We start from the raw sequence: 1,099,768 nt of genomic DNA, 5'->3' as shown, positions 1-1,099,768 counted from the left end.
AAGCCTCTGAATTGCTATCCCAGGGAGTGTGTTTGTAGCAATAAATTACTGTTAATTGCTCAAACTGATAAGGAGATCTAGTCATTCCTTTGCACACTGCAGCTGCTGTTCTTTGAAGAAGAAAGGGTTAATTAGCTAAAAAGCAAGCATTAGAAGGGAGTTGGAATATTTGGACTGGACAAATTGGCATAGTCAGCAGGATTGCAAGACAAGTGGCAGCACAGAAAATGCTGGTCTTATTCACCACAACCCACTGTACTGCCATTTCATCTACCATAAAGCTGCTTCCAGTTTTGCAAAAGTGCAGCCATCCTCCATAGTGCCACACACATACAGTTGGGTAATGATGTAACTGAATGTAATGAAGATGGGAGGGGAGAATGGTTAAATGATTTGCTGCTGCTAGCTGATTTGTGGTACAGCTTGTGTAAATATACGATGGATTAAGACACTGACAACCAGGATGCAATCCTAACTCCTTATGTCAGTGCTTTCCAGCACTGACTTAAGGGCAATGCAGCTCCTAGGTAAGGGAACACACATTCCCTTACTTTGAGGAGGCCTCCATGAGTGACACCCAACTGCAGGGTACAGCACACATCCCATTATGCCAGTGCTGGAAAGTACTGACATAAGGGGTTAGGATTGCACCCCCAGTGGTATATGTAAGGGGGGGCCAAGGGGTCAATTGTCCTGGGTGCCAAACCTGGAGATGCTTTTCTGAGGCCTGGGGAGGCAGTGCTTGGCCTCCCCAAGCCTCTGAAGGCCTGATAGAGGCTTTAGAAAGGCAATTTCTAAGGACTTCTGAGAGGGAGGATTTTTTTTTGTTGAAAACAAAAAGGCCTTTCCAAGGCTTTCTGGGGAGGGCATAACTATGCCAACACTGTTAGTGCAATCCTATACCTCTTTACTCAGAAGTAAGACCCATGTAAGTTCAGTGGAGCTTATCCTCGGGGGAAAGTGAGTATAGGATTGTGGCCTGAATGTGTTGTGGAATGTCACCCAATGCCACCTTGTCTCAGAGCAGTTACAAAAAAGAAAAGAAAGAAAAAAGCAAACTACCACTTGATGGCACTTCTCATGCAATTACTTTAGTTGCAGAAATAAAGGATTTCTGGATTGATTCAAAGGGACCATGTGAATGAAGAAGCTTCTGCTTTTGCAAAGTTCCTTTAAATCAAGCCAGAACTGCTACCTGTCCAAGTTTGAAGAAACTGTGCCTGGAGCAAGGAGAGGAGGTGGATGAAACACTTGTACTGGACACAAAACCGATCAGTACAGGTTGCACCTCCAGCAGGCTGGAAAAAGGCAGTGGCAGACTTGGGGCAAAGGACACCCCCCCAAATCCACCACCCTCTCAACCTTCTGCAATCTGCTACCGATGCAACCCATATCGCTTCACCAAATGGGTGGTAAAGTCACCCTTCCGTCTGCAGTAAAGAGGCATTTTCAACATCTGGATGCAACTGTCACCTAACATTTGAGCATCTTTTCCTCACATGCCAGGGTAATCCAGGGCCCATGAGAGGAGGTAAAGGGGGTGATTTGTACCTGTGCCCAGGGTCAAAAAGGGGGCCCAGGAGCCAAAGGAGGGCCCCCCCAAAATTTCCTGGGATCTTATATCTTCTGATCTCACTGACTGCGTGGGATGCTGGGTGTGCAGTGGCAGCTGCTGTCACAAGTCATATCTGCTGAGCCGAGGAATGTGTATATAACACTCCTTAACACAGTGTCAAATCTGGGATGAAACTGACCTGCAACAGTAGTTCTTTGGGTTGTAGATCTGCTAACCATGAATGATGTATAGGAGCTCAAGAACACAGCTGCAGGCTACAGCAGCTGCAGAAGTATGTTTCGGTGCAAACAGGACACTTTCCATTCTAGTGTGAGCCTCAATACAATGATGCTCATTTTCTGCATGACTTTTTCTATATTTAAAAGATTTTAGAGAGACTTAGGAGTGTGTTTGGTTTTCTGTATTACTGTATCTAGCTGCCACTGCTGTGCAAGCAGGTAGACCTGGGTTCTGCATTGGGAAGCCCAGTAGACCAGGACTTCAAAGACTTTTCTGGCCGTCACCACCTCCCCTTGCCCTGTTTTGGTTCCTCCCCACCCCTGTTTTGCTTGCTTCCCACCTCTTTGGGAAGGGGCCCAAAAGAAAATTTGAACACCCTAATAAAATTCCTCTTGGGGGCCTTGGGGTAATCATTGCTAGGAGAAAATACTTTATGCTCTCCTTGGGAATATTGCCTCTGCTTGTTTGATTAAGGGCTCAATCCCATCCAACATTTCTAGCCCTGATGCAGCTGCACCAATGGGGTGTGTGCTGTATCCTGCAGTGGGGGGGCAGTCATAGAGTCCTCCTCAAGGTAAAGGAATGTTTGTTTCTTTACCTTGGGGCTGCATTGTGGCTGTATCAGTGCTGGAAAGGTGGATAGGATTGGGCCCAAAGGCTGCAATCCTATCCATACTTGCCTGGGAATAAGCCTTATAGACTATAACAGGACTTACTTCTGAGTACACAATCCTAGAATTGTGCTCTTAGGTGTGAATTCACACAGATACAATGGTATTCCTATCACAAGACTACTTACAGTCTTTTTAGGTGCAGAAATGCCTGTCTACAGTATAATATTCACTCCAGGAAAGACTGTATTCTGTAAGACTTTTAAAAATAGTCTGCAAATAATTAAACACTATTTCCTACTGCTCTTTGTTGTTCAACTGTGCGAGACGGCATACATGTGCCTTTAGTTAGGTCACAAGAGATATCACTCTCTTGGAGTTTTGCCACCCAGTCTCAATAATGTTATTGTTCTAGGATTATTAAATGAAAATATGAGATGGAAGAAGTTAAATAAAACCGCCTTTAGAAATATAAACCTTATGAGCTGGCCAGAGCAAGATTCTCAGACATTTAGTTCCTCCTCCCTTTACTTTGGCCCTGAAAGAGGAATAATTGTTCCTGATAAATTTTTGCAGTTTTTTCCTTTTTGGTATAACAATGGCACTTCTGGAAATGCAGACATCCAGGGCTCCTTAGAGGTAGTCCTGCTGGATGCAGACTTTGACAGAGTCATGCAAAAACTCTCCTTCAGCTATAGACATTCTCATCTGATCTCAGAAGCTAAGCAGGGTCCGGCCTGGTTAATACTTGGATGGGAGACCGCCAGGGAATACCAGGTGCTGTAGGCTTCTACCATAGTCTTTCGAGACTGAAGGTTGCCAACCATTCTGTCAGCTCAGTAGTAACTATACTCCATTGCTGATGTAAGGGAACTTTTGTTTCTTTACCCTGGGGCAGGCTTCCACGGCTTGAATGAAATGGGCCCTGATGGGCTGATCCTGATGGGCCCATCACCTGCATACACTGTTGCAAACATGCTATAAGGCATGGCTGCAACAGGCCAGAGCTGGCCCAGTGCAAGCCCATGAGTGGGGTCATGCGGGGAGGTGTTCTGGGGTAGGGAGAGTGGGGAGAAGGCAAGACAGGGAGGGGGGCGGGACTGGCAGAGCCCAGCTCCACTGGATCCACAGCCCCGGGTCAGGTCTCCAGCCAGGCCCAACATGGGACTGCTGTACTCTGCGTCAGATAAATAGCTGGCGCAGAGTCAAGTAGCCCCATTGCAAGGCAACTTACTTGGGGGGAGGGGACAGATGTCTCATTCTCCAGAGCAGATGCCCAGGAGATGCTGGGCAGCTCAGGATTGGGCTGTGGATCTCCTCTGCTACCATTTTGCTGGTTTCAGAAACTAGGAGAGTAAAGGGGCAGGGAAGAGGAGAGGGATAGAATCCCTGTGCATGCTGGTGTCAGTGGGATCCACTGCTCCTTTGCTCACTCTCCCACCTGCCCCACTCCCCACCCAGTCACTCCCCTGTTCTTCCCCCTCTCTGCCCCATTCCTCTCACCACCTGCCTTGTCAACTTAGGGCGCAATCCTAACCCACTTTCCAGCACTGGCATAAGGGCAACGCAGCTCCGAGGTAAGAGAAAAAGCATTCCCTTAGTTTGAGGAGGCCTCTGTGACTGCCACCCAACTGCAGGATGCAGCACACATCCCATTGGGACAGCTATGCCAGTGCTGTAAAGTTGGTTAGGATTTGGGTCACACTTGCACTCCCGTGGGTAACCAGTGCTGGCGCTGTGCACCAACACTGCTGTTGTTTGCCGTGGTGGTTCCAAAAAGGTTACCTTTGGCATGTAGCATGTGCTGCTATATGGCCATTTACAACAATGAAACTTCTGTTCCACTGTTGTAGCTTTTAGGTCATAAGTAATCTTGTATCAGTGAATATTTGTTGGTCCCAATTCCCCCATCTCCGTAACGGTTTGTGACCGACATGTATGGTTATAGGTATAAGTGGGTAAAAATAGTTTTCTTTTTCTGTGGATTTCAGTGTTTTCCAAAGTTAGAAGTGCAGAAAGCAGAGTTTAGATGTTTTTGTTTTGTTATCACAGGAAAAAATCCCACCTCTAGTTATAGGGATGAATCAGACAGCCAAGCTCTATTGAAACAATAACGCCCTGATTCAATGACTAGCCTTGCCGAGATTCCACTGTCAGTAAGGAATTCCCTCCCCTGTGTAGATACTTCTGTTACCTTCAATTGAAGAACCAGGTTTTGCGCACACAAATATGGTTCCATGATAGAAGTAAATTAAACATCTAACTTGCCCCCCCAAAAAAGAAATGCTGCATATTGTCAAACAAACTTGTAAGCAAAAATCAGTAATAATAAAATGATGAGACACAGTGGTCAGAAGATGTTTATTTGCACTGAGATTTGTCCTTGTAGAACCAACAGGTTTGCTTCCTGAATGAAAAATTCAATGCCAGGGTAAGCAGATATTAGGCTAATGGAATCGTTAGTGAAATTGTTTATGTTGGCTATGAAATTGGCCCTTTGAGACTCACTATACTTCTCTACATTCCACATCATCAAATCTGACCTTGAATTGGCCCAAGCAAGGAATGTGGCCCCACACAGTGTTTGCACTGTGTAAATTCCACAAAAAGAGATGCCACTCACTCTGCAAAAATCTGAAATATAAGCTACCAGCTAATCAGCGTGTCATTCCGTGTGTGCTGAACGTATATTTGGACTGAGGGCCTTTATATTGAGCCAATCTGGGACTAGTTTTAGCCACTGATCAAGGTTGTGTGAAAATAGCAGAGATTTCCTATGTGACACAAGCAGTTATTTTAGGGCCAAACCGCAGATGACTTTTATCACATCCTTGGCCCTTTTCTTTCATTCTTGTAACTAGATTGTGCAAAGGTGCTGAATGAGACTGAGAACACATCAGGGTAGGTGGGGGTAGGAGGGGCTCTAACTGTATCCCACACTGTGATTTTTATTGCCCCCCTGAGTCTGGAGCCAATGGAAGCTCCTGAGCAAATAACACATGTGGGGGGAGGGGTCTGATTGTGACCATAATAACTGGGGTGATAAAGCTCACCTCTCCCAAGGTCGGCCCTTCACGCTGTTTATGGAAGAAGCAGCAAGCTTGCCAGAACCCATGACATGATTAAAGTCACATCTAGTTTGGGGTGTCATTATTTGAAAAGGCATGGCGTTGGACCCAAAGAGATCCTTCCTCTAATGGCAGGAGTCTTCTGATGATGGGAACCTTTTGATCCAACCCATATTTTCCAGTTTGAACAAATAATCTTATATTTCAGTTGGCAGTGTTGGCCCTTATGCTATAGTGTTTCTCATACTGTGAGCTAGGACCCCCTAGGTGGGTTGCAAGCCCATTTCAGATGGGTCCCCACTCATTTCAAAGCATATTTTAATTTTAATATATATTTGACTTGATGCTACCATGGTATGTGACTGCATTTGGCGAAATGCTATAGATCTGTACTTTTAAACAGGCTACTCTTATAAACGGATCAGCAACGGTTTGGGAGGGTTTGGAAGGTTCTTTATTTTAAATACGTTTTTAAACTTATACTTATTGTAAGCTTTTAATTGACTTAATTAATTTGGTTTTGTCATAAGGGGATGTTAAAAATTTTCCTGCTTGATTATGTCACTTCCAGCCATGACATCACTTCCAGGTTAACGGCACAACTTGATCATTTAAAACCATGGGTATTGTTGAGGCAGAACAAGGCTCTGGGACTTCTACAGCAGGACTGGTGACAGTATCAGCAGAAGTATTCAGGTGCTGCTTTTGAGACCCTTTTCAATGAATCATAGTGGGGAATCTTCCCCTGGGGGCTGGGGATAAGAATAGGCCCTCAGTTTGGCTGTACTTGTTGTAAGAGGTGACTCATCAGCCTGGGAAGGCAGCTCATCTGAGAGAAGGAAAACTCTGATCCCAAACCTCCACTGCCTTGTGGCTACATCCAGTTATGGAAAAGGCTTCAGGAGTCAACCTTGAGGCAAAATCAGGAGCCGGAGTCCCTGAGGCAGTTCAGGGCTGAACACAGTCACGTTCTGGCAACTCCTGCCTAACCCTAACCCTAAGGCGCTGGAACCAACCGTATTGGCTTCTGGCTTTCCATTGGACCATTTCAGTGACGTGGAGAGGGTGGATTTGTTGCATGGGAAGCAGTCTATCCTCCATATCTACTTTACCCAGGCTTCGTGCACTGGAGAGGACACTCTGTTCCAGAACCACCATTCAGAGCGCGATACCATAGTCTTCCAAGACTGAAGGATGCCAACAATAAGTGGGGAAGGTCCATCTTCTTCTCCACTAAGAGCAGGAGACAAACTGAAAAAGCGGCCCAGGGGCATATGTTAATGTCTAGGGTCAGGTCATTGTCTTTCCCATGGGCTGCATGACAGTGAGTGTGCAGCACATGTGCTTATTAACAGCCCAATCTGATCCACACTTTCCTGGGTGTAAGCCCCATTGACTGTGAGGGGACTTACTTCTGAGTAGACATGCATAGGATTGAACTGTTGGGCTATAATTCTATGCAAAACTACTTGGAAGTAAACTCTACTGAACACAGTAGGATTTACTTCTATGTAAGCATGCATAGACTAGCACTGTAGTATGCAATTTATATTCATTTGGGATGTTTTTAAATTAAAACATTTATACAATGTTTTTAAACTATGCAACCCATCCCAGGAGTTTGGCATGGAACACTACATCTTTAAATGAAGTTTGATGTGTTATTTTATGTCAGAAAGGTATCTTTAAATGAAGGACAAATTTGGAAATAAAGAGCCCAGTTCTATCTTGTTCCAGCACTGATGCAGCCATGCCAGAGAGCACACATTGCATCCTGCATTGGGGGGGGGCAGTCACAGAGGTCTCCTCAAAGTAAGGGAATGTTTGCTCCCTTACCTTGGGGCATCATTGCGGCTGCATCCACACTGGAAAGTTGGATAGGATTGTCTTTGACTATAAAGTAGAAAAAAGATACAAGAAGAAAACACTCGAATGAAGAAGTTTAAAATTGTGTGTGTGGGTGGGTGGGAAGGGGGTATTGTGATGAGCTCCGGCACTTTAAAATTTATCACTGCAGTGCACCATCACTTAAGTCTGATTAACTTCAGTGGGATTTAAGAAGACTAAGGCTACAATCCTAACCACACTTTCCAGAGAGTATGCCCCATTGAACAAAATAGGACTTACTTCTGAGTAGACCTGCTTAGGATTGTGCTCTAAGAGCAGGACTGCAGCCAAAGTGTTAGTGTGCAGGAATTGCACTGCCTTCAGATCTGCTGATGTACTTTTATAACTGCTAAACTAAAAGCAAAGCCTGTGTTGTCACTACACTGGCTTCACTAAAGTAGGGATTAATTTGTGCTCAGATTCACTGCTACTAAAATCCTGCTACCTGGAAAATTGCCTTCACTGCCAGGGCTCAGTCCTGGAAGATACTGAGCATTAATACAGAGGAGGCTGAGTGCATCTTTTTATCTGCTGAAAATCACTGAGACCTGAGTTCTAAAAGGCAGAGCTTCCAGGTCAGATGGTGCTTCTTTGTATACTTACTAGTAGGACACTCTTGATAGGCATTCTTGCTGAAAGGTCAAATAGAGGCTGAACTGTGCTTCAGTGTGTATCTGCTCAGGCTGGTGAGCTGGCATGCTGAGAGATCGAATGGGAAATATGCAGAACTAGCTCTTCTATTATCCTTTGTCTTAGGATAGAAAAATACGAAGATGGTTCTTTGCGACCTGTCTATCATCATTCATGGTCTCAATAAGACTTGGCTTTGATGTTGACTGGAATCTTTCCATTTTAAATTAACATTGGATCAAATCCAAAAAATGAACTTATTCTGCTCTGTTCTTTGAAGGCTTCTTCATAAGCACGGAAAGATGTGACATTGACCACAGCAACAGCTATCAAGTGAGCTCTCAAGCCATAGCCTATAAAATGAACTCATTTGCCCAGTTTTCTGTGATGTTTTTAAATTGGCAAATGTTTTCTTTCTTTGGTGCAGAAGCTTGCACAAAAGTTCAAAGGCCACAGGTGTATGTGCATGGACTTACCCTGAATGTACTGAATCCAGACCTTTAAATTTTCAGAATGTGACTATTAACAGCTCACCTTAAACATTAGAGAACATTTAGAGCACAATGGGTGACATCCTGTTCTTGGCCACAAGCCAAACAACCTTGTGACTAACTCCTCATGGCCAGTGGGGCATTGGGCTTCTGTTGGCTTGAACAGCAGCCCCTCGCTCCACAAGACAAACTGATACTCAAAGGAGAATTTTCAAAGCCGTTTGTGATATGACACTAGATTCAAGTTATACCGAGCTGTTGGGTGTAGCTGTCGTTCTTTGGATTTTGGCCTTTATATTGGAAAGCACAGCTTGACTGAACTCAGTGACTTTTACACCAAGAGGATTTATGGCCTAATCCTTATATGGATGCTGTGTCCACAGCATGACATCAATAGCAGGATGGCTGCTAAGCCCATCAAGCACAAATGAAGAGGTGAAACATCAGAGGCCAGGCAATGCCACACTGGCACAACCTTCCCAGTAATGCCACCAGCATCCTTGGAAAGCTCAACACGGTCCTCTACCCATGGAGTGACAGCCTGACAGTCAGTATGATGATGGCCTGATCTGCAAAGAACCAATCACCACATTTGCCCAGCCCCAACCTTTCAACTTTAGGGCTTCTGGCCTTCAATAATTGCACAGAAGAGGGAATTTCAGCAGGTGCAGCTTGTCATTTCAGAGATGACAAGCAGCACCTGCTGAAATTCCCTCTATGCAATTGTTAAAGATCCAGGAGCCCTAAAGTTAAAAGGCTGGCCATCCCTTATCTTTTTTCTACTGTTTGTACCTGTTACTGATTTGGTTGGAAATCTGATTTTTAAAATTATTTTATTGTATTTTGTTCTATTTTAATGTTATAAAGGCCACTTTATTTGGTTAAAAGCAGGATTTAAATGAAATAAACCAGTGTTTCTCAAACTAGTGGGTCTCGAGCCAATTTCAGGTGGGTCCCCATTCACTTCAATATTTTATTTTTAATATATTAGACTTGATACTACCATGCATTTGGGGAAATGTTACAGATCTGAACTTTGAACAGGCTAATATATATATATATTATTTATATAATATAACAATTTTAACAATATATATTTAACATATATATATATATGCTTTTAACAATAGTAGTCAATTGAATTTACTCCCGGGTAAGTGTGGACAGGACTGCAGCCAAGGAGTGTTAAAAATTTCCTGCTTGATGATGTCACTTCCAGCCATGACTTCACTTCTGGTGGGTCCTGACAGATTCTCATTCTAAAAAGTGGGTCCCAGTGCTAAAAGTTTGAGAATCACTGAAACCACTATATAAACAAAATATTTTTTTAATGAGGCATACCTATGTTTTCCATCCTATTTCATTCCATTCTGTTTGAGATTAAATTTTAACATGACCCAAGGATGTAGTTAGAAACTTAGAATTGTTTACTTTTACTCTCAGATTGCTAAGAATGTGGTATGCGTACCTCCTTCACACAAAACACTTTTATCAAATGCTTCTGATTATGGCTTTTTGCCTTGAAACATACCATACTGATGAAAAATATTCAGCATTGTATTCTGTGTTTGTCTGAAAATGATGATTACTGTGTAAAATATATGCTGAACAAAGTACTGCATATGTAAAATTGAAAGCCAAAGAGCCTGTTGCTCTTTGGGCAAATGTCCTTGATTTAAATGGAATATATTTCACTCTTAAACAGGATTTGTCATGTTAACATATGATTAGGGATAATATGTGTTGCAGGCAAACCTGGTCTCTTGTGTGCATGTGTCCCAATGATCACACCTGTAATTACAGAGACCACAACAAATACTCTTGTAAGCAAAAGTGAAATTTGATTTCCTGCTCATAGTTATGTCCAACCAACAAGTATCTGCGAGCCCATTCTAATACATGTCTTCTCAGAAGTAAGTCCCATTATAGTCAATGAAACTTACTTCCAAGTATGGTAGGATTTCAGCCTTAAGCGCAGTCCTAACTAGTAGTTAGGCCGGCCCAAGTCCCATGGGTCTGCCTGGGAGAGTTGCAAACGTGCCGTAAAGCATGTTTGCAACTCCTTGAGGGGAAGCTGGGCCAGCGCTCCTAGAAGCGCTGGCCTGCAGAGGCTGACAAAAGCCTCCAAGTCAGCTTCCCCTCAGATGCTTGCATCACCCCTGCTGGAAAAGATAGGCTCTCGGATGCAAGCAGAAAAGATAGGCAGGGGGAGGAGGAGGGAGGGAGGGAGGCGTTCCTGGGGAGGGCGGGCGATGGGCGGGCCTGGGGGCAGGCGGGGAGCAGAAGGCAGGGTTAGGATCCAGCAGTTATGCTGGATCACAACCCCCATTCTCGGGAAGAACGGAGTGGCTTCAAGTCGCTCTGCTCTCCTTGGACTTGTGCCACCTCCATAGGTGGCGCAAGTCCAAGGAGATCCATTGAGGCCAGCAGCCCTTACCCAGGGGTAAGGGGGAAGTTTCCCCTTGCCTCTGGCTAAGCTGCTTATGGCCACTATCCTGCGCTAGATACAGCGCGAGCCTCCTGGCTTCCTGTTCCAGCGCAGGAAAGGACTGCGCCCTTAATCTTATAATTTCAAAGTACATTCATTTACTATAGAAAACTTCAAGTCTGGTGATAGAAAACCTTCACGTTTCCTAAACCTGTTATTCTGATGGACTTCCATTGCCAAATGTGTACTTTCTGGCTTTGTGCTGACTGTGCTGAGCACTTTGGAAAGGTGAGACAGGATTTGGCATTTGAATTCATGTCTTAGTTTATCTTGGGCATTCTGGGTTTCCTTGAAACACCCACATTTCTTTGTTCAACCTGGTTGGTATTCTGATAATTTGTCTGAAAAGGTCTGCCTTGCATTCCCTGTGAACAACTCAAGACTCTATGGTGATTGAAGCAAAGGACTTTTCAGTTGTTCACCAAGTAGTTTGTAAAAGATGAGCATTCACTCAAGTTGTAGATTTGTTTTTAATGAAGAATATATATGCCATTTAAAACAAAGTACTTGAGGTAATTTACATAACAAAAGAAATGAAAAATGTCCCAGAGAAGCTCACAGTCTAAATGCGCGCACACATACAGAGGCATGAAAGAGATATCAGCAAACAATTAGAGAAGATGCCAAGCTTGGACAATCGCTGTCCCTATGAGAATTATTAGACTGCCTTCACTTTTAAAAAGTGTCCTTTCATCAGAGCAGATAGCAAAAGGGGTGCTTATATAGTAAACAGGTGAATCAGGGTCCAGTCCTACCTGGGCTTGATGAAGCGGTAAAGGCAAGTAGAACAGCATACCTGCCTTCACAACATGGCAAACAATGCCAGTCCAATTGCCATTTTGGCATGCTGCTGCAGAGGGCAAACCTGGGCTGAGGAAGTCAAGCCATTGCAAGAGGTGAGTGATGGGTGGGAGAGTAGGACAAATGGGGAAGTTTCTGGGCAGGGGGGGCATGCTGGAGGGAGAATGGGGAGTAATGGGTGTCTATCGGTGGCATGCAGTAGCGTAGCTGGAAGGGGGCAAAAAGTAAGTCCTGCAGGCGCTGCAATGTGCTAAGCGGCCCCTCCCACATGCTGTTGGACCCATTCTGGGCAGTGACAGCAATGTGCAGGAGATGCTGTTTGGTTCTGTGAGCGGCTGCGTATTGCCTTCACTGCCTGGAGTGGTCTTGATGACAAGTGGGAGGGGCCACTTACATGGAGCACTGCAGAGCCAGCAGTACTTACCGTTTTGCCCCCTCTAGCTATGCTACTGGTGGCATGTGCCATGATCCTATCCCCTATCCTTCCCCTGTTCCCAATCCCTTACTCTCCTGCACCAGCTTAAATGGCTGGCACAAATCCAAAGAGAGCCATTGGTGTAGCCAAAATTCCCTTACCTTGAGGAGACCTCCAGGACTGTCCCCTCATAGGATGCAGCGTACTCTCCTTTGGTACAGCTGTATCTGTGGCAGTGGTTTAGTAAGGACTGGGCTGTCAGTGACTAAAGTAAATTCGCAGTGAGGATAAGAAGCCTGAAATAATCTAGGGCTCTTTAATTACCTCATTTGTCACTTTTGGGTAATTCATTATGCAAAATTATTGTTTCTGTACACACACGCCTGGTAGCTGGAACACATTGTTCATCTGCTAAAACTGGTACCACACCTCTTTCTGTTGGAAGAACTTTCAAGATTGCTCTGCCTATTTTGTCTGCATCCAGCCAGCAAAAGATCGAAACTCAGCATGCATAGAAACTGCAATTCTATGCATGCTGACCTGGCAGTAAATCTCACTGAATTTATTAGAATTTGCCTCTATAATGGGAGAATGGCAGTACTAGAATGTTTAAATGGCATGCTAGAAAAAAATTATGCAATGATCTACTGTCAAGCAAGATAGCAGGAAACTGGTGGTCATTTGTAGTTTACTGAATTAAAAACCTGAAAAATGGAAGACATGAATTGTTGAATGTTATGCAAGAATTGTTGAATGTTGATGCAATAACTTTTTCCCCATACTTTGGAATGTAATAAAATGTCCTGTACTGGAAGACAGATAATTTTTTTCCTATTACTATTTTATTATGATAGGATGTTCAAAAAAATACAATAAAATAAATTATGTGAGACTTGCATCATAATATATCCCAATTCACAAACTAGTAAAATCAGAGTTCTTGGATTTAACCTGTTTTAATTCCATGGATGTACACGGGATTAAGACACAACTCTAAAGTGCTTTACTTGGAAGTCGATTCCACTTAAGTATATAAGTAAATAATATCATTTAAGTAAATAAAATTTATGTATGAATGGCAATTAATTTAAATCCAAATATTCAGGATTAACTATGGCTAGCAGTCATTCAGCAATCAACCTTCACTGCTGATCATAAATAATAATCAATATTTATCTGAAAATTCATTCATATGGAACATTTTGAGTGATGACCATTAAAGAGCTTCAGGTCAGAAGCAACAGAAAGAAGAGACAAAATTCCCCTCTTCCAGTAATTTGTAAAATAACTGACCTACATGTAAAATAACTGACCCAAAGTCTACATTTCTATTGGGGCAAGTGTCTGTCTCAGAGGGGCAATTCCTTGTAAAATAAATTTAATATGAATTAGTAATATTGAAATCCTTATTGCCAGGTCCTCCTTGACAGAATCAAATTAATTCTTACTTCTCCCTCCAACTCATCTTTTGTCATATCTCATTTTTTCCACCTACTTACCTTCTCAAATGGGGCCATTTGATCCCATTTGTTTCTTCCTCTTATTGAAAAAACCCGTAACTGGTTACTGCCTATATTGTTTCAGAACCATCAGATCATTGCTAGATCAATATATCTTTGAGAATATGGGTTATAAACAAAAATCTCTGCACATGTACTCAAGTGGCACCAGCCCAAGATGTTCTGTTAGTTGGGACCACATGCCAAATGCTGTCTTCCCCTTAGTTGATGATGTGCCAGCCTGCGCTCTTCCCACTCTAATGTTCTTGCTCAATTCTCTCCTTCCCTCTATATTTCCTCTTCTTCCTCTTCTTTTTCCAGTCCAAGGATTGGAATGAGAAGGAGTAGCAGTAGTGCAAAATAGGTGGTCAGAGGTAAGGCTCTTCTACCAATTTCTACCTGAAATGACTGCTACAGTTGGCCTAATGGATAGGCTGACCCAGGACTCAAGATTACTAAACATGATTTACAGCACAGTCCTATGTATGTCTAATCAGACGTAACTCCTGTTGAATGCATTAAGACATACTCCCAGATACGTTTGCATAGAATTGCAGCCTGAATTAACCCCATTAAACTTTAAACATCCTCCAAACATCTTCACAGTTTCAGAAAGGTCTGATCTATCCACGAAGCAGAATGAGATCCTCAACATCTCATGAGACCAGTGGCAGCTTTGAGGTGATAGCATGGACTACATCAGGGGTCTCTAAACTTTTTGACCAAAGGGCTGCATCAAATATCTGGCACAGTATCGAGGGCTGGGGGAAAAAATATAAAATTTAAATAAACACATTAGAGATGGAATTAGATGAATGAATAAATGAATGGGCTCAAATGTCCAGGACCTCTCCAAGAACAAACACAGCCCAAGAAATAAAGCACGTACTTAAATGGACCCCCATTCCCCCGCCCCACAAGCACAACTCTAGTTGTGTTTGGTCAGCTGGGCCAGAGGCTCTCAGGGGATCAGAGGCTGGCCATGGGCTGGATAGAGGCTTGCCACGGGCCACATCTGGCCCACGGGCCGGGGTTCGGAGACCCCTGAACTACATAATTGCAGTTGATGTGTCCAATATTGCATTTTTGAATGGTTCCCTAAGCTGCAGTCAAAAAACCAGCATCACAGCATTTCAAACAGTTGTTCCCAAACTGAGCTGTGGCTCCTTGGGGAGCCGCAGAATCCTCCCCAAAAACCTGCTGCCTATACAATGTATAGGATTGTAGCCTTAACGGTGAGCCGTGGCCAATGACCCAGTAGGTCAAGGGAGCCAACAGTTGAAAAAGTTTGGGAACCACTGGCATGGGGAACAGATAACAGGTCTGAAGTGACATTTCTGAGGAGGAGGATGTTATTGCTTTATTGCCTTATCTGTTTAAATTACCCTGGAAATTATTGAAAAGTGATCTAGAAATGTGCATAACCAACCAACCAAGTGAAAAATCTATTCTTTTACCACCTTATGATGCATGTGCATTGCAGATCAGGTTTAGGAGACGGGAAAAGGGCAGAGGTGTCCCACTCTTTTGAATATATACTAACAGTCATATATATATTCTAGTATAGCAGTTCCCAAACTGTGGGTCAGGAGCCACTGGTGGGCCCTGATTTGTGGTGCTTCACATAGCACCTAGCAGAGCCTCCAATGAAAACAGTATGATGGAAAGATCAGGTAATTAATTGCCTCAAGCCCTGAGGCTATTCAAAAACCAAATAGCTGCTAATTGCCCTAGAAAGAGCTCAGCTCTTGCAGTTTGCAAGCATGTGTACATAGGGGAAGAAATGTTCTGGGCTCTTTTTCTGGTCATTTTTACTTGTAAATAAATAAATAAAAATATCCTTTCTAGATCTCCTTTTTTTTTTTTTTTACTGCCTTGTAAACCTAAGGTGGTTCTCAAGAGAGTGTTATTTTAAAAAGTGGGTCCTGGTGGTAAAAAGTTTGGGAACCATTGTTCTAGTATATTCATGGGAGAGAGTCTATAACTCCAAATCACAAACCACACACAATTACAGAAACTAGTGCTACAGGCTGAAATAAATCACTACAAATTGTGGAATGCCTGCAAAGGTGAGGGGAAAGATAGGTTATGGGGCTCAAAATCTGACAAGGTACTCCCTCTGGTCTGGAAACATTTACACCAGTGGTTCCAAAACTGTGGGTCGGGACCCACCAGTGGGTCGCAACCTGTTTTGTTTTGGTGGGTCCCCAAAGAGTGATGGAAACATCAGATAACAAATCACCTCAAACCCTATTGAAAAATCAGATATTGTAGCTCAGGGGGGTCAAACATAAGGCCTGGGGGCCGGATGCGGCTCCTGGAAGCTTTTTATCCAGTCCTCAGGCTGAGGTGCTACAGCTGAAATGGCAGCCCACATGAAAATTGGGCTTTCCCAAATCTTGAAATATGATCAAGTTTTGCGTACTTTCTTTTCTGTCATTTGCTGTTAATGAGTTTCTATATGAGAACAGGGTCTGATTTCTGGCCGTTAGCTGCTTAATGAAATCACTTTCTGCTTAATGACATCACTTCTGGCCCTCAGCTGAAGTCCTGAATGCTAACTTTGGCCCTCTGTATGAAACAAGTTTGACGCCCCTGCTGTAGTGGCTAATAACCCAACAAAGAGTTCAGCTCCCACAGTTTACAAGATCGCTGCTAACTGCCCTGCAAGGAGCTGAGCTCATGCAGTTTGCAAGCATGTGTAAATATACAGAGATATAGTTTGAGGGTCTTTTTCCCTGGTCATTATTACTTATAAATAAATAAAATATTTCCTTCAAGATCTTTTTTTAAGTCTGGTAAACCTAGGTGGGTCCCGATAGAGAGTTGTTTGAAAAAGTGGGAAAAAGTTTGGAAACCACTGGTCTACACAAATGCAAGAAGGACACCAGGATGTGGGTCTCTTGTGGTCTTGTATGCTCCCAGAGGCATCTGGTGGGCCACTGTGAGATCTAGGAAGCTGGACTGGATAGGCCTTTGGCTAACTAATGGAGCTCTTCTTATGTATTCCTGCTAAGCATTCTGGCACTACCTCGTAGACTTGTGTTCTTATATGCGTGTCATTTGTCTGCAGCACTCCTTGCCAAGGATGTGGCAATGGCTTCTTGTGGTCTCCTGGAGGCATCTGGCGGGCCACTGTGAGATCCAAGAAGCTGGACTAGGTGGACCTTGGGCCTGATCCAGCAGTGGGGCTCTTCTTATGTTCTTATATATTCCTGCTAAGCATTCTGGCACTACCTCTTAGACTTGTGTTCTTATATGCGTGTCATTTGTCTGTGGGATTCCTTGCCACAAGATGCGGTGATGGATTCTTGTGGGCTCCATGATGGCATCTGGTGGGATCCAGGAAGCCGGACTAGATGGGCCTGGGGTCTGATCCAGCAGTAGGGCTCTTGTGATGTTCTTAAACGTCACATATTTCCAGATCTGCCTGTCTTTCTCACGATTGTTCCATGGCGAGGAAAAGGCACTTTACGCATGCTTGGAGACACTGCAGAGAAGCCTTTCTTCGGGCCGATGGCTTCCGCACACTTTGACATTCAATCGGGCTCTTGGGCCGAGCCCTGGGAAGCGGTACTCAGTGGGCAAGGCGCTGCCAGGCCAGGCGAGAGAGCTCTGAAGGCAGTTCTCTCTGGCACGCCTGGGGAAAGGTTGGCTTGTTCTCCCTGGGCTGGGGCGACCGCTAAGGAGCTCGGAGCGAGCAGGCGGGCGGGAGGGATGGCTGGCTGAGGAGGAGGCAGAGCCGCCCCTGCGTGGCTTCTGCGGCCCGCCCGGCCGCCGGAGAGGCACCTGAGGTGCAGCCTCGCTCCTCGGGGAGAATGCAGCTCTGGAGGAAGAAGGCGGAGGGCAGGCTTATGAACCCGGGTGCAGCCGCAGAGGCGGAGGAGGGAGGGGAAGGCGCCCGAGGGAGGCGGTGACCTCCGCGGGGCTAAGGTGGCAGAGCGCGCGCCTTGCACCCAGCAGCGCGGACTCCGCTTTTTGAGGCGGCCGAGGGTGCGTCTCCGCCGCGGCGCGTCTCCAGCCTCCCGTCCCCAGGCGCTGAGGGAGCCCCGGCTGCACCATGCAGAGGTCCCCCCTGGAGAAGGCCAACTTCTTCTCCAGGCTCTTCTTCAGGTGAGTGTCCACGTGCTGCTGCGGGCACGAGGGGGGGGGGAGCCTGGCGCGCGCCAAGCCGCAGAGGCACCAGAGCCGGGCGCGCGTCAAGGCGCACTCAGAGCCCCAGCCTGTGCGCGTCTACTCAAAAGTCAGTCCCATTACAGTCAAGGGGGCTTATTCCCCGGAAAGTGTGGAGAGGATTAGGCTGCAACTCTCTCCCCAGTTTCCTGGGAGTAAGCCCTATAGACTCTGATGGGACTGACTTCTGAGTAGGCAGGCGTAGGCTTGGGCTCCCAGAGGGAAAATCTGGCGCGCGTCAAGGCGCACAGGAATCAGAGCCCCATCCTCTGGATGTCTACTCAGAAGCCAGTCCCATTCGAGTCAAGGGGGCTTACTCCCAGGAAAGTGTGGAGAGGAATAGGCTGCCAGGCTGCAACCCTCTCCCCAGTTTCCTGGGAGGAAGCCCCATAGACTCTAATGGGACTGACTTCTGAGTAGGCAGGCGAGCCCAAGGCTCTGGCGCGCGTCGAGGCGCAAAGGCACCCGAGGGGCAGCCTGGCGCGCGCAAAGGCGCAGCGGGGGAGGGGGAAGAGGAAGGGATGCTCTTTGCTCTTCGCGCGGGAAAGCGGGGCGCGCCCCTTTCCGAACGGGCCCCGGGAGGGGGGCGCGCCTTGGTGCCTCGCTCTCTGGTCATCCAAGGCGTGAATGGCCGGGCGCGCGCGAGAGGAGCAGCTCCACGCAGGGGGCTCTCTCTCTGCCCTCCTCCTCCTGCTCAGCCTGTGGGGAAGCGCAGCGAGGGCGCCTCCTGGCAAATGCCACCGCGCTGCCCCGCCGAGTCCAGTAATTAGTCCTCCTTGAGAACAACTGGCACGGAGGGAAAGGGGGGGCGTTGTTCTGAGAAGGCGGAGGAGAGACCCCTCCCCACCCGCGTCCCCACCTCCTTTTATGGGGACCAGGGACGTGTGGGGGGGGGTGGAGAGGCAGGTGAGGCAGAGCCTCCCCACCAGAGTCCTTCGAAAAGCAGCACAATCGCCCTGTGAGGAGCGCAGGCACCCACAGAGCATGGGCAGCGCAGGGCGCATGGGTTGCACCCACAACCCATGTGCTCTGCGCTCTCCACACTCTGTGGGCTGTGGGTGCTTTTCAAAAGGGTTCTGATTCTGGTGGGGAGGCTCTGCCTCACCTGCCTCCCCACCCACCGCATGCCCCTGGTGGTGACCTGAAGCACTGGGAACTGCCTGCCACAGCCCCCTCAGAGGTGAAGCTGCCCCAGTTCGACCTGAAACAACTAGATAAAACAGTCACTGTGACAACCAGAGAGTGCCCCATTCGCCCAGTCACCTTGGGCAGAGAGGTCTCCTTGGTGCGCTGGCATGATGTGCTTGTAGTAGCAGCGCATTCCTGTCAGAGAGCGATACGGATGCCAGGGCTTGTTGGCAAGTGGGGCTGTCAGTTTTCTCCCTCGCTGGGGCAGTGGCGTAGTTAAAGAGGGTGAAAAGCACTGAGTCTTGCAGGGAGCCTCATCACAGCATGCAAGCTATTCCAGGTGAGGGGGCTCTGAAGGGGTAGGGGGCCTCTTGCATTCTGCAGTGAGGCTCCTTGCAAAACTTAATGCCTGGCATTCTCTCTAGCTGCCCACTTCGCTGGTGCTTGCTGTTCGAGCATTTCAACCTGCCCTGGACATAAGCCGTATCCCAGTGGTTCCCAAACTTTTTAGCATTAGGACCCACCTAAAAAAGAAACTATACTGACCACTCAAGCCTCAGCTTGAGCCTCAAGCTATAAAGGTTATTTGGCCGTAGTGCTCCCCCCAGGTTGTAGATTGTTTAAACTTTTTGCACATAGTCTAATTTAAGTCATTTCTGCCCAATGTTGCATATACGCAACAGGGATAAAAAAAATGTGTACACCTGTGGGCTTAATTGTCTAGTCTAGTCTTAATTGTCTGTGGGTTAATTGTCTAGTCATAGTCTAGTCTAATTGTCAGTTTTGTGACTCGCCAAAAATTGGGTCAGGACATACAGACCCACAGTTTGGGAACCACTGCCCTATCCTATTTCTAAAAAGCAAGTGGGATTGGGGTTTATTCCCCAATCAGTGGCCAAAGCATTGCAGGCTTAGCTCAGACTAAAGTGTGCATGCGGCGTTTCTTGATTCTAGCCCTGGGGTCTTGTTTGTCCGTTGTTTTAATCCCCCACCCCCCACAAAAGCCTTATCAGAAAATATGTCTTAGTGGCCAGGAAAGCCAATTTGACTTGTCTCCCTCTAAACCTTAGAGTCTAAGGAGTGGAGGAGAAACCAGAGAAGCTTTTTTTTTTGTTTTCCTGTTTCTCTCACTATACTAGAAGTTGGGGATCATCCCAGTTAATGGATTGGCGGTAGAGAAAGAGAGATGATTCTCCATCACGCAACACTTAATGTTTTTGTTAAAGGATTTGCTGCTGCAGGAAGTGGTGATGGACACTGGTTTATATGGCTTTAAAGGGGGATTAGACAAATCCCTTGGAGGAGTGGTCTGTCAGTACCTGTTGGTCTTGATGGTCTCTGTCTTCATAGGCAGAATGTTGTTAAACAATTGCTTCAGGGGAACAACAGTGGGAGCAGGGTTGGATCCACTATGAAACTAATGAAGCTTAAGCTTTAGGACCCCTAATCTCAAGGGGCCCCAGAACTTACTCTAGTTCATATTGTTTAAAATTTTTGCTTAAAATATATAAAAAAAACTTATATTGACTATGGTCATTGTTTTATATCATTCTATTATGCGTATATAGAACATTTCCCTAATATTCAATCCCCCCCAACTCAAGAATTCCTATAAGGCATAGGAAATTTTTATTCACACCAGTGACTGACATGTGAGACAATCCAGTACAGCAATTTTAATCAAAATCTGAGATGTAGTGGTTAAATTATGAAGAAAAAAAAAAATCTGTGGTGATCTGTTGTGGAACAACCCCACTGAAGAAGATAAGAGTGACTACTGAGACCTTGTTGCTGGTTGTGAGAAGGCCCCCAAACAGTTCAAGCTTCAGGGTCCCATAAATGTAGGTCTGCCACTGCGTGGGAGAGAGCTATTGCTTTCAGGCCCTATGGTGAGCTTTCTGGAGTTTTTGGTTGGGTCACTGTGGGATGCTGGATGAAATGGACCCTTGCTCTACTCCAGCAGGGTTCTTCTTACATTCTCTTGCCATTGTTCATCTCAGTTGTTCAACTGCCTTCCTAAGAATCTTTTTTATCCACTTGCATAGAGCAAATAGGGAGAAACTGTCCCTTGATATATTTTTTTCCCCCTTCTGATGACTGAACTGCCCATAAAATCAGCCAGGCCAAGGTGCAGAGTGTGACATTTGTATAACCAAGGTGGGATAAAATCATGCAAACTAACAAACACTTGTATGTACAATTTTCCAGTTCTGTACTGACCCAATGACAGATTTGTATTACTGGCCTATACATAAAAATTCATGGAAAGACATACCTATCTGTTTGAAGAGGACAATAACGGGGACCATATGATGGTTTTATCTAGGATTGAGGCTGCTTCTGAGGATATTTCGATCTGAATATTTTTGGTGTTGCGTAGAGGGGGAAATAGTGTTGAAATTCTGCCCTGTCATTCAAAGGGCTAGCTGCACAGTATTCTGAGACAAATATCATGCAAAGGTTTTGCCACCACCACCCCACGTCACAAAAGTTGACACTTGGACTGTGATATTATAGCACAGTCCTGTTCATGACTATTGAGAAGAAAGACCCATTGTGTTCAATGGGACTTACTACCAGGAATGTGTGTACAGTAGAGGATTGCAGCCTGAGTCAAGCCAACCAGTTGGATGAATCTGCTTTCAATATTTTGACTGAGTGAGGGCCCAATCCTATCCAATTTCCCAGCGCCAGTGCAGCCGTGCCGATGGGATGTACACATAAGAACATAAGAACATAAGAACAGCCCCACTGGATCAGGCCATAGGCCCATCTAGTCCAGCTTCCTGTATCTCACAGCGGCCCACCAAATGCCCCAGGGAGCACACCAGATAACAAGAGACCACATCCTGGTGCCCTCCCCTACATCTGGCGTTCTGACTTAACCCATTTCTAAAATCAGGAGGTTGCGCAAACACATCATGGCTTGTACCCCATAATGGATTTTTCCTCCAGAAACTTGTCCAATCCCCTTTTAAAGGCATCTAGGCTAGACGCCAGCACCACATCCTGTGGCAAGGAGTTCCACAGACCGACCATACGCTGAGTAAAGAAATATTTTCTTTTGTCTGTCCTAACCCGTCCAACACTCAATTTTAGTGGATGTCCCCTGGTTCTGGTATTATGTGAGAGTGTAAAGAGCATCTCCCTATCCACTCTGTCCATTCCCTGCATAATTTTGTATGTCTCAATCATGTCCCCCCTCAAGCGTCTCTTTTCTAGGCTGAAGAGGCCCAAACACCGTAGCCTTTCCTCATAAGGAAGGTGCCCCAGCCCAGTAATCATCTTAGTCAGCATCTTACACGGCATCCTTTGATGGAGAGGCAGTCACGGAAGCCTCCTCAAGGTAAGGGAACATTTGTTCCCTTATCTCGGGGCTGCATTGTGCCTGTACCAGTGCTGGAAAGTTGGATAGGATTGGGTCCTAAATTGTCACCTTAATAAATTACTACATTTTTAAAAAATCAAATTATTTGTAATACAACTGCTTATTACAAGTGTAGATGGTAAGTGCCATCTTTTAAAAAGGCAACCTTTCCCTTCCTAGGTGAAAGAGAAAGGGAATATCTATTTTAAAGTGATACAACATGTGTGCGTCATCTAAAAACAAGAGTGCTTTTTCTGCAAAACTATTGTTTTTCTTTTATGCAGATTTAGGGTCCAATCCTACCCAATTTTCCAGTGTCAGTGCGCCTGTGCCAATGGGGCATACTCTGCATCTTGTGGTGGGGAGGTAGTCACAGGAGCCTCCTTAAGGTATGGGAACCTTTGTTCCCTTACCTTTGGGCTGTATTGCGGCTGCACCGGTGCTGGAAAATAGGATAGGATTGGACCCTCATTCAACTAATTGATGAATCAACTAATGTAACAAAGAGCGAACAGTACAATCCTGTGCTTTTTTTTTTTTTTTTACTCAGAAGTAAGTTCCATTAAATTGGCTTACTTTTGAATAAGCATGCATAGGATTGTGATGGAGAGAGAGCATAGTTCAGGTTCAGTGGCAGATCACGTGTTTTGCATGCAGAAATTCCCAGATTCAATCCCTAAGCACTGTTACCCTGCACATGCTGGATCTCGTCTGATCTCGGAAGCTAAGCAGGGTCAGGCCTGGCTAGTACTTGGATTGGAGACCGCCTGGGAATACCGGGTGCTGTAAGCTTATACCATAGTCTTTTGAGACGGAAGGTTGCCAACCAACCATCTCCAAGCATTTCTAATTAGTGATGGGAGAAGCCACTGTCTAAAGCTCTCAAGAGTCACTGGTCAGAGCTGCTGTTGGGCTTTTCTCTGCCTGGGGCCACCTCTCAGTTTGCTGTCCCCCTGAGCTGGAAGTACTTGCAGTGATGTCATTGTGTCACCGCAATCACTTCCAGAATTCCGCCAGGAGTTGAAGCCTCTCCCAATGTGATTCCGTGCTGCTCTAGACCACCCCCTTCCCCTCCTCCAAGGTGAGAAAGGATGCAGCCCAGAACGGTGCAGCATTGTTTTGGGAGCTGCTGCCACTCCTGGCGGAGTGCTGCTCTGGGCCACATCTTTTGTCTTCTCCTATAAAGGAGGAAAGGAAGGGAGACAGCCCAGAGTGGTGTGGAATCGCACTGAGATTGTCTGCAACTTGCAGCCACTCTGCTGGGTGTGATTCTGGGCTGCTACTTCAGGGCTGCCCCTTTCAAGAGGAAGGGAGCAGCGGTGGGAGGAAGACTGGTGGCGCCACCCCAGCAGTCGTGGTGCCTGGGGCATTTGCCTCCCTTGCCCCCAGGTACACCACTGCCACTGATGTTCAGTATAGAGCAAGGGTGTAAATTGCAAGACCCATTGACTGGATACAGTTCATAAAACTATCCAACCTGCATGACAATTGGGCATTCCCAGCACTACCCTTTTAGCAGTGCCATCTCTGTCGAGTCTCTGGGAGGGAGAGATGGAAGGAGGCCTCAGAAGGCAAGGAGTACTACAGGGTAAGGAGCAGACCAAGAGGGGTGAGAGAGGGAGATACTGCCAAGGCATTGGGAGAGCCCAATTATCACACGGGCCACTCATTCAGCAGCGGGACTCCTGCTGAGGTACCACTTTGCAGAGCACCTGAACTTCGAAGTGATGCCGAAGCAGAAGCAGTGAGTCTAAAATGGCAGCCCATATTACAATAATTGGGCTCTCCCATGTCTTGAAAATATGATCATGATTTGCATACTGTATTTTCTTTTCTGTCATTTGCAACTCAAATGACACTTTGAAGAGACACTTTGCCAACAGTCTGAGGCTAAGAGGCAAAGAAGGAAGGCCCATAGCCAGGGAGACAGACCAGGGACAGACTGCACTTGCTCCCGGTGTGGAAGGGATTGTCACTCCCGGATTGGCCTTTTCAGCCACACTAGACACTGTGCCAGAACCACCTTTCAGAGCGCGATACCATAGTCTTTTGAGACTGAAGGTTGCCAATACAATACAATACATTTGCAACTAATCAGTTCCTATGTGAGAACAAAGTGTTTATATCTGGCCATCATCTGCTTAAATGATGTCACTTAGCGCTTCATAATGTCACTTCCAACCCTTAACAGGAGCCATGAAGTCTATTTGGCCTGCTTCATGAAACAGGTTTGACACCCTGTAGCAGTGGTTCTCACACATTTAGCATCGGCACCCACTTTTTAGAAAAAGAATCTTGTTGGGTCCCACCGGAAGTGATGTCATGACTGGAAGTGACATCATCGAGCAGGGAAATTTTTAACAATCCTAGGCTGCAATCCTACCTACACTTACCCAGGAGTAAGTCCTATTTACTATCATTGTTGAAAGCATATACATACGAGTCTGTTAAAGTACAGGTCTGTAACATTTCCACAAATGCAGTCACATGGTATGGTAGCATCAAGTCTAATATATTAAAAATAAAATATTGAAATGAATGGGGACCCACCTGAATTTGGCTCATGACCCACCTAGTGGGTCCCAACCCACAGTTTGAGAAACACTGTCCTATAGACCATACTGAGCTAGATGCGGACCATTGGTCTGATTTATTAAAGGGCAGCTTCATATGTTCCTAAGGTTAGATCTCATTAATCAGGAGGAAGGCTTAGTTCATACCCTAATGAAATTTACAGCCCAATGCTATTCTCCCCCCCCCCCCCCAAACCAGTGCAGTGGCACCAAAATGGCTACTATTGCATTCTGCAGAAGGGAGGCAGGTAAAGGAGGTCTCCTCTGGGTGTTCCCTTACCAGTGGTAAGTCCTCCACAGTGTGATTGGGTTGACTTGGGCCTGCACCAGCGAATTTGTTCTGCCCTCCCCTGCTCCCATTCTCCCCTCCTCCATTCCATCCTACTTTCCCCTCAACTTACCTGCTCAACAGGTCCAGGGGAATCTACTGGAGCACTTGGGAAGGCTTCAAGTTTCCCACCATTGCTTTGACAGCACTCACCTTCACTCTGTCAGAAGGCCTTATTGAGCTTCCCATCTCTGGCCTTGAATTACCAATATAAGTTTATGACTTAGTAAGTCTTAAGTAAGTTTATGACTTAGTTTTTATTGAATATTAGAAATTGTTTCTGAATAAACATGCAAATGATATTTTTCTTTCTAAAGCACATACATATACATACTCTCTCTCTCTCTCTCTCTCTCTCTCTCTCTCTCTCTCTCTCACACACACACACACACACACACACACCCCTCTTCTCCCCAGATGAGAACAGACACTATTGTTACTAATCAGGAAGAATCTGACTGATGAAAATTTCTATATAGCTTATCTTTTAAAAACCTTGTATTTTTTTTTTTTTTTGCTGCCCAGGGAAACATTAAAACAATGCATATGATGAATTTACATAATAAACATTATGCCACAAGACATAAAAACTGTATTTGTGTTGTGATGAGATAGTTATCATGTATACACTTTTCTTTTTCCCTTCCTAAAAATGTAAACAAGACACAGGCACAATCCTATCCACACTTACCTGGGAGAAAGTCCCATTCACTATAAAGGGGACTAACTTCTGAGTAGACATGTATAGGATTGGGCTCAGAAAGTGTACCAGATACTTTTGTAAGACTGTTAACATTCAGAAGATGCTGAAGTTCCTTCTCACTCATAATCCTTAGCCATTTTCCCTGCAGGTGACAATAGTGGTTCTAGCCATTTGGAAGCCAGCATTTGTAGGTGGTATCAGTGATTCACAGCTTCAGCAGGCTAACATTGGGTGAAACGGAACTCTAGTCAGACTTCCATTATCTGTTTGGCTTTTCTTGTTTACATTAAACAAGCTTTTTGTCCACTACAGGTAGGCTGTGGGTTAGGCTGGACACAACCAGTTTTGGCATAGGAAATACTGCACCAAATTAATGTGCATCTCAGGCTGCACAAGACAGAGAAAATTAGTTGGAGCATCTTCTTTCATATACCAATACCTGGAGTGGTTGCATCTCATCTTGAAGGGGAGAGTGGCAGGAGAACCCCTGATTCCACTTTGCAATACACTTTTGAGCAAGAGTGTTTCATTGCTTTCTTATAGTTTCTCATTTCCAGTTTCCTCTGATATTGTCAGTGTCCCCTATCCTGTGTTTCAGTTACACACATTTTGCTTCCTGAAACGTTACACCAATTCCTGGGTATATTTGGGGTGCTGATTCCAAAAATGGCATCTGTTTTGCCCTGTCATGTCTAGTTTTGGAGACACAGCATAGCCTCTTTAGTGAATGGTTCAAGCAGCTTCCTCATGAGGAAGCTGCTTGAACCATTCACTAATGAGGCTATACTATATAGGAAGACTTCAGCTGGAGGTATTCCATTTACAGTTGATTCTTCTGAAGCCAAGGGATTCAGGGAGTCAGGACTGGATGGGATGGTGATGGTAACAGCAGCAGGAGTAGAACTAGCAATGTCAGTGGTATGTGTAATTAGTTTGTGGAGCTCTTTGCCACAAGAAGTCATGATCGCATCTTGCCTGGGTGCCTTTAAGAGGGGATTGGACAAATTTCTGGAGGAGAAGTTCATTACGGGTTACAAGTCATAGTAGGTATGTGCAAACTCTTGATTTTAGAGGCAGGCTGCCTGACTGCCAGATGCAGGGGAGGGCACCAGGATGCAGGTTGTGCCTGTTGTCTTGTGTGCTCCCTTGGGCATTTGGTGGGCTACTGTGAGATACAGGAAGCTGGACTAGATGGGCCTTTGGCCTGATCCAGCGGGGCTCTTCTTATGTTCTTATGTTGTGCTTAGTACAAGCTTGTACCAACCTCACAGGAAGCATGAGATAGGAAGCATGAGATAGGAAGCATGAGATATCTGCCGTAATGCCTTCTAGGAAAGTACTTGATTAGCAGAGGATCCTGCTTTAGATGTGGTTCAAGGTACTGTTTCATCTGCTATAGGCTAATGCATATAAGAAACGGGCAGTCCAATCCTGTGCTACCCAGAGCATGGGGCTGCCATGGCACAGAAAATGGCTGCCGCGGCATCCTGAACACTAACCAGGCAGTGCTGGCAGCTCCTCAGGGGAAGGGGACTTTTGCCTCCTCCCTCCCTGGGTAAGGCAAGTTGCCCTGCAATGGGTCTACTTGATTCTGCGGCAGCCTTTTGGTTGTTGTAGAATCAAGAGCCTCCATGTTGGGCTGGCAGCAGAGCTCCTCTGGTCCCACCTCCTTCCTGCCCCGCCCTCTCCCTGAAACATCTCCTCTCCGCCCTCCTCTTGCCTCCTCCACTCCGGAACACCTCTTCCCTGCCTCCCCCATGCCCCCACCTACTTCTCTGCCACCTGGCAGTTTGGACGATCACGGTGTGCTGAGCTAGCACGGCTGCTGAACTAGTGATGAGGGCCCCAAATGTGCTTTATGGCACATTTGCGGCGCTTACTGCCAGTTGAGCACTGGTGGTGCAATCTCAAGATTAGGCTCCGAGACTGCAAAAATCAGTCCATCTTTTGGAAAAAAGTAATGTGTAAAGAAAGCTGTTACTTCTCTGTTTTCCTGTAGTACGAGAGAGGCTCATTTAATGCAGACTTGTTCTGTCTATATACAATTAGGTTTGCAGTGTGTGAGTCTCAATACGTCATTGAAGATAATTCAGGAACTGCTTGAAACAATTACATTGTGCCAAAATTGTTGTTAAAAAAAATGATATGAATCGCAAAATTTCCAGTGATAAACATATTAGTCATCATTAGATTTCTCAGCTAGCTGACAGTAACATACTCTTGCTTACTGGCAAAGGGATGTCCAATTTTTTTTTTCTTCTAAAACTGGATTTCTTTTTAAAAGATACATTGTTAAATATATGAATATTGGAAGTTACCTTATCTGCAAGAGCTCATGGGGTAATCCAATCCAAAATTGTTCACTCTAATTGGGAGTGGCTCTCCAATGTCTCAGATAGCAGTCCCTCTAATGTGGTCCAGTGCCACTTTAATTGGAAATGCCAGAGATTTTGAACCAGGGAGTGGGATCTTGCGTATGCCAAACCTGTGTTTTGTCACTCAGGAATGGGCAGGAGTGTTTTGTCACTCTCTCATTTCTTAACCATTTTTTGTTGCACACAAATGTTAGAAAATGAACATAAAGGCAAGCCGAAGACAGTTTATTATTCCTTTTAAAGATATTTTAACTTTGAAAGGCACCTTTTTCTTTCGAGAATTCACATTTCTAACAGCCCAATCCTATAATGACTGTGGATCTCCCACTAAACTGTCATAAAAGGCCTAGCAATGTGCTAACATCATGCTGCTGCTAGGCTATTCTGAGGTGCTGCCGCAAAATGGTGGCAGCTCCACACACCTGCAGCCTTGGACCCTGGGCTGTGTCAACCCTGGTAAGTCAGTGGCAGGGATGTGTGATGGGTGAGAAAGGGGGAGTTTTGGGATGGGGTGTGAGGAGGGCAGGGGACAGTTTGGGGTAGGGAGAGGGTGGATCTAGATGGCAGTGACTAGCATGGAACACTATCCCATCTTCCCAAGTCCATCCTGCCTCTTTTCTTTTCGTAGCTGGTGTGGGTCCAAAGAGAACCATAGGTGGCCAGGAGGCCTATGCAGAGGTTAGTATAAAAACCTCTGGTTGGCCTTCTGTTTGCTCCCCTCCCACCATAGATTCATCATGCGCTCCATTCGCGTGGAAGCATACTATAGTGCGGCGGGGAATATGATTGGGCTGTAAATTATTTTTTATCTATATGATTATAAGCAGAATCTACCAGGACTTTTCCTATATATGGTAACTACTCTGTTTAAAAAACCAGAACCGAAAACCCAGATATAAATGCTATAAAATTATCATGTGTACATAAGCTCTATGAAAGTTTAAGAGATCTTGACCTCCCCCCTCTCAAGTAGCATATTGTGGAACTCAAGAGATCATATTTTTTTGTATTGTTCAAGTATTTAGTGCTTAAAATTCATTTCATATTTTATGGCTATAACACATTCCGCAGGCCTAACTCAAGGGGCAATGGCACCTTAAGTGCCACAAAAATTCTGTCACCCTCCCCCAATCCATTTCCTTCATACTGCTACACATTTCTGCTGCCTGCCTCTTCTTCCACCTCTGAGGAGACTGTCCTATTCCTGATCTAGGGAATAGGAACAGGTTTGTGGCTGCAGCCCACCCCCCCAGCTTACCTGTTACTTCCCCCTTGCTCTACCACTCTATGCTTTTAAACAGAGAGCAGGGTAGGGCTAGGACATAGGAGCTGTGAGAAGTGGGGCAGTTCTTCTTCTGGCTTTCTTGAACCATCCTGCTCTGCTGCTGAGAGAGATGGGCTGGTTAGGTGTCTGTGGCCCATGGATATGGGATGCCTCCTGCATCCAAGGGTATTTGCATCCTGGATGATTGGGTCTTGGTCAAATGCATGCTGGTCGTTGACATCACTGGACATTCTCATCTGGGTTTTTTTTTTGTCCTATTATTATTATTAATTATTATTAACAGTATTTATATACCGCTTTTCAACTAAAAGTTCACAAAGCGGTTTACAGAGAAAAATCAAATAACTAAATGGCTCCCTGTCCCAAAAGGGCTCACAATCTAAAAAGATGCAAAAGAATACCAGCAGGCAGCCACTAGAACAGACAGTGCTGGGGTGAGGTGGGCCAGTTACTCTCCCCCTGCTAAATAAAAGAGGAGCACCCACTTGAAAAAGTGCCTCTTACCCAATTAGCAGGGGTAAAAAGGAGCACCCACTTGAAAAAGTGCCTCTTACCCAATTAGCAGGTCCTAGTTCTTTGCATCCCATTATAACTGGCCAACAAATGAACTATAACTGGGCAACAAACCCTATGTTATTTAATCTAAGCCTCTTATCCCAGCCCTAACCCTACCTTTGCATTTTAAAAATAAAAAGTACATCTAATATACAGTATATGTATATTGAGATACAGCTGTCTAGGACAAAAAAGAATGAATGCAAATATCCAATATTGGGACACATTTGACCAGGACATATGATGTCTAAGATGCGGGGTTCCTGTTACTCCTGTCTCCGTCCACTGCCTGAGGCAATTTATATCACCTCACCACCTGTCTGAACTAGTTGTGATGTTCCATGTACTCCTCTTTGAACCGATATAATCAAGGGTTTCATTGCTACAGGCTGGGCTCTTTTTTAAATGCACAGTAGTCAAAATTCTCTAGAAAAGCATATCGTTGCAAGATATTTAGATCATATTTATATTTAAATAATTATATTCAATAGCTGAATATTAGCCAAAATAGTAGTCATTTTCCAAAGAGGAAAATACAAATACCATCACAGCTTCTCTGTTGGATAATCCTCTTTATGTTTAGCTGTTTGGGCCTAAAGTTTCAAGCAGAACATTGATTATTCCTTTTTAAAAGGCATAGTACATATTCTTATGGCAAAAAGTGTTCAAGTATCACTTGATATCTGGAGGGAAAGAGAGAGATACTGTGATCAAAAAGAGAAATAAGATTTATTTTTTTACTCTAAATCAGTGGTTCTCAATGTTTTAGCTCAGGGACCCACTTTTTAGAATGACAATCTGTCAGGACCCACCGGAAGTGATGTCATTAACCTGGAAGTGATGTCATGGCCAGAAGTGACATCATCAACCAGGAAAATTTTTAACACTCTCCAAAGGACAACATCAAATTAAATTAAGTAAATTAAAAGTTTACAGTATACATTAAAAAATTTGTTTAAAATAGAGAACCCTCCCAAACAGTTGCTGATCTGTTTTTATAAAAAATCCCCAAACATCCCAAAGGCCGCAATCCTATCCATACTTACCTGGGAGTAAGCCCCATTGACTATCACTGTTGAAAGCGGTTCTAGGAAAAAAAAGCCCACATGGAAAAAAAAAACCCCCACAAAAATTACCACAGAAAAAAATTGTATTACCCTAACCCTTATGCTAACCCATTGAATCCTCCCACCCTAATCCTAACCAACGTGGGCAAGGTTTGTGTGGGCTTTTTTCGGTTACCATTGAAAGCAAACATGTAATAGCCTGATAAGAGTGCAGATCTGTAACATTTCCCCAAATGCAGTCACGTACCATGGTAGCATCAAGTCTAACATATAAAAAATAAAATGCACATTGAAATGAGTGGGGAACTACCTGAAATGGGTCTGTGGTCTGCCTAGTGGGTCCCAACTCACAGTTTGAGAAACACTGCTCTAAATAAATAAGATTTATTTACGCTAACCTTTTATCACTGGCTTATTGTTCAAAAGGTACGTTTGCACCAGTGCTAGTCTGGTTTCCTTTTTAGTAACCACAGGAAGATACAGCATTCATTTAAGAATCTCAAGGAAGCCAAAGTGACAGTGAGGATGCTGGTGGCCAGAATTCAGAGTAAATGTGTCTATTCTGCTTAACAGAAATAATTGGGTAGACTGACAGACCAATCCTATCCACACTTCCCTGGGAGTAAGCCCCGTTGACACTAATGGGACTTACTTCTGAGTAGACATGCATAGGATTGGGCTGTGAGAGTATCGTTTTCATAGAGGTTTACAGCTGTAATGACCCAAAACAGTTCAATTCACCCCCCTCCATCAATCTCATACCTGTTCTCAGAACATTCTGCCCAGTCTAGACCACAGCATACCACAAAACCGAAAGTCGGTGTGCTGTAAGAAGTGCTTACAGAGTGTAATAATTGCATGAGTCATGCAAGTGAACAATGTCTTCCATACTCCCTTATTTGTAGCATGGGAGTTTCAGCCACAAAATGATTTGTTGGCCTAAAGTGCCCATTTGGCACAAACCAGGAAAAAATTGAAGTCGGTGTGTTTCAACCAAGCTGAGTGTGGGCTTGATATAAATGAGGCAGATAATTGCTGGAGTTACCATGGGAGGAGAGTGAAGGGGTGCATATAATGTTTGACAGCATTAGCCAAACCTCTTAAATCAGTGTGCTTTTTTCGTTTCTGCTGAACCACAACTGTCCTGATTCAAAAGTTTTGAGCTTAGTATGGCTGCCACTGAAAACAGTTTCGTTGTGACAGAGTACGGCAGCCAACATCTGTAACCATCTTCCTGTATGATTCAGCTGGATTATGTGGTAAATAATACCGTGCTTTCAGGAAGGCTGTAGCTCAGAGTTAGAGCACCTGCTTTGTGTGCATGGTCGTAAGGTAATCCAGATTCAATCCCTGGCATGCTCGGAAGGGCTGGGAAATACCCCTGTCTGAAACCGTGGAGAGCCTGCAACTAGCCCTGCCTTCCATTCTGACCATCCCTTGCTCTGCCCATCCCTCGCTCTCTCCCCTCCCATCTCTGCCCCATTGTACCCCCTCCCTCCCCTCCCCCACTCTGCCCCATCCCTGTGTGGCTTGGAGCAGCTAGGCTAGTGCAGCGGTTGCTGCACCGGCACTACTGGAGGTTTGGATTATGCTGTTGAAAGTTGAGCAAGGTGGGAACCATAAAGCGAGGAAGTAATTAGCCAACCTGTCCCCTCACCCAGGCATAATTAAAAACACAAATGAGAGAGTGCCCCAAAATTTTCAACATTTGTTGGAATAAATGCAGCTTGTAGAACCTGAGGATGTGGACAGGATTCTCTGGAGTGTGAGGCCATCTTTTTGCCCGCTCGACCCTTGCCCGGCATGGCTAATTAGATCTGCCCGAAGGGGGCTGGCCGAGTGGACAGGGAAGGTGGTGAATTCTTCTCTGAAGGAGGGGGTACTGCCACCGACCTTGAAGCATGCGGTGGTTCGCCCTCTCCTGAAGAAACCCTCCCTGAATCCTACTAACTTGAACAACTTCTCTAATATTCTATTTCTGGGCAAGGTGATTGAGCGGGTGGTGGCGTCCCAGCTCCAGAGGGTCTTGGATGAAGCTGATTATCTGGATCCTTTTCAGTCTGGCTTCAGGCTGGGGTTTGGGACAGAGACTGCCTTGGTTGCCTTGGTAGATGACATGCGCCAGGGAATGGACAGGAGGAGTGCATCCCTGTTAGTCCTGCTGGACCTCTCAGCGGCCTTCGACACCATCGACCATGGTGTCCTTCTGGGTCGGTTGGCTGGATTGGGGCTTGGAGGCACTGTCCTGTAGTAGTTCCACTCCTTCCTGGCTGACAGATCCCAGAAGGTGGTGCTGGGGGGTGCTTGTTCGGCATCCTGGCCTTTAGGTGTGGGGTGCCGCAAGGTTCCATTCTGTCCCCCATGCTGTTCAACATCTACATGAGGCCGCTGGGAGAGGTCATCCGGAGGTTTGGGGTAAGGTGCCATCGATATGCTGATGACACCCAGCTCTTTCTCTCCTTTCCACCTGATTCCAAGGAGGCAGTCAAAGTTCTTGACTGCTGTCTGGAGGCTGTTGGGAGCTGGATGTGGGTGAACAAGCTGAAATTGAATCCTGATAAGACAGGGCTTCTCCTGGTCCAGAAGTCCAAGACTCGGGTATTGGACTACCATCCTGCTCTGAATGGGGTTGCACTCCCTCTGAGGGAGCAGGTCCGCAGCTTGGGGGTGATCCTGGATCTGCAACTGCTCCTGGATTCCCGGGTAGCGGCGGCGGCCAGGGAAGCCTTTGCTCAGCTTCGGCTGATTCACCAGCTGCGACCACACCTAAGTCACTCAGACCTGGCCATGGTGACCCATGCCCTAGTGCAGGGGTGCCCAAACCTCGGCCCGGGGGCCACATGCGGCCCTTGGGGGCTCCCAATCAGGCCCGCGGGGGAGCCCCCAGTCTCCAATGAGCCTCTGGCCCTCCGGAGACTTGCTGGAGCCTGTGCTGGCCCAACACAACTGCTTTTAGCATGAGGACGACTGTTCAACCTTTCACCTGAGCTGTGGGATGAGGGCTCCCTCCACTACTTGCTGTTTCACGTCTGTGATGCAGCAGTGGCAGCAAAGGAAAGGCGGGCCTTGTTTTCTGCAAGGCCTTTTAAAGGCCTTGAACTACTGCAAGACCTTCATTCATTCATATAAGTTCCATCTCTAATAAATTCATTTATGTAAATTTATTCAAATTTTAAATGTTAATTAATTCTTCCCCCCCCCGGCCCCTGACACAGTGTCAGAGATGATGTGTGGCCCTTCTGCCAAAATGTTTGGACACCCCTGCCCTAGTGACATCCAGATTAGACTACTGCAACACGCTCTATGTGGGGCTGCCTCTGAAGATGGTCTGGTAACTGCAATTAGTGCAGAATTCGGCGACCCGTGTGGTTGCTGGGGCTCGTTGGTTTGACTCAGTTGGGCCACTGTTTTGGTGGCTACACTGGCTGCCAGTTTGTTTCTGGGTTGAATTCAAAGTGCTAGTTTTAACTTTTAAAACCCTGTACGGCTCAGGTCCAGGGTATTTGAGGGATCGTCAGCTTCCATATAATCCAACCCATCCTCTCAGGTCATCCGAAGGGGCCCTTCTGACTGTTCCGCCACTAGTGGAGGTGAGGGGGATGGCGGCAAGAAAGAGGGCCTTCTCAGTGGTGGCTCCCCATTTGTGGAACTCCCTCCCCCTGGAATTGAGAACAGCTCCCTCTTTAGAGTCCTTTCGGTGGGGGCTTAAGACCTTTTTATTTAGGGAGGCCTTTTATGCTGACACCAGGGGGCATGGCACTTTTTGAATGGATTTTCAATTTGGGATCCAGGTTTTTATTGTGTTTTGTTGTTTTTAATGTCTTTTATATATGTATATTTTATGTTTTAAATATGTTTTTAATTGTGAGCCGCCTTGAGTGTCCTCATTGGATAGAAAGGCGGGATATAAATCTCTAAAATAAATAAATAAATAAATAAATAAAATATTTCTGATCAGTTACTGGCGTGAGGCACCTCACAGGTACACCATGTAGCCCTTGTCCAAGATCAGGTTCCACAATGAAGACGGGACACAACATTCTTGTCGCACCCATTTCAGTATAGGATACCTTGATCGATCTAACGGAGGAAACTAGAAGGCTGGCTGTGTGTTAGTTATCCAGTCTCATGAAACATTATTCTCATGTTAGGACTATCTTCCGGCAGCTATTTTTGTCATTTATACCATGCTTTCTAGCACTTTTTACTGGCGCATGGCAGCTTTCAGTGTGGGGGAGGTGGGTGGGGAAAGAGAATGATTCCTGCTGAGCAGAGAGGAAACTGCAGCTGCAGAAGCCACAACATAAAACCTCAAAGTTTAAAGTCTTGTTTCCATTTGCTTCTGTAGAATGGAGGTTAAGCAAACTTGAAACAAGGAGCTCTGAAGGCAGAGGTAAAGGGAAGGAAATGTTTTAAAGGAAAAGAAAATCTCTTAGCTATAAAACAAATAAAAAGTTAAGACAATATCCCACGTACGTGAGAGGCTTGTATCATTATTATGAGGTGTATTTTGTTACCAGGCAGTGAAAAGAAGAGGTGGAACTTGTTTTCCTTCTTTTACCTATAGAACACCCTAGTTCCCTGCTAAGTTCTCTGGGCATGAATCCTGGTTACTGGCAAAATTTGGACAGTAAGAAAGACTTCTTCACGAAGGACTTATTTTAAAGTCAGCCAGTAATCTGGAGGCATTTGCTAATTTAGGGCCCAATCTTAAACTGACGCAGTGCTGTCGCTGAGCCCTAGCACCTGTGCTGGGTGCCGTAAACATGCCATAAAGCATGTTTACTGCACCCTCAGAGCAGGGAGCGCTGGCACTGGGGCCATACCACTCAAGCCGGGCCCATTGCTGGCAGATGGAGGATGCGCTGCCACAGAGATTAAGGGCGCAATCCTAGAGTGCACTTCGGCCAGTGCAAATCCTTTGCGCCGGCCTGGGAGGGTAGCAAGCATGCCATAAAGCACATTTGCACCTACTCAAGAGGAAGCCAGCCCGGCGCTCTAAGAAGCGCTGGCCTGTGGAGGCCAACGCAAGCCTATGTGCCGGCTTCCTCCTTGGAAGTTGCGTTGGCCCAGCTGGGCTAACGCGCCAAAGAAAGGTAGGTGGGGGGAGGCGTTCCTGGGTGGGGGGAGGGCGGGCAGTGGGCGGCCCTGGCGGTGGTTAGGGAGTGGGAGGTGGGGCAGTTATGCCGGATCCCAACCCCCGTTCCCGGGAAGAGTGAAGCAGCTTCGCTGTCGTCGGAGTTGCGCAACCTCAAGAGGTGGTGCATGTCCGAGGAGTCCCATAGGGGCCATCTCGGGAAATGTTTCCCCTTACCTCTGACTGAGCTGCTTATGGCCACTATCCTGTGCTGGATACAGCGCAATCCTCCTGGCTTGCCTGTACTAACGCAGGATAGGATTGCACCCTAAGTGTGGCTGCTGGGCAGTGTTTGCTTCCTCTGGGATGGGGGGAGTATGGAATGAGGAAGAGGGATGTCGGGGTGGGGTGAAGGACCGGGGCAGGAGTGTAGTGGGATTGGCAGAGCTCTGCTCCCCAGTATCTTGAATTCTGTGTTGGGCAGGAAGGTTCGATATGGAATCGCTCAAGTCTGTGCCAGCAAAATAGCCTGTGCAGACTTGAGAATACCTCTGGCTGCTTTCTGGTGTCTGCTAGATTCAGTGGTGAATAGATACAGAATCCTTTATTGGCATATAAAACACACAAATCTACAACCATATACACCTGGTCTGCCAGATAACAAAGCAGTTTCTAGATTGAGCAGCTCAGCGAGCTGATATAGGAAAGTTGCCGCAGTATCTGTTATTTCCGCAGAAGAATCGGTTAGGAGGTGGCTTATTCTTGCCACTTCTGTAAGTCCTCCTCTTGTTCTTGTTATAGGATCCAAATATCTTTGACAGATCTCGGTGTAGAAGGGACAATAAAGAATGGAATGGGCAATGGTCTCAACACAACCCAGCCCACAAGGATGAGCTATCTTATGAAATTTCCCCAAAAGGACAGCTGACGGGAGCACATTAAATCTAGCAAGGGAGAAAGCTCTCCTTTTTTTTTGTGCAGATGTACTTGACCATAAAATACAGGAATCTCCAGACTTAATGGAGAACATGCTCTGTTTGCCACCCTATAAAGATCCTGCCTTTCAATGTCAAGAAATCTGCATTTGATGAAGTGATATGCCTCCTGATATGGAAGCGAGCCTAAACATTCAAAAGACAGCCCAACTGAGTTAATTTTCTTTTCCAAAATGGTTATGGCAAGGGGCCGATTAGATTCAAGGAACATAAGGCGATATAGTTGTTACCATGCTCCTGGGCATTATGGTCTGTTATACTGTTTTTATATTACGATGCATGTTGTATAGAATGTGTGGGTGAGTGTGTAGAGTGTGATTGTTGGAATTGTAGTATATAATTATGCTTGTATCTCAAAGGTCCATAAATTTCGTTGTGCTGTAGCACAATGACAATAAAGTTACTACTGCTACTACTACTACTACTAACATCATATAGTGCAAGCTTTGAGGGTAATTGTAATATATGCGCAGCCAATATTTGATGGCCGTCAGCCGGGCCCTGGTTTCTAACAATGATTGGTAGCTACTGTGGCACCGGTGCTCCAGCAGGCACAAGGAAGCTCAGGATTGGACTATCCATGTATTGTCAAACTCCCCCCTATGTTTTTTCTGTTGTTAAAAGATAGAAGGTCCCACTGCCAATCCCTCAGTCCATCTTTGGTCTCATAGCTGTTGGGCAGTGATGGCAGACAAACTCTTTCAGCTGAAGGAGAGACTCTGTCAACATCTCTTCTCTCCCAACCTATCTGCCAAGTATGTCCTTACTATGAAGTTGTGGGGAAGCAACCAGATTCAAGAGCAAAACTCCAAGGATTAGGAAATAATAAGGTTAATATTTGTAACTATGTAAAGAACAGTATTTGAGAGAAGTTCAACAATGCTATGATGGTAGATTTGTTCCGTTCTTCCACAACTATTTATATTGTTAATATATTGACATTTTTAAACTGTACTTGAGTTACGTAATACATACATAGAGCAGCGGAAAAAATTATTTCTCTGAGAAACTTAAAAAGACAAATATGTAAATATAGATGTAGTGTGTATTTTTTTAGGATTGGCTGCGAGCCTGGGGCCCCACAAAAAATGTTTCCAATTGGGCCCTACAGCTCCTAAGGCTAGTCCTGGAAATATCTGATGGGGAAAGCATATACAGGTTGTGCCCTGTTATCCACTGGGGTTACGTTTTGGAACCTCCAGTGGGGAAAAAAAAATTGTGGATAGCGAATAAGAGGAAAAATAACTTTATAAAGACCCACTGCCAGGTTTCTTGCTTCTCCATTGTCGCCCCAGAATGCATTGGTGTGGATACTATACCACATTCAGTCGCTAGGTGTGGCGAATAATGGAGTCTAATGGAATGAAATTATTTAACAGCATGAAGGTCGGAAATTAGATTTTGGTGCTTTTTTTCCTTGTTACATGGCATTTGAAGGTGGACCCCAGTATCAGTGGTGAGTCAAATCAGTGAATACCGAGGTTCCACCTGCAGTTTTTCTTGGATGATGTAAGAGCTACTCAGTTCAGTCAGCCTGCATTCTTCTTCAGTTTGGCAAAATGCCTGGTTTCATTGTATTGAAGGAGGAAAACAAAAGTATATAAAGTAACGATTCATAGCAGACTGTTTCCCCACAATATGAAGTAGGCAGGAATGATTTATGACATTTCCAGTGTAGTGTGGAGCATCTTAGTGATATGACTTGCAATCACCAAACAAGCACAGAATCGACAAGATAGAGATGTTCCTTTAGTTTACAGGGAAATGTTTCAGCTTTTTGCATTACTTACAGAAACTTTTAACTTTCTCTTCATTGTATGTATCCTTTTTATAAATGGCAAATCCTGATGAATGTGCAGTTGGGGCCAGCTTGACGCTCCCAAGCTTGAGGCTGCAGCACCGTCATTAGGGTTGGGGTCATCCAGTGAAGCCTTGGCCGAGTCCCTGCTGTGGGCAGCTTCCCTTCAAGGTGAGGAAGGTCTGTTCCTCTGCAATGAGCCTCACAGGACTTGGGGTGCAGTCGGGGCCAGCTTGATGCTTCCAAGCTTGAGGCTGCAGCGGCGTCATTAGGGTTGGGGTCATCCAGTGCAGCCTTGGTCCAGTCCCTGCTGTGGGCAGCTGCCCTTCAAGGTGAGGAAGGTCTGTTCCTCTGCAACGAGTCTCACAGCCTTGGGGTGTGATAAGTCTTCTGCCTGCCCGTTGTTCTTGGCCTTCATGGCACTTCTTTGATGTTCTTGGGCAGGTGAGAAGCGGTGACTTTAATCAAACCCTGAAATACTGCAGAAAAATTTTATAGACAGTCATTTTGGTGTCACTTGTCCCCCGATAGTGTGACCCAGATCCGTACCCCACTAGTAATGCCACTGTAACTGACTGTGAACAATCAATTGAAATAACCCACTACCTTCGGACCAGCCTAACTAGTCAAGTGCAGTAGTGGGAAGGGGGGGGGGAAGAGAGAACAAGGAGATCAATCTGTAACTGACTGTGAACAATCAATTGAAATAGTGATGCCACTGTGAGGCAGCACAATTAACGCTTCACAATTAATGCTTCACTGCTTCTCTTCCTTTTCTCTAGTTCCCTGAATTAGTAAAGGAAGAGGAAAATGGAAGCAATAACAGAGCAGATAGAGGAGTAGTGTGCTAATAGAGCATGGGTCTCCAAACACCAGCCCACAGGCCAGATCCGGTTTACCGTTATTACAATCTTGGGCATGGTGCAGTGGAGGCAAAGCCTTGCTGCTCCATGCCATAGTCTGCTTTTCCCACACCTGATCTCTGCAGCAGTTTGTGGCCCAGCAGCCACTTTCGCTCCACATTGCCCCAAAGGGCTCTGCGCCCCGATTTCTGGAGTTGCAGCAGAGTTGCAGCAGAGATCAGGCTTGAAAAAGGGGGCTGCGGAACAGAATGGTAAAACTTTGCCACTGCCGTGCTATGCCTGAGATTATTATCATGACGTGCTGTGGGCTGAAGTTTGGATACTCCTGTATTGGAGAAGTGATTGGTGAAGATAAGTGGGCAAATGCAGGTGCGTACTCCCCAACAATCTGCTGCCTTAGAGATACCTGAGATACTCGTGGATGAACAAGTCCTGCATGCAGTAGTTTCTTATATGAGACTCACTGAAGAGTGCCTCCATTGCTAAAGGGACAAGGGATCAGCGCCCTTGGTAAACAGCCACCTATTACCAGGTGCTTTTATCACACCCGATCATTTTCAAATTGTAGTAGAGTATTCTAAATTTTAGTAGTAGCTAATTGCTCCCCTCCAGGGCAGACCTTAGAAGCTGCGAGGCCCAACTGGAAACATTTTTTGCAGGTTCACAGCCAAGGCCTGTAGAATCTTAAGAGATATAAATAAATAGATTTTATGTCTCTATGATAGAATGGAAAGCAATCAATTAAAAATGTATTTGAGTTAATGGACCAAATGGATCTAAGCACATTTTAATAGAAAAATGCATACTAGAATAGATAATTTGCCAGACCCAACTGGGAGCAATTACTTCAGTTGGCTTAAAGCTGGCCCTGCTGCCCTCAAATCTTATAACCAAAATATGCCGAAAGTCATATGTGGCTCTTACACCAAAAAAAGAAAGAGGCAATTCATGACTTTTCATCCAAATTGGATATTCATTAATGCTAGAGACCAAATAGTTTATCTAGGGGTCAAACTAGACACACGTGCAAGTCCAGTCCAAGAGTACTTTCAACAGGAAGCTCGTTTTTGGGGAGGGGAAGCAAAGCCAAACAAGAACAGCCAAAGGGGTCAAGCCCATTCAGGGCTGGGACATGTGGAGAGGAGAAGGTTCATTTTATCCCCATTCCTTCTATTTAATTTATTTTCACATTTTTATAGCTCCTTCCTCCAAGGAGCTCAGGATGGTGTGCAAGGTTCCTCCCCTCCATTTCTCCTTCCAACAACCCTGAGGTAGGTTAGGCTGAGATGTATAGTAGAGACTAGCACAAAGTCACCCAGGAAGCTTCATGACTGAGCAGAGATTTGAACCTGTCTAAGGGCGCAATCCTAACCAAATTTCCAGCACTGGCCGTGCCAGTGGGGCATGTGCTGCATCCTGCAGCTGGGGGGCAGTTACGGAGGCCTCCTCAAGGTACGGCAATGTTTGTTCCCTTACCTTGAGTTGTATTGCCCTTACGTCAGTGTGGGAAAATGGGTTAGGATTGCACCCTAAGTCCAGTACCAGAAAGACCCTTGGAAGTGATGAAACTGATTTTTCTCACATCCAAATTGTTTAAAAGTAAGACATGGAAAGGTTTTTGAACCGTTATTCTCACCTTGTGCATGATTTGTGGTGGATAATGTATAGATGCAAAAGTTATTTTAATGCAGCGTATCACTTATATAAGTGAACCTAAAGGAATGCTTAAGATGTGTTGAAGGGCTGTCCAGTGGAATTTTAACTTGAACAAGCCCCAGTGCCATGTCACACACTGATTCTGAAAGTCCCTGCAGTTTCAAAAGCGGTTTGTCCCATGGCACGGAGAATGCCCGAGGTCCTCTATGAAGTATAGAATTTCCACCCAGTGCTATTTCCTTTCCCCACTGGCATAACTAGAGTTGTGTTGGTGGAGGCTGCTTAGTGTTGTCTCTGCTGATGCACACTGCAGGCCCACTGGCAGGGAGGTCGAACCAATGGAGACCCACCAGAGCAGCTAAGCCAACGCAGAGAGTTGGAGCTCTCTCCAAGCAGAGAGAGGGCAGGAGGAGGGTAGGAGGAGGGTGGAATGGGGACATGACAGGGAAGAGGAGGAGGATAGACCATGCCCAGGAGGGGAGTGGGATTTCCGGCAGTGCATGTTGAATCCTGATTCCTTTCCCTGGGTTATATGTCTTCCCAGGTCAACATAAAGTTGATCCATAGCAGCTTCTGGGGCTTACCCCAGGGCAACAGGAAAATGTCCCCTTCCCCCTAGAAGACCTCTAGCAACTGAAAATCCTCTGTAGGATACAGCGAGGATTTCGATAGGATTGGGTTGTTAATTGTGTTGTTCTTGGGATCTTGAACTATATAGTCTGAGTAGGGCTACCTTTCAATATTAATTAGACAAAATTCTGATTATTTATTAGATGGACAAAGCCTATTTTGAGAAAGGGTTACAGACAACGCCTGGAATTGTCAGACATTTATCAAATCCCTGCTGCTGATTCTGCGGATAATCTATCTGAAAAATTGGAAAGGTATGTATTGACATTGTTCAGTTTTTGGCCTGATCATCCTCTCCATATACTGCAATCTTCGGAAACCCTTGTCAAGTACACCTGCTGTCTGAAGTGAGATGAGGGCACCAGGTGAGAGAATCTTTTCTGTAGTGGAACCCCACATATGAGTTCTGTCCCCTGTACATTCCTAGTCTTTCCCATGTCAGATTTATTTATTCTTCACATTTTTATACTGCCCTTCCTCACAAGGGGCTCAGGGCAGTATACATGGTTCCACCCGTCCGTTTGTCTTCACAACAACCTTGTGAGGTAGGTGAGGTTTAGAGATAGTGACTGGCCAGGCACTGAATGTCATCTAAGATTTTAATATCAATTTTTCTGCCGCTACTAGTTTGTTGTTTTGATGGTTGCCTATGATTGTATTGTTTTTATTATTTGCCTGATAATTTTTATTGGAGGACAGTGCATAAAATAATTAAATACATGTATACAGTATTTCTGCATATGGAGTCCAGGATCAAATCTCATATTAATATGATTTAGGTTCCTCCTAATAGATTAAAAACCAGGAACCTATAGCTGCAAAAATTCTGGTTTAGTTAAACTACCTCTGGGAGTTGTTTGAGCCTGGGAGCTAAGATTTAACTTGGGGTTACAAATGAGGATATGACTCTGAGACAAATAGCAATAACTAGATGATATATGTGAAGCTGTTGGAGCATTTGAAAATAGTGTACTTCATAAATTATGATGAAGATGTTATATCCTTGTCTCCCACATGTCATGAGAAAATTAACTTTGCTGTTCTCAGAAATAATGGTGGTTTAAATCTGATCTAAATTATTTTGGCATAGTATTTAGATCAGCATAAAGAAAAGAAAACATTTTGGTGGTTAAATTATGCCATCAAGAAGTCTGTTCAGTGATAGCTGACATGCTTTATTCAGGACATTGAAAAAGTCACAAAATTGAATAGTTTAGAATACTTGTCTTTTGTTTTCCTCTTGCTTGGAGGAGCTCCAAAACCTTTAGTTGTCTATTATTTGTGCATTGGTCTTAAGAAGTACAACAGGTTTCTTTAAAACATACAGTGTGACCTTTTTAATGAATTAACTCTCTGCAGGATGATGTATAGCTAGGTATTTAAATCTGCCAAAAATGTGGCTGAACTACACTTGAACTTTTATTGAGCTACCAAGTAATTGAGGATCACATCCTTGGGGTCTCCGCAGAGCCTTTATTTTATTAGTCACCTTAGCTAAATCTCCTTGGATATACTTGAGTGAATTGAACTATGCTAGTGCCTCAGAGCCTTGTGTTTAGTCACACAACTTAATTGTCTTTTTTTTTTTTTTCCCCCCCAGGGAATGGGACAGAGAGTTGGCTTCAAAGAAAAGACCCCGACTCATCAATGCTCTTAGACGATGTTTTTTCTGGAAATTTATGCTCTATGGAATAATACTATATTTAGGGGTAAGATATGCTCTAATTTCAGTAAATGTATTGCAAAGTTTATATTACCTTAATGCATACCTAGAAACTTGCAAAGAGTAGGGTTATATTACTTCTAGTTTAATTTGTATTAATCCTATAAGAATTAAGAACAGCCCCACTGGATCAGGCCACAGGCCCATCTAGTCCAGCTTCCTGTATCTCACAGCGGCCCCCCAAATGCCCCAGGGAGCACACCAGATAACAAGAGACCTCATCCTGGTGCCCTCCCTTGCACTGGCATTCTGACATAACCCATTTCTAAAATTAGGAGGTTGCGCATACACATCATGGCTTGTACCCCGTAATGAATTTTTCCTCCAGAAACTTGTCCAATCCCCTTTTAAAGGCGTCCAGGCTAGACGCCATCACCACATCCTGTGGCAAGGAGTTCCACAGACCAACCACACGCTGAGTAAAGAAATATTTTCTTTTGTTTGTTCTAACTCTCCCAACACTCAATTTTAGTGGATGTCCCCTGGTTCTGGTGTTATGTGAGAGTGTAAAGAGCATCTCCCTATCCACTCTGTCCATCCCCTGCATAATTTTGTATGTCTCAATCATGTCCCCATATGTCTCAATCATGTCCCCAATTGATTAAACTGGAAGTAATTTAAACAAAATATCTGAACGTGTATCCTACCAATATGTTATCCTGTTAAAACATACCCAAATGTGTATTAATATGTATGTCATTTCAGTAGCACTGTTTTAATCAAACTGCTGCTTCTGTATTCACAATGGGCATGGGAAACAATAGCACTTTTCAGATGATCATTGCATATACAGTAAACTTGAGTAGGGGAGCAAGATCGTGGAGGCAAGCCCCAGCCTTGACACATTTTCTAGACTGCTTGTACAGTCTCTGTTTGCATGAAGATGGTCTAGTCCAGTGGTCTTCAACCTTTTTCATACCACGACCCCAATATATAAATAAAGTATGAGACTGGATACCCCACTGTCGGTCCCACCTCCCCCAAGGACGATATCTACCCACCCCATTGCTGCCCACTCCCCGTTCCTAGCACTGTTCACTGTAACAAAATACAAGTTACAGTGAACAGTGTATTCACTGTGAACTCTCGTGTTCTTATTAGAGAGGACAGGAAAAGTCACCATGAAGCATGGCAGTTTAAGAAAGCTATTTTAGTACAGTTTCTAAGAACCTGAGCAGGACTGGAACATAATCTTCTGGTACCTGAAGGGGTTCACCAGATGCCTCCCTATTTACCTGGTGGTCCAATGATCTTCAACCTTTTTCAATCTCATAAGTTGCCATACCCCCACTACACAGGCTTTGTAACCCACCCATTGGGATCCTGACTCCAAAGTTGAAGAACACTGGCTAGTAGATGCATGTAGGTCAGGGTCAGGACTTTACAAACCTGGTCTCTGCCTATGCATATTCACGTGCTCATTGTATACATATATGATGATGAACAGTACCAATGCACAGTACTAATGGTGATGTACAGTCAGTGGCTTCCCTGGCCCTTATAATGTTTTTTAAAGGCATAAAAATGTCACTTCCAGGTTTTTTTTTCCAGAAGTGACATTTTTTTTGCCTCTAACAATTATTCTGAGCCTGGCAGAGACTCTGAGCAGATGCATGCGGCTGCTGCCGAGTTCAGAAGACCCTGTCTTCAAGGGGAGCAGACTGTGTGCGGGGGCTCCATCGACCTGATCCGTGGTTAACTGAAACCGCAGATACAGGATCCACAGATTTGGGGGCTCCCTTATAGTGAATGTCATGGCTGCATCAGTGCTGGCAAGTTAGTTAGGATTGGGCTGTATATTCTATTGACATCAATAAGTTAAAAATGCTTTCTTTCCTTTGGATTGCCACTGTTTGAATATAAATCCTACTGATTTTAGTGGACCTGACTTCCAGACTATAGTCATTTAAGTTATTTGAAACATATGTAACTGGGGAGTAATGAATGCTGGAGTCTCTAAAACAAAGCTTTGGGTTGGACATGTATGTTTCAGCCAGACACAAACCAGCCCACACGATACCAATATAGTGAGTATTAAGGGGAAACAATTATTTGTTGTATCCGTCTATTGCCTATCTCATCATTTCTTGGATTGTTTAGAACAGGGGTCTCCAAACCCCGGCCTGCAACAAGCTTCTATCTGGCCTGCGGCAAGCCTTTGGTCCCCTGTGGCCCTCTGGCCTAAAAGTTTAGAGACCCTTGGTTTAGAATGGTATATTCTGACAGTCCAAACCTCACTGATGCCTGATAGGAAAAAAGAACAAGCATTTAGTCTGTAGCTAAAACTATTTAGCTGACTTTAGGATATTGTGCTACTATCAGATTTCAAGATTTTAAAATCAAATTCCTCTTGACGTTTGTAAAATAAGTCATATTCTTTTGGTATGGGTTGCATGTATTTTCCTGCATTTTCTCCCTATGCAATGAGAAGGCAAGAGGGACCCTATCCATTCATTGTCCCTGTCCTACCCCCAGGACCACCAGAAATTCATGTACGGGTATAGTAGTCAAATAGGGTCCATACAGCGTAAATCCAATGTACAAATTGTATGGGTGAATCTGGATTCAAAGGCACAATTGAAACTCAGGATGCATTCACAATTACCTGGGAGTAAATCCCATTGAAATCAGTGAAGCTTACTTCTGAGTAAGACTAAGACTGCAATCCTAACCACACTTTCCTGAGAGTAAACCCCATTGAACAAAATAGGGCTTACTCAGAAGTGAGTATACCTGGTTAGGACTGTGCCCTAACAGAGGAATTGGTACCAAAGAAATAGTAATGTTACAGAAAATGGCAAAGTAGAGTTATTAGTAATAGTATATTGAACGCACATGTGTGAGAGGTCAGTTCATAATGAAATTTCATTTTAAATGAAGCACTGCAATGGAATAGTGGAAGATCTGGTGAGGAGGTAGATGTGGTGTCAGCAGTGGCCCCTTTAAGGGTAAGGCCTGGGCATCCAGCAGAGTATGCTTCACAGCTGCAGCCGCTTGAAGGCAATAGGGCCCTCAGGGATATAACAAGCACCTGATGAAGGAAGAGGGGTGTGGGTTGGAGAAGGAGTGCAGGTTGGAAAGGAGACTGACTGGCGTAGCTTATTGTTTTTGCACTGGTCTGTATAGAGATCTGCTCCCCTCCCCCACTTGTATTGGAATCAAGGAAGATCTGGTGAGGAGGCAGATGTGGTGTCAGCAGTGGCCCCTTTAAGGGTAAGGCCTGGGCATCCAGCAGAGTGTGCTGCACAGCTGCAGCCACTTGAGGGCAATAGGGCCCTCATGCATAAAAGCACCTGATGAAGGGAGAGTTGGGTGTGGGTAGCAGAAGGAGGGGAGAAATGGACTTGCTTGAGGAAGGGGAGAAATGGACTGAGGAATTGATGTGTGAATGGGCTTTGGAAGCTGCTGGAGCAGAAACTACTAAGACTGGTGTTTGGCTGCTGTGCCCAAGACCTGCTAAGGACCAAGGGACTGCTGTAGGGGCAGGGGGCTGCTGGCAGGAAGGAGGACCTCAGTAGGTTAAACAGGCGAGCTACCCTGGTGGTGGGGTCCAGCAGTACCGCAAGGCAGTACCAGGGTCATTTTTGAGGAAAGAAGGGGAGTTAATTAGCTAAAAGTGGGTGTAATTCTCCAGGCTGTGCTTGGGCTGGGAATCTGGCAGCACAGATGTGGAAATAACTAATTTTACAATAGAAGTACTGATTACAGCAATTATGTAATTACTTGCCACATCTGTATTTGCTTATGAAACCTGGGTATATCAAATACAACAAGGTGAATGGAACAACATGTTATGGAACTCAGTAGTAGTTGGCAACCTTCAGTCTCGAAAGACTATGGTATTGCGCTCTGAATGGTGGTTCTGGAACAGTGTCTAGTGTGGCTGAAAAGGCTGATTCGGGAGTGACAATCCCTTCCACACTGGGAGCAAGTGCAGTCTGTCTCCCTGGCTATGGGCCTTCCTTCTTTGCCTCAGACTGTTGGCCAAGTGTCTCTTCAAACTGGGAAAGGCCATGCTGCACAGCCTGCCTTCAAGCGGGACGCTCAGAGGCCAAGGTTTCCCACCTGTTGAGGTCCATTCCTAAGGCCTTCAGATCCCTCTTGCAGATGTCCTTGTATCGCAGCTGTGGTCTACCTGTAGGGCACTTTCCTTGCACGAGTTCTCCATAGAGGAGATCCTTTGGGATCCGGCCATCATCCATTCTCACGACATGACCGAGCCAACGCAGCCGTCTCTGTTTCAGCAGTGCCTACATGCTAGGGATTCCAGCTCGTTCCAGGAATGTGTTGTTTGGAACTTTGTCCTGCCAGGTGATGCCGAGGATGCGTCGGAGGCAGCGCATGTGGAAAGCATTCAGTTTCCTCTCCTGTTGTGAGCAAAGAGTCCATGACTCACTGCAGTACAGAAGTGTACTCAGGACGCAAGTTATGTTATACTCGGTGTACTCAGGATGCAAGGAGTTATGGAACTCACAGCGACATTTTGTGCTGTACAGCATTGCCATGCAGATAGCAAGCATTACTGGGGAAAGATTTGCTGAAAACTGGGGTTTCATTTTTGGGGGGTCTTGCCACATTTCTGTCTATTTCCTTTAGGAGGCCCAGGAAGGGGAAAAAAAAATCAGTTCTTGCTCTCTTCCTTTGGTTTAAACAGTTTTAAAGTGATACCATCCTTTCAAGTTTTCTGCTATTATCCTTTTATCGCTCCCCCTTGTACTTTGTGCACTACACTCAACAACATGGTTGGTGGATGGATTAGAAATGATTTTCATAAGTTGCTGTGATTCATTTCATCCATCATGTTGTTATTACATAACAAACACATTATTATGATCCTCCCAATTCATCACAACTATAATGGGACATGTGAATGACGACAAACAATGCCATGTACTTCTGCAAAGATTTTCCAGGAGCACATATTCTTGTTCTGCTTACACACTTTTTATGTACAGACTTTGCAACCGTATATAAAAGGTGTCAGAAACCTTTGTCTAGCTGTAGCAGCTGTTTGAGGTGACAGGTGGTGCAATCATCTGGTGGGTTCTGTTCCAGTCCTCTCTGAATCCCACTGTTTGGCTGCTTGTCTTCCACTGTCTTTTATTCTGGCAGCATGATGATTTTTCTTGTAACAGCATATCAGAAACAACCAAGTTTGTGTACATGTACCTTGAGTGTATATATATACTTGGAAGCAAAATTGCTTTCTTTTTTTTCATTTTACAGGCACCAAGTAAAGTAACATATCTATATTTACTCCTCGAATATTCTTGTAAACGCTATAAATCACTTTGCTACAATAATCTGAAAACATATTGTTATCCCTATATGGTATACATAACAAACAGTAGCAGAGAATAGCAGTTCAGGAGCTACTGTGCAAATGACATACATTGTAAATAGCAAAGCATGGCAGAAGATTCTTGGATCTCAAGATTTATGAAATATATTTCCTTGTCCTTGAATTTCTCACGCACTGCTTTCATGATTGTTTTGCTTAACTTTTTGATCTTAGGAGCAGATGGACTAAACACACCTGTACAATTCTCTTTTTAATTGTTCTTCTATAAATATTACTCCCTGTGTACTAACAACACTGCTGTGTTGGTCAAACACAAGTTTCTTCTGTTTGTGTTTTTGCAAAATTATATGTAATCATGTAAAGGATGTGGGTACTTAAAACAGGGGCTATATAATTCAATGTGTAAGGTTTAGACCATTTCTGAAAGCCTTGTATGAATGGTGACTCCACCAAATGGCCTCTTAGGAAGTGATTACACAAAATAGCGGGAAATCAACCCACACGGCTGACCAGAGGTCATTTAAAGGTGAGAGGATGAAGGACATTCACAGCCTAATCTGAACCCTTCAAACTGCTTTTTGTCAAGAGTTCTCAAACCTGTGGGCAGGTATGGATTCCAAGGAAGAAAAACAATTTTTGCTTCCTTGTACTGTTTTCTGCAAGTGCTTCAGTGCTTCCCCTGGGTCTATTACCATTGGTTTCCAAACTGTGAGCTGTGGCTCCCCGGGGAGCTGCGGTAACCAGCCAGTAAACCCGTGGAATCCTCACAAAAAACCTGCCACCCTATACAATGTATAGGATTGTAACCCTAATGGGGAGCCGTGGCCAATGGCCCATTTGTTCCCTTGCCCAGGGAAAGCGTCCGCTGGCAGACCTGCACCAGCAAGTTGCATATCTGAGTCAGTGAACCCAGGGAAATGGATCAAGGCTAGGAAGGAGGATAGGATATTGGTGGCTATAGAAAGATACTGCCCCCTTCTTGGCTTTGACATCCCCCCTCCTTACTCTGGTCTCTACCCCTTTTCTCACCCTCCCTGCCCCCTTCCACCCTCTGCCCTTGCCTGCCCTCTGCACTTTCATACAAGTGCCAGGTCTCCTTAGCAGGCCACTGGCATGTGGCTGCTTTTGATGGTGGCCAAGCTGCGCTGAACGGTGCTTGCCCTTTTGTGATTGATGTAAAGCAAATTGCACTGCTAGTGTGCCCATAGGATTGGACAGTTACGTTTCACTTGGTAGCTGGTTATGTTGAATCTGCTGTTCTACTGCATGTATTTTATATAGGGCGCAATCCTAACCTGCACTGGAGCAGGCAAGCCAGGAGGCTTGCGCTGCATCCAATGCGGGATTGCAGCAAGCAGCAGCTCAGCCACGGACAAAGGGAAGCTCTTCCCCTTACCCATGGGTAAGGGCTGCGCGCCTCTCTCCTGCCCCCTCCCTATGCCTACCTTTCCGACACAAGCGGCAGTGCAGGAGCCGCGGCGGAGGCCTCTGCTGCCGTCCACACGTCGGCGTATCTGAATGCGCCAACGCAGCTCCCACCTAAGGAGGCGCAAATGTGCTTTACGGCACGTTTGTGACCCTCCAGTGCCACCTATACCAGCATAACTGCCTGTTAGGATTGCGCCCATAGTGTGTTTGTTACTCAGCAGAATGCCAAGTTATTGACCCAGAGTCTCTCTCTCTCTGTCTGTCTGTCTTTTGGGTTGCTTGTAAGATTTCCAGCAAATATCTGTATCGCAAAGGAAAAGGGAGGTAATTCCAAACTTAGCAGGAGGGATGAAGTGCAGAGAAGCGAGCAAGAAAACCAGGATTCCAGTGCACCAAAACTTTTGGGCTGCTGCTAGTGGTATAATGCTTCTTGCACTTCCTATTTAGCATGAAGGCACCCAAATGGAGCATGAGACATTCCTGGGCATGTATATTTGGGGAGTTTGAACAGGTTGGGTGTTTTAAGTTACCGTGTCAGATAGAAGTAACGGTTCACTAACTCTTTTATCTTGGGGAGTTGTTTCCTCTGAGTTCCTGTTTACTTCTATTCTCTGTTTCTTAGTTCAGGATATGTAGTACTTCATGTATTTGTGCAGGCTTTGCAGTAGGTCATGATTTATTCTGCAAGTGATTGACAGAGGGTGCAGTCCTAACCCCTTATGTTAGTGCTTTCTAGCACTGACATAAGGGCAATGCAGCTCTGAGGTAAGGGAACAAATATTCCCTTACTTTGAGGAGGCCTCCGTGAGTGACACCCAACTGCAGGATATAGCACACATCCCATTGGCACTGCTGTGCCAGTGCTGAAAAGCACTGGCATAAGGGGTTAGGATTGCACCCAGAGTTTCATTGTTGGCAGAGACCTGACAGAGAGAAAAGTGAAAAAACCAGGAGAAGGCAAGCATGAGTACATATTTCTTAGCGCACATGCAGTTAAATTGTTGAGATAATTCATATTTCACTGCATTGGTACATAGTGGTAGTGTACTTCTGAATGCACAGAGATGTAACATCATGGATCCGTTCTGATCAGCACGTAACTGAAAAATCCCATTCTCAAACATTTCTAGAAAACCTTGAAATACATACAGGAATAATGGTGGGACAAAGATGTTCTCTTTGCCTCAATAACTGAGGCAATAAGAAAATGTTTTAAGGCAGGGGTGCTCACACTTTTTTGGCTTGAGAGCTACTTTGAAACCCAGCAAGGCCCGGAGATCTACCAGGGGGGAAGGAAGCGTCTGACAGACACCCCCTTTAATGTATGGAGCCCCTGCTGGAGTCTAGTCAGTTTCGTCAGTTTTGTTGCTGCATGCCTGAAGAGCAGCTAAAGTGTCAGTTTCAGTGTCAGTTCAGTGTCAGCTAAATATGTCAGTTTCGTCTAGTCACTAGACGAAACTGACATATTAACAGTTTGGAGAGACAGGGCTCCGCGATCTACTCATTTTGCCTCGCGATCTACCGGTAGATCGCGATCCACCTATTGAGCACCCCTGTTTTAAGGGCAAAATCCTAACCCACTTTCCAGCACTGACATAGGGGTAATGCACCTTCGAGGTAAGGGAACAAACATTGCCATACCTTGAGGAAGCCTCCGTTCGTGCCCCCCAGCTGCAGGATGCAGCATATGCCCCACTGGCACAGCTATGCCAGTGCTGGAAAGTGGGTTAGGATTGCGCCCTTAATCAGTGTTTCTCAACCAGTGGTACATGAGGTAGTGTCTGGTGGTACTTGCAGAACTACCAGACCTTGCTGCCTGGCAGCAAGACCAGCAACACAACATGACAAGCAGCAGTAGGAGACTCAGCTCAGCAGGCAGAACTCCAGTGTGTGCTTTTTGCAAGCTCGAAAAAGCCTTCCCATCCATCCTGAGCCTCTTTCTGGTGTTTGACATCATTGCCATTGCTTCTGGTAGTGCTTCTAATAGGTGGATCATGCAAAATGGCACAGTGGAGGACAAATGCTGCTTTAAATGGACAAAGCAGTCTGTACACTAGTTAAAACGTAGTAAGTGCTTGCAATTAGTTTGACCAAGTGTCTTTCCAATTGCAGATTTCTTTTGATGCTAACTGCTAATTCTAGATGCCTCTGGGCAGGGCCGGCCTTAGGAGCTGTGGTGCCCAATTGGAAACATTTTCTGTGGGGTCCCCGGTTCACAGCCAAGTTCTGTAAACTCTTAGAGATAGGAATAAAATTTATCCTAGACTCTATGGTAGAATGGAAAGCTTCAAAAATGTGTTCTTTAAAATACATGTGAGTTAATAGGCCAAAATGGATCTAAGCATATTTTAATATAAAATTTCATACGTGTAAGCATACAAGTAAACAAATAAGGATGCAATCCTAACCCCTTATGTCAGTGCTTTCCAGCACTGATATAAGGGCAATGCAGCTCTGAGGTAAGGGAACAAACATTCTCTTACTTTGAGGAGGCCTCCGTGGGTGACACCCAACTTCAGGATGCAGCACGTGTCCCGTTGGTACTGCTGTGCCAGTGCTAGAAAGCACTGACGTAAGGGGTTGGGATTGCAACCTAAAGTGTGTATATTCCCTTTGAAAAGTAAGTAAAGAATTCTGAAAAAAATTAAAATCATTGCTGTTCTCTATAAAACCTACAATGTCGTGTTATGTGTGCATTGCAATGTATTGTTGTGAGCATTTGACGGGAGTAGAGTATGGGTCCAATTAGGACCAAAGCTGAACCTGCCTCTGGGGAAAAATAGGGACATTTAGGGCACAATCCTAACCAACTTTCCAGCAATGGGATAAGGGCAGTGCAGCTCCGAGGTAAGGGAAAAAACATTCCCCTACCTTGAGAAGGCCTCCATGGCTGCCAGCCAACTGCAGGATGCAGCATATGACCCATTGGCACGGCTGTGTCAGTGCGGGAAAGTTGGTTAGGATTTGGATCTTAGGTACATAGGAAGCTCCTTATAGTGAGACAGACCATAGCTCAGGCTTGTCTACAGTGCTTGAGAGTAACTTTCCAGGGATGGAATTTCTGCTTGCAAACCATGAGCTTTGCTGGGCTATGACACCATCCTAGGTGCCAATCCTATCCATGCTTTCTTAGGAGCAAGTCCCATTGAACACAGTGGTACGAATGAGTAGGTATGCATAGGATTGCATGCTAATTTGAATAATCTGCTTGTGTGCAGTAAGAGCAGGATAATTTCTTCTCATGCTGCCCACTAGATAATCAGTTCCAATTCTGCGCTACTGGAACAGTCACACATGGCTTAAAACAGATTTGAAATGCCAGGTCAAATCTCAGATTTTATGGGGAATACTAGTTGTGTGGTTTAGACTACATCTGTAAAGTTGGAGGTGCAGGGAATTGAACAAACACTGAACTTGCATTAATCACAGGGATCGAGGAATCTCCAGACCTATTCCTTCTACTCACAATTAAAACTTTTGTCCAAAATAGCTGTTGGAATCTCCACATGTGTCATTCACCTGACCATTCCTAATACTCGGGTAGCAACATGATCTTGGTGACTTGGTATGTGCATTTTCTTTCTAGCCAATTTCATAATTTTATTACAAGTCATAGAGTTGCAACACTCAACCATGGATATTCAAATGGATGGATTTTATTGACTTATTCCCATTGATCTGAATACAACTAGCGAACTTTAGCTTTTGTTATTTTTAATTGCTTGAAGGACTTAGGTCGAAATCCTAATCTCTTATGTCAGTGTTTTCAAGCACTGACTTAAGGGCAATGCAACTCTGAGGTAAGGGAACAAACATGCCTTTACTTTGAGGAGGCCTCCGTGAGTGACACCCAACCCATAGCAAACGTCTCATTGGCACCGCTATGCCAGTGCTGGAAAGTACTGACATAAGGGGTTAGGATCGTGCCCACAGTGATATCCTGTTCATCCTGTTTCTTCATTTATTTTTTGAAAGAGAAAGTCTCTCCATTTTGTTGAACAAAGTTGCATGTAGCTGGCTTAATTACAGCGCTAGAAAAATAATGTACTTGTCGACTTTTCATTAAAAGAAAATTACATATTACTTTCACCACTGAATTGGTCTAGTGTTATAGTAAATTGCACACTATATTATTATTTCATATAAAATACCCAAAATTTTCTCCAAGGCAACATCAAAACCACTTAATGGGGATTAAGAGTTGTTATACTTTAACTTCCTTTGGTGTGTTGTAACAGTGATTATGATGGAATTTTCCCATTCTTTCAATACACATCAATTCATGAAATGGTAATTTAACAGCACTGCTGTCTGAGATGGAGCCCATGGAGGCCATAAGCTCAACCAGGAGCCCAGATCTACCTAGCAGGTAGATCTGGGCTCCAAGTCTGGGCTGTGACCCCAGTCTACCCACCTGGTTGACCTGGACTCTGAAGTTAAGGTAGTGCTCATGCCCCCCCAAACACAAACACTGGATCTGCCCCTGCAGTAGTGTGGTCATATCCCTCAATGGCCCTACTAATAAATGACCTGCTCCCAAACTCCAAACCTTTTGTGGCACACTGGTTGAAAATTTCTGGTCTACATGTTTGTTTCCTGTGTGCTTCTGAATACCATACTTTTTTTGATAGAGTTCCAAGCGGTTTACTATTTATTAGAAAAATAGGAACTATCTAGTGTAATGGTTCTAAAACTTTTTAGCACCAGCAACCACGTTTTATTTTTTTTATTAATTTTTTTAATTTTTCCAAAAACAAAAATAACAAACACACATAATACAATACATACAATACATAAGCACAGTATTAGAGGGTGCAAGATATCATACATCACTATAACTAATAAATCATTACCTATTTCCTAGTCTAGTTCCTCTTCTACGTTAGCCTCTTAATATCATTTATCATTTATCTATCATATCATATATAATATATTATATAATACATTCATCTAAATATCCTATCTTATACTTCCACAACTTTATTTTCAACCAAGCATAAAATAATTTTCATTACTCAATCTATAATAGTAACAGGTATTTATATACCGCCTTTCTTGGTCTTTATTCAAGACTTTATTCAAGGTGGTTTACATAGGCAGGCTTTATTAAATCCCTTATTAAATAGGGATTTTTACAATTTCAAAGAAGGTTCTTTCTTTCAAGAACCACTACATTCAGGTGTTTCATTCCGATCTGGCTTCACATTCTGGCCTCCATCCTCCCACGCTTAGAGCAGATGGAATAGCTCGGCTTCAGCTTATCAGCTGCTTCAAGGTCGCATGGTGCCGGTGGCCTCGAACTGGCGACCTTGTGGATGTTACCTTCAGGCAGACGGAGGCTCTACCCTCTAGACCAGGCCTCCTGCCCAGACCAGACCTCCTATATCGGTTTCACTGTTGATCCAAGCTCTCTAGAAATCTGTCCATTTCCACCACATTCATTATTTTCTCTATTAATTCATCTTTCATTGGGATCTTTGTGTCTTTCCAGTATCTAGCATATAAAATCCTCACAAAAATTAGTATCATAATCCAATATCTTATTAAATTCTAACCACTTTTAATATCCTAATCACATATATCATTTCTCTAGCTATAACATCCAAAATTAATAGATCCACATGACTAAATACATAAACATATACGTAAACATCCAAAACAATATCACCTAAAATTACTTCTAATTCATTAAAATTGTCCTCTAAAATTCTAACATCTATTAATATCAAGCTAACTAAAATTTTATACATATTACATATCACCTATAAAACTTATATAAATTCTCATTGACATCTAATAAACTTTAATTTCTAACATACAAAATTAACACATTACTGTCTTTCTTTTTATCTGTTGCCTTGTCTCCAACCTAAATATCCACAGGTCTGCCAAATCTCGTCTCTTCTCTAGACTTTAACTTTCCATCTTTTTTTCTAATAAATTTCACATGAATTCCTCTTAACAGATCATGGTTTAATGTACTCGCCCTTCTTGCTAAATCAACATCTTGATGAGTCATCTCCTTCACTTGATCATTCCAATCTATGGCAGTTGGTTGAAGTATTTCTTCTTCCTTCACTTGATCAATCCAATCTGCATCAGTTAGTTGAAGTATTTCTTCTCCTTTGTGGTCTGGTGACTTTTGAGTCTTTATCTTCCAAGCTATCGCCAATAACATTGTCTCTTCCAATTGTTTGTTTTGTGTTGTCTCCAGTGTTTTGGATTTATCTTCCATTTCTTTGCTCTTTTGTTGATCCTCTCCTGTTTGTTGCATATTAGACTCATTTGTCTGTTGAATTAAGATTTCCAGGCTAATTTGGATTTGTAAATATCGATTTGCTTGTTGCTTTCCCATTTCCAATCCTTTTTCCATAATCCTTTTGTTTTTTCTCATGTGATTCAGATATAACATCTTTAAGTTGCACACTAAGATCATTTAGTTGTGTAGTTATTGATTTGTTTGTTGCTGTTCCATCACCACTAATTTCTCTATGTATGAATTGGCAACCTTCAGTCTCGAAAGACTATGGTATCGCGCTCTGAAAGGTGGTTCTGGCACAGCGTCTAGTGTGGCTGAAAAGGCCAATCCGGGAGTGACAATCCCTTCCACACCGGGAGCAAGTGCAGTCTGTCCCTGGTCTGTCTCCCTGGCTATGGGCCTTCCTTCTTTGCCTCTTAGCCTCAGACTGTTGGCCAAGTGTCTCTTCAAACTGGGAAAGGCCATGCTGCACAGCCTGCCTCCAAGCGGGCCGCTCAGAGGCCAGGGTTTCCCACTTGTTGAGGTCCATCCCTAAGGCCTTCAGATCCCTCTTGCAGATGTCCTTGTATCGCAGCTGTGGTCTACTTGTAGGGCGCTTTCCTTGCACGAGTTCTCCATAGAGGAGATCCTTTGGGATCCGGCCATCATCCATTCTCACGACATGACCAAGTCAACGCAGGCGTCTCTGTTTCAGCAGTGAATACATGCTAGGGATTCCAGCACGTTCCAGGACTGTGTTGTTTGGAACTTTGTCCTGCCAGGTGATGCCGAGGATGCGTCGGAGGCAGCGCATGTGGAAAGCGCTCAGTTTCCTCTCCTGTTGTGAGCGAAGAGTCCATGACTCGCTGCAGTACAGAAGTGTACTCAGGACGCAAGCTCTGTAGACCTGGATCTTGGTATGTTCCGTCAGCTTCTTGTTGGACCAGACTCTCTTTGTGAGTCTGGAAAACGTGGTAGCTGCTTTACCGATGCGCTTGTTTAGCTCGGTATCGAGAGAATGAGTGTCGGAGATCGTTGAGCCAAGGTACACAAAGTCATGGACAACCTCCAGTTCATGCTCAGAGATTGTAATGCAGGGAGGTGAGTCCACATCCTGAACCATGACCTGTGTTTTCTTCAGGCTGATTGTCAGTCCAAAATCTTGGCAGGCCTTGCTAAAACGATCCATGAGCTGCTGGAGATCTTTGGCAGAGTGGGTAGTGACAGCTGCATCGTCGGCAAAGAGGAAGTCACGCAGACATTTCAGCTGGACTTTGGATTTTGCTCTCAGTCTGGAGAGGTTGAAGAGCTTTCCGTCTGATCTGGTCCGGAGATAGATGCCTTCTGTTGCAGTTCCAAAGGCCTGCTTCAGCAGGACAGCGAAGAAAATCCCAAACAAGGTTGGTGCTGTGTTCTTACACAGCCCTGCTTCACTCCGCTTCGGATGTCAAAAGGGTCTGATGTGGAGCCATCGAAGACAACAGTGCCCTTCATGTCCTTGTGGAAAGATCTGATGATGCTGAGGAGCCTGGGTGGACATCCAATCTTGGGGAGAATCTTGAAGAGGCCGTCTCTGCTGACCAGGTCGAAAGCCTTTGTGAGATCTATGAAGGCTATAAAGAGTGGCTGTCGTTGTTCCCTGCATTTCTCCTGCAGTTGTCTAAGGGAGAATACCATATCAGTGGTGGACCTGTTGGCTCGGAATCCACACTGCGATTCTGGATAGACGCTCTCTGCAAGTACCTGGAGCCTCTTTAGTACAACTCGGGCAAACAGCTTTCCTACAACGCTAAGGAGAGAGATGCCGCGGTAGTTGTTGCAGTCACCCCTGTCACCTTTGTTCTTGTACAGCGTGATGATGTTTGCATCCCTCATGTCTTGAGGTACTCCACCTTCTCTCCAGCAGAGACAGAGGATTTCATGCAGCTCAGTGACGATGATCTCTTTGCAGCATTTTAGGACTTCAGCAGGGATGCTGTCTTTCCAGGTGCCTTGCCAAAGGCAAGGGAGTCCAGGGCCACGTGAAGTTCTAGGGTTGGTTCACTGTCAAGCTCTTCCAGCACAGGCAGGCACTCAATGTTGTTCAGTGCTTCTTCGGTGACTACATTTTCTCTGGAATATAGCTCAGAGTAGTGCTGCACCCAGCGTTCCATCTGCTGCGCCTGATCCTGGATGACCTCGCCTGTGGCAGACTTCAGAGGGGCAATTTTCTTCTGTGTTGGACCTAGGGCCTGCTTGATACCATCATACATCCCCTTGATGTTGCCCGTGTCAGCTGCTATCTGTATCTCGGAACAGAGCTGGAGCCAGTAGTCGTTAGCACATCTCCTGGCAGTCTGTTGGACTTTGTTTTGAAATTCTGTTGGAATTTCTCTATATTGTTTTGAAATTCTGTTGGAATTTCTCTATATTGTCTTGTATTGTCTGCTTCCATTCTTTCCCTTTCGGTTCCTCTTGTGTTAGTTTTCCCAAGCTGGACTCGGGGGGTGAAGAGCTCCTAACTTTCGCTCCTTTTCCTGACATCCTTTTTCTTCCTTCTTATATCTTCTTTCTTCTTATTTCATTTGTCAAGTCCTGTTCTTGTCCTTGTAGTATCTTTTTTATTCCACTAGATGTCCCTGATGTTCTTATTTCTGTTTATATCTTATTTCTGTTATTTATATTTGTTTCTATGTCAACCGCATTCCTTTCCAGGAGATAATCAAAGGAATGTAAACAATCAACCACTTTTGTAAAACAAAAAAAATGCAGGTCTCCAGCCGCTCTCCACAGGCACTCCACAAGCTCTCCACAGGAAAATGAAACTGAACACTCCGCAACAATAATTGTATTCCAAGATGGTTAATTTGTAATCCAACAAATTTTAGATTTATAAAGTTAGAGTTATGCACTCATATTTCCATAACAAGCTTGGCAGATCGCCTCCAAAGCTTCTTCTCACATCAACAAACAAATACCCAGAGCCTCCTCACTCTTCTCCCAGGAAGGGGAAAGCCTGCCCCTCCTTCTCCTTCTCTCAGGCAAAAGCTTAATCAGGCAGTCAATTAGTCAATTAATGCCAGACATACACAATGGAACAAAACTCACTTGCTTCTTTCAACTCCTTCCCTGCTTGGAGCCTTCAGCTTAATTTCAACATTGAATCCTCACCATCACCGACATTGATGGCTGGGTTCCTTTGGAGAAAAAAACAGTCTCTGGCTGGACCCTTCTTCTCCGAAACCGTACACCATCTGTAGGATCAAGGCCTCTCCTGGCCACTGATCCTTAGATCTCATCAGACCCACTATTCTGGGAAGGAATAGCTTGTTTTCCAAGAGCTTTCCAGGAGCTCAGAAAAACATGACTACTCAGCCACCTCAGGCCCCGCCCCCTCTGCCACGGACCACGTTTTAGAATGGCAATCTCTTGTGACCCACCAGAAGTGATGTCATTAACCTGGAAGTGATGTTATGGCCAGAAGTGAAATCATTAAGCAGGAAAATTTTTAATACCCCCATACTCCAATATCACCCAAATCAAATCAATGGGCAGCCCAATCCTGAGCTTCCCAGGGTGCCCAGGCTCCATGGCACTGAGGAGGGCTGTCGCCGAATCCAGCGCCTCCCGCGCTACCACAGGAGGCACCTCGGGAGAAGGGGACATTTGTCCCCTTCCCCCGAGTAAGGGAAGCAGCCCCGCAAAAGGTCAGTGGAAAGGTAAAGACGCTCGTGGAAGTTAGGGCACGCAGCCTTCCACAAGTGCCCTGGATCCTACGGAGCACAGCTCCACGGATCCTGCTCCCGCCCGCCCCCCGGCATGCCTCCCTCCGCCCTCTCTCCACCCCCCACCTGCCTCCCCTCTCCACGGAACACTCTGCCTCCCGTTCTGCATTCTGGCGGTCCGTGAGACCGCCAAGATATGGGACCTGGTGGTGAGCCTGGCCAACGTGCCTTACAGCATGTTTGCGACTGTGTTCGGCTGGACGGAGCCATCCCGCCAAGCACAGGATCGGGCTCTAAGTAAGTAAGTACATGGAAAATTTAGAATAAGTATAAGTTTTAAAAATGAATTGAAATTTTTTAGGAATCCTCCTAACCCTCCCAAGCAGATGCTGATCTACGTATTTTAAAAAATTCCCCAAACATCCCAAAGGCTGCAGTGTTGTGACCCATAGTTTGAGAAATGCTGTTCTAGTCCATATGCGGTTTCTGTGAATGGGAATCTGGTTGGGCTTCCTGTGTGGCTCTTGCATTCAGCTCAGTGTATAGCATATTTATCCTGTAATTTGGGGAGAGGTGTTCGGGGGGGGGGGGGGAACGGTGAAAATAGCAATTATATTCCTGAACAATGTTCATGTCTTGTTCCTGTGATTCTTCTGGACAGCAGTTTAGTTATAGAGAATTGCAGATCATGCATTATAAACCAGGAAGAAGCTAATTTATTCACCAGAAAGAAACAGATCAGAAGCCTGTTCACAGGAGGTATAATATGTGTGGCACGCTGGAAAACCCCACACAGCCCTGCACTTTTACTGCTGGATTCATAAGATAGTAGACACAGCAGTCGTTCAAAACAAAAACAAAACCGCAAGGCCAACTGGCAAAAGAGCCACAAAATAATTGCAACTTTTAGAACAGGGGTGTCCAAAGTTTTTGGCAGGAGGGCCACATCAGCTCTCTGACACTGTGTTGGGGGCCAGGGAAAAAAAGAATTAATTTACATTTAAAATTTGAATAAATTTACATAAGTTTACATAAATGAATATATTAAAGATGAACATATATGAATGAATGAAGGTCTTGCAATAGCTCAAGGCCTATAAAAGGCCTTGCACAAAGCAAGGCTGACCTTTCCTTTGCTGCCGCTGCTGCATCACAGATGTGAAAGAGCAAGCAGTGGAGGGAGCTCTCATCCCACAGCTCACATGAGAGGTCAAACAGTCGCCTTCACGCTGAGAGAAGTTGCGTTCGGCTAGTGCGGGCCTCAACAAATCTGCGGAGGGCCAGAGGCTCATGGGAGACTGGGGGCTCCCTGAGGGCCGCATTGAGAGGCCTTGAGGGCTGCAAGTGGCCCCCGGGCCGGGGTTTGGGCACCTCTGTTTTAGAATATGGAGACTGTATTTTGGCATGAGTGGATCTGAATACTTTGGGTGACTAGACTGAACTCATATATCTGCCTATGTATTCTATAAAAGAGTAAGGAATAAGAATAAACTACAAAAAAGATGAGAACAATGCTACACCCATAGCAGAACTAACTTCCACTTACATGAATTTAAGAGGTTAAGCAGGGTGATGGTGGGGTGATTTGGATCAGGGAGTCCATTTATTCGCCAATCAGAAGTTAGGGCTTGTATCGAGTATTATGACAAAATGTAATTTTAAAGTATTGCACCATGGGTTAAAGATGGTGTAATTTCAAATTGGATGGAATTCTTAACATTCATTCAGAATAAAATTAAAACTAGATTGACCGTGAATTTAAAGTGTTATTATGGAAGACAGACACAAATGTTTTTCTTTTTCTTTTTTCTTTCTTGCAGGAAGTCACTAAATCTGTGCAGCCTCTTTTACTGGGAAGAATTATAGCCTCCTTTGACCCATCCAATTCACTTGAACGATCAATAGCTTACTATTTAGCCATAGGACTCTGCCTCCTCTTCATTGCGCGAATGTTGCTTCTTCACCCAACTATATTTGGCCTACATCATATTGGAATGCAAATAAGGATAGCTTTGTTTAGTTTAATTTATAAAAAGGTAGGAATTCTGTTCTTTGATTCATTGAGCTACATTTCCCATTAAATCAGTGGGGGACTTCCATTATAAAAGCAATCATAAATGGCTTTCGAGGAAAGGGGTAGTAGGATTTAATTTTTGTTTCTAATGATGTTTTGTTGTTTGCTTTTAGATGTTGCATTTTTATTATTTATTATGCACCAGTTGAGAAGATGCTGAGTGGAAAACACATTAAAAAAAACAACAAATTAATGCATCAAGTCCATGATGGATTTGATAATTTGGCCCTAGAAACCAATCCTCTTTTCTAGGGGTGTCCAAAACCTGGCCCTGGGACCACTTGCGGCCCTCGAGGACTCCCAATCCGGCCCTCAGGGAGCCCCCAGTGTCCAATGAGCCTCTGGCCCACTGGAGACTTGCTGGAGCCCGTGCTGCCCTGATACAACCACTCTCAGCGTGACGGCCAACTGTTCGACCTCTTGCGTGAGCTGTGGGACAAGGGCTCCCTCCACTACTTGCTGTTTCACATCTGATGCAGCAGCAGCAGCAAAGAAAAGGCTGGCCTTGCTTTGTGCAAGGCCTTTTATAGAGCTATTGCAAGACCTTTATTCATTCATTTAAGTTTCGTTTTTAATATATTCATTTATGTAAATTTATTCAAATTTGAAATGTGAATTAATTTTTTTTCCCTGGCCTCTGACACAGTGTCAGAGGGATGATGTGGCTGTCCTGCCAAAAAGTTTGGACACCCCTGGGTGGAATGTACTTATGTGATGCCATGATATGAGAGTTTCTGGTACCAATGTCAGAGAATTTTCATATTATTATCATTACCGCAGACACTCGCCTATAAGTCGATCCCACAGATAAGTTGAGGGCAAGTTTTGAGCCAACAATCATGGAATTTTCTATGACCCTCGGATAAGTCAGGGGTTAAACTTAGGGGGGTGTCTAACTATAGTTTTGTCTGATTTTACTCGAGGCCAGATCCTGAAAAATAACCCACCACTAATTGTTCCCTAGGAACTGTAGTCTCTAATTTATTAAAAACATAGTAAAAGATCATAAGATACATTTTTATTCTTTTTAAATTCTGGTCTTCATCACCTTTTTGTAAGCACTGTCAGAGTAAGTGCACTGTAAACAACATACTAGTAAAACAGTGGTTCCCATCCTGGTATTCGTGTGCTCCCGGGGACACGCAACAGGACCTTTAGGGGTACTTGAAAAAGAATGGAATAATGGTAGAAAAAGGCAGGTCATGCTCCAGAATGCCTTGCAAGACAGGAATGCCTTGCAAGGACCAGCAAGGCAGGAAGGGAGGTAGCTAGTTGGCTGTGAAAGCCCCACCAATAGCTAGTTTTTGGCCATCAATTCATGTATGAACCAGTGATTGAAAACCAGCACAGTAAAAAAGCTGAAACATAATATGGAAAGTGATCAACCACCCAGAATTTCTCAGCACACTTCTGGTGCAAAACAGTGCAAAGGCAGAGTCTTCTGTTCTTCAAACAGATGAAAAGAGAAAATATGTGATGAATACATAAAGTCTGGGCTTTCATATAGAGGAGATGAGAGCATGTATTATTAATTACAAACATTTTGCTAATATGAAGGGTACAATTGATGGAAATGGGCTGCCAAGGGATACGCAAGTGAAAAAGGTTGGGAACCACTGCAGGAGGAACATGAATCAAAACCACCTTCAAGGTGTCTGGTGTGTTAAGCCAGAAGCTCTACATACAACATACAACCCATAACACATAACTGGGAGTGTGCAATTCAATTCACAGCAGAGAGATGAGATATTTGCAACCCTTTTTACTCAGAAGTAGACCCACTGCTTTCCCTGGGTGTTATTCTTAAGTAATGGTGCATTGAATTGTAGCCTGCTTCAGATGGAAAGGAGGATCCCATCCTGGTGTTTCAAAAAACAGACCTGCTTTGCAAGCATTTGCAAAGCAGAACCAGGCTGCGGCAGAAGGAAGGAGAATAAAAGGTTAACTTTGACTGGAATGTCCCAGGAAAATTACTATAGGAGCTAAGGAGGTGCCTGCCTGAGCTCATCTGGAGAAACCAAACTTTTCAGAGTTGAAAGGCTCTGCCCAGCTGATTTGATCAGGCAAAGTGATAATTTGAGCTTGATTACTTGGCAAAAATTTCATGTACTATAGGTATATCTGTGAGAAGTTCCTTAGTACACTGGTATTTTTGTGGTATTATAATCAGCAAAATGGAGGACTGGTTCACCTTTATCACTAACCCATGATTTGGCCATTCTTGGTCTTGTACATTCCCCATTCTCCCTTCTTCTCCCTGACCGTAGTTTGCCACTACATCTGAACTGAAGAACTGTGGCTTGCGCTTGCCCTTCATAGCAGAAATTGAAACGACACTTTGAAGTTCAAGGGCAAGCCTAAACCACAGCCTGCCAATTTAAATGTAATAGAAAACTATGGTAAGTCCCAAATCAAAAGGCAGGAGGGAATCAGAGGATGTAAGAGGAGGAAGGGTGAGTCTTGACAGCCCATCCATGCTTTGATTTTTATGTCCCAACAAATCCAGTATGTCTGAATGATGCTGCATCTACCTTTACATGACTGTGGAACTGGAATTGCACTGGGGCATCTAGAGCCCTGGTGCTGTTTGCCCAGCATCCCTGGAAGGACTCGGGGCAGAGGCAAAAAAAATTGAGGCAGCCCATTGGTACCTGATTGACTGGGCGCATGGCGTGGCTATTGCTGAGACCAGTGAGGTCTCCTCAACTTCTGTCCATGCTTACAATCATCCCAAGACTCTGTCTTGTGTCTTTCTTGGGGAGTGCCTGGGTAAATAATAGTAGATACCCTGAAAATGCTATTATTTGCAAAATGATGTGATTAACAGCCCAATCCTGAGCTGCCCAGGGTACACGGCTGCAGCTGCGCCAAGAATGGCTCCCGCCGCATCCTGCATTCCTCAGTCTGCCGCGGGCGGCGCCTTGGGGAAGGGGAGCCCCGCAATGAAGCTATTCACTTTACCGCCGACCAAAAGGTTGGCGGTAAAGTAAAGGTATTCATGTAGGGTGCTGAGCCCTGCATGAACTGACAGGATCTGGTGGAGCTGAGCTCCACCAGACCCGCCTCCTGCCTTCCCACTCCCTCCCCCAGCACGCCTCCTGCCCGCCCTCTCTTCCTCCCCGCGCCTCCCCCTCCCCAGAATATCTCCTCCCCGCCCCCCTCCCCGCCCCCGCTTACCGTGCCATGGCTTGGCGGTCCGTGAGACCGCTGAGCAGTGGAGGATGGGCGCCCGCCCAGTGCTAGCCCAGTGCTGGCCAGCGCTGGGCTAGCACGGGTGCTGACCTGGCGGTAAGCCTCGCAGACATGCCTTATGGCACGTTTGCGACAGTGCGCTCTGGCAGAAAGCCAGAGTGCCAAGCTCAGGATTGGGCTCTAAGATATCAAAATAGAGCATGAGAGTTAAAACAGGTTTAATATGTGTTTTTTTCCTGTATAGAAAGTATAATTTATAACAGTATAATGTTGAAAAGCGGTATATAAATACTGTTAATAATAATAATTTAAAATATTAGGTATTTTTATTCCATTGACTTTTGCTAGCATCTAGCTCAGCGATTTTCAACCACCGTGCAGTGGCACAATGGTCTGCAGGTGTGCCACAGGAGTTCAGTGCAGGCTCATATATTAACTGGGCCATTGGGGGACATGAGCCTGCAGCCCACAGTGTGGTGTGCCTTGTCAATTATCCAAAAAACAGATGGTGTGCTCTGACAGTTTTAGTTCCTTCTCAGTGTGTTATGAACTGGAAAAGGTTGAAAACTGCTAATCTAGATGATAATAATGTTAATTTCTGTTTGCATTATTTTATCTGATCGCTTGATTTGCCTTTTTTGTTCTCTTTTACAGACGTTAAAATTATCAAGCAGAGTCCTAGATAAAATAAGTACTGGACAACTCGTTAGCCTCCTATCGAACAATCTGAACAAATTTGATGAAGTATGTTGGTGTTACTTAAATCTCATATGTATTTTTTTAAAGAAGAAGAGCAGGAATGAACAGATATCAAACCATTCAAAGGCTCTTAGCATCAACAGAATCAAAGTTAACTGGCTGCAGCGAATAGTTCTACTGAACTGTATGTCTTGAGCTAATTACACGAAATCAATATCATACTATTAGGTATGCTACCATGGAGATGCACCACTTGGTCTTTGTCTCCATCTGTAAAATTCTGATTCGTCAGGATCTGGGTTGTTCTTTTATTTTTAAATACAGTTGGGCCTTGGTATCTGCAAGGGATACATTCCTGAACCCTCCCCCCCCCCCAATACTGAAACCCATGAATAATCAAATCCTAGGGTCAATCCATTATTACCTCCAGATGTGACCAGAGATGTTTTCTGGTCACGTCCAGAGGCCTTTCTGAGGCTTGCAGAGGCTGCACGTGGCCTCAGCGGGCCTCAGAAAGGCTTTCAGATGCACCCAGAGGACATCTCTGGTCATGTCCAGGAGCTCAGGTCCAGCCCTCCACCTCAGGTTCAGAACTCGTGGTGAGTTAAATCTGCCAGTCCCAAATCAGTGGATTAGGTGGTTGGGTTTATTTTCCACTGCTCCTGCAGTGTCTTCTTTTCATTCTGCCACAATCTAACATGAGTAAGGGTCTGTCTACACCAATATGTATTCTCCTATATGGAGAACTCGTGCAAGGAAAGCGCCCTACAGGTAGACCACAGCTGCGATACAAGGACATCTGCAAGAGGGATCTGAAGGCCTTAGGAGTGGACCTCAACAAGTGGGAAACCCTGGCCTCTGAGCGGCCCGCTTGGAGGCAGGCTGTGCAGCATGGCCTTTCCCAGTTTGAAGAGACACTTGGCCAACAGTCTGAGGTAAAGAGGCAAAGAAGGAAGGCCCATAGCCAGGGAGACAGACCAGGGACAGACTGCACTTGCTTCCAGTGTGGAAGGGATTGTCACTCCCGAATCGGCCTTTTCAGCCACACTAGATGCTGTTCCAGAACCACCTTTCAGAGCGCGATACCATAGTCTTTCGAGACTGAAGGTTGCCAACATGACCATGATGCTGAAACTACTATTATATGTGCTGTTACCGCTCTATGTTCCACACTTGATTAGTAGTCGAACATCTATTCATGAAGTTTACTGAGTCATTATTTTTCAGCCTAATTTGTCTCACAAAGGACAAAATCGTGGTGGAAAGACCACAGGCACTACCCTGAGCCCTAGAAAGGATAGGCAGGATAAGTAGCTTAATTGTGGGCAAAGAGGACAATATATTTCCGAAGTTTTTCCCCTTTCCACAAAATACAGAATTTGGGGTTGGAGGGGGAAGGAAGGTAGGAAAGTTCCTTGTCTCCTTTTCAACATTTGTGTATTGTGTTCAGTTCAAAGAGGGTAAAACCTGAGTGTTTGGAAAATCCAGCCTGGTTCAAACACTTAATTTGAATTTTGTGGAATAAATGATAGGGACAAAGCTGAGATGGGACAAAACCTGCTTCTCACACCAGGCATAGTGACCACCAAAAGCAGACTTGAAACAGTGAAACTGAGGTTGTTGGGTGCTTCTAATCATAAGACGTGTGTGCAGGTTTGTTATGGCATTAGTAGAACTACCAAATATTAACTTAATGACTAATCACTTCCTCTCATGTTGCTTTCTGAGCACATCAATTTGCATTTGCTGTGAATTTTTTTTTCCCCCCAGGGTCTAGCTTTGGCTCACTTTGTGTGGATTGCACCTCTGCAAGTATTGTTGCTGATGGGGCTTATCTGTGAGACGCTGAATGCTACAGCATTTTGTGGACTTGGTTTATTAATTCTCATTGTCCTTTTCCAAGCCTGGCTAGGGCGAATGATGATGAAATACAGGTGACAAAGCAATTACGGGTATTTCTTCTAAATATTAAGGTTTTATAAGGCTTGTTAGTTGAGGTTTCTGAATACACACTATTAATAACTTACTATTAACAGAACTGTCATGTTGTCTGAAAATTTTGAATAGCCTTGACTAAGAACAGAGGAACAGCCCTGCTGGATCAGGCCAAAGAACCATCCAGTCCAGCTTCCTATATCTCATAGTAGCCCACCAGATGCCTCAGGAAGCAGACAAGTCAAGAGACTTGCATCCTGGTGTTCTCCCTGCATCTGGCAGCCCCCCCTTGCTGCCAAATTACAATCGCAGATGTAATCCATCTTTGGATAGTGCAGCCATTTATGGAGTGTTTGGGGAAATAAGGGCACAATCCTAATGTACTTTCCAGCACCGACGTAAGGGCAATACAGCTCCGAGGGAAGGGAACAAACATCCCCTTACTTTGAGGAGGCCTCCTGAGTGCCACCCAGCTGCAGGATGCAGCACATGTTCCATTGGCACAGCTATGCCAGTGCTGGAAAGTTGGTTAGGATTTGGGTCTAAAACTCATATATACAGCTTTTACACACACACACACACACACACACACACCCCCTGCCTTTGAAGCAAAATATGTTTGCTGTTTTTAGTTCTTGAAACTAAAATCGCATTTATGTGCTCCAGCCGCTGAGCCCAAGTTGCGAGTCAAGTCGTGAGTCAGCAACCCTTCAACTCACGAGTCATAGCACATGGCTGTGGCAACTCTGCTTGCAAAACTTTTTTGAGTCTTTCGAAACAGAGAGTGGGTGTCAGTGGGCAGTTTTCACAGTGGAGAGAAGTGAAAAGCGGTGTGCCCCAAGGATCTGTCCTGGGACTGGTGCTTTTCAACCTCTTCATAAATGACCTGGAGACAGGGTTGAGCAGTGAGGTGGCAAAGTTTGCGGATGACACCAAACTTTTCCGAGTGGTGAAGACCAGAAGTGATTGTGAGGAGCTCCAGAGGGATCTCTCCAGATTGGCAGAATGGGCAGCAAAATGGCAGATGCGCTTCAATGTCAGTAAGTGTGAGGTCATGCACATTGGGGCAAAAAGTCAAAACTTCACATATAGGCTGATGGGTTCTGAGCTATCTGTGACAGATCAGGGGAGAGATCTTGGGGTGGTGGTGGACAGGTCGATGAAAGTGTCGACTCAATGTGCAGCGGCAATATAGAAGGCCAATTCTATGCTTGGGATCATTAGAAAAGGTATTGAGAACAAAACGGCTAATATTATAATGCCGTTGTACAAATTGATGGTAAGGCCACACCTGGAGTATTGTGTCCAGTTCTGGTCGCCACATCGCAAAAAAGACATAGTGGAAATGGAAAAGGTGCAAAAGAGAGCGACTAAGATGATTATGGGGCTGGGGCACCTTCCTTATGAGGAAAGGCTATGGCATTTGGGCCTCTTCGGTCTAGAAAAGAGGCGCCTGAGGAGGGACATGATTGAGACATACAAAATTATGCAGGGGATGGACAGAGTGGATAGGGAGATGCTCTTTACACTCTCACATAACACCAGAACCAGGGGACATCCACTAAAATTGAGTGTTGGGAGAGTTAGGACAGACAAAAGAAAATATTTCTTTACTCAGTGTGTGGTTGGTCTATGGAACTCCTTGCCATAGGATGTGATGGTTTCTAGCCTGGATTCCTTTAAAAGGAGATTGGACAAGTTTCTGGAGGAAAAATCCATTATGGGTTACAAGCCATGATGTGTATGTGCAACCTCCTGATTTTAGAAATGGGCTATGTCAGAATGCCATATGTAAGGGAGGGTGCCAGAATGAGGTCTCTTGTTATCTGGTGTGCTTCCTGGGGCATTTGGTGGACTGCTGTGAGATACAGGAAGCTGGACTAGATGGCCTATGGCCTGATCCAGTGGGGCTGTTCTTATGAATCATTTTGAGAAGCAAGTCGATTTGTGAGTCAGGGACTTTCTTGAGCACAACTTCGCAGAAAAAGGGAGGTGGTGTTAAGGTGTGTGTTTGTGTGTGTGTGAGAGAATTGTCATTTAACATCCCCCTGAAGTTCCCATCCCTGAGCCCCGTCCCCCAAGTGTGATTTGCCCCTTGCAGCTCCTCAGGTTTACACCAGCAACAGAGCTGGAGTAGCTCTGAGAAATCCTATAGGAGACCCTTCAGCAGATGAGATGCTGGTCTGCGTTTCCCCTTCCTAACCCTCTTGCCCAACCAGTGGCACCTGCATTCCTTGCACCGTTGCTGGATAGGATTGGGCGCTTTCTTTCCTGCCGAAATCAGTGGCAACGGAAAGTGCTTTACTTTTCCCAGATCATGCCTTAAGAGTTTTGAATTGAGGCACCTCTGTGACAGTGCCACTTGGACTTTAACTGTGGATGTTTGAGTTGCAGTACCATAAGCAGTTACGCTGGTGCGAAGATCATAGTTTTAAATAAACAGCATAACTTTCTGCAGAGCTCTTCTTTACTGGGTGAATAGATAATCCTTATTGGTAGTGTGTCATATGCAGCATTACGGCTGCAATTCTATATACGCTTACTGGGTGCTCGCCTAGGCAGTCTTCCCTAGAAGGGTTTGGGGAGTGTGTGAGCCTGGGGCAGCTCAACCAGTGCAGACCCGACCCCCCCACCCCATTATGGCCATATATTGGTCATGAAAGTGTGGTGCCCAGAGCAGCTGCTCCAGTTGCCCTACCCAAGGGACGACTCTGTGGACTCAGTTTGCACTGCAAGTGATGTTCCAATAGAATCAAAAGTAAATGTAACAAGTGTTTGAAATCCTCTACTTTACAGAGATCAGAGAGCAGGAAAAATCAACGAGAGACTTGTGATCACTTCAGAAATGATTGAGAATATACAGTCAGTCAAAGCTTACTGTTGGGAGAACGCAATGGAAAATATGATTGAGAGTCTAAGAGCGTAAGTACATGGATTTGTCCATCCATGACTTTGCAGATAATTCTTATGTCTGTGGGTTATATTTATTGGAGGATACATTCTCAGGACAATTTTAATTCTGCACTGTGATTTAAAAAAAAAAAAAACTTTTCAAAACCCGGCAATAAATTGATTGCATCCCTTCCTTTCCTACCTAAAAATATACAGTGGTGCCTCGCAAGACGAAATTAATTCGTTCCGCTAGTCGTTTCGTATTGCAAAATTTTCGTCTTGCGAAGCGCGATTTAAAACAAACCAAAACAAAAAAAAATGCAAAAAAAATTTGTCTTGCGAAGCACGGCCATAGAAGAATTCGTCTTGCGAGTCACCAAAAAAATCACAAAATGCTTTCGTCTTGCGAGTTTTTCGTTGCGCGAGGCATTCGTCTTGCGAGGCATCACTGTATTTACAAATTTTAATAGAAGAAATACCTTGTTTTAGAAACTTGCATAGCAAACAATTTACCTCACTGTCGAGCTAGAATGGTAATTGGGAGAAATTTATAGTGGTTCCTTTATATCCATGGGTCCTGTATCCACGGATTTAGCAAACTGTGTATCAAAAATACAGTGGTGCCTCGCAAGACGAAATTAATTCATTCCGCGAGTCGTTTCGTATTGCGAAAATTTCGTCTTGCGAGGCATCACTGCAAACTGCAAACAAACCCCAAAAAAAATTGCGAAAAAATTCGTCTTGCAAAGCACGGCCATAGAAAAATTCGTCTTGCGAGTCACCAAAAAAATCGCAAAACGCTTTCGTCTTGCGAGTTTTTCGTTGCGCGAGGCATTCGTCTTGCGAGGCACCACTGTATTTTTTTAAAAAAATTCTAGAAAGTTCTGGAAAATTCTGACATGGTACCGACACTCTTTTCTTCCTTCCTTCCTAGTCCACCAGCACTGCCCTTTGACATGTGTGGGACTGCAGGCTCTGACTTCCCTCAATATCCATACTCAGTGCTTCCCTCTCTGCCTCTCATAGTGTCTCACCCAGTAGTTCCCTCCAGTTCAAAGACACTTCAGAGGTTGTCAGCAGCCAACCAGCTCATCTCAGAAACAATCCCCACAGATACGGATGGCCCATTATATATGTAATCCTGATTCCACCACCATGTTTTTACAGTAGCGTTCAGACTTCTTCTTTTTTTTTTTTTTTTTGCAAGACTACAGTATGGTAGTCTAGAGAACATGCGATCAGGAAACACACTCTACATTTTGTTCTATGCCAACTGTCAGGCTTGGAAAAATATTTAAAATTCCAAGATACCAACCCTGCACAGAAATGAATATAATTTGTGCAATAATGAATAATTTGTGCAAATTCCTGTCTCCAACATTCTAGTTCTATATTCCAGCCCAGTACAGAGCTGAAAAACTATTTCAGATCTTACTTCTCAGAATGAGAATGTAGGTGCTTTGCAACCAAGTAACTGGGATTCCCCTCCCCTCCCCAGATCTGCTACCTGGGTCCAATATACAGTATATGCAGCTTGGATAAGATTGTTTTATGATACATTAAAATATTATAAACATATTTCCTTAATAAGTAACTTCTGGTTTGATATGCACAATTGATTGTGGTGCTAGGTGTGTCATTCTATTCTGTTTTTATGGGATTAGTGCCTGGTACACTCTGTCCGAATGTCAAGTAAGAATGGCAGTAATATTCAATATTGCAACATATCAGTTAAGATTCAACTTCATTTCCATGTGTTGATTACAATGTGGTACACTGCTTTCCATTGGTTACAAATGATCTAAAGCAGGGGTCTCCAAACATTTCAGTAGGTGGGCCGCACTGTATATTTTACACATTTTTGCGGATTAAAAAAAAAAATCAGTTTTATAAAGGGCTGAGGCGAGCAACGCATAGCACACTGTCTCTGTCTGACCCACTGTGAAATCCAGTTTGTTATGATTTGTTTATGCATGTGCAAAAATTATGCTATTTCCTCTCCATGATTGTTTTACGGAGTTGTTGAAAAGTCAATATGTGGAAACCTGATTTGTTTTATTGGTAGGGTGGGGTTAACATTGAATAATTATGGTTTGAGGGTTTGAAACCATATGGGCCAGGTGACTGAAAATGAGGGCTAACCAGGCTGACACCACTCTGGCCATATGGAAAGGAGTATGGTGGAGAGAGTACATGTGTCAAGTGTCTGGCTTTGTGGTTAGGGAAAAAAATATGTTAAGTTGCTGTGGGCCGGATAAAATCTTGTGGCAAGCCGGATGTGGCTCCTGGACTGCAGTTTGGAGATCTTGGCTCTGAAGAGAGGGACCTTCGGCCTAAACTTTTGTGCACCTGCTTTGCATGCTGAAGGCTTGAATCCTGGCCTCTCCAATAGTTCTGGTAGAGACAGACTCTTGTCTTAAATTCTGGAGTTCCTGCAAGACAGAGAAGATAGGTAGATCAAAGTCCTGACTCAGATCCCAGTCCTGGGCTTGGTGCCATGGCTTGGTGCTGCCGTGCACTGTCACAAATGTGCTGTAAGGCACATTTGTGAGCCTCATAGCTGGACTACAGCCCATGTTAGCCCAGCACCAACTGGTGCTGGGCTAGTGTGGGGCAGGCGCCCAGCCTCCATCGCTTGGCGGTCTCATGGACTGCCGAGCCATGGCACAGTAAGCGGGGGCAGGGAGGGGGGCGGGGAGGAGGTGTTCCTGGGACGGGGGAGGCGTGGGGAAGGCGGAGAGAAGCAGATGGGAGGCATCCCGGGGAGGCAGGAGGCGGGTCTGGTGGAGCTCTGCTCCACTGGATCCCATCCGTTTGTGGAGGGCTTGGCGCCCTACACGAACGACTTTACTTTACCGCCAACCTTTTGGTTGGTGGTAAAGTGAGCAGCCCCATTGTGGAGCTGCTTCTCTTACCTGGGAGAAGGGGATGAAAGTCCCCTTCTCTAGAGGCACTGCCTATGGTAGCCCAAAGTGCACTGGATCAGGCAGCAGCTGTTCTCGGTGCCGCCGAGGCTGGGCACCCCAGGCAACTCAGGACTGGGCTGTCAGTTTAAAGCAGTAGCATATTATTTATGTGCTGAATAAAATAATATGCAACAGAAGAGTAAGATAAAACAGTCATTAGTGTAGCAATTGATATTGAATGCCTCACATGATGTAATTAGGCATGTAGGAGCTGATTGATTCTTCAAAGAAGTGTGTTTGAGTGTCTTGTGACTTCATGTCCTCTATATTGTTCATGAACTTGCACCTCAGTTCAGTCCCACTTTTTAGTAGTTTCTTTTTAAGATGACTACCCTGATTCTAAGAATGTTTAGTTGGATGCAGTCTCAGTAATTTCAGGTACACCTTGATGGACTGTGCTAAAGATACAGCTGAAAAGTCTTATCAAAAATCCTACTGGCAATGGCTACTTTGGAATCAATGTGTTTGCCTATATTGACAGTAATCCATATAACATTTCCTCCTATTAAAATTATATCAAAAGTCACACAATCCTATCAATTTATGACAGTGGAACGTTCGTTCCGCTGTTATAAATGGTGTGGCACTCCTGTAAATGGTGCGCCAGTGCTGGGTGAATCAGAGCCACTGATGCAAATGCTCTGCAGCTCCATATACCGCCACCTCTGGACCCAGCCCACACTGAACTAGGTAAGGCGGTGGAGCGGGGGATCATGGGTAGGGAGGGGAAGGTTCAGGGGAGGTTTGGGGCAGGGAGGGGGAAGGGCAGTGGGTGGTTTGGGGGCTGGAGGAGGATCCCGACTTGTGCCAGGGTCCTATCCCTGATTTTCCAGCCCGTCCCACCCATTTCTTTTTCTTGTACTTGCACCGGCTCAGTTGCAGACCTTCCATTAGGTCCGATGGGGCAAATGCCGCAGGTGCGAGCCTATAGGACCCCATGGAAGCCTCTCTGAGGCTCTCAACGGGGTTGGAAACTGTGCTTACGGTTTTCCAGAAGGATAGTTTAAAGCGTCGGGGAACCTAAGAGCATCGGGGATGCTCTAAGGTCCTTCAAAGCTCCATGAGACTTAGGTGAGTGGGGTGTGTGGGGGTGGATTTTTGTGTGGGTGGATGGTGACAGCCCACAGGGGGATTCCATCACGGATCTTTGCCCTGGGCACGGGGCGGTAGAGGTCTGCTGCTGCACCAGCTACATAGCTGGCATTGGTTCGAAGAGACCAGAAGGCTTATCAAGAAAAAAGTTTTTTAAATTGACTTTTCATTGGCCTTCTGGTCATCTTCACCCCACAGCATGTAGTGTACACTCTATTGGAGTAGCTGCATGCTGTGAAGTGGCGGGAGATGGAATTAGGCTGTTAATTGCACATTTAAAGCTGTGAATTGGGGCCGGTATCTTTTCATATCCTTCTCAGTTTCCTCTGCATTTCAGTTGTCAGCACTGAATTTGATTTGCTGTTTTATTGCACAGGCAATTAGTTCTGCAGTCTCTTCTGCAACTCTTCACAGTCTACTACGGTGTTGGAAATCTCATATAATCTCATCCCAAACTGTGTAAAGGCCATGGGACTCTCTGGGGACACTTCCCAATACACCCTTGATGATGTATGTTCGTGGAATGATTAACCTCCTATTGCGGTGTTGCTCTGGGGTAAAGGGTACTCCAAAGCTCAGTCTATTGCTGTAGCTTTATTATACTGCTGTATCGAGGCTTCTTTTAATCTGGCATAATAAACTGATAATGAGCATCATAATTCCCACAAAGTGTCAGAGATAACACTTTGATTTTGTTGAAGCCGTCTTGCAGAGCGACGTAGTTCTTGTGCTTTATCCTGTATTATGTATGCTTCAGAACTTCTTGTTTCTTTGTAAAATTTTGTTATTAATATCTTCATTTCCTTCCTTTTCCCCTTGCAGTTTTATTCAGTATGGTATGACTGCTGTATTTGTGCATCTGTACTGACTTCTGTAGAAGTAAACTGAGGAGGTAGCTAATAAAAAAACGCTCAGCTTGATTTATTTGGACAATAGTTAGTCTGACGTCTGTAGGTCTAGAGTCTCTTCAAAAATACATGCGAGATATAGCATAATCACATGAAAAAGAAACACAAAAGCAGATCAAGTTTGATGATCAAGTTTCTAGTTAAAGTGTAAGGTTATGGCTCTCCTTCACCATAATCATTATTTATGGAGACAAAGGGCTCAATCCTAACCAACTTTCCAGCACCGAGGTAAGGGCAGTGCAGCTGCAAAATAAAGGAATTGTATTGAGCTTCTGTTTAAAGCACAGGAACAGAGCCATTGGGAAGGTTGTCTTAGAACATATAGAACAGACCTTGTACACAAAATTTATTGAACTACTTATTCTAGCTTATTAATTTACCTACCTACCTACCTACCTAATTTATTAATTAGGGTATGTATGTACTGTACCAGCTATAACAGAGAACAGGATTTTTGCTTCTTTAAAAAATTATCTAGCAGAATAAATTTTCGTCATGGAAGGCTGAGAAAGCCTGCAGGTTATGGCACAAGTTTTAGATATAGACATCCTTTTCACCTTTGCATCCAGTTTACAATGAATACTTTTAAGGCTATTTATAATAATATTAGAGATGCATTTAGCTACTGAGAGCACAATCCTATGCTTGTCTACTCAAAAGTAAGTCCCATTGTTTTCAATGAGACTTACTCTCAGGAAAGTGTGCATAGGATTGCAACCTGAATAATCTAAAATTTATCTAACCGGTGGTCCATCAGCCTGGAGCCTGAACCTTGAGTCAGTGTTTCTCAAACTTTTTAGCACCGAGACCCACTTTTTAGACAGTCTGTCAAGACTCCCCAGAAGTGATGTTATTAATCTGGAAGTAATGTCATGACTGGAAGTGATATCATCAATTAGCTACAATCAGCCAAAGGTCCCATTACACAGCAGGCTTGTGCTTTTTTTTTACATAGCTTGGGATTCAAATATTTCAGCTTGGAAGTCAAAGCTGAAAGCTGACTTGGATCCAGGGCCCATGAAAAGGGAGTGGTGGTTAGCGAAGTAATTTGTACCTGGGGCCAGGGTCAAAAAAGGGGCCCAGGAGCCAAAGAAGGGGGCCCCCCAATTTTATTTTCTTATTTTATTTCCTGTCTCACCTTGACTCGCTGCCTGTTGTGGGATGCTAAGCACGCAGCTGCTGCTGCTACCAAAAGCCATGTGCTGTGCCATGGAATGTGTACATGACACTCCTTAACACAGTGTCAAATCTGGGAGGAAACAGGCCTGCTACAGTAACTCTTGGGTGTGTGGATACGCTTGCTATAGCGGGGTGTATAGGAGCTCAGGAGTGTATATACCCTCACCACACAACTGTGGTGCTGTAGCTGCTGCAAAAGTATGTTTTGGTGCAAACAGGACACTTTCCATTCTACTGGGAGCCTAAACATGGTGATGTTAATTTTCTGCAATGATTTTCTATATTTAAAAGATTTTAGAGAGACTTGGGAGTGCTTTTGGTTTTAGAGAGACTTGGGAGTGCTTTTTGGATATTACTGTATCTAGCTGCCAATGCTGCACAGGCAGATAGACCTGGTCCCTGCATTGGGAAGCCCAGTAGACCTGACTGTAGATCTGGATTTTTCAGCTGTTGCCACCCTCTCTCGTCTCTGTTTTGCCCCCTCCCCACCCCTCTTCCTCCCACTCTTCTTACTACCCTCTCCCACTCTGTTTCATCTCCTCCCCTCCCCCTTTGAGAAGGGGCCTAAAAGAAACTTTGTACCTCTTGATAAGTACCAAGGCCCTGCTTGGATTGTGGCCCTGTGTGGTTGGATCCTTCTCCAACCACACAGCCCTCCCCCCTTTCCAGCATCCCATCTTCCTACCTATTCCAGGCAAAGCACCAGGCCTCTCTCCCACTGAATGACCACCCTGCCTAGCAGCTCTATACCCTGTATTTTCCGCTCTGTGTGGCAGGCTGAGATAGATACTACAGGACCCACCTGAAATTGATCACAACCCACCTAGAGGGTCTCAACCCACAGTTTAAGAAACACTGCCTTACGTGATGATCCAAGAAAAGCCCTACCAGTATGGGTACTTGTCAGTGTAGTGTAGTGTACACTTGGCCAACAGACTGAGGCAAAGAGGCAAAGAAGGAAGGCCCATAGCCAGGGAAACAGATCAGGGGCAGACTGCACTTGCTCCCAGTGTGGAAGGGATTGTCACTCCCGAATTGGCCTTTTCAGCCACACTAGATGCTGTTCCAGAACCACCATTCAGAGCACGATACCATAGTCTTTCGAGACTGGAGGTTGCCAACAACAACTAAGTGTAGTGTAGTGGTTTGACTGTTGGACTAGAACAGATCTGGTTCAAATCCTAGACATCCCTTGAAACTCACAGGGTGACCTTGGTCTGTCATTACCTCACAGGATTGTTAGGGTAGAAAATCATATATGCAACTTTGAGCTGCCTATGGGAAGAGTGAGATACATATATAATAAATAAGAGACACTAAAGGGTTAGCAACTGCTTTTTCATCTAAACCTTATACTGAGAAAATGCAGTTTTCTAAAAAAAATTTTATAGTCTAACTCAGCCATTTTCAGCCAATGTGGCGTGGCAGACTAGTGTGCCACGAATGCTTTGCAAGTGTGCTGCAGGAATTTGGGGGAGAGTCATTTATTATTAGGGCCATTTGGGGTTTTATCCCCCCACAAGCAGCATGGTGTCAATTATCAAAAAGCTGATGGTGTGCGTTGACAATTTTAGCACCTAGTCCATGTGCCCTGAGATTAAAAAGGTTGAAAATTGCTGGTCTAACTGCTTCTCTTTTTAGGATGCTGTTTCTTCAGAGAGAATCTTACATTTTTATTCTTATTATAACTTTTTATTTTTTTTTTACAGAACTGAGCTGAAGCTGACTCGAAAAGCTGCTTATGTGAGATATTTCAATAGCTCAGCATTTTTCTTCTCTGGTTTTTTCGTGGTGTTTTTGACTGTGCTTCCATATGCCCTGATTGAAGGAATTGGCCTCAGAAAAATATTTACCACCATCTCATACTGCATTGTTCTTCGAATGACAGTCACTAGGCAGTTTCCTGGGGCTGTGCAGACATGGTATGATTCCCTTGGAGCAATAAACAAAATACAGGTATAGTACATAAACCCAATTCCTTACAGGAATATAAACAAATCCTTTGTAGTAAATTATCTTGCCACTTTATCACTAAAAGAACAGGATGCTATTTTAATGCGCTATATTGAAAGCTTTTTGAGGAACCAGTTTGGATGTTTTTCTCTTTTGTTCCGGTTGGGAGGAAAAAGACAGGTCAGTTGCCTGTCTCCGCTGACTTTAGGAGCAATTCTCCAAACATTTGTTTAGATGGCCTGTTGAAATTAAATGGAACTTATTTTTACATATGTTATTAGAGGACTGCAGCTTCCCTGTGAGCCATGTCATTTGAGCAGGAAGCAATCCTTGGTTATGAAATAAGAGTCATTCAGCAAAATGCCACAGCCTATTCATAATTAATCACTTGGTAAATCTCAATGATTTCAATTGGAAACTCAATTATACTGCTTAATGGGCTGTGTCAGCAGTAAGCTTTGTAGTCCTGCGTTCTCTTTGCTTATCTGCAGCACTTGGAAGTGACTACTTTCTTTATGTCTAATACGATTTCAAAATGAGGCGCTCTCAAGCCATTTATTCTCTTGCCCAGGGGTAAGTCCCAGCAGCCGCTGTGAGTCAGCTCGAATCCAAGCCAGCCCAATCATTGGTACAAGTCTGCATTGTGGATCAGACCCGGGAAGGGGGTCATGTGGCATGCATCACCCGCCACCGAACCCTGCCATTCCCAGGCCTGAACCATCCTCTTCTCTACCCCATCCCCTCCATCCCCTTTCCCATTCCTCCCTCCCCATGCCCTCTTATACCCCCTGTGTAGGCTTACCTGCACCAGCGGGTCTTTGGCCCTCTGCCAGCTCGTGGAAGGCTTTTTTGTGACTGCCATAAAACAGCATACACTACTGCAATGTGTTGTATTCAGGCACCTGAGCAGCATAGGCTCAGGCCATTTATCACATAATTTCAGCACATTTGAACTGACTCCAAGTTTCATCTTGCTATGCTTAGGTTCACGAGCTTTAGTTTAAAGTCTTGGTTGTCGGTCTTTTAATACATAGAGGGAATGTGGATAGGGTTAAGGAAGTCAAAACAAAGGGTGACTTCATGCTGTTTCATATGAGTATTTATGAGGCAGTTAAAACTACTTATGAGATTACTTTGTTCCCTCCCTTTCATGGTGGAAGCATATGTTTTAAATTGAATGTCATGTGAAAATTGCAGATCTTACCTTGGCAGAGAGCAGACTAGCTTTCATGATGTGTTTTCATCTTACACAGACAGACAGTGTTTTCCATTAGTAATTTCCTTCTCTTAAAATAGCAGACATTAATTTCTGTTAGCATAAGATAATGAAAAAAATATATATTTCATGGCCAGAATTCAGCATACTATGTTATGCATTTATAACTGAAAAAATATAATTACATTTATAGGATTTCTTGCAAAAGGAAGAATACAAAACACTGGAATATAATTTAACAACCACAGGACTAGAACTGGATAAAGTAACAGCCTACTGGGATGAGGTAATATTGTAATCTTGTTCAATTTTGCTTTATTCTTAGATTTTTTTAAAAAAACAAACGCTTGCGCAGTTTGAGAGTTTTTTGTTACTGTTGATAGTTTTCTTTACCTGTGCTGTTTAACAGCTTCAGACAAACACTGAGCCCTTGGTGTCCACAGGAGATAGGTTTCCCTACCCACCCCCACCCCCTGTGGATAACAAAATCCGTGGTTGTGGGAATCTGTGGGGGGCCAGGGTCATGATGCCACCATAACTTAATTGGAGACTGCACCATGTCCTCTGGAGGTTGCGCCGGCCTCCCAGCTGCCTCAGAAGGCCTCTTGAATGTGTTCAGAAGCCACTTCCAGTTTGTGTTGGCGACTTCTATTCGCATCCGGGAGGTTTGCTGAGGTGTGGAGAGGCTGCGAGCAACCTACCCGTGCATCAGATCACCCCCTGGATGTAACCAGAAGTTGCTGATGTGAACCAGAAGAGGGCATCATGGAGGCCCTCTGAAGTGTGAGCTTGGTATCTGTAGATGCTGAAATCTGCAGGTGCTGAGCTTGCGTGTAAGGGGGACCCTCTGTATTCAGTGGATGAAACTTTACCCATTACTTTATGTCCATATTAAGTAAAGTTTAACGAAGCACAGATTCATTACCGGAAAAATGGAACTCAAAATGCATCGAATAGCGTAGCAGCCCCAGGCCCCACCTCCTCATCCCAGACAGGATGCTCCATATCATGGGGTGATGGGAAGGACACTGTGTCCCCTTCCCATCATAGCCCTTTCCCATCATAGAGTGATGGGAAGGACATTGTGCCTACTTACCCACATCTACAGGTCTACAGTGGGTTGCCAATTTCCTTAATTTTACTTTTTGCAGTTCTGCGTGGGGAATCAGCAAAGAACAAGGGGGAGGGTAAAGTGAACAAAAAGAGGGAAGGCCAGAACTACTTCTCAGAATGCCAGCTTTAAATTAACTCATTCTGTGCCAAGCACTTCAAGGTGATACAGATGCTTGGAAGAGCAATCGGGTAGGAATTCCCACTAATTGGTATAGTGCTGTTTTCTGAGAGGATTGTGCAACATTCCACAGCACCCATGACTGGTTTCCATTGTTCCCCAAGGAGCTGCGATGCACAGGTTGGGAAGCACTGCCACATGGGTTGACACTCACAGATGTGATTCATAGATGTGATTTCTCAAGGATGTACTGATCTGGGCTTTAACATTTGCAACTCTCTACAAATAATAGTTTAAACTAAGCCATGCTTAACAGGGATCTTTGTTAATCTCAACCACAGTTAATACTGTGGCTAATACATATATCCACTTACCTGCAGTTAAAGGGAGAAAAAGGAATTTGGAATTGTGGCACATACTAGTTGTAAAATTCAGTTCAAAATATCTGCATTTAAAACAACAATAAAGGGCGCAATCCTAACCAGCTTTCCAGCACCGAGGTAAGGGTAATGCAGCAGTAAACAAACATTCCCTTACCTTGAGGAGGCCTCCATGACTGCCATCCAGCTGCAGGATAAAGCATACACCCCTTTGACACAGCTATGTCAATGCTGGAAAGTTGGTTAGAATTTGGGCCAAAATCACTGAAATGGATGCTATTATGTTTAGTATGATAATGGTTTACAATAATATAAATGATATTCATGACATGCAATATACATGAATGTTAATTTTCTAGAGAACTCTGGCTTTTCACAGTGATACACTTGCATAGGTTTGTTTATTGCTGTTTGATAATTTGGGGATTTTTTTTTGACAGGGAACTGGGGAGCTCTTTTCAAAAACAAAACAGGAAAATGGCAGCAGGAAAGAATCAGCTGCTAATAATGGTCTCTTCTTCAGTAATTTCCAGCTTCATTTTACTCCGGTACTTAAGGACATCAACTTTAAAATTGAAAAGGGACAGTTGCTAGCTGTTGCAGGATCTACTGGTGCAGGCAAGGTATTCAAACAGACAGCCAATTACTTAAATACACGACATTATTATGCAGCTAATAGTTTTAAAATACTGTGGTTTTCAGTTTTCACAATGTTGAAAGTTGGGCTGTAATTAGACAATATGGGCTGGTTCAGATGGCTGGACATACCTTGTTCAGATGTGATTATCGATGTGAATTTTAATCCTCTTGATACTGCAGTCCTTTCCTGCACCCCCTCCTTTCCCCCTTTATATATGTCCTGGGGAATCCTGGTTTGTAATACCATGGCTTGTCCTAACCCAGAACTGCTATTTAACTATGGTTTACAAAATTCCCATAAAAATTCATCAGGAGCATGTCAGGGCATTTGTGGCTCATGTTGTCATCTTCTTCTTTTTTTTATGGAATTATCCCAATTTTGTCCCATGAAAAATACATAAAAAGTTTTTTGCAAATCTGATCATCATACAAATGGCTGCTCATATACCGTTTGTATCGTACCATTGACAGGATAAATTTTAGATTAATTGATTTTTTTAAGGGGTTTTTCCTTGCTTTCAGAATATGTAATGTAAATTCAGTTTTTATAAAATGTTTGTAAAAATGAATTTTTACCTGCAAACTATTTTGATCTATATTCTCATTTATAACAAAAGTAATATTTAATAGGAAGGGGTCCCAAATAGAAAAATATCTGCAATGTACTCTAATTCTTTGAAAAGCATCCCATTGCTGTAGTAGGTGTTCTGCAGAATTTCATGTTAAAATTTGGCTTTGTGTTTAAATGTGGCCAGATACGCATTTTTCATTATAAGTTATTAGAAATTAATCATTTTCCACATCAAGTTAAGCTGCCCAAATACAGCTGTATTCACATGAACTTATCAGCTTTTCTGGTTGCCATTTCTAAATCATTTTGTGCAGAAACAGAAAAGGGTGGGTGTCAACTAGCCAAGCAGGCTTCTTTTTAAAAACAGAATTTGTAATTTAGCAAGTCAAAGGATATCTCAACTGCTTCTTCCCAGTTTATGGGAAGTGCAGAAGGCACCTCTATTTGTGAAAGCGGGAGTGGTGATTTTCACTTCCAGCATTTTAACCTTTGTTGGGAATTGAGAGCTTTAATCTGAAATTTGTTTCTGTGAGCGTTTTGCTATCTCTCAGGGACCTTCTCAGCCTGGAAATGAGGACATGGTGACAAGTAGATTTACAGTCCTTTTGAGAACTTGCATGATACATCCTTCTATTTCTCAAGCATTTGATGACTAATAAGTGCCACAAGGTTACTACTAGTTACAAATTAACTTTGAAATGATGGCAAGTGAAAACTGACATTGTAATCAATAACTTCATTACCAGTGCTTCTGTTTTGGTTAGAGAATGAAATATCAGATCAAACAGATTCTTAGTGTGATCAATTAAAAACCCACACACATAAATTGTACTTTTCAAGGTTGCCCTCCAAGCCCATATCTCTGGGTTTATAATTCATTTACTTCTCACGTCATTCTAGTCTTCCCGGATGTTAGAGTTTCACATAGCCAAGTTCAGGTTTGCTTTCTAAACATAAAGGCCTTTGAGAGGCTAAAATCTGAGATGAATATTACCTGGCAAGACTGCTTTTCACGCATTCGTTCCATTATCCTTTTTTGGCTGTATTGGAATTAATGCGCCACCATGTGTCTAAGGGCACAATCCTAAACCCTTATGTCAGTGCTTGCCAGCACTGGCATAGCGGTGCCAATGGGACATGTGCTGCATCCTGGAGTTGGGTGTCACTCCTGGAGGCCTCCTCAATGTAAGGGAATGTTTGTTCCCTTACCTCAGAGCTTATGTCAATGCTGAAAAGCACTGACATAAGGGATTAGGATTGCACCCTAACTCTCATATCAAATTGGATGAAATAAATTTATATAATATTTTATAGGATAAGATCTTTATCACCCTTGTTTTGAACATGTTATGTTTTTTAATTCCACAGAATACACTGGGCATATAGAGTTGTTGTTGTTATTATTCATAAGAATACTTAATTACTGCTTTTCAGCCAAAAAAATAAAAAAAATTCACAAAGTGGTTTGCAGAGAAGATCATATAAATAAATGTCCCCAAAGGGCTTACAATCTAAAAAGATGTAGAAGAAGCACCAGGTAGCAGTTAAGTTCTTTGCCCAGTTTTCTTAATTACCGTATTTGAACTGGTACAGTTTTCTGTGTTTGCATAATTTAGTGAATAAATTTCATAATTCGATGGAGTTCATTTGCCCCCTTCTTGACTGCACGTGTCTTGGGTGCATTCAGTGAACACCAGCTGCCATTATAGAATATTAACAGGCTCACATCATAGGATTTTTTTAAACTATTGTTATTGTTATTGTTAATAATAATAATAACAGTATTTATATACCTCTTTTCAACAAAAGTTCACAAAGCGGTTTACAGAGAAAAATCAAATAACTAATGGCTCCCTGTCCCAAAAGGGCTCACAATCTAAAACAGGGGTCTCCAAACTTTTTGGCCAGAGTGCTGCATCAAATATCTGGCATGGAGTGGAGGGTCATTTATTTAAAATTTAAATAAATAAATTAGAGATGGAACTTGGATGATTGAATAAATGAATGAATGGGCTCATTCATTCAACCTCTTTGGCCCTCAGAACACCCTCTAGGCACAATCAGAGCACAGTTCTGGTCATGCTCAGTGGAGTGGGCCAGAGGCTTTCAGGGGACAAGAGGTTGGCCATGGGCTGGAAAGAGGCTTGCTGCGGGCTGCATCTGGCCCCCGGGCCAGGGTTTGGAGACCCCTGATCTAAAAGATGCAAAACACCAGCAGACAGCCACTAGAAAAGACACTGCTGGGGTGCGGAGGGCCAGTTACTCTCCCCCTGCTAAATAAAAGAGGAGCACCCACTTGAAAAAGTGCCTCTTACCCAATTAGCAAGGGTTATTAGCAACTATCCCAGGATGACAGGCATAATTAAACTGTAAACTCACCTGACTGTTTTGTGCTTTGATGAGTCAATGTACTTGATGAACTAGAACCGGTATCTACATTGTGGAATGATTTTGATTATCACAGTAGGCAAGCTATGTGATAATGCCCAAACCTGATAATGCCCGGCACTGAATGCCCAAACCTTCAGTGCACTGGCACAGCTGAGTCAAGTGGCCTATGCAATGTAACCAATGTAGGCTAGAGGTCTCCTTGGGGTAAGGGGATATTTTACCCTTACCTCGAGTAACACTCCAGCCTGCCCAGTGGGGAGGAAGACCAGACAGAGGGATAATCATTGAACTATTTGTTTAAATTGAGCAACTAAACTCAATGGAACTTAGGAATTTGTAATTTTAACTGGGCAGCGTCCATTGTATGTAGCAGCCTTCCGAGGAGACCCACAGCTTGGTAAGCCCTTGTGTAGGTGATGTGCTGCTTGCTTTTGATAATGTGAATGTTAATTATTTCTATGAATAGACTTCTCTCCTGATGTTGATCATGGGGGAGCTGGAACCTTTGGAAGGTAAAATCAAGCACAGTGGGAGAATTTCTTTTTGCCCTCAAGTATCCTGGATCATGCCTGGAACAATTAAAGAAAACATCATCTTTGGGGTTTCCTATGATGAATTCCGATACAAGAGTGTCATCAAAGCCTGCCAATTAGAAGAGGTCAGTCTTCAATATTTTATTCTTGCTTATGGCAAATCATGGTAGCTAAAAGCTTTAGGGATGGATGTAACTAATGCAAAAAAAAAAAAAAAACTGCAAGGATTCAAAGATATGCTTTCATAATTCAGATGCTACCTCATCTAAGGGAAGATTATGTGGATTCAGTTTTTAGGGGGATTTAGATCCCAGTCCTGTCCAAGTGGTGCACTGACAGAGCACATGCTCTGCTGGCACTCCAGGCCTGTTGCAAATATGCCATAAAGCTTTTTGCAGTGGCATGAAGGTTGCATGAACCAGCAGGAAGACTAGTTCCTTCCCATGCACACCAGTGGCCAGAGCAGTGCCCACCGGATCAAGTAAGATTGGAGTAGGTGTGGGGGATGAGTATGTGGGGGATGAGCAGGGAGGGGTGGAATGTGGTGGGGGATGGTGCCAACAGGGGTGGGTGAATTGGGCCCAGGAGGGGCAGGATTGTGGCACTTCATCCTCCTTCCTGGGCCTGATCTGCCCACATGGATCAACATGGGTGTGCACTAGTGATATCACTGGCACGGCTCTGAGTTGACCCATTCCATCTACTAGCGATTAACATGCACATATAATAGGAATTAATTGGAAAAGACAACTTGACATGTTATTTAAAAGGCTTGGAAAAAATTGCTGTGAAAATCCACTGTTATTGAAAACATGATTATGTGGATGAGATCATGAGAAGGGGGTGTTTATACAAAAATATTTTTCTGATTCTTACAGAAGATATAGCAAGTTGCACTACTGTCTACAAGTACATTTCAGAGAACTAGCTTTCTATGTTCTGAAATGCAGTATAGTAAAGTGTAATTGTTCGTGACTGGGTGACAAACTTCACAGTCAATTGCATGCTGCGGTGAGGTTCCTGCAAAACTTAGTGCTTTGCATTCTCTCTGGCTATGCCACTGTGCAGTGCTAGTGAGATTGCTTAAATAATCTTACAGTATAGCTCTGAGTTAAGTGTTATGCCTTATGAAATAATGAGATTTGTGTTCAAGGAAATGTTGTATCAAGCAACTGACCCATCAGTAATAAAAATCAACAACAACAATGTTATCAATAAAAGTATTTCAATATCACTTTTCAACAAAAAAAGTTCACAATTAAGGGTGCAATCCTAACCCCTTATGTCAGTGCTTTCCAGCACTGGCATAGTGGTGCCAGTGGGCCGTGTGCTGCATACTGCAGTTGGGTGTCACTCAGGGAGGCCTCCTCAAAGTAAGAGAATGTTTGTTCCCTTACCTTGGAGCTGCATCATCCTTATGTCAGTGCTGGAAAGCACTGACATAAGGGGTTAGGATTGCATCCTAAATCAAACACTGTACTTCTGAAAGCTGACTACGATCAGCAACTGCTACAACACTCACAACCCAATCCACACTGGGCCATCCACTGGCAAAACATGCAAAAGAAGTTAGAGAAACTCCTCCCACGTCCAAGCCTTGGTTGACCAGGAATTCTCAGGTTAGGAAGCTAGTTTATAAATGGGCCCTATCTCACTTGCCAAGTGTGCAATCCATTTCCAAAGACTTTATCTTGACATTTCACTTGAGGAATTGCAGGAGATGTGTGAGGTGTCCTTATCAAATCCAATTAAACATAGATGGAAGAGAGAGCAAATAGTTTACATAACTCCCTGGGTCTGAGTTGCAAGAATAAAATGTTCACTGTATTGGACAGCATGAAGCATATTCTGCAGGGTGGATCATTTTACTCTGATTTACTGCACACAAAGTTGAAAGATTTCTTTGGCACCACTTTTGATCCAAAAAATATCTTAGATAAAACAGGAATATGTCAAGGTATATGTTGTTTCTCTCAGAAAAGCTACTAAGCAGTCCTTTCAAAAAAAGATTTCTGAACTTAGATCTGAAGTGCAGAAGAATTTACTACATTTTTGAGTTAAATTGTTAATTTAAATTATTAAATTAATAGTTTGGTAAGGATTTTTCCTTTTTTCCTGCCCAGAATTTGTTTGCCTTCACCTTTCAGCCTTACTCCGTACAGTTTTTCTTTTTAAGAGCTCAAAACTATACATTATGTTACATTTGTCATTTGACCTTGTGTTTTTAGCTTTTTTGAAGAGTTAAAAGGAGCTGTGGGGGACCTGATCAGGACTGGAACTGCAGCACATGGGGGGGGTTTATTTAAACTTCCCCCCCATACTGATAATTGTGTGTCATCCCTGCCAGAGCTGCCATTTTCTGGGAGCTGCTTTTAATTCCAGCGTACAAATTTCCATTGGTATTTTGCAGTTCTGATCCTGATCGAGGGGAAAAAAAAGTGTGAATTTTTAATAATGTGTAGTTCTGCCCTAGACAGCCAGCTACTATGAGAAGCCAGAAGCCAATAGTTTATAGACTGTGGTGAAACTCTGACTGTTTCATAAAGTAAATATAATCTTGGGTTTATCCTTTTTGTTTTCTGTCCAAACAGAAGCACGATTAGAGCTTAGTTATGGTTATATTCTGAATGCTTTCTAAAATTTCAGAATTGTTTTCACTGTGGAAACCTAAAGTGGAGACAGGAATAATCTAATCCAGTGGTTCCAAAACTTTTCAGCATTGGGACTCAGTTTTTAAAATGACACTCTGTCAAGACCCACCTAGCTTTACAAGACTAAAAAATAGTTTCACTTTACCAGCCACTCAAGCTTCTTTTCGTATTTTTATCCTTTTTACTATGATGGTGGTGGGGAACCGCCTTTTGGAGCTTAGAAGAAACAGTGGCTGAGGGCCCAATCCTATCAACTTTTCCAGTGCCAATGCAGCTGCAATGCAGTCCCAAGGTTTACCCTTACCTTGACGAGGACTCTGTGACTGCCCCCCCCCCACAGGATGTAGTGCACACCCCAATGGCATGGTTGCATCAACACAGGAAAGTTGGGCCCTGAGATGGATACATAAAGTGCCATGTAAAGTGCATATATGAAGTGCCATGTAAAGTGCCATGTAGACCTGGATGCCTAAGGGCCCAACCCTATTTAATTTTCCAGTACTGATGCAGCCACAATGCAGTCCCAAGGTAAGCAAACATCCCCTTACTTTGAGGAAGCCTTGACTTCCTCCCACACTGTAGGATGCAACACGTGTTCTGTTGTCACAGTTTATTGATGCTGGAAAATTGGATAAAATTGGGCCCTAAGAAAAACAGAAGAGAAATGGCTTTCTGGATTTGCTAAATTCTCAGGGCCATTATATGCATGACCACATTTGTTACTTCACTAAGGCCACCTGCGTTCATTTTCAACTATTGATTTTAAGTTATTTGACTGAAAAAAACTCTAACTCCATTGTAGACTTATACCATACCTAAGATTCTTGAGTAACACCATGCAAGACAATTCTGGTAAAGTCTGCCCTAAAGTAAACATAGTGCCTGATTTTAATAGCTCTTAGCCAACCATAAAGATAATTATTTACCAGCACACTCAAAAGGAATCTTTCTGTATTGAAATCAAATTGTATAAAGGCCCATATTCTCCCTTTTACTTTGTTTACACACCAGTGGTAGAGGCCAGTAATAAATAAGGAGCTACTTCTGATTTAAATATAGAAATAAAAGTTGACTTCCAGGGACAATAAATAAGTTATAGAAGAAAAATATAGTAACCAGAATTGTTTCAGAAGAAACATATTAATATAATTCACTTATACGCTATTCATTCTTAAGTCTATCACATTTTAAATTGACCATTGCCTAATACTATAACTGAGGGGAAAAATGCAGTCCTACTAAGTGTCAACTCAACTCCCCATTCTAACCCCCAGTTCCCCCCCCCCATGACTTGCAACCAGCAAACCAAAAGTACTTTAAAAAAAAAAAAAAGGTGTTTGAATGGAACGGAAATGTCGCTCTGTGAAAGTGTATGTGTCCTGCATGTATAAAGGTCTAGCTTCATTCTCCTGCATCTTTGGGTGACAATCTTAAGTAACATGGCTGGAAAGGGCTTGGAGAGGTTTCCTCAACTTGGGAGAAGTGGACTTAAATGAACAGTATAAGGTAGACTTGCACACTTTGTGACCTACCTATTGAAATGCAGCTCCCCAGGCAAGTACTATGTAGTCTGTGCAAAGAGAGTAATGGTCGGTCTCTCTCTCTCTCTCTCTCTCTCTCTCTCTCTGCAATCCCAGGCAGGCATCAATAACAGGAGGTTTATCAAATCCCATGTGAGGCTACTGGGTTATGAATTGTGCAGACCTAGTATAAGGCATCCTCCTTTCTAATACATAATTCCATATACTTACGGAGCAAGCCTATGCATCTACTCAAAAGTAAGAGATTGATTTTAACAGGATTCACTCCCAGGTGCAGGCTATACACTCTTACTTGGAAGTAAATCCCGTTAAAATCAAGCACTCTTCCTTCTGAGTAGACATATAAAGATCCACCCTTACAATCAGTTTCTAGGTTTTGTCTGCTGCTTAAGAAAAAGCAGTTAATCCCACCCCCCCATATCTCAGCAGTTCAGATAGTAACGCATAAATTGAAAATTAAAAACAAAAACAAAAAACCTTCACACAAAGATCACAGGAGAGAGTTTTTCAATACCCTAATATATCAGGTGTCACTGCCAACTTACTGAAATACACTTTGGAATTTTTTTCTCTTACCGTGTTTAACGATCTTCTGAACTTTACATTTCAAAGTGAAACTATTCTTAAAGTCATTCTTGATTGTTTTAGGAATGTTTTTCTTTTAAATGTTAAAAGAACATTTCTTTTCATTTCATTTAAAAAAATGAAATTTGAACTTTTGCAAAACAGTAGGAACATATTCTAATACCCATTCAACTTTACTCAAATATCATATACCTATTATAGCACATTACAATGATAATAAAAAAGAGCATCCTATAGCTTCCTTAACTATCAGTGTGGCTCATTTGTCCTAATTATCATGCCTTGTCCCTTGGCCAGCTTAACCACTGGGTGAAAAGCATCTTTTTAGTTCATACCTATGACAGAACTGAGTGAATTGTCCATCAGTTACTGTTGCATTGACACAGGATATTGCTCACCATAATAAATTTGAGACTTTGAGAAGCAATGCTGGAGTCTGAACATGGAAAGTTCATATCTTCTTTATAAAACATTCCAACAGGACATATCAAAGTTTCCAGAGAAAGATGACACTGTTTTGGGAGAAGGTGGAATCACCCTTAGTGGAGGTCAGCGAGCCAGAATCTCCCTAGCCAGGTGAGTTGTAATAACCATCTGAAGTTTTTAACTTGTACACTTTACTTGTATGCAAAGTCTCACACCTGTGGAAACATCGCATCCTTACACAAGATAATTATTTTTCTGTATAAATCCAAAGCCTTGAGTATTTCCTTGCAATTGATTGAAAGTGGCTGGTGCCTAAAATTGCTAGTTCATAATAAGATCATTCATGAAGCTCTGCTAATTCTTCACTAGATGTCTAGTCAATTTGTTGTTATATACTAAAGTTGGATATAAGTAATTTAAATAAATAAAATAAATACAGATGGGCCCTTGGTATCTGTGGGGGATCCATTCCAGGACACTCCCAGATACCAACACCTGTGGATGATGAAATCCGTGGGTCCCTCTAATCCTATGGAGACAATGAGAGCTATTCTGTTGTCGCATCAGGAGGGTATTCTGAGGTCTATGGAGGCTGCGTGTGATCACTACAGGGCTCTGAAGCTTCAGGAGGTTACTTCTGGTGTATCGTATTGCTCCAGATGGCAATGAGGGCTTTGGGGGTGGGGGGCAATTCGGGATGGCAGGAGGAACCGGGGCAGGATTGGCAGAGCTCTGTTATGCTGGATTCTGAACTCTGTCTCAGGCTGGAAGGCCCGTCACAGAGTCAAGTTTGCGCCAGCAAAATAGCTGACGCAAACTTGAGTCTTGGGTCTTTCCTCAGGGGAAGGGGAGAAAATTCCCCTTTCCTAAGGAGACGTCCGGCAGCTGCTGCCCACAGGATATAGCACTAGCCGTTTTGGTGCTGCTGCACCCATTGGCTCTGCTCCCTTTAGGATTGGGCTGTACAGGTGGTGGCTAATACAAGCCTATATGATGGTGATCCTGAATTTTCTGGACCTGATATATGTAACATATCAGATAATTTAATGTTTTCTGAGAAAATATTCAAATCAGAATTGAAACTTTTTTTTACACTTTGATGCTGTTTTTAAATGAACCTAATGTCGTTTCTGTGTCCTTTATTTAGAGCAGTGTATAAAGATGCGGACATGTATCTCTTGGATTCTCCTTTTGGCTATTTAGACATGTTGACAGAAAAAGAAATTTTTGAAAGGTATAGTACATTTTGACACATCTGCTTATTTATTTGAAAGGGAGTATTCTTGTATGATTTTGATGAGGGTTTTTTTTTGTTATGAAAACTATTGCAGAAGGAAGACTCTATTCATTGCTTTTCCAAACTCTCAAGAATTCTACCCAAAATGAGTAGTTTTAAAGATTGTGTACAGCCCAGTGCATTTATTTCTTGTAGTTTGTTTGGATATTTTCATTTTAATTTCAGCACAGATAGGTTTATATGGTAATTCTCATTTGTCAATACAGCACTTTGTTGCCTGTTCGCTAGAAAGGAAAGATCCTACAGGACCCAATCCTATCCAATTTTCCCATGCTGATACAGCCATGTCAGTGGGGCGTGTGCTGCATCCTTTGGTGGGGAGGCAGTCAAGGAGGCCTCTTCAAGGTAAGGGAACATTTGTTCTCATACCGTGGGGATGCGTTGTGCCTATGCTAGTGCTGGAAAGTTGGATAGGATTGGGCCCACAGTCACTTCACCAGATTTCATCAGCACCCAGCATTGAATGTTCAGTGACAATTACCCGAGATGCAAGCAAGAAGCATATTCTCTCCCATTCTTGAAATCGGAGAGTCTGTAATTTTACCTACATCAACCCAGGCCATTTTACTTAAGTTGGAAAGTGAGATGGCAGAATGGCAGCCCAATCCTGAGCTGCCTGGAGCTCCCAGACCCGGCGGCTCCACGGAGGGCTGCTGCTGGATCCTGCGCCTCCCGCGCTACCGCGGGAGGCTCCTTGGGAGAAGGGGACGTTAGTCCCCTTCCCCCGAGTAAGGGAAGCAGCCCCCCAATGGGGCTACTCACTTTAGTGGCGACCAAAAGGTCGCCGCTAAAGTAAAGGTGCTCGTGTAGGGCGAGCAGCCCTGCCCGACCGCCTAGGATCCTGCAGAGCTCAGCTATGCGGATCCACCTCTCCCCCGCCCCCGACACATCTTCCCCGCACCCCTGGCCACACCCCTGCCTCCTGTTCCGCAGCCCGGCGATCCAGGGCACCATGGAGCTGCGGAACCCGGGCGACTTACGGCACATTTGCAACTGAGGTCTGCAATGCGGAGCGATACCGCGGTCCTCAGGATTGGGCTCTAAGTAAAATTGGATTTGCAAGGAAAGGAAGCAGTAATTACGCTGATTCTTAAAATCAGATTACAGTTGATTTGCTTCTTCTGTTATGTATTTATGTATTATGTTCTTGTAAATGCATTTTAAAATGTTACAAGTCACGTAGGGCATCCCTTTAAAAGGACCAAAAGGTGGGGATTAGATATTTTAAATTAAATATGTCTCTTTTTGTTTTGTAGCTGTGTTTGTAAGCTTATTATCAATAAAACAAGAATACTTGTCACTTCCAAGTTGGAACATTTAAAGAGAGCAGACAAGATATTAATTTTACATGAAGGAAGCTGTTACTTTTATGGAACATTTTCTGAACTTCAGGGTCAGCGGCCCAACTTCAGCGCTGAGCTGATGGGGTTTGATGTTTTTGATCAGTTCAGTGCAGGCAGAAGGAACTCCATTTTGACTGACACTCTAAGGCGACTGTCTATTGACAATGATGGAATGGGTTCACGAAGCGAAATGAAGAAAACATCTTTCAGGCAAGCGTCAGATTTTACTGAAAAAAGAAAGAACTCTGTCATTGTGAACGCACTGAGTTCTACCAGAAAGTTTTCTCTCAAGCAAAAGCCATCGTTGCAGGCCAATGGTATAGAAGAAGGGCATGGGGAGCCTTTAGGCAGACGACTGTCTTTAATGCCAGACTCTGAGCAAGGTGAAGCAAATCTGCCTCGCAGCGATGTCTTCAATGCTGGACCCACATTCAACGGACAGAGAAGGCAGTCTGTGCTTAACTTGATGACCCGAACCTCGGTTCACCCAGCTCAAAGTTTTTACAAAAGAGGCAGTATATCTGTACGTAAAATGTCGGTAGTACACCAGTCTTCTGAAATAGATGTCTATGCCAGGCGTTTGTCTCTGGACAATATGGTTGAAATAACTGAAGAGCTCAGTGAAGATGATTTAAAGGTAGGGGCTTCAGTCATCATCTTCAACCCATTTTTGCCAAGCCTACAGGTGCACACATTTGGTCTCTGATGCATATATGCAACATTGGGTAGAAATGGCTTAATTGATCACCTCTGTCTTTTGCTGACCACTTAAGAATGCAATTCTGTTGCCACTTCTCATCTATGTTCAGTGTTTCAGAAATGATATCAGTCTGACTGCCTGGCCCAGATGAGTCAGGGCAGCTGGAATCCTATTTCAGTTTAGGAAGACAGGTATCAAGGGACCAGAGATAGAAGATATAGGGCGCAATCCAAAGGGCGCCTTATGCTGGCCCAAGTCCCTTGGGCTGGCATAAGAGGGTCGCAAATGTGCTGTAAAGCACGTTTGCACCTCCTCATGGGGAAGCCAGGCCAGTGCTCCAAGAAGCGCAGCCTGCGGAGGCTGGCATAAGCCTCTGCCCCGGCTTCCCCACAGCTGCTTGTGTCGGCATGCTTGCTCTAGCCCAAGCGGCAAAGGTAGGGGTGGGGGGCGGGGAGGAGGAGGGAAGGAGGCGTTTCTGGGCAGGGGGAGGGTGGGCAATGGGTGGCCCCGGGGGCAAGTGTGTGGGGAGCCAGAGGAAGGGCTGGGACCCGGCAGTTATGCCGGATCCCAGCCTCCATCCTTGTGGAGAATGGAGTGCCTTCAAGCTGCTCCGCTCTCCTTGGACTTACACAACCTCTGGAGGTGGCACAGGTCCGAGGAGACCCATTGGGGCCAGCAGCCCTTACTCAGGGGTAAGGGGGAGAGTTTCCCCTTGCCTCTAGCTGAGCTGCTGCTGCCCACAAACCCGCCTTTGATGCAGCGCAAGCCTCCTGGCTTGCCTGCTCCAGCGCGGGTTTGGATTGCGCCCATAGAGTAGTAAAACAACAGTGGGCTGGTAAACAGGTACCAAATGGGGGGGGGGATTATAACCAGGAGCAACTGTTCTACAGAGCCAGCCAGGTCAACCACCCTGAAGAGTAGTGGTACAGATTCCTGGCGTTATTAGGTTGACAGTGAGCAGAATTCAGGCCAATAATTCATTTTACTTGGAGTTTCCTTTGTGCTGCACAGAGGAAGGTACCTGAATTTTTCTGCCTTCCAGTTCAAGATCCCTGGAATCTTACTCCCTCTCAAGCAAACAAGATATAAGTTTTGAACTGAGATCAAACCAACAACGTTCAGGAGAAGTCTCAAATAAGGACAGATATTAATCCCATCCTTAGTGACTAGTGGCATTTTTTAAATATTAAAAATAATTAATAGGAAGAAACAGTTATTGAATTGTTCAGCATATAATATTATGAGTTTGTCATGTTTAGATGAGATCAGGAATTAATTGGGGAGATGAAAATCAAAATTTTGGGTGCATCTTAAAATTGGAGTTGGTTCCCATGCATTTAAAGGTGCCAATGACATTGATATGCTAATGTGAGAACAAGAAGTGATTCTGATCATTCTAATGATGTTCTTATCAATTATTTTGCCAGGAATATTTCTTTGATGATGCAGAGACCATGACTACTGTTACTACATGGAATACATACTACAGATATATTAGTGTCCACAAAAAATTGATTTTTGTGTTAATTATGTGTGTAGTTATTTTTTTAATTGAGGTGAGAATATTTTGTTTGTAACGTCTGTTTTAAGGCTCTATAGCAAATGTCAGTGGAAGAAGTATTGTGGATTAATCCAATGGTGGTGATGGGGGAGACCAGAGGTAAATTATTTACCTCTGCGTAGGCCTCCTGGTGGCCTGTGAGTTTCCTTGGGCACACACCAGCTGGTGAATGTTTGAGAAGAGAAAGTGTGGGCAGATAAATGGGGGATAAGATCAGGGATGTGCATTAGCTGCCGAGATCCTCCCCCTCCTACCTGTTCCCTGCCCCTTGACTTCCCCCTCCTCACTCCAGAATGCATACGACTCCATTTTGCTCCCTCCATCCAGAATGGCTCCAAAGGGGAGTGGCTGCTTGCACACTGTGGGGAGACTCCCTGAAAAACTTAGTGCTTTGCACCCCCCTCTAGCTATGCTGCCGCTGTGAGTGACCTTTTGGCCAGTCAGTTTCTCTTAACCAAAGCTACCTTACAGGGGTGCTATGTAGGTAAGAAGGAGATGGAATATGACCATGGGTACTTCCTGCAGCTCCTTGGAAGTTGGGTGGGATAGAAAAGAATGGTAATGAAGCAGATTAATTATGCTCCTTTATTTGCAGGTGGGTGCTTCTTTGTTTGGGCTGCTGTACATCCAGATGTGAGTATTTATTGCATTATATTAATTGAAAATATCTCTCCATTGGATATTTAAAAATTATTTAATCTATCAAGGATGGAATTTGTGGTAACAATGGCAAGCATAGTATGTGTGTATCGTATTTTCACCAAATATTTTGAGCCTCTCATTTAATTCTTTCTTAACTTTGTTGATGATGGATTTCTCATGTATGCAGCCCAATCCTATGCCTTCTGTTCAGAAGTAAGTTTCAGTGCATTCCACGGGCTGTATTTCCCCAAGTGGTGGGCCAGTCCTATCCACCAGCACTGCAGGCAGAATGTGAGTTCTGCTGGTGGAAGTGTGACAACTTCAGCAGGAGTGACCTTCCAGCAGTGAGTGCAATGAGGTCACCAGTGCAATGGCTGGTGACTACATGCTCATGCTGGTGAACACTGTCCACTGGTGCTGGTGAGTTGGCAGTGGTGATGGGAGGAAGAGGAGTGTTTCTGGATAGGGAGAGGGAAATAGGAGGGGATAGATCTGGTGACAATGGTCTATGCCAGATTTGATGCCCTCTTGAAAACCTCCCCTCCTTGGACATAAGCCACTAAAATTAGGTGGTATACGTCTGAGGAGACCTATAGGTGATGTAAGGGCTTACTTGGAAGTAAGTACAAATGCTTTTTATTCAATTTCAGTTTGCCTTCAGGTTGCCCCTACGCCATAGCATGCAGTGCATACCTTTTTATCACAGATGCATTGGTCCTGGTGGTGGGAGATAGGATTAGGCTATAAATGTGGTTGGCATTGTAGTAATTCAACTCGGTCTCAATCAGAACTGTACTGAGAAGTAAATCCCACTGTGTGAAGTAGGTCTGACCTTCTGGTAAGTGTATGTACATAGTTGGTGTGGTTTATAGGTTTAGGCTTACAGCCCAACCCAGCGATTTTCAACCGTTTTCATCTCATAGCACACTGAAATGGCACTAAGATTGTCAAGGTGCACCATCTGTTTTTTGACAATTGACAAGGCGACACTGTACTGCCGGGGGGGGGAGTCTCATATGCCCCATTGGCTCTACTAAGAAATGACTCTCTCCCAAACTCCCACGACACGTCTGTGGACCGTTTGTGGTACACTGATTGAAAAATCACTGGCACACTTGTTGAAAATAGAATCCTATCCCCCACCACTCTACAGGATGCAACTGAGCCAACAGAGCACATGCTACGTGCTATGGGTGCAACTAGAAGGCTAATAATGGAGATGTGAGGGGTGGTCCCTAATATGGACACGTCCCCTCCAATGGCAGCCAGCCAGTGGCGTAGCTAGCAAGGGTGCAAATCACTAAGTTTTTCAGGGAGCCTCACTACAGTGTACAAGTGGTCCCTTCGTCTCCCCTTTGGAGTCAATCCTCCTTCCCTTCATTCACCTCTGTTGTGCTTCCACCACCTGGAGTAGCGCCAAAGGGAAGGGGGAGGGGCCGCTTGCACGCCGCAGTGAGGCTTGCTGCAAAACAGTGCTTTGCACCCCCTCTAGGTATCCCACTGCAACTAGCACGCTATTTCTTTAGCTTTAAGCTAAAGCGCTGGCACAGGTCTGAAGAGACTCATTGGCAGTCGAGGGATTTACAGGGAGGTAAGGAAAAGTATTTCCTTAGCTGCTCCTCCCTGTAGAATGCAGTGCAAGCCTTTTTGCCGCAGCTGCATGGTGGGGCGGTGGTAGAATCAGACTGGCCTGTAAATCTGTTCGTAGAATGAACAGGAGCGGTCAGTATTTTCTGCATAAACATGCATAAACAATGTGTATAATTTCAAGTGATCAGAATGAATATCGTAGCAAAACCAAAAAATACAAACAAGTTCTTTATCATCGACAACTTTTGTCCATTCATGAAAGAAGTGTGACTTTAAAAAAAAAAAGAAAATTAAAAAAAGTTTTTATTTGTATCAGAAGTTGTGATTTTATTCTCTTTCTTATTGTAATAGAAAAAGAAATCAACTCAAAATGCGCAATGATCATATGCTTAAATGTGTGTGTATTTTTTTAAAAAATAGGAATGTTAATCCACCCAGTCCAAATACAACGCAGTCAGGAAATAATGTTTCTAGCAACTATGCAGTTATCATTACTGACACTAACTCCTACTACATCATCTATATTTACGTGGGAGTGGCAGATACCTTGCTGGCCTTGGGAATCTTCAGAGGCATACCTCTGGTCCATACTCTTATCACAGTTTCTAAAACCCTTCACCGCAAGATGCTTCACGCAGTCCTTCAGGCACCCATGTCTTCCTTCAACACTCTGAAAGCAGGTAGAACCAGATCAATCTCCTCCATCTGCTGTAGGTTTTGTTGTAGTGAAAGAAAAGTGTATTATTTTGAGAAGCGTTTTAGGTTCAAACAGGTTTTTGTTTCATTGTTTGCAAAATCCCTATGACCCTCATTCATAAACCAGTGACTGTAGAGCAGTGCTTCCCAAACTTTTTAGCACTGGGACCTGCTTTTTAAAACAACAATATGTTGTAGTTAATGAGCTGCAGATTTGAAGATTAGATTTTAAAGGGCTGTTGGAGATATAACGTATATATGAATGGGAATTCAGATGATTAAGATTAAGATGTAAGTAATTAGTATATTCAACTTCACTCATGCTGCATTAGAGGTTTTCTTTATCTGTATATTTTTTAATGTTTGTTTTTTATTGTTTCTTTTTTTTTTCTTTTATTACAGTAAAGTTTAATTAAACAATATATTATGACCCACTAGACAAAAAAAATCTAGAAAGAAATATTTTATTTATTTATTTAATAATAAATTATTAATTAATAGTAATCAGGATCCAGTGCATCTGAGGCTGTTAGAGATATTAGGTACAGTATGTGTGTGTAGACATTTCCCTAGAAATGAAGTTCAAGGACTGTTCCCAAAAAACTTTACAGTCATTTCACAGTACACGGAAGGCTGAACTGGAGAGAAAGAGGTGTTGTTAGGGACTTCCAGGCCAGAAAAACAGGCTGAAACTGGGCTCAAATGCAATCTACAGCATGCCAGTTACTATAGATTATCAGAAAATTTGATAATTTAATTTGAGAGTTTGAAAATTACTTCATACCACAAGATAGCATTCTAGCTAACAATTTTCTTCTGCAAGCCGGGCAAGGATGCTTGCAAAGTTGTTTTTTATGTTTCAAAATTTTTTCGTGACCCACCAAAAATGGGCTTGCAACCCCCCAGTGGGTCCCAGCCCACAGTTTGGGAAACATTGCTGTAGAGTACTTGCACTTAGGCTGATGGGCAGCCCAGTTCTAAGCTGTGTTGGTGCAGCAGTGCCTCTTGGCCTGCGTTGTATCCAGCACAGGTTAAGAGGAGGTTGGAGATCTCTTTGGGGTAAGGGAATAGTCAGCTCTTTATACCAGGTAAAGCCCTAGTTTGCCCAGTGGGGATTTGCTCCAGTGATACCGTTGTGCTGGATTACTGGCTTCTGAAATGTTTAAAATATACCTGCGTAGTTAAAATATAAGAGGCTGCATTCCTGCATTCCTTTCACTGCTCAATTATATGCATGTTTACTTAGAAGTAAAGTTTCCTTGAGTTCAATGGGATTTATCCCCGAGTATCTATGGAATTAAAACCCCAGTAATAGGAATATATACTATTTTCCAGTCCCATTGGGTGGCACTCTCAGTTTCTCACCTTCTAGAACAGGGGTGTCAAACAAGGCCTATTGGCCAAATATGGCCCCCAGAAGCAATTTATCCACCCCTCCCCGCTATAATGGGCTCTCTCAGCTTTATAATTGGCCTCTCGCATAACTTGAAAATATAAACTAGATTTGCACATTCTTTTTCAGAACCACATATATTCTTGCCATCATATAGAGGCTGTATTGTGTCTGTCTGTGCAGCATATGCATTGAACAGCGCAATATACCCAGTTATATTGCACGTACCAGTGTACTCCTATTTCTACGGCACACATTATGTCACATGTATTATGGCAAGGTCATGTGTGGACCCAAGTTACACTGAGTGTCCGACATTGCTGGACTCTGAACTGGTTCTGTGTAAAGTACTATGAGCAGATTTTTTTTTTTTCAGACCCATAAACTTGGGATAAAATTCTATGGTCCACCATAGTGTCATTTTATACTAGACCCCTCAGCGGAAATCTAAAAATGCTCAAAAACGTTCAAGATATTCAAGAATGTTCATTGCAGACTGTATCTATACTTAATGTAAAATGAATAAAATGTGCAGCTGTCACAGTAATCTATTCCTGTATTTATTTTTCTTCTTCAATCTGTAGGTGGAATACTCAACAGATTCTCGAAGGATACAGCAATATTGGATGACCTCTTGCCACTTACAATATTTGACTTCATCCAGGTTTGCAGAATTAAAGATATTTGGGATAATGGGAGCTGGGTGGTAGAGGTGTTTGTTTTCTAACAGCAGGGGTGGTGCCAAAGGTTGGCCAGATCGGGCACTAACTGAAGGTTCTCATCCATCATCACTGCAGTGATTTTCAATGTTTTTCTTCACATGGCACACTAGGGTCTACGTCTCTTGTGCTTGCACTTCTGGAGGGCTTCTCCTGGTTTTGCAACTCTGTTTCTAGGGCAACTGTAGTAATAAATTGTCCCTCGGGCAGCGGCTGAACCTAGAACCAAGTTGTGAGTGCATTTCACCCACATGCTATGGGTCAGTTTGTCTCTCCCACTGAACAAATACTCATAACTGATAGCCCAAGCCTCTGAAGTTATCACTACAGTAATGTAAGGGGAGATTCTCCTTGTTTTGGAGGACCTGAGGGGTTGGTTACAGGGATTTTTGTGGGAAGGAGGCTTGAGGCTAATCCTAGGTCTCCACAAAAGGGTTACAAAAATTGAAACCTCCTGGTTTCAGAGTAGGCTACCTCAATGCCAGGTGCAAGGGAGTAGCAACATGAATGCAGGGATCTTGTTGTGTGCCCCTTCTGGCTTCTTGTGGGCAACTGTGAGATACAGGAAGCTGGACTGGACTGGCCTTTGGCCTGATCCAGTGGGGCTTGTGCGTTCTTATGAAAAAGCTTCACTCGTACACACACATGCAAGCCACTTAGAGGAAACAAACGCTAAGTGTGCAGTCAGTTTGACTCCACATGAAAAAAAAATTGTTCATAAAACACGCAAATAATTTATGAATTTTACTTCTCCAAGATGTGCTTGAAATCACATGTTAATATATATGTATATAAATGCACTAATTCAGAAATACACTAATTCAGAAATAGTGTATAGAAATACACTAATGTACAGAAATACACTAATTCAGAAATAGTGTATAGAAATACACTAATGTACAGAAATACACTAATTCAGGTGGCTTTAAATGAGGATTATGCTTACTCATAAAGGAGAACATCTAGCCATAATGGCACTATGGAGATTTCCCATTCAAAGGAAATAGGTCACTGAAGGCCAGTTGCTGGGAGCTCACAGTGGGAGAGGCCACATGTCTTCATGCCCTGCTTGTGGGATTCTAGGAATCATCTGTTTCAACATTGTGGGAAGAAGGATGCAGAACCAGAGATATTAGTGTTTGATCTAGGAGAGTTTGTCTTAGGTTTACAGAGAGATGTGCATTTTGGTGTGCTAAATAGACCATTCTCTTTTTGACAAAAACATGTGCAATAAGCAATTGATTCCGTGTTATTACTCTCACGTTCTTTTACTACTAGTCTATTTTACTACTAGTCTATTTTACTACAGCTCTTAAAATTATAGCCAGTGCCATGCCAGTGTGACCGTAATGGGCATGAGCAGCCCAATCCTGAGCTGCCCAGAGCACGCGATTGCAGCGGCACCGAGAACGGCTGCCACCTCATCCTGCAAGCCTCAACCTGCCGCGGGCTGCGCCTCGGGAGAAGGGGACTTTTGGGTAAGGGAAGCAGCCCTGCAAATGGCGCTACTCACTTTACTGCCGACCAAAAGGTCGGCGGTAAAGTAAAGGCGTTCGTGTAGGGCGCCGAGCCCTACATGAATGGTCAGGTTCTGGTGGAACTGAGCTCCACCAGACCTGCCTCCTGCCTCCCCGCTCCCTCCCCCGGCAAACCGCCCACCTGCCCTCTCTCTGCCTTCCCCACACCTTCCCCCTCCCTGGAACGCCCCTTTCCCGCCCCTGCTTTCTGTGTCGCGGCTCGGTGGTCCATGAGACTGCTGTGAGCAGTGGAGGATGGGCGCCCACCTGGCGCTGGCCAGCGCTGGGCTGGCACGGACGCTGGCCCGGCGGTAAGCCTCGCAGGTGTGCCTTACGGCAACAGTGCGCTCTGGCGGAAAGCCGGAGCGCCGAGCTCAGAATTGGGCTCTAAGTCATCTCCTAAAGGAGGTAAGAAATAGTTTTTGCAAGAAGACCCTGATGGCTTAACAATAGGTGTATTTTCTTAAACTGACAGAGCAATGCTTTGTAAATTTGCTTAGAAAGAAGTCCCATTCTGTTCAGTGGGGCTTACTCCCAAACCAGTGTGTATAAGATTGCAGCCTGAGTTTGTTACCAGTTAATAGGGGTACAGGAAAGCTAAATTTTAAACAAAAAATATTCTTGGAAATATTTAAAATGGAAATTTACCTTGGAGAAAAAAAAAGAGTTCTTTTAATTTGGCATTTGTGAAAGTTGCTATCAAGCCCAGTGGTTTCAGCCATGGGAGTGCTTTTCCTTTCAATGCACTTCTGCTTCTCAAGACAATTCTGTTTCTATGGATGTCTGACTTCTAGTAAACTTGCAAATTGTGACATTTTAGAAGATGCTAATACTTGCCTACCAGAAAGCATTCTGACTCACTGAGGCTAACCTATTTCAAAACAGAAGAGCTTTCAGTTACCTAGTGACAATGACCAGTATCTGGAAATATTCCAGGCAACAAACTTTTGTTGTGAAACTCAGACTTTTAATTATCCATTGGATGCTAAAACCAGTAATTCTTGAGGATTGATGGAGCTGTAGTATCTAAATGTTCCTGTTACTTTTGTAGGTTCAAGCAGCTTTTTTCTGCATTTGTGATGTTACAATAAAAGATCGTGGGCTTTGATAGAACTGTGTAGATAGACCCTTGAGGGGCTATTTCCTTACAAAAGGAGAATATTTATTACATCATGAGTGTCATTCTGTTTTTCTGCCAATAAAGAATGTCTATAGAAGAAGATAAAAATATATATTAAGAGCAATGGTTCCCAAATTGTGAGCCATTGCTCCCCAGGAGACGTGGAGCCAGGCAGCTGTGGAATCTTGATGAAAAACCGCCGGCCTAATAGGATTGTAGCTCTAGCAGGGAGCCACGGCTAATGGCCTAGTAGGTCAAAGGAACTGCCAGTTGAAAAGGTTTGGGAACCATTGCATTATAGAGATCCAAGTCTTAGGATTTCTAAGACAAGAGTCTTAGGATTTCTACTGTAGATACAGATTTTACATTTTGATGCAGCAAATTTCTCATACTGGAATAGATTCAGGAAAGGAAAGTGTTAAATGAAACTTATACCAAACTATTTGCATTTGATTGTTTTTGAAACTTGATTGTTCAGATATACATTTTGAAAGCATTGTAATGTCATTCAAAACAGGATTAATGATTACAGGATTAATTGATTTAGCAAGCTACAACAACAATTACTAATTTTTGAGACCTCTAGCTCCAAATACTATGAGTTTCTTCTTGTTTTCAAATGCAAAGTTGGTAAGCCACTGCCGGGATGTTTGAATTACATATGCTAGTATCCCTGGGGAAATTAATCACCAGTTTTTAATTCATAAAATTAAAAAAAAAAGATTACTATGTCAATAGCATTTTTCTTTCATCCTGCAGCTAATACTCATTGTGATTGGTGCTATAGCAGTAGTCTCAATTATACTACCCTACATCTTCCTGGCATCTGTGCCTGTTATAGGAGCCTTTATTATGTTAAGAGCATACTTCCTGCACACTTCTCAGCAACTGAAACAACTGGAATCTGAAGGTATGACCAGCAAAATTGGTGACTCCTAAAATACAGACTAATAAATTGAAAATATATTTCACTCCACCACCTGCTTCCTTTTGCAAGATAACAGAAACTTCTTTTTTTTTTTCTTTTGTAATGGCATGTGGGGTAGAAGGAAGGCCCATAGCCAGGGAGACAGACCAGGGACAGACTGCACTTGCTCCCAGTATGGAAGGGATTGTCACACCCGAATCGGCCTTTTCAGCCACACTAGACGCTGTTCCAGAACCACCATTCAGAGCGCGATACCGTAGTCTTTCGAGACTGAAGGTTGCCAACAGTCAGTCATAAATGGACCAATCTCCTGCCTGAGGTGACAGCTGTTTTTAAACCACAATTGAAAAGGCATGCACTTTAGACCACAGCTGCTATACAAGTACCTCTGTAAGAGGGATCTGAAGGCCTTAGGAGTGGACCTCAACATGTGGGAAACCCTGGCCTCTGAGCGGCCCGCTTGGAGGCAGGCTGTGCGACATGGCCTTTCCCAGTTTGAAGAGACACTTGGCCAACAGTCTGAGGCTAAGAGGCAAAGAAGGAAGGCCCACAGCCAGGGAGACAGACCAGGGACAGACTGCACCTGCTCCTGGTGTGGAAGGGATTGTCACTCCCGAATCGGCCTTTTCAGCCACACGAGATGCTATTCCAGAACCACCATTCAGAGCGTGATACCATAGTCTTTTGAGACTGAAGGTTGCCAGCCAACCATGTGGGGTAGAGGAGCAATCCTGATTGACACCATAGTGCGGGAGGGGGAGTATTAAAGCCTCCCTACCCCACCTGCTGTGATGTTGCTTTACCCTGTGCAGGGCAGGCTTCAACCCAATTGGACCAATTGCTTGTACTTGGACCCCTCGCTAGGGTAATCTACTCCAGGCTTGTCAAATGTACCCATTGCAAATGTACCACTTTACAATGGTCGTTCTGAATTTATTTTCTAAACTAAAAATAAAATTAATATGTTTACTATACCATTTTCACAGTCACTAAACAAGTGATTTTGTAACTTGTCATTTTTCAAAGGTAATCTACGCATTTTGTTTGTTTACTTGTAGGCTTACATGTATATATTTTATGTTAAACTGTGCTTAGATGCATTTGGTCCATTAACTCACATTCACTTTTTAAGCGCGCATTTTGATTGCTTTCCATTCTACCATAGAAATATAAAATCTATAATAAATTTTGTGTATTTCTCTACGTTCTACAGACCTTGGCTGTGAACATGGGATCCCCAAAAAAGAGAAGTTTCTAATTGGGGGGGGGGGCTTCAGCTTTTAAGGCCGACCCTGACCCTATGCAATATTTTATATATTTTTTAAAGAACTGGTTAAAGCACACATTTCTTGTAATGTGTAGTTTTGCCTCTTTCCTCTCAAAACATTTAATGTTAGTCCAGAAGCAGATGATAAAGTGTCCTTTGTGCAAGGAAAAAACAGAAAGAGAAGATGAGCACAGCCAGGACATCAGAAAATAACTAGCTGTGATTTATGTGTATTTGTCAAAAGAAATGCACATGTTATTAGGGAGGAGAGGGATACTTTGTTAGAAACGCTGGGCCTTCATTACTATTTAAAATTTCCTAAAATTGTCTCTGTTTAACACTCAGTGCAACATTATTAGAAGGGCTTAGTGTGTTGCTGCTGATAGAATTTGCAGAACTTTACATATTTTTTTTGAGTTCTTATTTTCAAGAGTTACTATTTTTCTGGTATAGATGCAAACCTGAACTGTGTGTCTTGGTTACCTTGACATTTCAAAAAGATCTCATTGTTCTGCATTTGGTTTCCAGAAACTCTCTAACACGCAGTGACTGCAATCCTCTGGCCCGTATTTAAACTTGCTGCTCACAGTGGAACAATATATACAGAACTGCATATGCAGGATAGCATGCATTCAGTATCCAAGGAACCCTTAGCAAATGAGTGAATTCAATTTGCAGTTTTTTACCTTCTGACATACAGTCACAGATACAATATTAGGAAATACAGTATACGGTGGGCCCCTCTTATCCGCAAGTTTGGCAGCTGTGGATTTGACTCAGCGCCTCACTTGACTACCTTCTGGTCACATCTTGGAGGCTTTCTGGGGATTGGGGTGGGGGCATGCTGCCTCCCCCCCACCTCCTGGACATGACTAGAAAGTGCTTCCAGTAACATCCAAGAGGTCCTTTTTTGCTTTCCGCATACCCCAGTATCTAAAGAAATCAGTGTCCACAGAGGGTCCTGGTATAGATTCCCCCTTAGATACCGAGGGACCGCTATATACAGGCAAAGCAAATGATATCTAATTATAAAGAGAATACGTATTCTACTGGTCAATGAAATACCATTTCAGCATGATACAGCTACAAAAGATAACAAGAACATGCATTTGATTGAAAGTATTTGTTATGTAGATGTTTGTAAAGTTCTGAAATAAAAATCTTTTGTCTTAAAATTTACATTCTCTACAGCCAGAAGTCCAATTTTCACGCATCTTGTTACAAGCTTAAAGGGGCTTTGGACACTGAGAGCTTTTGGACGGCAACCATATTTTGAGACTTTATTCCACAAAGCCCTGAACTTGCACACGGCAAACTGGTTCCTGTATCTGTCCACATTGCGTTGGTTCCAGATGAGGATTGAAATGATTTTTGTCATCTTCTTCATCATAGTGTCATTTGTTTCCATTGCAACTACAGGTACTTAGCTCATTTCAGGTTAGAAGCATAGCTTAAAGCTCTTATCAAAAAGCAGTCTAGAGCTGACTTACACCCAATCCTGAAGGCTGCCTTGCGCTGCCCGTGAGCGCTTCGAAATGCAGGTTTAAAAATGCCTTTAAACAAATAAATGCATTTGGATTACAGTGACAGGAAGTGGGAGAAGACACATGAGGTCCTTGCTTTATTTTCAGTGTCAAATATTGCAAAACACTGTCAAATGGAGATGTATTTGTGAACAGCTATGTAAGGCACAGTGTTTTTGGCACTTGTCAACAGGTGAGAATGCAGGCAACCTGTTTCTGACAAATGTCCAAGAATAATTAAGAGAATGGATACAGCTCAGTCACTACTACGAACAAGAACAGAATCAGCAGACTAAATTCAAAGTTAGGACTCCTGATCCCTAGCCATCTAGAAATGTATCAAAAAGAAGACCAGGCATCCAAGGGCTTTGGTAGCTTCGTAGAATAAGAAAATTACTTAAGAGAAAGCATAGTTTAAGGCTTATCCTGGTAATTTATTTGTACATAAAAATGATTCTGTGCTGCCTTTCTCCATCAGGAGGGGTTCAAGGCGGTTTATAATTTCAGCCCTATCACAATAGAAGCAACTAGCAATAGCAGAAGAGAAAATCAGCAGCCAAAATTGGAACCAAACCAACAGGGTACAATTAATCCACACTAAACGCATATTTAATAAATTTTAATTAACTAAACAGGAACATTATCATATTCCTACAAAACACAGCTAGAGTGGGAACTGTGTGAATGTCCCCTGGCAGAAAGTTCCACAAGGAGAATGCCACAGCAGTCAAGACTATCATGTGTGATAACATCTTCCATGCTTCTGCAAATGATAGAACATGTAGAAAATGCACTTGTAGGTGACTTCCAGGGATGGGCAGATTCATATGGGGAGAGACAGTCCATCAAATTTCCAGCTCTTGGTCTGTACAGGAATTTAAATGTAATACCCAGCACTCTGAATTGTTCCAGGAAGAGAACTGGCATCTTTTGTGCGCGTGTGCATGTGCTATTAAGATTTCAAAATATCTTTCCATTTATAGGTAATGGGGAAGGAAAAGTCGGCATTGTTCTTACATTAGCCATGAATATTATGGGAACTTTACAATGGGCAGTAAACTCTAGCATAGATGTAGACAGTCTGGTAAGAATCACAGTATTATTATTTAATTTATGTTTGTTTTATTTATTTTAACTCTCAGATCTGATTATTTCATACACATAAAATGTATACATTTGGCTGTAGCATGTACATTTATGCTTGTACTGTCAAACATGTTTTTGGGGGAGGAGGCTTGTGGTAAGTCTTTTCATGCTCACAATCTTTTTATAGTTCTTTCAGAAGGTTCCCAATTAGTTTTTCCATTACCACTTTGGCCAGTATTGGACTAGATCAAGGTGACAAACATAACACCCATGGACTGAATGTGGCCTCCAGAAGCAATTTATCTGCCCCCCCCCCCATTATAATTGGGCTCTTCCAGCTTGATTATTGGGTTCTCTCATGTCTTGAAAATATATGCACATTTTCTCTTCTGTCAATTGCAGCTAATGACTTTCTTTGTGAGAACAAAGTGATTATTTCTGCTCACTTTCTGCTTAATGATATCACTTCCAGCCCTCTGCTGGCGCCATGAATGCTAACTTTGGCCCTCACTATGAAACGGGTTTGACACTCCTGAACTGGATGGTTCTCTCCTTCTCTGATTCAACATAGTCGCTTTCTGATCAAGTGCGCAGGTTCCACTGGATTCCATCCACAGTTTCCTTACTCCAGAGGAAGAGAAACTGTGAATGCCACCTACTGCCTTTAGGCTCCACAACCGTGACTGCAGTCAGTTATATACAGTATTGGATATTTTCACCTTATCTTCTTCCAAAACAGTAGTGTAACTAGAGGAGGGGCAGAATGGTAAGTTCTGCAGGTGCCGCATTGCACGGCTAAAGTGTCCCCTCCTGCTACAATCACAGCCATTCTGGGCAGTGACAATGCGCAGGAGATGCTGTTTGGTTCAGTGAGTGCATGTGCATTGCTGTCTGTGCCCAGAACGGCTCCCATGGCAAGTGGGAGGGGGCACTTATATACACTTTGCAGCTTCTGCAGTACTTACTGTCCCCCCCCCAACTAAGCTACTGTGCCCAAATCCTTATAACATTACAAATGAGTTGCTATTAAAAGGCTTCATCCCATCATGAGATACTGTGAAACATTTATACCATTTTCGCAATAATTTTTTAATTTGGGGGAAAAAACATAGATTTCATCAGTGTAAACCCCCAAAGCTGTTATCAGACTCCCATTGACTTCCCTTATGTGTTCTTTTTCTTCCAAATTTTTTTCTTCCAAAATTCACTTCCCTTATGTGTGTGTTTTTTTCCCCTTCCAAATTTGGCTCCCTAACATTGTGTGTGTCATTGCTTCTAGTACACTGTGCACCTTGTCATAACCCCTTTTCGACATTCCCTTATGTTTGTAGTGTGAATAAAACATGAAGAATTATCTTGGGTGGTCATTTTGAACTTTATGATTGAAGCAAATGAACAAGATTGCTAATCAAGGCCCAACAAATTCTCTAACTTTTTTTTTAAAGAAATGAACAGCAATGTTTTCAGATGTCATTTCCTAACAGAAATGCAAACAGAAAAAACCATTGACTTACAAACAAAGCCTTGCTATACTTTCCCACCATAAATGTACAAAACACTCTTTACTATGCAGTTTGCTTTCCCATAGTGAACAAGTTTCATTGTTTTCCTAAGATTCAAAAGGTCAGCATAAGCTAATAACTGTGTTTAAGAAACCGTCATTAGTCTTGCTACAGAATTGAGTATAGCAGGAACAGACTATGTAAAGTCTACATATCTTAATGCTATTTACAACAAGTAGTCAAAAGGAGAAAGGAAAAAGAATTGGAAAAAAACAACGAATTGATGATTTAAATAATTTTTTCTTATTAAACACCAGGCTAGGCAAGCAATTTAGAATGTTACCTACATCGGCATTTCTCAGTGTTTGTCTCCTGTTGTACCACTTTGCATGGTCAACCACTGGAAGTAACTGATGCTTATGTCATTGCAATTTATTTCTGGATTGGGAGACCAGACACAATGCAGCACTGGTGAGACGCTCAGGACATATGGGAGGACTTTTTTGAGCATATGAAAAGTGCATGCTGGAGTTCTGCCTGCTGAGCCAAACCTCCTCCTGCTGCTTGTCATATTGCATTGCTGGTTTCACTGCCAGATAGTGGGGGGCTGGGGGTCCCATGCAAACACCCGGACACCACCTCAAGTACCACCGATGGTGCGAGGATCACTGGTTGAGAAACAATGACCAGTACAAATGCTTTTCATTTTTCATCTTTTACATTGTTTTAAAGCCTTAATCCTGCGGTTTTCAAACTTGCAGGGAGTTTGAATCCCGCAGTAAGCCTTTGCGGGCGCAGGGGGGAGGCAGCGGCGAGGGAAGGTGACAGCGGAGTGATTGCGCCCCGCTCCGCTAAACCGGAAGCGGCGCGCGATCGCCCCACTCTCCCTTTCCCTGACCTGAGGAGCCCTGCTGGTGCTCATGCCCGGCTCCCCGCAGCCAGGGACAGCTGCTGCAGGGACTGGAGGGTACACACCTGTCCCTGCAGCCTGGTCAAAAGGGAACGTGGGGCGATTGCGCACCGCTTTCGGTTTAGCGGAGCGGGGCGCGATCACTCCGCTGTCACCTTTCCTGACCCAGGGAGCCCTGCTGAAGGTCGTGCAGGGCTCCCCGCACCTCCAGGGGGCTGCAGGGGGTTTGGGCAAGTGCACCAGGCCCCTGCAGCCCCCCTGAGCGGCACAATCATGGGGATCGCGCCGCTGCCTCCTCCCTGCCTCCTGGCTGCCCCTGCCCCTTAAGGGGAAAGGGACCAGAACCCTCAGGCTGGGGCATCGCGACACCCCAGTTTGAATACCACTGCCTTATTCATTTTTTGGTTTATGCTAGTGGTATAAGTGGAAGTCTAGTGTGGTATAGTCTAGTGCTAGTGGAAGTCAGTGTGGTATAGTGGAAAACAGAAGTTTTTAATGTAGATAACCTATATTGAAATTTGACCTTGGGCACATGAAGCCATTCTAAAGCTTTCACAAATAAAATGTTTAAAGCATCATTTAAGAGGGGAGATTTTTGCCTAACGGCCAGTTCATATGTGCTCTTTCATGATTGGTTTTATTTCACATGATGTTGTGGAACATTTGTGATGCCTTCTTGAAGAAGGAGTGCTTGCATATATATACCAAGCATATGCAGCAATTCTTGTGATTGAAGTAGCTTCAGAATGTGCTGTATTCACAAGTAATGCTGCAGTCACAGTCCTTGCCCACACAATAATCCCCCCCACCCTGATAATGTACCATGCCATTTGATGGAGGAATTGTAGTGATATGTGCCTCTATCTGAGCAGGCTTTGTATTCAAATATTTTGCCCCCAATAATACCAAGATTCAGGGACTATGAATGTATAGGGATTTTGAGATGGGGAAACAACCAAAGAAATATAAGAAGAAATATGTCAGAGCATGAGATAATTTGTGCTCACATTTATATGTCAGAATAAAGATCAAAAGTGCAATCCTATCCACAGTTACCTGGGAGTAAGCCCTATTGACTATAATGGTACTTGCTTCTGAATAGATATGCATAGGGTTGGGCTCTAATTTGCACACATCAGGATTCATTCTCTGTTAAGCTCGAGGAGCATCAGTTCAATAAACTTGGTAACCTTCTTGGTCAGACTACATGTTAGGGAGAATTTTCTGAGTTACCATTTGATGTAATTTTAAAGAACAATTTCAGCAGTGTTTGCTCTGGTTTTCAGATGCGGTCCGTAAGCCGAATATTTAAGTTCATTGATATGCCAACAGAGGAATCCAAAACTTCACCACCATCAAAAAATGAGCAGCTTTCTCAAACCCTTATCATTGAGAATAAACGTGCAAAGGAAGAGAACGATTGGCCGTCTGGTGGTCAGATGACTGTGAAGGACCTCACGGCTAAGTATCTAGAAGGAGGGCTAGCTGTACTAGAAAATATTTCCTTTTCAATAAGTCCAGGACAAAGGGTGAGAATAATATCATGTAAACCTGTTTCAGTGAATGCAGAGTGTTGTATACAGAGAGTTTTTCAAAAACAGCAGGAGACCCTGTTTACCTCGTGACTGAGAAATCAAAATTAAAATAAATCTAAAATTGCTTGAAGCTCACAGTATAGTTATAGCTCAGGGATAATAGCCATTTATTTTGGTTGTAGAAACATGGGTATGAATTAAATGCCCAGACAATAATTTCAGTTTCAGGTTCCCACACATATACACCAAAGGGCAAAACAGGCAGCTATTATGATAAAGTATTTATAGTAGTGTCTTGCAACAACATCACAGAACAGCACTAGAAAGGCTTCCAAGCAACCCTTTGTTTTTACCCCTTTTGTACAGGCATAGGAGGATTCAACTCCTCCTATAGGAGGATTTGCCTCCTATAGGAGGATTCAACATAGGAGGATTCAACTATACACAGGGGGATTCAACTCCCAAATTAAACAATATAGCCATTAAAAATATTTGAAACTCTGTATTGGTGTGACTGATTTTAAATTCAGTATCAAAAATATGGGCACATAATTTACAGTGCAATCCTAACCTGCACTGGTACAACCACATAGCTTGTGCTATATCCTATGGGGATATTTTTCCCCTTACCGCGAGTAATGCTCCAACTTGCCTCATGTGGCTACTTAGATCTGTGCCAGCTATTTAGCTGGCACACATCCAAGAAGCCCATGTAGGTCTGCCCAACCCAGGAGCATGGGCTAGGATACAGTGTGCTGGGCAGACCTACACAGGCTTCTTGAGTAGCTGTAAATGTGCATTATGGCACCTTTGCAACACTTGGAACCAGCACAGGGAGTCCTGCGCTGGCTCAATAAAACGTTTGAATTGGGCTGCCTGGCTTATAAAATCTACTGCACTTGGGAGCTAGAATATAATATAATATAAACTTTTGGTGTGGTCAAAAGTAGGGGAGGAGAATTATAGTTTTGCACAAACCAATGTTTGCCCAATTTTATGTCATTCTAAATAGGGGAAAGGATTGTTACATACCGATTGACATTCTATTTTATTTAGCATCACTTTGTGCCTGTTACAATACAAGAAAGTAGAATTCAGACCCCTGTTCCAAGAGACTCACAGTCTACGATCACCATAAGGGAGACAAAACAGGGAGAAGGAGAGAAACTGGGGAAGAATATGTGATTATTTCATTTTCATATCCTTAGGCTTAGTTACAACAGAGTAGCAGTGCATTCCTAACTAAGGGCCCAATCCTATCCAACTTTCCAGCATTGCAGCCTTGAGGTAAGGGAACAAATGCTTCCATACCTTGAGGAGGCCTCTGTGACTGCCTCCCCACCACAGGATGCAGTGCACACCCCATTGGCACCACTGCACCGGCACTGGAAAACTGGATAGGATTGGGCCCTAACATCACACTGATTCAGTGGCATCTGAACATCCTCCACTGTATTTAGCACAGGAAAAGAGGCTGCTGGAGGTTTACCCAATATTTGGCCTCTTGTCCTGGGGTAAGCCCCAGAAGCTGCAATGGCTCATGCCAGGAAATTCACTGATGCAAGTTCAAGCAGCCTTTTGTCAGGAGGTCGGGGGGGGGGGGGGGAAGAGAGGCTATAGCAGAGGTTGCTGTCACCGATCCTGCCCCTTCACAGACCTGATCCACCCTTCTTCACCTCCCTCCTGCCCATGACATCTCACTCTACCGTTGTCCTGTCCTTCCTCAACCAGCCCATGTGGAGTTTACCTGCTCCAGCACACACAGGTCCTATAGTATTGTGGACTGGGCTATAAGTAGACTAGGAAGTTGGGCCAAAGACTTGACAGTAAAGGTGCATTTCTCCCCCCCCCCTTATAATTGGTTAGTTAAGGGAGGTTGTACCAGAATCACATGTCCACAGCACCTGTCCTTAACATTGCACTTTCCTGCTGGTTTATTAATATTTAAAAGTTCAAACCCATCTCAGCATAAACCATTTCATCTTCAGCTGCCCTTTTGTTAATATCTAGCATGCTCATGATTAATTTGTGAGCAGCCGTTTCTTCATTAATTTATGTTCATAAATATTGCAGGTGGGTCTCTTAGGAAGAACTGGCTCGGGGAAAAGTACTTTACTCTTTGCCTTTTTACGACTCTTGAATACGGAAGGGGATATTCAAATCGATGATGTCTCCTGGAACACTGTTTCTGTGCAGCAGTGGAGAAAGGCATTTGGAGTCATACCACAGGTAAAGTTGCAACTGGTCTGTGAAATTAGTTTTGATGTGGCTTGCTTTGAACATCAGTGAAATTTGTTCACAGTTACATTTCAGGCAGCTCCATTCGGTAACCCGTTTAAATGGGTTACTTTAAATGGCATAGAAAGAGAACAAGGCTTCCACTTAGGACATAGCAAGTGTGTATTTTTGATACACTGCCCTACCTGCAACCTGGTTGAGACCTCACACCTACTCAAACTGCAGTTTGATTATTAGCAACCATGCTGCAGCTAGGGCTCTTTATACCACTTTCCCTCCTTAGGGTTTCCTGTTTGCCAACAATGATGACCTATTTTTCCAGCTTTGATTCTTTTTTTCTTTTACTTACCTCTTGCAGGCTGTCTGCTCACTCTTCCCCCCATAGCATGAAGTACGTGGTCCACTGATATGACTGCATGCTAAAATGTGGTAAGGGATGGGATCAGGCTGTTAGTCTTGCAGCTGCTAGAAAAATGAAACAGATTGATATTTTTAAAAAGTTTATATGTCTGTGCCAGGCAGCTTAATCCTATGCTGGCCTCTGGCAGTGGGACAAACGTGCACTGTAGAAAATGTGCTGTAAGGTCTTTTGTAGCAACATGGAGCCCCACCCCGCTAGTGGAAAGGTCAGCATCGGTCTCCTGCCACCAGTCAGAGGCCAGTGTCTGCTGAGGTAGGCACTCCACAGGATGGCACAAGGGCAGAACAGTGGTGGGGAGGAGGTTTTTCTAGATGCGAGGAGGGCACAGCAGGCCAGGGAGGGGGGCAGGGATCCCCTATCCCCCCTCCTGAGCCTGAAAACCCAACATGGGTTGGCCTGGATTTGCGCCAGCTGTAGAGGGTGCTGATCCGAGTAGCCCTATAGAAGCTGCTGGGGCTTTTCCCGGGGTACGGGGACGAAGGACCTCCAGCAGCCACAATTCCCACGCAGCGTGGGAATTTGGTTAGGATTGGGCTGTGAGTTACTGAACTTTAAAGCTGTTAAATTTCCTTGTTGTAAATGTGATTCTTTGAAGAAAAAAAATGCAAAGTACCAAAATATCTTTAGTTTTTAAGGGTGAACTCAGACAGCTAGTTTTTTCTTCAACAAATGTTGTAATGAAGTGGTGGATATCAAATTGAAGTGGATTGTTTGAAGCAATTTGACAAGTAATGTATAATTCAACCACCATCTGTTGGACAACTTGTAAAAAAATCTACCTGTGGTTGCAGTAGAATAGATTCTTCCAAGATCTTCTTGGAGAACACCTTCTTGTATCACTAAGGGTGCAATCCTAACCCCTTATGTCAGTGCTTTCCAGCAATGAAGCACCTAGGTAAGGGAACAAACATTCCCTTAATTTGAGGAGGCCTCCGTAAGTGACACCCAATTGCAGGATGCAGCACACATCCCATTGGCACCGCTATGCCAGTGCTGGAAAGCCCTAGTGGCACTTTTTGGTGACAGCAAAGAGCAAAACTGCTGGTGTAGAAGAAAACATGATTGTTTTAATCTACTCTCAGATAACAATACTGAAAAGTTCACTTTGTTCCCAGAAGAGCACATCTTTTCATTTCTGGATTATGGCAACTATCCTGACACGTGCACATTAAACACTTGCCAAGAAACAGGAAGTTATTCTATCAAGTTCATGGTTACTGACTGAACTGGTGTATCCACTACCATCCTTCAAAGCAACTGCAGAACAAAGAGAATATTTTGATTCCTAGCTTTTGCCTTCTACGTCAGATTTAATCCTGTCCTCCCACCCCCCTGTTAGTGTGGCTGTGCCAAAAACAGGTGCACTGTATTCAGTGGGAGGGGGGGATTGGAAGGCTTCAGCAGAGAAAGGGGATTTAAATCCCTCTACCATTGCATAAGCCTCCTGCTCCTCAATGGGTCTCCTCATACCTGTGCTAGCAATTTCACTAGCACAACTCCATGGGGAAAAAGAGGAGAGGGAGGCTGTTGTTGGGAGGGATAGGATTCACCCCCTCCCGCAGCCTCCTCAGCCCATTAATCCCTTCCCCACCCAGCTTTGCCCCTCCCTGCCCCAGTTCCGTCCTCCCTCCAGCCCCCCCTGCTGGCTTTCCTGCTCTAGTGGGCATGGGAGAGCCAGTGACACATGTGGGAAGACTCCAGTCTTCCTGGTGGTGTCCCGACAGCACACTGCTCAGTGTGCTGCTGGAAAGCTCTTTACTGCTTACACAGCAGTTGCTGCCCATGGAATGCGCATCTGCTGGCAGCGAGGCCCAATAGGATTAGACTTTACAACATAGATAGCTTTCCTCTGGCAGGAGAAAAAGCACCTGGCAATTCTAAACAAGCCAGTTTTAAACAATTCTTTCTCCCTATGTGCAATTGAACAAAAAACTGCAGGAGAATCCTCTGACCAAGGACTGAGCCAAAGAACTTGAAAACAGAGTCACACTGAGATTGTTGTGGTCACGTTGCGCTTCTAGAACACTACTTATCAAACTGCGCAAATGCAACTTGATGCTTTCAGGGGTTTCCCCCCCCCCCCGTATGTATCTACCCATTCTTAGTCACTGTGGGAAACAAGATGCTGGACTAGATGGGCCTTTGGGCTGATTCATCACAGCTCTTCTTATGTGCTTATATGAAAACATGTGCCTCCAGCCCAGCAGTTTTCAACCTTCTTCACATGGCACACGGAACCGGCGCTAACATTTTCAAGGCACAACATATTTTTTTGACAATTGACAAAGCACACCACACTGCCAGTGGGGGGCGTAGTGGTTTGGGAGGTGGTGTTAGACCTGGAAGATCCAGGTTCAAATCCCCTCTCAGCCACGAAACTTCCTGGGTGACGTTGGGCCAGTCACTTTCTCTCATCCTCGCCTACCTCACAGGGTTCTTGTGATCACAAATGGAGGGGAGCTGCTGTGTACACCGCCCTGAGCTCTTTGGAGGTAGGGCAGTAAAAAATGTGGAAAACAAACAAACAAATAAATAAATAAATAAATGACCCTCCTCTAAACTCCTGCAGCACACCTGTGGACCATTCTCGTCACATCAGTGTGCCACAGCATAGTGGTTGAAAATAGCTGCTCTGGCCTCTTACGACTCCTTCATCTTTTTCTAAGAAATCTTCTTGATATGTATTGTTGTACAACAGGAACAGGCACTGTCAAACTCACACAAGTTAAGGAAAGATACAGTTGGGTAACCGAAGTGTGTAAGGCATCAGTCCTACTTCAGCAGGCTGGCCTGTAAACACTTGCGTGGGAGTAAATCCCATTGAACATAGTGGGGCTTACTTCTGAGTAGCCATGCATAAGTTTGCATTATAAAAATTGTTTGGGTTTTTGTTTATTCACATTTTTATACTGCTTTTCCTCCAACAAGCTCAGGGTGGTTTACATAGTTCCTCTCCTCCTTTTTGCCCTTGCAACAGCCCTGTGAGGTAAGTGAGGCTGAGAGATAGTGGCAGGCCCAAGGTTGCCCAGGAAGCTTTACGGTTGCACAGGGATTTGAACCTGGATCTTCCAGGTCTTAAGTCCAACTCCCAATGTGCAGATTCTGTGATCTCAACATCAGTAGTAAACCTTAGGTGGCCGAAGGCATCAGTTACAGAATGATTCCCATGCGAATGCTTTTCTGTTAACATGAGCATTGGAACAGTTTCAGACAATTATCAGTGCCACAATGAATGCATAAGGATCCTGGAAATTCCCCTGTGGTGTGATGACCCATGAACAGGCTTTCAGACACAAGCAACTCCATGTATACTTCCAGTCACAAGTTCCACAATCTGTCTGACTTATATCTTTAGTCAGTCGATTCCAAATTTTCACATGTGATATCAGTTAAATGTTTGCCAGACCAAAATGAGGAAATGGTGTTCTAAATTCACAGTGATAAATGAGCACTTTTTAAAAGGTCTGCATTTAAAAAAGGAACAGCATTTGCAGGGCTGTGAGCTGATCCAATGCCTGCCCATATGATATTTTATGCATCCCTGGACAACCCTTGTTAAGCGATATTACAGGTTTTATGAAGGTGTCCATGTCTTTTCTGAAAACTGGTTTGTTAAGTTTTCTTTGCTCTTTATTTACTTCATTAGCTGAATATATAGCAAACCAAGTGTAAACTGAGCTACGCCAGGCAGTTTCTGCTTTTGCATTAGTACTACCACACCCAGGTAATCTCAAGTTCTCAAGTTATCTTGAGAAGCTAACCCTGAGGCGGAGAACTAAGTAACGTAACCACCTGGTACCACTAATTTTAAGAAACCAGCAAAGAACATGAGGAAACAAACATTAAACATCTCTTTCTCTCCCTTGCTTTCTGTGGTTTTTCTTTTACTAGGGATAGACATGTAAATTATGCACAAAGGTGTAATGTAAAGGTGTAATCACAATGTCACGTGATGTTGTGATGTCATTTCTGAGTTTTCCCCGGAGAAGGGAGCACTTGCTGAAGTGGCTTTGCACCCCCCCCCCTGTTCCTTCTTCTGTGGAGGCTTCCTCTTGAAGGAGAAGGAATGCAGGGCCTTTCAGCACCACCTCCGAAACTAGGGCAGAGCCTGAGGGGTAGTCATGAGCCCCCCTTGGCATAGCACCTTGGCATAGCACCTAGGGGAGGTGCCTCTCAGGCTCCATCCTTGTCACACCTAGTTGCATTAATCTATGCGCCACGCAATTTGCTAACAAAAATGTTACCAAATAAATAATCTGCAACATTGGTCTGGGATTCAATTTAAATTGTTTTGTTGAGAGCTGTTTAGGATTGACAGTACTGTATTAGTATTATTAGCAAAACTCAGGGATTAAAGCAGTCCCACAAATAGCATAAAGACCGTAGTTAAGAACTTTACAGGTGCAAATAAGTAACTGCGATCGTTACAGAGGTAGAAAACAAGAAGACAGAAAAGGGAAGCTATACAGAGGCTCTCATACGGATTTCAACTTTCAGCCTTTCTGCTTTAGGGCACCTGAACCTTTAATAATTGCGTAGAAGAAGAAATTTCAGCAAGTGCAGCTTGTCATCTCACAGGTTAATAAGTCATATGTAGGGTGCTTTGCTGCCATCATATTTTGTTTGTTATAGTTCTATATGAACTCGTTGGTAGTGGACCTACCATTAAGAGAGTGGGGCAAATGCCCCATGCATGTGTCTCTAGGACAGTGCGGGAAGCCTTCTGAGGCTCCTGACATGGTTGGAAACTGTACCGGAATTACGGTTTAAGATTGCGGGGAAGCCTCAGATGATTTCCCCGGTGCGTCCTGAAGCTACACGAGACTCTGTTGCGCTGCAGATGAGTGGGGTGGGATTGGCTTCACATTGGAGGGCAGCATCGTGGACCTTTGCCCTGGGACGCCTCAAGGGCAGGTCCGCTACTGGCTCAAGTAACTACATTATCTTTTTTTCCCTTTAGAAAAACAAAGGGGATGAGGGAAAGGGAAATCACTGAATCTCAGTCTTTCCTGATTGCCATTGTTTGTTCTCTGTACACAATGCAAGGAGCGCCATTCATTCCTTCTGGTAGGAAATTCTGCCAAGTTCCCTGGTGACACAGCAAGTGTCAGATTTGTGTCACCTTAGAACAGAGTTGTAAAAGAGTTACTGTCATTTGAAGTAGAATAAGTCATTCCTGTCAATACAAAGTCTCTCACACTCGTCACACTGCTCAAAGAAACTAAGTAAATATTGAATTTTGGCAGTGTCGTTTTTTTCTCCTAAACCACGATCTCATGAGTTTGTACAGGTTGGGAGGAAGCAAAATTCTTTTTTAGTTCCTTAGAAACAAAAGGCAACTATCTTTACTGGCTTCAGTGAGGGTTGGGAGGAGAAAAGGGGTAGATAGGTCATCTTAAAGTTAAGGAATCTAAATCTATCCCCTCCATTCCCATAATACAAGAAAGAGCAAAAAAGAATGCTTGTCATAAGAACAGCCCCACTGGATCAGGCCATAGGCGCATCTAGTCCAGCTTCCTGTATCTCAAAGCGGCCCACCAAATGCCCCAAGGAGTACACCAGATAACAAGAGACCTCATCCTGGTGCCCTCCCTTGCATCTGGCCTTCTGACATAGTCCATTTCTAAAATCAGGAGGTTGCACATACACATCATGGCTTGTAGCCCGTAATGGATTTTTCCTCCAGAAACTTGTCCAATCCCCTTTTAAAGGCATCTAGGCCAGATGCCGTCACCACATCCTGTGGCAAGGAGTTCCACAGACCAACCACATCTTCCTTCATATCTTCAGTTGTGCAAGGCTTCTGCATGAACTGATTATTGTTGCCATTTTCATCCATCAAAGCTTGTTGTATGCTTGCTATTACGCGTGAGTGAAAAGGTGTCTTGCTTCACTAATGTAGTGAGATAGTTCACGGAAGCTGTTGTTGGGGAGGCAGAGTGTGGTCTTGGAACCATGGGAGAAAACGTTCAGGAAAAGTAGAATGAAGCCACAAAAATCACAGCCAAACTCACAGCACTGTTCTGTGATGCAGTTCTGTCAAATACCTGTAATATAAGCAGAGTTTCTGTAGGTCTGTCATAGCAGGCATAGGCCACAATCCTAACCAACTTTCCAGCACTGACATAAGGGCAATGTAACTTGCACTGCTAAGGGAACGAACATTGCCTTTCCTTGAGCGTGGGAGCTTTGAGCGTGGGAGGATGGAGGCCAGAATGTGAAACCAGATCAGAGAGAAACACCTGAATGTTGTGGTTCTTGAAAGAAAGAACCTTCTTTCATTTGTAAAAATCCCTACGGGGATTTAAATAAGCCTGCCTATGTAAACAGCCTTGAATAAAGTCTTGAATAAAGACCAAGAAAGGCGGTATATAAATACCTGTATTATTATTATTATTATTGAGGAGGCCTCTGTGGCTGCCCCCCAACTGCAGGATGCAGCATATGCCCCACTGGCACAGCTATGCCAGTGCTGGAAAGTTGATTAGGATTGCGCTCATAGCTGTTTCACGTTCCTAAGCTGAAACCCTGTCCATACATTTACATGCGGTAATTGCGCTCATCCTGGTGGATATGACTGTGGGTCCAATTATAATGGAGGATATGACTGTGGGTCCAATTCTATCCAACTTCTCAGTGCCAATGCAGCCACAACACAACCCCAAGGTAATGTTCCTTTACCTTGAGGAGGCTTCTGTGATTGTCCCCTGATTGTAGGATGCAGCACACACCTCATTGGCATGGCTGCATCAGCACTGGAAATTTTGATTGGGCCCTAAGTTGATTGGGCTCTAAGGATTGGGCCCTAAGTCCCACAATATGGGTGGGATTTCTGGGATACTGTCATGTGGGCTGCAGCAGAGTTTCCCCTATTTCAGTTGTCAGCTAATTTATGCCAGATCATGTGTTCTGACCTTCATAATGACAAGCTGCTGACAGACTACACTTTTTGTCAGATGCTGGTCAATAGCCCAGAATTGTCTGTGTTGTCAAAGGAAGCCAACAGTTAGGGGTGTCAAAAATAAGGCCTGCGGGTCAGATGCGGCCCCCAGAAGCTCTTCATCTGGCCCCCATTATAACTGAGCTCTCTCAAACACTTCTCAGCTGCTCAGCTGTGAAATGATGTGATCAAGATTTGCCTATTTTCTCTTCTGTCATTTGCAGTGGAAGTGTTCCTACTTCAGGAAAAAAAGTGCTTATTCCTGGCTATCATCAGCTTAATGACATCACTTCCTGCTTAACGAGGTCACTTTAGGCCCTCAGTAGGCGCCATGAATGCTATTCAGCTCGCTATAATGAAATGAGCTTGACATCCCTGGGTTAGAAGATAATTGGAAATCTGAATGAAAGCTTGTAGGCAACAGCCCTCTTCTTCAGTTAAAGGGGAGAAAGTGTGTGTGTAGTGTAGGAATGGGGGCACTTGCAGCTGGACCTTGCAGTGCCATCCAATTGCTGCTTTTTTGCTTGGAGTCGTGCAGAATGCAGTGTTCTTTCTGTACCATAGGTTTTTGCACCACAGGTCTTTCTGCACCGCATGTTTTAGGGGCCTGACTTGCCCCCTTTTATCCTTCCTGCTTCTTTTATAGTCTATTGATTCTCTCAGAAAAAGATGGAAGAGTAGCACTAACAGTCCACACCTGTGGTTAGTGTGCTGCTACATTAAAGCTTTTTGTCTTAATAAATGTGATGCTGTAAGCTGGGGGGAAATACAGGGGGGAAATGCAGGAGCACAATGGATGGATAAGAGTTAGGATTAGTATTCTTTGTAAAGAGTTAGTATTCCCTGTACACATGTAAGGAGTGAGTGAACAAAGTGTAGCCATCCTAGACTAAACATGCCAATATGGAAATGCCCAGATAATTGGATCTGTGAATTAAAGCATTTTGGTTGTGCAATGTCTTTCTGGGGAATCTGATATGGGGTAGTGGATCTGTTGCCTTATTTATCACTGCTTATGCTCTGCCTGTATAGGGCATCCTGTGTTATCTGCAGGGGTTCCATTCCAGGACCCCGCCCTGTAAGGAAACCCATGAATGATGAACTCTGTGGGTTTCAGGGACCTTATAATCCTCTTGAGGTGACTGAAACTGTGCTCTTGCTGCCTCCAAAGGGTGTTCTGAGGGCTGAGGGGGGTCTCATGCTGCCTAAAACATCACATACATTTCCTGAAAAACCAAAAACCCCAGCACTCAAAACACCCTTCAAAGGCGACTGGAGTGCAGCTCTGGATGCCTCTGGAGGGTTCATGTGGGTCCAACCCGCAGGTTCAGGGACCCGCGTATGATGAAATCTGTGAGTCCTGAATCCGCGGTTACAGTGGACCCACTATAATTTTGTAAATAAATTAAATATTATGAAGGTGCAAAATGCCTCTATTTCACTTTCATCCGAAGGATGCTAGTACTGCCCAGGAACTTCTCAGGGACTTGGAAAGTGTGCAACAAACAATGCAACAATGCAATCCAACAAACAATGCAATAGATTGCTTTGGGAAGAATTCATAAACTGGACATTGGATAGGCGTGTTCTTTCTGGTTGCCAGATATTGTCAATTTTTCTTTTTCTTCCACAGAAAGTGTTCATATTTTCTGGATCATTTCGGAAAAACTTGGATCCGTATGGACAATGGAGTGATGAAGAATTATGGAAAGTTGCTGAGGAGGTAGAAATCACAATCTTTGTTGTTTAAATTTTAAGTTAGATCTTGGGTCGTCAAATGGGAAGTACGTGCCATACATTGGGCTGCAACTTGATTCATTAACCTCGTTGTTCATATATGGTAAGCTGTTGTATAACAGACCTTATTCCCATTCCTTCGGAAATTACAGCCTCGTTAAGAAACGCACAGTGTAAACAACTGCCAAATTTACAGCAACATCTTATGTATTGGTTACTTTTAAGTGTCCCATTGTATTCAGCGGAACTTACTCGCTGGAAAGTTTGCATAAGATTGCAGTCTTAGATATTCATTTTGATTCAGTATGTTTTTCTTGTGCTTTTATGTAACATGGGCAAACTAGGTTGGGGGTTAGGATACAGTGTGCGCTCTCCACTGATCCTGCCCCCATTCTGATCCTGCCCAGGCCTGTCCTACCCCCATTTCACCCTTCCCACCCAAAAATGCTGCCTCTCCATCTCTGGAACACCCCCAGGGCACAATCCAATCTAACTTTCCAGCTCCAGTGTAGCCACAATGCAGCCCCGTGGACAGGGAACACATGTTCCCATACCTTGAGAAGTCTCCAGTGAATGCCCCTCCACCATGGGATGCAGCTCACACCCCACTGGCACAACTGCACCAGCACTGGAAAACTGGATAGGATTGGGCCCCTATTCCACTATCTCCAGCCCCTTACCATGGCTCAAAACTCACATCCGTCTGCAGTCCTGGGACTGAATGCAGTGCTGGCGGGCCAATGCAGGCCTTTCCACTGGTGCTGCTGACTCTAGAGGAGTTGCAAATGTGCTTTACGGTATGTTTGCAATGCTCTAGGTCACCGGAGCAGTTGTGAATGTCACAACATCTGCATTGTCTCATAGTATGTTAGGGGCTTTAATTTTTTCCCTAACTTTGTAGCTCTGTACTGCTGTCAGTTCCACATTAGAATCCCCTCTGAATCTAATTGAAAGAATCTCTCATCAGGGATAAAAACTTAAAACACATAGATGAACAAGCTTTGCTGAGGGAGAATCAGCATGGCTTCTGTAAGGGTAAGTCTTGCTCATGAACCTTTTAGAATTATCTGAAAAGGCATGTGAATGCTGGCAAACCTGTGGATGTTATATATCTGGATTTTCAGAAGGCATTTGACACAGTCAAAGGTTGCTGAGAAAACTCCACAGTCAGGGAATAAGAAGGCAGGTCCTCTTATGGGTTAGGAACTGGTTGAAGACCAGGAAACAGAGTGGGTGTCAGTGGGAAATTTTCACAATGGAGAGAGGTGAAAAGCCATGTGCCCCAAGGATCTGTCCTGGGACTGGTGCTTTTCACCTTGTTCATAAATGACCTGGAGACAAGGTTAAGGTGGCCAAGTTTGCAGATAACACTAAACTTTTTCAAGTGGTGAAGACGAGAAGGGATCGTGAAGAGCTCCAGAAGGCTTTCTTCGAACTCAGATAATGGGCAGCAAAATGGCAGATGCGTTTCAATGTAAGTAAGTGTAAAGCAATACAAATTGGAACAAAAAATCAAAACTTCATATATAGGCTAATGAGTTCTGAGCTGTCTGTGGCAAATCAGGAGAGAGATCTTGGGGTGTTGGTTGACAGCTTGTTGAAAGTGTCAACCTAATGTGTGGCGGTGGTGAAGAAGGGTAATACCATGTTTGGGATCATTAGAAAAGATATTGAGAATAAAACAATAAAGTAAATGCCATTGTACAATTCAGTGGTAAGGCCAAACTTGGGAGTATTGCTTCCTGTTCTGGTCGCCGCATCTCAAAAAAGTTATAGTGGAAATGGAAAAGGTGCAGAAGAGAGTGACCAAAATGATTAGTAGGCTGGCGCACTTCCCTTACGAGGAAAGGCTACAGTGTTTGGGGCTCTTCAGTCTAGAAAAAAGGCGACTGAGGGGGGACATGACCGAGACATACAATATTATACAGGGGATGAATACAGTGGACAGAGGGATATTCTTTTCTGTCTCACACAACATCAGAACCAGATCCACTAAACATCCACTAAAATTGGGAGAGTTAAATTACAGACAAAAGAAAATGTTTCTTTATCCTGTATGTAATTAGTCTGTGGAACTCCTTGCCACAGGATGTGATGCTGGCATCTGGCCTAGATGCCTTTAAAAGGGGAATGGACAAATTTCTGGAGGAAAAGTCCATCACAAGTTAATGATGGTTATATGCAACCCCATGGTTCTAGAAGTAGGCTACCTCAAAATACCTGGTGCAAGGGAGTAGCACCAGGATGCAGGTCTCTTGTTGGTTTGTGTGCTCCCTGAGGCATCTGATGGGCCACTGTGAGATACAAGAAACTGGACTAGATGGGCCTTTGGCCTGATCCAGTGGGACTCTTCTTATGTTCTTAATGCTATTCTTTACTAACCATTTGACTACCACAGGCATTTAAAAATGTAGTAGATGACCAGTTAAGGGAATCGCTTGCCACAGAGTTAATACTTTAGCACAGTACAGTTGTGGTAAATTGGTGAAGTACACACACACCGTAGAAACTACTCCTGACCTTTTGTTTTAAAATTAAAACAAGATTTGAACTACAGTTGGTATTCTCTGTTTTCACGAAGCAACTATTTCTGTGATGACTGGTATAATTGCACTTGATACTGTTCACAGATAAGATGTCTCATTTATAATATTAGCTTATGTCTGACAGAAGGGGTGGAGGGCATACCTTTGTGCCCTCGGCATTCCAACGATGGCATCTCAGTGTTCTGTTTTGTTCCCTCTTGCTTTAATATTGTGGTTTTTGTTCACGGTAACCTAGCAGCCATAGTTTCGATGCCAGACAGCCAGGGTTCAGAGACCTGTACAAGGAGTTCCATGTGCCCAACAGGACTTTGGATTTATGTTTTATGAAGAGCACTTCTGTAGCCATTACTTTACTACAGACTGCTTTTGTAACTCAGGGAAATTTCAAAAGCAAGGTGTTTTTATATCAGGTTTTTTTTTTTTTTTTGTTTAATATGGGGGTGGGAATCTGGTCATGAAAAACTCTATGGCCATGCACTTATAAAACCATACTAATAAAAGATATTTTGATCTCAGCCATCTTCCTTTAACATGAAGGGCAGGGATTCCCAGTACAGTGCACAAGATACGAAGTGGCTATAGTCCTTTACAGCAGGGGTGCTCACACTTTTTTGGCTCGAGAGCTACTTTGAAACCCAGCAAGGCACGGAGATCTACCAGAGTTTTTTTTTACAATGTTCACGCCATCATAACATATAACATTTATGTGTACAGTGTATGTTGGTGTACCTTGAGCCCCACTGAGTATAACAGGACTTACTCCTGAGTAGACATGCCTAGGATTAGGCTGTGAGGCTGCAATCCTAGCCACACTTACCTGGGAGTAAGCCCCATTGAGTACAATGGGCCTTACTCCCGGCGTTTCCTCCCAGAGGCACCTGAAGGCGGGGGTCGGCACTCCGCGATCTACTCATTTTGCCTCGCGATCTACCGGTAGATCGCGATCCACCTATTGAGCACCCCTGCTTTACAGTAATAGCTAACCCAGAATATTTTGACAAATAAAGTAGGCCTAAGTCTTGGTGGTACTGAATGTATAATAATCTGTCTTATTGTCCAGTCCTAAACTTCCCGGGTACCCAGCAATACAGCGGCACTGAAATGGCCACTGCTGTGTCCTGTGGAGCTAGGGAAGCTGCTGGAGGTCTCCTTGTGGTAAGAGGACATTGGTTCCCTTACCCTGTGTAGAGCCCTGGTAGCCCCATTGGGTCTTCTTGGAGCCGTGCTAGCTTTTTAGCTGGCACAGAACTGAGGATACCCGTGTGGGGCACTGCAGCTTCAGAGGGGGGGGATAGGATTTGGCGGCAGCCTCTGCCACTGTGCCTCCGCCCCGTCACCTCCTGGGCCTGATCCACCCACCAGCCCTCCCTTCCCCTGTCCACTTCTGCTCCTTCCTACCTTCCCCACCCTCCCCCCACCCCGAAAAGCCTTTCCATTGCTTGGCTGGGATACTTATTGCCAGGAGCTCCACCAGCATTCTTCCGGCACTGAGGCTCAGTGCTGACTGATGCTGGCCTCTCCACTGGCACTGGGTGTCTCCTGCTGATGGAAAAGTGCCTTATGGCACTTTCGTGACACCCAGCACCAGCATAGTGCCAGTGCTGGGGAGCTCAGAATTGGGCAATTCTATGCAATTGTTGCTGTTCCATTGATGGGCCTTACTTTTGAGTAGGATTGTGCTCTAAATCGGGTATTTTTCATTGCCACTGCAATGCAGTGGAAAAAAAAACAACAATAATGCACGTGGGAGACAAATGGCTGAAGATCCCAACTCAACCAAACAGAGTCTCTTGAAAATTATTTTCTTTTTGTGCCCCACTTCCATTTCTAAAATGAGAATACAGGTGGTCTAGTGCAGGGGTGCTCAAACTTTCAACTTTAGGGATGCTGGACCTTTAACAAGTGTATAGAAGAGAGAATTGCAGCAGGTGCAACTTGTCATCCCACAGATGACAAGCTGCACCTGCTGAAATTCTCTCTTCTATACACTTATTAAAGGTCCAGCATCCCTAAAGTTGAAAGTTTGAGCACCCCTGGTCTAGCGCATGGTGTCCTTTATGAAAAACAGACTAAAAAGGATGAGCTATACATTAAAAATGCTGTACAAATGAAGGATAGGATACAATCAGACTTGGGTTGTAAAAAATATAAACACCAACAGGCAAACACACAATCCATCATCTCACTTCTGGGTGTAGGAATTTGGCTAGGTATAGGTAAAGCCTGCTGAAAACCACATTAATCATTGCTACAGACTTGGGTTGTAAAAAACATAAACGGTGTTATGTGAGTCTTGCTGCAACCTTCTTTCTGCTGCAGCCCACAGCAGCCCCTGAAAAGCCCATCCTGAGGTCCTCTGGAATGGTGTGAGATTTTGCATGAGAAGGGGAAACTGATGAAAAGTGGTGGAGATTGCAAAATAATCTGTCAGAGGAAACGCCTTTCTGCTTGCATTAGATACCTTTGGATCTAAGTCAGAAATTTTGCAAATACCCAGTGGGATTTTTTCTTTTCTTTTTGAATGTGGATTGCAGTACCCATTGCCTTGCTCTTAAATTGTTTGTGAAACTCTAGTTTCAAAACCAGTTTTCCATATAGCATGGGACTGTTATTTGAAAATGCAAAGCCCACTGTTCTTTGGATCCTGCCCAGAGATTTAATTTTTGGAACAAAGCGAACCAGTCTGTGTGACACTGTTTTTTTTACCACATCCTGTCTTTCTCCTGCAGGTTGGACTGAAATCTGTAATCGGGCAATTTCCAGGACAACTTGACTTTGTCCTTGTGGATGGTGGCTATGTCCTCAGCCATGGGCATAAACAGTTGATGTGTCTTGCCAGATCCATTCTCAGTAAAGCTAAAATTCTGCTTCTGGATGAACCAAGTGCTCATCTTGATCCTATGTAAGAACAGCACAAATACTTGATCTGATTTTCTTCCATAGTAAATAGCATATGACTAAATGTTCAATATTATTTTAATACTGGTTTTGTATTTGCTATACTAATACAACTCTGACTTGGACCGGAACCCTTAGTAGATTAAAAAAAAGATCAGTGGATAAAAAAAAACAGTGGACAAATAGATTTAAAGACCCACTGCTCCTAATGGAATAAGGTTGTGCGTCGACATCTGCAGGAGTTTGATTCTGGGACTCCCTACTGATACCATAAAATGTGTTAAATTAAAGCAGTTTAAAAAAATTAAAAAGTGCATCCCTTTACAGGTGTGGTTTAAAACAGTTTTCTTACTGTTGTAGAGAGGCAGTCAGCAATTAGAACCCCTGGCTCAGCTGAAGAATGGCATGATCACTTGCATGACTGTCTCTTTACAACAGTAAGAAAAGCAGTTTTTAAAATTGATTTTAAAGGGATGCATTTTTCCCCCTTCTCCAGGGATCAGCACATTCCTTCTCATTTGTAGTGTCCATTCGTGTTGAGTCAAATCTGTGTATGAAAAATCCATGTATAACAAGATTGGACCTGTACTGATATATGTATGTGAAGGCACAGAAACTTTTTCAGAGAAAAGTGACTGTGTATGATATTTTTGCTGTAATAACCTTTGCCCCCATAACCCTCCAAAACCAAATCTATATCAGTTATATCCCAATGTAACTATTGTGGATTCTCCCAGTGAGCCCTGGAAATGGCAGTTTGGTAAGGGTATTCGGTTTTCTCTGCTAGTGATTCCTGGCTTCTACTCACAGAGCTACAGTTCTCTGGCTCTCCTCGGCAGAAGAAATGACTAAGAAACCAGTTTAAATCTGTGGTGTCAATATGCCCTCTATAGTTTATCCTAGGAAATGTGAATTTGCTTCAAGCTTCTCTGCAAACAGCAAGGAATAGATACAAATAATCACTGTGGGATAACTTCAGTATTGATCAATTGCTTCACCAGTAATTGCAGTTTGTATACTCCAGAAGAAGCAATTGTGACTGGTGAGGCTTACTTTCTAGCAATACACGTCATGGCACTATCTCATCTGAATCATAGCTGCTCTATTACAATGCTGTAAAAATCCTAGCAAATGTTATGGAAGTGTTTATTGCATGCAACAGGATTTTTATATTGTATCATTTCACATTGTAAAAATTCCTTACCTTTCAGGACCTTTCAAGTGATTAAAAAAACTCTCAAGCAAGCTTTTGCAAACTGTACAGTCATTCTCTCAGAACACAGACTAGAAGCACTACTGGAATGCCAGCGATTTTTGGTGAGCGTCTTAAAAAAAACAATTAGACGTGGCAGCTGGGATCCAAAGATCTACTTAATTTTATTTATGCTAATAATGAATAGCTCAGTTTTCTGGAAACTATTGAAAGTGCCTTCCAAAATAAGTTATAGAATTTTTAAGGTATCAGCAGAAAAAGCCAGCAGCCATGAAATTCCTAAAAGCAGCAGAAAGGAAAAGCTTGTTGAAATAACAAGGTTTTTGATTGCCATCTGAAAACAGGGGATCCTGATGAACCTCCACAGGGAGGGTATTCCATGTTTTTGGTTCCTGTGTCTTGTATCTACCTGCAGTGGTGTAGCTAACAGGGGCAGGGGGTACATTGCTCCTGGTACCACACCTTGAGGGGGTGTCTGTCCACATTCCCAGTGGCGAACTCAAGGTGAAAAGCACCTTCCAGGTTGGCCTTCTGAAGTATGGGGAGGCTGCAAGTGGTCTCCCTGTGACTCAGACAACTTCCTGGACAAAACCAGATGTGACAACCCAGATATTAAATTTGATTTTGTTCAAATTGGGGGAGGTATTAAAATGGAGGGTGTTAAAATTGTTGTTCCCCAGGTGCCAGATGTCTTAACTACACCATTGTCCGCTAGTCTGATCTCACACAATGATGGAATGGAGGTCTTGGCCACTGACACTAATGTTTAGACAAGTTTGTGCGAAGGCTGTCCTTGAAGTAATCAGGCCCTAGGCTATTAGGGGCTCTGAAGACTAATACCAGAACTTTACATTGGACTTTGAAACAATTAGGCAGCTAATGTAGATAAGAGCAGAGTAATGTGCTTTGATCATTGGGCCCCTTGTAACACTCTAACAGCCTCGTGCTAGGTGATATTTATGACTTTCCTTTTAATAGCAGATCCTAATTCAGTATCAACAGCTGCTTTCAGAAGTCCCCTTGATCTCCTTAAGTCTTCCTGTGCAACGTGGGGTAGTAACAGCTGTTGCTTGGATGCTCAGCCCCATAGGCCTTTATCAGAGCACAGTGTTTGCATTCCGTAGCACCTTACAATAATTTCATATGCAAACAAACCAAATAGCGTAGGTGCTCTGTTATTGTGAATAAAGCAGGAATGGCCTGAGTGGATCTGCTCAGTAGCATAACTGGGGGGGGAAACGGTAAATACTGCAGTTGCCCCAGTACGCCCTTCCCACTCACTGTCAGAGCCATTCTGGGCAGCAACAGGCAGGCGGTCACTGAACCAAATGGAATCTCTCGCATGTTGCTGTCCAGAATGGCTCTGACGGCAAGTGGGAGGGGCCACTTACATGGTGCAGCACCTGCGGTACTTACTGTTTTGCCCCCCTCTAGCTATGCTACTGCTCTGTTATTGTGAATAAAGCAGGAGTGGCCTGAATGGATCTGCTGCCTGACTTAGGGCAGATTCACTGCCTCTGCTAGTATGACCCCCTTTTAAACAAACAAACAAAAAACCCACATGGGCTGGGTCACACATACCTCACCACCACATTTGCTGCTGCTTCCACCCCCTGTTCACCCTCCTCCTGACCCATCCTGCCACTTAGGAAAATAGCCAAGTGGACAAGGACGGGGGCACAGCAATCCCCCCTCTTCTTTCCTTCAACTGCAGAACTGCCACCTCCCTCTTGCTCCTAGCATGCTTCACTCATGCTGTTTGTTTGAAGAGGACTGGGTGAAGCAGGAGGGAGGAGGAGGCAGCAACAAATTTGTAGGTAAGAGGAAGAGGCATCAGAGCTCAGCCTCCTTCTTGCCTGCCTGACCTTATCAGTGTGTGTGTGTGGGGCGGGGGAGGCATTGCTGAGCAATCCTGTTCTGATCACTTGTGGAAGGATGGGTAGAGGATGGATCAGATGCAGGGAGGGGATGTTTCTGGGTGGGGATGGGTGGATCAGGCCTGGGAGGGGGTGGGATCAGTGGAGCAGGCCACTGCCATGTTCTATCCTTCCTCCTGGGCCTGGAGGCCTTACACAAATTAGCTGGCACAGATCTGAGTAGCCCCAATGGGCAGACTGAAGTGTTACTTGGGATAAGTGGAAAAATATCCCCTTACCCCTGAGAAGGCCACCAGCCTACTCCTAACCTGCACTGCTATTGCATAGACCACTCGGCCCAGTTGTGCCAGCGAGGTTAGGATTGGGCACTTAAGTTACATGCACTTAAGAATGAAATGTGATAGGCGTGCCACTAGTAACCTTGGACTAAGAATGGAATACAAATGCATTCATGCAATTATTGATACTATTCAATAAAATGGCTTTATTTTCTTTACTATGACAAATTGTTGTATAGTTTTTCTCTCTGTGAGTCTAATGTAGCCAACCTCTGTTTACTAGGTGATTGAAGAGAATAAAGTCAGGCAGTTTGAATCAATCCAGAAGCTGCTCAGTGAAAAGAATTCCTTCCGACAGGCCATCAGCCACTCAGATCGAGCCAAGCTGTTCCCAATACACACCAGGAGTTCAAGTAAGCGCCGGTCCAGGCCTGCAATCAGTGCACTGCAAGAAGAAACTGAAGAAGAAGTGCAGGAGACTCGGTTGTGAAGATGTACTGATGTGCAGACTCAACAGCAAGCATTCCAAGAAATATCAGAACAGTATCACTAAGAAGCATAAGAACAAGCATAGACTAAGACAAGCTACATGGGGAAGAAGCTTCACATCAAGTGACATGTTGGTTATTAGGACTAGAGTACCAAGCCAAATGCCCCCTGAAAATTTATCAAACGCACACACACAAAGATCAGCCTCTGGAAATCAGGCTGGATAAAAAATCAGTTTTGTTTTTAAAAAATTAAAATCCCATTTAAAAAAAACTAGTTATATTAAAGTTCCCTTTGTAAAATAGTCTAGTTTTAGATTGTATTTGATTGAAATATAAAACACCTAAGTCCACACTCAAAATCTCGTAAACCTGCTTTCCTTTGTAAAAGAATTAACCAGGGGCAAAGATTTGACTTTTGAGGTCAAATATTATAAAAGTAACACAAAATAGATCATGAATCGAGAGATGAAAGACAGGATACAGATACTTTTAAAATAATTCATAAATGGTTATGAAATTACTATACAGAATTGTGTGTTTGTGGGAGCCCAGTCTGCATTCTGGGAAACTCTGGGCAGTTACATTTTTAAGTAAGTAAATTTGCCTAGTGCCCTCAAACACATGGAGGGAAACATAAATTCTGAATTTTTCAATTACTCCCCTAAGTAGACATAAATTATATTGCACAAAAGGCATGTGGGCTGCATGTGGAGAGAGTATGGATTACCGGTATGCTCCTGAATAGGCTGAAGGTGCCATTTATTTGCAAACAGATGCAAAATTCAATTATATGCACACTCTTTCAGAAAATATACGAACTAGAAAGGTGGAGATTTGATTTGAATGCAAATGGCCTTTATGCGAATCAGTCTATCCTGGTGGAAATCAGGGGGCTTCAATAGTGATGATTTCACTTAAATGATGAACAAGGTTGAAAAACACAAATAAGGACACTTCAATAAATTTCAAGCATTAATGAATGTGAGTTTGGAAGTTGGCAAGAGACCCCAGTTTTTTAAAAAAAAACACATAGATGCCAATTATGATCTGCTCACAAAGTCTTGGTGTAGTAAGATACGGAGTGCCCCATCAGTGGAAGTTAAACATGTGCTTGAATGCTGGACAGCTCTTTTTACAGAACAGTTACTCACCGGAGAGAGGTGGAAGGTAAAGATGAACTTTCTTTATGATGATTGTATTTCAATATTTGGGAAAAAAATGCACAAATATTTTTGCCAAGAATCTACAGTTTAGAATATTCATTGTTCAATATTCCAGTGAAGAGAACTCTTAGAATAGATAATTTCTAGGCAGTTAAGAGATGATAATGATAAAGTCTCTATTTCAAATAGACTCTTTCAAGACTCACAGTCCAGTCATACCTAAGTTCCCCCATACTTATACCAGTGCAGGTGTGACTTTGGCTGCATTTGGCTGGGAGAATTACACAGGCTGGAAGCATCCATAAGTTAAGGGGACATTAATCCTCTTGCCTCATGGTAAGCCCCTGGTGGCACAATGGACCAACTCAGACCTGCGCCAGCTACATAGTTGGCACAGGTCCATGTTGATCCATGTCAACAGATTAGGCTCTGGAAGTGGGATAGGAGATAGTACACACTGAAGCAACTGATCATGCACCCACCTTCTGCCCCCTTTGCCACCTTCCCTATCCTGCACACACTCTGCCAACGCTACTGGCCCATAGAATTGGGCCATTGTTCACTTGTCCTAGCAATGTAGGTGGGGAACACCTGCTGGTTAGGAGTAGGAAGTAGGCCAACATCAAAAATCACAGGAGAGATTAGAGTAAAAAAATAGCTGATTAGGATCAAACCTTGTCAGCTAGATTTTGTTTTGAAATGCCTTTCAATAATATTTTTAGTAGTTTAACGGATGGGATAAAATTTGACTTTTGTGATAATCTTTTATACAGTTCTGTGTTGCAGTTTAACTGAATTTCTCTAGAATATTTATTTTTAATATCTTTATTAAAATATATTGAGGTATTCATTTATTAAGAGAATCCAGTATTTTAAGAGGAATTATGTGCCATAAAGAATATCTTTGTATACAGACAATTTTTATATCACTGTGTGGCATTACTTTGAATTTACTGCACATTTTGGAAACTGGAAAATCGGCACTGTCCAACAGATCTGTCAGTCAAGTGATCCATTGCAGATTCTGAAAATAGTTTTTAAGGTCATTTTTAGATAACACTAAACATTGGCCATGAGCCAGAAAATGTAAGGCTATGTTCAGATACAACATTTTCTGGGAGCAATTTTTCCCTTCCCAACTTAAGGGCTTTAGTTTCAGTGAATAATCAGCAAAATATAATGAAGGAGAAAAAAAGCCTATTTTACAGGGAACAGCGTTGCTGTAGTGAAAAAAAAACCTACTTGTTTCTTTAAAACTCAGGAGATTTTAACTCTAATGCTGACAAGGGAATGCACTCTGTTGAAGTATTTAAGGAAAAGGCAAATTAGTTTGAAAAGGTAAGCATTGCTTTAGAGTAGCATCTTTGCACTGGTTTTTATAAAAGTCAATTTTATGCGCAGGCATATTCAATCTCCTACCTATGATGCCATATTTTGGTACTAGCCAAAATATACCACCAACAGGCAAACACACAATCCATCATCTCACTTCTGGGTGTAGGAATTTGCCTAGGTATAGGTAAAGCATGCTGAAAACCACATTAATCATTGCTACAGTGTGACAGGTGTATTGCATGGCAGAAAATACTGTCATATTACCTCCAATGCTCTAAAAATGTTATGTCCCTACATAGCCTTAATTGCATTTACTACTGATCTCAGTGCAACATTAGCATTGGATCATGTGACTTAGTTCCACTTATTTTGGTGTGATGGGGCTAGTGTATACATGACACCTGTGTGTATTATCCATGTGCTCCTTGCACACTGAAGCAAAACATATGCTGTAAGTGTGAAGTGAGATGTACACACATACTCCCATATATGTTCAGCCCATTTTTATCTGTTTTAAAAAAGGTGGACCAGAAATGTATGGAGTATGCATGTGGGGCCCACATCACATTTTATATTCAATGTGCCATGGATCTTTGCGTGCATATATGACCAAATATCTTGTTTCTCCACCTGTGTGTGGGTAATTTATACTCAGAGGGCTGGTGGAGCCCATAGTTGCAACTCATGTTTGCTGGACAGTGCCCAATGTATGTATTTTTATAAGCATAGAAATCTTAACTCAAACTACCTATATAACAAACTACAGTACCTGTTGTTCAGGTTGCCCTCATGCAATACAGAAATGTACTAAGTGAACACTGCTCAATAAAACAAAAGCTACGTTTAATTATTTATTGCCAAGGTAGAAGCTGCTGTGTACAATATGGCAATAAAACAAATGCTTTGTATACCACTTACCTGTTGTACAGCTAAATCTAGATTTATGAGTCGCTCCAGCCAAGTCAGTGAATTTTTACCTTTCCCTCTTCAGCAGACTAATATTCATTATATCAACTTGGAAACATATATTCTGTACTGTACTGTACTTGCTTCTAACCTTTTTCTTTATTGCCACTAGATGGCGCTGCAGAGTGGGAACTTTTTTCTTGGTGCCCTGTTAGACTGAAGTGAGATTCAGAACAAACCAAAGCAAATGTGATTTAGCATGATTTTGAAAGTATGCAGTGTCTTAAGGCCCAAAGCTATCCACCTTTGCAGCACTGATAAAGCTGCAATGCAGCCCCAAGGTAAGGGAACAAGTGTTCCCTTACCTTGAGGAGGTTTCCAGGGCTGCCTTCCACCACAGGATGCAGTGCATGCATTGTTGGCACTGCTGCATCAGTGCCGAAAAGTTGGATCTCATTAGGCCCTAAGTGACACAAAATTCCCTCTCTGTAGAGGTGGGTGAAAACAGGTGTGTTTTTTAAACCAAACAGAAAACAGTGTTATGTGTTTTTATTTCAGGGGTGCATTTTTATAGATTATAATTTTAAATTATAATTGCTTGTAAAGTGTAAAAGGTAGGTGATATGGATGGTATAGTGTCAGCAGATGTAGCACATGCACGTAGAGGTGTTAGAGAATGGGTCTTTTTTTGGCAGATGTCACTGATTTTGGTTATTTTTTGTTTTTTTTTACAAAAATCAGAAGTGCAGAAAGCGGTGTTTTTATTTCATTATCACCAAGAAACTCACCTCTACCCATCAGATTGTAACCTTGCTAGAATTTGTCTCCTTCCACCTGATATGACAAAAATCTGTGCAACTCAAAAACTTACACATGCTCACTTTCAAAATGGGTACAATGAATGGTGTCGCTTTAAACACACGGATAATTTGCAAAGACGTATGTTTATATTGATTGTTGGCAGCGTTCTGCACTGTTGTGCTTTTAATCCAATTGTATGGCAGTCCAGTAATATGCCCATATCTTCCAACTATCAAATATTTTTGCCCTGTGGTGATTGTGTACATGTTGCACATCAAGTAGTAACTGCAGCCAATCACAATTGGTGTTTGTGTTTATTTGATAGCTGGAGGTCAGAGATTCTGCACAATAAACCACCAATTCCTCAACTAGCATCCCCATTAATTTGTTGGGTGCAGTCATAGCTAGAAGGAGGGCAAAACAGTAAGTACTGTAGGTACTGCCACAATGTGCCATGTAAGTGGCCCCTCCCACTTGTTGGCAGAGCCATCCGGGCAGTGCCGTCATCCGGGCAGTGACGGCAATGCACAGATGCTATCTGAACCAAACTGTGTCTCCTGTGTGCTGCTGTCACTGCCCAGAACAGCTCTGATGGTGAATGGGAGTGCGGCATTTGCAGTACTTACCATTCTGCCATGTTACTGGATGCAGCTATGTTCTGGTAGCAGTTTCTGCATGAGAACATGGCACATTTCTGTGGCACCACACAAACTGTAGCTAAGTTCATGCAGTTCTGTTGCAACCTAATGTATTGAACCAGTTGTCTAACTCAGAAATAGGAAAGCAGTCAAACCACAACTGAAATAAAATCACAATAAACTTAACCCAAGTGTAAGATAACCATGCTTCCACATTTGATATAAAATCCATATTTTTATATCCACATTTGATATTCACATTTGATATAAAATCTTATAGCAACACATAGGTTGCTAGAAGGGGGGTAAAACATTGTGGCACCTGCAGTACTTACTGTTTTACCCCCCTTCACACACAAAAGGTGATTTTTTAATTGACTGCCCAATGTTGCATATAAGCAACAGGGACCAAATGTGTACACCTGCGGGCTGGGCAGAAATGGGTTAAACCATTGATTCGCACACATTTAGCACCGGGACTCACTTTTTAGACTGAGAATCTGTCAGGACCTACCGGAAGTGATGTCATGACCAGAAGTGACATCAACAAGCAGGAAAATTTTAAACAATCCTAGGCTGCAATCCTACCTACACTTATCCAGGAATAAGTCCCATTTACTGTCATTGTTAAAAGCATATACATAGTAGCCTGGTAATCGTACAGATGTGTAACATCTCCCCAGGTGTAATCACACACCATGGCAGCATCAATTCTAATACTTGTAAAATATTGAAATGAATGGGGACCCACCTGAAATTGGCTTGCGACCCAGCCACTGGGTCCTGACCCACAGTTTGAGAAACACTGGAAACTGTGCTGGTTGACAGACGAGACAAATTGCACTTCATGAGCGGGCAGGGCAGCAATAGGGCAAGATCACCATGTAAATACCATGACTCTTTTAACAGGATAAAGCTCATCATAAAGACATTTGGTGAGAAGCCAAAACGATAAGAGTGAAATCTTGCCACAGCAGCTTTTCTCTGTGCTGCCAAGCAGTTGGTTACAGCCCCATGAAATTATACTGATGATGTAAATGGAGATGAAAACCAGGAAACTGGAAAGGAAATGGAAAGAATCCTATTGTGAGAAGGAATCCAAACTAGGGCTGTTGGGTCAACCATTACAGGCTTGCCAATGTCAACATCAGTGCTGAAGGCTAGTGTTGAGATGTGTTCCAAAGTCATCTGCAGAAAGTAAAACACTTGCTCTGTGGCTTTTTGAATGCATTCTCAGACCCTTTCACTTCCTGATCACCCACAAAATGGTCTTTGAACTGTTATGAACTGTTCTCCCATAACTGTCTCATTGTCTGCAGTCACCCTTGCACAATAATTGGAGCCGCCCCACTCATGGCCAGGGGACAGCCAGAGAGATGGAGGCCAAGTCAGGGAAACCTCCCTCCGAGTAGAGCAGAGGGTCCCAAATCTAGGAAGCCCTCCTGTTGGACAACCATGCCCAACAATTATCTTTCAAAATCCTCCACAGGACAGGTGCACCCCCATGCTGGAATGAAAGTACACCATTGGAAGCACATGGCTACTACAGGACAGAATCCCCCCCCCCTACTCCAAACTCTTTTACCAGAAGTACCACAGTGCTTCACAGCCGGTTTAACTACAGCTGTCAACGAGCAGTGGGGTACTGAAAATGTACTGTCTGTATGCTGCCAGTTACTGAAGACAGAATAACACTACATGAAAATGGCTAGTGATGCAGACAGAAAGTAGCTCCAAGTCTATCTAGAAATCCAATTGGGCTTATCCGCTAGAGGAACTAGTATACCGCCAGCAGACATTGCCGTACGACAGTCATAAAACCCACTCTGACAGCATGAAAAGCAGCGCACGGTAACAAATTGGGAAAGGGCTGCTGACACAGGTAAGCCGGTGGGGGAGGTGGAAGGGGGAAGGGACAAGGCAGAATGGGGCAGGGATAAGAGTGAATCAGGTCCAGGAAGGGGGCGGGTTCAGTGGCAGCGGCATCTGTAGAATCCAAATCCCCTTCTTGAACCTGATCCCCCAAACAAGATCCATGCAGACTTGTGTCAATGATTTCACTGGCACAGTTCCAACTCGTCCAGGCCTTAGTGGCTTACTCCTTAAACCAGAGGAGACCTCCACCCCCACCGCCCACAGGATGCAGCATGAGCTCTCATGGCACGGCAGCATCAGTGAGGAGAAAGGGGACAGGATTTGGCCATAAGGAATGCACTGTACAATCCTGCATAAGTACTTACCCCAGAGTAAGTTCCACTGATGTCAGTGAAACCAGCACCTGAGTAATCATCACTAGGACTGGCTTGTAAGGCTCTTGCTGGGAAACATGAATTACATGCTATAAATATTTAGAAAACTAGCCCAATCCTGAGCTGTCTGGCATCCAGAGGACCAACAGTGCCAAAATGGCTGCCGCTGCTTTCAATGGCTGCCAGGCAGCCACTAGAGGGTCCTTGCAGGAAGGGGACATTTGTCCCCTTTCCCTGTGTAAGGAAGCAGGCCACACAATGGGGCTACCCGACTGTATTTAGTTGGCACCGAGTAAAGTAGTCTCATGTCCAGCTGGAAGACCCAACATGGGGGTCCGGATCCAGCGGAGCTCCCCTCTCCCCTGCTCTGCCTTCCCCCACCCTGCCTTGCCCTAGAACACCTCCCCCTGCCCCCATTCATGTCTTTGCCACTGGGAGCAAGGGTCGAGCTCTGGGTGGTGTGCAATGGGCCTCTGGCTGGTGCTAGCTCAGCATGGGCTGAGTCTGAGTGAGTGTTGCCCACACTGAGTCTGGTGAGTGTTGTAGGTGTGCCTTATAGCACATTTGTGACACTCAGTATGGGTGGAGGGCTGGCGCTGGCCCAACAGGATTGGGCTGTCTGTATCCTAATGAGGGCCAAGCAGAGATGAGAAGGGGAAACTTGTGAGAACACATAAAATCACAGACCCAGGACTGAGAATTGGCAGTGAAGGAACTATGAAGGGCACGCCGTAGCTCAGTCCTTGCAAATCTTGGCTAACATCCATGTTCTGATCAACAAGGTCGAGAAAGCCTGGTTTCAAAAGAAAGGAAGCACTAACACACAAGCAATTAAACTAAGTAGCAATTTTAGCTTCAATTTCTTGCGCAACACATATGCACACAGAATACGCATAAAAGTAAATATACGTACGTAAGACGGAAACAAAACATATCTGCAGAAATTGCAGTACAAAAAAGGGTTTTATTGGCATGATAACGACAGATGAAATTCCAGGAGAACATTTAACATAACTACTAGTTTTACTTTCACAAACTCCCTTGCAAAGTGGTTGGGTTGAGTCCCTTCATAGCACTGTCTGAGTCAGCATCTGGTAACTTTGCCGAGTGGCTATGAAGTCTTTCCTTAAGGATGTTGTGAATATTCATTCATTCAGAAATAGTGTCAAGGCAATACTGAGCAAGCTGGGCACTAGTATCAACTGTGTTCACCATGAGTGCTGGAAGGAGAAATCTTTTGTGAGGGAAAAGGATGCTGAATGGGAGAGAGAGGCATTTTCCATGTTAAAACTTCATTTCAGACAGAATGCGCAGATGGGTCAATCGTATGTGTCCCTCCCTTCCCCAAGTTATTGCTACTGCTTTTTCTCCTGATAACTACTGTGTGTTAATCTAGTGCTGTCCTGTAAGAAAACAATTGTCTAAATGTAAAATACCCTAAATTCCTAATGTGTGTCAAAAATACAAAAGGGGAAGGGAACATTTTATAGCATATATACCAACAACTTACATAATTAGAGGTTATTTTTTTTTCATTGTCTTGTCCAAAAAAAAAAGTGGGACAAATAACCATGGTTAATATGCTTTGCAGTTCCTTTTTTGTTGTTTTTTTTAACAGAAAACAATTTGTACAGGAGTTGGAATGCAAACTGAAGCAACAAGGAGCAGAAAAGAGACAAGAAATGAAACTACTACCCAATATAAATATGGGCAATTGAAATATTTAATGTAGTTTATAACTGAAAGTAACTGGGCAACATTCCCAGCCCTTCCCATTATTGCCACATTCCATTCACTTTTCAGAAAGTGAACATGGAAACTTTTTTTTTTTTGCCTTGAAAACACATGTACATTAGCTTTAAGCCAATACTGTACAGAACTGTGCAACCCAATGTATGTAATATAACATAGGAAACTTAGCATAGAACTAGGTAAATTTTATTGACCTGTTACAGCGATCCTCTTCTGCAGGCTGAAGGGATGTCACCCCACACATGTGCGACTGCCTGTAGAATCCCACTAGATGCAGGCAAGAAGAGCAGGTGTGCTGCTTGCCTCTGTGGGAGCCACGGCATGGGAATCCCACAGGTAAGCAGAGTGCTCTAGCTGGTTGACTCTCTGAATGTCTAAGGTGATGCATTTGCAAAAATGGCCACACTGGCAAATACAGTGTGGCGAGCAGTCAGTGCTTCCAGATTAGCTATCTGGTTCTTAATGCATCACCAGTGGCATTTAGCTCTTTTGTACACAGGTATCTCCGGACCTAGTCCAATTTATTTATTTATTTACATGTACACACGCACATTTTCCTGCGGTGATACCCCTGAATAGAATTAAACAATAAAACATTCTTAGATTAGAAAAAAAAACCATTTTTTGAAGCTATCACTTCCCACTACTAAAATTCCAATTTGATATAATCTCATATTTTCATTATAAACAGCTTATTTACATAGAAATTAAACTGTGGTCCCATACATACATTATAACGGAGAAAAAAAAATTATTTTAAAATTATTTACACTTGTGAATAAATTTGTTCTCCAAGACAGATAAAACTGAGATTACGTGAAGACTGCGAGGGGGAAATGAACAGTAGGCAGGTATTGTTCGTGTTTTTCAAGTCGTATTTTTTTGTGCATGTTCCAAATTTCGAGTCGCTCGCTGCCTCTATTTGCCTTGTATTTCTGCTGCTGCTGCTGCTGCTTCACTTAGTGTTCTGAGAAGACTGGTTGACTTTGTTTCTGGGCACGGGGAGAAAAGACTTCACTCTTGAAGCACCGCTCTTGAAAGACTCTGCTTTGGGTTTGCTGTTGCTACATTCCACAGCTGGACTGTTGCTGAGAGGACGGATCCCAGGATTGGCATCCTGTGGACAGAACAACATCATTCATAGCAGAAATGCATCCTGCTTCCTTCCTTGACTACGGCAGGCCCCTGAAAGCACCACATCATCCATACAGGTGCTGCCTCTGGATTGCAACACTCATTCGTCTTTCTCTGACATCTTCAATTCTCTCTGCTTTCCCCAAAGGTACAAAAAAACCTAGTACATCCAGACCTGAAACTAGGGCAGAGCCTGAGGGGCATGTGCCCCAAGCACTAGGCTAAGCAGGGCACATGACTGCCCCCAGGCTCTACCTTAGTTAGGGATGAGTTAGTTATCTCATCTACCTTATCTACCTTATCTTATCTACCTTAGTTAGAGATGACAACACAGTCCTGGAATGAGCTGGAATCCCTAGCATGTATGCACTGCTGAAACAGAGGCGCCTGCGTTGGCTCGGTCATGTCGTGAGATTGGATGATGGCCGGATCCCAAAGGATCTCCTCTATGGAGAACTCGTGCAAGGAAAGCGCCCTACAGGTAGACCACAGCTGCGATACAAGGACATCTGCAAGAGGGATCTGAAGGCCTTAGGAGTGGACCTCAACAGGTGGGAAACCTGTTCAAATATTTGGGTGGATTTTTGCATCTCGGTGAAGGTGAGTGCATGGTCATTATGATCTCTGAGCTGTCTTCGACTCTGATGGTTGTGAGAGCCATGAACCTCAACAGATGGGAAACCCTGGCCTCTTGGAGGCAGGCTGTGCAGCATGGCCTTTCCCAGTTTGAAGAGACACTTGGCCAACAGACCGAGGCAAAGCGGCAAAGAAGGAAGGCCCATAGCCAGGGAGACAGACCAGGGACAGACTGCACTCGCTCCCAGTGTGGAAGGGATTGTCACTCCTGAATCGGCCTTTTCAGCCACACTAGACGCTGTGCCAGAACCACCATCCAGAGCGCAATACCATAGTCTTCCGAGACTGAAGGTTGCCAACAGGTGCTGGCAGCTTCACTTCCAGAGAACGAGGAACAGGGGGCACAATGCTGCCAACACCTCCTTTTCCAGGGAGAACCCGGAAGTGATTGCCTTGTGCCCAGCCTCCAGGGGAGAAGGGTACACAAAGCTGCTTTAGCAACCACCTCCTCCTCCAAGGAGAATCAAGAAGTGACTCCATATGATGTCACTGTCCTGGGTGCGGAGGCAGTGCATTATGGCTTTGGGTAAAGCCCAGGTGACACTGCACATTGCCAAATACATAGCGGCAGTCTCACGTTGTTCCTTCCCTTCACATCTGCAATGTTCACTTTCCCTCATGGCAACCTTATGCTCAGTAAAACGCCACCACTGCTGCTGGCAGGAAACACAAGTCAAGCCTGACATTATGGAGCTGGGATAGGGAACTCAACATGGAGCTGCTGTTCTGGACAGCACACCCTTACGTTTTGTACTGTGAAGTTTCATATTCTACCCTTAGAGCTGTACCTGGGTTTAGTACGCCAGCCAAAACGACCCGTTGCACCAGTTTATAGCCCACCCTAGTCTGAGGGTTTAGTGTGAATTATGAAATTGTAGAACATTGTGTTGAACAAAACAGACTGATCACAAAATATTTCTCTGTCATGTCAATATTTCTCTATCATCTAAATCTCTGAGAGTCTAAATTCACCTCCTCTTATTTTACAATAAGAACCAGCACGACCGTTTTACAAACACATCCTATACATTCCTACTGCAAAATGACCACGTTACTCCGAAATTAGTTAACTTCCCTTCTTCCAACCTGAGAAGGCAACATTTATTGGAGAAGATGTCAATATTTCAAATATTCTGGGACAGTGGTTGTCAAACTTTTTTGCACCGGGATGCACTTTTAAAAATGACACTCTAACAGGACCCAACCAGCTTTACGAGGCTTTAAAAAAAGGTGATCTAGAAAGAAATATGTTTAGTTATTTCTTAATAGATTATTAGTTATAATATCTATATAAATTATTAGTTAATAACTAATGATATTTTATTTATTAATTTGCAAAAAGTCAATCCATTTCTCACAATGAGGTAGCTGTAATTAATAGCCTGAAGGCTTGAGAGGCTTAGTTATGTGACCCAGTCTTCACCTGCCCCCACTACCTGACTCTGATGCATTTGAAAAAAACACACTGGAAAAAAGACATTCAAACATTGATCTCTCCCATATTGACACAAGCTTGCAAACTGCAGGAGCTGAGCTCTTTGCAGGGCAGTTAGCAGCTGATTTTTGAAAAGCCTCGGGGCTTGAGGCAATTAGTTAACTGATCTTTTCATCACCTTTGTTTTCATTGGAGGCTCTATGGGACCAACCAAAAACAAGGTTGGGACCCACTGTTTGAGAAACACTGATCTAGAAATTTGAGCCTAGAAAGTTAAAGTTCTCCTGTGTCTATTTGGAAGAAGGAAAGGAAGAAAATACGATACCCACTCCCCATTGTTCTTCATGTACACTGAAATCCCAAGAATACAAGCTATATTTTAGTTCCGTGTACACATCTGACACAGACATTAGTTCCGTGTACACATCTGCCTGAATGGGCAGGAGGTCTGGTCTAGAGGGTAGAGCCTCCATTTGCCTGAAGATAACATCCACAAGGTCGCCAGTTCGAGGCCACCGGCACCGTGCGACCTTGAAGTAGCTGACAAGCTGAAGCCGAGCTATTCCATTGCTCTGAGCATGGGAGGATGAAGGCCAGAATGTTGTGACCAGATCAGAAAGAAATATCTGAATGTTGTGGTTCTTGAAAGAAAGAACCTTCTTTCATTTGTAAAAATCCCTACGGGGATTTAAATAAGCCTACCTATGTAAACCGCCTTGAATAAAGTCTTGAATAAAGACCAAGAAAAGTGGTAAAATAAATACCTGTATTATTATTATTATTATTATTATTATTATTATTATTATTATTATTATTATTATTATTATTACAGGTATTTATTTTACCACTTTTCTTGGTCTTTATTCAAGACTTTATTCAAGGTGGTTTATTATTATTGTTAGGCGGTGTATTATTATTATTATTATTACATCTGCAAGAGGGATCTGAAGGCCTTAGGGATGGACCTCAACAAGTGGGAAACCCTGGCCTCTGAGCGGCCCGCTTGGAGGCAGGCTGTGCAGCATGGCCTTTCCCAGTTTGAAGAGACACTTGGCCAGCAGTCTGAGGCAAAGAGGCAAAGAAGGAAGGCCCATAGCCAGGGAGACAGACCAGGGACAGACTGCACTTGCTCCTGGTGTGGAAGGGATTGTCACTCCCGGATTGGCCTTTTCAGCCACACTAGACGCTGTGCCAGAACCAACTTTCAGAGCGTGATACCATAGTCTTTTGAGACTGAAGGTTGCCAATACAACATTATTATTATTATTATTATTATTATTATTATTATTATTATTATTATTATTATTATTATTATTATTAAATGGATTTCAGTGAAAAGGAATGGCAATAGACGCTTTCCCTCAGACTGCTTCCAGCTCTACAGGTGTGTCATTAAAATGATCCCCAGTTCCCTGATTCAACACAGTACATTTGGCTGATAGGGTTTGCGGTGTATTTTTAGATGAAAAGAGGAGCCCCCGTGGCTACAGAACAGATGTTTTCAAGACACCCCCCCCCCAATCATTCCCTCTCCCAATTTTTAACTGTCTTTTGTTCAGGAGTTTGGCAGACATGAACATCACAACCCGTTTGCTATTTTTACATGCCTGCCATGTCTGTACCTTCCCTCCCCCTTCTTGCGATGACAGAAACTGCACTGAGCAGCAAGACGGGGAAGAGCTCCAGGCATTTCTAGGTACAACCATCTGCTTTCTGTGGTTTTGACTCTGTAAAAGTAAGGTGACCGCTTTCTAATAGGGTACGGAGACTTTCAAACAAATGCAAGAACCTTTGCAGGGGAGGCTGAGAGTTGCAAACCACGGCTGGGATTTCTACACAATGGGCCACAGTTCTGGAGAAGGCAAAAGCTTATTTTAAAAGCCGACAACAGAAAGAAATGAACATCTATGCTGAAGGTGTGCTTACAAGGAAAGGTGAGGCATGGCTGACTCAGCATCTTGTGTCATTTAGTGGGAATTTTTGTCCCACTCACTAACAAGCTCTGATAGTTCCAAACAGTTACTATCAGAAGTTATTGAGTTGTCATCAACCACACTATAATGACAGTCTAAGAGAAAATAAAATCTGAATGTCTACTCAATATACTCTTGGGTGTATGGCTTGGGCCCAGCATATCTGAGAGACCACCTTCTCCTGTGCAATCCAGTCTGTTCTTTGAGATCATCAGAGGGCGCCTTGTCGGTTGTGCCACCATTAAGAGAGGTCACGGGGATGGTGGCCAGAAACGGCCTTCTCAGTGGTGGCGCCTGTGTTATGGTATTCCCTCCCCGTTGAGTTGAGGACAGCTTGACCTTCCGGTGAGGCCTGAAGACATTATTTAGAACAGCATTTGAGGTCCTATAACGGCTGCTTTTATGAATTTATTTAATGTTTTTATTCATGTGTTTTATTACGGACTGGTTTTATTGCATTGTTTTTATATTGCCTGTTTTTATTGTCATTTATATAGTTTTTATTTGTATTTTATTACTTTTTCATTACATATTTTATGTACTGACTGTTGTTAGCCACCTTGGGTGCCCTTTGGGGAGAAAGGCGGATTGCAAATCCAATAATAATAAATATAAATATCCCCCCATGTCCCCTGTACATGGTCATTTTTGCAGCGCATACCAGACATGTGTTTGCAACTATATGACAAAAGATGAAAACGACCAATTCATTGTATTCCGCTCATCTCGTCTTTGTGAATAAATTCAGCAGAAATATGATCTCAGCTGCCATTCGAAATCTGCTACTCCCTCACCTGAATGGCAGACAAATAACATTTTTCTTACTTTAACTTTCTTATGGCTCACCACAGTCTCCTAACACCAGAGAGCTGAAGAAGAGGCTTCATCCTCACATTCTCCCAGCTTTTCTCCTAGCAGTTCCACCACCTCAAGCTCTGTACTAAATTGTATGCTGTAGGGTCCTCAGGACTTTTTCAAAGGGGAGGGGAGGGTTCAAATTCAAGGTGGGGTGCCCTGGCAGAGCATGATGTTGCTAAAGCACCATAAAGCATTTTGCAATAGCATTGGAGTTCATGGCACCAGCAGGAAGGCCTGCGAGTGCCAGTGAAAGGAACACTGCGTAGAGGAGCAGGTAAGGCCTGCACAGGGCAGGAAGAGGAAGCATATGGGGGTAGGAGCAGTGGCAATGGAAGCGAATTGGGGCTGCAACGGAATCTGTGGCGCTGGTGTGAGCCATGACCTATCCCCCTTTTCTGGGCAAAATCTGCTGACACGGATTCAGTAGGACTGTCAACTTTCACTGAAGATTTTTTTGTTCTCTCTCTCTCTCTCTCTCTCTCTCTCTCACACACACACACACACACCCCTGCCATTCTTCAAAGCAGCAATTTTCAGCCTTTTCCATCTCACAGCACACTGACATGGTGCTAAAATTGTGAAGGCAAACCACAATTTTTCCTTTTTTTTGGCAATTGACAAGGCACACTGCACTGCCTCACATGCCCCAGTGGCCCTACTAATAAATGACCTTCCCCAAACCCCCGCAGCACACCTGTGTACCACTGTCAGCACACCAATATGTCATGACATGGTTGAACAACATTGCTCCAAATTTATTTATTTATTTATTTATTTATTTATTTATTTATTTATTTATTATACCCCCACCTTTCTACCCTGATAAGGACACTCTAATGAACCTGCTCTCTGCTAGGAATTCTCGGAATCTGCTCAGTCTTCCTGCTTTCATCCCAATGGCTACAGACTCCTGGCACTTGCGACTTTTCCTCTCTGCTCTCCTTGATAAAGGATTTCCCCTCAGGACTATCCTAGATGAGCCATGAGAAGATCTAGGACTGGATCCCCCCTTTTTCAAATGTTGAAAGTAAGTTTTTAAATCAAGCTAGGTCGGGGGAGGATCCCCAGTGCCATATTTTTGATTAAAAGAGCACTTTAATTCATTCAATTAATAAGGGGAAGGCAGGATAGCAATCGTTTAAAATAAGTAAGAAGCTGCTGCTTGTGCAATGGAGGAAAACAACACATGTCCTCTGTGTGCCCTTCAAGACTAAATCCTCCCGCAACTCAAAACTGCCCTCAGTTTGTTACGGTCTTTACGTTGCTTTTCAGCTGTTTTGCTGGTTTTCTTTCCAGCGGCTCCCTTTTCCCATAGATCACAGATGTGGAAATCTCCAGTGGCTCAAAGACAGAGAGAGCATCTTTCTGTAACTCACAGTCCCAATTGCCACTTGGAACCAACTTGCCTCCTAATTTCAATTTTAGCTGCTTCTTCAGTGTTTTCTAGTTTCCATGGCAACCGCAGCCATCTGGAGGATTCACTGCATCTGAGCATGATCATTCATAACTGCGCCAAATGCACTTTTCATTGCGTCGGAGAGGCTGACTTCCTAATTTTTTTCCTCCCTCATAACAAGGCTTTCTTTTGGCCATGAACCTACTTTTGGACAGTCCTCCAGAGCTCAAGGCCATGAGTCAAGGGCCTTTACTCACAGGAAGTACTTCCTCCGATTACACAGGCCAACACACATTTCATTTTCTTAAACGTTACACCAATTCCTGGGTATATTTGGGGTGCTGATTCCAAAAATGGCATCCGTTTTGCCCTATCACATCTAGTTTTGGAGATATAGTATAGCCTCATTAGTGAATGGTTCAAGCTGCTTCCTCATGAGGAAGCCTACACCATGGCTTCCTCAGGAGGAAGCTGCTTGAACCATTCACTAATGAGGCTATACTATATCTCCAAAACTAGACGTGATAGGGCAAAACGGATGCCATTTTTGGAATCAGCACCCCAAATTCATATCAAACCACCATAAAGTTTAGGAAAAACCTTTCTGACCCTCAATTTTGTAGGCCTGTGTTATCAAAGTGGTTATAGGCAAGTCACTAACGAGTCTATGAGGCGAGACTGCCTCATATTTCATGGGACCGGCCTCAGATTCTCTAAGTAGCTTCGAAAGAGGATTGAATGTGTGCCTGCCAAATGCCAGGGAAGCTGGCAGTAAAGTGAATAAGGTCTTCCAATTCACTGTGCTTCCAATTACAGCAAACCTCATCATCAGTGTTGCCCTCCTGACATTTTCCTAGAGATTCTGGGACTTGGACCTGGGTCCAGATTCCAGCATGACTATTCACTGGCTCAGCCTCTCTCAGCTGTGCAGACCAATCCTCTGCATGTTTAATTGCATGTACAGTGGGCCCTCGGTATCTGCGGGGGATCTGTTCCAGGATATCAAATTCCATGGATAATGAGATACGTAGGGGTCCACGTGGTGCTGCAATTACTTAAGTGAGGGTTGCGCCTAGCCCTCTGGAGTTTGCACGTGGCCTCCTGGCCTTCCCAGACACTTCCCAAATCTACTAGAAGGCATTTCTCATTCATGCAGGCAAACTGGAAGTGCCTTCCAGTCCTGATTGGGAGGCCCTCTGAAGTGCTGGGAGATGCGCACGACCGGAAGTCATTTCCGGTTGCATCCAGGAGGTTCTCTTTGACCCTCCAACCACCAGCTTGGATCTGCAGATATGCGAATTTGCAGATGCCAAGCCACTGTATTCAACAGGAGCTACTCCCACAGGGTGACCAGATGTCATAACCGCAAAAGAGGACAAGGCACCCCAAGATGTAGGACATCCAAGAAAAATGTAGGACATAACAAAATAAAAGCTAAAAACCCTGGTATGTTGATTTGTGGTTAATCTGAACACCATATTACTTATTATTTAATTTAAAACTACAGGTTGAGCGTCATTATTCGTGTGGGTTCCGTTCCAAGCGCTCACACTGATGGCAAAAAACGCACTATAGCTAATCCATTTAAAAAACAAAGTTTCTTTGCTCTGGTGATTTGAAAACAGCCTTGCTGACCTTTGTGATGTAAGATAAGAGTCATTAAGAAAACAATCCATCAATCAGTCCTCCTCCAAGCGCTTACAAAGGCACTTCACTCAGCCCTTCCCTTCACCAATGCAAAGTACAGTGGTGCCTCGCAAGACGAATGCCTCGCACACCGAAAAACTCGCAAGACAAAAGCGTTTTTGCTATTTTTTCTGGTGACTCGCAAGACGAATTTTTCTATGCCGTGCTTCGCAAGACGAATTTTTTCTATGGCCATGCTTCACAAGATGAATTTTTAAAATTAAAAAGTTGAAGTTTTGTGCTTGAAATTTTTGAAATCCTCTGCACAGTATGTATGCCTTTAAAGAGCACTTAATAAACACTTTGTAAACCAAATTTGACTTTGTTCTGACTTTTTTTGCCCATAGGAACACATTAATTAAATTTCAATGCATTCCTATAGGAAACCGCAGTTTGCAAGATGAAATTTTCGCAATACGAAACGACTTGCGGAACGAATTAATTTCATCTTGCAAGGCACCACTCTATCTTTCTTTCAGGGGGAAGGGAGGGGTCGCCTGGAAAGAGAAGGATTGATGGCTTGTCAGCCAGCTGCCCCCCCCCTCTCATTAAGGAGGCTATTATTAAAGGACTGTTCAGTTTTTTAAATTGATTTTAAAGGGGTGCATTTTTCCCCCTTCTCCAGAGATCAGCGCATTCCTTCTCATTTGCAGTGGCCATTCGTGTTGAGTCAAATCCATGTATAAAAAAATCCGTGTATAACAAGGCTTCTTATCCGTGTATAACAAGCCGGGCCATAGGACAAATCTTAATGTTCAAGCCTGTAACCGAAAAGCCTGTTTGCAGCAAAGATCTATTCTTGCTGATCACCCGAGCACAGAAATTTCATAACTTAACCAGCAAAAGATGTTGAAATTCTGTGCATGCTGAACATTTGATATAGATGGTAAACAGTACTACTGTAGTAAGTTGCAAAACCGATGTCATAGTCTCTTTAAAAAATGGCAAGGGCGTTCAGCAAAAATCACATTCCAATGCAAATCTATGAGCAGGATGAAATGTCAAAACAAACCACAACTCCTGATGTGAGCCAAATCTCTTAATACCACTATGCAGCAAGCTAAAAACTTAAAACAAATCGGATCACAGCTTGAATACCAAGCCAGTGCTCCCTTTCTACTGAATTTCTTTTTAAAGTGATAATGTGGGGAGAAGTTGAGAAGGGGAGGCAATATAGTCATGTATGTTATGAAAATGAAACTTGCAGCAGGGCTACTGTGGAAGCACACAAGGGAAGGCAGGCCCAGGCAGCTACAAAAGATCTGGTGATGTCTGTAAAACACTGTTAACGGAGAAAACTGCTGAGATTATTTTGGGAGGCTGGGAATATCTCTGACAGTGGTGGGCCAGGGGAGTACATGTCCCTCACGGTGGAGTGATGTTTTCCCCCTGTCTCCGCTGGAGGGGGTTACAGCGCTCAACTCAGGTGCACAGCAAATGCTGTGAAATCGGCCCTCCTCGCCTGCCCTCAGCTCCCTACGGCTCCAAATGGAGCCATTTTTAAGGAGTGAGGGCTGCGCATGCACAGAGGATGGGCTGATAGCACAGATGCGGAGGGGGACACCGTCCTCCATGACATCACTCGACCCCAGGTGCCAGCGGGGCCTAGCAACACAACTGATTGCTGAGAAGCCCTTTTCTACATGCTCATTAGTAGCAGGCATGAGTACACAGGTGTATGCCTTGCATGGATCTGTGAACTGTGAACTGTAAATGTAAGGTCCCTTCTAAGCTTTCCAAAGGGTCTGGGTAGACTTCAGATTGTTTACTGGCAAGGAACAGGTCACAAAGCCCCCTGTGGTAAACAGTAAGACACACGACTTCTTTCCTCTCCTATAGCAAAAAGTTTGACAAGATGTTGCTAGGCCTGTTGGCACTCCTTTTTCTCATATCATCAGGGGACATTCTCCAGTTGGAAGAGACACCTTTGTCAAGATCGGTTCCAAGCCAGCTCCAGGTTTAGGGGGCCCATGGCAACTGTTGTCCATCTATCTGGGTAGGTCCCAAGAGAGCCCCTCAGCTGCCACAACATGGAGGCTACGGAGATAGTCTTAAGTGTTCTGTAGCGCACCCTTAAAAGACAGACCAAAAGTTGAGTGCATACAGGCATCTTTGTGCTATACATTATCACATACCTGCTGTGATGCTGACGTATTTGCATTAATGATGTTTGCTGAAAGCACAGGATCCTTCACAGAACTACTGATCATCATCATCAGCTCCTCCTTTGAATCTACAATCTGTATAAGACGTGGGAAGAGCAGAGGGGAAAGTAAGGTCAGTGTTGGAAATTTTGATATCTTAAAGCAGAAATGGCTGTGTCTATAAAGCACTTTAGTGCCTATTATACCAAGAAACTGCCCACTAGCAACAGACTGCTATTGAGAATGAAAACAGTGTTATCCAGTAAAAAGGAAATTTCACTAATGTTTGCAAAAATCAGTACCTTTTAGCATTGACTGTGAATTCTCAGGTGGTGAACTGATCAGTGTGAATTCTCACTGATCTATCCAATGAAGTGTCTAGTCTATGACAGGGGTGGGCAAACTTTTGACTTTAGGGATCCTGGACCTTTAACAATTGTATAGCAGAGGAAATTTCAAAAGGTGTAGCTTTGAAGGTGTAGCTCTGGGAGATGACAAGCTGCATCTGCTGAAATTCTACTACACATTTACCTGGGAGTAAGCCCCATTGACTATAATGGGACTTGCTTCTGAGTAGACATGTCTAGGATGGGGCTTTTGGTCACACTCTTTTTTCTCAAATACAGGAGCAGGCAACTGGCACTTCTCTCTTCTCTTCTCCCCCACACCACCCCACCCCACAGGCACATTTCAGTCTCACATCCCAGTCTCACAATCACAATTAACACCTCTCTTACTGTCCCTCCCCACCTTCCAACGGTCCAGAATCACTTGCCTCACATTCTCTCTCTCTCTCTCTCTCTCTCTTCCCCACTTCCAGTTAAATCCTGCACTTGTTTCAGTCACATCTCCCCACTGCCCCTCACCCCATTCCAGTATGTGCTCAGTCTGACCATTCTTTGCCAACACTTCCTGGTACTTCTGATAACAATTTGATCATCCCAATTTTCCTCCTTTCCAGAAACCACATATACTTTCCTCTCCAAGCTTCTTGTGAATTTCTTGGTCATGTAATGATTTAATTGTATTAATTATATTCATTAAAAATTAATTGTAATGTAGTAATTTAATGTAAGTAAAAAACTGGTTGTGTGACTTGACAATTTTAGTGGCTTGTCAGTGTGCCGTGAGCTGGAAAAGGTTGAAAATGGCTGAACTAGAGCACGAATCAGTATTCATCAAGAGAACAGGGTGCTATTTTTACAGGGAGGAATTGTGGGATTTGGCAATGGACTGACGAAGGAGCACAAAAGATGGAAGAATCAAAAGTCAAGGCTTCACCTGATCAACAAGGATCTGTGACAGTGTGACAGTGTCAGTAGATTCAGAGAATATACAAGGACAGAAAGGCTTGGGTGAAAAGGTGAGAAGTTTGATGTTGGACATATTATGTTTGAGAAACACCTAAGTGTAAATTAAAGGCAGTTGGGAGATTTGGGATTGGATGCAGGAGGCATATGTTGGGCAAGTCACAACTGGATTACATGAAGATAGTGTAGTGAGACAAAGGATTTCATGAGCTCACTAAAGAAAAACGTATACAGAGATTATAATGTATTCAGAGGACTGAGAGCATATATTTGAGGGCCTCCGATGGAGAGGGGAAAGAAAGAGCTCTCTGTGGAAAAGGTGAATGAATGATTATCCAGGTAGTAAGAGAACCTCCTAATGATAGAGTCATGGTATCTAGGGCATAAAATAAATCAAGAAGGAGAGAAGAAACCATAATAAAAAGCAGCAATGACATCAAGGAAAATGGGCACAGAATAGAAACCTTTGGATCGGGCAGCAAGGAGATCATCACTGATTTTGGTGAGGACAGTTTCAGTGAAGAACAGAGAGGAGAAGCTAGGCTGTAGAAGTTTGAGAGAGGACTTGAAGAAGAAAGAAGTCAGACAGTGGGAGAAATTGCTTTAGGAGACAAAGGCTAGTAAAGAGCACAGGTGGTGTTTATAGGGCCAAGACAGGTCAAGGGTTTTTGTGGGGTTTCTTTTTTGGATACAGAAATGGTAATAGGCTTCACTGCAATACTGAAGAACCCAGAGAAAGGATAGATTGATTATATAGTGGAGAGCAGTAGATAGTATTTACCTTGCTTATGTCAGATTCTGATTTGCTTGAACACATACTCTGAAGCTCCTGTACAAGGTCTACTTCATCATCAGAACCCAGGGAAAGCCTCTGCTCCAGGTTTAACACACTGAGTGGGTCATCTTCTAGAGATCTTGGAAAATAATAAATAAGACCCTACTTTCACTGGTCCTCAAACTGCACAATTAATTGGGCTGCATAAAGGATAGCAGCCTAAAACAACGAAGAGTGTATTGTTTCTGTCAGAGGTATCCAGGACTACATTATACAGGCAAATAGTTCCTTTTAGTCTCCATTTAATCATTTTGTAATTTTATAATATGCTAAGCAATAGCCATGAAATAAAATTCAGAGGCCAATCCTTACTAGAAGCTTTTTAGGTGTCCCAATTTACCTAAAATCACCATCATAAAATATATCTATTTATTGCTTTTAAGCAATAAGCGTAAAATTTACATAGCATATGAAAACATGTTTCCCTGCCCCAGATGTTGTGCTGGGGCAATGAGGAACAGTTGCTTCCCTGCTGCTAAATATAAGAGAAGCACAACGTAAGGTGCCTCCTATGTCCACTTAAGGCCACTTAAGGCACTTAAGGCCAAGGCATTTTCTACCATTGAGGACAGAAATACTCTAGGAGTCTTTGGATAGAAGGAGTTGAAGGATTTGCCTCTAGATTGGCATGCCTCTAGAAGGCCCAGCTCCATCGAGAAAGCCACTGCTTTATGACACTTGCGTTGTAATGCAGTGTCATTGGACCAAGATAAATCATGGTAATAATGCCATTAAAAAAAGGCAATAAGATTTACAAGACTAACAGCCCAATCCTATCCCCCACCACTGGCGATGATGCAGCCATGCCAACAGGGCACACACTGTATCCAGTGATGGGGAGGGCGGTCAGGAGGCCTGCCAAAGGAAAGTAAAAATATTTTCCCATTATCTCACTGCAGGCCTCCTGGTGGTCTATGGGTCTCCTCGAACTTACACCAGCTATATAGCCAGCGCAAGACCAAGGTGTGAAAAAGGGCAAGATGGGTGCAGCAGTGGCTTGGAAGTGACACTGGTCTGACCCCTCCCACTCTCTGTCAGAACCATTCCGGACAGCGACAGCAATGCGTAAGTGCTCACCAAATGGTGTCTGCTGCACACTGCCAGTCCTGCCCTGAATGGCTCTGTTGGCAAGTGGGAGGGGCTGCTTACACCAGTTATGGACCTGGCTACTGAGCCACCTGGGGCACAGATCTGCAAAATGCCACCCCCTCCCCCGGAGAGGAGATTTACCTCCATTATGGAGCCTTGCACTACATCCACTGGTGCTCCGAAAGCCAAAAGCACTGTTTACGGCCCTCCGGAGGCCTCAGAGGGTTTTTGGAGCACCAGTGGATGCAGCATGGGGCCTCCTAGGCCCTTGGAAGGGCTCTGGGGGGCAGGCAGAGGTAGCAGTGGTGCTGTGGCAGTGCTGCCCTCACAAGCCCCACAGGCATGGCGCCCTGGGGCTTTTGCCTCCCTTGCCCCTTAAGGACTGCCACTGGCTTACCCAGCACATTGCAGTGTTTGCAGTACTTATCATTTTATCCCCTTCTGGCTATGCTACCGGCTGCTGGAACACAAGTTCTGGAAGTGCAAGGCCCAGAGAGAATTATACTCCAAGTGGTCCAAATGCAGCCTGACAGATACAGGTTCTCAGTATCATTGATAAAGACGTTTTTGACTTAAACCAAATACATATTAGGGAGCATCTTCTTGAGGACGGCCTCTCTAACCACAGAGACTCATGACTGTCCCATATATCATTTGGCAGCCATGCAGCATCAGCTGCAAGATGGAGCAAGCATTTCTTAGTAGTACTGCCCCTGCTTTGAAATATCCTCCCCAAAGAGTTTGAGCAGAGCCCCATGTGGCTTGTATTTTCATCAACAAGCTCAAACGTTTTCCTTTCCTACGGGCCACCTCGTAAAGCCTCTGATGGATGTTTTGCTTTTGAGACTTCTTTAATGAAACAGACTAATTCCAAGTGGATATGTTTTATTGTTTTAATTATAAGCCACTCTGATGTATCTGCTTCTGATATATAAATTATGAAACTGAAATAAATCAAACAATATGGGCCCCACCACACTGCTGTACTAGAGTTTGGATCTGAGCCTTTCTCGTCCTTCCTTCAAAGCAAGGCATGTTTCACGCAGTGACTGTTCCCGGCAAGAACTGCGTCTGCCTGGCAGATTCAACCATCTTCTCTTGATAGCACTTCTCCACTGCTTCCAATGTAAGAAGGGACCTCAGGTCCATGGAAGCTTAACCCCCCCCCCCATTGATTTGTTAGTCTTTACAGGGGCCAAGACTTTTTATTGTTTTTGCTGCCACAGACTAACATGGCTACTCCTTTGAAATCCCAGGGTTTCCTACAGCTGAGAAGGTTGCTAATGGTGGGTGCCATCTCCTCTCTTTAGATTTATCCCTCTGTTGTAAAAGGCCCTATGACGGTGCATGAACCAGTCCAAGCTGTGGCAGTAAAGTGGCAGTAGCGTTGAAGCTGCACTGGTGTGGAATGTGAACCAATCCAGGGCAGGTAATTTCGCCTGGGGGAGCTTTTGTGGGTGGGAAGGGCAGGGGGAGCTTCTGGGCAGATCAGGGGAGGGCACGGGGTAGGGAGGGGGGATCTTAGCAGTAAATGTGCATGCCAGAGCCTATCCCCCCCCCTTTCACTCCTTGGACCTACACCAGCTATACAGTCCATCAGGAAGCCAACCCAGAGTAGTCCTCCTGATCACCCTGCCCCCCAACCACTGAATGCAGCACACACCCCACCAGTGAGACAGTGTTGGTGCCAATGGTGGGGGATAGAATTGGGCTTAAAACAGACCATTCATGTGTGCCTTTGGCTATAGTCTTAATGCAGTGGTTGAATAACAAGGGGGCCTGAGGACCCCTAGCTTTTGTGATGGTTGCCTGAGCTACTGTAGTTGAAAGGTTAAGATAAGGACATGATTGTTTTAAAACCAAGGTGACTGGGGATAGGATTTCATTAATGGTATATATAAAGACCAAAGGGCATTACTATCTTTGTTACTACTTCCACTGTTATTACTAGCTTCAGAATTTTCATTCTGTAAACAAAAATATAGACAGATTCCTTCCTGCACAGAACTCCAAAGGAACTTGGAGAAGCTTTTCCCCTTCATAAATTTGGAAAAGAGTCTCCTGCAATGTTCTTATTTCTAATAACCCTGACAAAAATACACACTGCATCAAACTTTCAACCACTTCTACAGTTTTAATAAAACTTGCAAACACAATGCTAATTGTCAACAAAAAGCCTGCAAGGCTGCAATTCTCATTACAACTTCTGACTATCTGAAGCGAGGTTTTTGGGCAGCTTAGGAAATCAGTGTGATGTCTACAAGCACAGGGACAGATATTTCAGATCAGGATTAAGGGAACTGCTGCCGTGTCCCTGTTGTTCTACTTCCTGAGCAGTTTTCGGGGAGAACTGACGCTCCCCACCAGGTGGATACATAGCTATGTTATGAGTCGATTCAGGTACTTTTTATTCTTAAATAAATTATCCAGTCTTCTTTAAAAAAAAAAGGACAGGGGAACTTACTTTTTTGTTAGAGAAGCCACTTTATTGCCATTTTCCTGCAAAATGTTCTTTGACTTTAAACCTGCACAAGAAGTAGGAGAAAGAAGGTTAACTCATTACATTCTACGAAGAACTCTAGCCTCGTCTTTACTTTAAAATAGGTACTACAGTCACGTCACCCCCTCCCCGTTATCTGTGGGGGCCATTCCTGCCCACCATCCCCCCCCCCACAGACAATGTGGATACAGGGGAACTCTATGTAATTAGTAGCCCTGCCCCCCAGCGCCCATTAACTTCGTTATCCTTTTGTAGCGCTTGAAGCATGGGTGTTTCTTGCTTAACAAAGGAACATTATTGCTTTACTGAAGAAGGTGGCATTCAGGCGACCAGCCTGCATGCTATGGAGACGAGACTAACTGAACATTAACAGGAAGCAGGACAGTTCTTCATTCCTAGTGTGCAGGATGGTTGCCTGCACACCTTGTTCTTTAGTGAAACCAGAATGTTCCTCTGTTAAGCAAGAAGCAACTTCTAAATGAAACAAAATGCTACTAAACAAAAATGAAGGTACTGTAGTGGGCGTGGGGCGTGGGTGGGTGGGAGGGAGGCATCCCCTGATCCGAGGATAACGGATTCATGGATCCGAGGGGTGGGGGAAGCCTGTATTTATGAATACATATATACACATTGTACTGGCATGCCAGCCCAATCTGAAAAACAAGGAGCAGAACTTCTCCAATTCTATAACAAGACTTGACAATCTACACCTTTAATTGGAAGGCTTACTCATTCTGCTTTCTCAGGGCCTCAAGGTCTTCCTACTCCTTGTTCTACTCATCTTGAGTGACGCTACTGGTACAGGCCCACCGAGTCGACGCAGTATGTCACCAAGCGCAGAGTCTGGCTACAGTTGCAGTGAGCGTACCATCAACCCAAATTTAAATAAACTAGTGCAACCAGTCAAAGAAGCTGGTCACCCCAAAGTATCACAACTCCATTTAACTAAAGAAGTAGTTGGGGTGGTGGGTGCTTCCTCCCCCTTTCTTGTGAGTTTCTGTCCCCACACACCTCACTTTTGAACAAGTACTTTTGATTAAACCAGATCTGAAACCTTTGTTGCTTCCACACCAAAGTTCTTCAGCACCGCTGAGGCACTGCTTTCCTGGAATCAGCTAGGTGAGGAATTCAAATGGGGGCTCCGCATTGCACAATATAGCACAATATTGTCTATTGTGGAAGATCTTTCCATAATGTTTTGTCAAAAGTATGTCTCAGTAGGTATTCACTTATTGCATTGAGACATACAGTCAAAATGAATAATCCGTAATGGGGGGGGGTGTACTTGGGACTAGGTGACACAATGCCCTGTGTCATTGCATCACCCCTGCACAGTCACCTCTCCTCCATGTACCCCTCCTGCATTTGGAGCTGTACATGGGCAAGAGCAAGGAGGAGGGTTGATTTTTGCGGCATTTGCTGCTCACCTCCAGTAAGTGCTGTCACATACACCCCTAAACACACCTGTGGAGATGGTGAAAAAAATGCCATTCCACCACAGACGGGGGCAATGTACTCCCTAGCCCCAGCTTAGCTATACCACTGATTCGTACTGCTGATCCCTACTGTCCATTCAATTTAATAGGGCTCTGTGGATGCCACTGGAAAATCAAGAGAAGTTGTGCACTAGAAGCATTGATGGACAGTGAAATGAGAGAGCCTGAATGGGGTTAAAGGAATGCACATCTGCATTAAACAGAACATCCTGACTCTTGCTGCAGATCCCACAAGGTCCTTCACCTCCACCAACTCTTACCTTGTACATTTTCCTCTTTCTTATTCCAGGACTGGGCTGTTGAGTGGCCTGATTTCTTCCGAGGACTTGTGCTCACTTTTCGCCAAGCAATGCTTTCCCCTCTTTTCTTGGGGCAATTCTTGTAGCTAGATACCATAGAGAGGGGGAAATTTCCTCCTTTAAAGTCTGCGATGTACTCATCCAGCTCTGAAATGTTGGGGACAAAGTACATTGTCACGATCACCTGGCCCTGCAGTGTACCTAAAGATGTGGCATTGAAGCATCTATCCTTTGTACCGACAGGATTGGGCTGCTTGTATCTATAGGATTGGGCAGTTAGGCTGTAATCCTATACACACTTTCCTGGAAGTAAGGCCCAATGGGACTTACTTCTGAGTAGGCATGCCTAAGATTGGGCTGCCAGACCTAGAGGCCTGCATATTCGTGGAGAGGTAAAGAAGGATGGGCCAAGACATTAAAAAGTCAAAACTAAGAGTCATATATAGAAAGAATTTGAAAAAAGAAGAGATTGTAGGATTTCCTGCATCAGGAATTTAGCATAATAAAAATGATGAGACCAAGAAGGAAGGTGTCAATTCCATGGAAAAGACCCACACAATTGGCCCCAATATGAATCTTTTATGTTGCCTAATGCAGACATTGAAGAGCATCCCCTTTGGACTTGTCACCGGGGCCCAGCCCACACGGCACAGGTCTCCTCGGGAATAAGGGAGCTGAGTGAGTATGGCCTGGTCCTGGCCCCCAGGCAGAGAGACTCCCCAAGGGTAGGCCTGAGATTCTGCAGGATCTCAGGCTGATCAACTGGTTGGAAAGGGTTGGGCCAGCCAGGCCAGCTGCTGGACTCTTAAGTGACCCAGAAAGCGATGGGAGAGGTCGCTTCTTCTCAAGTTGGCTGGGCTTAGAGAGGGTGGCCCAGGGAGATGTAAGCCTCCTCTGCAACTTACCCGGCCTATCCCTTGCTTGAAAGGAGCTGGGGATAATCCAGTGTCAAAGATGGGCAGTAAACCCCTGAACTTTGGGGGGGATCTAGCCCTGACCCTTGGGGGATGGGCCCCCCTCTACTTGCGGCAGGGAACCGAGGTGGTCTGGGCCCCTTCCACCTGGGGCAGGAGCGACAACCTGTGCCCAGGACCCAGCACCTCCTCAGCGGACAAGCTATGGGGTCCCTCAAATCTACAGACTCCCAAGGAGGAGCAGAGGTTGCCCGCAGTGCCCTCCCCTGCCAATCCGGGGCCCCACTGACCCTACCAATGCCCAGGAGGGAGGAACCCCAGGTCATCCAGCACGCCTTCAGACAGCCCTTGGGGAAAGCTTGGGGGCCGTCACCCTGAGTTGCAGAGCGGGCCAGAAGGAACACAATGTGAATGGTGGAACCAGGGCCTTGTGAAGCAACAAGGTCCTGGTGAATGTAAAGACATTGACTCAAATAAAGTGAGTGGCTGTGCAAGACCTTCCAGAGGACTGCATATGTGTCTCCAGGAGGTGGTAAGCCCCTGTTGCCCTGGGTCGCCCTGCATGAATCCCTGCGCCCCAATACGGCTGTGACAAGGATCTAACATTTAAAGGTTTCTAGGCCTTTGATTCTAAGAACAAGCCATTTCTTGCACTTCACCTGCTCTTGGAAGAGGACAGCCATGCAGAACAGCTTTATTTAACAGGATGCTGAGAGCAGCTTTCACAACCGCTTGTTGTCCTTGGCTTGGACTTTTCTTGACTGCCACCTGTCCCAGTGTAGATGGCCTTTTCAAAGAAGCTCTGGAGAGAATTGCTTCTTGAACTCGGGGAGCAATGACAGCATTCCATAACTTGGACATCCACCTTGAACGCACACAAGGAAAAAGGATATGATAACCAAACAGACTTGACATATCTAGGCAACATCCAGGACTTGAGAGAAAGGTCTTGTGCAACTCTTAGGTTGAGAAAGGTCTCTCCTCTGATCTGCTGGAAACACTGCTATGGTTTCATGCAAAATATTTCTGATGTCTTTACAACCATTTCTTTAAAAAAACAAAAAACTTTCAGATGTCACTCCTAGCAGTGGTGGTACCAAAACAGGACAGACCTCAAAGAAGAGGTACTTATTGTTTTGGGATTTAGCGCTACTGCAGTGGTTCCCAACCTAGGGGTCATGACCCCTCCAGGTACGTGTTTTAAAAATCACCGCCCCTTAACTGGTGGAGATCCATAGGAGACAGAGCCCGTCACTTCCAGGTACCCCCTGACAAGGATGACAGGGAGGTAAGAAGGGGTTTTTTATGAGCCTTCTTATCTCCCTGTAGTCAGCAAAAGCAGGGAGAACCCAGAAGTGATGGGCGCAGTTGCCTATGGGCCCTTAGTAGTTTTCCAACCCTGTCTTAAAGGGACAGGAGGTTGGGAACCACTATGCTACTGTCTAATACTGGCTCTGCTCTTGTCACAGAGATCAGCAACTGAAAGTGGGTGATAAGTGCTCTGATTCAAAGCACCAATTATTCTTAAAATCCTACATCTGGAATTGTCCTGATGGAGGAAGGTCTGTTAATATTGAGATTCTGGCACATTTCCACCACCGATTAATTTGAGCAGGGAATCATCTCTCGAACACTCAGTATAAAGAACAGTGTCTGAGTATGAGACAAATGCTTTACAAATGCTTTCCTCTTAACCACAGCTCTAAAGATGTGCATCTCATATAACCGGAAGGATTTATACAAGAATTTTCAGTTATCAAGCATGCTTTAACCGCAGCAACTGTCTTTATAAAAATTAATCCTAACTTCTAATTAAAAGGGTAAGAAAGCTTCAAGCCCACAGGAAAAAAAAAATACAATTTGAGAAAGTAGGAATTTGAACTGAGGCATTAAGATCAGAACACTAGAAAGGGGAGAAGGGAAACTGGGAAAACAGACGGCTGTGGTAAGATGAGAACACATTTTAAAAATGCATTTAATATCACAAGGCAAGAGTTTCAATTTTTTTTCTTTTGCCCATTAAATTCAGATATGCGCCTTCCCCCCCCAAAGGATAAATGCATCTTCCTTTGAAAAATGAAGAATGCTCATTGAGTATAGCTGAGATTTGCAAGACAGACGTGTGTGTTGCACTTTTGATGCTTGTTTATTTTTAGCTTATTCTGTCTTGTTTTATTAATCATGCAAATAAATATTTATTTAAATATCTCAAGGTGAGTTTGGGAACCGGTAGGTGTTTGCGGGGGAGGAGGAGGGGCAACGACAGCAACATGATCGCCACAATCGCACTGCTGCTGGAAAGAGGGGGTTGTGGGCTCCCTGAACCCTCTGGAGAGCCATAGCGACCCTCAGGTAAGTTTAAGAAAACAAACCTTCCCCCCTCCCAGCAACAGCACAATCATGGCAATCGTGTCGCATCACTCCACCCCATAAGGCTCCCGCGATGCCCCAGCTTGGGAAGCTTTGGCTTAATGCAATGTGTGGTAATTCGAGCAGACAACTGAGTTAGGATTCCACCATCATGCTGACCACAGACAGAGATGCATTAAAAGCAGAAGCTGTCAATTAGGTGGCGGTTAAAAAGGAAACTGAAGCAGTGCTCCTGACCACTAACAAATTCCATCCATCAGTCTCCTGAGTTCTGACCATTTGTATTTGTTCAAGAATCAAATGCCAGCCAGGGGAAAAGATCAAGCAATTCCTACAAAAGAGCATGAATGGGGTTAAATCAGTACTTCCCAAAGTGTAGGTTGTGATCCTCTAGTGCAGCAGCAATTTTCAAACTTTTTCATTTGGTTACACACTGATAAGGCACTAAAATTGTCAAGGTACACCATCAGTTTTTTTTTTTTTTTACAACTGACAAGGCACACCGCACTGACAGCAGGGGCTTGCATCTCACAGTGGTCCTGCTAACAAATGATCCTTCCCTAAATTCCTGTGGCACTCCTGCAGACCATTCGTGGCACACCAGTGTGCCATGGCACAGTTGTACCAAAACCTCTCATGGCCCAACAACCCACTCTTCAGGCCTCTGCAGGTCTCGGAATGGCAGTCAGAAGCCACCGTAAGCCACTTCTGATTTTTGGAAACTACTTGTTGTTTGCTTCCAAAAACTGGGAGCAAACTGGCTTCCAGAGGCTTCTGAGGCCTGCAGTGGTCAACAGAGTGGGTTGCCAGGTTGGGAGAGGCCTCCAGCACCTTCAGGAGCATTGTGACCCACCGGAGAGGATGAGGTGGGTGGTGGCTCTGTAAAACTTGGGAACCCCTAGGTTAAATGAATTGCTGGTAGGGCTGGAGATGAAAATGCTTTATGGATGTCACCACCTGGCACCATTAACCAAGAAGAAATGTGAGACCTACTTCACTGTGGTGTGGCTGTGACCAGGCACCACTGGACAAGACAGGAAATGCTTTGGCCCAACAAGTGCTTCCGGTGCACCAAGTCGTGATAAGCAGGAGTTCAGCTGATGCCAGACAGCAAGAATCCACTCTACCATTTTGCACACTGGATCGCAGGGAGGAGGCATTTTACCTCTGAACTGTGGACAATAGGAATAGTTAGATGGTGCTCTGTACCTTGTTGAAGAAGGAAATAATAAGATACATCGCAGGTCAAGTTTTGTTTTTAAAGTCTTAAGAAGTTGATTTGGAGGCTAGTGTCCGTCACTTGAAAATTCTACTAGCAAATGATAACTAGCAAGTCTGAATGATCCAACACCACTGGGTCCTGCAGTACAGGCTGGTGGCAAGAGTTCTCAAGGCAGAGGCAAGGTGGGAAATGGATGAAATGGGGTGGAGGGAGGGCAGAGGGAGGGGAGGATCAGGCCCGAATCTTCTGCCACCGAATTCTAACCTCCCTCCCAACACTGGCAGCCTGACATGGGCCCAGTAGCATCACTAGGATTCGCGTCACCTGGTGCAGGAGGCCTGCGCGTCACCCCAGAATGACGCCACCGAGCCCTGGTAGCACATTTGTATGTTAATGATATCTTATTAAAGAAAATTCCAACTTCCTAACTCTTGGGGCAACAGACAAGGTGCTAATTAACTGGCCACAACCAATTTAAAAAAAATCCCAACTCGTGATTTAATTACTGTTCTCCCTAAATTAATTTTATTTTCAATGTAAATAACCTTACATCTCAGACAAAAAACAGAAAACAAAATCAAGGTTGTCTTTTTCCTTAACAGTAGCATTAAGAAAGTGCCAACAATTAAAACTGTTGCTTTCAGTGACTTCAAATGAGTCATTCAACTCTCACTGGGATGGTTTCCTAATTTGCTGCAGCTATTTTGGTGCACTGATTCGCTTGTTCATTTCATTTCATTTTTTTTAAATAAAAACACTGGTAGGAAATAGAGAGCCCTTTAGGCTTTTAACAGAGAAGGAGAAAAAGCTTGGAACATGACAGAAGAACCAAACACAACTGTTCAGTTTAAGGGATAATGCTGTTCTTTGAGGCAAGAGCTGAAAAGGAAACCCTTGTATAAGAAAGAGCTCATGCCCGTCCTAATCTCATTATAAACCATGCTTTGCAGCACACAGTTGGGCCTAAGAGACCAACTGCATAAAGATTTCTCATTTATCAGCACTGCTCTAATGGCTCCATTGTGGACATTTAGTTGGAACTGTTAAAGGAGAATATAATAATCAGAGCCTTGCGTATCCGTGCTTCAGATAGGTACATATAAATTCTGCACCAAGGTAAACCAAATTTCTGCATTCTCAACTCAAGTAACTCAAGTAGATTTGCATTTACAGGTTCAACCTTGTTATACACAGATTCCTTATACACGGATTTGACTCAACAGGAATGGCCACTGCAAATGAGAAGGAATGTGCTGATCCTGGGAGAAAGGGGAAAAATGCACCCCTTTAAAATGCTTTTCTACTGTTGTACGAGATTTTTATCTCAGCATGATGAGAAGGGCCCTTTAAATTAAAGGAAAACAGTCCTTTACAATAGTTAGAGAGAGGGCAGCCAGCTGACAATCCATCAATCATTCTCTCTCCAAGAATTCTCTCTCTCTCTCCCTCACTTCCCCCAGAACATGTGAAAGAAAGATAATCCTTTCTAAGTGCCTGGAGAGAGATTGCTTGTTGGAATGTCTCTTAATGAGTCTATCTCAACATCGCAAAGGTCAGCAAGGCTGTTTTTAAATCACCTGAGCGATGGGACTTTGTTTTTTAAATTGATTTGCTATAGTGTGATTTTTGCCATCCACTGTGAGTTCTGGGAATGGAACCCACAGGAATAATGAGACTGAACCTGTATATCTTCTTGTAGTGCATAGTTTATTCTGCTAGTAAATCTTTCTGGATATCAGCAGTGTGGTTGCTGCCAAAACTCCTTCCATCCTGGCCTTGATCCTCTCCTCCCCATCTGAGTCTCCTCCCTCTTCCTCCTTGCCCTGTTCCACCCATCCCTTGCCTCTTGCCCACCCCCTGTGCTGACTTACTGGTGCCATGTACCAGTGGCCAGCTCATTGGCAGGCCACTGCCACAAGACGGCATCCTGGCTGTGTTGTATGGTGTGTCGCCTTTTGCCACAGCCATAAAGCACACTGCACTGTAGAATACAAGTTCCAATAGTGTAGAAGCCCATTAAGATTGGGCCCTTAGACTCCTAGCCATTACACTAGCAGTCATCTGTCATCATTATGATACACTAGTTTTCATCTGTCTGTGCTAACTACACAACAGCTATCTTACAGGGCTGTTGTAAGGATGACTGAGAATGTATGTGAAGTGCTTTGGACATTCTCAAGTGCAAAAGACCCCTGGGTCTTCACCACAACAAATTGGGCTTGTTGAAATACCAAGGACACATTTACAAGTGGCTCTCACACATGTTCAGAGCTACGGTTTCATAATCAAAGTATGCTTCTGCACTTCTTAGCAGTTGTGCAGCCAGGAACTGATTCTTCAGTACTGTTTGTGCTGTGCTACAAGATGGAAGAAGTCACATCTGCTATTATTTCTCCCTGCCATGCAGGCTTTAGAGCATCTTCCTGTCACTGCAAGCTCAAGCACACCCTTCAAGGGTAGATGCTGGCAACCACACTAGTTCTGCACTGAACAGTTATGATTTATGGTGACACTTCTATGGAGAAGAGGATGATGAACTACGTATTTCTGCACCAGGGTTTGGAGCTCTTCATATTGCTGAGAGACCAAAAGTCAGCAAAAAACACTGACAGCAGTGCAGCAGGGATAAGCTACAGTCTGGAGCCAGATTCATCTTACAGTTTTTCCATCTGCATAGATATGAGATGGAAGCCAATATGAACCTGCATTTAAAAACAACATCACTTTTACCAAGATATTTAACGGAAACACATTATGGCAGGTAGAGAATGTCTCCTTAGGACGGCCTGGTGACATTACTGATCCATAATCCATTGAAACTCATCATCCAAGACCACTCAAAAGCTACAACTTTCAATCCAAAGCCAATCATGGTACCTGAAAAGCTACTGTTGTTGGCTCCTAGCAATGACTTCTCTGGTTTCTTCAAGTATAAGTTCATATGGGCGCAATCCTAACCCCTTACGTCAGTGCTTTCCAGCACTGGCATAGTGGCACCAATGGGACATGTGCTGCATCCTGCAGTTGGGTGTCACTCACGGAGAACTCCTCAAAGTAATGGAATCTTTGTTCCCCTACCTTGGAGCTGCATTGCCCTTATGTCCGTGCTGGAAAGCACGGACATAAGGGGTTAGGATTGCACCCTAAGTCAACAGTAACTTACTAACTACAGTTTTTACAAAGTCTTTCTGCACCCATAGAGCAATTCACATTGTTCTTCAAAACAGAGAAGGTACCATCCTCTACTTCAGAATAGAAAAGACACCATCCTCTACTCAGAACATAGAAGGCACCACTCTCTACTTGTGGGGATGGGAGGTTCAATGATGCTGAACAATCCTTCGTGGTGAGCTCAAATTCAAGTATGTTCCTACCTTGCTTAAAACCTTTCTTTGTAAGAACCTTTTCAGGAGGCCATGCATTGGCTCTCCATCCCATCTTAGCTGAACCCAGAGGAAATGTTGCTGAATCATCAGGTCAGAGCCCTGAAGCCGTGATTTTGCAATGGTCCCCATGAGAAAGCAATTCTCATGAAAGTAACAGACATCAGATACACCACTGGCTATTAAAAGAAAGAAAGAAAGAAAAATTCTGAAATAACGACATTTTAACTATGATGACATAGCTGTTATTTGAATATAAGGAGACACAAATTGCAAACAATAAAGCCTTTTAACAATGATCATATTTCTGTGTGTCATATGAAATGAAAGAGAAAGGCATCATCTAACACTTTTAATAGGCAGCTATCAATTATAGGCAGCTATCAATTATAGTCAATCCACGTGGAACTAAACCTCATTTGTACCTTTCTTTAAAGTGCAGGGGTTATCAGCGCCACGATTTTCAAGAGGTTGCAGAAACTCTCCCAGCAATTCTGACAATGCAGCTTTTTCCAAATTCTCTAAAATGACAATGATTCTCTTGCTCACAGGAGGTTGTTTCACTGGGATCAGGCAAGCTGTAAGTACAAAGAGCTCACGGTAGCTAGCAGAGTAAAATCTCTCTGTTTGCCAAGAGTAAATTTTACATAAGCATGTATCCAGTGTGGGAAGGAGCTATCATGTTGTTTTGTCTTTTAGGTTGGTTGGGAACATGTTTGAATGATACAACACTGAGGACTGGTGCAGATATAATGTTAGCTAGCCTCTCTAAGGGCCCAATCCTATCCAACTTTCCTCACAATGCAACCCCGAGGTAAGGGAACAAATGTTCCCATACCTTGAGGAGGCCTCTGTGACTGCCTCCCCACTGCAGGATGGAACACACACTCCATTGGTACAGCTGCACCGGCACTGAAAAATTGGATAGGATTTGGCCCTAAGTTGGTTAACAGGAAGCAAAATGGATTAGTTGCATGTTCGTCAGCTGAATGGAATATCTGATATTGCAATTATGAATTCCTGGAAGAGGAAGACAGAGAGAGGAAATGCCATTTTCAAGTCCATAACCTTATCCTAAAAATCCTAATCAAATTCTGTTCTAAGTATTTTTCAGATTATATCCTTGAGAAAAGGTGAATATCAGTTTAGTGAATCAAAGGCAACCCATGAAAATGCTTTAGCAGCACAAGATTTTATGCTTCCAAAAGGACTGCAAAAGACAACTCACTTGAGAGACATTAACTATGACCCAGCAAGGCTGGAGACAAGATGATTTGAGATCTTGACTGATGGCTGTGGAATGTTTTTAGCAATCAGGTTTTTGCATTGTTTAAGGAAATTGTAGGACCTTTTGGAAAAGAGGGACCAGTTAGAAGCACAGTGGGTGTGTGCACTGTGGAAAGTGATGTTTCTTTCAAACCACTGTCGGCTTTCTTGCTTCTCCAAACTAAACCACACTTGAAAAGTGGTTTTTCATACAAAATTTTTTCGCTAAATGAGACATGCCAAGGCAGGAGGGGTGGGTAGGTCATACTACTTCAGTAACTCCATGTGAAAGGGAGTTCACTGGCTAAAGGTTGGGATATTCATCAATACACATTTTGCTGTCTTAAAAGTTTGATCTATTCCTGGATATATTTGGTGTGCTGATTCCAAAAACTGCATCAGTTTTGCCATATTCCATCTAGTTTCACAGATATGGCATAGCCTCAGTGAATAGTTCAAGCAGCTTCCTCATGAGGAAGCCTACGCTACGGCAACAAATGTTCCACTAGTCAGAATGACAGAGCAGCACAAAGTAGTTAGTGGTGAGTATGGTGAGGTCCACTAACATACCACCATATCATCATTATTTATTTTCTGGACCCATTACTACACTACGTGATGCAACAAAATGCCTTAGCAGCACAAGATTTTGTGCTTCCAAAAGGACAGCAAAAGACAACTCACTACTCACAACTGAATCGAAAGGTTCAGTAAATTAGGACACAGGATCTAGGTGAGAGCAATAAATAAATAAATAAATAAATAAATAAATAAATAAAATAAAGGTGCACACTTAATAAAAGCAGGATTTTAGCAAGGTTAAACAGGATTTAAACCTTAGTGTATAAGTTCTGCCAAGTCAAAAAACTCTTAAACCAATGCAGTTTAAACTCAAATAAAAAACCAGCTTGAGGTTAAAACACAGTCCAGCTTCAGAGAACTGAAGTAGGAGGGTAAGAACCTAGGAAGGGCCAGTTCCCACTCAGCCAGGGCAATTTAGCATAGTTGTCTTTTAGGTCATAGCAATTGACCTTTAGGAGTTGATAAGAGCCCCATTAGGCAAATCCAAGCATCCCATTCAGGGAAATCTCACCTGGGAAGACCAGCCCCTTTTCAATCAGCAAGGAGGGAGGGAGGAGCTAGCTAGGAGTATAAAGCTAGTGCCTGCCACCTTGTGAGCCTCTCTGCAGAAGCGTGTGTGGCCTCTGGGTCACCAAGTGCCTCGGGAACAAAGTGCCAGGTAAGGCACTGCAAGTTTAGCATCTGTGCGAGTTCAGCAGCAGGGCAAGAAGGCCAGGGCCCCAGATACTGCCCTTTCTCTTGACTTCCTACAATCGGACTTCTCTCAAATGAGGAGGCTGGTTAGAAGGAGGTTGAAAGGTTAGGTAAAAAGAGTCCAGTCTCTACAGAGAGCATGGAGGCTGCTCAAATAAACAGTAATAGAGGCCCAGCGGAAGTGTATACTGCAAAGGAAGACAGGCTCGACTAAGTCCAGGAGGGTGCCCGCATGGCTAACCAGCCAAGTTAGAGAGGCCATAAAGGGCAAGGAAGCTTCCTTCCATAAATGGAAGTCTTGCCCTAATGAGGAGAATAAAAAGGAACATAAACTGTGGCAAAAGAAATGTAAGAAGGTGATACGGGAGGCCAAGAGAGACTATGAGGAACACATGGCCAGCAGCATTAAGGGGAATAATAAAAGCTTCTTCAAATATGTTAGAAGCAGGAAACCCGCCAGAGACGCGGTTGGCCCTCTGGATGGTGAGGAGGGAAAGGGGAGATAAAAGGAGACTTAGAGACGGCAGAGAAATTGAATGAGTTCTTTGCATCTGTCTTCACGGCAGAAGACCTTGGGCAGATACTGCTGCCTGAACCGCCCCTCCTGACCAAGGAATTAAGTCAGAGGTTAAAAGAGAAGATGTTTCAGACCTCATTGATAAATTAAAGATCAATAAATCACCAGGCCCTGATTGCATCCACCCTAGAGTTATTAAGGAATTGAAGAATGAAGTCGCTGATATCTTGACTAAATATGCAACTTGTCCCTCAAAACGGCCACAGTGCCAGAGGATTGGAGGATAGCAAATGTCATGCCGATCTTTAAAAAGGGAAAGAGGGGGGACCCAGGAAACTATAGGTCAGTCAGCCTAACATCTATACTGGGTAAGATGGTAGAATGCCTCAACAAAGATAGAATCTCAAAACACATAGACGAACAAGCCATGCTGAAGGAGAATCAGCATGGCTTCTGTAAGGGTAAGCCTTGCCTCATAAACCTTTTAGAATTCTTTGAAAAGGTCAACAGGCATGTGGATGCGGGAGAATCCGTGGACATTATATACCTGGACTTTCTGACATTTGACACGATCCCTCACCGAAGGCTACTGAAAAAACTCCACAGTCAGGGAATTAGAGGGCAGGTCCTATCCTGGATTGAGACCTGGTTGAAGACCAGGAAACAGAGAGTGGGTGTCAATGGGCAATTTTCACAGTGGAGAGAGGTGAAAAGCGATGTGCCCCAAGGATCTGTACTGGGACCGGTGCTCTTCAACCTCTTCATAAATGATCTGGAGACAGGGTTGAGCAGTGAGGTGGCTAAGTTTGCAGATGACACCAAACTTTTCCGAGTGGTGAAAACCAGAAGTGATTGTGAGGAGCTCCAGAAGGATCTCTCCAGACTGGCAGAATGGGCAGCAAAATGGCAGATGCGTTTCAATGTAAGTAAGTATAAAGTCATGCACATTGGGGCAAAAAATCAAAACTTCACATCTAGGCTGATGGGTTCTGAGCTGTCTGTGACAGATCAGGAGAGAGATCTTGGGGTGGTGGTGGACAGGTCGATGAAAGTGTCGACCCAATGTGCGGTGGCAGTAAAGATGGCCAATTCTATGCTTGGGATCATTAGAAAAGGTATTGAGAACAAAACAGCTAATAATATAATGCCATTGTACAAATCGATGATAAGGCTACACCTGGAGTATTGTGTCCAGTTCTGGTCGCCAGATCTCAAAAAGGATATAGTGGAAATGGAAAAGGTGCAGAAGAGAGCAACTAAGATGATTGCTGGGCTGGGGCACCTTCCTTATGAGGAAAGGCTACGGCGTTTGGGCCTCTTCAGCCTAGAAAAGAGACGCCTGAGGGGGGACATAATTGAGACATACAAAATTATGCATGGGAAGGATAAAGTGGATAGAGAGATGCTCTTTACACTCTCACATAACACCAGAACCAGGGGACATCCACTAAAATTGAGTGTTGGGACAGTTAGGACAGACAAAAGAAAATATTTCTTTACTCAGTGTGTGGTTGGTCTGTGGAACTTCTTGCCACAGGATATGGTGACAGCATCTGGCCTGGATGCCTTTACTAGGGGATTGGACAAGTTTCTGGAGGAAAAATCCATAATGGGTTACAAGCCATGATGTGTATGTGCAACCTCCTGATTTTAGAAATGGGCTATGTCAGAATGCCAGATGCAAGGGAGGGCACCAGGATGAGGTCTCTTGTTATCTGGTGTGCTCCCTGGGGCATTTGGTGGGCCGCTGTGAGATACAGGAAGCTGGACTAGATGGGCCTATGGTCTGATCCAGTGGGGCTGTTCTTATTTTCTTATGTTCTTAACACAATACTGTCTGTCTATTTTATTTTTCACATTTTTATTCCACCCTTCCTCCAAGGAGCTCAAGGAGGTGTACATGGTTCCTTCCCTGCTTTTGTTCTCACAATAGCCCTGTGAGGTAGGTTAGGCTGAGAGATGGTTAGTGGCCCAAGGTCACCCAGAAGCTTTGTGGCTGAGCGGGGATGTGAACCTGGATCTTACAGGTCTTAAGTCCAACTTCCAAACAATTACAACACCCTGGCTATCACTGTACACCAGTACAGGATGTCCATGTATCTCCTAGTGATATTCCTATAGTAATCAGTGCAGCAAGATTTAAGGGTGGAATTGCTCTGTGTGAATGTCATAAAACAACCAACAGCAACATGAGAATCTGGGAAGGGGGCCATTGGATGTTGGGTCAGAAACAGCCAACAAGATTGAATCTTGAGGAAAAACTACCCATCTAGCAATCCAAAATGTAATATTATGAATCCTACAAACATTATTTCACAGGAGACACTCTGAATTTTGTTTTATTTTGTGCTACTGAGTTAGCCATTTTCTAATAAAGTTGCATTCTGAGAAAGCCACTATTTTTATTCCAGACTTATCCCTCAGTCTGTCAGGAGACATATAAAAGAAATATTCAGTGTTCTCTCTCTCTCTCTCTCTCTCTCTCTCTCTCTCTCTCTCTCTCTCTCTCTCCCAATTTGTCTCTGGAGATTCCACAAAGTTCCATTTTAAAAAACACCCCTGGCTACACAAAGTGCTTTCGTGTTTTTCCTTTGTAAGCCTCATTAAAAAGTATCCCTTCCAGAGATGAAGTCCCTCCTCCCCACCCTGATCTAACTGAAATAATCTTACCACTATTGATGAATAATTCTGCAAGCTGCTCCTTGGAGAAATCAGGATCTATCTTCACTCGAACTATTTCACAGCTGAATCCTGCAGTCAGTTGCTTGTGCTGTGTTAAAAGTTCATGCATTCAGCAAAGGTATATACTGTGCTTTGTTTCCCTAAATGTTTCGTTGTTTTGTTGTCCTACCTTCATGCAGAGGGCTATCTGGTATGCCACATAATCTTGCAGACTTCCTTCTGGACCATGGAAGATAACGTTACGGTACTGTTCCACCTATGGAGAAATATAGCAGTATTTATATGCGTTTCAAGCTGCCTTAGACCATTGGTCCAATAATTGTCTGCACTGACAGCTCTCCAGGCAGGAGATTGTTCCCAATTGTACTTGAAGCCAGAGATTCTGGGACTTTCTGCATGCAGAAAATGGGCTCCATCACTGACCCACCACCCCTGTCTGTAGGTTTATTTTCAGAGATGTCACTAGAGTTTGCCTCATCTGGTGAAAGAGACCATTGTGTCACCCCCATAATGAACCTCCTTCCATAACAGACCATTCAGAATACATTACAAAATCATTATGCACAGTCTAAATGCAGTGGCATCACTTCGGTTCATGTAACCTCATTAACTTTATTTATATATAACAGTATAGGTTGCCCAACAAATAGGTAGCCAACAAAAATTTAGTGGCCGATTTGATGACCGTCACACAACTGTTCTAATTTTAGCTCGGATACATGGAAATGAGAACTGACATAATAGTATTGTTTTCCTTGCTGTGCCAAACAACATTTCATTGGCTCTTGGAACTATCAGTCTCATTGGTCAATTTTGAGTTAAAGAAACCCACTTTTGTTACATGATGCAGTTGTGTTTTCCCTTTCTGATTATTTGGTCATAGCTTTTGTCAGAATACAGATTTCTCAACGTGCTTTGTTTCATTGCATTCTGCATTCAAACACACATCGAATGATATATAACATGATGGTATTATTCGAAAATACCAAGATTTCATAATTTTGGCCAGTAATGGTATCACCCCATTCCCCCGAGGGCATCATCCAGTGTGATCTGCAGCCCCTGCACCTCCCTCCACAAATTTTAGCATCAGCGTGGAGTCCTGGAACCAACCCCGCCTCCACCGGATATGGAGGTCCCACTGTACAATTCCTTAGCCACCACCATGATAGGAATTAAAGATTTATCGGTGTTTGTATATAATAACCATCTTCAACCCTTCCACGGTTTTCATGCTGCCGTGAAATTAGATGAATTAGGATGAAAAATTAGATGAAATTTAATGCCCATGTCTTGGTTTCCTAGCAACGTAACTACAGGTCGAAGGTTCTGAAAGTAACTTTACAAATTGAGTTCTAAGAGCGCCAAATTAGCTTAACTGCTATAACAACCATGCTCTTTGAGAGTTATCTTGCTGCTTCTGAGAATTTTATTTTTTGGCCTGTTTCCCCATGAATGGTCAGTGAACTATTGTATATACAGTAGAGGCCTTTATCACCCAGCAAAAAACTTATTGCATACATCTATCAACAACTATAAACCACAGGGCAGCTGAATGGAGCCTCCACATTCAGCAGAATTATGCCTCTGAATACTAGGCGTTGGAGAGCAACAGTGCAGGGAGGGCTATTGCCTCTATGCCCTGCTTGTGAGGTTCCTGAAGCCCCCAGATGTCTTCTGTTGGAAACCTGAAACTAGACCCTTGGGTCATTGGTATAGCCGGAAGGGAGAGGGGTATGGTAAGTACTTCAGGCACTACAATGTGCCGTGCAACCCTGTGGCAAAGAGTTCCACAGACTAATTACATGCTGAGTGAAGCCCATAATACATAAAGCCAGTTGGCTGTAGCGAACACTGGATCTTCATTTTCTTTTATAAGTCTGTGGGGTCTGCATAGAATCAATATTCAGAAGATTGTTTTCCAAATCTTGAGAACATGCAAGTGGTTCATTAGAAGATCTGAATATTTTCCAAAGTAGTAAAAGTAACAAAACAGCCGTAGCAAAGAACGAAGTAGGCGCTCACCAGCCTAAGGTAGTTCTGTAACGTCTGAAGACGGATCATGGATGCATAGGTCACACTGTGCAGGCAGCCTTCCTGGGGACCTGTAAGGACAAGGGTACAATCAGCACAACCCTAATCAGCACAATCTGTGATGCTGAGAAGCACACCCTGACCTTCCACTGTGAGCTGCAGAATGCACCATGCACACACAGGGCTTATAAAAGAGAACAGGACAGGCTACTGTGTAAGTCCTCGAACCAATGCAACAGCGGTTCTCAAACTCTCGGGGAGGCAGTAAGCCGCAGTAAGTGTGTGCAGGAGTGGGAGGAAGGCAGCAATGTGATGCACTAGATTACACTGCTTTGGAGGGGCGCAGGGGCCTGCTGCCACCTAGGGGTGTGGGGGGCCCTGTGCTAGCCTCTGCAGGGCTCTTCATGCTGCAGAGACCCTCATCACAACCATTTCTGGTTTTACGCTCGCGATTTGCATGCTGGGGAGCTCTGCAGAGGCTAGTGCAGGGGCCAGAGAGCTATTTCTGGTTTGCTTCTGAAAGTAGCTTCCGGATGCTTCTGCAGGCCATTCTGAGGCCCATGGATGCCCAGAGCAACCCAGAAGAGGCCTCCGGGGCCTCTAATGTCAACACCACCAACGCAAATGCACGTTTTAATAAATTTTTCACATAACAATGAAATTGCTTAAGGACAGCGTTTGGAGAATGTGACCCTATGATGCATACCTGTATATGCAAAAAAAAAAAAAAAAAAAAGTCTGAGCAAAGGGTGTTCTGAAAACCGAGCTCCCTGTTTGTTCACTTCATTAACTGAACTGAAAGTCACTTCATTAACTGAACCAAGAACTTAATATGAATGTGGCAGGAAATTAGTCTCAATGACAACTAATGGCAGTTCATACACTATCCTTCAAAATGAAAGTTCATATGATTATGTGAAGCCAAAACAGGAGTAAATGTGCTTACCAAGCAAAAACACGATGATATGTTCCACCTGATTTCTTTTCAAAAATTCCCAAGGTGGTTGAGGAAACATCTGACCTATTGACCACGAAATGTTGCCTGTTGGAAAGAGGGAAAAGTGATCAGAGGTATATTTCCACACACAAAGTACAGGGCATACGTATTTAAAAAAGAACTTATACTATGGTAGGGTATACTTTGTAAGACTTCAAGATGTCTCATTTTCAAGATAGAAGTTAGAACTCTCTAATTAAACTTCACACAGCAAATATAAACACTACAGAATGCGATGTCCATATGTCTTAACATGATAAAATTTGCTTGATTCCAAACAAACAACATAACAGGGATTTTGACATATAATGTGCAAGTCTTGCAAATACATTAGCAGAGCTCCTTTTCCATCACAATTGATTTAAAAGACAAATAAGAAATTTCCAAGCTTTATAATTTACCAGGTATAAACTGAAAGCCAAATTAAAAAATGCGTTTAATGTTCATGGTGAGTACAGTGGTGCCTTGGCATCTGTGGGGATTTGGTTCTGGGACTCCCCGCTGATACCCAAAAAGTGTTAAAAAAAAGTAGTTATAAAAAAAAAAAAAAGTCCCTTTACAATTGTGATTTAAAAACCACTTTCCTTACTTCTGTAGATTTGCAAGCAACCCCCTGCCTTTGCCTGGCTTGCTTAAGAATGGAATGAAAAAGTGTTTAATTACTTCCATTTTTCAGGGCAAAGGGAGAGAGATCTCTCCAACTGCCTCCCTACAACATCAAGGAAAGCTATTTTTCAAACTGCAATTTTAAAGTGCATTTTTCCCCCTTCTCCAGGGATCGGCATGTTCCTTCTCATTTGAAGTTGCCATTTGTGTTGAGTCAAATCCATGTAGAAAAAAATCCTTTTGTAACAAGGTTAGACCTGCAAATATAATTAAGAACTTCAGTGCTTCTTAAATACTGGGGCCCTCAAACCTCTGAAGTTTCTTGTATGTGGCTCTTACATTAAGCACGTTTGGCCACCCTTGCCAGAAAATGTCCTACATGGGTCCAAATCTGTGGTGACTTTGCTTGAGAGGATGACAATTTTATTTTTGAATGGGGGGTTAGTGCATGGTTAATGACTGTGTTGTCATCTGCTGACACTACACCACCTGCATTATCCATTCAGAAGGTTCTAGATTCATTTCAAAGCAGGGCTCAGAAAAGACCCCCATCTGAAACCATGGAAAGCCTCTGCCAGTCAGCATCCATACTAAGAACAAAAGAACAGGCCCGCTGGATCAGGCCATAGGCACATCTAGTCCAGTTTCCTATATCTCACAGCGGCCCACCAAATGCCCCAGGGAGCACACCAGATAACAAGAGACCTGCATCCTGGTGCCCTCCCTTGCATCTGACATAGCCCATTTCTAAAATCAGGAGGTTGCACATAACACATCATGGCTTGTAATGCGTAATGGATTTTTCCTCCAGAAACTTGTCTAATCCCCTTTTAAAGGCATCCAGGCCAGATGCCATCACCACATCCTGTGGCAAGGAGTTCCACAGACCAACCACACGCTGAGTAAAGAAATATTTTCTTTTGTCTGTTCTAACTCTCCCAACACTCAATTTTAGTGGATGTGCCCTGGTTCTGGTGTTATGTGAGAGTCTAAAGAGCATCTCTCTATCCACTCTATCCTTCCCCTGCATAATTTGCATGTCTCAATCATGTCCCCCCCTCTACTACCTTCCAAAGACTGATGTTCCTAGCTTCCTATCTCAACATTTGGTTTTGGCCTTTGGAGTGATTCATGACATGAGGCAAAGATGTGGCAGCCGACTGCACAATGAACAAAGTCAGGCCTAGGCTTTTGTAGCCCAGATACACCTGAAGACTGCAGAACAGATGCTGTCAAGGAGCATTTCTCATATCATGTATACTACAGAACAGGAAAAAAAGTTTTGCTTTTCTACAAAGGAACTGTACTGATACCGAGTTTGATGGATAATACGCTGCTCGCAGTGAGGCCAATGCTGGATTCGGCAGTGTTATTAAGTGTCAGGTCTTCCAGGCTCCTCCATCCATCAGAGCTGATTGCTTGGAAATGGTTTGTCAGCGCCTGACTCACTGTTTTTGAAAAATCATCCCATGCCGTCTGCTTGCGGATGTTTAACACACATATGGTGTTTTCCGTTTCAAGATTCTCTGTACCACAGTAGGCCGACTCTATTGGGCTCACAGAAATCCGTAAAGGTATTTTGAGAGCATCTGTTTCAATGGAAAGAATTAAGAGTCTGAATGAGGAAAAATTTATAAACCATGACAAGCGGTGTCACTAGGGTTTGTGACAGTGGTATTACCCCTCAGACAGTGGGCGTGATGATGCACCATTGCCCCACCCCCACTGGTTTTTCTGCTTATAACTTTTCATAGAATAGAGATATTTCAACATGTTTTCATTGTATTCTGCGTGAAATTACGCATCGATTTATATACAAAATGATGGTATGCAAAAATACCAAGATTTTTAAAAATTTTGGCCAGTAGTGGTGTCACCCCCCTGTGCACATCACTTGGTGCAGCTGGCATCCCTACACCCCCTAGTGATGCCACTGACACAGCTGCTACTAAGAAAAAAGAGAAAAGAACAGATAAACAGTGTGGGGACAAACCTAGAGTCCCACATATAAATCTAGACCAGAATAAAAATCTAAGATAAAAGGAAAATTTTTATTCACCATAAATTTCTGTTCTTGGAGGTTCTAGGATGGAATAGTCTTTGCATGTAGGGAAGTGACTTTTTCTGATAGTTCCCGAATGTCAAAGACTGCTCTAGCTCAAAACCTCTGGAGAAACATGGATTTAACTGCCTATAAAACTAAGTGTTGTCATTATCACTTCATTGTAGTCAACAAAAATCTACAGTCTGCATGTGGGTCATCATGTGTCACAATCATACAGCTGTATAGCCATTGGGGGGGGATGACCGTAACTTCTGCAGGCACCGCAACATACCTTGTAAGTGGCCCTTCCCACGTGCTGTCAGAGCCTTTCTAGGCAGCAAGGGCAACAAGCAGGAGATGCCTTTAGGTTCGGCAAGAGCATGCTCATAAGAACATAAGAACAGGTCAACTGGATCAGGCCGTAGGCTCATCTAGCCCAGCTTCCTGTATCTCACAGCAGCCCACCAAATGCCCCAGGGAGCACACCAGATAACAAGAGACCTGCAAGGCTTCCTGGGAATTGTAGTTAAGAACATAAAAACAGCCCCACTGGATCAGGCCATAGGCCCATCTAGTCCAGCTTCCTGTATCTCACAGCGGCCCACCAAATGCCCCAGGGAGCACACCAGATAACAAGAGACCTCATCCTGGTGCCCTCCCTTGCATCTGACATTCTGACATAGCCCATTTCTAAAATCAGGAGGTCGCACATGCACATCATGGCTTGTAACCCATAACGGATTTTTCCTCCAGAAATTGGTCCAATCCCCTTTTAAAGGCATCTAGGCCAGATGTCATCACCACATGCTGTGGCAAGGAGTTCCACAGACCAACCACATGCTGAGTTCAGAGACCAACTACACGCTGAGTAACTGCTCATTGGTGTTGCTGCCCAGAATGTCTCCGACAGCAAGTGAGAGGGGTCAATTACATGGTGAGTTGAGGTGCCAGTAGAACTTACTATTTTGGCCTACCTAGGCTGCATCATAGCTGTGCCAACGGGACATGTGCTGCATCCTCACTCATGGAGGCCTCCTCAAGGTAAGGGAATATTTATTCCCTTACCTTGAACCTGCATTGCCCTTATGTCAGTGCTGGAAAGTTGGTTAGGATTGTGCCCTTTGTTGCTTCTCCTAATTCATGGTATCCTAATACTTAAGCCATCCCTAAGACTGATGAAAAATCTTCAGACACCACTGATTCTACTCCAGGGTGCTTCCAAAAGACAGGATGGCTTCCCTAATGTTTAACACAAGCCTGCTTCCCAATCACCACAAATTGTTGCCCTTGTCTCAGCGGATGGAGTCAAGCTTGCCACTTCTTTCGGATACTTTTTGAACTACTTTGAAAACCAATGTCCTCTTCTGTCCATAACCTCTTCTATCTCTTGCAACAAAGGATCATTTCCTTCTACCTTCTTTGGGCCCAATCCTATTCAACTTCCCAGTGCAATGCAGTCCCAGGATAAGGGAACACATGTTCCTTTACCTTGAGGAGACCTCCATGACTTCTTCCCCAAATGTAGTATGCAGTGCCCACCCATTGGCATGGCTGCATCAAAGTTGGAAAGTTAGTTAGGACTGAGCTCTTACAGTGCAATCCTAACTTGTACTAGAACAGGGAGGCCAGTAGGCCTGCCCCATATCCAGCACGGGTTTCGGGCTGCAAGTGGCTCAGCCCGGGCAGCTGCGGACCTCTTCAGCCCCGTGCCTGGGGCAGAGCTCCGCGATGGCGCCACCTGTGGGCTATTGCTGCCTCCCGCACAGATATCCACCCTTCCCTACTTACCAGAGGCTCACGGAGCCTCGCATGACTGCAGCCCATGCCTGAGAAACCTCTGTGAGGTTCCCCGGCGCTATAAACTGTGCTTCCAGCAAACCTGAAGCACAGTTCCTTCTCCGTTGGAAGCCTCAGAGAGGCTTCCACGGGGTCCAGGCAGCTGGCGCCTGTGGTATTTGCCCCAGGAAAGTCTGTGGTAGGCATACAACTGAGCCCGCAGTAAGGGGAAATGCTTCCCCTTACCTTGGGGAGAGCCACAGAAGCCCAAAGGGTCTATTTGTATCTGTGCCACCTCAAGAGGTGGTGCAAATCCGAGCAGCCCGGAGCTGTACCACGCTGCCTGGGAATGGGTTCTGGATCCAGTACAAGTGCTGCATCCTGGCCCCACTCCCCTTTCTCCTGCTGTCTGCCCACAGGCCTGCCTGCCTGCCTGTGGCTGGTGCAGACTTACCCAGTTTTAGTGCAGCGAAGACTGGATGCAGCCTGCTCAGGCCAGCACATGTCCTTGCATCAGCCCAAATGAATTTATGGCACGTTTGCAGCCCTCCCGGGCCAGCGCAAGGAATTTGCACTGACCCAACCAGCGCTTAGGATTGCACTCTAAGTCTTCTAAAACCTCATAACCTTTGTGGCAAAGGAAGCCCATCTTCCTTTGTGCTGCATTTCAACCCTCCTGAGTGCATGGAGCCATCTGGCCAAATCACAGGTTCTACATAAGGAATGACCTGTGTCATAATAGTAACTTGGCCTTAAGTGATAGGCATGCATGCCAATACTGGAGAAATTCTTTTGATTCCAAACAGGGATGCTGGTTTGTTCTATGTTGATAACAGTGCTATAGTTATTACAGTTATTACGAGGTATAAAAACAAAAAAACCCAAAAATAATCACAACAACAGTTCTTAAAATATCCTGCTTTCCCCTCAGTTAACCTTCAGGACTGGCCTTTGGAACTCGCTGAATTTTACATCCTCCCACACCCCCCAGTCCTGAAATCTATTTTCGACGGCTAAATTCAGAGCGCTTCATACGTCTCCTATGAACACTACTTAACAGATCGAGTGACAAATGCCCTGATACGTCTTGTTTTCCATTTGGGATCATGTGGAAAGGACTACATTTTCACAATGATTACAGGAAAGGTTAACTACAGGTTAGTTATAAACGATGCAGCAACAGAACCGTTTAAAAGAGGAAATGAAAAGCAGTGAGCTTTAACATGGTTTCCATGCTGGAATTATATCTCAAACAAAATGATGGCAGACATCACTTTAAAAAAAAGACATACCAAGAAACAGTGGTGACACTAGGGTTTGCATCACCCAGCCCAGGAGGCCAGAACATTAAACCCATGATGGGCCTCCTCCCATACAGTGGGCAGGGCAACGCCCGGGCAATGGGCATGATGATGCACCATTGCCCTACCCCACTGGTTTTTTGGCTATAACTTTTGATACAATAGAACTATTTCAACATGGTTTGTTTCATTGCATTCTGCATGAAATTATGCATTGAATGATATATATATATATTGATGGTGTTATTGAATGATATATATTGATGGTATTATTGAAAGTACCAATATTTTAAAAACTTTGGCCAGTAGTGGTGTCACCCCCCCCCGAGCACGTCATCCAGTGCAGCCCACACTACCTGCACCCCCCTAGTGACACCACTGCCAAGAAAAAAAAAACCCCCAAGGAGCAAAAGCAGACAATCATGTGAATGAATATATTGCCATTCTTTTGTTTTACCGCTCTTGCTGCTTCACAAAGTGGAAAAGGATTCTAAGTGCACATAGTTTGACAAAGGTGGCAGCAGGTAGGGTAGCTGGGAGGCAGTACCTAGAGCCAGGTGATGTGATGACACCCCCACATCATTGCGTCATTCCCTGCGCGTGTGCATTTACACTCCTCTCCATTTGCACAGCTGTGGCCCCAGAAATGGCTCCATTTGTACTAGGACAAGGGTGTGCAGAAGGGTTGATTTTGCAACATTTACTGCGCTACCACAGTAGGCACCATCACCCCCTCCCTCCAGTGAAGATGGTAGAAAACCACCAGTCCGCCTCAGGGGGGCATTGCCCCCCCCGGCTCCCTACACAGCTGAGAGGAGGGTGTAAAACATAACAACAGAGGTAAAGCTTTTAAAGCCACATGCCCCAGAAAGTATCAATCTGCAGCATTTTTAGAAGGAAAAGCTAAGTCATTTCCATGCCGACAAACACTGAACAAGGATGGTTACAGGAGCTGCACTCACTGGAGCTTGAACGTCTTTTGCTCTGCAAACGAGTATAAATCCATTAACACTTCCATTTAAAGTTCCACGTGAGATCTAATCCCAGGGAGACGTCCCATGTGGCACTAATTTAGGGCTCCGAATATGCTGCCTCAGCATATCCAATCCCTTACACTGTAAATGGGGCAGAGTGATACAGACTGGTGCTCTGCCAAACCACACAGCTGACAGCGGCCTCAGCACCATCAAGTAAAATGCTGTCTTCCACTTTCGGCATCAGGGTGCCCTCCTGGGAGAGAGAAGCGGCTGCCTTTCTCTGGGATACCTTTCACATTCCCAGTTTAGGGCTGTTATTAGGAACTGGTGACGCAGGAAAGCTCCAAGTAGACTTGCTGTAGCAATGCAGCTTAGTGCATAAAGGTGGGGAACCTGACTTTCCAGCTCCCACATGGTTTTGGAGGAAAGCCTTGGGCAGGTCACCATGCCTCACAATCAGCTCGTGTTGATAAAAATGGTTGGCAACCTTCAGTCTCGAAAGACTATGGTATAAGCCTGCAGCACCCAGTATTCCCAGGCAGTCTCCCATCCAAGTACTAACCAGGCCTGACCCTGCTTAGCTTCTGATAATTGTGCCCAGAAACTGCTATAGACCAAATAAGATCTCAGTCCAACTAGCTCGGTATTGTCTATTGACAGGCAGTTTTCAGAGAGGAGTCTCTTCCCCTCTGGAGAGTCCCAGAGGCTGAAACAGGGACCTCCTACATTTGAAGCATGGGCTCTACAACTCTGTTACAAGCTTATTTCCTCACTGAGGGGGGATCTCCATTAAAAAAAAATTAGATATTTGGTCAATGAAATAATTAGCGCAGTGGTTATCAAATTTTTTTAGCATCGCAACGTTTTATTGGGACCCACCTAGTTTTATGAGACTTTCAAAAAAGGTGATCTATTTATTTGAAGAGAGAGAAAAAAAAAACTTTGACCCATTTCTCATGAGGCAGCCCTAATGAATAGCCTAAAGGCTTGAGGGGCTTAGTTATGTGACCCAGCCTTCATCTGCCTCCACTACCTGAAATTGAGGATGCTCAATTTATGATCCACTACCATAAAAAAAGGATGCTCATTCATTCAACTCACTATATTTACACAAGCTTGCAAACTGCAGGAGCTCAGCTTCTTGCAAACTGCAGGAGCTCAGACTTTTGCAGGGCAGTTAGCAGCTATCTGATTTTTGAATAGCCTCAGGGCTTGAGGCAGTTAGTTATCTGATCTTTCCATCTACCCTTATTTTCACTGGAGGCTCTGCAGGACCCACTGGAAATTGGGTCACGACCCACCAGGTGGGTCCTGACCCACAGTTTGAGAAACACTGAATTTGGGTAATTTCTGTAACCACTTATTTTGAAGTCAAATGGAATTGAAGGTCAAAAGAACTATATAACAGAGAACAATCATAATGCCAGGTGGTACTATGGTACCAGGTGGTACAAACTAAAGAACTTATAATTGACTTCCGGAAAAAGAGGGATGTACACACATAATTATACATAAATGGTGAGGAGGTGGAGAGGGTTGCTAGTTTCAAATTCCTAGGTATTTACACCACAGAGGACCTCTCATGGACTATTAACACCAGCATGTTGATAAAAAAGGCACAAAAGCGGTTATATTTTCTGAGGAAGCTTGGGAGGTTGAATCTGTCACAGCAGCTGCTTGTGTCTTACTATCGTTGCACCATTGAGAGTGTCCTAACCCTATGATATCTTGGTGTGGTACAGAAATTGCTCTGCAGGGGACAAAAAAGCTCTGCAGAGAATTATTAAGATCGCACAGCATATCGTCAACCTTCATCTACCAGCTTTGGAGGACATCTATACATCTCGCTGTCTGCAGAAGTCACATAGTATTCTGAGAGACCCCTTCCATCCGGCTCATAAGTTCTTTGGACTGTTGCCTTCGGGTAGATGATACAGAACTATTAGAGCAGCACCACATGATTCCTAAACAGTTTTTATCCCACAGCCATAATTACGTTGAATAAGGCGATATAGTTGTTACCATGCTCCTGAGCATTATGGTCTGTTATACTGTTTTTATATTATGATGCATGTTGTATAGAATGTGTGGGTGAGTGTGTAGAGTGTGATTGTTGGAACTGTAGTATATATTCATGCTTGTATCTCAAAGGTGCATACATTTTGTTGTGCTATAGCACAATGACAATAAAGTTACTACTACTACGAGTTACTCGTTACTCGTACTAATAAAGTTACTTGTACTACTACTACTACTACTACTACTACTACTACTACTACTACTACATAGGGTTATATATTTATGCTTGTATCTCAAAGGTGCATAAATTTCGTTGTGCTATAGCACAATGACAATAAAGTTACTACTACTACATAGGGTTACAGGGACACCAGCTAACACAGCAACAAGGGTTACATTGCAAGGCCTTAAGAAAAGCTGACTTCATTCAAATAACTGTGAGCTCAATCAAAAGGGCTGCACAGTGAGCACTAAACATGTAATGAGACATTTTAGCTCCTGTTTCCAAAAGCTCTGTGCGTGTGTGTGTGCGCGTGCGTGCGTGCGTGTGTGTGTGTGTGAGAGAGAGAGAGAACACCCAGTGTACCTGCAAATTAGTGACATACAACTTCCCAACAGTATACTGCTTGCAGCAGTAGTGTCTGAGAAAAACCTTAACGTTCCACTAAATTTGTGACCTTTCTAGAAATGTTCAAATACTCATGTCAAGCCTGATACTCACTCAGGTTCTCTAGAAGTTGCTTGCAGTCATCAGTGGCAACATCGTGCAGTGTTCGATTGCATTTATCTTTCCTTTCCGCCTCAAGTCCCCCATGGCCACACAGGACTTCTAGGCAGCTCTGAAAAGATAATACAGTTACTTGCATCACTTGAAAGTTCTGAGGAATTAACTTGAGCTGAGATTAACTTGACTGAACTACTTACTGCCCAAGGCAGTCAGGCCTGATTCAGCTTTAGAGTCCTCATTTCAATCCTTAAAATATGTACATTCAAACACTTAAAAAACAATCCATTTAGAGAACTGATTTCCTGCCAGGCACAATTCCGTCTGCAGAACACCTCAGGTGATGCTTTGCTTTTGTATTAATATACAAATGGCCACAATTTAAAATTCCAATCCACGGAACTGAAAGCCACTATCTGAACCAAACTCCCATAATGTATACCCAGAGGAGAAACAAGAAAAGCACTGCAACCTATTCAGACATCAGTCACACAGTGCGGTATTTTAATGGCATGGTTATATAAGAAGAATGCATGAACTCAGATTTGAAAGAAGATTTACTACATTTTCACTTCATAGAGCAGGCTCCTTGGTTTTCCCCTTGGGGGGATGGCTTATGGCCCAATCCTATCTGCTGCTTATGATGGCAGAACTTGCATTCCACTACTGTAAATGGTGTGGCACCACCATAAATGGCACACTACTGCTGAGTGGGAAGGAGCTGTCAGCAGAAACAGCCGGCCTACCTAGGCTGCATCAGAACAGGTAACAAAGTGGTGGAGGGGGAGGCGGACCATGGCCAGTTTGGGGCAGGGAATGGGCTGAGCTGGGGGTTGGTTCAAGGGCTGGAGGTGGAGGCTCTCTGAGGCAGTGGTGCATAACAGATCCTACCCCCCTTTCACAGACCTGCCCCTTCCTGTCTTTGGGCATATGCCAGCAAAATAGCTGGTGTAGTTTTGAGGAGGCTGATTCATAGGCAACCAGAAAGCCTACAGAGATATTTTTTTAACTCCCTGAAGTGAAAACATTTTTTACTTCCGAGTGTGCTCCACTGGCATAGTTACATACGCCTCCGTTTTGCTCCCACCGCCCGGAATGGCTCCGAAGGGGAGGGGTCGCTTGCATGGCACATTCAGGCACCTGCAAAACTTAGCGCTTTGCACCCCCTCTAGCTACGCCACTGGAATGGAGGTTCCATTTTTACTGTTACTGGCCAACAGCTATTGAAAGGCACATAAATGTACGCAATCCAGTTTTAAAATGCAACTGCAGCCCAATTCGTATGTCACCTTTGTGTCATCACTGCCACTACAAAGCAGTAACACTGCCGTTGGCTTCCTCATTGCATGGGTAATAGCTGGATGTTGCGCACTACACAGGTATCTCACCACAACCATCACACTTGATAGGGAGAGGGGTGCTGGCATGGGAGTACCCACATGATACAGAACTTCTGTGATAACTGGTTCAGTGTATGGAGCCAAAAACAGGAGAGTAGTTATATATGTTAACTGTGCCACAATGCTAATGAATGGATTGTGCTAGAGCTAGTAGCCCATCACCACATCCATGGGGATGTTTGTACATTAATAATCATGCACTGTGTGTAATAGCACTTTGTTTCTGCTTGAAAGCCCACAACTGTTTTCACAGAATGATCCCTAAGTTCTCCTGTTTTGATAATATGCTTTAATTTTTGATACTTCCTGGATTTTATAAACCAGTACCATATCCCCATTAGCTGTCTTGTTCTCCAATCCAACAAGCCCTGTGATGAATTTGTAAACTGCAAAGTCTTAACAATATCAGGCAGACTCAGCCAGTGGAATGTATTCTTGACACCAAGTTATACTAAAGACAGACTGACCTTAAAGCCCTTGGATGCGGCTATATGGGCTGCCGTCCAGCCGTCTTTGTCAGCGTGGTTAATGAGATCTGCAGAAACGACGGGCGTTGCTTTACGATTCAAGCTGCCTTCTCCACACTCCAAATCAAAGATGCACGGATTAGCATCTTCTCCATTCACAACATTTTCACCTTCCGGCTTTCCGTAGTACATGAGGCATCTTAAGCAGTCCACGTTGCCAGCATCCACAGCAGCATGAAATGGTGTCCAGCCATCCTATGGGGATGAAGAAGATAAAAAAAGCTCAACATCATCACAAAGAGATGAATGGACAGCTACAAAATTTATGGGTTCTGTAAAAACCTGCTGGCTGCTAACTCTCTGAAGCACTCAATAGAGCCTGGCAATAAAATGTTTTGGGCAAAGACAGCCCATCTGGTGCCTCTACGGATAATTGGGTAACTGAAAGTACTGGTACACAATGACAGTGTGGATCACAAAGTACTACAGACCTCCTTCTGAATGGCTTCTGCTGGTTCCTGTTTCTAAAGGGAGAGGGCCCACAAAATGGGGGCCAAAATGAATGAAACCAATCCTTTGCAAAGCTTGCTTTTAGCAGTATAAATCTAAACCCTAAAAACAGCCTAGTATAGAAAGCTGATAGAACCATTACTGGATCTTTGTCTGATCTCTTTACTGGCAATTCTGTACCGCTTTGTATAAGTTCTCTTTGGCTCTATATGGTGTTTAGGTCTTCTCAACATTAGCATAACAAAGCAAACACAGCTGCACTGCAAAAAAAAAGCATTTGCAATCCTTAATTTTCCTTTCACATCTCTATTTTAAACAGCCAATGTCTGAACTCATCTCTTTTCTTTATTACAGTTTTTTTCCCCCCAAGGTTATAATTACATTTGAGCTGACTGTACACAGTTGGATTTTTCCTTCCACTTACATGACAAACAAACTGTAAACATGTACCTTATTCTGAAATATTCCTTATTTAGAGAAGAGGGGAAAAAGGGAAAAAGCAACATACTTTCACACAGCTCAGCTGTCTAATGCTACATCCCTCTCCAGCCCCTACCCAGGCCAATCAGTCAATTATTTTCCCAAAGCACATCTGTTAGGAAGTCAATCTTGAAATCTAAATATGTAGGAAGTAGAAGGGTGATACTGATAATTATGTTAAAATTCAACTCCTTATTTTTACAACAGTTTGGCCATGCTTTCAATAACTTCTAACGGAAAACGAAAGTACTGGGTATGGGGCTGCTATTTAAATAAGGCTCCCCCATATCTGTGGTTTCTGTATCCATGGGGGGGGGCCCTGGAACGGGACCCCTGTGGTCACAGTGGGATGACACCTGTATTCTTCATTTACTTTAGCTTCATTTTCATACCAATAACATATCCACCTCTTCTAGCTGCAGTTTTCTGACCATGAAGAATTCTCACGCTTTTCTTTTTTCGGAAGAATTCCCATGCTTGTTTTTTTTCTCTCTTTTATTTCTCTATAGGCGATCCCTCGTTAGTTTCTATAGTTATCCAAAAAGAACGAAATTACCTTTCTATTAAGCAAGATGTTCAAAGCTTTGTGTTGGAGACAAAAAAAAAAAAAAGGCCTAAGTTGCCATCATGAAAAACAACAGGTTACAGCAGCGGTTCTCAAACTCCAAGGGAGTTTGAGCTCTGCAGTAAGTCCTTGCAGAGGAGGAGGGCAGGCAGAGACGTGATAGCCAAGATCGTGTCACTGTGAAGGGGCTCAGGGGCTTGGCTGGATTTACCAGAGCCTCCTGCAGCCTACAGGGGTGTGGGGGGCCCTATGCCAGCCTCTGAAGGGCTCCCCAAAGCGTGCTGTCTGAAAATATTGATCGTGACCCACTTCTGGTTTTGCAATCACAAACTGGAAGTGGGTTGCGATTGATATATTCAGGGCTTTTTTTGTAATAGAATGCACCAGAACGGCGTTCTGGCACCTTTTTTTCCCTTTCACTGAGGGAGGGATTCGAACCTCTGACCTCGTGCTCCACAGCCCAGCACTCTCTCCATTGGGCTATACGAAAGCCTGTAGTCAAAGTGCTCAGAACTAATATATAAGGTCTTGAGCCCAGCTGGTGGCCATCAGTGCCTCAAGTATTAGTTCCAAACACTTTGAATCTAAGAGTTCCTATGGCTCAATTGTTAAAGTGCTGGTCTGTGGAGCCAGAGGTTAGGGGTTCAAATCCCTATGAGGAGGAAATTTTTTTTATTTTTTTTTTAGGAGGGGAGGTGCTCCATGGCTGCAAAATATAAAGGTTGGTTGCCAGTTGCCAAAAAGGGAGCCAGTTGAGGCTGCAAAACTCCTCAAAGTTCAGTTTAAAAATAAATAAATAAATAAAAGATTAACAAGTTGTGAGTTCCTGCACCTTTTTTTTTTTTTTTTTTTACAAAAAAAGCACTGGATATATTCAATGTCAATGTGCTGTGGGGAGTCCTGCGGAGGCTGCAGGAGGCTCTGGTAAGCCAAGCCCCTGAGCCCCTTCACAGCGACGCAATCCTCGTAATCTTGTCACTGCCTTCCCTCCTCCCCACCCCTTAAGGGGAAAGTGGCCAGGTTCTCTCTGGCTGGGACATTGCAACGCCCCAGTTTGAGAACCTCTAGGTTACAGGAATAGGCTGTGAATAAGGCAAACTTCAAACTTCTAAGTCTGTAAGGCACGATGAGAGGAAAGATCATGATTTTAGAAATCTTAAGGGGAAATACATAATTTAATGAAGACAAAGGCATTTTACAGTGGTATGTAGCCATACAAAAGTCTTTAATTAAATCCAATGAATTTCATGCATTGAAACAGTAAAGATTATTCACAACTGACACCACAGAAGCAAGTCACTTCTTTTTTTTTTCTTTCCTGAAATGGTGACTTTGAGAAATGGGCTTTTGAAAACTTACGCAGGTTTTTGCGCTTCGGTCCGCTCCAGCTTCCAGCAAGAGTTTGACACATTCATTATTTCCGTTTCCACAGGCCAAGTAGAGAGGTGTCTCTCCCCTTTCAGCAGCATGATTAACGTCAGCGTGATACATGATTAATAATTCTGCACATCTAGGGAATGAAGACATTGGGCAACAACATGTTAGAACCCCTGACCCGGAAAGACCTGACATTCAAAAATGCCAGTCAGCTACACCTTCTTCCAATTTATGTTGATGTTAATTGCATTCAGCAAAAGCACTGGCTTAAAAGCCTTTGGATTAGTGATTCATATTCATCCAAAACCAGCATAGGAATATTGAAAACAACCAACCTCTCTTCTGTAGCTAGCTGGGAAAATTAACAACTTAATCCTATCCAGGATAAAGCAGCCATTTACCACAGCGCAGTAGTAGAGGCAAGAGGCAGTGCTGCCGCAAGAATCAACAGCAGTAGGGCAGAAGGGAAGGACTTCTGGGCACCAGACTAAGATCTGCATTTCAACGCATTTATGCATTTATTCCATTGCAGTCTGTGTTAAAATATGCATCGAATTATATATAATGTGATGGTAGTATTTAAAAATACCAAGATTTTAAAAATTTGGCCCATGCGCGTCACGTGATGCGGCCGGCACCTCCTCCACTGCCCTGGCAACACCACTGATAATACACAGATTGGAACTCTCTTTCTGATTATCTTGCCAGCCTTCGCTGCTGGATGCTGAAGATCTGAAAGTTAGTATAGGTTTTTCTCTGGGTTTGCTTGACCTTCTGTTCCTCTGTTTGACCTCGTTTTAAATGGGGCTTCATCCTATTCTATTCTTGTCTTAGCAATGTTTCTTTTAAAAATGACATTGTAATTGAGTCCCCCAAAGGGAGAAAGGAAGAGTAGTCATTTTTAATTGATAATTGAAACAGGAAATTGGATTAAACAAAATGGCACCCTCCCCTCACCTTCCCAGGGTCAGTTTGACATCTGCATGCCCTGAGAATAATAATAATAATGATAATAATGATAATAATGATAATAATAATAATAATAATAATAATAATAATAATAATAATAATAAACTTTATTTCTATCCCGCCCTTCTCCCTAAAGGGACCCAGGGCGGCTTACAACATATTAAAACAGATTAAAACATAATTTAACAAACAGATAAAAACATATTAAAAACACACACACTTTCCTGAGAAGAGGAAAGAAGAAGAGGTACCCAGGGAAGGGGGAGTCTATACCACCAACTCCGATGGAGTCCAACACTGGCCTCAACATTTTATTATTTTATTATCATATTGCATGTTATTAACGCTTTGGAAGCCACCTTGGGCATTTGCTTCAAGTAAATATACCAACCCACCCAGAATTTAGTTAAAAATCCTTAATTGGTGTAAGTCTACAAGAAAGCATACTTTCTTCAAGGTAAACGTTATTGAAAACAATGGAATGCATCTCAAGTAAATATGGCTATGCTTAAACTGCATGTCTGGATTGCGGTTTGATATGTGGTGAACCAGCACATCAAATTACTGTAATTTTCAAAAACACAGGCAGCCCAATCACGAGCTGCTAGCAGGAAAGGCTCACACCAGCAAGAAAGGTGCACACACAGCTGCAGTGCCTCTGGTGGAGTGGCCTGCATTGGAAGGCCTCTGCAGCATTGGAGCAGCCAATCTGGCCATGACCAGCATCAGGTGGCAGGAGGCAGAGGAGGGTGGGACAGGGTGGGGAGGGGATGTTTTAGGGCAGAGAGGGCGGGGAGAAGGGAGGTTTAGGGCTGGGGGGCAGGGAAGGTGAAGCTTGGGCAGCTCTGTAGACCCATAAAGACTGCCAGGGCTTGACATGGGATAAGGTAACTAATGTTCCCGTATGTTGAGGAGACCTCCAGCTACTTCTCTGCCCACGCGGGATACGGCAGGAGCCATTTCGGCACAGCTGCATCACGCTGCAGGCAGCCCAGTTAGGGTATGGGTGTAATTCACCAAACCTTATCAACCCAAGCTGTAAAAACATTTACCCATTTTCTTATTTTCACTGTAAACACTCTTAGGCAGACACATACTGCAACAAGTACACAATAGCACAATGGGAAAGCCTGCAACATGCCCCTCTCTTATTTCAGGGGTTAATTAAGTACGTTCTCACACTTTTGTTGCAAAGTGAGGAACTGATGAATTTGAAATCTTTCCATACAGATAATGTTCAACTTCCTTAACTTACAAAAAAAAATTAATGGAAAAAAAATGAAATAACTCTACCGTGATGAAATATAGTACTCGGATTCTTGTGAGAAACCACTCAACTTCTTAAAGCTTCAGATCAGTCACTATCCCAGCCTTACTTAAAAGTAATCTCTGCTTTTATGCAGTTTCCCCAGGCCAAATGAAACATCCTAGTTCTCTGACGTACTATACCCTAACTGTAGGGGCTTGATGCAGCCAGACCACTTCTAAAGGATCAAAGGCAAGATATCCAGGAAGGCAATTTCTCCATCAGTTGCCAATTACGGCACATGCTTTTCATCTAATCTTAATTTGTGTGCTCAGAGAAATGTCTGATAAAAGCTCCGAGTAAAAACTGGACCATAAATCAGTTCAAAAGCTCACTTTAGAGTTGCATTTGATGAAAATGAGACACAAAAACCCATTTTGCCTTTAAAAATACCAAAGGCAGAGAGCTTGAAATGTATAATAGTGTGCTGTCTACCATAGAACCCTGTGCACTTGTACGAAAACACTTTTTAATGTGTAACCTCTCTGTACTACAACCAAAGAAACAAAGGGAATTAAAATTGGAAACAGGTCAACTCAATTTCTTAAATGAAATAGAATTTGTGTATGTGTGTGTTTTTAATCCCACAATATTGAAATACAGCGGGCCCTCTTTATCCGTGGATTCAGCACCCATGAATTTAAATATATGCGGACAATGAGCCCACGGCTGGAGAACATCAGAGACATCTCGGACGTGATGGAAAGTGCCTTCCAGTCACATCCAGGAGGCATTCTGAGGCATGGGGAGATTGTGCATGACCTCCCCGCACCTCAGAAGGCCTCCCAGATATGACTGGAAGGCACTTCTGTGGTTTGCCAGGATTTTACTATCCATGGAATCTGGTATCCACAGAGAGTCTGATTCAGATCCCCCGTGGATACCAAGTGGTATAAAAATGTGAAAATTAAATAAATAAATAGTTTTATGCTGCCCATAAGAATTCCATAATTTCGTCCACGGCCTCAGAGGACCTCCCAGTCGCAACCAGAAGTGCCTTCTTCTGTGGCTCTCCAGCAGCGGAATGGCTCTTGCATAAGCTCACCCTCACAGCTTTTACAACCCAAAGGGTAGAACTCAAAGAGAACATGTACTTCAAACGGGAAAAAAAATGGCACATAACTTACTCGCAATGTCCCTGAGCAACTGCTGAACATAAGGGTGTAAAGCTATTTTTATCAACAGGATCAACTTGTGCTTCTGAAGTCAGCAGCAATCTTACACAATCTATGAGTTGGAAAACAAAGGAAGATTGAGAGAAAAAAAATAAGGACTGAAAAACCGACAACATTTCTCAGAAACCAAATAACTTCCAAGAGGTCAGTAGCATTTTGTGATGCCAGATTACCTTAACTATATTACAAAAGTATAAAAAAGAAATATTATTCAAATAAAATGCAAGTTAACCAATTCCACCCATTTGACAGATTATTTTAAAGACTTTTAATTGGACATGCTTACTGCTAACTCAAGTTATCCAGAGGGACACATTCACACAAATGCTGGAGGTTTTGTGACCATTTCCCTCTGTGACTAAGTCCCACCCCTTCACCAACCTTGCCCCCCAATAATGTTCCTGGGTGCAGGTCTGCTCAAAGTTGATCAGCGCCCTCAGGATTCCGAGTGAGCATCTATGGTTCACCCTGAACTGGAGTTTGGCTCCTGCCTTTAACACTCCCATTTTGATGGGGGGGGGGAAGTCCACAGTAGTTTTTCTGCCTCACCCACCTGCCACTTTTACCCCCAGCCCAGTGGTTCTCACACTTTTAGCGCTGGGACACACTTCTTTAGAATGAAAATCTGTTATGACCCACCGGAAGTGATGCCGTGACCGGAAGTGACATCATCAAGCAGGAAATTTTTAGCCATCCTAGGCTGCAATCCTGCCCACACTTACCCAGGAGTAAGTCCCATTTACCATCCTTGTTAAAAGCAGATACAGAATAGCCTATTCAATGTACAGGTCTGTAACAGTTCTCCAAATGCAGTCACATAGCATGGTAGCATCAAGTCTAACATATTAAAAATAAAATATTGAAATGAATGGGAACCCACCTGAAATTGGCTCGCGACCCACCTAGTGGGTCCTGATCCACAGTTTGAGAAACACTGCCCTAGCCTTAGTGCAATTACAGGAATTGTTTACAAGAGATTGGGGAGGGAGAAAAGTAGGACTAGAGCACCCTAATGTTGCCCTCCTTAGGTTGTCCTGAAATGTTCATGCCGCATAAAAAGAGCTACTCTTAGTACAACAGAATCAGACTATACAGTGGCATTCTGGTTGCCCTAGGTATTCAGAGTAATTTGTTTAGGGACTGGGTGGTGGCCCATTCTAGTCCTGTTGCTAGAGTTAAAAGGCAAAGGGTGCTATACTTTTCGAGAGGGAATGTTCTTCTTTGCCTGCAGAAGATCCCAATCCCTGGTACTTCCCTAGTACCTAGAACTGGGAAAGACTCTTGCCTCTCCGAAACCCCAGAGAGCCACCTGTCAGTGCAGACAATTCTGAGCTGGATGGTCCAAAAGTCTAATTTTGTAAAGCAGTTTTCTAAAGCCAGGATGGTGTAGTGGTTTGGGAGTTGGACTCAGACCTGGAAGATCCATGTTCTAATCCCTGCGCTTCCTGGGTGACCTTGGACCAGTTGCTATCTCTCCGCCTCACCTAGCTCACAGAGGTTTTGTGAGGACAAAAGGAAGAAAGGCACTGTGCACACCACCCTGAGCTCCTTAGAAGAAAGGTAGTATAAAAATGTGAAAAATAAATAAAATAAAGGGGAGTTTATTCTGCTCATAAAAATACTAGTAGTGTGGGCCCTCAATATCCACAGGGGATTTGTTTGAAGACACACCCCCTACCAATACTGAATTCTGCTTATAATTAAATCCACTGCTGGAGGGCCTCAGAGGACATCCCAGACGAAACTAGAAGTGCCTTCCTCTGAGACAGCTGAATTTTTTCAAGTCAAGTTGCAAAAGGCACACACTACGACTCGTGAGTTAAGGGTTCAGTGACTCGCGACTTGACCCACAACTCGAGCTTAGTGACTTGGGTACATCCCTGGTAAGATATATATTTTGTTCCTGATTCCCTTCATTATTTCGAGAACAAGTTCAACTTGCTGTCATGACAGTTCACTGACCTTTCCTAACTTATGGTATACTCACCTACTAATATGATTATTAAACAGAATTTAGATGCTGCTTTTCAACAAAAAAGCTCACAAAGCGGTTTATAGACAAAATCAATAATTAAATGGCTCCCTGTTCTAAAAGGGTTCACAATCTAAAATGATGCAGAAGAACACCAGCCAACAGGCACTAGAAAAGGCACTGTGCTGGGGCGAAAAGGGACACTTACTCCCCCTATGCTAAATATAAGAGGAACACCACTCGAAAAGTGCTTCTAGCATAATTAGCTGGGGATATAACCTTGGTTAGTTTTTGTACAGAAAAAAACAACAACAATAGTTATTTCATTTCAGGTAAATTTATACCAGCTTTAGTTTCAGATCAAATTATGTTCTCTTTAGATGGAGGATTTTGCTTTCTCTTCAATGTGCTCTGCATAAGTAAGCAAGTGCTATACATGCATAATGCATGATCAAAATTATTTTGAATAAACAAGCCTTCATTTGCTTACGTTGCTTTGAAATTTCTCAGTACTACTTATGTATCAAATCAATCAGCGACACTGGACCGCTTTCTCTAGCAGTAGCCTGCACAATCCGGAACAAGTGCAGGACCCCAAAGTCACATGCATGCAGTGGCGTCATTAGGAGGTTGCGGAGGTGAGGGCCGCACCAGATGATGCAAGCGGGGAGGGGGGGTGACACCACTACTGGCCAGAATTTTTGAATAATGCCATCATGTTATACAATCAATGTGTAATTTTATGCAGAATGCACTGAAACAAACTGCATTGAAATATCTCTATCCTATCAAAAGGTATAGCCAAAAAACCAGCAGGGGTGGGGCAATGGTACATCACCACACCTGGAGTGTGGCCCTGCCCACAGCATGGGAGGAGTTTCATCATAGGGGTGATGCACTGGCCTCCTGCACTGGGTGACACAAACCCCTAGTGACTCCACTGAGTGCAAACCAGCAAATATTACACTGGTCAGTTGCACTGACTACAAATGAATACATTATATACATAAGTACAAAGGAAGTAACAGCTGTGACAAGCTCATACCTGTATGTCCATTCATAGCAGCAGAATACAAGGCAGAATAGCCATCTTCACAGAAGTCATTAACATCCAGACCTTCTTCATTAAGCAGCATTGACAATAAAGTGACATTTCCCTGGGCAGCAGCTTGGTGAAGAAGAGTGGGCCTGCCACCCAGGGGGACAGGACCACCACTCATTAATAAAGGGGTTAGGGAGGGAGACCAGCCTGTGAGTCAAAGCAACACAAATTAGAGAGAACACACACAAAGAGGTTAACGCTGCACACGTTGCAAGCCCTGGCACAAAAGAAACAGACTTTTTTTTTGTCATTTCAGCTCCTGTAAACATTTAGCACAATTCTGATGTTATTTTAATCCTATACCCCTAAGTAATTAATGCAGAAAAATGAAAAAGTTGCATTCACTCTTCACTAAAACGAAACTGAAAATTGTGAACAAACAGGAAACATTCTAAGCTATTTCCACTGTCCAGCTTTTCGCTGTTGTTAAATTAGACCCTTTTAGTATTAAAAAAAAAATAAAAAGCTAGCTCAAAACATCAATTTACATTGGCTTTATAGTTAGTTACATTAACAATAGGATTGGGGTAAATTTTACACAATTTTACACGAATTTTTAAAAACCGCTCTTTAAAAGGGGTGTCCCTTTTTAAAAACTGCAAACTGAATGTTTTATCAATGCTGTCTTTAAAGAAACTACGTCAGTCTACATAGAATATGACATACATTTTAGTTGAAAGTGCATTTAAAACTCAGGCGTGGGGTCAGAGAACTTGCAGTTCAAGCCTAGTTGTTTAGATGTGCCAAAACCTGGCACAGAATGGTTTAAACTTGGCAATACTGCAGTTGGTGTTTTGGTATTGTAAGGAAGGCTCTGAACCCTGATTAATGCATTACTTCAACATTGCTGGCAAAAGCTTCCACATCTTCTAGTAAGAAAGGCCATTAAGAGAGCAGAACTTTAGAAACCAGAGTAGTTATCTTGGTTAGGCATTCCAGGGATCAGGTGTTAGCAGCTCTAGAAGAGAGTTTGTTAAGGGCATGAAGTTTGCTATAGAGAGTGCAGAAGACTTTGTGAACTCTTCCTGGATCAAAAGGCTGCAGAAAGGAAATAGAAAATAAGATTGAAAAGAGAGAGGCTGGTAACCGGGGACTGACTGACGACTGAAAACGAGAAATCCCAAATAGATTTTCACGCCTTATGGAAGAATGAATATTCAGAGGTGACTCATACCAACTGCAATGGTTCTGAATTTAATAAGCAAGGCACAGTGCACTGCCATATTTATGCAGCAATTTAACATTTCTATGACACTTTTCAAAGTACTTTACTAATGTTTTCTTTTCTCACTTCAAGGGCTATTTAGGATTTATCCATTTTCCAACCATCAAGAGAAAAATTTAGAAAACTGGTACGCTTTCAATGAAATACGGTATTAGTGAACTGACAAATAAATATCCCAGTATCTCATTAAAGACAGCGCATTTGTGGCATTTAAAGATGACAACAATTTCTCTTACTAAACAGAGGAGATCTTTTTTTTTACTGTTTAGAAACATAGTCTTAAATGTAATAACTGAAACCAACAAAAACATTGTGGCTTACAGCTACACCATTAGGCAGGCCACTCTCTAGACTAGTAGTTCTCAAACTTAACGTAATCACGGTGCCCTTCTTTCGTGGCAGTCTTTTCTTCCCATCTGTCCTAGGTGCCGCCATCTGGGATTACGCAAGATGGTGGTGCCCAACAAAGTTGGGAAGAAGAGGCTGCTGAGGACATCCTGAGGAACCCCTGTGAGTTCACTGTGCATAGTTTGAGCACTGTGCACACTGCTCTAGACCAGCGGTGTCAAACATAAGGCCCGGGGGCCAGATGCGGGGGCCGGAAGCTTTTTATCTGGCCCTCAGGCTCTCATCTGCTGCACAGTGCTGAGATGTTTCTTCTGAAAGGGCAGCCCACATGAAAATTGGGCTCTCCCATATCTTGAAATGTGATCAAGATTTGCGTATTTTCTCTTCTATCATTTGCAGCTAATGAGTTCCTAGGAGAGAAAAAGTGAACTGTTTAATGACGTCATTTCCTGCCTAATTACATCGTTTCAGGCCCTCAGCGGGGGCATCATGAATGCTATTTGGCCCTTGGTTTGAAATGAGTTTGACACCCCTGCTCTAGACAGCTGAGCTACCAAAGACCTCGCATGCCTTTGGACAAGAGCCTGCTAATGGGGCAAAAACCAACAAAAGAGAAACACTGAAGGAGTGATTACGAGCAACAACACTCACTAAGGGTGCCACACAGGAAAAAAGGTGAGACACTGGACATTTCAAATAAAGACAGGGCATCATTATTTCCTGGAATTTACTTACTTGGGAGGTCAATTTTTTTTTTGTCACTATTTGCAATACCAGTTGGCTACTGTCCCTACCTCTATCAGCTTCAAGCTAAGATGGGGCTCTTTCTAGAAAAGACGGGTGGACATCCAAGGCAAAGGCATGGAGAATGCTTTTGTTCCCTACTGCCCAGGGAGACCCCAAGGTCAGCCTGTGGTATGGTGTTGGTAAGGGATCCAGTAGGAGTAAAGAGTGAATCTTGGGAATCCTGGTAGCCCTGAACTATTGCCTAGTAGACAACTATGGACAACTGCAATGAGACCTTAACTTAAATTAAAAATTCGTATGTTTTGATTGAAAACGGGGAGATTTGTACTTACCGTGAATCCCCCTTCTCAGTGGTCTCCATGTCCGGATTAGTCCTTACAAGTGGGTAGCTCCTCCCTCTCAGGTAGGCAGGCCAGAGTCTTTTGGTCATCCTGAGGGGAGGGGCTGCCTGGACTCCCCAGACTGTCCAAGTTTGAAGAGCCCCGCCCCTGACGCCAGATGTCTCGTGTCCATCCGGAGGCACTGTAGTGGTGGTCCTCTGGCATCACGTGCTGCGTTGCATATTGGCTCGGGGGATGAGTGCAGAATGGGCCCAGGTGGCTCGGGGCCCTATCTCAGGTCTATTGCTACTCTGCGCTGTACAGCATCCCCCTGACTTTACGATTCTGGTGTTCAGCATGTCTGTTTCTCCTCCCTTTTTTTTTTAACATCTGCGAGGGCGGGCGGTCTAATCCGGACATGGAGACCACTGAGAAGGGGGATTCACGGTAAGTACAAATCTCCCTGTTCTCCAGTGGGATCTCCATGTCCGTCTTAGTCCTTACAAGTGGGATGTGCCCAAGCAGTGCTCCTCAGGGTGGGAGCTGCCATAAGCTTATAGAGCCACACTCTGGAGGACGCGCCTTGCGAAAGCTGCGTCCCCAGAGGCGAAGGTGTCAATCTTGTAGTGCTTGATAAATGTGTTAGGCGAGCTCCAGGTAGCTGCCCTGCCTACTGCCTCCAGGGAGGGGTGAGCCCTGAATGCGGCTGAGGTGGCAGCCCCCCTGAGGGAGTGGGCCACTATGCCATTAGGGGGGTCTTTGCTGGATGCCCTGTAGGCCTTGGCTATGGCCTCCCTAACCCATCTGGAAATGGTGGGAGGACGACGACACTTTCCTGCCTTGATCACTAGGTCGGAATGAGATGAACAAGGCCTCTGAATGCCAGTGGGCTGAGGTCCTGGAGAGATAAAAGCTCACCGCCCGACGCACGTCGAGGGCATGCCATTCCCACTCTCTGGGATGAGAAGGGTTGGGGCAGAAGGTGGGTAGCACCACCTCCTTCAAGCGGTGAAACAGGGAGTTCACCTTGGGTAGGAAGGAAGGGTCGGTGTGGAAGACAATCCTGTCCTCCTGGATCTGGCAGAGTTCCTTGGCTATGGAGAGGGCTGCCAGCTCTGACACCCTTCTCGTGGAAGTCACGCCCACCAAGAAGGTGGTCTTCTGTGATAACAGCTTTAGCGAGCACATTGCCATAGGTTCAAAGGGAGGCCTCGTCAATGCCCTCAGCACCAGTTCAGGCCCCAAGTGGGAGCCCTGGTCACGGGGGGGGGGGCGGGTTAAGGAGACTCACACCCTTGAATAATTTTCTGACGTGCGGGTGTGCTGCCAGAGCCCTTTCCTTGGGGGATCCCAGAATGGAGGCAATCGCTGAGACCTGTCTCTTGAGGGTGGCTGTGCTGAGGTCCTTGTCAAGGCCTGCCTGGAGGAAGCTTGGGAAGTCCTTGACCCTGATCCTCTCTGGGTCAAGATTTCAGAATTGGGACCATTTGGTTAGGACCCTCCAGGTTGCACTGTAGACCTGGTTGGTAGATCCTCTCTGGTCGGGGAGGAGAGTAGCCAGGACAGCGGGGGAGTAGCCTGACTTGGCTAGTCTTTTCTGCTCAATTTCCAGGCAGCTAGATAGAGTTTGGCCGTCTGTGAGTGTATTGGGCCCTGTGACAGAAGGTCCGGGCGCTGGGGGAGGGAAATGGATGGGGAAATTGCCAGCTCCCGCAGGTCTGGGTACCAGGGCCAGCGGGGTCAGTTTGGGGCTATGAAGAGGACCTCAGCCTGCTCTAGCCTGACCTTTGTGAGGACCCTCTGAAGGAGCTTTGTGGGGGGAAAGGCATATATTACCCCTTGGGGCCACCGTTGGTGGAGTGCGTCCATCCCCTCTGTTTCTGGACAGCGTCCTCGGGAGAAGAACCTCAGCAGCTGATGGTTGTGGCTGCTGGCAAACAGGTCTAAGGTCCTCGGACTGAACTGATGGTTGATCCATGCAAAGACCTGTGGGCGAAGCCTCCATTCTGAATGGTCGAAGTCCTGGAGACTCAGCCAGTCCACTGCTGTGTTTTCCAGTCCAGTGATGTGCTCGGCTCTGATGGACCTGAGGTTCTTTTCCACCCACAGCATCAGTCTACGCGCCTCCATCTGCAGCGCTGCTGAACTGGTGCCCCCTTGCCGGTTTACGTAGGCCCTTGCCACGATGTTGTCAGTGTAAACTAGGACAGTGTAAACTTCGCCGAAAGGCTAGGCCAGTCTGGGGAAGTCCAGGCAGCCCCTCCCCTCAGGATGACCAAAAGACTCTGGCCTGCCTACCTGAGAGGGAGGAGCTACCCACTTGTAAGGACTAATCCGGAAATGGAGATCCCACTGGAGAACATAATCAACCAATTTTACATTTATCAAGTTCACGCAGTTATCACAGAACGTTCTGAATTTTCAAAAAGAAAACAAAAAGAGCTACTACAAATTACTTCAAGCCATTAGGATAATTTAGGGTTATTATATACAAAAAGCAACAGTTCAAAACAATTCAAGATATATACTAGACAAAATGGAAAGCGTGGGTGAAGCGAAAAGGTAAACAAAATCCTGTTTGAACCCTGTATGTGTGCGACTGTGTTATTAGGCTAACTACAGTTAGCAGATTTTGACTGGACGAAGTTGCTAAAGACTTTAGATTACCGCAGAATTTCACGGACTGCCACCCCAAATTCCACAAAGCCCAGCAAGCCACATCATGTATGGCATGAAAACAAATTATGATAATCAATCTATTGTAGCACTTTTTCATGGACCTAATTAAGGACAGTGACGGGAATGATCAATCATAATTAAACAAAGGAGTGTTCTAACTCAACTTTTTTTGTTTGTTTTTCTGCATTTTTGTACACTATGTTTTCTTCAGGGTAGCAGGAGGGAGAGGATGGATGTCCAAGAATAAGTACCTTATTGAGCACTTATTTATGATTTTTAGAAATAATATGATGGGATGCCGTTTGTATTTGTTGTTCCGATGTGATGAAAGGTGAGGAAAGAATAGACTTTTGTACTGGCTTCAAACTATGCAAAGCCATTTTGAGAATAAAGTTTTTGAAAATTCCATTTCTGCTTTAAACCAGTTTCAAGTGTTGTTGTTTTTTTAATAACAAAGATATCAGATAAAAAGATAACATGGGTTTATTGTGCACCATGGTAAATGTGGACAGAATTTAATATTGTAGTTACCTTCCTAACAGAGCATAATTTTCTCTTTGTGGATTGCTTGGGTAGGAACTCCTACATGAAAAGCACTTCCACACAAGAAATAGCAGGAAGCCCACATGTGAATTATTGTATGCCAGTGGTAGAGTTAGAGGGGGTTCAAAGCACTAAGTTTTGCAGGTGCCTGAATGTGCCGTGCAAGAGGCCCTTCCACCTCCCCTTCTGAGACATTCCGGGCAAATGTCTCTGTTTTGCTCCCAGTGCCTGGAACGGCTCTGAAGGGGAGGAGGGGCCGCTTGCACGGCGCATTCAGGAAGCTGCAAAACTTAGTGCTTTCCAGCCCCTCTTGTATGCAGTGATCATACGCATGTGTATATCATTGCATATATGAGCAATGCGTAGATGAGATTCAAGTATATTAACCCATTTCTGCCCAGCACACAGGTGTACATATTTGATCCCTGTTGCGTATATGCAACGTTGGACAGAAACAGCTTAATCTCAAGTAGGGAAGCAATACACATTACTGTCTCTTTCCTCTTAAAACACAAACTAAGTAGTAATAGTCATAGATTTACTGTGAAAATTCCCATGTGTTTAAAAGAACTTCTAAGGAAACAGAACAACAGATTTGTATTCATTGCGGAAACTGCATGACAAAATTAGGAAATGCAAGTAAGCTTTGCAGCTTTTATATGCAGAAGTTAGCAAATATGAAGCATCTGGGAAAGCATGCTGGACATGCAGTGAATGAAGGATGGAAAGATAGGGGGGAAAACAGCTGCTGGCATCAGCTTCAGTTTGTGGAGATTTCAATTTCAGAGTCCATGACCAACCTCTCCTCTACCCCATTCACTTGATTAGCAAACCACATACAAAAGACAAATCATATCATGAATGAACCAAATAAAAGCATAGTTGGGTTGAAAAGTGATATAATGAGAATAAAAAAAGGCAACTGCAAGAAGAAAAAGAAAAGAAAGAGGACTCCCAAGGGAATGGGAAATTCAACTACACAGACATATTTTAAAAGTTATATTTTTGTTCCTCTAGATCAGGGGGCAAACATAAGCCCCGGGAGCTGAATGAGGCCCCTGGAAACTATTTATTTGCAACCCCCCCCCCCATTATAATAGGACTCTCCCAGCTTGATAATTAGGCTCTCTCATGTCTTGAAAATATGAACAAGATCTGCACATTTTCTCTTCTATCATTTGCAGCTAATGAGTTTCTGTCTGAGGACAAAGCGCTTATTTCTGGCTATCATCTACTTTATAATGTCACTTTCTGCTTAATGATGACACTTGGAGGACCTCAGCAGGCACCACAAATGCTAACTTCGGCTCCGTGTATGCAACGGGTTTGACATCCCTGCTTGAGATTGCAAGTACCATGAAGTGTACTTTTAGTTGTCTTCGAAGTGACCTGTATAAATATAACCCAAGTCTGATAAATGTCCAATAGCCAGACTGTGGATTACTTACAAAAATGAAAAGAAGTGACCTGTTCTGCTTTTTCTCACTCTCAGGTAACAAGTATTTTGAGGAGACCAGGCAACAAATATTGTCCCTTGCCATTAATTACCCCACACCCAGCCACCCACATTGGCTCACAGGCAGTGTCTGCCGCCATCTTGGATAGGACTGTACATTCTTGGTTTAAAAACATTCTCAGTTGTATTAAGTAGCCACTGTCATACTACATAAATGCAGTAGAATTCCCAGAGGGGGCTCAGAGCATTAAATTTTGCAGGCGTGTCAAGTGTAAGCAGCTCCGCTGCCTCGCCTTTAGAGCCATTCTGGGCTCCAAGAGCAAAGTGGAGGTGTCTCCTCTACTTGGAATTGCTCAGAAGGTGAGGGAAAGGGGGTGCTTCCTGGCCTCTGGCACTTATGCCGGATCCTAACCCTCCCCCCCCGCCCAAACAGCCCGACATTACACCGGGCTGCTCAGATCTGTGCCAGCAATTTAGCTGGCGCAGATCCAAGTTGGCCCATTGAGGTAGCTGGGGTATTGCGTGGGGTAAGGGGTCGTACGTCCCCTTACTCCAAGTTGTGCTCCTTCCACCTTCAAACCTGCACTGGATACAGAGCATGCCAGCCAGCCTGTCTGTTTTAGCACAGGTTAGGACTGGGCTGTCCCATATGCAGAATAAATACAAAACAGGCCATTAAAACGGCATTAATATCTGAGCAAAACTACTTGGGAAAAGATTGAAAGCTGAGATTCTCTACCAGACTGCCTCCCACATTCAGAAATCAGTCCAAACAGAAATAAATTACAGTATTTCCAAAATATCTCAATAGCCACAAATTCATAAATATAATTTGAATCGGTGAATTGCCAAGGGGAGGAAGTTACACAGTTGTGGAGCAGCTGCTGAAAACATGCCTCTGCTGTCCAGTTGTATCACATGAACTATATGGTTGTCTTGGATGGTCTATGAGAATATGAAGGAACACCACTGATGGCCTGGTCTCTCTAAACATAAAAGAGACCAACCACTTAGGAAGTGTGACGCCCAGATCTTCTGTTTGTTTCCCAAACCTCAGATTTCTATTTGCAGAGTAGAAAAGCTCCCCATGATTCATAAGCAGAAATTGTGAGGGTTTTTTTTTAAAAACCTTGTATGCTTATTAATGTGGCACCCCAAATTAATGCTCAAAATATGCATGTTTCTAGATCTCGGGTAGCCCTATTCTGGGGCTGCAGGCTACAGTGGTGCCGAAATGGCCACTGTGGGCCATGGAGGTCTCCCTGAGGGAACCACGTTCGTTCCCTTACCCCAAGTAAAGGCCCAGCCCCCACAATAGGGATACTCAAGTAGTTAGGATAGTAGTTAGGAATGGGGCTACTTGAGTAGTAGTTGGTTAGTTAGGATTAGGCTAAATTGCTGACACAGGATTGAGAAGTCCCATCTCAGGTTTCCGAGCCTGACACAGAACATAGGATCTGGTGGAGGAGGCCTCCGCAGGTCCTTCCTTCCTCGTGGGCCAGTCCCTGCCCCCGTTACACCCTCTCCCCACCCTGAAACGCCTCCCTTCGCCCTACCGCCACCCTCCTCATGCCCCAGTGCCACTGGCACTTACCCGGTCACCAGAGGCAGCTGGGCCTTTCTCCACGGTGCTGGCAGGGTAGGCCGGCAGGCCTCCCCTGCCAGCACCGCTTCCTCAAAGGGTGCTGCAAACATGCTTTACGGCATGTTTGTGACTCTCGGAGCTGGTGGTACAAGTGTAGGCCCGTAGGATACTGCTTAAATTACATTTAAATTTGTTATCTTACTGATTATATGTTTTCAACATTAAGTTTTCTTTTAACATGTTGATTTATTAGCCACCTTGGGTTTGTTTCTACAAGAAAACGTGGTACAAAAGTTCCTTAAATAAATAAGTGTGGACAGAAAAATATATACATACATGTGTATGTACACATGCGTACACGGTACCATCCACTCAGATCTAAAGAAAAGGGCATTAGAAAGCTATCAGCATGGATAGCAAAGGCTTTCCCAATGACAGGCAAATGGTCCCTGTCTTACAGCCCAATCCTATCCAACTTTTGAGCGCTGACACAGCTGTAAAGCAGCTCCAAGGTGAGGGAACAAACATTCCCTTACCTTGAGGAGGCCTCTGTGTCTGTGTCCCTCCCCCTCGGATTCAGTATGTGCCCAGTTAGCACAGCTGCATTGGCACTAGAAAATTAATTCGGATTAGACATTAGTGTAGTCTGCAAATTGTTCTTGTGGAGACATCCAGTTTGTGGGACTACAAAGTGGGCTCCTCTATTCTCCGGTAAGATGGTTGTTATTAATGGTGCAGGCTGATGGCAAACATGGTTACAAATCTGAGATTCCAATCCTATCCCCTGTCACTAGTGCTGATGCAGCCATGCTATAAAGGTGCGTGCTGCATCCAGTGGTGGGGGGGTTGGTGACCCAAGGGCAAAGTCCTTGGGGTTGCCTATGGGTTTCCTTGGACATACGCCACCTGTTTTGGTGGCATATGTTTGAGGAGAGAAATGGTTGGGGAGGTTAAAAACAGAGGGGATAAAATCCTGTGTGTGTGTGTGTCACTGTTGCTGAATCCACCCCTCCCTGCCCCCATTTCCTTCCCCTCCCCACCCACAGCCTGCTTCCACCACTGACTTACTGGTGCCAGGGGACTCCAGTTTCCTGCAGCAGCCCAGGCTTGCTATACAGCGTAGATTTTTCCAGTGCCACAGCCCAATCATAGAATTCGGATGAAAAGCAACAAAGACCTGCTTTCATGGCCACAATTGTAAGGATGGCAGTGTGGGATTGTATCAGTGCAGGAGCCAAAGGATAAAACTTGATTCAAAATGTAAGCCCGCCTGCTGTAAATCAGCAAATTAAACACCAGAGCTCCTCAAATCTTTCAGGAATGGTTCAGGGCACTGGGGCTGTGGCTGAAATATGAACGGCTTCTCCTTAGTTTTGGTGCACTCGCTTCCAGGCCAACAACAGCCAGCTGTATGGTGGTATATATGAATAAGACCAGTGAGCGATGGGGGGAAAAACTAAGCAACTCCTATCATACAAAAGCTATAACTGGGCTAGCCCTTTTTAAAATTAGCTCTAGTTATTTGATTTACAAGAGGAGTTTTGGACAGCCACTCCTAGGATGTTCCCAAAAGTTCAGTTGATTTGAGGCTAAACAACCCCTAAGGACATCCCACGCAGAGCATTAAAAATGCACTTTGCAGGGTAAGCCAAGGCCCTAGTTCCCATAATCAGTTTGTAGCAGCTTTCTAATTCTAAGGTTTCTAATGCCTTGCAAAAAGTTTGGAATGGCATAAAAGACTCTCCTTGATCATAACAAAGAGACTTGTTAGCACCTTAAAGACCACCTTCCTGGGCAAGCCTCATCCAATGAAATTGACTGGCCAGAGGTTTAGAACAAACTAGAAAAGGAAGTCCTTTGTCAACAGCACATAACACAGGCCTGCAAAATTGAGGGTCAGAAAAAACTTTTCAAAATTTATGCTGGTTTTATATGAACTTGGGGGTGCTGGTTCCCAAAATGGCATCGGTTTTGCCCTATCACATCTAGTTTCAGAGAAATGGCATAGCCTCATTAGTGAATGGTTCAAGCAGCTCCCTCATGAGGAAGCCACAGCGTAGGCTTCTTCACGAGCAAGTGGCTTGAACCGTTCACTAACGAGGCTATGCCGTATTTCCGAAACAAGATGTGATAGGGCAAAACGGATGCCATTTTTTGAATCAGTGCTCCAAAAATACTCAGAAATAGGTCTAACAGTTAAGACAGCAAAATGTGTGTTCGCCTGTGAATCTGTGGCATGGTTTGTTTCTGCTTAGGAGATTAAAAAAAATACAGGGAATAAAGCAGTGCAGGTGGGGGGATTTGAGCAGACTGGGAAGGAAATAAATTTATACAGCGTCTTCACCAGCCCTCTGCTCTACCTGCTTTTATGAGACAGCCCTCAAAGACAAGAATCACAGAACCAAATAAAATACAGTAGTTTCTGCTCAAAGATCAGTGGCGTAGCTATAGGGGGTGTAAAGCACTAAGTTTTGCAGGGAAGCCTTATCGCAGCATGCAAGTGGCCCCTCCCCCTTGGAGCCATTCTAGGCAAATGACTTTGTTTTGCTCCCATTGCCTGGAACAGCTCCAAAGGGGAGGGTGAGAGGCTGCTTGCATGCTGCGACCAGACTCCATGCAAAACTTAGGGCTTTGCACCCCCTCTCTCTATGCCACTGTCAAGGATTCAGTCTAATTTTAGAGTATCTACGTCGCAAGGAAATACTAACACGACAAATTCTTCCTTGAAGAAGAGGAAAAAAATATAGCTTATGGAGATTTGAAAATCCAAAATATATGAAAGAGAATGAATTTCCCATACCCCTGAAACTTAGAAAGAATGCACATGGAAATTCCAACTTTGTAAAAAGAAAAAAGAAAAGAAAAGGGAAGAAAAAAAGGGTTTTAGGGAAGAAAAAAAGTTATGAAAATAAGAACACATGGCAAAGTAGATACAGAAACAATTCTTACAGGGACAGAGTTTAGGAGTATATCAACAATCCCGTTACCTGATGCTGTTACCAGTAGGCTGTCTGACTCACATGGTCTACAGGATGAAGCGCTAATAGGGTTTATGGAGGAGCTACAGGCAATGGTTGTGGGGATGACAAAGGAACTTTCTGAACATGCAGGTTGTTTCAGTCCAGGGGGTTGGGAAGGCCAGGCACCCACCTGAGACGTGGCCACGGCTGGTATGGCACAGCCTGCAGATGCCACTGATATATCTATAGTTGGTTTTGGTGGCAGCTGAGGTGAGGACTTAGAAATAACTTCCTCATTAATTACCCTGATTCCTTGAGATGAACTCGAAGGAGGTGAAACTAGGGTTTTGCTGTCAGTTTTGGCACCTACGTTAGGGGAGCGACCGCTATCCATAATTACTTTAAGCTGTGGGTACGGTGGAGAAGGAGTTTGCGAAAGGCCTGGCTTTTTAGGAGGGATGGGTGGAGGATTTCCTCTGTCAATCCGCGATACGCTGGGAGCCTTTAAACTCATTCTACCAACAGGGGGAGGGTAGGTGCCAGCGTCTATCGAGTGCGACATTCCTGGCCGTCCAGGAGCAGCGCCCTGAGGACTGGTAAATCTCGAGAGGACCTGGGTGACGGTATTCCGAGCTAGCTGCTTGGCAACCAGGTTGTCTCGATTCGTGGGCGACACGTCTCTGGATGGAGGGCTTTGGGTAGTGTTTCCGTTGGGGTCTTGATCGTTTGCATTGCCTTGAAATCTAAACCTGGCTGCCTGGACACGCGGATTCAGACCTTGGTGTCCGGTAGCGCTGGCGGACGGCGAGTGCATAGATGACGCCTGCAAGTAAGGCGCCGGGCTGGAGGCCGTGTTGTTTGGGAAAGGGGAAGGCATGCTTGTTAAGTCTGGTGACGTACTTGGTCCGTTCTCCTCGATTCGGCTTTGACCTTGAGTCAGAAGGGGAGTAGAAGGGGAGAGGAGCAGGTCACTACAGGACGAATGCCTGTCCATGACTGGCTTCACAAATGCTGCACTGGAACCTACATTCATCTTGGTATGACCAGAGAGCAAAGGATTGGCAGCTGAAGGCTTTACAGGTACAGTTAAAGGCAACCTCCTAACAGTTTCAGGACCACCATCTATCAACACCACATCTGTCTGGCAAGCCAGTGTTCTGAAGGCTGGTCCCTCTGTTCCAACAGAGACAGAAACAGAACCTCTCTCTTTACTCCTGCGTGGGAGGGAGACATGCGACTTACTCTCGTTCTCCTTCTTCAGCTGCTCAATCATTTTTCTCATCCGTTCCCTCTCTTCTTTGAGGTCACTGGTGTGTGCTTCTTCCCGGTTCAGCCTGGCATGAAGCTGCTCTCTTTCCGTGTCAAATTCAGAAAGCTGTTTTTCCATTTGGGCTTCCATCTGTGTGCTGTGTCGTCTCTCCACGGCGAGAGATTCCTCCAGTTCGCTGGCTTTCTTCTTTTCCTCCTCAAACTTGGCCATGACGTCTTCCAACTTCTGGGCCTCCTCCACAATTCTGCTGGATAACTGTTTACATTCTTTCACCAGCATCAACACAACGTGTTTGTTCTTGCCACGCTCTTCTTCGAGACGAGTGCAGAGCTTCTTGTGTTCCATCTCAAGTGCTTGTAACTGTGATTTCTCCATTTCCAGCTACAAAGAAATGCAGAACAATATTCTCATTACCATAAGGATTGGGTTTTATTGGTCTCAATTAATAAATCGCTGGCATTTTATGCTATGAAATGGCCAAAAGTTGTGTTTGGGTGTATATCTGAAGACATTAATGGGACTGAAAAGGGACTGTTTCTGGATTACATCGTTGGCAGACTTGAATAAAAATATTTGCATGTCTTCCTTTTTAGAGCAGATTAGGTGAAATTAAACTGAAATGTAGTTTTGTGACTACCAAAAAATTCAAAGAGAGTTAAATGACAGGTGGAAAATTTCCAGAGACTATCACAACATTCCTTTTCATGTTACTAGACTCAACTATTTTGCTCTAGTCCAGTGGTTTCCAAACTTGGTAGCACTGAGAACTAATTTTTTAAATGACACTCCATCAGGAGTTTAGGTTTACCAGACTTTTAAGAAAGGAAATCTAGAAAGAGATAACATAAATAAAATAAGAAGCCAGATAAAATAGCCAGAAGCAAAATAAAAGCAAAATAAAATAGCCAGAAGAAAGACCCTGAAACATTTATCTCCTTATATTTACCCATGCTTAAACTACAGGAGCTGAGCCCTTTGCAGGGTGACTAGTGGCTACAACATGATTTCTGAATAGCCTCAGGGCTTGAGGCAATTAGTTATCTGATCTTTTTATCACCCTTTGGCAACCCACCAAAAATCAGGTTGCAACCCACCAGTGGGTCCTTACCCACAGTTTGGAAACCACTGCTTTAGTCAATATTAAAACAATGCTTTCTGTTTCTGTTTTTGTTTTTCTCTCAAATTAATCCAACAAGAACATAAGAACAGCCCCACTGGATCAGGCCATAGGCACATCTAGTCCAGCTTCCTGTATTTCACAGCAGCCCACCAAATGCCCCAGGGAGCACACCAGATAACAAGAGACCTCATCCTGGTGCCCTCCCTTGCATCTGGCATTCTGACATAGCCCATTTCTAAAACCAGGAGGTTGCACATACACATCATGGTTTGTAACCCGTAATGGATTTTTCCTCCAGAAACTTGTCCAATCCCAAATGTGTTTGTCAAGTAGCATCTCAAACATACATTTTCCACCTGTCAGCTCATACCTGAGGAAACCTGATACAATTGCCTTGGTGGGTATGAGGGATTGCCTGTAGGCTTCCAACTGGACCTGATTTGCATGAAGTTGTCAACTGGTGCTCCCCGTGGATGACATATAAGCGGCCACTCCAATGGCCCAATCCTATCCTCCTCCCCTGCTGGTAACTAGTATTGCACTAGCAGAGACTACTTTACAGCTATCATAAAGCAGCCTCCACCAATGAGCACAGTGGGACACCAGCAGGCAGGCCCCTTGCATCAGGAGGTTGATGGGCACCCACTAGAGCACAGCGCGTTGGAGGGAGGCGGAGTTGAACAGGCTGTGGGGTGGGAAGAATTGGAGAGAGGGTGGGCCGAACAGGATGGCGACAGGACAGGGGAGGAGGACTATCATGAATATGTAGTTTATGCCTAATAGCATGTAGGGCCTGAACCAAACTAACCAGTAACAGAGAAGTGGCTTGCAGTTCCTAGCTGCAAGGATCTGAGTAACAACAGCCAACGGAATTAACAATTCAATGGAAGGTGATAATGTAGCACCTACACAGACAGAAAGGCACAGATCAAAGAGGGAATGCAGCTGTGGACCTCCAGTGGGGAGGGAAGAGCTGAGAGGGCTAGCATCCAAACCCACTTCAGGAAGTTTCTGTCCCCAAGAGCTTCTGATTGGACAGTTTAAATGAGTACAGAGTCACCTCAGTCCTGTTAGCCTGAGAAGTATAAGAACAAATCCCAAGGGGTGTGTCGTTGTCTTTTTTGGTGGAAAAGGCTGTGGGTGCAACATCTGCAGGGGAGAGTCTGCTCCAACAGGGCCATGTGGTCTCATAGGTAACTTGGAGGAAAGATCTACAAAAGAACGCTGAACCAGGTGAGAGTTAGGGAATAATAGAGATAGCCAGTTAGCTTTGTTATTTTAATGCTGATATGTTTCCTAGAAGTTTTATGTCTCTAGCATTTGCTGCCTTTTGTAACTTCATGTAACCCTATGTATGTAATAAAGTAAAAATCCTTTTACTAAGTTGTTTCATTGTCTGTTGAGAACAAAGGTTCAGAATCCTGCCTAGCCGTTCAGCAAGCTACCAAATACTCATTGAGGACTAGTAACTTGAGGACTGAGTCTTTAATTAAAGAGAATGCTCAGTGCCTGCAAGGGATATAATTAAGCCTAGAGGGTCTCAGTGTCCCTGGACTGAGACACTGGCACATACAGGGTGGTGGCAGTACTACTGAACAGGGGTCCTTGAGGGCTCTAGGGTTCAAGAACCAAGAACTCTGAACTCCCAGAACCCTGCGAGTGTATGATGTGTACGACAAGGACGGATCAGGTCCAAGAGGGATGAGATTGGTGGCAGTGGTCACCTATTGGTCCCTAGCCTGCAAGGAGCAATGCAGTGATTGAGCAGGCACAGGTCCATGTTTGCCCATAGCAGCTACCAGGGCTTATCCCAGGGCAGGAGGACAAATGTTCCCTTACCCCAAGGAAATGTTCAGCAGCCAAAAATTCCCCATGGGATGCAAACGAAGCTGCATTGGCACCACTACATCCCTGCACAGGGATTTAGGTAGGATTGGACTGCAATTCTCCCAATCACAGAAGCCCCCCTTTTTAGCCAACGTCATAGCAAAAACTGTGGTAGTATTGACTCTCATAAATGGTAGCTTCATGAGTGTCTGGCAACAGATTCACGGACTGCTGAGGCAGCCAACTGAGTGTGTCACCTCACCTGTTCCCATTAATCAATTAGACAACTTCCTAATGGGCAACTTTGATAGCCAATCAATGAAAAATTTGGATCTCTGGAGTAAATTATTTACAAGCTACAATACATTATTGCCCTTGTGGGGATGGGACTAAAAATGACCTCCCAGTGCCAAATGACTTCCATCTTATCATGACATTTAGAAGTATTTATCAGGTGAAATTCAGGAATCAGATTGTGAGTTTCACAACTGGAGATGAGTAGAGTCACAATATAATGGCTAAGTTCTACATTAAGTGCTCCTAAATGTTGGGCTGCCTTTTCACACATGGGACTAATTTGTATAAAGCCAGAATGTCATGGATCTCAGATGTGCAACTTCTGCCTATTAAAGATACATTTTGAAACTCAATAGATTGCAAAATTGGTCACAGCTGTGATTCTCGGACTCGCATGACCCATTCATGTGGCTCACACACGCAGACAGAGCAGTGAATGAAATGAATGGTCAAGTTACCTTGAATCAGCTCTCAGTGTACGACACGTCATCAAGAAGTAAGAGAAACGAACAGTGCAAAACTATGCATGTTTACGCAGAAGTCTCACTGTATTCAATTTTGTTTACCCCTAGTTGAGCATGTACAGGATTGCAGCCTAACTAGACCACCCTGACACATGCCTCAAACAGGTTCTTAGGTCAACAATTTATCAAGTAGCAATGAACTTCTCTCTATTTAGCAAAAAATACCCTCACTAAGAACATAAGAAGGGCCCCACTGGATCAAGCCATAGGCCCATCTAGTCCAGCTTCCTGTATCTCACAGCGGCCCACCAAATGCCCCAGGGAGCACACCAGATAACAAGAGACCTCTTTCTGGTGCCCTCCCTTGCATTTGGCATTCTGACATAGCCCATTTCTAAAATCAGGAGATTGTACATGCACATCATGGCTTGTAACCCATTATGGATTTTTCCTCCAGAAACTTGTCCAATCCCCTTTTAAAGGCGTCCAGGCCAGACGCCATCACCACATCCTGTGGCAAGGAGTTGCACAGACCAACCACATGCTGAGTAAAGAAATATTTTCTTTGCCTGTTCTAACTCTCCCAACACTCAATTTTAGTGGATGTCCCCTGGTTCTGGTGTTACGTGAGAGTGTAAAGAGCATCTCTCTATCCACTCTGTCCATCCCCTGCATAATTTTGTATGTCTCAATCATGTCCACCCTCAGGCGTCTCTTTTCTAGGCTGAAGAGGCCCAAACGCCGTAGCCTTTCCTCATAAGGAAGGTGTCCCAGCCCCGTAATCATCTTAGTCGCTCTCTTTTGCACCTTTTCCATTTCCACTATGTCTTTTTTGAGATGTGGCAACCAGAACCGGACACAATACTCCAGATGTGGCCTTACCATCGATTTGTACAACGGCATTATAATATTAGCTGTTTTGTTCTCAATACCTTTTCTAATGATCCCAAGCATAGAACTGGCCTTCTTTACTGCCGCCGCACATTGGGTCGACTCTTTCATCGACCTGTCCACCACCACCCCAAGATCTCTCTCCTGATTTGTCACAGACAGCTCAGAACCCATCAGCCTATATGTGAAGTTTTGATTTTTTGCCCCAGTGTGCATGACCTTACACTTACTTACATTGAAGTGCATCTGCCATTTTGCTGCCCATTCTGCCAGTCTGGAGAGATGCTTCTGGAGCTCCTCACAATCACTTCTGGTCTTCACCACTCAGAAAAGTTTGGTGTCGTCTGCAAACTTTGCCACTTCACTGTGCAACCATGTCTCCAGGTCATTTATGAAGAGATTGAAAAGCACCGGTCCCAGGACAGATCCTTGGGGCACACCGCTTTTCACTTCTCTCCATTGTGAAAATTGCCCATTGACACCCACTCTCTGTTTCCTGACCTTCAACCAGTTCTCAATCCACGAGAGGACCTGTCCTCTAATTCCCTGACTGTGGAGTTTTTTTAGTAGCCTTTGGTGAGGGACCGTGTCGAATGCCTTCTGAAAGTCCAGGTATATAATGTCCACGGGTTCTCCCGCATCCACATGCCTGTTGACCTTTTCAAAGAATTATATAAGGTTCATGAGGCAAGACTTACCCTTACAGCTGATTCTCCCTCAGCAAGGCCTGTTCATCTATGTGTTTTGAGATCCTATCTTTGATGAGGCATTCCATCATCTTACGCGGTATAGATGTTAGGCTGACCGGCCTATAGTTTCCCGAGTCCCCCCTCTTTCCCTTTTTAAAGATCAGTGTGACATTTGCTATCCCCTAATCTCCTGGCACTGTGGCCGTTTTGAGGGACAAGTTGCATATCTTGCTGATCAAGAGATCAGCAGCTTCATTCTTCAATTTGCATTTATTGAACACCTTTGTGTACCAAATGCAGAGTCTGGTGTATGTCTGTGCAGAACGCATTGCAAAAAGGTGTCCTGCACAGACGTACAACTGGAGAGCCTTTGGCTCAATAAGATGGTGATGGGATCTTTCTGACTGCTCTCAGTATATTGAAACTGGATAAGCATCTATGGTTTGCCAGCGACTTTGACAGTGCGATCTAAACTCTGGTGTCAGCTGAAGGTGTCACAAATGGATCATACCGCACCTTTGTAATGCCTGGAGTAGGTTGTGCCAGCAGGAAAGCCTGCACTGCCCCGAGGGCACTGCATTTAAAGCCCTTGGCCACTGGCACGGATAGGTAAGGTGCCGAGAGGTGCAGGGGTGTAGGGATGGTGGTGGGGAGGTGGCGTTTCTGGGCAGGGAGGGTGGAATGGGCCCAGAAGAGGCCTTCTCCACCATATTCTAGCTCCCCGCCCCAGGAGACACCAGGCTTCCCAGATTTGTGCCAGCCATATAGCTGGTGCAGATCTGAGAAGGCCCATAGGGCAGGCTGAGGCGTTACTTGGGGTAAGGGGAAAAATATCCCCTTACTCCAAGGATACCTCCAGCTGCCTCCTAATCTGCGCTGGATATAGCGCAGGCGGTTAAATCACTAGGGTTTGCGCCACCCAGTGCGGGAGGCCAGCACGTCACCCCAATGAGGGACATCCTCCCATGTAGTGGGTGGGGCAATGCCCTGGGAGGTGGGTGTGGTGATGCACCATTGCCCCACCCCCGCTGGTATTTGGCTATAACTTTTGATAGAGATATTTCAGTGCTGTTTCTTTCACTGCGCTCTGCATGAAATTGTGCGACAAATGATATATAAAATGATGGTATTATTCAAAAATACCAGGATTTAAAAAATTTTGGCCAGTAGTGGTGTATAGCCTGGTTACAGCAGTGTAGGTTAGGAATGGGCTGTGATCTCAGATTATCTGATCAGCAAAAACAGTCTGCTTGCAACTCAGAAAGAAGTAGGAGACAAGGCTTTCTCTATTTCTAAATTTGGATTCTCTACCACTTGGAAGGAGGAAAGCAGCAGAAAACTTCTTTCCCTATCCAGTGCTTAAGCTGACATGGAAAGATATATGAATAAAATGCTTTTAGTTGGGTAGTTGCAATTATTAGAGTCAGAGAGGAATTTATGTTGCACTAGATGCTAAAATCATACTAATTTCAGAGTTGTAAGAAGATACTGTACAGTGAATATATTTCATGTGTGCTATAATCTGGGGGACCAGATGGTCCAGAGGATTGGTAATGGGATATGGAGTATTTCATCTCTAGGTCAGTGGTTCAAATTTGGCTTTGGTTGCTAGCGAAATGAAAGTCATTACAGCTGGTGATTCCTGAGTGGTCCTCGTTTCACCAATGATATTACTTCTCCTCCTTCCATCCCAGAGGAAAGCTGATAGCCTGTTGGACAGTTCCTCCAAGGGATTTTTAAAAATTTGCGTATGTCCCCTCTTGACTCGCTTTTAATAAGATGGTTTCTACTCTGTATCATGGGAAGCTTTAAACAAAGCTTTAAACAACATTGCTGCACTCTCTCCTCACTATGAATTTAAAGAAAAACAACAACAACGCTTTGCTCTTAGCAAAAATAAAACAGGTATCACAGTGAGGAGGAAGCAGAGAGAGAGAACTGCATGTTTAAAAGCTAATTTTACAGACCAGCATTTCTCAAACTGTGGGTCGGACCCACTTGGTGGGTCATGACCCAATTTCTGATGGGTCCCACAGAGCCTCCAGTGAAAACAATAATGGTGATGGAAAGCTCAGATAACTAATCCCCAGCCCTATTAGGACTGAGCCATAAATCTCACTATGTCGTTATTGTCTGTTTCATTCTGATGGAGAGAAATGGGAGCAGGAAGGTTTGGCAGAATGATTATCAGTAAAGGAGAGTTAAGAAAATTAATGCCCTAATCCTATTCCCTGCCACTTGCACCGATGCAACCATACCATGGAGGTGCCATAGTAGGGGACTGATCAGAAGGCCTCCTCGAAGCTAAGGGTTAGCCCCCTGTTGCCCTTTCGGTCTACTCAGATCTATACCAGTTTTCTGGCTGGTGTAAGTCTGAGTAAACCGAAGAAAGCATGGCAAGGCCAGGCAGAAGGCATAGGATATTGGTGATGTGTTTGTCATTGATAAGAGCCCCCTGCCAGTAGTGGAGCCAGAACATAAGAACATAAGAATAGCCCCACTGGATCAGGCCATAGGCCCATCTAGTCCAGCTTCCTGTATCTCACAGCGGCCCACCAAATGCCCCAGGGAGCACACCAGATAACAAGAGACCTGCAAGGCCTCCTGGGAATTGTAGTTTAAGAACATCAGAACAGCACCACTGGATCAGGCCATAGGCCCATCTAGTCCAGCTTCCTGTATCTCACAGCAGCCCACCAAATGCCCCAGGGAGCACACCTGATAACAAGAGACCTCATCCTGGTGCCCTCCCTTGAAGGCACCAGAGCGGGGGGTGAAGCTGTAAGTGTTGCACAGCTCTGATACTTACTGTGTAACCTGCCCCTCCCTTTGCTCTTGAGGCCATTCTGAGGAGCGAAAGCAACACGGAAGCATCTCCTCCATGTTATTTTCATCCCCGGACAGGCTTCGAGATCAAGGGGAAGGGGCAGCTTTCACAGCAAGTTTTGGAGCTGTGCAGCACTTACAGCTCTGCCCCCTCAGTTTCCGCTTCTGCCCCCTGCTTGCCAGTGACAGTCAAGGCAGCTTACACAAAATAACAATTCATATTACAATAAACTTAATTGCTAAAATCAAACAAACCAGAAATATAAATGGTAAAGCATTCCCAGTGTTAGAAGTGTCCTCAAACCTCAAAGCAACCAGTCTTTTAAATATTAATCATGTACAATGCAAGGTGATGGAAAAAAGACAGGTTGGCCCTTTTCCCAGAATGGATAGAAAGTCCTATTTCCACTTTGCACATACTAATCCACTTAAATGTATAAATACGGCACACCGTAATACCTTTCTTATTAATCAAATTGACAAAATAATGATTGGTAAGGGAATGGGAGGAGATAAGAATGGGATGGGTTGCTTTTATATTGTTATTTTGTTTTTTACAGAATGCAGTTAAGTACAGAAGGGAAAAGGCTAATAAAACTACTTCACAGTCATTTAGTGATTTCTGAGTGTGCAAAGCATGTCACATATATTACCAGCACAATCCTATGCAGGTCTACTCAGTAGTAAGTTCCACTGTGTTCAAGAAGCTTACTCCCAGGAAGGGGTGAATAAAATTGTAGCCAACAGCCCAATCCTATCTGGAGCTGGCCCAGAGCGTGCAACAAAGTCAACCCAGCATGGGTTGCATGCTATGGGCTGGCCAGGGACCAGGCAGCCTGGGAGAGATGAGTAATTGCATGCATTCTGGGGTGCGTCTGGGCAAAGAGAAGGGCCGCAGTGCAACCCAGAAGTGGCTGCATGGAGCTCAGAAGACTGCCTAAAGCCCTCAAAATGCAGCAGGTTCACTGTGCAATGGTAGGGAAAATTATTCAGGGCCTTTTTCTTTACTCTCTACACATTTTTAAAGTGGTGTTCCCCAGTATCCTTGGGGGAGGGGTTGGGAACAGAACACCAGCGGATATGGGGGAGGGATGCTGGTATGAAGTTAGTTCCTGCAAAATTGCTAGAGGTCATGGCTTAGAATTAACAGCAGTGCTCCCAACTTATGAACAAAACCTGACAAAAACTGTCCACTGATCTGCTGATCCAAATGAACTCACTGATCAGAGGATTTTTTTTTTTTTTTTAGAAGTTAAGCATGTCCTCTGAGCAGTGCTGAAATACTCCTGTCTCCAAGAATATGGATCACTTTGCAAACGGCGTTCATCTTAAATTTTTTGGCAAAATGTATGTAAATAAAATCCAAAGAAAGCCTGGTTTCAGGTGCCATGCAACTGATCCAATTACAATTTGTTGTCAAACATCAGCAGCTATATCGGACACATGGTGCTATTGTTAGTTCTTAGCTTGCAGTAAAGGTATGCTCTCCGTCAGGTTCAGAAAGCAGCAACTTTGGTTTCCATCTCTGTTGAAATACTGTTCCAGGGTTGAAAGGTTTTAATTCTACAGGGCAATATTTTGCGCCCTAAGATTGTATCATGGAGAGAGACTGAGACCAGGCCTAAGGTTTATGTATTTGGCTTACATGTGAATAAATGAAGGGGAAGCCCTGCGTCTGTCTGAATGTAGGATCTCTCTGTTCATGCATTCATTTTCCCCTGTAGGACAAGGGAGGGGAAGCCCAATCCGATCCTAGGCTGGAACAGGCAGGCCAACTGGCCTGCACTATATCCAGCACAGGGTAGGAGGTGTATCCAATGCAACTCGGAGTAAGGGGATTTATTTCCCCTTACTCCATGTTGCAAGGCAGCCACCTCAATGGGGCTATTTGGATCTGTGCCAGTTAAATTGCTGGCGCAGATCTCAGCAGCCCAGTGTAACACCAGACTGCTTGGGAGGGGGGTTAGGATCCGGCCTAAGTTTATGGAAACTGGTCCCACCGCCCTCCTGGGCTCGTCCTGCCCACCAGCCCACCCTTCCCTGCCCCCAAATGCCCCCATTTCATCCTCCCGCTACCCTTCCCAGCCCCCCCACACTGGCATCCCCAAGCCGACACATAATCAGTCGTCACCAGCTGGGATCTGGAACAGGAAGGCCAGGGCATGTCCTCGCACCGGCCTCCCCATCTCCCATGTCATCACAGATGTGCCTTACAGTATGTTTACAACACTTCCAGGCTGTTGCAAGGGACTTGCGCTGGCCAGCAAGTGCTTTGGATTGTGCTCTGAGAGAAGTAAGAATCGAACATGAATCTGGAGGCCTGCTCCTGATCTTTTTCCCCTCTCTGGAAAACCCCTGGGTAAAAGTACAGTATCACTCTAAGAGGGCTTGAGAGATTTTACTTCCTTCTGTAAAACAGGAACACAGGCATTCAGGGCAGTAATTTCATATGCTCTAGGGTTCTGGCCTTGAATTAAAGAGTCATACAGACAGAAAGATTAAAGAAAAGATTCCTTTTAAAGAGGAATCTGTTGCCATTAAGCGGCTAGTCAGGAGTTCCCAAAGTGTGCGTCACACAACAGGGCACACTCACAGGGGCAACGCGGGATGTCCCCAGTCGCCCCTTGTACCTGTTTCCCCCAGGTGCCACCAATTTGGATCTCACAAAATCTCATGAGTTTTGGGTGGCACCACCCTGGATTTTGCAAGATCCAAGATTGCAGCCCGGACGAAGAGGCTGCGGGCATTGTGACCCAGATGAGTTTGGAACCACTGAGCTAGACTATAAACCAACAAACAGAAATGTTGCAAGAATGATAAAATAAAGTTAATATGAACACTCTGGGGCAACATAAAAATGTGAAAGATGATTTCCATACAAGCTGATAAAATGGAAGAAAATACATTATTTTGAAGATGGAGCGACTGAATAGAAAGAAAGGTGTGGTACCTTCTTTTGTCTGTTTTCTGCAGCAACCAGCTGAGCAGCCATTCTTTCTTGCATCTTCCTGCAGTGAGCCATCACAGCTTCCAAAATAGAGAGTGGGTTGGTGCAGATAGACCTTTTGTCCTTCTCAGCAGCACCTGCCTCATAGTCTCTTTGCAGAGCCAGAAATGGGTCGCTCAAGTTAAATCTCCCATACCGTTCCTGAATAAAAACCTCCTTCCTTCGTGCCTAAAAGTATTAAACACAGAAATGGAAAGACAGCAAGCAATTAATAGAGAGTTAAGCGGAATGCAAACACACAACAACTTTGCATCTAAACTGGGAGCTGTGGAAACCAGCCAGGGGAGCTGCGGGAATCTTCACGAAAAACCCGCCGCCCGATAAAATATATAGGATTGTGGCCCCAGTGGGGAGCTGCAGCCAGTGACCCAATAGGTCAAGGGAGCTGCTTGTCAAAAAATTTTGGGAACCACTGATCTAAAAAATCACGAATGTAGATTGTTACATTTGTGTGTGTGTGTGTGTGTGTGTGTGTGTGTGTGTGTGTGTGTGTGTGTGTGCAAGGAATATTCCATATATGCCTGAAATAATCTTTGTACATACACACACATGTCTATGCATGTCTACTCAGAAGTATGTCCAATTGATTTCAGTGGAATGGACTACCAGGAAAATGCCTGGACTTATGAATATGAGTGGACTTGTATAGGATTGCACTTTTGGACTTCTTTCCTTGTTATCAATACTTACTATAAATATTATACTATATTGTGAGCACATAATCAATCCTTCCATTATCAGAAAAATAGAAAAAGAATGTTATACAGTCATAAGAAATCACAAAATGTGATATTAAGAATTCAAATTTAAACTGGAAGCATGCTGGAAATATAATTTTTTTTCTTTTTTACAAATTATATTCTCTAATTATGTGATTATGTTTATGACACATGATTACAAATGGAATTATCCCAAAATAAAGATTGCTTGTTAACCTTAATCATGTCATGATTCATAAACATTGTCTTTGCTGTATTATGGAATCATATTTGTATAATATAGTTCTACCAAACAGACAGGAACCTTTGAAGTAGGCCTTCTTGAGAAAGGAAAAGGATAGACATAATATCAATCTAGAACGGCCCATCAACCACAGTATGTGTCTGGCTTTCTCTAGGTTTCACAATTTAAATGAAGATGTACATATCAGTAAACTGAACTGCATCGGTTTTGTCCCTCCCTTCATGTTTCAGGTAGACTCCTGCCTTAAAAGAAAATGAAAACATCATATATACAGTGACCTAATTTTACATCCACACAGCCCTCAGTATCAATGGGGGGATCTAGGAGCCTCCGTGGACACCGAAATCTGTGGCCTCCCCACATCTCAGAAAACCTCCCAGACACAACCAGAAGCCACTTCCTGTCGTAATGGGAGGTCCTCCGAGGCACTCCAGCTATGGTCTTGGCATGCGAGGATGCTCACATCCACAGATAAGGAGGGCCCGCTGTATTTCATGACAACAACAATTCATGTTTCTTAGAGTTTGATCCTGGATGGTGAGGTTGTATGGTTTCAGATTTGTTTCGCAATCTCATTTCTAACCTAAAAAATGTCAGTTGTCACTTCAAGTTTGTATGTCTCATTTTTCCCCTCTAACTTCTCACTTCTTAATAGAACTAAATGGCTAGTGTTCAAATGGCAGGGCTGGTTTCACCATGAAGCAGGGCGAAGAAGGTCACTCTAGGCTACTGACTGTGGGCCAATTATTAGGGAAACTACATCCTCCTGTCTGATGGATCTGGATGTTCTGGTCTGAAGTAGGAAGAATACGAAGCAATATCCATGATTTCCCTCTTCTTCTCTTATTAGAAAAGGGAGGGAGGGAGGAAAAAAGGAAGGATTGGAAGAAGGATGAAATGGGGGTGCGATTTAAATAGAAAACAAAAAAAAAAAGAAGTGTGCTGCTTCAGGCAGCAAAATGCCAAGGTCCAGCACTGCCCACATGGAAGAACAATCTGCAAGTAAAATACATTGGGTTGTGTTGTAAGTACTTTGTGTGGAAGAAAATTTCCACAAGAGAACGTCACATCCTCCCCATAGCAGCCCCTTTGGAATGTACAGAGCTTAGGAGTGGCTCATCAGAGAGCTGCATTCACAGTTCTGATGTGGGAGGGAAGAAAAGGTCTGGAGAAAATGGCAGTGAAACAGACTTTTAGACAGAGTTAGTTGTTGGTGTTCAGCTGCAGTGGGAGCGGGGGCATTTTAGTTTGTTGGAGCTGTGCAGACACCGGAGTAAAGAAGACTCACAGATCTCAAGAGACAGTAGCGTAGCCAGAGGGGGGGGCGGTGCAATAAGTATTGCAGGCGCTATAACATGCTGTGTAAGCGGCCCCTCCCAATTGCAGCTGGAGTCACCGGGGCAACGACCACGCGCAGGCGCTCGCCATTGATGGAGAATGGGACAGGCTGCTTACACAGCATGTTGTGGCACCTGCAGTACTTATCGCAAGGCCCCCCTCTAGCTACACTCAGAGACGCTGTCTCAGTCTGGCCTGTCACTGCATATAAGTGCAGGCTATCTAGGAGTGATTTTTGGTGATGAAAATCACATACAGGAAAACAGCCCATCTGGGTGAGGGTACAGTGAAGGGGAGACTGATGTCTTGCTAGCACCATACTCTCAAAGCGAGTAGAACATTCAATTAAAACTGATTGTTTCCGTGAAATAGGAAGTCCTCTCTGTAAGAAGCAAAAGTAAAAGCTCTGAAATTTCCTTGTTGGATTGATAGCTCTCTTAAGTTACTTCAACAATGAGAGTGCAGCCGCTTAAGCCCACAGTGTTTCTGTCCAGCAAGAAGCTGTGATACTGAAACACTGTGTTAAGTTCACATGACAGATATCAAGTAAACCATCTACCCCCCTTTCCAGGAAGATAAGAAACTCTGTTTTTAAGCTTTGTAAAGCTGGCTCCTTGTGTACTTGTGATGGAAGTGTTGTGTTCTTAGCATCTGAGTTTCACTGCCCTGAGTTAGAATAAAACCACCAATGCATATTTAATATAAACTATATATAAATATATTTAATATACTACACATGCCATTTTGTTAATACACTCACCTTACTCATTCAGTAAGATAAGCCAGTCACATCCCCTGACTGTCAGGAGAGGTTTGGAGGAAAGGAGGGGGCTTTTGAGGAGATAGGAAATTCCCTTACTTCCTTTTTTCACAAGGTACATATAATAAAACCAGTTGTAAGCAAGGTATTTTGTGCCATATTCATTCCTTTTGCAAATAACTACAGTGGATCAATTACCTATATGCAGTTATTCTCTAGGAAAAACAACCCTGGATCTCAACTTTCCTGGTGTAAGCAAAGCAGAATGCTCAGACTTATTTTGGTAATCTATTTTATTTTTATTTATTTTTCACATTTTTATACCACCCTTCCTCAAAGGCACTCAAGGTGGTGTACATGGTTCCTTCTTTCCTTTTGTCTTCACAACAACCCTGTGAAGTAGGTGACACTGACTGGCCCAAGGTCACCCAGGAAGCCTCATGGTTGAGCAAGGATTTGAACCTGGCTCTTCCAGGTCTAACTCCAACTCCCAAAACACTGCGACATTGTTATTATTAGGGTGATAATGTACCAGCCTAGAGAGGCAAGCTATCCCCAGAGATTTTATGCTCGCTCCAGACCTTCAACTAACAAATGTCTTCTTCTGCTCAAAGGAGGTTCCGAAAAATTAGAAAGTGACTTTCACCACCATGAAGATATTAGCTCACCTATCAGCTAAACAACAAATAAAAAAAACCTAATGAAGAATGACTCATTCTCAAAAATAGCAACATGATTTGAAAAGAGGGCAAATACTCTCATAAGTAGACAGCCTCACAAAAGGAGGACAAGAATGATGAGTACGTGTGAAATCCCAAGATATTTTCGGAAAGGCAAACGGCAGTTCTCATTTTTTTTTCCTTCTCAATAAGTGTCAGACAACAAAGTCCTGAAAGGCAAGTAGTTTGAATGGCAGGGCAAGTAGGGAAGGGAATCGCTCAGAAAGGGCAGGTTGTTCACCAGTAACTATAGTTCTTCAAGGGATCGTCAGTTGCACACTTCCCACGTGAATGTGGAAGCCAGAGGGCTTATGTGCCAGCCTCAAATTCATTGTTACTTCATGAAGCTGAATGCCAGAATCCCTTGTGGGACTGAGCATCTTTAGGGAGCTCTGACTCAGAGGACATGCCCAGGCCTCAGCTCCATGTATCCCATATCAGCCTGAAAATCAGACTCCTTTTCTGAGAAGCATGTTCACACCAAAAGGAGAAAACTATTTTCCTTTTTAAAAAACCAGTGAAAAGAGACAAACAGTATGACCAATCCTATCCTGGGTTCGCCCAGACTGTGCAGTGGCACCGGCACAGCATCTACCACATGCTGTGGGTCAGCAGGGAACCAGCTGCCAGGTTCCCAACAGGCCTACTAGATCTGCGCCACCTCTTTGGCTGGTATAAATCTGAGTGGTCCAACGGGATGTGTCAAGCCCAGACCAGGGACACAGGATATCGGCACTGCTGCTCCTGCTGTTATCTATCCCAGCCTGTCCTCTACATGTCCCTGGCCCAACCCCTGAGCCTCCCTACCCCTGAGCCTACGCTGAAATGTCCTGTCCTCTGACCTACCTGTTCCAGCAGGGGCTTGTTGAGTCACTGGTGCATGCCAGTGGCTTTTTATGCCAGCACCCCAGCCTGAATGCCATTGCAATGGCTATTGTGCCAGCAGTCTGGGCCTTGCACTAATGGGGCACAAGTTCTATCAGCACAAGGCCTGGATAGGCTCGGGCTGTAAAACTAGTATGGGTTGTGCATACCACAAAGCTGGTTTCCTTTGCAAGTGTCAGAGTGACCTCGTCAAAGTGAACAAGGCAGCTTCTGAAAAGCTTCCTACATTCTCAGTTGGGAACTGTAGTGGTAAAGCACAGGAAGCTTCAGCCTGAATATGTCCTAAAGAGAATATCCTACATAGTTCGCGTCTGTGTAGAGAAATGGAACTAACACATTTTTCTACAGTAATCTGCAAGTTTCATAACCTAACATATGGTAGAAAATTTAATATTTCCTCCACTTCAAAAAAAAAGTCACACTAGATATTATTATTGGATCACAGACAGAGAGAGAAAATGCAGGTCAGATATCAAGAACTTAGGAGAGTGTTAATAGAAGTGAACATGAAGAGGGATAATACAATCTAAAATGTTCCTTGTCTTTTTTATAAAGCTTCAAATATTCTGCTTTTTCAATGCCAAGAGCCAAAGTCCTTCAAGATCAGCCCACAAGATTAAAAGGTCAATGGAAACTTCCTTAAACATCACCTCTGCAAATAGCTGAAGAACATTTTCTAGTGAAAACATGTTTATTTTGCCTTTTTATAGCCATGATACCTTTGGCTGGGCTCTACATAAATCCAGTTTTATGAGTCATGGACACCTGGTGTTTCCAAAATCTAAAACTTTTGTCACTACCAGAGTATGCTGATTTCATCACCAGCATACTCGACGGGGCTACTGTAAGGCAGTCTGCCGAAAGGTCGTGACATTTATCATTACATGCATGCATGTTTGGCTTTTAACATCTCGAAATCTGGGTATTTTGGCAACTATTTCAGCAATGGACTAAAATACGTATGCTTTTTTAACATAATGTGTTAGCAAACAGCAGCCAAACCCCTTTGAATGAAGTTCATGGACCCAAGTTTTTTTTGCTTTTCACTGCATTAACACCCATAATTCAACCAATATGCTATGCCCCCCAGGCCAGGCTCAGCCCATTTGAATTTACAAAGAGCCAGTGCAGATCCAAGTAAGAGGACAAGTATTTTGCTTATCTCTCTGCAGCTGCCTGGTTCCTATCTAGCCAGTAGACCGCAGTGGACGTAACACCACTGCAGGCTTTGGGCTGGCCCAGGATAGGATCGGGCTATAAAAGAATGCTTGATGGTTTTATAAACACAAATTATATTTTGGCAGGAGGAGAACAAGAAGTTAAGACTTGAGTAAGCAACCACTAATAAGGGAAGTTGCATTAAAGGACAAAGGGTACAATCCTAACCAGGTCTACTCAGAAGTAAGTCCTATTTTGTTCAACGGGGCTTACTCTCAGGAAAGTGTGGTTAGGATTGCAGACAAAGAAAGAACCAAGATTTAAAGCCAGTATATTTATTTTAAAACATCTTCTGTACATTCCACCTCTCCTTTTTGTACATCTACTGTACATACCACAAAAGGCCCAAAGTGACTGCCAACAATGTAAATACAGGTGGGCCCTTGAATTTGCAGATCTGGTAACCATGGTTTCAATTAACTATGGATATGGGGGGACCCCTGAAGACCCCTCTGAATCCATTACACCAGTGGTTCTCAAACTTTTAGCAACACGGCCTGCTTTTTAGAATGAGAATCTTTCAGACCCACTGGAAGTGATGTCATGACCAGAAGTGACATCATTGAGCAGGAAATTTTTTAACAATCCTAGGCTGCAATCGTACCCACACTTACCCAGGAGTAAGTCCCATTTACTATCATTGTTAAAAGTGTATACATAGTAGCCTGTTAAAAGTTTCCATTAAAAAATTTCCCCAAATGCAGTCACATACCATGGTAGCATCAAGTAATATTAAAAATAAAATACTGAAATGAATGGGGATCCACCTGAAATTGGCTCGTGACCCACCTAGTAGGTCCCGACCCACAGTTTGAGAAACACTGCACTACGCCTGTTACAGTACCTTTGTTTTCCCATCCATAGGGTGTAAGGGGCTTTTATTTACTGTATACAGGCACCCTCCATATCCTCTGTGGTTTCTGTATCTGCGGGGGAATCAGAACAGAATTCCTGTGGATACTGGAGCCTACCTGTATTGAAAATACAGTAAGACTTTTTGCCACAGTTGAGTCTCCTTACACTGGGTGTGTGTTCATGTTTGAATCCCACTAACAAGTTTGGGCTATAGCTGATGCAGATATTGTTGGGCTGAGCTGGTATCGTTGTTCAGATGATGCAGGCATCAGAACTTGGTGAGCAATCTTCTGCTTAATGAAGAACTAATGATGAGAGTCTTTTTTTCAGGGCCTCTTCTGGCTTCTGTCTCCTGCAAGCTCACAAATTCTCATAGCTGCTTCTCCAGAGCCTCCTGGGATGTCTAGAAGGTCGGTCGGTCGCTCTCTCTCTCTCTCTATCCTTCCATTCTCAGTCCAACCTGCCAACTGCCTCGTTCCCAAATGTCACGATCTGCCTTCTCTTTCATCACCATAGAAACCAGCATTCGCACTAGTTCTGCCTTCCAACTTGTCACTCCCCATAAAAGATTTATCACTGATTGACATACAAAGCATGTGCTGTATAGCACAGAGCTACAGCCCAGTCCTCTCTATTCCTTGGTCAATGCTAAATATGAGCGACCACCTGGCAGCCCCACGTACATCATCTTGCATTCCATGACAGAAGAAAGATGAGATACACATACACTCAAATAACTGTACACGCAGCTCTCATTTTACACAGGGTAATATTTTTGAAAAGCAGCATGCATCCAAAAAATGCGTAAATTAAGAATAGTTTTACCATAAGGATGTATGTAGATGGTGCAAGCCAGGGGAACAGGTTTGGGAACCTCAATGTTATTCTTGCACTGGATCAATGGAGGGGAACAGGGGGACCTGCACATTGGCCAACATAAACAGCACACAAAAGTCTTGTGCAAAAGTGATGTGCGCAAGACCAACAAATTGAATGCAGCATCAGACAAGGTGTCCTTACATGGGATGCAGATGGTGTCCTCTGCATGAGAAGCCTTGTACAAGAAGGCAGGTGCAGAGGGACAGAGAACAGTGGTTCACTTGGGCAACAGAGACATGTGCAACCCAGAGCACTCAAGGCAGTCTCCTCCCACCACTGCCTAGGGACAGTCGCAAATGGGAGCATGAATTACTGTCTCAGAGTTTGACTGAGGGAAGTGAGGCTTGCAGGCTGCTGGCTGGTTAGAAGTAGCCCCTTTCCCAGCCCTCTCTCTGCTCTAACCAACTGGAAGGATGAAGAAGCCTCCTCTTCTCCAGCTGCTACTGCTTAGTTATCTCCCCTGCTTCCTCTTCTCTGGTCTAGGCTTCCCCAAAGGCAGGCAAACGGACAAATAAGTGTGCCCACTGTGCTTGCATTTGCCTCGTTTCTGTCTCTTCTCCGCAGGGCCAGCCTTCCGGGGTCTCCCCCTCCGGCACAGCTAAGCCACAGCTGTTTGCAGTCACCAAAGCTTCCCACCTTCTGCTCTGCTCCCCTTAACCTGTCTGATCACTCTACCTTCTTTGGGCTCCTCTGTGACACTTGTCCTTAAGTGTGTTAGAGTGCATTATTCCAAAACTTGCAAGCATAAATTAGGTTTGGGGATCAATTAAACAAGCATCTTATTCCAGAAACTCCTAAATCAAAGATGTGTAAAAGGAGAGCTGCTTGTATTCAGAATGAAACCATTGTTTGCCAGTTGCAAAGGGTATTTTTCAGGAGTTGCCTTGGTAGCCACAAACAGATCTGTTGTGGTCGCATCGGCATGGCTGGCAGAGGACAGGATTGGGGCATTAGTCCCACTATTTCTTAGCTAGATTTGGCGCCCTCTTCCATTAGGCTCAGATGACCATTTCCAGTCTGCCCCTGGAACAATATTAGCCCTGCTCCCCTGATTCACAGATGGGAGTTTCAGTGGCAGTTAAGTAGGGCACATTGCCACCCACAGCCTACATCTGAACACAGAAGTAAGGAGCACTCCAGTCTGAGGATTCAAGTTGCCAAATCTTGATTCTTTTTTCCATCCTCATTTCCAAATCTCAAATCAAAGTCTGCAAATATGAATCAAGTTATATGAGCAGAGTATTTGCACATTAAAGTGATAAAGCAGACATCCATCTGAAAAACATTATTACGAAAACAGAACGTCAGTTTTGCCACAAGGTTTACAAGCAGGAAGCGAGGTTCCTTCTCGTCCCTGCTCACAGATCTTTCCTGTAAAATCCTTGTAGACTTTGCATTCCGGCCTAAAGTTTTCCATGTGCACCACAGATATTCCTCCAAGGAGGAAAATTATTCCCACACATTATACCCACACATTGGAACTAGACCAAAAGACTCAATAAGAGTCAGAGTACAGTTGTCGTGTATCTGAAAATGTTTGCTCTAGACGAGCTGTTGGTCAATCATGCACTCTTTCTGATGCAGGGAGAGGGTTCCATTTTTTAAAAACCTGTGTTTCTAAGACAGCAAAGCACAGATTTCAATCAGAACACTGTGATTTTCTCTATCAGTCTGAATTAAAAACAGAGAGGAATAAATGTCATTTGCTGGAGATGCTAAAGATACCTGATTTTAACATTTGCCTTTCCACAACAGCCCAGATCTTTGATAAATGCTTTCCACAGACTGAAGAAAGTACTTTCTCTAATTTCAAGAGAAGTAAGGAGAAAATACTGAGATAATTTTAAGCTCTTCCCCCCATTCATATCTGAGACCTCTCTGAATTTGTACAAATAAATATGTTTTATCATATTTGTTCCTATGGTAACAAACCACTGCTAGAAACATACAATTATGACCTTCACTGGAGAATTAGCTGGAATCAAGGTTGTTAAGGAAAAATCTTCTATTCCAAAAGGCGCAGGCACATACATACCCCTTTGGAATATAAGATTTTTCTATATACTGTATATGAAAGGATTAACAAGGATAACCAGATATATGCTTTAAGTATTTTCTTATTCTGTTTCTCTGTAAAGCATCTTTGAATAATAATTATCAATAATGCTCATTTTTGCAGTAATCATAAGCAATTCTACTTCCCAATGCAACAGAATATTTTTGCTTTTGCTGGGAAATGCGTAGGCTCGAAGGAACTGGGAGAATGACATCTTAGGCTGCGGCAGGTCCAACTTGGGTTGTGGTCCAAAGTTTAGTCAGGCCCCAAAATGACAGTGGAATTTTTAACAGTCAGGCGCTGCCCCCATTTCAATGGCAGAAATTACCCTGTAAGCAACATACATACAACATGCTTGGAACATTCCTCAAGAATGAAATGAAAGGAGGCATCTGTTATGGTTAATTGCTTTAGGTTTACTGCAAACCCAGTTTACGCTGGAATGTTTCAGAAAAAGTGGGGTATACATTAATTATTTTTTTAAGTGTGCAGAGCCCTTTGTCTTTGTTCCTGACAGTGCTGAGAGTGTACAGAGGTCACACATTGGTAATCATTGAAAGGCATGGATGTCAAGGTAGTTCCAATGAAGGTACCAGCATTAGGGGCAGGGCCAGCCTTAAGAGTTGCAGGGCCCAGGTTCACAGACAACGTCTGTAGAATGTATGAAATATAAATAAAATTTATTATAGACTTTATATCTCGATGGTAGAATGGAAGGCAATCAAAATGTGTGCTTAAGAAAAGGCAGGTTGCAGCACTTTTCAAAGAATTTTGGTGCCTCACCTTTCCTCGCCCACATTGCTCGTCCCTGATCTCCATTGATCCTCCCCCACACTCCCAGGGCACACCTGCAGATAATACACCAATGTGCAGTGGCACAGTGGTTGAAAATCACTGCTCTAGGTATTAAAATGTCTCACCATTCAGAGCGGTGACACTTGCCCCAAGAGTGGTGAATTACCAGCACCTTGGTCCAAATTCACTGTTATGAATACAGGTTTGTAAACAGACATTTGCTTGGTCACCTATATGTCTAAATTGATTCTAGGTGACCAGCCATAGTTGGTACCTTTTTTCTTTAGACCACCAACAATATTCATTGGTAGGTGCCCTGCCAAAACTTTGCGTAGACGCATTTGCAAGCCTTTGCTGATGCAGACCAGAATGTCTAGCCATAAGCCCTGGAAATAACAGAGTGAAATGCCCTTCCTTTAACTAGCAAATAATGGAACATTTATCCTGTCCTTATCAGCAGTGTCTTAACTATTAAGCAGGCATTTAATATGGCATGGATTTTACAGATCTAAAGTTAATGCATTCTGAACGAGCAGAGGCATAATTAGTGACTGAAGCCGTGCCTCACTGTACAAGTCAAACCTGGAGCTTTCCTTTAAAATTACAGCAATCCATCTTTGCCTATTCAGATAAAAGTAATGCCAAAAGAATGAATCAGTTATAAATAAAAGGGCAAATTGGCTTGATTCATTGATTGCAATCACAGAAAACTCACTTTAAGACTCTATTGTCTATATGTGATATTTTCCTTTGAAATTTTTTTTTTAAAACAAGTTGCCACAGGAAGACTCCTCTACCAACATGGGGCAAAGTAATGAGGGACCAGAATGATTAGTAGAAGAAGGGGGATTTGGATCAGTGAAAGAAACATACAGCAGAGATGGGCAGTTGGGTTGACTCGACTCAAGCTGCTGTTTTGGATGACTTGAGTTGTGGATGTTCACATGGGAAAATGAGTTGGGACTTGAAATGACTTGAGTCCTAATAAAAGTCCCTATTTCATGTGTGTGTCTGTGTTCTGGCTTACTTTTTTTTCATCGCTTCCACATTGTGCCAACATCTTGTATCTTGTGGATGATACAGAAGCCAGCCCTGAGACCAACAGCAGCAACAGACATGTGGGGAAGGTAGTTTTTGGTTTCAGGAGGTGAGGATGGGGAGGTTGAGAGGAGGAGGAAGGCATAAGGGGTTTTTTTTGGGCTGCATGAGGCTGGAGGGAGGGGCTGCAGTGTGCTGCTGGGCATGTCTGGAACTACTAAAGGCAGAATCATGATGTGAACTGGGGGGGTCGCTGGGTTTCGCAAGGAACCAATCATTCTGTACTGCTAAATTTGAATAACAGCACAGCTTTCGTTGACATAGATAGTAAGGGACTTCAACACATCGCTGACTGGAGCGCAGATGAGATAGGAACATCAGGGGAGTGTTAAATGAGAACTCCCTCCCCCCCACACACCCCACCTCCCTTTTTTCCATGCTCAAGGAAGCCCCTGACTCATGACTTGACTCATGTCTCAAAATGACTTGTGACTCAACAGGAAAGACTCTAAGTTTTTCTAATCCTAACCACACTTTCCTGAGAGTAAGCCCCTCTGAACAATATAGAACTTACTTCTGAGTTGACCTGGTTAGGATTGTGCCCTAAATTTCTCATGAGTCAAGTCACTCAAGCACTATGACTTGTGACTTGAGTCAAGTCGCGAGGTCGCTGACTCGGAACTCAACTCACAACTCAGGCTCAGTGACTCGAGCATATATACTGACAACTCTCAAAGAGTAGTGAAACTTGTTAACTGCAGGATTTGAATAGGTCCTGTATGGGTCTTCACAGCAAAGTCCGACCAAGCGCCTGGAGGTTGTTTAAAAGTGGATGAACTAAGGGTATGCAATACAGAATTTACAATCGGGCCCTTTCATCAGATTGAGCCCTGGTGAAATAAGTATTTGTGACTTCTACAACCCAGGACTTCTGATGGAATGGGAATAAACACATGGAGCTTAGTGATGAAGTCACATAAGGTGGTCTGTTTGAGGCATCTGCTGCCTAAATAGTTGCAGTATAGCCCCCTACATTATAGAACAGAAAAAACTGCATGGGTGTTTTGTTCTTGCTGTTGTTTTAACAGGGTGATTTATTATCACACAACGAGTCCGCTTTTGACATATATTTCCAAGCTTGTGTTCAAAGAATGCTGCAAGGGAACCAACCAAATAATGGCTGCAGATACTCCTGTCCTGTCCCAAGAAGAAAACATCAGGAACCAATATTGTTGTGCTGACTCTGAATAAAGCATTGCTCAGACCAAACTGCATCATGGGCATCATTCTCCCAGTGGCCCCTGCAAAAGGACAATATGGTGTGACTGCCGATAAGCTGGTTGCCCATAGTTTGATGGCAGCCAAGCTCTATGAGCCTGAACCTGCCTGGATTTTGGCCCTTTGATTCCCCAGCCCTGCATCTTCAGTGAGACTGGTTCCAAGCCTACAGGGTGCTCTGAATTCCTTCCCAATCTTCCTAGTGGTCCTATGTTATGTCTGCCTAACTTGGTATCCTGAAATCGAATCCTTCACAGCCCAATCCTATCCTTGGTCAGCCCAGAGTGCGCAGTGGCATTGCACAGCCTCCACCGCATGCTACAGGCTGACCAGGGACCAGGCTTGATCCCCATTTGGCCTATTTGGATCTGTACCAGCAATTTGGCTGGTATAAATCAAAGTGAATACAAGGGGGCATGTATGCACTGCTGAAACAGAGACGCCTGCGTTGGCTCGGTCATGTCGTGAGAATGGATGATGGCCGGATCCCAAAGGATCTCCTCTATGGAGAACTCGTGCAAGGAAAGCGCCCTACAGGTAGACCACAGCTGCGATACAAGGACATCTGCAAGAGGGATCTGAAGGCCTTAGGAGTGGACCTCAACAAGTGGGAAACCCTGGCCTCTGAGCGGCCCTCTTGGAGGCAGGCTGTGCAGCATGGCCTTTCCCAGTTTGAAGAGACACTTGGCCAACAGTCTGAGGCTAAGAGGGAAAGAAGGAAGGCCCATAGCCAGGGAGACAGACCAGGGACAGACTGCACTTGCTCCCGTTGTGGAAGGGATTGTCACTCCCAAATTGGCCTTTTCAGCCACACTAGACGCTGTTCCACAACCACCTTTCAGAGCGCGATACCATAGTCTCTCGAGACTGAAGGTTGCCAACAACAACAAGGGGGCATGTCGAGGGTGGGTTAGAGCATAAGATATTGGTACCACTGCTGCTGTCGCTGATATCTACCCCCAGGCAACCCTCAATGCACCCCTGGCCCAGACTGATCCCCACCCAGATCCACCCCCAGAATCCCCCTCCACCTGCTTACTTGCTCCAGTGGGGGGTTGTGCCCACCTCATTGGTATGTGTGCAGGAGCTGCCAGCTGTTTGTCCAAGTGGCCCTAGTTTATGTGCCTTTGCAGTGGCTGTCGTGCAGCTTCCGTCAGCACAAGGCCCAGACAGGTTTGGACATTCAAGGCCTTCTTGAGCCTTATCCCTTCACAGTACACAACAGAACAACCTGATCTGACTTTATCCACATGGCATCTCTACAGGGTGGTATAGTGGTTTGGGAGGTGGACTTAGACCTGGAAGATCCAGGTTCGAATCCCCTCAGCCATGAAGCTGTCAAGGAGAGAGTAGCTCCTTATCTGGTTGTCCAGCGGAATGCAGCTTCAAGGACACAGCCCACAACGTAGAGAGTACACAGACACGAGGAAATTCATCACCATTTCAGTCTGTATTTACAAAGTTACAACAGCAGCAGCAGCAAAGCAAAGTGGAGACAGCAAAATACATAACACAGAGGGCTACCAATGACCCACCCATGAGGGCGCTCACAGTCTCTTATAAAGCTCTGTGCACGAATCAGGATGGGTGGTGTCTCCTCCTCCTGCCAAACCCTGTCTCATGATGCATGCCTCATCAGCTAGCTCACTTTACACCTGAGTCCTGATGACTCAGCACTTCACAAACACTAGGCCCTACCTTATTCAGGCCTGCAAATTTAACCTGGGTTATGTTCTAACCCTGACACCCCTCCAATCTGCACCTGGATAAGGTTTACAGTCTAGAGTCATATACATTTATATGCATTCCAAGTTTCAATACAAATTCCTCATGTTTTTGAGCAGTGAGAGGTTTGGTCATTACATCTGCAATGTTCTCTTCTGAAGGACAATAGATCAAGTCTATCAACTTGTCCCTGATGGCTTCTCTAACATTACAGTAATGGATATCTAGGTGTTTACTTCGACTTTTTACTCTGTCTGAGATTGCCATCTGGATACAAGTTTCACTGTCTTCATGGACTGGTATAGGCAATTGCACTTGTACTCCTTTGGTGACCTAGGGCCAGTCACTTTCTCTCAGCCTCTAATAATAATAATTATTATTATTATTGCGAGCATGAAGTATAATAATAATAATACAGGTATTTATATACCGCCTTTCTTGGTCTTTATTCAAGGTGGTTTACATAGGCAGGCTTATTTAAATCCCCATAGGGATTTTTACCATTGAAAGAAGGTTCTTTCTTTCAAGAACCACAACATTCAGGTGTTTCATTCTGATCTGGTTTCACATTCTGGCCTCCATCATCCCACGCTCAGAGCAGATGGAATAGCTTGGCTTCAGCTTGTCAGCTGCTTCAAGGTCGCACGGTGCAGGTGGCCTCGAACTGGCGACCTTGTGGATGTTATCTTCAGGCAGACGGAGGCTCTACCCTCTAGACCAGACCTCCTGCCCTTCAACTACCTCACAGGGTTGCTGTGAGGGCAAATGGAGGGGAGCAGCTATGTACACTGCCCTGAGCTCTTTGGAGGAAGGGCGGTATAAAAATGTGAATAAATAAATAAATAAATAAATACTATCTGGTAACAATGTCCATATTTAAATCAGAGACTCATACCCTGAACCGCTACTCTATTCACTTAGGCTGCAATCCTAACCACACTTTCCTGAGAATAAGCCCCATTGAACAAAATAGGGCTTATTTCTGAGTAGGCCTGATTAGGATTGTGCCCTTAGGCTTGCAAACCTTTCCCCCTTCCCCCAGCAGGACTTAGAATGGTTGAACAACAGGCAGATAGCTTTCCCCATCACTCATCTTCAAACCCAGAAAAGCCTCAAGTGGCGATAGTTCTATCTACTACATCACATTGGCTACCTGGCTTTAAACTCCAGTACCCCATTTTTCTATTTAATATCACCAAAAGCACCCAAGGGGGTTGGCGTTCAACTGTGAGATGCACTCAGAGCTGCAATTAAGCTCTTCTTCAGACAAAAATGTACATTGTAACCCTTGGAGCAATACTTTGGGCCGCTTCAGTGTTATGTTTTCCTGGGAAGTAATTTAGAAGTACACTACCAAGAGTACTGAAAATAAACCCCTAGTAATGTATGTGTAATCATCTGAAGTGGAGATGTTTACATACATGTCTGACATTTCAGGAGTTGAATTGCTGGCATTCTCCAAGCACATGACCTCTACCTCAATAAACAACATAGAAATGCTCTCTGGTCTACACCAATTTGAGTTTGAGTGCTCACTACAGATCCTTACTTATTCCTTTATGGCAGTGATCAGAGCAAGCGGCATTGTCTTTTTTGATACCCAGAGGGTAAATACAAGAGGAAAGATTTATTGTAATGGTGATGCCTGTCTTTGGTGCTGAGATGATTATTTTCCATTCAGTAATTATCATAAGTAGCTGTTAATTCCTTTTCTTTTTTAGTTGCTCATCCCCTGGAAGCTGGACCCCCCAAATCAGAAGGCCAGTGGCATAGCTAGCGGGGGTGGGAGTGGGGAACCTGGGTGCCTCCCTCTTCCTCTCCACCTCTCCAGCCCCTGCCTCCTGGAGCCAACCTATTCTCCTCACAGCAAGTCTGCTGCTCAAGCTGGTTTGGATACCAGCTTCAGGATCACCCACAAAGTCTTTTGGAGTGATGCAGAAGCAGCTAATAAAAATATTAAACAAGCACACGCACACTCACAAAGCCAAGACACCAAGTCGCTGGCCCAAAATTACGAGTCTTTTATAAGTCTTGTATTACGAGTCTTGTATAGAGTCACAACTCTTTTCAGGTAAAAACCCTGAATCGTAGGTTACTGCATGAGGGCCCAATCCTATCCAACTTTCCAGCACCAATATAGCCACAATGCAGGGCCAAGGTAAGGGAACAAACATTCCCTTACCTTGAGGAGGCCTCGGTGACTGCTCCCCGCAATAGGATGCAGTGCATGTCCTGTTGGCACGGATGCATCACTGCTGAAAGTTGGATAGGATTGGGCCCTAAATCAGTGACGCATGTGACTCAAGTTCCCATGAGTCTCAGAAAACGTGTGTTTTCATGATTCATGTTGAATCTGCGAGTCATGAGTGCCCATTCTTGGTTCACACATAGGGAACGCACTAGCCCAAGTTAAGCACTTTGACATTATTATTATTATTATTATTATTATTATTATTATTATTAACAGTATTTATATACTGCTTTTCAACTAAAAGTTCACATTTCAGTGGAAGAATTAAGCACACGTGGAACTAGATCATGGCAATTATGTTTTCTGCTGCAAATGACAATTATTGTGTACCTCTAGAAAGTTGCAAGCCTGAACAGTGGCTAGAGGCAATTCACCAGAGTCTTAGCAAGAATTTGCTGTGGAGTAAATTTTATTGCGAGCATGAAGTCAGAGGCAGATGCCAACTACCTGGGGAAAAATAATACAGACACATGTAAAGGTAAGTCCTACGTCTTGTATGACTGCCTTACCCTACCATGCTGTTTCCTTTGCTGAAGAGCAGGTGCAAGTTAAGGAAGGGGGAAATAAAGGCAGAGTTCACAGGTCATTTTGGCTGCCAAATTAACAGGGCAGATTAAATTGCAGCAGGTCTCATAGCATCTGCTAGAGACAGCAGGACAGTACCTATTGGGATGTGGCTTGTAGACAGCTTTCATGAAGGCAACAGATGATTGTAGAAGAAAAGGACACTCGCACAACTTTTAACAACTGAATCTGAAAATCTGCTCATTAATACACCACGCCAATTATTTAGTTAGTAAGTTTTCACACGTATATATCACCCTTCTTCCAAGGTGCTTAGGGTGATGTGCATGGCTTCTGGCCTTCCTTTTATCCTCATAACAACATTAATTAAATGAAAATACAAAGTGTGATTTTTGTAATTAACTGCTAAAGTCTGTAGGAAGGGAGTCTGGGAGAGTAAACTAGGGACGGTATTTTGAATCACAAGAATGCTTGAGAAAGGTAGGGTCTCAACTTTTAAAACAGAAATACATAGTGGGAAATATCCTTATTTTGTTATCATGTTTATTAAGACATTTTCATTTCTACACTCAAATGTAAAAGAACTAAAACAGAGCCAGTTCCCTCTGCGTGACGCATAGAGCCCAATCCTATACATCAGTCTCATCAATCCTATACATCAGTCTCATTACAGTGAATGGGGTTTACTCCCAGGTATACGTGGAGAGGACTGCATTCTTACAAAGGTATAAAGCTGCTTTACACAGAGTCAGACCATTGGTCCATCAAGCCCAGTACTGTCTACTGCCTCTCCAGGGTTTCAGATAGGGATCTCTCCCAGCCCTAACTGAACTCAAAACCTCTCTACGCATGCAAAACAGGTGGTCTACTATCAAGCCAGGAACTGGTGCTTTTCTTCCCTGACAAGTGCCTCAGTCACCCCTTCACAAAATGTCTGAGTCATACAACCCTGGCAGAGAACTTGTGACAGCGTGTCAGTGACCTTGAGAGAGGTTTCCCTGTGTTGGAAAAGAGTTATAGCACAGAAGCAATTCCCAATTTGACTACATTCATGGGGTCTGGAGACTGTCTAGCAAAAGGGCTACGAGTGATAAAATTCCCTCCTCTATAAATTCTTGAAAGAGAGTTTCCAAGCCACAGTGCTATACAACAGAACCGTTCAGGATCAGTGAGCCCAATCCTAGGCAGTGCTGGTGTATTGGGGCCACCAGCCCTGTGCTGTAGCCAGAGATGCAATTGTGCAGGTGGGAGATTTCCATGGGGTAAGGGACCATTTGTTCCCTTGCCCCATATAGTGTCCCAACCTGCTAAACAAGGCTACTTGGATCTGAGTAGTCCTGTATAATGCTGGTGGGCCTAGGCCAGAGGTTAGGATGCAGTGGAGACCTGCCCTGCCATCTCCACTCTCTCCTGTTGTGCCCTCCCCTCCCCACAAACACCCCTTCTCTGCCTCCAGACCGCCCTCCCACGACCCGTGCGAATGTTACCTTCAGCTGCAGCTCAGCTTACTCACTGGGTGTCTAAAAGTGCCAGTACTGCGGTCTCAGCATGGACACTCAAAACCCATAGGACTGGGCTCTGAATCGAGAGGAGCTGTTTTGATTGTGCCCATGTTTTTGTTTCTGGAGTTCTTGGGGGAGAATGGAACTTAGTTCGAGATACTTAACAGAACTAGATTAAAATGTATATAGGTTCTTTGTAAACCTCTCTCTTCAATCAAATGGTCCACCAGGGAGACGACAGGGGCATTCTTTAACTATTTGTATGGGCAACATGCTGCTGGACTATCTCATATTGCTCATTCCATTTCCAGCTGGATGAGCCAAACCAAGGTCAGTGTGCAAAAATCACTGGGTAGAGACTATAGGATGCTCTCAGCTGAGAGCTTTCAATTTTAGAAAATCAAACAAGAAATTTAGACGTAATTTCCCTAGCTGGTTGCCGTAACCTTTTTAGAACTCCATTCTATCTTCAAGCTATTTCCTGAGAGCCTGCTATTCTGTTTGGTTTGCTGCCGAAGTATGTTCTGTGCACATGCCGGGAGTTTTAATAGCTTCAACTTCCATTTTACAAACAACTGAAGCAGGCAAAATTGCAATTAGCAACAAACCCAGCTGCTGTGGAAAGAATGATTTATACAGACATGACAAGATGGGGGAAGAAAAACGTACAACACGTGTTGGATAATTTCATGGGGAGAGTGGAAGAGGAAAGAAGATGATGTCATGCACCAATGGGATTTACTGCGATGTTCACATGTGTTATAGTTCAGTATGACATGCAGAAATATAAGGCCAGTTCAGACAATACTTTTTCTACTCCCGTCATGATCCTAGTAATTTTCTCAGTGTGGGAGGCCAGTGCACTGCCTTTATGAGCCTCCTCCCATGCAGTGGGTGGGGCAACACCCTGGATGATGTGCATGGTCATGTACCATCGCTCCAATCCTATGGTTTTTTGGCTATACCTTTTGATAGCATAGAGACATTTCAACGCAGTTTGTTTCATTGCATCCTGTATGAAATTATGCATGGATTGATATATAACATGATGGTATTACTCAAAAATACCAAGATTTAAAAAATATTGGTGAGAAGTAGTGTCACCCCCCCCAATGCGGTGCAGCCCATACACCCTAGCAATGCCACTGGAGCTGCTCACACATTATGCTCTGCCTGGGCAGAGAATGCCTGTTCCTGTTGGAATAACTAACCCAAGAGATAGATTGTACCTGAGGACAGCTTATGTGTGAACTGTCCCTGAGAAGAGTTTTCTGTCCCCAAAGGCACATTTTCACGTGAATCATTGTCCTTGGGGGCGCATATGCAAACGCACATTTAATACATAGCTGGGTGCACTTCAACCAGAAAAATCTATTATTATGAATGCTATTTAAAATATTTATCTTTCTCTTTAAAAATAAAAATGAGGAGAGCTTCCAAAATTAAAATACCCATAAAAAAACAACAACTACCACACAAGCAGTCTTGTAATTTTAAAAGATGAGATTATTATTATTATTATTATTATTATTATTATTATTATTATTATTATTATTATTATTATTATTATTATTATTATTAGAAAATAGTTATAGCCACAACATCAAATCAATAATGCAGAGGCAGAGGCAGCTAACACACTAGACTCTTATGAAGCAAGTATAATGGGGGAATCACACGGGGGATTAAAAGGTAGCTGAAAACAGAAATATCTTAGTCTGCCTCCTAAGAAAAAATAGATATCAGTAGTGATGATCATCCTAGAACAAGAATTTTAAAGAACCTGAGCCACTACCATGAAGGTATTACTCTTTCTCCTAACAAATGATGCTACCCAAGGAGAAAGCACTAAAAATAGGACCACTCTCACTGATTACCTTAAGGATTGATTGGCCTCTCCTGTGGGGGTCTCAAGAACTGCACATAACAGCTGGCAGCTTGCATCATTTCTACATGTAGGGGGGGCCTCTTTCTCCATGGGTTCGACACCTGCAGATTTGACTCAACGCAGGTGCCAGACCCATGCTAAAGGACCTGAGCTCCAGGATGTGACCGGAAGTGCCTTAACAAAAACTGGAAGTATCTCTTTGACACCTTCGGGTGGTCTTTCTGAGACCCAGAGAGGCTCGGTGCAAGGTCTCTACGGGACTCCGAACATCTACTGATGAGACCAGAAGGTATTTCTAATCGCCACATCCAGAGGTCCTCTGATGGCCACTACCCGCAGATTACATTATCTGCAGGTTTCTGTATCTGTCCAGGAACAGATTCCATGTAGGTACCGAGGGCCAACCTGTAAAGAGTTTGGGTGAATCTGTTGATGCTAAACTCTACATTTGACAAGTCCAGCTATAATTCGGAAGTCACAGAAGCCAGCAAGCCAGTTAGTCAGCAAGTCAACCTGGAGGGCAGTTGCTGTCTTTTGAAATGGTATCTCTTCCCCTCATTACACCCAAGCATTCATGATTCTCAGGACAGTCACCTCCTTGTATATTTACAAATCAACAAGTCTCAGTTCTGCTGTTGCCATCAATGAAACCTGGATTTCCTTTCCACATGAATCCCTGCTATGCTTTTTTTATTCCAGCCAGCCATGAGTGGATCCTTGAATCCTTACACCACAACTTCAAGTGTCTTAGATTGTTTATTTTTGTCACACGCATGCAAATCATGTTCTCTTTGTTCTGGGATGGCAGTTGCATTGTTTGTCGCTGTCGTGACCCCTTTCAATTGTACAGACTGTTTAGACAGGATTGTTCTAAAGCCTTCAAAGGGATTAAGCTGTCTTATGTGACTGTGGTGTAGATCACACCATTACTGGGAATCAAGCCAAGATCAAGAGCCACAATTTTACAGACTATTGTCTCAGAAATCGAAGCAGCCCCCATGAAAAAAAAAAAAATAGTGGATTCCTGGAGAGAAACAATTTCAATATTCCAGTTTCAAAACCCTTATGTTGGCATCCTTCAGTCTCGGAAGACTATGGTGTCACACTCTGAATGGTGGTTCTGGAACAGAGTGTCCTCTCCAGTGCACAAAGCCTGGGTAAAGTAGGTATGGAGGACAGGCTGTTACCCATGCAGCAAATCCCCCCTCTCCACGTCGCTGAAATGGTCCAATGGAAAGGCAGAGGCCAATATGGTTGGTTCCAGCGGCGTCGCAGGAGTTGCCAGAACGTGACTGTGTTCAGCCCTGAACTGCCTCAGGGACTCCGGCCTCGAGGTTGACTCCTGAAGCCTTTTCCATAACTGGATGTAGCCACAAGGCAGTGGAGGTTTGGGATCAGAGTTTTCCTTCTCTCAGATGAGCTGCCTTCCCAGGCTGACGAGTCCCATCTACCCGGTGGCTGTTTAGTCGCCTCTTACGACAAGTACAGCCAAACTGAGGGCCTATTCTTATCCCCAGCCCCCAGGGGATAAAACCCTTATAAAAAACCCTAAAAACACAATTGTTTAATAATAAGTTGGTGCTTCAAGATACGCATAACCTCAAACTATTCCATAACTTTTCCTGAAGGCTACTAGTCTCCTAATTTTAATATTTCTTTAATGAACAAACTACACATCTACAGGCTGACCTTCCCTATCCATTGGTTCGGCACCTGCAGATTGCACTCACCACAGGTGCCAACCTGTGATTGGAGGGCTTCAAGAGACCTCCTGGACATGATGAAAGTGCCTTCCGGTTGCATCCAGGAGATGTTCTGAGGAGCACAGAGGCCACTTGTGGCCTCCCCATTCCTCAGACGGCCTCTAAGAGCTTCTAAAAGGCACTTCCAGTTTTACAGAAAACTGAAAGTCCCTGTTAGAAACCTCCTGGAGACCTTCTGAGGCACAAGGAGGCCACACTCAGCCTCCCTGCACCGCTGATCACCTACAGATATGACCAGAAGATACTTCTGATCTTCCTTATCCATTGGTTCGGCACCTGGTACAGAAGGTACTTATGGTCATGTCTGGAGGTCCTCTGAGGCCCACCACATAAATCTCAATATCTGCAGATTCGGTAACTGCGGAGGGTCCAGGAATGGACCCCCTGGGGATACCAAGGGCCAACCTGGATATCTATATCTGGTAACCTTGCCAAAATATTTTCAGTGACACTCATGCCATTCCATGTGTAAATGTTTTGTTCTACGAATAGGAAAGAAAAGTCAGATGCATCCAGAAACCTGAGATTTCTGAGGGGAGGGCCTGGTAATATCACAAGACTGCCAATCCTTAAACATGGAATGGAGTTTGTGTGGAAAATCTGGTCCTGGGTTGGGACCCTTTAGGAAAGGGGAGAACCCCTTCAGAAAATGGAGGGGAAGGGGATTCAGAGCCGCTCAAAAATGGCCTGAGACGAACTTTTGCCAGTCAGTTATTTGAGAAAAAAAGTAGGAGAAACAGGGTGACCACCCTCAGGCCAGCCTCTCCTGACTAATGCTTTAATTCACTTTGCTGCTATAGCTTATGATGGGATGAAAAGTTTTATGTGGCTGTTCAATATTTTGCTAAGCCTTCAGTTACGTACTGTACTATTTTTTGTTCTTGTTCCTAAAATGCAAGGCTCAACAAATTCAGGTCGCCATGGTGACTCAACATTGGTTCCCAGAGCCTGGGGAATGGCTGCAAGGCTGTAACTGAGGGGCAGTCATGGTAGTGCTGCCCAAACAGTTAGATTTCCTCATTGAAAAAGCAGCAGTTGACAGCAAGAGCCGGGAGAAGGCACAGGAGGAATCACAGGGGACATTTTGGAGGGAACTTCTCTGACTGGAGGGGGTTGCCACAAGGAGCACACATCCTCCTCAAACCAATGTCAACTGTTTTGGTGGTATATGTCTGAGGACGCTCACAGCCCAATCCTATGGGAGCATTATGCTGGCTGAATAAGCATTCCACCAGCATAATGTGTTTTGCAGCCGTCACAAACACAACACTGCCAGAATGCAGTCTACTCGAACCTGCACTAGTGAAATAGTTGGGTCTGTGTGGATCCAGGCCACAGGACCGGGTCCAGGATGGAGGCTGGGATTCCGTGGCCATCGCTGCTGTCAAACCCATCCCCTTCCTGGAGCCAATCTGTCCATCCACTGTCCCCTTCCTGCTCCACCCAAACATGCCCCACTCAGCTTCCCCCACCCCATTCTGCCTCTCCACCAACTTATCTGCCGGGTGGGTCTCGACGGGGTCTCCTCCATATGCGGCAAGGCTGCAGTCTTCTCGCTAGTACTCTGGCAACATGCGCCTCTGCTTTACCAAATTCCCTTTCCAAACTTGGCCTAGGGAACTTATGCCCACTTTTAGCTAGTTAATTCCCCTCTTCACTCAAAATAGCCCTAATGCCACAGAAAGCACAGCTGGACCCCACCACCAGGGTAGCTAGCCTGTTCAACCTGCGGTGCATGCCCCACTGGCACAGCAGCACCACCAATGGAAAATTGGATAGGATTGGGCCCTAAGGCCCTGGTGTTTGCCTGCCAGAGCAAGGCCAGGTTTGACTGCCATGGCCACTGGCAAGGGGCCACTGTTGACACCGCAGCCTATCTCCTTGAGGGATCATGCGCATTTCCATTACAGCCTCTACAAGATGTTGAAATGCCTTTGCTCTTTACACTCTCACATAACACCAGAATCAGGGGACATCCACTAAGATGGAGTGTTGGGAGAGTTAGAACAGACAAAAGAAAATATTTCTTTATTCAGCGTGTGGTTGGTCTGTGGAACTCCTTGCCACAGGATGTGGTGACCGCATCTGGCCTGGACACCTTTAAAAGGGGATTGGACAAGTTTCTGGAGGAAAAATCCATTACGGGTTACAAGCCACAATGTGCATGTGCAACCTCTTGATTTTAGAAATGAGCTATGTCAGATGCAAGGGAGGGCACCAGGATGCAGGTCTCTTGCCGTCTTGTGTGCTCCCTGGGGCATTTGGTGGGCCGCTGTGAGATACAGGAAGCTGGGCTAGATGGGCCTATGGCCTGATCCAGTGGGGCTGTTCTTATGACTGCTGTAAGGCAGTTAACAATGGTGGAACATGCATTCCACCAGTGTTAAAGTATGATAAGATTGGGCTTGTAATTTATACAATTCATGGATGAGATTGTTGGGGGAAACTGGAGTTAAAACACTAAAACCTGAAAGCTGAAGAGCATGCCTGTAAATTTTGGAACTGGCTCCTATATCCAGAGCAAATTTGTTGAGCCCTGAGGTTATGATTTGTCTTAATTCAAAGGTACATGCTCTTTCCCCATAGTTCTGCTAATAGACGAATGTACATGTAAAACATTAACACTGAACTCACACCCCAATCTTATTATTTGCATCTCTGGCAATGAGAGCAAGGATGAGATTTGCTCAGACCGGTGCAATGTCAGAAGCCGTGGCACTAAAGCAGCATTGCAGGGCATCATGCCAGCCATGCAAACAGATTCCAGGAAACATTTTTAGAACGAGAATGCCAATCTCTCCTATGTAGTCCCTCTTCTTTACACTTCCAAGATACGTATTTAACACATTCAGGTTGCAATCTTATACCCACTTTCCTGGGAGTGAACATCATTCAACACAGTGAGGCTTACTTCTGAGTAAACATGCACAGGATTGTGTCCTCAGTCTTGCTTTGCTTGCATCCAATTAGAAATTCTCATTTAAATATAGGAAAACACTTGAACGATTACCATTAAAATGAGCAATTAAATAGTGTACCAGCAAATAAAGCTGCTAATCTCGCTGATTATAGTCTGCTCCCTAAAGAATGATCCCTGCTACAGAGAAATGTTCTGCTGCTGCAGAATTGTGTGTTCTTTCTCGTCATTTTCTCCTTTCCTACCTACCTGCATGAAGAACACCCCTAATTGGCATTTAATCAATCCACCAAGGTCTATGAACACCCTGTCAACACAAGGGAATGAAAAGAAGAAGAATATGGGAGGAAGAGGCAGGGAAGGATTTCTAAAATGTACATTATTCCACAGTATTTCATATGAATTTAATACCGGCTCTCTGCAAAATAGTGATGCTGCTACTGTGAAAATGGTTTGCAAACTTTTTTGACTGGTGGCTCCCTTGATCTACTGGGCCATTGGCAGTGGCTCCCCATTAGAGTTACAATCCTATACATTGGATACGGTAGCAGGCTTTCAGTGAGGATTCTGTGGCTCCCCAAGCTGGTTTCTGTGGCCACAGCTCACAGTTCGGGAACCACTGGTTTAAAACTTGTAAGGAAAAACAATAACTTTTTCTTCATCATTTGTAAACATGCTGACCAAATTCTGAATCCAGTCCATCACTCCTATAAACCATGATTGGAAAACCAGGTATGAACTCCCACCCCCCTTTTCTCTTCCTTGAAAAGAATTCACAGCCCCAAACCTATCATTCCTCTATCCCTGCTGGTCCAACCTTGCCAAAAACAGCTGCAGGTATTCAGTGGGGTGCACATCAGGAAGCTTCAGAGGTGAAAGTGGATTTAAACCCCCTTTCACCTTCGTAAGTGTCCCGACCACAATGGGTCTCCTCAGGGTCTTCTCAGGTTGGGAGAGGGGATTCCACCACGAGTAAGAAGGCTTGTGGCACGTCCGCCCCTAGAATGTTCGGCTGGAACCGATTGGTGGGTGGGTCAGGAGACCTATAAAGGTGAGGGAAAAGAGCTTTTCTTTATTCTAGCTTTGCTTGTGGCTAAGGGGGCCTGAGCTTTGACCATTCGGGCAAGAAGGACCCAACCTGACTGCAGAAAGATGGGTTAGACTGGACTTTGGAAATCTAAGCCTTTGGTGAGTGATACTTAAGAGTTAGGAGTTATCTCTTTATTGTTTTATTAGTATTGAGTGTTGTATTGTATTGGTATGCTCTATCCTAAATTCTAAAAACCTTTGACAGATGCAGTGCTGTCTGTATAACTATTCTTTAAATCTATATTCAATAAATCCTATTTATTACAACTGACTGGATTATGGGACTGGTGAAGCAAAGGGGACTGGTTGTGGGAGTTAATCCGGTATGACTGGGTGGAACCTGGAGACCCAGTACTAGGAGCTTGCTCTGAGGTTCAAGCCAAGGGGGCTCAGGCTGGAGCACGGTTCAGGAAAGGGTTCCCCAAATTTGGCCTGGCTACCAGGATTGGAAGCTCTACGGTTGAAGAGCGATTGGTAACTGGAACTGGAAAGACCTGAGGGGTGTCAGGCGGTTATATGGGTTTATGGCCACTTGATTACCCTAAGGGCAATAAACAGATTACACGGCCCATAAGGGAGGGTCATCTTGATTGTCACAGTGACCACCAGTGGAAGAGGCACTAGAATATCAGCTAGCCCAGATAAAATTGAGCCATGAGTCTTCTTTCTCCTGTTAGCATTAATTATGATTTAAGAGTTACACGTGCATTGAAGCTATCCATAGTTACACTAACCACAGTTTCACTGATAATCAGAGCCATGGGCACCACCTCAAGATGGCCACCTGGTAGAATCCCTGCTATTGTGCTCCTGTTATATGCCCTGATATTTCTCTTCAGTTGGATCCACTGACTCTTTTTCCTCCTCTGGATGCCTCCTGAGTCCTGGTAGAGCAAAGCAACACTACCAGTTGTTTCCAGTCTGCACCCTTGTCTTTGGATTACAGTGGATTCTAAAAAGCTGCTTCGATGGGGAAGAGGAGAAGGCATAAACACTCCCCTGAACAGGGCAACTCTCCTATCAAGTCAGCCAAGCAGCTACGCCTGGAGGATCTCCCAACATGGTCAGACACAGTAGGTGAGCTCATGAATCTCGCTTCTCCCAACAGATATGAAGCTCTTCATGTTTCCGAATCAGAGAGGAACTACCAGTCTCCCTCCAGTCATATTGGCACAGCTTCAGCCTGTCCGCCTTCACCCACCCCTTCAGCTCCCTCTCCACAGGACAAGCAGTCATTATCTCAGCAGAATGGTCTCAGTAACTGTTTCTTGTCCTTGTTGGGTGATTACAATATTATTATTGGAAACACGGTTCTTTTGGTATGTAAACAGCTTAATACTATTCTTGCCCAGCTGGACTCACTTCACAAGGCCATTCAACCGCCTTTACCTTCCCTCTCTGCTCAAGCTCTGGGTTTGAACTCTAACAAGCCAGGGGAAGCTGAACTGCTGGGGCTGTTCAAAGTTACCCAGACATTCACCTGAAATGCAATTTTGACCAGATACCGTGTCCTATATTTGTGTTTATGGTCTTGTTCGTGACATTAGAGTCTGCTTTGTTATGCAAGACCCTGGCCACATGGTCTCTAAAGCCCCATCTCCTCTTTGGATGGGTCTGGTTACCATTTTTGTATGAAGGGCATGGGATGGCAGATATAAATATGCAAATCAGTTTAATATTCCTATTCACACAATATTCTGGCCATCACCAAAAGAAGTTGCAAAGTATATGAAAAGTTTCATCTTTCACAATCTCTGCCAGTATGGTCAACCTTTTTTTTTTTCTAGTTCATAAGGCACTTAAAATGAAACATAACTCAAGCCAGTTGTAAAACACAGTAAATACTATATACAGAGAGACTATACTATATACACAAAGTGTCTTACGTATACAGCTCCTTTTACACTTACATATCCTCAGTGCACTTTGAAAGTTATACAGAGACCACATCATTAGAAAAACATACCCAAATATGGCGCATAATACATTCTGGAAGGGTCAGACTTGTCCACATATGCAAAGCCTAACAACATCACAACACTCCATATTAGTTTCTTAAAAGTTTCTTGTCTTTTTAAGGCTACACTCCTAGGAAGTTCCCTTAAGCACTTTATAGCCACTCAAATAGTGGTGTTGATAAAGATCTGTAAACAGCTAAAAAAAAAAAAACCTTAGTTTTAGTATTGATGGGCAGCCCAGTTCTAATGGGCAGCCCAATCCTGAGCTGCCCAGAGTGCCCCAGCTCGGCGGCACCGCGAGGGCTGCAGCCGAATCCAGTGCCTCCAGCGCTACCGCGGGAGGCACCTCAGGAGTAGGGGACGTTCGTCCCCTTCCCCTGGGTAAGGGAGGCAACCCCGCAATGGGGCTACTCTCTTTAGCGGAGACAAAAGGTTGCCGCTAAAGTAAAGGTACTCATGTAAGGCATGCAGCCTTCAAGTGTGCCTAGGAGAGCGGAGCTCCGCAGGTCCCGGCACACCTCCAGCACGCCCCCTCCCCGCGTCACTCCGGCCTACCTGCCCCATGCTGGCCTCCCCCCTCCCTGGAACGCCCCCACCCTCGTTTGCCATTCCGCAGCCTGGCGGTCGCAGGCACCACCGAGCCGCAGAACGCGGGCACCCACCGGGCGGTGGCTCAGCACTGGCTGGAGCTGATCCACCTCCAGCGGGAGCCTGGCGGTAAGCCCCACAAACATGCCTTATGGCACATTTGCAACTGTTCTCGGCAGCGCGGGGCCGTGTCGTCGGATTCAGGATCGGGCTGTTGGTTATCTGATCTTTAGAAGTATTTATTTTCTGATACTTCTGTTCATATCTTCCTTGCACTTAAATATATATGCTTTCATCTATATGGAGGAGGGAAGATCGGGGCCGGGAGGGGAGCAGGTTCAGCGGCGGCACATACCAAATTCTGAGTCCCTTTCCTAATCTGATCTGCCTTCATGGATCAGTGTGGACTTGTGCCCCCTATACTGCACAGGTCTGTTGACCCACTGTGACTGCTGGGACTTACCCCAAGACAAGAGGACAAATGTCCCCTCACCCCACCAGTAGCCAAAAATTCCCCACAGGATGCAGCAGAAGCATCACTAGGATTTAGGTAGGACTGAGCTGCCTGTTTGGAATGCTGCAGAATACTGAAGGTATCCAGTGTAGTATCTCCCACCTAATTATTTGCACCATAGAGTATGAGGTGAAATCTGCATTTATTTTCAAAGGCAAATACTCATTTACTACCTGCAGAGCTTTAAAAAGGCAAAAGGAATTAGAAATGAAACGAAAGCAAATAGTCCCAGCCAGGCCTGATAGAAAAACCTGATTGGCTAATGACTTAATTAGCCAAGGAAATAACTACTATATTTATCTGTTCTAGGCATTAAAAACAAAGGGCTTGATTACCATACAAGGCACAGGAAAGCCAGATTCCCACTGGCAAGCCTATATGGACATTCAGTTGCATGCCTCCCATGTCTTCCATCTAGATCTCCCACTTATGGAGCTGAAAATTTAAAAATTTGGATTCAGTTCCAGTTCCAGTTCATTAGTATTTTTTAATCCTTCTGGTTCAGGAGCAATTCAGACATCTCGCATTCCATCATCATAAAGGCCACAACAGCATCATAAATGGTGTACAGCTTCCACGAGCATAGGAGCCGCTATGTGTCTGCCACTGATGGACCCGAGCAGATAATAGAGCAGATAACATAGCAGCAGGGGTCCACTGTGTGTAATTCGGGAAGAGGGCAGGGGGCAGTTTGGGGGCTGGAGGTGGAAGGCAAGGGTGTGCAGTAGGATCCTATCCCATTTTTCCAGCCTGACTTGTCCTTGGACCAGCAAAATAGCTGGCTTGGATTTAAGGGATTTAAACATCCTTTGGGATGCTGGGTGGCTACAACAAAGGCTCGATCTAGTCAGTGGCATAGCTAGGGGGATGCAAAGCACTACATTTTGCAGGGAGCCTCATCACAGCGTGCAAGGGGCCGCTCCCCCTCCTTTTCGAAGCCATTCCAGGAAGTGGGAGCAAAACGTAGGCAGTCACTTAGTCTGTGGAACCCCTTACCACAGGAGTAGAAGCAAATGCAGGAAGGAGCCAGGTATACGCCTCCGTTTTGCTCCCACCGTCTGAAAGCAAGCTGCAGTGAGGCTTTCTGCAGAACTGAGTCCAGAAGTTCAGGTACTGTTAAGACTTAGACTGGTATTTGCCATATTTAGAGATGGATACCTGATCTAAATATGATTGATAAGCATAGTCTAAAGCAGTGGTTCCCAAAACTTTTAGCATCAGGACCCACCTAAAAAAAAGTTTCACTTTACCAACCACTCAAGACTCCGTGGCAAGAATGGTGATTGGGCAGCAGTGCTCCCCCCCCCAGTAGCAGGTTATGTGACCCCAATGCACATAGCCTAATCCGCCTTTGTCAGTTTCGCGACCCACTAAAAATTGGGTCATGACCCACTGGTGGGCCACAGACCCACAGTTTGGGAACCTCTGGAAGGAAAACATCCATTTGACAATGGTTCTACCAATGTGATTTAAAAAAAAACAACAAAAAACCATGCTCACCTAAAAATAGATGACTTTTAAAGAATAAAAACGTGTGGTGTCTCAAAAATGTATTCACTGATGTTGTTATATAAGAAACATGGTTTGTGCACCTGCTACCAATAAAACCATATTTATTGCATCTATAAAGCTGATTTAGAGAACATCTACCTCAGCAATTAGTGTCTAAAAACTAACTTCTCACAAGTGATTCCTATAGACTCAAGAGACTTGTAACAGATCTTAGTTTATTTTAGTCCAGCCCAAAGGGCATGAGAGATTTCTTGGTCAGCCCAGGCACTTGCTAGAAGATGTTCGACCCCCTCTGCTTAGACAATCCCTGCGTGTGTACAAAGATACTTCTCACACTTCGTACAAAGAATAACTTCTTATACTTTATTTATTTACATTTATATGCCACGCTTCAAGGAGTTCAAGGCAATATGAATGGTCCCTTCCTCCCCCTCCCTACTTCTATCCTCATAACCGTCTATTTCCTTTTAGCCTGAGATATCGTGACTGGCTCATGGTCACCAGTAAGCTGCACTGCTGAATGGAGATCTGAAGCTGGGGTCCTACTCTGACCCTCTTAACCCCCACTCCATATTACTCAACCACCATGCTAGCATATGGCCTAGCAGAGGCCGGCATGGGCTTGCAAGACAGTGGCTACAAAATACCTTACTAGCCCTTACTGCAACAAACATACCTGAGCCAGTCACTTGTGGCTCATTGGTGTCACAATAAAAAAAGCATTTCTGTATTTCACCCCACAGTTTTCCTGCCTCGCAGGGCCCAGGGTCAAAAAGGGAACCTAGAAACTGGAGGAGGAGAGCTGAAAACTTCCTAGGATCTCAGAAAATGTTTGCACCTACTGCGTGAAGACTTGCACCCACATTTTGTGAAAGCCTACATAGTTTTTATATATTGTAATTCATACAAATTATTATCCATATTATATAGTGTTGGGAGATGGAGCAGTACAATGAATAGTATTATTTACTTTCATTCTAGCATCACTGCATCAGTGTGATTTAGCCCTTAATTGGAAAGGTGGGGGTCATACTTACCCCAACACTTTTCCATTTCTCCATGGCAACCACTTCTGTACTATTTTATGACCATCTTATTGCCACATTTAGTACTAATGTAGCTCTTTTTTTACTTTTAAAAATAAATAGTAAGTTTATCTACTCTTTTTTTTACCAATACTTATGTCTTCTGATGATCTGATCTGTATTGCAATATAAAAGGATGTTTCAATGTGAATTCTGTCCCCTTATCTGTACTGTAGTATAAACAATGATGTTCAAATGGGCTTTCTTATCTCCGATCCTCTTATATTTTATTTATATTTATTATGGTGGGAGTATAAGAGCGCAAGTCCTTAAATGCAGAAAATTAACAGAGTGCACTCCACCCCTCTCTTATTTTCCACACCCTTTTTGATCTTACAGGCTACAGTTCATGGGGAAAAAAACCATAGTTCAGTAGTTCCCAAATTTTTTTTGACTGGCTCTTAACCTACTGGGCCATTGCTCCCCATTAGGGCTACAATCTTATACACTGTATAGGGTGGTGGGTTTTTCACAAGGAGTCCAAGGCTTCCCAGTTGGTTTCCATGGCTCCCCAGGGAGCCACGGCTCACACTTTGGGAACCACTACCATAGTGGATGAAAATGACTAATGAAGAAGGGAAGAGACCCATAAGAAACTTTGTATTATCTGATTAAAATTCCTCTTGCCCTGTTGCCTGGTCACCTGAAGCCAATTTTTCCTTTGTGCAGTGAGTAAGCCCAGACTGGCATCAGAAGTGCAAGTGGTCACAGAACGAGGTGCCCTTAATTGCCTCTTCCATTACAGAGCCATTGCAACACCTAACAAACTACAGACCGATCAATACTTTAACACAGCATTTCATGATTACGGATGACCAGATTCAGCACTTTGAGACTGGGTGCTTATGCTCCATTCTGAATGCTGCTTTTCTTGGAGCCCAAATGTCAGGAGCATCGAATTATATCTAACATCAAACACAGAGATGCTCTTTAGCCACAGCGCACACTACTAGAAAATTTCTCTCCGTCTGCTTGTAGCGCCTGTCATGTCAGAAACCCTGAAAAGAAGCATGGGCTAATCCCATCAACGTGTATGGTAGAGAGACACTATTTCAATGTCACCATGGGTAGTTTCTCTTCATTATTTTTCCTTAAATTAAATTGATCCCAAAGGAGGAGAAACCCTAACAGGACCTACAATTGACAACATCTTCCAAAGCACTAATAATGAATAGGATACAGTCTATATAAGAATGCGAGAGGTTTGTGGCTAAATATCGCATTACCCCAAACGCACGATTCCTCTGGAAAGAGGCATATAAAAATACACCTCCCCTTGGGCCTTATTGATATTCTCAACAGAGTATCATTTCATGATAGAAAGGTCATACAGCTGATTGTGTGGTTCCTCATAGAAGGGTATCAGTAACAGCTGCTCACAGGCAGCTTCATTTGCCTGCAGATAGAAACTTCAACTTAAATATAACCCTGTGGAGCTGGAAAGCTACGGCAATAACAGCAGTTATCTACCATTACCTTAGCTGTGGCTCCACCCCTATAATGGTGCTATATTTCCAGGTGGTATGACTTAGAAAAAGTTGATGCTCCAGTATAGTGGAATTTCTTATAATATAAACCTTTTTTTAAAATAAAGTATGGTGGTCAAATGCAATTTTGTTTTTTTTTATTACGTAGTAAAGGAACTCATCAACAATCTAATTAAGCAGTTTAAAAATACTCCACAATTATTGTTGGGCGAGACTAGGGACGAATCAAAAATTCCATTAGCGCCGGCACTGAGCTCCAGCACCGGTGCTGGGTGTTACAAATGTGCCGTAAGGCACAACCGCAGCACCTGTGGAGGAGTAACTGCAGGCGCTGGGCCAGCACCAGTTGGCACTGGGCCTCAGTGCTGAGAGGAGATGTTTCAGGAGCGCCCAGATGTAAATTGCACCGCTGAACAGTGGTGTGGGTTTTTGGAGCAGGGGAAGGGCGGGGAGAGTGACTGGCCCGCGAGGGGGGTGGGACTGCCGAAACCCTGCTCTGCCAGATCCTATCCTCTGTGTCAGACTGCAAAGGTTCTCCAGTCTGCACCAGCAAAACAGCCAGCACAGACTTGTGTAGCCCCATTGGGGGGCCCATGCCCTTACGAATGTCCCCTTCCCCCTGGGAGACCTCTGTTGACCTCTGTGGGGCCGCTGGATACAGTGGCAGCCGTTTTGGTGCCGCTGTACCAAGCAGCCCCGCCAGGGATAGGATTGGGCTGCCCATCTCACCTACCTATTCATTCACTTATTTGTTCATTCATAAGATGAAAGATTTTTACCCTGCCTTGCAAAAAGCAGCTCAAGGCAGATAACAAATTCAAATAAGACAGTAATACATCAATAAAAATTAAATATAAATAAAGTCATAAAATGACTAAACACCTCGCGCAGCCCACCTGGAAACCAACTGCAGTCAACATTCCCAGTCCCAAGTTCTTAGGTAGCTGCAAGACATCAATATGCTCACTGGCAGAGACTGCCACCTCAAAATGATGAGAATTTTTTAAAATTACATATACAGGTAATATTGATTTTATTTTTCTTGCTTTGGCATTACACCTCAAATATCACATAAACTGCAAAATAGTGTTGCAATTTTTGAAAGAAGGAACATAAAGGAAGGGTAATCTGTGCACTGCAGTTTAAGGGTTAAAGGCTGTAGTTCTCAAACTCCCGAAAGGGGCGGGGAGGGGGGAAGGCAGCAATGCGACCGGCTGGATCGTGCCACTTTGGAGGGTCACAGGGGTTTGCTGCCACTTATCAGAGCCTGCAGCAGCCTCCTGGGAGTGCGGGAAGCCCCCAGGCCTCTGCAGGGCTCCCCATGTTGTAGAGCAGGGGTGCTCAATAGGTGGATCGCGATCTACCAGTAGATCGAGAGGCAAAATGAGTAGATCGCGGAGTGCCGACCCCCCCCCCCATTCAGGTGCCTCTGGGAGGAAACGCCGGGAGTAAGGCCCATTGTACTCAATGGGGCTTACTCCCAGGTAAGTGTGGCTAGGATTGCAGCCTCACAGCCTAATCCTAGGCATGTCTACTCAGGAGTAAGTCCTGTTATACTCAGTGGGGCTCAAGGTACACCAACATACATTGTACACATAAATGTTATATGTTATGATGGCACGAACATTGTAAAAAAAACTCTGGTAGATCTCCGTGCCTTGCTGGGTTTCAAAGTAGCTCTCGAGCCAAAAAAGTGTGAGCACCCCTGTTGTAGAGACTCTTAAAATCGCGATCACGACCACTTCTGGTTTCGTATTTGCGAAACCAGAAGTGGTCACGGTCACAATTTTTACTGGCTCTGCAGCATGGAAGCAGCAACTGTTACCCTGCACCTGCCCGATCTTGGCTGATCTCAGAAGCTAAGCAGGGTCAGGCCTGGTTAGTACTTGGATGGGAGACCGCCTGAGAATACCGGGTGCTGTAGGCTTATACCATAGTCTTTCGAGACTGAAGGTTGCCAACCAACCAGCATGGCAAGCCCTGCAGAGGCTGGTGTGGGGGCTCCGGACACCCCTGGGAGGCTGCTGCAGGCTCTACTAAGTGGCAGCAAGCCCCTATGCCCCTCCAAAGTGGCACAATTCAGTGGGTTGTGTCGCTGCCTTCCCCCCACCCCCGCACACACTGACTGAGCTCAAACTCTCCCTGAGAGTTTGAGAACTGATGGATTAAAGGAATAATTTCTTTTTCTTATATATTGCTTTAAGAAAAATAAGAAAATGCAATAATAAACCATTACATTTGTACAGGGAAATTAATTAAATTGTGATTTATTCACCTTTCTGTCTTCCAATGCTTGCTTGGGAATGAGCATTAAAACATAACAGGCAATGGAGTATCTCCTTCCACTGAGCATATTTTATTTCAAGGTCTGAAAAGGTAACGCAAACAAATCCAACCACATACCCGTAAGGCTTCAATCACAAGGTCTCGAGCTTCCAGCTCCCCTTCCAGAACACTCAGAAGCATCCTCAGTTCTGGCTTACTGAGACTGTCCACATCAAAGTCTCTTTTCTGCATAAGGAAAGCAAATGAAGGGTTATTGACTTTTTATTTTGTTTAATTAGTATTTATCCTACCCCTTCAACGCACAGATGTTCTCAGGGAGGGATATCATTTCAACCAGCAAAACAATACAATCAACCACAGAATAACACAGCAGATACAAACAGATGGACAGGAGCCAAAGAGGTCTAAAAAGGCATGGGAGGATAAAAAGGCTTTCTCTTGGCACCAATATGACATCAACAGGTGCCAGAGCTTTCCTGGGCAGAGGATTCCACAGATGAGGTGCTGCAACAATAAACGACCTGATCCCAGTCTCCACCTGCCTCATTTCAGAAGATGGGGATACCCAGAGGAGAGAATCCCATAATGACCTCAACAGGGCCGCAGTGGCAGTCCTGGGTTTTTCCAGCCCAGGGCTGCCACTCTGTTGGCTGCCCCCCATCCCTGACCCCAAAGTAATTGCGGTGATGTCATCACATCATCGCAACAGCTTCCAGAATTGCCCAGGGAGTTCAAGCCTCTCCAGGCACGATTCCACACGGTTCTGACCTTCCTCTTCTCCAAGGAGAAGAAAGACGCAGCCCACAGCAGCACGAAATCACACCAGGAGTCTCCTGGCGCACTGTCACACATGAAAGACATGGCTCAGAGTGGTGTGAAATCGCACCCACAGTGGTTGCCACTCCAGGTGCAATGCCTCTCTGGGCAGCGTCTTTCATCTCCTCCAAGGAAATGACAGACGCGACCCTGAATCGTGACTGAAGAGGCTGCAAATTGCTGCCTCTCTGGCCGTGATTCAGCACTGGACTGGGCCACCCCCCTCCTCTCCTCCTTTATAGGAAGAGAGTAAAGGCGGCCTAGAGTGGCAGCATGCTGGGAGTTGCGACTTGCATGTGCTGCCGCTCTAGGCAGTGGCGTCACTAGGCTTTGCATCACCCGGTGCAGGAGGCCAGCGCATCACCCCCATGATGTGCAGTGCACCCCCTTCTGTGCAGTGGGTGGTGCCTCTAGCATCGTGCGCATGTGCGAGGCTCACGCACGCACACAATGCTAGATCTAACTGCAGCTGAGTTTGGAAGGGTAGGCACTCGGCTGCAGGTTTGAGGCTGTGGTGTTGCGCGGGGCGGGGATGGATGGCGCGTCACCCCCCCACAGCGTGTCACCTGGTGCGGCCCGCACCCCCTGCACCTCCCTAGCGACGCCAGTGGCTCTAGGTCACCTCTTTCCTCTCCTCCTATAAAGGGGAGGGTGACCCAGTCTGGCGCTGAATTGTGGCCAGAGAGGCAGCAACTCACAGCCTCTCTGGCAAAATTGTGGGATGTCCCCTCCTTCATCAGGAGGAGGGTTTTCTTTTTAAAGGGGAGGAAGCTGGCGGAGCTGCCGGCTTCTTTCTCTTTAAAAAAAGAAGATATACAGGCGGTGGAGTGGCGGGGCTGGCAGCACTATCCACACAGGTGCAGTGCCTGGGTCATTTACCCCTGTTGCTCCCCCTAGGTACGCCACTGCAGGGCTGGCCTTAGGGCAATTGGACCATTGGCTGTGTGTGGAAATGCAACATCAGTAGAATATGGTAAGTCCACACCTGGCACCCCCCTTCACAGCAGCCAGGGCAGATGTCCCCACTTGCCACACCTTAGATACACCACTGGCACCAACACACACCATATCCTATTCCCCTTCCTGTGCCTGATTTACTGAATGGATCAATGCAGGCGTTTGCCAGTTACAGGTCCGAGTTGACCTGTTGCGGCTGCTGGGCTTACTCCAGAGCAAGGAGACAAATGTCCTCTTACCTTGAGGAGACCTCCAGCAGCCAAAACTCCCCTATGGGATGCATTGAAGCCCACAGGCATGCTGTATCGCCTTGCAAGAGTTTAGTTAGAATTGGACTGCCTACTCCTAACTAAGGATTATAAGAACCTTTCACCACTTACATCATTTTACTCTCACGAACACAGAAGCAGAATTAATAGATTTGTGTTTAAGTGGTTATATCAGGTGAGAACAAGCTAAGATCTAACAAAAGAAGAAGCAAACAGATCAGAGGCAGGCACAACCTCTCAAACAAATGATTTATCTTGAGAAATTCTAGCTACCAAAGTGTCACTTGCATTCTCTGTCTTTTTTGCTTGTATAGCTTAACACAGGCTTCTTGCTGAAATTTGGCTCTGGCTAGAAAAGCCATCCCTGCAATTCCTTTGGCCAGGAGAACAAAATATTTATACCAAGCACAACAAAGAATCTCTTCCAATGCCTCCCACAATATTGCTTATTAGCCACTCTCCTAAAAACTCCAGTGTGATACCAGGGTGGGCTGAAGCATTTCTGGTTCAGCACTGAACTTTGTGCAGCAATTTAATTATACCAGGTTTTATGGCAGATGCATACGAATACGTTGCTCTAGGGTGAAGTCTGGCATGCAGAACGCAAACATGGGAGGCTTTTATTTAAATGTTAAAAGGGCCGTTTGGTTGTCGTGTGAGGAGACAATAAAAGAGCTGGAAATGCCATTTCTCAGCTGACTTTGGCATCCATCAAATTTTAGAACTCTGTATGACACCCAATTACACGGAGGAGGCATGGAATGTGTCAAAAGCAAATGTGAACCAGCTATGTGCAAAGTTACTTCTTATAGTCCAAAGTGGACTTCTTATCCTGTAGCCCTGCTGCAGCTGCCAGAAGTCTCTTCGGGTGAAGGGGACTTTCATCCCCTTCCCCCCCAGGGAAAGCCAAAAGCTCCACAATGTTGCTTCTTCAGTCTTGAGAGATTTAGGGCCAATCCGATCCAATTTTCCAGTGCTGGTGTAGCAGAGCCAATGGGGCATGCAGTGCATCCTATGGTGGGTAGGCAGTCACAGAGGTCTTGTCAAGATATGGGAACACTTGTTCACTTACCTCGGGGATGCAGTGCAGATGCACCCATGCTGGAAATTTGGATAGGATTGGGCCCTTAGAGCCCAATCCTATGCACGTCTATTCAGAAGTAAGTCCCATTATAGTCAATGGGGCTTACTCCCAGGAAAGTGTGGATAGGATTTTAGCCTTAAGACAAGGAGTTCAGGATCCGATGGAGCAGAGCGCTATTGGTCCTATGCCCCTCCCACCCCATTCCTGCCCTCGCACACCACGTGCACTCCAAAGGAATGGACTATGCACTAGTGAGCCTCCTTTTGGCTCAAATCACACAACATGGGCCATCACATATGGTTTATGAACAGTATAACCCTATCCATTTTGGCCAATAAGTCCTGCCTCTGCCCCACGCTGATGATGTCATCAAGCAATGTGGGAGAGGCAGTAACTAAACTGGCATGTTGTGATCACCTCTGAGTCTTCTCTCTTCAATTCAGATTAACTTTCAATTCACAAGCAGAAAGGTGTTCATGTTTTTCTCTATGAAGTGCCACACAAATTGCAAACTGAACCAACCATTCATCGAAGATGCCATTATCAATTCAACCATTCTAGACTAAGCAAAAATGCACTTTCAGGAAATACCCACTGCAGCTGTAAGACATTGAGGGGTTGTACATTCTTATGCAGAAACTGCAAACTTCATAATCTCCAGTTGTGGGTGTTATGTTGTTGTCAGCCATTACAAAGCAGAATCGTTTCTGGCTTTGGGACATTTGGATTTCTAATTCTATTTGTGATGAGTCCTTTTCTGTAAATCTTGGTATCGTTTTACTTAAGCATCTTGTATCAATGTCTTGTGTAGGTCTTTTCCTGGGCAAGCTCTAGGGTTTTCAGAATCGCAAAGCTGACTGCATGATGCCAGAAAGGTGCATTTGCAAATATACTTGAAAAGTACAGTAAGGTACGTAGATACATTTAGAACAGCCCTTGATTCCTGTGGGAGTGACTGTTCCCTACTTTTGACTGATCCAATAAAAAATGGTCTCTCTTGAGTTTAAAAAAAATGCTTGCAGCAGCAGCTGCTGGGACACTATAATAAAAGGACTGGGGACATCAGAAAGTAAAATTGTCTGTAAGCCCAACATATGATAATGATCCACTAATGAAAGATCTTAGTATGGAAACATGGTCACAGAGCAGGTGATCTTTAAAAAATGTAAATATACATATTAAAGCTTGTAAAGTGTTACAAGGCTGGCTTTTGTTGAGATATTCAAGAGATCACTTAACACCTCAAGACTGGTTGTTAACATCTTAATAGCCTTTCTCACCTTAGCAAAGAACTGGGGGAAAGGTGCATTTTTCACCTTTTCCAAGCCTGCTTGTTAAAAAGTGTGTGTGTTAATCTGCACTAGTGACTGCAAGTGTGAAGCAGGAAGTGATAGTTATGTAGAAGCAAGAGCTGATTGTTTGGGATTACTTCTTTTTTTTACATGATATATATATACATGATCTCAACACACTTACTGAATATCCTATAAAAACTTGCTTCTGTAATGTCAGGCAGCAGCCCTTAAAAAGGCTACTTACAGAAAATAAAGCAATGGTAAACACATTAGAAATAGGGTAACACACCAGGATCCCACATGTGCCACTATTATTTTGCAGCAGACTTTCTTCCACCAAATGCAAAGGTCCCTCTCCTCTCAGTGCTCACAGAGGTCACCAAATGTTTCCAAAGGAATAAGCAAAACAGCCAACAGCACAGTCCCTCTTCTGGGACGCAAAATGTTAATGATCCTAAGTAGCTTTTTCAGATGCATGCCAGCTTTGAATGGCATGTCTTTAAATAACTCCATTGTATTATGCTGCCCCATCTGTCAAGACCAACTTTCACAGAAACCAAGGCTAGTGCCTATGGGTAACTGTGTAAAAACTCTTACCATGATTTGCAAACTGCTCATCATTACATAATCATCAATTGATAAAATGTGGGTGGCAAGCACAAGATCACCATCCTTTCCAAAAACAAATGTTACAAAAAAGAAATCAAGAGTCCTGCTAGCAGGGCTGCTATCCTGTCCTCTGTGGCCCAAGATTAAGGGTCAGTCCACATGTTAACTGTTGCTGCTTCCATTGGACACAGGATTTATTCAAGAGAACTGTGCAGTGTGCAATTTAATGCAGTGGTTTTCAATGTGAGTTCCAGGAAACTTGAAGTTCATTGAAAGCTCAACAGACATTTCTCCAGGAGAAATTCAGCAGTGATTCTCATGAAAAATAGCTTGCTCACTGCTATCACCTTCCTATATGCAACTGCCTGACAGCATTGAGTGAATGGTATGTTTTAGGGTACTACCTCACATGTGACCTAAAACAGTGTTTTGCAAACTGTGGGTCAGGATCCACTAGGTGAGTCGCAAGCCAATTTCAGGTGGGTCCCCATTCATTTTAATATTTTATTTTTACTATATTAGACTTGATGCTACCATGGTATGTGACTGCACTTGGGGAAATGTTACAGAGCTGTACTTTTAACAAGCTACTATGTATATTCTTTCAACAAAGATAGTAAATCGGACTTACTACTGGGTAAGCGTGGGTAGGATTGCAGCCTAGGATTGTTAAAAATTTTCCTGCTTGATGATGTCACTTCCAGTCATGACATCACTTCCAGTGGGTTCTGACAGATTTTTATTCTAAAAAGTGGGTCCCAGTGCTAAAAGTGTGAGAGCCACTACCCAAAATTCCCAACAATAAAGTAAGATCCCATGGCCAGAATTTTTTTGGGGGGGATGGAGTCCCACGGCTGCAGAGTTGATATAAAACAGGATTCCTAAAGGCAGAGACTTTTGAAAACTGGTGAGTCTGTGGATCTCGGCCACAAGTATTTGCACAGCCTCTAGAGATGCAAATCTTAGGAACAATAAAGCTACTATCTTAAAGGCCTTTAAGCACCCAGGTTTGCCAATCACATGAACTGGTTGCAAATCCCTAAAGCAGGGACCATAAATTATATCTGAAACACACAGAGAATCACAAGATCCTCCCAGGCAATGTAAACGTTGTTCAGGTATCTATTTAGACCAGAACGTTCTTCCTAAACTGTGATGTTAAATGGCTGAATACGGAATGTGTTCCCAACTCTTATTGTCTTCAGCATTTGCCTGCTAGTATTCCTGGCACCAGGGGTGTGCAGGATATAAACCAACGTATCTTAAACTGAACCACCCTATAGGTGTGTCTATTTCAGTACTGCCTACTGTGACAGGTGGAGACTTCCCAAGGCTCCATGTAGGGCAGTGTTTCTCAACGTTTGTCCTCCACCATACTACTTCACATGGTCCACCTGTTCAAAGTACCACCAGGAGTAACGTAATGATGCAATCACCAGTTACTTCTGGATTTGGAGGCCAGATGGTTGGCAACCTTCAGTCTCGAAAGACTATGGTATAAGCCTACAGCACCTGGTATTCCCAGGCGGTCTCCCATCCAAGTACTAACCAGGCCTGATCCTGCTTAGCTTCCAAAATCAGACAAGATCAGGCATGTGCAGGGTAACAGTTGCTGCCAGATGCAACATGACAAACACCTTTAAGAAGCTCAGGGTGAACTGAGGAATGGTCTTTTTGAGCATGGAAAAGCATGCTTTGGAGCTCTACTCACTGTTTGTTGTGTTACTTTCTTGGTCTCATTGCTGGACGGCAGTTACCCAGGGGTCCTGTGAATACCACCAGACACCACCTCAAGTACCACTGATGGTATCTGCACCACTGGATGAGAAACACTAATGCAGGGTCTTTCCTCACCCTGTGATTAGAGTTCCTTTTAACTTGAAATGTCAGGATTTGAACCCACAGCATATGCTCTACCACTAAGGTGCAGCCTCTGTACTGACTTCACTAGATCTGTGGATTCCAGCCATGCAGGTGTGACGGATCATGCCAACTGCCTTCAAGTTTTCCCTTGTCACTATTTCCATGGCAACAAAGCAGATACTAAGGCTTGTTGCCTCCCTCTTCACCTCCCCCCCCCCACACCACATACCAACTGCTATGCTTAGTTCAGGAAAGCCCAGAATGGGAAGAATTTTGGCTTGATTCCCAAATATGGCCATTAAAAGAACTCTCTCCTTTATTTTTTCAGTCGTAAATTTCTTGCTGACATTAAAAGGCAGGGCTCTTTTTCCATAGTAGTCTATCCATTTTTTCCCCCAGCAGAAGCTTGCCAAGAGAATTGCTAGAAGTGACTGGGAAGGGGGCAGCGAGTGGTTAAATCAAGATGTCCTGGAAGCGGCAGCCAGCATAGAAGACCCACGTCTGCCTAGCTTTAAAACGACACCCCATGCTGAAAGTTGAGTAACAGCAGAGCCTGGCGGTCTAACTGCTGCCATTCCTTTTAAATTGTTTATTGGACTATCTATACTTTGGGGAATGGAAAAGCTTGGGCAGGAGGACTGCGTTAAAACGAAAACACTCTACTGGAAATCTTTGTGAACTTCCAAGTTATAAATTAATCTGGGATCTGGGCAAAAATCCAGAATCTGTTAGCAAAGGCCCTGACTGGCTCTCTCTTCTATATTCAAAAAGAAAATATGTGACTTCTAAATGTACAGCCCTGTCCTGTGCCTCCTGACTCAGGCACATGTCCCAGTGATTTCAACAGGTTACGTAAGCATGCATGCACAAAACTGCGGTCTTACAGCCCAATTCTATCCACACGTTCCTGGGAGTAAGCCTCATTGTCTGAAGGGATTTACTTCTGAGTATACATGCATACGATTGGGCTGTTAATGTATTTTCTTTTAATGGAATAGCCTAAGAATCTGGAAAAATAAAGCCCTCTCATTCCTTCTTGTACGCAATAAATCCAACATTTATAAAGACACCAGTCAGACTGAAAAATCTGTCCCTTTCAAGCTTGAAGTAAACCACTTTTTAAAGAGGGTAGTTACCTATAAATAGCCTTCTAACTCCCTGTGCAGAAACTCAAATAAGTGACCTGGTTTGCAAAAATACTGAACATAAAATCAGCCAGAGACAGGTTTCCTGCATATAACTGATATTCTAAATGAACCCAATGTTGTTGTTTTTTTCATATTAGATTACCTCCTAAGCTATCTGCAGTCTCCCTTCAATTACTTGGATATTTACTTTTCAAAGCTCTCATATTTTTAAGCAAGAAAAACAGATCAATTTGACTACGTACCTGTGTAATGCACTTTGATGAGTTATCTAGCCGACAGTTATAATGAGAATTTAATAAAAACAGTTCTTCTAATGTTCTATATAAGTGACAGCCCAATCATAACCTGCACTGGTACAACCAGGTTGCATGGCCCGTGCTGTAGTCAGCACAGGTTCAGAGGTGGCTAGAGGTCTCTTTGGGGTAAGGGGATATATTTCCCCTTCCCCTGAGTAACGCCCCAGGCACCCCCATGGAGTTTTTCAGATTCATGCCAGCTATTTAGCTGGTGGAAATTCAGGAAGTCCTGTGTAGAGCTGCCTGGCCTGGGAAAGGGGTTTGGCAGAGGAGGCCTCTGTTGATTCCACCCCTCTCTCAGGCTCAATCCACCTCTTAATCTGCCCCAAAACACCTCGTCCCTGCCTTCTCACCTCCCTCCCTATCCCTGGGCTGCCTGGAGCAGCCTGACCTGTGTCAGCCACCACTACTCCTGAATGCAATGCCAGCAGGATGGTATAGGCCATTGGGGCACCACAGCCAACATACAAGTAGTCATAAATGTGCTTTACGGCACATTTGCAACATTCTTGAGTCGGCACAGGGATGGCTACCCCAGCTCAGGCAAGGGATAGGATTGCACTGTCAGATATCTAATGTTACACAGAGTGATTAAATGCAGACCTCAATTTAGGGCTGTTCCAGGTGTTTTTAAACACCAGTGTTCATGTTTCTGGGCCAGTCAGGTCTCCTGGTTGCATGTGCATGGTTGTTTAAAGATTCAAGTACACACACATATGATGTCCATACATTATGCAGGAAACACTGGTGTTAACAACCATAAATGCCTGCAGAGGTCCTACGTACAGAACACTTGTATATATCACTCTAGACTCATTTCACAGACCATTCTTCTAATGGTTTTTTTTCTGACATTCTAGCTCAGGGGTTTCCAAACCCTGGCCTGGGGGCCAGATGCGGCCCGCTGCCAGCCTCTATCTGGACCATGGCCAGCCTCTTGTCCCCAAAAGCCCACTTTGCTGAACACTTTGCTGAACATGACTGGAACTATGCTCTGGTTGCATCTGGTGGGTGTTCTAAGGGCCAGAGAGGTTGAATGAATGAGCCCATTCTTTCATTTATTCACACATCTAAGTTCCATCTCTAATTTATTTATATAAATTTTATATTTAAATTTTTTTCCGGCCCTCAAAACCGTGCCTGACATTTGATGCGGCCCTCTGGCCAAAAAGTTTGGAGACCCCTGTTCTAGCACATTGTCTAGAAGCATTTTTCTGAAACTGGGGCTATAGTTCAGACACAGGGCGTGTGCTTTGCCTGCAAAAGATCTCATGTTCATCTTGTGGCATCCTCAGGTACAAAAGCCACTACCAGTCAACAACAGATGGACAGGCAGATGGATCAATGCTCTAAACTCAGTAAAGATGTAACAAGAACAAGTTCACTAGTATATGCTAGTTTTCTGGTTGTTTTTTTTGGTTTGGTTTTTTGATTGCTGACAAGAGGGACCGTATTTATTAGCAACAGAGCAATAACTCTATAGAACAGGGGAGTCAAACTCATTTCATTAAGAGGGTTGAAGTTAGCATTCATGGTGCCTGTTGTGACATCACTGCTGTGAACTGACATCATTAAGCAGGAAGTGACGTCATTAAGCAGACAACAGCCAGAAATAAGCACTTTGTTCTCACATAGAAATTCATTAGCTCCAAATGACAGAAGAGAAAATGTGCAAATCTGGTTCATATTTTCTAGATATGAGAGAGCCCAGTTATCATGCTGGGAGAGTCAGATTATAACCAGAGAAATGGCTTCTGGGTGCTAAATCCAGCCCATGGGCCTTACATTTGACACCCCTGCTATAGATCATGCTACATGGGCAATAAGTAAAGGATCTGGCCTCATTTTTGTTCAGTTCTTTTCAAAAGTTCTTCACAAACTAAGAAAAAAAAAAGCCCTGGAAAAATTATGACATCTTGATCTTACTGACATACACCACACACTGTTGAAGTGAAAAGGGAAATTTTGATTTACAGCTTCCAAGGGGATAATCAAAGCATGGATTTTTCCACGCAGCTCCATTTACAACATTAGGAGTCATCACCACACTAAATCATCAAGCAACTGACTTCTGAATTTTGAAAACAAGAAGCAGATCCACAATGACAGCCAAACAACTTCACCTCTACCCACCCACCCACCCAAAAAAAAATCTGGCTAGAAAAAGCGGTTAAACAGCATGTTTGAAGAAGTGGCAAACCCTGAAATTATCTCTGCTTTGGGGGTTTTTAAAACAGTATACACTTGCATTAGCTTCAAAGCCTCCGGCACTGATAATAAACAAGATAGATTTTTCCAGCTTTACCACTTTGGGGGGGGGGGGGGGAGAATGAAAGAGAGCCTATTGTTACTGTAGCCCTACCAGAAAAGCATCTGATGTCAATCTCTCTCCCCCCCCCCCACAAAAAAACACCTTTGCCCCAGTTGGAAAGATTCCCCATTTTTCCCCTATTAGTCCCACTACCTTCATCCCACCACCTTCATCAACGAATTCAAATGCACCCCTTCCCATCCACTCACTGGATCCCCCAGAATCCCCCAGAATGCTTCTATCCATCCCGCGCTGGTTATTCAGGGGCTCGGTGGGGTGGGGGCAGCAGCTGCACATAAGGAAGGGGAGGGAATTAATTCCTGGGCTGCGATCAGCCCTTGAAATGGTTAGGGGCGAGCTGGTACTGACAGCTCCCTGTGTGTGGACACACCAGCAGGCAGCCTACCCAGCCACCCCTCCCCCTGCGTGTGGACACACCAGCGGGCAGCCTACCCACCCATCCACCAGACCTGCCACAGGGCAGTTTGGGGGGAGATCCCTCTCGCCCCGTCCCACTGGAGGAAAGGAGATCGGGGTCCCCAAAGCCCCCACACAAGGAACACCAACTCACACCCAGATGGAGACAATAGGAAGCCGCCTCTGCCAGGAAGCCAAGGGGGCTTCTCCATCTCCGGGCGCTCCACCAACCCGTCCCCGCTCCCTGGACAGAGCCAGGGGCTAGCAGGGCTGGCTGCGCAAAGCCGCCAAGCCTTGTCCAGGGCGCACGATCCTGTGCCATTCCCCACCAGTGCCTGCGATCCTTGAGGCTCCACAGTCCGTGCAGCCCGAGCTCTGGCCCTCCTCCCCGTCCCAGAGGACCCGATCCCCCGATCCCAGGCTGCGATCGAGCCGGGAGGAGCAGAGACCACCTTGGGGGGGACTGCGGAGCGCGCCTGCCTTGACCAAGCTCCGTGCGCACTCGCCTTCCTGCCTGCCCGCCCGCCCGGACCCACCAGCTCTCCTCCTCCAGACTGGGGGATCTCAAGAGATCCGTTCCAAGGGATCCCAAGAGATCCGTTTCAAGAGACCCCAAGGGATCTATTCCACGGGCTTCCAAGGGATCAGCTCCCAGGGACCCCAAGAGATCCGTTCCAAGAGACCCCCAAGGGATCTGCTCCAAGGGCTCCCAAGGGATCAGCTCCCAGGGACCCCAAGAGATCCGTCCAAGCCTGGCCAGATCTCCCACGATCGACACTCCAGGCGCCCCACCCTTCTCTCCCTGCGAGCGCTCTGCCTCCCCGCCCCGTGCGCGACCGAGCCCAGCGCCTACCGCTGCCGACGGATCCCCCCGGCCACTGGCTCCGGGCTCCCCACTCTCTCCCTCCGTCGCCATCTTCCCGCCGCCAGAGCCAGCCCCACTCTGGGTAGCAGCGCGCAGCCCGGGCTGGAGGCGAGCGCGGCCCCCGCAGCAGCAGCAGCAGCAGCAGCCAGCCTCTTAACCCCCTCCTTCCCGGCACCAGTAGCTTCCCTCCCAGAGCTGGGCGACGCAGGCGGGGAGGTGGAGCCACGGGAAAAGCCACGAGGCTTCTCTGCCCGCCAGTCCGTCTGCAGCCACCCTCGGACCAGACCCCGGCTGGGGAGCCACGGAGAGGCACACAGCAGCTACGCAGTGGCGTAGCTAGAGGGGGGCAAAGCGCTGAGTCTTGCAGGGAGCCTCACCTCAGCCTCCTCCCCCTCCGCTTCCCAGCCATTCCAGGTGGGGGGCCCCAAGGGGAGGAAACGGGGCCCCTTGCACCCTGCGGTGAGGCTCCCTGCAAGACTTAGTGCTTGGCACCCCCTCTAGCTACACCACTGCCTGTCCCCATCCATCCATTTATCAGGATTTCTTGGTCAGCTCTGGCTGCAGAAACCAGAGGTGGAAGGGAAGAACCGGCTTCCTTTAAACAGGCTGTTCATTTCCTTCCATTCAACCCCACCCCCCAAAAGCCCACCTTCTGTGGCTTATAATTTACCCAAGCACGGACCCACTTATTCCCAGTACTACACAATCAGGGTGACCAGATACAACAGAGCAGCATTTTTCAAACTGTGGGTCAGGACCCACTAGGTGGGTTGCAAGCCAATTTCAGTCGGGCCACGTAGCACCTAGCTCAGCCGCTATTGAAAATACAGAGCTGAAAATACAGGGTATGGAGCTGCTGGGCAGGGCGATAACAGCACAAGCGTGCAATTTGACTGATTGCAGGTTTGGTTTGAAATCTCAATTGATGATGTCACTTCTGGCCATGACATCACTTCCAGGTTAATGGCATCATTTCCAATGAGTCCCAACAGATTGTCATTCTAAAAAGTGGGTCCTGGTGCGAAAACATTTGAGAACTACTGCAATGGAGGACAGAGTGCCTGTACCATGGTATAGAAGAGGGAATTTTGGAGGTGCACCTTTGGAGGTGCACCTTCCAGGTTGAACTGAATCTGCAAAAATCCCCTTTTCTATACAATGGTTAAAGGCGCTCTGTATCAGCCTGTAATAAATTCAGGGTGTTTGGTTAGGAATGGGCGATGAATTATCTGTGTTAATTACTGTTGCGAGTTTTGTTTTTAACTTGGGGTAGTGACGCTGCTGAGACTGAACCTGTTGTCAATCAGCTTGGTCAAAATAATTACACAGAACTGAGGAGATGACACTTTAGAATTGGCAGTAAAACCAGACTTTCCACTCTGAGCAAGAAGGGCCCTTTCCTCTGCTGTCCCCATCTGATTCTTCAGATTTGTCTTTATTGAAGTCACTCTTGCCTTCCCTTTAGAAACAATATTACCCTTTGCCAGCTCTAACATCCAGCTGCACAGCTCAGGCCATTTACTAGGTCAGGTAATAATGTTACAAGTTCAGCCCTCGGGTCTGGATAAGCCTTTCTCCACCTGTACTGCTAGATCAAAGCAGAACTCTTTACAACAACTCATAATTGTTAAAATCAGTTAGGATAAACTTTGTTAATTCTAAACTGCCAAACGGCTCCGAGCTGAAGTCCTCCGAGCTGAAGCAGCCTTTTTAGCACTGGGCTGGAGAAACTCCTACATAGGAGTTTACATAATAGAACAGAGAAGATAGACTTAAGGGACAGTACACAGGGGACCTGACTATGCAGCTCAATCAGAGGCATAACAAGGCCAGAGCCTGAGGTGTACCTACTCTGCATACTGTGTCAAGGGGGGGCATAATTTTTTTTTTCCTTTGCCAGTGCCTCCATGACTTCTGGGTTCCCTGAAGAAGGGAGAAGCGCCTCTGTTCCTTCTCCCGTGGACACTCCCACTTGAAGGGAGAAGGAATGGGGTGGCAGCCAGATTGCAAAGTGGCTGCCCCCAGTGCCTCTTCCTCCTCCAGGCAAACCTGGAAGTGACACATGATGTCATGGTGTTGCATGATGTCATGGTGTCACTGTCCTGGGTGTCAAGGGCTGTTAGATATGTCTCTGAACACAATTACGTGATCACCTTACACCCACACAGTGGTGTAGATAGAACCCCCTCTATCTGTAGATAGAACCCCCTCTATCTTAGTGCAAAGCACTAAGTTTTAAAGGGAGCCTCACCACAGTTTGCAACAGGCCCCTCCCCCTCCTCTTCGGAGCCATTCTGGGTGAATGCCTCAATTTTGCCGCCACCCGGATTGGCTCTGAAGAGGTGGGGCTGCTCGCATGTCATGGTGAGGTTCTCTGCAAAACTCTGCACCCCCTCTAGCTACTCCACTGCACCCACATGTCTCTCATTGTTAAAGACAATGAGAAGAAACACACCAAACAAGCATTTACATAAAAAATGCCAGACCATCACAGTCATGCCAACAAGGACTTGACTGTCAAGGGCTGGTATAGCAGCAACATTCCTCCACAGGCATCCATAGGATATGGAACTCCTAAGGACTAATGAAGCCAGACAAAGGATGAATATGGAGCTCACCAGGATGCAAGCTTGCCTTCCTCCCAGCAACTGAACTGGCCAATGCAGTACTTTCCAGTTAATGGAATGGTATCTCATGCAATCAGTCTGGTCTCTGTCCCCATGCTTCAGTTGCCCTGTCCACCCATTTATATTTTCAAAAGTGTTGTGTGATCGCTCATATTTTCATTAATTCATTTGCCACTTTATTAGTTTCTTTTAATGGAAAAAAAAATGCAAAACAGCTTTGGGGATGGAGGTTAAAATATCTTGGTGCAATATGGGAACTAGCCAATCAGCACTGTACAAAGGAGGCTTGGACTCACAAACTTGCAGAACTGGTTTATTTCAGAGCACAACTTTGGAGATGAATAGGTATGTTTGAACTGAAGCTGGGCAGGCTGCTTTCAGGGTGACTGCATGGCTTTAAAATATTGCATGTGTCTTCAACCCAGATCATCATTACAGCTCTCTGACATTAAACAAATAAATAAAGCAGTCTTTAAAGTAAAAAAAAATCAGGGCTCCATTGAATACCACTGTGTCAAAATGAACAATGAACAGACCTATAGATTTAGTGAGGAATTGAGCTCAAAGACAGGGTGCCCAGCTGCCATCATCTAGCATTTCACCCAAAGCCCAGATGCTGTACCTGACATCTCCACTGAGATAGGTGGAAAGACCTGCAGTCCTGGAAGGAAGCGAAAATATGATTCCCCAGAGCGGTGTCATGTGCTGGAGAAAGTAGAAGCTACAGCATTGTATTACATAATGCAAACTACTTTGGAGAGCCTTCTGGATTGACGGGCAGGAGAAATGATCAGATCCTATAACTAAATGCAAACCAAGTTCGGGAAGGAGGAGATCCTTTGATAAATGCTATGTGTCGGAGGGGTTAGAAGCAGCCAAATTTCAGAAGAATCTGAAGTTAGATATAGGAATTAGATTTAGAAATAACTTTGGATCAAGAGGAGAGCACAGTGTTACCATCTAAGCTAAAGAGATATTAAAAGGCTAGATACACCAGCAGGACCGCTGCTAAATTCCGCCCCCAAGACAACTTGCTCCTCTAACACATCCTGCAAGTGTTAGAAGCAGTTTAATCTGTTGTCGAGACAGAAATGATCAAAGGAATTTTCGTTCAGAAGCAGGGAACATATACATTTTTATGCCTATGAATTCACTATATAAAAAAGAAAGAGTGATCCTTCCCTAAAAATAATCAAGGTTTAAATCCTATGCGGCATGATCCGCATGAGTGAAATGGGACAGACCCTTAAGAAGGTTTGCATAGGATTGTGGTCCTAGTCATGCCAAGTTTCAAGCAAAGGGCAGAGAAAGGAAGAGGGGGAATATATACAACAGTCCCAGCACCATGCAGTCCAAGGCCCACACAAATCATGGAGGTTTACATATACTATCTAGACAAGTATGTTTGTACTAGGATGTACCCAGAGCCTCCACTGTCAGACTCCAATGAAAACAGCTGTTATGCAAAGTAAATAAATAAATATTAAGAATTTTCCACTGATTGGTGTTATAAATGTTATTTGTGTACGAGTCCAATCATTTTTAATAGTCAAAAACACCAAATTTTTGGAGCTTTCAGCAGAGGAAAGGTGGGGTAGAAATCTTTTAAGTAAATACATATAGGGAGAGACAAGAGGTGTGGCAGTGACAAGCTCATCCTCCGCTCAGTTTGTGCCAGGTAGTTCCCCAGAATGCCTTGTGTCTCCCCAGCAACTGACCTCACCGCACATCACTGGTTTATACCTATAATTCATAGATAGCAGAGGTCTTGCAGGAGAAGAATGAGGGACAGCAAAGCTGCTTTTCAGGAAATGTTGACAGCTTGAGGCAGGAGCAGTCCAAGTGGATTTGCTGCCTGAATTAGTGTAGACCTGCTGTCCCTGCCAGTGCACATGAACCTGAGGGAGAATCAGCATGGCTTCTGTAAGGGTAAGTCTTGCCTCACAAACCTTTTAGAATTCTTTGACAAGGTCAACTGGCATGTGGATGCAGGAGAACCCGTGCACATTATATATCTGGACTTTCAGAAGGTGTTCAACACGGCCCCCCACCAAAGGCTACTGAAAAAACTCCACAGTCAGGGAATTAGAAAGCAGGTCCTCTCCTGGATTGAGACCTGGTTGAAGACCAGGAAACAGAGAGTGGGGGTCAATGGGCAATTTTCACAATGGAGAGAGGTGAAAAGCAGTGTGCCCCAAGGATCTATCCTGGGTGCTTTTCAACCTCTTCATAAATGACCTGGAGACAGGGGTGAGCAGTGAGGTGGCAAAGTTTGCAGATGACACCAAACTTTTCCAAGTGGTGAAGACCAGAAGTGATTGTGAGGAGCTCCAGAAGGATCTCTCCAGACTGGCAGAATGGGCAGCAAAATGGCATATGCATTTCAATGTCAGTAAGTGTAAAGTGATGCACATTGGGGCAAAAAATCAAAACTTCACATATAGGCTGATGGGTTCTGAGCTGTCTGTGACAGATCAGGAGAGAGTTCTTGGGGTGGTGGTGGACAGGTCGATGAAAGTGTTGACCCAATGTGTGGCGGCAGTGAAGAAGGCCAATTCTATGCTTGGGATCATTAGAAAAGGTATTGAGAACAAAATGGCTAATATTATAATGCCATTGTACAAATCGATGGTAAGGTCACACCTGGAGTATTGTGTCCAGTTCTGGTCGCCACATCTCAAAAAAGACATAGTGGAAATGGAAAAGGTGCAAAAGAGAGCGACTAAGATGATTGCTGGACTGGGGCACCTTCCTTATGAGGAAAGGTTACGGCATTTGGGCCTCTTCAGCCTAGAAAAGAGGCGCCTGAGGGGGGACATGATTGAGACATACAAAATTACACATGGAAAGGATAAAGTGGATAGAGAGATGCTCTTTACACTCTCACATAACACCAGAACCAGGGGACATCCACTAAAATTGAGTGTTGGGAGGGTTAGGACAGACAAAAAAAAAATTTCTTTACTCAGTGTGTGGTCGGTCTGTGGAACTCCTTGCCACAGAATGTGGTGATGGCATCTGGCCTGGATGCCTTTAAAAGGGGATTGGATAAGTTTCTGGAGGAAAAATCCATTATGGGTCACAAACCATGATGTGTATGTGCAACCTCCTGATTTTAGAAATAGGCTATGTCAGAATGCCAGATGCAAGGGAGGGCACCAGGATGAGGTCTCTTGTTATCTGGTGTGCTCCCTGGGGCATTTGGTGGGCCGCTGTGAGATACAGGAAGCTGGACTAGATGGGCCTATGACCTGATCCAGTGGGGCTGTTCTTATGTTGTCCCTGGGAATTATATCTTTTAGTTGAGCATATGTATTTGCTCCACCACCACTGCTGATGCTGCCTCCTCACCAGTGTGGTTGTTTCAGGAAGCTGTTGGGTGGGAAGCTGTTGGGTGCCGCTGTTCCATGGCAGTGGAAATGGTCTCTGCTGTGGAACTCCTTGCCACAGGATGAGGTGATGGCATCTAACCTAGATTCCTTTAAAAGGGGATTGGAAAGATGTCAGGTTCATCACAGCTTACAAACCATGATGGGTACTTGCAAGCTCCTGGTTTAAGAAATTGGCTACCTTTGAATGCCAGTATCAAGGGAGTGGCAACAAGAAGTAGGTATCTTGTGGCCTTGTGTGCTCCCAGAGGCATTTGGTGGGCCACTGTGAGATACAGAAAGTTGGTCTAGATGAGCCTTTGGTCTGATCCAGTGGGGCTCTTCTTATGTTGTGCTCTCAGCATGCTCCAGCCTGCCTTTTTGAACACAGCTAGGCAGATGCCGGCTCAGAAAATGGTACAGTATAAGCAAATCCTTTTCAGACTGAGTTCTTCTGCCTCTGAGAACTAATGTGATTGCAATTTTTTTTTAAAGCCTGTTCGAGGAAGAAAGTGAATCAAGTGCTAAACTACTTGGAGAGGTAACTCTCTCATCAGGTAGATGGCAACATTAGGCTATGGAGATGGGCCTTTGTTGCACAAGATGGCCTTCCTTGCAAGGTGATTCCATTAGCAAAGACTCCAGGGGAGTTAATCTATTCAACTGTCAAGAGAGCTTTTTAACACTGAAGAGTTAACTCCCTCAGGTCCAAGATTAAACCTGTCTTCTAAGGAAGCTGGTAATGAAACTCTTTGCTTAGAAATGCTTCACTTGGGGGACTTCATTTGCTTACTAATGAAATGAAACTTTTTCACAAGGTTATTATGGGGCTGCAATCCTAACCATACTTTCCTGAGAGTAAGCCTCATTGACCAAAATAGGACTTCTGAGTAGACCTGGTGAGGATTGTGCCCTGGGTCTTTTCTATCGTGACAAAGAAAAGTAAGCCTGGAATGTGAACAGCCTCCAGTGTGAGTTGCTGTCTGATGAGAGGCAGGTTAAGGGCCACACAGAACATTTAAATTCACTGTTTCCATTGGACTACACAGCAAATGTGAAAACTTCTTCATTGATGGAGCAGTCTAATAAAATGTGAGCCAGTGTGATAACAGCACATGAGTCCCTGTTTGACTCATGGAATGAATTTCTGTTCTGAAAAGTTCCTAATTTATAATGTTTTCACCAACAAAAATTCATATATTACAATAAACATATCACAAACAATTCAGTCTATCTAGTGGTGTTGTCATAGGTTAAACAAAGAATTTCAAATCTGTTGAAACGCTTAATTAGAAAGTATAAATTCAGTGCTTAAAATGCTGGAAAAATGTTGATGTATAATATTAATACATGCCATTCTTTTGCCAAACAGATGAACAATAACCAACAACTTTGATCACATTTGAACAGCTTAAAAGAACCATCAGTATCCTCTGTGCTAAAGATGAGTGGGTCGGCAAACATTTTGGCAGGAGGGCCATATCATCTCTCTGACACTGTGTTGGGGGCCGGGGGGGGGGAGGGAAGAATTAATTTACATTTTTAAATTGAATAAATTTACATGAATTTACAAAAATGAATATATTAGAGACAGAATTTATATGAATAAAGGGATTTGCCCACCCCTGCTCTAACCGGTTAGAATGATGAGATAGTGGGATGGAAAGGCCATTTTAGAAAGCAACAGAAAGATATTCTGGAATAAATTTATCCCTAGATTTATGGCATTAATAAGATGGGTGTCATCCTACAAGCATGAATATATGAGAGAGAGAGAGAGAGAGAGAGAGAGAGAGAGAGAGAGAGAGAGAGAGAGAGAGAGAGAGAGAGAGAGAGATATGAAGCTGGACCAATAGAAATTTTAAACCAGTCAAACGCCCTTTGCAAAGATCAGACCATGAAGAAGGGAGTGTAAACTACTGCAGAGAGAAGGGGGATTAGACCAGAACTCATAAACAAATCCCTTTGGATGAATGGTTCAAAAAATGGAGGTGGGGGAGAAGAACTAATAGGGACTGAAGGGGGAAATATCAACATTTATTTTGTCTGTGGCATCAGTACAAACCTAGATCCAACCCAGAGCATGATTTATTGTCTTGTAATCCAAGTCAGACCCATCAGTAGCTTGTTTGGGAACATCAACAATTGCAGCCTTGAGAGCCAGGAAGCCTGCCCACTTTCTTGTTCCTCTTGTGGACCGTGAAACCCCAGATGTTGTTAGCTCAGCTGTGGTTGGGAAAAGAGTCAGCACCAAGTTCTGAAGCCCCTCCAAGTCTACATTCATGGGTATCTGTGCTTTAATGATGTGAATGTATGTGGTATCTCAAAAGACATTCTAAAAATTTAGGCTGCAATCCTATTCATACTGAACTGGAAGTAAGATCCATTAAACTCATTGGGGATTACTCCTGAGTAGAAGTGCCTAAGATTGTGATGTTATTGTGCCCTTTGAGCAGCTTTTGAGATGAACAAAGTGTCAGCCTGTTCCTGTGTGTTGACCCCAAAGGGCACCCCGCTGTGTGCCTACGAATATAGCCACATACCCAGGAAACACTGGCTGCATCCTGCTGTTGTATAATACAATCTTTTACTATAGAATTGTTCCAGACTAGCCCTAAGCATTTAAAATAAATTGCTCTGATCATTTTGGTTTCTGGATTGGAGCCACTGAATGTAAAACACTTTTTTCCCCAATACAACACAAAGACATAAAGGGAGAATGGGGAAACTTATCCGACAAGGCTATTGTAATAGTGACTTCATAGGTTTTCCAGAAGGGGTAGCACTCCTTCTGAAGGAGCAGGTATGCAGCCTGGGGGTGCTTCTGGACCCAGCCCTGTTCCTGGGCGGTCTGTGGTGCCTGTCCAGAAGTCAGTAGAGCACCTTTGCACACTTCAGTTTATGTGCTAGCCATGGCCCTTCCTTGAGAAGGCTGACCAGGCCACTATCATCCATGTATTGGTCACATCTTACCTGGATTACTCTATATGGGGCTGTCCTTGAAAAATAATGATGAACTGCTGCTGGTGCAAAATGCAGCTGCCAGGCTGCTATTGGACAGGGGGTGGGGGTGGCCACGAACACACTCTTGGGTGGAGCATATTACTCTACTCTTGACTGCCTTCACTTACTCCTTATTTATTTCAGAGTATAATTCAAGGTGCTATTGTTACTTTCAGGATGCAATCCTATACCCACTACCCTGGATGTAAGCTCCATTGAACACAATGGGACTACTTCTGAGTAATCATGCCTGGGCTTGCACTGCTAAAGCTCTGAACGTCCTGGGTCCTAGGTAACTTGATTTGCCTAAAAAGATTATCAGGAGAGGTTAGATCCCTTCCCTTCCCTTTCAAATTCTTACTGCCCTCTCCCTCCTGGTCTTCAGAACACCCATTTGTTCTGCTGGGCCTTTGGGATACTTTGAAATGGGCTACCTTGTTTCACTGTGGTTTTCTGCTACAGGACTTTCCACTGTCTTTTTACTGCTGCTTATTTATTTTTGTTGCATCACATCAGGTTTTTATGTTTTTGAAGTATGTTACTCTTGGGGACTGGACAGTGAAAATTGGGATTCCGATTTAAAAAAATAAAAATGTATATGCATTTTTCTACAAGGTCACCTTTCATTAGAAACTGGACTATTTCAGATACTGTGTCTTGCTTAGGTATTATTAAGAACAAAAGAAGAGCAGGGCTGGATCAGGCCAAAGGCCCATTTAGTCCAGCTTCCCGTATCACACAGTGGCCCACCAGATGTCTCAGGAAGTGCACAAGACAGCACAATACCTGCATCCTGGGGCCATTGCCTTGCACCAGGCATTCTGAAGGAACCAAATTCTAAAACCAGGAGGTTGCACATACCAATCATGGCTTGTCACCTGTGACTGACTTTTCTTCCATAAATCTGCCCAGTCCCCTTTTAATGGTATCTAGGCCAGACACCACAACAACCACATCCTGTGGCAAGGAGTTCCACAGATTAATTGCATACTGGGTGAAGAAATATTTTCTTTTTTCTGCTCTAACTCTCCGAACATTCAATTTTAGTGGATATCCCCTGGTTCTGGTGTTGTGTGAGAAGGAAAAGAACATCCTTCTATCCTCTCTATCCATCCCCTGGATAATTTTGTATGTCTCAATCATGTTGCCCTCCTCAGGCGCCTTAGCCCACAACACAGTTTTTAAAAATTAACCACTCAAGTTCATGGTCCGAAGGATAGCTCATACATTGAGGTTAATTCCAGCAATCGGTTGGGCTGGGAAAACCAATCCCATTGTGCATAGGAAGGAATACAGCCATGCTTCCTTTTGGAAATGAACAATGTCATGTTGCAATAAGATAAGTGCACCCTCACTGGTGCATTTCTGGCCCACAGTGCTTTTTTAAAGGGGAAAAACACAGTCTTTTGTTTAATTCAATTATAGGTTTTCAGGTTTTCCCACACCATTTCATTTCCTTTTTCCAAGCCACAAACCCACGACTCCTGGGAGATCGGGTACAGAAAAAAGTCCTGCTACCCAACAAAATGGATAAGCCGGCCTGGGAACAAATTAGTGCCTCTCTCCGTTTTAAGTGGCTCTTTCCTTTCTTTTATTGCACGCTGACAGGGCTGTGATATGTTGGTTGCCACGCAACAACAGAAGCAGCCGGGTTGAAACACCATTAGGTATTAATTATCATCCTGGGTCTTTTTTCTGTTGGAACTTCTGAAAATATAGCAGTTGAAGTTAGACACCTTGTAAGCCAGTTTTCAACATTTGGATGAAATGGAACAATTGATACAGACAGCCCACCTCTGAAATCTCTTGTTTTGTTTTAAGAACATCAACTCCAATCTTTTTAACTGTTCCTTTGCAGGAGCAGAATATGAAAACCATATGACGATATCAAAGTGTTACAGAAAATATTATGTTAGTTTTCTGATCAGATGATCAATGGGATTATGTTGTTTTAACATCTCAGTGGGCTCTGTAGAGACTTATTAGTAACAGAACATTGAGCCAGGGTGAAGTAGTGGTTAGAGTGATGGACCAGGACTAGGAAGACCCGGGTTCAAATCCCTCCACAACCATGAAAATTACTAGGGATCTCTGGGTCAGTCATTGTCAGCAGAACCACAGGGTGATCCTGGCCCCTGTGCTGCCCAGGGGCAGGACTGCAGGGTCTCACACACCCCCACCAAGTGCCGCCCCTTCCACTGGAGGCCTCCGGAAGGCAGAAAATAGCTACTTCTGGTTTTTGGTTGAAAACCGGAAGTAGCTATTTTCAGCATTCAGGAAGCTTCAGAAGGCCTTTAAACCCCAATTCTGGTTTTATGCCAAAAACCAGAAGTGGGGTTTAAAGGTACTTTGGAGACTTCAGAAGGCCTTTGGAGGGCTTGGGAGGTAGTGTGTGGCGTCTCTGGCTCTCCGAAGTTCCCCTGGATGGTGGAAGGGGGTGCTGGGAGGGTGAGGAAGGTGGTGCTGCCCCCAGAGGCTGGCACCCTGGGACATTTGCCCCCCTTGCCTGAGAACGTATCTCACAGGGTTATTGTGAGGATGGGCAAAAGGCCTTGCATGTTGCCTTGAGTTCTTGAGAGGCAGGGGAAATAGAGAAGTTACTACTACTAATTATTTTAACAATATATTCTCATGGAGGATAGTCTACACATCATCAGCATAATTTAACATAATCTTCATTTGTTTGGTTAAGCCATTTCTGCCCAACGCTGCATATATGCAACAGGGACCAAATGTGTACACCTGTGGGCTGGGCAAAAATGGGTTAACAGAAGCTGCAGTCTTGAGGATATGAGGACTGAGATTCAAAGACATAATGTAAGCAAGATTTACGTGGGTTGCTGGCAGAACTGTGAACACACCCAGACTGTTTGTTACTTTTCATACAGCATTCCCTTTCTAAGAGGCAAGCTGCTTTCCTGCTTTATATCTTCGAACACAGCAGTTTTTCAAACTGTGAGTCACGGCCAACCTGATTTTTGGTGGCTCACAAAACTGACAGGCTGATAGCTGACAAGGAAAATGTACTGAGCCCTATGGAAACCAAAGAAGAACCAGTGATCTATATTGACTGGCAATGACTCTCCAGTCTCCCCGAGTCTTGCCTGGAGTTTGAACTGAGATCTTCTGCATGCAACTCAGATGCTCATATGAATCCATCCCTTCTTTTATTGCACCTCTTACCAAGTATTTGCACTCATTTTTAACTTGTTAAAACACACACAGAATGCTGCATGTTACTAAGTCTTTTCATCAGCTTAGCACGTACGGAAGTAGAAAAGATGTGCGAAAATTCATCAAATGTGTTTCCCCCCTGCCTCAGATAGGTACTACTACCAATAGCATCCAGTGCATGAGGTTTCAGCAAGGATATTGCTGGATGCATTGCTGCTGCAGGAAATGTCTCCCCCTCTCTGTCAACCCTGTAATATCTTTCTGCCGAAGCAAGTCTGTATCAATTTTATCATTCAGCAGGGACAGCTGCTGAAAGCTAAGGCCAGCCAAACAAGAGGCCATTCACATCGCCAGTTTTCACAGCGCATGAGCAGCTATGGCTTCTCTGCTCTTAGCTGTGCATAGGCTTACAACTGCACAAAGAACAATAAAGAACTGTGAATTTGGCTGCCCGTGATCCAGCCACAGCCATTCCAGCGATTGTGGCAACTTGGGAAAGTTTTGCCACAATTGCAGAAATGGCTACCAGCTGCATCTGTTCACCCACAAGCTGGTTTATACTAGCGTTTCTCAGTCAATCGCAGGAATGGAAGGTGTATGGCTAAGGTGCTCGCCTGCAGAGATGGGCAAATCCGGCGCGATTTGACTCGAGTCGAGTTGCGAGTCTTCACCCCCTTTAACTTGTATCAAAAACGAGTCCTAACGGGCAGACTTTCCAAGTTGCACAGAGCATTTTGAGGACTAGAAGAGACTCAAGTCCTAGGTCTTTTTAATACACGCATCAGGTGCAGCTCCACAGAAAAAAATAGAGCTGCTGCCAGGGTGTGAGTATGTTAGCTCTTCAAACACTCCCCTGATGCCCCCATCCCATGTGTTAACAAGGCAGGAGGGGGTGGGATGGACTGCATGAGAGTGGGGACAGAAGCTGCAAGAGGGAGGATGATGATGATGATGATGATGATGATTAACAGTATTTATATGGTCATGTGCAGCAGCTGGGAGGTTTACCAGTACGACCCAATCCTTTGCAGCTCTACTCAGAAGTAGTCCCATTGCTCAATGGGACATTCAATAAGCAGGTCATTCAATGAGCCTGCTGGAGCCATGCCATTTCTCCTGGATGGCTCAGAACTGCCTTCCCCCCTTCTTCCCTCACTGGTCCAGGGAAAAAAATTTTGTCCAATGATCATCGGTTCCTTCAGAGATGGACAAGAGAGCCTGCTCCTACCTCACTTCCCCCCCGCCTCCTGCTCGATGCAAAACCCAAACATTAATCGTTCCCTGCCTCCTGGTCGCAACTTGCTTGCTGCTCACCTGGTCTGAATGATGGCCCGACAAGGTCTTCCATGCCGCAAAAAAATTAAGCAAGCACCAGAAACAGACTCGAGTCTCCATGCATGGGGGCTCATTTCTGAGTCAGTGGCGTCAGATTCGAGCCAGTGCCAGAGTCATCAACACGCCTGCCTCAAGTGTACATGAGTCATTAAAAAAACCATGTGTTTTTGCGACTTGGACTTGAGTCACCTGACTGGCGTTCCCATCCCTGCTCACCTGTAGGGGAAAACTGACAGTATCCGGTTAATTGCTGAGAATTACGTGCACATAACACTTTTTATATGAGCCTGCAGCCTGACCAGGAGATGATGCAAAGCAAGAGACTTGGGCAGTCTGTTTCACTGGACTTTCCTGTAGTACAGTACTGGTTGTAACTGCTTGCTGTCAGAATCCATTGAATTACACACCCCACACATTTTCCCAAAGAACTGTGCCTGCTAAGGAGCCAACATACTATTTATACAGGAACTGGGTGAGAATGGCATTGTTTAAGTGCTATTTATATCAGGGACAATGTGAGAGTATCTTCATCATCAGCATTTATTTGCCAAGGGATGGCATAATGTGCATCACCTGGAACTACTTGACTCTGGTATACAGGCTAGGATTAGTAGCATCAGACACTTGAAAATGACAAAGACATTAGATGGCCCTCCCCGCACCCTGCTAAGAGTTGACATGTAAGGCTGGAACGCATGAAATGCCCCAAAGCAAGGAAATTAAAAATTGAACAATTGCACTTCTATCATAACTCCTCATTGCAAAGCAAGGCAGTGAAAGAACAGGCTGCTAAAAATAAAAAAAGGAACACCTGTGTGGCTAACAACCATATGAAACTGAGGTGCCTGGAAAGAAATAAACCAAACTTAACTGGGGCAAAATCCATGCAGTTATGGGAGAGTTAGACATACATATTTGAACAATGGGGATCCACTGTTGCTAAAGATCCAGTGCTAAATATGGTATCCCATTCAGACCTGCTTTAGGGACCATAGTGCCCCCCCACCACCATGCAAAAAAAAGGTTGAGAAAGAGTCATTAAGTCTGATCTGGAGTATGCAACTAAGCACCACATTAATTTTTAACACCTTTGGTGTGTTAATTGTTGTAATGCCTCTTATTTGACTTTTTGGGCTCCTCTTTTCCTCTCCCTCCCAGATTTGTATTGAGTTCTGTAACTATGCAACTTGGGCTCCTGGTTTCCTAGTCTACAGCAGCATTTCACGGCTTCATCTCTACGGCTTACTTCTTACACATCCAGCGAAAGTGATGGTATATGTGTGAAATTGCAACGTAACACCCATGTCTCCTGAGCCATTCACACACATCTCCTGAGACTGCTGGGTCTGCCCCCAAAGAACTGTCAGCAAAAACCGCCACAGAGCATTTCCTCTGCTCCAGTTTTCTACAAAGACAGTGCCAGGCAGTTCAGCCTACTGGACGTACTGAAGCTTGATGTGAATCAGCGCAGTGTCATTTTGGATCTAGGCTGCAGTGTGGGCTGCTTACATCTGCTTTGCAACTGGAGGTATCAAAATCAACTTATCTGAAGGGTTGACTTTTTCATATTCAATAAGTCAGATTTTTGTGGCTGCTGAGGTTTCTATTTCTATCTTTTATCTGCTTGCAAAGATGCTGAGTTTCACTAATCACTTGGGCTGCCATGTAATCTGTTTGTGAATTATTAATTATTAATAATTATTATTGATGATGATGATTTATATACAGGCATCCCCCACATAGAACAGCCTGCCTATGTAAACCGCCTTGGATTAAAGTCTGAGGAGAAATCTGAAGACCAAAGAAAGGCGGTATAGAAATACCTATATAAATAAATAAATAAATAAATAAATATCCATGCAGGTTCTGTTCTCCCCCCTCCGTGGATATGGAAACTGCAGATATGGGGGAACCCTATACAAATAGCACCCCCCATGCTCCCTTGCACCCATTACCTTTTTTTTTAAAGCCGCTATTATTAATTATTATTATTATTATTATTATTATTAACAGTATTTATATACTGCTTTTCAACTAAAAGTTCACAAAGCGGTTTACAGAGAAAAATCAAATAACTAAATGGCTCCCTGTCCCAAAAGGGCTCACAATCTAAAAAGATGCAAAAGAATACCAGCAGACAGCCACTAGAACAGACACTGCTGGGGTGAGGTGGGCCAGTTACTCTCCCCCTATGTTATTAACCCCTGTGTTATTAATGCACAGGGGTTTCTTGTTAACAAAAACACATTCTTGCTTAACTGAAGAATGGGACATGCAGGAAGTAGGAACTCAGTGGGGTTTGCACTGTATCCTGTGAGGAGAAGGGAAGTCATGAAGGTATCCTCAAGGTAGGGGAACATTTGTTCCCTTACCTTGGGGCTGCATTGCAGCTGCATTAGTGCTGGAAAGTTTGATGGGATTGGGCCCTTAATCCTTTTATGCACCTACTGCACAGATTGCTCTGGATCTACTCCACTACCTGCTCTGGATCCAGGTGACTTTAAAGACCACCTTTGCCCACAATAGCTGCCTGGGTTTCACAATCAGCCTCACAAGCCCTGCTCTCTGGTCTGCCTTTGACACATGTTTGTTTGGTGGGTAGCAAGGGCATGGCTTTCTCTGTGTAGGTGCTGTGTGACTATGGAACTCCCTGCTAGGGGAGACTCTTCAATCCCTTTCACTCCTAGCTTTTAAATGGGTCATTTAAGACCTTTTGATTCTCAAAGATTTTAAACTGACATGATCTTTTATGACTGCAGCCTTAACTTTTGTTAAGGCTATTTTGCTATTTTGAACTACTGTGTTTTCCTGTGTTCAAAATAGCAAAATAGCCTTAACAAAAGATCCTGTGTTGTTTTTATGGCATTATATACCTTTGTAGTACACCACCTTGAGAGTCCTCGCAAATGGAGCTGCACCACTGGAGCACTTCTGAATCCTGCTGGAGGGGGGGCACAATGCTGGAAGTCTCCTCCAGATGAAGGAACATTTGTTCTCTTGCTTGGGGATAAGTTTCTGATGCTGCTATGGGTCTACTCAGACCTGTGCCAGCAATTTTGCTGGCACAAGTCCAAGTGGACCTGAGAAGGTGGAACAAAGCCTGGGGGATAATATATTGGTGGCACTACTGCCACCAATAGCACCCATTCCTGACCTCTACACCCCCTCCCTTCCTCTGGCCTGTTCCCCCACCATTGCCCCAACCCTGTGCCAGAGCTGTAATTCACCCAGGTTAGTAGTGTCACATCATATGATGTCACTTACGGGTTCCCCAGGGAGGAGGGAGCAGTCACTAGCATCGCTAGGGGGGTGCGGGCCACACCGGGTGATGCGCCGGGGGGGTGACGCGCTCTGGGGGGAGGACACACTAACTTTAAGGCTTCAGGAGCGACCCTGTCGTGCCATATACCGTTGGATGCGGAATGTCAGGCGGAGTGCAATGCAAAAAACAGAATTGAAAGAGCTCCTTTCCTTCAAAAGGTATGGCCAAAAAACCAGAAGGAAAAAATGAATGGATTCCTACGGAAAGTGAGCCGTATCATGCGTTTACTCGTGAGTAGGTGAACTTGCCTTAGTGCATCAGAAAGGGCAGGCGGAGAGGAATCCAACAACACCAGAATGGTCCTGATCCAATGAATGCAGCCCCCAAAAACACAAAAAGGAGAAGGAAGTACCTGTCTCTCTCCCAGCTGCCTCTATTGAAGACATGTGGCCATGCTTACTGGTGAGTAGGTGAACTTGCCTTAGTCCATGGGAAAGGGCAGGCGGAGAGGACTCCAAGGACATCAGAATGGTCCTGATCCAATGAATGTAGCCCCCAAAAACACAAAAGGGAGAAGGAGGTCCCTGCCTCCCTCCCAGCTGCAGTCTATTGAGCCCTATGGAAAGTGAAGCAGCCTCACAGCCACGTTTACTCGTGAGTAGGCAGACGTACCTTGGCTGCTGGTCAGGCCAGGCAAAGGGGAATGTGAGGACGCCAGAAGGGTCCCAATCCAATGGAGCTGGAGCAAAAATGCTCCAGAAGGCAGCCTGCCCCCCCCCCCCCCCAAGAAAGTCAAAAAACAGGCTTGAACTGGTAAGGGGAAGTTTTCTATTTGGCACTTGTGAAGCCAGGTGGGTCTTTATCTTGATGTGCCTGAAATAGAAGAACTTTAAACTGGGCACTGGGAGGGCTGGAAATCTCACTGATTCTTTTTGGGGGGGGGGGGAATTGACTACAGGACTTACTTCAGAGTAGACATGAATAGAATTGGGCTCATAGGCTGCAATTCTACCCACACTTTCCTGAGAGTAAGCCCCATTGACCACAATAGGACTTACTTCAGAGTAGATTCACTTGGTGGAACAGGACTGGCTCCCCTTTATTTAATTAATTCTTTTATTTTAGCTCAATTATTTATAATTATTTATTTTTCACTACAGTCACTACATTTGCTTTGCATGCCATGCCCCGTTCCTTCTCCTCTGGAGGCCACCAGCACCTCCTCCTTAACTAGGATGGAGCCTGGCGGCAATCATGCATCCCCACTTGGCATAGCACCTGAGGCGGGTACCTCCAGGCTCTGCCCTAGTTATGGCACTGCCAGCACTGACTTATCGCACCCGGGCTCCTTTAGAGGCTACAGCTGCTCATCACTTGTGGCAGCAGCCTGGCTGTGCCAAATGGTGGCTCACCTTTTAGGACCACTGTAAAGCACTCTGTGCCACCAGAATGCAAATTCTGGTGGCACAGCAGGCCCGTCGGACTGGGCTCTAAACCTATTTAAACCACCACCTAAGCAAGTATAAAAACAAGACTGAGAGGTGTCAAAGGCCATCTTTCAGACCCAGATGGTGCCTTCAGGTCCTGTGCATGCAGCCAAGGGGAAACTTCCATAGCACCTTCCAAAATGCTATCCAGACTACAGATCAGACATTGTTACCTCCTCAGTTTCCAGGGTGTCATTACCTCTGCCGCATGGTTATATGTGCGAGACATTTCTTTGTTCATGACAGCTGCACTCGTTATTTTAAGAGGCTTCCTGATGCTTCTTAAATGAGAGACCAACCAAGCTGCCCTGTCCAGGATTGGAAAAGAAATTCCTGTGTGGCGAACGGCGCTAGCAAGAGATGAAATAACTTCATCAAAAGCTGGAACAATAAAGAACATATTTTATAGAATTATAAACGCTGTAGTCGTTGGTCAGCCCCTCTCACTCTCACTTTTCATGGCACTCGGCTCCTTTTATGCATGGCGTTCTGTTTTTTATCTTGCAGGTTCTTTCCCTCTTCTCCCAGCTCCCTGCTTCAAGCAGTGAACTCCTTGTTCTGTGATCAGTTCACTGAACTCCTGTATTCTAAACTTGTTTTCCCAGTTAAAAGTATTTATGCCCCTTTCCCCAAGCATCACGGGATAGAACAAGAACATTATTATACTTGTTAGTGGTTTCTAAATTACACAGGCCTACAAAATTGAGGGTCAGAAAAGCTTTTTGCCAAACTTTATGGTGGTTTGATATGAATTTGGGGTGCCGATTCCAAAAATGGCATCCGTTTTGCCCTATCACATCTAGTTGGCCTGCATTGTATCCAACCTGGTTGGACGTGACTATGATGCAACTCAGAACAAAGAGATAACTTTCGCCTTACCCTGAGCACTGCCCCAGCCATTGCAATGGGGTTACTAGGATCTGCTCCAGCTAAATCTGGTCTGTTAAATCGCGAGCTGGCCTGCTGAGTTAGGTCAGGCTGCTCAGGAGGGTGTATGCGCAACCTCCTGATTTTAGAAATGGGCTATGTCAGAATGCCAGATGCAAGGGAGGGCACCAGGATGAGGTCTCTTGTTATCTGGTGTGCTCCCTGGGGCATTTGGTGGGTCGCTGTGAGATACAGGAAGCTGGACTAGATGGGCCTATGGCCTGATCCAGTGGGGCTGTTCTTATGTTCTTTTGTTCTTAGGGTGTTAGGATCTGGCCTAAGTGCTGGAGGCAGGTCCCACCTCCTTCCCAGGCGCAGCACGCACACCAGTCCGCCCGCCACCCACCCTCCCCCACCCCAGAATGCCCCTGAAACACCCTGCCCTCCCCAAACCCCTGTGCTGGCAGCCCGACACCAGTGCAAACTCACCTCCACTGTGGGGAGGCCGACACATGTCCTTGTGCAATCTTTGGATTGCACTCTGTGTTACTGGCCCAAGGTTAGATAGCAAGTGCTATAGCCATGGGAGGATTTAAGTCCAAGTCTCCATGATTCAAGTCTAACACTTCATCTGCAATACCACAATGAATCTTCATGTCTACCCTAAGGACGGTATGAAAAGGATTTCATCTCCATGATAGAGCAGGGGTGCCCAAACCCCGGCCCTGGGGCCACTTGCGGCCCTCGAGGCCTCTCAATGCGGCCCTCAGGGAGCCTCCAGTCTCCAATGAGCCTCTGGCCCTCCGGAGATTTGTTGGAGCCCACACTGGCCCGACACAACTGCCCTCAGCATGAGGGCTACTGTTTGACCTCTTGTGTGAGCTGTGAGTTTCCTCCACTGCTTGCTGTTTCATGTCTGTGATGCAGTAGCGGCAGCAAAGGAAAGGCCATCCTTGCTTTGTGCAAGGCCTTTTATAGGCCTTGAGCTATTGCAAGACCTTCATTCATTCATATAAGTTCATCTTTAATATATTCATTTATGTAAACTTATGTAAATTTATTCAAATTTAAAATGTAAATTAATTCTTCCCCCCCCCCCGGGCCCCTGACACAGTGTCAGAGAGATGATGTGGCCCTCCTGCCAAAAACTTTGGACACCCCTGTGATAGAGCATCTGCCTTGCATACAGAAGGTCCCAGGTTCAATCCCTGGCACCTCTAGGTAGGAATATTCTCCATCTGAAATCCTAGACAACCACTTCAGCCAGTGTAGATGATGCCAAGCTAGATGGACCAAGAAGGTAGCTTCCATGTACCTAAGAGATGTGATGTATACCAATGGAACAACCACATCACTAGCAGAATGTACAATAAAAAATGCTGGTTTCCTAAACAGAAATACAGATTATGTAGAGACCACTGGCAACATATTGATATCTATGAATGAAACACTCCTCATGTATAGTAGCTAAAATAGCTTACTAAAGTTTGTCACGCAGGCCTGAATTGGGAACCACAGGCTTAGGACAGATCAGTGATTCCCACTAGTATACCTTTTTATCTGACTACCGTTTTTATGATATGTGTTAATATGCTTTTATCTGTTTTTAAATTATGTTTTTAATTTGTTTTAACCTGTTGTAAGCCGCCTTGAGTCCCTTCGGGGAGAAAGGTGGGGTAAAAATAAAGTTATTATTATTATTACCTGAAGGGGGCTGCAGGGGGTAAAGAGCCCTGGGCAGCACGCCTGAGGGGGTGGCATCCACTCTCCCCTCACATGTACTCAGAGCAGCTGCCTGCTTCTTTCACTCCCCCCTCCCACAAGCAACCACTTTGAGTGGTGCAAATGTTCCGTTATCCTGTGGAGACCTCCAGCTTGCTCAATATCCAGGCTGTGCAACCCCACTGCACCAAAGCTGGATAGGATTGGGCTGTCCAACTACAGAGGCTGCAATCCTACACACACTCTCCTGGGAGTAAGTCCAATTGGACTCAATAGAACTTCTGTATAGTCTTCTAACTCACAAAGTTGGGACAAAATGAATGGTATCTTTGTTCAAAAGTTAATGGAATTCTTTTAGAATCAATTCTAACACTCGCAGATGGAATGAATACTCACACTCACTGATGGACTTGAAATCTCTACAGACATGAATACACTAAAATTCTGAGCCATAAGGCTGGTCCAATTTCTAAACTCTGGCTCAGGGCTATGTGCAAAACAAGTGGGAGCTGAAGCAAGTGAATCTCATGTCTGATTGATATTCAGCTCTGGTGACTTTTCTTCAGTGAACAAAACCCAAAAACGTCCTGTGGCTCCATAACAGCAAACTGCAGGTCACATGTCCTCAGTTTAATTACAGTTCAATCTTCTGTCTTAATGAGAGATTGCAAAAAGAGCAGCATGTTGCCAACAAAATCCTTCCACAGCATGCGAAATTGTTTGATATGTTTCATTCACTGTCCTGAATGCCATTTATATATGAAATTATGTGAACTTCTAACTGCTCAGTATTAGGCAAGTGACATTGCTAAGCTCGGCTTGGATTAGGGACAGTGAGGAAGTGACACCAACCAAAACTTCATCACTAATGCAGTACAGACATCGGCAGTCATCTAATATGAAAACCAGAGGTCATCAAAGAATGACTTGAGCAATCAGCTCTGCCCACATCATTGTGATTCTCACTCTCTCCCTCATTCATAGTCTGCAGCCACATAAGATATCACCACTGGTTCCTACGTAATTCAGGGCCCAATCCTATGCCCCACCAGCCCAGGGCATGCAGCACCACTGTTGGAAAGTGCGTTGCATGCTATGGGTGGGTGGACACCAGACAGACCAGGAGAGGTAAGTAAAAAAGTTAACCCAAATCCTAACCAACATTCCTGCACTGACACAGCTTTACAATGGGGCATGTGCTGAATCCTGCAGTTGGGTGGCAGTCACGGAGTCCTTCTCAAGGTAAGGGAATGTCTGTTCCCTTACCTTGGAGCTGCATTGGCTTCACCTCAGTGCTAGAAAGTTGGTTAGGATTGCACCCTTACCTACATAGGCCACCTGGTCTCTAATGGGTCTCCTTAAACCTACACCAGCTCTTTTCCTGGTGTAAGTCTGAGGAGACTCCTGGGAGTGGGTCTGGGCTCAGAAGGAGGTATAGGAGCATCTACAGCTACTGCCAAGATCTTTCCCCTTGTTTCTTTGGCCCAGCCCCAATCTGCCCATGATCTGTGCCTAAACTGTCCCTTCTGCTGACTCAACAGTGGTGTCGGTGGATGGCGGAGGTTCAAACAAATGCAAAAGTGTTTGTTTTTATTGTACACTTGCACTTTGCATTTTATAGTTGCTGGATTTGGGCGGGAATGGAGGTGTAGTGCAAGATCTTATTACATACACTTTCCAGAATATTCTCCTACATTTATTTGGAAGGTGAGCATCATAGTCAGTGTCCTCAGACTGTTCCTGCAGCAACCTCATCAACAATATGAGGTGCCCTTATTTGGCTAAGATGGGCTTAGCTGCTTATAGAGGCAGAGTTATGATAATCCCATTTTTTCATAATTTAATATATGCACACACACAGCCTATTAATCTTACATGTAAGAACATCATTTGACATCATATATTATTTTTCCAAGAAAGCTGAGAATTATTTCCCCCCCCCTTTAGAAAGGGAAGCTCTGTTTTCCATTGTTCAGCCTTATTAACACGTACCAACAATGTTCACTTTGATAAAATAGAAAAAGCTGTCAGAGTGGAACCGTGCTATTGAATTTCAGTTCTTTGCTCTTACAGAATATTATCCAAAAGAGTGAGGTCTTTATTGCTTTGCTTCATAACACATTGTTCCTTCTTGCCCATCTGTGGCATACTTCGTGAGTATGGCATGTTATAACTTGCTTACAGTACATGTGTACTTACGACAGCTGGGCTTTTTTTTTTTTTTTTCTACACTGTTCAGGACCCAAAATCAGCATATAGCCAGAGGAGCACAATTGTACACCCTGCTACCTTGGGTCAGGCATAATGAAAAGGGGAAAGCTTTATTTCAAAATTCATCTCTCTAAATCAGAGGTACCCAAACCCCAGCCCTGGGGCCACCTGCGACCCTCGAGGACTCCCAATCTGGCCCGCAGGGAGCCCCCAGTCTCCAATGAGCCTCTGGCCCTCTGGAGACTTGCTGGAGCCCGCGCTGGCCCAATGCAACCGCTCTCAGTGTGACAGCCAACTGTTCAACCTCTTGTGTGAGCTGTGGAATGAGGGCTCCCTCCACTGCTTGCTGTTTCACATCTGTGATACCGCCGTGGCAGCAAAGGAAAGGCTGACCTTGCTTTGTGCAAGACTGTAGGCCTTGAGTTATTGCTAGCATTCATTCACATAAGTTCCATCTCTAATATATTCATTTATGTAAACTTATTCAAATTTGAAATGTAAATTAATTCTTTTTTCCCAGGCCCCCCCCCCCCGACACAGTGTCAGAGAGATGATGTGGCCCTCCTGCCAAAAAGTTTGGATACCCCTGCTCTAAATCCATCTCTTCACAACAGACAGGTGTACTTCAAGTCAGAAAAAATGAATTGTCAATATGTGTTTTCTGAAGATCAGTGAATCTGGGACATGCCATGACATTCTATACCGGCGAGACACAGAATGTCACGTGACCCGGATGTTATGTAACACTTCAGATGAAAACTAGAAGTACTGTTTACGGGTGCTCTGGAGGCCTCCAAAGGCTTTTGGAGAGCCATTGGATGCAGCGCAGGGTTTCGCCTGCCCACAGAACAGCTTTAGGAGCAGGTAGAGGTGGCAGCAGCTCCTGGGGCTTTTGCCCCCACCGATCCCCCCAGGATCACCACTGGGCGAGCCCATGGAAGGTCTTTGTGTAGCCCACTTAATAATTGGGCTCTCCCAGCACTGCCCTTTCAGAGGCATAGTTTCTGCTGAGGCTTGGGGGGGGGGAGACAGAAGTAGGCTTTAGAAAGGGAGGAACATGAGGGGGAAAGGTGCAGACCAAGATGGGTGAGAGATGGAAACGCAGCTGAGAGAGTCCAATAATTATGTGGACCACCCTTTCAGCAGCACTGTTTCTGCTGAAGTGTTGCTTTGCAGACCACCTCTCAGCTGCTCAGCAGAAATGGCATTGCTAAAAGGGTGGCATTACTAAAAAGATATTGGTCTCTCTCATATCTCAATCTCATATGATCAAAACTTGCCTGTTTTCTTTCCCATCATGTGCAACTTGAGTTCCTACATGCGAACAAAGGGCTTTATTTCTGACCATCAGCTGCTTGGTGATGTCATTTCCTGCTGAATACATCACTTCTGGACCTCAGCAGGTGCCATGAATACCATTTGGCCTGTTGTATGACATGAGTTTGACACTAGTGGTCTAGATGGGCCTCCAACAACTCAGCAACAGCTCAGCATAGTCTAGTGGACTATGGCAGGATTAACGCAACCCAGACTAAATTCTGTACCACAAACACTTCAGGAACTAAAAGGATGCTCATGAGGATACCTTTCCCAAACTAAGGATGTCTTGCACAGTGGTAGATACTTGGGACATATACTAACAGCCCTATCCAATCCTCCCTGGCACAGCCAGTTACAGCAGTGCCAAAATGGCTACCCCTGTATCCAGTATGGCCAGGGAGATTGCCAGAGATCTCCTCGGGGAAGGGGACTTTTGTCACCTTTCCCTGAGGAAAGCCCTAGGCTCTGCAATGGGGCTACTCAAATCTGTGCCAGCTATTTTGCCAGCACAGACATGTTGGGCTTTGCAACCCAATGTGTGGCATAGGATCTGGCAGAGGAGGCCTCTGCCAGTCCCATTCCCCTCCTGGGCTGGTCTCTCCCCCGTTCTGCCCTTCCTGCCCCTCCTCCCCATCCCAGAATGCCTCCCCCCACCCCAAAAAACGGTACAACCTCCTGGCAGTGATAATTACCCCCAGTGGCTCATCCCAGGCGTCCTGCCAACACTGAGGACCAGCGCCAACTGGCGCTTGCCCAGTGCCGGCTCTCCCGTCCTTTACAGCACGTTTGTGACACCCAGAGCCAGTGGTACAAACATACCGCTGGTTCTGGAGAGCTCCAGATTGGGCTCCAAGATCCCCACAAGCATTTTGAGGAAAAATACATTTCAGAAATAAGAATGATTACAAGACTTGCAGCAAAACAGATGGAGATGAATTACTCAATAGCTAAAAATGCAAATAGATCCAAAGTGAATTAACTGCTACTGGGAAGAAAGTTAGCATGTTTTTTTTCTCTTGAGGAAGTGAGAAACAATCCTACTTAGAATGAAAAAAATATTCCATTGCACTAGAATAAAGCATTGAAAGGATAAAGGGATAAAAAAATTTCCTGAATAGAATTAATTTCATCAGTGCAGATGGAAGTATAATTCTAAAATCAAGACTTCCATTTTAGGAAAAAAAAACATTCCAGTACTTAAATATTGAAAAACTATATAGCTGAATGCTTAAAACTAGCAGAAACAATTGCTTCAGTGCATGTTCACTTCTAATGTTACAGCAAGTTAAAAAGAGATTATGGAAATAACCCCAATTCTAACTCCCCACATGGTGCCAATATAGCTACCACTATATCGAATGGGGGGTTGGCCTCTGAAAGTCTTCTCAGGTAAGGGTACATTTGTCCCCTTGCCCCAGCATAAGTTCCAGCAGCCACTATGGGCCGTGGCATCTCTAGGGTTTGTTAGACCTGGTGCAGGAAGCCAGCCTATCACTCCCCACGATGAACCTCCTCCCATGTAGTGGGAGGGGAAATGCCCCGGGCAGTGGGCATGGGGATGCACCATTACCCCACCCCAGCTGGCTTTTTGGCTATAGCTTTTGACAGAATAGAGATTTCAATGCAGTTTGTTTCACTGCATTCCGAATGAAATTATGCATAGAATAACATGATGGTATTATTCGAAAAGACTGAGATTTTAAAAAGTTTGGCCGGTAGTGGTGTCGCCTCCCTGCATGTGTCACCCGGTGCAGCCCACATCCCCTGCATCCCCTAGTGGCTATGGGTCAACTTGGACCTGTACCAGCTCAAATCACTAGCATAAGTTGATCTTTGAAGGTGGTTAGGGCCTGGGAAGGCGGGGGGTGGGTGGGTGGGTCAGGATTCGGCTGTTGCCGCTGAACCCACCCCTTCCAAGGCCCAACCTGCCCTCTCACCCGTCACTGCCTCGCTGTACCCACCCCACCCCTTCCCACCTTCCCCACTGGCTTATCTGCTCCATTGAATGACCAGTTGTCTGGAGATGTGCACGAGAAGGCTCTAGCCTGCCTGCTGGTGTTCAGTCAGTGTGCTACTGAGTGTGCTGTACAGCTGCTTTTCAACAGCCAGTGCTGGTGGAATGCATGTTCCTTCAGTGCAAAAAGCCCTTTGGATTGGGCTGCCCAGCTTTACCCTTTATCATTGCCATGCATAACCCATGAACTAAGGAAGTTCTCAGGAAGTGAACACTTCCGTTTTACTGCCCTGCCTGAAATGGTTCCAAAGGGGAGGGGGTGCTTACTTGCCTTGGTGAGGCTCCCTGCAGATACCTGATCTTGTCTGATCTCGGAAGCTAAGCAGAGTCAGGCCTGGTTAGTACTTGGATGGGAGACCGCCTGGGAATACCGGGTGCTGTAGGCTTATACCATAGTCTTTCGAGACTGAAGGTTGCCAACCATTCAGAGGCTCCCTTCAAAACTTAGTGCTTTGCACTTCCTCTAGCGATGCCACTGGTTATTCCCAGCTCTGGAGATGCCAGGGTGAAATCTGGAATCTTTTTCATGCAAAGTCCTCAGCGTTCTACCTCTTCAGTTCTGCCACTGAATTACAGTCCCGTCCCTGCACTTTGATATAGAATTCTTATTGGAGGTCACACTTGTATAGGAATTAACATGTAAGCCAGTTGTGAGTTTCTTGGTGCAGGGACCTGTCTTTTCACATAGGTCAGTGCCATGTACACAAATGTACACTGCTCAAAACAATAAAGGGAACACTTAAACAACACAATGTCACTCCAAGTCAATCACAGAATATCAAACTGTGAAATCAAACTGTCCACCTAGGAAGCCACACCGATTGACAATCAAGTTCACATGCTGTTGCACAAATGGAGTAGACAACAGGTGGAAATCATAGGCAAGTAACAAGACACCCCTAATAAAGGAGTGGTTCTGCAGGTGGTGACCACAGACCACTTCGCAGTCCCTATGCTTTCTGGTTGATGTTTGGGTGACCTTTGAATGCTGGTGGTGCTGTCACTCTAGTGGTAGCATGAGGCGGAGTCTGCAACCCACACAAGTGGCTCAGGTAGTGCAGCTCATCCAGGATGGCACATCAATGCGATCTGTGGCAAGAAGGTTTGCTGTGTCTGTCAGTGTGGTGTCCAGAGCATGGAGGCGCTACCAGGAGACAGGCCAGTACACCAGGAGACGTGGAGGAGGCCGTAGGAGGGCAACAACCCAGCATCAGGACCGCTGCCTCCGCCTTCATGCCAGGAGCAACAGGAGGAGCACTGCCAGAGCCCTGCAAAATGACCTCCAGCAGGCCACAAATGTGCATGTGTCTGCTCAAACGGTCAGAAACAGACTCCATGAGGGTGGTATGAGGGCCCGACGTCCACAGGTGGGGGTTGTGCTGACAGCCCGACACCGTGCAGGACGTTTGGCATTTGCCAGAGAACACCAAGATTGGCAACCTCGCCACTGGCGCCCTGTGCTCTTCACAGATGAAAGCAGGTTCACACTGAGCACATGTGACAGATGTGACAGAGTCTGGAGACGCCAGGGAGAACGTTCTGCTGCCTGCAACATCCTCCAGCATGACCGGTTTGGCAGTGGGTCAGTAAAGGTGTGGGGTGGCATTTCTTTGGGGGGGCACACAGCCCTCCATGTGCTCGCCAGAGGTAGCCTGACTGCCATTAGGTACCGAGATGAGATCCTCAGACCCCTTGTGAGACCATATGCTGGCGCGGTTGGCCCTGGGTTCCTCCTAATGCAAGACAATGCTAGACCTCATGTGGCTGGAGTGTGTCAGCAGTTCCTGCAAGATGAAGGCATTGATACTATGGACTGGCCCGCCCGTTCCCCAGACCTGAATCCAATTGAGCACATCTGGGACATCATGTCTCGCTCCATCCACCAGCGCCACATTGCACCACAGACTGTCCAGGAGTTGGCGGATGCTTTAGTCCAGATCTGGGAGGCGATCCCTCAGGAGACTATCCGCCACCTCATCAGGAGCATGCCCAGGCATTGTAGGGAGGTCATACAGGCACATGGAGGCCACACACACTACTGAGCCTCATTTTGACTTGCTGTATGGACATTACCTCAAAGTTGGATCAGCCTGTAGTGTGTTTTTCCACTTCAATTTTGAGTATGACACCAAACCCAGACCTCCATGGGTTAATAAATGTGATTTCCATTGATGATTGTTGTGTGATTTTGTTGTCAGCACATTCAACTATGTCAGGAACAAAGCATTAAATAGGAATATTTCGTTCATTCAGATCTCGGATGTGTTGTTTAAGTGTTCCCTTTATTGTTTTGAGCAGCTTATATATTTTCATTCAGTTTGGATGCATACAGTTAAAGGTATGAAAAGGATGATGTGAAATATCCCTGTGGACACAGAAGTCACAGTCCAGCACAGAGAGAAGCATGCTTCAACCCACCGATTCTAATATTGCTGTAATGACATTCAATGCTCTCTGCTGGATTGGGGCCAATGTTGTTGCTCTGTGCTGGAATAAGGTCAGGTAACCTACCCAAAGAGGCATTGAGCAAAAGAGAACCAAATCCTCATCTCCAGCCCCCCCCCCTTATGTGTAATCTCACTTCAAATGCATCCCTCAATTAAAGCTAAGTAGCAATGTAATGTTCAGAATATGAGTAACTGGGGTATAATTATAACAATAGCTAACCTGCCTGCCACCTCCTCCTCTCCCCTGACAAAGCTGAAGATCTCTGATCAAAATAAGATGATGATGAGAGTTCCAGCTGACTTGCACATTTTCAAAAAAGAAAGTTTATCTCCTTTCCTTTTACTGAGGACTCCAGGCCTCATTTTGGGGGCGATAAGTGCAATAGCTTTCTTACCACCTGAGCTCATCAGTCTTTGTGTGGCACCAGGTCCATCAAAGGAACAAAGTTTGTGATGGAAACATGCCATTTTCTTGCACAGTGGCCTCATTATTTTGATTGCTCTGTCCTTCCAATGTTACACAGCGCCAGAGGGGGGAAAGAACTAATAAATGTTTTGCTGCAGTGGAGCGAGTGCTATGAGAGAGAAATGCTTCCTTATGGACTTTATTCCAGTTGGCCTTTTCTGTTGGACACATCCTCATATTTCAACCAGTAACAACTGATGAGCACAAAGTTGGCCAACTATTCATTTATCAGAGGCTGATTACTGCAAGGTTATGTGGAGTTAAGAGCAAGGAACTGAGAGAGAGAGAATTTTAAGAAGGAAACCCCGTGCTAAAGATGTTAATACCGTTCCCACTAGTTTCATGGGTATGCAGTGGTGTACCTATAGGAGGGCAAAACTGTAAGTACTGCAGGTGCCGCAATGTGCCACGTAAGCAACTCCTCCCATCACCTTTGGAGCCATTTCGGACAGTGATGGGAAGTGAGATGCTCCAACAGTAAGTAGGAGGGGTTGCTTACACAGCGCATTGAGGCACCTACAGTACTTACTACTCCGCACCCCCCCCCCCAGTGATGCTACTATGGGTATGATCTGAATTGCCTCCCTCCCAAGCTGCTGTTTGCTAAAATTTAAATTGATGAGAGATCCAATTGTGGATCTCAGTCGTCTGGTCTAGTGAGGCCTCCCAAAAGAGGTCATTCTACAGATTTTAATCTAAACATTGATTAGTATCCTCTCTACTTCAGAGCTCAGCTACAGTTTCAGGAATAAGTTTTCTTGCCTTACAGCCAAACAATAATGGAATTCACAGCAGTCTCAGCTCCAGGAATGCTACATCAGACAGCATTTCCGAACAGGTCATGATGGAGAGGCAGCACTAGGTGAAGGAGACAAGTATATAGCATGACTTTGGCCCTAATCCTATCAAGACCTTGTGCTGCCAGAACTCGCATTACAGTAGTGCAATGCACTATATGAGGGTGCAAAATTTGGCTCCAGTGCAAAAAGGCTCCACTGGTACTGGTGTGTTTTCGGTGAGGGTGGGCCATGGGCAAGAAGGGAAAGTAATGGGACATTTGGGGAGGAACTGGGGACATGTTGTGGGAGGGAGGGGCAGATCTGGTGGCAGTGATTTGTGCCCAGATCCCATCTCAGGAAGGAATCCTGATTCTCTTTGGACATATGCCAGGAAAATCACAGGCATAGGTCTAAGGAGACCCATTGGCGACTGGGCAGCCTACAAGGAGGTAAATATAAAATACCTCCTGTAGGTTGTCTGATTGTTCCCTCCACCATAACATGCAGCACAGCCTCTGTTGGTACAGCTGCCTGCTATAATGTGATGGGGATAGGACTGTGCAGTAAGTACGGGAAACCTGTGCAATGTCCATTCACACTTGAAAAACTTGTGCCACAATTGCAGTGGGATATCCATCGTCTACTATGAGCCAACACTTATAAAGCCATCAGAGCTGGAAGGAGCCTAACAGGTCATCTAGTCCAACCCCCTACCTGTAGCAGGAAATCCTCCTAGAGCAGTGTTTCTCAAACTATGTGTCAGGACCCACTATGTGAGTTGCGAGCCAATTTCAGGTGGGTCCCCAATCATTTCGATATTTTATTTTTAACATATTAGACTTGATGCTACCATTGTATATGGCTGCATTTGGGGACATTTTACTTTTAACAGGCTACTGTGTATATGCTTTTAACAACGATCGTAAATGGGACTTACTCCTGGTTAAGCGTGGGTAGGATCGCAGCCTAGGATTGTTAAAAATTTCCCTGCGTGATGACGTCGCTTCCAGTCATGACATCACTTCCGGTGGGTCCCAACAGATTCTCATTGTTAAAAGTGGGTCCTGGTGCTAAATGTTTGAGAACCGCTGATCTAGAGGATTCTAAATGAGAAAACATAAGGGAAGAAAACAGAAATGAAATGGTTTTGGAGAAAATTGTTCAGTTTCTCAGGGGGAAAAAAAAATCAGTGAGCGAATGCTGTCAATATCATGGGAAAAATGCTAACACCTCCAGCACTATCCGTTTGGTGTGGGAGTGTAGCCCTGACTGTGGCATTCAAATGAAGGGAAAGTGGTGTGCCAAGGAGCTTATAGAGATGCATGAGAATAGGCGTCTGAAATGCAAAACGGTCAATTTGCATTCCAACAGAATCCAAGTAAGGAAGCTTATGATATATCAGAAAAGCAAATGACATTCCATCCATATGCTTCCTGGCACTCCAGTGGTTATTTAATTTTTGCAGGGGGAAAAATGAAGAATTCTGTTCAGACTCTGTACTTGTGTCTGTGTGTGTGTTGGTACTTGTGTCTCTGAATGCATAAGTGCTTTATATGCTTTATATGCGCTACTAACAAAAAAAAATAGTGGCTTGCTTGACTTAATGTACGTTATGTTCAAAAACATATTGTTTTCAAAGGAAAAGACTGAATCATTGATTTGTGAAGAAAAAAAATACGAAACTCAGGTAAGAACATCCTGTCTGAGAAGTACTTACATCTTGCAAACTGCTGCTCATGTCTGTGAAAGGTTAGCTGAGATGTCTTTTAAAGAGGGGTTCTTCCAATAGGAATTGCCTAGGAGTTTCCCCCCACCACCACCATAACCAGCCAAGGGGGCAATCTTGATTGGGACCACAGTGTAGTTAGGAGGCAGTTAACTCTTTCAGTTCACACTGTCTTCCTGCAAAAAATCACAACCCTCCCTCCCAGCGGCTCTTTCCTCCAGCTGTTTGTAATTCGATGGGACAATTTTTAGCAGGAAAAGGGCTTCTTGGAAAAGAATTACTCTCTCCCTATGAATGGCCATCCCAATTAAGATCAGGCACCCCCTCCCCAAGTTGTTCCATGTGAAGAAGAGGTGGTGGAAGATTGCATATTTAAAATGCATTTCTACAAGCATATATAGTTGGGTAGCATGTTTGAAGCAGCATGCAGTATCCTTCATTATATCCTCCTGTTTCTTGTTGGCATCCTTCAGTCTCGGAAGACTATGGTGTCACGCTCTGAATGGTGGTTCTGGAACAGAGTGTCCTCTCCAGTGCGCGAAGCCTGGGTAAAGTAGGTATGGAGGATAGGCTGTTACCCATGCAGCAAATCCCCCCTCTCCACGTCGCTGAAATGGTCTAATGGAAAGGCAGAAGCCAATACGGTTGGTTCCAGTGGCGTCGCAGGTATTGCCAGAACGTGACTGTGTTCAGCCATGAACTGCCTCAGGGACTCCGGCTCCGGATTTTGCCTCGAGGTTGACTCCTGAAGCCTTTTTCATAACTGGATGTAGCCACAAGGCAGTGGAGGTTTGGAATCAGAGTTTTCCTTCTCTCAGATGAGCTGCCTTCCCAGGCTGACAAGTCCCATCTACCCGATGGCTGTTTAGTCGCCTCTTACGACAAGTACAGCCAAACTGAGGGCCTATTCTTATCCCCAGCCCCCAGGGGAAACCCTCCTGTTTCTAATGTCCTTAAATGTAGTCCCAGTAGAACAGCAGAGAAGCCATCTTTGCAAGCTACTTGATTTCATAAATCATGTGTGAAGCTGTCTTACATGGAGCCAGCTAAAACCACTGGTCTGTCTATTCCAGTGATTTTCAACCTTTTTCATCCCATGGCACACTGAGAAGGCACTAAAATTGTCAAGGCACACCATCTGTTGTTTGACAATTGGGAAGGCATACGCAATGCTGGCCAGGGGCTCACATCCCCCAATGGCTCTACTAATATATGAACTCCCCCCAGCTCCTGTGGCATACCTGCAGACCACCTGGGGCACACCAAAGTGCCGCGGGATAGTGGTTGCAAACCACTATGCTAGAGGAATTATTTGGAACAGAAAAAAGACAGGATGAACATCCCTCTACGAACTGCTTCCACAGCAGTTCCCTCTATATTTTTTTTCTGTATGAATAGGGTAATCAAGCTACTATTATGCATGTTTGAGTATAACAAGGAGTGTGACCCTAAGGTCTTGATAATGATGTTGCACTGATAATGATGTTGCACTGACCTAGGATGGGTACAAGAACAGATTGTCTTGTCTCAACGAGAAAAATCACAGTGACTTAAAACGCTCTAAAATGGAATTTCATTAGATGTTGTATGATGTATACCGAGGTGCTTCCAGACACCAGCTTCTCCAGCATCAGCAGCCATAAACTCAGAAGCAAAACACTGAAGCAACCTTGTTGAACCTCCAACCTGTTATCCCAGGAATTTGTAGTGATTGCCAGTGCTAGTGCTTTTTGCTGAGCAGCAATCAGCATGGGAATTGGCTCAGTTAATGTCTATTTGTAGAATGTAAAAGCCCCTATAATCCTGGAGTAAGCTGACATCTGGAAGGGACCTTAGGAACATTCATTACATGCAAGTGCTAATATTCCACCAGTTCCCATTCTTTTCTTTTGCAAAATACTGCACAAGTTTCAGCCAAATGGGTTTATTTTCACACTGCAATACTTTCCAAGGGAAAACTACCAAACATTTACAAAGAAAGACAAATTTCTATCCAACATTTAATCATATCAAACATTAAAAGTTTGATGCATCAAGATTCAAAAACACAACAAACACAAGGGAAGCACATTTATCATCGATACACATCAGAATGGCATGAAGCAAGGAGAACCTAGGATAATATTCAGTGTATAATTAAGAATAATGAGGTATAATTAAAGGAATATTCAGGCTGATTACCATGAAATTAGATCTATTACTGTATGCTGTACCCTATTTCCATTAGTGAAGTGGAGAACGTCAATTACTAAACTAAATTAACTTTTAAAAAAATAATAATTTCTGTGATCAGTAGAAGGAAAGATAAGAACTTTTAGCTATGAATATACTTTACATCAATATAACAAAGTTTTGTAATTATATGTTGTACTTGCTGGTTTTCTATGGCAGTATTTGATCATGTCAACATTTGGGTGAGAACATTTCAAACCAAAATAATTTATCTCACACTTGCCCACTAACAGAAGGTCCCCTCAGACTTACTTTTGTCTCACCTTTCCTCCAAGGAGTTGACGGTGACCTATATAGATCCTCTCATGTTATTCTTACAACAACCCAGTGAGGTAGGCTAAGCTGTGAGAGGGTGATTGGCCCAAAGTCACCCAGCAAATTTCTTGACTGAGTGGGAATTGGAACATCAGTCTAACATTCCAGCCATGAAACTACACTGGCTCTCACTTAGTAATATTTTGGAAAATGTTTTCCACAGTTGAAAGAGAAGTGTTGGGACTAGATCTTATAATGTATTTTAATCTGTGGCTTAGAGCAACATGTTAAATTATGTTTTAAACTCATCCAGCCACAAAAGCCTTAGTATGTTTGTAATATTTTGTTAGTTTTGCACTTTACTGAACCCATTTGTATAATCTGTCTAGTAAAAAGAAGACTGTCACCATCCATTTCACATTTTCCAACAGTTTTCTCTCTTAGGGCCAAATGGTACTAGGGTGTTTGGGTCCTGGTCAAATGCATTCTGGTCATTGGTGTCCCTGGACATTCGTGTCTGTTTTTTGTGTCCCTGTTATTTGCATCCCACTATAACTGGGCAACAAACCCCATGTTATATATTCTAAGTCTCTATCCCAGCCGTGGGGGCTGGGGATAAGAATAGGCCCTCAGTTTGGCTGTACTTGTCATAAGAGGCACTAAACAGCCACCAGGTAGATGGGACTTGACAGCCTGGGAAGGCAGCTCATCTGAGAGAAGGAAAACTCTGATCCCAAACCTCCACTGCCTTGTGGCGACATCCAGTTATGGAAAAGGCTTCAGGAGTCAACCTCGAGGCCAGAGTCCCTGAAGCAGTTCAGGGCTGAACACAGTCACGTTCTGGCAACTCCTGCGACGCCGCTGGAACCAACCATATTGGCCTCTGCCTTTCCATTGGACCATTTCAGCGACGTGGAGAGGGGGGATTTGCTGCATGGGTAACAGCCTATCCTCCATACCTACTTTACCCAGGCTTCGCGCACTGGAGAGGACACTCTGTTCCAGAACCACCATTCAGAGTGTGACACTATAGTCTTCCGAGACTGAAGGATGCCAACAAGAATCCCAGCCCTATCCCTAAACCTAACCCTACCATTGTGTTTTAAAAATAAAAAAGTATGTCTACATATATTGGGATACAAATGTATAGAACCCAAAAACAACAGACCCAAATGTCCAATACTGGGACACATTTCACCAGGTCACGGTTGTTCAGGATGTGTTAGTTGTTCACAGTTGTTCAGGTCCTGTCACTGGGTCAAACTACGCATTATGTTTAAGGCAAGCTTAAGGAGGGCCTTCTGCTTTTGTAGTTCTCCATGCAGCTGTGGAAGGGCAACACACGATTCTGCAAAGTCCATATAGTTTGCATGGAGTATGGCCATTGCTTTGGCAGTGTGCACTACACAGCGCATAGGATTATATCAGATTGCAGCTCTAGTACTTTTAAGCATGCTGATATTGTAATCACAAGGCAGTCCACACTGACATTACCCGAGGAGAACACAAGGTTCATACACAACCCACTGTTTCATATGTAATGTTAATAAAGCAGTGGGAAATTGCACCAACCACCCACTCATCCCAAGCAGATGAGCATCAGGTTAGCATCAGATATGGTTGCCCCAAGCAGAACTGTCAGATGATCATCTTGAGAACTCCATGATCACCCCTCCACCACAGGAGGCAGCACATGCCCCATTGGCCCAGCTGCATCAGTGCTGGAGATTTGATTAGGATAGGGCCCACAGTCATCAGTCACCAATACAATCTCCTGGTCATTGTATTAGGCATATGAACCACACCACAATTTATGAGGTGTAATGATTGGCAACCTTCAGACTTGAAAGACTATGGTATACACCTACAGCACCTGGTATTCCCAGGCGGTCTCCCATCCAAGTTCTAACCAGGCCTGACCCTGCTTAGCTTCCGAGATCAGACGAGATCCAGCACATGCAGGTTAAAAGTTGGGACTTTTCCTCTCATTGTGGGGGAGGGGGGGCGAAGGAGCAGTAAATGTCAAAGGATTCCCATAGGGCAAAACTTGTTTTCACATCAAGGAAAATGCTAATTTTTGAACAAACTCCAGAATGTAATAAATAGAAACCTTGCCACATGGAGGCACTTTTACAAGATCACTTTGCTATGGGAAAACTGAAGGGAAATTTCACCCTGCAGAGGCTGCCAACCTACAACACAATTGTTCTGCCTTTGTATTTGGGCCATATACAATTTGCCTTGTTTGGCTAAAATGTCACCGTAATTTTTCTGAAAGTTTAATAAAGCAGCTCTGTAATATAGAATTTATTTGACGGAGGTACAGTATATTTCACCTCCCTACCATTTAATTCCTCAAGTGACATAAATGTGTGAATAAAGTTGATGACAGTCTTGGGGGGGGGGGGAGGAGAGTGGATTTTCACATGTCAATCTTCTACTCTAGAGCAGGGGTGTCAAACATAAGGCCCCCCAAGAAGATCTGTTTCTGGCCACTATGATAATTGGGCTCTCCCAGTGCTGCTTTTTCAGCAGCGCCACTTCTGCTGAGGCTCTGGAGAAACAGAAGGGAGAGATGGAAGGAGGCCTTGGAAGGCAAGGAATGTTACAGGGGAAGGTGGCAGACCAAGAGGGGTAAGAGAGGGAGAAGCTGCTGAGATGCTGGGAGAGCCCAATTATCACATGGGCTGCCTTTCGGCAGAGTGGGATAAAGAAGGTAGTTTGTACCTGGAGCTAGGATCAAAAGGGGACCCACGAGCTAAAGGATGGGCCCAGAAATTTCCTGAGATCTTACATTTTCCAACCTCACACATAGTAGCTCTCCAGGTGGGATGCTAGAACCTGCCACAAACCATAAGCACTGACGCAGTGTCTAATGTATACGTGAAAACAGTGTCTAATCTGGGAGGAAACTGGCATGCCACAGTAGCTCTTTAGCTTGTGGATCTGCTTACCATGAAGGAGTGGATAGGAGCTCAGAGACACAGCCATAGGACTACAGCCACAGAAGTACATTTTGGTCCACACAGGTCACTTTCTGTTCCAGTGTGAGCCTAAATACCATGACGTTAATTTTCCACAATGATTTTCAATATTTAAAATATTTTGGAGAGATTTAAGAGTGTGTTCGGTTTTCCGTATTACCATATCTAGCTGCTGATGCTGCACAGGTAGACCTGAACTCTGCACTGGGAAGCCCAATAGACCTGGGCGCCAAAGACTTTTCTGGCTGTTGCCACCATCCCCTGCCCTATTTTGCCCCCTTCCTGCTCCTGTTCTGCCAATCCCCATCACCACCCTCCCTCACTCTGCCTTACCCCTCCCCTTTGGGAGGGGGCCCAAAACAAACTTCATACCACCTGATAAAATGCCTCTCATAGGTCCACCTATGCAGCCCAATTCCAGATCAGGTTAGATAATGTCTGGGTCAGGAGTAGCTCCTGCCACATGGTTCGTCCCACAGACAGCTGGCTGGCTGGTATCTGTGACTACCATATGTCTGGCGCAGGCAGCACGGAACTTATAGGTTTTGTTCTGAAATAGATTTTCACTCCAAGCTTTTCAAGTTACTCCAAGCTTTTCATGATGCTTTTCAAGTTACTATTTGAAATATCAGGATGCCTGGGATGGATGAAAGTGGTACTTCTATCAAACAGAGTTCTTCTATTGTCCTCAGAGTAATCTGTATGGGATTTATCAGTTTTATCAGTATGTGATCCTCCTGCAAAGTATAGTTCTTTATCTTGCCATTGGGTGGTTCAGTAATAAGATTAACTCACGATCTGAGAACTGGCACCACAAGTCCTTGTTCTCTCATGTATGTTACCTATTGAGAGGATTTCAATACAGATCAGAAATAAATATCAAATAGTTACAATTCTGCATAACATCACATAGCATATATGCAGTTGGGGTCTGGGATACTATAATGACTACCTACTGCCATGGGATTCAGCCTGCCCATTGAGATTGGCAGGAAGGGGACAAAGACACTGCTCATGTGCTCTCACTTGTTGAGGCTTGGTTGGTTAGCATGAGAGACAGAACCTTCTCTGTAGTGGCTCCTACACTGTGGAACGCCCTTCCACAGGACATGTTGAATTTCAGGTGCTTCCTCTATCTTGGCTTTCTAAGGAGCTCTAAAAACCATCCCAGCTGGTTTATGGTGGGTGAATGCTGCGGTGGGGTGGCGTGGCATGGGGTTAAATGCAGTGGTGTCACTAGGGTTTGCACAAGACAGTACGGGAGGCCAGCATACCACCCCCATGATAGACCTCCTCCCATGTAGTGGGTATGGCAATGCCCTGGGCGGTGGACATGGTGATACACCAATGCCCCACCCCACTGTTTTTTTTTCTCTATAACTTTTAATAGAATAGAGATACTGCAATGCTGCCTGTTCCATTGCATTCTGCATGAAATTACACATCAAATGATATATAACATGATGGTTTTATTCAAAAATACCAAGATTTTAGAAATTTTGACCAATAGTGGTGTCACCCCCCCCCCCAGTGCACATCAGCTGGTGCATCCTACACCCCCTAGTGATTTCACTGGTGAAATGGTTTCCTCTGTTGATTTTCCTGCCTGGCTTCTCTCTGTTTTAGTGTACTTTTCCACTGTTTTAATGTGTTTTTTCTTCTTCTTATCCTTAGTTACCTTGAGGTGGGATATATAGAATGCATTTATAAACACAACTTTTAAAATGTTACTTAACTTTCTCCCCCACAAAGCTGTGGAGATGACTGATGCCTCTTTGCCCAATTAGCAGGGGTCATCTGTATCCTGTTTTGTAATTGGGCAAAGAGGCACATTTTAAAGTGGTGTCTCTTGTATTTAGGAGGGGGAGAGCAACCATCCCTCTTCACCCCTCCCCTCACATGTGCTGCCTTTTCCAGAGGCTGCTATGGTGTCTCTTCTCCATCTTTCTTTAGACTGTGAGCCATTTATTGATTTGTTTTGCTATGTAAATCACATGGGGTCTTTTCTTGAAGCTTTAGCAGTACATGTAGAGGGGCAATTAGTACACCTAATCAAAAAGAGAGGAGACAGGGTGGGCAACATGGGTGCACATGTCACTACTGGAGGGGGGTTGCTTTGCAGTATTGTTCTATCTAACCCAGTGCCTTATAAACAAAGTAATCACTCCACCTTGCAGCAGCTCTCTTTCTGGTGAAACCACCATTCCTAGACCCCCCTCCGCACGGATACTGATTTCCGCGGATAATGGAATGCACGGAGAGGACCGACCTGAAAAACAAGACGTGCCTTTCAGAAGAGCTGAAGCCATAATACAACTGACAGTGTTTGCAGACAACTTAATGGGGGACCTACCCAGAGGAGTCTCAAAATTTGGCACCCAAGGTGATGCCACTCACATGCCCCCAAACGATACTGAAAGGTCAATCAAAACTTGACTAGGATATGGAGGGGGGACAGGCTGTGGCATAGCTAAGGGGGTGCAGGGGGTAGCAGTTGCACCGGGCATCAAGCTTTAGGGGGGCAACAAGCTGAGCTTGACACTAGAGACCAAAATTGTGAAAATCTTGATATGAATGAATGAATAATACCATCATGTTATATATCATTGGAAAGGTAATTTAATGCAGAGTGTAACGAAATAAATGGCACTGGAATATCTGTTTTCTATCAAAAGTTATGACCAATTAAGCAGAAAATGAAAACACAACTGACTTGTGGAACAAAAAATGGATTTGTTTTAACTCCAAACTGACCTACGAGACTGTTTGTTCTGAGTGCCAATGAGATGTTATTATGATTCAGCATGAAACCAATAACTTTTTATTTATTTACTTAATTAAATTTGATATTGTCAAGTGGGGACAGAAGCGGGGGATAGATATTGTCTATCTGCAACAAAATCTTCTTGGTTGCAGATAGATGCCTTAGCTATGCCACTAACTGGGGGGGGAGGCAGCAGAGCAAGTGGGTGGTGAGCTACTAGGGGGAGGAGGTGGGTTCCTCCCAATTTTCACTTTTTACAAAGCCTGGGTGTGACATCACTTCCACTTGTGACATCACTTCCGGGGCAACATTTTGAGCTTGGCACTGGGCTACACAATCATTAGCTACACCACTGGGGTTAGGACACAATCAGGTTAGAAATGGCAGTGGGGGCAAAGTGTTCAACTTCGCCCCCCCCCTTCTGTTCCTTTAGGTCAATTCTCATGGCCCTCCCAAAACCCTTTGTACAAAGAAAAAAAAAATCTGAGTCAAAAGCATGCATTTCAACTGGAGTAGGGGACACTGGTCCTTAACTCCTATCCTTCCTGCCTCTTTTCCACTGAAAATGATTTCCCGCCATTACCCATACTTCTTCTAGAGAAAAAAAGAATTTGAATCAGCAAAGTGATGGGTGAAGGAAGGATAGCCACCCCTCCAGTTCTTTGCTTCAGAAAACCCACTCTTAAAATGACTTTTTTTCCTACTGGAAATTGCTGCCAAGTGTGTCCTTCCACCTCTGTTCAATAATGTCAGTAATTTCCACAGGTCATAACCAACTAAGGCTTGCCAGTTTGTGCACACAGCCAAGAAAAGGGGTTTGTCAGGGTTCTTAATTGCTTCAAGTAGGAGAGAATGAAAAAGCCAGCGGGATTCATTTTAGCAGCTGGTGGTGGGCAATTGTCTTCAGGCAAGAGGCACCACTCGCAGACAGCGGAAGCTTTCCTAGGATTCCTGCAGGACTGCAAATTACAGAGAAAGAAAAATGCCCTGCAATAACAACTGCTGATATCGTCTCCTACAGGGATGACAGTCATCACGCAGAGATAAGTATTCCTTATATGCAAAATTGCAGGCATGAAATGGTTATTGTATGCATAAATGCAAAGGGTGCACTCAAAGAAACAGTATTCACAACTATATTGCCAGACACATGATGACTTTCCAAATTCAGTCCACCATAACTGATAGCATACAATGATTTAAAAAACAAAAACAAAAACACCACAGCCCAATCCTAACTAAATTCCCATGTGGTGATGTAGCAGCACGGGCTGTGCTTCATCCCACGGGTGATTTTTGTTTCTGGAGGTCCCTTTTGTCTCCTTGCCCTGAGATAAGCCCTAGCAGTGGCAACTCAGACCTGCACCAGCTACATTGCTGGCAAGAGTCCGTGTTGATCCATGCAGATGTGACAGCAGTGCTGCTGATTCCGCCCCCTCCTGGACCAGATCCACCCATCTCCACCCTCCACGGTTAGAAGAACCCACTAAAGTTTGTTGCCTGCTCTCTTCCCCCTCCCCTCAGCAAAAAAAAAAAAAAAAAAAGAGTGCGGTAAACCAGTCAAGTCTCAGAGTGCACCTGAACATATGTAAGGAAGTTTGACCTGCAGGATTTTTGTTCCCACCCGCCATATTTATACTGTATATTGTTACTTTGACTAATCCCTGTACTGTGTTGTATATATTATTCAACCTCAAATGGTACAGTCAGCAAGAATAAAGGTAGATCAGTCCGTGGGTGGGCGTTTACTTTTTTTAGTATGATTTGACTTCCCAGAGAGTTCTTCAAAGAGGCAAGATCAACTTTTTTTTGCCCGACAGTCTTCCAAAAATATCTATATTTTCCTCTGCTCTCCAAAAAGTATAATCTCACTAGGTTCTAAAAAAACAATAGCAGTGCTCAAACAATGTTAATAGAAAAACAGCAGGAGTTCCCGTTGTTTGAGTGTTCTCTTACGCTCACATTAACTTCCAAAGGGTTGTGACAAAACATCAATATTGTAACATAATAACTAATCAACAAATGCGCAGCCACCCAGACTGTCTGATGCAGTGAAACTGCCAATATCATTTCGGGACCACATGGCTAAATTAAAAAGTGTCCTTTCACTGCCTGTGAGCTTATTGTATTCACTCAGAACACAGGATCAAATTCAGCAAAAAAAATAAGAGTGGATGACTGTTTACAGAGACGGGGATAAAACACGATGCTTGTGGTTTTGTTCTTTGTAATCTACAAATGGAGCAATGCAGGCAGCTATCAAGAGGTAATACTGTCAGGTCTCCATCAAACGTGGGGAGCACACACAATTTCCCTCCCTCCAGAATAAGGAGTCCTTGCTCTGAAATAAGCCTCTTTGAGTCCAACTATATCCTTCCTCCTCCTTGGATATCACACCAACAACACAACAGATGTCACACTGATGACATACCAACTTCATGGAGGTGACACACAAATGTCACAGCAATTAAGTGCTGCAATCAAGACACCACTTCATGGGTAACAGGTTATGTCAGGCTATGTCAGTATTTTCATGGGCAATGGGGGTGTTATTGGGCTGTCCCAGCTTTACTTTGCCAGGACAGGCTTGGCATTTGACCCTTGTGCCAGCATTGGTGGCCATCAGTGTGGCATTGCCAGGATGGGATTGGATATGATGGGCATTGGTCAGAGTCCTTGAGATGTCAATGCAGCAGCCAAATTAATTAGGCTGTAAGTTGGTATCTTGCATTGACATTGACATAGAGGATGTTAGAGAGTATCTAAAGTGTATATAATAGCATTTGTGTAGTACTTTTTAGTGTTTCTCTCATGTATTTCTCATGCATGACCTAGTTGCTACCCTTGTACAAATTTGTAAAATAAGTATTATTCTCTTACTGCAAGGCCATCTAATGAGTTCGTGTTAAATGTGAGATTCAAACTGGGGAAATCTCATTCACATTCACAGCTAAGTTTGGTCATCATATGACTCCAGATTTTAAAACTCTAGTTGCATACACACAGAGTCATCAGTATAACCTCCAGTACAGTTCTAGGCATGTCTACTCAGAAGTAAGTATCACTGAGTGCAGAGACTTACTCCCAGGTAACTGCATATAAGGTTGTAGCCTTAATAGTGGTGCTCCCAATATCCAAAACACTTATCACAATGTTCATTAGCTTGAGTTGATTGGTGGGCCATGACCCACTAGCTTGAAAACAAGTGCCCTGGCACATTAAGGGGCAAGGCAGTGATGCAATCTGTAGGATAGCTGCCAGGGTCACAGGAGCTTTTTTTTGAACATACCCCTACCCAAAGCAGCCCCCTGGAATGCAGAGAGCCCCTCGGAGCCCTCTGTAAGGCTCCCCGTGCCTCAAAATAATAAAAAAATGCTCTCGCAACCCACTTACAGTTTTGGATTGCGGATCACATTGCTGCCTTCCCCCCAGCAAGACTTACTTGCAGTCAAACTCCCTGTGTGTTTGAGAACTGCTGAATTACAGTAGTCAGTCATAACTATATAGTAAATAATAAATGTTTTCAATCCAACTTTATTATAAACTAACTATACTTACAGAGCTATCCTAACCTGCACCAGTACATCCAGGATGCACGGCTGTATCCAACACAGGTTAGAACAGGCTAGAGGTCATTTCGGGGAAAGGAAATATTGACCCCCTTACCTTAACACCCCAGCCTGCCTTATGGGGTTACTTGGCTCTGCACTAGCTATTTAGCTGGTGCAAATCCAAGAAGCCCAGTGTAACACTGGGCCAGTCAGGAGGGGGGTTAAGGATACAGCACGCACTGCCACTGCTCTTGGGTCTGATCCTCTGTCTCTTCTGTCTTCCGCTTGCCAAAAATGCCCCCTCCCTGCCCCCAGTACACCCTTCCACATGATCTCCTACCCCCTATGCTGCCCAACACACTCTTACCTGTGTCGGCCTGCGATGATGCTGGATGTAGCACTAGCAGGCTGGCGCATGTCTTTTGCGCTGGCACTGCCGGCTCTTGAGCAAGCCCAAAGTGCCTAATGGCCTGTTTGTGACACTCTGAGCCAGTGCAGGAAGGCCTGCACCAGCACAACAGACAAGTTATGTTTGGGGTGTTAGTTTATTATATATTAATAACCTAACTTATATTTAACTTATTTATAATAATAATAATAAATTGTACATTTTATCTTTATAGTTATGTTGGTAACTATGAACACAAAAGAATCAGGGAACAGCATGATCTTGAAGCTTGTGAAACAATAACTATTGTGAGTTTACTCTTAATCAAGGGATCACTATATTGCACCGTTTATTTAATTCAATCTAATCTCTCTTTTGTTTACAACATACATCCTTGTCACATTAACTAATTATAAATACTACAAATGGCTGGTCTTCAATTAGGAGAGGGAAGAAAAAATCAGTGATGCACAAACTATAGATTAATGCAGAACAGGATGTAAATCAGTCAAGCTGGCATTCGGCAGATTGCGTTCTGTTCCTTAGGCGTTGGTTTAGACGGCATCGGTAGCATAATGAAAGCAAACCAGCATATCATGGTGTCTGTATTTGTATTTAATTAATAGGAACAATAAAAAAGAATCTACTAAATAAATCAGTGGAGTGCTGAAACAGGGAGCAGACCGTACTGCTGCAATTCAGCAGAAATACATAATTGATGGAGGTAATATATAGTACAGGTCTGCAGAAAGAAAAAAAGCAAAACCAATACAGAAAGGGCCAAACCCAGAAACAAGGGGAAGAATTATAATAGGTAGCAAATGTTTAGGATTCATGAAGCTATTTGCAGGTCATGAAGTCAGTAGCGTAGCTAGAGGGGGACAAAACGGTAAGAACTGCAAGCCATGAAATGGTAAGAACAGGCAAAGGCAGTTCCAGTTGCGTCCAGAGGACCTCTGTGGGCTCCCCGCAGATTTTGGAATTCTTTGGTTTGGTATCCCCAGGGGGATCTGGGAATGGATCCTCCACAGATACCAAGGTCCAACTCTATATCCTCCAAGAAATTGTCATAACCCACTGCTTTGAAGTGAAACCAGAGTGAAATGTCTCCTTTTTATCAAAAGATAAAAAGGATTCTTCTTCAAACCGGTGATATTGGTTACAGTCCATCCTTGTCATGGTCTCTTTACATTGCTAGAGTGCTGCTGAGATTTAATGTCAGTGAATCCCTGACTGTTTAAGGAAGGTAGGGAAGAAAAGAAAGTGCAACAGCCTCGTTAAAAACAGAACAAAATGAATTAAAGTTTGATCATTCTAGAAGGTACACAACAACATCACTGCTTCCCAGCTAAGAGCCTGCTGTTTTATACAAGCAGCTGCCTTGATCTTGCAAGGTTGGCATGGTTCTCTAAAAAGACTTTGATGGACAGTTCCTCTTGATAAATTGGCAGCCACGTGTTCAAAAAGAGCACTGTACGCATGGTTCCTGTGGCTGACAGGCTAGGCCAAGCATTCAGAGCAGCACTTGCAATTTTAGTTGCTAGATCGGGACTGTATGTGCCATGCAAAGAACTGATCCTGTTTGGAGGGACATGGGGACTCATTCCATATTCCCTTTCCCAAAGATTTGTATAATCATGTCAGTCATCATACTGGCAGATAGAAGCACTAAGTACATTGCCCAGGTACCATTCCTGGACAGGGTGCCATCTCACACCCCCAACCCATCAAATTCTCTAGAGGGCTTATGTTCACAACAGACTAATTAGCCTCCCTCCTTTGCCCAACAATAGCTTTAGCTCTGCAGAGAGCACTCTAAGACCCCACCACCAGGGTAGCTCACCTATTCAACCCACAGAGGTCCTTCTTATTCCCCTCTTTCATCAGCAGCTTCTTCAGCAACAGCATCTGGGTTTCCAGCAGCTCACAGGTGAGCAGGCAGCCTTCTACACCCTCACTCTAGCACTGACTTTCTCACCTTTATCCTCAAGATCCTCATTATCCCTACCAGGTTGCAGCTGGGCCACACACATTGCAAGGCAAGGTTTTGGTTTTAACCCCATACTCAGTGGCATCGCTAGGGGAGTGCGGTCCACACCGGGTGACGCACATGGGGGGGTGACACACTAAAATCGCAGTGGTTAGGTGTAACCCCATCATATTATATACTGTTGGATGTGGAATTTCGAGTGGAAGGCAATGCAAAAAACCAGAGTGAAATATCTCCTTTCTATCAAAAGTGATGGCCAAAAAACTGGAGAACAAAAAATGCATGGATCCCTATGGAAAGTGAAAGTGAACTGTATCGTGCGTTTACTCATGAGTAGGCAAACTTGCCTTAGTCTGTTGGAATGGGCAGGTTGAGAGGAAGCCAAAGACAGCAGAATGGTCCTGATCCAATGAATGCAGCCCCCAAAAACACCTGAGAAGGAAGTCCCTCCCTCCAAGCAGATGAATGTATTGAGCCCTATGGAAAGCGAAACTAAGCCTCAGGGTCGAGTTTACTCACAAGTAAGCAAACGTACCTTGGCTGGTGTGGAAGATCAGGTGAAGGAAAGTGCAAGGCTACCAGAATGGTCCTGATCCTATGCACCTGGAGCTAACCAGGTGCTCCAGAAGGCAGCCCCCCCCCCCACTAAAAAGGATCAAAACAGAGGCTTCAGCTGATAAGGTGAACCTTTTTGAGACTTGCAAAGCCAGGTGGATCCTGACAGTGATCTGGTTTAAACAGAAGTTATTAAATTGAACTGGGCACTGGGTAGGGCTGAAAACCTTACTGATTTTGGAGGAGGGCGTGTTATTGCAGGCAGGCTACAAAGGAAATTCACTTGGTGGACCAGGGCTGGCTTCTGCTTATTTAATTATTTGTTTTACTTTAATATTTATACTTATTTATTTTAATTTGCCTGATGATGTCACTTCCACCATAACATCACTTCTGGTGGGTCTTAGACAGATTGTCATTCTAAAAAGTGTGTCCCAGTGCTAAAAGTCTGAGAACTGCTGCAATAAGGTGCTGGTAAGTTGACACCCTGGGGGAGGGGGTCACCCACTAGTGACCAAAATCACTAAAATCATAATTTGGAAGAATAATACCTTCATGTTATATATCAATCAATGCATCATTTCATGCAGAATGTGTTCTATCTTTGTTCTATCAAAAGGTACAGCCAAAAAACCAGTGGGGGCGGAGTGATGGTACAGCACCACACCCACCACCTGGGGTGTTGCCCCGCCCACTGCATGGGGTGTGTGTGACGCACTGGCATCCCGCACCGGGTGACGCGAACCCTAGTGACGCCACTGCCTATACTTCCTTGTGCTGCCAAAGCAAGGGCCACTGTTGACACCACATCTTATCTCCTCAAGAGATCTTGCATGTTTCCATTACACCTCAGACGATGGACCCATGGCAAAATATTTGCGGTCTGCCAGGAGGCCTTCTGAGACTCAGGAAGGCTACCTCCATGGGCTTCCTGGAAGCCTTAGAAAGGCTCTTCCAGTTTTCACAAAAACCAAAAGTGCCTTTCTAATGCCTCCAGGAGGCCTTCTGAGGCCTTCTGAGATGTGGAGAGGCCATGGGCAACCTCCATACGCCTCAGACCATCTCCTGGACATGACCAGATGTGACAGGGAGTGTTAAATTTGATTTTGTTCAAATTGGGGTGGGGGGGTTAAAATGGGTTAAAATTGATTTTGTTCAAATTGGGGCAGGAGGTCTGGTCTAGAGGGTAGAGCCTCCGTCTGCCTGAAGATAACATCCACAAGGTCGCCAGTTCGAGGCCACCGGCACCATGCGACCTTGAAGCAGCTGACAAGCTGAAGCCGAGCTATTCCGTCTGCTCTGAGCGTGGGAGGATGGAGGCCAGAATGTGAAGCCAGATCGGAATGAAACACCTGAATATAGTGGTTCTTGAAAGAAATAACCTTCTTTCAATTGTAAAAATCCCTATTTAATAAGGGATTTAGATAATCCTGCCTATGTAAACCGCCTTGAATAAAGTCTTGAATAAAGACCAAGAAAGGCGGTATATAAATACCTGTTATTATTATTATTAAAATATTTTGTGCCCCAGGCACCAGATGCCTTCGCATCTGGCACTGAGTCCACTGGCACTGAATTCACTGTAGTATTTGCATATCTCCAGATCCACACTGCACTCTTTCGAGAATGGGGAGAGGGAGGGGGTGCATAGGAAAGAACACCAATTGCTTCTGTGGGCTTTAAAAAAATCTATGGTAAACTAACAAGCTCTCTTTTATGACTTGCATTAATCTTAGTCAAGGGTAGCTGGCCACAAGCAAGTTCTCTTTTGTGGTCAGCATGTGTTTTTTTTTTATTTGTTTGCTGGGGATAAACAACCATGTTCCTTTTGTGTTGCTGCCAAAGTAAAAAGAGGAGAAATCAATTTTTGCTAGAGGGTAAATATATTCTCATGTGGATTTACAGTACTTTAAGAAGTTCTTTCATTTGTTCACTTATTATGGTTTTATTCCTCTATCACACACAAGCCAGAAGGGAAAAAAGAAACCAAAAAACCTCCCAAGAAATGCAAAATCTTATATTTCGATTAGTTCTCCATGTGAACGAAGGCATCCTGCTAACTCTACAGCTAACTCTACAGAGGAAATAGAAGAGCAAGAGATTGCATAGACCAGGGGTGCCCAAACCCCGGCCCTGGGGCCACATGCGGCCCTCGAGGCCTCTCAATGCGGCCCTCAGGGAGCCCCCAGTCTCCAATGAGCCTCTGGCCCTCCGGAGATTTGTTGGAGCCTACATTGGCCTGACACAACTGCTCTCAACATGAGGGCAACTGTTTGACCTCTTGCATGAGCTGTGGGATGAGGACTCCCTCCACTGCTTGTTGTTTCACATCTGTGATGCAGTAGCGGCAGCAAAGGAAAGGCCAGCCTTGCTTTGTGCAAGGCCTTTTATAGGCCTTGAGCTATTGCAAGACCTTCATTCATTCATATAAGTTCATCTTTAATATATTCATTTATGTAAACTTATGTAAATTTATTCAAATTTTAAATGTAAATTAATTCTTTTTTTCCCTGGCCCCCGGCACAGTGTCAGAGAGACAATGTGGCCCTCCTGCCAAAAACTTTGGACACCCCTGGCATAGACCATAAATGAGCTGTGTTATATAAAGGGCACAATTTTTGCATGCCCAAGGTATACAGCACAGACCAATGGAAGGCAGATAAGACACCTTTCCAAACTGATGCTCGAAATAATGTACCTTCAACTTATACAGTAGAGCTTCTGACAGTCAGGAAAATCATGAACTGTCTTGTTTTTAACTGTTTTAGTAAAAAATCTTATTTTAATTTTGATTGGGATTTTGGTTTTAACTCTCTGATGGTCCTGCCGCTAGCGTTCCGGGGGAGGGGGAAATGCTAAGTTTTGTGCCTCAATGCGTCCTGTAAGCTGCCTCTCCCCCATCGGAGCCATTCTAGGCAGGCGTGAATAATGTAGTGACATCTCCTGTGTGTTGCTCATGCTGACTCCAATCCTGAGAAGGAGGGGCTGCTTATTCGGTGTGTTTAGGCGCCCTGCAAAACTTAGCACTTTGCCCCCCCCTCTGGGAACGCTACTGTGTCCTGCTGAATTCCCACCCCCCAATTCCTAGCTTACCTGCCTGGTTCCAACAAGGTTAAACTACTCCCAGTGATAAGGTTATTGGCAGCAAATTCCAAGCAAATAACTATTCACATGTACCCCAATGTTCCACGCGCCCCCACCTCCCATGGTCCCCACCTCCTTTGGTTATGAGAACCAAGAATGGATGTACACATGTGCAGTATACCGTAATTTCAAATGTACGCGAGAAAATGTAGAAGGACTTGGAGCAAAAAATTGACCCAAAGACATGCTAACAGAAGCCCATCCGGATGGGCACCAACATTTTATGGAACATGCTCTTCAAAGGGTTATTTCCCATCTTGCTAGTAAAAGATTATTTAGGGTTGTCACTTGATTAAGGAAATCTTAGTTAAGGAATCATATGAGTTTGGCAGTTCAAGTCTGTGCATCACTAACACAAAAGTAACAGCCCAATCTTGTGCCTCCTAGTGCCCAGGGCAACTGCTGCTTCGCAAGGTGAAATGGTGACTTCTGCACCCCATGGGGCTGGGAAGCAGTGCCAGGCCTAATAATAATAATAATAAACTTTATTTATATCCCGCCCTTCTCCCTAAAGGGACCCAGGGCGGCTAACAACATATAAAAAACACATTTAAAAACATAAATTAAAACAAATAGCAAATAAAAACATTAAAAACACATTAACAGCGACCTTAAAAAACAGTAGTCAGATTAAAAGACAGAGTAAAAAGAGTACAAAAGAGCAAATTACAGAGGAATCACACCTGTAAAAACTACAAAATGTGTAAAAAATGTTAAAAAGGCCAAAGAATCAGAAGGCTTGTGTAAACAGCAGTGTCTTCAGGCCTCGCCGGAAACTCTCAAGAGAGGGAGCCATTCTCAAGTCAAGGGGAAGGGAGTTCCATAATGTTGGTGCCACTACCGAGAAGGCCCTATTTCTTGCAGCCGCCCCCGGACCTCCTTGGGTGGCGGCACTTGTAAAAAGGCCTTCTCTGATGACCTGAGAGGGCGAGCCGGATTGTACGGGAGTCTCTAAGATATCCTGGCCCAGAGCAGTATAGGGTTTTAAAGGTCAAAACCAGCACCTTGAATTGGGCCCAGAAACGAATGGGCAGCCAATGTAGCCCCCGGAGAAGCGGACTGACAGAGTCAAACCGCCTGGCTCCGGTGTCCACACGGGCTGCCGCATTCTGCACTAATTGCAGTTTCCGAACTGTCTTCAGGGGCAGCACCACATAGAGCGCGTTACAATAATCTAACTTCGATGTCACCGTGGCATGGATCACCGTGGCCAGGTCTGCACGATCCAAGTACGGCCGCAGCTGGCGCACCAGCCGAAGCTGAGCGAAGGCCCCCCTAGCCACAGCCGCCACCTGGGAATCCAGGAGCAGCTGCGAGTCCAGGAGGACCCCCAAGCTGCGAACCTGCTCCTTCAGAAGGAGTGCAACCCCATTCAGAGCAAGCCGATAATCCAGCACCTGCATCGAGGATTTCCGAACCAGGAGAGCCTCTGTCTTATCTGGATTTTAATTTTAGCCTACTTGGGCTAAAAGAGCTTACATTCCCTTACACCATGTAATGCCCAGGCGGCCCAAATGGGTCTCCTCAGGTCTGTGCCTGCTATTGAGTGGGCACAGATTTGAGTAGACCCATGTTGGATCTCCTGGGCTGGGAGGGGGGTTAGGATATTGTGGCAGGGCCTGCTGCCATCTCCACCCCTTCCTCCCTGCTCCCTCCACACCCTGCCTTCTCCCCACCCTGGAACACCTCCCCTCCACACCCTGACTTACCACTCCACTGCCTGGCACTTGCCCACAGGTTCAGGCAGCATTTGTTCATACTCTGCACAGCGCTGACTCAGCGCGGGCTCGTGCTAAGCCAGGTGGCGCCAACCCAGCGGTGTCGCAGGTGTGCCTTATAGCATATTTACGACACTGTGCCCCGGTGCTGGGCTGGCATGGTCCCTAAGTCCCATTGAATTTAATAGGACTGCAGACTTAATGGATTATTTAAGACATTTTAAAGATACCTTGAAGAACAAAGTACAAAGTTTCAAAGTCTAAATACCTAAATAAGATACCAAATGTATCCATGGGGGTTCTGTTTTGGAACCCCCTGTGGATACCTGAATCCACAGATATGGGGGACCCCACCACCCACTGGAGGCAAGGGGAGCTGTGTTCCCTTCGCCTCCGGAGGTCCTTCTGAGCCCTGCAGAGGTATAAAGGTATAAAAACATCACTTTTGGTTTTATGAAAAAAAAAACACTGATTTTTTTCAGCCTAAACGGCCATTCTGAGCCCCACAGAGGCCACAGAGAGTCAAAGGCAGATACAGCTCCCCCTGTATCTACTAAGAACTAAGCCCAATTGAGTTCAGTGGCACTTACTCCCAGATAAGTATTTACAGGATTCTAGCCTGATGGGTTATAAGTCTGAAAGTGTCCTCCATCTTTCAACTGTGCCAGGCTGCAAAGAAGCTGGCATGCAGTGAGCCTTCTGAAGATTCAAACCTGTTTTCAATCCATTTCTGAAACTGGTTCCACCACTAATGGGGTCAATAAACATGGGTAACATTCACACAGGACATGTGTATGAGTAATCTGGCAAAACAATCACTTGCAAAGATAAGCCTGCACAGAAAAATTGTCCTGCTATTATTAATTTGAGGGTGTTTTAAATCAAGGGTGTTGGGAATAACTTGCAGCCTTAATGACTGTTGCCTGCAGAACTGCTACCATCTATCAAGCTACAAAAAGTTCTGATCAGAAGGCTTGACATCCCAACGAGTGATTTTCAAATGCTAATATTTAACTTGAGCTTTTAGGTCACATTGAGCCTGAGCAAGATTATAATGTGCAGCAGCTTGTCATTAGACTTCCCCTTATTCACAGGAAACTAATAAATCTTCTCAATCCTTTCTGGTCCAAATCAAATGATGACTGTGTCAAAAAAGCTGGAACACATGAACTTGAGGTGGATCACCAGGCAAGAAAGGTCCAAGCAAACTAGGTAGCTGTAAAGGTATAACTTAATTATCCACAGATTTTTCACCTGCAGTTTTATCTCAATGTGATGAGAAGGGCCCTTTAAATTTAAGACAAACCGTCTAAGTTTAACAATAGCCTCAATAATGTGAGAGAGGGCAGCTAGCTGACAATCCATCAATCTTTCTCTCTCCAGCACTTAGAACAGCTTCACTCCAAGGCAAGCGACCCCTCCCTTCCCCCTGAGCACATGAAAGAAACATAATCATTTTGCATTGGTGAAGGGAGGGGTTGCAGGCTCGGAGTGAAGCCTTTCTAAGCACCTGGAGAGAGATTGATTGATGGATTGCCTTCGTAATGACTCTGTCCTACATCACAAAGGTCAGTAAGGTTGTTTTTAAGTCACCTAGCAAAGGGACATTGTTTTTTAAATGAATCGCTTTAATGCGATTTTTGCCATCCATGTGAGTTCTGGGAACAGAACCCTTGTGAATAATGAGACTCAACACGTATTGAGAATTTAATGCCTGCACTCTTATACATACAGCACACATTTTGCTTTTGATTTGGAGCACAAAGCAAATTGATGATCACTGTTTTATCTGCAGAGATATCACTTTGAAAATGTACAGATAAATTTTTCTTTTTTACTATGGACTAGATATAGCAGGTGGTTACAGCTGTAATGCCCACTTTCTTGTCTGTGACATAGTCATAGGCAAACCAGTTTCATTCCTGAAGACATAGACTAGTCTCTGAAGGCATAGACTAGCCCTAGTATTAGCATGAGCTAAATCAGTGTTTCTCAAACTGTTGGTTGGGACCAACTAGTTGGTTGGTCAGGTTGCAAGCCAATTTCAGGTGGGTCCCCGTTCATTTCAATGCCTATTTTATTTTTCCTCTATTAGACTTGATGCTACCATGGTATGCAACTGCATTTGGGGAAATGCAACAGGTCTGTACTTTGAACAGGCTAGTATTTTATGCTTTTAACAATGATGGGCAATGGGCTTACTCCCAGGTAAGTGTGGATAGGATTGCAGCCTTTGGTATGTTTGGGGATTTAAAAAAAAACAAAACAGAGATCAGCAACTGCTTGGGAAGGGTAGGAAGAGTCTTCCTAATTTTAAGCCATTTCTACCCAATGTTGCATATACACCAGGGACCAAATGTGTATACTTGTGGGCCAGGCAAAAATGGGTTAAATAAATGTTTAAACTTATATTTAAGTAATTTGATTTTGTCGTATGGAGGTATTAAAAGTTTCCTGGGGGTGGTAGAATATACTTTGATGATGTCTTGACATCACTTCCAGGCTAATGACCATTTCCGGCAGGTCCTGACAGATTGTCATTCTAAAAAGTTGGTCCTGGGGATAAGAATTTTGAGAATCACTGAGCTAATTATTTTTTCCCATATTGAATTTCCTCCAGTTATAGTAAATGACCAAGGTTTGGTTTACAAAACTGAAACTCACCAGAGGATGTGGTATATCCCTACTGTACAAAGATCAGCATAAATTAGAGGTAACATGTGATCTCCATTCTGTATACAACCAAGGATTTTCTCCCAAAGTAATTAGGCTTTCTCTCCAAAAGCTTTTTTTTCCATTACTTGGGCAGAGATGGTGGAGCAGCTATTCATCTCTGTAGAAACTTCTTTAACCTGAATTGCCTCGCTGTCCTCTAGGTTTAGCATGATTCATTCATCACCACGTAACTGAAAGCGCTGCCTGGCTTCCAACCCAATTCCCCCCCCCCCCTTTTAAAAATTTGATCACATTCTGAAGCATTCAATTTCTCTGAAAGATTTCTAGTATAAGCCCTAGTGAAGTTTTCTATGTGTTTAGAATATTTTCCGAGCAGTGAACCTTTGTTTTTGTTCTTTCAGATGACTCTTAGGGCCAAACTACATGTGAATGCAAATGCATGTATTAAATAAAAAACAGCAATATGGAAGGGGCATCCCTGTGGAGGAGGAGGCTTTTCCTGCATTCAGATTTTGTACATCTTTGAAGAAATAGCCATTGCAGGGGGGAAATCATGGTTTGGAAGGGGGAATTTTGGACCCATAAACAGCATTTGGGGGAAAAGCAAGCCTCACCCTCCACACACGCTCTAGCCCCAGCCAGGGTGATTCCCCCAGGCTGCAATTTTGTTGAAAAAAAGGAACTTTTGGATGAAAGCACACCTAGCTTAGTTCTTGTTTTTCTTCCTCTGTGGTTTTCTCATAATAAGCATGCACGCATTCATTCATTCAAACCTCCCCCCCCTCCACTTTTCTCCCAGATGGGCGCCCAACATGACTTACAAAAATGTAAAAAACAATTCATTCAACCAGAGTTTCTCAAACTGTGGGTCGGGACTCACTTGGTGGGTCTTGACCCAATTTCCACTGAGTTCCACATAGCCTGCAGTGAAAACATGGGTGATGGAAAGATCAGATAACTAATTGCCTAAAGCCCTGAGGCTATTCAATTATCAGAGAGCTGCTAACTACCCTGCAAACAGCTTGGCTCCTGCAACCTGCAAGATTCTGAAAATATTGGGAGATTAAATAAGCATCTTTTTTCTGGTGTGTTTTTTTCCAGGTCTCTCAATGACAGGTAGAGGGGCAGGTGAAGGCTGGGTAACAAAACTGGTTGCCAACCTTCAATCTCGAAAGACTATGGTATAAGCCTACAGCACCTGGTATTCCTGGGCGGTCTCCCATCCAAGTACTAACCAGGCCTGACCCTGCTTAGCTTCCGAGATCAGGCATGTGCAGGGTAACAGCTGCTAAAACATAGTTTTAAAGAGAAAGCTTCAAAGCTAATTCTGTGCCTCTAACTATAAAAATTGATTTCATGGGACATTATTCAAGCTCTATCTACATGTATCATTAAAGTACATTAGGGTGTACCGCACACTATTTAATTGGCACAGAGTAAAGCAGCCCTGGGTCAGGCTGAGAGGCCTGATGTAGGGGTTTGGATCTGGTGGTCCAGAGCCAGTCCTCTTTCTCAACCACTCTCCTCTCCAAACTTTCTCCTTCTTTTATCCACACCCTTTCCTTCCTCCAGGTGCTATTTTTATCCCTGTTGCCTCCAAGTGGCTGCAGCAGTGCGGTGCACTCACTGCAGTCTAAGGCCCTGGTGTTAACCCCATGCTGTCCAGACTTGTCAGACCAAGGGGCCACTGTTGACACCACACCCTATCTCCTCGAGGAATCTTGCACATTTCCACTACACACCGCACCCCTCTCTGCCACCAGGAGCAAGGAATGAGCTCCAGAAGGTGTGCGATGGGCTTCTGGCCAGCGCTGGCTCAGCATGAACTGGTGCCAGTGGTGAGCCGATGGTGACTGTTGCAGGCGTGGCTTATGGCACATTGGCGACACTCAGTGCTGGTGGAGAGCTGGCGCTGGGTCAATAGGATCAGGCCCTGACTCATTTGCAAACTGATGCAACTGGCACGTGACGAAAAATGGTAGGTTAGTTGCCGTTGGGAGCCTAGAGATGATCTTATGGCCAGCATTAGCAGCATTCAACAGCGATATGACTACATATTGCTGATTTTGCTGGGCCGGCATGCATTCCTAAGCCATTTGCCAAGGCAGAGGAACATATTTTCCAGAAAACTTTTTTGGTGTTATATTCCTTTTGAGGTTTCCAAGGCAAGGCGTTACTGGAAAGAACAAAGAGTGAACAGTTTTTGCTTGAAGTCTTTAGCAGACGCGGGTGTTGAAAAAAAAGCTCCTTAGGGAAATTTGGATTTAATACAAAAAAAAAAAAAAAATCCCTTTAAGGGAAGAAAGAAAACCAATTGATGAGAATGTTGTCATTGTTTTATTTCTTGCAGTATTGCAGTAGCTAAATACTGCAGGCATCGCAATGCGCCATGTAAGTGGCCCCTCCCACTCACCATTGGAGCCATTCTGGGTTAGGGTTAGAAGGCTTAGAGCCCAATCCTATCCAATTTTCCAGTGCTGGTGCAACTGTGCTAATGGGGCATGCACTGCATGTTGTAGTGGGGCAGCAGTCACAGAGGCCTCCTTAAGGTATGGGAAAATTTGTTCCCTTACTTTGGGGCTGCATTGTAGTTGCACTGGGGCTAGAAAATTGGATAGGATTGGGCCCTTACAGCACATGTTGTGGCACCTGCAATACAAATCCTCAATGAATCAAGGCTTGTAGATTTCCGAATATCTCCATGCCTAATTCTGAAGCAACAGAAGTCTGGTCCACAATATGTTGCCACTCCAGGTAACCCACTGTGTACCCTCTTATCTGTGAGGTTCTCATGAGCACCCACTAGGCATAGGTTAGCTCCCCATCTCAACTCCATTTGGAACTCCTTCCATACTTAAGAGCAGGACTAGCACCAGGTTGTGCAGACACTCGGGTCAAGACCAGGTCCTGTATCCCCACCTCCCCATCGCATGCTGTCATCGCAAGCAGTGTGGCTCAGTTTAAAGCCTCAAGAGCAAAGGTGACAAACTGGTTTCCTGTCATGGGCCAAACAGCATTCATGGTGCCTGCTGGGGGCCAGAAGTGATGTTGTTAAGCAGATGATGGCCACAAGCAAGTACTTGATTCTCACTTAGAAGCTCATTGGCTGCAAATGACAGAAGAGAAAATATGCACATCTTGACCATGTTTTCAAGATATGGACAAACTCAATTATCAAATGGGCAGCTGTTTCAGCAGTGACAGCTCAGCAGCTGATGGTGGTTTCTGACATGGGCTATGTCAGAATGCCAGATGCAAGGGAGGGCACCAGGATGAGGTCTCTTGTTATCTGGTGTGCTCCCTGGGGCATTTGGTGGGCCGCTGTGAGATACAGGAAGCTGGACTAGATGGGCCTATGGCCTGATCCAGTGGGGCTGTTCTTATGTTCTTAACTACAATTCCCAGGAGGCCTTGCAGGTCTTCTTGTTGTCTGGTGTGCTCCCTGGGGCATTTGGTGGGCCGCTGTGAGATACAGGAAGCTGGACTAGATGGGCCTATGGCCTGATCCAGTGCAGCTGTTCTTATGTGGTGCTGGGAGAGGCTGAGGGCTGAATAAAGAGTTTCTGGGGGCCGCATCCAGCCTGTAAACCTTATGTTTGACATCCCTGATCTAGGCTTCTGGATATTTAAAGGTCCCAGCTGAACTCGGGCCCCTTCAGAACTTTCTGTGGCCCTGTGTCTCCAGCCTGGCCCAGCTCCATGTTGGGGCAGGACAAGAGGAAGCCTTCCCATGCTGTGCTGCGAGTGACAGTACAGCATTGCCTGGGAGATAGGGAATGACCCAATTCTCTCTCTCTTCCAGCCTGCCCTCTGCTGAGCCTGTGACTCATAGCACATCACAGACTGGAGGAGATGGACAATGATTAGGGTTGCCAGTTCTGGCAGAAGCTATTCCTGGAGATTCATTTTCCAATCTGATGTCATGTCATTAAGGCAAGGAGGCCCTGTTATAATCTTCAGGACTGCTTTTTGGAGTCAGCCAATGACTCCAGTCCAACCCTGGAAGGTTGGAGACCCTAAGAATAGCCCTGTTCCCGCTCTTCCAGCCTGCAATGTGTTACCAGTTGCATCTCAGTGTGGGCTGGAAGAGCCAGAATTGGGGCGGGGGGGGGGGTTGGTTCTCCATTTCCTCCAAACTGTGCTGTGCTACAAGTCCCAGGCACAGCACCAGCTGGAAGCAGTCCTTCTTCCTGCTCTCAGCACAGTTAGTGAACTTCACCACTTTTTATAGTTTCCCCCCAAATGCTGATAGAGGAACAACCTTTGCATCCCACAGACACAAACATCTGTGTCTGAGATACAAACATCTGTGTTGAGCCCAAAATGTATCTAGGAGTCCTGTGGCCAAACCCCCCCCCCCCAAAATAGTGAACAAAATTCCATTCTTGCTGTCTTGAATGTCTTTGAGGAAGGATAAGATTAATGCATGATCAATAAATCAGAATGCACTCTTCCAATGTTATTCATTGTTTCCCCAGCTATTCTTAATTTTTTTAAAATACTTGTTTTGTTTTGTTTTTAAGTTATTTCAGTCAAACTGGGCCCTAGTTCAAGGAAACTTCATTTCCATGGAAACTAAACTTGCAAGGGAAATGTTATATTCGGTGTTTGGGGTTACACCAAAGTTCAAGTCTTACTTCCGTGCAGTAATGACTTAATTGCTACCACAGATATGCCGTGTGCGTACCCACAGGTCCCAGATGGCAAACAGGGCTTCCTGCAAAGAGGGCGTGATGGCTTCCAACAGACCCTTTGTAAAGGGCTATCTGTTCATTTGATCGCTAACCGTCAGAGGTGATTGGCTGAAAGTCCCTCAGTGGGACCAAATAGTCAGGAGACAGTTTCCAGAATGGGTTAACCACATGCAGAGGTGGGGGTTTGAGACCCCTGCCCTGCAGTGAAAGCATAGGTGAGGAAGCATGCAAGCCATTTTGGGGTTTAATTTATTTATTTATTAGGTTTATATCCTGTCTTTCCTATGCTGGAGCAAAATGCTCAAGGCGGCTGACAATTCAAGAACTAAAGATAAACAATACATAAGGGGAACCCCAAACTGGAGCAGGGTAGCTATTTATAATCAAAGCACTGCTAGAGACACAGGGGACAGACAATGACACATCGACCAAATGCAAGATGGAAGAAAATGGTTTTGAGCCCTCGCTGAAAGGACATGAGGGAGGGGGAAGTTCTCAGCTCCCCCAGTAGGGGATTCTATAGTTGTGGCTTGCCCCTATGCCTTCAACCCCCTAACTTGGAATAAAAAGTGGCACTTGAAGGAGAGCCCCTTAGACGACCTAAGAGATTGGGCCGGAATGTATGGGAGAAGGCAGTCCCTCAGATAAACTGGACCCAAACTAGGAAGGGCTTTAAAGGCCAATATCAGCACCTTGAATTGGGCCCAGAAAATGGTAATGCATTCTGGGGTAAGCCTGAGGAAAGGGAGGAACCTCCACGTGACCCCAAAGAGGCTGCACAGAGCTCAGAAGACTGCCCGGAGTCCTCAATAGGCGACGTTAGGGGAAGCTATTTGGGCTTTTTTCTTTACTCTCTACAAGTTTTAAAAGTGGACCTCTGAGGGAACCATGGATAACTGAAACCACAGATGCCAGATTCACGGATATGGTGCAGACTCCTGTATTCTACTCAATTGCTCACTAAGGCATAAACCTGACACCCCTGCACGTTGGCTCCTTTCTTCAGGTGTGATTATGGTCTTGCAAGCAAGGATGAAGTTGCCCACCCAAGAGCACATCCTGGACCGTTAGGGACTCATGAGAAACCATTAGCTACCCCAGGGCTGACCCTGTCATGCAGCAACCTGAAATGTTTGTGTGGAGTCCTTTCCTTGGGGTGGTGGTGAAAGGACAAGCTCCCAGTCCATCTGTCCGTCAACCTCTCCTGACTGTTCCTCTTCAGTTTGCTGGGAGCATGTCAGAAAAGGGATGCAGCCCCTGAGAGATGAAAAAAGAAGCCACATTGCTCTAAATCGCTTCTCCCCACCCACTTCATGCTTACAAAGCACCAAGAGGAAGGGAAAAATGAGCAGCTTTCTTACTTTTTAAATGTTTTCCTTCTGGTGATGTTGGACAGTAGCGCAGCTGGGAGAGGCAAAACAGTAAGTACTGCAGGTGCCACAATACACCGTGTGAGTGCCCCCCCCCCACTCACCATCAGAGTCATTCTGGGCAGTGATGGCAATGCACAGGTGCTTGCTGAACCTAACAGCATCTCCTGTGCACTGCCACCACTGCCCAAGGTGGCTCCAATGGCGAGTGGGCAGGGCTACTTACATGGTGGGTTAAGGCACCTGCATTACTTACTGTTTTGGCTCCCTCTAGCTACTCTACTGGTGCTGGAAGAACAGGGGGAATACTGTGAAGCGCTATGAACACAAATAGGTGTTGAGAAGCTATTTGGAGCCTGCCCCCTTCCCTTTACTTCCAAAGAGCCTGGCATGCATCCTCCCTGCTCTGTGCCCCCGAACCACCCTCTCTCATGGATTATGTCGCTTAACAAAAGCAAGGGCTGGCCAGCATTCCAGCAGGCAAAGGCAATTAATCAGCCCACATGCTGCATTTGAGAGATCAGCTCATCAGCGAATATTTTTAGCCACAAACCCATTATCTAATTTCATAGCACTACTTCACACAGCGAAAGAACTTCAACCAAGTATTAAGTAACTTGTATTTGAGGCTTGGGCTGCTCACAAGATTATTGGTTCCAGACCTGAAGAGCTAGAGGTAGCTGAAAGCCTTGAGGGGGAGAGAAGAGGCTGCACGGTTGCTCGCTAAGGATTTGCTGCCTACTCTTAGTTAGTAGCCTGCTTGCTTCCAATAGGCAGTGCTTTGTAAACGCAGCAAATGTACGAAGTCGCCGCGGGTCTTCAGGGCTCTCTCATTCAGAAGAAGCAAAACTCTGTGGCGCTGACTCTGAAACTTCTCACCACTTGAAGAAGGGGAGGGCAGGTGACAATAGCTAGGCAGGTTATTGGTGCACTGCTTGAAAGAACAAGAGGCCTACCAAGTCGTGTGGGTTTGAAGAAGGCCACAACTCTCTCATTCAGGAGGAAAACCGTGTTGCTTCTATCTAATGCCTTGAATCGCTTGCCCGTGACTCATTCAACTTTCTCAAGGATTTCTCTTCCAGCCCCATCCTAAAGCAGTAGCCTCCAAACCACAGCCCAGGGGCCAGACCCAGGGCCCAATCCTATCCAATTTTCCAGTGCCAGTGCTGCTGTGCCAATGGGGCATGCACTGCATCTTGTCATGGGGCAGCAGTCACAGAGGTCCCCTTAAGGTATGGGAACATTTGTTCCCTTATCTTGGGGCTGCATTGCGGCTACACCGGTGCTGGAATATTGGATAGGATTGGCCTCCAGTGTCCCAGAATTACCTGTTTGGACATGTCATGGTGGTTGTGGTGAAGGCTTTCTGTTCTGCACTGCAGCTCTGTTTTGCTGCTGATCTCAGAAACTCTTGCCAGGCAATCGTTTTCCACCTGGGAATCAGAGCTCAAAGCCTTCTGGAATGATGGGCAGCAGAAGCAGCTGCCCAGTGTGAGCTTCTGAGAAGATTGGCAGCAAAAACAGGGCTGCAGCGGCACAGAAAACCTCCATCACTGCCACGCCGCCATGTTCGGACTGATAATTTGGCTACGGTTTAGAGACCATTGTCCTAAAGCAAACTCTCCTCCTCCCTGGCCTGGTCTTCAGCATTTATGCATTTCAAAAGACTTACATTCCTGCATTCCCCTACCTGCTATATTGCAGTTCATTGCTTATAACACTTGAAGTGAAGTGCCTGCTATTGTGTTGTCTCTCTTTCCCACATTGTCCAAATTGTACAAATTTTCCCCAATTGCAACACATTTCCTACTTGATTTTACAACAATCTGTTCTGAAAATGCTGAATTGGCTGTAATGATAAGGAAGAGCCTCTTGCTGTCTTGTCTCCTCTAAGGGGGAAAAAAAAAATTCTGTATGTTAAGTAAGGCAAGGAATCATTTCAACAAGTTATTACAATAAATATACTCTCCGCTAACTTCACCCTCGGCAATTCATTTTGTACTTGTCAGAGACATCAATATGCTTGTAGATTCTTTAGTAAATGGATAGGCCTTTTATTGAATACTGAGAGCCGGGTTTTCATATTTGCTCTCCATGAACCTCTTTCCAACTGTGCATAAAACCATGAATTGATCTCCTGCTTTTCTTTTTAATCTGTTTTTATCTTAGACATTTCTGCGGCAAATTTCTCTGCTTTTTAAGTTCTGCAGATAGTGGGTTACGCTGCCAAATTTAATGTTTCCCATTCAATCATAACTTCACATATAAAACTCACATAGTTGCCAAATTGCTATTTTCTGCGTTCTTTAATTTTTTAATTAACCCTTCTACAAAGGCAGTGGTGTGCCCACTCCAGGTGAAGCACTGGGGGTGGGGTTCGCGAATAACACCATTACTGGCCAAAATTGTGAAAATCTCGGTATTTTCAAATAGTACCATCATGTTATATAACATTCAATACAGAATGCAATGAAATAAATAGCACTGAAATATCTGTATCCTATCAAAATATCCTATGTATATCCTGTATCCTGTATATCCTGTATCCTATGGCCTAATAACCAGAAAAGGAAAACACAACTGCCTTATGTAACAAAAAGTGAATTTCTTTAAATCAAAAACTGACCAATGAGAGTGATAGTTCCAAGAGCCTAACTAACTTGAAAGCAAGTTCCACTGAATTGGAATTACAGAGAAGTGATGCATATACCTAAACCTCCAGCCAATGGTACTTCCAATAGGTGGACCATGGCAGGGGACAAATGTTTAGAATAAGTGTATTGATTCCGTGTGCCTTTAAAATATATCCTGCTTTAAGAAAGACACAGTGTGCTCTAATAAGCCATTTCTAACATAGCCATTTATTGCATACCTGTGAACCCCAGCAGGGTACCCTCTGAAACAGGCTGAAAAGAGAAGCCATGAAAGTCTATTTCAAAGAGATGGCTGTCATTACAAATGTCAGTTCTCAAGCTCAAAATACCCTTTGGTTGCCATGGAGCTTAGATCTATAGATTTTTGTAAAAGTTGCTGAAAATGCAATATTTTTCATCATTCTATCTTGGCAATGTTGCCTAATTTAGCAAATCCAAGTCTCCATTTAAATTACAGTTGTGAAATTGGTTTTAAGGTCATTTGATATATTAAGTTGTCCCCCCCCCCCATATAAAGTTGCTGAGGAATCATATACATGAGAAAGCTCTGAAGTTAAATATATGGCTGGTTACTTCAGATCAATACAAAGGTTTATACAAACATATCAACTCTTTGACTTCTCAGTCTCTTTATACTGGATGGATACCCACTATTCTTTTCCAGCATTGAATAAGGTTTATTGATTAGATTCCTGAGAAATCACTGTGTTATATAGTGGGTCCATGCGAATAAAGGAAAGCATAGAGATAACAGCTCAATACAGAACCCGGCAATGAAACACAAGGCAAACACCCCTGGTTTTTATACCCTTTAGCTCTGCCCAGACTCCCCATGAGTGGTGCAGTTGAAACATTAACTAGGGGGCCAAACAGATGGTAGGATTTTGATCCATCAGCTGATTGGCCAGTCATAACTCTGGGCCAATCAGTTATGCAGGATTTCGATCCTGCATAACTTACATACATAACACACTGCATAAAAAGGAGCTAGTCATTGTTTGGGGGGAAAACTGATGACTGCCCTTTGATTGGAGCTATCTATATGAAGCCACTGGGAGAACTGATTCAGACCTTTTGAGACACCAGGGAGGTGTCCTTTTGAGACCTTTTGACCTTTTGAGACCTTTTGAGACACCACAAGGGAGGGCACCAGGATGAGGTCTCTTGTTATCTGGTGTGCTCCCTGGGGCATTTGGTGGGCCGCTGTGAGATACAGGAAGCTGGACTAGATGGGCCTATGGCCTGATCCAGTGGGGCTGTTCTTATGATCTTAACTACAATTCCCAGGAGGCCTTGCAGGTCTTCTTGTTGTCTGGTGTGCTCCCTGGGGCATTTGGTGGGCCGCTGTGAGATACAGGAAGCTGGACTAGATGGGCCTATGGCCTGATCCAGAGGGGCTGTTCTTATGTTCTTATGAGACTGGTGTCAACACGTTGCTGATACCCACCTCTGTACCTCATGGGCTAAGGACCCAGGAGCCAGTGTTTCTGCTCTATGCCAGCATCTGGAGGCAATGACAGAGGGGCTGAGGTTGAACAGGGTGCTTGAGAATCTAGACAAGACAGAAATGATGCTAGTGGGGAACTCCAGTGTTGTAGTAGGATCTCTGTGGCTGGTGGGGGAAAAAAAATCACCTAATCTTGTTTGCATCAAACTACCATTCCCTTTAGGCACTGATGTACCTGAGGCAGGGCCAAGGGAGACAAGCGCCCTGGGCAACACAGCTTGAGGGCAGAGCCGCGATGCCATCCACTGACCCGAAGGCAAGCTTAGAGTGGTTGCACACCACTCTGAGTGTGCCACCAGCTTCGTTCACTTAAGAAAGGCAGCACACTCAGAGTGGTGTTCAACTGCCCTGAGCATTTTGGAAGTAACTGGTGATGTCATCATGTCACCATAATTCCTTCTGGCTTAGGGGCAGCATTTGCATTCCTGGCCCCAGGGCTCGGAGCGCAACTGCCTTTAGGTAGGAGAGTCGCTTCCACCAGTGGCCCTGAATTATTGCTGTGTGAAACAGGGAAAGCTCTCCCTTCCGGTATGCATGAGGGTTTATCGAAAGGACCTTGTCACCCACTTTCATCCTGATGCTCCCAGATCTGCAAGAAGTGTTGACAAAGAAACAGATTGTCAGGTCAGGTCCCACTTGCTTGTTTTGTGGTGATTGATTGTCAGGTATGCTTTTCTGTTGCTTTCTCTTTGATCCTTAGTGCTATATGAAGTGTTTGAATTCAAAAATCAAGGTCAGATGCAGTAGGCTCTCAGCACAGTGCTCTTTTAATAAACCCAGAACAATGTTCTATTTCCAGCCTTGTTTTGCGTAATTAATTTCTCCAACAGACCTGCTTTCTTTCCTAAGTACAGAATATCCCACCATGCATCACAGACTAATAGGATCGATCTGTTTGGATAATAACTTCAGCTCTAGCACATACAGAAATGCCACAGTCGCTGAATGCAACTTTGCTTATTTGAAAGGCTTGGAGTACATTCAAACAGTCTGGGTAAGTTTGGAGTGTTGTGTCGAAGTTTGATCAGGTGCCCTGTAGGGAGAGCCAATGTAAATCACAAGAGTTTCAGATAACTGTTTTATGTGATGGTTGCAATGCACACAAATTATTATATAAAGTTTGCTTCTAGGGTGAGTGTCGGGTGATGGTATTCAGTCCAACAGACGCACCAGTGAGAATCTTGTTCTCCTTCCACGATCTACAAACAACAAAAGCCGGGCTGCAGTTAAAACAGAAGTCTGCCTTCGCTACATTAAATTATCGGAGTGATGACATTTTTCCAGGCATACGTACAGCAAATCTGTCGCTGGCGTGCTGCATGCCGCCAGTATCACTTTCACACTGGCTGTTGTTCAATCAACCACTGGCTAAATGCCATAAATCTTCAATGACTGTAATTTCAAAAAAAAAGCAAAAATAAGCTACCGCTGTGGGATGTACACAATATAGTTCATTGATAATGCACAGCAACTAGCAATGCTTGGTTGAGCTCTTCAACCGAGGCTCTGACTAGGAAGAGCATGTGCGTCGCCAGGCCATCCGTGAGGCTGCTGGAGCGCTTGCCCCAGGCAGTAGATTGGCAGGGGTTTCTGCCTCCATCCCCACTTCTCAGTCCCTGGATTAAAGAAGGAACAGGGGAATGGAATCAAAGAGAAGGTGTGGAAGAAGGGGAAGTGGTGGAGATGGTGTAGCTCAGTGATTTTCAAACAGGGCGCTGCGGTACATTGGTTTGCCGGGAATTTCTGCAGGTGTGCTGCGGGAATGCCATATATTATTAGGGCCATTGGAGGGTGAGAGCCTTCCCCGCTGGCACTGCCGTGTGCCTTGTCAATTGTCAGAACACTGATGGTGTGCCTTGGTAATTTCAGCACCTTGCCAGTGTGCTGTGAGGTGAAAAAGGTTGGAAATCTCGGATGTAGCTCAACACTCTCCTCTCCTCCACCCTTCCTCCCTTGCTGCATCCCTCTCTTCCTTTCTGAATGCAGGAACTGAGGGGAGGAGAGGAAGGCTGGCAGAGGCAGCAGCTGCTACTCAATAAACAGGGTAGCATTTTGGGACTGCTGCCTCAGGCACTGAGAGCCAGGCTGACTAAGTGGATCTTATTAGCACCGCAGTTCCTAGCTCCAGTTCATGAAATAAGGACAGCAATGAGATAAGTCAATATGCGTTCGGTGGGAAAAACATCATTTAAAGCTGAGCATCATCTCTTAAACATACAGGAGTGCCTGTGCGTTTATACAGTGCGTTGATCAGATATTACTAATGACACCAATTGCATAAGAGCCATTGTTCTTAAGCAATCAGTGTAATTAATATTTGATTAATTTAACACTATTTACTGTATTTATTTACTGGGTTTTTCTCTTTATCTTTTATGAAGATAAAAGATCTTTTATCTTTTATCCTATCTGCGTTTATCCCCTTAAGGGGACCCAAAGTGCTCTAGTAGGCTCCACTAGTGGCTCTAATAATTCTAGCCAAGAGAACAAAAATCCCAACCCCAAATTACATTTTGTTCAGACTGAATGAACTGTTGGCTAATTTGGAAAACAAGAGCCCCTTTAAAAAAAAAAGAAAAGAAAGAAATTAAACAAGCCAAGTAAACAAAATGTGCTTCAAAAGGATTTGCAAAAGATTTACTAAATGTGGTCTAATCCTGCTTTTGCTGCTGCTACTGGGTGCACTCAAGACAAAGCTGGGATTCAAGGACTTTTCTGTGAATTTAAGCCTTGGTGATTTTAATTGAACACCTAATGTTCTCTAGATCAGTGGTTCTCAAACTTTTAGCACCAGGACCCACTTTTTAGAATGAGAATCTTTCAGGACCCACCAGAAGTGATGTGATGACTGGAAATGACATCACCAAGCAGGGAAATTTTTAACAATCCTAGGCTGCAATCCTATCTGCACTTACCCAGGAGTAAGTCCCATTTACTATAATTGTTAAAAGCATACACATAGTATTCCCCCGAACGCAGTCACATACCATGGAATCATCAAGTCTAATATATTAAAAATAAAGTATTGAAATGAATGGGGACCCACCTGAAATTGACTCGCAACTCACCTAGTGGGGTCCCGACCCACAGTTTGAGTAACACTGCTCTAGATCAGGGGTCTCCAAACTTTTTGGCCAGAGGGCCGCATCAAATATCTGGCATGGTGCAGAGGGCCAGTAAAAATTTTTTAATATAAAATTTATATAAATAAATTAGAGATGGAACTTAGATGTGTGAATAAACGAATGATTGGGCCCATTCATTCAACCTCTCTGGCCCTTAGAACACCCTCCAGATGCAACCAGAGCACAGCTCCAATCATGTTCAGCCAAGTGGGCCAGAGGCTTTCAGGGTACAAGAGGTTGGCTGCGGGCCGGATAGAAGCTCGCCGTGGGCCGCATATGGCCCCCGGGCCGGGGTTTGGAGACCCCTGCTCTAGATCATTGGCATAGTTATAGGGGTTGCAAAGCACTAAGTCTTACAGAGTGCCTCATTGCTGTGTGCAAACAGCCCCTCCCTCTCCCCTTCAAAGATATTCTGGGTGGGGGGGAGCAAAACATTTGCTCCCCTGCCCGACTCAAACTGTGTCTTATGTCTAGTATTAGCAAGTTCCCAGGGGACTGCTTGCTGGCTGCACAACGTGTGGTTTTCCACGACTGTCAGGTGATTGCAATACCATCCGATGTGTTGTTGTATTCAAGAAGCATAGGAACAGAGGTTCGGGTTAATGTTTCATTTGTTCATGCTTTGGAGCCTAAACTGGAACAGAAAATTATAGAGGAGTGTGATTTGAATACCAAGTAGGTTGTTTGCACTGACCTGTTTGTATGTCAAGGAACACAAAATGCAGTAGCCCATTAGCAACACAAGTGGGTTGGATTTAGAAATGCATTCAAATCAGGCCAGCTTTTTAATTTAGGACAGCCTGTGACACTGGCATGAATTAGAACCTTTCTTATTCATGTCTATGGAAATCCTTGAGCACATCTGCATCCTACAAAAACAAGCAAGTGACCAAAACAGATGTGGATTTTACATTTTCAGAATACCTGGAAGCCTGCTTGAATATATTCTTAAAAGATGCAGAAAAATCTATTGTCTATCCCAGGTGTATTCAAACTGGGGCATCGCAACGCCCTAGCCTGAGGATCCTGGTCCCTTTCCCTTTAAGGGGCGGGGGCAGCCAGGAGGCAGGGAGGAGGCTTCCTGTTTTGCGAGGCGGAGCACGATCGCCCCACTCTCCCTTTCCCTGACCCGAGGAGCCCTGCAGGCGCTCGCGCCCGACTCCCCACAGCCAGGAATGGCTGCTGCAGGGACTGGAGGGTGTACCCCAGTCCCTGCAGCCCGGTCAAAAGGGAAAGTGGGGTGACTGCGCACCGCTTCTGGTTTAGCAGAGCAGGGCGCAATTGCTCCACTGTCACCTTCCCTGACCCAGGGAGCCCTGCTGAAGGTCGCGCAGGACTCCCCGCACCCCCGGGGGGCTGCAGTGGGCTTGGGCAAGTGCACCAAGCCCCTGTAGCCCCCCTGAGCAGCACGATCTTGGGGATTGCGCTGCTGCCTCTCCCTGTCCCCGCAAAGACTTATTGCAGGATTCAAACTCCCTGTGTGTTTGAAAAACCCAGGTCTATCCCAATGATTTTCAACTGGTGTGCCACGAAAGGTCCGCAGGTGTGCCACAGGAACCTCTGACCTTATGGTCTTCACCTCTTGTGATGTCACTTCTGGCTTTGGGAGACCTTTCTGGGTTCTGCAGCTCTGTTTTTAGGGCAACTGTCTGTAGTAATGAATTATCCGTCCCTCTTCCTCTGCTAAGGTAGCACTGCATTAACTCAGAGCTTCATTGTGGCTGCCTCGGTACTGGAAAGTTGGCTAGGATTGCACCCTCAATCATTTCCTTCCTCAGGTACTTTCTTTCTAGACTGAAGAACCCCAAACACTGTAGCCTTTCCTCAAAAGGGAGGTGCTCCAGCCCACCAATCATTTTAGTTGCTCTCTCCTGCACCTTTTCCAGTTCCACTATATTCTTTTGAGATGTGGAAACCAGAACAGTACTTAATACTCCAGATGCGGCCTGACCATCCATTTGTACAATGGCATGATAATATTGGCTGCTTTATTCTCAAACCCTTTTGTATTGATCCCAAGCGTGGAATTGGCCTTCTTCTCAGCCACTGCATACTTACTTTTCTTCCCCCCAAGACTTTGTCCATCCCTTTCCTTCTGCTATCCTGGCTGTAGGTTCTTTGGGGCAGGACCTTTTTGGGCTCCTGCTTTATATCAGAGTAACATGGGTCCCAAAAGTTTGACATGTTGACAGTGGGAATGCAAGCAGTTTCCTTGGGGCAGGAACTTTCTGGACCCATGTTACTCTGATATACAGCAAGAGCCCAAAAAGTTCCTGCCCCAAAAGAACCTACAGTCGGGATGCAGGCAACAGCAGAAGGAAAGAGATGGACAAAGTCTTGGGGAAAAAAGGTAAGAAGGTATGTTGTGACTGTGAAGAAGGCTAATTCTGCACAGGAAGGCCAACCCTGCAAGCTGAGGGAAGGGAGAAGCTCTAGCCCACCAAAAATGTTTTATATCAAACATAAATTAGTATTTACTTAGAAACAATCAAGGAAGCAATTTTTATTAGGGATTTCTATCTTAAGATTATCCATCACTGATTTTTGTGTGCTAAATTGGTCAAACAGAATACCACCACCTATTCCACAGTTTTCTCAGTGTTCTGAAAGTACTGTATGCACAAAGAGCATATTTTGTGCGCCTTCTTTCAGGGTGTGCGTTTGTTCCAGCAGCCTATCACAACACTGTACTGTAACACACACAGACAAGTAACCAAACAGTCTTGCTTCCAGTCGCCATGTGCACATGTCCACTCTGTGTATACCAGTTACGCTGTGTATACCAAATACTGCTCAGCATTTGAATGGTTTTCATCATCTTGGCCAGAACTGAAATGGGTAACACGAGCCACAGCATGCGCAGCCAAAAGAAGAAATGAGGGAACGGTGGAAAGATTTAGACGTGTGTGAATGTTTAGAAGACACTTAAAAGACAGCTCCATGTCAAGGGCCAGGTTCCAGCTGCTCAGTCTGTGACTAACGATGAGCTTTTTCATAGAATGAATTTGGAGTGAGAAATTTGGAGAAAAAAACTGATGCAATGGAGGAGGGGGAAGAGGCACTTTTTGGCTGCTTTTATATGTTATTTCACTAGTAGAGAGGTGATGATTCCCTAAAACATATCAGTTGTTTTGATGGCAGGAGGTGAGGATCAAAGCAGGTGAGTATCAAAGCAGAGTTCTGCAAGGTCATTAAGACCAGGTTTTCAAAAACTGCATAGCAGCAGCTCCCTATCAAGGGAAAAGACAACCAGGTAGACTTCACAGGCCTACAAAACTGAGGGTCAGAAAAGTTTTCCCTGAACTTTATGGTGGTTTAATATGAATTTGGAGTGCCAATTTCAAAAATGGCATCTGTTTTGCCGTGTCATGTCTAGTTTTGGAGACACGGCATAGCCTCTTTAGTGAATGGTTCAAGCAGCTTCCTCATGAGGAAGCAATGGTGTAGGCTTCTTCATGAGGAAGCTGCTTGAACCGTTCACTAAAGAGGCTATGCCGTGTCTCCAAAACTAGATGTGACACGGCAAAACGGATGCCATTTTTGGAATCGGCACCCCAAATATACCCAGGAATTGGTGTAACATTTAAGGAAGCAAAATATGTGTTGGCCTGTGCTATCAGTCCAGAACTCTAAAACAGCAGCAATTCACATGAGTGTACTGGGTAAGAAATGGGCTCTTGTAGTCACCTGAATTGTCACCAGGATGTAGAATCTGCGTGGTTGCAGCAGGCCAAACTTTAATTCCTCTGTGCCTGCCATGTCCGCAGACAGTGACTGGTGTGGTGGATAATACTGCTTTTGAGCCCATCCACACACTTCCTGAAATGAATAGATAGTTAATTTCTCAGAGTGGTAACACAGATATCCATTATATCTGCCCACATAGAACTGCTCACCAAGCTCAAGGGGTGGCATACGAAGGGAGTGGCTGGAGGGCCGGCCCCAGGTGCCAGGCTGCGGGGGAGGGGGTGTCCAAGAGGCCACCCAAGATGGTGGCAGCGGAGGGGGTGACCCTGGCTGCAGTTGCTGTTTGGCTAGTGTTGGCTGCAGCTGCCTGCAAGAGAAGAACGTTTATTGGTATGAATAAATATACAAAATTACAAAGTGATATTGCATATAAATATACAACTATAAATAGACAAACTTACCAAGTTAATATATATTAAATCTATGCAAAGTTCCATAAAAGAAAATGTTCACTGCCTGCGCTTCTCTGGCTATTACTATTATTAAGTCACGACCATTACTGAAAATAATTTTGTAATGAGGGGGTGCCAAAAATGTATGGGTCCTGGCAGCCAAATAAACTTAGTATGCCACTAAAACAGCTAAAGAAGCTGTTTTTGAAGGACACAAGCTCTGGAAAGCCCCTGACAGTTCAAATCCTTGACTTTAAATCTACAGACTCGCAGACAGAATCGTAGAGGTGGGAAAGCCAGGAGAGGATATCCAGGTGGGAATCATGCAGATTCAGATTATGGGGCAGTGCCCCTGCTGAAATACAGAATGTGCATGCACAAGAGTGAAGGAAAGGGACTTGGGCACTCTGAATGCCAGACCCATTTCAAATTCTTCATGCTTTGCTTTGGCTTCCCTTGATGGGTTAGCTTTTCCCCAGCCCCAAAGTGTTCATCCTTAATGTATTCTTTTTAATACACTTCACACTCTGAATAACTACTGATAATATGCTATTAGTGACAGAATGACACCCTTTGTAATTTTACTCCATTCCCCTCAAGAGTGGACACGTTAATTTTCTTATTAGGGATATTTTGTATAAAAAGACGACAAGGAAATTAATCTTGAGAAACGACCACATGTCAAAAATGGGCAATTAGATCATTAGTCATTCCTCTAGCTTTGGGCATTGACTTTTGAGGCAGAAGGAAAGCAAAATGGTTGACATGGCTAATTTCATAAAGCCTTCATAAGGTCGAGAAAGCCGTCACAGGCAGCCCAATTAAGTTCAGGACATTGACTTCCAAGCTAGAGACTCAACACTGCAGTGCCATTAAGGAGAGTTCCTGCCATGAGTCAATTGCCACATCTGTGGTTCTACAGAGAGGCCCCAGATCCTTCCCCAAGCAATCGTGTCAGACAGTTCTGTTACTGGGGCAGCCCATATCAGACTGGTTTTACTAGCATAACGTACAAGCTGAAGGGTTTTGTGGGTGTTCCAAGTGACAGAGGGCAGAGAAAACCTTCCTAGATTACTCTGACCGACATGCAGCAGGGTCGGGTTTTAATCCTGATCAAGACCTTGGACTGAAACCAAGATTCAAAAATGTAATAAGACTCTGCTTCTCCATATGTTGTTTTCTGTCTAGTTGTCAGTGTCAACAAGGCCCTTGCCAAACACTTCAACATACAATAGCATTTCATTGCAGTGACAATCACTGACATGAAGTGAATTTTTTTTCCTCATTTGTTTATCTTCACCTAGTCCAAGCACACCTTTGAGTTACCTCTGTCAGTGTACAGTCTTCATTTGGCAGCCAGAAAACATTTGAACAGCCTCATTTAACTCTTGCGGTTGCTGTGCACAAACAGTGGATTAATCTAATCAGTCTAATTTTCATTGACCATGGAGCTCAGTCTCTAAGACACAACGTCTTACCTAGAAGTGCTTGCATGGCTATGATTGCACAGTACTTTTACAACGGATTATGTCAGACAAAAACAGTCAAGGTATAATGCAGACATTACAATGGATGGTTATGAATACAAGTGGACCCATGGGTTCAGAACCCATGGACTTGACTCAGCACGGTTTGAACCAAACTGAAGTGCTCCAACTGACTTCTGGGACGCAATTAGAAGTGTCTTCCGGTCATGTTCAGGAGACTTTCTGAAGCCCAGGGAGGCCACCTGCGGTCTCTCCAGGCCTCAGAAAGTTCACCAGAGAAGTGTTTCTCAAACTGTGGGTCGGGACCCACTAGGTGGGTCACAAGCCAATTTCAGGTGGGTCCCCATTCATTTCAATATTTTATTTTTAATATATTAGACTTGATGCTACCATGGGATGCAACTGCATTTGGGGAAATGTTACAGATCTGTAGTTTTAACAAGCTACTATGTATATTCTTTTAAAGATGATAGTCGATGGGACTTACTCCTGGGTAAGATTGCAGCCTAGGATCATAAAAAAAAAAAATCCTGCTTGATGATATCAGTTCTGGTCATGACATCACTTCTGGTGGGTCCTGACAGATTCTCATGCTAAAAAGTGGGTCCCAGTGCTAAAAGTGTGAAAACCACTGCCCAGAGGTATCAGAAAGGCACTTTCCGATTTTGGAAATACTTGAAGTGCCTTTCCAACACCTCCTGAAGATGTTGAGAGGCTGAGTGCAGCCAGCATTTCAGGAAGTTATTATTCATTACTCCTGGATATGATTATACAGGCCTACAAAATTGAGGGTTAGAAAAGTTTTTCCCAAACTTTATGGTGGTTTGATATGAATTTGGGGTGCCGATTCCAAAAATGGCATCCGTTTTGCCCTATCACATCTAGTTTTGGAGATATAGTATAGCCTCATTAGTGAATGGTTCAAGCAGCTTCCTCATGAGGTCTGGTCTAGAGGGTAGAGCCTCCATTAGTCCGAAGATAACATCAGAAGGTCGCCAGTTCGAGGACACTGGCAGCTCCCTGAATGGCTGAGAATGGTGAGACCTTGAAGCAACTGACAAGCCGAGCTGAGTGATTCCACCTGCTCTTGGTATGAGCAAGAAGCGTCTAGGCTGCCCTCTGTGCAAGAGATGGAGCTGCTTGTCAGCCTGCGTGGGAGAACTGGAGGCCAGAAGTGAGACCAAACCAGGAAGATCCATTCTGAAATGTGGTTGGTTCTTGAAAGAGAGAACCTCTATGATTGTAAAAAAAACCCTTGAGGGATTTAGAAACAGCTGCCTATGTAAACCGCCTTGAATAAAGTCAGAGGAGTAATCCGATGACCAGAAAGGCGGTATATAAATACCTAATTATTATTAAAGAGGCTATGCCATGTCTCCAAAACTAGACATGATAGGGCAAAATGGAAGCCATTTTTGGTATTGGCACCCCAATATATACCCAGGAATTGGGGTAACATTTAAGGAAGCAAAATGTGTGTTGGACTGGGATAACCACAGAAGCGTCTGACTGGTAGGCACAGGTCAAAACTTGCAGAACACAGGAGTGATCCAAACACTAACCCAGTGGCATGCAGTGATAATGCCAGGTGGGCCTTTCATGGGCGGGTATTCCACCACTCAAGTGCCACGACCGAGAAGACCTTGTCTCTTGTGCATGCTCTCCACCCTTCAAGTGACGGTGTGTTGGTGGCAAAAATGTAGTAGGGCCTCTGATGCAGATCAGTGCAAGTGTTTTTGAGAAACCTCATTAATGATTAACTGCCTAACTGCCCAATCCTGTCTCCACTGTTGGCACCGCTGCAGCCATGCTGACAAGGGTGTGGAATATTCAATTGCGGTGGTGGGGGCAATTGTACAACCAGCAGGTGTGTAAAAATATTTAGTAACTAAAAAGAAATAAATATCTGTTACTTCCCGATATTCAAGTGGTTCTCAAACTTTTTAGACAATTCCCTTAACCTACTGGGCCACTGGCCATGGCTCTCCCGTTAGGGCTACAATCCTATAAATTGGCAGGTTCTTCACAAGAATTCTGCAGCTCCTCTGGCTGGTTTCTGAAGCTCCCTGGGGAGACCCAGCTCACACTTTGGAAACCGCTGTGATAGCCAATGAGTCTCCTTTGACCTATGTTAGCCATTCTGCTAGTGTAAGTTCAAGGGGAGAAAATGGGTGGAAGACAGTGGCCTGGGAAAGAGGGGATGGGATATGGCACAACTGGTCCCATTGAAATACACCCCTCTCTACTCCTTGCCTTCCCTTGATCTGCTCCAAAGCTCCCCTGCCTTCCCCTCCTCGCCCATGTCGCATACCCACCACCAACTTACCAGTGTCAACAGAAGCTTTGGTAGCCATGTGCACTGCTGCCATTTTGCAGTGGTAGTCCAGAAGCTCATGATGGTGGCCTGGCTTTCAAGCTGCCATAAAGGGCCTCAGGCTGCTGGTGTGCTAGTACTGGCACTGCAAAGCCTCAATGCATTTGAGACCTCCAATCCTATCCAGCTTTCCATAGTCAGTACAGCTGCAACGCTGTCCTAAATAAGGGAACATTCTCTTACCTTGATGAGGCCTTTAGTACTGCCCCACAGGATGCAGCGCACGCCATGTTTGGCCTGGCTGCATCAGTGCTGGAAAATTGGAGAGGATTGGACCCTAACTCACATTATTGTTGCTCCTTTGGGGTGAGAAGTAAATATTTTTTCAAACAGCTTCCTTGGAGGGGGAAAAATTACTCTAACTTGCTACTCCAATGTGAACATCTTCCAGGAAGCAGGTATCTTGCAACAGATTGCCGTGTAGCAGCCCTTTGGATTTAGAATAAAAGCCTTCTCACTTGGGTAGGTTTTCTTTTCAGGTTGCTTGGCAATGGCAAGAGAGTGGGTGTGCACCTCCCTTCTCTCTCCATCACCTCTTGCGAAGATTTGATTTTGTCCTTTCCTTTGGTTCTGCATTCTCCGTTTCACTTAAAGTTTCATTTCTCTCAATATTTCTACCTTGATCTGTGTCAAGCAAGTCCTGCCATTACAGATTTCTAGATATAGGCAATCAGAGGTCTGTAACATCCTTAGCTATAATCTGGGGATTACAGGTATTTTTCAAGTGTGAAAATATTTGAGTCCAGGATCTTGTCACACCTGACCAACATCTATAATGCCACAAGGAGCAGAATTTCAAGTCACTCTGCAGCTTTAGTGGGAGGTTAGGCTTAGACTTGAATATATTCAAAATAAAAAAAGGTACTTTAAGTGCATCTGTAGTTTTTAATCCCACAGCAAGTAGACAGGTAGTTAAAAGGAGCAGTCTCATGTGGCCACTTACACAGTCCACTTACCATTGCTTTGGATGCAACAGGAAATTTAAACAACCTGTTTAAACCAGCTAACCACTGAGGCAAAAATTGGAATCATTCTGTACCACACCCAGCTGGCCAGATGGCTCAAAAAGTGATTGGTGCACAGACACATCCCGGCAAGAATGGGACCACCCCATGCAGTGACATCATGCCATGGGAGTGATAGCCACACCAGGTGTCATGTCCCCTCGGGACGCATCTCAGTAGAAGCACTTATTAAAATTATGGATGGCCAATATTAGAGGGAGAGATCTACCTTGTGGATCACTTTTCAGGTTCTTGGGGGCCACAGATTGCCTGTGACTTCAATTTGTATCTAACATGTTTTGCACAGCATAACAGATGACATAATTTGGCTAGAACTTCAGCAGTGCTCTTGCACCAACACAATGCAGATCAGAAAGGAAGGCACTGCAAATGTGGATTGCCATAGGAGGCATCCTGGACATGCCCACAGGGCTGGTAGGGAGAGGAAGGTACTGCGTAGGTTGCTCCACAGTGTGTACTTCCTCACAGCAGCCAGCCCCACCTGTGGTAACCTTGCTCCTCCTAGATGTGGTGCGCCATCAGAATAAGAGTAACCTGCCCCAAGAAGCAGGTTGCAGGATGCCTGGATGGGCCTGAAGGGCTTCTTGTCTCACTGAAATGCCATGCAGTGGCACAGCTAAGGGGGCAGGGGGTAAATTGCCCTGGGTACCACACCCTGAGGGAGTGCCAACCCATACCCCTGATGGCAGACCCAAGGTACCAGGGAGGAGTTCTGAGGCTTGGGGAGGCTGTTTGTGGCCTCCCCAGGGCTCAGAAGTGCTCCTGGAGGAAGTTAGAAAGGCACTTCTGGTTTTCATGAAAAACAGAAGTGCCTTTCTAAGGCCTCTAGGAGGTGCGGGGACCTTATGACTCAGACCACTGCCTGGGTGCCCCTGGGGTGTTCTAGGTATCTGGTGTCTGGGGGGGGGGGTGTGTTAACACTCCAGGGATGTATTAAAAACTTTTGTGCTCCTAGGTGCCAGATCACTTAGGTACGCGTACGCCACTGATGCCATGACTCTGGCACTATGGCAGGGGCACCACACATGTACTGTATTTTGGCACTAGTTTGGAACAGCCAAGTATAGCTACTCCTAAGGGCTCTTCAGCCTGTGCATGAACGACATACTATGCCCTGTATATGAACTTTGCAGGGGTAGAACATGACCACAGAACCTTTAAAGCTGGAGACTTTCTAGCCTAAAATACCAAGGGCTGTGCAAATCCACAGTCCTCAACATACCAAACACATTACTGATTTAAATCAACTTCCCTTCTCTATCTCAAAGCAGCCTCATGAACCACATCTGTGGGAAGACCGAGTTCAAAGAGATCTGAGCAAATGATTTGTATCGCCCAAGAAAAAAAATTTGATACCAAGATAGACTGGTGCAGGTTCCCAATAAACAGAGAAAGTTTGAAGCAGATGCTTTGAGCCATGACATTCGATGTAACACATAACGTGAAAAATCTCAGCTCAGATCTGGTTAGATCTCAGGGCTGTGGACCAACCTAATTGACAACAGGCATTTAATTGCCAGTGTTAGACAGACAGGCAGACTTTTCATTCTTAGATAAACAGAGAGTTACAGACACTTCCAGGGCAAGAAGCTTGAGGTACTTTTTCTGTTTCTCTGCTACCCAGGATGAGATCAAGCTACTCAGGATAGCAGTCATCAATTCTGGCTGGCCACATTACTGCTCCTTGTTGCTCACTTCCTCATTGCTTTTTGAACTGTGCCTGTTTGGTTTTTCCCATGACTTTCCCCCATTCATTGTTGTGTTTGTCCAACTCTGAACTAATTTAAGTTGTTATTGATTATCTATCTGGCCTCAAGGAGAGCACAGCTGACCGCAAACTTTCCTAAATCAGTTCTTGTTGCTGTTTGTTTTGGCTTTGGTGCATGTGGAAAACCCCTGATTTTTTGAGTTCCTTCTTAGATTCTGGGAACCCCGTTTTTAAGGTGGCCCCATCTTTGTCTAGTTTCTCTGACTTGGTGTGGCACTGCAGACACTGCTGGTCCAATTTGGCCAAACTGGGCCCTGTGCCTTGAGGGCCCCCACACTGGGGTGTTGAGTGAAGCGTCTGCACCTCAGTTGCTGATGCTGTGGCAAGGAGTCTTCCATGCTTATGCACTGCAAGGAGAGACCAAGAAGAGAAGCATTGCTGCTAGATGGCCCTTCCTCCTGCATGCCCTTGGGTCAAATTTGCTTGAAATTGGCTCTCCCAGATGCAGTCAGTGGAGATATTGCTACTGGGTGCCTCACCACTGCTGCTCATCCTGGTGAATGGGAGGGCCATGGGAGTGGGGGCCCCATAAAAATGTTTTTCATTGGGTCTCCACCTCCTACAGATGGCCCTGAGCCTAATGAATTCCCCAAAACCCCAGAGATCGAACAGTGGGAGAAGGGGGCAACCACGGATAGGAGGGGCTGGTGCTAGATGTTTCACCTGTTTTGGTCTTTGCACACCTGTCTCACGCATGTGGTCTGCTACCACATGCCATAAGCCTGCAAGGCTCTGTTTTCCAAAGTAAGACAGGACCCCGGGAGTGCTGACGTCGTTGGCAACCTCCAATCTCGAAAGACTCTGGTATCGCGCTCTGAATGGTGGTTCTGGAACAGCGTCTAATGTGGCTGAAAAGACCGATTCGGGAGTGACAATCCCTTCCACACCGGGAGCAAGTGCAGTCTGTCCCTGGTCTGTCTCCCTGGCTATGGGCCTTCCTTCTTTGCCTCTTTGCCTCAGACTGTTGGCCAAATGTCTCTTCAAACTGGGAAAGGCCATGCTGCACAGCCTGCCTCCAAGCGGGCCGCTCAGAGGCCAGGGTTTCCCCCCTGTTGAGCTCCACTCTCCAGGGAAGTGGGGCTTGAGCGCGTAACAGTATTATGAAACAGCTGTGTGTTTCAAGGAGGATTTTGCTTCTTCTGAGTACTGGAACTTGAGTCAGTCATTTCCTGAGCGAATGCCTTCTCAACCAAGTTCAGGAAACAACCAGTAGATTTCCTGCTAATATCCAAAGAGACTGGTGAAGCTCTATAGAAAGTTCAAAATGGGGAGCTCCCAGCTGAAAATAAACCCCGCATCAATCTTCTACCTCTCTTAACCCTCCCCTCCATTCAGTAGCATAGCTACAGGTAGGTGGCCTGGGGGCACCACAATGCACAGTGCAACCAGCCCATCCCACTCCCCGTTGAAGTCGTTCTGGAGGGACAGTGAGTGGGAGGGGAGGGGAGGGTTACATGAAGTGTTGTGGCACCTGCAGTACTTACCACACCCCCAACAACCACCACCACAACCACCACCACAACCACCACAACTTTATTTTTACCCCGCCTTTCTCCCCCAAGGGACTCAAGGCGGCTTACAACAGATTAAAAACATAATTTAAAAACAAATAAAAACATATTAACACATCATAAAAAAACAGCAGTCGGAATAAAAAATAGGTAAAAAGAGCATAGAGCAGCAGCACGTCACAAAAGAATCAGGCCTGTAAAAAATATTAAAAGATGTTAAAAAGATGTTTAAAAGGCCGAGAACTCAGAAGGCTTGTTTAAACAGAAGGGTCTTCAGGCCTCGCTGAAAGGTCTCAAGAGAGGGAGCCATTCTTAAGTCAAGGGGAAGGGAGTTCCATAGCGTTGGTGCCACTACTGAGAAGGCCCTATTTCTTGCCGCTGCCCCATGTACCTCCCTAGGCAGCGGCACTTGTAAAAAGGCCTTCTCTGATGACCTAAGAGGACGAGCCGGATTGTACGGGAGTAGGCGATCTCTAAGATACCCTGGCCCAGAGCAGTATAGGGCTTTAAAGGTCAAAACCAGCACCTTGAATTGGGCCCGGAAATGAATGGGCAGCCAATGCAGCCGCTGGAGAAGCAGACTGACAGAGTCGAACTGCCTACCTCCAGTGACCACACGGGACGCCGCATTCTGCACTAGTTGGTTTCCGAACCGTCTTCAAGGGCAGCCCCACATAGAGCGTGTTACAGTAATCTAATCTCGATGTCACCAAGGCATGGATCAAGGCATGGATTAGATTACTGTAGCTATGCTATTGCCTCTAGCCTACCCCCCCCCCCATCAGCACCTCACCCATGTCTAGGAGCTCTCTGATCTCCAAGAGGAGATGTAAACGTATCATTGCTATAGATTTATTTTCTTTTCCAAAAAAAGTGTAGTTCCCTCTGCTTCTTGACTTCTGTGGTATATTTTAAACCTCACTCAGTGGTGCCATTAGGGTTTGTGTCACCTGGAATGGGAGGCAGTGCCTCCCAGGTAATGCCCATGATGGACCTCCTCCCATGCAAGGGGCAGGGCAACGCTCCAGGCAGTGGACGCGGTGATGCACCACTGCCCTGCCCCTCTGGTGTTTTGGCTATAACTTTTGATAGAATAGAGATATTTCAGTGTGGTTTGTTTCATTGCATTCTGCATGAAGTTCCGCATCGAATGATGTATAACATGATGGTATTAAAAAAAACCCAAGATTTTAAAAATTTTGGCCCATAGTGGTGTCACCCTCCCCCCTCCCCTTGCATGTCACCCAGTGCAGCCTGCACCTGCCGCACCCCCAGCAACTCTAGTGGTCTCACTCACTCAAGATATCCTGTGTAATGCAACACAATATTTGCTGCAAAAGCAACAAAGAGCCTTCAGGAATAACCAATATCTTTCAGCATATGCTTTGTGGGCTAGAGTCCACTTATTCAGATTCACAAAATGTCATCCTCAGGTGGCAGTGTACAGACACAAGCATGCACACTTGTGATAAAGAAGGTGTCAACAGGGATAGGAGATGGAAGAGGCACTGTCGGTGACCAGTATTATGCAAGGTTAAAATGCAGTACTGTATCATGATGATTCACAACAGCTGTAATAACAGATAAAGCAGATTCCTGGCTCTGCCAAGTGCCACCAAGAAAGAGAGCTAACACACAACCCCCAAAGGGTTAACAGAAATGGCCTTCCCAACCATCATCCTTCTTTCCTCCCAACCTCTCTCCCACATCAGGCTCTGCCTGTATTGTCTTTTCCCTCCCAGGGTTTCAGCATGTCCTCAATGCCTTTCCTAGTCATTGATCCAGTCAATGGTCCTATAATTAGTTGTTTTCTCTTTGCCGCCAGAGCAATTGTTTGTTCTTTTCATTGCTTTTATTTTTATTAGTGCCATTGAACTGCAATGAAAAAAACAAAATGCAAAATTAATGAGCGACTGCTTTGACTGCAAAGAGAAAGCAAGCCACTACAGAGCTAGTGGCATGCAGTCAGGCCCAGCCCAAGCTGAAACAGTGCCTTAATTTTCTCTCTCTTCTTTTTTTTGCTGTAGCCCTCATTTTTGTCAGAAAAAATGCACTATGCTACCATTTCCCTCTCCTTGCCCAACCAGCCATTTAAAACAGGCTGGGTGAGGAGAGGGGGAGTCGAGGAGAGTATCGTAATTGCTGGGGGGGGGGCAAAATAGTAAGTACTGGAGGAACCTCAATGTGCCATGTTAGCAGCCCTCCCACTAACTGTTCGAGCCATTTTGGGCAGCGATGGTAACACACCAGCACATTGCTGAACCAATAAGTGTCTCCTGTGTATTGCAGTCACTGCCTGGAAGAAATGGCTCTGATAGCAAGTAGGAGGGGCCACTTACATGGTATGTTGTGGTGCCTGCAGTACTTACCATTTTGCGCCCCCCTAGCTACTCTACTGGAGCTCTATGCCATGACCTTTTAAACTTTAGCTTCATTGCCTTCTTGTTTCTGCCCACCACCCATCCACACACACAGGCTGGGCAGAAAATGCCGGGAGAGGAAGAGGGCTTGAGTGTGACACAAAGCAGCATTTTATTTACACACCACAAATTAAGATCAAGAGATGCAACTGGTCACCGCCACTTAGGCAGGGAGGCATAAGGCAAAAAGGCAGGAAAAGAAGCTAACCAGAAGTCTAATCAAAGCAGGAGAGAGCAATCTGCAAGCCATTAAATTGGTAACTGAATGGATAACTGCTCCCCCTACTGGCAACAATGAACACAGACAGGCATAAGCTGACTTCCGTACTCTTGACTTTCATCGCTTTTGACCACTGCAATTTATAAACACATTTCAGACTTCATCCAGGTGCTTTACCCTTTTCCCCCAATTTAACCCAACCCCTCAAAGGGTAAGAATTGAGTAATGGGCAGCCCAATCCTAACCTGCACTGGAATAGGAAGGCCAAATGGCCTGCGCTGTATCTGGAGCAGATTAGGGGGGTGGATGCTGTGCAATTCAGAGTAAGGAGATACATTTCCCCTTACCTCCTGTTGTGCAGCAGCCACCCCATGGGGCTACTCAGACCTGTGCCAGCAGAAGTAAAGGAACAGCTGCACTGTGTATGTATGCTAATGCAATCAGCTGCACCTGTTGCAGGTGGGAGTCAGGTGACTTGGGGAGATGAATGCTAAGTCACATAGGCTATGGTGGAGCCCCACTGGACAGCCAATCAGAGTGGGTCACAAGACTGTCTTGTGACTGTGAGGTCACCCTACTCTGATTGGCTGGCCCCGGTATATATGGGGCGAGCACAGACACCAAGGTGTGGGTTGTTGTGGTGGAGTTTCTGTGTGCCGTGCTGCTGGTTTGTGTACTGATTTGGACTGCCTTCTTGTGACTGTGACCTGCTGTATCTCTGACTTCTGGACCATATGACTGACTACTCTTCGATTTGGGACCGCCTGCTGCTTGTGCTGTCTTCCCTATACTCCTGTGCCACTCTGCTATCAGGAAAGCAAGGGCTATCCTCCCCTGCTGCCCTGACAAGCCCAGTGTAACACTAGGCTGGTCAGGAGGGGGGGCTAGGGTCTGGCTTAAGTCACCCAGACCAGTTCCACCTCCTCTTGGGCCCACTGCCCCACCATTCCCCACATTTCCCTCACCCCAAAACACCCTTGTTCTTTCCAACCTCTCCAACACCCCACACTGGCGGGTTGCCCTCAGCTGCTGCAAATTTTCTGGGTCTGTGGGGTGGTTCAACCGGATCCAGAGTAGTCCCAAACAAGCTTTGTGGCATGTTCACGACACTCCTGGGCCACCAGCCCAGCACAAGGTTGGGACTATGCTCCGAGTTAACTGGTAGCCCAGGGAAATACTGTACAATGGGGGGAATCTATTGCTCCAGCATTGACTGGATATGCTGAACAGAGGGACAGATTAAATCTGCCTGGCTGTTCTCAGCTGCTCTTCATAATGACTTCAGATAGAAACTTGTGCAAGAAGGATGCCAGGAGAACGGCTTCTCTTTCCTGCATGTAAGCCAGCATGGACAGCCTGAATATAGTTCAAAATTGTCTAGGCTACTGGTTTCCAAGCCCACCTGAGCTTAATGAGACACTCAAGCCTCTGTCTCTCTCTTTTTTACTGGGTCACTGCCTTTTGGAGCTATTGTTGAGCTCCTCGTTCATAAAACCGGGGACATTATGGCGACCCTGCATTCCCCTTGCCTTCCATAAATGCCAAGGCATATTCACCTACTCATGAGTAAACATAGGCATGTGGCTCAGCTTCGCTTTCCGTAGGGCTCAATAGACTAGGCCAGGAACCGCCAAAGCCCAGCCCACTGGTTGGATCTGGAGCGCCAAGATTATCCATCAAGGCTTGACATGATGGTGGCGCAGTCTTACCGTCCCGTGCTGCAGCCAATGTTTGTTGCGCCTTATCTTTGCACCAGGCAGCTGCATCCGCCAGAACGTCAGAGCCTGCTAGCGCAACAGGCAGCGGAAGCGACTGCCCAGTAAGATTCTGTGAGTTTGGAGACCACTAGACTCGGCTATGCTTTGACATTCGTCTATTATTGTCTTTCATCCATGCTCTGATCCCTAACTAGACAAAAGTCCAAGGTATGCCTGTATAGCCACATCCACTGTGATTGCACAGGTCTATCTTACATGTTGTTACTTCCAACAGAGCTATCAGCACAATCTATGCATAGTTAGTCAGAAGCAGTGGCTTCACTAGGGTTTGCACTCCCTAGTGTGGGAGGCCAGCAAGTCACTCCCATTATTCAAAAATACCACGATTTTAAAAATTTTGACCAGTAGTAGTGTCCCTCTGTGATCATCACCCAGTGTGGCCTGCACCTCCCTAGCGATGCCACTGGTCCAAGTAAGTTCCATTGTATTCAATGGGGCTTACTTCCACAGAAAATGTCAATAGGGTGGCATCCCAATTTCGTACCACTGTCTAAACCTTGCGCAATTTGGACATTATAAAAAAAACAAAAACATTTGAATGGTCAGTCCTCAAAAGTGGAAAAACTCAAGAGGTTAGGTGGAAACTGACTCTCTGAAACACTCACAGAAGGTATAGCCCTGTACATTCAGCATGAATCATGGTGTTTGAATGGATTATTCCCAAGGAGAATTTCGAGTATGACAAGACACCAGAACACCACATGGCCTGTAGTAAACACTGCATTAAAGACCAATTTCACGGGAAACCTTGTAGAAGGGAGGTGGGTGGGAATGCGTTTGGCACTGGAGAAATATGAACAGCTCACCCTCGATTTATAGGGCTCAACTGAACCATAAAGTTCAGGGAGCGTATTTACTTTCCAAGCTGCTTTTTGGATAAACTTCCCTCTCCCCTTTGGGAAGTATGTGCAAGCCCTACCCTGGAGCAGAGATCTACCCACTAGAAAAACCAACAATAAAGCAAGCTCTACTGAATTTAAAGCCTGCACATAATAATGGATTCGAGTTGATTACTACCAGTACCACAGAACCAGAGGCACTAACCCTTGCAAAAAAAAGAAAAGCAGTAACATCACAAACACAGCATGTATTTCTGACAGGGTGAACACCTGCAAGATATTATTCATTTACGTCAAACGGCTACTCTCAGAAGGAACAAAGAACAAAAGGGGGAGGAGACTAAACTGTAAGTCTGTACTCAGTACCTTGGCAAGAAGCATCATTTGATTCTGTGGGAATCAGTGGTGTTGCTGGTACGTTCTCCCCCCCCCCCACACACACACACACTGGTGACACTCCCTGCTGCATGACACTCCCCTCATTCACGGTGCCGGGCAGTGGGTACTGCTAGCAGTGGTGGAGCCCACCGGCACCTGGCATGCAGGCACGAAGCACAGCATCTGGTAGTAGTTTGGTGGTGACATGTCACCGCATCATCATGCCACCTCAATTACATCTGGGGGGGCACAATTTACAGCCAACCATATGCAAGGGAAGGTGGGATGGCCCTTCCACCACCAAATACGGCACGGATCTCTGCTCAGTAGAGAGTCTGGTCAGCCACCTACCCACCCTGGAGCTTGTCACCCAGGGTAGTATACCCCAGTTGTTTCCCCTAGTAACGCCACTGGTGGGAGTTTTCTGCATCAACATATACAGAATTGCATTGTAAAAGTCTGCAATAAAGTAAAGCAAACCAAACCTCCATCATTTTCTCAAAGAAAAAAAAAGAAAGAAAAAAGAAGACGGTTGCAACCTTAAGAACCACTGGCCTTTATCACTAAGGGTGCAATCCTAACCCCTTATGTCAGTTCTTTCCAGCACTGGCATAGCGGTGCCAATGGGACATGTGCTGCATCCTGCAGTTGGGTGTCACTCATGGAGGCCTCCTCAAAGTAAGGGAATGTTTTTGTTCCCTTACCTCAGAGCTGCATCGTCCTTATGTCAGTGCTGGAAAGCACTGACATAAGGGGTTAGGATTGCGCCCTGAGAGCCCTATCCTATCCCCACCATTCTATGTGATGCAGACAAGCTGCTGGAGTGCTTGCTGCATGCTTTGGGGAGGGGAATGACAACTGGAAGGTCTGGGATATGTAAGGAAACATATCTTTTACTTACCTCTCCATGGGCCACCTGGCCATCAAAGGGTTGCCCAAGACTAGCGCAATCTTTCTGCTGGCGTAAGTCCGATTAATGCAATAATTCACATGGATAAATGCAAACACGATGAGAACCGGAGGTAGCTAACAGGCTAGGACCCAATGGTAGATATATTTTACTTGTAACAATATATCCAACATGACAGATTGGTCCAGTTCTCACATTCATTTTTGATCAAAGGAAGTTATATCGCAATGTATCACCCATTGTTTTAGAACTGGAACCCTGTCTTCTAAAGCACCCAAAATGGGCAAGATCCAAGCTCAACTTAAAGCACAATCCTATACATGTCTACTCAGAGGTAAGTCTTATTGTGTTCAATGGGGCTCACACCCAGGAAATTGTGTCTAGGATTGCAGCTCGACATTTGGATATCCCTGTGAGAAGTTAAAAATTTTCTAGCACACAGCAATGTTCACCCTGCATTCAGGAGAAGTAACTTCCAACTTGAAATAATCTCCAGTCTCATTTCTGTGACTCTTTATTGGGTAAGCAGGCTGGATCCTGTCTATGTCTCCGATTCCTTGCAGCTGACCAACAGTGCAGAAGGCCAGTACGGCAAACTTTTCCTGGAAACCTGAAGCAGTTCTCTTCCTGGCCACCAACTAAGCTGTCCGACTCCACCAATTACTCTTAAGCACCAAATTCTTGATAAACGGAGGCTCCCAGTAACACAATCTGGCAATCTCTAAATTTAATCAGATACATTAAATCATTACTTGGTGCTAAGTGTCTTTCTGGAAAGCAAAGGGCCAGACCAGTAACATGGCTATTTTCAGGACTGATGACAAGAAACCACAGACCTACAGGATAGGCAGGCCATACTTGTAATAATGCCATGTCATAATTACTTCTTTGATCCATGGAGTTCAAGGTTCTGCTTTGGAACGGAGACTTGCTTAACCCAGTTTTGCCTGGCCTACAGGGGTATATGCAACATTGCATATATGCAACATTGGGCAAAAATGGCTTAAGCCTTAAATTCAAATAGAATGTTTGTGCTTCCAAAATTAAGTTGGAGTCTACCTACTCCAAATCCTGCCCCCCCCCAACAGATACAGAACCTGTTGATACCAAGATCCATTGGGGGAGGCACAGAGGACCTCCGGACACAACCAAAACTGCCTTCCAGTCACATCCAGAGGTGTTCTGTGGGCCCTCCTAACAAGGGTTCGGAACCCACATTGGGTCAGATCCACAGGTTCTAAATCCATGGATAAGGACGACCCACTGCAAACCACAGTTCACAAGCCAGCAGAGACTGGCACATCACCAAGTAATGAGGGGCAGCATTTTGCATGCTGCCTCAGGCATCAGGTGGGGATGGACAGAGTGGATAGGGAGATGCTCTTTACACTCTCACATAACACCAGAACCAGGGGACATCCACTAAAATTGAGTGTTGGGCGGGTTAGGACAGACAAAAGAAAATATTTCTTTACTCAGCGTGTGGTCGGTCTGTGGAACTCCTTGCCACAGGATGTGGTGCTGGCGTCTAGCCTAGACACCTTTAAAAGGGGATTGGACAAGTTTCTGGAGGAAAAATCCATTACGGGGTACAAGCCATGATGTGTACGTGCAACCTCCTGATTTTAGAAATGGGCTATGTCAGAAGCCCAGATGCAAGGGAGGGCACCAGGATGAGGTCTCTTGTTATCTGGTGTGCTCCCTGGGGCATTTGGTGGGCCGCTGTGAGATACAGGAAGCTGGACTAGATGGGCCTATGGCCTGATCCAGTGGGGCTGTTCTTATGTGGTCTTGGACTACTCCTGGAGTAGACGTACTGTTTGAAACAGAACATGCAGGCAATCTCAGGGGGTCCAGCCGCATGTCAAGTGCCCACTTTTTTCAGCTCACTGTGTAGCTACAAAGAATTTTCCACTCTCATTCATTTCTGCATACCATTTCAGGGCTTCTCACAATAGCATTGCATTGCCTTTGAGATACTTACAATGAAACCCTCCGAAGAAGACTGTCAAGAACTTCATTCACAGAGAATTCTGGTGCAAACAAGCAGCTTTTCACAGGGCAGAACTGTGAGGATCCTACAGAAATACAAACAGAGCAATGCTATTGGATACGTAATATAGAAAAACTGTCCTTGAGGTTTGTCAGTGCTGCACAAAATGCTGGTTTCCGAGATAAGCATTTGCAGGAGACGTTCAAAGTGGGGGGGGGGGGAGAAAATACATCCCTCAATATCTGACTGTTACATGTGCCTGAACCCAGCAATGCTTTGAAGAGGAACCTCAAACATCAAATATGCAGAAGATGGACGCCATGCTTCACTAGCTTGCTGTGAAGCGTTGCCAAAACGAAAAAGCTACGCTTGTAATGACAGAAGCCTGTCAGAATTTCATCATATGTAACTTTGTAGTGTTTTCGGCATCATGAAGTCCAACACACCCCTCCACCACCCCTCCCCAAAGAAAATATTCACAAGGAGGCACAGAGCCGGTTCTTTCTCTTGACTACAATTTTGTCATTCCATTTTAAGGGAATAGAGAAAATGTACCATGCAATCAAACAAAACATTTCTGAGGAACAGGATGCGTGTGCCATCACCCACTGCATCCCAGAAACATTGGTTAGCAGGAACTGAAGGAATTGGCGGGGCTGCAGGGGAGATTTGGGGGGGGGAACCCCACATGCTATTTTGCCACAGTTAACTGCTGCATCACACACAGGAAGGAATCATATCTCCCAAGCAGCACCAAATTCAAGTGACTAGGCAGCTTTTTTAAGCATTTGAGCTACCAACATTTCTGGAGAGGCTCAAGAGAACATTCAGGGTACATTCAGGCATTGACTAGTATCTGTGGGTCTGGTACCCCATGAATTTGCTTATCCAAGGTTCCCTATCCCAGAGCAATTACTTTTGTTTATGTTCATAATAGTTTCACGAAATGGCTCATTCTGCCATTTCTGCCCAACGTTGCATATACTTAACAGGGACTAAACATGTACGCCCGCGGGCCAGGCAAAAACGGGTTAACCAGCCTCTTGCAAATATTGTATGCCTCTCGCTTTTACAGATAAGCAGGCAGGCCAGAAGGGAGAGTGAATGTTGACTTCCCTTTTCCTATATCCTGTTAATAAGAACATAAGAACAGCCCCACTGGATCAGGCCATAGGCCCACCTAGTCCAGCTTCCTGTATCTCACAGCGGCCCACCAAATGCCCCAGGGAGCACACCAGATAGCAAGAGACCTCATCCTGGTGCCCTCCCTTGCATCTGGCATTCTGACACAGCCCATTTCTAAAATCAGGAGGTTGCGCATACACATCATGGCTCGTACCCCGTAATGGATTTTTCCTCCAGAAACTTGTCCAATCCCCTTTTAAAGGCGTCCAGGCTAGACGCCATCACCACATCCTGTGGCAAGGGGTTCCACAGACCAACCACACGCTGAGTAAAGAAATATTTTCTTTTGTCTGTCCTAACTCTCCCAACACTCAATTTTAGTGGATGTCCCCTGGTTCTGGTGTTATGTGAGAGTGTAAACAGCATCTCCCTATCCATTCTGTCCATCCCCTGCATAATTTTGTATGTCTCAATCATGTCCCCCCTCAGGAGTCTCTTTTCTAGGCTGAAGAGGCCCAAACGCCGTAGCCTTTCATCATAAGTTAACATTCACTGTCCCTTCTAACCTGCCTGTTCAATACTTAACCAGTATTGATTAATATGAAATATCTGACCAGTTCACAGCCTGAGCCATGCACATGTGTTTATAAGGTTATAACTAGGACTGCCACATCAGGTGCAGAAACCTGGGATGGCAAAGGCAGGGTCTGATGATGTCACAAGACCCTGCCCTTGGAATATGGGAACTAGAACAAAGGCAGGGCCCAGCCTTAAAGAATTTGGGCGTGTTAGTAAAGTGGCAGTGTTCAATGGCAGGACCAACATGGCCTGAGGATCATTCCTGCCTGAAGGAAAACAAAAATGAAGAGGTGGAGAAATACAATCATTTCTGGTACACTGGCAACACTAGTTATAAGCATCTAGATCAGCAGTTTCAACCGCTGTACCGCGGCACATTAGTGTTCTGTGAATGGTCCACAGGTGTTTCTCAGGAGTTTGCGAGTGGGTCATTTATTAGTAGGGCCATTGGGGGATACAAGTCCCCCCCCCCACCAGCAGCATGGTGTGCCTTGTCAATTGTCCAAAAACAATGTGTCCCTTGACCATTATTGCACCTTCTCAGTGTATCGTGAAAACAGCTGAAAAATCACTGATCTCGATTTCCACTTCCTTGTAACTCATTCTCTAAGCCTTTATCATCTGTCCTCTGCTAGTCCCTAAACTTGCAGGCCCAGCCAGAGGAAGCTTCTCATGCAGCTTCCTGTATTTCTGTCACCACTTGCAGAACATTTGCTTTTTCTTGGCAGTCGGCAAAACATGACTTTTCACGGAACTGTTATTTGAGTTGCCTGCTGAACGGATCCTGACCAAATGGGAGGCTTTTATTAATCCAATTGCTTTTGAGTCATCATAAAGCGTGCCAAAAAACCCCCACAAATGCCATGCTAGTCAGGCCTTCTCTCGCTGGGCGACCTTTTAATTAGAACTTTCCTCCCCATGCAGGCCCGATCATGTGCATTGTACATGCAAAGGGAACCCACGTGGAACGGCTCTGCATGAGGAAGACTGCCGATAAAAACCGAGCAAGGAGAAGGGGTAACTCTCAAGCCCCACACAGCGCTACTTTGTCACGGTTATAATTACCAAAATGCATCCCTCCCCAAACGATGTACTGCAATGAATGCCTTTTTTCAAAAGATAAAACCTGTGGTGTTGGCGGTGGTGATAGCCGACTGTTCTTGCTACTGTATTAGACGCAAGGGAAGAGCATTCAATATAATGTATGATGCCCCCATTTCATGGGGGCACCGTTTGTTATGCAAGAAATGGAGATGGTATTTAAAAGGGCTGGGTAAATATATTCGTGCTGAATGACAGCTGCCGCCGCAGAAGTTGGCTTCCTGCTTATTAAGTATTCCACAGAGTTTAAATTAAAGTAGGCTTGATAGGGATGTGTCACTTGAGATAAGCACTCTCAGCCATCCCTATCCACACATAAAGCATCTTGAAATCATTTGCATTTGAAAGGCTTGAGCTGTTTTAATATGGGGAGTCGTGAGGGCGCCCCCCCTCCCGATGTGCATAGAACTGACTGGCATGCTGACATTTTCTCCAAGGCTTCAGGTTCCCCATTTCTTTTGTGTTGTACTCCTCTAGGTACATGCTCTCCTGCTACATCTCTCCAATGCCCAGAGAGAAAGAGGACAAGCTGCTTCTGTTCTACATTCTTTCAACCCACTTAACCAGAGGCTCCTGGGGATTACTCATGGGGGAAAAAAAATAGTTTTAAGAATCAATTTAGAAGATAAATCTCATTTCAGTCTTGTGTGTTATTTTTAATCCAATTAGTATCTGAACTCGCAAAACAAAAAGATACTTTGCTACAGAGTACGCAACCAGACTTACTGTAAATAACGCAGGAGAAAAGAGTCAGCTTCCTGACTGGTAGTCCATTTTTCCATTCTGTTGCTTGTTGGAAAGTTTAAGGGAAGAAAAGACGGCAGGCCCAGGTCAGCTGCTTCTCAGTCTCTTCTTCCCCATTCCTTTTCACTGCCCCCCACCAGCCAGTGTTGCAGCTGCGTTGAGTCTTTATGGTATGGCAACACACCATAAAGACTCAACACAGCCGCATCTCTAGCACCACTGGCTGGTGGCAGCAGTGGAAAGGAATGGGCAAGAAGAACGTGTGTTAAAAAGAAATAGTGGCACAAGGTGTTATTTCGAATGTTATACACACATCCTGGGGAAGAATAAGTGATCACCTGGTATACATGTGCTAAGACTTATGGTACAATCCTATTCCCCACTTTCGCCAGCTGATCACATGCTTCATTGGCACAGGCTGTCGCAGAAGCACCATCAAGTGTTTTGTGACAGAGTGCCTGTTTGCAGCACTGGCAGGAAGGCCAGTGCCAGAGGAAGAAGTGGTGTGGGCTGGAGCAGGTAAGTCAGCATTGAGGGAGAGGGGTGGAATGGGGCAGGACAGGGAGAGGACGGCAGCGACGGGGGCAGGGTGGGTAGATTGGGCCCAGGAGGGGATGGGATTGGTGGCACCAGTGCCTGCTGTATTCTGCCCCCCTACACAGGCCAGATACGCAGACACAAGGCAATGTAGACTTGCGCTGGCTATTTAGCAGGCACAGGTCCAGGTTGCCCCATTGCAGCAACTGGGGTTTACCCTGGGGCAAGGAGACAAGTGTCCCCATACTTTGAGGAGTACCATTATGTGAACTTCCCACATAGGATAGAAGCTGTGGAGGCCTCCACGGTGAGCAAACCAGAAGTGGCCACTGATTCACATATCCATGGTTTCCATGTGGGGAGTCCTGGCCCAGATCCCCTGCAAATAAAAAGGGTGGACTGTATTAATAGTCTGTTTCTAAGGGCAGGGTGCGTAGGGTGCACAGCCATACAGCTCCATTCCCCTCCCCCTGCAGGGAATGGCTGTGAAGGGAGGGGCCTCTCACCCACCTCCCTGCCAGGCGGAGTGCTCTGCCCCCTCCAGCTACGCCACCGTGCTAAGGCATTATCAAGGATTGTTATCATTCAAAGGGTGAACACTCTGTCTTTGCAGAGATACAGTTATTTTAAGCAGAGCAATCTGCTACATGGTGCCTGCTTGCCTTATTCTTATAGTCGCCTGATTCTGTGTTCTTCCTGCTGCTTGCGGTGTTTGCTGTAGTGATGTTCATAGCATCATTACTGAACAGTTGAGTTACCAAGTTCATGGCAGCACTGGGTCCCTCACACCAAAAGTGACTGCAAGGAAGTCCTTTATTTTTTCACATTTTTATACTGCCCTTCCTCCAAGGAGCTCAGAGCAGTGAACACGGTTCCTTCCCTCTTTTTGTCCTCACAACACTGCGACGCTGAGAGTGTGCGACTGGCCCACTCACCCAGGAAGCTTTGTGAGAATTTGAACCTGGATCTTCCAGCTCCAACTCCTGAACCACTGCACCATCCTGACTCACGGGTTCAGAGCCCAGCCCTGCTGGGTGGGTCCTCTGATGGGAATGGGCCCTCAGCCTGTGCTGAACAGGACCAATCAGATGCCACCTAGTCAAGACAAAACACTGGAGCAATAATGGTTGCCATATAACCTCATCCTTCAAATCCGGGTGGCCCAACTGCACTTTATGAAAACGGCTTGCTAATTGTGCAAATCAAGGATATTAATTTGGACAGTTTCTACCAATTATGGGTTATGTGACATGCACCAGGAACAAGGCTGGGGCAGGAGCAGTGGAAAATACCCAAGTATTTGTTATCATCAAGAAGCAGCCTCTGCCAGACCTTGCCTGCTGCCTTCTTTCTTCCCATATTACAGTTACCTTATGGGGGCCAGGTGTATGGCACCATTTAATAATATAAATACTGTTAATAATTAATAATAATAATAATATAAACCTTTCTCCAAATGTACTAATTGATTAAATGTATTCTTTATCCTGCCTTTCCCCTCCAATTGAAGTGATGGTGCCTTATTCTTGTCCATGTAGTTCAATAGTGTCTGCTTATTAATGGCTCTCCCAAACCTCAGAGATTTGTTGTCCAACCTTCTGTTTCTTGGAGAGGCCCTGATAATCTTATACTCCTTCCAAGCAGGCTGCCATGTTTTTGAAACCAGGGAAGTTGTCACCTCGAGCCATGACATTTTAACTCTGTATATTACAATGCATAATGCCCAATGAAGCCCCATAAGAGATCAATTCAAAGAAGAAAATGGAGTTGCTTAGAACTCGATTTTCAAATCTATCCGGCAATTTGCAGTTTTCTATTTTTTGGCTGCACGGTGATTTGGATAGAGCGTCAACCCAAACAAAGTTATTTTTAAGTTGCTCTCATCTTGTCATCCAAAATAGAATTCAAACGCCAGTTATCCTAGATCAGCAACTTTCAAGCTTTTATGGCGCACTGATAAGGTGCTAAAGTTGCCAAGGCACACCATCCTTTTTTTTTTGACAGCTGTCAAGGCACACTGCACTGCCAGTTAAGAGGCTTACATGCCCCTGTGGCCTGACTATAAAATGACTTCTCCTGAACACCCGTGGCGCACCAGCAGACTGTCCAAAGCACACCAGTGTGCCACAACACAGTGGTTGAAAATCACTGCTCTAGATGCACTCATGTTATTGTGCACTCCAGCTGAAAATCACTTATCTACATTTGTGTATGTTACTTTTCAACCTCCTAAGAGGCTCTCAAGGTGGTTCACCACACAGTACACACTTGGTTTTCACCTCCTTCTCCCACCCCATTTCTCCTTATAGACCAGGGATATCAAACTCTTTTCATACAAGGGGCTAAAGTTAGCATTTAGCAAGAAGTGAAATCATTAAGCAGGAAATCATTAAGCAGATGATGGCCAGAAATAAGCACTTTGTTCTCATATAGAACCTCAGTGAGGGAACAGAAAATGTGCATATCTTGTTCATATTTTCAAGATATGGGAAAGTCCAGTTAGAATGGGGGCCTGATAAATTGCTTCTGGGAGCCACATTTATCCCACAGGCCTTATGTTGGACACCCCTGTTATAGACAATGGTGGTTTCCGCCTGGCTGGCTTTCCTTTTCATTCTTTCTTCCGAGGCAGCTGGTGGAAGGGAACAGCTAGTTTTTATTAGCACCACATCATACTGGCTCTCAGGAATGACCTAGTCACACACAGTTCAGGCTGTCTAGCTCAATTCTTTTTTCCTTTTTCTCTTTGAATAAGACAATAGCTTACCTTAGGATACACAGATACAGAATTAAAATGCCTTAGAATCTAAAGTGCCTTAGATAGTGACTAGATAATACAGAACAGAGTGTTTAGTAATGTCTCTTTAATGTCAGGTGTTTGCTTTGATAATGAGCCGTAGTATTAAGAACACAAGAGCCCTACTGAATCAGTCCAAAGGGCCATCTAGTCCAGCTTCCTGTACCACCCAGTGGCCCACCAGATGCCCAAGGGAGCACACAAGACAACAGAGACCTGCATCCTGGTGCCTTCCCTTGCATCTGGCATTCTGAGGTTGCCTACTTCTAAAACCTGGAGGTTGCACATACCTATCATGGCTTGTAACCTGTGATGGACTTCTAGAAATTTGCCCAATGCCCTTTTAAAGGCATCTAGGCCAGGTGCCATCACATCCTGTGGCAAGGAGTTCCGCAGACTAATTACATGCTGATTATTACTTGTTCATAATAGGCCAAGAAGATAGTGTAGAGAACACCAAGCTGGGTGTTGAGACATGCATAATGTCTTAGCTAGAAATTACACGGCCAAAAGCATGTTATCCAATTTCCAACAGAAACACATTGATGCAGAGCTGAAAGAGCATTCACATTAAGTGCAAGAATTACGGTATGGTACTCAGCTATTTCAGGAATGAAGAGTTTTAAGAGCTCCCTAAGGTTAAATACAGCATCTTCTGTGCAAGCAGGGTTGCCATGGAAACATCGCCAGCACTTGCATCACTACATCCCGTATCATGGTCCTGTAGACTGTTAGCTTAACGCCTGTTGCACTTCATAAAACTGGTGCCGGAAAATGGCAGTGAAGCCCTAAGATGCCCAATAAGCACCCTAAAAATACTGCCCTACAACAAATGTTGTGTGATAAAGATGACATGTGCAGCTCCAAATGAAATCTGCTTTTTGTTATTTTAGTAAGGAGTAGAATGCTATAAATTTTGTTGCCACCTGATACTAGATATTCCCCTCCCTACTGAATTACTGCAGACTTGCTGCACAATCCTGAACTTGTCTACTCAGAAGTCCCTTTATGTTTAATGGCGCTTCCTCCCAGGAAAGTATAGACAGGATTGCAGCCCTAGTTTGACATTTCTGTAAAAGGCAGCATTAAAACAGGAATAGTACGAAGTTGATCTAAATGGGTTGCTGTCCCTGCTTTGTTACTCCCTGGCCTGAGCCATAATCTCTTGATACATGCCAACTAAAGCAGGCATTAGATCATTTTATAATAGACCACAGGAGAATCCGCTGCTTATATCCTGGAAGGCTGAATTACAGTTGGAACAAGTATTAGACATCTAGGTAATCAACCTAAACTGCTGGCAGACTTCGGGAGATCTTGGGCAACCTTTAGAGAAGAGCATCCTAAAAGGTTAATTTCTATTCTCCTACCTTGACCAGTTATTTATTTACGGCTTGCCTTTGTTCTGTCATGGAACCCCAGACAGATGCATGCGGTTCCCAGGTAGTCACTTATACCAGCACTGACCAGACTTGGGCCTATTTAGCTTCAGGAAAGTACTTAAAACTTTCCTGGGACCTCAGAACATGTATTCTCTGAGAGTCCTACAGTGCAAGGGCCAAGCTTCTACACCGGTCTCCCAAACTTACCACTGCCAGCTCCCTTCACTAACTCTGTTGACAAATGCAGGGGTTAGGATAGATGACCATTGATTGATACTGGAAGTTCAGGAGACTGGCCTGGCAGGGTGGGCTTTCAGCCAGTGCCTGACCCTGATATACTGCCTTCGTTCTTATGCTCTTTTGCAACACATTAAAACAGGGGTTCTCAAACTTATTATCAGCAGGACCCATGTTTTAAAATGGCATGCTGTTGGGATCCACCTAACTCTACAAGACTTTAGATAAAGGTAATCTGGAAAGAAATAATATTTTATTTACAAGTAATATTTTATTTATTTTTTTGAAAAAAAGAAAACTTAATCAATTTCTCATAATGAGGTAGCCCTAATGAATAGCCAGAAGGCTTGAGAAGCTTTGTTATGTGACCCAGCTTTCACCTGCCCAGCTTTCACTGTCATTAACAGACTTGGGGAATGACACACTGGAACCCTTAAGCTCAAACATTTATCTCCCTGTATTTACAGAAGCTCAGCTCCACCAGAACTTGAGCTCCGTGTCGGACTGCACAGTCCAACACAGAGACTCTTGATTCTACGGCAGTCAAACGGCTGCCGCAGAATTGAATAATTCCATTGTGGGGCTACTTCTCTTGCCCGGAGGAAGGGAACAAATGTCTCCTTCTCCTGAGTAGCTGCTGGCAACTGCCCTGTTGAACACAGGATGCTGCGACAGCCGTTTTGGCACCGCGGCAGTCCCGGCACAATGGGCAGCTCAGGATTGGGCTGCCTGGCAATTAGTTATCTGACCTTGCCATCACCCTTGTTTTCATTGGCGGTTCTGCAGGACCCAGCAGAAATTGGGTCACGACCCACCAAGTGGGTCCCAACCCACAGTTGGCGAAACGCTGCATTAGAAGCCTACTCTCAATTAAATGCAGAGCCTCTATTGTCCAAACAGTCTTCATATTTAAAATTCTATAGTTATCACACTGAGGTATTGATCATAACAGAACTACGGTTGACATAGAAAGTTGTTCAAAATAAGCATAGCCAAGAGTTCAAACTCCAGTTCAGCCCACCTATTTAACTCAAGTCTTCCTCTAACTCAGCGTCTCTTCTTCAGTGTTCTTACAGAATTATTCCTGCTTACCCAACTTATGATTCAAAATAAATGTGCGTGTCTGTGTCTCACTATTAGGTTACTGAAGAAAGATGAAAGTAACTTCTGAGAATCTCCGTTCCACTAAAGCAACATATACACATTTAGATGTGAAATACCAAGAAACTAGTTTCCAAAGCAACAGTAACCAAGTAGACCAGTCATTTCTGTAAAGGTTTCACAGCTGGGAAAACAAGCATAGCCATACTGCCACAACAATTAAGCCGAAATTTTTTGCATTATACTCAGAGTAAGCCTATTGACCTCAGAGAGACTACACCAGAATATTTGGTCAGAGGAGAGCAGTACAATTGCCTCTAGTCCTCTAACCAAAATAACCAAGACAAATTTGTACCATTAGTTATTTAAAAAGTGAACTACCTTTAGGATCAGTCACTCATCACACCTGGTTCAAGCGGACATACTCTCAGGTAAATATGCTTATGACTGCAGTGAAAGCAGATGCCATACTACAGCTGTGTGTCTGCTCACAGGGTGCCACTTGAATAAATACCATCTGGTTGACTTGTCATGTGTGGCTCTACTTTCCTATATTCTCATGCATGACCTGTCTCAGTTTTCACTGCCATCTGACTCAACAATCGTGGCTTTACTGCTTTGCCTTCACTAAAAATCAATGCATTCCTGAGCATTTTTTTAATGCATTCCAATAGTCTATTAAACGTTAATTTCATTGGTGGCTGACAACCATCCACGGTTGGAGAGTCTGTAGGCAGTCAAATATTGAATGCAGTGTGGTTGAACCAGTCTGCAACTGATGAAAGAAGAAGAAAAGATTTGTAGGGTATAAAAAAAAGGAAGGGGCAGAGAATCAACGTGATGTTTGGATGGAATCTTAGGTGTGTAGGCTCAGACCTCAAAGGGCTGTTTGAAAAAGCATAAGTGTCAAGATCAAAAGTACTTACCTACACACACACACACACACACACACCTCAAACAATGGCACTTTATAACAGTTTTTGTGAGACAATGGATTTGCAGCATTATTTTCTAAGCAAAATCACGTCAAAGTGTCTTTTTTGTGGTGTGTTCTAGTGGAGCGGAAAGCAAAGAGCATTTGGGGGAGGGGGCTGGAGAAAAGGGATGCGTGTTTTGAGTTATAAGGTTCTGAGAGCACGTTTGGTAATCTGCACCCTGATAGGCTTTGGGGAGGGGGTTGCACTGGAACTAAAGAAAGTCTTTCCTTCTACAGTCCTCTGAATGTCATAACAGACACTGCCAGAATACACATTCAGAATAAACTACTGATGAAGAGCTAAGAAAAACTCAGCCAGTGCCCAAGCATGCATAATCAGATAACAGTTTAAGCCAGACCCCACAGAATAAGGGGCTGGAGAGAGAAGAGGACATCATGGCTGTAGAGATATCACAGAATGACAAAAGCTATACAATTGTATAATCTATTCATATTGAGTAACATATTCATCATTACTCCCCTGCGACATGTGGAAGGGGAGTGACATATAGAGACTTGTACTGGTGAGAACTGAAATCTATAGGACTGAGGGCACAATCCTAACCAACTTTCCAGCACCGAGGTAAGGGCAATGCAACTCGGGGGTGAGGGAACAAACATTGCCTTATCTTGAGAAGGCCTCCATGACTGCCCCCCTCAACTGTAGGATGCAGCACATGGCCCACTGGCACGGCTATGCCAGTGCTGGAAAGTTGGTTAGGATTGCGCCCCAAACCTAACAAAATGGCTCGTTGCTTCATCTACCCATTTTCTCAATGGATGCCTTCAGTTTTTCCCCTTAAAATTTCTCAGATGCATACAGAATTGTTCCACCTTGTTTGAGTATTAAGGTTTATGATTTTGTGTATCCAAAGTGCAAGTCCCTCAAGCACAACTCTGAAGTCCTGTACAGAGGCTGTTGCTGTGTTAGCAGAAAACTCAAGGACCAGTTTTAGGATGCATTTCTGAACACAGAAATAGAATGTTAAGACATCGAAGTTTGACTCCAGACACTCTGTAGGACACTGAACCTGAAATTTGACTCTGCTTTGGACATGATACACACAGCTCCTTTCTAAACTTGGGGGCCTCCTGTCCAGTATTGGCAAGAAGAACTACATGAAGCATCCTTTAAAAACTGACACTTCCACAATTGGGGACTGTAAAACTATAGTTTCTCTTTTGGTCAATGTTCCTTAACCTCTTCAAGAACCAAGGTAACAAGATTAGGGACCACCCTGAACAGGACTGCCTTTTGTCCTGCCCCAGTTCCCTCTCCAAGCTTTCCAGAGAAGTTAGGTCCACTTTTAAGCTGATTAGTTCCCCTGCCTCAAACACAGCTAGCTCAGGCAGCATACAGAAACCACCACTGTACCCCAGCACCAATGGGAAGGTAACCAGAAGGTAGCTTGCCTTTGGGGCTACAGGGTCCCTCCTCCCAGTCCTCAAAGCAGCAGCAGCAGCCCTTCTAAGTGCAGCTGGACCTCCTCAGCTCTCCACCAGTCAGTAGTCTCCATTCAGCTAGTTTGCCAGGCAGTCAGTCCATTAGCCAGTCCACCAGTTTGTTGCCCATGCACCATTCCATTGATCCAGCCAGTGGTCAATCAGTCAGTTTGGCCTGCCTCCCTTCAAGCTCTCCTCCTACTACTACCAACAAACTTTCCTTTTGCCAGGTGCTGCTTTTATCCTTGAAGACCTCATTGCCTCTAGAAGCTGCAGGTGTACAGCATACCCGCAGCTAGAAGCCTAGGTTTTAACCCCATGCTTCCTGGGCCTGTCTAGGCAAGAGACCACTGTAGAAACCACACCTTATCTCCTCGAGGGAACTTGTATGTTTCCAGTACACCTTTAGGGCACACACTAGACATTGTGTAAAAGATTTTATGTAACCATCATTCTATGTCCAAGGTAACCCATTTCTACAGGTGTTTGTTTCCAGTGAGTAAGATAGGTTTACATCCTAAGTCTTACTGAAAACAGAGGGCTTACTTCTGAGTAAGGCAAATAACACCTTTTTCAAACACCTCTACCCATTTCAGATGGAGCTGCAAAGATCTTAGAGCTCCAAGCTGAGTTAAAAGGCAATGATATTCAATTATTAACTGGTATCAGAAGTTATTGTGCATGAAAATCTTATTTTTACCAATACTTTAAAAATTAGTTTTCCATCAACAGTGATATAAGCAAGGTTATCACACCCTGTTTCTGCATCTATTTCTGTCATTGGAAATGTCTTCATTGTAGCCAGTTGAATAAACAAGGAAGAGCTTTCAAGTACATGGGCCATAGCTACTTTTGCACCCTCTAGTGGCAAATGACTCCAGTTTAACATGCAAGTGGAAAGAGGCAGACCTGGGTGTTTAGATCTGTAACAAAAAGCAGTGACAAGAGGGGTTTCCAAAATGTAACATCTCGCTGTGGGGTCAGCTAGACATAAACGGTCTAATCGTGAAAAGACTGCAGCATCAAGCACACTGCTAGGAGCAATTTTATAATGATTGTCAAATATACAGGCAAAATGAGCTTGAGAAGTTGGATCGAATAGATGTAAAAGGTAACAATGAATTTGATCCAAGGTATCAAGAAGTAATTATAGTATAACTGCAATCGTAAGCAAGCAGAGGGATAGGTTTATCTTAGTGGTACAGCCTGAGATGGTGTGAATTTAAAGGTAGATTGATTCAGGCTGCAATCCTGTGCGCATTTACTAAGGTGTATTTTGTATTGGCAACCTTCAGTCTCGAAAGACTATGGTATCGCGCTCTGAAAGGTGGTTCTGGCACAGCGTCTAGTGTGGCTGAAAAGGCCAATCCGGGAGTGACAATCCCTTCCACACCGGGAGCAAGTGCAGTCTGTCCCTGGTCTGTCACCCTGGCTATGGGCCTTCCTTCTTTGCCTCTTAGCCTCAGACTGTTGGCAAAGTGTCTCTTCAAACTGGGAAAGGCCATGCTGCACAGCCTGCCTCCAAGCGGGCCGCTCAGAGGCCAGGGTTTCCCACTTGTTGAGGTCCATCCCTAAGGCCTTCAGATCCCTCTTGCAGATGTCCTTGTATCGCAGCTGTGGTCTACCTGTAGGGCGCTTTCCTTGCACGAGTTCTCCATAGAGGAGATCCTTTGGGATCCGGCCATCATCCATTCTCACGACATGACCAAGCCAACGCAGGCGTCTCTGTTTCAGCAGTGAATACATGCTAGGGATTCCAGCACGTTCCAGGACTGTGTTGTTTGAAACTTTGTCCTGCCAGGTGATGCCGAGGATGCGTCGGAGGCAGCGCATGTGGAAAGCGCTCAGTTTCCTCTCCTGTTGTGAGTGAAGAGTCCATGACTCGCTGCAGTACAGAAGTGTACTCAGGACGCAAGCTCTGTAGACCTGGATCTTGGTATGTTCCGTCAGCTTCTTGTTGGACCAGACTCTCTTTGTGAGTCTGGAAAACGTGGTAGCTGCTTTACCGATGCGCTTGTTTAGCTCGGCATCGAGAGAATGAGTGTTGGAGATCGTTGAGCCAAGGTACACAAAGTCATGGACAACCTCCAGTTCATGCTCAGAGATTGTAATGCAGGGAGGTGAGTCCACATCCTGAACCATGACCTGTGTTTTCTTCAGGCTGATTGTCAGTCCAAAATCTTGGCAGGCCTTGCTAAAACGATCCATGAGCTGCTGGAGATCTTTGGCTGAGTGGGTAGTGACAGCTGCATCGTCGGCAAAGAGGAAGTCACGCAGGCATTTCAGCTGGACTTTGGATTTTGCTCTCAGTCTGGAGAGGTTGAAGAGCTTTCCGTCTGATCTGGTCCGGAGATACATGCCTTCTGTTGCAGTTCCAAAGGCCTGCTTCAGCAGGACAGCGAAGAAAATCCCAAACAAGGTTGGTGCAAGAACACAGCCCTGCTTCACTCCGCTTCGGATGTCAAAAGGGTCTGATGTGGAGCCATCGAAGACAACAGTGCCCTTCATGTCCTTGTGGAAGGATCTGATGATGCTGAGGAGCCTGGGTGGACATCCAATCTTGGGGAGAATCTTGAAGAGGCCGTCTCTGCTGACCAGGTCGAAAGCCTTTGTGAGATCTATGAAGGCTATAAAGAGTGGCTGTCGTTGTTCCCTGCATTTCTCCTGCAGTTGTCTAAGGGAGAATACCATATCAGTGGTGGACCTGATTTCCCAAATCCGGTGAGTAAGTTTCAGAGAGGCTGTCAAGATGTATACTTTAGAAAAACAAAACATTCCCCCAACACATGAAAACATTTACAACAGTCAAACCTCGCCTTACTGGCTTCCTAGAGCACATAAAACAAAAACTATAGAGCAGAGACATAAGAAACAGAGGGAGGTACCTGACTTCTCTTTTGTATCCTGATCAGTAGTGCCTCTAGGGGGGTGCAAGCCGCACCGGGTGATGTACATGGGGGTGGGGTGGGTTGAAACCACTGCTTACCAAAAATTTTAGAATCTTGCAATTTTTGAATAATACTATCATGTTATATATCAATCGATGTGTAATTTCATACAGAATGCAATGAAACAAACTGTGTTGAAATATCTCGATTCGATCAAAAGTTATAGCCAAAAAACCAGCAGGAACAGGGCGATGGTAGATCACCTTGCCCACTGCCCACTGCATGGGAAGACGTCCATCATAGGGTTGTCATGCTGGGCTCCGACACCAGGTGACAGAAATCCTAGTGGCGCCACTGATCCTGATATATATTGTCAAACAACTTGGAGACATGATTCTCCTGTTGTCCAGCAGGGTTCTGAGTTTCAGTTGCAAATTCAGTTATAGTATCCCATTTACTAAGTTCAAAGTTTAGCAGTTGTTCCTGTGACAGCTGGACCTCAACTGCACCATGTAGAAAATTTGCTCTCTGTGTGTGTTTCTATCTACCCCCTATTTCCTCTGCCACTAGAAGTGCTCAAGGCAGTTAACAATGTACTTTAACAGAGAAGATTAAAATCAAAAAGTATAAAGAATGAACTAGAACAATGCACAGGGACAGATCAAAGAGAAATATCAAGCAGCACCAAATTAAAGCCATATCTGCCCAGCGTTGCATATATGCAACAGGGATCAAATGTGTACACCTTTGGGCTGGACAGAAATGGGTTAAGGGGCAGGGGAGAGAAGGCTAATTGAAATAATAATAATAATAATAATAATAATAATAATAATAATAATAATAATAATAATAATAATACAGGTATTTATATACCGCCTTTCTTGGACTTTATTCAAGGCGGTTTATTTAAATCCCCGTAGGGATTTTTACAATTGAAAGAAGGTTCTATCTTCCAAGAACCACAACATTCAGATGTTTCTTTCTGATCTGGTTTCACATTCTGGCCTCCATCCTCCCACGCTCAGAGCAGATGGAATAACTCGGCTCAGCTTGTCAGCTGCTTCAAGGTTGCACGGTGCCGGTGGCCTCGAACTGGCGACCTTGTGGATGTTATCTTCAGGCAAATGGAGGCTCTACCCTCTAGACCAGACCTCCCGTCTGCGTGCGTAAAAAGGTCTTCAGCTGGCAGTTTGCTGGTCCTTATTGGACTTATTAGCAATTGAAGGACATATTGTTGGAGAAATATACATAGATGAAAGGACAACAGCTCAACTGGGGAGGGGCTAGAGCTCTGCATTGTAGTACCTGCCCTGCATGCAGATGGTCCCAGATTTAATTTCTGGCATCTCAAGAGAGAATTGGGTAACATCTTTTTGTATATTCCTGGTGAGAAGTATGTAAGAAGCAAGACTTGGTCACCATGGGCAAGCTGAACCAAACTGCCCCCGCTGTGATGCAGTGGTGCTGAAATGGCCACTGCTATATCCAACACAGGAAAAGAGGGTGCTGGAAGTCTCCCCGAGGGAAGGGGACATTTGTCCCCTTGCCCCAGCAGCCACTATGCCACAAAATTGCTGGCACAGGCTCGAGCAACCCCATGTCGGCAGATCAGGTCAGGGAGGGGGATAGGATCTCTGCCACCATCCCCCAGCCCTAGGCCTGGTCCACGCACTCTCTACCTCATTAGCATCTTCCCCCTGTCCCATTACACCCTCCCCTCACCCTTCCACTCAATACTGCTCTGCTAAAATCTGTTCCATAAATACAGTATAAAAGGAAGTTGTGTGCTTTCCTTTTGAGGAGCCTTTTATGCAATGGCTAGAGGGACCAGAGGAAAAATCTGTTGAATCCCGACAGTGTGATTTGACCTATAAATTCCAGTGTCTTTGAGAATCAAGTGCACTATTTTAGGTCTTGGAGAAACCATCAGAACATTGTATTTTGCATTCAGGATAACAAGTATTATCACCTGTGAAACTCAAAAACTTGGTAAACCAAAGGGATTTTTGCTCATATTCATCAAGTTGCATTGTTACTTTTTTTTTTTGCCTCCTTTGCATTAACAATTTTACAGTCTTAAGAAATAATCATATTCCCACACACTCCTTTGCCGTGTTCATTTCAAATGCAATTGAAAAAGGATTTGTCATTAATGGTGACTCACACGTGCAAAAATAGCTTTGAGTAGGAGGGCTGGGCACCTAAATACTCCAGCATACTCTGTTCCATTACTATGTGTTCTTTGAAACCATCATGATCACACTGGAAAATAAGTCTACCATATGGTGAGACGGGAGTCATTATTTCCCCCATTCTTCCTAATTTACAGCATCCTCAAGGTTTATGGTTTTATTGTGTGACACAATCCACTCCCCAAACTCTAGTGAAGCAGAATACTCCAGAACATGAACTTTCTCAGGGCCTAGGAGAGGGGGATAAAGGAGGTAATTTGTACCCAGGCCCAGGGTCAGAAAGGGGGCCCAGGAGCCAAAGGAGGGGTCCCAGAAAGTTCCTGGGATCTTACATTTTCCTATCCCACCTGAACTTGCTGATGGGCTCTGCATCAAGAAGGCTAGTAGACCTGGGCTTCAAAGACTATTGTGGCTGTCACCACCCTCCCCCATCCAATTTCCCTCCCTTCTGCTGCCCCCATTGCGCCCCTCCCACTTTGGGAAGGGGCCCAGAAGAAACTTTGTACCCCAATAAAATTCCTCTCATAGGCCCTGAACTTTCCTATACAGTTATGTGCAAAAGACAGAAAGGTAGGTAGGGCTTCTATTGATAATGACAAAGGGCACAATCCTAACCAGGTCTACTCAGAAGTAAGTCCTATTTTGTTCAATGGGGCTTACTCTCAGGAAGGTGTGGTTAGATTGCAGCCAAAATTGCACACATTGGGATGTAAAAATAAAAATAGGCCCTTTGTCTAGTTCAGGTTTTGTCAAACTATGGGTTACAATCCCCTTGGTGGGTCATAACAATGTCTGGTGGGTCCTTGGTTGGAGTCTCCCACCCACCCTTTTGTCTCGTTGGCTCCAAATTGGAGCCTTCTGGACACAATTGGAGTCTGCACCAGGTCTCAGCAGGCCTCAGAAGGTCTCTGCAGACCTCCAGAATCAACCAGAAAATCATTTCCAGTTTACTTCCAGCTTCGTGAAAATGACTTCTGGTTGCTTCCAGAGGTCCGTAGAGGTCCTCGGTGACCCAGTGCCAGAGAAGGAGGTGGGTTGTTCTGGGGAAAGTTTGCGAACTCCTGGTTTAGACTATATGTTAAAGAAATGTAAGGTCTAGACTTGAGTAGAAGTCAGATATTACAGAGCAACAAAACATCCAAAGAGCTGCATACTTCCTTGTGAGTCTACTTGTACACTTGTGACAATGGATCACAATCCCTGCCTTGGCTAAGGGAACAAGAAGCATAAGCCAGGAGAAGAGTGAACTCATGCAACTCTACACAGTTCCAAACTTTTTTTAAAAAAGAAGTCCACAAAAGGAACACGTGCTACTAGTCACTGTCATCAGGTTAAGGCAGAGATTTTCAATCTTTTTTCTCTCAAGGCATACTGAGGTGCTAGAATTGTCAAGGCACACCATCAGTTTTTGGACAAGGCACGCCACATTGCCAGCTGTTTCCAAGTTTTCTATTGTCACCTGAAGGGCCCATGGGGGGTGCAGGGGGTAAATCGTACCCAGCTTTGGGGTCCAAAGGGGAGCCTGGGAGCCAAAGGAGGGGACCTGAACATTTCCTTGGATCTTACATTTTCTTATCTCACCAGGGACCATAAGAAGAGGGTGCAGGGAGTACATCAGGGTCAGAAAGGAGGCCCAGGAGCCAAAGGTGGGGAGCAGGAAATTTCCTCATATCTCAGAAAATGCTTATATATTATGTTGGCAACCTTCAGTCTTGAAAGACTCTGGTATCGCACTCTGAATGGTGGTTCTGGAACAGTGTCTAGTGTGGCTGAAAAGGCCAATTCGGGAGTGACAATCCCTTCCACACCGGGAACAAGTGCAGTCTGTTTCCCTGGCTATGGGCCTTCCTTCTTTGCCTCTTTGCTTCAGTCTGTTGGCCAAGTGTCTCTTTAAACTGGGAAAGGCCATGCTGCACAGCCTGCCTCCAAGGGGGCTGCTCAGAGGCCAGGGTTTCCCACCTGTTGAGGTCCACTCTTAAGGCCTTCAGATCCCTTTTGCAGATGTCCTTGTATCGCAGCTGTGGTCTACCTGTAGGGCGCTTTCCTTGCACGAGTTCTCCATAGAGGAGTTCCTTTGGGATCCGGCCATCATCCATTCTCAGCGTGACAACTGACTGAGCCAACGCAGGCGTCTCTGTTTCAGCAGTGCATACATGCTAGGGATTCCAGCTTGTTCCAGGACTGTGTTGTTTGGAACTTTGTCCTGCCAGGTGATGCTGAGGATGCGTCAGAGGCAGCGCATGTGGAGAGCGTTCAGTTTCCTCTCCTGTTGTGAGTGAAGAGTCCATGACTCACTGCTTATATATATTGTGTGAAAAATAGCATACATTTTGTGTAAGCCTACATATAGTTTTATAGATCGTAATTTGTAGAAATTATAATTCAGTGAGCCTATCTATGATCCAATGGAGAAGGGAAGAGGCCCCAAAGAAACTTTGCACCCCCTGATAAAATTCCTTTGAGACCCTGGTCAGCTGTTGTTTTTTGTTCAAAGCCAGGAGTCTCCCAAAGCAATACACATACACAAGCGAAGCTTTAAAACAGACTTAGGAATACAGGTGATGCAATGGAGATATCACACAAGAGGTCAGATCTGGCTGACCAGATCAGACCCACTTCAGCTCCCAGCTAAATGTTGCTCATTATCAGTAGGAAAACTGCAAAAAGAATCCTGCCACCATCATTTGGAGGCTCCTTAAACGTTTCAGAAATCATGCTGTCTGAGGAACGGGAACCAACACTTCACTTGCAAAGCTACCACTTTAAGAAGTGAATTGATATTGAACCGTCCTGAAGTCCCTGCATTACACGGTTTGGTGTTGCGTAGGAGTTCCATTTCTCAATTTTGAGCCAATTATTCAGAGGGAAAGAGAGAAGCCTTCTTGTAGCAGCAATTTTGCGAATCACGGTTGTGCACTGAGTCATTGTACCCTGTGGCTGTTAATGACTCTCTGTAGAACCGGAGACATCCGTGTTTTTCTATGCCTGCTGTGCTCAAAGGAAGGCCCATAGCCAGGGAGACAGGCCAGGGACAGACTGCACTTGCTCCCAGTGTGGAAGGGATTGTCACTCCCAAATCGGCCTTTTCAGCCACACTAGACGCTGTTCCAGAACCACCTTTCAGAGCGCGATACCATAGTCTTTCGAGACTGAAGGTTGCCAACTAACTGTGCTCAAAGGAAGGTTGTTCAGATATGGCGCAAAAGGGCTGGAAATCAATCCATTTCAGTTGACCTTGCATGTTAGGCCAGAAGCTTCTCTATCCAGCACAGAAGGCTGCCCACCCAAACTAACTCCAGGTCAATGCTACATGTTTCACTGGGATGCCTCGCTCTACATAGACAAGAGATGGATCACATATCCTATAGTTACTTTTGTGCATTAAAAGTGACAGTGGCTCAAAGCATTTCTCATTAGCAATTTTGCACAATTTATCATGTAACCCTGAGAATTTCACCTCCGGATACACCTAAGAAGCTCCTAGAGTGGAAAGAGCTGAAATATGACAGCAGTACTGTATACTGTACAGACTCAGAAACTCCTAGAAAACCTGAACTGGTTCTGAAACTTATTTCAAACATCTTTTACTCTGTGGGGTAGTGAACATGTTTCTGAATAACTTGATTTTGCAGTATCAAGCATGTTATTAGGGAAAGTGCTTTCAAATGCCTCATTCATTGGTGTTGCGGTATAGCCACAATGCTATTCACACTACCTTTGAGTTAATGGCTGGTTGGATAGTGGGAGGGGGAGAGGGTGGCATCCAGTATCAGTGCTGTGCTTGCTGACATTTGGGACATGTCTGTGATTGGAGGGGATTTGGGATATGGTATATACTGGATTCTCATTTCTCCCACATCTCCACCCCCTTGGGTAATGTTGGTGGTAGTTGTGTGGCATTGTGACAGCATCCATGGTGCCCCTTTTACTGAGACTACAATAGTGGGGGTCTTATTGTGCTGGCATAGCTCTTGTTGCACCAAGGATACAATGCCATATCCCAGGGTGTGGAAAGAGCTGAAATATGACAGCAGTACTGTATACTGTACAGACTCAGAAACTCCTAGAAAACCTGAACTGGTTCTGAAACTTATTTCAAACATCTTTTACTCTGTGGGGTAGTGAACATGTTTCTGAATAACTTGATTTTGCAGTATCAAGCATGTTATTAGGGAAAGTGCTTTCAAATGCCTCATTCATTGGTGTTGCGGTATAGCCACAATGCTATTCACACTACCTTTGAGTTAATGGCTGGTTGGATAGTGGGAGGGGGAGAGGGTGGCATCCAGTATCAGTGCTGTGCTTGCTGACATTTGGGACATGTCTGTGATTGGAGGGGATTTGGGATATGGTATATACTGGATTCTCATTTCTCCCACATCTCCACCCCCTTGGGTAATGTTGGTGGTAGTTGTGTGGCATTGTGACAGCATCCATGGTGCCCCTTTTACTGAGACTACAATAGTGGGGGTCTTATTGTGCTGGCATAGCTCTTGTTGCACCAAGGATACAATGCCATATCCCAGGGTGCTCAGGCTGGCATTTCAGAAGTATTGGATTGCATTTTTGGACACAGGTTACACTGTATTCTATGCTCTGCTGCTGGAAAGTGGGCAGAGCAGAGGAAATGGTGGGAGCTGTGATTTTCTGGGGCTTTTATTTTTCATTCTACATTTCACCGCCAGTCAAAGAACACCAACCCCAGTACCAAAGTTCCTGCCCAGGGAGACCAGAACTCAGATGACAGGGTACATAGCATGCAGCTACAGCTTTCTGGCCTCACATCATGCACACTAGAGCATGAGTGCAGGCACATGCACAGAAACAGCGGTGATGGAACTATGGGAAAAGGGCACTTTGTGCAAATAGCCCACTGCACTCCCAACATGTATAACAATACAATTAACACAGGGGAACAAGGACAATGCACCTCACACAGGTATGCAGGGAAGGGAAGGGACTTCCATTCAGGAATGCATTGATGCTGCATATATTTCATGTCCCTATCCCCCACCCCAAATAAAGACTCTTCAAGATTGTCAAATTGCTAGAAATGGTGTTACCTAATCATCTCTTCCTTTTGCAACAGCTACGAGCAGTGAGTGCCTGCTCTCTTGGTGAATGCTAGGTATCCAACCACTGCCGTTGCTGGCCAAACTCTTATATGGAACCTCTTTGTTTTTTCAAAGACAGCAGCACTGCCGCATGGGGCAGAACAATCAGATGTGACAAAGTTCTACTGCAACCTTCATCATGGGTGAGGGAAAGGTGGAGATCTGAGACACTATGCCCTCCCCTCCAAACAGGGCAGTGCAGTATATGCATCCCAATAGCATCACTCTCCTTCATACCAAATATGCATTCCAATCCAGAGAGCAATATTTCTGGTGCTAGGCCTTGCTGTGCTTTGTGGTTCTTGTTGCTCTCTAAAGCCAACTGTTCAACAGGGGAACACAGGACCCTGCCACATGGTCAGTTGTACAGACCATAAGTGAAGCCTGCCATGCGCCTGGCATCAGTGACCAGTGACATCCCAGCTGTTCCTCTGTGGGGTTGCTGTGTCTTCTGTACTAACTTGTAAGGAAATGTGACCAAGACCAGGCCGCCCTAATTCAGTCAGAAATGCTTAAAGACAGAAAAATTGTGTGTTGCTTTAGAAATTCAGAAATCTGTAAAAACAAAAAACTGTTAAGGCAGTATTAGACTGCAGACATCAGATTGTTAAGAACTTCAAGAAGAGACTTCAATAAAACATATATTTTAATTTACATATCAAATGATAACATTCAAAGTGTAGCCTGTCCCAGCTATTACACACAACTTGTAAAAAGTAGCCATGTCATCCTATAAATAGTTCTGTACAGCCAAAGGGTTATGAAGTCCTTGTCTCTATTTTCTTCAATGTACAACCGAATTCAAAGGTTCTGCTCGAATATTTCCCAAGTCAAGTGCTGAGTCTGTCTCTTCATCAATTTCTCCAATTACAGCACTGTAAAAGAAATGATTTTAACTGCTATAGATGAAGTATGTTCAGCTCTAAAACAAACTTGACACAACGGCTCAAGAGTCTTTCAGTTCTAAAATGTTTTGCTCTGCTCACACTAATCTGGAGAAAAGCACTTGGTATAAGCAACTACACATTAAACAAGAACAAATTTGATTATTATTACTTTTTCTTGAGGTAAGTTTGACATATACCTAGCTCTGGGATCGGCAACCTGTGTTTTTAGAGCCGCATGCGGCTCTTTCAGCCATCTGCTCTGGCTCCTGCAGGCTGGGATTTAAAGGGGGAGGGTGGGCGCCTGCTGCTCTGACTCTTGCAGGCTGGGATTTAAAGGGGCAGGACGGGTGGCTGCTGCTTTCCCCTTGGGCGGAGGTGGAGATTGTTTTGTGCTGCGGGGGAGGGAAAGAGGGGCTTGGCCGCTCCTGCCTAGGAAGATGGTGTGCTGGGGCTTCGCCTGCTCCCGTAATGCGCTGTGCGCCCTCTATGTCGTGCATATGGTGAGTGTGGCTGACAGCAGCCTCTTGTAATTAATAAATTATATGTAATACAGTTTTAAATTCAATAAGTAATTTTAAATTAGGCACATGAGATCAATAATACAATATATAATAAATATATAATCTATATATTGATCAATATATAATCAATATAGATGAGTGTTTTTAGCTTATATTTTGTGGTCCTACATTTTTCTTCAATATCCTACATTTTGGGGTGACTTGTCCTCTTTTATTGTTATGACATCTGGTAACCCTGTGTGTGCCTCAGAGTGCCGTCTCAGGGCCCAATCCTATCCAGTTTTCCAGTGTCGGTGCAGCCATTCTAATGGGGCATGCACTGCATCTTGTAGTGGGGAGTCAGTCACAGAGGCCTCCTCAAGGTATGGGAACATTTGTTTCCTTACGTCTGGGCTGCATCAGTGCTGGAAAGTTAGATAGGATTGGGCCCTCAGTCAAGATATATCTATCTTGACAATAAGTATATTGTCTGGTTAGCACAGGAAGGGGAGCTTGCAGCAGATCATAAAGGTAAAAAAAAACTATATATGCAGTGTTATCTTCATTTTAGATGTCAAAAGCATTTTGTGGCTCCCAAGGTTTTCTTTTCTCCGGAAAACGGGTCCAAATGGCTCTTTGAATGTTTAAGGTTGCCGACCCCTGACCTAGCTCAAAAAGTATGGAATTTAGTTTTCATGTCTGATGAATGTACAGGTCAATTGGTGCTAACTATAAAAGACGATGCACAACTTAAGAATTATTTTTATCAAAGTGAAACAAGTTTGTGGTTTTCCCTCACTCCCCCCATATCTTTTACTAAAGTTTTTCTATTTAACTTTTAGGGACACCACTTTTGGGACACCTTCTTTAACAGCTAGGACATATACACTAGAATAATGTTTCATTTGCTTTGTATCCAACTGATCTTTACACAGCTTAGGCTAGAGTGCGTGCCATCTCCCTTTGGAGAATGTACGCACTACCGATTTCAGTGGGACTTACTTCAGGGAAACATATTGAGCAGTGGTTCACAAATTTCTAGCACCAGGACCAATTTTTTTAAAATGACACTGTATGGGACCCACCTAGCTTTACAAGACTTAAAAAAAACACACACAAAAACCCACCAGTTTCACCTTACCAACTGCTCAAGCCTTTTTACTGTGGTGGGGAGGGGGAGCCATTCCCCTTTGGCTGGTCTTTGACAGGAGCTGAGGCATGTTCATGTGCATGTTCATGAGTAAATGCACATATATGGCTCAGTTTTGCTTCCAAAAGGCTAAATATATTTTCCTAGTCAGCTGGGGACGACAACGACTTCCTTCTCAAGTGTTTTTTGGGGGCCTATGTTCACTGGTACTATTGGAACTGTTCTGGTAATGTATTCCTCTTGTCCTGTCCTTCAAAGTTGACTGAGGCATGGTTGCCTGCTCATGAGCAAACAAGCACGTGAAGCTTTGTTTCACTTTCCATAGGGCTCAATATGTTTTCCTTGTCAGCTGTCAGCTTGTCAGTTTCATGACCCACGAAAAATCAGGTTGTTACTCCCAGTCTGAGACTGATGTACAGCAGTGTTTCTCAACACTTGTCCTCCACCGTACCACTTCACATGGTCCACCTATTTGAAGTACCACCAGAAGTAACTGGCGATGACATCATTGCCAGTTACCTCTAGGTTGGGAGGCCAGATGTGATGTGACAAACACCAGTAAGAGGCTCAGGATGGATGGGAAAACTTTTTCAAAAATGGAAAAGCACACTTTGGAGCCTCCTACTAGTGTTTGCTGTGTCACATTCATCATCTTGCTGCCGAGCAGCAGGAGTCCATGGGTCTCGCGAGTACCACCAGACACCATTCAAGTACCACTCCTGGTACCTATTACTGTACCACTGGCTGAGAAACACAAATATAGAGGATTGATGCTTAGGGATTTTGAGAGGCAGTATATCCGGGAAGAAAGCAGAACATATGAGCTGGTTGTCTATGACAGACCAAACATAATTCCTCAAACACAACTCCTAGTGTTTCAAAGGTAGAGTGACTGACGTTCCAACAACATATGACTGTCAGAGCTAAATGGGAGAAGTGAGCAAGTACAAGCCATATTGACACGGGTACAAAGGCTATTGGATGTATTCCTGCTTTTAACATTCCTACATTAGTTGAGCAGTAGTGATATTTCCATAATGTAAGAACAGGGCCTGAGAGTGCATCTAAGGGTAGCAGCAGCAGCATATGGCTAATAAAGACATCACAAGAACCTGGTATCAAGCACTTAGCTTCCAAATAAGCAAGGTAACTTAGGAGAGCTGCTAATGCAATTTTGTGTTACTAAGACTACATTGCCTTAAAAACAGGAAAAAAAAAACATACTTACACATTATCTCCTCTTACAATGTACAATCCTAATACTACTTGTTCCACTCCCTGTGAAGAACTAAACACTCTTTCGTGGCTTTCATCCAAGATCAAGTTGATTGTCTGATCAAAGCCTTTGAGGGTTCCCTAAAAAGCATAAAACATACTGTTTCAAATTCCCAGAATTATCTTGATTCCTTAATATAGCCTAAGTAGCAACCACTTACCAACAATGATACAGCTTTGAAGATTAGGTTTACTTAAGCAGATTATTTTTTACATATATCTTCAGTGAAACTTCTTAAATGATTAGTTATAAACACAATTTATTTACCACTGAGCCTTACAACTTCTCCCCAAAGCAACTTTGCTTGTATGTATATTTCACACAGAACCAGAGGAAACATATGCTACAGGACAGAGAATTAAGATTAGAAAAGGATGCAGTCAATGATGGGCTTGCATTTGAATGGGACAGAAATCTCTAGAATTAATAAATATTCAACCAGCTAAGTGTTCTGCTTCATGTGTATTGAAAGAAAAAACAAAGACATTTCAACTCTTGAACAATTTCCAAGTTCAATAAAAAGTATCTTCAGTAGTAGATTTGCATGTTAATTTCACATGGTTTCTTCTCCTGTAAATTGTGACTAGACATTCAGCCTAATTTCAGTTGCACCTCATACAGAACATATTTACTTGAAATATGTCCTATGAAAGTCAAAATTCATATCCATTCCAAGCTGCTGTGTGTTAATTCAGAAATAAGTCTCACTAAGAGTAATGGGGATATGCTCTCGGGCATTTGCATACACTGGACTGCCGCCTCACCACCGCAGACACTCGGATATAAGTCAACCCCACAGATAAGTCAAGGGCAGGTTTTGAGCCAACAAACATGGAATTTTCTATGACCCTCGGATAAGTCGGGGGTTAAACTTAGGGGGGTGTCTGACTATAGTTTTGACTGATTTTACTTGAGGCCAGATCCTGAAAAATAACCCACCACTAATTGTTACCTAAGAACTGTAGTCTCTAATTTATTAAAAACATAGTAAAACATCATAAGATACATTTTTATTCTTTTTAAATTCTGGTCTTCACCACCTTTTTGTAAACGTGATCAGAGTAAGTGCACTGTAAACAACATACCAGTAAAACAGTGGTCCCAACCTGATATTCATGTACTCCCAGGGAAACTCAACAGGACCTTTAGGGGTACTTGAAAAAGAATGGAATAATGGCAGAAAAAGGCAGGCCGTGCTTCGGAATGCCTTGCAAGGACCAACAAGGCAGGAAGCAAGGTAGCTAGTTGGCTGTGAAAGCCCCACCAAAAGCTAGCTTTTGGTCATCAATTCATCTATGAACCAGTGATTGAAAACCAGCACTGTAAAAAAGCTGAAACATAGTATGGAAAGTGATCAATCACCCAGAATTTCTCAGCACACTTCTGGTGCAAAACAGTGCAAAGGTAGAGTTCTCTGTTCTTCAAACAGATAAAAAGAGAAAACACTGTGATAAATACATGAAGTCTGGACTGTCACATGGAGGAGATGAGGGCTCGTATTATTGATTACAAACATTTTGCTAATAGCAGGGGTACAATTTTTGGAAATGGGCTGCCAAGGGATATGCAAGTGAAAAAGGTTGGGAACTACTGCAGGAGAAACATGAATCAAAACCATCTTCAAGGTGTCTGGCGTGTTAATCCAGAAGCTCTACATACAACATACCCATAACACATAACTGAGAGTGTGCAATTCAATTCACAGCAGAGAGATGCCGCTGCATATATTTGCAACCCTTGCAAGTTTTAAGAAGTATTAGTTGGAGAGATCTGATGTTATGTATACATTCACAGCTACCTGATGAAGTTGAACCCTATGAATTTTTTTTCAGAACCTCCATTGCTCAAGGACTCAATCCCATTAAAAAACAGGCTTAATAGGAAATACGTGCAATTTCCACTGATTTCAACATAAAATATCTAACAATTACATCCAAGTGTGCTCCAGGACAAACAATCGATAAAAGGATTTTATAATTAAGAGAAACTAACCACAATCATTCGACCATCTGAAGTAATTACTGCAACGGTACCTGGGACTCAAGTTAAAGAAGACTTAAAATAAGATGTATTAAGAAGACAGCCAAGTCCAATCCTGTGTATATTTTCTTAGAAGTAAATTCCACAATCTGGTGACATTCACTCCTCAGTAACACTGTATAGAACTGCAGTCTATCGGTTTGTTCTAGATCTGCCTTATAGTTCTTTTTAAGAAGCTGTGCATAAGGCATAGCAAGGAGTATATGTACCTTCTAGGATAGCCAAGACTCATAGAACATGAAACAGGGTGATGAAATCAACATCTTGTGATCTCAGTTGCCACTTAAAAATCCCAAGTTTTTAGTCTTTAGTTATGTGTAGCACAAAAACGTGTGATGAAATCTCCAAATACAGAGAAGCTAAAAATAATTTGAAATGATAAGGGAAAGTGGTTTCAGGCAAAATGAACAGCAAAACATCGCTGCATGCTTACTTAGGAGTAAGCTCCACTGAATACAGTGAGTCTTGCTTTTGAGTAAATATGCATAGGATTAAACAGTTAATCTACTTCTGCATTATGGGGAAGGCTAAACATTGACCTTTCTTACCACAGACTGAGAACAAGTTTTTCAAAATAGTGTATCCACTTTGCCTTTTAGACAAAAGTCTAGCCCAGCTATTTTCAACCACTGTACTGTGGCACACTAGTGTTCTGCAGATGGTCCGCAGATATGCCATGGGATTTTGGAGAGGGTCATTTATTAGTAGGGCAATTAGGGGATTTGAGCTCCCTACCAGCAGCATGGTGTGCTTTGTCAATGGTAAAAAAATCGACGGTGTGCCTTGACAACTTTAGTACCTTGTCAGTGAGATGAAAAAGGTTGAAAATCACTAGTTAGCACCTTTAGCATGGTTTGCTAATGTATTTTATTATCAAATTAAGGTCTCCCAGATACAAAAGTCTAATACTGTGATTTAAAGCACAGACTATACATACAACTGCATGTAGGGAAACAGGAGCTCTGGCTAAGGTCTCCCAGCCATACTGCTCCTTCTGACTAGAACCTGGCAATTTCATGCAAGATATTCCAGGTCAACCTGTTTTTTTTAATTAATTAATATTCTAATTATGATTAATTAATTAATCTATTATCTCAATAAAGGCGGTTTACATAGGCAGGCTAAACTCTTTTTCAATGGGATTTTTAGAAGTATCAGTTCACAAGACAAGCTCATACAACCTCCAAGCATTACCCTTTATAGTGCTTTAGTCTTCCTGGCTGCAGGCTCTTGCACTTCTACCCAGCCCATTTATCCTAACTTCCCCCACGCATCAAACCCCACCCAAGGGGCGTTCATGGAAGTGCTGCATCCCTCACAATAAAAGAGAATGCAAGGAAATCCTTTAATTTTTCACATATTTATACTGCTTTTCCTCCAAGAAGATCAAGGTGGTGTACATGGTTCCTCCCCTCCTTTTGTCCTCACAACAACCCTGTGAGGTCAGCTGAGAGAGAGAGAGAGAGTGACCAGCCCAATCACCAAGGAGGCTTTGTGGGGATTTGAACCTGGATCTTCCAGGTCGCAGTCCAACTCCAGAACTACTATACAATCCTGGCTGCCATTTCCGAGCAATGAAGTGCACAAAGAATAACTCAACTGCACTATTAGGTAGCATTTGAAGGTTCGACATTAATTTTTTTATTTGCCACATTTCAATGCCACACTTCCTCCAAGGAGCTCAGGGTGGTGTGGATTAATGTTTCTCAACATTTGCCCTCTGCTGTACCACTTGGCATGGTCCAACTATTGGAACTGCCACTGGAAGTAACTGGTGATGGCATCACTGCCAGTCACTTCCAGGTTGGGAGGCCAGATGCGGCAAGGAAAAGCACCAGTAAGAGGCACAGGGTAGATGGAAGAGCCCTTCTGAACACAGAAAAACATGCTTTGAAGCTCTGCCCACCAAGCCAAGCCTCCTGACTGCTCTCTGTCACATTGTGTTGATGAGTGGCAGAGGTCCAGGGGCCCTGTGTGTACCACCAGGCACCACCTCAAGTACCACTGGTAGTACCCACACCACTGGTTGAGAAACGCTGGTGTAGAAGAGGAGCAGCAGACCCCCAGCCCCAGGAAGAACCGCCCTAGGCTGCCATCCTATGCACACTTACCAGGGAGTAAGCCCCAGTAACTCTGACATACTTCTGAGTAGACATGCATAGGGATGCGCTCTAAGACTGCCATCCTATGCACACTTACCAGGGAGTAAGCCCCACTGACTCTAATGGGACTTGCTTCTGAGTAGACATGCATAGGAATGCCACACTTGCCCTGCTTGCATAGGAATGCCCTGGTAAGTGTGCATTGGATGGGCTCTCAGGCTGCCGTCCAATGCACACTTACCAGGGAGTAAGCCCCACGAACTCTAATGGGACTTACTTCCGAGTAGACAGACACAGAACTGGGCTCTCAGGCTTCCATCCTATGCACACTTCCCTGGGAGTAAGCCCCACTGACCTAACGGGGTTTACTTCTGAGTAGCACCGCGCCTGCTCTGCGTGTCTACTCGGGAGCAGGCCCATCCAGTCAGCGGGCCTCCTCCCAGGCGAGGCCGCGGCGCAGAGCCGCTCCGGGCGTCTGGCTCAGGCGGGCCTCCCTCGCGACCCTGCGCGCGTCTCCCCACAGGAAGCCGCGGGGGCTGCGGGAAGGATACGGTTGATGTAGTTCTCCAGGGCGGAGGTCATCGCGGCGACGCTCGGGCTTCGCTCGAAGTGCGGCTCGCGGGGCGGGACTTCCGGCGTTCAAACGCACAGGAACGCGGGCCCTCGCCTTGCCGCGGGGAAACCGCCACATCCGGGCATCCGGCGGCGACGTCACGGCCGGCGCTGCACGGCGCGTGCGCGGGCAGGGTACTTCCCGTGGGCGGGGCTGCGGCGTGGCCGGTCGCCTCAGGAGGGCGGAGGCGCCGCGGAGGGGCGTAAGTGGGAGCCGCGAGGGCGGCGCGGCTCGGCTCGGTTCTGCAGGGGGCGGGGAAGGGAGGCTCCCAGGGGCGCCTGTGCGCGCGCACGGGGGTACGCGTGTCCGTGTGCGGGCGTGTGCATGTGTACACACGTGCGCGTACACGTGCGCGTACACACGTCTGCATGTGTACACGTGTGCATGTGTGTACATGCGTATGTGTGCACGTGTGTAGACACACACCCACACTTCTGTGTATATCTGTGTGTGTTTGTCCTTGTGTGTGTACACATACATGCACACATCTGTGTATACGTATGTATACACACACATAAACACAGATATACATAGATGTGTGTACATGTAAGTGTGTGTATATTGTATTGGCAACTGCTGCTTCCCGTGTTGTGCCGACGCCGTATGGCGAAGTTGGAGTGTCCTCTCCAGTGCGCGAAGCCTGGGTAAAGAAGGTATGGAGGATAGGCTGTTACCCATGCAGCAAATCCCCCCCCTCCATGTCGCTGAAATGGTCCAATGGAAAGGCAGAAGCCAATACGGTTGGTTCCAGCGGCGTCGCAGGAGTTGCCAGAACGTGACTGTGTTCAGCCATGAACTGCCTAAGGGACTCCGGCTCCTGATTTTGCCTCGAGGTTGACTCCTGAAGCCTTTTCCAGAACTGGATGTAGCCACAAGGCAGTTCTGTGTATGTATACACAGACACATACATATAGATATGCACAGAGGTGTAGGTGTCTACATACATAGATATGTATACACACATGTATATCTGTGTGTGTGTACATATACATAGGTACACACAAATGTATCTATATCTGTGTGTGTGTGTGTATACGTATACATAGATACACACAAAAACATACATTTATTTGTCACATTTTTATACTACCCTTCCTCCCCTCCTTTTGTCCCCACAACAACCCTGTGAGGTTGGTGAGGCCTAGAGAAAATGACTGGCCCAAGGTCCCCCAGGAAGCTTCATAGCTGAGGGGGATTTGAACCTGGGTCTTCCAGGTCTAAGTCCATTTCCCAAACCACTACACCAGCCTGGCTCTGCATATTGGTATTTATATAGATTTAGATACACAAAAACACATAACACATAGATGTTTTATTCTGGATGCCGTTCAGTGGGAATAAGCTCCATGTTCTCTCTGCCCACCATCCTTCCTACATTGCATCCTGCTTTCTAATTGCCTTTGTGGATCTGCATTTTTCTCATCTAGGCAAAAATAGACCCAGTCACCACTGTGCAAATGGGATGTTTGTTAATTGAACCTCTTGCCACAGTGGAAAGGACTAGAGCTGCAGTCCCATACACACTTACCTGGGAGTCAGTCCCAGCGAACTTAATGGGATTTACTTTGAGGAGACATTGATAAGGTTGCACTGGAAGAGTTAAGGGCAGGTACCTGCAGCAGAACATATTGGTTTTGTGTAAAATAAAGATAAAACTGAAAATTCCTCAGTTCAAAACTCAGACTTTTTTGGGGGGGGGGGGAAGGGAAATACTGATTTCTGTAGATATCCTGCCAAGACTGCTATAAGGAGCTTCCCTTTGACAAATGTTTTCAATGCAGGAAAGTGAGAAGAGTGTTTCAAAGTGGCTCCTCCCAGCCAAGATTTCTCTACACTTGGAGATAGTCAAATCTCGCCATTATTAGTAGCCATTGAAACATTTCTCCAGGGGGGGTAGTATATTTTCCACATTTGTCCAAGCTCCTTTTAAGGTCAAGGCTAGCAATTAGTGGAAAAGGAATTCAAACTAGGATGTCCAATATGAAGCATGTATATATGATTTAAAACCATCTACACTTCCTCTCCCCGACAGGTAGAGAAGCAGATCCAAACCACCATGTCATTGTGGAGAAGTAGAATGGCTGCTGTTTGTCCAGACAAGGTAAGGGAGATGAGTAAGGTAAGAGATTGAGGTCCTACACAAATAAAATTTTCCACAGGGGACCTTTCCTATAGGAATTGCTGCCTGATGGGAAAAGAAGACTGTTAGCCTTCCCCATCTTCTTTTTTGCATCCTGCAGGAGCCAAGCAGATTTATCTCACTTGGAGTGAGGAGTAACCTGTTATTAGGAATGGCCTGGAGTGACCAGTTATTAGGGAATCTCTCTTTTGTCTTCCAGATCCCCATTTCATTCTCAGAAGTGGCTGTGTATTTTAGCGCTACAGAGTGGACTCTGCTAGATCAACACCAAAGGCATCTGTATGAAGCAGTAATGATAGACAATTATGAGAATTTGACCTGTGTAGGTAAGGGGATTCCTTTGGTTCTTAATTGATAGATGCCCTAGGGGAGAAGCTCTGCTGTGTTGGATGTTGTCAGGGACAGTTGGTGGCTGGGCTGTGTGATCTGGGCATAGCTGCTGCTACACCTGGTGATCCCACACCCTCCTCTTCTGGGCTAGCACAAGTCTGGTTTCTCTTGATGGGGAGGGTCCCCAACCTGGAATTCTTTGCCATTAATTGACTGGAAGACTTTGAACATTATCCTGTGGCTGCCGTATGGAGGAGGTAGGCTAGTCTTCGGAGACAGTTCTGCCTGCATTTGGGCTTGCCTTTGGAGTGCTAGGACAGGCAGGCAAAACATCCTAAGTTTTCTTGCATAAATTGTGAAGTCACACTGTGAACTCAGTTGGGAGACTGGCAGGGGATAAATGTCTCAAAGTACAGCTGGTACTTATTTATGTATAATATGCAGGGATGCAGGAATGAAAATTTCTTTCCTGGTGGAAGAAGTTGGGGTACAGAGTCCAGAAAAAGGCAAAGTGGGTGTGTGTTCACTATGAACTTTTATAAACCTATCAAAACAACAGGTGAGCAGGGGATGCTAACAGAAGACAGATTCAGCCTTGGAGTCTGCAGGTGACAGGGCAGAGGTTATTCACTTCTGGAGGAGATCCCATTTGGGAAGAGCAGTTCATCCTTGTTTAGATGGGTTTCCTCTCTGTCTTGCCAGAGCTTCTCCTCACTAGGCCTCATGCCCGCTTAAGGCTAATTAGTTTCCCTTGTTAAACTCACAAGTGCAGCAAGCAAAAGTCAGAGCCAAGTCACAGATTCCAGGTAAGTCAGTCAAATCAGTCCGAGTATCTAGGCCAGAGTCAATAAGCCAAGACACAGTCCGAGGTCAGATTCCATGTAAGCCAGTCCAGTCAGTCAGCGTTGCCGAGGCAAAGTACAGCATCAGTTTCCAACCTGTACTCCTTCTACAACCCACACCCCCTAGTTCCTCCAGGTGCTGTTTATATACTTCTAGGTTCACTTTAGCCTTTAGTGGCTGTAGCTGTGCAGCACACTTCCAGCTACCACCTGGGCTTTAATAATAATAATAATAATAATAATAATAATAATAATAATAATAATAATAAACTTTATTTATATCCCGCCCTTCTCCCTAAAAGGGACCCAGAGCGGCTAACAACATATAAAAACACATTTAAAATATAAATTAAAACAAATAGCAGATAAAAAACATTAAAAACACATTAACAGCGACCTTAAAAAACAGTAATCAGATTAAAAGACAGAATAAAAAGAGTACAAAAGAGCAAGTTACAGAGGAATCAGACCTGTAAAAACTACAAAAAGTGTAAAAAATGTTAAAAAGGCCAAAGAATCAGAAGGCTTGTGTAAACAGCAGTGTCTTCAGGCCTTGCCAGAAACTCTCAAGAGAGGGAGCCATTCTCAAGTCAAGGGGAAGGGAGTTCCATAATGTTGGTGCCACTATCGAGAAGGCCCTATTTCTTGCAGCCGCCCCCCGGACCTCCTTGGGTGGCGGCACTTGTAAAAAGGCCTTCTCTGATGACCTGAGAGGGTGAGCCGGATTGTACGGGAGTAGGCGGTCTCTAAGATATCCTGGCCCAGAGCAGTATAGGGCTTTAAAAGTCAAAACCAGCACCTTGAATTGGGCCCAGAAACGAATGGGCAGCCAATGTAGCCCCCGGAGAAGCGTACTGACAGAGTCAAACCGCCTAGCTCCAGTGACCACACGGGCTGCCGCATTCTGCACTAGTTGCAGTTTCCGAACCGTCTTCAGGGGCAGCCCCACATAGAGCGCGTTACAATAATCTAACCTCGATGTCACCGTGGCATGGATCACCGTGGCCAGGTCTGCACGATCCAAGTACGGCCGCAGCTGGCGCACCAGCCGAAGCTGAGCGAAGGCCCCCCTAGCCACAGCCGCCACCTGGGAATCCAGGAGCAGCTGCGAGTCCAGGAGGACCCCCAAGCTGCGAACCTGCTCCTTCAGAGGGAGTGCAACCCCATTCAGAGCAAGCCGATAATCCAGCACCTGCATCGAGGATTTCCAAATCAGGAGAGCCTCTGTCTTATCCGGATTTAATTTCAGCTTGTTAGCCCCCATCCAGATCCTTACTGCTTCCAAACAGCGCTCCAGGCCCTCAACCGCCACCCTGGAATCTGGAGGAAAGGAGAGATAGAGCTGGGTGTCATCAGCATATTGATGGCACCTCACTCCAAACCCCCGGATGACCTCTTTAACCCTGCATTTACTTAGAGCAGGGATGCCCAAACCCCGGCCCTGGGGCCACTTGCGGCCCTCGAGGCCTCTCAATGCAGCCCTCAGGGAGCCCCCAGTCTCCAATGAGCCTCTGGCCCTCCGGAGATTTGTTGGAGCCCACACTGGCCCGACGCAACTGCTCTCAGCGTGAGGGCGACTGTTTGACCTCTCGCATGAGCTGTGGGATGAGGGCTTCCTCCACTGCTTGCTGTTTCACGCCTGTGATGCAGTAGCGGCAGCAAAGGAAAGGCCAGCCTTGCTTTGTGCAAGGCCTTTTGTAGGCCTTGAACTATTGCAAGACCTTCATTCATTCATATAAGTTCATCTTTAATATATTCATTTATGTAAACTTATGTAAATTTATTCAAATTTAAATGTAAATTAATTCTTTTTTCCCCCAGCCCCCCTGACACACTGTCAGAGAGACAATGTGGCCCTCCTGCCAAAAACTTTGGACACCCCTGACTTAGAGCAAGGGGTACTGTAGACACCACACCCTATCTCCTCGGTGATATCTTCCGCGATTTCGCTACACTCTCCCCCTGAAGGAACCGCTGTGCAGTCTGGTGTGCTCCTGGATGTCTAGCTTTACTGGGTGACATATGTAGCCTGGGACAGCTTTGGCTGTTTTGTCAGTTGCAACCCTTCCTGGAGAAGATCTTAGTAGAAAACAGCTTCCTCTTTTCCTTACACCTCAAATTTCTTGTTCTTAACTAGAGGCATTCTTTCTCCTTGCTTTGTTCTTTTACTATTTTTCTTGATCTCTAGTTCTGTCTTTCTGAGATTCTTTTGCTGCTGCTCAAGAAATGTGCAGTTGGACCTTGGTATCGACAGGGGATCGGTTTACAGATCCCCCGTGGGCACTGAAACCCACAGATAAGCGAATCCATAAGTCCACATGACCTCTGGTCACATCCGGGAGCTTAGGTCCAGACTTCCCCTGCGGGTCTAGAACCCGCAGTAAGCTAAATCTTTGTAAGCTACGTTGTATTAATGTAAAATGTACTATAAACATAGCTATCTGCAATTACAGGCTGTGGGTTTTCTTGGACCCAATTCTAGTCAGTGTGGAAAAAAAAATTGTTGATGACCTCCCCAACTAACTGGAATTTCTTCCTTTGGTCTCTGATGGTCTTTCTCTTCTTATTTCAGCCACGTTGGTGTGGAATCGGGTTGGAAGAGAGAGGCAGCAGACTTGTTCCTCACAGCAAGGAACCTGCACAGAGGAGAAACCCTACATATGCCAGGAGTGTGGAAAGAGCTTCAGTAAAAGAGGCCACCTAGCATGCCATCAGAGAACCCACACAGGCGAGAAACCGTATAAATGTCATGAGTGTGGGAAAAGCTTCTGTCAGAGCAGCCATCTAACATGCCATCAGAAGATTCACAGTGGGGAGAAACCTTATATATGTCATGAATGTGGAAAGTGCTTCAGTCAAAGGAGCTATCTGATATGCCATCAGAGAACACATACAGGGGAGAAACCTTATACATGCCATGAGTGTGGGAAAAGCTTCACACGGAATGCTGAACTTACAAGGCATCAGAGAATCCACACACGGGACAAACCCCATACGTGCTATGAGTCTGGAAAGAGCTTCAGTCGGATTGGTGATCTTGCAAGCTGTCAGAGAATCCGCATAGGGGAGAAATTCTATATATGCCAAGAGTGTGGAAAGAGCTTCCGTCAGAGTTCTGATCTTATAAGGCATCAGAGGATCCACACAGGGGAGAAACCCTATACATGCCATGAGTGTGGAAAGAGCTTCAGTTGCAGTGGTGTACTTGCGACCCATCAGAGGATCCACACTGGGGAAAAACCTTATACGTGCCAGGAGTGTGGAAGGAGCTTCCGTCGGACTAGTGAACTTACAAGCCATCAGAGAACTCACACAGGGGAGAAACCTTATATGTGTCATGAATGTGGAAAGAGCTTCAGTAAAAGGAGCAATCTAACATGCCATCAGAGGACACACACAGGGGAGAAACCCTATACATGCCAGGAGTGTGAAAAGACCTTTTGTCGGCGTGGTGAACTTACAAGGCATCTAAGGGGCCATAATTAGAAAAGTTACTGCCTGGATTGGTTTCCCTTGAATGCTTTTTTAATGTGTTGAGCGCACTTCTCCAGTCACCCATCGCAATTCGGACACCTGATTAATTCTGCCTCTCAACTTAGTGGAAGTCAGATTAGTTGTGTTTACTAGGCCAATGTGACGTTTGGTTATTTAGTGTATCTTATAGAGAAAAACATGCATGTCGGAGTTATACCATCCCCCAACAAAGAACCACTTTGGCTATTGCAGCCATTAACCCCCCTCCCTTAAGAAAATCCACCTCCCTTCTCTCCCAAAATGCATCAGAACTCTCATGCTCAAATTGCTCAGTATTGGGGAGATTGTTTCAAGTGTATAAGACTAGCCTTCCTCAAGGGAGCATGTCCAATCTGTGTAGGTCTTATGCAGCCACAAGGTTGTCCAAGGAACCACTGCCAACTGCTCTGCCAGAGGAGAAAGGTCATTCTCTCCTAAATTGCAGGAACCTAACTCTTGTTTATGTATATCAATTAGCCTATATTAACATTGGTTTCATTAAAAGTAGTTTCGCTTGAAATTTCAGTTTCCAAGAACATTATGAACAACTGTAACCAAGGACTTGCTGTATACATGATTTTAACCTTACCCACCAGGTCTGGAATGTCAGCCTTGAATACGAAGCTGGTTGTATCACGCTGAGCAAATGGTGTGGCATTGCTTAGATAAAGGGCTAGTAATTCAGTCCAACTATTCTCCCTTCAGTATCGGGATTATCACAAGATGACTCTGCTGTTTCCCCTTCCCACTTCTTCAGTGTAAAAAGTCAAGGAACTTAGAAACGATCGTTATAGACCCCAATGGTTTGCAGAATAATTTAAGAACCTTCTTCAAGATACAGTGTTTGTTTACTCAGACTACCTGCAATTTACTTGTTTATACTATTGACCCCTGTTGATTGCTGCTCATTCACATGGAGTACAGAGCTTCCCCGAACGTTTTAGCGCTGTGACCCACTTTTTGGAATGACAGTCTATTGGAACTGACCCACCTAGCTTTACAATAAAAAAAAGAGGACCTACACCCGAAGGCAACTCTGAATATTTATTCTCCTTTGACTAGGACTCAAACTGACAATTGACTAGACCAGCAAAATCAGCGTGTAGCATAGCTAACATGCCAGAAAAAAAAGGCAAGGGCAGTGCTGAACTCTTACTATACAAACTTTTTATGACTAGGTGTAAGAGAAGTGGCATTGGTTAGTCTCGCCTCTCAAGGGAGGAAAAACAACCCTTGCAGTTTTCAAAAGAAATATAGGTGTGCCCCCATATCTGCAGGGGTTCTGAAACCGCAGATGCAGGTGAGCGTCTGCTCCCCCACCCTCTGCCCCTCTTGCATCCGAAGGGTCCTCTGAGCCTAGCAGAGGCTGCGGATGTCTGCTTGTGCCCTTTGCTGGTCTCAGACAGCCTTACAGACAAAAAAAAAAAGGAAATTTCTGGTTCCTCCATAAAACTAGAAGTAACTTTTTAAAGCCCCTTCGGGGCTTCCCCAGGCTTGCCCAATGCCTTATAAGCAGAGGTTCTCAAACTGGGGCTTTGCAATGCCCCGGACTGAGAAGCTCTGCCCCTGCAACCTTAGGGGGCAGGGCAACCCTGACACCAGTGCCAGAGCTCCTGCAATTGTGCCAGCACTGGGGACATCAGGGCTATTTTTAGACTCACCAAAGCCTGCAGATGCCCTTTGGTGGGTGAAGGAAGCCTGTGGAACCCCTCTGCAAGCCTCCCCACACCTTAGAATTGCTGGAAAATGCTTGCGCAGCCCACTTCTGGTTTTGCAATGAAAACTGGAAGTGCACAAGCATTTTTCAACAATACTAGGTGTGCGGAGGCTTGCCGAGGGTCCTGCAGGCTTCTCCCACCCTGTGGAGAGTATCTGCGGGCTTCAGTGAGTCTAAAGGTAGTCCTGATGTCCTCAGCTCTGGCATGATTGCCACCCCGTCCTCCCCAGCAAGGACTTGGGAACAGCTGCCTTATGAGACATTAAAAATGTCACTTTCAGTTTCACAGAGAAACCGGAAGTTCCATTTTTTTTTTCTTGGAAGGCTTAGTCTGAGCCCAGGAGAGGCCACAGACATTTGTGAGACCCGGAGAGGGTCCCTGTGAACCCAATCTGTGGATAACTGAATCTACGGATATGGGGGCCCCTTGTACCCCCCCCCCCCAGAAAAGACAAAGTATGCAAGTTTTTGAAAAAATAAATAGAAAGGTACCTTTGAATACAGGACAAAGACCATCTGTTTTTATTAAATATAAAATTTAACTATTTTATTAAATAGAAAAGTACATTTGAATATAGGACAGACCTTTTCTATTCCTTCAAATTGAGAGGACATTTGGTCACTGTCATTTAGTATCCACTATGAACAACAACCTGTACATCACCATGTGTAAGGTAATATTGTGAAGTATGTTTTCTTTGAATACTATGCAGACTTGTGAGTAAGGATTTTCTTTGCAGGTTGAGACAATTTTTTTGATCAGAATAATTGGAAGTGGGTATATGGGTTTGCACTGAATTCTGTTCACAGAAATGCAAGAAACTGGGTTATATAATTGAAGCAGACATAGTAGCTGTCTCTCACATTGCTATCTGATGATATCCAACAGCGCCAGTCCAGGAACACAATTAAAAAAGTTGGAGGTAGAAGAATAGTCACCACTAAGTGAGTGTCGTACTTATGGGAATAACTCTTAACATTCCCATCTTATTTAGTTAAAGCCTTAGTGCATTTCATTTTGGATCATTCAAGTACAATTTAAAAACACAAATGATAAGTCTCTTGGCACTACTGCAGGAAGAGCATATCTACTGCATACACTTGAACAGTCAATATTGCTCATTTTATTCCAATAGTGCAGTCCTAACAAAACCACTGATGAAATAGGAATATTGTATTTGTATGTAGTGTAGATCACAGAACAAGGCGAATGTTCTGTCATGACAGAACTTATTAGACAAACTTATTAGACAAACTTAATATGACAAACTTATTAGAAGTACAATAGATATGTTAAATATATCAGTGGATGCTTTGGTTTTAAAGCTACCTTTAACAGGACAAAGACTGAGCTACCTGTAGCAGCTTAACATATAGGCAGTACCTAAACATCTAAAGGCTAGTGTGTGATAGAGAATATGGCTTCCAAACCATATGTAAGAAATACTCTATGGCTATGCAATATTTCTTTAGAGACAAGTGCAATGTGCCTGATAAACGTATAATACAATTCAGACTGGAATTTTCACATTTGATATAGTCAAACCATTTTAAAGTAAACCATTTTAACAGTCACATCTACCGGTATCCCCCGCTTTATGAGTTTGTTTTTTGATGATCCGCTCTTTCAACACATTTCAGTTTTACCCAGAAGTCATTCATTCAGTGCATGCTCTGCTTTCTCAACCTCTCTGCTGATCTAAAGGCTAAAACTGCCCTCCCATGTTGATTTGCATGACATGGTGAGTTGAACTGTTTTAGAGAGAGAGAGAGCATGCACGCCAACTTTACTCTGGGTCTATTCCCATTCCCGAAGGTGTTAAATAATAGTTCATTTGCAGAAATGTTTGTGGAACAGCAGGAATGTGCAAGATAAAAAAGGCATTTTCAATTTGCTTGCTAAAAAAGCATGGGAAACATTTGTAAACTAAAAAAAGACCAGATTCCACTTTTCACCACAGCTCCAGTCCCTAACATGTCAAATGAGCGGGGGACTCCTGTACATGCTCCCATTGGACTTTATTCAAAGCATATAGTTTTTCTTTAAAACATCTAGATACTCTTGTTTTGCCTTGGATACTTGATCCTGATCCATATTTGGGTTTCTTGAAGATCCATCGATTGATCCCACAGGCGAGACTCTAACTGATCCAGCATCAAGTTCAGCAGTAGCTAAAAAAACAAGAAAAGTGTATACTTTGTCTTGCTTTCATAGAAAGCACAGAGCTGATAGTCAACTGAGCACCAAGTGAGCAATTCTCAAATTAGCTTGCTTGTTTGAACAAGTGTAGCAAGTTGAAAGCCAAAAATAGGGCATATTTTGCTCTAGAACAGTGGTTCCCAACTTTTAAGGCACCAGTGGACCACTGAGGCAAAAATTGGAATTGTTGTGTACCACATGCAACCGCCATCCCTCCACCCCCTACACACCAAAAATGATTAAATTAGTAATAATTAAAGAAGATTTATTAGAGATTTATTATTTATAGAGAAGATTTGTGTGTTGCTGATTTTGTTGCCAGCTATGGACATTTCATTCTTTGCCCTCTCTGGTGGTCCGTGGGGAGACCTTTAAATCAGCTACAATAAATGAAAAAAGTAACGTAAAGAAAACAAATGTGATATCACCCCAACCAATTCTCCCTCTATATGCACATGTTAACAACAATTTATTATTGTTATTGTTATCATTTGATTAACACAGCCCTCTGGTAAGGCTTTTAAAAAAAATATCACAAGAGTTTTGGTTTTGTCACAAGAGTTTTAAAATCATTTTCATGTTAGTTACACAATTGCAAGCATGCCCTTAGCTACCATACCTTGCTCTAGTTCCTTGGTGATAGTTTTTTCTAGTTCCACTCGCATCTGAAATTACATTTAGATTATATTGAAATTTTATGAGCTATAAAAGATGCAAACTTATCAATTACAAGCTTTCAATATAATTTCATCTTAATTAATATTTCTTTTTTATTGTGATATTATCTCCCAGTTTTCAGTTAGCCTTGAACAAAATTTAATTCATGATTCTTATGGAGACAAAGATTTGGGCCAAGTTCAGATACAGAGTGAAACCATGGTTTGTGCTAACCATAGTTAACTACTCACACCATAATTTGAGCTTCCAAAACTTACAACAGGCAAACTACTGTATAAACCTTTTTGGCTTCTTTTGTTTGCCACCTTTTCCAGACATAACTTCATACATTCATTCTTGTCTCCATGGTACAATAGCCCCTTGAGGTGGATCAACTACTGTTTTGATGATTAAACATATGGTTTCCAATTGTGATCTGCTGCCTGCAAAACAAACGATGGTCTGTGGGTAAGATTGGGTTTAAGCATTAAAACAAACCACCGTTTTGTGTTACTTCTGAACCTAGCCTTGAACTGTATGATAGCCTTATCAGAAAGTATTTCACCAACTGTACATTTTAACATGCAAAATAGAGAACATTTGAGCATTAATATTTGATATTACTTGTAGAGATCTCTAAGAGAAAGGTAGAATGTTGCTTTTTATATAGGCTCTAAACTGCTTCCTGCGTACTTGGTAGAATTCTGACAAACAGATCATTTCAATTTGAAAACTTTTAGTAGGGTTGCACAGAAAATGGAATTATATTAACTATGAGTTGCTTAAATAAACTGAAGTTAAGAGAAACCAATTAAAATCCTGACTATTAGTGGGAGAGGGCGGTCTTCATTTTGGCTTTTGGTGTTGCTTAGGGACTCTTACTGTCTACTCTAGAAGATATTTCCATAAATCTCTGCTGTTTACAAAGCCCCATAATAATCAGATGAATTCTCAGAAACTCAGATAACTGCAGGATAAGAGGCCAAACTAAAAGCTAAATGAGGTATATAAATGACTACATTTTAATGAATTGCCAAAACAGAAGTTAAAATATATATAAAAATTATGACTTGGTTTATTTACAAGGCTATCCTACCATGTTTGTAGTTTGCATTAGCTTAGCCTTTGAAATGTAATGCATATTTTTTCAACTACATTGTTAAAGGAGAGGTGTATGTCTGCTACAAGGAAACAAACAGCATGAAGCGATTCTGACTACACACCTTGTTAAGTATCTGGTTGCAGAGAAGAGAAGGAAGAAATAGACTTTTGATCAAGGAGCTGAAGAAGTAAAGAACAAGCCATTAAGTGTATAGTTCTTGAAGACAGAAAAGAGAAAGATCAGTTTAAGAACGTGGAAAGAAGGAACCTTAATCTACAGCATGAGAAAATTTCAGAGCTATTATAGCGATGCAAACGTACACATTTCCTGAGGAGGAAGTCCTATTAAACTAAGAGCTCAATCCTAACCCTGTGCTGATAACAGAATCCTAACCTACTTATATGCTGATGGAGCAAGTGCTCTGCTGATGCGCACTGCTGTAAACATGCTGGAAAGCATGTTATGAGAGTGCACCATCTAGGCCCATAAGCAGGAAGGCCTGTGCTCCACAGGTGCCAGTGCAAGCACCCATGCACAATGGAGAAGGTAAGTACCTGTCAAGCAGTGCAGAGGTAGGGAGGAGGAGAATAGGGGGCAGGGTTGGAGATGCCAGCGCATGCTAGATCATATCCCTCTTACTGGGCCTGATCTGCCAACATGGGACAATGCTGACTTGCGCCAGTCATACAGCTGGTGCAGACCTGTGTTGCCCCATTGTGGCTGGTGGTGCTTATCTTGGGGCAACGGGACAAATTTCCCCTTATCCTATGGAGACCTCCAGCAGTTGAAATTCCCCTGCATGATGCAGTGGAAGCCACACTGGTGCCACTGCATTGGCACAGGAGAACTTAAGCTGGATTGAACTGTAAGTTTTCTCATAGTCATGGAATGGGACAAAGCTGGTCATGATGAAAAAGCCCCCAAGTCTGCCATTTGGAACAGTCTTATGCTGGAGTGCAGAATTTATTGTATAGACTTCAGTAGATTAGAGTCTGCTAGGTCAAGATGGGGGGGGGGGTAGAAAAACCGCAAAGTTTTGAGAGTTGTAAGATATCAATCATTAACCTACTGGAAGCAACAAGATAGCCTTGATGTACACAAATTCAGTATTTTGCAAGGTATGAACTTCTGTAATTTCGTGAGTTTATAGGTCACTGTCTTCATTTTTAGTTGTCTTGAAAAATGGTGTTAAACAGTTAAAATTTAAAGCTATTAATTGATAAGTTGAAATAGCTAGAAATAGAAATTCTATTGCTTAGAAAAGCAAAATATGGGACTAGCTAAGCAGAAGCAGACCTCTTATTTAGGCTAGACAGGCACTGAAGGGAGCTTCACGTGTTACAGAAGAAGCAAGTACACAATAGCATTTACCATGTACTAACTTCTAACCCATAATTTGCAAAGTGACTGTTTTTCTTTTTAAATTTTACAGTGTGAGTACACTATAGAAAGATATATGAAGAAGTTCAGCTCCCAGTTTTATCCTGTACTAGTAGTAAAAATAATTGTCTGAGTTTGTAATATGACGCTGTTCATAGACAAGATGTCAAGTACATAGGTACAAACAAAGTTAACAAGTTAAAGAAATTTTAACAAAGCAGGTGTTCATTTCTGGTGTAGTAACTGATTTTATCTAACATTTTGCTCATCACAACTCCTCATGGCTGGAGCAAAAAACAATGGCAATGAATAGCAGTTATGACAAGATGGAGAATCTCAACCAAGAGATGTCTATGATTTGTAATCTCTTTGGTCAACAGGAGAGGGAACCGGCGAGAGGGGAAACACCAGAAGAGTTTATTGTATGCTCGTTCCGTGAGACACAAAAGAATCCTTCAGTAGGAGCTGTTGAAGAAACACTGAATGCTCATGATCGTCTAATCTGTGAATATATTATTGGTTGTTAGATGCAAGTTTCCAAAGTTCTCTTATTCACTTGTTAAATTGATTGCATACAACTTTATTTTTATAATGCCTGTTCCTGAAAGAACAGTCACTGACATGTCTACAGCAGCTCTTGATCTATGGCATCCATATGTATTACATCAGGCACTAGTAGCTGGAGTAAGAGAGATAAAATACATGCATACATACATGTGTAAGAGAGGAAGTTTTCTTAAAATACTTCTGAGTGCTTATGAGTTTTCTGAAGATCTTATTTTCTGCTTCTCATCTTTTAGAACTTAATTTCCTTTTTCTCCTGCCTTCTTTTCAACCAAGCCTTCAAGAAGCACCTCATACTAGAGCAGGGGTGCCCAAACCCTGGTCTGGGGGCCACTTGCGGCCCTCAGGGGCTTCCAATCTGGCCCGCGGGGAGTCCCCAGTTGCCAATGAGCCTCTGGCCCTCCAGAGACTTGCTGGAGCCTGCACTGGCCCAACGCAACTGCTCTTAGCGTGAGGACGACTGTTCAACCTCTCACCTGAGCTGTGGGACGAGGTCTCCCTCCACTACTTGCTGTTTCACATCTGTGATGCAGCAGTGGCAGCGAAGGAAAGGCTGACCTTGCTTTGTGCAAGGCCTTTTATGAGCCTTGAGCTACTGCAAGACCTTCATTCATTCATATAAGTTCCATCTCTAATAAATTCATTTATGTATATTTATTCAAATTTTAATGTAAATTAATTCTTTTTTTTCCTGGCCCCCGACACAGTGTCAGAGAGATGATGTGGCCCTCCTGCCAAAATGTTTGGACACCCCTGTACTAGAGCACTGGTTCCCAACCTTGTGCTGGGACGCTACCCCACCTTAAAACGGTAGCAACTAACAGCAGTGCTAGTGTTAGTAACAACAGTGTTAGTATGGCACTTCTGGGTTTTGCTGCCACCTCCATGCAAAGGTAAGTAAAAAAAACCCTTTTTTACTTACTTGTGTTTGGTGATGGTGGCACCAGCAAAACCTGAAAGTGCCATAGTAACAGCACTACGGGTTCCTGATTGGGACATTACCCTCCTTAAGGGGGAAGTGCTATCCCCTGTAAAACGCGAACACCTGCCTGGAGATCGCAGCCCCCAGGATGAGAACCATGGTACTAGAGCCTTAAATGCTCTGTAAGAGCCTTGGCTCCCAATCTCTGCTCCGCATGGGTCTCAGAAGCAGCATACAGCATTTCCACACCTGCCTATATCTGCTTCCAGATCATATTCCAGACATCAGCCTGTCCCAAGATGGATGTTCAAGATACTCACAACCCTCTTCTCTCTAAACAGTACACTAATTCCTACTGAAACATACTTGGGTGTGTGTGTATAGATGGCCTAAAAAGACTTTTAATACTAAATAATAAGTAGTTTCAAACTGAATATGCTTCCCTACAATACTTTATAAAAAAGAACTCTAAACCAATGCTCATGTTTTTAGAATTGTCTTTTCCAATATAAGCAGTAGGCAGACCACAAGTGTGGAACACAGAATTCTCAAATGCTATCTGGACATACACTATTATATTCAGCCTTATTATTAATCAAACAAGTTTCACATGGCACACACCCTTCAAATGAACACTGGGTTGTGTTCACATCAACATAGGTAAAGACCATTATGTAGAGTGGGCTCCATTTAGGGATGCATGCTAGATGATGTGTACCTAAACAAACAGCAAAGAAGTTAGGATGTTATCTTTAGAGAGATGTTGTAAACCTGCTTCTTCCTCATTGCAAGTTTTACCTTACTAAGCAGCATACAGCCTATCAAAACACCCCTGCCAATGTGCACCAAAGGAGAGTGCACTGTATCATAAAAATGTAAGCCCTGCTGGACTAGGCCTAGGTCCCATCAGCTTCCGGTATCTCACAGTGGCCCACCAGATGCCTCAGGGAGCATCCTGCAGGGGAACAGTCCCGAAGATGCCCCTCCAAGCAAGGGAACTTAGGAAGGAGGATCAAGGCCAGGAAGGGGGATAGGATATTGGCAGTGCTGCTGCCCCTGATATCACCCTCTTTCTGTCCTTGATTTGCTTCTCTCCCTGACCTGGTTTCCACCCGAATTCTGCCTCCTCTCTGCCCAATTGTACTCACCCCTCACATCAGCTTCCTGGCACTGGGGCTCCTTGATAGGCTGCTGGCATGCAGCTGTGGTTGCTTGATGCTTGCAGTGGTAGCCTGACTGTGCTGCATGGCATGTTGCCTTTGGTGACTGTCATGCTGCTACAGGGAGAGTTCTGGCAGCACAGTGTGCCCATAGGATTGGGCCCTACGTGTGTTAAGGACTTGAAATGGATATACAAAAAGCAGGGAAGAGCGCGCATGGTGACTCACCTTTGCCAAGTAAGCTTCTACGCTATCTTTTGAGGACAGTGTGGATCTATTTGGGTTGATGTATCCTCCTCCAAAGTTAAGAGTTCTATTTAATGCTAAATTGGTCCCGAGGTTTCCAAGCTGAACTGTTTCCAAGACTGGACTTGCAGAGAAGCTTCCACTTACAAAGCTGTTGGCAAGTAAAGAGCTGCTCCTCTGGCGCTCATGAAGGAGCTTGGCGTTGGCTTCCGCTAATTTCTCATTTGCGCTGTAAAAGGTAGAGTAGCAGGTTTGAAGTAAACTGATAACCTTAAAATAATATATACATTTTAGTATGCATTTAGTGCTGAGAATGTATTTTGGAGTAAAGGAATCAGGTTCATTCTGCACTGTCCACTATGGCACTATGGCCGTGGCTCCCTGGGGAGCCATGGAAACCAGCCAGGGGAGCCACGGAAGCCTCGTGGAAAATATGCCACCCTACACAATGAATAGGATTGTAGCCCTAATGAGGAGCCCTGGCCAATGGCCCAGTAGGTCAAGGGAGCCACCAGTTGAAAAAGTTTGAGAACCACTGCGCTAGGGGATAGTGGGGAACAACACTGATGTTGCACATCCAGGAAGCAGGAAAGGGAGGAGAGAAACAGGGAGACATTCTAGAAAAGGAGAACTTTGTGGGGGGGGGGGAGTGGCAGTTGGAATGCTGGTAAAGAGCGGTTAAGAGGCAGTTGGAAAAAAATGTGGGGAAGAGAGACAGTAGCTCTGAGGAAAAGACTGTTGAGCAGATGCTTGAAAGTCCTGGGTACTTGAAAAGCATTGCCTGAAGACTATCTGGAACACCTCTGAGGAGCAAACCTCTAGCAGAATATACGTTAATATTTACTTTACCATGGTAAGGTTTATAGTAAAAAAGAAATCCTACTGTGTCATCATGGTTTGATGGGGACCAAGCTCTAACCTGACAAGTCCAGTTGCTAAAGAAATTGGCCACAGTAATGTTACCAAGTTAGAAAAGGGGGGGGGGGTTCAGCACCCTTTTGTATGACAGTCTAGATCCATAATGGATTGTGGTATCAGTTTCTGGCAGGCTGGCTTCTACTGAGGGCTCCATAAGCCTGAAACAGGAGCTCAAAGAGCTTCCTGGCGTTTGCATGGGGTGGGGAGGGAGGATAAGCTTCAGGAGGGAAAACTACCCATCCCCCCCAAAAAAAAACTCTCCCTGCAGAGCTACACAAGGCTAATGTGCTGTACATCAGAACTGGCAATCAATTCTGAATTTGAGAGCTTTATAGCTGTATAGCTGAGATCAAGAGAATGGGAAAAGAAAAAGGGGTCTTCTTTATTTTTCATCAGCCTTCCTGAAACTTCTTCATACAGGAAATAGAACTGAGGAAACAGAATTATTGCAATGGCTATCATGTCATAACTTTTGTCCTAAAGTGCTGAGGAGAGATTTCAAAAGAAGTTTCCTTGACCTAATGCATCACACTACAGAGCCAAAAGTTTTGTATTTCTTTTCATGCTGGAAACTGATCTAAAAGTGATGTATAAAAAATAAATACAGAGGAAGGGCAAGGAAGAGATGTTCCCAAGACCCCTGACTTACCGATCTAATTTACTTTCCAAAGACTTCCTCCTCTTTAGTTCTTCTGCGTACAATCCTTTATACCTTTCTAGCTCCATGTATGTAGACTCTTTTTGAAAAACGTTGTCCTGCTGATTGCTTTTCAGCCTGGCCAGCTCTGTTTCTAGATCTCTAATTCTGTGCTCCAGCTGATTTCTCAAGGAAGTATTATTAGTAGCTCTTAACTGTTCCAAGGTTTCTTGTGAAACTGCCTGTTGCTAAAACATGCAATGACATAAAATTATTTTAGAAAAAAAAACTCTCTCTACCTTAACCCAAATATTAAGAAAAACACTAATGTCCAATCCTGTCCTGGGCCAGTGTGAAAGATGCAAGGCTGCTGGCACGCTGGCCATGGCATCCCATGTGCCAGCCACGGACCAGAAAAGTTGAAAAAGATAAAAAAAAGAAATACCATTCTTTCCTGGCCATAGCCCCAGTGGGATTCCTCAGATCTACACCAGCCCTTTTGATGGCATAGCTTAGGGAAGTCTGCTGAAGCTATGTCCAGCCAGGGATGGGGTCTCAGGATGCAGTGGGTGCCATCACAGCTGCGATCTGCCCACACCATGGGCCCTTACCCTCCATTGGCCGATCTGGGCCATACTGCCAGCTGTGCACAGCTTTCTAGGTGATGTGCAGGCAGCAGACTGGCAGATGGCCTGCCATGATGCTGGGGCCCTTGGCATGCTGCCAGCACTACCCGCCCGTAGGATTGGTCTGTAAGTAGTAGTTTGTGTTCACTGAGATTCAATGATCTGTTGAATACATATAGCAGATTGTCTCTACTATGAAGTTGCAATAAATAATTTGTAAGTATACCTGCAAAAATAAATTGACTTCTTCCAGTTTTTGTCTTATTTCTTGTCTAGCTCTTTCTTCAATGTCTCGCTTGTATTGTTCTAACTGGTTGTGATCCGTCAAATTACTGTGTACGTGATGTCTGAGGTCAGCTACTTCTTCTTCCAGCTGCAGTTTGCTTTTCTCCAGTTTTTCATGATTCCTATGGAGTAGCTTCATGGAAGATAACTGTTCTCGTAGATCACAGTTTGCAGATTCCAACTGTGTACGTCTTGTTGACTCAGTGTCCAGTTGGCGAGATAGTTCATCTACCTGAATAAACCAGAAAACTAAATACCGGAATCAACTAAAGCCAAATAAAAATTAAGTATCTGCCTGGAGAGTTCTCTTTTTTTAAAGACAATGCAAGTCCACATACTAGATGCCCTGGTGAGAAGTGCAATGTTTCTCTGTGAAGACCCTTGAAGCATGTGCTGCATTGGCAATTTACAAATACCTTTCCTGCCAGATCTGTCTTTACCAGAATGTGACAGAACTGGACTCGCTCTTGGAAGGACAGAGGAGCCAGCCTTATTGCTCTGAGGTCCAAACAGTTGATGCTTCTCTTTAACCCCTCCTGGGACCAAATACTTTGTCTCAGCATCCCATGGGGGCTGCCTAGCCCATGAGGCTGGCATCAGTGGTGATCCCGAGTCCGCCTTGCATCGTGAGGCTCATGCTCTGTGCTAAACAACCCTTGTCCATCCACCATTGAATCTGTGCCTTGGTCTCTGCAGAGTTTCAGATGAGCCTGTCTGGCACCTGCTTATTCTGCCCTTACAAGGAAGAAGCACTCCCTGAAGATGGCTGGTATGAAACTGTACTCAGGTCACTACATCCTGACGGAAAATCATGATGCCCAACAGCCAAGCCCGAATCATGAGTTCTACCAGACCTGCCTGATCAGGTGAGCGAGCTTCACTTGCCATTCCTGATAGGAACACTTGTAAGAGGCAAGTATCTGGTTTCGCTCCAGATGTCCCAGTATGTGCACAGGTTTAACTCTTCTAGTGGGCTACAAAGCCATTGATCTGCAAGCATTCTACTGTCCGCTGGGCATCCGGGTACCCTGTTCCTAGGACCTCAACCATATTTGTATGTTGTCCAGGCAGGGATACAGCAACAGCCTTTGAATCCTCAGTTGTGCTACTAAGGCCACTATGACCTTGGGGGCTACTGTGAGGCGAAAAAATAGGCCTGGTAAGGAAAATTTTGGGAGCTGTATACAAGTCTAAGAAACCAGCCCTGAGCTGGCCAGATAGGAATGTTAAGTTATGCTTCTGTCAAATAGAGGACGACCAAGAAGTCCCCCTACTGCAAGGCAGCCACAATGGATCGTCATGTTTACATCTTCAAGTGCCTCTCCTCCCTTTCAGTACCTCTACTCTATCGCTGTGAATAAGTGATTAGAAAATATTGAATTACTTTATTTTGATTCCCTTTCCTTATTATTGTTAATTATCCTCACAATAAGGTCTGCTACATTATGTCTTTTGCCCTCACCTTCCACTTCCTTCCCTTCTGAACCACTCAATTGTGTCATTGGTCACAACACAAGATTCTAGCACACAAACTACTTTCCCCCCATGTGTACATATTATATGTGATTAAAAGCATACCTTTGTTCTTAGTTTTCCCACTTCAGTTTCTATTTCAGAATATCTGTTTTTTATTTCTCTTTTAAGGCTAATTGGAGATGAACTGTTTCCACTCTCACTTTCTTTTAGCTTCTTTTTAGTGGTTTTCAGAAGCTTCTTAATTCTGAAATGAAAATAGTATAGAAAACAAACAAAACATTGGTTTTAAAAACTGGAACACACTTGGCATCAATTTCTTTAAATCTGCTGCAAATAATTTTTAATTCCAGCCACTGCAAAGACATTTCCTATGGCAGAACATGCAGGTATTGTTGCTGTGAAAAAATGGATAATACAGAAGTCGGAGAGCATTCATTTCAGAGCATGTTCACTAAAGTCAAACAAATCATTGAACGTTTAAGGAAGCTTCCTATTAATATTCTATCTGTGCTCCTCTAGTGTGCAGGCTGCCTGCCTGCCTGTCAACTACAAGCGTCCTGTAAAAGCAAGACACATTCATTCTTGGAGCTACTGGTAAGAATAAAAATGAAGGTAATGGGCATGGGGCAGAGAATAAGGACGAAAATAAGTGAAACCATGGCTACCGGATCCGTGGATACAGGAAATACACGCACATCTGTATTTCCAATAAGAAGCCTATAAACCAGCACATTGCTTTATTATTTCTGAACAATAAATAAGTACTTACCCACTACATTCTTTTTGTAATTCACCATTTCTTTTCATTTCTTGATCTAGCCGCATTTCCACTGATCGTTTTAACTCTATTAACTTCTTCACTTTCTTCCTTTCATACTCAAGCTTTTAAAAAAAATGCAATTTTAAAAAACACAAATCCATAAAAACACACACTTCTTAAGTCATTATTTAAGCATTATAAAACACCAAGTTATATAAAAAGGGGAAGAGGGGAGAGATATGGCTGTTCATCCAGTTTTGTTCATTGCAGAGTTTTGTTGCACACAGGTGCCAGTGTGAGTAAAAATTTGTATCCTGATCAGTTATGGGAGATCCGGCATGAAAGACTCTTATGCAAATATGAGTGTTATTTTTGAATGATCTTTTGTGCTCCTATGAAGTCACATTAAAGTAGAATAAAAACCTATATCCATTCCCTATAGGTTTCCTTTCCTTTTAAAAATTTTATCATCCTAGAACAGGATTTCTGAAGTCTAAAATTACAGACTTGTTTTTAAAAAGTGGACATTTACATTCAGATCTGTATAATTTTCCAAGACTGATACCTATGAACTGTGGTTTCTTAGAATGGATGAATCATATCTGGGGTTATTTTAGGATGTCAAATTCTTAATTTGAGCAGGAAGGAAACAACAAATAACCACAGTGCTAATCAGAGCTTACCAATGTTTAATCATCCATATGTACACTGGACCTACCTGAGACGTCAGCTCCACCTTTTCCCTATCTAGTTCAGTTAGGCGAACTCCAAGTTTTGATCTTGACTTCAGTTCTTCTTCCCACATATTATGAGTATCTTGTGTAGTTACTGAAAGCATATTTTGCTTTTGGACCTAGAAGAAATCGTATTGCCTTTGGATGATAAAATGCAACTGAAGGTCCTATGAAACAGCTATAACGAAGGACAGTCACAATCAGAATGATCATGGATCCATCTGTGAAATCATGGTTTGCCAATCTGGTTGCCCCCACAGGTTAGCTTTCTACACCTGTTCCTTCTCCTCTTTCACCCATATATTTTGTTGCAATGTAACTAGCTAGGATTTGTTGCAATCAAAGACCAATTCATGCCTGCAAAATGCAGTGGGCTGGAGTTTTGTGAGCTCATTAGCGCTGGGGTGAAATATGTCTGCATGCTTTTGATGTCCTCTGATCACACATTCATCTATCTAGAGCTGTGGTTCTCACACATTTAGCACTGGGAGCCACTTTTTGGAATGAGAATCAGTTAGGACCTACCAGAAGTGATGTTATGACTGGAAGTGATATCATCACGCAGGAAAATTTTTAACAATCCTACCCACACTTACCCAGGAGTAAGTCCCATTTACTATCATTGTTAAAAGAATATACATAGTAGCTTGTTAAAAGTACAGGTCTGCAACATTTCCCCAAATGCAGTTACATACCATGATAGTATCAAGTCTAATACACTAAAAATAAAATACTGAAATGAATGGGGGCCCACCTAAAATTGGTTTGCAACCCACCTAGTGGGTCCCGACCTACAGTTTGAGAAACACCAGTCTAGAGAAACCAGCATTTAAAAAGGTTAAATTCAACTCTGATACTGAATTACTGAGACCTAATATAGGAGGCTCAAAATACCTGGTGACTTAGCTGCTCTTCTAAATTGATTTTTGCTGTCTGTAGACCTGTTATCAGTTCTTCAAGACGACTGTGAACCTATATACAAAACATTTAAAATTGACAGTTGTACAAATTGTAACTTCCTTCATAATTTATGAAGGCAAATTTCTAAACTGGATATTATTGATGAACATTAATGAATATGAACATTATCATTCAATAAATCCAGTTAGAAAGATGCCCGAAGATAAATTAAACAATTCCGTACCTCTACAGAGCCTAAGAAGTTCTAAAAAATGTTTAGGCTATAGTAAAAACAATTTAAATATTTCCAAGACAATCCTCTGCTTCAAAATCCTTTCCAGGTGTTCACATTAAAACCCTATATTGAAAGATATCCTATAGGAATCAAATAGAAAGAGCAATCTTCTTCCTGGACAATATATCATGCTTGACTTACAAAGGCGCTATTCTGCAAATCTTTCTGAAGTATCTCGATTCTACCAGTTTGCTGTTTTGTTGTAGCTTCCAACCTGGCATTTTCTATTTCAAGTCTTAAAAGGAAAAAAAAGAAACTAATTTGTAAATGCATACCAAAGTCGGAAAACATGCTTCATCTACGTATGTGTGTGCATGCACAAGTTTCCATAACACATACTATAAACTGAAAATAACTGATTCATACAGATTTATTCCCCATCACATTCTTAAGTGTTTAAATATGGTGGCAATTTTTCTTACCTTTGCATATGTTCTTCCAACTGTTTTACAGTATTATTTGTTCCCGTTGAGGCTGCTAGAAGATCTTGCAATTTCTGTGATGCCACACTTGTTTCATGTTCTTTAGCATCTAAAGCATGTCTTAAATCATAAGTACGCCTTTCAGACTGACTATATTGTTCTTCCAAATCTTGCAGCTGTAAAAACAAAGCAGCAAAAGTAAAACATAACCAGCTTAAAGAGCTGAGCAAGGAACCAAGTACAAGGAATAGGTACTTGATTTTTTTTTTTCCGTTCACCATAGTGATAAGAAGGTGGTTATGGTAAGACTGACAGCCCAATTCTACCAAAACCACCCCCTGCCAATGCAACAATGCCACTGCTGAATTTGCTGCATCCTGTTTGAGGAGGGGTAGACCCAGAGATCGCCTCTGTGTAAGATTTTGGTTTCTTGCCCACGGCTAAGCTCTCACTGTCCCACTGGGTCTAGGTCAGTGGTTTAGCTGACACAAGTCCAAGGAAGGCACATAGGAAGCCAAAATTAAGCCAAGAAAGGGGATAGGATATTGTGGAGCTGCTTCTGCTGATACAACCCCTTCCTGGCCTGGTCTACCCTCTTATGCCCATCCCTGCCTTCCTCCCACCCCTGCACTAACTTACCGGCACTGGGGTCATGGATAGGCCGCTGCGGCAGCAGTTCAGCTGCGGAAAATGGTGTGTTGCCACACAGCCATAAAGGACTATGTACTGCTGGAATGCCAATTCTAGCAGCACAAGGTCACCACAGAATTGGGGCCAAAGTTACTTTCAGGCTGCAATCTTATATACATTTACTTGTGAAAAAGCCCTATTGAACACTGTTGGATGCAAACATACATAGGACATGGTTCTATGGTTCTATGCTCTATGGACATGGTTCTATGGACATGGTTCTATGGTTCACAGGACATGGTTCTACACTGTTCTATGCAAACATACATAGGACATGGTTGCATCAAGGTAATTTACTGTTCTCCAGTGGTTAAATTAGCTTTCGAATACCTCTATGTAAAGAATGCCAGATGATATCAAAATCAGTCTTCCTGTTATTATGGTGTTTTCCTTTAGAATTCTCTCCCTGTCTCTTGTTAGGCCTGGTGTCAGAAGTTGGGCCTGTTAGGCCCCAAAGACTTGGTGGACCTCAACAGTCCAAAAGAGTTAGTTGGCCTCAAGAGAGGGGGGAAAAATGAAATTCCTCTTGTGGGTAAGCAACTCAAGTTCCCACATAGCCGAGAAAGCGAGATAAAGAGTAAAATAATGGGGCACATCCTGCAAAATGCGCACATTCCACACAAAACTTACAAAAACTGCTTAGGCGATAAGATGGCTGGGAAGAAGGTTCATGAGCTTCCTACGTGACCAGCTCATGAGAAGAGCATGATAGAAAAGTACTGAGCCAAGAGTACTGTTTTAGATAAAGGGGTGGTACCTTGTGACTTTGAGTATTAGGTAGTGCTGCTTTCTGTGAACAGTATAATAGGTTTCCTGCTCCAAGATGTCAGAGCTTCTGTTTGATTTGAGATTTTTGTCTCTGGGGAGTCACACAAGGCCTCAAAAAACTTGTGCTTTTTCCTTTCCATCTTAGTGTTTGTCACTGACTCTGCATCACTCCGGAAAACTAACCCACTTTGAGGCCTGACCTAGGCATACCTAAACAGCAGCAGGCAACACTCTCAACCTGTACTGGTGAATTATGGATTACAGATTCTATAGGGTTATATAAATTTCCATTTAAATTGATCCCAACTTCATATATACATGATACGATGCTGCCACAGAATGGGTGGTATTTTTCAAAAAAATGTAAATCAAGTGGCAGACTAAAAATATGCTAGTTAAGATTTAATAAACAATCATACCTTGCACTTTAACCTGTCTACTTCCTTTTGAAGCTGCTGTTTATCCTCTTCCAGGTCATTCCGGTAACGTGATGTAACCTCAAGTGAAGCTTCTGACATGGACTGCTTTTTGAGAGAATCTGCAAGTTCCTGCTGCAGTTGTCTTAACGCACCCTGATGGAAACATTTTCATGAAAATAGAGTCTGGACAATTAGAATAAAACTTCTAGATTATATTTATTTAAATTAAATACATTTCTACTGAGTTATAAATTGTAGTGGGTATCAGGCTTCCTTCCTGACCGATGTAATTTGAAAAGTTCATGGCACTTGCTATTTGCTGAATGACAGCAAGCCTGACACCATTTGCTCAGACTTAAATCACAGATCTAACAAATTACTTCTCAAACGTGCTTCACTTTAGGTCCACAATTCATCTGATCTTCAATTGGTTCTTCTCTGCAGTATATGCTGCGATATTAAGTGGCAGAACCCTAAACTTTTAACATCTGAGGATAAGGTGCATGTGAATGCTCATTTAGGCCAGTGCATCTGCAATGCGAAAGGGATACTGAAATCCCCCTTTTCCACTTGGTAATGTTACCGTATCCAGTTCCTTTAGCAACTGAACTTGGCAGGTTAGCGCCTGGTCCCCATCACACAACACTAACACAACAGCATTTCTTTTAAAAATTTTTACTATAAACTTGAGAATAGTGAGGTCAGGATTAACATGTTCTCTACAGAGCTTTTGATTCTTGTTGGACTTTCCAGATGGTCTTCAGTGGATGCTTCTCATGTACCTCTGCCCTTCCTAACCGTCTGCTCAGCAGCTTTTCCTCAGAGCCACTGTCTCTCTCCCCCCCACCCCCATTCTTTTCCAACTGCCTCTTTTAACCAACCTTCCCAAACATTCCAACTGCTTTTCCACCACATAAAGTTTTCCTTTCCCAGAATTTCTCCGTTCCTCTTATTCTTGTCTTGTTTCCCAGGTGTGCAACCTCATTGCTGTTCCCCACTGTCCCCTGGAGCCATAGTGGACAATGCAGAACAAACCTAATTCTGCCACCCCAAAATACACTCTCTTGACAGTGTATCTTGATAGGGCTAACCCTGTTCATCAAACCATAATAATAATACTACAAGTATTTATATACCGGCTTTCTTGTCACTGGATTTCTCCTCTGACTTTAATCCCAGGTTTTTCTAAACACCATGTAGGGATTTTTACAATTATGAGTTCTAATCTTTCATAGGATGCCTTCATTCCAGGTAGAATTCTTCTCAGTCTGGTATCTTTCTGTCTGCATACACCTCCCATGCTTTTATCTGATGGCACTCCTTCACTCTCACTGAAGGAGGTCATCCTCCGCTCCTCTCTCCAGCTGGGATGACTCATCACATCAACAACTCTTGGATATTTCCGGCAGTCTCGAACTGTATTCCCAGATGTTCTTTTGGCATCATAGGTGGCAGTTCTACCACTAAGCCAGACCTCCTGTCTTCCTGACCTCTCTACAACCTTAGAGAATAACAGCTTTAGGTTCCATGAAGCTTTGTTAAGACACCTGGAGTTTGCCACTACAGATGAGGATTTGATTAGCAGTAATTTATGTTAAAAATTACACTGTTGCAATACACTTACCTCTCTTTCTACTTTTTCTGTTTCATATTGAAAAACTTGCTCCCTTAAATGATTGCATTTTGTGATCAATTCCTTATTTCTCTCTTCCATCATTTCAACTTGCTTTTCAGCATCAGCTCTCAGTTTACTAAACATATCATTAAATCGATCTTGGACATCGGTCACTACTTTTTCTTTAATAATACCCTTGTTTTGAAAATCTTCAAACTGCTGTCGAAGTAAAAGATTTTCACTTTGGAGCTGTGCCAATCGTTCTTGCAGAGAGTCTTGTTTTACAACGTATTTGTTCATTTGATCTTTATCAGTCTGTCGTGCATTTTCAAGTTCCCTCACTTGACTCTGTGACTGACTCAGGTCTCTTTGAACACCGTCTAACAGTAAATTCTTCTCTCTGAGTGTGTGTGTCATATGATGAAGTTCATTTTCTAGACTATTAGCTTTACTTTCAGCTTTGCTTAACTGTTGAGACATGGCATTGTTAGCTTCTCTTAAATTACACATATCGTGATTCAGTCTGTCTTTTAAGCGAAGCCAGTCATCACGCTCTCGTTGCACAGTTCGTTCAAGGTCGGTTTTTGATATCTGGTTCCGTTCAAGTTCCTGAAGGGCAGAATTCAATCGAGAACGAAATGAATCAAGTTCTACCTCCAATTGTTCTTTGTTTTCTTTAATAAGTTCCAATTTGGAAGTTAGCATGGCAGACTCTGCTTTGGATACATTTATCTGTCCATTGTACTGAAAAACTGTTTGAGTCAAAGCCTCTTCATTCATTTTGAGTTCTTTTTTAAGTTCTTCAGTTTTTTCCTTCAAAGTTTCATTTTCTTCTAAATATTTGACTGCTTCTTCCTGGTGCTGAACCATTAACTGATCATGCTCTAATCTTAATACAGAAAGTTCATCTTGTAGTATTTTATTTTTCTGTAAGAGTTCTTTTTCTTGATCATGACCATCAGACATCTGAATGATACACAAGCAAAGAGTAAAGTTAATAAACTCCCAGAAGCTGACTTTAATTTTCTTTTCCATAATCCCAGAATGAAATTATATTATAGCCAGCAAAACAGATGTCTCAGAATGTATACAGTAGACCTTCTGTACATGCTTTCTTTCCCAGACCTTCCTAACCATCTGCTCCAGATGCAGCACAAAACCAGTTTATCGTTACATGCATAAGCATAAATCTCATGCCCCACACTCTTTCCTTTGTCCCTTGCGTGCCAAGGGAAGTTAAAGGTTTGCTCCGTACCTTTGTGGTATGGAGCAAATTAGTTTTGAGTTTTATCCAGGTATAAGAAACTGTCAGCCCAACTCTATCAAAAGCAGCCACTGATGAAGCCTTGCCACCAGAATGTGCACTGCATCCTGTGGGCTGGGAACATTAGTTCCCTTGCACGGGGTGAGCATCTGCTGCTGAATGGATCTACTCAGACCAGCGCCAGCATATTAGCTGGTGCAAATCAGAGTGGACCAGGGAAGGTGGATCAAGACTGAGAAGGGGAATAGGATAGGATACACTACAAACCGTACTTGTTCCAAACTACAAATGGAAGCTTTAAACCCCAAGACAGGGGTGTCCAAAGTTTTTGGCAGGAGGGCCACATCACCTCTCTGACACTGTGTTGGGGGCCGGGGGGAAAAAAAGAATTAATTTACATTTAAAATTTGAATAAAATTACATAAGTTTACATAAATGAATATATTAAAGATGGACTTATATGAATGAATGAAGGTCTTGCAATAGCTCAAGGCCTATAAAAGGCCTTGCACAAAGCAAGGCTGGCCTTTCCTTTGCTGCTGCTACTGCATCACAGACGTGAAAGAGCAAGCAGTGGAGGGAGCTCTCATCCCACAGCTCACATGAGAGGTTAAACAGTTGCCCTCATGCTAAGAGAAGTTGCGTTGGGCCAGTGCGGGCTTCAACAAATCTCCAGAGGGCCAGAGGCTCATTGGAGACTGGGGACTCCCTAAGGGCCGCACTGAGAGGCCTCGAGGGCCACAAGTGGCCCCCGGGCCGGGGTTTGGGCACCCCTGCCCCAAGATATAAGAAAATGAAGATAAGAAAATTATAGTGACAAGTGCTGCTTTAAATAAACATCTGTTTTTTGAAGTCCCTTAGTTTTCAAAATTGAAACCTGCTGTTAAAGACCACATGCATGTCTGGAACTACTTGCATGGTTCTCTGGAGTGTGGCCAGATGGATTTATATGAATCTGAAAGCCTATCAAGTTCCCAGCACACAGATACTCAACAAGTCATATGAGCATTTTATATTGCTTTATCTTGACCCTTTTTCTAACAGCCTTTTGAAATGTGATTTGTGAATACATTTCTTGCCCCACAAAGTTTGCTTTCTCTACCCTTATTCATATGCAGAGTCTCTGCATGGTGGTCTTGATCTGTACCTGGGCCTCTTTTACATTCTGTGTTAGCCCTACTGTCAGACTGGGACCTTTGCGCATAGAATACAATGCATATATTTTTAAAAAATAATATTAGGTACAATTCATGTGATCCTATCCATTCAAAACAAAACACAAAGTGTATGATGCATATTCTTAAAAACACTCATGTACCTAGGCCTCATGTCAAGGAGGCCTAACTGGGCTACAGTTCCTTGACATACGTACACTAATGTTTAAAGATATACATCTGTCATTCACACCATTCATAAATTTGCTGCAGGAAACACCAGTGTACCCACAGCAAACATGACTGGTGCACAAGTTATAGAGATATTTCATCTTAGTAGACTGTAGGGAAAAAAATCTTTGTATATAAGAAATATCTGTAGTCTTTGATTCACCACATGGATACCTCTGAGCTTTTAGACAATTTTCGTTTTGATTCTTCTAATTCTTTCTGCCTCCAGAAATGGGTATTCAGAATACCCTCTTGCAGAGCTCTGGCATTCTGTTCTTGAGACAGTAATCGCTGTGTTTCATTACGCTCGTCTTCAACCTATAAAAAGCATTTAAAAATACGAAATGGAACAATATTCTATTTTTCATGACAAGATGTGCCACAGCATGTGAGGCTGAGCATATGAGCATTTTACTACAGAATTTTACTTCTATGTCAGGGTCAATTCTGTGAGCCTAATAGGAATCATAAGAACGTAAGAACAAAAGAACAGCCCCACTGGATCAGGCCATAGGCCCATCTAGTCCAGCTTCCTGTATCTCACAGTGGCCCACCAAATGCCCCAGGGAGCACACCAGATAACAAGAGACCTGCATCCTGGTGCCCTCCCTTGCAACTGGCATTCTGACATAACCCATTTCTAAAATCAAGAGGTTGCACATACACATCATGGCTTGTAACCCATAATGGATTTTTCCTCTAGAAACTTGTCCAAGCCCCTTTTAAAGGCACCCAGGCCAGATGCCGTCACCACATCCTGTGGCAAGGAGTTCCACAGACCGACCACATGCTGAGTAAAGAAATATTTTCTTTTGTCTGTCCTAACCCTCCCAACACTCAATTTTAGTGGATAAACCCTAACGGAAACAGATGGGGAAGCCACTTCTCATATAAGAGCTTGATATCAAGCTCGGTATAAGACAAAATACATTATGCTTAATAGTTCAAATATTTACTCTCTTTTTGGGGTAAATACATACTAGGATGAACATATTTCCAGCAGGATATTCATTTCAATCCTTTGTGGCATCTACTTTTATTTTTTAAATGTTCAGGTCTAGGTTTGGGGGGGGGGGGAATAAATCTGACTGGAAAAGAGGTCATCATATAATTACTTTTGTTCCAAAATAAATTGTGAGAGAAAAAGGTGTCAGCGCTTACATCTTAATTTTGTATTTTCCAAATGTCAGGTTACAATCCACCGATAAGTGTTCACAAGTCTTTGCATTTCCCGAGGTGCTTTCCTGAGTCTCATATCTAATGTACTTGATGAGATACTCATCATTTTTAAAGAGCATAACCTCACAGGAGGAACAGAATATGAAATACAAGGAAAAACACTTTCTTGAGAGCTAGCATTTGTAATTGTTTTGACCAAAGGTTTATAGGAACTAGGGCTGCCTAGTGGAGGACCAGAGGACAAAGATCAACTCTAGACTACTCATATATACTTGATATAAGCCAAAAAGTATGCCTTAAAATTGTCCTTGAAAACATGGGACGACTTATACATGGGTCAAAACTGTCGAAGAAAGTTTCTAAGGACGCAATCCTAACCAAGCACCGAAGTTAGGGCAATGCTCCCATGGTAAGGGAGCAAACATTCCCTTACTTTGAGGAGGCCTCTGTGACTGCCACCCAACTGCAGGATGCGGCACATACCCCATTGGTACAGCTATGTCAGTGTGGAAAGTTGGTTAGGACTGAGCCTAAGAGTAGTTGCATGGTGAGGTGGGGAGTGAGTGGGCTGAGAAGGGTTAAAAAAAAAAATCAGAGCCATTTTACTTACTCATAATTTACCAGTTCTAAGGCAGCAACAGAAAGCAAGCAAGCAAGACCCATTTTACCTTGTTTTGATGCAGTACAAAGAAACAGGAAGAGAGGGCACTTTGGGAACTAAAGTCTTTATGAGGGCTGCTGTAATGGAAGTACTGTGCTGTATTCAGCACAATGCCTACAATTCCCATAATGCATCCATCTCTCTTCCTTCCTGTCTGGAGAAAAGCTCAATTTCTGTGCTGCCTCTAAGGGAGGTTAAATGGCTCCTTTTTTGTTTGTTTTTTGTTGCTGCCTCAGAACAATTAAGGATGAGTAGTTTTCAAAGCATGCAAAGAATTTCATATATCTCTAAGTTTCACCCTTGACTTATCGGCGGATCATAGCAAATTCTCTGATTTTTGTCACAACACTTGACCTTCACTTACCCATGAGATAGACTTATACATGAGTATGCATTGGAGGTAGGTCCATTTTTGTCATTCTGTCAACTTCAGGTTTGTACCAGTTTGCATAATCCTTCCAGTTTTCTGAAGGTCTCTCAGGGCAAAATCTCTTTGCAAAAATTCCACCAACCCCATCACCTGCTGTCACCCACACCGCCGCACATACCACAGGGCTGCTGTTCCTCTGCTGGTCAGTGAGGGGGTCCTCCAAGCTGGTGACAGGCCAGCAAGGTTTTTCTAAGATGGCCATATACCATCTCAGGAGAATATACAATTTATGCAAAGATCTTAATAACTTTACATAAACATTTAATGTATTTTCAAACCAGTGGTAATGGGTTATATATTCTACGATATATAATAAGCCGCTTTGAATGCCCACTTGGGAGATAAAGCAGGATATTGTTGGGGACATGCTGTGTTACGCTGTGTGGGGTTATGCTGTCTCTCCTGTTGAAGAAAATGTAGTGCCAGTTCCTAGCGGAATGCTGGCTCCAGGAGAGCTCCAAGAAAGTCCCAGGAAGAAATAACAAAGACAAGGCAGATGTCCACCACCAAGCTGTATTTACAAGATATACAGATGATGCTCTCCGGCAGCAAAACAGCAAGCGTATTTACAGCAATGTTCTCCAATTCTCCGACACAGACTCTCTCACTCTTTCTGACTCCACACAACGACCCACAAAGGAAGGCTGTGCCCGAGGCCTCCCTTATATATTTCTGTGCACCATTCAAATTCAGGATGACCTCATACGATTTCCTCATCCTCTCGTGACTGACTGCATCCCAGGGTGCACCTGTTCCAACTTTATATTGACTTGCAATGTGGCAGCTGAGTCACTGTGACTCAGCACTTTTCTACACACATAATTAGTCATATCAGCGTCACATGGTATACAGAAAATTGCACACAGGTTCCTACACTTTCATAGGCTTACAAACGCAGGCTCAGACATCAAAGACTTGCCCTATTCAGAAAGCAAACTTCAGGTATATTGGGCCAAATAACCCTGACAGATATAATTAAGTAAATAAATAAATAAAATGTAATCTAACCTCCTTCAGGTGGGTTTTCAGTGTTCTCAACTCCATTTCCAGAGTTCTCAGCATTAACTCAAGTTGCTGTTTTTCCTCCACCTGCTGACAGTACTGCTCTTCTTTCTTCCTCAGCTGTTCTTGGTTTTTCTCATACAGTATTTCAGCACTCATTCTCTTTTCTTCCTCTTGCTTCAAAGAGAATCTGGGATTTGATAATTTTAAGAAGATGGAGCTTCTTTTAACTGGCCTGATTAGCAATCCACACAGATTTTTCAACATCTCAACTTTCCTTTATGTGAACAGTCTTCAAAGCTGCATGGCCTTTATAACGTTCTATGAAAAGACTACAGGTGGAGCCTATTCATCCACGTTAGTTCTGTGACTCGTCGCGATTAACAAAAAACATGTTGTGCTAAATTCCATAGAGTTACGCAAATACACTGCAGCCTGACACTTCCGGATGGAAGGAAACTAAGGCAGCTGTTACCAATCCCCTCCCCTCTGCTCCCTACTCAGCTCTCCCAATGCCAGCTGCCTGGCTTCTTTCACATGGGATGCTGATCTTTTAAGAGTTCAGCCCTATGCGTTCCTACTCAGAAGTAAGCCCCATTGTAGTCAATGGGGCTTACTCCCAGGAAAGTGTGGAGAGGATTGTAGGCTAAATCTCATGCTTTGCTTGGTGGGAAGGCTTGCTTGTGTCCGTGATAGCCTGCACTATGGGGGAGGTTGCTTGTGTCGGTGATTGCCTGCACCATGGGGGGGGGGGATTCAGCAAACACTCCTGTCAGGGGCTTGCTGCCTGGTCAGCCCCTGCCTTACCTGGAGGTGCAGGGGGGTGGAGGACAGGCGGGGGAGAGCCACGGGAGGTGGAGGGCAGACCCCACCAGTCGCCCCTGCGGGCTGCCAGGGCTGGTGGGGAGCCGTGGGTGGGAGGAGGAGCAGCCCCCAGAGAGCAGGGGTGCTGGAGGACGGACGGGGGAGAGCCCCAGGCGGAAGTGGGTGTAAACCCCTGGCAACCCCTGCAGATGACCAGGCACTGCAGGGAGCCGGGGGCAGAGGGAAGAGCAACCCCCGCCTGCAGCAACGTGGATGGTGTGGCTCCAGCTATGGCCGCGCCTTGCCTCACCCATAGCCGGCCGCCCGGGAGGTGGGGAAGGGAGCCCCACAGCTGGGTCCGGTGGGGGAGGACGAGCGGGGAAGCACACTGGCCTGCAAGTGGCGCCCCCAGGGAGGGTGCCTCCCCCCGTGGATGCCACCGGGTCTTCTCACCCCATGGGGGCTCAGCCAGGAGCAGGCTGGCGGGGAGACAGGCGGGGATGAGAAGCAGGAGGCAGGCCGGAGCGCAGAGCCGCTCAGCTGGCAAGCAAGCCTCCTGCAGACTCAGACAGCAGGGCAGGGTTGGCTCCAGGACCAGGTGCATGGGTTGACTGGGAAAGAGGGGTGAGCCGGGAACTCCATAAAGGCTGGGGAGGACAATGATGAGGAGGAAGCCTGGCAAGGCTAACAGCCAGGAGGAAGGCTGCATGCCCATGAGACCCAGGCTACCTTAGAAGTCAAAGAGGGGGACCCGGATGGATCTAACCCCCCCCCCTTTTTGGACCTGAGGCCACTCAGCCTCACCCCAGGAACCTGCCACAGGGTGAATCTGAACCCTTTTTGGCCGGAGGACCCTCAACCCCCTCCCCAGGATCTGACAACTCCCTGGGTTTTTTAAAGCAATCCCCTCTGTTGCTACCACACCTGCCCCTGTGTGAGTGTCAGCGAGAGAGAGAGAGAAAGAGAGAGAGAGAGAGAGAGAGAGCTCCACCTTGCTGCACGTGTTCTGGCTACAGAGGTTTTCCGCCCCCCCCCCCTTCCCCTCCTCAGCCTCTTTGCAGGCTCAGGAGCTCCAGGAATGTTACTGTTCCTTGCAAGGTGAACCTCTTCCAGGGCTATTTCCCTGCCTGGGGGAGGCAGAGCCTTTTTGCAGTGTTTTGGGCTGCCTGGAAACAGATCGAGACAACAGCGCAGGGCAAAGGTATGTGTGACCTTCAGTTCCCCCACCCCATTTTCATTGAGACAAATCTGCAGATAAAAAATCCATGGATAAATAGGCTGCACCTGTACTATCACATTTTGCTCAGTATACCACCAAATACAAAGTTATGTACCTTCTGTACCATCTTGTTTCACTCTAAGATTAACCATGTCAGGAGAATGAGGTCCCTCCATCACTTTATGAAGGTTGGGCTCACCCTGCATGACTCAAGGCAGGAAAGTTAGATGCTAAATTGGTGCTTTAGGCCTGCGGGGTGATTTCTGAGGGGGTTCAGGGATGGTCAGGAGAAACTTACACATAGCAAAATTGATGTATTCTTGTGTCAACTATGAGGGTGTCTGGGCAGATGAAGACTAACAAAACATCTCTGCTGAACTATTTTTCCTGTAGCCCCACAAAGCTTCTACAGATGTTCTTGCTGTGCCATGACCCACCTTGTCCTCTGCTGTGGGTCACGATGCTCCTGGTGGTACTGGAGGCCTCTCCCAGGCCAGAGTCCCACTCCACAGGCCGCTGCAGGACTCGGAAGCCTCAGAAAGCCACTTCCAGTTTTTAGAAGCAAGTCGGAAATTGTTTAGAGGCTTCTCAGGGCCATTCTGAGGCCTGCAGAAGCTTGTAGAATGGGAGTGCTAGGTTAGGAGAGGCCTCTGGAGGCTCTGGTAAGTACTGGGACTTCTGGATTGGCTCCTATTTGGAGCCAAACACAAGCAAAGGTGGGCTGGAGGGCACAGATCACGACCCACTGTGCTCGGGCTCACGATCCACCAGTGGTTCACGACCCACACTTTGGGAAGCATTGTTCTAGCTTGTTACAGCAAAGCAATTAAGAATATTTCTGATTTCATTTCCTTTCATAATCTGTTTTCAAATTTTAAACAAAACTATGTACTGTAAAACTTTCTGAAACTGAATTCTTACTTAAGATCGCCGATATCACTTTCCCGTTCCATTTTTTGATGATCCACCATACGTTTCATTTCTCTCATTTCTTCCAACATTCTCTGCTGCTCTTTTTTCTCATTCTCCAGTTTTTTTACCTTTCCAAGGACCTGAGCATAACGTCCCCTTTCGTGTTCAATTAAACGCTCATATCCATGAAATACATTTTGAATTTTCAGGAGACTTACAGAATCTGCTTTGGGGGAAAAAAAATTATTGCTCTCAATATGTTTGTCCAAAATTTTCTGTCAAAATTAATCATATTATATTTGACATTTGGAAATTCAACATAATGATTCTATTACCAAGCTTCAAACATGTTCAGATGTACACATATAACCTCTGGCAAGTTCAGGCTTCTCCATTCATTACATGCTCATGCTCATGAGTTGTCAGCAACAAAGGGTAAATCCCTTTATGCACAGGAACTCTCAAAGAACAAGTGCATTTGCATAGCACAGTGTTTCTCAACCAGTGGTACTCGTATCACTGATGGTACCTGAGGTGATGTCTAGTACTCACGGGACCCCAAGACCCCTGGCACCTGGCAACAAGACCAGCAATTCAATGAGCAGCAGTAGGAGGCTCAGCTCAGTGGGCAGAGCTCCAGTGTGTGCTTTTTGCACTCCCTAAAAAGCCTTCCCTTCTGCCCTGAGCCTCTTACTGGAATTTGTTGCATTGTATCTAGCCTTCCAATCTGGACGTAACTGGCAATGACATCATCACCAGTTACGTCTGGTGATACTTCCAATAGGTGAACCATGCAAAGTGGTACAGATGGGGACAACCATTGAGAAACACTGGTATAGCACATTGTGGCTATTTCAATATGCACCTAATGACCCTAATAAACTGTAGAACCTGGCCACCTTAAATATTTAGTGTAAGGCAGCTATAAAAAAGCAGTATTATGAATAATAAAAGACAACCTGCTGGTCTGCAACTTGAGTTGTCTGGGATGTTTGTGATTAAACCATTTTTACCCAACATTGCATATACACAAGGGATCAAGTGTGTACACCTGTGGGCCAGGCAAAAATGGGTTTTAACATTAGTGCTAACAAATATTTATGTTTAACATGTTTTATGATTTATATTACAGTATTCTGCTGTTACTGTGAGTTGCCTTGGATTCTCTTGGGGCAGAAAGGCGGGATATGAAATAGAAAAATAAATCTAAACTATATATTCCTAAAAGAAAATTCAGAAAAGAGGATTACATTCCTTCTATTAACAATACCTGAAAGTGTACTGAGAGATACCTTCTTCCAAAATTAATCCTCTATTGCTCACTCTTTAAAGGAATATGGGGGGTCATTACTGAGTGCTAGTCAGTGAGCTGGATACAGTCTTTTGTATCCAATTCCCAATACATATTTTATTTGTAACGCAATCAGAATAAAATTAAATAAAGTTACTCTTTGATAATTATGAAAAAACGTTCTTACCTGTACTATTTAAACTCAGCTGATCTATCAACATAACAGCCTCTCTGCAAACTGATTTAGGCAGCTCAATATCCTCTGTGGCTGTATCAGAAGACTGAGTTAAGTCATCCATATCAGAAGATCTGCAGATCTACAAATTAACAGATAAGTGAAAAGAGTAGAGCATTATTGATTATCATTAACTGGGGAAGAGTAGTACCCCCTCAGGTACTGAGATTCATGGGCCCACAATAATGCCTTGGCCCAGGGCCTAGCAATATCTGGCACCATTGCCATAGAGAATCACCTCCTAGAAACACTTTTATATTCTGCCAGCTCACCCAGCCACCCATCAGCCAATCTCACAGAACAGCTTTCGACTCATGGAATTTTCTATTACCCTTGGATAAGTCGAAGGTTAAACTGAGGGGTGTGTAAAATGCTTTGAAAATGAATTACCAGGAATTGTTCTGAGGCAGCAAAAAGTTAAAAAGGAACAAAAGGAGCCATTAAACCTTCTCCAAACAGGAAGGGAGATGAAGGTGCTTTGGGGAGTTGTAAGCTTTGTGAGGAGTACAGCGCTGCACTTCCATTACAGTTGCCCTCATGCAGACTAGAAATTTCATAAGCACCTTCACTTCTCTTCCTATTTGGAGAAGAAGCTAAAATGGCTAGTTTTTTTTGTTGCTACCTCTGAAAAATTACTATTAAGTAACATTACCCCTTTCCCCCCACCTCCTACATCCTGCTTCTCAGCCCAGTTCCACCCCCACCTCACCAGGCAGTTGCTCACAGAAGTCTTATTCACTGTATTGACCCGCTTATAAACTGACCCATGTTTCAGGGTCAACTTTCAGACATAAATTTTTTGACTTATACATGAGTATACAGCTAGCCATTATCTGGTGCTACATGTGAAACTGAGCCATTTTTTTGTTATAAAAGTTGATGAAAATACCATTGCTTCTTGCTGTTCTGTACAAACGTTTAGAAAAAGTCAAGGCAATATATTTTACAATACCTTATTTTTTCGATTCACGGTTTTGGCTGGATTTCTAGAAGGGGGAAAAATGAATCAATTTTTTTTCTGTACTGCGATTAGTGTTGCAAACAAATTTTTTTTCCCCCCACTTTAAATATGTACAAAAATTCTGAAGTTGCCCAAGAATGGCACAAGCAAGTGGAAGCATCCTTTGGTCTCTATGTAAATGTACTGCCTTCTAGGATGCAAATTATGACACAAGTCTGTTCTCCATCACTGACCACAGGATGAAGAGGCTACAGGGGGTATACTTCACCTTCCCTACCTGAAAAGAATTCTGGTCTAGCTGCTAGCTGCAGCTAGAGAGGTGAGTGGAAGTGTCCTTTCACCTCTGACATCAGAGAGAGGATTAAAAAACTCCTGGTTTGCATTGTAACTGAATTAACTGCCACTGAAATCATTTTCACAAAGAGACGCGTAATAAACCTAAAAGTAAATAATTCTTTAAGGAATGGATGTTGAATTTGTATTATGCTTGAGATAGGAACACGAGTTCAAACTAAGCATCCAGTGAGAGATCCTAATTGTAGGGTCAGCAGCCCCTCAACATGGTGGAGTTGAAGATAAAGCATTTGGCACTCTGGGAAAGATTTTTTTTTATCTTTCCAGCAACTGAGTGGACAGCAGAGAAAGCGAACAGACTTCCTGTTAACGTTCACTTAGTCACCTCTTTTAGTGTTAGTCTGGCAGCTATCAGTCTAGTGTTCTCACTGTCTGATTCTGTTTCCGCAGCTTTCAGTAGCAAAGTGAAATAAAAAATTCCTTTTGCAAAGCAGTTGCAAACAAGAGAGGTGAGTCATGAGCGCAACAGGGGAATTTGTGAACCACTGATAAGTGAAAGCATGAATACAGGTTCCATGGATACAGGGGGATGCCTGCAGTTATTTATAACAGTTGCTTTCAGTATTAATTGCTTATTGCACATGTTATAGCTAAGCATTAACATAATTATGGGATTGTTCTAATATTGACTAACTGGCAATTAAATCAGATGTTAGTCCCAGTGCACAGTGGGAAAGGCTTCTACCCAAAGCCTAGAGAGCTCTGGCCAGTCAGAATAGTCAATATCCGACTAAATGCATCACTAGCCTGACTTTACATACGGAAATTCTATACATCCATAAGTAACTGTACAAAAACAACATGATAGGCAATACCTCTCTTCTTCTAGGGATGCTTCACTCAAACTGCTCTCATCTTGGAGATGATGTAAAGTTTCAGTAAACTGCCGACTAGCTCTTTGCTTTGAAATCCGTCTTTTATTTTCACTTTTTCTTGCATCCATGCTATCCGAAAGATTTGTCCTTGAATAGAGAAAGGTATGAATAAAGAAAAATTCAGCATTTGAGAATCTAGCAGCAAGATACTTTTTACACAAACTATCTCAAAGATGAAAGACAAACATATCTGTAACAAAAGAAACACATATAAAAAGGTGGCAACATGGCTTATATTAAAGGCAAAAGAAGCTACAGCAGAAGTAAAGAACAATAAAACTCTCAGTAAGAGATTATCCCTAATGGTTTGTTGGACTTTCATCTTTGTGATAAATAGATACAGGTAGATTCTAGTGAATGTAAGAGGGAGTACCAATACCTCTTGGATATATAATACCTAAATTGATATACAGGTTGAGACTAATTATTTGCATGGATGTGGAAGGCAAAAAACGCACTATAGCAAATCAATTTAAAAAACAAAGTTTCTTTGCTCCAGTGACTTAAAAACAGCCTTGCTGACCTTTGTGATGATAAGATAGAGTCATTAAGACGGCAATCCAACAATCAGTCTCTCTCAAGGTGCTTAGAAATGCTTCACTCCCTTCACCAATGCAAAGTATCTTTCTTTCGGGGAGGGGGGGAAGGGAGGGGTCGCTTTGAGAGAGAAGGATTGATGGATTGTCAGCCAGCAGCCCCCCCCCTTTCTCAATAAGGACGCTACTGTTAAAGGACTGTTCAGTTTTTTAAACTGATTTTAAAGGGGTGCATTTTTCCCCTTCTCCAGGGACCAACACATTCCTTTTCATTTGCAAGGGCTATTCTTGTTGAGTCAAATCCGTGTATAAAAAATCCGTGTATAAATAGGCTGGACCTGTAATGAGATTATGTCTGTGTGCCTCTGGGAAGGAGCCTAAAAACAATTCCATATTAGAATTCTGATTAAAAGTATCGGATTAAAAAACAGATTCTCTTCATCTGAAAGAGGAATATTGCTTTAAATTTTAATGACATCACAGAAAAGTAGAGTAAGATTTTATGGTACAATGGAATCTATTTCATTGTGCACCACATTGTGGTTTCAAATAGCTGTCTTTCAGTGAGGAACCCAAAGAAAACAGGCTGAAGCATTTCGCTGGTGAAGTAGCCATACTGCAAAAAAATGAACACTGAACAATTGAAATAGCCTGCTTGGCTTGAAGTCTGCTTTCTTTTTTCACTTATAGCATTGAAAGAGAGATTTGAATGGTCAGAGTGTCCTACAGTACAGACCTATGCAGCTCTAACTCAGTGGCCACCGTATCCCAAATGCCCATCCCACGATGGACACACCCCCTGCGGCTCCTCTGAGTGATGCCAGCAACAGAGTTATGAGGAGTCCGGGAGGGGACAATGCGGAGGCTGACACACAGCTGTGTCTTCTTCCCACCCCTCTCCACTGGCCCCTCCCCTAAGACAATGTGTTGGATGCAGCACATGCTACACCAGCAACCCTGCATCCAATTAGCCATCCCTGGATAAGGCTAGGCCTTTAGAAGCAGTTCCTTGGATTCTACCACTATAAGCCAGTCATCTAGGTACAGGAAACCATAATCTCTCAGTGCATCTTACTTCTGAGTAATACTCAGGATTGGACTGTAGAATTGGGCTGCCAGACAAATTGGTTTACAGAACAGTTACAGATTAATCTTACTACTTACACTCACCCTTTAGGAGGTACTGGAATTAATCCCGTTCTTTCCACTGAGGAAGTTATGTTTTCTTGACTGTCTTCCACCATCTCTGTTTGAATAGGCTGCTTTTCATTTACAGTAAGCATGTGCTCCATTCTCTTTTCAACAGGATTTACATTCAACTCTTTTTCAGTGTCTGCATCATCTCCTTTCCCTGGAGTCTCTGATTTTTCCCATTTTTGCTTCCTTTTCTCCTCATCAACCTAAAACAATAATATTGTTCAACGTATTTGTCAGCATGCAAGTAAAAATATAAATATTCACAAAGGAATTACTTCAGTTATTTGTAAGTGACACTCCAAGACACAAAACAAACACACCCTTTAAAAGAAAATACTCATTCACTAAGGCTGAAAGTTAACAGGAATGAGTATTGTGTAATATGAAAAAAATTGGAAGACATATCCATTAGTGACAGGAAAAAATGATTTAAGACCACACAACAGTTAGTTACAAAAAGAACAGGTATTATTCACAAAAGAAAAACAAAAATGCCATGATAAAACTAAATCAAACAAAAGTGCTTCTTTTCACACAGCTAGGCAGGAATGAGAGTAAATGGAAAGATAATTTAATACCCTGTTCAGAAGCCACTTTCACATTTTGGACCAATATAAAATGAGTGTACTTAAAACTCAAGCCATTTCTGGTATTTTTATCTTAGAATTCTCACAATTTTGAATTGAAGATTCTTAAAATCATCTTCTAACACAGAATGGAAGAAAAGCCTGTAAATAATCTCTCTTCCTTCCTGATTCACTTTAAAGGCATTTCAAAAGCCAACACAGAAAGAAGACTTTCCAGTAATGTTGAAGAGCTGAAATGAACAGGATGGTGGAGGTGCAAGAAAGACCAAAGCAAGAAAAGCAGCAGGTACTCCTCTACCTCTTTTTGCAGCTGGGCTTTTTTTTCCTCCAAAGCCAGGAACACTATCTGCAGCATCCCTACCTCGTTCTTAAATCTGGCAACATCACGCTCTAATTCTTCATCCAGTTCCTTTTTGGATATTTGACAGCAGGATTGTGGACAGTGTTTCAGTTTATTGCCAACTTTAGTCTCTTTATCTTTGCAAGTGCTGACTGTGGAGTCTCTGAAAACACCATGATTAAAATGGGGTAGAATTTCTGGAGCTGTATCTTTGGTGATACCAAAAAGTATGTTTGTATTGTCTATCACAATCGGTCGTTTGATGCACATCGTTTTAAAAATTGTGCCTGAAACAATGTCCTTACAGCTATGCGCTGGGGAATAATCAGGATATTTTTCTGAAATTGTTGTCTTTCTACTCACATCTGTTTCCAACTGCGCTAATGTATTGTCACTCTTCTCTTCTCTTCTATTTATTTTTGCACTCTCTGCACTGTTTGATAATATCTCATCATTTGCATTCCAGTTTTGTTCAGCGTTTTGATTATCACGTTCAGACAGCTTAAAATGAACCTTCTGAGAAACAGAATTCTGAAGACATAAAACTAAGTTTTCAGCACTGTGTTCCTCTTCTGCAATGAAAGTCTTTAAGTCTCCAAAATCACTCTTTGCTTGTATGCCTATGGTGGTTTTACATGGTTGTGGTGATGGCGATTCATTTGTGCTCTCCAATACACCTGTGAAGCCACCTTGTGATGTTCCTTCCACAAGGGTATTACTTGCTTTCTGACTGACATTAATTTCACCAAACATCTGCTTGAGTTCTGCTGTAATATTCTTAAAACCTGTTTTGACTTCCCTTTTTTCATTTGCAACCCACAATTTTTCATATCTTTCTTCCCAGAGTGCTGAGTCAAACTGACTGTGATCACTGTCCGATTTCTCATTGACAAATGCAGCATCAGTTTTCTTTTTGTCACAAGTAAATGAAACCTTTGCCTTGACAGTCTGATTTTCAGGTGATGGTTTTTCTATAGTGTTGGGCATGTCTATTACATTTTTATCCTTATGCAAGAAAAAATAGCATACAATAACCAATGTGTGAAAAGTTATGTTACAAACATCATAGAGGTTTGATCTTTGAGATTGCTCCGAAAGTAATACATATTTTCTCCTTATTGTTAAGGATTACTTTACCGCACATCAGTACTCCCCCCCCCCCCCAGTTAACTGGTGAGTGCTGCTGAAAACAACAATAGCAATAACCCCTGCTAACTGGGCAAGAGGCACTTTTTCAAGTGGTTACTCCTCTTTTGTTTAGCAGGTAGAGACCTGGGCCTCCTCACCCCAGCAGTGTCTTATCTAGTGGCTGCCTGCTGGTGTTCTTTTGCATCTTTTTAGATTGTGAGCCCTTTTGGGACAGGGAACCATTAGTTATTTAATTTTCTCTGCAAACTGCTTTGTGACCTTTTAGTTGAAAAGTGGTATATAAATAAATAATAAAAGGACAGAAAAAAAGGTGGTAAATAAAACACACCACACATCATTATAATCAAGACAAATGATGTCCCCCCCCCCTTTTAGATATGAATTGTAGATATATTTCTAATCTAACCAGTCCTAAGACTTGGAGACATTATAAAATTATAAATAAAAAAGAAAATTGGGTAGAGTCTTGCTAATAATAAGGGTTCTCTATAAAAATTTCCACTTCTTGTGTAGACACAAGGATTGAGCATGTCAGAGAAGGAAGCCATTCTGTTCCTTTTATGGGGGAGGGAGAGCCATGATTCCGAAATCAGTGTGTAGCAAACCTGATAATGGGAAGGAGATGGTGGTCTGTTGACCAAGCCCAAGTGACACCAAGTAATGGTCACACCATTACTAGGCCTAACAGCCTGGGGAGTTTCCAGTTCAAATGGACTGGCAATCACTGGGACCTGTGCAAGTCAGGCTTACAGTGTCATGCTCTTCCATTCATTACAAGTTCCATGCACACAGCTGAAAATCTCACAGGGTGCAAACTTCCCAAGTCAAGTTGTTGTTGGAGTTCAATTTGACATTTCAGAAAACTCTCAATGGGTGGTCCGAACCCATCAACCTGTGCCAGCTGGAAGAAAGCCAGCTTGGAGCAGCTTTAGGGCTTCCTCCTAAAGGAAGTTGTCTGCAGAAAACTGCAGGGTGGGTAGAAAATGAGGGGAAAAATGATCCAGGTTTTGACTTTTTAACATTTCTGTGTCGTTTGATAAAAGCTACACTGAGAAACTATGTTTGGCTAGGAGACTGTGGCTATCACCACTTTCAGGAACTAATACGCCTAGGGCAGTGGTTCTCAAACTGGTGGGTTGCGACCACCGTCCCTTAAAGAGACGGGGGAAGGGGAGGGAGGCGCCGCTAATGGATGTGAGGGGGATTGCTTTGCACTTACTTCAAGAAGGCAGGGCTGAAGGAGGTGTGGGGAGCCCTGCACAGCGCTCCCTGGGGCTTGGAAAATTCGCTAAAAGCAGGCGCAAAGCACTTCCATTCTGCAGGAGGTGCCCCAGCCCCTCCTCCACAAGAACTTACTGAGGGAGTAAAGCTCCCCCTGAGAACCTCTGGTCTAGGGTGATTTAATATGCCTAGGGTGATTTAATATGCAAGAATTACAAGAGCATATACTGGACTGCAAAAAATGTGCATCCAATAGTTAACATGTTTCAATTACACAGAAGCAGACAAGTCCTTCTGATGATACTTTTGTGGAAAGATTCTTAACTGTTTTCTTTTGTCTCTTTCCTAGGCTACAGAAAAGTGTTTCTCAAACCTACATACCTCAATCTCACCACTTTCAACTTTTTGGATTACTTGTTCACTGCATTGAGGACCTGTAAAAATATTGAAGATATTTGTAACTGTTATAATCTATATGGTGCACTGTACTCTGCAAAAAAGGCTATAAAGGACTCACTATCAGATAGTCTCAAGAAAGTTAAATCCATGCACTGAAATAATTTTAAAACATGAAACTGCTGAAGACATACAAGGAAGAATATATTGTACTATACTGAAGTATATTGAAGAATATATTGTACTAGGACAGAGCTTCTTAAACCCTGGGTCAGGATCCATTTGGGGGATCGTGACCCAATTTCTGGTGGGTCCTGCAGAGTCTCCAATGAAAACATGGGTGGTGGAAAAATCAGATAACTACTGCAGACACCTGCCTATAAGTTGATCCTACAGATAAGCAGAGGGCAGGTTTTCAGCCAACAATCATGGAATTTTCGGGGGTTAAACTTAGGGGGGTGTCTGATTACAGTTTTTGTCTGATTTTACTCCAGGCCAGATCCTGAAAAATAACCTACCACTAATTGTTACCTAAGAACTATAGTCTCTAATTTATTAAAAACACAGTAAAAGATTCATTTTTATTCTTTTTAAATTCTGGTCTTCACCACCTTTTTGTAAACACTGTCAGAGTAAGTGCACTGTAAACAACATACCAGTAAAACAGTGGTTCCCAACCTGGTATTCATGTACTCCCAGGGACACTCAACAGGACCTTTAGGGGTACTTGAAAAAGAATGGAATAATGGCAGAAAAAGGCAGGCCGTGCTCCAGAATGCCTTGCAATACAGGAATGCCTTGCAAGGACCAGCAAGGCAGGAAGGGAGGTAGCTAGTTCACTGTGAAAGCCCCACCAATAGCTAGTTTTTGGTCATCAGTTCATGTATGAACCAGTGACTGAAAACCAGCACAGTAAAAAAGCTGAAACATAACATGGAAAGTGATCAATCACCCAGAATTTCTCAGCACGCTTCTGGTGCAAAACAGTGCAAAGGCAGAGTCTTCTGTTCTTCAAAGAGATGAAAAGAGAAAACACTGTGATAAATACATGAATGGGCTTTCATATAGAGGAGATGAGGGCTTGTATTATTAATTACAAACAGTTTGCTAATATGAAGGGTACAATTTATGGAAATGGGCTGCCAAGGGATACGCAAGTGAAAAAGGTTGGGAACCACTGCAGGAGGATCAGGAATCAAATCCACCTTTAAGGTGTCTGGTGTGTTAAGCCAGAAGCTCTACATACAACATACAACACATAACTGGGAGTGTGCAATTCAATTTACAGCAGAGAGATGCCGCTGCATATATTTGCAACCCTTTTTACTCAGAAGTAGACCCACTGCTTTCCATGGGTGTTATTCTTAAGTAAGGGTGCACTGAATTGTAGCCTGCTTCAGATGGAAAGGAGGATTCCCATCCTGGTGTTTCAGAAAACAGACCTGCTTTGCAAGCATTTGCAAAGCAGAACCAGGCTGCAGCAGAAGGAAGGAGAATAAAAGATTAACAAATTGCTTCTAGAGAGCTGTGCCTGCCTGCTGCTTGAGAAAGGAAACTTTTCAGAGTTGAAAGGCTCTGCCCTCTGATTGACCTGGAGATCAGGCGAACTGAGAATTGGAGCTTGATTACTTGGCAAAAATTTCACATACTATAGGTGAGTATCTACGGTAATTGCCTCAAGCCCTGAGGCTATTCAAAAATCAGAGCGCTGCCAACTGCCCTGCAAACAGCTGAACTGCTGCAGTTTGCAAGCTTATGTAAATATAGGGAGATAAATGTTTGAGTTTTTTCTGGTGTGTTTTTCCCAAGTACAGCTAGTGGGGGCAGGTGAAGGTTGGATCCCAAAACTAAGCCCTTCAAGCCTTGAGGCTATTCATTACGGCTGCCTCATTACGAGAAATGGATTGAGCTTTTATGCAAATAAATACATACAAATATTATTTCTTTCTGGATCACTTTTTCGTAAAGCTAGAGTGGAATTTTAAAAAGTCTAAAAAGTCAATCCCAGTGTTAAAAAGTTTGAGAACTGCTGTACTAGGATATGCAATTCTCTTTATATGCTGACATCATGATACTTAAAAAGGAACACAAAAAATACCAGTTCTTGGGGTCTGCAACACAAAAAAAGCCATTAACTGCTTTTTGTATTTGTTAACAGGCATTTCTATGTCTGTTAAAACATTCACTGAATTTGTCAACAGATCATGCCTGTTAACAAAACACAAAAAGCAGTAAATGGCTGTGTCCCACATCTGTGATCAGACAGCTTGTAGGGAGTTAAATATTTCTTACTTGCTCCCACTCGTGCTAGGCTGTCCATGAGTCTCCTCAGACCTCAGCCAGCCATGTTGTAAGCCAAAGTCTGAGAAGAACCAGGAGGTGTTTGGGAAAGGCGAATCAGGGATAGGCTCCAGGCACAAGTTGCTGCTACTGGATCCAACCCATTTCTCCTCCAACACGCTCCCAGTTCATCCCCCAATGTGCCCTGTTATTTTCCCTTCCTGTTAATAATCCATCAAAAACTCACCTGTACTAACAAAGTCTCACTGTGCCTCTTGCCATTTGTGATAGCAGCACATCAGTGGCCTAGCTTTTGCATTGCCATCTAATACCTTGTACTGAAAGTATGTGCAAGGCTTCAATAGGATTGGGGTCTAATGTACCAAACAGAGAATCATTAATAGAATTTTGGCTTTTAACAAAAGTAATCAACAACCATTCCAGTGAAATCAAAACTGTCAGAATGTTTCCAATGATAGTCAGATGATGTGGGGAGGCAAATGGGGACGTTTTTTCCCATGCACATTTAAATGAATGCCCATTAGAACTCAGACTAAGCAGCACACAGATACCTAATTTTCAATTCTTGAAATCTACAACTCTCTGTGGTGCCACTAAAAATCAACTGCATTGTAAACAGGTGTTAAATAAAGTAACGTACAGGTGGGCCCAATGTTATCTGTCGGGTTTTCATTTTAGGAAACCCTGTGGATACTGAAACCTGTGGATGATGAATTCCACAAGTCTCTGGGCCTTTTAATCCTCTGGAGGCTATGGGAGCTACACTCCTGTCACCTCCGGACGACGTTCTGAACCCTCCCAAGGCCTTTAAATATCACTTCCAGTTTTTGGAAGTGACCTTCTAAGGTGATCTTAGAAGGCTGCATGCAGCCGCCAGGGGCCTCAGAACACTCTCCAGAGGTGACTGGAATGCAGGTCTGGTCACTTCTGGAGAGTTCATGTGGGGTCCACTCCATAGGTTCAGGACATGTGGATAGTGAAATCCACATGTCCCAAATCTGTGGATACAGCAGGCCCACTGTATTTTTGTTGCATTTAGATAGGTAGGCAGTTCTTGATTTTATGAAGACTATAATCAGTTACCTGTTGAAGCAGTTATTACATGAGCATCTGACAATTCTTCTGCTTCCACAGGAATAGTTTCAGATGTTTCAGGTATAGCACCATGTTTTGCTAATTGTAGTAGAGACACCTGATCTTTCATCACCAAAACATTAAATGATTTACTGGAAGGTGTACTCTTAAGTGAAACACTGGTAGAATCCCAATCTGATGCATCTGAAAAAAAAAATTTATAATAAAAACAGTAAAAACTATTTATTGCACTTAACATAATATAACATTTACTTTACTAAGAAAACACAGTAATTTAACGTGTTATAAATCAATGAACAGCAAGACCACTTTGTCAGTAATAAATAATAAACCTTTCTGTGGTTGAAATACTCATTATTCCTATATTATGGATTAGCACTAGTTTCCTAAAAATATGAACAGATAATTTAAGGATATCAGTAACACTTTATGAGAAGATCTTCAATTTAACATAAGATTTTCTCCCAAATTAAAAGAAATTCAGGGCCCAATTCTGTTCATATTTCCAGCACCAATGCAGCCACAATGCAGCCCTGAAGTAAGGGAACACACATTCCCTTTCCTTGAGGAGACCCCAGTGAATGTTCCCCACCCCACTGCAGGATGCAGTGCATGCCCCATTAGCACAGCTGGATTAGTGCTGGAAAGTTAGATAGGTCTGGGCTCTCGATCTTCTATAGATGGCAGTGGTGTGTGTAAGTTTCCCCCTTCAACTGATTTGCAACATCAGTTAAAATCTGATGGCTTTATGCAGCAATTCCCAAGCTGTGACTCCCCAGGGAGCCACAGAAATCAGCCAGGGAAGATGCAGAATCCTCACAAAAAACCCGCAGCCCTATACAATGGATAGAATTGTAGCCCTAATGGGGAGCTATGGCCAATGGCCCAGTAGGTCAAGGGAGCCACCAGTCAAAAATGTTTGGAATCCACTGACTATGCATTTTTACCCACAAGTATCGGAGAGTGTATTTTAATGTTGGAGTTGGTGCAACTTCGTCTGCTGTCTAGAGGGGGCAGGATGCTATCCAGAAGGGGTCAAGCTATGGCTCAGTAACTCTGACCTTTCTACCTGTTCTCTCTGTGAACCTTGTGGGATGTGGCCCTAACGCTTTATCCTTCCCTTCTCCTCTGAGCACTTCCTCTTGTCCTCTGACCACCGACCTGTTAAGATGGTGCACACCAGGGCTCTGATGCCCAGGCCATCTAGAGCACAAGGCATGCAGGGCGAGGCAGCCCTAGGGCCATGCTATCTCTAAGCGTTAGCTGAACCTCTGATCCTAATCAGATGCTGTAAATATACACTAAATGAAACTGTAATAACTTCTTTTTTGCAACTTTAACAAGCCACTGCCTCTATGTCTTTTTTTTTAATTGATTAGCAGTCAGCCGGGTGAGGGAGGTTCCCTGGGGTGATACCCAAAAGGGGGTTCCGCTGCTTAAGCTGCTCTGCTTCCCTCCCAAGAGGAAACTATTTTTTTAATTTCCTCCAACATTTAATACTTTATGTGTTATTCAGTGAACAAAAATAATAATATCCAAGAACCTTCAATATCATCTGCATCATCTAAACCAAGTTCTTCCATTAAATCTGCAAGAAGAAAAAGACATATGTCAGCTAAAATGTTATACAAGAAATTTATATATTGTACAAATTTATTGTAGAAGCGCTTACCTGATTTTGTCTTTTCTCTGGTCTCTGTCCCTTTTAACAGTTGAGAGGCACTAATATCATGTTCCACATTTGCTTTATCAGTCGTCAGCTACAAAAATAATTCAACAAAGAATGAAGACAGCACAAATATTTGAATTAAGTCAATATATTTTCTCTTTTGTAGTCACACAATAGCTGTAATTACCTGTGAACCTTCTGATTTCCCTGAAAAATGAAAAAAGAAAAATAAGTTGCCCACATAATCCAGTATTGAAATTTTCAGCTGCTATGTAGTTTACTAAATATTTTAAACATATGTTATTTGTTTAATTTCCAAAATTTTAAAATAACATTAGAAATATAGCATAAAAGAGAGCAACATTGATGATGATGAACTTACCATCACCTGGTTCTTCTGAAATACTGCACATGCGGGCACTAGCTTTGGCAGGAGATGTAGGTAAGAAACCAATTGGCTTTTCTGGACTTTCTGAAGTACACTAGTTAAAACAAGTCACAAAACAAAAATAAACCATGTTTAAGTATAACTTTTCCATATACAGTGGTACCTCGCATAACGAATGCCCTGCGCAGCGAAAAACTCGCAGAAAGAAAGCGTTTTGCGAAGTTTGGTAACTCGCACAACAAATTTTTATGACCCGTGCTTCGCAAGACGAATTTTTTTTTTGTTTTGCTTTGGTTTGTTTTATGGGGAAGATCTTCATGTCAGTTTATGATCCCGTCCACCCTAGTAAGGGGAGGATCTTCATGTCAGTTTATGACCCCGTTCACCCTAGTAAGGGGCGGATCTTCATGTCAGTTTATGATCCCGTTCAACCTAGTAAGGGGCGGATCTTCATGTCAGTTTACGACCCCGTTCACCCTAGTAAGGGGAGGATCTTCATGTCAGTTTATGATCCCGTTCATCCTAGTAAGGGGAGGATCTTCATGTCAGTTTATGTAAGTAAGTCCCATTGTGCTTGCTCCCAGGAAAGTGTGCACAGGATTACAGCCTTTAAGCTCCCCACTCAGCATCCCCCCTGTTTTTGAAATCCTCAGTACAGTATGTATGCCTTTAAAGAGCACTTAATAAACACTTTGTAAACCAAATTTGACTTTGTTCTGACTTTTCTTGCCCATAGGAACGCATTAATTAAATTTCAATGCATTCCTATGGGAAAATGCACTTCGCAAAACGAAAGGACTCGCGGAACGAATTAATTTCATTATGCGAGGCACCACTGTACAAGAAATAAATTAACTGCTGTGAAGCAGGAACAGTCTTTCACATTTATTTTACTACAGAGAACACTATTCAGATATTTGAGATGACCTATATTAGAAAATGCAATGTGACACATAATGAGTTGTATCCCAAGGTCTTCTTCCACTTTGCTTGCAGAAGTAGCCCCATTTGCAGAAGTAGCCCCAAGGGAGAGGCTGTGATCTATCTGCAGTTCCTTGCATTTCCTGAATATTTGCCCTTGGAGGTCCCCCATTCTTCAAGAATGACTGGAGGACTCCTCCGGTTGTACGGGACAGTGAGGCCACCCTGACACTTGTTAGGTCAAATCCACAGGTGCTGAACTCACGGATAAAAATGACCCACTTTATATTGCTCCTCCTCCTAAGAGGTCTAACTGCACTGTTAGCTTTCAGTGTCCACCTTTATCTTTCTTATTCACCACATTTAACATACTGAAATACTACATACAGAGACATTGTGGTACTGCACAAACTCTTTCACTAGTGCAAAAAGCTTAGGGATGAGCACTACTGGCTTCTCCTGCCCATGCTTCTTTGGATCCAAGGCAATAATCTTTAAAATGAATATTTTGCACCAAGCTAAGTTTTAAATGTAGTCATTTTGTTAAATTTACATCTCCACAGCAATTTCATCTGAACTGACAGTTTAAGTGTTAGCTTGAAAATTATTATTACAACAAATAAAAATATTTATATATTTTCAACGAAGTTTAAACTGCTCTGTACATTTTGCTAACAAAAGCAATCCAAAGAAATATCCCCCCCATACAAAGGATAACTCAATTCCATGACCATGTGTGCTACAAGACAGCCATTTTTTTAAAAAAAGACACCAAACTGACGATAATGAAATCAAAACCAGTTTTAAAGTAGTACTCATTTTGAATCCCACATGCACAGTGGGACAGGGACTGGACTATTAACATTTAGGGGAAAAAACTATAAACCACTCAGAACCCATGGGGTACAACAGCATATTAATCAAATAAATAAAACTAACAAACCTCTGAATCCCATGGAGATTCTGCACCCTTGTCCTCCTTTTTGCACGTTCCTATTGCCGATGCATCAAAAAATAGAAGATCAACCAACTTTTTCTTAAAACATATTCAACGTTCAATTTCCAAATGATAGATTGTGGTGGTTTGATTGCAGAAGGGGTCTAGGGCAACTTTATAAGCAGCTTTATAGAAACCTTCCCCCCTCTCCCCCTAAGCTAAGATTCTCTCTTTGCCCAAAAGCATGGGACCAGCAATCTCCTGAGGCTCAGAGAGAGAGAGAGAGAGAGAGAGAGAAAGAGAAAGAGAGAGAGAGAGAGAGAGAGAGAGAGAGAGAGAGATCAGGTAAGCACACACTCATTCCTCTGTTTAGAAGCACTGTGAATTGCTACCTGAATGCCTGTCCTGAGGCAACTGCTACCCACCTCAAGAAAGTTATAAAGTTCAAGCTTCGGGTTAGTAAGATGACGATAGCAAAGTGCCAAAAGCCCTATCTTGTTAGGACACTATCATGATTGGTCACTTGGTTACACTGCAATCCTTCAAACATATACTTCTTAGAGGAGCTGGAATATTAATTTTGCCTTCTTTAATGTGCATAAAGTTTAAAATAATCCTTTTTAGGAACTTCTCAATGTACAATGTTGAACTATTCAAAAAAAGAGTAATTTCTAGATAGCATCTATCAGGGGTGTTTTAGTTGTGGGTAGTCTATATTGCCAGGGGGTTGGACTTTCACCCCTATGAATTCTATGTGCTTTATATTTTATGTATAAAGCGGAACAGCCATTTAAATCATGCTATCCACACAGATCAGCAGAAACAGGTCTGGTTTAGCACAAACAGCTCTCATTTCACACTGAGTATCACACTTAAAAATATCTACATTAGTAGAAATGTCATTGTTGAGGAATTACTCATACATTTCTCTTGAATGCCACAGTTCATGCTGATAATCATTTACCATCCTTTTCACATAATGATATACCTTGCAAGAAGGATTCTCCAGGTCAAATGTCTTATAGACAAGACAAATTGCCTTGATTTTATGCTTTTACAACGGGAAAATCTTGCGTTTGACAAATTATACAGCCTTGTGTCTCTATATTATTAATCTACAAAACAAAATATATTTTCTTGAGACATCCCAATACTTGCAACATTTACTGGGATTTACTGGGATTCAGTACTGCAAATTCCTGAAGGAATGCAGTTAAAAATTAAGCAAGGACTGTAATTCAATGCAATGAATTAATTAATTCAATGTAATTCAATTCAACTTAACATGAAAGTAAATGCCATTGAATCTAATGGGACTTACTTCTGAATAAACATGCATTTGTTCACACAGCTGTAACTTATACCAAAGAGTCCATGAAGTGGAGTTCATTAAATATTGGCCTTAATATGGTTTGCTTATCTTTTATAATCATGCCTTCATTATGAAAGAGACGCTGATCCTGAGAATTGCCATTATGAGCAAAATATTTATCCAAAATACCTGAGACATCTCCAGCTTCCTCATCTTCATCTTTATCATCATCATCATCATCTTCATCATCTTCCTCAGAAGATTCTTCCTAACATTAAGAACACCATGTCTACTTTTTAAAATTCATTCCCCTACTTATTCTTTAAAACTTAAATGTGATCCCTTTTCAGGTACACTTTTGAGGGCCAACACACATTTCCATGTCAAGATTTCTTACAAGCAATAAGAAGCATGTCTTTTGCCTTCACAAGCATGAGTTCACCTCATAGTGTTGTTAGTACAATACAGAAAGCGAACCCCTCTCCTACTGAATTGTCCTATCCACATTGTAGATAGTTACATATTTTTTAGCGTTCTGATCAAGTCTATTATTTTAGTAACAATTGATAACTATTTTTATTCATTAAGTACTTGTATGTGGCTTATCTACTAGAGTTGTCCAAGTATCTCCCAAATAAAAATTGCAAAATTACATAACAAAAATCCAGTGGCACTGAAGGATCTCTGAAACATATATTTAAAATTGTGCTAGTCTGTAAGGGAGAAGGTGACCCACTCACAAATACTAGTTCCAAACTGCATTGAGCTTTACAGATCAAAACCAGCACACCTTGAATTATACCCCAAAACAAACTGGTACCAAGTGAAGATCTTTCAGCGCTTGTGAAGACAGACCAAACTTTTGGCACATATCAATTAACAATTTAGTACTCCTGTTCTGAAGTAGTTGCAGTTTTGAAACAATTTTCAAACCAGGACCTATATGTAATGCATTATGTGAAGGCAAGCTGTAATTATAGATACAATTAACATATCGCTGTAAAGCCAGAATTTACAATTCATTGGCCAACACAGCATCATTAATTTATGATTCAAATTGTTTACACCTTTCATCTCGTGTTATTGATGGCAAAAATAACACATGACAACACTTACTTTGATATTATTTTGAAAAGATTCTTTGAGATTTTCTTCCTCACTATTCTCACTTTCCTGTGCTAGTGGTTCACATGTTCCAGTTTCCAAATCTTGTGATTCCATATATTGCTTTTCTCTGATATTTTGATATTCCATAAAAATAGGATTCTTAGAGTTCTGGTCTTTAGCATTGTACTTTTCAAGTTCAATCTCTGACCCAGGATCACCATCACTTTCAAAGATATCACCCAGATTTGAAATCCTCTCCCTATTATTATGATTCTTTAAGGGCGATGAAAAAGCAGCTGGCAAACCTGTTACTTCTAAAGTCTCTGAAGAACAATCCTGAAAGCTTTTGTGGCTCACAGGTGTAATGTTGGCTTCCTCAGTGCCCTTTAACTCATTAGTATTCTGAAATTCATTCACTTCTTTAAGTTCTTGACTATTTTCCTTTTCAAATAAATGATTGGGTAGTTCATTATTTGTCGTATTAAAAGCTGCATTTTCACCTGAACACTCATAATGTCCGGCAATAAAGGATATCGGCATATCACCAGCTTCCTGCATTTCTTCATCATGTACATTACATATTTCATTACTACTAACAACACTTTGATCTGCATGGTTTTCTCCACATTCATTAGGTACTAAAGTTTCAGACAGAGTCTGTATCTCATCTGATTTTTTTAAAAATTCTTCATTTTCCATCTTGTTCTGACTTTCTTCTTCTATGTTGTCATCTTCCCTTTCTTGACTGAAGTCATCCTCCATTTCCTCCTCCCCTTCTTCTTCTTCTTCCACCTCCTCCTCTTGCTCCTCCTCTTCTTCCTCTTCGTCGTCATCCTCTTCCTCCTCCTCATCCTCAAATTCTTCCTCCTCACTGTTTGCCAAAGAATCATTTGGATCTTTCAGTTCTTGCTTGTTGGGATTAATGCTTTTCTCTGTTCCTACTTTAAAGTTTCCTCTTGATGACTGATTATTTTCAATTTCATAACCTTCATAAAATTATATGTGGGTATAAAAATACAGATAATAAATACATAATAGAATAAAACTTGTGAACTCAAAAAAAGTATTACCTGCTCAGATCTCAAGTGAGGAGAAGTCATCTGGGAATGGTTTGAAAAGGAACCAGGTGAGGAATGGACAGGATGAGGGAAGGATTTAACTTGGGATGCAGGAAGGGATTCATTGAGATCTTCAGCTTCATAATTTGATCTATTTTGTTGTGAATTGGCTATATGTTCTGTTCTGATAACGCTACTTTTCTCATCTACTATAATCAAAACAAAAAAATACACATACAAGAACAAATAATTAAATTCACAGTTTCTCATAAGCAAGCAATATAATAATAAAAATGTGTGTCAGTTAACTTACTATTTTTCTTGAAATGCTGTGTAACATTCATTAGCTGAGCCAAACTTGGTTTCTGTAGTTTCTGAAAATAAAAATTGGAGTACAATAAAATATATACCTTGCAATGGTTTATTTATTATGCTTTTATCCTGCTCTTCCTCTAAGGATGTTTCCTCCTTCTTTTCATTTTACTCTCACAACCTTTACAGCTTGTAAAGTACATTAGCCTGAGAAAATGTGGCAAGCCCAAAAGCATCCAGTAAGCATCACAGATGTGGAGATTTGAACCTAGGCCTTCTAGGCTATCCAGCACTCTTTTCTCCAACAACACTGAATTACAGCACAATTTCCAATTATTATCTTTACTGTTTTGTGTATAAACAATTGAAAACAAGCCAGGGATGCTCTCTGATGTTCACCAGACGCTCCAGTCTTGTCAGCAAGAAGCTCTCTGTGAATAATCATACCATGCTGACCTCCACTTTTGTAAATTTCAAGTCTCTCCAATTTTAATTCATGCATTCTGTCATACACTTTACCTTAGGGCTGAAGTCTAATTCTTCCTCCTCTGATGAAAGCCAGCTATCATCATCTGTTTTTCCAGAATTTCTTGAAGAAAAATAAAAACATAAGAATGAACCTCTCTACAGTTCAACAGAATAGATAGAATTAAAGTCAAAATTTAAAATCTCACCTTAGTGACTCTCCTCCAGAAGAAAAGTCATCTACAACTGTTTAACAAAAAGATGACAAGTCAAACAATTATTATAAGGAATGTAAAATAATCCAATATTTAAACTGCATAACTTTTTTTGCTATAATGCAATTATATAAAACATATATAAAAACATTTCTAGATAACTGCTTCTTACACTTTTATACAAATCCAATAGCTAATTAAAATTTAGCAACTGAAATTATATTACAACATGGGTATCAAATCATGCTCTTTGAGGAGTACAATACAGAAGCAAGAAATACACTTCATTATTTAAGCCTCCTTGTAAGTTTTATTTCTCCTTGTGGTAACGGAAATGGTGTGCCTGTATGCGATATAGAAACTGGCATACAGAAACCATAGTCAGTATTGTATTGTGGCTGCACAATACTGCAGGAGTGGGTGTTCCTATATAAGCATGGATCCCCCATTCAAGCAATGACTTCCACATTCCCTTCAATGTCAGGAATGGCTTTCCACATGGATCCCCATTGCAGTTGCAATGTTGCCCATGAAACTATCATGAAACAAAGTTTTCCATTCACAGATGCTCCATGAACATGAGAGAACCGCTACAGAACCAGAGACTGGCCTCAAAGGTGGCACCTCGTTATTCATCGGGTTCCGTTCCCAGAACCCATGCAGATGCCGAAAACTGCAAATAACAAAATCCACAGTTAGGCATCCCTTAAACCAGCGGTTTTCAACAGCTGTGCTGTGGCAGGCTAGTGTGCCGTGGGGCTGCCTCATGTGCGCCGTGGGGCCAAGGAGTTAGGCGGCGGCAGCGGTAGCTGCAGCAGCTCATGCGGGTGAAGCAACTGCTTGGAGCCTCGCACGGCAGCAGGAGAAAAAGGGGCAGCCACGAAGGGGCTTGGATGCTCCTGCTGTAGCTGGTGCCTGCCCTGTGCGCTGAACTGGGCAGCCAGGCAGGCAGCTAGAGAAGCCTGGAAGAGCTCCAGGCGGACGGGAACATGAAGGGAGGGCGAGTGGCAAGAGCGAGGAGGGAGTGAGAGCAAGCCTGAAGGTGGAAGCAGGTAGGAGCCAGAAGCAGCTGGCTGGCAAAGATCCTGGAGAGACCCTTTTCCTTGCCTGCAATGCCCCAAAGCGATCCTCCCTGCATTGCCTCCCCTGGCAAGGCTTTGACAGGAAGGGCACTGGGCCACAATCCTATCCACACTTACTTAGGAGTAAGCCCCATTGACTATAACGGGGCTTACTTCTGAGTAGACGTACAGAGGCTTGGTTGGTCGCACTCTTTCTTGAATAAAGGAGCAGGGAAGTGATGCTTTTTTCCCCCCCACCTCCTCCCCTCCTGCACACACATCCCCCATCATAATTGCAGTTAACCCCTCTGACTTCCCCTCCCCACCCCCTTCCCCACCTTCCAAAGTTCAAAATCAGTTGCTTCCCATTCATTCTCTCTCTCTCCCCCTCTCCCTCCCCACCCCACCCCAGTGAATCCTGCACTTGTTTCAGCCACATCTCCTCACTGTCCCTCCAGTATGCTCAGTCTCATCTCTCTTTGCCAACACCTCCTGGCATATCAGAGCATATCAACTGATAACAGTTTGAACAGACTTCTGAGTAGACCTGGTTAGGATTGTGCCCTTAGTTATATTAATTAAATTAATTGTAACATAATAATGTAATTAAAAACTAGTAGTGTGCCTTGACAACTTTAGTGCCTTGTCAGTGTGCCATGAGCTGAAAAAGATTGAAAATGGCTGCCTTAAACCCTCCAAATTTTGCCCAACCTGAATCCTTTGGAGATGAGGGGAGATATGCTCCTGTCACCTCCAGAGGATGAGGCACGCAGCCTCCACAGGTCTCAGAAGGCCTTCTAAAGCCTCTGGGACGCCTTAGAAGGTCACTTTAGATTTTTGGGAAAAACTGGAAGTGACATTTTAAGGCCTTAAAAGGCCTTCAGAAGGTCAGGGAAAATACAGAATCTTCCTATTGTCATATGGCAAATTACTGTGAAGATATTTAGATTCTCCTAAAACCTCTGCCCTGATTTTAAGCTCCAGATAAGCCAGGTCTTGCTTGTCAATAGGAAATTCTTCAGGGCATTCGGCTTTTATGCTGAAAGGCATCTCCCATGAATGCCCGAACGTGCAGACTGGGAGTTCTGTTTCACAGCAGAACCATGCCATTACAAGCCCCTCTAAACAAGTCAGTATCATGCAAAACAGGAGATTTAACTCATAAATCACCTCAATACAAATAGATGTTCAAGGTTTAACTAAACTAAATACTATAAACTATTCTACAAGCAGTAGGCACCAAAGCAGGGTATCTGAACTAAACCTCTGAAACAGTCAGTACAGATCTGGTGCGGGAAGACTTGTACCTTTCACTGAGTCTCCTGCTATCTGGTTGAGTGACTGCTGCATTTCTACATCCATTTAGGACAAAGCATGGAAGGGACAGATAAAATAGTGAAATCATGAAACTGCCGCTAATATAACGGCACAAAGATAAATTTATGCAAAACGTAATCAACATAATATATTGATGCTGCTAAAAAGAAAAACAAAAGACGACATCCTAAATTTCAAATCTGTTTAAGGGAAGTCACTCCCCCCCAAGATACTGAAATTCTTCTCCTTCTGAAATATCAAGAACCACCAACTGACATACTACAAATAATGGAAAACAGAAAACTCTCCTATGCTTGTCTAATCATAAGTCTCATTTTTGTCAATGGGCCCCAATCATATTCAAATTTCCCCTGCCAATAAACACACACATCAAAAAGGTGTACGCTGCATCCTTTTCTTTGGGGGGGGGGGGGCGATCGGACAGCTTACAGGAGGTAAGTATAACACTTTTGCTTATTGACCCCTGCTAATTGGGTAAGAGGCACTTTTTTCAAGTGGGTGCTCCTTTTTTTTAGCAGGGGGAGAGTAACTGGCCCACCTCACCCCAGCACTGTCTGTTCTAGTGGCTGTCTGCTGGTATTCATTTGCATCTTTTTAGATTGTGAGCCCTTTTGGGACAGGGAGCCATTTAGTTATTTGATTTTTCTCTGTAAACCACTTTGTGAACTTTTAGTTGAAAAGCGGTATATAAATACTGTTAATAATATTATTATTATTATTATTATTATTATTATTATTATTATTATTTTGCCTGGATCCAGGAGCTTCTACCAGTAGAACACATATTCTACTGGCAGACAGAATTGGGCTGTTTGTCTTAGGAAAGTATCCATAGGATTGTAGCCTTAGTTGACATCTTTTTCTTTGCACTTTTTATCTATGTAGATAGGCTATTAACCTGGGATGCAAGGCACTGCCATTCCCTGTCTTGTGTGCCTTGCTTGCAAATCATCTGAAGCTATAGCTAAAACAATGCACCTTCTTGCTCATAATGTTTGTGGATTGCACAGGTTGATGTGTTGAGGTGGACATGGAAGGGACTAGATCCTTCTTGACTCCTCCTGCATAGGGAATTAGTTACAAACTAACAAATCACTTCAACCTCATTCTATACTAGCTACCACTCAAAAACAATCAGATGAGAATCCTTGTTCTAACACTTATTTCCTCCGTAGTTTTAGGGAAGGGTCAAATTGCTCAGCTCCCCTAGGATATTAGACCCATCCTATGCAAGACTGAGTTGCTGGCTGGAGTACTTTGCTACAGTGAAACAGAGTTACACTGTCACAAAATGGCAGCTGGCAGCAAAAGGCAGTATCATTAAAATAGATGTTTTTCCTTGCATTTGTTGAGAATACTCTGCTGATCAATGTTACTGTATAAAACTCATACCTTCTTTATTTGTAGCGGGTGCACCCAATGTAAAACCAGCATCTCCAGCTTTACCTGGGCTGCTAAATACAGACAGGTCTTTTTTATTGGCAGGAGAGGACTTTTCTGTATTTCGCCAGCTGGCATATTCAACGATTTTCTGACGAAGACTATGAAGGGAAAAAAACGACAGAATACATATTTAGAAAGAAAGACAGAAAATGCTTACAGAGATGACTAGATAAATGAGAATGTTGAAAGGTATGTAGATCAAGAGTAACATATATGTTCATATGTGGTAGAGTTGTCCATACCTCTACTTGTTAATCAAAAGTTTATCCATAACTTTTAATTACTGCAAAAATATGCCTGGCACACTTGCGGAAAGAATCCAGAAATTAAGAGTGGCCTATTCAAGTTATAGGGCATTGGAATAATGGAAAAACTAATGTAACTTCAGAATATGAGAAATAGTAATATCAAAATAATATATTTGAAAAAAATGGTATTTAGTTTTAATCTTCTGGAAAATACATGGGCATAGATAGTTTTGGCACTGCTGTTGAAGATGTCCCAAATCTTACACTTCTTTGTAATGTTGAAAAAGTCTGAAACAAATATGGTAAAAAAACATATGGCAATACAAAAAGAAAGAAAAAAAAACCATGGCCCTTTGAAATGAACATAAAAATGGACAGAAAATGGCAACAACCATTTTAACTAAATTGTAGGAGTTAATCCCCTGATTTAACCAGGGAGATCTGCTTTCCTAATTATCTATTCTCATATGGAGATCTATATGTATCACTGATCTAGGTCAGGGGTCTCTAAACTTTTCAGCTGCAGGGCAGCATCAAATATTTGGCATGGTAATAAGGGCCGGAAAAAAAATTAAATATAATATTTAAATAAATACATTACAGATGGAACTTAGATGAATGACTGAAATGAATGAATGAATGGGCTAAAATGTCCAAGATTTCTCCAAGCACCAACACAGCCCAAGAAATAAAGCACACACATACTTAAATGGACCCACATTTCCCCATCCCACAAGCACAACTCTGGTTGTGTTTGGTCAACTGGGCCAGAGGCTCTCAGGGAATCAGAGGCTGGCTGTGGGCCAGATAGAGGCACTCTGCGGGCCATATCTGGCCCCCGGGCCGGGGTTTGAAGACCCCTGATCTAGGTTACTCTTATAACACAATCAGTCTGATACTGTGTATCAAAAAAGATCACATTCTTTTCCAGCTCTGTTTTTCAGTTACGGTTAAAGAGTCTCAATTATGAGTTTGCTGACTTGGAGACATTTGTAAAGCTAAAGTTTGAGAAGTCCTAGCACAATTCCAACACAAGGCCTTGTGTACTAACACACCTTGGAAAATCTTAGAAATTAAAGCTTACGTGGGATCTCCGCTAATGTCAGCATAATCCTCTGCTGACCATCCACTGTAATCTTTATGGGAAATGTCTGCTCCGCGTTGAAGGAGAACTTCGACTAAATCATGCTTTCCATAAGAGGCAGCAGTCAAAAGAGGAGTTCTAAAGCAGAAATAAACAGACTATTCAACCCGTTCATTTTACAGATTCTTGCACCATTTCTGCCTTAGGATCACAACAGTCACTCATCATATATCTGTGGCATAAAATACAACACCTGTAGGTAAATATTCTTGCATATTTTGTAAAAGCACAAATGCGGCAATATCAGTAGCTCTCATGCACTGGTTATAGAAGTGTTGACTACTCAATTCCAATGCTTCAATCCAATTCCTACTTCTTTGATATAATACAATACTTACAATTATGTAAAAATACTTCGGAAATGGTTTTGAAGTCCTTAAAGAGAGATCAACTAATAGAATTGAACCATACCTTCCTGCATTGTCTCTGGCATGTATATTTGCTCCATTCTGAAGAAGAAACTCTAACATTTCTTTATTATTTTCAGTGACAGCAACAATGAGAGGGGTGCTTCCATCCTGCAGCATAAACACAAATTAGAACAGGGGTGCTCACACTTTTTTGGCTCGAGAGCTACTTTGAAACCTAGCAAGGCCCGGAGATCTACCAGAGTTTTTTTTACAATGTTCGCGCCATCATAACATATAACATTTATGTGTACAATGTATGTTGGTGTACCTTGACTCCCAGAGTATAACAGGACTTACTCCTGAGTAGACATGCCTAGGATTAGGCTGTGAGGCTGCAATCCTAGCCACACTTACCTGGGAGTAAGCCCCATTGAGTACAATGGGCCTTACTCCTGGCGTTTCCTCCCAGAGGCACCTGAAGGGGGGGGGTCGGCACTCCGCGATCTACTCATTTTGCCTCGCGATCTACCGGTAGATCGCGATCCACCTATTGAGCACCCCTGAATTAGAAGATTAATATTCATTCTTACACCTTTTCCAATTTTCACTCTGAACTAGTAAAATAGCATGATTAACATGCAAAGAGCTGTTTGTGTGTCATTTTCTTCACAGAAACATGCCAAGTAAAACAAGAAACAGTTCCGATCCTATCCTGGGCCCAGGCCTGCCTACAGCATGCAGTAGGATTTGTGCAGCCTTTGCTGCATGCTACTGGCCAGCTGGGCATCATCACATGGCATCATTCCCTCCAATGGTCCCCTTTGGCTGGCGCAGGTACAAGTAGGCCCAAGGGGGTGTGTCGAGGGTGAAAAGGGGGTATAGAATATCGGTGGCCAGCGGTTCACACTGGTGGCCCCAGTACTTACACTGTTGCTGCAGTGCTGTCAGCCCAGGCCTTCCACTGGCAGAATGAAACTTCCATGAGCAGAAAGCCCTGATAAGATTGGACTACAACTCTAAGCATGTTAACTCAGAAGACCCACTGACTTCCATGGGGCTTTCTCCCATGTAAGTGGGCACAAGACTGCAGCTTAGGGCTAATATGCCACTTGTACTCCAGAGTACCAAGACTTATCACAATTGATTCGAGATCAGTACCGATGCCTTTTTATCAGATAAAATGGTTACAATCCTTTCTCCGACAAAATAAACCATTACCTGTTTGCAAAGTAACTTTATATATAACTTTGTCAATAACCTGTTCTGATACTTTAAAAAAGCAGAGAAATGACCCATTTATATGAATCAAAATAATGGTAGTTTACCTTATTTTGTGCATCAATACGGGCATCATGTTCAAGCAGTTGTTGTGCTATAGATATGCAAGAAGTAGAGGCAGCAAGGTGGAGGGCAGTATTACCGTTTGCATCCACAAGATTAGGGTCTGCTCCATGTTCTAGCAGGTAAATTGCACATGATTCCTGTTGGCATTGTACAGCCTATAACATTTCAAGAAAAGGCATTAGATCCACAAATTAACTCAATATAGGCCAATATTTAACATTTAGCAATATTTAACATCTGAATTAAAAATTTCTTTTTCAATCTTTTTTGGTTATAATCAGTAATATTTATTATACTGATGGCTGTCGTTAATAAAGAAGCGATAAAAAATTGCTACTTGCATCTAGGACAGCAATTTTCAACCAGTGTGCCACAGCACATTTGTGTGCTGCAAACTGTCCACAGGTATGCCGCAGAAGTTTGGGGGAGGGTCATTTATTTGTAGGGCCATTGGGGATGTGAACTTCCGACCAGCAGCATGATGTGCCTTGTCAACTGTCAGAAAAAGAGGTGCGCCTTGATAATTTTACCTCCTTGTCAGTGTGCTGTGAGATGAAAAGGTTGAAAACTGCTGCTCTAGAATGTGATGCACTTTTAGTAGATTTGTAGTACTGTATTAAGCGTCATACATACCTTCATTAGCGGAGACCTGTTGTCATTATCACAGATATTTAGTTTGCATCTGTTGTCTACCAAGAAAGCAACAACATCTGTCCATCCGTTGGCGCAGGCAAGATGTAAAGGTGTTCTGGAAAGTATACCATTGCACTCAATCAACAAAAAATCTGAATAATGTTGGTGTTTTCTAAGGGTTACCTGGCTCCAATTTGTCAGCTTTTATTACTAATTCTGTCAACTCCAGCCCTTTTCTCCACTTCACCTCTCTGGACTGATTACCAGGAATAGACAAATAATTATCCACAGCTATTTTTCAATCATTGTTGCATTTCTTTGTTTCTCAAAACAAAATGGGAAAACTAAAGGACAAACATTTCTCAAAATTAACCACAATGTTTTACAACAGAAAAGAATCCCAAGATGCTGTGTGTAGCCTGATCCTTTGCATGTTTACTCATAAGTACTGTAACTCATTCTGTGTTTAATGGGGCTTACTGCCAAGTGAGAGCCCAATCCTATTCAATTTTCCAGTGCCAGTGCAGCTGTGCCAATGGGGCATGCACTGCATCCTGTGGTGGGGCGACAGTCACAGAGGCCTTCTCAAGGTATGGGAACATTTGTTCCCTTATGTTGGGGCTGCATTGTAGTTGCACCGGTGTTGGAAAGTTGGATAGGACTGGGCCCTAAGTGTGGAGAGGAGTGCTGCCTGAGTTCATCAACATATGGAATTTGAGAAGCATCTTTTTCATTTTCCCCATTCTGGGGAGTAAATGCTGTTTTATGTCAGAAAAATGTGAGTTTTGGCATAACCTAAAATTGCTAACTGCAGCGTATCGTAATCTTGCAAGATTTTTAAGGCAGCTATTTTAAACGCATTTAATACAAGCACAGTTATCTATAGTGGTTTGCTGATGACCATGAGTTCAGAATTACTATCTAATCCAGTGTTTCTCAAACTGTGGGTTGTGACCCATCAGGTGAGTCGCAAGCCAATTTCAGGTGGGTCCCCATTCATTTCAATATTTTTAATATATTAGACTTGAGGCTACCCTGGTATGTGGCTGCATTTGGGGAAATGTTACAGACCTGTAGTTTCAACAAGCTACTATGTATATTCTTTTAACAATGACAGTCAATGGGACTTACTCCTGGGTAAGCGTGGGAAGGATTGCAGCCTAGGATTGTTAAAAATTTCCTGCTTGATGACGTCACTTCCAGTCATGACATCACTTCTGGTGGGTCCTGACAGATAAAAAGTGGGTCCCGATACTAAATGCGTGAGAACCACTAGTCGAGGACAATTTCCTGCTACAGGAAGGAGATTGGACTAGGATGACTCTGTGGGTCCCTTCCAAGTGTACGATTCTATGAAGCACCAGAACTTATGTTTGAGTGATGTTTACACGCAGAGAAGTTTCCGTGCTTTTCATATGTTCAAGAATCACCCAACCATCACGCGCAATATTGAAGTGGGGAGGGGGGTTGGGAGGAGAAAGAAGCCCATGCAGGTCCAGCCAAAATATCAGGGTTGCTCTTTTAAGAGTTGGGAGGAGAAAAGCAGCAGGAAGGCAGAGCTACAGCAGTAATAGAGAGTAGCACACACACATGACAGACAGACAGACAGTGGAAACATTCAGACACAACACATATATACACATATACATGCACAGATATATACTTATACACACACACACACACTGTGTGTGTATATATGCAGGCATATATACATATGTGTGTATCTGTATATATATGTACGTTCAGACACATTACACACACACCCATTTACATACGTACATACACACACAGAATAGCTAGATAATTCAGACACGTTACATACACATATGTGCAAAAATTTGAACACATTACATATAGTACACACATACATACATGCTCATATACATACATATAGACAGACATGTACAAAGAGACACACACGTGTATATATACATACACAGGCAGACACAGATACACACGCATGTCTGTTCACACAGAAACACCCATGCAGAAGGACACACACACGTGTGTGCGCAGAGAGAGAGAGACGGGCGCTCCCACGTGCCCAGACACGCGTGTACACAGAGCCCCGGGCGGGGAGGGGAAGGCCGGGCCGCCCACCTGCTGGCGGCGTCGAGCTGGCCGAGGTCGTGCTTGCGGGCGAGGCGGCGCAGCGCGTCCAGGTCCCCCGCGGCGGCCGCGCGGTGCGGCTTGGGCAGGTCCCTGCTGCGCACGTCGTAGGCGCCGCCGGCGGGGGGGGCGGCGGCGGGCGGGGGCTCCTTCCTCCTCCTCCTCGCGAACCCGAGCAGCTTCTTCATCCTGGGGGGCAGCCCGCGCTCAGCTGGAAGGACCGGTGGGCGAGCGCCCTGCGGGGGGTGGAGCCTCGCGGCCCCGCCGTCCAGGCAACGGCTTCCCGGGCGGCGCCGCGCACGCGCGCTCCGCCCGCCCCCGCCAGGCGCCTCCCTCAGCAGACTCAGGGGCGCTCCGCAGACGCGCGAGACAGCAGCCGGTGGTGGCTCGGCTCTCCCCCGTGTGCGCACCAGCACGCGCACGTGTACGCACCTCTCTCTCTCTCTGTGTATCATATGCATATGTATGCACTGATATACATACATCAGTACCAGTGCGTGTATAGAGTACACACACACTACTACTGGTAGATAGCTAGCTAGCTACCTACCTGCATGCATGCATACATACATGTGTCTACACACAGACTTATGTATATGTGTATACATGCATGTGTATGTACATGTGTACATATACACACCATGTATGTCAGTACCAGTGTGTGTGTATTATTCTGGTACTGTGACACACACACATGCACATGGGTACATGTGTACATATACACACCATGTATGTCAGTACCAGTGTGTGTGTATTATTCTGGTACTGTGACACACACACATGCACATGGGTACATGTGTACATATACACACCATGTATGTCAGTACCAGTGTGTGTGTATTATTCTGGTACTGTGACACACACACATGCACATGGGTACATGTGTACATATACACACCATGTATGTCAGTACCAGTGTGTGTGTATTATTCTGGTACTGTGACACACACACATCTCGTTTAACACAGAGGTGTGTATTACAAACACTGCTACTGGTAGATGGATACATACTTACATACCACACACACACCTGTTTGAAACAAGATATCTATATCTATACACACACAGGCTGCAGTCCTAACCACACTTTCCTGAGAGTAAGCCCCATTGAACAAAATAGGACTTCTGAGTAGGCCTGGTTAGGATTGTGCCCATACATACTGCTACTGAGATATATGTGTGCATTTTTATAAAATATATATTCATTGTTTAACACAGAGGGGTTGTGTATGTATTACACACACACTGGTACTGATAGATAGATAGATAGATAGATAGATAGATAGATAGATAGATAGATAGATAGATAGATAGATAGATAGATAGATGGGAAGGAAGGAAGATGATGATCGATAAGAAGGAAGGAAAGTGATAGCTAGCTAGCTAGATGAGAAGGAAGGAAGGGAGATGATGATGATGATAGATAAGAAGGAAGGAGATAGATAGATGCTAAACACACACACCCCCCTCTGTGTTAAACAAGAGACCTAGAACAGCAACACCTGCTTGGACACTCAAAGTAGATTTCATCATCAGAAAAGCAGAGCCTCTTTATAGTTCAGCAGAGTTGACAACACACACTTTGAAAGAGCTTCTTAATGTTTGGGGGTTCAGAGGGTGTTGAAGGTCCAAAGTTATGTTGTTCCATCTCCCTTCTGCCAGTTAGGGAACTTCTCCTGAAGAGCACTTGGACCCTTTATCCCTTCTGCATCAGGCAAACCTAAAACTTATTCCTGGAAATGAAGAGAAAGCGGTCAGTGCTACATACAGAATGGAGGGTCTGCCTACTCAGCAGAGGTTCCCAAACTGTGAGTATATTCCCCACCAGTGGGTTGTGAGCCAATTTTTGATGGGTCACAACAGGGCCTATGAAAGGAATTTTATCAGGGGGTACAAAGTTTATTATGGGCCCCTTCCCAAAGGGGGGGTGCAATGGGGGCAGCTGAACAGGGGACAAAATAGGATAGGGGGACGGTGCTGACAGCCACAATAGTCTTTGAAGCTCAGGTCTACTAGCCTTCTTGCTGCAGAGCCCATCAGCAAGTCCAGGTCAGATCCCAGGAACTTTCTGGGCTCCCTCCTTTGGCTCCTGGGCCTCCTTTCTGACCCTGGGCCCGGGTACAGATTACCTCCTTTACCCCTCCCAGGCCCTGGGTCACAAAACTGACAGGGTAGATTAGGCTATGTGCATCAAGGGTTTAACACTATGGGGGGGTAGCACTGCTACCCAATCACCTTTATAGCCACAGAGGCTTGAGTAAACTTTTTTTTATGTGGGTCCCAGTGCTAAAAAGCTTGGCTAGAGCAGTGGTTCCCAACCTGGGATACTTGTACTCAGTGCTTTTTTTGTAAATAAAAAGGTGCAGGAACTCACAACTTATTGATTGATTGATTGATTGGAGAAATAAAATATTTTTTTATGTGCTTCCACCCTAAAGATGAACTTACTTCTGAGTAGACATGCATAGGATTGGGCTGTCAATCTCCACATCCCCTTCCCCCTAGCTTCTTTTTCTACACATACTGTACAGGTGCACTTGTAGCATGTAGTATGTAGTGTGGCACTACTTCGAGGAGAGGAAGCAGTGAATGGATTCTGAAAAATGGCTTGCATGAGTTCCATGTAGTAAAATTACTCTAAGCAACTGTGGGAGTAAGAACAAAAAAAGAATTCTTACACGAGAGGGGTCCTTAGGTGCACATAGAAACAGCTACGTTTGCAAACAAGCGATTAAATATGGTTTAATTCAGGTATCAGAATACTCTGTGTCTTTGGGAAGGCGCTTGGCATGCAACTGTATGTTCTCTGCTGCCCTGAGCAGCTGCTGTGCATTGCTAGAGAGGAGCTGCAAATGCTGGCTGGCGGAGGGCATGCTTGTGGGGGAAGGATGAGGAGGATCTCTGGCCGCCCTGGGTCCCTTTGGGGAGAAGGGCGGGATAAAAATAAAGTTTATTATTATTATCTCTGGCAAGGCTGGACAGCACGTTGTACACATGTAGAATCCCTTTTCACCTGCCCTTAGCATGTGAAAATGGGTGCAGATATTTATCTCTGCCAGGATTAAGAGCCCAATCCTAGGTATGTCTACTCTGAAGTAAGTCTTGTTCTAGTCAATGGAGCTTACTCCCAGGAAAGTGCCTAGGATTGCAGCCTAAGAGCCCAATCCTATGCATGTCTACTCAGAAGTAAGTTCCATTATAATGAATGGGCTTACTGTGGATAGGATGGCAGCCTCAGGGCCCAATCCTGTGCCTGTCTCCACAGAAGTCAGTCCCACTAGAGGTAGTGGGGCTTCCTCCCAGGAAAGTGTGGAGAGGACTGCAGCCACAGAGCCCTTCCTCTGCCTGTCTACTCAGGCTGCAAGGCTATGACACTTTCCCGGGAGTAAGCCCCATTGAACACAGTGGAACTTACTTCTGAGTAGACATGCTTGGGCTCTCAGGCTGCAAGGCTATCCACCCTTTCCCAGGAGCAAGCCCCATTGAGCACAATGAGACATACTTCTGAGTAGACATGCCTAGGCTTGTGCTGCAGATTGGCACGGGGCTGCACCAACCAGTTTCCTTTCCCTCCTCCTCTGCCAAGCCAGTACCTAGGCGTTCCGTGGGTGCCACAGCCTGTCTCTCTGGCTGGCTGTCCTCCTCCTTGGCGTCGGCACATGTCCCCCATGCCCTCCACCGGCTTGGAAGCTGCTCTGGGAAGCAGACCGTGGGGGGAGGGGAGGCGGGCTGGGCTCAGGCGAGAGCTTGGAGATGGGGGCAGGAGGGGGTCATTGTGCGGTCAGGCAGGGGTCAGGCGCCCACCCATCCTGCACCCCCCAGCACCCACCCAGCGAATGCCTCTATTTTGCTCCCCCCTGGAATGCCTCCAAAGGGGAGGGGCTCCTGCAAAAAGGTGCCGGAACTCCGTCCCCCTGCGGTCCATTAGAAAAAAAGCCCTGCTTGTATTCCCAGGGGTACTTGCCAGGACCTTTAGGGCTACTTGAAAAAGAAGGGAATAATGGGAGGAAAAGGCAGGTCTGTATTAGTAATGCCTTGCAGGGTTGGTATTAGAATGCCTTGCGAGGATAATATAAGGGGTACAGTTTATGGAAATGGGCTGCCCAGGGGTACGCAAGTGAAAAAAATGTTGGGAACCACTGGGCTAGAAGGCTGCCCTGCTTCACCTCTCTCTCTCTCTCTCTCTCTCTCTCTCTGTCTGCATCTGTGCTGCAGCCACCACCTCTTTCTGCAATGACTGCACTGGGAATTTTGGGCTCTCAGCATTTCTCTCTACTTGAGCAATCCTCTCAAACTGATTTGTGGTGGTGGGGTTACAGCAGCACCCCAATTGTCTTGCCTTCAGTGATCCAACATGCTACTTCATCCCACGTGCTATTTATTTATAGTGTGCTGCACATCTCCCCTGGGGGCTGGGGATAAGAATAGGCCCTCAGTTTGGCTGTACTTGTCGTAAGAGGCGACTGAACAGCCACCGGGTAGATGGGACTCGTCAGCCTGGGAAGGCAGCTCATCTGAGAGAAGGAAAACTCTGATCCCAAACCTCCACTGCCTTGTGGCTACATCCAGTTATGGAAAAGGCTTCAGGAGTCAACCTTGAGGCAAATCCGGAGCCGGAGTCCCTGAGGCAGTTCATGGCTGAACACAGTCACGTTCTGGCAACTCCTGCGCCACCGCCGCTGGAACCAACCGTATTGGCCTCTGCCTTTCCATTGGACCATTTCAGCGACGTGGAGAGAGGCGATTTGCTGCATGGGTAACAGCCTATCCTCCATACCTACTTTACCCAGGCTTCGCGCACTGGAGAGGACACTCTGTTCCAGAACCACCATTCAGCTGCACATCACACTGCTGAAGCACTTTCTTTCAGCTCTCCAGGGGTTAAAGTGACAGAGCTCTTACTCCAAGAGAGACAGGAAACCTATGATAGGGGGATTTCAGCAATGAAAGCACCTTCCCATCCTGCTTCTGTCTGCAAAGCAGAGCTTTTGAATTTCCTTTGGGGGAAGCTGATGTTTGGGATCCGGGACTTGTAAGTGTATCTGGGTGCAAAGATGTGGTTTGGATAAGAGCTAGCTTAACATATTGAAACTTATTGAAAATTAAGTCTTAATTTTCTTTCATTTAATTTACATTTTGTTTCACCCCATTCTATTTCTACATTATCCAACGTATATAGTAATCCGACCATCTATTGGTCCTGCTTAGGTCAGCTCTGCTTTACTTCTCTATACAGAAGTACTTTACGGCTGTGTAAACGTGCTATACACAGCACATTATTAGCCTGTGGAATTCATTGCCACATGGTATGTTGATGGTTGCTACTTTGAATGACTTTAACAGGGGAATGGACACATTGATAGATGTATCAATGATTGCTAGTCACGATAGCTGTGCACCAGCTCTATAGTTTATTTATTTTGCACATTTTTATAGTGCCTTTCCTCCAAGGAGGTCAGGGTGGTGTACATGGTTCCTTTCCTCCTTTTTATTGTCACAACAACCCTGTAAGGTAGGTTTGGCTGAGAGATAGTGACTGGCCCTGGGTCACTCAGGAAACTTCATGGCTGAGCAGGAATGTCCAGCACCAGAACCACTACACCATCCTGGCTATTGAAGAACGTTATGCCTCTGAATACCAGTTGCAGGGGGGCAATGGCAAGAGAGGGTATGCATTTTCTGCATAGACCACTTTAGGCAACAGAATGGTGATCTAGAAGGACTTTTGGTCTCATCCAGCAGGTGTTTTCTTAAGTTCTTAAATATAACACCTCCTATTTATTTTAAAAGATACTGTTTCCCTCTCTATACCTGAGATTTAACTGCACCTCAATAGGCTTGATTGATGCAGTATCATTTCATTGTATCATTTCTTTGTTGATACATCAAAAGAAGTTGCTAATCTAAAATAGCTTTTATGAGCCCATTTGTTCTCATCATCCTCCATTCCACTACCAGGGCAGTCTTAGACTGCTGGGATTTTCTGCAAAGCATGATACAATCCCTTCATTCTCACTTCTCTAACTATTGTTGGAGCTGCCTTGAATGACCTTCATTGCAGGATGTAAATTCTATAAATAATAAACATTGTAAATGACACCCCCCTTCCCAGTGTTAGCCAACATGTTCACTAATAGTTATTTGCAATGGAAGAAGATTTCAGAGAAATATTGCACAAAATCAACACCTCCCCATGGTTTGCAGTATCCTGTTGTGGTGTTGTGTGATTGCATAGTACTGTTTTTATATGGGAAATTCTCAAATTGTGAGGGCTGCTTCACAACTTTCTATGTATGCTCATTGCCCAATGAGAGCTCCACATATTACTTCCAATGAAAGGACTACTGTGGGTATGAACATAGGAACAGCCCCACTGGATCAGGCTAGAGCAGCCATTTTCAACCACTGTGCTGTGGCACACTGGTGTGCCGTGAATGGGCTCCAGGTGTGCCGCGGGAGTTTGGTGGAGGGTCATTTATTAATAGGACCATTAGGGATATGAGTCCCCCACCAACAGAAAGGTGTGCCTTGACAATTGTCCAAAAACCGATGGTGTGCCTTGACAGTTTTAGTACCTTGTCGGTGTGCCATGAGATGAAAATCACTGGGCTAGAGGGTGATCTAGTTCAGCTTCCTATATCTCACAGTGGCCCACCAGATGCCTCTGGGAACATTCAAGACAACAGGTTACCTGCATCCTATTGCCACTTCCTGGCATCTGGCATTTGGAAGTAGCCTACTTTTAAAACCAGAAGGTTGCACGTACCCCATCGTGGCTTGTAACCTGTGATTGACTTCTAGAGATATGTCCAGTCCCCTTTTCAAGGCATCTAGGCAAGATGCCATCATGACATCATGTGGCAAGGAGTTCTACAGACTACACGCCAACTAAAGAAATATTTCTGCTTGTCTGTTCTATCTCTCCCGACACCCAGTTTTAGTGGATGTCCCCTAGCCTTCCAACCAGCAGAATCCTCTGCTCTCAGGCACAATTCAACAATGTGCAACTTGACCAGAACTTAACCTCACAGGAAGCTTGGAGTTTTTGAAAATTATCAATTTTTATATACAATGTTTGCTGTTTGGGAAAGGAAGACTTCTAACATTCTCAAAATTAGCACCAGTTCTCCTTAAAGCCAGTCACCTTTTATGGTTTTGAATGTGAAAAGAAATAAACTAGCATTGAATGTAAATGAAAATCCCCCCCCCCCCCCGTAACTGTGCTCAGCATGATGAGATTGGTTTAAAACTGTTTCTCAACCAGCATACAGGTACCACAAGTGGTACTTGAGGACCCCTGCTGCTCGGCAGCGACACCAGGAATGTGAGACAACAAACGGCAGTAGGAGGTTCAGCTTGGTGGGCAGAGCTCCAAAGCATACTTTTCCATGCCCAAAAACCCTCCTGTCCACCCTGAACCTCTTACTGGTATTTGCCACATCACATCCGGCCTCCCAACCCAGATGTAATGATGTCATTGCTGTCAGCTTGAGTTCTGAGTGAAGCAGAACCACAGCTTATATGTTGGTTCAGGGAGCAGGTGTAGAGGGATGATTCAGCAGAATCAGCAAGCACCTGGGACAGGCACACCCTGGGTGTGACCAAGCCAGTACTGATTGGCTGAGCTGACTATATAAGGTTAGTCAGATGGAGCTTCCAGGGCAGCAGTAGGGGAGTTGATGGAGTAACTGTTAGACTGTTGCCAGTGACTGAAGAGGCTGGATACTGTATGTATATGATATTACTGACTTATGGACTGAACCTTTGACTGTGTATTATTGGAACTGATTTGGATTTGTTATACTGGAACTGACTGCTCTCCGTGCTGACTATTGGACTGTTTAATGACTACTCTGAATGGGATATCCCTTGCTCAATACATCTGCTGAAAGTACTCTGCTGTATTTGATGTGTTTTCTTGCAACCTGCTCACATTGGGACAAGACTGGGAACCTACACCAATCCTCTCATAATTGATACAAAACCCTTATAACCTTAACAATTGCCAGTTCTGGTGGTACTTTGAATAGGTGGACCATGTGAAGTGCTACAGGGGAGGACAAACCTTGAGAAACTCTGGTTTGAAATGTTATTGGACCACAGATTTGTATACTTAAGAATCAACTTTAATCATACAGAACACAGAATTCAGATTGGTGCTGTTTCGAATATGGACTAAAATTGCATCTAGTGGGGGAATTTTTCTCTCCACGTTGTGTGATTTGCTGCTTGAAAGCTATTATGACATGTAACTTGTACTCTGCTGTTTGATGTGTTCTTCTTATGGTGTTTAGGCTTTTCTATATATAGACTTCAGAATGTAATCAGACTCACCGGTTGCCGCTGCTTCTGGGCCATCTGCCAAAGTATTGGACGGGTGCTCAAGGTTAGCAGACAGTAGAATACCTTGATCAAAAGTGTATGTGTGAAGGGATTGTTTGCCTTTATTACTGTTGAGGAGTAAAGAGTGGAAGAGTTGGACTATGCAACTTAAACGTTGCATCGTTCTCTATATTCCAGTGTACAGTAATTTCTAAGATCTGTTGAGGGCAGTGTCCTAATGGTGCTTTCCTTGGGAGATATCTGGGTCGTAATGGCACCAATCAATTGGCAATCACCATCAATTATAGTTGATGTAACTTGTGGTTCCATTTTAATATTTAATGTTAGAAAATACTGGTGTTTTTTTTAAAAGAGTGTGAATTTAGTTTGATAACGTTCATGCCACAGTGACATTCACCTCAGCCTGAAGTGATTTATATATCACTTAATCTCCAGTCTGGAGCTTATTGCTGAGCTTAAATGAAGCTTAAATGGTGGAGAACTTTTCCACAGGGTTTTACTCTGAGGTGAAGGAGAGTTCAGGCCTGAATTTCCTGTAAGAGCTACTTATGCAGATTGCATAAATATAATGTCTGACAGAATTGTCTACCTACATGGGCAGCCCAATCCTAACTTGTGCTGGAACAGCCGGGCTGTATGGTCTACACCAGGGGTGCTCAATAGGTGGATCGCGATCTACCGGTAGATCGTGAGGCAAAATGAGTAGATCGCGGAGCCCTGTCTCTCCAAACTGTTAATATGTCAGTTTCGTCTAGTGACTAGACGAAACTGACATATTTAGCTGACACTAAACTGAAACTGACACTTTAGCTGTTCTTCAGGCATGCAGCAACAAAACTGACGAAACTGACTACACTCCAGCAGGGGCTCCATACATTAAAGGGGGTGTCTGTCAGACACTTCCTTCCCCCCTGGTAGATCTCCGGGCCTTGCTGGGTTTCAAAGTAGCTCTCGAGCCAAAAAAGTGTGAGCACCCCTGGTCTACACTGTATTCAGTGCAGGTTAGGAGGCAGCTGGAGGTTTCCTTGGTGTAAGTGGATATTTTCCCTTATCCCATGTTGAGCCCCAGCCTGCCCTATGGAGCTTTTTGGATCTGGTAAGCCCCTTCCCGGGCCCGATTCGCCCTGTTCTGATTGCCCTTCCCCTGTCCAGAAGTGCCCCCTCTCCATGCCTCTGTGCCACATGGCTCCTTACATGCTTCAACCATCAGCTAAGACTCTGGAAGCGGCACTGGCAGGCTGGCGCAGGCTGTCCCACCAGCGCTACTTGCTCACAAGTTGGTGTAAAAGTGCTTTATGGCACTTTTACTACATTTCGCACTGGCACAGTGCAACAATGGGATTGCACTGTGAACCAACTCCCCATTTGCCTGCAAAGGCCCTGTTGGTATGACTTACTCTGAGGGAAGACAGAGGGCAAAACAGGGCGGTACTCTGTTTCACCGTATCCTGAACCCCATGTTGGGCCTCTCAGTTCTGCGCCAGCAAAACAGTTGGCACGGATTTTAGTAGTGCCACTGCAGGGCCTGCAGCCTTGCCTGAGGGAAGGGGATGAATGTCTCCTTACCCCAAGGAGACTCCAGTGACTGCCTGGCACCCATAGGATGCAGCAGCAGCCATTTTGGCACCGCTGCTTCTCTTGGCACCAGGCAGCTCAGGATTGGGCTGATATAAATGCCCATGGGATTTCCTTTTGAGGAGACATCCATAAGAGTGTGCTGTAAGAGTTTCAGTACCAACTTTAATGTTGCCATGCATTATCCTTAATGGCAGGTACAGACAGCAGGGGCATATTGGTTTGATGTAAAATAAAAATAAAAGTAAAAATTCCTCCACACAGAACTTTGGATTTTTTTTTTGGGGGGGGGGGAGGTAGATATCTGTATCTGTAGATACAGGTAGATTTCTGTTTCTTTGCCAAGACTGCTATAAAGAGCTGCCCTTGAACTAATAACATAACCAGATACCAATATGAACCAATAGCATAATAGCAGTGCAGTAAGTACTGCAGGCACTGTCTAAGCGGCCCCTCCCACTTGCCATTTGAGCCATTCTGGGTTGCCACGGTAACAGGCAGGCACTCGCCAGACCAAAGGACAAGCACCTGCGCATTGCCATCACTGCCCAGAAAGGCTCTGATAGTGAGTGAGAGGGGCTGCTTAGACAGCGTGTTGCGACGCCTGCAGTACTTTCCACCTCCCCAGCTACACCACTGCCTTAAACAAACGTTTTCAATGCAGGAAAGTGAGAAGAGTGTTTCAAAGTGGCTCCTCCCAGCCAAGATGTCTCTAGACTTGGAGATAGTCAAATCTCGCCATTATTAGTAGCCATTGAAACATTTCTCCATGGATCTGTCCAAGCTCCTTTTAAGGCCAAGGCTAGCAATTAGCGGAAAAGGAATTCAAACTAGGATGTCTAACGATTGGATGCTTCCAATATGAAGCATGTATATTTGATTAAAAACCATCTACACTTCCTCTCCCCGACAGGTAGTAGAGAAGTAGAACCAAACTATTGTGGAGGAGCAAAATGGCTGCCATTCTTCTAGACCAGGTAATGGAGATGAGCAGGGGAGGAGTTTGAGCTCTTACACAAATGGAATTTTCCCTAGGGGCCTTTCCCGTAGGAATTACTGCCTGTTGGCAAAAGAAAAGAGGCTGTCAGCCTTCCCCACCTCTTTCTTTGCATCCTGCAGGAGCCATGCAGAATTTCCTCTCTTGCTGGAAGATCTACTTTTTGATTGCCGTCATGGCCTGGAGTGACCTGTTGTTAGTGAAACTCTCCTTTTTCTTGCAGATCCCTATTTCATTCTCAGAGGTAGCTGTGTATTTTAGCACTGCAGAGTGGGCTCTGCTAGATCAACACCAAAGGCATCTGTATGAAGCAGTAATGATGGACAATTATGAGAATTTGATCTGTGTAGGTAAGGAGATTCCGTTTGTGCTTATTTGATAGATGACCCAGGTGAGAACCTCTGCTCTGTTGGGTGTTGCCAGGGAGAGTTGGTGGCTGGGCGGAATGGCTGGGTGACATCCATAGCCTGGATACAGATCTGGCTGGTTTATCATCTGAACCTCTTCCTGGAGAAGGTCATAGTAGAAGATAGCTTCCTCTCTTCTCTAAACCTTAATTTTTTAATTTTTTTGTTCTTAACTAGAGGCATTCTTCTGCTTTGCTTTGTTTTCAGTTTCTTTTTTTGGCCTCCTGTCTTTTTATTTTTCTGAGATTCCTTTACTGCCTCTAAAGAATTGTATTAATGAAAGTTGTATTATTTACATATCCATCTGCAGTTACAGTTGCTGTGGCTTTTCTGTGCCCCAGTTTTAGCCAGTGGGGAAAAAATTGCTGATGACTTCCCCCAACTAACAGGAATTTCTTCCTTTGGCCCCTGACTGCCTTTCTCTCTTGTTTCAGCAGTGTTGGTGTGGAATTGGATTGTCAGAGAGAGGCAGCGGACTTGTTCTTCACAGCAAGCAACCCACACAAAGGAGAAACCTCATACATGCCAGGAGTGTGGAAAGAGGTTCAGTCAAAGATCCCATCTTGCATGCCATCAAAGAACTCACACAGGGGAGAAACCATTTAGATGTCAAGAGTGTGGAAAGAGCTTCAAGCAAAACAGCTATCTAACATGCCATCGGAGAACCCACACAGGGGAGAAACCCTACACATGCCATGAGTGCGGAAAGAGCTTCATTCGAAATGGTGAGCTTACAGCTCATCAGAGGATCCACTCTAGCGAAAAACCATATACATGCCATGAATGTGGAAAGACCTTTGGTCTAAAGAGCTATCTAACATGCCATCAGAAAATACACACAGGGGAAAAACCCTATGCGTGCCATGAGTGTGGAAAGAGTTTCAGTCGGAATGCTGAACTTAGGAGGCATCAGAGAATCCACACACGGGAGAGTCCTTACGCGTGCCATGGATCTGGAAAGAGCAGTTGGAGTAGTGGACTTACAAGCCATCAAAGAGTCCACATAAAGGAGAAGCTCTATACATGCCATGATTGTGGGAAGAGCTTCCATCAGAATTCTGACCTTAAGAGGCACCAGAGAATCCACACAGGCGAGAAACCCTATAAATGCCACGAGTGTGGAAAGAGCTTCATTTGCGGTGGTGGACTTACAACCCATCAGAGGATCCACACAGGGGCAAAACCTTATACGTGCCAGGAGTGTGGAAGGAGCTTCCGTCGGACCGGTGAACTTACAACCCATCAGAGAAGCCACACAGGGGAGAAACCTTATACATGTCATGCATGTGGAAAGGGCTTCAATAAAAAGAGCAATCTAACATGCCATCAGAGAATTCACACAGGGGAGAAACCGTATACATGCCAGGAATGTGGAAAGACTTTCTGTCGACGTTATGAACTTAAAAGCCATCAGAGAATCCACACGGGGAAAAACCTTATACATGCCATGAGTGCAGAAGGACCTTTCTCCGAAGTGGTGAATTTATGAGCCATTAAAGCATCCATAATTACAAAAGGGTATTGCCTGGGTTTGTTCCCCTTGGATCCTTTTTTTGTTTGTGTTGGGCCTTCTGCACCATTCACACTTAGCAATTCAGATACATGATTACTTGTGGCCCAAATCCTAACCCACTTTCCCACACTGACACAGCTGTGCCAATGGGGCATGTGCTGCATCCTACAGTTGGGTGGCAGTCACAGAGACCCCCTCAAGGTAAGGGAATGTTTGTTAGGATTGGGCCCTTAATGAAGTTGGCAGGCCTTTGTATCATTGTTGCCATATGCATGTTCTTCCCTGCTGCCTGTGTCATGGCTCAGAAAGCTCTTGGATTCATGCACTTCCAGAGTGCATTTCATTATGCCATAAAGCAATGGTCTTCAACCTTTTTTGTGTCAAGATCCAAATAAATAAATAATGAGACTGGGGACCCACTGTTGATCCCTCCCCCTCTCCTGGGATCCTATCAGCCCACCCCTGCCACCTTTCTGCCCTTCCAGTACTGTTCACTGAAACCAAATATTCTTATTAAAGGGAGCACAAGAAATTACCATGAAGCCTAGCACTAGTGAAAGCTATTTTTAGCACAATTGCTAAGAACCTGAGCAGGACTGGGTCACCATCTCCTGGTACCAGATGCCTCCCCCTTTACCTGGTGGTGCTCAAGTCCAGTGGTCTTTAACCTTTTTCATTCCTGTAAGTTGCCGCAACCCCGCAACTAAGGCTTGGGGTCACAACCCCAGGGTTAAAGAGCACTGCCATAAAGCATCCACCATTGCCAGAACAGGAGTCTTGGTGGCTGTAGGGCCATACAGTATTGGATCATGGTCACAGCCTGCCCTGGGACTTGCTGATTGATCTTACTCACTCCTGGCCCACTGCCTTAACCTCCCAGTGAGTCAGGAATGTGCATCTATGTCATGAATAAGTACATGTTAGGCCTAAGTTGGCATGAGAAGCCTGAACCAAACTAAGAAAGTGTAACTGAGAAGTTGTTAGCAGTTCCCAGCTGCAGGAATGTGAGTAAATAAACAAAAGGAATGTGTTGTCTCTACTTTGCTGGCCAGGAGGGACAGATAACAAGAATTACAACCAATTGGAATGTTTAGCACCTTAGCGGACAGAGAGGCGCCTTATCAAGGATTATTGAGTGCAGCTCTGGATCTTCATTTGGGAGGGGTAAAAACTATGAGGGGTTGGCAACCAGGCCAACTTTGAGAAGGTTCTGTTCCTCAAGGGGTTCTGATTGGATAGTCTAATAGTATGAAGTCACCTCAGTACTATTAGCTTAAGTATAAAAATGAGTGCCCAGGGGATGTGTGGGGGTTCCTTCTTGGATGGAGTTTTTGGGTGCAACATCCTGCACACGTGTGAGCTCCATTGTCCATCATGGGCACCTGGCCCCATAGGTAGCCCTGGAGCTAAGAGATCTACAAGAGTAACTGACCCAGGTGAGAGAGAGCCAGCTAGCTTTATTATTTTATTACTGATATGTTTCCTAGATGTTTATGCCTCTAGCATTTGCTGCCTTACTGTAGAGTGTGTAACCTTATGTACTTAATAAACTAAAATACCTTTTACTAAGTTGTTTCATTGTCTGTTGGGAACAAAGGTTTAGAATCCTGCCTAGCCATTCAGCAAGCTACCAAGTACGCGTTGAGGTCTAGTAACTTGAGGACTGAGGCTTTAATTAAAAAGAGCTCAGTGCCTGCAAAGGATAGTATTAAGCCTAGAGCAGGGGTGCTCAATACGTCGATCGCGATCCACCGGTAGATTGCGAGGCAAAATGAGTCGATCGCAGGCTTCTCTCCTGTCCACGCATCCCTGGGAGTGAGCCCCGTTGACTCTACTGGGGCTGACTCGTGAGTAGACCTGGAGAGGAGCCACTGGCAGGCTTCTCTCCTGTCCATGCATCCCTGGGAGTGAGCCCCGTTGACTCTACTGGGGTTGACTTACCTTTCCTGTTTTTGCACTGGTATGTATGGAGATCTGCCCCCCCCCCCAACTTCCATCTGTTGGTTCTGTGTGCAAGGGGTTTTGCACTGGTCTTGCTGTGAAGTCTATATAGAGATCTTCCCTCCCCCACACCTTTCCCCTGTTTTTGCACTGGTCTGTATAGAGATCTGCTCCCCCCCCCCCCCACTTGTATTGGAATCGAGGAAGATCTGGTGAGGAGTTAGATGTGGTGTCAGCATGGCCCCTTTACGGGTAAGGCCTGGGCATCCAGCAGAGTGTGCTGCACAGCTGCAGCCACTAGAAGGCAATAGGGCCCTCAGGGATATAAGAGCACCTGAGGCAGGAAGGGCTCCACTTATTTATGTGAGTCAGCCTTTTCCTACATGAAGATCATTAAGTCCAAGTACTTAATGACTCAATGACTTAAGTACTTAATGACTCAAGTTCCACCATGACTGATGAACAATTGGAAGTGTGCTTGAGGCTGGCTGTCAGCAACTACTGTCAGGACTATGCATCCTTGGCTGATTCACTTCAGTGCAAGTCATCAAAGTAAACTCAAGTAATTACAAAAAATGTTTATAGTTAATTATGTTGTGTTGTGCAATATTGGCTCATGCGGTTATGCAAGGTACACCAACATACATTGTACACATAAATGTTATATGTTATGATAGCGCGAACATTGTAAAAAAAACTCTGGTAGATCTCCGGGCCTTGCTGGGTTTCAAAGTAGCTCTGGAGCCAAAAAAGTGTGAGCACCCCCGGCCCTAGAGGGTCTCAGTGTCCCTGGACCGAGGCACTGGCATACAGGGTGGTGGCAGTACTACTGGGCAAGGGGCCTTGAGGGTTTTAGGGTTTGAAAACCAAGAACCCTAAGCTCCCAAACCCTCCCCCCCTTTGTCTACAACAATCTAGCATGTAGTTCTTAGCATCATCTACAAAAATGAGTTGAGTCTCCTAAGGAATTGCATCTCAAGTATGACATCTAGTGGGAGAAATGGTTTTGCACACATTCAGATTGTTCCATTTTTTGTAATAACATTACTGGCCTAACAGTGGTTACATCCATTAACAAAATAATAATAATAATTGCATACACATCTGTTTCTAGCAGCTTTATGTTACACCTTGGAGATGGTTTTGTGTGTATTGTGTAGATTCAGCCTTATAGCTACTTCAATTCACTCACGTGTGTCTCTCTTTTAATGAAAAAGGTTGCATTGTAAATTTACTACTCAATCATTTGTGAATTTATTCACAAGTATTTCCAAGAATGTATCTAGGACAGAGAGGGGAGATTAAAAACAGATGGCACTGACCCCTTGTCTTGGGGGCTCAAAGGTGTGTGTGGGCCCAATCCTATCCAACTTTCCAGCACCAATGCAGCTGCAATATTATTAACAGTAATTATATAACGCTTTTCAACTAAAGTCCACAAAGCGGTTTACAGAGAAAAATCAATAAACTAGTGGTTCCCTGTCCCAAAAGGGCTCACAATCTAAAAAGATGCAAAAGAACACCAGCAGACAGCCACTAGAACAGACACTGCTGGGGTGAGGTGGGCCAGTTACTCTCCCCCTGCTAAAAAGAGGAGTACCCACTTGAAAAAGTGCCTCTTACAATATAGCCTTGAGGCAAAGGAATGTTTGTTTCCTTGCCTTGAGGAGGCCTCCATGACTCTCTCTCTCTCCCCCCCCCCCCCGCCACTGCAAGATGCAGCGCACACCACATTGTGGCATGGCTGCATCAGCACTGGAAAGCTGAATCGGACTGAACCCTGAGTGTGTTGGGGGGGTAAGCATCTAGTCAAGGCTTTGAAGTGAGAGTTTTAGATGCTACTCTTCTGCTGCTCCGTGTCTTTTACTGCTTCTATCCCTTTCTATGGAAACCTAGTATTGTGGCAGAACAACCGGAACACTATTTGGCATGAAATAAATCAACTGCAGCCGTAAACATGGCCATCGCCTGTGGAGACCATTGCAATGGCTTAACTTTAGTAGTTTGGTGCTATTGCGCTGCTAGGAGGTCGCTATGAGCACTTATAAGATTGGTGAGAAGCTCCGCAGTTGCATTGATGAAGAAAGAGCTCACAGCTCTTATAGTCATGCTAGCAGGTGGCTCAGTGGTGTAGCTAAGGGGGTGCAGGGGATAGCAATTGCACTGGGCAACAAACTTTAGGGGGGCAACCACCTGAGCTTGACACCAGTGACCAAAATTGTGAAAATCTTGGTATCTTTGAATAATACATTCATGTTATATACCATTCAATGCAGAATTTAATGCAGAATGAAATGAAATAAACCATGTCAACATATCTCTCTTCTATCAAAAGTTATAGCCAAATAACCAGAAATTAAAAACACAGCTGCATTATGTAACCAAAACTGGATTTTCTTAACTCAGACCTAATCAGTGAGGCTTGATTGTTCCGAGAGCCAATTAAGTGTTGTCATGATTCAGCAGGGATCCAATAAGGTGTTAATAAGGGCGGAGGTAGCAGAGCAAGTGGGGGGAAAGCAGTTGAATTTCCCCCCATTTTTACTTTTTTATAAGCTCAGGTGTGATGTCACTTCCAGGGCATCATTTTGAGCTCAGCACTAGGCTACACCATCATTAGCTACACCATTGGCTGGGTTTGATGCATGGTGGGGGCATGCTATTCGTCTACATGTACAGACTCAGCAGTCAGCGCCGCCTAGTTGGATTGGCAAGTTGGCTGCCTGTGGCACAAGATAATTCCACACACTCTCTTTAAAATTTTTGTTTAATGGTTCCCACCCTTCACTACTTCCGGAAGGTTCAAAAAGGATGTGTTCATGGCCACAGTCTCCCTGCGGAGAAAAATCCTGGTTAGTGGGTGGTGGTGGTTGTAGACAGTTGCCATGTCACTTCCCATAGAATTGGGAAAGTTCCTCTGGAGTCACTTTGCCGTGGCCTGCTGGGGATAAGCCAGTCTTGGCCCTTGACTTGAAGCCAATCACATCATACCAACTGTGTGTCACTAAGTGACGATGTGTGTAGGGCTGAAGAGTCCTCCCCAGAAGGCACCAGAGGCACCACGCTATGGGCCTTGGCCAACTTTGCTTGTGAGAAACTCTTTGCTGGCTGTGGGATACTTGTCTGGGACACTCTCACATGCTCTATGGGTGGGAGGACACTTAGGACATGGTAGGAGTGTAGCCTATCCTTGGCCGAAAGCTGGTCTCGCAAACTGTGGCCTGATGAAGCTGGCCTTTGTGATAGCCAGGGGTGCATGCATTCCAGGTCTTGACTATACTGGAGCTCCCGCAGGAGCTGTTCTCTCTGCTCCAGCAGGTGATTCATGCGGGCTCTCAGGTGTTCAGCGCGCTGGATGAGGTTCAGCAGTTCACTCCGCAGCTGCCAGTTCTCTGCTTTGATCTGCTTGGCGTGCTGGATGAGGCTGCGCACCGCTTCCTTCTCAGCCCTCTTGGCCAGCGCCTCGACTTTCTCCTGAGACTCCAACTCGTATTCGGTCTTCTGCTGGAGGAACCGAGTCTTGACCTTCTGCATGTGTTCCGAGTGCTGGATTTTCACCATCAGCAGCTCCTTTTCCAGCTCCCGGATCCGGGTCTGTTGTGAGGACTGCAGTTCCTTGAAAGGCTGCAGTGCGTCGATTTCATCGTTCATGAGGTTGTACTTGATCGCCATCTCCGTCAGCTGGCACTTCACCTCCTTCTCTTTGTCCGTGTACTGGGAGAACAGCTCATGCTTCTGCTTCTGGACCTGTTCCAGGTCTGAGCGGTTCTGGTCATTCAAGGTGATGATGGCATTCTGACATCGGAGGTTGTGCCTGTTTATGTAAGCAAGATAGGCTTTGGTGTTCTCCCGGATCTCTTGGGCTTCCTTGTCCAGTGAGTCATTTGCGTCCTGGAAGTGCTCCATGCGTTGTGTGTAGTTGTCGACGTGCTCGGTCAGGACGCCATATTCCTTCTGCAGGTACTGCTCCTTGTCAGTGAGAGGTATCCCAATGGTGCTTTGCTCTTTGCCCAGTGCTTTCTTCTCTCTTGATTTGACTCTCTTGGGTGCCATGTTGTGCCAAGTGGGGGACTTCCAGGCACTGGCAAAATGGAAGAGAACAGTAAGTTACACAGAGGTTCTGTGTCCTGTACAGGGCCATGAGGATGCATAGGATTTCCTTGAGGAAATGCTGGAGGAGGTTGCATCCAAACTACTGAGGACCGTCTGGACCTTAGTTAGGGGTCATGGGGAAGGGAGATGGCAGTGATAATAGTGGACTCACTTTCCACCACCACCACCACCACCACCAACAACAACAACATTTATATACCGCTTTTCAACAAAATTCACAAAGCGGTTTACAGAGAAAATCAAATATCTAATGGCTTGATATTGCACCAATGTGCAAGGGGCCTGGGTTGGAAAATCGATTTGGGATCAACCTCCTTCCTCAACATATGGGGCCTAGGCCAGTGGTCTTCAGACGTTTTCATGCAACTACCGTGACAGACAGACAGACCACTGCCAATCCTGCCTCTCCCAGAACCCGATCTGCCCATGCACCCCCACCCCATTCCCCCTACCTGTTGTGTCTTCACAACAACCCTGTGAGGTAACAGCCTCTTGTTATCTTGTATGTTCCCTGAAGCATCTGGTGGGCCACTATGAGATACAGGAAGCTGAACTAGATGGATCTTTGGCCTGATCCAGCAGGGCTCTTCTGATGTTCTTATTAAAAGGAGCTTTGGTGAACTGGTTGCACTTGGGGTGGGGTGAGGGTGGCAGAATGGAAAAGGTGAAGCTGATGTAAAAAAAAACTTTCAGAGTTTAGGACTGAACCAGGATGACCAGATCCAATGGAGGATAGAGTGCCTATACCTTGTACAGAAGAGGAAATTTTGGCAGGTGGAACTTTTTAAAGCCTTTCATGTTGAGCTGCATCTGCTCAAAAATCCCTCTTCTCTGCAATGGTTAAAGGTATAGGCACTCTGTCCTCCATTGGATCTGGTCAGGTGCAGGGTAGTAAGGTAAGATCCCAATTTCTTTCCCGGAAAGAAACCCTGCAGTCTCAGATACATGATGGAGATAAAGTACATGCAAGCACTGATACCCACCACTATGTAAAGTCTGTGGATCTCTCTTAAAATCAACTTGGATTTTCAGGTTACTTTCCCCAGTCCTCAGCTGTCAAGCCAGCGTCGTCCCAGCAGGGAAAAATCACAGGTAGGGAACAGGTGGAGCGGGTGAAGAGTGGTTGTCTTTGTGCCACAGCCACCTACGGAAAGTTGGGCGCATCCATGGTGATGGAATGGCTTGACATCATAAACCACTGAGCCAAGCCAGAATCCAGTCCCATTGTGTAGTATCCTTCCAATGCTATTGTTATACTATTGACACTCTTGTAGCCTGCTACGCATCACACTGCAATCACGGCCCTCCTGCATTCTCCAATTGCCTACCAGCCATGCGCTGCACACCCCCAAATGCTCTGGTGGGAGCTGTGTTCAAGTTAAGTTGGGGCTTAACATATCCGTTTGAATGTCCTCAGACTCATGTCCTCCCAATGGGGCAACAATCTATGTGTCTGATGCTAATCTTAGGGTTTGAGTACTGTGGTTGGATTTTTAAGCTTCAAGTCTTGGAATTCCTATATGATGCCGCTTCTTTTACCACCTTCACATTCGTTCTAGAAACCCACCATTTCCACCAAGCCTTTGGCACAACTCCTTAACTCCATTTATTTATTTATAATTAATATTTAATTATTTAATTATTTAATAATTAATTATTTAATTATCTAATAATTATTTAATAATTAATTAATTAATTAAAACTTGGGAAAATAAATTAAAATAATAAAAAGCCATGTCCCCTTGTGTCAGCGTTAAAAGGCTTATTTAAATAAAAAGGTCTTAAGCCCCCACCGAAAGGACTCTAAAGAGGAAGCTGTTCTCAATTCTAGGGGGAGGGAGTTCCACAGACAGGGAGCCACCACTGAGAAGGCCCTCTTTCTTACCGCCATCCCCTTCACCTCCACTGATGTTGGCACAGTCAGAAGGGCCCCCTCTGATTACCTGAGAGGATAGGTTGGATTGTATGGAAGGAGGCAGTCCCTCAGATACCCTGGACCTGAGCTGTATAGGGCTTTAAAAGTTAAAACTAGCACTTTGAATTCAGCCTGGAAACAAACTGGCAGCCAGTGTAGCCGCCGAAGCAGCGGCCCGACTGAGTCAAACCAACGAGCCCCAGCAACCACACAGGCGGCCGTGTTCTGCACTAATTGTAGTTTCTGGACCGTCTTCAGAGGCAGCCCCACATACAGTGTGTTGCAGTAGTCTAATCTGGATGTCACTAGGACATGGGTCATTGTGGCCAGGTCTGAACGACTAAGGTATGGTGGTAGCTGGTGAATCAGCCGAAGCTGAGCAAAGGCTCTCCTGGCCACAGCCGCCACCTGGGAATCCAGGAGCAACTGTGGATCCAGGATCACCCCCAAGCTGCGGACCTGCTCCTTCAGAGGACGTGCAACCCCATTCAGAGCAGGATGGTAGTCCAATACCCGAGTCTTGGACTTCTGGACCAGAACCCCTATCTTATCAGGATTCAATTTCAGCTTGTTCACCCACATCCAGCTCCCAACGACCTCCAGACAGTGGTCCAGAACTTTGACTGCCTCCTTGGAATCAGGTGGAAAGGAGAGAAAGAGCTGGGTGTCATCAGCATATTGATGGCACCCTACCCCGAACCTCCGAATGACCTCTTCCAGTGGCTTCATGTGTTAAACAGCATGGGGGACAGAATGGAGCCTTGCGGCACCCCACACCTAAGAGGCCAGGATGCCAACAAGCATCCCCCAGCACCACCTTCTGAGAACTGTCAGCCAGGAAGGAGAGGAACCACTGCTGGACAGTGCCTCCAAGTCCCAACTCAGCCAACCAACCCAGAAGGGCACCATGGTTGATGGTGTCAAAGGCCCCTGAGAGCTCCAGCAGAACTAACAGGGACGTACTCCTCCTGTTCATTCCCTGGTGCAGGTCATCCGCCAAGGCAACCGAGACAGTCTCTGTCCCAAACCCCAGCCTGAAGCCAGACTGAAAAGGATCCAGATAATCAGCTTCATCCAAGACCCTCTGGAGCTGGGATGCCACCACCCGCTCAATCACCTTGCCCAGAAATGGGATATTTGAGACTGGTCGGAAGTTGTTCAAATTAGTAGGATCCAGGGAGGGTTTCTTCAGGAGAGGGCGAACCACCGCATGCTTCAAGGTCGGTGGCAGTGCTCCCTCCCTCAGAGAAGAATTCACCACCACCCTCCCTGTCCACTCGGCCAGTCCGCCCCCCCAGGCAGATTTAATTAGCCATGCCAGACAAGGGTTGAGTGGACAAAAAGATGGTCTCACTCCATAGAATCCTGTCCACATCCTTAGGTTCTACAAACTGGAAAGAATCCCAAAAGATAGGATAGACAGATGCCCCAGGGACGTCACTAGGTACTGCTAATGTCCAAGTTGTGCCGCATCCGATCAACTTTGTCTGCAAAGTGCTTAGTGAATTTGTCACAGCCTCCGTGTGCTCCTCCCCATCAGTGGGGCGGGGCGTACTTAGCTAAGCTTACCTCCTGTTTGCCTGCAGACCTTTTTGGTGTGTCTGCATCAGCGCTAGTAGCAGGGATAGGATTGGGACCTATGTGTTACAACAATCCTGGGCTGCAGTTTTTGGCTCATGCACTACAGCTGCTCTGGGTGGGCAAAACTGGGTATGTACTGCAGGCGCTGCAATGGATCGTGCAAACAGCCCCTCCCACGTGCAGTGATGGCAATGTGCTTGCTGAATCAAACTGTGTCTCTTGTGCCTTGCCATCACTGCCCGGGATGACTCTGACAGTGAGTGGGACGGGCCCCTTATACTGCACATTGTGGCACTTGCAGTACTTACCATTTTGCCCCCCCTTCTAGCTACACTACTAGCTCCTATTGAGTGGAGCTCTTTGTTCCTTTAAAGTTGTATTGAAAGAAAAAAGGGGCTGAGCCCCAAATTCTGGAAAACGAATCCAGGAAAACAGACCAGACGTTTCAAGAAGTCAAGGGAAGGGATGAGTCTGATGATTTTTTTTTAAAAAAGGCTGCAATGTGAATTGTATTGTTTTACTCCCTTGAAACATTTTGTGCTATAATTTTTTTTTTCTGTGGTGCTGGCAAGCCTTACATTCGTAAAGAGGTTAGAGACGAAACAGATCCACTAAAGCGCAGCACAACAGTATGCTCCTGAAACTATGTATTTCCCTTGGTTCGGAGATTTCTTTGGCTTGATTTCTAGAGGTAGCATTCGCAGAACCCCTTAGCTGAAGACACTGTTGCCCTTGCCAGTGACAAAGGGCAATCCAGACATAACTGTTTACTGATTAGCTACTAAATTGAGATTATGCGAAGGCTGGGTTACAGCCTGTCCTGGTTGAATTTCCAAATTTAGCTACTGATAGAGAGATTTCTGGGACTTGGTCTCTGGGTCAAATTGCTAAGCAGACATAGACTTCTTTATAAGCATATAGAAAAATTTATTTACATGCTATTTACAGATTAAGAATAGATTAGGATGGATACAGGTTCTAAGTTACCCCATGGTGGATCTTTGATTTCTTCTCCGAACCACACCCAAAACTCCTTTACTTGTACTCTATGAAAAACAAGTGACCCATGTGATATACATGTCATTTCCCTCTCCTTATTTGGCATACTGGTGCATGGTTCCAGCCCTAACTGGGAGCCATGTATGGAGAAGTTCTGGCCTGCAACTTTGATTTCACAAGACCCTGGAATGTTCCTTTTGGGAAAGCTATGACGCACATGTTTTTCTCTGCAGGTCATCTTGACACAATGACTTTTTCTATCCTAGTTTTAACAGGAAAACTAGTCACTACTTTGGCTCCAATTTCCAGTGTTTTTCTTATCTGAGAGAAGTTAGGTTAACCCTTAAAATCTCTATCAGTAGATTTCAGTAGATCAGTAGAGATCAGTAGATCTCTATCAGTATATCATAGCAGTAGCATGATCAAATATTGCTCTTGGCTTCAGTGATGTAAATCGTTAGATCTCATAAAAACACCGATGATGAGCACTCCTGCCACTTTCATTGCTTGGTTCACTTGGAGTTAGGCCTAACCCCCGAATAATAAACACGGACCGATATTTACAGCAGCCAGGACTGGAAGACCACTATTAGGCAATACTTGGAAGTTTAGGTATCCTGAAACATCAGAGAATCAGCCCAAGTTCGTTATCATGGAACTCATCTGGCATTTGCTCCATAATAATGTTAATAAACTATCTCCCATGAAGAGGCACTTTTTGACGCAGGCATGCCTAAGTCCACTGGAACTGATTTGCTTTAGCACACTTCACAAAGTGTGAAGAGGGGGTCTCCATGTTTATCAGAGAACAAGCGCACCGAGACATCACAGCAGTGGTCCAGAACATCTCAGTGTATTACGGAAGGACTGCTATCTTGCAATGATCTGTGTGTAAATGAGTTGGGTTTTTAACAGGCAATAGGTGTTGTCTACAGGTGTTCCTGAAAAGCGCCTGATGCTCAATAGACTTCTTAAAGCAATTTCTTGTGTAGCACTTCTGGGGAATGTGTGTGTGTGTGTGGGGGGGGGGCCTTTAAAATTCCCTTTAAAGGATGAAAAAGCATTTGCAGTTGGCTTCTACTCTGTGGAATGCACACACGGTTTTGGGATGACATGTTCACTTTATGCAAGTGTCTCCCAGGTTGCTTTGCCATTCCCTCTGATCCTATGAGGTATAGCGAGATGTAGATAGAATCATATATATCAACACAGAATCATAGTATTGGAGGGGACCTATAAGGTCATCAAGTCCACCCCCCTGCTTGTAGCAGGAGGTCCTCCTACAGCATCTCTAGCAGCCTCTGTTTGAAGATCTATACTGCATGGCAGGCTTGATGCACTTTTAGTCTGTGTACCCCCCCCCCCCCCCCCAAACACACATACTTCATCACGTTTAGGCCAACAGCTAATAAAATGCAGGAGCTGCCTCTGCATTGCTTTATATGGGTCTAGTCTCAAATTCCATCACCAGTTTATCCAAACTACCTAACAGACCATCTGAATTAGGCTTTAAAATACTAACCTTTCTCCTTTAATAGGTCATAATTTCTTCTTATCTATGACATGATAACAGCATTATGCTCTCCCATAAGTCTGTCCATTCAGTATATGGCTTCATAGTATTGTCTTTTATGTGCTTCCTCCTCTCAAACATACCATACAACTTTCATGCCTGAATAGGACTAGTGCACCCTTATCCACTGAATCATAGAGTTGGAAAGACCTACAAGATCACTGAGTCCATCCCCTGCCAACGCATGTAGTACATGAGTACAACATCCTTGAGAGAAGGTCACCCAGCCTCTGTGCTTGAAGACCACCGATAAAGAATCCACCACCTTCCGAGGCAGACTTTTGCACTGCTGAACAGTTTGTATCATCAGAAATTTCTTCTCAGCGTTTAACTGCTTAACCAAATACTTGATTTCTTCATTATCGCGTTCTGTTGATAAAGGAGATATCAAGGCACTAATTTTTGTGGTGCTAGGAGAAATTGTTTGTTCGGCACTGAAATAATCTGTTGCACTACTTTGTTTTGTCTCTGGGTTCCACTCTTGTACTATGCATTTTCTCCTGCACCTGGTTGTGTTTTGCGAGTCGAGCTTTAGCAAAAGCTATTACATCTGATTCCATTTCTCACCACTAACAAGGAAATTAGAGCTGGGTATGATTTCTGCCTTAAGCTGCTAATCACAAGTAATAGATTTTTGCGGCCTTTAGTAGGAATACAAAATGGGATATGAAAATTTACTAACTGCAGAAATCATTGTTCATACCAATGAGCAGAGTACAGTTACAATGATTTAACAAACCACCCCCGTTAATATTTGATAGCCTCACACTTGAGTATATCTGATACGTAAATAGCTATATATATATTTTTCAATTTCTAGAGGGGATTCTGTGGTTCTCTACTGAAAACATTTTAAGAATAATCTTTTTAGTACGTACAGGTCAACCCTAATTATTCTCAGATTTGGAACCCGCAGATTTGACTCCATGCAGGTATCCAACTTGTGTCTGGATGGCTGACCTCTGGATGTGACTGGAGTTGTGTGTCTGTAGATGTTCTGAGGTACAGGGAAGCTGTGCACAACCTCCACGCATCTTGCAAGGTCTGCCAAAGGCCTCTAAGACACACTTCCAGTTTTTCAAAGCGAACAGGTGTTCTGAGATGTGGAGGGGATTTGCACACGGCCTCCCCGCACCTTAGAACACCTGACATGACCAGAGGACACCTCCAGTGGTGGCCAGGGTCCCTTTATGAGCCCACCCATGAATCCCATTATCTGTGGATGTTGGCGTCTGTGGAGGTTCCAGGAACAGCACCCCCACAGATGCTGAGGGCTGACTGTATCATCAGGAAAATTAATATTGTAATAATAACAAGACAACATGTATATTGTGCTTTTCGGGTACAAACAGTTTTTCACATGCATTACCTACAAGAATCTTGTCAATATTGTTATCCCCACATTGCAACTGGAAAGCCGAGGCTGAGAGAGAGCGACTTGTCTAAAGCCAGTCTTAACATAAGCCCAGGCATGGCTAGTGAGGAGTCAGTCCCACTGAGTTCAATGAGACCTACTCCCAGGTAAATGTTATATGATTACAGCCTTAGCAAGATGGGCAGCAAAAGTCTTACTTACCACCCCTTGCAGAGACGCAGTCGCACCAGTTGGGTTGGTCTGAATCCTGCAAGGGAGTTTCACTCCACGAAGTCCTCCTTGTTTGTTTCCTTGCCCCAGGGCAAGCCCTCACTACCCCACTGGATCTTCTCAGACTTGTGCCAGCTATATATCTAGCATAAGTCTGAGTGTACCTGGGAAGGTGGGATGACTCTGGGAGTGGGGATAGAATATTAGCAGTGCCACTGCCAGCCTTAGGGCAATTTGACCAATTCGACAGGGCCAGCCTTCGGGCAATTTGACCAATTTGACCAAATTGGGCTCCATACCTGGAGGAGCTCTGCACTAGGGCAGCAAGCGGAGTTCCCACAGCCGGCACCTCACTCTGTCGCTGACGCTTCGAGGCATCGTGAGGAGAGCATAGCGAGGGGAGCATTGCTCCTGGGCAGCTCTCACCTGCCCCCGGGTCCAACTGGCTTGAAATCACCTCCTGGAAGCAGTTGGCAATGATGCCCCTGCTGAGTGCTTCTCTGCTGCCACTCATCCTAGTGAGTAGGGGGGCCTGCAGGGGTCACCCCTCCTGCAAAAATGTTTTGCATTGGCCCCACAGCTTCTAAGGGTAGCTCTGGGTGCCAGTACTGTCGCCTTCTCACCTAGGCCCTTGTCTTCATATCGAATAACTTGGAGTAAGCTGCGGCTGAGACAGGACAGGAGGTGACAAGATGATTATTGGCTTGCTCCCAAAGGTTCTGCTTTATGTTTGAACTCTGATGCTCGTTGTTTCAGGTTATTGCTATGGTCACAATGTTTTTATTTGGGGTTCTTTCAGTATCTATAAAGCACTATGGGATTTATGTCAATAATGGTACCTACATTCTTTTTAATGAAATTAAAAAAAAAACAAAAACAAAGCAAAAAATGGTGACTGGGATCAGGCACAGAGGTTGACCAGATCTAGGAATAACAGGTAGCAAACTCTGTTATACTCAGGGAGCAATCCTAACCAACTTTCCAGTACTGGCATAGCTATGCCAGTGGGGCATGTGCTGCATCCTGCAGTCATGGTGGCCTCTTCAAGGTAAGGCAATGTTTGTTCCCTTACCTCGGAGTTGCATTGCTGTTATGTCAGTGCTGGAAAGTTGGTTAGGACTGACCTCAGTGTAAGTGTTGGATCCGAGTCTTATATGCAGCCCTGTTCTCTACTACGAACCATTATCAACTCCTATCAGTGCTCCAACCTCTCTTTAAAAGTTCTTCTGTGTTTCATTTTATATATGTTCTCTCTCTCTCCCTCCCTCCCTTACACACACACACACACACACACACACACACACACACACAAGACTAATACACACAATACACCACAATACAATAAGCTATCATGAGTTAAATCAAGTCAACCTAATCAGAAGAAAAGACTTGCAATCAAAAGAGAAGTGCCAATTCAGAGAATAAGAAGCAAAAGAGAAAGAAGAGTTTGTCAAATATATTTTTAAAGGAATTGAATGGGAGGGAAGTGGGTTGCCTTGTTGAAAACAAGTCTATATTTCATCTTCCTTTCCAAGAAGCTGCGGGAGAGTCCATTAACTTTGATACCTTTTCAAGTGTCCCCTTTAATTGCCGCATTTCGTATCTCTGAGGGCAGAGTGGGCTTTGCGCCATGCGGGTCTGTTCATTTTACTGACTTCTGAGTTTTTCCTGCCTTTGTTGTGTCTAAAATTAACAGCTGTAAACTCCAGACACTGCACTCGGAAGAACAGAAGCATTGATGCTGGAAGCACTACATGTATTGTTTTGCTTATTGGGAAAAGACAGAGCATATTATGGCACAAGTCAGTTTCTTAGTAACAAACTGTCACTGGATGTACATAACAGTCAGCTGTAAAAGCTATAAAAAGCTCTGAAATGTCTCACAAATCATTCTGATTTTGCCTTAATACCGTAGTATATAATAGCACCCAAAAAATAGCATATTTTTTTCCAAAGTATGTAGAAGAATATGTGTTTCTGATTGTTTAGTTTTTTTCCTTTTGTTCTAAGGTACATAACAGAACCAGTTCAGTATAAGGATGTAGCTTCCACACTTGTCTTCCGAAGTGGGGGTGGAGTGGTCAGTACCATATGAGAGCTGGAATGGTGTCATGGTTCAGGAGTCAGTCAAACCTGCAGCAGGACCCACAGAAGACCTCCCTTTTTTTCCGTGAAAACCAAGAGTGCCTGTCCTGTGCCTCAGAAAATAGGTTGGTCCGCAGATTTGATTATCTATGGTTTTTGGCATCTGTGGAGGTTCTGGGAACTGAACCCCTGCAGATGCTGAGGACCGACCTGTAAGTTCAGAGATTGTACAGATGTTTCCTTTAAACTTATGAACTGGCTGCTACCAGAAGGTGCTTGCAGCTGTAGTAGCAGGCTAATATAAGAACAGCCCTGCTGGATCAGGCCAAAGGCCCATCTAGTCCAGCTTCCTGTATCTCACTGCGGCCCACCAAATGCCTCAGGGAGCACACCAGATAACGAGATCTGCAACCTGCACAGGCATTGCAGAAACACAACAGTGAACGGAAAACGTACCACAAATTAGGTATTAGTTCATCCGTATCACACTCAACAAGTGGGAAACCCTGGCCTCTGAGCGGCCCGCTTGGAGGCAGGCTGTGCAGCATGGCCTTTCCCAGTTTGAAGAGACACTTGGCCAACAGTCTGAGGCTAAGAGGGAAAGAAGGAAGGCCCATAGCCAGGGAGACAGACCAGGGACAGACTGCACTTGCTCCCAGTGTGGAAGGGATTGTCACTCCCGAATTGGCCTTTTCAGCCACACTAGACGCTGTTCCAGAACCACCTTTCAGAGTGCGATACCATAGTCTTTCAAGACTGAAGGTTGCCAACAACAACAACAAATCACACTCTCCACTGCACCACACTAGTCCTCACATTCCATGCTAACCAGTGTCACATTCTTTCATCACTTACCAAGGTTTTTTCTTTAATCCATCCCATATTCACACATACCTATTTAGGTACACGAAGCACTGGAACTGGAAGAACTCTGGCTATTTATAGAAACATGAGAAATTTACCTCTTTGCTCGCACAGATAGCGTTAATAAAAGCAATCATAAAACTGTAAGATTATCAAAGCTAATATCCTATAATGAAAGCTATTTAGAGACTGGGCACGGAGACGGAAGCAACTCGCGTCTAGAGAAGCACTACTGTGGTCACTGCAGAACAGGAGTTAGTATACTCACTGAACATATTTGAAATGGGAAACAACTCAAGAGGAGTTTGCAAGAATCAATGGTGGGGGAAGGTTTTGGTTGGATGTCAGGGGAGATGTGCCCACAAGCATTGCAGCCCCTGTTGAAGAGAGACAGCAGGATTTGGAAGACATTGACCTTCTTCTGGGAGATCAGGGATTTTAGAGACAGCACTAACTTCAGCATTATTAAAAAATAAAAAAAAGATTCAAACAAATCATGATTTTCTAATATTAGTAGGGATGGGAAGCCCAATCCTAACTAAATCCTTGCATGGCAATGCAGCAGCATTGGCGTGGGCTACACTGCATTCCATGGGGGAATTTTGGCTTCTGGAGGTCTTGTTGGGGTAAGGGATCATTTGTCCCCTTGCTCCAGGGTAAGTCCCAGCAGCCACTATGGGTCAACTCGGACCTGTACCAGCAACATTGTTGGCTCAAGTCCGAGTTGATCTGTGTTGGTGGATCACGTATGGGAAGGGTGATTGGATACGGCGTATGCCAGCACCACCCATTCTGCCCCCTCCTAGGCCTAATCCACCCACCCCAGTCTTTTCACCACCCTCCTCTGCCCTGATCCACCCCTCCCTGTCCTCCCTCCTTATCTGCGCTGATGTAACTGGTCTGGAGGGTCTCCGTTGCTTCCCCAGTGCACATGTGAAGGCTCCGTTCTTCCCGCTGGTGTGCCCGGCCTTTGTGCTGTCACAGCACTTTACGGCACTTTTGTGACAACGCATGCTGATGGAACATGTGTTCTGGAGAATACGAATACATCAATCTATTTAGTTCAAGTACTTTATGTCCATTTTTCCCCCATGGATAAGTATTGTGAAATCCTAACTCCGTAAAGTTGTAAAGAACAAGCTCATTTGGCTTAAAACTACCCAAGTAGAATATGGACATATGCCTAGTTCTGCTGGACAGTAGGTCAAGTGCAATAAAATGACCTAAAAGAACTGTCTTTTCATGAGCCACTTCAAATATAGCAGGTTAGGGAATAAAGAGGACATAAAATTAAACTATTTTTACATTTCTAGTTTTGCATCCATTTTGCATCTCCACAACATAACTCTTCTCTTTGCCAAGATAATATTTTGCCATGATTACTTCTGACTAGTTAAGCAGGAGCATAAAGAAGCAGTTCTCTCTCTTTTATTTTGTGATTCTGTAGGTACCTATTAAAACAGCACTTACATTTCCACCTTTATTGCTGCATAAGCAAAGTGTCTTGCATATAATTTTTGTTGATTTCCAATCACTGAGAAAAAAACAACAATCCAATTTCTTTCTAGTATGTGTTGTTAAATATAGAAAAGTTTTTTGGGAAATGTTTATATGTTGAGCAATGTCTGCTCTCCAAAGCTTTGGGTTGTATTCAGAAAAACAGAACTGAAGACTATTGGAATCAATGGAACCAGTTAATTGGGATCTGTGGCATAAAGGTACATTTTAAAGTGCTAGAGCTCACTATGATACCCATCTACAGCCACACCCCAATAGCTATACCCTGTGAAGAGTACAACAACAACAACAACAACAACAACAACAACAAATCAATGTCCAATTCCTTCATTGAGTGTCTTCTTCACCTGCCACTCTTTCTACACTTTTTATTCTGAAATGAGTAACCCAATCCTAACCTGCACTGGCACAGCCAGGCTGCATGGCCAACACTGTATCCAGCACATGTTAGGAGGCAGCTGGAAGTCTCCTTAGAGTAAAGTTATATTTTTCCCCTTATAACATATCGAGCCCCATCCTGCCTTATGGGGCTTTTCAGATCCGTGCCAGCTACTTAGCTGGAGTAAATCCAGGAAGTCTTGTATAATACCGCGAGGGGTGGAAAGGGGTTTAGGATATGGCAAAGGAGGCCTCTGGCAATTCCACCCCCTCCTGGGTCCAATCCACTCCCTGTTCTGTTCTGTTCTTTCCCTGCCCGGAAATGTCCCCTCCCCACTTCCCCGCCACCCTCCCCAAGCTCCTGCACTGCCCAGCACAAGTGTATTTGCTCCTGTTCTGCTCCTGGATGAAACACGGGCAGGCTGGTGTAGGCCTCTGAGCCAGCTCTGCCTACTCACAAGTACAGGTGTGCCCCAGTATCCATCCCCATGGATAAGTTAAACCATGGATACCATGTGATGCCTCTCCACCCTCCGGAGGTGAGAGGAGCTCTGCTCCCCTCGTCTCCAGAGAATCTTCTGAGCTCAGCAGAGACCACGTGTGCCTGTTAGAGGCCGAAAACTGCTACTTTTTCAGTCTTTAAAAGGCATTAGTCCCAGAGGACTTCTCTAGCCATCCTATGGTTGGCAACCTTCAGTCTTGAAAGACTATGGTACAAGCCTATAGCACCCAGTATTCCTAGGCGGTCTCCCATCCAAGTACAAACCAGGCTTGATCCTGCTTAGCTTCTGAGATCAGACAAGATCAGGCATGTGCTGGGCCAGCCATCCTAGTGCCTTTTAAAAGGCATAAAAACATCTGGTTTTTCAGCCAAAACCCGGAAGTAGCGATTTTCGTCTCTAACAGTCATTCTGAAACTGGCAGAATGAGACCAGCAGAGGCTGCAGGCAGACACACATGGCCTCTGCTGGGCTCAGAAGACCCTCTAGAGGCAAGGGGAACAGAGCCCCTCTTGCCTCCGGAGGGAGCAAGTGTAAGGCAGACCTGATTTGCAGTTAATTGAGACTGGTGATATGGGATCCGCTGATATGGGACCCCCCTGTAGGGGCAAACATGCTTTATGGCATGTTTGTGACACTCTGAGCCGGCGCAGGGACAACTGTTCCAACTCAGCTGCTGGTTTGGATTGCACAGCCAATGCACTTAATTTAAAGTTCTAGTTTATTTCATCCCAAGCTCTTGGAATCGGTTGCAGAATTTTTAAAACCAGTGTCAACACTGAAAAGTGGGGCTAAAAATACATTTAAAGTTAAAGATGTATTATGTTTTATATATAGATGTATAGATAAATAACTAGAAGCGCTGTGCGTTTAAACTAAGCACTGCATTCAATAAAATATAGCTACTTTCATATTTTCTCTCTTCTCTGAAGCGAACGTAGCAGTAATGTACAATGACAGATTCCTTTTAACATAGTTTTGATGTACTCCTCGGTTTTCGTTTACATTGAGGCAAGTATTAAGGTGAGCTTAGAAGTATTCAGAGGTTGTGAATCCATCTCTCCCCTGTGCTAAGATCTAGCATTATTCCATACAGCAAAGTGTGTATGGAGCAATTGTTGAGTTTCCAAGACAGTACCATTTATTCTTTCCCTACCTTAACTCTCCATCTTGTTGTGCCATTGGGAAAAAAAAATGTTTAAGATATGAACTGAACTGTGTCAATATTTAATTTTTGTTTTAGGTGCAAAGTGCTTGATGGTTGCTGTGCCAGCGCAAATGTGCCTTAAGCACATTTGCGATGACTCTGGAGTAAGCAGTGCTGGTAGGAAGGCCTGTGTCATCCCGCTGGCACTGAATCCACTTTGTTGGCGCTGGTAAGTTCAGTGCCAAGCGGCATGGGGCGAGGAGATGGCAGAACTGAGGCAGGGAGGGGGTCTTTTGGGGAGGGCAATTCAGGCCCAGGAGGAGGGCTAAGGCAGCAGATAAGGCATCAATCCTAACCCCCTTCCTGAGCCTAGAGACCTTACACAGGGCTTATTGGATCTGCACCAGCAAATTTTACTGCACAGATCCAAGTAGCCCCATTGGGCAGGCAGGGGCTTGACATGGGGTAAGGGAGACCCGAGGAGACTCTACATCATGCTCAATTTCAGCACTGGGTAAGGCATGGGCTGTGTGGCCCCTGGTAAGCCAGCGCTGGTAGGATTGGGCTGCCTGGCTGGCACTATTGTCTGCAAATGGGTAATATAATTTTATTATGCATGAATTTTTCAGATCTCATTATTATGGCAGGCAGCCTGTTAACTGCCAGATGCAACACGCCTGCGGGGGATACCTCACCTGGGAAACTAGGAAGAGAGTTGCTCATAGCTTTGAAACCCAAGATATTTTTTAAAAAAGAGAATTAAAGGTTAAAAGGGAAAAAAAGTGTCAAAATGTGAGTTGATTTCCCAGCAAGGGTTTTCATGAGCGAAAACACAGACATGATCAATCACATCCTTTATTAAAGTTTTGATGAGGGCAGGAGGCAATTCAGAACTCAAATCTTCATGGTCGGTAATTGCAAAGAGAACAAAAGAGGTAAACCGTGATGTGAACAGCAGTTATGCAAATCGGTTTTCTGAGACTGTCAATAAGAAAGTTGCAAAAATAAAGCGGATATAGGCATGCCCCAGTATCTGCAGGGGTTCTGTTCCAGATCCCCTCAGATCCCCTACATAAGAACATAAGAAGAATTCCGCTGCATCAGGCCAAGGGCCCATCTAGTCCAGCTTCCTGTATCTCACAGTAGCCCACCAAATGCCCCAGGGAGCACACAAGACAACAGATACAACCTGCGTCCTGGTACCCTCCCCTGCATCTGGCAATCGAGGCAGCTTGCCTCTAAAACCAAGAGCTCATACATACCTACTATGACTTGTAACCCCTAATGAACTTCTCTTCCAGAAGGACATTGTTTTAAAAGATAGGGATAGCGAGGGGGAATGTTAAACAGAGCTATTTTTAATGGTCTCCTTCACTTTCCTTATCTTTTAAAAGGGCGTCCCCAGTATCCGCGGGACCATAGATGACTGAAACTGTGGATACAGAATCTGTGGATACCAGGAGTACACCTATATATGCGATTCATGCTCTTGAATTATTGGCACCAGGGCCGTTCTGGAGACTGCAGGCACATAGCTACAACTGTTCACCACTTGTGGAATGGTGGAATGGTGGGTTGCACTTTTTGACCACCATAAAGGAAACTGATGGATTGAGACTCTGCTGACTCAGACCTGAGTTGTGAAAACACGCATTTTTCACAACTCGTACAGACTCGAGTCACGGGTGTCAAAAACTTGGGCAGTGACTCGGGGGTTTTACCCTAAAAATGAAAAAGCTCAAATAAACTCGAGTCAAGACTTGTTTTTGTGTGTGCTTGTGACTCTGTTTTGTGTGCGTGCTTGCTTGCTTTCTTCACTGCTTCCAGGGCTTGACTTGCTTTTCAAATGGGCTTGAGTCAAAATTACTGGAAAATTAGCTCTGAAAGAGTCGCAATGGCTGCCATTATGACTTGTGGGCAATTCGAGTCAAGGGGGTAGAGACTTGGAACTCGACTCGAGTCTTGGCACTGTGGCTCTGGCACAACCCTGGATACTGCACCACTGGTGCAGCAGGTCCATAGAATTGGGCCATAAGCTTAACTGCCTGGTGGCCACCTGGATGGTCTTTTCACTCTCTGTTTTTTGTGTTACCCATAGCATTCAACTTAGAATCATTTGAATTTGACTACATTTTTTTTCACTTGCCTTGTTCTTTAAATTCATCATTGTGCTGCATATAAACATAACTTTTTCCATTTTCTTAAAGTGGAACTTAGGTCTTTGCTAATAAATTTTGGATCTGTAGTGTTTAAATTTTCAACCAAGCACATAATTCTTCTCATGGTATTTATAGTCTCTTGAGTGTAAGCATAAAATGCTACTTTCATCACGTAACATTTTTGTGAAAAATTACCCATCAACTTTTATTAAATGCCTTTAGTTTCATTTTGTAAGCAAAAAGCAGCCATTAGTTTTTGTTTTGAGATTACAACTCCACCTGCAGACAGCATGAGTGTGTGTGTGTGTGTGTGTGTGTGTGTGTGTGTGTAATCTATAAAAGAAAAGAAAGCAATTTTATTTTCAGTTAAGTGCATACCTTTTTCATATGGCTTCCAACAGATTTCTGGAGAACTTTTAAGTTACATATTTATAAGAGATAATTAATAGGTCTCATTCATTCATTCATTTATTCATTCATTCTATTTTACAATATTTCATGCCATTTGAGGACATTTTTTTAAAGCACAGAAACACTGAATGTACCATTTGTCATTTGATAGGCATTTGATGGTTTAAGGAGTGGATAGAATCAAAGCACAAGGCCCAATCCTATCCAACGTTCCAGTACTGGCACAGCCACAATGCAGCCCCGAAATAAGGGAACAAGCATACCCTTACATTGAGGAGGCCTCTGTGACTCCCAGCCCAATCCTTTTTTATTTTAATTTTTTTTTATTTTCCAGAAACAAATATAAACAAACACACATAACACAAAAAACATAACAGACTTCGCTACACAAAACAGGGGATGCAGGAAATCATATATCATTATCATATATCACTAAAACTAATAAATCATTACATATCTTAATCAGTTTCCTCTTCTAAATTTACCTCTTAATATCATTTTTCATTCATCATTCATCTATTATATCATATCATAGTATATATATATATATATATATATATATATATATATATATATATATATATAATACAATCATCTAAATGCCCTATCATATATTTCTAAAACTTCATTTTTAGCCAGGCATAAAATAATTTCCATTGTTCAATTTGGTGTTGGTTTTTGTTGCTGATCCAAATTTTCTGAAAACCTGTCCATTTCCACCACATTCATTATTTTCTCTATTAATTCATCTTTCAATGGTGTTTTACAATCCTTCCAATATCTAACATATAAAATCCTCACTACAATTAAAATCTTAATAACTAAATACACATCTTTTTCTTTATCTATAACATCTAAAAATATACTTTTTTTAAAAAAGTGTTGCTCTAATTAGTTTTATATTATGCTTCCAAATCTGTTCCCATTGATCTATTATGATATTATGGCTTATATTTTGTGTCCATTTTATCATACATTGTTTTACTATTTCTTCTTGCATCTCAAAATCCAATATAAACATATACATTTTTTAAAGTATATTTTTCTTTTATTTCTAGCAATAGTCTATCAAATGGCGTCTGTTCCATATAGAAATCTTCTTATTTCTCTCTCCCAAATCTTGAATCTAATTATAGGTGCCTCCACCAGCCCATCTCCGCACCTTGCCTTGACAATTCTTCTTTTTTCTCTTCTTCCTCACTCTCCATGGAACATGTCTCAAAATTCTAGCTTTATTATCATCTACTGTCCATTTCTTTTCCTGTGAAGCCTTCAGTAATTTATCTCTGTAAAAGGTTCTGTAAAAAAGCTCTGCAGAGAATTATTAAGATCGCGCAGCACATCATCAACCTTCATCTACCAGCTTTGGAGGACATCTATATATCTCGCTGTCTGCAGAAGTCATATAGTATTCTGAGAGACCCCTTCCATCCAGCTCATAAGTTCTTTGAACTGTTGCCTTTGGGTAGATGATACAGAACTATTAGAGCAGCACCACACAATTCCTGAACAGTTTTATCCCACACCCATAATTACGTTGAATAAGGTGATATAGTTGTTACCATGCTCCTGGGCATTATGGTCTGTTATACTGTTTTTATATTATGATGCATGTTGTATAGAATGTGTGGGTGAGTGTGTAGAGTGTGATTGTTGGAATTGTAGTATATATTTATGCTTGTATCTCAAAGGTGCATAAATTTTGTTGTGCTGTAGCACAATGACAATAAAGTTACTACTACTGATGAATTTCACATGAATTTCTCTTGGTGATTCATATTTTCTCAGATAAAAAGTGCTCACTCTTCTCACTGAATCCAATTCTTTAGGTATCTTCTCCATCAGTGTATCAATCCATTCTAATATTAATCTGACAATCTGTCACGACGCATCTTCTCCTTTCTCTTCTGGAATATTTTGTATCCTCACCACTCGAGCTGCACTATCCATCTGAATTTCCATTAACGTTGTCTCTGCGTCGTGCTGATTTTCTTCTATCTCTGATATTTTAGTTTGGTCTTATCTTTTTTCCCAATCTCTCAATCTCTTGTTTGTCTTCTTCTGATGTAATTTTCGCATCTATCAGGTGTCCCACTAAGTTCATCTAATCGTTTAATTAAAGCATCCACACTATCTTGGGTCTCTGCAGATTGATTTATTTCTTGCTGTACCATTGCCAACAGTTTTTCCATGTAGTCTTGCATAGTCTGTTTCCAGTCTTTCCCTTTCGCTTCCTCTTGTACTAATTTTCCTAATCCCATCTCCGACGCTGGCAAACTTTGAACTTTCTTACCCGCCATCTTCGTTCTTCCTTCCTTTGAAACTCAAATATCTTTTGTTTGCAATGCTCTTTATGACCACTAGATGTCCTCAGTGTATTATTTTCCTTGCTCCACTTATAGGCACAAATCTAGTTCTTGCAATGTCTTTTTAAATCCACTAGATGTCTCTAGATGTCACTGGTGCACTGTTTTTGTTTCTGTTCTCTTATCTTATTTATAGTTGTAGCCTTGGCAACCACATTCCTCTGTTCGTAAGAATCTCAAAACATCCAATCGCTCTTCCCGGCATTCCCAAACAATAGTATCAAACCAAGGCAATAAACGCTCCAATGCACAAACTTTATCCAAGGACAGTTAATTTATAATCCACCGAAGTTCACAGTTATAAAGTTGTAATTATACTTTCATATATCCATAACGAGCTTGGCAAATCTCTTCTACAATTTCTCTTCACACCGATAAACAGCTGAGGGGGGAAGCCTCCCCCTTCCTCTTCTTTTCACAGCAAAAAAGAACCAGATCAGGCAATCAATTACTCAGTCCACGCCAGGCATACACAAACGGAATAACACTTACTTAAGTCTTTCAAAGTCTCTCCCTGCTGGGGCCTTCAGCTTGATTCAGCATGAATTCTTCACCATTGCTGCCAGACGGCGAAATCTCCTGGGAAAGCCCCCCTGGCAGAGCTTATCTCCTCAGGAATCATGCCATCACAAGGAGGAATTTGTCTCTTCTGACAAATATCCCGGGTCTCCTTGGATCTGCCGTTTTTGGGGAAAAACAGAGTGCCTTTCAGGAGCTCGAGAATGGCATGTCTGTTCGGCTGCTGGCTGGCCCCTCCCCTCGGCTGCCAGCCCAATCCTGAGATGCCTGGGGCACGCGGCTGCGGCAGCACAGAAAATGGCTGCCGCCGCATCCTGCACACCCAAGGCAGACACCGGCAGCACCTCAGGAGAAGGAGAACTTTTGTCCCCTTCCCCTGGGTAAATGGTGTAGCCCCGCAATGGGGTTACTCAATTCACTGCCAATCCAAAGGTGGGCGTTGAATCAAGAGCCTCTGTGTCAGACAGCGAGCTCTACATGGAGGCTTTGGATCCGGTGGAGTGAAGCTCCCTCCCCACTCCCTCCCCCAGCACATCTTCCCCCACCCTCTCCCTGCCCTCCAACTGCCCTCTTCTCACCTCTCCCCTTCCCGGAATGCCTCCTCACCACCTCCCCTCATGCCCCTGCTTGCCCTCTCTGCTGATGGCAGAGGTTGGGTACCCCCCCCGGCGGTAGCCCAGCGCCAGCCAATGGTATGACCCACAAATGTGCCGACAGTGTGCACTGGCAGTGATCCGGTGCGCCAAGCCCAAGTTTGGGCTCTGCCTCCCCCATCACAGGATGCAGTGCGCACCCCATTGGCACAGCTGCACCAGCCCTGGAAAACTGGATAGGATTTGGGCCCACAGTTGATAATGCTTTTAGTAGGGATGTAACCATTTTCCAAATCTCATCATGCTTCTGTAGGTAAGAACATGCATTTTTTTTTATTTCACTGTGATATAAACACCACCTTTCTCAATAGAATCAAGGTGGTTTACAAAGGCAGGCTAAATATGCTTTTTCCCTCCAATTTATTTATTTATTTATTTATTTGCATATTCTCCTTAAATTTTGAACATTTCTAACTCCCCAGAAGCTCCTGTGCCAGTTCAGCAGCCTCAGAGCTGTTGGAAAATCCTCCTGAAGCATTTTTGTTCTTCGTTTGGAAACTCCATTATTCACCAGCTATGTGGTGGGGATGGGGATTGGGGTCCTTTGTCCTGTTTGGGGTAGTTATTCTGCCTTGTCCATACAGCAGCAAAACCAGTCTGTTCAGGTAAAAAGCATGGAATGGAGAAGCCAGGCGGGTTCCATTCCTCTAATCTGGTAACTTGATGACAACAAACCTAAGTTTTTTTTTTAAGCTCAAGCCTAGGGATGCTTTTCTGCAGGTTGGCTGTAGGAACCCTAATGCTGGAACACAGCAGGCACCCACTTAGGGTGCATTCCTAACCCCTTATGTCAGTGCTTTCCAGCACTGACATAAGGGCAGTGCAGCTCTGAGGTAAGGAAACAAACATTCCCTTACTTTGAGGAGGCCTCCGTGAGTGACACCCAACTGTAAGATGCAGCACACATCCCATTGGTTAATTAAGGGCACAATCCTAACCCCTTATGTCAGTACTTTCCAGCACTGGCATAGTGGTACCAATGGGATGCATCTGTCCTGTTTGGGGTAGTTATTCTGCCTTGTCCATACAGCAGCAAAACCAGTCTGTTCAGGTAAAAAGCATGGAATGGAGAAGCCAGGCGGGTTCCATTCCTCTAATCTGGTAACTCCTTGGACAATGTAAGTAGCTAGCGATAGGGACCTTATTTTCTAGCTAGCAGTGTTCATGGAACTAATTTTTTCTTTGCACTTATTTGCTTTTTCCACTCCAAGCCATTTTGCAAACTTCATGAGCTAGCAACATAATGCGTAGATTTTTGAGGGCTTCGTTCTTGAATAGCACTCCTGCTTTGCCAGCTAGGTGTTAATGACTGTTGTATCCATTTGACCTGCCTTATGCTTTCCAGCGAAGTTCGGGCATTTTCCATCAGCCTACTTCGACTTATTCTACTCACTCCCCCCATTCTGTTGTATTTCTTTTTCTTTTGAACTTTTAAAAAACCATTTACATTTTGAACATGCCATGTTCATGAATAATTCACTGGGTTGTCATGTCTTTTTGTCTTGCAGAGGCTACTGCGGTTTTGATTTTCACCAGGAACTCCTGGGGTCTGGTGCTATCCTTGGAGGGTTTCTCCCACACCTTCCCCTGCCTAATCTCTGTAGTCTGGCAGTGGATGAAAATTACCAAGGTTCTCTCCTGTTCAGCTGTTAATCCAGTAAAGCGAAAGTAGAGAGTAGGAAAGAGTGTGGAAGCTCTAATCACTAGGTGCTACTTCCCTCAGTTTGCCTGCCTTATCCTAGTGCCCTTTTTCCTGACTGTAATATTATGGAGAAAGTGGTTGCTGCTGTCCAAGCCAACTATGTGTTCTGCATCACCAAGCAGAGAAGAAAGCATCCAGCTGTTTTAAAAGCATCGTGTTAATATAAGAACGTAAGACAAGCCCCACTGGATCAGGCTGAAGGCCCATCTAATCCTGTATCTCACCAGATGCTTCAGGGAGCACACAAGACAACAAGAGACCTGTATCCCTTGCATCTGACATTCTGAGGTAACCTACTTCTAAAATCAGGAGGTTGCATGTACCCACGATGGCCTGTAGCCTGTGATGAACTTTTCCTCCAGAAATCTGTCCAATCCCCTTTTAAAGGCATCTAGGTTAGATGGCATCACCACATCCTGTGGCAAAGTGTTCCACAGACTAATTACATGCTGGGTAATGTACATGCTGGGCAGGAGGTCTGGTCTAGAGGGCAAGAGGTCTGGTCTAGAGGGTTGAGCCTCCATTTGCCTGAAGATAACATCCGAAGGTCACCAGTTCGAGGCCACCGGCACTGTGCGACCTTGAAGCAGCTGACAAGCTGAGCCGAGCTGTTCCATCTGCTCTGAGCGTGGGAGGATGGAGGCCAGAATGTGCGGCCAGACCAAGAAAGAAACACCTGAATGTTGTGGTTTCTTGAAAGATAGAAACCTTCTTTCAAATTGTAAAAATCCCTACGGGGATTTAAAAATTGCCTGCCTATGTAAACCGCCTTGAATAAAGTCTAAGGAGAAATCTGAGGACCAAGAAAGGCAGTATAGAAATACCTGTATTATTATTATTATTATTATTATTATTATTATTATTATTATTATTATTATTATTATTATTATTAATGTGCCGTAATATACTAGATCACCTTCAAGAAACAATAAAACTAGATTTTCAATGTTGTCAGTCTCTGTAACTTGAGTTTTACAAGCAGTAGCTGCCTCTTAAATTTGTTTCCTAGATACAGATGTTATTCTCATGCCAATAAAGAACATACCTGCTTATTAGGAAAGAACGGAAGCATTAATAGCATGGCCTTGAACCTAGCATGAACCTATAATGCTCAAAACATGGATTCTTGTTCTCACAGGTATACTAGTTCCCTCACCCCCACCTTGCTTTCGTGTTTTAAAAGAAAGCAGCAGTGTGCTTTCATTCCTCTTTTGGTAAAGAAAGGTGAAACCAAGGCTCTTTCTGCCCGATCAGATTTGTGTACAACAGAGACACATTTGTTTCCCCTTTCACTGCAGGTCTTCCTTCAACATAATGCCTTCAACTGTGAAGCTGTTTCATTTTATGACCACTCAGTATTTCATATTTTCTACCTTAAAAAGTGCAACACTTTTCACAGGTAGTACACTCAGTGCTGATATGAAGTATATTTTGTAGACCCAGAACGATACAAAGAACTTGCATCATCAGCGTGGATGTGAGAGCTTGTCATAATTGGGCACTGCTGAAGGCCAAAAGTTCCCAAGGGGCCCACTGGGGTTGGTCAAGTGGGGCACAGGCTGAAGAAGACCCACACCATTGGCTGACCACTCAAGCATCAGCACTCAATGTCAGTGGCAGCCACTGGGAGGGGTGAGACCAGGCTGGACTTTGTCCCAAGTTGACTTAGGGCCCAATCCTAATGTCCCATAGTACTGGTGCTGAGCTCCAGTGGCAGCACTAGGTATCATAAATATGCTTTACGACACATTTACAGCACCGTGGGAAGAGGGAGTGAGGTATCAAGCCGGCGCCAGTCAGCGCAGACTTGAGAAGTAATACCCGGCACAAAATAGCTGGCGCAGACTTGGAAGCCCCATTGCAGGTCAGCTGAGGGCGCAATCCTAACCTTGTGTTACTTGCGCCAGCCCAGTAGGGTCGCAAACGTGCCATAAAGCATGTTTGCGCCTCCTTGTGTGTCGGCTGGGAAACAGCAGAGACGCGTGCCAGCCCACGAAGGCTGCATCCAGTCTCCGTGCTGACCTGGTGAGGGAAGGTAGGGGTCTGCGCAGAGCAGGGAGGAGGTGGAAGGGAGGTGTTACGGGGCAGGAGGGTAGGCAGAGGGCATTCCAGGGAGGTGGGCGGGCAGGGAGCGGGAGATGGGTCTGGGAACAGTAATGCCATATCTCAATCCCTTTCCCTGAGCAACGCGGACTGGGTCCAAGCCACTCCTTTCTCCTTGGACTTGTGCCACCTTCTGAGGTGACGCAAGTCCAAGGAGACCCATTGGGGCTGTGGTGGCTAACCCGGGAGTCAGGGGAAGAGATTCCCCTTGCCTGCAGCTGAGCCACTTCTGACCCCAATCTTGCTCTGGATACAGTGCAGGCCTCCTGGTCTGCCTGATCCAGCATAAGATAGGATTGCGCTATAAGACCTACATCTCAGGTTAATACCAGTCCATTTGTAGATGATCCATAGGACTGAGCAGCCTACCCCATTCTCATGCTGGTTTTACATTTACCATACGTGAAGCATTTTCCACACCCAGTCAATACCAGAATCTGAAGTTCTATTCTCAACTTATCTATAAAGATTTATGACAGACATCTTGTGTTTGAGCTTGTGAGATACAAATTAAGGCAATGGCGTAAAATGTTATATGGACAATTTGCTTGTAGTATGCAGTTGCTAGAATTGCATGGAAAGAGGTAAATTGAAATTAGCAAGAGAGTATGAAAGAAAGTTATTAATGGCAGATATTCATGCTGGTAGACAGTCATTAGAGAGGAAACCAGAGGGAACAGCTTTAAGAATATTAGAGTGCCTTATCTATCATAAGTGACAGAAAGTGAAAGAATGAAGAGTAAGATATTTAAATGTGCCGATGACGATAACAAAACAGATGATCAAAATTAGTGACAATTTCTGGACTCAGCAGTATTTTTGTCGATTAACAAAATGGTCTCTTAAGACACTGACATCATTAATCAAATTACGAGAAAAGGAAATGGATTAAGGGAGAGTTCTTGTAGAGGGGGAGTTTTTCTAAAGTGGATATATTTTAAAAATATATTACTAAGTTATGGCTTCAGTAGACAGTAAACTCTAAGACATTAGCCAGGCAGCAGTGAATCAGGGTAGGCCACGATTCTCGGTGATAATGGATGTAGGCATACAACTTCCAACTAGCTTACTATAGGCTGAAGCAGCTTGGACCTGTTGCTTTAATGACAGACGAGCGGCCGACAGCGGCCAAAAGAGATTTTGCATTGTGGGTAGCAGATCCCAGACACAAATCTCTGACATCTCCAGGTAGGACTGGGAAATCCCCACCTGAAATCCACAAAAGCAATTGCCAATGAGTTTGGACAAGCTGGATAGACTACTGGTCTCACTGAGTGTAAGGCAGCTTGTATTTACATCTAGCTAGTATATGGCTGGAGAGTTTTTCTTACAGTGGAATCCTATACATGGCTACTCAGAAGTACGTTCTGTTGAGTTCAATAAGACTCCCATGTAAATATGTATAGCTGTGATTTTCAGTCTTTTTCATCTCATGGCATGCTGACAAGGTGCTAAAATTGTCAAGGCACACCATCAGTTTTTTTTTTTTACCATTGATAAGGCACACCATGCTGCTGGTAGGGGGCTTAAATCCCCCAATTGCTCTACTGATAAATGACCCTCCTGAAAGTCCTGCGGCACCCCTGTAGACCATCCACAGCCCACCAGTTTGCCACAATACAGTGGTTGAAAATTGCTGATGTATAGGATTATCTCCTAATAGTCCAATTCTACCTAAATCCCTGCGTGGTGATTTAATAGCACTGGTGTGGGCTACCATGTGGGATTTGGGGCTTCTGGTGGTCTCTTTGGGGTCCTTGAGCATTTACTCCCTTGCCTCAGTAAGTGCCAGCAGCAGTAACACATCAACTCGGACCTGTACCAGCAATATCACTGGCAGAAGTTCATGTTGATCTGTGCAGGCAGATCAGGCCTGGGAAGGGAGTTGAAATTTGATGTGTACCATTGCCACTGAACCCACCTCCCTCCCTGAACTCATCCTGTCACTGCTCTGTTCTACCCTCTGTGGGTCTTGTGCTGCCATAAAGCACTTTAACACCGTTTTTGCAACAATGCGTGCCAGCAGAATGAGCATTCCACTGGCACAGGTCCTCTATAACAGGGGTGTCCAAAGTTTTTGGCAGGAGGGCCACATCATCTCTCTGACACTGTGTCGGGGGCTGGGGAAAAAAAGAATTAATTTACATTTAAAATTTGAATAAATTTACATAAGTTTACATAAATGAATATATTAAAGATGAACTTATAAGAATGAATGAAGGTCTTGCAATAGCTCAAGACCTATAAAAGGCCTTGTACAAAGCAAGGCTGGCCTTTCCTTTGCTGCCGCTACTGCATCATAGATGTGAAACAGCAAGCAGTGGAGGGAGCCCTCATCCTACAGCTCACGCGAGAGGTCAAACAGTCGCCCTTATGCTGAGAGCAGTTGCGTCGGGCCAGTGCGGGCTCCAGCAAGTCTCCAGAGGGCCAGAGGCTCATTGGAGATTGGGGACTTCCTGAGGGCCACATTGAGAGTCCTCGAGGGCCACACGTGGCCCCAGGGCCAGGGTTTGGCCCCCCCCTGCTCTATAAGATTGGACTGTAAGTGAGAGTAGAAGGAGGAGGGTGGCTCAAATTTACATCCAGCCTCCAGACAATGAGATGAGTCATTATAGTAATCTCTTACCTTTGTCTCTCCTCTTTCAGCCATGCTGCAGGATGGATAGACTTGTTCTGAACAACAAAGTTAGTTGTCTTCAATGAGTCTGGTTTTGCTTTCCCAGTTCCAGACCACAGAATTGCTTCCTGCTTCCTATTAACATTTCCAATGTCTCCCCCTGCCTGCCTGCTTTTTGTGTTCCTCTTGTTATGACTCGGCTGGACCCCTGCTTCAACAGCTACGCTGGCTGCCCATTTGCTTCTGGTCCCAATTCAGGCTGCTAGTTCTAACCTTTAAGACCCTCCATGATCTGGGTTCATGCTACTCGAAAAACATACATTCCAGTCTGCCTTCTTAGGTAATCTGAGGGGGCTCTTCTACAAGTGCCACCTTTGTCCCAAGTGAGAGGTGTGGCATCTGTAGTAGCACTACAACTATGGAATTCCCTCCCAGGGGAATTGAGAACTACACCTTCTCTCATGACTTTTAGTCAAGACCTCAAAACATACTTGTTGAATCTGGCATTTGGTTGCTGAATGGATACTTCCCCTCTCTGCCTCTACTGACTGCCTCCCTGGACTTAGGACCCAATCCTATCCAACTTTCCAGCACCAATGCAGCCACAATGCAGCCCTAAGATAAGGGAGCAAATGTTCTCTTACATTGAGGAGGCCTTCATTGACTGTCTCCACCCACAGCACATGCCCTATTGGCACAGCTGCATCAGCGCTGGAAAGCTGGATAGGATTGGGCCCTTACTCTGTTAGTTTTTGTTACGTTCCACTACATAATGTGAAATTTTAATTGTTCTAATGCCTTATTTGATGTTCTTACCTGTTTACTAAGCTTTGTACCTGTTTGTGAGCTGCACCCGTTTTTAAGCTTTGATAGCCACCTTGGACATTTGCTTTGGCATGGGAAAGGCAGGATATAAATTTCTTAAATAAATAAATTGTAGTGTCTGTAAAAGCAAGAAGCATGCCCGCTTATTAATTCAGAAAATGGAAAATCATGGGAGGGAATGGGGGAGTGGAGCATCCATGGTTTCCGTGGTTTCTGTATCCATGGGGGGCGGGCTGAAATGAATCCCCTGCGGATATAGGGGGGTGGCGCCTGTACTTATGTTAAGCAGCCATGTTAGAAGTCCTACCCAGTTTTCTCCCATACGTCATTTGTGCCTCTTTAGGAATCATAACTGAAAATATGAAGGATTTCTCAGAACCTGATGAATGAGTTAAAGGGGATGGCTGCATATTGATCAAGGGGGAGTCTAATGGCAGTTTGTCACGTACTGCGCCTATATTTACCAGTCACGTTGTCAGGAATATGTAAATAATCACTGTAGACCAAACTAACCAATCATAAAGCAATATTATGTGCCCGAGCTTGGCATAATTATGCCAAAACCTCAGAGAAAAAGCCCACCACAAGCAATACACAATACTGGAGATGGCTAATAAGTCTTAACTCCAAACAAACATACTTCAATAGTGGTGACACAGTGCATCTCCTCCCATGAAAGCTGAATAGCAGTCCATCATTTAGTACATTAGTAAGGAAAGAATATTGTCCTTACAGGGGCACTTAGCTGGAGCTATAGATTTTGCCTCTGAACATTCATGATATATCTGCTTTTGACGAATGAAGCCCTAATGTAGCCATCTCTATTCGACAGGTAAGAAAAAAATAAATTTTAAGAGTCGTGCGTTTTCTCATCAATGGATAAAGCAGGCCAGATAGCATTCGCTGCCAACAGCACCCTACGGACCGCACACAATCAAGGTGGGCAAGCCATGAATTGTCTGGTCAAACCTTGTCATCTGTCAGGTTTAACCCCACAGAACTGGGAACTATCCGCAGCAGCACCAAAGAAATGTGTTTTCAAGAAAGCAAACTAAAAATGTAAGCAATCAATTCTTCAGTCACACAAAAAGTGCTAAAGAAACCACAGAGTGAGCACCAAATGTTTTCTATTATTTTATTCATTCATAGATTTTGATGCTGCATTTTAAAATAAAAATTTGCACAACATAACTTACAGTATACAAAAAAAATCAAGAACCACTGTAAACCAGTCAAAACAATCTGCAAAATAAGTAGCAATAAGTAGAAATTCTAGCCATCAAAACATATAAAATGACAGCATAGCACAACTAGAATAAAACTGATCAGATGCCGAGCAACGTGCAAGGTTTTCAGGGATAAGAACATAAGAACAGCCCCACTGGAACAGGCCATAGGCCCATCTAGTCCAGCTTCCTGTATCTCACAGCGGCCCACCAAATGCCCCAGGGAGCACACTAGATAACAAGAGACCTGCATCCTGGTGCCCTCCCTTGCATTGGCATTCTGACATAGCCCATTTCTAAAATCAGGAGGTTGCGCATACACATCATGGCTTGTAACCCTAATGGATTTTTCCTCCAGAAACTTGTTCAATCCCCTTTTAAAGGATCCAGGCCAGATGCTGTCCACACACTGAGTAAAGAAATATTTTCTTTTGTCTGTCCTAACCCGCCCAACACTCAATTTTAGTGGATGTCCCCTGGTTCTGGTGTTATGTGATAGTGTAAAGAGCCTCTCTCTATCCACTTTATCCTTTCCATGCATAATTTTGTATGTCTCAATTATGTCCCCCCTCAGGCGTCTCTTTTCTAGGCTGAAGAGGCCCAAACGCCATAGCCTTTCCTCATAAGGAAGGTGCCCCAGCCCAGTAATCATCTTCGTCACTCTCTTTTGCACCTTTTCCATTTCCACTATGTCTTTTTTGAGATGTGGCGACCAGAACTGGACACAATACTCCAGGTATGGCCTTACCATCAGTTTGTACAATGGCATTATAATATTAGCCATTTTGTTCTCAATACCTTTTCTAATGATCCTAAGCATAGAATTGGCCTTCTTTACTGCCGCCGCACATTGGGTCGACACTTTCATCGACCTGTCCACCACCACCCCAAGATCTCTCTCCTGATCTGTCACAGACAGCTCAGAACCCATTAGCCTATATGTGAAGTTTTGGTTTTTTGCCCCAGTGTGCATGACTTTACACTTATTTACATTGAAACGCACCTGCCATTTTGCTGCCCATTCTGCCAGTTTGGAGAGATCCTTCTGGAGCTCCTCACAATCACTTCTGGTCTTTGCAACCTCACTGTTCAACCCTGTCTCCAGGTCATTTATGAAGAGGTTGAAAAGCACTGGTCCCAGGACAGATCCTTGGGGCACACCGCTTTTCACCTCTCTCCATTGTGAAAATTGCCCATTGACACCCACTCTCTGTTTCCTGGTCTTCAACCAGCTCTCAATCCAGGCGAGGACCTGCCCTCTAATTCCCTGACTGTGGAGTTTTTTCAGTAGCCTTTAGTGAGGGACATGTTGAACGCCTGAAATGCTAAATCAGGGGTGCTCAATAGGTGGATCGTGATCTACCGGTAGATCGCGAGGCAAAATGAGTAGATAGCGGAGCCCTGTCTCTCCAAACTATTAATATGTCAGTTTCGTCTAGTGACTAGACGAAACTGACATATTTAGCTAAACTGACACTGAAACTGACACTTTAGCTGCTCTTCAGGTATGCAGCAACAAAACTGACAAAACTGACTAGACTCCAGCAGGGGCTCCATACATTAAAGGGGGTGTCTGTCAGATGCTTCCTTCCCCCCTGGTAGATCTCCAGGCCTTGCTGGGTTTCAAAGTAGCTCTCGAGCCAAAAAAGTGTGAGCACCCCTGTGCTAAATGTTAAATGGATCCCTTAAATGTTTTTCATGCAAGGGTTTGACAGACTGTAATGGAAATCTGCAAAGTCCCTCAAGGAGATAGGGTGTGGTGTCAACAACGGCCCCTTGCTCTGGCAGGCAAGCAGAGGGTTAACACACCAGGACCTTAGATTGCAGTGAGGGTGCTGCACAGCTGTAACCACATGGAGGTAAAAAGGCCCACAGGGATAAAAGTAGCACATGCTAGAAGGAAAAGGGTGTGGGTAGTAGGAAAACTTGGAGGAAGGAAAGAGAGAACACTAGACTGATGGATTAATGGACTGATGAACTAATGGATTGGCTGACGGACTGCTGGAACTGCTGACTGACCAATGGACTAACTGACTGACAAATGGCATTCTGAAGATTGCTGGAATGGGGACTGCTGGAACAGAGCTTGGTGTGGGGCTGCCATGCCCAAGACCTGCTGTTGCTGTCATGGTTGGAGAAGCTGTGGCAGGAGAGGGAAGGAAGGAGGACCTCTGCAGGTTGAACAGGTGAGCTACCCTGGTGGTGGGGTCCAGCAGTGTTGCAATGCAGAACTAGAGCTATTGCTGGGGAACAAAGGGGAGCTAATTAACTTAAAGTGGGCATAGGTTCTCTAGGTAAAGCTTGGACCAGGAATTTGCCAAAACACAGACCTCCTCTAGTAGCATGCCTAGTAGGTTTGGTGCCACCATGGAAGAGTGGCACCAAACCTGTCTCTATTGCCACCAGCCAAACCTGAAATGAAGGGCACTTCAGGTAACTTGGTCACAGACTATGTAGTGCTTTAAAGGTAGTATCCAGTACAGGTTGGGCATCCCTTATCCAGAGTGCATGAGACCAGAAGTGTTTTGGATATAGGATTCTTCCATATTTTCAAATACTTATATATAATGCATGAGATATCTTAGGGATGGGGCCCAAGTCTAAACATAGATTCATTTATGTTTCATATATTTCTTAGGGTGTAATCCTAATCCACATTCGAGCACCGACATAAGGGCAATGCAGCTCCGAGGTAAGGGAATAAACATCCCTTCTAGGAGGTTTCCATGAGTGCCACCAAACTGCAGGATGCAGAATATGCCTATTGGCACAGCTATGCTGGTCCTGGAAAGTTGGTTAGGATTTGGACCTTATAAACATAGCCTGAAGGTAATTTTAAACAATATTTTTAATGATTTGTGCATTTTGTGTGACCCGTCACATGAGGTCAAGAGTGGAATTTTCTGCTTGCGGTGTTATGCTCAAAAATGTTATGGTTTTTGGAATACCTTTGGATTTCAGAATTGAAGGGATGCCCAGCCTGCACCTTGAATTGGGCCAGAACTGGCAGTCAATGGAGAGTAGTAGCGGAGACAGAGGAGGCACGGAGCTGTAAGTGCTGCACGGCTCCAAAACTCACTGTGTAAGCTGCCCCTTCCCCTCGCTCTTGGGACCATTCTGAGGAGCAAAAGCAACGCGAAGGTGTCCCATCCATGTTGCTTTTGCCCTCCACATGTTCTGAGAGTGAGGGGGAGGGGCAGCTTACATAGCTAATTTAGGAACCCTGTGGGACTTACAGCTCTGTCCCCCCACTACTGATGGACAGCCCAGCTTCTAGAATGACATGCTGCTGAGCCACATGCTATCCCGTGGCAGACATTTCACAGTCCTTTGAGGCAAAAACATCCCTCCAAACTGGAAATGAGCAGGTCAAGGAAGTATGACTCCCACCAAGTTTCCCAGATTTCGACTTTGCCTTTTTGTGCCTGTGGGTCATTTTCTACATTGCAATGGCAGACCAAAACATTACAACGGTATTACAGAGGACATGCATCAACCCATCACCCAAACTCCAGATGGAACAGACATGTTTTGAGCCCTTGTAAAAAGCCATGAGGGAGGAGGTAGTTCTTAATTCCCTCAGGAAGGAATTCCATAGTTGGGCGCCACTACAGAGAAGGCTTGCCCTAGTGCTGCCATCCCTGTAACTTGGGACAGACGCGGCACTAGAAGAAGAAGGTGACTTAAGAGGGTTGGGCCATAATGTATGGGAGAAGGCGGTCCCTCAGGAAACCTGGACCCAGACCATGAAGGACTTTAAGGGTTAATACCAGTATCTTGAATTGGTACCAGAAATGAATGGACAACCAGTACTACTGCTAGGTCTTACAGAGTCAAACCACCTAGCAATCTGATTAGTCAACTCCTTGATTCTACCTCTGACCTACCAGCTTCTTCTTGATGTAAGGCACCAGCCAGGGGTCACATGCTTTGGCAACAGGTGCTAAGCAGGTCCCTTACCTCCTGAATGGCCAGAGTAGCTTGCAGGCAGAAGGAACTTCTGGTATCATCTCTGTAGCACCCCTGTATTGATGGTTTGAGAGTGTTCGGCAGCATTTCAGTCCAGCAAGATCAGGTGACCTGCAGGGCTCAAAAGATACCATCTGGTTGACTCTGAGGTTGGCTTCAATGTCTGAGCATCTCTTAGGTCAATGAATCAAAGTTGGCCTTTGAACCTGAAGGCCTACAGGCTGTAGTGTCCTTTTGCCATCAGCTCAAGCAAAGCAACATGGAACTGGCCTACATCACACTCTTCCAGTATGTACCCAGTACCACACACACATATGTGTAAGGCAAGAATTGGCAGTGAACAGCTCTCGGTGTACATTGTCCTAGCTTGCAGTTTGGTCTGAGCCCTTTATGTGAGCATCCAAATATATACAGGCCTGGCTCATGGAATTCCCCCTTGAAAAAGGGGAGGGCAATATCTTGTAAACTTGGCACAGATCACAAGGATGATGACATGAAGAGCCCAGATTGCTTCACACGGATTGAAGGCTACATAGGAAACTGTCACACTGACTCGGACCACTGATTCACCTTACACAGTATGGTCTATTAATTGACAGCCAGTAGTGTAGCCAGAGGGGAGGGTAGTGCGGTAAGTACTGCAGGTGTCTCAATGCGCCGTGGCTGCTCCCGCTCGTTGTCAAGGACACTCTGGGCAGCGACAGCAAAACGCAGGCACACGCCAAACCAAACAGCGTCTCCTGCGCATTGTCGCCACTACCTGGAATGGCTGGTGAGTGAGAAGGGCCGTTTACACAGCACATTGTGGCTCCTGTAGTACTTACCACATGCTCCCCCTTTGGCTACTCTAATGCTGTTAGCAGTTCGTCTAGGTTTCAGACATGAGTGTTGTCCAGTTCTGTCTGGCGATTCCAGGGATCGAACCAGAGACCTTACATACAAAACATAAACTCTACAGCTGAGCTAAGACCCCCTTCCCACCTCTCTCTGTGGGGTGGGGGAATCGAGCAGCAATTCTGTGCACACTGACTTGGTAATAAGCTTGACTGAATACAGTGGGACTTACTTTTGAGTAAACATGCATAAGATTGCACTATCGATCATCTTCTCCACTATACTATTGCAGCACCAACTCTGGCTGAATGTATAAACCCTGCTTATAGTCCGTCTTGTTCTCATCTAACATCCATCATTTGGGTTTTCCCATAGGGACCAAATATTGGAAGAGTTGAAGTGTTTACAGTTCTTATTAATATGAAGGCACAGTGAACAAGATACGGGTTGAATTTGCTGAAGAAGCAGAAATGTAAATTTGAGGTTCATCTCTCTGCGTTTGCGACGCATGTAGCAATAATATCACATTATCATAGTTGATGCAAATATTTGTGCTGACTCGAAAGTTGTGGTATTGAATGCATCAGGATGAGAAAAGGATGTTTAAGCAGTTCTTAGCCCTTCTCATTGGCTGCTTGCATACGAGAGACACTTCTTGTTGAGTTGCTCTAGATGAGTTTGGGGAAAAAAAAAGAACCCTATTGAAAAATACTGTTGTCTTGTACCTACTAATGACGGCTTTGTTTATGCTGCTGAATTTACTTTGCACATGCTTCAATTTCCAAACTGTGTCAAGCCAGCTGATTAACAAATATCAGGCAATCTGAGTTTGGTCCTTCAATGATGCAAAGAATGGTTTCTTTGCTAATACCAACATTGCACTATTTGCATGGTAAATAGTGGGGAATTTTCATTTACTAGGGTTTTGAATTAATTTTGTGTAGCCCGCCCATCCATGGTGTATGTGTGTGAGAGAGAGATGGACTTGCTATAGTGATGATGCCCAAGTAAGGGGAGATGACCCTTTTCTGCTCTCCAGAAGTTGCGTCCTAAAAAGTGTAGACACTAGCAGTGTCAGCCCAAGACATTTTGCTGCCTGGCACCCATTTCCTTCCCTTCCTTTCTAAGGAAGCCCCCCTTTCAAATCTCCCCCTTTCCCTTCATTTTCTATTAAATTGGGGCCCAATCCTATCCAATTTTCCAGTGCTGGTGCGGGTATGCCAGTGGGTGTGTGCTGCATCCTGTGGTAGAGGGGCAGTCACAGAAGCCACCTTAAGGTATGGGAACAAGTGTTCCCTTACCACGGGGCTGCATTGTAGCTACACCGGAACTGGAAAGTTGGATAGGATTGGGCCCTCAGTCATCAGCCCCAATTTATATCTGCTTAGCAGAGCAGCAAATGAGAAATTAAGAATTAATTTTCTTACACTTGTGTAAGGCTACAAAGCAAGTTCACTTTCATGTGAGTAAGTAACAAGTCTGACAATAGGACACAGGCAGCCCAATCCTAATTAAATTCTCATGACGGCATGGGCTCTGCTACATCCCACAGAGGAATTTTTGGCTGCTGGATACCTCAGTGGGTTAAGGGGTCATTTGTCCACATTGATCTGTGTCAGTGGGTCAGGCCCAGGAAGGAGGAAAGGATATGGCACATTCTGGTGTCACTGATCCTGCCCCCTCCTAGGCCTGATCTGCTTACCACCACCCTCCCCCATCCCATTACACCATTCCCTTCCCTCTCCCCACCCCTGCACTTGACTTACCTGCTCTGGCGGGCATCCCTGTGAACAATGGTGCACCTGGGAAAACTCTGGCCTTCCTGCAGACACGCTGGCTAGAAGCACTGTCACAAACTGCTTTACGGTGAATTTCCGACAGCACATGCTGGTGGAAAATGAGTTCACCTTGCTTTGTGGGATGGTAGGAGGCTCCCCACAGACTGAAGGATAGAGACAGGATACATCCTTCCAGTATACATCCTTCTTACACCTTAAACAAGGTTTAAGAATTCACAAGTTCTTTCCCAGGTATTCAAGGTTAAGTATTATAAGTTGATGCTCAAGCACGCCTTGCTGACTCCAGGATGAAAGGTTCATTGGGAGGGCAGCCAGAAATATTTCTGTTTTCTCCTTTGAGCCATATAGCAGTATCCTATAGTGCAAGACATCATTTTGTGTTATAAGTAAAGAACCATAAAAGCAACTTTGATTATATTCGACAGCCCTACACTCCTAAGTGATTTTGAGAGATTCTGCTTCTTGTATTATGTCCAGCTCTGATGCGCCTATTTTTGTCCTGAACATTCATCCTCAGTCACTTTTATTACTTTACAAAACTGAGGACCTAGAGGCTACTATCTACCACTTGATTTACACTAACCGGAAAACTGTCAGAAATTAAATAGATGACATTTGCTGGCTGCAGTTTTCTTGTACGAGGAAAGACTAATGCAGATATCAGGTGAGATTTATTGATTTTGTTGCTCCACCTTCCATGATGCTTTAGATGTTCTCAGATTACCATCCTTTCTTGATAATCAGAGGAAAGGTTATTGCCTGTCATAGGCTATGCTTTAGGCATACTTTTTCATGTTACAGTCTGCTCTATCGTAATGGAACCTATCAGTGTTAGTTTTTAGGTAATGAAATATGATGGTATCTTCATGAGCAGTTTTGATAAGGAGCAGGGGGATCATGCAAACTCCCCATTATTTGACCCAGGGCTGGCCTTGGGGAGCTGCGGGGCATCATTAGGGTTTATGTCACCTAGTGCGAAAGCTCATTGAGCCACCCCCATGATGGCCCTCCTCCTGTACCAAACCTACAGAATAAATTACAATATCATACACACTGCCTGAATGCAGTGGCATCACTAGAGTTGGTGTAACCACCATTAACTTTATTTATTGTAACATATAACAGTACAGGTCATCCAAAAAATTAGTAATCAACAAAAAACAACCTGTGGCCAGCTTGACAGAATATAGATATTTTAACATGGTTTGTTTCATTGCATTCTGCATTGAATTACCCATTGGATGATATATAGGTGTAGCCTATTTATCCATGGATTTTTTTATCTGCGGATTTGTCTCAATGGGGTGGGGGAACCGAAAGTCACACACACGTTTGTCTCCTTTGCCCTGCACTGTCGTCCATTTCCAGGCAACCCAAAACACTGCATAAAGGCTCTGCCTCGCCCAGGCAGGGAAATAACCCTGGAGCCCTGGAAGAGATTCCCCTTGCAAGGGAACAGTAACACTCCTGGAGCCCCTGAGCCAGCAAAGAGGCTGAAGAGGGGAAGGGCCCCCCGGAAATCTCTGTAGCCAGAACACGTGCAGCAAGGTGGAGCTCTCTCTCTCTCTCTCTCTCTCTCTCTCACACACACACACACACACATCGGGGCAGGTGTGGTAGCAACAGACAGGATTGCTTTAAAAAACCCAGGGAGTGTTTGCCAAATTCCCGCCCCCATTGAGATGGTGCAGGCAATCACCGACACAAGCAACCCCCCCCCCATGGTGCAGGCAATCACTGACACAGGCAAGCCTTCCGACCAAGCAAAGCATGAGATGTTGCCTACAATCCTCTCCACACTTTCCTGGGAGTAAGCCCCATTGACTGGAATGGGGCTTACTTCTGAGTAGAAACGCATAGGGCTGGACTCTTAAAAGATCAGCATCCCAACTGTGAAAGAAGCCGGGTAGCTGGCAACGGGGAGGGCTGAGTAGGGAGCAGAGGGGAGGGGATTGTTAACAGCTGCCTTAGTTTTCTTCCATCCGGAAGTGTCAGGCTGCAGTGTATTTGCGTAACTCTATGGAAGTTAGCACAACGTGTTTTTTGTTAATCGCGGCGAGTCACGGAACGGAACTATCATGGATAAATAGGCTCCACCTGTATAATGTGTTGGTATTATAGCCCAAGATCTCCTGGTGACACATCAAATGCTGTCCCCTTATACCATGGGTGTCAAACTCATTTCATACAGCGGGCCAAATAGCATTCATGATGCCTGCTGAGGGCCAGAAGTGAATGTCATTAATAATAAATTATAATAATAACTAGGTATTTGTATACCGCCTTTCTGGTCATCGGATTACTCCTCTGACTTTATTCAAGGCGGTTTACATAGGCAGGCGTTTCTAAATCCCTCAAGGGGATTTTTACAATCATAGAGGTTCTCTCTTTCCAGAACCAACAACATTTCAGAATGGATCTTCCTGGTTTGGTCTCACTTCTGGCCTCCGGTTCTCCCATGCAGGCTGACAAGCAGCTCCATCTCTCACATGGAGGGCAGCCAAGACGCTTCTTGCTCACACCAACAGCAGGTGGAATCACTCAGCTCGGCTTGTCAGCTGCTTCATGGTCTTGCCATTCTCAGACGATCAGGGAGCTGCCGGTGTCCTCGAACTTGCGACCTTCTGAAGTTATCTTCGGACTAATGGAGGCTCTACCCTCTAGACCAGGCCTCCTGCCCTGGGAAGTGTAGGAAGTGATGTCATTAAGCAGGTCATAACCAAAAATAAGCACTTTTTCTCACTTAGGAACTCATAAGCTGCAAATGACAAAAGAGAAAATACTCAAATCTTGATCATGTGTCAAGTTAAGGGAGTGCCCAGTTTTCATGTGGGCTGCCTTTTCAGCAGTAACATCCCAGTGCTGCTCAGTAGCTGAGACCCAGAGGGCCAGATAGAAAGCTTCCACAGGCCACGTCTAGTCCCCGGGCCTTGTGTTTGACACCCCTGCCTTATACTATGAAGCACCAGCTGACACCCCACCACTCCCCGTCCTGTTCCTTTGGAAGAAGAGAAAGCATGGAAGAGAAGAGAATTGTCAGCTGCTGTTTCAGTTCCTTTTCAAGTTTGCAAAGTGGAAGAAAGAGTGAGGGATGAGGGTGGAAGGAGGAAGGGACAGCACCCCACTAATCCCTTACTTGAAGGGACCATCTCTGTTGGTCCCATGAATTGGTGAGCCCCACACCCTACACTCTCTGTTTAATGATAAAACTGCACTTTCCAAGCTCCACCGAATGCTACCGTACTTCAGTTAAGCATGATCCATAGAATAGCAGCCAAGAATGAGTAGGTGAGAAAATAGCTGAATGTGTGCTACACAGTATACAATGAAGACTACCTATTTTCTTTGTGGAAAGATAAACCTTTTCAATTCGTTCTGGGAGCTATAAGTGTTTAACATGTTTCCTCAGTGGGGAGATAATAGTCTCAGCACTCAGTACTACGCAGATGCTCCTATTTTCCGGAAAGCTTTTTTAATTTCCTTATTCTGTTTGGGAGGATTTTTTTTTTTCATTGAACATTTTCCCCCATCACCTTCTGTTTTGAAATTAACTTGAAGGACTCTGTGATCCTATTTACATTTTGCTCAGCATTGATTTTTGTGTTGGGACTGGAGAACATCATTTCCAAAAATGGCAACAAAACCCCTTTTCCTCCTCCATGTGTGTGTGTGTGTGTGTAAAAGCTAAGGCCCACTTAAGTTTTGATATGATGGCTACATGGTGGTGACTCATTCTCAGTGGCATAGCTAGAGGGGGTGTAAAGCGCTAGGTTTTGCAGGGAGCCTCACCACGGCATGCAAGCGGCTCCTCCCCTTCAGAGCCATACCAGGTTGGGGGACGACGACAAATGAAGGCATACGCCACTCTTGCTACGCCACTGTTCATTTCCTTTGGTGAAAATATGTTTGAACATTTGCTGTTACATATTGTAGCCCTGTAGGGTTTCTGCCTTGTGAACATGGATGATTGCAATGTAGCCCAATGTAATTCATCGACTTTCTGAATGCTTCTCTCTTTGTGCCACTTGAAATTGGTTTAGTAGGTGGTTGTTTTCCATTGTAGACTCCAGCTGCCTAAAGGATTGTTTCTAGAAATTAAACTTTGACGGGGGCTGTGAGATAATGAATTGTTTCCTCAAAGGGACCCCATGTGACCTTTAAGATTTGACATTCTTTGCAGATTGATCGTGTCTTTGTTGAGAATATGAACCTCTAACTTCACTGTAGTAATGAGAACTTCACTTTGACAAAGGAGATTCCATATATATTGGAATTGGCTGGAATTGCATTCCATGGGCTCTTTAGCATTAGCTATAAGACACATGGCTTTGTGATTTAGAAGAAAGGATCTCATGGTACCAGTGGCAACAATAGGGTTTGTGTCACCCAATGTGGGAGACCAGCATGTCACCCCGATGGTGGAATTCCTCCCATGCAATGGGTGAGGCAATGCCCTGGGTGGTGGGCGTGGTGACGTACCATCGCTCCACTCCCACTGGGCTTTGGTTATAACTTTTGATAGAATAAAGATATTTCAGTGCTGTTTATTTCATTGCATTCTACCTAAATTCACACATCGATTGATATATAACATGATGGTAGTATTCAAAAATACAAAGATTTAAAAATTTTGGGGGAGTAGTGGTGTCACCCCCCTGTGCGCGTCGCCTGGTGCAGTCCACACCCCTGAACCCCCCCGAGCAGTGCCACTTCATGGCACCCAAACTTGACCCTCCACAATGACACTAACATGCAATCAGTTGTATCCTACATGGAAAACTTAGGTAAGCAGACTGTTCACAATCATGGAAAGCATGAATGTTTTGAGAGAAAGTGAGGATTTCAGAAAGGTAGGAGTTGACAGAGAAATGGCACTACAAGCTGACATTTCTCCTTCATCCTTCCTTGGTTGCTCATGCTTATAAAGATTCCCATAGAAATGCAACTGCAAAAATGCAGGGATATAAGTTATATTTCCCTTGGTTGCACCTTTGTGTCTCTCTCTCTCTAGAGAAGTGCATGTGCCGGTACAGGTGCATTTATGAGAAAAATTAAGTACCAGAAAAAGGACATGGAAATGTCATCTCATCTTGATGTTTTCCCATCAGAATTCATTATATACACTTATCGCTAATAAGAAAGGGTATGAAATATTGAGAGCATCCTGATGGTATTAAAAGTCACGGTGCTAGGCTCCGTGAAATCTGTGACATTCATGTTACAACCTTAAGAGCCATTAAAACAATAAATAAAAAATAAATATTCATGATCCTGCAGGAGCAAAGGGAAAACAAACACCGAAAGGTAAGTTTTATTCTGAGTTGGCTGGCTCACAGCCCAATCAAGAGCTCTCCATTGCGCTGGGACCGCTGTGGCGCCGAAACGGCTGCCACGGCATCCTGAGTGCAACAGAACAGCCTCCAGTGGCTCCTCGGGAGAAGGGGAATTTTGTCCCCTTCCCTTGGGTAAGACAAGCAGTCCCGCAATGGGGCTACTCGATTCTGTGGCAGCCCTTGGGCTGCTGTAGAATCATGAGCTTCTGTGTCAGGCTGGCAGCCCAACATGGAACCTCTGGATACGGAGGAGTGGCGCTCCTCTGGTTCCACCTCCCTCCTGCCCCGCTCCCTCTCCCTGGCATGCCTTGAACATGGAACCTTCTGCATGCAAGCCATAGACTCTGAGACTGAGCAACAGACCCTTCTAACAGCCCAGTACTAACTAACTTTTGGGTAAGCCTCCATTCCCCAATGGATATCCTAGAGGAGACTAAGGGAGAGGGAAAGGGAGAGGAAAGGGGAAAGGATCCTGGAGCAAACTGATACTACTGAGATCTACTCCGTCCCCTGTTCTTCCTCACACCCACTTCCCTCCCTGCCCAGATATTCCCTGTTCCTACCCTTCTCTATCCCATTCTGCCCCCACCCATCACCCACCTCCTGAAACGTCTTATGTGCCTCATCTCAGGTCACCCTGTGTGGCAGCGTGCTGGGGCAACCTTTACCATTTATGGTGGCACCCCCAAAATGGCCACCAGTGCCTTCTGTTCTGAATGTCAACCTCTTTTCATTTGCGGCGGCAGTGAAGAAGGCCAATTCTATGCTTGGGATCATTAGGAAGGGTATTGAGAACAAAACGGCTAGTATTATAATGCCGTTGTACAAATCTATGGTATGGCCACACCTGGAGTATTGTGTCCAGTTCTGGTTGCCGCATCTCAAAAAAGACATAGTGGAAATGGAAAAGGTGCAAAAGAGAGCGACTAAGATGATTACGGGGCTGGGGCACCTTCCTTATGAGGAAAGGCTACGGCGTTTGGGCCTCTTCAGCCTAGAAAAGAGGCGCTTGAGGGGGGACATGATTGAGACATACAAAATTATGCAGGGGATGGACAGAGTGGATAGGGAGATGCTCTTTACACTCTCACATAATACCAGAACCAGGGGACATCCACTAAAATTGAGTGTTGGGCGGGTTAGGACAGACAAAAGAAAATATTTCTTTACTCAGCATGTGGTCGGTCTGTGGAACTCCTTGCCACAGGATGTGGTGCTGGCGTCTAGCCTAGATGCCTTTAAAAGGGGATTGGACAAATTTCTGGAGGAAAAATCCATTATGGGGTACAAGCCATGATGTGTATGCGCAACCTCCTGATTTTAGAAATGGGTTAAGTCAGAATGCCAGATGCAGGGGAGGGCACCAGGATGAGGTCTCTTGTTATCTGGTGTGCTCCCTGGGGCATTTGGTGGGCCGCTGTGAGATACAGGAAGCTGGACTAGATGGGCCTGTGGCCTGATCCAGTGGGGCTGTTCTTATGTTCTTAACTACAATTCCCAGGAAGCCTTGCAGGTCTCTTGTTGTCTGGTGTGCTCCCTGGGGCATTTGGTGGGCCGCTGTGAGATACAGGAAGCTGGACTAGATGGGCCTATGGCCTGATCCAGTGGGGATGTTCTTATGTTAATGTCGAAAAGGCACAAACTCTGTCACACATGCCTTTATGATGTCGCAAAGCCTCATTGTGATTGTGCCCCAAGCAATCTACATTCAACACAGTTTAAATAATCCAACACAGACTCAGGAAAATAAGATTTACAAGGCCTTGTTACCAAGGTGACCATCTCAGGTAAGTCACTGCGAAGACAACGCTGTGCCTCCAGGAGCCTGATGTGCGTTTCATTCAGGATGTCACACTGAGAATGTGATGTTGATGTCAAAATGGAATGCTCACAAGCACAGAGGTTAATCCTGATGGAGATTTCTTCCAAGCTTGGGGTCATACCATTCATTTGGAAACACTATCTATTCATGTGGAAGAGAACACGCCCTGGCAGCAGATCACCCCTTCTAGCAGGTGGTCCAACTGCAGCAATGATTCTAGTACGTTGTCTTGGAAGCTGCTAAACAATCTTGGTACGTGGTTTGCTATCTGGTTTACCTTTAACATTTGCTTCTGTATAATTCCCTTCCATTATTGAGTACTTGAATGTATTCTGGAGCATTTTCATTACTCTTCTAGCTGTGCACCATTTGTATGATGAGGTACCATTGGTCATTTAAGCCTATCATAACAGAAAGAAAGCAAGAAATGGCAAAAACCTACAAGCGATCTGAAATGTTGGCAAACCCAACCTAACTACATTCTTATGTGGCAATGCAGTGGTGCTAGTGTGGTTTCAATGCATCACATGCATGGGTAGATGGGGGGGGGATGGCTCTGGGTGAATGGCCCCCTCAAACTGTCGCACCGGCAAGGAGTAAAGTTGGGAGCAAGGTGAACACCCACTGGGTGGAGCATTGGTGACCAATGGAATGGAGTTGGAATGGGAACCCAGATCTAGCAAACTGCCACTGAGGCCACAATTTCAACCAGGAGTCCAGGTCTACCCAGAAGGTAGATCTAGGCTCCAAATTCAGGCAAGAGCCCAGGTCTACCTGCCCAACAAATGGCCATGAAGGCAATAAGCTCAACCAGGAGCCCAGGTTTACCTAGCAGGTAGATCTGAGCTCCAAGTCTGGATTGGAGCCCAGGTGTACCAACTGGTTGACCTGGGCTCTGGAGTTAAGGGAGTGCTCATGGCCACCCCTCCCCAAACACAACACTGGATCTGCCCTTGATCCCACAGGGGATTTTTGACAGCTGCAGGTCTTCTCTGGATAAGGGGACATTTGTTCCCTTGCCCCAGGGTAAGCCCTATCAGCTGCAATGGGTCAACTCGGACTGGCGGCAGCAATATCGCTGGCCGAAGTCCGCATTGATCTGTGCAGGCAGATCAGTTCAGGGAAGGGTGTTAGGATATGCCAAGCATCCCCATATACCCTCTGACCACCCTCACCCCTTCTCCTTCCTGTTCCACCCCTACCTTTCCTCTTCCTCCTTCCTCTGTCCCAGTTGAATTTACCTGGTCTGGTGAACCTCCAAACCACCAGCACTGGTGGGAAGGCTCTGGCCTTCCCGCCAGTGCGCTGGCACTCTGTGCTGTCACAAAGCACTTTATGGTAAAGCACTTTACAGCACTTTTGCAACAGCTTGTGTGGCAGAACATGTGTTCCACCAGTGCAGAGTTTCATTAGGATTGGGCCATAAAACAGAATGCTAAATGTTTCCTTCTCCGTCTGTCTCGGACTTACCAGAATCTTACTATATAACTCCATGAAGTTTAGAAGAAATCAATTTGTTTTCCACTTTCCAGCCTCAGTGGGTGGAACTACATCTATGTGCATAGTCCTGTTATAGTTTTTCCCCAAGGGCATTTGAAGCGGGTTCAGCAGCTGCAGCTGGCTTCAGGAGGGCCAGAAGGGAGAAGGAACTGTTAAACCCAGCCGTTATTCTGCTTGAAATCACACTCCCCCAAGACCTGTTTCTCCTCGCAAGTTAGACCTGCTTCGGTCTCTTGAGAAGAAAAGGCTGTTGCGGAGAGTTGAGCTGGCAGATGTATGAGTGACACTGTCACCTCCCTGCAGCTGGCCCTCAGCTCAGTCTGAAGCCACCTGACAGCCACCACCTGAGTTACCTGATAAAGGAAAATCCTCAGGGGAAATGGGCACCGGCTGTCACGTATGTGACGTTTACTCTGGCCCTTATTCTTGATTGACATCAGCATGCAGGTTGAGAACTGTGATTGTATTGCGTGCAAAGTCTGCAACCCTCAATGCTGCGAGCCATGAGTTGCCGGCTGGGCTCCCATAGCTAGCGTGCAGTAGGGAATGTTGCTCTTCAAGGACACATTAAAATGTATAGACCGTGGAGGGCCTCTGCTTTGGCTGAATTGAATTTGCTTTTATTGGCAGTTGAATATTGTAAATATGTCAGAACATGCACAAGCTGAATTATTTATCAGCGTCACGCTGGGAGAGAATGGGAAAGCCTCACACACGCTTTAGTCTGTGTATAATGTAAATCACTTGGTTTGACAGCATTAATGGGATGGGTATCGCTTGCACAATCCATTGTAAATTGGGGTCCATGGTACGGCTTCCTGGGAATTAATTTATGTAATGAGGTGACAGCCAGGGGTTCGCTACACAGTCTTTAGGAAGCAAGCCCCTTCAGGAGGTCAAGGGCTTGGCCTTTCGAATCAGTTCAGCTGTTCTTCAGGTGTCTTCAGCTGTTCCACAGGACAAGGTAGTCACAGTAGTGAATCAGATCTTGGCAGTCATTCAGAGCTCCATTTTTAGCCTCTCAGTCTTGAAGTAAAAGGCTCACCTTCTTTGTCTTCAGTGAGCTCAACTGGAGTTCTTCAATATCTTATCTAGGAGTGGTATCTAAAAAGATCCTGGTCAACCTTTGGTATGGTGGGCCCTCCTTATGAAGCGATGCCTGCCTCCCTCCTTCTGGTCTGCAAGGTGACAGTTGCTAGCTGGGCATATCACTGGGAACTTCCTACTACAACGTGGCCAAGGAGCAATGAATGTTTCATTCTTCCTCAACCAAGGAACAATTGCAGTCCACCACTGCCACCGCCCCTCCTTCAGAATGGAACAACTTTTCAGGCAAACTTCAGGCCACCACTTCCTGTTAGCGTCACTTTGCAAAGCAAACCTTTGCAACAAAGAGACATGATTAGTCAAGAGTGTGATGGGGCGATCTGAGAACTGCAGACAATGGAGACTGCACAAACTGAGTCTGGGGATATTGGGGGGAGATGGAGCTATTTTATGCATAAATACTGTGTTGTTGTACCCTGTGGTGTATTTGAAACCTCTTGATTGATTGAATGGGGTACTCTCTGAATATATGGGGTATTCTCTGCTATACTTCAACACTAAGGACGCAATCCTAACCCCTTATGTCAGTGCTTTCCAGCACTGACATAAAGGCAATGCAGCTCTGAGGTAAGGGAACAAACATTCCTTTACTTTGAGGAGGCCTCTGTGAGTGACACCCAACTGCAGGATGCAGCACATGTCCCATTGGCACCGCTTTGCCAGTGCTGGAAAGCATTGACATAAGGATTGGGCCCTGAGTCTACCAATTCTCCTACCTTCTTTGCAACATGAAAAAAAGAATTTTAAAAAAAGTTAAAGGAAAAAAGTCACTAGAAATGTCTTCAGATCATTCTACATGAAGGGTTTTTTTGTCCCCTTTTTAGTTCGTATCATCCTCCCAGATTCTGTTTCTGGGGCAGGAATCCAGGTGGAACATAATAGGCAAATGGCATCTCTAATGTAGTTGTTTATTCCAGATTCAGATCAGGCTCTTCCCTAGCGTCTAATTACCATTAGAACTAGTAGGTATGAGACATAATGAGGTATTGGAAAATATTTCCTTTGAGCTTTGCTAAAGATACTAATATTTATTGAAACATGCTTTATGATTTCCAAGGTAGCCTTTTTTTATCCCCTCTCACATTGCAGATTGAATAAGTTTTACTGAGCAAAATTCCTGACAGAATCTGGTAATGAATAAATTATTGCTCTGAGCACAATTGAGGAGACACTAAAAATAGCTTCCATTTTACCGTGGGTGTTAGCATTAATATTCAGTGCCTTACTCTTCAACCTGATGGTATTGTATTCATGCCAGTGGCATCTCCTGAAAAAAAAAGTGAGAGCCCCTAATCGCCGCGTTTTAGACCATTCTAAATGGAGAACATTTGCCATGCACCATAAGATCAGTTGTTGGCCTTGATATTTGGAAAAAGCTACTGCACATGACTTGCACATACTTTCTTTTGGAGACCTGGAAGTGCTTTAAATACATATCCCCCCCTTTTATTTCTTGAAGTTCCAACATAAAACAGTGGAAATATATTTTTGTATAAAACAATAGAATTGGGACAGCGTCTTTTGAAAGATTTATATTATCAAGGATTCACATGAGCATACCTGTAATTTTCAATTGCAGCTTTGGGAAATGTGTTTCCAGAAAGATGGTTTAACCACTTGACAGGTAATTATTCTTTGAAAAATGTAGACTAATTAGACAGTTCTTCTTTGTCATTGATAGTCTGCCATTGTTCTCCGCTGGAGCGGCCTGCTGACAAGCCGGCTGCCACGTTCACAGTGAGGTACCAAGGAAAATCTGTTAAAATACAATACAGATGTTGGTATTATTTACATGCAAAACCTTTACATCGACAAGAACAAATGCCTTGTTAATTAGCAAAAGGCATTTCTGCTTTGGAGGAAGGGGGCTCCGTGTTCAGTTGAACAGAAGTATGAATGAAATCTGGAGCATGCGGGGAAGATATGATGGCACTCATCTGTCATTTTTTTAAACTACAGTGATAAAAATTAAGGAGCTTAGAGATTGGGCTGCAAAGCAGGCACAGGAGGGAGCATAGAATTCGGTGGTAGACTCTGCTACCATCCCCACCCCCTTCCCAGACCTAATCCTCTCCTCAGACCACCATCCCTCTGTCCAGTTCCATCCACTCCTCCCTTCCCTGAAAAACCTCACTGCTGGCTGGCCACTCTGGTCCACCATCTTCCTAGCACTGAGTTCCAGTGCCGATTGGTTTTGGTTTTTCTGCCAGCATAGCAGGCTGCAACATTGGTGGCAACATATCTTATGGCACTCACACAAAGCGATTGCCAAGCAGCACAGCAGCCACCAGTTTTGTCCCAGCATAGGATTGGGCCCTAAATCTCATTGAAATACATAGAATGATTTCTGGGTAGGCATGCATAGGATTGAGCTGTTGGTGACCTTTGGCAAGCTTCTCAGTTTCAGCTGCAAAATGAAGATAATAGTCTTTACAGAATTGTTACAAGGATCACATAAAAATAAGACATGCAAAGGAATTTGCACCATTAACAAAGTGCTCTACCAATGCTAAGCACTGTTATTAAGAGTGTCTGTAGGAGAATTTGCGCGTTCCATTGATGCAGGCATCTTGAAGGCAGCCCAAAACAATCCATTCATCCTAAATTTGGGGAAATGGAGCCAGTGAAGAAGTCTACACATATTACCCGTTACATTAATTCAATTAATATTAAACATTAAGTATTCTGAGTCAAAATACATTAGCCATAACAAATATGACAAGCAACTATTTTTGTTTCATGGAAACACTGCCAAATGACGGGTGCGACTGGAGACTGTGAACGTATCTAGAGCAGCTAGCGGATAATTAAGTCATATGAGATATTAGGATTGCTCCATACGCTTTGAAAAAGATGCAAATCAGCTTGAATCCAGCAGCTTCAGGACAGAGAGCTGGCTCCAATACCACATGAGCTCATGCTGTTTGATGTGTGCTACAAAGCACAGTGAATATTTAACCCTCACCCAAATAGCGGGCGGGGGGGGGGTGTCCAACTGACCTGGAGAAGTGAAAATAAAATTAATAAACCTTTGATTTCAGTCTTCTATGACTCAATGTATTTCTCAATCTTAACAAGGTCAATTATCCCATACTGTTTGATGCCCCCTCTCCCTTGTGATTTTTTTTTTTTTTGCAAATTGCTGACAGCATGGCAGTCATTTATTCCTTGCAGGGCCTCTTGAACCCAGGCCCAGGGGCTGGAACTGGAGTTCAGACGGATCTGTCCACCTGCTGAGCAGATCTTTTTGTTCCATCTCTGTGTGGTTCCTCTTCTGCATAGATCTAGGTACCAGGACACTCCAGGCAGTCACGTCTGCCCGGCTGTCCTGTTGGGCAGTCTTCTTGGATGCCGGGCAACAGACACAACTTACCAGAATGTCCTGGTACCCGGTTCTACCAGAAGGATGAGCTGTTCAGGGGCAGAACAAAAAGCTGCGATCCAGGACTGCATTTTTGTAGGACCTTAGTCATGACCTTGGGTGTTGCTGCTCAATTGCACTGACTAGGGAGCTAAAATTAATATGAAATTAACATTGTTTAATTTTTGTACGCATGTACAAAAACAGCAATATGATTGACCCTGTTTTTACTTTTTAAAAATTACTCTAGTACTAAAGGTAAATACCAAATGAAGGGTTGATGTTTTGCTTTGCAAATGGTGTCATGCCCAAGGCAACCCAGCAGGTGTTGTTTGGAACTTTGTCCTGCCAGGTGATGCTGAGAATGCGTCGGAGGCAGCGCATGTGGAAATCGTTCAGTTTCCTCTCCTGTTGTGAGTGAAGAGTCCATGACTCGCTGCAGTACAGAAGTGTACTCAGGACGCAAGCTCTGTAGACCTGGATCTTGGTATGTTCTATCAGCTTCTTGTTGGACCAGACTCTCTTTGTGAGTCTGGAAAACGTGGTAGCTGCTTTACCGATGCGCTTGTTTAGCTCGGTATCGAGAGAAAGAGTGTCGGAGATCGTTGAGCCAAGGTACACAAAGTCATGGACAACCTCCAGTTCATGCGCACAGATTGTAATGCAGGGAGGTGAGTCCACATCCTGAACCATGACCTGTGTTTTCTTCAGGCTGATTGTTAGTCCAAAATCTTGGCAGGCCTTGCTAAAACGATCCATGAGCTGCTGGAGATCTTTGGCAGAGTGGGTAGTGACAGCTGCATCGTCGGCAAAGAGGAAGTCACGCAGACATTTCAGCTGGACTTTGCTCTCAGTCTGGAGAGGTTGAAGAGCTTTCCGTCTGATCTGGTCCGGAGATAGATGTCTTCTGTTGCGGTTCCAAAGGCCTGCTTCAGCAGGACAGCGAAGAAAATCCCAAACAAGGTTGGTGCAAGAACACAGCCCTGCTTCACTCCGCTTCGGATGTCAAAGGGGTCTGATGTGGAGCCATCGAAGACAACAGTGCCCTTCATGTCCTTGTGGAAAGATACTCAGTAAGCATGCATTCTGTTCCCGCAGATTCGCTTATCCGCTGGAAGAAAATTATAATTTATGTCATGCCATCTGCCTCTTGTTCTCAGCTATCTGTGATGGCCATTCTATCCACACCATGCTATCTTCTTCTGGCATACGTGACCAGGTTAACAACCCCTCCTCCTAACCCCCATGGATCCTATAGAATCAATGATTTGGTATCAGCTGATTCAGTATCCCCTGGATTTTCCAGGAGCCTAACCCCAATAAATAAACAAGAACTGACTGTTTATACTTGAATGTGAAATAAGGAATAATCATGGCTTCCGATGCCTTTTATCTCCTGTTACTAATTAGAAATATTCTATCTGGTGATAATCAAAATCTTACGTCCTGGCTCTGTTATGGGTTTCCTCAGACCTGCGCTAGCAATTTTGCTAGTGTAAGTTCAAGAAGAGAAAGGGGGTGGGGGAGGCTGCAGGAAAGGGGAATAAGATCCCGCATGCACCATCATTACCTGAATGAATGAGACCTCATCACAGTGGAATTAGGACCCTGCCCTGTTTATAGTCAAGTCAAGTCAAGTCAACCTTTATTAGGCATAAACATTTGGTAGGTGAAGACTCTGTACGGAAACCGTAGAGAGAATATAAACCTAAGTAGTACACAAATATATGTATATGTGCACGCCTACTTGTACACACAGATACAAACGTACAATACATTTTACATACAGGGTTATATAACCCTGTTTATAGAAATGACTAGTTGTGACGTACTCACAATTAATGTGTTTTTTATCTTGTTTTTAATTCATGTTTTTAATTGTGTCTTTAATGTTTATTGTAAAGCGCCTTGGGTCCCTTCGGGGAGAAAGGCTGGGTACGGGTGAAGTTAATAATAATACTCTTTAACCCTTCATTTACCATTTGCCTTTCTCCAGTTTGTTACTTCCCTTCCCTTCCATTTCTATACATTTTTGCATGTGTTTGTTCTTGTACTTTTTGCTAAATTTCCATTTGTCAACATTCTCCAGGGGATCTTTTTTTTTTTTTTTTTTTTTAAAGCATAGCATAAAAGTATTAGAAATATTGACTGTGGTCTGCAGGAGACTCAATACTAATTTGAGCTAGCCTCTCTCTCTTTTTCTTTAAAGACTCTGAGCCATAAGCTTCCTTAATGCAGTGGTTCTCACATTTTTAGCACCGGGACCCACCTTTTTAGAATGAGAATCTGTCAGGACCCACCGGAAGTGACGTCATGACTGGAAGTGACATCATCAAGCAGGAAAATTTTTAACAATCCTAGGCTGCCATCCTACCCACACTTCCCCAGGAGTAAGTCCCATTGACTATCATTGTTAAAAGCATATACAGAGTAGCATGTTAAAAGTACAGATGTGTAACATTTCCCCAATGCAGTCACATTCCACGGTAGCATCAAGTCTAATATATTAAAAATAAAATATTGAAATGAATGGTGACCCACCTGAAATCGGTTCACGGCCCACCTAGTGGGTCCCGACTCACAGTTTGAGAAACACTGCCTTAATGGCTTATGGATCTGCAGAGAAACTCCAGATTGCATCCTGTGAGATGCCAGGTTTGCAGCCTATATAATACTAGATTGTACAACAATCTGTGGGGAGAGCTGTTTAGGAGTTTAGGAGGTGAACTGAAGCTTCCACTCTCATTTATAAAATATAAAAAAGGCAACTTGTAGCAAAAAAACAAAAAAAAACAAAACAACCCTCATGTTTTGCTTGAGTCTCTGAAGACATCCTCAGTATTAAATTTGATGAGGATCTGACACCCAAGAATAACTTCAAATGAAGTTGGGTAAGCGAGGGGATTCTGTGGGGCACTTAATTTAAAAGGTGAGCTTATCAAATGACTGGGATGCAATGTGACTGCTGTAACCTGGGTAGCAGGGCACACAGTTCACATTTCCAAAGATCAGCCAGTGGCTGCCTTTATTTGTAGGTTTGCCGCAAACTTAGTAACTTCATTTTCTAAAACTTTCTTATTCCCGTGTGTCCTCCAGCAAGTACACTTGCTGATTTTTTTTTTCTTATATATACTTTGTGAAACACAGCACTGAGCTCCACTTGCTGATAACATGGTAAGGGCCAGAAACTTGGGTGGGACAACTATCACCCCTCCCCTAGAGCTTCACACCCCCCTCCTAGCAATGCCACTATCCACAGTTGCATCCTGAATGTAAGCATTCTGCCTCTGGAGCTTGTAACTCCTACTCTGGTCTTCCTAGGATTATTGTGTGTTTGAAGAGGTAAGTGCTGTACATGGCTAGAGTTTCTCCTTGTGAAATGAAAGGTGCCCAGTAACAGTTGCAATAATGTGAGGTGTCTTTATAATCTTTGGAAAGAACATGCCCTGCTAACTGGGCAAAGAGACACTTTTTTAATTGGTGCTACTCTTACATTTAGCACCTCAGCACTAGTTACCTGCTAGTGACTGGGTGCTGGTGGTGTTTCATCTTACTAGATTTTATTATTAATAATGGACACTATATCCATCAAGACTAATATTATGATGTTGGTATTTAAGGTGCCATCACCCTTCAATTTTTTTTTGCTAGCAAAAAATTTTTTGGGTTTTTTTTTTTTTTTTGCAATATTTTAACACAGGCTAAGCCATTCATGTGAAAGTAATCGTGGGCTACATACATGTCTGGGGCACTAATTTAGGGGTGCAATAACATGATTATCCTGCTGTAAGTAGACTGAAGACTAAGCAAAGGTGCAAAAGAGAGTGACTAAGATGATTACTGGGCCGGGGCACCTTCCTTATGAGGAAAGGCTGTGGCGTTTGGGCCTCTTCAGCCTAGAAAAGAGACGCCTGAGGGGGGACATGATTGAGACATACAAAATTATGCAGGGGATGGACAGAGTGGATAGGGAGATGCTCTTTACACTCTCACATAACACCAGAACCAGGGGACATCCACTAAAATTGAGTGTTGGGAGAGTTAGAACAGATAAAAGTAAATATTTCTTTACTCAGCGTGTGGTTGGTCTGTGGAACTCCTTGTCATAGGATGTGGTGATGGTGTCTGGCCTGGATGCCTTTAAAAGGGTTTCTGGAGGAAAAATCCATTACGGGTTACAAGCCATGATGCGTATGTACAACCTTCTGATTTTAGAAATGGGCTATGTCCGAATGCCAGATGCAATGGAGGGCACCAGAATGAGGTCTCTTGTTATCTGGTGTGCTCCCTGGGGCATTTGGTGGGCCACTGTGAGATACAGGAAACTGGACTAGATGGGCCTATGGCCTGATCCAGTGGGGATGTTCTTATGTTCTTATGTTTAAAGCACTGTGTCCATCACGAGAGATACTGAGTAACCAGAACTCAGCCTGAGACAGGAATCCCAAACAGTGGTTGAACATCTATCTATACCAGGGGTGGCCAAACTTGCTTAATGTAAGAACCTTTTATGATAAACTTCAGAGCCTCAATATCTAAGAAGCATTTGAATTCTTAAATATATTTACTCGCCGTAAACATTAAAACTTACGCTTTAATCTAGTGCACTCTCAGTTTATACCTGGTAAATAATAACCAAGCTTGAAAATTTTTTATTTATCTTTCTTATTAATTGTGATGCAAAACGGGGCTCAGCCAACATGTTTCCATGAGCCGCATATAAAGTCAAAGAGCTACATGTGATGTGTGAGCCACAGTTTGGCCACCCCTGCTCTGTGACATAGTTTCACTGAGCCCATTTCCCACCCATCATGTTGGGAAGTATTAACAATTACCAAGGACTCATTGTTAATAATAAAAGGAAAGTTCATTCTTTGTCTGCATTTTCTCCCCAACAATTGCATGCTCCTTTAATGGTTTCTTGGTAGGCACACAGGACAAAATAGCTCACTCCAGGTGGCCTAACCACATATCCATGGTTGGCAACCTTCAGTCTCGAAAGACTATGGTATAAGCCTACAGCACCCAGTATTCCCAGGCGGTCTCCCATCCAAGTACAAACCAGGCCTGACCCTGCTTAGCTTCCAAGATCAGACGAGATTGGGCATGTGCAGGGTAACAGTTGCCAGCTCTCGGGGATTTTACCTAGCACCGGTGGGAATTGACTAGACATGCATTTCTCTGGGATGTGAAGAACCTAAGGCTGGGACTGCTATACACCAACTGAGTTCTGACCTTCCTTTCAAGGGGCTAATGCTTGTATGTCTGAACTAGGAGCAGAAGATGAATGGCAGACTTGAATGAATGACAGGCATATGGCAAAGTCATGCTCATATTTCTGCAAGTCACCTCAAACCTGAAACAGACATTTGAATCGATCTGCCCTTGACAATTTCCAGCATTACCACCTGCCTTCAGGTACATTTGACAAGAAGGAATGATTCAGAGATGTCTAACTATGTTAGGAGATGTGTAGGTGAATTCTAAAGCTCAATCTCTTCCCACACCCAGCTTGACAACTATCGACAAGATGCCGTCCCCAGGACAGGTACGCTGGCTGTCATCAGGAGCACCAAGCTAGCATCCATCCTGGAAGCACGTCAAATGATTTAAGATTTAATCTTAAATTTTATTTTACCCTGCTAACTGGGTGAAAAGGCATGTTTTCAAATGGTGCTCTTCTTATATTTAGCCGAGGGAGAGTCAGTGAAGTAGCTAAGCCAGGGCCGGGGGGGGGGGGTTCAATTGCCCACCTTGTGGTGGAGTGGTGCTTTTCTGTCATTTCTGCTGGGGGGGGGCAGTGCCTATATTTTGGCTTATGGAAGCACTGAAAATTGGGCCCTCCAGCCCCTGTACAGCTCCAAATTGAACCATTTCTAAGGCCAGGGCCACACATGTGCAGAGAAAGTAGATGTGGGGGTGACCCAATGACACAGGGGGTGTTATCACTCCCCTGGCCCCAGCTTTCCACTCCCCCAGCTAGGCTACTGGGGAGAGTAACTGTCCCTCTTCACTCTACTGATCTGTGACTGTTCGGCACTGATAGCAACTCCAATTCCGATCGCAAGGAGCTGGGACTCAACACAAGGCGCTTGTGGGGGAAAGTTATCTGCGGTGCCTAGAACCTTGAGGGGCCTGCTCCACTTAAGGGAAGCTCAGCAACATGGGATAGGGATAGCCATGTTGACAGCATTAAAATTGCGATGACAGCCACATGGTCCCACAGTGGCAGAAAGCAAATTGAAGGATATTCTTCCAATTAGATTGTTATCAATTATTATGACACTTCTTTGAAAGAAAAGGTAATAATTTAAGTCAGCAATTTTCAGCCAGTGTGCCATGGCACATTGGTGTGCTGCAAAAGGTCTACAGTCTGCTGTGGAAGTTTGGAGCACAGCGGTTGAAAATAGCTGAAAAAACTCTTTGGGGCTCTGTGGTTCTGTTTCTAGGGCAACTGTCTGCAGTAATGAATTGTCTTTTGGCTCTGCAGAAGAAGAACTGACAACTTGTAACTGCAGACAATTGCCCTAGAAACTGAACTGCAGAACCTGGAAGACTCTCCCAGAAGCCAGTAGTGACATCACAAGAGGCTACGGCTACAGAGCTCAATGTGCCATGAGAAGAAAAACATTGAAAATCACTGGTTTAAATCACTGTAGATTTTTAAATTTTCTTTTCTAACGTATGGTTCATCAGTCCTGGAGCCATTTCATTGCAGGCTTGCCTTCTCATGAATGGCACAAGTTACTGGTGGATCATAAGAACATAAGAACAGCCCCACTGGATCAGGCCATAGGCCCATCTAGTCCAGCTTCCTGTATCTCACAGCGACCCACCAAATGCCCCAGGGAGCACACCAGATAACAAGAGACCTCATCCTGGTGCCCTCCCTTGCATCTGGCATTCTGACATAGCCCATTTCTAAAATCAGGAGGTTGCACATACACATCATGGCTTGTACCCCATAATGGATTTTTCCTCCAGAAACTTGTCCAATCCCCTTTTAAAGGTGTCTAGGCTAGACGCCAGCACCACATCCTGTGACAAGGAGTTCCACAGACCAACCACACGCTGAGTAAAGAAATATTTTCTTTTGTCTGTCCTAACCCGCCCAACACTCAATTTTAGCGGATGTCCCCTTGTTCTGGTATTATGTGAGAGTGTAAAGAGCTTCTCCCTATCCCCTCTGTCCATCCCCTGCATAATTTTGTATGTCTCAATCATGTCCCCCCTCAGGCATCTCTTTTCTAGACTGAAGAGGCCCAAACGCCGTAGCCTTTCCTCATAAGGAAGGTGCCCCAGCCCAGTAATCATCTTAGTCGCTCTCTTTTGCACCTTTTCCATTTCCACTATGTCTTTTTTGAGATGCGGCGACCAGAACTGGACACAATACTCCAGGTGTGGCCTTACCATAGATTTGTACAACGGCATTATAATACTAGCCGTTTTGTTCTCAATACCCTTCCTAATGATCCCAAGCATAGAATTGGCCTTCTTCACTGCCGCCGCACATTGGGTCGACACTTTCATCGACCTGTCCACCACCACCCCAAGGTCTCTCTCCTGATCTGTCACAGACAGCTCAGAACCCATCAGCCTATATCTAAAGTTTTGATTTTTTGCCCCAATGTGCATGACTTTACACTTACTGACATTGAAGCGCATCTACCATTTTGCTGCCCATTCTGCCAGTCTGGAGAGATCCTTCTGGAGCTCCTCACAATCACTTCTGGTCTTTACCACTCGGAAAAGTTTGGTGTCGTCTGCAAACTTAGCCACTTCACTGCTCAACCCTGTCTCCAGGTCATTTATGAAGAGGTTGAAAAGCACCGGTCCCAGGACAGATCCTTGGGGCACACCGCTTTTCACCTCTCTCCATTGTGAAAATTGCCCATTGACACCCACTCTCTGCTTCCTGGCCTCCAACCAGTTCTCAATCCACGAGAGGACCTGTCCTCTAATTTCCTGACTGTGGAGTTTTTTCAGTAGCCTTTGGTGAGGGACCATGTCAAACGCCTTCTGAAAGTCCAGATATATAATGTCCACGGGTTCTCCTGCATCCACATGCCTGTTGACCTTTTCAAAGAATTCTATAAGGTTCGTGAGGCAAGACTTACCCTTACAGAAGCCATGCTGACTCTCCCTCAGCAAGGCCAAAGGAAATTGTGGATCATGACAAGTGCTCCACAAACATTGTAGAGAAGTAGGTTAAGCAACCGAATAAAGATCAATGCATCTGAGAGCTGCTTCTCACAGGATACCCAAGTACAGACCTCATGTGCTGGCCATCAAGTATGAAACTCTTGTGCGTGGCAGTTTACCATCCTCATATTCCTTTTAAAATGCACACAATAGTGTTTGAATTGGGATTGCACCCTTCTTGCATGTTTTGTAGATTTATATTTTAAAGGAGCATGAAAAAGCCCTTTAAGGTAGCAAAATTTAGCACCCCTTTAAGATCAAGTGGCATGCCTGCCTCTTCTGCCACCCCTCGGTCATGCCTACAAATGCCACCCCCTTACCCAGAAGTAATTGTGGTGATGTGATTACTTCACCACAGTGACTTCCAGTATGCTGTGAGTGGTTGCATCCTGCTGTGAATAACCACCCACCTTTTCTGCTGGGAGGGCAGAGCCCCACACCATAATGGACATCACACCTCCTTCAGGTACATTAGTGTTTGAAATCAGAGTATTCATGGCAGACATAGAGCATGTGAAAACTGACAGTGTCAGTGAAATCCTATCCATGTCTATTCAGAAGTAAAGCCCATTTTGTTCAAGGAGGTTTACTTCCAGTAAAGTGTGTATAGGATTGCAGCCTGAGGGCCCAATCCTATGCAACTTTCCAGTGCTGATACAGCAGCAATGCAGTCCCAAGATAAGGGAACAAATGTTCTCTAAGTGCCCCCTATCACAGGATACACTGTACGCCCCATTGGCACAGCTGCATTGGCCCAGGAAAGTTAGATAGGATTGGGCCCTGAGTGTTATTTCTGGAGGATACATTCTTTTGCAGATGTGAATGTACGTTGCAAAACTGTTCCAGCATTACTGCTAGATATCCCTCCGTGCTTCAGCAGTTTTATCAACATTAATTAAAGAGATTCTAATGAGATTTTTCAAAATTCCTTTGAGGTAGTAGAAATAATTTCCTGATTAAACTTTGCTTAATAAAATTACATTTTGCCAATTGCAATGCAATTTAAACCTTTTTACAGCTAAACCACAAATAGCATATATTGAGGAAATGGACAAGAGGGTGCATTGTGTTGCCTCCAAAAATGACATTCTAAGACCATTAAAGCTATTAACATTTAAATAACTATAAGACAGAAAGATGGAGTCTAAAATTTACACTTCCAGTTTTACTGTGACTTCTACGCTAATCTTATTGACCAATGAAATAAAAGCTGGGCTCAAGTCAAGAAGACTTGACTTTTGTTGGAGAATTAATAATACTTACCAGGCTGTGTGTGTGCCCCCTATATCTGTGGGTCCTGAAGCAGCAGTTTCACTCACCACTGTTCACATGTTCCCCCCATTGCGCAAATGACTTATCTGCCTCTGATTGTAGCCCTCCGGTCATGGTCTCCTGTACCGCGGTGTGTCTCACTGTTTCTGTACCATCTATGAATGCTAATGGGAAGCAAGTTGGAGACCTGAAAACAGTGTGATGCTAGGCCTCCTGCTTCCTGATAGTGTTTGCCAACAGCAAGACTCAGTAGCATTCCCAGAGGGGAGCAGAGTGCAAAGTTTTGCAGGCACCTCAATGCGCCGTGTAAGCTCCCCCCCTCCTCCGGCTTCAAAGCCATTCCTGGCAGCAAAAGCAATGGCTTCAGGATCACCCATGAGGTCTTCAGAGTGATGTGGAAGTGGCGAAAGAATAAGCAAGAACACATATGCTTACACACAGGACTCAAAAAAGGGAGTTGAGTCACTTCAAGTCTGGATTCTTTTTTAAGTCACTGACCCCGAGTTGCAAGTCAAGTTGGGGCGAGTGATGTCCATGACTCAAGTTGACTCAAGTAATCCAAAGATATGTTTTTGTGCATGTCGAGTGCCCATCCCTAGTAAGCAGCCACACCCACTTGCCGTGGGAGCCATTCTGGGTAGTGACAACAGAACATTGCAGTTGTTGCCCAGAATGGCCCCAACAGTGAGTGAGGGGCCATTTACATGGTGCGTTGTGGCACTAGCAATACTTACTGCACTCTCTGCCCCCCTCCGTAGCTATAATCCGTCAAAGCTCTGGCTGCAAACCTTTAGTAAATTTTTCTAATTTTCACACAAGTCATTATCAATACACCAGGGACCAGCTCTTAAAAATCCCCCCCCCCCAGATTTTTAATGATGTGAATAATTAAACTCAGTTTAGGCACTAAAGTAATCAACAGCACCAAAATTGGCAGGTGGGATCTACTTTGCTCAGAACTCAGTCAGTATTGTCAACCCAGGGAATTATTACTGGTGTCTGTCCAAATCTATTCTCTGATGGGAGATGCTACAGCCGAGTTTTGGATTTGATGGATGACACTTCTGCTTCACACAAATGCATGTGGAGAGTTTCAATCAGGCAACAAAAATGGCATTAGTTGGAAATTGCAGCATATGTTCTTTTTTTTTGGTTCGCTTTCAGTTTGAGGTCCCCAGTGAATAACTCCAAATCACTGTGTTTAAAATTGTATACTAAGCTTCCACTGCCTCAGCTATGGGATTTTTTTACTCTACTGGTGGGCCAACTCAATCCAATTAAGCAGGATCTCTGTTTGCTTTATAATGAGTTATTTCAGATTCACTTATCACGTCTTTCTCTGAAAGTGCAGTTTCATCTTCTTCAAAAGAAGGTCAGAGCATGTGACCTCTGCTATTTTTTAATGCAACTATGAAAAGTGGTTCTACGATAGTACAAGCCTAGACGTGACATTACTCCAACCACATCTGATTTTATATTTCAAAGTTATACTAGAGTGGGCCCTTCTTATTTACGGACTCTTCTGGTAACTTCCGGGAGGTTCAGGAGCCCAACCATGGATTAAATTATCCATGGAATTCCTGGATTCCATTTCTGGAATGGAACCCCCATGGATACAGAGGGTATACTATTCTTCATTCCCCTGGGGGCTGGGGATAAGAATAGGCCCTCGGTTTGGCTGTACTTGTCGTAAGAGGCGACTAAACAGCCACCGGGTAGATGGGACTCGTCAGCCTAGGAAGGCAGCTCATCTGAGAGAAGGAAAACTCTGATCCCAAACCTCCACTGCCTTGTGGCTACATCCAGTTATGGAAAAGGTTTCAGGAGTCAACCTCAAGGCAAAATCTGGAGCCGGAGTCCCTGAGGCAGTTCATGGCTGAACACAGTCACGTTCTGGCAACTCCTGCGACGCCGCTGGAACCAACCGTATTGGCCTCTGCCTTTCCATTGGACCATTTCAGCGACGTGGAGAGGGGGATTTGCTGCATGGGTAACAGCCTATCCTCCATACCTACTTTACCCAGGCTTCGCGCACTGGAGAGGACACTCTGTTCCAGAACCACCATTCAGAGCATGACACCATAGTCTTCCGAGACTGAAGGATGCCAACAACAACAACTATTCTTCACAAACCCTATTCTATCCGAATCCCACTAGGCAGGTTAATAGTCAATCATATGCATGTCTACTCAGAATTAAGTCCCACTGAGTTCATTGGACTGTACTCCAAGGTAAGTGTGCCTAGGATTACAGATGGGCAGCCCAATCCTAACCTGTGCTGTAACAGACATTTACCCCCTTATATTTATATTTAACAGATATTTATCCCCTTATCCTGTGTAATACCCCAGCTGCCCCAATGGGACTGCTTGGATCTGTGCCAGCTAAGTTGTTGACACAGATCTAAGCAGCCCGATGTAACACTGGACTGCTCGGGAGGGGTGTTAGAATCTAGCCTGAGCACTGGAGGCTGGTCTCACACCCCTCCTGGGCCCAATTTCCCCACCAGTCCATCCTCCCCGTCCTCCACCCACTTGAAATGCCCCCTTTCAGTCCTCCTGCCACCCTCCCCACCCTCACCCCTGCCAGCCTCCCCATGCCAGTGCAAACTCACCCGCTGCTGGCCTGGATCTGGCCTGGGGAGGCCAGCACATGTTCCTTGCGCTGGCCTTCCCAATTTGGGAGTAGTTGTGAGTATGCTTTATGGCATGTTTGCAACACTCCCAGGCCAGTATAAGTGACTTATACCAGCTGAGAACAACACAAGGATTGTGCTCTTAGATATGCTTAGCTGCAGCAAGGTGGCTGCATCAAATGCCTTAGAACTTTACCAGGTGCCTCATCATCCAGAGAGCCTCTCTCCAGCCTGGAAACTGTTGCTGTGACAGCAGATCATCACGTGCTGAGCTATTCTACATGTTATCACGGATGCATGGAGCACTAGCATAGGAAAGGGAGGGCCAGGGGTGTACAGGGCCCTGGGCGCCATGCCTGAGGGCATCTTAAAATGCTATGGAGGTGCTGCCATGCTGAAGCCACCTTCAAGTATTTCCATGTGCTGGCCACAGCATGCGCTCCTCAAAGAATCCCAGGTACAGAATCTGGACCTCCACATAGAAGCCACATCACGCAAATGATTCTGCTTAGCAGAACGACAGGTAAATGTTTACCTATGATAAATGATACATACATGATAGCTATGATAAATGATGGTACAGCAAATGGTTAGGTCCAGAGGGAAACGTCCAGATGACAGCAAATATAATATATGGCTTTCTGAAGCACTAGAAATCACCAGGAAGGACAGGGTAATGGATAAAGACCATCGATGAAATGAACACCTTCTCTTTCCATCCCGATGGAATTGTGGCTACCACTTATAGCATCCTGAAACATGAATGATGACATTTGTGGAAAGGCAATTGTTGCAATAGGAATGATAATAAAAAAAAAGAATTTTATAAAAACCGAATTGAGGAATGGGAATTTTTATTGCTTTAAGAGGAAAAAAAATCTTTTAGTTTTGTTGAAAAGAGGCATATAAATATTTTTATATTTATAAAATGAACACGACAAAATGTATGCTGGAAAAAAAATCCTGATTTTATCCACCCTTGCCCCTTAGAGACGAAACATGCGGACTGAGTGTCTCAGCCTTCACATGCCTTTCTCCCTGTCAATTTAAGATCTAGTGTATTTTGTGGGGTTTTCCTCATGAGGAAGCTATCCCAGATGCTGTATGACCCTTTTAACCCATTTCTGCCCAGGCCACAGATGTACACATTTGATCCCTGTTGCATATATGCAACATTGGGCAGAAATGGATTAACTGTGCTGCCACCAAAAAAGGTGAAGGGAGTGGCAAGGTTGAAGAGGTGAAGGGGAGAGAAATAGGGCCTTCTTGGTGGTGGTGCCTTGCTTGTGGAATTCTCTCCCCCTGGAGATGCCTTCCTTGGAGACCGTTCAGCAGGGCCTCATTTTATTCAAGAAGGTATTTGAATTATCATGATAGGCTGGCACTTTTAATGAATGTAATTTTAATAGTTTTGCATGATTCATTGGGGATCTGATCTGCAGTATTATTTTATGTTTTAGTATTGTTTTAATCTTTCACTTTGTATGGTGTTTTTATGTTGTAAGCTGCCTTGGGCGCCCCTAATGCGTGGGAGAAAGGTGGGCTATACATTCTTTAAAGAAATAAATAAATGACGTTGGAGGAAAGTGCCTGATGGACAGTGAATACATCTTCTGCTATAACATGGTGCATGTTCAAACCATGTGCTATATAAGTCTATTTATGCTAATTTTTTAAATTTTTTTGTATGACAGCATAAATCTATAGCACGAAGTTGTGCAAGCTAGTGTTTCTCCATCATAGACAGGGACTTTTAAATAATAAGAAAACCAGATCAATGCAGCCTGGGGATGAGATGGGATAAATCCACTGCTGTGTAAACACAGCCGTGTTTACAGTTGCTTATCGTTCATTGGCAATGAAATGAGTACGAAGTGAGACTCAAAACGCCAGCAGAAATCCTACGCAATTTAAGTGTGCAATGCAGAAAGTCATACGCAAGTACTTGGTTGGCTCTGAAAGTTCTAAACTTAATTGATGGTATAGCTATAAGTGCGGAAGAAATTTAAAGGGCGAGGTATTGAAAGCGTACTCTAAATTCTTTCTTTGGATGAACATTTGTCTCCTTTTCGGAGATATAATATGCTGTGGTTGAATAGCTACTCTCTCTTGAGTGGGCCATCAGGAAATGTTACATATGTCACTGTGACTTGAACATTAGTTGTAGTCTAAATGGTGGTTGTAAAAGTGGAACATAGGTTTGGGTGAAAGACCTAGCAACAATCAGCCATAGTAATTTAAGAGTGTCATAAAGTGGCTGCCTATGTGGGAGAGTGGGGGGAAAAGTTATTTATCCACAACTTCCTCAAAGGCGAGTCTGCACTGACAGCCTCAGAGACTGGGGAGGCCAGCTACAAATCCCTGAGGGCCCACCTTGCTGATGCTTGAAGCCCCAAGGGACCAGGGTGGAGTGATGTGCTTGGTCACTGCTTTCTCCTGGGAAGTCTCAGAGGTGCCCATGATGACACAGGGCCCTCTAGGAAGTCCATTTGAAGATGTGAAGGGCAGAGGGAGGAGATGACCACAGGATGAGTCATCTGGGCAAGTGAGTTGCTCTGTTGTCATCTCTGGTAGTGCCACAGATAGACAGAGGTGGTGCTGAGGGACAGATTGTTTTGTGTATACAAGGAGCATGCTTGCAACCAGGTTGGTACCAGGTACTGGGGGATCCAATACTAGGGGCGCAATCCAGAGCTGGTGCTGAGCTGGCACAAATCCCTTGCGCTGGCCCTTGCGCTGCCCTTCCTATATATTGGGGGATCCTATACCAGTGTACACTGGGTCCTCATGGCATGCTCCACCTCTCATGATGTGCATTCACAAGTGTGACATGCACACTCCCCATGGCTAGGAAACATAAAAGGGATGGGGTGCACATGCTTTCCTCCTGGAGTGGCCTTGAAGGAAGAGTCCATCCTACTCTCTTTTTACCTTTCTCAGCATCCATGAGAGGTAAATGGGGACCTACTGAATGTGCTTTCAGTGCTACTAAGGAAAAGCAGCATGTGTACCTTGCCCCCTTTATATTTCACAGTCACTGGGACAATGTGCATGTTGGAGCTCATGCGCCATGGAAGATCTGATGCAAGGACTTGCCCTGGAACCCCACTGCACTGGGCCCTGTCCTCGGTTTCAAGCGTGGTCCTTAAGTATACAACATATCCGTTCTTCCAGATCAGAGGTGTCCAAAGTTTTTGGCAGGAGGGCCGCATCATCTCTCTGACACTGTGTCGGGGGCCAGGGAAGAAAATAATTAATTTACATTTCAAATTTGAATAAATTTACATAAGTTTACATAAATGAATATATTAAAGATGAACTTATATGAATTAATGAAGGTCTTGCAATAGCTCAAGGCCTATAAAAGGCCATGCACAAAGCAAGGCTGGCCTTTCCTTTGCTGCTGCTACTGCATCACAGATGTGAAACAGCAAGCAGTGGAGGGAGTCCTCATCCCACAGCTCACATGAGAGGTCAAACAGTTGCCCTCATGCTGAGAGCAGTTGCGTCAGGCCAGTGCAGGCCCCAGCAAGTCTCAGGAGGGCCAGAGGCTCATTGGAAACTGGGGGCTCCCTGAGGGCCGCATTGGGAGTCCTCGAGGGCCACAAGTGGCCCCAGGGCTGGGGTTTGGACACCCCTGTTCCAGATTATTGAATAACTCAGTGGCTGACACCAAGCACTGCCTGTGAGAGATGTTTCTCAACCCATCTCCACCACTCTGTGTCAATCGCAAACATTTCCCTCCTTCCAACAATTCCTCCTTTGTTGGGCTAATAACGTAGACCAGTGGTTCTCAAACATTTTAGCATCAGGACCCACTAAAAATAAAAGCTTCACTTTGCCAGCCACTCAGTCCTCTGCACCTATAATGGTGGTTGGGCAGTGGTGCACCCCACAAGTTGCAGGTGGTTTAACCCTTGATGCACATAGCCTAATCTGCCTTGTTGGTTTTGCAAACCACCAAAAATTGGATCATGGCCCACTGGTGGACCGTGGACCCCCAGTTTGAGAACTGCAGATATAGACTATTAGCCTTTTCGTCAGGGACTATTTCGTTGTGCTGCATCTCACAAAACATTGGTAAAAAAAAAACACCAAATGGAATAGCAGGTGCCATAGAAGTCCAATGATGGCCAGAGCAGTAACCAGAGCAGTTCATCATGCCACGTTCCAAAGGTTTTCACAAAGCAAGCTGCATTTCTAGCCTCTTTCCACGCTCACAACTTCCATTGTTTTTTTAGTTGCCGTTTCCTATAGTTTTGATAGCTGGAGAATTATTACTTCTGGCTGTAATTTATTGGACTTAGTGGATGTGTGAATACACAGAGAGAATACACAGAGGGGACACATTAATAAGGACAATGAGTCACAAGATGTGGATGATTCGAGGCTGCAGCTGGGGCAAGATGTAGCAGCCCTAATTTTGCCTTTACATACACATCAACAACTGCTCACGTCTAAATTATGTTGACTCCCACCCTCAGTGCTGAGCCATGAACAATATATCGGCTGGCATCTGCAGTTATCCTTCCTCTGGAGCAAAGTCCCTTTGCTCTGGAACATCTCCTTGTTCTGAACTAAGAGACACTATTGTTACCAAAAAAGGGCTGTTATGTTTTAAGGGGAATTATTTATTTACCTTTTTGGAAACCTCAGGATCGCAGGCTGGATAACAAAACAGCGTAAAGCAGAGAAAATCCCTTGTTTAGCTTAAAGAGGAGACTGGGAGAAAGATAACGTTCAATCAAAGATTATATTTTTATTACAAAACACACAAAGGTAAACATAATACATTTCTTGGTTCTAGTACTTGAAAAATGTACCTAGCTTTTATGGTGGTTGCATGTGCTATGTATTTGGTGTATCCGAGGAGGAATTAGAAACGGATAGGTTGTAGGGAAGGATTTTAGGGGTCCCTTAATCTGCTAAACCCAGTTTGCTAACTAAAGATGGGGGAAGAAGGGAGGAATAGATGGGGAAGAAGGGAAAGAATTTCAGAAACGCAGGATAGTTACCTGTCCTGGGGAGCAGTTGGGGAGGGGAGGACCTTTGCCTTGGAGGGGGACAGCCAGAGAGAGCCATGTGGCGGAGTTCTCTCTTAAAAGGGGCTTGGCTGACCTGGAAGCTGACCTAGAATGACCGGATGTATCCCAGAGCTGTGCACATGCTCAGTATACACAGTAGGACATGTGGAGCATGCAAGAACATGATGACTGGGTATCAGCCATGGCTGGGGGAGGGAGACACTTTGCATAAGGGGTTTAAGAATGATAAAGCTACAACAATAGAACAATAGACTTCTTCCCCCGGAAGTGCATGCTTGTTTTGCATAACAGTGATTGAATCAGGAGACATTCCTTGACTGGAGGAGGGGATGTAATCACCATGAGCTTTGCTAAACTTGTGACTTTTACCAGGGCCTTGGAAAAGTGTGCTGGGGTAAGGGTGTCCTGTATTCTGAGGTTTGACCTGCATGCGTTTTAGTCCATAATACATACAAAATCACAACTTGGAAGGGAAAAGGAGATTTTCACGTAACACTATGGATGCCAACCCTTGACAACACATGGCCCAATTCTCACTAACTTTCCAACGCTGATGCAACCATACCAACAGGGTGCCCTCTGTATCCTGCAGCAAAGGAGAAATCATGGAGGTCTCTTCAAGGTAAGGGAATGTTTGTTCCCTTACCTAGGGGCAGTGGTGTAACTAAGGCATCTGGCACCCAGGGGCACAAAGATTTTCAACACCCCTATACTACAAAATCAAATTAACCCCCGTTGTGTCTGATCATGCCCAGGAGGTGGTCTTAGGTGCAGAGAGGCTGGGCATGTCCTCCATGTGCCTCAGAAGGCCTTCTGGAGACCTTAGAAAGGCAGTTCTCGTTTTCACAAAAACAGGAAGTGCCTTTCTAAGACTTCAGAAGACCACTTTTTCATACCTTGGGTCTGCCATTGGAGGTGTGGGTTTGCACCACTTCAGGGTGTAGTATCCAGGGCAGTGTACCCCCTTGCCCCCCTTAACTATGCCATTGCCTCGGGGCTGCATTGCAGCTGGATTGGTACTGGACAGTTGGTTAGGATTGGGTTGAAATGGTACAAAACGGATTGAGCCAGATGAATGTCAGTCTTATATTCTGCTTTCCTGAAAAGCCACCCAAGTGAAGAATGAAGGTTTGGAGATCTGTAGCTTTAAGTATCAATCCCTCAGTTTTCCCCTCCACCTTTTCCATTGGGCTTTTAATATCTTATTATACTTCCTTGAATAAATTGCCCCATTTAGGAGCAGGACGCAAAATAAAACGTAACACTCCATTACCTCCTTGCTAGCTTGCTCTGCAGATTTATAAATCCACTCAAGGGTTTCACATGCCCCGTTTCCTTCCCCATAGCCTCACTTATCTTTTGGAGAACATAAGGTAGGAAGTCCCAGCCGTCATCATCCTTCTGCACCTCACCGCTAACTGCATCTTCTTTGCTGCTAAACAGTGTAGAACTCCAGCAGACTATATTAATTTATATGTAGCCAGTGACATTTGTTTTTCATAGAACATTTGCTTCTTATTGAATTTTCTGCTTAAAAAAAATACAAATATATAGGGATAATGCAGCAAAAAGCTTGCTGGGTGGGAGTTTAGTTGCCTTATTTCCCCTAAGTCCCAAAAGGCAGCTACTTAGGCTGAAATATGGGAATGATGGGTGCTTTCCCCCTTTGTTTAGGAAGAGTGACTAAGGGCCCATTCCTATATTTCTCCTCTGCCGATACAGCCACATCAAAACAAGCATGCCGTATCCAGCGGGGTGAGTGGGTTGGGAGGCTTTAGAGCGGAAAGGGGAACTCCTCTTAGTCTCTTCCTCTTGGCACTACCTCTTAGTCTTATATTCTTATGTGTGTCATTTGTCATTTGTCTGTCATTTGTCTGTCATTTGTCTTGCCACAGGATGTGGGGATGGCCTGATCCAGCAGGGCTCTTTTTATGTTCTTAGGTATTAATAATAATAATAATAATAATAATAATAATAATAATAATAATAATAACTTTATTTCTACCCCGCCTTTCTCCCCGAAGGGACTCAAGGCGGCTTACAACATATTAAAAACAATTTAAAAACAAATAAAAACATATTAACACATACTAAAAACAGCAGTCAGAGTAAAAATAGGTAAAAAGAGCATAGAGCAGCAGCAAGTCATAAAAGAATCAGGCCTGTAAAAAAAAAAAATTAAAAGATGTTAAAAAGATGTTAAAAGGCCAAGAACTCAGAAGGCCTGTTTAAACAGAAGGGTCTTCAGGCCTTGCCGAAAGGTCTCAAGAGAGGGAGCCATTCTCAAGTCAAGGGGAAGGGAGTTCCATAGCGTTGGTGCCACTACTGAGAAGGCCCTATTTCTTGCAGCCGCCCCACGTACCTCCCTAGGCGGCGGCACTTGTAAAAAGGCCTTCTCTGATGACCTGAGAGGGCGAGCCGGATTGTACGGGAGCAGGCGATCTCTAAGATACCCTGGTCCAGAGCAGTATAGGGCTTTAAAGGTCAATACCAGCATCTTGAATTGGGCCCGGAAACGAATTCCTGCTTAGTATTCCTGCTAAACATTCTTAGTCTTATGTTTACACTCAGACAAGTGTGTCATTTATCTGTGGAACCCCTTGCCACAGGATGTGGTGATGGCTTCTTGTGGGATCCCTGAGGCATCTGGTGGGCCACTGTGAGATACAGGAAGCTGAAATAGATGGGCCTTTGGCCTGATCCAGTGGGGCTCTACTTATGAGATCTCCCCCCCCCACACACACACACATAATCTCATTTCCACAGCATGTTAGTATCTCTCCTGTTCTGTTCCCTGTCCCTGCTCTTCTCCTTTTACCCCACTTTACCCCACATAGGGTAAAGCAATACCATGTTGCATCTTGGGAACACTGGATCTCTCCACCCCTCCTCCCTCTGCTAGTCTCATGGATACCCTCTTCCTTCCTTCTCCTTTCTCTCTTCCCTCAGTAGAAACAAATGCTGGTTTAATAAAGACACAGCCTTGCCTTGTAGGCAGTTCTTCTATTGAACACAAGCTGTTTTTATGTGTCAATGCCTGCATATTAAGAAAAGAAAAATATTTCTTTACCCAGAGTGTAATTGTTTGGTGGAACTCCTTGCTACAGGATGTGGTGACGGCGCCTAACCTGCATGCCTTTTAAAGAGGATTGGGCAGATTTCTGGAGGAAAAGTCCATCACAGGTTAAAAAGCGTGATGAGTACATGAAACCTCCTGGTTTTAGAAATGGGTTCCCTCAGAATGCTAGATGCAAGGGAGTGGCACCAGGATGCAGGTATCTTGTTGTCTTGTATTCTCCCTGAGGCATCTGGTAGGCCACTGTGAGATACAAGAAGTTGGACTAGATGGGCCTTTGGCCTGATCCAGTGGGGCCTTTCTTATGTTCTCATAGGTGGCTATCCTGTGTCCAAGGAAATGGCTGGCACATGGCAAGTAGGTAGGTATTGCATGATGTGTGTGTGATGGTGGGGGAGTAGAACTTCCAAGGAGAGGCCTCAACACTTAGCAGGTCCTATTATGGGCTCTGGTTGGCTGCACTGAGAGTGTAGGAGCTTTCGCTTGGGCTAAACATACAGCAGATGGAGGTGTTAGAGTGGTCTGTCAGGTAGCACTTCAGATAGCAGGTTCGAGATACTACTTTAAATGACTCCCTATGTAAGAATGTACCTGGCACATCAGGGACTAAAGTTCTAGCCTATGCTTCTCCCTACTGTGCTAGTTTTCTACTTGCAAAGGAAACATAAAAAGAGAGCTGCTGAATGAATTACATGCCTTCGGAGGCCTTTCAGGGCTCAGGGAGATCATGCACAGCCTCTCCGAGCCTCAGAAGGCCTCAGAAAAGCACCCCTTGACAACCCCCAGGCATGGCACCTGGGGCAATTGCCCCCCTGGCTCCCCTTAGCTATGCCACTGTAATTCAGCATCCTAATTCTGACAGTAATTTATCAGATGCTTCCAGGAAATCCACAAGTAGGGCCTGAAAGCTAGAGCCCTCACCTGTTGCTTCCCCTTTGTATTCAGAAAGGCATTGCCTCTGGTAATGGAGACTCCAGGGAGTCATTAAGGTAGTTGTCACTGATAGACCTTTTATTGGGAAAACAACCTAGATGCAAAGCTTTAAGTCTCACCACCACAGTCCTGATCTCAGCTGAGGTCCCTGCAGCTGCTGCTGTTTCACACAATCCAAAATATGGGAAATCCCACACTGGATCTCCCAAATCTCATGTAATTTTGCCTCTGTGACAGCAGATGGGCTCAGGATTGCTTTTGCTATTCAACATTGTCCTCCATCTTGATTTTGGAAGGCCTTGGTTCCTCCTGCTGCAAATCGGAAAGCCTTTTGTCCATGGTTATCAGCACACAGCTCCTTTCTTTTGCCCAAGATCTGAAAATGTCTGGCCTGCCTTGTGGCAAAGAGCACAACATGCAGTGACATGTAGGGCAGTTCCCACATGGCCCCTAATTTAGTGCCGAGATGATGGATACACGAATGACTGGTGACCTGGAACACTACCAATCATTCACAATCCCAATCAAAGGTGTCTGTGGGGGTGCTCAGTGGGACCGAACCGCACAATGCGCCTGAAGTTTTCACCTGAAGAGTGTTGTTTTTATTAATGACGGATATGTCAGTCGGTGCTCTCAGAGCAGAAGGTGCATTTCTTTAAATGGAAAATGAAAACACATAACTTGGCTTCTACATCTGGTTTTTTTCTTTTTTCCTTTTGCAGTTCACCCATCTTTGATATGGCAGCTTTCCACCTGTATTTCCATTACAATTTAGGAACTGTGGGAGTGAGAGAGTAAAACCAGGAGGTGGCTGCAAATGATGATATTGAAACAGCTGTTTCATCCACAAGTGAGTTCTGTAAGTCAGAACTTTGGAATGCTTAAAGCCGGAATGAGGCAGCAACCTGGTCTCCTGCAGCAGAACCTTCATCAGCGGCGGAAGACAGTCGAATGATCTCCTCGTGTGTTATGTCTCTGGCTGGTGGGAATGATTATCTCTAGAGAGGGATCTTTTGGTGGTTCCGCTATAGCATTTTTATTTCCTATTCGGTGCATTTCGTTGTATGGTAAATCTTTACTGTCATTGGGGCCAGTGGCGTCACTAGGGTTTACATCACCCGTGCGGGAGGCCAGCATGTCATCCCCATGATGGGACCTCCTCCACACAGTGGGCAGGGCAACGCCCTGGGCAGTGGGCATGGGGATGTACCATCACCCCACCCCGCTGGTTTTTTTTTGTCTATAACTTTTGATAGAATTGAGAGATTCCAATGTGGTTTGTTTCATTGCATTCTGCATGAAATTACACATTGAATGATGCGCAACATGATGGTATTATTGGGAAATAGCCAGATTTTTAACATTTCAGCCAGTTTTGGTTTTACCCCAAACTGTGATGTGGGGAGGCACATCATCCGTGTGCATCATTCAGTGCAGCTCGTACCCCCTGCACTACCCTAGTGATGCCACTGATGGGTTTTTTTTTATGAAGTCATGGATTTTTTACAACAGGTATGTACTGTCAGTTTGTGGTGCCATGAATCAGGCTGGAATGCATTTGAAGAAATCTATAGTCATCTGATGTACGTATTATGTATCTACCTGCCTCTCTGAATGTGAGTGGAGCTCAGCGGGGCTCCTTTCATGCAGTCGATCTTCTGTCTGTGCCGATTTGGAGCTCGTTGGCGTAGTGGCGTACTTTTCCATTTGAAAGTAATTCTCACTTCTAAGGCTTGATGTTTGCTAGATTCAGCTGCACAATGGCAGGCATTGCTCCACTCCAGGAATTTCTAGATGAATAGCTGATTATCTTGGTGGAGGCACCAACCTTATGGAACTCCATCCCCGCGGAGACATCGGAAGACCCGCTCTGCATTCTTTTTGGCAGCCTGTAAAAATGTGGCGGTTTCTTTCTGCTTTGGGTGGAGGGAACATATGAAGCTGCCGTAGGGCTAAACTACACATGGCGCTAGGCCTGTTGTTAAAAGGCAGGCTTAACAGGGAAATTAATTGGGAGCCGTCCTTTTATCTGTACAAATTAGCTGTAGGGGGAAACCAGTCTGGCTTGGCAGTGTGGCACCATAAAATGGGGGCCAAATGTTTTCTCTAGCACTGTTTTTGCATTGAATGCACCCTATCAGTGGTTGTTTGCTCTTTGCAGCAAGCAGCTTCTTGGGGAGTGGGGGGAGGAACCTGACACTTGGAAGGGAAATGGGGGCATGAAAATGGTTCAGGGGAAAATGTTAACCCCCTTTGGGCGCAATCCTAACCCCTTATGTCAGTGCTTTCCAGCACTGGCAAAAGGGCAATGTAGCCCTGAGGTAAGGGAACAAACATTCCCATACTTTGAGGAGGCCTCTGTGAGTGACACCCAACTGCAGGATGCAGCACATGTCCCATTGGCACCGCTATGCCAGTGCTGGAAAGCACTGACATAAGGGGTTAGAATTGCGCCCTTTATCACACAGCCTAGTCCCCAGCTGGATGGGCCTCTTGCAGTTAATTTTTTTTGCAGATAAAAGCACTGCTTCCAGTTCAATTCTGCATTAAATCTGTTCTTGAGCCTGACACTCAATCAGGTCATGGTCCATCTAGGTCAGCATTGTTACAAGCAGTGCTCTTTCAAAACATGTGTAACATGCAACATGGTGGGGGAAGCAGTCATATGCAGGGATCCTCTGTTGAAGCTCATGGCATGTCTTTGTCATTGGGGGGGGGGTGAAAGATGACTGAGGCAAAAATTAAGGGGCACCAGAGTTTACAAAGAACTGCTTAAAATGAAGAACTACAAAAACCAAAGCAGGGTGCTCAGGATACTAGCACACTCACTTCTTAAACTATACAGGAGGCATTTGATCACTAACACGTATGCACAATGGCTGTGGCGTCGTGAGGGTGTGTGTCACCAAGTGCAGGAGACCAGCATGTCACCCCTTTGATGGACCTTCTCCCATGCAATGGGCAGGGCAATTCTGCACAAAACTGCATTCTGCATGAAATCACACATCGGCCAATATATAAAATGATGGTATTATTTGAAAATATCACGATTTTAAAAATTTTGGCAAGCAATGGTGTCGCCCTCCCCCCGCCCATGCACATCACCCAGTGCGGCCTGCAGCCCCCTAGCATTGCCACTGCACAATGGAGCCCCAGAGAAAGCAGTCAGAAGGAGAATGAGAGAGGAATTCCTTATAGCTATTTCCAACTAGTATGGCACAGCATTGACTTCAAGAAAGACGAAGACAAGGAAATACACAGAGGATTTGGTGGGTCCTGGGACCAACAATCCCTGTACTGCAAAGCTTGAAAGCACTGCATTACAGGGCTCTCAGAAGCAGAAGACCAACAACAGGAATCTTCCTGGACCCAGAAAGGTCTCAAAGGCAGAAGAGGGTTATGAAGCAAGCCCTTGGCATCCATGAGAGGCAAGTAGTCTTGAAGGGAGCGGGGCAAGGGAGCAGAGCGATCTTTCTACCCGGGAGATAGAGATAGGGCTGCTTAGAGGGACAGAAGACAACCAACTCAAGAAAGTTGGCTGACCACACATTGGCCACTCAGAGTGGCTTGCAACTGCTGTGAGCGCCCACCAGGGGAGTGCCAGAAAAAGTACTGCAATGATGAGGAAGCTCCTCACCGCTGCAGTACCTTCTCCCGCCTCCGCCCCCCCCCCACACCACGGGCAGGGAGACATGGCAGGTGGGCAGGTCAAGTTCTACCTCAAGATCTGCCATTGGTTGTGTGGGTTGGCATCCCTTCAAGGCAGGGCACACATGGCAATGTACCCCCACCTCCTTGCTACCCCGCTGGCAATAGGCTTCCAGACGCCCTTGCGGCAGCACTCCCAAAATGTGTGCGCTCCATTAGCAACCGTTTTAGCAACAGCAGAACTCAATTCTGCTGTCCTAAATGGCTATGTATGCCAGCCCAATTCCAGATACGTAGGATTGGGCTGTCTGACCAGTGCCAGGCTTGGATCTTTCACCTGCTCACCTTGGCATTTAAAATTTTGTTTTCTTTAATGCAGCAGTCACCGTTATGAACATAAGAACATAAGAACAGCCCCACTGGATCAGGCCACAGGCCCATCTAGTCCAGCTTCCTGTATCTCACAGCGGCCCACCAAATGCCCCAGGGAGCACACCAGGTAACAAGAGACCTGCAAGGCCTCCTGGGAATTGTAGTTTAAGAACATAAGAACAGCCCCACTGGATCAGGCCACAGGCCCATCTAGTCCAGCTTCCTGTATCTCACAGTGGCCCACCAAATGCCCCAGGGAGCACACCAGATAGCAAGAGACCTGCATCCTGGTGCCCTCCCTTGCATCTGGCCTTCTGACATAGCCCATTTCTAAAATCAGGAGTTGCACATACACATCATGGCTTGTAACCCATAATGGATTTTTCCTCCAGAAACTTGTCCAATTCCCTTTTAAAGGCGTCCAGATTATGGAGGTGCAGTACCCACACTGAACCAGTGAAAGCAAGGCAAATATTTTGGTTGTCTGAAGCTTACTTTGGTTGCAATCTGCTGATGACGCTCAGATATTTTTGGTGATGTTTCAGTGCTGTTTCTCCTAGTGCACCGTTTGCAATTTCAGTAACTTTATAATTGGGATGCGACAACTATTTTGTCTTCGGCAACAAAACGCCCCTCTGAAATATTGCTGGAATTTCATCACGTAAACACTTGTCGCAAACTTGGCTTCAAACATCTCTGTCGAGGATTCTTTGCTGCCTTCAGTGATGTTGATGTGCGAATCCTCATAAACAGGACCTCCTTCTGTAGAGAAGGATGATGAAAACATCTGACTGCAAAAAATCCAAATCAGAAGCACGTCATCCTTGTGGTGACACAATGAGGACGAGATGGAAACCACCTCTTGCTCCTTCACATTTCAGTCACCTGTGACTATGTATTTAGCATGGCACACTAATGGGCATTGCCATGGCAACTCTGGAAAGACAATGCACCCCAACTCATTTTTGTTTTCTTGGAAAGTCACTTTATTGCAGTCTAATTAAAAGCTGAAAGGAACTTGTGCAACAAGCACAAAAATGTGGAACAATATGAATTATCTGAAGATGAAAATGGGAGCCAGGCCTCTGGTTCCAAGAGAGTGTCTGCTTGCATTGAAGACGGTAATTATCTAGACACAAATGCCACCCTACACTGCCAGAAAGCTGGCAAACATCACATTCCCCCCCCCCCACTTGTAGCTTATAGAATGCTTGTTAGTGAATCATCAGTTCAACCTGCAGTAATTCTTGTGTCACCATATGATCAAGAGCTCAGGCTCCACCACAAAAGGGAGCATTCAGACAACGTAATCGCTGTTAAGAGGCTGAGAGGGAAAGAAAAGAGTGAGTGGGCGACCCGGAAGGATTCTTAATTTAGTTGGAAGGGTGATTGAATGCCCTTGTTTAGGCAAGGGGAGCAGGAGGCAAGCAAGGAGGGGGGGGGGGTAGCGCAGTGTAGCAATGCATCAGAGGCCGCTGATGGAGTGTGCGGAGAGGGGGGAACTGCTGAAATGCTTTGCATTTGCAAAAATGGGCTTTAATGCAGCTCAGTGAGACTGAGTCTTGGTTCATGTGTTTAAACATCTGTCTCGTAAAACAGCACCATTGCTGCAGCCATGTAGGGTGAGTCACATATAAGCTTGGATATCCAGTCCAATGCTTTACTCTCTGGGACAGATTACCTGCAGATTGTCCCAGAATCCTGCAACGGATTACCTAGAGCTACCTGGAGCTCGGTGTTCAAGAAGTTTGGGGGTGATGTAATGGCATACACTGCAATCCTAACCTCACTTTCCTGGGAGCAAGTCCCACTGAACACAATAGGACTTGCTTCTGAGTAGACCTGCATAGGATTATGCCCATAATCACGTCACCTCTGACATTCTGGGCTACCGCATTCCTTTTAAGTAGACAGCCTGCCTCCAGACCACCCCCTGTTCGGTGATCTTCAGCCTGCTCCGGGCTGAGTCACTTTGTGTTCTTGCCAGCAACTGGTGAACACACGGTTGTTAATGAGAGTGTGCAGCGGGTAGGCTGGAAGTGGCCTGAAGATCGCCAAACAGGGGCTCGGGAGGCATGATGTCACCCCCACACCTGCCACACCCCCATAGTGATGCCATTGCTCTGGAACCACATTTGATGGAGAGAGGAGGTTGCACAAATAGGATGATCTTCTTTCCCAAGGTGTGTGGAAGGACAAACAGAGCTCAGAATGCAGTCCAGGGCTTGACCTGACTTTCAGAGACTTGACCTGATCTTCAGGAAAAGCGGTGCCTAGCATTCATATTGTCCATTTTAGATACAAATTATCCAATAAACAGTCCATCTAGCATCAGTTGGCACCAGTGTGTATGGGCAGGCAGGAATGGCTTAGCTAGTGCTTCCTGGCATCAGATGCACATTAGTTGGTAGAAGGGGTGCAAAGCACTAAGTTTTGCATGCGTCTGAAATGTGCCATGCAAGCGGCCCCTCCCCCTCCTCTTTGTAGCCATTCTGGGCGGCGGGAGCAAAATGGAGGCATTGGTTTTGCAGGTGGCGGGAGGGGGGATGACGGTTCCTACCGTTCATTGCATGGAAGTGCCATGAAACGGGCCCTCTCGTCCACCTTGGCTCCTGTTTAGCTTGAAATGGAGTTGTTTCTCGGGCCAGGGTCATGCACAGAGGAGGCGGGTGTCTGCACAGGTGGAGGGGGTGATGTAATGATGTGTGGGGGGGGTGTCATCGCATCGCCCAGCTCCAGGTTCCCACCTTCCAGCTACTCTACTGATCCAGGAAGGAGGAAGGAAGGAAGGAAGGAAGCGGGTGCAGGAAATTTTTCCAAATACTTCCCATCTGCGGATAACTGAAATTGAGGAAACCAAGTCCACTGATGGGGGATGATGACAGACTACTGTACTACTTGAATGAATGAATGAATGAATGAATGAATGAATGAACCTTTATTAGGCATAGATACTGTACTAAGTACTGCCTAAGGTTAGAATGGAAAAGCAAGTGTTATCATAGTGGTATCCACTTCCTGGATATATGTGCAAATATATATTAGCTTATGCTAAAAAGGAATATTATAAGGAAGTCAAGGTTCTATATAGACTTGCCCTATATAGATTATGGCTATCAGTGTTTGTATATTTGAGCACACAGCTCATCTGGTGTAAGTTGAGAGCACTGTCTTGAAATATATAGGACTTGACTCAGCAGGGTCTCTCCATGAGTTCATACATTATGAAAATTACCAATGGACTTAAAAAATCAGCTCTTGAAGGCTTGTAATGCGACATATGGTAGCCAGTGGTGCTCGGGATGGACAAAGCTAGTATCATTCAGAATGGCCTCTAACTTTCTGAACAGGTGTGTTTGTTTTTTGTTGGGTTTCAAAGAGGATGCCTAGAACTGTTTTAAATATTCAGTGTGCTGTCAGACTGGAGAACGAGGAAAGGGTATGGGTATGCCAGCTTTTGCTGCAATTGTCCTTTAAAAATTTTTTGGGGGGGACATCAGGGAAAGGGAAAGAATAACAGGTTTTCTGGCATTGCAAGAAATGCCTGCGTCTCCTGGCAGACTGATGAAACAATGCTTGAAAAAGCAAATTGAAGGCAACTATTCTGAAGAGTTGGGAAATTCTTTCTCCAGTGTTTTGTAACTTACTATGTAGCCTTAGCTAAAGAACATAAGAACAGCCCCACTGGATCAGGCCCATCTAGTCCTGCTTCCAGGATCTCACAGTGGCCCACCAGATGCTTCACACAAGACCACACAAGACCACCAGATATCTGTATCCTGTTGCCACACCCTTGTAACTGGCATTCAGAGGTGGGCTACCTCTAAAAATCCTTTCATTATGGCTCAGAGGGAAAGGCAGTAGCCCTTTTCAGGTATTAAGCATGCATGCACAATGAGCATCTATGAAGGACTACGTGTGGGAACTTTGTCAGTGATCCCTTTGTTCTTCTCCTCCATGTTCATTGTATGTGTGGTCTGAACACCAAAGAATTGTTCTTGTAGACTAATCTAAGCCTATGGCTCTCTAATATAAACAAAAAACTACCCCTGCAGTCCTAAACTCTAACAGCGATTTTCAACCTTTTTCGTCTCATGGCACACTGACAAGGTACTAAAATTGTCAAGGTACATCATCGGTTTTTGGCAATTGACAAGGCACACCATGCTGTTGGTGGGGTGCTCATATCCCCCAATGGTCCTATTAATAAATGACCCTCCACCAAACTCCCGTGGCACACCTGGGGACCATTTGCGGCACACCAATGTGCCACGGCACAGTGGTTGAAAATGGCTGCTCTAACGTAACTGAAGTCAGCGGGACAACTGAGAAGACGTGCTTGCAATAGGTATGTAAATGATCATACAGGTAAATTTCTCTAGACTTGCAACCCTGTGATATATTATACTGTCAGAGCAAGTGCATGTGCAAATCTTTGGGGACCCCAGTTAGAGAGAGCAACTGAGAAAGAAAGAGATGGAAGTCCAGGTGGAAGCAGGTGGGTTTTTATTCAGGCGATGGGCTTTCCGTTGCTTTGGGCTAAGAAGCTACGGTTAGCAACTACATCCCCCTCCGTGAGTTCCTCTGAGTCATCTACTTGTGGAGAAGGAAAATAAACCAGAGAGCAGCTTGTATGACCAACGAGATATATCTCTAGTAGTGGGAAAGGGTGAAAATGGTCACACTGATCTGGGGGAATGTTAAATTTTGGGGGGAAGGCAAATCTATGGAAAGGAGATTTTAATAATTAACAGTGCACTGTTGAGCTGGCTGGGCTGGCACAGAGGCCCATGTTGACTCGGGAGCACGAGATCTGATCCCCACACTGACCATCACAGGTATGTTTGTGCTGGGCAGCGTAGGAGCTGGGAGCTGTATGGGCCCTGGATGCCAAATGACCTTCCTACGCCACTGGTGGCAGGAGGGTGGACAGGAGACAGAGAGTTGGTGTTTTTGGGCAGGGGTGTGCGAAATGGGAAGGATCGGGCCTGTGAGGGGTCAGGGTTGGTAGAGACCTCCTCCACTGTAACCTAAGCCCTATTCCTGGGCCAGGCAGCCCTACGTGGGCTTCTTGGATGTGTGCCAGCTAAATAGATAGCGCAGATCCGAGAAGCCCCGTAAGCGTGGACTGAGCTTTACTCAGGGTAAGGGGACAAATATCCCCTTACCTCGAGGTGACCTCCAGCCATCTCTTAAGCTGCTTTGGATGCAGTGCAGGCCATGTGGCCTGGTTTCACCAGCACAGCTTAGGTATGGGCTGCCCATTACAAGACGGTCTGAATCTTGAATACAGAGTTAAACTGTAATACGGATAAGATCCGGCAATAAAAACAAACACTGTTTTCTCTTAAGAGAATATGATTTGGTGAAAAATAATATTTATTAAGCAAATCTTGATGACCTAGCAAGCTAGGCAGTAACCTTGTTTGGTCTTCCAAGCCAATTTGAATGCCCACCTTGACCTAGTGAGAGCGCATTGGTAATTGTAGATTACAAATCTCTTTGACATTGATAGAATGCTACCTACTTGTTAAAGAATATATAAATCCACCGGTTGCAATATCTGCTTGTGCGAGAGTACCAATGTAAATTATTAATGCCAGCCTTAAATTCAAAGGCATCCAGGGCATTAGGAAAATCAATGCATTTTATATCTACATAATTTTTCCAAGTCAGAAGCCCTGCCAGTTTCCAATGTAAATTGAAAAGCAAACTTCTTAGTATAAAAACTGCAAAGATTTGATTTCTTGGGGGAACGTCCTTCTCCTTGTTGATGCTAGTTTAAAACAAAATCCGTTTTCACGAGAAACCTATAATAAAGTCTCCACTGAACTTCAGTCAGAGACAACAAACACATCCAGAGATGTTTAAAATGCATTTTGCGCACGGCACTCAAAAGACAGAATGCAGATGAACTGAAATGCATCGCTTTTGAAGGATGCTTGTTGCTGAACGGTATTTATTTTAGAAGCTGTAGTTTGGGACATAAATTACAGAACACAATACCAAAGTAATTGTTCACCTGCATTTTTGATAGAAAGGCGAGAGCCAGGCTTTCATTTGTAATTCTGAAAAATGGAATCCCTGTATTCACATCTATGACCTTAAGTAAAATACATTTTAATGAATACATTGAAATGAAAGCTTAGTGCAAATTGTGGGAACTAGTGCCCTGGGGTGCCTCCACACAGCTCCCCCCCCCCATACTAGCAGGATCATGTGCTTACTCATTTGTTGCTGAGAATCCAGAAATATTTAAATAAACTGTTTCCATTGTTGTAATTCCTATTTTCTCCCCCGCCACTTATTCAACTTTATTTCCCCCACTTTCTGGTTTTGAGTCGTTTTGGAAGCATCCATCATAGCTTCAATGCTACCATTTGATGTGGAACCATTGGATCATCTGGATGGAGTCTATGATGTGATGGAGTCTGGGGAAGTTCTACATCATGCCCAGTGGCATAGCTAGTGGGGATGCAAAGCACTAAGTTTTGGAGGGAGCCTCCCTGCGGCGTGCAAGTGGCCACTCCCCTTTGGAGCCATTTCGGGCAGGGGGAGCAAAACGGAGGTGAATTATTTTCTTGTATGGAACACAAGGCACTATGCACAGAGCTCCCAGCACTCCCTCCTCCAGGGAGATGACGTCACAGGAAGTGACGTCACAGTGTCACGTGACATTATGATGTCACTGGCCCAGGCGCCAGGGCAGTGCATTAATGCTCTGATTCGCCTACTTTCCACCCTGGCGTCTTCCCCATACTAGTCATATAAAGCCTGACATTCTGCCATGTGTTCTGGGTCCCAGAGGGATCTTGCAAGATGTTGGATGTCCCAAACTGAGAGCAAGAGCACTGGCATCTCCACAGCAACGTTGCCTTCACCAGCGTGCAGGGTGACCAGTTCCAATGAAGGATAGAGTACCTATACATTTAACCACTTTATAGAAGAGGGAATTTGGGCAGGTGAAGCTCAATGTGGAAGGGTTAAAAAGCTGCACCTGCCCAAAATTCCCTCTTCTATACAATGGCTAAAGGTATAGGCACTGGATCTGGTCGCCCTGCTAGCATGGCGCTCTCCAGTTTCCATTGTTGGGTCAGGGATGCTGGGCCATTCTCTCCAGAGACCCTGTAGTTGCTTCCAAACTGCTGAGAAATCCAGACCCACCAACTGCTGTGGGCATATCCAGACCCTGTCATTAAAAATAGTGGTGGTGGCCACGGCACGTGAATGATCGCTCCTTTTCCCAGCGCCTGTCAATTGCCATTTTCTCATTTGTATGCCTGACTTCAGCAAGGTTGCTGGATCACATGCCTTCAAGCACCTGCCCCAGGACTTTAGTACTGTAACGTACAGCGGGAAGTGGCATAGCTACAGGGGCTGTGTGATAAGCGGCTGTGTGAGTGGGTCCTCCCATTCATCATTGGGGTCAGTCTGAGCAGTGATGGCCACACTCAGGAGCACCTGCATGTTGCAATCGCTGCCCAGAATGGCTCTGAAAATGAGTGGGAGATGCCGCTTACCTGATGCCTTGTGGTGCTTGCAGTACTAACTGCCTCGCCCCGTGTAGCTATGCCGTTGATAGAGGTGCCCCCTGATCCACGAGCTTGGCATCTGCGGGTTTGAGTATCCAGCCTGAGGTCCTCAGAATGCCTCTCAGGAGCAACGAGGAGTGCCTTCCAGTTGCACCAGGGAGGTGTTCTTAGATGGGGGGAGGTCACACGTGGCCTCCAGAAGGCCGGGAGTGGCACCAAGTGAATAATTGAGGTCCTATGCCAGGCCCACCAACAATTTCATTAATTGTAATAAATAAAGATAATTGGAAGAGATAATGGGAGCGAATGGCATGAAGAATGCAAAGTGGCCATAGGGTAGAAACTCTCTTGAAAACAGACTGAGAACTGGCAGTGGCAGGCCTGGAGGGGGGGGCAGTGGGGCAAAAACCCTGAGCATTGCACCCGTGCAGTGTTTGAACCACTCAGAAAGCCTTCAGGTTTCCAATGTGGTCTTAAGCAGTACTTCCGCTTTCCCAGAAGTACTGTTTTACAGTGTGGGAAGCCTCAGAAGGCTTCCTGAGTAGTTCCTAATGTTGTCTGAAACTCTGTTGCGCTGGGTCCAGGGGGGTAGCGTGATGTCAGGGGCTTCATCGCAGACCTGTGCCTTGGGTTGCGACAAGGGGCAGGTCCATAACTGAGAACTAGGTAGTGCTCTTGTGTTATGAGTAGCAATGACAGTGAAGTAGGGAGACCGGGTTACATCACTGTCAATGTCAGACAATTCATTATAGGATGTCTACAGATTGGTTTCCTAAAGATTGTGTGTGTGTGTGTGTGTGTGTGTGTGTGTGTGTGTAAGTGGGTAGTTCAGAAAATATGGCTGACCAGCATCGTCTTCCATGCAATGTGGGATATGAGTGCATGCATCCTGCTCTCTCTTCTAGCACATGATTTTGCAACCCATAATCACATGTTGTAGTTGGGCATTAATCTGAAATGCTCCCGCCTGTACCCTAAATACAGTGTAGTACAGGGGTGTCCAAACCCCGGCCCGGGGGCCACTTGCGGCCCTCGAGGCCTCTCAATGCGGCCCTCAGGGAGTCCCCAGTCTCCAATGACCCTCTGGCCCTCTGGAGATTTGTTGAAGCTTGCACTGGTCCAACGCAACTTCTCTCAGTGTGAGGGTGACTGTTTGACCTCTCATGTGAGCTGTGGGATGAGAGCTCCCTCCACTGCTTGCTCTTTCACATCTGTGATGCAGTAGCAGCAGCAAAGGAATGGCTGGTCTTGCTTTGTGCAAGGCCTTTTATAGGCCTTGAGCTATTGCAAGACCATTCATTCATATAAGTTCATCTTTAATATATTCATTTATGTAAACTTATGTAAATTTAGTCAAATTTTAAATGTTAATTAATTTTACCCCCCCCCCCCCGGCCCCCAACACAGTGTCAGAGAGCTGATGTGGCCCTCCTGCCAAACATTTTGGACACCCCTGGACTGTAGCACTACTAGCTTGCTGTCATTACTACTGTTCTGTGGCTGTGCATTGACATGCCAGAAGGGGGAAGCAGGGCATATCACATGGCTATGATGTCTGTCTATAGCCCAAACTCCAATATTATGCAGGCCAATTTAATAAGAAGATTTTTTTGTGTAGCCACAGCACACATTGGATGCTGAGGATCTGATCCATGTCATCGCCCACCTTAATGGTTTGATACTTGCTAGGTATTAAAGAGGAAGATAAACCACAGAGGATTATTGTGCCTGCAGCTGAACATTAATATTTAGTGCTCTTAATTTTACAGCAGTAGGAGCAACTGTGAGTGGTTTGCATCCATTCACAACTTGAAATAATGAGGGTGGTGGAGCATCATTAAAACCTAAGATTTATTTTCCTGTGTGTGTGTCTTTGGATGAAGCATTCCTTTCGCTTCTCCGTAATAATTCCCATGCATGTAGTTTGCAACATGGTAATGCTTTCAAAATCCACAAAGACCCACCGATTGATTAGACATCAGCTTGGTTATGTGAGGTCTCTTATGAAGATTAAACAGGAATTCAGCAACCAGAATTAGCAATCAGAGCTTTATAGGGACAGCTGCACTTAGGCATGTAGGGGAAGAGGAATATTCTTCCACATGCCTAGCAGAATACTAAATTTCAGATAGGTTTCTTTTGAGATGGAAAACAATCTTCTTACTGCTCATCATCAGTGTGAATTATACCATATACTGGGCAGGAGGTCTTGGTCTAGACTAGAGGGTAGACAAGATTATACTGCATTGGGCAGGAGAGAGAGAATGTAGAGAGTAGAGCCACGCTTAATGCCCGAAGATAACATCTGAAGGTCACCAGTTTGAGATCACCAGAAGCTTCTGTAAGCACCAAGCCCTTGAGATGTGGCTGACAAGCTAAGCTTTTCCACCTGCTCTTTGGTGCGAAAGAAGTCGTCTTGACTGCCCTTTAGTGAGAGAAAAGGAGCTGTTTGTCAGCCAGTGTGGGAGGCAACTGTGGCTAGAAGCGATACCAGACTGTTGAAAGATCCATCTGGAATGTTGTTTAGTTCTTGAAAGGCAGAACTTCTCTGTTATTGTAAAAAAACCCCTTGGGGGTTTAGAGAAAGCCTGCCTATGTAAACTGCCTTGTATTATAGTCAAAGGAGTAATCTAATGACCACAAAAGGAGGTATACAGGGATGCGCTGCTTAATAACCGTTCGCTTAATGACAGACTGCATGTATGTCAAAGCACAATAAAGATGCTCTTAAATGAGACAGTTGTGTCTCCCATAGCCTGCAGCAGTGTGTCTGTTTACACAACAGAGAGGCTCTTAATGCAAAGAAGAGGCAATCTATCTCCAGTAGCCTGTGTAGCCAGCTAGTGTCTGGCAGGGAGTGTCTGTTTACACAACAAAGGCAATAGATTGGACTGAAAAATTTTTTAAAATTTTTTTACAGTTATATTTATAGCAAACTTTTAATTTTCTTAATTTGATTTGATTTTGTTGTATGGAGGTGTTAAAAATTTTCCTGCTTGATGATGTCACTGCCAGCCATGACATCACATACAGCTTAATGGCATCACTTCCAGTGGGTCCCAACGAGATTGCCATTCTAAAAACTGGGTCCCAGTGCTAAAAAGTTTGAGAACCACTGCTCTAGGCAAAATGTTGAGTTCTTTTTCCTTTTGTTCACTGGGGTGGGGCTGAATAGAATCCCTGAATCCTCCCTGTGGACACTTTCTACTCCTGCTGTCTCTTACGTTAATGGTGAAATTACCTCGCCAGCTTCATCAGCACTAATTGTTCTTTATGAAGACTTGTGAATTAAACATCCTTTTGAGTATGGCATCGTGTGTCACCCCCAGTCCACATGAATATGAGAGCTGATTAAGCCACAGCACTTCAGCAAGACTTTGGGATTAGTACATTTGTTACTGGCTGCTTGGTGAAGGCTTTGATTAATCCTTAAAAAACATATATGAAAACAAGACTGAAAGTCCACTACTTGGATAGGACTGTTATTTCTTCTTCATTTACTACCTAGTGCAACTGGCTGGGATGAATTGAATAGACCACAAGATGTCACTATGACCTTCCTTCTTTAATGGAGAGTAATATATGCATGATTCTCATTCTGTTCCGGCTCAGCTGAATGTTTGTACAGGTTCATCTAGGATTTTAAGAGAAGTTTTATTTTCAGCGCTTGACAGGGAGGACAAAGAGAACCATGTTAAATTGTTCCTTCAGAGGCCCAGACGCAAAGGCAAAACACGAGGAAGAAAAAGATGGTTGGTGCATATCCAAATGTGGCCAAATACTACGTTAGTCCATGAAGACCAACATGTGTTTAACATCTCCCTTTTATTGTAACTTCCATTAAAATAAATCTTACTGTGCTGCACATTTATCTCCCCCTCTCAATATTGTTAAACACCAAGCTGCCATGTGGCATGTCGTGAATCAATTGCTAAAAATCCCTGCATGGATTTTGGTTCCCCCTCCCTGTGTGCACATGTGGCACATATCTTGTGTCTCCGCTGTAGCCCACTGTAGCTCTACCCTTCCACATGCCATTCCACTCCCAGTTCCCTTCCCTCTGCCTTTTCAAAAGGAGTGGAAGGACCAACTAATGGTTAAAGAGGAGTGGCAGGTGGAGGTGTCGTAAGACTGGCACAGGGGGTCTCTACCAGTCAGCCACCTGAAGTGATCACCTCATGCTCCCACGTTTCATCACACAGATAGTGTGATCAAGAAACAGAAACCAAGATGGGGCTATGTTGGCATGGGCTGACTTGGTTCCCTCTAGCTCCTGTGGAGTTCTATGGGATGGAGCTAACAGACTGTAAACCGAGACATGGTGGAGAGTGGACAAAGCTTCTTTCTCACTCAGGTTACTCAAACTGCCGGGGTAATGGACAGGTTTAAACCTGTTGTAGTCATCAGAGCAGGAGGTGAGATGGTGAATATGGTGACTGGGTATGCAGCATGATGGGAGAGCATTGGAGAAAGGATCGAAACTCTCCATCCATTCTCCTCCCTTTAAACTTGATGGGCTTTTAACGAATCATCACCATTATCTATAATCAGATAATAATCATGCGAACCCTTGATCATACTTAATTTGGACACCTTTTAAAGGCTTCAAGGAGATGTAATTTGATCTTTACACTGCAGTCTCCAACACTACTTGCTCCAGTGTAGTCTCCTCAAAGTCAAGGGTTGCCTTCTGGTCATTTTTATCTAAGCAACTTATGGTAGAAAAGAATAGCAGGCATCACAGGTGAAAGAATGAGACGTGTGTTTCCTCCAAATATCTTGCTGATTATAAAAATGACTTTCTTTTTTGTCTCTAATTTACAGTCATCTTTTCTGCCAAACTGCCCTCCCAGCCTAGGTCCATTTCACTCTCGATTTCCTGTCAAAACTAGCTGTGAGAATTGGATTCTAATCTCCATTAGTAGTTGCTAATGGCTAGAGTTCATCTCCTCAGGATACAGGGCTGTGTGTGTGTGTGTGTGTGTGTGTGTGTTTGGGGGGGGAGTTTTCTATGGTGCTCAGTGATGATCTGACACCAGAACTGCGAGCTAGCGCATACATCATCATTTCCCCATTCACTTATGACCCCTGCACTGTTTTCTCTCAAAGCAGCGTCATGTCTCTCGAATACACCCCATTGCAAATTCATTGCATGAACTGTCAAGTTAGAAAGCAAACATCTAGCCTGACAGGTATACAAGGCAGTGGTTTTCAGGCACCTTCTCTTGCAGCAGTACTGATTTACAGATTACATCTTGCTTGTCTTTTACAGAGAAACAAAGGATGGATTCAAACAACACCACTCCAGCCAGCCTCCTCTCATGTGTGCTTAGCAGCCTGCATGAGCACATCATGCACTCCTCCCCCCGCACATACATTTATCATGTGCCTAAACCAGCAATTTTCAACCGTTGTCATCTTATGGCACACTGACAAGGTGTTAAAATGGTCAAGACACACCATTGGTTTTTTGACAATTGAAAGTTTTTGGCAAGGCACACCCCTCTGGCAGTGGAGGGGGGGATCCTCCTCAACGGCAGTGGGGGATGTGAGTGCAAAGATTGTGGACCACACCAGGTGACACCCTCGGAGGTGTGTGTGACACCACCACTGGTCAAAATTGTGAAAAATTTGGTGGTGGTGGTGGTGGTGGTTGTTAACATTAACAGTATCTATATACTGCTTTTCAACAAAAGTTCACAAATGGTTTACAGAGAAAAATCAAATAAGTAATGGCTCCCTGTCCCACAAGGGCTCACAATCTAAAAAGATGCAAAAGAATACCAGCAGACAGCCACTAGAAAAGACACTGCTGGGGTGAGGAGGGCCAGTTACTCTCCCCCACTAAATTTTTAGTGAGCACCCACTTGAAAAAGTGCCTCTTTTTAGTATTATCATGTTTATATATATAAACGAACCACGCTGAAATATTTGTATTCTATCAAACGTTATAGCCAAACAATCAGAAAAGAAAAATACAACTGCCTTATGTAACAAAAAGTGGATTTGCTTAACTCAAAACTGACCAATGAGACTGATTGTTCTGAAAGCCAGTGAGGTGTTACTATGACATAAGCAGGGAACCAATAAGGTGTTAATTTGAGTCTGCTCTCATCTCCATGTGTCAGACTTGGATAGGACTGGGCCATTTTTCACTTAGGTTTTAAGGCCATTTTAGAAAGTATTTCATATGCTCCATCTAGGTTGTGAAAAAGCGTTTTTGGGGGGTAAGCTACAGATTTCTATGGGCTGCAACCTCCCACCTTGCAAGGTGGAGCTGATAACCAGAAGTGAAATATTTGTGCAGTGAGCTCTTCCTGTGCGGTAGGAAGCTTCAGTATCTTCCTCTGGCATCGTACTAAAATGGCCCCTGGAGCAAAAGAGATTTGAAAGATCAACTTAATACATTTCTGGAAAGCATTCGGAAAACACAACTAAACTGAAACAATGGCTTGCTCATGTCTACAAGGCATATTTTTGTTCCTCATTCAATATTTGCTTCCCCTATTTAAATTACACTTCCCCCCCCCTGGCATTTTGTGTTTTTTTTCTTCTCTTGTATAAAAGTTGTCTTGCCCCCAATAAATTATACAGTACCTAAATTCATCTCTCCCCCTCCCCCCCACACGCTTTTCTGTGGCTTGCTGCACAATGGAACTGTCATGCAAGGGCTTAATGTGGAGGCATCCCCATTACATAGATAAAGAGCTAGCCATCAGACTAAGCCTGTGTTTGAAAATATAGCTAATCAGATACTAATTAAGTGCGTGATTAGAAACCTCGGCTGTAAAACTTGTACAGCTAATCGTATTAGAAAAGGAACTATATACTGGCAGTGCTTTCCAGCACTCATGTTCATTGAATTTCTATCTCTGCATTTAAGAGCTATCTTTTCCCAGCTCTGTCACCTCCGTATTCATTTAATTGACGTATTCTGTAGAATGGGGCCTTAATCAAACTCGACGGGTGTATTTCCAATATTTTTAGGTTGAAAATATTCCTCATTCATCCACCAGATTCTGCCCTTTGCAAAAGAAAGATAAACCACGTCATACGCTCATATTACTAAAATATACCGAAGACGTTCATGTATGTGATGAGGTCTTGCTCATCTACACCGGGGGTGTCCAAACTTTTTGACAGGAGGGCCACATCATCTCTCTGACAGTGTGTCGGGGGCCGGGAAAATAATAATAATATAATATACAGTATTTATATACCGCCTTTCTTGGTCTTTATTCAAGACTTTATTCAAGGCGGTTTACACAGGCAGGCTTATTAAATCCACGCAGGGATTTTTACAAATTGAAAGAAGGTTCTTTCTTTCAAGAACCACTACATTCAAGGTGTTACACTTCGATCTGGTTTAACATTCTGGCCTCCATCCTCCCACACTCCGAGCAGATGGAACAGCTCAGCTGCAGCTTGCCAGCTGCTTCAAGGTCGCACGGTGCCGGTGGCCTCGAACTGGCGACCTTGTGGATGTTAATCTTCAGGCAAATGGAGGCTCTACCCTCTAGACCAGACCTCCTGCCCTGGAGGAGAAAAAAAAGAATTACTTTCCATTTAAAATTTGAATAAATTTACATAAATGAATATATTAGAGATGGAACTTATATGAATGACTGAAGACCTCAAGATAGCTTAATACCTGCAAAAGGCTTTGCGCAAAGCTTCACAGACATGAAACAGCAAGGAGTGGAGGGAGCCCTTGGCCCGCAGCTCGCATGAGCAGTAGAGGTTGGCCCTTGTGCTAAGTGCAGTTGCAGTGGGCTCCAGCAAGTCTCTGGTGGGCCAGAGGCTTATTGGAGACTGTAGGCTCCCCGCAGGCCAGATTGGGGGTCTCTAAGGGCCGCAAATGGCCCCCAGGCCAGTGTTTGGGCACCCTTGATCTACACTATCCATCCAGATTATTCCCAGATTAATCAGAAATAATATATTTTTCACTAAACCCATTCAGTTTGTTTCAATCTGAGCAGCCCAAGCCTACCTAAGTTCCCCCATACTGATGCAGAGGTATCCGTGTAGGCTGTGTTGCATCCCATGGGAGAATTTAGCATGTACTCCCCTTGCCCTCAGGAAAGTCCCAGCCGCTGCTATTGATCAATTCAGACCTGCACCAGCAATATTGTTGGTACAGATCTGTGTTGATCCATAATGGTGGATCAGGACCAAGAAGGGGGATATAATACAGCATGTGCTGCTGTTCCTGCCCCCTCCTGGGCCTGATCTGACCATGAATGGAGAATAGGGGAAGAAGGATAGACAATTCATTACTGCAAACAGTTGCCCTAAAACCAGAGCTGCAGTATCCAGAAGAGTCTCCCAGAAGCTGGAAGTGACAATGCAAGAGGTGAAGATGATAGAGAAGACCACAGAGGTCAGTGGGATATGAGAAGAAAAACACAGAGAGTACTGTCCACTCACAAAATGGTTGGCAACCTTCAGTCTCAAAAGACTATGGTATAAGCCTACAGTACCCGGTATTCCCAGGCGGTCTTCCATCCAAGTACTAACCAGGCCTGACCCTGCTTAGCTTCCGAGATCAGACAAGATCAGGCAACTGCAAACAGGGACTGGGAGAAGGGATCATCCCTAATCCCTAAGGATTTCTCCCTTTCTGAATCACAACCACACTGATGAAGAATGTCATGTGAAAATCTCAGAGTCTGTGTGTAGACAATCCAGCTGCCTAACCTTGAGGTACGAAGTCACCTGGTGGTCTAGTTTATAGGGTGTAATCGGGAAGAAGGATGCTGTCCAGAGAATATTTTGAAAAAGGAAAAGTAGCATTGGATCAGGCTACTTGATACAAGGGTGAGTAAAAAATAGGCGACTTGGAAGTGAACCTGGAGAGAAAAGTCTCACATTTTTATTTGCAGATCTGAATTGGAGTCAGGATGTATATCTTTCACACTGCCCATCCATGGAGCAGGGTGAAGTGAGTTACCTAGGTAGCAAATTTGAAGGAGCAACAGATTTGGATTCATTCTCCCCTGTTCACTCAGCTCTACTGTGGAGCCAGTGGCAGTAACTAGGGTGGAACCTGAGGGGTACCTGCCCCACGTGCTACACCAAGGGGGGGTACATGACTGCCCCTCAGGCTCCACCCTAGTTATAGAGGAAGCGCTGGTGGCTTCGTGCCACTGTTCTTTTTCCTGTGGAGAGGGAGAAGGAACAGGGGCATAAAGCCACAGAAGCAAGCATCCCCTTCTTCAGGGAGAACTAGGAAGTGACATTGCATCACATGGTGTCATGACCTCTCTGCCCTTGGAGCCGGGGCAGTGTGTTACAGCTCTGAGTGGCAGGACCATTGCAGCCAGCCTAAATCTGTGGATGGAGATCCCTCTTCTTCCTTCCTTTCCTTCCTTTGCGATTGCTGGTGTCCTTGCTTGCTACCTACCTTTGGCTTCTAGCTTTTATTTTGATGCTGTTTTGTCCAAGGTGACTTGTAGGAGGTAAAAGGCTGCCAGGGAATAGTGCAGATTACATGGGCAGAAGCAATGGAGTAGAGACATTTGGTTCCTGCTTCCAGTCTTGGGTCGTTGCTGATTTCAAAGGAAGAGGGTTGATTTTCAACTCTAATTACGCAAGCTGTAACCCTTCTGACCTCTTTGGCTCCCTTGGGCATGGCAAATAAGCCTACCATCTGTTTGTCATTTGAATGGGATAAGTAGACGCAATATTCTGTGCATAATTTTGTGATGGAAAACAATGTGTCCAAACAGAGTTCAAAAATAGGTGTTCAACAGCCAAATCCTATTCTTTCCTCCTGCTGGTGCTGTTGCATAAAAAATGGTTGCACTGTATCCAGCCCGGGAAGGGGGGGGGGAAATCAGGAGGCTTCAGAGGCAAAAGGGGATTTAAAACTCCTTACACCTCTGTAAGCCTCCCAGCTCACAGTGGGTCCCCTTAGACCTGCACTAGATCTCGTCTGATCTCGGAAGCTAAGCAGGATCAGGCCTGGTTAGTACTTGGATGGGAGACTGCCTGGGAATTCTGGGTGCTGTAGGCTTATACCATAGTCTTTCAAGACTGAAGGTTGCCAACCAACCAGCAATTTTGCTAGAACAAGTCCAAGGACAGAAAGGGGGCAGGGAGGGGGCAGGAAAGGGGCATAGGAACTGGCTTGCACCATTGCTGCTGGATCCACCCCCTTCTGCAGTCTCCCTGCCCCTCTTGTGCCCCCTCCTCACCTGGTTTCCTCCTCACCCCCCCACCCCTTCCACCTCTCCCGCTGACTTACTTGCTCCGGTGGGCAGGGGGGGGGCTGACGATGCACGTGGCAAGGCTCTGGCCTTCCCACTCGTGTCCCTGGCAGTGCACTACCAAGTGCGCTGCCAGAGCCCCTGCTTTATAGCAGTCAGTGCCAGTGGAAGAGGCTCAGCAATGATGGCTGGTGAGTACAGGATTGAGCCTTTAGTAGCTTCCCATGTTTGTATCTTGGTTACATTACCATATCTGCATCCTATGTGTTTTGCCCCAAAGACAAGTGAATTACAGCTGGACTCATCAACAATCGCTAAATTAGCAGTGTCTCTGTCATGAAATGAAAGTGGATTTTAAGACGGATGAAGTGAATCTTTCTTCATGCCCATTTTTTAAAGTTTTGAAACTCCACAGGAGTTTTGATTTGCCCCTCTGGTTGTAAAATGTGTTGAGCATGGCTTTCTTAAACTAAATAAATAATGAAACCAAAATACAGCCCTCAGCCAAGACCAGAAGGGAGAGATGGCTTGACAAACAAGTGATGATTAAACCCTGCAGTGGACCTGAGCCTCTACCGAGTGTCCGTATGGCATTGATGTGGAATATGGCACATATATGATGGACAGCTGCTTAAACACTGATGGAAAACTGGTGACCATCTGCTGTAGAAGGCATTGACTCAGGGTAATGATGATCACTCCTCACCTTTTGCACTGGACATAATGAGTTTGCATGTTGCAAATGGATTTGATATTTTAAAAAAACAACACACATACACTTCTGATCCTGCACCGAAGTTTGTGGAAATGGATGAGAAAGATCTTTAGTTCAAATACAAGACACTTCTTCCCTGAGACCATACAGTTCAAACAATGATGACAACAATAGTAATAAATAGATGTATTCGGAGCTTAAGAACAATATTAGAGATGGGAGAAAACAGTCATAAAATAAAAACACATAACACTGCTTTCTGCAGATTCCAAAGGTATCCACATCTAGAAAAGGAACCACCTGTGATAGCAGTTCTTGGGCATCCTTATAGTCAGAATTGTGCACGTATAGCCCTGATCCAGTAGCGTAACTACGGGGGCGGCGGTGTGGTAGGTACTGCAGGTGCCACAACGCACAGTGTAAGCAGCCCCTCCCTCTCACCGTCAAAGCCATTCTGGGCAGCAACAGCCATGTGCAGGAGATGCCATTTGGTTCGGTGAGCACCTGCACATTGCCGTCACTGCTTGGGATTGCTCTGATGGCGAGTGGGAGAGATCATTTCCACAGCGCATTGCTGGACCTGTGGAACACCTGCCACCACCCCTGTAGCTACACCACTGCCTTGATCAGATTCTCAGTGAGAGTTATCTGATGTAGGGGGCAGAAGGCTGGATTCAGAATCACCCCTTGCCCTTTTCCTTCCCCACATTGATTATTGGCAGTTTATCCAGGGTCTCAGCATCTCCCTGCACATACAATTTGATTATTTTTAAAAAATATATCTTTATGTGGCCTGAGTGGAAGCAGGATTGAAATGTTTCAAAAATCATGTCTTTTTCAGGGTCAGACTATAGGTGATGCTCAGTTCTGTGGAGCATTTCCTTGACACCTGCTTTTTGTACAAAATGCAGCAATGGAAAAGACAGGTGTGTGTGTGTGTGTGTGTGTGTGTGTGTGTGTGTGTGTGTGTGTGTGTGTGTAGTACTTCTTACCTCGTCCTCCTCTGGGAAAAAGATATGGATACCTTATCAGTGTGCATTTCAGTCTTGGAGCAGAAAAGGCTTATAGGTGAACTGGCATTTGCTGTGTTGGAAAGACTTCCATATCTCCTTATCCCTGGCATTTTTCATAAGCCCTGTTAAGCCTGGCGCCGCACCGGGGAGAGGGGCAAGCTGCCATCCTAACAGATGGATCAGAAGGTAGGTAGCTTAGTGAACATGTTTGCCTGTCAAATGTATTTGTTGAGAGAAGCCTTGCCAGCCAAAAATATGGAATCTGTTGTTCATTCTGACCAGAGCCGAGAGGATAAGATTGTTACACCAGCTGGGGCTCCTTTGGAATAAGAGGCATGTTGTTGCCACAATATTTGGATTCCAAATTATTGATCTTGACCAAAGGAATGACCTCAACTTGCTCTTATCCTGGTATAGTTATATTAAGACTTTGGCAAGCCCAATTCTTTTGTTGCAGATATACACCTAGGGTGCTTTATGTGTATACATAAAAATCAATGCAATTTTTTTTTTTTTAAAGATTGTGAGCCCTTTGGGGACTGGAAAGAATTTAGTCATTTGGTTAGCTATGTAAACCACTTTGTGAGCTGCTTTCCATTTAAAAGCATTGTATGAATATTCCTACAGCCCAATCCTACGCTTTCCACCTTGTTGGCAACCTTCAGTCTTGAAAGACTATGGTATAAGCCTACAGCACCTGGTATTCCCAGGTAGTCTCCCATCCAAGTACTAACCAGGCCTGACTCTGCTTAGCTTCCAAAATCAGATGAGATAGGGCACATGCAGACAGTAGCCCAGATCTACTTTCTACCTTTGCCTATGAAACCACAACAAAATGGGTTTAATTGTGGAGGGCAGTCTCAGAGGTCTCCTCTGGGCAAGGGAACATTCCAAGCTGCAGGATCAGGTCCAGGGAGGGGATAAGTACAGAAGAACTTTAGATGATGACACTGTTTATACATATGATGACATGCATTCCATGATCTCTGGCTAGACCAGGACCAGCTAGAGCCTGAGGTGGGGCTCCATATGCTTCCTCCTTAACCTAGAACATCCCAGGAGAAGCTCCAGGCCATTACTGCACACTTTCTCATCTGCAGAGGGCAGAGAACAGGGATGGTGTTGGTGGAGGAGGACCAGGTGGAAGTAGATGGGGACAGCATTGGCTTCCCATCAGTCCTCTGCCTGGGGTAACAACCTGATGGACAAGCCAAACTTAGGACTCCCCAGATGCTTATCTTCCATTCAGAATGATAATAAAGAGAGGCAAATTCAAGCTATACAGCAATTAATCCATGATAAAAAGATGCAAGGCTTAATTTTTATGGATGACATTTATGTAAAGGACAGATTTGAGGAAGTATATATTAACAGTGAAATTTCCACAGATCTCAGCTGCATACTTGTTCTGCTGGAGAACAAGCACCATGAGAAAAGGTTGAAGGAACTTGGTATGTTTAGCCTGGAGACGAGAAGGCTGAGATGTGATATGATAGTGCTCTTCAAACACCTGGAGGGCTGTCATATGGAAGGAAGGTCAAACTTGTTCTCAACTGCCTCTGAGAGCAGAATTAAATACAATGGTTACAAACTGCAAGAGAGGAGATTTTGGTTGGATGTCAAGAAGAAATTCTTGACAGTCAGGGTGGTTCGGCAGTGGAACGGATTGCAGAGGGGATGTGTGGATTCTTCCTCACAAGCAGGGGCTCCATAGGCCGCTGATGGAGGTGTTCTAAGAGGAATTCCTGCTATAGGTAGTGGGTTGGACTAGATGACCTCGTGGATACTTTCCAAATCTATGATTCTATATTAGCATAAGTGTAAGGACTGCACCATTACCATAAAAGGAACATTTTCCATTATTACACATTACCTGACAGACATTCATTGTAATTACGTAGCACACCATTAAATTCAATTCTTCCCCCCCCCCCGTTTTCGTACATGCAAATCAATTACTTAATACCAGTAGTGGAGTCATTTGCAGAGTTATATTTAGTGAAAAGTGTAATCTGGATTAATTGCTAAGATTTCACTAGACACACATTAATCAGTATTTGAAACTGGTTTTGTTCTCTTCCTTAACTGTCACCGAAAAGAATGAATCACTAAATTAAAAAAGCAACGGTGATATTTTTAAACAGCTCAAACCTAGCAATTAGGATTTGTGATGTTATGACTCTGTTCTGCAGGGTTGGATCTGCTTGTGGTAAGCGCATGAGGTCTGGTGTGCTGGCTGCCCCGTTAACTCCCATGGAAGGGACACCTGCCACAAAGTGCTGGATAAGCAAAAAAGTCACAGAAGAGTGCACTGTTAAGACCAATATAGTCACGAATGAATACACTTGGCCAATAGCATCACTAGGGGAGAGCGGGGGTGCAAGCCGCACTGGGAGATACGCACAGAGGATGTGACACCACTATTGGCCCAAATTTATAAAATTTTGGTATGTTTGAATAATACCATCATGTTATGTATCATTCAATGGGTATTTTCATGCTGAACGCACTGAAACAAACTGTGTTGAAATATCTCTATTCTATCAAAAGTTATAGCCAAAACACTAGCAGGGCAGGGCGATGGTGCATCAACATTCCCACTTCCCAGGGCATTACCCCTCCACTGCATGGGAGGAGGTCCATCATGGGGGTGACACTCTGGCCTCCTGCATCGGGTGACACAAATCCTAGTGTTGCCACTGCACTTGGTTATATTCTCTCTTGATTTGACATACTTCACCTAGTTGTATAGAAGAATATAATGGCTCAATCCTATATGGGCCTTATGCTGCTGTGACCAGCGTTCTGAATATGTCAGATCCTTTATGGCTGTCACAAAATGTGACACGGAATACTGTGCAGCCAGGCTGCTGCAAGTGGTGAGTGGCTCCATGGATTCTCCATGTATCAGTGCTATCTCAGTGGTCTTGCGGTAGCTGGTTGTTGATTACTGATGATGGCAAATGAGTAATCTCAGGGAATCATCAACAAGCAATATTTTTGATTTGTGGGTGGCAACATCCTCTATATGTATTCTGTGGGAGTGGCTCTCATTGCTGGTGTATTGGACCATGTCTCTTTTGGGAATCATTTCAGCATTCCTTTAGGTATGGTGACTCTGTGCTCTCATCAGCTGGAGACATTGTCAAAGCAAACATATTTTTGCTCCGTGTTGAGTTATGAACGTGTCATTTGGGGAACACATGAAACTTTCCCCCTATTTCAAGGTGAATTAAACGATGTGAGAATAATTTGCAGAGGTAGCCTGTAGGGACAATGCAAATAAAATAGATTTGTGAAAACTGCGTTTTAGGGAAGCTATCTGAATTGATCTGAGACAATTGAGCCGTAACTTACTTTAGGTGGGGAAAACAAAACAGCTCAGAACAGCTCCACCTTTTGTTACGATAGCTGTCCAGGTGGGACTCCAGGTAACAGACATCTAATTTCCCATTCAGTTGCAAGGGAAAAGGTATCAAGTTTTTGGTTAGGTTTTTTTAAAAATTTTTATTTATTTATTTCAGATACGGGGTAGGGCTATGGGATAAACTAGGGTATAGGGTTACACAGGTTACATAACACAACAGGATACTGGCCATTGGGTCACAAAATGCATTTTAAAACAAAATTTGTACATCAAGATAAAACTAAACACAAACTCATCTATATAAATCATCACTGCATATAACATTTAAAATGCTTAACTTAAAGCTTTTGGTTAGGTTTTTAGAATAAATTCATGTGAAAACAAATCAGCGCAGTACTGTAGCTAAGGCATCTGACACCCGGGGCACAAACATTTTAACACCCCCCCCCCATACTGCCATAACACCACCCCTCCAATTTTGGGCACCATTCCATGAAATGGGCACCAAACCAGAAATACCTTTTGGAGGCCCCTGAGGGTCTGATCCTATTGCGACCTAGCACCGGCACTGAGCTTGCTAGGTGTAGTAAACATGCCTTAAAGCAACTTTACAGCACCCTTACAGTAAGGAGCTTTGGAGCTGGGCCCAGCACAGGGTGGAGGACACTGCATGGCTGCTTGGAGGTAAGTGGAACCTCTGGGCAGAGGGGCAGACTTTCAGGGTGGGGGAAGGTGTTCTGGGGTAGGGGGAGGGTGGGGAGGAGGGAGGAACTAGCCCACGAGGGAGTGGGACTGGTGGAGGCCTACTCCACCAGATCCTATCCTCTGGGTCAGGCTGCAAAACTTGACACTGAGGTTCTCAAGTCTGCGCCAGCAAAATAGCTGACACAGACATGAGAAGCCCCATTGTGGGGTGTGGGGCTTTCCTTGATTGAAGGGGACGAAAGTCTCCAGCAGCTTCCCCACACCCGCAGGATACATTTTGGGTCCGTTGTTCCTCTGGGTGCCAGGAACCATAGGATTGGGCTGTAAGACACCCCCTCTAGGCATGTTACCTGGGGCAGTGTACTCCCTTGCCCCCTTTAGCTATGCCATTGGATGCCAGAATGCCAAATGCAAGGGAGGGCACCAGGACTCAGGTTGTGTCTTGTTGTCTTGTGTGCTCCCTGAAGCATTTGGTGGGCCACTGTGAGATATAGGAAGCTGTACTAGATGGGCATTTGGCCTGATCCAGTGGGGCTCTTCTTATGTTCTTATGGATCAGGGACCGGTTATGTTGCTGCTGGTTGTTTTTTAAGAAGATCATGGAACTCTTTTCTGAGAGTTACAGAAAACATAAGATCCTCCCTTGTACTGAATCAGATGATTGCCTACACTGACTGCTAGTGGCTAGTGGCTTTCCATAGTTTCATGCCAGGATGTTTTTCAGCCCTATGTGCAGATGCCAGTGATTGAAATCGGGACCCTCTGCTTGCAAAGCAGCTGCTGTACTCCTGAGCTACAGCCCCCTCCACCAGGCAAAGAATGATGGAACATTGAACGTGTGCACCCACCGCACTATATTTCCGTCTATCGCTTGATTCTCTTGTCATGCTTATTGCGCATGTAACAGTGAAACTACTCTAATGTTTGGTGAGGAAAGAAAAAATTCTTTCTCACTTGCCAATCACTTCAGCATCATGGGAAAAAAATGGATGTGCCTCAGGGCCCAATTCCATCAAACTTTCCAGTGCTGAAGTAGCCAAGCCAACAGGGCCTATACTGCGTCCTGTGGCAGGGAGGCAGTCATGGAGACTTCCTCAAGGTAAGGGAATGTTTGTTCCCTTACATCAGGGCTGCATTACAGCTGCATCAGCAATGGAAAGTTGGATAGGATTGGGCCCTAAATGGATTTAAAAATTAGATGTTCGTCCAAAATCACTGACATAATGGAAGCCTTTCCAACGCACCCAGAGCAGCATAAAAGCACAGGGGCACTAGCATCCAGAAGATATATTAAAAAAAACAGTCCAATTGCTTTGTTTTTAGGATATGACTTGTTCCTCTAAGCTACAGTCTTTCAAAAAACATATTGTGTTTTTGGGACTATATGCGGCTTCGATTTCTTCATAGAACCTCCTAGAAACCAGTGCCAGGAAAAAAAAAAGAATCTCATTTTGTCTTCTCTTTAGAGACCGTTGTCTCTGCATTCTTAATTTTGGTTTTTGTTGGAGAAGTTTCAATATCTGCGAGGAGCCAATTCAATGAGAAGTCTGGATATTCCTTCTCATTCCCCATAATTCAGTGAGCTAAAAGCTCACTTATAGAGCAGTTTTCTAAGGTTGCCAGGTAAAATTACCAAGCATTAGGAATATTATGGAATCCTGGATTTGTATTTCTTATTTGTATTTCTTTTGGAAACTGAAAATGAGGGATTTCTATCTATCTATCTATCTATCTATCTATCTATCTATCTATCTATCTATCTATCTATCTATCTATCTATCTATCTATCTATCTATCTATCTATCTATCTAATGCACTTTCTGGGTCTGATCACATTCCAAAATATGTTTTTTTAAAAATATATATTCATTTCAGTTGTATAAACCAGTGGTTCCCAAAGTCCTCCTCAGGAAGAGGGAACTACTCGTACTTAAGTCTTTGCAGGGATGACAGCAATAAGATCCCCAGGATTGCGCTGCTGCCAGCATTGATGAGGGGGTTTACTTACCTTCTGCAGTGCCAGCCTCCCGTGGGCATGGGGAGACCCACGGAGTCCTCCACAGAGCTCTCCAAGTCTCTGTAAGTGTAAAAAAAGCAATTGGAAACCACAATAGTTTGGAATTGGAATTGGAAACCAAACCCTAGTGATGCCAATGCATTTAGGCTGTGCGCATGATATTGTGATTTATTCTGTATGATCTGATATGGGAGGAGGTCCGTCATGGGGGTGAAGCAAACCTTAGTTATGTCTGTGTCCAGAGTTGGATCTATTAAAATAATAATCTATCTTGTAACCCCATTTCCGGAATACTCAAGAGTCGTTTTGTTTTGTAGTCCAGTGTTTATGTGGTCTGATAGACCCTTCCTTTGCTACCTGGGGAACTCTCATAAGAGGGGACCCCATTTTGCAGATCGGGGGAGGGGGAGGAAAGACTTCCTTGGAGAGCCAGAAAACCACATAACAGTTAAACTTCTCACAACTATTTCTGCTGGGGAAAAAAGTGTGTTTGAAGTTTCAAAGATGATTCATTTCCTTAGGGATGGCAATAACAGGCTGAAATTAAAACACCATGAAGTCCTTTGCAACCGATGGTCACTTTCCCCTCTCCATGCTTGCTTCGGTTCCTGACGATGTTCCCCAATAGGCTATTTAGATGCGAGACTCAGGCTTGCCTCAGGACTTGGCTTCATGTGGCAAGCCAAAAAACATTTATTTGGGATTCGTCACACTTTGGAGGAGGCTCTTAGTAGCTCAGGGTTTTAACTGGGCTTGGAAAGTAGCCTCAGAAATGTTGCAGAGGTGATTTAAGCTTCTAAATGTTTTACTCCTGACGCTCTCCAATTTGGAAATCTTCAGTAATTTTATAAGGTTATAAAAGTGGGAAAAAGTTTTCCCCTGACAGGCGTTAATGCCACCTGCTTCTGTTATAGGATTGATACTGGCTTTAAGAAAGCAGCTACTCCTTTCTTTCCTGGCTCAGCATAATAAACCCAGTTGGTTTTTAAACGGTGTCACAGAGATTCCTGGTGTTCCTTGAAAGCTTATCAGGATTCCTCACTGAGACGGTCAGTGATAATAACTGACAAGCTTTCCTGAAATACAACTTGTCCACTGCTACTGACCTTCCCCAACAATCCAGGGAACTGCTGAGGAATATTCAAGGTGGTCAAAGGCATCCTATCTGTTGCCATGAAGAGATGATGAGGCCCCACAAACCTGCTTGTGCCTTGGATGAGCTGAGAGTGCTCCCTACCAGGTCCTCCAGAAGATCTTCTATAGATCACACTTGGTGGTGTCACTACGGTTTGTGTCACCCTGTGCAGGAGGCCAGACTGTCACCCCCATGGTGGACCACCTCCCCATACAGTGGACATGGAAATGTCCAAGGCGGTGGGTATGGCAATACATCATCACCCCTCCCCTGCTGGTATTTTGGCTATAACTTTGGATAAATATAGCTATTTCCATGTGGTTTGTTTCATTGCATTCTGCATGAAATTATGCATCAAATGATATATGATTTTATTATTCCTGAAAACTGCAATTTTCACAATTTTGGCCAGTAGTGGTATCACCGTGCGCATCACCCACACCCCACCCCTGCACCTTCCTAGCGGCGCCACTGATTGCAGTCTAGGATTCCATGCAGCCTTTACATTGCATGATTTGGATAAGACACTCCTGTATAATGCCACTTCTACTTCTTTCAAATCCACAAAACCCACCTTTCTAGATGAAGACATTGGTTCAACCCCCAGCTCTCATACTCTACTGAAACCAAACCTCCTACTGTGCTCCCATCCTCTATTCTCCACCCCACAGTTAGTTTTTAACTGTAAACTCCTTAGGACAAAGGCCTGTCCCCAGTGGCATTACTAGCCTTAGTGTCACCCAGTGTGGCAATGTTGTCCCCCCCCCCCAATGGCTCCAACCCTTCCAGTCTCGCTGTGGCTCCATCTCATGAGAATGGGGCCAGCTCAGTGGGCCACAGTCATCTAAAGGAGGCAGGAAGGGAGGTGACCTGCCTTCACCCCCACTCCTCTTCCTGACCACAAGTAGGTTCCTTGTTACCCTGCCCCCCCCAGCATGCTTGTTTGTGGACTCATCTCAAAGGATGCCCTGAACTATCTGGGTATGCCTGCCACAGTGGTTGGGTCCTCCTCTGGCTCCATGTTCACGTAGGCAGACAGCCAAGCAGGCGTGGCCAAGCAGATGTCAACCAGAAAGCATACCTTCTCCAATTACTGAGAAACCATTAACTGCCCAAATAGAAAAATTCAATTGGATGAAAGAAATCATTTCACACTAGCAGTGATATAGCTGGAGAGGCAGGAGGGTACTACTCCTTGAGGAGGTATCAGAGGGGTGCCTTTCTATGGTGCCTCCAAGAGGCCTTCTGAGGTCCGGTGGTATATGGGGAGATGTAGTTGGCAGTAGCTGGCAACCTTCAGTCTCGAAAGACTATGGTATCGTGCTCTGAATGGTGGTTCTGGAACAGCGTCTCGTGTGGCTGAAAAGGCCGATTCGGGAATGACAATCCCTTCCACACTGGGAGCAAGTGCAGTCTGTCCCTGGTCTGACTCCCTGGCTATGGGCCTTCCTTCTTTGCCTCTTTGCCTCAGTCTGTTGACCAACTGGGAAAGGCCATGCTGCACAGCCTGCCTCCAAGCGGGCCGCTCAGAGGCCAAGGTTTCCCACCTGTTGAGGTCCACTCCTAAGGCCTTCAGATCCCTCTTGCAGATGTCCTTGTATCGCAGCTGTGGTCTACCTGTAGGGCGCTTTCCTTGCACCTTGCAAGTTTCCTTGCACCTTGAAGAGGCTCCAGGTACTTGCAGAGAGGGGAGATGTGGGTGGTGTTAAAAATGTATGGGCCCCAGGTGCCAGATGCCCTAGTTAGCATCGCTTCTTGGACTCACACTCAAGGAGGGTGAGGGTACGCTCACGCCCTCCATGAAAACGTGTGCTGATGATGTCATAACTCTTTCACATTTGCCTCAGTAACATTTTTCGTCCCATCATCTTGCAAAAGGCTGCTGCTATTTTTGAACGAGCCATTAGACCGTGTGTGATTGAGAAGAACCTTAGTGGCCATTGCTCAATGTCTCTTTCATAGTCACTTCAGCATAACCTTCTCTGTCTATATAGTACAGGGCAGATAATCATGATTGGTAACTCGGAAATGAAGAGGGAACTGCTGGAGCATGACATTTGATTAGTATGCACCTGCTGCTCTGAGCCACTAGGTGCTGCTGCTGCTTACAAGCCGGTCATATTCCTGTTGCACGTTCAACATTGTCAGTACTAGTCACATAGCACAGTCATGATTGAATTGGCAGCCAATCCTTGTAGCAAAAGAAATGTGATGGGAAGCGGGAGGGGGGGGCCTGCATAATTTTAAATTAAATTATTTTACCCTCTAGGGAAAATTGGAAGTTATGGCACTATTCCAAAACATGCTAGAAGCAGACGCCTTCTCTGGGAATAACGCATGGAGTGTGTTCTTGGGGCAGAAAATGTTAGATTGGTCAGGAAAAATCTGTCATCTTCTCTTAGGCTCTGAGTATCCAATTGAAAAGGTAGCCAATGTTTGATTTTAAAAATGCTGGTCCCTGAGAAAGATCAGGTAAGGACATAGGTGTGGGTGTAAATCCCACAGCTGCCATTACCATGTCTCTAAATGCCCAAACCAGTGTACATCTATTCAGAACTTAGCCCCATAATAGCCAAAGGGGCTTACTCCCACGTTAGAGAGAATGGGACTGCAGCCTTAGGGCCCAATCCTATCCAACAGTGCAGCCGTAATGTAGCCGCAAGATAAAGGAAGAGATGTTTCCATACTTTGAGGAGGCTTCTCTGACTGCTTCCCCACCATGGGATGCAGCGTATGCCCCATTGGCACGGCTGCACTGGCACTGGAAAATTGGATAGGATTGGGCCCTTAGTTGTTTTGCAACTAGTCACTTTACTCTCTACTGGTTAGAGCTCACCTGGAGTACTGTGTTCAGTTCTGGTTACCTCACGTTAAGAAAGTTGCAGGCAAACTGGAGCAGGTTCAGTGGAGAGTGACGAGGTTGACGAGGGCTGGAGGACAAGCCCTACGAAGAAAGGTTGAGGGAACTTGGTATGTTTAGCCTGGAGAAGAGAAGGCTGACAGGGGATATGATAGCGCTCTTCAAATACTTGAAGAGCTGTCATGGAAGAAGGGACAAATTGATTCTCAACCGCCACTGAAAGTAGAACTAGATCCAATGCGTACAAACTGCAAGAGAATGGATTCAGATTGGACATCAGGAGAAAATTCCTGATGGTAAGGGCGGTATGGCAGTGGAAAAGATTGCTGAGGGACGTGGCGGACTCTCCCTTGCTGGAGATGTTCAAGCAGAGGCTTGACAAGCACCTGTTAGAGATGCTCCAGGACAGTTTCTCAAACTGTGGGTCAGGACCTAGTAGGTGGGTCACGAGTCAATTTCAGGTGGGTTCCCATTCATTTCAATATTTTATTTTTAATGTATTAGACTTGGTGCTACTATGGTATGTGACTGCATTTGGGGAAATGTTACAACCTGTGCTTTTAACAAGCTACTATGTACATTCTTTTAACAATGATAGTAAATGGGACTTACTCCCGGGTAAGTGTGGGGAGGATTGCCACCCAGGATTGTTAAACATTTTCCTACTTGAAGATGTCACTTCCAGTCATGACATTACTTCTGGTGGGTCCTGACAGATTCTCATTCTAAAAGTGGGTCCTGTGCTAAATGTGTGAGAACCACTTCCTTAGGAGGATTTCCTGCTACAAGCAGGAGGGTGGACTAGATGACCTATTAGCCCCCTTCCATACAAGATTCATTTCTGGTTTTTAGACCAAAATTTCTGTAACCTTCTGAGACACACACACACGAAGGGGGGAGGGGCTCTGTGTTTGTGTGTGTGTGTGTGTGTGTGTGTGTGTGTGTGTTATCCAGACTGCTTGGAACAGGAAGATGTCTGGATTTTGGATTTGTCTGGATTTAGGAATAATTGCATAAATATTATGAGAAATTCTGCCTTTTGCTCTTTTCACTGTTACCCATATGGGTGTCTGCTGGGTAAAAATTTTCAACAATGACTGTTTAGGTATCCACCACAGAGTAGAGAACAGAACTTACAACCTATACCTGCACCGTATGTGGGAATTAGTACCAGACATTCTAGTGTTCACGCTACAGTAAACAAGACTCGGACAAAGATGTTTGGATTTTGGAATAATCTGGATTTCAGATGTCCGGTTAAGGGGTAATCTACCTGTATTTCACAGTGTTGTGAATCAGAAATGGAAAAATATGATTAACCACCATCATCAACACACACACACACACACACACACACACACACACACTGTCCTGTATTATAAAAAGTTTTTTTTATAATAGCTGTTTGCTGTTTATTATAGCTGTTGCTTGGAGCTGTTTGCTTCAAGCTGATCATCCAAATGCTAAAGACGCATTTTCTATCTACTTTAAAGACCGCTTCAACTTTCTGCTTGGGCCACCCGTGGCTTCTCAGCCCACCACCCGGTCCCTGACAACTGGATTCGAAAATGTGCCTCTTTTTTTCAAACGTCGCTTTGTCGAGTGCTTCTGTGCCACTATCCGTAGCTGCAATTGTTTTTAACAGGCTGTGCCAGGCGAGTTCCTTTCGTGCCTATGGAGCTCTGGGAACAGTCGGGGAGGGTCATTTAATTTGTCAGCTGAGTCACACTCAAACAAGAGCCGCACCAGCTTGCCAGGTCAGTAGTGAGAAGATTAAGGAGCAGGTGCAGTGGGGGAGAGATATACCGACTTGGCAAGCGCCGCTCCTCCAGTAAGTAGGGGGGCGGCAACTGTGTCACTTCAGCGACTGTGGGCAGAGATAAAAAGAATTTCGGTGCCTGACCCAGTGGGAGGAAGAGCCCTCGACTTGGCTGGGGGGATGTGTCAACAATAAAAATGAACCGGGCTGCTGTTTCAGAACGTTCAGTGACAGGTGGTGCTCTCCAAACAATAGACAGGGTGTTTCTTTTATGCGTCATGTTAAAATGCAAGAGATCGAGCTGTCATGAAGGGTGCTGAGTAAAGCCATGAAAAGTAGTAGGCAACCATGCTGGTCCATAAGGAAAAGAAATATAGAAAAGACACATGCCTAAGGAAAGCAAGGAATGATACAAGGCAAGGAGGGCAAAAATAAACAACCAGCAAAGAGCAAGGCCCAAATCTTAACCAACTACCCGGCACTGACCCAGCTGTGCCAATCCTGCATCCTGCAGTTGGGTGGCAGTCACAGAGGCCTCCTCAAGGTAAAGGAGTATTTGTTCCCTTACCTCAGAGCTGGAAAGTTGGGTTAGGATTGTGCCCTAAGTTAAATACTTAATCTTAAGAGTAAGTTCTCTTTATACTCAAATTCACTTATCTGTGAAGGGTAGAATTGCCACCTTCTCTCTTTATCTGTGACTCTGTTCTCATTATCCATGTATACGGTGCCAGTGCCACATCAAATGGGCATTGATACTGTCACTTGAATCGTCAGACAAATTTAGGTCTGCTTCCAGACTTGCCCCACCTTCTTGGGCACCATCTCAGGGACTCCAGCTTAGCCTTCACAAGCCTGGTGATGATGCGAGGCCCATGATGAGAGGTTTCTGAAAGGCTATCTGAGGACTCCTCAGGGGTTTGGGCAAGCCAAGGGAAGGAGCCGATGGAGGAGGAGGAGGAAGGCAGGTGAAGCAACTACCTCCCCACTGCTGAACTCTTGAGGCCTTGTTGTTGGGCCAGCAACCTTCAAGAAGTCAAGGGATAGCCAGTACAGAGAAATTTCCACCACCACAACTTTCAACGCATCAAGAGATGTCCAACATAGAGATGGAAGGAGCAAATGATAGAGATGTTGATGAGCCCTCACTATCACCAGCCCCATAGACTTCAAATTAAGATTCAGGTTCATAAAGTTAATAGAGTGTATGGTGAAGGGTGTCCCCTAGAACGTAACCCCATTTTTCCCACAGGCTCAATTATTCGGCCCTCAGTTTGGCTGTACTTGTCGTAAGAGGCGACTAAACAGCCACCGGGTAGATGGGACTTGTCAGCCTGGGAAGGCAGCTCATCTGAGAGAAGGAAAACTCTGATCCCAAACCTCCACTGCCTTGTGGCTACATCCAGTTATGGAAAAGGCTTCAGGAGTGAACCTTGAGGCAAAATCCGGGGCCGGAGTCCCCGAGGCAGTTCATGGCTGAACACAGTCACGTTCTGGCAACTCCTGCGACGCCGCTGGAACCAAACGTATAGGCTTCTGCCTTTCCATTGGACCATTTCAGCGACGTGGAGAGGGGGGATTTGCTGCATGGGTAACAGCCTATCCTCCATACCTACTTTACCCAGGCTTCGCGCACTGGAGAGGACACTCTGTTCCAGAACCACCATTCAGAGCGCGATACCAGAGTCTTCCGAGACTGAAGGATGCCAACAACAAATTATTCGGTATCTGCTAATTTGGTATCCACTAGGTGTTCAAGGAACCTAACCTTAGTGGATAACGAGCACTGACTGTATTTGATCAAGAAAGTTAGTGTTCTTGTTTTGTGAATTCCATAAGCAGGTGACAGCGGTAACCCCCCAAATGTTACTTGGGCTCTAGACGTGGACCATAGACAGGCACGTGTTCAATTCTTTGCCCTTGGAATGCTGGTCAAAGGGTCTCTCTTGTGTACTTAATTCAAGTTTGTTATTTTCATTACTCTTAAAGCAATTCGCAACACAATCAATATTCACTTGGCTTTATTAAGGGAAAAAAAAGCAATCCACATTTTTTTGCTTTCAAAGCAGAATCTAAAAGAGGCAACAATGAAAATAGTGATTGAGGCCTTGGACTTGGCTACTCGGTACTTAAGCACCATTGAGTCCAGTGGGGTTTGGGTTCAATTCACATGGGTGCAGAGTGATTGTAGTCCAAGTACACAGGTGTTTAGAGTGAAATCTAGTGGATTTCAATGTGGTGAAGTTGTGCATAATAATTACTAGCACAATTGTTAACAAAAAAGTAAAGGTGGGAACATTACAGAACGCGATTTTTAACCTTTTTCATCTCATGGCATGCTGACAATGCACTAAAATTGTCAAGGCATACCAGCAGTATTTTGTTGTTTTATTTTTACAATTGTCAAGACACACCAGGCTGCTGGTGGGGGGGGGGGAAGGCTCAATCCTCACTAATTGGGAATGGGAGCCAGCTGTGATTCTCCAATTGGGAGGGGCCAGAGTGAGTGACCTGCAGTAACACCAGCTGGTGAAATCATTCTCTAGAAACTTTGGCTGGTCTGGGGTTTTGATTAGACAAGGATTACCTTCAAGGGATTGGACAAGGGTTAGCTTCCAGGTATAAGAAATCCTGGAAGGAGGATTTCTTGCTAAGGAGAAATCTTGCTAAGGAGGGGGGCTGCTTCTTGCCATTTTGATCAAGAACATCTGTCTCTATCACTGCTAGTATGACAGGTAGAGAAGCTACCCTTTGCTTATGCGCAGGAGTTGGAAAGATCCAGGTGAACATAAGAAACAAGTAAGCTTAGGAGCTTAGCTTTATTGTTTTAGCATTGTGTGTAGGTATTTTATCTCTCCAATGCCTAAATGTCTTTCAAACAATGTGTAACTTGAATCAGTGTGTTCCTTGAATAAATCAGGGCCGAATCTGGAGGAGCTCAGAGCTTGCAAGGGCTGGGGAGTTCACATGTAGGACTTCAGCATCCCCTTGGTTGTAGGAGGTGGTGACTATTAGAAGAGGCGGTGGCACCTACCGGTGGGCAGTTTAACCTGAGGATTCACACATCAACTTGTTTGGGACATAGGTCTGGTCAGGCAGATGAGTGCAGGAACTTGCAAATAAGGCTTATTTACCTAGGAAGCATGCCCTGCTTTCTCACTGAATGCGAAGACCTTTGAGATAATAGGATACACAAAAACAAATTAGGAATGTACATTTCGGATTCACTGGGAGTGCTGGGCTAGTGAACTAGGGGTGCATATAGTTGGTCAGAGAGACCGAGACAGTCTATACTTGTGCAAGAAAGTGGTGACTCACTCAGCCATCTCCAGTGTGGGAAGGGGCTGGGAGGGAATGTTATTAGGAGCTGATAGTGTGAAGACTATGGTTCACTTTAAAGTCTTCTCTTGTTTACAAGATGTCTTAATAGTTTTTTAAAAAATCTTTTTCCTTTATCAGACTTCTGTAGAAGCAAGCAATGGAGGAGTAACATGGAGAACTTATGTTAGCAACCATCTTTCCAGTCTTTTCAGTATAGCGTTGGAAAAAATACATTCTTATCCATTGCAAGATTGATTTGATTAATGGATATCTCTGAACTATAATATTGCCAAGAATGATAATTCTTGCCACAATGTGGCAAGAAATTAACCTCTTTCAGGTCTATTTAGAGCAGTAGACGCAGCAAAATTTAAAGGTACATTTTAGAATTATAGCCGTGCTGTGACTTTTCTGTCCAGTGCTGCCTGATTGATGTCATCCAGTCTTTACGTAAATGGAAAAATCTTAGTCTCACAGTACTTAAGACTCTCTCTCTCTCTCTCTCTCTCTCTCTCTCTGAGAAGGCAGTGTTGTGTGAAATTATTCATGCTTTTGGATAGCAAAAAGTATGGCTTTTAATCTCAACTCTGATGGCATGAATTGGGCTATCTACTGATTTCAATACATTCACAGGAATACATGCAAATGCTGGCTGTTGTGAGCATATACGGCATGACAATTTTCTTTCTGTAATTTGTATGCCCTAACTTTTTCCATAAGAAGCCCTCAAGGTGACTTAGAAAATTGAAATTGCATACATCTCTATTCCGCTTTTCCTTCAACCACACTGTTATCTGGGTTAGGTCTGATATCCTGTTTTCTGGGTTAGGTCTATCGACATCTGGAATGTCCGTTAAGGGATAAGACTGTGGAACTCCTTGTCACAGGATGCGGTGATGACATTGGCCTAGATGCCTTTAAAAGGGGATTGGACAAATTTCTGGAGGAAAAGTCCATCACAGTTTACAAGCCATGATGGGTATGTGCAACTTCCTGATTTTAGTGGTAGGCTACCTCATAATGCCAGATGCAAGGGAGGGCACCAAGATGCAGGTCTCTTATTGTCTTGTGTGCTCCCTGAGGAATCTGGTGGGACACTGTGAGGTACAGGAAGCTGGTCTAGATGGGCCTATGGCCTGATCCAGCAGAGCCCTTCTTATAGTATTCTTTGAAAATATTGAGTTTTTCAGAATTTTGGCCAGTAGTGGTGTCATCCTCTCTGAGTGCATAACCTGGTGTGGTCTGCACCCCCCCCATACCCTCTAGTGATACTACTAGTTGCAGGTTCCCTTCAGTTTTGCAATAGTATATATCCCAGCAATTCTAATAGTAGTCAGGAGCCAACCACTGCATAGAAGAGTTGTTACAATATAATATTATTGTATTATTCAGAATGGCCAGATGGCAGGGCCTGGGAATGGAGTAGAGAGAAGATCTCCTCCCTACAATCTGCCCCTGGGTTTTTTTTATATGAAACCAGGCGTGTGCAGTGTTTTTTTGTCTCATGCAATTAGTCTCTATTTATTAGGACTAATGTGTTTGTTTGTTTTGGGCTACATTTTATGTATGCTTCTTTTGTCATTAGTTATACTAGCACTGTGGTTGCAATAAGCTCTTCAACATGACAACACTTTTTCTTATGCCAAAGCATTTATTAGCCTCACTAATTATTACTAAGGAGCTTGGGTGAATCCTCAATGCTGAATGCTGGTCTTTTTCAGAATAATTTGTGGTAACCACTAATTATCCCAAAAATGTCAGTAGTTCATTTTTAGTTATGTGCCCAATAATCAAAATAATTGTTAGTGATGCGAATAAATGCTCTAGCTTTGAGAGCATGTTTCCATGATTGCGGGCTCATGCATGCAGCCGTAAACCATTAGCACTAAGGGATTAGCAGTTCAATGTCTCCATGATGGCAGAGCTGTACTCAGGGGAATTAGATCCTATAAATAGTTTCATTGGTTGAAGTATAAAATAACTATGACTTGGACAGGAATTCAAACTTGAATAGTGGGGACTTAGAATACCTTGGGGACGACCAGCTCCTGAACTCCATGTTGGGCTAGAAGGCTCGCCATTGAGCCTCTCAAGTCTGGGCTGTCAAAATAGCTGGTGCAGACTTGAGAAGCCCCATTTCGGGGCTTGGGGCTTTTTCCCCAGGGGAAGGGGATTAAAATCTGGAGGTTTCTTGGCACCTGCTGGATACAGCAGTAGATCCTTCGGCACTGTTGCTCCAGTGGACACCGGGAAGCTCAGGATTGGACTGCCCCTCCCTTCCCCTATTCCATAGTCATAATCTTGGTAAACCCCCTCCAATAACTGTGGTTTTTTGTTTTCTGTTTTTAATTTTTATTAAAGAGCAGCATTGCTATATTTTTGGTCTTATGTTGTTTGATTCTTAGACCAGGACTCTGAAATAGCAACAACTGCAGCATTCCAGTTGAACCGCCCCCCCCCCATTGTGAGTTTAAAAGCAGATCTGTCTTCAGATTGGCCTTTCCTTAATCCATATATGTGCATGTGCGCTGGGTCACACAGCCTGTATAAGGCAGCCTGGGATTTGCAGTTCTGAACTTCCACACCTACTGTTTAGTAAAGTGGGAATAATTCTTTTTCCAAGAGGGGAAGCTGTCTCTGACAAAATTACTTTTTTTCAGCCTTTTGAACTTTGCATTATGCATGGACTTCTTGGTTGTTTTGGAGTGCAGTTCAAGGTACATGTAGTTTGCGGTCGACAGCATTAGTGATTTCAGTGGTTTTTGGAACCGACTCGTTATTTCTGTTTTATCCTAATGGAAGCATAAATCTTCATTCTTGCATTTCAAAGTGAAATTAAATCAGAGCCGCAAAACTACTGAGACAGAACTTTTTCAATTTCCATAAAGGGGTTCATTCATTTTTGAACATGCAAACATCATTTTTCCCCTATGGCTTGACACTGGCAATTTTGCATTCTCGGTTTATGTACTATCTGTTCTCTTTTTTTTACAAGGTGCCGATAGCATCTTGTAAACAACAGTCCTGCGCTATAAAAATACCAGCAACTACATGTTTAAAGAACCAGGCCCCCTCCCACCCACCCAATTGCTGTATTAATGAGGCAAAGCTCCCTGTCCTTTCAGCATTCCTGAGAATACAAGGCAATTGAATGGCACCACATTGCAAATGGGGATTGAAAGGAAATAGTTTAACCGCTTCTGAGAAAGTGAATGGAATGACTGGATCCTAACAAGTCTGTGATTAAAATGAAAACTTGTTAACTTTACCCGTCCTGAAGATGTCACCGTGTGTATTTGAGGAACTTTCCTGCAAGTGACTGTCAGAAAGTGCACGATCACTGATTTCTCATCAAGCACAATCAATTTACATGGGAATTGATATTTTTGAAACTTGGAAATTCTGAAGATGGCGTATTTCTGTCTTACCGTCAAACTGTGCCATGTATTTAGTGCTCCCACCTTTACTGTAGAACCACATTCTTGGCCTTTTTAACATCGGTAACTGCTTAATAGGCAGCAATTAACAGGTGATGATACTTTCCCCATCATGACATCTCCATGGTTGTAAAAGTGCCACATTGATTTTTTTACCTGTTATGCTGTATTAGCCTATGATATTATGAGTGCTTGCTGGGGAGTAAGCAGCACCATTAATTTCAATAGGGTTTATTCCTGTGTTTAAGACTGAAGCCTAACTACTCTCTCCTTTCTCACATAGACTGGGCTTTGTGAATCTGCTGAAGCCCATTTTTAAGTGAAGACATTCCTCTAGCAGGGTATGCTAGTCAGGGCCTACAACAGCTTTTCTCAGCGTTTTCCCCCCACTGTACCACTTTTGCATGGTCCACCACTTGGAAGTACCAACAGAATTAACTGGTGAGGATGAAATTGCCAGCTATTTCTGGTTTGAAGGCCAGATGGAATACAACGAACACCAGTAAGTGGCACAGGGCAGATGGTTTTTTGAGAGTGCATAAAGCTCATGCAAGAGCTCAGCCCATTGAGGTGAGCCCCCTACTGCTACATTTTTTGTCTCACTGCCAGGCAGCAGTGGTCTGGAGGGTGTCACAAGTACCACTGACACCACCTCAAGTACTTCCGTTATTACAAGTACACTGGTTGAGAGATGCTAGTCTACAAGTATGTGTAAGGATATGAAAAAATCAATTGATGGCCAGCCTGCAGCATGGGTGCCATGAGTCTCTTTGGCAGACAGCATTTCCTACACACATGGACAGGGGAAGAACCTGTGGGCCTGGCTGTGATGAAGAGTCCTGCTCTTCAGTAGCAGGGTCAACCTAAGTTTTTCTACTACCTGAGACAGTATGCCAGCCCCACCTACCTGGTGATGTGCCAGCCTCTTGGCAGCTCTGACAGCAGTGGAGGAGGGACAGACAATGCATTACTACAGACAGTTGCTCTAAAAACAGAGCCACAGAACCCAGAAGAGTCTCCCGGAAGCCAGAAGTGACATCATAAGAGGTGAAGACCATAGAGGTCAGTGCGCTGTAAGAATAAAAATATTGAAAATTCCTGCTCGAGTGTAAGCTGCAATTGGTATTAGTCCAGTAATAATTTTTCTGTTGCTGGTTGTAAGTGCAGCATATTCTCTTTCATCATCTTTATGCATTTACTCATCCAGGGCCATATATCAGAATGTTTTTTTAATAATAAAAGGGAGTTATAAGATGGAGGATTTGAATTCATGCTAAGTGGGTTTTATTTTCTTACATGATGCTTGGAAATCAAAACAAACACATCAGTGGTTTTATATCAGTCTCTGCAAGACAGGAAGGGAACGCACAATTAACACTGCCAGTAGCTTTAAAAGCTTCTTTCTTAACAAGAAAAACAAGTAATAAAACTGGCGGCTCAATTTCTTACAAACTAATGCATTTTCTGCCTTAAAGTTTGCTAGGATAATTTTTAATAATTAAATGAAGGTTGCACTTGTAATAATGTGGTTCAGATGCTCTAAACACACTGTGTTTCATATGGATAGCTTTCCATATGCTGGAAACCCTTCAGTTCTCTGTTTTTTACAGACGAAACAAACATACAAAAAGTGGCCTCGGGTGATAGATCAGTAGGAGGACTGAACGGTTTCAGAATTAAAATGAGGAAGCAAATGTCTGAATGTCCTGTCATGTAAAAAAAAAAAAAATTCCCTGTACAAAACTAGCATGCCAGGGACAAGACTAGATTAGAACTTCCTCCTCAAAATGCCAGTGTGTGTGTGTGTGTGTGTGTGTGTGTGTGTGTGTGTGTGTGTGCGTGCGTGTGTGTGTGTGTGTAGTTTTAAAATGTGGGACATAACCTGTCATTACTGTCTGCATGCTGTTGACTGTGTAGCTTGACCCTTAACTGATCCATATCTCTTAAGAATTTTATTGATTCTTTGTTTGGGGTAGTAAATGTAACTGAATGTAACAATTGGAATTTACCTTAGAGGTAATCTAGTCCAACCCTTTCTCTACCACAGGCAACTGCTACAGCTGTATAGCTGCTGCAGCTGTAGCAGGCAACGGCTACCCCATCCCTGGCAGGTGGTTGTTCAACCTCTGCTGAAAACCTCCAACAAAGGAGAACCCACTCTTGCATGAAGCAGACTACTCCATTGCTCAACAGCTCTTACAGTTAGGAAATTCTTTCGTATGTCTATACTAAATTTATTTCCTAGTAGTTTCGACCCACTGCTTCTTGGTTCTGTCGACAGCAGCCACAGAGAGTACGTTGTCCTCTTCTTCCATGTGACAGCCCTTGAGATATTTGAAGACAGCTGTCCCATCCCCTCTCAGTCTTTGTTTCTCCAGGCTAAACTTACCAAGCTCCTGAAAACTGTTATTTATTTTGCTCAGAAATAAACCCTTTGTGTTCAGTAAGATTTTGGCTGTCATCCTAATTCTTACCAGAAACAAACTCCGCTTCTCACAGGATGTGGTTTCTGACCTTTCACCGTCTCAGAGCCCGGTCCTTCCGCTGTTGTAAAATGGTTGCCATTGGCACGTACAGCATTCCATTGGTGAACATTCTATGTTTGCCTCTGATGAACTTCATCTTGCTGGTATTTGCTCAGTGATCAACAGGGATGGGAGACTTGACTAGTAAGTCTCAGGCTTTAATTGCAAAACATATTTCCTGGAGTCCTGCAGACTTGAGACGCATGAGTTTTGAAACCAGGAGTTTTTCTCAGGTTGTTGGGGTTTGCGAGCAACTGATTGGTGATTTCTGCACTGCTATTCTCGCTTGTAGAACAGCAGAGCTTTTGTTTACAGATTGGGATGGGGACATCAGGGAATCGCTAAATGAGAATTCTCTCTCTCACACACACTCACACACACCCTGCCAGCAGCTCCATTTTTTTCTGCGGAGTTGCGCCTGACTTGTTTATCAAAAGGATTCTGACTCGAGTCAAACAGTCCCAAAAAGACTCTGGCTGAGTCCTGAAGACTGCCCATTAAGACTCATGCACGAGTTGAGTCAAAGGGGGTGGAGACTTGGAACTTGACACGAGTCTCACTACAGTGGATCAGCACATCCTGGTGATCAAGCCAGTCCTGATTATTTTGAATCCTGTTTTTGTCTTCTAGGGTATTAACTTTCATTCCCAGTCCAGTGTCATCTGCAGATTTGGTAAACAGTTTCATTATCCCATAATCCAGGTCATTTGGAAAAACACTGAGCACTGTGGCATAGTGACACCAGTTGATCAAGCTGGGCACTGACTGATCATGTTCATCAAAGGTCCACCTGCCTTGGCTAACACTTGAACCTTCTCTACTCTGGTGACAGGGGTAGCACCTAATTTGTCATTCAGGAGCGGGTCGGGTAGCCCTGAAGGGCTCTAGGAATCCCACAACATGGTGCTGTGCTGGCCTTGATGATTGTTGTTGTCTTTGTTATCTGCTTTGAAATGTCTTTTGGCCAATAAATAAAATAAAAAGACAAGCTCTGAGTAGCATGGCACAACAACAAGATTCAAGGTTTTCTTTCTTTCAGTTCATATTTTTCTGGTATTGCCCATCGAGGACTTTTTTCAAGCAAGAAGGATTTTTTTTTTCCTAAACATTGTTAGCAAACTCTCCTCTGTGCAAAAAAAAAATAAAAAAATAGTTTGGCAATTATTGCTGTGCTTGGTGGAAACAGCCACTTTATGTTTGAAAAAGAAAAAGCTCAGCACACATTCTGGGCTGGGCTCGGTTCAGTTGTTATTGTAAAAACTGCAGCACTTGTGAAAGTGCACAACAGTCATGCACATTAATAACTTGGTATGCTTGGTTGACACTGCCTTTCCTCGGGCTTTCAAGAAATGAGATGGGAAATGCATCTGCTAACTGAAAGGGCCCCTTTTGCTGGTATATTCCACTCTTTTAATCGATGAAGGAACATCGAAGACCTTGGGTGTGTCACCAATGTACAAAGTACCTTCGGTTTTGTCTATACTGTAACATGAAATTGAAAGGGCATGATACCATGCACTGCTTTACCATAATAATAATATAATAATATACAGTATTTATATACCGCCTTTCTTGGTCTTTATTCAAGACTTTATTCAAGGCGGTTTACACAGGCAGGCTTATTAAATCCACGCAGGGATTTTTACAAATTAAAAGAAGGTTCTCTCTTTCAAGAACCACCACATTCAAGATGTTACACTCCGATCTGGTTTAACATTCTGGCCTCCATCCTCCCACGCTCCGAGCAGATGGAACAGCTCAGCTGCAGCTTGCCAGCTGCTTCAAGGTCGCACGGTGCCGGTGGCCTCGAACTGGCGACCTTGTGGATGTTAATCTTCAGGCAAATGGAGGCTCTACCCTCTAGACCAGACCTCCTGCCCATGGCATTATACACTAAGGGTCTTTCCTGTTATTAGCCCAATATATGCACACTTGTAACCCATTTGCTGGTGCATGCTTCCTGTATTACACAGCTTCAGTTACTGCGATCGGGCAGCCCAATCCTATGCTTGCTGATGTCCAGTGCTGCAGCAGCACCAAAATGGCAACCACTATATCCTATGGGTGCCAGGCTAACGCTGGGAGTCTCCTTGGCTTAAGCGAGTGTTTGCTTCCTTACCCCAAGTAATGCCACTGTTGTACCAATGGGTCACCTTGTATCTGCACCATTTTTGAGCATAGAACTGTGGAGGAGGCCTGGCTGCGAGGGAGCATAGGATAAGGCGGCAGAGCCTGTTACCGTCTCCGCTGCCCTTCTGGGCCAGATTCATGCTTTACAGTACATTTGCGACAGCCAGTGCTGTGGAGCTCAGGATTGGACTTTTACATATTACAGTTTCTCTTTTGTATACTGGAATATGCAATTCTTCCTCCAAAGAGCAAATCCTTTGCAACTTTAATTTCTCTTATGGACAGGGTGACCAGATACAATGGAGGACAGAGTACCTATACCATTAACCCATGTACAGAAGAGGGAATTTTGGCAGGTGCAGCTCAACATGGAAGGGGTTAAAAAGCTGCACCTGCCAAAATTCCCTTGTCTATGCAATGGCTATAGGCAGTCTCTGCTCCATTGTAGCTGGTCACCCTGCTTATGGAGAACTTCTTTAGCATTCTTACAGCGCAATCCTATACATGTCTACTCAGAAGCAAGCCCCATTGGGTTTAATAGTGCTTACTCCCAGGAAAGTGTTATATGATTGCAACCCCAATATGTAATGCATTTTCATAGAATCATAGAGTTGGAAGTGACCACAAGTCATCTAGTCCAATTCCCTGCCTGTAGTAGGAAATCCTCCGAAAACAGTGGTTCCCAACCTTTGGACCACTGAGACAAAAATTGGAATCATTGTGGACCACATGCGGTACTGGCTGCTGCTACTGTGCGTAGTCCATTTCAGCTTTCTCTGGTGGTCCACTGAGAAGCATTTTCCAAGAAAGAGCTCCCCCCATGGACTACTAGAAAGGGCAAAGAACGGACAACCCACAGCCGACACTTCAGTGCCCTCGCTGGTCTGTGAGAAAGTGTTTGCTCAGCAACATGCTGGAAGTGATCAAAGGGGATCTTTTTTCCTGTAACCTCATGGACAACTTCTCAGGGTCTTGTGGACCACCTGACTTGAGGGAGAACATGGATTCCCCTGTACCATTCTGACTTTCATTATATTGCATGGGGTATCAAATATCAGGAAACTACTTACATTCATCTATCCATATTAATATATTGCAGCAAGAAAAAAAGACAAGAAACCTTTGATTCCATTAAAATTGTTGTAGTATGTGTGTTCATAAGTCAGACTCAATCTGCATGAAGGCCATTCAGTATTACAGAAAAGTCTGGACAAAAAGACCTTTGATTCCCACCTTTGTTGACATCGCTGTCTTACTGCTGTCAGTTGCTGTAAACTCTAGTATGCCCGGAGCAGGTGAGATGCTACTTATTTTTTATGGAGGTTCTACTCCTGAATTGATATTTCATGAAACCAACAGTGCAATCCTCACTTGCACTGGAACAGGCCAGAGGGCCTGCGCTGTATCCAGCACAAGTTTCAAGCTGGCAGAGGCTTGGCCCAGAGCCAGGGGAAACTTTTTTCCCTTACCCCGGGGAGAGCCACAGCAGTCCCAATGGGTCTACTTGGAAGGTGGCGCAGATCTGAGCAGATTGGAGCCACTCCACGCTGCCCAGGAATGGGGCTAGGATTTGGCATAATGGCTGGATCCCTGCCCTACCTACCAATCCCTGCCCTCCCGCTCACTGTCCCCCCGCTACCTGTGCTCTCCCCACCCCAAAATGCCTTCTCCCCGCCTCCTTCCTGCCCTCCCCACATCCCCTCCAGACCCCCGTGCCAGCCGAGCTCAGCCAGCACAGACTCACCTGCCGCCGTCGCCGCTGCCAGCGTGGAGGCTGAATCTGGCCTCCGCGGGCCAGTGCACCCCCTTGCACTGGTGCGGTTTACTCCGAGGGAGGTGCAAACGTGCTTTATGGTGCATTTGCAACCCTCTCAGGCTGGCACAAGGAATTTGCGCCGTTCCAGGGCGCAGTTAGGATTGCGCCCCAAATGTTCTTCTACTTTTAAACCTTCTATCTGCATGGGCAGATGTTTGTTTTCCCTCCCACAGCATCTCACACAAGCTTTTTTCCTGACATTATGCGCTCACTCTCGGGTACCCTCGCGACTCACTAATTGCTGTACTAGGTCACTGAACCAATCTGGTTAGATGTCTCTTATCTTCCCACATACCGTTGTGGAGCGGTGTGGAATGCTTCAGGTCTGTATTAATTTGAGTTCTTTGGGCAGTCGAAACTAGAACAATAGATTCTAGCGGCTCTGAAACAGAATCGTTGTTATGCCCCAGAGCAGGCTTTACTTCTCCGAAAGCACAATCCAATTGTTTTACAGCTGGATAGACAATATAATATATGAAAAAAGCCACAAGGCCTCTTTGTTGCCAAATTCAACACCCTGAAATTTTCCCAAGCCGCTTGCGTCATCGATGCAGCTGATTTTTAAAGTAGCAAATAAAAGGAAGTTGAGTAAAGGAATTACAGTGATATTTTGTACCACAAGAAGAAGGATACTCGCTTTGAGGAACAGCATTGCTTGTTTGCGGCCGGTGGTCATCCACACACCTACTGAAAGACTATTCAATAGCTAACTTGTAACTACATAAATGAGACTTTGCAATGTGGAAATGAAATGGCAGGCACCTCTTTGTGTCAAACAGGGCATTCTGAATGGAGAATAAAAACACATGCGCACCCTTCACCACTCACAGGTAGATGTTTTAGCACTAAAAGGTGACAGATGCATCCATCGCTTCATTACTGCTTACATTGCCCTCTCTGCAAACTCTGTTTCCCATGTTCATCCTTCCTAAAAATAGGTGGGATTTTGACTTGAACCAGGGATGGGCCATGACATCTTGTGCCAGTGGGGCACATGATATGACAGTGTATCATGACCCAGAAGTGACATCACTTCTAGAAGTGACATCACCTTCGGTTTGCCTCCAGAATGCCTTCCTTGGGAGATTGAGAAGTGCCCTACCCTCTTAGCCTTCAGGTGAGGGCTGAAGACCTTCCCACCTCCCCTTCCCTCTAGCTATGCCACTGGCTGATTCAGAATACAGCCGTGAAGCTGTTAATTGGCACTGTTAGAAATGAACATATCTTGCCAAGAAAATATTTTAATAATGAAGCATATGGCTGGATCCCATCCAATATTCCACTGCCAATGCAACCACAATGTAGTCCCAAGGTAAGGGAATAAACATTCCCTTACCTTGAAGAGGCCCCCATGATTGCCCCCCCCCACCACAAGCCCCATAGGCATGGCTGTATCAGTGCTGAAAAGTTGTATAGGATTGGGCCCATAGTTTCCCAGATAACCTCACACAGAATGCCTTTCGGTCAAAATGTACATAATGTACTATCACTCAGATATGTATTTCAAATAGAAGTCACAACCTATGTTTCTAAAGAATTAATAAAACCTCCAAATCTTCTTAGCACACCATCTGATCCGTTGGAAAGTTGCTGACTATTGTCTTTGTCTCTCCTGTTTGGATTGCAACAAAGCAAATGTTACGATCCAATGTGTGAGGAGATGAAAAAAGATGGCAGATGTAGTAGGCTTGTTGGAAGAAACAGGGAATGGGTTGGGCGATGGGAAGAAAAAATGGAGGAATTAGAAGGCTGTGAACAAAAAAGTGTGTGCATGTCATTGATTTTCTCATTTCAAGGGTCACTGCTCTTTGTTCAGCATTTTCTGTTCCTACAGCTACATTGGTGATTTGGTAATACTATTTCAATTAGAACTTGAAATTTTCACTAAACCTATATCAGCAGAAAATGTACATATCTCCGCCTGCAGTTTTGAATTCTATTTTCTCTCATAGTCTCTAATAACAAAACTGGGCCCACTAAAATTCTCAGTGATAATTTGAGTTAGGAACTGCAGGTTATGCCTACACAATTATACACAGCTGCAGAGTCAACTGCAGTTCTGTGAACAAAGTGTGGCTTTGGATAGCTGCAAAATTTTGTTCGGTTATGCTCTTCATTTGGTGGCCACCATCCAAACCACAATGGAATGTGATTTTAATATAACAAGGCAAAAGATTTTACAGCAAGACAAATGTTCTAAGGATTTAAATGTCTAAAATGTGCAGAAATGTGCTCAAGTCACTACAGTTCAAGTCGCAAGTCAAGTCATGAGTCACTGACCCAGCAATCCGACTCATGAGTCATACATAGCACATGACCCTTGCGACTTGAGACCAATTTCGAATCATGAGACTGAGTCATTTCAAGTCACGTGTCTCCTCCCCTCAATCTCCCCAGCCCTGCCTCCTGGAACCAACCTACCCTCCCACAATGTCTGCTGCTGTCCTTCAGAATGCTTGCCTGTAGATTGCCCATGAGGTCTTGCGTCATGATGCAGAAGCTGCAAATAAAGTAAGCAAGAACACAGACACAGGGCCCAATCCTATCCAACTTTCCAGCACCAGTGTAGCCACAATGCGGCCCCAAGGTAAGGGAACAAATGTGCCCATATCTTGAGGAGGACTCTGTGACTGCCTCCCCACTACAGGATGCATTGCGCACCCCATTGGCACAGCTACACCGGCACTGGAATATTGGATAGGATTGGGCCCACACTCTAAAAAGATAGGGACTCAAAGGGCCCAATCTTGTCCAGCTTTCCAGTTCTGGAGCAGCCTCAGTGCAGCCCCCGAGTTAAGGGAACAAATGTTCTAATACCTTGAGGAGGCCTCTGGGACGGCCTCCCCAACACAGGAAGCAGCACATACCCCATTGGCACAGCAGCACCGGCACTGGAAAATTGGATAGGATTGGGCCTTATTGAGTCCATAGTCACTTTTTGAGTCACTGCCCTGAAGTCATGGGTTGAGTGCAAGTCAGCGATGGCCAGAACTTGAATCTACTTGACTGCAGTGATTAAAGTGTGATTTCAGTTGAGTGCCCATCCCTGCAAAAACGCCTCTGTGTTGTGAAACATGAAGCTTTCCCATGCAAATTCCTTTTAAAAAGCTAGATCCAGGAAAAAAAAAAAATCAAAAGGGCAGGAGGTCTTGTCTAGAGGGTTGAGCCTCCATTTGCCTGAAGATAACATCCAAAGGTCGCCAGTTTGAGGCCAGCGGCACCGTGTGACCTTGAAGCAGCTGACAAGCTGAGCCGAGCTATTCCATCTGCTCTGAGCGTGGAAGGATGGAGGCCAGAATGTGAAACCAGATCAGAAAGAAACATCTGAATGTTGTGGTTTCTTGAAAGATAGAAACCTTCTTTCAAATTGTAAAAATCCCTATGGGGATTTAAAAATTGCCTGCCTATGTAAACAGCCTTGAATAAAGTCTAAGGAGAAATCTGAGGACCAAGAAAGGCGGTATAGAAATACCTGTAATATTATTATTATTATTATTATTATTATTATTATTATTATTATTATTATTATTATTATTATTATTATTATTATTAAAAGGGCAACTTCTAGTTCTCCAGTAACAGGTGAGGTCCTAAGCCCAACCTGGATCCTAACTTTATTGTGCAGTAAGGCTTTGTACACTATCAAGCGCTAGAGAAATGCTTGATGATGATAGTGCAATTATCTTAATGAGTTAATGAGTGAAAAGCAAGACAGTTGTCTGAAGTTTCTTTCACTTGGTTGCTGCTGCTAAAATTCCTAATGGGTTTCCTGTTTTGTTTATGACTTGCCGTAGACATGTCATCTGCCTGTTTAACTTCCTTTCCTGCCTCCATAAGCCAAAAGCATCAAGTTGTCAGAATCGACAATAAGCTGGTATTATCTCGTTCACACATATGAATATAAAAATAGTTGCCGTCTGCAATAAATCTGACACTCCATATGGTTCACGTACTACACTGGCACCAAAAATACTGAATGTCCATCTGGCTCGTGCATCATGTTTTCAGCGGAAGGTAAAACTTTCAAATGCAGCCATCTGCTCAGAAAGAAGGCTGCTTTCTGAATGAATAACTTGAGGGAATTGTGTGTGTGTGTGTGTGTGTGTGTGTGTGTGTGTGTGTGTGTGTGTGTGCATGTACCCTCAAAACCCCCACACCACAAATGTGTGATATGAAGGGACATGATTCTAATGCAATAATCCAGCGGTTTTCAAACTCTCTTGGAGAGTTTGAACCGCTCTAAGTCCTTGTGAGGGTGGGGGGAGGCAGCGAGGAGGCAGGGAGCAGGCAGCGATGCAATCCCCAGGATCGCATTGCTCAGGGGGTTGCAGGGGCTTGGCTGTACTTACCAGAGCCTCCTGCAGTCCTCCAGGGATGCGGGGAGCCCTGCGCAAAACTGAAAATGGGGTGCGATCGCTCCACTTTCACTTCTTAAGCTTCGGGGAGCCCTGCAGAAGGTTGTGTAGGGCTCCCCACACCCCCGGGAGGCTGCAGGAGGCTCTGGTAAGTACAGCAAAGCCCCTGCAACCCCCTGAGCAATGCGATCCTGGGGATTGCGTCTCTGCCTGCTCCCTGCCTCCTCGCTGCCCCCACCCCTTAAGGGGGATGAGGCCAGAGCCCTCAGGCTGGGGTGTCACAATGCCCCAGTTTGAAAACCCCTGCGATAATCCATTGGTTCCCAAACTGTGAGCCGTGGCTCTCTGAAAAGCCACATTAACCAGCCCAGAGAATTGCGGAATCCTTGCAAAAAAACCTGTCACCCTATACAATGTACAGGATTGTAGCCCTAATGGGGAGCTGCATCCAATGGCCCAATAGGTCAAGGGAGCCGCCAGTCAAAAAAAAATTGGGAACCGCTGCACTAACCCTTTAAGTATAATCCGATTGAACGTCAGGAAGGAATGCTTGACGGTAAGGGCAGTTCGTCAATGGAAGAGATTGCCTGGGGAGATGGTGGCTTCTCACTCACTGAAAATCTTCAAGCAGAGGCTCTACAGATACCTGCTGGAGATGCTGTAGGAAGATTTCCTGCTCTAGGCAGTGGGTTGGACTAGATGACCTTGTGGGTCAGCTCTGGGCTGTAAAAGAGGCCAGAGCAACTGTCAGCACTCAAGCTGTCCGAGGGCCCAATCCTATCCAACTTTCCAACAACAATGCAGCTGTTATTCTCTTGTGTTATCATTTATAGAAAAACACCCTTGTCACTGGCGTAGCTAAGGCATCTGTGTCCCGCCCCCCCCAGAGGCACAAAAAATGTTAACATCCCCCATGGCCCACCAGGTCTCAGAAGATCCATGAAAACTGGAAGTGTCTTCTAAGGCCTGTGGGAGGCCTTCTGAGACCCAGGGAGACCACCCGCAGCTTCCTTGAACCTCAGAAGGCTGCTTTTTTTTTTTTGCCTAAGGCCGCCATTGGAGTGCAGGTTGGCACCCCCTCTAGGTGTGGTACTTAGGGTAATATACCTCCTGCCCTCTTAGCTACGCCGCTGCACCTTTCTCAATCATTGTCACCTTTCTTTTCAACATCATGCATTATGACAACTCATTTCCTTTTCTGCAAGGCCCTTTTCGAAATTGCGCTCACTGGTCTCTGAACAAAAGTGTGAATTTGCGTGATGGCAATTTGATTGTTGCAATGTATCCCTTTAACATTGATCGTTCCTTGTTCCCTTATCATGGAGTCCTCTCTCGCTCCCGGTTTGTCGAGTGCTTTGGGCATGGATCACGCAATCCAAGTGATAAATAGCGACAGCGGCCGCAACACACAGCATACAAGTCATGAAGCGTTATGAGCCTTTGAACATGGTTCCTTCACGCCCGCGCCTGTGATCAGCAGCTTCTCTGATTGTGAGCGGCCCAATTACGGAGTGCCTACCACTGTCGCCACTGAATTTCACTGAAGCTGAAAATTACATTTAGGCCAAGCTCACGACTAAATGTTTGTCACTGATCTTGCCAGGAGGTGAACCCTCTATTATTACTCGTATAACAAACAGATAGCTTTCATTACTGCTAGAAGATACATTGTCAGACCCGATCAGTTGTGGGCTACCTTACATATGACATTTTTTCATTTGTGAAAGAAGACAAAAACCCACAAACACCTTTTGTGCAGGATGATTGAAACCACAGTGCTGGCGAGCGAATAATTGCTGGGCAATGGGATAAAGCCGCAATGTGTGTGTACATAGATATGCACATATGTTTGTAGGATGGGGAAGAATATGACCAACAAGGTGTATGTGAAAATGTACATTCTGACAGTTTTCTAAAAGGACTGTGTGGTGTGATGGTGCCACTGTGGTGTAGGGCCACAGGTGGGAAAACTTTAAGCTTCCAGGAGCTACTATTTCCCCCACCCCACCCCCAAACCTTGGGAGTTACCAGCAGGAAATTTGTGAAAGCTTGTAATGGTGGCTTGTGAAGGCAGAGCCAGTCATATAAGTGACATTTTAGGGAACTGGAACCAGTGACAAAATGGCAGTTTGTACAATAATTTCCATTTACACAACCTCTCATACAAAATGTGGCAGCAGAGGTATTCCCTGGGATGGGTGCCACCCTGGCTTACTTGAGAGGCTTGGCATTCCGGAAGTTTGGGGGTGACGCGATGACGTAATCATGTCGCCCCAACCTTCCACAATGCTTTAAATGTGAAAAGCTCTCCTCAGGACTGCCTTCGTTCATTGATCTTTGGCCTGCTCTGAGCCCAGTTACTTCATGTTCTTACCAGTGAGTGGCAAAGGGATGCTATTTGGCAAGAGCATGAGGGTGACAGCAGAGTGGCTTGCACCCACCCCTCCCCTGCAATACCCCTGCATAGTAGTGCACACTGGTCCATATTCCTTCCATGTTTCAAATAAGTTTGTGCTGAGACTGGATGGCCAGCAAGAAGTAAGTAAAAAACTTTAAAACTTTTTTACTTACCTCCTGGTTGCTGCCTGATCACCTATAGGTCTCCTCAGACCCATATCAGCTATGTAGTTGGGATGAGACGTGGAAGGGGAAGGGGTGAGTTGGCAAACTGGGGATAGGACTCGAGTGGGTCATTGACAGGCACATAGGACAGGCGCACTGATCCTCTCCCCCTTGCCCTGGGAACTCAGGGCAATTGATGCCTTTCAACCTGTCATAAATGGCCTTGAGGCAGTGGATCACAAGGTCCACTGGTATAAATGGGGGGGTCGGCCCTCATCCCTGGGAGGGTCTGTTCAGTCACCGGGATCTGCCCTATGTCATCTGTAACAACAACAACAACAACAACAACAACAACAACAGGTATTTATATACCACCTTTCTTGGTCTTTATTCAAGACTTTATTCAAGGCGGTTTACATAGGCAGGCTTTATTTAAATCCCTTATTAAATAGGGATTTTTACAATTTCAAAGAAGGTTCTTTCTTTCAAGAACCACTACATTCAAGGTGTTTCATTCCGATCCGGCTTCACATTCTGGCCTCCATCCTCCCACGCTCAGAGCAGATGGAATAGCTCGGCTTCAGCTTGCCAGCTGCTTCAAGGTCGCACGGTGCCGGTGGCCTCGAACTGGCGACCTTGTGGATGTTATCTTCAGGCAGACGGAGGCTCTACCCTCTAGACCAGACCTCCTGCCCATTAGACCTCCTGCTCCATCTGTAGTGAAGTAAATAATTTATTTAGCAACTTCTCTACAGTCTCCCTGTCCTCTTTATTCTGGAGAAAGCATGTTTGCCTTTTATAGCTCCCCTTTCGGCACATGTGAGCCATTCTGGTTGCCTAGTAGCACCTTTCCTTCTTAGTGGAATTTTTCTCAGCTGTCCTCCTAAAGCAAATTAGGATTCTCAGGGCAGGTGTCACCTGAAGACACAGCTGATGGTAAAGCAGCACAAGTGGGGGGGGGGAAAAACATTGGACGATATCCATATACTCCGCAAATGTAGGAAGCTAATCATTATGAAACATAACAGTAAACTGGTTGTATCCAAACTTGTGTGAGTGGACTGACAACTGCTGAAGAGTTCTTTCCTGCTGGTTCCTCCACTGAGCTGTTTTCCCCAAGGATATCTTGAGGGTTGGTAGCTCTTCTGGGAGGAAAAAAAAAATATGGCAGAGAGGAACTGCATTTGGGACGGAAGGGGAAATCCCTGGTAATTGGGTGGAGGCACCTTCTGAGAACATCACCACAAGTAATGGAGGACGACAGGCGTATGAACGAGAGTTGATAGACTTTAATAAAGCATAGAAAAATTAATTTATCCTATGTTGGATAAAGGACTCCCATTGAAAAGTCATTCAGAGCACTTCCATGTGAAGGGGGTTTTGACCAAATTGTTTAAGAACATAAGAAAGAGCACCATTGGTTCAAATCAAGAGTCATCCTGCCCAGCACCTGCTTCCAACAGTGGCCAATGTCCAGTTAAATGCCCCTGAAAAACTCACCAGAAGAAAACATTTCTCTTCTATTTTTTGCCCTCAGCAGCTAACTGGCAGGAATTCCATATAGCTGTCAAGGCTAATGGGTTATCATAGAACAGTCCTCCGTGGTTGGTTGGCAACCTTCAGTCTCGAAAGACTATGGTATAAGCCTACAGCACCCGGTATTCCCTGGCGGTCTCCCATCCAAGTACTAACTGGGCCTGACCCTGCTTAGCTTCCAAGATCAGACAAGATCAGGCATGTGCAGGGTAACAGTGACATGTGGTGAGGCCCAGGCTTGGGAAAGCATAGCCATACACACTCCTAGTCTCTCTTGGTGGTTGCTGCCTGGATCTTATTACCCTTGAACATGCTTGCTCACTCACACACACACCCCTGAAAATAAATTTAAAAATACCTCTTCTTCCTCCACTCAGAGCTAGGGACAGCTCCGCGACATGCTCCCCGAGGCTGTTTGATAGCTGCCTCCCCTGGTGCTTTAGAGAGCCAGGTCCCTTTGAGCAGACTCCCTGCTGTTTTTGTGGCTTTCTTTAAACAGGACTGAGGCAACTCTGCCTGCTGCCTCCCCCATGATTGCTGATGCAGTCACCCTACTTGTATTCATTGGAAGCCAGCCATGGTTGCAACAAATCGGCTGCTAGCTGCCTCCCTGTGTATTTTAAAATGTGTGTTTATATACTGAATGGCTGGAAAGGCAAAGTACTTTTTTTTTTTCTCGTTGAGTGGGTCCAGTGAGGCTCTGCCTGCCTCCCCTGACTGTACATCCCTGCCATAGAAGTGCCAAATCCTCTGTTAAAGCTCTCTCGCCTAGTGACCATCACCAATCCTACAGAAGCAAGTTTCATACCTGAATTATGCTTTGGATGAATCTTTTGCCTATGTTGAATCTACAGCCTATTAATTTTACTGGGTTCTAGAGCTCCAAGAAAGGGAGAAGAATGTCCATTTTCTTCTGAGCCTATCTCTGTAATGATGGCTAGTTAGTTCCAATAGCAGATTGGGGATGAGAGACGTTCAGTGCAGACCACGGCATGACACCTTCTCCACTCTGTTTGCTATCTCTTTCCCTCTGTTTTGGCACTGCAGAAATACGTGACTCAAAGGGAACATTGTTTTTTAGGTAGCCATAATTGTAACAACAGTGACCCGTAGTAAAGGAAGTTATCATAACCTTGGAATCAACAATGATATATTAATCACGGGGCACTGGAGTTTAATTTTCATGCCAGAACCCATCACGTCTGTTTTCTCATTGGCGCTATACATGAGTCATTGGTTTTTCCAATTTATGAAATGAAGAAAATCCATTCATGCTGTGCAGTTAGAGAAAAGCTAAATGTTAAAAGGGCCTTAAAAAAACCTATCTTGCGACTTCTCCTAGTTTATCCTCATTATTTACAGGTTATCTGAGTGTAGCTGCACATCAAACTTATGTCAGCTAAGAAAAAAAATGCACTGTTATGTCAATGGAAAGTGATGAAATTTCCCAAGGGACGAAGGCAATTTAGAAATAGAGTTGCAATGAATACCGTGAGTGACAAATGAGAAGAAACATCTTATATTCAAGCCAATTTCGTGCAGATAATAGCATTCCAAGGAGCCAAGTCGCATCTAATGAATTAGTACAGATTTTGTCAGTGGCGAAACAATGGTAAAATAACATCCTGGAGAAACTTATCTGCCTCACCTGGCATTATGAATCCATCATTAGAGTCCTCATATTCACTCGCTGTAACAAAGGATGCTGTGAACTCAATTCATCTGCAGAGGAGCCTCCAAGACATTTGCTGGAAAGATCAACATCTCGTCAGTGTAAGGATTCTAATAGAATTCGTATTTTTAATTTGTAGCCTTAACTAAATAGTAATCTATTTTACAGGTGTAATCTGTACAGATTGGGTCTGTGGAGCCCCTGAAGGCATGCCCCCTGTGCGCACCCTCTCTGGAGGCGAGGGGGGCTCTGCTTCCCTGGGCCTCACAATGCCTTATAGAGCATTAAGAATGTCAACACCTCTCAGTGAAACCAGAAGTTGCATTATTTTGACTCCTGAGCTCAGTCTGAGCCCATCTGAGGCTGTGGATGAATGGACATGGCCTCTGCTGAGCTCAGAATACCCTCCGGAGGTGAGGAGAGCCGGGGTCCCCTTGCCTACGGAGGGTCCAGGCTGTGGGGATGGGCTTTTGCCTGTATCTGCAGTTTTGGCTATTCATGGGGGGGTGGGGGGTTTCCAGAACGAACCCCCACAGATGAGGGGGCACACCTGTATTCACTGATTCTGATAGAATAGCATGGGCATTACACTGGCTCCTTCAACCCCACTGAAATCAATGGTATTTAAAAAGGCATGCAGGGAGATTTGTAGCAAAAGTAGCAATCTTACGTATTTACTTGGAAGTAAGCCCCTTTTAATTTGGTGGGATTTATGTCTGAATAAAAATATACCTAGGATCTGGCTCCCCCCCCCCCAACTTAATGAAGAGATAGAAATGGTCCAGTTTGCTGGGTTTTCTAGATCTTTTAATTCCAGCTTCAAGCATAACTTTCATTGCTGTTCAATCACAGTTTGGGCCCAATGCTACCCAACTTCCTAGTGCTGACACATTGCCAGTGGGGCACGCTCCGCATCCTGTGGTATGGGGAGGGGAGCCGTCACAGAGGCCCCCTCAAGGTAAGGGAATATTTGTTCCTTTATCTCGGGGCTGCATCAGTGCTAAAACAATAGAATTTGGGCCCATTGTTATTTTACTTTAATTTTTACAGCTTCCAGTATTGTCAGGAGGGGATCAGCATGGAATATCTTTGATGCAAGCCCTTTTTTCTGTCTAAAGAGAAGCTACACCCCCCCCCCCCACTGCTAAAGGGAGGTACTCAGTCAAGGTCCCTCTTGAACCTGGCACTGTTACTGTCTTCAGTTCATGCTGTTAAGCTGGTGAAACATCCCAGTTGTCATATAGCAGTGGTACAACACAACAAGCTTTGTTGTGGAAGGAGTCCAGTGATTCTTACCCCCTATCCTGATCAGCCCATTAAGCGCAAACCTAGTATTACCATTCCTTCTAATTGGGTATACGTTTGCAACCTCACAGCACCATCCAAAGAGATATGCATTTTGCTTAAGAGAGCGTTGCTTTACATTCTCTTTTCCAGCCAAGATCTGCTGACTCCAGCTAGCACCTTCCTATTAGTGTGTCACCAGCTATATTTCTCTTTACAAACAATGATGCATCAGTCTATCATCATAACAGGCATACGCGAATATACCAACAGAGTATAAGTGTAAATGATACGGCGTCTCGTCTGCTTTGAAATCACTGACTTGGATTTTCAAATGCCAAGACAAGAAACCTTAAAACGTCTGTTAAAAGCGGCAATGGCATTCTCCTGGTTGAAACTGTGCACTGTGAACCTGGATAGCTCCAGAAGAAGAAAGGATAAATAAAAAATTGTTGAACACTTATCTTGCGAACCTGCACATGCCCAATCTTGTCTGATCTTGGAAGCTAAGCAGGGTCAGGCCTGGTTAGTACTTGGATGGGAGACCGCCTGGGAATACCAGGTGCTGTAGGCTTATACCATAGTCTTTCGAGACTGAAGGTTGCCAACCAAAATCTGTGTACAGGTATAACATAATTATCCATGGATTTTTCACCTGCGGTTTAATCCCAATGTGATGAGACGGGCCTTTAAATTAATGGAACAACATCCCTTTACTCAGTGGCTTAAAAAACAACCTCGCTTACCATTGTAATGCGGGAGAACATCAACAGGCAGACTGCTTGTCTGTCTAGTTTAGAATTAAATCCCTTTTTCTGCCATGCATTATATATATTTTTTCCTGGGTCATTTCATATCAGTCTGTGTCTGTACTAAGAAATTTATTGATTGTTCTTCAGAGTGGAGAACTTAATTTTCATCCAAATTTCCATCATGGAGAGCAACTGAGCTGCATTTCTATAGTTCCCTTGATAACACTAATAATCTTCATGGGGTGAAACCTGGAGCCATCTCTAACATCGACAGGTTGTGTAATAAATAACAAAAATAATAGACTATAGATTTCACAGTTAAAGAAACACTCCTTTAATTAGGAAGACTTAGCACCCTTGGCTAATGGGTGGCCAAGCAAAATGGGCGAGTCACATATTACCAAAGAGAACATCCAATAAATCTGTATATCGCCAAACGAGTGCTGGCTAATTAATTTTGTCCCACTCTCTCCATGTTATGTTAAGCTACTGAGACTTCCTGCAGATTTCAGGCTTTCTTGGAAATATGGTTTATTACTGTCCTACATTTTGCCTTTTTATAGTGGTTCTCAGACACCTTTTAAAAAATTGGCTATATAACACACGCACTATAATTGTCAAACAAACAGAGAAGAGGACTGAGGTTCTCTGCCTTCTTGGTTACACACTGTGAATGTCCTGTGCTCATGAAATGCCCAAGGATAATGGGCAATCGAAACCATTACCCATCAAAGCTTCGGGATGAGCATGTCTGTTTAAGGCCTGGAGCATGTGTGCAAGTGAGAAAGATAAGGAAGGAGAACAACAGTAGATAAGAGTTCAGAGTGCAGCATGTTGGTTTGCAAATAGTTTGGGAACTTTCCAAGGCTGTCTTTTATACATAGTCCAGTGTGCGACCCAAAAGTCACTTCTAGGTTATGCCAGTGCATGGCCCACTTCATCAGCCGTGACACAGTTTGGGAACAACACACGACCATCTCACAACACAGTCAATGATGTGAGTCACACACTGGTATGACCTCGAAGCAACTTCCAGGTTACATGTCTTATTGCCCTGCAGTGCCCTGGTTGTTGCAGCTGTGGGACCCACTGCAGACAACAAGGAAGGTCTTGAAGCTAAAGAGTTTGGGAATTAATTTTTATAGGGTAGTGCAATGGTTCCCCAAGTAGCTGTGGAAACCAGTCAGGGGAGCCACAGTTCCCTCACGAGACACCTGCCTTCCTATATAATATATAGGATTATAGTCCTAATGGGTGGTGATGGCCAAGTGGTGCAATAGGTTAAGGGAGCCGCTGGTTGAAAAAGTTTGGGAACCATTGGGTAATAGTTATCTCCTTATGCCTAGTAATAAAGAGGAAAGTAGATTTGAAAGTTGCCTCACCATCCCATTGATCGAGGGAGAAGGAGCAGTTTGGTCATTGGATGGAAACAAGATGTAGAATGGGTAAGAAAGGAGAAAGATGGGGAAAAGGAGATTGGAGCTATAAAGGACAGTTCAGCTGCTAGCAGGTAAGTCCAATCCAGAGGCGGAAGACTGGGTGTTGTTAGTGTCAACTCAGCACATCAAAGCAGTGGGAAATACTGAAGGCTGGTGGTGAGAATTCACAGGAAACAAGACTTTAATGGGCAACAGCATGGCCAAGAGCACTGGGTTCATGATTTTGGCATAATGAACGTTATGGAGGCCTTCTCCTTCGCGCATAATGGGAACAGTACAGACAGCTTGTCTTAATAAGCTTGTCAGTTAAAATTCGTAATAACGATATGTGTTCCATCTGGGAAAGGCTTGCTATTCTGCACTAGCTTATTTGACTTACTTGGGAGAGCAAAACACTACCTGTTTGTTCATTTGTGTAATAATATGATATTTATATCCTGCCTTTCCACAACAGTTCCCAAGAGGAGCTCGAAACAAAACAAAATGCAATACAAATATACATTTTAAAAGCCAGAGACCCTTTTATGGGTAGCTATTTTTCAAAAGTCCCAGCCCTTCTGGGCTTAAACCCAGCCCGTAAACCCAAATTCAATTTACAAACTGTTCTGTAAAAACCCAGAGAGGATTAAGATCAAGTGAGAAGATACAAGGGAAACAACGAATTCGCCTCGTCATGCTAAAGTGGGGGTCAGGGAGGTCTTTTTAAGTTGGTTTTCCAACTCTGAATGACTTTCCTCCTGGAGATTTAATTCCCAACCTGATGTAATGAAATTCCTTGAGGCCCTATTAAAATCTCTTGACCTTCTTCAGCGGTCACCTGGAGACTGCTGCGACTCTCCAGGACAATCCTAGAGTGTCCTCCTTCTCCTGTTCAAATGTGCCACCCCCTGTCATTTTTAAAGTTGTTTTTCCCAGAAAAGCTCAGAAATGATAAAAGAGACTGTGGGAGGGGAAGAAGATTCCTCCCACTCCAATCCCCTCTACTTCCCAACATTCCCCATTATTCCAGCACCCACCCCGGCACCAACACCCACACAGCTGGTCCATTTGTTTTCTGAGAAAATGTCTATTTTGGTCTTTAATTTGCTTCCTGCCAAACCATGTTTTAAAACACATTAGAGGCTCACTTATGCTCAAACAGACAGGGGCCTGGAAAGCAGAAGGCATTAGCTCCACTCCCAGCTTCAAAGGGAAAGTGCTGCTTCTAACTCAGAGCATATTAGCATATAAAACATCCTCAGCTTTGCCTATACAGCAGCTTTAGAAGCGCTGAGACCCAAAGCAGCTTGAGGGGCTGCTTCGCACATTATATTTTTCCTGTATGGAGTTAATATTCATGCACACAAAAAAAGGAGGGCAATCTGAAAGTGTCTCTACTGCGAATGGCTTGATCAGGTTGCTGCCACTCTTATTATCAGCCTGATGAGAGATCACCATTGAGTGCCCTGTTATAAGAGTACAGAATAATATGGAATACGCCCCATTTTTCCTGTGGAATTCACCTCCATGTAGGAAAACTGTAGCAGCAAAGTATCCCTAGTTCAATGCATCTAAAGGTACAATCCACAGCCCTAGTTCCTGTAATATATATATATATATATATATATATATATATATATATATATATATATATATATATATATATATATATATATTTCCTAGACTAGAGGTGAAGTAATATATGTATTTAGAACATAGAGCAACTGAGCTGCCTGAATCAGTGTTGAATGAAGGTTTCAGGGGATAATGGCTCTACTACTCACAATTTTATATCTCCTGCCAGCCTCCTTCTCCTCTCCTCTGTTCATCAAACCACAGCTCCTTCTGAGTCACTAGTTGAAAGTGCTTCCTGGACCACCAAACATGGAGTGTTCAGAACTTTCCACAGCTGTTTCACTTTCCATGACAGCACTACTACTGTCCCTCCACTTCTTACTCAAGCCTGTACTCTCGTTTCAGTTCTACCTATCTTTGGATGAGTTGAGGCAGTGATGACCTCAACACAGTTGAAAGCGCTTGTACCGACTCAGGGACTAACTTAGAGTGTAAGACAAAGTAACATACATATCATTTATCCATATTTATGTGCTATTTTATCCTGAAAAATAAGCCGTTTGCATGGCAAAGAAATAAGAAGTCCTCTACCCCATAGGGCCTCACAATCTCCAAAGAAACACGAGAAAGACACCAGCAACCATCACTAGGAGAGATGCTATGCTGGGCTGAATAGGGACGTTTGCTCTCCCGTTGCAAAATATTAGAGAGCCACCACTTTGACAGGTGCTGCTGCAGTGGCATAGCTAAGGGGGCAGAGGGGTACATTGCCCTGGGTACTACACCTTGAGGGGGTGCCAACATGCACCCCAATGGCAGATCCCGAGGTGGAGCTGGCCCACCTGCCAGGACTCCCTGTCTGTGGCGCAAGGGGGGTGTAGGAGAATGTACTGCAGAATTAAGGATACCCTCCTTGCCACAGCAGCACCCTCTTCTGCCCCCACTTCACAGGCACTCAGAGAGGTTGCGAGCCACTCATGAAAAAAGCTATCAGCTGTGCTGTAAGCAGGAAGTAATAGGTGGTGACATCATCACACCACAATTACTTCTGGGTCAGGCACTTCTGGGAGGGGATGACATGGAGAGTCACAGCCCCAGGTGCCCAAGGAGGCAGCTATGTCACTGCTATAGCCAGTTGCAGGTGTACATAACCATCAGGCATGGATGATCATGCCTATGTTCCATACAGCATTTGGCACAATGTATGTTCTAAACACATGTTATGTATCCGTACCCTTTTTGATAACTTACACATAGTGAAATGCCACCATGTGGCAATGTATTGACTTTATTGCTGTCTTTCATTTATCAGGTGTTGAATCACACAAGATTAATGTTCTGGGGGCAGGCAAGAAAATCTACTTCAGCTTGCATTTCCTCATAGCCTCTATGGCAGAGGGGAACGTTTGGTACTTGGTACATTTCTTTGATGAGAACTAATAATCTTGGACATCTTTCAGTCCCCACAGACAGATGGAATGTTTATTCATCTCCAGAGAAACAGTTGGAACCCAACAATAGAAAAAAGAAAGAAAGAAAATCCGTCTCAGAAACCTGTCTCAGTTCACCTCGTGCATGGGCTTAATGCGCCTCACCACAATAAAGTAGCGGTTGATTATTGCTTTGCTCAGTTGTGGCAGCCTCATTAGTTTCCGCACCTAGCTTGAAGTAGTTTCATGCCAAATTAAAAATGTAGGTCATTCAAAGGACTAGTGTTGCTTGTTCAGCCCACAGGAATTTAATGCTCACCTCTCGCCAGCCGTTTATAAACATCTGAAGCTAATTTTTTTATACTCCACCCAAAGTCGAAATCCACAATGGGCATAATTACGAGCGTTGTTTATGAAACGGCGGTTAAACTGCTAGGTACCTACGCTTGAAATAAACAAGCTTGAAAAAGGACTAAGTGGGAACTTTTTCCCCCAGCTTCTCTATCAGGATGATGAAAAATTATGCAGGCATCATGGGGTGTGAAAGAGATGAGCAGAGCACATAACAACAAACAATAGCTATATTTTTAACCATGGGTTATTTGGCAACCAGGGGGGTTTGTAGGAATTTCATCCATTTCAAAGGCTGCAACTTGGCTGCGCTGAACAGGGTGAACAGGGGCGGGCTACTCATTCAGCATTATGGTGGAGGGTGTAACATGGGAAATAGTTTGGGCCCAATCCTAACCAACTTTCCAGTGCCGAACCAGCTGTAATGCAGACCTGAGGTAAGGGAACATTTGTACACTTACCTTGAGGTGGCCTCTGTGATAGCACCCCCCCCTCCATCGCAGGATACAGCACATGCCCCATTGGCATGGCTGCATCAGCACAGGAAAGTTGGATAGGCTTGGGCCCTGTGTGCGTTTCAGTGCACAAAATTAATTTGCGCACCATTCTCTTGAAGCATGCAGTTGTTCAACGTCATGATAGAAAAGGATTAAAACATCCATATGGAATTGCAATCTGACAACCATAAAAACCACAGAGAACCGCCAAGATTATGAAACGTTTATTCTGAAATGTTTAATACGAAACTTCTATTAACAGAGCTCCACTATCAGGAAATGGATTTTGGTGGCATGCACAGCACACAGCCGGTTGCCATTTTGAGTGCCAGTGACAACACATGAGGCCCATTGCCAGACCAGCACAGGTAAGTGCAATGGAAGCAGGGGCAGAACGGGGCAGGGAGGGGGAGGAATGGGGATTGTCCAGGGTGGAGTGGAGGGCCAGAGGAGCTATCCGTGTCACTCGAATGTCCCTTTCCTCCAAGGACACCTCCAGCCTGCTTGCATCCAGTGCAGGATACAGCAGTGGGTATTTAGCGGCCCCTGTGCTGGATAGGATTGGGCCCTTATAAGTTTCATAGACAGAGCAGTTTATATTTCAAAGCATTGCACAGAAACCGAGTCACCTTCTCCAACCATACATGTCAGTATCTTCCATTTCAAATGACCAGCTCCCTAGCTCCCTTGTGATGCCATCTAGATGGAGGAGTGAACACCCCACCTTCATGACACCTCCCAACAAAGTGCTTCTCTGCATCGATTTGCCCCCCCCCACTCCCAATACAGTACCTTTGTTTTCTCTACAGTAGCACTTGCAGCCTGGGTGTTTCTTGCTTAACATTCCTGCTGAACTGAAGAACATCACATCAGGAAACCAGCTTGCATGCTGGAGGGAAACTAACCAAACATTAACAGGAAGTAGAAACTGTCCTCTTAAACCTGTTAACTGACCTTGCACCTGGGAATTGTCTCCTGCCTCCTGCATTTGCCTCAAGTTTGCTCCCAGAATGGCTCCAAGGAGGAGGGGGGAGGGGACGCTTGTACACCGCGGTCAGGGTCCCTGCAAAAAAATCTTAGTGCTTTGCACCCCCTCTGGCTATGCCACTGGCTAAGGATGCCCTATTGGCAATTCACACAGTTACGGAAACATAAGGAAATGTGCTTTATTTTCTCAAGTCCAAGCTCGGTTTGCCTTTGGAAGATGAAGGCCATTCCATAGATCTCATTAGCTTAATTGGGGTTGACAGGTTTAACTTGGCACAGAATTCCACCGTATGCTTTGCTTTCCCAGGGAGGTTGTGCCACTCATCCTAGCAGCAGTCCCAAAGCATCCTGCATTTCCAGGAAGAATAACCCAACAGCAGATGTTTCAGCTTACTGACAATAAAAACGATCATGAAAACCACCTTGAGGAAGTGCCGTTTCCCCATGTCACAATGGTTCTATTGCTAGTTTTAATGTTTTCCAAGTATTGTTTTAGAATATCTGGAAACCAATGACATGCCCCAGACTCCAAGTGCTTTAGACAATCATTTGGATGCAGAGGAGCAGTGGTGTCACTAGGGGGGTGCGAGGGGTTCTGACCTCACCAGGTGATGCACACGGGGGGAGGGGGGTTGACACCACTACTAGCCAAAAAATTTTAAATCTTGGTATTTTCAAATAATATCATCATGTTATATATCAATTGATGTGGGATTTCATGCAGAATGCAATGAAACAAACAGCATTGAAATATCTCTATTCTATCAAAAGTTATAGCCAAAAAAACTAGCGGTGGTTGGGCAATGGTGCATCACCACACCCACCGCCCAGGGTGTTGCCCTGCCCATTACATGGGAGGAAGTCCTTCATGGGGATAATGCACTGGCCTCCTGCATTGGGTGATGCAGAGCCTAGTGATGGCACTGCAGAGGAAGCCTCTGTGGATGCAAGTCAGTAGAACTCAACTTCAGAGATCTCATGGACCCCAAATCAGCCTGAAGACCAACGTTATATATGTGCCCAGGTTGTTGTTCTAGGGATACGACTCTCACTTTGAGAGGTCCTGGATCCAATTCCCAAACAAGACTCTGCCTCTACAGCAGGGGTGCCCAAACCCCGGCCCTGGGGCCACTTGCGGCCCTCGAGGACTCCCAATGCGGCCCTCAGGGAGACCCCAGTCTTCAATGAGCCTCTGGCCCTCCGGAAACTTGCTGGAGCCCACACTGGCCCGACACAATCGCTCTCAGCGTGAGGGCGATTGTTTGACCTCTCACTTTAGCTGTGGGATGAGGGCTCCCTCCACTGCTTGTTGTTTCACGTCTGTGATGCAGTAGCAGCAGCAAAGAAAAGGCCAGCCTTGCTTTGTGCAAGGTCTTTTATAGGCCTTGAGCTATTGCAAGACCTTCATTCATTCATATAAGTTCCACCTCTAGTATATTAATTTATGTAAACTTATGTAAATTTATTCAAATTTTAAATGTAAATTAATTCTCCCCCCCTGGCCCCCGATACAGTGTCAGAGAGATGATGTGGCCTTCCTGCCGAAAACTTTGGACACCCCTGCTCTATAGGAAGAGAAGCCATAGCTTAGTGGGAAAGCTCATGCTTTTCATGAAGAAGATCCTAGATTCAATCTTGGGCATATTTACTTTTTTAAAATACTGGTCCAAAGTCTTTTTTAGGGCTGATCACGACTTGCTGCTAAGGGGGCTGTTGACTGATTCAATGTTATCCCCTTGCCTAGTTCTATTTTATAAAAAAAACTCAACAGATGGGCCTTGAGGTCGATCTACAAGGAGCTCCCTCTCCTGAGGTTATCACCAGACTTGTGAAAACCAGACTATGTGATATAGAAAGGCAAGAGATTCTAAGTGCAGCACAGAAAAAATGTTCCCCTCTGAATTTTCATCTTAAAATTACAAGTGGTCAACAACCAAAATATCTGTCCCTCCTAGTGCACCCCCTGGAGAGAAGGGCCTTTACCTTGGCACGTTGTAATGTGACCCCCTCTAATGACCTACATGGCAGATTTAGAAATGCCTCCTGGGAAGATCGTTTATGTAGCTGCAATTTAGGTGAAGTAGAAACATCCACACACGTTATGTTGCACTGTCCCAGATGTCAAGCACTAAGACAGCAATTTCTCTCTCCCTTGCTCCATGCTAAAACAGGGCATTCTGAGAAAGCTATAATTCAGTTCCTTCTAGCAGGTGATGTAGAGCATACAACCCTCTCAGTTGCACAGTTCCTAAATTTGAGTAATTTGAATCGAGCCAAGCTTACTGTAGCAAGTAATCACTGAGTACATTACATCTTTGGCAATATCTGCAGAGTAACTGATTGTTGTTGTTTTTTTAAATAATACATGTTTGTATGTAAAATGTATTGTACGTTTGTATCTGTGTGTACACGTAGGTGTGCACATATACTTATATTTGTGTATTACTTAGGTTTATATTCTCTCTACGGTTTCCATACAGAGTCTTCACCTACCAAATGTTTATGCCTAATAAAGGTTGACTTGACATAAGTCATCTCAGGTGATAGGAAGGACCTCTGCTAAGACCCAGAAGTGTTGATATACTAGTGCAGCATCATATATTCAGTAGGACGAAAGGATTTGGTGTCTTGACTATTAAGATGAATGATCATACTTCTGAAATGAGCAAGCGGAATGCACAGCTCTATTGCAAGAAATGGACTAATAACCAAGTTAGAGTTTTGGTCCATCGAGCTCAATATTGTCCGCATAATGAGTGGCAAGGTCCAATCCTATTCCATTTTCCATTGTTTGTGCAGGCCCCAATGAACACTCGAGACAACTGAGCTGGGAGAAAGGGCCACTTGATTCCCAAGTAAGATATTACAGGAGAGACAGAGAGACCTGCAGATGCTGTGGCAGCAAAGCGCCTGTGGTGCGGAGGCCGGACCCTCAGAAGGCACCAGAATCGCATCTGTCCTCCGGGCTGGGCATGCACCCGACTCCAAGCCAGGCCCCATTACAGCCAGCGCAGCTTATCCAGGTCTTCACCCTGTGAAGGGGTGAGGCAGCTGGACTGCAGGCAATTCCACCTCAAGGTGCTGAGCCGCTGAGGTGGCCCTGCAGTCCCGGCCAGGGCTCCGTTCCAGCCTTTGTGCTGCTGGGCCCCTGAGGACTGAAAGTGGGTTCTGCCCTGCCTATGCCACCTGAAGGTGCACCCCAAAGTCCAGCTCACGCCTTCTACCCCGCAGCACCTGCCATAAAGTGACCATGGGTAGTAGGAAAAGGGAACCCCTTAACCCCTGGCAGTCTGGGGTAGGCGAAAAAACTGCCTGCCACTAGCCAATCTTGGCAGACAGCAAAAAATTCCTACCTGGCTCCAAACGGCGACCAGTAAAACTCAGACTGCCCTAGGGATGGGTGGGTGGGTGTCAGCACCGTGCCCAGGTGCAAAAAGTGGAAGAGGGCTGGGCGCTGGTGCCCTAAGAACCCTCTGGGCCCACCCAGCTCCCAGCCCCCGTCCAATCCCCTTTCAGGGGAGGAGGCTCTTGTGTTCCTGGACGGCAATACAAAGCTCCGATCCTGCTGCTTACATTGCAGGATCGGCAGAACTGATGCAGCCCTGAGGTAAAGGAGTAAATGTTCCCTTCCTTTGAGGAGGCCTCCATGACTCTCCCTCCCACCCGCAGGGTGCCATGAATGCCCACTGGCACAGCTGCATCAGTGCTGGAAAGGATTGGGGCCGCAGTGGCTCTCCAGAGTTTCAGACAGAGGTCTTGCCTAGCCTTACCTGAAGAGGCCTGGAATGGAACAGGAATCCTTCTGCATGTAAAGCAGGTGCTTTACCACTGAGATGCAGCACCTCCGTCATTTCTGTGCCTGTCCAAGACTTCAAACAGCTGTGGGACCCTAACAGAGAAGACATAATTCAGAGTGTTGGCTTTGGTCTACAAAGCCCTATACGGCCTGGGTCCCATGTACCTTCAGGATTGCCTGCTCCTGTACAATCTGCTCATCCCCTTCGGTCTTTGGGCAGGGCCCTGACCTGCTAAGACTTTCACTGCCATCTGAGATAAAGGGGATGGCCATGTGAATCAGGACCTTCCCTGTTGTGGCACCAACCTCTGGAACATGCTTCCATAGGTTCTACAATCAGATCCCCCCCCCCCCCCAGAGAGTAGTTCTGATGCCACTTAGAAACATTTCTATTTCAGTTCGTTTTAAGGAGAGAGGGTAGGAGCTTAATGTTGTCTTATATATGTATTTTATATTTTATTTTATATTTTGTGTATTTTAGCATTGTTGTTAGCATTACATTTAGCGTCTTCCTTGGGTGTCCTTTCGATAAAAAGGCAGGATATATATTGAATGAATGAATGAATGAATAAATGAGGGCCCAATCCTACCCAACTTACCAGTGCCATTGTAGCTTCAGTGCAGCCCCAAGGTAAGGGAAGAATGTTCCCTTACTTTGAGGAAGCCTCCATGACTGCCCCCACACATATAGCAGGATGCAATGTGTGCCCCATTGGCATGGCTGCACCAGCACTGAAAAGTTGGGTAGGATTGGGCCCTGAATGAATGAATGAATATGGATGGGACCGGAGGGGATGATTGCCAACCAAATAATTGTTTTTTGTTTCATCTGCATTACCATTTCGGGGGGTTTGAACAAGTTTGCCTTTGCTTTATTCATTGTGATGGAGTTTGATAGCCCTGATCTAATATGATAGGCTATGTGTATTTTTGGCAGCAAGAGTGACAGCCACCATATGGCATAAGATTTGCTATTTATGATAGCAAAAGTTCCGCTTACTGTAAACATGGCTTCCAATTTTCTGGTTCCAAGAAGCAAAGCAGGCACCACCATGGAGCTCTGCAAAAGGCGGCAGAGGCAAAGAGCAGCTGCTTTTCAAAGAAACTAATTTGGAAAGCCATTTTGTGAGACAATTTGCTTTTCTTTTTTTCTCTCTCCCTCCAAAGTGGATATGGACAAAACCAACGGCATCTTTTAAAGGGAGAAAAAATGTTCTGATGATAAATGTGACAGGCAGGGGAATGGGGTCCGCTGAAGCAGATCATAAAATATTTGTCCCAATATAAAGAAAGGCAATTGTGTGAGAGGTAACATCTATTTAATGAGGTACTACACAAAGCACCTTGGAAGTGGAGAGCTAATTGGGATGGGTTCTGTGATCAACTCTGGACTGTGTAAGCCGGTGGTTGCACTTTCAAGTTCATATCATGAAAAAAAAAAATTGACCAAGGTGCTGTGCTGGATTATTTTTCTCTCTCTTTCCAGGGTATTGTTGCTCATTCATGTACTGTGTGCCCTCTGCCCCCATATTTCAGGAGATCCTTTTGGCCAGAAAGAGAAAATTACCCAAGAAATGAATTATTAGTATACTTTTTCTCCCCTGCCCTTCCTTCAGAATCACTGGGGCACCATCCAAGTCTCTCCTCTCCCATTATTTTATCCTCATCAGAGCTAGGAAAGAGGGGGCAACCAGCCAATGTTACCTGGAAAGCTTCATGGCTGAGAGGACAAAGTCAAATCTGATCTTTCTGATCATAGTAAAAAATGCTACACTATACCGGTGGTTCTCAAACTTTTTAAGCACCAGGAACCACGTTTTAGAACGACAATCTGTCAGAACCCACCAGAAGTGATATTAATCTGAAAGGTAATGATATGGCTAGAAGTGACATCATCAAGCAGGAAAATTTTTAACACCACCGATACAGCAAAATCAAATCGAATAAATCAATTAAATGGTTGGCAACCTTCAGTCTCGAAAGACTATGGTATAAGCCTACAGCACCTGGTAGTCCCAGGCGGTCTCCCATCCAAGTACTAACCAGGCCTGACTCTGCTTAGCTTCCAAGATCAGACGAGATTGGGCATGCGTAGGGTAAATTTTACAATACATGTAAGTTTAAAAATTTATTAATAAAAATGCTCCTAAAACTCCCAAGCAGTGGCTGGTCTGCTTAAAAAAAATTCTCCAAACATCCCAAAGGTTGCAATCCTAGCCATACTTACTCAAGAGTAAGCCCTATTGACTATCATTGTTAAAAACATATACATGATAAAGCCTGTCAAAATTACCAATCTGTAACATTTCCCCAAATGCAGTCACATACCACGGTAGCATCGTCTAATACAGTAAAAATAAAGTACACATTGGAATGAATGGGGATCCACCAGAAATTGGCCTGTGACCCACCTAGTGGGTCCCAATACATAGTTTGAGAAACACTGTACTACACTATAGTGTAGTATAGTGTAGTGGTTCTCACACATTTAGCACTGGAACCCACGTTTTTGAATGGGAATCTGTCAGGGCCCACCGGAAGCGAATGTCATGACTGGAAGTGACATCATCAAGAAGGAAAATTTTCAACAATCCTAGGATGTAATCCTACCCACACTTACCCAGGAGTAAATCCTATTTGCTATCATTGTTAAAAGCATATATACATAGTAGCTTGTTAAAAGTACAGGTCTGTAACATTTCCCCAAATGCAATCACATCCCATGGTAGCATCGAGTCTAATATATTGATAAAATATTGAAATGAATGGGGACCCACCTGAAACTGGCTCGTGACCCACCTACTGGGTCCTGACCCACAGTTTGAGAAACACTGGTGTAGTGACTTTTAATAGTGATTTTCAATAGGAATGTAAGTATAATGAAACAATAACTCTTTTCCTTAGTCTTCAGCTTAATGTGCTTATACAGAAAGAAGCTCCACTGAAATCAAAGAAACTTACTTCTGAGTATGTGTGCTTCATTAAGCCCATTTGATGTCAGTGGGGTTGTGTGTGCCTTCAATGAGCACCATCACCAAGAAAGACACAGGAAACTGCCTTGTACAGAATCTCACTCCATATAGCTCAGCATTGACTGGCAGCTACTACCTAGAGCTTCCAATAGGAGTCTTGCCCACCCCTGCCCTGGAGATGTCAGAGACTGATTGATGCCAGAAATTTCTTTCAGGAGGCAAAGTAAGTGCTCTTCCACTGAGCTACAGTTCCATCCTTCTGTTGCTTCTTACTGTCTTTTGAATGAATGAGCTACATCGCTAGCGGTGATCTGGCTGAGGCTATTTTGGGGTGGGGGGATGGCAGAATGGGGTAGGCAGAGTGACCAGATGCCCTCTTTTTCCAGGTCATGTCCTCTTTTTTTAGCCTCATGTCCTGCACCAGAACTTAAATGCCCTCCTTTTCCCTGTGAGTGGGCCCCTGCGCAGTGCATAGCCTTCTTGTAATTAATAAAAAAATTATATGTAATATAGTTGCAGACCTCTTGACTAAGGTATGCAACTTGTCCCTCAAAACGGCCATGGTGCCAGAAGATTGGAGGATAGCAAATGTCACGCCTATTTTTAAAAAGGGAAAGAGGGGGGACCCGGAAAACTATAGGCCAGTCAGCCTAACATCCATACCGGGTAAGATGGTGGAATGCCTCATCAAAGATAGGATCTCAAAACACATAGAGGAACAGGCCTTGCTGAGGGAGAGTCAGCATGGCTTCTGTAAGGGTAAGTCTTGCCTCACTAACCTTATAGAATTCTTTGAAAAGGTCAACAGGCATGTGGATGCGGGAGAACCCGTGGACATCATATATCTGGACTTTCAGAAGGCGTTCACCAAAGACTACTGAAAAAACTCCACAGTCAAGGAATTAGAGGGCAGGTCCACTCATGGACTGAGAACTGGTTGGAGGCCAGGAAGCAGAGAGTGGGTGTCAATGGGCAATTTTCACAATGGAGAGAGGTGAAAAGCGGTGTGCCCCAAGGATCTGTCCTGGGACCGGTGCTTTTCAACCTCTTCATAAATGACCTGGAGACAGGGTTGAGCAGTGAAGTGGCTAAGTTTGCAGACGACACCAAACTTTTCCGAGTGGTGAAGACCAGAAGTGATTGTGAGGAGCTCCAGAAGGATCTCTCCAGACTGGCAGAATGGGCAGCAAAATGGCAGATGCGCTTCAATGTCAGTAAGTGTAAAGTCATGCACATTGGGGCAAAAAATCAAAACTTTAGATATAGGTTGATGGGTTCTGAGCTGTCTGTGACAGATCAGGAGAGAGATCTTGGGGTGGTGGTGGACAGGTCGATGAAAGTGTCGACCCAATGTGCGGCGGCAGTGAAGAAGGCCAATTCTATGCTTGGGATCATTAGGAAGGGTATTGAGAACAAAACGGCTAGTATTATAATGCCGTTGTACAAATCTATGGTAAGGCCACACCTGGAGTATTGTGTCCAGTTCTGGTCGCCGCATCTCAAAAAAGACATAGTGGAAATGGAAAAGGTGCAAAAGAGAGTGACTAAGATGATTACGGGTCTGGGGCACCTTCCTTATGAGGAAAGGCTGCAGTGTTTGGGCCTCTTCAGCCTAGAAAAGAGATGCCTGAGGGGGGACATGATTGAGACATACAAAATTATGCAGGGGATGGACAGCGTGGATAGGGAGATGCTCTTTACACTCTCACATAATACCAGAACCAGGGGACATCCACTAAAATTGAGTGTTGGGTGGGTTAGGACAGACAAAAGAAAATATTTCTTTACTCAGCGTGTGGTCGGTCTGTGGAACTCCTTGCCACAGGATGTGGTGATGGCGTCTAGCCTAGACGCCTTTAAAAGGGGATTGGACGAGTTTCTGGAGGAAAAATCCATTATGGGGTACAAGCCATGATGTGTATGCGCAACCTCCTGATTTTAGAAATGGGTTATGTCAGAATGCCAGATGCAGGGGAGGGCACCAGGATGAGGTCTCTTGTTATCTGGTGTGCTCCCTGGGGCATTTGGTGGGCCGCTGTGAGATACAGGAAGCTAGACTAGATGGGCCTATGGCCTGATCCAGTGGGGCTGTTCTTATGTTCTTATATTTTTAAATTTAATAATAGGAGTGTTAAAATTAACCACATGAAATCAATATACGAGTGTTTTTAGCTTTTATTTTGCCATGTCCTACATTTTTCTTGGATGTTCTACAATTTGGGGTGTCTTGTCCTCTTTTGCGGTTATGCCATCTGGTCATCCTGGGGGTGGGGGGAAGGTGGAGGAAGGCAGTACAGGGAGAGGGTGTGCAGAATGGATCAGTGTTGGAGAGGAAGGCAGATCAGGCACAGGGTGGAGCACGTTCAGTGATGGCAGCTCATGCCATATCCTGACCGCCTTCCTGTGAGTTATCTACCTTCCCGGGTCAATGCAGGCTACAGAGCTGTTGCAGGTCCAAGTTGAACCGTCAGGCCTACAGGGGCTTACTCTGGGTCAAGGGAACAAATCTCCATAACAGTCAGTTGAGCTCACACTGGTGCCTCTGCTTTGCTGCATGGGGACTTATGGTGGATTGGGCTGTCATCCATGTGTGTGCAGGGCTGTTTGGAATAAAGAACATAATCTGGTGCAAATGTCTGATCCCACAACTCTTAGACTGCTTAACCTACTGGGCACTTCTGGCGAGCTAGAAGTGCCCCATAACAAGGAGAAATAGAAACAACCAGTGGTGAAGCGAAGGGTATGTGCAAAGCACGAAGTTTTGCAGGTACCTGAACGCACTGTGCAAGCAGATCCTCCCCCTCTGAGTCATTCCGGGTGGTGCGAGCGAAATGGAGGCAAAATGGAAAAAGAGGGAGAGGGGCTACTTATATGGTGAGCCTGCAAAACTTAGTGCTTTGCACCCCCTCTAGCTACGCCACTGAAAACAACCTCAGTGCTGTGATCTGTCCACATTTGTGGAGCCTGCCTGCTGGACTTGGCTTTTGTTTAGAACTGGAAACCACGCATGTTGTATCTGTTATGTGTTTGTTCCTCATCTTGATAGGAATATGTGAGGAGAGAGGTTTCTTTCAGCTTGCATATCCCCCCCCCCCCCCAGCTAGATTGGATCAAAGTCTTCAGGATCAGGGCAGTTGGCAGCCTTCAGTCTTGAAAGACTATGGTATCGTGCTCTGAATGGTGGTTCTGGAACAGCGTCTAGTGTGGCTGAAAAGGCCAATTCGGGAGTGACAATCCCTTCCACACTGGGAGCAAGTGCAGTCTGTCCCTGGTCTGTCTCCCTGGCTATGGGCCTTCCTTCTTTGCCTCTTTGCCTTAGTCTGTTGACCAAGTGTCTCTTCAAACTGGGAAAGGCCATGCTGCACAGCCTGCCTCCAAGTTGGCCGATCAGAGGCCAGGGTTTCCCACCTGTTGAGGTCCACTCCTAAGGCCTTCAGATCCCTCTTGCAGATGTCCTTGTATCGCAGCTGTGGTCTACCTGTAGGGCGCCTTCCTTGCACGAGTTCTCCATAGAGGAGATCCTTTGGGATCCGGCCATCATCCATTCTCATGACATGATGTTATCAAATAAAGGGCACAATCCTAACCAACTTTCGAGCACTGACTTAGCCGCAATGCAGCCCCCAAGGTAAGGTAACAAACATGCCCTTACCTTGAGGAGGCCTCCTTGACTGCTTCTCCACTGCAGGATGCAGTGCACACCACATTGGCACAGCTATGTCAGTGCTGGAAAGTTGGTTAGGACTGCACCCATAACTGGGTACAGATACTAGGTACAGCGGTTGGATTACAGCACTTTGATTTGGGGATGTAATTTACCTTTAAATCCTCTATTTGGCTGAAACCCATGTCTTCTGGCTGGTTTCTTATTCATCCTGGGAGTTCCTCAGAAGAATGAAAGTAGAGGTCATGCTCCCAAATAACCAGGCTCAGATAAATGAAAGAAATACAGGGATGGGACTGTTCACCGGCTACGCAGATAGTCTCTGAATCTGTCTCAAATATTGGTAATCCATGGAGAAAATCAATTATTCTCTCAGGTGAAGCATAATTGATCATCCCTAACTACTTTAAGTTTGAATAATGAATTTTTAACATTGAAATTGTTATTTCATTGAAATTCTGAAGTTGCAAAAGCCTAGAACAGTTACCAGGATGTATCGGCACATATCTTTATAAAATCTGCGCATAGACTTTTGTGCTCCAAATTCAGAGTCCTCATGTGTTGAAATTGAATATGCATCCTCCCTCCTGGCCTGTGGGACAGAATGACTCATCTCTGCCTTGTTTGCCAAGACTGTTCTCCCTTTTGTCCCTCCCCCCACTTTCCACTAAATCAGGGGTGCTCACACTTTTTTGGCTCGAGAGCTACTTTGAAACCCAGCAAGGCCCGGAGATCTACCAGAGTTTTTTTACAATGTTTGCGCCATCATAACATATAACATTTATGTGTACAATGTATGTTGGTGTACCTTGAGCCCCACTGAGTATAACAGGACTTACTCCTGACTAGACATGCCTAGGATTAGGCTGCAATCCTAGCCACACTTACCTGGGAGTAAGGCCCATTGAGCGTTTCCTCCCAGAGGCACCTGAAGGGGGGGGTCGGCACTCCGCGATCTACTCATTTTGCCTCGCGATCTACCGGTAGATCGTGATCCACCTATTGAGCACCCCTGCACTAAATAGTTCAGATATATATTTGTACCAGACTCCATGGTTGTCACCCAAGCTCATCTATTTCACAACTTATAGCATGCAATGTGCAGAGAGGAAGGGCTGATCTTAAGCCAATTTATCTGATTTGACCAAATTGGGCCCCATGGTGTTCAGGAGGCCAGCGCAGCAAATGGAGCGTCTGCTCCTGTGGGCTTGCCCACCCTCCACTGTGTGTGTTCTGGAAACAGTTGGAGGTTTCAGCATCATATCAGCGCCAACTACTGTATTTTTCGGTCCATAAGATGCACTTTTTCCCCCCAAAAAAGTGGGGGGAAAAGTGTGTGCGTCTTATGGAGCAAATACTGCAAAAAAGAGTGCACGTTGGGGACCTTAATGAAGGGGGGATCTTCATGCCAGTTTATGATCCCATTCACTCTAAGAAGGGGGAATCTTCATGCCAGTTTATGATCCCATTCACCCTAATAAAGGGAGGAAACTTCATGCCAGTTTATGATCCCATTCACCCTAGGAGGGGGGGGGGATCTTCATGCCAGTTTATGATCCCATTCACCCTAATAAAGGGGGGGATCTTCATGCCAGTTTATGATCCCATTCACCCTAAGAAGGGGGGGATCTTCATGCCAGTTTATGATCCATTCACTCTAAGAAGGGGGAATCTTCATGCCAGTTTATGATCCCATTCACCCTAATAAAGGGAGGAATCTTCATGCCAGTTTATGATCCCATTCACCCTAAGAAGGGGGGGATCTTCATGCCAGTTTATGATCCCATTCACCCTAAGAAGGGAGGAATCTTCATGCCAGTTTATGATCCCATTCACCCTAATAAAGGGAGGAATCTTCATGCCAGTTTATGATCCCATTCACCCTAAGAAGGGGGGGATCTTCATGCCAGTTTATGATCCCATTCACCCTAAGAAGGGGGGGATCTTCATGCCAGTTTATGATCCCATTCACTCTAAGAAGGGGGGATCTTCATGCCAGTTTATGATCCCATTCACCCTAATAAAAGGAGGAATCTTCATGCCAGTTTATGATCCCATTCACCCTAAGAAGGGGGGGATCTTCATGCCAGTTTATGATCCCATTCACCCTAAGAAGGGGGGGATCTTCATGCCAGTTTATGATCCCATTCACTCTAAGAAGGGGGAATCTTCATGCCAGTTTATGATCCCATTCACCCTAAGAAGGGGGGGATCTTCATGCCAGTTTATGATCCCATTCACTCTAAGAAGGGGGAATCTTCATGCCAGTTTATGATCCCATTCACCCTAATAAAGGGAGGAATCTTCATGCCAGTTTATGATCCCATTCACCCTAAGAAGGGGGGGGATCTTCATGCCAGTTTATGATCCCATTCACCCTAAGAAGGGGGGGATCTTCATGCCAGTTTATGATCCCATTCACTCTAAGAAGGGGGAATCTTCATGCCAGTTTATGATCCCATTCACCCTAATAAAGGGAGGGATCTTCATGCCAGTTTATGATCCCATTCACCCTAAGAAGGGGGGGATCTTCATGCCAGTTTATGATCCCATTCACCCTAAGAAGGGGGGGATCTTCATGCCAGTTTATGATCCCATTCACTCTAAGAAGGGGGGATCTTCATGCCAGTTTATGATCCCATTCACCCTAATAAAGGGAGGAATCTTCATGCCAGTTTATGATCCCATTCACCCTAAGAAGGGGGGGATCTTCATGCCAGTTTATGATCCCATTCACCCTAAGAAGGGGGGGATCTTCATGCCAGTTTATGATCCCATTCACTCTAAGAAGGAGGAATCTTCATGCCAGTTTATGATCCCATTCACCCTAATAAAGGGAGGAATCTTCATGCCAGTTTATGATCCCATTCACCCTAAGAAGGGGGGGGATCTTCATGCCAGTTTATGATCCCATTCACCCTAAGAAGGGGGGGATCTTCATGCCAGTTTATGATCCCATTCACTCTAAGAAGGGGGAATCTTCATGCCAGTTTATGATCCCATTCACCCTAATAAAGGGAGGGATCTTCATGCCAGTTTATGATCCCATTCACCCTAAGAAGGGGGGGATCTTCATGCCAGTTTATGATCCCATTCACCCTAAGAAGGGGGGGATCTTCATGCCAGTTTATGATCCCATTCACTCTAAGAAGGGGGGATCTTCATGCCAGTTTATGATCCCATTCACCCTAATAAAGGGAGGAATCTTCATGCCAGTTTATGATCCCATTCACCCTAAGAAGGGGGGGATCTTCATGCCAGTTTATGATCCCATTCACCCTAAGAAGGGGGGGATCTTCATGCCAGTTTATGATCCCATTCACTCTAAGAAGGGGGGATCTTCATGCCAGTTTATGATCCCATTCACCCTAATAAAGGGAGGGATCTTCATGCCAGTTTATGATCCCATTCACCCTAAGAAGGGGGGGATGGTTCAAATGTTATTCTGTTATAGTTTATTAAATATTTTATTACACTATTTGGTTCAAAATATTTTTTTCCCTGTTTTCCTCCTCTAAAAATAGGTGCGTCTTATGGTTAGGTGCGTCTTATGGAGTGAAAAATACGGCACTTTGGGCATGGCGCCATCAGTGCTTAGCTCACCGCGGCTACAATCGCTGCGGCTAGATGGTGAGCAGGCATAGGGAGGAGGGCACATGAATGCTCTGCATTGGGGCCCACTTCTCCTGGGGCTGACCCTGGAGAGGGCAGATTGTTGCTTTTGCACAAGTAGTGAATTTTGTGTCACAGTGCCAGGTGGAGCATTCACTAGGGTCTAGGCGTGTGATCTGGTGGTTGCTCCATCAGCACTACATCTTGTAGGACTGGCCTACAGGAGAAAAACTACACCTGAGTAGTTCAAGCTCAGGCATCTCATAATATGGAGAAGCAGCTAAGTGTTTGTGAGTCACAGAGGAAGTGCTCAAAGGGAAGGGGTTCTAAAACGCAAGCGCATTCTTTCCGTGCTCCCCATAACATCCAAAGCCAGCCTGAACCAGACAATTCCCTTGTCTAAATAACTGTTCTGAGGAATGAATGTTTATTGCTGCATTAACATCTATAAGCAGTGAGAAGGGCTTCGAAAACCCCACTGCCGATCAAATATTTAGGGAGAGAAAGTCTGAAGTCACACTTGTGGGGTTATTTTCTCCAGTATTAGTACTTGATGTGTCTCTCAGGCCCCCCACACCACCCCGTTCATAAAATGGTACATAATTTCCTTGGAGATTTCCAACCAGTCAGGATAATAAGTTTAGAGATTACGCATAACATACATAATAAATCTCAGGGGGTAAAAAAAATGCTATTATGCTTCAGGCTATATTACTTTTTTCAAGGTTCTTGTGCAGTTTTTCCTGTTTTGATTACTTTGTGCCTCTGAGATACCTTTAGAACTATTAAATTGTTCAATTATTCCTTTTCCGCCTAGGATTATGCATATGAGTTTTTAAAAGGGGCCAAAAAAAAAGTCTTTTTCTTCTGTTTTCCTAAAGTCTATTTAATTGTGTTGATTCCGAAGGCACACGCCAAGTGAATTCTATCTGCGCACCAAGATGAAAGCAGCACGCGTGCTCAATTATTTGTACACTGGAGCTGATCAGAACAAATAATTGTATAACTTAATTTGACTTTTTTTCCCCTCCCTGCGCCGCTTATCCTAGGGAATTTAATCTAAAGCTGCACACAGCTATTTTCTGCTTTCCATTTCAACTCTCAGGATAAAGAAGCCTGGTGTTGTAATGAAGGACATCATCTCATCTGTTATATAAATATAAGGGGAATGAAGCTACTCTATTCCACCCCTCCTCCTCCACCAACATTACACCCTTATTACATTCTGTGAATGCCTGGAAAGCAATGCGTTGAAGCAAACATCCTGACGCTTCATACTGGCTAATGGGGTGAACGGCGGGAAAGGAAGTTTAATTCTTGTAACTCATTGCCGAATTTTGTGAGTTTGATGTCATCGGTTCGTAGAGCCACATTGCCTCTGACTGGGAGCTTAAGGAGGTCATGTCATCCCATTTCTCTCAAAGGTGCCTGATAATTATTTTCCTGAGCATTTGTCTCTAATGAGCTCATGCAGTCACACATATTGCCATATAGCTTACTAGTGAGATGTGAATGTCAGTGGAAACATGGACAAAAGATAAGAAGCGCTTTGCATCCTGAGCAGATTTTTGTACACCGTGTGTGTGCTTTATAAAATGTGAAAAGTTTTGACAGTTACATTTATTCCACCAACACAAGAGTCAAAATATATTGAAGCAGCTATTTTTACTATTCTTAAGGCATAACTCAAGACTGAAAAATAAGCTATAGTAAGCACAATACCAGCAGTGTACTGGGGGGGGGGGAGTTTCTCCTGGCAGAGTGGTGGTTTTCCACTGTCTCCACTGGGGGACAGGGTAACAGGTTCTACTTTTCAGTCTGCAGAAAATCAGTGAAATGGGCCCTCCCACCTGCCCAGGCTGCTGTATGGCTCCCCATCGAGCCATTTCTGGGGCCAGGGCTGTTCATACGCAGAGGAGGGAGTGTCTGCGCAGGCGTGGTGATGTGATAGTGCGGGGGGTATCATCATATCAACCAAGCCTGGGTTCCCGCCCTACCAGCTATGCTACCACATTACATTCAAAGATAACATCAAGGAGCTTATTCAAGGAGCAGTTTTAATTACATATTCAGAACATTAGAAAAGCCCTGTTGGATCAGGCCAAAAGCCCACTTAGTCCAGCGTCCTGTTTTCCCCAGTGATCTCTGGGAATCCCCAAGTAAGGGAGAAGGCATTCTTTCCTTCCACCATTAATTCTCTGCAACTGTTATTCTAAGGCAGAGGATGTTGAAGGTGATACTCGAGGCAGGAACGAGGAAAAACAAAGCGTAGAACTCCCAGTATTCACTATCGACCCCGTTTTGGTTCATCCTTTTGAAAAATATTGCATTTTCTCATGGCTGCATGAAACAACAAGCTCCCCCAACAACGTTCAAAGTTATTTTCAGAGTCTTATGAACTCCAAGGTAATAAATCCTTTGATCTGTAAGATTCCTACACAAATTCATGATTAACTAATTTACATAATTCACTTCAAACAAAACTTGACTTTTTCTGGAATATTTCTACTGGTTAACTAAGGGCCCAATCCTAAAGGCTCATAGTGCTGGCACTGAGTGCAATGCCAGCACTGTGTGTCATAAATGTGGTGCAAAGCACGTTTATGATACCCTTGGAGGAAGGAGTGCTGGCACCAGACCAGCGCCAGGTGAAGGAAGCCCGGAAGTAAGTAGCACTACCGGGCGGCGGTGTGAGCTTTTGGACAGGGGGGAGGAATTCCAGGCTGGGGTGAGATAAGGGCAAGGGGAGGAACTGGCCCAGAGTTGGGACCTCCAGAGTCTAAAAAGCAAGTCTGAGCCAGCAAAATAGCTGGTACATATGTGACAAGCCCCATTGCAGGACCTGGGGCTTTCCTCAGGGGAAGTGGATGAAAGTCCCCTTTCCCCGAGGAGACCTTCGCCGGCATTCTGGTGCCTGCGGGATAAAGCAGTTGCCTTTTTGGCATCGCTGTTTCTCCAGGCACTGGGAAGGATAGGATTTAGTAACCTCCTCCCTTCCTGCTTAATCCTGTCCAAGGCATGGGAAACAAACTCTTTTTTCCAGAAGTGAACAGTCCTAGCAGGGAAAGAATAGGTTTTTCCCCCGGATAGAAAGATGAAGAGTTAAACATGGCAAAAGGTGAACTGGACAGAGTTGAATCAAAGTCAAAACAGCTAAAGCAGAACCAAATTCATTTCTCCTCCTATCCTCCACAACTTGTCCAAATGGCCTGAGCGGTGTATGTGAGACTTTCCTAAATATATTTAATTCTCTTGCAAGGCGGCAGTTCACTTCTACTGTCATGCTGTGATCTATCCACAGTACTCCCTAAGATAAAAGAGATGTCTTGAACAAAGAAATATAGGGATGGCACTTATTTTCTTTGAAGCTCCTTGATTCACCTTTTTCAGACCTTTCGCCTGTCAGGCTTGATGGTGGGTTTGACACAAGTAGTTGGCTTAACATTTTATACTTTATCTTCTTGTAGCACTCTCAATATCAGTGCTTATATATATGCTAGCTAAATATTTTCAAATATGAATTTTCAGTTCAGGGACTATGCAGCTCAGTAGTTAGCCCATTTAGCTATTCTTTGTAAGGATGTCTGTAAACTTCAGACAGAGATACTAGGGACCAGTCAAAAGAATTCGGACACTTTGGACAGGTGCCTGAGGTCTACACAAAAGTAGCAATGGGTGGAGTTGCAGGCCAAGTGTTATGGGGGGAATGTTCTGTTCATCCAATACAGTGGCGTAGCTAATAGGGGACGGGGGGGACATTGCCTTGATACCACACCTTGAGGACATGCCAATCTTCACTCCCGATGGCAGACCAGAGGCAAAAAAAAGAGTCTTTTGAGGCTGAAGGAGGCTGCACGTGGCAAATCTTTCTAAGGTTTCGGGGAGGCTTGGGGAGGATGCACGTGGCAGACCTTTCTAAGGTTTCCAGGAGGCTTTCTGAGGTGTGGGGAGTTAAAACAGAGTTAAAATTTTTAACTGAGGTGTGGGGAGTTAAAACAGAGTTAAAACTTTTGAAACTGGGGGTGTTATAAATGTTTGTGCCTCTGGGTGCCAGATGGTTTTGCTTTGCCACTGATCCAACTGACAACCCTACCCATAAAAGTTGTGTAATTCAGATTTGGGAGTTTAAATCTGATATTGGTTGAAACATTCAAAAGAAGTGATTACAAACATTGGCTGTTTGATTTTCCCCAGGAATAAGTGGTGAGCTCATTTGCTCTTGCTGCATACCCCTAAGGGTTAGGGAAGGAGCTACTATTCTTTCCTAGATGAAAGGAGATTATTGTTGTTCTTAATTATTTGCAACTCATTAATAGGGCACTTGCCGCATTATCTTCTGCCGCATGACTCACTGGAAGACTGTAGATCTAGATTGTTTCACTCTGATTCTAATCCTTCTGGATTAGTAAGATGGAACTAGTTTTGTTTTCTGCAGTGCTACGTAAAAGTATTCAGGGATGTGAGCTGGCTGATACTGATGCACATGTTGTGCCTGTAAGTTATGGGAAACCTAGGAAGAGTAGGAAGGAGAACGTTTATTTTTCTGGGTCTGTTACGACATAGCCTCAGGCAGTGAGCTATACAACTGTTTCTGAGGATGGGGTGCCAGGGAGCTCATGTAGCCCATATGGTCTTGCAAGACCATCTGCCGAGAAGCCAAGTGCTGACCTCATATGCGCAGCGAGGATCCATACTCACTGGTAATTAAGCATTTGTTGAAAGGTAAAGAAATGATATAGTCTGCCATCTGATCATATCGAGGGATTTAAAGAGCATTACAAATGCACCAATTTATGTTAAGTGGTGCTTATGTTAAGTGGGTCTTGCGTATATTTGTACAGACATTTATGGTGGTGCATTCAAAAGAAGCCATAAGTCCAGGCCTGCACCCACGGAGGCCCATGGAAAGCCTCTTCTGGTCTTTTTCAGCATTGAATGAGTCATACTATGTAACTTTTGAAAAAAAAAATGCTGCTAAAAAGAGTTGAATGTAATATTGTGGCTTTCAAAATTAAAGTATGTAACATGCCTGCTCAATTATTGTACAGTTGGGTGCCACTTGGGATTGGGGATCGGGACCGCAATCCTTGTCGTCAAGTGGTGCTTGATGCAATGCAGACCCGCCGCAGGGAAGGGGATGCTTTGCTCCCCTTGAATCCGGAGAGTTGTCTGAGCCTCCCAGAGGCAGCACATGTTCGCGTGTCGCCTCTGCAAGGTTCAGGCTGAGGGAAATCGTGTCTCTCGCACGACTTCCGGTTTGACGGAAAAAGCCAGAAATCACAAGAGAGACTCAGTTTCCCTCAGTCTAAGCCTAAGGACATGTGCTGCCTCTGGGAGGTTCAGACAACCCTTCAGAGGCAAGGGTTCTCATTTGAAGGGTAGAGGTATGCGCCCCCGACGACCACATGACCACATGTGATCGTCAGATATTGCTGCCTTGGGTGCCCTTTGGGGAGAAAGGCGGAATATAAATCTAATAAATAATAAATATGCAATCCTGGCCATAATGTCACTAAGCCATAATGTCACTAAATGACATAAGTGTCATAATGTCACTAAGTGACTAAGTGTCATAATGTTAGCCATAATGTCACTAAGGGGCACGCACCTGCATATATTTCTGGGGTGACCTGGTGTGTGGATTCAGGAACACACAGTAGTGTAGCTAGAAGGGCACAAAATGTGAAGCACTGCAGATGCCACAATGCACTGTGCAAGCTGCCTCTCCCACTCTCCATTGAATCCATTCCAGGCAGCGATGGTAATGCGCAGGCGTTAGCCAAACCAAACAGCATCTCCTACACGTTGCTGTCCAGAATGGCTCTGACAGTAAGTGGGAGGGGCCACTTAAATAGCGCATTGAGACACCTACAGTGCTCACCATTTCGTCCTCTCTAGCTATGCCACTGGGAACATACATGCACACATGTACTTTTCACCATTAATTGTATTTCATTCTCTCGGCTTTCCATGCCGATTCTTTGCCAGCCTGCACATATTTTAATGTCAAACCTCCACAGTTCTCCCATATCAGTAGGTAGCACAGGTCAAAAGGATGCGCTGGAAAGATGAAAAAAGTCTTCTCAGGATATGTTAGCATCCTGAGCAGCAGCAGTTGCTTAAAATATAGATCAAAGCTTGTTCATAGGGGACACTCCCCCGTGAGAGCTTTTTCAGAACTGTGAGCAATATGGCTGCTTTTCTCTACTAGATATCCAAGTTTGCTCCATTTCCAGTAGCCTGGAGGCTGATTGCCTTAGGAGAATCCACCAGCAGGGCATTTGAAGCTGAATAATTTTCATAAGTAACACACTAAAATATGTGAACTGCTTTTATTTGCACGGTTGCTTGCTACATCCTCTTCGGCTTCTGTACACCAAACTGCATAAGGAGTTTGCATTCAGGAGCTTAGAGATGTAAAAGCAGAACATGAATATTCTCATTTCTGTCTCCGCGTGTGTTTACCATATGCTGCCTCTTAGCACTTAGAAAGAAGTTAAAAATTAGTTTCACAACGTAATCAGACTCCAAGTTTGCCAAGGAAGCATTACTGCATATTCAACAGGCCTTCGCTCGTCAATAATATTCAAGAAAATATTCATGGTGCTGCAATAGGCTTTCGACAGTGATCAGTATTTTGAAGCTGATTTCAAGGCCACAATCTTCATGTTGACTTGAAAGCAAGATTGCATGGGGTGTGTGTGTGTGTATTCAATTTTTTCCTGATTGTCTTTGCCTTCCATTTCTCCTCGCCGTTAACAGATACACAGTGCCACAGTGTGTGTGTTTTAATACCTTATTACCTTGAACAGAAGACTGGTAGCCCAACCCTATCCAAGACTGGGCTGTACTACAGAGCACTTTATGACAATTCAAGCGAGTTCTGCTGTCATAAAATGACTGCCAATGGCAGTCACTTTGCAGGCACAGTTTCAAGAGGCAACAGCACAGCAACTCTTTCACCGGAAAATGTAAGAACATAAGAACAGCCCCACTGGATCAGGCCATAGGCCCATCTAGTCCAGCTTCCTGTATCTCACAGCGGCCCACCAAAGGCCCCAGGGAGCACACCAGATAACAAGAGACCTGCAAGGCCTCCTGGGAATTGTAGTTTAAGAACATAAGAACAGCCCCACTGGCTCAGGCCATAGGCCCATCTAGTCCAGCTTCTCACAGCGGCCCACCAAATGCCCCAGGGAGCACACCAGATAACAAGAGACCTGCAAGGCTTCCTGGGAATTGTAGTTAAGAACATAAGAACAGCCCCACTGGCTCAGGCCATAGGCCCATCTAGTCCAGCTTCCTGTATCTCACAGCGGCCCACCAAATGCCCCAGGGAGCACACCAGATAACAAGAGACCTCATCCTGGTGCCCTCCCTTGCATCTGGCAGTCTGACATAGCCCATTTCTAAAATCAGGAGGTTGTACATGCACTTCATGGCTTGTACCCTGTCATGGATTTTTCCTCCAGAAACTTGTCCAATTCCCTTTTAAAGGCATCCAGGCCAGTCGCCATCACCACATCCTGTGGCAAAGAGTTCCACAGACCAACCACACGCGTAAGGTAGTAGTGGAAGCAGGGGTTGGGTGGGGAGGGGGAGGGGAGGGGTGGAAGTGGAGAAACTGGGCAGGAGGGAGGTGTTTGGAGGCAGTGGGAGGGGTGGATCTGGCAGCAGTGACATTCACCAGATCCTATTCCCTCTTTTTAAAACCTCCTTGCCCCTTTCTAGGCAGGGAGGGGGCAAGTGGAACAGGGGGTAGGTAGGGGTGGATCCCAGCAGCATTGGCATGAGTCAGGATCTTTTTCCCATTCCCTAACTCTTACAGTTCTGTGCCAGCAAAATGGCTGGGATAGATCTGAGGAGGCATACTGAGGGAGTAGAGGTTAGCTGTAGGGCGGGGTGGGCAACCGTTCAACTTTAGGGATCCTGGACCGTTAGCCATTGTACAGAAGAGGGAATTTCGGCAGCTTGTCATCGCGCAGATGACAAGTCGTACCTGCTGAAATTCTCTCCCCCACACAGTTGTTAAAGGTCCAGGATCCCTAAAGCTGAAAGTTTGCCCACCCTTGCTTGAGGGTAAGCAAACAAATGTTCCCTCATCTCAAGGAGACCTCTGCAACTGAACCCCACTGGATGCAGTGTGTGTTCCATTGCTGCAGTTGCATTGATGGGGGAAAATTTAGTTAGGATTGGACTGTCAGACTTTTAAACCTAAGTCACCAGGGGCAAACGGGTAACTGGATTTTTGTACCCCTTAATGTGCAGTCTCCTGATTTCTGATAGCTATCTTGGTCTATATTCTATCTGTGTTTTGGCAGAGATGTAGCACCTGCCGGTACACCAGGGTACTACATTCTGTGCCATTTCCATTTCTGTCCTCTAGATTGAGATTTTTGGTTCCTGAGTGCCTTCAGTTCCTTCAGTTGCGTTTTTTTGCCCCCACTTTGGCCCAACATATCTCTTCAGAGACAGTTCAGCTGTTCAATTTTTTTTCCTGATGATTTTGCCTTCCATTTTCCCCTGCCAGTAACAGATACACTGTGCCCAATTGTTGCAATAGGTGGAGACCAGATGCCCCTCAGTTCAGTAGATCACCAGTGCTCCTGGTTTGACATGCATCAGGAAGTAGGAAGGCATGTAGAAAGAAATGCTTTTTATTAATCAAATTATACCCTATACAGAGAATATTCAGAGTTCATTTTGCCCTCAAGAGGAATCTCATTTGGGCTTCCACAGGGCTTCTGGTTTTTATCTTTTTCTGATGCTTGAGATTGTCTCTTTGAGCCTTGTGAATTTTATTGTTTTGATTAGTGTCTGATAATAACAGAGTTGCGCAGGGGTGTCAAACTTGTTTCTTGTCATTTATTTATTTATTTAACCATAATAAACATAAAATAGAAAAACAAAGAACAAAGGGAAAGAAGAACAAAGGGAAATCTTAAATAATAGAATAACTATGTGTGAAGTTGTAGAGGCAATAAAGAAGATTAATATAGATAAAGCTCTGGATCCAGATGGTTTAACAGGTAGATTCTATAAATGTTTAGAAGAAGTAAGTTTACCATTGCTTAACACGATGAATGATATTTTGCAGACTGGGAAAATGCCAGATTCATGGAAAGCAGCAAATATAACTTTGATTCCTAAAGAAGGACAGGATTTGATGGATATAAAAAATTACAGACCTATCTCCTTGTTGAATAAAGATTGTAAAATATTTACAGCAATTTTAGCAAACAGAATGAAGAAGATATTACAAAATCTTATACATGAAGATCAATGTGGTTTTTTACCGAAAAGACACATGAGTGATAATATTAGAATAGTATTGGATTTGCTGGAATATTATGATAAAAGTATAGAGAAACAATTAGCATTGATTTTTTTGGACTTTGAGAAGGCGTTTGACAATTTGAGTTGGACTTTCTTGATTGCTGTCTTAGAGAAGATGAACTTTGGAGGGAACTTTATACAATGGATAAAGTCAATTTATACATCACAAACTGTGCAGGTAGTGGTAAATGCAGAACTATCAACAGTGTTTGAGATTCAAAAGGGAACACGACAAGGATGTCCATTGTCGCCACGTTTATTTATACTTGCTCTAGAAGTGTTGTGTAGAGATATTAGACAAGATGAAAGACTACATGGTGCAAAGATTAAAGATGAATGTTTTAAATTAAGAGCATTTGCAGATGATATGGTTTTGATCTTAGAAAAACCTTTAAAAGACAGAGTTGTTGATGGTTAAGTTGAAGAAGTTTGAATCGTTAGCAGGATTTAAGATAAATAAACAGAAAACTAAAATTTTATCTAAAAATATGAATGAACAAGATCAATCGAAGTTGATGAATAAGACTGGGTTCAAAGTGGAGAAGAAGATTAAGTATTTAGGTATTATTTTGACAAACACAAATTGTATGTTATTTCAAAATAATTATGTTAAAGTTCGGGGTGAAATTAAAAAAGATTTTGCAAGATGGGAAAGGTTGAAATTATATTTTTTGGGAAGAATATCTGTAATTAAAATGAATGTACTACCAAAAATGCTTTCTCTCTTCCAGAATATACCAATATTACTTTCTGATAAACCTTTTAAAGAGTGGCAGAAAGATGTGACAGGTTTTATATGGCAAGGGAAAAAAGCCAAGAGTGAAATTTAAGATTTTGCAAGATGCAAAAGAAAGAGGAGGTTTAGGACTGCCTGATCTGAAGACTTATTATGCATCATTTTGCTTTCTGTGGCTTAAAGAATGGATATTGTTGCAAAACAAAAAATTGTTAAAGTTAGAAGGATATGATTTAAGATTTGGTTGGCATGGATATCTTTGGTATGATAAGTTGAAAGTGAATATGGAATTCAAGAATCATTATGTTAGACATGCACTGTGGAAGATATGGAATCGTTATAAGAAAAGGTTTTACAACAAAGTTCCACTCTTAACTTCACCACAAGAAACACATTTTGGTTTGGGAACTGTACCAAGAGATAAATGGTTATTGTATAAGAACTTATTGAAATGTAATCAAGGTCAATGTATTTTGAAGTCTAGAGAGGAATTGATTGTAGAGGGTTTTGACTGCCAATGGTTTATGTATTTACAATTATTAGAAAGATTTAAAATTGATAAAAAATTATATGGTTTTGAAGAGAGAGAGACAATATTGGAGAAACAATTAAGATCAGATGAGCAGGTAATATCTAAAATATATAAATTGCTTTTGAAGTTTGAAACAGAAGATGAACAGGTTAAAGAATGCATGAACCAGTGGGCAAAAAATGTGGGCTATGAACTTTCAATGGACAGATGGGAGAAATTATGGATAAAACAGACAAAATTTACTTTGAATGTTAGCATTAAGGAAAATATATATAAGATGATCTATCGTTGGTATGTGACACCAAGTAAATTAGCTAAAATGTATGAAACTATGTCCAATAGTTGTTGGAAATGTAAGAAACAAGAGGGAACATTTTACCACATGTGGTGGACGTGTTCAAAAGTTAAAAAATATTGGTCACAAATTCATGCACAGATACAGTTGATCTTAAAAACAAATATACAATTGAAGCCAGAAGTATTTTTATTAGGTATGACAGATGAGTATGTGGAAAGAAAAAATGAAGTTTTATTTTTGTACATAATAAGCGCTGCCAGAATACTTTATGCTCAAAATTGGAAGACTATGAATATACCTTCGGTGGAGGAATGGTGGATAAGACTTATGGATTATGCGGAGATGGATAAATTAACAATTTTGCTAAGGGAGAATTCAACAGAAACCTTTTTGAAGAATTGGAGTCCAGTTATTGATTTTTTGAATCAGAGAGAGGATGGGGATTTGAGGTATTTTGGATTTGAAGATTGATTTTGAAGTATTAGTGATATAGATTAACATTTGTTAATGTTTGGACTATGTATTTGGATTATAAGTATGGGAAAGTTTTGGCTTTGCTCGTGCTGCTTTATTGGAATTTTGTTTATGGGTGTCAAACTTGTTTCATACAGGGGGACAAATAGCATTCATGATGCCTACTGAGGGCCAGAAGTGATGTCATTAAGCAGGAAGTGATGTCATTGAGCAGATGATGACCAGAAGTACTTTTTTCTTCATTCAGGAACTCATTCGCTACCAATGACAGAACAGAAAATATGCAAATCTTGATCATATATTCAAGATATGAGAGAGCCCAATTATCATGCAGGCTTCCCATTCAGCAGTGACACCTCAGCACAGCTCAGCAGCTGGTGTTGGTGCTGGGAGAGACCAATGGCCAGATAAAGAGCTTCTGCGGGCCACATCCAGCCCTGGGACCTTATGTTTTACATCCCTGGGTACTGGGTTAATTCCCCCCCCCCTTTCAAATTTAGGTATGGACTAAACCTGGAGCTTTCATAGTTTGTGGAATAATAGTTTGTGGGCAGAAGGTGTGGACTGGAGGTTGAGCTGTTGGCTTGCCTGAAAAAGCTAAGCAGGATCCACCCTCCTGCCACACCATCCACCTCTCCCTATGACTTACCTGCCCTGACAGGTGGCAGGAGATAAGATTGCACAGGCAGGAAGGTGCAGGCCTTTTGCAACAGGTGCTGATTGCTTTACGGCCATCGCAAGGCCACAGTAAGAATAAGATTGGGCTGTCGGCAGTGGTGTCACTAGGGTTTCTGTTACCTGGTGCGGGAGATCAGCATGTCACCCTATGATGGACTTCCTCCCATGCAGTGGCTGGAGAAATGCCCCAGGCCGTGAGCATGGTGATGTACCATTGCCCCACCCCCTTTTTTGGCTACAACTTTTGATAGAATAGAGATATTTCAACATGGTTTGTTTCATTGCATTCTGCACAAAATTACACATCGATTGATATACCGTATTTTTTGCTCCATAAGATGCACTTCCCCCCCCCCCCAAAAAAAAGTAGGGGGAAAAGTGTGTGCGTCTTATGGAGCGAATACTGCAAAATAAAACAAAAAACAAAAAAAAACTCTGCCCCAGCCCTGGCCCCGCCCCCTGCCTGCTCGCTCTGCTCTGCTTCTCCGGGCAGTCAGAGGCTACTCAGAAGTAAGTCTCAGAGTCACTGGGGCTCTCTCCCAGGAAAGCGTGGGTGGGGTGGCAGTCTCACTGCCCAATCCTGTGCATGCCTACTCTGAAGTAAGTCCCATTAGAGTCAGGGGGGCTTACTCGCAGGAAAGCCTTTCTCTCCCCCCCAAGCCTGGAGCATCACAGCCTCTCTTTCCCCCCCCCACCCCAAGCCTGGAGCATCACATCCTCTCTCCCCCCAAGCCTGGAGCATCACAGACTTTTGCTTCCCCCCCCAAGCCTAGAGCATCACAGACTCTTTCCCCCCCCAAGCCTGGAGCATCACAGCTTCTCTGCAACACAAACACTTTCCCCCCTCTCTCTCACACACAGGCTGCCCCCTTCTCTTACACACACAGATGCTCTGCCCCCCCCACACACTCACACAGCAGGGGAGGGGTGCTTTCACTCACCTCATCCAGCATCTGAATGTAAGCCCCCCCCATCACAAAGAAAAAACTGTCTCCTTGGTCAGAATGCCAGTGTTTGCTTATTGCACAAGCCCCAGGTAAGGCTCGGTTCTCACCATAAATCCAGAGGTTTGTTGTGTCTTGAGAATTCAAGTTGTGGTTGGACTTTCCACTTGTTCATTTGTATTGGAATCACGGAAGAACTGGCGAGGAGGTAGATGTGGTGTCAGCAGTGGCCCCTTTAAGGGTAAGGCCTGGGCATCCAGCAGAGTGTGCTGCACAGCTGCAGCCACTGGAAGGCAATAGGGCCCTCAGGAATATAAGGAGTACCTGAGGCAGAAAGGGTTTGTGGGTTTTGAAGGAGTGCAGGTTGGAGGAGGGGAGGGGAGGGGAGACGAGACGAGACGAGACGAGACGAGACGAGACGAGACGTGACTGACTGACTGACTGACTGACTGACTGACTGGGTTTATTGAATTTGGAATCTGACTGTGGATTGTGACTGGACTTGGACACCCTGATGGATTTGACTGACCTTGGACTGTAATTTGGCTTATTGGTTCTGGATTCTGATTTGGCAACTCTGATTGATGGGACAGATTTACTTGGCATCTGTGGACTGGAACTGGACTCACTTTTGCTTGCTGCACTGGTGAGTTGCACAAGGGGGACTGATCAGCCTTAAGTGGGCACAAGGCCCAGTGGATTGGGATTTGGCAGAACATCATTGTAGCAGAAAGATAATGTGATCGCCTATTTGTGTGCACCTGCTTTTGTGAGCTTCGTAAATTCTGACTCTAGCGATGATGAGTTCTTAGGGTTTCCAGAAAACTAGAGTACTCAAACCTTTAAGTCTCTCCATTTGTTAATGACAGTGATAATGGTTCTTAATGCCACTGCTGACTGTTGTTCACTTTACATGGTTCAAATGTTATTCTGTTATAGTTTATTAAATATTTTATTACACTATTTGGTTCAGAATATTTTTTTTTCCTGTTTTCCTCCTCTAAAAACTAGGTGCGTCTTATGGTCAGGTGCATCTTATGGAGTGAAAAATACGGTATAACATGATGGTATTATTTTAAAATACCAAGATTTTAAAAATTTTGGTGGCTAGTGGTGTTACCCCCTCTCCCCGTGCACATCACCCAATGTGGCCTAGAGCCCCTGCATTGCCCTAGCAACACCACTGGCTGTCGGTTACACAGTTTGCATTTCCATAGAGTCAGAATTAGTAATAACCAAAGTATGAGAAAAAGGAGCCAGAGATCTTCTACATCCAGCTTCTCAGAAGTAGAAACAGAAGAGAACAAAGTGCAGCAAGGGAGAATGGGAAGGATCCCCTGCATCACTAGAGCAGTTCATCGAGAAACAGAACACCAGTGTGCAAAGTAATTAAAGCAATTACCACCTCATTCCTAAAGCTGATTTGCTTCGGGGTCATACTATGAATACAGCTAGGGAAACTAATGCTGTGGTAGTGGATTGAATACATTTATCTACATCAGGGGTGCCCAAACCCCGGCCCTGGGGCCACATGCGGCCCTCGAGGCCTCTCAATGTGGCCCTCAGGGAGCCCCCAGTCTCCAGGCCTCCAATGAGCCTCTGGCCCTCCAGAGATTTGTTGCAGCCCACACTGGCCTGACACAACTGCTCTCAGCATGAAGGCAACTGTTTGACCTTTTTGCATGAGCTGTGGGTTGAGGGCTTCCTCCACTGCTTGCTGTTTCATGTCTGTGATGCAGTAGTGGCAGCAAAGGAAAGGCCAGCCTTGCTTTGTGCAAGGCCTTTTATAGGCCTTGAGCTAGTGCAAGACCTTCACTCATTCATATAAGTTCATCTTTAATATATTTATTTATGTAAACTTATGTAAATTTATTCAAATTTTAAATGTAAATTAATTCTTTCTTTCCCTGCGCCCCCCCCCCACACACAGTGTCAGATGATGTGGCCCTCCTGCCAAAAACTTTGGACACCCCTGATCTACATGAAAATCAGTACAAGTGAGGAAAGTTGCAGGAAGATTGGAAGGATCTGGAAAGCCTAGGAAAGGTGAATGTCATTCACTGGGTGCTTCAGACCATCAGTATTATTGACTGCAACTTATCCTGCTGCTATAGTATCAAGATTCAAATGAGAGAGAGAGCGAGAGAGAGAGAGAGAGCGAGCGAGCGAGAGAGAGAGAATATAAATGAGGAGGGTTGTGGTGATGGTGATGACCATGAGGATATTGATTGATTGATTGACTGATTGATTGATTGATTTACACGGAGTCATGAAAGTGTTATGCAGGGGATGGATAGAGTGGAAAGAGGGATGTTCTTTTCCCTCTCACACAAAACCAGAACCAGGGGACATCCCCTAAAATTTGAGTGTCAAGAGAGTTGGAACAGACAAAATAAAATATTTTGTGTAATTAGTCTGTGGAACTCTTTGCCACAGGATGCGGCCTAAATGCCTTGAAAAGGGGATTGGACAGATTTCTGGAGGAAGACTCCATCACAGGCTACAAGCCAAAATGTGCATGTGTAACCTCTTGGTTTTAGAAGTAGGCTGTCTTTGAATGCCAGGTGCAAGGGAGTGGAAACAGGATGCAGGTCTCTTGTTGTCTTGTGTGCTCCCTGAGGCATCCGGTGGACCACTGTGAGATACGGGAAGCTGAAGTAGAGGGGCCTTTGGCAGTGGTGTAGCTAAGGAGGTGCAGGGGGTAGCAGTTGCAACGGGCATCAAGCTTTAGGGGGGCAACAGTCTGAGCTTGACACTAGTGATCAAAATTGTGACAATCTTGGTATGTATGAATAATACCATCTTGATATATATCATTGGAAAGGTAATTTAATGCAGAATGCAGTGCAACAAATTGCACTGGAATATCTGTATTCTATCAAAGGTTATGGCCAATTAACCAGAAAATGAAAACACAATTGCCTTGTAGAACAAAAAGGCAGTGGATTTGCTTAACTCCAAACTGACGTATAAGACTGATTGTTCTGAGTGCCAATGAGATGTTATTATGATACAGCATGGAACCAATAACTTTTTATTTATTAAATTTGATTTTGTCATGCGGGGGGGAGGGGCTACAGAATCTTCTTTGACCGCAGGTAGTGGATACATGCCTTAGTTATGCCACTGACTGGGGGGAGGCAGCAGAGCAAGTGGGTGGTGAGCTTCTGGAGGGGAAGAGGTGGGTCTCCCAATTTTCACTTTATAAAAAGCCCAGGCGTGATGTCGCTTCTGGTTGTGACATCACTTCCGGGACAACATTTTGAACTTGGCACCGGGCTACACAATCATTAGCTACGTCACTGGCCTTTGGCCTGATCTAGCAGGGTTCTGCTTCTGTTCTTATGTTCTCATTTAGGATAAGATTCTAGGTTAGATGACTTTCAAAGGCGTGGTCAATTGTGCACTTTTTTCAGAACAGGCCGTTGAAAGCTCTCTTCGCTACTGGTAAAGGTACCCTTTGGACCAGAGGAAACAAATATTGTTTGAGCCTCTTCATTCCTTATGCAAATTGAATGAGACAGGAAGGTCAGGTGGTTGTTCAATGTTGGCATCCTTCAGTCTTGGAAGACCACGGTGTCACGCTCTGAATGGTGGCTCTGGAACAGAGTGTCCTCTCCAGTGCGCAAAGCCTGGGTAAAGTAGGTATGGAGGATAGGCTGTTACCCTTGCAGCAAATCCCCCCTCTCCACGTCGCTGAAATGGTCCAATGGAAAGGCAGAAGCCAATACGGTTGGTTCCAGCGGCGTCACAGGAGTTGCCAGAACGTGACTGTGTTCAGCCATGAACTGCCTCAGGGACTCCGGCTCCGGATTTTGCCTCGAGGTTGACTCCTGAAGCTTTTTCCATAACTGGATGTAGCCACAAGGCAGTGGAGGTTTGGAATCAGAGTTTTCCTTCTCTCAGATGAGCTGCCTTCCCAGGCTGACGAGTCCCATCTACCCGGTGGCTGTTCAGTCGCCTCTTACGACAAGTACAGCCAAACTGAGGGCCTATTCTTATCCCCAGCCCCCAGGGGGGGAAATAACGGGCTCGTCCGGGATGTTCGTCCGGGTTGTTCAATAACATTACTTAAAAATGAATCCCATCATGCACTGGAAGCCTCCATTAGGGAGACATTAGGGAGAAAGGAATTAATGTTTCCCAGCTTGCGGCCTCAAGACTGTCTATTTTAATTTTGTTCATATGTTACCAGTTAATCTGCAGAGGACTTAATACTCAGTAATGCCACGTTTTATGTGATCTCCCAGGGCCTATATGCCTTGCTTTTCATTTATGGCGGTGTGCTATTATTTGAATGCACAGAGACACTTGGTCATTATTTTGTTGCTCAGGTGGCGCTGCCTGGATGCGTTTTGATCAATACGGCTTTACAAACACATTGATCATAAAATTTAGTTAAGTGAACTTTTTTCGCTTATTGTTTAAACTTCCTTTCTCAAGGACTTGAAAAGTTGCAATATATAGTACTAGCTCCCCTCCTCCGCCCCCCCCTCTCATATTCCCAACCAACACCACCACCCCTGTCACCATTTGGTATATTTTTTCCCCGCAGGCGATGATATAAATTGCATAGGAATGGTTAGTTCATCCTTGAAGAAACACACTGAGTTTGAAGTTATTTAATGCTACTGTATAAATTTCTATTTGAAGGTGTTTCCAATCCCAACATGAAGTGTATAAGATAATGGGGCAGAGCTAACAGGATGATTTACTGCCTTCCTCCAACAAAAGCAATGCTTCCAGCCATAAAAAGCCAAGTAACAAAATGCACAAATGTTGCTGCTTCTCTCCCCGTCACGTGGCAACGGGGGCTGACTTTTTCTTCTTCTTCAATAGCAAAGTTCATACTGCTCAACTGCTATCATTATGATCCCGTAATGTCCTTTTTTTTTTTAGGGTGGCTACCTAATGATGTTTTTATGCAAAGCGGTAGATTCAGCAACAAGACCTATTCACACCCTGAAACAACTTGTGCATGGCTAAGTGAACAATTGCTCTTAGAGCACAGGCAGTCTGCTCATTGCTAGTCTTCATCATTTAGAGAGGACACTTATAGGGACTCATTATATATATTGTGTGGGCTGTTTTCCCATTATCATCACACTGTTCCATAATAAAGCTCTGCACAGGCTGGAGATACTCCTCCGTTACTGAATATTACCAGCTCAGCTTAGTAATTGTGAGTAATGGCTTTATTTATCTTTAAGCAGCTCAAGTTTAAACATTCATCTGAATCAGAAACATCACACACACACACACACACACACACACACACACAGAGTTTCTGTTTATCACAATATATTATGATGAATCATAAATGTATCCTAATCTGCGGTTCCTAATCTGTGAGTTGCCACCCTAGGGTATTGCAAGGCACCCCCTGAGACCTTGTGGTAGGCCCACTGCCAAGCAGCAAAACTACAGTGCAAGCCTAAAAATAGTGATGGCGGACAGAGCTTCTGCTCACAAAATCAGATGTTCAAAAAAATCTCCTGCCCACCCTGACCTTCTTATAGCTGGTTCCTTATCGGCCTCACAACCTGGAAGTAAGTAGCTGGTGTCGTCGTTGTGTGATGCAAAACACATCATTGCCATTCACTTTGGGGTTCCAATGCTAGAGTATTGCCAGCTGGGTGAGTTTGGGAAATACTGATTTAGCCTCATCCATGCACATGACACTTTGCAAAGAATGACAGCACAGTTCTGGTCTCTGCCCCGAAGAGCTTGCTGTCTTTTATTGACATGAAGGAAATGACAGGGAAAAAGTGATAATGAAGTATCACTTCATTACATGAAGTACATGAAGTACATGTAAGTACATGAAGTAATTACATTACTTGAGTGAATGTAAATGTGAATGTACAATTCAGTAGTATCCACCATTGAATCAAGGACATCAAACATCAAAATCACCTGAGAAAGCTGGGATTGGGAAGCTTTGCTGTGCTTCAATCCCCCTCCTACCTGACTTTAGGATCCTGAAAACTGTGCCATGGGATTGCTGCTCCATGCCATGGGAATGAACCTGTGGGGTTCTGGAAGGTTCTATTTCATCTTTCGTGCTGCTTACCACAGAAAACAATTTGCTATAAAAGGATTTAGAGTTTGGTGTTTATCTTCCTTTTTCTTCAAAGCACACAGAGGTGGTAGTTTTTTCCACTCACCAGCAATTTTGCTGGTGCAGGTTCAAGTAGGCCCATTCCAGCGCTGGAATCTCACCCAAAGGAGGCCTTCAGGACTGCCTCCCCACTGGATACAGCACATGCTCTGGTGGCACAGCTGCAAAGGTGGGGGAGGGAAAGGATAGGATTAAGGCCATAGTCAACATCAAAGCACCATATTGTGGGTCTTCAGTAGTGGAATCAGTAGGTAGTTTTGAGACAATACTGAGAAGCAGGCATTGAATATTATAAAAATGAATACCTTGATGAACATCTGCCTGATCCCATAGCTTACTGAGAGTGCACGGCAGACCCATGCAGTGCCCATTTTTGGGGTACTTCTTTTCTGCCCTTGCCGATTCATCACCCAGCATCTCCCTTGAGGAGCAAATATTTGACTTTGGACAACTTCTCACAGTTCAGTGAAAAGTTCTTAACTTCTCCCTAGTTGAGGCAAATCTGAAGATATTTTTTTTTCTTCCAAAAATAGCCATGTGATGATGTCTCCAGAATGCAGACTGCCGATTCATTTTCTAGATTTATTATTGTCTGACAAAATTGATTTGGGCAAAAACACTGTAATCACTTAATGTGTGGTTAGCAATTTTCCATCTCATTACCCATACCTTGTCTCTTATTACAGTGGAATCCATTTAAAAGAATACCTGCTAACGGAATGGACCTGTTCAAATCATACACTTTTTTTTCTCGTCCACCATGCCAAAACGCGTGGGCTACAGTAAAGCCTTTATAAATGCGTCCCTGAGAATGAGACTCTTTAAAAGATTACCAGTCCAATCCTAACTAACTTCCTGTGTGGTGATGCAGTGTCACGGGTGAAGACTTTGCTACATCCCGCAGGGGAACTTTGGCTGCTGGAGGTCTACTCAGGGACATTTGTCCCCTTACACTGGGGAAGCCCCAGCAATCACTATGAGTCAATTTATACCTGCATGAGCAATATCACCGGCAAACGTCCAAGTTGATCCATGCAGGTGGATTGGGCCCAGGAAGGGGACCAGGATATGGCATGCACCAGCTTGGCTGATTCCACCCCTCCTATCTCCCCTTTCCCTATCTCCACCCTCTCTCTGCCCCATTCTGCCCCCTCCATGCCCTCCTCCACCCCATCCCTGCCCTGACGCCCAACTTATGCGCTCCACTGGGAGTCCCTGCAACCACTGGTATATATGGTAGGGCTCCAGCCTTCCCACCAATGTTTTTAGTAAACGCATTCTTGTCAGTTTTCCCTTCCCTCCCTTCTTCTTCTTTCATTGTATCTCTCTTTTTCTTTTCCACTGTTATTGCATTTCATACTTTTCTCCACCTGCTTACTTAAGAAGCTTGAAACGCATTGCGTTATGGCAAGATTTTTGTTCCAGATGTTTTTAGCTCATTTTAAATGCACTGTAATTCATTTTGTCCATTTGGGAAAAGAAAAAAAAACAAAAACAAATCAAAACAGGATACATCAGACTCTAAGGAATGAGTTCCTTATGTTAGTTCTGTTGAGTATCCTGGAACCTGATACAACAAATTAGCAACTATACATCAAATTAGGATCCTGGAAACTATACATCAAATTGGCAAAATCCTTAGCAGACATGGAGAAAGGTGGTGATAGGGGAATCTGCACCTGCTGGACATCTGCCTGGCATATGGTTGATGGAGACAGATCGCCTCCCATGGAAAAAGTGGCAACTGATATTTTAGTGCTTAAAAAGTATTTTTGGGGATTAAATGACAATTAGATTGTCTAAATCAGGGGTGTCCAAAGTTTTTGACAGGAGGGCCACATCGTCTCTCTGACACTGTGTAAGGGGCCGGGGGGGGGGGGAAAGAATTAATTTACATTTAAAATTTGAATAAATTTACATAAGTTTACACAAATGAATATATTAAAGATGAACTTATATGAATGAATGAAGGTGTTGCAATAGCTCAAGGCCTATAAAAGGCCTTGCACAAAGCAAGGCTGGCCTCTCCTTTGCTGCTACTACTGCATCACAGACGTGAAACAACAAGCAGTGGAGGGAGCCCTCATCCCACAGCTCACATGAGAGGTCAAACAGTTGCCCTCATGCTGAGAGCAGTTTGCGTCAGGCCAGTGTGGGCTCCAACAAATCTCCAGAGGGCCAGAGGCTCACTGGAGACTGGGGGCTCCCTGAGGGCCACATTGAGAGGCCTCGAGGGCCGCAAGTGGCCCCAGGGCAGGGGTTTGGACACCCCTGGTCTAAATTAAGTGATACAAGACTTTTAGAGGGTGTTCCAGTGTGCTGTGTATTGTGAATGCAGTTCAGTCCTCCTGAGCCCTGGATACAGGTTGAGAACAAGAGCCATATTTCAAGGAGGCAGCAAGTTTATACAAGGTGAGAATGATGCATTTAATGTCAGTGGCTAAACTAGGGCACAGGGAATGGTTCACTGCTAAGCAGATTAGGGTCTGGTTAGTGCCTGGATGTGAGACCGTTAGACACCACATAGGGGAAGAAGTTAGAGTACGGCTAACAGGCCCATCCTATCCAGGGTTGGTGCAGTGGGGCCACACAGCCAATGCTATATCCAGCGCTGGGACTGAGCAGGTCAGAGGTCTCCTTGGGATAAGCATGTCTTCCCTTACCCTGTGCTGACTCTGCCCAGTGGGCTGCTTGGATGTGCACCAACAAAATCTCTGGCGCAAGTCTGAGAAGCCCCATGTAGGGCTTCCAGTCCTGGGAAGGAGGTTAGGATATTGTGGAGGCCTCGTCTGCCGATCCTGCCCACCTGGCCCCAATCCCACATTCTGCCCTCCCTGCCCTGTTATATCCACTCCCCACCCTCCCTCCACCCCACCACTGTTTGGCACAGAAATTACTTGACTGGTAGCCATTTGTCAGCACAAAGGTGACAGTGCAGTCCTTCCTGCTGGCTATCCTTACTCATGTTGTGCCACAAACATGCTTTATGACATGTTTGCGACACCCTTTGCTGGTGAGTAGGATTGAGCCATAAGCGTATGAAGTCCTACGTTCACGTTTTCATTATTCAAAAGTGTGAAAATTTGAACAATTTTGTGTTTATCTGAATATTTTGCTGTTTGAAATTAATTTTGGTGTGAGGATTTTTTTTAAAAAAATGATGCTATTTTTGGTGGCGCATCAATAGTTTAGCCACAATTTATGCTGTGCAGTTGTATGAAATGACATGTATTACAATGCATTGGGCAATAGAATAGGCACAAACACAAAATGTAAGATAAGTAAAACAGATTTGGTGATACAAAAAACCTTAAGGTGACCATTGTAATCAGTGCCTCTGAATTGTATAATCTCTGTTGGCAACCTTCAGTCTCGAAAGACTATGGTATTGCGCTCTGAAAGGTGGTTCTGGAACAGCGTCTAGTGTGGCTGAAAAGGCCAATTCGGGAGTGACAATCCCTTCCACTCCGGGAGCAAGTGCAGTCTGTCCCTGGTCTGTCTCCCTGGCTATGGGCCTTCCTTCTTTGCCTCTTTGCCTCAGACTGTTGGCCAAGTGTCTCTTCAAACTGGGAAAGGCCATGCTGCACAGCCTGCCTCCAAGCGGGCCGCTCTGAGGCCAGGGTTTCCCACCTGTTGAGGTCCACTCCTAAGGCCTTCAGATCCCTCTTGCAGATGTCCTTGTATCACAGCTGTGGTCTACCTGTAGGGCGCTTTCCTTGCACGAGTTCTCCATAGAGGAGATCCTTTGGGATCCGGCCATCATCCATTCTGATGACATGACCGAGCAACGCATGCGTCTCTGTGAATTGTATAAAGAACATCAAAAATTCAACATAAATGATTTTAATGTTACACAGTGATATTTAGAAGAGTTCCCCCCCCCCTTCTTCACCTCCATGGATGGGAACAGAGGCTGGACAAGTCAGGCTAACTTACCGACTCTCCCACTACTAGTCAGCTGCTGTATAGATTGCCTCCTTTCATCAATGGTGAGGTGGGAGGAGCTGGTGCCAGGGCCCCTTTTCTGCCACCAGTAAGGTTGGAGTGGACCAGTTTGTTTATTTATGGCCTGATCCTATCTCTGGGCAGTGCTGGTCTCCCACGCCATTGCAAACATATCATAAGGCACATCACAGTGGCCAGGAGAGGAACAGTGCCAGTAGAGAGGCCAGCACCAGTTGGCACTGGGTCTCTGCACTGGTGGGATGACTTCTGGGAATCATCTTCTAAGTGGCAGGGAGGAATTCTGGGATGGGGGAAGACAGGGGAAAGGTGGGGAGCAGGTGAAACTAGGTGGAGGAGAGCAACCCAGGGGTGGTTCAGGCCAGAGGGGATGGCAGCAGTGACTGCCACTGAATCCTAACCCTCTCCTGGGCCTTGAACTCCTACACAGGTCTCCTCGTTTCTGTGCCAGCTAAATAGCTGGTGCAGATCTGAGTAGACCCAAAGGCACTGCTGGGGCCTGACACAGGGTAGGGGAACTGATATTCCCTGAGGGTTCCTCCGGCTGCCTCCTTGTCTTCACGGGATTCAGTGGCTGTACCATGGGTTGGTGGCCACCATAGGATTGGGTGCCAATGGATTTTCACTCTGCCTTTCTCCTGGTAGGTCAGTCAAGCCAGCTTGCAACCATTTCAAAATAGTAATAACAGTAATAAAACAGTAAAATCTGTTCTGGGTACTCAGTTTGCTTGCCACCTTAGAAATATTATTTCAAAGCAACATTTTTTAAATGGCGAAAACAACTTTAAAAAAAGCAACCAGCAACTCTCTTCCTCTATTGCGGGTTTCAGGAATGTATTTTCTGCCTTTTCTCCCAAGAGATTTTTGAAACAAGGACTTGCATGGCGACGACGAGAGACTTTCAAGTATCTTGCAAAATCACAAAGTAGTTCTCTGCCACTATGTGCTCCTATGCAACCCTACACTGAGCTAACAAACGCATGTTAAAATAAATGTAGCCAAGCAGAATAAATTACATTTTCTAAGAGTAATAGCTGAGCTGAGCTATTTAATGTAAAAGTCACTTTGATTAAGGGATCAGACCATCCGTTGCCTAAAGAAAAATGCGCAGGCTGTATTTTTATATTTCTTTGGTGTCCATGGGCTCCTTTGAAGCACTGGAAATTGAAGACACTATTGATTCTCTAATAAAAAAAGACGCATTAAGGCACAAAGAGAAATATTATTAATGTATGCATTTGTATCCTCTGCCATAAGCACTGAAATCTCGCTGAACAGAAACCTTCAGCATCTTCCTGAAGCCTCCTGCTTAACGAGCCTTTTCAGTATATGCTTAAGTTAAGTGCTTAAAAATACCCGTAAACTCAAAGTAGGAACTTTCAACTGCTTTGTATTAAACAGACGGATCAAGGCAGCTGAAAAAGCCGTGACAGAGCCTGTCAGGGAGTAGGCTGAAGCAAGCGGATTTGGGGACATTTCTGAGATTTGCTTACTTACTTACTGCAGTGGTCTGTGCTGTGTCCAGCACAGGTTGGGAAGCTCTTGGAGGTCACGTCAGGTTAAGGGGCTATGTTTCCCCCTACCACGCGTCAATTCCCAGCCTGTCCTATGGGATCACTGAGGTCTGCGCCAGCTATTTAGTTGGCACAAATTTGAGCAGCCCATGTAAGGCTGCCTGGGCTGAGCCTGGGAGTAAGTATTCAGTGGAGGAGACCTCCGTCAAACCCTCTCCATCCTGGAACCAATCCTTCCCTGTTCCACTGTCCTTCAGCCAAAAACGCCTCCTACCCACCCTCCGGAATGCCTCACTGTCCCTCCCCCTGCACTGCTTGGTGCAAACGTACCTCCTCTGAATGGTACAGGGCTTGGATTTGGCCAGTGCAGGGGCCAAATAGCCTGCCCAACTCCTGTGTTGGCACAGATGTGCTTTACAGCACGTTCGCAACACTTGGGAGCCAGCCAGGGGAACTGCGCTAGCCCAACTGTTTGGATTGGTCTGCCCTTTGTAAGTTAGTGTATTGAGAGAAAATCAAATGGAAAACCTTAATTTATGTATTAATTTTTGCATGTACTTCTCTAAGAAGATATAAAGTGTGTCTGTATGTGACTTAACAGAAAACAAAGAGGAGGGGAGAGTTTTGAAATTAAGGAAGTGGGATATGATTTTAATGAATACAAATAGGATAGAAACAAAGGAGTTCCATTTGGCGCTATATTTTAGTCAAAATGTCAGCAGTGCGTCAACACTTGGGTCAACACTGAAAAACACAGGAAATGGGCACAGTGACAGATGGGGCATTTAGCCCACCAGGATCCTGTCTCCAATAGTGGCCCATACTGTTTGCATTAGGAGATATACAAAAAAAGTAGGATATTAGTAATCTAATTCTTGTTGATCACTTACAGTTTTAGGCACCTACAATTTCCAGATTTATATGCCTGATTTGTCTTGAAGCTGGTTTGCGGATGTCATGATCATCTCCCAGTGATCGGTCCTAACTATCTTTGGGTACATATTAGCATGAAGTAATGGAAGCGTGAACAGTGTGACATAAGTAGAGCTGCAGTGCTTTTTGCTGGTGGAAAAGATTGCTGCTTGGTTTGTTATAAATGTGGTTAATAACACGGCAAGATCTGAAACCATGTTTGAACGGATCACAGTTTCCTAAGTTCAGATGCAGCAAGAAACTGGGTTTTTCAAAAATGAAAATATAACTTACGATTGAGACATACAAAATTATGCAGGGGATGGACAGAGTGGATAGGGAGATGCTCTTTACACTCTCACATAACACCAGAACCAGGGGACATCCACTAAAATTGAGTGTTGGGAGAGTTAGAACAGACAAAAGAAAATATTTCTTTACTCAGCGTGTGGTTGGTCTGTGGAACTCCTTGCCACAGGATGTAGTGATGGTAACTGGCCTGGACGCCTTTAAAAGGGGATTGGACAAGTTTCTGGAGGAAAAATCCATTACAGGGTACAAGCCATGATATGTATGCGCAACCTCCTGATTTTAGAAATGGGTTATGTCAGAATGCCAGATGCAAGGGAGGGCACCAGGATGAGGTCTCTTGTTATCTGGTGTGCTCCTTGGGGCATTTGGTGGGCTGCTGTGAGATACAGGAAGCTGGACTAGATGGGCCTATGGCCTGATCCAGTGGGGCTGTACTTATGTTCTAACTTTTAAATATAGTTTTTATTAAAGTTTTAAATAAGAGCTGCCAATCCCATCCTCTCCCATGCCTGATCCACCCTTCCCCACCCTCCCCTGCCCTGTTACACCTCTCCCTGGGCAACTTTCCATATTCGGGGGAGTTTACCTATGCCTCTGCCCTGGGTGCTAGTGTGGTGGACTTTATTTTGGTCCCTATAGGACTGAGACCCTATGTGACAGATTTCTACATAGGCACAGTCGGGAGGTTAGTTTAAAGTTTTATACTTTTATACTTACCCCTGTAAAACCTTGTGTTGCCCCCCCCTTACATATATTAGGGTAGTTAGAAGCGGTCTTGCAAATTGTAGGAGCTGAGCTCTCCCAGGTAATTAGCAGCTACCGTGTCTGATTTTTGAATAGCTTCAGGGCTTAAGGCAATTAGTTATCTGATCGTTCCATCACCCTCTGGCAACCTACCAAAAATCAGCCTCTACCCACCAGTGAGTCCCAACCTACAGTTTGGGAACCACTGATGTGTGAGTAGCAAGTATGTTGCTAGCCTGATGGATCCCCTCTCATACACAAATTCAAACTTTTGACACTTTCCCCCCCTCTAGCTATAAATAAAATAATAAATGTAGATCTTCATCACTGAAAACACCACAAAATTAGAACTGGAGGACCTATTTTGGTGGAGTGTGTGAAGGATTAGCTTAGATGTGTCAGTACCAGCTGATTTTGCTTGACAAAAATTATATTTTGACTGATGTGGCAAGAAAAACCATCTGGTTTTCTCGAACTACAAGGACTCTCTCTCTCTCTCTCTCTCTCTCTCTCTCTCTCTCTCTCTCTCTTTCTTTGTGTGTGTGTATTCCTTTGTATTTATTTTATTTCTTGCAAATTTTTGTGTCATAAGTCACATTTCGGGTGGGCAGCAGAATGAAACAGCCTACTGCTAAATAAAGCCTACCCAAATAGTTAGCCATAAATTATTATGTCTGTCCAGCCATATATAAAGGTGGTGCTCTTTCAGTCGTTTTGTTCATTCAGCATTTACCCCCTGTCGATAAGAGAATTTTGCACAGTACAAAGAAAATATACATTGATCTATTAGATGACGACTCCCTTGGTGAGATGCTTTCATGATCTCTGTCACCCAGAGGGAAGTAGAATATGACTCTCTCTCTTTCTCTTTCTCTCTCTCTTGTGTGTGTGTAAAAGGTTATTGTCATTTGTTCTTTAAGAATATATATATATATATATATATATATATATATATATATATATATATATATATATATATATATATATATATATATATATATATATATATATATATATTGTCCCCATCCTCAGAGCTTCACTCTTGTTTGGCAAATGAAGAATAGGTTGCTATTTCTGCAGGTTTCTTGCTTGTCTCAGCACCTTGGTCCAGTGTGCTCCATCAGAATTGCATTATCAGAGGTCACCAAAAAAGACTATTCCTGACAGTGTGTATTACAACAGAGACTTATCAGTCATGATTTTTATTAACATTACTCACAATCGGAAAGCGTCAAGTGTATTCACGTCTATCCCCGTTTTAGATTCCTGCCAGCTCACATCTCTCCCAGGCATCACCAAAGAAAAAAGGACTTGGAAGATTAGCACGGCAGGTTTTGCTGGCGGGATTTAAGCCCCTGTTTTATTTAATGCATTTAACATGTTTATAGCCTGCTTCTCTCTATACAAATTCAAGGGAACTTTGCAGAGCCTTTTCCCTTCACTAAAAAGATAAATCTGGAAAAAGACACAACTGGATGAGATTTTTATCAGACTGCTTCAAATGCAGGGTTTGGTGGTTTTATTTGTATGTGGGGGGGGCCTCAATGTGGTACTTGACCACACTTCTCCACTGGCATCAATGGCCCTTCCTGGATGCAGTTAGCCACCCTGCGGGTATACAGCTTGCACCATGCAGCTTGGCCCTCCCCCGTCTCTGCCAAATGATAGTAGCATCTGTTACCATGCAGTAGCAGCAGCCAGATAGCTTATTATCCCCCTGCCCAACCCCCCATCCAACTATCCTGGCAGCATTACTTTCCATAAATGCCAACGTTTCATTGCGTTAAGTATTGAGCCGAGAACCAGTTGTAACAAAGGGAGCACACTGAGAAAAGTGTCAAAAGTTGCTTCCAGATATTCTGAAAAAATATCTGGTTCTGAAAAAAAAAAAAAAAATGATCAGGAAAGAGCCATTGCTCAGTGGGAAAAGCACCTGTTTCGGTAGCAAAGGGAGCCTCTTCCTGAAAGCCTGAGTAGCTGTTGCTCCTCAGAGTAGAAGACAATAAATGATGTTGATGGACAATGGCCTGAGTCTTGAGCCAGTGCTTGAACTGGTTAACTATTTAACTTAAATGACAGTGTGAAGACTTGCTCTTTTATATTCTTCCATCATGTGTGTTGAAAAGGCAGCAATTGTTACCCTGCACATGCCTGATCTTGTCTGATCTCAGAAGCTAAGCAGAGTCAGGCCTGGTTAGTACTTGGATGGGAGACTGCCTGGGAATACCAGGTGCTGTAGGCTTATACCATAGTCTTTCGAGACTGAAGGTCACCAACCAACCAAGGAAAATATCTGGCCTTAATTTCTTTACTGAGAATTTAGATAGTTGCAAGGGCTATAGACTTGCTTCTTTTTATTAAAGACAATAATCAGAAAGCTGGGAATTCAGGCAGCTAATGGCCCAAAATGGCATTGGATGGAATGCCCAGAATTGAGCCAAACCAGTGGCAACACTGGGGTCAGCAACCCGGAAGTTTGGTAGTGACTGATGATGTAATCACATCCCTTCTGGGTTGCTGAATCTCTGGGATGCATGTGGAGGGAGGGAGAGGGAGGGAGCTGCCAGACATGTTGCTGGACAGAGGACATACGTGTGGGTGCGTGCTGGCTCTGGCCTCAGTGAGCACCGCTGGCTGTCCTGCCAGGCTGGCACAGCAGGGGTAGGAGTGATGTTGGGACCCTTTGCGTCCTCCTTGGGCTGGTACCCAGGTGGGCCATGCCTCCTGCCCCCCCATTGTTACACCATAGAGCGCTGTTTCTCAAACTGTGGGTCAGGACCCACTAGGCGGGTCACAAGCCAATTTCAGGTGGGTCCCCATTCATTTCAATATTTTATTTTTAATATATTAGGCTTGATGCTACCATGGTACGTGGCTGCATTTGGGGAAATTGCACAGACCTGTATGTTTAACAAGCTACTATGAAGATGCTTTTAACAATGCTAGTCAATGGGACTTACTCCTGGGTGAGCACGGGTAGGATTGTAGCCTAGGATTGTTAAAAGTTTTCCTGCTTGATGATGTCACTTCAGACCAGGGACAGACTGCACTTGCTCCCAGTGTGGAAGGGATTGTCACTCCTGAATTGGCCTTTTCAGCCACACTAGACGCTGTTCCAGAACCACCATTCAGAGCGCGATACCATAGTCTTTCGAGACTGAAGGTTGCCAACATGGTCGTGACATCACTTCTGGTGGGTCCTGACAGATTCTCATTCTAAAAAGTGGGTCCTGGGGTTAAAGGAGTGAGAACCACTGCCATAGAGCATCTGTAAAGCTGTTCACATGAACCATTCAAAATACTATTCTAGGATTTTAAAGGTTGGGTTTATTTGAGGCTACATTAGATTAGAATTTCCACCAGAAAATTGCCTAAAACATACTTCAGAGTGAAAAGTGGGCATTCTTCAGCACGTGCAACACCCAAGGAATTTTGAAGGATGTCAAAATAGTATCAGTAGGGCTAACAAAGTTTCTGAAGGACACTTTCTCACTCATCCTTCAGTTGTTACCAGATTTTGCCTGAAGCAAAATATGAACATTATTTTTAGATTCCTCTCCATGCAAAGCATCTCAAGAATCTTGAAGAAGAACACATTTTGATCCAATCAGGAGGGGGGGGGGGTGGAGAGTTATCACAAGGGCTTCACACAACTCTGCTAGAAATATTTTTGTCTTTGTACCTGTCTATTTATATTTAGGATGTTTTAATCTCATCCACTGACAGGCTCTTTCTGAAAATTTTAGGGTCTAGTGAACTGAAATTTGGTACCTGTCCAGTTTGAAGCACGAAGTAGCCTTTTTTACTTGAAAAATATGAAAACATAAGTAGCCTTGGAATCCCCGAAACACAGATATATTAGGAGCTAAACAGACCATTTTTCTGACACTGGATGTCATCACACACACTGGCTGATGCTATCTCTAGTGATAGATGAACCTTCCCTCCTTTCATAAATTCTTTATGAGGGTTTGAGGCACGGCAAAGTTTGTCAATTATATTGTAAGGAGATGGGAACGTGTCCTTGTGGGGTGTTATAGGTTCCCAGCAGCCTCCTGCTCTAATCTTTCTGATGTGGCCCTGAGAAAGAGCCTGTGGTAAAAACATTGAGCTCCAGTAAGGTGTAGGGTTGAGTATGTGGAATGGATGATGGCCGGATCCCAAAGGATCTCCTCTATGGAGAACTCGTGCAAGGAAAGCGCCCTACAGGTAGACCACAGCTGCGATACAAGGACATCTGCAAGAGGGATCTGAAGGCCTTAGGGATGGACCTCAACAAGTGGGAAACCCTGGCCTCTGAGCAGCCCGCTTGGAGGCAGGCTGTGCAGCATGGCCTTTCCCAGTTTGAAGAGACACTTTGCCAACAGTCTGAGGCTAAGAGGCAAAGAAGGAAGGCCCATAGCCAGGGAGACAGACCAGGGACAGACTGCACTTGCTCCCGGTGTGGAAGTGATTGTCACTCCCGAATTGGCCTTTTCAGCCACACTAGATGCTGTGCCAGAACCACCTTTCAGAGCGCGATACCATAGTCTTTCGAGACTGAAGGTTGCCAATACATACATACATACTCCAAAGTGCTAAATAAGCTATTATTACATAGGCCTATGTACATTTTGTTGTCTTAAAAGTTAGAACTATTCTTGGGAATATTTGGGGTGCTGAATAAAAAAAATGGCCATCAAAAATGAATCTGCTTTGCCCAAATGGCTTTAGTTTGGGGGGGTGGGCAGTATATAGTCATCTTATATGCTGACTTAAGCAACTTTCTCATGAGGAAGTCATGGCATCAGCTTGAACCAGCATATAAGGAGGCGATGTTGTACCCAGTGGCGGACGTCCCCCTCCTTGCTCCCGGGGCAAAGATCCATGAAGCCGCTCCCCTTGAGATGCCGCCCCCCCGGAGATGCCACCCCATGTGTGTGAAGTCACCCCCTACCTCTGAAGCGTGATGGAGACTCACATGACTTCAGACTGACTGGGGAAGCATTCTAACGCTTCCCTGTGGTCTTAAACAGCACTTCCGGAAAACTGGAAGCCTCCCTGAAGTTTTCTGAACAGTCCTAGAGTAGCGTGGGCTTGATGGCCAGGGCATTTGCCCCATTTGCCCAGCGGTGGATACGCTGCTTGCTGTACCCCAAAACTAGAGCTAATCGGGCAAAACTGATGTCATTTTTGGATATAGCGCCCCAAAAATATCCTAAATACGTTCAAACAACCTTGGCAACTTAAAAAAAGGTTGTTTTTTTTTTTGTTGTTGGCATCCTTCAGTCTCGGAAGACTATGGTGTCACGCTCTGAATGGTGGTTCTGGAACAGAGTGTCCTCTCCAGTGCGCAAAGCCTGGGTAAAGTAGGTATGGAGGATAGACTGTTACCCATGCAGCAAGTCCCCCCTCTCCACGTCGTTGAAATGGTCCAATGGAAAGGCAGAGGCCAATACGGTTGGTTCCAGCAGCGTCGCAGGAGTTGCCAGAACGTGACTGTGTTCAGCCATGAACTGCCTCAGGGACTCCGGCTCCTGATTTTGCCTCGAGGTTGACTCCTGAAGCCTTTTCCATAACTGGATGTAGCCACAAGGCAGTGGAGGTTTGGGATCAGAGTTTTCCTTCTCTCAGATGAGCTGCCTACCCAGGCTGACGAGTTCCATCTACCCGGTGGCTGTTTAGTCACCTCTTACGACAAGTACAGCCAAACTGAGGGCCTATTCTTATCCCCAGCCCCCAGGGTTTTTTTTGTAGACCTGTGTTATTACTATTACTAATTTTGTTGCTGATACTTGAAGTACGTAACACATTTGTACACCAGTGAGTGGGAGAAGTGTGACCACAGAAGGGGTTCCAAATCTGCCTTCTACTTCAGCCAAGACACGTGTTAGAAAAAGCCAGACAGAAACTTGCCCTTTCTCTGGCAACCATTTCTATTCCCCTGTGGAGGTTGCCATCCTGGTGCCACTCAGGCTATTCTGTTTGACAGTTCTGTTTAAAGATGCATGTGCACTGATCCTGATCCTCTACTGGATTCCAGAGCAATCCTAACCCCTTTCTGAGTATAGTAGCACATGACTGGGGGGGGGGGATAGGTCAGACAACACTGTCCACTTGTGATTAGGGATATTGTGATTAGGAACAGAAGGCAGTGGTAGACCTGCGATTAAATAAATGCCCTGCACACAGAGCCTTGTGTGGCTCTAGGATTGTGTGGAAGCCTCTCTGAGGCTCCCGATGTGGTCAGACAGTCCAGTTTGCTGGAAGCACAGTTTAAAACATCGGGGAAACTTCAGGACTCCTGAAGTTACGCAACTCCTGATGTGTCCTGGAGTTGCTCCTGTGCACTCCAGGTAAGTGGAGGGAGGCAGATTTGCACATGGGGGTGGTTACATCCCATGTGGGGTGATAGAAGGGAGGGGCCAGGACATGTGTGGCCTCTGAGCATGTACCTCTTTAATTGTGTGGGGACCTGTTGGACGCAGAATATATTGTCTGAACTAGCCCAGTATGTGGTGACACAAAGCACCTGTTTCACTGTCAGCATTAGTGTTACATAAACTTCTATTTCAATAGCACATGGCTTACACCGTGGAGGACAGAACACTTTTTAATAGTCTGATTTCGACTTCCACCAGCTACATTAAACTCTTGTTGATGGGTTTTAGAAATTATGAATTGTGGCATAACGGCAGTGCTGATGGGTGGGAGATGACATTAATTAAAGCCTCGTCCTTTCAAAATGTTGCGCAGCCACAATCTCTAGGGGTAGCAAAGCATTCGTGGAGGCTATAAAAGCAGCCATAAACACTCAGCTTCCCAGCCATTATTATTTAAGCACTCGAGTCGCCCAACTTGTCTGATTCCATTTCTCTAAATGCTACAGTTATAACGTTCCTTACACCAATATGTTTCACAAACAGGAGGCAGAGATTAAACTGGTGAAATGACTCTTTCTCTCTTTGCGCATGTGAGCATTGTGTGAGTATGCACACCACAAACCAGTAAGTAACTAAATGTATTCTCCGATGGGCTGGCATTTCTGCCAGAAATCATAGACATTTCTGTCTATGATTAATTTGAGTAATTACCTGTGTTTGACTCTTCAAGGAACGGATAACTAAACAAAAATGACAATTTTAATGGATGCTGAAAGTTACTCGCAGCTCATAATACTGCTTGGAGGATGTTTAAAAAAATAAAAAAAGAAAGCAGCTTATACCTGTAAAATTTATCGCTCAATTAAAAGGCACTGGGAGGGAGGTGTATGTGCGTACAAAATGTTAGTATGGCTTACTAAAAATTCAGAGCAATGCCTGAAAGAGATGCTAGTGCTATTTGATGCAGCAGTCTCAAAACATTTTTTTCATAATAAAAATGGTAACGTCCCATAGAAGTTTCTCTTGACAGCTATTTAAAGGAGCACTGTCTATATAAAGAAACTGAGAGCCCAATCCCATCCTTTCCACCCCACTGGAAAGCATCCCTCTGTATCCAGTGGGGGGGGGGATTGGGAGGCTTAAGAGGGGATTTTCCCCCCTACCACTCCAAAAGACTCCTGTTCCACAATGGACCTGTGGACCTCCTTGGACCTGTGCTAGCTCTGAAGATGGAGCAAGTTCGAGAAGACAAAGGGTGTAGGGAGGCTGCTAATGGAGGGGATACGATCTGACTTCCACCATTGCCAGTGGATCCATTCCGTCCTGTAGCCCCCTGCCCCCATTCCCCCTTCCTGCCCAGTTTTGCCCCCTCCCCAAAGCCACCACTGCCTTACCTTCTATGGTGGGTGTGGAAGGATCTGAAGTCCATTGTCATCATTCATCGTTAAATCACAGGGGGTGGGGGGGGGTCAAAGGCCTTTATATAAGAGCATAGAGCCTCGCTGGATCAGGCCATAGGCCCATCTAATCCAGCTTCGTGTATCCCACAGCCTTTAACACTTTGTCCACTACATTTCCATTCCAGATCAAAAACACCTGGTGGACTCTTTATATTATGAATAAAAGTTTCATCTGGCTTTAATAGAAGGCTTTTTTTGTGTGGTATCAATGGTGTGGTGTGTTGGTGGTGTTTTTGTGTCTGTGTGTGTGATTCAGACTGGAATGTCAGTGGGGGGAAATGTTTAAGGCCTCTATTACCTGGTCATTTTGCTGATTTGCACTTTCTGTGTTATTTGCAACAAAACACAACCACACCACGACAGGGAGAGAAGCATATATACAGAGATACCTCCTTATCTATGGATAACCAAAACCCTCCAGAGGGGAGCAGAGCTCCCCCACCTCTTGAGGGAGTGTGCATAACCAATTCATGGTTAACCAAAACCGCAGATACGGGATCCGTGGATATGGGGGCCCCTGTACTTAATGCCTTTTTGACCCTTAGGAAAGAGTGTTTTCTTCTTTTGAAGCTTAGATTTCTACCAATAATATTCTCCTTTTCAGAACACTTTGGTATGTACTTGATATCATTTTTGTCCAGTACAAATATCCAGCTGTTTTAATGCAACTGGACGGCTGGAGAGAAAATTAAACACAAAAGTTCAGAACAGTGGCTAAAAGGAAGCATCAAGTAATTACAGCAATCTGTAAGAGATGATGATGCCCATCCAGGGCTGAAAAATGTGTCCTATTACACACACACACACACACACACACACACACACACACACACACAAGCTATTCTGGCTTTCTAATCTAGAATTAATTTGTGCACTATTTCTATTATTTATAATTTTCTGTGCCATCAGCTGCTTAGCCGATTAACAACACCTCTTTTCTTTAGGAAGTAATTATTGCAGGCGAGGTTCGGCATCCATCATCCCGTTTAATGAGGTTATTAATAATTACATCTCATTACATCTGTTGAATCGTAATTTTAGTTTTAATTACTAGATGCATTTATGAGCTTTGTATTTCCATATACACACACATAGTGATGATCTTGGTTATTTACAGCACTTCCAAGTTGGGAGGCCAGAATTAATGCAAATTACAGTACAAAACAGTAATTGCGCAATCGTTCTAGGCCAAGTTAGCACATTAGGAGAATGTAAAGTCATAGGAACAAGCTTAGATTCAAAGTTTCCACAATTAATGGACTGAATTTGTTAAGTTCAAACAGAAGAAATATATTAGGTTTCAGTGCTACGAGGCAGAGAAGTTACAATGGGGTGGGCGTTGTCCACAGTAAGAGAAAAAGGCCTTCTCTTGGATACACTCATGATGGACAGCTCAGTTCTACCCGGAAAGCACTTTTGCACTGACTTAAGAGTAGGGAGACCAGCAAAAGGATATTTGCTGGCCTCCGGAGGCAGAATCAGGCCCTGCTGCGCTAGCAGATAGATAAGAACATAAGAACAGCCCCACTGGATCAGGCCATAGGCCCATCTAGTCCAGCTTCCTGTATCTCACAGCGGCCCACCAAATGCCCCAAGGAGCACACCAGATAACAAGAGACCTGCAAGGCTTCCTGGGAATTGTAGTTAAGAACATAAGAACAGCCCCACTGGATCAGGCCACAGGACCATCTAGTCCAGCTTCCTGTATCTCACAGCGGCCCACCAAATGCCCCAGGGAGCACACCAGATAACAAGAGACCTCATCCTGGTGCCCTCCCTTGCATCTGGCATTCTGACGTAACCCATAAGTATGTGCTGGCCTTTCCAGGCTGGCGCGTGTGTCTGGGGAGGGGGGCAGGAGGAGGGCAGCGGGGAGGCGTTCAGGGGGGCAGACAGTGGGAAGGCCCATGAGCAGACAGCAGGGAAAAGGGGGGCAGGGCCGAGACCCTGTGGTTATGCCAGATCTTGACGCTGTTCCCAGGCAGCCCGGACCAACTCCAAGCAGCTTGGATCTGCATTCCCTCTTTAAGTTTGCACCAGTTCTGGCCCCAAACTTGCACTGGATGCAGCGCAGGCCTGCTGGGCTGTCTGCTCCAGCGCAAGTCAGGATTGCACCCTTAATCCCCTTCATCAGCCTGAGAGATGGAATAAAGGAACAGTTGCTTGGACAGGTTAGGGGCCTTGGGTGAGGAATTGGATAAGGCTAAGTAAAATAAAGTAAAAAATTCAGAGCAATTGTACCGGGCCAATTTCCTTTGAAGAAGATCATTATATGATCCAATCCCGTTTTTGGGCAATGCTGGTGCAGTGGCTGGGCAAATGTGCCATAAGGCACATTTGCTATGACTTGGAAGTAGGGAGTGCCATCAGGAAGTCCTGACCTGTCCCAGCAGCACTGAATCTGGCCGGACAGCTTCAGCACTGATGAATTCAGCACTGAGTGTTGCAGGGGCATGAGGAGGGCAGAATGGAGGCAAGGAGGGGATACTTTGGGGCCCAGGAGGGCAGGGATGAGGAGATTCAAGGCTGGGAGGAGGCAGGGTTGGTGGAGATGCTTGATCTTGTCTGATCTCAGAAGCTAAGCAGGGTCAGGCCTGGTTAATACTTGGATGGGAGACCACCTGGGGATACCGGGTGCTGTAGGCTTCTACCATAGTCTTTTGAGACTGAAGGTTGCCAACCAACCTCTGATGTATCCTAACCCCTTTCCCTGGTTAGAAAGCCCTACACAGGGCTTCTCACATTTGTGCCTACGATTTTGCTGGTGCAGATCAGAGTAGCCCCATTGGGCAGGCTGGAGCTTGACACAGGGTAAAGGAACAAATGTTCCTTTACCCCAAGGAGACCTCCAGCCTGCTCAATTCCAGGGTGAGATCCAGCATGGGCCGTGCAGCCCCGCCACACCAGCACTGGATAGGATTGTGCTGCCCGTGTCTTTAGGGGACCATCATTGGATTCCTCCAAATGTTTTCTGAACATGCAGAAGAGGAAGCAGGACTGTGGGCCTGACCCCACTGTCAGAGTATGTGTTGGTTTCACCCCTTCTTTGCATATTTGGTCTGCATTTTCTTCCAAAAACATAATATCCAATTACTGGTTCTACCAATTCACCCTATTACGAAAAGATCTTTTACGAGTAGATAAAAAGACAAGACATCAAGCTTCCCTGGGTATCAAGGAGTTATTAGGAAGGGTCTAGAAAAGGGTGTGTGGCAAGGTGTGACCTTTACCTAGCCTAGTTGCATAAGTGATAGATGAAGCTAGCCAAACAAATGAGTAAATAATGGGAAGCCATGTGCACTGGTTCATATAATGTTGATTGTGACCTTTCTACGGAAACAGATGCTGCCTGGCTTCCTGTGGCAATCTGCTTCTGTAATCTTGACCTTTTCCACCTAGGCTTCGCCTGACTCCAGTTTTGAGTTGGGACGCTTACGAAATCTGTAATTACTTTCCCTCTCAAGGTAGGGTGACGTGAATGCCAAGCCACCGGCTTCCTGCCTTTAACGTATTATCCCATTACCTGCACAGTCTGAAGCAGCAAGCAAGGAGGGGCGACTTTATTTGAACCGTGCCAGCAAAAGATATACTTGGAAATTTTATAGCAGACAGGGTCACCAAACATCCTCTTTTTCCAGGACATGTCCTCCTTTTTAGCCTTCTGTCCTGGAAAATAAGTTAAACGTCTTCCATTTCCCTGAGAGCGGGGCCCTGCAGGCAGCACAGAGCGTTGTTGCAATTAATAAATTAATATCGTTTTAAATTTAACAATATAGTGTTTAAACTAACCACATGAAATCAATATATGAGTGTTTTTAGCTTTCATTTTGCCATGCCCTACATTTTTCCTGGATGTCCTACATTTTGGGGTGCCTTGTCCTCTTGTCCAGTTATGACATCTGGTCACCCTGATAGCAGATCTCTAAACTTTAAGAAACAGTGTGGTGTGAATCTATTTTTTTTTTTTGGGGGGGGGGGGGGATCATAAGAACATAAGAACAGCCCCACTGGATCAGGCCATAGGCCCATCTAGTCCAGCTTCCTGTATCTCACGGCGGCCCACCAAATGTCCCAGGGAGCACACCAGATAACAAGAGACCTCATCCTGGTGCACTCCCTTGCATCTGGCATTCTGAAACAGCCCATTTCTAAACTCAGGAGGTTGCGCATACACATCATGGCTTGTACCCCGAAAGTCACTGAAAGGTTTTTTTCCCCCCTTGTTTTAGCAACTCATTTTTTTGCACCCTTTGCTTTTCAATAATATTGTACAATATTATAACAATATCAACAATAACAATATTATAACAATGTATGCACACGCACACGCACCCCTCTTTCAGTTCCATTTGCCCTTCCTCCACCTCCTCTCTTTCCTTCTTCTCCTATTTATCTCTTCTTTTGGCTTCCCTTTACCCTCCAGGTCCAGCTTGGCTCTACCTCCTCTATCTATAGAAGTTGGCATGGGCCTCTGCCCTGCCCAAAAGTCTTCAGCACTCAACCAGGAAGTCATTGCAGAGTGGCTGAGGGTGGGATGCAGATGGGATGCACACCCTGCTGCAATGGAATGCTGGAGACCCACCAATCCCTACACAGATACCTTTAATCTCTCCTGTGTGTCTCCTTCTACTGAACAGGTTTTGAAAGCAACCATGGAGAACATTTTCCACAGGCTCAACTGGAAGAGAGCTGGATCAATGATTATTAGCCAAGAAAATTCAAATTGGAGCCTTTATATTTCAGTTACTGAAGGAAAACAATAGTTGATGGCTGTATTCACCATGATCTACTGTTAGGTATCTGAATGACTAGTGTGGAACACAGAATCCTCAACTAGATTGGTAATTGGTTTCTTCCAAAAAGGCAATTTGTACATTCTTACCAGGCTGTGTGTCAATTCAATTTAGATCACTCTGCATTTAATCCCAGACTTTGCAGAAGAAGAAGTCTGTAAGGTACACCTCACTCACTTTCATGTTCAGGCCAAGTGAGACATCAAGTAAAAGGTTGTATTACAAAGGAAAGACAGAAATGACCTGTCTCAAGAGAAGCAACTGCCACAAGGCATTGCTATCCATTTATTAAGCAGTGGCTGTTGTTAACTCCAGGAACTGATTGCTTACATATTTATCCACAGTCCAAACCTCCTAGTTAATTTTTAATTGTCATCACTAACAGCCCAACCCTATCCATGTCTACTCAGAAGAAAGTCCCATTGTGTACCATGAGATTTACTCCCAGGAAAGTGGATAGGATTGCAGCCTAATACAGCTATAAAAATGAATTAGTATGTCAAGTTCTAGAACAGGAGAAAGTTTGAAAATGTCTCGCAGGTCTATAAAAAGAGCTAGTAAATCACCGAGACTTACAAAAAGGCCCATAATTAAAACCTACTAAATCCGTCTCTTAAACCTATTGTAGATTTCCAGCCTGATATCAAGTATTTGCTTTTTTAGTAGAAGGGAAAAATCAGCCTGACTACTCTTTTTATTTTCCCATTGTAGAGGGGTTATTTTTTCAAGGCTTGTCTGTTTCTTCCTTTTCATTCCATAATGTGAAGTGGCTTTCAAATGTGGCTTAGAATTCATCTGCATTACGCTTTAAGAGCCTAAGATCAGTAAAATCTCAACTTGTTACTGCTAGATAAGAATTTGCTAGGGTTCCTGCCAGGGCAAAGTTTTAAAGGAGAGGGTATCTGCAGTTAATTCCAACTCTTTGTATCTCAAGCGTGATGATTTAGCTGATGGAATCAAATGCTTAGTGAAATGTTCATATCTCAGTCTCTATATTCTTACATTTTCTTGCATGTTTTTCAGCTTTCAGCTATTAAAGAAAATGAGAGCTGGTGTTGTGTGATATCTAAGAGCTCTGCGGTAGTCTGTGAAGCATGATTTTCCCAACTGGAATCTTGCCTCTGCTATGGACCCAATCCTAAGCTTCCCCAGTGCCCAAAGCAGCAGTGGCGTCAAAATGATCACGGCTGTATCCTTTGGGGCCAGAGAACCTGCCTGAGGTCTCCTGGGGGTAAGGAAACAGAGATTCCCTTACCCTGGGTCAAAAACTTCTTGTTTTCATTGTGAAACCAGAAGTGCCCATTTTTAAAACTTTTTACAGAAGTTTGGAGGTGTGGGGAGTCCTGCAGAGGTCTCTTGGACCCCCCAGGAGGCCAGCACTGCCTTAGGTAAGGAAAAAAAAATCCTTTCACCCCCGGCAGTGGTGTGATTGCAGAGATTACATCATTGCCTTTGCCTTCACGCCATACCTGAAGGTGGGCAAAGACACAGAGCTTCCCTGGCTGGGGCATCACAACCCCCCAGTTTGGAAACCACTGCTATATATCAATCCTACTAATGACTTTAGTTTTAGAACACTACCTTCTGTGGGTTACGGTTGCATATTCTGAATCTAGACAAGAATCTAGACAAGAGACTTGCAGTAGTCGCTTAAAAAAAATCTTCATTGCAGAAACCAACCGTGAACAGCAAATTCTGTCTTCTTTCTGAACCATGTTAATTAACACAGAACTATATTCTTCAACAGGCAATTGTGTAGTTCTGTGATTTGCAACAGGTTTGCCCTGATGTTTAACTACAAGATTTTCCACAACTCTTGTTATATTTATTGTGCCAATAAGTCAGATTCATTGCCTCCCAGATGTTCCCCCTGCACCCATACTCAGGTAAACCATTGTCTATGTGTATTTTTTTTTTTAAATCACATTAATACAATTGCATGCTTGTAATCATTTCCTCAGATTCTCATTACATTTTCATAACATTCCGCCATTGAGCCACCTTTCCCAGGGGATCATTGATAATTTAAGAGGCAATTGCCTCTTTAACCTCATCTTGCAAAAATCTTATCTACCAGAGCTATGGACTCCGTAAGGAGAACTCTAGGGAGCTGGATGTCATCCAAACAAAGCTTAATTTGTGCAACATCAATATTTGCTCCATTAAAAGCTTACTCACAACTTGATAGCCTAGCTAGGGAATACCATCTGGATTCTTTAATGCTACAGTGTTACCATCTATCTCTCAGTGGCTACCTTGCTTCTTGCCCATTCCTTAAAGTAATTATGCCATTTGTAGAGGAACCGATAAGGTATATTTTAAATTTGATTAGGTGATTAGAATCTGCTCAGCTGGTGCATCTTTTTCTTAAAGGTGGTCGAGCTTGTCTGGTCTCCTTTGAAATTTTCAGAATGAGGACAATTTAAATTCTAATTGAAGCTTACATCTGAAGTTAGTGCCACATACATAGTCCTAATTGCTAATTTATCTTGAGAAACTCATAGAGCCTAGGCACTTCACAAAGGTAAAAGAGGAGAGAAGCTTCCATTTTAACTTTTCTAACTTGTTTTCCCCACAAAGCTTGAGTTTTTATTTACTTCTAAACACTGTGATGACTTATATTTAATTAAGATCCAAACTCCTTTTGCACTGAAAAAAAAAAGTTATGTGATATATCTGCATTGAATTCTTGACATCCAGAAAATCCCCACATTCTTTAGAGCCTAGATTTAACTGTTGTGATGTATTTATTTAAGAATATATATTTAAGAATGAGGGTGGAATGGAGGGAGGACTGGGTCCAGGAAGGGGGTGGGATTGACTGTGGTGGCGCAAGCCACATCTGAACCCGCATCCCTGGCCCAAACAGTGTTACATGGGCTGTTTGGATTTGTGCCAGTGAAATAGCTGCCATAGGGCAGGCTGGGACTTGATACAGGGTACGGGGGAAAACATTCCCTTACCCCATGGTGACCTCCAGCTTGAACCTAACCTGTGCTGGATACAGCGCAAGGCCACTCAACCTGGCTGTTCCAGCACAGGTTCGAATTGCGCCCTAAGATAATGCACATGAAATGTGCTACATAAATGTCAGATAGCATTAGCAAGCGGCACTGTTTGCTTGCTTAACTCTTCTGGATTTGTCTTGCTAAACTTTCTCCATGTTCTGCACACACCTCCAACATGGTCCTTCTTGCTCTTTCTTTATGGCACATTAATGTGTTTGATTATAGAACACCGTATTCTTTTATTGTAGCCATAAACGGTCAGATTGTATGCCCATGGAAGATCATGCTTCCATAAAAATAAGGCCTGTATTTGATGGCCTTACAATCCTGATTCGATGACCTGAAAGTCCTACATTTTATTATTCAGTTTGACTGTATAATTTCTTAAAAGCAAGTCCCAGCATCGATATTGGTCTGGCTCTATTAGACATGTTAGTTATCTCTTGGTAAAATGTCACTGATCAGGTTAACAGTCAGGCAATGCATACATAGGTAAAATTTAATCATCTGATTTTCATGTCACTAGTTTTGATGGCAATGAATGCCTTGAACCCGAAGTTAGTCCAGTCGTTTTCTAAAAACCCAAGCAACCTGATGTTCTCTTATTTCAAAATATGCACTACTCTTCTGATTGAGTACGCTGTTCTTTTTCGTTAGAAGGTCTTGGAGGAGTTCTTAGGCAGGGGAAGGAAGAACAGGGGAGGGGCCAGTGTGGGAAGGGGTGGGACTGGCAGCAGAGACCTCTTCAGCTGGATCTTATCCTCTGTGTCAGGCCGAAAAGTTCAATATGGAGGTTCTGAAGTCTGCGCTGGCAAAATAGCACAGACATGCGAATCCCCATTGTGGGTCCTGGAGCTTTTCTGGGGGAAAGGGCTGAAAGTCCCCTTCTCCCCTGGAGACTTCTGGCGGCTTCCCATCACCCGTGGGATTCAGCGATCACCATTTTGGCACCTCCATTCATCTGGGCACCGGGAAGGATAGGATTGGGCTATTACCCCAAATAGCTAGGTTTACTTCTGAGTAAACATACATAGGATTACATTGCACAGGACTGGGGTGTCAAGTTGGATGTATGCAAAAACCTGAGATTTCTGAGACAGGGCCAGGTAATGCCACAACTGCCAACCCATTAAAAATGGGGGGGGGGGTGAATCTTGGGATGGGCGCTACTGTAAAGAGGTTGGACGGTAGTAATAAAGGAATGTATCTCAGAGGTAAAAGAAATAAAAAATAAGAGCCTCCTCTTAGCAATTCCCACAAGTCCTGAGATTAACCTTTACCACCCACCCAAGAGGAAAGAAGCAGAAAGCCAGAGAAACAGGAGCTTCTGAAGCAAACTGGTAATCCAGCTCGGACTGCTTTAGTCAAAATGTTTCAAGCGAGGCCTTATGGTGACTAGGACTGTAACCTTAGCTATGCTTTCCTGCGAGTAAGTCTACTGAACACAAGGGAACTTTGAGTAAATATGTATTCCACTCTCCTGTCTGTAGCCCAGGAGCTGTGGGGAAGGGGGGGACGGGACTTAAACATCAACATTGTTGATGTTTAAGTCCATGTGCATGTTTAAGAACTTGATTTGGCAAACCTTCACACCACACGTTTTTATACATATAATAACATAAGAATATAAGAAGAGCCCCGCTGGATCATGCCAAAGGCCATCTAGGCCACCTTCCTGTATCTCACAGTGGCCCACCAAATGCCCCAGGGAGCACACAAGACAACAGGCACAACCTGAATCCTGGTGCCCTCCCCTGCATCTGGCATTCAGAGGCAGCTTGCCTCTAAAATTGCACATACCTATATGACCTGTAACCCGTAATGAACTTCTCCTCCAGAAATTTGACCAATCCCCTCTTAAAGAACATAAGAACAGCCCCACTGGATCAGGCCATAGGCCCATCTAGTCCAGCTTCTTCTGTATCTCACAGTGGCCCACCAAATGCCCCAGGGAGCACACCAGATAACAAGAGACCTCATCCTGGTGCCCTCCCTTGCATTGGCATTCTGACACAGCCCATTTCTAAAATCAGGAGGTTGCACATATGCATCATGGCTTGTAACCTGTAATGGATTTTTCCTCCTGAAACTTGTCCAATCCCCTTTTAAAGGCATCCAGGCCAGACGCCATCACCACATCCTGTGGCAAGGAGTTCCACAGACCAACCACACGCTGAGTAAAGAAATATTTTCTCTTGTCTGTCCTAACTCTCCCAACACTCAATTTTAGTGGATGTCCCCTGGTTCTGGTATTATGTGAGAGTGTAAAGAGCATCTCCCTATCCACTCTGTCCATCCCCTGCATAATTTTGTATGTCTCAATCATGTCCCCCCTCAGGTGCCTCTTTTCTAGGCTGAAGAGGCCCAAACGCCGTAGCCTTTCCTCATAGGGAACGTGCCCCAGCCCAGGAATCGTTTTGGTTGCTCTCTTTTGCACCTTTTCCATCTCCACTATATCCTTTTAGAGATGTGGTGACCAGAACTGGACGCAATACTCCAGGTGTGGCCTTACCATCGATTTGTACAGTGGCATTCATTTATTATATTAGTAGCATAATTACAAAATAACATAATTACCAAGGTTGGACCTTGGTATTCACAGTATCTTTGGTATCCATGGGAGATCCGTTCCCAGATTCCCCCCCTCCCCACATCGTGGATTCTGATCCCGTGGATACTGAGAACTGTGGGTGGGCCCACAAAGGACCTTCAAACAAGTGCCTTCCAGTCACACCCAGAGGTGTTTTTAGGTGTGGGGAGGCTGTGTCCAACCTCCTCATGCCTCAGATCATCTCCGGCTATTGCCTGAAGGCACGTCCAGATGTGAGTTTGGGTGGGTCACATCTGTGGGTTTCGAAATGGCAGATAAGGAGAACCCACTGTAGTTACTTTTTAGTAACTTAAAAAGCCTCAATACAGGCCATGATATATATATATATATATATATATTTTCTGTCTCCCCCTTGAGAGCATAGCAGGAGTTTGAAATAAACTTATTGTCCATCTTTAAACAGTTGCCCCTGTTAAGAATTCTTCTGAAAGCTGAAAGGGTATGTGATTACATCTCCGCGTCCTTATAATGCCTTGAGAAGCTACCGAGAATAGGGAGGTTAACCATTCCAATTTTTGTTTTAATGAGATACTGCCGCCTTGAGAAACCGTTTGAGATAAAGAGTGAAATAACTACAAAATAAATGAGAAAAAGTAGAGCCCTAACAGAAGCAAATCAGAAGATGCAAGCTGCTTTTCAAATGAAGGGCTTGCGAACACATGTGGAAGCTCACTGAGTAATTTTCAAAGGGAAAGATCTCATCTTTTGTCCCCTGTCCTATTTTTACACAACAGTGACAATTAGAAAAGAACATTTGGCTCTGATCCTGGGTGCATAAAGAAGACTGCTGTGTAAGAGAGCTGGATAATTTATTTTTTTTTTTGGGGGGGGGGGGATCAAATCCTAATCTGTTTCTTGCAGCTCATGGGAGCTAACATATTTCTACCACTGCTCATGTAAATACCGGATCTCCAACCTGGGTTTGACTGACCCAGACTAAAACCAAATCAGGGAAATTTATTCTCAATAACTAGAGAGACCAAGAAACAAGGATGGCAGTTGCCACCACTATATCCTAGGGGGTGTGGGAAGCAGCCAGAGGTCTCCTTGGGGTTGAGGAACTTCAGTTCCCTTACCCCATGATGGTTCTACTCGGAGTTGCTGCAGCTCAGTGCAAAACCAAGGAGATCCATATCAGGCTCTGAGGCCTGGGAGGGGGGGATAGGATTCTGCAGCAGCCAGGGTTGGGCACTTGACTTGTGTTGACTGCACTTGAGTTGCAAACAAAGTTGTTTTTGGTGACTAGAGTTGACTCGAGTCATGGACATCATGGAACCTGACTTGACTCGCGACTCAGGGCCAATGACTTGAAAAAAGAGTCAGGACTCAAAATGACTTGAGTCCCAACTCTCTTTAGTGTGTGTGTGTGCTGGCTTACTTACACACCTCACTACCTTTCAAAGCAACCTTTCATTCCTTTTCATGGGTATTAGACTATTGTCCTGCTCTGAATGGGGTTGTGCTCCCTCTGAAGGAACAGGTTCACAGCTTGGGGGTAACTCCTGGATCCGCAGCTGTTCCTGGGTTCCGAGGTGGCAGCTGTAGCTAGGGGAACCTTTGCTCAGCTTCAGATGATTCCCCAGCTGTGACTATACCTGGGTTGCCCAGACCTAGGCACAGTGACCCATGCTCTAGTGACATCCCGATTAGATTACTGCAACACTCTCTAAGTGGGGCTGCCTCTGGAGATGGTCTGAAAACTGCAGCTAGTGTAGAACGTGGCTGCTTGCATGGTTGCTGGGGCTTGTCAGTTCAGCTCAGTTGGACCACTGGTTCAGTGGCTACACTGGCTGCTGGTTCGCTTCTGGGCCCAATTCAAAGTGCTAGGTTTGACTTTTAAAGCCCCGTACTATGTGGGACTAGGGTATTTGATGGATCACCTCCTTCCATATGATCCTACCCATACTCTCAGGCCCTTCTACACCAGCAGAGGTGAGGATGATGGCATCTAGAAATAGGGCCTTCTTGTTGGTAGCTCCTCATCTGTGGAATTCTGTCCTCCTGGAATTAAAAACGGCTCCCTCTCTAGAGATCTTTAGGGAGGACTTTAAGACGTTCTTATTCAAGGACGCATTTAACTGCTGACATGAAAGACTGGCACTTTTTAATAAATGTAATTTTAATAGTGTGATCCATTGGGGCTGATTTGTTTTATTGCTTAAATTGCTTTGTGTTTTAGTATTGTTTTAATTTTTTACCTTGTACTGTGTTTTTAAGCTGTAAGCCACCTTGGGTGCCCCAATGTGTGGTAGAAAGGCAGGGTAGAAATTTTTAAAATAAATAATAAAAAATAATATTTTTGTTTGCTTAGCTGTAGTCTAAATTCCAGCTACTCACGGCTATTCAATCCATGCATCCGCTTCACTTATCACTGTAGCCAAAGCTCTTTGGCCATAAATTAGACTGTGTTCAGCTATGCTGCTGATAGCACAGCTGAAAGGATAACAATAGTCAAGTGGACAGAAACAAGCTGTAAAAAGACATTATTTGTACAGATAAGATCAGTGTCAGATGCAAAGGAGCAAACAAGAATTACAGCAGGACATTGATGACCACAGCCTGACTCCCTTCCAATGTCCATAACACAAATGACACTGTGTTGTGCTTTTTTTTTTGCTCAGTTACAAATGCAAACCATTTATAAATGGAAAATGATGGCACTGATTTTGTTCCACTTTGACAAAAGCAGGTGCAAGAACCAGGGATGTGTCAGAGGCACCTCCCCCGGACTCGAGTCCAGACCCAAGTCTCCGCCCCCTTTGACTCGACTCATGCACAAGTATTATTATTATTATTATTATTATTATTATTATTATTATTATTATTATTAAACTTTATTTATATGCCGCCCTTCTCCCCAAAGGGACCCAGGGTAGCTCACAACATATTAAAAACAGATTAAAAACATAATTTCACCACAAATAAAAACATATTAAAAACACATTAACATATACTCATAAAAAACCATGGTCAGATAAAAAATCAGATAAAAAGAGCAAAACGTAGCAAATCAGAGGAATCATTGGTGGCCATCAGGACATTGGAAGTAATAATTGGTGGCCGTCAGGACTTTACAGATTCATTGTTACCCTGCACATGCCCAATCTCATCTGATCTCGGAAGCTAAGCAAGGTCAGGCCTGGTTAGTACTTGGATGGGAGACTGCCAGGGAATACCTGGTGCTGTAGGCTTATACCATAGTCTTTCGAGACTGAAGGTTGCCAACCATTTTTTGTGAGTCAAGTCATGAGTCTTTTTGATACAGTAGGAGAGTGAGCATGGAAAAGTGAGAGAAATGAGTTAGGTGTCTTGTTTTCAATCACTCTTGGTTTCTCCCCCTACTTCTCCCCCTCCCTGGACTCTTGAAATTGCCCACCAACCCCTTCCCCTGTCCTTCGTCTAGAGCAGGGGTCTCCAAACTTTTTGGCCAGAGGGCCGCATGAAATATCTGGCACAGTGCTGAGGGCCGAAAAAAAAATTTAAATATAAAATTTAAATAAATAAATTAGAGATGGAACATAGATGAATGAATAAATGAATGAGTGGGCTCATTCACTCAGCCTCTCCGGCCCTCAGAACACCCTCCAGATGCAAGCACTGCTCTTGTCATGTTTAGTTGAGTGGGCCAGAGGCTTTCAGGGGACAAGAGGCTGGCTGTGGGCCAGATAGAGGCTCGCTGAGGGCTGCATCTGGCCCCCGGGCCGGGGTTTGGAGACCCCTGGTCTAGAGCAGGGGTGCCCAAACCCCGGCCCTGGGGCCACTTGTGGCCCTTGAGGCCTCTCAATGCAGCCCTCAGGGAGCCCCCAATTTCCAATGAGCCTCTGGCCCTCTGGAGATTTGTTGGAGCCCAAACTGGCCCGACACAAATGCTCTCAGTGTGAGGGCGACTGTTTGACCTCTCACGTGAGCTGTGGGATCAGGGCTCCCTCTACTGCTAGCTGTTTCACATCTGTGATGCAACAGTGGCAGCAAAGGAAAGGCCAGCCTTGCTTTGTGCAAGGCCTTTTATAAGCCTTGAGTTATTGCAAGACCTTCATTCATTCATATAAGTTCATCTTTAACATATTCATTATGTAAACTTATGTAAATTTATTCAAATTTTAAATATAAATTAATTCTTTTTTTCCCCCGGCCCCCGACACAGTGTCAGAAAGACGATGTGGCCCTCCTGCCAAAAACTTTGGACACCCCTGGTCTAGAGGAACAAAAAATCTGTCGACCCATCTCTCATCCAATTGATCATCTGTTTCTTCGGAGGTGGACAGGAGAGGCTGCTCCCACCTCCCTCCCCCTGTGAGCTGACAGGACCTGCATTCCTCCTCCCCCCACTTCATGCTCAATTCAGCTACCCAAAACAAAAAAACCTTAACCCTTCCTCAACCCCTCACTCCCACCCCAGTCCCAGTGTCCTGACTGGAACTAACCTACCCTGCTGCTCATGCCTGTCAATGCCAGCTTCCAGATAGCCTCATGAGGTCTTTCACCGAAGCCATAAAAAAGTAAGTAAGCACACCCAGACACAGACATATTTGAGTTCTGCACACATGGGGCCCCATTTCCAAGTCAGTGGCCCAAACCTCAAGTTGTCATGAATCATAGGGACACATGACTTGAGTCATGCACAAGTCACACAAACACATTTTTTAGCAACTCGGACTTGAGTCAATTGACTCAAGTTCCCATCCTTGGCGTGAACCTGGAAGTCAAGGTGTTTAGGGATGCATTTCAGATGTGCTTTTGATCTCGGTGTCCTTTCGCCTACCAAAGAAGGAGGTTCAAAGCAGCTTACAATGGGTGAAAATCCGTACAAATAAAAACTACGATCCAATTAATTCCTTAGGGCTTAAGTTCTCATCCTCTGAAAGCTTTCTTTAATCAAGTTACTACAGGGCTGGATTCAGTGAGCCCTTGGCAAACTGCCTCCTGTGAGTCCCCTCCGACCTGGGTGCATCTACCACCATGTGAAGGCCATGGAAACTGAGATGGAGAGAACAGATACAGAAAAGATTTTCTATCTCTCTCACAATACGAGAATACTTAGTTGCATCTAAGTGTAACTGATTGGCGAGAGCCTGAGGATGGATAAAAAGAGTTTCTCACAGCCTGTAGAATTAATCTGTGGAATTTATTAGCAAAAGGTATAGTGACAACCACTGGCTTAGATGGCTTTAGGACAGGAGTGGGCCAACATTTGGGCAAGAGGGCCAAATCATCTCTCTGGCACTGTGTGGGGGCCAGGAAAAAAAAAGAATTAATTTACATTCAAATTTGAATAAATTTACATAAATTTACACAAATGAATACGTTAGAGACGGAACTTATATGAATGAACGGATTTTACTGAGCTTATTTAAAATGCACATGAGAATACAAACAGGTAGAACCACATGAGAAACACATGGAGACATAAGTTGTTCAGAGGCAAGGGGGGGAGGGAAAAATAATAAAGGCAAAAACAGAAAACACATGGAGACTATAAAAGGCTTTGCTCTAACTTGGCCCACGGCTCACGTCTTGTGGTTGCGACTGGCATTTGCAGGCCAGCGTGGGCTCCAAATCTCCAACTGGTCAGAAGCTTATTGGAAACTGGGGGCTCCCTGCAGACCAGATTGGGGTACCCCAAGGACTGCAAATGGCCCCCGGAGCAGATCTTGCCCACCCCTGCTTTAGGAGATTGGACTGACCCATTTTTGGAGTGCAAGTCTCTCTGTGAGTTGTAGTCATAAGAGCTATGCACTATCTCCAATTTCAGCGGCACTGTACCAATTGCAGGGTGCAAGGGTGGGAGAGAGGTATATCTTTCTCCCCTGCCTGTGTTGGATTCCAAAATCATGAAGTGGAAATGGAGCAGTTATAGTACCTTATGGCAGCAAGGCCAGCTGAGAATTGCTTCATCAATGAGACTCTAAGGGCGCAATCCTAACCCCTTAAGTCAGTGCTTTCCAGCACTGACATAAGGGCAATGCGGCTCTGAGGTAAGGGAACAAAACAGAGGCCTCAGTGAGTGACACCCAACTGCAGGATTCAGCACATGTCCCATTGGCACCGCTATGCCAGCGCTGGAAAGCACTGACATAAGGGGTTAGGACTGCGCCCTAAATGTGTGTTTGCTCCCTGATCCTCTTCCTTGTTTGTGTGTATTACTCTACAAGCTTTTGGCTTGCTTTCATCAGATATGAGATGTTTCAAACCCATTTCATTCAGTACCAGGTTCCCAACTGTCTTTCCAATTATGAATCAGCTATTGGTTAAATTAGCATTAAGCCTCAGAGATTGTAAAAAGGCTAATAAAGGTACTCAGGAATGCAGTGACCTTGGTGGAAGCAAAGCAGTGAAGGTGTGATTGTTTAGCCCAGTGGCATAGCTAGAGGGGGCGCAAAGCACTAAGTTTTGCAAGGAGCCTCACCGCAGGGTGCAGGCGGCCCCTTCCCCTTCCCTTCTGAGCCAGGCGAATGCCTCCCTTTTTCTCCCCCACTGGGAATGGCTCTGAAGGGGAGGGGGAGGGGCCACTTGCATGCTGCAGTGAGGATCTCTGCAAAACTTAGTGCTTTGCACCCTCTCTAGCTACACCACTGGTTCAGCCCAATGGCTGACCACACGTGGGAATATAGGACAGCGGAAATACCATTATCATCTCATCTATTTCGACCTGAAGGCATGATGTGCATCAAATTTTGAAATTCCCTCCAACTCCATCTTGAAAGGTGAAGCCATGATGTCATTATACAGGGTCAGTTCATACATCGCTCTCCCAACATGTCCTTCCTACAAGTCTCACCTTCTCCACTAATGTCATGTAGGATTTCTATGCATGCGTTTCTATGGGACTAGACTTTCTCATGCAATTTGTCTCCTGCAATAGCTGAGTACCCATCAGCAACTGTTACCCTACACATGCCTGATCTCATCTGATCTCGGAAGCTAAGCAGGGTCAGGCCTGGTTAGTACTTGGATGGGAGACGGCCTGGGAATACTGGGTTCTGTAGGCTTAGTCTTTCAAGACTGAAGGTTGCCAACCAATAGCTGAGCAGATGGATTGTGTGGGCAAGACTCATACTGAGATAGGGCCTTAATTTTAACTGTTAGTGGTGATTCCTCTGTGGATATGGGTTGAGGGGCTACAGCTCACAGACTTAGTGCGTAGAAATACCCCAAAATCAAAATCTACTTTGTACGAGAAGCACCTCTGAGCTCAGTGCCAATTGTGCATGATGATTATGGGCACATTATATGTGCAGGAAAGATGAATCTTCAGTGCCTTCTCTGCTGCATGATTTTTCTAAGCCGTTCTTGACATTTCCCAAAGCATATTCCATAAATGTATTTATATAATCTTTCCAAAGAGTATTTGTACTCTTGTGGGTAAGTACTTAGCCCATTCAAGAAATCCCCGTGTATATCAGAAGCTGATTTTGCTAAGAGAAGAGAGAGAATTTTCTTTCCAATCTTCTAGCTATGAACATGCATATATTAATATTAAATCAAAACAAAGGAAAAATGGAAGAGATCAGAGAATGTCACACTCATGAAATATTAGGCCTCCTTCTATTAGTCAGCTTCAAACTGTTCATTCAGATCTTTAACATTCTCTTGTATTGCCAAGATGTTCAGACTGCTTTAAGTCAGTGGCTTGTTTGCTTCCATTATGCCACATTTAGAATTGTGTCCGCATAGAAATGAGGTGATATGTTATTGTCATTTTTTGACAGTATATGTGACAAAGTGAAATGCTAGAATTCATTTTGCCTTCGTTATTAAAACTTTTATTTTCACCTTTCTGGACCTTTATGGAAATGTGTTTCAATTTACATTTCAGCTTGCATCTAAAATTCTTTCTTGGGAGAGCTACAGCTAAACGTTATTGCCATACTATTTGAATACACACACACACCAGTGGTGGACGCCCTGCTCATTTGATGGGGCAAATTCCCAGGGCATGGAGTCTCACGCGCCTTTAAGACCCCACAGAAACCTCTCTGAGGCTTCTGATGGGGTTGAAAACTGGGCTTCTGGTTTTCCAGAAGCATGGTTTAAAGCATCAGGGAACCTTCAGGAGGTTTCCCTGATGTGTCCTAGAGTTGTGCAAGGCACCATGCGCTCCAGGTAAGTGGAGGGGTGGATTTGCTTGGGGGGTGGTGGCATCCCCCGGGGGCGCCATTGTGGCCCTTTGCCCTGGGGCGTGGGGCGGTCCGCTACTCACACACACACAGAGCGCAAAAACAAAACACATGATAGTTAGATAAAATATTTCAAGGATATTTTCTTTAATAAAATATATTTGGTACATTATGCTTTGCTAATCTGATGAGCTGGTCAGACCACCACCTGAATATATTCTTTACACCAGGGATTTTCAACCACTGTGCCATAGCACATTGGTGTGCTGTGATCGGTCTGCAGGTATGCTGAGGGAGTCTGGGGGTCATTTATTAGTAAGGCCATAGGGGGATGTAAGCCCCCTACCGGCGGTGTGGTGTGTCTTGTCAATTGTCAAAAAACAGATAGTGTGCCTTGACAATTTTAGCACTTTGTCAGTATGCTATGAGCTGAAAAAAGGGTGAAAATTGGTGCTTTACATGCTACAGCTCAGATTTAGAGCACCTCCTTTGCCTGCAGAAGATCCCAGGATCAATCTCCGGCATCCCCAGGGAGGGTTGGAAATATTCCTGTCTGAATCCCTGGAGAACCTCTGCAAGCCAGAGTAGGCAATGAGTGAAGTGGATTGGATTCAGCATAAAGGACCATGTTTCTTTTGTAATTGGTTCTGTTTACAGCTGGTCTAAAATTCAGAAGTATAATACTTTTGACCACTAGAGGGCCTTCTATAAATCTTCATCATGAATTGTGAGCATAGCTGCCCATGTCTGAAAACCCCAGATTTACAGTTCGATGCTCAAGCTTGCTGCAGCAAGCTAAAAGATGCTAACTTGGTTCTTTGCAAAGTCTTCCAGAAAGTCCCATTTGTTAAAAATAAAACGCCTAAGAATTTGATTTTGATGCCTAAAATATTTGAATATTGGAATATTCTTTTCTTCAAGAATGTGACCAGCGTTGTTTCCCAGGGGAGAGTGCGGGTGAATGACATTGCGATGCCCACAATGATGACAAGTTATACATTATTTCCAGAGAGAAATGTGGCCACAATAGTTGGTAAAACTTCTCCCTGCTTTCTTCCCAGTTTTAGTTATCAAATTCTGCACCGAGAGGGTATATTTATTTAATGTGTTGCAATTAATTTTTCCAGTATTCTTTCTGTTAACAACTGTAGTGGCATCACTAGAATTTGCATCACCCAGTGCGGGATGCCAGCATGTCACCCCCACAATGGACCTTCTTCCAGGTGGTGGGCACAGTGATACACCATTGTAGATGCACTACAAGGAGGTACCACTGTAGATGCACCATTGTAGATGTACTACAAGGATGCATTATCCTGCCCCACTGGATTTTTTTGGCTATAACGTTTGATAGGATTGAGATATTTTGATAGGATTTGTTTCATTGCATTCTGCATGAAATTACACATCAAATGATATATAACATTACTTCTAGGGCAGAATCTGAGGAAAAAATAAAACCATTCTCTAACACCTCTACAAGCATGTGGCTGCATCTGCTGGCACTGTACTACGTATACCACATATCTAGTACACTTTTAAGATGATTTTAACTTATGAAACTGCTCCCTTGGAATAAAAAACACATAACACCGTTTTCTGAGATGACTTGAAATGACTACTACCATTACAAATTCCTGAGCACCTTGTGCTCCATGTCAGGCTTCAACCCTGGGATCTGTGAGGGAAGTGCTCCTGCACATGGCTAACTTTCCCACATGTCTATAGAATGGTATGAATTCTAGGGGAAAAAAAAAAGAATATGGCTTTTGTCCAGGCTTAAATCCAACACCTCCCCCCTTAAGCCTTTTCTGTCTAACATTGCATCTGGTTGGCAACCTTCAGTCTCGAAAGACTATGGTATAAGCCTGCAGCACCCAGTATTCCCAGGCGGCCTCCCATCCAAGTACTAACCAGGCCTGACCCTGCTTAGCTTCCGAGATCAGACAAGATCGGGCATGTGCAGAGTAACATTTGCTGCAACATTGTACCTACGCAACAGTGATTAAAAGTGTACACCTGTGGGCTGGGCAGAAGTGGGTTAAAAAGAATTAAAATTATACATCAACACGATGTAATTTAATCGTTTTGGCAACAACCTTTGCGAGGAAGGCCGTAATCATAATATTTTACCGTCCTTGTTAACTGTTGAAATATTATTACGGACAGTCTCAGTGTTTTGTTCCTGTCTGCAGAAATCTAAATTGCTTTAGATAACATACTCCAGGCGTTCCTGAAATGTTTGTTATAGCAGAGTGTCAAGACACAATTTCCATAATAATACTTCGATTTAGGGTGCCACGTGTGTGAAGAGTCAGTTTGATGTCACCCTGGGAGACAGACAGGTTCATTTACTGCTGTGTTTGCTCCATCTCCATTATCTACAGAACTGCAAGCAAACAGTTTGCAGTGTGGATAGTATCCCAAAGCCCAGCTACAGGATTGTCATGTCTGGCGATGTCTGATGGCTCACGGAAATTACCCAGGGGAGAAAAAAAAGACTGTAGTGAAAAAGGCTGGTTTGTTCTGGTTTTATCAGAAGCCCCAAGTTCTAACACTTACTTCTCAATTCTGCTCATCATCACATTTATAGATTGGGAGGTAATTGAAGTAGTCCCAGTTTAATATATGTGGGATCCAACGAGTTCGGACATCAGCTGGTTATACATGCATACATGAGAGAGAGAGAGAGAGAGAGAGAGAGAGAGAGAGAGAGAGAGAGAGAGAGAGAGGTTACTCAATTCAACGTAATCCTGATTCAACGTAATCCTGATGTGGCATCTGATTTTGTGAAGTCACAGTTTGGCTTTCAGTCAGGTGTGAAATGGAAGTCACGGCAAACACCGACATGTTGACTTCATGCATTTTGATAGGTTGAAGGCAGACATAACATGAAACAAGATGTCACATAACAGGGGACATCCACTAAAACGGAGCATTAGGAGAGTTAGAACAGAGAAAAGAAAATATTTCTTTATCCAGTGTGTAGTTAATCTAGCTAATCTGTGGAACTCCTTGCCACAGATGTGGTGATGGCATCTGGCCCAGATGCCTTTAAAAAGGGATTGGACAGATTTCTGGAAGAAAGGTCCATCATAGGTTACAAGCCATGAGGGGCATGTTCAACCTCCTGGTTTTAGAAGTCGGCTCCCTCAGAAGGCCAGATATAAGAGAATGGCAACAGGATGTGGGTTTCTTGTTGTCTTGTGTACTCCCTGGGGCATCTAGTGGGACACAGGAAGTTGGACTAGATGGGCCTTTGGCTTGATCCAGCAGAGCTCATGTTCTTATGAAAATAAGACTCATAGCCCAATGACAATGCTGCAGGCTTCCACAATAGAGGACCAACCTTACACACTCTTGCTCACCCACTCCTTTTCATCTTGCCCCATGAGTTGCTACTGCCACCTCCTCCTCCAACTGGTAGAAAAGCTAAGAAAGCCCCTTCTCCCAGCCAACGGCTGTGAGGATCTTCCAGCCAAATAATGCACAGGAGTTGACAGTGAGTGGTGCTGAGAAAGCAAGTAGGGGAGAGAAAAGACTGATGGGCACCTGGCAACTCTGCTGTGAAGGTGGGCTTGCAGCTCTGCTGAAGAATCCTCTTGTTTTATTATGCCTGCCTTTAGCCATAGGCATGTCCAGGACTCCTGACTGTATTTAATTAGCAAAGGTTGGGGGGGGGGGGGAGAGGCTTGAAAGCAAAACAAAACATGCATCACTTGCGCAGCATGAGAGCTTGATTTCCGCTGGGCCTTTTCAAACCGTTATCTTCCATCCAGAGACAAAAACAGAACTGCCTCCAGTTCTCCTCTATTTAATTATCAGTGACTCAACAAAAGTTTTTTTTTTTTTTTGGATCCCTTCTTCATTTTCACCGTGTCAATCTTCACAGCTCCCCAGGTTCCAAATGACCAATTAGTGACAAGCCACTGAAGGCACTTCAGCTCTCGCTCTGGTTTAAAATGTAGTCCGGCTTTCCGTTAGGAGTGTTAACAGCCTTGTAATTAGATATCTTTCCCCATTTAAACTGGATGCAGTGAACAGTCCCAGAGGTTTCAGACTTAAAGCAGGTGTTTCACTCTGGTTGCGCCTCTTCTGTTAACCCTGTCTTGGAAGGGCTTTCTCTTTTCATAGTATAGGCTTCACCTAAGTCCATTTGTTTCAGAAGAGTAGGTCCCATATTTATTCAGTTTATTCACCAATATTTTGTTTATCATTGCATTATCAGCAGCGTACCTCCCCAGCCCTGCGCCCAGGGCAAAGGTCTGCGATGGTGCCCCCCCGCGGGCTACCGCCACCCCCTGCACAGAAATCCCCCCCCCACTCACCTGATGCTCATGGAGCCTCATACGACCCAGGAACACGTTGGAGAAACCTATGTGAGGTTCCCTGATGCTTGAAACTGTGCTTCTGGAAAGCCAGAAGCACAGTTTCTGCCCCCATTGGGCACCTCAGTGAGGCTTCTGCAGGGTCTTGCTGCCTGGCACCTGGGGCTTTTGCCCCATCGGACCTTATGGTAGGTCCACAACTGTGCATTATGCATTGGTGTTTACAGAAACATAACTATCCTTCAAAGTGAAGGACCGAGGAAGAAAGGAAGACTCTTTTCTGTGTAACCCAGTGTGTGAACCTTTTAGTTGGAAAACATCATCATCATCATCATCATCATCATCATCATCATCAATTTTCACGCAGTCATATTATTTTGACTGGATTTTGTATTTATCCACTTATTGAGGCCTTATCATCATCATGATTAATATTAATGATAGAAATAATAAATCAATTTTCAACCAGAGTAGGTCACAAAGAAGTTTAAAATAAATAAATATTATTCTTATTAATAATAACTACAATTGTTTAAATCAGGGGTCTCTAAACTTTTAGGCCCCAGGGCCACAGCATGGCATTGAGGGCAGGAAAAATAAATAAATTTTATGTATAAAATTTAAATAAATTCATTAGAAAGCCTAAGGCTTTCAGACGGCCCAAAAACATCACTTCTGGTTTTTCAGGAAAACTAGGAAGTGATGTTTTCAGGCCGTTAGAAGGCATTTTGAGGGGAGTCGCATGTTCCCTCAGAACACCCTCCAGAAGCAAATGGAGCACAGCTCTGGTCACATTCAGTTGAGAGGGCCAGAGGCTTGCTGTGGGCTGGATAGAGGCTTGTCGCGGGCCGCATCTGGCCCCCGGACTGGGGTTTGGAGACCCCTGGTTTAAATAATAAAGATAAAATTTAGGAAAAACAAGTTATACTGGTTGAATAAATGAATCCACCTGTCTACCTGTGTATCTAGTTTTTCACAAGTAACAGAGAAGCTTCTGGATCTGAATGTCTGGATTGGAATGTTTGCAGGGTGACAAGATACCTCTTTTTTTCAGGATATGTCGTCTTTTTTAGCCTCGTGTCCTGGAAAAGAATTTAAATGACCTCCTTTTCCCTGTGAGCAGGCCCCTGCAGGTATTCTTGTAATCAATAAATTATATGTAATAAACTATATATAATATAGATTAAAATGTAATAATATAGTGTTTGAATTTACAACATGAATTCAATATACAAGTATTTTTAGTTTTTATTTTGTCATGTCCTCCATTTTTTTTGGGATGCTGTACATTTTGGGGTGCCTTGTTTGTGATTATGACATCGGATCATCCTGAATGCTTCTTCCAAATGCTTATGAAAGAAAGTTGTCCTGATATTTGCAGCCCAGATTCAGCAAAGAAAGGGAAATTGTCAGTCTAAGGCCTCAGCCCTACGGACTTGTTGCGCTGCTGGAACTTGTTAGTTTGTGAAACAGACGGGTGCACAAACACATCTAATGCAGGAACAGGAGTCAAAATTTTCCAAAGTGAGGAATAACCTCCCCCTAATTGGCTGAGCTGCTGCAACAGGCAGCTCAATGTAATATTAGGTTTTGTTTGCTTGTTTTTTTTCCCAAGCTGTTTACCCACAAATTAAGGAGTCATCCCCTGAGGCCATGCTCTGCAAGATCTGAAACAGTTAAAAATGTGCGCTTTGGAGGGGAAAAAAAGGGGTTTTGGGGGGGGGGATGTTCTTGTGCGAGTTAGTTTCTGAGTATGATTTACATAAGAATCTATATGTCAGCACCTGGTCACCTGGAGCCTGGATCTTATTCACACAGATGCACTCTGTCACCAATTTTGTTTCAGGAATATGGAAATTTTTTAATTTTTGTCTGAAGGCATTTTCTCCCCTCTTGGAGGTCCTCTGTTGTGCAAACACACCTTTGGCAGTAATGTGGTAAAGCAACCTCAGTAGGAAATGGATTTTTAATACAAAACTGTATTCTGCTTTCTCTGCAGACTACAGCACAAAGTGGTGGTCAGAATGAAAAGATGACATGTCACAGTGTTATGTCTCCTAAAAGCTTAATTCCATAATATGCTGCCCATAGGTACATACTGCATGCAACTTGATGTACAGCCTGCAGCTGTGTTTACCTGCTTGACTTAGAGAGCAATCTGGACTTGCAGTTAAGTCTGGCGCAAGTTGCTTGCTCGGTCCAGGAGGAGGGCGAGACTGGCCTCCAGCACCTTGGTCAGATTCTAACACCCCCACCCCACCCCCGAGCAGCCCAACATTACACTGGGCTGCTTGGATTTCCGCCAGCAATTTCACTGGCGCAGATCTGAGTAGACCCCATTGAGGTGGCTGCTGTGCAACACGGGGTAAAGGGAAAGAAATCTCCTTACTCCAAGTTGTGCGGCATCCACCTCAAACCCTGCACTGGATACAGTGTAGGTCAGCCGACCGGCCTGTTTCAGTGCAGGTCAGGATTGGGCTGTTATTTGCTTTGCACACACTTTTTGTCCTCACTTTGTGCTTAAGTGACAGTGGCAGTCTGAATTGTGTCTGGGTGTTTCTGTGGGCTTGATTTATTGTGTGGGTGGTGTTACTTCATGGTAGGAGATTTGTAAGTGCATGAAATCTACTTGTGTATTAGAGGAACTTAGCTTTCCAGTGTTTATTGTCTCTCTTAGTCTGCAGACTTGGAGCCCCATCTAGACTGTTTCCTGCCCCAAATGTCTATGGATTCTGCCTCACAAAAGACTGGGCATGCTCAACCAAACTGGTGTCAAAGGAAGACCTAACACATCCTGAAAAAAGGTTGAAAATCACTGACCAAGGTAGATTGTAAGCCTCTTGGGGCAGAAGCTTGTCTTCTCATACACTATAAAGAACCATGTACATGAATCTGATTGCAATAAACCAACAAATAAATGTGGCTTCAGTAACTGTTACCCTGCAGGTGTCTGATCTTGTCTGATCTTGGAAGCTAAGCAAGGTTAGGCCTGGTTAATACTTGGATGGGAGACTGTCTGGGAATACTGCAGGCTTATACCATAGTCTTTCGAGCCTGAAGGTTGCCAGCCATTCACTATTTTAAGGATGGTAGACAGGTTTCACCTAAAAACTTTTATAATTGTACATTCATTCATCACAATTGAATGACATAATTGTGTCCATTGATACTGAAAAGCCTTGTAGAAACAGTTTGATCCAGTATACTGAGATTATATTGGGGGGGGGCAGCTTAGAACAATTTAGGATGGTACTCAAGAATGCTTTGTTTCTACTATGGATCATAAGGCTTCCATAGGCAATCATTTTTGTCATTTCATTCATTTTAATGCAAGTGTCTTGGAGGAATGGCCAAGGTTACAATCCAAGAAGGCAATCTTCCCTCTCCCTGGAGCAGCTGACTATACAATCTGTGGACCATCAATGACATTTAGACAAATGGCTCCATAATACTGCTAGCAGGAAAACGAATCATTCCTAAGAAATTCCATTTTGGGAGGGAAAAAAAAGACTATGACCAATTTGTGGAATTAGTGGGAAAAGCTTTCATACTACCTAACATGTGCAGTGAGAAAAAACCAAGGTCTCTAGAGCTATCTGTTTTATAAACATGAGCTGAGCTGCTAACTGACCCTTGAAAGTCACACCACTGTGAAGGAAGTTTATCACCAATGCCACAGAGACCACATGCATTTTTTGTCTGTGGCTACCAAGAAGGCAGGTTTCACAGGTATTAGCAACAGAAGTAATGCTACTAGGGGAGAGAGAAAGGAATTCTACTGCCCAAAGATGCTCACTGTCATACATCACGATATTAAGGTATTATTATATCAAGGAATATATATATTTAGACAGTGAGCCTTTGTGGAAAGGAAGTCCTTTATTGATTTGTTTTGCTATGTAAACCACTTTTTGCTAAAAAGTGGTATGCAAATATTTAATAATAATAAACAGAATTATTTCCCCTTACCCATCTGTAAACCTCCTGTCCCACAATGGGTCTCCCCAGTCTTGTGCCAGAAATTTCACTGGTAGAAGTCCACGGAGATAACACAGGTGGGGAGGCGGCTTCCAGAGAGGATAGGATCCAGTGCATGTCATCACCACTGGATTCACTCCTTCCTGAAGCCTCCCCACCCTATTCCTCCCCCTCTGTGTCCTGTTTTGCCCCCTTCCCAACCCCATTCCTGCCTCCCCCACCACTTTGCCTTCCCTGGCAGGCAGTTAGTGATCCATCATGCCCTGGTCTTCCTGCTGGCACTCTGCTCACTGCTAGAATGTGCTTTACGGCCTTTTGGGGCAGTTGCGGTCAGTAGAATGCACCTTCTGCTGGCAACGAAGCCCAATAGAATTGGGCCTTAAGTATATAGTGTTACACCTTGATGTTTCATTCACCCAGCACCTTAAGTTCTTAGGACTGTGCTATCTGTCTCAAAACTGAACATGATCACTTTGTTATGTATATACCGTATTTATTTAGCATTTGTATCTTTCTGCAAATATCAACGGACGGTGTCTTTAGTTAATTGGGACAAAATCCCTTTGATGTCAAAGGGACTAACAGCTCAATTCTCACCAACCAAATGTTCCCTTACTTTAAGGAGCTGTGTGACTGCCCCCACACCACAGAATGCAGTGTGCACCCTGTTGGCATGGCTGTATCCAAGTTGGAACGCTGGTTAGGATTTGGCTGTTAGTTATGATGGACTAATGAAACACAGGATATAGCCCAATAAAACTAATTGTGAAAAGATATTCTAATGTAAGAAAGTCATTTGCAAGTCTAAAACGTTCGAGTCTAGTTACCTAAAGCATCTGAATTGAACTAACAGTGAAACCTTATTCACGGTTGCTCAGAAGTAGATCTTTGATCAGTAGGACAGATTGAGCAGGAGGTCTGGTCTAGAGGGTTGAGCCTCCATTTGCCTGTAGATAACATCCGAAGGTCGCCAGTACGAGGCCACCGGCACCGTGCGACCTTGAAGCAGCTGACAAGCTGAGCCGAGCTATTCCATGTGCTCTGAGCGTGGGGGGAAGGAGGCCAGAATGTGTGACCAGATCAAGAAAGAAACATCTTGAATGTTGTGGTTTCTTGAAAGATAGAAACCTTCTTTCAAACTGTAAAAATCCCTATGGGGATTTAAATTGCCTGCCTGTGTAAACTGCCTTGAATAAAGTCTAAGGAGAAATCTGAGGATCAAGAAAGGCGGTATAGAAATACCTGCATTATTATTATTATTATTATTATTATTATTATTATTATTATTATTATTATTATTATTATTATTATTATTATTATTATTATAGGACTTACTCACAGGCAAGTTTGCATAGGATTGCAGCTGAAATTGATGGTTGGATTATCTGATTGTTATTGATATATATCTTTGCCATAGCATAGCTGGGGGGGGGACATGGTAAGTATTGTAGGTGCCAGAATGGTTGTTGCCCAGATCACGAGAGCTCCAAATTTTCACTCCTCTTCTTTTCGCTGGTTCCCATCTCCGTGCCTTGTGTTGCTGTAGTTTTATTATTAGCCATTAATCAAAGCGTGGCAGGCATCCAGAAAAGCACTCAGAAGCTTTTCCTATTCACCCACCCATTTGTAATGGAAGATCAGAAGATCATCAGGTGGATGATGTGGTGTTGACAGCGATTCCCTGTTTTGACAGCTGTTTGACAGCTCTGGGAAGGGCAGGGCTGGCTCCACAGCTGTAATCAATCAAGGCCAATGGAGACCTGGATGGACACCTGAGCTTCATTGGACCTTGATGGGACTTTGCATGGACTCATGGACTGAAGAGATAGCTCAGCTGAGCCTAACTTGGACTTAACAAGGTAGCTCACAGCTGAGCTGAATTTGGACTTAACAAGGGGCTGCAGGATAAAAGGCAGCTTCAGAAGGAGCCAAGGGCTGGTCAAGCAGGACGCTGACCCAGCCGGAAGCCGTACGCTGACCAAGAGGGCTACCTGACCCAGACCTACAGGAAGAGAGGACTGCCAGGACCCTGCTGGAGGAGACACACTGCTGGAGAGGAGGAACTCTACTGCAGAAGACTGGACTGTGTTTTGGAGACGGATTGGACTTGGAGGCTTCAGACGTTACCCCCGGAGTTAAGTGGAGTTTTGGGGAGGGAAAGCCTCTGGACAAGGGGACTTGCAGGGAGTGGCTGTGTTTGTAGCAATAAATTCTTGTTATTTGCTATAGATAAGGAGTTCTGTGTTCATTCCATTGCACACTGCAGCTGTGCTTCTTGGAAAAGGAGGGTGTTAATTAGCCAAAAGCGGGCATTAAAAGGGAGTTGGGATATTTGGACGGGACAAATTGCCATGGTCGGCAGGAGTCGAGAATTTGGCAGAACAAATTGGTACCAGGAGTGGGGTTCGAAGCCTGAGGCAATTAATACTACAGGGCACAGGTGTGTGCAAAGGAATGAACTCCTTTTGGGTCTGGGATATGGAGCCCCTAGTAAAGGACATGTACATTTCTGCTGTGTTTTTAAATGCATGGAGTGTGCTGGGAATGATATGGACATTAATAATGGCACTTGTCCATATCTGGAAGGTTGGTAAGTTTGTGTTCTCCTATTTGAGGAAACTCTGGGTGCCAGGTGGGGATTGTTCGGCGGAGATGCAGTATCTAAAACGGGAATTGCATAGGCTGAATGGGTTAATCTGTTGTTTAAAGGAACGGAATACAGCTTATGCTGAAGCCTTGGCAAACGCCCAAAAGCAGATAAGGGTAGCGGACTGTCTTAATGAGGCTCTCTTAGCCTGGTTGGCAGAGCTCAAGGAAGAACTTAAGGCAGAGGTAAGGGAGGAGCGCAAGCATCCTAGCTGGTATGCAGGCCTCTTACAGGCTGATAGTAGCACTGGTCTGGACGCTAGTATGAAAGCTCCAGCCAGACAAGGGAAAGGTGAAGGGGCACAGCCTGTAGTTCAGGCACACCCCCTTGTAACAAAAAAGGGAAGAGGACTAGGGCAACTGGAGGATATGCCCAGTGAAGGTACACTGAAGCCTAAAGCCTGGAATGGTAAGGAAGGGACGGGTACCCCCAGGACGGGGGAGAGGGTGCCTGCAAGAAAGACCCTGGTTAAGAAACCTCTGCATGCACCTGGACAGAAGGTTCCCAGGTGGAAGATCTGGGCAGACCTGATAGATAGAGGGGTGCCCAGGGAAAAGATAGATGGGCTCCCTACTCCAGAGTTGTATAAACTCTGGGAAGAGGGTAAAGGGAAGAGGAAGGCCCAGGTGAGGCAAACCATGCCCACCAATACTGGTGTAGGGTCAGATATGGAAGATGAGACCTCATTAACCCCTCTGGAGGAGGATTGCATTAACTTGGGGATTGATCTTGGGCCCCACCGAGGAAGATGTGCAGCAGGGGCTAGTCACCCTAGTGAGGCACATGAAGGCCCAAGGGTGGGAAATTACTCCTGCAAAGATTCAGGGACTGGCTCATCAAAGTCCAGTTCCTAGGGGTGGTATGGTCTGGATCTGTGAGGCACATTCCAGACAGGGTGCTGAAAATTACACTGGTGATGCTCCACTTGTGAGTTTTTTTTTCTTGCAGGACTGAAAGGAAACCATCCTCGGAAAAGGAAAATGGCGATGGACCAAAACAAGAGGAATCACTGGAACACCAAGGGGTGGATTGTAATGGAAGATCAGAAGATCATCAGGTGGATGATGTGGTGTTGACAGCGATTCCCTGTTTTGACAGCTGTTTGACAGCTCTGGGAAGGGCAGGGCTGGCTCCACAGCTGTAATCAATCAAGGCCAATGGAGACCTGGATGGACACCTGAGCTTCATTGGACCTTGATGGGACTTTGCATGGACTCATGGACTGAAGAGATAGCTCAGCTGAGCCTAACTTGGACTTAACAAGGTAGCTCACAGCTGAGCTGAATTTGGACTTAACAAGGGGCTGCAGGATAAAAGGCAGCTTCAGAAGGAGCCAAGGGCTGGTCAAGCAGGACGCTGACCCAGCCGGAAGCCGTACGCTGACCAAGAGGGCTACCTGACCCAGACCTACAGGAAGAGAGGACTGCCAGGACCCTGCTGGAGGAGACACACTGCTGGAGAGGAGGAACTCTACTGCAGAAGACTGGACTGTGTTTTGGAGACGGATTGGACTTGGAGGCTTCAGACGTTACCCCCGGAGTTAAGTGGAGTTTTGGGGAGGGAAAGCCTCTGGACAAGGGGACTTGCAGGGAGTGGCTGTGTTTGTAGCAATAAATTCTTGTTATTTGCTATAGATAAGGAGTTCTGTGTTCATTCCATTGCACACTGCAGCTGTGCTTCTTGGAAAAGGAGGGTGTTAATTAGCCAAAAGCGGGCATTAAAAGGGAGTTGGGATATTTGGACGGGACAAATTGCCATGGTCGGCAGGAGTCGAGAATTTGGCAGAACAAATTGGTACCAGGAGTGGGGTTCGAAGCCTGAGGCAATTAATACTACAGGGCACAGGTGTGTGCAAAGGAATGAACTCCTTTTGGGTCTGGGATATGGAGCCCCTAGTAAAGGACATGTACATTTCTGCTGTGTTTTTAAATGCATGGAGTGTGCTGGGAATGATATGGACATTAATAATGGCACTTGTCCATATCTGGAAGGTTGGTAAGTTTGTGTTCTCCTATTTGAGGAAACTCTGGGTGCCAGGTGGGGATTGTTCGGCGGAGATGCAGTATCTAAAACGGGAATTGCATAGGCTGAATGGGTTAATCTGTTGTTTAAAGGAACGGAATACAGCTTATGCTGAAGCCTTGGCAAACGCCCAAAAGCAGATAAGGGTAGCGGACTGTCTTAATGAGGCTCTCTTAGCCTGGTTGGCAGAGCTCAAGGAAGAACTTAAGGCAGAGGTAAGGGAGGAGCGCAAGCATCCTAGCTGGTATGCAGGCCTCTTACAGGCTGATAGTAGCACTGGTCTGGACGCTAGTATGAAAGCTCCAGCCAGACAAGGGAAAGGTGAAGGGGCACAGCCTGTAGTTCAGGCACACCCCCTTGTAACAAAAAAGGGAAGAGGACTAGGGCAACTGGAGGATATGCCCAGTGAAGGTACACTGAAGCCTAAAGCCTGGAATGGTAAGGAAGGGACGGGTACCCCCAGGACGGGGGAGAGGGTGCCTGCAAGAAAGACCCTGGTTAAGAAACCTCTGCATGCACCTGGACAGAAGGTTCCCAGGTGGAAGATCTGGGCAGACCTGATAGATAGAGGGGTGCCCAGGGAAAAGATAGATGGGCTCCCTACTCCAGAGTTGTATAAACTCTGGGAAGAGGGTAAAGGGAAGAGGAAGGCCCAGGTGAGGCAAACCATGCCCACCAATACTGGTGTAGGGTCAGATATGGAAGATGAGACCTCATTAACCCCTCTGGAGGAGGATTGCATTAACTTGGGGATTGATCTTGGGCCCCACCGAGGAAGATGTGCAGCAGGGGCTAGTCACCCTAGTGAGGCACATGAAGGCCCAAGGGTGGGAAATTACTCCTGCAAAGATTCAGGGACTGGCTCATCAAAGTCCAGTTCCTAGGGGTGGTATGGTCTGGATCTGTGAGGCACATTCCAGACAGGGTGCTGAAAATTACACTGGTGATGCTCCACTTGTGAGTTTTTTTTTCTTGCAGGACTGAAAGGAAACCATCCTCGGAAAAGGAAAATGGCGATGGACCAAAACAAGAGGAATCACTGGAACACCAAGGGGTGGATTGTAATGGAAGATCAGAAGATCATCAGGTGGATGATGTGGTGTTGACAGCGATTCCCTGTTTTGACAGCTGTTTGACAGCTCTGGGAAGGGCAGGGCTGGCTCCACAGCTGTAATCAATCAAGGCCAATGGAGACCTGGATGGACACCTGAGCTTCATTGGACCTTGATGGGACTTTGCATGGACTCATGGACTGAAGAGATAGCTCAGCTGAGCCTAACTTGGACTTAACAAGGTAGCTCACAGCTGAGCTGAATTTGGACTTAACAAGGGGCTGCAGGATAAAAGGCAGCTTCAGAAGGAGCCAAGGGCTGGTCAAGCAGGACGCTGACCCAGCCGGAAGCCGTACGCTGACCAAGAGGGCTACCTGACCCAGACCTACAGGAAGAGAGGACTGCCAGGACCCTGCTGGAGGAGACACACTGCTGGAGAGGAGGAACTCTACTGCAGAAGACTGGACTGTGTTTTGGAGACGGATTGGACTTGGAGGCTTCAGACGTTACCCCCGGAGTTAAGTGGAGTTTTGGGGAGGGAAAGCCTCTGGACAAGGGGACTTGCAGGGAGTGGCTGTGTTTGTAGCAATAAATTCTTGTTATTTGCTATAGATAAGGAGTTCTGTGTTCATTCCATTGCACACTGCAGCTGTGCTTCTTGGAAAAGGAGGGTGTTAATTAGCCAAAAGCGGGCATTAAAAGGGAGTTGGGATATTTGGACGGGACAAATTGCCATGGTCGGCAGGAGTCGAGAATTTGGCAGAACACCATTCTGAAATGCAACAATTCATCATGAACCGAATCCAACAGCTTTAGGTTTCTGTACTACCTGGCAAGAAAAGAGGAACATCTGAGAATGGCCAGGTTTCAAAACAAACAGAAGGAAAACTAGAGAGAAGTGATCTTATAATTATAGCATTAGAGCACTACAGTGGCCCATCTATTAGGCGAGGCAATGCAGGTTGCATCAGCGGCAAATTTCCAGGAGATGAGAGGGTGGCAGATTAAGGGTGCCCTTCAGCCCGAGTGTGTCACCACACCTCCTCCCTCCAGTCTGTCATAGATACAGTCCACACCTTTCAGCTTTCCACCTGCTAAAAATGAACAGAAAGTGGATCACTTGCTTACTTTATGTGCTTCTTAAAGCTCTTCAGAAGTGCAGGACTTTTTGTTTGATTTACAAGGACCACGTTAACGAAAGAGCTTCATTCACACAGTCCCTTTATATGGAACGCAGAGGTCCTGCACTTGTGCAACTGAATAAATTGTGCAATGAGTGTAGTAAGTGGTTTCTACCTTTTTCCCCATTGTGTAGACACAGCAGACCCAGAGCAGCATCGAACAGCATTCTGGGTTGCACCATCGTCAAGTGCGGTATTCCCTTCTGTGCATGGAAGTTCATGGAACTCATTGTCCATTTGAAAGGATTCAGAAGAGAGACACAAGAATGATGTGTGTCTAGGGAACACACACTATGACAGGAGAGAGAGAGGGAAGTGGGGAGAGGCAAAGTGGTTTATCATGATTCCTTCTCCCTTGAGGATGGGAGAGGTAATTAATACTCTTTACAGGAGGGTAAAATACAAGCAAGAGAAAAGCCAGTTTTTTCAAACAAAATATTTCACAGTTTGGGAAAAACGAACTTTCTGTGCTCATATTCTTCTAGAATATTTGACTCTTAAGAAGGAAAACATCATGATAATCTTTTGCTCAACTGCTAAACCATCTCAGGTAAAACCTAAAATGCATGCAAAGGCAAGTTGATGTCCTCTAACTCAGGGCTTCTCAAACTTTTTAGCACCAGGACCCACTTTTTAGAATGTCAGTCTGTCGGGACCCGCTGGAAGTGATGTCATTAATGTGGATGCCATGGCTGGAAGTGACATCATTAAGCAGGAATATTTTTAACAGCCTCCATATGACAAAATCTCTGTCTGAAGTCTGCCACAGGTGAGGTCATCCAGGATTGGGTGCAGCAGATGGAATGCAGAGTGCAGCACTACTCTGAGCTATATTCCAGAGAAAATGTAGTCACCGAAAAAGCACTGAACAATATTGAGTGCCTGCCTGTGTTGGAGGAGCTTGACAGTGAACCAACCCTAGAAGAACTTCACGTGGCCCTGGACTCCCTTGCCTTTGGCAAGGCACCTGGAAAAGACAGCATCCCTGCTGAAGTCCTAAAGTGCTGCAAAGAGATCATCGTCACTGAGCTGCATGAAATCCTCTGTCTCTGCTGGAGAGAAGGTGGAGTACCTCGACATGAGGGATGTAAACATCATCACGCTGTACAAGAACAAAGGGAACAGGGGTGACTGCAACAACTACCGCGGCATCTCTCTCCTTAGCATTGTAGGAAAGCTGTTTGCCTGAGTTGCACTAAAGAGGCTCCAGATACTTGCAGAGAGCGTCTATCCAGAATTGCAGTGCGGATTCCGAGCCAACAGGTCCGCCACCAATATGGTATTCTCCCTTAGACAGCTGCAGGAGAAATGCAGGGAACAACAACAGCCACTCTTTATAGCCTTCATAGAACTCATGAAGGCTTTCGACCTGGTCAGCAGGGACGGCCTCCTCAGGATTCTCCCCAAGATCGGATGTCCACCCAGGCTCCTCAGCATCATCAGGTCTTTCCACAAGGACATGAAGGGCACTGTTGTCTTTGATGGCTCCACATCAGACCCCTTTGACATCCGAAGCGGAGTGAAGCAGGGCTGTGTTCGTGCACCGACCTTGTTTGGGATTTTCTTCGCTGTCATGCTAAAGCATGCCTTTGGAACTCCAACAGAAGGCATCTATCTCTGGACCAGATCAGATGGAAAGCTCTTCAACCTCTCCATACTGAGAGCAAAGTCCAAAGTCCAGCTGAAATGTCTGCATGACTTCCTCTTTGCCGACGATGTAACTGTCACCACCCACTCTGCCAAAGATCTCCAGCAGCTCATGATTTGTTTTAGCAAGGCCTGCCAAGATTTTGGACTGATGATCAGCCTGAAGAAAACACAGGTCATGGTTCAGGATGTGAACTCACCTCCCTGCATTACAATCTCTGCGCATGAACTGGAGGTTGTCCATGACTTTTTGTACCTTGGTTCAACGATCTCCGACACTCTTTCTCTCGATACTGTGCTAAACAAACGCATTGGTAAAGCAGCTACCACGTTTTCCAGACTCACAAAGAGAGTCTGGTCCAACAAGAAGCTGATAGAACATACCAAGATCCAGGTCTACAGAGCTTGCGTCCTGAGTACACTTCTGTACTGCAGCGAGTCATGGACTCTTCACTCACAGCAGGAGAGGAAACTGAACGCTTTCCACATGCGCTGCCTCCGACACATCCTCAGCATCACCTGGCAGGACAAAGTTCCAAACAACACAGTCCTGGAACGTGCTGGAATCCCGAGCATGTATGCACTGCTGAAACAGAGACGCCTGCGTTGGCTCGGTCATGTCGTGAGAATGGATGATGGCCGGATCCCAAAGGATCTCCTCTATGGAGAACTCGTGCAAGGAAAGCGCCCTACAGGTAGACCACAGCTGCGATACAAGGACATCTGCAAGAGGGATCTGAAGGCCTTAGGAGTGGACCTCAACAAGTGGGAAACCCTGGCCTCTGAGCTGCCCGCTTGGAGGCAGGCTGTGCAGCATGGCCTCTCCCAGTTTGAAGAGACACTTGGCCAACAGACTGAGGCAAAGAGGCAAATAAGGAAGGCCCATAGCCAGGGAGACAGACCAGGGACAGACTGCACTTGCTCCCAGTGTGGAAGGGATTGTCACTTCCAAATTGGCCTTTTCAGCCACACTAGACGCTGTTCCAGAACCACCATTCAGAGCGCGATACCATAATCTTTCAAGACTGAAGGTTGCCAACTAATATATGACCAAAAAAATCAATTAGTTAATTAAGGGCACAATCCTAACCCCTTATGTCAGTACTTTCCAGCACTGGCATAGTGGTGCCAATGGGACGTGTGCTGCATCCTGCAGTTGGGTGGCACTCAGGGAGGCCTCCTCAAAGTAAGGGAATGTTTGTTCCCTTATCTCAGAGCTGCATTGTCCTTGTGTCAGTGCTGGAAAGCATTAACATAAGGGGTTAGGATTGTGCCTTAAGTAAATTATTATTATTATTATTAATTATTAACAATATTTATATACCGTTTTTCAACTAAAAGTTCACAAAGTGGTTTACAGAGAAAAATCAAATAACTAATGGCTGTAAATTAAAAATTTACAGTTAAGTTAAAAAGATTTAAAATGAAGAAGAACCGTTCTATCCCTCCCAAGCAGTTGCTGATGTGTTCCCAAACATCCCAAAGGCTGCAGTCCTATCCACACTTCCCTGGGAGTAAGGCCCATTGACTATCATTGTTAAAAGCATATACATAGTTCAAAGTACAGGTCATTTCCCCAAAATGCATTCACATATCATGGTTGCATCGAATCTAATATAGTAAAAATAAAATACACATTGAAATAAACGAGGACCCATCTGACCTACAGTTTGATAACCACTGCTCTAACCAATTTTTTAGAGCTCTTCACACAAAAAATATTTATTTCAGCAACAGCCACAACTGGTGGTAATACATTTGAAGGCACTGATACATGATGTCTTCTAGATCATTAAAATTATGCCAAATGATAAAGAACCATCCCTGGGGTAATATATTGCGGGAAGAAGGAACACAGCCACTTCCTTACAAGGCCAGCTTTTTCTGCGAGCGTTAGGAGTTTTGTAGGAAAGATTTATGTAGTGGCCTTCTTTGGTTTAACTATTTACTATTTGGGATAATTACTTCATTTTTCTCCCAGCTTTTTCCCTACATGTGTTAATGTTTCATATACTGTGGGATACATTTGCTTTTAAAATTGTATTGCCATCACGGCAGTAAGACGGCATTATATTAACAGTAAGTTTGGGTATAATGAGAAGTAAATGTTTACTAGTGTTTTGTTTGTGTTTTTCGGGTGAAGAACTGCACAGGAGTTTACGTGATTTGGGTTTGTTTCCTGAATGCGCCATGCAGTTCTCCTACAACAGCTTGGACAGCTCACATTAACTACCCAGTCACATTTTACAAGTTTAAATTTACGATGATATATCTTTCCCCCCTAATTCTCCGTTTCGCTATGAAGATAATTTAGCATTAGAGAAAGGACACTGCTGAATGCAGTTCCTCGGCAAATGAAATGAAATTGCAGAAGATGGTGGGTTTAGGGATTAGCTCTGTGGTGGTGGACTGGACCCCATGCTGACAATAGGAACTTGAAACAGTATAGTAACCCCCTCCCCATCTTAAACTGAGTTGCGTGCCAAAAAGAGAATTGCAGGGTTCCTCTCAAAGGAGAAATACAGGTGGTCCCCCATAGATACGGACCACAGTTACCGGGGAACCCTGGTCCATGGCCCCGGCGCATCCATTAATGTTTAGATCCTTATTGGGGTGAAAATGTTCTTGCTTTTACAGGTCACTGCATGCACTCAGGCTTATAACAATGCGCAGGCAGGCTGCCAGCAGCCTAACTGCTTGGAAAGGCTAGTTTGATGCTAAAAGGAAGGAGGAAGTCAACTGCTTCCTGTTAGCATCGACTGAGTCTCTTCAAGCATTCAGGCTGCTGGCTTCAGGCTGCTGGCATTATAGGGACCTCTAAAAGCAAGAACATTTTCCACCCCGTAAGGATCTAAACCAGCGATCCTGGTTTCATCTCGCGCACACTGACAAGGCATTTAAAATTGTCAAGGCACACCATCCGTTCTTTTTACTATTGACAAGGCACACCCATTGACAGCAAGGGCTCACATCCCCCAGTGGCCCTACTGATAAATAACCCTCCCCCAAATTCTTGTGGCATGCCTGCAGTCCATCTGTGGCACACCAGTGTGCCAAGGCACAGTAGTTGAAAATGGCTGATCTAAACAATGGTACATGGGGGTGGATTCAGGGATCTGCGGATAACTGAATCCATGGATACCAGACTGCAGTTATCCAGGTCTACAGAGCTTGCGTCCTGAGTACACTTCTGTACTGCAGCGAGACATGGACTCTTCGCTCACAACAGGAGAGGAAACTGAACACTTTCCACATGCACTGCCTCTGATGCATCCTTGGCATCACCTGGCATGACAAAGTTCCAAACAACACAGTCCTGGAACGTGCTGGAATTCCTAGCATGTATGCACTGCTGAAACAGAGACGCCTGCATTGGCTTGGTCATGTCGTGAGAATGGATGATGGTCGGATCCCAAAGGATCTCCTCTATGGAGAACTCGTGCAAGGAAAGCGCCCTACAGGTAGACCACAGCTGCAATACAAGGACATCTGCAAGAGGGATCTGAAGGCCTTAGGAGTGGACCTCAACAGGTGGGAAACCCTGGCCTCTGAGCGGCCCGCTTGGAGGCAGGCTGTGTAGCATGGCCTTTCCCAGTTTGAAGAGACACTTGGCCAACAGTCTGAGGCTAAGAGGCAAAGAAGTAAGGCCCATAGCCAGGGAGACAGACCAGGGACAGACTGCACTTGCTCCCAGTGTGGGATTGTCACTCCTGAATCGGCCTTTTCAGCCACACTAGACACTGTTCCAGAACCACCTTTCAGAGCGCAATACCGTAGTCTTTCGGGACTGAAGGTTGCCAACACCTGGATACCAGACTGCAGTTATGGGAGCCCACCTGTATCTGAGAATTTTGAAGATTCAGGGCTGGGTTGTCGGCAGCAACCACGGGAGAGTGAGGCAAACTAGTACTGCCAATCCTGCCCACCTCTGGGGCATGAACTGCCCCGGCTCTGACCTTCCCTGCCCCCTTCCATACCCTCCCCATCCCTTTCCGCCCTTCCCCCACCTCTGCACCACCCAGTGGGAACTTACCTGCTCTGTCTGGCGCAGCTCCGGGATTCAGCACTGGCAGGGCTGTGCAGGTGTTCCCGCCAACATGATCTATCCACCAGGTGCTGCAAACATACTTTACGTTTGCACCTTAGGCTGTCCCAGTGGCCGCCATGCCAACAGAAGGTAAGAATAGTATTGGGCCATAAGAGGCAATTCTGTACTTGTCTACACCCAAGTAAACCCCACTGCGTTAAGAGGGGCTTACTCTCAGAAAAATTATATAGGATTAGAGTCTTAAAAGTGTTTGTATGTTGGCTGAGAATTATAAAACCAAAGCAAGATATTCTCCAAGTGTAAATTAAACATGCAATTTCTCCTAAGACCATGTTTTCCAGCTTGGTCATTTGCCTCACTGTCGATATTCCCTGAACTTAGTTTAATTTTTGGAATGTATCATTTTCTGTCTCAAAGAACAATAACCATTGTCCGGAATGCAAGCCAGCAGCCTTAGATAGCAGTTACCACTATTTTTAATAGACCCAGGAGCATGTTTCCCAAACAATTATGCGGAAAGAACATCATTTGCAGCTTTTGTATTACACATTATAAACTTGCCTCTATTTCATTACAATGCTCAGTTGTGGCGAAACACAGTCATCTATAACCACAATCGCTTAAGGGGGTGGTTTTGCAAGAAGAGTGAAAAACGTCTGACTTCCCATCAACCTTAATGCTTGTTTAAATTATTTTGCTGAGCTTTGGGCATGCAGAATTTTTATTACTTTTCCATAGGGACGAGTATCCAATGTTTGTGGGTTACAGTTGGAGAAGTTCTGGATTCACGTGACTTTTTAACGAGGAACAAGCTCCAGGAAGTGATGGCAGCAACATGGGCATCATGCCGCAGATACAGGTATGTGTCACTTAGTGACGTTCCAACCAATGACGGACTGCATCTATAATGGTCCATCGGTGGTGGTGCTGTTCTTTTCCAGGTCACGCCAGGCCACCACAGCTATTGTGAACCTGGCCCTGGTGCTGGCCAGGGCCACAAAATGCCACTGCCCCTGCTTGAAAAGCGTCACTTTTTGGCATTTTGAAGTCCTTAGGAAACCTTCTGGGCACTGAGGAGCAGCCACAGGCAGCCTTCAGGCCTTTGCACATGCCTGATCTCATCTGATTTCAGAAGCTAAGCAGGGTCAGGCCTGGTTAGTACTTGGATGGGAGACCGCCTGGGAATACCGGGTGCGGTAGGCTTATACCATAGTCTTTCGAGACTGAAGGTTGCCAACCAACCAACCAAGGCCTTGAAAATGGGCCCCCAAATGGGTTCAAAAATAAAGGAAAAAAAATGTCGGTGGGGCTTGCGATCTGTCACATCCATACAGGGTGACCAGATGTCATAACTGCAAAAGAGGACAAGGCACCCCAAAATCTAGGAAATCCAAGAAAAATGTAGGACATGATAAAATATAAGCTAAAAACACTCACATATATTGATTTAATGTGGTTAATTTAAACACTATCTTACTTATTCTTAAACTTAAAACTATATTACGTATAATTTATTACATATCATTTATTAATCACAAGAAGGTTATGTGCTGCCTGCAGGGGCCAACTCACAGGGAAAAGGAAGACATTTAAGTTCTTTTCCAGGACACGAGGTTAAAAAAGAGGACACGTCCTGGAAAAAGAGGATGTCTGGTCACCACATCACCAGCACGTACCTCTTTTGAGCCCAGTGCTGTGATATACACACATCCCCTGAGTCTCTTTTTCTCAAAAGGCTTCCATTGCTCCCCTGTTTGTCCCCAGTATTCCTGTTGCCATGGCAAGAGGATCACTGGAGAAGTGGCTCTTGTTAGATGCTGGCCAGAAGCACCAGATCTCAGCTACACACTGTTTTGTGGCTGTTTGAGCCCATTCCATGGTGACCCTGGACAACTGCATTAGCAAACAACACAGGCATCAGGCTTAGGCTTCTCAGTTCAAATCACAAATCCTTTTTCAATTGGTATTACTGGTAAAAAAAATACTTCAGGGAATTCAACTTGGTGGCTGGTACATTCATCTCTCTTACAAATATGAAAAGTGATAGAAAACTTTTAATGTCAGAACCTTTTACCTCTCCGCTGCAAAACTGAGTTGGATTGATGCAACAACACAAAACTGCTGTAACACAACAACACTTACATTTACAAGAGAACAAAATATTTTAACTCCCAATAAATGGCAATTCTTCCATTAACAGGAGCTGAACAAGGCATATATTAACAATTAATATTCTTTGAGCCATTTCTGCCCAAAGTTGCATATACGCAACAGAGATCAAATGTGTACACCTATGGGCTGGGCAGAAATGGGTTAATGAATAAGAACGGCGAATGTGATCCACCTTATGAGAGCAGATTACACCCCTGTGTGTTCTGAGAAGGGAAAATACGTATTTGAAGGGGCAGGAATAGTCCCTGCAGGCAAGTTGCAAAGAGTGTTTGCTTATTGCTTCCTGAAAGATACTATATCTGTAACCAGCGTTCCAGTTCTGACCAGGAGCTGTTCAGAAGAGAGAGAAGAGATAAGAAAAGATGGAAAGGTCAGATCTTTCAGGGACTTACCAGACTGATAGGGAATTGCAGGAGAAGAGGGAATATAATGACCGATAAGGCTTCACTGTAGTTGAAGTGCAACAGAGTTTGAATCACTTGGGCAAAATGATTTTGCCATTCAATTGTGGGGCTGGGACAACTAACATTTGAGGCACCCATTTCTTGTATATAAAATCATTATAGTTCTAAACAGAGGAATTCTTAAATGTTTTTGTTTCTTCACAGATTTAAGGCCCAATCCTATCTAACTTTCCAGCACCGGTGCAACCGCAATGCAGCCCCAAGATAAGGGACCAAATGTTCCCATACCTTGAGGAGACCTCTGTGAATGCGTCCCCACTACAGACTGCCAGTGCAGCCGTGACAATGGGGCATGCCCTTGGAATAAAACCACATAACACCATTTTCTGCACTTTTCCTCCTTGAGAAAAAAATAAAATCTGCAAAAAAATTAAAACATTTAAGAACACCTCTAGCAATAGCACAGTGTAAGAATGGATAAGGTATTTGATTAATTGAAGAATATTTAAGGAACAAATCCTATCCAAATTTCCAGTGGTGGTGCAGCTGACACAATGGGGCATGCGCTGCGTCCTGTGGTAAGGAGGCAGTCACAGAAGCCTCCCCAGGCCTCAGAAGGCTTTTGAAAGGCACCCCACCGACACCCCCGAGACGTGGTACCGGAGGAATTGATCCCCCTGCGTCCTCCTTAGCTATGCCACTGGGAGGTACGATAATTTTAGAAGGGGACCTCGGTTCCAGGTGTTGGAGAAACGCCACCGTAAATCTGACTGTTATCTTACAAAAAAATTCTATATAGTTCTAACATTATTTTGTTGCTACTATATTACATGGTTGCATTGTTTCTGGGCAAAACTTGGGCAAGGATGTTTAATGCCACTGGGCTAGATCGTGACCTTTCATAAACACCAGTCCAGATTGTGGGAGTCGGCTACCGAGCAGTAGGGGAAAAGATGACCTTTTGTTCTTGAAACACTGATTAACATTCTTAAGTTCTTAATACTATGCAGAATTTACATTTAATACACAATGCAATTCTCTTTTAACAAAAAAAAGAAAAAAAAAGAGGGTCAATTCAAACTTCTGGTTATGTTAAAAAAAATGGGTAGATATAATTACAGCATATGCTCAAACATAATTCTAGGTATCTATTGACTTAGAACAGATTCACTTGTTACAGAAATGTTACCAGTTAAATATGCAAATGACTCCTGTATTGAGCTGACTATGCTTCAGTTTAATGTCAGCCATAGAGATGTTGCAGGCATTATATTGGGAAGCTGAAAATACTAAATTATTCCAATATGCCAAGGGTATTGCAGTGCACTGGAATGAGAAAGAGGTCCAAACAGCGGCATCCCGGAGCCTCACAGCACCCAGGGCCAGAGGATGTGGTGGAAACATCAACGCTAAGTCAACACAGTGCCCCTGTACATGTGCTAGACATGAGTGAGCCCCTGCTTCCTGAATGGCTCAGTTTTGAAGCCATTTGGAGCTGGAGGAAGGTGGGTCCAATTCATGGCACTGGCTGCTTCCAGCAGTGAGTACTGGAAGTGCCCCACAATGATCCCGAGAAACACCTGGGGGTACCACGAACATGGAGAGCATCACCCCAGTCACCCCTCTTCATTTGCTACTGGGCCCAAATTCCTAAGCACCCCTGCTTCTGTACGCTGTTCAATTCTCATGTAGCTCAGTACAGCAATAAGGGGAAGAGAGCACAGGTTGAGCCTGTAGCCATGGATTTTCCATCCATGAGTCTAGCTCAACACAGGTCTCCTGGAACCAGGGGACATCCACTAAAATTGAGTGTTGGGCGGGTTAGGACAGACAAAAGAAAATATTTCTTTACTCAGCGTGTGGTCGGTCTGTGGAACTCCTTGCCACAGGATGTGGTGCTGGCGTCTAGCCTAGACGCCTTTAAAAAGGGATTGGACAAGTTTCTGGAGGAAAAATCCATTACGGGGTACAAGCCATGATGTGTATGCGCAACCTCCTGATTTTAGAAATGGGTTATGTCAGAATGCCAGATGCAGGGGAGGGCACCAGGATGAGGTCTCTTGTTGTCTGGTGTGCTCCCTGGGGCATTTGGTGGGCCGCTGTGAGATACAGGAAGCTGGACTAGATGGGCCTATGGCCTGATCCAGTGGGGCTGTTCTTATGTTCTTATGTACCCATGTTTAGCCTGACTTGGTTCAACCTGAGCCCTCAACAGAGCTGTGCTCTGGTTGCCTCCAGAGTGCTTTTTGAAGCCCACAGAGGGCACACACACCCACCTGCAGCCTCTGCAGGCTTCAGAATGCCTCCTAGAGACAATAAAAGTCACTTCTGGTTTTTCGTCAAAACTGGAAGTGATGTTTTTGTGCCTCTAAAATGCATTGGGGGGGGGGGGGGTTCAGGGAAGCCGCAAGGGCTTCGTTATAATCTCATCCGTTTTCTCATTTCTACTGTGCAATCAGAAAAATGAAGCAGGTATGCGGGCAGAATCTCTATACTGGCAGCAAGTTGCTCAAACCGACCCCCTCCCCCAAATACACCATCCCAAAACAAAACACACCTTTAAGACCAGGGCTGTATGTGGCTTGGTGTACAGGGACTGGGCCTCAGGGATCAGCTGACCAGATGTTCAGGCAACCTGATACTGCAACATAGGTGACATCCTCAGTAGGCGGAGTTTATTCTGTTGGGCCTGCAGATGAAATTGATCACTGGTGGTGTAGGAGGCAATGTGCCTGGGCCAATCTGTTGGGAAATCCAATTTGCTATCTCCTCCAGTACCTTAGATCACCAGGCTGTAATAATACAAAATGGTATGAAACTTTCATTTCAGTTTTCCAAAATAAATAATTGCTTTATGTGGATTTTTTTAAAAAAAAAACTCACAAGAAAACAAACCGATTTGGTTTTCTGTACCAGTCTAATAATGAGAAAGTGCTGTCACAAAATGGCTTAGTTTATATTCTCCCTCACCACACTCTGGAATTGTTTAGTAGTCCAAAGGGATCCTGAAATCACAATGGCTTTTCACGTCCCCAGACTTTCTATATGACTTCTAATATGTTTTAAAAATCATTTATTTCTGTTGGAAGACAAATCAATACACTGGAGCATTCTTACAATTTGGACAGTGTTGCACAAATAATGAATTTTCGGTAGGTTTTTCTTTTTCATAGACTTCCATCTCCCTAAAGTTTTCATTTTTCCTCCATAGCAATTAATATATACTTTCAAAAGGTGAAGTTACAGCCAAACCAGTGTAGTTTATTGACAATTAATAAAAACACCCTAAAGCACAGAGATCAATTATTTTCAACACTGTGTTGGGGCACATTGGTGTGCCATGAATGGTCTGCAGTTGTGTTGCCAGAGTTTGGGGAAAGGTCTTTTCTTAGTAGGGCCACTGGGGATGTGAGCACCTCTCCTTCCCCATCAACAGCACGGTATGCCTTGACATTTGTCAAAAAACTGATAAGTGCCATGAAAATTTTAGCATCTTGTCAGTGTGCTATGAGATGAAAAAGGTTGAATATAAATTGCTGACCTAGATCGTGTTTTATATAAACTAATTTTGGAAGTGTTTGATGTTCAGAACTAAACAGCCATCCAAGGGGAGAAAATTTCAAGTATGGTTACATTGACAATTGCATGAACGAAGGCATGGATATGGTCTGCTGGCTCTTGTATTTGGTACATGGAGAATATTGGGAGGGCAATGTTCAACAATATTTGTTGATCTAAAGACCACATGTCAAAGAATCGAAGGTCATTTTGCTCTAGATGAAATTGTGCCTCGGGAAATGAGTATCTTCAGTGCCACTGTTCATTGGTTCAATCTTTGAATACCTTTTTAGATGTGTAGCCATTTCATGACGTAGATCGGGGTGGGCAAACTTTCAATTTTAGGGATACTGGACCCACTGGGATCGCTAGGGAGGTGTGGGGGGGTGTGGGCTGCACAGGTGACGCACCAGGGGGGTGTCGCGCCCTGGGGGAGGACGCACTAACATCGCGGGGCTAGGAGCTATCCCATCATGCCATACACCGTTGGATGTGGAATTCCCAGCAGAGTGCAATGCAAAAAAACAATTGAAATAGCGCCTTTCGTTCAAAAGTTATGGCCAAAAAAGCAGAAGGAAAAAATGCATGGCGCCCTATGGAAAGTGAAAGTATCGCGGGTTTATTTGTGAGTAGGTGAACTTGCAATAGTCTGTTGGAAAGGGCAGGCTGAGAGGAATCCAATGACACCAGAATGGTCCCGATCCAATGAATTCAGCCCCCCCAAAACACCCAAGAAACTCCCCCCTCCCAGCTGCGAATCTGAGCCCGAATGGAAGCCACGTGGCCGCGTTTACTCGTGAGTAGGTGGACTTGCCTTAGTCGAGGCAGGCCGAGAGGCTCCAAGGATGTCATAATGGTCCTCATCCAATGAGTGCAGCCCCCCAAAACCCCTCCCTCCCAGTCTATGGAGTCCTATGGAAAGCAAAGCAGCCTCACAGTCGCGTTTACTCATGCGTAGGCAGACGTGCCTTGGCTGGTGGTCAGGTCAGGCAAAGGGGAATGTGAGGACACCAGAAGGGTCCTGATCCGATGGAGCTGCTCCAGAAGGCAGTCTCCCCCCCTAAAAAGAACAAAAAAGAGACTTGAATGGTAAGGGGAAAGTTTTCTATTTTGCACTTGTGAAGCCAGGTGGGTCTTTATCTTGATGTGCCTGAAATAGAAGAACTTTAAACTGGGCACTGGGAGGGCTGGAAATCTTACTGATTCTTTTTGGGGGGTTGTTATTGCAGGCAGACTACAGAGTAAGCTCCATTGACCACTATGGGACTTACTTCTGAGTAGACATGCATAGGCTTGGGCTCACAGGCTGCAATCCTACCCACACTTTCCTGAGAGTAAGCCCCATTGACCACAATAGGACTTACTTCAGCGTAGATTCACTTGGTGGAACAGGACAGGCTCCCCCTTATTTAATTATTTTATTTTAATTTAATTATTTATAATTATTTATTTTAATTTGCTTGATGATGTCACTTCTGGCCATGACATCACTTCCAATGGGTCCTGGACAGATTGTCATTCTAAAAAGTGGGTCCCAGTGCTAAAAGTTTCAGAACTGCTGCAATAAGTTGTTAGTAAGTTGACAGGGGGTGTGTGTGTGTGAGACTCTACAAGTTTTCAAAATCACTAAAATCAGAATTTGGAGGAATAATACCATCATGTTATATATCAATCAATGTGTAATTTCATGCAGAATGCAATGAAAAAATCCACATTGAAATATCTGTGTTCTACAAAATGGTATAGCCAAAAAACCGATGGGGGCGGGGCGATGGTAATCACCACGCCCACCTGGGCGTTGCCCCGCCCACTGCATGGGGTGACGCGCAGGCCTCCCACACCGGGTGACGTGAATCCTAGTGATGCCACTGCCTGGACCTTTAACAGTTGTGTAGAATAGATCATTTCAACAGGTACAGCTTGTCACCTGTGAGATGACAAACTGCACCTGCTGAAATTCCCTCTTCTATACAAGTGTTAAAGGTCCAGGATCCCTAAAATGGAAAGTTTGCCCACCTCTGACTTAGATAAAATGATCTGCATGCATGGCTTAGCCCTTCATACCAGGTAATTACGTACATGAATTTGTAAATCTGCATTTGTTCATGTCATATATAAGCAAAAAACATGTTCTCTTAATTTTACAGAAGATATTTAATTTTAAGAATACCTGAGATCAGTGTCATAGCTAGAGGGGGTGCAAACCGCTAAGTTTTGCTGGGAGTCTCACCTCAGCGTACAAGTAGTCCCTCCCCCTTGAAGCCATTCTAGGCGTACACCTTTGTTTTGCACCCACTGCCCAGAATGGCTCCAAAAGGGAGGGGGAAGGTCCGCTTGCACGCAGAGGTGAGGCTCCTTGCAAAACTTAGTGCTTTGCACCCCCCTCTAGCTACGCCACTGCCTGAGATGCTTGATGCCTCCCCAGTTCACTCCCCGCCCCAGGCCGTCACTTGGGTCCCCTCCCCCTAAAGTCTGCAAAGAGCTGGTTGACACATGCATGATCAAAACCACTGAGAGTTAATGCTACCATCAGACTTAATCCAACAATTGCAGAGGCGCCTGGCTTCTTCATTCACTGGAGTGCATGCAAAATAAGTCTTCAAGAACACCCTTTCTGTGAAATCAGTCTCCCACCCTCGTCGAAAGAAATATATGGCTGATCTATGCGGTGATTTAATACATCAATATTTAAGGTTGCGCTTACATATTCTGAGTAACAGTTCTTCCGAACAGGCAGGAATTTGAATTAGCCTTATTTCAAGAGCTCTCTCTTGAATCTTAATGCTCCTTTCCTCCTTTGCCTTACAGACATTTTGTCTATTGTCTCATTTCTCTCTCTCTTAATGCAAGTTTCCTACTTTCGTTCTGTCACTTGAGCGCCTCTCTGCTTTCTCCTCCTTTTGTATGTGTTTCTTTTGCTTATCTGTTTTCTGTTTTATTGCCAGTCTCCTCTGCTTCTACTATGATTCCACTTCTCTTTTTGCATATACTTCTTTTTAAAGGATTTAATAGGACTGAAACAAAGTTAACATTCAATACCCATCTCAGAGTCTGCTAAGGTACAATCTGGGGTCAGATACTCCAGCTTTGCATTGGACCTTCCTTGGAACTTGAATTGTGGCACAGGGATGAATATTGGATTCTTGAAATTGATACTTGACCTTTAGAAATCATACTGGGGTCTCCAGCTGGACTTCAGACGTCTGCACTAAAAGCATTAATCAGATGGTCCTCATGTTATTAGTAAAAGAATATAATTGATTTAATTGGCTTCTGCTACAGAAAGTTCAGAGACTCTATACGGCCACCATGGCTTGCTGTGTTTCCGACAACTATTGCTACCTCGCTCAAAGTAATAGGATTTGCAGAGATTGCAAACCCGCTCAAAGTAATAGAGTCCATTCTGTGCACCCAAAGGGATATTTGTGCAGTAGAGTCAGGCAAAATGAAAGTACTTCTTCAGTGCAGGACCACTTCACACGGTCCAGCTGTTCGAAGTCCCACCAGAAGTTACTGACAATGACATCATTGCCAGTTACTTCTGAGTTGGGAGGCCAGATGAGATGTGACAAACACCAGTAAGAGGCTCAGGGTGTATAGGAGGGCTTTTTCGAGCATGGAAAAACATGCCTTGGAGCTTCCTACTGCTGTTTGTTGTGTTGTGTTCTTGGTCTCACTGCCAGGTTCCAGTGGTCCCATGAATACCACCAGGTTCCACCTCAAGTACCTGTACCACTGATTGAGAAACATTGGCTTAGAACTATCAACAGCTAATATAAATCATGATGGTTATATGTAGTCATCCTGTTCAGATTAAGACAGTATGCCATTGATTATTGTTTGCTGGGGAGGAATAGTGGGAGAGTCTTCAAGTCCTGCTTGTGGGGTTTCTGGAGGCTTGTGGTTGACAATGGCCACTGTGGGAAACAGGATGCTGGATTAGATGGACCTTCAATCAGACCAAACAGGGCAGCTCTTAGTTCCCCTCTGGTGAAGTGAATACTGTAGTATATATGGAGATCTACAGCAGGACAAGGCGATAAGATGTGGCAAGTAATTGTTGCTGTAATTCTAGATGCTGATTCTTTGATGTTACATAGTGGTTAAGTGAGGCTGCAATCCCATAACCCAGGGGTTCCAAAACTGTGGTTTGCAACATCTTGGAGTATAGCAAGGCAACTGCTGAGGTGTTGTGGACCATCCATCCACTAGCAGCAAGACCACATGGGGTGCCTACAAGAGGCTATAGGAGACAGTGCAGTGAGTAGACTTCCTGCGCACAGTTCTTGCACACTCTGAAGGGCCCTCCCACCCATCCTGTGCCTCTTACCTGTGTAATCTCTAAAGCCATAAGTAACTGATGTCATCACCAGTCACGTCTGGAAGCCATGTGCTGCCTCTGCAGTTCACAGGAGGGGTTGCGAACTGGAAGACTTTGGAAGTGCTGCCCTAACTCTTCCCTGGGAATAAGTCCCCCTAAATTAAATGGGAGCTATTTCCAAATAGACAAGCATAGAATAGGAGTTTTTAAAAGTCAAATGCCAGTTTCCCTATATGAAATAGATATTATCTTCTCTGGACTGCAATATATTAGGAAGGATACAGTATTAGGAATTTGAAGGGATTCCAACTTTCTTCATGGAGCTTTTTTAACAATTCTGGGATGACCACCGAAGAGCCACTGAGCGATGATAATCTCCTGTCCAAATTCAGTTCATTTCTTTCCATCTTTTTGGGATGCTCAAAGCATGAGAGTCAATCAATACGAGGACAGAGAAGAGGAGAAAAGCACAGACATCGGGGGGGGGGAGAGAGAAATGTCAGGTCTCATGTGATTCAATCTTGGGGGCAATGCCAGTCTAAAAATTAGTTAGAAATGCTCGTTTCTTGTCACATGTGGTCTGGCTCAATTCCTTCTGAATAACTTGTTCTTCTCACTCAGATCTGTTTCTTTTAACACCGCAACGTCCCAATCCTTTCATTAATCACAGGTTTAAAATATGGATTTGAGATTGAGTTTTAACTTGGGCTGTCCCCTGTCAAATGACTTTACTTATAATGTGGCCATCATCACTAATCTAGATATATCTCTCTCGGATGCTTTTAAGATAATTTACTTACCAATAAAGCGATTACTTGGCATAATGATTAGGGACAGAGCATGGATGAGCTAGATGAGCGAAATAAACCATTCATAAATACCACAATATTGTGTAGTGATTTAATGCACAGAGGAGCTTCTCTACTCACTATACTCTCTACGAGAAGCACCTGAGACAAAATGTTGCCTCTTCCCTGTTTTAATGCTCAATTGACTCAAGCAGGTCAATTTCCCTTCCCTGTCTCCCCACTTGTGGTCTGTTGCTGTTCCCCCCCCACCGCACAATGGACAACTTCAACATTTTATGGCTCCTTGGGGCCACAGAACATGCTCAGTCTACTACTGTCTACCTTTTCTATTATTTACAAACTTACCCACTTCAACATACTTAGGGTTCCCCCCAGGTACGTATGCATTGCAATTTTGTTTGTGCCTTATTTTGTGGACGCACTTAGGGTTGGCCCAAGGATTGCACAACATGAAAACGCTGCATCGGCTGGGGCCAACAAACTCACAAATGCTTCCTCTTTTTAAAAAACGGGGTTATTAGAAGTATTACTAATCTTAAATTATCAGGCTGGAAAAACAAAGTACTTCAAGGTACGAATTGCCATGTTATGTAGGACTTAGGGCCCAATCCTATGCTCCTCCTCTGCCCTGCAGCACAGTGGCTTTGAAATAGCTGCCACTGTATCCTGCAGGGCAGGAGAAGCAGCTGGATGTCTCCTGGGTAAGTGAACAATGGTTCTCTTTCTCTGTGTAGTGCCTCCACAGCCCAGATCCACAGATTCACATCTGTGCCAGCTTAATTGCTGATGCAGAACCAAAGAGACCTGTGTTGGGCTCCAAGTCTTGGGGGAGGGAATAGGATCTGATAGCAGCCTCTGCTGCCATCCCTGCTCCCTCCTGGGCCCAATCCGCTCTTCGGCGTGCAATTAGTGCAGAATGCGGCGGCCCGTGTGGTCTCTGGAGCTAGGCGGTTTGACTCTGTCAGTCTGCTTCTCCAGGGGCTACATTGGCTGCCCATTCGTTTCCGGCCCCAATTCAAGGTGCTGGTTTTGATCTTTAAAGCCCTATACTGCTCTGGGCCAGGGTATCTTAGAGATCGCCTACTCCCGTACAATCCGGCTTGTCCTCTCAGGTCGTCAGAGAAGGCCTTTTTACAAGTGCCGCCGCCTAAGGAGGTACGTAGGGCGGCGGCAAGAAACAGGGCCTTCTCAGTAGTGGCACCAATGCTATGGAACTCCCTTCCCCTTGACTTGAGAATGGCTCCCTCTCTTGAGACTTTTCGGCGAGGCCTGAAGACTCTGCTGTTTAAACAAGCCTTCTGACTTCATGGCCTTTTAAACATCTTTTATACATCTTTTAGTTGTTTTTTACAGGCCTGATTCCTCTGCTGTTTTATGCTCTTTTTATTCTGACTTTATCTGACTACTGTTTTTATGGTTTCTGTTAATGTGTTTTTAATATGTTTTTATCTGTTGTTAAATTATGTTTTAATCTGTTTTTAATATGTTGTAAGCCGCCCTGGGTCCCTTTAGGGAGAAGGGCGGGATTGAAATAAAGTTTATTATTATTATTATTATATTCGGCATGCCCTCCCTCTGTGTTAGCCATTGCCCAGACAACTAGCCAGCAAGTGAGCAGTGGTGCCTGGGCTCAGGACTGAGCTGCCCAGAGTCACCTGAATTTTCTGTCTGTGCATGAAAGGATTGTAGCCCTAACAGGGAGCCATGACCAATGGCCCAATAGCAGCAGTCGCCAGTAGTTGAAAAGGTTTGGAAACCACTGGTTTAATCGCTTCTGATACCAGTACTCAGCTGAGAGTCATCATTAAGTTCTTCCCAGTTTATTTTAATTGTCAGTATCTTTCCATATTGGAAAAGGAAAGCGTATTTGAATTAAACATTTGCTTATCTTTGCCTTTAGAGGTAGAGAGGTAGCTTAAAATTATTGTTAGCCATTTCCAATTTAATACCATGAAATAGAATTATTCCAGATTATAAGCACTTTGATAAAAATGGTAAATAGAATATTGACTTCCTGTCACTACTTGCGTGACATGGGTCTTGCATAATTCAAATGCTGAAGTGCGTCCATAGGGGACAGATAAAGAGTCTTGTGCTCGAGAACTAGCAAAATCTATTAGGGCAAGAGAATGACAGTTGCTTAGACATATTATCTCAGAACCTTGTCCTGTATTTCAAATTGTCTGAGATCCCTGGAGCAATCACAAGCAGAAAGAACATGAACTAATATAATTAGGTTAGAGATCACTCCTTCATTGACAGGTGAGCAACTGAATTTGAAATGAGAGATTGCCGTCAAAAGGCTTTGGCTTCATCAACGATTGCGCCAGGGTAGTTCAGCAGGTCTTCCACAATCATGCCCAGCACACCCAATTCAGAAGTTTGCATTCATGTCAAGAACGCAGGCCACAGTTCACCCAATAATGTAAATCAGGAGCTGAAAAGTCGGCAGGTCAATTGAGCAGCATCAAGGTCCCTCCTTAAAGCCAATCCTTGTCCATGGAAACTGAACTTGAATTGATAAGTGAACAGACAGAAGCTAAAGTCATTTCATTAAGGGACAAGTGATTCTATTGAGCTCAAGCATGCAGAAATGCTGGCGTTGGACTGATTAGCTGTCTTGCCACGCAACTGAAGGTTTTATCTGGAAAAGCAAGATGGAAATGTGATGAGTTCAGCATTCATTTGTGTTTAAACACAACTTTCTAATCCTTTCGGTTGTGAATGTGCCACATATTTAAGTAAATGTATTTAGTACATATATTATTGTTATTAAAATACCACTTTTCAAAAGGAATAGTTCACAAAGTGGTTTACATAGTAAAATGAGACAGTAAATGGTTCCCTGTCCCCAAAGGGCTTACAAACTTGAAAGGAAATACAGCCACTGGAAGAGACACCATGCTGGTGCATGCTAGGACAGTTACTCTCCCCTTGCTAATTAGAAGAGGACACCAGTCTGGAACAGGGACTAATGATATGCTGTCCATGGCATTCCTGGATTGGGGGCAAAATGCTAAATTGTGCAGGCTCCCTAAAGCAGGTGCAAAGCAGCCGGCAGAGCCAGTCACAGCTGTGAAAGCAAAGCTTTAGCAGCCATGACTGGCTCTGCAGTGTAGGGACGCTTTACACCAGCATTTAAGAGCCTGCAAAACTTAGCATTTTGCCCCTCCCTCCAGGATCTCCAGTGCATTCAAACCTATGCATGTTTACTCAGAAGAAGGTCTGTGTTCAAAGGGGGTTACTCACAGGATAGTGTGCCCAGGGTTGTGGCTTAAGACTGCAAACGAGGGCATATCAATTAGAGTTCATATTTATTCTCAAATCCGGTAATCTCCTGCAGGCTATAAGAGTCCTGACACACACCCAAAGCTTCTGCAGGTGGTGCTTTCTCCCTTTACTTTTATGCACTTACAAAGAGAAAGATTGATTGATTGATTGATTGATTGATTGATTGATTGATTGATTGATAACACCAATGCTCCACTTTACTTAAGAAAATTTATCAGGCTTAGATCTGTTTAGCTCCAGCGAGTTTAGGGGAAGCCAGTACAAAAAAAAAAAAAAATTCTAAGCAAACAGCAGAGAATGCAAGGGATGTTAGATTGAGTTCATTAGAGTTCACATTTAGCATTATGGGATGTCTACTTGTTTGATGGATTTGTTGTAATCCATTGTTCTTATAATTATGCTAAACCTCACCAAGGATCATGTATATCAAATGAATTACACAGATGCTCTGTAAAAATGCATAGCTCACACATACCATTTACATGGTCCTAAGCATGTACTCATGCCCTGGGCTTCCTCTATGCAAAAGACAGTATCACCAAATCAAATGTTCCAGCTGATCCCGAGCTTGTAAGTTTCCTAGCTAAAGGATACACTGGGAAGCAATAAAGAATGTAAGGCAATATCAAAATCCCTCTTCGTATGTTGTGGATCCATGGAGGGATGAATGGGGGCGCACCGGCTAGTCATGCCCAATGCATCAGCATTCTCCGTGGTTCTGTCCCCTAGCTTTCCCCACATTCAGCAGAGGCACGTACTAGCAGACGGAACTAGGAATGGAGGTTTGTATTGGAATTGCGGAAGATCTTGCAAGGAGATAGGATGTGGTGTCCACACACATTGTCCCCACACCGGTGCCCTTTGCTCCGGTGAATCTGGAAAACATGGGATTAAAGCCTGGGCTTTCAGCAATGGGTGTGCTGCACATCTGCAGTCACTAGAGGCAGCCAGGTCATTACTGGGATAAAAGCCAGCACCTGGGACAGTGAGGGCATGTGGGTTGTAGTTGGAGACTTGACTTGGCTGGCTTAGTGGACTAGCTTTCTGGCACACTAACTCATGCACAAACAATGAACTTGCACACTGACTGATGGACTAATCATATAGAGACTGCTGAGTGGTGGAGAGCTGCGGTGGCACTGCTGTACTTGAAAGGACTGCTGCTTGGAGAACTGGGAAGAGGGACCCTGCAGCCTTACTGACAAGCCACCTACTAGTCACCTTCCTACTGGTGCTGGGGTTTGGCAGTAGAAGTATGCGCTAGCTGTGCTTGAGCTGGGAGGGGCTAATTAGCCTGAAGTGGGCATAAGTTCTCTAGGCCAAGGCTGGAACAGGAATTTGGCAACACAAGGTTTGAAGCTGCTCCTAATCTGAGCACTATGAGTTGCAACTACTCATGGGAGATATTGCTATCACTGTCTTGTACCAATAGGGGCCGTTAAACGTCAGCTATCTCATAACAAAAAGTTATTGCAATCACAGGATAAAATACACTGCCATGCAAACAGATTTATTGAACAATATCTGTTAGGAAAGTGAACGGCATGGTACAAACTAAAAACTTGGTGTTTCTTATAATTAGGAAAATTGAAATGTTGGGATGCGTTCAAGGTTGCCCAAACCTGTTTCCTGATAAAAGGAACAGAAAGAGAACAGAACGTGAAAGAGATTGTTTTGCAGTGCTATGAGGAGTCAGGGACATTAAAAAACGTCAATGAGACCTGCATCTAGAATGCCAGAAATTGATTTATTGGGACCCCAGTTTTAATTAAAGTAGACAAGCTGAATGTATGGTTAAGTGATGACAACAAACAAACTGAAGTCACAGCAAAAAGAGGCCTTTGTGGCTCACTAACTGTGCCAGGTTGTGGCTTGGGAGTGGTGTGCGTTTCAATGTGCATCGAAACAACGAAGTGCGTGATTGCCACATTCAGATAGATATTTGGGTTGTGAATTCAGTTTATGCCTGCAGTTGGTGATCCCACAAGTGATGCATGTGTGAAACCTTCTTCAGGCAAAAAATAACAACAAAAAACCAGATATATATGCCTAAACACTTAAAAGGCATGAACACTAGTTCTTGTGCTAAAATTGTCAAGGCGCACCATTGGTTTTTTGTCAACTGACAAGGCACACTGCACTGCCGGCAGGGGGCTCACATCCCCCAATTAGTAGAAACCCTACTAATAAGTGACCCTTTCCCTAAGTCCTGTGGCACACCTGAGGACCATTCATTGCACATCAATGAATGTGAGTGTAAACTCACTCTGGAACTGGGGCCGAGTATGGGAAACATACTGGTCCGTGACAATATGAGAACCATTCTTAAAGAAGGGCTAGTGTTTATAGATATAGTTGGGTGTTGTGTTCCAGTATTGTTCAGCGATTGAATAACTAGGGTTGGTACCTTAAATTTCCAGCCAAGGAATTTCAGTGTTCCCCGTGAGGTTGTTTTAAGACAACCAAACAAGTTTCTACAAAAAAAAAAAGGGGGGGGAAATGTCTCAGGGGCTTCCCATACATCTCAATGTCTGACAGAATTGTCCTATTGATGTCCTGATGCTTCTCTATTCCTTACACACCTTATATGGACCAACAGCACGCGGCTGATAAATTTGTGGGTGCCTCCCCTTCTACAATGCAATTGACTGCAAAAGGTAGAGAGGACTTTGTGACTTGCCTCTACTACTGAGAGATGATTGCATTTTGAAGCCACCAAGGTCTTCTTAGATGCATTTCAGTATTGCCCTTTCCCAACTAATTTTTAGCCAAGGTGGGTAACAGGATGCAGTCCTCTGTTGGGCTGAACAAGTGAAAAGCTAGTTCCAAATGTCCACCGATTACACGGCAATCATATTTTGCTTCCCAGCAACCCTGCACAAAACTAAAAAAGATAAATCAACTGTTTGGCCATGATCAACTAAAAAAAAAAGGCTGAGTAACTTAAGGATGGCAGACAAGAGTGGGAAAGGGTGTGTGAACTGATGCAGTGGGTCTCAGCTGATTGTCCATATTAAGGCAAGTGGTTTGTAGTGACTTGTCACATCTTCCTATCATTCAAGCAGTGCTCTGTCAATATTCTCTTGGCTTGGCCTGAATTACTGAGCTTTGGACAGGGGAGAAAAACTTTCTCAGCCCCTGAGAATATATTGACTGTTTCTTCTGCTTTAAACAAATTGTTTCCACGAGGATGTTCATTTACATAGCCATGTAATTGAAATGTATAGGGTCAGACTGACTCCAGTGAGAGTTTCACGTAAGGACGACAGAGGTGTGCATGGAATGCTTTAAATTTGCTTTCAACATCACTGCCGAACAGTGATGAGAGAGACAGAGAGTGCATGAGTGAGTGCAGACGGGGTGGAGTGGAGACCTCAGTAGTCCATTTCTCAGCCTGGGGCACCATGGGGCAAAAAGTGAATGGTCACTCTAAGTTGTCAAGAGCTCCTGGCATTCCACCACTGTACTTTCTCAGCCTGGCCACAAGAGGATGATCCCATCCTCTGCCTCAGCCCTGGTTTGAACAACACTATTATGTTTGGAACTGCTGGACCTGCAGCACTGATTTTAAACTAGTGTGCCGCGGTACATTGATGTGTAACGAATAGTCCTCAGGTGTGCCATAGGAGTTAGGGAAAGGGTCACTTATTTGTAGGGTTTCTACTAATTGGGGAATGTGAGCCCCCTGCCGGCAGTGCGGTGTGTCTTGTCGGTTGTCAAAAAACCAATGGTGCGCCTTGACAATTTTAGCACCTTGTCAGTATGCTGTGAGATGAGAAAGGTTGAAAATCGCTGCTGTAGCAAGAGACAAGCAGGCTGTCCTCTGAGATATCTCCTTCCTCCCCTTGCTCTGTCCAGTTGCTGCTGCTTTTCATGCCCCCCCCACCAGTTTTAGTATCCAACCGAATCAGGCCAGGCAAGGATGCTCTCTCCAGGTCCTTGAGCTACTGTGTTCGCGATTATGCCATTGTTCTTCATTTCTGTCCTTATTAATGCCTCGTGAGTCATTTTGGGAGTTTGGAAGGGGATCTTAACCTGCAGAAAGGTAGACTATAAAAGGAAGAATCCCATGCTCTTGGTTTTATTCTCGTCCTTAGAAATCCAAGAGGGAAATTGCAAAAAATGCACGATCTCACCTTGGAGCATTTTTTCTCAGCGAACAAAACAGGACATGACACTCGCTGTCACCTGTCTGTCAACACTTCAATAGATACCTATAATTGGCTTCTCTGCATTGCATCCATATTTAGTAGGTCTGTATGAAACCTGATGGGAAGCAACAGGATTAGGAAACTCTTCTATTAGCCCACTCTATTAGCAGCAACAGACATCCTTATATATTTGCCTGGGAAGGGAAGGATGTTACATTCTCTCCTTGCCGAACATAAGCAGATTTTTTTTTTTCTCCTGAGCATCAGATCCATACATTTGGATCTGCAAAATATCACAATTCCATTTGGAAACTGTACAGATTTCATGACGTTTTCCCCACCCACCAACCCCCTGCAGCCGCCAAAAAAACCCTACTCTTTTTTTTTTTTGAGCAAACACTTGCTTTTCTTATGCTTTTCAGCAAAGAGAATCATAGCCTGTCTTGCGAAGAAGTCTGACTTTTCATCTGGAGAGGAGGAGGAAGACAAGCAGTCACTTAAAGCTTCTTGTTTCGTTTCCATGCCATTGAACATTCAATGAGCAAGGCAGTTATTCTGCTCAGAAGATTAAAGTAATTCTAAGTGCATGGTATTAGAAAGGGGAAAAAATCGCTAAATAGAAATATTGATTTGATTTTTTTTATATGCCTTGGAAACATTGCATTGCTTTTTATTTTTGATTCCCCTTCCCTGCAAATGTATTACTATTATCCCCATAGTAATGTTCTTGCTGTCACCTTACTCTTCCTTATCTGCCTAACCACTGAGCTGTGCCACTGGCCACTGGCCCCTGCACATGAAGTCAATTTCCCACACGTACACATGTTATTCATTGTCTTTAAAAGCGCATCTGACAACAGCAATGGCTGGAATGAAGGGTTTGGCAGTAAAAACACAGGTTAAAATCCATATTCGGCTATTTTGCTTTCTGAGTGGTATGGCCAGTGGGGTAGCTAGAGGGGGTGCAAAGCACTAAGTTTTGCAGGCGCTTGAATGTGCTGAGCAGTTTGCTCCCACCGCCTGAAATGGCACCAAGGGGGAGGGGCTGCTTGCACAGTGCATTCAGGCACCTGCAAAATTTAGTGTTTTGCACCCTCTCTAGCGACAACACTGGGCATGGTGGCTAACCTGCTGGTGTGTTGGACTCCAAAATAGCCAGCAATTACAAAATCAAACAAACAAAATCAAACGGATTTTTTCACCTTCCTCAGTGAGAATGATGCACACAATTACATCACTCTTTCTTCTTTTTTTGTTTAAACCCTACTTTTAATTTATTTATATATACAGGTATTTATATACCGCCTTTCTTTTGTCCTCAGATTTCTCCTCAGACTTTAATCCAAGGCGGTTTACATAGGCAGGCTGTTCTAAACCCCTGTAGGGATTTTTACAGTTGAATAGTTCTAGTCTTTCATAGAACTCCTCCTTCCAGCTGGATTCCTTCCCGGTCTGGTCTTTTTCTGGCCCTTCGCCTCCCACGCTCCACTTGACGGCAACTCCTCTCTGCCACTGAGGGTCAGCTCATCAGTATATCAGCGTGTTGTCGGTTCTCGGGTACTTCCAGTTGTTTCAAACTGGCAGCCTCAGATCTTCAGGCATACAAGGCGGCAGCTCTACCAACTGAGCCAGACGTCCTGCCCTTGATATACTTGAATTCATTCATTCATTCATACTTGAATGAATATCACTACAACTAAGACTAAATCTTTTAACAGTGGGCCATCAGCAAGGCATCCATTCCAGGACCCCACCTGGATACCTAATTCCATGGATATCCATGGCGGGGCGTGGGGGGGGCTGCTGGCAAACCAGAAGTGCCTTGCGGAAGCCTCAAAGACCTCCCAGATATGTCTGAAAGGCACTTCCAGTCACATCCAGGACATCTCTGAAGCCCTCCAGCCATGGACTGGCATTTTCAAATCCATGAATGCTGAACCCATGGATTTGGAGGGCCCACTGTATAGAGCTTAGAGTGCCCCCCCTTCAGAGCTGCTACCGGGAGGCAGTAGGCCCTTGCCCATTTCCTAAATGACATACATGTGACTAGCAGCCAGCCTTCTTAACAAATTCTTCTCTCCAATGAGTCCTAGCTGTACCTCTGCTATAGGCAGCCTTGAAAAGTCCAAAACTACTACCTTATACAGTTGTTACAAAGCTAAACATCCTGCTTTTACCTTGGGAGGGAAGTTCTATTGGATTTTTATGTGATTAAAAAACATATAATAATTAGTATTAAGTATTAATTAGCACTACAATTAGTGCCAAATGTGGCAGCCTGGTTGGTTACTGGAGCGAGGTGGCTTGACTCTGTTGGACCACTGCTTCAGCAAGTGCACTGGTTGCCAGTTCATTTCCAGGCCCAATTCAAAGAGCTAGTATTGGCCTTTAAAGCCCTTTGCAGTTTGGATCCAGGTTATCTGAGGGACCACCTTCTTCCATATTTTCCGGCCTGATCTCTTAGGTCATCTGAGGGGGCTTTACTTACCTTATCCTAAGTTAGAGAGATGGAGGTGAGCCCTCTCTGTAGTGGCACCACAACTATGGAATTCCCTACTGGGGGAGCTAAGAACTTCCCCTCCCTCGTGGCCTTTTGGCGAGGGCTCAAAACCTTTATGTTCTATTATGCATGGAGGTGATGTGTCATCTGTCCCGTGTGCTTTAGTTTAAACAGTTGCCGTCCTCCAAGTTATTATTGTCCTTTAGATTTTTTTAAAAAAATTGTTTTATATATTGTATATTTTCAATCTTACTCACCCTGAGCGTTTGCTCTGGCACTGGAAAGGAATGATACCAACCTTTAAATAAATAATACTTAACATCTGAATAGATGTTCATGGTGGTTCAATTTACAAAGAATCAGACTTTAGAATATTTATTTATTCCATTTTCCTCCATTTATTTGAGGACAGGTGATGCAATAAACTATACCGTCACCTTTTTGCTTTGCATACAACTAGGAAGCCTGAACAAGGTTCACAAGGAGATACTCTCCCTTTTGAATATTTCAAGGCTCCTGTAGGCAAGCAAATAACTTGGCAAGAGATGAACGGAGTGAGTCTTCTCATCTGACAATAAGGACATCCTTGACCCTGATTTTTTTTTTTTTAATGCAGCAAACAGCTTTCCATTCATTTGTTTTGGCTGAGCTTCTTGGCAGAGTTCAGCCCTGCATAAACTCCCTTTGAAGGGTGAGTGTAATTGGTTTTTCTTGCGGACGGGACAGCTACGGCTCAATGTCAGACTTAATTCCGAAGCATTAGCTCTGCCAAGGAAACAGGCCCCTTCTTTATTAATACATCCACAGAGTCTTCATTCTTCCTTTTTGAGCAGGTGATCAATAGGTGACGCAGTGGCTGGAGATGAAAGTATGTGATATCAGCACATTGGGATCCTGTGATGGAAAGACTATAGCCATCTTCAGTGGTTTCTTTATTTCCAGGTATGCAGACTATTTCCCTCTACAGAGAATGTGCAACTGAAATCCTTTATTTCACTCCAGGTACCATAAGAAGCTGCCTTATAAGTAGAGGTGTTTTTTTTCTGGTAAGATACAGCCTAAGTAAGTACAGCCTAAGGGCCCAATCCTATCCAACATTTCAGCACTGATGCAGCCACAACACAGCCCCAAGGTAAAGAAACAAACATTCCCTTACTTTGAGGAGGCCTCTGTGACTGCCTCACCGCATCCTTTGACTGCAGGATGCAGCGAACACACCATTGGTACAGCTGCACTGGCAAGTTGGATATGATAGGGCCCTAAGTCTTACAGAAAACAATGGGCTTACTTCTGAGTAAAATAAATAATTCATTTTTCAAACACCTCTACTTATAAAAGTTGTTCCCAACTTCCTGTCCCTTTAAGATAGGGTTGAAAGATCCATAGGTGATGGCACTTGGAACTTCTGGTTTCTCCCCAAGACCGACGACGACGACAGGGAGGTAAGAAGCCCCATTAAGACCCCCTTTCTACCTCCCTGTCGGTGGCTGTGGCAGGGGGAAGTGGCGGGTGCTGTCGCCTATAGATCTCTGCCAGTCGCCTCCCCCCTTAAGGGGGGAGGATTTTTAAAATGCAAAACCTGATCGTCTGATCTTGGAAGCTAAGCAGGGTCAGGCCTGGTTAGTACTTGGATGGGAGACCGCCTGGGCATACCAGGTGCTGTAGGCTTATACCATAGTCTTTCGAGACTGAAGGTTGCCAACCGACCCCCAAGTTGGGAACACTCACTTATGAGGTGTCAGACTGCAGGTCCAGCTAACTCAGAGCACAAGCATATGCTTGTCTACTCAGAAGAAAGTCCCATCATCCTCAGAGGGGCTTACTCTTAGGAAAGTGTGCATGGGATTGTAGCCTCAGTGTTGTCTACATTGTCTGGTGGTGTCTCTTCAGGGTTTCAGATGGAGATCTTTCCCACCCTGCTTGGAGATGCCAAGGGCTGAACTTGATCTTCTGCCTTCAGAGTGTTAGGAGGGTTCTTCTTTATTTATTTATTTTAAATAAACATTTAAACTTATACTTATTGTAAACTTTTAATTTAATTAATTGATTTGATTTTGTCATATGGGGGTGTTATAAACTTTCCTGCTGGATGATGTCATTCCTGGTCATGACATCACTTCCAAATTAATGACATAACTTCTGGTGGGTCCTGACAGATTTGTCATTCTAAAAAGTGGGTCCTGATGCTAAAAAGTTTGAAAATCACTGGTCTACAGCACAGGAGCGAATTTAAGAATTGTTAACATTGACCTAATATTGGATTTTTTTCCACCCATCACCTTAATGCTGTTTTTTTTAAAAAAAACCTGCTCACATTTCAAACAAACATATTGCATAGAAATCTCCTGCCCTCTTTTTGTAACGACCATGACGAATAGGATGTTTTAGGATAAAACCGGGCCAGAAATAATAATTTTTTTCTGATAGTGGAATTAACTTTCTCCTCTTTTAGTGAGCAGCAAGAATCTGTCACATTTTTCTGCCTTCCGGATGGCAAGCTGGACCACAAGGGTGTAAAAATTGCCATGTAATTCCCGTTTCACACCAATGAATCATTTTCCATTCAAGGTATTAAAATAACTAACTTGCTCAGAGTGGACAATCTGGAACCAATGTGGCTATCCACATGACAAAAGGCAAATATGAAATAATCCCCACCATTGTTGTATTGATTCCCAACAAAACTAAGCATCTCATAGGCATGCAGACTTGGCATCGAATGTAAGATAAACCAATAAAGAAACTGAGATTTGCTTATGTATAAGAAGTAAACAATCTCACCAAAATCTGGCCTTCAGTTTTTATATAGCACTTTCTTCTTGAACATTCTTTATTTCTTTAATATTCATAACAAGTCATACTTCAAAAGGGGGAAAAATCTGCAGAATGTCAATCTTTCAATGCATATAAATATTTAGAATTCTCTTTGTCAGAGTGAGACTCATAGTATTCCAGGGGTGTGCATCAACCAATCAGTTTCCTCTATTTTGTTTTATTAAAGATAGAGTTGACAAGACACAGATGTTGTACAGAGCATAAATGGTATAAATCTTTGCTGCCAAGTCATCTAAATATAAGCAATAATATTTAGGGTAGGAGAGATCATTCGTTTGGGTGGAACGGAGCAATGTTGTGAGATGGCCGTTCTCTCCACCAGTATCAATTCTGTTGTCCAGTTGGTCTTTTTATTCCTATATTAATTGCCCAATCCTATCCTGGCATTGTGCCAGTGCAATGACTGCTGCGCCCAGCCTAGGGTGTCACAAAAGTGCAGCAAAGGTTACACAACGCTATGTGGGTACGCTGCACTGGCAAGAAGGAGTTAATGGGGCAGGGAGCGGGTGGGGACGGGTGGATCAAGCTGGGGAGGGGGCAGGATTGCAGCAGCAGCACTTGCCATATCCTATTCCTCCTCCGGGCTTGAAAGCCTGACATGGGGCAATTCAGATGGGGCAATTCAGACTTGCACCAGACGTTTGGCAGACAAAGATCCAGGTTGCCCCATTGTGCCCCATCTTCTCTATCTTCCCTCTTAACAGCTGTCTATACTTAGGATCCAGCCATGAATCGGTTAGATATATTGCCTTGTCTAGTCAGCAGAGAATAAGTGGGCAAGCTTACCTAGGCAGTGGTGCACCTAGGAGAGAGTCAGTGAGTGCAAGTGACCTTGGATGGCACAGCGGGGGGGCGGGCACTGCCACCACCCTAGCGCCTGTGCCTGCTGCCTCCCCTTGGAGGTGTTCTGAGAGTCAGAGAGGACGTGCATGGCCTTCCCAACCCTCAGAAGTCCTTCTAAGGCTGCCAGAGGGCCTTTAAACATCACTTCTGGTTTTTTGCCTGAAATTGGAAGTGGCATTTTAAGGCCCCCAGAGAGGCCTTAGAAGGGGGGCAGTGGCACCATCAGGTGTGCCCCAGGTTGCCCCAGTGGCCAGGACCACCACTATACCTAGGCACTGTTTTGATTTCCCTTTCCCCATTTTTGTTAACTAACCTCACAGTAAACCTGTTTTGTTGCACTTTTCACCCTTGTTTCCCTTATCCTTCCCCACCAAACTGCACAGCTGTGCCATTGACTAGGATCCCAGCACACAAATGCATCTTCCCCATGTGCACATGTTACGTGAGTCTAAAAAGCACACCTGCTAACAATTCCCAGCATGTGGCCTGCTTTGCCTTCATCTAAGAAGAAAAGGTAATATGAAGTAGGTAATCGGACAGAGAAAGGTAGATATCTTTCTTTCCCTGGTGCCCCATGTCTCTTGCTGTAACCGTATTGGCTTCTTCCCAAAGACCATTCACTCCATAATCTGAGATTCTGGAGGTGGAAGATTGCTTTCTGGACCCTTAAGCACAGTCACCTTGATGTAATGTTTCCACTGCAGGTGTTGCTATATGAGACTGATGTTTTCCGATCACATCTCAGAGTTTATCTTCCTCTGCTTATTTCGATAGTGTTGTCATTTCAGTGGAGGCACAAAACAAATTGCTTTCAAATGACTCTGGGATATGTCATTGAAGGCAATGTTACCTTTTGACTTTCTGGTCAGCTTGTCCCCAAATGGCTAGAACCTGATGTACATCTAATATTTCTTGCTAGTTCTGGCAGACTGAGTCTCTCTCTCCCTCTCTCATGCATGCCCGCCCAACCACACACCCACCCTCTTCCAAGGGATGTATCACTTTCTCATTCTGCTTCCTAGTATGCTTCATGAAAGAGCCCACCACCTTCTCTTCTGGTCCCATCCAAGTAGGGATTATAAGAATTGGAGAATCCCTGTGGCTAGGAACTACAGGAAGGAACTTCCCAAATTTTAGGAGTCCATTGAGGCAAAATTTTCCAGACTCACAAAGAGAGTCTGGTCCAACAAGTAGCTGACGGAACATACCAAGATCCAGGTCTACAGAGCTTGTGTCCTGAGTACACTTCTGTATTGCAGCGAGTCATGGACTCTTCACTCACAGCAGGAGAGGAAACTGAACGCTTTCCACATGCGCTGCCTCCGATGCATCCTCGGCATCACCTGGCAGGACAAAGTTCCAAACAACACAGTCCTGGAACGATCTGGAATCCCTAGCATGTACGCACTGCTGAAACAGAGACACCTGCGTTGGCTCAGTCATGTTGTGAGAATGGATGATGGCCGGATCCCAAAGGATCTCCTCTATGGAGAACTTGTGCAAGGAAAGCGCCCTACAGGTAGACCACAGCTGCAGTACAAGGGCATCTGCAAGAGGGATCTGAAGGCCTTAGGAGTGGACCTCAACAGGTGGGAAACCCTGGCCTCTGAGCGGCCCGCTTGGAGGCAGGCTGTGCAGCATGGCCTTTCCCAGTTTGAAGAGACACTTGGCCAACAGTCTGAGGCTAAGAGGCAAAGAAGGAAGGCCCATAGCCAGGGAGACAGACCAGGGACAGACTGCACTTGCTCCCAGTGTGGAAGGGATTGTCACTCCCGAATCGGCCTTTTCAGCCACACTAGACGCTGTTCCAGAACCACCATTCAGAGTGCAATACCATAGTCTTTCGAGATTGAAGGTTGCCAACATTGAGGCACAAATTGGAATCATCATGGATCACATGCAACCCTCTGCCCTGCCCCCTGCACACAAAATATACAATTAAATTTGGCAGTCCATGGGGAAGTACTTGGCGAGATGCTGGAAGTGCCAGCTGTGGCTGTGGGTGGTCCATTCTCTGCCCTCTTTGTACTGGTGAACCGGGGGGGGGGCGCGTCGGGGGCAAATGTCCCAGAGTGGGGCGAACCGCTGCGACCCCCATGGTGTGTGTCCTACATATACAATTCATGTTTTCAGGTAGGTACCTCCCTGCAGTGGAAACTATGAAGTTCGTTCTCTTTTGAGACCCAGTTGACCCCTTTGCTGCCTGCTTTACACTGGACAATAAATATGTTATTATCGGACTTCCCTATGATCATGATGAGCTACTTTGCAGTGCTTTGGGTTGGATTTATTTCTGGTGATGTTTGACCACTGCTTGCTAATTTCTGTTTGCTGTGCCTCTTGTTATGCCGGTTTTATTTGGCTGCGTTAAAATGTTTTTCAAATGAAATTGCAAGTGCCCTCGGTGACTTTTATTGGAGTCGAAAGGCAGCCTATAAACTTTTTGCGTAACGGGAATAGTTTGTAACATCTTGACCTCCCAGGCTGGTATTTGCATTTGGATCCCAATATTAGCAATAATATTTTCACAGCAAAAGTCTTTCACCATTGCAGGAAGGGACGGGGGATCTAGCAAGAATGTAGCATCTCACATGCTGCATCCATTCCTAGCAAGTAGCATCTCTGCCTTCATCAAAGAAATGTGCAAGGTCATATAGCACAGGTAATTGGATGTTTCATCACTGTCTCGAGCTCAATATGCTCAAGACTGCATTCCTCATCTTTCATTCCAAGCTGCCTTCTCATGTGCTCGCCATATTTACTGATGGTATCACCATCTACCTTGCTGAACAGGCACAAAGTCTTGGCACAATATGTAATTCCTTGCTCTCTTTTTCTTTCCGTATACTGACAATTCATGTTGTATCTCCATGTAGAACATGGTGAAAAAATATCCTTTACTTGTTGTCCCTTTGGGGAAAACTCTGTTTCTTACTCTGGTCATCTCTTACTTTTACTACCATGTACTTCTTCCCCTGAGCCCATGTCTCAGCTGTCTCACCTCTAGCCGGAATCTCACCACTAAAACAATTCACCTATCTTGTAATTCAAACCATGCAGTGCCTCTCCTTAAACCCCTGACCTGGTTTCTTGTCAAGTTCTGGTAGTGGCATTTCTAGAATGTGCAGAGGTGTGGACTGCACCAGGTGGCATCCGGGGGTTGGGGGGGGTGAGTGTGACACCACTAGTTGCCAAAATTTTGGAAAATGTGTTTTCATGAATAATACCATCATGTTATATTTCATTTAAAAAGAAATTTCATGTAGAATGTAATGAAGCAAACTATGCTGACGTATCTCTGTTTTATTAAAAGGTATAGGCAATTAACCAGAAAAAAACACAATTGCCTTATGTAACAAAAAGTGAATTTTCTTAACTCAAACTGCCAAAGGAGACTTATTGGTCCAAGAGCCAATGAGGTGTTTTGACAAGGCAGGGAACCAATAAGATGTTAGTATGAGTCGGCTCTCATTTCCATGTAGCAGAGCTGATGCTAGAACTCTTATTCTAGTGTGTGAGTGTTGTCAAGTTGGCCACTAGTTTTTTTTTTGTTGGTTACTGATTTTTGGGTGACCTGTATATTAAAATAAATAAAGTTAATGGGGATTACCTCAAACCTAATTATACCACTTCATTTAGGCTGTGTGTATTGTAATTTACGCTGTATGGTCTGGTACGGGAGGAGGTCCATCACAGGGGTGACACAATGAGCTTTCACACCAGGTGATGCAAACCCCAGTGACGCCTTGGCCATTCCCCTTCTCTCAATGCCTCTTCAAATAACTTACTCCTTCTGTGATGCAGCCCTTTAGCCCTCATCCCTTTTGAAATCTAGCCTAAACCCGCACAACTGAACTGAATGCACATTCACCCTTCAAGAAGCTCAGGATGGTGTACATGGTTCCATCCTTCCTTTTGTCCCTGTTAGGTAGATGAGGCTGAGAGAGATGATTTTTTTTTTTTTTTTTTTTGCAGATTTTGGTGTTTGTTTTTTCCTTTTATTTTTCCAAAGTACAGAAAATGGTGTTCTGTATTTTAAATTTCACGATCACCATCTTTTCCCACCTCTGGCGATCATATTTTAAAATAAATAAAATTTCATACTTGGGAACCCAGTTGTCTTGAAAAAAGAAATGTATGCAATCTATCAAGCTGCTTTAATTTTTCTAAAAAGTTGCTTTCGCATCCCTATTGCGTCCCCATATTCCAGATGGGTTCCTAGGCGATTTTTAATGTTAATGGGAAACTTGTCAGGCCAGAAGATTTCTTTATAGTTTCGCCTGTCAGGGGAGAGTGACAGTCCTTGACTCACTGCTTTTCATGCTGATCCTTCTTCAGCATCAACAGCAACCAATTTATCTCTCACCCGCAATCCTGTCCTTAAACCACTTGGAAGGTTCAGTGGCATTTACTTTTCTGAAACGCTGTCTTTACTCACTTCATGTCAACTATGTGCTGTCTCTGTAACACTTTTTTATTTTTGTTTTCTGCTACTGGTTTGGTAAGGATGTGGAGAATAAAGTGACTGCTCGCCTTTGTACAGGGGCTTTTAAACACTTCTGGAGTTGCTTGTTCTCTAGACCTGGTGGGACTTGTCAGTGGTTTAGGGTACATGGCTCTGTTACATACTGTATAAATAATATCAGCCACAAAAAAAGAAATCTTCAACAAAGATTGTTGTGAACCATTGCCAACACAATGCACACTTTCTATTGCAGAGATGTCGGCAGAGGTGTGATTTTTTTTTTTTTGGTGACGACAAAATAAAAACACATAACACACTTCCTGCACTTCTCATTTTTGTAAGAAATAAAACAAAAAACCCAAAACTGTGAAAAAAAATAAAACAATGACTATAATAACTGTGGCTGAATCTGCCGACACTATACCCCCTATATCACCTACCTAATATACTTTTACAGCTATTATAGTTTTATATTCTATTCTATATTATAGACAGAACTAAAAGTGCAGAAAGCAGTGTTATGTGTTTTTATTCCAAGGCTGCATTTTGATAAATTATGATTAATAAAATATAAAACATAATTATAAATAAAAACACATAACACTGCTTTTTGCACTTTTTTCCTTAGGGTAATAAACAAAATATTTGAAAAAAATCAAAATGTTTAAGAGCACTTCTAGATATCTGGTGGACCCCAGAGTGGGAATACAGGGGTAAACTCTTAAGGAAGTAATTTTCAACCTTTTTCATCTCATGGCACACTGAGAGGGCACTAAAATTGTCAAAGCATGCCATCATTTTGGACTATTGAGTAGGCACACCACACTGCAGGCTGAGAGCTCATGGCCCTACTAATATATCACCCTTCCCCAAAGTCCCCTGGTGCATCTGCAGACCATTCGTGGTGCACCAATGTGCCTCGGCACAGTGATTGAACATTGCGGCCTTAAGGCATCATCTAAAGACAGAACTGACGGATAAAGCTAAGACAGGTGCTTTAACATCATGTGGGGTTTTGACCCTTGTACTATTAACTCTCCTTCTGAAATTATTTCTCATGTGCTTTAAAGTCCATCAGTAACAAAGTCATAATCCATTATACAGTCAGTAAACACCTTCAGTAAACATACCTCTGAAAAATGCTGCAATATCTTCCAACATATAATAGCAAATAATTTAGATCAACTTTGATGTCTTATATGAACTAATAATTGCTTTTCTTTGCTGATCTTTATGCTTTTTCAGTTCTTCCTATTTACATATTTTCTAACATTGAAATATTAATAAACATAAAACATCCCTATGGGTCTTCTCAGACTTGCGCCACCTCTTGAGGTGGCACAAGTCCGAGGAGAGTGGAACGGCTTGAAGCCGCTTCGCGCTACTTGGGAACGGGAATTGGGATCTGGCATAGCAGCCAGATTCCAGCCCTGCCTCCCTCCTCCCCATCCGGCCCAGAGCCCTGTATCGGCCGAAGTCGGTCAACACAAGGCTTGCTCTGCAAGCCACCATGGAGGCTGGATGCAGCCTCTGAGCTCCAGCGTACCTCCATGTACTGATGTGGCTTTATGGCATGTTTGTGACCCTCCTAGGCTGGCAAGTTTAGGATTGCACCCTAAGATAAGTTCATTGTGCAAGCATGTGCTTTCACACACGAGTGCTACCTGTAGGGCTTAAAGTTCTCTGCATTTTGCCACCAGGAATGTGTATCTATTCATTGAGTTTTGTTTGTTCCATGTAGGCAGCATCTTCTGTGTTTTCTGTACATCGTAAATTTCTCTCTCTCTCTCTCTCAAAATCTCTAAGCCTGTTAAGTACCTATGCTCTTATAAAGGGAAATTGCACCACACATAACTATAATATACAAAGGAGAGCTCCTTGCTTTGTTATCTGAAACTTGATGTTTTGAAGGGTTCGCTGCAATTGAGATCAAAACTAAAGCGGATTGAGGAACAGGCATGATTATTGCCTTAAGAAGGCAGTTTAGAAAGAGGCGCCATTCAACCAGCAGGCTTCGGAGATGAATAGAATCCCTTCAGGACCTTGAAATAGGCTGAACCTGCCATTGTACGCAGTATGGTGCCTCAAAAATTGCACAGTGGGCTATAAGGAATGGATTAGGCCAATATATTCTGAGTGCCTCTGCCTACTCAAGGCCAAACTGGATGTCGGGAGCAACTTTGTTTTTGTTAAACTGGTCCCATTTGTCTATCCAGTTTCATACAGGATCAAGAGAATACAATAGGGGGTGTGATTCTCAGACTGTGATTCGTGATCCACTTGGTGGATCATAACCCAACGTCCGGTGGGTCCTGGGTTGGGCCCTCTCACCTGCCTTTGCATCTGGTTGGCTCCAAATTGTGTTCCAAATTTCTGTGGCACCTTTCAAGGCTCACCAATGAGCCTCTGTACACCAGTTAAAAATTGCTGCCTTAAGGACTGCCTTCTGTCCGTGCATTTCATTCCACAACTGAAGCCCTGCTCTATATGCCCCTGCTGGCTGAAGTGTAGTGAGTAGCAGGGCCTTCTCAGTAGTGATGTCAATACAGAGAGCCTGCAAGCATCAAAAAGCCCCTTTTTTGCCTCTGTGGCAATAGGGTTGTTATTTTTATTGATTACTGCAGTTTTTACCTACTGGCATGATTCCTTTTATTTGATGCTTGCTTATTTTAACAATTAGTAAAAGTGTACTAATTAACAAGTGTATTAACACTTGTATTAACTAATTAACAAGTTAAGTGTATTAACTAATTAACAAGTATTAACAAGTGTAAGCCACTTTTGAATTCTTGGAAGACAAAGCATGTTATACCGCTATTTATTATGACGATTTTAAAGAGAAGCATCTTGGAACCAGGCTTTTCAGATTGTGGATCTGATTGTTTCAGGTTACGTATTCGGAATGTTTCACAGTCCAACCTTTCCCTTGCCGCCGAATGTTGGCAAGGCTCCTACAACAGCATTAGCTGCCGTAAAGCATTCAGGGCCTGTCGCAAAAGGTGCGCCGATAGCGTTGCATCTTCCCACCCATGCCATTGCCGAGGTCCCTGCTCTTCAGAGCAGGTAAGACATTGAGAGGGGCAGGAGAGGGTGGTGGGAGGGCAGAATAGGGGCAGGGAGGGGGAGAAACCAGATGGGGAGGGAACATAACAGAGGTGGGAAATCCTGGGGAGGTGGAGGTTCCATTGTGGATGGCCCACGTCTGATCTTATCCCCTCCAGCAGGATAAGTCTCCCCACCTCCTTTCCCTCCTTAGACATGCTCTGGTAAAGTTGCAGGTGTAGGTCCAAGGAGACTAATTGCAGGTTGGGGGGGTTATGTGGGGGATAAGGGAATTAAAAATCCGCTTTCCTCACAGAAGCCTAATGGCCCACCCACCCCCACTATGGAATGCAGTGTTCACCAGTTTGGTGTGGTTGCAGTGGTGGTGGGGGGGGGAGAGAGAATAAGATTGGGTTCTCGGTGCATGATGTATTTAAAAAAATGTTCTTGATGACCGAACAAGCAGGTTCAAAATGTTTTTGTATTTGCTCCGAACCGTACGTTTGTTAATGTCTGATGCAGCCAGATTTTCTTTTAGTGGATTTTTTTTTAATACTAGGGAGCAGCGTTTGATTCTTCTTCCTTCTCTCTCTCCTAAGGAGACTTTCAGTGAGCATGCAAACAGTCTCTAGAATGCTTCTGCTAAGTAAATAAATGTCAGCTAAATGGATGCCGACAGGCTCCCATTAGCACAATTCCCAAACTACTGAAAGGAAGTTCCTTTGTGTATGTGGGTCTGCTTCTGTCCCCAGAAGCATCCTTCCAGCCACCGGTTTGTTCTCCAAGCCTCCCTGAGCTTGCTCAGCATCCCATTCTGTTTGTGACCTTTTATTGTTCCCCATTTTTTCCTTTGGTCATTCTACTGAGACAGCCCCACTGGAGTTATGAATGGTTTGCTTGTGGCTAAATCCAGAAAGCTCCCTTCCATTCTTATTCCACTTGACTTATCAGCTGCTTTTGATACAATGGATTGTTCTCTTCTCTTTCCTCGCCTCGGCACATATAGATTTTCTGACTCTGTTCTCCAAGGTTCGTTCATCTTTTTACGATGTTCTTACTGCAATTCATTACACTTTTTTTGATTTCTTTACATTGTATTTTGCCTCATCTTCAGCCTCCTCTTGTGGAACTTGGCCGCACTTTAAATCTCATCTGAAATCTTTTTTTTTTTAATGTTCTAATACTACTTATTTTGTCCCCCCACTACCATCCCCCAGTTCAGCCTAAATAATTGGCTTACCGGTTATTTGAGGTTATTTATATTCCATTGTGCCAATCAAATAAATTTTCACAGAACTCTGAAACGAAGGTACTTAACAGATAGGATATGAATTCTAAATCTTATATCAGGTTTGCATTTAAATATCCTGTAAGTGTATGCAAGCATGTATTTGGAGCACTTATATCTATCTGAGTGCTGGCTGATGTGCACATCCATTCATGTATGCAAATAAAATACAGTTATTTGGCTGTCCTAACTACAGAAGAAATTAAGCTGGAAGTGATCCTAAGGAGGCTGTGTGGCTCAGGAATGCAGGCTGGTGGCCTCCTGGATTTAAATTGCACAGAAGACCAACTTAACCCAATCTCGCCTAGCATTTGATCCCTGTTGCATAATGGAACGTTGGGCAGAAATGGTTTAAAGGCTGTCAGGCTTGGAATGGGCTGAGAAATTTGACTACTTTGTCCTCCGTTCTAGGGGTTGGTGGAAAACAAAACAAGGGTTGGCAAGAGGTGACCACTGGTTGGAGGTGACCAGAGGTGACCCCCCTAAAGGGGGGGGAACTGACAATAGGATCTTACTCCCTTGGGGGGAGAGGGGGAGATTGATTCTAATCCCAATGCATCTCCTTTTCTCCTGAACATCTGACTGCAATCCCCTCCTGTGTTCATCAACAGACTTTGGAATTCTCAACTGGTTGCTCTAACAACATGTAACGTGTGGTCTGGCTTTGTATACAGAACTGGAGTTATAAGAATTAAAAAGGACTTGTGTGAAAAAGTTGGCTTCTGATGCTGGGCTTCCCTTTCTATATTTCCATAAAATATTTCAGTGAGAATTAGAGAAGCAGACCTCAAACCTAGTACCTTGAACAAGTTCATTTCTGCCATGTCATCAGCAAAGAACTTTCAAGTCATTCTGAAAGTCAAAAACATGTTTGTATGGCATGTGCTTCCTGAGACTGTGTACATTTCTTTCCAGGTCATTCTATTGATCTCTGTAGGGTATACCCACGCTGAAGGGTTTCTTTATACTTCTAATTGCCTGATGGCAGGGACCCTTCCTGTAATTCCTTGTACGAATTAATAAACAGTGTTCTGATTAGCCAGAGAAGGAGTAGCATGGCTTCACACTTGTCTCTGAATGGTCGACCACAAAATGCGATCCCAAGACTTCCCATTGTTTGAGTGGGCTTTAAGTCAAGCTCCTTCAGAAGGCAAGACATTGCTACTCAGTGGCATTGCTGAAAGGTGCAGGAGGTGCAAGCCACACTGGGTGATGCGCACGGGGCGGGGTGACATCACTACTGGCCAAAATCTTGGTATTCTTGAATAATACTGTCATGTTGTATATAATTTGATGTGAGATTTCATGCTGAATGCGATGAAATAAATCATGTTGAAATATCTATTAAATGTTATACCCAAAAAACCATTGGGGCTGGGGCAATGGTATATCACCACACCCACTGCCAAGGGCATTGTCCCAGCCACTACTTGGAAGGAGGTCCATCATGGAGATGACACGCTGCCCTCCCGCACTGTGTGATGCAAACCCTAGTGAGGCCTTTGTTGCCACGAGATTTTGTGAAAGACAGCATTGACCTTCAAGTGAAGGCAAGGTGAGTCCTCATTACTGTGGCATTGTAGAAGGCTTTTTTGGTTTCTAGTGACAGCATTTGCCTTTCCAGGACTAACAGGTGATAGACAAGTCACTGCATAGAAGAGCGGCAGAAGATCATGGCCACCTGAGACCACATCATACAAGTTATTAAGCATGAAATTCAGCTTCAGTTTGAAAACCTCGGCAGAAACTCAAGGTTGCTTCACACATAATGTTGTGAAGAATTTGGCATCTACACAGCGTTTGTATTTAAACTGTAGTTTCTACAGCTACACTCGAAAACTTGCACAAATTAAATTTGGGCTTGTTTTCAGTTTCTTAGCATTTAATTTTCAGAGAGATCTTTTCAATGTGAGCCTGCCTCAGTTCCCAAGTTGGTTTTGGAGGCTTGACTTTCTGTCTTGCTTCTAGCAAATACAGTAGGTACCAATTTCTGTGGTTAATCAATAATCTGCAGGGAGGGGGCTGCCAAAAAAAATGGAAGTACCTCACAGTAGCCTCTGGGAGGCCTTCTGAGGTGCAAAGGAGCATCTTGGTCTCTCCCAAACCTCAGAAGACCTCCCTCTTCTTTTGAGAGAGGTTCCCGCAGGACCTCTCCCCACACTTCAGAAGACCTCCTCCCTTTCTAGCAACTAGAAAGCACTTCCTGTGAAGCCCTCCAGTCACTGGTTTGGATTCGTGTTGAGTCATATCTGCAGATATGGCTGTGGATGAGGAGTCATATCCACATCACGGCTGTGGATGAAGAGGGCCCACCGTATCAAACTGAATACCAGGGACATTTCTTAGTGATGACAATACAACTGGGGATTCATCTCTCCAGGGAGACCAGCACAGTCCTTCCTTGTCTTTAGGTGGATGCTGATTAAAGTGCCTTCTGGAATTTTTTTTTTTTTAATAGATCCCTCTGTTTATTACACACGTTTTATGCCCATTTTAGTGCTTCTGGATGGCATCCAGATCTTTGGAACAAAATGTGTTATCATCAAAGAAGTGCCTTCTGTGAACAGAAGGAGAATTCTGGTAATGCAAAGACCCCTTCTACTCAGACAAGGTGCCCTTGTGTGAGTGAACTCATCTCCTGTTCGCCAAAGGAGCTTTTGCTGACAGGTTGCTGTTGAATCAAAGTCTGTCTGTGTCTTTTGATTGATGTTTTAGTATTGTTTTGTTTGTGAGTGTTTTATTTACTGTCTAAACTTAGATCATGGTATGTGTTGGAAGTGGGATAAAATCTGATTTGTGAAATTCAAAACACATAAAACAATTCATGCTTACTAAGTAGATTGGAGTATCACAGTCTGGGATGTCAAAGCCCAACACTATTTGGTAAGGCAGTTCTTCCCAAAGTGTGTGTGGTGACCCATCAATGGGTCACGAGTCCCTGCCTGCTGGGTTGAGATCTGGGCACCCCTGCCTGCCCTTGCTTCCTGATAGCTCCAAATTGGAGCCATTCTGCAAGCATTAGGAGGACCTAGAGGCCTTGAGAAGCCTCTGAAATTAACTTCTAACTGAAAGTGACTCTGTCATTGTGAGGCCTGCAAAGGCTGAAAGAGAGGCCTCCAGGGTCTTGAGAGATGGAGCAGGGCATCGTATCCCACTGGGGAGAAGAGAGTGAATTGTGGTGCCCTAAGGTTTGGGAATCATTGTGATAGGGTAAATCTTTGGCCTATAGTAGATGGACTTCCCTACTCTAGTGACTGAAACTGGTCAGGCAATCTTATCATGGGTCTTCGATATGATCATAGTCCTCACCATCAGTAGATCAGCTTCCAGGAAATGGGCTCAAATCACAGACACTTAGCTACCCAAATTCAACAGCGCCATTAATATCTGCCCCTGAACTTTAAGGTTCATGATGAAGGATGGTGTCGTGGCCAACCATGGCTACCATTCAACCAAGATTCCACTCCACGTACTGGCATTTTGCAGTTTCGACCATTCCCTTGGCTTTGGCTATAAAACTGAGGTCTGATTCCCCCTTGACTGAGATGGGCAACACAGGCATGAACACTAAGCTCATTTAGAGTCCTCTGTATAAGCCTAGGTATATTCCTATTCTTTTGGAATCCAAAGCACAAGATGATGCCACATAGCTCTGTCAGATGTTCTGCAATGGGTTACCTTCCTGCTTCTAGTTAAAAAGACTTTGCAGACACTCTGGAAATTAAAATGTCTACAGGCAGAAATTTGCTTCCAATATTACCTGTCAGTCCCAGAATAACCTTGTGTTCACAGCCTTGCAGGAAGCCACCTCTTAAGGACAGTTGTGGCTATATCTCAGAGATATTGCATATCAAGTATATGTGATACTCCTGAGATAGGCTGCAGTTCCTGTTGCCTTTTTCATGCCTGCTACTTTATGGAGTCATCCATAGATTGGCACCTATGAATGCCTGAAATGGTCATTATGTTTTGCGAGCAGGCCAAATGCCATCTGAGCAGATGGGCAAGAATGTGGTCATGCTCACCGTGGACAGGTTCTGTGCATCCATTTTGATTAGCTCAGGCAGGAATCATAAAAATGCAGCCAGATCCTGGACCTGCTGTTGCAGAAGTAAGCCAAGTTTAGATCTCATACTTAGAACAGGGGGGAAAAAACCCCAAACCTCTTGTTAGCATATGTGCACATATGTAGCATGTGAACCAAGCTTCACACATGCCAGAGGACCTTGGCTATCAGGCTGGATCTGGATTGCTGGTCATAGGTTGCTGGCCTCTGCTTTAGGGTGACATGGTCATGTTTATCATGCTTTCTTCATTCATCAATGATTCTGCAATGGACAGAGAGTGCAATGTTTCTCCATGACCTTTTCACTTTTGCAGTGGCATCACTAGGGATTGTGGGCCATTCCGGGTCATTCAGGCGTACGGGGGGAGGGGGTGTTACACCACTACTACTTGCTTAGATTTTTAAAATATTGGTATTTTTGAATAATATCATCATGTTATATATCACCTGATGCATAATTTCATGCAGAATTCAATGAAACCAACTACGTTGAAATGTCTCTAGTCTATCAAAAGTTATAGCCCCAAAACTAGAGGGGGTGGGGCAATGGTGCATCACCATGCCCACTGCTTGGCGTGTTGCCCCTCTCACTGCATGGGAGGAGGTCCACCACGGGGGTGACGTGCTGGTTTCCCGCACCAGGTGACGCAAACCCTAGTGAAACCACTGCACTTTCGAATAGGAAGAGTGGAATCCATTACAGGGTACAATCCATTACGGCAGGGGTGCCCAAACCCCGGCCCGGGGGGCCACTTGCGGCCCTCAGGGGTTCCCAATCCGGCCCGCGGGGAGCCCCCAGTCTTTAATGAGTCTCTGGCCCTCTGGATACTTGCTGGAGCCCGTGCTGGCCCAACACAACTGCTTTTAGCATGAGGACGACTGTTCAACCTCTCACCTGAACTGTGGGATGAGGGCTCCCTCCACTACTTCCTGTTTCACTTGCTGTGATGCAACAGTGGCAGCGAAGGAAAGGCTGACCTTGCTTTGTGCAAGGCCTTTTATAGGCCTTGAGCTACTGCAGGACCTTCATTTATTCATATAAGTTCTGTTTTTAATAAATTAATTTATGTAAATTTATTCAAATTTTAAATGTAAATTAATTCTTTTTTTCCCTGGCCCCCGACACAGTGTCAGAGAGATGATGTGGCCCTCCTGCCAAAATGTTTGGACACCCCTGCTCTAGAGCAGTAAATCAGAGTGGTGCGTGTGGTATTATCTATTCCCTGGAAAAGCTTCTAGGTCAGGCTTGCTTCGTGATCTCCACCTGCAAGGCACCCTGCTGTGATGGTTCTGGGATAGATGCCCTACCAACCCCTTAATGGGAGCCAGGTCTAACAGTCACACCCTCACTTTTGCATTTACACCAGGAAAATGAGGCTTGAATTGTCAAATACTCCTGGTTTTCAAAGACACTGTTTTATGAAGACACGTAAGCTCCTGCCAGTGATCTTTCTGCTTCTTTTTTTATCCCTTTATCGCCCTAGTGATAGTTTTGTGCTTCAATAAACAGCTGACTTCTGTCGATTTTTATAACTGAGGCAACAAATAAAATATATGCTGGAGAGGCATCTTTGGAGATATTATGGCAGAATTAACCCTGGGCAGTTTTTTTTCTTTATAACAAAAGCAAAGCAAGTCCATGTTTTTTAAATTATAGCAGTGCGGGAGATTGTAGTGGAGAATCTCAATGTGCAGCCTGGGTTTTTGACGGTTTACAATGAGATGAGTAATAGATTTTCTGCTGTCGTGGTGCAGGAAGGACAGAAAAGTACAGTGAAATCATTTGTACGGCTTTCTGCTGCTGTATGCCGAGAGCTTCTATCCCAAATGTTGTAAATAAGCAAACGAGAAAGGATCATACATCAGATGGTGATTTCATGCCCCAATGCCAATTTCTGTCAGGTTGTCACATGGCATACACCACAGCCAATAACGGTGCCGTTTCCAACGCATACTTTTTGTTTATTTCCAAGTGGGGATTACTCACACTTCTGTTATTGACTTCATCTTTGATTTATACAATTGGGTCCCGAAGTCAAGTATTTAGCTCTTGAAAATTGATTTGACATCTTTTAATACTGCTCCGGAGAAGACTTCTCGATAATTTATGTGAACAAGTGCAGGCTTTGAAGAAAAAAAAGCACTTTCTCATTCATTTGCATAATTAACAAAACCGCAACTGCATTTGTAGCCTAGATCAGAAGTTGCCATCTACTGGAACCCAAGCTGAATTTGAGATATAAAAATAATTAACGTGTATTGAAGAAGAAAGGGAAAGTAATATTCTTCCTGTGTTGTTAAAATGCAAGAGACAAGCACAAAGCAAATGAAAATTGGTATGTAGTCTGGTACTTCCAGAAAACGTACCATTGGTTTCCTTCAGTGCAGTGGTTCCCAAATGTTTTAGGAGTGGGACCCACTTTTTAAAATGAGATTCTATCAGGACCCACCTAGCCTTATGAGGCTTAAAAAAGAAGTTTCACTTTACCAGCTGCTTAAGTCTGATTTTATCCTTTTCCCTATGGGTTGCCTTCTGGAGCATTGTAGAGTTCCACATTCACCAGATCAGGACCATTCTGGTGGCCTTGCATTCCCCTTTGTTTGACCTTCCATAACAGCCAAGGCACAGTTGCCTACATGCATGTAAATGTGCACATGTGGCTTGGTTTCACTTTCCATAGGTCTCAATACATTTACCTTGTCAGCTTGGGGACAGATGGACTTCCTTCTCCAGAGTTTTTGGGGCCTGCATTCATTAGATGAGGACCATTCTGATGGCACTGCATTCCTCTGCCTGCCTGCCTTTCGAAGTGGAGTAGGGTGCGGTTTGCCTACTCATGAGTAAACATGCACATGTGGATCAGATTCACTTTTTCATGGGGCTCAATCTATTTTCCTTTTCTGCAATCAGCTTCTCAGTTTCACAACCCACCAAAAATCAGGTCACGACCCATTGCTGGGTCCCTACCCACAGTTTGGGAAACACTGTATTAATGTATACAGTAAATGAGTATACCAAAGACTGATTTGTGAGGGGGAAAAAAAGAATTAAATTCTAAATATGTAGTCCTTAACTAAGTAGGATCTATAAAGGGAAAGATGCTCTAGAGGCCAATCCTAGGTGTGTGTACTCAGAAGTAAGTATCACTCTGAGTGAGTACACTCAGAAGCAGTGTACTTACTGCCAGGTAAGTATCATAGGATTGTAGCTCTAATAGAGTATTCCAAGAGACACTTTAGAGCACCACTGTCTCCCACACACTTCAGCTCACCTCTTCTGTCTGTTTAAAAATACCTCTGTAGCTGAAGGCAGTGATAGAGGCAGCACTAAAGGCAACAGGAAGGCAGTGTGTTGATTGGTCTAAGTGGTGCTTGAGAACAGGGTGCTCTACACTACCACGCACCAGTCCACTACCCAAAGGGTCTGCTTCACCCAGCCTCATTAGCCGGTCACTCTGATACGAAAGGAACTCTGCCCCTCATGAGAGGTCTTTATTATAACGCCACGTTCCAGTGCTTAGTTCTGACACTAAGAAACATTTTCTGGGGATGAGTTCTGGCTTCAGTTAAGCCCTAGATTGGCATAAACTGTAGCGGCAGCTATACTAGTGGTTCAGGAAATGGAAACAGTTGGTCCAGGGGACAACCTGCACAGCAAATTCCTCTTGCCCCCCCCCCCAGGAACTCCCACTCTCACTGTGTTCATAAAGTTCTCAAGCTCCGGTTCAGAGCAGAGACTGCACATGGAAAGGGGGGTGGTGGTGGAAAGGGCTTTAATTTTCTTTCCTTTTCCCCAGATGTTAAAATATTTGCAAAACTTGGTACAGTCTACAGCACAAATCACTGTTTTCACTCTGCAGGCAAAGTGGATTACGCAGGGTCGTGAAGAGCTGCCTTATACTGAGTCAGACCATTTGTCCAAATCAAGATGTTCTTATTCTGCTGAGCTTTAAATAGATCGTTCTCCCAGCCTGTCCACCCGCTCCTTGTCATTTTATTGATGCTTGTAATCATGACATTACAGCTGCTTCATTTGGGATATTTGTTGTCATCTGATAGCTTTAAGGTTTTCATTATAGTTTTCAGTTTATTATATTTTATTCTGTAAACTTGTAGGTACAGATGTGTGTTCCTCCCATCCACAGATGCAGTGTGGATCCAGTATCCATGGTTTCACTTATCCGCAGTTCTCTGCACACCCCCCGTGTTCATTAACTTTGGTTTTACAACGTTGGAGGCAGGTTTGTCACGACGATTCTGCGGTTCCCCTGGCTGGTTGACGCAGCTCCCCTGGAAACCAAACCATAGTTTGGGGACCACTGTGTCAGGCCACACTCACTGGGGCATTGCAGGATGTCCCTGGTGGTGCCCCCTATCTGTCACCTTGGGTGCTGCCACCCTGGATCTTGCAAAAATTTCATGAGATCCAGTGCCCATAGGATTATATCCTTAACATGTATTTTTCGCTCCTTCCAATTTCCTGATTTCTGTAGACAGTTTCTACTCTTACAGCCCAACCTTATCCACACTTTCCTGGGAGTAAGCCCCGTTGAATCTAATGGGACTTACTTCTGAGTAGACATGCAGTGCCCAACTCTCATGAGATTTGGGTGCCACCATCTTGGACCTCACAAGATTTTGCAAGATCCAAGATTGAAGCACCTGGCTGAACCAGGAAGAAAATACTGCAGGGCTGTCGTAATCCAGATAAGTTTGGGAACCACTGCATTAGGTGCTTATTTTTTTTCTAAACAGCAAAAGGGGTCCTTTGAAATGTGGCAAAACCATAGCAAGGAAGGGGTGGGGACTTTAATAGTTTTAATATGCTCCCACTGTGGTTTTGATAGGTGGGGGAAAGCCTTTCCAATAGCTTTCACTTCTTAATGGAATCCATTGTGCGATCAGCTGAACATAAGAAGAACTCCAGTGGATCAGACCAAAGGTACCTCCATGCAGTCCATGCAAAGACCACTCTTTGGTCTTTCAGCTCCAATCCTCTTCCTCTTCAGAGTGTGATATTTTTCACACTCTGTGTTGCAGCATTGTCCCAACCTCACTGGTTTATTGGCTATAACTTTTGACAGAATAGAGATATTTCAGTATAGTTTATTTCATTGCATTGTGCATGAAGATTACGCATCAGCAGATATATAACATGAAGATATTATTCAAAAATACCAATTTAAAAAAACAAAACATTTAGCCAGTAGTGGTGTCACCCCCAAAGCACATCACCCGGTTCGGCCCACATCCCCTGCACCTCCCTAGCGACACCACTGCTTTATACACATACAGAACACACACATTACAGCCACTATCTGCACCTCACAATTGTGCCTGGGTGTCATGGAATCGAGGAAGATCTGGCAAAGAGATAGGATGTGCTGTCAGCAGTGGCCCCTTTAAGGGTTAAGGCCTGGGCATTCAGCAGAGAGTGTGCTGTATAGCTGCAGCCACTTGAAGGCAATAGGGCCCTCAGGCATAAAAGCACCTGATGAAGGGAGAGTTTGGTGTGAGTACATAAGAACAGCCCCACTGGATCAGGCCATAGGCCCATCTAGTCCAGCTTCCTGTCTCTCACAGCGGCCCACCAAATGCCCCAAGGAGCACACCAGATAACAAGAGACCTGCAAGGCTTCCTGGGAATTGTAGTTAAGAACATAAGGACATCCCCTCTGGATCAGGCCATAGGCCCATCTAGTCCAGCTTCCTGTCTCTCACAGCGGCCCACCAAATGCCCCAGGGAGCACACCTGATAACAAGAAGACCTGCAAGGCCTCCTGGGAATTGTAGTTAAGAACATAAGAACAGCCCCACTGGATCAGGCCATAGGCCCATCTAGTCCAGCTTCCTGTCTCTCACAGCGGCCCACCAAATGCCCCAGGGAGCACACCAGATAACAAGAGACCTGCAAGGCTTCCTGGGAATTGTAGTTAAGAACATAAGAACAGCCCCACTGGATCAGGCCATAGGCCCATCTAGTCCAGCTTCCTGTCTCTCACAGCGGCCCACCAAATGCCCCAGGGAGCACACCAGATAACAAGAGACCTGCAAGGCTTCCTGGGAATTGTAGTTAAGAACATAAGAACAGCCCCACTGGATCAGGCCATAGGCCCATCTAGTCCAGCTTCCTGTCTCTCACAGCGGCCCACCAAATGCCCCAGGGAGCACACCAGATAACAAGAGACCTGCAAGGCTTCCTGGGAATTGTAGTTAAGAATATAAGAACAGCCCCACTGGATCAGGCCATAGGCCCATCTAGTCCAGCTTCCTGTCTCTCACAGCGGCCCACCAAATGCCCCAGGGAGCACACCAGATAACAAGAGACCTGCAAGGCTTCCTGGGAATTGTAGTTAAGAACATAAGAACAGCCCCACTGGATCAGGCCATAGGCCCATCTAGTCCAGCTTCCTGTATCTCACAGCGGCCCACCAAATGCCCCAGGGAGCACACCAGATAACAAGAGACCTGCAAGGCTTCCTGGGAATTGTAGTTAAGAACATAAGAACAGCCCCACTGGATCAGGCCATAGGCCCATCTAGTCCAGCTTCCTGTCTCTCACAGCGGCCCACCAAATGCCCCAGGGAGCACACCAGATAACAAGAGACCTGCAAGGCTTCCTGGGAATTGTAGTTAAGAACATAAGAACAGCCCCACTGGATCAGGCCATAGGCCCATCTAGTCCAGCTTCCTGTCTCTCACAGCGGCCCACCAAATGCCCCAGGGAGCACACCAGATAACAAGAGACCTGCAAGGCTTCCTGGGAATTGTAGTTAAGAACATAAGAACAGCCCCACTGGATCAGGCCATAGGCCCATCTAGTCCAGCTTCCTGTCTCTCACAGCGGCCCACCAAATGCCCCAGGGAGCACACCAGATAACAAGAGACCTGCAAGGCTTCCTGGGAATTGTAGTTAAGAACATAAGAACAGCCCCACTGGATCAGGCCATAGGCCCATCTAGTCCAGCTTCCTGTCTCTCACAGCGGCCCACCAAATGCCCCAGGGAGCACACCAGATAACAAGAGACCTGCAAGGCTTCCTGGGAATTGTAGTTAAGAACATAAGAACAGCCCCACTGGATCAGGCCATAGGCCCATCTAGTCCAGCTTCCTGTATCTCACAGCGGCCCACCAAATGCCCCAGGGAGCACACCAGATAACAAGAGACCTGCAAGGCTTCCTGGGAATTGTAGTTAAGAACATAAGAACAGCCCCACTGGATCAGGCCATAGGCCCATCTAGTCCAGCTTCCTGTCTCTCACAGCGGCCCACCAAATGCCCCAGGGAGCACACCAGATAACAAGAGACCTGCAAGGCTTCCTGGGAATTGTAGTTAAGAACATAAGAACAGCCCCACTGGATCAGGCCATAGGCCCATCTAGTCCAGCTTCCTGTATCTCACAGCGGCCCACCAAATGCCCCAGGGAGCACACCAGTTAACAAGAGACCTCATCCTGGTGCCCTCCCTTGCATCTGGCCTTCTGACATAACCCATTTCTAAAATCAGGAGGTTGCGTATACACATCATGGCTTGTAACCCATAATGGATTTTTCCTCCAGAAACTTGTCCAATCCCCTTTTAAAGGCGTCCAGGCCAGATGCCATCACCACATCCTGTGGCAAGGAGTTCCACAGACCAACCACACACTGAGTAAAGAAATATTTTCTTTTGTCTGTTCTAACTCTCCCAACACTCAATTTTAGTGGATGTCCCCTGGTTCTGGTGTTATGTGAGAGTGTAAAGAGCATCTCTCTATCCACTCTGTCCATCCCCTGCATAATTTTGTATGTCTCAATCATGTCCCCCCTCAGGTGTCTCTTTTCTAGTAGAAAAGAGGAAAGCAGGAGGAAAACAGTAGCAGAAAGAGGAAAGAGAGGAAGCAGAAGGAGGAAAGCTTGAAGAACGGGAGATAGGATTGAGGAACTAATGGAACTGCTGATGGACTGATGTGTGAATGGACTTTGGAGGCTGCTGGAGCAGAAACTGCTGGGGACACTGAGACTGGTGTGTGGCTGCCACACCCAAGACCTGCTGAGGACCAAGGTGCTGCTGTAGTGGCGGGAGGAGCTGCTGGCAGGAGAGGGGAGGAAGGAGGACCTCTGCAGGTGGGCTACCCTGGTGGTGGGGTCCAGCAGTGCTGCAGGGCAGGAAAGAAGGGAAGCTAATTAACTTAAAGTGGGCATAATTCTCCAGGTGGAGCTTGGCCTTGGGATCTGGCAAAACACTGTGGTTATGGCTCAAGTTATCAATGGTTAAAAGCAAGCAATGTTTAAAATCCCTGTTAAAAATATTAAGGATGTGTTCAAGATTCATATATGCAAATGTTGACATTGTACCTCTACAACAAGCACAGCGTTGAGAGAAAATAGTGTGGGTTATTTATGCCTTCTGCTTCACTCACTTAAGCAGCTTTTTTGATTATGATGTCTGAAATGAAATAAGACCTCGAAAACATGAAATGACTGCTTGTGGCTGGACGAGCGTCACTGATTTAATTTTCCTACCAATCTCTTTGACATGCTGACTCAACCAACAAAAGGGGGGCTTAAAAAAAGTGTAGCTTTCCTCCTTTTCCCTGCTTTTGTGGATGGTCTGTGCATTGAACAGTATCATATTTCTCCCCAGTGCCCCTTTGTGGATGGCATTTCATATAGAGCTGTTGCTTCTATATGATACTATTAAAATTAAGACAATGAATTAAGATGCTATTCATTTGTCTCAGTGGCGTTGCTAGGGAGGTGCGGGGGTACAGGCCACACCAGTTGACGTACACAGAGGGGTGACAACACTACTGGCGAAAATTTTTAAGATCTTGGTACTTTCAAACAATGCCCTCATGTTATATATCATTCAATGTGTGATTTTATGCCACATGCAATGAAACAAACCATGTTGAAAAATTTCTACGCTATCAAAATTTGTAGCCAAAAAACCAGCAGGGAAATGGTGCATCGACTCACCCACTACTTGGTGTATTGCCTTGCCCACTTCATGGGAGGAGGTCCATCTTGGAGGTGACACACTGGCTCCTGCACTGGGTGACGTGAACCCTTGTGACGCCACTGAATTCAGACTAATAGACAACTGTGATTTTAACGTACACATATATTGCCAGAGAAAACAATGAGCTTTTCAAAGACAGGGCTTATTTTGCTTAATGCTAAGACTGATTTCATGGTCTCTTAACCCAGTAATTAATAATTTGAAGGCACTTTGGTCAGAAACCTTTTTGATATTTACATTTATACTTTCTGTCAATGTTAGTGGAATATACTAACTAGTGGCCTGACATTTACAGCTCAATTGTAACTAACTAAAGTTTCCTAGCACTCAGCTCACACAGCCATGCCAATGGGGTTTACTCTGCATTCTGCAATGGGGGGGGGGGGGTTGGAGGGATCAGTCATAGAGGCTTCCTCAAGGTAAGGGAATCTTTGCTCCTGTACCTTGGGGCTACATTGATGCTGCATTCGTGCTGAAAAGTTGGGTAGGATTAGGATGTTAATGAGTCAGTGTAGTGGAATTGTGGCAGATTTCCCTGAGAGGATAGGATATGGTGTCAGCAGTAGCCCCTTGTGTTGACAGTATAGGGTTAAAACTTTGACTTGCAATGGGTGTGGCCCATAGCTACAACCTAGTAGGGACAATGAGGACCTGGAAGATAAAGGTGAAAGATCATCATTCTAAAAAGTGGGTCCCGGTGGTCAAAGTTTGAGAAACACTGCTCTGGAGAGGTTTTGACAGGACAGTCCAGGCTGGACCCAGGAAATCTGCAATCTGAATTGCTTTTGTGAGTTGCACAAGCTGAGATCAGCAGAGTCTCAGCCTGTTGCCCAGACGAAGGTTGCATTGCTGCTGTCCTCAAAACGTTCAGGTAATCCAACACCCTTTCCAGATCTTTGTAGCCACTCAGCTGCAAAATCTGAGCCTAACGTTCCCTACAGCATGAAGCCAATTGGATTAGACAGTATCTCAGTATGAATCCAGTCTCTCAGTCCCTGAATCCAGCTTCAAAAGCTGTCGTTCTATACCAGCGACGTGGTTTCTCTCCATGGCACAGTGCCTGGTCATTTGATTGTGATCTCCAACTCACCCTGCCTGATAAAGTACATCACTATCATTTAAGGTCTGATTAGTGGGGGGAAAAAATAGTACCAATGTTGTCGTGCACTTACATGACTGCTCCATCATAGGACAAAGTCTCTTAGAGCTAAGGTTATTAGATTAAGTGAAACAAATTCTTGTAATGTTAATATCCACTTCCTGAGTAAACAAGAATGGCTTTCATCAAGAAGAAAGATAATTACCATTTTCCCCCTGCAAAGAGAGAGAGTTTGCTCTTTTATGGTGTTTGCCACTGAATGTCTGTCTCTACTGTCAAATGTGTTTAATGAATACTTATTCTATAGCACTATTCTGATGGCCCTGGTTTTTGGAATAATTTATTATTATGACAGCATCAAATATAGTTTCCTTTGCTCTTTTATTTAGGAAATGAATTTAAGGCTTCTTGATCCATAGATAGGGTCAAAGTCAGATACCTTACGTCAGTGGTTCTCACACATTTAGCACTGGGACCCACTTTTTAGAATGAGAATCTGTCAGGACCCACCGGAAGTGATGTCATGACCAGAAGTGACATCATCAAGCAGGAAAATTTGCTTGATACCCACACTTGCCCCAGAGTAAGTCCCATTGACTATCATTGTTAAAATAATATACATAGTAGCTTGTTAAAAGTACAGCTTGTAACATTTCTGCAATGCAGTCACAGACCATGGTAGCATCAAGTCTAATATATTAATAATAAAATATTGAAATGAATGGCAATCCACCTGAAATTGGCTTGCCACCCACCTAGTGGGTCCCAACCCACAGTTTGAGAGACACTAACTTACATTAACATAACAAGCTATTTAGATATTTATAGAAGAGGCCACAAACCACTCATGCAGTGGTATCAGAAAGTATCCAGTTTCTGCTCTCAGTGGCCCTTAGGAAAACTACATTTCCCAATGTGCTTGCACTTTGGTGAGAGGGGGATAAGGACAGATATTCGTGCAAACTGAAATTAAGATCTGAGCTAGAATAGTGAGCTTTCATATTTAAGATGGACGTTATGAGCCCCCAAAGTATTATAAATATCCGTGTTTTTTTTCTCCCAAAGTGCCGTCTAACCTAACCCTGTCTTGTTTTCTGACTGGCAATCTTGAGAGCCAAGAAGGACTTCATCCTGCAAGGGATGAGGTCAGGCTGAACTCTTAGGAGAGGCCATGCTAATTAAGGGTCATTTAGGGGAAGTAAGGTTGGAGCCTGTGGGACATCTGTATGTCTCCTTCCCTCTAAGCCAGGGGTATCCAAACTTTTTGGCAGGTGGGCCACATCATTTCTCTGACACTGTGTCGGGGGCTGGGGAAAAAATAATTAATTTACATTTCAAATTTGAATAAATTTACATAAATGAATATATTAGAGATGAAACTTACATGAATGAATGAAGGTCTTGCAATAACTCAAAGCCTATAAAAGGCCTTGCACAAAGCAAGGCTGGCCTTTCCTTTGCTGCCGCTACTGCATCACAGATGTGAAACAGCAAGTAGTGGAGGAAGCTCTCATCCCACAGCTCACGCAAGAGGTCAAACAGTTGCCCTCATGCTGAGAGCAGTTACATCGGGGCAGTGTGGGCTCCAACAAATCTCTGGAGGGCCAGAGGCTCATTGGAGACTGGGGGCTCCCTGAGGGCCTCATTGGAAGTCCTCGAGGGCCACAAGTGGCCCCAGGGCTGGGGTTTGGGCACCCGTGTTCTAAAACGTAAACTCAAGTTTGGAAAAAATGACTTTTTGAAGCACTGCTAGTATGCCTGTGTTGTGCTTCTTGTACAACAGCGCCAGAACTTTGTTTCATGTCTATCATGACATCTTGCACTGTACGAATTTGGCTTGCTGAAAATTACTGCAGCCACCAGTCATTATTTCCAATTATCCTGATGCTCAAAGGCTAGATTTGGTGACAGATCAGAAATTAACTGCTCTCCGAACTCCGATCTGCAGCCTGCCCGCTCATTCTCCTGGCGATTGTTTTACAATGCGTAACACACAGTCGGTGTCTTGCCATTCCGCACCAGGATTTTTAAGCGCTTCCTCGGAGAAGGTGAAGCCTGGATTTCCAAAGCACGAGGTTACATTATGTAAAGCCTGCTTGTAAAATGAACACAAACATTCAATTACCGACACACATAGAATATCCAATGTTGATGCAACGTTCGTTTCGGCAGGCTTGATTGACAGGGCCCAGCTGTTTTGACAGAAAATGCTGCCGGCAGTGATGGAGTGTGAGAAACAAGAAAGACACTCTGGCATCTCAGAGTTGTTTGCTGGGGTTGTACAGGTTGGACTTTGTTATCTGTGGGGGATCTGTTTCCGCCCCCTCCCCCCCCGGGTACAAAATCCTTAAATAATGAGATCCATGTGGTTCCTGGGCAGCCCAATTCTAACTTGCCCTGGAGCAGGAAAGCCAACAGCTCTGCCCTGCATCCAGAACAAGGTTGGGAATGTTTGCGGCTCAGCCAGAGGCAAGGGGAATTCCTTCTCCTTACCTTGAGTAAAGCTGCAGCACCCCCAATGGGGCTACTCAAATCCGCGCCACCTGAAGAGGTGGCACCAATCCGAGCAGCCCAGAGCTATCCCAGGCTTCTCAGGACAGGGTTAGGATCTGGCATAAGTACCGGATTCTGGCCCCGCTCTCCAGCAGCCCACCCACCGCCCATCCTGGAACGCATGCTTCCCACGCTCCCCCTCCCCAAGACCCCTGCACCAGCCTTTCTTGACTGGTATGAACTTGCACCTTCCCATTGGCAGGAGGCCGGATCAGGCCCCTGTGGGCCAGTGCACATCTGTGTGCCAACCTGGCTGACTCAAGAGGAGGCTCAAATGTGCTTTACAGCACGTTTGTGACACTCCTGGGCCGGCGTAAGGGTCTTAAGCTGGCCCAGTGCAATCTCAAGATTGTGCTTGAGATTGCGCTGGAAGTGCTCTCCAGCCATTTCCAGAGGTATCCTGAGCCATAGGGAGGCCACACAAACCTCGGAATGCCTCCCAGAGGGTTCTGATAGACACTTCTAGTTTTTTTTTTTTTGTCATGGAAATGCATCTCAGAAGCCTCTGGGAGGCCTTCTGTGGCATGTGGAGGCTGCATGCAACCTCCATGTGGGGCAGTGTGCAAACTCCACTGTGGTGTGGGAGGCCGTGTCTGTAGCCCACTGCCCCAGCAGGCTTTGCAGTGAAACAAACCGGGTTCAAATATCTCTATTCTATCAAATGTTATAGCCAAAAAACCAGCGTTGCCCTGCCCATTGCAAGGGAGGAAGTTCATCACAGTGGTGATGTTCTGGCCTCCCGCACCAGGTCACACAAACCCTTGTGACGCCACTGGATGCAAAAGAGACACTAGCAACAGGCATTGGAGAAGACTTCATGCTGCAATTGGGCAGAGGGGCTGTTGTTCTCCTCTTGCAAAATGTAGGAGGGCACCACTTTAAAAGGTGCCTCTTTCCACTGTTAGCTGGGGGTTCATACTGAGTTTCTATAGCTTTTTTTAAAACTAGGAACCCACCCATTCAGAATATGCTTATTTACCCAAATTTTAAAAGCAAAATGTAATAATGAAAGCAGAAGTTGGCTGGAACCTTAGCCAAAGCAGAATGTGCATTTGCAGCTGAAGATAAAAAACGATTTCAGTAATACACTTTTGGCTAACGTGTGCACGCTTGCAAGAGCTACTCTCAACTTGTGTTTAATGAAGAGCTTAATCACAGAAGTTTGGACCATTTTCAAATATCCTTAGGTTCTCATTAACACCTAGGCTCAATGGTGCTGTTAGTCCTAGTGAAGTTTTAGCTTTTATACATAGGAAGCGGTATGGTTGGCAACCTTCAGTCTCGAAAGACTATGGTATAAGCCTACAGCACCCGGTATTCCCAGGTGGTCTCCCATCCAAGTACTAACCAGGCCTGACCCTGCTTAGCTTCCGAGATCAGATGAGATCAGGCATGTGCAGGAAGTGATGGGCAAGAAAACTGGGCAGAAGCAGAAATGTTGCAGGGTTAGGGAGCTTCAGTGTGTTACCCCTGCTGTGGTGTGGATCCTGATCGCCCTGTCCCAAGATGGAAAGTGTCTTTTTAAAAAATTAACATATAGCTGGGGGGACATGATCAGTATCGAAACTACTAAAGGCCTCCTCCCAGGGCTGTAGCTAGAGGGGCTGCAAAGCACTAAGTTTTACAGGTGCCTGAATGCACCATACAAGTGATCCCCTCCCCTTTGGAGCCTTTCCTGGTGGTGGGAGCAAAACAGAGGCAAATGCATACAGCGTCAGTTTACCCAAAACATCAGCACAGCCTTGTAGCCCCCTAAAGCCCTTCTGATCTTGCTTTCTCCCCCTTCTCTTCCACACAAACATCCAAGCAGATAACTCGGTTCAGATTCCACTTTGGCAGGTAAATATGACTTGCCTTTCTAGCTAAACTTAGAGTTGTTTTTTTAAAAATAAATGTTATGTTCAATGAATGCATGACAAGGAAGCTGGAGCGCATCATGCTGCAGGGGTGACACATGGGGCATTTGTCTGAAAGGGGCTGAGATACCTGCATGGAGGGCTTTTCTATCCAGTTTACAACCAGGATGATCAGGGGTCCCGGAAGCAGCCCTCTTCATATACAGCTTGGCCCATTTCAGACATACACTAAACACACTGCCACCAGATGGTGTGGCCAGCAGGGGAATGAGCATTAGAGGTGTGACTAACAGCCATGATCCCGCTCCCCTTTCACACAATCACTGGACATTTGGACAGATTATGAAAAGGGTTTCTGACTACCCATTAGGTAGTCAACATTCCTTAAAAATGGACAGCATCAACATACTTCAATCATTCTTTCTCTGATACCAAATTGTGCCAGTAAATCCCTGAATGGTTTTTAAGAAGGGCCTTCTGTCTACAGCAGTGATTTTCAACCTTTTTCATTTCATGGCACACTGACAAGGTACTAAAATTGTCAAGGCACACCATCAGTTTTTGACAATTGACAAGGCACACCATGCTGTTGGTGGGGGGGGGGCTCATATCCCCTAATGGTCCTATTAATAAATGACCCTCCACCAAACTCCTGCGGCACACCTGGAGATCATTCATGGCACACCAGTGTGCCACGGCACAGTGGTTGAAAATGGCTGGTCTACAGTACTAGATATCTCTTTGGCCTTTTACGGGTGAAAAGACACTTCTAAGCCGTGTAGTTTTCACATCGTATTGAAGAGACAATATTATGGACTCTTTCTTCTTAAAAACAAAATGCTGAAAAAGCACTACAAAAGCATTTTGGGGCAAGCAAGTGTCAAATGGTTTCAGGAATGCAATATTTTTCTTCGATGACTTCCAGGAGAGTCATTATGTTTGTCTGCTGTGCTCAGACCCACAGCGAGTCTTGTAGCACCTTAAAGAGTAATAAATTGATTATGGCATTATTAGAGCACATAGGCATGAGCCTAATTCAGCAGGTGCATGTACCTGATGAAGTAGGCACTTGCCAGGCCAACTTGTACCATACACAGAACATTATTCATCTGTAAGGTGATATAAGGCTCTGTTTTTTCTTGGATAGTGTTAAGTAAAACAGCACACCAGTGTACATCATTCTTCTAAATTGTAAGGGAGAAGAGTATAATTGTAATCAGAGAGCTTCCCATGCAAGAAAGATGCCTCGAGCCAGCTGGATTGGCAATTTCTGTCAAGAGTAATATAATCCAACCATTAGCTGAATGGCAGCCAGTAAAAAAATCATTGCCTTTGTGTGGCAAAATGGCTCTCGTTTGATGCATGATTCCTGATTAATGCTTTACGAATGGCTCTTTGGCCAGCACGTGCTTTCAGTGATATGTAGCGATGGGGACACCATCCTTTGATGGAGTTACATACGGATCTCATTAGTGCCTGGGTGAGAAACTCGATTTGCGAAAGCACACAAACACGGAGCAGTCCTCATAAACAACTTGCAAAGATATATGTGGGAAACGAGAGCCTCAACAGCAGCCGTTAGTAGGCGGACACCATATTGCCGCGCCGGTTGCGCCGTCTCCCTTTCTAGGCAGGCAAAAACGAACATTGACAATTAGATCGTGCAGGTAGCCAGACACAGACTGCTCTGCAGAGAGGGGGGGGTGGCACTCCTTCCAGCTCTGACATATGGATGATGCAATTGCCAAGTCCCCTGGCATGACTGGCATCAGTGCAAGAGCACATGAGGAAGGGGATAAGCATGTTTACTGAAGAGTGGCAGCAACAAGAAAAGGAACATTCTACAGCAAAACTGAATTCCAGGTATCACTGTGCATGGTAATTGCTTTGCCCTTTAAGAAAGGGAAATCGCATTATATTCCTGCACTGTTTTGTCCTAAGGAGGAATAGTCATGTAGCCGAATTAGAAAGGGAATATGGCCAATATAACCTTGAGTTATAAGGCCTGCTGATCTTCTACAATCTTTGGCAAACACTCAAGCAGCATTTCAAGGCATAGCCTGAAGACCAGTGCTGGAGTTCCACTGCGGTCACATGATCTCAGCGATTTTCAACATTTTCAGCTCATGGCACACTAAAAGTATCAAGGCACATCATCAGTTTTTTGACAATTGACAAGGCAAACCACACTGACAGCAGGGGCCCAAATCCCTCAGTGGCCCTGCTAACAAACCAAACTCCTGCGGCACATCTGCAGACTATCCGTGGCACGCTGGTGTGCCACAGCACAGTGGCTGAAAATGGCCCCGTTCACTCAGACAGTATAGGAACATTGACCCCAAAACTTGGACTTTGAGGATATTTGAGCGCAGAAGGTCTGGAGATTGAGCTATTGCCTTGCCTGATAAGCTAAGCAAGATCAGCTGAGAAGTGTGAAGCAAGGTGGAGCTGGCAAGAAATGGATAATATCTTGAGAACTGGTGTGAGGTTTGATTTGCAGCTGCCTGTGGAAGCTCAAAAGTGCAAGAGCTGGCAGGCCAGGACAATGACTACACTATGAAAGGGAAGATCTAGAGAAATGGAGGGTTCTATGAGTCTCTTTCATGGAACAATCTTTGGAAAATTGTGGAGTATTGTGTCCAGTTCTGGTCGCCGCATCTCAACAAAGACATAGTGGAAATAGAAAAGGTGCAAAAGAGAGCGACTAAGATGATTACAGGGCTGGGGCACTTTCCTTATGAGGAAAGGCTACGGCGTTTGGGCCTCTTCAGCCTAGAAAAGAGGCGCCTGAGGGGGGACATGATTGAGACATACAAAATTAAGCAGGGGATGGACAGAGTGGATAGAGAGATGCTCTTTACACTCTCACATAACACCAGAACCAGGGGACATCCACTAAAATGGAGTGTTGGGAGAGTTAGAACAGACAAAAGAAAATATTTCTTTACTCAGCATGTGGTTGGTCTGTGGAACTCCTTGCCACAGGATGTGGTGATGGCGTCTGGCCTGGACGCCTTTAAAAGTGGATTGGACAAGTTTCTGGAGGAAAAATCCATTACAGGTTACAAGCCATGATGTGTATGTGCAACCTCCTGATTTGTCAGAATGCCAGATGCAAGGGAGGGCACCAGGATGAGGTCTCTTGTTATCTGGTGTGCTACCTGGGGCGTTTGGTGGGCCGCTGTGACATACAGGAAGCTGGACTAGATGGGCCTATGGCTGATCCAGTGGGGCTGTTCTTATGTTCTTATGAAAAACTCCATTAAACATGTGGTTTATGGTCAGCCTGCCTATGTAAACCTCCTTGAATCTAGGAGAAAGACGGTATACAACTACTGTAATAAATAAGTATTTGCACCTGCAAATAAATTCCTAGTTTATCTCAGGAACACACATTCTACACTCTTCTATACCAGTGGTTCCCAAACTGTGCATTTGTGGTGCATCGCTGGTTCCCAACGCAATTTTTGTGGGTCATGAAACTGACAATTAGACTAGATTATGACTAGAAAAGATAATTAGATTAGTCTATGTGCATCAAGGTTAAACAATCTGCTACTTGCAGGGAGCATTGTGGCCAAATAACCTTTATAACCACTGAGGCTTGGTAAAGCCTTTTTTTTTTTTGGATGGGGGGGGGTGTTTGGTCCCACTGCTAAAAAGTTCGGAAACCACTGAACTCTACATTTTAAGACAATGCTTGCTAGATGGGCAGATTCTATAGAGTGATGTGATGGGGGCAAATTTTTCATAACTGCACATCAACGTCTCATGACTGCATAACAGTGTTTCTAATCACATAGGTTTAGCTCAAGGATTTTCATAGTTCACCATAGCTCCTGTCAGGGTCAAAAGAGGGGCTGGCAGGGAGTCACTAAGCCAAGGAAGTAGCAACTAGTGGTTAGCATGCTCACTCCCATTCTGTTCCCCTCTCTTTCCTGTTGGAACATGCAGCTTACCAGGGAAGCTGGTGTAGTGAATCCGCAGCTGCCAGCCCAGGAGTTCAGGTTAGCCAGTGGGTTCTATGGGCAGAACCTCCCTCCTAGGGCAGAACCTCAGGGGTCTCAATTAAAATCATAGGACTATTCAGATCCATAGGAGGTCATACAGGCTCAAGAGCTCACACAGATCTCTCCTGCAAAAAGTTAAAGCTGTTTCCTTCAGTTTCTCACATGTCTCATCCCAAGGCCTTGAGGGCACACCTTTTAAAGATACCCTGCATATCAGCTTCCCATCTCCATGTCTTGAACAAAGAGGAGGTGAAACGTTGAGAAACTCCTCAAAAGCCCATTTTAAAAAATGGAGGTCCTTTTTTTTCCTTGCAAAGCAAAAGTTACACAAATTGGCTGTTATGGTTCAATTTTACTTTTTACTCGGTTTGTGAAGTGTTTGAGATCAGACAGTATATTGTGCTGTCATTTGCACCTCAGTAGGTTTCTGGTGAATAACAGTTCAGATTATTTAATCCTTCAAGGGAAGAGGCTTTGCAACACTACAAAGCTTCCTGGAGAAGAGAGCTTGATGATCTGCCGCCTTCACGGGTAGCTGAAACAAAGTTCCACTATTAACCGAGCATTTGAAACCGAAAAGATTTAGTGCTCAGTGCAGGAATATGAGATGCCTCTTTTTAATGGTAATTGTTTAATTCCAGCTACTCAAAGAATATTAGTTCAAAAACAGCAGACATTTCCACTCATGCGGTGATAACATCAGGATACCTTTTCTTTACTTACCTTTTGATCAAAGCATTGCTTGCTACTAATATTTTCTACTGGTAAATCCTATTGATTGACATTAACAGAAGTGCAGTGCAATCTTATTTTATGCTGGAACAGGCAGGCCAGGAGATCTGTGCAGTGTCCAGCGCAACATTGGGGCCCAAAGTGGCTCAGCCGGAGGCAAGGGGAAACTCTTCCCTTTACCCTTAGGTAAGCCACTGCAGCCCCAATGGGTCTCCTCGGACCTACGCCACCTCTGGAGGTGCGCTTAAATCCTAGGAGAGCAGAGCGGCTTGCAGCCCCTGTGCACTGCTCGGTAATGAGGGCTAGGATCTGGCATATCTGATGGCAATGTTCCCTGCCCTAGCACAAAATGAGCAAGTCCTTTTGCTTATTTTTGTTGCTTCTCTACAGAAGCAGAGGTAGGCTTTTTGCACATGACAAAAGCATCAATGAAAAGCATCCCTCTTAAAATTTAGTCAGTCTCCGGGTTCTATTGTTCTCACATATATATTGGCAACCTTCAGTCTCGAAAGACTATGGTATCGCGCTCTGAAAGGTGGTTCTGGCACAGCGTCTAGTGTGGCTGAAAAGGCCAATCCGGGAGTGACAATCCCTTCCACACCGGGAGCAAGTGCAGTCTGTCCCTGGTCTGTCTCCCTGGCTATGGGCCTTCCTTCTTTGCCTCTTAGCCTCAGACTGTTGGCAAAGTGTCTCTTCAAACTGGGAAAGGCCATGCTGCACAGCCTGCCTCCAAGCGGGCCGCTCAGAGGCCAGGGTTTCCCACTTGTTGAGGTCCATCCCTAAGGCCTTCAGATCCCTCTTGCAGATGTCCTTGTATCGCAGCTGTGGTCTACCTGTAGGGCGCTTTCCTTGCACGAGTTCTCCATAGAGGAGATCCTTTGGGATCCGGCCATCATCCATTCTCACGACATGACCAAGCCAACGCAGGCGTCTCTGTTTCAGCAGTGAATACATGCTAGGGATTCCAGCACGTTCCAGGACTGTGTTGTTTGGAACTTTGTCCTGCCAGGTGATGCCGAGGATGCGTCGGAGGCAGCGCATGTGGAAAGCGCTCAGTTTCCTCTCCTGTTGTGAGCGAAGAGTCCATGACTCACTGCAGTACAGAAGTGTACTCAGGACGCAAGCTCTGTAGACCTGGATCTTGGTATGTTCCGTCAGCTTCTTGTTGGACCAGACTCTCTTTGTGAGTCTGGAAAACGTGGTAGCTGCTTTACCGATGCGCTTGTTTAGCTCGGTATCGAGAGAATGAGTGTCGGAGATCGTTGAGCCAAGGTACACAAAGTCATGGACAACCTCCAGTTCATGCTCAGAGATTGTAATGCAGGGAGGTGAGTCCACATCCTGAACCATGACCTGTGTTTTCTTCAGGCTGATTGTCAGTCCAAAATCTTGGCAGGCCTTGCTAAAACGATCCATGAGCTGCTGGAGATCTTTGGCAGAGTGGGTAGTGACAGCTGCATCGTCGGCAAAGAGGAAGTCACGCAGACATTTCAGCTGGACTTTGGATTTTGCTCTCAGTCTGGAGAGGTTGAAGAGCTTTCCGTCAGATCTGGTCCGGAGATAGATGCCTTCTGTTGCAGTTCCAAAGGCCTGTTATTCTCACAAATAACCTCTTATTTACTATTCTGACCTTAGTAATATTGAATTAGGTGAGTCACTAGCAATGATTTGCACAGACATGTCTTCCTTATTGTGGACAAAAGGAGATTGTATTCATTGCCCTAGTCTAGATGCCTGCCAGTCACTCATCTGTTAAGCATGCTCTATGTAAACCCTGCTTCTCACAACAGTTATGAAAACAGCTACCTTCATTGTCTTGACATTTACTCAAACTCTTTCCTCCACTATACTCTCTTACAGCCCAATTCTCCCCCCCCAGTGCAGCTGTGACGAAGCAGGAGGCTTCAGAAGGGTATGTGAAGTTAAATCCCCTTTTTTGCTCTGTAAACCTCATGCCCCACAATGGGTTTCCCCATTGCTGGCACAAGTCTGAGAAGAGAAAGGGTGCAGGAAGACTGCTGACAGAAGGGGGGATAAGATCGGGCCAGTGCCATCACCACTGGATCCACCTTCCTCGCACCCTCCCCACTTCCTCCTCCTCTCCCTGCCCAGTATTGGGGAAAAAGTTTCACAAGACCATTTTAATATGCATCTCCTAAACCAATCAATTTTGGTATTTCTAAAAGCAATAGGAAGAAGATTAATTAAATGAAACAATCTTATTACTTATTGGCAAAAAAGGATTTTTTTTTCCCCACTCCCTTCCCCCCTTTCTTTATTAGGAACAGTTTCTTTATTTAATCATCTGAAGACAGCCACCGTTCCTTTTGCTAAAAGGCAACTTCACATTCTGTCATTGCTCTGCTGGTTAGTTTAAATTCACCAGATCACACCGGCCTTTGGTTCAGATTCAAGAGAATGACTGATCAACTCTAAGCGACAAGGAAGCAGATAATTAGATCCTCAGAACTGTGTACAGAATTAGTAACTTGTGTTAAATGTGGAAATCCATTAAAGATTAGAAAATTTAACAACAATCAGGTTGAGTAATCTCAAACCCCACTTAATCACAGTCTGAGTCTACTTGCTTCGTGTTTCATCCTCGGGCCAACAAATTGGTTTGGGAACTTTTCCAATTCATGTATGCTATTTATTTCCCAAATTTATAGCGGATTCTAATTTTATCCCAAACGCAGAACATGAGCTTTGAGTCTTGACTGAGTGCAGTGCCTAGATACAACTTACACCATGGAGAAAGTCACTTGGCTCCCTTAAGTGCTAGTCATTTACTCCAAGGGTACTGAGAGAGAGTTTCCCATGAATGGGAATAAGTCTCAAGGAAAATGGATAGACACTTGTATGTTTACTAACTGGATGCCCTCCAAAGTTTCTCTCTCAAGGAGGGTCATCATTGAGGTTGAGACTGGACAGAAAAAAGAACTGTTAGTCACATAGAACAGGAATAAAATGGCAACTCATGTATAAATTAAATGGTCTATTAGAGATATGTTTTATTTATACAAGGTTTCTCTCCATGAAGTAATGAGCTATAAGAGAAATGTTGACAGACCTCTCTATTTTTGCTTCTAGATTTTCATAAACAACTTGAAAACTATCAATCCAGCCTGCAGGAGCTCCGTAACTAAAACCTGACAGGAATACTCAGAAAAAAAAGAAATAACTCAAGTGCCATTTACAAAATTAAACTGAAAGGTGTGTTGTAAAAACATGCAGCAATTTGCTTTGTAATTAATGAAGACCACCGAATGTAGGAATGTAGTAGAGGCTGCTGAAAGTCTGCACAATATTTCTAGAGAACAACTGAAATGTGGTCGAAGTTTAGAAGGTTGACCTGTTGAGAGGATGGCATCAAAGGGAAAAGATTTATCATTGCTACTCATTTAAAACCATTCAGATGAATATTTGCCATGTGTGTGCTGGGTTATAGTCATCTGTAGTGAATGGCCATGGTTCTAATTTTTTTTTTTCCTTAATTGGAGAAACATTTTTTTTCTGCCACTCAATATAGACAATGCTGACCTAGATGAGTGCAATGGTCTAAAGACCTACTTGAGGTTATTATTATTAAGAATATTTATATTCTGCTTTTCAACAGAGTAGTTCACAAAGTGGATAGACATAAATCAATAAATGCTTCCCTATCCCCAAAGGGCTCATACTCTAACATACATACATACATACATACATACATACATACATACATACATACAGAAAGTTGTTGAGTATATTTTTGCATGAACATAAGAACATCCCATCTGGATCAGGCTTAAAGCCCACCCAGCCTCCTTCTTAAGTACTTCCAAAGTGATCTGATAGAAATGTAAAATCTTTCTAGGTCAGTGGTTCTCAAACTTTTACCACAGGGACCCACTTTTTAGAAAGAGAATCTATCAGGACCCACCACGAGAGATGTCATGGCTGGAAGTGACATTATCAAGCAGGAACATTTTTAACAATCCCAGGATGCCATCCTACCCACACTTACCCAGGAGTAAGTCTCACTGACTATTGTTGTTAAAAGCATATACATAGTAGTCTGTTCAAAGTACAGACCTCTAACATTTACCCAAATGCAAGCACGTACTATGATAGCATCAAGTCTAATATATTAAAAATAAAATATTGAAATGAATGGGGACCCACCTGAAATTGACTTGCCACCCACCTAGTGGATCCCAACCCACAGTTTGAGAAAGGCACTTGAAGTCATCCCCAAAACTGGAAGTACCTTTCCAACACCTCTGAGAGGTGTTCTGAGGCCTAGAGAGGCTGTATGCCAGCCTCTCTGGGGCTTAGAAAGCCTGGGCCTCAGATACAACTGGAAGGTGGCTCTGGTCATTTCCAGGAGGTCAGGTGGGACCCTTCAGCATGGGTTTGGAACTGGCACTGAGTCAAATCTATGGGTTCCGAACCCATGGATAAAAGAGCCCACTTTAATATAAATAATAATTGGTAGCATTTCTATAGTTTTTTTACAGTGTTCATAGCTCTTCACATCCATGAGCAACATACCATATTTTTCGCTCCATAAGACGCACTTTCCCCCCCCAAAAAAGTGGGGGGGGGGGAGTGTGTGCGTCTTATGGAGCGAATACTGCAAAAAGAGTGCATGTTGGGGACCTTAATGAAGGGGGGATCTTCATGCCAGTTTATGATCCCATTCATCCTAATAAAGGGAGGGATCTTCATGCCAGTTTATGATCCCATTCACCCTAATAAAGGGAGGGATCTTCATGCCAGTTTATGATCCCATTCATCCTAATAAAGGGGGGGATCTTCATGCCAGTTTATGATCCCATTCACCCTAAGAAGGGGGGGATCTTCATGCCAGTTTATGCTCACATTCAAAAAATGTCATTCAAAAAATGTGGCATTAGCAATGCCTTAGATGGAAGTGAAGATGGTATCTTATATGAAGACAGCGAAGAAAGTGATGTCAGTGATTGTGAGCAAATGAGCTTCATAAATTCCGACTCTAGCAATGATGAGTTCTTGGGGTTTCCAGAAAACTAGAGTACTCAAACCTTTAAGTCTCTCCATTTGTTAATGACAGTGATAATGGTTCTTAATGCCACTGTTGACTGCTGTTCACTTTACATGGTTCAAATGTTATTCTGTTATAGTTTATTAAATATTTTATTACACTATTTGGTTCAGAATATTTTTTTTCCTGTTTTCCTCCTCTAAAAAATAGGTGCGTCTTATGGTCAGGTGTGTCTTATGGAGCGAAAAATATGGTAATCCTTAAAAAAAACCCTGTAAGGTACATCTCCCCATATTATAGGTAAGGAGCAGAGGTTGAAACCCATTTGCTTGCTTAAAGTCTCTTAAAGTTCACAGTAAAAGCAAGATTTGAGCTTGGTTCACAACTCAGTCTGTTAGCCATCAGAATACTCTAACTCACGCTATTTGCAGTATGCAAATTAAATTATAATATGCCGATTATGACAGTCAGAAGAATGGAGAACAGATGGGAGAATTTCTCCAATTTGTCTTGGAACTGCTTGGACTTAAGAAGGGACATTGCCACAATTCTCCCGTAATTTATCTGCTCTGGTTCTACTTTGCATACGTTTTCTCCTCTCCAACTCTTGGTTGCTTTGAGGTCTAATTTACACTTAGTGAATGGACCATTAAAGTGAATCTGAAAGGAGGCAGGATGTAAGAAAGAACCATTAAAGACAGTGAAGATCTATAGAGCTTCTACAAATGGTTATCATTCAGTGTTATCTGATTTATACAGGGAAACTGGGGAAATTGGTCCCTAGATAAAATTATGCTGCTGTCTTCTTGAGGAATTTATAAACAAGTAACTTGGGGCGGATCAGCTGTTAATGCGAGAATAGTCAAGTATACTAACTGAACTATGAATTAGTGATTAAAATAAATAACTCGGAGCACCCTATCTCCCATAGCCCTGGTAATCTTATTTACAATTTGTTGGGTGGAAGAAAGATGTTTTTGTTCGCAAACAACCCTGCATCTTCGGTGCCTAAAGAAAATTATGTTAGAAAAATATTGATAGTAATTTGTCTCATTTGCATAATGTAGATTAGGAGGAATGTTATATGGTTTCACAAAACTGTACTCGCAAAAAAGAACACAGAAATCACCTGAATGCCTCTCTGCCATTCACTAAGGGGGAAGGTGGTCTTGGCTGTTTGCCGCCACCCCACAATCACCTTGTTCGTGACCCCCCTACCTGCCATTTTAATTGGAAAACATATCCTCTGATTGAAAAAGCCAGTGGAAACCTTTTTTACCCCTTCTCATAAAAATAGTGCATTTTATGGAACTGAGTGGAGGGAAAGAGTGAAAGCTGTGATTTTCAACCTTTTTCAACTCACAGCACACTGGCAAGGAACTAAGGCGAATTCTATGCTTGGGATCATTAGAAAAGGTATTGAGAACAAAACGGCTAATATTATAATGTCGTTGTACAAATCGACGGTAAGGCCACACCTGGAGTATTGTGTCCAGTTCTGGTCACCGCATCTCAAAAAAGACATAGTGGAAATTGAAAAGGTGCAAAAGAGAGTTACTAAGATGATTGCTGGGCTGGGGCACCTTCCTTATGAGGAAAGGCTACGGCGTTAGGGCCTCTTCAGTCTAGAAAAGAGACGCCTGAGGGGGGACATGATTGAGACATACAAAATTATGCAGGGGATGGACAGAGTGGATAGAGAGATGCTCTTTGCACTCTCACATAACACCAGAACCAGGGGACATCCACTAAAATTGAGTGTTGGGAGAGTTAGAACAGACAAAAGAAAATATTTCTTTACTCAGCGTGTGGTTGGTCTGTGGAACTCCTTGCCACAAGATGTGGTGATGACGTCTGGCCTGGGTGCCTTTAAAAGGGGATTGGACAAGTTTCTGGAGGAAAGATCCAGTAGGGGTTACAAGCCATGATGTGTATGTGCAACCTCCTGATTTTAGAAATGGGCTATGTCAGAATGCCAGGTGCAAGGGAGTGCACCAGGATGAGGTCTCTTGTTATCTGGTGTGCTCCCTGGGGCATTTGGTGGGCCGCTGTGAGAGACAGGAAGCTGGATTTGATGGGCCTATGGCCTGATCCAGTGGGGCTGTTCTTATGTTCTTATGTGATCCTTTTTTTGACAATTTACAAGGCACACTGTGCTGCCAATGGGGGCTCACATCCCCCAATGATGCTACTAATAAATGACCCTCTCCCAAATTCACCCTCTCCCAAATTCACCTGGGGACACCTGGGAACCATTTGTGGCACCCCAATGTGCCCACTGCACAGTGGTTGAAAATGGTTGAGCTAAAGTATCCCTACCCCTCTGCTACAATTTGGAGTTCCCTTCTAGCATGCTATTTAGAAAACATGCAAACAAAACCTAAAGCAAGGTGTCAAACATAAGGCCTGCGGGCCACATGTTCATTCTGGAAGCTCCTTATCCAGCCCCTGAAATAATTGGGCTCTCCCTGTGAAGATATAAAGAGAGGGTAGAACCACGTCCACTGCCCTAAGTGGACAAAAGATAGTATATTAATGAGAAAAGTAAATCACAGTCCAATTCTATTGGACTTTAGCGTTGGCGGAATGAGCATGAAAAAATGTTGTGAAGAACTTTCCGGCAGCACTCTCAGTAGCACACTGCCGGGATGCTGGCAGGAAGACTGGAGTCTTCCCATGTACATTGCTGGGTCTCCTGGCATCCACTGGATTGTTGGCAACCTTCAGTCTCAAAAGACTCTGGTATCGCGCTCTGAATGGTGGTTCTGGAACAGCATCTAGTGTGGCTGAAAAGGCCAATTCGGGAGTGACAATCCCTTCCACACTGGGAGCAAGTGCAGTCTGTCCCTGGTCTGTCTCCCTGGCTATGGGCCTTCCTTCTTTGCCTCTTAGCCTCAGACTGTTGGCCAAGTGTCTCTTCAAACTGGGAAAGGCCATGCTGCACAGCCTGCCTCCAAGCGGGCCGCTCAGAGGCCAGGGTTTCCCACCTGTTGAGGTCCACTCCTAAGGCCTTCAGTTCCCTCTTGCAGATGTCCTTGTATCGCAGCTGTGGTCTACCTGTAGGGCGCTTTCCTTGCACGAGTTCTCCATAGAGGAGATCCTTTGGGATCCAGCCATCATCCATTCTCACGACATGACCGAGCCAACGCAGGCGTCTCTGTTTCAGTAGTGCATACATGCTAGGGATTCCAGCACGTTCCAGGACTGTGTTGTTTGGAATTTTGTCCTGCCAGGTGATGCCGAGGATGTGTTGGAGGCAGCGCATGTGGAAAGCGTTCAGTTTCCTCTCCTGTTGTGAGCGAAGAGTCCATGACTCGCTGCAGTACAGAAGTGTACTCAGGATGCAAGCGTCCACTGGAGCAGGTAAGAAACTGGGTGGGGAGGTGGGAGGGTGCAGGGAGGATGTTGGATGGGGTGGCTCTGGCTGCAATAGCATGTTCTGGATCCTATCCCCCTTTCTTGCAGCCTACTTTCTCTCCTTGGACTTGTGCTAGAGTAGAGCCAACCTGCCCCCCCTCCACTGGATACAGCATGTCCCTTTTTGGCATGGCTGTACCAGAGGGAATGGGTGGAAAGATAGGACTGGGCTCTAAACAAACTTGTAAGCAAACTTGATTCATAAGAGGGGCAGATGCTTTGTTGTTAACTATTATTATTCCAAAACTTTAAGCACATCCTGTTGAGCGTCGCAGTCTTTTTTTTTTTTTTTTTGAAATATCGATGCAGACTTGGCAGCAGACATGATGATAAAATTAAGGTCTCTGTTGTGGTTTAACATTTTGTCGCCTTCGTTCCCACCTGACCACGTTTGACAAAAGGGAAAGATCCATCAAGGTTAATACTGCACATCTCACCGGTGAAAAGGAATGGATTAATGTTTGCTCAGGCTAGCATTTTCATATTAGAAGCTGGGGCTTATCTTATATCAAAGCCTTTGCCGAAGAGGCTTACTGTTTAATTATCAAACTGAACGTTGAGTTCTTAACTCTCGTAATCAGATTCTCGTGAGGAAAGCTAGGATATTGTGCTTGAGTTTTTTTTCTTCCCCCTGGCATTATTCATGGTCTTCTTTAGCACGTTCAATCTTCTCAGGAGGTTTCTCACTTAGTGTCTACATTCTGCAGATGGTTTTAATGTTCAGAACATTACTGAACACTTGCTTATGGACCAGGTACAGTGGGTGGGACAAATGAGGTGCCAGTGATAGAGGGGAACCCACCACAAGCGACATGCAGTAAGGTAGCGGCAGGTAAGGGTGTCTTCTAACAGTCACTGCAGCCTAACCTAACGATTGGGCCTGCATTTCACCTTCTTACTTGGGTGCAAGTGGGCGGAATGCATGAGTGATCACTGGGCTAGGCTGCAGCGATTTTCAAAGGATGCCAAAGGGGCAGTCCTGCCTCACCTGCCACCCCTGTTCCGTATATCCCTTCCCACCATCACCACTCACTGGGAATGAGCAACACAGCAACAGACACCACCCCCAACGATAGGAAAAATGCCTCGGAGACAATGCACACATGCATATATAACACACCACAATGCTAGGATGCCACTGCATCCCCACCTACAGCAAGGTGGGGGTGTCCAGTGGTGTAGCTACAGGTGGTGCAATAGGTGGCCTCCTGACCATCTAAGCCATTCGGGGCAGCGACGGCAATGCGCAAGAGACACTGTTTGGTTGGCTGAGCACCTGCATGTTGCCGTCACTGCCCCAAATGGCTCAGACTGCTATTGAGTGGGGGCATTTACATGGCTTACATGTACTTACCGTGCTGCACCCTGTTGCTACACAACTGGGGCCATCTACCAGCTGGAAGGAGACTTTATGCTATAGGAACAAGCATCAACAGCATCTAGACCAAGCTGGATGTACATCCAACAGCAGGCAGGCTTCTACAAGTGGAGGGACTTGTGTTGCACTGACATACTTTAAGATGCAGTGGTCTACCTTGAGGATAGGGCCATATGGAGATGAAAGACTCCAGTGAAATCCCTCCATTGGATCCTCTGTGCAGCAGAGCTTAGAACTGTTATTTTCTCAGCCATGCGTCAGTTACTTCAAATCTTGTACGAAAGCTCTCCCTGCAAAAATGACATGGAAAAATTAGTTGCTCTTATCATCACACAGGAAAATAGCCCTAATTAACAAAACATTTTTAAAAAAAAAAAAAAAATAGAAGCATGGTGCTTACATTTAGTTATCCTTCATTCCTAATTAATGCCACGATATGAGGAAGAGCGAGAGGGAGAGGGAAAAAAAAGAGGAAGGCATGAAAATCCTTCAACCTCATTCTGATTTGCACAGAAAACCTTGTTGTTTCATCTGAGAATGTAAAGCAGCTTTCAAGCTGTAGCAGTTTTAAAAAGGCCTTAGTGTAACTAGGAACCGAGCCACCTGGGTCCTGAGTTCGGCTTCCAAAGAGGCAAAAAATAGTGGAGCAAAAAAGTAGATTCTCCCCTCCCCTCCCCCGTTTCTTTTAAAATAGAGCTCCATTGAGACTCCGTTTCCTCCTGGCTAATTTCCAGCCGAGTATTTGTTCTCTCAAAGGCAGATGAACCTTTAAACTAGAGAAATAACCCCGGCAAGAGAAAGACGAGAAGGGAGAACTGTCGACCCGCAGAAAGAGCAACTATAAAGGAAGGCTTTCATGTCCGCACAAGTATGCCACATCCATACCAACAAGCGAGAGGGTTTCTACTATTGCAGCGGTGTGAACTCACCACCCAGGGATATTTTCACAAGTGTGTTTCTTTATCTTTGTTGATCTGTTGTTTTCTTTTAAAATATTTTTTTCCCGTGGAAAATGCAGCTCATTTTGATGCCTCGGAAAAGGCCTCTCCTAAGAGGGATGTCTTAACCCATAGACCCTTTTTGCCGACATCAAGGAAACGAGGAATCCAACAACTGCTTAGTATAAAGGCTCCAGTGTTTTTCGGAAAGGACTGACAATTGAGACAAACACAATGGTAGAAGATAAACAGTTTTTGGAAGCTATAATTGAAAATCACACTTTACTCTCCCATTTCCCCGGGAGGCGTGAAGTATTTGGGTTTGCGACACTGAGAGCTGCCATGACATGGACTGTCAGAGACTCACAGAGCAATCCTATTTACCTGGTCTGCCGGCACAGCGAGCCCTGCATTGGCACAAGGTGGCACACACATGCCATAAAACATGTCTGTGGCACAGCGTGAGCAGGCAGCGCTGTTGGGGAGGCCTGTACTGCCCCACCAAAGCTGCATCCTGATGATCGGCCACCGGTGGAAGTAGAGTCGCACTGGGGGAGGGTGGAACAGGGCAGATTGGTCCCAGGAGGGGGTAAGATTGGCGAATCAGGCCTCTGCCGTATTCTGTCCCTCCCTCCGCGGCCTGAACACCCTGCACGGGGCTGATCAGACTTGAGCCAGCTAAATAGCAGGTGCAGATCCAAGTGGGCCATTGGGCAGACTGGGGGGTTACTTGGGATAGGGGGAAAATATCCCTTTGCCCAAGGAGACCTGCAGCCTACTCCTAATATGCGCTGGATATAGCGAAGGCCATGTGGCCCTGCTATGCCAGCGTTAGTGGGCTGTCAGTCCTAATTTGTCCACTCACTGTACATCAGGCCTTGCAGTCAGTTCACAAATCCCATGGCAATCAGCTGGAAATGGGAGGCTCATACTGTTGTGGATGGAACCGCACCAGCCATTACATTCTTCCACTCGAGCCAAGTAATGTTCCAATTTCAGTTTTGATCGCGGAATGGTAGTTATAGAAATTACAAAAAATGCAAGCAATGATTTGCTTCAACAGATAGGCAAGGGGCAATGTTTTGAGTTAATAAGGGTCAAATAAACCCATGGAGTGGGACTGGGTTTATGGCAGCAGATCTCACTCTTGACATCTAGGAGATGATTGGCTGTTTATCTCTGAGAACATGGTAAATTCTTTCTGTATAATTTAGTAGCTATATGTATATATACTTGTATGCGGGCCCCATATCCATGGATCCCGTATCCACAGCTTCACTTATCCATGGATCAGGTTTGCCCCCCCAGCATGGGCACCCCATATGTGCATCACATCTAAAGGGGCCTTTGAGCTCAGCAGAGGCTGTGGATGTCCATCCCTGGCCACTGCCAAACTCAGAGGCACCTCCAGAGAGAAGGGAGCAGAGCTCCCTTCACCTCCAGAGTGGGCAGCCCCCAGGGACCGCAGGGATGAGCGTTTGCTTGTATCCGTGGTTTCAGATATCCATGGGGGGGGTTCCAGAACCCCCACAGATAAGGGGGCATTCCTTTATGTGCATAGGCACACAGAACCATGTGGTGCCTGATGGGAGGTGTGTGGGTGTGGGAGAAAGAACCAGCAGGCACAATTCCAATCTCCCATCCATGTGACTTTAACCTAGTGATTTCCAAACTTTTTTCAACTGGCGGCTCCCTTGACCTACTGGGCCATTGGCTGTGGCTCCCCATTAGGACTACAATCCTATACATTGTACAGGGCAGCGGACTTTTTGTGAAGATTCCATGGCTCCCCTTGCTGTTTCCCATGGCTCCCTGGGGAGCCATGGCTCACAGTTTGGGAACCACTGCTTTAACTCTGCTGAGAGCTCTTAAACAGGGCTAGAGCGTGGCTTACCCCCATTAGTTTTTCCCCCCTGTATTACTGTAATGTGCTTTTTGCTTTCTCATTTGGATAACAGCCTCCGATGTGTCAGGCGACACTTGTAGTCACAGCTGGGGCATTTAATCCTGCAAAGAAAGGAAAAAGGTGCAGCTGTCGCTATGCAAAGTTGATCTCCTGTAATGCTGCTGAAGAGGCTGTTGGAAAGTTAATAACGGCTCCCAGATCAATGCCAAATACATAGTCTAGCCTGCTCTTTCTTCACAGTTTGTGGATCGGCAGACTGTAATTAAACCCTGCGCTCTCTTTTAGCCTCCCACTAGAGCGTCTCATCATCGGCCCGGTTCCTTCGACACAATTACCATTTATGCGGGCCTGCCAATATCACTCTGTCCCTCGGGGAACGGTCTGTGTACAAAGTCAGGAGCTTCAGAGAATAAACGTGATCTGGAAATATCTCCAAAATGACTGCTCGATATTGCTTTAGGACCCCCGCAGAATACTAATCCTGACTCAGTAGCGTAATGAATAATGAAACCCAAACTGGTATTGTTTCAAACATTCCCCCCCCCCAATATCTTCAAATCATATTCATGACAGACATAACAAGCATTTCACAAATGAAAAGGCTTTCGAGGGCCTGCACCAGGAAACCTAGCTGAAAATTACATACTTTTTAAAAAAAAAAAAAGAAAGAAGAAGAAGAAGACATCAGAAAAGACTCCCCGCTTGATAGGATGAATTTCATCTGCATATGCTTTCAGACTGTACAAGCAGTTTACTTCCTCCAATTGATATGGCCGCATATTTTTTTCTCACCCTGTTGCTTGGCAACCCCTATTTTTAGATATTCAAAAAATGTGTAGTTTTGCAAATTAATCTCAGGCACATTGTTGAAGCATGTTTTTCAAACGGCACCGATTTTCACGATATTGAAGGAGAAATCCAATGAATGATTCCTTCCTTGGCTTTGATTTAAGAGAATGCTTTAAAAACAACAACAACAACAAAACAAACAAACTCAGACCCTGCAAAGAGGAAGTTTCTCCTGTATGAGTTCCATTGAAAGAAATGCTCGAGAACATGTTCATTCTACATAACTATGGCTCGTGATAGCTTACTTTGAGCTGTAGGGAATGAGGAGCCTGTGCATTCAAATAAACAAACACTGTTTCTAGTGCATATGGTTTTTTCACTTTTCACTTAGGCCAGTGGTTCTCAAACTATGGGCCGTGGCTCCCTGAGGAGCTACTATTATAATATTATAATGCTAATATTATAATGCCGTTGTACAAACCAATGGTAAGGCCACACTTGGAGTATTGTGTCCAGTTCTGGTCGCCGCATCTCAAAAAAGACATAGTGGAAATGGAAAAGGTGCAAAAGAGAGCAACTAAGATGATTACGGGGCTGGGGCACCTTCCTTATGAGGAAAGGCTACGGCGTTTGGGCCTCTTCAGCCTAGAAAAGAGGCGCCTGATGGGGGACATGATTCAGACATACAAAATTATGTATGGGGATGGACAGAGTGGATAGGGAGGTGCTCTTTACACTCTCACATAACACCAGAACCAGGGGACATCCACTAAAATTGAGTGTTGGGAGAGTTAGAACAGACAAAAGAAAATATTTCTTTACTCAGCGTGTGGTTGGTCTGTGGAACTCCTTGCCACAGGATGTGGTGATGGCGTCTGGCCTGGCCGCCTTTAAAAGGGGATTGGACAAGTTTCTGGAGGAAAAATCCATTACGGGGTACAAGCCATGATGTGTATGCGCAACCTCCTGATTTTAGAAATGCATCAGAATGCCAGATGCACCAGGATGAGGTCTCTTATTATCTGGTGTGCTCCCTGGGGCATTTGTTGGGCCGCTGTGAGATACAGGAAGCTGGACTAGATGGGCCTATGGCCTGATCCAGTGGGGCTGTTCTTATGTTGTTATGTTCTTACGGGAACCAGCCATGAAATTCTTGCTGCCCTATACAATGTATAGGATTGTAGCCCTAATGGGGAGTTGCAGCCAAGTCCCCCCCCCCCCAAAAAAAAAGCAGGATGCAGAGTAAATCTAGTTGGCGCGGCTGTATCAGTGGGAAAGAGGAAGGAAGAGGATGGGGAGGGCACACCCCAAACTTCGGTACTGCATTCAGCTCAATATTCTGCCTGTACTCCAAGTAAAGCCAGACTGGGATTTTAACCTGCATTCCCTGGAGTACACATGGAAAAATTCAAAAAGTGTGAGCACCCCTGCTCTAGACCAGACCTCCTGAACCAAAACCTTCCCTTCCCCCATCTTCCTGAAACTTCCCCTGCCTTTCCCCACCCCACCCCACCCATTGCACACCCCCACTGCAGACTTAGCGAGGCTGACACAGCCCAGGGTCCACAGCAACATGGCTCTGATGTTGCTGCTGCAGCAGCACAAGGAGATGCCACTCCTTGTGCCATCTCTCTGCCTTTTGCTACTGCAGGACACTTGTCCCACTCTAGCAAAAGGTCCATAGGTGTGGGCAGCAACTAATCTAAACTGTACTGTTCCCTAATTGTATTTATCCCCACATCAGCTTGAGGAGTCTGTCACACCTCTTTGACCCCATACATTCAATCTCTGAGAGAGCCAAGCTGGAACACACCCAAAGATCCTGAGACTTGACCTTAAAAAATGAGTAATGATAATCACATGGTCCTCCTGATCGGATCCTCCTGAGCAACCTTGCCTGCCTTCTGGTTTGGCTGGGTGTGCTTGGATGCCTAATCAGCTGGGGTATTTAAATCTCAGCATATGGGCTGGCTAGGGCTGTACTTGTTTGGGCCCAGATGCAGAAGACACTAACCTGGCTGTTTGGCTATGTGATTTTTCTTCAATGGGACTGTTTTCAAAGTAACTCAGGAAAGACTCTTTTCTATTAAACCTTAAACTGAGCCTTTTTTAAAGGGAAATAGATGGGGTGAAAAAAAAGGAGCAAGGGGAACTCATCCCATAATAGTATGGAAACCATTTCATTATCACTTGGGTCAAAAATAGATCCATGGCCCTAAACACCGAAAGAACAAAAATAACTTCTTTATCAGTTCAAGGAACACATTGCAGTAATAATGACATTGCCGTTTTAATACGCCCAAATTTAAAATGAGCAGCTTTGAGGAGATGCCTTAGGTACAAAGCTGACCGAAGATGGAACAACTGGCCAAATGTATCTGTTTCTTAGATGAAAATGGAAAAGAAATACGCTGGGTTGAAAAGCGGCCCAGTGACACGTAGTACTGTGAATCTATTTCAAAACAGAAATAGCAAGAAAGGACAAGTCTCAAAACTGCTGCTTAAAATAATGATGCCGTTTATACATCCCAGCCTCTCAATTTTGACAGGCGTGATATCTGAAGATCAAACATAGCCAGTGCCCCAGATGTTCCTCACCTTAAATTATTCACACAGTTGGATCTTACACTCATAAAAATTCAGATTGGGCCTTATCTATAGAAATGATTTGCCTAGAAAAGGTCCTGATCCTCAAAGAACTCTGCAGGAGCAAACCCTGCCATTTCATTTTGAAGCCCGAAGATGTGGACGCCTGAGGAACCAAACCACAATCAATAGACATGAGTGACCTCAGAGGCCCCAGCCTTGGTTAACACAAACAATGCCCTTCTGCTATTGCAGACTATCTTGTTCATGAAATCACACAGGGGAGGAGAAAAAAAATGTGTATAAGATACCACAATAATGCAGGCAGCTGAAATGTCAAGAAAGGGGTTTATGGTACAAGACTTGGTGGAATGTTGCCAAAATTCATTGTTTATTCGAAGATCACAAACTGCTTGCTCTGCCTTGCTTTGAATCTATCATTTATACAGAATATTTCAATCTTTTGGTTAATAAAAATGATCATTAGCTTAAAAAAACTGGGTTCTTTCTATGGTTTGTGTATATATGCTGTACACAGTGCATAAATACTTCTTTTTGATTGTTGATCAAACTTTGCATTTTCAAAACTATACGCTTGATGACAATTTAGGATATCCTTTTTAGTGCAGCACATGGTTTAGTTTAGTTTCATGGGAAGAGCCATAGCTCAGGCATGTATCATGGACTCAGGTGCAATCACTGACACCCCAAGGTAGGAAAAAAAAACACCCTGTCTGAAACCATAGAGAAACTACTGCCAGTCACTGTAAATAATGAGCAAATGGACCGCTGATCTGACTCATTAAGGACCAAATCCTATCCACCTTTCCAGCCCTGGTATAGTCGTCAGTGGAGTGTGCACTGCTTCTTGTGGTGGAAGGGTAGTTATGGAGTTCTCCACAAGGTAAGGGAACATTTGTTTGCTTGCCTTGTGAATAGATTGCAGCTGCACCAGTGTTGGAAAGTTGGACAGGCTTGGGCTCTAAGTCATGTTCCTGTTTTCTAAAAGGAGCACTGCTATAGTTTAAAGGGTGTTTCAGGGTGGGGGAAGGAGATTCAGGCCCAGGAGCGATGGGGATGGTGGAGGAGGCCTGAAAGTCCTACATGGGGCTATTGGGTTCTGTATTAGTGATTGGCTCAGATCTGAGTAGACCCTTAAAGGCTGCTCCCTTACTAAATGTTCCCTTTCTTCGAGGAGATCTCTAGCTGCCTGTTTGCCCAGGCAGAACACAGTGATGGCTGATTTGGCACTACTGTGTCGCGGCACGAGCAGCTTGGTTAGGACTGGCTGTGAGTGGGTGGAACTTGGGAAGAGAAGAGGAAGAGATTTGCAGTTCAGTGGTGAGGACCCTGCATAAGCATGCCAAAGAGTGATAAGGTTCAGATCACAGGCTCAGAAGCACTTTCTGTGGTTATTAGTTAAACATGACGTTCCAAAACTGAGCCTTGGCACTGAAGTTAGATTTCAATGAATGGGGGCCCAAATTAAAACCTGACTTGCTGATGTATCCACAAAAAATGTTGACTGCCATAAACACATGCTGCTCATCAGTGCCACGCAACGATGACGCTTAAGTATACCTGTAAGCAAGAAGAAAGAGAGGTGCTCATATATCAAAGATCGCTTTGAGAAACACTGCACCTTTGTAATCTGTAAATCTCATGATTTATGGGCTTTCCCCCTAGCTCGACCATACCCCTGTTGCCGCACAAATCTTCTACGCCTCTGAACAGAGTTCAGGCAAAGGTCCCAGAAGCCCGCATGGGAAAGAGTGGCAGCTAAAACTACAGTGACAAATTGGATCAGCCACTGATATAAATAATACATAAATTACAAGTGGAGTTGAATGTTTCTTTGTCAGGACAGATGAGGCCACATTTAATCCTTCCGGTTATGAAAATGATAAACTTCCTTGCAATAAAGCCTGACTCTTTGCCACCATCAGAAGTCAGCTCTTTCTTTCCCTCTGATGGAGCACCTGAACTATTCTGCCACTGGAGACTGTGACCTGACAAGCCTTTGTATTTACAGCATGCAGAGGGATGCATGTGTGTACATGAGTATGTGATGCTGGGTGTCTGTCCAGAGAGCATGACTCAAGCCAGTAACATGAACTGGTGGCAAAAGACCTCAGATTCACAAACCAAGAGGAAAGCTGCATTTTTATTGTCAGTACAATCTCTCTCTCTCTCTCTCTCTCTCTCTCTCTCTCTCTCTCAGGCTGACTTAGAAGGCCAGCTTGCACTGGTACCATGTTGTACTTGCTTGCACTAGTACAGTGTTTCTCAACGGTGGTACAGGTATAACCCTTTGTACTTGAGGTGGTGTCTGGTGGTACTTGCAGGACCCCTGGATACCTGCCACCCAGCAGCGAGACCAAGAATGTGACATCAAAAATACATTAGGTGACTTGGATCAGTGGGCAGAACTCCAAAGCATGTTCTTCTGCGCTCAAAAAAGCCCTCCCGTCCACCCTGAGCTCTTACTGGTGTTTGTCACATTGCATCTGCCCCCCCCCCATCAAGAAGTAACTTGTGATGACGTCATCATCAGTTACTTCCAGTGATACTCTAAATAGGTGAACCATGTGAAGTGGAACAGCGGAGGACAAACCATGAAAAACACTGCACTAGTACCTTAGATTCTGTGAACAGGAAATACCTCCTGAGGGCATCCTGATTTGGAGCGAACTGGTTAATTGTGGCATGGGAGACGAATCCTTGGCCTTGGCTGTCCTTGTCAAATCCATGGCCACATTCAGTATCTGGCACCTCCATCTTGAATCTCACAAAATCTTGCAAGACCTTGTGAGATTTGGGAACCACAATCTTGCAAGATTTTGCAACATCCAAGATAGTGGTACCTGGCTCAGCCGGGAAGGTTGAGGGGGTGTTATGAACCAAATAAGTTTGGGAACCACTGGTCTAAACTCATGCCCGTTTATTGGGAAGTGTTCTCAGGGTTGGTGCTACCGTGGAGCAAAGTGAAGCAAGCCACTTTGGTTGGTGAATTGTGAACCAGTTCTCAAGGATAACACAGGAACCTATCCAGGATCCCCCACCTACCCATGGATAACTTGTGGAGGAAAGAAGGCAAAATGACACAATGCTGCTTCTCCTCTTCCTAATAGAAAAGGAAAGGAAGGAGAAATTTGAAGCAAGGAAGGAACTGGGGGTATGATTTTATGGAAAAAGAAAGTGACAGAAAAGGTAAAGGGCACTGTTTGGTGCTCCACTTCAGGTAGCAAAATGTCATGGGCCAGCATTGAGTATTCCACTGGTTTTAGTGGGGCTTACTCCCCCAAAAATGGCCCAAGTCAGAACTTTAACATAATGAGACAAACTTCTGAGTAAACACGTCCAGGATCATGCTGTTCTAACGTTCCAGACAGAGAACTGATTTCAAAGGTAAAGGGATTCTCAAAGCACAATCTTATACAGACAAAAGAAAATATTTCTTTACTTAGCGTGTGGTTGGTCTGTGGAACTCCTTGCCACAGGATGTGGTGATGGCGCCTGGCCTAGATGCATTTAAAAGGGGATTGGGCAAATTTCTGGAGGAAAATCCATTCCGGGTTACAAGGCATGATGTGTATGTGCACCCTCCTGATTTTAGAAATGGGCTGTGTAAGATGCAAGGGAGGGCACCAGGATGCAGGTCTTTTGTTATCTGGTGTGCCCCCTGGGGCATTTGGTGGGCTGCTGTGAGATACAGGAAGCTGGACTAGATGGGCCTATGGCCTGATCCAGTGGGGCTGTTCTTATGTTCTTAACTACAATTCCCAGGAAGCCTTGCAGGTCTCTTGTTATCTGGTGTGCTCCCTGGGGCATTTGGTGGGCTGCTGTGAGATACAGCAGATACCAAGATCCAGATACCAAGATCCAGGTCTACAGAGCTTGCGTCCTGAGTACACTTCTGTACTGCAGCGAGTCATGGACGCTTCACTCACAACAGGAGAGGAAACTGAATGCTTTCCACATACGCTGCCTCCGACGTATTCTCAGCATCACCTGGCAGGACAAAGTTCCAAACAACACAGTCCTGGAACGTGCTGGAATCCCTAGCATGTATGCACTACTGAAACAGAGATGCCTGCGTTGGCTCGGTCATGTCGTGAGAATGGATGATGGCCGGATCCCAAAGGATCTCCTCTATGGAGAACTTGTGCAAGGAAAGCGCCCTACAGGTAGACCACAGCTGCGATACAAGGACATCTGCAAGTGGGATCTGAAGGCCTTAGGAGTGGACCTCAACAAGTGGGAAACCCTGGCCTCTGAGCGGCCCGCTTGGAGGCAGGCTGTGCAGCATGGCCTTTCCCAGTTTGAAGAGACATTTGGCCAACAGTCTGAGGCTAAGAGGCAAAGAAGGAAGGCCCATAGCCAGGGAGACAGGCCAGGGACAGACTGCACTTGCTCCCAGTGTGGAAGGGATTGTCACTCCCGAATCGGCCTTTTCAGCCACACTAGACGCTGTGCCAGAACCACCTTTCAGAGCGCGATACCATAGTCTTTCGAGACGGAAGGTTGCCAACTACTGTGAGATACAGGAAGCTGAACTAGATGGGCCTACGGCCTGATCCAGCGGGTCTGTTCTTAGATTCTTATACATGTCACAGTCTAGCATAGGGTCAGGGAACTGATGTTCTGTTACCCTGAGGAGACCTCCAGCTGCTTGCCTGGCCCCGCAGGATACAGCAGAGGCCATTTTGATGCTGCTGTCCTGCGGGACTGCCAGCCCCAATAGGACTGGGTTGTAAGTGTGCATAGAATTCCAGCCTTAGGGAGCAAGCTCAGTTTTGGAATTCATTACTTAGCTTGGCATAACTACCTGATACAAATATAGATTAGATTATTCACAGGTTGCAGGAATATTGCCATAGACTGGAAATGGGCTGTAAAAAGGAGATCCCAAAATAGCTAGTCTTGTTTTAATACCTGTCAGGGAGTATCCCCAGGACAATTATCTGCCTGTGACAGTCTTGTGCAACCAAGCAGCCCAAAACCGATTTAAATCCAAGGCCTAAAACTTGTTTGGTCAGCACATAAGCACTTGCTACAGGGTGGAAGTAATTTAGGGCTGTAGCTCAGTGGTAAAGCACACGCTTTAGATTCTGAAAGTCTCAGATTCAATTCCTGGGATCGTCAGGTGGGGCTGGACCAGCCATTTTCAACTACTGTGCCGTGGCACACTGGTGTGCCGCAAATGGTCCCCAGGTGTGCCACGAGGATTTGGGAGAGTGTCATATATCAATAGGACCATTAGGGGATGTGAGCCCCTACTGACAGCACAGTGTGCCTTGTCAATTGTCAAAAAGCTGATGGTGTGCCTTGACCATTTGAGTGCCTTGCCAGTGTGCCGCGAGATGAAAAAAGTTGAAAATCACTGGGCTGGACAAAGATGTCTTGTCTGACTAAAGCCCTGGGGAGCCACTGCCAGACAGTATTGCAACGGGTCTGACTCATTATAAGTCTAACTCAGCATCTTATGTTCAATTAACTACTAGAATTAATTAACAAACCCGAGTCAGTATTTTTTTACTTATTCCCAGTGGTATTAGATAAGATGAAAGAATTATAGATTGTTTTCTGCGTAGGGACAATAATACTTTGTCTGGGCACAGTCCAATGAATACTCGAGACAACACATGTGGGAAAAAGGGCCACTTTATTAGCAATTTAATACAGAAAAAAGGAGGCTGAGACCTGCAGTTGCAGGTGCAGCGAAACCCCCGTGTGGGGCAGAGGCGGGACCACTGGGCGGCCCCAGAACCAACCCTGTTCCCCAGGCGGAATAAGTGGGGGGGGTGATGCCGCCTTCTATGAGGCCGCCTGCCCGGGAGGGGGACAACCCTCTTCACCCAAGGGGGGGCATGGGAGCCCCCCGCCAGCTCCCCGAGGAGCCTCTTCATGCTACCTCCCCTTCCTGGGGGGGGGATTGGCCCGCCAATCACACCCCCCCTTTGCACCGCCAAGCCCGTCTCACCACCACGAGGAGGATACCGTCTGCAGCTGAACCTCTGGCTTGGCTCGATGCCCACGATCAAAGAAGGAAGGGGGACTGTTGCTGCGTCCTTAAATTACCTCTGTTCCCCCCAGCCACAGCCCTCCGCCAATCCTCTCAGGGGAAGGGGCTTGTGTGTTCCGGCCAGGCCATACAAACTCCGATCTTCCTGCTGTAATTGGGCAATTGGGATAAATGTTGTATAACTCCAAAAGAGCTAAGGCTCTTTGATCCACCCTTAGGTCCTGGTATGGCCTTAGAATGGAGCACGGATGTTTTGTGTTGCAGGACTGCTGGCACGAATGGCCAGAGACCCCCACACACATGACAGTAGCATACGGAAACTCTGCCAGAGCAAGTAAGGTGGCAATGTGGGTAGTTCATGGGTGATTGATGGGTGGTTTGGGGGAGGATTGGGTGGGGTGGGCAGAGACAATGCAAGCGAAGGAGGGCATGGGACATGGCAGTACTAGTGCATGCCGAGATCCAATCCCCCTTTTCCTGACCCAGCACATCCCCTGAGGTTACTTGGAAATAGCTGGTATATGTTCAAGGAGACCCATTGGTGGCCAGGTGTCCTATGGAGAGGTAAATAAAAAAATATTTACCTCTCCTGGGCTATCTACCCCCTCTTCATAGAATGTAGCACATGCTCCAAAATTGGAGCTGCATCATGTAAACTGGTGGGGGACAGAATGGGGGCCTAAGTATTAGAATGGAGTTGCGTGTATGACATTTGCCTGAAAACAGCTTCTGCTTAGGAAGTTCCTTTAGGAAAGTCTTTAGGAAAGTGCCCTTAGGAAAGCCTGAATATGCAGCAGAGAAGACGTGGAAGGGAGAGCATGATTCTCCCTTGCAAAGCAATGTTGGGATAGAGATGATTTGCAGTGGAGGAGAGAGAGAGAGAGAGAGAGAGCGCGCAGAGGGGTTCCCAGTTGGAACATTTCCTCCTAAAGCTCACTCTAAGCCATTCCCCTCCCCGCAAGAGTCCAGATTCACATCTGCAATCATGCTCTTCATCCGTCAATGGTCCCTTTATAAAAAGTTCATGATCTGTTGCACGGCCTAAATCAGCAGTACTTATGCCGGATCCTAGCTCTGTTCCCGGGCAGCCTGCAACCATTTAGGTGGCACAGAGCTGAGTAGCCCCATTGGGACTGCTGTAGTGTTACCCAGAGGAAGGGGAATTTTTTTTTCCCTTGCTCCGGGTTGGCCTGCAGTCAGCCCCCAAATTGCACCTACCTGCCTGTTCAGGTGCTAGTTAGGAGTGCGCTGTTAAATATTTTGTAATTGTGCAGAGGTGGTGGACCTCGATGTGGCATCGAGTGACATTCCAGGTTGCACTGCCACTGCCGTTTGGGAGTCGCCGTCACCCAACATGAAACAATTGGAATGACTTGAACCATTCCCAACACGCTCCTTTGTTGCACTCCTTCTCATTGCATGAGCAGATCAATAACAGTAAGCAAACTGCCTTCCAGGTAAGCATATCAGCCATTACTAATCTTCTCATGGAAGAACCCCTGCTAAGCTTCCTGTGGTCTCCTGGAACACAGTTTGAAAACCATTGATTTGAAGTGCAGATACTAAGCGCGTCCCATACATTTACAATTTGGTGTTAGCCTGGAATACGTTCCCCTACAACCCAGTTTCCTTTACCGCAAAAAGGATTCTATATTCTATACTGCAGCTTTCCACCATGTATTACTGATTGTTGAGCATACAAACAGTCCGAAGAGATAATTACCAAATTTCTATATTTACAGAAGAACTGCCTACACCAAGTTGACAACCGTGTTTATTATTAATGAAGGTAATGGTTTATATAAATGCAGCAATTTAAATTATTAACGTCCGCTTGGAACATTTTGTTCTTCGCCTACATTGAGAATTTAATGAATTAGAGTGCCGAGCGGACTAATTCAAATTCAAAACTCTCCGAACCTTCTGTTGGCAGGTTTATGAAGTTTTATCAGTTGTCATTGCCAAAGCTTGACAATCAAAGTGTGGGTTACCCCACTTCGTGGTTAAAGGAATGGGGATTTGTGCATCTTAAATACTGTGTATTCATTAAAAATATAAAAATAAGAGGGGCAAAGTGACTGACCCACAACCTTCTCAGAGTTGACTTGATAAATGTAATCTTGAAAAAGACCTGATGCAGAAGCCCTCCTGATAAATTTTATCTTATAGAAATTGATTTGGCTTCCCTTAATATCTCTTAGATGATTTCCCCTTGACAGAAACCCTGAAATTGGCTTTAGATTAAGAACATAAGAACGTAACAAGAGTCCAGCTGGACAGGGCCAAAGACCCATCTAGTCCAGCTTTCTGTATCTCACAGTGGCCCACCAGATGCCTCAGGCAGTGCGCAAGACAATAAGAGACCTGCGTCCCGGTGGCATCCCAGGCACCAGGTATTTTGAGGCAGCCTACTTCTAAAATCAGAAGGTTGCACATACTCATCACAGCTTGGAACCTGTGATGGACTTTTCCTCCTGAGATTTGTCCGATCCCTGTTTAAAGGCATCTAGGCCAGATGCCATCACTACATCCTGTGGCAAGGAGTTCCACAGACTAATTACACGCTGGGTAAAGAAATATTTTCTTTTCTCTGTCCGAACTCTCCCAACATTTTGTAGATGTCTCCTGGTTCTGGTGTTGTGTGAATGTGATTATTGAAATTTGGGTGGCAGCCTACACTAGAGGAATTGAAGGTTATTACATTCCTTCAGTGGCTAAAAAGTCTCTCTCTCTCTCTCTCTCTCTCTCTGTGTGTGTGTGTGTGTGTGTGTGTGTGTGTGTGTAGCAGTATTCAAAGTCAGAAGTGGTATGGTCCAGACAGCAACACAGCAGGGACTACATATTCAGTGTAGTATGAACTAGGCCTTAATGTTCAAGGGAAATAAATTATGGCCAATTTAAAAAAAAAAAGAGATGTAGAAAATCTGAACAGATATGTTTGGGTTTAACTTCATTCAACTTCAGGTACATTTCTTCACCCACTCCTCAAACCTGAGAAAAAGTTTGGATTGAAGGAAACCAGACTGCCCAGCCCAGGGATACGTGATGGGAGAAACCTTCTTGAGGCCACGGATGGAGGGATAATTCCTTCAAAATAATTCTTTAGAAGTTCAAACTGGGCTTGGCTTTGGCAAATGTAGGGCACGGTTTCGGATGCCAGGGACGGCCTGCTGCTTCACTTGGACTGGTTTTATACCCCCTCGCCCCCTTTTTTTTTTGGAAAGCAAACAGTCCCTCGCTGTTCTGCAATTGGTCCACATGAAAAAGCCCCTTTCAAGCCCTTTTGAATAGCTAACATATCTCTGCATATTCAGCTAATTTGTGAACAAACAAAACTCCAATTGTGAATGGATTACTGTATAGAAAACATTTGGCTTCCTGTTCAGGGAGGGAGAAAGGAGAATGGAGCATGATCAGCTGGAACTCTAAGGCTTCCCCCCCCCATCTTTTCATTTGTAGCAGATGCACAGTTGATGATCTGTGACTGACATATTCTACCACAATGATTTAAGAGCTTACAGCCTCTCGCTACCGTTCGCATTGTGCGAATCAAGGCAAAATGTTTTCCCAAACAATTCCAGTTACAGGAGATAAAACGGTTATTGATTGCAGTCCTTTTGCCTGCACATCCGACACTTTGCCTTGTGATGGATCCAGTAAGTTCAGTTCTTTATAAGCATCGCAAGTCTGGGCATGCAGAGATGTGGCCCTCCATTAATCAATTACTAATCCATCAATATGATGGGTAGAGCAAATGAGAAAGGAGAGTTTCTACGCTAAGAAATGAAGATTAAGGATCTTCTTATGATAGCTTTGTACCAGTGGCGTAGCTAACGATCGTGTAGCCCGGTGCCAAATTCAAAATGTTGCCCCGGAAGTAATGTGACAACAAAAAGTGACATCACGCCTGGGCTTTTAAAAAAGTGAAAATTGGGAGGAACCCACCTTCTCACCCCCAGCAGCTTGCCACCCACTGGCTCGGCTGTCTCCTCCCAGTCAGTGGCATAGCTAAGGCATCTATCTGCTACCTGGGGGTCAAAGAAGATTTATAGCCCCCCCCCCAGACAAAATCAAAATTAATTAAGTCAATAAATAAAAAGTGTGTCCCTGAATGGTTCGAAATAGTGTGCTGGGCTGAAGAGGGATGGTTATTCTCCCCTTGCTAAATATAAGAGGGGCACCACTTGAAAAAGTGCCTTTTTACCCAGTTAGCAGGAGTAACGGTCTTATGATACATGGAAATGAGAGCTGACTTATATTAACACCTTATTGGTTTCATACTGTATCATGATAACATGTCATTGCAGCATGTCAATAACATAATAACATGCCATTGCCTCTCAGAACAATCAGTTTCATAGGTCAGTTTTCAGATAAGAAAATCCACTTTTTGTTTCATAAGGCAGTTGTGTTTACATTTTATGGTTAATTGGCCATAACGTTTGATAAAATACAGATATTCCAATGCAGTTTGTTTCATTGCATTCAGCATAAAATTACCTTTCCAATGATATAGAACATGATGGTATTATTCATAATACTAAGATTTTCACAATTTTGGTCACTAGTGTCAAGCTCAGTTTGTTGCCCCCCCCAAAGCTTGATGCCCGGTGCAACTGCTACTCCCTGCACCCCCTTAGCTATGCCACTGCTTTGTGCATTTGCCCCATGCCTGGAAGCAGTGGTGTCACTAGGTGTGGGAGGCCAATGCATCACCCCCATGATGGACCTCCTCCCATACAGTGGGTGGGACAACAATTCAGGCAGTGGGTGGGGTGATGCACCATTGTCCCTGGCCCCACTGGTTGTTTGGCTATAACTCTTGATAGAATATAAATATTTCAACTTGGTTTGTTTCATTGCATTCCACATGAAGTTACGCATCAAGCGATATACAACATGATGGTATTATTTAAAAATACCAAGATTTAAAAATTTTTGGTTAGTAGTGGAGTCACCCCCTCTGTGTGTATCACCTGGTGCAGCCTGCACCCCACACACCCCCTAGCAATGCCTGGAAGGGGTGTGTAATTGAGCCAGCTGGCCTGCAGCACCCTTCATGAATTGACAGCAGTCATTTGTGACATTTGCGATTGCTGTTGCCAGTGCACAGGGATCAGACCGTTAATCTTTATTTCTTACATGTTTCTTCCACCTTTTCCCCAGGTAACTCAAGGTAGTATACCTGTCCCCCACCTCAGAACAACCCTGTGAGGTAGATTCTGCCAAGAAAGAGCAACTGTTCCTAGGTCACCCAGTAACCTTTGTAGCTGAATGAGGACACGTTATACAGAGCCTCCATAATGATGATATATAGATTTTGGAGGGTTCCCGACATGTCAGCTCATCTCAAGTGGTGGTTTGACAGCAGATGCTTCAGTGGCAACAAAAAAATACTGCCATGGAGAACAGGGATGATATTTAAGCCTGGAACAATCAAAACTTTAGATAAACAAGGCAATGGTGTAGAAAATATTTGCATATAATGTTATAATTCCGTCTACCTCATCAGCAGTTATTTCAGTATATTTCATGAATTGTTGCAAGCTCTCCTTGCATTTTTGTTCCATTTGGAGTGGAAGTGAGGCGCTATATCCCCAAGCCTAAACAAATAAATATGATTGAAGGGGGGGGGGAAGTCTTCTAGCAAATTAGTTAAAAAACAACAATTGACTTATTAAAGCTAATTTTCTATAGTATACCACTTCCCCCATGATAGCACATAATTGTTTCTTTAATGACCCTGGAGTTTGCTTTTGCTTCAGAGGCAACTTTACACTTCTATAATTATCTGCATGGAAATGCACTTCTTGACATCTGTTCGGATCTTATTCCTTGGGGGTTTTTTCGCCCCTGGCATTTTGCTTTGCCCTTTTTGGCCTCCCATTGTCATGACTTGCTGAAAACAGGCATGTGTGTCGATGGTTCCGTAATACTTAACGCGCAGAACATTTGGGAATGGCTGTTAGCTATATTGCCTTGCCCAGCTTCTGACCCACCAACCCAAATACGGATTCCCTGCCAGCTGCTGGACAAGACTGCTGGTGGGCCATCCTATGTGTCTGCATGGCAATATGGAGTAGCCTGGCCACTGTCACAAGCAGTGAGCAGCCAGGTCTGTGTACCAGTGGATGGAGAAGGATGCCCAGCATGGGTAAGTCCATGGGGGGGGGCAGGAGGGAGGCAGGGAAGGACCAGATGGGCTAGTGAGGGGAAGGAAAGGGCAGGAGATCAGGGTGGGGAGGTGGACAGATCAAGTTTGAGAAGGGAAGGGATTGCTGGCGGCAGTGCCACCAATATTCTATCTCCCTTCCTGGCTTCGATCTGCCTTACATACATACATCAGTATTTATATACCACATATATTTATATATGTGCTACTGGAACAAGCCTCAGCTGTCATAGAGAGGCTGCACTTTCCCATAGAGAAGCTGCACTTTCCTACAGCCTTTAACATTAAATCTCTCTGTGCTTTCAAACCGTTCCCATTTTTCTGTGTAAGAATACTTGTCTCTTATTTCCTTGTTCCAGCTCACTTCCCTTCAGTTTGGACTTGTATGATTTTCCCCCATGAATAAAGCATATATAACAGCATTGCTGTCAATAAGATGTACTTCCACTCTGTAAGGGGTCGGTCTTTAAGAGTCCCATTACAAATGTAATGGGACAGAACCATCTGCATTCACTGGCACCATTCGGACTATGTAGGAACGAATGGGTAAATCCGAGTGTTCCCACTCTTTCCCAGAAAGTGATGTCTTGCACAGTCATCACGCAGGAAGTTGGACACTGGCTTACAATTTGTATGGCAAAACTGCTACATTAACACTTACAAGTACTGCTTTTCCTAGACTCACCTCCCATTGAGACCAACAGCATTATTGACCCACTACCATATAACTTGCAACTGCATTGATTTCCTAGTGCAGAGCTTTCTTCCAGGTGCCTGCACTGGTTTCATGTACACATCTGACATATATCAAATTGCAATGTCAGGCCACCTGCCTCCTGGGTGCTTAGATCTATCATGGGGCCAAATATCATTGGGTAACACTTAGCACAGCGAAATACAGCTTCACTTCTCAGCCAGCCAGTTAGCATGTTGCGAACGGCCTCCTCCTGCAAGAATAGCTTTTACCTGCCAAATAACAACATGAGACTGAGGTTTGGATTTAATGGGCCACGATTAATGACAACAAAACTCTGCAGCAGGGCTAATTGAGGAGCAACCCTAAAACCCCTCCCGCGTGCGAGGTACTAAGTGGGGGAAATGTTCCTGGCCGTCTACGTCCCCCAATCTCGTAGAACAGAGGTGCCCAAACCCCGGCCCTGGGGCCACTTGCGGCCCTCGAGGCCTCTCAATACGGCCCTCAGGGAACCACCAGTCTCCAATGAGCCTCTGGCCCTCCGGAGATTTGTTGGAGCCCACACTGGCCCGACGCAACTGCTCTCAGCTTGAGGGAGACTGTTTGACGTCTCGTGTGTGCTGGGGGATGAGGGCTCCTTCCACTGCTTGTTGTTTCACGTCTGTGATGCAGTAGCGGCAGCAAAGGAAAGGCCAGCCTTGCTTTGTGCCAGGCCTTTTATAGGCCTTGAGCTATTGCAAGACCTTCATTCATTCATATAAGTTCATCTTTAATCTATTCATTTATGTAAACTTATGTAAATTTATTCAAATTTTAAATAGAAATTAATTCTTTTTCCCCCGGCCCCCGACACAGTGTCAGAGAGACAATGTGGCCCTCCTGCCAAAAACTTTGGACACCCCTGTCGTAGAACATCCACCCGACTCTAGGTCGTCACTCAGTGAGTTGCTGAGCCCACCTTTCCTCACTGCCCCCGAAGGGTCAAGGTAGTGGAATTGCCAGGCCTGCGGGGTGAACTCTGCCAGGCCTTGCCAGCTCAAGACAGCGGGGCTTGCCAGTCAGCCTCCTCAAGCCGATCAGGCATCATTGGAGTGGTTCTGGCTTACCACTTACCACTTACTTACTTGCTGCCTAAGATTGGGCACCGAGATACAGCTTTGCCTACCCCACCCCACTCACCTGATGCCAAGTGACCAAACATACTCAACCTTACATGAATTCCCAATGCCACCCCTGATGCCAGCCTCGGGTCTGCTACCTTCCAACAGCCAATTACTAGAATGGGAGCAAAATAATTCCTACCAGGCCCTCAATGAGCTCTCAGACTACTCTCAGGCTAGCTAGAGGGTGGGTGGGCAGGGTCGCTGGCTGGGAACGGACTGAGCTCTCCTCGCCACACGCACACAGATTCCCACCTCTCCGGGCAGGACAACCAATCAGTTACAGCCTCAGTCTCCACCTCAAGTTGAGGCTGGAGGTGGGACAATTCACAGCTAGCGCGCCATGAGGCATGCTTATGGCATTTTCCCAAGAAGATATCTGTGGAGACACATGTATAAAGTATGTTCTTTTTTTCCCTTTAGAATTCTTTTTTCTCATGCTTGAGAGTCAGCATGGTACAGTTGTTAGTGTGTTGGGTTAAGAACTGGAAAAGTTGGGTTCAAAGCCCATGAAACTCAATGCATGGCTTTGAACCACTCTCTCTCTCTCTCCCTCCCTCCCTCTTGCCTACCTCACAGGGTTGTTGTGGGATAAAAGGGGTCTGAAGAACAATGTGCACTGCCCTGAACTCCTGGAAAGAAAGGTGGAATAGAAATACAATTGTGTGCCTCTTAACGACAGGGATGCGGAATGGCATCCCTGCCAACAAGTGGGGCTTGACACTATGCAAAGCCTCCGACGGTGAGGGGAAACTCCACTCCCCTTGACTCCAGAGGCTCTTCTGCCTCTGCGAGGCTCAGAATGTTGGAATTGTGTGAGAGACGCAACTTCCAATTTCCTCCTGGAAACCGGAGGCGGAGGCATGAGGCATGCTTATGGCATTTTTCCAAGAAGATATCTGTGGAGACACATGTATAAAGTATGTTCTTTTTTTCCCTTTAGAATTCTTTTTTCTCATGCTTGAGAGTCAGCATGGTACAGTTGTTAGTGTGTTGGGTTAAGAACTGGAAAAGTTGGGTTCAAAGCCCATGAAACTCAATGCATGGTTTTGAACCACTCTCTCTCTCTCTCTCTCCCTCCCTCTTGCCTACCTCACAGGGTTGTTGTGGGATAAAAGGGGTCTGAAGAACAATTTGCACTGCCCTGAACTCCTGGAAAGAAAGGTGGAATAGAAATACAATTGTGTGCCTCTTAACGACAGGGATGCGGAATGGCATCCCTGCCAACAAGTGGGGCTTGACACTATGCAAAGCCTCCGACGGTGAGGGGAAACTCCACTCCCCTTGACTCCAGAGGCTCTTCTGCCTCTGCGAGGCTCAGAATGTTGGAATTGTGTGAGAGACGCAACTTCCAATTTCCTCCTGGAAACCGGAGGCGGAGGCATGAGGCATGCTTATGGCATTTTTCCAAGAAGATATCTGTGGAGACACATGTATAAAGTATGTTCTTTTTTTCCCTTTAGAATTCTTTTTTCTCATGCTTGAGAGTCAGCATGGTACAGTTGTTAGTGTGTTGGGTTAAGAACTGGAAAAGTTGGGTTCAAAGCCCATGAAACTCAATGCATGGCTTTGAACCACTCTCTCTCTCTCTCTCCCTCCCTCTTACCTACCTCACAGGGTTGTTGTGGGATAAAAGGGGTCTGAAGAACAATGTGCACTGCCCTGAACTCCTGGAAAGAAAGGTGGAATAGAAATACAATTGTGTGCCTCTTAACGACAGGGATGCGGAATGGCATCCCTGCCAACAAGCGGGGCTTGACACTATGCAAAGCCTCCGACGGCGAGGGGAAGCTCCACTCCCCTTGACTCCAGAGGCTCTTCTGCCTCTGCAAGGCTCAGAATGTCAGAACTGTGTGAGAGACATGACTTTAATTTCCTCCGGGAAACCAGAAATCGCGTTTCTCGCACGATTGGGGCGTAGCCTCTGGGAGGCTCAGAAAAGCCTCTGAAGGTGAGAGGAGCGGAGTTTTTCACCATGTTCCCTTACCTTAGGAAGACTCTGGTGGCTGCCCTGAGCCCACGGGATACAGCGGTGGCACTGGGGCATTTTCAGATTGGGCTGCCCATTTACTGTTTGGAAAAAATACTGGTTTGATGTCCTGTTTTGCACAAGCCGCAGTTTCCTGTATTCAGATGAAACATGAAACCAAAGTCTGTCGCAAACGGTGAATGGAAGTTTCTAGTTGTGCCCGAAGAATAAGAGAAATTTCTGGATTGTCTCCAGGGACTGCCCCACATAGAGCTCCTTACAATAATCTAATTTATTTTTTAAAAGGATTTAAGCCATTTCTGCCCAACGTTGCATATATGCAACAGGGACCAAATGTGTGCACGGGTGGGCAGGGCAAAAATGAGTTAATGAACATGTCTTTAGAGTACTTTCGCTTGCTATCTTTCTAAGTAATGCATTGTTTAAATAGCACAACAGAGTTTTCTATACTGTTGTTGTTCAGTTCTGAATGGCTTGTCAATTGCGGGCTTTGCTTAGGGAATTTGTTGGGACTACTCCTTCCTCTCCTATTTAGTCCTCAAATTTAGGCCTCGGATTTCACCACATTCTTCCCGCGCATCACTAATTTATTGTTCGATGGGAGAATTAGCTCAGGCAACCAGAATGATGAGAAATGGAATTGTCTGGTTACTGTGTGGGTGTTGGGGAGGGGGGGGTTACAAATGGGAATTGTGTATGTCAAAGCAAGGCATTGTATTTGGCTAGCCAAATTACTTTGTTGACCCAGTTTCTTCAAAGTCATCACAAATGACACTGTGGCTTTCCTTGCAGTTTTTCTAGGAAGCAATTATTTAATTCAGTGAATTTGCATTTTCCTGTGAGGAGTCATTACTGACCTCAAGGATTAGAATTACCTGGCAGCCAAACACTTAGCAGTCATAGGATGTTAACTGCAGAATTAAACCTAATGGTTATGCAAATAGTAAACAAGTAGCAACAGCCTTTCAAAAGTATTGCAGTGGTCTTTTGAGAAGAGTCGGCTGGACCAGGGTAGAAATCAGAAGCATGTGTTAGTATCCAGCAGGAAAATCAGGGGTTTTGAGACATATATGTGATTTTCTTTTTTTTTTAAAGCTGCTAGTGCTAGATGAGATGGGTGGGTAGATAGAGAGAAAGATGGGTAACTGAAAGCATGAAGGAAAATAATCTTGTGGGCACCTGAATAAAGCAAACGTCCTTAAAACTGAGCTATGTACATTAGTAGATAGGTGCATAGGTAGGTAGGTAGAAGTGAAGTAGGTGAATAGGTGAAATAGGTAGATAGGTGAAGTAGGTGAAGGAAAATAGGTGAAGTAGGTAGATAGACTAGCATAGCTAGGGGGGCAAAATGGTAAGTGCTGGAGGTGCAACAGTGCACTTTGTAAGCGACTCTTACACACCATCAGAGCCATTCTGGGCAGTGACAGCAACACACAGAAGACGGCATTTGGTTCGCGAAGAGCCCGTGCATTGCGTTTTGCTGCACCGAATGATTCCGACGGCAAGTGGAAGGGGCTGCTTACACACTGCATTGCGGCACCTGCAGTACTTACCATTTTACCCCCCTCTAGCTATACTACTGAGACAAGCAGTCCTTCTCTTTCTCCTCCTCCTCCTTCTTTGTTTTTTGTTGTTGTCGTTGTGTTGTTGTCTTGTATTATTGTGTTCTGTAATAAATACTGATGTTATTGTCCACCAGATGGACCTAGGATATTCACAAGGACCTAGGATATTCACAAAGTATTTCCAATGAAGGGAGGAATCGGGTGAACTGAGGGTTCTGTGAGTTCTTCTCACAGAACAATATTGTAAAAGCCCCATTTAAAAAATGATGGTTTAGGATTCTGCTGCCTGTGTAATCCGCCTTGAAAACGGTGTAAAAAACAGAGGAAAAGTAGTTTATAAATATACATTAAAAAGAGGACTGGTAGGATTATATAATCAATAGTAATCAACCTTTGTACTCCCTCTAGCTATGCCACTGACTCCAGTGATGGGGGTGTCTAAATGTATGTCTAATAAATAGTCATTTCCAGAGCTGAGAATACTTAGTGGCCTTTGCCTTTCAAACAACAGAGAGTTGGGAAACCCTTCAGCAGTTTAAAAGAATTGCTTTCTAAAGTCAACTGCAAATGGATTGAAATGGAAGCAGGTTCAAAACAAATTTTCCCCTATCTAAAAGAAAAGGGGTCAATCTCCATGGCATATTTTGTTCCAAAAGCTATTACATGATCGAGTCACTAGCATAAATCTACCAGGTGACTATCCAAAATGACCAGCATGATTTGTAGGCATTTTAAGGCCTTTTGGAAGGCTTAATGACACAGAATGACTATATAAAGATTTTGGAAATGGAAATTTCATTTCATGCAAAATTCATTCATTACTCTGGTGAAAAATCTCTTGATCTTCTCAGCAGCATTGAAGCAATAATCTTATTTTCAGGGGGGCAGGGGGGCTAATTCATCCACGTAACAAAAAAAAAAGGTGGATGGATATGAGCGAACTATTTTGTGATAAAGTGAACCAGAAGCATGCCAAAAACACATGAGAAGAACATGATGAGTCACATCCTAAGTGTATTTCTTACTGGATGGCTTTGCATACAACATAGTGGCCAAACGTCATTCATTCACTTCACCCCACTTTCTCCATTATAATTATTTAATAATGCAACATCCAATCGTAACTAGTGCTGGCGCGGCAGGCCACATGGCCTCCACTGTATCCAGCACTCGATAGGAGCAGGCTGGAGATCTCCTCTGGGCAAGGGAATGTTTTTCTCCTTACCGCAAATAACACCCCTGCCTGCCCACTGGGGCTACTCAGATCTGCACCAGCAATTAACTGGCGCAAATCCAGGCAGCCCAATGTAAGTCTTCCAGGATTGGGAAGAAGAGTGGGATATGGGAGGCCTCCTCCACCGATCTTTCCCCCCTTCTAGGCCTGCCCCACCCTCTGTTTTACCTCCTCTTACTCCACAGTGACCTTCCCCGCTTTTGTAATGCCCTCACGCTGCCCTCTCCCAGCCTATGTGCATCTTTATTTACCTCTAATGGTAGCCGGGGGCTCAGATACAGCTCTATCAGGTCAGTGCAGGCACACTGTCAACACTCTAGGCTGACGTAGCAGATGTTGCACTGGCAAAAGACTCCCTTAGGATTGGGCCGAGTGCATTTTAATTAATATTCTCATGGGGTGTGTTATACAGTTCAGCCTCTTTATAGAGGTTTGGACTAACAGCCCAATCCTAAGCTTCCTTAGTGCCCAGGGTTACAGCAGCACCAAAATGGCGACCACTGTATCCTACGGAGCAGGAAAGCAGCGCCAGTTCTCATCAGGGTAAGGCGCTCAGGCGGCCCTGATGGGTCTCCTTGGATCTGCACCCATTATAGTAAGAGCTAGGATCAATTGACAGATCTGGAAAAATGGTACATTTTCTCACCGTAATTCAGCAAACTTGCAGTGCTACATTGAATTGGGGGCAAATTCTGAGGCTACAAATCGCAAAAATGTTTGCCACATGCAAACAGGGAAGTAATTTTGTTTCAGCCTTAAGACTAGATCAGGGGTGAGCAAACATTTTGGCAGGAGGGCCAAATCATCTCTCTGACACTGTGTCGGGGGCCAGGAAAGAAAAAAAAAAAAAGAATTAATGCCCATTTCAAATTTGAATAAATTTTCATAAATTTTCATACATGAATACATTAGAGAGAGAGCTTATAGGAATGAATGAATTTGAATGAGCTTATTTATAATACACGTGAGAACTATAATACAGGCATGTAGAACCACATGAGAACTATGAAAGTGGTTGCCACACACCTCTTGCACAGTGAAAACATACAGACCAAGCCAGAAACACATGGAGACATAAGTTGTTCAGAGGCAACGGGAGCGAAATAATGCCCAGGGAAATGCAGAAAACTCATGGAGACTATAAAAAACCTTGCTCTAACTCAGCCCGCAGCTCACGTCTGGTGGTCACGAAGGGCAGTTGCAGGCTAGCATGGGCTTCAACAGTCTCTGACGGGCCAGAGGCTCATTGGAGACCGGGGGCTCCCTGTGGGCTGGATTGGGGGGACCCTGGCAGCTGCAAATGACCCCTGGGTTTTGTCCACCCCTGGACCAGCTAAATGAAGCCAGATGTCAGGGCAAGGGAGCTGCCTGGAGAAAGTAATGCAAGCAGGACATTGACACAGAAATCTTAGGCTGAAAAAGAAGTTTGGCACCTGTAGAGCAAAGACTTGGAGAGGGGGAAGCATAAAGAGAAAGAAGAAGAGATTGATTTAGAGAAGCAAGACCATGAAGGCATTCGAAAGAAAGTGCTAGAAGCTTAAAATAAAGATGAGAAGAGGGGAGGAAGCCAGTCACTCTCACATGCCTGTAGTTGTGGAAAGTTTAATTATAATCGGTAGGACCAACCGCATAAGATACTTCCATCAGATCACATGGAAAGATGAACACAGTTGGGCCAGAGACCAGAGAAGTCAGGAATCGAGAGATGTACTGAGAAAAATCTAGCTTGAAGTAATGCATATTGGCCTCCAGTCTGGATATTTGTAGCATTGGCAAGCCAATTTTTGATTATGCGATTCTGTTCTAATAGATTATAATGAGCCTATATCCGTTTGGACTCCAATCTTGAAATTATGGGGAATTTTCCTCATTGATGAATGTGCTATAAATATTATTCCTCTCCTTAAAGATGAGGAATGCATTTGAGTACTCTTGCCATTTATTTTGCAAACATAACTGCTTTCTTTTCCCCCTAAATCAAATGATGAATAACTACGTATGTTGCAAAAGAGATTTAGTAAGTACCACTCTGCAGGGAAGGATTGGAAAGCCAAATCTTGTTTTTGGCTAGAATTTCAATTGAGTTTAGCCTCTAAATGCTTCTAAGATACTTAGGGCTTTAAATGGGATCTGTTGCTAATAGCAACTGTTTCAGTAATTGTAAAATCCATAAAACTGAGAAAGGCATTTGAGACTGTTAAAATTTATAGCGTGGTAGATTTAATTAATGCATTCAAACGTGAGAAAGCACTGATGATTTAAAATCAGAATCAACATTTCTTCTGCATATTTATTTATTTATTTATTAAACTAGCCTATCGAATGGTATCAGGAGAGAAGGACTGCATGTATTCACAGAGACAAATCGAGACCTCAAGTTGCTTAGATAGGTCACTCACAGAAATTGTTAATGTGGAAAGTTGCTCCAAATCCCAGCTGGCCAATAATGGTCATTATTTTCATGTGAGAGATACCTGTATTATTTCTAGTGGCTGGGATCCAAAGAGCGACTCAAGGGCATTCTTCCACATGCTCAGTGGGGCTCCTTGACTTTTTCTAGGAAGACCCTCCCCGATGTCATATCACAGCGTTGATATGACACCCACACTGTGGGTCAGGACCCACTAGGTTGGTGGTGAGTCAGTTTCAGGTGGGTCTCCATTCATTTCAATATTTTATTTTTAATATATTCAACTTGATGCCACCATGATATGTGACTACCTTTCGGGAAATGTTACAGATTTGTATGTTGAACAGGCTACTACGTACATGCTTTTAACAATGATAGTCAATGGGGCTTACTCCCAGGTAAGCATGGATTGGATTGCAGCCTTTGGAATGTTTGGGGAATTTACAGATCAGCAACCACTTGGGAGGGTTAGGAGGGTTCTTAATTTTAAATAAATTCTTGAACTAATACTTATTCTAAACTTTTAATTTACTTCCTTACCTAATTGATTTGATTTTGTTGTATTGGGGGGGGGGGTGTTAAAATTTTTCCTGCCTGATGATGTCACTTCCGGCCATGACATCATTTCCAGGTTAATGACATCACTTCCAGTGGGTCCCGACAGACTTTCATTCTCAAAAGTAGGTGCCAGTGCTAAAAGGTTTGAGAACCATTGCCATATCACATATTGTTTGTGTAATTCCTCTCAGTTTCAACAGTCATTTGCTGTGTAGTATGGGCCTATCATGCAAGACTTTCAACAGTTGCAGAAAATCACAAGAAAAAGAGAAAGCCACAGGTATTTTCAATGATGTATTGGGCAATTAGATGTGTAATGCATTTTGAGGTGTAATTTTCCTCAAGACCAGTTCTACAAGATAATACATTATCAATAAAATTATCATTGTGGATAAACAATCTATACAGTGGTTCTCACGCATTTAGCACCAGGACCCACTTTTTAGAATGAGAATCTGTCAGAACCCACCAGAAGTGATGTCATGACGGGAGGTGACATCATCAAGCAGGAAAATTTTTAACAATCCTAGGCTGCAGTCCTACCCACACTTACCTAGGAGTGAGTCCCATTTACTATCATTGTTAAAAGCATCTTTATAGTAACCTGTTAAATGTACAGATCTGTGACATTTCCCCAAATGTAGCCACATCCCATGGTAGCATCAAGTCTAATATATTAAAAATGAAATATTGAAATGAATGGGGACCCGCCAGAAATTGACTCGCCACCCACCTAGTGGGTCCTGACCCACAGTTTGAGAAATACTGATCTATATAAATGCATGATACGAAACAGGGTCCACAAAGTGCACTGTGGGCACAGAGCCTGCACAGAGAGGAATTGCCCCAGAGCATGGCACACAGTGCCGTCACTAGGGTTTGCATCAGCTGGTACAAGAGGCCAGTGCTTCACCCCCAAGGTGACCACATTCCATGCAGTGGGCAGGCAACATCCCCGGCTGTGGGCGTGGTGATGCACCATCACCCTGCCCCATTGGTTTTTTGGCTATAACTTTTGATAGAATACAGATATTTCAACACTGTTAGTTTCATTGCATTCTACATGAAATTACACATTGATTGATACATAACATGATGGTATTATTTGAAAATACAAAGATTTTAAAAATTTTGGTGTGTTGTGCATGACCCACTGTGCATGTCACCCGGTGTGGCCCACATCCCCTTGTGTATGCCTCTGTTTTACTTCCCTTGCCCAGAATGGCTCCGAAGGGGAGAGGGGCCGCTTGCACGCTACAGTGAGGCTCCCTGCATAACCTAGTGCTTTGCACCCCTCTAGCTATGCCACTGCATGCGGCAAGCAGTAATTATCAATCAACTGGCCCACTTCACCCCAGCAGTGTCTGTTCTAGTGGCTGTCTGCTGGTATTCTTTTGCATCTTTTTAGACTGTGAGCCCTTTTGGGACAGGGAGCCATTTAGTTATTTGATTTTTCTCTGCAAACCGCTTTGTGAACTTTTAGTTGAAAAGCGGCATATAAATACTGTTAATAATTAATAATAACCTCTGACCTGACTAAAGACTAGGTTTTTCCAGTCCAGTAAAAAAGACTTGCTTTTTATGGGAAAAGATCTGGAAAGTTCTTTGCAAGACCTATAAAAGGCCCTCAGGTCCAGCCTGGAGGGGCAGTAGAGTGGCAGATCTTTACAAGAGAGCTGAGCTCAGGTCTTAAAGAGCTGAAGTACCATCTCAAAGGAAAGAGATTGCAATCCAACATTTGATCCATCCTTTTAGTAAGACTTCTGACATTCCGAACTGCACCACTGTACTCCTGGGCCTGCTTGCCTATTCTACAGCTTCATCATGGGCAGCTGCTGAAGAGAAGGAAATATAGATGTTAGGATGCAGCTAGCATCACTGAGACAATCTTTTGAGAATCTATCTGGAATATACTGTACTGTACTGTGCTCCTTTCTATGCTGAAGTTCTTAAAATCTTTTTTCTAGTTAATAAATTTTTCCATCTGTTGTTGTTAAGCTTGCCTCAGAGCAGTTCTTGTCGTTTGCCTTTCTCATGAGCCCATCTGTTCTGGGATAATCCAAAATTTGCCCCACAATGTCAATGTAATGGAACAGATTCAGTCTCTAATATTCAATAGGAGGCGAGGGAAGGCAACAGCTCCTCTGTGGCTCAGATTTTAATCATAGCCAAAGGAGAATTTTGGAGGCGCTCATAAAGTTCCCTTTTCTTTTGAGGTGAGCTTTAACGAGTGCCCAAGGTTCATTTCTGAGCCTGGCTTGGGAAAACTGCGCCAGTATCTTGACTCATATTTACATTGCAGTACATTTTTCAAGGATAGCTGCAATCATTGTGTTTTCTACTAGTACAACCTTTCTCAAACTGTGGGTTGGGACCCACTTGGACCTGGTGGTTCCTGGTGGTATATGACCTGGTTGTCCCACAGAGCCTCTAATGAAGAAACGGGTGATGGAAAGATCAGATAACGAATTGCCACAAGCCCTAAGGCTATTCAAAAATCCAAGATATGCTAACTGCCCTGCAAATAGCTGAGCTCCTGCAGTTTGCAAGGAGCTAAACTCCTACAGTTTGCAAGCTTGTGTAAATATGGGGAGATCAATGCTTGAGTGTCTTTTTTCTGGTGCGTTTTTTTCCCTCCGAGTCCATCAGTGACAGGTAGTGGGGGCAAGTGAAGACTGGGTCATACAACTAAGCCCCTCAAGGCTATTCATTAGGGCTATCTACGAGGAATGGATTGAGGTTTTATTTGCAAATAAATAAAATATAGAATATTACTTATAATATTAATAAAATATTGCTTGTAAATAAATGAATGAATGAATGAATGAATGAATAAATAAATAAATAAATAAATAAAATATTTCTTTCTAGATCATCTTTTTTTTTTTAAAGTCTTGTAAAGCTAGGTGAGTCTGGGTCCCATTTTACAAAGTGGGTCCAGGAGTTTGAGTTCCACTGTACTAGTACATTACCTTTATGTGGGTATGCAGAGGCAGTAGAATAATCATCACTCTTATGTTAAAGGAAACATAGTTGCCATAAAGAAACGCCCATGCACTTTGTGGCATGTCTGAGGAGAGTCCCAGCATGGGCTGGATGCTTTTAACTATGCAGCAAACACTTATTTGAGAGTGTTGTTTCCAGCATAGTTTAAAATAATCCACACGGGGAGCAATTTACAAACCATTTTCTGAAACTCTCCTGCAGTTAGGAGTCTACATGGTTTGTGTTCTCAGTTCAGCAAGAATGGAGCTGGGAACAAAGCCCATGAGATGCCAGGGAATAATTTTCAGAGTTGGATTCAAGTGAGAAAGTGGAGGATTTTTCCTCCTCCCCTGTTAAATGGCTTAGAGAAGGCAGTACAAGTTATGCTTTGTGGACTATGTGCAAGACAGGCAAGGTATATCATGTCTTTGAATGTCTTTTCTCTGCAGAGGATAACATGGGGAGAAAGTGATGGTGGGATAAGATGGAGCAGCAGCAACTGTTACCCTGCACATGCTTGATCTCGTCTGATTTCGGAAGCTAAGCAGGGTCAGGCCTGGTTAGTACTTGGATGGGAGACCGCCTGGGAATACCGGGTGCTGTAGGCTTATACCATAGGCTTTCGAGACTGAAGGTTGCCAACCATTGATGAGATGGAGATGGAAAGGACTAGCTGGCTACTGGCAAATCAGATCAAATCAAATCAAAGGTAGAAGCCAGATAGGACTGGATTCCCTGTCGTTCAGAACTGATGTCAGGAGGTCTGATCAATACTAAAAGCATACAATATGTTTGTAAAAGCATATATATGTTGTAAATATGTTTTTATCTTGTTCTTAAATTATGTTTTTAATTGTGTTTTTAATTAGTGTTGTAAGCCACCTTGGGTCCCTTCTGGGAGAAAGGCAGGGTATATATAAATAAATAAATAAATAAATAAATAAATAAATAAATAACCTTTATGTTTTATTACAACAGCCCAATCCTATCCACACTTCCCTGGGAGTAAGCCCCATTTACTTTAATGAAACTTACTTCTGAATAGACATGTATAGGATTGGGCTGCCAATAAAATTCTCCAAGCAGGAAACGCACAAACTGAAGATTGTGGATGATGGTTTATGGCAAACCCAGTGAACTGAAATGCACTTATATTTGTCCACAGCTACCAAAACTCAGATTTTCATCTGTATCAATAATGTCACACTCCTCGGGAAAACTCACAGAAAGAATAGGTAGTTTTTTGACCCAAGAGTGCTGGTTAGAGAGTCCTTGAAATGACTGAGAAATCTAATCGATACTCACCTGAACCACCCAAGGAACTAAGTTACCCTTTTTAGGAGAGAAATATGAAAATGTCAAACACACACACACCAAAAAAATAAAATAAAAATGAGTTCAATACATAAAGAAAGATAAAAGCCGAATACAATTGTGATCTTATTCCACTGAGTATGTGGGAAACTTTACTGAATCTACTAGTATAAAGTCAAAATAAATACGGAACCCATAGGCACCTAATGCAACTGCTGAATAAATACCTTTTATTCAAGAGACAAAAGGAGCCAAAATGGTCATTTTTCCTCATGCTATTTGTCAACTCCTTTCATATGACAGTCCAAAGTAATCCCATAAAATGCTGAGAGAGCAATAGATACGCGTAATGTGTTTCTTCTGAAACGCTCTGATCACATCACACAAGACGTGATGCCCCCTAACAGTTTCAGCGTCCTTCCTTTCTCCACTACCCTACACACATCCAAAGTGAGTTTGTGGCATTTTTTTAAAGGCAGGGTAGGCTTCAAAATGTTTGGGTTAAAGCTGGTAAAATCTCAGAAGCCGCAGAGAGGACTGAGAAGAAATCAGAACATGGAGCTTGATTCATTTTTATTTATTTTGGAGGTCCATATGGTTGGTTGGCAACCTTCAGTCTCGAAAGACTATGGTATAAGCCTACAGCACCCGGTATTCCCAGGCAGTCTCCCATCCAAGTACTAACCAGGCCTGACCATAACTTGGGGCTTTTACAATAATAAGCAAGTGTCCACAGCAGCTAAGAATGAACCGCAGATAAAACACACACACACACACACACACACACACACACTATCAACAACAACAACAACAACAATATGTAGGGGCTAAGAGACTGACAATGCAGTCCTGGCTATGCATATCTATTCAACAGTGCATCCTATTGATTTCAGTGGTGCTTGCTCCCAAGTATGTGTGAATGGGATGTCCACTTCCTTTTAGCATTCTCACAATAGCCTCCTATTGCATCCAAAAAGTATAGAGTCCAGGTTCTTGCCTTTGCTTCCTGTTCCAAAGCAAAATGAAGTAAAAGTTGCCTTTTGCAAAGTGTTGGCCAGAGAGGTGAATCATAATTGCAGTAGGGATGAGGTGTGAGAACCATGGATAAGTGGAACCATGGTTACTGGGGGGGGAGGCGCCTGTATAAGGTTGCTTCTTATCTTAACTGCTGCTTATTGCGGCTGCTGGCTGCATCATTCATTCATTCATTTATACCCTGCCTTTCTATCCCTCTCTAAGGGCTTACAAATAAAACAACCAAACAACACGAAAACAATGATATATATCAGGGGTGCCCAAACCCCAGCCCAGGGGCCACTTGCGGCCCTCGGGGACTCCCAATCCGGCCCTCAGGGAGCCCCCAGTCTCCAATAAGCCTCTGGCCCTTGCTGGAGCCTGTGCTGGCCCAATGCAATTGCTCTCAGCATGATGACTGTTCAAACTCTCACCTGAGCTGTGGGACGAGGGCTTCCTCCACTACTTGCTGTTTCACGTCTGTGATGCAGCAGTGGCAGTGAAGGAAAGGCCGGCCTTGCTTTGTGCAAGGCCTTTTATAGGCCTTGAGCTACTGTGAGACCTTCATTCATTCATATAAATTCAATCTCTAATAAATTCTTTTATGTAAATTTATTCAAATTTTAAATATAAATTAATTCCTTTTTTCCCCGGCCCCCGACACAGTGTCAGAGAGATGATGTGGCCCTCCTGACAAAATGTTTGGACACCCCTGATATATATGATAAAATAAAAACAATTAAAATGATAAAACACAATGTTACATTTTGTATGTTACATTTCAGGGCAGATTGTTTGGTTTACTAGTTAACTTTTAAGACCGTCTTTGTGTATGGTTTTAAAATGAATTGTAAGGCTATTTGAAGGCCAATCCTGGTGCAAATTGGCAGGGGGGATTTAAACATAAACGCACGCATTAGAAATTCTACGCTCAGTGGCTCTGGTGTTGATGATCTTCACACAATCGGCAGCTTGTACGCTGAAAATCCCCAAGAAGTTCTGAAATTTGCAAAGATTCCAGCAAGATTAATTTCTTAATACCAACTCCTTGTGTATTAATGTAATTCTGGTACAGAAGTGAAATTGCCTTGTTATTTGCAAAATGAGAGATGTCTAAATAATTGATTCTCCCTTTTAGCTACATGATATGTGCTTTGTTTAATGATAGCCATGTAATAGAGAATGTTCCTTGTGCAGAATTTTCTAGTAATCTAATCTTTGATTGTTCTGATTGAGAGCAGACTTTTCTGCTTTTCTTATAGCCCCGAGTCTCTGCCTCTTTGAGGACTTTATTTTTCATTGAAAGCATCTAATAGGCAAATTAATAATGTCATTGATTTCAATGGAACTACTCCCGTGCTTAAAATTAATCACATATATCTGTGTTCTGCTAGCTCAAGGGCCTGAATGTCTAGTGTAGCTTGGTTTTAACTATAAAGGATTGAGAAGTATAATAAATCGCTAAAAAGGAAGCAGTATTTTTTCTTTGCAAAAGTTTTGTTTCAAAAATACACCTTGAGGTGTCAGGATCGGGTCAAAGTAGGATGTCAAAGCCTGGGGTTGAGAGACAAGAAGACCAATATCAGAACATGATTATAGCTTACGGTGTTAATCAGATGGTTCAAGGGTCAGAAAAAATACATTTGGGCATGGACTGAAAATCAGCTCAACTACAGATCACTGGGATGGCTTTATAGATGTTCTACCATTTGAAACTTTACACATCAGATATTGTGTAAAGTACAGACTATCCAGGATTATACCACTTCAGGTGGTCATCCATAGAATTCCATGGGTTGCTGTTCCATCATGTGTGACAGTCCCTGCATGTGGAAACCTATAATGGCGGAAAGAAGGCTTGCACCCCCACCTGCAACTGGAAGTAGTACAGTCCAGGAAGGGCTATACCTACTTGTTTCTGTGTATTTTAACTTTGATCCTGCCTGTGGTTCCTTCTGTGTAAAACTGGAATAATGCTGGCCTCATTGGTTATATGCAGAGATAGATGAAATATGGATGAAGGTTTAGGAGTAGGGCATGTGTCATTTTGAGAGATGTGGTCTGCCACAGGGATGCAAGAGCAAGGTGGTGCTGGCAGTTTGGGGAATATGGTGGTGATTGGCAATGACATAATTGCCAGGTGCTGTTGATTCTAGCATTGTTGCAACCACAATTGGGATTGGGACCACAGCTAGTGGCAGTCAACTGGGGTGAGGGCTGGGTCACTGGTACCAGGCCTTGAGAAGGACTGGGCCAGTTATAAGAGAAAGGGAACAGGGAGGTGAAGGAGGAAAGAGAAAGGAGGCCAATGAATGTGATACAGGGAGAAGAGAGGAGGTGGAAAGATGGCAGAGCAAAGGAACCAGCAAGGAGGCCCGCAAGAGTAGTTTGGAAGAACAGAGAAGGTGGAGGGAAGGTGGGGAAGAGAAGGAGAGAGACAAAGGGGTAATGAGGGAGGCAGGAGAAGATTGGCTGGAACAAAGGAGAGAGAAAGGAGAGGAAAGAGCTGCAACAAGGGGTGGAGGGTGAAGAGGGAATGGAAGAAACCAGAGCAAAGCAACAGGAGGTAGGAGAAGAGTGTATTGATGGGATGCTGGTCACTCATGACCACAGGCTGATGATGCTGCAGAGGTTCAGTCATTGCTGAAGCAGGCTTGGGAGTGAGCACATCCACCCGTTTGGAAAGCCCTATGGTCCTGATTACAGCCTCCTCCTTGGTCCATGGGTGTGTTGGGCTCTTAAGTATCTAAGGGGGCAATCCAAAGGCCCGGCTGGGCTGGAACAAGTCCCTTGCGCTTGCCCACAAGTGTTGCAAAAGTGGCATAAGGCACTTTTGTGCCACTATGGGAGGAGGCATACTGGCACACGGATGTGCGCTGGCCTCTGGAGACTGAATTCGGCCTTCAGTGCTCCAGCCCCAGGTACGTTTGCACCGGCCTGCCTTGGCCAGTGCAGGGGTCTGGGGAGGGCAAGGGAGGATAGTCTGTGGGCATTCCAGGGCATAGGAAAGGTGGGCAGCAGGCAGGTCCATGGGTGGACTGGGCCCAGGGGGGTGGTGGAGCCAGGATCCTGCACGTATTCTGGATCCTAACCTCCCTTCTGTGTGGCCTAGCCTAGAGTTGGGCTGCTCAGATCTGCGCCACCGCTTTAGGTGGCGCAGATCTGAGTGGCCCTATTTGGGCTGCTGCTGCATTACCTGGAGTAAGAAAAATCCATTCCCCTTGCCCTGGGTTGTGCCACAGTCAGCCCCAACTATGCGCTGGATACAGTGTAGGCCGGCCAGCCTGGCAGCGCAGGATAGAATTGGGCCTGCCAGTCACTTATTCCCAGGTGGTGGAAGCAGGTTTGCACTTGAAGATCCAGGGAAACAGTACTGTTCTGATCAATTGGGATGGCAGAGCTAGGGTGGGTGGGTGGCCAGCCACCTCCCTGCAATTTGTGTTGAAGATCTGTCAGTACTGGAAGACAGCAGGACTACATGGACCTATTGTTTTCTGCCCTATGTCCCATATGTAAAAAAAAAAAAAAAAAGTGGCCCATTTTAAAATAAATGGTCCTCTCAGAATGGTGCCAGACAAAGAATGACTCAAATGAACACAGGAACGTATTCAGTATGCAATAAAGTCCTAAATTAAACATTTTCTAGCATGCCAGTGACAAGGTTTCTCATCACACTTCTGTGTCAATGATGAGCCTTCTCATTCGAAATCTGATTCTCATTACCTTACATAATACCAGGTGGTTAAGCAAAACAGCTGGGGGAATAAAAAAAAAAACCTATATTACATTTACATTCAGACTGTCATCGGGCTGCAGGAATCCACAGCACTTTGGGGCTAATTTCTGCGGCAATGCTAACTAAATTCAGTGCCGGCTCTATGAAAATTTCCATGACAATTTTGAAGGAGCAAAAGCTGCATTATTCATAACAGCAGGAAACATAAAATGGGTACTTTTTTTACATTAAGAAAAAACCTTGTTTTGTGTTTTATACCTTGTTATAAATCCAACACCTTACACATTCAGTTTTCCTAATAGAGAATGCTAGCGGCTGCTTCTGATGTTTTTTTTTTTTTAACAACATGTACAAGGATCACTTCCCGGATGAATGTTGAAGGAGAAAAACAAGTATGATGAACATGTACCTCGGGGCTGTGGCCAGGATGCACTGCCCCACACAGATCATTACTTCGCTTTACCTAGGATTTGGGGAGGCAATTAACTTTTTTACTTGTGATATAACTTCCATTTAAAGAAACACTGCAAATCCTGTGTGTGCTTGCTCAGAAATAAGTTCCACTGCGTTCAGTAGGGCTTACTCCCAGGAAAATTATAGATCCCAGGAACAGACCTTGCTTTAAGAACAGAAACAAAAACTCCTCTTCCTCCTCTATGGAAGCTGTTGCTTCCCCCCAAAGTGCAGTCCTGCTCCAAACTCCACCCAGCACTCAAGATTTACCCCTTGCTCAGAATAGATTTGTTGTGATCACAAAAACTCTTATGCTTACGTAGTGATCCTGAAAAATTAAACCCCATTAAGCTGTTGTTGGCAACCTTCAGTCTCGAAAGACTCTGGTATCGCGCCCTGAAAGGTGGTTCTGGAACAGTCTAGTGTGGCTGAAAAGGCCAATTTGGAAGTGACAATCCCTTCCACACTGGGAGCAAGTGCAGTCTGTCCCTGGTCTGTCTCCCTGGCTATGGGCCTTCCTTCTTTGCCTCTTTGCCTCAATTGTGGTTTTGAGGCTGCAATCCTAACCACATTTTCCTGAGAGTAAGCCCCATTGGACAAAATAGGACTTACTTCTGAGTAGACCTGGTTAGGATTGTGCCCTTAGAGTTGTTTAGTTTGGTTTTAGTTTTAGTTTTTTAGGTTGAGTTTTAGTTCTTACTTTTTAGTTTTCAGTTTTTAACTTAGTTTTAGCATGGTGATTATTAGCTTCCCCCCCCCCCCTTTCAGGATTGGTTTAGGTTCATTAGGTAAAAAAGCTAGACCATAGAAAGCTAGACCATAGTACTCAGCCTGAAAAACTGTTTATAGTTCAATATGGAAGTTCAAAACCTTAGCATATTCAACAAGGACCTTTGTTTACTGCAGGAGTGGTCACAGCGCAAGTGCTTCTTGCTTAACTTCCCTCCTTAACTGAAGAACTGAATGTGCAGGCAATGAGCCTGCATGCTACAGAGACACTAACAGGAACCTGATTTTTTGGTCACTTGACATACAGGATCCTTCAAAGTTGCCACCTTTTTTTTCCCTTGAGGACAGGGGCAGGTTAAGCTCCTGTGTTTTGACTGCAACCCATCCCATCAAGTCAGGTGTGGAATTTTTCACTTATGGTGTCATGTCGGCTCTCAAAAACATTCTGATTTGGGGCACTTCAGTCTAGAAAAAGACATCTGAGGGGGGAGGACATGACTGAAATGTTACAAAATTATGTAGGGGATGGATACAGTGGATAGAGGGATGTTCTTTTTCCTCTCACACAACACCAGAACCAGGGGACATCCACTCAAATTAGGTGTTGGGAGAGTTAGGACAGACAAAAGGAAATATTTCTTAACCCAGTGTGTAATTAATCTGTGGAACTCCTTGCCACAGGATGTGGTGATGGCATCTGGCATGCCTTTATAACGGAATTGGACAAATTTCTAGAGGAAAAGTCCATCACAGTTTACAAGCTGTGATGGGTGTGTGCAACCTCCTGGTTTTAGAAGTAGGTTACCTTAGAATGCCAGATGCAAGGGAATGGCACCAGGTCTCTTGTTGTCTTGTGTGCTCCCTGAGGCATTTGGTGGGCTACAGTGAGATATAGGAAGCTGGACTGGATGAGCCTTTGGCCTGATCCAGAGATGAGCATTCTTAAGAGCATTTCAGATCTCAGATTTTCAGTTGCCCTCCCTGTCCCGTGGGTAGACTATTGCAAATCCCTTTCTCTCTTTCCTGCCAAAAAATTGTGAGATGATACCAAGTTACAACATGGGGATTGTAATTTTCTACTGTAAATTATTATATTGACCACCACTTTGACACTTTCAGGGAACAGAGAATGGAATAATTTCCCTCCACGGGAAGAATATGTTCCTCTTATCCCTATTTTTATTAACCTTCTATCACTTTAAGTCTCACTTCTAACCAATGTATTTAAAACTGGCATGAAATTTTCTGGCCCGCAGATTTTGCAATTCACCCCTCAGAACGTTTGATAAACAGGCTTGACATTTCTGATCCCTTCCTTTGCCATTCTTATAGCAGCTACTAATAAGAAAATGGATATTTTCAAGGGGGATTTATTTAACTTCTCCTGTACAGCAATTCAGATTTGAATGGTGGGTAACCCTTCTAGATTGTATTCTGAAAAATAAATAAATAAAAAGTAAAAAGTAACACGGTGACAGTAGCATAGCTCTATTATTGATGATGACCTAAATATTTTCAGGCCTGAATGCCTATTTAAAAAGAAAAAAGGAAAGAAAAAAAATCACCCACTTGATAATGCATATAAATTATCACAGCAGAGCAGAGGCTGTGCAAATATACTCAGTAATTTGCTAAAAGGACTCTTGCTTATAAGCATTCTATAAATCAAATATATGTTAATGAGTATCTTTGCCCACATACACCTTTCATTGTATATAATGGCAGCAAATCTAGAAACAAAATAGATCAAGGCATTTCACCTCTACAACATTCCGTGACAACCATTTGGAGAAGCATTTGTGAATCTTGGGGGGGACGGATGGGGGGCGAGGACTGTTAAATTAACTAATGGGTTGCTCTCATTCATTCTGAAGAAATTGTCAAGCCGTATCTGACAAGCCGTATCTCCAAAATGATTTGCGTTTTGAAACACAAGTATATGAATTATTGCTTCGAGACTCTTGTGCGCGTGTTAATCATGTGCAAGGTGCACCAAAGTGAACAATAATGTCGGCATCGCTCACTCACCTTTTAAAAAGGCATTGACGGTGCTTTCTGAAATTGCAGACTTTAGCAGTTTAGGGTATCAATTGACTTTATTAATCCCGTGGTTATAAATAATGGAAGCAGTTGCTCTGAGCATGTTTTGTTAAATGTGGGGAAACTTTTCCATGAGTGTCTTTAAAAAAAAAAAAAAATCCTTTACAACAAGGTTGTTAACAGGATGCTACAATCTTTCCAGGCCCTTTGGGATCCCCAATGCTGCCCTTAGCACTGCTTGCAATTCATTATTTTCAGGGTCAAGAAGCTCAAAATGGCACTATAGTGTGTTTATTCACAAATAGTTTGGAAATGGCTCAAGTTTCTTTTTAAGTCACCTCGTGCCTTTAAGGCAAGCTTACAGCAAGTCAGTGTTCCTCACATTAAGAAGGCGGGGAGATATGAGAAAGGGGAATTTGACAGTGAATCCGATTGATGTTCGGAATGCGCTTCCGGTTTTTGCGCAAAGGAGCAATTTCAAGCATCAGGGAGGCCTGTGGAGGGGTCTGTGGGCCTCCCTGACCCTCCCTGAGTCCAGCACGATCCTCCTGGAAAGGGGAAAACCCCTGGGTCCCCATGGCACCACGATTGCTGCAGCACTGTTGGGACACACACCCCCAGCCCCAGGTTCCACCCCTGCCAACACTTCGCTTGTCCCCAAAATCTAAGGAGAAACTGCCGTTCTAATAGATTATCTGTTGGATGAATTTTTCTTACTGTACTAGTGTTGGAATGTAATCTGAATACCTTGGGGAAAATAGTTCACTTTTCAAATTTCTTCTTTTCCAACTTTCATCTCTATATTTTAATGAGATTTTTGGAACATTATATTACAAGTTCTACTCTTCCTTACCTAATTGACCATTAGTACTATTATTGGCACAGAAGTTTTATATTAGGTGAAATTTAATATTCAAAAATTAAAAGCACATCATAAGAACTATGAATAGAGATAACACTTTCTAGGCTGCAGATGGATCTCTACTTCTGTTTCTTTTCTTCTTTGTAAATCCATACCATATTTCTATTTTCTTTTGCATTTTTATTGCTTTCTCATTCTGGCTTTGTTATTTTCCTGCAAGTCCTACTATAGCAGGGGTGCTCACACTTTTTTGGCTCGAGAGCTACTTTGAAACCCAGCAAGGCCCGGAGATCTACCGGGGGGAAGGAAGCATCTGACAGACACCCCCTTTAATGTATGGAGCCCCTGCTGGAGTGTAGTCAGTTTCGTCAGTTTTGTTGCTGCATGCCTGAAGAGCAGCTAAAGTGTCAGTTTCAGTTTAGTGTCAGCTAAATATGTCAGTTTCGTCTAGTCACTAGACAAAACTGACATATTAACAGTTTGGAGAGACGGCTCCACGATCTACTCATTTTGCCTCGCGATCTACCGGTAGATCGCGATCCACCTATTGAGCACCCCTGTACTATAGTGTTAAGAGATCACAGGTTCTAGAAGAGTTTTATAGAGGGGACAAAAAAGAACTGTAGTTAGCTGTGCTTTAGTTTTCATCATAAGGTACAGTGCAATCCTATGCATGTCTACTCAGAAGTAAGTCCCATTGAGTTCATTGCAACATTCTTCCACACGAGTATAGGATCACAGTCACAGTCATGTATGGAAATAAAATTCTATTCATGTGGTTCAGATATACATAGCAAGGCAAACATACTAGAGGTGAGCAATGAGCGGGCCACAAATTATGATTTCATTTCTTACTGCCTTACTACTTTTAGCTCATTGGCAGCTGGATCTTGAAGACCAGCTAATTAAATTAATACATGAAAGAAATTGTTAATGAAATTTGGGAATTAGCAGAGGTGTGCAGTCTTGCCTAATTCTATCTTGATTCCTTAGCTGACATTCCTGAGAACCCACTAGGAATTGGTCCTATAGGGGGTGAGGCATGGCTCCCTCTTATCAAGATCACACCAAAATAGGGGCAGTGATTAGCATGAAAAGCTGTAGCATAGGAGGGCATCTATGTGTCACCATCCCCTAACATGATGATCCATCTATCAAAACGTAACCAACAGCAGTAATTCTGTGCTTCTTGAATCATTAGGTGCCCTTCAGACCATGCTTCTTTGCAATGGAGATGATGGAACTGGTATACATTTGAAGACCTCCTGCTGGAGGTCACACGGAATATGTTTGGTTGATCAATTTTAAAAGTCACTATCGATTTTCAGAATGTCAAAGAAAATGTTCCTTCATTCATTTACATAATTTCAGAATTTATTGTTGAATGACCCTTAGGGTCTCATCTCCTTACTGATTTCAAATGACTGAAACGGTATCTTCATTAACTTATACATATGTAAATAGGGGCCAATCAGAAGTCATAAAAGTTTGTGCCAATCATTACAGAAATTGAATCGCTGACATTCCATTTTAGATAAACCATAAATATTTTATTCAGCTTCGTCCCCCTTCCGGAATATAACCTAGGAACATGTCTTTAAACTATGCTAACAAGATGCAGGAATATTACTGGAAAGGAATCAAATATATAGTCTGGGCTAGTAGCTAACGAATCAACCTATGTAAGGTCATGATGGTTTTGACAGATTTCTTAAACACATACTAATTGGAGATTTCTGATACTTGGTTCCTGTTAACAACAGAAATACATGAAGGGCAGAAGAATGTGCTATGCCAGCCATTTAAAAAAAAAATTGCTACTGTGTGCAAATATACTGGCAAATATATGAAAGAAGAAATTGAATTTTCTTCTTGGAAAATGCCTTATGAAAATGAGTGTATTATAAATTCAAAACATCTGGAAAGAAAAAAAATAAAGAAGAAGAATAGTGCCGATGAATTTCTTAGTTTGGGTGGGAAAGGAAGTAGGTAGAAAGTTATGAAAAAAAACATTTGGTTTCTAATTTTTGTGACAGGCTGACAACTCATTCAGCAAGACCTATACTTGGGGACTATCTCAAACTCAGAGGGCTTTGCTCTGTGCAGAATTGATATCAACCTACGCACACATTACATTCATGTGTTGACTCTGTAATTGCAGTCATACACTCTGCTTTGGACATCATCCTGCCTTCAGAACTGAGGGGGTGCCTACCAGGGAGAGAGTCTTTTCACCAACCAAAAGATACTCACCTGCTATATTTTTCTTAAGTAGGCAGGCAGCAAAGGTTAATGTCCAGCTGTTTTAAGGCTGTTGCTGTAGTTCCACTCCTATACCCAAGGCCTTGCCCTGAAACCAGATTTCCCCCCAAAGTTCAAGGGTTAGCAGTCTTGCGATATCACCAGGCCATGTCCCAGGTTTTGGATGTGCTCTATCTGGTAACATTAGAGGAATGTTTTTAAATAAATACAGGTGGGGTGTCTTTATCTGTGAATTTGGCATCTGTGGATCTGCTTCACCGTGGATGCCAAACCCCCAGATCGCCCCACTGAAGACCTCCCAGATGCAACTGGAACCTTATTCTGGTCACATTTGGGAGGTTTTCTGAGCTACACGCCACCATGCATGGCCTCTCCGAGACTCAGAATGCCACCTGGAACCTTTTTTTGTAACTTCCGGTTTTTGCCGAAAGTCATCTGGAGCCTTTTTCAGGCAACTTCCAGTTTTTGGTGAAAACCAGAAGTTGCCCAGAAAGAGGCTCTGGACAGCTTTCTGTGTGCAGCTTCTCCAAGGCTTAGAACAGCTCAGGACGTAACTGGAGCAAGTCTCTGGTTGTGTTCAGAACTCCGGTAGGCCCTGCAAACTGCAGATTTCATTATACACATTTTTCTGTATCCATAGGAGGTTTTGGGAACGGAACACCCACAGATAAGGAGGCACCACCTGCATAGGGACTTTTGCTGGTGATCTATATGCAAGGCTCCATAAGCCTGATTATCCATTTCATGGGATGTACATGTACACTTGGAGTATGATTGGACTGCTATCTACATAGCAGCAATTTAAAAACATGAGTTGTCAGCTCAGTGCCCCACATCCAGCATTCCACCAAATACATCAGAGATTTCGCCCAGTTTTTTTTAGGTGACATCCAGTGAGTATATATGCATATGATGTCAAACTGTCAAGGGAGCCACCAATCAAAAATGTTTGGGAATCACTGGTCTAATCATACATCCTGAAGCTCTATTGCCTCTTCTGTGTGAATTTACAGTCACACAGACAGAAAGATTTAAGTGGCTACTACGTGGTGAGATGTCCACCCTCAATTTGATCGTCAGCAGATGATTCTGGGGCAGTGAACAATATACAGTAGATACTCACCTATAATACGTGAAATTTTTGCCAAGTAATCAAGCTCCAATTCTCACTTCCTCTGATCTCCGAGTCAATCAAAGGGCAGAGCCTTTCAACTCTGAAAAGTTTCCTTTCTCAAGGGCAGACAGGCGCCAAGTTTCTCAAGCAGCAGGCAGGCACAGCTCCTTAGAAGCAATTGGTTAACCTTTTATTCTCCTTCCTTCTGCTGCAGCCTGGTTCTGCTTGGCAAATGCTTGCAAAGCTGATCTGTTTTTTAAAACACCAGCATGGGTTCCTCCTTTCCATCTGAAGCAGGCTACAATTCAATGCACCCTTACTTAAGAATAACACCCATGGAAAGCAGTGGTTCTACTTCTGATTAAAAAGGGTTGCAAATATATGCAGCTGCATCTCTCTGCTGTGAATTGAATTGCACACTCCCAGTTATGTGTTATGGGTTGTATGTTGTACCAAGAGCTTCTGGCTTAACACACCAGACACCTTAAAGGTGGATTTGATTCCTGGTTCTCCTGCAGTGGTTCCCAACCTTTTTCACTTGCATATCCCTTGGCAGCTCATTTCCATAAATTGTACCCTTCATATTAGCAAAATGTTTGTAATTAATAATACAAGCCCTCATCTCCTCTATATGAAAGCCCATTCATGTATTTATCACAGTGTTTTCTGTTTTCAACTGTCTGAAGAACAGAAGACTCTGCCTTTGCACTGTTTTGCACCAGAAGTGTCCTGAGAAATTCTGGGTGATTGATCACTTGCCATATTATGTTTCAGCTTTTTTACTGTGCTGGTTTTCAATCACTGGTTCATACATGAATTGATGGCCAAAAACTAGCTATTGGTGGGGCTTTCACAGCCAACTAGCTACCTCCCTTCCTGCCTTGCTGGTCCTTGCAAGGCATTCCGAAGCACAGCCTGCCTTTTTCTGCCATTATTCCATTCTTTTTCAAGTACCCCTAAAGGTCCTGTTGAGTGTCCCCGGGAGTACGTGAATACCAGGTTGGGAACCACTGTTTTACTGGTATGTTGTTTACAGTGCACTTACTCTGATAGTGCTTACAAAAAGGTGATGAAGACCAGAATTTAAAAAGAATAAAAATGTATCTTATGATCTTTTACTATGTTTTTGATAAATTAGAGACTACAGTTCTTAGGTAACAATTAGTGGTGGGTTATTATTCAGGATCTGGCCTTGAGTAAAATCAGACAAAACTATAGTCATACACCCCCCCCTAAGTTTAACCCCCGACTTATCCAAGAGTCATAGAAAATTCCATGATTGTTGGCTCAAAACCTGCCCTCGACTTATCTGTGGGGTCAACTTATCGACGGCATGGCTGAGACATACAAAATTATGCAAGGGAAGGATAACATAGATAGAGAGATGCTCTTTACAATCTCACAAAACACCAGAACCAGAAACATCCACTAAAATTGAGTGTTGGGAGGGTTACAACAGACAAAAGAAAATATTTCTTTACTCAGCGTGTGGTTGGTCTGTGGAACTCCTTGCCGCAGGATGTGGTGATGGCATCTGGCCTGGATACCTTTAAAAGGGGATTGGACAAGTTTCTGGAGGAAAAATCCATTATGGGTTACAAGCCATGATGTGTATGTGCAACCTCCTGATTTTAAAAATGGGCTATGTCAGAATGCCAATGCAAGGGAGGGCATCAGGATGCAGGTCTCTTGTTATCTGGTGTGCTCCCTGGGGCATTTGGTGGGCCGCTGTGAGATACAGGAAGCTGGACTAGATGGGCCTATGGCCTGATCCAGTGGGGCTGTTCTTATGTTCGTATCTATGGCAGTTTTAATCAAGTCCCTCTATCTGTAGCATAGCAAGTGATTTGGTCAGGAGGAGAGAAAACAATGCTCAATGCACAATGCACAAAAAAATTTTGTGTTGTTTTAAGCTGTTTTTTTTTTTTCCTGTTCTCTTCACAAAGAATGCATTCATTTAAAAACTAAGACTTCAAATGCGGCATGTGCTACTACTAGATAACAGTGAGCTCAGAAGAGCCTTTGAAGGGAAAAATAAAATTGATCAACTTCAATGTTCTAGAAAACATGACCTTATCATTTAACAAACAGTTTCCATGTTGTCTTTAAAGCGACATAAGAAAGCAGCTTATTAGAAAAAGAGTTTGGCTCTTAAGGAAAAGAAATTATGGTGTTCTTTTTTAATGAAATGGTCACAAAAATATCTGATCAGTTGGTTAGGGTATTATATTGAGTTTATCTTGGGTCTTTCAGTGTTTATCCTTCATAGTTTATCCTTCTACCTTTCAGTGTCCAGGGATGCAATTAGTGAGAAATGCTCACCCCAATACTAAACATTCAAGATTCATGCTGCAGATTTTGTATTCGTGAAAACTTGGAGGAACTTGCCTCTAATGTGCATCAGCTGTTTCGCTCGTGATACTGTAGAGCTGGAATAATTGCAGAAGAGGCAGCCAAGGTCATCAGGGGGCTGGAGTCCTTTCCTTACAAGGAAAGATGACAATATTTGGGGAGTTTTAGATTATGAAAAAGTGACTTTATGTTGAGAGAGGACATGACTAACAACCCAACCCTATCATACAGTTGTGATAGTGGAACTCTGGATCTGCTGTCGCAAATGCAGTGTGCCACTATAAATGGTGAGCTGCTACCAAGCACGTGGGAACTGCCAATAGAAATGACTGGCAGCTCCCAGCCTGCACCAACAGCCCTCCCAGGCTATGTCAGAGTAGGTAAGGTGATGGAGGATGCAGGTCATTGGCACAGAGAGGGAGGGTGGGGACCGTTCTGAGGTGGGGGAGGGTGGATCTCAGCGGTAGTGACTTGAGCCAGGATCCTATCCCCGATTTTCCAGCTCAACTCACCCCCCCTTCCTCTCTTCCAGTTTATGCCAGTTACAAATCTGGCACGGATCCAAGGAGACCAATAGGTGACCAGAAGGCCTACCGAGGGGTACGTTTTTTTAAAAAATTAATTTTTTAATTATTTTCCAAAATAAAAACAAACAACAAATATAAACAAACACAAACTCAATACACAACACACACAAAAAAAACACAAAAACGTACCGTTGAAGGGTGCAGGCAATCATATATCAATATATCTAATCAATCAGTACATATCTTCTAATCTCGTTCCTCTTCTAGTTTAACCTCTTAATATCATTTATCTATTATATCTTATCCTGTATAATACATCAAGTATACAATATATTCATCTAAATGCCCTATCTTATACATCTACAACTTCATTTTCAACCAAGCATAAAATGGTCTCCATTGCTCTACCTGTGTCGGTTTACGCTGTTGATCCAAAATCTCTGTAAGCCTATCCATTTCCGCCACATTCAATATTTTCTCTATTAATTCATCTTTTGTTGGAATTTTAATATCTTTCCAGTATCTAGCATATTACATCCTTGCAGCAGTTAATATCATAATAACTAAATACACATTTTCTTTATCTATAATATCTAAGGCAGGGGTGTCCAAAGTTTTTGGCAGGAGGGCCACATAATCTCTCTGACACTGTGTCGGGGGCTGGGGGAAAAAAGAATGAATTTATATTTAAAATTTGAATAAATTTGAATAAATTTACATAAATGAATATATTAAAGATGAACTTATATGAATGAATGAAGGTCTTGCAATAGCTCAAGGCCTATAAAAGGCCTTGCACAAAGCAAGGCTGGCCTTTCCTTTGCTGCTGCTATTGCATCACAGACATGAAACAGCAAGCAGTGGAGGGAGCCCTAATCCCACAACTCACACAAGAAGTCAAACAGTTGCCCTCAAGCTGGCAGCAGTTGCGTCGGGCCAGTGCGGGCTTCAACAAATCTCCGGAGGGCCAGAGGCTCATTGGAGACTGGGGGCTCCCTGAGGGCCGCATTGAGAGGCCTCGAGGGCCTCATGTGGCCCAGGGCCGGGGTTTGGGCACCCCTGATCTAAGGTGATATTAAGCAAAAATAACTCTGGTTTCAGCGGTATCATAAATCCAACAATCTCTTGTATTAGATTCTTTACCATTTTAACCCAGGGTTGTACAATACCTTGGAATTGGACTGATGGCAAGAGTGTGGAGACAGTGAGGCCTCAGATTCCACAGGAAGGTCACACTTTTTAATTCATCACAGCAGATTCACATATTCAAGTAGCAGAAGCATCCCCTTATATGTCAGTGGTTCCTAAACTGTGAGCTGTGGCTCTGTGGGAAGCTACAACAGCCAGCCAGGGGAGCCACAGAATCCTCATGAAAAACCCACTACCCTATATAATATATAGGATTGTAGACCTAATGGGAAGCCGCAGACAATGACCCAATAGGTCAAGGGAGCTGCCAGTCAAAAAAGTTTGGGAATCACTGCCTTATGTGAGTGATCAGAGAGTCACCCTCACTGTTAGAAGCCAAGGTACCTCAATGCTTTCCCCTTTAATAACTTTCTTAATATGCCCAGTATCCACAGCTGAAAGTTAGAACTAAGATCTGTCCCTTAATATTTTATGTTAATAAGCTGAGCTGTTTTAGCATATGTAGGTCACATTTGAATCCAGGATTTTCAAAGAAACTAAAAATCTTCACTCCATTCTTGCATTTTACTGAGCTCCTAAATCCATTAACATTCAGTAAGACCTACTTAATATTGCTTCCCATTGCGATGATTCAAAGGACTGAAGAAAGGGGGGGGGAGATAATAAACGCTGAAGAGAATACGTATTAAGCAAAGCACATTTAATCTGAAAGCTGGGGGGGGGAAGCGATGGAGATTTATCATGTATGGAAAATACAAGGGCAAATCACCTACTCAAAATGAACTGAGATGAGGGATGAGCAGATGTTCCTAGTTCTAGTTCCTAGTTCTCTTTTGTAACTGTTCCGTTACTCCAGGTAGAGATGCACATTCCCCCAATCTAGACCAGGGGTCTCCAAACATTTTGGCCAGAGGGCCGCATCAAATATCTGGCGTGGTGTTGAAGGCCGGAAAAAAATTTAAACATAAAATTTATATAAATAAATTAGAGATGGAACTTAGATGAGTGAATAAATGAATGGGCTCGTGCATTCAATCTCTTTGGCCCTTAGAACACCCTCCAGATGCAACCAGAGCACAGTTTCAGTCATGTTTGACCAAGTGGGCCAGAGGCTTTCAGGGGACAAGAGGTGGGCCAGATAGAGGCTTGCTGCAGGCTGCATCTTGCCCCCGGGCGGGGGTTTGGAGACCCATCATCTAAACGGTCTGAATCTTGGTTTTATGATCCTGTCTGCACTCAGGCCCGTGCTTTGCACTGATGAAAGTATGCACTCCTGTGCATGATCACATACTCAAACTTTTTTTTTTTTAAAGTGCACTTTCAAGGCACCTGATTGCACGTGCACATGGCAAGAGAAAACATGGAATATGAACAAACAGAAACAAATGGCATACACCCAGGGCTTTTTTTGTAATAGGACGGTTTCGGCACCTTTTTTTCCCCTTTCAATGAGGGAGAGATTCGAACCTATGACCTCATGCTCCGCCTTTTTTTTTTTTTTGGCACCCCCGGCTCTGACCTTGTGCTCCACCTTTTTTTTTTTTTTAACTGTGGGCTAGGGAGGGATTTGAACCTCTGACCTCTGACCTCGTGCTGCACAGCCCAGCACTCTCTCCATTGGGCCTGTACAGGAAAGCCTGTAGTCAAAGTGCTCAGAACTAATATATAAGGTCTTAAGCCCAGCTGCTGGCCATCAGCACCTCAAGTATTAGTTCCAAACACTTTGAGTCTAAGAGTTCATATGGCTCAATTGTTAAAGTGCTGGTCTGTGGGGGTTCAAATCCCTATGAGGAAGAATTTTTTTTTTAAAGAGGGGCAGTGCTCCATGGCTGCAAAATATAAAGGTTGGTTGCCAGTTGCCAAAAGGGAGGCCAGTTGAGGCTGCAAAACTCCTCAAAGTTCAGTTTATAAATAAATAAATAAATAAATAAATAAATAAATAAATAAATAAATAAATAAAAGATTAACAAGTTGTGAGTTCCTGCACCTTTTTTTTTTTTTAAACAAAAAATCCACTGCATACACCAATTGTGAAATTCATGAGATGTTCCCAACACAAAATTGGAAAACAAAGCTCACCTCAAATCAAGGTCAACTATTGATTATTAAACCAGACCCATTCTTCCCAAAATCCAAAACAAGAATTGAAATAAACAGTAAAAGAGTAGCCACTGTTATCAGGCAAATCTATTGCACATGCTCACTTATATAATGTATATTGTATATTGCACATTTACCCATTTCTGCCCGACCCACAGGTGTACACATTTGGTCCCTGTTGCATATATGCAACGTGGGGTAGAAATGGCTGAAACAACTTGTGTTATTCCTCAAACAGCAGCGTTATGTAGAAAGATTCTTAATGTGTCCAGTGTTCTAGAAACAAAATTCCATTGCCTTTACTTACTGGATTGTCATACAGATGCATTGTGACCTCTCTTTAAACGGTGGTCTTAAATCTTCTCTACACATTCTCCCTCTTTATATGAACTTAATCCGTTCCTCTAAACAGCCTTTATAGCAAAAATCTGGATAACAAATTATTACCTTAATGTCTCAATCCTGTTGAGGAGCCCTTTGCTGTCTGTGCTGCAGTGCTTTCTCAGTGGCCATTTGCATGAAGCAGCAGTGCTTTAGGACTAATGCCAGAGGTGCCTACATCTGCCAGAGCAAGTAAGGCAGTGGCAAGGGCAGGGAAGGGGCAAAACTGTGTGGGGAGGGGGTGTGATGGGTGGGGAGGCTGCAGGAGGGGTGGATCTTGCACTGAAGACGCACACCAGACCCTATCCCACTTTGCCTCCTCAGACTTCCACTAGCAAAATACTCAAATTTTCTGAATTCCCCAATCTCTTTTGTTAGAGTCTCCTAGCCATATGGTAAAGTGCTTGGCTTCTAAAAGGTTCTCCAGCAACTCCTAGTGCAATGGTTCTCAGCCTTTTTCGCACCGGGACCCACTTTTTAGAATGGCAATCTGCCGGGACCCACCAGAAGTGAGGTTGAGGCACGGTGACCTTTGATCCTGGACTGTAAAGTCACTGGATAGCCCAGTATAAGCATAGCAACATATAGGATAGTGAAAAAGCTGCTTGGTGTTTAGAAAAGAATTGTTTTGCTAAAGCATGGAAACACAGAGAATAGTAAAAAGCTGTTTGAAGCAAAATTGTTAGCCTCATGGAAGCTGCTCACAGAAGCTGTTTAGGCCTCAGAGTGTAAGCACTCTGGAATTTAGAAAAGATAGTGTGACTAAGGCAACGAAGAGATAGGCTTCATCTTGGCAGAAGTACATGTCTTGCCAAGGACATCACTATGCCTGCCTGCCAGTGCTCACTTATAGCTTTATATCTCATACTTTATGCTTTTAGGGCAAAAGACATACGGAAACCAAGTGATCCCTTAATACCAATGTACTCAAGGTAACTGGTCACAAAAGTTATATAGAATTATAGAAGTTTGAGTAAAGCTTTTGAAAACCCCTTTTAATAAAAGGCACCAAAAGCTACTTTGCTGTGTTGTGTTAAGCACCAGGTGTAAAAAGAGGACTGTATCAGGGCGCACTAGCGAGATGGGCATGCCAAGAAATGAGTCTGAAGTTCTGCCAAAGATGAGGTCTTCACACCTGTGTTTAAGTGTTTTTGTGTTCTCTTTTAATGAGGCTAGTGAGGGGACTTGTCAAGTAATTTTAATTGAATTGATGGGTGTGAATAAGGTTCAACACTAGACAAATGATGTTACAGCGTACCCTGCTGGTTTTTGAAAACTTTTGGGAATTGTGTAATTTTGGCTAAGTTTTAAGGTGAAACCCCACCTGTATGTAAATCAGAGCCAATCAGTGGTTTTGCCCACTTATTGCCCACCTATTTTCTATCTTTAATGCAAATGGTATCTTATTTTATCCTATTAGGAATTAGCCCCATTTCTGATGTCAATTTTCAGCGAATGGGAAATCTAGATTTTCAAACAAAGAGGTGAGAAATCTATGAGTTCTGGACCCCATCACGTCGGGGGTCCATGCTTTGGACATGAGTCCCGTGGACCAATTGTATACAATTTTTTAAAAAGCCTGTGAACCTTCATCCCTGTGTACCGAGTTGTCTTCAGTTACTTATCAGTCTTGCAACAATATCATTAACCTGGAAATGATGTCATGGCTGGAAATGACATCAACCAGCAGGAAAATTTTTAACACCCCCATATGAAAAAATCAAATCAATCAATCAAGTAAATTAAAAGTTTACTGTAAATACAAGTTTAAAAATTTACTTTAAAAACCCTCTTAACCTTCCCAACCAGATACCAGCTAGTTGGGAAAAAAAATTCCCCAAACATCCCAATGGCTGCAATCCTATCCTCACTTAAAAGGATAAAATCCGCAAGTTTAAAAATTTGGTTGGCAACCTTCAGTCTTGAAAGACTGTGGTATAAGCCTACAGCACCCGGTATTCCCAGGCAGTCTCCCATCTAAGTACTAACCAGGCCTGACCCTGCTTAGCTTCCAAGATCATACAAGATCGGGCATTTTACTTAAAATAAAAACCCTCTTAACCTTCCCAACCAGTTACCAGCTAGTTGGGGAAAAAAAATTCCCCAAACATCCCAAAGGCTGCAATCCTATCCGCACTTACCTGGGAGTAAGCCCCATTGTTAAAAGCATATATATTAGTGACCTGTTAAAACTACAGATTAGTAACATTTCCCCAAATGCAGTCACGTACCATGGTAGCATCAAGTCTAATAGATTAAAAATGAAAGACACATAGAAATGAATGGGGACCCACCTGAAATTGGCCCGCAACCCACCTAGTGGGTCCCAACCCACAGTTTGAGAAACACTAGGACCTAGTGGATTTATTCTCAAGTGTTTTACCATGTAAGGTGAAAATTAGGTCTGGTGCACTGATTGCTCTCAAACCCGTGCAGCATATTTGCAGATAAAATTGATGAAGGGCTTCGGCTGTTCAGTCTTTGAGCAGCCATTTTGTGATGAGCTGCTATTCTCTGACAACCTTGGCCCTATTATATCTAATATATCATGCAGAACCTTCAACATATTTTGCAGGGTGACAACCAGCATGTCAGTCACTACGATTATAATCAGGGCAGGAGGGTCCAGCCCCTCCCTTACTCTTCTTATGGGAAAAGAGCCTGTCCTCATCTATAGTTTAGGAGAGGAAGATAACCCTCTTTATAAAGCACCTTCATTTTCCTTCTTTCTCATATTTTTCCTGTCCTTTCGTCCAACCTGTCTGTCTCTTTCATTGAATTTCTCTATTCATTCTCATTTTCTCTTTCTTCTTTCAGCTTTTGTTTTTCTTGTAGTTAGAAAAAGTTAGGGAGGTGATAGCAGAATGGAGATGGGTGGGGGCTACACCAGCTTCTTGTAAAATGGATGGGGGGGGGAAAGGTTAGAATAAACTCTTCTATTAATGGTCCCCAAAGAAGCAATTCACCTCCATGGTTTGAGGTCTGTGATCAGTGTTTGACAGACGGTGTGTGAGAACCAGCAGTTTCGGAATATGGGGGAGACAGAAGGTCAAAGTACATAATACAGGTGCCCCCTATCCATGGTTCCCATATCTGCAGTTCCACTTAACCCTGGTTCTCCAATTCCCCCCTTCGCAATTATGACTTACTACTCTGTGCAAATGCTTTGTAAAACCCAGTTTATTTTTCATTTTGCTTTGGTTAACAGGAAGCAGGGAGCAAACAGCGAGAACCTAGACTCATAAAGTGTCCTTGTTAAAGGACACTACAGAAGGTGACTGTAAGAATAGAAACAGGAAATGGAAAGCAGAGGATTTTCTGTTCTCTCTCTCTCTCTCTCTCTCTCTCTCTCTCTCTCTCTCTCTCTCTCTCTCTGTGTGTGTGTGTGTAACTTATATATGCATCCGGCAGTGTGCATATAGATATATGTGTGTGCTGCAGGGTCATTAAAGAAAGCAATAATTTCTCAGACTGCACAAACGTGTTGCTTTCAAGCAGTTTGTGAATGACAAATTGGCTAATACCATCCCCAAGGAAATTAGTGTGTGAAATTTATTTGAAAACATAATTATTAGGATGGTGACACCTTTTAACACCATTTGAAGACCTAAATGGGAAAGCCGCTTCCAACAGTCCTGACGAATATTGAACAGTAAAGTAGCATAATTTTTCCCATCATCTGCTCAAGAGAATAATCATTTAATCATCCTTGTCAATGTTGTTCTAAACAAATATCCATCAAGTACGGCAAACCTCACGGTGGAAGATAAAGATGGAAATATATTAGACGCCTGCCCTCTAAATCCTTTTGAAAGAAGGTGTTTCTCTGTCATTGACCTTACAAGTTTGTCCCTCCCTGTGACAGAAAGTTCCTCACTCAGGATATGAACCTGAGAGTAATGAAAACTATTCTACTTTTTGGGGCGGGAGAGGTATTTATTTGTTTAATGATTTTTTATCCCAACTGTTAGAGCAGAGTCTTACAATTCTAAAATAGGTATGGGACAATAGACCAATAAAACCAAGACAATGCAGGATAATGATTAAAACTAAAAGAGCAGCAGCAGTAAAACAAAATCCTGAGTGTGCCCTCGGCAAGTCCCTTGCACCGGTTGAAGAGTGTCACGGAGGTGCCATAAAGCACTTTTGTGCCACCTTCCAAGGAGGAAGGCTAGCACATGGATGTGCACTATCCTGGCCAAAGCCTTGTTGGGCCAGCACAGGAGGTGAGCCTGCACCAGCCAAGTCAGAATGATCTGTGGGTGTGTGGGGACAGTGGGGAGGAGGTGTTTTGGGACAGGGGGGAAGGACAGGTGGTGGAAGGGCCTCTGGGTGGTCTGCTGATGAGCAGAGGCAGGGCCAAGATCCGGCACTAACCAGCACTTCTTGAGGTGCCACAGATCCTAGTAGCCTCATTGAGGCTGCTGCAGCTTTACCCGGGGCAAGGGAAAGCAATTCCCCTTGTCCCAGGCTGAGCCACTTTCAGCCCCAATGTGCGTTGGATGTCAGCCAGCTTCCTCGTGCCAGTGCGGATTAGGACTGGGCTGCCCATCAACTCTCCATTAAATGCTTCACAAACTGGGGGGAGGGAGGGAGGAAGGCGGAGAGAGAGAGAGACCCTCTTGGGATATTCTACAAACTTAGACACTGGCCATACTTTCTGAACATGTGGGAGCATGTGAGCAAGCCCTGTGCCTGCTGCTGTCACACTAGCAGCTCCTCCTCCACTCCTCCCAGGAATTACCATCCATAATGAGAGGGGGCAATGCTACAGAGTTTATAAGCAGCGGGGGCAGGAGTTGCCTATGCACTCCTGAATGTTCTGCAACTGTGGACAGTGCTCGTGCTTACAGAATGTCCAAACAGGGCTAGAGAGTTCACAGAATTACAGACCGTGCCGCTAGGACATGTGTTCCTGCAGAACAGTGTGGCTACTGCAAAGCATGATGGGCCATAGAGCTCAGCTTGGCTGCTGCCACAAATCTTAAGTGGTAGTAACTGGCAAAAGTGGCCACCACAGGAGCCCTGGTGCAATAAGTAGACGATGGGCAGAATAGTCAGGGAAGTAGCTCTGCAATGGGGCTACTTGATTCTGTGTTTGCTCTTTAACCAGTGCAGCATCAAGGAGTCCCATTTCGGGCCATGGGGCCCAACATGCGGCTCTGGATCTAGCTGAGCTCCGCTGGTCCCACCCATCCCGCCCCACTCTCTCCTCTGCCATGCCTTCCCCAGCCCTCTGCCTGCCCTGGAAGGTCCCCGCGCCCCCCGCCCTCTCTTACTTCTCTGCCACCCAGTGCTTTGTACAGAGTGCTGGGTGATGAACTGCAGACCCAGTGCTGGAACTGGTCCAGCACAGGCTTCTGCTGGGTTAGCTCTGGTGCTGGGACCACGGCAATGTTCCTTACAGCACGTTTGCAACAGTGCACACCAGCAGTGAGCCAGTGCACCAAGTTCAGGATCGGGCCCTAAGTTCAGATTCCACCATCTAATGAAGCAAACAAAGAATCCATGATGAGTATTTTTTTTCTTTTGTCCCTGTAAACTGATATGGTTCATCGCTGGCCTATCCAGTAGAAAAAAATGCTGAGATGTTAGAGAAATGCTGTCATGGTGGAGTGAGGTGACCAGCATTAGTGGACCAGAGGGAGAATTAGTAGGTAAGGTCACCTGGGAGAAATACTCATCTCTGATGGATACACTGAGATATACTGACACTGAGAGCAACAGCGAATGTAGCATTAAGTAGATGATAAGTTAAGTCCAATGACAAAAACAATCTGATGTGATTTACTTTGGATTCTGGTATAAACCTGACTGCAGAGGGAATAAAATATTTGCCATCCTGGCTAAGCAGCACTGATTGATTTCACAATGTACCAGTGTAGGATGCATGTTTACAAGGCACAGAATCAAAGGCTGTCTGGAAGATGCAAGCCTTCTCGGAGCTTCGCAACAAATAAACGGCGCCTCTTAATTTGTGCCTCTTGAAAGGGCTGCCAATTTCCTGTAGTAATATTTGTCCCCGTGGAGGTCTTATGAGATTAGGTATTTAAATTTTAATTTAAAAAATTGCCGGTTGTTAACGCCACATAAGGAATCTTGAAGTGTTCGCTGGGGTGAATCTCAATAGGCAGAAGACCTGCTTTGCGTAAAGTCAAATAGATTCATATTAATTAAGTGGCCGACTTGTACTTCTTGAAAAAAAAAGGGAATTGAGAGTGGTTGGCCTACATGGGAAGCATTAAGGACAGGACTTTTGAAACCATCAAATGTACAATTTATCCTAAAAAATAACTTTCCCCATGATAGAGATGGAACTTCAGGTCACGGAAGATTCAAGCACCTCTACAATGCTCTTTTCAATATCACATTTCGCTCATACATTCAAACCCAAAGCTTCATATATCATGAGGCAGAAATTAAAAATACATAGTGGGGGGAAAATTAAGTGAAAGATTTCTAAAGAAGCTTTTGGGAAACTGCGTGACCTTTGACATACGCCTTACCTTCTTTCTGATCATCATCTGCCTGCCGTGGAAGTACAGCTGCTAAGTGCTAATGTTTCTATGGTGACAAAAGGTGACCTTTTTCAAGTTCAATTATGTTTAGGAATTCATAGAAAGCTGAACTTAAGCAAGCGGTGGGTCAAACGCAGTAGGTTTTTTAAAGCATTTTTTCTAACCAATACTCTCATTGTTAATTTTCCTACCACTTTTCCTTTCCCCCTGCCAAAGTGACCAGTGGAATCATTGAATGGCATCCACTGTAAGCTGATGATGGAGAGAGAGAGAGAGAGAGAGAGAGAGAGAGAGAGAGAGAGAGAGAAGTTTCATGATGGAGAATTACAGCCCAATCCTAACCAAATTCCTGTGCTGCAGTGCAGCTGGGCCGATGCAGCCTCTGTCACATTCAGTGAAGGAACTGTTGATGCTGGTGGTCTTCTCGAGGTAAGGGGACCTACATCTCCTTACCCTGAGTAAAGCCCCAGCAGCTTCTATAGGGCTACTTAGATCTGTGCCAGATCTATAGCTGGCACAAATCCAAGGCATTCAGGCTCAGGAGGGGGGACAAGACATGGCGGTGGCCTTCTCCACCATCCCTGCTTCTTCCCAAGCCTGATCTTCCCCCTCTCCAACCTGCTCTGCTCCGTAATGCTTCTCTTGCCCCGTTTCACTCTCCCCCCCCCACACTGCCCAGCAGAGCACCTGCCTGTTCCAGTGGGCACTTGTCTCAAACTGGCATTGGGAGGCCGGCACAGCCTTTCCACTGGCAGGATGGGGCTCTGCACTGCCTCAAGGTGCCCAACAGCATGTTTGCAACAGTCCTTCCACTGGCAGAGGCGGGCATAGGTTTGGTCTGAGTCTCCAGAAAGTAATGGGTTACCGAACTAGAATTTCAGTATAATGCACTGATAATCCACTGTAATGGATCTGAGGTTATAATAATAATTGCTTGCTGACCAACTTGTTTCTTAAGCCAATCAGTAGCTGGTAATTCAACAAAATGTCTCTGAAGTACCCTGTATAGAGGAAGCCATATAAACCTGGTGAAATAGCAGATACCTCTATCTAAGAAGAGGGGCTCGGGTGGGAATGTAAAGTGATCCACTCTTTCTGTGTGTTACTGGACAAAGTGGTCTTTTCAACCTTTATCATCTCACAGCACACTGACAAGGTACCTATAATTGTCAAGGCACAATTGACAAGGCACACACATCAGGTTTTTGTTGTTGTTTTTAACAATTGATAAAGCACACCATGCTGCTGGCAGGAGGCTCACACCCCCAATGGCTCTACTAATAAATGACCCTCCCCAAACTCCTATGACATGCCTGAGAACCATTTGCAGCCCACCAATGTGCCACAGCACACTGGTTGAAAATCGCTGGGCTAGCTAGACAGATGTCCTAAGAAAGAGACAGACTGAATGAAGAAGCTGAGAGAGAGAGAGAGAGAGAGAGAGAGAGAGAGAGAGAGAGAGAGAGCAAACGGTTGCAGTTCCTTCAAGGGTGAAGGATTGCCTCTCGGAGGAACTGATGTAACCTGTTATTGCTTGTAGAATGCTCTGCTATTTACCTCCATCTAAAACTCAATCTGCATAATGGTAAATAAACCAGATATGGCAAAGACGCCATAAGATCTTCAGTGATGTCTCTTCGAAACGAAGCCAAAATCCAATCAGAGCTGTCTCTACTTGGGGAAGTAGTAGATACATCGCACATAACGATATGAAGAGAAAATTCATATGCACACCTGGTAAGCACTGATTAAAGCAAAGGAACCATCCCTCCCTCTTGTCACTTCGTCACTCTAATTGGTGTTTCTGCATGTCAAAGAAGCCATATGCTCTTGGACACTTTGGCAAGAGCATGTCTGAGTTTATGACTGGTGACATGATGCTTTTTTGTACACGTGGACACCCCCTGCTCCTCAGCAAGACTGGGACGCATTGCACCAAGCAACAGGAGGAGGCTTGGCTTGGCAGGCAGAGCTCCAGCATGTTGTTTTTGCACTCTTGAAAAGCTCACCTGTCTGCTCCGAGCCCCTTACGGTGCATCGCATCCTGGTCTTGCAGGTCTCCCAAACAGGAAGTAACTTGCAATGACATCATCACCAGTTATTTCTGGTGATATGCGCGGTGGGGCGGCATGCTTGAAGTGGTACACAGTAAGTGGAACATTGAGAAACGCTGCTCTAAATTGCTTGGTGTTTATTGGATCTATCTCACAGCTTTCAGAGACTGATTCTCTTCTGTGAGCAATCCCATAAGCTGAATCTTTAGGCCCTGCAAAACACAAGACTGTTAGAGTGTCGTCAGTACACTCTCTTCCTCCACCTTTTGCTTACCAACTGCTTGATGAAGAGTTTTGAAGAAAGGGAAAGCTCACTGTTTGATGCTTGTAGTTGGCCTTAAACAAAACACTACCTGACTGCATTGTGGATTTTTCTTTATATGGACCAACATGGTTGCCTAAGATCTTATGCCCATGCTGAGACTTAAGTCACTGACACAAAGGCAATTCAATATTGTCATCAACATTGGTTCATACCTACAAGTCTAGCATAGTCTTTTCATTATTGTGGAAAAAAATCAATCAGGTGTTCTTTGTGGTGGTGACTCTTAATTCATTGGACCCCTTGGGGAAAAGAGAATAATAATAAAAGAACATGATTTTTCAGTACCTCCAAACGTATCGGGTTTAGCTAACCAAAGTCCTCTGGGTACAACCACCACCTGAATCCTTGGGTACACTAATTTAAGAGTGTTATTCCTGTATTAAATGGAAACATTGCAGTATTAATGAGAACAGTTTCTTAAGCCTACTTACATGGTTTCCTGAACACGGTAATGTGAAACAAAGCCATTCATTTTACCTTAACAGCAGCATTGCTGCTGCTAAGTTTCATTACATTTTGGTTGAAGCAGAAAATGGCCTGTAGTTCAGATTGAATAATTTACTATGGAAACACACAGAACCCACTGCCCATAATGAAATTGCTGGTATTGTTCCTGCTCTTTTGGGATGTGGTCATGGAAGATACACCTGTGATTGTTCTGATCTTGTACTGTCCCTCTGAAATGTGTGTGTATATATATATATATAATTTAATATTTACAGGTCCACCTGAATTGAGTCATCCTCTAGTAATTCTTTCTGATTCTGAAAAGTCAGATGGTACATAATATTTATAAGAATTAAACTTTAATAATGCATAGCATTAAGTATAGCAATAATGGAATGTAGGAAGTTACCCAGCCATGTCTTCAATAGAATTAAAGTTTTAACTGCGGGTCCAGTAACCACAAACTCTCAGCTGTTAACTTGCTTTTGCTGACTTGTATATTCAATGAGTCCAGAATGAGAAATGAAATGCTAATTTAATGAAAAACACTCATTATACTGGATGACCTATGGGCAAGTCATGTCCATATCAAAGGTGCATTTTCATCACACAGATGGCACCTATAATCCAGGACTGGGAGGGGGGAAAGAATATCTATTGATCACATCACAGAAGACACTTCTGAAAGTAGCACGTAATTGACTATTAATGCGCTGTCACAAAAGCTGGCCCTATCAAAGAATTTGGCACTTTTGGTCTCTGAAAGGAAATGAAAAATGAAATATCCTGTCAGAAGTGATTCAGATGCACATAACAAGCAGAGAAAGCCGAGACACAAGTGATTTGACACAGTAATTCCACACTTCTTCTCTAGTGGAGATTTTCAGATCTCACCCATGTGCTTGGAGAAAAATCACAGATTACAATATACAAGATGGAGAAATGGGGGTGGCAGTTCTGGTTTTACTTGTCCCAGGAGTGGTATTGGGGCAGTGGCATTGCCGGTGCTGTTTACACCTGGGGCAGGCATCACCCCCTCCACTACGTAAGATCATCTCCCCAGCACTCACAGTGCCCAACAGGAAGATAAGCAGAGGGTGATGCTCGAGGTCAATGACACCTGGCACATAGGTATGGTGTGGCATCCTGGAAGTAGGTTGGCAGTGACATGATGATTTCCAATTGCTTCCAGTGTGCTCTGATGTGGGGCCAACCGGACACACAGGCGGGCGGGTTCTTCCACTTGCCTCTCTGTGCCTTGCCACTGATGATGTGGCAAGGGCTGAAGACCTGGGCGGCAATGGTGCCACCCCCTGGAGCACCCCACCTGGGGCAGAACTCATCAGCCGCACTGGCCTTGTGTTACCACTGATCAGAGGTTCACCAAATCAGGCGCTGGACAGGGCCATCAGAAGGCTCACAGCCCAGCCCTGAGGCCAGATTCAATGCCCAACTTTAAATGCCAGAATTTGCAGGCTTTTTTTTTTCTTTTTTAAGCAACAATGCAAGGTGCTTTAGCTTCACCCCATCACTATGTGACTGTAGCACAGATGAGATGAGGCTCAAATGCATTGCGTTACCATTTTAAAAAATAGCAAAGTGTTCTGAATTGCTGTTGACCCACTTCCTAACCTTCAGTAATGTGAGAGTCCAACATGCAAAAGTGGGGAGGGGGCATTCGGCAAAGAGCTTTGCCTTAGGACCACCCTACAACCTGGCACCTACCTTGATCTGTCTTGTACCCACCTCAAAGCAGCTGTCATGGTGGAGAACCTTTTAGAAATTCAGTTCCCTGCCACTGCCGCCACCACCATCTCTGGGCACTGAATGGAATTTTGATCTGGATAAAAAATAACCATCACATAAAAACCAATCAAGAAAATTGACCCACCAAACACAATAGACATTCAGAAGAAAGAAAGCAGTTTGGTTGGGTTGCCTAGTCACACAGTTCACAACTGTCAATGAATTTCATGGAGGGTAAGGGGCTTACAAGCATCTCTGTTCATGTGCCTATGCAGTCGTTGGCTTTAGATGCCCAACCTGTTGAGTACAAACCATGCATGCTCAGAATCTCACTTAACATTCCGTGCTAGAGAAGAACATTACAAGCTAGACAAATTCCTATACCAAACCAGGTAATTATGAACTTTGGGGCCATCATTAGTCCACATTAACTTTGCATAAGTGCTTTAACGATGTCTTTAAGAAGCAGGAGAGCTAATATCTGTGCCTGGTCTTAATCATTTAGATGGCTTCTGCATCATTTAGAATTTAGGCGTTACCTCCAGAATGAATGAAATCTAGGCCTCCTGCAGAAAAGGAGATACTTTTGGTGAGGCCCAGCATATAAAATGTCTAGGAATCTGTTTCCTATGTCAGGTACCACCAGTTCTTTGTTAAGGAATTTGCTTCTACTCCAGGAGGTAGCTTGGCCTCTAGATGACCCTGACAAAATAATGTGCACATAGATTAGTAATAAAACAGCCACTTCCTTATTCCAAAATATTACTCCAGTCTCTCCAACTGTGTTTTTGTGCAGCCATATTTGCCACCAGATTCAAAGAGGTTAATAAGCAGTTCCATTACCATGCTTTCATATTGCATTCGGACCTTGTGATTAGGGACAGGTGACTGAACACAGAAGTGTACAAGAATCTAGCACATTTCCCAGAGTTGTATTGAAGAGGATATTTCACAACAGGTGCTCTCTTCCTTATTTTTAATCGGTTAGGGCCCAATCTGATACTGACCTTCGAATGTTGTTCCTGGCGCTGACTGTAAAGTACTTGGCGCCTGTCATAAAAGGCACTCCAACAGTGTGCCAGTTAGTGCGCAGCCAGGAGCACCAGCAGAAAGGCCTGCACCTTCCCATCCATGCCATTGTGTTCTCTCTTTGCCCATCAAAGAAAGTAAGTCTGCAGAGGAGGCAGGATGGGGTGGGGGGAGGATGGAATGGGGGCGAAAATGGGACAAAACAGAGCAGGGGAAGAGCGACTGTGGGAGTGGGGTGGGTGGATCAGGCCCAAGAGAGGGTGGAATCAGTGGCACTGGGGCACACCAAATCTAATCCCCCTTCTTGGACCTGATCCATGGTGTGGGTCCATGCAGACTTGCACCAGCTAGCTAGTGCAGGTCTAAGTAGATCTCCTTGGTAAGGGAGTTGCCACAGTTGTCCCGTCCCCCCCCCCCCCGAATTCAGCAATCACCATTTTGGCACAGACACATCTGCGCGGGGGGGGGGGATAGACAGGATTGTAGCTAGGATTGGCTGACCTTTTCTCTTTGTGGTTTATAAATTAAATCATAAAAATAGTTAATAAATATGTAAAAAAAAAACATCAAACAATGCTGGGTAAAAACAAAACAGAGCAGCAATAAAGTAACTTCTGAACAGCAGTATTCAGTGGAGTATTCAATGCAGCATAGAACCTTCAACCTCCGAAGACCCAAACAAACAGAATGGACTTAATTGGAGTAACGGTCTTAATGGTCTTATGGCAGCAACTGTTACCCTGCACATGCCTGATCTTGTCTGATCTTGGAAGCTAAGCAGGGTCAGGCCTGGTTAGTACTTGGATGGGAGACCGCCTGGGAATACCGGGTGCTGTAGGCTTATACCATGATCTCGGAAGCTAAGCAGGGTCAGGCCTGGTTAGTACTTGGATGGGAGACCGCCTGGGAATACTGGGCGCTGTAGGCTTATACCATGATCTCGGAAGCTAAGCTGGGTCAGGCCTGGTTAGTACTTGGATGGGAGACCACCTGGGAATACCGGGTGCTGTAGGCTTATACCATGATCTTGGAAGCTAAGCAGGGTCAGGCCTGGTTAGTACTTGGATGGGAGACCGCCTGGGAATACCGGGTGCTGTAGGCTTATACCATGATCTCGGAAGCTAAGCAGGGTCAGGCCTGGTTAGTACTTGGATGGGAGACCGCCTGGGAATACCAGGTGCTGTAGGCTTATACCATAGTCTTTCGAGACTGAAGGTTGCCAACCATTTTCTTAATGGTCTTAGAATTCAAGAAAGGGCTGGGGCAGTACAACCTTCTTCTGGGAGGACATTCTTTGACCTGGGAATAGTCACTGACAGTGGCGTAGCTAGAGGGGGTGAAAAGCTAGAGGGGGTGCGGCCAACATCCCCCTCCCCCTTGGAGCCATTCCAGATAGTGGGATTAAAACGGAGACATACGCTGGAATGGCTCCAAAGGGAAGGGGGAGGGGCCGCTTGCATGCTGCAGTGAGGTTCCCTGCAAAACATAGTGCTTTGCACCCCCTCTAGGTACACCACTGGTCACTCAAAAGACCGTTTTCTGCATGCACAGTATGAAGGGTACAATTTACCTTGGAAATGGGCTGCCAAGGGATATGCAAGTGAAAAAGGTTGGGAACCACTGCAGGAGAACCAGGAATCAAATCCACCTTTAAGTTGTCCGGTGTGTTAAGCCAGAAGCTCTATGTACCACATACAATCCATAACACATAACTGGGAGTGTGCAATTCAATTCACAGCAGAGAGATGCAGCTGCATATATTTGCAAGCCTTTTTACTCAGAAGTAGACCCACTGCTTTCCATGGGAGTTATACTTAAATAATGGTGTACTGAATTGTAGCCTGGGAAGGAGGATTCCCAGCCTGGTGTTTCAAAAAACGGATCTGCTTTGCAAGCATTTGCCAAGCAGAACCAGGCTGCAGCAGAAGGAAGGAGATTAAAAGGTTAACTTTGGCTGGAATTTCCCAGTTGCTGTAGAAACAAATGATCTGGTGCCTGCCTGCTGCTTGAGAAAGGAAACTGTTCAGAGCTGAAAGGTTCTGCCCTCTGATTGACCCGGAGATAAGGCAAAGTGATAATTGGAGCTTGATTACTTGGCAAAAATTTTGCCAAGGCGAGTACTAAAGTCAGGTATCTATAGGAGTACTTTTGTGCAGTATTTAATTGATATGTCCATGCATTCCAGTACAAGAGCAAATGTTCAGGAGTGGATGTCAGCATCAGTTAAACCCTGCACAAAATAATCTTGATGTGGGCATGTGTACGATGAGATCAACATTGATTTTAGCAGTGTTTTATCCATGTTCACACTTGTGCATCAGTAACAGAGGTGGAAGGGAGGAAGAAGCAAATGGAAAGGACTGAAAGTTGAGGTACAGTGTACCTGCTCTAATTCTGGAATAGATGTCCTAAATTCTTCTAGTTATGCATGAAATTAAGGTGGGTGGCACTCCTGTTGGAGCAAATCAAAAGAACATTCACAAGACGGAATTGAGGAAATGCTTTTGTCACTCACTGCCACCTGGTGAATGCCAACCTTTTACACAATTCTTAAAGGCACAGGACTTTGGATGTCTTTGGATGTTCACCCTGCATATTAATGCATGCATGAATGAATGACGGAACATACCAAGATCCAGGTCTACAGAGCTTGCGTCCTGAGTACACTTCTGTACTGCAGCGAGTCATGGACTCTACGCTCACAACAGGAGAAGAAACTAAACGCTTTCCACATGTGCTGCCTCCGACGCATTCTCGGCATCACTTGGAAGGACAAAGTTCCAAACAACACATTCCTGGAATGTGCTGGAATCCCTAGCATGTATGCACTGCTGAAACAGAGACGCCTGCGTTGGCTCGGTCATGTTGTGAGAATGGATGATGGCCGGATCCCAAAGGATCTCCTCTATGGAGAACTCGTGCAAGGAAAGCGCCCTACAGGTAGACCACAGCTGCGATACAAGGACATCTGCAAGAGGGATCTGAAGGCCTTAGGAGTGGACCTCAACAAGTGGGAAACCCTGGCCTCTGAGCGGTCCACTTGGAGGCAGGCTGTGCAGTATGGCCTTTCCCAGTTTGAAGAGACACTTGGCCAACAGTCTGAGGCTAAGAGGCAAAGAAAGAAGGCCCATAGCCAGGGAGATAGAGCAGGGACAGACTGCACTTGCTTCTAGTGTGGAAGGGATTGTCACTCCCGAATTGGCCTTTTCAGCCACACTAGATGCTGTTCCAGAACCACCTTTCAGAGCGTGATACCATAGTCTTTCGAGGCTGAAGGTTGCCAACACTCTGAATGAATGAATGTTTCTGCCAAAGGAAGAAGAAAGAGACTGAATCAACTGATGATGCAACAGGTGAAAGCCAATGTAGTATTTTTATGCTCATTGTGAATTAAGGGAATGTAACCTAGAAGTAAGGCACTGAGCGTCCATTGCTGTGGCTCTCAAGGGAGGGAAGGTTTAATGGCACTTATCCAAAGGTGCTACAATAAAATGCCAGGCAGTAGCCATTATGCAAAGTCTATTTCCCTTTGCAGAGAGCACAGAGTTGCTTGGGAGAGCAGCTGGTGACATTGTAGTCAGTGCTTTGCAAAAGCTAATTGAGAATGATAGGGGGGAGAAAATCTTATGTAATATATAGCTGCGCGCCTTTCTATGTCACCCCAGATGCTCATCCTGCACATCTGTTCTTTGGTTCCCATAAACAACCAGGTTCTTCTGAGCCTCTTCATCCTCCAAAATTCATCAACAGCCTGGAAGACAAAAAAGGCACACGGGAGGTCCATGCCGGCGCTTGTTGCCTCAATTACATTCCTCTTCCCTTACAATTTGAAACACATCATTAGAGGTTACTCACTTTACCATTCCCGGGAGGAATTAGCTTCACAATCTGCATCACTGTCGTGTTCACAATGCGCTAAAGACGGCACGGCTATGCTCAAGTGGGAACTGCTTGCCCCATGAAACTGTAGAAGTAGAGCACAAAAAGAAATCAATAAGTGCAAGCATTCTGGATAAGCATTTGCAAATGTTATGTCAGACTATAGTTGCCGTATTGCTCACAGAGACTGTGTGGAAGGAGTTACTGTATAATTTTAGGGTTATTAACCCTTACATTAATCGTAACCCTAACCCTAAAGGAATATTCCCTATTTAATACAGGGCTTTGTACTTTTTGTTGCAAATTAAAGACAAAAATATCTTTGAATGTTTCACAATGTCATTCATTTATTATAGATTTTTTTTCTACTGGCATGTTCAAAAAACTGTACAACAATGGCAGACCTTGCCTACCTGGTGCCCTGGGGTAAAGGTCCATGATGGCGCCCACCCATGGGATGCTGCTATCCCCCTGTGTGGAAATCCACACACACACCCCCCCCACTTACCTGGAGCCTTGTGCGGACTCCAGGACACATTGGGGAAGCTTCCTCGAGCTTTCCCGATGCTTTAAACTGTGCTTCCAGTTTCCGACGGCTTTGGGAGCCTCGGAGAGGCTTCCGCACGGTTCTAGAGGCGTGCGAGGCTCCGTGCCTGGGGAATTTTCCCCTTTGATTTAATGGCAGGTTCACCACTGCTGTGCAATAGAAGTAAAATCAGAACCACAAACAATCCATCAGAGTGCAACTCAATGCAATAATAAAGGGAAAAGGTTGGTCAGAGAATGTTAATTCACCAGAAATGAAATTAACTACCCCAATGTTAAGTACAGCAGGCAGGCAGAGCTCCACCAGTCCTGCCCCCTCCTGTCCCACTTCCTCCCCCTGCCTGCCCTCCCCACCTTCCCCCTGCCTCCTTCCACTCCGTAACGCCTCCCCCCTGCCCCAACAAACCTCTCCGCCAGGCGGAGCTCATCCCTTGCTTTGGACAGCGTATGGCTGGTGCTGGGCTCAGCACGGACTGGCACTGGGCCGCCACCAGTACTGACCCGGTACTGAGTGTTGTGGGCGTGCCTTACAGCATGTTTGCAACACCCAGCACCGGTTTAAGCCTGGTGCGACGAGTTCAGGATTGGGCTCTCAGTCCCAGAGGCTAGGCGGATTGGGGCTGGCTCTACAGTTCATAACTTTCTTGACTCCCACCCCCACTGCTGTACCTGGGTGTAGACCAGCAATTTTCAACCTTTTTTGTCTCCTGGCACCCTGACAATGTGCTAAAATTGTCAAGGCACACCATCGGTTTTTTGACTATTGACAAGGCAGACCATGCTGCTGGCCCTTCTAATAAATTACCCTCCCCCAAACTCCCGCGGCACACCTGCGGACCATTCACGGCACACCAATGTGCCCTAGCACACTGGTTGAAAATGGCTGGTGTAGACAATGAGAAACTGGGGTTGCACTTTGTAATCTATTGCTTTGAGTCAGTGTGGGAATGAACAAAGTGAGTACTGACAGCAGCTCTTGTCTCCCTCAACGTAGGGGCCCATATTAAATGGGGTGGAATTGAGGCTAAGGAGTTCGTGTTGCAGATTTGATTATTTCAATAAAATATGGCCCATTTTAACCCAAAATCCAAGGCCCATGTGTTTATTGGGAGGGGGGGGGTAATGTGGGCAAATTCCTTTCCCCACCATTAATTTCTATAGCAATAAAACAAAATGTATTTGCTGTCCAAAATTCTGTATCTGCTGCCCTGAATTCCCAATGATATATCTAAAACCATTAGGCAAAATGCTAAATATAATGATAGCAATTAAAAGGAATAATTTATAAACCAATTGCTGAATAATTTTCCGTCTGAATGAAGGAAATAAGAGTTCTTTAACTTTGCTAACAAGTTTTGCTTCCGTAGATGTTTGGATCATGTCGAAGAACTCTGAATCAAGCAACTTAAAAGTTTCTCATCTCAGTGCTTTTTCAGTAAGAGTTGTTGTTGGCATCCTTCAGTCTCGGAAGACTATGGTGTCACGCTCTGAATGGTGGTTCTGGAACAGAGTGTCCTCTCCAGTGCGCGAAGCCTGGGTAAAGTAGGTATGGAGGATAGACTGTTACCCATGCAGCAAATCCCCCCTCTCCACGTCGCTGAAATGGTCCAATGGAAAGGCAGAGGCCAATACGGTTGGTTCCAGCGGCGTCGCAGGAGTTGCCAGAACGTGACTGTGTTCAGCCATGAACTGCCTCAGGGACTCCGGCTCCTGATTTTGCCTTGAGGTTGACTCCTGAAGCCTTTTCCATAACTGGATGTAGCCACAAGGCAGTGGAGGTTTGGGATCAGAGCTTTCCTTCTCTCAGATGAGCTGCCTTCCCAGGCTGACGAGTCTCATCTACCCGGTGGCTGTTTAGTCGCCTCTTACGACAAGTACAGCCAAACTGAGGGCCTATTCTTATCCCCAGCCCCCAGGGGAAGTACAAGTAGACCCATGGTATTCACAGATCCGGCACCCAAAGATTTGACGTACCACAGATGCCAGTGAATACCTGGGTCCAAGTTTCAGAGGCAAGACCACACTGTTTCCAAGCCTCCAGCACAGAGATTACTGGCTCCTTTCAGGTTCGCCCCAGAATGAAGAATGGGAGGATCCAGGAACCTCCAGCCACTTGGAAGTGGATCTTTCAGCCCTAAAAATAGTGCTGGTAGGAGCCCCAATTTTTTTGTTTGTTTAAATGCCTTTAAAACTTGGTATCTGTGGATACCAAGGTCTCACTGTATTTTTTTTTCATCCAGAGGGGAGGTTACAACTTTTAATATCAATGACTCTAAAATGCATGGAGCATATCTATAAGAAACCGTGAAATAAATGTAAATGTGCAGTAACCATGAACCATGTGAGCAAGTCTCAAGTGACGGCCTTGGAACTAAACTTCTAACACTGATGGTGTCTGAAATGGGAAACGGATTAATCAGGAAAGTGATCTTGAGCTTGCAGCAGATAGCTGAATGAAAATGTCAGCTTGGTGTGTGGTACTGGAGAAGAAGCAAATTCTATGATAGGGATTATTAGGAAAGGGATCGAAAATAAAATGACCATTACTGTAACCCCTTGTATAAATTGATGGTGCCGCTGGAACTATTAAGTTGTGTACAGTTTGGGCCACCCCATCTCAGATCATACATTTAAGAGTTTGTTAAGGTACAGAAAAGGGAATCCAAAATGATCAAGGGCTTAGGTCATCTTCCCTTCAAAGAAAGAATCTGAGCTGTTTTTCTTTTCATTAGGACAAAGATTACTCAAGGCACAAATCTAGCCATGTCTACTCAGATTTTGGAGTAGTTCTTTTTTTAAAAAAAAAAAAAAAGCAAAAATCGGAAGTGTAGAAAGCAGTGCTATGTATTTTTATGTCATGATCACCATTTTCTCCCACGTCAACTAATATCTGAATCTTATGATAATATTCCAAAATGGAATGTTAATAACATGGAATATTAATAACATAATAAATGGAATATTAATAACACTGTATGACTCAGGCCTTCTTTACAGGTGTGTGGCACTTAACAATAGGGATATGTTCTCTGATCCCCCACAGGTTTGTGTTACTTAACAATGGGGATATGTTCTCTGATCTCAGCTGTTATGCAATTAGGTCGTTAAGCGAACATTCATCCAATCTAGTGCCTTTGTTGTGTAAACAGACACTCCCTGCCAGACACTAGCTGGCTACACAGGCTACTGGAGATAGATCGCCTCTTTTTACATTACGAGCCTCTTTGTGTGTAAATAGACACTCTGCTGCAGGCTATGGGGAGACCTGAATGCCTTATTCTCTTTGTTGTGCTTTCTTCACCATCGAATATGTGGTCTTTTGTTAAGAGAAAGGTTGTTAAGCAGCGCACGCCTGTATTTTTCTAGGAACCATTCAAATTGATTGGGAGCACTTTTTTTGAAAGACCACACTTGGTGCATGAAAATATCCCACTAGAGCAGGGGTGTCCAAAGTTTTTGGCAGGAGGGCCACATCAGCTCTCCGACACTGTGCCGGGGGCCGGGGGGAAAAAAAGAATTAATTTACATTTCAAATTTGAATAAATTTACATAAGTTTATATAAGTGAATATATTAAAGATGAACATATGAATAAATGAAGGTCTTACAATAGCTCAATGCCTATAAAAGGCCTTGCACAAAGCAAGGCTGGCCTTTCCTTTGCTGGCACTGCTGCATCACAGACATGAAAGAGCAAGCAGTGGAGGGAGCTCTCATCCCACAACTCACACAAGAGGTCAAACAGTTGCCCTCACGCTGAGAGAAGTTGCGTTGGGCCAGTGCAGGCTTCAACAAATCTCTGGAGGGCCAGAGGCTCATTGGAGACTGGGGGCTCCCTGAAGGCTGCATTGAGAGGCCTCGAGGGCCGCAAGTGGCCCCAGGGCCAGGGTTTGGGCACCCCTGCACTAGAGCATAAACCATTTATGCAACTAATTATCTCAAGCTTCTTGGCATTGCCTTATGCTAGAGTGTACTTAACTTTTCTCTGACAGTCAAATTATGTGATTCTATCTGATTAACTGAGGTAGGACCAATATTCCAGTTCTGAACAGATGCTGCTTGGAAAATTCTGCTTGCAAGGGGATGACATTTCTGATCTTGTGAGCAATTCACATTCCAAGCAAGAAAAAAATCTCTATATCAAGTGGCTTGTCTATTCGTTCAGTTATATATTGCCCAGGAGGAACTGTGTCAAATGGAGACTGATTAATCTTTCTCAGCGCTAGGACCAAGTGTTCATTCACCGTTAAGCAACAAGGGTGATTAGAATTCAAGGGAATGTTCAGCAGCAAGGGAAAGCAACCCTCCGCTCAACTCTTCAGTTTTAACATTTCTATTGTGAAACCATTGTGTGGTGTGCCTCCTTCTGGAAAGACCCATTGGTCAGTCTCAAATAGGCAACTACAGACAGGAAAAGGTGGAAAAGTTGAGATCAATTCCTTGAGTAAGTTTACCCTGTAGACTTCAACAATCCAAACTACTGTACAAATGGCATGAATAAATTTTTGCCCGGTCCACAGGGGTACACATTTGGTCCCTGTTGCTTATATGCAATGTTGAGCAGACATGGATCAGGCCAAAGCAACTGCTGTTCTGTTAATGACAAAAATGACAGGAATGGGTTTAGCATGGGATTAGCTGTGGAAGGTGTGCTTCATCCACATTACCGCATTACGGTTCTGTTGGAGACGATGGAGAATTTAAGTATATGGTTAGAATTTCTGGTGGAATTCCATTTTGGAGGTGGGACAGATTGTTGAAGGCAGAGTTGCAAGAAATTTCTGATGCAGCTGGAGTGGGGGATATGATTTAGGGTATCCTTCCAAAACTATTGGTGCATTCCCAACGGACTTGTGGATTGGGTCAAGAGCAACTTTGTGGTTGACCTGACTTTTTTCTTTGTTTTTAAATTTTTCTTAACTGTGGTAGCAGTTCATGCCTGGTGTGATCAATTTACACACCAGACCAAAAAAGGAAAAAGCAAGAAAAAAAGTCAAAGAAAAAGCAATTGCAAACCACTTCTGGTTTACAGTCACAACCAGGAAGTGGTTTACAATTGCTTATTTTCAACATTCTAAGACTGGGGGAGGGGCAGAGGGCTGCACGGGGCTCTCCGCACCACTGCAGCTTGCACTGGCCATCTGTAAGTAAAAGCACCCCCCTTGCCCCCTTTAGCGATGTGATCCTGCGGATTACGTTGCTGCCTTCGCCCCCTGCCCCGCAAAGACTTACCTTGGGAGATTTACTCCCGAGAAGTTTGAGAACCACTGCTCTATTATATTTTTGACATTGTGATTCTCCGCAAATTAATCTCAACACAGATATTAATTCTGGGTCAGTGAAAAGTAATGAGGGCAGATAAAATGCCATCCTTTTCAAACATAGGCATGAGAAACAATGGAAATATATGAAACTATACAGGACTGCAATGTTTTAAAGCAGGGGTCTCCAAAACCTGGCCCGGGAGCCAGATGTGGCCCGCAGCAAGCCTCTTTCCGGCCAGCAGCCAACTTCCTGTCCCCTGAAAGCCTCTGGCCCACTCAACTGAGCGTGACCAGAACTGTGCTCTGATTGTGTCTGGAGGGTGTTCTGAGGGCCAGAGATTAAATGAATGGGCCCATTCATTTATTTATTCACTTATCTAAGTTCCATCTCTAATTTATTTATTTAAATTTTATATTTAAATTTTTTTCCCGGCCCTCCACACCACTCCAGATATTTGATACGGCCCTCTGACCAAAAAGTTTGGAGACCTCTGTTTTAAAGTAAGGGACAGCCCTTTACAAGAGTGATATTTGGCAATCCCAGTTAATTGACAACGAGAAAAAGAACTTCTTTCATTTGTATAATAGTAACCAGAAGCAATCACTGCTCTCCAGCCAGATTCTGGAGTTGTGTGGGGATTACCAAAAACTTCTACACTTGGACTTGCAATTCTTCCAGGGAATATACTACAGTAGCTCGAGACGGGTTGCCCCCTACAGCCAAATGTTTTATCTTTAGATTGCAACTCAACTATAAAGGGAACAGAATTCTTCAGAATGGATATAAGATACGAGGGTCGCTCAGAAAGTAATGCACCACATTTTTTTTCTTCAACAATTATTTATTGAACACAATGAAACTTACACACAAGAAAGAATGGTGTTTCTTCTACACTCCCTATTTTTCCACGTAATCTCCGTCCAGTTCTATGGCCTTCCTCCAGCGAGACACAAGGGCATGTATGCCCTGTTGGTACCACTCCTTGTTCTGGTCACGAAGCCATTTCTGCACTGTGCGAATCACCTCTTCGTCATCCTCAAAATGTCTTCCGCGAATGGCATCCTTTAATGGCCCAAACAAGTGGAAGTCTGAGGGAGCTAGGTCAGGGCAGTAGGGTGGATGGGGTAACACAGTCCAACCCTGTTTAGTGATGTGTTCCGAAGTCCTCAAACTTGTGTGAGGCCGAGCGTTATCATGTTGAATCAAACATTCACCTGGGTTGTTATGGCGCCGAAGTCGCTGGAAGCGCTTCTTGAGTTTGGTTAATGTCGTCACATAAGCTTCAGAATTAATGGTGCTGCCTCTTGGCATCACATCAATGAGTATGATGCCCTCACAGTCCCAAAACACAGTGATCATGACCTTACCGGCGGAAGCAGTTGCTTTGAATTTTTTCTTCTGTGGAGATTGAGGATGACGCCATTCCATCGACTGTTGTTTTGTTTCGGGCTCAAAATGGTGAACCCAGGTTTCATCAGCTGTCACAATCCTGGACAAGAACGCTTCCCCCTCATCTTCAAAACGTTTCAGCAACTCAGAAGAAATGTTTTTTCTGAGAGATTTGTGGTCCACCGTAAGACAGCGCGAAACCCATCGTGCACACACTTTTGAGTAATCAACAGCACGGATGATTGCATCCACACTTCCTTTGCTGATTGACAGCTTCAGCGCCAACTGCCTAGTCGTTATGCGTCGGTCCTTGCGAATGAGCACATCAGCAAGCTGCGTCTTGTCAGGTGTGACAGCCGTGGATGGCCGCCCCGAACGCTGCAAATCTTGGAGCTCTGCCGAACTGCCTTCTAATGGCCTCACCCTCTGTGCCCAGTGACTAACCGTACTTCTGTCGACTGCAGATTTTCCATAAACTGTACACAAACATTTGTGAATGTTCCCAACAGTTTCTTTCTCCGCAGTGAGAAATTCAATGACGACATGCTGCTTGTAATGTACATCACTTACAGACGCCATTTCGAAACACTGCTGCAGCTACGCTATTTGTCTGAAGAAACCAAAAATTTGTGTGCGCACTCCTGAAAATTCAAATAATGTATATCTAAAGTTTCGCATTTGTACCATTACTGTAGGCTGAGAAAAAAAAATGTGGTGCATTACTTTCTGGGCGACCCTCGTAGATACGTGTTCAGGTCGGTACTCAGTATCTGAGGGGGTTCCGTTTCCGGAACCCCCACAGATGCCAAAAACTGTGAATAATGAAATATGTGGTCTGTCTTATTTTCTGCCTCCCTGCAATGCAGAAGACCTCCTGGACGCAACTGGGATGAATCCGTAGGTTCCAATTCTGAGGATAAAGAAGTACAAACTGTATACATGTGTACGTTTCTGTGTAGTCATAAGTGGGCTTGCAAGGGTTAATGCCCTTCCCCTAGGCCTGTGTATGCAGGTTCTCTCCTTCTCTTTCCTTCCCTCTTTCAGTGTGCACCTTGGTTCTTCAGCCCTTAATGTTTCCTTGTGTTTGAAGTTAATACAAGAGTTTCCAGAAGTCAACGCCACTTGCCCTACAGAGGTACTCGTGGCCCTGGTTAAGAAGCACTAGTATAAGGAGAAAGTTGTTTCCTTGTACTTGCATTGTGCTAGATCAGTGATTTTCAAACAGTGTACCACGGCACATTGATATGCCATGAAAGGTCCTCAGGTGTGCCGCAGAAGTTTGGAGCACAGCTTTGAACATCACTGAAGTACTCTTCTGGGTTCTGTGGCTCTACTTCCAGAGCAACTGACTATAGTAAAGAATTGTCAGTATACCACAGACAGTTGCCCTCAAAACAGAGCCACAGAATCTGGAAGAGTCTTCCAAAAGCCAAAAGTGACATCACAGGAGGTGAAGACCATAAAGAAGACCATAGAGGTCAGTGTGCCAGGAGAAGAAAAACGTTGAAAATCGTTGTGCTACTCAGCGCGACAACTTGCCAGAGAAGGCTGTCATGGATAAAGTAGGATGTAATGAAGATTCAGTGGACCCAAACAAGTTCAAGGGAAGGCATTTTGTTTACAGCATGTCCAACGAGATAGACCCCTAATGAGCAGAAGAACCTGATACTTCCATGCCACAGAACATATTTGTAAAATGCGGCAGGCAAACATGACTCTGGGAAGTCCATCTAATCTAACTCTAATACACAAGCGGGCCATGGCTTTTTCAAGTCAGAGAGTTTTACTCCAAAAAATAAAGCAGACATCAGCAGGAATTAAAGATTTGCTTTTGTCAGCTGGTTTCCAAGAACTCTCAATCATTTTCTTGGAATTTTGAAAGGTTGGCTGCTATAAATTTTATATATAGGACATTATTTTCTTTTATTTCTTCAGAAGAGCTATGAAATATCAAGATGGCAGGATTATTATGTTATAGAAGACAGCAGGTTTATTCAAATATATATATTAATGTTCAGGCTACAATTGCAACAAAGAATGTGAAATGTTTCAATTTAATAGACATCTAGTGAAATCCAAGGCATGTGTACTCAGGCGTATAACCACTGTGTTGTATCCAAACCCCATGTTCCAAATTGCGTTCCCAGGAGAGGAAGGGGAATGTGATTTTTTTTTTTTCTGATTCCCCCTTCCCACTGGTGTCAATAGGGTTCATGTCACCTGGTGCAAGAGGTCAGCACATCACCCCATGATGCAAATGACCTGCTATCATGCAGTAGATGGGGCAACACCTGGGCGGTAGCCATGGTGATGCAGCATTGCCCTGCCCCACTGGTTCTTGGCTATAACTTTTGATAGAATAGAGATATTTCAGCATGATTTGTTTAATTGCATTCTGCCTGAATTTACACATCGATTGATATATAACATGATGGTATTACTCGAAAATACCAAGATTTTAACAATTTTGGTTAGCAGCGATGTCACCTCCCATGCGCGTCACCCACCCCATTGCGATGCCACTGTCCCTTCCTTCTCCAGTCGTCCCCCAGCGGCTCCCAAAAATACGTTCCTGAAGGTTGGGGGATGCTCAGGAGTAGATTTTGTTGCGTCCATGGAACTGGAGCGGGAAGGGGGAATTACTGAAAATCACACTGACCTGTGGTGTCGCTGGGGGGCATGGGAGGAGTCTGCACCAGGTGACAAACTTGGGGGGTTGACACCACTACTGGCCAAAATTGTGAAAATATTGGTATCTTTGAATAACACCATGTTATATATCATTCAATGCATAATTTAATGTGGAATGCAATGAATGCAATGAAACTACCATGTTGAAATACCTGTGTTCTATCAAACATTATAGCCAAGTAACCTATAAGAAAAGGAAAACACAACTGCCTTATGTAACAAAAGTAGATTTCCTTTACTCAAAACTGACTGGTTGTTCCAAGAGCCAATGAGGTGTTATTAAGACGCAGCAGGGAACCCATAAGGTGTTAGTATGAGTCAGCTCTCACTTCCGTATATCAGAGCTAATACTGAACATTTAGGGCCCAATCCTATCCAACTTTCCAACTGTGATGCCGCTGCAATGCAGCCTGAGGTAAGGGAACAAACATTTCCTTACATTGAAGAGAACTTCATGACTCTTTTCCCACTGCAGGATGAAGCGTATGACCCATTGGCACAGCTCTGCCAGTGGTGGAAAGTTGGATAGGCCTGGGTCCCTATTCAGTTGTGTGGATGTCATCAAGATGGCCATCAGTTTTTGGTTGGTTACATTTGTTGGATGTTATTGATTAAAATGAATAAATTTAATGGGGATTACAATAAGCCTAGTGATGCCACTGCATTTAGGTTGGGTGTTGTTGTGCCACAGCTCCTCCCCACTGGGCCTTGTGCCCGCTTACAGCTGATTAGTTTCCCTTGTTAAACTCACAAGTGCAGCAAGCAAAAGTCAGAGTCAGGTCCCAGTCCAATAAATGCAGATTGCCAACTCACAGTCCAAAGTCAATATGCCGGGTCACAGTCCAAGGTCAAAGTCCAGGGTCCAGGTAAGCTCAAAAGTCAGGTCAGGTCTCTTCTGGGTCAGGTAGCATCTCCCTCTGGGTCAGGGTAGCCTTTGGTCCTTCTGAAGCTGCCTTTTATCCTTGGATGTCTCATAATCCGAAATGCAGCTCAGCTGTGAGCTACCTGAAGTCCAAATTAGGCTCAGCTGAGCCATCTCTTCAGTCCACGTCCATTCAAAGTCCTATCAAGGTCAAAAGAAGCTCAGGTGTCCATCAGAGTCCCATTGGCCTTGATTGATTACAGCTGTGGAGCCAGCCCTGTCCTTCCCAGAGCTGTCAACCAGCTGTCAAAACATGGAATCGCTGTCAACACCACATCATCCACCTGATGATCTTCTGATCTTCCATTACAGGTGTATGTTATTGTAATTTATTCTGTATATTCTGGTATGGGAGGAGGTCCATCATAGGGGTGCCACAATGAGCTCTCACACTGGGTGCATAAACCTTATCGATCCCTCTGATGTCCTTTTGCATGAGCGATAAATAATGAGAATCAAAGTTGGGATTTGGATATAAGCTGCTTACTGTATTCAGTGGGGCATATTCCCAGGTGCATAGAATCGCAGCCTGTATAACATTAACTACAGCATAAGAAGCGATATGAACAGGAAGGTAAGAGGGGTGTGTGTGTTTGAAGGAGTGGATAAATGAAATATGCATTTTTAAATAATATTTACTATGGGAACCATTTTTCTTATTTCCTTCCCACCCTGCCTCTCTTCCCATTCATTAGCAATGATCAGAATGAAACTGTGCTTGTTGGGCAATTAAATTTGCATGAATACAATTTCACAGAATGCCCCTAAGTTAAAGAACTCATTTTCTTCAACTACAGAGTAGTACATTGGGGATTCTGTGAGGCCTGCCTGCTCTGGTACAGATTCTGTCTTACTTGGTTCTGCCTTCCTGTGTAGGGTTCAGACTTGTTCAGAGATCTGATCTTGCTGACTTGCTGGAAGGAACCTCTGCCTTTCTTATAAGGGTTCTGCGGTGCCCTGTTGTGGGTTTGGCCTGCCACAGAATCTACTATCTCGTTCCGCTTAGCTGTGCCTATTTCTGAGCCATCTCTTTCATTTTTCAAACCGTTTCTTGATGGGATGCAGTTTTTGCAATAACTGCCAAAGAGGAGAGAGAGATGCTCTTTACACTCTCACATAACACCAGAACCAGGGGACATCCACTAAAATTGAGTGTTGGGAGAGTTAGAACAAACAAACAAAAAAATTTCTTTACTCAGCGTGTGGTTGGTCTGTGGAACTCCTTGCCACAGGATGTTGTGATGGCGTCTGGCCTGGATGCCTTTAAAAGGGGATTGGACAAGTTTCTGGAGGAAAAATCCATTACGGGTTACAAGCCATGATGTGTATGTGCAACCTCCTGATTTTAGAAATGGGCTATGTCAGAATGCCTGATGCAAGGGAGGGCACCAGGATGAGGTCTCTTGTTATCTGGTGTGCTCCCTGGGGCATTTGGTGGGCCGCTGTGAGATACAGGAAGCTGGACTAGATGAGCCTATGGCCTGATCCAGTGGGGCTTTTCTTATGTTCTTATGAGGGGAAATCGTCATTCATTTTCTCGTCAATGATAGTGTTGGCTGGAGAAAGGCATTCTTGCAAGGCAGAGATCAACAAAATCAGCCGCAGATCAAAATACAACTGTTTTTCCCAATTGTAACGTGTGTTGTGACAGTTTATGACAGCTGTGATGGTGACACTCTTTTCTGAAAATAAAACTGCTCAACTCAATGAAACTATATAGTGTTCATGAAATGCACAATGACAAACTATTGTAAATCTTTCCAGAAAGTTCCAGAGTAACTCATCAAACGCTTTTAAGTCTAACTGGCTTTAGTATGGTTTTCATGTGGTTAAACAAAAGTACTTCTTAATCTGGTTCCATAAAAAAAAAAACTCTTTTAATTGTAACTACGTATATCCTTGAACATGTTCTCTTTTCTCACAATCAAATATATCTATGGGATGACTGGACCATGGTACTTGGGAGGAAGATAGAACATATTCCTATGAAGACCTTCCTTTTTTGGGGCTTAGGTCAACAAAATTGTTGGCACATGTCTGATGTCTGATGAGATCCATTGGTGACCAGGGGGTAAGTAAAAAATATTCTGTACGTACCTTTCACTGACACCCCTCCCACCACTGGATATAGTACAAGCTCCATCAGCATGGCTGTGTGACTGGGGGGGAGGGAGAGGTTTGGGCCCAAACTCATCCTTCTAATTGCTTGTTCAACCCAACCATCCCATCCCGGACCCCATCCCTGTGTCTGACACAGAACGCAATCCCATTCTCTTTTGAGGGTTTCCATACACAAAAATTTCACCCAATTCTGAAAAGTTGCAATAAAAATTTTCAGTTCAGCACTTTCTTACTTTGTAACCTTGATACTAACATTTGGAACTAATAAAAGTAGAACCGCAGCACAATCCTATGCGTGTCTACTCAGAAGTAAGTCCCGGGGGGGGGGGTAAGTAGCCACTTTCCTGAAAGAACCCTAGACAATGGGACTTGCTTCTGAGCAGATATGCATAGGATTGCGCTTTCATGCCCAATCTTTTGCCCAACCATTGACGCCAATGCAGCCATGCCATGAAAGCATGTACTGCACCCAGTGTTTTTTTTTTTGGGGGGGGGGGGATCAGAAGGTGAACTCATGGTAAGGGTACTTTTGTTCCATTACCTTTGAGTAGGCCTCCTGATGGCCCACGAGTCTCCGCAGACTTATGCCAGCTATACAGCTGTCCAAGGTAAATCCAAGGAGAGTAAGGAAGCCAAAACGAGGGGGATTAAATCTTACATACATGTATATCACCAAGATCCAGCCCTTGTGGCCTGCTCCCCACCTCCTATCCTTATTCTGATCCGCTGAGAAACTTCCCCTGCCTTTCCTCTCTCTGCCCATGAAATTCCTCCCATGCCAACGAACCTGCAGCAGCATGGTCCAGTGGCCACAGCAGCACTTTTCAGATACTGCTGCCATTTTGTGGCAGCAGCTCAGACTAACCCAGCGGTGGTGTCATCTGTGTGCCATCACAAGACCTTTTATGACAATGGAGCACTGTCCTGCTCTCATAGAGTATAGGATTGGGCTGCCTTTCTCCTAAGTCTTCAACATTAGACTTAATTCAGAGAATGGGTATAGTACAGTAAGAATTAAACATTAAAGTAACACTAATTTTGATGGGAATCAACTCCTTCTAATCAAATTAATGAACCTTAAATGTTCTTAACATGCACTAGATTGTGATCAAAGTTATGTGCACAAGTAAATGGAATATATACAGGTCGTGCCTCATTATCCACTTGGGTTCCGTTCCAGAACCCTCAGTGGATTAAAAAAAAAAAATCAGTAGATACCAAATCAGTGGAAAAATTGCTTTAAAGACCCACTTCCAGATTTCTTGCTCTTCCACTGTCAACCCACAATGCATTGATATAGACACTATACCGCATTCAGCCACTAGATGGGGTGAATAATGGAATCTAATGGAATGAAATTATGACTGAATGCTGGATAGCGTCTAAACCAGGGATGGACAAACATTTTGGCAGGAGGACCACATCATCTCTCTGACACTGTGGCGGGGGCTCAGAAAAAGAATTAATTTACGTTTCAAATTTGAATAAATTTACATAAATGAATACATTAAAGATGAAACTTATATGAATGAATGAATTTTACTGAGCTTATTTATAATGCATATGGGAACTACAATACAGGCATGTTGACCCACATGAGAACTATGAACGGTTTGCCACACACCTCTTGCACAGTGGAAACATACAAACCAAGCCAGAAACATATGGAGACATAAGTTGTTCAGAGGAAGGGGGGCTAAAATATTGTCCACGGAAAAGCAGAAAACACATGGAGACTATAAAAGGCCTTGCTCTAACTCAGCCCATAGCTCACATCTGGTGTTTGTGACCGGCAGTCACAGGACAGTGTAGGCTCCAACAGTCTCAGATGGGCCAGAGGTTCTTTGGAGGCTGGGGACTCCCTGCAGGCCAGACTGGGGGTCCACAAGAGCCGCAAATGGCCCCTGGGCTGGGGTTTGCCCACCCCTGGTTTAAACCGATAACAGCCTGGGGTGACAATGTAGGAGCAAGACACCTGGAAGTGGGTCTTTAAAGCTATCTTTAACCCCGAGAAGCTTGCAACCAGTGCTGTTTAGCAGCATGAAGATAGGAAATGGGATTTGGCACTTTTTTTTCCTTGTTACAAGGCATTTAAAGGTGGACCCTGGTATCAGTGGTGAGTCAAACCAGTGGATAGCATTGCACGACCTATATGTCTAACTATGTAATGGCTTCATTTGATCTTCATCATGGTTCTCTTTCTGTATTGTGCCAAATATTTATAAGGCATCATATTTAAAGAAAAGGTAACAAATGTGGACACTATTCATATTCTGACAAGATATCACATTAAAGGGCTCAAGGTGTTAACTTCAATGATGCGTGTCATTACAGCTGAAAAATAGTTTATGAAGAATAATGCTGAGGTCTAATGGCACCAAACCTGTCCATAATTACCATACAACTCTTAAGTCTAATTTTTAAACTGTAGTAATTGATCCTACAGTGAGATTTATTCCATAATCATGGAAGCGACAGCATTTACAACCAGAATAAATTAAAGTAAATGAAGAGGAAAATTGTATTCTGTGTAACATTTAGTTCATTATGGGCTTAAACAACTACACCAATCCATGTTCATCAATATAAGTTATGATGCTCGCAGACATAATTAAATAAAATGTTATCACCAAGAAACAGTTCGTGCTCCAGAAGCATAGAAATTGGTACATTACAAGCGAGTTGCTTATCTTAAGGGTTTATTGGCAATGCTTAAGAATATGAATGGCAGGCAAGACGTATGGCAGGCTCTCTTGTGTTTTGATCTCGAGGTAAAAAATAAAACACATCAGAGCCTGTGTGTGTGTTGCCTAACAAACTAATGCTGTTTTTCATGTTCAAGTATTCTCCATTGTAGCTGAAGATTTTTTTTGTTTTGGGTCTGGTTAAGGGTCCCCATAAAGTCTTTGCAAGAATGCCAAATCTTTATTTCATTGTTTCTCAAACTGTGGATCTGGACCCACTAGGTGGGTCACAAACCAATTTCCAGGGGGTTCCCATTCATTTCAATGTGTATTTTATTTTTAATCTATGAGAGTTGATGCCACCATGTTATGTGACTGCATTTGGGGAAATGTTACATATTTGTACTTTTAACAGGTTATTGTGTACAGGCGTGCATCACTTAACAACCTTCTGCTTAATGACAGTGGTCAAAGCACAACAAAGAAGCTCTTAATGAGACAGTCAGATCTTCCCCTAGCCTGCAACAGAGGGTCTGTTTACACAACAAAGAGGCTCTAAATTCAAAGAAGAAACATTCTGTCTCTAGTAGCCTGTGCAGCCCGTTAGTGTCTGGCAGAGAGTGTCTATTTATACAGCAAAGGCTCTAGACTGGGCTGAATGTTCACTTAATGACCTAATCAGATAACAACAGGGGGTCAGAGAACATATCTCCATTGTTAAGTGACATAGAGCCTCTAAAAGCATATACGCTTTTAACAATGATAGTGAATGGGGCTTACTCCCAGGTAACTGTGGATAGAAGTGCAGCCTTTGGGATGTTTGGAGAATGTTTCTTTTAAACCAATCAGCCACTGTTTGGGAGGGTTAGGACGGTTCTTTATTTTAAATAAATTTTTAAACTTATACTTATTGTAAACTTTTAAAGTACTTGATTAATTAGTTAGATTCGATTTTGTTGTATGGGGGGTGTTAAAATTTTTCCTTGCTTGACTTCAGGCCATGACATCACTTCCAAGGTTAATGACATCACTTCTGGTGAGTCCTGACAGATTGTCATTCTAAAAAGTGGGTCCCGATGCTAAACAGTTTGAGAACCACTGCTTTTTAGTCATTTCTGAAAGCACATAAGACCTGACAGCAGAAATCTCTTTACTCAAAATATGTAGGCTTTGATGGAGAGACAACAGCAGCCTCTGTTCCTCCAACCCTTTAGTCCACAGCTCTTCAATCCAGCACATTTATGCTTTGTCCTCTTTCTTGACGATCAGAGGAGGCAAGCAGGCAGATGGTCATTGGTCCCCCTCCAATATACTGCTTAAGGTAACTGCCTCAGTTGGCCTCATAGATGGGGCCAGCATTGGTTCAGCCCTTTTAGAAAGAACCTCAGTGCACCATTTACAGATGCACGCTTAATGCCGAGATTCTTGTGCAAAGTTTTTTTTTTCAGTATCTTGATTATCCAACCACACTCCGTTCTTCCTTTCTTCCTTCCTTTCTTTCTTATACAACACAATAGTCAATACATTTGCAGGCATCACATATTGAAAATGCATTACTTAGTAGAAACGTTGTCACATGCAGTTATTGTAAGTTGTCAGACATTTTCATTTGAAATTGGACACTTGCAATACAAATTTGGGGTATAAAAACGTATTAAACTGATCTCCCATTGAGTTTGGTAATTATTTGTACTGCTGTACACACTGTGCAATTACAGTTAATGACCTGAAGAATTTTATTCTATTTTGTGGTTACAGCTGTATCAAATGTTCATATGATGAAAAATAAAAATTGTCTTGTCGAATGAGAGCAAGGACCCATCTAGTCCTCTTTCAAGAAGTAGCCAGCCAGATCATGCTGGAAGGAAGCAGGTATTGGCCAGAGCTCTGTAGTAGAACATGTGCTTTGCAAAGAAGTGCTAGGTTCAATTTCTGGGAAAGACCTGTTTCTGAAATCCTGAATGGTCAGTATAGATATTCATGACCTAGATATACTGAGGGTCTGACTCTGTATAACACATATTCATCTGTTCAACTTGCTATCTTTTGTGTGTTCCTTTCCAGGATCGTATTTCTCACATCTCACTTTTCTACATATAATTTAATGTACAGTGGGTCCTCCTCATCCATGGATTTGAATATCCATGGATGCCAAACCTGTGGCTGGAGGGCCTCAGAGGAACTACCAAATGTTACCAGAAGTGGCTTCTGGTTGCATCTGGGATGTGTTCTGAGGTGCAAGGAGGCCTCACGCAGCCTTCTAGTTTGCCAGTCATGTTTGGGAGACCTTATGAGGGGGCCAGGAACTGTGCGCAATTTCTGGTGGGCCAGGCACAACTCACACGTAAGTTGTTGCAGTGCTGGGCCAAGGCCCCCTTCCCCACAGATTAAATTATTCAAGGAATTTGGTATTTGCCAGGGGTCCTGGACATACAGGACCTTCCTTGCAAGTACAGTGGACCCACTTTACATATAAATTATAATTTTTAATAAACTTTCTCATCATGGTCATTGTGTATTAGAAGGACCTTACTAGATCAAATCAAAGGCCTCAACACTCTTTCTGTTGTTAACAGGATATGGGAATATGATAACTCAAGATATGGGAATACAGTATTAGAATTACCTTGCTGGATAAATTAGATCCAGTAAAGTAATTCTAATTCTGTATTCCCATATTTTGAGTAAACTGTTTCTTGATGTGCTTTACAGAACAGACTTGGGACTAGAGAACCAGGAGTTTTACAGTAGCGGGGAGGGAGATGGAGAGAAGAGCTGGGGGGACGTCTTTTATGGGGTGAGCTCATGAAGGAATGTTCCTTTGCATCTTGATGGTTCCTGATTGCTCATCCTGGCCTTAAATGGGTACTTGGTTTTATGTCCTACCAAAGGTGAGGCAGCAAACTCTGAAGGCTAGTGGCTTGGTTAGCATGGATTCCTGGATTAAATTTAGTCATGGAGCTGGTGAGGGCAGATAGGATTGGGGACACTTCTTTTTTGTTATTGACAACTTTGTTTGCTCCATGGTCTTCTAGACCAGGGGTGCCCAAACCCTGGCCCAGGGGCCACTTGCAGCCCTCAGAGGCTCCCAATCAGGCCCTCGGGGAGCCCCCAGTCTCCAATGAGTCTCTGGCCATCCGGAGACTTGCTGGAGCCTGTGCTGGCCTGACACAACTGCTCTCAGTATGAGGACTACTGTTCAACCTCTCATCTGAGCTGTGGGACGAGGGCTCCCTCCACTACTTGCTGTTTCATGTCTGTGATGCAGCAGTGGCAGCGAAGGAAAGGCCGGCCTTGCTTTGTGCAAGGCCTTTTATAGGCCTTGAGCTATTGCAAGACCCTCATTCATTCATATAAGTTCCATCTCTAATATATTCATTTATGTAAATTTATTCAAATTTTAAATTGTAAATTAATTCTCTCTTTCCCAGCCCCTGACACAGTGTCAGAGAGATGATGTGGCCCTCCTGCCAAAATGTTTGGACACCCCTATTCTAGACCACTGGCTCCCAACCTGTGTTCTGTGGACCACAGGTGGTCCACGAGACCCTGAGAAATGGACCACAAGGCCTCAGGAAAAAAATGTCTTTGATCATTTCCAGCATCTTGCTGAGCAAGCGCTTCTCCATGGACCATCAGAGAGGGTGGAAAATGAACTGCTCGCAGCCAGCTCATTCAGGAGACACTTCCTCACATACTACCAGAAAGGGCAGAGAATGGTCTACCCACAGCCACAGCCAGCACTGCATTTGGTCCACAACAATTCCAATTCTTGCGTCTGTGGTCCATGGGCTCCTAAAGGTTGGGAGCCACAGTTCTAAGAAGTGGCTTTTGTCCACGGGTCCAAACCAGCCTGTTTGAGGCAATTGTTTTGACACATAAGAACGTAAGAACAGCCCTGCTGGATCAGGCCATAGGCCCATCTAGTCCAGCTTCCTGTATCTCACAGCGGCCCACCAAATGCCCCAGGGAGCAAACCAGATAACAAGAGACCTGCGTCCTGGTGCCCTCCCTTGCATCTGGCATTCTGACATAGCCCATTTCTACATGAATAATGTAGCCTTCCTTGAGGCCCACTTCAAAACTCAGGGCACTGACTTGGGTCATGCTCCCCTGGCAGGCATCCAGCGCCATGTATGTATGTAAAATTTGTCATGCTTCATGCATCCCAATAAAGGAAATCAAATGTTGGTTGTCTGGCAACAAAACTTAAGACTGTCCAGGTTTTTGTTGTTTTTGTATAGTGGGCTGACATGAGACTGAGAAGAGACTTGGTTTAGTCGAAAATGCAGGCTGAAGGTTTAATTAGTTAGGGTTCATTGGGTTTATAGTCTCCAGGGTTGTTCTTATGGGATTTTTGTACACATTCTGCCCTGGAGAAGTCTGAGCTGGTCCAAGAATTCATGGCCATCCTCCTCACTCCAGAAATGCAACAGAGACCAATTTAAGATTCTGTTTTTGGTCCTGCACAATCTCTAATTAACTACAATACAGAATACTAAATGAGTGGAATGTTATTTTTAACTTAATACATGCTTAACTACTCAAGAGCGAGTGGTATGGAACTGTGTGGGGTCATAAGACGTTCCATTTGGGGGTGGAAGTTCATGTGATCTTTGGAAAAAGATAATACCAACCAAATCTGCCACAATATAAATGTACTAATTAAGAAAAAAACAGTAAGAAACTATGCTTACTTGCTAAGCCAGGGGTGGCCAACCTGCAGCATGCCACATGCCATTTTTTATGTAGAGGATTTTGAATGTGCCACTCCACCTTAACATCTCTTTTAGTGATTACCATAATTGCTAAATAGAACCTCCAAGTTCAAGGGCAGTGTATCTCAGAGTGCCAGAAGGTACAGAACAAGAAACATGGGAATGCTGATACCTATTTGGGGCTTTCCAAACACACCTGATTGACTGCCTGCATGGACCTTTGCAGCCCAATTCAATGCTTCCCAGCGCTCGGGGCTGCAGCGGTACCGAAAATGGCTACTGTGGGATCTAGCTGATGGGGCTACTCAAGGTAATAAAGCTTACCCCAGGCGGCCCTGAAGGGTATCCTCAGATCTGTGCCCAATGTGGAGTGGCTGCAGATTCAAGGAGACCCAGGTCTCCCGGGCCAGAAGGAGGGTTAGGATATGGCCGCAGGGCCATCTCCGCAGGGCCATCTCCACCCCCTCCTGCCCCACTCCCTCCCCCCCACCATGCCTTCCCCCACCCCAGAATGCCTGCCCCTCATCCAGACTTACCTCTCCATCATCCAGTACTCACCCGAAGTTCCAAGCGGCAGTCCACCATCACGGGCTTGATGGAAGGTGACAGAATGACCAGGGTAATATGCCATTAGGGCAAATGCATAAAAGCTTAAAAGCCACACTATTTTCTTTTAGAGGAAAGCTTAAAAATTAAAAAGCTAGCTGGCAAGAGCTGAATTGGCAGCTCTGCTAAATGTCAAGGTTGCTTCTTGGCAAGAGATAGAACTTTAGAAGAACAACACATACTTTAGTTAGATAAAGAGGCAAGAATAAGAGGAAGAAATAGAAAATACCGGGGAAACTTCTGCCTTTGAAGACTCTCTGTTTGAATAGCAAACTAAAACAGATAACAACGAGCAGATGGGCGTTATTTGGCAGAAGAACACCCATCTTAGCAAAGACAGTTTACAGTTTTAAAATTGTTATTCTTTCATGCTTTTTAGAGCAAAGGACAGTGTCATTGTCTTAACTAGAAGCCTTACATTAGAACACTGGAAGAATTACTTTAGAAGCTGTTTGCTGTTTTCACAGAAGTCTCACGGAAGTGGCAAGGACATCACCATGCTTGCCTGCCAGTTATTCTTCCAAGCTTTAAAACAGTCTTTGCCCTTAAAGTGTAACCAACATACATAGAGACATGGTAGCTATTAGAAGTAAGTTTTAACTGCCTGATTTTATTAAAGGTCTGACTAAAGCACAGAAACACATAGAATAGTGAAAGTCATTTTCATCTAAAAGAATCATGTTAGTCTCACAGAAAAGCTGCTGAGAAAGCCGTTTTGCTAGTTTCACAGACTTTGGAATTTGGAAAAGGGAGTTGTATCTCAAAGATAGATAAAACTCCTTCTTGGCAGAAGTATACAGCCAGCCAAGCTGGGAAAACGCACATATATGCAACATTGTAGTAAGAAAAGTCTTAGTATTATCAGTTGGCAGGCTAATATAGGTTTAGCTAGCTGGACACAGACACCTGCCAGAGACGAGTTTAGAAAAAGAATACATTTAATTAGATAAGCAAGAACATTCAGCCTTTGTTTGAACTGCAACTGAAATGAATGTTAAAGGGGGCTAATGCAGGGAAAAAGCAGTTTGCCTGACATGTAATATAATTTGTTTGAAGGTAAATAGGAGAAGAATTTCTTAAAAAGAAATCACATATGCAGTGAAAGTTTGGCTTGTTTTATGTTAAAATATATGAAAAATATACCACTATTGACCCCTTAAATGTACTCAAAGTAACTGGTCACAAATAGAATTAAGACATAGAGTAAAACTGTTAAAAAAAGGAAAGTTTAAAGAACCTTGCTTAACAGAGGTTGGCAGAGAGCTCCACAGTGTTTTGCTGAGAACAGGAGAAGGAATGCAGGAGAGATAAGACAGGTGGCTCAAGCCAGGCCATCCTAATCAGGAAGGGAGATGTATGCCAAGAAATAGGTCTGAAGTTCTGCCAAATGGTCAATGCCAGATCTTCTTGTTGGCAACCTTCAGTCTCGGAAGACTATGGTATCGCGCTCTGGATGGTGGTTCTGGAACAGCGTCTAGTGTGGCTGAAAAGGCCGATTCTGGAGTGACAATCCCTTCCACACTGGGAGCAAGTGCAATCTGTCCCTGGTCTGTCTCCCTGGCTATGGGCCTTCCTTCTTTGCCTCTTAGCCTCAGACTGTTGGCCAAGTGTCTCTTCCAGCTGGGAAAGGCCATGCTGCACAGCCTGCCTCCAAGCAGACCACTCAGAGCCCAGGGTTTCCCACCTGTTGAGGTCCACTCCTAAGATCCCTCTTGCAGATGTCCTTGTTTCGCAGCTGTGGTCTACCTGTAGGGCGCTTTCCTTGCACAAGTTCTCCATAGAGGAGATCCTTTGGGATCCGGCCATCATCCACATTCTCACAACATTCTCACAACATGACCGAGCCAATGCAGGCGTCTCTGTTTCAGCAGTGCATACATGCTAGGGATTCCAGCTTGTTCCAGGACTGTGTTGTTTGGAACTTTGTCCTGCCAGGTGATGCCAAGGATGCATCGGAGGCAGCGCATGTGGAATGCGTTCAGTTTCCTCTCCTGTTGTGAGCAAAGAGTCCATGACTTGCTGCAGTACAGAAGTGTACTCAGAACGCCAGCTCTGTAGACCTGGATCTTGGTATGTTCCGTCAGCTTCTTGTTGGACCAGACTCTCTTTGTGAGTCTGGAAAACGTGGTAGCTGCTTTACCGATGCGTTTGTTTAGCTCGGTATCGAGAGAAAGAGTGTCGGAGATCATTGAGCCAAGGTACACAAAGTCATGGACAACCTCCAGATCAGTACTGAATAAATGCCAAAATAAATCAGTACTGATAAATAAATCAGTACTGATCAATGCCAGATCAGTACTGAATAAAATAAGGTTATAGCGCACTCTACTGGTTCTTGAAAACTTTGTATTCAGTATGTTTAATGGTTTAATTTTACCTTATTTGGAAACCTGTAACTTGAAGCCCACATATCAAGTGTCTCTAAGGCTATCTACAGCCTATTAAGAGTTAGCCCCATCTATGATGTCAAACTTCAGCCAATGGGAAGTTCAAATCTTCAAATAAAGGACCCAAAATGTCATAAAGGGTCTGGTTAAGATTGATCCTCGCTCTCAATGCTTTGGACAGGAGTCCCATGACATGCCCGTTGCTAGCAACGAAATAAAAGCTTGCAGTTGATCGCCCTTGACTACTGAGTCTTGCTTTTGGACCTTGCAACAGGCTCACACTGAGCTGGCTCCGGCACTGGACAAGCATAGACTGTCACAGGTGTGCCATATGGCAAATTTGTGACACTGCACGTTGGCTCTGGGCTGGTGCAGTCTGCAGTGGATCAGTCTGGTCCTGAAGGACCCATTCCAAAGTCCATATAAGGTGTGTTCATTGCCTTTCTACACAACCCAGCCCCCATTTGCCTGCCCACTTTCCCTTCCTCAGAGGCGATCTTAGCAAGGATCTCTTTGAGGATGATTTTCCCTAAGGTGGTATCTCCAGCTGGCTGGGCCACCTGGGCTTTGCTGATCTCATTGGCCACCTCTGCACTGCCCCGTTCAGCCCCTGCTGTCTTCCACAGCCCACCCAGGCCCTCCCAGGTAAGCAAGTGACCCACCAGTTAGTGGAATACTGCTCTCTAGCATCTGCCCTATTGACTTTTGCTCCTGACCATTCTTTTCCTGCCTTTCTCCCCATTTTCCAACCAGAGCAAATCAAGCAGGGTAACTATGGCCACCCCGAGCCTGCCTACTGCAGTGTTAGAAACTTGAGGGCACGCTGTGTAAGGAGTCACAAAGAAATCAAGCAAACCACAAACTGTTGTGGTACTTTCTTTGTTATTATTTAAATGATTTTTCAAAAATAAATGGCAACTGGATGTGTGCCACTCAGGCGGTGTCTGTGCGCCAGTCACTGGTGGCACATGTGTCACAGGTTGGCCTACCCTGTACTAAGCCACTGATTCATCCTGTATAATACACTATTAATGCCAAACTAGACATGATGATGGCAGACATGCACCTGTCCTGTTCACATGTAAAAAAGAAAACCTCCCATTTCCAAGAGTTAATGTGTCAGCTCTACAGACCTTTGGGTGATCAGATCACAAATCTAACGAGCACAATCTTTAGAAGGAGTGTACAAAGATCAGACTTAAATGCATGCAAAAGTACAATAGGATATTCCTATGTACATGAACACAGACATGTAAGTTACAGTGCAATCTTCTGACAGCAACACATTCTGAAATGAGCTGCCTTATGTCCCAGCAAATCAGTGAGAATCCTGAGCCTGTGGCAGAGAAATCAAGTGCGCTTTTAATTCCATTTCCCTAAGTCCAGCCCCTAGCTGACGAAGAGGGAAATTTTCTGTTTCTTCTTCAGTGTCCCTACAAAAGAGCAGCCTAGCAGATGGTACATGCTGTGCTGTCAGAAGACATCTGCCATCGATCAAATGTGCTCCATTGATCCATCCTATGAAAGCAGCAATCCTTTTTTTCATTTCACTGACATTCACTGTTCCTGTTGTGTGTCACTACACTGTACTGTTCGGTCTTGCTGAGGTACTGCTTGAACGATGCTTTTCAAAACTGAAACCGAGTTGAGTGCCAATTCTACCCAACCCCCTGTGCGGCAATGCCAAAGGGCCAATGAATCCCATGGGGGAGTTTTGGCCTCCAGAGGCCTCATCGTGGGAAGCCCCTGCTGGCTTGGTTGGTCAATCTGGACCTTCACCAGCAATAGCGCAAGTCCATGTGGATGCATAGAGGCAAATCAGGCCCAGGAAGGGGGACACTGTTGCAGCCAAACCCTTCCTGGGCCGGATCTGCCCACCTTCCCATCCTGTTGCCTCCCTGTTCCTCCCACTCACTCATTCCACCCTCTCTCTGCTTTCCCTCCCATTCCTGTACAATACTACTTGGGGCAGTGGACCTTCAGTGTCATTACCACATGGAGCTGGTCACCTGCCACTTCTAACAGTGGCCAGACTGCATAATCCAGCATGTCAAGTTTGCGACTGCTGAAAAGCATATTGCACTGGCACAACGCTCATTCCAGTGGCATAACTGGTCTACAGGACTGGGCCATGGGACTGAAAGCCATCCAAGAGAGGTGTCCATGTGTCTTACACTGTGATTTCCCCCTTGTCAGTTAGATACACTGTCTCAATCAGTGAATTTGTGAAAGAGCAACTATGGGCGCAATCCTAACCTTGTGTTAGGCTGGCACAAGTCCCTTGAGCCAGCCTGGGGAGGGGGTCGCAAACGTGCCGTAAAGCATGTTTACACCTCCTTGGAAGCAAGCCACACCAGTGGATGGAGTTGCGCTGGAGCACAGAGACTGCATCCAGCCTCCATGGTGGCTTACGGAGTGAGCCTTGCGTTGACCAAGTTCGGCCTACGCAAGGCCCTGGGGTGGGCAGGGAGGAGGCAGGGAGAAAGCGGGAGGGAGGCATTCCAGGGTGGGGGGGCTGGCTGGCAGAGGGTGATCCCATGGGTGGGTGGCAGGGAGAGGGAGGCGGGGCTGGGATCTGGCTGTTATGCTAGGTCCCAACCTCCGTTCCTGAGCAGCGCGGGGCTGCTTCGAGCTGCTCCACTCTACTGGAACTTGCACCACCTCCACAATACTCTATCCCCCTTCCTGGCATTGATCCACTTTCCCAGATCCACCTGGACTTGCACCGGCAAAATTGTTGGCACAGATCCAACTAACCTCAGCAGGACAGTAAAAGGCTTACCCCAGAGCATTGGAACAAACATTCCCGTACTTCGAAAAGGCCTTTGCAGCTTGAAACCCCCTTTCAGGATGCAGCACACATTGGTACGGCTGCATCAGCACTGGGTGGGGGGGGGGTGTCAGGTAGGATTGGGCTACCTGCCAATCTCTTGTTCACTGCTCAGATCTGAAGCCATGACACAATGGGAAGTTGCTGTGGACTCTTCATTCCTGTCTTTGTGCACAATTATCGAGCTATCAGTGGCAGCCGAGACTCATGCACAGATCATTATTCTCAGGCCTGCTGGTTCAGAACTGCATGGGAATAAACACTGCTTGTGTCAAAATAATTGATGATAATCTTTGGGGGGGGAAGCAGGAAAGTTCAGCCTTGAAAATCACCTCTTGAGTTCTGCCACTTGCAGAGTACCCATGCTGAGGTTTCAGCCTCACTTCTTTCATATATTTCTCTCCAGGCTATCTGTGTGGTATGCATCCCACACAACTTCCATTCATTTGGCTCTTGGGGCTTGACTCAGCAAGACAGTCAAATTGGTCACCTCCAGGAATGTTTGAGCAGTTCCACGGTTAAGCATATTCACTGAGACAAAAACATCAAGAACTATCACGGGGAGGTCAAGAAATGTATCGTATGCTTCTGCAAAACTTGAGAGTCTCTTCATTGCATCAGACCGCGTGCCAGACCTGTTCTTCAAGTGCCGGACTAGATACTAGCTAGGGATGGTTTTCATAACTGAAGAAATCTTTGAGATCTTTTCTTTGTGACCAGCAAGCAGTGAGCAATCTCAGGAATGTATTCAAGTGACTTTTCACAGGAGATCTCAGTGCCTTTTGTTTGGAAGTAGCACTTTTTTCCTATTTTCAAAATAGCAGGAGAGGAAATAGCAGTGCAGTTTGAAATATGCCTTGGGGCACAATCCACACTTGCCCTTGGGTTGGTGCAAGTCCCTTGTGCTGGCCTGGAGGTTACAAAAGTGCCGTAAAGCACTTTCATACCACCTTAGGAGGCCGGCACACAGATGTGCACCGGCTTCCAGAGACTGACTTTAGCCCTGTTGTGCTGGAGGAGAGGTGTGTTCGCGCTGGCCTTGTCAGGCCAGAGTGGGGGTCTGGGGAGGGGTCCCAGTGCAGGGGGAGGATGGGTGGTCGCAGGCTTGTGGGCGACCTGGGGCCAAGCAGGGGTGGGGACAGGATCTGGCACTTAGGTCAGATTCTAACCCCACTTCCATGTGACCCAGCTCAGTGCCAGGCTGCTCGGATCTGCGCCACCTCTTTAGGTGGCGCAGATCCAAGGAATCCCATTGGGGCTGCTTCCACATTATCCAGGGTAAGGGGAAGCAATTCTCCTTGCCCCAGGCTGGGCCACAGCAAGCCCCAACCCCACGCTGGATACAGGGCAGTCCAGCTGACCTGCCTATTCCAGAGCAGGTTAGGATTGGGCTGTCCAACTGTTCTCATCCCATATCATACATATTTTTGATGGTTGTTACAACATCTGCCTGTGTTATGGTGTTAGCAATTCAGAGAACTATCACAAAATATCTTTGTCAATTTCTGCAAAAAAGGTTGCCCAGCTTTTTGAAGGAAGTCAACACTGTCTTCATGTTACGGTGAAAATGTTACTGCATGACTATGGTAAACTTGTGGTGTTTGGAGTTTTCAGCACTGGATATATACAGGGTGTTCAAAGTTGTTGAGAATCCTAGTTATTTCAGGGCTACAAATCAACCGTGTCTGAAAAGTGAGTGGGTTTTCAGTCCAACCATGAACTTTGTGAGCAGTGGAAAAGAACAAATAGTAACTTTCGTGAACAGTGAATAAACTGGAGCAGAATTGTCAGTAGACCCCTGGATCATGCATACTGAGAGACATCATGGCACAAAAAAAATGTACAGTTAACCAATGAGTATAGTTTATGTGGTCCAATGTAGGAAGAACCCATAGTGTCAGGTATTGAACTGATATACACATTAAAACTGGTCCTCTTTATTGGTTTAGGAAGCCACTGAACTCTCAACTTCCATTTCTAGAACCTCCAAAATAAGCCAGAAAAAACCTCTTATTAGCACTGAATGCGCATAGGTCAAGGTATCTTGAGAAATTTTCACTTAACCCTTTGTTTTATCATTTTGTTTGCACAGATCCAAATAGCCCCATGGGGTGGCTGGGATGTTACTTGGGTTAAGGGGAAAAATATCCCCTTACCCTGAGTTTCCCTCCAGGCACCTCCTAACCTGTGCTGGTTGGCAACCTTCAGTCTCGAAAGACTATGGTATAAGCCTACAGCACCTGGTATTCCCTGGCGGTCTCCCATCCAAGTACTAACCAGGCCTGACCCTGCTTAGTTTCTGAGATCAGACAAGATCGGGCATGTGCAGGGTAACAGTTGCTGCATAAACAGCGCAAGCCACTCGTCCTGCCTGTTCCAGCACAGGTTAGGACTGAGCAGCCTGTCAATTTCTAGCTCTGCTTTCCCTGCACAGTGGAGCTCCCCAGTCAGTTCACAAACATGAAACCATATAGCCGCAAAAATAAACATTATTAAAAATAATACAATTACAAAATTACAAAAATTAGCAACACAGTACCAGTGTCTGTCAACCAGTGGTACGGGTACCAACAGTGGTACTTGAAGTGGTGTCTGATGTACTTGCAGGACCCCTGCCCCCTGGCAGCTAGACCAGGAACGCGACACAACAAAGGAGAAGTAGGAGGCTCGATTTGGCAGGCAGAGCTCCAAAGCATGTTTTTCCACACGCGAGAAAGCCCTCCCATCCATCCCGAGCTCTTACTGGTGTTTGTCATGTCACATCTGGTCTCCAAACCCAGAAGTAACTGGTGATGATATCATTGCCAGTTACTTCTGGTGGTACTTCGAATAGGTGGACCGTGTGAAGTGTTGCAGTGGAGGACAAACTTTGAGAAGCACTGCAGTAAACCAAATTAGAGAGCAGAGCAGAATGCTCATAACCAGAGTCCTTTTGAGGTTCTTAGATTTTTCACTGCTTGCCATGCCAGCTTCTAGATGACTTCTTTGAGATGAGCAGTGCACATTTTACAAGATCAACCAATGTGAAAACAGTTGCATTATATCTGCATCTCTCCCGTCATGTTCTATTTACAACACAATTTGATCAAAAGCATTACCACGTCATGCGCTATCGCTGCGTTCCTTTTTTCTCCACATTTGGCACGTCTGTGGAATTTTGTCCGTGGAATCTGAGATGATAAACTGCACTGGCTGCCACTACATCACCATCTGATAACAGTTGAGTGAGAACTTGGGAGTTCCTCAATTCTGTTACAACTTTTCTCACTCAGGAATGAAAGTGAAACATGAATGTCTTTTGTCAAGTCACCATTTTTCACTGTCATCTCAGCAGTGACAGGAGTCAACTTCTTTGTATTTTCTATACAGACTAGTTATTTTCCAGTTTTAAAAAAGATTGCTCCACTTGTCAGTATTCGTTCTAAATATTCTCTCAACTTGCACCGTGTAAGATGATGGCCTGCTGGTGATGGGATCTTTGCAAAAAGCTGGTCATGATGCTAAATTTGCCTTGATGATGGACTAGAGGGACTAGATGGACTCTCCCTGGGGGCTGGGGGTAAGAATAGGCCCTCAGTTTGTCTGTACTTATTGTAAGAGGCAACTAAACAGCTACCGGGTAGATGGGACTCATCAGCCTGGGAAGGCAGCTCATCTGAGAGAAGGAAAACTCTGATCCCAAACCTCCACTGCCTTGTGGCTACATCCAGTTATGGAAAAGGCTTCAGGAGTAAACCTCCAGGCAAAATCCGGAGCCGGAGTCCCTGAGGCAGTTCATGGCTGAACACAGTCACGTTCTGGCAACTCCTGCGACACCGCTGGAACCAACCGTATTGGCCTCTGCCTTTCCATTGGACCATTTCAGCAACGTGGAGAGGGGGGATTTGCTGCATGGGTAACAGCCTATCCTCCACACCTACTTTACCCAGGCTTTGCGCACTGGAGAGGACACTCTGTTCCAGAACCACCATTCAGAGCGTGACACCATAGTCTTCCAAGACTGAAGGATGCCAACTCCCTGGACTAGAACAGTGTTCTTCAATGTTTGTCCCCCTTTACATGGTCCACCTATTGGAAGTACCACCAGAAGTAACTGGCAATGATGTCATCACCAGTTAATTCTGGATTGGGCGACCAGATGCAATGTGACAAACACCAGTAAGAGGCTCAGGGTGGGCAGGAGGACTTTTTAGAGCATGCTAAAAGCACATGCTGGAGCTCTGCCTGCCAAGATGAGTCTCCTACTGCTGCTTGTTGCGTTGCATTGCTGGTCTCACTGCCAGGCAGTGGTGGTCTGCGAGTACCACCGGACACCACCTCAAGTACCACTGGTAGTACGAGTACCACTGGTTGAGAAACACTGGACTAGAAATAAGGTTGCTGAAATTTACATGGAATGTAGATTTCACTCCAACCTTTACGGAGCAACTTATGAGTAACAGGCACCATCAGTCACACAGGTCCTTTATGATCTTGAAGGGCTCTGATACTTTTGGTTCTTTTCACACTGTAAATTACTTACACTGTCTACATTCCATAACTGGGATGCTGTTATCTCTGTGTGCTGGTTCTGCAGTACACACTCAGAGCTTGATTTTGCAGGTGCCATGTTGCTTGGAAATGATGCTACCGACTTACTGAAACAAATGATTGAATTGCAAACCTAAGAACATAAGAAGTGCCCTGCTGGATCAGGCCAAAGGCCCATCTAGTCCAGCTTCCTGTATCTCACAGCGGCCCACCAAATGCCCCAGGGAGCACACCAGATAACAAGAGACCTGCAAGGCTTCCTGGGAATTGTAGTTAAGAACATAAGAACAGCCCCACTGGATCAGGCCAAAGGCCCATCTAGTCCAGCTTCCTGTATCTCACAGCGGCCCACCAAATGCCCCAGGGAGCACACCAGATAACAAGAGACCTGCAAGGCCTCCTGGGAATTGTAGTTTAAGAACATAAGAACAGCCCCACTGGATCAGGCCAAAGGCCCATCTAGTCCAGCTTTCTGTATCTCACAGCGGCCCACCAAATGCCCCAGGGAGCACACCAGATAACAAGAGACCTGCAAGGCCTCCTGGGAATTGTAGTTTAAGAACATAAGAACAGCCCCACTGGATCAGGCCAAAGGCCCATCTAGTCCAGCTTTCTGTATCTCACAGCGGCCCACCAAATGCCCCAGGGAGCACACAAGACAGCAAGACACTATCTGCGTCCTAGTGCCCTTCCCTGCTTCTGGCATTTGAAGTAACCTACTTCTAATATCACGGTAGGCACATACCTACCATGACTTATAACCTGTGATGGACTTTTCCTCCAGTAATTTGTCTAATCCTCTCTTAAAGGTATCTAGGCCAGATGCCATCACCACTTACTGTGCCAGGGTGTTCCACAGACTAACTACACACTGAATAAAGAAATATTTTCTTTTATCTGTCCTAACTCTCCCAACATTCAATTTTAGTGGATGTCCCCTGGTTCTGGTGCTTTGTGAGAGGGAAAAGAAAGTCTCTCTATCTACTTTATCCATCCCCAAAACTCTACATTTGAACCAAGTTCCTATATACTCTAGTCCCTGAAAGGTTACTGCCTTCCTCAACGTGCACTGAACAGTCACTTGGAATACTGTTACCAAAAACCAAGCCAATTGACAGCTATAAATCTACATGGTCAGACTGGATTTTGGAAGCAGTGCTCCTATTGGTCACACATATTGAGGATGGAGATTAACTTGTGGCTAATATCCCATTTACTGCTCAGTCTGATCCCCTGCTGAATTATTGCAGCAACTGTTACCCTGCACATGCCCGATCTCGTCTGATCTCAGAAGCTAAGCAGGGTCAGGCCTGGTTAGTACTTGGATGGGAGACCGCCCGGGAATACCGGGTGCTGTAGGCTTATACCATAGTCTTTCGAGACTGAAGGTTGCCAACCAACCATAGCATACAGGCATACCAACAAAGGCTGCACAGCATGCTGCGGTGTGGGGGATGATCAGACACCCTGCAAGAAGTAAAAATATTAGCTTGATCACCTATGGGCCTCCTTAGACATTCACCAGCATTTTGCTGGTGTATGATCCAGTGTGTGCAACTGCTACCATATGTCACCTCCCCCGACACACCCCTGGTTCCTCCCCAACACACCCTCTTATACCCCTTCCTGACCCATGGCCTGCCCCAGCTACCAACTTACTGGTGCCGGCAGAGCCTTCCAGAACTGCTGCCACATTTGCCATACCTCTCACTGCGGCAGTGGTGCAGCAGCACATAACGGATGCCCAGTTTTTGTTCTGCGGTAAGTATTGGGTGACATCATTTTATTTGAAATCTGCTCATATACTGAGCAGTCATTCTGAAAAATGTCTGCCAACCAAGTCCAGTTTCAAGTTGGCACTCAGTGCTATTAGGATGAGCCTGTCAAATTCTACATTTGACCCAGATGTCACACTTTCAAACCAAACACTTTTCTACCTTGACAGCTCAGCAGTAACCAGCAGCTGTGTAGAAGGCTGTCAAGAGCACGTGCGGCAGGCCAAGAGTGGGGTTAAAGTAGACATTTCCACCAGCAACCTCCGCACGAATGACAGATGACCTTTACATCCAGATCCAAAAATACCTGTGACCCCAACCTTGCATGGCACTAGCAAGCCTTGATCCTCCCAATGTTGGCACCGCTGGTTTACACAGCAGGCTTCGGGAGGCCTCTGTGAAGAAAACCGCTGCCAATCTTGCAGTTACAAAGAAAAGAAAAACTATCTCATTGCCTAATTGGATAGGAGAGTGAGAGAGACGGAAAGCCTGCCTGTCTAGCTGGGCATCTTGAGCGAGAGATGAAGGGACATCAAGATTGAGAGTAGCAATCTGCATACTAAAGGAGACTTACTGGAAAGAAAAGTCAAGGTAGGAAACCCCTCCGGATCTCTCCAACTAGCTCTGTTGCCTCCATTAGGTATAGGATGCTTGTGCAAGACTGTTGCACCTTTTCCCCTTCCAACAGACAAGTACATAGGTGTTGACTCTCCTCAATATAGATACGATCATCAAGGGAAGAAGCCAGACAGATAGGCACTGGCTTAGCTTTCTGGCTCTGAAGTCACCTCAGGTTCATTATTATCAAAGCTCTTGGAAGTTGTTGGGCTGAATTGAGAAGGTCAGGCTTGAACTTGCTTCTGAATGCACAAATAGTTTTTGATTCCACCAGGCCCTCTGAGAGGAATTTTATCAGGGGGTACAAAGTTTCTTTTGGGCCCCTTTGCAAAGGGGTGAAACAAGAGGGTGGTAACAGGCAAGCTGGACAGGAGCAAGGAGGGACGAAGCAGGGTGAGGGGAGGGTAGAGAAAGCTGGAAAAGTCTTTGGAGTCCAGGTCTACCCACCCATGTGGCATCAGTAGTGTCCCCAGCATCCCGTACTAGCAACAAGTCTGAGTAGATAGGAAAATGTCAGATCCCAAGAAATTTCTGAGCCCCCTCCTTTGGCTCCTGGGCCTCCCTGGGCCCGGGTACAAATTACCCCCTTTACCCCCCTCTCCTAGACCCTGGATTCCACTGATGTGTAGGATCTGTGGTCAGGATCTCCTGTGGAATTGGCCATTTGAGGCTGTATCAGTGCGATATCAGTGCTAATGCCCTCATTGGGGGATGCTTCAACAGAAATGGGTTGCAAGACCTTTGATGGCCTGATACCATCTCCATTAATGTTGTATGTATATCTCCTGTGTCCAGGAAGAGCAGAACCAGTGACAATGTTTCAACTTGTCTTCTACTGATGTGTCATGCTTCTATTGGCTGTTCTGTGGTCCAAGTTAAATAATGTTCTTAAAGAGTCTGCAGAGGTGTAACAAACTGCCCTGGTACCTGATGTGACATCACGACATCACTTATGGGTTCTCCCCAGAGGGCAGGGCTCTTGCTGCTGCAGCTTCACATGCCCTGATCCTTCTCCTGTGGAGTCTGGGAGCCAGCACACGAAGCCAGCAGCACCTCCTCCTCTGAAGAGGAACTGGAAATGACCGACTTGTGCCACTTGTGGTTCCCCCAGAGGTGGAACGTTCACTGTTGTGACTTCACATGCAACTGAGAGCCTCCACAGGAGAAGGGACGGGGTATGTGAAGCCACCAGTGCTATAACTAGGACAGAGTCTAAGGGCTGTCATGTGCACCTCCCGACTTGGGGCAGTATCCCTCAGGCTCCATGCAAGTTACACCTCTGGGTCTGCGTGATGTCCAATTTACAACTGCCTGAGTTTCAAAAGTTTGTGTGATTTCCTCTGAAACTCACAAAGTGACTACAGGTGATTTTCTACCTACATCAGATAAACACCTAGCAGGCTCTACTTTTTCTCAATGTGAACATGATAAGCTATGCATCTAGAAAGGGCACATGGCACAAACTTCTTGGGACTGTCCCCCCTTGGAATGCCGGAATAGGGAATGTATTTTTCACTACTAACTCACCTATGTTCTGAAGTTGTAGGGTCCCTGCACTGCTTTTTCCCACTTAAAGGCCCTCAAGTTGCTGCATAGATTAATCCTATTGTCTTTGGATCTTGAATTATCACAAATCCCTCAATAAATTCACCTGGGCGTTCATACGTTGCTCGACTCTAGGTTTGTTGGCAGAACCTCTGTGGATTTGGGAGGATTTAATTGTAGCTCCTTGAAAGGAAGTGCAGCTACCTTTGGGGAGACTAAAATGCTTCCTCCCTCCTCCATTTAGTAATGCGTCAGACAATACCGTCTCCAACAGGGGAGATAATCGTTTGTTTGAATCTTACAGAGATTATCTCTGTGTAGGAACATTAGAATGCGTGAAGTGGCCCTTAGGGAGGCTTATTGTAACAGTGTACAATAATACCAAGCATGTACAGTGTGAAAAGCAGAGCACATACTCAGGAATCCTTGCAACAACCTTGAAGGTAGGCAAGTATTCGGGTGTGAGGAGGAACTGAGGTGAGGAGAAAATGGCTTTCCAAAACCAGCTGATGAGTTCACCGCTAAGGTGACCTTTGGAAGTGGGACGTCCTGGTTTAGGGCTTTCAGTCTTCGCCACACTACGCCACCAGCTCTCCTTGCACGAACCCTCTCCTCAGACAAGGCCTATGACATTCTGAAAGGTAGTAATTAGACAGAGGTTGCAATATTGGTCATTAACATCATGAGGAACTTCAAAAGTTCATTTCAGGAGTCTATTCCAAATTAAAAGGAAATAGATGTCACCGAAGAACAAATCAGCAAAGGAAAAATGAACCTCAGAGACACCTTTCGTTCCCTGTGTATGGACACTTGGAAAGTCGATGATGAACTCTGCGGTTAGCTCAATTCTAGGCAGTGCTGAATTATTAATTACGAATTACTAATTAACCCTTAATTAACTTGCAGAAGTCATTACCACCAAGCACCATTAGGGCCAAAGAATTTAGTGAAATTCTAGCCTATTAGGGTTGACTTTTAAATGAATAATGAGAACATCCACTGCTACATTAGATGTCCCCCAGAGCATAAAGTCTGTTAACAAATTGGGTTAGGAAGGAAGGTCTTTTGTGGCCAAATGATGTCATAATTACCACTTCAACAAGGATCCTTTCTCTCCTTTAAAAGTACCTGATCAGTGATATCTTTTTTTTTTTTGCTTTACTCTAAGGAGTAGCATTATTTACTCCGCATACCAATTGCCTGATACACTGATGAGAAAAGAGACAAAGTGATTTGGATTAACATTGGGCCACAACTTTATTAAATTTAACAAATTCTGCAGTGGATCCATCTGATCTAACTCTCCTGCCTTGGATGAGTTATCCTGCCTTCCTCCCTTTACAGACAACCCCGCCAAGGTGCAGATCACCTCCTCGCAATCTCAGCTGATCACCACCAACCCTGTAAGGAGTCAGGGAAACTTAGGGTTGCCTGCGTTCCCCCAAGCCATTCAGCTTTTGTGATGGCGGATAGAATCCTATCCACATGTATCTGAAGTAAATCCCATTAAATTTGAAGGGGTTTCTTCGGAGTAGACATGCATAGGCACCCATTACTCATTGGAGTCTCATCCCATTGGAGTCTCAAGCCAGATAAACTCTGAGGTTTAGTGTGAGATCTCCATGACTAATCAACTTGTCTCAGGGAGCTTGCCAAATTTCCCATTCTTATGCCCCTCACTGAACCTGCCACATTGGGGGGGGGGGGAGCCTAGCTTAGCTTCCCCCCACTCCACCTGTTAATAATTCGTGAAGACCCTACTACAGATCCTCTAAATGCACATTCATGCCCATAGATGACAAATGCCCTCCATCCCCTCTATACAGATGTGACAGCTGCCATCCAAACACTCTGGCTGTCATTTCCCATTCCTTTCTATACTGGCTTCCCTCAAGCAAATCTACTGCATTGTGGTCATCTGATTAGATAAAAAGACTCCCAAATCTTCAGGAGAGAAATGATTCACCTACAGCCTTAACTGTGTGCTGCAAACTTCTTCATCCTGTTATTAGCCCACCCCCACCAAAAAGTCATTCTGCTGTCACAGTGGCTGCCTAATTTTTAAGAGTGTGACTCCCTTATCCAGTAGTTCCCAAACTTTTTAGAAACACTAGAGGCTGCCAAGTGGTATGGCTATAATGGTGATTGGGCAGCAGTGCCCCGTGGCTATAATGGCGTTTGGGCAGCAGTCTGTTTAACCCTTGATGCTCAAAGCCTAATCTGCCCTGTCAGTTTCACGATGGACCAAAAATTGGGTCATGATCGACTTGTGGGTTCTGGACCCACAGTTTGGGAACCACTGCCCTAATCCATCAGGAGATAACAGGTGGGCGCCCTTCTGTTTTGTCCCTAGCTTGGAAAGCCCAATACAGTCATGTCTAAGCATCCGCGGGGGATCTGTTCCCAGAATGCTCTGCAGATGCCCAAACCCACAGATAATCAAATCCATGGGTCTTGGCACGTCAGACCTGTGGATTTTGGCACTTCAGCTGTGCTCCAGTCACGTACGGAGGGCCTTCTGAGGGCCATGAAGTCCATTCGCTGCCTCCCTGGCCCTCCGTATGCCCCCAGGCCAAAAATAGTTACTTCTGGTTTGGGGTAACAATTTTAGGCCTTCTGAGGGTCAGAGAGGTCATGCGCAGCCTCCCTGGCCCCCAGAAGGGCCTCAGGACAGAACTGGAGTAGAGCTCCGGTCACGTTCAGAAGGTTTAGGTCCAGCATACTCTGCAGGTTCAGAACCTGCTGTTAGTTAAAACTGCGGGTCCCAAATCCACAGATAGGGAGGCACGACCTGTACTCCACTGAACTGAACTGGGTCTCATTCTCAGTTGTGAGCTGTGCCACTTCCGGTACCCCCAGGAGAGACCCTTCTGTCCTTGTCCCCCCACCCACCCATCCTTTGCAATATGCATAACTCTGCTTTTATTTTTTTCCCACAGACGTGAAACATTTTCACAGACGTGTTTCATGTATTCAGAGAACACTTCTCAATAGGGCTAGCATGCTTTGTGAAGTTCTCACCTGGTTATACATAATAGAATCCCACAGATGAAAGGCAGCTATTTCTGCAAGCCAAATGTCAAAAGTCGCCCGAGTTTGCTGCTGGCTCAAGGTTGCTCCATTCAATCCATGGCACAGGAACTGCTCCAGTAGGTTTTGATGATCAATACCGTTGTATCTGGAGGCACTACCAGATGAAGCCTTCTTTATGACCTTCATATCTCCTTTATGAGATGCCGAGGAGAAACTAACTCACTGTTTTAATGGCAGGGGTTAGAGGAGCTAATTAACACTACACGACCAAGATCAATGGTGAAATAATAGGGTTTTCTCTTTTTTTAACCTGAAAGAAACAGGATAGTGAAGGAAATTGACAGAATATGGAAATAAAATGAAAAAAGATGAGTAGATGATTAATCCTATCCAATTTTCCAGTGCTGGTGCAGCAGTGCCAATGGGGGAGGGTGCACTACTTCCTGTGGTGGGGAAGCAGTCATGAAGGTCTTCACAAGGTAAGGGAATGTTTATTCCATTATCTCAGGGCTGCACCAGTGCTGGAAAGTTGGATAGGATTGGGCCCCAAGCCTACACAAATTAACATTTTGGAGATCAATTTTTTCCCCTAAAAAATCAAGGCTATCCTTAAAAGGAATGGAATTTTGCCATCAATGCCCATGCATAATATGAAGTGCAGATTGAGAATGGCAACTCATAAAATAAAATAAATATGGGGCAGAGTGCTTGATAAACAAGCCTATGGAAAAGTTCCCGAAACAGAGCACAAGAAAGGAGAGGATGGTTCCCTATCCACAAAGGACTCAGGCCCAATCCTAACCTGCCCAGGCCTGCCCCACATCCAAGACAGGGTTGGGGCCATTTGCTGCTCAGCCTGGGGCAAGGGGAATTGCTTCCCCTTACATCAGGTAAAACCACAGCAGCCCCAATGGGGTTACTTAGATCTGCGTCACTTAAAGAGGTGGCATAGATTCGAGCAGCCTGGAGCTGCCCTGGGCTTCCCAGGAACAAGGATAGGATTAGCCATAAGTGCTGATCTTTGTCCTGCCCTTCTCACCCACAGGCCTGCCCTTTGCCTGCCCTCCCCCTACTCTGAAATGCCTCCTCCCCACCCTCCTCATGCCCTCCCAGACCAGTCTAGCTTGGTCTAGACCAGTCTTGCTGGACTAACTTGGCTGGTGCGGGCTTAGCAGGGCTTGGCCTCCATGCGCTGGGCTCTCTCCTCTCCTGGTGGCGTGAATGTGCTGTACAGCACTTTCACGACACCTGTGGATCAGCGCATGGGATTTGTGCCATCCCCTCCCCAGGATTGCACCCACAATGTCAAACACCAGGGAGATACGAACCTCAGCCATTTGGAGATGTACCCTCATGACGTAACCTGGGATAGAGGCTGTGACTCATTGGTGATGCATACACCTTGCAGGTGGAGAGTCCCAAATTCAATCCCTGGCATCTACTGGTAAGGTTGCTGAAGACCTTTGCCTGAAACCCAGGCAGTGGGCAGGCATAGCTTTGTTCTATGCTACCACAGCTCATATCCATGAAGCAAACATTTTCCTATTAGGCAAAGTTTGTATAGAATTTTTTTAAAGGGCAAAATGGTCAACCAAAGAAATAAGTTTGGGTTCACCGAATGTCAGTAGTCAATGCTGAACCTTGAGTATGATAATAACATTCCTCACTAAAGTGAAATTTTGCTGGGTTATTTTTTTTCCTATTCTATTACTAAAAGATTAATCTCATTTTAAAAGCCTTGGAACCTAATACCATCTGGTGGAGACATTAGCTTTTTTTATTATTATTATTTAAAAAGTGATTTAAATGGCATTTTTATCCATTTGTTTTCACCAAGGTGTCGAAGTCAGCTGCTTAAGTGCTTAAAAATAGAAAGGAAAAGTTCGCAGCCAAAGTGATTAGAGATAATTTTCTCAAAATCACAGACTTTTAAGAAGTAAACAGCTCTGTAGAACTGGAAAAAAAAAAAGAACAAACAATTTCCACTGTGGGGAAAATGTACTCTGGTGTGTGTTAATATTTGCCGATGCGCTTTGCTCAATTTAAGACACCCTTTTATCTTCTGCTGTTGTCAAGGAAGTTCTATCCAGGCTGACATCTTGGAAGCTGAATTCCATCCCAATAGGAATTAAAATCACTGAGTCATTAAAAATCCCTCCTAAAAAAGCACAGATTATAATAGAACAGTGCTGGGAGGTATTGCTATAATTAGTTTTTAAAGAATAGCAATGGCAGTAAAATAACAGGTTTAATGCACTCAAGCAAAAGAGAGGGGGGAAGCCTCCTTTCTTTTTCATATGGTGATGATAAACTGAACCAAACTGTTGATGTTTCATTTACGAATTTGTGTCCTCCAAGCAACTCGGAACTGAGTTTGAACTTCACAAACCAAAGAAGTAGGTTAGGTTGTGATCTAGTAATGGGTAGGGTATCCTAAGATCTTTGTAGCTGAGTGCAAATTGGAACCTGGGTTTCTTACATCCAAGATCAACCACCACTCAGCCACTGTATCACTGGTTCTCATCAATGATCATATTTCCAAATCCCTGTGGTTGTATGGGACTAGTAGTAGTGTCACCCCCCCCCCCGCAGAACTCACCCAGTGCGGTCCACACACCCCTGCACCCCCCTAGCGATACCACTATTCAGGAGTTGCCAAGCTACTCACAGATGTCATCTGTGGAGAATCTCCATAGTTACACAACAGCCAAATAGGGCTATAGATGCATCAGAAATTTCACAGAGGGAGGATCATCTGTTCAACGTGCACAAGTGTTACCCAGGATCCTACTGCGGCCATGACTAAAGAACAGATCCAGAGATTCATTTCCCTGATCCAGCTGGGCTTGTCTGATGTTCTTATCCCAAAGAAGTTTGTAAACCAAAAAAGAAACACAAGAGAGACTGTGCTTTGCTGTGGCTGTTCGCTGTTTGCTGCTAGTGCATTGCCAGGTGGAGATTAATCGGGAAAGTTGCTCTCCCCCCCCCCCACTAAATACATGGGAAGAGCCACCAGGGTAAAAAGTAGCCTCTTTGCCCAGTTGGCAGAGAATTGTATGTGTAACACCCTCCCTCTCCCTCCTGCTCCCACCTCCTTCTCCTCTTCTGAGACAATTATATTAACCTCACAATACAGGTGGGGCCTCGGTATCCACAGGGGATCCGTTCTTGGACTCCCTGTGGATACTGAAAATCATGGATAAGTGAATCTGCAATTTTTGGCCCATCACGCTCTGAAGGGGACTGGAGGGCTTCCCCAGGCCTCAGAATGCCTTACAAGGCATAGTGGAAATGGAAAAGGTGCAAAAGAGAGTGACTAAGATGATTACTGGGCTGGGGCACCTTCCTTATGAGGAAACGCTACGGTGTTTGGGCCTCTTCAGCCTAGAAAAGAGACGCCTGAGGGGGGACATGATTGAGACATACAAAATTATGCAGGGGATAGACAGAGTGGATAGGGAGATGCTCTTTACACTCTCACATAACACCAGAACCAGGGGACATCCACTAAAATTGAGTGTTGGGAGGGTTAGGACAGACAAAAGAAAATATTTCTTTACTCAGCGTGTAGTCAGTCTGTGGAACTCCTTGCCGCAGGATGTGGTGACGGCATCTGGCCTGGATGCCTTTAAAAGGGGATTGGACAAGTTTCTGGAGGAAAAATCCATTATGGATTACAAGCCATGATATGTATGTGCCACCTCCTGATTTTAGAAATGGGCTATGTCAGAATGCCAGAAGCAAGGGAGGGCACCAGGATGCAGGTCTCTTGTTATCTGGTGTGCTCCCTGGGACATTTGGTGGGCCGCTGTGAGATAAAGGAAGCTGGACTAGATGGGCCTATGGCCTGATCCAGTGGGGTTGTTCTTATGTTTCTTATGTTAATGTCACATCCAGTTTCCCTCGGGAAACTGGAAATGGCATTTTTTTGCCTATGTGGGGCATTCTGAAGTCCGCAGAGGCACACTTCAGAAAGCTCTCCAGAGGTGACCAAAGTTCAGCTCCAGTCCTCTTCGGAGGGTCTAGGTGGAGACTGAGTCTGGCTCAATGTGAGTCCAAGGGACCAGATCAGTCAAGGATCTGTGGATACAGAGTCCCTGCCTGTAGATCTGGAATACGTTGGGGAAAATAATTGCATTTGCATCTCAAAAATACTGCTGATGATCTTGAAAAGATCTTGAAAGTGGATGAAAAGTGGTTGTGAATCTCCAGCTTTGAGGGACAGATTGCACACACATGCTGAGCTCAAGAATATTTCAGGGTTCAGTAAAATGTTGACAAATAATACTAAATCCCCCACAATTAATTATCTCGTGTGTCTGTCTCTGTGTGTATAGAAATATATATTTGCAAATTGCAAAACATCAAAACAACTCATTGCAAGTAGCAAATATCGAACAGGTCTACCATTCTGCTCCCATACCTTCTGGCTTTGAGATGTATTGCTCTTTTCATGTCTTTTCCAAATAAGCATATAAATCCATTCCTTCCTCCACGTTCCAGCTGAGACATTGATTTCAACGTATAAATCCAGAAAGCTCCTTTCTCCTCTCTTCTGTTTTATCTATTTCTTCCTCTCTTTAATTACAGCACATGTTCTATTGCTTGGAACTGAAATTGGATCACCAAATTTTTCATACTATTAACATGATGCAACCCCAGGGACATTACCTCATTATTTTGCACAGCACGTGGGGTGTTCTGGCATTCTTCTTTTTTCAAACATTCCTGGTAGTGTCCTCAGTTAAAATTAAAGTCTACAGATATGTTATTAAATGAGAAACATGCTCGCTATGACAAAACAATCTGAATCTCTCTCCACAATTGAGGATGATAGAGGACATCCCTCATAGTCCCACAATTACATTATGCGCACAGTCTCTGCAGAGATACAGTCATGGCACAGATGTCTTGGGTTCCATCAGCACATCGTCTCTTTCCTTCCAAGTAGGGTGGCTTTGTGAGTTTGTGACTTTGGGGCTTATTTTTGACGATGTGATATACCCGACCATCCAGAAGTTGAAAGAGACCTTCACAATGCAATGTAAATATTTTATTTAGCCCTATGTATTTCAAGTTTTGTGACTGTTCTTCAAGGGCAGTGGTGTGCAAATGGGGGGGCTGAGAGGTTGCCTGCTCCAGGTGCCAAGCTGCAGGTGGGGTGACAAAGCCCACCTCCCAATGTGCTATATCCAATGGGGGAGGGCACCTTCTGCTCCACAATGGACTTCCTTGAACCTGTGCCAACTCTTTAGCTGGTGCAAGTCTGCAGAGAGAAAGGGGGTGGGGAGGCTGCCAAAAAATGAGGATAGGATCCAGCATGCACCATCACCACCAGATTCACCCTTACTTTAGCCTCTCTGCCCCATTCCTCCCCTTCACTGCCCTGTTTTTCCCCTCCCTTTCCTTACCGCTCTCTTCCACTCTGGGGGGCTTGATGAGGTCCTCTTGTGGCAACACTGCCTCTTGTGGTCATGCTTGCAAAAGGCTGCTGACAGAGCAGAGCACAGATTAGTCTGTAGAACTCCTTGCCACAGGATGCGGTGATGGCATCTGGCCTAGATGCCTTTAAAAGGGGATTGGACAGATTTCTCACAGGTTACAAGCCTTGAGGGAGATGTACAATAGCTGAGGACCAGGTGGGATTTTTTTTCTGTCATCCAAATTGGCCAAGAATGGCAGTTCTTTCATCTACCCCAGACTGGTGAGAAAGCAGTGTGTATTGGAATCGCGGACGATATGGCGAGGAGAGAGGATGTGGTGTCAGCAGTGGCCCTTTACTCTGGTGAATCTAGAGAGCACAGGGTTAAAACCTGGGCTTTCAGCAGAGGTTGCACTGCACAGCTGCAGCCACTAGAGGCAAGGAGGTCTTCAGGGATATAAAGAGCACTTAATGCAGGGATAGTTTTGTGGGTTGTAGTTGGAGACAGAGTGGAGGAGGGAGAGGAGAGTTTTTGGCTAAATGGACTGACTTTTTGGCTAAACTGACCTGTTGACTCACACGGCTCTATTTATTGGACTGACTCCCTGGCTAACTGACTTTCTGGCACACCAACTGGTGGACAAACAAACAACAAACTGGCACCCTGACTTACAGACTGGAGGATGGACCACAAACTGGCACACTGACTGATGGACTAATCCAACAGAGACTGCTGAGTGGTGGAGAGCGGAAGTGGTACTGCTGTACCCAAAAGGACTGCTGCTTGAAGGAGCAGGAGGGAGGAGGGACCCTGTGGATTGACAGGCAAGCCAGCCATCTACTAGTCTCCTTCCTGCTAGTGTAGGGTACAGCAGTAGCTTTTGCAGTCTGCTAGATGTCCCTGTGGTTAAGCTGGGGGAACCCCTTAGTTTAAAGTGGGCATAAGTTCCCTAGGCAAAGCTCAGAACAGGAATTTGGCAAGACAGGGTGTTCAGTAGGTTTCATGCATTAAAAATTGGTCACTTATGTTTAGTAAAGTGGCCCAAGATAAACCCAAGTGAAGTCTGATGTCTTTGTTGGGTGTGTGTGGGGGTTAATAGAATGCCAGACGTAGGGGAGTGGCAGCGAGATGCAAGTATCTTCTTGTCTTGTGTGGCATCTGGTGGGCCATTGTGAGATACATGAAGCTGGACTAGGTGTACCCTGGGCCTGATCCGGCAGGGCTCTTCTTACGTTCACTCTGCACCCCGTTGGCAGCCATTTTGCAAAGCGCTGTGGTTGGCATCCCAGTCCGGCATAGTATTGGGCTGTTAAGACTCGTTAAGGGAAGTCGTGGTGCTTTCTGTCTTCATAGCCAATAGTCACAGGAAGCTGATCCAATTACAGCTTTGAATGCGAGAAGGCACTTCATATTGCATTATATACCTAGTGGCTTATGTAATTGAATGTCATTTGTCAGAGATAAATATCTGGTGACATGGCAGAAATGTCAGCTGTCAATGGGATTCTCCTATTGGTTCCTGGATTTGGTTGTTCTCTGAGAAGGGCCAATATTAGATATTTCACAGAAAAGTGCTAAAAAAGTTCCAGCTTATGATGCTTTGCCCATAGAATGGCGTTACAAGTGTACAAAGCACATCTTATGCATTGTTTCTGCAATCCATACAACATAATGATCAGTCTCCTATTGGAACTGACAGGTTGGGCTGAGAGTTTGGTACTTGGAAGATATGGAGCTTTGTACTGAGTCTGTTTGCTCATCAGAAGATACAGGTAGGAAACAAAGGGGACTGTAACTGTTGCTAGAACTTGTTAATAAAGGATAAGAAGGTACAAGGAACCCTTGGTGAAATTTGAAGAATGGTTCTAACATAATTCATCTTTAACATAGTGGGAACTATTTTAGAAGGTACTATCTGGTGCAGGCAGCCAGTGCCATAGCTAGAGGGAGTGCGAAGCGTAACGTGCAAGCGGCCCTCCCCCTCCCCATTGTAGCTGTTCTGGGCCATGGGGGCAAAACAGAGGTGCATGTGGGAATGGCTCTGAAGGAGGGCAGGGGCCTCTTGCACACTGTGGCAAGGCCCTCTGTAAAACTTAGCGCTTTGCACCCCTCTACCTATGCCACTGCAAAGAGCTCATGTAGCACAGTGGCTGGCATCTATACCGCCTTTCTTGGTCCTCCGATTTCTTCTCAGACTTTATTCAAGGCGGTTTACGTAGGCAGGCTAATTAAATCCTTGTAGGGATTTTTACAATTTGAAAGAAGGTTCTATCTTTCAAGAAACCACAACATTCAGATGTTTCTTTCTGATCTGGTTTCACATTCTGGCCTCCATCCTCCCACACTCAGAGCAGATGGAATAACTCGGCTCAGCTTGTCAGCTGCTTCAAGGTGGCCTTGAACTGGCGACCTGCAGGATGTTATCTTCAGGCAAACGGAGGCTCTACCCTCTAGACCAGACCTCCTGCCCTAGACCAGACCTCATATCAACCCCTTCCCTCCCCCACTGATGCAGTAGTGCCAATTATTTAGCAGTGTAACTATTTAGCCGAGGCTGGCTGCCAGCAGAGGGCACACACAGGGCTAGCCCATACATGAAAAGGATTGGAGTGATTGCCTTAAACAGCGGGTTGGCCCACCTTTTCCTGCCCACTCCCACTGTTCTTCCTCCTGCTTATAATCCTTACAACATCACCAGTGCTCTAGCCCACCACTTTTTTCTCCTTTCCTCCACACTTCCTCTTTCACTCTGCCCCCCCTTCCTATCCAGGGAGTAGGAGGAGCAGAGACTGGTGCATCCCCTTGTAAGAAAGGGGGGCAGCATCTACCACACTGTCTCAGGCACATGGACAGTGGCATCACTTGGGTTTGCGGCACCTGGTGCAAGAGGCCAGTGCCTCACCCCCATGATGGACCTCCTCCCATGCAGTGGGTGGGGCAACACCCTGGGCAGTGGCCATGGGGGTGCACCATCACCCCGTCCCTGCTGGGTTTTTTTGGGCTATAACTTTTGACAGAATAGAGATATTTCAGTGAGGTTTGTTCCATTTCATTATGTACGAACATAGCACCGAATGACAGATAACATGATTGTATTATTTGAAAATACCAAGATTTTAAAGATTTGGGCCAGTAGTGGTGTCACTCCCCCGTGCGCATGACCCAGTGCACCTGCACCTCCTAGCAACACCACTGCATATGGAAGTCTTCGTCCAGCACATTTAAACAATGTATTTTTTAAATCGTTAGCCGAGGCATTATAACACATTTATAAAAACACGTGGCTCCACAGATTATCTGAACGTCATCGCATAGAAATACCGGCTTCTCAGTTACACATGCACACGTGTATAGACATTTACCTATTCTAAATACTAATACAAACTTGAGAATGGGGCCTTACTTAGCTTCAAAGTTGCTTTCCTTCATTGCACCATCATTCCAAAACCCCTTTGCTTAAATATATGATGTACTTTTTCAGCTCACTGCATGACTGGGAGACCTGCCTCAATTATAGGCTGATTTTTTTTGTTTTTTAATATGGACAAGCTGATCCATTTCCTCCTGGGGAGTCCTGAGCCTTGCTCAGTGATGACTCACTTTGCTTTCATGGTTTACCTTCCCAAGAATAGCATACATTCCCCCCCTTTCCTCTCCTATTAGTGTGGGGATTTTTCATCTTCTATTACACTGTAGGCTGGCACTCCATTTGGAAGCAAAAATAATGAGAAACATTCCATTTCGTTGGTTGTTTACATTTAAAACACTGAAACTGCCTTAAAAGAAAAAATAAAATTAAAAAACCAGCCTATCATAGCAACACTGCTGGACAGTGAGTTAGTGATAATGGAAGCTGGACTTTTCCTCTGAGAGTCTTTAGCATGCTATTTCACAGCAATCCAAAATCCAGTAATGAACCCCTAAGCTGTAAACTATTTTAGCACACTCAGATAGGATGTAACTCTCAGAACTCCAGGCTCTTTTTGGATGACCAGAGAAGGGCATTATCACCTCCAGCCACTCAGTCACACTTGACCGCATCTTTTTAATAACTAGGTGTCGCTCACCCTGGGCTTTGATGTTTAAAGGCTAAAGGAATAGCATTGTCCCAAACAGCAGCGAGATGGTCAACAAAATAGGCCAAACTTCCTTTAAGAAGACGCAAGTCCTTTCTGGTTGGTATTTTTTTTAAAAAGCACACAACTTGCTGCTATTTCAGAACATGCCATATATCAGTGATTCCCAAACTGTTAGCTGTGGTCCCCCTGGTGAGCTGTAGAAACCAGCCAGGGGAGTAGTAGAATACATGCAAAAAAAGTCGCACTATGCAATGTATAGGATTGTAACCCTAATAGATAGCCACTGCCAATGGCCCAGTAGGTCAAGGCAGCCACCAGTTTAAATAGTTTGGGAACCACTGCCATATATTGTCACACTGTAGTAGACACATGTTGTGATGAAGACATGGAGAATGCTGATTGAGAAAGAAGGATTCAAACAAGATGATAACATGCTATTAAAGCTGGCCATCAAACAAGAAGATGCCATACCCCACAGCTGGTTATCTCCATGCCCCTGAATCCTGAAGGAGAGGAGATGAAGATTGCCATTGTTAGAACCCACCAGGGGACAAAACAGGCTGGAGGCCAAAGATTGTGCTTATGGCAACATGCAAGCAACCACAACTTCATACATTTCTTTGACAACCAGGTTTAGGACCACAATGAAGGGACTGATTTACTGTCTAGGAAAGCAAGACAGAAACCAAACCAGACCAATAGTCATAATTTCTAATATTCATCACTCATGTCTCCAAGAAACAAAAGTCAAACTGAGATCAATATGACATTGGTACCTTAGGCCACTGATTCCCAAATACTTCAGCACCAGGAACACTTTTTAAAATGACACTCTGTCGGGACCCACCTAGCTTTACGAGACTAAAAAAAATGAAACTATCATTTCAAAAAATGAAAAAAATCAGCCATTCAAGCCTACATTTTTATCCTTTTCACCATGGTGGAGCGGGGGGGGGGTGCTTTCTGGAGCATTTGTTGACCTTCACATTGCCTTTAGGCTTGTGTGATCTCCTTTGCCAACTTTAGGCTTGTGTGATCTCCTTTGAGTTTTACTAGAACCTGGAGTTATAGGAACTGGAGCCAGGTACAAAACAGTGGTTCAGAGATGTAAACATATACCTTGAATTCAGGAAAGGATGCTTCTAAGTGCATTCTCAGTCCAGGATTTTTTAAAAAAAAAAAATCAGAAATGGGCTCACAGTCCTTTCACACAAAAATCTGATCCTGGTTCCCCCCCCCCCCGGCCCACGTTTTCTTCATTTCAACAGCCCAGTTTGGGGGGGGGGGGGTTACACCTTTTTTGTTGTTGTCATCATTAAGACACAAACCTTTCTTACTGGGAGTCAACTGCAACTCACCCAGAGATACACCAATAGTTCCTGTCCAATCTTTGGACTACTGCTAGTCCCTGTTCCAGGGACTCTTCCTTGTTCCATTCTTTTCTGTTTTCACAGGTTTCAAGACTGACCTGCTCATTGCCTTCATCTTTTTTAAGTTCTTTTGAGGCACCTGGACTTGAGAATAATTATGAACCTGCAGCTCCTCTGTTTCTAAATTTATAGCAGGAAGAAGGATTTTTCTTAGCACTAATGAATTTTCCTTATTAGTAACTCCAAGACACACTGAAATATTAGCTTCTAATTGGGGACTTGGGACTTGATGCTCACAGTGTCATTTTCCTTTTTTGTTCTTGGTTTAAATTATACCTTTGGACATGCCACTGGTATCTGGAAGACCAAAGTGTACATTTCCACAAGGTGAAAACATTTAACATGACTTGTTCTTATTAGGCATGGAGATCAAAATAAACCACCCATTCCCAACCCATGGTCTGTGGACCACAGGTGGTCTGCAAAAGCCTGAGAAGTGTTCTTCGAGGTCTCAGAAAACAAGATCACTTTCGATCACCTCTAGCGTCTCACTGAGCTAGCTCTTCCCCCATGGATCATCATAGAGGGTAGAGAATGGACCACCCACAGAGGGTTTCAGGAGGGTGAAACAGAGGCAGGGAGGGGGTGTTTTTGGGTGGAGTGGGCAGAGTGGGAGCTGGATCAGGGCAGGGAGGGGGGATTCACTGTGGTACCTTAGGTCACATCCAAACCCCCACTCCCAGCCCGAACGGCCTTAAATGAGCCACTTGGATTTGCGTCAGCAAATTCACTGGCACAGATCCAAGCAATCCCATAGGAGTGGCTGGCACGTAAAAAGGGGTACAGGAGGAAAATATCCCCTTCCACTTAGTTGCACTCCAACCTGCACCTAATTTGCACTAGTCCTTCCTGTTCCGGTGCAAATTAGGATTGGGCTGCTCATATAAGATCTCATAAATCTCTCATAGGAATTATGCCCTCTTTGGAAAATGTAATGCCTGAATTGGTGCAAGGTATACACTGACTGTCTACATCTATGGCTATAGCAACATCTGTACTTAGTTTCATGACATAAAGCTTGCAGAAAACCAGTGTATCAACCTTACAAGCTGTATGTATGTAAGCTGTTTCCATCTTCACCAATTCAGCAGAAGCACTTTGGTGCCAGTAGATTTCATTGTTTGAAATAGTGATGTTGAGCTTTTCCCAGAAACACTCAGGCAAAGACCTCTGATCCGAGGATTCCCAAGACTAGCATGTTTAGATGTAGATTTGACTCATAAGGGTCTTCTTGTCTTGCTTTCTGTGATCTTAGTGTAATTCGGGTAAATCATCAACTCTAATGCTGAGAAATAAAATCCAGAATTATGTGCATGTTACTATGTTAGGGGAAAGACAATTTCAAGCATGCTGTAAATGAGCATCAGAATTGACAGGCGGATAGTTTTAATTTCAATATAATTGATACCTTGGGGAAAACAAGGGAAAAAATATAGTAGAAGAATTCGAGACTTCAAGAAACCGACAGAACTATGCATGCAGTTTGTTTTTTTCATGAGGTTAATGCATGCTGATTCAGGTTGTGGGGTTATAGAGCTAAGATAAATTATTTTTTCAACAAATAATCCCAACAGGAATGGAGCAAGAATAATGAAAAGAAAAACAAACAAACCAAAGCATGACCATTTTCTAAACTAACCAAGAAAGGAATTAACAGGACTCCAAGATTTAACAATTAAACCCCAGTGTATTGCTATTGTTAGAGCTTGTAAGGAAAGTTCTGCAATATTTTCTCATTTTGTTACAATTAAATAAAAGAGCCCAAACTTCAGTAAACTTTAATTAAATACTGATGCTTCATAATGACTAAAATAGAGTCTCATCTAAATATTTTTAGCTCTAGGTGGATTCTCATGTATGATGAAAGGAGATCACACTTATTAACCACCAGGGGTGGAAAAAATACCCCAAAACTATATAGTCTAATTTTATGTGTCAGAAAACCTTGCAATCTGATACACAAAATGATTAAAATGTGCAACGATATGTTTATAAGAATAAACATTAAAATGTGCTCTAACCCACAGTAATGTGTTTAAGCTGAAAATGACAATGGGCCGTTTCATTTAGCATGCAATCCTATGCATGGTTCCTCAGAAGTAACTCCCATTTAGTTCAATGGGATTTACCTCCAAGTAAGTAAGATTGCAGCCAAGTAAGATTGCAGATTTTCGCAAGTGAAGTTGAAATGAAGACCAGAAAAAAAAAATAAACATAGGAATACCGTAATCTACACAGAAACCTATCACTTACAAACCACTCCAAGCCTTTTTCCTTCCATCATATGCAGCCACACCAAAACAGTCATCACTGCATTCTATGGTGGGGTGCAATCGGAGGGCTTAAGAGGAGAGAGAGAGAGAATATTCTCTTACACCTCTCTGTAAGCACCTTGATCACCAGAGGATCTCCTTGGACCTTTAGCTGTTAGCTTTAGCTGTTAGCTAAGTCTCCTTTAGCTGTTGCAGGTCTGGGGAGACAAGGGGGGCATGTAAACTTGCTCTGGAGAGGATCGTATCCGGTACATGTCACCTGGGTGCCAGGTGACCACTCCCTCCCACCTCCAATACACCTCTGACTTTCCCCTGATCTTTCCGCCCCCTATCTCAGCTTCTCTCAAACTGTGGGTCTTGGTGGGTCAGGACCTGACTTCTGGTAGCTCCTGCAGAGCCTCCAATGAAAACTCGGGCAATCAAATAAATAATTGTCTCAAGCCCTGAAGCTATTCAAAAATCAGAGAGCTGCTAACTGCCCTGCAAAGAGCTGAGCTCCTGCAAAGATCAGATAACAAATTGCCTCAAGCCCTGACGTGATACATAAATCAAATATCTGCCTCCTGCCCTGCAAAGAACTCAGCTCCTGCAGTTTGCAAGATAGCCGCTAATTGCCCTGCAAACAGCTGAACTCCTGCAAGTTTGTGTAAATATAGGGAGATAAATGTTTGAGCATCTTTTATTCTGGGGGTTTTTTCCCCCAAGTCCATCAATGAGAGACAGTGGGGGCAAGTGAAGGCTGGGTCACATCTCTAAGCCCCGCAAGCCTTAAGGCTATTCATGAGCGCTGCCTCATTATGAGAAATAACCTCTGCCCACCCTACTGACTTGCCAAAGACTGACTTGTCCTTCTTCTCCCTGCTACAATGTTCAAGGTCCTCTAAAGCGCCTGCTGCAGTGGTCTGTGTTCATGGCACTATAAAGCATGCCTCGCTTCTTGAACACAAATTCTGGTGGCAACAAAACTTAGAATTGGGCCATTCAATGAATGTGATTAAACAGGGATTTCTTCTCTTCCTTCATGAAGATTTCACAATTTCCGACTACTATTCTTTGACATACATTATCAATTATATATAATTTATGTTGTGCAACTTGTTTAGTAATTAGCAAAGTCTGGGCTACTTGTGACACCATTGACATTAACCCATTTCTGCCCAGCCCATGGGTATACACATTTGGTCCCTGTTACATATATGCAATGTTGGACAGAAATAACAGTGGTCTTTTTAAACTCTGGGGTCATTGGGGTGTTGCTTTTTCTAGACACACATACATGCACAGTGTTATTGTTGCACATCCAATAATGTACCAGTCATTGGTTTACAGTAAACAGTCCTTTTCCAGAGTCACAAGAACAGCTTGGTTCTGCTTGATCATATTTAGAAAGCAGTGTGTCATTTTTTTTTATAATTAAAAGCGGATCTTTCTACTGACATCGCTTCTCTTTCAGAATTTATAATGCTTTGTTTCCTAGCAGGGTGATTTCCAACACTGTTATGCACAAATTTTCATTACTATGGCTTGTTACCCAACTTGGAAACAAGAAAATAAAATTATATCCAGACCCTTGATGCAAATTAAAATCCTGTTTTTATTATTTTTTTAACCCTCAGTAACAAATGCTAGCAGATTATAGATTAAAGAAGATTATAGTAATTTCCTATCTCTTGTCGAATGAAAGCAGCATGGTTTGGTTGGGGTGTTTCATAAACATGAACGTCATTGAATTGCAGGACGATGCTTCTCGCTCAAAATGAGAACACAAACAAACATGTGTGTCTTTCTGAAATTGAGTCATCAATAAAGCAGACATACTCCGATAAACTGGCACCATTACTCTTGAACTAGGGAGAGCTAATGCTGACAGATGTTCGTCTGACATGGATGAATAGAAGTAGGCTTGTATCAGGTTCAGCTGGGAAAAAACTATGCTCTACAGATACTGGAATCATGACATTAGAAGATATGTTCCAATATAGATTTCTCGGAATTGCAAAGAGGAATAGCTACATACATCTGCACTTCTCTGAAAGACCAAAAGAATTTTCATTAGCTCTGTCACCACCATTAATTCTTTTGCAGCTACTTCCTTATTCATATTTCTTTATTACCTCTCTCGGCAAATTTAATTCTGCATCCCCTTGTATTGGCAACCTTCAGTCTCGAAAGACTATGGTATCGCGCTCTGAAAGGTGGCTCTGGCACAGTGTCTAGTGTGGCTGAAAAGGCCAATCCGGGAGTAACAATCCCTTCCACACTGGGAGCAAGTGCAGTCTGTCCCTGGTCTGTCTCCCTGGCTATGGGCCTTCCTTCTTTGCCTCTTAGCCTCAGACTGTTGGCCAAGTGTCTCTTCAAACTGGGAAAGGCCATGCTGCACAGCCTGCCTCCAAGCAGGCCGCTCAGAGGCCAGGGTTTCCCACTTGTTGAGGTCCACTCCTAAGGCCTTCAGATCCCTCTTGCAGATGTCCTTGTATCGCAGCTGTGGTCTACCTGTAGGGCGCTTTCCTTGCACGAGTTCTCCATAGAGGAGATCCTTTGGGATCCGGCCATCATCCATTCTCACGACATGACCAAGCCAACGCAGGCGTCTCTGTTTCAGCAGTGAATACATGCTAGGGATTCCAGCACGTTCCAGGACTGTGTTGTTAGGAACTTTGCCCTGCCAGGTGATGCCGAGAATGCGTCGGAGACAGCGCATGTGGAAAGCGTTCAGTTTCCTCTCCTGTTGTGAGCGGAGAGTCCATGACTCGCTGCAGTACAGAAGTGTACTCAGGACGCAAGCTCTGTAGACCTGGATCTTGGTATGTTCCGTCAGCTTCTTGTTGGGCCAGACTCTCTTTGTGAGTCTGGAAAACCTCTCTCGGCAAATTTAATTCTGCATCCCCATGCCTTAAAAAACAATGTTTTAAAATGTCCATATGAAGACCATTAGCATAAAACAGTGTCAGGACACAGAGAATAAAGAAAGAAGTTGGGTTGTGCAGTCACCTTGCCTGAAAAAGCTAAGCAGTAACAGCTTGGGTTTCACCTTAGATGGAGGACCAGAAGTCTCTGGCTAGAGACGAAGGAATGTGGACTGCAAGAAATGGATAATATCCCATGAGCCAGCCTCAGACATTTTTTTCAGCTGTCCTGTGGGAGCTTGGGAAGTTCAAGAGCTGTGCAGTCAAGATGGTGATTGCACCATGAAGGGAAATATCTGGAGAAAAAATGGGGTTTATGGTCAGCCTATCTGGGTAAATCATCTTGATTTTATATGACTCTATGTGTCTTTAAGAAAGGCTATAAATAATGTAATAAAATAAATAAGATAGAGAGGTGAAACAGCGGGGAACCTTTCAGGACTTACTGTCACATGCCTCTGAAGGAGCACTGAACCTAACAATAGTCAGTGAGGCAGGGCAGAAAGGAGGTAATGTCCACTGGGCAGTGACTAAAAGAAAGATGAAGCCCAAATTTCCCAAGAACCGCCCAAGACTGGGGGGCAGCTTCCATCACACTGTGCAGTTGCAGTGCTGGTAAATTATGGCTGCAAGCCATAGGCTGATTAGCCAAAAGCAGACACTTCTGGATACTCAGTAGAAAGGGTGCAAGGTTTGATACTACTGGGTCTTTGATGCTTTTAACTCCATGTCATTGACAGTTGCCATCTAAAGCAATAAGTACGGGGGGGGGGGATTGGGCAGAGGATAACCATAAAGGGATCTATCCTAGTTCTTTGCTATATCTAACGTATATAATTCAGGGCAGAAGCAATGGGGAATTCTGTAGGTCGTCTTCCCTGAGTCCTAAGCAGCCATTGTAAGTAGCGAGGCCTCAGTATCCACGAGAGATTCATTCTTGGACCCCCACAAATACCAAAAACTGCAGATACTGAAATCCAGTGGTGTAGCTAAGGGGGTGCAGGGGGTAGCGGTTGCACCAGGCATCAAGCTTTGGGGGGGGCATAGTGACCCAAATTGTGAAAATCTTGGTATGCATGAATAATACTATCATGTTATATATCATTGGAAAGGTAATTTAATGCTGAATGCAATGAAGCAAACGGCATTGGAATATCTGTATTCTATCAAACGTTACGGCCAATTAACAGAGCATGAAAACACAACTGCCTTATAGAACAAAAAGTGAATTTTTTAAACTCCAAACCGACCTATGAGACTGATTGTTCTGAGAGTCAAAGGCATGTTGTTATGTTATTGACATGTTGCAATGACATGTTATCATGATACAGTATGAAACCAATAAGGTGTTAATATAAGTCAGCTCTCATTTCCATGTATCATAAGACCGTTACTCCTGCTAACTGGGTAAAAAGGCACTTTTTCAAGTGGCACCCCTCTTATATTTAGCAGAGGGAGAATAACCATCCCTCTTTACCCCAGCGCAGTGTCTCGAACCAATCAGGGACACACTTTTTATTTATTGACTTAATTAAATTTGATTTTGTCTGGGGGGGGGCTACAAATCTTCTTTGACCCCCAGGTAGCAGATAGCTATGCCACTGACTGGGGAGAGGCAGCAGAGAAAGTGGTGAGCTGCTGGGGAGGAAGTGGGCCCTTCCCAATTTTCACTTTCAAAATGCCCGGTGTGACGTCACTTCTGTTTGTGACATCATTTCCGGGGCAACATTTTGAGCTTGGCACTGGGCTACATGATCATTAGCTACGCCAATGCTGAAATCCATGGTTTTGGCTCCTTTAAAGCCTGCGAAGGCAACTGGAGCTGCACTCTTGTTGCCTCTGGAGGGCTTTCTGAAGCCCGCAGAGGCCCTGAGCATCCTCCAGCGGCTTCTTTGGACTCAGAATAGCCTAAAAGGCTGAAGAAATGCTATGTCGGTGTCATGAATATGTACAGTTTAGGCCTAGTAACATGCAAAGCCTGAACCAAAGTAACCCAGTAACATAGAAGGGGCTTGCAAGGGGCTTGCAGTCCTAGCTGCTAGGAATTTACAACTCAATGGAAGGTGATAATGTAGCACCTAAGCAGCCAGAAGGACGCAGCTGTAGATCTCCGGGGGGGGGGGAGAGGGAAGAGCTGAGAGGGCTAGCATCCAGCCCCACTCCCATAGGACAGGGTCTTTGGTCTTTGTCTCTTGGTGAGATAGGAGGTGGGTGCACATCCTGCCCCCCCCCAGGACCATGTGGCCTCTTAGGTAACTGACCTGAGGATCTACAAAAGAAGCTGACCCAGGTGAGAGTTAGAGAATAATAGAGTTAGCCAGTTAGCTTTGTTGTTTTATGCTGATATGTTTCCTAGAAGTTTTTATGCCTCTAGCATTTGCTGCCTTTGTAACTTTTTGTAACCCTATGTACTTAACAAAGTAAAAATCTTTTTACCATGTTGGTTCATTGTCTGTTGGGGACAAAGGTTCAGAATCCTGCCTAGCTGTTGAGCAAGCTACCAAAAATCCTCATTGTGGACTAGTAACTTGAGGACTGAGACTTTAAGTAAAGAAAGTGCTCAGTGCCTACAAAGGATATAGTTAAGCCTAGAGGGTCTCGGTATCCCTGGACTGAGACACTGGCCCTTACAGGGTGGTGGCAGTACTACCAAACAGGGATCTTTGAGGGCTCTAGGGTTCAGAACCAACAACTCTGAGCACCCAAAACCCTGGGGGAGTACATGAAGTATACGACAGTCGGGTTTTACAATTACTTCCGAGGCTTTCCCTGGCCTACTAATAGCTTATAAGGCATTAAAAATGTCACATTCTGTTTCACTGAGAAACCGGAAATTGTGTGTGTGTGTTTTTTTTTTTAACAGCATGGCTCAGTCAGAGCCTGGCAGAGGCCGCAGACAGACATCCATGACCTCTGTTGGGCTCAGAGAACCCTCTGGAGGTGAGGCTGCTCTTGCCTTCAGAAGGCATGCATTAGGGGGGCTGCAGACCCAATCCATGGATAAGTGAATCTGTGGATATGGGATCCACAGATCTTCCCCCGCCCCCCATACTTTGCATTGTGGATTAAGATGCACATTCCGTAACTTGCATCTTCGGCCATTATTACCTGCAACTGTATAGATCAAGGCTATCCAGGCTCCGGAGTTTTGATAATTTTGCAGGCATTGAAGTGGTTTCTAATTTTCTGCTGCTATTGCCCAATTTGTGTTTTATACAGTGTTCTCATTTACTTCTTTTTTATTTAAATTGGTTTCAATCCTTGCTTTAGAAATCCTGTAGACGACTTGAAGCGATGCCTTCAAAAGGCTGCGCAGACATTAATAAACAAGCCCATCATGCAAAATGAATCTATGACAATAAATGAAAATTGAATATTACATTACTATGTCTTACTTGCCTCTGCAGAGTCTGCGAATTATATTGTATCGATCAAAATGTTCTTTGGATGCAATTAGCGACAGGCCATTGCTCTGAGTGGCTCTCCTCCGCGGAGAACAGTACAACAATTCTGAATGTTTTGCAGCATGGTGAGAGCTCACCAAGATTCATTTGGCTGAATCTACTGCTGTCAGGAAAAGCACTAGGATGAACAAGAGGGAAAAGGGGTTATGTTAAGTCATACTGAAATGCATTTCTTTTCTATTATATTAAGTGACAGTGCTTAACTAGGCTTGGCTACTGGCAATGCTACACACCAGATCAAAAGTGAATTGCATGTTGTGAAACTTTGGGACATTGATATGTAACCTCAATTTTGCCATTTTTTAATTCTAAGAAGTCACAGATTTTTTTCTGGCATCCTAGTAGCTGTGAAACTCTATCAGTGGTTCTCAAATTTTTTAGCACCAGGACCCTCTTTTTAGAATGACAATCTGTTGGGAGCCAGGAGAAGTGATGTCTTTAACCTGGAAGTGATGTCATGGCTGGAAGTGACATCAGCAATTTAGGGCGCAATCCTAACTGCACCCTATGCTGGCCCAAGTCCCTTGGGCTGGCCTGGGAGGGTCACAAACATGCCATAAGGTACGTTTGCGCATCCTCAGGAGGAAGCCAGGCCGGTGCTCAAAGAAGCGCTGGCCTGCAGAGGCCGACGCAAACCTTCACGCCGGCTTCCTCCTTGCTTGTTGCGTCGGCCAGACTGGGCCGACACAACAAAGGTAGGTGGGGGGAGGTGGGAAGGGGCAGGAGGAGGCATTCCTGGGAGGGGGAAGGGCAGGTGGTGGGCGGCCCCAGGGGCAGGCAAGCAGGGAGTGGGAGGCGGGACTGGGATCCGGCAGTTATGCCGGATCCCAACCCCCATTCCCAGGGAGAACGGAGTGGCTTCAAGCCGCTCCACTTTCCTCAGACTTATGCCACCTCAAGAGGTGGGGCAAGTCTGAGGAAACCCATAGGGACCAGCAGCCCTTACCCAGAGGTAAGGGAAAAGGCAGGAGGTCTGGCTCAGTTGGTAGAGCTGCCGCCTTGAATGCCTGAAGATCTGAGGCTGCCAGTTCGAAACAACCGGAAGTACCCGAGAACTGATGACACACTGATATAGTGATGAGCTGACCCTCGGTGGCAGAGAGGAGTTGCCATCAAATGGAGCGTGGGAAGTGAAGGGCCAGAGAAAGACCAGACTGGGAAGGAATCCAGCTGGAACGAGGAGTTCTATGAAAGACTAGAACTATTCAGTTGTAAGGTTTAGAACAGCCTGCCTATGTAAACCACCTTGGATTAAAGTCTGAGGAGAAATCTGAGGACCAAAGAAAGGCGGTATATAAATACCTGTATAAATATAAATATAAATATGCAAATGAACCAAACTCTCTCCCACTGTCTCTCTCCGAGAGAAAGAGGAATATTTATTTATTTAACACGTATTTATTGAGCACAGTAGTGATTTATTTAGCGCATGCATTTACTTAACACATCTTTCAACATCTTCCAACATGACAATTTTTTTTTTTCTTAAGCACATAAAATCAGCATAACATTTTTCATGAGCCAGCATTTATGTTAAAAGACCTTAGTTAAAATCGGTCTGTGCAAAGCTCTATGAAACAGGAATGTCTTCACATATGCATCGTTAAAAGCAGAGAAGACCTGGATTTGGTGCATTTCCTCTGGGATTGAACTTCAGAGTTGTGGCATCATCACCAAAGATGCCCTCAACTGAATGTATGTGAAAGGTGGACCAGAGAGAAGGCCAACTGCAAGGTCTGCGTAGATTCATACAGGTAAAGTGCCTTAGTCCCAGGCAATGTAGAAGGATATAACTAGGGGGACCTTCAAAGAGGATGTGAAATCTAGGCCCTTATGGCATTCCTGTGAATGTTGTTTTTATGAATGCACTATGGCAGTGGTGGCACGAGGTTGCTGAAGGCCCTGCGGCACAATTTTGCCCCATGGCAACATACCAATGGTATGTTAGGAGCCTATACCCCTCCAAGCTTACTGGTGATGGGCAACAGTGTCACCTCCCACCCTTGCCACTGGTAAATTGGAAGATCTCCTAGAAACCCTGCATGGATGCATAGGCTTTTGGGCGATGTTCTCCTTTGTTGATGGGAGCACTGGGGACAGTGGTGGGATGAGTCTGTCTGTCACCTTGCACCACCACTGTCTGCAGTTCAGAGGCAAGCCTGGCTAGATGGACCAACCATTCTGGTGGGGCATGAATTCTCCACCACTCTTGACACATTTGTAATGACTGTAAAGCAGTGTTTCTCAAACTGTGAGTCACAACCCACTAGGTCAGTAGCAAGTCAGTTTCAGGTGTGTTGCATAGCACTTAGCTCAGTCACTATTGAAAATACAAAGCTAAAAATACAGTGTACAGAGCTGCTGGGCAGACTGGGCTTGTGGTGGGAGACAGGCATGGTACTTTGTCCTGAAAAGGTGGGAAGATGGGACGCTGGCAAGGGAAAAACGCTGTGGTTGGAGAACGACCCAAGTCTGTGTTCTGCTTTGATTTCTGAGCTGGAATGTTTGAATTCTGAGCTATGCAAAATAACATCATGAGTGTTGTAATGGGATCTTTGGCTTAGATTTGAAGCCTAAATTGATGATGTCACTTCCAGCCATGACATCACTTCCAGGTTAATAACAACACTTCCGATGGGTCCCAACAGATTGTCATTCTAAAAAGTGGGTCCTGGTGCTAAAAAGTTTGAGAACCACAGCCCTAAAGTATTCTGGACACAAGCATTGATTGCTGAACATCAGAGCAGATCTTTATTTTCCATGTTGGATGCCAGCACTGAAGGTGTGTACATGAATTAGCCAGGAACATGTGGCCTGTTCTGACTAATTACTGCAGCAATACACTCACTCTCAGGTCTCACTTTGAGAGCATATTTCTAGCACGTGTGTCGGCAAACATGCAGCGTTTTGTATTATTTAACACAGCGCGTCTCAAGCCCACTACACGGTGCCTCTTGAGAGCACTTGCATTCCAAACGTTATTGACTTATGCAGCCAAAGAATAATTAACAAACGCTCAGCGGTTTGCTTTTTATTTACAGGCAACATTGCTGATTGCAAACCTACCATGTTAGCACATTAGAGAAATTGGTGTTTTTCTGTGCAATGAATGGCTACAATCACAACGAGCGCAAAAGAGGATTAAGTCGTTTGTTTTACTTTGCGGTATGACAGACTCCTCTGAATGCAATAAGGAAATGCCAAGGAAATCGCCGTGTAGCTCTTCAGAAAACCACAATTAAATATCTGCCATGAGTCTAATGCAGTGAGCAAGACCTGACATCAGATGCTTGGTAGAGCTGGCACTGAGATCCCAACTTAAGCGGATTCTTGCTCAGGTGGGGAAGGAATGCTGTGGAAATGCGACAGGCTTGCAATACAACAAGCCGTGAGATTGTCTGCCTTTCGGAGGAGGATCTTTTGTCACTCTGAGCAAAGCACCATGTGGTCAGACAATGCTGTTTTGTTTGGCAACCTTCAGTCTCGAGAGACTATGGTATAAGCCCACAGCAGCTGGTATTCCTGGGCAGTCTCCCATCCAAGTTTTACCCAGGCCTGACCTTGCTTAGCTTCCAAGATCAGACAAGATCAAACATGTGCAAGGTAACAGTTGCTGCTAGATAAAGAAATAAAGATAAGAGTGTTTGTCAGGAGAATTCTGTGAATTGCTATCATGATAAAGACCAGTGATGTTGCCAGAGAGGAGGCAAAGCACTAAATTTTTGTGCCAGAGGGGTGGCAAAGCACGCAAGGGGCCACCCCCCTTTGGAGCCATTCCGGGCAGGGGGAGCAAAATGGAGACATCCGCCTCCCTGCATTCACTTTTGTTTTGCTCCCCCCACCTGGACTAGCTCCAAAGGGGAGAGGGAGGGCCTCATGCATGCTGCGGTGAGGCCCCCTGCAAAACTTGTGCTTTGCCCCCCTCTAGCTATGCCACTGATAAAGGCTATAAAATGTTGCTTCCCCCTCCCCCACCATCCCCAGCAAGATTCTATGTCTGAAGAGTGAGGTTGCTTCCAATCTTAAGAACGAAGCAAGATGCAAGCTCAGCTCAGGCCATGGCCACAGACCAATGGTCAGGCCCATTCACCATCCCACCCAGGGCACCATACAGGAGCATCTGGTCACTTCAAAAGGTCAAAGAGGATTTTTTTCCTTTCACTCAGAGCCCGCCCCTAACCAACTCCCCCCAGCACTGATACAATTACGCCAATGGGCAGGTGTGGTGGGGGGCAGTCACAGAGGCCTTTTTTCTTCCTGAGCTTTTGTAATCTCACCTGGGAAGACCAGCCCCCCTTTCAATCAGCAAGGAGGGAGGGAGGAGGAGCTAGCTAGGGGTATAAAGCTAGTGCCTGCCACCGCGTGAGCCTCTCCGCAGAAGCACGTGTGGCTTCTGGGACACCAAGTGCCTCAGGGAACTAAGTGCCAGGTAAGGCACCACGAGTTTAGCATCTGGGCGAGGAGAAGGCAAGTGAACCTCTGAGTTTTGGAGAAGGGGAGAAGGAGCAGGACGAGAAGGAGAAGGTAAGTGTACTCTTTCTAACTCTTTGTCTTTCGAACTCCTTGTCTTCTAACTTTAAATCAACCTTAAATTAACTTTGAAATTTAGCTTTACCTAAGTTTTACCTAAGTTAGCACCTAATCTAACCTAAGGGAGGGAATCTAAGGTCCAGCGAGGTGCGGCACAGGAGCTAGGTGAGGGCAATAGAAATTAAATACGTAGGTGTGTACATAGGTCTACTCTGGGCAGGAGCAGAGTCCTACTCGTGAGTAAGAGCCCAAGGGTCAGGCACTTGGAAAAATAAATAAAACAGAAGAGGATAAAGTGGAAAGTAAGTTTTTCTACTCTGTTTTAAATTAACCCTATACCTAACCCAAGTTAAACCTAATCTAAGTTAGAACATAATCTAAACAATTCAGTAAATTGGGACATAGGATCATTAGAAATGGTAATGAGAACAAAACTGCTAATATTATAATGCAGGTCTCTTGTTATCTGGTGTGCTCCCTGGGACATTTGGTGGGCCACTGTGAGATACAGGAAGCTGGACTAGATGGGCCTATGGCCTGAGCCAGTGGGGCTGTTCTTATGTTCTTAACTACAATTCCCAGGAAGCCTTGCAGGTCTCTTGTTATCTGGTGTGCTCCCTGGGGCATTTGGTGGGCCGCTGTGAGATACAGGAAGTTGGACTAGATGGGCCTATGGCCTGATCCAGTGGGGCTGTTCTTATGTTCTTAACTACAATTCCCAGGAGGCCTTGCAGGTCTTCTTGTTGTCTGGTGTGCTCCCTGGGGCATTTGGTGGGCCGCTGTGAGATACAGGAAGCTGGACTAGATGGGCCTATGGCCTGATCCAGTGGGGCTGTTCTTATGTTCTTATAAATTAATGGAGCACACCCAGAGGCCCTAGTAAGGTGAAATGTCTTATCAGGGGTGCGGAACGGACATTTTTAAAGGTTCATGAGGTGGTTTAACACAGGTCTGTGGCAGCATCAGGTATCGGGGTGGTATTTTGGTGGGGTGTTAATAAAACTTTTATGCCACACAAGAAATAAATGAATGTTTCTCCTTCTGTAAAGGACTCACAATCTATACACCGTGCATAAGAAACACCAGCAAACAGTCACTAGACAAAAATAGGACATCGGGGTGAAAGGGGACATTTACTCTCCCCCAGCTCAATAGAAAAGAGGAGCAGCACTTCCAAAAGTGCACTTTGTTAGCATTAGACATGCTGGAGCCCTTTCCAGCAGTTGGCTTCATGCCACCACCATTTATTCTTGGATGTCTCCTCAGAATGAGGCGATGCCATGATGTAGCATAATTCCCAGAAGAAAAGCAAAAAGGGTCTGGGTGCCACTGGCTAAAAACAACAACTCCAGCATTTTCAACAGTGTGGTAGCCACTGCCACCTGCAAGGAGTAAGTTGAGGAAAAAACACAAATACAGGTGGCCCACGTTACCCGTTGATTTGGCCCCTGTGGATTTGATCATCCAGGGGTTCCAGACCCTACGGTGGATCCAGCCTGCACCTTTCAGAGGCAATGGAAATTTTGCTGTCACCAACTCTGGTCTGGATGACCTTTTGAGGGTTGGGAGTGTCTCTCCAGCTCTCAGAAGGCCTTCTGAAACCTCCGGAAGGCCAAAAATCAAAATTTCTGGTTTCAGAACCAAAACGGGAGGTCATGGTTTTCAGCCTTCTGGAGACTTCAGAAGGCCTTCTGAGGGCTGGGGAGGCATCCCCAGGCCTCAGAAGATCCTCCAGAGGCAACAGAAATACAGCACCAGTTGGGTTCAGGGGGTTTGGGAAACCCAAAATCAGTGGGTTTAATCATCCATGGATTTTGGTAGCCATGGGGGTTCTGGGAATGGAACCCCTGTTGATACCAAGGGCCCACCTGTATACCTTCACCAGTACTAAGCAAAGGTAAGTCACCCCCTTGAAACCTGACGAGATACTCGCCACCTGAAGCCATCCTGTTTTGTTCCTTCTGACCTAAAGCAGGACCCTTGAATTTCATCAAACTGGATTCTAGGAGAAAATGTGAATCACCTCTCTGGAATTCCTGGTTCATGAACGGCGATGAGGAAGGCACTGACCTGGGGGTGAAGAAGTCCATATTTTTGAGGGACAATGTTTGAGGGACAATGTTTCCCATGGGCTTTCCAACAATGGATATATTTTCCAGCTTTGTACAAATCAATGGGAGTTTGACCACTGGCCATACTGTATCTTTAGATGTCGGTTTCCCCTTCAGAGTCACTTCCTTCTTATTAGCTTTTTAAGCATCAGCAGGGGTGCATAGCTGTATCCCACCGGGGTTTTTCAGCTGCTGGAGGTCTTTTGTTCCCTTGCCCCAAGATAAGCCCTGACAGCTACAATGGGTCAACTTTAACTGCACTAGCGATATCGCTGGTGTCAGGAAGGGGACTAAGATATGTCATGATCTGCAGCCGCCAATCCCGCCCCCTCCTGGACCTGACCCACCCACCACCACCCCTTCTCCTTTCCAATCCAGCCTCCTCCACCCTGTTCAACTGCTTTTTGCTCTTCCCCCCACCCCATTCTGCCCCCTGTGCATTGCCATCACTTCCTGGAATGGCTCCAATGACATTGGAGGGGCGACTTACATGGAATGTTGAGGTGTCTACAGTACTTACCATACACCACGCCGCCCCCCCGTCGCTACACCATTGATTGCAAGAAAGCCACTCTGGAGCCTTGTTGGCTGAAGGTGAAGGTAGAAATGCTTCCCAAAAAAAATAAATGAATAGCTCCTACAAATTACCAGTGCCTGTAAGAAAGCTGAATTAGTAATATTAGAATTAGTAATATTAGAATATTAGTAATATTCAAGAGCCGTCACAGAAGGATCTCATAACAAACCTCATCATATATTTACAGCCTCTCTTTCAAGGCATCCCAGTAGAAACTGTGGAGCCTCCAGAAGCAATTTAACACCCAATTACCACTGGTCAAGTGCAACATCTACTGAAGTACGGCCACACTCAGCAATAGCTACAGCAGCCTGTGGTAATCATCTGTCACAAAGGTATTAGTGAGAAGATCTGTGACAGGCTCCAGGCAAACGGAGCCTACTTGATCTAAAACATTTGAACTTTAAGCCTAGGTCAGTGTTGGCAAACCTATGGCACGCATGCCAGACGGGGCACGCAGCGCCGTCTCTGTGGGCACGCAGCACTGAGCCAGGCAGCCTGGGGAGGGGCGCTGAAGCTGCTTGTCACTTTAAAGAAAACAGGCTTTTCCCGAGCCCTGTGTGTTGGGAGGGCAGGCTGCTTTCCTCCGCCCCCTGAGCTCACTGCCCTCCTCTCCCTTCACCCCCACCTGCCCCGAGTTTGTTTCCCTTTTCAATTTTGCCCGCTCTGCAGGCTTAAGCTCCCTGTTTTTCCCTTCCCCAACTCTCCAGCAGGCTCAGCCAATCAGCATCCAGCAGGTTCCTGGCTCTTTCTGTAGGAATGGCTCAGGGCCGTTCACTGGCAGACCACTAGCCAATCCTGAGCCGCCCTCCTCCGTAGCCATTGTGAGCCCGCCTTTCCCTGAGCAGCTCCCCACAGCGCCAGGAGAGGTTTTTCCTCCACAGCAGAAGAGACATCCTGCATGTCTACTCAGAAGTAAGCCCCATTACAGTGGATGAGGCTTATTCCCAGGAAAGGGTGCCTGGGATTGCAGCCTTGGAGCCCATCCTGTGCATGTCTACTCAGAAGTAAGCCCCATTACAGTGGATGAGGCTTACTCCCAGGAAAGAGTGCCCAGAATTGGAGCCTGCTCCTGTGCATGTCTACTCAGAAGTAAGCCCCATTAGAGTCAATGAGGCTTACTCCTAGGAAAGAGTGGCTGGGATTGCAGCCTTAGAGCCTGCTCCTGTGTGTGTCTACTCAGAAGTAAGCCCCGTTAGAGTCAATGAGGCTTACTCCTAGGAAAGAGTGGCTGGGATTGCAGCCTTAGAGCCAACTTCTGTGGGTGGGGCTTTTTAAAAAGAATATATTTTCTTGTTTGAGAAAATGAGCAGTGGCAAGATCTTGCAGCCACCCCCTCCCTGACAATAGTTCTTTACCCAGCATGTAATTAGTCTGTGGAACTCTTTGCCACAGGAAGCAGTGATGACAACTTGCCTAGATGCCTTTAAGAAGGGATTGGACAAATTTCTAGAGGAAAAGTTCATTAAGGGTTACAAGTAATAGTGGGTAAAAGATGTTAATGTATGAGTTGTTTTTTTCTAAACTAAAACCTCAATATTCAGGTTAAATTGCAGTGTTGGCACTTTGTGATAAATAAGTGGGTTTTGGGTTGCAGTTTGGGCACTCGGTCTCTAAAAGGTTAGCCATCACTGGTCTAGAGGCAGGCCTCTGAGTGTAGCTGGCCTAAGCTCGGCAAGACCTGCTTGGAACAGCTTTGTGAAACTGTGTGTCCTCCATCACTTAAGACAAGAGGGTCCTCACATCCCATTCATCTCCATTGTCAACTCTTGTATTGCCAAGTGATGGCATGTGCCATGCAGAAATCACGCTTACTGCTGATTCAAACCAGTCAAGAATCCCCCATCAAAATCAGGACAAGTCTAGCATGAAAGAAAGGAAACCCAACAATATGTTTATTTGGTGGTGGAGATGTATAACGGATGCCACTTCTGCCCTCACTGTTCCCAGATCTCATTGCTCAGACTGCAGTCAGAGTTGAATGGACTGCCTATAGAGAGAACTGTGAAATCAATGTCATTTATGTTCATTATTTATGGCCCTGTTTACACTGTCATTCATTTGTCAAAAGCATTTTAGTTTCATCACAGATACTGCCAAAATCTCTCCCACTGACAATGTAGATCCCTGTCCAACCATTCATCAGGAAAACTAATCGGGCCCCAGTGAATCAAATGGTTGTTGTCCATTTAGGCCCTATAAGCAATCATTTCCAGGAAGGTGTAGTGCAGTGGTTCTCACACATTTAGTACCGGGACCCACTTTTTAGAATGAGAATCTGTCAGGACCCACCAGAAGTGATGTTATGACCAGAAGAGACATCATCATCAGGACAATTTTTAACTATCCTAGGCTGCAATCCTATCCATACTTACCCAGAAGTCCCATTGACTATCATGATTAAAAGAATATACAGAGTAGCTTGTTAAAAGTATAGGTCTGTAACATTTCCCCAAATGCAGTCACATACCATCAAGTCTAATATATTACTAACAAAATATTGAAATGAATGGGGACCCACCAGAAATTTTCTTGTGACCCACCTAGTGGGTCCTGATGCACAGTTTGAGAAACACTGGTGTAGTGGATCATGAGTTAGACCTGGAAGAGCCAAGTTCAAATCTCTGCTCAGCCATGAAGCTTCCTGGGTGACCTTGCACCAGTCACTCCCTCTGAGTCCCACCTACCTCACAGAGTTGTTGTGAGGACAAAAAGAGGTAAGGGACTACGTATACCACTCTGAGCTCCTTGGAGGAAGGGTGATATAAAAATGTGAAACATAAATAAAATAAAAAATAAATTTCACGACAAATGAAAATTGACCCAAATGGGCTCAATTCCTAGTTTGACTTGTAAAATGAATGCACACCCCTAATAGAGAGAGAGGTATGTTTTGGGAATGGAAATTTCTGGAGTGATGACAAGCCAGCTGTGATGTCACCTAGCTGCTTGAGTAAGATACCATATTGGAACGAAGCCCTAGTAAAGACAGTCCTGTTAATTTATATGGGTAACAGCCATCAACCTTGTAGCCCAATCCTAACCTGCCCCTGAGCAAGCAGGCTGGCAGGCCTTCCCTGCATCCAAGGCAGGGTTGGGCCAATTGCAGTTCAGTCCAGGGCAAGGGGAATCATTTCCCCTTACCGTGGGTAAAGCAGCAGCAACCCCAATGAGGCTACTCTGAGCAGTCTGGTGCTGTCCCGGGATGTCCAGGAATAGGATCCTGGCCCTGTCCCTCATCCACCACCCGCCCATGGGCCCACCCGCTGCCCACCCTCATCCCACCATGGAACGGCTCCCTCCTGCCCCCCCACGCCCCTTCAAGCCCCCCCGCTGACCAAGCTCGGTCAACTCAGACTCACCTTTTGTGCCATCCTCCCTCCTCTCCCAGTGGCGCGGAAGTGCTCCACTGCACTTTTGCAACACCAGTGGGCCGGCGCAAGGGACTCGTACTTTAGGATTGTGCTCTTAGTTACAGTAGGATTCAACCAAGCCCTAAGCACTGGTTGAGGGCAATTTCTTTAAAAATTAGAAAAGTTTTTTAAAAGGATGAATACATGTATTTCTAAGGGCCACTGAACACAAAGTAGATTGACAAGAAAGAGAGGCAAAATGAGAAAACATTAACCGTTTTCTGTTCCTTTTCTTTACTTTCAAAAAGTAATTATATAGTAGCCTTGAGGAGCAAAAAAATGCAAAGTTCTTTGACCGGGGACCACGTTCCTATTCACTTCCTCCAGCCTCCAGTGTGATTGACCAATATGTGGATAACAGGAAAGCAAACATTGCTAAGAAATGTCAAGAGTAAACCTCTCCCAGCTGAGGATTGCATTTGAGGATGCAAAGGTAAATGCAGAGCTATTTAAAATAATGCATGAGTAAAGAGCTGCGGAAAGATCAGAATGGCTGTAGGAAAAGATAAGCTTCCAATGACAATTTTGCTGCGTAGTCACTGTATAAAATCACTTGCACTTCCAGCTGGCTTTCGTCCTAGGCCTCTCAAGTAACTTCAGGCTTCACCTTGAGTAAATGTACTCCTTACTGTTGGAAAAAGTCTGGACACAAATCCCAACTGCACTGTGTAATGTCATTCCCATGCAGTGGTGGGGACCGCTTGGTGTCAGGAGGGCTAGGGAAAGTTGGGCGAGGATGGAAGTGTTGCAATCACAGTCGTCTTGTGATGCGTGTATAGGAGAAGTAAATATACCGCAGATACTCACCTATCAGGTGATCTCACAGATAAGGCGAGAGCAGGCATGAATCATTGAATGAATCCATGACCGTCAGATAAGTCGAGGGGGCTTGGAGAATGGTCTTGTGAGGAAGAGCTGCAGCTTACCCTGGAGCCTGATTGAAGGTGGGGGGGGGGGAGAGAAGAATCTGAGCTCCACCACTGTTTTTAAAGACATTAACAAGGTCTTAACAATGCAGTACTATGTGCCATTCTCCCCTTCTGTGTAATGGAACAGCCAGGGGAGAGTGGGCAGGTAGGGAGGAGAGAGAAATTGCAAGGAATCTTTTTCCCCGATCTGCAGTTGTACTGAGTTTAAGACCAGATGTAGTAGCTTTAAGACCAAGTGGCAGCCAGTCAACCTGCCTGCTGAGTCATGCGCTGGCTAGTTGCATTGGGAGAGATAAAGCATGGCCAGCCAGTGCGACAGTGCACAGGGTGAGCTTGTGCCTCTGGGCTTCTTCTGGGCTTCTTCTGGCTGCCGCAACAGTCTTGAACTGCCCTGACCCTCTGAATGACCCACAGATAAGACAACAAGAGGTCTATGCTGGATTTTTGGTAAAAGTTTCTCACCTTATAGGCAGGAATTTATGTTGCATACAGGTGGGAACAGAATCGGAGTGTGATCTGTGATCACAGAATCTTGATCTGTGTGCGTTCAGTTGGATGTTAGCATAGTATCTCTGTGCGTACAACTGTAATTGCATAGGGTTCTCTCCAGAAAATTGAGAATGCTGGAAGCTCCCTGATCTGAAAGAACTAATGAGGAGGAAGTGTTCCTTTATGTATTCTCTGTAACCCCCCACCCCACCCCAACAGCCCCTCTAGGAGCTAATATCAGTGGGGAGCAAGTTCTTGAATATACCATTCTGTTTTCCTCTAGGAACATGACTTTTCTGGGGGCTACGGTGGAGAAGCATTTTATGGATCCGAGCAAGCGTAAATAGGGGAGTGGGAGAAGGGAGTCAGTCAATCTTTTTCTAGGACAGAATCAAAGGAGGTGGTTTCTCTACCTAAAGGTGTGAGATCAGACGCCACTCATGAGAGAATGTAGAGTACTAAAGTAGACAGATGTCTACAGGAATATTGTGAGACTTGGATATCAACCTTTAATCATATTATTATCCTGGAAGTTCATGGAAAGCCCAGCATACAACTTGAACACATTCAACTGTAAGTTCAACCAAATACCTGCAAAGTTCTTCACTATGTTTCACCTCGCTCCAGTTACCAGCACACGATGTCTGCACCCTGCACATGCCCAATCTCATCTGATCTCGGAAGCTAAGCAGGGTCAGGCCTGGTTAGTACTTGGATGGGAGACTGCCCGGGAATACTGGGTGCTGTAGGCTTATACCATAGTCTTTTGAGACTGAAGGTTGCCAACCACCACTCATGTCTGCAGGAAAAGACAGAAATAGACTCCCTCTCACCGCAATTTTCCTTCAAGCGATGAACTTAGTAGCAGGCTGATTTAACAGCTATCCAAGTTCTATAAGGCGATTGTATCATATTTTCAGTAACGAACAGGGTTGGTGGCAACCCTTACCATGTGGGCACAGTTGGCACCATAAAGCCAAATGCAGTGGTTCCTAAACCTTCTAGCACTAGGACCCACTTTTAAAAATGACACTCTATCAGGATCTGCCTAGCTTGATGAGACTTTTAAAAAAGTGATCTAGAACAATTTATTTATCTACTGGTAAGTTGCAAAAAAAAAAAATGACCCATTTCTTGTACTGAGGCAGCCCTATTGAATAACCCTGAGGCTTATGGGGCTTCTTGATGTGACCCAGCTTTCACCTGCTCCCACTACCTGTCATTGATGGACTTGGAAAAAAGCACACCAGAAAAAGATAATGTAACATTTATCTCCCTGTATTTACACAAGCTTGCAAACTGCAGGAGCTCGGCTGTTTGCAGGGCAATTCGCAGCTATCTTGCAAACTGCAGGAGCTCGGCTGTTTGCAGGGCAATTCGCAGCTATCTTGCAAACTGCAGGAGCTCGGCTGTTTGCAGGGCAATTCGCAGCTATCTTGCAAACTGCAGGAGCTCGGCTGTTTGCAGGGCAATTCGCAGCTATCTTGCAAACTGCAGGAGCTCAGCTCTTTACAGGGCTGTTAGCTCTTTGTTTCTTGAATAGCCTCTGAGCTTGAGGCAATTTGGTATCTGATCTTTCCATCACTCTTGTTTTCATTGGAGGCTCTGTGAGACCCACCAGAAATTGGGCTACAACCCACCACGTGGGTCCCGGCCAACAGTTTGAGAAGTGCAGATCTAACAGAATCCCATCAGAGAGGGCTGTAGCTCAGAATGCCTCCTTGGCATACAGTTCATCCCTGGTTCATGTACTGGTATCTGCAGGTATGAGAGAGGCATCTCCAGGAGTGGGGGAAAAATCCCATCTGAAACTCTGGAGCACTGCTGCCAGTCCATTTTGACAATGGCAGCCTGGATAGACCAAAGGCCTGACTCAGTCAAAGGGCACTTCCTATGTTTCCCATTCCCAGCATGTGTCAGCCTGTTGCAGAGAGAGAGAGAGAGATGTATATACTTTCTATATTCCTGCCCTGCCACCTCCATTCTGCTCAGCCAAGAGAAATGCACTCTGACCTGAGCTCAGCTTCTTGGCAGAAAGCAGAGAAGGTCGCCAGAAAGGAATCTAAATGGTGAGCACAGATGTTCTGTTCTCTGTAATGGCCTGACCCAGTGCCTGTCTACATTTGCTGATGGTGAATGGGGTAAACAGGGCTCTGTTGTCCCTATGGGCACCTGTGCACATATATGGAAGGATCATGCCTTGTCGGTACATAATTTGTTCTGTTAGAGTACAATAAAGAAACACAAGCTAAATGTAGAGAAACACTTTTTGAGAATATACAATCCTAAACTAGTTTAGTCTTACTGCAGCCAATTTCAACCAGCACATTGGTGTGTCATGTATGGTCCAGAGGTGTGGGAGTTTGGGGGAAGGTCACACAGACTAATTACACGCTAGGTAAAGAAATATTTTGTCTGTTCACTCTTCAGCCACAATGTGATTCCTGGAGATCCCACCTCTATAGCATTAAATAGGGATTGGGGTGGGGGCTTGGTCGTAAAATGTTCCCAGAGTCAGACTTGGCCATTTTTATACCAAATTGTGATCAATCCCATCTGGGGATGATAGTGAAATAGCCGAAGTTGATGATTTAATGGCTTGCAAATCCATTATTTTGCAGTGCCTGGAATTCACTTGTACTTCAGAACAAATTCAAACTCCAAGCAAAAAAACAATATCCCAAGAACATGCCATTAAGATCCCAAAGTGAATTGGTTGTATTACAAGGGAAGTAATTAGTATCAAACATGTAGATTTAACTGAAGCATGACTAATACTCTTGGTGCAAGCTGAATGAACAAGCAAGACAGTCTTATTTCAGAATGTATTCCTTTCAAATCAGCTATATGAAAGCAGTGGGGTTTATTTTTGTTTATAACCTGGACCTAAAAAAAAATCAATTATAATTTTGCCTAAAGAAAGGGGAAGTTTGACATTCTTTTCCAAATTATATGATATTTTTGTTGTTGACTCAAGCTGCAAGCTTCAGTTGTCTGTAACAAAATTTTGACAGTTCGTTACCATCGTGACATTTAATATATTAGCACCTTCTTTGCCAGCTGCAACATACTGGTTGCCATCTATTGCAAGTCACTAAAATCTAAAATTAATTTTGTCACTCTCAACATAAAAGAAAGATCAGAAGCTGTCACTGCTTCTGGGTCTGCCTTGCAGATAAATGCAGTGCCCATCTCCTGAGTGGAAGCACCTATAAACACAAATATCTATTTATCTCTGTCTTTTGCACGTTTATATCCTACTTCCTTCCACCATATGAATGTCAGTATATGTGTGGACATAGACCAATGTTTCCGAAACTTACCTGCGACACGCTTGCAGCTTGTTCTTCCCAGCTTAGCTGAGCACCACCACCTTGGATCTTGGATGGTGGAACCCAAATCTCACAAGATTTTATAAGATCCAAGATGGCGGTGCCTGGAGCGAACAGATAGTTGGGATGACCATTGGGGATCCCTGACATATGCTCTCTCTCTCTCTCTCTCGCTCTCTCTCTCTCTCTCTCTCTCTCTCTCTCTCAACCTCAACCTCAACTTCAACTTCAACCTCAACCTCAACCTCAGCCTCCAGCCTCAATCTCTTTTACTGCCAGGCATGGTAATTAACCATTAACCATTGCTTTTGATTGCAATGTGAGGAGGCAAAAGTTTACGGCCCCCTCCTTCTGCCATTGTTCTAATCCAGATTGAACACAAGAACATAAGAACAGCCTCAGTGGATCAGGCCATAGGCCCATCTAATCCAGCTTCCTGTATCTCACAGCGGCCCACCAAATGCCCCAGGGAGCACACCAGATAACAAGAGACCTGCATCCTGGTGCCCTCCCTTGCATCTGGCATTCTGACATAGCCCATTTCTAAAATCAGGAGGTTGCACATACACATCATGGCTTGTAACCCATAATGGATTTTTCCTCCAGAAACTTGTCCAATCCCCTTTTAAAGGCATCCAGGCCAGATGCCGTCACCACATCCTGCGGCAAGGAGTTCCACAGACCGACCACACGCTGAGTAAAGAAATATTTTCTTTTGTCTGTCCTAACCCTCCCAACACTCAATTTTAGTGGATGCCCCCTGGTGTTATGTGAGAGTGTAAAGAGCATCCCTCTATCCACTTTATCCTTCCCATGCATAATTTTGTATGTCTCAATCATGCATCTCTTTTCTAGGCTGAAGAGGCCCAAATGCCATAGCCTTTCCTCATAAGGAAGGTGCCCCAGCCCAGTAATCATCTTAGTTGCTCTCTTTTGCACCTTTTCCATTTTCTCTATGTCCTTTTCGAGATGTGGCAACCAGAACTGGACACAATACTCCAGGTGTGGCCTTAGCATCGATTTGTACAACAGCATTATAATATTAGCCGTTTTGTTCTCAATACCTTTTCTAATGATCCCAAGCATAGAATTGGCCTTCTTTACTGCTGCCACACATTGGGTCGACGCTTTCATCTACATGTATTTGCATATAAAAACACCAACCGTTTGCAGATCCGAAAGCATTTCATTTAGTTTGATCTCATGGTACAAAAAGTACATCTAATATAAATACAGGCAGCCCCCTCATATCTCAATGGGATTGGTTTCAGCTCCTCCCCACGGATTCATAAACCGCATATATGGGGGAACCCTATCACCACGGTCCTTTGAACCCATTTATGTCCTTTTCATGCTTACTGCTGGAAAATGTTTCCTTCTTTCACAGGACACTATAAACATGCAAGCTTATAGCACGATGTGCAGGCAGGCGGCAGGCAGACTGAACACTTGGTGAGACTAGAGCAGACGTTACCTGTAAAAGTAAAATTTCCCAGTGGTAAGCATCTAAAGGATGTTAATGGGCATGGGGGATGCAGAGTTCCCCTGGATTTGCAGATAACTAAATCTGCAGATACCAGATCCATGGATATGGGGAAGATGCTTGTATATTGGAACCCAGAAGTCTGGGATGCAAAAAGAAGGGGCGCAAATGTCCACTATTGGGATGCATTGAGCAGGACACAGTGGTCCAGAATGCAATGGTCCTGTCACTGTAAGTATGACCTGTACTTAATATACTGAATCAAGCCAGTGGGGTTCAGTACATAATGACTTGGAGGCCTTCGACACTATTGCTCTGACTCTGCTCCCGTCAAAACATGACTCTAGACATTCATAAATGAGATTTTGTTCTGAATTGGTGGAGCAGCCGCCCTCCCTGCTCTCCTCAGAGGACAATCAGCTGCTAAATACTCCCAGCTGGCAGGACCTTCATCACTGGGGAGCATCCCAGTTGGTCTCTGGGGGGAAAAGGGGCAGACCAAGGTGGCCAGCTGCTGGCAGCAAGCAAACCAAATGCTCCCACCTGCACATGGCCTCCCGTTGCTGAACCAAGCCAGATCTGGAGTCCTGGGTAAGATGGGTGGACCATCTTTTGGGGGAGGACCAAAAGCCTGAGAGGGATAGAGACAAACTTTGCCCGCCCACTTTGAACCCACGTCAAGGCCCCAATAAGCTGGGAATGAGGGAGGAGCAAGCTGAGGACTGGGAGAAAGGCATTGAGTCCATGAGTATGTTTGACCTAGCCATACTTGATAACCTGAGAAGAGGTTGATTCTTCTCTACTTGCATCTTCCTATCCAAACTCACACTTTCTACATATCAAAGGACTGATTCTAGCTTCGCACTGTTAAGCAACTGGAATCAGTGAAACGTGCCAAAGAGGTAGGTTGACCATGCCTGTCCCTGTTCGCATCCGGGGAAAAGCATCCCAGCAGCAGCCTAGCTGATTAGATACTTAATCAAGTGTCTAAGAACTGGATGCATTTCTGCAACTGTTGTAATTAGTATTCCCTGGTGATTTTGAACGCATGAATGCACTTGAGTTAATCGGAGCTCATATTATCCATATAATAAAACATAATTACCGGAATAATTTGCTCATAGCTATGGAAATGTGAATGGTAGGTTCTTCAAACCCCCCCCCCCAGCTATCACTTAGACGTGAAGGAATAGAACTATGTCATAGTGGGACAGAGACAATCCCACTGTTGCGGGATCACTGAGTGAGGCCCACAATCTCACACAGAAATAAGTGTGTGAATCTGACTTGGGTGCTGAGGGCTAGTTATATAGTAATTAAAAAAAAAAAAATAACTAGCCCTAGTAAATTAAAAAAAAAATTACTTTTACTTTTTAAAGTAATTAAATTAAAAAGTAATTACTTTTTACTAGTAATTAAAACAAAACACTGGCATTCAGGATCCAATTTCCAGCCATGCAAAATATACAGTAATTAAAAAATATATATATATATTTTTCATGGCTGGAAATTGGATCCTGAATGCCAGTGTTTCTCACTAGGTGGGTCGCGAGCCAATTTCAGGTGGGTCCCCATTCATTTCAATATACTACTATAGTATATAATATAAGCTACTATATAATACTATATATAATAAAATATATATATTTTGCATGGCTGGAAATTGGATCCTGAATGCCAGTGTTTCTCACTAGATGGGTCGCGAGCCAATTTCAGGTGGGTCCCCATTCATTTCAATATACTACTATAGTATATAATATAAGCTACTATATAATACTATATATAATACTATACTATATATATATTATATAATTATAATATATAATAATATATAATAATATAATAATACTATATATAATAATATAATATACTATATAATATAAGCTACTATAGTATGTAACTGCATTTGAGGTAATGTTACAGACCGGTACTTTTAACAAGCTACTATGTATATTCTTTTAACAATGAGAGTAAATGGAACTTACTCCTGGGTAAATGTAGGTAGGACTGAAGCCTAAGATTGATTGTTAAAGATTTTCCTGCTTGATGATATCACTTCCGGTCATGACATCATTTCCGGTGAGCCTTGACAGATTCTCATTCTAAAAAGTGGGTCCTGGTACTAAATGTGTGAGAACCACACATAGTGTATGCACATCACTACAAATGATTGACAGGTTCTAATGTAAAAAAAAAAAAAGTGATAAACTGCTAAAGGCTAAATTTAGTTCCCCAAGCACGGATGTATTTCATTTAAGTGACATAAGAACCTGCTGTTTTCATTATGGTTTGTGCCTGTGCTGTCAGTTAAATCAGGGCTCCTAAGAGGCTCTGTTTAATTAGAATTTGTTTTAGACCTAAAATGTACGACTGTTGGTTTGGACATCTGCTTATCTTCACACTTGGAAGTTTTGTGTACTTTCATAACTGTGCAGCTTATCATTAAGACCGTTGATTACTCCCTCTTCATTGTGCAGCATCTCATAGAAATCTTGAAAAGGAAAGGTGGATGGCAGAGACACAAACAACACTTGGCAAAAAGACATGCTTACATGGCTGCTTCATCATCATCATCATCATCATCATCAACATCATTATCATCAACCTGCTATTATTCCCAGGATCTTGGCTAGATCCCAAATTGCTTGCAGACTATAACCAGCCCAGCATAGACTGTGATGACCAATAATAATAATAATAATAATAAGGCTAAGAGGCAAAGAAGGAAGGCCCATAGCCAGGGAGACAGACCAGGGACAGACTGCACTTGCTCCCAGTGTGGAAGGGATTGTCACTCCCGGATTGGCCTTTTCAGCCACACTAGACACTGTGCCAGAACCACCTTTCAGAGCGCGATACCATAGTCTTTCGAGACTGAAGGTTGCCAATACTGAAAAATAATAATAATAAATACCAAAGCAAAGATTCAGAAGACCAGTGACAACAGCAAATGTCAACTTTGTAAGGTGAAAGATAAACAAGTTTACCATCTGGTCGGTGTCTGAAGTAAAACTGCCCACATTGACGTGAATGACGTGACAGGGTTGCAGCTATGGTTCACTGGAATCTCTGCAAACTATACAATTCACCTCCACATCGAGGAATTCATAGCACCATAAACCTGATAAAGTCACTGAGAACAACCAAGCAAAGGTGGGACTTCAGTTTACAGACAAATATCTAGAACACAATACATCAGATACAACTGTAGTTAACAAAAAGAAAAATCTAGTTTGGATCATCGATATTGCAATCCCAGCTGATAGTAGAATTGAAGATAAAGAACATGAGAAAGTCACAAGATATCAAGACCTGTGAGAACTTGGGTGTTGTATTGGAATTGCAGAAGATCTGGTGAGGAGATAGGGTGTGGTGTCAGCAGTGGTCCCTTTAAGGGTTAAGGCCTGGGCTCTATGCAGACATGTGCTGCACAGCTGCAGCCACTAGAGGCAATGAGTTCTCTAGGGCAGGGGTGCCCAAACCCTGGCCCTGGGGCCGCTTGCGGCCCTCAAGGCCTCTCAATGCAGCCCTCAGGGAGTCCCCAGTCTCCAGTGAGCCTCTGGCCCTCCGTTGGAGCCCACACTGGCCCGATGCAACTGCTCTTAATGTGAGGATGACTGTATGACCTCTCGCGTAAGCTGTGGGATGAGGGCTCCCTCCACTGCTGGTTGTTTCATGTCTGTGATACAGTAGCAGCAGCAAAGGAAAGGCCAGCCCTGCTTTGTGCAAGGCCTTTTATATAAATTCATTCATATAAGTTCATCTTTAATATATTCATTTATGTAAACTTATGTAAATTTATTCAGATTTTAAATGTAAATTAATTCTTTTTTTCCCCCAACACAGTGTCAGAGAGACAATGTGGCTCTCCTGCCAAAAACTTTGGACACCCCTGCTCTAGGGGTATAAGGAGCACCTAATGCAGGAAGGGTTTGTGGGTTGTAGTGGAGAGAGAAAGGAGACTTGCTAGCTAACTGAACAGACCAACCTTGTGGCTAACGGACTTACTGGACTGCTAACTCACAGACTGACTTACGGCTCTGCATTTTGGACTGACCTTCTGGTTAACTGACTCACTGGCTATTGACTCACAGACTGATCCATGACTCTGTTAACGAACCAACAGACTGGCTAACGATATACTGGACTTTTGGACGGATTATCTGGCTCACTGACTAACGGACTACTCAAACAGACTGCTGAGGGGTGGAAAGCTGAGGTGCTGCTGCTTACCTGGAAGGACTACTACTTGGAGAGCTGGGACCCTGCAGATTTACAGGCAAGCTACCTACTGGTCTCCTTCCTGTTGGTACTGGCAGATTTAGCTGTAATCAAGCTGGGGGAACTAATTGGGCTCCAAGTGGGCATAGGGTCTCCAGCAAAGCTCAGAACAGGGAGCTTGGCAGAACAGGTGTCTCTGGGAGAAGATGGTCAACATTGTACCAATGGTCAATGGAGCCCTTGGAGCAGTGCCTAGAAGTCTGAAGAAACACTTCAGCTTTCTTGGCCTTGAGCAAATTACAACAGCTTAGCTCCAGAAAACATTGCTTGAAAAAGCAAGAATCCTACGATGTGCTTCCCAGGATGTTGGCTCTTCAAACTGTTCTTCACCACCTCTTCAAAATCCCCAATTGGTAAGAATCAGGGATGGGAACTGAGACTCTGACTCGAGTCACAAAAAAGCAGGCTTTTCGTAACTTGTGGGAAACCCGAGTCATGTGTGCCAAGAACTTGGGGCTGACTTACAACTCATGACAGTGATCAGAAAAGAGTCGTGACTCAAATAGACTCGAGTCAAGAACTGCTTTTGTGTGTGCTTGAGACTCTGTTCTTTGTGTGTGTGCTTGCTTTTTTTTTTCTTTTGCCTCTTCCGTGATGCGATTTCTCAAAATGACTCTGAGTTGAGTCAAAAATGACTCAGTAAGTGGCTCAGAGTGAGTTGTGATGGGTGCACACCATGACTCGTGGATGAGTCAAATCATGGGATCGCTGACTTGAGAATCTACTCGAGACTCAAGCAAAGTGACTCTGGCTCACATACCTGTTAGGAACTCTGCATATCTTGTCTCATGCAAGGGGCTGGCTGGACAAGAAGGCGACTGTGAGTAATGTGGCATGACCACATAGCATAAACATAGCATAGTACCGTAGATACTCACATATAGTACCTAAAATTTTGGCCAAGTAATCAAGCTCCAATTATCACTTCGCCTTATCTCCGGGTCAATCAGAGGGCAGAGCCTTTCGACTCTGAAAAGTTTCCTTTCTCTGCTCAGGCAGGCATCTCTTGCCCATCAGAAGCAATGCGGAGATCTTAGTTTCTATACTAACTTTCCTGGGAAATTCCAGCCGAAGTTAACCTTTTATTCTCCTCCATTCCCTTTTGCCGCTGCAATGTGGTTCCTTTATGCAAATACAGGCATTTGGCAGAAGACTTTTTTTTTTTCTCAACACCAGGATGGGATCCTCCTTCCCAGGTTACAACTCAGTGCACCATTATTTAAGAATAACACCCATGGAAAGCAGTGGGTCTACTTCTCAGTAAAAAGGGTTGCAAATATATGCAGCTGCATCTCTCTGCTGTAAATTGAATTACACACTCTCAGTTATGTGTAATGGGTATGTTGTATGTAGAGCTTCTGGCTTAACACGCCAGACACCTTGAAGGTGGATTTGATTCCTGGTTCTCCTGCAGTGGTTCCCAACCTTTTTCACTTGCATATCCCTTGGCAGCCCATTTCCATAAATTGTACCCTTCATATTAGCAAAATGTTTGTAATTAATAATACAAGCCCTCATCTGCTCCATATTACAGTCCAGACTTCATGTATTCATCACATATTTTCTCTTTACATCTGTTTGAAGAACAGAAGACTCTGCCTTTGCACTGTTTTGTACAAGTTTTGCAGAAGTGTACTGAGAAATTCTGGGTGATTGATCACTTTCCATGTTATGTTTCAGCTTTTTTACTGTGCTGGTTTTCAATCACTGGTTCATACATGAATTGATGACCAAAAACTAGCTATTGGTGGGGCTTTCACAGCCAACTAGCTACCTCCCTTCCTGCCTTGCTGGTCCTTGCAAGGCATTCTGGAGCATGACCTGCCTTTTTCTGCCATTATTCCATTCTTTTTCAAGTACCCCTAAAGGTCCTGTTGAGTGTCCCTGGGAGTACATGAATACCAGGTCCCTACTGACCCCTGACTGATTCTACCTGGGGCAGTGAGCATCCAATATCCATTGCTGCATGAGCAGCTGCTCACCTAAGAACATAAGAGCATAAGAAGAGCCCCACTGGATCAGGCCATAGGCCTATCTTGTCCAGCTTTCTGTATCTCACAATGGCCCACCAAATGCTTCAGGGAGCACATAAGACAACAAGACACAACCTGTGTTCTGGTTCCTTCCCCTGCATCTGGCAATCTGAGGCAGCCTGCCTCTAAAACCAGGAGCTTGCATATACCTACCATAACTTGTAACCCATGATGAACTTTTCCTCCAGAAATTTGTCCAATCCCCTCTTAAAGGCTTCTAGGCAAGATGCCATCACTACTTCCTGTAGCAAGGAGTTCCACAGACATTCCACCTCTTCCAGCAGTGGCCAGGCTTGCGCCCTCTAGCAAGTAATGTTTGTGACTGCCGTAAAACACATTACACCACTGGAAGGCATGTTCTGGTAGCCCCACACCTCTTCAGTAGGATTGGGTGGTAAGTTAGAATGTTCCCACAGTTAATGCACAGTTAAAATCCACCATTCAAAAAGTCATTGAAAAACAGGCAAAGTTTACATGGTATTTAAGTGGTAGGCTTATTCTGAAGGGGAAAAAAAGCTGTTAAATCATGTAAGAGATAATGATGACATCTTAAGTGATCTTGTAAAGATCCCTGATAGAACATATCCATTAACCCCTGCTAATTGGGTAGAGGCACTTTTTCAAGTGGGTGCTCCTTTTTTTAGCAGGGGGAGAGTAACTGGCCCACCTCACCCCAGCACTGTCTGTTCTAGTGGCTGTCTGCTGGTATTCTTTTGCATCTTTTTAGATTGTGAGCCCTTTTGGGACAGGGAGCCATTTAGTTATTTGATTTTTCTCTGTAAACCGCTTTGTGAACTTCTAGTTGAAAAGCGGTATATAAATACTGTTAATAATAATAATAATAATAATAATAATAATAATAATAATAATAACATGATTTAGTTTGTACCCTGCATCCTGAAACTCATTTACATGAGAGGTTTCTTTCATTAACAGCCCAGTCCTGCCCTTTGCCATCCCCATTGAGGCATCCATGCCAAAAGAGGTGCACACTGTATCCAGCAGGGGGCAGATCAGGCTGCTTGGGCGTAGGAGAAGGAATTATCTCCCTCCATAAGCCTCTGGACTTTTAATGGGTCTCCTTGGAACTGCGTCAGCTCATTAGCTTGCACAAGTCCAAGGAGAAGATAGGGGTTGGCAACCTTAAAAAGGAAGGGGTAGAATCCTGCATATGCCATTGTCACCAGATCCATCCCTTCCTGACACCTCCAATTCCCCCTCCTTGCCCATTTTTACCCCCTCCCCACCCACCCCGCCCCCACTGCTTATTTTCTAGCAGTGGCTACACATCCTGCCACTGTGCGCATTGCCTCTACAGCCTCTGTGACAGCAAAATGGAAGCATGCAACTCCACTGGCTTTCGTAAGGTTGTTTACGACAACTGTAAAGTAAACCCCCCCAACGGAATGCTAGTTATGGCAGCAGGGAGGGGGATAGGCTTGAGCTATAAAGGTTTTAGGGCAGGAGTACCCAACTTGTTTCAAACAGCGGGCCAAATAGGATTTATGATGCCTGCTGAGGGTCAGAAGTGATGTCATGAAGCAGGCAGTGATGTCATGAAGCAGGTCATGACCAGAAATAAGCACTTTTTTCTCACTTAGGAACTCATTAGCTGTAAATGACAGGAAAGAAAATAAGCACATCTTGATCATCTTTTCAAGATATGGGACATGTTATCCCATATCTTAATTATCATGTAGGTTGCACTCTCAGCAATGATACCTCAGCAGAGCTCAGCAACTGAGAGCAACTGATGGAAGCACTTGGCGAGCCCAAGGGCCAGATAAAGAGCTTCTGTGGGCCACATCTGGCCCCCGGGCCTTATGTTTGACACTCCTGTTTTAGGGTCTGTGGCTATAGAATAACACCATATAGTTGTCCCTACTTTCCCCTTCTTCAGAGGCATAGCTAAGGGGATGCAGAGGGTAGCTACTACACTGGGCAACAAGCTTTAGGGGGACAACAACCTGAGCTTGACACTAATGTCCAAAATTGTGAAAGCTTTACTGTTTTCAAATAATACCATCATGTTATATACCATTCAATGCGGAATTTAATGCAGAATGCCATGAAATAAACTATGTCAAAATATCTCTATTCCATCAAAAGTTATAACCAAGTAACCCAAAAAATAAAATCACAACTGCATTATGTAACAAAAACTGGATTTTCTTATCTCAAAAGTGACCAATGAGATTGATTGTTCCAAGAGCCAATTAGGTGTTATAATGATACAGTGGGGAACCAATAAGGTGTTAATATAGAGGGAGCCTGGGGGAAGATGGCAGAGCAACTGGGTGGTGAGCTGCTGGAGGGGGGGGCGGAGGAGGCTGATTTTCCCCCATTTTCACTTTTTAAAGAGCCTGGGTGTGAAGTCACTTCCAGGACATCATTTTGAGCTCGGTACCTGGTACCTGGCTACACAATCATTAGCTATGCCGCTGCCATTCTCCCACGCTTCTCCTCACACAATGTGTGAACAAATGCATGGATTTCTTCAACATCACCAATGCCTTTTTTTAAGCTAATGTCTACTGCGCATTTTTTGTTTATGTGGAACTCAGCCAAATATCCACGCGACGTTAAAGGATTGATACACATTTCACAGATAAAGCATCAAACAGACTTGTGGAGAGAGTGAAGAATGCCCCCCCCTCTCCTGTTTTGTTTCAGGCTAAAATGTTTTTGAAGGCACATGTAGAGCATTCCATTATCAAAGACTTTATAGTGGTAATGAAAAAAGGGGGAAAATATAGGAATACCACAGCATGATGTTATAGCAGCCCAGAGAGAATGATGATTTGGAGAAAAACTGAATACAGTGTAGAGAAAGAATATTATGTAAAACACCAGTGTGGGATATGATTGCCTAGAAGGGCAGAAGAATAGAATCCATTGGTTAGAAATTGGGAAGGGAGAGTTATTAATCCTATGGAGTAGGGAAGAATAAAACAAACACAGGAGAAACAGTATTAAAAATGGAAGCTCTTTTTTTCTTCAGCATATAGCTTTGGGTGACAACTGCTAAACTCCAGAGGTTTTCACATTTATGGGGCTCATCGAATTTAAAATGAAACGTTCTGTATGCAAGTGGCTCTGTGATCACGTTTGGGTGGCACAGAGCCAAGGAGACCCATGTTGGGTTACCCAGCTTAGGAGGGAGATTAGACTAGGGTGTGCAGGGGATGGACAGAGTGGATAGAGAGATGCTCTTTACACTCTCACATAAAACCAGAACCAGGGGACATCCACTAAAATTAAGTGTTGGGAGGGTTAGGACAGACAAAATAATTTCTTTACTCAGCGTGTGGTTGGTCTGTGGAACTCCTTGCCACAGGGTGTGGTGATGGCGCCTGGCCTGGACGCCTTTAAAAGGGGATTGGACAAGTTTCTGGAGGAAAAATCCATTATGGGTTACAAGCCATGATGTGTATGTGCAACCTCCTGATTTTAGAAATGGGCTATGTCAGAATGCCAGTGCAAGGGAGGGCACCAGGATGAGGTCTCTTGCTATCTGGTGTGCTCCCTGGGGCATTTGGTGGGCCGCTGTGAGATACAGGAAGCTGGACTAGATGGGCCTAAGGCCTGATCCAGTGGGGCTGTTCTTATTTTCTTAAACTACAATTCCCAGGAAGCCTTGCAGGTCTCTTGTTATCTGGTGTGCTCCCTGGGGCATTTGGTGGGCCGCTGTGAGATACAGGAAGCTGGACTAGATGGGCCTATGGCCTGATCCAGTGGGGCTGTTCTTATGTTCTTAACTACAATTCCCAGGAAGCCTTGCAGGTCTCTTGTTATCTGGTGTGCTCCCTGGGGCATTTGGTGGTCTGCTGTGAGATACAGGAAGCTGGACTAGATGGGCCTATGGCCTGATCCAGTGGGGCTGTTCTTATGTTCTTAAACTACAATTCCCAGGAAGCCTTGCAGGTCTCTTGTTATCTGGTGTGCTCCCTGGGGCATTTGGTGGGCCGCTGTGAGATACAGGAAGCTGGACTAGATGGGCCTATGGCCTGATCCAGTGGGGCTGTTCTTATGTTCTTAACTACAATTCCCAGGAAGCCTTGCAGGTCTCTTGTTATCTGGTGTGCTCCCTGGGGAATTTGGTGGTCTGCTGTGAGATACAGGAAGCTGGACTAGATGGGCCTATGGCCTGATCCAGTGGGGCTGTTCTTATGTTCTTAAACTACAATTCCCAGGAAGCCTTGCAGGTCTCTTGTTATCTGGTGTGCTCCCTGGGGAATTTGGTGGTCTGCTGTGAGATACAGGAAGCTGGACTAGATGGGCCTATGGCCTGATCCAGTGGGGCTGTTCTTATGTTCTTAACTACAATTCCCAGGAAGCCTTGCAGGTCTCTTGTTATCTGGTGTGCTCCCTGGGGCATTTGGTGGGCCGCTGTGAGATACAGGAAGCTGGACTAGATGGGCCTATGGCCTGATCCAGTGGGGCTGTTCTTATGTTCTTAACTACAATTCCCAGGAAGCCTTGCAGGTCTCTTGTTATCTGGTGTGCTCCCTGGGGCATTTGGTGGGCCGCTGTGAGATACAGGAAGCTGGACTAGATGGGCCTATGGCCTGAGCCAGTGGGGCTGTTCTTATGTTCTTAACTACAATTCCCAGGAAGCCTTGCAGGTCTCTTGTTATCTGATGTGCTCCCTGGGGCATTTGGTGGGCCACTGTGAGATACAGGAAGCTGGACTAGATGGGCCTGTGGCCTGATCCAGTGGGGCTGTTCTTATGTTCTTAACTACAATTCCCAGGAAGCCTTGCAGGTCTCTTGTTATCTGGTGTGCTCCCTGGGGCATTTGGTGGGCCGCTGTGAGATACAGGAAGCTAGACTAGATGGGCCTATGGCCTGATCCAGTGGGGCTGTTCTTATTTTCTTAAACTACAATTCCCAGGAAGCCTTGCAGGTCTCTTGTTATCTGGTGTGCTCCCTGGGGCATTTGGTGGGCCGCTGTGAGATACAGGAAGCTGGATTAGATGGGCCTATGGCCTGATCCAGTGGGGCTGTTCTTATGTTCTTATGCCGCCATCTCTGCCTCCCCCTGGGCCTTTTCCTTCCCTCCCTGCCCTGTTCCACCCACTCAGTGCCTCCCACCCGACCCTGAGAAGTCTTACCACCAGCAGGTGCTGAAGGAGTGCCAGTTGCCTGTTCACTGGTGCTGACCCAGCACCTGCGGTCTCTCAGTGCCATGGACATGCCTTATGGCATGTTTGTGACACCTAGTGCTGGCACTGGAGTTCAGCAAGGGTGCTGGAGCCATTTAGGATTGGGCCATAAGTCTTACTAAACACAAGGGGCTTACTTCTGAGTAAAATAAATAATATCATTGTCAAACATCTCTACTTATGTAGTTTTCACAGGCCCAATTTATAAAAACATAAGAAGAGTCCTGCTGAATCAGGCCCAGGGCCCATCTAGTCCAGCTTCCTGTATCTCACAGCAGCCCACCAGATGCCTCAAGGAGCACACACAAGGCCAAAAGATACTTGGATCTTGCTGTCACCTCCCTGCATCTAGCATTCTATTTAGGCTCACACCCTCCAGCGAAGACACCAGCTTGTAAATGGATTTAACTTTTTTTATTAAACACAGTGATCAATTTTTAAGGCATGAAACCTACTGAATGTACTGTCCCTCCCTCGCCAGTCTGGGGTAGGCGAAAAAACCGCCATCCAATTCAGATGACTGAAAAAAAATTCCTACCCGGCCCTCATAACGAGCGACCAGTTAATCTCAGACTGTACATACCCATCATGGCTTGTAACCTGTGATGGAGTTTTCCTCCAGAAATCTGTCCAATCCTGTTTTAAAGGCATCTAGGTTAGATGCCATCACCACATCCTGTGGCAAGGAGTTCCACAGACTAATTACATGCTGGGTAAAGAAATATTTTCTTTCATCTGTTCTAACTGTCCTAACACTCAATTGTAGAGAATGTCCCCTAGTACTGGTGTTGTGTGACAGGGAAAAGAACATCCTGCTATCCACTCTATTGATCCTCTGCATAATTTTGTATGTCTCAATCATGTGCCCCCTCAGACTGAAGATCCTCAAGCGCTGCAGCCTTTCCTCATAAGGGAGGTGTCCCAGACCAGGGAAGGAGCTCTCTTCTGCACCTTTGCTAGTTCCATTATATCCTTTTTCAGATGTGGGGACCAGAACTGAACACAATACTCTAGGTGCGGCCGTAAGACATCTGTCCAAAGTGCTGTGTTCTCTCTCCTTGATCCACAATAAAGTACAGCTTATACCATAACTCATTTCCACTTTGTGACTTGCTTGGCCACGCTCATTTGCAAGAGGGACCACAGCCGTTTTGCCCAGGACGCCCCGGGAATAAAGTAGCACATCAGTAAAGACTTTCTGCTGTCCTTGAGCACTTAATCTCCTGCCTTTCACATTTACCTGCTTGACCTATTGCTTTGTAACTTAATTCCCAGAACTACTGCATCTGGAAGGTGATGGTTCCTGGAACCATCATTCAGGGCAGTGCAAATCAGCCTCTTGATAGCTCAAATCTAATTTCAAATATTATAGTATCTCATTCCAGAAACCATATGTCCTTGAATGATAATACAATATTACTCAAGGAGCATGCTTTTCTCAGGCTGAGATGCAAAAATGGGACATTAGTCCCTGACTTCACTACTGTAAGATGTGTCATGGCAATCTGGCACCCAGAAACAGGCATGGCTTTAAGCCAATTGGGCCCCAGGCCTAAGGGCCCCCCCCCCTCACTAGGGTAATCTAACCTTGTATGCAATTTTGCATTAAGACGTACTTAGATCCATTTGGTCCATTAACTCACATGCAATTTTAAAGTGCACATTTCCATTGCTTTCCATTCTATCATAGAGAATAATAAATTTTATTTATATTTCTATGAACCTTGGTTGTGAACTTGGGACCGTGCCCCCCCCCCAAGTTTCCAATTAGGCCTCACAGTTCCTAAGTCTGGCCCTGTCTAGAAGGTTTCCATGGATGTTTTGTTTGAGAGGGTAAGAAACACAAGACCAATTCTTAGATATCAGTTGTTGTTATTGATGATGATGATGATGATAATGATGATAATAATCCTCATCCCTATGGGATGAGGATGGGGAGGTTAGAGAATAACAAGACAGAGTAGGAGAAGAAATTGGGAAAGGTAGCGTGATGGGATGTGATAGACGGTTTGGCACAATGAGAGGATGCGGGGACAAAGGAGCGAATAAGCAGCGCATCCTGGGGCATTCCGTGTACAAATGCTTTTATGCGAATGCCCGAAGTCTACGAGCAAAGGTGGGAGAACTGGAATGTCTGGTGACAAGGGAAAATATTGACATAGTGGGCATAACGGAAACCTGGTGGAATGCGGAGAATCAGTGGGATACCGCAATCCCGGGCTATAAACTCTACAGGAGGGACAGGCAGGGGCGTGTTGGAGGTGCGGTGGCTGTTTATGTTAAGGAAGGGATAGAATCCAGCAAAGTAGAGATTGAAGGTGGGTCCGGCTCCACCGTAGAATCTCTGTGGGTTAAATTACCAGGCTTGTGCAGCGATGTAATACTGGGGGCGTGCTATCGTCCTCCAGACCAGAAATCGGATGGGGACCTTGAAATGAGGAAACAGATCAGGGAGGTGACAAGGAGGGACAGGGTTGTAATCATGGGGGACTTCAATTATCCTCATATTGACTGGGTCAATTTGTGTTCTGGTCACGATAAGGAAACCGGATTTCTTGACGTGCTAAATGACTGTGGCTTAGATCAGCTAGTCACGGAGCCCACCAGAGGACAGGTGACTCTGGATTTAATATTGTGCGGTACGCAGAACCTGGTTAGAGATGTAAACATTACTGAGCCATTGGGGAACAGTGATCATGCTGCGATCCGTTTTGACATGCACGTTGGGGGAAGAATACCAGGCAAATCTCCAACAAAAACCCTTGACTTCCGACGGGCGGACTTCCCTCAAATGAGGAGGCTGGTTAGAAGGAGGTTGAAAGGGAGGGTAAAAAGAGTCCAATCTCTCCAGAGTGCATGGAGGCTGCTTAAAACCACAGTAATAGAGGTCCAGCGGAAGTGTATACCGCAAAGAAAGAAGGGCTCCACTAAATCCAGGAGAGTGCCTGCATGGCTAACCAGCCAAGTTAGAGAGGCTGTGAAGGGCAAGGAAGCTTCCTTCCGTAAATGGAAGTCTTGCCCTAATGAAGAGAATAAAAAGGAACATAAACTGTGGCAAAAGAAATGTAAGAAGGTGATACTGGAGGCCAAGCGAGACTATGAGGAACGCATGGCCAGCAACATTAAGGGGAATAATAAAAGCTTCTTCAAATATGTTAGAAGCAGGAAACCCGCCAGAGAAGCGGTTGGCCCTCTGGATGGTGAGGGAGGGAAAGGGGAGATAAAAGGAGACTTAGAGATGGCAGAGAAATTAAATGAGTTCTTTGCATCTGTCTTCACGGCAGAAGACCTCGGGCAGATACCGCTGCCTGAACGGCCCCTCCTGACCGAGGAGTTAAGTCAGACAGAGATTAAAAGAGAAGATGTTTCAGACCTCATTGATAAATTAAAGATCAATAAGTCACCGGGCCCTGATGGCATCCACCCAAGAGTTATTAAGGAATTGAAGAATGAAGTTGCAGACCTCTTGACGAAGGTATGCAACTTGTCCCTCAAAACGGCCACGGTGCCAGAAAATTGGAGGATAGCAAATGTCATGCCTATTTTTAAAAAGGGAAAGAGGGGGGACCCGGGAAACTATAGGCCGGTCAGCCTAACATCCATACCGGGTAAGATGGTGGAATGCCTCATCAAAGATAGGATCTCAAAACACATAGATGAACAGGCCTTGCTGAGGGAGAGTCAGCATGGCTTCTGTAAGGGTAAGTCTTGCCTCACAAACCTTATAGAATTCTTTGAAAAGGTCAACAGGCATGTGGATGCGGGAGAACCCGTGGACATTATATATCTGGACTTTCAGAAGGCGTTTGACACGGTCCCTCACCAAAGACTACTGAAAAAACTCCACAGTCAGGGAATTAGAGGACAGGTCCTCTCCTGGATTGAGAACTGGTTGGAGGCCAGGAAGCAGAGAGTGGGTGTCAATGGGCAATTTTCACAATGGAGAGAGGTGAAAAGCGGTGTGCCCCAAGGATCTGTCCTGGGACCGGTGCTTTTCAACCTCTTCATAAATGACCTGGAGACAGGGTTGAGCAGTGAAGTGGCAAAGTTTGCAGACGACACCAAACTTTTCCGAGTGGTGAAGACCAGACGTGATTGTGAGGAGCTCCAAAAGGATCTCTCCAGACTGGCAGAATGGGCAGCAAAATGGCAGATGCGCTTCAATGTCAGTAAGTGTAAAGTCATGCACATTGGGGCAAAAAATCAAAACTTTAGATATAGGCTGATGGGTTCTGAGCTGTCTGTGACAGATCAGGAGAGAGATCTTGGGGTGGTGGTGGACAGGTCGATGAAAGTGTCGACCTAATGTGCGGCGGCAGTGAAGAAGGCCAATTCTATGCTTGGGATCATTAGGAAGGGTATTGAGAACAAAACGGCTAGTATTATAATGTCGTTGTACAAATCTATGGTAAGGCCAAACCTGGAGTATTGTGTCCAGTTCTGGTCGCCACATCTCAAAAAAGACATAGTGGAAATGGAAAAGGTGCAAAAGAGAGCGACTAAGATGATTACGGGGCTGGGGCACCTTCCTTATGAGGAAAGGCTACGGCGTTTGGGCCTCTTCAGCCTAGAAAAGAGACACCTGAGGGGGGACATGATTGAGACATACAAAATTATGCAGGGGATGGACAGAGTGGATAGGGAGATGCTCTTTACACTCTCACATAATACCAGAACCAGGGGACATCCACTAAAATTGAGTGTTGGGCGGGTTAGGACAGACAAAAGAAAATATTTCTTTACTCAGCGTGTGGTTGGTCTGTGGAACTCCTTGCCACAGGATGTTGTGATGGCGTCTAGCCTGGACGCCTTTAAAAGGGGATTGGACAAGTTTCTGGAGGAAAAATCCATTATGGGGTACAAGCCATGATGTGTATGCGCAACCTCCTGATTTTAGAAATGGGTTATGTCAGAATGCCAGATGCAAGGGAGGGCACCAGGATGAGGTCTCTTGTTATCTGGTGTGCTCCCTGGGGCATTTGGTGGGCCGCTGTGAGATACAGGAAGCTGGACTAGATGGGCCTATGGCCTGATCCAGTGGGGCTGTTCTTATGTTCTTAATAATAATATTAACAACAGTATTTATATACCGCTTTTCAACTAAAAGTTCACAAAGCGGTTTACAGAGAAAATCAAATATCTAATGCTGCGGTGGCTACACTGGCTGCCGGTTCTGTTCCGGGCCCAATTCAAGGTGCTAGTTTTGACTTTTAAAGCCCTTTACGGCTTGGGTCCGGGGTATTTGAGGGACCACCTCCTTCCCTACAATCCTGCCCGTGCTCTTAGATCATCTGGGGGGGCCCTTTTGACTCTGCCGCCACTAAGAGATGTGAGAGGGGCGGCGGCCAGGAAGAGGGCCTGCTCGGTGGTGGCCCCCGAACTGTGGAATACCCTCCCCTTAGAACTGCTCCCTCGTTACTAACGTTTTGGCGTGGACTGAAGGCCTTTTTATTTCAAAAAGCTTTTAATTGTTGACAGGCTGGCTGGCGTTCTTGCTTCTTGCTTTTTATATGAAAATCCATGGGGTTTGTTTGTTTTTAGATTTTTTAATTATTGTAAATTGTTTTTAATAATTGTTTTTAATGTTGTATTTTTAAAGTGTTGTAAGCCGCCTTGTGTGCCCATTGGGCAAAAAGGCGGGGTATAAATTAATAAAATAAAATAAAATAAAATAAAATAAAATAATAATAATAATAATAATAATAATAATAATAATAATAATAATAATAATAATAATAATAATAATAATAATAATAATAATGGCTCCCTGTCCCAAAAGGGCTCCCAATCTAAAAAGATGTAAAACACCTGCAGACAGCCACTAGAAAGATACTGCCGGGGTGAGGAGGGCCAGTTACTCTCCCCCGCTAAATAAAAGAGGAGCACCCTCTTGAAAAGTGCGTCTTACCCAGTTAGCAGGGGTAAACATTTAACAGTTTTGACCAGTGTAGCAGAATGCATTGATGCCAAAATTCCTGCAGTGGCCCCCACCACTGTAGCCATTGCCGAGGTCAAAATTATGTGTTGTATGACAAACTGAATTGAACTGGAATGCCAATCACTAAACTCCCCACCAAAATATTTCATTTGTTTTTAATACTATTGCCAACTCGGAAATATTCAAAGAATCCCAGATTTTAGAAAGCCAAACAGAACCCAAGAAACCATGGCATAATAACAATAATAAAAAGCAGATTTAAAAAAATACAGACCCTTGGAGAATCAAAATTATCATTCCACAGCGTTTTCATACTTTACTCATTACATTTATATCTTACTCTTCCTCCAAGAAAAACAGGTAGCATGAATGGTTTTCTCTTTTCCTACCCCTCTGTTTTATATTCACAAAGGTTGAGATACAGTGAGACATAGTGAATGGTTCAAGGTCCCACTCTGATGTTAATGGCTAAAGGGGGATTTTTGACCTGGGTCTAGAACTCTTACTGTTACACAATACTGGTTCCAATATGCAACACCAAGACAAGATCAAATCTGATGGGCACCTGGTTGAGTTGAGTGTCCTTCAGCACTAGCAACATAGTCTCCTGCCCACTGGTGTCATTATGGTTTGCATCATCCCATACAGGAGGCTAGTGTGTCACCCCCATAATGGACCTCCTCCCATGCAGTGGGTAGGGCAACACCCCAGGCAGTGGGCGTGGTGATGAAACATGGCCTGGCCCCTGCCAGTTTTTGTCTATTACGTTTGAAAAAAGAGAGCTATTACAATGAGGTTTGTTTTGTTGCATTCCCCATCAAATTGCACATCAAATGACCTATAACAGGGGTGCTCAAACTTTCAATTTTAGGGATGCTGGACCTTTAACAAGTGTATAGAAGAGAGAATTTCAGCAGGTGCAACTTGTCATCCCACAGATGACAAGCTTCACCTGCTGAAATTATCTCTCCTACACAATTTTAAAGGTCCAGGATCCCTAAAGTTGAAAGTGTGAGCACCCCTGACCTATAACATGATGGTTATGTGCAGAAATACCATTATTTTAAAAATTTTGGTCAGTAGTGGTGTCCGCTTTCCCCTGGTGGCACCACTGCTCCTGCCTCTCCCATTCCATCACATAGGAAGTAGGATGCTCTCAAAGTATCCAGTGGGATCCTGTGTACTGGCTTTTATTCATTCAGTCCATAACAACTACTACTAACAACTAGAAATGTCTTCAGTGGAAGCCATTATGAAGGCTACTGCCACCTGCCTAACTTTTGTACCACTGAGATCTCTGTGGTGCTGCAGTTTGCTTAATTATTTGCAAAAGCAAGTTGCTTATAATCATCCCAACATAGTTTACATTCTTCGCATTCCTTGTATTAAAGATACTCCTGTAGCTTGTATTAAAGAAACTCCCATATATGCTAATTTTCTCTAACTGCAACCTGGCAACAATGGCAAACTCCCATAACTGCTTCCCAAATGTTTTGCTTACTTCACTGAAATCTTCTAGCACCTGAAACATTGACACCAGCTGTTGCCCTCCCAGCCCCTTGAGGGAGTGGGACGAGAGGGGGGAGACGGTGGTAGTTCCTGCTGTGTATCCAAACCCCCTTCCCGGCCTGGGAAATCCAACACGGATCTCCCCAAATCCACACCTGCTCAATAGCAGGTGCAAATCCAAGGAGACCCATTGGGGAGACGCATAAGCACCCCAAGTAGATCTGGTGCTGCTTCTCAGCCCCAAGGGATGCAGAGGTTGCAATTTTGGCACTGCTGCAACCCTGGGCACTGGAAAGCACAGGATTGGGCTATAAGACTGCAGGAAGGGCAGGTGGGGGGGAAGGTTCAACAAGATCCTCAGCTAGCATGCTTGTTCTAACCCCCCAGGCTGACCCAATAGTCAATTGGCTAGATCAGCGATCACATTAGTCTAGTGCATGAGGTGGAAGCAGGGTAAGTCCTGTGGCGCACAAATCATGCCATATTAAAACTCTTGCAGTCTTGTAGAAGGGCAATTAGCCCTTCTGTACAATTTTCTCTCCCTGAAAATACCAAATAATGAATAGTTCCCACTGTGTTGACTGGGGTTTACCTCTACAAAAGCTGTGATCCTATACACATTTAGCTGGTAGTAAGTCCCATCCTGAGTAGACATGCATGGAATTGCGTTGTTATTTATTTTAATAAGAGTAAGGATTGGTTCAGGACCTTTGCAACTTGCCCAGCAGTTTGGAAACCAGAAAAGATTTAATAACCCACAGATATTTGCATCCTTACAGCCGGGGAGTGAAATTTTTGGATAAGTTTGTAAGCACTGCTCATAAAATATATTTGGTGGCCAAGCCAGTGTAGTTCTTTCTTTGAGATGAGAGAGTGCCTTTGAGGCCTGAAAATACTCTAACATGAAAACATTATTAGCTCTTCAGAAGCCCCCACAATTTTATTCAAATTTAATTCTGATGTGGTATGTTAGGAAGAAAACAAAACTTTGAATTAAAACATTTGATGCTGAAAATCTACCATGATATTGTGAATGCAAAATATGAATCCTATTAAAGCCCATCGTTTACATTAATTAAGGGTTTGGGGGAATTAATATTCCTTCCATCCTGAAAATAAAAATGTATGACAATACAGCACAGTCCTGTTTATAGTGCTGATGCTGAACAGACGAATGGAGATAACTTTATAGGGCATATTGTTTCATTCATTCTGAAAAGAACACCACTGATCCAAATGAAATTCTATAACCTTATCTGAAATACTTGGGATGTGAACATGGCCAACAGCCTAACAATTGAGATTGGGAGACAAAGGAAAGCTGCGTGGGCTGCCATGGGATCAATCCACCAGCCAGATCCAGGACTCGCAGCTGAGAGCCAACCTCTTCGAGTCCATAGCACTTTCAGCTTTTTGTTATGCCGTGGAAATAATGGGCTGCTAACAAGACCATAGCTACCGCCATGCAAACCACCCACCAGCACTTGAAAGATGTCTCCTTGGGACAAACCACCGAAAGCAATGACAACACGGCCTCAGAAGTCAAGACCTCCGGCATGAATCCAAGATCCGTGACCCACTCGAGTACATGGCTTCCACAAAGCACGGATGGACAGGGCATGTCATCCGCCAAACAGACGACCGACGGAGTACCAGAATCACACACTGAATCCCGTACCACATCAAAAAAAACCCTGGCCAACCAGCTATTCGCTGGTCAAATAGCTTCTCCAGGTCATTTAAACTACAGGGACTGCCGCACTGGACAACAGTCACAGTAGACCAAAAAACATGGAGTGAGTGTGGGCCACATTGGGAAGATCGCCAATGAAGATGGACCATCAAAGTAAGTATCTGAAATGGACCAGATAATAAAATTTACAATGTGTTTGCTTTGTGTTGCTACCCATACTCTACAGGTGTTAAGCACCATGGATCTCTCAGCCCTGGTCTTACAACCACCGGTTCTGTACTCCTTGTATTGCCATGATAGTTCAACAGAGGAGCACCCTGAAGATAATTCAGGAACCGAGCGGCTGAGTCTGCTCTTTTCAATCAGGCAGTCACATAACTCCCAGTCCACAAATAGCATGTTACTAGTCCTGACATCATCATCATCATCATCATCATCATCATCATCATCATCATGTACACAACTTCCCTGTGTTAGAAGTTAGAAGTTCTGGTATAAAAGTTAGAAGTTCTGGTATAGTACTACGATGCTTACAACCCCTATCCTCTTGTCCCTCTGCTGGTACAGCTACATCGAAAAGGTGCATCCAGTGTGGGAGGGGAGATCAGGAGGCTTTGGAGGGGAAAAGAGTTTTAAATGCCCTTACACTCTCTAAGCCTACTGCTCCGCAATGAATCTCCTCGGACCCGCACCAGCTCTTTAGCTGGTACAAGTCCAAGGAGATAAAATAGGTGGGAAGGTTGCAAAATAAGGGGATAGGATCCACCCCCTCCTTCAGCCTTCCTGGCTCAATTCCTCCTGCCCACCCCACCCTGTTCCCCCCCTCACCCTTGCCTTTCCGGCACAGTAGCTATGGCGGGGTCTGGTGACAGACGGGGAGCATTGCTGCATCTTGTGGCAGTACACCCAAAATGGCCACCAGTGGAACGCACCTCGCTCCATTGGCATCCATTTTGCAACAGAACTCTATTTCACTGCCACAGAGTGCTGTGACTGGCAACCATGCCCAGTATAGGATTGGGCTGTATGTTTCCCTTGGATGAGAGATGACTGCAGAGTTGGGATTTCTTTCTCATACGTGATTTGTATACAAACATACAAGGAGAACAACATAGAAGTAAATGCACTGCTGTAAAGTGTAAATGTACTGCAGTGTAAATGCACTGCAATCCTGAAACAAATTCCCAGAAAGAGAACCCAGGCCCCCAACTTTTGCAAACTCCAATCTCCAGATAACTCTCAGTTCTGGCTTTTGTTCTCAGGGCACAATCCAGGCCCTTGGATGGCCCAGTGCAAGTCTCTTGAGCTGGCCCAGTGGTGTTACAAAAGTGCCGGAAAGCACTTTCATGCCACCATTCGAAGCCAGTGCAAGGGTGTGCACTGGCTTATGGAGGCTGGCACAAGCCCTGCAGGGCTGGCACAAAAGGCAAGCCAGTAGTGGCCAAGTCAGGCCAGCACAGGGGTTGGGGGGGTGGAGGGCAGAAGAGATTGCGTTGTGGGGCAGGGGAGGTTGGGCCACAGTTGAGCGGGGAGTGGAGCCAAGACTGGGCACTTGTTCTGATTCCTAACCCTGGTCCCAGAGCAGCTCTGGGCTGCTTGGATTTGCGCCACCTCAAGAGCTGGTGCAGATGCGAGTAGCCCCATTGGGGCCGCTGTGGCATTACCTGGGGTAAGGGGAATGCATTCCCCTTACCTCTGGCTGAGCCGCAACCAGCCCCAGTCCCGTGTTGGATACGGGGCAGGATAGCTGGCCTCACCATTCCAGCGTGGGATAGGATTGGGTTGTTCAGTCTAAATTCAAATTGAAAAACCCACCTACTCCTCACACATCCCTACAAAGTGTAGATCTAAGAGCCTGCAGTTGAAACCTCCACCATCATTCAGAGCCATTGACATTATTTGGTTAATTCTGTTACTAGCCATCAAGGGAGAGGTGTGAAGCATCATAGCGATAGAGCATTCACAGAAACCAAGACTTCCACCTCCAACACCATTCTTACAGCATCATCAATACACACGACATTTTACAGAGGTTACAAGCAATTTAAAAGAAAAAAAAAGACAAGCTTCTTCTCCAAGGAGCTAAATTTGACAATGGAGAAGACAAAAGACAACAGAAAAAGAAGGTAAAAATAAGTGTAACAAGATACAAATGTGAGCAGATGTGGTTACATGCACTTAAATTTGGCAGCAGGAGTGGGAATTAAAGAGTTAATCCAACTTTGGCTCTCAATCAGATCAATTCATTGTGAGAACTCTGCTGAGAGGGAACGTGTTGCACCCAGACCCCTTTCTTGAACAAGAGTTGTTGGCAACTTTCACCAAAGGTGGAGTTCTGCCTACATGGAACGTCGGCCAATTTTGGAAAGAAGTTGCCAGAAGATGGTCAGTTCCATGTGGTTCTGGAAGATCTCCCAGTACCTAGAGGCCTTATAAGACCTCAGCAAAGGTCTTTCCAAGAAAATTGCATTCCAAAACAATTTCAGCTGATGAAGGCAATCAACAAAGAACGTTAAGCCAATTTCACTGGATTCAGTCTTCTATCAGATGACTTGATGAGCACATTAAAAAAAAGTGCTCATCAGTGAGTCAGTGCAGAATTGTGAGAGTCCTGCGTGTTCTTGCCAGGTATGCTATCTTCAAAGCCTTTCATCCAATACGGCAAACATGTGTTGAAGCTGGGTGTTCAATTCTTAAACCCTCTACCCTGCCACAATCCATTACAAACACCATTTGTACTGCAAACACCACAGAAATGTATTTGGTCTCCCTTGAGTAGTCATTCTCAACCTTTGATTTCACACACTATCAGCTTCAGATCAGATATATTTCCCTCAGCCTATGGCTGCCTTTTTGATAGATAACTCCTGCCTTGGCAAGCCTTCTTCCCTGAATCAAAGTCTGGCAGCTGGGTTAGGGCCAGTTCTTATCCTGCGGACATCTTTGGAAGAAACTCAGGGTTACTTGTCAAGCCACCTTTCTCCATGGGGTGAAGGAGTGACTGGCCACACTCTTACCAGTGAATTATTGAAATGCAATATTTCATTTGCAATATTCATGCAATAATGAAATTATTGAAATTATTTACCCCTGGGGGCTGGGGGATAAGAACAGGCCCTCAGTTTGGCTGTACTTGTCATAAGAGGCGACTAAACAGCTACTGGGTAGATGGGACTTGTTAGCCTGGGAAGGCAGCTCATCTGAGAGAAGGAAAACCCTGATCCCAAACCTCCACTGCCTTGTGGCTACATCCAGTTATGGAAAAGGCTTCAGGAGTCAACCTCGAGGCAAAATCCGGAGCCGGAGTCCCTGAAGCAGTTCATGGCTGAACACAGTCACGTTCTGGCAACTCCTGCAACGCCACTGGAACCAACCATATTGGCCTCTGCCTTTCCATTGGACCATTTCAGCAACGTGGAGAGGGGGGATTTGCTGCATGGGTAACAGTCTATCCTCCATATCTACATTACCCAGGCTTTGCGCACTGGTGAGGACACTCTGTTCCAGAACCACCATTCAGAGCGCTATACCAGAGTCTTCCAAGACGGAAGGATGCCAACATTGAAATGCATCTGATGATGATGGTGAGACAAAACAGTGTACAGCAAAAACCACATTTATAAGAGCAATAAGGTTCTACAGGAAAAAAAAAAAAGATTCAGTATGCGAACATACAATCCAGGCTTCTAGACTAATTTTTTAACCTTAGTTAATATCAAAGATCCTTGTACTACTGGCAGAAAATGTGCACGCTCTCCAAGAAAATTAGACTCCATGCTCTAGCATTCACAAGAGAGATTAACCCTCCCACATCTCAGTAAAAGGAAGAAAGAGTCCAATTGTCTAAATTATTACTTATACAAAACAGAGCACTGCAACCTACAATGCAGAAAGATTAGTGGGGGGCACAGAAGAGCTGGGATTAACAATGTGTGGTGTTCAAAGAGCCCTGCATGTCTGCAGCTGCATATTCTTTTTCCTCTTGCAGTGGGATCTGCTGTGTTGTCATTTCTGCGTCTAAATCAGCCACTCCGTGTTCCCGGCGTAGCAGAACATATTTTAGAAAGTGTACACTATGCACCATACATTAATGCTTCACTGGGCAAAATGGTCTTCCATCAGGCCATTTTGCATTTGGCTTCCTCCCATCTGACCCTTGCAAGTCACTGCTTAGAAATCAGTTCTCTGCAGTGCATCCAGTCTCTGATTGATTAATGGCACAATCCCATTCTTTCCTAGTGCTTCCCACTGTGCACCATCCCACTAGTTTCTGATTCTGAATTGCATCAAACAGAGCTGCCTCAAGTGGCACAGGGGCAGAAGGAGGGCAGAACAGGGGGCAGGGAAGGGGTGTAATGTGGCATGGGGAAGGGCAGAGAGGGACCAGATCAGGCCCAGGACAGGGCCAGATGGGCAGGACTGGCTTACACTGCATCCTATTTCCCTTTCTGCACCGTTTCCCCAGACACAAATCTTCTTGGACTTGCACCTGCGAATATACAGGCACAGATCTGAGTAGCCCCATGGTATAAGGAAAAAAAAAATGTTCCTTCACCCCAAGGAGACCTCCAACCTGCTCCTAACCAGCGCTGGATACAGGGTAGGCTGTGAGGCCCTGCTGCACCAGCCCTGGATAGGATTGGGCTGCCCAAGATCATAGCTCAGTGGCAGGGCACATACTGAAGGTCAGTCCTGGGCATCTTCTACTAAAAGGACAGGTTATCGGGCAAGGAAAGACTTTTCCCTTAAACTCTGGAAAGATGCTGCCCCTCAGGGAGTAGACAACATTGGCTGAGATGGACCAATGATCTCTTTTCATACAAGGTAGCTTCTTGCGCCCCATACTCTGATCTGGGTTGAGTGTGGAGGTAGATGGACTAGATACCCATCAAAGAAACATTTTCTTGGAGAATTTATTTCAGAGGTCTGTCTCAGGTAACAATCATGAATTAGCATTGTCCTTAGCACATTAGGTTGCTTGTATCATTATTTCTCACAGATCCACAAAAGAATACATTCAGAACGTAGGTGCAGCTCACAGGTGGAATGAGGAATGTAGCATTCTAGATGCTGGCCAGCCTGTTGGTTAAGAGTTGTGCTAATCCTATATAGTGTCTTGATGGAAGAAAAAGGCAGACTTGGCATTACCACTCCTGGCACCCCTGCTGATATCTAGCAAACTCTTTTAGAAGGAGCAGTGCCCCCAGCCACCACAGTGTCAGCGTGATACAAAAGTGCATTTATATTAATATTGGAAAATATCTGCAGGGAGATTGCCGTGTTCGTCATGCTCTCAATCTACCTGGCTGCATATTTGGGCTGAAAACGAGAAGTGAACCAACTTGGGTAGCACTGGGATTTATCCAAGTAGTATAGTTGTTTATTCAGGTAGCATATCCAGGTAATTTATCTAGGTAGTATCCAGGTGTGACACCAGAACCAAGGGACACTCACTAAAATTGAGTGGTGAAAGAATTTGAACAGACAAAAGAAAATATTTCTTGACTCTTTACTAATTAATCCGTGGAACTCCTTGCTACAGGATGTAGTGATGTCACCTGGCCTAGATGTCTTTAAAAAGAGATTGGACAGATTTTTGGAGGAAAAGTCCATCGCAGGTTACAAGCCATGATGGGTATGTCCTGGTTTTAGAAGTAGGCTACCTCAACATGCCAGATGCAAGGAAGTGGCCACATGATACAGGTATCTTGTGGCTCCCTAAGGCATCTGGTGGGCCACTGTGAGATACAGGAAGCTGGATGAGATGGGCCTTTATCCAGCAGAGCTCTTCTTGTGTGCGACCCCATTTACGACTGCAGTTATTAAGAAACATTCAAGAAAATGGAGCACCCAAATACTGTTGCATTGGTTAGTTTTCAAAGAGAAAATGTGTTTCCACACTTTTTGATTTTTCTAGCCATTTGTTTCTGAGCACCTGTTCAGGCAGGTCTTGCAAGGGTTTCAAATCCTACTTTCTCACCCTCTTTCCCTGCGTCCCTGTAAACCCAAGAACCCTTTGATAATAAATGCGGTGAGTGTTTCTAATTCACTTTACACCAAATGCAAAGTGTTCCATGTCAGCTTGCAATATATGACTAATGTGTTAAAATAATTGAGTCTCAGCAATCTGGGAAATGAACTCTGTAGACTTCACCGTCAGGCACTTTGCAAGCATTCATATACCTCTTTCCCACACTTTCATTCATGCCAAGAGTCTAGAATCGGAGCAGGTAATAGAAGGACCTATTTGAAAGGAAGACATATAACTTGCCTCTCCCTGTGGAGTGATTGTCCATGTGGACAGATGTCTCTGGGCCCTTTTTAAAAACTGAAGAATGCCATCTCCAAACTGTGAAAAGGTGCTGTCCTTTAATCCTTTAATCCTATTTTTAAGGCAGAAGACTAAAACCAGAATGGTGCTATTGGGGTCTGAAAGAGGCAACACTGTTCTTTATCATTACACTTTAATGCTACTTTTCATGTGATGGGCTAAGAGACACTCATCTCTACAATGCTGTACAAGGAATGCAGAGCAAAAGGTTTCAGGGAAGCCTGATTTTTAATCAATGGGACCTTTCCTGCTGGGTCTAATGGCACTGTTGTGTCCTTCAGATCTGCAGTGTAAAGGAAAGGGTTTAATATCACCCAAGCTTCATGGTCTGACTGTTCTACACAGCTCCTATTTAAGTTCAAAAATAGACATGTGCAGGGCCAAAGAACAGCTTTAACGCAATCTGTAGTTTAGTCATTAGCAAATTAGATAATCTGATTAGAATTAGATTAGCAAATTAGATAATAGAACTGATTAGAAACCAGTTGAATTTGAAACAATTTGCAAACCAGAGAGTTTCTTATTCCACAGTGCTATGAAAGGTATTGCATGACTATGTCCTGAAAAAATTCTTCTGAATTCTTCTTAAGGTTCACTTCTTTCAATCTTTTGTGGGTCTGATATACAATGAATCTTTTTTTTTTAAAGAAAGTTTAAAAATATAGCAATCAAATTCTGAGTACTGATATTTTTTACATCAAATGATTTTAAACCAATGGTTCCCAAACTGGTGGGTCACGACCCAATAGGGGAACTGGAAGCAGGGCATTCCCTCATAAGGGGAGCGGCCCTACTTCAATGGTAGCAACAGTGCTGCAGAGATCTGCCAAGAGGCTTATTTGTTACCATGGGGGCAGAGCTGGCCTCCTGCAGGGTCATGGAGGCTTGCCTCTAATGTCCTCTAAGGCTTCTATTTTTGCGAAAATGGAAGTAGCTGCTGATCAAAGATAAATTTACAGAAGCCTTGGAGGACATTGGAGAGAACTGTAAGCCTCCACGACCCTGCAGGATGCCATCTCTGCCCTCAAGATAAGAAATAAGCCCCTTGGCAGCACTGTGATAGCTGAACTGCGGTTGCTGCCCCCTCCCCGCTCACAGAAATACTTACCTGGTCCCAACTCACTTGTAGGGATTGGGAACCACTGTTTTAAACACTACCTGTATACATTATCAGTGTATGCACTTCTGTGTTGTGTGTTGTGAAATGAGTCCACTTTGTTGCATAAAGCATAATCCTAGCTATGACTTTTTCTGATTAAAAAAAAAGATATTTTTTAAGTCTGTACACATCTAGTCCTGATAGTTGGATATATCATTTCATACTGATTCCCATCTGCCCGTTTTGATGGGAAAACCTCAATAGTGACCATGGTTATCGCTACTGCCTTTGTCTTCCTCAATATTAGACATGTTATTTGCAATGTATTTGAATAGATAATTTCTTGATATTCACCTAGGGACAGCAGGTATGTTTCTTGATTCTTTGCAAGAATATCATTCTGCTTCATTTCTCACTTCCCAAAGATGCTCTAGTTCTGAAGAACTATCAGTCATTATTAGTGTGTAGGCTTTTGGCTTTGAACTTCCAACTCCATTCATCCATTTTGGGACTGGTAAAGAAACCTTGAATCGTATAGAATGGAATCATATCAATAATCACACCAGTTATTGGGGGGAAAAATATTGTGATTTCTTATATACAGGTTGAGCCTCATTATTCGCGTGGGTTCCATTCCAAGCACTCACATGGATGGCAAAAAACGCACTATAGCAAATCAATTGAAAAAAACAAAGTTTCTTTGCTCTGGTGATTTAAAAACAATCTTGCTGACCTTTGTGATGTAAGATAAGAGTCATTAAGAGGACAATCCATCAATCAGTTGTCCTCCAAGCTTAGAAAGGCTTTTCACTCAGCCCCTCCCCTCACCAATGCAAAGTGATCACCTTTCTTTCACTGCTCAGGGGGAAGGGAGGGGTCGCCTGGAGAGAGAAGGATTGATGGATTGTCAGCCAGTTGCCTTCTCTCTCTCTCATTAAGGAGGCTGTTGTTAAAGGACTGTTCAGTTTTTTAAACCGATTTTAAAGGGATGCATTTTTCCCCTTCTCCAGGTATCAGCACATTCCTTCTCATTTGCAGGGGGTCATTTGTGTTATGTCAAATCCGTGTATAAAAAATCCGTGTATAAATAGGCTGGACCTGTATCTGCAACATGAGAAATACTGAAATAAACTGCAAACATAGCATTCCATTGCCATGAATCATACTAATTAGTCTCATGGATCTGAAAATTATATTGACATAGTTCATATTGGGGGAAAAGTCAACAAAAATGGCTATCTTCTTTTAATTACTTCTTCAGTCATAGTGGTGGTTCCATGTCTAGCGGTGTAAACATTAACCCACACTGGGCACAATCCTAACTCTTTCTGACATAAGGGCAATGCAGCTCTGAGGTAAGGGAACAAACATTCCCTTACCTTGAGGAGGCTTCAGTGAGTGACACCCAACTGCAGGACGCGTCCCATTGGCACTGCTATGCCAGTGATGGAAAGCACTGACGTAAGGGGCTAGGATTGCGCCCATTATCTCACAATGCCCACTTTGGCATGAATGTATCTGTTTTCTTGTTTAATAAATTGTAAATAGAGCAGTTGTCCTTTAGAAGTTGGATCTAAAAAGTGGTGGTTATTACGATGTGAAACCCAACATCCTAGCAGGTCATAGTTGCTTCCAAAATCACATCCACCAGTTGCTAATCCACCTCAGGGTCTAATACAATGATTCCCAACGCTTTGGAGCTTGTGGACCACCGAGGCAAAAATTGGAATTGTCGTGGATCATATGCCACCCCACCCCCACGCCTTGCACATTAAAAATACAACTACATTTGTTAATCCATGGGGGAGCACACAGTGAGACACTGGAAGTGCCAGCTGCGGTTATGGGCAGTTCATTCTCCACCCTCTCTGATGGTCCATGGGAAAGCATCTCCTAAGCAAGCACTTCCCATGGACTAGCAGAGAGGGCTGAGGACCGCCCACAGCCACCGCCGACATTTCAGTGGTCCATGGGGGAGCGCTCGCGCGGCAAGAAACTAGAAGTGATAGAAGGTGATCATCTTTTTTTCCCCTGAGACATCACAGACCACTTCTCAGGGTTTCACAGACCACCTGTGGTCCATGGTCCACAGGTTGGGAACCACTAGTCTAATATTATGAGCATACCTCAGGCCAGATCATGGCAGTATCTGAATGCCATAGTTCATATTGTATCACAACATAGGCTTGACCTCAAAACTGGAGCAGCCATTGGTGCTTCTACAGCACCAGTTGCAAATACATATTAAAGTGAAGAGCATGAGGTGATGTTAGAAGCAGCTGGATATGTCTCCAGTCTACCATTGCAGTCTAAGGCCCTTTTGGAGGAGGAAACTTTTGGAGCTTATTAGATTCCCAGAGAAGTGAGAACAACTTTACACTGACCCATAACTACAGGATGGCTGAAGTTGAGGGTTGATTGAAAGACCAAATTGATCCCAATGGCTTTTTTCCTCCTTTGGAGACACAAGGCCTCCTAAATCTGTTGCATCAACTGCTCAGCAGCATGCAGCGCAATCCTATCTTGCGCTGGAACAGGCAGGCCGAGCTTGACCAACGCAGCCCTCCCTCTCCAGGTAGGCACGGAGGCTGGTTGCAGCCTCCACAGGCCGGTGACAGCCCAGTCAACTCTCGAGGAGGTGCAAACGTGCTTTAAGGCACGTTTGTGATCCTCCTGGACCAGCGTACGGGACTTCCTCTGGCCTAGGGTGCAGTCAGGATTGCAACTCTTGAGGAGGTGCAAACATGCTTTAAGGCATGTTTGTGATCCTCCTGGACTGGCCTACGGGACTTGTTCTGGCCTAGGACGTAGTCAGGATTGCGCCCTTAAGCAGATTTAGGACTTGATCAAATCCATTCCTGCATTGTGCTGTTTTGAACATTTTCCAGGCTTAAGTGACCAAGTGATCTCAGAATGGTGGCAAACTGCTTGAAGGAAAAAAAAACAACAACACACAGATGGTTATCAACCGTGATTACTTTTAAGTGGATGATTAGGATTAAGTTTTTATCATGGTGTGGAAGGAACAAGGGGAGCCATATTTCTTGCCTTTAAATTCAAAATATTCCAGTCCCAGCATTGCAGTCGCATTGCAGTAAAGGTAGACAGTTTTTTTTTTCAGTACCAGCTGTTTTAGGGCCCACCATCTGTGGATATTGACACTAAGCTTACCCAGGAGGGCTTGTATCATAGCACTTAACATTGAGAATATTTCAAGCAGTTTATGGATCTGGTATGCTGCGGAAACAAAAAAAAATCGTGAATGGAGATGGCGGGGAGATTGCACTTGATTGTGGAAAACATACTTTCAAATCTCCATGCCACTTTAGAAGTTTACTTGAGAGTCCCGGGGAAGTCACCATGTCAGTCTCATCTACTTCACTGAAGTTGTTGTGAGGATAAAGGAAATAAAACATTTTGGACACTGGGAAAAAGTCTATCAAATTTATTCATAACACTCTATCAATGGACATTTTATGAAGCATCAAAACATTTGCCTGCACATTTGATGAAAAATATTTATTCATTCATTTAATTTTTTTTTACCACCGTTCCTCCAAGGAGCTCAGGGTGGTGCAGATGGTTCCTTCTCTCCTTTGGTCCTCGCAACAACCCTGTAAAGTAGGTGATGTTGAGAGAGAGAGTGACTGGCCCAAGGTCACCCAGGAAGCTTGAAGCCTGAGCAGGGGTTTGAACCTGGATCCTCCAGGTCAAAATCCAATTCCCAAACCACTACACCATCCTGGCTCTTGTTTCTATAATTGGTTGGCAACCTTCAGTCTCAAAAGACTGTGGTATAGGCCTACAGCACCTGGTATTCCCAGGCGGTCTCCCATCTAAGTACTAACCAGGCCTGACCTTGCTTAGCTTCCAAGATAAGACGAGATCAGGCATGTGCAGGGTAACAGTTGCTATAACATGCTATCGAAACATAGGTCTGTCTTTGGGTCAGTTAGCTTCCCCCACCCTTAGCACCACCATTAGCACATATCGATGTGAAGTGAGGGGAAGGGGTTGAGCTATGCACCTGTATTCTATTCCTCTTCATCAGCCCACAACTTTCCTGGGTCTGAGCAAGTCTGTCAACCAGTAGGGTCCTCCATTCCACATCTACTCCCCTCCTGATCAGCATTCTGTCTGAGGTTTTCCAACCCAGAGCTGCAGGCTGCTCAGGTCCTATGATTAGTTCCCACTTTCTGGGTACCCAGATCATCCTCATCATCCTGGATACAAGTCCACTTCTGGACAACTCAATAATTTTAACATGCAACTCAGGAGGTCTGGTCTAGAGGGGAGAGCCTCCGTTTGCCTGAAGATAACATCCTGCAGGTCGCCAGTTCGAGGCCACCTTGAAGCAGCTGACAAGCTGAGCCGAGTTAATCCATCTGCTCTGAGCGTGGGAGGATGGAGGCCAGAATGTGAAACCAGATCAGAAAGAAACATCTGAATGTTGTGGTTCTTGAAAGATAGAACCTTCTTTCCATTGTAAAAATCCCTACGGGGATTTAAATAGCCTGATATAGATGTAAACCACCTTGAATAAAGTCTGAGGAGAAATCTGACAACCAAGAAAGGAGGTATATAAATACCTGTAAAAAAACAACAAAAAAACTCCCTGTCCCTCCCCCCGCCTCCCTTACATGCTTACCTGGTTTGGTGAACCATCAGCAAGCTGTCACTGCGTGCAGGGCAACGCCAACCTCTCTTTGCCAGTGGTCTGGCAGCACACAGCTTCACACACTGCTGGAGAGGTTTTTATTACTACCATAAGGCAGTCTTATAAGGCATACTACCAAATGGCAGAGACCAGCAGTCTCTGCTGGTGGAGCACTAATCCTGCCAACCAATTAGCCCAATAGGATTGGGCTGTAACTAGGTAGGTATCCCCCCCCCCCCCCAAACAAGGGAAAACTAGATTCACAGGTCAGGCTCTTAGCCACATCACACCAGCTCACAATGTGATGAAGCAATGCTCTGAAGTGCAACTGAGATGAGCCTTTTGGAATCATCGTTTTGTGTGTGTGCGTGCCTTTCTTTCTTTCTTTCTTTCTTTCTTTCTGTATCCAGATTGTTTATATTATTTGAATTTTTTTAATTATGCAAGTTTAATTGAAATAATAAAGCACTGGGGGGGAATGCAAGGTTCCTCATCATTTCATCAGAAATTCTTTTCCAGTTGGCATGTTTCTTAACAGCACAAAACAGCGTGATACCAGCAAGCGACACATTTGGGAAGAAAACATTGCAGATGGAAAAAGTGTACATAAAAAAAGTTTTTAAAAACCAACAGATTTGAATGAATTCTGCATATTCATAAATATAAATATAGCCTCTGCTAATTGAGATAAGAAGCAGCTTTTAGTTGGTGATCTGATATGAAGCAGGGAGAGAGCTACTGTCCTTTTTCATTCCCACATAGTACTTCTTCCAGGGACTGTTTCTTGGTGTCTTTTTTGCATCTTTCTGTTTTGTTTTTTTTTAGGATTATGAGCTCTTTTGGGACCGGGAACCATCTTTTCATTTATGCTATATAAACTATTTTGGGAAACTTCATTAGTTTATCACTAGTTTATTTGGGACTCACACTATAGTTGAGTGATAGTTGATTGTTATGCTGCAGATCTCTGCTAAGATATGAAAGAAGTTGTGACAAATTTCTTCTGAGAGTTAGGGGACATTCAGGAAATGGATTGGAAGGAACACAGAAGGCTTTAGAAGAAGGAGGAAAGTTAAGCAACTGAGTGGAGGCACTTCTTGGAAGGAGCTCTGTTCATGATTTTTGCCTAGTGTCTTGGGATCAATTTTGCCCCTGTAGTCTCCCTACACCCCATCCCCCATTCGAAAGGGTCCCCCCACAGTCAGGAGTTTCTGGAGGCAGCTGTAGCAGGTGAAGCGGGTGGCAGGGTCCCCCCCCAGGCCCTAGGTACTGGACCACAGGAGGTGTTGGAGATGGTGGCATGAAGGGGGTTGACCAGGGTGACATGCTCCCCGTCTGTGGGGCTCTGGGTGTTTTCCAGGCTTCTTGTGGGGGGTGCCAGCTTGGCACTCATTGCTGGAAATGTTGAATGCCACAAAACATTCACTCTCCCTTGGCTCCAAAAGTCTCCAAAATGAACCCGTTCCATAAGCAGGGGGCATGTCCTGTGCAGGTGCAATGCAATGACATAAGGGGTGACATTTCTGCTTCACCGCATCGCCCAGCCCCGAGAGCCAGCAGGCTCTGAAACGCCACTGGGAGAAAGCTGTGGCGAGGAGGGGCTCACAAAAATAGGTATCCAACCCACTGTTTAGTTATATTACACAAAGAGCCGAATCCTATCCAACTAGCACTATTGCGGCCATGCCAACAAGGCGTATACTGCACCTTGCAGTGAGGGGCATTTTGTCCCCTTACATTGGGGCTCCACTACAGCTGCACTGGTGCTGGAAAGCCAAATAGGATTGGGCCCTTAAGAACTGGATCCTAGGCTGAATTTCATATATTTCCTATACTACAGAATTTGTGTGTTAGCTGGATAATTAGCCTTGAGCGGTGTAGAAATGTACACAAAACAGATCATTTTAATGGGATTTTAAGTGCATAACAAAACGAAATGGTGTAGAGGTATCATCAATTCGACACTGAGCAACGCTTTTTCATCTGTGCACCTTGGCACCTGCTTTATTTATGTTTATACTAGAACCATTTAATTTCCAGAAACATAAACTTTTATGCCTTAATTTAGTGCTCCAGGAATGATCAGGAGTAATGTTCCAACACCTCAGAGCAGCTGAAGGTTATAGAACCGTATGTTCAATTCTGCCCTCCAATCTTACCCAGTTCACAAACTCCACAATGGCTCCAATGACATGTGAATCGGTTTTCATAGTCATTCAATGGCATGCAGGACTGGTTTAAAAGAAATGCATGCCTCTCAAGACAACATGACAACTTTCCATCTATATGTAATCCCTTCACTCGACAAATCTTTACCATACCCCTTTACGGCTCAGGTCCAGGGTATTTGAGGGACCGCCTCCTTCCCTACAATCCAGCCCGTGCTCTTAGATCTTCTGGGGGGGCCCTTTTGACTGTGCCGCCACTAAGAGATGTGAGAGGGTTGGCGGCCAGGAAGAGGGCCTTCTTGGTGGTGGCCCCCGAACTGTGGAATACCCTCCCCTTAGAACTGAGAACTGCTCCCTCGTTGCTAACGTTTCGGCGTGGACTGAAGACCTTTTTATTTCAAAAAGCTTTTAATTGTTGACAGGCTGGCTGGTGTTCTTGCTTTTTATACGAAAATCCACGGGGTTTGTTTTGTTTTTAGCTTTTTAATCATTGTAAATTGTTTTTAACTGTTTTTCATGTTGTATTTTTAAATTGTTTGTTAGCCGCCTTGTGTCATTGGGCAAAAAGGCGTGGTACAAATCAATAAAATAATAATAATAATAATAATAATAATAATAATAATAATAATAATAATAATATGACACCCCATAAATATTTAGGAAAAGTCAGCCTAACTCAAGATGATTATTTCAAATAGTCATAGCAGAACAGACAAGCCGCAAAGCAGCAATTCATTTTTACAACCTAATGTGATCCATTCTTCATCTTCTCCTGGATTTCAGTAAATCTATTGATACAGTAAAACTGGGGTGTCCAACTAGAATTGGGGAGACCTGGATAGAAATGCCCACAATCAAGAAGCCCGCTGAAATTATCTCAGGCTGGTCCGACCAATCTCACAGAGTTATTGGGATCGTACAATAGTGAGGGGAGAAGGAAAACCACTCCGAGTTCTTTAGATGAAGAGGAATCATTCCTATAAGCCACTTTCTTTACCAGTTTCTTCACTTCTTCCTTCAGCACAGCGTAATAGAGAAGATCTTTTCAGTGGTGCTTTCTGAACTTTGGAACTCACTCCCAAGTCATGGGCGCCTGGCACCTTCACTGTTCTCTTTTCAGCATCAACCCAATCATATTGGGGTGAGCCAATCATATCGAGGTGATCTGCCGACAAAGACTGCCCCTTTCCAGACCCAATGCACCATCCCCCAACCTGTCGCTGCCCCATTCAGCTCTCCCGCCATCCCCACCCACCTCCCCTTTGTCCACTAGTGCCAGAAGGGAAGGTTTGGCCTGCCTGCTAGCGCCCTGGCAGGGCGCTACGGAACCTAGCCTCTGTACCGCCCTCAGGCCCAGACCACAACACACCACCGCCCCCCCCACAATATTGTTGTGGAGCGTCCTGCAACCTTCCTCAGCACTCTGAAAGCCTTCTGAGGCATCCAGAGTGCCTTTAACAGTACTTCTGGTTTTCCAAACGAAACCAGAGGTACTGTTAAAGGTGCTCTAGAGGACTCAGAGGGCTTTTGGAGTGCAGAGGAGCCACAGCACGGGGTTTTGCCTACCCCTGGAATGACTCTTCCAGGAGGGTGGGTGGAGATGGTAGCAGAACTGTGGTGGCTGCAGCAGTGCCTCCCCAACAGGACATGCAGGTGCGGTACCTGGGGCTTTTGCCCCCTGCCTCCCCACCAGGACCGCCACTGCGTCAGAGTACCTCTTACAACTGGCACTGACTGCTTTATTGCACTCAGCGCCGTGGAAGAGGCACTCCAACAACAGCCAGCCACTGTAGGATTGGGTTGTGATACAATTACATAATGCAAAAAGGAAAACATTCACTCCCAGGCTCCGTTCTGAGAGTTTTGTATCATTAGTGGAAATAAATATACTCACTAATTCATAAGTTCTACAGCTCTTAAGCTCACACAAGGGCATTGAAAACCGTTTCCTACTCCAAGATTGACTTGAAATGGAATTGAAGACTTTTTAGCATATCCACAGTTCGACTTTTAGTCCAAAATGGAGATGCAGAAAGTAGCGGCTTATTAAAACTGTTAAGGTTCTTCTAGATGTTTCTTATTTTACGTCCTGGTATTACTTCAGGCACTTGTACTTATCTTGTGCCTCAAAATAATCCTTTTGTGGATTACTTTGGAACTGTAAGCACATCGCTGCATTCACAGTTTCATAAATATGTTCAAATACCAAAGGCGCTTTTCATTTTAAGTGGAATGAATACTCTATCCCACTGGAAGCTATTAGATATTCTCTATAGCGCCCAAAAGTGAAAGACTGTCGTGTCTTTGAAATGTAAAGCACCTTTCTCGATAGATGAATTTCTCTTACAGGGCATTCTTGAAAAATCTGACACTCTCCAGTCTTCGGAAAACATATCTGCCTCTTCTTGCCTAGTAAAAAAAAGAATGGCTAGAGATATTAGAGTCACAAGTGGCTATCTGAAGGGTGCAATCAAGATATTTATACAAGGCCTGTAGTTTTAATGCATGCATTCAGAGTTAATAGAGTTCTCTTGGGTTTCACCTTGGTGCCATGGTGATCTAATTGGTAAAACTGTCCAAAAATCTAGAGTGGAGTTGCACTACCTGCGTCCCTGGGCTGGATCCGGTGTTTGCGCAGATCCGTCCACCCGGTGAGCATACCTTTGGGTTCTGCTTGGGTGCTGTGTGAAGTTCCCTCGAATGGGGGGCAGGGAAGCTCTGGACAGTCATGTCTGCCTGGACGTCCTGTCACACAGCCTTCTGGGACACGGGGCAGACAACATGACTACCCAGAGCATCCCTGTCCCCTGATCGAGGGGGACTTTGCACGGTGCCCAAGAACACTCAGATGTAGTCCAGGTGGGGCCTGCATTCTGGGCACACAGCAGTCACAACTTTGAGAGCCGCTGATCTAGAGCAGGGGCTCTCAAAATGTAGGTTTTGATTCCCCCTGAGTGGGTTCTGAGAGCGGTTTGTATGGAGGTTGCAAAGCTCTGAAGAACTAGGTTCAATCCTAGGAACCTCGAGGTAAGATTGGGAAGACCTTCTTTAGGTCTGTGGGATTGAGGCTTCTTGTTATCAGTTCCATTCCATTCCAGTTCCATTCCATACTGGCCTGGGTTGTGCTCTCCTGGCAGCACTACATACAGTTGGCCTGACATACAGTTGATCCACTCCCAGATCACCCACGGATACTGAAATCTGCAGATAATGAAATCTGTGGTCGGTCCTCACAGGAACTCTATGCGCCTTCCCATGCCTCAGAAGGCCTGCCAGAGAACAGCAGACCTTCTGAGCAGGGCCTAGGAGAGGGGGGTAATTTGTACCCAGGCCCAGGGTCAGAAAGGGGGCCCAGGAGCCAAAGGAGGGCACCCAGAAATTTCCTGGGAGCTTACATTTTCCTATCCGCTCAGACTTGTTGCCTGCATGGGATGCTGGGGACACTACCACAAGCACACAACTACAGCTACTGGCAAGCCATACATGCTTGAGAGTGTGTTTGGTTTTCCGTGTTACTGTATCTATCTGCCGATGCCACAAGGGTGGGTAGACCAGAGCTCAGAAGACTTTTCAGCCGTCTCCCCCCTCCCCCCACTCTGTTTCACCTCTCCCCCTTTGCAAAGGGGCCGAAAAGAAACTTTGTACCCCCTGATAAAATTTCTCTAAAATGGAGAGGCCATGTCTGCGAGGCTGCATCTGGGACGCACTGAGGCCCTCCAACTCAGGCTTGCAATTCTCATTGAGTCAGATCTGAGGACCTCAAACCCTTTGATGACAAAGGCCAACCTGTTCACATATGTACAAATGCATCTTGCATTGCACATCCAGATTAAAAATAAGTGTTGTTGGACAAGAGGGGTCACTGAGATGTGGCACTGGTCAAAGGCCCACACATACTAAAGGGCCCACTTGGCTAACCCTTGGAGCCCCAGGACCCAGGGTCATAGTAATCATGGGGTTGCAGGGCCAGGTTTCAATCCAGAACCCACAGCAACGTAGTGCAGGCACTGAATCGACAACTCTGCATTCTCTCCAGCATGCACATGGAGCTCACACATCGGTGTAATTCCTTGTTCTGGTAACAGTGACAGAAAAAAGGTAAAATGGAAGGGCCCCTGTTTTTGCCCGCCTGGCCCAGTTCAAAAGATGATTGCAAATCTGTTTTCCCACTTGGTAACTCTTTCTTAAAACTCCTCTTCTGCTAAATCTGCATGGAGGCCTCTGCCTTCTAGACAGAAATATTCATAAGTCAGCTAGTCTGGGTAGGTCAAAGCATGGAGCATTACAACAATACCATGCAGATTAGGCAACAACCTTCTCCAAGTGTAATTCTTTCCCAGGTGTCAATATTTTTTCCACAAAGAAACAGCCAGTGGTATCGCTAGGGGGTGCGTGCCGCACCGGGTGATGCACACTGGGGGGGGTGATGCGCACTGGGGAGGTGAAGTGCTAAAATCGTGGTAGTTAGGAGTAACCCCATCATGTTATATACCATCGGATGCAGAATTCCCAGTGGAATGCAAGGCATAAAACCAGAGTGAAATATCTCCTTTCTACCAAAAGTTATGACCAAAAAACCAGAGAACAAAAAATGCATGGAGCCCTATGGAAAGTGAAACCAAGCCGTATCGCGCGTTTACTCGTGAGTAGGCGAACTTGCCTCAGTCCACTGGAAAGGGCAGGCTGAGAGGAATCCAATGACACCAGAATGGTCCTTATCCAATGAAAGTAGCCCCCCAAAATATCCGAGAAGGAGGTCCCTCCCTCCAAGCTGGCAAATGTATTGAGCCCTATGGAAAGCGAAATTAAGCCACATGTCACATTTACTCGTGAGTAAGCAAACGTGCCTTTGCTCCTGGGCAGTTCAGGTAAAGGGAAATGTGAGGCCACCAGAATGGTCCTGATTTGATGCAACTGGAACTCAACAAATGCTCCAGAAGGCAGCCCCCCTCCCAATAAAAAGAATGAATCAGAGACTTGACAGGGTAAGGTGAATCTTTTTCTGTTTTAGGCTGCAATCCTATCCACTTTCCTGGGAGTAAGCCCCACTGACTATAATGGGACTTACTTCTGAGTAGACAGGCATAGGCTTGGGCTCTCAGACTTGTAAAGCCAGGTGGGTCCTGATAGTGATATGCTTGAAATATAAAAACTTAAATTGAACTGGGTACTGGGTAGGGGTGAAAATCTTACTGATTCTTTTGGGGGGGTGTTATTGCAGGCAGGCTACATAGAAAATTCACTTGGTGGAACAGGGCTGGCTCCCCCTTATTTAATTATTTGTTCTACTTTAATTATTTATAACTATGTATTTTGATTTGCTTTGTGATGGGTCCTGTCATTCTAAAAAGATTGTCATTCTAAAAAGTGGGTCGCTAGATGTTTGAGATCTGCTCCAATAAGATGTTAGTAAGTTGACACCCTAGGGGGAGGTGACACCACTAATGATCAAAATTACTAAAATCACAGTTTGTAAAAATAATACCATCATGTTATATATCAATCAACGTGTAATTTCATGCAGAATGCAATGAAACAAACTGCATTGAAATATCTTTATTCTATCAAAAGGTAGAGCCAAAAAACCAGTGGGGGCAGGATGATGGTAGATCACCACGCCCACCACCTGGAGTGTTGCCCCGCCCACTGCATGGGGGTGACGCGCTGGCCTCCCGCACTGGGTGCGCGAGTTCACCGGGTGAACTCTAGTGACGCCACTGGAAACAGCTATTTGATCTCATTAGCTCCACACATGTGCTTCGTAATGGTGTCCTTCAGGGCAGCATTTATGTTTTGGTCCACCGCAGGCAACAGAAAATGCAGCAAATATCAGAGAGAGAGAGAGAGAGAGAGAGAGAGAGAGAGAGACATCCCATACTGTAGTTCATGAGAAAAGACACCATTTTTGTCCTGAAAAGGTTCAACGAAATTATCAAGGTAAGAAGCAAATATTGACTAAGTACCGCGTCTCTGATGCAAATGTCACAAGCAAGCAGCAGGCAGAGACACATGTTCAATTAGCTTTTTGGCAACATTTAGGCTCACATCTTCACAGTCCACCATATGCATTATCAAACAGCATCACTTACAACCACCTAGCATTGCACATTATGTCCCAGGGTGCTTTTGAAGGGCAGCATTAAGAGATCCTGCCAAGATGTGTTCCTTTCATCCACCTGCTGTTGCTGTGAAAAAGAGAACACCCCCCCCCCCCACACACACACACACACACAAACTTTATGTATATTGTGAAATATAAATGAGCTTGATATATGAGGTTTCTACCAGTGGCTAGGGGCATCGTGCTAAATATGGGATAAGACATCACCTGATGACTAATGATTTTAGAACCTTATTAGTTCTCAGAAAATGCCCTTTATCAACATCAGGGTTGCTATTATAACTGGAAAAACTAACAGAGGGGATGAATTCTACTTTAGGAACACTACACATATGTTTGGCATTGCTAAATAGCCCTTTTGCCACTGGGTTTCATTTAAGATGGAAAAAAATAGCATGGAATTTGCAGTCTCCCCATTTTAGAATGATGTTTTAAAATGGAAGGCATACAGGAAAATTTGAATCACTTTTAGCAGATCCACTGAAGTTTCATGATGAGGTTGTTATGTAGCCTGAAACGTTGTAGAAAACCAGTGAGGCAGCGCATTTTGAATCAGGTACAAATGCTGACAAGCTACTCCATGCAGTCCAGTGAGTGTAGTGTCTTTTGAGAAAAATGCATGTACTCCCTAGCTACTTACTGCGTAGTCATACGTCTGCAAAAGCCATGATGCAGTGTGACTGCGAACTAAAATCATGATGCAGTGTGACTGTAAACTAATTGCACACAAGGAAAAAAAAAATGCTGGATTTGTAATCAGTATCCAATACCTGTAACGGAACTGAACTCTTAGTTCTAGTAGTGTTTGGAAAATTGGCATTATGCCAAATGATTAACCAAAAAGGTGGGTTTTAAGAAGGGCTCCAAATGAAGTGAGGTAGAAAGCACAATACGGCATCTGGGAAACTCATCATTAGTGTCATTCTGGGCAGTGACACCAACGCGAACCAAACAGTGTCTCCTGAGCATTGCCGTTGATGCCCAGAATGGCTCTGATGGCGAGTGGGAGAGGCTGCTTACATGGCGTGTTGTGGCACCTGCAGTACTTACTGTTTTACCCCCCTCAAAGCTATGACTTTCAAGTCTTTTCCGAAGACTTGTCATAACCTCCTAACACCCCTACATAGAGGTCTACTGGGTGCATGGACTAGACCGAGGTGGGCAAACATTTTGGCAGGAGGGCCACATCATCTCTCTAATACAGTGTTGGGGCCCCAGAAAAAAAAAATTAATTTATATTTCAAATTTGAATAAATTGACATAAATGAATACATTAGAGGTGGAACTTCTATGAATGAATGAATTTTACTGAGCTTGTTTTATAATACCCATGAGAACTGTAATACAGGCATGTAGAAAAACATGAGAACTATGAACTGTTTGCCTCTTGCACAGTGAAAACATACAGACCAAGCCGGAAACACATGGAGACGTCAGTTGATTAGAGTCCAGTGTGGGCTCCAACAGTCTCCAAGGGGCCAGTGGCTTATTGGAGACTGGGGACTTCCTGTGGGCTGAATTGGGGGTCCCTGAGGGGTCACAAATAGCCCCCAGGCTGGGGTTTGCACACCCCTGGACTAGACTTATGACTGTACTGCACCTCTTGGGCTTTGCAAAGGCTAAGTGAGCTGAAACTGACCTGAAAAGTGGCCGCTAAGTCCCACCTTGAGCTAATTGTGCTCTGAAATGAACCGTTGCGTGTTCCTCTTCATGCACAAGCCACAGACAACTGGCGTGCAGAGGGAAAGGCAGACTGTCTTCTTTCTGCATGAGTAGACCATCCAGAGGCACAAAAACTCTTGCGTCTTGGCGAACTCTCAAATGGCACCGTTAGCGGCACCCAAATAAAATCCACTCAAGCTCCCACGACCTCTCTGCTTTCTACACTATCCAAGCATGAAAGAAAACACTCTCTCCGCAAACAGATTTGATTCCATTCCTGCCAGAAGCTACAGCCGCTTGCCAACTTCCTGAATTTCTTCTATTCCCTTTACTTTTGCAGAGACTGAAGAGCATCTTTATGTATTAGGAATGGACAATGCCAACTGCAAAGGAGCGCATTACCTCCAAAATATGATTAAGTAAGCAGTGCATGCTTCCAGCCTTTCTTCAACCTTGCCTTTTTTTGGCTTTGTTTTTGCTTCTTGTGGATTTGCATAATCTTCTCTGATTATACCTCACACTCCTTCTGCTAATACATATGTTTTTCCTGCTTTCGCCCTATCTCAGTCACCTGGACATGATCCAGTCAAAGTTTGGCACTCTGATGCCCCACTGATTTCAGTAGGAGAGATTGACGCAGGCGCTTAGCTGTCTCGCTGAAACCAAGACAATTTAAAAATGCTTCAAAGTGCCTGTTACTTCCAAATCTATTATAGGAAAGTGACACACACACACCCCCCCCCCCCACAGATCAGGGGTGGATCCAGGGTTTGTGTTTGGGGGGGGGGCATGAACACTACCTTAACTCCAGAGCCCAGGGCAACCAGGCTGGTAGACCTAGCCTCCCACCTGGACTTGGAGCCCAGATCTACCTGCTGGGTAGACCTGGGCTCCTTGTTGAGCTTATGGCCTCCAGGCCCAAGGTTTACTAGGCAGTAGAGCTGGGCTCCTGCTTGGACCCAGAACCCAGATCTACCTGCTGGGTTTTCTTGGGCTCCCAGTTGAGTTTATGACCTCTGTGGCTGAGATTTTCCTGGGTGGGTAGACCTGGGCTTCTGCCAAGAGTTGGAGTCCAGGTCTACCTGCCGGGTAGACCTAGGCACCCATTCCAGTTCTTCCAGGTGGGCAGACCTGGGCTTTCAGCTGTGCTTCCCATCCCAGCAGGTGCCCTTTCCCACTGGCAACAGTTTGGGATAACAACTGGAGATCCCATACTTGATGTGATTTGTGGCTGTCTACAGAAGCTCGATGCATGTGCTGTGCAGGTGCCTACATGGAAGGAAAACGTCTGGAGACTGAAGGGTTCTATATATAGAACAATATTGTAAAGACACTTATTGGGTCTAGAACAACCTGCCTATGTATACCACCTTGAATAATCTCTGATGATGAGAAAGGCAGTATATAAAAACAGAAATAAATAAAAGTATCTTGAAGTTGTTGAGGGAAGGGAGCTTGGATTGAGACTGCTGTGTTGGAAGAAATGATGATTAACCCTTTTCTGATGATTTCCCAATTTCTACATGCTTCCTCCCCAATGGAAATTTCCTCCACATTGTACCTGCCTCCCCTTTTGTGGATAATGCTAGCTGGAAGGGAGATGATTTCCCTTGGAGAACTTACGTGGCCAAAAATTGACAATCTTCCCTCCTCTTGTAAAGAGGATATCATCCAATGGGGGACCCCAATGTAATTAAAGAAGCAGATTTTTGGAAGGTCCCGCCCTCAATCTCCCATGTCATGTCTGTTTCAGCCCAGAGGCATCACCAGGGTTTGGGTCACCCAGTGAGAGAGTTCACTGCATCATCCCCATGATGGACCTCTTCCTGTACAAGCCTGTACAGAATAAATGACAATATCATACACACAGTCTAAATGCAGTGGCATCACTGGGTTAGTGATTAACTTTAACTTTATTTGTTTTAATATATCACAGTACAGGTCACTGAACAAATCAGTACCAACAACACAACAAAAAACAGTGGCCAACTTGATGACACTCACCCAAGAGACCTGGCTCAAACTAACATCTTATCGGTTCTCTCCTGCTTCATAATAACACCTTATTGGCTCTCAGAACAATCAGTTTCATTGGTCCGTTTTGAGTTAAGAAAAATCACTTTTTTGTTACGAAAGTCAGTAGTGTTTTTCTTTTCTGGTTAATTGGCCATAACATTTGATAGCATACAGATATTTCAACAGAGTTTATTTCATTACATTCCACATTATTATTATTATTACCTTTCCAATGATATATGACATGATGGTATTATTCATAAACGCGAATTTTCCAAAAGTTTTCCATTAGAGGCGTCACTCCCCCAAGTGTGTCACCCGGTGCAGTCCTCACCCCCCTCAAACCCCCTAGTGATGCCACAGCTTCAGCCCTTACTTCTAAGAACATTCACACAGAATGCAGCCTTAGGCTGTGAACAAGTGATGCTTTTGAAATGAAATGGCTACTCTCTGCTGTGCTGGCTGTAGTCCCAGTCCTGCTTCAGCAGCTTGACTGCACGTATAAATGTAATGAAAGAGAAGGCAACCTGTGCTGCAAGGGGAAGAACCAGAGGGAAGAACTCACACTAGTCAAAGAAAAAGAGAATTTTGATGCTAAGAAAATGTGATTCAACAGGCATAAGAACATAATATAAGAACATAAGAACAGCCCCACTGGATCAGGCCATAGGCCCATCTAGTCCAGCTTCCTGTATCTCACAGCGGCCCACCAAATGCCCCAGGGAGCACACCAGATAGCAAGAGACCTCATCCTGGTGCCCTCCCTTGCATCTGGCATTCTGACAAAACCCATTTCTAAAATCAGGAGGTTGCGCATACACATCATGGCTTGTACCCCGTAATGGATTTTTCCTCCAGAAACTTGTCCAATCCCCTTTTAAAGGCGTCTAGGGTAGACGCCAGCACCACATCCTGTGGCAAGGAGTTCCACAGACCGACCACACGCTGAGTAAAGAAATATTTTCTTTTGTCTGTCCTAACCCGCCCAACACTCAATTTTAGTGGATGTCCCCTGTGCATTGTTGTGGGGAAACAGCAATCTCAGATGATTTGATGGTTGTTCTCTTTACAGAGGACTATAGGACTGCATCTGGGGTATGTGGACGCTCATATGTTTCATGTTCTAAGAATAAGCTTTTTTAAAAGAAACTCTTTTTCATACATGTATGTATTAATAATAAAACAATCCAATATAAGATGCATAGAATAAAAATACACCTCTTATCACTATGTAGCTTTTACAATATGAAAGCCGGAATCTCATATACTCATTTCCTCCAGAGTAGCAACCCCATCCTACCTAAGTTCCCCTGATGCCGCAGCACCAGTGCATCTTTGTCTTGTTCCCCTTGTAAGAAGTATAAACTCCAATGCAGGCTCAGAAACTGATTCGGCTAGCCCAGTGGTACCCAAACTGTGAGCAATGATGCCCCGGGGAGCCAGGGGGAAACCAGCTGGGGGAGCCACAGAATCCTCACACACACACACACCCCCACCCTGTACAATGTAGCCCTAATAGGGAGCCATAGCCAACGGCCCAGTAGATCAAAGGGAGATGCCAGTCAAAAAAATTTGGGAACTATTGGGCTAGCCAATACGAAGTGTTGTTTGCCTCCAAAAAAATATTGGGTTCACCAGGAGAGGTAAAGACAAGATTCAAAGCAGCTTTCCATGTCTTCGATAGATTATAAAAGCAGTTTACTTTAAAAGCATTTGTTGGGTTTACTTCTTTACCTGTCGCAATAGGTTACCACCGAAATTTTGAAAAAGTGAAACTCAAAGCAAATTCCAGAGCTCCTCACAAGGAGAAACGCCTGATGACTTAGTAGGGGAGCCCAACAAGTTTCTATCAGATAAAGGAAAGAGAAGGGGTCATTTCTGCATGTCTGTCAGGTTGGCAGCAACGTTTCAAACAAAAAAAAAAATGCAAAGTAAATGTCATGAGCAAGACATCTTAAGACATTCAAACGAAGTGAAACGTTCAAGGAAAGCCAACACCTTTATAAAATAAAGTTGCTTGGAGGGTTTTTTGTGCATCCCTTAGTTATAGGAGTTATAGGTGTTCTTGAGAAATAATCCATTCTGAAATGCATGCACACAAGTTGATAGGCAGGTGGGGATGCAGGGCAGAGAGGACGACAACCTCCCTTGCTCATTCTGAATGGACTACCCAGGGGCCCGGGGCAGGGGGTTCAGGGGGTACGTTGTACCTGTCAAAAAGGGGGCTCAGGAGCCAAAGGAGGGGAACCAAAAATTTGCTGGGATCTCAGAAAACTTTTGCATCTATTTTGTGAAATCTAGTGTCAGGGGTCCAACCCCTGCCTTACCTGGCTGCAGGCCAGGGGCAGAACTACCGGGCCATTGAGCCACCACCACCTCTCCAGCTGGCCAGGTAAGACGTAGGGCAGCTGGGTGGGAGAGATTGTCCCCCCAGGGCTCACCTGACCTGAGCAGTGAGCAGGGCCGGGTCACCATTAACCACCAAAGAGGAGGGAAGCAGGTCAGGGTCCCTTTAAGCCTAGAGAGGGAGGAGCCGAGGGTGTGGCTGGGGAGGATAAAAGCAGGGAGGCCTGTGATGGCAGGCAGTTCTGGAGATGGAAGGCAGGAGGCTAGAGCTGGAGCCCCTGCCTGAAGACCAAGGGCCTCAGGTCCTGCCTCCAGGGAGGAGGACAAGGGTGTCGTGAACCCCCTCCCCCTGGCTCGGTCTGAGGCTTCCCCTGCAAGGAACCCCAGGGAGGTGGACACCCCACCCAGGGGTCCCATGAGACCATCCAGTCGACTCTCGGCACCCCGCCAGGTGACACCCTGAGACCCCCCCCTTTTCGGGGCACCCCTCACAACTAGCATTCATATTTTGGGCAAGCCTACATAGTTTTATATATTGTAATCCGTAGAAATTGTGGTCTAATAATGAAATTATGATCCAATGGAGAAGGGAAGGGACACAAAAGTAACTTTGTACCCCAAAAGAAACTTGGTATCCCCTGATAAAAATCCTCCCAGAGGCCCTGAAAGCACCTATGTGTCTCCTTTAACAATGACTCATAGGACATCTCCTTTGCACCTTGACATATATAATATAATATAATATGCCAGCAAGATTTTTTTTTCTTTTCAAGGCATGATGTCTCTTTTTTCATTTGTCCATATACCATTTAATTGAGAAGATGGCTAGGAATAGAGAATGCTCATGGCCAACAGAATAATTTATGCTATAGATACTTTTGGTGATTAATTAAAGGCCGGCATTTTCCTGCAGCGTCTGTCCATCACTTCTCCTTCGCTGATTGTTTTCCCCGTTCCTAATTGAATGAATTAATGCCCCTTTGCAATCCAGTTAGACAATTTAATGGTTCCTCTTTCTTGCAATGGCGATTTATTACTTTGCATGGTTAAGTGTCAAGGTTGCATGGTTCTCGTTCCAGCGATTGCATTTAATCTCTTGCAGGTAGCAAGCTGACCTCGGTTTTGCTCAGTCTTCTTAATTGTGATGAAGAGGCCTGTTAATCAAATACTTTTCTTCACTTCCAGACATCTGAAGGAAGAGCCACGGAATGTAGCAATTAAAAGCACTCACAGCAACTGACACCCTTCCTATTACATCTGTGTAACTCAGGTGGAAAAGCAAATTCTCGCTTCCCGGGAACTGGGAGCAGAAAACACCTGAATGCTTAATATTTTCTCTGATTTTTCCTGAAGACAAAAGGGATGGCTATATTTGAGATGCAAGAGCAGCTCCAAATGTAATGATAATCATAACCTATTAAGCACTGATTTAGTGTTAACATCCACATTGATTTCATGCGCCAGCCACATCTACTGGGGGATGAGAGAGAAGCAGGGTCATTAGTACTTTGAACATAAGAAGAGCTCTACTGGATCGGACCAAAAGACCCATCTAGTCCAGCTTCTAGAATCTCACAGTGGCCCACAGTAGCCTCAGGGAGCACACAAGACAACAATATATCTGCATCCTGTTGCTACTCACCCTGCACATGCCCGATCTCGTCTGATCTCAGAAGCTAAGCAGGGTCAGCCCTGGTTAATACTTGGATGGGAGACTGCCTGGGAATATCAGGTGCTGTAGGCTTATACCATAGTCTTTCGAGACTGAAGGTTGCCAACCTTTGCTACTCCCCTGCACTGGCATTCTGAGGTTGACTCAGTAAACAGTTTTTCCAGCTTCTGCTAGTGTTTCTGGATCCAGGGTGTGCTTTGGGTTCTAGGCAGGGCACATAACCATGAACCCATTTGTGACCCTGTATGTGCACCCCCTAAGATGGCAGTGAGCGGATGGTAGGTCCATGAGACGGCAGAGTGAAACACAAGGAGCCCTCCCTGCTCATCCTGATTGCTTCCAAATGGCTCCGGGATTTGAAAGCATGCCACATCGGATTGTGTGGCAAGGAGGGGGGAATGAAGTTCCTCCTCCCCTTCCTCTATCCAATGGGGTTACTCCCAAGACCTCTACATTATTGTAGCAGACCACTGGAATAGCCTCAATGACTGCCACACGAGTTGTGGCACTCTAGATCTCTTGCAAAATTTATTTTACTTATTTATTTACAAAATTTATATCCCGACTTTCTAACCAATGAAGGGCACTCAAGGTGGATCACAATTAAAACCATATTAAAAACATAAAGTACATATATGCATAAAAGATATTTAAAACAATAAACACAATAAAACCAGGATCCCGAATTAAAATGCATTCAAAAAGTGTCATGCCCCCTGGTGTCAGTAATAAAAGACCTCCCTGAATAAAAAAAATGCAGTGTTCTACTGTGATTCTATATTTTTCTACTTCTATATGCCATGGAGTCACTTATAGCACTAGTAAAATATAGACTTCCTGACACAGGGCCCCTGAAACATGTCTCATAAGGCCACTACCCCGTCTGGATCGGAACTTGCCTGATGTCACCTCTAACAAATAATTGCAAATAATATCTATGGAATATTCATGATGGGTTACAGTAAAACCTACAAAATAAAAAAAATAAACATTTCTTTAAAAATAAAGGCTGGCTGGCATAACATACTAAAATAAACTTTAAAGTCAGCAAATCCCACTTGGCTAATTGCTCATCTAATTTTCAGTAGCTTTGAGTCCCTTCGGGGAGAAAGGCGGAGTAAAAATAAAGTTGTTGTTGTTATTATTATTATTATTATTATTATTATTATTATTATTATTATTATTATTATTATTATTATTATTATAGGATCAGAAGTGTATTTTTACTCTTGGAAGAGTTGTCATTGCAATGGACTGATGCAGTATTCAGAAACAACATAGCCATTGCAATGAATGAGAAATGGACCACATTGGTCCACTGGGTTCATTTCCAGTAGTTCCAGAATGAATGCACACTCCTACTTTGAACATGCTCCCACTTTTCTACCTATGTTACATTAATTTATTATATGTCTGCTGGCCACAGAGAGCATCCAAATGATAGTGTTTTGGTCCTTCGAGCTCTCCTGGGTGGGGGGGGTAAAAAGTCATTCATATGTATCCACAGTTCAACTGTGCTTGCATTTCAGTTAACTTTGAATCCTAAAGCTGAAGTTGGAAGATATAGGGTTTAGTTTTTGAACAAATCCTTAACAACAGCACCAGGTGGGTCAGTGATGTTTAAAGCAGTGTTTCCCAACCTAGGGGTCAGAAACTCCCCCCCCCCACACACACACACACACACACACACTGAGCAGCATGCACATTCATTTTTGGTATGCTACCACCTTAAAGAGGGTAGCAACTTGACCTGGTACCTGTATATGCCATTAGAATGGTTTCGCTACCCAGAAGTGCCACTACCACCATATACGGATAAGTAAAAAAGGGTGCTTTTTAAAAAAACAAAACTTGCCTGTGTTTGGTGGTGGCAACGAAACCCAAATGTGACGTACTAGTGGCACCTATAGGTCCCTAGTTGGATCACTACCCTCCTTAAGGGGTTTGCGCCTGATCGAAGGTTGGGAATTGCTGTGTTAAAACATAGACTCTTCAGAAATAACTTGTGTGCTTCCACTTTCATGACAGAACTGAGTTGACGGGAAAGAACTGACTGGAGATGCAGCGTTTAAATGAATTATTTGGACTCTTTGCCTTTAAAAAAAATGAATGACCAGCCAGCCAATAATCAGAAATTGAAGAATGATATTTATGTTGATTTCCATTACCGTCTCAAAAGTATTCAGCCCATGTGGTACGTTCAGTTCAGCAGGAATAATATAAACATAAATATAAGTGCAGAAAGGCTGTTGTGTAGGCTGAAGAATTCCATACAGCTAACAAGTGGAGGAAAATGACAGTGCTGCCATCATTTCTCCCAGACAGAAGGCGTAGTGGAAGTGAATAAAAGGTGATGGCAACAAAGGGCATCCGCGAATGTAGGATGTCAGCGAATCATCCTATAGACTTCAAGTTGATTTGCTTCTGTTCATCTATTAGCACCACAAACACCTTGTAAGTCATAAGGCCCAACCCTATCAGGCCACTGAGTTGTCAGGACACACATTCTGGCAGCACTATGGCCTTTCCGGTGTTGTAAATCATGACCTTCTATTGTGCATAAACAGGCCACTGACAGAAATGGTGAGTGGTGGCACCCCATGGTAAATAAAGGAAAGTTCCTCGAGGAGGTCTTTGGGACTGCTCTCTCTGCAGGACACAGTATGTGCTCCATTGGCACCACTGCATTTGTGGGAGGGGAGTTAGTAGATTGAACTTCTCCTTCATGGAGATCTTACTGGTTAAAATGTATGCCAAGTATCAGCACCATGGATGGGACTGTGCAGCATCTCCTAGTTCTGTCCATTTTCACCTCACCACACAGTGCACTGTGGGCAAGGATGTGCCAATCCACCACAGCAAGACTCGAGTTGAGTTCCAAGTCCCCCTCTCCTTTGACTCAACTTGTGCATGAGTCTTAACGGGCTGCCTTCAGGATGCGGCCAGAAGGGGACTCCGGGGATGCGGCTTTTCGGGGACTCCGTTAGACTTGAGTCAGAGTTCTCATTTAACACTCCCCTCATGTCCCCATCCCATCTGTAAACAAATGCTCTGCTATTGAGTTCTTTCTGCAGCAATGCATAACCTATCAGTTCCTTATGAACCCAAATTTCCAAGTCCTTGTTCCTGAGAAAAACTCCCAAGTCAATTCTGGTTTCAAAACCCATGTACGTCGAGTCCTCATGAGTTCAGGAAAATGGATGTTTGGCTACTCGAGACTGAGTCTTATGAGTCGAGTCACCCATCCCTGACTGTGGGTCAAACTTGCCTTCTCTGATTTTTAGCCCTGGGTAAAGAGAAGAAAGAGAGGAATGCCCCAGAGAGTGGAGGTTCAGAGCCCAATCCTGTGGTCTGCAGCACAACTCTGTGCCACGAACCACAGACATAAACATGCCGTAAGGTACGTTTGCGAGGCTCGCAGCCAGGCTCCCACCAGAGCTAGCCTAGTGCCAGCCGGAGCTGGGCTAGCACACGGCAGTCACACAGGTTCCACGGCTCAGCGGTCTCCCAGACTGCCGGGCTGCAGAACAGGAGGCAGGAGCATGGCCAGGGGTGTGGGGAGGTGTTCCGGGGAGGGGGGAGGCATGCCAGGGGGAGGGTGGGAGGTGTGTTGGGGGGAGGGAGAGAGGCGGATCCGCCGAGCTGTGCTCCGCAGGATCCAGGGTGCTCGTGCAGGGCTGCGCACCCAACACTAGCGCCTTTACTTTAGTGCTGACCTTTTGGTTGGCGCTAAAGAGAGTCGCCCCATTGCAGGGCTGCTTCCCTTACTCGGGGGAAGGGGACGAACATCCTCTTCTCCTGTGGTGCCTCCCGCGGTAGCACGGGAGGTGCAGGATCTGGCGGCAGCCCTCCATGGAGCTAACGAGCCTGGACACTGCGGGCAGCTCAGGATTGGGCTGCCTGAGAGGTAGCAGCAACAAAGTTGGGTGGGGAGAAGGCAGGCTGGTGAGATGTTGTCTCTGGTGGCAGGGAGCAGAGCCCACTGTCTTTGCCAGGTGTGGTTGATAGGCTGGCCCTGGCCTACACTATCCAGGTTTCTTGTACCACTAAATGCCTTCCACTGGAGACTGTGGGAACAAAACATTTACACTGATGCTGAGTATGCACCAGCTCAAGTGAATGGAGGAGCAGAATTCTTTTTATGAGCAGTGTCCACGAGACTGACAGAGAAGAAGGGCCAGCCGAGAAATGATTGCCTCGTCATTTTGAACGAGCTCTGAACGTTGTAATTAGAATTGTCCTCAACACTCATGCGAATTGATTCCTACAGCCTACAAAGATTGGAAACAATCCGTGCTAGTAAATGTTTTAGCTGTACTTGTGGACTATAAAAACAGAAGCAGGTATCAGGAAATTGCCCACTTTATCAGACCGTAAGGGTGGCTGGGAAGGCTCTGTTACACTCTCAAACCACCGAGGAGACCACACAAAAGAAATGATGAAGTAAAGATTTTTAATGGGACTCGAGAGAACCAAAACATACCCGATATTGAGAGAGCTGGGAGGTAGACTATACTAATCAGCGAGTCGAGAGCTTTAAATGCACTAATGGCAGCCAGCGCAAACATCACTCTTCAGCTCCTGACAATCGGTTGGCTAGTCCTTCACCTTTCTCTCATGATAAGGACAGCGAGTCCCATGATTCATTTGTGGAATGCTGTAATTTGAAAAGCAATTGTTCCGAATATTTACTACCACCCTAGTGACTTGCGAAATGGTTATCCCATCAAAGGAGCATTTGAGGTTAGGCCAAATCCGCCCTGAACTCCCATTCATCAGCATAAAGCTGGAGGCTGTGCTGTTGTCATAGGAGATATGGAGTCCTCGGGAGAGATTGCATCTGAAAAGTGATATGACCGCATGGGGGAGATTGGGGGCGGCCAGGCTCGGGCATAACTCCTTCATTCCCCTCGCACAGCGCAGTCTTTCTCACCAGCCAGTGCTGTGTTTTGCAATGTGTGATGCCTACAAAGTTGGGGGATGCTGCTGTCACAGGACGTTCTGTGGGCAGAATGCAGCAAGGACAGAGACGAAACTCAAGCAGCACAATGCATGGGGGTGAGTCACTCTAGACTGGTAGGCATGAGAGGATGTTCCACTGTTTGCTTCACCTCTCGCTTGCGCAAGGGCTTTTCTGAGTACAGACGTCCCCCAGTATCCGTGGATCCGGTATCTGTGGATCTGGTTATCCATGCTTTCCCATGCCTCCCCCCCATTTATCTTCATTACATTCACACAAAGCAATAACATGCCTTGCTTTAATCCATTTCTGCCCAGCCCACAGGTGTACACATTTGATCCCTGTTGCATATACGCAACATTGGGCAGAAAAGGCTTAACTAAACTCTACAAGCAGAAAATTTATGGCAAGACAAGAAGGCAGGCAGCCTGCAGGCTAGAGTGAAGACTACGAGCAATTGTTAGCAAGAAGTTGAAGTTCCTAAGAGCAAACATTAACTTCCTTCAAACGATTGCTCTATTTTTCTAAATTCTAACTCAATGGTTCCCAAACTGTGAGCCATGGCTTCCTGGGGAGCCATTGAATCAGCCAGGGGAACCATGGAATCCTCGCAGAAGCCCTTCCCCTTATACAGTGTATAGGATTGTAACACTAGTGGGGAACCACGGCCAGTGACCCAGTTGTCAAGGGAGCCACTGGTTGAAAAAGTTTGGCAATCACTATTTTGATTATAAGCTTAATCTGCCCCCTCTCCATATAAATAATACTATGTTTGTATCCATATGATTCATCTCTGGGATACATCATGAACCAATAGCCCAAAGACCCTTAAAAAGCATGCATTTTAAAATGCGCATATAAGTGGATATGCCCATGTCACTGAGCAAGTTGGGTAACATGACATATGGGTAAGAGGGCAAGGCTGTTGACATGCCATCACTGACATGAGGAGGTCTTGGGGCCAGTTCTGTTGGTAGGAGAGGCCCAGGACAATGCCATATCCCTGAGAAGGAAGCAGAAGATATGCATCATCTGAGCTCACTCAATACCAGCTCTAGCAAATGGGGTAATCTGTTTTAAAACCAAACGAGTAAATTAAACTTCTGGGAAATGAAACCTTGAGCAAAATAATAGATTTGTCTTCTGAAATGACCCATGAGCGCAATTCTCAGTAGGCCAGTGGAGTCAAGCAGCCAACACACACATGCACACGTCACACAAAGCTTGCAGCAATGATTTAGGAAGTGATAGCACAACGATTTTATAGACAAGCATGCGGTAGTCATTATAGACTCATCAATACCTCACCCAGAGCCTTGGCCATTCATCTGTTTTTATTGGGGGGGGGGGGCGCTAGGAAAGCAGTTTTCACCTTCTTGTTTTAATTTCTGTTTGGATAATGGGGAAAAAATGGGAGTGAAAGATCTCCATTGAAGTAAAATCATAAAAGCATGAGAAAAGCCCCACTGGCTCAGGCTAAAGACCATCTAGTCCAGTTTCCTGTATCTCACAGTGGTCCACCAGGTGACTCAGGGACTCCGCAAGACAAGATCACTGCATCCTGTCGCCACTCCCTTGCGCCTGGCATTCTGAGGCAGCCTACTTCTAAAACCAGGCAGCCTACTTCTAAAACCAGCCCATATCCCTCTCAGCTTGGAACCTGTGATGGACTTTCCTTCTAGAAATCAGTCCAATCCCCTTTGAAAGGAATCTAGGCCAGATATCATCACCACATCCTGTGGCAAGGAGTTCCACAGATTAATTACATGCCGGGTAAAGAAATATTTTCTTTTGACTGTTCCAAACAACCATTCTTTCCTCTGTTCTAAGCAACTCAGGAGGCCCACCCAGTATCCGAATGTGCTATGCGCTGCTGCGTCCCCAACAGATCTGACAAACTCAGATCAAAAGTTCTGACAGACCCAGATGTTTTCAGGTCATAAAACAGTGGAAAGCAAACCTGGGTTGACCCTGCAGTGTGGTGTATTTTTTCGAACACTGATATCCAATTCACCGCATCCAGAAGAAGACTATCTGATGGATAACTGCAGCGCCATTCGTTCCTGTTCACTCTACAGAGGCTGTGTATTCCAGAAGGACTTGAGAAACACAGTGACCTCCAGGTGGTGATGTTCAGTTTGCTGGCAAGGCCTGTGTTGGTATGCCCGCGGACGTGTGTTTATACATGCTGGGTCAGTACCACAGGCTTCTTTTCTTTACAGCTTATCCCATAGTTACCTGGGTTGAAAAGGTTATCGTCCAATAAAGCTCAGTGGCAGCTCTCCAGAGGCAATGAATGTTTAATATGAGCATTGTTAAAATGTACTTGTCCTGTCTAGACTGTAGGAGTGTGAGAGTAAACAGAAGCGATCCCTCTTTCACCTGACTGCATTGTGGTGGGAGGGGTTGGCTTTGCAGGCTGTACACAGCTTCTGCCGTCACCGAGACAGACATTCACACTCAGGCAAGCAAAGAGGCATTCACAGTGATCTCAGCCAATGGAAAATGAGCTCTTGCGAATGACAACACTGATCACCCACAGGGTTTTGTGTTGGTCGGCCTGCCTCATTCGACTTCTGCTCACCACCGCCACATCAGATTGTCAGATTGTCATGCAATGGCATCATGGTTCATATTTTATGAATAAATCAGGCATCTAACCAACTCTCCATGACCTCCTGCGGCAGAGACGTTCTCTGTACCCATGTCAGATGCTAGAGGTGTCGAAATAGCCTTGACAAAGAACAATTGAACCAAAGTTTCCAGTTCAGAAAGCCCTGAGCCATTATGAGCAGAAGCATCTAAATTTAAGGGCAGATGGGGTGGGCTTGAACCCCACCCCATGGCATTCTGGAGGTTTTCCAGGCTCTCTGGGAGTGTTGCATGGAGCACTGAGTGGCCCTCCCATTCACCATTGCCTCCTTTCGGCTCAAAATTGGAGCCATTCTGGGAATGGGGGTATGTGACCTGATGATACAGGGGAAGGATGATGTGATCGCGTCATCCCATCACTCTGCCCCAGGCGCCGGCCAGCCCCTCAATGCCACTGATTATGAGCCAAGCCCACCCTCCTCCACAGTTAACCTTTGTTGGGAAATGATTCCGTGTCAGCTGTTTCATTCGCCAGTACCACACGCGCACACACCCCACTTTGTCACACTTCTGTTAGCTCTCTGACTATGCTGAGTCAGTAGCAAGCTAACCATTTTGGTTTATGGCTAGTTGCAGGCAGCTGAGGGACAATGAGTCACTCTGCACCTGTGCCTGCCACACCCTGGATTAAACTGAGCCAAATCTGATTGGGTATTCAGAATACTTAAGCCTTGGTCTGCTGATACACAGACGCAGTAGTAGGTGTGCAAACCGAGATACTGCTGCCCGTGACTGTGTTGAACTGAGTTTATGCTGTGAGTGACCTTGGACTGATAACTGACTGTGTTGTTTGGAAACTGATTTGGATAAGGTAAACTGGACTGCTGTGATCTTTCGTGTATGACTTGGACCGTGTTATGACTATTCTTCTTGCTTTAATACAACTGCTGAAAGTTAAAAGGACTCTGCTGTGTATGCCGTTTTTCTTTGCATTCTGCCTTGAAACTGGGACACACCCAAAGGTCCTCTTACAAACCTTAACAACGTCCACTAAATTACAAAGGTGGGAGGGAAGCAGCACCTGAGTCTAATGCCAAGGGCTTCTTATTCAGTGCCCCTGCCCATGTCAGTTCTGGGAAGAACGTCTTTAGGAGGCCGAGCTTCAAAACGGTTGGCAACCTTCAGTCTCAAAAGACTATGGTATAAGCCTACCGCACCCGGTATTCCCAGGCGGTCTCCCATCCAAGTACTAACCAGGCCTGACCCTGCTTAGCTTCCGAGATAATGGTATAAGCCTACAGCACCCGGTATTCCCAGGCGGTCTCCCATCCAAGTACTAACCCGGCCTGACCCTGCTTAGCTTCTGAGATCAGACAAGACCAGTCATGTGCAGGGTAACAGTTGCTGCTCTGACATCCAATTTCCAGGCTTTGAAGTTGTGGGGGACCTTTTGGTGGTTTGGAGGGAAAGCGAATTGGGACAAAGTTTTGCCCCACTGACCACCAGTGACTTCTTCCTGTTGCAGCTGGCCACATTGAAAAAATAAATAAATCACCCTATCTCTATTCTCTGGCTGACAGGAATACTAATTTAATTCTGCCTTCACTTTGAAGGCTTCTGCTTTGAAGCCTAATCAGAATGAAAACACAATTGAGATGCATCTGAGCGTGCTTAGCGTGGTACCCAGGGTGTAGGGTGAGTGTCATCAGCAGCATTGATGGGTCCAAGGGCATGGAAGTTAGCCTATCAATGCAGGCCTATGGGACCTCAGAATTAAGATGGGAAGGTTAGAGAACTATCCATGTCCTGCTCAATCTGGTTGTGCTGCCTGGCCTCACCAGATGCTTAAGTCATGGTCCATCTCGATGTTGACCAGCCAAGGTACTCCCTCCACTTCCAGCCCTGACCACCTGCCCTATCCCTGGTCAGCAGCTGGGCATTTGAACCTTGCAGCACTTCACACAGGCTCACCAGGTGGTTCTGTGCCCCACCTACTGCTGCAATGTCAGCACACAATGGGCTGGTTCCCCCAACAACGGAAGTGTCTTCTAGTACACCTGGAAGTCATGTCAGGAAACCTGATGCAGGCATTGTGGGTCTGTATGGCTGGATGACCAGGCTGGACATTCCTTGGCCAAGACTGGGCTCACAATTGACCACTTCTGTGAAGCCAGAGTAGTCCACCCCCATTTATCCAGGAACCTCCATTGCTGCTGGAAATTTAAGGATGAGGCTGTACCATTGCCAGACCTCCTCCCTGCCAGTCCCCTCATTCACAAGGTAAGTTTGGGAAGTGAGAATGGTGCCAGAAAAGGGTTACGAGAAGGTTTATCTTACGTTGTCTTGATGTTTCTGAGCTGTCTTGGAGAACTCTTGGACGAACCATGAGCTTTATCTAGGATTCACCAAGGAAGCTTGGAAAAACCAAGCTAATTACAAACAGAGGCAGGGATACTTACCTGTTCTGGTCTTGGCCTCCTAACCTTAATTCTTCAAGAGAGTTGAGTTCTCATGACAACTCAACCCCAGTTGAGTTTTGCATCATCACTGCCTGAAACATCTTCACTATCTAATTGAAATGGTTGGACAGCAGGTCACACCAGTTCACATAGGCCTTAAAACCGTCTACCAAACCCAATGAGCTGATGATTTAAACCTCTCTTGCTTGAAGTCAACCTTGCGCTTAATAACATAAGCACATTATTTTCTCAGTTGTGCTCCTAACTCACCCCACCTTTTCCGAAGGCACTGAGGCATCTCACAGTGTTGTCACCTGAACCAGACTAAACTGTCATCCAGCAAAAGAATTATGACTCAACCAGCCATAACCCTTTGTGAGCTTTTCCGGGTATCGACATGTTTGTGCAATTCACCGGGGCCTAAATGTTTGGAATTTGGCTCTGACGTGGCAAACCAATGTCCGACTCTGTAAATGAAACCAGCCCGTGAATGAACGCTGGGAGAACTTCTGCTGAAAGGCCAAGTGCATCACACATCTGTGTCACTTCATCAAAACCTTGTCATTGGGAAAGATCCAAACACAGGCAGTAAATTCAGGGAACCAGCCAATGACACTTCAAAGCATTGTTTGTGTGCCCAGAGCATGGCAAAACTTTACTGCTTGGATGCCAAGGCACTTTTCATTCCTGGGCTCCTCGCTACAAAGCAGCTAACGAAGAGCTGGGAGGTGATGGGCCTCCTCTTGTTCAGCGGCATTTGTCTGGACTGTCATTCAACACCCAACATGATTAAATATTCCCTGCATACATTGGGCCAAACCGATGACTTAAGCTAGCCAAAGAAGAACACATGGCATTATATGATGCCTCTTGCCTACAAATGATTTTTAAAAAAATAAAAATTTAAAGACAAACACCCCCCGATACCCATATTTAAAATCAAAAGACATCTACTTGGTAGTCAGTTAAATTTATTTCAATGGAGTTTACTGTGGAAGCCTGTATCTAGGTGCCCCCCTCCACTATGCTCTGACAAGCCAATACTGTAACAAGGGCATATGCTGTCATCTCTGATGCAAATAAATTCAAAAGCAGCTGAATAATCAATTATCTGTTTAAAGGGCCCAATCCTATGGAGCCCAGCACTGGCAGTTTCTCCAACAGTTAGCAGAGTGGCTTTTTGGGGTGGGGGGGGAGGGGAGTGGGAAGGTAGGGGAAGGGCAGAACTGGGCAGAGGGAGGGTGGGGCAGAAGAGGATCAGGCCCAGGAGCAAACTCTCCCGCTGTACCCTATGCTCCCTCCCAAGTCTGGAGGCCCTACATGGAACTACAGTTCTGTACCAGCAATAGAGCTGGCACAGATTTCAGAAGACCCACTGGGGCCACCAGGGCTTTACCTGTGGTATGGGAACAAACTCTCCTTACTCTGAGGAGACCCCGGCTGTTGTCCCAGACCCACAGGATTCAGCGGCGGCTATTTCAGCACCACTGCTCCTTTGAGCACTGGGGAAGCCTAGGATTGTCAGAATGCCAGGTGCTATGTCAGAATGCCAGGTGCAAGGGAGGGCACCAGGATGCAGGTCTCTTGTTATCTGGTGCGCTTCCTGGGGCATTATCTGGGGTTATCTGGTGTGCTCCCTGGGGCATTTGGTGGGCCGCTGTGACATGCAGGAAGCTGGACTAGATGGGCCTATGGCCTGATCCAGTGGGGCTGTTCTTATGTTCTTAAACTACAATTCCCAGGAGGCCTTGCAGGTCTTCTTGTTATCTGGTGTGCTCCCTGGGGCATTTGGTGGGCTGCTGTGAGATACAGGAAGCTGGACTAGAAGGGCCTATGGCCTGATCCAGTGGGGCTGTTCTTATTGGGCTGTAATAAAAACACAACACCATAGTAACAGGCCATATGGAAGCAGAAGAATTTGGGGACACCGATGATTTCAACAGAAGGCACCTCCCCAAATCCAGAGTGGATTGCGTTGGATTTTGATACCAGCACTGCCCAGTGCCGCTAGACAGTGGAGATAACACAACCATTTTGATGGGGCTTCTTTGTTAATTCTATCACCTCACCAAATTTTAAATATGTCAATCCAGACATTTTACTTTGTGCTTTTTTTTGTTTCAGCTCTCCAGGCTCCTGAAGAGCTAACCACTTAAGAGGTGTGAAAAAAAAGATCCATAAACATTTCAATTAGTTCTGTTATTGGAAAGGAGAGAAAGTGCTGAGTGGGCCCATTCTCTTCCTTAATATTCCTTGTTGAAATGCATTGGTTTTGTGTGTTTATTTCACCTGCAAAGAACCTGTTTGTTTTTAGCAGATCAAAAATCCTATAAGAAACCTAAACGAAATACATGCATGCACACAACCAGCCATTCATACTACATGTGAACATTCAGGCAAATAAGAACGTTCCTCTCACACAAAAGCCACACCTGATTGTGGATGTCAAGGTGTTTGTTTACAACAAAATGGTTGGCAACCTTCAGTCTCGAAAGACTATGGTATAAGCCTATAGCACCTGGTATTCCCAAGCGGTCTCCCATCCAAGTACTAACCAGACCTGACCTTGCTTAGCTTCCAAGATCAGACGAGATCAGGCATCTGCAGGGTAACAGTTGTGGGTTATCAGAAGAATCACCACACACATTAGAAATCTACTGATTATATTCAATTAACTCAATGGGTTTGACAATCCAACCCTATCCCCTGATATGCAGCTTCTCGCCAATGAAGCGCAAGGTGTGTTATGGTGTGTGTATGGGGGGAGGGGAGATCAGATGGCCAGTGAGAGGTAAGTAAAAATATCTTTGATCCTGTCTTTCTCTCTGAATTAGCTCAAAGCGTGTGAGTGCCCCGCACACTCCAAAGTCTGGAGTGCTCAAAGCAGAGGACAACATAGAAAAAAAATGCCAAAAAAGAAGGAAATTAAAAAATGCAATAATCATAAAAATCATAAAGAAGCACAATAAATAAAAACATTAAAACAAAATCAGCAACAAAACCCCAAAGCAACTAATTAAGAAGGAAATCGTTCTCAAATACAATGCCAGCGTTCTAAAAGTATGCATCACAATCATAGAGGTGACTTGTGCTTGTCTGGGGTTTTCTGCTACTTGCCCATCATGCAAGAGGGAACACGCTCCTTTCCTGATTGTCACTAGCATGCCTTTTAAAGGGACAGATGACGATACAAAGATTTAAAAAACCACCACACACACATATACATACAATGCACCCTTCACTTTGTTCGTGCGTGAATTTTGTCCTACCCAGGCACAAAATGATCCGGTATGAGATGGACCTTTAGAATTAGCGAGTTTCAGTTGTAAAGTTAATGAGGCACAGCTCTGTTGACAGTACTCAATGCAAATATCTGTACAAATGCCATAGGAAAACTCAGCTACATCTAATACTACCTGATAAATAGAATTAAAGTGCATTGTTAAAACTGCAAGAAGTGCTGATTTCAGTGGAATTTAGGCCTGCCTGATTTGTTCTGGGTGGCACCCATGGTCAACTTTTCTCTCTCTCTCTTTTTCTTTTCGCTCCGATGTCTGCAACAAAATAAAGATGTCAGGAAAAATCTATTCAACAAACACCAAACAACTGTGAATTATTCACACCGCTATCTGTTCTCATATTTCATTGCAGCCTGACTCAACTTAAAGGAGCCTGTAGGCCAGGTGAGGAGAATGCATTCACTGGCAAGTATTGATTCAGCAAAGCCATAGGCTACAAGGTTCTGTAAGAAGCTGAAGTGGAGATCTGTGGCTCAAAGCGTAGTGACTCTGTTTGGAAATGTCGGAGAAAGTCAATAGCTGTCTGCCTCAATGATATTGCTTTCAACAAAGACATTCAGGCCCGATAATGAAACAGGCCATAAGAGATCCAATGAGTTGTTACGACCACTACTAATTATGCCTCAGGTCATGAACTTAAGCAAGTAAGCCAGAGCTGAAAGTAAAAGTGGGTGTAAGGGCACGTATACAGGAAGTATAACTTGAGGATGAAAGGTACCATTGGAAAGATATAGGTCCAATCAAGTGAGGTATTGCACTGAAGTTTCAGTAGTGCCATGGTTTCACCATGGCGTAGTGGTGCTCCTTCCCAACCAACAGCGCTCAAGAAGTCTGTGTGGTTCCTTGTGATAAAGAAACCTGTCGTAAAGTGACTACCTGAGCAGGCATTTCAGCTTGGAATGTTCAGTTGCTCAGGAAATTGAACCGTTTTCAGACCAGCTTCTATTAAGGAGGGGAAAGTTGCCAGTTTGGATGGACTTCAAACCTCCTGTGGGTGGTAGATGCCTAAGACATGGATGACGTCCACAGAGGTAAGGAAAATAAAAAAGCAAGGTGCTCAGGGGGCAAGAAAGCTGAGAAAAGAGTGAGGAACTGAGCTGAAAAAAAGAAACCTCAAGGACTACTGAGAATGTTCAAGGCAAAATGCACTGGGCATCGAAGCAAGGAGGGACTGCAGTATTTTGTGACTGTCTCTTGAAGATTATCTGTATCCACGGTTTTAGTTATTCATGATTCTCTGTGCCCCACTGCACACACAACCCCATGAGCTCATTTTCTTCATTAACAAGCAGGCATTCTTGCTTTTACAGACACTACAAGAGGAACACGACAAGCAGGCAGGCAGCCTGAATGCTACACAGTCAGAATGTTAACAGGAAGCAAGGAGCTTAGCTTAGTATCCTCCCTCTAGCATTCAGGCTGCCAGCCAGCATGTCATGTTCCTCTTGTAACATCTGTAAAAGCAAGAAACAAGCCTGCTTATTAGTGGAAGGTTTAGAAAATGGAAGGTAATGCAAATGGGGGTGTGGGGGGGGCCATGGATGTGCAGAGCCCTGTACTTATAGGGTTCCCTCATTTTTCATGCCCATGGCATGGAATTTCTATACCCATTGCATTTTCCATATCCATAGGGGGCCTGGAACAGATTGATGTGAGCTAACCAGCCCCCTTTTTTTGGTTTTAGGCCTCAGGTCCTTTGGGGAGTGTGCTAAATATGTATGATATAAAACATGTCATAGTGATTTAAACAGAGACTGAGTGGTATGTCAATAGCAATAAAGAATAGTGAAAGGACAGTCATCCATCACTAGTGCTTGAGAACCCAAGGATAGTACAGTTGTTGACATGAGTTGGTTGTTTATGTGTGTAACCTAAAACGCCTCTTTATTTCTTTCTCTTGACCCTTTTAAATAGATAATGAACTGGCAGCCAGAACTCCTGTGGTTTCCGAGACTAAGCACAGCCAGTCTTAAAAACAACATGCCAATATTAATTTGAGCATCCATCTTCTCCTTGTCTGACTGATTCCCCCCTTTCATGCATTTTGATTATACCAAAGAATAGCTCAGTGCGCGCGCACACACACACACACACACACCCCTGTTTCAATGATATATTTATGAGCATTTTCTTTCCAACACTTATCAATCACACACAATGTGAATGCCAAGCAAAGTAAGAACAAAACAGTTACAAAGCGAAGCCCGGTATAAGTTACTCACCGTCTTTCAACACCAATGAGGCACTTTATGTCCTTTGGAGTTGTGTAGATTTCTTTTTTCAAAGGAGGCTATTCTGGGTTTGTGTGTGTGAATTTGTTGCTGTCCAACAAGGAAACAGTTTCCCATTATATATCTCGTATTCACTCTGTGATGCAATGTATTCATCAAACCCATTTCAACTGTGCGCAATGTACCCTACTGATTTCTTGGAGGCTTGCTTACTTTGTGGGTGCCTTCGTGCGTTATTTAAAGGAACACTTGAGATAACATTCTTTACCAAAACAATGCCACCAACAATGAATCTTTGACATGGGAGGAAAAATAATGATTTATTTTTTTTAAAGCAAGAAAGAATTTGTATTGTTTCTTGGCTATATAATAGAACATGATTGCAGAAAAGTGTTTGATCAACATGAATCTATTCTAGTGTTCACAAGTGATCCAATGAAAATTAGAGTATTATTAAAGGGGGAATTATTATTATTATTATTATTATTATTATTATTATTATTATTATTATTAACAGTATTTATATACTGCTTTTCAACAAAAGTTCACAAAGCGGTTTACAGAGAAAAATCAAATAACTAATGGCTCCCTGTCCCAAAAGGGCTCACTATCTAAAAGTTGCAAAACACCAGCAGACAGCCACTAGAAAAGACACTACTGGGGTGAGGAGGGCCAGTTACTCTCCCCCTGCTAAATAAAAGAGGTGCATCCACTTGAAAAAGTGCCTCTTACCCACTTAGCAAGGGTTAGAAATAAATATGTTAGTACAGTAGAACCTCTTTAAGTTGACCATCTAAGGAACTGGAGGAAATTGGTCAACATAGGGAGTTGGTCAACATAGGGGGGGAAAAAGGCATTTAAGTATTATCACATTTAGCTCCCAGGACAACAAATGCAAGGCCATGTTATTATTTAGATTGGATTTTTAAAAAGTTTTATTGCAAATATCAATGAGAATTGATCCTCTTGTGATGCTTACTATTTATATCATCTATATCTATATCAAGAGACAGAGAATAAACAGCCCACATCAGTGTTTAAAAAAAACACCCTGAAAATTCATAAGCTTAAAAAAAATTGTAAGTTAAAAAAAAATACCTGGTTTCATAGCAGACCAATGTTATCCCTTGCCAGCCCATAGCATGTAGCATGTTACATAGCCCCAACAGCTGAAAAAACAAACACTTTTTTACTTAGGCTGCCTGGCCTCCACTGGGTCTCCTCGGGTTCACTAAATGCCAGAAGGTGTTTGATATGGTCCCTCAATAAAAGCTGTTGAGAAAACTCCACAATCAGGGGATAAGAGGTCCTCTTATGGATTGGGAACTGGTTGAGGACCAGGAAATAGAGTGGGTGTCAATGGGCAATTGACAAAAAAATGTGGAGAGACGTGGAAAGTGAAGTGCCTCAAGGATCTTTCCTGGGACTGGTGCTTTGCAACATCTTCATAAATGACCTGGAAACAGGGATAAGCAGGGAGGTGGACAAGTTTGTGGATGACACTAAACTTTTCTGAGTGGTGAAGACCAGAAGGGATTGTGAAGTGCTCCAGAAGGATCTCTCCAAACTGGGAGAATAGGCAGCAAAATAGCAGTTGTGTTTCAATATAAGTGTAAAGTAATGCACTGGTGATGGGAACCAAAGTGAAAGGACAGTGGCTTCACTATGCACAAGCAACCTCATGTCCCTCACAACTTGGTACATGTCCAGGTACAATCGGCAGCCGGTGCAGGTCTGTTGGCTATGTGCAGTTTGCCCACCTATAAAAGCCCTTGTGCCCACCTATAAAAATCCTTTCTGCGTAGGGAAAGGATTGTCACGTGGCTTTTTGCTTTTCCAAGGTGGGACAAACCAGACAAAACACAGGCCCACAGTATCACGTTCAGTGGGCAACTTATGGAGGGTAAATTAATACTCTGTGCAATGGTCGAAGTGGTTAAGATACAACTTGCGGAGGTGGTCAATATAGAGAGTTTCTCCCATAGCGTATATGCAGTGTCTGTCCATACTGTGAAAATTAGGTCAGCTTAAGGAGGTGGTCATTATAGAGAGGTGGTCAACTTTGGAGGTTCTACTGTATTTGAAAGTACAGGTAGATTACCCCTTATCCAGACATCTGAAATCCGAAATGCAAAATTCATTCACCTTCCTCTCCCAAGCGGTCCAGATCAGGGATACTCAACCTGCACTTGGTCTTATTGAGCTGCAGAAATTGCAGTACTACAAGTCCTGACATGAGTTGCTAACTCAGCAGCCCCTGCCTGCTCAGGAAAATAGAGCCAGACGTTTCCGAGCATCTTTTTTTTCATGCAAAGCTTTGTGAGCAATCAGTCTGACCACCACCTAAGGGAACGTTTGTTCCCTTACCTGGCGGTAAGCCTCAGAAGTGTGGAAGGGTCTACATGTGGACTTGGGTCATGGGATCAGGTCCAGGAAGGGAGTTTTGATTTGATAGCCTCTGCCCCCTTCCCAGTCCCAATCCATCCTCCTCACTCCTATTGCTGTCCTGTTCTGCTCCCCATTCCGCCCTCCCTCTCCCTGTCTTGCCTCCCCTGTCAACTCACTTGGTCAACGGGCCATTAGCCACATAACATCTTATAATTTTTATGGCTGATCTACACTAATGTGCAGTACACTCTTGCTATGAAAAAAGGCACTTTTAAAGTTGTACCTCTCTTATCAAGTTTGGAGGAATGGCCCCTATTCAACTCAACATAGTGTCCATTCAGTGTTGTTGCTGTCTCCCTTGTTTTGTCTTTAGATCAGGGGTGTCCAAACTTTTTGGCAGGAGGGCCACATCATCTCTCTGTCACTGAGTGGGGGGCCAGGGGAAAAAAAAGAATTAATTTACATTTCAAATTTGAATAAATTTATATATTAGAGATGGAACTTATATGAATGAATGATGGTCGTGCAATAGCTCAAGGCCTATAAAAGGCCTTGCACAAAGCAAGGCTGGTCTTTCCTTTGCTGCCACTGCTGCATCACAGATGTGAAACAGCAAGCAGTGGAAGGAGTCCTCGGCCTGCAGCTCACACAAAAGGTCAAACAATCACCCTCACGCTGAGAGCAGTTGCGTCGGGCCAGCAAGTATCTGGAGGGCCAGAGACTTGGAAACTGGAGGCTCCCCGCGGGCCGGATTGGGAGTCCCTGAGGGCCGCAAGTGGCCCCCGAGCCAGGGTTTGGGTATCCCTGCTTTAGATCAACGATTTTCAACCACTGTGCTGCGGGAGTTTGGAAAGGGTCATTTATTAGGAGGGCAATTGGGGGATTTGAGCCACTCACCAGCTGCATGGTGTGCCTTGTAAACGGTTAAAAATAACTGAGCGTGTGCCTTGACAATTTTAGTGCCTTGTCACTGTGCCATGAGATGAAAAAGGTTGAAAATAGCTGCTTTAGATGGTGAAACCTTTCAAAAAAGGGAGTCATCTTCTCATTCATTTTGATATATAAACCACTTTGAAAACCTGTTTGTTCAAGACTAGTCAAGGCATATAAAGACTAGTCTATAAATATTGAATATTAATAACATCAGTAACCACTCCAGGTCTCCAGACTTTTCAAAGTCTTGTTTACCATATTTGAAGCCAATATCTTTCATAAAGTTCCTTTCCCCTGGTTTTATTGTGTGTTTGTGTGTGTGTTTTAAAAAAAAAATTAAATGTCACAAATCAAATGCCAAGAAAGAAACAATACAATTTTGATGGGAATTTAAAGGGAACTGTCAGGGTTACAGATTTAGAAAGAACTTGCCTGTTGTATTTGCCATTTATATTCTCAATAGGGTTTTTGCAGTTTGTCTGAAGAAGAGTTTCAAAGAACTTCTTGCACATCAGGTTTTTTTTTTTTAAGTTAACAGCAGATTTTTTTTTTAATTTACATATATCTTTATGTTGTTCTGAAAGCCGAGAATGAATTTCTCGGGTGTACGGCACAGGGTCTCTTGCTATCAAATCTAAGAGCTATCCACTCCAAGTTCAAATTTGCATTCCTCCTAGACAAAAATCTGAAACTGATTCCAGACTTATTGACACACTGAAGAAGAAATATAAAATTGATCATGATTGTTTTTTAAATCTAGATGGTTTCTCGGTATGACAGGTATTGCAAAACTGACAAATGAAAGTTTAAAAAAATGTTCTGTTGTAAGGATTAGTTTTTGCAGTGAACTGTCATTACAGAGCTCTCTCTGGAACGATTGTTCATATTGTGATGGAACCAGCTCAAACAGAGATAATTGCTGTAGGTTTTAGGGATCGTGGTAAAATTACAAAGTTTTTGTAGGCATACTTCTAATAAGCTTGCTCAGACCTGAACTGTGCCCTTATTTGCAGAACATTCCATTAGGGCTGTGGTTCCCAAACTGTGCTCCATGCCACCTGAGGGCACTGTAGTGAACTCGCAGGAGTACCACAGGATGTATCTGATGGCATCTCCTTCTGGCTTTCCCAGGCTCTGCCATCTTGGATCATGCAACTTCTCACTCAATCCAAAATGGCAGTGTCCGAAAGGGCCAGGAAGAAGATGCTGCTGTGAAAGAAGGGCACTGTGACCATGATAAGTTTGGGAACCATTGCACTAGGGTATATCATGAACATTTTGTGCCATAGGACACCAGTGTACTGGTTGTGGTATTCACACCAGGGTCATAGCAACGTCTGTGAAAGTGGTACAGTCATCCAAGGCATGTACGCTTGATGTTTCTTTTCAGCAGACTAGCCTTATGAGGGAATCTGAAGCTTAAATGCATCTTCTCTAGCAAATAGCATGGTGAGATGCTCCCTATTCTACTACTACTACTACTACTACTACTACTAGGGGTAGTAGTAGATTTTGTACAGCACTATCAAGTGTTCAGAGTGCTTCATATTAATCATCTGGGTTGTAATCCTTACAAGAACGCAGTATAATAAATCAGCTTTATTATCCCCATATTGGAGACTGGGGTAGGGGTGGTGGTACAGGCTGAGAGGGAGTGCCTTTCTGAAGACCACCTAGTAAGTTCACACAGCAGAGGTGAGATTTGAATTAAGGGTTTCCTCATTTGTAGTTCTTATTAGCCTAAAAGCAACACTCAGCCATTCAGGAGTGTAGCAGGGGGACAGCAAGCAAGCACCCCTGCTAACTAGGTCAGAGGCACTTTTTCAAGTGGGTGCTCCTTTTTTTTTTTAGCAGGGGGAGAGTAACTGGCCCACCTCACCCCAGCAGTGTCTTTTCTAGTGGCTGCCTGCTGGTGTTCTTTTGCATCTTTTTAGATTGTGAGCCCTTTGGGGACATTTAGTTATTTGATTTTTCTCTGTAATCCATTTTGTGAACTTTTAGTTGAAAAGCGGTATATAAATCCTATTAATAATAATAATCCCTGTTCATTCCAGGATACTGTCCCTCCCAGTGGCTTTGCTAGTGTGTCCCCTATGTATCTTTTTGGGTTGCAGTCTTGTTTGATTGAGGGAACCATCTTCTCATTCTATTTGCTATATACAGGTTGGACTTCGGTATTCATGGAGGAGCTGTTCCCAGACCCCCAGTGGATAATAATAATAATAATAATAATAATAATAATAATAATAATAATAATAATAATAATAATAAATAACTAGGTATTTATATACCGCCTTTCTGGTCATCGAATTACTCCTCTGATTTTATTCAAGGCGGTTTACATGGGCAGTTGTTTCTAAATCCCTCAAGGGGATTTTTTACAATCATAGAGGTTCTTTCTTTCAAGAACCAACCACATTTCAGAATGGATCTTCCTGGTCTGATCTCTCTTCTGGCCTCCAGTTCTCCCATGCAGGCTGACAAGCAGCTCCATCTCTCACCTGGAGGGCAGCCAAGATGCTTCTTGCTCCCACCAAGAGCGGGTGGAATCACTCAGCTGGGCTTGTCAGCTGCTTCAAGATCTCTCCATTCTCAGCTGTTCAGCGAGCTGCCAGTGTCCTCGAACTGACAACCTTCTGATGTTATCTTTGGGCTAACGGAGGCTCTGCCCTCTAGACCAGACCTCCTGCCCTGAAAGGCAGGGCTGAAAACCATGGATCATGGAATCTGTGGGTGGAGTCCAATAGGATTTCCAGAGGTGATCAGAAGCACCTTCTGGTCGTGTTGGCGTGTTCTGAGGACTGTAGAAGCCATGTGCAACCTCCCCGGACCTCAGAAAGTCTCCTATACATGACCAGAAGGTGCTTCTGCTCATGTCTGGGAGGTCTTTTGTGGGTCCTCCAGGCATGGGTTTGGAACCTACAGTGGGTCAAATATGCAGGTTCTGAATCCACAGGAGGAACCCCTGTCCATCTCTTTCAGAATGTATATATTGAGAAGTGATATACAATATTTTAAGTGACAAAGAAAAAAAAATCACCAAACTTACTTTGATGCATTGGTGCAAGGAGGATTTCATGGGTGCTGCACCATGGCAGCTTTCTTCTTTGACCACCCTCAACCTCTGCCTGACATCCCCAGTTCAAACCTGTTGAAGCCTTGTCCTGATACAGTCAGACCTTGAAGCTTCTTACAGTGCAAACCTATCACCTGGGTGCCAGGAAATTGCACCACACCAGCTGCTGAAAGCTCTAGCCATAGTTCTGGTTCATTGCTGGTATTTATAATTTTAAATTATCTAGCTGTTAATATAAGAACATAAGAACATAAGAACAGCCCCACTGGATCAGGCCATAGGCCCACCTAGTCCAGCTTCCTGTATCTCACAGCGGCCCACCAAATGCCCCAGGGAGCGCACCAGATAACAAGAAGACCTGCAAGGCCTCCTGGGAATTGTAGTTTAAGAACATAAGAACAGCTCCACTGGATCAGGCCATAGGCCCACCTAGTCCAGCTTCCTGTATCTCACAGCGGCCCACCAAATGCCCCAGGGAGCGCACCAGATAACAAGAGACCTGCATCCTGGTGCCCTCCCTTGCATCTGGCCTTTTGACACAGCCCATTTCTAAAATCAGGAGGTTGCACATACACATCATGGCTTGTACCCCATAATGGATTTTTCCTCCAGAAACTTGTCCAATCCCCTTTTAAAGGCGTCTAGGCTATATAATTTATATATATATATATATATATATATATATATATATATATATATATATATATATATATATATATATATATAAAAATTTATAAATACCAGTTTATTGCTGTCGTTTCTGTGTCCTGCTTGTTACATGTCTGGTTAAGCCAAACAATGAAAGCCAAACAATGAAAGCAATAAATTTATGGTTTATTTATTTAAATATTTGTATCCTGCTCTTCCATCCCCAAAAGTACAATCAGGCAAGCTCATGATGCTTTAAAAACAATACACAGTTCAGAATAGACCAGCATTTCTCACTGTTTTCCCCCTGCTGTCCTACTCCCCATTGTCCACCTATTGGAAGTACCACCCAAAGTAACTGACAATGACAAGGTTGGGAGACCAGACGCAACACGACAAACATTGGTAAGAGGCTCAGGGAGAACCAGGGGACATCCATTAAAATTGAGTGTTGGGAGAGTTAGAACAGACAAAAGAAAATATTTCTTTACTCAGCGTGTGGTTGGTCTGTGGAACTCCTTGCCACAGGATATGGTGATGGTGTCTGGCCTGGACGCCTTTCAAAGGGGATTGGACACGTTTCTGGAGGAAAAATCCATTATGGGTTACAAGCCATGATGTGTATGTGCAACCTCCCGATTCTAGAAATGGGCTATGTCAGAATGCCAGATGCAAGGAGGGCATCAGGATGAGGTCTCTTGTTATCTGGTGTGCACCCTGGGGCATTTGGTGGGCCCGCTGTGAGATACAGGAAGCTGGACTAGATGGGCCTATGGCCTGATCCAGTGGGGCTGTTCTTATGTTCTTATGAGGGCTTTTTCAAGCATGCAAATAATGCATGCTGGAGCTCTGCCTGCCAAGCATTGCATTGGTGGTCTCACTGCTGGTCTAGCTGTACATGGGTGAAATAAGAAGAGAACTGTAACTCTCTGGGCTTGGATAAAGGTCAGCTCACAGTTCATCATACTAACTGGGTCAGGTAAAATATGAGTCCATATCAGAAAAAGAACTATGAGAAGGCTGCCAAACCTGCAAAGGCCATGAAAAACTGCTCTTTCTATAATGAGATTTCTAAAATGGATTTCTAAAATGGAGAAAGAAACCACTAGACTATAGACTTGAATGAACATTGAACCAGACGCCATCTCTCGGCTAAAGCAAACCCATGGGGTTGTTGAGAGGATCAAAGGGAATGAGGATTGGATCCTTCCCTGATCCACTTTGAGAAACAGCTAGATAAAGTGTTATTAAATAAATAGAATTAGAGCCCTGGCTTGTGTCATATCCAGCTCAGGTTAGCAGGTGGCTATGTCGCAACTCAGAGTAAGGGGGTATTTATCCCCTTACCGCATGTCATGTGCCAGCCATCCCTATGGGGCTACTCAGAACTGCGCTGGTGAAATCAAGCAGCCAGTGTAATGTCGGGCAGGCTGGGAGAGGAGTTAGGATCTGGCCTAAGTTACCAAAGCCTTCCCACCCCCTCCCAGGTCCGATCCACCCACTGGCCTAACCTCCCTTGCCCCAACTCATTCCGGCCTCCCACCACCCTCTGCAACCCGCTGCACCAACCACTCCTAGGCCTTACCCTCTACTAATCTGAATTCAGCATGGGGAGACAGGCGTGTGTCCTTACTCCAGCCCAGCCTCCTCGGATGTGCTGCATGACACTTCTGGGCCAGCACAAGGGACTTGCACCAGCTGAGCACATCCTCTGGATTGCACTCTTAATTCATAATTTTCATAATTTCATATGCAAAGTCATATAATTCATTACACTAAGTAGTATTTTGCATTGAGTTAAGAAGAAGCTTACTCAACACAAAGGGCCTTTCATGAAATAGCAGAAAGGGATTATCACTCGCAGCATGAACTCAGGTTGTTTGCTTCTTTTTTTTTGTCTCATGTTATTATATTGATGACTTATTCTACTGACCTTAGTTAGTGCATTAAAAAAAAAGAAAGAAAGAAAGGAAATAGCAAGTGGAGATAAATGTGATTTTTAAAATCCCGCAGAAGAAAAAGAATCAAAGCAAGAATGGGAGCCCTGACATTAAGATAAGCTTACGCACATTATTAAGATGGCCTTAAGACACTTTCAGTCAAGTGTTTAATACACACCTGCGTTGGCAGTTGAAGTAAACAGAAATGAGGTTAATCCACCTTCACAGCAATGGAGAGCTACAGCATCTCTTAAAACCATTGCCTGGTTGTAGCAACTACCTTGAATAGGCCAAGATCCTTTAAATAGGCACAGTCTAAATGAAACCAAGGCTGCAATCCTAACCACACTTTCCTGAGAGTAAGCCCCATTGAACAAAATAGGACTTACTTCTGAGTAGACCTGGTTAGGATCAGGCCCCCAGTCTCTACAGAGCCAATGCACACAGAGCAAGTCAAGAAGGTGTTCACCTAGTGATAAGCTTCTCATTGGATAGCACCATGGGTTGAGCCCTGACTACAGTAGCTTCTCTGCAAGGACCAGTTTTGCTCAAGTGATTTGATAGGATATCTGCAGTTACTATGAGAAACCCCAAGTGTGTTATTTGGCCCTTCCAAGGCAATTATACTAACTCTCAGGAGATGCAATTCTATACTTACTTATCTGGGAATAAGCCCCATTGAACACAGTGGAACTTACTTCTAAGTAGACGTGCCTAGGATTGTAATGCAAGTTACATAGTAGTGCTGTACCGGAGGTTTTGTCTAGAAGTTGAAACATATGGAAGTCAAAACAGCCAGCTGTTGCAGGCTTGACGCTATCACACCTGCACAAAAACACAACGGACACACTGTGCCTGGACGAAAGCACCTACACAGCCATCTATAACCCAGATGTTGGTTGTCTGTAACTCAGGGGCTCATGGCCCAATTCTGTGGCCCAAACCCCAAGAGCGCATGGCACTGTAAAGGCATGTACAACAGTAGCCATTTTAGAACCACCATTTGTGGGTATTGCTCTGATGCAGGTAAGCCAGCACAGGAGTGGGTGATTGGTAAGGGGGCAGAATAAGTTGGGTGATGAACAGGGTAGGTTCAGTCCCCCTGGGCAGAACAGGGGGAGAGAGGGTGGCAGATCAGGAGAGGGAGGGATGGTTCCCAACAGCATCGGCATGTGTGGGATTTTATCCTGTTCCCTCTCCCCTTCCCTCCTCCTTAGATTTATACCAGCAAATTAGCTGGCACAGATCTGAGGATGGTAAGGCCTCACCTGGACTACTGCATTCAGTTCTGGTCACCACATCTCAAAAAGGATATCGTGGAAATGGAAAAGTTGCAAAAAAGAGCGACCAAAATGATTACTGAGCGGGGGTCCCTCCCTTGCAAGGAAAGGCTACACTGTTTGTGGCTCTTCAGCCTAGAAAAAAAGGTGCCTGAGGGGGGGACATGATTGAGACATACAAAATTGCACAGGGGATGGATAGAGTGGATAGAGAGATGCGCTACACAACACCAGAACCAGGGGACATCTGCTAAAATTGAGTGTTAGGAGAGTTAGGACAAAAGAAAATATTTCTTTACTCAGTGCGTAGTTAGTCTGTGGAACTCCTTGCCACAGGATGTGCTGGCCTAGATGCCTTTAAAAGGGGATTGGACAAATTTCTGGAGGAAAAGTCCATCATGGGTTACAAGCCATGATGTGTATGTTCAACCTCCTGATTTTAGAAATGGGCTTCCTCAGAATATCAGATGCAATATCAGAATAAACAGATATCTCTTGTTTGTCTTATGTGCTCCCTGAGGCATTTGGTGGGCCACTGTGAAATGCAGGAAGCTGGACTAGATAGGCTTATGGCCTGATCCAGCAGGGCTGTTCTTATGTTCTTGTGAGATGCATTTGGGAAGCAGAGGCTCACCCCAAGGCAAGGGAATGAAAGTTCCCCTACTTTGAGGAGACCTTTCATGACTGTCCCCACCACTACCATATTATAGGATGCAGCATGCACTTCATTGGCACAGCTGAATCAGCAGTCTAAGTTGACTTAGGATTGAGCCCTCCGTGTCTAACATCTATGTCCAGGGGAAGAATGGATAAATACATTTGTTTTTGGTGACTGCTAAAGAGCTGTTGTCTCTGTGACACACAGAGGGAGCTCTTTGGCATAAAATCACAAAGAAATCGTTTGGTTTGTAGTGCTAGTACACCTGTCACTAAAGAAGTATTGGTGTTGCAGATCTAATGTTCAGAAACAATTTACACAGAGTATGTGAAAATTGGGCACATGCGCAGTGAAACTGACAGCCTTTGTGCCTGCCACCCAGAAAGTTTCAAACCTCTGTCACTTTCACCTCTACCCTGAAGCAGCTTCCCCTGACCTATTGCAGAAGTGAAGAGCAAAGCTTGGAAGTTTCCATGTTGTTGTTGTTGTTACCACCTCTGTGGGGGATTCTCTGGGCTTAAGTAAGCTGCTGTGCTATCCTTGTGTGATCAGCATACGCAAGAGAGCCAGTCCAGCCACTTCTGGCTTCTGACGCCCAGCAGATTTCTGCATCCAGATTTTCAGAATTGGCCTGACGTAGCAAAGGAAAGGGGGTGTACAGAGGCGCTTTGCGAAGGCTCCCCTGTGGAACAGTAAGCACCATCCATGCTAGGGAAGCCTTTGCCAGCACGCAGCGATCTCCACTTTGGAAACCACTGGCCTCAAAGAAAAGTAGGAACAAAAAAGATCAGTTAATTTTTTTAAAAAAAAATGTGCTTTCCATCAGAACTTAAATAGGATAGAATCGAACTTAAGAAGAAGCAGGATATTTGTACTCACTAGCAGAACTTCTTCATCTTACTTTGCAAACCGCAACACTAGACAAAAGGCTTAAGAAACAAGAATGTGAAATGAAAAGCTAAATTTCTGCAGTTATCAAGCTCCCTTCCCTCCCTCCCTCTCTCAGTATCTAATATCTAAACCTCAGCACTAAAAGAAGAAAAAAATAGAATTGCTCAACTGTTTTGGGGCTTGTAAAATTTTAATTGTAAAACCTCAAATATTTTTAAATCACACTTAATGCCTTTTGGGGAATTGTTTTGGCCATTCAAGTGTAGTCTGATGATAGAAAGAATTGCAGTCCATGCTGGGTAGGAGGATGTGTGTCTATGCAAAGACTGAAGGGATGATGAATATTAAATTTCCTCTGTGTATGGGTCAACAACCTGTGCATGTGCAAAGATAATCTTACTCCAGAATGGGAAGAAATTCTTTTGGCATGTTCAGTTGACCCAGGCTTTACTCATGACCAGATCCTGTGCACAAAATCAGCCAGCCTGTTCTCCACTGTTCTTGGTCCCAGTACAGTAGCTTGCAGGGTACTGCACAATTTCCCTATGGGCTATCACTGTATAGTATGTAGAGTTTACAAATGAGAACCAGTGGACATTTCACAGCCGAAGGAGAAGTGACCTCAGAGGACATGTCCAAGATCAGTCACTTTCAAAGTAAAAAGGAACATAGGAAACTGGTTTAGACTGAATTGGGCCACAGCCCACCTAGCTCAGCATTGTCTACGCTGGCTGAGAGCTGCTCTCCCAGTTTTCCAGGAGGGGATCTTTCCCAGCCTGATCTGGAGATATCAAGGATTCAACCTGAGTGAATAGCAAGGGATTTACCACTAAGCTGCAGTCCTTTCCTCGATTGCTGGCCTCTTCCTTCCCCAGGGCGCCAATTATCACCCCCACTTCCAGTCTGTATAATTTGAACTCCAGGCAGCCAAAGATTCACGCCTACAGAATGTTTTCTGTGCACAGGCATCCCCCCCCATATTTGCAGATCCAGTTCCTGTGGGTCCCATTATCTGCGGATCCAAGGGGGGCATGCCCCCTTTATGCTTGTATGCTTATAGCGACCTGTAAAAGGATTAACATTTTTGCAGCAGTAAGGATCTAAACTACATTAATGGGTATGTGGGGGGGGGGGCAGAGAATAACTGCAGGGGCCTGGAATAGATTCCCTGCAGATAAGGGGGGATGTCTGTAATTCTCTCTCCAAACCCCCCCCCCAGATTTGGAGGCTTAGGGTGGAAGAGGAGATTGTTGCAAATGTAAGGGGTCCCTACCATCAATAGAGACCAACAACTGCCCAGTCCTCCCTACTGTTTATGCTCCCTGCTCCAGTGGCATGGCTAGAGGGGGGCAAAGCTCTATGTTTTGCAAGGAGTCTCACTGCAACACGCAAGCGGCCCCTTCGAAGCCATTCCGGGCGACAGGAGCAAAACAAATGGAGCAAATGTCCAGAATGGCTCTGAGGTTAAGGGGCTGCTTGCATGCTGGGTGAGGCTCCCTGCAAAACTTAGTGCTTTGCCTCCCCTCTTTCAACACCACTGCCCTGCTCACCTGCGTGTAGCAAGTCCACCTCACTCATACAGGGAATGATAGAAGACACAGGTGGAAACCTGATGAAATGTTTATGGGAAGAGATTGATGAATGAAACTGTGTACAGTAAGCAGTTCAAAAGGGAATGTATTTCTTTTAAATTCTTATAATCACAAGGACAGCATGGCCATGCTGGGATACACCAATCATTCATCTAGCGCATCTTTCTCTCTGTGTCAGTGGCCAACGAGAGACGCTGAGAATTTCAGAGAAAATCTATAAATAGGGGGAAATAATGGGTATTGTATGTTCCCAGCATCAAAGTGAGAGGCAGACCAACTTTGTTATGCTTTCCATGTAGTTAATTCATTGTGTTCGGTCTGCAGGTGGCAATAATTTCTGCCTTGTGATCAAGACTACAATGGGGAAATCAGGCATCATCAATGTCTCTCCTGCTGGATGAGCTGGGACTGATGTCTCCCCCCAGCAGCCATTAAGTGTCTGGGATTGCTCCTCATTCTGTCACCCACATATATTTTTAGATGGCTATATTTTAAATCCTGCCCTTTCATTGTTTTCCATCTACTGGTTTCTCTTTCTGATCATGTGGTTTTTTAAATTATGAGGTCTGTTTCAACTGGTATAACATTTCAGATGCCTACCCCAAGTCCAAATATGTTGCAGACTCTTAACCAATCAGGGGTCTGATGACAGCAGGTAGAATTTCTATGAATTGCCACAGCCATTGGTTACATAAGAACATAAGATGAGTTCTGCTGGATCAGGCCAAATGTCCATCTAGTCCAGCTTCCTGAATCTCACAGTGGCCCACCAGATGCCTCAGAGAGCACACAAGGTGACAAGACACCTGCATCCTGTAGCCATTCCCTTGCACCTGGCATTTTGAGGGGCCCACTTCTAAAACCAGGAGGTTGCACATACCCATCATGGCTTGTAACCTATGATGGGCATTTCCTGTCCAATTCCCTTTTAAAGGCATCTAGGCCAGACACAATAACCTCATCCTGTGGCAAGGAGTTCCACAGACTCATTACTGAGTACATGTTGGGTAAATAATTATACACTGGTTCCAAAGGATGAGCTGGTTCAGATGAGCTCTCCTGCCACCTGGTGGCAGCATACCAATGTGTGAAGCTGCGAGAGGACTTCGGTCTGTGCCCACTCTAGGTCTCCCACCCACTCAAGAATGACTCACTTGCATGATGCAATTGCAGATTCCCCTCGGGAGCTACACTAGCAGCAGTAATTCCCAGTGCACTATGATCACCCCACAGTGACAGATCAATTTTCCATCAAGGGGATTATTTGCACAAGGAGTGAACTTTAGGAGTGGACTCTTTTCTCCTGTTGTAATGGGAGGTGATAGTCAATCTCTGGCTGGCTCACCTGACAGCTCTGTACTCTCCCCATGCCAAACTGGGCCAGGTTATCTTAGAGATCGCCTACTTCCGCACAATCCGGCTCGTCCTCTCAGGTCATCAGAGAAGGCCTTTTTACAAGTGCCGCCGCCCAAGGAGGTTCATGGGGCGGCGGCAAGAAATAGGGCCTTCTCAGTAGTGGCACCAACGTTATGGAACTCCCTTCCCCTTGACTTGAGAATGGCTCCCTCTCTTGAGACCTTTCGGCAAGGCCTGAAGATCTTGTTGTTTAACCAAGCCTTCTGAATTTATGGCCTTTTTAACATCTTTTATACATCTTTTAGTTGCTTTTTTACAGGCCCGATTCCTCTAAGAACTGCTGTTTTATGATCTTTTATTCTAACTTTTATCTGACTACTGTTTTTATGGGTTCTGCTAATGTGTTTTTTAATATGTTTTTATCTGTTGTGAAATTATGTTTTAATCTGTTTTATATGTTGTTAGCCGCCCTGGGTCCCTTTGGGGAGAAGGGCGGGATAAAAATAAAGTTTTATTATTATTATTATTTATTAACTGCTCCTGGATGAGCTCTGCCCAAGAAGGAAGGGAAAGATCATGGTGTTAATTTCATTATTTACTTCTGTTTGTGGTGAACGGTTAATTTCCTACTTCTGCATTTCACAGGTTTCCAGTCTCAACAGGTGTCCATTGTTCATCCGCTATTGAGTTTAATTATATGATCACTATGAAAGAGTCTTTTCTTTATCAAAGCCACGACTTCAACTTCAGAAGAGGTTTTCTTTTTCTTTTCTTTTTTTACTTATTAACGCAGTTTGCAAATGAGGCAGCTGAAAAATGAAGTTTCTTAAAAAATACATTATCATGCAATTTAATGTGGAGATATAATACTAATTAAACTTTTAAACAAATTAGTTCAAATGAACTCTGGAGATTAGAAATTAATCTTATTTGAAATGGTTATGGTCATCAACATAAGACTTCCAACAACCTGAGGCCAACCACAGCACCCTGCTATAGTACAGACCAGAAATCATAATTTTAAAAAGCAAAAGACAGAAACCTGTTCCCAGCTAGTCTTTTGGGATCCTTGCTCCCTGGAACCTTTGAGCCCATACAAGCTAATTGCAATGGGATACGGTAAGTTTTAGAGGATTCTCTTAAAACTGGTTTCCTCTTTACGGGGGAAGCAGAGTGGCTTTAGCAGCAGACCGCCCCCCCTCTTGCTGGGAATCAACCCAGGGAGCCTCCCACATCCGGCTGACTGCTAATCAAGTATGGTTACAGCATCTGATTGAGATCAGAGGTTACTCTAACTTAAAAGATAACAAGGCCCTGAAGCTGCCTTGTCCCTCATGTGCCATATGGTCAAGATGGTGGCGCTAGCAGAGCCCTGACCATCTTGTCTGGTCAGTGTTTGGTGAGGAAGAGAGGGCGTGCTCGGAGAAGAAGGGATAGTTATTGTGTCTGGGCCACGCCCCCACATAGGTCATCCAAAGGGAACAGGAAAAGTGTTGGGTCACTGGACTATGGCTTAACCCTTTTTAGGACAGTATCCTGCCACCTCTTGGAAGCAGACGGAGTTGTACCGACTCCAATAGTAAGCAATCATAAACTGTATACCATGTTCAAAATGTAGGCTACAGGCCAGAGAGGTACAAATATTGTCAAGATACAATTTTGGGGTAGAAACTACCCATGTTGGTGGGGTGGAAATTTAAGTTCCTGAAAAAGATTTACATTGTGCAAACATTCAGCTGGGTTATCCTGTTTGCAGTGGTGTCACTATGGCACTGGTGTAGCTAGAGGGGGGGCGGCGCACTAAATTTTGCAGGGAGCCTCCCTGCAGCATGCAAGTGGCTCCTCCCCTTCCCCTTTGGAGCCATGTGGGTGGGGGGGAATGGAGGTGAATGGCTCCCAAGGGGAGGGGGAAGAGCCGCTTGCATGCTGCAGGGAGGCTTCCTGCAAGTGCACCGCCCTCCTCTAGCTATGCCAGTGCACTAGGATTTGTGTCACCCAGTGTGGGGGACCAGTGCATCATCTCCGTGTTGGACCTCCTCCCATGCAGTAGGCAGGACAACATCACAGGCGGTGAGCGCTGTGATGTACCATTGCCCATCCCACTGGTTTTTTGCTATAACTTTGGATAGAATACAGATATTTCAATGGGGTTTGTTCCATTGCATTCTGCATGAAATTACGCATCGATCGAGATCAAACATGAAGATATTCTAAAGTACCAAGATTTTAAAAATTTTGGCCAGTAGTGGTGTCACACCCTAGTGCACGTCACCCAGTGCAGACCACGCACCCTGTGTTCCCCCTAGCGACGCCACTGCCTGTTTGAGATCATTGTTTCTGCTGCTACCTGCTTCATCAGCACCATTCTAATTCCTAGCTTGTTCTCTCTGAATGTCTCACATGGATGATCCTATCTGAGAGCATGACATCACAGCACTGCATAGCTAATCAGGTTCTGTTAGTTGATTACATCACTGAAGGTAAGTGAAGTCAACTGAAAGTGAGGGCAAGATAAGCAAGCAGTTTTGGAAGGAGGGCTAAAATATCAATGAAAAGAGGAGGTGTTTTGTTTCCAATCGTGTATAACAGCAAGCAAGAATAGCTTGAACTCTGCTTCCCATCCCTGAGGGGGTCATGGGGAGAATGTCTTTGCCCTATCTCTTTGTACAATTCAGGGGGACTGATGGTGCCAGAGATTGGTGGCACAATGCGGGAAGTGCATTTCTGGCCATTAGGGCTGCACCCTCTTGTTGTAGCATCTGCTGTTGGAAGCAGTGTCCCTGCCCACCCAGCTGGACACATAGACTACCAGCTCACTCCTATCTGAACTGCCCACAATGCAATGCAGCTTGCTGATTTGGCCACCACTGTAACCAGCATGGGCAAAGACGCTGTAAGGGACTTTGTCCCCTTGTCCCAGGGTAAGCCCTAGCAGCCTCTATGAGGCTATTCAAAACTGCACCAGCAAAATCACTGGCGCACGAACATGCAGCCCCGTATCAGTGGATTGGTCCTGAGATTGGGGACAGGATCCAGCAGGAGCCTCTGTCACCAGCCCCGACCACCTCCTGCAACAGAGGGCTTTGCAGGTGGGATGCTAGCTGGGATCTCTTTGAAAGATTGCAGAGTTATCCCCAAAGACTTCAAGGCTTGAGGCAAAAAATGAAACCCAGAGTTGCCTTGACCACTGGTTTGCAGAGATAGAAGTGGAAAAACTTCCATTTTCCAGAGGCAATCTAGAACCTTGAGTCATGGTGGGAAGGCCCAAAAGAGGCAACAGACAGTGGCTATTATCTTCTTCAAGATAGAAATTTGCACTAAAAGGAGAGGGTGAAGTCTTAGGACAGTTAGCTTCCACTGAAGAATCTCTATCGCAATTCTCATTGTAACCCAGGGACCATGAGAGGGGGATGCAGAAGGTAAATTGTACCTTAGCCCAGGGTCAGAAAGGGGTCAAAAGGGGGGCGGGCCCAAAATTTCTTGGGATTCTACATTTTCAGATCTCACCACGACCCATGAGAGGGGATGCAGGGGGATACATTGTATTTGGGCTCAGGGTAAAAAGGGGGACCTGGAAGCCAAAAGAGGGGAGCTAGAAATTTCCTAGGATCTCAGAAAATGCATCTACTGTGTGAAGACTAGCATTCGCATTGTGTGTGAGCCTGCATAGTTTTATATATTGTACTTTGTCGAAATTATGATCCAATTTTCGTATGAGATGATGATTCAGTGGAGGAGGGACGGGGCCCAAAAGAAACTTGGGGAATGTGGGCACAGCCCTGCTTATGACACGGGACTCAAAACAGTACATTCAGAACTATTCAGGAGATACCGTTCATAATTAGTCAATGCCCTATTTACGTGTCGTAGCTCTGACTTAAATGGAAACACAGGAAATGGCTGTCTCCTGGTTTTGAACCTCCTTAAGCCTAGAGCATCTTATTAGGAGAAGTTCCATTCTCCGATAAAAGTACAATCTCTGATTTAGGAGAGTTCCACAGCGTGCCAATCGAGTTCACATTATCTCCAGAGCTGTTCTGGTTCTTTGTGCAGCCCATAACTAGTAAATGGGATAAAATTCCAATTTCACATATTTCAGGCTTATGGAGGACAAAAATAGATTCTGCGAGTGTCCTCAGAGCCTCGGAAGGTTTAAAAAGTTTCCAAAGCATAACTGAACATTTAAAACACTTTGACGGCCATGTTCTTTTCACATTCATACTAACACCAAATCTATGGGGCTTTGCTTGTTCGTTTATTTTGTTTTGTTTTATTCCTATAATGGAAGTAGTGATATGAAGACAGATGTGTCTGTAAGCAAAAGGCAAAACAATGACCTATAAGCTGATGATAGATCCACTGACGTCAGCACATTGGAAATAATAAGTTTTAAGACGATGGGTCCCCTTCTTCTCCACTGCAAAGTTTGGGTTGGTTGCCCAGTTATAGTGGGAAGCAAGTCACCAGGATGCAAACAAGGATGTGTGTGAATGTCAGGGGTGCCAAGACACAATTATCTAGGACACAAATGCCCTAGTACTGTGGCCAGGGTCCAGGGCAACACCTTGGTAGACCACTGGTAGACCAGGGCATGACCTCTTGGTAGACCACTGTTGCTGCTACCACCATCCTGCTCCTCCCTACTCCCTGTCTGATTTTTTTTAAAGGCAGAGAGGGTGGATATGGGGAAGAGGGAATGAAGAAGCAAGCCACTCTGGCCCAGTGGCGTACCTGGAGGGGTCCACAGGTGCAAGTGCTCCCAGATGGCATGGCTGGAGGGCAGCAGTGCCACCTCCCAGCGTGGTTGCTCTGAAGGTCACATCTGGAGGTGTTATGAGAGCCGGAGAGGCAGTCCGCAGCCTCCCCAACCATCAGAACGGAACTCAACCCTAAGGCATTTTCGTAGGAAACCGGAAGTGATAGTTTAAGGCCCTTAGGAGTTTTAAAGTCCCCCCCAAAACTGGAAGTGATGTTTTAATAACTTCCAGAAAGACTTCTGAGAGCCATGGAGATTGCCTGCAGCCTCTCCGGCCCCCAGAAGACCTCCAGAGATCACGCAACCAATGGTGGTGGCACTTCCAGGCTCACCCCCAGGTGGGACAGTAGCCAGGATTGCCGCTGCTCTAGACAAATGTCCTCTCCTCATTTTCTCTTTTCCTTCCCTGCTGTCTCTGTCTTTGGAAGTGCCTGGGAGGAGGAGGGGAAGAATTACGCCTGGGCAGGAGGTCTGGTCTAGAGGGTAGAGCCTCCGTTTGCCTGAAGATAACATCTGCAGGTCGCCAGTTCGAGGCCACCGGCACCGTGAACGGCGAGACCTTGAAGCAGCTGACAAGCTGAGCCGAGTTATTCCACCTGCTCTTTGGTGTGAGCGAAGAAGCGTCTTGGCTGCCCTCCATGTGAGAGATGAAGGAGCTGCTTGTCAGCTTGCGTGGGAGGAAACTGGAGGCCAGAATGTGATACCAGATCAGAAAGATCCGTCTGAAATGTTGTGGTTCTTGAAAGATAAAACCTTTCAACTGTAAAAATCCCTACAGGGATTTAGAACAGCCTGCCTTTGTAAACCGCCTTGAATAAAGTCTGAGGAGAAATCTGATGACCAAGAAAGGCAGTATAGAAATACCTGTATTATTATTATTATGGTGGCAGGGTGACCAGACATCCTCTTTTTCCAGGACATGACCTCTTTTTTAGACTCATGTTCTGGAAAAAAAACTTAGATATTCTCCTTTCCCTGTGAGCGGGTCCCTGCATGCAGCGCATAGCCTTCTTATAATTAATAAATTATACATAATATAGTTTTAAATTTAATAATAAGTAATATAGTGTTTGAATTAAGCACATGAAATCAATATACGAGTGTTTCTAGCTTTGATTTTGTCATGTCCTCCATTTTCCTTGGATGTCCTACATTTTGGGGTGCCTTTTGTGATTATGACATCTGGTCACCCTGGGAGGAGGTTCCTTTTTAGGGACCACAGGGGTGTTGGGAAGGGTATAGGGAAGAGGTGGAATGGGCACAAGGGAGATGAGGACTGGTGGAGGGGCCATGGGTTAGTGCAGAGGGAGCATGAATGAAATGGGAGATATGGAGGGGGGTGTGGGGAAGACTAGGGGATGGCAGCAAGGGAGATGGGGGAATAAAACTTTACTGGGAGTGATTCACATTATGATCCTAAGGGGCAGGGCAGGTACGTTTGGGCAGGGCCTATACATGCATAGAAAAATTCCAAATTCAGAAATAATGACGGTGTAGTGAGACAGAAGTGTGTGTGTGTGTGTGTGTTGCATTACAGTATTAAATGATGACTGCAGGTTTGGGAACAAAGCAAAAGCTAAAAGGTTACAAAAACTAGAGCAAATTGCAGATATATGCATTTGTCTCTAGGAGGTACACACTCACTTGGGAGAAGAGTTTCCATGTAACATATGAAAGGCAACCAGATATATACATGTGCATCTTTCGCCCCATATCTCAACCTTCTCTCCTTACTTGCAGTTCTGAATCTGAAGTGGCATCTTTTGCAGAGCAAGCAAAGTACATCCATGTAGTTGAACCCCATTTAATAGCCACTCCCTCACCGTGCTCTTACATCAGCAGTTCCCAAACTTTTCAGTGCCACAACCCACCCACCCCACCTGGTGGGTCTTGGTATAGTTTTTGGTACAGCCATACCTTATTGGGAGGGCCTAGGCAGCAACTGTTACCCTGCACATGCCCAATCTTGTCTGATCTCAGAAGCTAAGCAGGGTCAGGCCTGGTTAGAACTTGGATGGGAGACCGCCTGGGAATACCGGGTGCTGTAGGCTTATACCATAGTCTTTCGAGACTGAAGGTTGCCAAGCAGAGCCCTTTTCCAGGTCAGGCCAGGTTAGGCCAGCGACCCACCCTATTGGCCTCCATGAGCCTCAGAATGGCCTGCAGAAGAGTTCTCAGAAGTTGTGTCTGAAAACGGGACCCTCCAAAAGATTCCAGAATGGCTCCAAATTGAAACCGACCAAGGACATAGGAAGGTAAAGGGGGAACAGCTCGCGACCTATCACCCATGGGCTCACAACCGACCAGTGGCGTCACGACCCACACTTTGGGAAATACTGTCCTACAATTTTTTTGTTGCTGCATAACTGTATGGGCAATAATGTCACATTGTCACTCCAGCAGGTCTTTGGATGAGATGCAAGGGGAATCAGTGCCATTCCCCTCCCGCCCACCTGCTCTTCTTCCCTCTTCTACTCTTCTCCCCCCACCAAAACCCTACATACAAGAACCTGCTATATGCACGGGGCTTCTCTGGAATGCTGACTTAGTAACATCAATGGCTGCCTTTGTGCCAGTCTAGAGGGGAGTGTTCCAGCACCAGACCTGGAGAACAGATCATCTGGTCTATTGCTGCTGCACAGTGAAACATAGAATTAAGCCGATCAAAGGCGGCTGGCCTAAGCAGCAGCTAAAGTAAGGGAACATACCATCCCACAGAAATAATGCTATTTAACATAATGTACAGAGCACCTCTCATGGATTTTCTGGACATAATCCTTGCAATAATCCTGTACAGTAAGTCTTATCGGTCCATTGCAGCTAAGGCTTCAAGGGATAGGCTGGCCTTTGGCCACCTAGTGGGAATTCATGGCAGAGATAAGATTTCAAGCCAGGAAGCCTTGATTTGCTGCTCAGTGTCCTAGCCACTACAGTGGGTAGTTCTATCTACAACTACCACTACAGTGGGTAGTTCAAACTACAGTTTGAAGGGTTCTATCTATCTATCTATCTATCTATCTATCTAGATTATAGATTATAGATTATAGATTATAGATTATAGATATAGAACAACATTGTAAAGACCCTTATCTGATCTAGGAAGCCTGCCTAGGTAAAACGCCTTGAGCAATATCCAAAGAGTACTCAGAGAAGGAGAAATGACAGTACATATCAATTCAGTAATAAAAAAACCAGTAAGTACGTCTTCCATGTATTGAAAGGAGGGAGGATCCTTGATGTATGATGGAACTTTCAAACAAACCAGCCCCCTGCACGATAGTTTCAATCATTATGTAAACCAAAAAACACATCCCTATAGATCTGCTCTTTCTGTATACACTTGGACAAATTTGACCTTTGCAATCAATCTATTACTGCATCTGCAAAGCCATTTTCTACAAAAAATACAGAAACATATAGACAGATTGATACAAATTCGACCACAAATACTTCTCTCCTTCCGGAAAAGACCGTTGGGTGCCTAATAAATTTCAGAGCGCTGCCTAGTCTGACTTACTAAACTACCATCTAAGATCCTCGCTGTGAGCAGAAGAGTTTATAACTTTTTTTTTAATCAAGAAAAAGAAGCACCGGCAAGCAAAAAAAGCACAAATTGATTTTTGAATCTCCAAAATGATACACAGCAGGAAAAGAACAGACTGATTTTTTTTCCTACCACCCCCCCCTCACAAAAAAAATTCCAGCACATGAAGGATTTTATTATTACTGCTATTACTATTACCTCTCTGCCTTTTCTTGTTCGCCAGGAGACATTCTATTTAGGAAAAGGTGCAACCGGATGAATGTGGGGACAGATCTATGACACCAGCAGGCTAACCCCAGCCCATATTTTCAGAGGCTTTCCAAGCAAGCTATTTCACCTGACTTGATTGTATTGGGACATTAGTATTCCTCCCACACTGGAAGCAAGCAGAAAGGGCACTGTTAGACTTTCCATTGTGCTTGTTTGTGAATTGAAGCATAAGCTGACATTCAGTAGTAGAGCAGGGGAACGCGAGCCACGCGGTTCATAAACCATCTTTTTTGCTGGAAGGCCAACCGCTGGAGATCGTGGCTCCATGATGCCGCCTCGCTCAATATGGCTCCCGGCTTTCATTTCTGCATCCCCAAGATATGACTTGTATTACTTGCTTTAAATTGTTGTGAGATAAATATGCCGCTAAGGTTCCCCTGCCTCCATCCATCCCAGCTGCAATACACTTCAGATTGTTTCTCAGACTCCCGAAAGATTCCTAAAGGAGGACAGGTACAAATAGATGTCTTCCCTGGGAGGAAAATAGCAACGGCTGTGTGTGATTTCAACCGAGAAGATGGCAAGAGAAGGAAAGGTTTAACTCTGGCGACCCTGTTCCAGTGCAGCACTGTAGTCTTGATTGGAAATGCCACCTCCCCCTCCATGACTGCATGTGCCATTGAAAACAACATCTAGTCTAGTCTCAAAATGGGCAATGCTAGTAGCTTACTCTAATATAGGTAAGGCAATCCAGTTGTGCCCATTCATCCATTACCTACAGCAGCATTTCCCAACCGGTGGTAAACATCCTATTGGTGGTACACAAGGTGGTGTCTGTGTGGTGCTATGTGCAGCATCCTGGACACTTGCCACCAGGCAGTGATGTGACACAATGTGACAGACACTGGTAAGAGGCTGTATTGGAATCGTGGAAGATCTGGCAAGGAGGTAGATGTGGTGTCAGCAGTGGCCCCTTTGAGGGTAAGGCCTGGGCATCCAGCAGAGTGTGCTGCACAGCTGCAGCCACCTGAAGGGAATAGGGCCCTCAGGGATATAAGGAACACTTGAGGCAGGAAGGGTTTGTGGGTTGTAGGAGGAGTGCAGGTTGAAGGTAGGAGAGGAGACTGACTGACTGGGCTTATTGACTTTGGAGTCTGACCTCGCACTGTGACTTGGCTTATTGACTTTGGATTTTGCCCTGGATACTCTGACTGACTTTGTGACTAATGGACTGACTAACAGACTGCTGGAACAGACTACTGGAGGCACTGGAGTTTGGTGTGTGGACGCTGTGCCCCAGATCCACTGAGGACCCAGGGTCTGCTGTAGTGGCAGGAGGATGCTGGCAGGAGAGAGGACCTCTGCAGGTTGAACAGGCGAGCTACCCTGGAGGTGGGGTCCAGCAGGACTGCAGGGCAGAACCAGGGTCATTTGTTGGGGGAAAGAAGGGGAGCTAATTTGCTTAAAGTGGGCATAATTCTTCAGGCAGAGACTGGATTGGGAATTTGGCAAAACAGAGGCTCAACTTGGTGGGCAGATCTGCAGCACACGGTTTTTGTGCACTTAAAAAAGCCCATCCACCCTGGGCCACTCAGGCTGCAATCCTAACCACACCTTCCTGAGAGAAAGCCCCATTGAACAAAATAGGACTTACTTCTGAGTAGACTTGGTTAGGATTGTGCCCTTAGTGGAATATGTTGAGTTGCGGTCTTCCAACCCGGAAGTAACTGGAGATGCCATCATCATCAGTTATTTCTGGTGGTACTTCTGGTAGGCAGGCGACTGGAAATGGTTCATCAGAGATCCACCTAGGGAACGCTCCTCTGACCTGACGACATGGCACATCCAGGATATGTACACACAAGTTGCATTGAGCAGTAAGTCATAGGTGATCAAGGCTTTGCTTGAAAATCATGGGGAATTAATTGGATGTGGCCACTGATGACCATCAGTACTACCTGATGACCATTATAATATAAATACTCTTCAATGGTGCAATCTGTTGGGGGAAAAAGTAGCAGAGGTACAGAAAGAGAAGTATGGTCTGTCCAGTTAACCAAATGACTTCTGGGTATTTTACTTACTTGCCCGCAGGAGTGGCTTGCATGCGCACTTGCAAAACTTTTGCAGCTCACCAATGTGCAGCAGAATACCAGTTGAAAATTGCTGGTCTAGTCCCCGCGACGAAGGTGAAACTGACAGGCTTCTGTCACTATGCATGGCAATAGTGAAATGAGATACTCAGTCAATTCTTTTATTTCAAGGAGCATAGGAGACACATGCATATTCTTGTATTCTTGGAGATGGGTGCCTCCCTGGAGAGCATAGGCCAGATGTGGCTGCTGCAGGGACTGATAGCAGGAGGTTTCAGATGCGCAGGCCATGTACTGAGCACTGCTTGTAACCAACCAACCATGATTTCTTTCACCACTATGGCATACGGCTTCTCGGGACTTGCAGCAACAGCAAAGCAAAGACAGTTTCACCATTGCTCTTTGCAGCCTCCGTATATAAATCTTCACCAGATGTGGCACATCAAATTGCATCTATTTTTCCCCCTCTGTGCATCATGTGAAAGATGTTGCCTATCAATCCACGATTGTATCCCCCCCCCCCCAAAAAAAAAGCAGAAATCAAATCAGAAAGAAACAAATCTAAGGAGGGTCTGGGATGCTTGCCCACACCAGCAGAGCTACAATATCCACTTTAGAAATCAAACCTGGCACATCTACTGAGCATTTCTGTTCCCTCTGCCTTGCTACTGTATTTGTGCCATCGTGCTTCTGAATGACATTTTCCATAAAAGATATTTCAAATTTTCTTGAAATGATTTTGGCCATGTTTCCTACATAAGAGCGATAAAGTCTTAAGGAATCTCTACCTTTGTCAAAATATGAAATTTAGCATGCTGCGAGTGACAGGCTGAGAGTAAATTTAGAACACCTTGTCTATCAGCTTCAGCGGCTTTCTTTGCCTGGAAATGTAGACATGGAATCTTCCACAGCCATTGCCAGAACAATCGCATCAGGCCTTGTTCACAAATGGCTCTATTGGCCATTAACTGGTGGTCTTCCTGCTTTCTGAGCCACTCTGGCCTCTGCTTCTACCAAGTGACAGCTGGTAGGGGTAGGGGACCATCTCTTCCTGGGTTTCATGGTCAATATTTTATTTCTGTTTATTCCAAGGCTTGCAAGAAACATGAGTTTCTACACATGTAGTTGTTTCGGAGTGCATGCTACGGCGGCAAAGAGTATTTGCAGGACTGAAGGCAAGAAGCCACACAACCACAAGCCATGGTCATATTTCCAATTAAGCCATGTCATCACCACCCTCCCCACTTAATTGATCTATGGAGTTCAACATACCAAATTAGCATAGAGATATGTTTACTTATAAGAACATAAGAAGTGCTCCGCAGGATCAGGTCAAAGGCCCATCTAGTCCAGCTTCCTGTATCTCAGTGGCCTACCAAATGCCTCAGGGAGCACATAAGACAATAAGAGACCTGCATCCTGGGGCCACTCCCTTGCACCTGGCATTTTGAGGTAGCCTGCTGTTCTGCCAAATATCCCAACTCCCTTTTAATGCCCGCTTTTTTGCTAATTAACACCCTCCTTTTCCAGGAACAACAGCTGCAGTGTGCAATGGAATGAACACAGAACTCCTTATCTATAGCAAATAACAAGAATTTATTGCTACAAACACAGACACTCCCTGCAAGTCCTCTTGTCCAAAGGCTTTCCCTCCCCAAAACTCCACTTAACTCCGGGGGTAACGTCTGAAGCCTCCAGTCCAAGTCCAATCCGGTCTCCAAAACACAGTCCAGTCTTCTGCAGTAGAGTTCCTCCTCTCCAGCAGTGTGTCTCCTCCAGCAGGGTCCTGGCAGTCCTCTCTTCCTGTAGGTCTGGGTCAGGTAGCCCTCTTGGTCAGCGTCCGGCTTCCGGCTGGGTCAGCGTCCGGCTTGGCCAGCCCTTTGCTCCTTCTGAAGCTGCCTTTTATCCTGCAGCCCCTTGTTAAGTCCAAATTCAGCTCAGCTGTGAGCTACCTTGTTAAGCCCAAGTTAGGCTCAGCTGAGCCATCTCTTCAGTCCATGTCCATTCAAAGTCCCATCAAGGTCAAATGAAGCTCAGGTGTCCATCAGAGTCTCCATTGGCCTTGATTGATTGCAGCTGTGGAGCCAGCCCTGCCCTTCCCAGAGCTGTCAACCAGCTGTCAAAACATGGAATCGCTGGCAACACCACATCATCCACCTGATGATCTTCTGATCTTCCATTACACCTACTTCTAAAATCAGGAGGTTGCGCATAACCCATCACAGTTTATAACTGTGATGAACTTTGCCTCCAGAAATTAGTCCAATCCCCTTTTAAAGGCATCGAGGCCAGATGCCATCACCACCTCCTGTGGCAAGGCGTTCCACAGACTAATTGCACACTGGGTAACGAAATATTTTCTTTTGTCTGTCCCCCCAATACCCAATTTCAGTGCATGTCCCCTGGTTCTGGTGTTGTGTTAGAGGGAAAAGTACATTCCTCTATCCACTCTATCCATCCCCTGCATAATTTTGTATGTTCTTAAATGCAAATATAGAGTATTCACAGCTCCAAAATTCAGATGAGGCCTATCAGCTCCAAAACCTGCTGAGACATCAGATGTGTTGTTTTGTGTCTATAGCCACTACCCAAAAGTTGCTGAGTTTGATTTTTAAAAGAATTAACAAAACAAAGAAAAGGTTTTCTACTTCTAAAAGTCCTCTCAAACCCATGTTAGAATTCAATCCGGGGACATGTTAACAAACCAATGGAACTCCAAACCAGCTATCTCACCCTCAAATGGATGGGAAAAACAAAGTCAGAACCCAACACAGGTTTTCAACTAGCAATAGAGATAGAGATAAAGAATTAGCAGGAGGTTTAAAACAAGCAATGGAGAATGACAAATTTTGGGGACCCATTGGAAGTGATACAATTAACCAGGAAGTGATGTCTTGGCTGGAAGTGACATCATCAAGCAGGAAAATTTTTTAACAAACCTAGGCTGCAATCCTATCCACACTTACCCAGGAGTAAGCCCCACTGACTATCATTGCTAAAAGCATATACATTGTAGCCTGTTGACATACCATGTTGACATCAAGTCTGATATACCTAAAACAAAATATTGACATTTATGGGGACCCACCTGAAATTGGCTTGTGACGCACCTAGTGGGTCCTGACCCACAGTTTGAGAAACAGTGCCCTAGAGCATCTCCGGGAAATGCCTGTCAAGTCTCTCCTTGAAGATCTTCAGTGAGGGAGATCAATCTGTTCCACTGCTGAACCATCCTACGTCAATGTTGCCAACACTGTTCTCATACGCACACATACACAGTTGTCTACTCTACACGATATGGGCCTGCGAGGGCCAGAATTAAACTGAACTGCGGGGGGATTTATGACAATAGAAGCTAGAATGTGTTGAATGGCTCATCTGAGGGCTGTTGACTGGCTAGCAGAATGAACAAGCTCAAAGTGCCTTTAAATAGTCTACCAGTAACCATAAGACAGAAAAAAAAAAAATTATTGTGAGATATAGAGAAACACAAAGAAAATTTATTATTTAAGGTGAGTTACATAGAGTTTTTAGTGGTTACAAGTTAAATAATAACTGTAAGGAGCTCTGCTTGGCCAGGCATGGGTTAATGGAGTTAGGGAAAAGAGAGACAGGCTGCCAACCCGTCATAGTTCCCTCCTTCCAAGACTCCCAATGAAAGAGAAGGGGGAAGATTAGCAACCTGTCTTTATTTAAGGATTTATTTTAAAACCCGTATCCCATGTCTAGAAGTATAATGGCCCAACCCTACAAACCTTTTATGACAGCGTATCTTGAAATATGCTGTCATAAAAAGCCCAGCTACCCCCTGACCTGAGTTCACACAAACTTGTGCCAGCTACAGAGCTGACGCAGGTCACTACCACATTGGGCTGGTAGTGGCTTAATCCCAGGGCATGGGAACAAATGTTCTCTTGACTTGAGGAAGCCTCCAGAGACCAAAACTCCCTCTGGGATTCAGCAGGTACTATATTGGTGCAGCTGCATCACATTGTGGGGACTTAAGTAGGATTGGGCTACCCCTCTGTTAGTTTCGATGGGACTTAATCATGAAAAACTATAGCTGAATTGGGGCCAGTAAGTTGAAATGTCCAAGGAAGGCTGAAAGTCATCAATGACGAGCATCTTTGCTCAGATCACCAGACCTTATTTGTTAATCTCTCTCTCTCTCTCTCTCTCTCTCTGAAACCAGGTCTATTGTTTGTGATAACAATGCAGAAATAATGACATAATGAGAATGAGAGCTTGGTGAAGTTCTTTCTTGTCTGACAGTAAACTAAATGAATTTTAGCCATCTGGATAGAACGTCTTCACAAAAAAAAAAAATGAAAACAATCTTTTAAAATCATTAATTTTCTTAATAAAGATTTCCTCTTAGATATATACTAGAAGCAATTATTCTTCACTTTGTCTAACTTCTTTTTTTTTTTACATTTCTATTATCTAAATCAAATCCCTCTCTTCCTGAAAGTTGTCATATCGAATGCAAACCATTGTTCCAGTCTAAATAAAGCCCTGTGAATCAGCAGAATTATCTAAATATAGGCTTTTTACTCAATTATCTCTTGAATTAAGCTAGGGAACAAAAGCAGTTTTTTTTTTTTTTAATTACTTGCACTTTTATATTACTTTGCAGCATCGTTGTGTCACATTATGGAAATGTACGGGACAATTTTTCCAGAAGTATTACTCGAAATGACCTTATCTTTAATACGGGGTCTAAAGTTCATTGAGCCTTTTGCTAGGAAGTGCCTACTATGTCTGGGGGACAAAATAAAAAATATATATTTTTATATATGAAGAGTAAACTAACACTTATAAAAACAGCCCCGCTGGATCAGGTCAAAGGCCCATCTAGTCCAGCTTCCTGTATCTCACAGCAGCCCACCAAATGCCTCAGGGAGCACACAAGACAACAAGAGACCTTCATCCTGGTGCCCTCCCTTGCATCTGACATAGGAATAGAAAAAATTTTATTTTGTCTGTCCTAACTCTCCCAGCACTCACTTCTGAGATTCACTTCCATATGGACAGACTCTCCCAGGGACATGTAAGACCTCATTTCATAGTTTTATATGCAAGTTCAAAGTAAGCTTTGAGATCATACATTTTTGTTTATGTCAAGAACACTGATGGAGGAGAAGAGTTCTTCAGTGTGCTTTGTTTCAAAGGTTTTGCAGCAATAGAAGTTATTGGAAATTGGATACTAAAGACCTTTACGAAATAAAGATCGTTTTTCATTAAAAACACAGGGCAAATTAAATGGTACTTTATGACCCCTAGCGAAACAAGCCAAATGCAATTGACTGATACCAACCTGATCTTTTGTGCAATGGCTCCCATGGGTGACCTGAGATATGAAATTATTATCCATGCCATATCAACTGAGCAGTCACCCTGGTAAACAAATAACATCTTAGTTTCAAGTATGATTAATTGTAGAATCATAGAGCTGCAAATCATTATTTCACTTGGACTTTGTATTTTATATTGTGAGTTGTAAGTAAATATTTGACTGTATTCTCAGTTTAGTTAGTCATGATTGAGGAAGTTAGTCATGATGAAGACCCATTGAAATCATGGGGTTTAGTAATGACTACCTTTTTAGACATGACTAACTAAACTTGGGATACAACCAAATATTTACTTACAACTGACAATATAAAATACAGTGAAACAATGATCTTCAGCTATCTGATTCTACAATGAATGATACTTGAAACCATTGGAAATACAACCCAATGTGTATCTCCTCATTTCTGGACTTTAGTCCTCCAACCCCAATGCTTCCTTGCCTATCTACTTCCTGCCAACTGTCCAAAGCTCCTCCAACTTCTAGGTCCTGGGTGAGATATTTCACGAGATCTTTTTTTCTTTAGGGCAGTGGTTCCCAAACTTACCTGGATCACGACACTCCCATAGCCTCCTCAACTGGGCACCAACATCTTGGATCACATGAAATCCAAGATGGTAGCGACAAAATCTCGCAAAATTTTGGGAGATCCAAGACAGCAGTGCCAAAATTTTGTGAGATTTGGGCTCTACCATCTTAGATCTCACAAAATCTGGCAAGATCCAAGATGTCGGCTCCTGAGGGGAACATGTTTGAGGGGCCATCCCACTTTAGGGTGTCATGATGCACACTTTGGGAACCCCTGCTCTAGGGTGTCTCCTCAATGTCTTCCCCCTCACATTCCTGCTTCTCAGTCTGCTTCTTATTCATGATGACCTCAGGACCATCTTTTTTGCTCTGCTTTCAGCTTTCTTGAATGCCTAGACACTTCCCCCTTTTACCATCGACCTGATAAATACATGCAGCCCATCGGGTTAGAATTAACAGATAGAGATCTCTAAGTGCACATTAAAGCCTCATAATGCTGTGAACCGAGTGCTTTCTTTGCCTGGATTCTAGAGGAAAAGCCTGAGAAGGGAAGAGGTTTGCTTCCATTCAAAATAGGTAATGCAAATTAAAACCCATATAGGGTCAGGCCAGCATTTATCAGCTTTCAGGCAATAGCCTAAAATACAGCGTCAGTCTCCTGCAACAAAGGGATCTGGCCAGCCAGGAGGATAGTGAATAAAAGCTACAAAAGAGCTAGTGCCATTAACTACTGGGCAATTTCCATAAGCAAAGACAACCGTATCCCACCTAGTCAACAAATTTACACAAGATTCATAAGGTTGAGCAGACAGGTCTCTCTCTCTCTCTCACACACACACACACACACACACACACAGACACACACACACACACACACCCCTTTATTGACAGGCTGTATATTAGGGCTGCATTGTTTGTGATTCACCAAGCGAAACATAGTTCACCAGCTATTTATCAGCTTTCCGCAGATTGGTGGTTCTTCTTTATCCGCATCTTTGCCCAAACCCGCCACGCTCTGTTTTCAACCAATGCACCATGGCACACGCTGATGGTCCACAGGTGTGCCGTGGGAGTTAGTGGAAGGTCATTTATTAGTAGGGCAATTGGGGGATTTGAACCCCCTACCAGCAGCATGGTGTGCCTTGTCAATGGTCAAAAACTAATGGTGTGCCTTGACAATTTTAGCACCTTGTCAATATGCTGGAAGATGAAAAAGGTTGAAAATCACTGCTATAAACGGCAAAAAAGATGGTAGCACTGACAGGTGTTGAGTGCATGAAGTACATCATACTGATTTTATGTGTAATGAATTTCATTTTAGTTGACCTGTTTAGTGTACGGAGCGTGACCACCCTGTGTGAACATCCTGCTCTAAAGGGACCAGTAAGGACAATTACCACACCCCAGCTGGAAGAGAACTTTCAACCGTGTGCACTTAAAGAGGAATGTCAACATTGTTTAAGGCCAGAATGTTGGCAACAGAGCATTGGGCTGGACCAATTTTCCAAATTGCCATCTGGCAACACAATGCTAATTGCTGGTGGCCAGCTGCCTGCACTCATTGGAAAGAAAGAGCTAGGATGAATAACTGTAGGAATGAAGGGCGCAATATAAACATTTCTCTATCTCTTCGATTATCAGATGGACATATGATTAGACCTAAGGGAAGAAAACATGTACCAGTGTATTGCTGAAAAAACACAGATTCCCCCAAAATGCCTGCACATGATTTGAGCAGTCAGAAGAACAGATTGTTATGTGTTCAGACCTCATTTTCCAGGAGCAACAACAAGTTCTAGGGATGTAGCATTATTTGGGGTCTGGTTTTGTTTAGATGTGAGAGCGCTGGTGACTTACAGCCCAATCCTATGCATGTCTACTCAGAAGTAAGTCCCATTAGATTCAATGGGGCTTTGTTGTTGTTGGCAACCTTCAGTCTCGAAAGACTATGGTATCACGCTCTGAATGGTGGTTCTGGAACAGCTTCTAGAATGGCTGAAAAGGCCGATTCAGGAGTGACAATCCCTTCCACACCGGGAGCAAGTGCAGCCTGTCCCTGGTTTGTCTCCCTGGCTATGGGCCTTCCTTCTTTGCCTCTTTGCCTCAGACTGTTGGCCAAGTGTCTCTTCAAACTGGGAAAGGCCATGCTGCACAGCCTGCCTCCAAGCGGGCCGCTCAGAGGCCAGGGTTTCCCACCTGTTGAGGTCCACTCCTAAGGCCTTCAGATCCCTCTTGCAGGTGTCCTTGTATCGCAGCTGTGGTCTACCTGTAGGGCGCTTTCCTTGCACGAGTTCTCCATAGAGGAGATCCTTTGGGATCCAGCCATCATCCATTCTCACAACATGACCGAGCCAACGCAGGCGCCTCTGTTTCAGCAGTGCATACATGCTCGGGATTCCAGCTCGTTCCAGGACTGTGTTGTTTGGAACTTTGTCCTGCCAGGTGATGCCTAGGATGCATCGGAGGCAGTGCATGTGGAAAGCGTTCAGTTTCCTCTCCGGTTGTGAGTGAAGAGTCCAAATGTGGATAGGATTGGGCTGTTAGTTCTTTCTTCTTTGAGAAATTCAGTGTTTTGCATTTAAAATATTGATCTAACATTGACCTAAAACAGCCATGTTCACCCTTTTTCATCTCCCGGCACACTGACAAGGTGCTAAAATTATCAAGGCACACCATGGGTTTTTTGGCAACTCCAGAGATTTGTTGGAGCCCGCACTGGCCCGACGCAACTGCTCTCAGCGTGAGGGCGACTGCTTGACCTCTTGTGTGAGCTGTGGGACAAGGGCTCCCTCCACTGCTTGCTGTTTCACATCTGTGATGCAGTAGCAGCAGCAAAGGAAAGGCCAGCCTTGCTTTGTTCAAGGCCTTTTATAGGCCTTGAGCTATTGCAAGACCTTCATTCATTCATATCAGTTCATCTTTAATATATTAATTTATGTAAACGTATGTAAACTTATTCAAATTTTAAATGTAAATTAATTCTTTTTTTCCCCCAGCCCCCAACATAGTGTCAGAGAGCTGATGTGGCCCTTCTGCCAAAAACTTTGGACACCCCTGCTATAACCCATTGCGAGATAATAGAGTCTATTATGAGCCACTGTGGTGAGAGAGCAGGAGAGTGCAGAGAAGTCAACTGGAAGGAATGGATAACATTCTTGAGAATCTGCCTGGGCTGCGTCTGCTCTTGGGTGTTGATTGATAGCAGCAAACCTGCTGGGTAGTGGAATTTACCATAGGAAAAGGGTACTTCTGAAGATTGCTTGCTAGAATCCCAGAACCCCCTTTGCCAACATTTGGCAGGTCACTGTAGGAAACCAGATGCTGGATTAGACTGGTCGGATTGAGCAGGGCTTTTAATGTTCTTATGATCAGCTTTCTGGGCACACCCAAGGCCTCCAAGAGAAATTTTATCAGGTGGGACAAAGTTTATTTTGTTGCCCTTCCCAAAGGGTGAGGGGAGCGGGCAAAACAGGACAAAGGAACAGCAGTGATGAGACCGGGGCTGGGGGAAGAGTGGCAACAGCTGGAAAGGTCTCCAGAACTCAGGTTTACTTGAATTTATCCTGGTCAGCCTGACCTCCATCTTTCCCTCTACGCAAGGCCAGCTGAGTTCCCAAGAAATTTGTGTGGCCCCTCCTTTGGCTCCCAGGACCCCTTTTTGACCCCAGGCCCAGGTACAATTTACCCCCTGCACCTCCCCTCTCCTGGGCCCTGGTCACACCTAAAGTGGATCTCAGCCACACTTGCGTGTACAGGTTCTGATGCAAGCTTCAGATCATGGCTCTCAGATTTGCATCGGTTTAAGGACTCTCCCCCACTAAGATTAACACTGATCATGGGTATTAAAAGCTGCATATTGCAAAGGGTTAATTCTTTTCATACCAAACCCAATAAGAAAACATCACAGCTTCTGTAGGAATGGGCCTGTGCTTTTTGAGGAGTTAAACCAGTAAAGTATGCCAGCTTATTTTTCATTTCAGCAGCACCATCAGTGTGTCTGGTACTTGCCTTTAAACATAATGATCCCTCTGCAGTGAAGCTTGAATCCACTGAAGTCGTCGTGATATTTTATTTCTGGATGCTGTGTTTATGTGTGTGGGGGGGTGCGGGGGGGCAGGAAAGAACTGTTAATGTGAAAAATGGACATCCCTGCTTATCTGAAAGCTAGGTGGAGGGCGGACATGACATACGAAGTGTGAAATATTGATTACTATTTTTGCATATGTTAAATGCCAAAGAAAGCAGCATCCTAGTTCTAACAGGAGGAAAGCCCATCAAAGAATGTCTTGGAGTGCGGCAATAATTGAATGCAACGATGCAGCCGTCCCCTTATATACCAAGATTATCTTTTAAAAACAGCACTTAAGCTCTTCAACCCACTTAAAAATCCATCCGGACGGCAAACACTATATAAATGTAAATAACCTATATATGGATTCTTAGTACACTTTAAAAATGAATGATTTGCAAATAATATCAGGCTATGTCCAAGAGAGGCTTCTACAATGGATTATTGGTTGGCAACCTTCAGTCTCGAAAGACTATGGTATAAGCCTACAGCACCTGGTATTCCCAGGCAGTCTCCCATCCAAGTTTAACTATAATCATAGGAATCTGGTATAGTCACTTTGCATTCATATACATCCAGCTGGATCCTTGCAATATAGCGCAATCAAAACATAGGGGGCTTACAGCCCAATCTAAATGGACTCCCTACGTGGGCAAAGAGGCAGCTGGAGGTCTCCGCAAGGCAAGGGAGCATTTGTGCCCTTGTGTCGAGGCCCATCAGCCTCTATGGGTCAACTCAGAGCCGGGTCAGTTCAGTCATTGGCACAGAGCTGAGTAGCCATGTGTAGGACTTTCAGGCCTGGGATGGGGTTAGGATGTGGCGGAGGCCTCCTCCACTGACCCTGCCCCCCTCCAGGGCCAGAACTGCCCTCCTGCTTGACCTGAAAACTCCCCTCCCCACCCCTGTTCCTCTCCCCCCCCCGCCTCCCCACATTGGACTTACCTCAATCGGCAGGTGCTACTCTGACACAGGCAGAACCTTCCGGTGCAGGCCTCTCCATCAGTGGCACTGACCTCCACGTGGTCATAATGTGTTGTTATGGCATATTTGTGACAACGCATATGCCCGTCCCACTGGCAGGATTGGGTTGCCCAGCTGTTTTATATCCAGAAGGCACCACTTGATTGGAAGCCCCATTTCTTTTGTTGGCCTTTAATTTAATGTAATGTATTACCTTGAATATCCCGTCCTTCCAGCCAAGGAACTTTTGTGCCCATTCTCAGTTGGCAGAGGCGAAGGTGGGGTCTGGTCTGCCAGGAACTTGGCTCACCATTGCTTTGACAGCAGGCTGCTAGCGTGTCCCCTCCACAATACTTTATCTCTCCATGAGTTCTGGTGTGCCCCAGGCAAATGCAAAGTTGTCCGTATTTAAGTGCCAAGCCTGGCTGCCAATGCACTGAGGACATACTCTGCAGTGGAGGGGACAGTAAAAAACAGATTGTAGCCTTGAATTTTAATCTGGATCTTCATCTGCTTGAGGAGATGCAAATCTCTGGGCTGACACAAAGCACAGAGCGAGAATCTCCCTGTGCAGTTCATTTGGACTGAATGCCTTTTATTGGAAAACGAAGCATTTTCTGTGTGTGTGTTATGATGTTGTAAGACTGGATAGTGAAAACAGTGGTCACCTTGGTATCGGTTTGTATGAGAAGGGGAAAATTATGGACCTTTGGCTAAATGCTCACTGAGTACAGTATGGAGGGGGGAACATTGCTAAGGACTGCAAATTCTTTGCATCCAAATACTGTATCAAGAACCACTGAATACAGGGTGACCTGTATAAATTATGGAAATTGTTATCTAATCTTTAATTCTGCCTCTGCTAGCCCCTTATAGTAAGCTTGCTGGAGAGTCACAAAGCTAGAGATCACTGAAGCCCAGTCTAAAGCCTTGCCCCCTGTCTAAGGGATGTCCCAATCCAACAGCATAATAAAACAGGAGGCAAAACAGTAAGTTCTACAGGTATCACAACGCACCTTGTAAGGGGCCCCTCCCACTTGTGGCAGAGCCATTCTGGGCTGTGACGGCAACGCCGAACCAAATGGCATCTTCTGAGCATTGCCATCACTGACCAGAATGGCTTATAAGGCGTGCTGCAGCGTCGGCTGTACATTTTGCCTCCCTCTAGCTATGCCGCTATCCCATTCATCGTTCCAACACGATTACTTAGACTCACATAGTATTGCCTACACATTTCCAAAACTTTTGCAGTCATAAGAACTAGAAACATGAGCTTTGAGAAGAAGAAAAAAAACCGCTGAGGTTCTCAGAATGATGAAGTCTTCATCCACTACCAAAGTTAGCAGTTGCACAGAACCACCAAATGCACACAAGTGTAATATTGTCCAATGCCCCATAACAAAGTGATGCAATGTTTTAGTTGAATGTCACATTAAAATCAAAGCAATGCTCATTTCAGCTATTTGCAATTCGCTCATATGAATTAGAATGGGACTATAACTACGCCATGGTAAGAACACAACATTGAACTTCTTGCTTAGGCTATAAGTAACCTTTTAGCTCAGTCCTACGCACACGGAACACTGGTGGGTCTTGCAGGCCGCAAGCACATCACAAGGGCTGCCACTGTTTCAGCTGCTCCAACAGTCTGTGGCTCGTGGCCAATGGCATGGCAGATAGTAAACCCCACGTTGGCATCAGAAATCTATACATCAGCTGTTGTCACAGGTACGATCAGGAGAAGGATTGGACCAGGCTGGGAGAGGGTCAGGGGCAGATCATGGCAGCAGTGGTATCCACAGCATCCTATGCCCCAATCCCAGCAGAGGGTCCCCTATCCCAACACACTCCTTTTAGTATAAAAGATTAATGCCAGCAAAACAGCTGGCATAGATCTGAGCAGGCCCGCTGGGGATCAGGAAGCAACAGAGACGGTAAATAAAATATTTCTTTACTTGCTTCTCCTGGCTAGGCCTGGCCCCTAGCCATCCCATAGCGTGCAGCAGATACTGTGTTGGTGGTGCTGGAGGCTAGCAGTGGACAAGGCATGAATGCAGTGATCCAACAGTCCATCCAGCTTCCTTAATTTCATCTGGATTCTTGCCACCTGCTTAAATTGGAGCTGGTTGAGTCGCCGATACTACAGCATCTGCTCCGCACTGTACAATACAACATGGTGCACGTAATAGCAAACAGCTTCCATCTGGTCAGGAAGGAAACATTCATCACACGTATAGAGTTGGCAGCTTCAAAAAAATAATCAGAGCAAAATTTGCTTATATAGAAAAATTCTGCCCCATTTTTTTTCCAGCTGCGGAGTCACTCCAAATGGATCGTTTGCTGGCAATTCAGGTGACGGGTACTTTTGTCTTAACGATTCCTTGTCCCATTATAATTTTCTTTCCCATTGTAATTTTAAACAGGTTGATCCACTTGATACATTCTTATGTGCTCTTCGCTTCCCAAATGGTGAAAAAGTCCAGGGAGTGGGGAGTTGCCTGAATTTGGTTCCTTTTGGAGGATAAAGCACTGATGGTGTTTTGGACACAGCTCTTTTTTTCGCAAAATTTCCAGCAGAACATAAGTGGAGGCTATCAGCATGCACTCTGTTGTCTGCTCCGAGTTCCCTCTTTTGTCTTTCTCATTGTATATTCCAAAACTACCAGGGTCCATTTGGAAAGAGATCAAGATGGAAAGCCCAGAACTATCTCCCACCATGCTATAGTATGCAGCTGAGCTGCCATCCATTTTGGCACAGTTGCACCACCAGGGGTGGGGGAGGGAGGATAGAATTGGGCTGTAAGTGTGCTACAACTTACATTTCAACTCTTTGGTTCCAGTTGCAAAAGTAGATCCTAGCTGTACAAAAAGATGAGTTATTTTACTGCAGGATCCCAGATTTCTTAAAGCAGTGTTCTTCAAATGGTCAAGATGTACTAGGTGGGTCTCAAGCCAATTTCATGTGGGTCCCTGTTCATTTCAATGTGTGTGTTATTTTTATTCGTATACAGTGTATTTTTATGTTAGACTAGATGATACCTTGATATGTGAGTTCATATGGGAAAATGTTACAGATCTGTACTTTTAACAGGCTATTATGTATGTGCTTTTAACAATGGTAGTGAATGGGACTTACTCATGGGTAAGTGGAGATAGGATTGCAGCCTTTGGGATGTTTGGGGAATTTTTTAAACTGATCAGCAACTGCTTGGGAGTGTTCTTTATTTGAAATAAATTTTAACTTATACATATGCAAACTTTTAATTTAGTTGCTTAATTAATTTGATTTTCTCATACAGAGCGTGTCAAAAATTTTCCTGCTTGATAATGTCACTTTGTGTTGGCAACCTTCAGTGTTGAAAGACTATGGTATCGCACTCTGAATAGTGGTTCTGGAACAGCGTCTAGTGTGGCTGAAAAGGCCAATTCGGGAGTGACAATCCCTTACACACCGGGAGCAAGTGCAGTCTGTCCCTGGTCTGTCTCCCTGGCTGTGGGCCTTCCTTCTTTGTCTCTTAGCCTCAGACTGTTGGCCAAGTGTCTCTTCAAACTGGGAAAGGCCATGCTGCACAGCCTGCCTCCAAGCAGGCCGCTCAGAGGCCAGGGTTTCCCACTTGTTGAGTTCCATCCCTAAGGCCTTCAGATCCCTCTTGCAGATGTCCTTGTATCGCAGCTCTGGTCTACCTGTTCTCCATAGAAGAGATCCTTCGGGATCAGGCCATCAATGTCACTTACAGCTATGACATCACTTCCAGTGGGTCCTGACAGATAGTTATTCTAAAAAGTGGTTCCTGGTGCTAAAAGGTTTGAGAACCACTGCCTTAAACTATAGCATGTTTTAAATAAACATTGGGGGGGGGGGAGGAAATAATGCTTTCTGATTAGGACAAAGGAATTGTGACAAGGTAGTCTTAATTTCTCCTCCAGCATTATTGTACATGCAGCTGTAAATATTTGAATTAGTCTCAGTTGACTTGTAGTGATAGAATAAAAAGAGGGGGATGAGAAAAGGGGAAAAAAAGAAAACAAAGTGTCTTCCTAGAAGAACGATTACTATTGTGTATAAATTCACAGTGTAGCACATTTCTGAAAGGAGCATTTAAAGCTGTAGTCACTCGATGTCATGTTCATGTTGAATCTTCAGTGCAATTAGATTTCAAAGCGCTGTACATGCTGGTTATTTACATGAGGCTGCTACTAAATGGGGGATTTCACTGCACAGAATGTTAAATATATTTGATGACTATTCTAGGGAGTTACACCCTGTTCCGAAGATACATTTTTCAGCAGGACAAACACATGGCTATACGGAGCAGATGCTTGACTAAATATTTGGGTGTTTACCAGGAACATATGTTGATTTTTAAAACAAGGGCATTATGCACTGCAGTGAAGCATAGAGTATATATGGCAATTGCAAACTGATACCTGCAAAAAAAAAAAAAAATGTTTTACATTCCAAGGCATCTGAGCCTTTTAAAAAGCTGAGCACATCTTAGCTATTGGAAACTAACTCTTACTGAGTCAGCCTATTGCTTCATCTAGCTGAGCATTGTAGACAGTGATGGACAGGGGATCTCCAGGGTTTTGAATGGGATTTTTCCTAGCCCTACCTGCAGTTGCCAGGGATTGGAACTAGGACCTTCTGCAAGCAAAGCAGGTGCCTTGTCACTAAGTTATGGTTCTTCAATACATGGACCTCAAGTACACCAAAAGCCACTAAAAACACCAAGGAACAAGATGGACATGTTTGAAGCAGGGATGCTTGAGGAAATGAACATCCCCTGCTCAAATGATAAGGGAAGCAGAATGCAAACAGTGCCAGTGTGGCGTTAGAGACAGTGTGATGTAGGGGCTAGAGCAGGGGTGTCCAAAGTTTTTGGCAGGAGGGCCACATCGTCTCTCTGACACTGAGAGAATTAATTTACATTTCAAATTTGAATAAATTTACATACGTTTATATAAATGAATATGTTAAAGATGAACTTGTATGAATGAATGAAGGTCTTGCAATAGCTCAAGGCCTATAAAAGGCCTTGCACAAAGCAAGGCTGGCCTATCCTTTTCTGCTGCTACTGCATCACAGATGTGAAACAGCAAGCAGTGGAGGGAGCCCTCATCCCACAGCTCACGCAAGAGGTCAAGCAGTCGCCCTCACGCTGAGGGCAGTTGCATCGGGCCAGTGTGGGCTCCAACAAATCACCAGAGGGCCAGCGGCTCATTGGAGACTGGGAGCTCCCTGAGGGCCGCATTGAGAGGCCTCAAGGGCCGCAAGTGGCCCCAGGGCGGGGGTTTGGGCACCCCTGGGCTAGAGGATTATAGTACTGGGAAGATTCAGGTTCTATTCTCCATCCTGCCATGAAGTTTCTGTAACCTACCTCAAAGGGATGTTGTGCGGCAAAAAATGAGGGGGAAGCTTAATGTGTGCCACTGTGTGCTCCTTAGGGTGGGATACAGATCAACCTGGCTGGATTAGGCAATATTACAAGGAGGTCTTGTCATCTGCATCAGTTTATCCTACAGATTGTGAAGGGATCCCTCTTTCGCTGTGAACTCTGCTGAGTAGGTATAGTGAGAACTGGTGTTGAATAACCGTCTTTCTTCTTGAGAGTGTGCTAATGGATGAACTTGTTCTTTACTTCTTCTTTAGACCCCCCCCCCCCCACTAGACAATGAAAGACATAATTTGAGCTGCTCTGAGTTGATAGGTCAGGTGCAACTCAAAACCTGGGATTTCAAGGCAGAAACTCATGCTGTCTCAAGACTGCCATCCTTTGAAAAATGGGGCAGGGGAATCTCAGGGGCAGGGTAGGGCTCAGTGGTCAAAGACTAACCTTGGTTCCTGTCTGCCTGAGAGAAAAGAGCAAAAGCTGGAGAAACAGGTCATATTTGGTAAACTGGGAACTCTATGCTTATAGTACTAAACAACAGGCAAGTCTCAACCCATGGCTGATGGAACATTTGGAGCTTGGTGGACCATAAATTGGCTTAGAATTATGGCGAAACACTTGGTATGTTTCACAGTTCAGACAATCAGGCTTGATTACTCTCCTTCCTACTGGGCAGCTATTCTTTATTTATCCAATATTCCAAAACAAGTCCCAATTATTTATTCTGTCAGCCGCCATTATGAGGTTGTCATTAGACAAGGGGGCAAGTTGCAATGAGGGTAATGCCATCATTGCAAACATTTTTATTTCAGAGTCCTTCATTTCTCTCCATGCTGGCAGAAGCACCCATCAATTTACATTGATGCATTGTACGGAGGCAGGCATGAATGCCACTGATCCTAGCCTGATATACTAACTCAAGGATTTACTGTAAAAGATTACATCACTAGAAGAGATAATAATTTCAAATGCCTAATGAAAAAATCAATATTTTGCTGAAACAAACTGAACAAGCAGAATATACTGTTCTTACAACTGAAGAGGCAGGTGGTGTTTGGCTCTCCCCCACCCCTTCTTAAACAGAGATTTAGCTGGCCAATTTCCTTAATGGCATCAAGATATAAAATGTCTCCCTGGTCTGTGCATCGAGGTAATGGTCGTTGCTCCATTAATTGGCCCTGACCAAGAAAGACAAGAGCACTGCCAATTGAAAGACTTGAATTTATCTCTTTCAGTATAAGGGAGATCTACAACACACAGTGGGTAAATAATGATTTTTGCACTTTGCAAGTAAGTGCACTGCACAATTGTCAAACATATGGCTGGGGGACATCCTGTTGTACAGCAACGTGATTGCCTAATTAGCAGGCCAGCGTATGCTCTTTATATAATAACAATGCATTTTTTACAATGGCTTTTTTTTTTTTTAGATTTGATGTTAACAAGGCTTTTCTAAAGGAAAATTCCACAGAAATGCAAGAATTTGGTTCGTGTACAAGCGTGCGTCATTTAACAACCAACTGCTTAACAATGGACCGAATATGCAACAGTGCTCAAAGCACAACAAAGAGGCTCTTAATGAGATAGTCAGCAGAGAGTTTGTTTACACAGCAAAGAGGCTCTTAATGCAAAGAAGAGGCAATCTATCTCCAATAGCCTGTGCAGCCCCTAGTGTCTGGCAAGGAGTGTCCGTTTACACACCAAAGGCACTAGATTGGGCTGAATGTTCCCTTAACAACCTAAGCACATAACATTGTGCTTAGAGAACATAGGATTGGAGAACATATCCCTATTGTTAAGTGATGTGCACCTGTAGAAAGTGATCAAGCCAAGTGCACTAACTACTACACATCAATAGATGATTAGTTCTATCTTGTCTAGTATTTTCTACTCAGACTGGTGCCACTCTCCAAGCTCAGGCAGAGGTCATTCCAGTTGCATGAAATTCTTTTAACTGAAGCTATATAAGGGGATGTACTGAACCTGGTTCCAAATGTGTCTGCCACAGCACATATGCCTTGGCCCTGATGGGTTTAAAGATTCTAAGCACATTTTAAAAAGCTATGTAAAATCCCCATTCATTCACAGTTGTCATGGTGGCAAAATGGCTGGCAATCGCATTTTAGTTTTCTAATGTAGGAGTCATACTGCGTGTGGTTGCAGAGACCCTGTTATTCACAGTTTTGCCCTGCAGGATTTGAGAGAGGCCAGGGGAGGAAAGGAAAGATGACTGAAGGCACTACTAATTAGAAAATCTGAGAAAATATTTCATTACCCAGCATATAATTGATCTGCGGAACTCCTTGCCGCAGGATGTGATGACGGCAGCTGGCCTAGATACCTTTAAAAGGACAACTTTCTGGAGGAAAAGTCCATCACAGGTGGACTGGGTTTGATGGCTATATGCAAACTCCCGGTCTTGAAGTAAGCTACTTCAGAATGCCAGATGCAAGGGAGTGGCAAGAGGAAGCAGGTCTCTTGTTATCTGGTGTGCTCCCTGGGGCATTTGGTGGGCCGTTGTGAGATACAGGAAGCTGGACTAGATGGGCCTATGGCCTGAGCCAGTGGGGCTGTTCTTATGTTCTTAACTACAATTCCCAGGAAGCCTTGCAGGTCTCTTGTTATCTGGTGTGCTCCCTGGGGCATTTGGTGGGCCACTGTGAGATACAGGAAGCTGGACTAGATGGGCCCTTGGCCTGATCCAGCAGGGCTGTTCTTATGTTCTTATATTAATGCATCAAAGCGAGGTGGGATTTTGATATCATTATTCATAATACAGCTCTTGCATCACCTTGCTTGTCCTCTCTGCAACATAAGCCATTGTTATTCACATTTTACAACTGTGCTAGGGTTTTCCAAAGGACTTTGGGCACCAGTGCACACCAGCGGTATGACTGGTGAAAGATGCTGTCTTGCACACATGAGTGTAACCGGATGGATTTTCAATCGGGTCTCCAGTATTCTATGGCCAAGCCACATCTGCTAGGCTGTCATGCAGGGATGAACACTATATGCTTGTAATAACATAATAGCATGGTATACTGTTGAGGTATATACTACAAAGGGTGAGCTTGAGCCATCATCAGGATGATCTATTTTATCCTAGGCTCCAAGAAGTTAACATTGCTTCCCGTACTTTGATGCTTGTCGCTATCAAACCTGTCGTACTCTGATATGTCTACTTCCCTTCTAAATATCTAATCTCTTTTAGAATCTTGCCCAACTCTTGGTTCTGGCTTCATCCTCTGACACAATATTCCAATCAGCTAATTTTCTCCTTTGCTGGTTTGGAGTCATTCCATGGCTTCACTCATCAGGTGCTTTACTTTAAACACGTCTTTCTGATGCCTCTGAGCTTTGCTAAATGGAAGCCTTTAACTGGTTTCCTTTAAGGCATCGGCTTCCTTTGACAATGGTTCAGTTGTGTGTGTTTTCAAAGAGGGATGCTCTGGCCCAAAGCTTCAAGGAAACTAATTCAAGCTCACTGATCTAGATGGCCAACCTCTTGATCTTAAATAGGCTGTGATTATTCAATAGCAGGAGTATCCAAAGTTTTTGGCAGGAGGGCCACATCATCTCTCTGACATTGTGTCAGGAAAAAATGATTAATTTACATTTAAAATTTGAATAAATTTGCACAAGTTTACATAAATGAATATATTCAAGATGAACTTATATGAATAAATGAAGGTCTTGCAACAGCTCAAGATCTATGCACAAAGCATAGCTATGCACATAGCTTTGTCCTTGCATAAAGCAAGACCAGCCTTTCCTTTGCTGCTGCTACTGTGTCACGGACGTGAAACAGCAAGCAGTGGAGGGAGCCCTCATCCCACACAGCTCACGTGAGAGGCCAAACAGTTGCCCTCACGCTGAGAGCAGTTGCATCAGGCCAGTGCGGGCTCCAACAAATCTCCAGAGGGCCAGAGACTCATTGGAGACTGGGGGTTCCCTGAGGGCCGCATTGAGAGACCTCGAGGGCCACAAGTGACCCCAGGACCGGGGTTTGGGCACCCCTGTTCAATAGCAATAGAAATGCACCCTGCCTGTGCTCAGAACCATGGCATTAATAGAAATTTCTAAATCCTATTGATTCTAATCTGATTTTAGATCAGATTTGCTGGATTATTTTTATGGTAATTTGCTGCTGGCTATCTAGCTGGTTAGTGGAGTAGACTCTTTGCCGAATGTACTGTTACTCCATTTGTATTTGTGTTCTGGGGTTTTGGGGGGTGGATTTTGTTTCTCATGTAATGTCAGACACCTTAATCTCAAGAAAGATGACAAATGAGTGATTTTAACGCATGAAATTTTGCGAACTACTCCTGTTGGAAAAATGATGATGAGGATGAAGATGATATGATTCCAAAAAGCTTGCCAAAGGTCTATAGATAGGCTCAGGGGTACACAAATAATGCAATTAGTGCACACTAAAGTCTAGGAGATTCTGACTTTTTTACAGCTCCATGGATTAGGTTTCTTTACTTCATCTTTACTCTACAAGTCCAACTGTATAAGCAAACTGCAAGTTATTAAAATAACAAGAAGAACTTTGCTTGATCAGGCGATGGTCCATGAAGTTCAGCATCCTGTTTCCCACAGTTGCCAACCAGGTGCCTCTTGAAAGCCCAGAAGTGGAACACATAGACACATTGCCCTTCCCTGCTTTTGCTTCCCTGTAACTGGTATTCAGAAGCATACAGTCTCTGAACATGGAGGTAGGTTGACTGAAATATCCTGATCCACCCTCTCCATGCCATGCATAATTGTATATATGTCTGTCATACAGTGGCATAGCGAAGGGGAGACTGATGGGTCCATTGTCCCAGGTACCACGCCTTGAGGGGGCTGTCAAGGAGTTGCCTTTTGGAGGTCTTCTGAAGGTTGAGAAGGCCAAGCACAGACTCCGCGAGCCTCAGAAGGCCTCTGGGAGACCTTATAACGTTTTCAACAAAAAACTGGAAGTGCTTTTCTAAGGTCTTCAAGAGGCCTTCTGAGGCCCAGGGTGTGTGTCTGGGGGGGGAGGGGGTGTTAAAAATTTATGAGCTGCAGGTGCCAGATGCCCAGCTACGTCACTGCTGTCATACTCCCAAATTATTTGTGATAAACAAAATCACTTAGGCAATTTTTTTTTTTTTTCATTCCAGGACATTTTTTCCCCTGTACAGGTGAGTCCAGTTTTATTTGGAAGGTACCAAAGAATCAGACCTCTGGTGTTTCCATGGAGCAATAAACAATTAGAGTTGCTCTTGAAATATTTAGGCCTAATGCAGCCTTGTGCAGTATCACTTACGAATTAGTCCTGAACTGTCACACATCTTACTTGAGCTCGCCAGCGACGTGATAGGAATTTCTGAACAAACCCTGCCTGTTTGCATTACAGTTCTGTTCTCTGGGGGATCGTTTTGAATACAGAGTGCTGTTTCTCCATTCCGCTGTAGAAAATGATCCAGGCTAGAAAATGTAGTCGAGAGTGAAAAGACGTGATCGTCTCGTGGGCCTTAAATGGAAAGCTAATAATCATTGCAATTGTTTGGGGAGAAATGATAACATGTGGGTGCACTGTTGTATTCTGCCTACCTTGGCTTCCTGGCCAGTTGCGGACCTCCCATTATGTCTGATGGGGCAAATGACCCTGGCGCGAGCTTGTAGGACCCCGTAGAAGCCTCTATAAGGCTCCCGATGGAGTCAGAAACTGTGCTTCTGATTCCTGGTAGCACAGTTTATAACATCGGGGAAGCCTCAGGGATTTGTCCCGATGCAGGCTCAGATTGTGTAAGGCTCCATGAGCCTCAGGTGAGTGCGGGGGGCGGATTCTGTGGGGGGGGGCTGTGACAGCCCACAGGGGCACCATCGCAGATCTTTGCCCCGGGGGGTGGGGAGGTCCACCACTGTTCCTGGCAACCTGGCCTTCCATTCACAAAGCACAAATGAACCATATACTACTGTGAATGACTTCAACTCACTGAGAGACTGATTGTGGGCAAGCACATGTTTCTGTGACGGACAGAATAATGAAAAGAGAATAAATATTAAAGTATTAAATATTTTAAAGTAAAAGATTAAAGTGAGCAGCTCAACCACTTAAGCCAAAGTATACCTGAATTGAAACTACATTGTTTGCACAGCCCTACTTTTTTCTTGTGCGAGTGTAAGTGACCCCTGCACCGGCACACACTTTTGCAAACATGCTGTAAAGTATGTTGAGACTGCACATAAGATAGGGACACCCATGGGAAGTGGGTGGGAAGGCCTGTGGGAAGGCCTGTGCCAGTAGAGGAAGGAATGCACGCCAAAGCAGGTAAGAGCTGCTCCGAACACTGCAGAAGCTAGGAAAGGTGGTGGGTCATACCGTGTTTCCCCGATAATAAGACCTATCCGGAAAATAAGCCCTCCCCTTACTGTGTAAGATTCCTCTAAAATAAGCCCTCCCCCGAAAATAAGCCCTATTGAGATTGCTACTGTAGTGAAGGTGATCCCCTGCGCTACACGCTACATTACGGTACCCTCTGTATGCACCGTCCCCCCCGGGTGAAACGCACGCCGCGCTCCGAGCTGCATCCAATCAGAGCTGCAGCAGTGAGCGCGTCATCCTGTTCTTCCCCAGTGATTTGCTTGCTGGCGCCATTGAGAGCAGTGCCGCGGAGGAGAGCTGAGGCAGGACAACATAAAAACCCGGTATGTAAGCGGGAGTGAGGGGGCATGATGGAGGATAAAAGAAGAACTCAGGAGGCATGATGGAGGATAAAAGGGGCATGATGGAGGATAAAAGAAGAACTCAGGGGGCATGATGGAGGATAAAATAAACACTCAGGGGGCATGATGGAGGATAAAAGAAGAACTCAGGAGGCATCATGGAGGATAGAAGGAGCACTCAGGGAGCATGATGGGGTTAAAACATTATTGAGGGGCATGATGGAGTGAAAAGAAGGACTGATGGTCATAATTTTATTATTCTGTCTGTTTTGACCCCCAGACATGAGTACAAAAAGGAAGAGCTATACTGTTGAGTACAAGAAAGCAATTGTAGAGGAGTCACATGGCAAGAATCTTGCAGTTTTCTGTAAAGAAAAACTTTTGGATCTTCGAATGGTCAGAAAATGGAGAGCAGATTATAATAACCTCAATCAACAGGTGGATGAGGGAAAAGGGAAAAAGCGCAGGTCTGGATCAGGTCGGCAACCCTTATATCCTGACTTGGAGATCCTCATTGGTGAATGGATTGCTGACAGGAGAGCAAAGGCCTTGGTTGTGCGCAGGGCTGATATTCAAGCATTTGCCCTTTCAATGGCACCAGAGTTTGAAATGGTCTCAGAAGGATTCAAAGCATCACAACACTGGTTGGACGGTTTCCTTCAACGGTATGAACTGTCCCTAAGAAGATCAACAACACTCTTTAAGCTGGAAGATGCTGAAGTTATTAAACGTGCACTTGCATTCAAGTCCTTTATTGATAGGATCGACATTTCCAAGTACCAAACCTGCAATATGATTGCTATGGATGAAACTGCAGTGTTTATGGGACAAGGATCTCAAACAACAATTCATCACAGGGGTGCAACGTCAATCTACATTCCCACCACTGGCTATGAAAGTGCACGGGTCACCTGTGTTTTGGCAATTCGTTTGGATGGAAAGAAAGCCACACCTCTAATCATCAGTAAGGGCAAGAAAGATAAGATTGAACGTGTATCAGGCATTTACGTTCTTGAAACCGAAAAAGCCTGGTGTACACAAGCCGTTATAAGAAAGTGGGTTGATTTAATGCTGCCACTTGTTATGCGAGGTAACCAAAGAGGTCTGATAGTCTGGGATTCAGCCAGCACTCACCGCGCTAAAGAAATGAAGAACTTCCTTGCAGAGAGAAGAATAGATCAAGTAATGATTCCTGCAGGAATGACTGCCTATCTCCAGACCCTTGATATTGCAATAAACAAGCCATTCAAGGACCATTTGCACATGGAAGTCAATGACTACATTGAAAATAGAATGGAAAGAAATCAGCGTGGAAACTTTGTGAAGCCCTGTCTGCAAGAAGTCGTGACTTGGGTGAAGAAGTCATGGGATAAAATTACTGACAGCTGTGTCACCAAGGCACTACGAGCAGGTTACCTGGACAAGACATGTTCATTTAAAGAGAGCTATATTGCTGGACATGACAGATTGGGTCCACTTCTTCTGAAGGAAATGGAGGCGCAAGACATCCAGGATGGAATTCAGGGTATGGACACTTATGACGATGTTGTTGAAGAAGATGACATGATCATTATTGAATAAAGGTACATTTTTTTTGTTCACATTTACCTGTTTATTAAAATTGCTGTCAATGTTCATTAAAATAAGCCCTCCCCTGAAAATAAGCCTTCTGGTGTTTTTCTGTCCAAAAAAAATAATAAGACAGTGTCTTATTAACGGGGAAACACGGTACATCATAGTGGATACATAGTCTGCCTCACAATAAATGCTGGGACCAGATTACAGGAAGCCCTGGGGCAAAGCCCTGCACTGTGTCCCCACTGGCACCCTCACCATTGTACACAACCACCAGATAGTGTGCATTGTACACTGGATATTTCTGGATGAGGGGAGGGCAGAACCACAGGAAGATCATTCTTGAGAAGGAGTGGAATCAGCAGAGGAGACTTCAACAAGGTTAGCATTTCGAAGATAGCTGCTGTAGCTTTGGTGCGTGTCTGATAAACGTTTAGGAACTTTTGACTTGGGAAGCAAAATATTTTTTAGCACTGCCCATACATCATGTGTTTAATGTTCGTAAGTAACTGAGCCAAGAATCTAGGCCCTAGATAGTAAAATCAAGGTTTTAAGAATGAGTGTATACGGTGCTCTCATTCATGTGTTCCTGAATTTCAGATTTGTGCTTATACCTTATTTTGGCCTTGGTGTGTCCCTGATTTTATCATGCAAATGAAATAAAATGAATGGTAATTTGATGATGAGGATGAGGATGATGATGGCAGGAGGCCAAGGCCCATAAGAGGAAGGTGCAGGGTATAAATTGTATCTGGCTCCAGGTTCAAAAAGGGGGCCCAGTAGCCAAAGGAGAGGCCCAAAAATTTCCCAGGGTCTTGCATTTTTTGATCTCACCAGGGCCCATGAGTAGGGGGTACAGGGAATACATCCTCCTGGCTCCGGAGTCAAAAAGAGGGCCTGGGGTCAAAAACATCCCTGGACCTGGGGAGCCAAAGGAGGGGAACCAGAAACTTCCAAAGATCTCAGTAAATGTGTATATCTTGTGTGAAGATTAGCATTCACATTTTGTACAATGTAAACCGCCTTGAATAAAGTCTGAGGAGAAATCTGACAACCAAGAAAGGCGGTATAGAAATACCTGTATTATTATTATTATTATTATTATTATTATTATTATTATTATTATTATTATTATTATTACAAGCCAACATTGTTTTATATATCGTAATTCACAGAAATTATGATCCAATGGAGAAGGGAACACAAATAAACTCTGTACCACAAAAGGGACCCAAAATTAACTCTGTACCCCCTGATAAAATTCCTCTCAGAGGCCCTGGCCAAGTCTCTCTCCCCCCCCCCCCCGATTATGAGGCCCTGGGCTGCAGCCCGCTCAGCCCCATATGTGAATCCAGCACTGGGGTGGGCTCTCAGCCTATGCCCAACCTGACCAACCTCTAATGCCACCCTGTTCCAAATCTACAATATAATGTGAATGGTTGGCATTAAAAGTACTGCATGAACTAAATCCTGCTTTAAAATAAGATTTATTTTGGAAAGATGGTGCTTTCAAAGATAACTACAGAAAGACAAAAACCCAAAGGACAGTCAGCACACAGCTATCCAAACTCCTTAAGGGAATTTACATTATAGCTTTGAAAAAAGAAAAAAGAAACAGCTGGCATGAATTTTTCATCAGATGCGTTTGCCTTCCTGAATGCTACCAATTTCCACAAATATTGATACACTTTGAATGAGAGTGGAAGCACAGCAATCCGTGCACTAGTCAACCACTGCACTTTCTCAGAGCAATGAGCTGAGCCCAGTGCAAATGGTTGACATCAAGCTTGATGTTCCACCAAGTCTGTGCTGTAATGCTTAAGAAGCATGTTAAATGTATTATTTACACATTAGTCCTGAGGTTCTCAAACTGGGGCATCATGACACCCCAGCCTGAGAGTCTCAGCCTCTGGCCCCTTAAGGGGTGGGGGGAGGCAGCAACGCAATCCCCAGGATTGTGCTACTACCAGAGACCAAGGGGCAGTTATTTATAGGGGGACACAGTGGAGTCCAGGAGATGCAGGGAGTCCTGCAGAGCCCTCCCAGGGCTCCCCAAGTCCTGGGGCCAAATCCTATCCAATTTTCCAGTGCCCGTGCTGCTGTGCCAAAGGGGCGTGCACTACATCCTGTGGCAGGGATGCAGTCACAGAGGCCCCCTCAAGATATGGGAACATTTGTTCCCTCACCTCTGGGCTGCATTGCAACTGCACCAGTGTTGGAAAGTTGGATAGGATTGGGCCCTTAGAGTACTAAAAATAAGCTAACAGAAACCACTTCCAGTTTGCGCTCATGAAACTGGAAGTGGTTTCTGATTGCTTATTTACTACAAGTGCTCCCTACAACTCCTGGAGCCCACTGCATCCTGTAAATAAATAAATAACCTTTGATCCCTGGCGCAATCTGGGGGATTGTGTCACGGTCTTCGCTTTTTCCCTGCCAAGACTTACCTTGGGAGTTTTACCCCCGAGACGTTTGAGAACCCCTGGGTTAGTGGGAAGGGATGACCAAACTAGTGATGACAGACACAGTCAGAAAAGAGTGATATGGTGATTCTCCTTGAAATTTTCAACTTTCTGAATTAAGTAATAGGGACAACACCAGTAAAATCATACACAACTGGTTATTGAAAGCTTGTACTGGTTGTCCTTATCTCTTTTCTTTTTTGTTCCACCTTTTTTGCAGGCATTGTAAGTATCCATGAAGGAGTTTTACTGGTAGCCTACAAAGCAAACACAAACAGTATACTGTATGGTGGATATTTTGCACTGTCTTCAAAATATGTATTAGTCCTGATCATAATTTTTACTTTTCGTAATAAAAGCTATAACAATATATATTTTTAAGTGGTCTTTGCGACAGAGCTCCATGGTTCAGTGTTGGGCAGAACTGTGATATTCAGTTTTTGATACAAAAATCCTTCCTTTGAAGAACCCATATCTTCAGTGGTGGTCAGTGCTCCCTAGTGAGAAAGAGAACTCCCCCAGTCAGGCTCAGAATTAGACTTGGAAATAAACCAACTATTTTTTTTTTCAAAACTCAGAAAACAGTTCTGCTTATTCAAAGCCAGTTGCGGCACCAATGATGTCATCAGTAGTGCAACAGGATTCCTGCCTCAAACCCCTCTATGACAGCCCAATCCTGTCTACACTTTCCTGGGAGTAAGCCCCATTGATTCTAATGGAACTTACTTATGAGTAGATATGCATAGGATTGGGCTGTGAGTCATCCACTCAAACTCTTAAACATAAGAACATAAGAACATAAGAACATAAGAACAGCCCCACTGGATCAGGCCATAGGCCCATCTAGTTCAGTTTCCTGTATCTCACAGCGGCCCACCAAATGCCCCAGGGAGCACACCAGATAATAAGAGACCTCATCCTGGTGCCCTCCCTTGCATCTGGCATTCTGACATAACCCATTTCTAAAATCAGGAGGTTGCGCATACACATCATGGCTTGTACCCCATAATGGATTTTTCCTCCAGAAACTTGTCCAATCCCCTTTTAAAGGCGTCTAGGCTAGACGCCAGCACCACATCCTGTGGCAAGGAGTTCCACAGACCGACCACACGCTGAGTAAAGAAATATTTTCTTTTGTCTGTCCTAACCTGCCCAACACTCAATTTTAGTGGATGTCCCCTGGTTCTGGTATTATGTGAGAATGTAAAGAGCATCTCCCTATCCACTGTGTCCATCCCCTGCATAATGTTGTATGTCTCAATCATGTCCCCCCTCAGGCGTCTCTTTTCTAGGCTGAAGAGGCCCAAATGCCGTAGCCTTTCCTCATAAGGAAGGTGCCCCAGCCCCGTAATGATCTTAGTTGCTCTCTTTTGCACCTTTTCCATTTCCACTATGTCTTTTTTGAGATGCGGCGACCAGAACTGGACACAATACTCCAGGTGTGTACTCCAGGTACTTACCATCAATTTGTACAATGGCATTATAATACTAGCCGTTTTGTTCTCAATACCCTTCCTAATGATCCCAAGCATAGCATTGGCCTTCTTCACTGCCGCCGCACATTGGGTCGACACTTTCATCGACCTGTCCACCACCACCCCAAGATCTCTCTCCTGATCTGTCACACACAGCTCAGAACCCATCAGCCTATATCTAAAGTTTTGAATTTTTGCCCCAATGTGCATGACTTTACACTTACTGACATTGAAGCGCATCTGCCATTTTGCTGCCCATTCTGCCAGTCTGGAGAGATCCTTCTGGAGCTCCTCACAATCACTTCTGGTCTTCACCACTCGGAAAAGTTTGGTGTCATCTGCAAACTTAGCCACTTCACTGCTCAACCCTGTCTCCAGGTCATTTATGAAGAGGTTGAAAAGCACCGGTCCCAGGACAGATCCTTGGGGCACACCGCTTTTCACCTCTCTCCATTGTGAAAATTGCCCATTGACACCCACTCTCTGCTTCCTGGCCTCCAACCAGTTCTCAATCCACGAGAGGACCTGTCCTCTAATTCCCTGACTGTGGAGTTTTTTCAGTAGCCTTTGGTGAGGGACCGTGTCAAACGCCTTCTGAAAGTCCAGATATATAATGTCCACGGGTTCTCCCACATCCACATGCCTGTTGACCTTTTCAAAGAATTCTATAAGGTTCGTGAGGCAAGATTTATCCTTACAGAAGCCATGCTGACTCTCCCTCAGCAAGGCCTGTTCGTCTATGTGTTTTGAGATCCTATCTTTGATGAGGCATTCCACCATCTTACCCGGCATGGATGTTAGGCTGACCGGCCTATAGTTTCCCTGGTCCCCCCTCTTTCCCTTTTTAAAAATAGGTGTGACATTTGCTATCCTCCAATCTTCTGGCACCGTGGCCGTTTTGAGGGACAAGTTGCATACCTTAGTCAAGAGATCTGCAACTTCATTCTTCAATTCCTTAATAACTCTTGGGTGGATGCTATCAGGGCCCGGTGACTTATTGATCTTTAATTTATCAATGAGGTCTGAAACATCTTCTCTTTTAACCTCTATCTGACTTAACTCCTCGGTCAGGAGGGGCCGTTCGGGCAGCAGTATCTGCCCGAGGTCTTCTGCCGTGAAGACAGATGCAAAGAACTCATTTAATTTCTCTGCCATCTCTAAGTCTCCTTTTATCTCCCCTTTCCCTCCCTCGCCATCCAGAGGGCCAACCGCTTCTCTGGCGGGTTTCCTGCTTCTAACATATTTGAAGAAGCTTTTATTATTCCCCTTAATGTTGCTGGCCATGCGTTCCTCATAGTCTCGCTTGGCCTCCTGTGTCACCTTCTTACATTTCTTTTGCCATAGTTTATGTTCCTTTTTATTCTCCTCATTAGGGCAAGACTTCCATTTATGGAAGGAAGCTTCCTTGCCCTTCACAGCCTCTCTAACTTGGCTGGTTAGAATGGCTTATCCCAGCCATTCACCTGTTTTCCCACCTTACTCTTCCAACACCCCCAGCATGAAGAAGATTCCAGTCATCAGTATCTCATGGTTTCAATGAGATGCATTTTAATAGTCATGTGATCCTGGTTTTTGTTTTGTTTTAATGTTTTAACTGTTTTTATGCTTATTTTTTTAAAGTTTGTTTAAATTTATTACCATGGATTTCTGTTGTGAGCCCCCTTGAATCCCATGGAATGTGGGAGAAAGGCGGGTACAAATTTTTCAAATAAATAAAATCTGTCAAATGTAATACATTCAGTTTTGTCTTGGTATCTGCTGAGGTTTGGTTCAGGGACTCCCTGCAGATACCAAAAACTGTGTTAAATAAAAGCAGTTAAAACAAAACACGAGCCAGTGATGAGTCAGGGCCCAATCCTATCCAACTTTCCAGCACCGGTGCAGCCACAATGCAGCCCCAAAGTAAGGGAACAAATGTTCCCATACCTTGAGGAGGCCTCTGTGTCTGCCTCCCCACCAGAGGATGAAGTGCATGCCCCACTGGCACGGCTGCACCGGCACTGGAAAATTGGATAGGATTGGGCCCTCAGTCAGCAGTCAATTGGGGCTGCTGTTTTCAGCTCACTCTTAGAGGGTGGCCCCCATTGCGGACCTACCATTGGATTCTACAGGGCAAATGCTCTGAGTGCAAGGTTGTAGGCTAAAGCTCCCAACAGGTTCATAAACTGTGCTTTTGGTTTTCCGGAAGCACAGTGTGTAGCATCTCTGCATCTAGAACCGCAGAGAGGCTTCCCTGATGCAAGCTTCGGTCGCGCAAGGCTCCGTGAGCCTCGGGGGGGTGGATTTGTGCATGGGGGTAGCTGTCGCAGAACTTTGCCCTGGGGCACGGGGCTGGGAAGGTCCGCCACTGGTGGCCCTGTGCCTTTGGTTTACTAGGGAGTGGAATGGGAAAGTGATCAATCACTTCCACATTCCATTCTTCGGTGGGCCAGAGCAAAGGAAAGGGGTCGTTTTTCTCAAAGCAAGCTGAGATTAGCAGTTCTAATTGTCTGACTCTCTGATTGATTCCCTAGAAGAGCGGTTTTTAGAATGGGGATGTGTTTCTTTCCCTTTCTCCGGGGATTGGCAGGGTCCTTCTTATCTACAGTAGTCATAGTGTGGCGTCTAATCCATGGATAAAAAATCTGTGGATAAAAAGGTTGGACCTGTATAATGTATAATGTCTACATCAGCAGTTCTCAAATGTTTCAGAATGGTCTACAGACACATCCGAAAGTTACTTCTGGTAAGACTGAAAGTAACCTCTGAAAACCAGTTACATATCTCCATACCTGGATGATGTAGTGGACTTAGACCTGAAAGGTCCAGATTCAAATCCCTGCTCAGTCATGTTTCCTGGGTGACCTAGGACCAGTCACTCTCTCTCAGCCTCACCTACCTCACAGGGATGTTATGAGGACCAAAGGAGGGGAGGAATTATGCACACCACCCTGAGCTCCTTGGAATAAGGGTGGTATAAAAATGTGAAAGTTAAAGTAGAAAAATAAACAATACTCAGCATGAACTTCACAGGCATGCTCACTGCGGTCAGGATCCTCCGCCCCATGGCATATCATTTTCCTTCCTTCTGATTTTAGATGCAGAAATTACGACGTCCTCTATGGAAAATGTAACCATATCAAAAAATGCAGCGGTAGAATTTGCTGCAGTGACAGATGGGCCACACCCAGCTGTGCTTTAATGCTAAACAAGACCACGGGAGAAGAGCCGGCTGAGATCCCACCTGCTGAGGTAATGCAAATGATGCCCCAGACATTGCTGCTGGCATCCTAAACAGTGAAAGCACATCATTAGCTGGTGGAGCAGCTGGGAAAGAAGGGGAAAAAAGAGAGGATATTTCTAAGTCCCTTCATTCACTGAAAAAAAGCTTTGGAATGGACCTTGCAATACCATTATATTTGTTTCTGTATTTTCCTCCAAGGTGTTTGGTGCTATATTCTACCCTCATATGCCTGAATCTGAGACTTCATATATGCAAAGGATGCAGTGGCATGCCAAGGTCGTTTTGCACTCGGGGCCCATACATTTTCAACACTGCCATGACAAAATTATTTTCAGTAATCGTCATGACATGAAATGAATAATAATAACAATGGCCAGAGAAGAAGAATAGAAAATAAAATGTTCACTGTACATATATAAATGTATAAATGTTCACTGTATCAGGGGTTCCCTTGGGGGCTGGGGATAAGAATAGGCCCTCGGTTTGGCTGTACTTGTCCTAAGAGGTGACTAAACAGCCACCGGGTAGATGGGACTCATCAGCCTGGGAAGGCAGCTCATCTGAGAGAAGGAAAACTCTGATCCCAAACCTCCACTGCCTTGTGGCTACACCCAGTTATGGAAAAGGCTTCAGGAGTCAACCTTGAGGCAAAATCTGGAGCCGGAGTCCCTGAGGCAGTTCATGGCTGAACACAGTCACGTTCTGGCTACTCCTGTGACGCCGCTGGAACTAACCGTATTGGCCTCTGCCTTTCCATTGGACCATTTCAGCAACGTGGAGAGGGGGGATTTGCTGCATGGGAAACAGTCTATCCTCCATATCTACTTTACCCAGGCTTCGCGCACTGGAGAGGACACTCTGTTCCAGAACCACCATTCAGAGTGCCATACCATAGTCTTCTGAGAATGAAGGATGCCAACAATGATCAGGGGTCCTCCTGGCTATCCTTTTCGTATGGAACTGGAATGATGAATAATGTCCATCAAGCTATTGCCCTACCCTATACACAGCACTGTGATATGTGTACCAAGACCTCTTAGAGGATAACTGGACATGCACACAAGTGTGTGCATTTTGGCCCTTTAATTTATGACTTGGTTCAGAAGTAGTGGGGGAAGGCATGTGAAAAGGTTCAAAATTACATTTGCTTCTGGGGGCGGAGCTTTAAACTTAGTCCATGCCAAAGTTCTTTGCCCAACTGCATGCTCTTTGTGTGCTATTTAGAGGAAAAATGAATTCTACTACATTTTAAAATTTACTACGCTACTAGTCTTAAGTGACCAAGAGCACAATCCTAACCAGGTCTACTCAGGAGTAAGTTCTATTTTGTTCAATTGGGCTTACTCTCAGGAAAGTGTGGTTAAGAGGCTGCAATCCTAACACACTTTCCTGAGAGTAAGCCCCGCTGAACAAAATAGGACTTACTTCTGAGTAGGCCTGGTTAGGATTGTGCCCTAAAAGTGATATGAAGAAAAAAAGTACACAAATCAAAGAAAAGAAATTAGTGGAATGAAAATCATGGATGCAGCCTCCATGGGCCAGCGCATATCTCTGTGTTGGCCCAGTCGACTCCCGAGGAGGTGCAAATGTGCTTTATAGCATGTTTGTGACCCTCCTGGGCTGGCACAAGGAGTTAAGATTGTGCCCTTAGACACACAAATCCATGTTTAGGAGAAGGAAGATGGCCCAAACTGGGTCTTTATTACCCTAAGGCTGTAGTCCTATGCACACTTTCCTGGGAGTAAGCCTCATTCAACACAATAGGACAACACAACACAATAGGACTTACTTCTGAGTAGATGTGTCTAGACTTCAGGTGAAACATCTGTCTATAACAGGCAACATCCTTCTGCCTTTAAGTTCGAAATGTTTTTATATTTAGCTTACATTTATATACATTTTATACATTTTATATTTAAATGTATACATTTATACATTTTATATTTAGTTTTTATATTTAGCTTACAAATGCAATAGGGCAAATAGGACACTGTTCGGGGGCGGGGGAGGAAATCTTTACCTCATTTTCTGCATCTTTGCTTCCTTTGCACCAGGGGAAAAATAAGTCCAAGTTATCTCTTGACTTTAAATGAAGAACAATCCTTTAAATCTTCATTATTCTTAAGCCTATGAAGATTACAGGTTTATACAGCATGTCCTGAAAGCAGATGCAAAGAAATGACGAAGATGTACACAAATGAGAAGTCAAAGCATGCATTTCACTCCAACACAGAAAGAAAGAAAATCTTATTGGCAATCTTTGGGCAGACCTGTCCTCGAAGCACTATGGTAATGAAGAAGAAAAATGTCTCTTAAAATAAAATTGCTTGAAAAGATCGTCAAGGAGGATATCTTGACACCAGATATGCTAATACTTTTTAAAACCCATTCAGTAAGCAAGCAAGCGATGCTTTCAGGTTCGGAACCTGAAAATAGGAACATTTCTGAAAGATTTTACTTCTGCTGCACTAAATGTAGAATGCAGGTGTCTGGGGGTGTCTGGGTTTGACGGCCAAACCAGATGTAACATTGTAAGGTTGCAATAATAAACTCACTTGGGAGTGAGCCCCGTTGAACACAACAAGACTTACTTCTGGGTAGATATGCCTAGAATTGTGCCTTAAATGTGTACAGTGGGCCCTCCTTAAGCGTGAGTTTGGCATCAATGGATTTGAGCCCCTAGGTATCATGCTTTGCTAAAACAGTTGAAATTTACTACTATAGACAAGACTTTGAAAAGTAGTATTTTATCTTAGAAGTTACATTAATGTTATATATTTAATCCCCCTCCTTTTTCAATGGACAAGCAAGTGTATCTAAAGCAGAGTCTCCTATGCTAACTTCCAAATTAGAACATATTAAATAAAATAGAAAAATTGGAGGTAGAACTTGATGGGCAATCTGATCCAATGTCAGGGCAGTACCGGTGACCCACATACTGCCCAGCAATGGCTTTCATAAAAGCACCATAAGGCACTTCACTGCCAGCAGAACGAGTGACACTGGCATAGGTGGGATAGTAGGATCCCACGCAGGTGGGAGACCAAGGAGCATGGTGGTGTCCCCACTGGGTGGTGGGGAGGGGTTTTGGGGAGGGAGAAAGGCAAGGGAAAAGTGGGGAGAGAGCAAAACTGGGTGAGGGAGCACAGGTGGGAGGTTGGTTCAGGCCCACCAGTGGGGTGGGGATGACAGCAGAGGCTGCCACCAAATCCTATCCTCCCCTCCCACACCTGAAAGCCCCACATGGGCTACTCAGATATGCACCAGCAATTGAGCTGATACATATCTAAGTAAACCCATAAGGGCTCCAGGGGAACTACATGGGATAAGGGAACCAATGGAGGAGACCTCCAGTTGCTTCTCTGGCCTCTCAGATACAGTGGTGGCTATTTCAGCACCAGACGGGCATAGGATTGGCCCTCACTCTTTTTTCATCTGAATTCTGCCACTCAGGAATTTGAATGTTATAGTGCCATTTTCTGTGAGTAGGTGGTAGGGGGAAAAAATCTTTGCACTTAAGAAATACTAGCATTCTTTGAAGTGATTCACAACATGGATACCACTGAGCATTTTGGCAATTTTCTTTTCGATTCCTCTTCCAATTCTTTCTGCTTCCAGAAATGGGTGTTCAAAATGCCCTCTTGCAGAGCTCTGGCACTATCTTCTTGAGACATTAGCCTCTGTGCTTCATTATGTTCTTCTTCAACCTACAAAATACATTTAACAATATCAAACTGAACAATATTATTTTTCATGACCATTTGCACCCAAGGAGGCTCCAGCGTAGGCCAGAGTTTCCCCATTTATTTCAGTGTCAGGATCGGTTGTGTGCACTTAATGGGAAGCGAATGCAGAGTTGCCCTCAACACTGAAACAAATGGAGAAGCCACTACTCATATAAGAGTCTGATTACAAACCAGGTGTAACTACATTATGCTGGAGCCATTCCAGGCAAGGACAGCAATGCAGAGGATATGCCATTTGGTTCTGTTACCCTGCACATGCCTGATCTTGTCTGATCTTGGAAGCTAAGCAGGGTCAGGCCTGGTTAGTACTTGGATGGGAGACCGCCTGGGAATACCGGGTGCTGTCGGCTTATACCATAGTCTTTCGAGACTGAAGGTTACCAACCATTTTTTTGGTAAATGTCTGCGGTTGCCGTCATTGTCCAGAATGGCTCCGACGGTGAGTGGGAGGGGCTGCTTACACAGTGTGCTATGGAACCTGCAGTACTTGCCATTTTGCCCGCCTCCCACACTACGCTACTGTGCATACTTTCTGGTTAAAATACTTCTAGTATACTGATAATTTTCCATTTTTTATAATATGGAATTATATGGAATTATATGGAATAATTTTTACTTTTATGGTAGTTTCCAAAGACATTTCTGATGTCCCTATCCTATTAGGACAATGTAATGGAAGATCAGAAGATCATCAGGTGGATGCTGTGGTGTTGACAGCGATTCCATGTTTTGACAGCTGGTTGACAGCTCTGGGAAGGGCAGGGCTGGCTCCACAGCTGTAATCAATCAAGGCCAATGGGACTCTGAGGGACACCTGAGTTTCATTTGACCTTGATGGGACTTTGAATGGACGTGGACTGAAGGGATGGCTCAGCTGAGCCTAATTTGGACTTAACAAGGGGCTAGCAAGGTAGCTCACAGCTGAGCTGCATTTTGGATTATGAGACATCCAAGGATAAAAGGCAGCTTCAGAAGGACTAAAGGCTACCCTGACCCAGAGGGAGACACTACCTGATCCAGACCAGACCAGACCAGACCAGACCAGACCTGAGTTTGACCTTGGACTGGGACTGGACACTGGGACTTTTGCCTGCTGTACTTGTGAGTTTAACAAGGGAAGCTAATTAGCCTTAAGCGGGCACAAGGCCCAGTGGATTGGGATTTGGCAGAACAGACAACACGCCAATCATGCGCGTACACCATGGTGACATGCACCATGTTAAACCTATCCTGGCAATGTGAATGCCAGTACAAGGGCATTGCCTGTCCTGGCAAATCAACAACAGCATATTTCTTTCCAATCTAGTATCCAAGGAAGCATTCACCAACTATTAACCATGGAGTGACATCCTGACACCAACATATCGTTGGTATGATGTCAGCTCATCAGTGGCACATTGTTACTAAGACATCACGGTGTCATTGCTGTGGCATCAGCACATAATCACCATGTCACTTCCAAAGCTCCTCTCTGCTGGCAGAGTTGCACTGGTGTTCAAATGATGTCCGAGTTATGTCAATATGGCATTTTGCCCACGTTGCACTGGTGTCCATGGTGAATCTCTTGGTGGGCAGGCTTTTAAACTGGTGGGAATGCCATTGTCCTGGTGTACATGGAGATATATTAGCATATCTCAAGTGCGCTGCTAAACTTTTAGATATCTTGCTTTTTCCTGCTCCATTATAACATTATGTTCCCTATAACAAAGCATCTAGAGAACTATCCAAAAGAACTGTGACAAGAAATTCATTGTCAAGGTATCACAAAAACTCAATCTGTGAAGTGAGCAAAAGGGTCTTAAATTTGCTGCATCTCCAGTATAAAAGAAAGGAAGAAAAAGATTGGGGGAAAAAAGATCTTAAATCCTGAGACTTTAGCAGATGAGAAGAGAAAATTTCAGCAAGCACAGCTTTTCTTACTGCATGATAAGCTACCCCTGTCCAAATTCCCTCTTCTACATAACTTACAGGAATCCCGTCCTTTTTTGCAGCTGACAAGAGACAAGCTGCCATGATCTGTGAAAAACAGAGGTGGAGATGGTCTCTTGGATATCACGAGCCCAGGTTGCTGAAGGGTTTATAGCCTTCTTCCAGCACCTTGAGTTAAGCCCAGAATAACTGTTGTATTACCTGGGAGAACACTCTCAAAACAAAAACTTTCCTCTTAGCTTCATGAATTGAAGCCTACTTGCCTAAACTAACATGGAGTTGCCCATATTGTACATTTCTTAGAGAGAGAGAGAGAGAGAGAGAGAGAGAGAGAGAGAGAGTAGTTGGCCCTTGGAATCTGTACAACACAGGTTCCCAAACTTTTTCAACCAATTGCTCCCTTGTCCTACTGGGCCATTGGTCGTGGCTCCCCATGAAGGCTAGAATCCTATATATTGTATAGGGTGATGGGTTTTCAAGAGGATTCCATGGCTGCCCTGGCTTGTTTCCATGGCTCCCCAGGGAGCGACAGTTTGGGAACCACTGGTATTCAAACTGGGGCGTCACAACACCCCAGCCTGTGGGTCCTGGCCTCTGCCCCCTTAAGGGGTGGGGGCAGCCAGGAGACAGGGGGAAGGCAGTGGCACGATCCACAGGATTGCCCTGCTCAGGGGGGCTGCAGGGGCTTGAGTGCACTTGCCCAAGCCTCCTACAGCCTCCTGGGGGTGCGGGAAGCCCTGCGCAACCTTCGGCAGGGCTCCCCAGGTCAGGAAAAGTGAAAGCGGAGCAATCGTGCCCCGCTCTGCAAAACCGGAAGAAAAGCACGATCGCTCCGCTTTCCCTTCTGGCGGGGCTGCAGGGACTGGGGTGCACTCACCAGTCCCTGCAGCAGCCATCCCTGTGTGCGGGGAGCCCTGCGCGAGCGCCTGCAGGGCTCCCTGGGTCAGGGAAAGGGAGAGTGGGGCGATCATGCTCTGCTTCCGCTTTTGCAGGCTGTAGGGGATAAATTCCCAGACCCCCTGTGGATACCGATATTCACAGATAATTGAATCCATGGAGAGGGCCTCAAGGACCTCCCAAATGTGATCAGAAGTGTCTTTCAGACACCTCCAGGTCTTCAGATGCCAGGGAGGCCTTTCTGTGCCCCAGAACAGCTCCCAGTCACTATAGGAAGTGTTGAGGGAGGTTAGGTTATGTGTAGGAGTCTCCAGCAGAGCAAAAACAAACGGCAGCACAACAGAAACTCGAGGCTGATGTCCAAGGCAGTCTCTCAGAAGGCAAAGAAGCACTTGACACGAGAGTTAGGTTCCATCACCAAGATATATTATATACAAGGATATTTACAGCAACACTGGTCAATCACACATATACGGCATCCTGATTCCTATTCCTATTCCCCCAGCTCACGCTCACCCTCACCCACGGTTGAGTGTTTGTCTGCGGCCTTGTTATATGCACAAGGCACACCCACAATCAGCTGTACAGAGTCAGCAATCAGGAACAGCTGCTACCTGTTACTTGCAACAAACAGACCATTCACCATAGCGTTTGTTACATTCCTTCCTGTGCACAGGACCTGAGTGATTTCCTGGGTTCAGACCTCAACAGGAAGTCCCTTCTGGTTGTGTCCGGGAGGCCCTTGAGACCCTCCAGATGCAGATTTGTCACCCTTGTTGAGTCAAATTTGCGGGTGCCAAACCCACAGATAAGGCGGGCCAACTATATGTGTTATAATTAACAAATTGGTGCAGACTGTAACTAACACTATCTCTGACCTCTTTTCATGCTGTTCCAAGTTCCTTTGCAAGGTGTTTATATGAGGTACTAATTCTTTAGAAAACACTGAGAAACTTCATATTAAGAATTTGGCCCACTGACAACTAGCTTGTTTTGCAGCTTTGATTTCTAAGCTAAAGCTAGTGAAAATCACAAGGGATCCAGCTAGTAAATATCACATTCAGATATGTTCTGAGGCAGAATTTTTCGATAAAGTTATTTCTGAGTTAAACAATGTGTAATATGCTTCCACAAATGGCAAAAGGACACAAGATAACCAGTGAAGTAGTGGATGAAACAGGGAATGGAGCGCTGGTTGGTGCCAATTTGAGGACAGAAACATTAGACGTGGAAGATCAAAAAAAAAAGTGATGGTTCGGTTGGCACAAGACAAAGAGGAAAGAGCTATAGAAGTGGAAAACCAGAGAGTGAGAGAAAGAGCTGAGAAGAGAGAAGTACCCTGGGGAGTAACTCAGACAGAGCATGAATTAGAACTGCCTAAGTTGAAAATGGAAGAACTTTGTACCAGGGTGGAAATAGGCCACTTCAGTGTGGGCACAGCGCATCACAAGCCAGAGAGATTTCCCAAGCTTCAGAAGATAGATGATGTGGAGAATTGTGTATGAGAGCTTGTAAGGATTGCCAAGTAGCTGATGAGGACTAGATGGAAAACATCAGTGTTTCTCAACCAATAGTATTCATACCACTGGTGGGACTTGAGGTGGTGTCCACTGGTACTCATGGGACCCCCCAGACCTCCACTGCCAGGCAGTGAGACCACCAGCAATGCAATGTGACAAGCAGCAGTAGGAGGCTTGGCTCGGTGGGCAGTCCTCTAGCGTGCACTTTTCACATGCTCAAAATGGCCTTCCCATCTGCCCTGAGCCTCTTACCAGTGTTTATTGCATTGCATCCGGCTTCCCAATCTGGAAGTAAGCGGCGATGACATCATCACCACTTACTGATGACATCATCACCACTTACTTCCCATGGTACTTCCAATAGGTGCACCGTGCAAAGTGGCATGGTACGACAGGGGGCAAACATTGAGAAATGCTGCATTAGATCTCAAATATGTGGGAATTTAGAAGAGATATATTTGGAGATGACACTGGAGAAGTTTCTGGATTTTGAATTGTTGAAGGAGCAGGCCAGGCGACAATTGGGCATGACTGCTGAGCATAGCAGACAAGCGTTCAAATGACTGAAGAGGAATCCAGAGGAGGCTTTAGCTAGCCGAGGGGGCCAGCTAGAAGGATTGCTGGAGTACCGCCGGTTAAAACTAAACAGGACATTATTAATCTTGAACAATTTTATAAAATCCTACCTAGAGCATAGGTGCTGTTAAAGATAATAAGTCCCCATTAGTAGCTATGGATGCTGAGAGAATGGATTCATTAGAAAGAGATCTGGGGGAATGAAACTTTCTCAGGGAAGAGAAAGAAATGGTCAGGGAATCCTCAGGGGAGACCAGCATCTCCTAAGATGGGAAGCAGTTGAAGTAAACCATTTAGAGGAATCAGGAGAAAATATGTTTCTGCTGTCAGAAACTGGGCCATATAACACTGTTTTGCCCACAGCTAAATAGAAGAAACCAGTAGTGTAGCTGGGGCGGGGCAAAACAGTAAGTACTTGCAGGAGGCATTCCAGGCAGTGATGACAGTGCACAGGAGATATAAGAACATAAGAACATAAGATCAGCCCCACTGGATCAGGCCATAGGCCCATCTAGTCCAGCTTCCTGTATCTCACAGCGGCCCACCAAATGCCCCAAGGAGCACACCAGATAACAAGAGACCTGCAAGGCTTCCTGGGAATTGTAGTTAAGAACATAAGAACAGCCCCACTGGCTCAGACCATAGGCCCACCTAGTCCAGCTTCCTGTATCTCACAGCGGCCCACCAAATGCCCCAGGGAGCACACCAGATAACCAGAGACCTCATCCTGGTGCCCTCCCTTGCATCTGGCATTCTGACATAGCCCATTTCTAAAAACAGGAGGTGGCACATACACATCATGGCTTGTACCCCGTAATGGATTTTTCCTCCAGAAACTTGTCCAATCCCCTTTTAAAGGCGTCCAGGCCAGATGCTGTCACCACATCCTGTGGCAAGGAGTTCCACAGACCGACCACACGCTGAGTAAAGAAATATTTTCTTTTGTCTTCTAACTCTCCCAACCCTGGTTCTGGTGTTATGTGAGAGTGTAAAGAGCATCTCCCTATCCACTGTGTCCATCCCCTGCATAATTTTGTATGTCTCAATCATGTCCCCCCTCAGGCGTCTCTTTTCTAGGCTGAAGAGGCCCAAACGCCGTAGCCTTTCCTCATAAGGAAGGTGCCCCAGCCCAGCAATCATCTTAGTCGCTCTCTTTTGCACCTTTTCCATTTCCATTTGCCATTTGGTTCAGCATTACACCTTAATCGAAAGCCCTTTCTTCTTCCTGGATGCGTTTGCTTGAGGGTGGAGTTGGCAAATGCTTTCCACCATGGCGGATGCTATGGAGTGAGGGCAAAGCACCTAAAAACATAGCATTAGGTATGGTAGGTAACGTGGTAATGTGTGATGCATATGCATGTGACACCATCAATGTGCATGAACCAACTTTAGACACTAGGAGAGAACTCTTGGAAAACAGAGGAGCTTCTTTTTCGAGCACTCACCACCTCTTAAATCTTGAACTAATTCCAAATTTCAGAATGAAACATCTGAATTGTTGTGGCTCTTGGAAGATAGAGCCTTCTTTCAATTGTAAAAATCCCTACGGGGATTTAAATAAGCCTGCCTATGTAAACCGCCTTGAATAAAGTCTTGAATAAAGACCAAGAAAAGCGGTATATAAATACCTGTATTATTATTATTATTTTATTAAATTGAGCTGAAGGGGGACAGCCCATCACTAATGGACAAGCTTCTTGCCTTGAGCACTTATGGTGAAAAAGGCAAGATCAAACAATTTTAAATAATTAACATTTGAAAAATGACAGTGCAGTGCTTACTGGGCATTGGCTTTGCTTAGGAACAGGCAGAGCCTGATATCCTTCAGCCAAATGGAAAAGAGAAAATGCTGAAAATATTTGTAAAACAAAACAAAACTCATTTACAGTGATAACCTACAAGTGGTGGTGAATTTACACTAATAACCTACTAGCAGGGATTTATTTTTTTCATATGGATTGAGATCATTTAAATGCAATATATAGTATTATTTTATCACAATTGCTTTTTAAATGCAAGGCACGAAACCTCTCACCTGCAATTTGGTGGGGTTTTTGCTTGTTTACTAGCAAGCAATAGAGCTTTTCCGCTGGAGTCCCAGAAAGCATGCTGAACGCCACAGCTTTAAATAATGGGGACTGCATACCATTGCTCATGGCTGTCCACCCCGCCAAAAGGACTTGCACCAGCAACGTATTTTTCAGAGACATGGAAGGCTCTTCCTTTCCTCTTGAAAGCACAAGTTCACGCATTCTTTTAAAAAAGAACACACAACTCTCGGGACACTGAACTCCCCCTCCTTTCAAGTAATGCTTTGGAAGAGGAGAAACTACGCACTGGAACACCTCTTTGAAAGCAGACAGCAAGGCCCAGGAGAGCAGGGTGCAGGGGGTACATTGTACCCAGGACCATGGTCAAATGAGAGGCCCAGGAGCCGAACGACAGGACCCAAAAATTTCCTGGGATCTTATATTTTCTGATATCACCAGGGCCCAGGAGAGGGGGGATACATCTTCCTGGCTTCGAGGTCAAAAAAGGGGGCCTGGAAGGATTCCGCTTGCATACTGTATTTGTAAGCAAAGCAAATGTCACACGGTGGCCAGAGATTCTCACTGCTCTCACCCACAGAACTCTTCATCTTCACACTAGCACTGGTTAGTGTGATCCCTGGAATTCCTCACCACTGGAAGACGAGGGGAAGGTGCAGCCATTGTGCTTGCGTAGCATTGCCCCATCCCTAAGCAGGGCAGCCTTTCCAGGGTCTGTGAGTAAAGAAAGAGCCCTGCAGACATGTGCAAAGGAGGGACTTCAACAAGTGGGAGGCAAGAAGCCCGCTCTGGGATCCCTTGCAAAAATAGCCGACAACATCCTTGTTTTTTCCTTTGCGCCTACTGGGCTGTGCACCAGAAGGCAGGCAGGCTGCAAGTAGTGAGTCGGGGCTGAAGGACTTCGTTGCCAGCAGTTATGGAGCAGGGCTGTACTGGGACACCCACTCCCAGGAGAAAAGCCCAGTTGGGCACCCAGAGGGGTAAGTGGAGGCAAAAGTAATGGCTGCTGCTCCGCCAGCATTCAGGTGGCCAGTATAGGGGATGGGGGGGGGGAGACGTGTTCCTAGTGACCCCTTCCCCAACCCTAGAAACCTCTAACAAGATTTCTCAGAGGGAAAGACAGAGCTGAACAGGACCAGCACTGAGCGAAACAGATCGACAGTTTGTGCAGGAGAGACAGAGAAAAGGGGGAGAGAAGATCAGTGGCAAATATAGATTTGTTGATTATGGGTAGAGGTGGGTGAAAAGGGTTTTATTGTTTCATGGATTTGGGTGTTGGAAAAGCTAGAAGTGCAGAAAACAGCATTATGTGTTTTGATTCCAAGGGTGCATTTTTTAAAATTATAATTATAGTTGCTTTAAAAGTGTACTAGGTAAGTGTTATAGGTGGTATAGTGTCACCAGTTGCAGCCATGTGCATATATAGGTGTTAGGGAAGGCGTAGGGAGGTCAGAGAATGTTTTAAATCTTTGTAGATTTGGGGATTTGTTTCTTGTTTATTTGCAAAACTGAGAAGTGCAGAAAGCGGTGTCATGTGTTTTTATTTCATTATCAGATGCATGTAGAGGTGTTTTGTTTGCAGATTTTGGGGTGTTTTTTGTTTGTTTACAAAAATAAGAGGTGCAGAAAGCAATGTTTTTATTTTGCTAACTCCCCACCCCCCCCCCCAAAAAAAACCCACCTCTAATTATTTTCAGTGGGTGTGCTGGGCCTAGGGACTGCATTTCCCAAGAGGTGCTGCTGTGACCCTGAAAGGGGGAGGAGGGCTTGCTAGAGGGCTGGGAAAAGTAGGGAACCCAAAGGCCTGAGCCCAGTGTGAGAGAGAAGCCCTGAGACCACATGCAACTGTTATCTGGTGTGCTCCCTGGGGCATTTGGTGGGCCGCTGTGAGATACAGGAAGCTTGACTAGATGGGCCTAAGGCCTGATCAAGTGGGGCTGTTCTTATGTTCTTAAACTACAATTCCCAGGAGGCCTTGCAGGTCTCTTGTTATCTGGTGTGCTCCCTGGGGGATTTGGTGGGCCGCTGTGAGATACAGGAAGCTGGACTAGATGGGCCTATGGCCTGAGCCAGTGGGGCTGTTCTTATGTTCAGACAGGCAAGTAAGTGCCTGGTTCTTGCTTGGTGCACACAAACAGGATCTGTGGCTCTGGGTTGTTGCACAGTCTGTGTTTTTTTTTGGGGGGGGGGTAATCCCCCCCCAAAATTCTTCATAGCAAATTGTGGTGTTATGTGTGTTTTTTATTCCAAGGGTACATTTTAATAAAGAATGATTATGTACCCCATCTCTACCCCTCTCCTCCTCTCTGTCCATCCCCTGAACGGGTGGACAGGAATTCCAGCATGTTCGTGAAGCAAGTATGGAAAGGTTAAAAACCTCATGCAGATCTCCTTTCTCTGCCTGACAGATAGTAGAGAAATAGAATCGAAGCCGTCCAGACCCTGTGCAGGGACAGACATGGCTGCCACTCATCCGGGCCAGGTAAGGGACATCTGCAGGGGACAGCTTGGGCTTCTCCTCCGGTAACTTGCTCAGCTGCAGGCTGGAGTATCTGGAATACACTGGTTCCTTCCTGTCAACCCCCTGACTTTTCCCTTTCCCAGTGCGCCTACATCTTCCTCTCTTTCTCCAGAGTTCCCCTGGAAAGCCCAGCTAATCTACCCCCTCCCCAACATTTTACCCCTCTCTGTTCTGCCCTTTCTCCTTCCGAGGAGTTCCTCTCTCCTCCGCTCCTTCTAGCAACTTTCCTTAGGGCTCCATTGTGTTTGCATGTTGGTGGTCAGAGTCCCCGTGTAGTTTAAGGGTGACACTGCTCACCTCTTTCTCACATGCAGGAAGCACACAGGTTTTCTGCACTTCTCCCCTTGCACTGCATTCATGACCTCAGCTGACTTGCTAATAGGGCGTTTCTCCTTTTGCTTTCAGAGCCCAATTTCATTCTCCGAGATCGCCCTGTATTTCCGCAGTGAAGAGTGGGCTCTGCTGAGTCCCTGGCATAGGCGCCTGTATGAGGCTGTGATGATGGAGAATGATGAAAACGTGACCTTTGTAGGTAAGGAGGATCCTTTGGCCCTTAATTGATAGAAGCCTTGGCTTCCCTGGCTCTCTGAAGGCCACTGGACAAAGGGGGAGCCACTAGGAAGGGGCAACACACTGCAATCTTGGCCAGAACTGCACAGGAGCCAGGATCACCAGTGAAGATATCCTATTCAGATGAGGAAGGGGATGCTGTAAAACCCCCCTCCCCTCTAAAAGCCCATCAGAGGCATCAGGGAAAGGCTATGATTTTATCTGATTGCTTTTAGTTCATGTACTAGTCTCAATAAATTAGTTCTTTGGAGCTGGATGGCCTCCAAGTGATGTCCCATCTCCTTTTCTTCTTATGGTGATGGTTTGAGAGTGTATGCATCTCAACCAAAGATTGGAAGATCCCCAGACATGCATATTTTGGACTTGGTAAATGTGCTGTGCACATGTCTCCAAAGCAAGTGTGTAAATAAATTGGTGGAGAATGCTCTGGCAGGCATTGGTGGATTCCCAAGGGCCAGCACTGCATAAGCGTATGACCAAAGAACTGGTACTCATCAGGTTTCCCTCTTCCTTTTTGTCCTCCCTGTGCTTGTGTCTCCAGTGCATTTGTGTGAACAGTATCTGAAGGGAGAAAAAGATATAAAAAGCTGAGTGACCCGACCCTCGTGTCTTTGGTTCTTTTCTCCTTTACTCATCTGTCCGCCTTGTTGCTGCTGCAATCTCTCTTTTGAGCCACTGGCACCCCATTGAACACCCCCATTCCAGCTGCTGCCAAATGGCCACTGTGTCAAGCCAGCACCCAGGACTGGTTACCACTCGCTGCCCTCTTCCTTTCCAGCCTTCTTCCCGTTTCTCTCATAGAGCACCATGTTCTGCCAGATTCCTAGTCCAAGCTCTGCCTGGAGAATTATGCCCACTTTTAGCTAATTAGCTCCCCTTCTTTCTTCAAAAATGGCCCTGGTTCTGCCCTGCAGTCCTGCTGGACCCCACCACCAGGGTAACTCACCTGTTTAACCTACTGAGGTCCTCCTTCCTGCCAGCAGCCTCCCACCACTACAGCAGCCCCTTGGTCCTCAGCAGGTCTTAGGCACAGCAGCCAAACACCAGTCTTAGTGTCTCCAGTAGTTTCTGCTCCAGCAGCTTTCAAATTCCATTCACACATCAGTCCAGCAGCCCATTAGCCATCAATTCCTCAGTCTCCCTTCCTCAAGCTTTCCTACTTCTGTTACCCACACCCAACTCTCCCTTCATCAGGTGCTTTTATACCTGAGGGCCCTATTGCCTTCAAGTGGCTGCAGCTGTGCAGCATACTCTGCTGGATGCCCAGGCCTTACCCTTAAAGGGGCCACTGCTGATACCACATCTACCTCCTTGCCAGATCTTCCGCAGTTTCAATACACACCACCATAAGCCAGCAGTCTGAAGAGTTCTCAGAGTGCCTCACAGTGCTTCCTTCCCATAGGAAAGCAGCTCTATCTCTCTTGTCCTTGAATCACTGAAGTCCTTTCCACCTTGTCGTATCTCCCTTTCAAACAGGAGGGGTGCTGGTGTTTGCAGTCTAGCCTCGCAACTCCTTCAAGAGCGGAAGCAAGCTTGGGGACCTTGGTTTTGGGGGAAGCCTCAGCATTAACCCACACAACCCCCTTTCCTTTTTCCTCTCTTGTGTGTGCCCAAAGTGAGAACATGCTTAGTGTTTCTGTCCCTTCCTCCTTGGTGTTTCTTATTTTCATTCTGTTTTAACAACTGTTTTAGGGAGACTTCAGCCCAGGCCTCCTTTTGGACAGATTCCATTCACCAGCACTGCAACTGCTCAAACAGCAGGGCTGCTGCTCCTTTGAGCAGCCACAGTGCTGATTAGGAAGGTTTGTCCATCGTGGAGATGCTCAGGGAGGTGACCTGATTGCACAGCCCACCAAGAGGTGCTCTCCTTGCTTGTAGCCCTTGGTTCAGGCTACAGAGAACCATAATCCAGTCACAGTCTTTTGTTGCAGCTGGAACCTCAGGAGCCTTTTACACTTCTTTCCTTTCTCTCCCCTGTCTCTTTTCCTTTTACCCTTCCAACTATTCCACTTCCTTAGCCCCAGTTTCCCCTGGGTAAGCCTCTGAATTTTCCTACATCTTTCTCCCTTCTTTCTGACCAGGATGCTCATGCCAGGATGCTTAAGGCTTTCCCCCTCACTGTACTCTCTCCTCTGTAGGCAGCAACCACTTCTCTTTAGGGCCAGTCATATGAACAGCTAAGAAACATGGAATTGCTTTTTGATTTTGATCCCCCGTCTCTGCTTTTGTAACATTTTTGTCACAGTAAACATTTGCTGCACCTTATTTCTTCCCTTTCCTCTCCCTGCTGAACCACTGACCTATGCCACTGGCCACTGCACAGGGTCCCAGGATGCAAAAGGAATTTCTCCTCTGCACACCTGTGTATGTGTGTCTGGAAAGTACACCTGATAAGAGTCTGTGGCAGTGCCTTGAGAAGACGGGAATGGGCTTGATCTGGAACTATCAGTACAGAGACTTAGAGCCCAATCCTATCCAATTGGGCCCAATCCTATCCAATCCTATCCAGTGCACATGCAGCTGTGCCAAAAGGTTGTGTACTGCATCCTATGGTGGGGAGGCGGTCAGAGGCCTTAGTTCCCATTCATTCCCATACCTTGAGAGTGCATTGTGGCTGCACCGGTGCTGGAAAATTGCATAGGATTAGGCCCTAAATCAAGACAGTGCACACATTGTTTTGTTCAGGAGAGAGAGCCTATCTGGGAAGAGAAGTTTGTCCCTTTGTGGGTGGGATTGCCCTTCGTCTGAAGGAACTTTTGAATGGTTCATCAGCTGCACCATTCATGGAGAACATCGGACTTGGTGGAAGACAGTTTCCTATCATCTTGGAATCTGAAACTTCATCCTCAACTAGAGGATTTCTTTTCTTTGATCCTTTACAATTTCTTATTCCTCCTCTATAATTGTGGCCTTTATTTCTCTGACATTCTTTTGCCTCTAAAGAAAAGAAACATATTATTGATGAAACCACTTGCAATTAAAGGTTAAAGGTTGCAATGGCTTTTTTTGCTGTATTTCTGATGAGACAAAAAGAGTCTTGTGCCTTCCTGTCACCTGGCCATGGTTGGAGCTTGGGCCGGACCAGAACAACCTTATTGAACCGATGGTCGGGCAGCTCCATGACCAGCAAGCCAATTGCTACTGATAGCAGGGCCACTGTAGGCTGAAGAACGCCTTTTAGGAGCAGTCTGATGGCCAGAAAAGCCATCCCCGTTCTTTGAGAGATCAGGCCACCCGTATTATGCCGTTGAGAGCAGAGGAGATCCCAAGGAGGCTCCAGGGCATCAGAGGAGAGGAGAGACCGCCATAGCCTCCAGACAGGCACTCCAGAGCTCCTCTCCTGCCCATCTTGTGGCAGTGAGGCTGAGCCCAGTGGCAGCAGCACTAGGGCCCCAAGACAGGGTCTAACCCCGATCCCAGGGGGAAGAACCTGGGTTCAGATACACCACAACACCCCTTAGTCCTAGCCAGGAACCCCACTGGCATCTTGACTGGCACACACCGCCTACAGGGAGCTCCTTGTTCCTGGGAAAACAAAACGTAAGTCGGGCTATGTGACGTAACCGACCTGGCCATCCGGGTGAATGTAAAACTATGGACAAGATGCAGGGCCCAACCCTATCCAATATTCCAGTGCCGGTGCAGCCATGCCAATGGGGTGTTCACTGCAACTTGTGGTGGGAAGCATTACCAGAGACCTCCTCAATGTATGGTAACATCTGTTCCCTTACCTTGAGGCTGCATTGTGGCTGCACCGGTGCTGGGAAGTTGGATAGGGTTGGGTCCTAAACCACTTACGAACATCTGCTGCCTGGTTTAGATCCTTATCCAGGGCAGGAGGTCTGGCTCAGTTGGTAGAGCTGCCGCCTTGTATCCCTGAAGTTCTGAGGCTGTCAGTTTGAAACCGTCGGAAGTACCCGAGAACTGACGACACGCTGATATACTGATGAGCTGACCCTCGGTGGCAGAGAGGAGTTGCCATCAAATGGAGCGTGGGAGGTGAAGGGCCAGAGAGAGGCCAGACCGAGAAGGAATCCAGTTGGAACGAGGAGTTCTATTCAGGGGAGACCAGGGTCATGGAAATAACCATTCCGAACTAGCTCGAGTTTCTTCCATTGGTCTCTTATTGCATTTCTTTTCTTATTTCAACAGCATCCATTTGGGACCAGATTGGAAAAAAGAGAAAGCAGACTCAGTCTTCACAGAAAAGAGCCCAGGCAGTGGAGAGGCCGTTTACATGCCAGGAGTGTGGAATAACCTTCAATCACAGTAGTATACTTTCACCAGGCAACCCACACAGGTGAAAAACCCTATAAGTGCCAGGAGTGTGACATGGCCTTCAATCGGAGTGGTAACCTTAAGTGTCACCAGAGAATCCACACAGGTGAGAAACCCTATAAGTGCAGGGAGTGTGGCATGGCCTTCAATCAGAGTTCTCACCTTAAGTGCCACCAGAGAATCCACACAGATGAAAAACCCTATAAGTGCCAGGAGTGTGGCATGGCCTTCAATCGTAGTGCTAACCTTAAGTGCCACCAGAGAACCCATACAGGTGAGAAATCATATAAGTGCTAGGAGTGTGTGAAAACCTTCAGTCGCAGTGGTAGTTTTATCAGCCACCAGAGAATCCACTCAAGAGGGAAACCTTATACATCTTAGGAGTGTCAAAATTGGTTTTGTGGTCAGTTGGGCAACAAAAGTTCTATCCATTGTTTGCATAATGTTTCAAAAATGCCTCCTATTTCTGTAGTGTTTGCTTGAAATGCTGATGAAGTACCTTGCTTGTTTTTGTTTTTCAAAACTACAATTTGTCAAAATTGCCCTGTTACTATTTCCTACAGTCTATGGACTGGGCTTTGCTCCGTCATTGTCCAAGTTGGGTGTCAGCACCAATCATATAGTGAACCCTCAATTTAACAGACCTTGATTCCACAGCCTTCAGAAATGGACACTTTCTCCTCCATTGAAAATTAGTTGTAAAGGACAGCAAGCCCAGAAGACGGACGTACATTTTACTCGGGCCTAGGTCAAAGATGGGGACTTGCTGCCCACATGGGATACCTCCAGCTCTTGCTGTGTGGTCTCTGCCACTGCCACGCCATTTCCAACCCCGCTTCCCAACCCAAGTGATGCTGAGAGCACTACTGTGGGCAGCATCTCAGAGACTGCATCGCAAGCCATATGTGCTGGGCTGCTGAATGCTTACATGACACTCCTTAACAGTGTCAAATCTGGGAGGAAACTGGACTGCTACAGCAGCTCTTTGGCTTGTGGATCTGCTTGCCATGATGGAGTGTATGTATGGGATCTCAGGGAGACAGGACTGCAGGACTGCAGGACTACAGCTGCTGTAGAGGTTTTGTGGAATGCAAAAGATGGAGGCCAGGCTGATTGGAAGCCAGGTTTACTGGGCAGGGAGGTTCATGGTCCGGAGGCTTTTCTGTTTGTTGCCACCCTCCCCCTGCCCTGTTCTGCCCCCTCCCCACCCTATCCAGTAAAAGACTTGCCCCTTGATGTTCCAGGGGCAAAGGTCCACAATGCCACCTTCTTATGCCATGCCACTCCCCGCACCACCCCACCCCCATACGTACCCAGTGCAGTGGAGCCTTGCGCAGCATAAGGAACAACTCGGGAAGCCTTCTGAGATTCCATTGCGTCGGAATCTTAAGCAGTACTCCGGGTTTCTTGGAGTTTAAGCTGTTTAAGGCTGCATGGAAGCCTCAGAAGGCTTCCTGAGTTATTCCTCAGAGGGTTTCCTGCGCAGTCCGCAGGTGCAGCACTCAGGGCATTTGCCTCCTGCCCCCCTCCAAGCCTGCTACTGACCCTGTCCAACCCACCCCTCTTGCCTCTTTCCCCCTGTCCTGTTTTGCCACCTCCCCCTTTGGGAAGGGGCCCAAAAGAATCTTTGCACCCCCTGATAAAATTCCTCTTGGAGGCTCCTGTGAAACAATCTCAGGTTTCATCTCCAGGTTGGGCAGAGAAAATTCCTGTCTGAAACCCTGGAGAACTGCAGGCAATCAGGATCAACTATACCAAGCTAAGCACATACAACACAGCTTCCTATGTTCCCACCTCTTCAAAAATGTGGGAAAGGGCTGTAACTGGGTGGAAGAGCACAAACTTGGCATATAGATGGTCTCAGATTCAGTCTCTGGCATCTCAGTGTAAGGCAGTTTCCCATGCACTCTTTGGCGTTCCCCTGATTTCTTTTTCAAGGCTTTTGCTCCTAGGAAATCAAAGAGTACATCATAGATAAACCTTAGATGGAAAGAAAAATACAGGACACAACCGAGTCAGAGCAAGTTGCCATTGTTCTTGTTGCGTTGCCAATTTGTTGCATTTTTATTCCCCAGCTTGAGCCAGTGATGGAATATTAAGCAAACACAGCATTCCTTGAGAATCCAGAGCCAGCTGTCTCTAACAGCTTGCTGGACAACCACACAGTCACAATTTTCCTCTAGGTAAAAGAGAAGTGTGCTCTGCCTATGAATGAATTGGCTGAACTGAGTCATTGCTCTGACGGGAAAGATCTGACCCACTCAATCCAGGATGATGAATGAGTGAAAAAACATGAGAACCAAGGGGTCACATGAATGAAGCAATGAGTGCATCTGCTCACTAGTGCTCATCTCAAAAGGAGCACATAAAATGCTAGACAGTCATCGTATCTTTGGATTGGGTATTTGCTTTCCTCCCAGTATGGATAGTTCCCAAAAATATAAAAGCTGGAACTCACAGTGCAATCCTTTGCATGTCTACTTAGAAATAAATTCCCTTGCATTTAATGCAACTTACTCTCAGGGAAGAATTATTATTATTGGCATCCTTCAGTCTCGGAAGACTATGGTGTCACGCTCTGGATGGTGGTTCTGGAACAGAGTGTCCTCTCCAGTGCACAAAGCCTGGGTAAAGTAGGTATGGAGGATAGGCTGTTACCCATGCAGCAAATCCCCCCTCTCCATGTCGCTGAAATGGTCCAATGGAAAGGCAGAGACCAATACGGTTGGTTCCAGCGGCGTCGCAGGAGTTGCCAGAACGTGACTGTGTTCAGCCATGAACTGCCTCAGGGACTCCGGCTCCGGATTTTGCCTCGAGGTTGACTCCTGAAGCCTTTTCCATAACTGGATGTAGCCACAAGGCAGTGGAGGTTTGGGATCAGAGTTTTCCTTCTCTCAGATGAGCTGCCCTCCCAGGCTAACGAGTCCCATCTACCCGGTGGCTGTTTAGTTGCTTCTTACAACAAGTACAGCCAAACTGAGGGCCTATTCTAATCCCCAGCCCCCAGGGGAACCCCTCAGGGAAGTAAATGCCTCCCAAATGCCTTCAAGGGAGTTGGGAGTACTGTAAGTGTCTGCCATCCTTTTTGATATTTAAATAACGCTTCAGAAAATAAAGATTATAAACTGCCATCACACCATGGTGCTATGATGTTACCATATTTCCCTACCTACTTCCACCAATCTTAAGCCAGACCTGACCCAGCCTGAACCCTCTGATGGCAACTGGAGCTGTGCTCTGGTTGCCTCAGAGGGTTTTCTGAAGCCCGCAAAGGCCACACGTGTTCGCCTGCGGCTTTTGCGGACTTCAGAATGGCCCCGGAGCTCAAAAAAATATGACTTCCAGTCACTCCGGTAACTCTCAGAGGGTTTAATGGTGACAAAACTGTGGATTTCATTATATGCAGTTTTTGATCAAGAAGTTTTTCATTATATGCAGAACGGATCCATTGTGGATTCCAAGGCACCACCTGTATTAGCTCTGATACAGGAAAATGAGAGCTGATTCATACTAACACCTTATTAGTTCCCTGCTGCATCATAATAACACCTCATTGGCTCTCAGAACAATCAGTTTCATTGGTCGACTTTGAGATAAGAAAATCCATTTTTGTTACATAGGCAGTTGTGTTTTCCATTTCTGGTTATTTGTCTATAACTTTTGATAGAATGCAGATATTTCAGGGCTGTTTGTTTCATTACATTCTGCATAAAATTCCACACCGAATGATATAAAACATGATGGGACTATTCGAAAATACAAAGATTTTCACAATTTTACCCAGTGGTGTCACCCCGCACCGAATCCATCACCTGATGAGGTCTGCACCCTCCACTCCCCATAGCGACACCACTGGGATTTCCCATAACAACAGAGTCACTTAACAATGGGGTTCAGATAATGTATCCCCATTATTAAGTGACACATACCTGTAATTGACTTAATGTGAAAGCCATGCGGCTGCTCCTCAGAGCCTAGGATTCCCCAGTCTACTTGGCCTCTGTTTTCTTGCTAGCTTAAACTGCTTGTGTATTCTACTTACCCTGCCTGCTGCTCACTCCTGCCTACTTGCTTATTCTCCACTGCCCTATTCAGCCCTGCTGTGCTGAATCCTGCAAGATCATAGCGATAGCATAGCAATAACATAGCGATAGGATCATAGCAACAGCATAGCGATAAGATCAAGCACTTGACCATCCCTGTCATTTCTCGTGTAAAAAGGCCGTATCTGTGATATTGCGTATAACCCTCTAATTACCTTTGCCTCACACGGACCTGGAATCCTACAGTCTTGGCTCATGGTATTTGCAGAAACGAGTAAATGGGGATTTGGGATTTTTTTTTTCCTCCTGATGATTTGCAAAAGAGCGTTTCAAAGTGCACGGGTTGCTGGCTGGAACTCATATTGCCTTGCCAGCTTGCCATGTGGCACTGTGCCCATGTAGTTGCCATACAGAGAGCAGCCACAAATGGGGGCTTTGCCTCGGTGTTGGAGAAACATGCGCGCACTGAACTTTCAGGCTTTATCCCCAGCATTTCACTTCCACATTAAATGAAAATCAAATGCAAATCGCGCTCCAAAGACTAACCAGTTCTGACACTTTGTTGGCAGAATGAACCCCTATCAGCCCTAAGGGTAAATAATGAACAGGTTGCCATGATGGTATTAAAAGAAGAGCTTGAATCCAAAGAGAGTTTTTTTTTTCTGCCTTTAGTCATTTCCCTATTGATGGCCATGAAATTCTTTTCTTCTGCTAAAGGGCATCACGAACTGTAAGTTGGTGAAAAGAAGCGATGGTTTCTCCAAACTTGAAGAAAGGACATCCTTGAGGGGAACATGGAGAATGTATGAGCTTGGTTGGCAACCTTCAGTCTCGAAAGACTATGGTATAAGCCTACAGCACCCAGTATTCCCAGGCGGTCTCCCATCCAAGTACTAACCAGCCCTGACCCTGCTTAGCTTCCGAGATCAGACAAGATCAGGCATCTGCAGGGTAACAGTTGCAATTTGTTATTCTTATAAACTTGCTTCATGTCCATAGGAATTTGGGTTGTACGGCCTGCATTGAAATCACAATCAATGGAGATAGCAGTATTCTTCAACTTGTGGGTTAGAATCCCAATGGGGTTACGAATCTTCATTTTGGGGGTCACAGCAAACTTTCAACGCCAGCGCAAGAGAGGACTTGAACCCAATACAATAATGATATTGCCTTATCAAAACTTGAGTTCTTGAGATAATCCTGCACAGCCTCTTCTTGATGTCTTGCCCTGCAGCTCCTAAGGCCAGCTCTGCTTAGACTACTACCTCACAGGGTTGTTGTGAAGATGGGTCTTGGCACAAAAAAGGTTGAAGACCACTGCTCTGCTGTACAATCCAAGGCTACATTCTTTTGGAAATTCTGTCTCATGGTTACGGTAAGCCTATTTAAAGGCACTTTGAGCCTGTTCCCTATCCAGTCAACATTCCCCAAAACAGCCATTCCCTGCATTCTGGCTGATCTCCTGTTAATTCTGGCCAGGGCAAACCCAAATTGTGTGTTTGCACATGCACTGCACATGTGTGCATGTCTATGAGAGCAGTGCAGGCACCAAAGCTGTGCCCACATGCTATACAGAAGAGACACCAGCAGCAGACACTGGAAAAGACACCACGCTGTTGTTCTCCCCTTGCTAAATAGAAGAGGGCACCACTTTGAAACGCGCCTCTTTGCCCTGTTAGCAGGGGTATTTTTTGGCCCAGGTTCAATGTTGGAAACCAGATTGGGGACTTTGTTGATCTGGGACAGGGGTCTTCTCAAAATGGCCCCTTTCTGTCTAGATATGGTAGCTTTGTATGGTGTCAACTACTGTCTTTAATGCCCAGTCTACCCAGTAAGAAAAAAGAAGCAAGAGAAGAAAGAAGGTACTGTCACTAACCACAAGGCACTTCACCAATTTTGCCCTCTGTCAGGCCCATTGCTGTATGCAAGGATCTCTGGACCAGAAAAAACCAGTTCTTTTCACCAAAGGACAGCTTCCAAAAGGATTGGACTTCAAATTCATTTAAAGTCAACTTCAGGTTAGGCAGACATTTCCGAGAATCGTAAACAGATATGCAACTACCATAGTAAATCACTGAATCCCTTAGCAACCCTAAATCCCATCTTTGTCAAAGGCATTTATTTGCATTTATTCTGTTGAGTCTCGGGTGAGCTGTTTTGAGGAACATGTCCAAAATTTATAGATATTGAAACATCCAAGAGAACATCTGAAAACTCTTCAGTTTTACCTTGAACTGTTATTAAGGCAATATAAAATGGTCATCAAAATCAAAACAATTTCTCCTCCATAGGATGACATTGATGATTATTTCACTGTGGCAACAAGAGGGAGAGTAGGGCAAACCAATACATTTTCATACATGGTTTTAAATGTAAATGTGAATCCTAAAGCCCCTATTGAAACTATACATATCAAAGTGTAATATAATATATAAATATTTTCCAGGAAGTTTCAGTAGGGAAGGATTGCTCAAGAGGAGGTCTCCTCAGAAAGCACATCACAGTGATGTGAGGATCCAAGTGAAAACTTCCTGGAAGGGAGTGGAAATGTGTTCTGACAAAAATTCCCTGCAAAGTCGATTCGTCAGTATGTACAGAACACTATTTTGACAGTTGTCCAGGCAAGCAACTTTTAGTTTGAGCCACAGATGGCCAAGAAAGAGCAGACAACCAACGAATCTTGAAGAGGGCAGCCAAGATGATCAGGTGGCTGATGCACCTTCTTGATAAGGAAAGCTACAATGTTGAAATTGGATGATCAAGAGGGACACACACGCACGATTGAGGCTTACACAATTGTGCATGGTGTTAATCAAACAGATACAGATTAGGACAACATTAGGACCTTGGGTCATCCAATGAAACATATTGGTGGAAGATTTAGGATAGACAAAAGGAAATACAGCAGGGATTCCCAAACTGGTGGGTCACAAACCACCAGCATAAGAAGAAGCCCTGTCTCTGTCCCCTTAAGGTGAGATGAAAGCAGTGACATGATCCCCAGGATTACATTTCTGCTGGGGGGGTTGACATCTAGAGCCAGTACTGGCCTCTGGGGGGTGCAAGGAGCCCCGTGGACCCATCTGCAGGGCTCCCTAAGTCTCCAAGTGTCTAAAAATCACAATCAAAATCCACTTCCGGTTTCGGGGGGGGGGGCTGGCAGGTAGACGGGGCAGCTTTGTTACTGTAAACACTGTGTTAACTAGCATATTTCGTTAACCAACAACCACTATTTCCCTGGATAATAAAGCTTTTTTTGTACTTCTTCACATGGTGCATGATTGAACTATGGAATTTACTTCAGGATGGGATGATGGCCACTCGCTTCAATGGTTTTAAGAGGAGGTTAGATAAATTCATGGAGAGACAGTCTGCCTCTGAACACCAATTGCAGGGAAGCAACAGGGGGAATGAGGCATGCCTCCAGTCTTGCTTCTGGGCTTCCCAGGGGAATTTGGTTGTCTGTTGTGGGAAACAGGGTTCTGGACAGGGTGGGCCTTTGAAGTGGTGCACTTCTTAGGATTTATGGCTGAATGTCCTATTATTCTTGGGATGGAGAAACAGAAGAGCCTGTGAGATTATTTTTACCTCTTGCACAAGGAATCAATAACATCACATGGTATGAAATATAAGGGTGTTTCAATGCAATGTTTTCCCACTACAAACAAAAGCCAAGGGCCAACTTTTACATGACCAAAGCCGCTGGGTGACTATTTCCTTGGTTGCTTGACCTGCCACTCCAGTAATGTATAAGGATCACACAAATGGAATGGGGTCTTCCCAAAACCACCTTTGTGTGTCCTCCTGGTGCTGGGTGTAGACTGAATTATCCTCCAACAGGTCTACAGCATACTACAGAATTATTCTATATATGAGTAGTATATGAGGAATGCTTTTACAGGAAAGCAGCCACAAGCTCTCATAATGTATCCCTCTTGACCCTGTGAATTGGGTCAGGTGTGAATTGACCCTGAGTAGTATAAAATGTGGCTCAGTTTTTTCCCCCCATCTGTTCAACTGTGTGACTTAAAGTAAACAGACACTTCCTTGTGTTTGAAGACCAAAGTTTTCCCTGATATAGATCACTGCTTTGTCTGATGGAAGGTTTATCATATGAAATTGAAGGAATTTATGAAGGAATTTGAGTGGATGTGGCTCAATAATAATAGGCGTATGAAGGGAGATAGATCTCCTTATAAGTCCTATTCTCTCTCTCTCTCACACACACACACACACACACACACACACAGCTGATGCAGCAGTGCCAAAACGGCCACTGCTGGGGGGTAGGCCTCCGCAGCGTGGGGGGATGACGACTTGGAAATGCACTAGCTAAATAGCTAGCACAGGTTCATGCGGGGTGAGGTCTGGGAGGATTCGGTGGCCACTACTGCTGGCAATCCCACCCCTTTCCTGAACGGGGGTTCCACCCTCCCACCACCCTTCCTGCCTCCTGCTCCACCTTACCTTTGACTGGGGATAGCTCCAGATCCACTGGTGCTGATGGGAAGGACTCCAGCTTTGCCACCAGTATTCTGGAAGTGCAATACTGAGCGCACTGACGTGGCTCCTTTTACAACTGGAGGTAACTGCTTTACAGCACTTAGCACATGTGGAAGGGACTCTCCAATGGCTATATTACCCTGCACATGCCTGACCTTGGAAGCTAAGCAGGGTCAGGCCTGGTTAGTACTTGGATGGGAGACTGCCTGGGAATACCAGGTGCTATAGGCTTATACCATAGTCTTTCGAGACTGAAGGTTATACCATAGGTGCTATAGGCTATAGGCTATAGGCATAGGTGCTATAGGCTTATACCATAGTCTTTCGAGACTGAAGGTTGCCAACCTCTCCAATGGCACCCAGCCCCTTTAGGATTGGGCTGTTAAAGTCTCCAAAATTACACCCAAAATATCATCTTGGAAGGCCATGACATACTCTGTTTAATTCCACAAAAGGCAAGCTAGAATGCAAATCTCTTCGTGACATTGGCTGACTTGCTATGATGTCAGAGTAAGTTTTGGTGTCACTGCCACATTGAAAGAATGTCTTTTGTATGTGGACCAATATTGATATCATCATTTTGACTATGAAAAGTAGCCTGCTGAATGTTCCACCTTTGAAGGAGATAAGATTTAGCAGGAAGCAAGACTGGGCTTTCTTTGTTATGCTACAGAACAGTGATTTTCAACCAGTGTTCCATGGCACATTGGTGTGCCACAAATGGTCCACAGGTGTGCCACGGGAGTTTGGGACAGGGTAATTTATTAGTAGGGACATTGGGGATGTGGTCTCCCTGCTAACAGTGTGGTGTGCCTTATCAATTGTCAAAAAACCAATGGTGTGCCTTGAAAATTTTAGCGCTTTGTCAGTGTTCCATGAGATGAAAGAAGTTGAAAACTGCTGCTATAGAAGGCTTTATGTAGGAGTATCCTCATGGAATTTCCTTTCTCTTCAGATTTCTAGGATGGACAGTATAGGACTGTTGAAAGAATTTTTACTGGGTACATAGATTTTTTTTTTTTAATTCTGCATTTTAATTGTATATTTTTCTGTAAGGTGTGTATTTTCTTGGGAATTGTCTTTAGAATGTGAGTCCTCCACAAGCAATGAAGCTGCCCTTTCTTATCACTCAGTGGCCAATGGCATCGAGAAAAGCCATGACAAGTCTTGGGTACTTTGTGACATCAAAGCAAGATATTTCAAAGGCATCAAAAGAACTAGGCAAGGCAGACAAATTTGAGGCTGAGGAACAGATTTTATGAGAGCGTGAAAATACAACTGACCAGTTCCTTTGCTGGTGCAAGACCTGTTGGTCTCTAGTTGGTGCTAGACCTGTTGGTAAAATGGTCTCTAGCTGGTCTTTGGAGAGAAACGATAGCAAGAGGCGTTGTGAGGCTGCATAATCTGTTACCCTGCACATGCCTGATCTCATCTGATCTCAGAAGCTAAGCAGGGTCAGGCCTGGTTAGTACTTGGATGGGAGACCGCCTGGGAATACCGGGTGCTGTAGGCTTATACCATGATCTTGGAAGCTAAGCAGGGTCAGGCCTGGTTAGTACTTGGATGGGAGACCGCCTGGGAATACCGGGTGCTGTATGCTTATACCATGATCTCGGAAGCTAAGCAGGGTCAGGCCTGGTTAGTACTTGGATGGGAGACCGCCTGGGAATACCGGGTGCTGTAGGCTTCTACCATAGTCTTTCGAGACTGAAGGTTGCCAACCAATCTGTGAGGCTGCAGTGGAAGGTGAGAGTGGTTGGCTTGTGGCACTTGGGGGGCAACTTGAGATAGTCTGGGGGGGGCAGAACCATCACCAGCTGAGTCTTCATCCCTTGCCATGTTGTTGACATGAGCAGAGCTCCATGCTCAGATGTTTTGCCATGGTGGTAGAGCCCTCCCACCCTTGCCTCTAATTGGTTCCAAAGCAGGGCACTCCAGAAGCAGTTGGGGGTGACGCAATGACATGCCAGAGACTGGCGCTGCGGTCCTGGTGGATTGGGTTGTCAGTCGCTGCAACTGCTTTTGTCATTGCTTTACCCGTTATATTCATTGTCGGGAATTTTACATTTAATATAAATATTAAACATATTTATTTCAACTTTCTTTCTTTTTTTTAACCTTGATGGTTATTATTATTACTTCTTTAAGTTAACCATCTTAGAAATGTCTGTCCAAAGGAAGGATAGAAATCTTTTAATAAAACAGAATAAACTGTAAGCTCGTTGAAGCAATCTGTTCAAAAGGATTTTATTATTTTTTTCATGTAGCAGAAGGAAATCTGATTAAAGACTTGAGCAACAGTTCATTGAAACAAAATGCGGGTGGAAGTAAATCAGCGACACCTTTATTCTGTTCTTTTTCTTATCGCTTTTAACAAATTGAGGAGAAGGGGGGAAAAAACATGATCGCAAATGGCTTTTTTCCATTAACTCAACTCCCTGACAAATTCTCAGAGGCTTTATCCTGTAATATATGAACTTTAAGCAAACTCCTGTTGATCAGAACATCTGCCGTGTTCACTTAAACTTGAAACCAAATTAAAGCAGTAAGATTATCCTCTGCACTCCAAGTAACACCCAGTCCACGTCATCACATATCAGGTACTGGGGCATGTTCTTGGGCTTCCCGGTGACTTCTCAGGTTTTCTGGATCGAGTTCAGACAGAACTGATTAATTTACCATTAGTAATGTAAATTGTCATCACACTGCTAAAGCTGTTCAGAGCAATCTGAGCTACCATGTAATTTGAAAACGACTTTTGTTAAGACTTCAGATTTCTCAAACCTCCCTATCGAAGACTGCCTTCTTGGAAAACACTGCAAATGGCAGAGAACCTTACATCTGGATTGTCTCAAAGATCCAATGCGTACAACACTCCCACAACCCTGGTCTAGGGAGGGTGGTCTGTCTCCTGAAGCAGACCTAGGCATGTCTGAGTGTCAGGCACAGCAAATGTCAATCAGGAATGCAGCTGAATCATGTACAGTACATCCAAATGCAATAAGCTGTCTATTTGTACTGCATTACTTAAATGGAATTTGCATGTTGATTTGCAGCCCTATTCACAGCTAAGTATTTGAGGTAGTGGTTCCCAAACAGTGCACTCCAAGGAGACCCATAGGGGTGCCGCTTTTACTAGATAGATAGATAGATAGATAGATAGATAGATAGATAGATAGATAGATAGATAGATAGATCGATCGATCGATCGATCGATCGATCGATCGATCGATCGATCGATCGATCGATCCCTGGGAAGATTGCATTCCCTGGATTGGGTTGCTTACATCTGTTGGTTTACAGGGGTAGGCTGCAGAGTTTGTGTTCGGGGAGGGGCACAAGTTCCTTCAGGCCAGGGCAGCGGACAGGCCTCCCCAGGTCACTTCCTTGGAGCTCTCAAAGAAGTGACCTCGCTCCTCAGCGGCCCAGCTCAAGATCTCATGAGACTTTGGGCCAGCCAGAGAGTTGGCCAGGAGCAATCTTATAACCGATATCCTGTTCATAGGGCATTCCCCTTGTGCCCGACTTTGCTCCCCAACCCAGTGGGTGCCCTTCCCTACTGATGCAACAGTTTGGGGGGGGGGAACACATCCCCTTGGATCTGCCCCTATTGGTTTATGAAGACACTCAGTATGTGATTTCCTCACAGTATAATCCTATGTGCATCTACGCAGGAGTAAATTCCATTGTGTTCAATGGGGCTTACTCTCAAGGAAGTGTGCATAAGATTACAGGCTTAGAGCCCAATCTTATCCAACTTCCCAGTGCTAATGCAGCTGCAATGCAGCCCCAAAGTAAGGGAGAAAAGAGGCCTCTATGACTGTCCCCCCCCCCCACTGCAGGGTCTACTCCCACTGCAAGATGTTGGCATGGCTGCATCAGTGCTGGAAAGTTGGGTAGGATTGGGCCTTTGGAGAGTTACAATTCTGCTTTCTTGAATGATTCAACAATGTTCAGGTCTATACTGAAATGCTCATTTAAAAATTCTGTATTTATATTTATTATTTGAGCAGTATTGATTACAGATATTAGCAGCATGGTTAGAAAATGAAAAGCAATTGTTTGAAAAGTTGGCACTGGGCCAGAAAGTTAATATAGCCTTGGGCAGTGGTTCTCAAACTTCCTGGGAGATTTACTCCTGGGGTAAGTCTTTGCGGGGACAGGGGTGGGAGCAGTGAAGTGATCCAAGGGTCATGCCCCTGCGGGGGAAGGGGGGCTATTTTTAAACTAAACATACGTGCTCTCAGGGTCCGGGAGCTGTGGGGAGCCCTGCGGAGCACTTGCAGTTCTCCCTGAGGTTTCTAAATAGTGAAAGTTGCAATCGTGATTAAACCAGAAGTGGAATTTCTGGTTTCATCACACTTGCAACTTTTACAACTTAGAAGCCACAGATAACCCTGCAAGCGCTCCCGGGGGCTCCCTACACCCCCCACACCCCATGTATGTTAGTTTAAAAATAAACCCCCACTTCCCCCACAGGGGTGTGATCCTGGGGATCGCTTCACTGCTTTCCCCCTACCCCTTAAAGGGAATAAGGCATCCTTACATAAGCTGGAGGGTCGCAACCCACCAATTTGAATACCAATGGTCTAGGGGGTGCGTACCAGCCCTCTCCATCTATCTTGGTAAATGCTTTGTTTTGGCCATTATGCATTTGCATGATGATGCATTTTAAACACACTGGTAATACTACAAAATCACAAATTTCTGTTTCACTACTAGAGTTGCAATTTTCTGCAATTATGCCCTGGTTCAATTCCTTACTACGGGTAATGACTCTCCCTGCAAAGCAAAGAAGCGCCAGGGAAATGAAGTATAAATGCATATCCTTCAGGTTTGCTTCTCAATTTGCTGATTTGTTGAGCAGCATATAGTTCAGTACTTAACTTTTTGGAATTGGACTTGGCAAGTAAGAGAATGTGATCTTGGGGGAGAAGCAATCAGACATATTTTAATGTATCATAAATGAAATAGCTCCATCAATTTTAATATATGTAGCCTATCTTGGTGGGACATAGCTCACACTATCCATGCCTGAGAATGTGATGTATTAGAAGTAACACTGATTAAGGTTGCAATCTTATTGACGCTTACCCAGAGGTTATGTTGGATGTGGCAAGTGGGGATATTTGCCCATGAAGTGGGGCACCCAGCATGGACTTACCCATATTCTACCAATGGTGCATTTGTGCACCTCAGCCAATGGTGTGTTTTGGTGGGATGAACAGGGCTGGCTTCCCACCCCATGATCTCCCCTTTTCTATGTAACCTGCTGAATAAATTCACTTGGTGGGATGGACAGGGCTGTCTCCCTACCCCATGATCTCCCCTTCCCTATGTGACCTGCTGAATAAATTCACTTGGTGGGATGGTCAGGGCTGGCTTCCTACCCCATGATTTCCCCTTCTCTGTTTTGACAGGGTTGCAATTTCAGTGCTTGCTGTTGGCACCACCTGGAAGTAAGCTCCACTGAATATAATGAAACTTACTGAGAAAACATGCATAGGATTATGCTGGGAGAGGATCTTTTAGAAAATTATGTACCTGTTCCTTCCAGAAGTTATTTTGCTTTGGTCCAGATATGTGCTATAATGGTCAGACTTGTGAGAACAGTTTTGTATATGAGCTATTGTTGTAGTTCCAAACCATGCGGCCTCCTCTACACGCTTTCCTGTCCTACATGCCTGTACCATATATGCTGCAATCCTTTACACTCTTTCTTAGGATTAAACTCCACTGAACACACACAATGGGGCATTTCTAAGTAGATGTGTACAGCAGTGTTTCTCAAACTGTGGGTCAGGACCCACCAGGTGGGTCACAAGCCAACGTCAGGTGGGTCGCATAGCCCCTAGTGCAGCCACTATTGAAAATATGGGAAGATGGGATGCTGGTAAGGGAAAAGGGAAGGGCTATGTGGTTATGTCAAAGTTGTAAACAGGCTTCTTTTCTTTCTGGTTCACTTTGCTATTGTAAAATGGCTGAGAAATAACCAAACTTCTTAATGGATTTTCAGGAAAGTAGCAGGCTCTGGTATCACAATGACAACACTTCCTGATTGATGATGTCACTTCCAGTTATGACAACAGTTCCGGGTTAATGACATCACTTCTGGTGGGTCCCGGACAGGTTGCCATTCTAAAAAGTGGGTCTTGTGCTTAAAAATTTGAGAATCACTTTTGTATAGGATTGTGTTATTAGCTGTGGAAGACTGTGCTGCTAATCATTAGAAACAGGTTATATGAAGATGGAGTGCTTCTGAATTTCCATGTATAAACTATTTCTTACTTTTAAAAAACCAAGAAGGCTAGAAAGCAACCCAATCCTTGTGGGCCTTGAAGGAAGATGGTACAAACAAGATGTTAGCAATGGCAAAGCAGAGCTGGGCTCGGTGTCAAAGAAGCGGCTGTCATGCACAATATAAAGGGGTTATTTTTAGGTGAGGCGGCACAAGCGATGATCCCAAAGTTCTTTATGATCTTCAGCTTTATTGTTTGATGAATCCCACAGTATGTTTCCTGTCTATATATACCGAAGCCATTTTAAAGTGCTCTGCTTTAAGAAGGCTGGTTTATGTGGATATTACATATAGGCTAGAGAGGCTTGTTTATCTAGAAGGAATCAAAGCAGGGGGGAAAGCTTTTCTGCTATGTCTTTGGAATGCCGTCTGGGCACATGTGTGAACACGTTCAAAGGTGAAAGTGGCACTGTCAACGGGTCATATTCTAGCATAAATATGTTTGTGACTTTGCCTCTCTGGTTATTAAGAATGGGTCTGCCAAAATGGTTGTGCCTCAAGTGCTGCCTGAATGGAGTTCAGACTTTGACAAAAGAGCCTTCATGTTCCTTTAATGGCTGTAAATGTTTCCTAACCGGGTAATTTAGTAGCACTGTGTACTGTGGCTAAGAGACTGAACTGTGAATTAGCAGTTCCCTGGTTTGCATCTCTGCTCTGCTAGGTGGCCTTAGACAAGCTATGCCTTCTCAGCCTCGGTTTCCCAGCTGCAATAAGGGGCTCATATAATACTTTCTCTTGTTGTAAGGGTTACAAAATAATATATTCACTGTGTATTATTGCTTTGGATATTCAAAAAACATGTAATTTTTATTCACCTGCAGGTCTGTGGTCTCAGGCCAGTCCTCTGCAGGGACTCACTATGTGTGAAGGAGAAATAGTGGTGTGTGTGTGTGTGCGCGCGCGTGCGCATGCACGTGAGCGTGTGTGTGAGAGAGAGAGAGAGAGAGAGAGAGACTGTTGAGAACTGGACTAGCTAAGCTTGGGGTGCACCTTAGAGCAGTGATTTTCAACCTTTTTCGTCTCGCGACACACCAGCAAGGCACTAAAATGGTCAAGGCACATGTACAAAGAGAAATTTCCCATTGGCTGTTTTCCAGTTATGCTTAGAATGGGAAGATCTTCCTGGCACACATCATTAGGGGCCCAGAGCTCTATACAACTTGGGGCCAGGGTCACTTAGAGACCACCTACTTCCATACACTCCAGCTCATCCTCTTAGGTCATCGGAAAAGGCCCTTTTACAAGTGCCGCCGCTCAGGGAGGTACATAGGGCGGTGGCAAAAATAAGGCCTGCTTAGTCATGGCACCAACACTGTGGAATTCCCTACCCCTTGATTTATGAACTGCTCCCTCTCTTGAAACTTTCCAGCAAGGCCTGAGGACGTATCTTTTTGGACAAATCTTCTGAGTTCTTGGCTTTTTTAACATCTTTTAACATCCAATTCACAGGCTTGGGGCTTTTATAAAATTGCCGCTGTTGCTCTTTTACTCTTTTTAATGTCCTGTTGCTGTTTTTAAGATGTTTTTTGTTAAGTGTTTTTTTAAATTGTTTAAATTGTGTTTTTTAACTGTGTTTATGTTTTTTGTATCCTTTTATTTATTGTTGCAAGCCACCTTGGGTCCCTACAGGGAGAAAGTCGGGATATAAATAAGTAAGTAAGTAAATAAATATATAAATTGGTGGTGTGCACTTGGAGGGGTGTCTACTCTGTATGTGTACATTGGCAGGATGAGTAGCAGAATTTGAGGGTCAGCAAGACTGGGAAATCCGTCCAGCAGTGTTCATCACAAACTGCTCCTAGGCTGACATGACTTTGTGTATCAGATTTAATGGAATTTTATGCTCTTCTGGTTGATCTGATGCCACCTTCAGTCAAAGCCAGGTGATGGTGCACAAACTAAATCCAAGGTTCAGATCCTCTTGCTAAATGCCCTCAAGTCGTACGAGGGAGTAGCAAGGCGAGGGCAAGGAAAAGAGCCCTCAGAAAATCAAAGCAGTGGCAAGCGGTTAGGCGAGAAATCAAATCCAATTCAGCAGAGCTAAACAGAATTTTAAATAGATTTTTCAATCTTGTTTTTCACTTACCTTCCCTGATAACCCCATTGGGATACGTTAAGGATGTGGCTCCCCCAAACACAATCATTAGTAAGCTTCTCTATTGACAGCTGACAGGATCATTGCAGCTGAAGATCACAAAAGTGCTACCAGGCCAACAGCCTTTCCTTTGACTCTACCCTGAGCCTTGATCTGGACACATGCAGCCAATGGAGTCGCAAAAACTTATTTGGAGTGAGGGGTTGCCGCAATTTTTCAAAGCCTTTGCAAGTGACAGCTTGGACCCAGTCCAATAATGGTGCTGCCTTCTCAAAACTGAGTTATAATCCTGCACAGGCTCTTCTTGCTGTCTTGCCCTGCAGCTCCTAAGGCCAGCCCTACTCAGATGCAATTTAACAGAGTTGTCCTGAAGCCACAAGAGGTGAGGGGAATTGGGTGGGTGGTGACAGAGGTGGGGAAGGGTGTGTACTCTGTATGTGTACATTGGTGGGATGAGTAGTACAATTTGAGTCAGCAAGGTTGGGAAATCTGTCCGGCAGTGTTCATCACAAACTGCCCCTAGGCTGACACAACTTTGTGTATCCAATATAAAGGGATTTTATGCTCCTCTGGTTACATAAGAACATAAGAAGAGCCCCACTGGATCAGGACAAAGACCCATCTAGTCCAGCTTCCTGTATCTCACAGTGGCGCACCAAATGCTTTAGGTGGGACACAAGACAACAAGACACAACCAGCGTCCTGGTGCCCTCTCCTGCATCTGGCACTCTGAAGAAACCTACCTGTAAAACCTGATGCCTGCAGTTGCCTCCAGTCAAAGCTAGGTGATGGTGCGCAAGCTAAATCCAATGTTCAGACCATCTTGCTGAATGGTTCAGGTCCTACAAGAGAGTAGGAGGGGTGGGATCTGGAGTGGGTCCTGCAGTCCCCATTTATTTACTTTTTGGGGTTGCAGCACAAAGAGGGTTAAAGACTACTGTATTGTCACACAAATTGCTGAAGGACCTTTTCTGCCTGGGGTTCAGGGCTGGAAACTAGAGAGTTAAATGAAGCCAGCAATTTCTGTGTTGTCGAGTGTCTGATGCTCTAGCATAGCAGCCCCCTTCAAATTTCTCTTCTGATCCATTCCTGCCATCCTTGAATCCTTCTGAATCCAGGGAGCAGGAAGAGGACAAGCAGAGGAGGCAAGCAGACAGAAGTGAACACCCTCTGTCAATCCATAACCAGAGACAGTCAACCACTGGCGTAGCTAGATGGGGGACGGCGCGCTAAGTTTTGCAGGGAGCAAGCTACTCTCCCCCTCCCCTTGGGAGCCATGTTGGGGGGGAGGGAAACAGAAGCAAATGACTCCCAAGGGGAGGGGGAGGAGTCACTTGCACACTGCAGGGAGGCTCCCTGCAAAACTTAGTGCGCCCCCCCTAGCTATGCCAGTGCAGTCAACCACATGGATAGGCCAGTCCTGTTAAAAAATCTTATTGACAGTCTCACCACCCCAAAGTTCCATATTTATGACCTGGATATTACATCACATATTTCTATGCATATAAGATTACTTTTCCTGGAATGTGAGGCATTACAGTGGACCCTCGGTATCCATGGGAGATCCATTCCTGGACCCCCCATGGATACCAATATCCACTAATAATCAGATCTGTGATCAGTCCACACTGGACCTCCTGGACACAACTGGAAGACTCTTCCAGTCATGACCAGGAGGTCCTTGAGCCCTTTCAGACATGGGTCAGCACCCATGCTGAGTTAAATCCGTGGGTGCCAAACCTGCAGATATGACGGGTCCACTGTATTTAGTTTTGTGAGGACTGGGAAAAGAGTATGGCTTATTTTGACTGGTTCAAAGTGCCTCCCTGATGGGAGTTAGCTTTCATGAGGGCTCTTTCATGTCGCTCAGCAGGGCTTCCAGGTCTCTCCAGGTTTCGTATCACTTATTATGTATTTCTTCAGATGGTTACATTGGCTTCATCTCAGTTGATACGGCAAGCAAGAAACTCACATAGCAATAGAAATTTTTTTTCCCCTGTACAGTGTTCATATATGTTTGGCAAGCTTCCCTTTGCAAAATGTCAGGGATATCCAGGAACTACCTCCTCCCAACTTAAATATGGTATATAGAGCTTCAGCAACATCAAACCCTCGGGAGCCTTAGCTCATCTAGAAAACAGCACACCTCTGTCTAACCCAGCTATAGGCTTGAGTCCATGATTATTTGGAGAAGCAATGCAATAGCAGGCATCCATCCATTGCCTGCTTGACATAGTGACTGCCATTTTTTAAAGGGCAAAATTCCATTTTGGGCGTCAGCAAATCCAGGTTGTCTTACATGAGATTTGTATTTCCTTGTCTGTCACCTCGGTAACCAAACCCTAGCTCTCTCTTCTGCTGCCCATGTACTTTTAGTCACTTGGATTCATCATTCCTGGTCAGTCTCACCTAGGAACTGAAATCTGGAAATGAGATTTTTATTCTGCAATCTGTTGGCAACCTTCAGTCTCGAAAGACTCTGGTATCGCGCTCTGAATGTTGGTTCTGGAGCAGCGTCTAGTATGGCTGAAAAGGCCGATTAGGGAGTGACAATCCCTTCCACACCGGGAGCAAGTGCAGTCTGTCCCTGGTCTGTCTCTCTGGCTATGGGCCTTCCTTCTTTGCCTCTTTGCCTCAGCCTGTTGAAAAACTCAACAGAGTTTTTCTCTGTTGCCCGAAAAAAAAGCTGTTTGCCCGAGTTGCACTAAAGAGGCTCCAGGTACTTGCAGAGAGCGTCTATCTAGAATCACAGTGTGGATTCCGAGCCAACAGGTCCACTACTGATATGGTATTCTCCCTTAGATAACTGCAGGAGAAATGCAGGGAACAACGACAGCCACTCTTTATAGCCTTCATAGATCTCACGAAGGTTTTCGACCTGGTCAGCAGAGACCAGATTCTCCCCAAGATCGGATGTCCACCCAGGCTCCTCAGCATCATCAGATCTTTCCACAAGGACATGAAGGGCACTGTTGTCTTCGATGGCTCCACATCAGACCCCTTTGACATCCAAAGCGGAGTGAAGCAGGGCTGTGTTCTTGCACCAACCTTGTTTGGGATTTTCTTCGCTGTCCTGCTGAAGCATGCCTTTGGAACTGCAACAGAAGGCATCTATCTCTGGACCAGATTCTGCAATCACCAGTTTGAATAAGCATAACTCCAGCCTTTCTTTAGTGGGTTTCTGTTACTGGTTTTTACAGGTTTTTCAAACGCTGTCTTGCTAGGTCTTTCCAAGATCTTGATAACTGGTCTGATGACTGGTCTTTATGACTATGCCACAAAGGGTTAGTGGTCCCCTGTTCCCAGTCTAAAGGTTTTCTCTGCTAAAGAGCAGTACTCCAACTCAGATTCAATTTCAGCTTCCTTTTGGAGAGAGCACTTGCTTGTTTTGTCCTTTGTCAATGTATGCTTGAGGGTCAATGGGGGCTGGCCTATGCCCCCTGATTCCTTGGATGCAGCTTTGAAAAATCTACTTCGATTATTATAAACCTCTAAAAACATTCATCCTCTACAAACTAAATCGTTGGCTGCCAGCAGCAAGCAGCACAAAAGTGGTGAAGCTTATAGGAGCCCAATCCTGTGCCGTTCTACTCAGAAGTAAGTCTCATTACAGTCAATGGGTTTACTCCAGGTAAGTGTGGGTAGGATTGCAGCCCAAATTCGTAATTTTTAACTTTTCACGGCACATTGAGAAGGTGCTAAAATTGTCAAGGTACACCATCAGTTTTTGGACAATTGACAAGGCACATCATGCTACTGGTGGGGGGAAGGGCTCACATCCCCCAATGGCCCTACTAATAAATGCCCTCCCCTCAAATTTCTGCACCACACCTGCTGATCATTTATGGCATACCATTGTGCTGCAGTATACACTCTCAGAGGCTTGTGGGGGGAGTGCCTCCCATCCCTCCACTATGCTATGCTTGGATAGAGCACCCAGGTGTGGAGTTGCACATATTTGCAAGGTTCCTGACCATGTGGATAGTATCCTCTGTGTGTACAGCTGTACTTGCGGGGGCTTCTTTCTGGAATTTGGCATACAAGCAAAGTGGGGAGAGGCAGAACCTCCCACTTTGTGTGCGTCCATTGAAAGCGTGCACTGAATGAGTGAAGGGGGCTAGAGTAAAAAGGATATTCTAGTCTTAACCGATTGAACTATTTTGTAATTGTAGTGAGCTCCGTTATTATCACACCAGGCTTAGAAAGAAGGGGCAGGAAATACGTTTGATAGTAATAGTCAAATAAAACCCATGTATATTGACAATATTAAGAAGGGCTCTGGTGCGCATAACGGGAGCATTAGGCAAGAGTCTGTATGTAAATGGAATTGCTGAAGAAAAGGGGGGAAAGAAAGGCAGAAATGGCAGGGAATTGCAGGATTATTATTGCTGGAAATTCTCAAGTGGGTGAATGGTTGGCAACCTTCAGTCTCGAAAGACTATGGTATAAGCCTACAGCACCCAGTATTCCCAGGCAGTCTCCCATCCAAGTACTAACCAGGCCTGACCCTGCTTAGCTTCCAAGATCATGGTATAAGCCTACAGCACCCAGTATTCCCAGGCAGTCTCCCATCCAAGTACTAACCAGGCCTGACCCTGCTTAGCTTCCTAGACAAAATGGGCTTCTCAGTAAAGTACTCCAGTTCTAAGAAAGATAGTGGGTGAATGGCGTTGGAGTAAAATACGCCTGCTCCTCTGCAGAGCATGCCAGGCGGTAGGACACGCACACACTTTCAAGCCACAACAAGTAAAGGTGACCTTAAGCTTGTTAGCATGGAGAGCCATTTAAAAATGTATAAAGGAACCCTACCCTGCAGGTTGTTCCTTGCTGGTTTGGCTCTTTATGTCGGTACTGAGTAACAAAGAAACCATTACGAATAACTTACTTTTACAGTTGACCACACCTACATTTTGTGAACTTTTAGCATTCTGCACAAACTCTGGAAAAGCAAGTGTTAGTCCAGAACAAACGTCCATCATCAATCCCGGCAATTTCCGTCACCATTGCAAGATGACGAGGGTGATAAGTATTATCTTTTCTTATTTCTTTTTTGTGTTTTGCTTTGTTCGCTTTCCCTGCTATTGGCTTCTACAAACATACTAATTTATGAAGGAGTCAGCCTGGCGGTAAAGAAGGGGCACGTGCGTGTGGTCAGAACCGCTTTTTTGTAGACAATATTGAAACGGTGAGACACGGAAAATAGAAAATCTCCTTTTGTGAACTGGTTAATAACACATTCAGGGTAGTTAATATCTTGCTCCCGAAGAGCATTCCGGTTCAGTCCCCCAAAGCAAAGAAAAATAGATCTCAGTTCTTAAAAACTGTATCAACAATGACAAAAATTAGATGCAACATGTAAACTGTGAAAAAAATACAGGGGGGACCCTACCAATATAAAATACAGTCTGATCTTACTGCAATGGTCCTGGAGTAGCCACACTGAGATTTCAAGATTGCAGTATAAAGCGTTCCAAAATGACGACTTTAACTTCAGGAACAAAAACAGAACTAAACCTGCAGAATAGCATGATGAATGTCATCAAAAATGGACAAGCCACCTAGTACTGAAATGTGACAGTGCAGGCATGGGGCGTCATCGTGTTACCTGGCCACGGGTACCCACCTCCCAGCTATGCAACTGGCTAGGCCCCTGGGCATAGCCCAGTCATGGGGCCTCTTCCTTGTGTTTCTGCACTTCATTTATTCACCCCACCGCATTCACCTGTCTCTCAATCTGTGGCTCACCTCACCCTGCACTTGGGTCACCTGGATAGTAACCCAGCTTACCTGGGGACTGAGTAGTTCTTCACTTTTGGTAGACTGGGGTAGTTTGTCTCCTTCCCACTCTGCAATTACTTCCACCTAGAATTCCAGGCCGTGTTGGCCATGGTTAGGGGAAGGACAGCCCCACAAACCATTGCAGACTAATTTCACTTTGAAAATCTCAAGTTTGTGTGTGAGTCTAGATTTTGAAAATGGACTTTGAGGCTGACAGCCATGGAGAAGACGAGAGGAGCCCCTGATAGGGCCTTGGCATATGCCCAGCAATGTAAAACCTCAAAACAATGGACAAGTTCCTATAGGAAGAAGTGGCAACATTCTATGCAATTATTCCAAAATCCAGACAAATCCAGACACCCTCCTGTCCTGTGCAGTGCAGAGAAGGGATACTCAACCTGTATTACGTTGAGGGGGAAATGAAACTAGAATGACAATAACATTTGCTAGAATAATACTCAGAAATGCTTGTGCCTGCCTCTTGGCATAAAGGAAACAGGATTGTAGCCTGACAAATAGGCGCCTGGTCTGTGGGTATAAGCAAACATCAGATGGCAAATAGAACTTATTGCTTTCCTACCTTCATATAAACGAAGGTAATACTGTAAATAACAGAAGCAATAGATTCAGCTTCAACCTCTGTAAGTTCTCTCAACCACCCCCTTCCCCATTATTCCTCTGGACCTTTATACATAGCCTGCGAGCAAAGGACTGTCAGGTTATGAAATTACCTTTTGAAATGTGCTTTGCAACAAGCCATTTGCCAGACTCAGTGTTAAGAGGTTATGACCTTGCAAGGTTTGGGGACTCACAAAATTGACAGAAGTCTTTTTTTTTTTTAAAGCACCTGAAGTGGCACCAAACATTACAGCCAACGTCTGACCTCTGGAAAAATGGATGCGGAGGTTCAACATGAAGGGCAATTAAAATGAATGCAGCGGTCAAATTTACTCCCTGGCACACTTCTGCCTGTCCTAATAAAACCACCAGTGTGCACTGTTCTTTAGAAGCACACACGGAAGCTGTTGGGGCCAGAGGCACATTTGTAGAATTGCTCTAGAGACTCTTGAGCTGTATTTGAGAATACTGAGGCCAAGTCGATCATTTTTACACTTGTAATGAATACAATCCAATTTGTTTTACCGAACAACTACAAGAGAAGAATTAGTGATAGTAACAAATGTTCAATTCTGATGTGGTGCTTTTTTAAAAGTCATTCTGTTGGCATCCTTCAGTCTCGGAAGACTATGGTATCGTGCTCTGAATGGTGGTTCTGGAACAGAGTGTCCTCTCCAGTGCGCGAAGCCTGGGTAAATAGATATGGAGGACAAACTGTTACCCATGCAGCAAATTCCCCCTCTCCATGTTGCTGAAATAGTCCAATGGAAAAGCAGAAGCCAGTACAGTTGGTTCTAGCAGCGTCACAGGAGTTGCTAGAACATGACTGTGTTCAGCCATTAACTGCCTCAGGGACTCTGGCTCCGGATTTTGCCTCGAGGTTGACTCCTGAAGCCTTTTCCATAACTGGATGTAGCCACAAGGCAGTGGAGGTTTGGGATCAGAGTTTTCCTTCTCTCAGATGAGCTGCCCTCCCAGGCTAACGAGTCCCATCTACCCAGTGGCTGTTTAGTCGCCTCTTACGACAAGTACAGCCAAACCGAGGGCCTATTCTTATCCCCAGCCCCCAGGGGTTAAGTCACTCTAAACAACAGGTTTATAGTAATAATATTTTACTTTTCTGATTGCGTTTCAGGGGTTCAAAGTGCTTGGCCTTGGAACCGAGCTATTCCTAAGGTCCCAACTCCTGAACCGGTAGCAATGTAGCCAAAACAGGTCCAGCCGCAAAGCTCTGTAAAACAAAAAACGTCCAGGTTTCTGGAGACATATTGAACTCCAGGGACTTGCAGAAGTAGGACACTTTTTAAAATGGACCACAAAAAGGGATCATAAAGCCCCGAAACACTTTGCATTCAGGGTAGCTAAGTGTTCTCTCTCTCTCTCTCTCTCTCTCTCTCTCTTTGTAAATTTATATATAACTTTTTAACTTCATATATAATCATACCGATAAGCACATGCTTCTCTTGGAGGAAGCTGCTGCCAATGCTAGCCAGATCGCAGCTGCAGCCAGGGTCTCCCCTGCTGCCACTGCCTCTCAGACACCCCCCCCCCCCGCAGCCTGGCACCTGGGATTGTGGCCCCCCCCAGCCACCCTCTTCATATGCCACTGCCTGTAGAACTTACAGTCCAATCTTATGGTTTCTGCCTTAGCACGTAGCCACACCAAGTTGGCCTGTCCTGCATGCTGTGGTGGTGCGGGCAACCAGGAGGTTTGGGAGGGGAAAAGGAAGTTATTTTCTCTTTTGTTGGCTCAAGTCTGAGGAGATAAAGGGGGCATGGAGGCCCGCTCTGAGGAGGGTAGGGTCTGGCACAAGTTGCCTATACTGGGTGCCACCCCTTTCACCTCTGTCCATTACACCCCATTGCCCCCCATCCCATTCTGCCCACCCCGCCAACTTACTGAAGTCTGTAGGCCTTCTTCAAGCACTCCTCTGCAACCAGAAATAGGATTGCAACCCGAATCATAGGAAGATGTGCATACTGTAGCATTTAGTTTCATGGCCGCTAGGCCGCTAAGCTTTACAGCAGCCTTCTAGGGTAGGCTATTATTATTGTCCCTGTATTGCAGATAGGAGACCAGGGCTAAGAGAACTGGCACTTCCTTAAGGTTGCTCCTTAAGGCACTTCCGTAATGAATAATTAAGTTCACAGATGAGATCTGAGCCAAGGACTTCTCAGCTCCTAAGTGGCACTCTTTGTCAACAGCAAAGGGAGCCAGTGTGCTGTTGCATTGAAAATGTTGGACCTGGCAGACCTAGGTTCGAAACCCCTCTCAGTCACTGGGGACCTTCAGTCAGCTGCTGTATCTCAATCTAATACACCACACAGTGTTAATCTAAAAAAAGGAATAAACATCACCCATAACTGAGATTCCCCCATACACAGCACAAGAGTCAACACAGAAACTAAACTAATTACATGTCTCATTTGCAGGGTCCCACTTGCGTTAATAGCTAGCTGGTTCTCTTGTTAAGTGCGCAAGAATACTGTTCAGTCCTCTCATGCACGGTCTGTCTGTTGCTGCGTGCCCTGCCGTTTGACAGAATATCACAACTTCACTGCTCTGCCTCTACCAAGATCATGGCATTTCTGAGCGTTTCTGTACTGCATGTGTTTCGATACTCTCTGTGGCTCAATGTTAATGAAACAGATAGCCGGTGGCTGATCTGTGATTAGAGAATTGGCTGGATGCGGAAAGTTGCATGATGGAAATATTTCACATCTGGTGAAAATGAATGAATGAATGAATGAATGAATGGTAGGGTTAAAAAGAGACACCAGATAGGGAAGCAGACATGCCACTTACGTCATGTTTGTTTTGACCCTTGCCAGTGACGTCACTAGGGTTCACTTCACCCTGCGGGAGGCAAGCACATAACCCCCAGGATGGACCTCTTCCCATGAAGTGAATGGGACAACGCCCCAGGCATTGGGCATGGTGGTATACTATTGCCCTACCCCCCACGGATTTTTTGACTATAACCCTGCACATCCCTGACCTTGTCTGATCTTGGAAGCTAAGCAGGGTCAGGCCTGGTTAGTACTTGGATGGGAGACCTCTTGGGAATACCGGGTGCTGTAGGCTTATACCATAGTCTTTTGAGACTGAAGGTTGCCAACCAACTTTTGATGGAATTGAGATATTTCAGCGCGGCTTGTTTTATTGCGCTCCACATGAAATTACACAGCATGATGGTATTATTTGAAAATACCAAGATTTAAATTTTTTTGGTTAGTAGTGGTGTCACCCACCCGTGCGCTTCACCTGGTGCGGCCCGCCCCCCCCCCCCAGCGACGCCACTATCCCTGGCAGGCTACACTGTACCAAGATGAATTCAGTTTGCTGCTTGTGGAAAGTCTGCAAGCAACAACCTCTGAATTTTTATTTATTTATTTTTAATGTGTGCTGTGGTAATTTCAGCCGGCCCATGGGCACATCGATGGAAAACTGTCTGACTCCCTTTTTTTGTTTGTTTGTTTGTTTTGTTTTATAGATTGGTTCTTGTATCATTTGCTCTGTGTATTGCTGAGAACCCGAGTAAACAGAAGTGACTGCGCCATCCGGAAATACTCGAACATCAACAACAAGGACTCCTGAGGATTTTTCCAGGAACAAAATGTTGACGAGACTGTACGACTACTGGTGCGACTAATTATCCATCTGCCTAATCAAGAAGGCATCAAAACCTTGCCATTTTCTGCAGGAAATGGTGCAACCAACTTTCATTTTCCAGTGAACACCATTCCTTAGTGGTGTTTTTTTTTTCCCCTAAGCCTCAGATCTGTTCCACTGCATCAAAATGAAACTAGAATGCATCAAATCATTTAATCCCTCTCCTCAATGGTGTTTTTAGCACAAAAATAAATAAAGCTCAGAGGAGAGGGAGCATTTTTCTAAATAAAAAAAATAAAAAAGCAACATACAGGTCGCTGAAAGCCTCCTCTGAGGGAGCAATCATTCTTTCACACAGCAGAAAACATCTTTGAAGGATTAGAGACACTTGCTAATGAAATTTTCCAGTTCAATGTCTTTGTCCCATACATAAAATAGACAGCTAATGCGATTACGTGCCTTGCACATTCTAGAAATCAAGCATGGCTAAACAGGAACCACTTTCATAAAGCTGCAACTGGGAAAAAAAAATCTTTTTTAAGACAGCTGTAATACAAATGTGTCGAGATTATGATTCACCATTATGAAGAGATGTTTTCATTCATTGTTCACACTCACAGGCAACAAATCATTATGAAATCAAAGCAGTTGTTGGGAACGGGGTGGGGAGATCAAACTTCACCACACTCAGAAAAAAACATATTAAAGCCGTTTAGGTCTTCCTCCACCCCCACAAGTCAATTTGGGTTTTCCTCAGTGAGAAGCCATAAGGACTGATGACTGTTCCTTACATCCTTCATTTCAAATACTCCTCCGATTCCTCAATGAAGTGAGAAGATGGAAAGGTGGATATTCATAAGCACCTAAAATCTAATTGTTCATGAAGCGGCAATGAAATCTGGAGCACACTTTATACTCAGGGTAACAGTAAGGAACAAAGACGTAGAGATCTCCTTTCTCTTCCATCCCTTTGTCAGGGAATTTTTTTTCTGGTGTTATCAGCACTCTTGGTTTTCTTCAGAAGTGGAACAAAGGAAACCAATTCTGGTTTACTGGAATCAATGTCACCCACAGGAGAATGTCAGAGGAGAAGGGCTGAATATCATTTAAGGAGCTTCAGGTGATTTGCCATGTGTATTTGAATAAAAGAACCCCTTTCTAGAATAGCGGTAAAGTGATTATCTATCTATCTATCTATCTATCTATCTATCTATCTCCTTCCTTCCTTCCTTCCTTCCTTCCTTCCTTCCTTCCTATCTATCTATCTATCTATCTATCTATCTATCTATCTATCTATCTATCTATCTATCTATCTATCTATCTATCTATCTATCTATCTCCTCCCTTCCTCCCTTCCTCTCTCTCTCTCTCTCTCTCTCTCTCTATCTATCTATCTAGATTATGTTGATATTATATTCAAACACTTTTCAGACTTTATTTTTTAGAAAGCACTTAGAGGTGTTGCTAAATTTCCAGATTCACCTTGACATTTCCTTGTCAGCAAAGCCCAGTGGCAATTTAGGTTTTGTGAACCTGTGAAAAATTAAGTAGATGTCATGAGTGTTACTGACATGATTGTCAGGTCCCTTCAGGTTCCTCAGATGACTGATCCAAGCAAAAGCTTTCAAATGCATGTTGATCAGGAGGTGGGCAAAAGGCAAGGCAAAATATGTTTTCCTTACCTCTGTGTAGGCCCCCTGATGGCCTACATGCCTCTTTGGACCAGTGCCAGCTATATAACTGCATCTATTTTTGAACTGCTTTAATAGAGACTTGAGATCAGTTGCAGGTCTTCTTCCTAGACAAACTTCCAACTACTAGGAAACCCAAAGCTGGCCCTCTTCAAGCAGCTGCAGTGCCATTTAGGCATGTTTATCCAGTGGGAGAGACTAGGAGCCTAATCCTAAAGGCTCACAGCATTGGCACTGAGCTCCAGTGGCGGTGCTGGGTGTTGTAACTGTACCGTAAAGCATGTTTATGGCTCCTCTGTGCAGAGAGCACCGGTGCCAGCCCAGCTCCAGTCAATGCTGGGACCAGTGCAAGACAACACTGCCCAGAGCAGGGGTGCCCAAAGCCCGGCCCATGGGCCACTTGTGGCCCTCAGGGGCTCCCAATCCGGCCCTTGGGGAGCCCCCAGTCTCCAAGGAGCTTCTGGCCTCCGGAGACTTGCTGGAGCCCGTGCTGGCCCGACGCAACTGCTCTCAGCATGAGGACGACTGTTCAACCTCTCACCTGAGCTGTGGGATGAGGGCTCCCCTCCACTGTTTGCTGTTTCACGTCTGTGATGCAGCAGTGGCAGCGAAGGAAAGGTTAGCCTTGCTTTGTGCAAGGCCTTTTATAGGCCTTGAGCTACTGCAAGACCTTCATTCAGTCATATATAAGTTCAATCTATAATATATTCATTTATGTAAATTTATTCAAATTTGAAATGTAAATTAATTCATTTTTCCCCCGGCCCCCAACACAGTGTTAGAGAGATGATGTGGCCTTCCTGCCAAAATGTTTGGACACCCCTGGCCCAGAGCATGGTAAGAGTTCCAGCTGGTAGTGAGGGTCTTGGGGGTGGGGGAAGGCGTTCCAGGGCAGGGGGAGGCATTCCATTTTGGAGCCGCTGCGCCCAGCGGTGCCACCAGGAGAGGATTAGGCTGTAGGTCCCCTGTCACAACTGGGTGAAGTGATTCATGACTTCACCCCTTCCTTGCAGAGGCATCCCGATTGAGAACACCACCCAGTGCGTGGTTTACCTTCTGCAGTTCAGCATCCCAGAAGTTCAGGGATGACGTAATGGTGTCATCATGTCACCCCAACTCTCTGGGCTATCACACTGCATTAAATGCAATAGGCCACCTCTGAGTCGCCTCTGGTGACCTTCAAGCCCATTCTCATCCCACACCCACTGAGGAGTGGTGAAAACACTATCTCTGGCAGATGTGGAAGGCAGTTGGGCCTGAAGATTGCTGAATAACCAGCAACATGGCCCTGAGGTACCCCCTTCTTGCTGGTGTCTGTGGTGCCCCTCACCAGATGCCCCAGGCTTGTTACAGTACTGGTTCCCTATAGCTCTCATTTCAGGCTATGGAGAAACACCAGTTATGACCTTTTGCTATGCCATGAACTTCAGGTAATGTACTCCCTTCTCCTTCCAATCCCCCCAGCTTTCCTCCTTTCTCTTTCCTTCCCATTCCCAACACCCCAAAACCCCCAGTTCCCTCAATAATTTCTCCCTTTGTGCATGTTACATGTTTTTAAAAGCACATCCAGTAACACTGGGCCCTCCTGTCTCGACCTAGACACTGTTAATATTCTTATGCTTTCCTACTGAGTTATGATGGTATTAATCACTTTCAGTTTAGTTCATAGTTGCCGTGTAAAGGGTCTATATTCAGTTTTTTAGTCTATAGGCAGTTGCAAATAATTTGGTTTTTACCATAAGCCCTCTGTACAATCTACGGTTTGACAGGAGCAAAATATTTTGTACAAAATAGTACCTTGACAGCTGTCTTGTTAGAGTCAAATTTATTTTGGTGCTGTCATTGGTCTTTAATTGTCTGGCTAGTGTTACAGATTGCACATTGCATTTAGTTAAGCGGGTACAAACACAACCCTCAGTCCCTTTAGAACATGTCAATCATCTTTGACAGGAAAAATACCAGAAGACTATTTATTGTAGTTCTGTACAGGAGTTACAGATACATTTTAGCTAGTTCTTCTGTGATCATGTTCCCTGCCCTGTACAGCAGGAAGAGATCAGATGCAGCTAGCTAACATCTCCACTGCTTCATGAAGCAGGACCAGTCAGCGGTGGGCTTGGGGCTGAGTTTTTACAGCCAAAGATTACCCATTCTGTTGCGGTTTTCTCCTGGCTTGTCACCCAAATACTAGGGTTGCCCAGGCAGATACATCCAAAAACCTGAGAGATTTCTAAGGCAGGGCCTGGTGATGACAGAAATTGGAGGCTGGTGATGTAAACAAGACCACCAATTCTTGACAAATGGGTGGAAATGGCACTGGGATAGAGCCCAGCTATAAAGGGTGACCTGGCCAATGCCTCAAGTGACAATGGAGGAAAACCTATGATGAATCCAACCAAACACAGGTCATTTTAGGGCCTCTTCCATGGCAGTGTAGAAGGCATTTTTCTCTGCCTCCGTTTGCAAACAACTCCACAGATAAAATTGCTTATATTTGCCACAATATCAACTCTGGTTTAACAGTTCCTGAAGTTATCTCTACATCTGCATCTGCATGTTCCATCGCTGTGCATTATTTTTACCTTATATAGCCTGAGGTGGGGGATCGGGTTCTGTGGAGTCTTGAATTAGCCAAAATACACTTCTGTCTCTTTTGTTCATGCCCAGGTGCAGTTTGAGTGCAGACTTTTGTCTGTTGCATTTGCAAAAGCTTATTTCACATTATTTGGCTGGGTGATATTATTTCACATTATTATTTCACATTATTATTATATATATAAATAAAAGCTTATTTCACATTATTTGGCTAGGTGATACAGGAGAAATGAAAAAACATATTATGTAAAGACACAAATGCACAACGAGGTGCAACGGAAACCCTTCCAATTTACTTTAGCACAACGTTTAAAATGTGAAAATGGTGGGCTGCATGCTCTTGTCTCTGTGTTCTGTAGTATTACCAGACTGAATTCACAGTTTTGTTCCTTGAAAACATACGCTGCAGTTTGGCTTGTTCTTGTGTTCTCCTCCATGGCCTTCCATTTTGATTTACTCATCCTAGGGTCAGCTCGGCTTCACCTCCTGAGAAGCCTTCGTACACTGTCTAGCGTAAAACGAGGTAAGATGGTGCATAGCAACTGAGAGAAAACAAGCACATTCTATAAAACATGTGCAGGCAGGTCTTTTGCTTTAAAAAAAAATAGATTTCTTATCCATTTGCTAGCCCTTTCAACTTAATTTCAATTGAACCACTTTCATAGTTCTATTAATAGATAAAGTCAAAGGTACTGTCAGATTTTGGTTACTACCCATGTCCATCAGAGGGTGTTGCAGTACGCAGCCGACACCGCAGCTCCAGAGACCCAAGGTCAGGCAAGTACTCCCGGGAAAGAAGGAGGGACACGGCAGTTCCACCACCAGATGTTCCTTTACTTGCAGTATGAACAATATTTACAGTTCAAAGGCAGTTTAGCAAGCAATCAGCACAGATAGCACTCTTTCTCAATTCTCTGATCACCAACTCCACCGACATAGCTTCCCGCAGACACTCCACATATCATCTCCCACATAGCAGCTTGCACAGGCTGCAGTATATACTGGCACTGGCCAATGAGAGGCGGGCTACAGTCTGGTGATCCTATGACTCGCCATCTGGTGACATATCTGGTGAGAAGGTATTGCATCAGCCACTCCCATGATGCCACACTGTATGCAGGCCAAGACATCAGGGCCTTGCTCTATCCAGCCTGTAAATTCTCTACAGGCCTGGGGCATATAGCATAACAGAGGGCCTGCCTGGCCACTGGTGGTATTGCCTATGTGCCAGTAGGAGGTGGGCCGGGGAACTATGAGGATCCAGTGCAGTGCGTTGTCCAAGGACCCCCAGCAATCGAATTCTAGCACTGAATAAAATTTTAATTATAATCACAATTTATATAACACTGTAGAGCAACCTTTCCCAAACTGGGCCACGACCCACTAGTGGGCTGTGAGCCCATATGAGCCCAATGCTCCTCCTGTCACCCTTGTGTCTGAATGGATCCAAATAGGAGGCTTCTTCTGTGTTGCGCCAGGCCAGCAATCATTGTACTGGCCTCTGAAAGCCACTTCCGACTATCTAAGACAACTTCCAGTTTGCCTCCGAAAACCTGAGGTGGCTTTTGGAAGCTTCTTCAGGCCATTCTGATGCCCATGGAAGCCAGTAGAGTGGGTCAGCAGCCTACACTACTAGCTTCCACTGATCTCAGCATGGCATGGCCTAGGAGAGGCCTCCACAGCACCACTGGGAGTGTTGTGACCCACCGCAGAAGGTGAGGTGGGTCGTGGCTCCAATAAGTTTGGGAACTACTTCTAAAGGGTGTTCAAAAGTTGCCATATACACAATCTTCTTGTAATCCTTGCAACCATCCTTTAAATGAAGTCAATATAGTTATGCCCGTATTACAGGTAGAGCCTGAATAGCTTGCTTAAGCCCACTGAATCTATAGACCGGATAACTTCAAGCAGGGCCTAGGAGAGGGAGGTAAAGGGGATAATTTGTACACAGGCCTAGGATCAAAAGGGGGGCCCTGGAGCCAAAGGTAGGGGCCCAGAAATTTCCTGGGGTCTTACATTTTCCGATCTACTCCAACTTGTTGCCTGCATGGGATGCTGGGGACACTACTGATACCACATGGTTTGGTAGACCTGGGCTCCAAAGAATTTTCCAGCTGTCTCTACCCTCCCCCTCCCCTGCTTAGCCCCAACCTGCCCCTATTCTGCTCGCCCGTCTCCACCCTGCCCTGCACTGTTTCACCCCTCCCTCCTTGTAAAGGGGCTCAAAAGAAACTTTGTACCCCCTGATAAAATTCCTCTCAGAGGCCCTGACTTCAAGAGGTAGTGAGAAGCAGCAGGTGCTTCTCCCAAACATGTCCCACTTTCCCCTTCACTTTCCAAGTTTTCAGTCACTGTTCAGTCATTTCCCCCTTATCCACTGGGGATACATTACTGCTGCTACCGTTGATACCCAAACCCTACTGTTGCTCTGCAAAAGCCTTCCAAACGCCTTCCTCTTTGCATCTGCTTATGAGCACTTGCCCTCAAATTGCTTCCTCATCACGCTTGGATGGCAGGCGCTAACAAGCAGGCCTGAAGAGGCTGCTCCGCGCAAGCCCTCCAACAGCTTCCTCTTTGTCCAAAGAGGAAGCAGTTTGGAGGGCTGCAAATGGGAAAACCGAAACAGATGGGGAGATGCACATGACGGAGGAAAGATTTGTGAACGGTATATACCTGAAACCATGGAAACCAAGTCCGCGGATACTGGGGCAACAGTGTATGAAGGTATCATACATCCATACTTCCCTAATAAAGGTCTTCCACCTCTTCCCTCCCCTAAATTCATGTTTCTTGCACACTCTGTGCACACGGTGCACATTTTCATTTATCAATTACCTTTCAAAGCTCTATGGACATACTATGAAGGTTATCTTTTGTTTTAATCCCTGAAAACAAGCTCACTCACACAATGGCACTGAAAACAATCCTCATCTCTCCTCCATTGTACGTCTGTACAATTCTCCTTATCATGCTGTCATATTATTGAATCTATGCAGTGTGGAGTAATAATAGGGTGTGTTGTTATAATGTGAAAACGAAAGTTCCTGACGCTATTTAAAAATCTTGCTGCATTGAACATTTTGCTTTAATATCAAGATAATATTGAATGAAGCTTCAAAAGATGTCAGCATTCTTTTATGTAGGATTTTTTTTTTTTCCAGACCTGGGGAAACTGGAAGGCAAGAGACCAGAGACTCATCTTCTGTTCTTTCATTTATTTTGAATTCTCCCTGTTAGGACCCAAATTTAAATTCAGTGTGATAGTCTAGTAAATAAAAGCTTGAGCACGACCAGACTTCTAATAATAGATCAGCTATCAAGTCATTGTTGTAACAAACAAAAAAGATTCTACAGTACAAATGTGTTCTCCAATCTAGTGCTTGACCTCAATTTGAGATTCTGACACGACCATTTCAGTCATGTCACGGACTCCCTGGCTGTGAGTCTCAGTCAGATAGACTCCAAGACAAGGCGGCATATAGAAGTGGAAATTATAAAGAGACAGAGAAATGTCAGGGGCATAAAGAAGACTGAAAAGGAGATGAAGAAGAAATTAGGGAGTCAATAAAATAGACATTTGTGGAACAAGTGGCCTGATGGTGGCTTCATACTCCAGGGCTTACAAACCTAGGCATCCAACTGATCTTGAGTGCATACAAGAAAAAAAGACCCTTTCCATTTTATAAAAAAAAGTGAGATAAGGCCAATGCAAGTGAATGAAAGGCATACAACTGCACATTCATGGGTAGCCCAATCCAAAAACTGCCCTAGTACTGATAGGGAGGCCTATGCCTCCCTGTCAATGTTGCAATCAGAACCCTGACTGCTGGCAGAGTGGAGGTCAGCACCAAGCAGTACAGGGGCGTTTGGGGACGGTTGCAGGAGGGGATGGAGAGGTGTTCATCTCTTGGTATGGGGAGTGTGGGGGAAGGTGGAATGGGAGTGGGACAGGTCTGGGAGGGGTGTGGGACCAGCAGAGGCTTCCTCTACCAAATCCTATCCCCCGTGTTGGGCGCAAAAGCCCCGACGCAAGACTTTTCGAGACTGTGCCAGCAAAAAAAGCTGGCACAGCCTTGAGAAGCCCCACTGAATAGGCTGGAACTTTATTCAGGGTAAGGGGACGAAGGTACCTTTACCCCAAGGAGAGCCCCAGCCTGCTCAACTCCAGCACAAAATGCAGTATTGGCCACTTGGAACTGCTGATCCTGTGCTAGATAGGATTGGGTCATTAATGTGTGCATGAATCACATTCATGTTGCCCCACATTTGAACTGTCAGCCCCTGTGATTGTGAAAATGAGAATGACTTAAATAAGTTATCTTTTTTTCAAATGAAATGTCCCATCAACAAAGAGGTGCAGGACTAACTGGAAGTCCTAATGAAAAGCCAACAGCAAGGGGCAGAGTACAGAATGTCTGTTTTCTTGGCTTCACCAAGCAAGCATTTGCTCTGCCACAAGTGGATTAGATTTTTCAAATGCCTCTGCTATCCCACACTGAAATTTCTAATTAACCAGTATTATCTCTGAATAATTTCATCAGTGCATCACTTGTGTGATGGCTCATGCAAAAATGTAAGTCACCATCTAATACCACAGTTATCAGGTAGTGAACGTGTACACCAAACAAAACCCTAAAGCTGCAATCCTGTACGTGTTTCCTGGGAGTAAGTCCCATGGAACTCATTGAGACTTCTAAGTAGACATGCATAAGATTGTGTTGGAAGACAGGGAAATCATTCAGAAATATTGTAACACATTTTCTCTAGGCTAACTTTTGTTGGTTGGGTTTAAATTGGCTTGTGTCTGCCTTAATAATCAGATTATTTTTCTGTCATCTTTACAGGATAAGAGAACACATCATAAAGTCCACATCAATACATAGACTTGGCAACTGTTCCACACTGTTCTGCCTTAGCAAGCAGCCCTGATGATGTAAAATCCACTAAACATTGTGGAGTGTCAGGAGAGTTAGAACAGAGAAAACATTTATTTCCCCAGCATGATTAGACTGTGGAACTCCTTGCCACAGGATGAGGTGGTGGCATCTGGCTTAGATGCCTTTAAAAGGGGATTGGACAGATTTATGGAGGAAAAGCCCATCACAGGTTCCAAGCCATGATGAGTATATGGAACCCCTTGGTTTTGAAAGTAGGCTATCTTTGACCTGCCAGATGGAAGGGAGTGGTAATAGGGTGCAGGTATCTTATTGTCTTGTGGGGTCCCTGAGGCATCTGGTGGGCCATTGTGAGATATAGGAAGCTGGACTAGAAGGGCCTTTGGCTGCAGCTACAATTTGGTGAGCACCAATATATACAAAGTTCAATAAAAGAAAATGTTCACTATCTGCTCTTCTTCTCTGGCCATCATCATCATTCATTACGGAGGACGATGACTGAAACTATTACTGCATGGACAGATAAAGTTTAAGAGTGAAATTATTAGAGTTGCCACCTTTTTCTGTGGCTGTGCTCCTTGCCCTTTAGCAGGTGCATGACAGGCCAAAATTCAGCAGGTGCCGTTTACCTCAGCACAAAGATGCAGCAAGGACAAAGATTTCGGTGACCAAATGTCTGCCTCTCATCCAGTGATGCAGAAGGGTTTCTGTATCTAGAAACTGGAAATGGCTCCAAGTCAATGCTTGGAATAAACGTTCAAAACTGCAGACAAAAGAAACTAAAGCCCACCTCAGTCCCGCACTGTCTTTTCTAGTGGCTGTTTACTGGTGTTCTTCTTCATCCTATTAGATTATGAGCCCTTTTGGGACAGGGAGCCATTAGTTGTTGGTTTGATTTTCTCTGTAAACCGCTTTGTGAACTTTCCATTGAAAAGCGGTATATAAATAGTTATTATTATTATTATTATTATTATTATTATTATTATTATTATTATTATTATTATTATTATGGCGGAATGTATGACGGAACATACCAAGAGCCAGGTCTACAGAGCTTGCGTCCTGATCACTTCTGTACTGCAGCGAGTCATGGACTCTTCGCTCACAACAGGAGGGGAAACTGAATGCTTTCCACATGCGCTGCCTACGATGCATCCTCGGCATCACCTGGCAGGACAAAGTTCCAAACAACACAGTCCTGGAATGAGCTGGAATCCCTAGCATGTGTGCACTGCTAAAACAGAGACGCCTGCGTTGGCTCGGTCATGTCGTGAGAATGGATGATGACCGGATCCCAAAGGATCTCCTCTATGGAGAACTCGTGCAAAGAAAGCACCCTACAGGTAGACCACAGCTGCGATACAAGGACACCTGCAAGACGGATCTGAAGGCCTTAGGAGTGGACCTCAACAAGTGGGAAACCCTGGCCTCTGAGCGGCCCGCTTGGAGGCAGGCTGTACAGCATGGCCTTTCCCAGTTTGAAAAGACACTTGGCCAACAGTCTGAGGCAAAGAGGCAAAGAAGGAAGGCCCATAGCCAGGGAGACAGACCAGGGACAGACTGCACTTGCTCCTGGTGTGGAAGGGATTGTCACTCCCAAATCAGCCTTTTCAGCCACACTAGACGCTGCTCCAGAACCACCATTCAGAGCGCGATACCAGAGTCTTTCGAGACTGAAGGTTGCCAACACACATATTATTATTATTATTATTATTATTATTATTATTATTATTATTATTATTATTATTATTATTATTATATAATAAAGCCATTGTTGGTTAATGGATTTTTCTACCTCTGACTCCTACACACATGCTGCTGGCACACACAGACACGTGCATTTATGAAACATACCACCGTGAAACACTGGAAAAGGAAGATTATGAATGACATTTGGATGGCATTTGAAACAATGATAACTCCAGAATTAATTCCCGAATAGGTTGTTTTCACACCATTTTCCAAAGTTATATTTTTCATGTGTTAACCTTTTGAGATGGCACGTTAGTTAAATAACTTTAGATTTTTAATACGACTATTTTGGTATTGTGCTCTCTCTCCTTTTTATCTTACGTACTGCCAGTGTTTTCAATGACAAAATTTCTGCCATCAGGCTTGCTGAAGGGCTCCTCTGCTGGGACTGCTCCATCAGGTCCAGCCTTCCATTCATGCCTCAAGTCCTCTATCTGATCGTTAGCCAGTGCCAGGGCTTTTAAGCCCTGATGCATCCAGGGCTTGTCCTACACACACACACACACACACACCCTGTGCCACTCTCACCTGTGGCATACCTAGATGCAAAAGTCTCTTCTTAGTTGTATTGTATTGCCTACGCCTAATAATTATAACTTATTGGCCCAGTCCTAATGAGGTCCTGTACCAGTGAAACATACGTTCCCCCAGCATGTTCAAAAGCACCATAAAGCATTTTGCAGCAGCACAAGGCCCAGGCAAGCCAGCAGTAAGGCCGTAGCCTTCCCACTGGTGTTGGCAATTGTTGGAAGGCCTGCCAGAGCAGGTATGTTCAGTGCAAGGGAGGGTGGGGAGTGGGTTGAATGGGACAAGGGAGCACTGGCAATCCTGGCCCCTATGCCACCCACGGCCTGGTCCACAGAATGCGGCTCCCCTCATTTCCTCTTCCTTCTGACTGTTACAGCCTTACCAATTAATATTAACTAATTAGTAATCTCAATTATTAATAAAGGAACTTCAGTTAAGGTCCTTCAAGTAGTCCGGTGCAGCAGCAGCTGTACAAATCTCTTGACCAACTTGCATAATTTCTGGCGTCAGTACTGGAGTAGTCAGGGTTGGCCAGTTGCCTCCTTGATGGCTGTAGGCCCTTGGCTAATACCTCATCGGGTTGACCCCTTGTAAATCCTTAGGAGAACTTGGATGCCCTCCTACTCATTATTCCTTATGAAACTTCAGACACTTTTGCTCAAGATCTCTGCCCTTCCCACAGTGGTGTCACTAGGGCTGGTGTCACCTAGTGCGTTAACTCAAGGTGTCACTCCCATGGACCTCCTGCTGTACCAGCCTATTTTGGCCCTGGCCCCACCCTTGCTGTGTGCAGATAGCCAACCAGGTGAGGGAGGGCTGTTCCTGTGCAACAAACCTTGAGAACTTTGGGTGCAATAAGCCCTTTGCCTGCCCAATGTGCCTGGCCTTCACGGTGTCACCCCCCAGTGGTGTCACCCAGAGCAGTCTGCTCCCCCTCCAACCTCCTAGTGACACCACAGCCTTCCCCTCCAGTCTGCTGCCATGGAGGAAAGAAGTCTGCTTTCTATTTTCGACAAGTGAAAAAGTCACCTTCCATAAAGCAATTGTTTGCCAAGTGAAAGCCTATTCTTCACCCTCTTTTCCTGTGCCTTCTGCCTAAGAAACTTCACAGGACAAATACATGCATTTTTCTCTCTTGTGTCACTCTGCTGATTTCCCGGCAGTGTACCTAAGTATTCTAATGGCATGCTGTGACATACCCTGGAAGGTACTAAATCATATTCACTTTTCATGTGTGTTTGTGTCAATCATCAGCGAGGGTGATACATATTATCTACCTGCCTCTGCCAACTAAGCGAGGTGCTTTCTTGCCTGTCACGATGTTTCAAGATAAAACAAAATCTTCCTTTGCTGCTGCTGAATAGTCTGTCTATTTATAATGCAGGTATTAATGTTTGCCATTATCACCTTTTCCTTGTCTTCAGTTAGCTAAGGCTTTTCATTATTATGGTTATTAGGTGCCCACCGCCTCGCACCGATTCCCCCCTAGTTGTGCATTTGTCCTTCAAAAACCACTCACATTATATTCAAAAGATGCTGGATTTTACCCAGATTCAGCTGGCTTGTCTACTCCAGGGGTGTCAAACTCATTTCATACAGCCAGCCGAATAGCATTCGTGATGCCTGCTGAGGATCGGAAGTGATGATGTCATTAGGCAGGAAGTGATGTCATTAAACAGGTCAAAACCAGAAATAAGCACTCTGTTCTAGTGCAGGAAGTCATTATCTACAAATGGCAGAAGAGACAATACACAAATCTTGATCATCTTTCAAGATATGGGAGAGCCCAATTAGCATGCTGGCTGCCCTTTCAGCAGTGACACCTCAGTATTGCTCAGCGGCTAAGAGCCCAAGGGCCAGATATGTTTCTGCGAGCCACATCCAGCCCCCGGGCCTTATGTTTGTCACCCCTGATCTATTCCATATTGCACCACCGCCATTGGGACTGCCCAAACTGAACTCATGCCATGAATCAAAGTAGCCATTGTGCCATGCTCATCCCTGCTTTAATAGCCATGGATTCATTTCCAGTGACCTCAAACCAATGTAATTCACTGCAGACATAGAACCAGACTTAGAAGCAGACTTAGAATCATGCCAGATGAACAAACAAGCATTTGGAAATCATCCTTTTCATGACTAGGACAGTACGTTGGTTACCATCGTGGTGGCCGGTGGGCAAATGGCTCAAAGCCAAGGCATGATCAAAGTCCAACTGCTTGCATTAGTCCTGCCATTAAACAATGTGAGCATAATTGTTCACATTGTTTAATGACATGACTAATGCAAGCAAACTTCAAGCATATGGTTCAGGGAAGCTCTAGAGCAGGGGTGTCCAAAGTTTTTGGCAGGAGGGCCGCATCATCTCTCTGACACTGTGTCCGGGGCCGGGGGGGGGGGAATAATAAATTGACATTTAAAATTTGAATAAATTTACATAAGTTTACATAAATTAATATACTAGAGGTAGAACTTATATGAATGAATGAAGGTCTTGCAATAGCTCAAGGCCTATAAAAGGCATTGCACAAAGCAAGGCTGGCCTTCTTTTGCTGCCACTACTGCATCACAGACGTGAAATAGCAAACAGTGGAGGAAGCCCTCATCCCAAAGCTCACGCGAGAGGTCAGACAGTTGCCCTCATGCTGAGAGCAGCTGTGTCTGGCCAGTACGGGCTCCAACAAATCTCCGGAGGGCCAGAGGCTCATTGGAGACTGGGGGCTCCCTGAGGGCCGCATTGAGAGGCCTCGAGGGCCGCATGTGGCCCCAGGGCTGGGGTTTTGGCACCCCTGCTCTAGAGCTCTAGGAAAGTTCTAGGTCTCCAGTGAAGACCACTTCGCACCTGGCAAGCCTTTCTGATGCAAATGACGCGTGCCGTTCCACCACACTGCTGGTCCTCTGGGCACCAGCTCAGGATAATGCAACACTCTGGGCAGTTGCATCTATGATTCAGTGCCCCAGCAGGCATTGTACCCAGATTTCCAGACAGACGCAACTGCTCAGGACGTCATGTCGCACCAATCTGGTGCCCGGGAAAGCAGAACGGCAAGGGCCAGTCACAGGGGGAAGGATTCTCCCAAACCCTGGATCTGGCCCATGGGCTGGCGTTGGAGAGACCTGCTATAGAGGCTGGCCATCTTTCTTTGACAACTCTAAGGAGCCGTTCCTCTAATCCAGTATTATTTTTTCTGCTTGGGGGGAGGGGGGATTTGCACTGTAATCCTATACAGATTTAACTGGGAATAACAGCCCAATTCTATCCAACCTCCCTCCCCCTCTATGGCAGGAAAGGGAACATAACACAATTGAACATAATTGAAAGCTGCCCTGGGTCCCTTTGGGGAGAAGGGCGGGATAAAAATAAAAAATAAAGTTTATTATAATTGGGGTACGAGAGCTGGGGGAATTTAAGACTTTGTCCCTGCTGCAATTCCTCGCCCTTTGATGCCCCCACCAACCACTATTTTTTGTATAAAGTAATTTGTCACTGACTTTGCCCCTGGGCTGCATTATATGGTTACAGAACCAGGGCAGCCCAATCCTGAGGTGCCCGGGGCTCACAGGCTCGGTGGCACTGAGAAGGGCTGCCGCTGAATCCTGCACCAACCATGCTACCACGGGAGGCACCTCGGGAGAAGGGGACATTTGTCCCCTTCCCCCGAGTAAGGTAAGCAGCCACGCAATGGGGCTACTCACTTTACCGCTGACCAAAAGGTTGATGGTAAAGGAAAGGTAGAAGGGAAGGGAAATGTGTAGGGCAGAGGTGCTCAATAGGTAGATCGCGATCTACTGGTAGATCGCGAGGCAAAATGAGTAGATCGCGGAGTGCCGACCCCACCCCCTTCAGGTGCCTCTGGGAGGAAACGCCGGGAGTAAGGCCCATTGTACTCAATGGTGCAAACATTGTAAAAAAAACTCTGGTAGATCTCCGGGCCTTGCTGGGTTTCAAAGTAGCTCTCGAGCCAAAAAAGTGTGAGCACCCCTGGTGTAGGGCGTGCAGCCCTGCATGAGCGCCTTGGATTATGTGGAGCACAGCTCCGCAGACCCTCCTACCTCCCTCCCCCAACACGCCTCTCGCCTTCCCCCTGGCACTCCTCCCTCCACCCTCTCTCCACCCCCCGCTGGCCTCCCCCCTCCCCAAAATGCCTCCTCCCCGCCCCTGTCCACTCCTCCGCCTCCCGTTCCACAGCTCGGCGGTCCAGGAGACCGCTGAGCCCCGGAAGCTGGGCAACCGCTCCGCACTAGCCCAGCACCAGCTGGGAGGTACTCCTGCCACTAGCACTGGCAGGAGCCCAGCAGTGAGCCCCGCAAATGTGCCTTACAGCACATTTGTGACTGTGGACGACGGCACGGAGCCGTGCCGCTGACCACAGAATTGGGCACTGAGTTCACCCTCATGCACCAGTCTTTCTTCCTAGATGAAGGAGCTGGAGACTGAGGGTTGTATACCTGGAAAGTAAGCTCGCTTGTATTAGAAACAGTCTTTGCTTCCACACCTCTTGCACTGTCACTTTATAAATCTCCAGGCCAATCAGGGGCTTTTGATAAATTACCAAGTTTCACTCCTGTTGCCTTCACTTACCCACAAAAAGATGAGCAGTCCCACGGCTCAGCATAAATGTTCAAAACAAGATTGATGACACCAACATTTCTGAACATTCTTTAAAAATATTGTTTCATAGATTTTATTGATGGTTAGAACTGTACTTATTTGCCTTTGGTGCAGAAAAATGGGGTAAATGTTCTCATAAACATTATCCAGTTATAGAAAAGGCTTCAGGAGTCAACCTTGAGGCAAAATCCGGAGCCGGAGTCCCTGAGGCAGTTCATGGCTGAACACAGTCACGTTCTGGCAACTCCTGCGACGCCGCTGGAACCAACCGTATTGGCTTCTGCCTTTCCATTGGACCATTTCAGCGACGTGGAGAGGGGGGATTTGCTGCATGGGTAACAGCCTGTCCTCCATACCTACTTTACCCAGGCTTCGCGCACTGGAGATGACACACTGTTCCAGCACCACTATTCAGAGCGCGATACCATAGTCTTTTGAGACTGAAGGATGCCAATTTGAAACATTATCCTCACCATATGATAGATTATTCATTATATTTATACACAGCTTTTCAACAAAGTTCATAAAGCAATATTTACATAGGACAGGGAACAGAAAGATGGTTCCCTGCCCCCTGGGTTACAATCTTAGGGGGAAATGCACAAGGGCGACATCAGCAAACAGCCCCCAGTAGAGGCACTATGATGGGATGAATAGGGAAAGTAGACCTCTCCTTGATAAATATAAGAGGATCATCATTTTAAATTAGAAAATGGGCAGCGCAATCCTAACTTCTGCTGGAACAGGTAGGCCAGTGGATCTGCGCTGTATCCAGCACAAGCTTCAAGCTGTCTGAGGTTCAGCCTGAGGCAAGGAGAAACCTTTCCCTTACCCTGGGGAGAGCCGCAGTCGCCCCAATGGGGCTACTCGGATCTGCGCCACTGAAATCAGGATTGCCCCAGGCCACCTGGGAACGGGGCTAGGATCTGGCATAAGTGCCAGATCCTGGCCCCACCTCCACTCCCCACGAACACCCGCGGCCCACCCTCCCCCCACCCTGAAATGCCTCCCACCCACCTCCTCCCCACCTTCCATATGCCCCCCCTGACCCCTTTGCCAGCCGAGCTTGACCAACACAAACTCAACCATCCCCTGGGCCTGTGTCTGCACAGGGAGGCCAGTGCACATCTGTGCGCCGGCCTATCTCCCCAAAGAGTGGTGCAAAAGTGGTTTACAGCACGCTCGCAACACTCGTCAGTCTCACTCCCTTGCACCAGTCACTTTTGACTAGTGCTTTGGATTGCACGTTAATTCAATTAAAATTAACCATCCGACAGAAGAAACCTTGCTCAGAAGAAAATGCATTCTTAAATAATTCCAGAAATTTCCCAGGCTGTCAACTTTTACAGTAAATGATGGAAATGGGAGTGAAATTGGGTCATTTAGTGTTGGCACTTGGATGCTTCTTGAGAGGTAGAGGTCAGAATTGTGGTCAGCACATTCTTATATCTTTCCAAGGTTCTCCTAACATCTTTATCCTATCAGTAAGCAACAACACTCCCTCGATTTCCAACACAACAGTCCGTTGCTCCCCACTCAGACCTGAATTTTCTCAGATCTGAGAAAGATGATAGATGCCATTTTCCACAGCATCTGTATAATATAATTTGGATAGTGGGGGGGGGGGGGGTTCATTTCTTTCTTGCATTTCTGCTCAGATTTTATGAGTGCTTCTTGATGGATAGCTGTAAAAAGTCTCTTCAATCTTTATCAACCCAATATTCAGAAATGGTTCTTCCAATTGACCTTCAGATGCGATTTCTATAAGCACTTTGGTTTCTGGCCAGTTCAGTACTTCTCTGAAGTGCTCAATCCCTCATTACAGTATGTCTTACTGCTGAATTGCACATATTCTAGCTGAGTTCATCAATGGACGCTCCATGTTGCACAACCTTTCCTTCTCATTTGGTTTTCAGCTGCTATAATGCAGTGGCCTAGATGCCTTTAAGAGGGGATTGGACAAATTTCTGGAGGAAAAATCCATCACGGGTTACAAATCATGGCAGCACCTGGTTTGAGAGGTAGGCTACTTCAAAGTGCCAGATGCAGGTCTTCTGTGCTCTCTGAAGCATTTGGTGGGCCACTGTGAGATGCAGGAAGCTGGACTAGATGGGCCTTTGGCCTGAACCACTGGGACTGTTCTTATGTCCTTATGATTAAGTGACTGGGTCTGTGAATCAGAACTTCCTCAGTCTGGACCTCACCTCTGCTGTGCAATCAATACAGGCTGGTTTGGATGACACATCCCAACCTGAATTGGTCCCACTCAATTAAGATATGCGCTTATGGGCACACAAGTCTTGGATAAGTCTTTGTATTCAGGTGAGTTTGCGGAATACTTGGTAGTGGTGAGGGTGGTCCTAGGTGGTCCTCCAAGCTATCTCTTTACATCAGCAATTTTCAATCTTTTTCATTTCATGGCACACTGAGAAGGTGCTAAAATTGTCAAAGCACACCATCAGTTCTTTTTTCCCCCCCAAACAATTGACATCATGCTGCTGGTGGGAGGTTCACTTTCCCAAATGCCCCTTCTAATAAATGACTTTCCCCCCAAACTCCTGTTGCACACCTACAGACCATTCACAGCACCCTGGTTGAAAATTGCTGCTCTACAAGAATCACAAATATTACTTTACATAGTATCTATAGCACATATGGTTCAGACAAACCATGTCATGTCATCTGTGTGGTGCTTCTGGTCTGAAAACATTGTCCTAACTGACCCTAGGTGACCTTAGGCAAGCTGTTCTATCTCAGCTCTCCAGCCACAGCATGGTGATAAATCCTTACCTTACAAGGTTGTTGTAAAGGCTATGTCAAAACATGTGAAGCGCTTTGCACATTCAGAAAGTGTAGCACAAACAACAAATTTGCTTGCAGTATTATCATTAAGGTATATATCTTCTAGCACTGAATGCCTTGTGAAAATGACAATCCTATCCCTAAGTGAATGCACTTAGAAGCAAGTCCTATCCAGGTCTGTTGTAGTACATCCCGAGTTCATCTACTTAGGATGTAGGCTAAGTCGTTGCTAAGGGATTGTTTCTATTCTAAAACAGTCGTTCCCAAACTGTGGGTTGGAACCCACTGATGGGTCACGACCTGATTTTTGGTGGGTCATGTAAGGGTGATGGAAAGATCAGATAACTAATTGCCTCGAGCCCTGAAGCTATTCAAAAATCAAATAGTTGCTAATTATCCTGCACAGAGCTCAGCTCCTGCAGTTTGCAAGCATATGTAAATATAGGGAGGTAAAATGTTTAAGGGCATTTTTTCTGGTTATTATTACTTGAAAATAAATAAAATATTTCTTTCTAGATCTCCTTTTTAAAAAAAAAAATCTGGTGAACCTAGGTGGGTCCCAATAGAGTGTCATTTTAAAAAGTGGGCCCTGGTGCTAAAAAGTTTGGGAACCACTGTTCTAAAATATAGTCAAGCAAAAATAAGAGGCTAAATAAAAAGTATAATAAGAATGCAATGAGAAGCAAGTATCGACACAATGAAGGTCATCTCAAATCATGTGGTTCAACAAGCAAGCCAAACAGACAAGGATGAAGGATTGCAGGTCTGAAGAAGATCAGAACAATTTAATGAGATTTTCATGGATACATGGATGATCCACTCAGGTTGTGGAAAAGATGATAAGGAACCACAATCATTGAGCAATCTGATCTGGACCAACATGTCTCCATGCAGTTGCATAGCAAGGGCAGGGCAGGGGGGGGTGGTCTGCCCCAGGTGTCAAATGTGCTACTGAGCAGCTGGAAGACCTGGCCTCCATCAGGATATCTTGAGGTAGAGGCCAGCTCTACCGTTCACTTTGAGCAGCCACTAACGGCCACTAACCATTCACTTTGAGCAGCCACCAACCATGAGATTCCCTGGTGGAGGACAAGCCTACCAGCCTCAAGAAGGAAGTGATCTACCCCTCACTTTGAGTGGCCCGTCCCAGATGTCCAATAGCCTAGCTATGTATCCATGATTTAAGGATGTGTCTCAAAGATGACTTTCTAAGCTCCCTATGTTCGTACTGGCTGCTTGGTTAGCCGTTTGCCTCTTAGAAAACAAAGCTGTGTAGTTTTGCCTGGCATTGGGTGGGCTGATGGCACAGCAGGGTATTTTCCCTGCTGCAACTCTACAGTGGGATTGGATAGGATTGGCTAGCGCTGGAGAGAATGGTTGCTTGTGGCTTTATGCCAGGGGTGGCCAAACCCCGGCCCTGGGGCCACTTGCAGCCCTTGAGGCCTCTCAATGCAGCCCTCAGGGAGCCCCCAGTATCCAATGAGCCTCTGGCCCTCCAATATGTGATAGAAGAAAACAATATTGTTTGTTAGGAAGACCAAGGAAAGGTATACATTTGATCTGGACAAGAGGTGTGGTCCAGTGGGTGAGATGCTGCACTGCCTGAAGAGCTAAGCAGGAACAACTCGGTCATACCTTTGGGGGGAGACCAGCTCTAAAGTTGTTATTACCCAGGGGTGCCCAAACCCCAGCCCTGGGGCCACTTGCAGCCCTCGAGGCCTCTCAATGCGGCCCTCAGGGAGCCCCCAGTCTCCAATGAGCCTCTGGCCCTCCAAAGATTTGTTGGAGCCCGCACTGGCCCGACGCAACTGCTCTCAGCGTGAGGGCGACTGCTTGACCTCTCGTGTGAGCTGTGGGATAAGGGCTACCTCCACTGCTTGCTGTTTCACATCTGTGATGCAGTAGCGGCAGAAAAGGAAAGGCCAGCCTTGCTTTGTGCAAGGCCTTTTATAGGCCCTGAACTACTGCAAGACCTTCATTCATTCATATAACTTCCATCTTTAATATATTAATTTGTGTAAACTTATGTAAATTTATTCAAATTTTAAATGTAAATTAGTTCTTTTTCCCCCAGCCCCCGACACAGTGTCAGAGAGACCATGTGGCCCTCCTGCCAAAAACTTTCGACACCCCTGCTTTATGCTAATAAATCTAAACTAGCCCATTCTTTTCAAATATTTCAGGGGATAAAAATACAGCCTAAAATGACTCACAGTGTTCTGGTTTGAAAGCTGGAGTGGAAGAGGGACCCAGAAGGAAAACACTATGATATTCTCATCAGGAGTGAATTAGTGAATTATTAGTGAAAATGTATTTTCCCAACAAGTCTGTCATTTTTTTATTGCACTGCTTTTGTTCAGTTATGACCAGGAATTACAGCACTCTACACAAAGCTGAAAAGTGCATAGAATATTCAATTTTGTTTATGATAAGAATTTAAACTTACAGCTTTCCTTATGAGCGACATACTTTGCCCTGTTTCCCCCCCTCAAAAACACCTTCTCTCTGCAATTTTTCAGGCTTCAGCTTGTTATTCAATGATTCCACGTAATTTTCCTCTAAGACATCAGCACTTATGTAGTTAGACTGAGTGTCCCTCAGCTCAAAAATGCACATTTTGGAACTTCCAAGAAGGCTTCAGAACAGGCTTGAATTTGAGACCAATTTAAAGATTTAACTCTTCTCTGTAAAATGCACCTGGAGAGCTGGTTGGGGAACAGAATATGTGGGAAATGCTGTGGGTTTTTTTTAAATTGCATAATATTTTCTTTCGTTGATTTGATTGTTTATGAATGAATGATGTCAGCCGCCTTGGACATTCACGATGTGGAGGAAAGATGGGCTAAACATTAAATAAGTGAGTGAGAGATGGCCCACACCCACTGAAGTTTTTTTGTTGTTGTTGGCAACCTTCAGTCTCGAAAGACTATGGTATCGCTCTCTGAAAGGTGGTTCTGGAACAGCGTCTAGTGTGGCTGAAAAGGCCAATTCGGGAGTGACAATCCCTTCCACACTGGGAGCAAGTGCAGTCTGTCCCTGGTCTGTCTCCCTGGCTGTCGGCCTTCCTTCTTAGCCTCTTAGCCTCAACCTGTTGGCCAAGTGTCTCTTCAAACTGGGAGAGGCCATGCTGCACAGCCTGCCTCCAAGCAGGCCGCTCAGAGGCCAGGGTTTCCCACTTGTTGAGGTCCACTCCTAAGGCCTTCAGATCCCTCTTGCAGATGTCCTTGTATCGCAGCTGTGGTCTACCTGTAGGGCACTTTCCTTGAACGAGTTCTCCATAGAGGAGATCCTTTGGGATCCGGCCATCATCCATTCTCACGACATGACCGAGCCAACGCAGGCGTCTCTATTTCCGCAGTGCATACATGCTAGGGATTCCAGCACGTTCCGAGACTGTGTTGTTTGGCAGAATGCGTCTTCCACTGGATCAGGATGCTGCAAAGCCGCTGTAAAATGCTTTGTGGCAGTGCAAGCAGCTGGTGCATCGGCGGAAAGCTAGAGCCTTCCCCCAAGTCCCAGTGGACATCAAGAGGCCCACCAGAATAGGTAAGTCCAGAACATGGGGTGAATGGGGCACAGGGAGGGCAGGGAGGAGCTGGAATGGGGTGGGAAGTGGGCAGAATAGGGAGGAGATGAAGAAGGTGTGGGTGTACCCCCTCCCCCCCATGATCATTGCTGATGCAGCCATGCTAGAGTGATACACATTGCATTCTATGGTGGGAGTGGCCGGCAGGAAAACAAGAAGTAAGTAAAAATAATTTTACTTACTTCTGCATAAGACCAGGAGCCACCAATGGGTCTCCTCAGACTTATGTCACCAGATCTACTCCCTTCCACCTCCTCCCCACCACCTGGTTCTTCTCCCTGCCTGCCTAGAAATGCTGCATTCCTCACACTTCCTTCCCCATCCCTCCCACCGCCCACCCCCACCGCTGCCTTACCTAGTGCCAGTAGATGGTGTCTTCACTGCCTGCAAGCATGTGTGGATGCCAGCAACATCTCCTGTGGCCTCTTTTACTCACTGGTGGTGTCAGCGAGCAGGATGACATCACATAAGAACATAAGAACAGCCCCACTGGATCAGGCCACAGGCCCATCTAGTCCAGCTTCCTGTATCTCACAGCAGCCCACCAAACGCCCCAGGGAGCACACTAGATAACAAGAGACCTGCAAGGCCTCCTGGGAATTGTAGTTAAGAACATAAGAACACCCCACTGGATCAGGCCATAGGCCCATCTAGTCCAACTTCCTGTATCTCACAGCGGCCCACCAAATGCCCCAGGGAGCACACCAGATAACAAGAGACCTGCAAGGCCTCCTGGGAATTGTAGTTAAGAACATAAGAACAGCCCCACTGGCTCAGGCCATAGGCCCATCTAGTCCAGCTTCCTGTATCTCACAGCGGCCCACCAAATGCCCCAGGGAGCACACCAGATAACAAGAGACCTGCAAGGCCTCCTGGGAATTGTAGTTAAGAACATAAGAACAGCCCCACTGGATCAGGCCATAGGCCCATCTAGTCCAGCTTCCTGTATCTCACAGCGGCCCACCAAATGCCCCAGGGAGCACACCAGACAACAAGAAGACCTGCAAGGCCTCCTGGGAATTGTAGTTTAAGAACATAAGAACAGCCCCACTGGATCAGGCCACAGGCCCATCTAGTCCAGCTTCCTGTATCTCACAGCGGCCCACCAAATGCCCCAGGGAGCACACCAGCTAACAAGAGACCTCATTCTGGTGCCCTCCCTTGCATCTGGCATTCTGACATAGCCCATTTCTAAAACCAGGAGGTTGCACATGCACATCATCACACAATGTGCACCAGATCCTGGCACTTCCAAGTTCTTACTTCCAAGTTTTCAGCAAAGTAGAAAGAATCAAGTTCCAACAAGTATTGCATATTCTGAGGAATGACTGGACAATGACTTTTTTTTTCTCCTTGAGACAGAGTTTGCCTTAATCTTTTGTCCCCAAAGCAGCCGAAAATGCCATAGATAATATAGCTTTTGATACAATATCTTATCCCAAGTACACAAAAATTGGACTGCAAAACCTAATTTAAATGGGCCTTGAAGAAAGAACGTCTCCCTCTCAATGAGATAAAGAAATTGATGCTTTGATATATTTTTGGCGCTGAGCTGCAAAATTTGAGAGCAAAAGGCCTTGTCACTTTGGAGGGAAAGCCACACCAAAACGGTATTCAACAAATAGGTAGCTGCACAGAAATGAATCAAAGTCGCAATTCATAAAGAAAGCAAGTCCAAGGGGCTTTAAGTGTAAAATGAAATTTTATATTGCTCCTGACACAGTGGAAAAGCCGGCAGGATCACAGTTTAACTGGAAAATAATGTGCATAATTAACTTAGCGTGAGGTCGGGGCCTCCACTGTACAGTTTTTCCCTGGCAAAACAGTCAACATAGTCATTCCAAGTGCATTCAAGTGCACACCTGAATCTTCTAAAACAGGGGTGTCAAACTCTTTTTATACAGTGGGCCCAATAGCTTTCATGGCGCCTGCTGAGGGCCAAAAGTGACATCTCTAAGCAGGAGGTGGTGTCATTAAGTAGATGCTGGCCAGAAATAAGCACTTTATTCTCACATAGAAACTCATTAGCTGCAGAAGATAAATTGTGCAGATCTTGATCATATTTTCAAGATATGGGAGAGCCCAATCATTATGTGGGCCACCCTTTTAGCAGCGCCACTTCTGCCACAGCACCACTTTGCAGCTCAGAAGCTGAGAGGTACTCTGTGAAGTGACACCTCAGCAGAAGCAGCACTCCTGAAAGGGTGGCTCATGTGATAATTGGGCTCTCCCAGCACCTTGGCAGCAGCATTGTCTCTGGTCCCCTTGGTCTCCCCATTCCTCCATTGCGTTCCCAGTCTTCTAGCTCTCCCTCCCAGAGCCGTGACAGAAGTGGCACTGCTTTTCCAGGTGCTGGAAAAGCCCAATTTATTATGGGGGCCAGAAAAAGAGTTTCCAGGGACCTTTTGTCTGACACCCTTTTTAACATTTCTGCCCAACGTTGCATATATGCAACAATGTACACCTGTGGGCAGGGCAAAATGAGTTAAAGCAATGGCCACAACTCAAAACTGTGTGCTGCTCCCAACATGGATGTAAAAGTAACAAAAGAAAGAGATGCCTCATTATCATTCCTCAGTGATTGAGAAATCTCCATGCATATCTTGGATGCACACAATGCCCATGCGTGGCTACGCGTCCATCAGAACTGTCAGCTAGAGATGGTGGAACAGAACTTTGAGAGATGTTCAGAGGGAGCAGCTGAATGTTTTAATATGAGGCTTCAGCAATAGACCTTGTGGTCTTACTTAAGATTATTGTATCACATCCAAACTTACATTGACAAGAAAACACCGATAACTAGAAATGCACAAGCACCCCACTGTTCAGTTGAAAATGGGATGAAGCTTTTGCACACAATCTGAGTGAACGGTCAAATTCCGTAGCAGTGAGAGTTTCTTGCTTCAAATAATCATGACCATTATGCAGCTGTGAATTGTTCTTGCTTATATGCATTTAAGCTTTACATAGAATTGTTACAGGCTGTTTGTGCATGATGGCCATTTGGCCCCACTGCTGACATTTTTGCCCTCTATAACCCATGTATATATTTGCGCCTAC

General features: G+C 44.6%; 5 protein-coding genes and 11 pseudogenes across 9 annotated transcripts; 8 read left to right on the top strand and 8 right to left on the bottom strand.

Moving 5' to 3' along the window:
- Positions 1 to 40,265: 40,265 nt before the first annotated feature.
- On the top strand, positions 40,266 to 133,674 carry CFTR (CF transmembrane conductance regulator). The gene is made up of 27 exons (XM_066633666.1): positions 40,266 to 40,341; positions 42,395 to 42,512; positions 43,859 to 43,967; positions 62,474 to 62,689; positions 66,574 to 66,663; positions 68,389 to 68,552; positions 71,350 to 71,475; positions 79,300 to 79,546; positions 80,953 to 81,045; positions 82,811 to 82,993; positions 86,438 to 86,629; positions 91,763 to 91,857; positions 92,855 to 92,941; positions 94,261 to 94,984; positions 96,475 to 96,603; positions 97,204 to 97,241; positions 99,261 to 99,520; positions 101,514 to 101,593; positions 105,045 to 105,195; positions 107,672 to 107,899; positions 108,987 to 109,087; positions 112,788 to 113,030; positions 115,110 to 115,265; positions 124,269 to 124,358; positions 129,648 to 129,820; positions 131,028 to 131,133; positions 133,468 to 133,674. Exons 1-27 carry the CDS (start codon positions 40,266 to 40,268, stop codon positions 133,672 to 133,674), a joined length of 4,482 nt encoding a protein of 1,493 aa, XP_066489763.1.
- An 8,044-nt stretch (positions 133,675 to 141,718) lies between these two features.
- Positions 141,719 to 270,860, bottom strand: CTTNBP2 (cortactin binding protein 2). The gene is made up of 23 exons (XM_066634120.1): positions 270,787 to 270,860; positions 258,986 to 259,093; positions 222,938 to 223,162; positions 210,631 to 212,254; positions 198,684 to 198,887; positions 195,619 to 195,718; positions 192,199 to 192,349; positions 189,285 to 189,539; positions 187,415 to 187,532; positions 179,890 to 180,165; positions 177,920 to 178,015; positions 176,965 to 177,044; positions 175,109 to 175,195; positions 174,928 to 175,027; positions 169,625 to 169,777; positions 169,191 to 169,378; positions 165,588 to 165,766; positions 162,884 to 163,089; positions 161,272 to 161,457; positions 159,480 to 159,540; positions 155,873 to 156,005; positions 153,773 to 153,877; positions 141,719 to 143,636 (listed from the first exon to the last, which is right to left on the bottom strand). Exons 1-23 carry the CDS (start codon positions 270,847 to 270,849, stop codon positions 143,475 to 143,477), a joined length of 4,860 nt encoding a protein of 1,619 aa, XP_066490217.1. The 5' UTR covers positions 270,850 to 270,860; the 3' UTR covers positions 141,719 to 143,474.
- Positions 270,861 to 381,899: 111,039 nt separating this feature from the next.
- On the bottom strand, positions 381,900 to 389,932 carry LSM8 (LSM8 homolog, U6 small nuclear RNA associated). Its single transcript, XM_066634262.1, has 4 exons — positions 389,778 to 389,932; positions 387,077 to 387,117; positions 385,037 to 385,164; positions 381,900 to 382,146 (listed from the first exon to the last, which is right to left on the bottom strand). The coding sequence occupies exons 1-4, from the start codon at positions 389,806 to 389,808 to the stop codon at positions 382,056 to 382,058; spliced, it is 291 nt and encodes a 96-aa protein (XP_066490359.1). The 5' UTR covers positions 389,809 to 389,932; the 3' UTR covers positions 381,900 to 382,055.
- A 61-nt stretch (positions 389,933 to 389,993) lies between these two features.
- LOC136657068 (zinc finger protein 420-like) lies at positions 389,994 to 1,047,680 on the top strand (annotated as a pseudogene).
- Positions 398,960 to 440,674, bottom strand: LOC136657253 (ankyrin repeat domain-containing protein 26-like). Of its 5 annotated transcripts, XR_010794749.1 has the most exons (28): positions 440,603 to 440,674; positions 440,408 to 440,427; positions 440,224 to 440,311; positions 440,095 to 440,139; positions 438,540 to 438,734; positions 435,141 to 435,193; positions 432,348 to 433,394; positions 431,436 to 431,665; positions 429,670 to 429,816; positions 428,492 to 428,525; positions 427,492 to 427,621; positions 426,023 to 426,236; positions 423,085 to 423,268; positions 419,981 to 420,124; positions 417,167 to 418,123; positions 415,543 to 415,695; positions 413,666 to 413,841; positions 413,385 to 413,478; positions 412,943 to 413,020; positions 412,033 to 412,167; positions 411,324 to 411,436; positions 410,657 to 410,798; positions 409,020 to 409,310; positions 408,180 to 408,415; positions 406,595 to 406,841; positions 402,462 to 402,519; positions 401,201 to 401,246; positions 400,512 to 400,553 (listed from the first exon to the last, which is right to left on the bottom strand). XR_010794749.1 is itself a non-coding variant. In XM_066633980.1 (27 exons), exons 1-27 carry the CDS (start codon positions 440,631 to 440,633, stop codon positions 400,405 to 400,407), a joined length of 5,379 nt encoding a protein of 1,792 aa, XP_066490077.1. In that variant the 5' UTR covers positions 440,634 to 440,674; the 3' UTR covers positions 398,960 to 400,404. The 5 variants fall into 5 exon arrangements, 4 of the variants coding, with proteins under 4 accessions (XP_066490077.1, XP_066490078.1, XP_066490080.1 ...); XM_066633980.1 differs by lacking the exon at positions 402,462 to 402,519 and having other exon boundaries at positions 398,960 to 400,553; XM_066633981.1 differs by lacking the exon at positions 402,462 to 402,519 and having other exon boundaries at positions 398,960 to 400,553; positions 432,411 to 433,394.
- On the bottom strand, positions 474,367 to 475,434 carry LOC136657014 (coiled-coil domain-containing protein 166-like). Its single transcript, XM_066633578.1, has one exon. It carries the CDS (start codon positions 475,432 to 475,434, stop codon positions 474,367 to 474,369), a length of 1,068 nt encoding a protein of 355 aa, XP_066489675.1.
- Positions 528,959 to 529,075, bottom strand: LOC136658014 (5S ribosomal RNA; annotated as a pseudogene).
- LOC136657983 (5S ribosomal RNA) lies at positions 680,909 to 681,028 on the bottom strand (annotated as a pseudogene).
- On the bottom strand, positions 751,647 to 751,765 carry LOC136658191 (5S ribosomal RNA; annotated as a pseudogene).
- Positions 798,246 to 798,365, top strand: LOC136658185 (5S ribosomal RNA; annotated as a pseudogene).
- LOC136657694 (5S ribosomal RNA) lies at positions 830,628 to 830,750 on the top strand (annotated as a pseudogene).
- LOC136658153 (5S ribosomal RNA) lies at positions 862,175 to 862,294 on the bottom strand (annotated as a pseudogene).
- Positions 865,719 to 865,838, top strand: LOC136657899 (5S ribosomal RNA; annotated as a pseudogene).
- Positions 1,033,191 to 1,033,310, top strand: LOC136658276 (5S ribosomal RNA; annotated as a pseudogene).
- An 8,287-nt stretch (positions 1,047,681 to 1,055,967) lies between the features above and the next one.
- Positions 1,055,968 to 1,056,076, top strand: LOC136657709 (5S ribosomal RNA; annotated as a pseudogene).
- Positions 1,056,077 to 1,057,238: 1,162 nt separating this feature from the next.
- LOC136657812 (5S ribosomal RNA) lies at positions 1,057,239 to 1,057,358 on the top strand (annotated as a pseudogene).
- The last annotated feature ends 42,410 nt before the right edge of the window (positions 1,057,359 to 1,099,768 follow it).

This window comes from Tiliqua scincoides, chromosome 7, assembly GCF_035046505.1.
Source record: "Tiliqua scincoides isolate rTilSci1 chromosome 7, rTilSci1.hap2, whole genome shotgun sequence".
Taxonomy (NCBI): Eukaryota; Metazoa; Chordata; class Lepidosauria; order Squamata; family Scincidae; genus Tiliqua; species Tiliqua scincoides.
The sequence above is the reverse complement of the archived record's forward strand: the minus strand, read 5'-3'. Positions and strand labels throughout refer to the sequence as shown.

Coding starts and splice junctions, on each gene's coding strand:
- CTTNBP2 (XM_066634120.1), bottom strand. CDS start 270,849: ATGGCGACGGAGGGAGAGAGTGGGGAGCCCGGAGCCAGTGGCCGGGGG. Junction 175,196..176,964: donor TACAGAACTACCTTAGGCTG/GTGAGCGCCTAC, acceptor ATTTCTCCATAG/GTGGAACAGTACCGTAACGT. Junction 169,778..174,927: donor AGAATTATTCATCAATAGTG/GTAAGATTATTT, acceptor TTGTACTTACAG/CTTGCCTGATCCCAGTGAAA.
- LOC136657014 (XM_066633578.1), bottom strand. CDS start 475,434: ATGGCACCCAAGAGAGTCAAATCAAGAGAGAAGAAAGCACTGGGCAAA.
- LOC136657253 (XM_066633980.1), bottom strand. CDS start 440,633: ATGTGCAGTATTTCAGAAGAACCAGGTGATG. Junction 440,140..440,223: donor CAGAGAAAAGACAAAATCAG/GTAAGCGCTTCT, acceptor TTCTTCTTGCAG/ATTTAATGGAAGAACTTGGT. Junction 431,666..432,347: donor AAGCCCAGCTGCAAAAAGAG/GTAGAGGAGTAC, acceptor TTATTGTTTTAG/GTTGATGAGGAGAAAAGGAA.
- LSM8 (XM_066634262.1), bottom strand. CDS start 389,808: ATGACCTCCGCCCTGGAGAACTACATCAACC. Junction 387,118..389,777: donor CCTGGAGAACTACATCAACC/GTATCCTTCCCG, acceptor CTTGAGTCCCAG/GTACCGTTGCAGTAATTACT. Junction 385,165..387,076: donor CAGATGGTCGAATGATTGTG/GTTAGTTTCTCT, acceptor TATGCTTTTTAG/GGAACCCTCAAAGGCTTTGA.
- CFTR (XM_066633666.1), top strand. CDS start 40,266: ATGACGTGCTGTGGGCTGAAGTTTGGATACTCCTGTATTGGAGAAGTG. Junction 79,547..80,952: donor GAGCAATAAACAAAATACAG/GTATAGTACATA, acceptor TTACATTTATAG/GATTTCTTGCAAAAGGAAGA. Junction 82,994..86,437: donor GATCTACTGGTGCAGGCAAG/GTATTCAAACAG, acceptor TTCTATGAATAG/ACTTCTCTCCTGATGTTGAT.